Source organism: Chlorocebus sabaeus, chromosome 24, assembly GCF_047675955.1.
Source record: "Chlorocebus sabaeus isolate Y175 chromosome 24, mChlSab1.0.hap1, whole genome shotgun sequence".
NCBI lineage: Eukaryota > Metazoa > Chordata > Mammalia > Primates > Cercopithecidae > Chlorocebus > Chlorocebus sabaeus.
This window is the reverse complement of record NC_132927.1, coordinates 23,278,195-24,431,627: the sequence shown is the minus strand read 5'-3', so window position 1 is coordinate 24,431,627 and position 1,153,433 is coordinate 23,278,195. Positions and strand designations below refer to the sequence as shown.

The following is a 1,153,433-nucleotide window of genomic DNA, read 5'->3' as shown; positions in this document are numbered from 1 at the left end:
TATACTTTGTTGTAGAAATATTAATATTCATATAAACATGCTATTACTATGATAGACTGTTGCACATTATTGAGAATATTACATAGTTTGCAAATATATAGACACTACTACTCTAAAAATAAAGCAAATGGTAAATGCTAAAACATATCTAACCCAGAATATTTTATATATGCATTTTAGAACTATAATTTCCCATGTATCATGAGTTAGATAGTCCATCCAGCGGTTGTTTTTATTTTCTTCTAATCTCTAAAAGATTATTTATATGAAAGAGCTTTTTATTCCCCAAAGATATTGTGAAGCATTACCTGTAAACATTTTGGAGAGTTCATGTCACATTAATAATTAAATGTCATTCAATACTATAGATCTATAAATACCCTGGTTCATTGTCTAGAAACATTTATAATAATTTATAAATACTATTAGAAAAGTATTTATCTCATCTATTTTTTAACTTAAATACATAATGCTGTTCATATTTTCTCCTTTTTCTCTTTCTCGTGCTCTCTCCCAATTTCTCTTTCTTTACCATTCCCTCCCTTCCTTATCTCTCTCTATCTCTACAGCTATTTCTATCTCTTTTTTTTTTTTTTTTTTTTTTTTTTTTGAGACAAGATATTGCTCTGTCACCCAGGCTGGAGTACAGTGGCACTATCACAGCTCACTGCAGCCTCCACCTCTCAGGCTCAAGTGATCCTCCCACCTCAGCCTCCCAAATAGTTGTGACTACAGGTGTGTGCTACCATGCTTTGCTAATTTTTGTAGTTTTTGTAGAGACAGGGTTTCACTGTGTTGCACAGGCTAGATCTCAAATTCCTGGGCTCAAACTATCATCCCTCGTCAGCTTCCTAAAGTGTGGGGATTACAGGCATGAGCCATGGCATCAGGCCTCTATCTAACTTCCATTTTACCTACAGTTAAAAGAAACTCTTCTCTTGGACTTCCTGGATCAGGTTCTTCTAATTAGACATATGTTTTCCTTTTTAATTGTCTTCCATATATCTTCATCTTTTTTGAGTATACTCATCCTCTCATTTCACTGTTTCAGGTATTTTAAATAATTTTCCCTTAAACAATGTCTAGTATTCTGCACATTCATTTTAATGTCTACATTTTCTAGCAATTCTAATTGCCATTTTTCCCAATGTATTTTTTTGTCTTAATATACAGTAGTTCCTCAAATAATGTCATTTCATTCGATGTCATTTTGTTATAACATTGCCTAGAAAGAAATCTATTTCAGGCTGGGGCCACTGACTGTGTGGAATTTGTAGTTCTCCCCATGTCTGCCTGGGTTTTCTTTAGGTACACCAATTTCCTTTGTGAAAAGAAATAAAATTTAAAAGCTGTTGGAACTCCAAAAAACATTTTAAGCCTTGAGAGAAATAGCACTGTAATCTGAGCCCCATATGATTACAACTTCTGTTCTCAGATTATAGATTAACTTGCTTTCTTCTTGTACAATTACTAGAGAGAATGAAACAATGTCAGGGACAAAAACCTCCTGCCTTCTTAATTAGTGATGCTTATTATAGATTAACTCCCCCTTTTTTTGTCCTGCTTTGCTTAGACCAGATGACAGAAAACCCATGATTATTACACCCTCTTTATAAAGTGCTAAATGTACCCTTCCCAAAAAGAAACACTGCCTATAACCAATCAACTGCTATAATTATGTGCCAGCCTTGTATAATACAAATAATGTAATCCTGCTGAAAACTCCTCTGTCTCTGCCTATAGATAAAATTGTAACGTGCGTACTTTGGAATGCTGACTCCATTCTTTCGGCATTGGTGTTTCCAGGTGGTCTAGCCTCATACTTTGTGCTTGAACAAATTATCTTTCAATTAGATTCTGATCCTTTTGATTATCTTAGGTTGACCCCTCCTGCTTCCCAAATATGTGCAAGTTTGGTGAACCAGTGTTTAAATTTCCCAGTCTGAGAATGTGTAGGCATATGGGTGTGTTGACCCTATGGTGGATGATGCCATGTCCAGAGCTAGTTCCTACCTTGTTCTCTGCACTGCCAGGAGTTTCCAGCCACCCACCTCGTTTTTTCGTTGTTGTTTTGTTTTGTTTGTTTTGTTTTGAGACAGAATCTCGCTCTGTAGCCCAGGCTGGAGTGCAGTGGTGCAATCTCGGCTCCCTGCAAGCTCCACCTCCTGGGTTCACCCCTTTCTCCTCCCTCAGCCTCCCAAGTACCTGGGACTACAGGTGCCCACCACCACACCCGGCTAATTTTTTCTTTTTGTTTTTGTATTTTTAGTAGAGACAGGGTTTCACCATGTTAGTCAGCATGCTCTCGATCTCCTGACCTCGTGATCTGCCCACCTGGGCCTCCCCAAGTGTTGAGATTACAGGCATGAGCCACCACGCCTGGCCCACCCACCTCTCTTGACTGGAATATGTGGGTTAGAAAATAAATGAAAAATTATTGTAAAATAAAAATTTTTAATAAGTCTACAATAATCATATAAATGCATGACAATAAATGACACAATTGCATGGTGACAGGAGGAACTCCTGACAACTGTCACTCACTCACCACTGTCACTCAATGAATAACCAAAAATAAAGTAAATAATTATTTTACTTGTTTTTATTAATCTTTCTTAAATGTAAATATGGCTCACATGTATTTCAATGTTTAATATTAGAAGTATTTTGAGACTTTATTTAGAAGTTTGGTTATATTTTTGTGACAACAAATATACTTTAGGAACTTTTACTCTTGTTTATATCAATGAGCCTATGGTAAAATTGGTTTCATTATACATTGTTTTGCTGAAAGTCACAGTTTCCAAGAACCTACTGATGAGGTTAAGTGATGATTTACTGTACTGTTCTTTTTTTAAAATAACAGATATTATAATTGTAAATTGTTTACAAACCACTTATACAGTATTACTCTTTATGGACAGATATTGCTGTTACAAAAAATAACAATGATGTATTTCTTTCTGTCCCATGGCACAATAGAGTATTTTAATTTTCTATTTCCTAATCCATTAATAATTCTCTTAATGCTTGCAGCGTTTAGGGCATCCTTCTTTTATGGAGTAGTAAAACTGCAGAGAGCAAATGTTAAATTCACTTTGACATGCAGCTCTGCTCTCATCAAGCCCACATTACACTGATCCTTGGTGTCAGTTCAACGTGATGACATAAAAATAAATATCCTCTCAACAAAAGTATTTGAGCATGGAGCATTTAGGAATTTACTTACTAAGAACAGTAGATTCGTAGGCTTTTAGAACATAATTAACAACACTTTAAAGATGTTCATCCACTTTTTGGCTTGTTTTGGTGAACGAGCTGCTTACTAACCTGGTCCTTTGCATCTATAAAGTCATTATGAGACTATCCATGTCTAAAATGTCCATCATTATTGACACATTAGATGTCATCATAAGTTTAACCCCTCTTTCTCATGGAAAATGATTTCAAAGCACAGAGCTAATTTGAACTTGTGAAATCGAAGTTGGATCCTATGAATGTTCTCTTTTAATGAGCTCTTTGCAGTATCTTTCAGACATACCTGAACCAGTGAGCAAAGATTTAAAACTTCTCTTCTTTCCATATGCTCATTAGTCTTTGAAGGTTCTCGATTTATGAAAATTTCTTAATTTGAGCTGCATTTTGACTAGGCTTAAAGCCATATCTTATGCTTACTTTTGGGCACTTAAACTATAGTTTCCCACTATTAGATCTTATATACTAATCTTCTCCTACACAATCCTCAGTCAGTACTGCATTTGCCTGTACATAAAGCACTCACATCAAATTCTGTCCTTTTTGTGCATGTAAAGATTTACTTTTTTGGTTTTTTTTTTTTGCTTTCTAACTGCAGCCATATTTTCTTACACAAACTGACTAACAGATTGAGCCTCTATGTATTGTCTTTGCTTAACTCTGAAACCATGATCTATGTTTATATTTTATAGTGTTAGCATTTCATGTCAGCCTGGAATACTATCTTGCCAAGCAGTCACCTACATAGTCTACTATATAATACATTTTCATCTGTTTTTTTTGAAGAAAAGATTAATGAAATAGAATCCTAGAAATTTTCTTGAAATCAACTCTTGTTTTCATATTCATCTATTTTCTACTGTATGTACACATGATTTGGGCTGCTTTTTCACTTGCTACCCCTTCCTATTCCATCCCTTGTAGATAATTTTTAAAGACTGAATACAAAACAGAGTTTCTACCTCACCATTTCTTTGGTAAAACTAGATATGAACATGTAAATCCTTTGCATTTTAGTAGTATTTTTAGTTATTATAACAGAAAAAAATAGGAATAGCAAAGTAATGAACAGGAGAAAAAATGAAAAAACCTAATGTACCCCAATTTTTTTTACAATCATGATATCTGACCTCTATTTTCTCGTTTTCCCCTATGATTTCACTTTTGCATTTGCTTATTTATATTAGTAATCTCCCAATCCCCATTTATTCTATTAAGTTTCCACTCCCAAATCCATAAGTCCATCATCTGATTTATTTATAAAAAGTGTTTATCCCTTGTCTCACATGTGTCATTTGTAGTTTTAGGAATTTGAAACTAAATGCAAAGTTTGGTCATATATTGGACATTATTTTCTCTTGACATTTCTTTAAAAGTTTTTATGAAGGAAGACAGAAAGATGAACCAATCTACATCTATATAAAGCTTGCCTGTGCTAACAGGAACTTGAAAAAAAAAAAAAGCAAGAAAGAAAAGAAAATTGCCAGTAAGGTGATAGGTAAGCATTTCAAAAGACATGATCACTTGTTGGACTAAGCTGAAGCCAGTATCAGAGATTTTTAGCAAAGATAAGTAAACCTATGATAAAAACCCTTCCAAAATTCTGACCCACAATATCATGATTTGAGTGGCCTGAAATTCCTGCAATTTCAGGACTTCTCAACAGTTAGTGATTACCTATGACTGGTAACAAGGTTTTGATCAATAGTGTTATTGTAGCCAAGAGACACTTAAAGAGTACTAGGTCACACTTGGGTAACGACATCAGTATATTCCTGGTCCTATCATTACCAATTTTTTCTTTTTGCTCCTTTTGTTCATGTCCATGAGTTATATTGCATTCAAAAAGTTGTCTAGATTTCCGTTTACCTCCCCCTCTGACTTCAACATGGCCAAGTCAGGTTGAGGACCCCTAATCCCCTATCTTTTTGAGGATCATTGGTTTGCCATGCCTCATTAGTTTCCAATTTTAATCTCCACTGTTGTTTCCTTTCTAGCTACAGCAGATTTCCTGACAAGGCTGATTGATTGACTGGGTTTCAACGTATTGTTCTTGCTTAAGTCTGAACCATGATCCCTTTATGTTTCTAAACTGGGAAGCTGTCACCTGTAACCACACATCAAAATGATTACGTTAACCGTAATGACAATAACTAAAATATGTGTTTGATGTGTACCAGTCACTGTGCCAAGTACTACACCATGCTTTATCTCATTTAGCCCTCATAAACATACAGTTTATATTATTACGCTCATTTTATATGAGGAAACTGAGTTTCAGAGAGTAAGTAGTTTAAATTGGGCCACACAGCTAATAATGCTAGAAAAACATGATCTGAATCCAGCTGGATGGGACTCCAGATCTCAACCACACTTACCATACTATCTCTTTCTACCTGCTTTTAAACATTTTTTTCTGATTGAATTTTTAAGATAAGTGATTTGTTTAAACCCCAAGTCATTAATCCTGACTAACTTCTTCACAATCTTATTTTCCACAGTGTGGGGGTGTATCAAATGACTTATTTAACAGCTAGAGCTACCTTGGGTCTTTTTGTCAGTTTTAATGACTATTAGGAATCAATGAAATAACTGAATCAGAATTATTATCTTAATTTTTTAAATGTGATTCCTGTTTAGCTACTGTTCCTTGGGGAAAAATCTAGCAAATCTATGATTTAGGTTCAATGCCGTATTTTAAAAATTATAAGATCTTTGTACCAAGAATAGACTCCTCAATGGTCCATGCCATTCCTAAAATTATAAGCAGCTTAAATCTAAAACTATGTTCTCAATCATAGCTCCCAGTTCAGTTCCTAGTCCTTGTGATTAGTCTTCATGCACATTCTCCCATTCTCCCTTCTCTTCTTCTTTCTCCTAACTGATCCAGAACTATGCCCCACTGTCCTGCTCTCTCAAATCAAAGTATCTTTGAGTTTCTTTCATCGTATGTCAGTGGTAGCTCTGCCAATCTGCACACCCCCAGATGGCTAAGAAATACTTTTAGATCATCTAATCATGTGATTTTCAGATTCCTGATGACTGATTTATAAGAAGATTATGTTTCATAAATTGATTGGGTTAGATAAGGGACTACTAACATTTCATTATTTCTTTCAACTGTTGTTATGACTATGACTATATTTAGAATTAAGTGACTGGTTTTAATATAGGTATATATGAAGCCAGGATAAGGAAAAGAAAGGGAAAGTAATTATTTCCTTTTAAAAAGTGGAATGATGCTAATATGGCCAAAATGTGATTGACTTTGTCTGGCATCAGTTTAATTGTATTATATCCGTCAGCAAGAACATAGGTGAAGCAGGTCAGTAGTCATTACTTCTTGATAAGACTCACATTCAAGGTTCCAATTTCAGATTGTATTCCTAAAGTATTCCTATGATTTAAATTTGCAAATGGAGTGGTTTTTAGCTCCTAGTTCATGTGATAGAACGACTAACTTAAGCATCAAAACTGGCATCAAAATTGAAGAACACATTTTATTTCCAAAATAGAAGATAGAAGATATTGTTTTAATATAATACATTCCAAATTTTGGTAGTAAGAGTATAGAAGGATCATAAACATTTAAAGTGATAAAAATTAGACTATTCAAGAATGTAACTCACAGAAAATCAGAGAATATTAATTTTTTTTTTTTTTTGAGACAGAGTCTTGCTCTGTTGTCCAGGTTGGAGTGCAGTGGCACGATCTCGGCTCACTGAAAGCTCCACCTCCTGAGTTTATGCCATTCTCCTGCCTCAGCCTCCTGAGTAGCTGGGACTACAGGCACCCACCACCAAGCCCGGCTAATTTTTTGTATTTTTAGTAGATACGGGGTTTCACCATGTTAGCCGGGGTGCTCTCTATTTCCTGACCTCGTGATCCGCCCGTCTCAGCCTCCCAAAGTGCTGGGATTACAGGAGTGAGCCACCGCACCTAGCTGAGAATATTAATTTTATATAATACCAATGTGCAATGCAGATCATTCAATAAGAAATCTTTGCTACAATTTGATAACTTGATTATTTAAAATTGTCAACTATGTCTCTGACCTGTAAAAATTTAAATATCTGAACATTTTTCTATAGTTTTATGTAATAACTGTAAGCCAAATTTGAAAAGAAATCACAGAATGTATTTTAAAATCCAGTTCCCATCTGGTGTCTCACAGCTTGAGTTTTCTTTCAAGGTGATTTTTAAAATTGTATGTCACGTAGAGATGTCAGTAAGCAATGATGCATAACTATGTGTGGACTAATTTATGCCACAAGCACTCATTTGAAGAAGGAAGAGAGAAATGAAACTTGGTTATGTTTACTTGTTACAGAATCACAGAATCAAGTGCTGTATTGACAACAAATGTGCATAGAGTTCATAAAGTCAAAAAAAAAAAAACTCTTTTAACATTTAATGAGGATATAGTCACAAAACTTGTACACTAGAAATATTTATTTTTAGAACTTTTAGAAATGTATAACAACATGGAAAAAATGAAAAAAAAATTGCTAAATCAGCTACAAAATTCAGAAATGTTGGTTTTCTCATGATCCTTTTTAATCGCTGTTTTTGTTCATTATTTAACTCACCAACACATATATATGTATGCACATATATGTGTGTATGTGTACACAATGATACATTTATTGAATCATTTCATTATCTTTATTTTCAGAAACAAATATAAGAATCATCACAGAAGCAACATGGTAGATTAGGAAGCCCTGCACCTTCCTTCCACATCCGTCCCCCTACAAATGTATTGATTCAGCAACAATCACTGACAAATTCCCGTTGCCAAAAATCAGGAACTAATAAAAAGAGTCAGGTCTGGTGGTCAAGGAACAACCCACTTCAACCCTGTAAAGCTGCACTAGCTGAATGCCCACTAAGTCCTGGACGTTGGGTATAACCTGAACTACCACTCCACATTCTCATTCTAGCTGTGATAAAGATTTTTACCTAACCTAAAAATGGGAAATAAGCAAGGCAAATGTCCTGACTATTGGCAAACTCCTGGTCAGATAAATCTTTTCTTTCTACAACATAGTTAAAGAAAAATAAAACCCTAATAATTCACTGTTGAAAGCTTACTGAAAGCCATGGAAAATAGTTTCCTATTGTTTCAAAGAAACTCTTACCTGGGAAAAGGTTCTTTGCTAAAAACAGGACAACTGTTCAAAATCTCTTTGACATTCTTAACATGGAGGCAATACTCATATTCATGAAAGATAATCAAGGGCACAAGAAAAGGGGAGCTGATATTTAAGTATCAATGTGTATGACACATACAGCAAAGAAAAAATGGGTTGACAAAATTAAACCCTAACTACAGAACTCACCTTTTAGTGAAGCATATTACTGGCATAGAAAAAAAAGTTAAATGATTCTACTCAAAATTCAAAATGCAGTAATGGAAATATGCAAAGGATAAGAAAGTAAAAGATATCGGGGACATAAGAGAAATTTAAAATTAAATAATTTTGTCTAAAAATAAGAGATTAGAAAAATAACAGTAGAGAAGCAAAAGTAAAATTTCTAAAATATCCAAATGTATAGACCTGAATCTGTGTATTGCTCTACGGAAAAAAAAAAAAAAAAAAAGAAAAAAAAAAAAACTAATGAGAAAAAAAAGCAGGATGGCCTTCTTTTATCTATAACATTATAAATCAATATGAGAAGAAATGTGGTGCATACCAGTTGTTAACCCAAAAATGTTCCAGTTAAATTTAACCATCCAATGAAAACTATTTCATTTATTTTCACATAATTAGCATGACTTGTATTTCTGGGTATGAAGGAGTTGTTTGTAGCTTACCAATGACCCTTTTAAGAATAACTCAGATGGAAAATACACAAATGTATATTTTTATTGATTTTGGAGAGCTGAGGAATCAACCTGAAGTAGAGGAAACAAGAGAACTGTGAAGAGATGACATGACAGGCTACTGCCTTCTTCCCTCTGGACACTTTCTGATTCTGGTCCCTAGGCAAGAGTTCAAGAATCTGGGTTTTGCCTGAGAAAAGCTTACTTTTAAGAAGTAGAAAAGAAATAAGAGACTTCTGTTCATTCAGAAGGCTAAACAGATTTGAGAAACAACAACAAAAAGGAATAAAAAGAGAACCCTCCAGTGAATGTCCCGCATTCAGGAAAATCAAATTGAACAACTATCTACACAAGAAAACACCTTCATTAAGAACTAAAAATTAGGTGAGCAATCACAGTACTTGGTTTTAATACCATATCAAGAAAAGAGGCACTGAAGATGGTACAAAATAGTCTTGGATTGCAGAGACTACTCCTACCCCATCCCCTAGAAGCAACTTCGTGGTGCAAAAAGAGAATCTGTATGCTTGGGGGAAAGAGAGCACAGTGATTGTTGGACTTTGCTTTGGAACTCAGTGATCCCCTGTTACAGCAGAAAGCAACACAGGGAGGAATTCAGCTGGCACCCATGGAGGGAGCATTTAGACCACTCCTAGCCAGAGGGGACATGTCCATCCCAGCAGTGGAAACCTGAGTTCCAGTAAGCCCCACCACCATAGGATAAAGCACTCTGGGGTCGTACACTTGAAAGGTCACAGGATTGCAATTCTTGGGCAAATCCTGGTGCTGTGCTGGTCTTAGAGCCAGTGGACTTGCAGTGCACAAGACCTAGTGAAACACCAGCTAGGACAGTCATGGGAGTGCTGGCATCACCCTTCTCCAACCCCAAGTAACACAGTTCACGGCTATGGGAGAGATTTCTTCCTTCTGCTTAAGAAGAGGAGGGGGAGAATAAATAGGGTTTTGTCTTGAAACTTGAATACCAGCTCAGCCACAGTAGAATAGGGCACCAGACAGAATTCTGTGGCCCACATTCCATGCCCTAGTTAGCATGACAATTCTAGACACACCCTAGACCAAAAGGGAACCTGCTGCCCTGAAGGGAAAGACCTACTCCTAGCAGGATTCATTACATGCTGACTCAAGATGCTGACTCAAATATCCATGGACTTTGAATATACACTAGCAGTACCAGGCAGCACCCACTGTGGGTCTTGGGTAAGACCCAGGCCTATGGTGGCATCAGGTGTAACTCAGCTCATCCTCAGCTGTGGTGACCATGAAGAGAGTATCCTTCTGCTTAAGGAAAGGAGAAAGAAGAGTAAAGGTGACTTTGTCTTGCAGCTTAGGCACCAGCTTGGCCACAGTGGAGTAGAGCACCTAGCAGTATCCTGGGGTCCCTGATGCTGTGCCTTAGCTCCTGAATGGCATTTCTGGACCTGCTCTGAGCCAGAGGGGAGCTCACTGCCCTAATGAGGGATACCCAGGCCTGGCAGCATCTACCACAAGCTGACAGAAGAGCCTTTTAGCCTTGAGTGAATATTAGTGATAGCCAGACAGTACTTGCTGTGGACCTGGCGCCGTGCTGGCCATGGGGAAAGACTAATTCTGCATGAGGAAAGAAGAAAGGAGAGGGAAGAGTGGGAAGAATTTTATCTAGAGGCTTAGGTGCCTCAATTCCCTTTGAATACTCAGAAAGCCTTCCCAAGAAGGATAGGTACAAACAAGCCCAGACTGAGAAAACTACAATAAATACCTAACTCTTCAATACTTAACATCAAAGAACACCTCCAAGCATCAAGGAAAATATGACCTCACCCAACAAACTAAGTAAGGTACCAGAGATCAATCGCAGAGTGACAGATACATGTGATTATTCAGACAGAGAATTCAAAATAGTTGTTTTGAGGGAGCTCAACAAATTTTAAAGATAACACAGAGAAGGAATTCAGGATCCTATCAGACAAATTTAACAAAGAGATTAAAATAATTTTTAAAAAGCAGAAACTGTCGAGCTCAAAAATACAACTAGTATACTGAAGATTGCATCGGAGTCTCCTAACAGCAGAACTGATTAAGCAGAAGAAAGAATGAGTGAGCTTGAAGACAAGATATTTGAAAACACAGTCAGAGAAGACAAAGGAAAAAAGAACGAAGCATGCCTCCAAGAAAAGAGCATGTCTCAAAGATCAGTGATCTTTGACAAACCTGACTAAAACAAGAAATGGGGAAAGCATTCCCTATTTAATAAATGATGCTGGGAAAACTGCCTAGCCATATGTAGAAAGCTGAAACTGGATCCCTTCCTTACACCTTATACAAAAATTAATTCAAGATGGATTAAAGACTTAAATGTTAGACCTAAAACCATAAAAACCCTAGAAGAAAACCTAGGTAATATCATTCAGGACATAGGCATGGGCAAGGACTTCATGACTAAAACATCAAAAGCAATGCAACAAAAGCCAAAATTGACAAATGGAATCTGATTAAACTAAAGAGCTTCTGCACAGCAAAAGAAACTACCATCAGAGTGAACCGGCAACCTACAGAATGGGAGAAAATTTTTACAATCTACTCATCTGACAAAGGGCTAATATCCAGAATCTACAAAGAACTTAAACAAATTTACAAGAAAAAAAATCAAACTGTCCCATCAAAAAGTGGGCAAAGGATATGAACAGACACTTCTCAAAAGAAGACATTTATGCAGCCAACAGACACATGAAAAAATGCTCATCATCACTGGCCATCAGAGAAATGCACATCAAAACCACAATGAGATACCATCTCACACCAGTAAGAATGGCGATCATTAAAAAGTCAGGAAACAACAGGTGCTAAAGAGGATGTGGAGAAATAGGAACACTTTTACACTGTTGGTGGGACTGTAAACTAGTTCAACCATTGTGGAAGACAGTGTGGCAATTCCTCAAGGATCTAGAACTAGAAATACCATTTGACCCAGCCATCCCATTACTGGGTATACACCCAAAGGATTATAAATCATGCTGCTATAAAGACACATGCACACTTATGTTTACTGAGGCAGTATTCACAATAGCAAAGACTTGAACCCAACCCAACTGTCCATCAACAATAGACTGGATGAAGAAAATGTGGCACATGTACACCATGGAATACTATGCAGCCATAAAAAAGGATGAGTTCGTGTCCTTTGTAGGGACATGGATGAAGCTGGAAACCATCATTCTGAGCAAACTATCGCAAGGACGAAAAATCAAACACCACATGTTCTCACTCGTAGGTGGGAACTGAACAATGAGAACACTTGGACACATGATGGGGAACACCACACACCAGGTTCAGTCATGGGGTGGGGGTAGGGAGTAAGGATAGCATTAGGAGATATACCTAATGTAAATGATGAGTTAACAGGTGCAGCACACCAACATGGCACATGTATACATATGTAACAAACCTGCACGTTGTGTGCATGTACCCTAGAACTTAAAATATAATTAAAAAACAAAGTGAATGATCTCTATAACGAAAACTGTGAAATATTAATATAAACAATTGAAGAGGATATACAAAAAATAGAAAGATATTCCATGTTCATGGATTGTAAGAATCAATATTGTTAAAATATTCAGACTACGCAAAGCAATCTATAAATTTAATGTAATCCCTATCAAAATACCAGCAATGTTGATTACAGAAATAAAACAATCAATCCTAAAATTTATTTGGAATCACAAAAAACCTGTAATAGACAAAACCATCTCAAGCAAAAAGAACAGAACTCAATGAATCAGATTAGCTGACTTCAAATTATGCTACAGAACTATAATAATCAGAGCAACATGGTACTGGTGTAAAAACAGAAACATAGTCCAATGGAATGGAATACAGAACCCAGAAATAAATCCATCCATCTACAGTGAACTCATTTTTGACAAAGACCCCAAGAACATACACTGGGAAAAGAGTAGTGTCTTCAATAATGGTGTTTGAAAAACTAGATATTCATATGAAGAATACAACTAGACCCCTATCTGTCATCATAACAAAAATAAAATCAAAGTAGATTAAAGACTTAAATCTAAGCCTTCAAAATATGAAACTACTAAGAGAAAACATTGGGAAAATTCTCCAGGACATTGGAGTGGGCAAAAAAAATTCTTGAGTAATACTCCAAAAGCTCAGGTAACCAGAGCAAAAATGGACACATGAGATCACTTTAAGTTAAAAATCTTCTACATAGCCAAGGAACCAAACAACCAAAGGAAGAGACAACCCACAGAATGGAAGAAAATATTTGCAAACTATTCATCTGACAAGAGATGAATAACCAGAATATGTAAGAAACTCAAACAATTCCAGAGAAAAATAATTTAATAATCTGTTTTTTAAAAGGGCAAAAGAGCAGAATAGACATGTCTCAAAAGATGACATACAAATGGCAAGCAGGCATATAAAACCTTGCTCAATATCACTGATCATCAGAGAAATTCAAATAAAAACTACAATGGAATATTTCACTTTAGTTAACATGGCTTTTATCCAAAAGATAGGCAATAATGAATTCTGGTGTGGTGCAAAGGGAAGATTCCTACAGTGTTGGTGAGAATGTAAATTAGTACAGCCACTAAGATGTTCCTCAAAAAAAACTAAATATACAACTATCATATGAACCAGAAATCCCACTGTGAGGTATATAGCCAAAATAAAGCAAATAAGTATATTAAACAGATATCTGCATTCCCACATTTATTGCAAAACTATTCACAAAAGCCATAATTTGGAAGCAACTTAAGTGTTTGTCAACGGACAAATAAAGAAAATGTGGTACATATACACAATAGAGTACTATTGAGCCATACAAAATAATGAGATACGGTCTTTTGCAACAACATGGATGGACTGAAAGAATATTATGTTAGTGAAATAAGCAAGGCACAGAAGTAAGATAAATTTTTCACACATTTGTGGAAGCTAAGAAATTAAAACAATTAAACTCACAGGGATAGAGAATAGAACGATGATTACCAGAAGCTGGGACGGATAGTGAGTGGGAGGGGAATGCTTAATGGATATAAAAATATAGTTAGATAGAATGAAAGAACACAACAAGCTGGCTACAGTCAAAAATAATTTGCTATACATTTTTAAACAACTAAAACAATATAATTGTAATGTTTGTAACACAAAGAAATGATCAATGCTTGAGGTGATGGATACCCCATTTACCCTGATGTAATTATTACATATAGTATGCCTGTTTTAAAGTATCTCCCATGCACCATAAATACATACACCTAACATAAAAATGAAAAAAAAAAGTTTGCCAAATGAGAAGGGAGGAATGAGAGCTGAGCCTATAAGTAAGCCTTTTTCCCCTAAAGACATTTGCCAAAAAGTAAAGTTGCATTTACAATGAAGTAGATAACTAAATAGCCTCTCAAAGATAAGCAGATAATTTAGTTGTCTCATCAGCCCAAGAAGAAAGAAATTACAGTTGAGACCTTCCATGTGAGGAGGCCCTGGTGAATAGACCAGGCTCTTAGATGAAAGTCTTGCTAGGTTTGGCCTTACATGAAGGTAAATCAGACAAGATGATTGTGGATAACTATAACGGGCAGTAAGGTTGGGGCAGTACTCACCATTGTTGATGTTCCTTGGGTTGAAATTGATGTACATCTACTAAAATGCTATTTCAGTTGTAAGTGACAAATAAACCTTTATAGAGGTGTTTGTTTCATTTTGTTTTGGGTTTCTAAGCTGAGTACTTGAATCTACAAGAAGGTTACTTCCCAGACTTTTCAGAAATTACTGAAATTGGCTCTGAAATGAAATTAATTCCTTGAAACCCAAAATGCCATTTTGGTGTGCCACAGCAAGTAGGGACTAGTGGGTTTAGTTTATTAATGATGTTTTGGCTTTGGTCTGTCTCATGGTAGGTTCAGTGGGTTTCTAAATTCATTCTGTAGTTATTTACCCCAGTTCCAAACTGCACAGTTGAAACACACATATTCAACAAACAGTAGAATTTCCTTACAAGTTTCCTGACCTGTGGAGTAAGAATTATTATGGTAAGTCTTGAAAGAGGAAGGACATTAGAACTGCTTCTCCCTATTAAAATAATAATTCAGAACCGATGCTACATCCCTGGAAAGATGGCAAAGTTGTGTGCTACCATCATAGACTTAAAAGAGAAAAGCGTAGTGATTCCTACTATTGTGCCCCATTTTACTTGTCTGCTTGACTGTCTGTGAAGGACACAGATGGATATTGGAGAATGACAGGGGATTACTGTACATTTAATCATATTTTAACTCAATTTTCAGCCCTTTTTCCTGATTTTTTTACTGGAACAAATCAACAGTCTTGATACTCGATATGCAACTAATATTCAAGCTAACACACACACACATACACAAACACACGCACACGTTATAATCTGTTAGTAGAGATAAACAGGATAAGTTTGCCTTCTCCTGACAAAGATAACATGCAATATATGTCAGTATACATTTACTATCTTACCTCAGAGCTATATAAATTCATGTCTAACCTTATAATAATAATAATTTACTTTTCAAGAATGAATTTTGGATATCATTCCGGTTTGCTTCATTGATATCATTGTTCTGACTGAGCAAGGTAAACAAAAAGTAGTGAATAGTGATATATCTTCCTATGACATATGCTGGGGCCAGGGTGGGGACCAAAGTGAGGCAAGTCGGGGTCTCTCCTTAGGAGCAAAAGTTAAGGTGCACCAAAAAAAACTCTGGATCAATAATATTTTCAAGTAATAGTTAAAGAAATAAATTAGATTTGTAAAATTCATGAGAAAATATTTAAATTCTAAATAATAACAATTTAAATAATATCTAAATTATTAAAACAATTTAAATAATAAAAATTTAAATAATAATTTAAGTAATAATAGGCATGAGTAATACTTTTCCCATTTGACTAGGGTTCCAATATGGTACAGAGTGGCATTATTATTAATCCTGAACAGTAAAACAAAGCCAACCACAATTATTACAGATGAAGCACTTTATTATAGGAATCTGAGTTTGCACAGATGTGGGAGAGATTGGAGGAATAAAGATCTGAAAGGCTACAACAAGATTATAAGAAAGGTCATTACTACTTTAGTCTGATGCACTGGAGTAAGTTGAAAAGCTACTATGGGTTGGGGAAAAATGTCTAGCTACCAAACTGACATCACGAATTGGGAGCTTATAGACAGTTTTATATAGTTCGTTACTATATATGTAACTGGTGGAAAAGCCTGTGATATGTAACTGACGGAACAGCCTGTGAAGCCACCATGTCTAGATGAAGCCACTGCATCTGGCAGTCTGACAGCCATGTTCTCTTTTTAGAATTACAGCCTTTGCTTCACTTCTGTTTTCCAAATCCTGAGCTAGTTCATCTCATTGGTAAACTCTAACCTGGATCCATATAGGAAAGAATATGATAATGAAGTGTTTCCAGTCTTGCATGTGGTGGTTATGCCTAATAGACAACAGACAATTCATCCGTTTGTCATCTCAGCAGCCATACAAAGCTTTTAAAAATTATCTGAATATAGGTAAAGACTGTATAATGCTTCTGTCTAAACTGGTATAACTATCCTTTATACAACATTCTAGGGTTACATACACAAAATAAATGTTTATAGAAAACCAAAATAGGGGCCAAGATGGCCGATTCGAAGCAGCTGCAGTCAGAGAATCTCACTGAGAAGAACAAAACGGCAAGTGAATCCTGCACTGGCAACTGAAGTATACAGGTTCTTTCACTGGGACTGACTAGACAGTTGGCATAACCCACTGAGACCAAGGAAAAGCAGGATGGTGCAACGGCCCACCTGGATCGACACGGGGCAAGGGGAGTCCCCCACCCCCAGCCAAGGGAGGTGGTAAGTGATCATGCTGCCCTGCCTGAGAAACCACATTTTTCCCACAGATCTGTGAAATCAATGGATCAGGTTATCCCCCTCATGAGCCCATGCCCAGGGCTTTGGGTACCAAGCACAGAGCTGTGCAGATTCTCAGCAGCCACTCAGCTGGAAACTGCCTAAGGCTACCAAGTACCTAGGGAGAGGGGCGGCTGCCATCACTGTGGCTGCCTGCTGCCTAAGTTGACTGAGCTTCCCCGGGGAGGAGCAGCAGCCATCACTGAAGCTCCTGTCTGCCGTTTTTCCCCTGCCAGTGTTGAAGGGACTGAATAGTTTGGACCCAGGAGGAATTTCCCACAGCACAGCACAGCAGCTATGGTAGATTGTGGCCAGACTGCCTCTTTAGGCCAGACCTGCACCCATCTCACCTCACTGGTGGGACCTTCCTGCAGGAATTTCAGCAACTATAGCTAGGAGTTTAGGGAAAGAACTCTGGTCTTTCTAAGACGGAGCCCTTGTGGGGAGGGGTGGTCATGGTCTCCATAAATCAGTAGACTTAGTCTTTCCCCCTGCTGGCTCTGAAGAATCCAGGCAATCTGGATGAGTGGGATTTCACCCTGTGTGGGGCACCCTCTCCACCAAGAGGCAGCCAGAGTGCTTCCTTAACCAGGACCCAGATCCAGTGCCTCCTGATTGGGTGAGACCCCCCAGCAGGGGTCACCAGACACGTTATACAGGATCGTTCCTGCTGGCATCAGGTTGGTGCATCTCTGGGATGGAGATCCCAGGGGAAGGAGCAGGCAGCCATCTTTGCTGTTCTGTCGCCTGCACTGGTGACACCTCCAGGTGCGGGAGGAACCAAGGCAAATAGGGTCTGGAGTGGACCCCCAGCAAATCGCAGCAGCCTTACAGAAGAGGAGCCTGTTAAAAGAAAAACAAACAAACAAAAAGCAGAAAAGTGCTTTGATAAAATTCAACATTCCTTTATGTTAAAAACATTCAATAAACTTGTTATTGATGGAACATATCTCAAAATAATAAGAGCCATTTATGACAAACCCATAATGTCGTGCTGACAAAAGCTGGAAGCATCCCCTTTGAAAGCTGGCACAAGAAAATGATGCCCTCTCTCACCACTCCTATTCAACATAATTTTGGAAGTTCTGTCCAGGGCAATCAGGCAAGAGAAAGAAGTAAAGGGTATTCAAATAGGAAGAAAGAAAGTCAAACTGTCTCTGTTTGCATACAGCATGATCCTATATTTAGAAAACCCCATCATCTCAGCCCAAAGACTTCTTAAGCTGATAAGCAACTTCAGCAAGGTATTAATACTATTGCTTTTGAGAACATATTACTTTCTTATTTTTTGAGAATCATTATTTTTAATAGCTTTTTGAGGAACAGAATGTGGCTAATCCTGTCTAACTCTCTCTGCTTTTGTGTTTGGTTCCCTAAGTTTTTAGTGTAATGAAATTGCACTGAAAAGATGTTGGATTTTAACCCATCAATATTCTCTTCTTACCCTGTGTCCTTGGTTTGTTATATTTATATTATCATTATAGGATACTTTTGACTGATATTTTGATTGTTCATTTGACACAGTTTAGTTATACTTTCTTACATTCTCCTAAATTCTTCACTTAAAATTATTCAATCAAATAATTTCATTTTTATATTTTTATTTTGAGGCATATAAAAATATATATACACACACATATATATACCAAATATATATACCATATGTATAATATATATAGATATATACCAAATATACATATACCATATATATATATAGTGGGGGCTTTTAGTAGAAGTACCTCAACTGTTTCAGTTTTATCAAATAAGTTTTTATATCTGGAGATTGTCTTATATTTGCATTATACACTATGATAGCTTTATAGTTACTTTGTTTTTCATATATTTTTTCATTTTTTTTCTGAGACCATATATAAATATTTAATTTGTCTTTCAACTTGAGGATCAATTGGCTATTAATGATTTCTGAAAAAAAATACTTCGTATTTTCCTTCCTACCGTACAGCAGAATATTTACAACAATGTAAAAGACTTCCTCCAATTAAGTTTTTGTTGTCAGCTGTTCTTAAAAAGTCTAGCTTTTCATGAAAAAACAACACTCTTTTCTTCTTAAACCATTTCTGAAAATACCTGTAATCTTTTGACCATCTGTCATCACTACATAACAAATACTAGTTACTAGTCATAGACTAGCTATTTTCCTTTTGTTGTATTTATAATTAAAATTTATTTATATTATTAAAATTTCTGAATGCACACAACTATTCACTCTTGTGTTTCTGTATCTGGCAATACACTAGGGTAAACTACTTCCTACTAATTTAAGAGAGTTAATCATATGAAATAATGGAATAACAAGCAATATGTATATAATATGTCTGCAGGATATATGTAATAAATATTAAACATGGTTATGAAAACGTGACAGGGTGAGAAACAACAGACATGGTCTAAAGCAAACTTGGCAAGTCATCGTCCTTTGGCAGGAACAAACATCTGAAAAAATTAATTACTTGTAGAAGGTTTGGACTGAATGGGATAATGAACTTCTTTTCCTTCTAATAAAAATCAGCTTGCCAATAACATCAATTGAATGCTTAGTACTGGGAGAACATTTCAGTGCTGACAAACTTCATAAACATTCTAGCAAGAGATGTTACTGTTTTTTCTTTGTTTGTTTTTCCATATATCTATTTTTTTAATTATGCTTTAAGTTCTAGGGTACATGTACACAATGTGCAGGTTTGTTACATATGTATACATGTGCCATGTTGGTGTGCTACAGCCATTAACTCGTCATTTACATTAGGTATATCTCCTAATACTATCCTTCCCCCTTCCCCTCACCCCACAACAGGCCCCGGTGTCTGATGTTCCTCTTCCTGTGTCTGAGTGTTCTCATTGTTCAATTCCCACCTATGAGTGAGAACATGCTGTGTTTGGTTTTCTGTCCTATTATAGTTGTAGACAATTTGTACTCAGTCCACAAGAAAGAAATTGCCATTTATGAACAGAGGTAAATAGAATGGGAAATGTACATTAGTAAGATGAAGGGTAAATATAAAAATGTAAGTATGAAATATAAAGGAAGTTCAAATTTTTAGCTAAAGTTTCTGCTCAGACAACATGCACACACACACACACACACACAGAGTAGTAAACTAAAGATTAACAAAGTAGTTGTTAAGGTGTAAAGAATCTCAAAAAAAAAAATACATTAAACAAAGCTAAAGGTTTTCTAACTCCTTTATATTTATGAAAATTTTGGAAATCAATGCTTTAAGATTGTGTTTTTTATTTCCTCAGCATCATCAAGGACATTATTTTTTTCTTAAGGAATTGAGTTGATACATCGATGGAATTATGTTTTCACAATCATCACCACTAACTTGTCATACTTTTTTGTTCAGCTTGTTTCTTCTAGTACCTTTCCTCTGGTGCCTGTCTTCTTTATTCTGGGCATATTCATGGCCGAAAAATCAGTTTCTTAGGCATGCTTTCCAGTTGAGTTGCTTTCCACTTTGGCAAATGGTTTTGAATGAATTCTTCTCACCTTTTGCAGCTCTGTTTTTAAATTACCTACCAAAATGGACCAATAGATTTACTTTTTAGTTGCAATTACAAACTCTTACCTGTTTTTCTAGATCTGTATTCTCTCAAATTCTAGGGGACTTCGAAGGTCTCTCAAGTCTTCCCTTTTTTTCCCATAAATTTCAGCTTTCTGCTGCCCTCTCCTGGCCTTCTATGGCATGTAAACATTTAATCCAACTGCTGAAAGTATAAATCTAGAGTTTTACTTGGAGGGAAGTAAAGCAACGATTCTGAAAATTTACTGTGCATCAGAATCTTCTGGGAAGATTGTAAATAGAATTTAAGTTACAAAGCCTCTCTCTAGGAGATTATCGTTCTGTATATCTGAGGCAGAGATCATGAACCTTCAGTTTTAATATTGAGTCAGTGTTATTGTGATTCATGTGAACTATAAACCACATTACAAGAAACCCTGAAACAGGAAAATCTGACTCAAGGTATTGGCCATAAGCTCTTTGAATGAAAAAGCAAGTCTTGAAACAATGATATTAACTTAGAAAAAAAAAAGTGTTTTGCATGCCTTTCAATGTAAATGTTTTAATTTTTATGTAAAGAGCAAAACAAAAAAAATTTAGTATTTTGGAGTTATCTAATTGATATTTAAAATTAGAGCAAAATTTAAAGAACTATAAATACCTAGGTACAAGTAGATACAATGACCTCTAACGTTTATACATTAGCTAACTCTTCTTATTCTTAGAGTTACCGGCTCTGGCCCAATTTTGTTGTTGTTTGTTTGTCTTTCTTGTCACAATCAAATAATTCCAATAAACTCTACTGATCCTGTTTGCAAGTATCAGGTCAATAGTCTTTAAATATGGATTCTTTTAATCTAAAAAATATAAAACTTGTTTAAGTGTATAGAATTAGATACAATATTAAATTTATTTCTCACTGATGTCTACAACATTTATTTGCCAAAGTCTCTAAATGTATGATTCATAAGCTTAGCCCATATGAGGATTACCTGATAACTTTAAGAATATACCTATACTTGAGTCTCACTCCCAGAAATTCTGATTTAATTGATCTGGATACATTCTGAGTATCAGGATATTTGAGAACCCCTGGCCCCAGGTGAGTTTAATGTACTCTAAAACTCTTTTTCACTTAGACTTCTGGCCAGAACACTAGTTGGTGTTTATCTGTTTTCTTATACTCTCAGGAGTCCACTTTACCTCATCTCCAGTTACTATCATTTTTATCCTTGAATTATTGATAGAATATGTAATTTCTAAAACACAGTAAAATTGGCTGGAGGATATTCACGGTTATGGTACATCTGCTAGGCTCAGTATTGGGGGGCAAGATCTTAAAGTAATCTTCAATTATTTCATCTTTAATAAGTAGAAGCCTGACATTTTCCAGCGTATTGCAGGACAAAGGACCCTCGAATCCTTAATCTTTTTTTCTCAAAAATAGTTGAAAAAATTAAAAAGCTAGGTACCATGCTTTTTTCTGTATCTATGGCTTTTGCTCATAACATATAGTTATCTTACTCCCTTAATTCCAATTCTAGGATTCAAATCCAAACACATATTGGTCCTAAGTTGCATGGCATAGGTAATTTACATCCATTCTCTATAAAGGATTGTTAACAAATATAGCATCATCTTCTGAAAGAAATTGGAATTCTAAAAATAATTATATAGCTAAAGATTTGACAGCATTATCAATGAGATGTAAAGTGGCTTCAGATCACATATAAACAAAGATGTTCTCTGAGTTTGGCCTCATCAGTATGAATTTGCCTAAAATACGAATTTAACATTTTACAATAAATTAGGACTCTAAATAATCATCAATCTCTAAGGCTAGAATGAAGGTATACTTAATAAATAACTGAGTACATTAAAGGTGCCCATTGTCCTTAGATAATATTAAGCTGCAATGTAAGCAGTGTGAAGGACAACGCTTGCCTAAAGCTACAACATGGAAGTATTTTAGCTACCTTAAAATGCTGCATTAATTCTTTATGTAATTCAGATTGTAAAGGAGAGAAGAAAATTAAGGCAGTCCTGCAGGTTTGCACTTAAGTCTTTAATGTGCATTTTTAACTGAAGGATAAATTTAAGTAGGAATTTGGACTGCCTTTTAAATAAGGTCAAAAATCTGGCTGAAAGAAAGGCCCTTATCGTAAATCCTGTGCTCAATTTTTTCCGGAGAAGAGTGAACACAAATGTAATGAGATAAAGAAATTGTTATACTGTTAGTAGTTTGTGCACCTTCTCTCTTAAGGAGAAAAAGGGAAAAGTTCTCAAAAAGCATTTGTCTTGAGACAGTTGGAAAAGTGGGTATGTTCCCTCCAGAAAACAAGGGAGCACATGCAGAGGAAAGTGAAGCAGATTAAAGCTGAATAAAGAAAAGTAATGGAAAGTGGTTATTTCCAGAAAATGAATACAATAAATTACAGGTGTGTATTAGTCTGTTTTCACACTGCTGATAAAGACATACCCGAGACAGGGCAATTTACCAAAGAAAGAGGTTTAATTGGACTTACAGTTCCACGTGGCTGGGGAAGCCTCACAATCATGGTGGAAGGCAAGGAGGAGCAAGTCCGGTCTTACATGAATGGCAGCAGGCAAAGAGAGAATGAGAGTCAAGTGAAACGGGTTTCCCCTTATCAAACCATCAGATCTCTTGAGACTCATTCACAATCATGAGAACAGCAAAGGAAAGAAACGCCCCCATAATTCAATCACTTAACACTGGGTTCCTCCCACGACTCGCAGGAATTGTGGGAGTTACAATTCCAATGAGATTTGGGTGGGGACACAGTTAAACCGTATCAAGGTGCAAGGAATCTTTTGTGGAAAATGGTGAAGCACCTACAAAGGATAACATAGACATGTTAACTATAAGCTAATCTTCAGCAGTTACAGGGAGCCCTCCTGATTCTCAAAGATTACGAATTAAGTTTAACTAGGTTTCTGAATCCGCAGGGGTGCCAGCTTACAACTGGTTTACTAACAAATTAACATAAAACCTCTACATTTAATAAAAATCATTCACTTTTGTTGTTTTCTTATCCAATACTGTCACTGATACAAGATATAATTACTAAAAGAAATAGTTTCCCCACTCCATGTCCTAAACAAATGTATTCCTAAAATGAACTTAACTCCCTTACAGGTGAGTAGGACTTGGAAAAGAGATCTTTGTTGAGCTTTGACATTGTAATCTGCAGTTGCTGCACCAAGTCTCAAAGCCTCTAGCTTAAACTAGTGAGAACAAAATGAAGTAAGGAGCTTGAAATAGGGCGCATAAACATGTGACTACATACTGACTATATACAATCTTGATGTAAATGACTATCTACTTTAGATCTACTTTGCATTTACATTGAGAAAACCCTTCTCTTTCCAGATACATTTTATCCCTGTCCTCTTCGTGTCTAGTTTTCATAAAAGTGTTATCTGTATTTACTGTGCCCATTTACCCTCTTTCCAATCTCCTCAACCCATTGCAATCATTCACTTTTTACTATATCTTTAAAATAGATTTTAACAAGGCAATCAATGACTATTATGTGGCTAACTCCAACAGGATTTTTAAATTAAAAAAACTTTTATCTTTCTTGAGTTCTCTCTTCTATCTGCGTCTCTAACACAACTCTCAGTTGATCTTTTTCTGCCTTCTCCCACATCTTTACCAATTCATTTTCACTTATCTGATATTTAGATTAAGGATTCTAGCTCATGGGTCAGCAAACTAAGGTCCATGATTCAAGTCCAGTTTGCTTCCTAACATCTGTTAATAAAAATTTGTTGGAACACAGTAATGCTCATTCATTTATATATTGTCTGGCCAATTTTGCACTACAATGGCAAATGTGTAGTAGCAACAGAGACCATTTGGCCTACAAAGCCTAAAATATTTACTATCTGACCCTTTATAGAAAAAAAGTTGACTCCATTTATAGTATTAAATATTAGGCCAGTTTCTCATTTTTCCAATAGTTTTTAATATAAATTTCATCAACTCTTTCGCCTTCAATTTGTGCCTATAAAGAGATGACTTTTGAATTTATTTACTAAGTCTAGATGATAATTCAGGGTTTTAAATCTATGTATCCACTTGCACTTTCACTAGTTCTAATGGGATGTCTCACACATATTTCAAAGTCTGATACAAAATTTGTAATTTTGAATTTAAATTCACACACACACACACCACACACACACACACTTTCACACACAAAACTTTAGCTCCTTTCCTTAGTGAATGGCGCTACCATCAATCCAAGTGCTAAAATCCGAAGTCTGCCATTCACAGCTTCTCCCTTTCTCTACACTTCACCAAAGGTAAGCAGTAGCAAATCCAATCAATTCTACACTTTAATGTATCTCATACATGTCTAATTGTATCTGTATATATTAACCCAATCTTCGTATAAGTATCTCTTATCAGGACAAATGCAATAACCCCTTCACTGGTCTCCCTGCATTCATTTTTATTTCTATTCTATCTTCTGTGTGTTAAAAAAAAAAAAAAAAAAGAGGGGGTGAGGAGTGTCTTTTTTCAAAATGCAAAGTATTAACTCTTCTCTGTGAGAGGTGGTTGTAGTTAACATATATATGGTATGCTGACCCACATGCATTTCAATTTGCTCTCTTTCTCTGTCTCTTTATTTTTTGCTTCTACTTTAAAGGAATACATATAGTTTATAGAGTTTAGATATTTAGGCAATCTCTAAAATATTTATGCACTGATAAGCAGATCTTTTAAACTTCTACCTAGTGAAACTTACCTATATACAGAATTATAAGGTCTATGTATAGCTTATATCTCTTTCCCTCATTCCTGGTAGAATGCTTTATTTACAAACCAGAAATACTGCTGCAAACTATACATTTCCCAAATTAAATCTTTCTGAATTAACCTTAGCATGTCTGCTCTTTTAAACCTGTATTTCTACAGTAAGCTAGTGTATATCAAATGTGAATGTAAAGGGCATAAACACCCACCCCACCCCCCGCTCACCCCCCCTTCCCCACACACACACAGCATTTTGCACAGTATTGGGCCAACCTTTTAAGTAGACTAAATCTGGTACTTAATCCAGCCACCCCCTTATCCCTGCCTGGGTCCTGGCATGTAACTTTATCTGTGTCAGCCTGATCCTGAACTCCCACATCATTATCAGAAAATGGCTGGTTTTAAGTCACACATTGAGTTCTAGGTAAATTTCCCCAGCAATGACACAAAATAATATTCCATTCTGTGTGTAGTGCAAGTAAGTAATTAATCATTCATAGAATGAATTTGAATGTTTATTCTTTGTGACCTACTATGCAGGTCCATCAAACACTCGCTCCCTTCTGTCTCCAAATTTATCCTAGTTCCTGCTAATCCCTGGGAGAGAAGTGCTGCAATATTCAAATGACATAAGCCTTTTCCTGTGCCTTCAGCAATCGGTTAATTTGCCTCTCCAATTGCCTGACTTAAAATACATGCCTGGTGTTTGGAAAATCTATAGCAGCTACAGGAATTGGGCTGGGATCAATTAATCTAGCCATATCAATCAGTGGCTCTAAGCGTCTATATTAGTTTAATTAATTAATTATTCATTCATTCACTTACAATTTGTATGTCGAGTTTTACCGTATACCAAAATCCTTGCTAAATTTGAGGAATGCAGGAGTAAAAATGAAAGTAAAAAGAGATAAAACATCCCTAATTTCATAGAGAAAAGGTACAGATGAAAAAAACATACAAAACTGTAACATGGAGTATGCCAGTTGGAATGATTGTTTTGAGGAAACACAAGACAATAAGGAAGAGGGCTGAGGAGTGTGTATTCTTAAATGGTTGATTAACACATTTCTCATTAATAAGTTTATATTTGAATAGGGATATGAAGAATAAAGGGGACAAATGATGTTATTAGAGAGAAACATCCTGGTCACCAAAGTACAGGCAAGTTGTGGACATTTTAGGGTGTTCAGGAATACCAAGGAGGTTGGTGAGTCTAGAGCAGATGGAGCAAGAGGGAGAGTAATGAAAGGCATCACCATAAAGGAAATGAGGAAGGAGATATTTTATAGAGCCTTATAGGGTGTTAAGGGGACTTTAGTTTTTCTTTTGAGTGAGGTGAGAAGTTATGGGGATTCTCAGCAGAAGAGTGACACAATACAACATGTTTTGAAAAGGACCACTCTAAAGTCTGTGCAGAGAAAAGAATATAGAAAGATAAGGGTGGAACCAAAAGACCAGTTAAGATGTTTTGTAAATTTCCATTGAGAGATGATAGTGGCTTATACTGTTTGACAGTGGTGGAAATGATATGAAGTGTTCAGATGAACGCCGTTTGAATGCTGGCTCGATAAGATTTGCAACCAGAATGGATATTAGGTGGGAAGTACAAAGGAGTGAAAGATGTTTTCGGTATGAGCAAACTGGAAAAATAAATTTTGCACTGAATTTATTGAGGGAGGTACAAGCTTTGGGAACAGGAAAGAGTTTTGTTTTGGACATGTTAATTTTGAGACAGCTATTAAAGTAGAGATGCTGTGTGTACTTTTGGATATGAAAGTGTCGAGTTCACGTCACAGCATCTACATGGAGACATAAATCAGAGAGTCACTAGAGTACAGTTGGTATTACAAGCCATCTAACTAAGTGAAATTGCTGAGGGACTTCATATGGATAAAGATGATAAAGGTCTGAAGACTGGGCTCTAACCATGAAAATATTAAGAGTCTGGGGAAATAAGAAGGAACCAGCAAAAGAGATCGACAAAAGAGCAACCAATATAAGAGGAAAACCGGACAAACATGGAGCCTCAGAATACAAGTGAAGAACATGCATCAAAGAAAAAAGAGCAATCCTTTCTTTTAAATCCTCTGATAGGTCAAGCAAGATAACAATACAAATCACCATTGGATTTACCAATATGGAAATGGTTAGTGATGAAGAATATTTTTCATAGAGCAGTGGGGAAAAAAGGTCTAATTTAAATAGTTTGTGGGAAAGAATGTCCAGGCATGACTTTGGAGGAGTTTTTTTTCTGTACAGTGGTGGAGAATAATAGGTCAGTAGCTGGGGAATATATAGGGTATTAGGAGTTTTTTTTCCTTAAAAATACTGAATAATATGTAATTACTGATTAAAATGCTATTGTGGAGACGGAATAAATGATGATGTCGAAATTAGAATTAAAGAATTCCCTTTCAGTAGGTAAGAGGGAATTAGTAGAAATATTGTCAGAAGAAATGGCAGAGTATAAGGATATGAGAGAAGATACATGGGTGACATGTGTTAATATATTAGGGGAGCCTATACAAGTTCCCTTCTCTGTGAAATAGGAAGAAAAATGGTCAGCTGAGGATAAAATAGGAAGAATGTGTAAACAACTTATGTAGAGAGCATCTGACATGAAATGGTTTTCTTATAAAACAGGAAAGTAAGACAGTAACATTATCTCATGGCACTAAAGACCTCCTGGTAATCAGTACTCGGTTTCCTCCAAGGTTGAGATTTTGCCACATGCATATGAAAAAGGAAGAAAAGGGCAAGGAAGTGGTTATTGTGCAAAGAAGTGATTATAATGATGGACCATGGAAACTGAGCTGTGCACAAGGGGAAATTTTTATTTTTTCTCATCATTTTACACCAAGAATTAAAATTAACCAATTTATGTATTTAGCAATGCCATGGTGCTTATACATTAGTAAGTTTCTAGTACACAAAGCAAATTTAACAAAGTAATCAAACAAATAATTTAAAATTACTCTCATAATAAGTATAACAAAGCATGGGTGCATGACATAATAGGGGGATTTGAACATTTTATATGATCAGATAATTCTTAATTAGGGGATGTAGCACTCCATTTGACACCCAAAGAATAAGGAGAGGTAGTCTCTGGCATATGAAAGAGTTTATGCAAATACATTGAGTGGAGAGGGAGTGTGGCATAGACCAAGGAATGAGCAAAAAGCTGGAGCTATGAGAGTGAGAAAGACCAAGGTTCAGAATGAAGCTTAAGAGGAAGGGAGAAGGCAGATAATAAAGGGCCTTACAGTTAGGTTGAACATAAAATTTATTGTCAAATTTTGTACCCTCATGAATGAAAGGGCTGCTACCGAAAATTATGCCACTAAGATAACAGATACAAACTGAAACTGCCTTGGCAATGTAGTATGTATAGTCATTTTATTCATAAAGCATTTTAAGGACTTAAATTTATCTACAATTCACAGTGAATTATTGAAGATTTTTGTGCATGGAAGTGAGATAATCAGACAAACTTTGAAATAATCACTCTGGCCACAGGGTAAAGACTGAAATGGATAAAATGCAGATTGACTCTTTAAAGAGCAATTTAAAGAGGCCATACAAAAAAATAATAGAAAAATAAATAGAAATTGAGAGAAAGGATTAATTCAAAATATATTTATCAGGTGACATTTACCCAACTTTGCAACATTGTGGTAATGGCAGGTGTTAGGACAGAGTTGTGTATTTGAGGCTTTAGTAACTGAAAAGGTGATGAAAACGTATTCTGAAATAGGGAATACTGAAAGAGAATAATATTAGAAGAAATATCATGGACCCAGTTTTGAGTATATTAAGTTTGGAATACTCTTTTTTATTTTTCTTTAACAGTTGACTATAGGCACAATGTTCTACAGCAGACCTCTACAACCTACTCATCTTACATAACTAAGAAATCACGCTTGTTAAACAGGAACCACTTATTTTACCCTACACTCGCTCTCTGACAACCTGAATCACTCTACTCTCTGTCTCCATGAGTTTGTTTATTGCTTATTTACCTCATGCTGTGGTTGAATGTTTCCCCCAAAACTCATGCGTTGGAAACTTAATCCCCAATGCAACAGTGTCAAAAGGTGGAACCTGTAAGAGGTGATTAGGTCAAGAAGGCTCAATGCTCATGAATAAATTAATACTATTATTGTGGGAGTGGGTTTCTTATAAAATAATATTTGGCCCTCTCTTGTCTCTCTCTCATCTCATCCTCTCTTTGTCCTTCAGTCATGGGATGACACAGCAAGAAGGTCCTCACAAGATGCCAGTGCCATGCTCTTTGACTTTCTAGGCTCTAGAACAGTGGGCCAATAAATTTGTATTCATTAAGAATTACCAAGCTCAGGTATTTTGTTATATCACAAGACAGGCTAAAATACAATGTATAACTGGATTCATAAAGTATTTTCTTTCTATGACTGGCTTGTTTCACTTAGCATAATGCCTTCCAGATTTACCCATATGGCAGGGTTTTCTTCCTTTTTATAGTTGAATAATATTTATTGTGTGTTTATTCCACATTTTCTTTATCCTCTCATCAGTTGATGGATATTTAGTTTTTTTCCAAATCTTGACTATTGTAAATAAAACTACAATGAATATGAGGTTGCAGACATATCTTAATTTTTTTAGATATATACCCAGAAGTGGAATTACTAGATCACACAGTAGTTTCCCCTTTCATTTTTTAAAGAAACTCCATATGTTTTTTATAGCAGCTGTGCCAACTTACATTCCTACCAACAGTTTCCAAGTGTTTCATTTTCTCTATATCCTTGCCAAAATTTGTTATATTTTATTTTTATAGCAATAGCCTTCCTAACAGGTATGAGTTGATATTTCATTGTGATTTTGATTTGCCTTTCCCTGAGGGTTAGTGATGTTAAAAATCTTTTCATATAACTCTTGGCTGTTCTTATGTCTTCTTTGGAGAAATGATCCATTCTAAATTGGCAAATGTTATAATTAATGTATTTGTATTAACTCTTTAGTTTTTTCAAAAATATCAACTTAGATATTTACCTAATACCTAAGATTTTTTGTAGTTTTTTTCCTAATTAAAGCTGCACAAAATTTTGAGGGAAATTGAATTGACTAGTGACTAAACAGGAAGGAGTAACTTGTAAGTTCAAAAGGGATAAAATAGATAGTAAACATAAAAAATGGCAAATTTGACAGTAAAAATTAAAATGTAGTATGAAAATAAAGATAATTTGATAGTAAATTCAAATAACATTTATACAAATTATTATAAAAGCATTTTGTGAAATATAACCAATTCACAAAATAAGAAATAAAAATTTGGTAAACAGTAAATTGTATTGACCATGTAACATGTAATTAAAATGAAAGTATAACAATATTGTCTATTACATAACAAACACAAAAATAACAGTAAATAAATAAATTTTTAAATGTTGTGATATTAGTACATTAAATGATGCTTATAGAAATATAATTTAAATGTTTTTAATACATGATAATATATATTTCTAGTTTGAACTAGTAATTTAATTTTTGTGACTTCAATAGAACAATAGATCTAAAGTGTTAAAAGTTAAATGATAATGTTATCTGGCCTATACTTTTCAAATTACTTTGCTATTTATTCATATTAACTTTATGATACGACATGTCACTTTTTATCAAGATTCCATGTGCTTTTGAGAAAGAGGTGCCTTTTTGGAGGGTAATAGAGAATTCTATATATGTTGGCCTGTCAAATGTATTGATGTGTTACTCACTTCCTCCATACATTAATTTTTTTATCATTTCGATAGCTTGATTTCTGAGGAGGTATATTAAACTTTTCAACTTTTGTTTTATTTGTTTTGTTTTGTACGTTTTGTTTTATACAGACAGGGCCCCATTTGCCCAGGCTGGTTTTGAACTCCCAGGCTCAAGTGATCCTCCCATGTTGGCCTCCCAAAGTGCTGAGATTATAGACATGAGCCACCACACCTGGCCTGTGCTATAATTTTGTAAAAAATTCTTATACTTTAAACAGTTTCTTCAAATGTATCTCATAGCTTTGTTGGTAAGTACTAAAATTTTATTTTTATGTCCCCCATTTCTCTCTTTAATTTTTTGCCTTGACTTCTCCTCAATCTGCAGTATTGTTATATTTCAATTTTGTCATTCATGTAGTTATGCTTTTTATCCCTTGATAATCAATATTCTGTTATAATTTTGTTTTATTAGAGGCCTCATCAATTGCCTTTATTTGTTTTTCTGTTGTTGTTGTTGCAAGCTAGTTGGGTTTTACTGATATAATCATGTCTACTTTTTAATAGGTGAGTTTGAGTATTTACATATACCATGATTTGTGATATACTTTAATACATGTTATCATTTTATTGTTTTCTATATCACAGGCTTTCTTTTCATGGGTTTTCTCATTCTTGTGTCTTCTTACACCAGTCATATTCACTTTTTGTTCTATTACTCTCCTTTCTAATATTTTAGAGGTTGTGTTTTTAATCTCTATTTCCCTAATTATCCTTAAAAATATTAACATTACTGGGTCAATGAGTGTCTGATTCTTCTATTCAGAACTAGACCAAGGCTTAACATTTCCATGATCCCTGCCTTCTGCTTCTCCATCTCCAATAATGATGCTATATAAATGTGACATTAAAACTATTATTATGCTTTATAACCACTATTTAACTTGATTTAATTGATATTAATGATTTTATCATTGTCTATTTTATACCATATTAATATTGATTCATTTTAATATTTAATACTTTAATAAATATTTATTGGCATTTATCTTCATTTTGTAATTCTTCCAAATTAAGTATGGCAAATTTTCTGATAATTTAAATGTCTAAAAGTGTCTTTATTTTGACTTCACATTTAATAGTAGAGTGAGTACCTAATTTTATTTTCAAAACTAGTTTTGTTCATAACATTGACAATATATTACAACATATATTTTCTCTTTGGAAGCATTTAAGATATTCTCATCACACCTTATATGTTCTGATATTTCTCCAGAGACTGTACTGATCTTTTTAATGTTACTTATAACTTAGGAGGATTCTTCTAGTTTGAGGATGTGACATTATTTAGTTTTGAACACTGTCCCTCAATTGTTTCTTTGAGGTTTATGTTATGTTCATTTCCTGTTTTGTCTTTCTGAAAGTTCTATTTGTTGGATGTTGTCATTTCTAGACTTATCATTCAGGCTCTTGACTTTTCTTCCATGTTTTCTCTTTACTTTTCTCATTGTTGGCACTTGGAAAGAATTTTTCCTGTTGACATAACTGCTAATTAATTTTGTCTTCACTTGTGCCAATTGTGCTAGTGAGCTCTTTATTCTGCTGCTGCTGCTGCTGTTGTCACTGTTTAATTAGAGAAAATGTGAATCATGAGACAGACATGATTAAGCCACTGTAAGAAATTATGAAATCCCTATAATCCAACTCAGGAGAAAGACACAGAGAATTTCCCAGGATAACAGCAGAAAATTTTCCCAGGATAATAGGTGTGCGACATACCGAAGAGAAAGTAATTCAGATAGAAGAATTGAGAGTCCCAAAGGAAATGTTTCCAAGAGGGGAAAAAAAAAATGAAGATTTATTGTTATGGATTAAATTGTTTCCCCTCCCACCTCTCAAAGAAAAATATGCTGAAGTCCTAACCCTCAGCACCTCAAAATGTGACTTTATATAGAAATAGAGTTGTTGCATGTGTAATTAAGTTGAGGTCGTACTGAAGTAAGGTGAGCCCTTAATCCAATATGACAAGTGTGATTATACGAAGAAAAGAGACACAGACACAGGAGTGGCAGGTTTTGGGGGAGAATGCCCTGTGATGAAGGGGGTACAGTTTGAAGTGCTACAGCCGCAAGCTGAGGAATGAACACAAACCCCCAGAAACTAGGAGGAGGCAAGGAAGGATTCTCCCCTGCTGTTTGTTTTTATTTTTTTAAACTTTTGTTGTAAGTTCATAGGTACATGTACAGGATGTGCAGGTTTTTACATAAACTTGTGTCATGGAGATTTGTTGTATAGATTATTTCATCATTCAGGTATTACGCCTAGTACATATTAGCTCTTTTTCCTGATGCTCTCCCACCTTCCACCTTTCACCCCCCAATATGCCCTGGTGTGTGTTATTACCCTCTATATGCCTATGTGTTTTCCTCATTTAGCTCTCACTTGTAAGTGAGAGCATGAAGTATTTGGTTTTCTGTTCCTTTGTTAGTTTGCTAAAGATAATTACCTCCAGCTCCATCCATGTCCCTGCAAAGGATATGATCTCATTTTTTATGGCTGCATAGTATTCCATGGTATGTATGTACCACATTATCTTTGTCCAGTTTATAATAAGCATTTGTGTTGATTCCATGTTTTTGCTGAGTATTTGGATTGAATCCATGTCTTTGCTATTGTGAATAGTGCTGAAATGAACATACATGTACATGTGTCTTTATAATAGAACTGTTTATACTTCTTTGGGTATATTACCCAGTAATGGGATTGCTGGGTCAAATGGTATTTCTGTCTTTAGGTCTTAGGAATCGCCACACTGTCTTCCACAATGGTTGAACTAATTTACACTCCCACCAATAGTGTATAAGCGTTCCTATTTCTCCACAACCTCATTAGCAACGGTTATTTTTTGACTTTTTAATAATAGCCATTCTGACTGAGACGGTATCTCATTGTGTTTTTGACTTGCATTTCTCTAATAATCAATGACGTTGAGTTTTTTCAATATGCTTGTTGGCCACATGTATGTCTCCTTTTGAGAAGTGTCTGTTCGTGTCTTTTGTCCACTTTTTAATGGGGTTGTTTGTCTTTTAAATTTGTTTAAGTTGCTTATATTAGATCTGGGTATTGACCTCAGTTTGCAATTTTTCTCCCCATTCTGTCAGTTGTCTGCTCATTCTGTTGATAGTTTCCTTTGCAGTGCAGAAGTTCTGTAGTTTAATTAGATACCATTTGTCAATTTTTGCTTTTGTCGCAATTTCTTCTGGCATCTTCATCACAAAATTTTTGCCCATGCCTATGTCTTGAATGGTATTGCCTAGGTCGTCTTCCAGCATTTTTAGAGTTTTGGGTTTTATATTTAAGTCTTTAATCCGTCTTGAGTCAGTTTTCGTATATGGTGTAAGAAAGGGTTCCAATTTCAATTTTCTGCATATGGCTAGCCAGTTTTCCTAGCATCATTTATTGAATGGTGACTCTTTTTCCCATTGCTTATTTTTGTCAGGTTTTTTGAAGATCAGATAATTGTAAGTGTGTGACCTTATTTCTGGGCTCTCTAGTCTGTTACATTGGTCTATGTGTCTGTTTTTGTACCAGTACCATGCTGTTGGTTACTATAGCCCTCCCTACAGGTTGTAGAGAGAGTATGGCCCCAAGGAATGAATGCTTGCTTTTGAATTTCTGGCCTCTAGAACTGTGAGACAATACATTTCTATTATTTTAAGCCACCTAGCTTGAGGTAACATTGTTATGGCTGACCTAAAAAATTAATACATCCATCAATTATCAGTAGGTGTAAAGATATTGGCTAAATTATAAAACAAGGCAATTATTAGCTAAACCAAAAAGTATTAAAGAGACATAATTGCAGCACACTAAAGTGTTCAGCTATGGGTAATATTTGAGCGAACATAATACTATAGGCATTCAATATTGACTTTACTAAAATTTAATATAACTGTAGCAGGATAATGGGAAAATAAAAGTAGAAAGAATGATATTATCAAAGATCTAAATACTTACCTACCATCACAGAAAGTCAATATTCTTTTCTAAAACTGGTAAATCAAAAGATAACAGTATGTGTTATTTAGATATATGGAAATATGAAAATAAAAAGCTGAGCCTATGCTGCAGATGAGAGGTGGGCCTCTGGAATAGTGACATCAGTAGAACATTCTTGACTTTTTTGTTTTAAATCTTTTATTTCCATTAATTTAGAAAATGCTGTTCATATATTGCTTTGATAAAAGTAAAGCAAATATTTAAAAAATTACAGTCTATGTAATGAAAACTAAACATATAAAGAGTGTTTAGACTCTCAGAAATTAAAAAAAATGACGATACCCTTAACAGAATAAAAGATACGAGATAAAATCTCAAAACTCTCCCAAAAGTTAAAATAAGTATTTGAAAATACAATATAAATAATTAAAAACACATATGATTATTTTTTAAAGTTCATTATATCAATTCCAGTAAAAAAAAAATAAAACAGATAAAAGGTATAGAAATAAATATCTAAAGATACCATAGAAGTCAAAATATACAAAGACTCCTTTTGAATTGTTTATCATTTCAGACCAGTCTCCTGAAAGCCTTCATCCTCTCACATACAACTCTATAATCCAATCCCCTGGTTTTGTTTGTTTGTTTGTTTTTTGTTTTCATTTCTAAAACTCTCTATGTGCTCTTTCACATCTGGGGCTTCTCTTATGCCCTTTTCTATATATAGAATTTTATCTTTGATTTTGCTTATATCTCAGTTTTGATGCCTCTTCTTTCTGGAAACTTTCACTGATGCCTTCCTACTTTTCTTCCAGGTAAGGGTTCCTCTTGGCACTCTTATAACCCTCTCTAATACCCATATTTGAGCACTTGTTAGGCCCCCAATATATATACATATGTATTTCAACATTTTCATTTTCATCATGTTAGTCCCAAACTTATAGGTTCTTTGTTTTATGCAAATAAAGAGTAAATTACATTATTAGGGAAACTTGAATGTATATGTGATTTCTGTCTAATGTTTGTTGCTTAAAGATAGACTAAATTATTACAAAGTAGCACCAGCTAGATAATAGTGTTGTTAGACATTTGTAGGTCTTTTGTACAGAACTGCCAAGGGCTATTTTTTCTATGCCATTCCTTAATTTTCAAATCAGTAGTCCAAGATCATTTGTTTGAAAATTATTCAGACGTTCTATTTTCTAAATTTAAAAGTATAATACTTATGTACAATTACTGAGAAAAAAATATTAGAAGTGATAATATCACATATAGCTGAATCACATTCAGTATTGTTCTTCAATCCATAGAATAAAATAACATTTTTAATTTTTATTATAGTCTACATCTAATGCATTTTTATTAATTATTCAAAGACTATGCCAAATAACCTAAGAAATACATTCACGAATCATCATTATTATATTCCTATTGCCTGATAATGATTAATATCATATATATATATATGTTTGTCAATTGCTTTGAACAAAAGTAATGTAACAAAAATAATATTCTATTTCTGCATTTCTGTGAAAGCCTTTTAAGTCTGGTAAATCAGATTTAAATTCAGTGCAAATTCTTAGAATGTCTGCTTGCCAACTGGGAATGGAATCCCTGGAGATTCTGCAGACATATTGAGGGATTGATATAATGATAAAGTGCTCTGAAGATCTCCAAAAATATTCTTGGATGAAAATAAAAAGAAAAAGATAACCAAATGATACCTGTTTTCAAAAAAAAAAAAATGCATTGAAATTGCATTTACATCCAAGCACGTAAAATATACCCCAATTATCTGTCATTCTTTTGCATAACTAATTCAATAGTTGAAAAACAACTCAAAAGTCTAAAGACCTAGAACTCCTTGTTTATCAGAGGTTTTTAATCATTATCATTATTTCCCTCACTAGTCCGCCAATTTTTTGCTCATGACTCAAATGTATCCTTAACATGGATAGCATTTTAAGAAAAAATACTTCAAAGAATGAATATATTTTTGATGATTTCCTTTTAACGTATATTGCTTATTTTTTAAATTTTAATTATGAATACATAATAGTTGTAAATATTTATGGGGTATATGGTATTTTGATACAAGTATATAATGTGTAACAATCAAATCAGAGTATTTGGGGTATCCACTACCTTAGCATTCATCAATTGTATTGTGATAGGGACATTCCAATTCCATTCTTTTAGTTACTTTGAAATATACAATAAACTATTGTTAACTATAGTCACCTATTGCGCTACCAAACACTAGATCTTATTCCTTCTATCTAACTGTATTTCTTTTGTAACCATTAACCATCTCTTCTTTGTCTCCCTCTCATTATTACTTTTCCAGGCTTTTGGCAACCATCGTTTTACTGTCTATCTCCATGAGTTCATTTTTTTGTTAGCTCTCACATATGAATGAGAACATGCAAAATTTGCCTTTCTGTGCCTGGCTTATTTAACTTAACATAATGTCCTTCGATTTCATTCATGTTGTTGCAAATTACAAGATTTCATTCTTTTTTTATGGCTGAATAGTAATTAATTGTGCATATATACCACATTTTTTGTGTTTTTCTTTTCTTTTTTTTATTACATTTTCGGTGGCACAGGTGATTTTGGTTACATGGATGAGTTTTCTAGTAGTGAATTCTGAGATTTTAGTGCACCTGTCACCTGAGTAGTGTACACTGTACCCAATATGTTGTCTTTTATACCTAACCCCTTCTCAACTTCCCCTCAACTAAATCCCCACAGTCTATTACATCAGTCTGTATGTTTTTGCATCCTCATATCTTAGCTCCCATTTATAAGTGAGAACATGACAGTATTTGGTTTTCCATTCCTGAGTTTCTTCACTTAGAATAATGTCCTCCAGTTATGTCTATGTTGTTGCACATGACAGGATTTCATTCTTTTATGGCCAAGTAATATTTCACTGTGTTCATGTACCACATTTTTCTTCAACTTTTATTTTAGATTCAGAGTTTACATTTGCAGATTTGTTACCTGGGTATACTGCATGATACTGAAGTTTGAGAATGAATGAGTACCGTCACCCAGGTACTAAGCATAGTACTCAATAGTTGATTGTTCAACCCTTGCCCCTTTTCCTTCCTCCCCCATCTAGTAGTCCCTAGTTGCTATTGTTGCTGTCTTTATATCCCTGAGTACCCGATGTTTAACTCCCACTTATAAGTGAGAACATGTGTGTACCAGATTTTTAAAAATTCATTCATCTGTTATTGGACACTTACGTTGCTTTCATATCTTGACTATTGTAAATAGTGCTGCAATACACATGGAAGTGCAGATATATATTCAATATACTGACTTTCTTTATTTTGGATATATACCCAGAAGTGGGATAACTGGATCAAATGGCAGTTCTATTTTTAGTTCACTGAGGAAGCGCCATGCTGTTCTCCATAGCGGTTATACTAATTTACATTCCCACCAACAGTGTCCGAGGGTTCCCTTTTCACCACATCCTCACCAGCATTTGTTATTGCTTGTCTTTTGGATAAAAGCCATTTTAACTGGGGTGAGATGATACCTCATTGTAGTTTTTATCTGAATTTCTCTGATGACTAGTAATGTTGACTATTTTTTACATACTTGTTAGCCATCTGTATGTCTTATTTTGAGAAATAAGATATTTTTTCTTATATCCAGATATTTCTTGTATCCAGATATTTTGCCCATTTATAAAGTGAATTGTTTGGGTTTTTCTTCCTTATTGAGTCGTTTGAACTTCTTACATATTCTGGTCATTAATCTCTTGTCAGATGGGTAGTTTGCAAATATTTTCTCCCATTCTGTAAGTTGTCTCATTCTTTTGTTGATTGGTGTGTTTACCAAAAAGCAGAAACTCTTTAACTTGATGTGATCCCATTTGACCATTTTTGCTTTGGTTCTGTTTTTGAGGTCCTACTTAAGAAATACTTTGCCCAGACCAATGCTCTGGAGAGTTTTCCCAATTATTTCTTTCAGTTAATTCACAGTTTAAACTTAGATTTCAGACTTTAATTCATTTTGGTTGGATGTTTGTATATGGTGAGAGATAGGAGTCTAGTTTCATTCTTCTGCATATGGAAATCCAGTTTTTCCAGCACTCTTTATTGAAAAGACTGTCTTTTGGCATGTTCTTGTTGTCTTTGTCAAAAATGAGTTAACTGGAGATGGATGGATTTATTTCTGAGTCCTCTATTCTGTTCTATTGGTCTAAGTGTCTGCTTTTATGCCTATACCATGTTGTTTGTTACTATAACTTTGTAGTATAATTTGAAGTCGGGTAATGTGATGCCTCTGGTTTTTTTCCTCATGATTACTTTGCTATTCTGCCTCTTTTGTGGTTCCACATACATTTTATGATTGCTTTTTCGATTTCTGTGACAACTTTCATTGTTATTTTGTTGGGACTGAATTGAATCTGTAGAATTTTTTGAACAGTGTGTACATTTTTTTCAGATAGCATGCATATTTTAACAATATTGATTCTTTCAGTTCATGAACATAGAATGTCTTACCATTTGGTCTCTTCCATTTCTTTCATGAGTATTTTAGAATTTTCATTGTAGAGATCTTTCCCTCCTTTGGAAAAGTTTATTTTTAGGAATTTCATTTTATTTTCAGTTACTGTAAATGGGATTACTCTCTCGGTTTTCTTTTCGGATTGTAAACTGTTGGCATGTATAAATACAACAATTTTTTATATGTTGATTTTGTGTCCTTCAACTTTACTGAATTTCTGTCAGAAGATGCAAGGGTTTATTGATACTAGTCATAAAATTAATTTTCTATAAATTTATGGGTAAATGTTAAGGAACTAAATTTACACACTTTCTATTATTACCTTCTAAATATATTATTAGTTTGTGTTTTGAATATATTCAAGTGACACATTTGTTTCCAGGATAAGACACACATATTCAACACTTCTTAAGATATAGTCTTAATTAATTGCTACAAAGTTGTGGCCAAAAAATCTAAAACCTATACTCCTTTATATGCTTATAAATACTGTGGACCACAATTAATACTGTGTTATTTCCCCAATTTAAATTGAAATGTGGCAAATAATTTTATAAGTTATCTCTCTTTGGGAAATTCTGCCTTTAAAAAGTCACATGAAATCTTAAATATTTTTAGATTACCAGGGCCTATGTATAGCTCTGTTACTGCCATCTTTTTATCTTATAGTGTTAAAAAAAATCATACACAAAAAATCTGGATTCTTAAATGTGCTGCTGGCCCTTGTATATTTATCTGAAAGGTAGGGGAAAGTACAAATTGACTACTTAAATGAGCCACTTGGGAAAGCAACAGGGACTAACCTCAAATAATAAGAGGTCAAATCCTGTCAAGGAAATGCGTTTGCTATCCAATGTTTTTAAAAACTCACTTTAAAAAAAATGCCTGTTAGATTGAAAAGCATGCAAAGTGTGAGAACTGCTGTGAGAGGCACAGACAGTGGTGAACTATAATTTTAACTAAATCTATGTATGAAATAAAACTGACACTACAACCTATATCCTTTGCCCTAAGAGGTTACAACGTTTAGAAAGTGCTTGAAATGTTCAGTGCAACATTTATATCAGTAAGAAATGTTGAATTGTTGAATAACTCAATTTTCTTATTGCTGTGGGAATTTAGTTAAATGCCCATTAGTTCTCAATATTTTGCTTGTGTGTGTGTGTGTGTCTGCGTGTGTGTTGATTTTCACTCTTGTTGCCCGGGCTGGAGTGCAATGGCGCAATCTCTGCTATCTGCAACCTCTCCCTCGCAGGTTCAAGCGATTCTCCTGACTCAGCCTCCTGAGTAGCTGGGATTACAGGCACGCGCCACCATGCCCAGCTAAATTTTTGTGTTTTTAGTAGAGACGGGGTTTCACCATGTTAGCCAGGATGGTCTCCATTTCCCGACCTCAGGTGATCCGCCCACCGTGGCATCCCAAAATGCTGGCATTACAGGTGTGAGCCATCATGCCTGTATGAGTTTTTAAACAGCCTCAAACTTAAAACTCATGTCCACTCACATTCCCTGGCTAATTAATCTACAGTTAGGATAACATTTCTCATTTTGCAAAGTCATCATTTCCACAAATTTTACTCTCTTCAAAATCTATAATGTTTTACCTTTAAAAAAAATCCTGAGTGTTTGTGTACATGAGAGCAATGTAATTTTAGGACTGAGATCTCAACTGCAGCCAGTTGTGCCATTTTCTCCTCTGTGGACGTTCATGTATATAACAAGTCAATGGGCTGTATTTAGGATGACATACACTATCAGATAGATTTTCAATATTATTTTGTTCTTTATTCAGTTGTTTTGTTAATGTTGATATTAATTAAGTTTCCTTCAAAGCATAAATGCCTTTAGCAAAATGCAATTGGCAGATCATTGGGCTACAATTGTTTGTAGTCTCAATGATAATCCATATTTTATAAAGATTATCTATTGATCATACACATCAAGGATCAGAATGTGCTGGTTGAACCTAGTTTTTTTTACTGTGCTGTGCAAAGTATGAGTAGGCCACGTATTCAGGCCTTACCAATCTAAATAAATATAAAGTCGTGTTTTCATATCGCAGAAGCTTGTGTTCCCTCCTCATGGTTGCTGCATCTCAAACTTCTCAGCAAAACAGAATGCTCCCAAGTTATTACTGAGAGTTCACAAAAGGGAGTGTCACTTGTTCTTACAATGTAGTATGCCCTCTATAGTTGCAACACAGGGTCTTCCTTCGTTGCTAATCTAGCTACTCCTGCCCAGTGTCCCTTCAATCACTTGAAAGGGATGGGCTATTTCCACCTGGCAGTGGAATTTCTTAAGAGATAAGCAATGTGCTTGCCCGGGATATTCTCCCTGATACTCCAGTATTCCCACTCTCTGGGCAGTGCCGGGTTCTGAGTGTAAACAGAGAGAATGAGTGTCTTCTCAACTCCGAGCTAAAATTATTCATCCGTTCCTCAAATCAACAGTACTTAGGGCCAAAGTTTCCAAAAGTTTCTCTTGAGTATAGTTTTTCCCGCATCTCCCCTCAGCTGCTCAAATCCTGCAAGTAACTCTCAAAAGTAAAAATCAACAATGAAAACCACATCATTACAAAAAAAAAAAACCTCTCTTGTTCAAGCACACAGAAAAACATATTTATCCTGCTTCCTCACTCCAGCCCACAAACAAATAAAGCAAACTTCTTCAGGTGTTAATTCCAGCACATCTTCACCAACCGAGATATGTTACCTTCTCGTATACATATTAACTTCTGGTTAACTGCTTGCCTGACAACTGACTACATCTCAAGCCCATTAAGACAATTTACCAAAAATGAAGAAGCATCCTGCACCAATTGAAACAGTTCCATTAGCTATGACTATGGCCTAGAGCAGAAGTCTGCCAAACACATATTTGCCCTTGAATTAGATATAATAAAACACCAGTTCTAGTCATTTGTTGTAAATTGTTGTATTGGAATGCAATTTACCTAATAACTTAATTATTTCCTGGAGGATTGTACTAAAGAAATAAAATAGTTTTCATCAAATATTTAAGCATGTGCCAAACACTAAGTATTTCACAATATTAAGAAAAATTCCGAGCAAAATGGAAATGAATATATGCAGAACCCTAAATTCAAAAGGTATGAGAAATTAGAAGTTTTGTCAGCATGCCCAGAAGCAAGAAGAACACATATAGAGTAACTAGACACCAACCGAAAAACCACATGCGAGTGAACTTGTGATTGTTGCCCCTAACTCAACTGCACCATTACCAAATGTGCCATGCCTTGTGTGGACTACGAACCATTCATGATTGTTTTTTGTTTTTTGGGTTTTTTTTACTTAATAAACTTCATGCCAGACCCCTTCCTCAAAGCACTATCTCTCAGAGCTTAACTATGAAACACTGTTTTCAGTTTGTTCCAAAGCACTCTCTGATGCTCTGTTCTTGCTGTGTTCTTTTTGTTTTTGCATCTGTTTCTGTTTTTTAGAAGAGATAGTAGAGTCTGGCTCCGTTTCCCAAGCTGGAGGACAGAGTGCTGTGGTGCAATCCTAGCTCACTGCAACCTGGAACTTCTGGTCTCAAGCAATCCTCGCATCTTAGCCCCATGAATACCTGGGACTACAGGGACATGCCACCACACCTTACCCAGCTAATTTTTAAAAGTCCCCTTTACCCGTTTCATTTTATATTGGTTTTATTGTTTTCAATTGCATTAACGTTTACTTCTACAATGGCTAATTTACCATTTATATGTCCAGCGTATACTTTACCTCTCCCATTGCAGTTTTATCTTTAAAAGTTCAGTTTGGGTTGCTTTTATTCATTTATTTATTTATTTTGTTTAGGGACAGAGTCTTGCTCTGTGGCCTAGGCCGTAGTGCCGTGGCAAACAGCTCACTACAACCACAACCTCCTGGGTTCAAGCAATCTTTCCTCCTCAGCCTCCCAAGTAGCACACCCACCAGGTCTGGCTAATTTTTAAATTATTTATAGAGATGGAGTCTCACTATGTTGCTCAGGCTGGCATTGAACTCCTGGGCTCAAGTGATCCTCATGTCCAGTCCTCCCAAAGTGCTGGGATTACAGGTGTGAGCCACTGCGCCTGGCTTGGGTTGCTTTTAAATCTCCCCTTTCTCTACTTAACAGGTTCAAATCATTTCCCAAATTTCTTAAACCTATGGAATGCAATTATATGAACTATTGTAATGACCTATGCTACTAATTTTATCATTGTTATTGATTTTAATTGACTAAATTTTCTCCACGTAAAGGATCATAATTTTGCTTTTTTGGGGGTGGTCTGCCTGTAACATTATTGAATGCTAGACATTGTAAGTGTTGCTTTGTTAGGTAATTTTTGTATTTGTTTAAGTATGTCTTATTCTTATCCTGAGATATTTTAAGTTAGCTGAAAACAGTATAACTTTTTGGGATCTTGGTCTTAAACTTTGTTGGGTGGGACCATAATAACATTTATTTGAGGCTTAATTTTGCCCCACTATTGAATGTCCTACTAAATATCCTATCAATTTTGAAGTTTTCCACTATGATTTGTGAGAAAATGTACTATTTCTGGCCCAGTGTGAGCTCTGGGGATTTTCTTCCTTCTAATCCTTTCTGAAATCTATTCCGGGTTTGGTAGTTTCCTCATCCACCTCCTGATTAGGGTTCAACAGAAAACTCATGCGATATCTGCATCTTTGGAGTTCTCTCTCTGTGTAACTTTCTCATCACTGATACTCTGCCCTGCAAACTCTAGCCATCGTGGCCTTCTTAGACCCCCAGTTCTGTTTTTTGTACTCACGTGGAGTAGCAGACTCCATCTTGCTTTTTTACTCAGCGCCACAATCTAGTATCTCTCTCTAGGTAGTAAACTGGAGATATTGTAGGGCTCATCTACCTGTTTTCCTTTTTTAGAGATCATGGTTCTTTGTTGTGATGTCCATCGTCTTGAGAAGCATTGTCATATATTTGTATTGTTTTCAAAAATTGTTTTAGGCAGTGTTATGGACAAATTCAGTGTCTCCCCAAAATACTGAGGTTTGAGGAATTAAGGAAGATAAGGTATAAAGATGCCTAATTTATTAAACAGTCCATTGTCGGCCCTCACTAAGGGTAAATTTCCTTCTTTCATTTACCTTTAGATCAAGAGCTCAGACAATTAAACTAGAATTGATCATGTATCAAAACTTTACACTGCCCTAAATAGGAATAATAACAATGCCATAATATGTATCTTTGAATGAAGTATTGAATAGTTTTTTTAAAAAAATTGTCCAAATGAACTAAACAAATTTTTCAAGTCTCACTTTAATAGCTAATATGCCTCTTATTTTAAAGTTATATAGTGTGAATGAAATAAAAATTCAATTTCAGATTATACTCTATTTTCCCATGTAGTTTAGTTTCTTTTTCTGTAAGGAATGGCTTCGCTTTCTTTTGAACATTAACACCCGGTAGTAATGATGACTTTATTAGTTACACAGGTAGGGGAGTTAAGTCTTGATTCATAGGAAGAGTCAACACTAAGTTGGGAGCCTGCTGTTTTCTCAGCATGATTTTTGTGTAGTGAACTCTTTGGGACAACATGCTATTTCATTAAATCATTCCTCTTCTAGCCAGTCTTTCCTACTACTTTCCAACACAGCTCTCTCTAAAAATGCTGTCATTCTCTTACTTCCTATTGTATCTACTACTAAATGTATAATGTTTTGTGTTTTGTAAAAAAAAGCAAATTAGGTGACACTAATTTCGTTCAGGAAAGAGCACTAGTTCTAGAACAAACGTAAATTATTCTTGCTGTAAAACAAGAGATGACTGCCTGCAACTTTACTTCTTTTATCCTGGAGGCGCTATTGAGTTTGCCCAGCCTGGAAGAATCTTAAAACAGATCTGAAATTATTAATGTTTTAAAAATATAAACGTTAGCATTTACACATTTGAAAAACTTTAATTTCCTAAAAATTGATTAAAGGAAATAGAAAAAGATTAAAATTGACATAGAAATATATAATGTTGTTGAATAAATATTCACTTCAATTTTACTGATCCATATCATCTGGGGATAAATCCAGACCATAATAATAATTACTATTCTTATTAATATAAAGCGTATTTCAAAGAACGGTGGTAACATGAGTGCCTTAAAGTTATTTCAAATGACTCAGAACAATACCATAGGCTTTTTGGCTATGATGTGACATCTAAATTTTCTTCTTAACTATGTCAACTGTCATAATGAATTCAATGACACCTAGATTTTGTATCAACATATGTTTTATCATATATCTATAAAAGAACTTTATGTATCTTTATCTTTATCTTTATTGGGAGTATACTCCCAATAAACAGATTATCCATTGGACAAGTGGTACATTTAATTGTTCCTCAAAATTTAAAATAGGGCTGGGTGTGGTGGTTCACACCTGTGATCCCAGGACTTTGGGAGGCTCAGGCGGGCGAATCACTTGAAGTCAAGAGTTCAGACCAGCCTGACCAACATGGTGAAAACCCTTCTCTATTAAAAATACAAAAAAATTAGCTGGGCGTAGTGATACACACCTGCAATCCCAGCTACTCAAGAGGCTGAGGCATGAGAATCACTTGAACCTGGGAGGCGGAGGCTGCAGTAAGCTGAGATTGAGCCACTGCACTCCAGCAGTCCAGCAGCCTGGGTGACAGAGCAAAACTCCATGTAAAAAAAAATAAAAATAAAAATTAAATGATTCCCATTTACTTCTATCTGCACATCTAGAAGTTCATTTTAAAACAATTTAATATGAAGCAAACATTTTATCAAAGTAAAGCTCACTTGAAGAACTCGTGTCTGATTCCTTACAGTGGCTTCTTCCTTGTCTTTTCACATATCCAATAAACTTCATATTTGTTTTCCCTGTGTATGTATAATATCTAGAGAGAGTAAAATCATTTCTGGTCAGGTGTATGGGTTTACGTTAACATATCTGTTTGGTTTATATTAAAAAGAATTTAGGCCTGAGTAAGTAAGAAAAGGGAAAGACCCAAAAAATTACTATAATTTTTTGGAGAGGCCAGCTAAGAAGTACAGTTGTATGTAGGTAATAAGAATTAACTAGAGTTAGAAGTTTCTTTTGTAGCCAGAGGTTTCATGACCATAATGAAGATATCCCACTTTGTGTGTTGGTTTTACTACTTGTTTTATTATAGGCTTACATTATTTGAGGCATTAGTTTCTTTCTGTAATTTGCGAACTAGCACTATTAGGAATCACTGTATCAGTGGTCATCATGCCTGCCCACCCACCGTCAATACATACATGCGCAATAAATTTAGTTAACTTATCTTGCAACGTAGGCCTCATTGGAAATGAAGCCTGCTGAGTCTTTAGACCTCTCACAGTATCCCTCTTGCTTCAAGTTTCAGGCTATTAGTTTCTGCTAGTAAAATTATAGCTTTGAATGTTCATATTCAAAAATTAAAAATGTCTAAAATTAAGTATCCAAGCTTCTGCCTTAAACAACTAAAAAAGAAGAGTAAAATAAGTAAGTGTAAATAAGAAAAAAATAAAGAGTAAAAATTAAATAAATAGTAAACCAAAAAAATGAGAAAAACAATGAAAACAAGCTATTTCTTTTAAAAGACTACTAACATTGTTAAATCACTAGGAATAGTAGCAAAAAAAAAAAAAAAAAAATGTAGAGAAAAGACACGTTTTCCAGTACCAAGATTGAATGTGGATAAATTATTATAGTTTCTATAGACATCAAGTAGTATATTGTTAACGTTATGAACAACTTTATGCCAATCAATTCAACATCTTTAATGACTTGGAGAAATTTCTTGGAAGGCACAAGTTAACCATAAAGGTTCAAAGGAATCAGTAAATGGGACTAACTGTATATCAATTAAAAATATTGAATTCATAATTTAAAACAGTTCCACAAACAAGGTAGGCACATCTGTTTACATTGCTTCTACGCTACACTGTACTGGAGATGCTAGTCAATGCAATAAAGCACATAAAAATAAAGGACATACAGCATGGAAAGGAAATAGAAAAACTGTCTTATTCACTGACCACTTGATTGACTCTAAAATCCCAGGAGTCTACCCAAAAATCCTCCATGACTAGGACATGAAATTAGGAAGGTACAGTGTATAAGATCACAGTATACATTTTTACACTAGCAGAAAAATATTAAAATACAGTATTGAGGGGAAAAGTGGAACTTACAGTAACATCAAAATTGAAACAAATTAATCAGAAGGCTTGTGAGCCTCAAACTGAAAACATAATTGCAAAGATAAATTAAGTAATATTTAAATGAGTGAGAAGTTATAGTATGTTCATGGGTGGGAAAATTAAATTGTAAATATATAAATGTTCTGCAAATAGTTCAATAGTATCAATACAATATCAATTAAAGTATCAAGTCATGCTTATGGACAAGCTCATTCTAAAATTTATGTGGCTATGAAAAAGACCTGAATAGATAAAAATGTCTTGGGCCAGGCACAGTCGCTCACACCTGTGATCCCAGCAATTTTGGAGGCTGAGGTGGGCAGATTACCTGAGGTCAGGAGTTCAAGACCAGCCTGGCTGACATGGTGAAACCCTGCCTCTACTAAAAATACAAAAATTAGCTGGACTTAGTGGTACACACCTGTAATCCCAGCTACTTGGGAGGCTGAGGCAGGAGAATTTCTTGAGCCCAGGAGACGGAGGTTAAAGTGAGCCGAGATCATGCCACTGTGCTCCAGCCTGGCCCAATAGAGTGAGACTCTGTCTCAAAAAAAAAAAAAAAAAAAAAAAAGTCTTACAAAATGAAAATGTAAAATATTATTTCTACTCACTATCTGATTTCAAAATGTAAATAAAGCAACAATATTCAAGACAGTATGATAGTGGCATGATGAAAGATAAATATGTCAATGGAACAGAACATAGAATCCTTAAATTAACCTACACATATGATGTAAATAGATTTTTGACAAAATCTCCAAGGAAATTCAGTGGAATAAAGAAACTCATTTCAGGTTGTGTTGCTGGAGCACTTGCATAAATTCAGGAGATATATTAACCCTGATCTCACATCATAAAAGTAAAATAATTTGAAATTATTATAAGCCCAAATAAAAAAACTAAAACTCTGAAGCCTCTAAAAGAAAACATAGTAGAGTATATAATTTATAGTAAACAAAGTTTTCTTAGAAAACTGAAATGTCAGAAAAAGCACTAACCACAAAACATGATACAACTGAACTCCATGAATATCATAAACTTCTGCTTATCAAAAGTAACCATTAAGGAAATAAAAAAATAGAAGCCACAGACTGGGAGAACATTCTGCAAACTCATATATGTGACAAAATACTTCTTTTATTCAACATATATGAACAACTCCGATAAAGCATTTTAAAAATTTCAACCAAATTGGGACAAAAAAAAATTCAGAAAATTTAAAGAAAGATATAAATTGGAAATAAATGTATGAAAAAGTGCTCCATATCTTTAGTCATCCATGAAATGACATTACAAATACAATAACATACTACTTCTCGTCTACTAGAATCATTGAAATTAAATGTCAGCATCAACATTGGAATGGACATGGAGCAACTGGAACATCCCTACATTGCTGGGGCTGTGTAAAATTGTACAATCTTTTTGAAAATTGTGTTTTTTTAAATTAAGCTAAACATGTTTACCATATGACACCAGAATTTCACTTATTAGGCTATCCCCTCAAGTAAAACTCATGTACTGTTAAATAATTCCAGATAAAATATTTGGTAGCTTTATTAGTAATTGCCAAAAAACCAAATGTCAATCAACAGCAGAATGGGTTTTAAAAATTCTGATATGTTCAGAGTGGAATATTACTTAGGAAATAAAAATGAATTGCTGACTTATTCAACAACAGACATGAACCTCAATATAATGTTAACATTATCTTAAGCATTATCATATATGGCAAAAGTAACATATTTTAGTATAATCAGAAGTGTGATTGTTTATGGAGATGGGGATTAATCCGAAGAGAAAAATAAATTTTCTGAGTTGATAGAAATATTCTACATTGTAACACTTGTCAAATTTCATCAAAGGGTATACAACATATGAATTTATCACTTTATGTAAATCTTACCTCAAAAAGAAAAATGTCCAAGAAGTTCAAGTGTTGCTGAGGATACAGAATAGCTACACTTTTTATACATTGTTGATAGGAGAGTAAAATGGGATAACCTCTTTGGGACACCTGTGTTCAGTATCTACTAAAACTGAAAATCCATATATCCTGACAGCTAGCATCTCTACACCTAGTTATTTATCCAAGAAATATAAATGCTTATGTCCCCAGGAAGATATTAAAAATGCTCAGACTGCATTATTTATAATTGCCATAAACAGGAAACAAGCCAAATTTCCACCAAGAGGAGAAAATAATCCAGCTTCTTTAAGAGTGGCAATATTGACATTTTGGGCCAAATAATTATTTTTGTGGGAATTATCTTGTGCATTATAGGATGTTTGATAGTATCCATGGCCTTTATCCACTAAACGTCACTAGCAATATCATACTTACGACAGTCAAAAATATCTCCAGACATTACCAAATGTACCATCAGGGCACAAAAACTACCTCTAGTTGAGACCCACTGGGATAGAGTAACATGGTATATTAATTTTCTGGTATATTACTCAACAATAAAAATCAATGAACCATTAATCAATACAATGTAATGAATCTAAAACAAGGTAGTGTACTGATAAATGTTTAACAACATGCTCTCTGAGGTGAAGGTGATGGGGAGGCTGATACGGAGCATTTGTCATGGTTTCTATAACTATTTCAAAGTCTAGGTTTTAGATGGTAGTAGATTGATATTTTCGGGAAAAATATCTAATATTTAGGCTATCCCAATGTATCTGGAAAGGTGGTATAACTTCATTAATTATTAGTTTATAGATGCCATTTCACAATTTATTGAAGATATTGTATAAGAGTTTGTGAATCTATAAATTTTGAAGTCTTCCAATGCTGACATTCTATAATATTTATAAAATTGACATGTGTCCTCAGAATCTATTGCTTATTTGTGGTTTTTGAAATGAAATGGACCTAAATTTTTAGTGATTTGTATTTTCAAATTAATGTTCCTTTTGCATTTATTTGTAAATTCAAATGTGTCTTTTTATCAGTCACTAAGAAGAAATTGCTTTATGTTTTCAAAATGTAATGTATTTACATACATATAAGTGTATAAAAGATCCCTTTAATGTACACAAATAAGTAAAAGTCAGACCTTGCTTAGAAGTTAATGATGACATTGGGACCACTGACATTCTTTTTATTGAGCCTGTGGTGCTGAATTGCTGATAATATGAATATTAAATGTGACACTGAATTCTATCTAAAGATGCACTCACAGGAGTAATTAAGAGGGGGTCAAGAAAGGGAGCCCGGCTTTTGATTCTAAAAGAAAACATTTAACTCAATTTGTAGATCAGATTGAAGGACCAATCAATTACGCCATTACAAATTCTGTAACGTGGCTATAATATTTAGATTTTAAGTAAGTAGCACAAGTGAATTCTTGAAATTTAACTTTCTATCTTCATCCCCATTTCACTACCCTTTTTCTCTGCAGACCCAAGTTGAAGGCTGATTACAAACTGTACTTGATCACTAACGAATCAGTCAGCACCTTTTTCAGATTTGAAAGATTCCTGGATTGAGTCCTCAACTAATACCTCACATATTAATACAGTCACTAAAGCCACCAACATTTCTTTGCAAAGCAAGGAGTACTTTGCTATATCATTCCAAATCAATGTCATTCAGTAATTTGGGGAAAACATTATCTGTAAACTACATCTACTTCTATCACAATATGTACAAGTTCTTAGAAAGCAAAGGAGAGTAAACACTGGGCTCCATTCTTCCTCATGTTAGTTTAAAAATGTAAACTAAATTAGTATTAGTAAAACACACTTGTGAATGGCACTTGACCATCTCTTTTGCATCCTTCACTAGAGTTCGAGGATAATTTCAAAAGCATTTCACAAAAGTTATGTACACTTTCAGTAATGGCTTAGGTGCATATAATAGAAGTAAGTTTGCATCACTCAGTAACTATATCTGTTCTCATGTACATTTATCTCTAAATTTCATCAACTTCACATCAACCTTCCCTATCATAAATCGCCTCAGGGACACTAGGTAAAAATCCAAAATGATTTTTAAGGAAGGAAATTGGTATGTGTCTTGAAAGCAATACTTAATATACGTCATTTGTGAATATTTAGTTACAGCAAAGTTATGTTTGTTGTGAAGAGCAAAGCAACTGCCCCTTTCAAAAATGAGAACATAAATTACACTTGCCCATAAATGTAAAAGCATGCCCTTGCTAAATAATACATGGTCAGTACCAAACTATAGCTGCACTGAGTAAACTGATTTCTTTGAGAAATTTAGCCAGTTCCAGGTGTTAAGAAATCTTATTTCATGTAACTTATCATAAATTATAAATATAAACTTAACACTTTAGCCATTACATGTCTAATGCAATTATTTGTTGTCTCTTAAAAGTTTATAAAACTCACACTATTAAAATCATCTCCAAACATTCCCAAAGATATTGGAACACATTGAACTTCCTTGTAATTAAGAACTCAATGCAGTTTGCTTTATTTAGGCTCTTTCTGCCTCAGTTCTTCAGAATATGACCATAATCTCCTATAATTAGGAAGTACTTCATACCTTAAGCAAGTTTTACAACCCACTAAAAAGCTAATTAATGTTAACTTCGAATTGGTTCTCTTGCACTGACATTGCTGTGAGTAGTTGGCTTGGCTCAAATATAAAGTGCACTTATCTTTGACCTTATATAACTGAATGCAAAGGTAGCTCATTAGAAGAATTGTAGCATTACTTGCATGGATATATTACTAATGGTTGGTTTTCAGAAGGAAAAATAAAATGAGATGGGGCTGCAAACTAGTGAAAATTCAGGCAAGGTCAAATAGCACATGCAGTTTAAGGCCTCTTTTCACTTGCTCGTGACACTGGGCTGGAAGCAAGTATCTAGAAGTCAGATAGAGTGTTTATGCCTTCTTTGCTGTGCTAATCTTTCTAGTTTTGGTTTTAAAGCATTCAACCTAAGGTTATTTAACCTTACTGGGTATCTTTACAAAGCAATATTCTTGCATTTTCAGAGAAATGTATGTATTTATCTATGTGCATAAGATGCCTCTTATAATCACCTTAATTCCTTCTGGCTCCACCACTTCCTAAGCCATTGTTCTGGTCACCATGTCCTTGCAAGCTTTGACCAGCTTTGTGAAGATGCACTTGGCAATGTAGCAATGCCTGGGCTCATGCCAGTGTCCTGTATTTTTTCTCTTCTGCTCTCAGATACATGGGTTGCCAAGAAGTATGGAGAGTTAACAACTATGAAACTGCTCTCAACTAATGGAGATCAATGTTTCCCTTTCTTCCAAGTGTACAGTTTCCTGAGCTAATTTACTAAAACTCCTTGGGAGGTCTTCCTCCATAAAGCTCAGGTGGCTAATAACAAACGCCAACTTGATTGTTTGCTCATTTTCCTGTTTTATTACTTAACTCCTGCTCCCTGGGATCATTTCCTAAGTAAAGTACCTGCATGCCAAACCCTCCCTTAATCTTAGCTTTCAGGAACCTCAGACAAAACAGTAAACAAGACATACAACAATGAACACACTGACAGTCTTTTTTGATTATAATTGTCTCCTATTTTATAACATGATAAATATTAAGAGACTAATTTCTAGGCTTTTTAATTTCACCAACAGGCAAAATTTAAAAAAAAAAAGGACTAATGTAGTATTGACAACTATTTTTTTTTTAACAAGTATGAACATTTAAAACAAAATAATCATTTTCTTATAATACTAGGTTTGAAATTTTCACCTATATCTGGATGTAAAGAATGTTACTTGTTAGGGCATTGGATAAGTTGTTAGGACTTTAGTCAGGTTATGAATATCTTGAGCCTCAGCTCCTTCATCTGTAAAATGGAGATAATAATAGCATAATAGAAAGTTCTAATAGTAGCACAGTAGATAATAGATAATAAAGTACATCAGATATTTCTTGTGGCATAACAAACCAGCCCCCATCTAAGTAGCTTAAAATATCAACCATTTAATTTTCTCAGAATTCTAAAATGTGGGGCTGGAATCAACAGTCCTGTTTCTACTGCTTTCTCTCTCTGGTGTCATTCACATAGTTGTCACAATCTAGAAGTTTCACAAGAGTTAGGTAGTTAGTTCCAGATGGCCTCACTCGCATATCTCATGGGTTAACTGGGTGCCTTGGATCTCCTCCAGGAGGTCTAGTCAGAGGGCTGCTGGGGTGCTGGGGTTTCTTACATTGAGGCAAGCAACATTCCAAGTAGGAGAGAGCAGAATCTGTAAAAACCCCTTGAGGCCAAGACTGATAAGTAACAAAATGTTAGTTCTTTCTGATTGGATTGCTAATAGCAAATCATAAGGATTTGAAAAGGAAAGAAAGAAACTCCACACCTTAATGGGAGAAGCAGTAAATAATGTCTGGCTGTTGTAAGGTATATACTTCAGGATTAGTACTTGTAAAGAACTAAGTACAGTGCTGGCACATAGTCTCTACCATTTAAAAATAGCTTATTTTCATTACATATGAGTATTTTGTATTCCTGTTTTAAAAAAGAAGAGTAAAATTCACATTTTTGGAAGTGCAGAAAGTGTATTAATCTGAAGAAGAGTACTTTGTATGTAATAAATCTAGCCTAATATAAACTAAACATATTTCTTTATTTTTCTCATTTCACTCAAACTATCAAATCAATATATATGTAGATAAATATTACTAGTTCCAGCACCACAGCATCAGTGTTTAGTAATTACTTGTGAAAAACACAGTATTTATTTATTTATTTATTTATTTATTTATTTATATGTATTTATTTATTATGAGGTGGACTCTCGCTCTGTCGCCCAGACTGGAGTGCAGTGGCATGATCTTGGCTCACTGCAACCTCCACCTTCCAGGTTCAAGCGATTCTCCCACCTCAGTCTCCCAAGTAGCTGGGATTACAGGCACCTGCCACCACACCTGGCTAATTTTTGTATTTTTAGTAGAGACAGGGTTTCACCAAGTTGGCCAGACTGGTCCTGAACTCCTGTCCTCAGGTGATCCACCTGCCTTGGCCTCCCAAAGTGTTGGAAATACAGGCATGAGCCACCATACCCAACCAAAACATCATTTTTCTTTTACAATGCGGTCTTATGGAATCCAGTTTGCCTCGTTTTTGCACAAAGGTTCTTACCACAATATGACCATAATAGGACTTCCATGTAATTTTCTGCCCCATCAGACCTAAAGTACTGAAATATAAGAAAATATCTATTCTGTTTGGGAACAAATTACAAGGTTAGGATTGTGTGATTCCCTTTCTACAAATATCCCTAAACTTCATGTGTAAATTAAGGCATAAACTTAATTATAGCAATGAACATAAAACAAGTACAATCATCCCTCTATATCCATGAGGGATTGGTTCCAGTATTTGTATTGGAATTTGATATTTTCCCCCACATGTACCAAAATCAATGGATGCTTGAGTCTCTTATATTAAATGGCATAGTTTGAGTATAACCTACACATATGTTCCCGTATACTTTAAATCGTCTTTAGATTTCTTATAATACCTAACACAATGTAAATACAGTGTAAGTCATTTTCATACTGCCAAGACCAGCTCTGTCATGGAGACCCTAACCCAGCAGTGCTAGAGGAATTAAAGACACACACACACAGAAATATCATGTGTGGAGTGGGAAATCATGGGTCTTACAGCCTTGAGAGCTGAGAGCCTCAAACAGAGATTTACCCACATATTTATCGACAGCAAGCCAGTGATAAGCATTGTTTTTATAGATTATAGATTATAGATTAACTAAAAGTATTCCTTATGGGAAACAAAGGAATGGGCCAAAATAAAGGGATGGACTCTGGCTAGTTATCTGCAGCAGGAGCGTGTCCTTAAGGCGCAGATCACTCATGCTATTGTTTGTGGTTTAAGAATGCCTTAAGCGGTTTTCGGCCCTGGGTGGGCCAAGTGTTCCTTGTCCTCATTCTGGTAAACACAACCTTCAGCATGGGTGTCAAAGCCATCATGAACATGTCACAGTGCTGCAGAGATTTTGTTTATGGCCAGTTTTGTGGCCAGTTTATGGCCAGATTTTGGGGCCTGTTCCCAACACATACTATATTTTTAATTTGTACTTTTTCATTGTTGTACTTTTTCATTATTTGGGATTTCATTCAAATATTTCTGATCTGCAGTTGGTCAAATCCACAGATGTGAAACCCATAAGTAACCAGGGAAAACTGTATAAAGATTTCACCTTAGAACATATGGCCAAATGTCAACTCCATTTTTGTTACTTCAGTAACCTCCTGTTATTCTCTTCAATATAAGAGTAACATTTTCCAGAGGTGGTTTTAAGTATTAGATGAAATAATGAATGTGTATGATGCCTTAGAGCAAAAATCATTATTTATAATACACACACACAGACTCAAATATAAGCTATATTTACGATGTAACAATACATTTCATATCTAGTCATGAACTACTGAGTGCCAAGACTTCCACATTAGCCTTTGATTGCGCAAAAAATGTTGGTCCACTAATCACTTTCATAGGAATTGGATTTCTGCATCACTTGGTTTGCTGAATGGCACACTTCATCTCTGTATGCCTGAGTGCCTGACCACTACTCCTTGTCCTGTAGACCTCCCCCTAAGACTAAATACCTGGGTTTACCTGCTAGCCTCCCTTCAGTTAAATCAAATACACTTCCCTGATACTTCAACTCCCACTGGATGACCTGTCTGGCATTGTAGCTGCTCAAGACCCATAGTGAAAGGATTACTAAGTGATAATCAAAGTAGCTAAACTTGCTGCTCTACTACTTGTTCATTTTAGGAGAATTGGATCAGCTACACAAAGATAGTCTCTAAACAGCAATAAAATTCCACCAGACACTGTAATTCCTATCATAAGATCTCAGTACATTGTGATCTTGGTAGGATTTAACTAAAATCTTCCATAACCCAAAGAAGCTATCCTCTAATTTCCTGATTCAGAATTTTGTTTCAGGGCATCTCTACCTGCCTTCCAGAATTGATACAAGTTGATAATATATAAACAAAATACTTATACCTATTGCACCCAGGCCTTGATAAAAGACCAAATCAGTTATGCTATTTTCTAAGGTACACTTAGTATGCTTTTCATTTTGATGAGCTACTTAGTAGGACTTGCTTATTCAAACAAACTTTCTGAAAACTGTTTAGAATTCCTACAGTTTTCAATGATTCTTGTTTTGCCTAGCATATATTCTCAAAATTCACAGAAATTATATGAATCGATTTGTTCTAAGCATAATTTGTATCAAAGAGTAAATAATTAAGAAATATTTATATTCTATCCCTAGAATAATACTTAGTCTAGCGTCTTTTCCGAGAACAAATGAGGAAAAAGGTAAAAGAGCAAGCAATTCGAATAATATAAACAGGTTAAGAAATCTAACGACTTAAAATTTGTACTTGGGAGAAAATATTCACAAATTATGCATCCCACAAGGTCTAATATCCAGTATCTATAAGAAATCAACAAGAAAAAAAAACATCAAAAAGTGGGTAAAAGACATGAACCTACCCTTATCTAAAGAAAACATACAAATGACCAACAAATATATGAAAAAATGCTCAACATCACTTATCATCAGAGAAATACAAATTAAAAGCACCATATAATACTATCTCACATGGTGGATTAGATAAAGAAAATGTGGCACATACATACCATGGAATATTAGACAGCCATAAAAAAGAATGAAATCATGTCATAACAACATGGATGCAGCTGGAGACCATTACCCTAAGTGAATTAACATAGGAAATACTGCATGTTCTCACTTACAAGTGGGAGCTAAATATTGAGTACACATGGCCCTAAAGATGCAAGGCAATAGATAGCAGGGACTCTAAAAGAGGAGAGAGAGGGAGAGGACAAAGTTGAAAAACTGCCTATTGGATAATATGTTCACTATTTGGGTGACAGGATCAATGGAAACCCAAACCTCAACATCGCACAATATACCCATGTAACAAAACCATACATATAACCTCTAAATCTAAACTTTACAAAAATTAAAATTAAAAATAATAAAAATTGTTCCTGATTTATCAATAGTAAAGTCTTAAATGCATTTTGGTTATTGAAAACAAAATAGTATTGTTTTAGTCCATTTGTGCTGCTATAACAAAATATCTAATGCTGGGTAGCTTATAAATAACAGCAATTTATTCCTCACAGTTATGGAGACTGGGAAGTCCAAGATCAAGGCACCAGCGGGTTTGACGTCTGGTAAAGGCCTATTGCTCATAGATGGTGCTATCTAGGTGTTCTCACATGGCAGAAGGCAGAGAAAGGGCAAAAGAGGATGAATGCTATATCTTCTCATGGTAAGAGAGTCTAAGAACAAAAAGGGCCTAATTACTTCCCTCCATCCCCTTTGTAAGTCACTAATTATTTCATGAGGACACAAACCTCATGACTTAATCACTTCCCAAAAGTCCCTACCTCTTAACACCACCACAATAGGAGTTAGGTTTCAACATATAAATTTTGGAGGGTACACATTCAAACTACAACAATTATTTAACAATGTTGTATTATTTTCTAAACCTAATTACCAAGATAAACCAAATAATTTACATCATGAAGAGTCATGTAGTTTAATGTAAGGTGAACACATGTAAATGTGGATGAACAGTGGAAGATTAAAAGTCAAATATACTAATTCATCATGTTGACATTCTTTCTAACAATCTTTGAGATACTTAGGTAAATGTTCTCGTGAGCAGCAGGTGATTTAAATTTGAGGAGAAAAAGAGTCACAGTGAAGACATTTGTGATGTTTTCAAGAGTATTTGTTTTCCTCATGTGGCTTACTCAGGAGTAAGATGTTTCACTCTAAACATTGAGGTCTTTAAAGCAAAAGAAATGATCCTTTACATGACGACTGGAAACAGAAAATAAAATAGCACTACACGAAGCAAAGCAATAGCAGGAGCAAATCGTAGAATGGAAAAGCAAGTAATGAAAGTGAATCATAGACTGTGTGGAGAAAATGAAAGAAATATGGAAAAAAAGATTATTCAGAAGAAATAGAAGTCAAAAAAAATGAGTCTGAAAGAATATGTTGCTGGTGTATGAAAGTCTTAGAAATACTGGTGATAATAGGACAGTGAGATATTTGTGGAAGCAGCATTTTAGCACTTTGAAACAAGCCAAGGGGAAAGACTAAAGAAGATAAATCAAGTCAATTCTTGAGGGAAAATTACCACATTCCCAATGAACAGCAATTAGAGGCCAAAATTTAACTCACCCCTGAGTGCTTCTGTAATTAGATTTGGAATATTTGCAGTGATAAATAGTCTAGTAAAAATATTGATTGGGAGAATGGTACAAAGTGAAAAGATCTTGGAATGTATAATATGACAAAAAAAACACTGTGGTTTAACTTTCAGCTTGAGCTCTTAATAGCAATGTGACCTTAGGCAACTTATTTCAGTTCTATCAAGATAATTTTTTTGAGATATTTATTGAGATAAACCTCATTTTCCTTATCTGTGAAAAGACATTTTAACTGTCTCATTCTGTTGTGTGTAAAATTATTAAGTCTAATGAACTGTAATAATTAGAATTGCTTTATCTGGGCACTGCTTGGGAGAGAAATACTTATTTTTGAAAGACAATAATATTCCTTGAAATCAACACCCTGATGTCCATCGCTGTATATCTTCTCTTGCCTCTTTTTTCTTTAAATTAGGAAAGTTTAAATATAAATGATGGAAGTGGCTGGATCTAATGTCATTAATATCATTAGAGTAGTTCAATTTATAAAATTGTAACTTTATTATAGAATTTAAGAGCAGTTTTAGAAGTGCTAGGAAAGAAACTACTTAAGCATTTATTCTTTTTATAGTTTAGCCTATAACACAGCAATTTGCTATTTTATTTTCTCTCTGTTTTATGTATTCTTAAAAGACAAGTGAGCATAAAAAATCCTATTAAATAGTTGCATAATTAATGTTTGAAGGTTATAGTCCCACTTTCTTCTGTAAAACTTTTAGAATCATAAACCTTAAAATAATTAGAAAAATATATATGTTTGTCCATATTCATAAACCAGACGTTAGCCTTATAAAGAGTTTCTTAGAGCTTCTTTTTTCTCATCACCTATCAGCATAGGATATTCAGCATAGGAAATTCAGGGATTTTCCTACAAGACAAGGTACTCTTCTTTTTATCTATTCACCACCTCTCCCAACAACTTCCCATTGAGAAAATAAGAAACATTTAGAACAAGTTTCATGCTATTTATTCAGCCATAATGGAACTTCGGTGATTTTAAGAGAGATACTTGCAAAGACGATTAGGATATGACATGATCAGATCTCTTTTTTGGACTATATTTCACTCAAATATAAAGTACCATATATCTTTCAAAATGAGCACCCTTTTTCAACAGTTTGTACACATAATGTTTATGTCTACTTCTATAAATATTATTCCCATTATCCCTCCTTCTGACAATTTTTATAAAAACTAGGTGATATTCTTCTAGCATTCTTATCTCCAGGATAAGTCAGACAGCTTCTAGAATGGGTAAAAGAGGGAAAGAAAAAATATGACTACAATAGTTTGGAACCCAAACAGATTAAAGTATGAAATATTTCATAGCACAAGCAGTATATTATTAATCATATTTCCTAGTACATAATACATGCTAAATAAGAAGTTATTGCATTAATTTAACTAAGAGTGAAACTGCACAGGATCTGGGAGATTTAAGAAATGGTGGGAGGCTTGCTAGCACCATCTGACACTTGATTGACCATAGAGATCCATCAAATGGGAAAGACAGCTGATACAAGGACTGAGGAACACATGACTGGGAGAATCATGTGAACTAAGAGACTAGGTTTAAAAAAAGATAAATAGGAGCACATTTGGGGATGGAAAATGAACTATTTTTATTTTTAAACATTAAAAATTAGACACCTTTATTGTGTTAAAATGTCCTTCATGGAATTGGAAAAAGTTTAAGACTGTAGAAATGTCCTTACAATGTTAATTTATCTGGAGCTGGGGACTTAAAACTCATTTAATATGGCTCAATTCTGTTGAGCAATCTCCTTAACTGTCTTGGGATTCATTCCCCTGTTATCATGATTCGTTTCAGACTGTGAGTTCCTATCAGAGAAGTTAGAAGAAAATGGGAACTTAATCTCAAATAATATAATAGATTTATTCAAGCTATACAACTTTCTCTCCCAAGTTTTTCTTCCTGTACCAAGTCCAAAGTATGAACATGCCTTGTTTTCCTGTTTAGCACTTTTAAGTTTTCACTCAAATATAAAGTACCTTGTATCATTCAAAACAAGCACCCTTTTTCAACAGTTTGCATGTATAATATTTATGTCTATCTCTATAAATATTATTCCCATTATCACTCCTTCTGACAATTTTTATGTAAATTAACAATTTATATATAGCCTTCTATCCCTACTCAAAATTATTTACCACTTGAAGGTTACAACCACTCTGCTCTGTTACATTTAAAGATTTTTATGAACTTGAAAACTTGCATTTCCTAAAACCTCTACTTCCTCAATTACTCCTGATCAGTTTAAATAAATTATAGCAGCAATACCTTTCTCATGGCTTTCTCTATCTTTTAAAATTACTCTTCTCAGAAAAATTGGTGTGGCTTCATTTGATTTCTGCTTTTGCTGAGTGTAACCTCCAGTAAATATACACTTTGCAGCATGGTACAGTATTTAAGACAATTGTCTCAGAGCCAGACTGTCTGGGTTCAAACCTTGAGTCTACTACTTGTTTAGTAACTGTGGCACTGATCAAATCACTTAAACTTCCTGATCCTCAGTTTCTTCATCTGTACCTGAGTAGAGCAGTAGCTCCTATTTCATAAGGCTTTGTGCTGTGTATCTTATATTTGCCCACCAGATTCCCCTCTGAACCTAGCTCCAGTCTGCTCTGCACTCAGGGAGGTGTATTCATACAAACGGAATCATCGAGTTCTCTTGCCTGATAGCTTCCAACTGGACCAGAGATGAAGAAGGTGGAGTGTGAAGTAAGAGTATTTCTTCTCCTTTCTTCTTGCCAGGTTACTGTACATTGACTGCATTCACCAACCAAGGGCCATAGCTTCTGATTGGCAATAATTCATATAACTATAGGTTCCATTAATTCCTCCTTTCATTCGCCCCTTCAGGTCTAGGGATGGTGAAAGACTTCCACTATGCTAACCCCATGATATCAGTGCCCTTCTTGAGGTAGATTCAACTCTCCTTATATCATTTGTTTCCAATATGCCATTATTTTCCTGTTGGCACCCAGAGAGTAATTGAAGAAATTAAAGGAGATAATATGTGTCCAGTGCATAGCAGAGTTAGTTCTACAAAAAGGGTTAGATATTATTATTATACTCTATCATTATCATTATTATTCCATTATCTCTGGATATTTGAAGTTTTTATGACATAACAACATGTATTATTTACATACAACTGGTAAGTTCAAAGTGCTTAATGTAAATCAACTAATTTAATAACACAACCCTGCTGAGTAGCATAGAGGTACTAAGTAACTTTCCTAATCCTACCTGTAGTAAGTACCAGAACTGGAATTTAACCTGTCAATCAGCCTTTGCATTATTTGCTCTTAGCAGTCTATATTGTTACATTCATATCTTCTCTTGAGCCAGTAACCATATATTTTTACTCTGACCTGTCTTTAATATCCCTCTGTTTCTCTCTTCCACTCTCTTTTATGGAAACTTATTTCCATAAAATTTATCTTGTTCTTGCCCTCATAGTTGTGCATGTTTGTGCTGATATAAATTTTCTCACCAACTACTAATTTATCTTGCCTCCTAAAAATCAATTGAGGTAAATGATGTACATATGCATTCACAAAATAGAAGCAAAATGATGTACATATGCGCCAAAAAAATAGAAGCAAAATGAAGAACTTAAGTGAACATGTTTTGATGATGGAGCTTAGATATAAGCAAATAAAAATCATATAATCATAAATAATGCTAATACAGAGAAAAAATGATAAGCATGGTGTTACAGCAAGCATCATAGAAATAATAGAAAAAAAAATCTCCAAATACAAAACACTTCTTGCCATTTCAAATATTAAACATAATAACATAATTTTAAATGTAATTACAAAACCTAATTCTAATCCTTTACTGTTTTGAAATAAGGAGTAGCACTTAATTTTATTTGGATTTAGTTTAAGTAAGATATAATCATCAAGTAATAACTTATGTTTATAGTACATATTCATCATGTTATTCATTTTAAAATAGAATTCTTTTATTTCATATGTCTTACACTATTTTTGTATTTCCCAACAATGGTACTTTTCATGTTTGTCTCAGGAGGAAACAAATTTACATTTTAAATATGAAATGATACGTGCTCTTATGAAATAACACTCAGAATATAAGTATTATTTATTTTTGATTTACTATTTCACACACATAAATATATATTATTATAATCTTTAATGAAAATAAATGTGTGTCAAAGGCCTACTATATTCCAGATACTTTGCTAGTTACTGTGATTTGGAGAAAAAGTAAGATTCCGGATCTACTCCAGGAAGCTTAATATCCAGGAGAGAAGATTAGCTTTAAGAATAAAATATTTCAATAAAAAGAACAAAATATCCTGAGGAAATCCCCAAGTGAAGGAAAAGAATAGTGATTATAAGCTATCACAGAATGATTACAGGAGAATTAATCATTCGAGCTAGGTGTGATTATTTTAAAAGCTTTTAGAAAGGAGAGATCATGAAGTTGAAGAAAAAATCATTTCCAGTGGAAAGAAATGCTTAAGTACAGGACAGTGACTGGAAAATTAAGCATATTTTCAGCCTAACCAAACTCATCTTCCTCTGGAGTATACTGTATACCAAGTATAATAGTAAAAAGCCATGAACAGCAGCGTGGTGGCAACTCATGTAGATTATTGAATGTTAGTCGAACAGTTTGACTTCCTTGTTGAAAAGCTGAATGTCACTCCTTTAGAAAATGTATGATGTTATCAGCACATGGGCTAAATTTAGGGTAAGAGAAAATAATGCAAATAGACCAATAAGAAAGCCATTGAAATAGTGAATGTAGAGTATACTATGTACTTGAATTCTTGCAATATCTTTGTGAATATAAAGCAGGGGAAATATGTAAGAAATATTGGCTCTGTCCTGTTCATGATCATTCATAGAGATTACATAGAATAGGTTCACACATTTCCTCTCAAAGGCATTTATTATTTGACTAGATGACTTTCTACATCCTTTATGAGAACCCTTATGAGTAAGTAGTTTGTATTTACTAATGTAATAGTAAAGAAAAATAGGATAAGAAAAGAGAGTAAACTGTTTTGGTTACTGTGGCTTTATAGTATAGTTTGAAGTTGAGTAGTGTTATGCCTCTGGCTTTGTTCGTTTTTAGGATTGCTTTGGCTGTTCAGGCTCTTTTTGGTTCCATATACATTTTAGAAAAGTTTTTTCTAATTCTGTGAAGAATGACGTAGTTTGATAGGAATAACATTGAATCTGTAAATTGCTTTGGGGAGTATGGCTATTTCTATGATAGCTATTTTTTAGTTCATTAGCATGGAATGTTTTTCTTTTTTATTTTTATTATTAGTTCTGGGGTACATGTACAATAGGTGTAGGTTTGTTGCATAGGTAAATGTGTGCCATGGTGGTTTGCTGCATCTATCAACTGATCACCTAGGTATTAAGCCCAGCATGAATTAGCTATTTTTCCCAATGCTTTCCCTCCCCCAACCCCCCCAAAGGCCCCAATGTGTGTTGTTCCCTACCCTGTGTCCATGTGTTCTCATTGTTCAGCTCCCACTCATAAGTGAGAACACATGGTGTTTGGTTTTCTGTTCCTGCATTAGTTTCCTGAGGATAACGGCTTCCAGCTTCATCCACAACCCTGCAAAGGACACAAACTCATTCCTTTTTATGAATGCATAGTATCCCATGCTGTCTATGTACTACATTTTCTTTATCCAGTCTATTGTTGATGGGCATTTGGGTTGATTCCATCTCTTTGTTACTGTGAATAGTGCTGCAATGAATATATGCATGCACGTATCTTTGTCATAGAATGATTTATATTACTTTGGGTATATAACCAGAAATGGGATTGCTGGGTCAAATCGTATTTCTTTTTCTAGATTTATGAGGAACTGCCACACCATCTTCCATGATGATTGAACTAATTTAAAATCCCACCAACAGTCTAAAAGTGTTCTTATTTCTCCACAACCTCTCCAGGAACTGTTGTTTCTTAACTTTTTAATAATGGTCGTTCTGACTGGCATGAGATAGTATCTCATTGTTGTTTTCATTTGCATTTCTCTAATGATCAGTGATGTTGAGCTTTTTAAAATATGTTTGTTGGCTGCATGAATGTGTTCTTTTGAGAAGTGTCTGTTCATGTCCCTTGCCCACTTTTTAATGGGGTTGTTTGGTTTTTCTTGTAAACTTGTTTGAGTTCCTTGTAGATTCTGGATATTAGCCCTTTGTCAGATTCATAGATTGCAAAACTTTTCTCCCATTCCGTAGATACCCTGTTGACTCTGATGATAGTTTCTTTTGCTGTGCAGAAGCTCTTCAGTTCTATTAGATTCCATTTGCCAATTTTTGCTTTTGTTGCAGTTGCTTTTGGTGATTTCATCATGAAATATTTGCTCATGCCAACGTCCTGAATGGTATTACCTAGATTTTCTTCTGGGGTCTTTATACTTTGGGGTTTTATTTTCAAGTCTTTAATTCATCTTCAGTTAATTTTTGTATTAGTTGTGAGAAAGGGTTCCAGTTTCACTTTTCTGCATATGGATAGCCAGTTTTCCCAGCGCCATTTATTAAATAGGGAATCCTTTCCCCATTGCTTGTTTTTGTCTGGTTTGTTAAAGATCAGATGGTTGTAGATTAGCGATCTTATTTCTGAGTTCTCTATTCTGTTCTATTGGTCTATATATCTGTTTTTCTACCAGTATCATACTGTTTTGGTTATTGTAGCCTTATAGCATAGTTTGAAGTCCCATAGCGTGATGCCTCCAGCTATGTTCTTTTTGTTTAGGGTTATCTTGGCTATATGAGCTGTTTTTTGGTTCCATATGAATTTTGAAATAGATTTTTTTCTAATTCCTTGAAGAATATCAGTGGTAATTTAATGGGAATAGCATTGAATCTATAAATTACTGTGGGCAATATGGCCATTTTTATGATATTGATTCTTCCTATCCATGAGCATGGAATGTTTTCCATTTGTTTGTGTCCTCTCTGGTTTCCTTGAGCAGTGGTTTGTAGTTTTCCTTGAAGAGGTCCTTCACTTTCCTTGTTAACTGTATTCTATGATTTTATTCTCTTTGTAGCAATTGTCAGTGGGAGTCCGTTCACTATTTGGTTCTCTGCTTCTCTGTTTTGGGGTGTAGGAATGCTTGTGACTTCTGCACGTTGATTTAGTATTCTGAGACTTTGTTGGAGTTGCTTATCCACTTAAGGAGCTTTTGGGCTGAGACAATGGAGTTTTCCAAATATAGGATCATGTCATCTACAAAAAAATACAATTTTATTTCTTCCCTTCCTATTTGAATATGCTTTATTTCTTTCTCTTGCCAGATTGCCCTGGCCAGAACTTCCAATACTATGTTGAATAGGAGTGGCAAGAGAGAGTATCCTTGTATTATGCCGGATTTCAAGGGGAATGCTTCTAGCTTTTGCCCATTCAGTATGATATTGGCTATAGGTTTGTCAAAAATGGCTCTTATTATTTTGAGGTAGGTTCCTTCAACACCTAGCCTACTGAGAGTTTTTAACATAAAGAGATGTTGAATTTTCTCGAAGGCCTTTCCTGCATCTTTTGAGATAATCATGTGGTTTTTGTCATTGGTTCTGTTTATGAGATGAATTACATTTATTGATTTGCATATGGTGAACCACCTTGAATCCCGGGAATTAAGCCAACTTGATCATAGTGGATAAGCATTTTGATGTGCTACTGGTTTCAGTTTGCCAATATTTAATTAATAATTTTTGCATTGATGTTCATCAGGGATATGGCCTGAAGATTTCTTTTTTGTTGTTGTATCTCTGCCTGGTTTGAGTATCAGGATGATGCTGGCATCATAGAGTGAGTTAGGGAGGAGTCCTTCCTTTTCAATTGACTAGAATAGTTTCAGAAGAAGTGTTATCAGCCCCTCTTTGTATTTCTGGTAGAATTCAGCTGTAAATCCATCTGGTCCTGGGCTTTGTTTGGTTGGTAGGCTGTTTATCACTGCCTCAATTTCAGAATTCATTATTGGTCTATTCAGGAATTCAAGTTCTTCCTGGTTTAGTTTTGGGAGGGTGTATGTGTTCAGGAATTTATCCATTTCTTCTGTGTCTTCTAGTTTATTTGCACAGAGTTGTTTATAGTATTTTCTAATGGCTATTTGTATTTCTGCGGGGTCAGTGGTAATATTCCTTTTATCATTTTTTATTGTGTCTATTTGATTCTTCTCTCTTTTCTTCCTTATTAGTCTAATTAGAAGTCAATCTATTTTATTAATGTTTTTCAAATACCAGCTCCTGGATTCATTGATTTTTTTAAAGAGTCTTTCATGTTTCTATCTTCTTCAGTTCCCCTCCGATCTTGGTTATTTCTTATCTTCTGCTAGCTTTGGGATTTATTTGCTCTTGGTTGTCTACTTCTTTTAGTTGTGATGCAAGGGTGTCAACTGAGATCTTTCTAGCTTTTTGATGTGGGCATTTAGGGCTGTAAATTTCCCTCTTAACACTGCTTTAGCTGCATCCCAGAGATCCTGGTATGTTGTCTGTTTTCATTTTCATTGGTTTCAAAGAACTTCTTGATTTCTGCCTCTATTTTATTATTTACTCAGGAGTCATTCAGGAACAGGTTGTTCAACTTCCATGTAGTTGTGTGGTTTTGAGTGAGTTTCCTACTCTTGAGTTGTAATCTGACTGCACTGTTGTCTGAGATACTTTTTGTTATGATTTCAATTCTTTTGCATTTGCTGAGGAGTGATTTATTTCCAATTATGTGATCAGTTTTAGAGTAAGTGCCACGTGGCACCAGGAGGAATGTATATTCTGTTGTTTTGGGGTGGAAATATCTGTAGGTATCTATCAGGTCCACTTGATCCAGAGCTGATTTCAGTTCTTGAATATCTTTGTTAATTTTCTGTCTTGATGATCTGTCTAATATTGACAGTGGAATGTTAAACTCTTCCACTATTATTGTATGGAAGTCTAAGTCTTTTTGTAGGTTTCTAAGAACTTGCTTTATGAATCTAACTGCTCCTGTATTGGGTGCATATATATTTAGGATAGTTAGCTCTTCTTGTTGAATTGACCCTTTACCAATACGTCTTTTTTGATCTTTGTTGGTTAAAAGTCTATTTTGTCAGAAACTACGATGGCAAACCTTGTTTTTGTCTGTTTTCCATTTTCTTGATATATTTTCCTCCATCCTTTTGTTTTCAGTCTATATGTGTCTTTGCATATGTGAGATAGGTATCTTGAACGGCACACCCATGGGTTTTGACTCTTTATCCATCTTGCCACTGGGTTACTGTAGTTGTAATTGGGGCAATTACAATTACTGTGTAACTGTAATTTTGGGCATATGTAACTGGGGCATTTAGCCCATTTATATTGAATGCTAATATTGCTATGTGTGAATTTGATTCTGACATCGTGATGCTAGTTGGTTATTTTGCAGACATGTTTATGTTTTTGCTTCACAGTGTCACTGGTCTGTGTATTTCAGTGTTTTTTTTTTTGTTTTTTTATTTTTGTTTTTTTTTTGTTTTTTTGGTTTTTTTTGTAGTGACTGGTAACAGTTTTTTCCTTTCCATATTTAGTATTTCCTTCATGAGCTCTTACAAGGCAGGCCTGGTGGTGATGAATTCCCTCAGCATTTGCTTGTCTGAAAAAAAAAATGATTTATCCTTCATCTATGAAGCTTAGTTTTGCTAGATATGAAATTCCAGGTTGGAAAGTCTTTTCTTTAAGAATGTTGAAAATTGGCTCCTAATCTCTTCTGGCCTGTAGGGTTTCTGTGGCTTCTATTATTAGTCTGATGGGCTTCTCTTTATAGGTGACCCGGTCCTTGTCTCTAGCTGCCCTTAACATTATTTCCTTCATTTCAACCTTGGAGTATCTTATGATTACGTGTCTTGGGATTTTTCTTCTCGTGGAGTATTTTACTGAAGTTCTCTGGATTTCCTGAATTTGAATATTGGCCTGTTTTTCTAGGTTGTGTAAGTTCTTCTAGATGATATCCCGAAGCATGTTTTCCAACTTGGTTCTGTTCTCCCTGTCTCTTCCAGGTATCCCTATCAGTCTTAGGTTCAGTCTTTTAATATAATCCCATACTTCTCAAAGGTTTTGTTGATTCCTTTTCATTATTTTTTATCTAACCTTGTTTGACTTATTTCAGCAAGATAGTCTTCAAGCTCTGATATCTTTTCTTCTGCTTGGTCTTTTTGGCTATTGGTACTTGTGTTTGCATTTTGAAGTTCTCATGTTGTGTTTTTCAGCTCCATCTGATCATTTACGTTCCCCTTTAAACTGGTTATTCTGGTTAACAGCTCCTGTAACATTTTATCATGGTTCTTAACTTCTTTGTAGTGAGTTAGAACATCATCCTTTAGCTTGGCAAAGTTCGTTGTCACCCATCTTCTGAAGCTTGCTTTTTTCAATTCTTACATCTCAGCCTCATCCCCATTCTAAGTTCAGCTGAAGACTTGTTGCGATCTTTTGGAGGAGAAGAGGTCACTCTGACTGAGTTTTCAGAATTTTTGTGTTTATTATTTGTCATCTTCATGGGTTTATCTACCTTTGATCTTTGAGGCTGCTGACTTTTGGATGGGTTTTTGTGGTGTCTTTGATATTGTTGCTTTCTGCTGTTTTCTTTTAGCAGTCAGGACCCTCTTCTATAGCACTGCTGTGGTTTGCTTGGGGTCCACTCCAGCCCCTATTCACCAGGGTCTCTCCCATCCCTGGAGATATCACCAGTGGAGGCTGCAGACCAGCAAAAAGGGCAGCCTGCTCCTTCCTCTGGGAGCTCTTTCCCAGAGGGCCTGATGCCAGCTGGAACATTCTTGTATGAGGTGTCTGGAGACTCATGTTGGGAGGTCTCACTCAGTCAGGAGGAGTGGGGTCAGAAATCCACTTAAATAAGCAGTCTATCTGCCTCTTGGCAGGGTGGGTATGCTGCACTAAGGGAAATCCCCCTCTTCTGGGCTGTCCTGACTCTCCAGACCTAGCAGGCAGAAAAGACTAAGATCACTGATCCAGGATACTGCAGCTAGCCCTCCTGGTGGGGGCACCTCTCAAGGTTATCAGTGTTCTATCCATAAACCCCTGACTGGGGATGCTGAGATTCCCCCAGGGAGGTCCCACCCAGTGAGAAGTGGATCAGGGTTCCACCCCATCTCACTGGCACCAGTGGTAAGAGAAAGCAGCCACTGGAGCCATGGTGATGGTGGCCATCCCTTCCCCCAGGGAACTCGGTCTTCTTAAGCAGTTTCTAGTCAGCTGTGCTGGCCTGTGGTGATACCAAACTAGTGGATTTTAGCTTGTGGAGTTCCTTGAGAGTGAGGCTGCTTGTCTCCCTGTCTTCAGCCTCCTTCCCACAAGAGTGGATGGGTCTCCTGGCTTATGGGAATTCCCAGAGCCAGAGTAGGCAAATACTCTTGTGTCTCAGTGCCTGCTCAAAGTGGCCACCCATATGAGCAGTCCACCTGAGCAGCCACCATGATTCTCCACAGCTTTGGGCTTGGGAACCAAGGCTCTGGTAGTGTGGCTCAGGAGGTGACCTCCTAATCCACAGGTGGCAAGGATCCCTGGGAAAAATCTGGTTTGCAGGGAGAGGAAGCACAATTCCTCACCATCTCCCTTGGCTGGGGGAGAGAGTTCCCTTTGTCACCTGCAGTTCCTGGCTGGCATCTTACTCCACCCTTATTTTGCTCACTCTCAGTGGGCCACACCAACCACCTAGTCAGTCCTAATAAGAGAGCTTTGGTACCTCAATTGAAGATGCAGAGTGCACTCACAGTTTTTCGCTTCTTAGTGGGAGCTGCAGAATGGAGCTTCCTCTATTTGAACATCTTGACTCCACCAAATGTTTTCCATTTGTTTGTGTTGTCCCTGATTTCTTTTAGCAGTGTTTTGTAATTCTCCTTGTAGAGATCTTTCACTTCCTTGGTTAGGTGAATTTCCTAGGTATTTCATTTTCTATGTGGTTCTTTTAAGTGGGATTTTGTTCTTGATTTCACTCTCAACCTAAATGTTGATGCTGTATAGAAACACTACTGTTGTTTGTATATTGATTTTGTATCTTGAAACTTTGTTAAAGCTGTTTAACAGTTTTAGGAGCCTTCTGGCAGAGTCTATAGGACTTTCTGAGTATAGAATCACATCGTCCGCAAACAGTGATAGTTTGATTTCTTTTTTCCTATTTGGATACCTTTTATTTATTTATCTTCCCTGATTGCTTTGGCTATCATTTCTAGTACTATTTTGAAAAAGAATGTGAGAATAGGCATAAAAACAGACACCTAGACCCCCAAAAAAAGAATAGAAAACTCAGAAATAAAGCTCCATAACAACAAACATCTGATTTTTCACAAGGCTGACAAAAGCAATGAGAAAAGAACTTTCTATTCAAGAAATGCTGCTGAGATAACTAGCTAGGACCCCTACTTTTCACCACATACAAAAATTATCTCAAGATGTATCCAAGATTTAAAGGGTAGGCCTCAAATTATAAAAATCCTGGAAAACAACCTAGGAAATACTCTTCTTGACACCAGCCTTGGCAAATAATTATCAACAAAGTCCACAAAAGCTATTAAAAAAAAACAACAGATATGTAGAACCTAAGTAAACTAAAGAGCTTCTGTACAACAAAAGAAACTATCAACAGAGCAGATAGACAAGCTACAGAATGGGAAAAGATTCTCAAACCACACATCCAACAAAGTCTAACATCCAGAATCTATAGGAAACTTGAACAAATCAACAAACACAAAACACATAACCCCATTAAAAAATGGGCAAAGGACATGAACAAACACTTCTCAAAATGAGACCTACATGTGGCCAACAAACATATGAAAAAATGCTCAACATCACTAATGATCAGAGAAATGTAAATCAAAACCACAAAGAGGAACCATTAAATAGTCAATAGACAACAGACACTGGTGAGGCTGCATATAAACTGCTGGTGGGAATGTAAATTAGTCCAGTCACAGTGGAAAGCATTTTGGAGATTTCTTAAAGAAATTAAAACAGAGCTACTATTGAACCCAGGAATCTCATTTTTTGGCATATACCCAAATGAAAATAAATCACTCTACCAAAAAGACACATGCACTTGTATGTTCATCACTGCACTATTCACAATAACAATGACACGGGATCAACCCAGGTGTCCATCAATGGTAGAGTGGATAAAGAAAATGTGATACATATACACTGTGGAATACTACATGGCCACAAAAAAGGATAAAATTATGTCCTTTGTAACAATGTGGATGGATCTGGAGGCCATAATCCTAAGTGAATTAACATAGAAACAGAAAACCAAATACCATATGTTCTCACTTATAAATGAAAACTAAACATTGAGCATACATGGACATAAATATGGAAACAGTAAACACTGCAGACTACTTGAGGGGGGAGGAAGGAAGGGGGAAATATGTTGAAAAACTACCTATCAGGTACTGTGCTCACCTTTTGGTGATAGGATCCATACCCCAAACCACAGCATCATGCAATACTCCCATGTAATAAATCTGCATGTGTGCCCCCGTATCTAAAATAAAAGTGGAAATTTGAAAAAGAAAAGAAAAAAAGAGCAAACTTTTAGGAATGAGGAACAGGGTAAAGCAAAGGAATAATTGTTAAAAAGGAGAATTATGGAATTTACCCAATAACTGAAGAGTTCCCTGCAAAAAAGGGAAAAACTGCACTATCCAGGGACTCTACATTAATAGAGGCTTACCCACACCCTCTGGCATTGAAAGTAGAGCAGCCTGAAAGATGCCACAGCAGTCTGTACAATTTCATCCAGACCTTCTGTCCATCTGTAGAACTGGCACCTCACCTTTTCACAACTAGCAACCTCGAGCCCCCATACCCTACATGAGCCCCATGGCTTGTTTTGACCCTGTATGCCTGCTCCCAAAACCCATCCAAAGTTATTTTTTCAGACATCTCTTATCTTTCAGCATTTAAGTATTTGTGGTTTCCATGATACCAGTCATCATAATGGTGAATGCTTTGTTCTTAACAAGTTTTGTTGAGATACACTTAGCAAAGCAAACTTATATTCTTTAAAACACAAAAAGGATTGAAAACAGTATTTAGCATAGTTACTAAGTCAGCACATTCTTGACAACCAGACACATTTTTATTTCTCATAAGGGCAGTATGTGAGAGTTTAAAACCTAGTTTAGAAAAAAGTTTTTAAAAGTACAGTACTATTTTTATTTACCTATGCAAATTTGTTTACAATTTTACCTATTGTTTTAGACTTACCTATGTAAATTTTTTAAATGACCCCAAATTTTAATGTTTATGGAAAATTTGTTCTCATTTTGTTATACTAATAGTAATATGATGTTTGTAACTGTTTAGTCATTAGACACTATTGGTTGATGACCAGTCTGCAAATAAATGTAAAAAACTATAGTGCTGCTTAAAGATGTCAGTAACTAAGAAAATATCATATGCCGGGGTCTGTGGCTCACACCTGTAATCCCAGCACTTTGGGAGGCCGAGGAGGGTGGATCACAAGGTCAGGAGATGGAGACCACCCTGGCTAACACAGTGAAACCCCGTCTCTACTAAAAATACAAAAAATTAGCTGGTCATGGTGGCGGGTGCCTGTAGTCCCAGCTACACGGGAGGCTGAGACAGGAGAATGGCGTGAACCTGGGAGGCGGAGCTTGCAGTGAGCCGAGATCATGCCACTGCACTCCAGCCTGCACCACAGAGTAAAACTCTGTCTCAAATTTAAAAAAAATAGAACAGCATACAAACTAGACTTATGATAAATGCATACTATGGTTCCTTTCAAAAATAATTTATTTTAATTACTCATTGATAATTCAAGAGTATTTAACTTCCCTTTATTATGGAAATAGACAATCAGAATATTTTCCCTAATTTTGTAAACATCTAATTTATCCTTAAGTCTTACTAGCCCCAATTGCATTATTATATAATACAATTTTAGAAAATCAAATGACACAATAAGTATAACCTTATTCCTTAAAAATAGTTGCAATATATTTTATTACTGCCACAATTATAAAATTTAATTATAGATGTGTGACAGATAAAAATAGCATGTGGCAAATATAATTCATTTTGGTCAAAAAGTACTTCCTCATAGGAAACGAAAGACCAATGCAGAGGTTCTATCCACCAAGAGGGATATATTTGCTCAAAGAATAGAAGTTAAAGAACAATAATTTACACACTGGTTTTCATTCATTATCAACTATAAATTTATAAGAATTGAGAAAGAATGGGAAGCAGAAGATATGAATTGTACATAACCAATATAGACAAAACAGAATAGAATAAAATAGTAATGTTTCTTAAAAGAGTAATAAAACATTACTATTTTATTCTACAGATCCCTGTACCTGCTACTCCTCATTGGGCAGGGCCTGTCAACCTGGGCCCACAGCACAGCCACTCTACCCCTATCTGAACCCCTATCTGAATGCTTTATATGGTAATGATTATGCATTTCTCTGTGGAGGAAATCCCAGAGTCAACCCACAGCCCTTGTGCCATTGTAGCTACAGCAGTATTGTCAGAGACTTTTGAACCAAAGCAACTTCCTCTTGAATAGAGCCTAGGTAAAATGAGGCTGAAACCTACTGGGCTGCATTCTCAGACAGTTAAGGCATTCTAAGTCACAGGATGATATAGGAGGTCAGCACAAGATACAGGACATAAAGACTTTGCTGATAAAAGAGGTTGCAGTAGAGAAGCCGGATAATACCTATCAAACCCAAAATGGCCATGAGAGTGAACCCTCGTCATCCTCACTTCTACATTCCCACAAGCGCCATGGCAATTTACAAATGTCATGGTAATGTCCGGAAGTTACTCTATATGGTCTAAAAGGGGGAGGCATGAATAATCCACCCCTTGTTTAGTATATAATCAAGAAATAACCACAAAAATGGGCAACAAGCAGCCCTCAGGGCTGCTCTGCCTATGGAGTAGCCTTTCTTTTGTATCTTTACTTCTCTGATAAACTTGCTTTTACTTTACTCTATGGACTCGAATTCTTTTTTATGAGAGATCCAGGAACCCTCTCTTGGGTCTGCATTGGGATGCCTTTCTGATATCTTTCTGGTGATGACAACGAGATGATACTAAGGAAACCCCCAATGTAAAGCTAACCATGTATAGGACCATGGGACATGGTGAATTGTTTCCTTCCCAAAAGGGGAAACTTTGGAACAATGGGCAGATCTTTCTCTGGCCTCCCTGAGCTCTTTGCCTTCCCCACCTTGCCATAGGCAATGTTTTCTTCTCTCTCCTTTCCCTTTCCTATCTTTTCTAGTACTCAGGAAGACCATCTTGCCCAGAGATCACAAGTTGAAATCCCTGGTCAGAGGGTGGATTAATGATGACAGGGCCTAACCGGGGACATGTTTGAGCTTTGCCGGTTTGATATTGGGTGCTAAGCAAGGTGGCTAATGTCTATGTTTTGTCACATGTATTTTGCTCTGGCCAGAATGGAAAAAGATAATTTTCCTTTGTGTTGCAGCTTGGCCCTGAAGCCTGTGATGCAGCCATCTGGGTCACGAGGGTCACTCAAGGAAAGGGAACCCGGAAGCCTGGCATGCCGGCCAAAGGGTAAGAATTTCTTACTAGTCGAACTTCCAGTCTGTCTCTCTCTTTTTCTCTATCCCTCTGTGTGTGTGTGTGTGTGTGTGTGTGTGTGTGTGTATCTTTCTGTGCAAACCAATTAAATTAATGGAAAAAAAATCACTATTTCCTCTGTAAAGTTTTGATTAATGGGAAAAAGGGTTTGTGAGGCTAGTCTTAAATTGTAATGAATCTGCTGTGCTTCATGTGTCTTTCTGTATTGTTCTGTCATGATGAGGGGTACCTTAGGATATAATGTGGGCCAGTACCCCTGTAAGCCTGCTGTTCAAGATGGCCCAACAAGCTTGATAAGGTTTCCCTCTTGTCTTGTGTGTCCTTGGGAGCTTGACCTTGTAACAACATGGCGGTACATTCTTTTGGTCTCTGCCATCACAATGGTGGCTTGGGTTTAGGGTTCAATTCCTGGCTTAGGGAATGAGTTCTTTATCTTCTATCTGTCTGTGTATTTATATATGGTGTATGTGTGATATAAAAGAAGCTTTATTTGGTTTAAAAATAATAAGTGCTTAAATCAAATATTTTGGCAGAAAAGTAGAAAGTGTAAAGCCTTTTGGTTCACATGATGTAAGTAATCTTTGGGAAATCGAAACAGTTTTACATGCAAGGTGTGTAAATAAAGTTAAGTCTTTTTGGTAAAAGATCGTAAGAAGTCATGGGAATGTGAAATTTTTTTACCTAGTTTAGAGGATTAAGGATTGCTTTAAGTTAAATAAGATAAAGCTGAAGGTTTAGGCTAGTTGAGGAAGGTTTGTAAAAAATTAATCTTGTTAAAAAATTTTGTGTGTTAAAATATTGGCTAAAGTCAAAGGGGCATTATTCAGTTTTTCTGTAAATTAAATATTGGAATAAAAGCAGAACAGGTTTTTCTTAAAGCAAAAACCTGCTTATAATCTGCTCTTTAACAAAAAATGGAAAGGGTTATAAAATGTTTATGAGAATCTTACCTTATGGTCAAACATTAAAATTGGGTAGAAATGTCTATAAGGCTTTTTTTAAGAATTGGGTGTGACATCAATAATGCACAAATGTAAAGGTGAAATTTGGCTTATTTGGTATAAAAATCACACAGAAAACATTGTCAAATATAAAGCAATGTTTGACTTTCTTTGGGCTATATTTGTATTATAAATACGTTATTGGTATGTGTTCCAAAATTATGGGAAACTCCTGTAATCCTGATATGACTTAGTGTATGTTATTGTTATATAAAATTATTATATGCCACAGAGGTAAGCAATTTTTTTTTTTTGTCAATTATGTTTTTGACTATGGCTGTCCTAAGACGTTTTGTCATCCACAAACAATTGTCTTGTTTTGGTCTACCTGATTTCTCCAGAATTTGAAACTAGTTGTGAGTATTTTTAACTTACAGCAGTGGAGTTATTTGCATAAGTGAAATAAGAATCTGTTTTCTTTTGCAACAGGGCACAACTGGGGAAACTGGTTATTTTACCAAGGCTTTGATTGGAATGGTGTGCTTTCCTTTAAGGCATCAAACTTGACTTGCAAAGCCAATGAAAGACCCTTGAGCAAGCTGGCCTCATACCTTTTCTACGCAGTCTCTGTGCAGAGTTCCTGACCTCTGAAAAGTAAAGAATGTTACCTTCTGACCGACTGAGGAACCCCAGGGACCTCAAGAGGAGAGGAATGTATCCAATTTGTAGAGGTATTTTTAGGGTACAAACCTATGGCTGGGCTCGGCTTTGAAAAAAAAAAAGTCTTATCTGAGATTCCTTCTATAGAACAAAGTTACATCAAAGCCAATTTTAAAAGCCTATGTAAAAAATAATTACTCTTGCTGCATTTTATACAGATAATTAGGCCAAGTATAACAAAGCAAATTGGTATTACTATGATTTGTCTTTGGTAAAAACGGGAAGCTGGAGAAAGAAAAATCATGTTTCAAGAACAATATGGTATACCGGTTATTAAATTCTAGTGGTTTTTAAGCTTGTTTCTGCAATTTAGACTAACCCTGCTTATTCCTGTGAACCAACCAGTGATCTCTGACTGCTGCTCAGAAGAAACAAGGGATGAGTAATGTAAAAATCTTGGGATATGTACTAGAATCTGCTAGCAACCCCACATCAGCTTGATTTCAACCGTTTCCCAGTTCATGGAAACCTTCTAATTTCGTTAACTTGAGATAGTTTTACTAATTTTGTTTTACTGTTCTGGAATATATTGCTGTTGTACTTTTGTGTAGGAATGCAGGATAAGTTTACTAAATGTTCCCTTAAATTAAATACTTATTAATCTTCCAGATATTACCTTTTGTTAGAACTCACAGTTATGAATGGCCCTCACCATATCGATGCTTTGTAATTAAGTTCCTCTCCAGCTGAACACAGGAGACACTAATAGTTGGGCAGGAATATTACCATGCCTATTCAGCATGAAGAAGTTACAGAAGATAAATCTTCATCCCTCTGCCACTATTAGGATTAAGGGTTCTCTTATAAAAGAGAGTAGGGAAATGTCAGAGGCATTTGAATCAGAGCATCTTCATCTTGAATAGAAGCTGAGTAAAATGAGGCTGAGACCTACTGGGCTACATTCCCAGACAGTTAGGGCATTCTAAGTCACAGGATGAGAGAGAAGGTCAGCACAAGATACAGGACATAAAGACCTTGCTGATAAAACAGGTTGAGGTGAAGAAGACAGAAAATACCCACCAAAACCAAGATGATGATGTGAGCGGCCTCTGGTCATCCTCACTTCTACACTCCCACTAGTGCCATGACTGTTTACAATGCCATGGCAACATCAGGAAGTTACCCCATAAAAAGGGGAGGCATGAATAATTCACCCCATGTTTAGTATGTAATCAAGAAATAACCATAAAAATGGGCAACCAGCAGCCCTCTGGGCTGCTCTGCCTATGGAGTGGCCTTTCTTTTGTTTCTTTACTTCTCTGATAAACTTGCTTTCACTTTACTCTGTGGACTCAACTCAGATCCTTTTATGTGTGAGATCCAAGAACCCTCTCTTGGGGTCTGGACACCACAGATGCCATAGGATAAGGAGCCCAGTCTCTCTTTCATGTGTGCGCCCATCCCTTATTCTTCACCAGGCAGGGCCCTGACTCTGGCTGCAGTGCAGCGGCCCCATCCCTGGCTGAACATTCCCATTGGCAGCACCTGTGCCTTTCTCTAGGGTAGAGCTCTCAGAGGCAAATGAGAGTTCTGCCACTACTACTGCATTGGTACTGCCCTCACTGCCCTTGGACAGGGGAAAGAACAAAGCCTGAGTGCTTTACTCACACCTAAAGCACACCACACCTGCCTTATGGAGAAGAGGCCAGTCTATCTTCCTTGTGAGCCTCCCACACCGCTTGCTCATCACCAGGCAATGCCCCCTGGCTTGAGCCCACAATGCAACCACTGTACCGTGGGTTGATTGTTGCCATTGGCAGTGGCTCTGCGTTTCTCTGGGGTGGAGTCCTAAAAGACAAGTGAAAGGCCCTCTGTCACTGCCGCCGCCATGGATCCTTCCCCTCTGCCCCAAAGCTGGAGAGGAAATAAAAAGCCTCAACTCACCCCAGGGCTGTGGTATGCCGCCCAGGAATGCCAAATCAAAATCTGTGATGAACATTTGAGTGGGAGAGGAGCCCACACTATCAGAGCACTGAGAGGAAGCACAGCTGCAAATGCGAGGAAATGGAGGAGCTACATGGCTGAGCAAGAGCCCACTATACTTTAGTACCCTCTATAAGAGCACATCCCAAATTTCAAAACCAAATATACTTTGCTGATATACTCCACCCCTGGGAAGCCAAGGACAGGAGTTAGATCACAAATAAAGACCCTGCACAATGGCTTGACCCTCTGAAAACATCCAGAAACTAAGTCAACTCACTATACTCAAATTATACCACAACGGAAGGAACATCAACCCACACAGATGAGAAAGAACCAGCACAAAAATGCTGGTAACTCTAAAAAGTAGAGTGTCTTCTTATGTTCAGGCAACCACACTGGCTCTCCAGCAATGTTATTTAAACAGAAGAAAATGAAATGACGGACATAGAATTCAGAATCTGAATGACAATGAAGAGCACTAAGATTCAGGGGAAAGTTGAAACCCATTCAAAGGAGTCTAAGGAATCCAGGAAAACAATCCAAGAGATGAAAGACAAAATAGCCATTTTAAGAAAGACCTAATGTGAGCCAATAGAGCTGGAAAACTCACTACAACAATTTCATAATAAGATTGGAAGTATTAACAATAGAATAGACCAAGCTGAGGAAAGAATCCTAGAATTCAAAGACAAGATTTTTAAATTAATTTAGTCAGGCAAAAATAAAGAAAAAAGAATTTTAAAAAATGAATAAAACCTCCAAGATATATGGGATTACATAAAGACCAACTCAATAACTCTTTGGCATCCCTGTAAGAGAGGGAAAAGAGCAAGCAACTTGGAAAACATACTTGAGGATATTGTCCAAGAAACCTCACTAGAGAGGTCAACCTACAATTCAGGAAATTCAGAGAACCCCTGTGAAATACTGTACAAGACAACCATCCCACAGACACATAATCATCATATTCTCCAAGGTCAATGCATATACAAAAAATTAAAGGCAGCTAGTTAGAAGGGGCAGGTCACCAAAAAGGGAACCCTTCCAGCTAACTGCAGATTTTTCAGCAGAAACCCTATAAGCCAGAAGATACTGAGTCCCTATATTCAACATTCTTAAGGAAAAAAAATTTCTACCAAGAATTTATATCCAGCCAAACTAAGCTTCCTAAGCAAAGGAGAAATAAAATTATTTTCAGACAAGCAAATGCTAAGGGAATTCATTACCACCAGGCTTGCCTTACAAGAGGTCCTGAAGGGAATGCTTTCATGCAAATGAAAGACCATTATTGACCACCACAAAAACACAAGTACATAGATGATCAACACTGTAAAGCAAATACACAATCAAGTCTACATAACAACCAGCTGATAAAAGGAAAACACACCTGAATTAAATTTAAAGGAGATTAATTGAGCAATTAATGATTCACAAATCAAGCAGCCTCCTGTGTCACAGTAGGCTCAGAGACTCCAGCTCAGCCAAATGGTGGAAGAAGATTTATGGACAAAAAAAGGAAAGTGGCATGATTTTAAATGAGATACAGAAATAGCTCAATTGGTTACAGGTTGACTTTTGTCTATTTGAACATGGCTGAAACAGTTGGCTATATTTGATTGGCCAATGCTCAGTGACTGGCACAAGTGTAGGCTATGGTCTGTTTATACCATCACTTGTTATAATTCACAACAATGTACAGAAAAACCTTTAGGCTGAACTTAAAATATGTAAGGAGGCAGCTTTAGGCTAAACTTGACTTAGCAATTCCCTCCTTTTGGTCATCTTCTTTGACAAATTGACCAAAACTTTAGTCACCGATGTCATCAACACATTTATAAATGGACTTATTTGACCTTGGGGCACACTGGGAAACAGTAGAACAGTGGGTTTTGCAAGGTAGAAACAAGGACTAAGTAGAGGGTACCTCCTTATGCTGGAATATCTTGTTTACATGAGAAAGACAAAACCTGGTCTGTTCTAGGATCTATCTGTTTCCTTAACGTCTTAGTTTGATTATGCCACATTTAGCATCAGCAACTCCATTTTGTTTTTGTCTGGTCTATTGGGGCCCAGTGCATGAGTTCAGTCCAAAACAATGGCCTCCTGCCATTTGGTTGAACAACTGCCTTCTTTTGGTCAGATTCTCACTTAGGTGAGCGTGTGACCAATCTTGGTGCCTTAGTGCCACTCTTGGTTTCTATCATTCTGAGTTTCCAGTCTCAGCATGTTCATTCATAGGTTACTGTGTCCTCATGGTCACACATTTCTTTCAGCTCTTGTCGCTCCAGTTGAAGAGAGAGCATTTGACATTCTAGAGATGGCTGCATGCAAACATTCAAAACGTTTGAGAGAATACAGTGTACCAGGGAGACTAATGTTATGACTATCAGAAGGATAATACCAAGAGTTTGGATTATGCTTCTTACCCAGGGTCCCCATGAACCAAACCACCTAAAATCAAATAAATCAAAGAATAAGCTAGATAAAGAATCTACTAATTTAACTAAACAGTTTTTCATTAATCCCCTACAACTGAATCTCTATAATACCCAATGTGATGTATTTCTCCATAGGCAACAACTGCCAGTAGCTATACAGATACTTTCTTGTTTAGCTAGTAAGCAATCTGGAGCAATTCTATTATTTAGCATAACTTCTTTCACAAGACAATTTAAAGTCTGTTGTATAACCGTAGCCTTTATAGTAGAATCTACCACAGAGCTTATCATAAGGGATACATTTTTAATTATCACCTCTTTTACTCCAAACCATGGAAAAAAGGACCAAACAAATGAGGCCTCTCTAGAAGAGGAAAGGCCTCCTGGCAACGTTCTCTTTAACCCATGATGTGGGTTAACAAGAGTGAACCAGTATTCAGTTTCTGACTGGTTATAAGGCAACATATGTACCAGTAAAGTTTCTCACCTACATTAGGCCTTCATCTTTCATTAAGGTATTAGATTATCCATGTATAAGGCTGGCTGCAAAATCATTCACAAATAAAATTATACCTTATGAGTGCACACAATAGGCCTCCTTTTCAATTCTTTTGTTCATAGAGGCATTAGCAAGGGAAAAGTGTTCAAAGATAAGTCTCATGATAGTAGAGAAGCTTGTATGCATACTAAAAAATCTAAAAGAAATGGATAAATTCCTGGAAAAATACAAACAACTGATACTGAATCAGAAAGAAATTGTACCACAGATCAATAAATAGTTCCAAAATTGAATAAGTATTAAAAAACCCACCGACCAGAAAAACCTCCAGACCAAATGGATTCACAGTCAAATTCTACCAGATGAATAAAGAGGAGCTGGTACCAGTCCTACTTCAAGTATTCTAAAAACCCAAGGAGGAGGCACTCCTCCCTAACTCATTCTTATGAGGCCGGCATTATTCTGATATCAAAACCTGGCAAAGACATTATGAAAAAAGAAAACTTCAAACCAATAACCCTGATGAATATAGATGCAAACATCCTAAACAAAACACTAGCAAACCAAATCCAGCAGCATATTAAAAGCTAATCAGCCACAATCAAGTAGGCTTTATTCCTGGGATGCAAGGTTGTTTCAACACACACAGATTAATCCCATTGTGATTTATTACATAAACAGAACTAAAAACAAAACCACATGATCATCTCAATAAACACAGAAAAGGCTTTTGATAAAATTCAGTATTCCTTCATATTAAAAACCCTCAACAAACTAGGCATCAAAGGCACATTCCTCAAAATAATAGGAAATATCTTCAACAAACCCACAGCCAACATCATACTTAATGGGCAAAAACTGAAAGCATTCCACTTGAGAACCAAAACAAGACAAAGATGCCCCCTCTCATCACTCATATTCAATATTGTACTAGAAGTCCTAGCCCAGGCAAAGACTTCATTATGAAGTCTCCAAAATCAATTGCAATAAAAACAAAAATTGGCAAATGAGACTTAATTAAACTAAAGAGCTTATGCACAGCCAAAGAAACTATCAACAGAGTAAACACATGACCTACAGAATGGGAGAAAACATTTGCAAACTATGCATCTGACAGTGGTCTGATATCTAGAATATATAAGAAACTCAAAGAAATCAACAAGGAAAAAAACAAAAACAAACAAAAAATAACCTCATTAAAAAACAGTCAAAGGACATGAAAAGACACCTCTCAAAAGAAGACAAACACATGGCCAAAAAACATATGAAAAAATTCTCAATTTCACTAATCACTAGGGAAATGCAAATTAAAACCACAATGAGATATCAACTTACACCAATCAGAATGGCTATTATCAAAAAGCCAAAAAATAACAGATGATGATGATGTTGCAGAGAAATGAGGATGCTTATACACTACTAGTGGGAATGTAAATTAGTTCAGTCACTATGGAAAGGAGTCTGGAGATTTCTCAAAGAGCTTAAAATAGAACTACCATTAGACCCTGCAATCCCATTACTGGGTATATGCCCAAAGAAATATAAATTGTTCTACCATAAAGACATATGCATACATATGTTCATCACTGCCCTTTTCACAAGAGCAATGACATGAAATCAACCTAGATGCTCATCAGCGGTGGACTAGATGAAGAAAACCTGGCACATATTTACAATGGAGTACTATGCAAGTATTTTTTTAAAAAATAATATCATGCCCTTTGCAACAACATGAATGGAGCTCGAAGCCACTATCTTAAATATATTAATGCAGGAACAGAAAACTAAATACTTCATGATGGAGCTAAACAGTGAGTACACAAACACACAAAGATGGGAACAATAGATACTGGGGCCTAGTTGAGAGTAGAGGATGACAGGAAGAAGATGATTTAAAAAACTACCTATTGGGTGTTATGCTGATTACCTGTGTGACAAAATTACCAGTACACCAAATTCCTACTACACACAATTTACCACACAACAAACATGCACATGTATCCCTTGAACCTAAAAGTTAAAAGAAAAAAATAAAATTAAAATACCATGATACTAGCCACTAATAGAATATCTTATAAATAATTAAAGAATAAAATAGAAAAAGATTCTACAAATACAGTGAAAGGGAGTAAATGCAATGAACATTAAAAAGACAAATACATAAAATAATAGAGAAAGTTCTCAGATTGGTCTAAATACTAAATCTATACACATCGTGTAAGAGCAGACCTAACCATTGTAGGATTATATCACTATGAAACAAAACAGAATGAGACATTTAATGCAGATAAATTCATGATGATACCTCCACAAGATACACTCATTGAAATTATGTTATTGAAGAAGATGGAAGGTTATAGGAAAAGCTTGAAATAGGATAAGTAAAATAGATATTCTAAAAATTATACTTTATATATGGGTCGGGTGCAGTGGCTCACGCCTGTAATCCCAGCATTTTAGGAGGCTGAGGCAGGCGAATCACCAGGTCAGGAGATCGAGACCATCCTGGTCAACATGGTGAAACCCCGTCTCTACTAAAAGTACAAAAATTAACTGGGCGTGGTGGTCCTCACATGTAGTCCCAGCTACACAGCACACTGATGCAGGAGAATCGTTTGGGCGGAGGTTGCAGTGAATCGAGATCACGCCACTGCACTCCAGCCTGGTGACAGAGCGAGACTCTGTCTCAAAAAAAAAAAAAAAAATTATATATTATGTATATAGATATTTCATTACATAAAAATATTTACTTACATATTAGAGATGGTTAAATATAGAGACATATAGTGATATATTTATAACAACAAAACCAGCAAAGATACACACCAAAATATTAATGGTAATACTATCTGAATAGTCGTAATATCTGAATTATGTGATCGGTGATAATCTTCAAATTTTTGGTAGTTTTCAAACTGTGCCTCAAAGTTTGTTTTTATAAAAGAAGAAAAGGCATGAAAAACACAACACAAGTTTCCTTGTTTCCTTTTGCTAAAAAAGAACAAAATGACTAATTATTTGAAGAAAGAATTATATCATTATTACCCAAACTCAAAATTCATTGACATTGTTTTGTTTTGTAGAAAAACATGACCTAATATTGAAACAATTTGAAAGAACCAAAATTACATGTTGTCATTTTGCCACAAATTTTTGTATCTGAATGTTGGGAAAATTTGGATTCCATTAATATATATTGCATTAACTGAACCCTCTAACTTGATCAAGATCTCTAGAAATCATATAATCATGTCGAGGTTTGAATTTTGATTTGAGGAACTGAATTTGCCTTGAAGATCTCTTCCTGCTTCAGATAGAGTTCCCATGTGAAAGATCATCAAAAAATATAGTAATAATAATCATGTTGTAAAGTATAATTTAATACAGACCACCTCTTTCAGAATTGCCTATATTCAAAAGATAAGTCATGTATAAACACTAATGTTTGAGGACCATTACTTTAGAGTTTCCAAAGGTCTTGCCACTCCATTGGCTTACTGAAGAACTCTAATTTTATTTAGTTGTCCTAAAATATTTTTAGAAGGCTTTTTCAGAAAACTTGGCAGGGCCTCCAAATAGATTTGGAAATGAATCTCATTAAAAGATACAGATCACAATTATCTAAGTAGATTTTACTGCCGACACTAGTCCCTTTGTGCCTTTTGTTGATGTTTTGATGTTATTTGGAAGCTCTTCTAGGATTCAGAGCATCAATCAGCATATAGGTGATTCTAAGTTTTTAACTATGGAAATATATCCCCCCCGCCCCACCAAAATATCTTCTATATGCCTACTTATATTTGTACAAAGGAATAGTCACTGTAAATGAAGAAATTCCTGTGACAAAAATTTTAACAAAAGAGCCTCCTAATAGTTCACTATTTCTTCACTATCTCCTTAAAGCAAATTGTCGAGAGTAGATATGTGGCATGCTTGTCTATTCCAGATAAATTGAAAGGAAGTTTAATGTAGTCTTTGTACCCAAACTTCTTTGAAGTCTTCTATTTTCAGAGAATATGGAAAACTCATATAGGCATTTGGCTCCTTCCTCCAAGACAGTCCTAGATATACAACATAAATAAAAAGACACTGATGGACCAAAAAACAAAATTTAAAATTATGAACTTTTGGCAAAGAAGAAAGTCGTTGTTTCTCCATGTGTGTGAAAATGGGCAGTTCAGATAAATTCATTGGACATCCTAGATGGGGAATGCTTGGGGGATCTTTTCTCTTCCCTATTTACTAGGCAGGTCAGTGCCTCCTTAAAACTGGAAAGGTAGCTGTGATAGTCAATTTTATATATCAACTTGGCCAGGTCATCGTAACCAGTTAATCAAATCAAACCTACTAGGTGTTGCTGGGAAAGTATTTTATACACGTAGTTAAGATCTACAATCATTTGACATTAACTGAAGGAGATTATCCTCAATAATGTGGGTGAGGATCATCCAATCAGTTGAAAGGTTTAAGAGGAAAACTTGAGGTTTCCCATAGAAGAAGAAATTTTGCCTCAAGACTACAGCATTAACTGCTGCCTATTTTCAGTATATTGGACTGCCGTAAGAATTTTGACTGCCAGCCCATACAACCTCATAAGCCTACAACCACATGAGCCATTTCCTTATACTAAATGTCTCTCTGCTTCACCCTTTATATATAAAGTTTTTATATAGTTTTAACATTTTATATATACACAAAAGATTTAAAAATTCAAGTTTTATGTAATCTTTTATATATGTATACAAGATAAAAACAATCCAAAAAGATTTATCAATATGCACACATACATCTAGGTAAATTATAAATTATAGTGAAATTCAAGCAAGAGTATCTAAAATACCATGACATTTCCCAAAACTTCTAGAGAAACCTTCTGCCCTAAATGAGCAAGCAACCTATTGACATGAGGAATCACTTACACTGCAGGCAAAAAACCAGTGTTACATCATTTTCAAGTGATTAAGGAAAAATAAATAAATAAATGCCAGAACTTTATACTGGCAAATTAATTTTAAATAAACATATAAAATTATTTTTAATAACACAAAAAGTCTCAAAAGTTTTACAACAAAAGAACCTAATTGAAATTATAAATGGAGGAAATAACCGAAAAAGGATGGTCATAAATCTAAGAGGATGCTCATACATAAATTGTGCATAAAGGTCAGTGAATAACTTACCGAATTATACTATTATCTAAATGTATAATAAACAAAATATATTCAAAAGAATACATAACTAAATAAAGCAATACCAAATGATGGTTTTGGAGGTTGGAGTACTGAAGGAAAATCAGGAAATGAATATATGCCAGGCATTTTGGCAGGAAGGAAATTTTCATTATGTCAAGAAAGTAACAGAGAAAAATGTTTCAAATGACCTTTATAAATGAGATGTTAAGTGAAGCGCAAAAAGTCAAACTTATAAAATTTGCTTATGTACAGAAGAATATCGTATCTATTCATTGATTAAAATAAACGTAAATAAGTTAAATTCACTTACCAAAAGAGAAACCCTGAAAATTTGTAAACACAAGATCCAGCATTATGTAACAACGAAGAACACATTTTGAAAGAGGACAGTGGTAGATAAAGAAAGCTTGATAGTAAAGGAATGGAAGAAGATATGCAAAGATAACCTAAGGAAAGCAAAAGTGTAACTTTTAACACTAGGTGAAACAAAATTTATTTTAATGGAATTGTTTATTATTTATAATTGCTAAAACATCATAAAGGACCAATAATGTAAGAGGCCACTAAATATAAAACTTTTATAAGTAAACATTGGAGAAAATCTTTGTGATCTTGGTGGCACAATTTTCTTTGACAGGTCATAGAAATCACTAATCATCAAATTAAAAATTTAGAGTATATTAAGAACTTCTGCAATTCAGTTAAAATAATAAACAAATAATTTCAATAAAACAAATAGGCCACATCTTAAATGGACACTTCAAAAGAAAAAATATAAGCACGGCCAGTAAGAATACGAAATATTGCCCAAGATCATTAGTAATCAAGAAAATCAGCTAAGACTACAATAAGATGTTACATCGAATCCACTAAAATGGCTAAAATTAACAAGATTGATAACACTAAATGTTAGCAATGATTAGCAGCAACCAGACTCTTACATTTATGTAAAATATCCTAATATTTTTTAAAACAGTCATTAAACAACTATTATATGACTGGGCAATTCCACTCCTATATATTTACAAAAGAATAATTTTTAATATATAAAAAGAAGACTTGACAAAAATGTTCATAGTAGCTTTATTCATATTGACTCTAAATGAAAAGAGCTTAAATGTCAACCAATAAGAGAATGAATAACAAAATTGTGGTACATTCATTTAATTAATACTATCTAGCAATAAATGGAACAATTTACTAATATATACAACAATATACATGATTCTCAAAAAAGTATATTGAACAAAAGATGTAAATATAAAAATTAACATACTGTATAATATATCTTTGTGTGTCTACTACCTCAAGTGACATATTAACAACTTCAGACAGGAGAAGAACAATCTTATCAGATAGGGAAGGGTTGTTTCTGCTGACAAGAAAGGCTGAGTAGAACTTAGACTTCAGATACTGAGAAGTATCTGATTACACCAAAGCACCACATATCAATTCTTAAGTCCCACTCTTTTCCAACAGATATCCTAAATTTAAATAAGATATTTTCAGGAGCAATCAATTCAACTTATTTTGTAATTTGGCAACCCAAAGAATCAGACTCTTTTCCTGATTCTTCGTATAATAGCATTGTGCCTTCAAGAGATAGATTCTACTAAGAGGCAACATGGATCTCTCATCCTCTGACAATTCATTGAGGAAGAATTTTAGGCCCTAATCTAATCATTTTATTTTTTCTATAAGAGTGCTAAGTAAGTGGAAAAGAGCCTAACACACAGTCTTATATTACATGTTACATGATAAGCACTTTATTCTAAGCAACTACTAACAACTACACATAAAAATATAAGTACCTCTTTCACAACTATGGACTATGTGCTGGGGCATTGTCTTGTTCTCTGATATTTAATTCTAGGATCTATCTAGAAAGATATTTATTACTTTCAAACCCAACCAGATCAATTTAGCAATTTAGGCCTTCTCTTTTCTCGAGATCCTCTGGCCTTCCATATCTCCATGTAATATTTAATCTATCAGTCTGTGTTCTGTACCAAAAAAAGATAATCCCTTCTAGCTGATTTAGGGATTTATTTCAAGGTAGTAAGTAGTTTAAAGGATTTCTGAAAGGGCTGATGAAACATAATAGAGTGTGAGTTGGGAGGAATGCACCAAAAGTCACCCCACAGAATTTGATCTTCAGCTGTTGCTCTAACCCAGGTCAGGAGGTTCCCTGACAAGTTGGGAAGCCACTTCTACAGTATTCTCTGCTACAATGAATCCTTTCATTAGATGAATTAAATTATATATGATTCCTAAATGACATAAAAAGAACATAGTGTGTAACTGCATTGGTTTATAAGAAAGTTTCTCAGTTTGTTCACATTTTATACTAAGTAACAACATCTGGAGGCACAGTACACTAATACAGTCTATGCAGCAAACACCAATAGTTGTCACTTTCTGCCTAAACATGATATCCATTCACCATCACCTTTCTCCTGGGCCCAGTTTGCCAAGCACCCTTGGAGGTGTTTAATATGCAGTTTGAACTGTATTAGAGTTTGACTTTCCTATTTTATTATGTCAGATTGGCCAAAACATAGGGGATATGCATTTTATTTCACCCAGAGATAGGAGAAGTTTATGGAAAGCCCAAGACCTGAAGTGAGAATAAAATTATTTGCCTTTTGATTGAAACTTACTGTACACATCTCATTCAACAAACCATTTGACTTCAATAATAGGCTTTCCAACTCTTCACTTGTCTCTAATATAATTATACAACTATAGCCATAGCTTCATTATTGGCAAGGTATACTTGCCCTCATCTTGCCACTGAACTTGAGCATGGAATTTCTCTGGCTAATGAGAAGTTAGTGTAAATTACTTAAGCAGAGTCTCAAAATGTATTTGTGGAGTTCAGTTTGCCTTCTTCAACCCTGGTGATTCACCATGAGAAGAAAATGACCCCAGCAAGCCACTGATCTTCTACCTGGATCACAGAATAAGATGCATGGAGATGGGCACATGCACAGGGTGATTGCTCGACCCAGAAGATTGAGCATCATAAGGAGCATACCTGAATCCAATCTGTAGTGTACAGTTGGAAGCCTGGAGTCCAGATGTTAGAGTACATCCTTGACCAGCCACAATGCAGTCACCCCATGACCATGAGTATGAAAATTAATTGCTACTGTTTTAAACCACTGATTTTTAGGGTGACTTGTTACACAGCATTACTGTAGCAATAGCTGACTGATACACATTAATATTTTAATTATAGCTTAGCCAAACTAACATATTTTAGACAAGACATGGTTGAAAGATGTTAAAACTATTATCGAAGAAATAATTAGAAAATGATAATTTTTATAATTGAAATAAAATATATATTAAGATTTTAGCACACATCTAACAATACGTTTTTTTAACCTCACAAAAATCTTTCTTACTTTTGCAGAATATTTCTTTTTGTTGTTTGTTTAAGGCTAGTTGAAAGCATATTCATAGAGGGGGAAAATCAAATCTAAACTAATAGAAGTAGGTCTATGGAGGAAATTCAATGTTTGCTAGAATGAATTTTATTAAAAATAGTCTAAGTAGAACTCATTAATTACATCAATTATGAAAAGCATTTATGAAATACAAATATGTGTAAATTCCATGTATGAATTAAATTTCAGATATTATCTCATTTGGTCCCTATTGTAATGTTGAGAAATTCTTTTTTAATAACTATTCCTCTTTTACAGATAAGAAGACCAAAGTAAAGTTTCTTGTTGAAAATATTTGTAAACAAAATTTACTTAGTAACTATCTAAATAAAATGTGCTTGTAATAAGTTAAATCAATATAATACAAATATATAAACATTTGGGAATTGATAACATTATGTTCCCTCACAATTTTAAACCAGCTATTTGGCTGGGCATGGTGGCTCACGCCTGTAATCACAGTACTATGGGAGGTCGAGGTGGGCAGATCACTTGAGGTCAGGAGTTTGAGACCAGCCTCGCCAACATCGTGAAACCCAGTCTCTACTAAAAATACAAAAATTAGCCCACCATGGTGGTGTGTGTGTGCCTGTAATCCTAGCTACTCCAGAGGCTGAGGCACAAGAATCACTTGAACCTGGGAGGTGGAGGTTGAAGTGAGCTGAGATTATGCCACTGCACTCCTGCCTGGGCGACAGATTGAGACTCCGTCTAAAAATAAAAATAAAAATAAACCAGCCATTTTAGCCACTTTCCTAAAATCCAATACTCAACATGTGTCAGGGTGATAATGGGTAAAATTTCCAAGGTAATTGATCAAGTTTCCCTTAAATATTTCCTAGAAAAACACTTCAAAGAATATAATGCTTCACCTTTAAAATGAAGACCAAAAAATCAACCTATTGAAATTGGTTCCCTCAAAAACATGAGTGCCCCCTAATGTACAGAAAACATATTTTAAGGAAATAAATACTGTTGAAGTCCTTACTCCTCTTTATGGCAAGATGACATAAGTGATTTAAAGTTAAAAAATACATAAAATGAATTAAATTTTGAAATTTATGAGGCAAATGACTGAAAGGCAAATGACTGCATATAGCAAGAGCAGAGTAATAGCAAAGAAAAATAAAGAGCAAGTTATGTAGAACTAGCATATTAGGTGTGTGTGATCTAAGAACAGTGAAGTCCTTTGCCTTTGAAATGTGACTACAGCCCTGTTATGCTCTAATACTCCACAGGGCAGCAGAATGATTGGAGTGAATATTAACTCAGACAGTTCTTGGGAGTCTCTATTTAGCAACAGTTGTATGACTAGCACAAACCTAATATTGTAGAACAGGATAGAGAGTGAGACACCACATAATCTTTTGGTCATGGGGCACTGTTACATAAATGCATCTGTGTTGTTCATTTGAAGACTGCCAGCAACAGTTTATTAGATTTAAACAAAAAGGCTAAAGTCAAAACTACACAATATGCAATTGTAATAATCTTCCCTTACATTCCATGCAGGTGTGTTAGTGTGAGGCATCAATCCATCTGTTAAACTCACATTTATATTTCACAGTTTGTATTTCCTTGTAAAGAAATATATCATAATTCTTAGGATCAAAAGTTTGCAGAACTACAGATCTAGGTGAAATTCTCAACTGAGTTATTTAGTACTGATCTAAACTAAGCAAATATCAGCTTTAGAAACAACTGTACAGTATTCTACGAGTGTTTGGAGATATGTCAACTAATATATATTAAACCATTAAGCCCTTAAGATAGTAATTAAAACATGGTAAGTACTGAGTATATGTCATTTTTTATTGTCAATATTATTGATCCATTTTCTTAGGCTTTTTCTGTTTTTCTCACTACAAATTTTAGAACACTTAATTTGAAGACACATATGTCTAATGTGCTTAGTGAAAATATGAGATGGACAGGAATGATGACAAAAATTGGGAGACATGGAATCATTGAAAAAAGAATGTCAGTATGATAGCCAGTAAGGTTTTGCTGTGCTCAGAAAGTTAAGCTGGTGTACCAGTTTAACCAGTCTAGAAATCAATCAGAGAACATGGCTTGTTCCTCCTGCTGCAGACAGTAGAAAACTATTACTGTGTTCATGTAGATCAGTGGACTTACATTCTCTAATATTTTCTAAAATTTCCTACACTGTACATCCTTATCAGTTCAGGGTGCTGTAACAAAATACCATAGCCTGGATGGGTTATACACAACAGAAATTCATTTCTCACAGTTTTGGAGGCTGGAAGTCTAAGATCAGGGAGCCAGCATGGTTAGTGCTCTCTGTGGATTGCAAACTGTGTACCTATTACATCTTTCCACGGTGGAAAGAGGGTGGAAAGAGAACTAGCCAGCTTGCTGGTCTCTTCTTATGAGGGCACTCTCCGGACCTAATTACCTCTAAAAAGTCGTCACATTACTAGGAGGTTTTATCATGCAAATTTCGGGGGAACACAGTCTATTGCACAGCTTAAAATCACATGTATAGGAAATATAATCTAAGGACCGGGAGCGGTGGCTCACGCCTGTAATCCCAGCACTTTGGGAAGCCGAGGCAGGCGGATCACAAGGTCAGCAAATCGAGACCATCCGGGCTAACACAGTGAAACCCCGATTGTAGTAAAAATACAAAAAATTAGCCGGGCATGGTGGTGGGTGCCTGTAGTTCCAGCTACTCGGGAGGCTGAGGCAGGAGAATGGTGTGAATCCGGGAGGCGGAGCTTGCAGTGAGCCGAGATGGCGTCATAGCACTCCAGCCTGGGTGACACAATGAGACTTCGTCTCAAAATAAATAAATAAATAAATAAATAAATAAATAAATAAATAAATAAAATATAATTTAAAACCATTCATTAGAATAGTTCAAAGTCACATATTATTGTTGCAAAAATCATATATTACATTGATTCAAAATTATCAGTATAACACATAACCAAAAGGAAAGAAACATGATTTATTGTAAAATAATTAGTTGTTATAAAAGACCTTATGAAGTCATTACATTCCTGCACCTTCTTAAGGTAAGTGTGAACATAAGAGAAGGAGCTTAATATAACTAGTTCAGGGAAATAAAAAAAGAGAGGTGTGTCCAGATACTAAAATAAAAACTGTATTAAGCTAATTAATAGTTGTCAGTAAGATAGCTAATAACAGTAATAAATAACAGTACAGACCAGTATTGTCTAATATGATAACCCCTAGCCTGATGTGATTATGGAACATTTAAAATGTGGTCAGTGCTACTGAAAATTGAATTTTTAATATTATTTAATTTTAGTAAAGTTAGATTTATATTAAAAACTAAGAAAATGTACAATATCTCAGTAGTGTTTACACTGATTAATTATAGGTTTGGATTACAATTAGGAGAGGCACTGTGTTAAATATAGTACATAATTAAAATTATTTTTCCTACTTTATTCTACTTTTTGTAATGTGGCGACTAAAACATTTCAAATGGTAAATGTGACTTATATTTGTATCTCCATAACACAGTGTTACTCTTGTCAAAGTGAGTGCTAGACCTCTGAGCACAGTAGCAGGATAAAATTGAATAATGATAAATTATCTCTCTAATTTGTTTCAATATGTGATTTTTATAACTGAGATACATTATTTCAATATGTGATTTCTGCAACCTAGGTTTGTGCATGTTACAAAATTGCATATTTATGTGTGTGCATATACATATATATATAATTTTAAAACAATCTTTATTCATGAAATTCAGTGAGAATTCTCAATTTTATGTGTTCTATTGAAGTTGCTTAAAGTGTGTTAAAAGGAATCTCATATTTCGTGTGCTACACAGACCCATCAGTAACTTACTTTTGCCAGAACTAAACTATAACCCTGACAGCCTTTCAACCAAATATGTTCTTGGAAATTCCAGAGCAATTCGACTTTCTTCTTTCCAAAGAAATGTATGTAAGTCTTAATAGCATCAAACACCTTGCATAATTAGATTGATTAAAGTGTACTTTGCACCCTGAAAACATTGATTTTTAGCTCAATTAAATTTTTCAGAAAATTTTGGCTAACAGTGTTCTTCCTCTCTTTCAAATAAATTAATTACCCAGTCCAGCTTTGTAAATTAAACCAAAATTTAAAAAAAGTAGTCATCATCTCATTTTAGCAGCCATTCAAAGAAAAGCAATCTACTTGGATTTATCTAACTTCTGCAAAAATAAGAGCTGTAAAAATGTTTGATGCTCAAGCTACTTTTAAATAACATATGTTTGCTTAAATATCTCATGACAATTCTGGTTACTATAAGATTGATCTTATTTTCTAGCAGCTTATAAAGGATATTATTTAACTGTACAAATATATAAAGATATCTGAAAGATATATCATATCATTTTGTGATATTTGAATTATGATACTTAATTTTTCATTTAATGAATCAAAATTTTTAAAATAATTTTATATAAAAAAATTAAATATACATTAAAAACTCATCTAAATTCCAATTTCAAATGAATGCAATTACCATTGCATAATTTATTTTTTGTTGCTGACACTGTGATATACTTTGGCTGTGTCCCCACCCAAATCTCATCTTGAATTGTAGTTACCATAATCCCCATGTGTTGTAGGAGGGACCCAGTGGGAAGTAATTGGATCATGGAGGTGGAGCTAGGAAGACATGGGGAAATTTGGAACTTCCTAGAGACTTGTTGAATGACTTTGATCAAAATACTGATAGTGATATGGACAATGAAGTTAAAGCTGAGGTGGTCTCACATGGAGTTGATGAACTTGTTGGGAACTAAAGCATAGGTGATTCTTGCTATGCTTTATCATAGAGACTGGCAGCATTTTGCACCTGTCCTAGAGATCTGTGGAACTTTGAATTTGAGAGAGATGATTTAGGGTATCTGGTAGAAAAAATTTATAAGTTGCAAAGCATTCAAAACTAAGCAGAGCATAAAAATTTGGAAAATTTGCAGCCTGATGATGCAATAGAAAAGAAAAACCCATTTTCTAGGGAGAAATGCAAGCCTACTGCAGAAATTTGCATAAGTAATATGGAGCTGAATGTTACCCACCAAGACAATGGGAAAGATGTCTCCAGGACATGTCAAAGACCTTTGTGGCAGCCTCTCCCATCACAGACCTGGAGGTCTAGGAGAAAAAAATGGTTTCATGGGCTGGTCCCAGATCCCCCAGTGCTGTGTGCAGCCTAGAGATTTGGTGACCTACATCTCAGCTGCTCCATCCATGGCTAAGAGGGACCAAGATACAGTTCAGGCCATGGCTTCAGAGGGTGCAAGTCCAAAGCCTTGGCAGCTTCCAGGTGGTGCTGAGCCTGCAGGTGCACAGAAGTCAAGAATTGAGCTTTGGAAACCTCCACCTAGATTTCAGAAGATGTGTGGAAACACCTTAGTGTCCAGGCAGAAGTTTGCTGCAGGATGGAGCCCTCATGGAGAACTTTTGCTAGGGCAGTGCAGAAGGGAAATGTGGGGTTGGAGCCCCCACACAGAATCCCCACTGGGGCACTGCCTAGTGGGGCTGTGAGAAGAGGGCCACCATCCTCCAGACCCCAGAATGGTAGAACCACTGACAGCTTGCACCATGCAACTGAAAAAGCCTCAGACACTCAACACCAGCCTCTACAAGCAGACAGAGGGGTCTGTAACCTGCAAATCCACAGGGGCGGAACTTCCCAAAACCACAGAAGCCCACATCTTGCATCAACATGCCCTGGATATGAGACATGGAGTCAAAGTAGATCATTTTGGAAACTTAAGGTTTAATGACTGTCCTATTGGATTTTGAACTTCATGGGGCCTATAGCCCATTTGTTTTGGCCAATTTCTCCCATTTGGAATGGCTGTATTTACCCAATGCCTGTACCCCCATCGTATCTAAGAAATAAGTAACTTGCTTTTGACTTTACAGGCCCATAGGCAGAAGGGACTTGCTTGTCTCAGGTGAGACTTTGGACTTGGACTTTTGAGTTAATGCTGGAATGAGTTAAGACTTTGGGGGACTGTTGGAAGGGCATTATTGCATTTTGAAATGTGAGGATATGAGATTTGGGAGAGGCCTGGGGCAGAATAATATGGTTTGACTGTGTCCCCACCCAAATCTTATCTTGAATTATATAATAGTTTCCATAATCCCCACGTATCATGAGAATGACCCAGTGGGAGGTAATTGAAACATGGGGGCGGTTACCTCCATGCTGTTCTCATGACAGTGAATGAGTTGTCATGAGATCTGGTGGTTTTATAAGGGGCTTTTCCCTCCCTTTACTGCACACTTGTTGCTGCCACCATGTGAAGAAACGACATGTTTGCTTCCCCTTCCACCATGATTGTAAGCCCTGAAGAACTGGGAGTCAATTAAACCTCTTACCTTTATAAATTACTCAGGCTTAAGTGTTTCTTCATAATGGCCCGATAATGTACTAATACACTGAATGCAACATTCGTTGATTTTGAATTATTCCTTTAGCATCCCTAATACTTACATATTGCCACTTAATAATGCAGTGAATTACTAAAGTACCTAGTGCTATTGAAGTTGACTCTAAATTCACTTTGTAGAACCATCATTGCTGATATCCAAATCTTTGAAAGTGAATATGTTTTTCCATATTTTTGAGGGATTTGAAAATTGACAATCTCTTTGTATCTATTCTCAGTACTTTTGAAAGTAACATTTTTTTCATGTGTTTTAGTCTTTATGAACCTTATTTATAAACAGCATTGAATTATTTTCATACAGGATACTTTCATCTGTTGTATGAAAGTGTGCTTGGATGCAGTTCATTGCACATTTTCATACAACAAGTATCAATGATCTTTGACATTTTTCACAATTTCATCAAGCCTTCTTAATACAATATCATTGCTTAGTGAAATATAAATTTTTTATTTGAATTTCTTTCTGACATAAAATAGTAATGTTTCATATAGTTGGTAATATTAATATTCTTTAATATTTTGGCTTTATATTATAATGCATTGTGCTATTCAGTAAGAAATAATGAGACTTTTATTTCTCCAATTAGGACACATTTAAAACAGCTTGGTGACAGTAACACAGTTTTCAAACTTTTCTCATAAATTTCAGAAACATTATACTATATCCTTGCTAATTTAATCAGTGTGCTCCTTAGAAAAATTTACATTCAATCTCGTAGTTTTATTGTTTCATTTAAACATCTGTTGCTCTGTGGTGGCTCATGCTTACAATCCTAGCACTGTGGGAGGCTGAGGCGGGAGGATCAGTTGAGACCAGAAGTTCAAGATCAGCCTGGTGAAACCTCCTCTCCACAAAATATAAAAAAAAATCTGACTGTGATGGTGTGCAACTGTAGTGCAGCTACTCAGGAGACTGAGGTGGCAGATGGCTTGAGTCCAGGAGGTGGAGGCTGCACTGAGCCATGACCATGCCACTGGATTCCAGCTGGGGTGACAGAGTGAGATCCTGTCTCAAAATTAGAAGTGTTGGTAGACTAGTCATATGATAAATGGTTCAATTATTAGATAAGCTATAAAACAGTGTTAAATAACCAGCTAAATATAATTGATACATTTTCTTTGTATTCAACATTTTAAAATAAAATTTTAAAATTTATATTTAAAATTTTCTTAAATATAATATTATGAATGCAAACATACACAGGTATGTTACATTGATAACTCAAATATCTCAAATAACTCAAATGCCTCCAATAAATTTCTAAATGACCTGAGGGGTTGTGGCTCATCAAGGAGAGCACTGACTCAGATATAAAACAGTGAATTCTGTTATCCATGGGAAAACCATTGCAGACTCATGCCACATTTGCCTCTCATATCCAGTGTCCTTTTATATTAAATCAATAATCTTAGCTATATCATATAATCTCCTTCATAAAAGCAGCTATTATTAAAAACTTAACCTTTGCAAGAGACTTTTGGGCTCATCACAGAAAGATAATATTAGGGGGCTTTTTAGCAAGTTCACAAGAATTAATGATTTTTTTTTTTTGTATTTCTGACACGAAATTTCTGTCTCTGTACTGCTAGACACATAGTTTTACATTAAACATATAAGATAGAGATTCATCTTAACATATTTTATATAAATACAGTCATTTAGTAAATGTTGTAGTGACCACAATATATATTTTAAATGAAAAAATAACATAGCTTTGCCCTTTGAAACACAATTGAGAGTAATCATTGACTTGCTTTTGCATACAGTATTTGTGTCTTTGTTGCAAATGAGGGAAGGACTTAGTGTACATTTAATATTATCAAAATATTAAAATACACATTTAATCTTTACAACAATCCCAAGAAGCTACTAAAGATGAAGAAATAAATCTCAGATTAAATGACATTGTCAAAGTCATAATGAAAGTCAAGTTTGGTTAAGCCTTTCTACTCTACCACCCCACCTTCCATTTCAGCTTATATGTGCATGGAGTGTTCCAAACTTTTCCTTTCAAAAGGCCCCCTTGTTAGTGATAAATATGTATTACAATGACTTAGTGCTCCTTTCTCCCAGAATATCAAAATAATTTTGGAAATGTGTTTTAAGGCATCTAGTTTTTGTTTTTTTGTTTTGATACTTTGCTCCCTTGTTGTCGTTATACTCAACTTATTCTGTTCACTTTTAAGGCTATTGAAGCATCCTGCTATTTTTAATCATGTGCTGTTCAATATATTGAGCATTTTGATTATTGAATAAGTGTTAAATGCGTATTTCTCCTAAAATATGTTTGCTATAGTCTGTAGACTAGTAACATGGATTTTGGAAATAAACAAGCCAATGCTACTGTGTTTCATATTTATACTGAAAGTACTGAATTTCCTTAAACTGGTAAATTTAAAAGTTATACTTGTATGTGAGGATTTTAAGAATATTGCTAGTTTTATAATTAGAACTGTGAGAAAATCTGTTTCAGAAACCTCATCAGAACTATCAGTGTGAATAAAGCTATTTAGTTCTTTTTAGACTCTTACTCCTCAGTATTTTTCTTTTTCTAAGATGCTTTCTATATCACAATTTCTTTGGAATACCCATAAATCATCTATTCCACTAATATTAGTCTCACTGAAAAGCAGTATTCATGATGGGATGATTGGAAAGCAATTTATCATCTCCCTATGGTCACTCAGGCTTTTAGCCCAGTCTTACTTGTATCTGCATTTCTTCTCACTTTTAAAGAGACAGATTCAGCCCAGCCAGGCTATTCATTAGTCTTTGATATAAACTTAGGTTTTTAAGCACTTGTTCCTGTGAAGACTTATATAGTTTCTCTTGCGGTTTTACGTTGTTAATTGGGACAGTCAGCTATTCTTCTCACAGCTTCATTTCCAATTGAATTTCCCACCATAGAGTAATTTTCCAGCGTTGGAAAATAATAAGCACATTCTCTCTCTGATTCTGCTGTCAGTTCCCTGGTACCTGAAATACTCCACATTGTTTTCCTAGGCAATTTTTTTTCCTTTAAAAAACTAGACCTAGCCAGGTACAATGGTTCATGCCTGTAATCCCAGAAATTTGGGAGGTGGAGACTGGAGGATCACTTGAGTCAGGTGGTTTGAGACCAGCCTGGCAACAAGGTGAGACCCCTGTCTCTATAAAAATAAAAAATAAAAAAATAGCCAGGTGTAGAAGCACACACCTGTAGTTTCAGTTACACAGGAGGCTGATGCAGGAGGATTGCTTGAGCTCAGGAGGTCAAGACAGCAGTGAGCCAAGATTGAGCCACTGCACTCCAGCCTGCAACAGAGTGAGACCCTGTTTCATTAAAAAAGAAAACTGGAACTAGACTCATGGGCAGTGGGGCAAGGTGAAGGAGAAAGTGAAATATTTTCTTCCTAGGCACACTGGGCTAAATATCCATTGTCTGAATGAGTTTAAGATTGTCTGCCAAACATCTGGTTATCTTCATTATCATCCTCTCTCTTTTTGTGTTTTCTTCTTCACAAACAATACTTCCTAGTATCACAAACCCACAGTATAAATAAATGTAGAAATATTAAATGGGAAAGATGCATAAAAGTGTCCCTCTTCTTTATTCTTATTATTGATATGTTCTAAATTTCTACTTATATATGTAAACATTATAGGAACAAATCATTGCTTTTTATCGATTCTTCACATCCACAAGTTTCTTTCGTTCGTGGTTGCCCCCATAAATGTTTGATCTTTATTAAGAAATTAATTTGTAGGACCACTACTGATAAGACTTGAAAACAACTGATATTAGTTTCCACCTTAAAATAAATACTTATAAATTTAATGTTGTTACTATATTTTGTTTTACAGGATGCTGTGGTGAAAAAAGAAAAATGATAAGTAGAAATTGTAGGAAAAAAGCCATCCCTATAATTGTTAGAGATGAGAGAATTAATTAATTTGGAAGTGAAATTGCACTGCCTTATTTTGACCAAAATGGAAAGAAAATAGCATAGTTGAAATGGAGAGAATAAGAAGAAAATCAGATCTCTGACTTTAGAAATGAAGTACACTATCCAGTTCTCTAAGGATATGGATTCTCATGCAATTAAGATATATAGTGGAAACCAAAAACAAATTTTGAGAATTAAAGTGATATTTTAAATGAAAATCTAATGTAAGGAAACTAAAATAAAGAATCTAGAAATAACAAGTTATGCACATTGTACAAAAGAAAGTAAAAAAATAATAAAACAACTTCAAATGTTAATTCACTTTATATTTATAAACATGTATATTGGTATACTTGTTTTCATATAATTGAACATGATCTAAAACAATTTTAAAACAGTTTATGCTGTAAACAAATAGCTGCTCATAAGAGAATCCTCATGGGAAAGCAAACATTCTAGAATGGAGCCTCCTTAAAAATACATTTAATAAAATCATTTCCAATTTCTATATTCAAGTTCCCTGTAGTTTTCATTAATTTCTATGGAGCAGAAACACATTTGCTTGTAAATGTATGCCTTATTACAATGACTTATACTGTAAGGTGCTTAAACAAGCAAGCATATATGACATATTTGAAATGTTCAATCTCACTAAAAAAGTTTTAAAACTCAATTTTATTAATAATAATTATAAAGATTTACATGTTTACTATCAGAAATAAACAAATACATGTGCATTAAAAACAATGGGGCTGGAGCACAGGAGCAAGATGGTTGAATATATGCCTCCCCTGACCATTCCCTCTGCAGAAACACCAATTTTAACAACTATCTACACACACACACACAAAAGCCTTTATAAGAACCCAAAATCAGGTGAGCCCTCAGTATCTGTTTTTAACTTTATATATTTAAAAGGAGGCACTGCAAAGGTAGGAAGACAGTCTTGAATAGCCAACACCACCCTTTCCCCCATCATGTGGTAGCAGCAGTGGTGCAGACAGAGAATTTGTGTGTTTGGGTGAGGGACAGCACAGCAATTGTTGAACTTTGCATTGAACTTAATGCTGGCCTGTCACAGTGGAAAGAAAAACTGGGCAGAACTCAGCTGATACAAGCCCATAGAGGGAGCATTTAGCCAACCCTAGCCAGATGGAAATTGCTCATCCCAGTAATCAGATCTCGAGTTCTGGCAAGCCAGATCAGTGGGGGTTAAAGGCCTCTGGATTCCTAAACAAACTTGAAGGTCAGTCTAGGCCACAATGACTACAATTAGGCAAATCAGAGTGCTGTGTTGGGCTCAAATCCAGTGTACATGAGACATGTGACTTAGTGAGACATGAGCTGGGGTGAATAAGTGAGTTCTTGTGCCACCCATTCCCCAACCCCAGGAAGCACAGTTTGCAGCCCCAAAAGTGACCCCTTCCTTCCATATAAGGAAAGGAGAGGGAAGAATAAAGAGGATTTGCCTTGTATCTTGGATACCGGCTCAGCCACAGTAAGATAGGGCCCTGGGCAGAGTTGTGAGGGTCTCATTCTAGGTCCTACCTTCTGGACAACTTTCCTAGACACACCTGGGCCAGAAGGGAACCCACTTCCTATAAGGGAAGAACAAAATATTGGAAGATTTCATTTTCCACCCACTAAAGAGCATCTACGCCCTGAATAACCAGCAGCAATACCAAGGTAACATTCATCATGGGCCTTAGATGAGATTCTAGATTGTGATGGTTTCACGTACTAGCTCAACCACAGTTGGGTAGAGTACCAGCTGGGCTCTTAGGGTCCCCAATTCCAAGCATTGGCTCTTGGATGGCATTTCTGGACCTGCTAGGCCAAAAGGGAGCCCACTACCCAAAAAGTGAGTCTCAGCATTAACCACAAACTACAGAACAGCCCTTGGACCTTAAGTGAACATAAGTGGTCACCTGGAAGTATTCTGTGTAGGCCTCTAATGGTGGTAGCCACAGGGAGAGGCTCCTCTGCCTGTGGAAAAGGGATAGAAAGTGGAAAGGACTTTTTTCTCATGGTTTGATCACCAGGTTAGCAGCAGTAGAAGAGAGCGAGCATCTGGTAGAGTTTTAAGGTTTTTGCCTCCAGTCCCTCGTTCTTGGACAGCATCCCTGGATCCACCTGGGGCCTGGGGGAACTTGCCAACCTGAAGGGAAAGACACAAGCATGACTGAATTCACCACCTGCTAGTTGTAGAGCCCTAGGGCCTTGAGCAAACATAAGCAATAGCCAAGTAGTAGTTACAGTGGGCCTTGGGTGAGACCCAGTGCTGTGCTGACATCAGGTCTGACTCAGCATAGTCTCTGTGGTGGTGGTCACAGGTTTACTTATGCCATCCCACACCCAGCCCCAGGCAGCTCAGCACACACAGAGAGAGATATTCCATTTATTTGGGAGACGGTAAGGGAAGAGAACAAGAGTCTCTGTCCGGTAATCAAGGAATTCTTCTGGATATTACCCAACACCAACAAGACAGTACATCTATGAATATGCAAGAATCACAGCAGTACTGAACTTAGTGTGCCCTTCAATGCAGATATGGCTTAGATCACAATGCCCACATCCCTTCAAATACCTGGAAAGCCTTCTCAAGAAGAGCAAGTACACCCAGCCCAGACTGTGAAGACTATAATAAATACCTAACTCTTCAATGGTTAGATAACTCTTCCATGAACAGCCATGAGCTTCAAGATGCTCCAGGAAAACATATCCTTATCAAATGAAATAAATAAGGCATCAAAGACCAATCCCAGAGAAGCAGATATATATGACCTTTAAGACCAAGAAATCACAATAGGTACTTTGAGAAAACTCAAAGAAATTCAAGATAACACACAAAGGGAATTCAGAATCCTATTAGATACATTTTTAAAAGAGAGTAAAATAATTAAAAAGATCAAGCAGAAATTCTGGAGTTGAAAAATGCAAGTGGCATACTGAAGAATATATCAGTCTCTTAATAGCAGAATTGATCAGGAAGAAGAAAGAATTAGAGAGCTTGAAGACAGACTATTTGAAAATACACACTCAGAAGAGACAAAAGAAAAAAGAATAAAAAACAATGAAGCATACTTACAGGATCTAGAAAACAGTCTTAAAAGGGCAAATCTAAGTTACAGGCCTTAAATAAGAGTTAAAGAGAGAAATAGAAGTAGAAAGTTCATTCAAAGGGATAATAACAGAGAATATCCAAAACTTAGAGAAAGATATCAGCATTCAAGTGCAAGAAAGTTATAGAACACTAAGCAGATTTAACTCAAAGGAGACTACCTCAAGGCATTTAATAATTAATCTCCCAAAGGTCAATGATAAAGAAAAAATTGTAAAAAGAAGAAAAAGAAACAGATAACATACAATGGAGCTCCAATATGTCTGGCAGCAGACTTCTCAGTGGAAACCTTATAGGGCAGAAGACAGTAGCACATATTTTAAGTGCTGAAGGAAAAACAAAAAATACTTTTACCATAAAAGAGTATACCCACGGAAAATATGTTTCAAACCTGATAAAGAAATAAAGATTTTCACAGACAAACAAAAGCTGAGGGATTTCATCAACACCATACCTGTCCTAAAAGAAATGCTAAAGAGATTTCTGCAATCAGAAATAAAAAGGATGTTAATGATCAATAATATATCATTTGAAGGTACAAAACTCACTAGTAAGTACACAAAAACCCACAAAATATTATAATATTATAATACTCTAATTGTTGTGTATAAATTACTCTTCTCTTAAGTAGAAAGATCAAAAGATGAACCAGTCAAAAATGACAACTACAGCAACTTTTCAAGACATACACAGTACAATAAGATAAAAATAGAAACAATAAACATTAAAGAGTGGGGAGAAAAGTTATAGGGTAGAGTTTTTATGAGTTTTTATTTTGCATGTTTGTTTACTTAGACAAGCAGTGTTAAGTTGATATTAGCTTAAAATAATAAGTTATAGTACTGCAATCCTCATGGTAATCTCAAATAAAAAAAAATACAATGGATACATACACAGAAAAAAGTAAGAAATTAAGTCATACCAGCAGAGAAAATCACCTTTACTAAAAGGAAGACATGAAGGAAGAAAAGAAGAAAGAGAAGACCACAAAACAACCAGAAAACAAATGATAAAATGGCAACAGTAAGTCCTTACTTACCAATAATACCATGGATTGAAAATGGACTAAACTCTCCAATCAAAGACATAGAGTGGATGAATGGATGAAAAAATAAGACCCAATGATCTGCTGCCTACAAGTAACACAATTCACCTATAAAGACACATATAGACCAAAATCAAAAAAAATAGAAAGATATTCCATGACAAGGGAGCCAAAGAAGAGCAGAAGTAGCTTATACTTATGTCATAAAAAAATGATTTTAAGACAAAAAACTGTAAGAAGAGACAAAGAAGGTCACTAAATAATGATAAAGTGATCAATTAAACAAGAGGATATAACTATTACAAATTTACAGGCACCCAACACTAGAATATCCAGATATAAAAAATAAATATTATTAGAACTAAAGAGAGAGATAGACCTCAATATAATAATAGCTGGAGACATAGCAACCCAATCTTCTAGACAGATAACAAGGAACCATCAGATTTAATTGGCACTATAGACCAAATAGACCTAAGAGATATTTACAAAACATTTTATCCAATGGATGCAGAATAAACATTCTTCTCCTCAGCACATTGATCTTTCTCAAGGATAGACCATATATTATTTTGTGCATATAATGCACAAAACAAGTCTTAAAACATTCAAAAATCAGAAAAAATATCAAGCATCTTTTCTGACCACAATACAAAAAAACTACAAATCAATAACAAGAGGCATTTTGGAAGCTCTGCAAACATGTCAAAATTAAACAATATGCTGCTGAAATACTAGTGGGTCAATTAAGAAGGTAATTTAAAATTGTCTTGAAATGATAATGGAAACACAATATACCAAAACCTATGGGAAACAGCAAAAGTAGTACTGAGAGGAAAATTTATAGCTATAAGTGCCTACATTAAAAAGTAGAAAAACTTCTAATAAATAACCTAACAATACATCTTAAAGAACTGGAGAAGCAAGAACAAACCAAAACCAAAATTTGCAGAAGAAAAAAAATAATGAATATCAGAGTAGCAACCCTCTGTTGCTGATCTCCACCTGTGGTCCTTCCTTTACTATGGCAATGCCAGTTTTTCTTTTGTTCTTTCAGCCCCAGAACAATGTGTGGAGGCTCACATTGTGAACATTTGCTCCTAGAACTACCATAGGAACATACCAGGAAAACAAAAAGAATTTTCTGTTTGAAAGAAACAGTTTTGCTGCTGCAAACTTTGTTAGACAGCCAAAAAACTGAATGTCCAAAGTGCAAGAGAGGAAAGTTCCCCTCTGAACACACATCCTCACTGGGGAACTGAAAATCCAAATCATGGGAGAAGGATTTAACCTTACCCAGAGCTGAAATGAATTTAGACAGTTAACCAAAGTATAAAAGTAGAAGAACAGCAGGAAGAGCCCCATAGGCACTCCTAGTCCCCTGGGAAGCCATTTTTTACTTTATGTCACAGGGATACTAGGGGAGGGCTGCTAGTGGAATTGGGGAGGGATGAAGGGGAGAAAGAAACTTTCAGCTGAACTTTGTAATAATTTTGCCCAAGCGTAAATTTTCCTGGGCAAAATCTGGGGTTAGGTAGCAGGGGGGTGAATAGGAAGTACAGATAAAAGCACAGAAGCCATGGCAGGGTGGAAGGGGTGAGTCCTAAAAGCCCTGCTTGCTTTCTCAGTGGGAAGGCGTGTAGACTGGAGCAAGATCTCAGCCAGATACCTGGATATAAACTCAGTGCTGTTGATGAAGCATGGAGGGAGTGAGACTGACCTTGTTGGTGGTGTGGGAGCTGGGTGAGGCCTGTCATTGCTGGTATTACCCCCATTTCCCTGGTGACCTGTATGATGCAGCAGAGGTAGCCATAATCCCCCTGGAAACATAACCCCATTGTCCTGAGAACCACACCTCCATCTCTCACAGCAGCTGCAAGAAGCCACATCCATGAAGAGTCTGAGCTCAGACACATCTAACCCTGCCCACACCTGGTGGACTTTCTCTACCCATCCTGGTAGCCAATTACAAAAGACATAATCTCTTGGGAGTTCTATGGCTCTTCCCAGTGCCTGAGAAACCAAAATACCTATCCAAATGACCTTAGGGCAAGCTTGTATCTGCACTATACTACTGCAGCTGATGCTCTCTTGAAAGCACCACCTCCTGACTGGAAGCTAACCGACTCAAGCCATTACAACAATTCATAAAAGAATGACCCTGCTCCAAGAAAGAAGAAAACAATGGCTAATTCTACCACCTCTAATATCCTGACTAACCAGAGGTTCTGAGTCTGTCCACATGACTTCACTGCCTGCACAACTAGCATTTAAGAAAATGAGCATATTAAACAAAACTAAAACCAAGGACCTTCACAGAGTCCAAATCACTCCACTGCTACCTCTGTAGCCACAGCTGAGAGGCCTGAAGAAAAATCACATCACAGGACACTTCGTAGACACTCCCCAGTACCAGCCCAGAGCCTGATGGCTCCAATGGGTGTCTAGACTCAGAAGAGCAATAAAAATCACTGCAATCTAGCTCTCAGGATGCCCCATCTCTAGGGGAAGGAGGAGAGCACCACATCAAGGGATCACCCTTTGGAACAAAATAATCTGAGTCCTAGATCTTTCCTCTGACATAGTCTGCTCAAATGAGAAGAAACCGAAAAACAATTCTGGTAATATAACAAATCAAAATTCTTTAACATCTCCAAAAGATCACGCTAGGTAAGCAGCAATAGATCCAAACCAAAAAGAAATCTCTGATTTGCCAGAAAAAAAAAGAATTCAGAAGGTTAATTACCGAACTACTTAAGGAGGTACCAGAGAAAGGTGAAAACCAAGTTAAAGGAATTTTAAAAATAATACAGGATATAGATGAAAAATTTCTCCAGAGAAATAGATATCATAAATTAAACATAATAACAACTTTTGGAAATGAAAGACACACTAAGAGACATGCAAAACATACTGGAAATTTTCAATAATAGAATCAAACAAATAAAAGAAAGAACTTCAGAGCTTGAAAACAAGGTTTTAGAATCAACCCAATCCAATGAAGACAAAGAAAAAAAGAATTTTAAAAAATGAGCAAAGTCTCCAATAGTTGTGATTATGTTAAATGACCAAACCTAAGAATAATTGGTGTTCCTGAAGTAAAAGAGAAATCTAAAAGTTTGGAAAACTTATTTGAGAAAATAATCAAGGAAAACTTTCCTGGCCTTGCTAGAGACCTAGACATCCAAATACAAGAAGCACAAAGAACACCTGGGAAACATTGCAAAAAGAACACTGCCTAGGCACATTGTCATCAGGTTATCTAAAGTCAACATAAAGAATCTTAAGAGATATGAAGCAAAAGCATCACGTAACCTATAAAGGAAAATCTATCAGATTAAGAGTGGTTTTCTCACCAGAAACCCTACAAGCTAGAAGGAATTGGGTCCTTTCTTTAGCCCTCTTAAACAAAACAATTATCAGCTAAGAATTTTGTATCTAGTTTCCTTAAACAAGGCAATTATCAGCCAAAAATTCTGTATCCAGCAAAACTATGTTTCGTACATGGAGAGATAAAGTCCTTTTCAGACAAACAAATACTGAGATAATTCTCCACTACCAAGCCAGTACTAGAGGAACTTCTAAAAGGAGTTCTAAATCTTGAAACAAAACCTCTAAATACACCAGAAGAGAATCTCCTTAAAGCATAAATCTCACAGGGCCTATAAAACAATAACACTAATGAAGAAAAAAAACAAGGTCTTCCTGCAACAACTAGCAGGATGAATAGAATAGTACCTCACATCTCAATACTAACATTGAATGTAAACGAGCTAAATGCTCCACTTAAAAGATGCAGAATGGCAGATTGGATAAGAATTCACCAAACAAGTATCCACTGTCTTCAAGAGACTCACTTAACACATAAGGACCCACATAAACTGAAGGTTAAAAGGTGGCAAAAGGTATTCCATGCAAATGGACACCAAAAATGAGTTGTTTTAAGGCAACAACAGTTAAAAAAGACAAAGAGGAACATTACGTAATGAATGATAAAACGACTAGTCCAACAGGAAAATATCACAGTCCTAAATATATATTCTAACACTGGAGCTTCCAAATTTATAAAACAATTAATACTAGATATAAGAAATAAGTTAGACAGCAACACAATATTAGTGGAGAACTTCAATACCCCATTGACAGCACTAGACAATCATCAGGACAGAAAGTCAACAAAGAAACAATGGACTTAAACTATACCCTAGAAAAGAATGGGCATAACAGACATTTACAGAATATTCTACTTAACAACTGCAGAATATACATTACATTCATCAGCACATGGAACATTCTCCAAGATAGATCATATGATAGGCCACAAAATAAGTCTCTGTAAGTTTAAGAAAATCAAAATTATCTTAAGTATTCTCTCAGACAACAGTGGAATAATATTGTAAATCAATTCCAAATGAAATCCTCAAAAGTATGCAAATATATAGAATTAAATAACCCACTCCTGAAAGATTGTTGGTCGATAATGAAATCAAGATGGAAATTAAAAAAATATTTGAACCAAATGACAATAGTAACACAACCTATCAAAAACTCTGGGATACAGCAAAAGCAGTGCTAAAAGGAAAGTTCATAGCATTAATTGCTTATATCAAAAAGTCTGAAACAACACCAATAGGCGATTAAGGTCCCATCTCAAGGAACTAGAGAAATAGGAACAAACCCAACAGAAGAAAAGAAATAACAAAGATCAGAGAAGGACTGAATTAAATGCAAACAAAAAACATAAAAGATATATGAAACAAAATGCTGATTCTTCGAAAAGATAGATAAAACTGATAAACCATTAGTGAGGTTAACCAAGAAAAGAAGATTCAAATAAGCTCAATTAGAAATGAAATGAAAGATACTACAACCAATACCACAGAAATACAAAAGATCATTCTTGGATACTATGAGCCCCTTTATATGCACAAACTAAAAAACCTAGAGGAGATAAATAAATTCCTGAAAATAGACAATCCTCCTAGATTAAATCAGAAAGAAATAGAAACTCTGAACAGACCAATAATAAGCAGTGAGTTTGAAGTGGTAATAAAATAATTTCCAACCAAAAAATGTCCAGGACCAGATGGATTCACAGCTGAATTATATCAGACATTCAAAGAAGAATTGGTACCAATGCTATTGAAAGTATTAGATAACATTCCATAAGATAGAGAAAGAGGAAATTTTAACTAAATTATTCTATGAAGCCAATACCACCCTAATATCAAAACCCGGAAAGGACTTAACAAAAAAAGGAAACTACAGACCAATATCCCTGATGAATATAGATGCAAAAACCTTCAACAAAATACTAGCTAACTGAGTTCGACAACATATCCAAAAGATAAGCCACCATGATCAAGTGAGTTTCATGCTACAAGTGTAAGGATAGCTTAATATATGCAAGTCAATAAATGTGATACACCACATAAACAATTTAAAATAATAATCATGTGATTATCTCAATAAATGCAGAAAAAGCATTTGACAAAATCCAGCATCACTTTATGATTAAAACCCTCAATAAAATCTACCTAGAAGGGGCATAGTTTAAGGTAATAATAGCTATCTATGAAAAACCCACAGCCAACATTATACTAAAGGGGAAAAGGTGAAAGAATTCTCCCTGAGAACTGAAACAAGACAAGGATGCCCAATGTCACCACTTCTTTTCAACATAGTACTGGAAGCAATAACCAGACCAATACAACAAGAGAAAAAAGAAAGGTCATACAAATCGGTAAAGAAGAAGACAAACTGTTGCTGTTTACCCATGATATGAGTGTATACCTAGAAAACCCCAAATACTCATCAAAAAAGCTCCTAGACCTGGTAAATGAATTCAGTAAAGTTTCAGGATACAAAATCAGTCTACACAGATCAGTAGCACTGCTATACACCAACAGTGAACAAGCCGAGAATCAAATCAAGAACCTGACGACTTTTACAATAGTGGCAAAAATGAAATAAAGTAAGTAAAATAAAATAAAATACTTGGGAATATCCTTAACCAGGGAGGCGAATGGCTTTTACAAGGAAAACTACAAAATGCTACTGAAATAAATTATAGATAACACAAGCAAATGGAAACACATTTCATGCTTATGGATGGGTAGAATCAATATTGTAAAAATGACCATACTGCCAAAAGCCATCTACAAATTTAACGCAATTTTCTCCAAATTGTCACCATCATTCTTCACAGAACTAGAAAAAAAAATCCTAAAATTCATATGGAACCAAAAAAGAGCCTACAAGCGAGACTAAGCAAAAAGGACACATCTCAAGGCATCACATTTCCTGACTTCAAACTATAATATAAAGCTGTAGACACCAAAATAGCATGGTACTGGTATAAAAATAGGCACATAGACCAATGGAACAGACTAGAGAGCCCAGAAATAAACCCAAATACATACAGGCAAGTGATATTCAACAAAGCAAACAAAAACATAAAATGGGGAAAGGACACCCTATTCAACAAATGGTACTGGGATAATTGGCAAGCCACATGGAGAAGAATGAAACTGGATCCTTACCTCTCTCCTTATAGTAAAATCAACTCAACATGGATCAAACACTTAAATCTAAGACCTGATACCACAAAAATTCTGGAAGATAACATTAGAAAAATTTCTGTAGACATTGGTTTAGGCAGAAACTTCATGACCAAGAACCGAAAAGCAAATGCAACAAAAATAAAGATAAATAGATGGGACTTAATTAAACTAAAAAACTTCTACACCACAAAATAAATAATTAGCAGAGTAAACAGACAACCCACAGAGTGGGAGAAAATCTTTACAAACTATGCATTCAACAAAGGGCTAATATCCAGAATCTATAAGGAACTCAAACAAATCAGCAAGACAAAAACAAATAATCCCATCAAAAACTGGACTAAGGACATGAATAGGCAATTCTCAAAAGAAGATGTATAAATGACCAGCAAACACATTAAAAATGCTCAGCATTACTAATGATCAGGGAAATGCAAATCAAAACCACAATGTGATGCCACCTTACTTCCGCAAAAATGGCCATAATCAAAAAATCATAAAACTATAGATGTTGGTGTGGATGTGGTGAAAAGGTAACACTTTTACACTGTTGGCTGGAATGTAAAGTAGTACAACCATTATAGAAAACATTGTGGAAATTCCTTAAGGAACTAAAAGTAGATCTGGCATTTGATCCTGAAATTCCACTACTGAGTATCTACCCAGAGGAAAATAAGTCATCATATGAAAAAGACACTTGCACATGTGTTTATAGCAGCATAATTTGCAATTGCAAAAATATGAAACCAGCCCAAATGCCCATCAATCAACATATGGATAAAGAAAATGTGGTGTATATATATACACACCATGGAATGCTATTCACCCATAAAAAGGAATGAAGTAATGGCATTTGCAGGAACCTGGGTGGAGCTGGAGACCGTTATTCTAAGTGAAGTAACTCCAGAATGGAAAACCAAACATTGTATGTTCTCGCTTATAAGTGGGAGCTAAGCTATGGGATGCAAAGGCATAAGAATGATACAATGGACTTTGGGGACTCAGAGGGAAGGGTGGGAGGGGAGTGAGGGATAAAAGACTATACATTGGGTACAGTGTACACTGCTTGGTGATGGATGCACCGAAATTTTAGAAAGCACCACTAAAGAACTTATCCATGTAACCAAACACCACCTGTTCCCCAAAAACCTATTGAAATAAAAAAAGATCAGAGCAGAATTAAATAAATTTGGAATGATGAAAATAATGCAAAAGACCAATGAAACAAAAAGATGGGTTATGTTTAAAGATAAACACAATGAACATACCTTTAGTCAGACTATGAGAAAAGGAGAAAAGACACAAATAAATCAGATTTGAATAGGTATACATTACAATCCATACCACAGAATTTTAAAGGATCGTTAGTGTCTACTATGAGCAACTATATGCCAATAAATTAGAACATCTAGAATAAATATACAAATTCTTAGACACATATAACCTACCAAGATTAAACTATGAAGAAAGCCAAAGCCTGAACAGACCAATAAAAAGTAACGAGAACGAAGCAGCAATAAAAAATTCTTCCAGCAACAAAAAACCCAAGACATGATGCCTTCACTGCTGAATTCTACCAAACATTTAAAGAAGAGCTAATAACAGTTGTACTCAAACTATTCCAAAAATTAGAAGAAGAATCACTTCAAAACTTCCTCTATGAGGCAAGATTTACCCTAATAACAAAAGCAAAGATACATCAGAGAAAGGAAACTAAAGGCCAATATCCCTGTTGAAAATTGATGCAAACATCCTCAAGAAAATACTAGCAAACCAAGTTCAACAACAAAATAAAAAGATCATTAATTGTGTTTAAGTGGGATTTATTCCTGGTGTTCAAAAACAATTCAACATATTCCCCTTTACTATCTAAACCCCATAAACTGGGTATAAAAAACCATGCTTCAACATAAGAAAAGTCATCTACAAGAGACCCACAGCTAGTATTGTACTGAATGGGGAAAAACTGAAAGCCTTTCCTTTAAAATCTGGAATACAACAAGAATGCCATCTTTCACCACTGTTATTCATTGTAGTACTGGAAGTCCTAGCTGGAGCAATCAGAAAGAAGAAATAAATAAAGTCAATTCAAATTGGAAGGGAAAAAGTCAAATCATCCTTTTTTACTGATGCTATGACCTCATGTTTGTACAAAACTAAATACCCCACCAAAACACTATTGAAATTGATTAACAAATTCAGTAAATTTGCAGGATTGAACATCAATCCACAAAAATCAATAGCATTTCTATGTACCAACAGCAAACAATCTGAAAAATAAATCAAGAAAGGTATCCCATTTACAATAGCTACAAATAAAATACTTAGAAATTAACCAAAGAAGTTAAAGATATCTACAATGAAAACTACAAAACTTTGATGCAAGAAATTGAAGAGGACACAAAAATAAAAAAACATTCCATGCTCATGGATTGGAAGAATAAATAATTGCTAAAATGACCATATTACCCAAGGCAACCTATAGTTTCAGTGCAATGTCTATCAAGTTATCTATGATATTCTTCACAGAAATAGAAAAAATAATTCTTAAAATGTATATGGAACCACAAAAAACAGAATAACTAAAGCTAACCTAAACAAAAAGAACAAAACTGAAGAAATCACATTATCTAACTTCAAATTACACATGCAGAGCTATAGTGATCAAAACAGCATGGTACTAGCATAAAAACAGACACATAGATGAATGGAACAGATTAGATAACACTGAAATAAATCCATCCATCTATAGGGTACTCATTCTCAACAAAGACGCCAAGAACATACATTGGGGAAAGGACAGTCTCTTCAATAAATGGTGCTGGGATAACTGGATATTATAGCAGAAGAATAAAACTTGACTATTTCACCATGTACAAAAATGGGTTAAACACTTACATCTAGGACCTCACCCTGTGAAACTATTAAAAGAAAACATCGGAGAATCTCTCCAGAATATTGAATGGGGCTGGAATTTCTTGAGTAATACTTCACCAGCACAGATAACCAAAGCAAAAAGGGACACATTGGATGACATCAAGTTGAAAAGCTTCTACATAGCAAAGGAAACAATCAACAAAGTGAAGAGACAACCTACAGAATGACAGAAAATATTTGCAAACTACCCATCTGTCAAGGGATTAATAACTAGAATATATAAAGAGCTCAGACAGCTCTATAGAAAAAAATCTAATAATCCAATTTAAAAATGGGCAAAAGGTCTGAATAGACATTTTTCAAAAGAAGACATACAAATGATAGATATACGAAAAGGTGCTCATCATCATTGATCATCAGATAAATGCAAATGAAAACAATGGGATATTATCTCACTCCATTAAAATGACCTTTATCAAAAAGAAAAGCAATAGCAAATGCTGGCAGGAGGTGGAGAAAAGCAAACCCTGATACATTGTTTGAGGGAATGTCAATTAGTACAATCACTATGTAGAACATTTTGGAGGTTCCTCAAAAAACTAAAATTAGAACTACCATATGATCCAGCAATCTCACTGCTAGATATATACCCAAAGGAAATGAAATCAGTGTATCAAAGAGATATCTGCACTCCCACATTCATTGCAGCACTATTCACAATAGCCAAGGTTTGAAAGCAACCTGGATGTTCATTAGCAGATGAATGGATAAAGAAAATGTGGTACATGTATAGAATGGAGTACTTTTCAACCATTAAAAAAATGAGACTCTGTCATTTGCAACAACATGGATGTAACTGGAGGTCATCATGTCAAGTGAAATAAACCAGGCACAGAAAGACAAACTTCACATGTTCTCACTTATTTGTGGGATCTGAAAAGTGAAACAATTTTACTTATGGAGATAGAGAGTAGAAGGATGGCTACAAGAGGCTGGGAAGGTAGTGGGGAGTGGGGGAGAATTGGGGTGGTTAATCGATACCAACAAATTAAATAAGATTTAGTATTTGAATACACAACAGGGTGACTATAGTCAATGATAATGTAATTGTATATTCAGAAATAACTTAAAAAGTATAATTGGATAATTTGTAACACAAAGGATGAATGCTTGAGATGACAGATATTCCGTTTACCCTGGTGTGAAATGAGAGGTAGCTGTAGAAATCCCAAGTAATGATTTGCACATTACATGCCTGTATCCAAATGTCTCATGTACTCCACAAATATATGCACCTACTATGTATCCACAAAAGTTAAAAACTTAAAAAGAATGAGATAACAGTGAATGCTGTAAAATCAATAGAATTTAAAATATAAATTAGATTACTGAAATTATTTTAATATGTGACTCCACATAATATATATTTAAAGTATTATAGCACAATATTGCCATTAACATAAAAAAATTAAATGTCAAATTTATATTATTAGAATAAAACTGAATCTACAAAATTCATGCCAATGAAAATAAACAATTTTAACATATAATCTAATTGATAACTATGAGAATATTATGGTTCTTAAATACTTAAAAATACATTTTAACGCTGCTAATTAAACAACTCTTTCTTGAAAGAATCTGCTTTAATACAAAACGAACTAAAAAACTTCGCAAGAAAAGACCATAACATCAAAAACATTCTCTGTCTACACAAATCCTGGCACAGGGTGAAGAGAAAGTGATTTCGACAGCCTTTCAGGTACTTCTCCCTACCCTTAGTAGCAAAAATATAAAATTTACCAAATACGTCATGTGCTTCCATATGAAGAGAGAGCCATGAAACTAATTCTAGGCAATGAATCCAGAAGTGAATCATGCCACTTCCAGGATAAGAATGGACATGAAGGTGTGCGTTCTCTCTGTACTCTTCCCTGACTCACGTGCTCTGCTGGATGGTCTCTCAATGGCTGTGAAGCAGAGCTCACATGATGATGCACATTGGACATGCATCCTCAGAGAACATTAAATGTTGTGCTGACACATTGTAATTCTGAGATTGTTGCCTATCATGACTCAGGCTCCCAAAATGAGAAAGGTTTGAAGTCTGCATATTCAGGCCTGCGCTATTTCACCAGCCTCACCAACAGAAATGCCTGGACTCTCCTCTCAACATAAAACACCTTCATAGAGGAGCAAGATAACTGAGATCATTACTATTTCCAGAGGTAGAGTTAGGGTTAGACGCAAGTCTGGGGTTTGGTTTAAGTCTTAGGTTGAGGTTCTCATTAATTAACATGCTCTCAGGGAGTCATAGCCTAAGAGTTGTGTATTATCTCTGAGTCTCGAGATACCTTATGATATTAAAAACATACATAGCTCAGTAAACAAAATAATAAATTTTGGAGTCAGGGAAGTACGAATTCAAATACTTATCATTTACTGACCCTATGAGTATGGACTAGTTACTGAGTATCTGCAACTACGCTTTGTCTGGAAAACATGAATATCAAATCTGTTCCCATAGACTAGTTATCTGGATGGAATATAATACATTATGAAAATGCTTAGCACAGTATCTGGCATATGATAATAACTGGTAATTATCATATGCTTACTAAGTGCTCAATAAGTAAAGTTATTATTAACTTGCCTTGATGATTCTCCAATGATATCATTCTGTAACTCATAGTGTACATGTTGTGAAGAATCATTGTTCTACTCGTCTTTTTCTATTTTCTCCTCTTTAAAAGTTTTAAAGAAATTGTTCTAATATTCATTTTTACATAATTCTTATCTATGCTTTTAACCAGATTATAACATACTTATGATTTAATATTAAATTTTATCAAATGTTTGTTTGTTTGTTTGTTGAGACGGAGTCTAGTTCTGTCACTAGGCTAGAGTGCAGTGGTGCACTCTTGGCTCACTGCAACCTCTGCCTCCTGGGTTCAAGTGATTCTCCTGCCTCAGCCTCCGGAGTAGCTGAGACTACAAGTGTATGCCACCAAGCCCAGCTAATTTTTTGTATTTTTACTAGAGACGGGGTTTCACCATGTTGGCCAGGATGGTCTCGCTCTCTTGACCTTGTGATCCGCCCGCCTTGGCCTCCCAGAGAGCTAGGATTACAGGCGTGAGCCACTGCCCCCAGCCTATCAGATATTTTTATAAAAATTAATAATTTAGATTTTGAGCTTCATACCTATGTCTAGTCCATAATAGGTTTCAAAAAATGTAGTTTTACAATTTTGTAACAAATGTTTTCATTGGCATGCAACTTTACTACATTGACTAGATAAATTGACCTAAATTCTCTTTCGTCCTTCAGCCTGAACTCAAAATCTCAAGCAAGTTAAACAATAATACTCCAGACTTCAAGGACGAGTGTTGGGGCAAGCAGGAATGATGGTGGAGAAATGAGAGGTAGCTGTAGAAATCGTGAGTAATAAATTTAGTCTCTAATTGTTTGTCCTTTTCTCCTAACACATTTCTCTCACTGCTTGCCATTGAGCTTACTCTTAAGTCTCGCTCCTCTTCAGAGACCTGATTTACAACAAATTGGCCCTGTCCAACTCACTTTTGTCTTCCTCCCATGCTATTTCCATTTTTGACATTAAATTTTCAGTGAAACGGGCTCTCTTTTTTTCCTTAAAAGCTATTTAAATTCCTGCATTATTCTAAATGTTCTTATTTCACTTCCACAGAACATTTCTCATATTTCAAATGGGGTCTTTGAAAGGGAAGGGTCACAGAAATCCTATTTTCTTCTTTCTCTTCCTTTTTTTTTTTTTTGTTAGCTATAAAAGCACATGGGTTCTGGATGACAGTGTGTCTTCTCCTGAAAATGTGTTCTATTTTGAAGAAACTTAACGTCATACAATTTTGTCAACAGAACCTCGCACCACCCTGGGCTGTGTTGGGTGATTGTAGTGGAATACAGTTCTGACACATTTGCAATCACTTGGGCATTGTCTGGCCCAAGAAGCCTGCGCTCCATTGGCTCCCCTGTCTCACAGTGCTCACCTGCTGGCTGTCATTTTAAGAAGGGCCTTGATTGCAAGTGGCCTTAGCTTCAGGGTACTCTGGAGCTATATATTTTTCTGTTTTTAGTCTATTCTTTTGTAATCTTCCAGTTGCTTTTGAGTCCTGAAAAAGAAAAATATACCAATACATACATACATATAAATGTATGCATATGTATGTCCACATTATATTGAAATTATGCTCTAGTAATATAATCACTGAGAACAGTTCTACTCTTTTTTTCCAGTTTTATAAAACCAAGGTTTTATTTTGTTTGACTCACTTAAACCCGAGTTATTTCACTTCTCTTTTAATACATTAAGAAGTCACAAAGCTTCCCAAATATCCCTTAGCATTTAGGGAAACATACTCAACTCTGTAGCATTGCAACCAGGTCAGATAGAAATTTCCTGGAGGAAGTAGAGAATATATCTATCATTTTCATATGCTTATTACTAGGAGCCCATCTGAAATCTTATTAGGGCTGAGTACAGGGATTTATTTATTTCCCTTCCCTTTGGCTAATGACTTATTTACATATTGACATGTTCCATGGGATTTGGGAGGGAAAAAAAGAACAATAAATGGGCATTCATCTAGAAAATAAAATAGTATTCAAAATTGTATTTTTATGAAAATCCTTCTTTTGTTTCATTAACAATTTGAAATGATCGTTGTGTCGTGAAATAATCACTAAATGACATATGGTCCTTAATCAGCATTGTTCACTGCTGGCAGGATCATAGAGTCATTGGACTTGCAAATTCAGGTTTTAACTTACGGTGGCTTAGTGTAATGTATGAAAATCGGAGATTGGGTATTTTAAGCCAAAAATATTCAACTCTGATTTTACATACATGGATACCACTGGCCTGCATAGCAAAATGAAGTTTGTTATCTGCTTTATTCTATTATTGTGAGGTTTGCGTAGGATATTTATGTGAGATTTTATGTTAAATGGAAGATACATGCTGCACCTTTTTTAAAAAATCCAAATTATATATATTTAAAGATAATTCTGCTAATGATATAGCTAACCTTATTACAGTGTTGATCCTAAACAACATTCCTCATACGATTTATAGAAATGTATCTCTCTTCAGCAAATCTCTGCTCGCAATATTGATCTGTATAAGGACTAAGATTATCATAAATAGAAGCACTATTTTTGATTGAAGACGTTATCTCCACAAAATCAAAAATTTTAACCTGGTACAGTAAGAATTAGAAGAAGTTAAAATATTATCCTTCCCTAATTACTTGGTGCCAAATACAGGATTGTTAATTTTGTAATGACAAGTATATTACAGATATCAATAGCTTTTACGGATAGATATTACTAAGATAGAATATATATTGAAGATTATTTTAATAAAATAGCATTGCATATATTTTTATTATGGGTGAACAGAAACTGCCAAGGCATAGATTTCTCTTTATTTACAGCAGAAAGTAATTTCCAAGATAAAAAACAACTTGCTCTTTTTAGCATTATATTATGTATCACTGAATTTATATATATAAATACTTCAGGTTATTAATCCACTTTGATGTTACTAAACCTTTAAGGAGAAATAGGAACAAGTACAATATTGCTTGTTTTAAAGATAGAACAAACAAGATGATAATGCATAATATCACAAAATTGCCCCAATAAAATTCTTGCCAAGAAATATTTCCATATATACTGGGTATTCTGAATATATGCTTGCTTTCATTTGCTTATCTTATCTAAATTTTAGTTATAACAATCTGAGATTGTTACTTTCTATTTGTTTAGGAAAATAAACTGTCTTATGGAGGTTAAGTGACTTTCAGAAATTCCAACAACTTGTCAACAAAAGAGTTAACATTATAATACCATTCTTCTGTCTTCTATTCTGTGTATTCCATGTCTATTGCAAATTGAAAAGAATAAAATTAATTCACAATAAGAATGTATCAGCTATTTCTGTGATAAACAAAGCCTATATTTCCATTGTCTTCTCTAAGAAAAATATTTCTGTGCAGTGTGACAAATTTTGTTTTTTCTGGCTACCTGATTTCCTGGATTACTTTGTTGGAATGGATCCTAAGAACACAGTTCATTGCCATGATTCAGAGTAAATATTTGGATATAGATGCTGCTCCCTGGATTTGTTTCAGGGCTACAGTTTGGCAGCCTCAGCCCTCCCTTTGACTGATAACAAATCAAGATGGCTACTACAGTAAGCTTTACTCCTAAACTCAGGGAAGAGAAAGAAAAAATAAATCTGTGAACTCATAGCTTTATGTTATTATTTATATTTACTCCTAACTAATAAATACCACAGTTCAAAAAGATTGATCTTATCTCCAGCAGCACTTGTGCACACAAATCATGGAATACTGGTCATGTGCTGCTTACAAAGCCTTTCTTTTATGAGTGTCTTTTATCTTTTCAGTTAGGATCTGAGCTTTCTGATACCAGAGATATATTTTATGCCCTTTGCTATTCATAGTGCACTAAGTCAAAGCCTTTACATACTAGATTCTGGAATAATTTTTTTATTTCCTTTTTGATTATTTAATTTATTGTGTTTGACTCCACTTAATATTTGAAAATGTTACAACTTTAGAAACATTGTTATTTTCTTTTTAATTTTGTATATCCAGATAAAATTATTTAAATAATATTCCCTATTTTCCTGATAATTATCTGCATCTCATTTAATTTCAATAATTTTTTATTCCTAATTTTCTTAATGTTAATAATAAATCCTCAATTTAACATTATTTTTCTTTACTAGTATTTTAGTCATGTAACAGTTCATCAAATTCTGTTAGAAATGAATTCTGTTCATTTATAAAAAGTTTTATATGTATCTTCAGAGATCAAATTTTAATTAAATCACTACATTCTTTTAAAAAAATGCATCAGTGCACACTTTCATATATTGTAATTATATATTTTCAAACCAGTATTTGTATTTTCTGTTATTAAATGGATTCATGTTTATTTACAAATCGTTTCTTACAATTATATTTTGGGCATGTCTTTGGAGAAATTACATCTTTTAGAATATATTGTTTTAAAAGGGCCTCTCAGGGTTTCTCTTCCTTCTTCTATTTTATAAAACAATGTAATATTTCATTTAACATACCAAAAAGTCCAGTGATACTTTTTGAGTATCTACAAATAATGTTATGAAGATATTCTGTTTTTGTCCACAGAAGGCTTTTACTTTTAGCTCTTATGTTAGGTCTATTATTCATATTCTATTAATTTTCAAATGTGGTATAGAAGTCAAGGGTTCATATATATAAATATATATGAATATGTATATATGTGTGTGTGTATATATGTATATAGTTGTTTAAACACTATTTGTTGTAAATAATTTTTGTTTCCCAATTGACATGCTTTGGCTACTGGATCAAAATCATTTGAGGCTTTTATCGGGAATTGTTTTTAACTTTTTATTCTGTGCCATACCATTTATGGTCTTTTGTTTCACCAATATCACAATATCCTGATTTTTATATATTTTATTAATAATTAATCTTGAAGTGAATTAGAGTAAGTTCTCTAAGTCTGTTCTTTTTTCACAATTATTTTGCTGTTTTTCTATATAAATTTTTAGAACAGTGAGTTAATTTATTTGTAAATTTTTGCTAGGATACTGAGATTGCATTAAATCTATATATCAATTTGTGGTTAATTAAGATATTCATAAATGAAGTACTTTAATCCACACACGTGGTATACCTTTTTATTTCATTACTTATTTCCCACCCAGCAGGAAGCTCTGGGCATGCCACCATCCCCAAGTGCCAGACGTCTCTTGTGGGGTCCTTGCTATGGGACTCAGTGATAGGCAGATCAAGATTTGGGAGGTGCAGATGGGGCTCCTGCTTTTGAATCTTTCCAGCCACCAAGATGTTGTGACAGATCTGAGCTTTACACCCAGTGGCGGTTTGATTTTGGTCTCTGTGTCATGCCGTAAGACTCTTCGCATCTGGGACCTGAAGAACCATGATATGGAGGTGAAGGAACTACTTGGTAATTCCAAAAATACTGTATTTGCTCCTTTCTCCACTTTACCGGTGTCATTTTTACCTTAATAAAAAGGACTTTGTTCACTTTTCTTTTATGCCTAAAATACTCTTAGAGTCTAATCAATGAGCTTTTGGAGAAGAAGTCTTACATATTTTTCATTAAACTTACCATAAAGTATTTTATGTTTTTAAATGTTAGTGTAAATTGTTCTTTTAAAAATTTTGTTTTCTAATTGGTCATTGCTAATGCATAGAAATTCAGGTGATTTTTTGATATTAACTTAGTATCTTAATTCAATAGTGCTGCTATAACAAAACACCATAAACAGGATACTTCATAAACAAAAGAGATTTATTTCTCACAGTTCTTGTGGCTGGGCAATCCCATGATCAAGGTGCCAGCAGAGTCAATGTCTGTTTAAGGCTATTTTCTGCCTCATAGAGGACACCTTCTAGCCATGTTCTCACACGGCCGAAGGGAAAAGGCGGTGCTCAGGCTGTTCTTTCATAAGGGCACTAACGCAATTTATGAGGGCTCTGCTATAATGCACTAATTATTTCTCAAAGGCCTTACCTCCTAAGACCATTGCACTGTTGATTAGGATTCAACATGTGAATATAAAGGGAATGCAAACGTTCAGACCATAGCACTTAGTGACCTGAATTTTTGTGAAATTCACTTACTGCCCCTAGTAGATATTTTTATAGCTTTCCTTAATTTTATTTTCCAATATTTAATTGATAGTATTAAAAGATAGAATTAACTTCTGGGTATTAACATTGTGTTCTGCAACACTGGTATATTTACTTTTAGTTCTATATGTATTATTTGGTAGATTCCTTAGAGTTTTCTACACACAAAAAAGGTCATAGGAGAAAGTTTATTTTTGTCTTTGTAATCTATATATCTATTTCTTTTCCTTAACTTATTGTATATACTAGCCAGTGTCTCCTCATATCTTAAACGAAAAAGTGAGAGGAAAATCGTTTGCTATGTTTTTAATTTCGGGGGGAAACGCACTATTTCATATTCAGTGTGATATTAGCTACAGAAATTTTAAATAACTTCATTCATTAAAGATATGTCCTTCTGTTTCTAGTTTGATGAGATACTTTTTCTTCAGTGGATATTAAATTTAATCATATTTTTAATATTCTGAAGGGACCACATAATATTTTTTCTTTTTTCTATTAATGGGTTACACTAAAAATTTTTGTATATTTTTGTATCTTAAATGAATCTTATATTATTGGGATAAGCCATATTTTCTTGTAATATGTTCTATATGTAGCATTCAATTTGCTAATATTTTTAAAAGAAAAATGTACCTCTTATTCATGAGAGGTATTTGTCTATAATACTTCTCTGAGTATCCTTGTCTAGTTTTGGAATCAAAGATGTACTTGCCTAATAAAATAAGTTTGAAATACTTACTTTTATTCTATTTTCTAATATAATTAGTATATTATCATTTTCTTAAATGCCTAGAATTCACTAGTGAAGCAAAACAGTCCTAGAGTTATCTTTGCAAGAAGATTCCACCATTAAAATTTTAATTTTTTAAATATAAATAATACTATTGAGATTTTCTATATCTTGTGCCAATTATGTCTTTCAAAAAATTGTTCTACTCCATTCACATTGTCAAACTTATTCACACCGAGTTATTTTTGCATTTTCTTAGTAATGTAATGCTGAAAAATGGCATCCATAATTGCATTTCTTATTTTGGTAATTTGTAACTTCTCTCTTTCCAGAGGATTACAAATTTTACTAGTCTTTTCAAGTATTGCCTTTTTACTTTGTTGACAGTCTCTACTTTTTGTCCATTTTTTTTTTCTACTTTATTAACATACTGAATTTTATTTCACATGTATATTTTTGTCTCCCCACCATTTCCATGTCTGACTACCGCTACTACTATGTCCTAATCATAACATTCCATACATACTTAAAACCAAGCAAAGGGTGGAGCTCCGTCTTTAAAAACTAAATGGGCATTTTGGACAACACATTCTTGGCAATGGAACCTGGACAACATTTATCAAACACGGTAGGGAAAGTTCTCACTCTGCATTATAAAAAGGACAGCCAGATATCAACCGTTACAGAAATGAAATAAGACAGAAAATTTTTAACAAATTGTTTAAACTATTTTCTTAAAGAGACTTCCTCCACTGCCAGAGATCTTGAATAGCCTCTTGGTTAGTCATCCAGAAGCAACTCTTCACATAACTGATGAACTTGGCTTCCACGTTGGGAAGAGAACCGCCTTTTTCTATACTTGCTTGCATTTTTGCTTTAATATCTTCTACAGAACTAGGTCCTTTAGGTGTTTTCGGAGTTTTTTCCTAATTTTTTGAAGGACTCTTGTCCTTTTGATCTTGGTGTTGATGATGGTTTTGAGTCTTGTCCATTGTGATTTGACTTTTGTGCATTTTTAACTGGAATATCTCGTATAGATTTCTTCACTGGTGCTTTTTCTTCAGCTTCCTTATCATCAAAATCATGATCATCTTCATCATGATCATCATCATCATCATCTTCATCAGCAGCAAGTTTTACCTTTTTCTGTGGAACTTTGCTACCACCTCCAGGGGCAGACCGCTTTCCAGATATACTTAAGAGTTTTCCATCCTCCTCCTCTTCATCTTCTGACTCTGCATCTTCCTCCACAGCTGCTAAGTGTTGTCCACTAATATGCACTGGCCCTGAAGCACACTTCAACTTTAAGACCACTGGTGGTCTTATTTCACAGCCCCCTAGGGAAACCATTGACTGTACAGACCTTTTCAAAGTTGCCGGTATAATGACTTCCACTCTTATCTTTAGTTTCTTCTTTTTTCTAACTTCAAAAGTTTGAGGCATACATTGTAAATTGCATGTATTTTTGATTTGTAAATGTTGTTACTAAATTACCTTGTAGTATACACTTGAGCTTCATCTCACACATTTTGAAAATTCACATTGTTACTATTATTTATTTCTAAGTATTTCCTAATATTGATTTCTTTTTTCTTTTTTTTTTTTTTTTTGACTCATGGTCATTTAGAGTATGCTGAGTAATTTTCACATATTTGCTGTTTGTCAAAATTATCTTTCTGTTATTGATTTATATTGTAATTTCCACATGGTCAGAGAACATACTTTGTTGATTTCTGTTCTTTAAAACTTATATTAACATATTTTGCTATATTTATGTCTATGTGCTTCAATTTTTGTGCTATTATAATTAGTATTTTTTAAGTTTAAAATAATTTTTTATATTCAGCAATGAAAAGAGAGAATTGGAACATCCCATAATGTTAAGATGTTAATTTTTCCCAATTTCATCTATTAATTTAATAGAAACTCGATAGAAATCCCAGCAAGTGGAGCGGCTGAGGCAGATGGATCACGAAGTCAGGAGTTCCAGATCAGCCTGGCCAACACAGTGAAACCCCATCTCTACTAAAAATACAAAAATCAGCTGGGCATGGTGGCAGGCGCCTATAATCCCAGCTATTCAGGAGGCTGAGGCAGGAGAATCGCTTGAACCCAGGAGGCAGAGGTTGTAGTGAGCCGAGATCATGCCACTGCACTCCAGCATGGGTGACGGAGCTAGACTCTATCTCAAAAAAAAAAAAAAAAAAAAAAAATATTCTCAGCAAGTTTTTTCGTAGATGTTCTGTTCATAAGATGGTTCAATATTTATATGGAAAGGTAAAGCTACTACTAAAATAATCAGAACAATTTTTAAAAGAAAAAGTTCCAAGACTCCAATTTCCTGATTTTAAAACATATTATTAAACTTCAGTAATTAAAACTGCTATTAACAAAAACATAGAAATAGTGATCAATGGAACACAATAGAGATTCCAAAAATATACTTACACAAATAGGGTCAAAACACATAAAAATTTACAACAAAAAGAGTAAAAAAGAAATTCTGCATCTAGAAGAAAACACAGGACAACAATCTGCATTACCTAGGGATTGACTATGTGTTTTAAAGTATGGCATTAACAGTATAACTCATGAAAGAACATAATGATAAATTAAACTTTAAATAAAACTTTAAAATATTTTGCTCTGTGAAGGATGCAGTTGCAAGAATGAAAAGACAAGTCATAAACTGGGAGAAAACATTTGTAAATAATATCTGATAAAGAACTTTTACTTAAATAACAAGGCAGAAGATCTAAATAAACTCTTCACCGACAATTCCCAAACCTGGCAAGGATTCAGAGCAGCAGGAACTCTCATTCATTGCTGGTGGGGACACAAAATGGCACTTTGCAAGGTAGTTTGTCAGTATCTTACTAAATATAACTTAGATTTATCATCCAATGTAGAAGCATGTTCCTGAATATTTACACAATTGATTTGAAAATGTATATCTGAAAAATACATGCAGAGGAATTTTTTAGCAGTTTTATTCATAATCAACAAAAATTTCAAGCAACGTTGAAATAATATCCTTTAGTTAGATAAATGGATAAACAAACAATGGTATGTCCATATAATGGAATATAGTATTCAGTGATAAAAAGAAACAAGCTATTAACTCATGGAGCTACTTAGATGAACTTTAAGTGCATGTTGCTAAGCATAAGAAGTCAGTCTGAAAGTCTACATGTTGAAGTCCATTCATATGACATTTTTGAGCAGGGAAAACTGTTGGATTGAAAGACAGATCAGGGTATTCAAATGATCGTGGAAGGGAGAGTGTTTGACTAGGAGAGGGACTAAGATGTTTCAGTTCAGTGGAACTAATTGGTATTACAGTGTACTGGTGGATATAAAACGCTATGCGTTTATTGAAACCCATAAAGTTGTACCACAAAAGGGCCAGGCGCAGTGGCTCACTCCTGTAATCCCTGCACTTTGGGATGCTGAGGCAGGTGGATCATGAGGTCAGCAGTTCGAGACCAGCGTGGCCAACATGGTGAAACCCCATCTCTACTAAAAATACAAAAACTAGCCAGGCATGATGGCGGGTTCCTGTAATCCCAGCTAGTCTGAAGGCTGAGGCAGGAGAATCGCTTGAACCCAGGAGGTGGAGGTTGCAGTGAGCCAAGACTGCGCCATTGTACTCCAGCCTGGGCAACGAGAGAGACTCCGTCTTAAAACAAAAAAAGATGTACAACAAAAAGAGTAAACCTTAATTTATGCAAATTAAAAGAATTAACCAGAGGAATGTATTGTGTGCAGTGAATATGGGGACAAAAAGATTCTAGTTGTATAACAAATTTATGGAAAATCCTCACTGAAAAGGGTGAGCAGAAAACTAGCTGACAAGTAACTTTGGAAATGGTGCTTTGATTGGAAACTGTAAGACTAGAAACAAAAGGAACTGTAGGTAAACACTATACTCTAGTTGTTTTTCACAGTAGCCTGCGTTAACAATTCTGAAAAAACTGTATATATAGAGTAGGGTTGAACAAATATGTAAATACATGGTGGATGCTGTGAGGCAGGTTTATTCCTATTGGAAGAGCAGTTTCAGGTAGGCAAGGACAGGGGAAACTAGACTGAACCACGTGGTAATGGATTACAGTTAGAGACAGCTGTATGAACTTATGTTCAGTGTAATACAAATACAAATATGTAAGTATTGAATCTGCCAATACCTTGAACTTAAGAGTTCCAAGACTCCAGAACTGTGAGGAATAAATTTCTGTTATTTTTAAGCCACTCAGTTCATGATATTTTGTTATATTAGTCCAAATAGACTAAGACACTCTCTCTTGAGTGTGGGTTGTAGCAAATCGTGACTTGCTTTCGAAAACTACAGTATGGAAGAGAGGAGAATGCCTTTACGGTTGAAAAAGCTGTTCAACACTACTTTGGTCAGGTAATCAAAGTTAATATCATCAACAATAAGTCATGCTGTTAGCATACATTCTTACTAAAAGGTAATGAAAAAGATACTTTACAATCTAAAGCTCTTTTTATGCAATTTATTTTCCTCCTCTTTCTAGTTTTACAAGTATTAATACATTGGCAATAGAAAGACTTTCCTGCTATTCCTAATGACCCTCACGTTTGTTATTCACAGGTGCTACCATGAGAAAATATCTTGAACTTCTACTCTGTGTGAGTAAACTTTCTAGAAGAACCAAATGATATTTACTTTTAATGTAATAATTACTATGGTTGAGTTTAAGTCTACTACAATGGTATTTGTTTGTCATCTCTAGAGTGAACTGATATCTTAGTATTCCATTTTATCTCTTCATTTTTAGTTATGTTTCTCTGTGTTATTTATTTTGTGGTTTCTCTTATGTATGTTTAATTTATAACAATCTAGCTTCTAAAATAATGTATTACTTTGTAAGCAATAAGAATATCACAAAAATATAATTTGAATTACTACCTTCCTGATTTTTGTACTCTCATCATATATTTAATTATACAAATGTTACAGGATATCACAGTTCTTTGTTATATTGCTTTAAACAGTCAATAGTATCTTAAAGATATTTAAAGAGATAGATATAAATATTGATATAAAGTCATGAACATAGATGTAGATATTTAGAAATTTTTGTAAATATGTTCTTTATAATTGCTTACATATTTGCTTTTTCTGATGTTCTAGGTTTATGTGTATTAGATTTATAGATATTCACTTTTTATAGCCTGAAGAACTTATGTTAGTCTTTCTTGTAATGCATTGCTGCAGACAAATTCTTTGAGCTTTTGTTTTTCTAAACACACCTTTATTTTTACAAGATTATTGTCTTTGAATATAGAAATTTTTATGCATAATTTTTTTCCAACAGTATAAAGATTTCATTCTAACAGTTTTTGGCTTCAATCATTTCTGGTAAGAAATCAGCAACTCTCTTATATGTTATTCCACCTTAAAGAATATAATGTCTTTTTTTTTCCACCAGTTTTTACTATTTCCTTTTTTTCTTTGTTTTTCAGCAGTTTCACTATGATATGTCCATGTACAGTTTCAGCATACACATTGTGCTTAACCTGTGAATTGATGTAATACCAATTTTGAAAAAACATTTGCTATTCTATCTTCAAATCGTTTTTTACATGCAATTTTACTTCAGCTTCTTGAGCTTCAAATACTATGTTTCATATTATGTTTTAGTTTTACATTCAATATTTATATTTTATAGCATCCCTCAAATCTTGCAAGCTCCATTCTCTTTTATTCACTCTTTGATATGGTTTGGATTTGTGTCCCCACTCAAATCTCATGTAGAATTCTGATCACCAGTGTTGGATGAGGAGCCTGGTGGGAGGTGATTGGATTATGGGGGTGGATTTCTCCCGTGCTGTTCTCATGATAGTGAGTGAGTTCTCATGAGATCTGGTTGTTTAAAAGTGTGTATCGCCTCCCACTGCTCACTCTTCCTTCTGCTCCATCCATGAAGGATGTGCCAGCTTCTACTTTGCCTTCTGCAATGATTGTAAGTTTCCTGGGGCCTCCCCAATCATGCTTCCTGTACAGTTTGTGGAACCTTAAGTCAATTAAACCTCTTTTCTTTATAAATTACCCAGTCTCAAGTAGTTCTTTATAGCAATGAGAGAATGGGATAATACAATCTTTTACTTTTGGTATTTCAATTTGAACAGTTTCTACTTACCGGCATGTTGGTCACTGATGCACTGATTCTTTCCTCTGCTCTGCACCGTCTTCCAATAAGCTAGCTGATCAGAAGGATTATTCATTTCTGTTGCCATATTTTTAATTTCTAGCATTTTCCTTTGACCTTATTCTTTATTATATCTGTCTGTGCTGGCAGTTCCCATCTGTTCCTGCTCGTTGTCATCTGCTTTTTGCCCAAGGTCATTTAACATATTTACATAGTTGCTTTAAAATAGCTGGCCTTTCCTTAAGACCATTCAACATTTTTATTACAGTTATTTTTAAGTCTTGTTTGATAATTCTCACATCTCTTAACTGCTTCTCTCCTGATAATGGGTCTCATTTTCTTTCCTCTTCATTTGTCTAATAAATTTTGCTTACAGTCTAGACAATTTGTGAGAAAAAAAAAGATGCTGAAGTAAATATTTGTGCCAATGAAAGGGCATGCTCCTTCTGAGTCAACCTAGTCTATAGTTGACCTAGGTCTAAACCCTGTTGTTGCTTCAGGTAGATTTCGTTCCCTACAGGTTTCAAATTATTTGAGGGTAGTTTTAGAACCTTTCTTTTAATCAGCTTGGGATCTGAGTGCCTGAACCATTTATTTTCCTGTCCTCACGCCTCATGCTCATGCACTTGGGATAGTTTTATCTCATCTTTCTTTCCCAACACCCAGCTACAAATGGCTTCTGCCGCATGCTTACTGTCAGTCTCAAAATGCATATAGGAATGCCCTCCTTTTTTTTTTTTTTTTTTTTTCTCTCCTGGTCCTCAGACCTCAGTAACCTCTGTACATTTGCACCTTTAGAGGTCATTCTCACCTGTTCTCTAGGCACAGAGAGGTGCTTTTCCCTATTAAGTATAAGGCACCATGGCCTAAGGACTTTCTTGCAGTATTACTGCTCTGCCCTCACATTTTAGCAGGCTCATCACATTACCACTTGATGAGTACCTGAAGTGTCCAGAGGTTTCTCTCAGTCCTACTTCTTCCCCTCAGACTTCAGCAGCCCCTACACACCTGAACCTCCCATGGAATCTGTCTCAGCTCTCCTGTGCTGCCCACGATCTTTCTCATGAGAGCTTGATCAATAAGGCTTGTGGGAAAGAGTTGGCAGATAGTTGCAGATATTTTTCATCTATGACTCCTAGGGATTCTGTCATACCAGTCTGTTATTAGGCTTTAACAACTCATTGAAAGTATAACTGTTTTCTTCTTGGTGATAGCTTTGGTGGCTTCTTCATTATCCAGCTGTTTGGCCACAGATTAACGCATTTGTGGATTACTTCTATTCTAAGCAAATCACTATGTGGGTTATAATTTAGTAGGTTTCTTTGCTTGCTCCCACTGTAATGAGCTTAAGAAACTATGACTTTAAGGTTCTCATGGTTAGGATTGAAGAGACATCCTCTTGCAACTCTACATTCTAAGTGGAAAAAGAAAATATCATTCATTAGTTTTAATGGACTAATTCTCCCATTAGTATCTTTGTAAAATAATTAAGGAAAAAAGTTTTGAATATTTTTTTTATTTCTAAAAGCTTATTTAGGAATAAAAGCTTTTATTTTTCCTAAAATTATTGAGATGCCCACCATATTGGAATTTCTCAGAAAAATAAACAGTTTCAGCCAGGCACAGTGGCTCACACCTGTAATCTCAGCACTTTGGGAGGCCAAAGCAGGTGGATCACCTGAGGTCAGGAGTTCGAGACCAGCGTGGCCAACATGGTGAAACACTGTCTCTAATAAAAATATAGAAAATTAGCTGGGCATGGTGGTGGGCACCTATAATCTCGCTACTCGGGAGGCTGAGGCAGAAGAATCGCTTGAACCCGGTAGGCAGAAGTTGCGGTGAGCCAAGATCACGCCATTGCACTCCATCCTGGGTGACAGAGCAAGACTCTGTATCAATCAATCAATCAATCAATAAACAAACACACATACACACACACACACACACACACACACAGTTTCTTTGTCCTGAGCTTACTAAATCCCAGGCATAAATCCAATTTACAGTAGCTAAAATAACAAACAAACACAGTTAACTGCTAAGAAAATGTCCTGGTTTTACACCACAAGTTAAAAGCAAAATTTTCCTGCATATAAAACTAGAACAATATTGCTATGGAATTAAGAATTCTGAAGTGTAAGTACAAAATTCCAGGTGAGATTAAGATAGTTTTGGGAACATAAAAGTCATGTTGAATACGAAGATTGATCACTTATTGATCAGTTAAAAAATTGATCATTTAGACCTTATGTAAATCAATGCTTAAAGCTTAAGAGAGGCAAAACAGTATTTTTTACAAAACCTGAATATAAAATATTATTTGCAATTTAACATACAATCACCTTGAATATAAGTTTGAAAACTCCAGATTAATATATTCTAAAGTACTAATGAATGGTTTAACCATAAAAATTACTTTTATTCAGTAAATTCAAAAATGTGCATCCTCATCCAAATGTAGTAACAAATTGGTATTGCTCTATTTCAACTATTTATTTCTGGTTTAAAAAATGCATAGTTGTCCAATTAATCAGAAAAGTTCTGAGTTATAAATTAGCAACCAGTTAGCTCAAGAACAAAAAGAATAAAAACAGATTGTTGATTAAATCTGAGTATACATATACAATAAATGTTGACTGAAGATTATATTTATTATTAAAAAGCCCGTGAGTTCTTCAATAAAAAAGGACAAATTATAACTGCAATATGAGTAAATGGGAAAGAGAGAAACTGAAGCTTGTTAAGCAATTACCATGTGACTGGCACTATTACATTACAACTTTATTTTCTACAATGTGCAGTTTATGGGACTTGTGGTTAAGAGGTCAGGTTTTAGCCTTAGACACTAGTGGGGGTTAGTTTCAAAATCAGGTATGACTGCCTTTTAATTCCATCTCTAAGACAAAAAAAAAAAAAAAAAAAAACTGAAAGTGATAGGATTAGAAGGATGAGAAGATGAGGTCTAACTTCAAAGATAATAAGTTTTCTGTAAAACCACAGACCGTAGAAAACAGAATGAGGAGGGCCATCAAACAATAAAATTCTTTCAGGGAACATTAAGTCAGTTCTTGGCCACAGAGAAAGGAATACAAATATTCCGGCAGCTCTACACACTGGTTATCTAATAGTGAAACAACTTAGGCAAGGATTTAAAGTATTACCAAATCACCGAGGGCTATGGCTGGAAGAATCAATCAAAGGAGGCATAAAAATGCCTCATAGTTGCACCTAGGGACTCTTTATAAAATAAAGTTTGGTTAAAACATAGCTAGAGATCAGCAAATAGCTTGAATATCCTCCAGCAGTGCTCAAGGCAATAGAAGAGTTGACTGTGTTCATATACACAACTCCAAGACATTCAAGTGGTAGAAAGACTGGTAATTTTAAAATATAAAATGACTCTGAAATATCAACCAGCTGGAAAAAGCAACAACTTTCTACTTTTCTGAACAATTGTCTTCTTCAAGCTACTTATTGTCCCCTGGACTTTCCTTATGAAATTAACTTAGAATTAACTTTTTACATATTAATTTACTAAACTCAGTCCACTAGCCACAATCTTCATAATATGTAGTATCTCCAAAGAATGCTTTATATTTGGATGACAGCTTTTATCTAAGCCATTAAAATGTAGATGTTTGAATGACAAAAATTAAGAGCTTTTTATCTGGGCTTTATCATATCACAAAGGGCAGATTGTGTTTTTGGAAAAATTTTGAATATTAGAATTTAAACACATAGATAAATATACATATATTAAGTCAGGTATCAAATTAAATAGAAATTATGCTATTATGCTAAAAAAGCTATATTATAACATAGCTATGAAATATGGAAATGGAAATGCTATCTTATAAGGGAGACTATTTTCTTTAAAAGCTCTATGAAAATTAGCAACAGAGGTAAACAGGTTCATTTTCAAATATGATGCTTCAAAAGTACTCCAGAAGTATCAATTCTGTAGGTGATTGGCAGTTCCTTTTCTTCTCACGTAGAGAACTTAATATAACAAATAAGGATAGTTATCAAATCTATGACTATATCTGTGAAGTCTTTATTTTTTATAGTGAACACTTTTCCTACAAGCAACAGAAAAACCAACCATGAGGTAAGAGAATATTTCACTTAACAAGAACTTAAAGTTAAGAAGTCACGCTTTTCCTTACTCATCTCAAAAAAATCAGGATTCTGAGTCAACATCAGTTTTAGTTAAGATTAGTTTTAGATTTAAGGGACAGAAAATTCAAAATAAAAATTGACTAAAAATATGGGAATTTAATTATTTACTGTGTAAAAGTTCAGATACATGAACCATGGCTGAAAAGATGCTCCACAGAATTGGAGATCTAACTTCTTATCTTGTTACATCATTTTTATTTGGAATTCCATTTTCAATTAACCTTAAGGTAAAAAAAAAAAAAAAAAAAATTGCTTTAGGTAGAGCTGTATGCAACAGGATAAACCAGAAAGAGGAAAAACATCAAAAGTTGCATATCTTTCGTCAGAACTTAAAGACCTGACAGCAACTAACATCAAGAAAAGTTGGTACATATATAGACTTTAAGCTGTTTCTATTATAATTTTCTTGTTTTTCCCTGGGATACCAAAGGATTGTCACAGCTTCAGACACCGCAGAGTTAGATTTTATTCAAGGGCAGGAGGCAGAAGAAGCAGGAGCTATCTCCATCCTTTGTCCCCTTATTATCTAAGAGGATATTCTTTTTCCAGTTGCTTCTTCAGGATATCTCCAGTTACAACTCATTGGACAGAACTAGGTCACATGCTCAGCTCTAGCAGCAAGGACAGTCATGAAAGCAAGGATTTATCAAGGAGAATAAGATTGGCTTCAACGACCAAAACCAATGATAATGAATCCTCTTAGACTGGGAACTTTGGAGTCAAAACAAAGAGTTTTGTTGGTATACAAGATTGGAGAACACCTATTAGCTAAGCAAACCATAGTGTTTGCCAGTATAACAATGTTTTGGATGCACTGTTAAAAATCCAACAACATTATAAAGCCAAACATAAAAATATTTAGAACAAATTGTTCAGTTTTGGAAAGTGGTATTAGAAAATTAAAAGGAAAAGAAAAAAAGAAAGGAGAGAGGGAAGAAATGGAATAAAGATCAAATGTTTTACATTTCCAAATATTTATTCAAATAAACAGGAAATCAAAGTATGTTATAAACTAGAATCGAACAAAACTGAGTATACAATGTATAAAAATACTACACAATGCAGCTAAAATTTTTCCATAAAAATTAAAACTCTTAAATATTATGAGAAAGCAAGAAATAAAAATATATATTATTAGATTAAAAGAAAACTCTACAAAGATATTTTAAGATATGAAAAAATAATTTGAAATCAGTTGCATCTTTACTTTTTAAAAAACAATTACGTGACAAACTAAGAATAGGACACAAAATATTTACCCTATTGAAGATTATCATGAATCAATAGAAAACCCCTTATTAACAGAGAACAAAGAAACGATGCCCAATTGAACAACTATTATTTATATTATTATTTTAAGAAATATAGTAGAAAATTGAAGAATTTAGTCATCTTAGTAATGGAATGTTAATAATGATAGCTTTTATTGTTAATAATAAATAGAAATATAGGTACATTGACTAACATGATATTCAAATTTATCAGAGAACACAGTAAGATTCAAGACAAGATATATCATACCTTATGCCATATCCCTGCTCTATACTATAGCTCTATAATATCAGAAATAAGCAGATTTTTTTAAAATAGTGTAAAAGTCTTGATACGGTTTGGTTGTATCCCCACCCAAATCTCATCTTGAACTGTAACTCCCATAATTGTGGAAGGGACCCAGTGGGAGTTAATTGATTCATGGGGGCAGGTTTTTCCTGTGCTGTTCTCATGATAGTGAATAAGTCCCATGAGATGTGATGATTTTATAGAAGGGCAGTTGCCCTGCACATGTTCTCTTGCTTGCTGCCACGTAAGATACTTGCTTCCCCTTTGCTTTCTGCCATGATTGCGAGGCTTCCTTAGCCACGCAGGACTGTGAGTCAATTAAACCTCTTTCCTTTACAAATTACCCAGTTTCAGGTTTGCCTTTATTAGCAGCATGAAAACAGACTAATACAAGTATCTTTCCCACAATACAAATAAAAGAAGGGTTAAACAACATTAATCTGCAAGACTGTTATGAAGAAAATAATAAATCTCTACTTAAAAATGTAAAACAAGAGCTGAATAATTAGAAAGATATCACATATTCCTAGAAAGAAAGAGTTACCATGGAAAACATTTTACTTATATTCAAATCCAACTAAAGACAATACAATTATCTTTCTATAAACCAATAAAACCTGAGTCGGTGGACTTCCCTAGAACATTATCTTTATAGGATTCTGAAACTCAAATCGGAGGTGCTAGAGAGACCTCCGCTGATCTGAGAACCACCAAAAAATCTACTGGCCTGCTAAATTCAAAAGATATGCATTAAAATACAGTCATCAGGCAAAATAATTCATGGTTTCTATCATCACCCTCACACACACAGATCAATGGAAACCACAAGTTCCACTGATCCATACATATTACATGTAATAATTTGAAATCGTGCTCCTTTTCATGTGAATTATGATGACAGTTTTGGGCGACATCTCCATAGACTAGAGGCCAGCCACGTGGGCAGTCAAACATGGAGTTCCAGGAAAATCTCTGGAAACTAAAGTCCTGAAGAGCTTCCTCAGTTGCCAATATTCTATGCATATTGTCACACATTGATGTCAGGAGGGTAATGCATCCTGAAAATAATAGAAGCCTCACATTTGAAACACCCACACCCCTACTCCATTGAACTCTGCCCTGTGCACCTCTTCCCTTGGCAGATTTTATTCTGCATTCTTTCTCTAAAACCAGAATCATGAATATATCACAGCTTTCAGTCAATTCTGTGGGTCTTTCTAGTGACTTGTTAAATCTGAGAGTGATCTTGGGAAACCCCAAACATACAATTGGTATTCAAAGTGAGGATGGTCTTGTGAACTGTGTCTTCCAACTTTACAGAAAATATCTCACATGTTTCCCCTTACAGATACTCGTTTAATGACACTGTACTACAGGACACTGAATGCTTGTAAAATCATGCCTAACATGAATTCTTAACATGGTCAAGAAAGTAATAATGAGTTGCCCAGCTACCAAGAGATCATAAGAGATAAACAGGTTTTCTCAGCGGTATTGTTCCCAGAAGTACCGGTTACTGAAGGAAAGAAGAAATTCTGGGTCATCTAGGAGACTAAAAGAAACTGCTGCCATAATCGGTGCTGCTGGTGTTTATTAACTGGGGTATCCACTGGGAGGATGTCAACGTGGAAACACACTGTGGGCTAGAGGAGCCTGGTGACCTCTACCATTCCAAGGTGTGAAACCATGAACATCCAGGGGATAGGTTAAAGATGCTTAGTCTATGAAATATGGCATCACACAGGGAAACCTGACTCTCCAGTAAGCCTGATGAGCTCAGATGAATTGTAGACAACCATAGAGACTTGAGGTTGTAGACTGTCTCTTAGGTATCAAACAGAAGATGTGGTCTGCTAACAGAACACTGTAGTGCCATTTTCCAAATGAATTTTATATAAAATTAGAAATTCATTCATCCAGAAAATAATTTACTTCTAAGGTTTACAAATTATTTAACATCTTTTAATTTAAACTAAAGTTTAAAATATATATGCGTATATATTACATAAATGTCAGAAAATAATTTTAATAAATTTGTAATAGTATTTATGATACACTGTGAACTGTACATTTGGCAGAGTTGCTTAAACATCTAGGTAAAACATAAGCTTAAATATAAAAGAACAAAACACTAAGTTTGTTTTAAATTACCTCATTTACATAACAGAGCGTGACCATGCAGCTCAGTCTTTGCTTGGTCATGTTTAACTGTTTCAAAAATGTTCTTAGTAAGAAGCAGCTTACCTTGAGCTTAGAGGGGGAATCAGAATGTTGTATTAACAGTAAAGAATAAGGTGCTAGTACTATAAAGGAGATTAAGGAAAAGTATGAGAAACACTTATTAAAAAACCTATGCATTGGCCAGGCGCATTGACTCACGCCTGTAATCCCAGCGCTTTGGGAGGCGGAGGCAGGCAGATCACGAGGTCAAGAGATCGAGACCATTCTGGCCAACATGGTGAAACTCCGTCTATACTGAAAGTACAATAAAAAATTAGCCGGGCATGGTGACACACACCTGTAGTCCCAGCTACTCGGGAGGCTGAGGCAGGAGAATCGCTTGAACCTGGGAGGCAGAGGTTGCAGTGAGCCGAGTTTGCACCACTGCACTCCAGCCTGGCAACAGAGTGAGACTCCATTTCAAAAAAAAAAAAAAAAGTTTTAAATATGTAAAATTAACCCAAGCAATGAGTATTTAATCAGTTCACTGCTTAAAAATCTTATGACAATGAATCCCTTATCATTGTTTCTATATAATAAAGAACACTTGTACCAGTGTTCGTGATAAATTTTTAAAGTGTGGAGACACTGTTGAAAGTCATATCAGCTTATTTTCAAAGAATTCCAGAGTATCTAGGCTGAGTGGGGGAAAACAGCCACTGAACTTGATGCTCAAGGACATATCAGGAGGGAAAGGGCCGCAAATACATCGGTAATCAGCAGTAGTTGATATCTGAAAATAGGCTAGGAGGCCCTGCACTAAGCGCCTTCCACGTGCTGCTTCACAGGAAGCAAAAGCTGATGTCAATTATGATAACCGATCAAAATGGTAAATTATATGAAGCCCGATTTAGTAGCACAGTCTGAGTCTACCACTCTCCAGTGACAGGAAGAGGGTGTGGAGAGTTTGTATTTGCATATTTAGGAGTTGGAAGTAAAATGATCTTTGTCTTTTGATAAAATTAAGAACTGTATAGATTTCAGTGACACAAGGGATTGCAGCTACCATGCCCTGGCTGCTGAAAATTGGCTTATTTTAATTGTGAGATCATATCCAGACATAATACATGTTCCTGAATGAGCATAGCTGATTTTTGCAATGTTCTCATACCTAGAAATATAATGCTGTGAGTGACAGCAGAATGACAAGGTTGGCTAAAGAATAGCTCACCAAACACGCTCAAGGCAACTGGTGAAGAAGTGTGACCCAATATTTTAACCAGGTTCTTAAATCATTGCAGTTTGGCAGTAGACCTGAGGGAGGGAGTGGGCTGGAAAAAGAAGTTTTTTGATAAAAAGAAAAGACGAGAGACAACACAAAGACTTGCAATAATAAAGCTACAGGCATTTCAAGTGATTTAAACAACTCTCTTTCATCAAATTGCACCTATGTATGCAAGGCAGTGTTGTTTAACATAACAGTAGAGAAGTAACTGGGAATGACTGATAGCTGTTCAGGCTCTTTCAGAGGAAGGCAGAGCTAAGCACTTCTCCAACCTGCAGCCTTATCTCTGTGAAGCAGCAGCCATGAGACCAGAACTCACTGCATCTGTGTTATATTCTCTGATCTTAGCAGCTGAAGAACTGCAGGTGATAGACTCCTAACCTCTAGGGAGTTGGAGCAATTAAACAGCAAAGACATACTCGACACAAATAGCTCACTGCATCACCACTGTTTACCTATACAGAGCTCTTTGGAAATTATGTGTTATGAGTTTCAAATCATACACCTTAAGTTACCTGATGTTTGAAGATGTAATATTTGGCTGGTAGCCTGAATTTTAGTGGGTTATGGATTCCAAGTGTTTTACTAATATTGTGCCTTTGACACTTGTTTCATTTCATTGTAATGGACAATGCTTGTTATTTAACATATTGCATTATGCACAGTTTGTCCTGTGTCAGTGACCCTGATGTTTTGGTGAACATTTTTGTGAACAGTAGAAGGAAAAACTTTGAAAAAATTCTGTATTGCAATTTCATATTATTATTTGTTCCGTTGCTATTGTTGCTTCAACAAGCTTGGGTTTTTGTGTGTTTGTTGCCTATTGTTTGCTCTGTTTCATGGAAAACAGGAACAGGTAGTTTTACTTCACACCTAAGTAGCCTGATAAAGTTCTGATTTGCAACAGGGAAAGGATATTGAATCCATTGAATCCCTTGGAATCGATGAGGGATCTATATAATTCTCTAAGGTACTCATTTTACTGAGGTTTACATGGCATGTAAAAATAGTCAATGTTTTTAAAGGGATGCAGATTGCTATTACATTATACAAAAGTTTTGCCTTCCAAGTAATGGAAAATTAATAAATTAACAAATGAGAAAGGGAGAGGGAAAATAGTAGTGAACTATAAGTTGGTGAGTAAAGAATGTAGTAGCATATGTTAAGAATGTGGTATGGGCTGGGCACAGTAGCTCACGCCTTTAATCTCAGAACTTTGGGAGGCCAAGGTGGGTGGATCCAACGGACTCAGTAGTTCGAGATCAGCCTAGGCAACAGCCTAGGCAACCCCGTCTCTACCAGAGACGAGATTGTGCCACTGCACTCCAATCTGGGTGACAGAGTGAGAGCCTGTCTCAAAAAAAAAAAAAAGTGATGTGCCAAGTCTTTTCTCCAGCTGAATATGTGTGTCTCACCGGCTTTTCTGCATGTGCTATCTGTGAAACTACAGGGGAGAAAAAGCTCTTTCTTTTCCTTGCCCATCACTAGGTTCATGACTGTGACCCCTATAACAAAAGACAGATTACAAGAGAAAACCATACAAATGTATTTAATATACATTTTATCTAATATGGAAACTTCAGAGGTGAAGACCCAAAGAAACAGGGAAAACTGTGTATATTTTGTGCTAAGCCTGATGAAGAAGTAGACAGTTGTGGAGGAACATGATTGTGAAAAAGGAAAATATGATTTAATAGCTATAAACTGGGGGGAAATTTAGCAAGACCTGTTTGTTCTGACAGAAACCAGAATATTTCACCACAAAATATACTTCATTGGCATATTTCTATATGGCTATTCGGAAGGGTTGCAACCCACAGAAATACCTCTGAAAAAAACTGCATTTTTGTAGGGAGATTTGCATTATAAAGAAAATCTGCATTAGTAAAAAAAAATACAGCAACACAAACAGACATTTTCTGAGGGTCCTCTTATCCGGATCTAGGAAAGATTAACTCACAGAAAAACAGACTTAAAGTCTTATACCTTTAAAGAAGGTTTGACAGAAAAATGTTACTGCTGGCCCCCATGTATTCTTTCTGAGAGTTGCTACCTGTGAGATTTCATCTGCAATAACAAGACTGCTTTTGCTCACCATACCTTTCCTTTTCTCTGCCTCCCATATCTTACCTTGCCCCTATTCCTTCTGTAACCTCAGGATGGTACAAAAACTTCAGCTATCTGGCACTTCCTTTGAGTCTCATACTCTGTGCATGACTCCTATATCTACATACCTGTTAGCAAAATTTGTATACCTTTTTGTTCCTGTTCGTTTGTCTTTTTTGTCTTTTTTTTTTCTTTTTACACAGATATCCTAGCAAAGACTTTGTGAGGACTCAGAAAAAATATTATAGTTTCTCCCCTTCAGATTTTTCTTGGTGTTCCTCTGTGACATTCCTTTCTTCTGAGTATGTTTCAAAAATCCCCTGAAATGAGAATCTTCTGACCTATTTTCAGGGGAAGCTCAGCTGGGTTTTATGGTCTGCTTCAGGAGACAAGGTCAAGGTGAATTCCTTCTATTAACTGTTTCTATATCCTGCTTCAGAGACATCTTCCTGTGTCTGTGGTTTGATCAATTCCTTCAGCTTAAAATACTTATTGTGTCAAGATGCTGTATTTTGGATAGCACGTCCTGAACCACATCCCTGTGTAAACTTGGGCAAGTTCCTTAATCTTAGAATATAACTTAGCTTTCTCATATGAAAAATATGCAAAAGGAGATTAAATAGGACTCTTGTGAAAAGTAAACAAATAAACTATGTTAGCAGCCTATTATCATGCCTGGCACATGTTAATTGCTTAGAAAATACCAATTATTGTAACTACCTAAATAAGTCACCAAGTAAAAAACCAATATATCTAAATTATAAATTCAGTCATTCAGTCATTCTAATTCTAATTCTTGGGATTCAGTCATGGAAACAGTCCATTTTGTTCACTAAAGATTATTTGTTGTGCTATTAATACAGTTTGCACATAATACCTATCACTTTTTGTGTCTTATATTTTTCAATGTTAGTCATTCAGGCTTCAGGGAATAGGACATGGCATTCACACGGGAAATAAAATCTGTACTCAAATAGGGCAACATTCGGCAGATGAAGAGACTTTTGATGTCTTTTGTAGCGTTGGCACGCATTGCCTATTTTGGATTTAATTAAGACTTCAAAAATTTAATTTTCTTGGAAGTAGTCTTTTTAATGTCCACATCCAGAGACATTGTTTTGTCAATAAAACTCTTCACCTTTTCGAAAAAGTTGTTCTGTGTTTTTGTTGTGTTATATATCAAAACTGGTTTCTATGCACAGTTTAAGAAGTAATTGTTAAAAATTTTAAAGGGCTATTGAAAGATTTCACTTGTTCACCCATGAGTTAATACTTGACATTTAGCAGCTACTGTTTTATTTTAGCTAACGAAATTTTAATTTTGGTAAAACAGATGCTATTTCTGTGCAGCGTGTAGAGCCCACTCTGATTTTAATTTTTTTTTTTTTAACCTCAGAATGAGTTAATTTATTCCACAAATTTCTCAAATGTTTTGAGATGATAAAAAGGTAAAATACTATGAATGTCAGTGAGTGAAAATGGGGGCATACTTTGAAAGTAAAATGATGTAAAGTTGGAAATTGAAGTACTACGGAAACATCTTTGCCTACTTCAGAATTCCCTAGGATCTTCTTTTTCTACTCAGAAGGCCTTTAAAAGTCAGATTAGAGAAAGAAGACCCATGAGGTTATTGTGCAGAGACAGTACTAGGGAAGTTCAGTTCATTTAGGCCATTATCATGGAGATAGAAAGGACTAGGAAACCCCAGAGTCAAGAAGAATAAATCTCTTCTTCAGTGCCATGAAAAGCCATGTCTGAGCCTGATGCAAAAGAAGAAATGGGCTCCGCAATATACATTCATGTAAAATATCAGTAAATTTCATTTGTTGAACCAAATGGAAAAAGGTAATAAAAATAAAAAACCATGAGTATACATAAAGGCCTGCATTGCCTCATTTGTTCCAACACTATCATCAACCCTTATTGGAGGATGTGACAGTTTTGTGGCCCTGACTAGAACCTAGGGCTCATTGGAAACAACTTTTTCTCTTGCACAAAACACAGGGTTATAAAACAAACAAGCAACAATAGCCTGTCTTTATTTATAAATTTCTTCACCATGGATTTTTTTTACAGTATTTTTTTTAGAACAGTTTTATATTCACAGCAAAAGTGACAGGAAGGGTCACGGCAACAGTGTACCTCCTGTCTCCACACACACATAGCATTTCTCATTATCAACATCCCCCACCAGAGTGGTACATTTCTTATGATTGATGAAGCTTCACAGACACATTATCATCACCCAGAGTCCAAAATTTACATTATTGTTCACTGTTAGTGTTGTACATTCTATAGGTTTTTACCAATTTATAATGACATGTATCCATCTTTATAATATCAGATAGACGATTTTTCACTGTCCTGAGTTTGCTCTGCATTTCACCTATTTATCCATTCCTCCCCTCACTCCCTAGAAAGCACTGTACTGTTTGACTGTCTCAATACTTTTGCCATTTCCAGAGTGTCATATAGTTGAAATGATACAGTATGTACCCTTTTCAAACTGGCTTTCTTATTGAGTAGTATGCATTAACGTTTCTTCCATGTCTTTTTGTGGATTGATAGCTTATTTCTTTTTAGCAATAAATAACATTATATTGTCTGGATATACAACAGTTTACTTACTCATTGACCTACTGAAAGACAACTTGGTTGCTTCCAAGTTTTGGCAATTATAAATGAAGCTGCTTTAAACATCCATATGCAGATTGTTGCTTGGACATGTTTATAGCTCCTTTGGGTAAATACTAAGGATGATAACTGCTGAATTGTAGAGAATGTTCAGTTTTGTAAGAAATTGCTAAACTGTCATTCAAAGTGGCTATACTATTTTGCATTCCCCCTAAAATGAATGAAGGTACCTGTTGCTCCACATCTTCATCAGCATTTGGTGTTGTCAATGATCTGGATTTTGATTACTGTAATAGGTGTTTAGTGGAATTTCTTTATTTTAATTTGCATTTCCCTCATGATATACGATGTGGAGCATATTTTTACATGGTTATTGTTATTTGTGTATCATATTTGCTAAGGTGTCAGGTCTTTTGCCCATTTTTAAAATTGTTTTCTTATCATTATATTTTGAGAGTTCTTTGTATATATTGAATAACAGTCCTTCATGAGATACGTCTTTTGTGAATATTTTCAGTCTGTGATTTGTCTTTTCATTCTTTTAACGATATCTTTTACAGAGTAGACATTTTTAATTTTCATTAAGTTCAGTTTGCCAATTCTTTCTTTCATGAATTGTGCCCTTGCTATCATATATAAAAAGTTATCGGCGAATCCAGGGTCATCTACAATGTCTCCTATGTTTCCTTTTAGTTTTACAGATTTGCATTTACACTTAGGTGTTTCCACCTTTTTGAATCAATTCTTGTAATGAGTGTAAGACTAGCATCTAGATTTAACATTTTGCATGTACATATCCAGTTATTCCAGCACCATTTGTTGAAAGGACTATCTTCTCCACAGTATGATTTTGATCCTTTGTTTAAGATTAGTCAAGTACATTTATGTAGCTTTATTTCTGGGTACTCTCTTCTGTTCCACTGATCTGTTTATCTATTCTTTGGCAAATATTAGGCTACCTCGAGTACTGTAGATTTACAGTGTCTTGATGTCAATACTACCAATCCTCCAATTTTGTTCTAGTCTTTAATATTGTCTTGGCTATTCTGGTTCTTTTTCTTTTTCACATAAATTTTAGAATCAGTTTGTCAATATCTACAAAATGACTAGTGAGATTTTGATGAGGATTGCATTGAATGTACAGATCAAGTTTGGAAGAACTGACATCTTGGCAATATTGAGTTTTCCTGTCCATGGATGTGGATTATCACTCTATTTCTTGGATTCCTTTCATCATAGTTTTGTAGTATTGCTTGTACAAGTCTTGAACATATTTTGTTGGATTTACACCTAAGTTTTTATTTTTGTAGGTTCTAATATAAATGACATTGTGTTTTTAATTTCAAATTCAAATTTTATTGCTGGTATATAGGAAAGTGATTGACTTTTGCATATTAACCTTTTGTCCCTCAACCTTGCTATAATTGCTTATTAGCTCTAGGAGGGTTTTTGGGTCAATTCTTTAGGCTTTACTACATAAATGATTATGTCATATGTGAACAAAGTTTTATTTTTTTTCCCTTCCAATCAGTACACCGTTTATTTCTTTTTCTGTTTTATCATTAACTAGGACTTTCAGGACAATGGTGAAAAGCAGTAGTGACATGAAATATTCTTGCCTTCTTTCTATTTTAGTGGGACAGCTTCCAGGTCCTCATCATTAAAGATGATGTTAAACTGTAGGCTTTTCATAGCTATTCCGTTTCAATTTGAGGAAGATTTCTTCTATTCCCAGTTTACTGAGAGTTTTTGTCATATGTCACTGTTGGATTTTGTCAAATACCTTTTCTGTATTGATACAATTTCATGACTTTTTTAGCCTCTTGATGCAATGGATTGCATTAATTGATTTTTGATGTTGAACTAGCATTGCATATCTGGGATAAATTCCACTTGGTTCTGATGTATAAATCTTTTTATATATTGTTGGATTAAATTTGCAAATACTTTGCTGAAGTTTATTTTTGCATCTATACTCATAAGAGATATTGGTCTGCAGTTTTCTTTTCTTATAAAGTCTGTCTGGTTTTGATATCAGGATGATGTTGACCTCTTATAGAATGAGTTGAGAAGTACTCCTTCTACTTCTGTTTTCTGAAACAAATGGTAGAGAATTGTATAATTTCTTCCTTCAATCTTTGTTAGAATTCACCAGTGAACTTCTTTGGGCCTGATGTTACCTGTCATGGAAGGTTGTTAATTATTGACTCCATTTCTTTCATAGATGTAGGGCTCTTTGGATTTTGTATTCCTTTTTGTGTGAGTTTTGGCAGATTTTGGTACTCAAGAAATTGATGCATTTAATCTAGGTTGTCAAATTTATGGGCATGCAGTTGTTCATAGTATGCCTTTACTATCTTTTTGTTGTCAATGGAGTTGTAGTGATATTCTCTCTTCCATCTCTGATATGAAAAATTTGTGTCCTTTGTCCTTTTCTTTTAGTTGACCTGGTAGAGGTTTATCTATTTTATCTATTTTATTTACCTTACAAAAATCAGCTTCTGGTTACATTGATTTTATTTATTGATATCTTACTTTCAAATTCATTGATTTTTGCTTTAGTTTTCATTATTTCTTTTCTTCTGCTTATTTTGAATTAAATCTTATCTTCTTTTACCAATTTCCAATGGTAGAAGCTTAAATTATTGATTTTAGATCTTTCTTCTTCTTCTTCTTCTTCTTTTTTTTTTTTTATGGAGTCTTGCTCTGTCGCCCAGGCTGGAGCACAGTGGCGTGATCTCAACTCACTGCAATCTCTGCCTCCTGGGTTCAAGCGATTCTCCTGCCCCAGGCTCCTGGGTAGCTGGGATTATAGGCACATGCCACCACGCCCAGCTAGTTTTTGTATTTTTAGTCGAGGCAAGGTTTCACCATATTGGCCAGGCTGGTCTGGAACTCCTGACCTCAAGAGATCCACACGCCTTGGCCTCCCAAAGTGCTGGCATTACAGGTGTGAGCCACTGTACTTTTCTAAAATATGTATTCAATGCTATAAATTCTAGGAACTAATTTTACTATATCCCACAAATGTTACAGTGTTTTCATTTTCACGTATTCCCATTTTTTTTATTTTTTTATTTATATGTTATTTTGAAATGTGTTATTTTGAGATTTTTCCAGTTATCTTTCTGTTATTGGTTTCTAGTTTAATTACATTGTGGCTTGAGAGCAGACAATGCATCATTCTTTTTTAAAATTTTTGTTAAGGTGTGTTTTATGGCCCAGCATGTGTTCTATCTTAGTTAAGGTACCATGTGAGCTTGAGAAGAAATATATTCTGCTGTTGTTGGATAAAGTAGGTCTATAGATGTCAATTATATTCAGTTGATTGATGATGCTATTGAGTTCAACTATGTCCTTAAATTTATTTGCTGCTTGTTGGATCTGTCCATTTATGATTGAAGGATGAAATCTTTAACTAAAACAGTGGATTCATCAATTGCACCTAGCAGTTTCATCAGTTTCTGCCTTCCATACTTTGATACTTTGTTTTTAGGCACATATACATTACAGGTTGTTATGACTTCTGGAAGAATGAACCCTTTTACCATTATGCAATGTTCCTCCTTTTAAGTTAATATTATTTTTAACTGACAAATTATAATTGTACATTTATAAGGTGTAGTGTGATATTCTGATATGTGTGTACAATGTGAAATAATTAAATCAAGCTAATTAATATATGCATCACCTACTTTATCCATCATTTTTATGGTGAGACATTTGAAATGTACTCTCTTAGTTATTTTGAAATATAAAATACATTATTGACCGTAGTCACACTGCCATGCAATAAATATCAACACTTACTCTTCCTATCTGAAACATTGTACCTTTTGCCTACAAACTCCCCATTTTCTCTATCCCCCTCCCCCAACCTCTGATATCTATCATTTTCATCTCTACTTCCATGATTTCAGCTATTTTAGATTCCAAGTATAAGTGAGATCATGCCATATTTGTCTTTCTGTGTCTGGCTTTTTTCATTTAGCATAACTTCCTTCAGTCTCATCTATGTTGTTTCATATATTTTTTCTTCTTATAAGACAGAATAGTATTCCATTGTGTATAGGTACCAGGCTTTCTTTATCCATTCATCCATTGGTGGACATTTAGGTTGAATCTATGTCTTAGCAAATAATGTTGCAATAAACATGAAAGTGCAGATAACCCTTTGACATACTGACTTCATTTCTTTTGGATATATATTCATAAGTGGGATTGCTGAATCATATGCTAGTTACATTTTTAGGTTCTTTTTTTTAAACAAAGTAGTCATACTGTTTTCCATAATGACTGTACTAATTTACCTCTGATACCTCTATTTGCTCTGAAGTCTGCTCTGTCTAAAATTAATATAGCTATTCTTGCTTTTTTATTAGTGAGATCATGGCATGTCTTTTTCTTTCCCTTTATTTTTAGTCTAATGTCTTCCACTTTTTTACTGCCTTCTGTGGTTTTAATTGAACATTTTATATAATTCCATTTCTCTCCTTTCTTAGCATTAGTTATACTTCTTTTATTAGTGCTTTTTGGAGGTTGTCCTAGAGTTTGAAATATATATTAAACAAGTCCACTTTGAAATAACACTATACCACTTTATGGTTAGTGCAAGTACCTTATAATAATAATTTTTAAATATCCCAATTCCTCTCTCTCATCTCTTTTATCATCACTATCATTCATTTCACTTATATATATATATGTGCACATACATACATATACACATAAATAATAAAGTATGTTATTGTTATTAATATTTTGAACTAATCACTATTTCTTAGCTCACTTAAGAATAAGAAAAATAAGTCTTTATTTTAGCCTTCACTTTTTAAAAATGCTCTTCCTTTCTGTATGTAGATCTGAGTTTCTGACCTATATTTATTTTTCATCCTCTGAAGTTGTCTATAGAATTAAAAATTTTTTTTCAATTTTGGCAGACTTCACCATAAGAGCATCGAGCCTGGTGTTTTCTTTAAATTCTTTTATGATTACTTAAAGCCATTCTTTATAAATTTTTGTAAGTTATATTTATCTATGTATTTGTAATTATTTTTCTCTTTTCAAATTTTTTAGCAAAGTTCTTCATGGTTCTATTTATTCTAATGTCTGTTTTGGTAAATTTGGTAAATTTCTTCAAGAAATATGTTCTTATAAGTTGCAAATTTTATTGGGATAATATTGTTTATAATATCCTCTTATTATATTTTAACATCTTTACAGTCTATAATAATATCCTCTTTTATTCTGCATATTTTAAATGTGTGCTTTCTGTGTTTATTGATTAGTCTTCCTAGGAGTTTATTACTTTGATTAATCATTTCAAAGAATTTGTTGCTTTGTTGATTTTTCACTTTTATATGTTTGTTCTCAAGTTTTTAATGTTGCAAGTTATCATCCCTGGGAAGCAGACTTTAGGTAAAACATAGCACAGTAGGTTGATTGGGTAGTGTTCTTAGAATTAACACCAGGAAGGAAAGGAAAGGAAGCAGAATTGAAAGACAAAGAAGTTGGACTTTGATCAAGACCACCCTGGCCAACATTGCAAAACCCTGTTTCTACTAAAAATACAAAAATTAGCTGGGCGTGGTGGCACACATCTGTAGTCCCAACTACTCAGGAGGCTCAGGCCCGAGAATCACTTGAACCCAGGAGGCGAAGGTTACAGTGAGCTGAGATCATGCCACTGCACTCCAGCCTGGGCTATGAGATGAGACTCCACCTCAAAAAAAAAAAAAAAAAAAAAGTTGGATTTTGATTCATTCACAACAATAGCTTATTTTAGAGTTCTGGAACTGGGATAACTTTTAGCATTTCTCTGATTTATTGCAACCGGGCCAGAACTTTTTACTCATGCATCCACCACTATTGGATGTGAGATGCTTCAGGAAAAGATAAAAAGATGAAGGACTTCCAGGAAGGCAGTTCTATTAGGCAGCAGCACTCTAACAGTTTATATAATAAACAGCTTAGGAAATGGGTAGTGGAGCACAGTGTCCACTTCAGTGAATCCATGCTGCTCAAATCCATGTGTACACATACGTTGGGAGCAGCTTCTCCATGATTCTGGTATGTGTGTATTTTTTTGTTTCTCTAGTGGAGACTTATTAAATGAAGAAACCACACAGCTTCCAACTCTGCAGTAGATCTTGGGGCTGTAACTGAGATTCAACATTACCATCCTTGCTGTAAACTGAATGTTGTATCCCTCAAAATTCATATGTTAAACCCCTAACTTCCCATGTGATGGCATTGAGAGGAAGAGCCTTTGGGGCATAGCTAAGTTTAGGTAAGATCATAGAGGTGGGGGGCCCCATGGTGGAATTCCTGTCCTTAGAAGAAGTGAAAGACCAAAGCTCTCACTCTCTCCCCACTATGGGAGGACACAGCAAGAAGTCAGCTATCTGATAACCAGGAAGAGGGCCCTCGCCAGGAACTAACTGCCAGCACCTCCACCTTGATCTTTCCGTCTTCCAGAACTGCGAGAAATAAATTTATGTTTCTAAGCCACCCACTGTATTTTTTACAGAGGCCTGAGCTAAGATACTTCTTAGTTATTCATTTTCACCCTCTTCACCCTTAAACAGCACCTCTGCTGGTCGGGTGGCCTAACTTCGGAAGACTCAGACCTTCATCTGTGACAGTCCTATAGTCACAGTCGCTATGCCTTCTCGGGTCCTGGCTTCTGTGTTATTACATTGATTCTCAAAGTTGTACAAGACAATATCAAAAGACACCAAAGTGAGTTAGGATTAGTTACTGTTAAAAATATTCCTCCTGCTTTACATTCTGTCTACCTTTCTCTGAAGTTCAGATCAATCATCCTATCAGAATAGTGACTTCTCTTCAAGTCATTTGGGAAAAGTCCCCTGAAGTACACTGGAAGAAGGTATAACTTAAGTTCATTGAAATTTTTGCAGTGTCCCAGAGTCAATGTATTCTACCTTTGTGGACCAAAACTTCTGCATCATGCAGTCCAAACTTGCGGGTCTGGAAAGCTCAAACTCTGTAAATGAGAAATGGGGTGGTGTTAAGTAAGTTATTTATATTTTAAGACCCTGATTTTAGGGGCTCATGTATTTTATCTACTGGGGAAAAAAATCGTATTATGGTTGTTGATTTAGAATACACACCCTAAAAAATGACAGCCCGTCTTTGTATGGTCTCATGTCTGAGCTAGGTATCCCATTGAAATCTTTAATTTAACATGCGTCACCCAGCAGCTAATTGGTCTCCATGCAGAATGGTGCTGTTAGGGGGATTCAGTGATTGTCTTGTATGTATGGACATCATGCAATAACAGTAGATAAATTTGTTTTGGAGATAGGGAACCCATTCTACTGAATTTATGCATAGTCTTCCTTACATCACCTCGGTTATCATGTCTACATGCCCCTCGTACTCACACTTGGGTTGTGTGATGGTTAATATTGAATGTCAACTTGATTGGATTGAAGGATGAAAAGCATTGTTCCTCGGTGTGTCTGTGAGGGTATTGCCAAAGGAGATTAACATTTGAGTCAGTGGACTGAGAAAGCCAGATCCACCCTCAATCCGGCTGGGCACAATCTAATCAGCTGCCAGCATGGCCAGAATAAAAATAGACAGAAAAAAGTAGAAAGTGCAGACTGGCTAAGTCTTCTGGCCTCCATCTTTCTTCCATGCTGGATGCTTCCTGCCCTTGAGCATCAGACTGCAAGTTCTTCAGCATTTGGACCCTTGGACTCACACCAGTGATTTGCCAGGGGCTCTTGGACCTTCTGCCACAGACTGAAGGCTACACTATCAGCTTCCCTACTTTTGAGGTTTTGAGACTCAGACTGGCTTCCTGACTCCTCAGCTTGAAGACAACCCATGTGGGACTTCACCTTGTGATCCTGTGAGTCAGTTCTCCTAATAAATTCCCCTTCACCTAGACGTTTATCCTATTAGTTCTGTCCCTCTAGAGAACCCTGACAAACATGGGTTGCTATCAACTGGACAAATCATTCTGTCAACTAAGATTTTTAGTGCTTCAGCACTTCTACCACAGTTAGTGTACACTAATGAATGCAAACATTTGTATTACCTAATACATGGTCTGGTACAGCATCCTCAGATGTGAACTGTGCTGCCTCCTCTATCCAAAAAGGACTACCAAATGTTGTGCTTCCCTCTTACTGCAGTGCAGTAAGAAATAGTTTGTCCTTTATTTTGTAGATGTCCCATCATGCCCTCAACCACCAAAAGCCTGACTTTTACTGTTAGAATCGCTGTCAGTGATTGTACATTGATATTCTGTTGTTCCAGCACCATTCTTTTCCCATTAAATTACATTGGCAAATCTGATTTAAAAAAAATCAGCTGACTATATATGCTTGTAAACATTTCCAGATTATGTTATTCTTTTAATCTAAATATGTGTCCTTATGCCAATACCCCACTCCACTGCAGTGTATGATAAGTCTTGAAATCTAGTAGTGTAAGTTCTTCAACATTGCTCTTAATTTTTAAAATCACTGTTGCTATTTAAAATTGTTTGTATTACATGGAAATTCTACAATCAGTTTGCCAAATTCTACAAAAGTCCTGCTGAGATTTTAATTGGGATTTTGCTTATTCTGCAGCTCAATGCAAGAAAATTATCTTAACAATACTGAATTTTTCGATCTATTAACATGTTGTATATTACTGTTTACTTAGGATTTTTTCACTTTTCTTGCCTTGTTTTGAATTGATATTGTAGTTTTAAGTATTTTTTTTTATTTCTAATATTGGCTTAGTAACTATGCCCCACTTTTTGATTTTGTAACACAGTTGACCGTTGTAACAACACAAATTTGAATTGTGCATGTCCAATTGTCTGTGGATAATTTTCAATAAAGTTACACCGAGTACATCAGCCTCTCTCCAGCTTCTCCTTCTACCTCCACCAACTGTTCCACCTCTGCCACCCCAAAACAGCAAGAACAACCCCTCCCTTCCTCCTCCTCCTCAGCCTACTCAAGGTGAAGCTCATAAAGATGAAGGCTTTTATGATGAACCACTTCTGCTTAATAAATTGTAAACGTATTTGCTCTTCCTTAGGATTTTCCTAATAACATTTTCTTTTCTTTAGCTTAATTTATGTTAATAATGCAGAACATAATACATGTAACATACAAAACATGTGTCAATTGTTTATGTTTTTGATAAGACTTCTAAAGAAGCTAATAGCAGTTAAGTTTCTTGGGAGTCAAAAATTATACAAGGATTTTCGACTGCATAGGGGTCGAGTTGTTCAAGGGTGAATTGTAGTTCTTCTCACGTTTACAAACTTACTGTATTATATCTTTGAGTAATAGCATACCAATATCATATATTTACTTACAACATAAGAATCTTACAATTGTATACTTCTACTTCCTACCTCTCGTCCTTTTTCTGTTTTTTTCCAGCTCCGCCTCCCAGGTTCATGCCATTCTCCTGCCTCAGTCTCCCGAGTAGCTGGGACTACAGGCGCCCGCCACCACACCCGGCTAATTTTTTGTATTTTTAGTAGAGACAGAGTTTCACCATGTTAGACAGGATGGTCTTGATCTCCTGACCTTGTGATCCGCCCGCCTCGGCCTCCCAAAGTGCTGGGATTACAGGCATGAGCCACCGCACCCAGCCCCTCTCATCCTTTTATTGTTATAATTGTTATTATTGACATTCCCTTTATTTCCACTTGTTATAATCTGTTTGCTTTTAACAATTTCTAAATATTTTTAAATGAGGAGAAACAATGTATTTACCCACATAAATATAAACCATATAGTGTCATCGTTTTCTAGATTGTAATATTTCAGATGAAAAATGTGCTAATATTCTTATTTTGGTTCCTGAGTAAGTAATGTATAATTTTTCTTTAGCTGTTTTTAAGATGTCCTCTTTTATCACTGATTTTTCAACATTGGATTATAATGTGCCTCGCTGTGATTTTCTTTTTCTTTATACAAAGACAAAAGTGTGTTAAGTTTTGAAAACTTAGTTGTCTATAGTTTAATTCAAAATGGGAAAAATTTGTGGTAATTATTTTTGCAAATATTCTTTCGTCTTCCTTTTTATATCATCAATCACGTAATGTTTATGCCACTTGAAATTGCTTCACACATCACTGAGACTCTGTTCAGTGGCTTTTTATTATTTTTCTTTGTGTTTCGGTTTGGATAGTTTTATATCATACATCTGAGTTCGTTGATCTTTTCTTCTTCAGTGTCTGGCTACTATTAAAAATCAGGAATGTTTTATTTTATATATTTTAATTCTTAATACTAAATTTTGCATTTTCTTCATTTTTATACTGTCCATATCTGTTTTTATTCATGTTTCTTTTAAAATTTTTGAGCACATTTAAAACAGCTTTTGTGAAGCCCTACTCATATAAATCCACTTTCAGTTTCTGTTTCTCTTCACTGATTCTTCTCATGGTCATGGCTCACATTTTCCTGCTTCTTCTCATGTACAGTAATTTTAAATTTGGTCCCAAACTATGAGAGCTATGCTGTTGAGTGTTTGGATTTTGTTGTCGTCCTTTTACAAATGTCAGTTTCATTTTGCTAAGTATGTAATTGTGGATCAGTGTGATTCTTTAGAGGTTTGCTTTTAAGCTTTTTAGGCTGGATTTAGAGAATTCTTTACCTCGGGACTACTTTAGCACTTATACGAAGGCCTGACCCTTCTCATGTTTCCACTGAATGTGTAGATGTTCAATCTATTCTGGTTGGTTGAGAAGTAAACATTTTCCCACCCTACCTGGGCTCTGGGAGTCCTTTCGCTTAAAGTTCCCAGCCCTTTGACTTTTCCCATGCATGTACAACTTAGTACCTAGCAACATTCTCAAGGAGACCCCTGTGCATATTCCTGGAGCTCCTCCTTCACCTACTTTCCTTCTCATTGGTAATGTGCCCTACACATTCTATATTCCAGGTAATTCAGCCTTCCCTAACTGTGATCTCTGTTTACTCAGCTCAGTGACATCATGCTAGTGACGCCCTCTGCACCACAGGTTGCAAAGTGATTCCCGGCGGGTGATAGAGCTCACTTTGTTTCCAGTTCCCTTGGACCATAATCCTAAATTGCCTAATCTCCTATATCTGAAAGAATTTGACTCATACATTTTCCAAGTTTTCCAGATATTTATAATGTTAGGAAAGCTTCTGTCTCTGTTAATCAGCATGGCCAGAAGTAAAATTCTGTGTCTGTTCATTCATGACAACATTTTCGTGTTTACTGAATTTGTAATTTCACCTATTATTTGTTTAAACGTTTCATATATAATCATTTTACATTCAATTTCTGATAATTTCTATATCTGAAGCCCTTGGGAGTCTTAATTAGATGTTTGCTATTTGTTGTTTCTGCTGTCTCACTCACCATGGCTTGATTTCTTTAATCTTAATCTTTAGGTATCCTAGGGTCAAATTTTTCTCCAGGGTAGAATTTGAAATGATCTCTCCCAGGAGTTTGGTGTAGTAAGACCTGGGACCAGGCTTGCTGATATAATGCCAGGTTTCCAGGATCAGCTCCCTCAGGCTTAGTCTCTGGAACACAATGCTAATATCAACATTTGTCTCAGGCTAGCTCCAACTTTCCCATTTGTGTCTTGCAGGCAGCGCACTGTTCTTTGATTCTATCTCAGGATTCAGGTCATTTTTTGCATGTTTATTAGGTTGGTTATTTAAGGGGTGCTTAGAGATTTACTTATTTTCCCACAAACACAGCAATGCATTGAAATATAGATTTTATGAAGAAGCTAGTAGTTTTCCTCATAGGTTATTTATGTTGATTTTGAAGATCTTCTTTATGTCTTGGGTGTTTGGTTTTGGTTTTAGCACTGGGTGTGTGTGTGTGTGTGTGTGTGTGTGTGTGTGTGTGTAATTTTATCTTATCTTGCTCCAGATCCAGTGTGCTTCTCAAATATTAGGCTCATGCTATTGATTTTGAAAAAAATCATAATTACCATCTCATTCCCTCTTATTCTTTCATTCAATCTATCCCATTTTAATCTAGTATCTTATTTATCTCTCAAATTTGCTTTTAGTATCTGTAAAATCCTTAGTTCTTTCTCTCTGTTAATTGCCTGTTGAGAATTATCCACTTTTTAGTCATTGTGTCAGAGTCTATTATTTGCTTTCTGAATATCCATATATTTCTTGTAGTAATGTTGGTTTTAGCTGAATATGTGTCCATCTACCTAAATACAACATTTTTCAGTCTTTTTTGCAGCTACTTTGGGTCAGATAAATGGTATATACCTGAAAATTGTTGTACAACATTTGGATCACAGTTTTAAAAGGAAAAGAGTAGGCCTTCTCATTCTTTTTTCCCACTACAATGGAATGTATGTTTTTGGCCCCCCAAATTCATATGTTGAAACCCTAATTCCTAATCTCAATGTGATAGTGTTTGGAGGTGGTAGTTTTCAGAGTCAATTAATTCATAATGTTAGTGGTCTCATGGATGGGATTAGTGCTCTTATAAGAAGAGGCCATAGTGCTCTTATAAGAAGAGGCTAGCTCTCTTCCCCTCATATGAAAATAAGAAGACCTTAAGGATGAGTTTGTGTCCTTTGTAGGGACATGGATGCAGCTGGAAACCATCATTCTTAGCAAACTATCACAAGAACAGAAAACCAAACACCGCATGTTCTCACTCATAGGTGGGAACTGAACAATGAGATCACTTGGACTCGGGAAGGGGAACATCACACACCGGGGCCTATTATGGGGAGGTGGGAGGGAGGAGGGATTGCATTGGGAGTTATACCTGATGTAAATGACGAGTTGATGGGTGCTGACGAGTTGATGGGTGCAGCACACCAACATGGCACAAGTATACATATGTAACAAACCTGCACATTATGCACATGTACCCTAGAACTTAAAGTATAATAATAATAAATAATAAATAAATAGAAAAAAAAAAAAGAAGACGACCTTGGTAGCCTATAAACCAAGAAGTGAGCCTCAACAGACACATAATCTGCCAGCACCTTTATCTTGAACTTCCTAGCCTCCAGCACTATGAAAAACAACAGTTTCTTGCCATTACTCTCAGTGGGAGAAACTGCTATTACTTTTGCACCAACCTAATAACACATTCACTGTGGGGGTACAGACATGATGGCTGCATGTGGAGCATCCAAGCTGGACTCTGATTTAAAAGCTAATTGAGGAAGTTACAATAAAGGATCTGGTTTGTTGACAATGTGGAAATGTCATCCATCATCAAAGTCCTGAAATGCTCGCAATTTATGAAAGAGAAATAGGCCAGGCACGGTGGTTCATGCCTGTAATCCCAGCACTCTGGGAGGCAGAGGCAGGTGGATCATGTAGTCAGGAAGTCGAGACCATCCTGGCTAACATGGTGAAACCCTGTCTTTACTGAAAATACAAAAAATTAGCCAGGCGTGATGGCGGGCGCCTGTAGTCGCAGCTACTCCAGAGCCTGAGGCAGGAGAATGGCATGAACCTGGGAGGTGGAGCTTGCATGAGCCAAGATGCAACACTGCACTCCAGCCTGGGCAACAGAGCGAGATTCTGTCTCAAAAAAAAAAAAGTGAGAGAGAAATAAATATCTATCTTATTTGAACTACTGTTTGTGTGGAATTTTGTCAAAGCCACCTATATCCTGTTCAGAGTGTATACCTAACTAGTAAATCCATGTATTAGAAGGTTTTTTCTTATTTAATATATTTTTCATTTTATAACTTCTATTTGGTCTCTTTTCAAATATATCTGCTTTTTATGTCACCTTATCTCTTATAGTAATTGATTTCCTCTTTCCTGCTTCATTCAATTTAAAGCTACTTATTTCATAGTCTCTGTGTCAGTCAGAGTTTGATCTGAGAAGCAGTACCACCAGATTTGTGTATAATAAGGGATTTGTAATAGGGATTTGCTTTATATATTTGTGGAAACTGTTAAAAAGTCTTTGTGAAGCTATTGTTTCTGTGTCTAGTGCTGAGCCTCAAGTCATCAGCACACACAGTCTGAAAGATAAAGTGGACGTTCTTTAAAATGAGGGAAGGAAGACAAACTGGTACCTGTAAGAATAAACCTGAATCTATCAGGACAGAGTTGCAACCCTGCTTCCATGTGTCCAACTTCAAAGTTGGGGCGATCTGCAGGAGGAGCTGCTATGAGCTAAACCATACCTCACTGAAAGTCAGATTGAGTGATTGAAAGTGGGTGTCTGGCAGCTGTGGCATTTCTGAGGGCCCAGCTACTGCCCTACTCCAACAAGGTGATCCCACAGATAAATGACACCTGCATGAGCTACAACAGTGCCATGTGCCACAACAGTGCCATGTGCCCAGTGCTGACTTTCTGAAAATAAAAAGAATATAGATGCTGTTTCATTTCATCTTTCCAAATCTCATATAAAATATCTCTCATGGCCCTCACTAACAAAGATGATATGGTTTGGCTGTGTCCCCACCCAGATCTTATTTTGAGTTCCCGAGTGTTGTGGGACGGACCTGGTGGAAAGTAACTGGATCATGGGGGCAGGTCTTTCCTGTGGTGTTGGGTGAGTCTCACGAAATCTGAGGGTATTATAAGGGGGAGTTTCCCTGCACGAGCTTTCTCTTTCTTTGCCTGCTGCCATCCATGTAAGATGTGACTTGCTCCTTCTGCCATGATTGTGAGGCTTCCCCAGCCACTATGGAACTATAGGTCCATGTTAAACCTCTTTCTTTTGTAAATTGCTCAGTCTCAGGTAAGTCTTTATCATCAGCGTGAAAATGGACTAATACAAAAGAACTATGCTTGGAGGGGAATTCTGGGGAATGCAATTCCAGTTTAGTTCATTTGGCGTATAAGACAAATCCACCGTGGTCTCTGTAGTAACCAACATTCAATATTTTCCTAGTAAGCATTGGCTCCTGGTATTCACACTCCTATCTAATTCTGTCCCACAATTAATAGGACTTACATATGTGACAAATAGAATATTGCTGAAGTGAAAGTGTGTGATGTAGGAATTAGGTCATTAAAAAGTTTACAGCCTCCTCTCTGGTCTTCCATTTTGCTCATTTTGGGAGGAGTTAGCTACCGTGTACACTCAAGTAGCCATGTAGAGAAGATCATATGGAGAAAAAACTGAGACTGACTGCCAACAGCAAGCGCCAATTCTCCAGCCGTGTGAAGTAACATTAGAAGCAGCTTCTCTATCCCCAATGAATTCTTTAGATAATTCAAATCAGTCAGCCGTCAAGTCTTCCAGCTGATATGTCAAATAATGTGGAAGTGGAAAGAAAGCACCCCTCTGCACTGAGTGTGTGACCCTTAAAAACTGAGAGATAATATGATTAGTGTTCTTTAAGCCGCTAAGCCAGTTAAATACCACAATCTTTAGTGCTGGATACTGCTTTGAATGGATTATTTCTTCTCCTGGTTTGCCATTTTGTATTTTGAACTCATTTTGGAAGAGTTTTATTTGGAATGACACCAGGTGGTTTGGTTTTAGAGTGTTTACCATCAGAGTGTCTTGCATTTGTTTTTGTCAGATGCATGAGGAGATCCACTTATCTAAGTATAATTTGACACCAATACTTTTAGCTTGAGGATGCCCATATCTTATAGAAAATTGAAAAAATGAAGCCCAGATTCACATGTCATGAAATGCATTGTCTTAATTTGTATTTTCCTGAAAGCATTACTTGATACAATGACTTATATATAGGTGGCATATTTGGGAGGGGGTTCTCAGTAAGTCAGAATGGGGCAGTGAAGAACATGATACCAATAAAGTGTATGCTACTGAGCTGTCATCATCGCTGGAGGGAGATGGGGCTCAACACTTCTGGGCTGTTCTCAGAAACAATGTGAAATATCCCTCAGAATCTTCCTTTGGAAAGGAATTGAGAAATGTTTTTCCTAACTTCCATCCTCCGTTGATTGAGGATTGTCCAAGAGGGGTTATGGGCTTTAGAGAAAAGCTGGGGGGTGGGGCAGTTACATGAGTTGAGGACTCCACTAAATGCATAGAAAGTCTCTACCACAGCTGTAGCAGAACTTGAAGTTGGACACAGAGCATGTGATATGGAACCTCAATATCTGATTACAAATTCTAAGGAGGATGTTTTTTACTCTTTACCCAGAGACCGAGTCACAATAAAAAAGCTTATATAATATATATATATATAGCTTCTCTATATATATAGCTTATATATATACACATTATATATATATCGCAATACTATTGTGCCACTGCACTTCAGCCTGGGTGACAAGGTCTTGCTCTGTCACCCAGGCTAGAGTGCAGTGGCATAATAGTGGCTCCACACCCTCACATCTTCCTCACACACCCTCAACCTATAAGGCTGAAGCCATTCTCCCACCTTAGCCTTTTGGGTAGATGAGACCACAGGCATGCACCACCACGCCTAGCTCTGTATTGTAATTTTTGTAAAGACAGGGTCTCTACATATTGCCCAGGCTGATCTCAAATTCCTGACCTCAAGTGATCCCCCTGCCTCAGTCTTCCAAAATGTTGGGATTACAAGTGTGAGCCACCATGACTGGCATAATTTGTCTTACAGTGCCAGAAGAAAATTGTGTTTTCTTATTCTATCATTCCAGTGAAGGTATAGCACTTTTGCAGATCTAGCACTTTCTGCTGAAAATCTCAGTTCCAGTTCACTACCAGCACTCTCTACTTCATTTTCTATTCTAATGTAAACATTGTAACCAAGCTACTAAAATTTCTTTCTTCCCTGAGAGTAAAGCTGCATCATCACCTCCTAAATTTATCACTCTAATTTTCAGTCTCATCATCAATCTGAAACATAAATATTTTATTTACTTTATTGAGAGTTTAGTTGTACATTTGTAATATTTGTTTTTCAATGTTTTATCCGTAAGTTTAAGTGCTTTACAATAGAAAGATATTCAGCATATCTAGTCAAACACATTAACAAAATGGAAATCCCTGGTCTTCTTGCTTGATTACAGTGTGGAAATTGTCTGAGGAAGGAGATGCTAGCCTTTCTGTCATTAAATTCTAATCATTCTCCAGTGAATTCTCCAGAAGGGATTTTGGATACAATGATCCTTGATATGATCACTAAAATATGATTTGGGAACTAATGAGTTTTGGGTGGGTAATTGGGAAGGGAAATAGTATTGGAATGCAAGACAAAACTGTGAGCTTTGGCTGCAAAAGTAATTCCCCAATGTTTAGCCTAAGATTGAAACCATTCTTAGTTTCCAGCTAAATTAAGTGGAGCATTGCAGAAATCATCTAAATAATTCATGCCAAAACAAGACATAACTATGTTTTGCAAATATTTTGTAGCTATTTCAGAATGTCATTTATTTTTAGGAAGTAATGAATGGCAAGGGGTAAAACTATCATATCAGTCAGAATTTCTGTAATTATAGTCTGAACATACTATTATATTTTATATCCTTCTATCAGGATATAAACTAAAGAAACATTTACTCTTCTCCACTTCATTTTACACTTGCCTGGGCTCCTTGGCAAGTGTCCATATTCCCCTTTTCCTTCTGTAGTTAAGGAAACAGGTCTTTTTACTTTCTTTGAGAAGTTAACTGATCTAAATTGTTAATCACAGTCGAGTCTCTCCTTTGAAGAAATGTATACGTATTTCCTTGATCTTATAAATTGATGCAAATCCACTTAACAGAATTTTTCTACTTCCTACTGTTTCTTAGGAAGTCCTACTGTTCAGAAACATCCAGTGGTTCCCAAGACTGGCCATGCATTACATATCAACACAGGAAAGCTTTTAAGAAATAAAGATTGTCCACTACTGATAGGATTTAGGATTTACAAAGGTGTGGATCAAGTACTGATAATATTAACAAAGTTCTCCAGGTGATACATATAAATTCTGCTTAGCCCAGATTCTCAGACTCCAGTGAGAATCACTGAATTAGAATATGTCAACTATTTTCCTCTAGGATTTAGACAAGATCTTCTAGCGACTAATGTACCCTTGAATGAAAAAGGAAACTATGGCTTAGAGAAAAGGAATGAAAATTACGATTGCCAAAATGAGATCTGATTACTAATGAAAAGTAAATTGTTTAGAAGAAAACACTAATGGGCATTTTTAGACAGAGGAGCTAATTTGCTGTTTTATTTATCTCTACCTCAGTAAGACTGAAAGAAATTTATTTTAAATTAGACAAGAACATAAGGAAGTATTCCCTCAAAGTAAAAACTACAGGATAATGTCCAGTTATTTTTATAAGATCAAACTGGTTTTATATGTGAGTCAAACACATGAATGCAATTTTTTAGAATTAAAAGGTTTAATATTTTTATTTTCATTGTTAACTGAGGTATCATTGATGTGTATCAATTACACACACTTAAAGTTAAAACTTGAAAAGTTTTGACAGGTCCATACACCTGAAGAACCATCATTAGAATTAGTGTAGTGAACATATTCATCAACCCCTCCAAATATTCTTCCTGCTTTTATGCAATCCCTCCCTCCTTCTATGTAATCCCACCCTCCATCTATATAATATCTCCCTCCAACTTCATCGCAGCCCTCCACATGGAATCACTCTGATCTCCTTGCTGTCTCTATTAATTGATTTACATTTTCTCAAATTTTAGATAAATGGAATCATGCAATATATAAAGATTATTGTCTGGCTTCTTTAATTTAGTATAGTTACTTTTAGATTCATCTATGTTGTTGTTTGTGTTAGTAGTTCATTTTGTTATTGCTGAATATGATTCCATTATATGGATGTACTACTATTTGTTTATCAATTCACCTGCTAATGGAGAATTGGATCATTTACAGTTTTTGGCTATTACAATAAAGTGTTATGAACATTTATGTGTAAATCTTTGTATGACTATAGGCTGTATTTTCACTTGCATAAATACCTAAAAGTCAATAGCTGGATCAAATGGTAGGTATTTCTCTTTTTTTCCATATTCCATTCCATATTTTTAAAAGCTGCCAAACTGTTTTTTTTTTCTTAAATGATTGCACCATTTTCTAATCTTATCAGCAATGAATGAGAATTTCAGATCCTCCACATTCTTACAAACAATTTGTATGGTCAGTCTTTAATTTTAGCCATCTAATAAATATATAGTAATCTCTTAGTGTGGCTCAAATTTATATTCCTGTAATGATTAATGATATTGATTATTTTTGCATGCTTATATTTTATTCATACATCTTCTTTAGTAAAGTATCTGTTCAAATTCTTTTTTATTTTATTTTTGGTTGTTTTCTTACTGAGTTTAGGGATTCTTTATATTTTCTCTGTATCTTCTAATAAGAATCATTTACAATTTTTTTCCTACAGTTTGTAATGTTGGGAACAGGCCCCCCAAAATTTGACCATAAACTGGCTACAAAACTGGTCATAAACAAAATCTCTGCAACACTGTGACATGTTCATGATGGCCATAACGCCAATGCTGGAAGGCTGTGGGCTTACTGGAATGAGAGTAAGGAACACCTGACCCACCCAGGGTGGAAAACCGCTTAAAGGCGTTCTTAAACCACAAACAATAGCATGAGTGATCTGCGCCTTAAGGGCATGCTCTTGCTGCAGATAACTAGCCCAACCCATCCCTTTATTTTGGCCCATCCTTTGGTTTCCCATAAGGGATAATTCTAGTTAATCTAATATCTATAGAAACAATGCTAATGACTGGCTTGCTGTTAATAAATACATGGGTAAATCTCCGTTCAGGGCTCTCAGCTCTGAAGGCTGTGAGACCCCTGATTTCCCACTTCACACCTCTATATTTCTATGCGTATATCTTTTACTCCTCTAGCACTGCTGGTTAGGGTCTCCCCAACAGAGCTGGTCTCGGCATTGTAGTTTTTCTTTTTATTGTCCTAACCGTGTCGTTTGAAGCACTAAATATTTTAATGTTGATAAATTCAAAATTTTCAACTTTTTATTTCATTATTTTTGCAACATATGGGACCCAAAGTCACTGATATGGTTTGGCTCTGTTTCCCCACACAAATTTCATGTCTAATTGTAATTTCCAGTGTTGATGGAGGGAGCTGTTGGGAGGTGATTGAATTATGGGGGCGGACTTCCCCCTTGCTGTACTCTGATAGAATTTCCACAAGATCTCATTAGTTGAAAGTGTGTAGCACTTCCCTCTGTTCCTCGTCCTCTCTCTCCTGCTGCCATGTGAAGAAGATGCTTGCTTCCTCTTCACCTTCCACCATGGTTGTAAGAGTCCAGAGGCCTCCCAGTCATGTTTCTTGTTAAGCCTGCAGAAATGTGAGTTAATTAAACCTCTTTTCTTCATAAATTACTAAGTCTCCAGTAGTTCCTTATAGCAGTGTGAGAATGGACTAATACAGTCACAAAGATTTTTTGTTTTCTTTTAGATATTTTATTTTATTATTTTATGTATTAGTATTATTTTTCTTTGAGATGGAGTCTTGCTCTGTTGCCCAGGCTGGAGTGCAGTGGCACAATCTCAACTCACTGCAACCTCCACCTCCGGGGTTCAAGTGATTCTCCTGCCTCAGCCACTTGAGTAGCTTAGACTACAGGTGCCTGCCACCATGCCCAGCTAATTTTTGTATTTTTAGTAGAGACAGGGTTTCACCATGTTGGCCAGGCTGGTCTTGAACTCGATCTTAGGTGTTTCCCAGGCCTTGGTCTCCCAAAGTGCTGGTATTACAGGCATGAGCCACTGGACCTGGCCTCTTTTATATATCTTATAGTTCTATATTTTACACTTAACCATAAGATCCGATTTGTGTTAAAATTTTTGTATTTGGGTAGACATAAAGTTCATTTTATATGGAAATAGGGAGGATATTGAATTTTAATTATTCAGTCACCAGATGATGATCCTACCTCCACACAAATACTTTTCACTTTTGCCAAAACATTTGTCGTCCATTTCTGAACTCATGTTCTGACCCACTAAACTGTTTGTTGATCTTTATGCAAATATCACACTCAATTATATTAAATACTTTAGCTTTATATTTTGAAATCAAGTAATGTTAGTGTTCCTACTTTGTTTCCCTTCAAAGTTATTTTGACCATTCTTGTTTTCTTTTGCATTTCCACATACATTTTTACAATAAGCTTGCAACTTCTACAAAAAGAAAACTGATAGGATTTTTTATTGGAATTATGTGTATTCTACAGATCAATTCTGGGATAAATGTTACCTTACCGATATTAAATATTCTTACCCATGAGCAAAATATGTCCCTCCATTTACTTATGTTTTGTTAATTTCTCTCAGCAATGTTGTGTTTTTATTCAGTGTTCAAATGTTGCATAATTTAGGTAAGATTTATCTAAGTATTTAACAGTTTGTGATGCCATTGTAAATTACATTTTTTTAGGTAAGATGTATCTAAGTATTTAACAGTTTGTGATGCCATTGTAAATTACATTTTTTAATTTTTATTTTTCTATTTTTATTGCCAGCAGATAGTAATATGATTGATATGTTTCAAATTGATATGTTTCAAAGCAATGTTTTACACTGAATATTTTATAAACTCCATTACCAGTTTTAGTAGATTTGTTTTAGATTTCATCAGATTGTTCATATGGATGACAAAGTTATTTGCTGATAAATACACTTTAACTTCTTTTCCCATTTGTATGCCTTTGATTTTATTTTCTTGTCATATTACACTGGCTACAACCTTCAGTACAATATTAAGGAAAAGTGGTGAGGGTAGTCATTCTTGTCTTTTTCTTGATTGTATGGGAAAAATCAGTCAGTATTTTACAATGAAATATAACGTTAGCTGTAAGTTTTTCATAGATGCTATTTATAAATTTGAGGAAGTCATTTTCAGTTTCTATTTTTCTGATAGTTTTATCGGGAACAAATATTAGATTTTTGCCAAATGCTTTTTCTATATCCATTGAGATAATCATACACTTTTTCTTTTTCAGTTTGCAAATGTGATGGGTTTCAATAGCTGATTTTCAAATGTTCGAAAGAACCAGGTTGGGCACGGTGGCTCACACCTATAATCCCAGCACTTTGGGAGGCCAAGGCAGTGGATCATGATGTCAGGAGATTGAGACTATCCTGGCTAACATGGTGAAACCCCATCTCTACTAAAAAATACAAAAAATTAGCCAGATGTGGTGTCATGCACCTGTAGTCCCAGCTACTCAGGAGGCTGAGGCAGGAGAATCGCTTGAACCTGGGAAGAGGAGGTTTCAGTGAGTCGAGATCACACCACTGCACTCCAGCCCGGGCAACAGAGCAAGATGCTGTCTCAAAAATAAGAACCATGCAAGTCTCCATAAATTCACTTGCTCATAACATATTATACTTTTAAAAATGTCATTTCATCTGACTTGCTGATTAAAATTTTTGCACCCATGTTTATAAAATTTTTGCACCTATGTTTTGCACCTATGCTTGTGCCTAGGTTTATAAGAATATAGGTCTGTGTTTTTATGTGGGTTTATATCTCTTGTAATGTCTTTGTCCCTTTGGTATTAAGAGAAAGCTGACCTATAGAACGAGTTGAGAACTATTTCCTTCTCTTCAATTATATGAAAGAGTTTGTGTAGAATTAGTATTATTTATTCCTTAATGTTTAATAGAATTCACTAGTGAAGGCATATAGGGTCAGAGTTTTCTTTATGGGAAGATTTAAACTGTAAATTCAATTTCTTTAGTCAATATAAGGCTATTTCAGTTATCTTTGTTCCATGACCTTTAGTAGTTTGAAGTTGTTAAATAATGTGCCTTTGTTATTGACATTGTTGAATTTATTGATATACTGTTATAACATTGGTTTTAATATTTCCTTAATATCTACATAATTCATAGTGATGTCACTTCTCTAATTCCTTCTGCTGTTAGTTTGTATCCTCTCTCTCTCTCTCTTTCTCTGATCAGCTTGGCTATAGTTTAGTTTGGTTAATATCCAATCAATTTAATATGAACAAAGTGTTTTACACGTGAGCACAGCATAAACATTACATTTCAGAATTAAAAGGTTTCAGACCTGCATCTGTGCAGCATGGCCACTGTGTCTGGTCAGGAGGTGAAGCATCTAAGGTTTGCTATGAAGTAGCTTATTAGTGCTGTTATCTCCTCTTTCTAGCCTATCCAGGTTTCAGGATTTTCTCAGAAGTGGGCTAAAGAGAATGATCCAGAAAGGGTTCATTCTAAGGTTTAATTCTTAGGAGTCAGAATTTGACTGGTTACTCATCTGGTTCACAGAATTAAAGGCAAGAGTCTCTAAGTTTGTCTGGAGCCACAGTTCACTTCCATGAAGGTAGCCGATCAAATATAGGAAGAGAGAGTTTAGTTTACTGATTACTTTTTGGATAGGATTTGAGATTTTTATATTATGACATTAGTCAGAGCTTTTGCGTATGTCTCAAAGCAAAGCCAAATATTGGGAACAATGCAAGTACTGATATAAAGGAGAAGGACAGAAAAATTCCTAGAAGCCAACAAACATTTTGGAAGGTAGTGCTGAGGTATGTGAAAGGAGTGGTCATGAGAAGCAGCTCCAGAGCCTGACTGGCAGGTAAGAAAAGTCAAGGACAAAGAAGAAGCTCTAGTTGGTGGGAATTGAACCACTAGAGACTGGAAAATCTCACTTAACAACGTACCTTAATAAGTTTGCAAGGAGGATGGGAGAAGAAAGGCTAATAGTATTGTCACTATTAATGCCTTGGCAGGCATTAATTTTAATAATTGAACAGGAATTTAGAAAAACCTATGTTGAAGTAAGCAGTGAGAAATCTCTGGAGAAAGCAGAAGCAGGTAAATACAGTAGGACTTGAAGAAATGGATTTTTGAAGAAAAATTGAAAGCACATTTTAGTATTTTGAAAAAGTTGATAGGATTACATAAGACTTCTGGTATTGTCCTTTCTTGGTAAAGGTAAAGGTTTGGATTAAGTGGTTCTCAGAAGTTCTTTTTTTTTTTTTTTTTTTTTTTTTGAGACAGAGTCTCGCTCTGTCGCCCAGGCTACAGTGCAGTGGCACAATCTCAGCTCACTGCAAGCTCTGCCTCCTGGGTTCACACCATTCTCCTGCCTCAGCCTCCCAAGTAGCTGGGACTACAGGCGCCCGCCACCTCGCCCGGCTAGTTTTTTGTACTTTTTAGTAGAAACGGGGTTTCACCGTGTTAGCCAGGATGGTCTTGATCTCCTGACCTTGTGATCCGCCCGTCTCGGCCTCCCAAAGTGCTGGGATTACAGGCTTGAGCCACTGCGCCTGGCCAGAAGTTCTTAATGGTCTGGTGCTAAACTACGCTGTTCATAAAACTGCAGATATGGTCAATGCCATGAATGATTTACAAAGTATTGTAACATTTCCTTACTTCACGGTTGGCATCACAAGAATATTTTGAGCAACTAATATTTAAAATTATGTATATGGCATTTATTAGAGAGTTATATTTTCTACCTGATACTATGTTTCAACTTTGCTTAGACACGTTTTAGAAATAAAACATTATTTTTTATTTAAGCAAACTTTCAGTTGATCAATTCATTAAAAATCTCTTCATCTGCTTAATTATTAGATAGCCACTACAATCATTTCCCACTAAATTTAAAGAAGGCTCTGTATTATCTATCCATTCTGTGAAAGAAAAACAAAAACTCAAGGATTCCAATTCACTACTACGCCAATAAATAAATAAATAAAGCTGAAAGTTGAGTCATGAAAGAAGCTGCTTTTCCTTTTGTTCCTAAGCAGATAGCTACAGGTAAAAGGTTAAATGTCTCCACAGGTAGCTACTCTATGCTCACTTTATCTTATGTAAAGTGCCAATTTACTGAGTGCAAGATGAATGTAATATTGAATATTCCCCTACCTGCTCCTTTTCCCTGACAACATGTGAATTATCAGACCCTCCTTATTTCTCCTTCAGCCCATTTTTTCCCTTTTACATCTTGAAGCACTCAAGGTCATCTCTGGAGGAAGACATAGACCACAGACTGTTTCTGTGATATTAGGTTTATTTCTTCTGGGCATGCCCTTAACCTTGGCAAAATAAACTTCTAAGCTGAGTGAGACCTGTTTCAGATACTTTTTTTTTTTTTTTTTTGAGATGGAGTCTCACTCTGTCATCCAGGTTGGAGTGCACTGGCACGATCTTGGCTCCATGCAACCTCTGCCTCCTGGGTTCAAGCAATTCTCCTGCCTCAGCCTCCCAAGTAGCTGGAATTACAGGTACCTGTCACCACACCTGGATAAGTTTTGTATTTTAGTAGAGATGGGGTTTCACCATGTTGGTCAGGCTGGTCTAGAACTCCTGAACCCAAATGATCAGCCCAGCTCAGCCTCCCAAAGTGCTGAGATTACAGGCATGAGCCACCGCGCCTGGTCACAATTCTAAATAAATTTTTTATTTAACAAATATTCAGTATGATTCATACTATTAAATTTAATCATTGTTTTTCATTTGTCTTTATCTCTGTATTTCATATAATCATTTCAACTATAATAATGTTTGAACATATTTTTCCAATTGAAAAACACTCACATAGAAAAATCAACAATAATGACAAATATAAAGAAGAATGTTGAATATGTACCTGTGGCTCTTGAACAACACGGAAGTTAGGGGCTCTGACATCGCAATGTAGTTGAAAGTCTGTGTATAACTTTTTACTCCCCCAAAACTTAAGTACTAAGAGCCTACCATTGACTGGAAGACTTATGCATAACATAAAGTCAATTAACACATATTTTGTACGTTATATTTACTTCATTCTACATTCTTACAAAAAAAGTAAGCAAGAGAAAATAAAACGTCATTAAGAAAATCATATGGAACAGAAAATATATTTATTATTCATTAAGTGTAAGTGGATTATGGTAAAGGTCTTCATCCTCTTCATCTTCACCTAGACTAGGCTGAGATGGAGGAAGAAGAAGGGTTGCTCTTGTTGTCTCAGATGTGGAAGAGAGGGAGGCAGGTAAGCAGGCACACTGGGTGTGACTGTTATTGAAAAAAATCTTACGTAACTGCATCCACATAGTTCAAACCAATATTGTTCAAGAGCCAACTAGAAATATAAGAAATAGTGTTAAAACCACTCAAAATCTCACAAGACAGAAGCAAAGATTTTTAACAGCTTTTCTGTACACGTGAACTCTGTCTAGAACCACACTTCTATAGATGCAAATGCAGATGTCTTCCTTTGTACTTTTATTCCTTCTTAGGGGTCTCTGTTAAGTTTCCCTCTAATCAAGCACATGTTACAATAATAAATACCAAATATCACTTAAAATGTTTTAACCTCTTCTGGGGTGAAAATGAGTGTAACATTCCCAGTTTAGAAGTCTTTTGACATTCCCAGATACATACAGACAAATAAGAAGAGGTGAACCTCCAAACTTTACCTGGCAGGACCAATATTACCGAATTCCACCTATTCAGATAGCATCTCAAAACTATGCCTGGGAAATGGCAGTAAGGAGGAACTAGAACCACTATCCCCACCTCCCCTTTTTGCTTCACTACTGAGAATCTCCACCTTTAATTCTCTTGAAGTGTTTTTAATGACTGAGAGTTAAATACTTTTGTAGGTTGCAAATTTGAATCTTGCATTTAACAACCATTCTTTCAAAAGACATCATATTTGAACAATCTTCATTTTCTTTGGATGTTAATTTTAAACATTAAAAAAAAAAGAAGCTTTCCTTTTTGTTCTCTAATTATATCCCGAAGGTTTGGACAATTTTCCCAAAAGATGTTTATTTTCTTTGGAAAATAAATTAAAGAGGTTTTTCTCTTTAGTTATACACATAAAATCTGTTATTTAATTTATGTTGAATTTAATGAGAAATTAGCAAATGTGTTATAACACAGTCTGCACTTAATGGGGAATGGCAATTTCTGTTTAATGATTATTAAATGGTTTTATTGCCAAAATGCATCATTAATACACAATATTAAATTGGCATGGAATCTGAAACACAAACTGCATTAATGGTTTTCTTTTCATCCTCTCCATATTTTCCCTCTGCACCACTGCACACAAGTGACACCCACAGAGAGCTGGTTGCAAAGTCACTAACTTCTTTGAAGCAGATGTCCACCACAGCTTGCTGGGCACAGCATCACTCAGCTTCCCTCACATATAACATTCCAGAAATTAATCACAGAAGGAGGGAAAGGAGATTATGCTTTTTTTCTTCCCTAGAAGATTTAAGTTCAAAACAAGAAAGCCAATGCCAACATTATGCGTTATCCCTGCAAACTAAGAGGGAAGGCTAATAGCTAAATATGTGGTAGAAAGTGAGTTGTTGATTCTGCCCTGCAGCGTCATTGCTGCCAAGTTGCAGAAAACTGTGTCCAAAATGTGAGAGTCAGAACAAAATGGAGATGAAATACTCATTTCCTTCTTTTTCCTATTGCATTATTGGCACTTTGTTAGAATTCTCAGTATTTTTCCCAGGGCTGTCATACTTCTGTAAAATGAAAGCAAATATGATTCCATCATAATAAAATAAGCAGAACCAAAGAGGGTAGCTAAAATGATATATCAGGAGTGACATAGAAATGTGATTTCAAAAAAAAAAAAAAAAAAACTAACTTGATTTTAAGCAGTCATTGCAGAATGTGTTAGCAAATGATGACAACTTTTCAATCCCTTTTGTAACTCCCATTATAAACTTTATATGAGCTCTCTAACACTCCCAGTTTTTTCCATTTATTGTTATTCAGGATATTTCTCTATAATGAAAATGGTTTGACTGTATACCATCCTTTATTTTCTAAAGATGTAAAAGTACAAAGATAAGGTTATAATTATTTTAAAGAAAATAATATAGATAAAATTGAAAAACATTTCCTTTTAGGATTCAAGCCTGAAATCTTACACAGGACAAACACAGCAGTCAAAAATTGATTGCTGAATAATGGCAAATTTTGTGATACTTCTCAGAGTGTGTGTGTGTATTATACAGATATATATATCTACAGTATATAAAATATATAATTATATATAATAATAACTGTATTGTGTGTGTGTGTATATATATAGTTTCTAACAGTGCTGTCTTTTTATTTGCATATTTCCATTAAAATGAACTAGCATTTTCCCAGAAGACACTATAGTTTGCTAGGAGCTCATAAAATTAGAGACTAGAAAAAATGAGAAAGAAATGAACAGAATTACATTTAGCTTCTATGTATTGCCCATAGCACCATCACGTAATAACAGTGATGAAACAGCGGCTCTTATTTTGATCTCATGAAATCCTGTATGTGTGCTCTGTCTCAGCTTTAGCAAACATGGTTGCATTTGCTAAAATTCATTGGATTCTCTCAGGTAAGTAAATACATTAAGTTTGCCTGAAATGTTATGTTACTTTTATTGAACTCTTATTGTCTTCAGAGATATTCTACGCCAAATTTGGGAAGCGTTTTTTGGGGGCCATTAATGTCCAAATGGGAATACAGAAAATAATGGGCACATTTGGACATGAGGTCCAGCTCAGTGATTGTATTTGAGATGGCAAGTATACCTTTTTGTACAAAAGATAATATAACTCATCAATGTTACAAATATTTTGATATATAATTAGCTTAATTATCATTTTAGACCAGGTATATATTTCTATCTTTAAAAGCAAAATTGGTCTCCTGAGTGATAATAATGTTCTAACATAAAGTAATGGGAAAAAATTGAAAAGTTCCTTATTAAGATAAATAAGTGTGATTTCGTACTTACATGTATGATATGTATGTATGTGTGTGTGTGTTTCTAATCAGCTTTTAAACTTGGTCACTCTACAATTAACTGTCTACCTGGGTTTAAGTTATTGATCCACATATTGAGATGAATTGCAATCTAGTGATCAGACTTACCATTTGCCCATATCTGTTTTTGACTGGTATGCTGAGAAGTAGATACTGCTTTGTCCTGGAAATTAAATACTGACTTGGAGCCCTATATTTATGAATGGGTACCTGCTGTAAAATCTCTCTTGATTTAACCCATGTCTTTCTGTTGTCAGGCCCTGACAACAGAAATGCTTTTCTCCACCCATGTCAAGGACATCCTTGTTGCCTCCTGATTGATTTGACCAACCTAGCAGCTGAGATTCCACTTAGATCTTATGATTCTCTAATATTCAGTTGCAGATTGAACCATCCTTTAGAATGGATATTTGCAGTTTGTTTGTTGAGCTACTAGTATGTTTGTTATGATAGTCTCTTATCTTACAAATATGTTTACCAGAACAGACCTAATGACAATGGGTGATTACGTTAACTCTTTTGATTTAAATTATAATTTATTTTGGACAAATAGTTTTTAAGGGTATAATCCTACTGGGGAAGTTCTTAATATATTTGTATGCTTTATCTCCATGTTGTATTTCTGCAATTTAAATATAAATACCTTCAAAGAAGAGACCAGAGCAACAGAACACAAAAAAGCACTATATTTTTAATTGGGTTGCATGAAAAAGCAGATTTCAGCTCACACAGGAAGATACTTCTGAATTTAACCTTGAAGTACTCCAAAAGTAATTAGATAACCCAAGAACAGAGGAGTGAGTTTGAAGATATTAAAAAATAGATTAGCCTATCACTAGATGGTGATGTTTTATATGCCTTAAAATAACAGAACCAGAATATTTTAGAATATGATCCCTAAGAGTACTCCCAACTCTACAATTTTATAATACTGTGTAATGGTACAAGTCGAGCGTAACTAAGGTTATAAGCCCAGCTCTTTCCACATGCCATAGGCCCTCATCCAAAGTGCTGAACCTTTCTGATCCTCATTCCTCTCATATTTAAAATGAGTATAATAATGTTTTCAGGGCTATGGTGAGGATTAAGAAGAGTTTTAAAGCTCTCTAGCACTTTATTTGTTGACAATGCTTTAATTTCATGATAGTTATTAAAATGATGTTTGATAAGACTTTAAAGGCTCTCTAATTCAAACACTCTTTCAAATGCTTAAATGTTCTTTACAGCAATATTGCCAATGCAATTCTGTGATTGTAAAATTTTAAAACATAGATTTGTTGTCTTTTCATTTTATAAAATCTGGATATGTAAAATACAAAAATGTGGAGTTATTTTTCTTAAGTTGAAGTAGAGGTCTCTTGTCCTACCAGTTTACCTCCTTAGCCAGAACATCCTCTGAGTCTGAATATCACGAACTACTAATACATTTTCATAGCTGCATAAACATCATTACTTTTAAGATAGCTCTTTCCTTATCTGAATATCTACCATTATTAAAAAGTTCTTTCTTATAATAGAAAACAAAACTGCCTCTCTGGCACTTCCTCTCCATGATAATGTTGCAACAATTTGCCGCCAAGCAGAACAAGTCACCAACAGGCATTCTTAAACATTTGGAAACAAAAGTTAGTTTTACCGCTCTTTATTTTTCAAAGGTAAAATTTCCCAATCTGAAGGAAGACAGTTTATATACATTTTCAAATGCCTCCAAATCCATTGACACTCTTTTATTATTTTATTTTATTTTATTTTATTTTTATTTTATTTTATCTTATTTTATTTTATTATCTTTATGGTGTTACCCTAACACCAAGGGTTATTCTGACTAGGGGAAAGTATTACAAGACTGTGACCTCCCTTACTCTCAGAATATAATCTAAATCCGTATTTTCAAGCAATCATATCCCACTAATGACTAACATTTAGATTTCAGCCAAATAAAAGTTCTGAGGCTTTTTATACACTCTGCTGATAAAATCAAACTGTCTCATTCCGCATAGACAGGTTATTTTTTTTAAATTTTGAACCTAGCCCATTTGATGTTCTCTTGCTAAATCTGTAATCTAATAGATATGACAAATCATTCATCTAAATTGTTGATCTGAAGTATTGAACAAGATAGATGTAAAACAAACATTGTAGTGAAAACCTCTCTCCAGACTGGCAACAAATGATTCTTTAAGTGTCATTGAACGCAGTAATTCTAGTCAATCCAAAAATACCATAAGCATTCAGTCTCTACTTCTTTGTCAGAGGTAATATAGGAGGACATATTCACAAGTTGATTAAAAAATCATACATTGAACTGGTTGTGTTTAGCCCAAGTAAAATCTACTTGTGAACGCTTCATATCTTAGACTAGCACAGAGTCAGCACATTTATTACACTAATAAAAAGTAAATATGAGGAATTTTTAGAATATGTAGTATTTGAGGAGATACTACTGGGTGATGGTACAAATATATACTTTGCATTACAACACCAAATTTTAAGTTTAGCAATTTATTCTTACGTTAATAGCTTTGATGAGAAAGGTATGCTGTTTTTCATATGAAGGAATAATATTGCAGTTTGTACAACTGTAATAAGAACTTCAAGTGAGACAACTGACTTGTTAAAAACGTGGTTAAAGATAATTCAAGAATAAAAGTTTTTATCAGCACAAAAGGATTAAAAATTATAGAAAAGATGGTCATTATGATGTACAAAACAGTCATCAAGTTAACTCTAGTACTGATGAAAATATCAGAAATTTCAGATCTGGATTCTTAAGGAAATAAACTATGAGAATAAAGAAATCTGAATTTAGATCTATATGACTAGTTCTCAAACACCATGAACATGTAGAATATTTTTACAGAACACGGTGTTCCACATTTTGAGTAATAAACACTCATTCTTTATTCTGAAAGAAGTAAAGCAAAGCATTTCTACAGAAAATAGTTGTCAAGGCAAAGACATAGGTGTCTGGGCATATGCAAAAATGTATGTCAAAAAGCCAAGGAGAAAAATTAAAGATGTCTGATATTCAAAAAGTTACGTGCTTTAAAGTCATAAGAAGCCAATGGGTTGATTTAGATCCTCTTTATGCATAATTTATTTCACTAGATCAAAATATCAATCAAACTTAGTATGTAGAAATTCTATATTATTTTAAAAATTCAGAATGAGAAATGTTTATAATTTTCAAATCTATATTTAACAAGAATATGTCACAGATTCTGAATATAATTTTTTTTTTGAGATAGAATCTCTCTCTGTTACCCAGCCTGGAGTGCAGTGGCACGATCTCGGCTCACTGCATCTTCCACCTCCTGAGTTCAAGCAATCCTCCTGCCTCAGCCTCCTAAGTAACTGGGATTACAAGCATGTGCCACCACACCTGGCTAATTTGTGTATTTTTAATTGATGTGGGATTTTATATATTGGCCAGGCTGGTCTTGAACTCCTGACTTCAAGTGATCTGCCCGCCTTTTTCTCTCAAAGTGCTGGGATTACAGGTGTGAGCCACTGTGCCCAGCCCTAATATAATTTTAATTAAAACATTTAAACGGTAGATATATGTATTTAATTCATTCTTGTTTTCTTTTTCCAAATGAGCTTTAAGGGCAGAAGAAGCATATTTCGAAGAAGTGAATCATTTCATAAGTAACGATTATCTTGACAACAGTTACTTTTTAATTATACACGTTTCGGAAAAGTTTTTTATTTTAATTATTGGCATTATTTTACAAAAGTCTATCAATTACTTTACAATTTTTAAAAAGCAAACACAATGGCTGGGTGTGGTGGCTCACACCTGTAATCCCAGCACTTTAGGAGGCTGAGGCCTGCAGGTCACTTGAGGTCAAGAGTTCAAGACCAGCCTGGCCAACATGGTGAAACCCCATCTCTACTAAAAATACAAAAATTAGCTGGGTGTGGTGGTGTGCGCCTGTAATTCCACCTACTCGGGAGGCTGAGGCAGGAGAATTGCTTGAACCTGGGAGGCAGAGGTTGCAGTGAGCCAAGACCGCCCCACTGTACTCCAGCAACAGAGCAAGACTCCATCTCAAAATAAGTAAATAAATAAAACAAAAAACAAGCAAAAAACATAAACACAATATAATTTCTAAGATTGACTTAATTGTTTCTACTATTTTTCTTCTATTAATTAATTTAGATTGAGTCAATAATTTACTTGCTCTTATATGGTTATAAAATTTGAAAAGAGTCTATGTCATTTAAAAATTATGGGGCTTTTATAACTGCTTTTTTATTATTTAAATTTTTAGGTGGAATTAAGTATATTAATAAACTTCTGTAAAGTAAGCTTTTAACAATTTATCTTTTACTTATATATAAAAATGTCAACATAGTAATTATTCATCTGGTATTTCATTCTAAATTCCATTTTATAAGAACTGGCCATTTTATTATGATGAACTAGCAATATTAGGACAGACAAATTGAGTTTTATTAATAAATGTGTATATCTTCATGAAACTAGAGTGAATAAAGGAAAAATGTTATGACATGAATATATGATATTTTTATGCAATAGTTTCCAGTAAACTATTTTATAACCAAAGTGTTTCAAATAGTTCTACTTTGTGGTCTTTTTAACTCTATAAGCAACAACATAGCATAGTGGACATAGAAAAAATATTTGAGTATCAGAGTACACTTGTCTAAAAATGTTATATGCTTGTGATAATTGATTTCATAATCAACAAATTCATCTATTTAATTCATTAAACAAATATTATTCCTGTCTACTAAGTGCCAGACAATGTTTTAGAATCTGGAGATATCCCAGTGAAGAAAACATTTTAAAATGTCTTCCATCTTGCATTGTAGTCTATATATTTGAATAGATGGGCTGAAAGTGGATGTCAACTTCTTTGTGCACAGTAAATATTTTGATGCTGTTGACAACACCATCTTCTTGATATATGCAATATATATCAAGAATATATATTTTAATTCCACTTCTTTGCCAAACTCCTTTTCTACCAACTTGATGTTAGTCTCCTTTGCTAGCTCTTATTTCAAGACTTTAAATATTAATGTTTCCAAAATTATGTTCCCTTGTTCCTTCATTTCTTTGTTGTCTAGCCATGAAAATTAACATTTACTTCTAAGACTTCATCTACCATCTTTATGTATTTAATATCCACTTCTACTCTCTGATCTATGCCATGCCTTTGAATTCCATGTCATTATTTGGAATATGATCATTTCAAATAATGATTATATTTCTGATCATATTCCTGTCTATATTCAAAGTAAAGTTCAGTCACAAGCATTGTAAGAGGGAAATAGGTTAATTTAATTGATGCAAAATAACATTAACTGAGCATTAGGTACAAAATAACAGCTTCAAATGTAAAATGAAAGTATTATTAGTATTGAAAATACTGTTTTTATACAAAAGCAAACACAGCAGTACAGATAGCCTTTAAAACATACCTCATTGGGCTAGGTTCCAGTGATCAATACAGTTAAAACATCATAATACATTAATTAATTGGTAGAAAGATAAAGATTTGCCTAATACTGTAATCAAATGAAATTATATGTAAAAATCAATAACACAATTTTATTACAAAAATTTAAATATCCTTGTAAACAACATCAAAACCATGATCAGGAAACCATAATAATTAATATAGAAAATTTAGGGGGGAGGGGGGAGGGATTGCATTGGGAGTTATACCTGATGTAAATGATGAGTTGATGGGTGCAGCACACCAACATGGCACAAGTATACATATGTAGCAAACCTGCACGTTGTGCACATGTACCCTACAACTTAAAGTTTAATAATAATAAATAAATTTAAAAAAAAAGAAAATTTAATATGGAATACTATAAAATTTAACTTGACAAGAATTTAAAATACTAACAGCATCACTAAAAAAGTTTCATAATGAAGTAAAAAAACTTATTCTGTGACAAAATGAATAATAATTGTTGATCAACATGTCTGGCACATCTCATCTCATAAAGTGATGGCTGCAGTCTCTAGGAGTTGATTTGTAAACTCACTAGCTGAAGGAGTATTTGGAACATCCAAGCCTGGGCAGGAAACATAGAGACTGAAAAACGGTGTATTGTGGAGAGTAGCCCCCTCACCAGACCTCATTCATGCTGAAATCTCAAGGAGAGAGACCCTGAAAGCTGAATCTGAGCTCAGTCTTCAAGGGACTTTGAAATATAAGCATGGGATTAATGCTTCATGACAAGGGAAAAATGTGTGAGGAAGAGTGAGAGAGTAGAGTTGTTCATGTTCATGCAAAAACACACACACATATACATATATACACACACACACATATACATATATATACACACACACACATATACATATACATATGTCATGTTCTTAGCAGATTGAGAACTCTTAGTGTTTGTGCATTGTTTTAATATCTTAAGATCTTAAATTTTGCAAGCAATAGTAGACAACATTCTTGGCCAGGATGTCAATGTTGTCAAAGCAGACTTCAGACAAAATAGTAGAAGTTAGCACCTATCAACAGCTTCCAGTGAGAAAGAATTACAGAAAAGGATATAAGAAAGCTGTAAAACTTTATGCCAAAACATTTTAAAACTTAGATGAAATTTACAATTTCCTACAGAGATTCCAACTAACAAAACTGCCTCAAAAAGAAATAAATAAACTGAATAGTCCATAACTACTAAAGAACTTAATTCAGCAAGTTTAAATTTTTCCACAAAAATACATCATGCCTAGATGGTTTTATTAGTAAGTAATAAATATTACATAATAGATGATAACATTTTTTACAAATAGAAAAGAGGAACTATCCTACAACTCATTTCTAGAATTATATAACATTGATACAAAAATAGATAAGGACATTAGGAAAGAGAATTTTTATATATCAATTTTACTATTGAATATAGATACAAAACTCAGAAACAATATATAACTTATTGAGAATTTGAGATTAACCCAGAATTTCAGTTAGTTTATCCTACAACTCATTTCTAGAATTATATAACATTGATACAAAAACAGATAAGGACATTAGGAAAGAGAATTTTTATATATCAATTTTACTATTGAATATAGATACAAAACTCAGAAACAATATATAACTTATTGAGAATTTGAGATTAACCCAGAATTTCAGTTAGTTTCATGCCAAAGACTATTAATGTAATTTGCCACATTAAGAGAGTAAAGGTGAATATCTAAATGATCATTTTGATAAACACAGGGAGAAAATATATAAATAAAAAGTCTATAATTTTTCATGTTACATCCTTCAACACAAGGAAGAAAAGTTTCAAAATACGACAAAGAATATCTACCCAAAACTCATAGTGAAACATATTAAAATCATGTATTCCTTTTAAAATAGAGATTATATTATAAATCAAAATTATGCCTACTATGAGCAATTTTATTCCATCTTTTACAGGATGCTAAAGTCAGTGTAATCAGAGAGGACAAGGAAATAAGATGCAAGATTTAAAAGAAAGAAATAAGTGTTTCATAATAAGCATGTTATAAGATACCCTAAACAGAAAACCCCCCAAATCTGTAGATACATAATTAATATATCATTCAAAGTACAGTCAGGTAAATGGAAATGATAGACAAGAATTTAATGCCAGTAATTAGGTTACAAAATTCCTAGGTGGATTAGAGAAACAAAACAAAGTGGAAATGATAAAGAGATTAGGAAAAATGGGGGAAGAAATCAGGTACTACAGGGAGATCTGGTGGTCTATCCCAGGGGCAGACCCTACTGCAGAAAACTTCAGCCCTTTGCTGGTTACCAGCCTCCAAAACCTGTGCTCTTCTGAACTTACTTCCCTCTGTCCCCAAGTATGACCTAATCACCACAGAAGGCACCATCTGTTTCCTGTTACCAGCACCAACACCATGGTTGCCATAATCAATTGCTATCATCAGTTGCCTAAAACCACCTCTGCTACGGCCGCTGACACTGTGAAAGCCAACAGTTGCCTGTGGAAGCCACAGGCCAAGGACTTGCACCTTCCTCCTCTCTAATCTCAGAGTGTTGACTTTTGGCAGAAATAATCCCAACCTAGTTCTCAAGGAATTCTAGAAATTCTCATTTTTAAGTATCTAGCTTCAGCAGTAGAGGGATAGAATTGAAGGCGAGTGTGGGCCTCAGAACCAGCAGAAAATAGCAGGTGAAATTAATACAAGAAATGGGCAAAATATTTAAATGCAAAACCTAGATATAAAATCATTATAGAAAAATAAATTAAATTTTCATACAAGTTATCAATCAGAAATTAAAATAGGCCAGGCTTGGTGGCTCACGATTTTAATTCTAGCACTTTTAGAGGCTGAGGCAGCTGAGGCAGGAGGATGGCTTGAGCCTAGGTGTTTGAGACCAGTCTGGGCAACATAGCAAGACCCTGTTTCAAAAAAAAAAAAATTTTTTTAAATATTAGCCAGGCGTGGTGATATGCAGCTGTGGTCCCAACTACCTGGGAGGCTGAGGCTTGAGGACTTGAGGATCACTTGAGCTTAGGAGGTTGAGGCTGCAGTGAACCATGATGGTGTCAATGCAATCCAGTGTGGGCAAAAAAGTGAGACCCCATCTCAAAAAATAGTAATAAATTAAAATATAATTTATGATATTCATAAAAATACAATAACTATAAAAGATTCTAAAACAACTAAAGTATCTAAGACTAAAACTAAAATTACAAAATTTTATTATAAGACATTAAAGATGCTGGGTGCAGTGGCTCATGCCTGTAATCCCAGCAATGTGGGAGGCCAAGAGGGACGGATCACTTGAGCCCAGGAGTTCGAGACCAGCCTGGGAAACATGGTGAAACCCTGTCTCTATAAAAAATGCAAAAATTAGCCGGGCATGGTGGCACGCACCTATAGTCCCAGCTACTGGGGAGATCAAGGTGAGAGGATCACCTCAGCCCAAGGAGATTAAAAATAAAAAGACATTACAGAGTATGAGTTGCAAATCATACCCAGACTAAGAGGACTCAATATTTCCAATATCAAATCTCCCCAAATTGATATATAAAATCAGAGTCCCTCCAATCATCATCACTATATCATCTGTTTTGTTGTTTTTGTTTTTGTTTTTCTAACACCAAAATGTATATAAAACATCTAGCTCCAATACATACCTGAAAAAAGAATGAGTATAACATTGCTCTACCACATGTAGAGCATATGCGAGGAGACAATATATATACATATAGTAATTAAGACTGAGTGATGAATGGACAAATTACAGAGACTAGAGTACCCAGGCTTACATATTAAATGCCAAATGATAAAACCATCATTGCCAATCAATAGGAAAAGTGTGGACTATTAAAAAAAAATTGTACTAGCAAAATTAGTTGAATTTACTTTAAAAAATTCAATGAGATTTTGATTTCACATCTTATACAAATCATTTCCAGGAATACTTATTATGTAAGTAGTAAAAGCAAAATGTAGAACTTTTACTTTTTAAAAGTAGGGAATTATGACACCTGTTAATCAAAAGTCACCATAGAGACAATATACAAATTCAAAAAAATTTTCAACAACATTAACTGGCAAATAATTGTACCTAGAAACTACAATTTTTTTTTTATCATATTAAAGGCAAATAATTACTCCAATAGAAAATGAAAAAAAGAATAGATATTACACAGAAGAAAAAATTCCTCTGTCCAATAAAAACATGAAAAAAAATCAGCCTAACTAGTCATTCTAAAATACTTTTTTTTTTTTTGGTGTTTTTTGAGACAGAGTTTTGCTCTTATTGCACAGGCTGGAGTGCAATGGCGCAATATTGGCTCACTGCAACTTCACAGGTTCATGTGATTCTCCTGCCTCAGCCTCCGGAGTAGCTGAGATTACAGGCATGAGCCACTATGCCCGGCTAATATTGTATTTTCAGTAGAGATGGGGTTTCTCCATGTTGGTCAGGCTGGTTGTGACTCCCGACCTCGGGTGATCTATCCACCTCCGCCTCCCAAAGCGCTGGGATTACAGGCGTGAGCCACCGCGCTCAGCCATAAAATACTTTTTAACAGTCACAATATAATACAATTTTACACCCACCGGAGAGAAAATATTAAAAAGTCTAACAATACTAAGTGCAAGGATGTGGAACAATTGCTGGCATAATGTAATTTGATATGATAACTTTGGAAAATGATTTGACATTATCTGGTAGAAGTAAAAGATGTGTATATCTTATTATGGGGGTACCCGCTCCCGATAGTTAACGTGGATTCTTTTCTATTTCCTAGCCGTCTGGGCTGGTTTGAGAAATAAAGGGAAAGAGCACAAGAGAGAGAAATTTAAAGCTGGGTGTCGGGGTGGGGGGAGACATCACACATCGGCAGGTTCCATGATGCTCCGCGAGCCATAAAACCAGCAAGATTTTATTAGCGATTTTCAAAAGGGGAGGGAGTGCACGAATAGGGTGTGGGTCACAGAGATCACATACTTCACAAGGTAATAAAATATCACAAAGCAAATGGAGGCAGGGCAAGATCACAGGACCACAGGATGGGGCGAAATTAAAATTGCTAATGAAGTTTCAGGCACACATTGTCATTGATAACATCTTATCAGGAAACAGGGTTTGAGAGCAGACAACCTGTCTGACCAAAATTTATTAGGCAGGAATTTCCTCATCCTAATAAGCCTGGGAGCGCTACAGGAGACTGGGGTTTATTTCATCCCTTTGGCTTCGACCACAAAAGGCGGTCGCCTTAAGGGGGCCATCTATAGACCCACCCTCAGGGCGCATTCTCTTTCTCAGGGATGTTCCTTGCTGAGAAAAAGAATTCAGAATATTTCTCCTATTTGCATTTGAAAGAAGAGAAATATGGCTCTATTCCATCTGGCTCACCGGGGGTCAGTTCAAGGTTACCTCCCGTGTTCCCTGAACATCGCTGTTACCCTGTTCTCTTTTCCAAGATGCCCAGATTTCATATTGTTCAAACACACATGCTCTAAATTTGTGCAGTTAACACAATCATCACAGGGTCCTGAGGCGACATATATCCTCCTCAGTTTACAAAGAAGATGATGGGATTAAGAGAGTAAAGACAAGACAGGCATAGGAAATCACAAGGGTATTGATTGGGGAAGTGATAAGTGTCCATGAAATCTTCACAATTTATGTTCACAGATTGCAGTAAAGACAGGCGTAAGAAATTATAAAAGTATTAATTTGGGGAACTAATAAATGTCCATGAAATCTTCACAATTTATGTTCTTCTGCCGCAGCTTCAGCTGCTCCCTCCGTTCGGGGTCCCTGACTTCCTGCTCAGTTGGTAGAGTATGAGACTGTTAATCTCAGGGTCGTGGGTTCGAGCCCCACATTGGGCGACGGATATTGGGAGAACCCGCTCCTGATGGTTAGCTGATGGTTAATGTGATTTATGACACCATAAATCAACTCCTGGAATAAATCCTTGAGAAACTGTTGCACACATATATATGTATAAGGAGAAATTATAGTAATGTTCATCATAGCCTGATTTTTCTTAGCAACACCTGAAAACAACCAATATGTTTTCTGAATGGAGAGCAATTAACTATGTGTTTATATATTTGTAAACCACTAGATGAACTTGTCACATTTGTTGAAACAGATGATACTGTGCTACAGTGCATTCTATTCACACATTTATTCTAATATAAGACATTACTATTCGGTTTACACAGTTTAAGGAAATAACAGAATCATCACATATTGTGCATTTTTTTAATGTATGTAAAACTCACAAAAAAAGTTCAATATTTTGCTCACAGTAGTGAAAAATATTCATACATTTGTTTGTTCTTTATAGATAAGAGAAATAATACCTACATAAGTTATCAAAAACAGAAATGTTTGAATGGCAAGTTTAGAACAACATTTTAAACCTCTGGAAAAAGAGTAGCATTCATCTGAGAATTCTGAACGTTCTAAAGTACAAACTTCTCAAAATAATTAATAGAAAATATAATTATTTTCTAGAAAACCGGATGTTGTGTTTGTTCTGAAATTTTAAAAGGATGTTTGTGGCTATACAGGGAATTATGGACCAGAAGGACTTATATTATATCCCCTTCCCACTTAAGAGAAATCAAAAGGTAATTGATGAAAGAAATAAAGCTAGCAATAAAATATGTAAATGAGTTTAATTCCTCAGGAATTAATCATTATATTTTCCATGATAGCATAGTAATCTTTGGCCTCTGTAGGTGCAAACTAGTGCATTAGCAGTCTGAAAACTATAAGACATTTGAAAGAGATCAAAACAATAATTGATCAAGAAAGTTCACCTTTTAAAAATTAAAAGAAATTTTACAATTCCTTAATAAGAAGATGAAAAAATAATTACCCTTGGCATTACAGAATAGTCTTAGCATGAATACTATGTGAGCTAAAATACAAAATTAAACAAACATGTCTCAAACAAAATAAAATGCCATACTAACTTTTGTAAGAGGGGATGATATGCAGATGTCTCAACTGCTCAACTCACTGATGATGAGAAAAAGAGCATAGAGAAATATCTCAGTGCTGCCTGTTTCCCCACGTGGTCACTCAGATTCCACCTGTTCACTGCCAGCCCTACAGACCATGCAGTTCTTGCCACCTCCCAGGTTGACGATGCTCACCTACTCTCCCTGGGCTGATCTTATTTTATGCTTATTTCCCATTAATTGAAGAACATGACTTTCTTTTTTAATCTTCAAAGACATATTTTTCTTCCAAATACTTTTTTAATCAAAGCTTTGATATTCAGAATAATTGTACTGATGTTGCCTTCAGAAGCTATTTTGGAGTTTTGAAACAGACTGTTCACTAGGTCTTTCTCTTTGTATTTCTCCAATAATGACCTTGTTCTTCCACAGATGATGTAGGTGTCTCTGACGATACAGGTAAAGAAAGCACATAAATATTTCAGTTTATCATCTTACTGCACACATATTAACTTATATGGTTTGGCTTTGTGTCTCCATCCAAATCTTATGTCAAATTGTAATCCTCAATTTTGGAGGAGGAGCCTCTGGTTGTTTAAAAGTGGGTAGCATCTCCTCCTTCACTTTCTTCCTCCTGCTCCAGCCACATAATATGTGCCTGCTTCTCCTTCGCCTTCTGCCATAATTGTAAGTTTCCTGAAGCCTCCTCAGCCATGCTTCCTGTACAGTCTGCAGAACTGTGAGTCAATTAAACCTTTTTTCTTTATAAATTACCTAGTCTGAGGTAGTTCTTTATAGCAATGCAAGAACAGACTAATACATTAACCTAATACCTACTCTATGCCAGGGGAGTGGACATGCACTGCAGGAATGCCCTCTCAATGAGTTTGTCCTCCTTCGGGAACAACATGAACAATACTTACGTGGATCACATGAAAGGTAAAAGCAGCCAGCCTGCATTTGCCCTACAAGTCACACTTAGAATATGAATAAATGGAATACATTGAGACTCTTCCTCCAAAGACAAATCTAAAGATCATTTAAGTTGCCATAAAGAGAAATAACTTTAACACTCAGAACATTATGTTTATATTATGAGGTGGTATGCTTTATGGTTTTTTTTGTATTAGCTTCATTTTTAGACATCATTTCGCATTCCTGCCTGTGTTTTACATATCTTTTCCTGTATCACCAATTTCTTCTGTATGTTATTGTTTATTTTATATATTCCTATGAATTGCAAATTTTCTTTCTATCTTTTAGGAACAAGATTAGTGCGTAAATAACTATGCCTTTGACATATTCGCAGGTCGGTTTGGAGAAAGTTAAAGGTATACTCAAGCATACTAAGAGTAGAGGAACAGACGGGTGCCAAGCATAACACTAATCTAACATATATTTGGCATATATTATTCAAGTGATTATTGTCCCTAGATAATCTATTTGTTCTTTCATAAAATGTATTCTCAACCAGAAGTTCTCAGTATTCATGAAAAACAGATGTTGACAAATTCACATGTTCTGAAGCACATAAAATAGGTGAAGGAAAATGTTTCCACATTGAGAACTTGACAATATTATAGTTGTGAGTTTAACCATTTGGATGAGAGTTTAAGTCATGGAAAAAGGGAGGAAAATGTTGATACCAGAGAATTAACAACAGAAAGATTGATGCAAGGAATATACAGGAAAAATTAAATGAGATTCCTAGACTTATGGCCAGGAGAATGCATAGACTGTAGCTGTTATTTAAAAGATCAGAGTAAGTAGAGGGGAAAAAAAGTTGAAATAAGACTAAAATCTCTATTTGTGTGTATTCAATCAAGTGTGGGAGATATGACAAGCTTTAAAAGGGCAATTAGTAATAACTGAAAATATTATAAAGATTGCTGCAAGAAAATGGAAGGAGAATGCAGTCAAAGAGAGAAGAGCATGGGAGAAATGGCAAAACCAGTTAAGACACCACAGGATGCTAGTAGTATGAATAGAAACAAAGGCGGGAGGACACAGTGAGGTCTTCCAATTGACAAAGAGTTCAAGACAGCAAACAGTATTTTTTAACCTAGACTTTCAGAAGGCATCAAAAAATTACTTCAGCAACAACAATTTCCCTTGAGTGATGCAAAATGTAACCAAGCTGAAAAAATATTGTAACTCTGAAAGACATTTAGAAACACAAAGCAGGAAAATGGAAGTGGAGGGAATTGCTATTTATTGAGTAACACCTATCTGTCAAGTTCTATGCTAGCTACTCTTCTTGTGTTCTCTGATTCACCACTTCAAATATTGTAGCAAGAAGATTTGCAGCCAGTGGCATAAAACAAGGACATATACAAAGCAGGCAAACAATAACAAAAAAGACATTTACAAAGTACAATACTGCAAGCCACCAATCAAGAAGGGATTTAATCATTTCACAAGAAATTTCAGGCAAGCAAGGCTGAGGGTCTACAAAGCAATTGGCATAGATTGTTCAAAATGTTATGATGATAAAAGATAAAGATAGACTAGGGAACAGTGCCAGATTTAAAGGGACTAAGGAAACATGACAACTAATAGTATCGGAGTGTGATAATGGAAGTTAAATTAAAATAATGGTATTTTTCAAGATTGTATGATAATGCATCTTTCAATCTTTAAAAACTTGTAATTTGTATGACTTTTTATTTCTGAATAAATATTGACTGTAATGCTTTTTTATTTGTAATGTTATATAATGTACAGTATAATAAAATAAAAAACAATGCAATTTCTTTTTTATGGGCTCCTAAAATTGTATGAATTTCAAGCCCCACAAACCCCTGAATTTTCTCCTAGAAGCAGAGAGAGAATTTATACTCAGAAACGAAAGAAAAAGGGGAAAATTTTTTTTTTATAGAGTAAGCATGTGCTACAGTAAAGAAAAGAGGTGGGAATATTTGCCTGAAATGTGCAGTCACCTTCTGGTTGAAGTGATCTCAGACCACTTTAGATGGATACATTTGCATTCCAATATTTAAGATCTATACTCAAAAGGATCAATTAATGTGTACAACAGATTTATGCACACAACAAAGACCCACCTGTATTATTATGATCGGAAAGTGATTTTACAGAAAGACTGGCATTTCCACTGAAGCAGAACGAATCTGCAGAACTCTACTGGAATGTTTAAACTGTTAAAGAGAACTCATTACAAAACGCTGGAGTTAAAAATGAATAACTTTAAAGCTGGATTACCCTAGATATTTGCATTTAATTCCCTAGGCTTGTTTTTCATTCTGTTCATCTGTTATTAGCCGATTCTGTGATGTCAATGTGCACATCTATCCAAACAGGTCCCAATACAAGGGTCTGGTCACCTAATTTTTAAAAACTTAAAGTTCCCATCAGTGAGTACAATGATCAGTTTCCCCTGTTTATACAAGTGTTTGAAAGAAGCAGACCTGGCTTTCAAATCTCAGCTATTTCATTAAAATCTCTATACATGGTCTGTAACCATTATAGTTCCAATATTGCTCAGTATTTTTTGACTGTTTGGATTCTCAGCCTGGGCCTTGGTGCTGTTGTCCTCAAAACTAGAGAGTATTTATTACTCATTTCCAGAACCACGAACCACATAGTATAAAATCCATAAATGTAGGTTATATAGATGTTATTCAATTGTATATTTATACATAGACTTCCGTGTTCCATCCAAGTAAGTAAATATTTTGAGTGTCAGTTGTCACTTCAGCACTTCAGAATGACATGTAGGACCCAAAGCAAATTCTTGCAAGATATTGTATGCTAGCCACCTACGGGAGTGTTCTAAAGATTAAGTACAATTTCTTGGTAACAGTTACCGTCACCTTAAATACGTGGCGCTTAACTTTAAACTCATCAGCTGCTCCATGAACGTTGTCTTGTTTAAAGAATATCTTGCCCCTGGCTTTTCCCCTGAGTTAATACGATACCAACAGGGTATTAGTTACACTTATCTATGACATCAGCCAGCAGACTCGCCAGCATACTGTGACTATGAAGCAAGAGATGAGCTTTCAGGAAAACAAAAACAAAAACAAAAATATTAAAAGCCTGTCAAAGATCTATCAACTACTGATTTCTTGTGGGAGAGTTTCCTTCTTAGCATCCATTCCCTGACATTGATTAGAAGCATGGGATCGGAAGGCAGCTCACTGTTAGACCCAAAATTACACTCTGGAAAGATACACAGCATCTGGCTGAATATGCTGTCAGAAATTCTTTTATAGCAGGGCCAGAAAGAGAGAGATTTTGTGTCTTATGTCTGTGGCCAGCACACCGTTAATTTCTAATCTGGTACAAAGATCTGATTAGTCAATGAACATATTTTGTTGATAAAAGCTCCAGAAAACAGTTAAAATGCAAACTACTTTGTTTTGGGAACTATTGATACTGTCCAAAGGACTTGCATCTGGCACCCTAGACATTTCAGCTTTCATCAAACTCTGCATGTCCTAGTTTTTGGCCACCCCCGTTCATGATTATTCCCGATTTTTTGGAAATAACCAAAGGACTAATTAGGTCACTTGTAGCTTGGCTTCAGTGCCAGGTCCAGGATCCCAGCTGGAAGTGAAGGCACTTAGGAGAGCAATCACCATGTCTAACACTGCTGCTTGGCTTTGGGGATAATTGACATTTCAAGAGCTGAACAAGCTTAACATTGAATGAAATGCATTGAGGCAGAGCTGACACTAGGAAATGAACACATTTGTTTTACAAATACTTTCCAGGCATTTGCTATGTGCCAGCCATTGTGCTAGATGCTGAAGACAGAAAGGTTAAAATTAAATAGCACCAGCCCAAGGAAACTATAGCCTAGGGATTTAGATAAGTTGTGATTTACAATATAGTAGGATGAATGCCACAACTGAGGCAAAGTAGGAGCGTAAAATGGGTTATAAAGGAAAAAAGAGGAAGGTTTTGAGGAAGAAGAGTCACTGACAGGGATGACTAGGAAATAACAGCAGATGTAAAATAAAACATTATAAGTGGAAAACAGATTGTAAATGGAAAACATGGCACCTTCTCAGAAATCAAAATATTTAGCATACAGAGCGCACGCTCATTCCCACGGTTCTTAATACTCTGCATTATCACCTGCTTCTTACATTTTAGCTTTCTTTAAATGTTTGCTATTCTTCAGTCTCTCATGCTTTGGTTCACATCTCCAACACTCTAAGCTCTTTCCTGATTTACACTCTTTACCCATTTGGTTCTGCCACGATTGGATCAATCTTATCCTTTTTTCTCAGCTTAGCCCTCACCTCCTCAAGGACATACTTAAGTGACCACATCTCCTTTATATTACCATCATGAAAACCTATAGAATCTCAGTATTAATAGTTGTAGCAATTTATAATCACTTACTTTCATCATTACATTAGTCCCCTCCTATCCGCAGAGGGGTATGTTCCAAGACCCCCAGTGGGTGCCTGAAACCACAGAGAGTATAAAACTCTAAAAACACTGTTTTTTCCTACACATACGTACCGAAGGTAAAGTTTAAGTTGCAAATTAGGTACAGTAAGAGATTAATAACTGCATCTAATAATAAAATAGAAAAACTATAATAATATACTGTAATAAATGTTATATGAATATTATGCTCACTCTCTCTTTCCAAGAGTAATATAATATTCTTAGACCACAGTTGATTGCTAGCAATTGAAACATTCGGAAGTGAAACAGCAGATAAGGGGGCACTACTGTACTTGTTTATTGTCTATATTTGAGCATTTCTATCTCTGTTTCAGGATGTAATTTTTGGTGTTTGAAAGTTATTTCATCAGTATCTAGATCAGTGCCTGGCATGTTATAGAGTCTCAACAAATATGTATTAAACAAGTGAATGAACACTTCCCTCCTCTTCATTCTTATATTTCAAGAGAACATGGATAGTAGGTCATATTTACCTTTGTATCCTCACAGTTTAGGTCAGTTGTTGACACACAATCGATAGTCAAAAAACAGATGTTGATTGATTAAATGAATGAACCCGGGGTGGAGAGAGCCATAAGAAACTGGGTTGATGAGGTAAGTCGGAAGCCAAATCCTGAAGGTCTCTTTAAGCCTCCTTAAGGAATTTAGATTTTTCTCTGGGGCAATATAAGCAAATGAATGGTTTCAAAATTGGGAGTGAAGTAATCAGAACGTTTTAAATAATAAAGGTGTCCCAGATGCAGTGTCATGATGAATAAAAGGGATAAAACTATAGCAAGTCTGGGAAATAAGTCTATAGAAACAATCTATATTATTCAATCTCTGTCCTAGGGATTAAATATACTGGCATAAGAAAGATAATGCTATCAAGAGATATTCTCCATATGGGCCCTTTATCTTTATTTGGCCTTACAAAGCTTATGCTATTGCTCTTACATTTGTGTCCAAATGTTCCTTTTCTTGGACATTAAACAAATGTTTCTTAAATGAAGCTCATTTATTGTTAAACTATGAAGACATATTAGGAGGAGAAAACTTATTTTCTCAGAATCTTATTCATTTAACAATATCAACATTAGCTGCCTTCCTTTTTTTAGGTTTTCAGATTTTACTTGAAAATTTGTAAGAGCAGAAAACCATAGCATCTTACAAAATATGTTGAAAATGAGGTTGTATTTACCAACCACTGCGGGAATATTAATTTTATAAGAGAGATAGAAAAATGAATATGCTGCCTTTCAGTAGTGCACCCCAACCAATTTTTTAAATGCTTTTAACTTAGTAATATTTAGATAAATTTGGAAACCAGTTTAATGGTTTCAGATAAAAGCAATTTAATGCCTTATGAAATCTGATAGACAAGACATTTTAGTTACATAGTTTACTTGATACTATATGCATTTCATCATTCCATACAAAAAAAATGATAGATTTCTTGAAAGCTTATCAATTTTTGAATATCTAGATGATCATGAATAGGAAAGTATAAAGACTGTCATTGGTAATTTCTCTTTAGGAAACAATGTGTGTACTACACACATGTAGTTACCTAACCATAATTACATAACGTATCAGCAGCAGACCTCAGATTTGAAAACACAGTACTTATGCATAAACTTTGGGTTAGTCTGAAACTAGGCTTGATTCCTCTTCATCTCTCTGTGTCTCCCAGATTTCATCAGATGAAGGCTAAATAAATGTGTCTCTCAAAGCCATGTTTATTTGAAGAAGTTTCTTTTGTGCTACAGATCTAAAGTTCTTTCTATGAACATCTTGTATGAATTGATACCTGATTGAGCTGCATCTAACTATGTATTTGTATATGTTTCTCATTGCCTCCTAAAAATCCAGAAGTCTTTAAATATGATTCAAAACCAACAAAAAATCAAATAAAGAAACATTTAAATAAATTAGTAAGAAAATGTGATGTAGCAAGTGAGTAACAAAGAGTAAAATGTGAACTGCCTATGTAAAACAGGATAAAAATGAAAATATGTTTAAGAAAATAATATTTTAACAGCTTTTAAGTGATAGAAATGTTCTGCTAACTAGAGATACGTATTATTTTATTTATTTGTACTCCTATGATGCATAAAATTGAAATCTGAATTCCTTAAGCTAAGGAGAGATGATAGGGCATTAAAATGGTATGACTGTGCACTTTTGATGTCTTATGACTTCTTTAGAACATACTAATTCTAACAGGTAATTAATTTCTATTTATTTCTTTTATTTATACATCATTGATTTCACTTGTCAAAATCAAATTCATTGACAAAATATCTTTGCAGAATGGCTGGGAACTTCCTAAGAAATAAAACCTGAAGTTCATCCTATAGTTCTAACACAATGCATATAAAGGAGAGACTGTACCTAAATGTTTAAATATCTTATCCCAGGAACAAAATATCAGGAAGCAGTGTTTCTTGATCTACTGAAACAACAGACCAACTATATTATCCTTTTTTACAGAAAGTCCACATTTTATTCTGCCCAAATATCTACAGGTACAGTCCAGAGGAACAATAACCTCAGTTGGGATTTATGATTTCTTTTCTTTTTTGTTTTCTTCTTTTAAGACAGGATCTCCCTCTGTTGCCCAGGCTAGAGAGCAGTGGTGTGATCTTGGCTCACTGCTGCCTCTGCCTCCTGGGTTCAAGTGATTCGCCTGCCTCAGCCTCCTGAGTAGCTGGGATTACAGGCACCCGCCACCAGCCTGACTAATTTTTGTAGACGATGGGGGGTTTTGCCATGTTGCCCACGTGGTCTCAAACTCCTGGACTTAAGCGATCTGCCTGTCTCAGCCTCTGAGACTGGGATTACAGGTTCTGGGATTACAGGTATGAGCCACCATGCCCAGCCAGAATGATCTATTTTCTTATTATACTTATTTTCTACTTTTTTCATGGTACAATGTAAACTTTCAACTCCACTTAATGAATAATCACCTCCCAACTATTTTTAAGAAAAACAGTTTGCCTAAAATATTAAGCAAAAGTGCATTTCAGTGGATACATGTTTTTCCATGTGTTTAGTAATCTTCAGTTTTTTGTTATATTATTGAGTATTTAAAAGACACTAGGAAAATCAATTGATGATGTGGTTTATTCAGGAAGAAAAATTTTAGCATGTTCCTAAAGCCTGTATTATGAGTTAATTTATATGCTACAGTAAAATGTTGTGACTGACAGTATTTACAACTGTTAGTAGTGGAATCTAAGGAGACAGAAGGCAACAACTGGCCAGTCTTCCCTGTAAAGTCAAAATTCCATTCCCTTGCCTGGAAAAGAAACAGAGTCAAATAATGGAGGTGTTTAATTTCTTAGTTTCTGGGGTTACCTCTTTTCTCAGCCTCCCAGCCAACAGAGTGCAATGAAGTCTCTAAAAGAACAACTGGTGCGGCTGGGCGCAGTGGCTCACGCCTGTTATCCCAGCACTTTGGGAGGCCAAGGCGGGCAGATCACCAGGTCAGGAGATCAACACCATCCTGGCTAACATGGTGAAACCCCGTCTCTACTAAAAATACAAAAAATTAGCTGGGCGTGGTGGTGGGCGCCTGTAGTCCCAGCTACTCGGGAGGCTGAGGCATGAGGATCCTTGAACCCAGGAGGCGGAGGTTGTAGTGAACCAAGATTGCACCACTGCACTCCAGCCTGGGTGACAGAGCAAGACTCCACCTCAAGAAAAAAAAAAAAAGAACAACTGCTGCACATGCACTCTTTTCATAACTGCTGGGCTTGGATGGTGGCTTGTACTGATACTCATGGAAACATTAATGTTTACTTCCATAATACAAGGATTAATAACACACAACCTTCTTTAACTGATCAAAATCACTCTCTTCTTTCAGTATTGAAAAGGCCTAATGGTGAAGTACAAACAGAGCTTTTTATTTTATTTTTTTAAGCAAAGAGAGCATTTAAGATGATCACTTCTGTATTACTTAATATCAACACATTCTCTTTCTTTCCAACCACCAGAACCTGCACAATAACAAGAAAGCATACACACATTAATACTCTGTACTATTTTGTGACTCATCTCAGATCTCATTAATCAGAATTTTAATGTGGGGTCCAGGGAATCTATAATTTTTTCAAGAAAATAAAAGTTTGAAAATCTGCTCTAAACGCTTGATAAACACCAAGTTATCTGCCCATACAGATATATTTACTACCAGACACAGATAGAAGCATAATCTTTAGCTCTGAGAACATTCTCAGATGTGTATTACCAATGAAAACTGTAGCAATTTAAGCCATGACACAATCAAATTAAATGGATAATTTTAATAATAGCACTACATACATAGTATATATGAAAGCTTTCCCCAAATCATTATTTAATTACATGAGTTTTAAGTTATTAGAAATACAAGAGCTAAAGTCTGTCCTAGCTCCTAATGCCCATAAACCAATAAGTCCTTGTCATTTTTTTATTTTGCACAGTTAAATGTGATCACATCGTTTCGTCTATATTTCAGTATCCACCTCCAATGCAATACACCTAAATGAGCAACCTAAAAATATTATTTGAAATATTTTACCATCACAAAGCCTGTTCTATTTGTAACTACGTTTGTTTTGGGTGGCTATAGAAATACCTGTTAGTAGAGATTCAGGATTTTGTGAAACACAGGGAAAGGGAGGGGGGGGGGGAACTGGCTTTACATCTACTTGATTTATTTAGACAAATAGGGTATAGTTAAAAATGTTTTAATGAGTTTTATATTTATGTGAATTGACAGAAGAGGTAAAAGTTATCTGACATGTTTATCCTCCTTTCTGAAATAGACTGAAAATATGTTGTAGTTGGAATTTAGTATCTGGCAGTTACAACAGGCTCATAAACCCAGGATGACTTGAGTGCTTCATTTAAAGACTGCAAATGGTAACGTAAATGTGAACTCTCTTCAGATTTTCAATTTAGACTATAAAAGAGATTAAGAAATGAAAACCACAAATTATATAGGAAGAGAGCAAGAAATTGCATTCAGAAAAAAGTCTATCTCAAAGCAAAATGGATGACCCTCCAAAAAAAGAAAGTGCAAGGGAATAGTTATTATAAATTCAGATAACAGTTATTGCAAATCAGATAACAGCACTGCATATATTACATTTGTGTAATATTGCTTTATTTTGTAGACTGCATATTACTGAAATGATCTTTCAAGGAATTGTCACCTTACTTTATTCACCATTGTTCTTTGCTTATTTTTTGTTAGTACAAGTGAGGAAAATGAGCAAAATTAAGTCATTCAGAAATTCAGTAAAAGAACTAAAAATAGAATAGACTTTACTGTTGGAAAGTGTTTTTGTTTTTGTTTTGTTTTGTTTTTGTTTGAGAAAATGTTTCATTCTGTCACCCAGGCTGAAGTGCGTTATCTCAGTTCACTGCAAATTCCGCCTCCCAAACTCAAGCCATCCTTCCACCTCAGCCTCCCGAGTAGCTGGGACTACAGGTGCGTGACCCCACACCTGGCTAAGGTTTGGTTTTGCCATTTGCCCAGGCTGGTCTCGAACTCCTGGGCTCAAGCAATCTGCCTGCCTCTGCCTCCCAAAGTGCTGGGATTACAGGCATGAATCTTAATTCCACTGTTGGCATTTCTTTTCAACTGTTCTTAAAAAGAGTAGAACTTTGGAAATTGTCCAATTTGATTACAGTATAAAACCATTATTTTGTTCTGAATTATAAAATCCAGCATATAACAAAAAATAACTGTGATGCATGGACTCCCACAAAATCATGTGTTAAAAAATTTTGAAGAGGTTTAAATCATAGTAGAAAATGCGTAACATGAGAATTATATTTTAGTTTCAAGTCTTATGTATAATAAACGTTTCCAATAAGGACACTCAGTAGTCAATTTGATTATCTCCCCTTGGTTTGGAGGGTATGTCACAGTGCCATCAAAAATGATCCCAAAACCTGATCCGCATGTGAAAAACAAGTAAATCAGGTTAGCTATTGGTTCCACATTTTCAAACTCCACAACTGCAGAACTTCAGCCTTCTTCCAAGAAGCTCTTTCCATCTAGAATGTATACAGCCTTGGATTATATGCCCAATGGACCTAAGACTCATCAGGACCAAGTCTAGCTTCACTCAGATTGCTCTCCATAGACTGTCTAGTCCTTTCCTCCAAGCCCTTTGTTTTCCACTTAGATAACTACCAGAATGCCATCTAGGCTTCCTCTTGTGTTGTTGCTGCATTGCCCACAAACAAAGGCGCTGTTTGAACTCTCTGAAGAAAACAGTCAAATGTCTCCTTTCTCTTTATTCTGCTTCTCAAATTAATATAGACTTTAAAAATATAACTCTTTCAGCATTTCACACAGTTCTTTATCCCCATAGCACATATCTGCTTCTAGAAAATCTGGGTCAAAGCTGTCACACAGTACTAGCAACCTCAGGCCCTGTCGTTAAAGCTGTCTCATCATGCCACACTTCACAAGTTCCTTGGTGACATTTTCTCTGATAGCTCAACCTCCTGCCAATTGTCTCCATTTTTACATGCCAATCCATATACCTAACATGTCTAAACATGTCAGTCTCCTGTGACACATTTCAACTTCCATGTAAATCAGAAAATATATATATATTTTTTTATTTATATTTATTTGTATACCATATATAAATATAGTTCTTAGCTCCTACTATATATAAAAATATAGTCCTTGTCCCCACTCTCTCTATATAATGATTATGTTTATATTATAAATTTATATTTGTAATATATAAATAGATTCATATTTTATATATAGTTACATAATTACATAATCATATATAAATATATAACTGTCTATCCATATATATATGTGTGTATACATAGAGAGAGAGAGTAGGGTCCAGGGAATGGGGGGGAAGAAAATAATGTTACCTATTTCTATAAGCCATTCATAACATTGACTTTCTCAGTGTAAAAGGACTTAGTTGCCACAGTGCACAGAGAATTACTAACAATTGAGGGACATCAGTTTGACAGCATTCACGTTGTTATATACACACTTTCATACTCTCTCACAAAAAAATTCTTTCACAAAAACTCACCTGAAAATTTTGATTTTCATGGTACATTATCATGATCATGATTTTGTCTCCAGCAACAACCATAAGAATCACAATATCTCAGTCTCACTTTATACTCTGTTCTTTTCATACATGATAGTAACATTCTACAGACTTTTCATAATTTCCAGGATGCCTCACTTTATCCAACCGTGCATGCCAAGGTACTAGGAACATATCTGGAGTAAAGTGGAGAATTGTGGTGAATATTCATTGAATAAATAAATTAATAAATTAGTCAACTTGGGCTGCCATAACAAAATACTATATAATGAGTGGCTTAAACAATAGAAATTTGTTTTCTCAAGGCTCTGGAGGCTGGAAGTCTGAAATCAATGTGTTGCCAGGGTAGGGCTCTCCTGAGGCCTGTCTCCTTGGCTTCTGATGACTGTCCCCTCACTGTGTCCTGACATGGTCTCTTATTTCTCCATGCTCATTTCTGCTGCCTTTAGGTATGTCCAGATTTCTTATTATAAGAACACCATTCAGGTTACATTAAGGCCCACCCTGAAGACTTCATTTTAATTTAATCACTTTTTCAAGGCCTTAAGCTCAAATATAGAAACATACGAAGTACTGGGGATTAGAGATTCAACATATGAACTTTAGGGGAACACAATTCAATTCATCTCATGAACTATAAACACTTACATCATCCACTCAAAATTCAGTATTACAATAAGACAGGCAAATGCCAATTTATGTGAAAACCTCATTGTTATCTGCTTAGTCAGCAAGTACGCATATCCTATAAAAAATTTAAAATAGTTTATTGACAGAGAAGAAACTCAGTAAAAATAATACATTTTAATAGGAAAAAAATCAAGAAATGAGTTACAATGTGTTATGGTTAATACTGTCAACTTGATTGGACTGAAGCATGCAAACTTTTGTTCCCAGGTGTGTCTGTGAAAGTGTTGCCAAAGGAGATTAACATTTGAGTCAGTGGACTGGGAGAGGCAGACCCACTCTCAGTCTGGATGGGCACCATCTAATCAGCTGCCAGCACAGCTGGAATAAAGCAGGCAGAAGAAATTGGAAGGAGCAGACTTGCTGAGTCTTCTGGCCTTCATCTTTCTCCCATGCTGGATGCTTCCTGCCCTCGTGTCAGACTCCAAGTTCTTCAGGTTTCAGACTCTAGGACTTACACCAGTGGTTTGCCAGGGACTCTCGGGCCTTTGGCTGCAGGCTGAAGGCTGCACTGTTGGCTTCTGTACTTCTGAGGTTTTGGGACTCCGATTGGCTTTCTGACTCCTCAGCTGGCAGACAGTCTATTATGGGACTTTGCCTCGTGATTGTATGAGTCAATTATCCTTAATAAACTCCCTTTCATATATACATATATCCTATTAGTTCTGTCCCTCTAGAGAACCCCAACTTATACACAATGCCAATGTTTGTATAGGGAAACTAGTTAACAGGTTGCAGGGTTGCAGCTGTTCTTATACAATCCCTTCACATGTGTATTAGGTAAGTAAAGAGGACGTGTGATGAATGAAAAGTACAAGAGAAAAGAAGAAAAATAAAAACAGAACTCTAGAGTTCTAAACCGAAGGGCAATATTTTTAGTTTAAAATTTAATTATATAGGTGGGTTTTGTTAAAAAAAGAAAAGAAAAAGAAAGAAAAGAAGAAAAAATCAGAAAAGCATTGTAAAAAAGAAGCAGAATTCTACAGTGGTTAAAAACAGAAGCTGGAAGCAAAGCAGACTTATGTCTCTTCCTAACCGTGAGTTGAATGAGTTATTTAACTTTCTGAATCTGTTTTTTCTTCAGCAAAACAAGTATTAATTGGGGATTAAAACAAGGCAAATAAGAGCTTTGCACAATGTCTGGAGAACAGTCAATATTCAATAAATGACAGGAAAAAGAGGAAGGATATACACTAAACTGAGCGCTAAATAGTCAACTTACTCGCATCAATATAGGGTTATGGATATGTGATTCATGTGACCATGCTTAGTTTCCAGGTCAGAGCCAGAAATACAAGATCAAATCATCATCTTTTTCTTCTTGTTCATTATCAACATTCTGGTAGTTCATATTTGCTGAATGCTGACTTTGCATAACAATACCCTAGACATTTTATGAGCATGGTCTTATTTAATGTTCCCTACACATACACACACACACACAAACACAAACACACACACACACACACACAAACCCCTAGTATTATTATCCACACTTTACAAATAAAGCAATTTTTCCAATGTCATGCATTTACATTTAACTTAGGTATTTATGATTCTAGAAACTAAATTTTAGCCCAGCATACTTATTGTCAATTGTGGTTACTATTCAGATTGTTTCCAGAGAAGCCAATTGAAGTATGTTAACTAAATTATTTAATGTGTGAAAGATTAAAATATATTAAAATTGCCGATTTATTGCAAATTTCAACCAAAAATAAGGTCAAATGTTTTCTCTTGCATTCTATTTTATAAAGAAGATATGACTACCAAGTAAACAAGTTAACTTGGACATACATGGAAGAAAGGGGCTCATCTGTAGTCCCTTTCATTTGTTAGATGTGGGCCATGGGAACGTTCTTCATTGTTCGCTTTGCAAAGAGAACTTTTATTTTGATAAAGACATGACTACTAGAAGGTACCCCATGTCCTGTCTTCTTGCCTGCCTTGGTCACTGATGTGGAAAGACAGGATTCCTGGAGCAACATGACTGATTGTGTCATCATGACAATAAAACTAATAGCCTCTCAGAGGTGTCAAATTCAATAGCTCTGGAACCACATTAGAGCTTTAGGGTATAATTTTTGAATTAGTTGTCCATATTGCTTAAGCCATGTTTAATTGAGTTTTCTCTTACTGAAAGCCAAAAGCCTCCCTGAATGATCCAAGTTCCACTCACTGTGCAAAAACCTTGAATAATCAAATGTGAATTAACTGTGACAATTCTTTATATTGATTTATTTTCTTTTCTAGTACACATACAAAATTACTATTTTTTCCCTGAGGAAAAAATAGACAACAATTTTAGAATACAGAATATAGAAAGCTGTTCTTACACGAAAACTATTTTTATGTAAGACTAAATTAACGAAAAGGCCCTTGGCAAAAAATGAAAAATTCTAGCAAAAATAATTTCACAGATGATATGAAAATTTTCCATGCAGCTCTAATTATGTGTATATTGCCCATAAAACAATTGCCATTTTCCATATTTAGATCAATACTGGGCCAAAAAAAAAAAAAAAAAAAAAACAAAATAAGAAATACCTCTTGTCATCATTGTAAATGTTCGTTTTGCTAAAATATCATTGATTTTTGTTGTACTGTTTCATCACCAGTGATATAAGAATTCTCTCTGTCTTTATTCAAAAATTGTAACAATATATTTTCAGTGCAGACAATTTATTACGATTTTGGTTGGTTGTGAACTTGAAACGATGCTGTTGCTGATGCTCTCCCTGGTGCTTACTATCTCTGACACACTTTCCAGAGTGTTCAAGTTATCATCATAGAACCAGTCCACACTAGACTTCAGTCATCTGTACCATCAATGAAATTTCTTTTAAGAGTAATAGAAAGGGTGAGAGAAAACATTCAGAAGCTGAAAAGACTCTTCTTGTCTCCTCAGAGGTTGATGCCACAAGATTCTCAAGCAGAACTGGGTATACACAGATACATAACCTCAGAAGTGCAGCACAGATTTGAAATGTACCTGCACTCACAAGTTAAATAAAATTGCTATTTTTTAACATAAAGCAATTAATAATATAGTGTTACAGATTAGAAATGCATAAGAATTTGGACACTTTCTCACTGCGTGAAAAGGGCAGACTTTCTCTCAAAACTCTTCACAAACCATATCCATGAAATACTATAAAATCCCTGAAGACAGGTGATATCCTATAATATAAAATAAAATTTGTATTAACCTCTGTGCCATAGACATTAAAAATTTTTAGATTATATTTTTATATCAAAGTTTGACAACTCAATCAAAAATGGTTTTTCTTTTTCCTATAATTATATTTTCCTATTATATATTCAAATATAATTTCTGTTTATGTTAATAATGGCAATGCTGGATGGTAGTTTAAGGAAATTGAGACTTGCTAATAATCAGGTGAACTGATCCTCCAGCACTAGTTAAGCCTCAAGATAACCACAGGTCTGGCTAACAGCTTGACTATAACTCCATAAGAGACTCAGCATAAATCACTCAGCCAAGCTGCTCCAGGATAATGGATCTTCAGAAAGTATATGAGAGAGTAAACACATTAAGCTGCTAAGTTTTGGGGTAATTTGATAGAAAGCAATAGATAACTAATACAGATACAAACTAAACAGGAACTATTTATTTGGCCATAGTAGTTGATGAATAAAAAAAGGATTTGAAGACTGATCAGAATCCATTTGCAGGATCAGAATCAATTTGCACATCTGCAATTCCTGGTGTATGAGTATTGTTAAAAAGTACTTATTTCAAACAGTAAGTTAAATCATTATTAATAAATAATTTGCTTTTTTTTTGCAACAAAGTCCCAAGTTAACAGGTATTTTATGTATATGCTTATCCATCTAACTAGCTGTCTATCTATACTTTCATCCATCTATCTTTCCATTGATATACTTATCTATCTATCTAGAGATGGGACTAAATGAAGCCTACTTATATATTAACAATCAAGATTATGGGGCCTAAAACGGGTACAATTTGTTTTACGTGAACAATTCTGTCTTAAAGAGTTTAATTAATTAATTAATTAATTTTTTTTTTTGAGATGGAGTCTCGCTGTGTCTCCCAGACTGGAGTGCAGTGGTGGGATCTCGGCTCACTGCAAGCTCCACCTCCCCAGTTCACGCCATTCTCCTGCCTCAGCCTCGCAAGTAGCTGGGACAACAGGCGCCCGCCACCTTGCCCAGCTAGTTTTTTGTATTTTTAGTAGAGACAGGGTTTCACCATGTTAGCCAGGATGGTCTCGATCTCCTGACCTTGTGATCCACCCGCCTCGGCCTCCCAAAGTGCTGGGATTACAGGCGTGAGCCACCGTGCCCGGCCAAGTTTAATTTATTTCTTAATGTGCTATTTTTTCTATAATAATGATACCTCATGGTATTGAGTGGTAAAATCTGAAAGTACAATCTCAGGCAAAGAAAATGAAGAAAGCAGTTAAAGGCAAAAACAACACCAACACCAACAACAAAAACATGGTGATGGCACTGATGGCCCATCTGGAGGGACATCAGACGCCAGCTACAGCAGGGGAGGTGCACTGGGGATGTGCACTTAAGGAGCCAGAGGGGGATGGGAACAGGTGGAAGCCCCACTCCGTACCCAGTTGGTAGGTGCAACTGCAGCTGCCCAGCCATAACTCTGAACTCAGGCACCCCTACACTCTTGGGGACCCAGGAAGCCCCCCTACCCTTGCAGGCTTGAAAGTGTCTGTTCCTGCTCCCTGGCCTCTCCCTGCTCCCGGCACCTGCTCTGATTTTTAAGGAAAGTTGAAGCCAAGCCTGGGCACTGTCTCGACCTGGACACGTGTGCATGTGCTCAGGGTGGCACTGACATGCCAGGCTGCTTTCCCCCTCTGAAACTTTGGGCACTGATGGGGCACCTGCAGGCATGCACTGAGCCACCCTCAGTGCCCCCACTCCAAGCCTCCCTCCTTGAACTCGTTACTGCCTTGGCCCCCTCTGAAACTTTGGGCACTGACAAGCTCAGGGAGGGAGACTTGGGGAGCAGGCTGATGGTGGCTCAGTGCAGGCCTGCAGGTGCCCCTCAGCACAAATGACCTGGTCACTGTGAACAGCATGTTGACAGAGGCAGGAGGAAGACAGGCTTCTGGGTGGAAATGGGTGGGTCCCTGTTAAATCTCACCTTCAAGCCAGGGACAGCCTGAAGCCTGCCAGTTCTAGGTGGAGTCCAGTACCCACAGTGAGAATCTATAGTGCTTTTTCTGGGCCTGCCCGTGGCAACCCATGGACCAATCAGCACAAGCTTCCTCACTTCTGAGCCCATAAAAACCCCAGACTCAGCCAGACTAGGACAAATGTTGAGACCTGTGGAAAGGAACTACCCACTGTGGGTCTACTATCTGCCTAGAGCTGGACACTTTTTGGATGACCTGGCTACAGAAAGGAACTGTCCACTTTGGATCTCCTGAGAGCTATTCTGTTGCTCAATGAAGCTCTTCTCTGTCTTGCTCACCTTCGAGTTGTCCGTATACCTCATTCTTCCAGGACACAGGACAAGAACTTGGACCCACTGAATGGCTGGACAGAAAGAACTGTAACACAAACAGGGCTGAAATGTGCCCCCTCTCTGCACTCACCACATTGTGAGAGATGAGGAGAAACTAGCTGCAGGCCTTTGTGAAGCCCAGACCTAGGGACTCCCTGAGCCAGGGCTGTGATACCCTCTTTCGAGCTCTGCGGTTCCAGGCATCTCCAAGCTTCCAGATACCACTGCATTCCCCTTCTCTAGACACAGGTGCCTGCTGTGAAAGCCATGTGCAATATATCCGGTCGAGCCACAGCTTCGCATGGAGCTGGCACCTGTGCCAGTGCTTGGAGCTGCCTTCCTGATGCAGCAGCCTGTGTGTCTGGCTGTGTGCAGTGGCCAGACCTTGCACTTGTTCACCAACACATTCCTCACTGTTCCACTCCTGGCTCACTCCTAGCAGGTGTGGGATCCAGGCCAGTAGCTCAAGCTGAGCATAGCCTGCTGGGCCAAGTGGGCAAAATGAGGCCAGTGGGCACAAGCAATACTCAGGCAGAAGGTGGTGAAGCAACACCCCAAAGATCCTGTGACAATGGCAAATATAATCTAATCTATCTCTGTAGAAGCAGGTATACAGTGGGATTGTTTGCTAAAACAGGAGATTTTACTTTAACAAAATCACATTTTGTTAAAACACTTTCTTATTCAAAAAAAGAAAAAAACAAATGACACATAACAGTCTTTAATCCATAGTAATTCTGAAATACAGAAGGGAATATTTCTGAAGTCTTCTCTTTTACAGAGGCAAGGTACAATATATGTTCCTTGGCAAGGATACATGTACTTTCTGGGGATTATTTTACATGGCCCTTAAGCCTTTTCTGCAGGCTGTTAGCTCTAACTTCTGAGTTATTCTCTATTTTCCACAAGAAGTGGCTAGTGTTTGCAACTGAGTGTCTTTCTCAGTCTGCTTCCTGCCCATAGAAATTTGGGTGCCCCAAGGCCTCTTTTCCATTTTTTCTTTCTCTTTTAGTGAATGTTTGTGGGGACTTTGCCAATAAAATTATCTTGAAAATATCATGAATTTTCTATGAGTCTTACTGGGTTTATTTTCATTAGATCAAAATCACACTCACAAGTCTTTTTGAGGCAGAACTCTTTCTAGTTCATTTTACAAGACAGGGTTAAGTTATGAGACTATGCTCTTAAGATTCATACCTATAATATGACTAGTACTTTTGTGTAGATGAGAAGCTCTAACTCAAGGTATTGACTTAAATTTTCCAGAAGCCTTAACTCTCAATTCGAAACTGACTCTGAGCATATTTTACCCATAGTACCCTAAATTTTGTCTTTCCCAAGATCACTTTTATTTTGAAAATCTCTTACTTTTTGGTGGAGCTGATAATGTAACCCAGAAAATACTTGATTAGGAGGGTTTCTTCTAAAGTCTTTTCAAAAACTCAACTATTATTTATTTTATCTCTTTCTTGCAATACGTTATCATAGAAAGCTAAAAGCAGCCAACTTTAGTTTCAGAGTCCTGCCGAGAAACATACTTATCCAAATCCGCACTCTATTGGTTCATTTTTTATATTCTGTGTCACTGAAAGTGACAGTCTTATTAATTGTTTCAACAATGCATAGCAGAATCTCCCTGTGCTCTAGTAATGTCTTCCTTTTCAATCTATATAAACAGCCTATTTGCTGCCCTTCAGGGCTCAGTTTGGTCCCAAAGACAATACCATATGTTTAAGTATTTCTCATGACAGTATCCCACTTGTAGGTACTAATTTCTATTTCAGTTCCCCACTCCCTGGGGAGAAACAAACCCAAAGTTAGTTTATTTCTTTTCCTTTTTCTTTTTGAGACAGAGTCTCACTCTATCACCCAGGCTGGGGTGCAGTGGCCGGATCTCAGCTCACTGCAAGCTACGCCTCCCGGGTTTATGCCATTCTCTTGCCTCAGCCTCTTGAGTAGCTGGGATTACAGGCGTCCGCCACCTCGCCCAGCTAGTTTTTTGTATTTTTTAGTAGAGACGGGGTTTCACCGGGTTAGCCAGGATGGTCTTGATCTCCTGACCTCGTGATCCGCCCGTCTTGGCCTCCCAAAGTGCTGGGATTACAGGCTTGAGCCACCGCGCCCGGCCTAGTTTATTTTATTTTCTAAAGCACAGTTGATTATTTCTCATGATTCTGCAATCTTGGTTAGGTTCAGTTGTGCAGCTCTCCTCTTCTGCATAGTACCATCTTGGCCTGGATCATACAAGGAAGTTTCAACTAGAAAGGATGACACAGTTTATGGCTGGCCAGTAATTTTCTGTTTCCACCTGGACTCTTCTCCTGGCTAGCTTATGCTTCCATATATATAATAGTATGGTGGCTTTAGAGGAGTCAGACTTCTCACCTGATGGTTGACTTCCAAGAGGGCAGAAGTTAAAGCAGCCAATATTCTCAAAAGCTTGATCCAAATTTTCACAGCATGCCATCCAACTCATTTGATTCTTCAAGTAGCCTAGATTTGAGAAGAAAACTAGACTAAGTTTCTTAATGTCAGGTACATTATGAACATATAGGGAGGGAAGAAACTGATGACTGTCAACTGTGAAAGCTACGTATTTATAGTTTGCTCATTAGCATTGCAGTTTTCTCATGCAAAATACTTAAAATCACCATAATTTCGAATTGTGGTAGTAATTTCTTTCAGTGTTTAACATCTTCAAGTTATAATTTATATCTAAAATCATTTCATTCTACAAAGTTTCTTGCTAGCCCTTAGATTTTTAATTAGATTAAAAATTAAATTCTTGCTAGCCATCAGATTTTATATTTAATTTTAATATAAAATCATATAAAAATGTATTTTATAATTTTTAAATATTATATTAATAAATAACATAACAGATATAGAATACATAATCATCTAGTTTCCATATTTCCCATAGATGATTATGTATTCTATATCCTGCTGTTATTTATTAATATAATATTTAAAAATTATAAAATGTATTTAATATATAATATATAATACATATATATAAATTTTGTTCACATGTATATATGTGAACAAAACCAAAAAGTAACCCCAAAATCCAATCCACTGATTGTAATCCAATCCACTGATTTGTAATCAAAGGTTTTTTCAAAAGGGAAGTTCTTTTTGTCATCATGCTCTATGTTTTACATAATTGATTCAGATTACTTTAATGGCTACCAGGTAGTATCTTTTATTTGGCTACATTTCTGGAATACATAGGTCACAGATGTTGGAAATAAAACTGGGAAGTTGTTTTCAGTTTATTATTTTTTATAGTGTAAGTTGGTTAATTTTTTTTTTTTTTTTTTTGAAGCTAAGCAACATCTGGTCCCTCTTCTTATTTTGCGTAAGTCTTTACAGGAAGCAGGGACTATGACCAACCAGATATTTCTACCTGGGGGTTTGAATCTTGAAAATAGTGAACGAAAGTCTCAGAGATGGAAAGGATAAACTCAAAAGGTGGTGGCCATTATGATGACAATTCAAAGGGCAGCATGAAGTGTATAAGGGGATCAGTGCTGGCAGATATGTTCTAACTAAATTATCTTTGTGACAAGGCATTTACTGTGTCCTCCTCTATCTAGTTTCCACTAGTTTTGACCTATTTCCTTTAACTCCCCTAGTTTTAAAAAATTTGTTGATAATTCAATAATTTTCCAATAAATTGATTTTCTACCTGGGTTACTCAGGTTCAGTTTTTAGAGCTTTCAGTCAAGAAACCTGATAAATGCACATGCTTAATCACATTTTAACTCAATTTTATATACAGTAGTTCCCTCCTATCCAGAGAGGGATACATTTGAAGACCCCTGAAAGGATGCATGAAACCATGGCTAGTACCTACAGAGCCTTATATATACCATGTTTTTCCTATGTATGTTTAACTATGATAAAGTTCAATTATAAGTTAGGTACACAAGGGGTGGGGCCAAGATGGCCAACTGGAATCGTGGTGATCCGAGGCTCCCATCGAAAATAGCCATAACAGCGTGTGAATCCTGCACTGGCAACCGAGGTATCCAGGTTCTGTCATCAGAACTAACTAGGCAGCTCGCTTGACCCATGGAGAAGAAGGAAGAGCAATGTGGTACGGCAGCCCACCTGAGAGCCACACGGGGTAGGCCTTAGTCCTTTGAGCTCCTTGTGGGAGGGGTGACAGCCCTGCTCCAGTCAAAAGAGGTGGTGAGTGAGCATGCTACCCAGAGTGTGAAAGTGTGCTTTTTCCACGAAACTGAGCAAGATGCAGATCGGAAGATCCCACTCATGAGTCCATGCCATGGGGGCCGAGGGTCCCAACCACAGAGTCCTGCAGATTCTCAACAGCCCCTAAGCTAGAATCTGCTTAAGTTTGCTGAGTTCCCAAGGGGAGGGGCGACCAGCACCACAACTGCAGCTGCCCGTTGCCTTAGCCCTTTGAGCTCCTTGTGAGAGGGGTGGCTGCCAACACTTGGACTGATAGCCACCTAACACACTAAACTCCCAGGGCTGGGGAAGTGAGGCAGTCATCTCTGTAACTCCAGGCTGCGCTTTTCCCCTGCTAAAGCTGGGAAGGCTGGGAGGCATAGTCCCAAAAGGTATCCTCCACAGCCCAACACACAGGCTGTGGCAGAGTGCGGGCAGAGTGCTTCTTCAGGCCTGACCTTGACCCATCCCTCCTTACTGAGCAGGCCTCCCTGCAGGAACTCCAACAGCTCCAGACAGGGGCTCAAGGACAGAACTCTGATCTCCCTGGGCCTGAGCCCCTAGGCGGATGGGTGGCCACAGTCTCTGCAGACCCACAGACTTAGACTTTCCTCCTGCTAGTTCTGAGGAATCCTTGCATCTCATATGAGTGGATTTCCACCAAATGAAGCACACCCCCTCCACCAAGCAACAGTAAAAGTGCTTTGTTAAATGGGTCCTGTACCCCATGCCACCCAACTGGGTTAGACTCTCCAACAGGGTTTGTCAGACACCCTATACAGCAGCATTCCTACTGGCATCAGATTGGTGCCCTTCAAGATCAGAGATACCAGAGGAAGGAGCAAGCACCCATCTTTGCCATTCTCCAGCCTTCTTGAGTGACATCTCCAGGCACAGGGGTAAACCAGATAAATAGGGCCTATAGTGAACCCCTAGCAAACTGCAGCAGCCCTACAGAAGAGGGACATGACCATTACAAGAAAAACCAAACAATAGAAAGCAACAACAGCAGCATCAACAACAACAAAAAAGTCCCCACAAAAAACCCATCCAAGGGTCAGCAGCCTCAAAGACTGATATTAGACAAAGTCATGAAAATGAGAAGGAATCAACAAAAAAAGAAATGCTGAAAACCCAAAAGGTCAGAGTGCCTCTTCCCCAAATGATCACAATGCCTCCCCAGCAAGGGCACAGAGCTGGACAGAGGATGAGATGGAAGAATTGACAGAAGTAGACTTCAGAAGGGGGGTAATAACAAACTCTGCTGAGCTAAATAAGCATGTTCTAACCCAATGAAAAGAAGCTAAGAACCATGACAAAATGTTATAGGAGTTGCAAACTAGAATAATCAGTTTAGAGAGGAATATAAATGACCAGATGGAGCTGAAAAACGCAGTAGAAGAACTTTATGAAGCATACACAAGTATCAACAGCTGAATCAATCAAGCAGAAGAAAGGATATCAGACTTTGAAGACCACCTTGCTGAAATAAGGCATGCAGACAAGATTAAAGAAAAAAGAGTGAAAAGGAACAAAAAAAACCCTCCAAGAAATATGAGATTATGTAAAAAGACCAAACCTACGATTGATTGGAATACCTGAAAGAGACACGGAGAATGGAGCCAAGCTGGAAAACACACTTCAGGATATTATCCAGGAGAACTTCCCCAACCTAGCAAGACAGGCCTACATTTAAATTCAGGAAATACAGAGAACACCACTAAGATACTCCATGAGAAGGTCAACTCCAAGACACATAATCTTCAGGTTGTTCAATATCAAAATAAAAAAAGAAATGTTAAGGGCAGCCAGAAAGAGAGTCCAGGTCACCCACAAAGGGAAGCCCATCAGACTAAGAGCACATCTCTCAGCAGAAACACTACAAGTCAGAAGAGAGTGAAGACCAACATTCAACATTCTTAACGGAAAGAATTTTCAAACCAGAATTTCATATCAAGCCAACTAAGCTTCATAAGTGAAGGAGAAACAAAATCCTTTCCAGACAAGCAAATGATGAGGGATTTCTTCACCACCAGGTCTGCCTTACAAGAGTTCCTGAAGGAAGCACTAAACATGGAAAGGAAAAACCGGTAACAGCCAGTGAAAACAAAACACCAAAATATAAAACCAACGACACTATGAAGAGACTGCATCAACTAGTGTGCAAAATAACCATATCAGCATAAAATTCACACATAACAATATTAACCTTAAATGTGAATGTGCTAAATGCCCCAGTTAAAAGACAGAAACTGGCAAATTGGATAAAGAGTCAAGAGCCATCGGTGTGCTGTATTTAAGAGACCCATCTCATGTGCAAAGACACACATAGGCTCAAAAGAAAAGGATGGAGGAAATTTTACCAAACAAAAGGAAAGAAAAAAAAAAACCAGGGGTTGCAATCCTAGTCTCTGACAAAACAGACTTTAAAGCAATAAATATCAAAAAAAGACAAAAAGGGCATTACATAATGGTAAAGGGATTGATTCAACAAGAAGAGCTGACTATCCAAATATATATACCCCAGATTCATAAAACAAATTGTTAGAGAACTACGAAGAGACTTAGGGTCCCAAAGAATAATAGCGGGAGATTTTAACATCCCACTGTCAAGATGAGACAGATCTATGAGACAAAATTAACAACGATATTCAGGATTTGAACTCAGCTCTGAATCAAATGGACCTAATAGACATCTACAGAACTCTCCACCCCAAATCAACAGACTATATTCTTCTCAGTGCCACATGGCACAGATTCTAAAATTGACCACATAGTTGGAAGTAAAACACTCCTCAGAAAATCCAAAGGAGCAGAAATCATAACAAACAGTCTCTCAGACCACAGTGAAATCAAATTAAAACTAAGGATTAAGAAACTCTTTCAAAACCACACAACTGCATGAAAACTGAATGACCTGCTCCTGAGTGCCTCCTGGGAAATAATGAAATTAAGGCAGAAATCAAGAAGTTCTTTGAAACCAATGAGAACAAAGAGACAATATATTACAATCTCTGAGACACAACTAAGGCAGTGTTAAGAGGAAAATTTATAGCATTAAAGTTCCACATCAGAAAGTTAGAATGATCTCAAATCGACACCCTAACATCACAATTAAAAGAGCTAGAGAAGCAAGAGCAAACAAATCCAAAAGCTATCAGAAGACAAGAAATAACTAAGATCAGAGCAGAACTGGAGGAAATAGAGACACCAAAAAACGCTTCAAAAAATCAATGAATCCAAAAGTTGTTTTTTGAAAAAATTAACAAAATAGATAGATGACTAGCAGACCAATAAAGAAGAAAAGGGAGAAGAATCATATAGACACGATAAAAAATGATAAAGGGGATATCACCACTGACCCCACAAAAATACAAACCACCATCAGAGAATACTATAAACACCTCTATGCAAATAAACTAGAAAGTCTAGAAGAAATGAATAAATTCCAGAACACGTAAACCCTCCCAAGACTAACCAGGAAGAAGTCGAATCCCTGAATAGACCAATAACAAGTTCTGAAATTGAGGCAGTAATTAATAGCCTACCAGCCATAAAAAGCCCAGGATCAGATGGATTCACAGCTGAACTCTAACAGAGGTACAAAGAGAAGAGGTACAAAGTTCATTCCTTCTGAACTATTGGAAACAATCAAAAAGGAGGAACTCCTTCCTAACTCATTTTATGAAGCCAGCATCATCCTGATCCCAAAACCTGGCAGAGATGCAACAAAAAAAGAAAACTTCAGGCCAATATCCTTAATAAACATTGATGCAAAAGTCCTCAATAAAATACTGACAAACTGAATCCAGCAGCACGTCAAAAAACTTATCCACCACAATCAAGTCGGCTTCATCCCTGGGATGCAAGGCTGGTTCAACCTACACAAATCAATACACATAATCCATCACATAAACAGAACCAAAGACAAAAACCACATGATTATCTCAATAGATGCAGAAAATGCCTTTGATAAATTTCAGTATCCCTTCATGTTAAAAGCTCTCCACAAGCTAGCTATTGATGGAACATATCTTAAAATAATAAGAGTTATTTATGACAAAACCACAGCCAATATCATACTGAATGGGCAAAACCTGGAAGCATTACATTTGAAAACCAGTACAATACAAGGATGCCCTCTCTCACCACTCCTATTTAACACAGTATTGGAAGTTCTGACCAGAGCAATCAGGCGAGAGAAAGAAATAAAGGCTCTTCAAATAGGAAGAGAGGAAGTCAAATTGTCTCTGTTGGCAGACAACATGATTCCATATTTAGAAAACTCCATTATCTCAGCCCAAAATCTCGTTAAGCTGATATGCAACTTCAGCAAAGTCTCAGGATACAAAATCAGTGTGCAAAAATTGCAAATATTCCTACACAGCAACAATAGACAAGCAGAGAGCCACATCATGAATGAACTCCCATTCACAATTGCTACAAAGAAAATAAAATACCTAGGAATATAGCTAACAAGAAATGTGAAGGATCTCTCCAAGAAGAATTACAAACCACTGCTCAAAGAAATAAGAGAGGATACAAACAAATGGAAAAACATTCCATCCTCATGGATAGGAAGAATCAGTATCATGAAAATGGTCATATTTCCCAAAGTAATTTATAGATTCAATGCTATTCCCATCAAATTACCATTGGCATTCTTCACAGAATTTTTAAAAAAACTTTAAATTTCATATGGAATCAAAGAAGACCCAGTACAGCCAACACAATCCTAAGCAAAAAGAACAAAGCTGGAGGCGTCATGCTTCCTGACTTCAAACTATACTACAAGGCTATAGTAACCAAAACAGCATGGTACTAGGTACAAAACAGACATATAGACCAATGGAACAGAACAGAGGCCTCAGAAATAACACCACACATCTACAACTATCTGATCTTTGACAAACCTGACAAAAACAAGCAATGGGGAAAGGAAAGGATCTCCTATTCAATAAATGGTGCTGGGGAAACTAGCTAGCCACATGCAGAAAACTGAAACTAGACCCCTTCCTTACACCTTATACAAAAATTAACTCAAGATGGATTAAAGACTTAAATGTAAAACCCCAAATCATAAAATCCCTAGAAGAAAACCTAGGCAATGCCATTCAGGACATAGGCATGGACAAAGGCTCCATGACAGAAATAACAAAAGCAATTGCCACCAAAGCCAAAATTGACAAATGGGATCTAATTAAACTAAAGAGCTTCTGCACAACAGAAGAAACTATCATCAGAGTGGGCAGACAACATACAGAATGGGAGAAAATCTATGCAATCTACCCATGTGACAAAGGTCTAATATCCAGAATCTACAATAAACTTAAACAGATTTTCAAGAATAAAACAACCCCATGAAAAGTGGGGAAAGGATGTGAAAAGACACTCTCAAAAGATGACATTTATGCAGTCAAGAAACATGAAAAAGAAAAAACAACTCAATATCCCTGGTCATTAGAGAAATGCAAATCAAAACCACAATGAGATACCCTCTCATGCCAGTCAGAATCGCAGTAATTAAAAGGTCAAGAAACAATACATGTTGGTGAGGCTGTGGAGAAATAGAAACACTTTTACACTGTTGGTGAGAATGTTAATTAGTTCAGCAATTGTGGAAGACAGTGTGGCGACTCTTCAAGGATCTAGAGCCAGAAATACCATTTGATCCCGCAATCCCATTACTGGGCACGTAAACCCCCACACACACAAAAATAATTGTACTGTAAAGGCACATGCACATGTATGTGTATTGCAGCACTATTTACAATAGCAAAGACATGGAACCAACGCAAATGCCCATCAGTGATGGACTGGATAAAGAAAATGTGGTACATATACACCATGGAATACTATGCAGCCATAAAAAGGATAAGTTCATGTCTTTTGCAAGGACATAGATGAAGCTCGAAGCCATCATCCTTAGCAAACTAACACAGGAACAGAAAACCAAACACCGCATGTTCTCACCCATAAGTGGGAGTTGAACAATGAGAACACATCGACACAGGGAGGGAACAACACACACCTGGGCTAGTCAGTGGGCGGGGGTGAGGGGAGTCAGAGCATTAGCACGAATAGCTAATGCATGTGTTGCTTAAAACTTAGATGACGGGCTAATAGGTGCAGCAAACCACTATAGCACACATATACCTATGTAACAAACCTACACGTTCTGCACTTGTATCCTGGAACTTAAAGTAAAATTTAAAAAATAAAAATAAATAAATAAAAATATTGTTAAAAATAAATAAATAGGCTACAATAAGAATTTAACAGCAGTAGCTAATGATAAAATAGAGCAATAACAATAACAATTGTTACAGTAGTTCCCCTTATCCAATAAAATTGAGCAATACCAATAACAAAACTATAACAATATAATTATGTGAATATGATGTCTCTTTCACTGTTTCTCAAGATGTCTTACTGTACTAAACTGACCCTTCTTTTTCTTGTAATTTGTAGGTCTGATAACTAAAACTGCTACTAGGTGACTAAGAGGCAGGTTGCATATACATCATGGATACGCTGGATGGAGGCGTGATTCACATCCCAGGCTGGATGGAGTAAGAGAGCACAAGATTTCATCATGCTACTCAGAATGGTGCACAATTTAAAACTTACAAATTGTTTATTTGTGGAATATTTCCTTTAATATTTTCAGACCATAGTTGACCACAGGTAACTGAAATTCCCCAAAGTGAAATTGTGGATAAGGGGACTACTGTATTAATACATAACCAGAGTACACACAATATGCCTTTTTATAGCTATACATTGGTCTCCGAATATTGTTATTCTCCAATACATACTCTACTGTATCTGCAGAGCTATTGCCCAACTGTGATGATTTTTTTTACAAACCTCAATGACTTTTTTTATAGTCATCTTAGATGAAAAGACTTCTTATAAACTAGTAATCAACAACTGAATTTAAGGAGAAGCTCTATAGCAAGACATAAACTCAAAAACAACAATAAAAATCTTGATTTATCCAGATTATTTAGGAAAATAATCATTCAAGTTTGAATTTTATAGAAAGCTGAATATTCATTCTTTCAAAACAAACAAAAAAGATTGTTTTCAAGTTTATTCAAAAGTATAATAAACCACAAATGTATAGGCCAGTGAATTTTCACAAAATTATTAGATTTCTGTAACCAGTAGCAAAAACAAAAGAACAAGTATTACACCTACAAAACACCCTTCTTTTCTCCTCTAAATTAATATTCATCAAAAGGAAAAGCATTATTTGACTTTCAATAGCTCAGATTAGCTTTGCCTGTTTTGTACTTTATATAAACAGAATCATTTATTATGTACCTTTTTGTTTCTGGGTTATTTTGTACATGCTTGTGAGATTTGCCCATATTATTAGTAGTAGTAATTACTTCATTCTTACGACTTTTATATAGTTCATTGTGTGACATTATTTTTTTTTAATTTTGGATTTTTCTAAAAAAAAAGTATTGCATTGCTTATCATTATAAATAATATACACTTGGAGAATTTTCTTCCTGATGCAGGTTCCTAGTTTTGAAGATCAGTTACTCTGCTGTGTAGTATATGCTTTTAAGAACACTGAGGTAGTGCAGGGATTTTGGCCCTTCATCCATGTTTTATTTTGATTTTAATACTTTTGAGTCATGGTCCTTATTTTCATATTCTATCTTTACTTATTTTTTCCAGTTACTTCCCTCTTTATCTGTTATGATTTGGGAAATATAAATTTTGAACTTAATGAAAGTCATGTCAACTCATTTCAAACAGAGTTAACTGAATATTTACAATTGGCCTATAAAAACTGGCCCTGGGCCGGGCGCGGTGGCTCAAGCCTGTAATCCCAGCACTTTGGGAGGCCGAGACGGGCGGATCACGAGGTCAGGAGATCGAGACCATCCTGGCGAACACGGTGAAACCCCGTCTCTACTAAAAAAATACAAAAAACTAGCCGGGCGAGGTGGCGGGCGCCTGTAGTCCCAGTTACTCGGGAGGCTGAGGCAGGAGAATGGCGTGAACCCGGGAGGCGGAGCTTGCAGTGAGCTGAGATCCGGCCACTGCACTCCAACCTGGGCGACAGAGCCAGACTCTGTCTCAAAAAAAAAAAAAAAAAAAAAAAAAAAAAAAAAACTGGCCCTGGGTTTATGAGATGGATAAGATAAGAAAGTAAACGGCTTACTTTCAAGGGCAGGGTCTTTCCAATCATGTTCAATAAGGGATAGGTTTTTATTTTTCCCCAAGTCCTTGTGGACTGACAGTTTTGCAAAAAAAGACAAAAATAAGATACTAGAAAAAAACGAAAAAGTATATAAAACATAAGCCTGTGTATATATTATTGATTCAACAGGTATCAAATTTTACTCTGTCAAAATAGTATGGAGTTTTCTAAATATATACTATCAATTTCTGTATTTACATCATTGTGAGCCAGCAATACACAGTTTATAAATCATAACAGTCCATGGACCACTACACCGATCAGTAAATTCTCCACAAAATATTCTAGGTGCAATCCTTGGTTACTTCTGTGTTTGTCACTTTATTCATATAGTTATTAATTAAATTTTTGTCTTCTTCCCTATTTGACCAAATATACATGAAAAAAATGAAATTTTGCTTCATTAGTGTTTTCTTTGCTGCCAAATAGAAAGCCTTCAATAACTATTTAGTAAATTAATTTAAAAATGAATAAATGGATTGATGGGTGGATGGAATTAAATTGCATGAATCATAAATTCCCTATTACCTGTTCAAAGAATATTTAAGTTCAGATTTTTACCTGGGTCCCTAATAACTAACTGATATTGTTGTGTTTTATCTGTAGGTAACCCTGTTCTATAGCCTTGTTATAGTATAAGTTGTTATTTGTAGACAGGTTTATGTAGTGTATGGGGCTGTTGTCTCCTGCTCAGTAGAGTTCTCTTTCTTTCCCTCTAGCCACTCCTCTAAAGCCGTGTACAGTGGAGATATATATACATCAGTTAGTGTTTTTAACCTTCCCCCAGCAAGTCAATATTTTCCTCAGATTTAAAGAAGTAGCTGTTTCCTCCAAGGCCTTTTTTCTTAACCTCTAAATCTTAAGTTGCAAAGAATGGAATCTAAGTTTAAAACCATGCATCATCGGAAATACTATCATTGTACTAATGGAACACGTTATCATTGTTGTGATTATTATTTTCTCTAATACCATAAAACCTCTTGATTATTTCTAACACTCATATAATAAAATATATTTTGTATTGGTAACATCAGGTAAAAAAATTGTTATGGATATCAAAAGTATGAGGAGTACAAGCCAGCATTTTGTATTGCCCCCCACCTTAAAAATTACACTGTTACACACTGATGTCCCTAAAAACAAATGTGTTCATAAATATCATGCTAAATCATTCACAACGATATTACTCAATTAATTGTTTATTTAATTACCCTATTTGGTAATCAAAACGGGTGTACAGGAACCATATCATGCAGTGATTAAGCTGCACTCATGTTAATAAGTGTGTGTAAAGATTTTTTCACACTTTGTTATTTGACTAAGGCTATATCTTAGAGACTTGAATACAATTCACTCAATATTTCTATAAAGCTTTTTGAAAATAAATATATTCTATACATAACAGACATTTTTGTATTTGGGAGCCTGCCCAGTATTGTGCCTTTTCCTATGTTTGGAGAAGGCTCCATTGTATAAATCTTGACTGGAAGCAAATTTCTACCACAATTATAAAAGCTGAAAGCATAAGATTCTAACTTACCAATTTCTTCTGACAAATAGGATTCCAGAATATTAATCTAGATTTGGCCAAGCTTATGAAGCTCCTTGGTGTGTGAGTCTTGAGCTAATACACAAAGACTAGGACATCATAGAGAATTATTTATAGCAGAGGTAGTAAGTGTAAGGTTTTAAGGACAACAGCATTTGGTGCTCAGTGCTTTTATTTTTGGCAAGATGAACTGTGGAATGGTGTTTTTACCAATGGAAGCAGTGATTCTGTTAGGAGAGGATTTAGGCTCTTTCCTAATAGAAGACTGTAGGCTTCTTCTATTCTGGTATTTATGTGAGATCCTCGACATCCTTCCAATAGTTATTTTTTGTTGTTATTAAGTTGCCAAAGTCAGATTATGATGGTTGCACATAAGAAACTCAACCGATAACTTGGTACCTAAAGTGATGCAGCAGAATCCCAGGAAAGTGATAGCATCTTGGAATATTTATTTGGCTGGACAAAAGTAAAAATATGGCAGAAGTGGCACTGTCTTTCGGCATAGCTCTTGACTGCTTTGAGATCTCTCATTTTCCTTCCTTTGGAAAGTTTGCTCTTAAGATGATACCTCTGGCAACACACCTTCTGTACTGGAAGCCCAGAAGGTCACATGTAGATACTGTAGTTGAGAGCCCTAAATGAACTCCCACCATCAACTACCACCCCTATGAAGGCGCAATCTTGGACATTTAGCACAGTAAAGCCTTCACATCACTGTAGCCACATGAGAAAAAGTGACACTCCAAGAGAGAATCATCCGCTGATGCTGTCAAACCATGGAATACTAATACATTGATGAGTAAAGCTATGAAGTTTGAGGGTGTTTTGCTATACAGCAATGTAGAAGTGACATATCCGTTAGCATCCAACAAGAGATAGAAACCGCAACAGCAATTTGAACAGGGAAAATGTAATATACAATCTGTTAATTAGTAAAAAGTGGTTAACCTCCAAAAAGTAAATGTAAACTTGTGTAGAAGCAACAACTACAGAAAGCTGTTTCTATTCCAAAATGGAGGAGTGTATTTCCATATGACAAGATGCAGCCATACGTCACACAAGTAAAGAAGTTCTCATCCTCTCCTTAACATCAGGAGACATACAGTCTTAATCATCATTATATGAATTGTTGTTTATATTAATTAATCATCAAATTCACTTAGTCTCATTGTATTTACCTTAAAGTTTTATAAAGTTCAAACATGGAGAGGATAATCAACCTTCTGATAGTTTTTAATTTTATTTTATGTTATTTTATTTCACTGAGATGGAGCTTTGCTCTTGTCACCCAGGCTGGAGTGTAATGCAACTCACAGCAACCTCTGCCTCCCGGATTCAAGCGATTCTCCTGCCTCAATCTCCCAAGTAGCGGTTGTCACCAGGATTGGCTAATTTTTGTATTTTTAGTAGAGATGGGAGTTGGGGGCAGGCAGTAGTTAGGCAACGAGAAGTAAAGTAACCTGTGTTTCGACCTGAAGAATATATCTTGTGCCCCAGACCATGTGACTTACAAAAACTATACTGACGTGAGAAACCCCTGAAATTTTGTGGGGCTTATCTCTGTCTCTCTGGCTCATATACGTATTACTAAGATATCTAAAGAATTTACTACTTCCAGCTCATCCAGTCCAATTTCAACAATACCATCAATTTACAGAAACAATGTGATGTTTTCTGGAATGTGGTGATCAAGACCTCTGAAGACTGTATTATGCACAGAGGGGAAGAGATGTAACCCTGAGGTATGGCTGTGGGAATGTACCATTGATAGGGCTAGATGAGGCAAACTTCTGGTGGTCCTTGCAATTTCTGCATGGAGAAAAAGGAATTGGTTAGGTCAGTATCTGAAAACCAAGTCTCAAGCACTATATTGATTTTTCTAGTAAAAATATTATATCTGGATTATTGACTGCAAACAGAGTCATCAAAATCGTTCTCTAAGATCCATCCAACTTTTGTGTATGTCAAATAGTCAAGTTAAATGAAGATATGATAAGTATCACCACCTTGCATTTTTACAAGTCTATATGATGACAGTACAAATATTTTCAAAGCCTTCAAACATTGTTTCTTGTTTAATATCTGAATAGGGAGAAAAAGGCCCAGTGGCTTTCATTTAGACCTTGTTGTTTTGGTGGCCTTTATGCACGGGCCACGAAGCTAGTGTGGGTTTTGCCAGTTGCCAAGTGTGTTTTTTCAAATACATATTCAGAAACTGGAAAAACAGCTATGGAACTGATCTGTAGGCCAACTAGGAGCCCACTGTGAGAAACTGGGGCTAAGACTTCAGCTTTCCCCAACTACCATTACCTCCTGCTTTGTCTGGTGAACAATGACAAAAAATTTTGAAGGGTTCTGGGCACAATGGAGTCGAAAAGCTGCTGTTATAATAATAGAGAAACTTGCTGGAAGGCAAGGACTCATAACCTATGAAAGTTGATGCTGTGATTGAATAATAGTAGGCTACCTACATAACAATCCACTAACTTTTATGTGGGACAAATCATATAGGTAAAAGGAAAGTTCTTTCCTCCTGCTCTGACCTTGCAGTGACCTTCTAGTGTCCATTACAGCATCCAATCAAAGTCTAAAATCTCAAATCCAATCATCTCAATAGTTCCCCCAAATCACATCATCTGAATCCGTTAAGTAATCCATTAGGTATAGCACCTGGGAACAATTTCTCTCCATATGTGAATAAGTGACATTAAAAAGACATTTTCTGTACCCAACCACAATGGTGGGACAGGCATAGCATAACAGTTACAGACATTATGGTTCAAACAGGGAGGAAATTGAATATAAAATGGAGTAAGCATTCTAAAATAGTTTCAAAATCAAGCCCAGCAAGCTCCATATGTTTCACGACCTGGAGTAATTCTTTGTGGCTCTGGTCTCTGCTGACCTCACAAATTATCCTTCCATTTTAATGATAGTTAGCAGGATTTGCAGGTGAATAGTTTTTTTGTTTGTTTGTTTGTTTTTTAATTCAAGGGTATAGAAATTTATTTTTAAAATTTAAACACAGTCTTAAAATTATTTAGAAACTACATGGAAAATGAAAACCACAGAGTGTCAAAACTGCTTTGCAAGTGTTAGTTTAACTTCAAGATATAAAACATTAGGAGAATCAATCAAAATACATGATTTGAAGTTCACATTCATGTATTTCCCATGACTCCATTATGAGACTATATCAGTCAGGATAATCTAGACAAAAGATTAGCAAATAGGACTCCATGGACCAAACCTGACTTGCCAACACCAACTTTTTACTTTGCTTTTAATATTTTTATTGTGATGAGAACATGTAATGTGAGATCTATTATCTTAACAAATCTCTAAATATACAATATAGTATTGTTAAGCATAAGCAAAATGTTATGCAGCAGATCTCTAGGACTTATTCATCTTGTATAAATGAAATTTTACACAACTTGAACAGCAACTCCCCACTTCTCCCTATCCCCAGCCCCTGACAACTACCATTCTACTATCTGTTTCAATTAGTTTGACTATTTTAGATACTTACGTAAGTGGAATCATGCAGTATTTGCTCTTATGTGACAGGTTTATTTTATTTAACATAATGTCCTGCAGGTTCACCCATGTTGTCACACATGGCAGATTTTTATTTGTTAATGGTAAAATAATATTCCATTGAGTGCATATACCACATTGTATTTATATATCCATCCATTGATAAACATTTAGGTTGTTTTTAAATCTTGGCTATTGTGAATACTGAGATGAAAATAAAACAGAAATAAATTTTTGAGATTCTGACTTCAATTCTTTTTTTTTTTTTTTTTTTTTTTTTTTTTTTTTTTTTTGAGACAGAGTCTAGGTCTGTCACCCAGGCTGGAGTGCAATGGCGCGATCTTGGCTCACTGCAACCTCCGCCTCCTGGGTTCAACCAATTCTTCTGCCTCAGCCTCCCGAGTAGCTGGGATTACAGGTGCAGGCCACCATACCTGGCTAATTTTTGTATTTTTAGTAGAGACGTGGTTTCACCATGTTGGTCAGGCTGGTCTTGAACTCCTGACCTTGTGATCCACCTGCCTCGGCCTCCCAAAGTGCTGGGATTACAGGTGTGAGCCACTGCACCATCCAGCTTCAATTATTTTAATAAATACCCAGAAGTAGGATTGCTGGATCATATGATAATTCTATTTTTAATATATTGAGGAGTCACTATACTGTTTCTCATAGAGACTATGTTACTGAAACATGAGAGGTTTGGTCTAGGTCCTGCTGCTCCCGCACAGAAAGCCAATCAGAGACAATGATTATTGCCAAGGAAGTGGGCTTTTAATTGGGGGCACAGTGAAGGAGATGGGAGATCAGTCTCAAATCCAACTCCCTGACCAACTAAAATTCGGGATTCATATGACAGGGAAGAAATGTAACTATGTATGGAAAAACAGGAACTCAGGAGGAGTAAGAAGGCAATCATAATGAATGAGGGGCCTGGTTCTCATTGTCTACATGGGATGTTTCAGATCTTTGGTAACTTTTGAGAGGTCTGGTATCTCATTGTCAAGATGTGCTGTTTCAAGCTTAAAACCAGAAGGGTCAATTTCTATGTTTATCAAAAACAAAATAAAACAAAACAAAAAAAACAAAAACAAAGCTGTCTGTGGGACAGTTTCAGTCCCCTCTTTGTATTGATTGATTCCTTAGTCATTGGGAATCTGGTTGTCAATGTTTCTGGCTGCTTCATGCTGATAAGGGGGTGTCCTTTGCAGCTCCATACCATGGGTGACCACGTGGCCACCCAGGAATCAGAGGTTAATCTACTACTGTAGTTATCTTCTGAAACACAATCTTTCTCTCCATAGTCCTCCACTTCTACCAAAGACTAATCACATCATGACCAACTTACCTACCAAATAATCTTCAGTCCCATATACTTGGCCTGATTACCCACACAAAGTGCAGCAAGAATCATTGTCTACAAAGGCTCTTCTAAATTGGCTTTGCTGGAACCTCTCACAAGGTCATTTCAGTCAAAGCCATGGGAAAATAATTAGTTCCTTCAACTGTGTCCCGTTATAAAAGGAAACAGACTCTTATTAAATGTATGCAAACAAACACATTGCCATAAATTAAGAATCACAAATAGTTTGCAAATTCTGGAGAAATTAGGCAAAGAGAGATAAATATGCCTCAAATTCTGTATACTCTACTCAGTATACCTAAAGTGTATTTAAAAGCTATAAATAGCTCAAAAAAAGTTCTCTAGACCCTGAAAAAACAAAACAAAAATAATCATCAACATTTCAAATTTAAAAAGCCATAAAAATTATTTCAGTTCTCCATTAGTTCAGTCTATTCAACCAACTCCTGCTCTGCTTCATATTGGGTTAGTAGTCTTTGTGAACACATTAGTCTTTTAATTAGGGTCCCGGAAGGTTTCTCTCTAATCCAGTGGTCCAATTTCCAAAGTTATGAGAAACTTGCATTCAAGAGTCCTTTCCATGAGCTCCCCCAAAGAAGCAAGCTCTGGACTGTAGTTGATTATAAGTCACTTTTGGGAAGAATCAACACAAAACAATTGTGAATGACAAAAGTCTTAGGGCAGCCATAAGTAAAGACACACTTAGCAAGGAAATCTTGTTATTTCTGTTGGCATACAAAAATTTAAAATAATAATTGCAATCATTACTGACAACATAATCACACACATCAGAATTTCAGGAATGTTACACAATCCTGGAACACATATTAACACATCTATATAAATACAACTCGAATGAAGCTAAATAGTACCTCACATTTAACAATGCTTCCTGCGTAATTTTACATAACAAATAGCCTAATACGTTTCACTCGGACTTCAGGGGACCCAATATCCAAAAACAGTTACTTTGAGATCAGAAAGACTGAATTTAAAACTTAAAATTTTGCCATTGGAAAATATGTCAAATATTAAAGTTTTAAGATACTTGATATCACAAAATATAATCACAAGTTACTCTAAAATAGTCATTCATTTAGCCAAGATGATAATATGAAGACATTTACCCTTTGATAGTGAGTAGACTCAATTTCCCAAACAATAAGATCTAATAAAGATAGCATGAGGCCAAATAAATCTGTGTCTCCCCTATTCTTCTTTTCTCCCCTGCATTTTACTCATAACATAAACAAAAATCTCTTATTATCCCTTACATAAAATTTTTTTTCAGAAAAGAAAACCAAATTTTACCTTTGTATAGTATATTATTAATGTTAAAACTAATTTTAATAAAACCTTATAAACAAATTATCTAATTTTAATCAGTTTGACCATAAGGCAAGATTTCCATAAACCTTTTATAAACTTTTACAACTTGCTATTAAAGAGAAGACCAGTGTTTCAAGAAAGCCCTGTTATTCTGACACATGGGTTCCAACACTGGCCTTGCATTAGTGTGCTTTTGATATTAATATTTAATTTATAGAAAAACTCTGATCTAAGTTTACCCCTCAGAATTGACCCTGACAATTTCATATGCCCACCTCTTCTGTGATAGTCCCTGAGCCTAGATGGATTGAATGGTTGTAATTTCTGGCCCTGCGTCTCACAAAAGCAGTTCATTTTTATTGTCACCTTCACCCAGGTTTGAAGACAAGACTTTCACTTGTGTCAATGCTCAAGATTTAGCTGAAGTAGGTGACTTTTTCAGGCCCAGAACTCCAAGCCTGTAACTTAACAGCACAAGAATTAGTTAATAGGATATTTATATTATAGAAAGTCCTTTAATTCCCTCTAACATGTTACAAGTTAAAACACTGTGATTCGGAGTATAGGAATTACTGTCTGCAGTACTTCAAATCACTGTATGAAAGCAATTAGGTTATTCATTGTGTATGTCTAATTGCTAGCATTCTAGTAACAGGACTGTGACAAAAAATATGAAAAATATGATAGGTGCTACACCAAAGTTAGCAAAGTAAGACAACTAGTGTTTCTATCCATCATTAAAAAATGGCAAATGCAAACATCAGCTTTGGAAATTCAATAGGAAGATAAATATTCTTTCATTTAAATACCATACAACAAAACGGGGATGAAGTAAGAACAAGCACAAGGTAATTTCTTTTCAGCTATTTTGAAAGAGCATCATCACACATTACCAAGATTAGTTTCCAGATACAGTACTGACAACTGATTAGGCAATTTCCACCATTAAAATCTTCAAACCAGTGCAACACCTGTATATATTTTGTTTTCAAGTACATACATGAAGCCACATCTGTGACAAATGTCTTGGGGTAAAAAAATCACTAGAAAGTCTCACATATTTTTATTAGTACTTAATCCAAGTGAACATCACTACACTTCAATATTGGCAAAGATAACAAAATTAGTTTGATATAAATCCCAATGAATATAATTTCCTTGCAGACAAGGCCAATCTTTGCTGAACACTAACACTTCGTACTTGTATCACAGATTTTTTTCATTACTTAAAGGAAGAGATTCGAAAACAACTCAAATTATTGATTAAATTGAATTACCTTGGAAATAAACACGATTTAAACATTTTTATTCTCACCTAACAAATACCAAAATAATGTACTATTTTGGCTTAGAACTTGTAAACATAAGTCCTTTATTTTTATTTTACATTTTGCCGGGAACCTTAAAGCTCACATAGCCCTCTAGATCACCAGAAGCAAACAAAATCAATCAAATTTTAAGTGGCTGGTATCCTCTATCAATTTTTTGCAGGCTGACAAAGGTAGCTTAGGAATTTTAGATACATAGAACCACTGAGAAGTTGCTGGAAATGCAAAGGGAACAAAATGGTTATTCATAAATAGAATCAAATAAAAGCCTTCCATTAGAACCTGAAAAAATCAATGGTTTTATATATATGTACATGTAAATAAAACCCAAAGAATTTTACCTATGCAGACAAGCCAATATAATATTAAACAATGCAATGCAGACATTTATGTGAAATTTTGGCTCCATGTTAAATCTGGCTTCATGCCTAACTATGTTTAAAAAGAATCGCCAAACTGCCAATGTATTTTATTACAGTATTTCTTAATATACCTTCATCAAGACTAAGAACTTTAGCTATGAGCAGGGTTAATTAGACTCTTCTCCAATTTCCTATCGGTTTTAAATAATATTTCACTATCTAAATTTTTTCAACTTTTATTTTCTCTGAAGGTGCACAGAGATACACATACAGAGAAATAGGAGAAAAACTGCATATGACTTACTCAGACTATCTATAACATTCTTGGACTTTTTGTTTCATCCTAATTTTTTTTTTCTTTACAAACTTCCATACCAAAAACACATCTTCATATCCATAATTTTTTCACATCTCTCTCCTCTTTCCTACTGTTTTAATAAATAACCTTTTCCAGTCTGTAATGTGAATTCATCTTTAGATAACTTCTGAATTAGACAAAATTATTCTTTTTCTCAATAAAACACATCTTTTTGGCACATTTCATATACAGAATTGTATCTTAACTAGAATTCTTATCTTTAGTAACCTCAAATTTTGGTGAAAACCTAGAAGGGAAGAGATCCTAAACTCTCAGATGTTCTGGCGGCCTCTAAAACTGTGTATGCATCTTCTCTGGACTTGTTCATGTAAATTCTCCATTAGAGAGATTTTCCTATTTCTTTTTTCAGAAGTTTGTAATGGCTTCCTCCCTCTGGTGTGCCTCTGCTGTACTGTGGCTTCTGGAGCTGAAGCAATTTCTAGGCTCTCTTATTTCATTATTGGTAGCTTCTAGGAATCTAGATTATGCCGGGTCTTGTCCACATTCCAATACAGGTGAAAATAAAACCAGTCCTTTGGGCAGTCACCTTTAAAGTCCAAACACTGGACAGATGTTCCAATTGTTTATTTCCCTCCCCTGCAATAAGCCAGGAGCTGACTTTCCAAGCATGCTACATTAAGCTGGATTTTGTCATGTGAACATGTGCTAGGATAAGTCTCCATCTTTGTTCTCAGAAGCCCTCGGGCATCTAAATTTGCCAGGTACTATCAGTTCTCTGTGAGAGGCAGACAGATGTCAGTTTCTCAGGCAACCTCTTGAAAAGTTGGAATATTGGACTCATACTTTACCTCTTTTCCTCTCCAGGGAGAGGCTAAGTTTGGGGGGGGTTTCATGTGCTTTCTCTGCACTGAGCCAGGATAGGGGCTATGGTTGTCCAACCCATGGCCCATGGGCCTTATGTTACCCGAGACAACTTTGAATGCAGCCCAACAGAAATTTGTAAACTTTTAAAAAACATTACAAGATTTCTTTGCCCTTTTTTTTTTTTTTTTTTTTTTTTTTTTTTTAGCTCATCCAATATTGTTAGTGTTAGTGTATTTTGTATGTGGCCCAAGACAGTTCTTCTTTCAACGTGGCCCAAGGAAGCCAAAAGATTGGACACCTCTGGGCTATAATGAGTGCCTGTGTTTTAGTCCAACTTCCGTCTTTGTTCTCAGCAGTTCCCAATATAAGTCCTTTCCTGTCAGTGTTCAGATTCAGGAAAAACAGAAATCAGTCCCCCATGCAGCAGCCAAAGGAGACAACATTGGATATACAATTCAGCTCTTTCATTTTCTCTCCAGGAAGAAGCTAGGCCCTTGGGATTTCCTCTGAATTGCATTGTGCCAGTGGGATTACAGTAAAAAGGATCCTCAAATTTTACTAAAACTTTAATCTAACTAGCTTCATTCTTTTCTGGAGTACTGGAGCCACTCAACTGGTTTCTTAATTTCTCACCAAGGAAACTGGTTCATGTATTATTGTTGAATCAGTGTGTCCATGGGGAGAAAATGGGGAGAGAGCCTCTTATTCTGCCATCTTGCTCCAAACTCTACATATGACTACTTTAATCAGCCTAGTTTTTACCACTAGAGTTTTTGGGGTGAAACATTCTTTCATTTTTTACTCTCTGTCACTTTTAGTCCAACCAGATAGTTTTTCTCTAGACATAAAAATTTCAGGAACTTTCTGTGTATATCACAGGAATTTGCTCCAATATACAAGAGACTTATTAAGAGATCTTACATAAATAATCCCTTCTTGATTTTTGCTACTATTGAGGAACATTGACCTCAAGTTTTCTAGAGGTCCTATGGTTTAATTGAGAAGTTCTGTGAGTGACACCCTTAATCTTAAAAAAAAAAAAAAAAAAAAAAAAAAAAAAAAAAAAAAAAAGGCTTTTCGTGTGACTAAATGCTCATATCTTTTGATTTTTATGAGGTTTCAGGAAAGAGTTTTAAGGTCACATTCCCAGCATTTTCTATAGATCACACTTTCCTGATTGTAAATTTCTTTTATCTTACCATAGTTGCAATATGGATTGACTGAGAATTTCCAAAAATCTTCAGTCCTTGTCCTTTTAGTATAATAATTCTTCTCTCCATTTATCTCTCTTCTCTCAAATTTTACTATCCCCACTAAGCATAAATCAGGTCACATATTCAAAACTTTGCTTGGAAAAGTCCTTAACTAAGTATCATACCATAGTTCATTGAATCAATCCCTATTAATGTATATTTGTACTGTATTATATTCCTCTTCTTTTAGAAATAGTACTACATTTTGTTTCCTGTACACATGTCTGTTTGTATACTTTTGCCAGTATATGTTTGGGATAGGAAAGAATTTCTAGATACAAGGGAAAATGTGTATGTGATATTGTCAAGTTGCCTAACTTCTTTCCATACTTGTTGCACTATCTTGTGCTAAATGAGAATGCTTATTCACCAAGTCTTACTAACATAATACTTTCAAATTTTTAAAACTTTTTCCATTACAATAGATGAGAAAAGACATATAGTGCACATTCATTTTGCATTTTTGCATTAGTCTGTTTGCATTGCTATAAAGGAATGGCAACTGGGTAATTTATAAAGAAAAGAGGTTTATTTTGGCTCATATTCCTATAGGCTATATAAGCATGGCACTAACATCTGCACAGCTTCTGGTGGGGGCCTCAGGAAGCTAACAATCATGGCAGAAGAGGACAAGGAAGCAGGTGTATCACATAACGAGAGAGCAAGAGGAAGGATGTCATACTCTTTTAAACAAGCCGATCTCACATGAACTTGTGTGGTGGGAGCTCACCCATTATCATGACGACATCGCTAAGCCACTCATGAGGGATCTTCTCCCATGACCCACACACCTCCCACTGGGCTCACTATCAACTTTGGAGGTCACATTACAACATGAGATTTGGAGAGGACAAAACATCCAAACCATATCATATTGTGATTAAGAATGAGCACCTTTTCCTCTTGTTCACTCATTTGTGAAGATTATTTTCCCTGTGTATAGAATACTTAACTTTTAATATTTTGAAGGTATCATTTCCCTGCCATCTGGCTTTAATTTTTTTCTGTTGAGGAATCTGACTTCAATCCTATTTTAAATTCTTTGCAGGTAACCCATCTTTTTTTCTGGGTGCTTTAATGATTTCTCTTTGTTTGTTTTGTTTAGTTTTAGTAGCACATTTATCTTATTATGTGGAAGTGCATTTTCTTCATTTGACTTCTTTCTGATAAATATAATGGCTAAATATAATTTCAATTTTTTATTTTACATTCAGGGGGTGCATGTGCAAGTTTATTACATGGGTATACTGTGTGATGCTGAGGTGTGGGATACAAATAATTCTGTCCCCAGGTTGTGACCATAGTACGCAATAGTTAGTTTTTCAATGCGGAACCCCCAAGTTCCCTTCCCTCTCTAGTAGTCCCTAGTGTCTATTGTTGCCATCTTTACACCCATGAAAACTCCATGTTCAGTTCTCACTTACAAGTGAGGATATGCAGTACTTGGTTTTCTGTTCCTGTATTAATTCTGTGTTCATCCTGCGCTTGGGATAATCGTTTCCATGTTGCCTCAAAGAATATAATTCCATTCTTTTTTTATGGCTATGTATTATTCCATGGTATACATGTACTATATTTTCTTTTTCCACCATTGGTTCACACATAGGTTGATTCCTTGTCTTTGCCATTATGAATAGTGCTGCGATGAACATACAAGTGCATGTGTCTTTTGGGTAGAACGTATTTACTTTTGGATATATACCCAGTAATGGGGTTGCTAGGTCAAATGAGAGTTCTGTTTAAAGTTCTTTGAGAAATCTAAAAACTACTTTCCACAGTGACTGAACTAATTTATATTGTCACAAATAGTGTATAAGGATTCTTTTTTCTCCACAGCCTTGCCAGCATCTATTGTTTTTTAAGTTGTTTATAATAGTCATTCTGACTGGTGGTGAGATTGTATCTCACAGAATTTTTGATTTGTATATCTCTGATGATTACTGATGTTGAGCATTTTTTCATGTACTTGTGACTGCTTGTATGTCTTCTTTGGAGAAGTGACTGTTCATGTCTTTGCCCACTTTTTAATGGGGTTATTAGTTTTTTGTTTGTTTAATCATTTAAGTTCCTTATAAATCATTTTTAGATGCATGGTTTGTAAATGTTCTCTCCCATTATGTAGGCTGCCCATTTATTCTGATAATAGTTTCTTTTACTGTGCAGAAGTTCTTTAGTTTACTTAGGTCCCATTTGTCAATTTTTGTTTTCGTTGCAATTGCTTTTGAGGACTTAGTCATAAATTATTTCCTAAAGACAATGTTAAGAACGGTGTTTCCTAGGTTTTCTTCTAGGATTCTTAAAGTTTGAAATCTTACATTTAAATCTTTAATCCATCTTGAGTTCATTTTTGGATATGGTGAAAGGTAGGAATCAAGTTGCATTCTTCCGCATATGGTTAACAAGCTATTCCAGCACCGTTTATTGAAAAGGGAGTCCTTTCTCTATTGATTATTTTCATCAACTTTGTCAAATATCAGATGGTTATAAGTGTGCAGCTTTACATCTGGGTTCTCTACTCTGTCCCACTGGTCTATGTGTCTGTTTTTTGTACAAGTACCATGTTGCTTTGGTTATTGTAGCCTTACAGTACAGTTTGAAGTTGGGTGATGTGGTGCTTCTAGCTGCATTCCTTTTGCTTAGGATTGCTTTGGCTTTCAGTTTTCTTTTTTTTTTGGGGGGGGGGGGAGTTCTATATGAATTTTAGAGTAGCTTTTTTTCTAGTTCTGCGGAAAATGACATTGCTAGTTGGAGAGAAATAGCATTGAATCTATAGATTGCTTTGGGCAGTATGGCCATTTTAACAATATTGATTCTTCCAATCCATGAACATGAATGTTTTTCCAATTGTTCATGGAATCTGTGAATTCTTTTAGCAGTGTTTCGTTTTGTAGTTCTTGTAGAGATCTTTCACCTTCTTGCTTAGATGTATTCCTAGGTGTGTTATGTTTTTTTGTAGCTACTGTGTTTTTGATTTGGCTCTCAGCTTGAACATTATTGGTGTATAGAAATGCTACTGAATTTTGTACATTGATTTTGTATCCTAAAGCTTTACTGAAGTTGTTTTATTAGTGTCGGACCTTTTGGCAGAGTCTTTAAGGTTTTCTAGGTATAGAATCATATCGTCAATGAAGAAAGATAGTTTTACTTCTTTTCTTATTTGGATGCCTTTTATTTCTTTCTTGGATGTCTGATTGCTCTGGCTGGGACTTCTAGTACTATTTTGTTTAGAAGTAGTAAGTGTGGGGGCATACTTGTCTTGTTCCTGTTCTCAAGGGGAATGTTTCCAATTTTTGCCCTTCAGTATGATGTTTGCTGAGGGTTTTTTCCATAGTTGGCTCTTATAGTTAGGGGTATGTCCCTTCAATGCCTTGTTTGCTGGGGGCGGGAGAGAGGGGCGTTATCATGAAGGGATGTTGGATCTTATCAAAGGCTTTTTCTGTGTCTACTGAGATAATCATGTGGTTTTTATTTTATTTCTGTTAATGTGGTGAATCACATTTATTGATTTGTGCATGTTGAAACAATCTTGCAACCCAGGAATGAAGCCTACCTGATCATGAAGAATTAACTTTCTGATGTGCTGCTGGATTTGATTTGCTAGTATTGTGTTGAGGATTTTTGAACTGGCCTGTAGTTTTCTTTTTTTCATTGTGTCTTTGCCAGGTTTGGTATAAGGGGGATTCTGGTTTCTTAGAATGAATTAGGGAGGACTCCCTTTTCCTCAGTTTTTTGGAATAGTTTCAGTAGATTTTGTCCTACCTCTTCTTTGTATGTGTGATAAAATTTGTCTCTGAAATCATCTGGTCTGGGGCTTTTTTTTTTTTTTTTTTTTTTTTTTTGGAGCTAGGTTTTTATTATTGATTCAATTTTGGAACTGGATATTGGTTTATTGCAGTTTTCAATTTCTTCCTAATTTAATCTTGGGAGTTGTGTGCTTCCAGGAATTTATCCATTTTTTCCAGATTTTCTAGTTTGTGTGCATAGAGGTGTTCATAATAGTCTCAGAATCTTTTGTGTTTTTGTGGGATCAGTTCTAATGTCCCCTTTGTCATTTCTGATTGTGCTTATTTGGATTTTGTCTTTGTTATTCTAGCCAGAGATCTATCAATCTCAGTTACCTTTTCCAAGAACCAAGTTTTGAACTTGTTGATTCTTCGTATAGGCTTTGGGATTTCAACTGCATTCAGTACTGCTCTTATTTTAGTTATTTCTTTTCTTCTGCTATGTTTGTGGTTAGTTTGTTCTTTCTTTTCTAGTTTCTCCAGGTGTGATGTTACATCATTAATTTGAGATCTTTCTAACTTCTTGATGCAGACATTTAGCCTTATAAACTTTCCTCTCAACACTGTTTTTGTTGCATCCCTGGGATTTTGGTACTTTGTATCTCTGTTTTCATTTACGTCAAATAATTCTTTTTTTTAAATTTCTGTCTTAATTTTGATGTTTACCCAAAAGTCATTCAGGAGCAAGTTGTTTCATTTCCATGTAATTGTGAGATTTGTGGAGATCTTGATATTGATTTCAAGTTTTATTCTACTGTGGTCTGAGAGTACAGTTGGTAGGATTTTGATTTTTTTGTATGTATTGAGACTTTCTTTATTACTGAGAATGTGGTCAATCCTGGAGTGTGTTCTGTGTGTAGAGGAGAAGAATGTATATTCTATGGTTGATGGTTGGAGTATTCTGTAGATGTTTATTAGGTCCTATTGGTCAAGTGTTGAATTTAAATCCAGAATTTATTAGTTTTCTGCCACAGTGATCCATCTAATGCTGTCAGTGGGGTTTTGAAGTCCCCCACTATTACTGTGTGACTGTGGAAGTCTTTTCTTAGATCCAAATGTAGTGGTCTTATGTATCTGGCTGCTCCTATGTTGAGTGTATATGTATTTAGGGTAGTTATGTCTTCTTGTTAAATTGAATCCTTTATCATTATGTAATGTCCTTCTTTGTCTTTTTTGCTGTTGTTGGTTTAAAGTCTACTGTACTTGATGTAAGAATAGTGATCCTTTTTTTGTTTTCCTTTTGTACGACAGGTCTTTCTCCAACTCTTTACTTTGAATCTATGGGTGTCATTACACATTTGCTTCTTAATCTGAGGCTTTACATTATCATCCGTTTCAAAATTTTTCAGTTATCATATCTTTAAATTTTAATACTTTTTCCTTTTTGGAATCCAATAATGTATACATAGACTATTTTTATTGATCTCTTATCTCATATGCTCTCTTCTGTATTTTCTATTCCTCTATATTTTCTTTCTATATTTGGGAAATTATCTTCTGATCTATCATTGAGTTCAATAGTCTTTCTTCATCTATATCAAAACTGTTATTAAATCAATCTTTGAGTTCTTGATTTCAGTTTCTCAATTTTCCAGTTATAGAGTTTCTCAGATTATTATAATAGTTTCCATTTCCGTGTAAATCATTGATTTTAGTTCCTGGAATATTATAGGTATAGACTTTGTTTTCCCTATATATAGACCACAACTATCTTTCTTCCCTATAGATATTTCTATTTTATGTTTCCTTGGGCTTTTATCACTCTATTGGTATAACAGTAGTGTGATGAACAAGCACCAGTTAGGTGGCTAACATAACAGAAATATATTTTCTCAAAATTTTGGCTTGTAGATGGCCATCTTCATCTGATGTTTTCACATCATTTTCCCTCTGTGTTTGTTTTAGTATCCTCCTCTTATAACCACATCAGATAATATCAGATAAAACTCATCCATTGTCCTTATTTTATCTAAGTCACCACTTTACAGGCCCTATCTTCAAACAGAATCACATTCTGAGGTACCAGAAGTTAAAACTTCAACATATGAATTTGGGGCAGAGGTGGCACAATTCAGACAACAGCAATCAATTTGCCTTATTTCTTCATATATTTGGATATACTGGATTGAGCCACCAGTATTGTTTACTTTAAAATGAATTGTAGAGCTTCCAGCCTCAGTAGCATGAGCCTGTAATCCTAGCTAGTCTTCAGGCTGAGGTGGGAGGATGGCTTGAGCCCATGAGTTCAAGTTCAGCCTTGGTAACACAGCAAAACCCCATCTCTAAAATATAAAGAAACTAAAAATAATTGGAAAATAAATAAATTGTAGAACTTACTTGAGAGTTGAGGCAATATGATGTTATCTGATTACTTTAATCATATAAGTGCTGGGATTGATTTAAAGCTGTGATTCAGACCCAGTGAGAGTTAGTCTATTTCAGTTTCATCTTTACTCCTAAATTGCAGATCTTTCGGGTTTCAAATTAAACTTGGTATTTTACCATGCTTTATTTTTTTAGTGGATCCTAAATCACAACTTTACTCTGCTAGGCCTTTGAAATTGTTGAAATATTTTGCTTTGCTTTTCAGCCTCTTGGCCACATCTTCAGGAACATGCTAATTCTTTGTGTGAAGAGAAGGGAAAGTGACCACAATGCTTGGGTTACTATTCTAGGTTTTCTTATCTCTTAAATCTTAGCCCCACAATTCTCACTAGCTTGGTAGTTCTCTTGTTTAGATAGACAGACAGACAGACAAACACATAGATTGATGTAGATATATAGCTATATAGAAATTCTCATTACAAAATAGTGATTTTTCAGTGGCAATTTTCATCCAAATTACCAGATTGTCATTACCAGGAAAAAGGCTCCACCCCACTGATACTTCTTAATGAGCTCAAATTAGCTATGACAGCAAGGACACTGGAGAAAGAACAAACTAAAAATGAGATTTTTTATTGATACATATTTCAAGTGCTTTTAATTATTATTTGAGAGGTAAACAATTAGTGTTAGAGACATATACTATATTACTGCCCTCCTTCTTTTTGAAAGCATCCCTGGAAACTTATGCTTTCAAGTATTTTCTTCAAAAATTGATTTAGACAGATAAAATAAACATCTTTAAGTCAAAGAATTTTAAGAAATGCATATATTTTCAATGCTTGCTAAATTAGAAAAATAAATGGCAATTATACACTATCTGCAAAATAAACAAGATAGGTAATTTTCAATTCTGCATGCTGGAAGTCATTGTTTCTGAGTGTGAATTCTTTAGGGAGTTTAAAAATTAAGATTAAAGATAACAGTCATTATAAGCCATATGCAGTGGCTCATGCCGCTAATCACAGCACTTTGGGATGCTGAGTTGGGAGAACTGCTTGAGGCCTGGAGTTCAAGACCAGTCTGGGAAACAAAGTGAGAGCAAGTCTCTACAAAATATGTATATATTAAAAATTAGCCAGAAGTGATGGTGCATCCCTATAGTCCTTTAGATAATTTGGAGGTTAAGGTGGAAGAATATCATGAGCTCAGGAGTTTGAGGCTGTGGTGAGCTAGATTACACCATGCACTCCAGCCTGGCTAACAGAAAAAAACCCTGACATTAAAATTAATAATAATAATAACAGTAATATTCACTATAAATTATTTGAAATAATCTGTCATGAGCTTTGATTTTTTATACATAATTTTATTTTATACTTACTAGTTTTCAACATTGTGTGAGAAATCAATATTTTGTGTTTACTTGAATGTTTTATTAACTAAATGTGATATTATTTGAATAGTGATACTATTTATTTGCATCATATCATTGAAGGAGGGCAAACATAAATATTTTATTACAAACCTAGACTGTCTTAAAAGTGATAATTAACCAGGTATGTTTTCACAATTTCCTGTTTACAACTCTTTCTAACATTATTAATTCAATATGGAAAATAAACATGATACTCACTTTATTTTGAAATGTAAAGAAGTAACTCAAAATTCACTAGCAGTTCTTTATTTCTAAGCTAACAAGAGGAAACTTTACATTTCAGCAGAAAAGGCAGTTCACTGAGTCAGAGAGGCAATAATTGTATCCTTTGGGCATTTGTTTATCAAATAAAGAAGCCTTGAATAAGTATGGAATTACTCTATGTTGTGGGGAAAGACAACATTTAAAAAATATATACTGCATTATGTCATCATCAAAATTAATTATTTTGAGCATTTGCAAATTCAAAGCTGGATTTTAAATTAACAGATATGTCCCAAGAAAAAGAAAATTATTCTGAAAAACTTCTAGTCATCCTAAAACAAGTCTTTCAACATAGATTATGATTTATGCCCAAATAAAATAATTACTTGAAAACTTGGGTTAAAGTTAGAATGTAATGCTATAATCTAAGCATATTATTAATAAAATTACAGTTTCTTAGCAAATTAATCCAATTTGAGGTATGAAGACATAGCAAGTCTCTAAAAGTCAGTGTGTGCCTTTCACAATCTTTGAGCCTGGGACACTGTTTTTCTGACTAATTCCAAACCTGTAGAGTGAAAGCATGTATTTTACTCTGTCATTATACACTTTTGTTCAATTAACTAAATCCAGATTTTGTTCATTTCTAATTAAAACATTTTTCAACAAAATTTTTGGAAAAACCGTATGCTTGTTAGGAAGGTAAAGCATGGTGTGACTAGAGAGTGGTTTGTCTTTAGATTAGACTTAATAATAAAATGACAGGATGAGTGTTATTTGCTTTAAAAGACTCTTGAAAAATAGAATAATATAATATGTTCCTTTGTTGATGTGAGTATTAACTGAAAGGAATGTGAATGGGGGAGGAATTTGGAAGTGCTTACAATATTCTGTTTGTTTCATCTGTGTGCTAGTTACATCAGTGTGTTCAGTTTGAGAAAATTCCTTTTACTGTACACTTATGATATATGCACTTTTCTGTGTATATTACAATTCCATGAAGATTTTAAAACCTAAATTGGGATAGGACACATTAAAATGTATAGCAAATGTTAATATTTACTGAAACTGAATGGCAGGATATATGGGGTCTTATGCTCTGCTTTTAGAATTTTGACATATTTTGAAATTTTAAAAATAAAAAGATTTTTAGTCTGGGCACAGTGGCTCATGCCTGTAATCCCAACACTTTGGGAGGCCGAGGCGGGTGGATCACGAGTTCAGGAGATCGAGACCATCCTGGCTAACACAGTGAAACCCCGTCTCTACTAAAAATACAAAAAATCAGCCGCGCGTGGTGGCGGGTGCCTGCAGTCCCAGCTACTCGGGAGGCTGAGGCAGGAGAATGGCGTGAACCCGGGAGGTGGAGCTTGCAGTGAGCCGAGATCGCGCCACTGCACTCCAGCCTGGGCGACAGACCAAGACTCCATACCAAAAAAAAAAAAATTAAAATTAAAATTAAAAATTAAAAGATTTTTAAAATAAAGTAAGATGATGCAAGATGGATACCTGGGTTAGCAACAATTACTGACTTCCTGGCATGAAGCTTTTACATGAGAAACTAGCACTATTATAATTATGTAAAACAATGGCTTGGAACAAACGTTTTTGTGACAAGTTTAACTGAATAGAATAAACTTGTAAGAAATTACCTCTTGGACATATATGCATTGATTGACACCTCCAGTAATGATTTGGTATCATATATACAAAGCTTGGAGGTGAATCTGAGTCTAAGAATCACGTCTAAGAAATGCTCTCTAAGAAAGAAGGGCACTTCTTAGGTGACGTTTCTTCACAAGTAGAGCCTGATCCCAGAAAGCAGAGTTAGGGAAGAGAGATCAAAAAGGGGGTAAAGTCAGTAAACCATGTGCTAATAAATGGTCATTGCTGTGAGCAACTGGAGACTCAGATTTGCTGATTTCATACTGAGAGAATTTCTCCCCAGTGAGTGAGAAAGCTGAGCTTTTATCTAACAATCAATATTCCTTATTGTTTGAAAGATGCTCCTATGGGCATTACTTTTCCCACACCTCTGACCTGCTCCTTAAGCAGACCTCATGTGCTTCTACAACTACAGACAGCCCTTGGGTTGAGGTGTCTGAGGTGGGAAGCCATTGGCTTGTATGACATTCTTTACTGAAACTGCAGGTGACCTCCAGGACCAAAAGAGTAAGGTCAGGGCATTATAAAAATGCTCCACATTCCTGAATGTATTTAACCAGTGTTTGAAATGTATTAATATTACTACTCATCTAATAACTTTTAATTCATACTTTGTGGTTTTGCTTCCTTTTGTTTCATATAAAGTTGATAATAAAAGTAATAGGAAGATGCACAATGTATTTGGTTCAGATGTTTTGTATGGGTTCAGGGTTCTAAGAATTTTCTCTGAGATTCTGAAGCAACAGTTCTTCCACTTTCAAAACAGGTGACCTGTGCTAAATCCATTTCAATTTCATTTCTGTTGCTGTAGAATGAGATTTGTTTATAATACAATCTTATAATGATACTTTGTGATTTTATCATTCTTTTTATAGATATTTTGTAAGCAATAAGGACAATTTAACAAAATTCAAAGCAACCTAACGAATATAAGCAAAGCAAAATTTATTATGGCTACCAGGTAACAATATGCAGAATGGTTGGATTGTTTACAACAATGAAAGTAAAGATGATGACTTAAACTAAAAGTTTAGAAAATTTAATGTAATAATTCCCATTTAAATTATATGTGGCTATGAGACCCCTAATGTGCCTTCTCTAGACAGGAAGAATAAAAAAAAGCACAGAAAAAGACAAAAACTAATAAGGAAAAGAGATCCTTAGCCTTAGGCTATACTTGGGATGCAACTGACATACTTAAAATAGACACAGAAGTAGTTGGAGGGAGAACACAAGAAAGAAGGAAGGGAGGAAAGCAGGGAAGGAAGTAGGAAAGGTGGAGAAAGAAAGGCAAAAAAAAGAAAAGAAAAGAAAAGAAAGAAAGAAAGAAGGAAGGAAGGAAAGAAAGAAAAAGAAAGAAAGAAAGGAAAGAAAGAAAGGAAGGAAGGAAGAGAAGGAGAGAAGGAGGGAGGGACAGAAGCATGCAGAGAGAGGGAAGAAGGAAGGAAGGAGAAAGAAAAAAAGAAAGAAAGAGAAGGGAGGGAGGGAGAGAGGAAGGGAGGGAGGGAAGGAGGAAAGAAAGAAAGGAAGGAAGGAGGGAAGGAAGGAAGGAGAGAGAGAGAAAGAGAAAGCAAGCAAGCAAGAAAGAAAGAAAGAAAGAGAAAGGAAGGAAAGAAGGAAAGAAGAAAGAAAGAGAGATAGGAAGAAAGAACCTATCTAATTCTGGCATTAGCCTCCACTAAAGTCAAGAGATTGACTGCAAAACAACATGAAGGATGTTTTTTTGCATTCCCTAATTCAGAATCTGTACTAACCAAATATTAGGCAAGCACTTCTCTTTACCTTTCAGGTGTAGTTTGCAAAGGAAGTGACACCATGCACACTTTCCGGAAAGTATAGTTAACTACAAAGTGAGCACTGAAGAGGTGACAGATATTTTAAAAACCCTGTTGCAGCATGCTGGAAATTATGGAATTTATCTACTATATTGGTTTAGAACCAGAAAATCAGATTATGCATGTAGTAGAAAAAAAGCCTGAAAATAATAAAGAATTGCATGGCTTGCTCTTTGCTAAGGCTAAAGCAACTTACCCCCAGCGATCACTCTCTCTTAGAAGGGAATTTCACCATTGCACAAATAATAAGAAAACAGGACCTAAGAAAATTCATTTGTTCTGCTAACAAAAATTAAATCCTCACAGATCTAAACTCTCTGTTAAAAGAAAAGTAATTAGCATCAGGCTAATGCAAAATTTTGCAGCAAAAGAGTAAGGGAGTAACACTGAAGAGAGCACATCTCTGACAATAATTTACTTCAGGATCTAGAAGAAAATTATAGTTACTTATTTAACAAGGCTTAGGACCTCCTCCTAAGTGTCAGGGGAGGACATAAGACAAAAACAGGATGAAGAAAAGAAAGCAGTAAGTAAGTTATCAAAAACCTTCAAGTAAATTATAAATCAGTGATAAAATCTCCATTTGACTCTTGAGTGATTATTCATTGTTGTGGAAAATTACAGCAGTATATAGACCAGAATCATGAGAAGATTTTTTTTAAGTATTTGCTTTATACTAAAGACTCTTTCACGTATATATGTGTGTGCCTCTGTGTGTATTTATTTGTGTATATAATATATAATATGTATATATGATATACATGTGTAATATATATACATACAGTATATGGGGAATATATGTATATATAATACATGAGGATATATAATACAAACATATTATATTATACATGTATATTATATATACATGTATAATATATATAATGTATAATACAAGTATAATAGTAATCTATATATAATGTATATGATAATACATTATATATAATATACATGTATAATATTATATATCTCATACATTTGAGGAGATATATATGTATGTGCTCATTTGTATATGTAATATACATACACATGCACACACATATATATATGAAAGAGGTTTTAGCATAACCAAATAGTTATTGCTAATAGTAGTTGCTCCCAAAAGTGTATCACTAGAATAAACAGGGAAGACATAATTAAGAGACAACATTTCAGAGATGAGAAAGGGCTTATTACATTTAAAGTATAATTTCTTAGAAAGTATATATGTATATATCCTGATGAAATATGTGAATCACAAACAGGAAATAAAAAACACTGAAAGAATCAGGATTTTTCAATTTAAGAGAAAAAAGCAGATACCTACAGTGGATGAAAAATAGATCTGGCTTCAGATCTCTTCTCTACAATAATGAGTGACAAAATACATTGGTGCAGAAGGCATCAAATTATATCAAGATACAATGCACATAAATAATCTAATTAAGGGTTTTTATATTTATATTTATAGATAAATTTTTAATCTTACACTAAAGATTACACACTATTTATAGAGTCTGGAAAATATTTACCTAGAAGAACCCTAAAAGGCCACAATACGAATTTCAATGAACTTAAAAAAGCAAAAATAATATAGTCTTCATTTTTGTCAGTATGATATATTTAATGGGGCAGTTATCTAATCAAAAGGTAATTTTTAAAAATTCTTCCTGACATCCATAGGTAACCCAGAATTCAAAGCAAATCTGTACAGTCTACGTGGGAACTAACAAAAAAGACAACAGAATCTGTGCAAAATAGAATGAAGCAGCAAATTCTACACTCAAAATCAGAGGTACAAATCTAAACATTTCATAAGTAAATAGATAAGTATACAAATAATAAACTAACTCCTCAATTTAAGAAACTATAATTGGAATGCCAAACTTATCTCAAGGAAACTAAGAGATAGGATTCATTAGGGATGAAAACAAAAGCAAGACTTGATTAATTAGAAAACAAGAAACAGGGCCCAGCGCAGTAGCTCACCCCTGTAATCCCAACACGTTGGGAGGCCCAGGTGGGCAGATCACCTGAGGTTGGGAGTTAGAAACCAAGCTGACCAACATGGAGAAAACCCCGTCTCTACTAAAAAATAAATAGTTCTGGGAAAACTGGCTAGCCATATGTAGAAAGCTGAAACAGGACCCCTTCCTTACACCTTATACAAAAATTGATTCAAGATGGATTAAAGACTTAAATGTTAGACCTAAAACCATGAAAACCCTAGAAGAAAACCTAAACAATACCACTCAGGACATAGACACGGGCAGGGACTTCATGACTAAAACACCAAAAGCAATGACAACAAAAGCCAAAATTGACAAATGGGATCTAATTAAACTAAAGAGCTTCTGCACAGAAAAAGAAACTACCATCAGAGTGAACAGGAAACCTACAGAATGGGAGAAAATTTTTACAATCTACCCATCTGACAAAGGGCTAATATCCAGAATCTACAAAGAACTTAAACAAATTTACAAGAAAAAATCAAACAGTGCCATCAAAAAGTGGGCAAAGGATATAAACAGACACTTCTCAAAAGAAAACATTTATGCAGTCAACAGACACATGAAAAAATGCTCATCATCACTGGCCATCAGAGAAATGCATATCAAAACCACAATGAGATACCATCTCACACCAGTTAGAATGGCAATCATTAAAAAGTTAGGAAACAACAGGTGCTGGAGAGGATGTGGAGAAATAGGAACGGTTTTACACTGTTGGTGGGATTGTAAACTAGTTCAACCATTGTGGAATTCAGTGTGGTGATTCCTCAAGAATCTAGAACTAGAAATACCATTTGACCCAGCCATCCCATTACTGGGCATATACCCAAGGGATTGCAAATCATGCTGCTATAAAGACACATGCACACATATGTTTATTGTGGCACTATTCACAATAGCAAAGACTTGGACCCAACCCAAATGTCCATCAATGATAGACTGGATTAAGAAAATGTGGCACATATATACCATGGAATACTATGCAGCCATAAAAAAGGATGAGTTCATGTCCTTTGTAGGGACATGGATAAAGCTAGAAACCATCATTCTGAGCAAACTATCGCAAGGACAGAAACCCAAACACCGCATGTTCTCACTCATAGGTGGGAATTGAACAATGAGAACACTTGGACACAGGGTGGGGAACGTCACACACTGGGGCCTTTCCTGGGGTGAGGCGATGTGGGAGGGATAGCATTAGGAGATATACCTAATGTAAATGACAAGTTAATGGGTGCAGCACACCAACATGGCATATGTATACATATGTAACAAACCTCCACGTTGTGCACATGTACCCTAGAACTTAAAGTATATTAATAATAAAAAAATAAAAAATAAATAAAATAAATAAAAATAAAAAATAAATTAATTAATTAAAATAAACAAAAAATTTAAAAAAATACAAAATTAGCCAGCGTGGTGATGCATGCCTGTAATCCCAGCTACTTGGGAGAGTGAGGCAGGAGAATCACCTGAACCCGGGAGGTGGAGGTTGTGGTGAACCGAGATTGAGACACTGCACTCCAGCCTGGGCAACAAGAGTGAAACTCTCTCTCAAAAACAAAAACAAAAACAAAAAAACAAAACAAGAAACAGTATAATCAACAAATAAATTTGAAAGCTAGTTGATTGAATAGGCCAAAAAATACATTAAACTTGTTAACTTGCAAAATATATATATTAATATACATAAGCACAAAGAAAATAAAAGTCCTAAATTTTTAAAATGAGAAAAGTGATACAAATATATTTAGAGATATTTATTAAATTGTAAAACTATATTACTTATAAAACTTGATTTAATAAATGTAAAGAAATACATGGGTGTGATACTACAAATTGAGAGAGAATGCCCTTCAAAAACATTCAAATCCAGATAACTAAGAGGTAAGCTCTTTTGAACCTTTTTGAAGAGGTAAGCTTCTTGAAATTATGTAATTATTTCTATAATATTCTGGAGCTCATAAAAATTAGAAGTTTTCTAATTAACCTAATAAATATGGCACAAAAAAAATTTGAGATACATTTCAAATAGAAATATGAACACAAGAAAATTCTAAATAAAATTACTAGTAAATTTAGCACTTTACCAAGGCCTAATATATTATTATGTGTGGGATTTTCTCAGAAATATAAAGATTTTTTCAATATGATGAGTGTTTTGTGCCTCAGTTTCCTCATTTACAAACCGAGTAATGATAAACTCTACCTCATATGGTGATTAGGAAAATTGAATGTATTAACTTTAAATGCCCTAGAAATTTTGTTACATAACACCTTAAGAAATAGCGTCTATCCATACTAATATAATAGCAATGAACATTGATTAATCACATTAAAATTCATCAAAGTGGTTTTGGATCAGATGGATTTGTATTTAGAATTCTATCTAACAATGAATTTAACCTCTTTAAATGTCAGCTTTTTATAGATGCAAATATACAATTATGTTTTTCTTCTAGATTTATTGTGATTAATACATTATAAGTTTTCATAGTAATTGTCATTATAATGAACTTATGTTTAAAATCATTGTGAAAAGTTTATAATTCATACCAAAATGGCATTGGTTAAATTAATCAGCCATGCAGATTGGGTGAGCTAGGTGGGAGAACACGAAAAATGACTGCAACAAAAAACAACACAAAGAAATCTTCTTTTTTTTTTAGATGAGATCTCACTCTGCCACCTAGTTTGGAGGGCTCACTGCCACCTCTGCCTCCTAGGCTCAAGCAATCCTCCCACCTCAGCCTCCCAACTACCTGGGACCTCAGGAATGCAACATAATGACTGGCTAACTTTTTGTATTTTTGGTAGACAGCAGGTTTCGCCATGTTGCCCAAGCTAGTCTTGAACTATTGAGCTCAAGAGATTCACAGGCCTTGCCCTTCCAAAGTGCTCAGATTACAGGTGTGAGCCACCATGCTCAGCGAGACCAATCTTTTATTAAACTAGGAATTGTACATCCATTTGAAACTAACAGTCAGTGTTGTTCTGATCTGTGAAACACTAGAAGCAATCCAATGATAATCTGAAACCTGTTATCAATACCATTTTTCTACTATATGACAGAAATTTCTAACAATAAAATTTTGCAAAAACAGAAGAGTGGAGACTCCTTACTACTGGAAAGAAGCAAACACAATTGTCATTATCAGGAGATTATGTGATTGTCTCCCTAACTTATAAACTCAAGATAATCAATGAAAATGAAAAACAGACTTAACAAAAAAATTTCATCTATTTAACAAATGATTATACAAAAATCAGATAACTTTGCTACCACTATGGACTGAGCTGTGTCCCCTTAATATTTCTACATTAAAGCCCTAACCTCCAATATGGTGGTATTTGGAGATGGGGCCTTTGGTATATAATAAGGTTTAGTTGAGGTTACGGGGATTTGAACCTCAGGATGGCATTAGTGTCTATGTATAAGAAAAGAATCCAGAGAGGAGGTTGTCTCTCTCTCCCTCTCCCCTCTTGCCCTGAGCTCGCTCTCTCTCTCCCCCTCTCTCTCTCTGTCTCTGTTTCTCTGTCATGTGAGGACTCAGCAACAAGATGGCTTTCCACAAGCAAGGAAGAAAGCCCTCACCAGAAATTGTACTCACACGTGCTCTTGGACTTCTAGCCTCAAAACTGTAAGAAAGTAAATCTCTATTATTTAAGCCACCCATTCTATGATATTTGGTTATGGCAACCGAAGCTAGCTAATACACCTATATACCAACTATAGTCCATTCAAAAATATAATTTAGAAGTTTTTTATTCATAGAACTAAGGTATAATTTTACAAAAATATATAAAACATGTAAAATTAAAAGTATAAAATAATATTTAAAAACTTATAAAACCTGTGAATTTGAAAATAATACACATTATTAGGTGTGTGTAAATTGTTTGTTTTCTAAACCCTGAAATTGACTGCACCGTATGCTGATTTCCCAAATCAATTCATTGATATCCATATCCAATATACCCACCGATTATAGGCTGTCTCCTCTCCTGAAGATAGTTTTTGTCTCTCCTCTTCTGGGATAGTTTCTCTGCTGTCTCTGCTCTTTATATATCTCTACTTTCTATTTCTATCTCTTTGAATTATCTAGGGGTTTCTCTTTACACCAAGGATAAAGCCCTTTCTGTACACTGGCTATGGAGTCCTTCATGACTTGGTCCCCTACCTACTTCTCAGAAAACCTTCTTTCTGTTCCTTTAATGCAGTAAGCTCCAAGAACTTTTGTTTTATTTCCTTTGTCTATAGATCTTACTCTACCTTTGCATGTGGTGGACATTTTATCCTTCAGGTCTATCACAATAGTACTCTCCTGTTGATATTATCAATCTAATTCCAAACCTTTTCATACTCTATCACACCCTTTTTTTAATACTTATAAAAATCTTATATTATCCTTAATGTGAGGAGGGTTTATTATGACTGACTAGAAGCATTAAACACTTGCTTCCTCCACAAAAAAAGAATCAAAAAAGTAAATAAATAATCATACTCTTAATAGAACACTTAAGAGAGAGCACTGGAATACAGCAGAGAAAAGACAGGAAACACCTTGGACACAAAAGGAGAGGGAAGTGAGGCAGCCAGCTCCACCAAAATCAGCTGCGAGCGTTGAGAGGCTCCCCAGTGCTGGAGAAGGATAAGTAAGAGATCCTCAAATATCTACATTCTCACCACACACCCCTGCAACCCAAGTTACAGGACAGCCCCTTGATCCTTGTGCGCCTTGAGGTTATTATACAGAGCTGCCTGGAGATTGCATAACAACATTGCTCTGGAGACAAAGCTCATACTGGGTGCCCACACCCTCTGAGACCTACAGACAAAGCAGTTACAGCACAGTGCCATTTTGAGAGCTCAGCTCCCACCAGAATGCATCTTTCCCGGGATCCCTGCATCTTCACATCCTAGAGCTTCAATGACATCCCCCTGCATCCATCCAGAGGGCTGTGGCAGTGCTACACCGGCTGGTCTCAGCAGTGCGGCAGGGTCCCCGGCACTCTAGCTCACACAGAGTCCTATGCCCCAGGCAAGAGGCAGTGCAGCTCACCAGGGAGACCACTGCCTGGGACTAAGAGAATTGAAGCACCTGCTTCCCAGAGCCTGAGAGCTGTCTGCTTGGGGTTGATGACAGCAACCCCACTCCCACCAGCAGCAGGGCCACAGAGCACTATCACACACCCTTAGGACAGGTTGTTTCTTCTACCACCAGTGCCACTGCTGCCATCAGGGCCAAAGTGTGTGCTCACCAGTGCCTTAAAGCCACATATATGTCTGCCTGGAGTTGCTCCCACATAGCAACACCCCCGAACACCCCCGACCCCAAAGCAGTAGGGCTGCTGTGCACAAACATGCACCCTGAGAATAGGCTCCTTGTACCCTACTGCAGCTGCCACCAGTGGCCCAAACACACTCTCCCCAGAGACTGAAAGCCTCCCAACTACCTGGGAATTCTCCCATTGATAGAATTCCTCCAACCCCCACCAGCAGCAGGGTCACTGTACACTTGCATGTGGCCTGAGTTCATGCTTTCTCCACCCAACACCATAGGTTGCACTGCTCCACGCATCATGGTCTCTGCCCCTCTGCATCACTGTGGAACCTGATGACAGCCCTGCCTCATCTCACTGTTACCCACTGCTGCCACTGCTAGCCTTTGAACAAACCATCTAGAGGCCAAAGAATAGACCCACCTTGACCCACTAAAAATGGTGCTAGCTTATGCTTCCTGGGGGCTCAAGGAAACACATGCTTGGCTAGCTGCTGCTGAGCCTGAGGACTAGGCTCAGTCCCTTGCAAAGCCTCACCAAATCCCACACTAACAACTGCACCCAAGCTACCTGGGAAATCACTGTGTCCCTACCAAAACTACATCAAAGCCTACACTAACAACGGCACCCAAACTACCTAGGAAATCACTGACACCACTGATGCTGTTTGTAGCCAAGGAAATCATACAGAGACCACATTACTGTAAGCACCCAGAAACAAAGCTAAAGTGCCCTACCCAACCATAGATAATGTCAGAAAAATGTCTTGCTTTCTGAAAGCCAATCCACAAATTGGAAGAAGTGACTGTTACACTAGCTATCAATGTAAGGATATGAGAACATATAAAAATCAATAAAATGTTACACCTCCAAAAGAACACAATAATTATCTAGCAACAGATTCCAATGAAAAATATTTATTAAATTCCAGAAAAAGAATTAAAAATAATGATATTAAAGGAGCTCAATGAGATACAAGAGAACACAGATAAACAATACAAAGAAGCCAGGAAACCAATTCAGGGTACAAATAAGATATTCACTAAGAGAGATATTAGAAATAATCTTCCCAGACTGAAAAATTCAACACATGAAATAAAAAATATATTTGAGGTCTTAAAAAATAGACTAGATCAGAGAAAAAAATTTTATAATTTGAAGATGTTTTGAAACCCAGTCAGACAAAACACAGAAAGAATGAATGAAAAGAAGAAAGAAAGAAAGAAAGAAAGAAAGAAAGAAGGAAAGAAAGAAAGAAAGAAAGAAAGAAAGAAAGAAAGAAAGAAAGAGAAAGAAAGAAAGAAAGAAAGAAAGAAAGAAAGAAAGAAAGAAAGAAAGAAAGAAAGAAAGAAAGAGAGGGAAAGAAAAAGAAAGAATAAGAACAAACAAAGCAGCCTACTTGACTAATGGAACACCTTAAAGTGATGAAATATTTGAATTTTGGGTGCTCCAAACCATGAAGAGAAGGCCAAAGGCAAAAACCAACCAACCAACCAACCAACCAACCAACCAACCAACCAAGAACACCAAAAACTGTTTAACAATATAATAGCTAAAAACTCTCCAAGTCTAGCAAGAGATTTATACATCAGATACAGGAAGGAAGTTCATGAATCCCTAAATAGATATAACCTAAAATGGTCTTCTCCATGGCACACTATGGTCAGCCAAAAGTCAAAGAGAAAGACAGAATTATTAAAAAAAAAAAAAAAAAGAGAGAGAGAGAAAAACATCTACTCACATATAAGGGAAGCTTCCCATTAGATAATGGGGGATTCTTAGCAGAAGCCTTATAGGTTAAGAGAGAATAAGATGACATATTCAAGGTACTAAAGGAAAAATAAAAAACTCTGTCAGTCAAAAATGCTATATCCAACAAAGTTACCCTTCATAAATGAAGGAGAAATAAAGCTTCTCTCACAGAAGCAAAAACTGAGGGAATTCATCACCACTAGACCAGACCTACAGACCTACAAGAAATGCTTAATGAAATCCTAAACTTGGAAGTGAATGACACTATCTACCATCATGAAAACACATGAAAGTATAAAACTCACTGGTAGAGCAAACACAAAAATGAGGAATAGAAAAGACCCAAATATTATCACTACATAAAACCACCAAATCACAATGATAAATAATAAGACAGAAATAAAGGAACAAAAGACACACAAAATCATGAGAAAACAATTGACAGGGATGACTCCTCACATATCAATAATAACCTTGAAGGTTAACAGATTAAATTTTCCACTTAAGATATATAGATTGGCTGAATAAACAACAAAACAAAACAAAAAAATGAACCAACGATCTGTTGCCTATAGAAAACTCACTTCACTTGCAAAGACACATGTAGTCTAAAAGCAAAGAGGTGGAAAAAAGATATTCCACGCAAATGGAAACCAAAGCAAGCAAAGGTAGCTATATTTATATCCAATAAAAGACTTTAAGTGAAAAATAGTAAAAGGATATAAAGAAGGACATTATATTATGACAAAGAGATAAATTCATCTAGAAGATGTAACAATTCTAAACATATAGGCACCCAACACAGGAGCACCCAGATATATACAGCAAATGTTATTAGACAGAAAGGTTGAGATAGACTCCTATATAATAATAGTGGAAACTTCAACACCACACTCTCCGCAGTCTAGAAAATCAACACAGAAACACTGGATTTAAACTGGACTTTAGACCAAATAATTCTAACATTTACTAAACATTTTATCCAACAGCTGCAGAATGCACATTCTTCTCATCAGCACACAGAATATTCTCTGGGATATACTACTAGATGTAAGGCAACAAAAGAAACCTCAACACATTTTAAAAAACCAAAATCTGATTATCAAGTATCTTCTCAGACTATGAAGGAATAAAACTAGAAATTAATAACAAGAGGAACTTTGAAAACTGTAAAAATACATGGGAATCAAACAACATGCTTCTGAACAATCATTGGTTCAATGAAGAAGTGAAGAAGGAAATTTTAAAATTTTGGAAGAAAATGAAAATGGGAGCACAACATACCAAAACCTATGGGATACAGTAAAAGCAGTGATAAGAGAAAAATTTATAGCAATAAACACCTACATCAAAATATTAGAAAGATTTCAAAGAAGCAACAAGTCACCTCAGGAAACTAGAAAAGGAAAAAAAAAAAAAAAAAAAAACAAAGTTAATAGAAGGAAAGAAATAATAAAGATCAGAGCAGAACTAAACAAAATAGACCAGTAACAACAAAGGATTAATACAATGAAGAGTTGGTTTTTTTGAAAAGATAATTAAAATAAACCACTAGCTATACTAACCAAGGGAAAAAAGAGAAACTCAAGTAAATAAAATTAGAAACAAAAACTTAGACATTACAATTGATAGTACAGATATGTGAAAGATCATCAGAGATTATTATGAACAACTATACACTTAAGACTCTCTCTCTCTCGAAAACCCAGAGGAAATAAGCAAATTCCTGTACGAATATAACCTACAACATTGAATCAGAAAGAAACAGAAAATCTGAACGGACCCATAATGAGTAAAGAGATTGAATCAGTATTAAAAACTTTCCCAGCAAAGAAAAGCCCAGGACCCAAAGGTTTCACCAACAAATTCTACTAAACTTATAAAGATGAACTAACTCAAACTGTCCTCAAAGTATTCCAAAAAATTAAAGAGGAGGAAATTCTCTCTAACTCATTCTAGGAGACCAGCATTACCCTGCTAACAAAGCCAGATGATGACACACCAAACTAAGAAAAGTATTGATCAATATCCCTGCTGAATATAAATACAAATATCCTCAACAGAATACTGGCAAAATGAATCCACAGTACATCGAAAAGATAATACTCCATGTTCAAGTGAGATTTACCACAAGGATGCAAAGGTGGCTCGACATATGCAAATCAATAAACATGATACATCACATCAAGAGAATCAACGATAAAAACCATATGATCATCTCAGTAGACAGAGAAAAATCATTCGATAAAATTCAAAATTGCTTTATAATAAAAACCCTCAATAAACTAGGCATAGAAAGAACATACCTCAATACCATAAAGGCCTTATATGATAAATCCAGAGTTCACATCATATTGAATGGGGAAAAGCTGAAAGCCATTTTTTTAAGAACTAGAACAAGACAAAAATGCCTACTTTCACCACTCCTGTTCAACACAGTACTAGAAATCTCAGCCAGACAAGAGAAAAATAAAAGGACTCTAAGTTAGAGGAAGTCAAATTGTCCCTTTTTGCAGAAAACATGATGTTATAGTTAGAAAACCCTAAAGATTCCACCAAAAATCTCTTAGAATAGATAAACATATTCAGAAAGGTTAGAGGATACAAAATCAATATGTAAAAATCAGCGGTCTTCCTATACACTAATAATGAACTAACTGAGAAGGAACTCAAGAAGGCAATTCTGCTTGCAATAGCTACGATAAAATACTCAGAATAAATTTAACCAAGAAAGCTAAAGACATCTACAAAGAAAACTACAAAACACTGATAAAAGAAATTGAAGAGTGCAAGAACAGCAAAACATCTCATGCTAATGGATAAAAAGAATTAATATTATTTAAATGACCATACTACCAAAAGCAATCTATAGATTCAATACAATTCCTATCAAAATACCAATGCTATTTTTCAAAGAAATAGAAAAAAATCCTGAAATTCATAAAGAACCACAAAAGACTCAGAATAGCCAAAGCAATCCTGAGGAAAAAGATCAAAGCTAGAGGCAACACATTACTTCGAAATATATTACAAGGTTATAGTAACCAAAGTAGCACTGTATTGGCATAAAAACAGACACACAGACCAATGAAACAGCAATGAAACAGAGAACCCAGAAATAAATCCATGTATTTATAGCCAACTGATTTTTGACAAAGGTGCTAAAATATACATCATGGAAAGGACAACTTCTTAAATAAATGTTGCTGGGAAAATTAGATATCCATATGCAGGAGAATGAAACTAGATCCCTATCTCTTACCATATACAGAGATTAACTCAAAATAGATAAAAGAGTTGAACATAAATTGTAAATTTACTTAAGTGTAAATTTATAAAACTACAAAACTACTAGCAAAAAACATAGAGGAAATAAATACTCCAGGATGTCGATGCAGGCAAAGGTTTTATGGTTATGACATCAAAAGCACAGGTGACAAAAACAAAAATAGACAGATAGGACTATATTAATCTAAAAAGCTTCTGCACAGCAAAGAAAACAATCAATACAGTGAAGAGGCAACCTGATGAATGGGTAAAATATTCACAAACTATTCATTCAACAAGGCACTAATATCCAAAATAGACAAAGAACTCAAACAACTCAACAGCAAAATAAACCCAAATAATTTCATTAAGAATTGACAAAAGACCTAAACAGACATTTCTCAAAAGAAGACATTCTAACAGCCAACAGGTACATCATCAAATGCTCAACATCACTGATCATTAGGAAAATGCAATTGAAAAACACAATTAAATATCATCTTGTCCTTGTCTCAATTAGAATGACTATTAACAAAAAGACTAAAAATAACAAATACTGGTGAGGATACAGAGAAAAGTGAACTTCTATGCACTGTTCATGGAAAGGTAAATTAGTAAAGCCATTATGGAAAATGATGTGGAGATTTCTCAAAAAATCTAAAAATGGAACTACCATATATTCTTACAATCCTACTACTGGTTATTTATCCAAATACTGTTGGGTATTCATCCAATCAATACTACTGATTAAGGAAATCAGTATATCAAGGGAATAACTGAATTCCTACCTTTAATGCAACATTATTCACAATAGCAAAGATATGGAATTGATGTAAGTGTTCATCAGTGAATGAATGGATTTTTAAAAGTGTCATATTTACACAATAGAATACTATACAGCAATAAAAAGGAATGAAATCCTGTCATGTACAACAGCATGGATAAAACTGGAGGACAACATATTAAGTGAAATAAACCAGGCACAGAAAGACAGACATTAAATGTTCTTATTAATATACAGGAATTAAAAGAATTGATTTCATAGAGATAGAGAGTAGAATAATAGTTACCAGAGGTGGAGAAAGATGTGTGTCAGCAGCCGGTAGGACGCGGGATGGGAGAGGTTGGTTAAGGCGTACAACATACTCTTAGATAAAAAGAATAACATCTATTGTACAGTAGCAGAGTAGAGTGGCTACAGTTAACAACAATGTATTCTGTATTTCAAAACAGCTAGAAAAGAGGGCTTCAAATGTCCCCAACACATAAAAATGATAAATTCATGAGGTGATGTATTCCTAAATACCCTGAATCGGTAATTACACATCGTGTGTATGTACATATCCCATAAACATGTACAAATATTATGTATCACTAAAATAATCTTTATTTCTTGTCTGCTTTTTTATTATTTGTTTCCTCTCATTAGAATGTAATCTTTTGAAGGAAACCAAATGCTAACAAGGGAGGCTGGTTAAATGATTACATTGCATTTACACATTGGAACGCTATTCAGTCATTAAAAATGTTACTGGAAATGATCACTTATCGCAATGGAAAGATGCCATTCTGTATTAAATGAAAAAATGGATATAAAATATGTAAGAGGCCGGGCGCGGTGGCTCAAGCCTGTAATCCCAGCACTTTGGGAGGCCGAGACGGGCGGATCACGAGGTCAGGAGATCGAGACCATCCTGGCTAACACGGTGAAAGCCCGTCTCTACTAAAAAATACAAAAAAACTAGCCAGGCGAGGTGGCGGGCGCCTGTAGTCCCAGCTACTCAGGAGGCTGAGGCAGGAGAATGGCGTGAACCCGGGAGGCGGAGCTTGCAGTGAGCTGAGATCTGGCCACTGCACTCCAGCCTGGGCGACAGCAAGACTCTGTCTCCAAAAAAAAAAAAAAAAAGAAAAGAAATATATATATATATCTCTCTCTCTAAGAAAAAGGAATGTCATTCAACATATATCTTTAAAGCTGGGTATGGTGTTGCATGCCTGTAGTCCCAGCTACAAGGGAGGCTGAGGTGGGGGATCACTTAAATCCAAGAGTTTGAGGCCAGCCTGGGAACATAGTGAGACTTTGTCTCTAATATATACGTATATATTATACATATACATATGTCTCTAATATATACATAATATATACATATATTAGAGACATATGTATGTTTATATATCTTTCTCTATATCGATATATATAGAACTATATATAAACATATATGCTATATCTCCCTATATCTTTTTATATATCAATATAGAGATATATAGATAAATGTATATACATATATACATAGGTACATATAGCTCTATATAGATATACAGATATGGATATTATATACCTATATAGATCTAGATCTATATTACATATATATACATCTATACATATAGACATACACACACACATACACAGATATATTAACAGATATATAAGTATCCCTCCTTCAAGGCCTAAAAGATTTATCACCTCAGGGCAGAGTGAGGATAAATGTTAAATGTTCTCTTCAGGCTTTTTAGATAGAGGAGTTGCTTTTTTAAAATTTATTTTTGTTTTTTTTGGACGTGTACCTCAGTATCCCAAAACCAGTTTTTTTCTTTTCTTTTTTTTTTTTTTTTTTTTTTTGAGACGGAATCTTGCCCTGTCACCCAGGCTGGAGTGCAGTGGTGCAATCATGGCTCACTGCAACCTCCGCCTCCTGGGTTCAAGCAATTCTCCTGCCTCAGCCTCCTGAGTAGCTGGGATTACAGGCACCTGCCACCACACCTGACTAATTATTGTATTTTTAATAGAGACGAGGTTTCACCATGTTGACCAGGCTGAACTCCTGGCCTCAGGTGATCTGCCTGCCTTGGCCTCCCAAAGTGATGGGATTATAGACGTGAGCCACTGTGCCAGGACCCAAACCAGGATTTTCACTTAGCATAACACGTGACATACTAAATAGTTATAGAAAATTTTTATATGTTCCGACCACACTTTTTAAATATAATGTGGAATAAAATGGAATGAATAGAAAGAAACATATCAAAATACTTTGCATGTGCTAAGGGTAATTGCTTTCTAAGGGAAAAAAACGTTCTGGATTGTGTGTGCCTGTGTGTGTGTGTGTGTGTGTGTGTGTGTGTGTGTGTGTACTGGTTCATGATATTATTTGGGGTTGAGGTTAAAAAAATGGCAAGAAAAGACAGTTTGAAAGCTTTTACTCTACATACATTTTATTTAAGGGAAACAGGAAGAAGAGGGAAAGAAATTCCCCTCTTCTGGTCAAAGGAAAGTAAGAAAAAAGAGGAGAAGGCTTGTGAGATTTCCTCACGCCTTTTCTAAGTAAAGTGGTCTTCATCAGATAGGTGCAGGAGAATGCTGAGGACAGGGGCACTGCTGCCTTGATTCTTCTCTAGGACATCTCGGGCTACTTCACCTCTATCTGGAAAGCAGCCTCACCGAAGTTAACTTGGGTGGAGGAGTCCTTCAAGTCTAGTTTTCCTTGTTCTTTCTGGTTCCCTGAGAGAGGGAATAATATGTCATCTATGTTTTAAAAAGCGTTATTCCACTGAGCTCTCAAGATATTTTCCTGAAGTATGTTTTACAGATGCAGAAACTCAAGTGCTACCGATTTGTCTAAGCTAGGCAAGTGCGATTCCATAATGATTTAAAAGAAAATTTCCTAAAGACAAGGAACTGGGATAAAGACCCTAGTTATTTGGTCTTAGCCAAATAACTTCTATGTAGACTCTCAATGAAGGTACAAAATGAGCTCTTATATTCATTTCCTAGGAATGCTGTAACAAGTACCTCAAACTGGGTGGCTTAAAACAGAAATATTTTTATCTTACAGTTCTGGAGGCTGGAAGTATTCAGTCAGGATATCAGCAGGACCATGCTCTCTCTGGAGATCTAGGGAGACTGTGTTCTATGCCTTTCTCTTAGCCTCTCGTGTTGCTGGCAATCCTTGACATTCCTGAACTTGTCAATACATCACTCCAATCTCTGACTCCATTGTCACATGGCGTCCTCCCCTGTGTGTGTGTCTTTTGCTGTGGTTTACTAGAACATGTTGATTCCCATCTGTTTCCTTGCTCTGCTAAGCAATAAACCTTGAAAATGAAAATTAAAAAAGACATCAGTCATATTGGATTAAGGACCCATGCTACTCCAATATGACCTCATCTTAACTAATTTCATCTGTTATGACCGTTTTCCAAATAAGGTCACATTCTGAGATTCTGAGAAGGATGTGAATTTTGGGGGGACAGTAAGTATACTATCTAGTACAGCTCCCTTTGCCACATTTCTTCTTCCTGTATCTATCTTGTCATGTTCTTGCTTGTTGACCTACATCTGGTACCTCAGCTGCATAGGTTTATTTGGCTGGTCTTATTTTCTTTACCCTTCCAGTTTGATGACACACACGGGGATACCTGCCTCTCCAAACTCCTAATAATCAATTTCCTGCCTACAGGTTTTTTCCCCCCTTCTTCAAGGTACTTCTTTTCATTGATTCTTCTGAAATCCTCCTACTCTAGCCCTGAATTTCTGTGGATCTCCTCCTGACCTTACAAAAAGATGTTTTGCCTTTCTAAGTCACCCCAAATAGGCAGGTTCTGGTCCTACCACCTTACTAACTTATTTATAGAGGGTTGGGCAGTGCAGCTATAAATTAAAAATATCTTATATTCAATTTATTTCTGATTCCCTGTAATTCTTACTGCTCTATGGTTTCACGTTTATTGAAGTCGAGCATCCCTTCAGGAAAAGGGCAAAAGCCAAGGGAAGAAAAAAATGTGTCAGAACAGATATTTGAGAGAAAAAGGTTTTTTAGGGGAACTCCCAGACCTAAGCTTTAAATTATTACGTTCTAGCTCAGAGGATTCAGACCACGGCAGTCTATTGTAAACCAGAGAGTAGGGAGAATGCAAGATTGAAACGAGGTCTGTTTTTCCCCACACAAGGAAGGTAAAAACTCCCCTGGTGGGAGGCTTGGGGGACAGTGGAGGAACAGAGAGAGAGAGAAAGAGATACAAAAGAGACAGCAAAGTTGACATAGGTATATGCATGTCCCTTACACTTTAAACATTCTGTGGCATAGAAAGTCTTTTTTCAAATCTTGCATTAACTCTGATGGAAATGCCTCACAGAGTACACATTAGAAAATATACAAAGGAGTAGAAATGTCAACATGGTTTATCCGGGTACAGAGAATGAAAAGCGGGGCCATTTGGTTTCCCAATATGAGTGATGTGCAAGAGCTCCAGAATTTCTTGATGGCCTCAGTGGAGAATGGGAAACGCTTCCATGGCTGGAGAGCTGGGAAAAGCCCGATGTTTGGAAGAGGAGGGAGCTACGTCCTTTGTACTCAAAGCCAGTGGGCAAAGATGTGAGCTGTGAGTGTAGCAGGGTAAGTGGCAGACACTCACAGATCAAGTGGAGGCCAGCAATATTGGACAAAAAAGGACATCCTTCCCCATTGTCAGGACATGGGAAGAGGACAAGGAGAAGACTGTGTGAGAGTAACCCAGAAAAGCTGGGTAATTACATAAAGGAGACTAAGTTGTAAACCCGGAAGATAGTGTTTTTCTGATGTCCAAACATTAGCTGATATGAGTAGCTCATTAGTAGACTGAGTTTAATTACGGAGGATGTTAAAAGTTACATTTCTGTAAATATCTGTTGTGATGGCAAATTTCAAGCCTATCATCTGGTTAAGACGCAAATATTCTTTATTTCCTAGTACATGCACATCTGTAAATTGCTCCAAATACAGAATCTTGGAAAACATTTTTCAACTCTCTTCTAGTCCTTTATATCTTATCTGTGGGTTAATCAGATCATCCCTTTGTCAGAAACAATAGACGTTTTAATATTCACATCACAAAATTTCTAATATAACTTTGACGTTTATCTTTAATCTGGTCTATTGGCAATCTAAACGTGTATGCATTGCTTCATACTAACATGCTTTTAAAAGACAGTAAACCAAGCATAGTGATAAACAGGAACTTCTTCACATTAATATTTAAGCTGTCGAGTTCTCCAAGGATACATCCAGGGATGTGGCACTTTCAAAAAGAATCTTGAAGCAGAATTGTACTCTCAAATTTTCATGTTTCCAGAAGATATTAAGTGATGCCTAAGTACTAAACTGCCAAACCATTACAGCTAAACTGTGGAAAGACTTCAGAATTCGATGTGACTGGACAGAAATGGGGCACATGAAGTTTGAATGAAAGAAAGTAAAGTAATGCTTTTAGAGAAAAACATGTCATCATACTTATAAAACTAAACGTTCTAAGCTGTCAGGTCATCCCCAAATGGAAATTACTCAAGTTATTACCCCTATATATCAATGCCCTTTAACTAAAAATACTATCAATAAAAATATTGAGTAAGAATAATATATTTCTTGACCACTATATGCTAAGTGATGAATATATCTTACATGTATTATTTTATTTAAAATTCTAGGTTTTTTTGCTTTTTTCCTTTTACGGGATAAGGGGAATGTCAAGGTCATACTGATGTCAACGATCCAGCCTAGGGCAGTCTGTTGTCAAAGCTCAGACATTTACCTACTATGTCACACTGCCCTGCACTGAACATCTTCTACTCTGGAACAAATCAGCCTTGTGTCTGTTCCTGAAATAGTGTCAGAATTATAATAAGAGTTCAAGGTAGACATGCCAGAATAAGAATAAATCTAGGGCAGGGCTACTAAAATTACCCAGGATATGGTATCTAAGGGTAGTCTTTTAAAAAATAATTATAGGTTCAAGATACAAATTGTATAGAAATCATGAGTGGTACACAAAATCCTGAAAGCTGAAATTAGGGACTAGCATGTCTGGCTCGAAAAAGGGATGGCATTTACCAAACAAGTAAAAACTCTCAGAAATGTGCTGCTACTTTAAGCTGAAGATAGAATATCTAGAATACCAAGACCCTTGCCTCATGCTTTCTGCCTCTCCTTCTTCTCTTCCTAGCTAGATACTCTTCACTGGCAGCCACAAAATATCTGAGACCTCAGCCCCATCATCTGGTTACAAATTATCTTGGCATCCTCTCACGGTATCCAAATATACAGACTTTCCTGGGTACCTCCTTTTCTATTTGCACCCCGGATTTGCTACCTCCAGGGATTGTTCTTTGGGTATTTTGTTGCTTCCTCAAGTTGAGTATCTCTCCTGGACTTTTCTCAGTTCATACAGTGGGGATCTGGGACTTGACCTGCCTCCTTATTTCTAATATTAGAATTAACCATTCTAGGCCGGGCGCGGTGGCTCAAGCCTGTAATCCCAGCACTTTGGGAGGCCGAGACGGGCGGATCACGAGGTGAGGAGATCGAGACCATCCTGGCTAACACGGTGAAACCCTGTCTCTACTAAAAATACAAAAAAAAAAAACTAGCCGGGCGAGGTGGCGGGCGCCTGTAGTCCCAGCTACTCGGGAGGCTGAGGCAGGAGAATGGCGTGAACCCGGGAGGCGGAGCTTGCAGTGAGCTGAGATCCAGCCACTGCACTCCAGCCTGGGTGACAGAGCAAGACTCCGTCTCAAAAAAAAAAGAATTAACCATTCTTATTCCTCTTTTTGTTCTCACTAAAGCCCTCTTAGGAGATAATTCTGTTTCCCTAAATGAAATCATTGTCTCATACCTAACAGCAGTATCTGGGTCCCACTGCTTAGGAGCAAGTGCCCCCTATCTGCCTGAAATAACCAGCACCTGGAATCTCCAATGCTGTTCTGCGCCTCATGGCTTTACTATCATCTGAAACAGTCAGTTCTATGTGATGTTTCCTAGACTTCTAAGTTTGCATGCTGGAAGCTATTACTAAGTAGAAAGAAAGAAACAGGTGAACAGGGATTTGGCTAGAAATAATTTACCATCACCACTGAGGATTTTCACATTCTTGTTTGGCAATAGTGTGTATGGGAGTTTGTGTGACTTAAAGGGCGGCAGGGAAAATGGAAGTTGATGTAAACAACAAACAGGGCCTGAGATTTGTGTTCTGGGAAGAGGCTAAATTGGAAAGAAAGACAGATTTGTCCCCATTGTTCTGAATTTGCTTTACTCAACTGTATCTCTGGAGACAGCAGTTTTTCTCACTCCTGTCCCACTACCTTGGTTGGGTCTTGTGCCAACCTGTGACTCTTTCCATGACAACGCCTCCCCCAAGCTAGGGAGGTTGGAACATCAAGCTCATATTGGAGAATGGAGAAAGAAATTTTAAATAAAACTATAGTCAATAAAATGGTAACAGGTTATGATGACAGTTTATGTGGGATTTTTTATGCTCTATGCAACATCCATATTCACTGTGAAAAATCCAAGAAACTGGTGATCTCTGAAATTATTTACACTACTCCTGTAGAAAACTGTTCTAATGGGCGATATAAAGTTTGCTGGGCCAGATTTCATAGTAATCTCTGGGCCTGCCTTCTATAGCTTTTCCCTTCTCTCTGATAAACCATCTCTTGCCTGTCCTTAAGCTTCAGCTCAGGCTCACCACCTGGAGGCCTTCATTAGCCAGTGCTAAGGTGTGGTTATATATATTATGTCTGGCTGGTCAGTGCAGCCTGAAGAATGTTGAATTTCAAGAAGCAAAAAAATGTCATTTGATTGAATTGGCAATTATTTCCATAAGTAATCTATGAAGCATTTTCACAGGAACTGAAAACCCATATTAAATCCAGTGCATTAAAAAGAGCTGTTATATAAGCCATTTAATGATTGCATGTAAAATTTGCCACTTTGTGCCCTAGGACTTTGTTTATTTACAGCACTTACAGTGTCAGTAGAAGTAATGGTGCATATGTTGACTAATACACTCTGTTCACTAGATTGTGTGCTTCTTGAAGGAAGGAAATATGTCTTATAAAATCTTTAAGTGTACAACAGTCTAGGATAAGGCCCAGCAAAGAGTAGCTGCATCTAGCTCTTTCCTCATTTTTAATTTAAACTACAACTGGAATAAATTGTAAATTAACTGGGCTCTCTAAGTTCTCTCCAAGTTCCAAAGATTTCACTCAGGCATTGCTGAGGGCTCACTGGGTGCATGTTCCTTCCTCTGCAGAGATGAGCATTATATGGAAAAGAAAGGTCCTGGGCTCCTAAGGCTCTGTTCAAATGTTGAAGGTTAAGAAGAGTAATCTCCATACTCAGTCTGGGCTCTCCTAAAATGATACACTGACGTTTGGGGATGACAAAGTATCCCAATCTATAGTTCTTCACACACTCAAAGATCCTATGATTCCATAACTACGTGTTTAAAAGTACAGTACAAATATGGGGGTGAAGTACTACTTCAGAACATGATAAGCTGAAATCAGGAAGAGCCTCATGGACAAGATACATTATGAGCTTTGATCTGAGAAAGGAGGTGCAGTTTATTGCCCCATGAAGCTACTGTGCTGCAAGTGTACAGGAATGATCTACCCACAAAAGACAGATTTCTGAAATCATGAGACAATTTTTACGCCACAGGTGACCAGTAAGTGAGCATCACTCATTTTTCTTCAGAAATCGCACACACTGAGTTTATTTATAGCATGACGCTTAATACCATCTAGTGAAAGTGGAATTTCATAAATAACGGGTTCTCAACACTGTGTGAATGATCCTCTGGGGGACCCTCTCAAAATGTTTGGTTTCCCATATCTTGTAAACCCAGAGGGTAAGCACCAAATCGCACTCTATAAAAATAATATGCACCATTCATTTAAGTGAGGAAAAGGACCTTGGGGGAAAGACTAGGGACTAAACATTTTCTAGTGCTTAGGGTCCCCTACCCCCAGCAGAAGTACAGCATGGGGAGAGGGACCTGCAGTGTGTTCTACTAGTCTATTATGGGAGCAGATAAATGAATACTGTGCTCCAGATTTCCCATAGCAATTACTTTTGTAACACATGTACAAATGCGCTTTTTAAACCATTCCAATCACTTCCTACCCATATGCTGTTTGAATAGTGAAGAATATTTTCAACAAAGTGGACTGCATATAGGAAACATTATTATCTCGGTTACAGAAAAAAATCAACCACTACTATATTCCCAGATGTTCCCTATTAATTTTTAGCGGAGTATTTCCACACTTGTTGCAATGTAAATTAAAGATGCTTCAGATTTTCTAATCCTTTTGTACCTATAAGTTTTTAAAACCCCTTAAACATTACAGCTACCTCTGCCCCAACAAAAGAGCCTGTCTTTCACACAAGGAAAAGATTTTCCAAGCAGTTAACTTTAGTAGGAGACATTGCATATGAAATAAACTAATCTCTTAACTCCTAGTGTGTCTTCCCCCAGAGCCTTCATCTACTGTGATGACCATACTTCCTTTAAAGAAGACAGAAATAGAGAAGAAACGTTGCCACTTCCAAATGCTGTGGCCTGTTCTGCCCTCTAGTCAAGCATAACGGATCCTGGAAGACCTTGGGCGGCGGAGAGGAGATAGCGTGTCATGTAATTACCCCGGGTGTAAGGTGGGTAGCTGGCCCTTCGGCGTGCAAACGCAGACGGCGGCATCAGAAATACATAACCAGCACTAGCCGCCGTGGAGCTCCCCAAGAGGCGAGGGAGCCCTTCGGCAGGGGAGGTTGGAGGCCTGATGCCGCCGGCCTCGCGGAGCCTTTTGGCGTTGTCCATACTGATGAGCTGGGCTGACACAGGAAGGCAGAGCAAAGGAGGGGCAGAGGAGGCGCGGAGGCAGGCAGCAGAGCCGCGCACCCGGCTTTGACGTCGCCCGGCTGCGGCTAGCAGCTCGCGCTCTCAGCACGTAGCGCACAACGTGACCACACACAGCCTTCCTCCCCGGCAGCCCAGCAGCCCAGCAGCCCGGCAGCCGGTCCGCCTGCGCTCCGCGCTCGCCGCTTCACCCTCCTCCTCTTCCTCCTTCTCCTCCTCCCTCCTTTCGCCTCCGCGGCGCGCATCTCCGCGCACACCCAGGGATCCCGGCCGCCGTCTAGCCCCGGGCGCCCAGCAGCCCAGCCAGGGCACCTCTGCCGCAGCAGCGGCCCGAGCGGACGCCACGCAGCCGGGTGCCCTCCGCAGGCGGCCGCTCCCGCGTTCACCTCTGGATGCCACCACTACGTTAGCTCAAGCGGGGAACCCCTTCTGCGGCTCCCTCCTCTAAACTCCCGCCTGTCCCGACCGCCCCCACCCCCTCCACCTGGCGGGGGCGGCGCGGAAGCGAAGAGGACGCGCGCAGTGCCGGTGGGCACGCGTAGACGTGTGTGCGGATCGGGTATTTGCTTGGCATTCTCCCTCTCTTGCAAGTGGCGGTGCCTGGACTCTGCTTTCGGCTCCGGGAATTGGTGCGGCCGGCCAGAGCACCTCTACGCTGGCGGGGCGCTAAAGGCTATTTTGGAGACCGGTGGCGGTGGCGGCGGCGGCTGTGGCTGGTGTGCCCAAGCGAGCTCCAGACGCACACTCCGCTCCCTGTTGGACCCTTTCCTCCTCCTTCTTCCCTCTCCTCCCTTCCCTCTTCCCCACCCCCGTTCCCCTAGCCCCACTCCTCCTCTTCCTCCTCCTCCTCTTCCTCCTCTCCCCGTTCGGCGATGCGAGTCTGTATCGTGTAACAGGATTGGCGTTGCAATGGCAACTGATGGAATGGGGGAAGGCAAGACAGCAGGGCTGGGGGCTTCGGACTGCGGGCGGGCGGGCCGCTGTCGCCGCTTGACGCCCCTCCGGGGACCTTCGCGAGTTACTTTGTAAAGGCGAACCCAGGCAAGAGAGCCCTGCTCGGTGTCCCGGGTCAGAGGCCACTTCCTGCTCCTCGGCTGTCCAAGCCAGGCTCCCACCGCGCGGCACCCCCGGCCCCCTGCCCGCGCCCGCCGCCAGCCCAGCGCGCCGCCGCCGCCGCCGCTGCGGAGACTCGAGCCCGCTTCCCTGAAGAACACTTCGCCTCGCAGCTCCCCTTCCCATCACCGCCCCCTGCTCCTCCCCGGCGTCTGCGATTTTCCCAGGCACCCGGTGTGAGTGCGGCGTGCGTGTGAGTGTGTCAGGGTTTTGTGTTGTGGGAGAGTGTGTGAGTGTGTGTGAGTGTGTGTGTGCATGAGTGTCTGGAGTGCGGGGCTCCTGCGCTCCGCTCGCGGCCGCCGCCGGGGAAGGACAGACGGACGGCGCTCCCTCCTTCGGCGAGCGGTTCCCGGGCACCTCGGCTCGGCCCGGGCGCGAGTGGAGCGCGCCTGGCTGGCCGCCGGCCTCCGGAAGGTCCCGCTGCGTCCCCCCTGGGCTGGATATGTTCATGTTCACGTGAAGATGGATTTACTGTACGGTCTCGTGTGGCTGCTGACAGTCCTCCTGGAGGGGATCTCTGGCCAAGGAGTGTACGGTGAGTGGAATCGCGACGCTATCGTGACCTTGTGATTCTTAGGCAAGATAGGCTGGTGAGCGAAAATGCACGACTCGCGCCGTTCTGGGGCCCCTCCCGGCGTGGCATTTGATTTACACTTCATCACGTTATTGGGAGCGATAAGGAGGCAGCGAGCGCGCTGCGGATTGGGCTGCGAGCCGCTCCCCCGGCGCCTGGGCTCCGGCTCAGAGTTGGGTCTAGCCGGCAGCAACGCACTCGTGCGAACGAGTGGCTTTGCGCTTGATTTATCCCCGCGGGGAATCCGAGCTCCAGCAGTCTTTGATTTAATAATGGTTTGGCTCCTTGCATGCCACGGTGTCGGTGCCGCGGTTTCCCCCCACCCCTCCAGGGAAGCTTCCAGTGTGACCCCGTGAGTCTCCCCACCCCTCTCCGCCCCACGCCGCCTCCTCCTCTCCACCTTTTCCTTTTTCTGTGAATGCCTACATGCCTTGATTTTCCGGCTCAGGAAGTGGGGTGACAGTTGAGTTGCGTTCTGCACCAGCCGTTGCCATGAGCACTGACTTGGGGAGGGGAAAATAGCAGACAAGATTCTCGGTGCCAGACACAATTAAGGGACATGTTTGTGTGAATGGATGAGCAAATGCATGAATGAACGGACTGCTAAGTCCGCGCGTCTGGGTTCCAGGGCAGGACACCAGCTCGCTGCAGCGGGAACACAATCTCATCTCCCTTCTGGAAAACCCAGATTTAGGTTTAGGAACTAGAGAAGGGCAAGCTTGTTAATTAGGAGGTTTTGAAGTCCTCAAAAGCAAATTCAGGTTCTTTTGCCTGTCAGCAGTTGGCACCCTTAGCTTTTGGTATTGAAACACACACACACACACACACACACACACACACACATATCCAGGTCATGTTTAATAGTGGACTAAAATGTAAGTCTTTTCTTGGGACAAGCAGGTGGTGCCCAAAAAATAACTTCCGTGTTTTTGAGGTCTGGCGGGAGGTTAGAGGTGCACCCCTTGAGGGGACATCAAGCCAAGACCCGTCCACAGCCAATCCCATCCCTCGCCCCTGAGTTAGTGTCCGCAGAATGTGTGCTGAAAATCCAGGCCACTTGCCCTTGGTTTCACTTAGGTGTTTGGACTCTGGTGCTGTAGGACTAAGTCAGTGGCTGACCCAGAGCAAAAAGGAATGAATATTTGTGGAAGTGTCAGAGCTTTCCCTGCAGACCCTAGAACTGACTGCAAAGTGGACACAGGTGCCAGTGAATCCTGAGGCCTCAAACTCTCTGGGAACGGAGTGCACAGTGGGTGGGTGTTTGGGGATGAATGCCACAGACCCAGCCTTTACTCTGTCCGCTGTGTTCTGTCCAGGGCTGAACATTGCTGAGGTGAGCTCTGGTACCCACTGCACTCCATCTGCTCCTCCCCTTTCCTGTGTTTCTAGCTCCCTTCTTGGCTTCCAAGAAACCTTCACTTTTTCCCACCTCTAAGGAGCAGAATGTCCCCTCTCCCAACCCCTCCTTCCCAAATGAAAGACAACTGTCTGGTGGTGGTGGTGGCTGTGGTAAGGGGGGGAAGTGTGTATGAGAGAGATGCTGAGTCTCCTGGCAGACCTCAAGGTTTGACTGAGAACAAGAGGTGGGGCCTGAAAAGAGTAGGAATTAACTTAGTGCTTTTGTGACTATCCTGGACCCCGGTGCCCTCTGAACGGCTGAGAAATATGGGGATTCTAGCGATGTGGGAATGCTGGAGATAAAGCCTTCTCAAGGGGCTGTTCCTTAGGATGGGAGAGTCTGAATTCTTCTCATCCCATGCCCAACTCTGTATTCCTCTCTCATTGATTCAGATCATCTTAGCTAAAAGGAATTTTTTGTTCTGGTGTGTTTTTCAGATTTGTGTATATGCATGTGTGAAGGTATGTGTGTGTGACAGGGTGATGAGAAGTGAGAAAGGTTGGGGGCATGGGGAGACAGTGGGACATTGCTGAAACTATCTAGATCGGAAGGGCATGGTTCCATTTTCCTGTCACTTTTTGTCATTCAGATTATTTGTCCTGGCAAGTGTCAGATTGGGTAGTGTAAAAGGGTAAGATCTGGTAGTGAAGACAAATAGGAAACAATTGCATTAAAATAATCCTGTGTTTTATGTCTGTTAACAATAAACAAGGAGGCAGTACCACTACTGAGCTGATGATTGTGATGAAGGTGGCGGTCTTTTTCATTTAGTTTTGTTTTTATATTGATGTGGTTATTAGTCATGTAGCTAGGAATAGAATTGCTTTTGTGTGAAAAATATTAATCAGTATTCCTGGCCATTATAAATGTCACAGCTATGAGATGGGTTAAAAATTATATATTACTTTTCAGATATGTGTTACCTGTCACAGAAGTTAGGTTCTCAAAGGAGATTAGGCCCCTAGTCTTCAGCATTAGCATCATCCTGGAACTTGTTTGAAGTGCACGTTTTCGGGCCCCTCTGAGACTTTCTAAATTAGGAACTCAGAGTGTAGGGCCCAGTGGTTTGTGTTCATCACCTCAAGTGATGATTATGGTGGACACTGAAGTTGAGAAACACTGACATAGACTTAGTTTCATTGCTTTGATTTTGTAAATAATGAACTTTCTTAACCTAAAGTAGTTTTATTTTTATTTGTGGAAGCATTTATAAGGAAGAGAACATTTTAAAAATTTATCTAAAAAAGGAATCAATTGTAAAGGACATAGACATAAGATTTAGTGTAAGGTTAAAAAGTGTGTTTTGAACATTTTATATGAATAACTTTGAGAATGATTAATTTAAAAGGCATGGTTATTATAAATAGAAGCTTCAAAAGCCTAGATAGGAACTTTGCTAGCATAAAAATCTGTCTTCCTTTATTTGCCTATATTTGCTACATGTAAAGCCATTCATACTACACACAAACTAATATTTCTCAATAGTGTTTTCTAGTAGCGTGGTTCAAGAGGAAACACAAATGATTTTCTAGGTTACTCAGGCAAAAATCACTTCATTGTAGCCTAAAATTGTTTACATGATTTAGAACTGTGTTATTATAAACTTTCTTCCCTGGAATAGCTAGGGTATCCCTTTTCTTCTCTACTTCCTCACTGAAAAACTCTGAGCATGAAATTCAGATTCTGTTTTCTAGTGAGTTGAGAATATTTGTTGTAACGCATGGATAATTTTCTCTCAAGTATTTTAATCTTCTTCCTGTTATGCCCAATCTGTTTGACAACCATGTGCAATACTTAAGTATAAAAGTTTCTGCTATAGATCTAGGAACTTACTGTCATTTATCTTGGAATATTGCTTAGCAAACTAACTGCACAATAGCTAAGATTTATATATGGTATCAGAGTTGGATGATGGAGATTATCTATTAACTACCTACCTTCTACCAACAATTCTGTCCTATAAATTTTTTTGTAAGTGTCCTATAAATTTTTTTGTAAATTTTTTTGTAAGTGGGATTTGTACTTTATATTTTTTACATTTTCGATATCAGATATAACATTACAGTAATATGGATTATTTGAAAATATTTCTGAAGGAAAGATTGCAGGAAAACCTCTTCATAATAGAATAGCACAAAAAAAATCATATGAGCTAACCATGGCAATTTTAATGGATAATACCCACTTGACATATATATTTGGCAATATGAATCTGTGTATTTAAAAATTTTTCCTTTGGTAAGCTATGGATTTTTGCTTAGTGGATTTTAAAAAGCTATTTATATTAAAATAATTCTCCCAATTACTCTTGGAATGTTAAAGTTTTGTTTGAATTTTCCTTTTAGCTTCATTAAACACCACTGGATAACAAAAAGTCATTAAATGAACTGGTATCTGGTTTTCACATGATTAATTTTGTTGCACTCACATTTCATTAGATTTAGGATAACTGATTGACATGGCCTTAAGAATTGGAATGTAAAACCTAGCTATCTGTATGCTTATTGAAATACCTAGAGCTAAGTGATCCAACACATTTTCTTAGTTTTGAAAGTTTTCTTTGTAAGTCGTTCTATGGTGGTAAGTCATTTGGGTTAACTGTGTTTTTTAGAGATCCTACTGATAATGACATCATATCAAAAATTGTATCTCCTGTAAACTTATCAGCTGACTTGCTAAAGAAAGAAAAATTATTCTGTTGAATTCTGTAATTTTGCTTCTGGTCATCATGCCTTTAATTGCTAAGGAAGTTATTAAACATTATGAATGCATCAGCACAGACAAATCCCCACTACAAACAAAAACAAAATACAATTCCAAGTCTGAATAGTTTTATTGGGAACCAAATCAGAAGATAATTTGGAGTCCTGAAATGGTTAATTCACTGTCCAAAAGTAGCTTTCAGAATGTATTAAAAGTAATAAATAGAGTAAGCTTAAGAAACATGTGAGTATGACAAATTAGCAAGCTATATTAACTCAATTCAGGTAATACCAGTAAATCTCATACAATTTAAGAATGACACCCCAGGCAGTAGCTGGAGAGAAATGGCTTGGTGGAATTAAGAACAAGGGCATAAGTGATACGAGGCGGCTCTGGAAGATATTTCAGACGGTAGTTTAGTGGGTTGAATTTGGATGGATAGGAAGGAATAAAAATGACATGGACGGTCGGTTGGCCATTACATTCAGTTTCAGGATGTTGCCATTCTTATAGCAAAGTACGTTATCTCAGCGTATGTTGATTATGATTTTTGTTCAGACTGGGTTTGGAGAGGCCCTGTGATGAGATACTGCCTTTGACCAAACCATATTTAGGGTGTTAGTCTGTAGGAAAAGAGGAAGATATTATTTTAATAAATGCTGTTTAAAAATCAATGTGAAGTTCTATTGTATAGCATCAGGTCCAACCTGTTTCTCCTCTTCTCACTCCATTGTCCCTACACACTCATGCACATTTTTATATTGTTACCACCTTGGCCACGATCATGAAAGAAAAGTGACTGCACTGTTCGTTGTATCTTGGGATCATTTTTGCCCATTCAAAAATTGTCCTTGTTGGTCATATTACTGAGATTTCACATGCAAAATGGGCAGATTATTTTATATAGTGTTACTTGCTCTTGTCCTATATTTCCCTTGGAAAGCCCCTAAGTGGACTAATAAGTATTTTAGATTGAGCAGGTTGAGCCTAACTTATTTAACAATGAATAAGTCAGTTAGGGTGCCAGAGTTTAGACAATTAAGAGTCAGAGATAAAAGTTTAGAGATGAAATAATTATGGTGAATAGATGTCACAAGAGAAATTCTAGGAAGGCATTTTTCAAGATCTTGATTTCTTTGCTTAATTTTATTGTCTTTGGTTATGCTTCTTTATACTTATATTTTACCAATATTTTTATTTTTGTTTTACAGTTGTAAAACACCTTAAACCCTGCTGGAGAAGAAGGGTACAAATAAACTTTTCTGAAAGGAAGTGCTCTGTATTTTTTTAAAACTTACTATTTTAATGTAACTGCAGTAGGGCTCATGGGGATGGGATTAGAGCATAAGCCTGTGAATTCAATTATATTTTATTAAGACATTGTCAGGAACCATGGTTTGGGGTTGTGTTCCAGGTATAGAGGTGATGCATCACTCATATTTTCTGACTTGGTCCCCATGCTTTGAGAAGAGTCTTGCAAGGGTTGGGCTCCAGGTTTGTAATCTGCGAAGGCAACAGCAAACAGCCAGATACACGGTCCTACTCTGGGAACTGAGCTCGAGAGCTTGTGCTCTTTGGTAGCTCAGATTAACTAAGGGAATGTGCTGTCATCTCAGTTAAATAAGAGGAGGTCTTCCTTAGGCTCCCTTTTGGCTGTTTTGGAAGGATATGCAAAGTATATTGCGTACATTTGAAGTATGAATAGAGTGAACATTTTTAGTTTCTTTGTAATTGACAGTAACTTAATGGTCCCACAAAATAACTTTGTTTCTTTGCTTCAGTGACTGTGAGTGTAAACACTATATTACTTAGAGCAAACAATAAAATATTGCATTCATAGAAAACTATATCCTATCTTTATTTTCAAATCCAATTAATAGTCTTTTGGCCCTTTAAAATCATAAAGCTGGAAGTGAGAAGAGACTTTAAGATATCATTAAATCATCTCACTAATTCAAGACACAGTGATTTTACCATTATATCAGGCAGATGGAGGTCCTACATTGTTTGTGAAACTTGTTTTCTCCAGGGTTCAGTCGTATTCATTAGATGGATTTGTTTTTCACAAACTACTAAAATCTCTTATTAAAATAATCTGTTACTAAAATAATGGGGCATGTACTTTGTTATTTCCATTTTATATCAGTGCAATTCTATTTTCTTTTCTAACTATACCACCTTGCACTGATTCCATTTCAGCTTTTCTATATCAGTTTCTTGCTACTTTTCCAAGAGACTATGCCATTTCTAATCTTATATTTTTAAACACTATTTCTTTTCCTGTTGATTTCATTGATTGACTTGAGTAAGATCTACACTTTCTGTTTCAACATCCAAATCATATATTCTCTAGGAATTACAGAATAGGATTTCAACTATTATAAACACATTTTTGGCTATTACACATTTACTACAAAGTTATTTAAATACATACTATGGTATGATGAAAGGCATTAGAAATTATGGTGTAACTTACTCTTTCTGTCTCTACAACTTTGCATAAACAGGAACCTCAGTTTCTTGCTGTTCCTGCTCAAATCTATATTAAGGACTGTTGTGTGGCTGATATTTGGGGTCATATATATGACATGTGTCAGTATCTTCAAGCAGTATATTTTTTGCCTTGTTTTGTTGTAATGTGAATGGTGGAAATAAAAATAATCAAGTGATCCTGTAGAAGGGGAAACATGTCTTCCTGAAAGAGGAAGGGTTTGTTCACAGCTAGGCATCTCAAAGTCTTAATGGACAGCACAAAAGGCAGCTGAGATCTGAAGGAGGTGAGTAGGAAGTAAAGGCTTTTAGAAAAATGTATCTACCCTTTAAATAATGGCCAAACAGCAAAAGCATATATTTTTATCTGAAGCCACTAGAACTTTGTTGTAGTGCATCAGAGTGAAAAGAAAAATGTCTGCTGCCTGCCCAAAGAAAGACCATCTTGAGGGAGATTTTTCTGGTGTCCTGAAAGGAAAGGATGAGGGGATAAAGGGCTCTTAATAGGGCCTTTGGTCACTCTGAACCAGATTATTCTTCTCGCTGATGAATTGTGGGATTTGGGAACACAAGGAAAGGTTGGGTACAGATTGAGCATTGGAGCATTCTGTCATTTACTCCTGAGTGTAACTGAGTTGGGTGTTTGCCTCACCTCTGCTGGACTCTTTACTAGGAAGGCTAGAAAATACTAGAGGAAGATGTGCTACTTTTCAGAAGTGGTGACCAGTAAGAATTCCCCACACAAACTCTAGGCTGATTTAAGTTCATTTCTCATAAATTCAGTCAACTAATTAATGTGTAACTGCTGTGGATGATGCATGTAGCTATGTAGTAAGGTCTGTAAAATCAAAGAGGTTATGCATTAATCCAGGAGATAAAAACAAATAGAAAAATAAATAAAATAAGGCTATGAGAAATACACAAATGTATGTACCTAGACCAGAGAGAGGAATTACGTTTCCTATTGTGGCTGGAGAAAACTTGAAAAAGCTTGTAACAGGTAAGACTTGAAAGTGGGGTGACATAATATAGATAAAGAAGGAAGAAGGGGCATTGCTATAGCGTGGATTCTAGGTGGAGGAATAGTGGTGCAGAAAGAAAAGTAGTCCTGGAATGGGTATGTAATAAAGCCTCAGGAATTTCTTTAAAGTTTACCCCAACTAGAAAGATGTATCTGTCCTTTAACCTATGTGATCATACAATTCTATTGTATGATACTGTGGAACTTGCTCAGATATATATGTCCATCAAGATTCTGAAGTGGTGTGTGTTAAATGTGCGAAGCTAACTGACCATTTCTTCAGAAGATAGGACAGTTATCTTTAAAGTTCCTGTGGGGGCAACTCCTCTTGGAGGTAAACTCAAAGACTTTTTAAAGTCTTTTTAGAGTGCTAAAAAGAAGTGCTGTCTAGCAGCAGCAGACTATGGGTCCAGAATGACTTAAAAAATCATTTTGTTCTTTACGAATGTACAGCCACTGAGATGAAGGCATTGCCCTTGTGAAAAGAGAGGTATATGCTTTCATCATTGTTTTTTATTATTGTGCCGTGCAGCGTGATGTAGTTGAAAACTGTTGGGTAACTTGGGCTTTCTTCTTGTTCAGCTGCTGCTTTACTGTGTTACCTCAGTCAAAATTCTTAATCTCTATCCCTCAGTTTCCACATCTAATAAACTCTTAGGAGAGTGTGCTAATGAATAGGAGAAATGTAGATATTAGCAAGAATAAGAAAGTATGGCTGCATTTTTTTTTTTTTTTTTTTTTTTTTTTTTTTTTTTTTTTTGAGACAGAGTCTCGCTCTGTTGCCCAGGCTGGAGTGCAGTGGTATGATCTTGGCTCACTGCAAGCTCCACCTCCCGAGTTCACGCCATTCTCCTGCCTCAGCCTCCCGAGTTCCTGGGACTACAGGTGCCCACCACCATGCCTGGCTAATTTGTTTTGTTTTGTTTTGTTTGTATTTTTTCAGTAGAGATGGGGTTTCACGGTGTTAGCCAGGATGGTCTCAATCTCCTGACCTCGTGATCCGCCCGCCTTGGCCTCCCAAAGTGCTGGGATTACAGGCTTGAGCCACCGTGCCCGGCCTGCATTTTTATATCTGGAGTAGAAGCGGGAAGGGAGCATGGAGAGTTTCCCTTCTGTTCTTAAAAATCTGCACTTAGATGCTCTAGCAATTGAACCTCATAATAGGACTGTCATTTAGTTTTTAGAGCAGAATAAGAAGCTAGGAGGTAACAGAGACCAAGTAATTTTTTTTTCTGGAAAAATATGTTCTGATTGTGTCAGTCTAGTGGAAAATGACAGAAATTGAGTATTTTTAAACACTGTATTATAAATATGTGCATGAAAATGTGATTTGATATTGTATTTTGATGCATGTGTAGTTTATATTGTTCCTTATGCTGGTCTTCCTTTCTCAATCCACCTAACCCAGGAGTTTCTCCTCCTTCTCCTTAATGGTGGTGGTTAGCAAGGAGCTGGCATCTCCCACTCATTTAAGGGCTCCAGAGAACATTAGTGCATCCTGAACCTTATGGTCATGGGTAAATTCATGCTTATATAAATCTATAAGTGTGTTCAAATACGTGTATCTGTCTTGTTTCTGAATCAAGGAGCAAGAATATTCTTAATATTCTTCATTTCAATACTAATTGAAAAATAGGAGTATATAAAAGTCAGCCATCCAATTGGAAAAAAGTAACCTAGGGATATATTTATAAGAATACTTATAATTGGTAGTTAATACATAAAAACAGAAAATGAAGATAAACCATTAAATGGGATCATCACACAATTACTGTGTAACATCTTCTAGTTTTGATCCAGAAGTAACCAGAACTGGTGTTTCCCACCCAATCACCGAATCATTTAAAACATCTTTAAATTAGAATTAACTGAAAAGGCTGAGTGGGACTTTACTCACCATTAAACTGTAACAGCTACATACCTAAGAAAGCATTTTATACATGATGCATTTTCGTTTTCTTTGGCAAACACTTTCTATTTTTGGAAGGTGGAAGGTAGTTCACCTCCATATTCTCTATTCATATAATTAACTAGATGGCTGTAATTGCTTAATTCAATTATTCTTCTCCATGTCTGAGTATTAACTCAATATTAGTCGAGTATATTGGTCGAGTATCTCTTTAACCAAATAGAAGGCAGTCTTTACTCAGGACTGTGAAAGACAACAAAAATTGTTAGTTGAGAAGATTTTCCCCATTATGTGAAATGAGCAGTATTGGCTTTGCTAAACAAATCACCTTAAGCAAAGACACACAGTACTCTGTAATATGGACAGATATAACTCCCGCGTGATTTCACAGTTGTCCGTCTAACTTGGTATCTTAGAATGAGTGAAGTTATTATCAAGAGTTGGCATAGTTAATGTTTTTATTTCAGTTCTGAACTTGTTCCTTGTTTTTCATGGGTTACTCTACATCGTTGTTGTGATTCTGTCTCATCCTTTGAGTAACTTACATTTTTCATTTGGTTCATGTTTCACACTGGTTTGTACCACCTGTGCAACAGAGATGCTATATTCATTTTAGAGTTTTAGGTCTTGGTCCCAATCAATCAAAGCTCAACCGTTGACTAATTTTTTTACCTCCTTTGTTGTGCATAGATTCATCTAAATATACTTGTCTAAGGAAGTGCAATGCTTTTCCATTATGACCATTCCCTACAATATTAAAAACTACATAATGACATCATTACTGTGAAAATCGGGGTTTAGAAACCTCCCAGTCTTTCCCCAAGACAAGAATAACTCCCAGTGGACTGCAGCCTGAAATAATCTGTCTTGTTTCTCAGAGACTGCTTCTTCTCTGATTATTTCCTGTGCCTCACTATCAAACATCCCTCCAATTGCAGCAGCTGGGGTGGAAAGTGTCCTTCTTCTTGCTTCCTGTGATTTTGCAGCTGAACTCTATGATCATTATGTCTTTTTGATTAATATTTCAAAAAGTATTTAAGTTTTTTATTTTCTATCGTTTAATTTGTTAATGCCTTAACTCTCTAAGCTTACTTATGCAAAGAAGTACTTTGACACCCTTGTGTTTAACCACCTCTCCTCTTCCAGAGAGAGCTAAAGAAGATACACAGGCACATGTGCATATGCATACACACACATTCATAATACAAATATATATTTGTATATAGAGTATTGGCATGTATACTATAAAAATACATACTACATGTTCAAATAGAAATCTATTAACTATGTTAAGAGTATATAAAGATTGTGTGTGTGTGTGGGCCGGGCGCGGTGGCTGAAGCCGGTAATCCCAGCACTTTGGGAGGCCGAGACGGGCGGATCATGAGGTCAGGAGATAGAGACCAACCTGGCTAACACGGTGAAACCCCGTCTCTACTAAAAGATACAAAAAATTAGCCGGGCGTGGTGGCGGGCGCCTGTAGTCCTAGTCACTTAGGAGGCTGAGGCAGGAGAATGACGTAAACCCGGGCGGCAGAGGTTGCAGTGAGCTGAGATCCGGCCATTGCACTCCAGCCCGGGCGACAGAGCAAGACTCCGTCTCAAAAAAAAAAAAAAAAAAAAAGAGTGTGTGTGTGTATTCAACAATGCTTGGAATAGTAGCTAAATTTTATTTAGGCTAATCCCAAGAAACTGGGTGTTTTTCCCACTTCTCTTGCAAAGCTAACTCTAATTCAGTATTGGCAGCAGAGTATGCAGTCTCTCACCTAATACTCAGTTTGTATTTAAATATTTGTGATACATTCATGTTTCTATTGTTCATGGGTTTACAAAATTACCTTTAGAAACTGCGATTACTGGCCGAGCGCGGTGGCTCACGCCTGTAATCCCAGCACTTTGAGAGGCCGAGGCAGGCAGATTGGCTGAAGTCAGGAGCTCGAGACCAGCCTGCCCAATATGGCGAAACCCCGTCTCTACTAAAAATACAAAAAATTAGCTGGGCGTGGTGGCGAGTGCCTGTGATCCCAGCTACTCAGGAGTCTGAGGCAGGAGAACTGCTTGAACCCAAGAGGCGGAGGTTGCGCCACTATACTCCATCCTGGGCGACAAGAGCGAAACCCTGTCTCAAAAAAAAAAAAAAAAAAACAAAGAAAAAAAAAGAAACTCCAATTAGTTCTTTTTTTTGCAGTTGACAAAAGAGAAGTATTTCTTAGCTGCCTAACAGCAATGCGTGTGCAGTTTATTTCACCTGCATTACAATAATGTATATATTTGAAGCTTAGCATCACTTGCATATTCAGAAGACCATCCCTGCCGTTCTACTAATCAGGCCTTTAAGTTGTATTTTCTTTTTTATAAGTGAGCTTTTAGTGCACCAGCATGTCTATATTCATGTCTGGATTCTAAAATACATGCATAAACAAAACTTAAGCAACTTGGATTATCTTTCATCTTTTTTCACCTATAATTGAAAAATAATTAAAGATGAGATATAGTATTTTTTCATAACATAATTGCCATTTATCAAGTGCCTACTGTATGCCACACCTTGTATTAGAAGTTTTATACACATTGTGCCATACTCTAATCTTTGTATGCAATAGATACAAAATCTGAAATTTATGAAGTTTAAATAACCACCATATAGTTACTGGTGGCTGAGTTTGGAATCAAATATGAAATGTATGTAAAAATAAAATCTTGTATACATATTTATTTATATTGTTAAAATTATATTCAGATGGGTGTGCTTATACTTTAATGAAATCATCAAAGTTAGGTAGCTCACGTTGGGCTATGCATGAAAATTATCTCAAGCAGTATATACTTGAAATGCAGCTTGGGTAATACATTTTAGCTTGTCACATGAGAAGTATATATAGGTAGCTGATGTCTGCACTTTATACCATACAGTTTTATTTCTTAGGAAAGAAAGATGTGACTTATAATTCTTTTTTCTTTTCAGTATTGAAATGCCCATATTGAGGACTCTCTCTCATATAATTTATTTTTGGAATGATATGATATTTTAAGCTTATTCATAATTGGTAACCTCTAAAAATGAAGAAATGGTTCTACTACATATTCTGCAGAAGTAGTTATATTCCTCTATGTACAATAGTAGGTATGTGCTTATAAAAATAACCGCTGTCAGGTGTACTACTTTATTTCTCCCTAGGCTGATTAACAATCACTGGCCTTGGAAAGACTGATAGTTAAATGTCATATTTGGCCTAATTTTGTTGACTTGCCTCCGGGTATTGCTTGGGCATTTTTTGCACAGAGTTAATTGAGGAGACTCTATCAGCGGATTTCTTTTCTTGAAAGTCTTGTGTGTTCAAGAGGACAGTTGATTGCAAGCTCTGCCCTTCTCTTAGCTGACAGTGAGTTCCTCAAACCTCAAAGCTTACAAATTAGTGCAGTTTAGTGATTTGTTTTAGGCTTTTAGCTACAGTATTTGCCACTATAAAAGTCATTTTTCCTATGCTTTTTGAATGCTGTTATTGTGTCCTATAGTATAACCCTGTATCATTGTGGCTATTGTGTGATTGATACAGAAACTGCTTCAATAGGAAACCATTTCAAGAGAGAACAGGAAAGGTATTATATTCAGCTGTAGCGCCATGCATTTCTAAGCAGCTGATGTTTTCTTTAACTGATAAACATCCCCCCTCAAATTTTCAGAGGCAATTGAGTCTTTATAACTTTAACTCTTAATTCAGCCTGGCTGCAAGAGCACTGCCCTGAAATTCATTATACATTCACATTTTACAATTGAGAATTCATTAATTCTGTAGCATAACTGTTGTTATTGTATTTCAAAGCCAGATTTCTTCTTTTTTAAAAAAAAAAAAAAAAAAGCATGGAGAAGCACTGATTTTGTGAATTCCTTCTTTAAATGATGACTTCCTAATATCTAACCAAATACTTGAAACTAATGGGATGTGACTTTTTGCACACTGGAAATAGTGCTAATGTTAAATGGTGGAGCCATCATGCATTTTGTAACCAAAAATTTCAAATTAAACTGGAAGCCTTTGTAAAGGGCAGAGTAAAAGATGAGTCAAATCCAAGTTCATAAGAGTTTAATAGATTTCGTGTTTTTACAATTTACACATTTAGTTCTATATTTGGGAGTACTCATAGAATATAGTACACCTTTTTAAAATCTTTCTCTGCTTCCAATTTTTGCATGTTGTGATATATTAGATGCATGCTCTATTTTGAGTGAGAGTGGGTAGTGACTTCATAACTGAGGTACACGCTTATACACCTAAGATTTAAGTACATCTGTATGTTGTGCTTTATCATTTAATTTTACCAACAATAATTAAATAATATCCATGAAAGGTGGAATAGAGTTTCTTAAATAAAGTAAAAGGTAAAATATCTTATGAACCTAAAAATGCCATTTAAATGTCTTTGGCTGTACTAATTTAGACTTTCTTAAGGTATTTCTTTTTTTTTTTTTTTATTATACTTTAAGTTCTAGGGTACATGTGCATAACGTGCAGGTTTGTTACATATGTATAATTGTGCCATGTTGCTGTGCTGCACCCATCAACTCATCAGCACCCATCAACTCGTCATTTACATCAGGTATAACTCCCAGTGCAGTACCTCCCCCCTCCCCCCTCCCCCCTCCCCATGATAGGCCCCAGTGAGTGATGTTCCCCTTCCCGAGTCCAAGTGATCTCATTGTTCAGTTCCCACCTATGAGTGAGAACATGCGTTGTTTGGTTTTCTGTTCTTGTGATAGTTTGCTAAGAATGATGGTTTCCAGCTGCATCCATGTCCCTACAAAGGACACAAACTCATCCTTTTTTATGGCTGCATAGTATTCCATGGTGTATATGTGCCACATTTTCTTAATCCAGTCTGTCACTGATGGACATTTGGGTTGATTCCAAGTCTTTGCTATTGTGAATAGTGCCGCAATAAACATACGTGTGCATGTGTCTTTATAGTAGCATGATTTATAATCCTTTGGGTATATACCCAGTAATGGGATGGCTGGGTCATATGGTACATCTAGTTCTAGATCCTTGAGGAATCGCCATACTGTTTTCCATAATGGTTGAACTAGTTTACAATCCCACCAACAGTGTAAAAGTGTTCCTATTTCTCCACATCCTCTCCAGCACCTGTTGTTTCCTGACTTTTGAATGATCGCCATTCTAACTGGTGTGAGATGGTATCTCATTGTGGTTTTGATTTGCATTTCTCTGATGGCCAGTGATGATGAGCATTTTTTCATGTGTCTGTTGGCTGTACGAATATCTTCTTTTGAGAAATGTCTGTTCATATCCTTTGCCCACTTTTTAATGGGGTTGTTTGTTTTTTTCTTGTAAATTTGTTTGAGTTCTTTGTAGGTTCTGGATATTAGCCCTTTGTCAGAAGAGTAGATTGCAAAAATTTTCTCCCATTCTGTAGGTTGCCTGTTCACTCTGATGGTAGTTTCTTTTGCTGTGCAGAAGCTCTTTAGTTTAATGAGATCCCATTTGTCAATTTTGGCTTTTGCTGCCGTTGCTTTTGGTGTTTTAGACATGAAGTCTTTGCCCATGCCTGTGTCCTGAATGGTACTACCTAGGTTTTCCTCTAGGATTTTTATGGTATTAGGTCTCACATTTAAGTCTTTAATCCATCTTGAATTAATTTTCATATAAGGAGTAAGGAAAGGATCCAGTTTCAGCTTTCTACTTATGGCTAGCCAATTTTCCCAGCACCATTTATTAAATAGGGAATCCTTTCCCCATTTCTTGTTTCTCTCAGGTTTGTCAAAGATCAGATGGCTGTAGATGTGTGGTATTATTTCTGAGGACTCTATTCTGTTCCATTGGTCTATATCTCTGTTTTGGTACCAGTACCATGCTGTTTTGGTTACTGTAGCCTTGTAGTATAGTTTGAAGTCAGGTGGCGTGATGCCTCCAGCTTTGTTCTTTTGACTTAGGATTGTCTTGGAGATGCGGGGTCTCTTTTGGTTCCATATGAACTTTAAAGCAGTTTTTTCCAATTCTGTGAAGAAACTCATTGGTAGCTTGATGGGGATGGCATTGAATCTATAAATGACCTTGGCCATTTTCACGATATTGATTCTTCCTATCCATGAGCATGGTATGTTCTTCCATTTGTTTGTGTCCTCTTTTATTTCACTGAGCAGTGGTTTGTAGTTCTCCTTGAAGAGGTCCTTTACATCCCTTGTAAGTTGGATTCCTAGGTATTTTATTCTCTTTGAAGCAATTGTGAATGGAAGTTCATTCATGATTTGGCTCTCTGTTTGTCTGTTACTGGTGTATAAGAATGCTTGTGATTTTTGCACATTAATTTTGTATCCTGAGACTTTGCTGAAGTTGTTTATCAGCTTAAGGAGATTTTGGGATGAGACAATGGGGTTTTCTAAATATACAATCATGTCATCTGCAAACAGGGACAATTTGACTTCTTCTTTTCCTAACTGAATCCCCTTGATTTCTTTCTCTTGCCTGATTGCCCTAGCCAGAACTTCCAACACTATGTTGAATAGGAGTGGTGAGAGAGGGCATCCCTGTCTTGTGCCAGTTTTCAAAGGGAATTTTTCCAGTTTTTGCCCATTCAGTATGATATTGGCTGTGGGTTTGTCATAAATAACTCTTATTATTTTGAGGTACATTCCGTCAATACCGAATTTATTGAGCATTTTTAGCATGAAGGGCTGTTGAATTTTGTCAAAAGCCTTTTCTGCATCTATTGAGATAATGATGTGGTTCTTGTCTTTGGTTCTGTTTATATGCTGGATTATGTTTATTGATTTGCGAATGTTGAACCAGCCTTGCATCCCAGGGATGAAGCCCACTTGATCATGGTGGGTAAGCTTTTTGATGTGTTGCTGAATCCGGTTTGCCAGTATTTTATTGAGGATTTTTGCATCGATGTTCATCAGGGATATTGGTCTGAAATTCTCTTTTTTTGTTGTGTCTCTGCCAGGCTTTGGTATCAGGATGATGTTGGCCTCATAAAATGAGTTACAGAGGATTCCCTCTTTTTCTATTGTTTGGAATAGTTTCAGAGGGAATGGTACCAGCTCCTCCTTGTACCTCTGGTAGAATTCAGCTGTGAATCCATCTGGTCCTGGACTTTTTTTGGTTGGGAGGCTATTAATTATTGCCTCAATTTCAGAGCCTGCTATTGGTCTATTCAGGGATTCAACTTCTTCCTGGTTTAGTCTTGGAAGAGTGTAAGTGTCCAGGAAATTATCCATTTCTTCTAGATTTTCCAGTTTATTTGCATAGAGGTGTTTATAGTATTCTCTGATGGTGGTTTGTATTTCTGTGGGGTCGGTGGTGATATTCCCTTTATCATTTTTTATTGCGTCGATTTGATTCTTCTTGTTTTCTTCTTTATTAGTCTTGCTAGCGGTCTGTCAATTTTGTTGATCTTTTCAAAAAACCAACTCCTGGATTCATTGATTTTTGGAGGGTTTTTTGTGTTTCTATCTCCTTCAGTTCTGCTCTGATCTTAGTTATTTCTTGCCTTCTGCTAGCTTTCGAATGTGTTTGCTCTTGCTTCTCTAGTTCTTTTAACTGCGATGTTAGAGTGTCAATTTTAGATCTTTCCTGCTTTCTCTTGTGGGCATTTAGTGCTATAAATTTCCCTCTACACACTGCTTTAAATGTGTCCCAGAGATTCTGGTATGTTGTATCTTTGTTCTCATTGGTTTCAAAGAACATCTTTATTTCTGCCTTCATTTCGTTATGTACCCAGTAGTCATTCAGGAGCAGGTTGTTCAGTTTCCATGTAGTTGAGCGGTTTTGATTGAGTTACTTAGTCCTGAGTTCTAGTTTGATTGCACTGTGGTCTGAGAGACAGTTTGTTATAATTTCTGTTCTTGTACATTTGCTGAGGAGTGCTTTACTTCCAATTATGTGGTCAATTTTGGAGTAAGTGCGATGTGGTGCTGAGAAGAATGTATATTCTGTTGATTTGGGGTGGAGAGTTCTATAGATGTCTATTAGGTCTGCTTGCTGCAGAGATGAGTTCAGTTCCTGGATATCCTTGTTAACTTTCTGTCTCGTTGATCTGTCTAATGTTGACAGTGGAGTGTTGAAGTGTCCCATGATTATTGTATGGGAGTCTAAGTCTCTTTGTAAGTCTCTAAGGACTTGCTTTATGAATCTGGGTGCTCCTGTATTGGGTGCATATATATTTAGGATAGTTAGCTCTTCCTGTTGAATTGATCCCTTTACCATTATGTAATGGCCTTCTTTGTCTCTTTTGACCTTTGATGGTTTAAAGTCTGTTTTATCAGAGACTAGTATTGCAACCCCTGCTTTTTTTTGTTCTCCATTTGCTTGGTAAATCTTCCTCCATCCCTTTATTTTGAGCCTATGTATGTCTCTGCATGTGAGATGGGTCTCCTAAATACAGCAGACTGATGGGTCTTGACTCTTTATCCAGTTTGCCAGTCTGTGTCTTTTAATTGGAGCATTTAGTCCATTTACATTTAAGGTTAATATTGTTATGTGTGAACTTGATCCTGCCATTATGATATTAACTGGTTATTTTGCTCGTTAGTTGATGCAGTTTCTTCCTAGCATTGATGGTCTTTACATTTTGGCATGTTTTTGCAATGGCTGGTACCGGTTGTTCCTTTCCATGTTTAGTGCTTCCTTCAGGGTCTCTTGTAAGGCAGGCCTGGTGGTGACAAAATCTCTAAGCATTTGCTTATCTGTAAAGGATTTTATTTCTCCTTCACTTATGAAACTTAGTTTGGCTGGATGTGAAATTCTGGGTTTAAAATTCTTTTCTTTAAGAATGTTGAATATTGGCCCCCACTCTCTTCTGGCTTGTAGAGTTTCTGCCGAGAGATCTGCTGTTAGTCTGACGGGCTTCCCTTTGTGGGTAACCCGACCTTTCTCTCTGGCTGCCCTTAAGATTTTTTCCTTCATTTCAACTTTGGTGAATCTGGCAATTATGTGTCTTGGAGTTGCTCTTCTCGAGGAGTATCTTTGTGGCGTTCTCTGTATTTCCTGGATTTGAATGTTGGCCTGCCCTAGTAGGTTGGGGAAGTTCTCCTGGATGATATCCTGAAGAGTGTTTTCCAACTTGGTTCCATTTTCCCCCTCACTTTCAGGCACCCCAATCAGACGTAGATTTGGTCTTTTTACATAATCCCATACTTCTTGCAGGCTTTGTTCATTTCTTTTTCTTCTTTTTTCTTTTGGTTTCTCTTCTCGCTTCATTTCATTCATTTGGTCCTCAATCGCTGATACTCTTTCTTCCAGTTGATCGAGTTGGTTACTGAAGCTTGTGCATTTGTCACGTATTTCTCGTGTCATGGTTTTCATCTCTTTCATTTCGTTTATGACCTTCTCTGCATTAATTACTCTAGCCATCAATTCTTCCACTTTTTTTTCAAGATTTTTAGTTTCTTTGCGCTGGGTACGTAATTCCTCCTTTAGCTCTGAGAAGTTTGATGGACTGAAGCCTTCTTCTCTCATCTTGTCAAAGTCATTCTCCGTCCAGCTTTGATCCGTTGCTGGCGATGAGCTGCGCTCCTTTGCCGGGGGAGATGTGCTCTTATTTTTTGAATTTCCAGCTTTTCTGCCCTGCTTTTTCCCCATCTTTGTGGTTTTATCTGCCTCTGGTCTTTGATGATGGTGATGTACTGATGGGGTTTTGGTGTAGGTGTCCTTCCTGTTTGATAGTTTTCCTTCTAACAGTCAGGACCCTCAGCTGTAGGTCTGTTGGAGATTGCTTGAGGTCCACTCCAGACCCTGTTTGCCTGGGTATCAGCAGCAGAGGCTGCAGAAGATAGAATATTCCTGAACAGCGAGTGTACCTGTCTGATTCTTGCTTTGGAAGCTTCCTCTCAAGGGGAGTACTCCACCCTGTGAGGTGTGGGGTGTCAGACTGCCCCTAGTGGGTGATGACTCCCAGTTAGGCTACTCAGGGGTCAGGGACCCACTTGAGCAGGCAGTCTGTCCCTTCTCAGATCTCAACCTCGGTGTTGGGAGATCCACTGGTCTCTTCAAAGCTGTCAGACAGAGTCGTTTGCGTCTGCAGAGGTTTCTGCTGCGTTTGTTATTGTTTCCTGTGCCCTGTCCCCAGAGGTAGAGTCTACAGAGACAGGCAGGTTTCCTTGAGCTGCTGTGAGCTCCACCCAGTTCGAGCTTCCCAGCAGCTTTGTTTACCTACTTAAGCCTCAGCAATGGCGGGCGCCCCTCCCCCAGCCTCGCTGCTGCCTTGCCAGTAGATCACAGACTGCTGTGCTAGCAATGAGGGAGGCTCCGTGGGCGTGGGACCCTCCCGGCCAGGCGTGGGATACAATCTCCTGGTGTGCCCGTTTCCTTAAAGCGCAGTATTGGGGTGGGAGTTACCCGATCTTCCAGGTGTTGTGTGTCTCAGTTCCCCTAGCTAGGAAAAGGGATTCCCTTCCCCCTTGCACTTCCCAGGTGAGGCGATGCCTCGCCCTGCTTCAGCTCTCGCTTGTCGGGCTGCAGCAGCCGACCAGCACCGATTGTCCGGCACTCCCTAGTGAGATGAACCCAGTACCTCAGTTGAAAATGCAGAAATCACCGGTCTTCTGTGTCGCTCGCGCTGGGAGTTGGAGACTGGCGCTGTTCCTATTCGGCCATCTTGCTCCGCCCCATTCTTAAGGTATTTCTAAGTTTGTTCTAAGAATATTTTTAGCGGCTTAACTATTGACTGCTTCTCATTCATTTTACATAGTTGTCACCCTCTCAACAATTATTATGACATTTCAGAGGTTTTCCCAGTATTAATGAAAGACTCAGCATTTCTACGGATGGAAAGTTATTTATAAAGCAAATAATGAAAATAGTAAAGCAGAATTTCAACCTACTATTGTGCTCTGCTCTGGGGATTAGACTTGAAGTTGCATAGGTAGGAGCAGATGTGTTAGCCTGGTCATAATGTTAGCCTGGAGAAACAGGCCTAGAGAAATAGGAATAAGTTTATTGACATAGCAGGGTGATAGGAGGCTTTCACGTCATGAGGATTAATAAAATAGATCAAGGCAGAATGCAGTGTGTGCAAGTCATGGATTGACTTCTCCAGGAAACCAACCCCAAGTGGAAGGTTTACACGAAGAGTAAACTTATTAGAGAGTGATGTTGGGAAGAACAACTGTAAGGGAAGCAGGGAGCCTGGGTAGAGCAGAGGGAGAAGGTAAACTCTGATTCACTTGCAGCCGAGTCCTAGGCTGAGTGCATGAGATGCTGTAGAGTTGGGATGGACCTTCAGAGATGTTCCAAATAGAAAAATAATTCTGTCTACTCCCTCTTCCACCAGTCCTTGGACGTGGGTTGCCCCTGGGGCAGAATCACTATATTTGGGTTAGGCAGCTCCCTTTGGTGGAAGGGAAATTCTGGGAGGAACTCAGTTGTGAGCAACCATCAGTTAACACTCTTGGAAGTTGGGAGAGTGGATGTCTTCTTCATGCAGAAGGACTTCTGGATGTTACATCCCATCTTAGACTACTTGTGTTGCTCATATCATGCTTGCTTATCCTATTTGAGAACTGGACCCTCAGGAGCTGGCCTTTTATCTTAAGGAAACTTACAAAAGAGGATGTTAGTGGGACAAACGTCAGCTCCTACGTCTGGTCTCAGAACCATGTCTGATACTCATCATTCCCCCTTTCTACTACTTCTTCTAGATACCCGTTACCTTCAGCTAGCAATTCTAAAGGACTAGATTGTGAACTTGGCGAAGTGACCTGAAGGACCTAAGATCCTGGTCCCCAAGATCTTCTCAGGTCACAGCTGATGCATTTATTGTTTTTTTACCAGAACTAGGTAGGGGAGCATCAACACATACTTATGTGGGTCACTGGGGTGCCAGGGGTCTTCTCCCCTGCTCATGTTACATAATAGCAGCCTTGCCTCCTCCAAACAATCAGGATTTATTGTCCCTGCCTGAAAAGTGACTTTGTCCCTTTGCCTGCTTGTCTTTTGCATAAGGAACCCAAATAAACAGGTGACAACTGTCACAGGAGTTTGAGACTCTTGCTGTTGTCCCTAAGAAAAGTGTTCCTCCTCTGGGAACCAACACATGTTAGCCATAGAGGCCCTGTAATTCTGGGGACAGGAAGTACAGATACCCTACATATGTCGTGGGAGTGAAGATGACTGAGGACACTACACTGCCTCCTGTTGGCTCTTGGACCTATGTATTCTACCTACTGCTACATATAATAGTCATTATGTGACACAGCTACATATAATATTCATTAATTTAAGACTGTGTCATATCCAGCAAATGTGGGGTCCAGTTCTTTAAGAGCATCATCTCCAAGCTGCTGTATTAATGCTGCTCCTTCATAAGAGTGTTCTATTAGATGATGTGGCAGAACCAGTAGATTCCATGGTCATTGCAGCACCTTCTTTTCTGTTCAGTGGATCCCTTTGTTTAGTACAATGTTAGGAGAGATCCCCTTTTGGGTATATCACATATTCTGAAACCTCTTATATTGATGTGTTTTATGGGGCACTGTAGGCACAAGGTAAGTGTCAGTTCCAATCAAGATGAATTTCTAATCTTTCATTTGTAAGTGGAGTCCACTGTACTCAATTTCTACCAAATGCCTAGTTAGTTTCCTTGAGGAATGGAGTACATCAGGGTTCCTCCTGCTGGCAGGTTGGACGTTTAACTGCAACATTAGCTAGGTCAACGCTGATGAATGGGAGCTTTTGCTATTCAGTATACGGATAATGTCCATACTTTTCACTATGACTTCTTCCTTTTTGTGTCTATTGATGCAACATTGGAGTAGCAATGGCAAGCTGACTAATGTCAATAAATCAAGTTATTGTGTATTCTGATTCCAATTACTATTGCTCTGTAACAACCCACCCCAACTTTGTGGTGTAAAACACTCCCTTTATTGTATTCGTGGATTCTGTGGGCCAAGAATTTATACGAGGGATATTCAGAATGGCTTATCTTTGCCCCATAATTTCTGAGCCCCTACCTGGGAAGACTTGAAGATGGAGGATGACTTGACATCTGGAGGCTGGAATCATCTGCTGGCATCTTCACTAACACATGTGATAGTTAAGACTCTGGCTGATAGCCGGGACTTCGGCTGAATTGGAAGGTGGAGCACTTATATGTTACCTCTCCATATGAACTCTCGCATAGTTTGGGTTTTCTTAGAGCATGGTGTCAGGATTCTAAGAGTAAGTATCCTGAAAAGGTACAAAGGATTGCTTCGAATTTTGCCTTGGAAGTTACATGCATCAATTATGTGGCGCTCTATTATTTGAGGCAGAGACAAAGGTCCACTCAGGTTGAAAGAAAGGGATTATAGATCCCACCTCTTTACACCTCTTTATGGGAATAGTGTTAAGTTTACATTTAATGGAGGACTTGGCGAATTGGAGAAATTGTTGTGGCCTTTTTAAAAGAATACAGTCTGCCACATGCCTCTTGTGTGGTGGATGCTGTCTGGGGGACAATTACATGGTCTACAAAGATGTCTCTACTTTGTACCCACTCCCATAGGAGGTACATTTGCATACCTGTTTTTCTGAGTTATTGTTGCTGATTTTCTGTCACTTCTCTTTGCAGGCCTCCAGCCAACAATCAGCCAAGTTATTCACTGCTGCCAATAAGACTATGTTTATTTTTATTGCAGCCACTTCTCTTTCCGTACAACGTGTATGGTCCCTGAAGCTCTACCCCATTGGGAATATTTTCTCTCATTGCACTCTTTGAAGGCACCCATTAGTGGGGCTGCAGGGCAGGTGCAGTACCTTTTTGGTTTATATCACATGTGGAGCTAACTGATATGTGAACCTGTCTTGAACTTGGTGGTTAGAAAGGACTGCCCATGCAGTCATAGGGATGAGTTGAGGGAAATGAGGCAGTGCAACAGGAAAGATGTAGGGGTTTGCCATTTCTGCATGTAGCTTACTTGGGCTTTCTCTGTCTACTTGTGCTCAGTCCCAAATGTATCATTTTTATTTAATAATGGATTCCTACAGGACCTACTTGATCTTATGACTTGGCTGACAAAACCTAGTTATAATGGACATTTTTGGCACCATGGTCTCTTAATTGCCTATTTTCAGGCATTCTGCCTAAGTAAGTTCCCAGCAGTACACCATAAACTGTTTGTCAAGTGATTTGTAATTCTATATTGCAAATGGCACAGGCTTGCTGAAAAACCTTCAGTGGCTAACACTGTGATTTTCCTACAGGGACTTCCTGTAGACTTTACATGTTGCTTGTCACACCGAAGATACTTCTAATATCATGGGGTGTTTGGGGTTATATGGTCTAAGCTTGAGAAATTAATTCTTCAGTTGAACCTGTACCTCCTCCAAGGTCTTTAACTGCCCTAAGCCCCAGTCCAAGCCAGCATCCTTCTGTGACCCTGGTAAATAGGTCAGAACAGCATTCCCGGCATGGACTGTGTTCTCTCTTAGATCTAAAGTGTTCTGTTATGGATTGTGCTACCTTCTTATTGATAGGGAAAGTGAGCTAATTTGTTCTTTTTTTGGAAGATTGCCCTTTATTTTGGAATGTGCATCAATTTGTGGTTTTTTTTTTTTTTTTGGAAAGATTGTCTTTCCATGACTCAGGCCATAGACTCCTACAACTCACTGAGGAGGTGTCTATTTTCCATCCTCTGAGCACATGTCTTACCCAGACTTCCAAAGTACTTGCCACTTTTTGCTTATTTGGTTCTCTTACAGGGTGTCGGTGATATTCTATAATGGACCAGGATAATGTTCTTTCTAATATCCAATAAATTCACATTCTTTCAGACTATATTGTGGCAGAGGACAGAAAAGTTATTTTAGTCCTGGGTTAGGATGGAAGGTGCATACTGTTGTTATGTCCATGTGAATGAGAACTGCTTTTGGTTCACTTTCTTGGTGGAGATGGATAACAGTGTTTTCGCTAGATAATTGCCAGGTACCATGACCTAAAGTTGCATTAATCTGCTGTAGCAAAGATACTGTAACTGGCCAAGCACCGGCGACTCGGGCTTCTACTTGGTTGAATTTGTGTAGTTCAATTCCAGCTTCCAGCATCTATCTGCTTGTTGTATCAACAAGAGTGGTGAATAAAATGGAGGGCACAATGAGTACTATAAAATGTGCCTCCTTTAGATCTTTAAGAGTGGTACTGATATCTTACATTGTTTTTAGAATGCAATACTGTCTTTATCCTAGCAACATTATCACACCATTTTCTGGAGTCCTCACCAGGGTGTTATTAAATCCTGTATCCTGGGAGGGTCCTCCCACATCAAAAATGCCTCCCTTATCCAGCATTATATTCCTTCCCATCTTAATCTAGCATCCTTAGAATCAATTCACCTACATACTCTTCTAGCTTCTGCCAGTACTTATTGGTTAAATCTACCTCTTTCAGAGCATAGTCTTTTTTCTTCTTTTCTCCCTTGGTACTCTTAGCACCTTCATTGCTGGGTTAACTTGTAACTTAACCCTGGTGATGGGTTTGGCTGCCAGTAGGGAAGTTGGGATATATTCTAAGGGGGAAATATACTGTCTTGATAGGTGGAGATCTCTTCATAACTGGCACTCTCAGTTATTCAACTTTATGTTCCATTCTCTGGTGACCCAGCATCTTCAGAATTGGTTCCAAAGTTGTTCTACTGATTCTACTGGAACATATTGGCTATGTCCTGTGGCTCTTTTGGATTATTGTCCCTGTCCTCCCTTTGAAGGGTTAACACTTCAGCCAGTTGTGACTTGCCCTTAGTTATTGGCCATATGGCCAACAGAGGAGGTATTGGAAAATCCTGGGTGAGACTTATGTTCTTTTTCAGGGAAGAGTCATCTTCATTGTCTTCAAGCAGGGGAGAAGCAGGAAGCACTTGTCTCTTAACAGGGAGGAGACTTCTGTAGGCACGTAGTGTCCATGGGAACCTGATGATCAAGATTATTGACTGCATCAAACCAGATTTTGTTATCTCTAGGCCCCTTTATATTCCTAATTTGCACCCTTACTTTCACGTAGCTAACTTTTTAGGTGAATTCAACCGTATCTAGATCTTTGCTCTTATAGTTCTCTGTCTGAAGCTAAGGAATTTTTACGCTGTTTATAGAGGTGAAATTCTTTTTACTCTCTGGGAAGATCTTTGGCCTTAAATTGATGGTTGTGTTAGTTTTCTTTTGTTTTTGTAACAAATTACCACAAACTTAGTGGTTTTAAGCAATATTAATTCTCTGTGTAGGTCAGAAGCCTGACATGGGTATCGCTGAGCTAAAATCAAGGGTTCAGCAGAGCTGCATTTCTTTTTGAAAGCTCTAAGGGAGAATCCATTTCCTTGCTCTTCCCAACTTCTACAGCCTGCTTATGTGTCTTGGCTCGTGGCCTGTTTGTTCTGTTTCCAAAGCTAACAACATCACATCTCTCTGTGCCTTTCTTCCATAGTCCTGTCTCCCTCTGACTCTCTTCTTCCTCCTCTGTCTTGCACTTTCTGAGACCCTTGAGTATTGGACCCACCCCGATACTTCAGGATGTCCTCTCTATTTTAAGGTCAGCTGATTGACAGTCTTACTTCCGCTTTGTCATGCAGCCTAACATATTCACAGTTTCCGGGAATTAAGATACGGACTTTTTTTTGGCGAGGTTTGGTTTGTTTGTTACTGGTTTATTACTGCTTACCACAGTAATACATCAGTGTCATCTTCCCATTTTCCACTGGCTTTCTCAAATGCGTGGGTAGCCTCCAGAGATAACCATCTAATTTTGTAGTCCTTATAATTATTACTTTCCCCAACTCTTCAAGCACCAGCGTCATTGCACATACTTTCCTCTGGTATATTATCCCAGTTCACCTAGAGAAGACAGAATTACAGAAAGCTCACGAGCAATCTCAGTCATAGATCTCAGCAAATCTCAGCAAAGAACTATTGCTTCCACAGTATTCCCTGGATGAATGAAATCTATTCTCTTGGAAAAATCATTGCTGTTGTCTTGTCCTTATTTCCTGAGTTGTGTGTGTGTGTGTGTGTGTTTTCCATAGAAAATTGATTTTTCTATTTTAGAAGACCTTAACTGTGGCAATTTCACATCTTCTTATGGTGAGAATTATTTCTTGTCCATCTAAGATTCTTATGGGATATTGAGGTTCTCCTGGTATGGCATTCACATCCACCAGTGGCTCCGTGCATTGGTTTTTGGAAGTTAGTGGGATAAAAATGGAGAGAAGATAGTTTGTCAGACAGTGCTTCAGCCTGAATCTGGCTCAGACTTTCAATTACTTCCCTGTGGTGTGGTAAGAATCTGGGCCACACAGGTCAGTTCTTTAGGGATTTTGAAATCCCGATTTCTGACTCTGAGTTATAGTTCTTATTCATTTTTACTTTTTTGAAAAAATTAAAAGTGATATGTTTTCTTTCCACTATTAATTATCAGTTGCTGGATAAATATTTGTGTGTGCCTGAGGGGAGGGGAGCAGCATTGAAATGATCTTTGCAATTTTAAAAATTACTAAAGAGTTATAAGATACTAATTTTTTATGCAATATCCATTTGCCTGGTTTGCTGATGTTTCACAGTACTTGTTTTAACTCAGGAAATAATTATATAATCCCGAAACTTTAATGAAATTTTAATATCATCTTTATAAGTTTGTTACTGTGAATCAAAGCTTAATTCTGTTTCAACACATGTAACTATTATAACTTGAACAAATTAGTATTTTCAGATAAAGGAAACCTACTTTTTAGTTTTTCCATCACTGGATATAGTCTCATTATATAACATTTAAGAACATTCATGTATTTCTGATACTTTTACTGCTGTTATGTATGTATAGTAAAAGTTCAGGTTTTTCTGTGAATAATTTATAATGGCTGTATAAAATTTTGTTCTCAGAAATAATAGATGAGAGGAATATGGGCTGCATATAGGTTTTGTGTAAATAACCTTCTCTATTCCAAAATAATTTCAGATGTTCTGATAGTACTTTATAGCAAAAGAAGATAATAATACTTTCTAGCAGATAAATATATTTGACAGCTAATGCTTCTGTATATCCTTTGCTAGTTCTTCCTCTTCTCCTCAATCACAGGTAATCAAGATCCTTATGTTTCTGTCCTTGTCCCTCTTTCTTTTCTCACCACTCACCCTCTTGCCTTAGGCAGTTTAAATATCATCCCTGTCTGCCAACTTTTAAACTTATATATCAGGTCTTTGTTCTGAGCTCCAGATCCGTATGTGTAACTGCCTCTTTCACATTTTTACTCAGAGTGCTCAAAGGCATCAACATTAATATGTTAAAAGCTGGACTGTCTACCCAACTCTTTTTCTCATCCTACTCCTTCTCATTAAGTCACCCAAGTCCACATATCATTCACCTGAAAGTCATGCTTGACCTTGACCTTTCCGTTTTTATCCCTGAAAGCAGACCATCACCTTTATTTGAGGATCAGTTCTGCCAAATAGATCTCAGATGTACCACTGCCACCACTGTTATCCCCTCTATGTTTCTATTTTGTCTCAGTATTCTCTTCATTAGTCTCCCATTTGCCCTGTGAGTGCCCCTTCCTCATGCTTCATGTACCTCCCTACATACATCCATATATCAAGCCTGTGTGATGGCTAAAAACAACAAAGCAGATTACATCACTCTTCTGCTTTGAAAACCATTCAGTGGTTTCTCATTCCTCTGAAGATAAATTTGCACCTCTACTATCATTCTCACACACTCCAGATATGGCCCTGCCCACTCTGCTGCCTCATCTTGAATTGCTTCCCCTTTAAGCATTGTGGTGGAGATACAGTGATTTTTATTTCATCCCACGGAAGCTCTAAGCTCTTTTCTGCCTCAGAGTCTTTGTATGTGCGTATCCATTGCTCCAAAAATGTCTGCCCTGTATTAGAGTTCTTCAGTATTTATGGGTGTACACACACACATGTGCGCGCGCGCACACACACACACACACACACACAGAGTCTCCCTTAAGGTCATCTACAGGTTCTTAAAAACTGTGACTTTAAGCAAAATGACATATAATGAAACGAATTTTACTATAGGCTAGTTAGCATAAATGACAGTTAAGTTCCTGTGGTATATTTTTGGTCACAAACTCATCACCAAATTTCTAAATAAAGACCCAAAAAGCTTCTAATATTAAACATTGAAATAAATGTTAGTTATACAGACTTTTAAGAAATCATAATACCAAGTAAGATAATTATTTACCCAATTTTTGGTGAATCATTGAGTGACTGCAGTAGTAGTGGCAGTGGGTCAAATCAAGGAATCAACATTTGCAAAATGAAAACTGTCACTACCTACCATCATGCAATTCAAAACAAACAATAACAGATATGATGGGCTTGCTGAGTGCATTCGTGTCACATTGTTTATTCATGCATGTGTATGGTTATCATCTGCTTTACAGATTTTTATTTTACAATCATTTGTGTTAATTCATTCATTTATGCATTTTTCCAACCTGCTTATTCCAGTTCAAGGTTGCAGGTGGCCAGACTCTATCTCAGCGTCCCAGGGTGCAAGTTGGGAAGCAACCCTGGACGGGTTGCCATTCCATCACAGGGTGCACTCACAGGTACCCATACTTACTCATACTGGGACAGTTTAGACATGCCAGTTTGCCTAATGTGCATGTCTTTGGAATTTGGGAGGAAACCGGAGTACCCAGAAAAAACCCATGCAGATATGGAGAACCTCCTCACTCCACACAGGCAGTGGCTTCTGCTGGGAATTGATTTCTTTTTCTCATCAAAAGTATGATGAAAAGATGTTGAAAGAAGCAATGTTATTCAAGGACCTGCTGCGTATATAAAATAAGGAATTGGCTCACATGATTATGGTGGCTGTCAAGTCCCAAGATCTGCAGTTGGCAAGGTGGAGACCCAGGAGAGCTGAGGATGTAGTTCCAGCTTAAAGCCTGGCATGCTTTAGGCCCAAAAAGAAGTGTTTAAGCATGACTCCCAGAGCATGAAAAAACATGATGTCTCAGCTTAAAGGCGGTCAGGCAGGAGGAATTCCCTTTTATTTGGGCAAGGGTCTGCCTTTTGTTCTTTTCAGGCCTTCAGTTGATTGAATGAGGCCCACTCACATTAGGGAGACCGTCCGCTTTAATCAGTCTGCTGATTTAAATGTTAAACTCATCTAAAAGCATCCTCACAGAAGCACTTAAAGTTTGACCAAATATCTGGTATCCTATTACCCAGTCAAGTTAGCACATAAAATTAACCATTACATTCTCTTCCTCTCTCCCAATTTTTTTAGCCAAATTCATCCTGGTTTTTCAATATTCAGATTAAAATAGAGTCGCCTCAATAATCACCATCCCCGAAATTTAAATTTAAATCCACTGTTATATCTCCTATAGCATTAGATATTTTCTCTCTGAGTACTTATTATAATTTATTATGCTCTATATATTTGTGGGCTTTTTTTTTTTTTTTCCCCCTGAAATGGAGCCTCGCTCTGTTGCCCAGGCTGGAAGGCAGTGGCATGATCTTGGTTTACTATACTCTGCCTCCCAGGTACAAGCAATTTTTGTGTCTCAACCTCCTGAGTAGCTGGAATTACAGTCACGTGCCACTATGCCCAGCTAATTTTTGTGTCTTTAGTAGAGACAGGTTTTCACCATGTTGGCCAGGCTGGTCGCCCAGGCTATGCTGTATAAATTTGTGAAATGATTTGTTTAATGTGTAAAATTGGATGACCAAAAGGATAGGAACTGCTGTGACTTGTTTGCCATTTATACATAAAGCACTTAGCAGTTTGCTTGACACAACACATTTATTTTACTTGGTCCACAGAATTAATGAGTAGATCCATGAACAAACTCTTTAGCTTAAAATTGTCTGTAGATAACCTTTGAAGCAGTTGCTACAGTCTTGAGATCATAGGACAGTAAGAAAGTTTTCCAGTAGTAAGTTGCAATTTACTCCCTCATTTATTAAGAAGAACAAAATACCCATTAGGTTTTTTAGCAGAAGTCTAAAGTTACTCTGAATTACTATGACTATGGAAATAATGATTAAAACATTTAATGAGTATACAAATATTTTATATGATGAATTTTAGACATTTAAAAATGTATTGATATTACTAAATAATTATGTCCTCTAGGTACCAGACATGAGGTCAGAATACATATATAAACCATCATTTTTAAGTGTTAATATGATAGCTGCAGGTACAATGGATGTTAACATAATTTTAGGTAAAAATGTATTATCTCTTCTCCATTTCTGTTTGTATTCTAAAGAAGATCTGTTTAAATATGGTTTAAGAAAGAAGTGTTGAACACACATGAAGAAATTCCAAAATTAAGTGATTTTATGAATACTTTCTTATGAACTTTATTTTAAGTACACTTCAATTAGGTCAAAATATGCTTCTGAAATGTATTCTGCAGAGAACATTGGGTGATTTTATTTACCCAGTCTTATCCTACCTATGAAATGCTTTTATTTTCCATTCCTAGTTCTCTGTCTGCCATTCATCTTTCTCTGACTATACCAGCCCACTCAGATATTCTTTGCAGCTGAACTCTGCTTGTGCTTATATTTCAGTGCCTTATGGTTTAGCACTTATTGCCCTCTATTTATTTTTTATTACAATTGTTCTTTGAGCAAATCATTATTAGACATTATGTATATATAACAGGCTACTTTCTAGCCATTGAGGAAAACACTCAAAGAACTATAAAAATGGCTTTTGTCTTCAAATGGCATATACTCTTATTGGAAAGATAAGGGAATTTATAATCATGCCCATAATAATACCATTTACTGAGAACATGCTATGTAGAAGGAACTTGATTTGAAAAATTCTCAACATCTTTAATAGTATCTCAAAATTCAGAGGAAGAGGCTAAGTCTCAGACTGCATAAATTGTGAAAGGTTATGTAACCAATAAATTGAAAACCTAGATTGAAAACAGAAGTGTCTCACTCGATAATCTGTATTCATGTCTCTTAACGACGACATAAAATGGCACAGTATGACATAGGCAAACCGTTGGAAGGTTCACAGGAAACACAGTTTGAAGTTGTGTGTATGTGAGTAGATATTTGCCTACACAATTTGAAGTGGTTGGTCATAGTTATTGTTTTATAGGCACTTATTTATTTATTTATTATTTATTTATTTATTATTGATGCATAATAGATATACATATTTTGGTGGTGCCTGTAATAATTTAATACATTACTATAATTTGTAAAGATCAATTCAGTGCATTTGGGATAGCCATCACCTTAAATGTTTGTCTTTTCAAAAATGGATCTATGTAAGTTATAACATTAATTTATAGAATTCAGAAAATACAATGACAAAGACACTGCAATGTATATAGTTGATATCATGTTTTATATTTCATGTTTAACCTTCTAAAACCTTTAAAACAGTTATAAAACACATATGTTTTGGACATAAGGGTATTAATATTTTCATGTTATTTTGTGGTAGGCGAAAAGTGGCAAGCTATCTGCCCACCCTAATATTACTGTACTGCACAGAGTAAGTTAAGTATCAACATGGGTAATGTGAAATACTTTTCTCTACAAAAGGAGATCAATATTGTATACAGTGTTTACAAAAGGTTACGGTTTATTTCTCCAGTTGGGTTTTCATCATCTGAGATGAAAAATCTTATGACATTCAGTCCCCGAGCCAAATGGAGAAGTGGAATTGTGTTTCACAGAAATTATCATATATATATATTTTTTGCCTTTTTAAAGCTTGTGTCTAATGTTAATGCCTGCTATTATAAGGAAAAGTCATCCCAAGGATGACATTACAAAGATTCATACAGTGCAATAAAATGAATAATTCATTTGAAATAGGCCATGTGTGTCACTGCTTATAATCTAATATAACATGTTGCAATTAATAGAAAACTTTCGAAGTTGATTTTTTAAGGTGAGGCTTCAAAATGTTTGAACAGACCTAAAATACAATTGAATAATTAAAATCTTAGCGCATTTTTAATCTTCCTGACTTAATCTGCATGACATGTATTTTGGCAAATGGATACAAACATTTATTTTTATGAACATTTGACATATTAGAATACCAGATAAGACGATAGAGCAAAAGATTAATCCAAACAATATTTAGTATAGACAGTCATAATTCACAAGACATGGCAATGTGTTTCATTAATAAACTGTCTCTTGGATATTGATGTAAATTATGGTACAGTAGAATGCTCCTAAATAGTTGAGTGAAACTTGTCCAAGGGAAGCAGAGATGTTAATCACACAAAGCACTATTTACACACCCTAAAGGGTGTGGATTTAAGGAGCAAGTAAATCTCACTTTCAAATTACAGACTCACAAACAGTTTCGTTTTACATAAAATGACTCTTTGATCCAAATTCAACCCTAAAATTAAATTGTCATCTAATATTTGTTCAAAATGTGCTAGATTTTACGCTAAGGGTTGTAGAGCACTAAATGATGTATAAGAAAAACTTTTATTCATAGAAATTACACTCATGAATGGGCAAGTATTTCATATGCATTCTTGGCTGCACATCATAATGAAGAATGCACTATTGTTATCCCCACTTCACTGATTATTATACCACGCTTAGAGAGGATAAATAACATGTCCAAGTTCACCCAACTAGTAGGTGGCAGACCAAGGATCCTAGGATCCAGACGCAAGAAGAAAGACTCTGAAGCATATATTTTCAATCACCTTTCCACTATTTTGGCTTCAGAAGTAAAATTTAAGCTGAAAATCTGGAAAGAATTATATGTATAATATATATGCATCTATATGTATTATATACGTTATATGTGTATATATGTATATATATGCATATATGTATGTGAAAAGCTTAATGAAGTAATTATATAGATTCTTGAAATATGCTTTAAGAAACTAGTTTGGTAATCTATCCTACACACATCATTAGTAAGTGAAAAAAACAAAACCTATTGGTATATTGTATATATTTATATCTTTGCATTTAACGTTGAGTGTATTTCAAAAATGAAAGTTTCTGTGACGTAGTAAAACTGAGGAAAATTTTCTTCCTCTTTTCTTTTTCTTTTTTTCTTTTTTTTTTTTTTTTGAGACGGAGTCTTGCTCTGTTGCCCAGGCTGGAGTGCAGTGGCGGATCTCCGCTCCCTACAAGCTCCACCTCCCGAGTTAACACCATTCTCCTGCTTCAGACTACCGAGTAGCTGAGACTGCAGGCGCCCGCCACCACACCCGGCTATTTTTTTTTTTTTTTTTTTTGTATTTTTATTGAAGACGGGGTTTCATCGTGTTAGCCAGGATGGTCTCGATCTCCTGACCTCATGATCCACCCGCCTTGGCCTCCCAGAGTGCCGGGATTACAGGTGTGAGCCACCGCACCCGGCCAGTTTTCTTCCTCTTTAACGTTGGGTGGTGTTGTTAATCTGTTTTGTTAAATAGTTACATTTTGGTTAGAGCTTCTTTTGATCAGGTGTAAGTATTTTTGTTAGTGCTAGTACTAGTTTTATGAAATCTTAAAAAATTGTGTAATAATAAAACAGTCCATAATTATAATAGTTGTTATTATAAGAATTCTTATTTTTATAAGAATTATACGAATTATTTTTATAAGATTTATAAGAATTGTACAAATTCTTACAATTTTTGAATCATAAGAATTGAATTGGGCCAGGCGCGGTGGCTCACGCCTGTAATCCCAGCACTTTGGGAGGACGAGGCGGGCGGATCTTGAGGTCAGGAGATCGAGACCGTCTTGGCTAAAGCGGTGAAACCCCATCTCTACTAAAAGTACAAAAAATTAGCCGGGCGTAGTGGCGGGTGCCTGTAGTCCCAGCTACTCAGGAGGCTGAGGCAGGAGAATGGCGTGAACCCGGGAGGCGGAGCTTGCAGTGAGCCGAGATCGCACCACTGCACTCCAGCCTGGGTGACAGAGCGACTCCGTCTCAAAAAAAAGGATTGAATTATAAGAATTGTGTGAAGATGGTAGCTGCATTATTTTTAGAGAAACGGTGTCTTCGTTTCTTATTGCTGCTGTAATGAATTCCTGCAAATTCAGTGGATTAAAGCCATTAAAATATGTTATCTTAGGTTCTAGAAGTCAGAAATCTGAAATGAGTCTTATAGGGCTAAGATCAGTCTGTCTGTAGGACTATGATTTTTTTCTGCTGGCTCTAGGGGAAAATCAGTTTCGTTGCCTTTTCCAGCTTCTAGTGGCTGCCTGCATTCCTTAGCTCCTGGCTCCTTCCTTCTTTTCCAAAACCAGCATGGTAGCATTTTCAAATCTTTATCTTACTCTGAAACTCCCACCTAATTATTATTTTAAGATAGATATATATTTTTAAGATTTGTTTTTAGTTTTATTTGACATGTAATAATTGCATAAACTTATGGTGTAGAGTGTAATGTTTCCATACGTGCATACATGTGTGGTGATCAAATCAGGGCATTTAGCATGTCCATCACCTCATACATTTATCATTTCTTTCTGATAAGAACATTAAAAATCCTCTTTCTAGTTTTTTTTTTTTTTTTAAATTTACGATACAATATTGTTAACTATCTTCACTCTGTTGTTCAATAGAGCACCAGAATTTATTTCTCCTTTCTAACTGTAATTTTATACCCATGGATCAATCTCTTCCCTTCCCGGTCTCCTTCCTACCCTCTCCAGTGTCTAGTAAATTCTCTTCTGCTCTGTACTTCTGCAGTTTTTTTAGATCCCACATACTAGTGAGATCGTGTGGTATTTGTCTTTCTGTGTCTGTTCTATTTCACCTAACGTCCTAGAGATTCATCCTTATTCAAAAATGACAAGATTGTAATATCTTTTCTTATGATTAAGATTCCGTTTTGTATACATGCCACATTTTCTTTATCCATTTTGTCCATTAATGGACACTTAGGTTGATTTTATAAGAATCTTTGTGTTTCCATTGAGCCCAACTGGATGATCCAGGATAATCTTTGAGTCTCAAGATCTTTAATGTAATCATATTTTCAAAGTTCTCTTTGGCACAGAAGGCAACATATTCACACATATTCACAGCTTTTAGAGATTAGAATGTGGGAATCTTTGAGGGCCATTATTCTGCCTACCACAGACAGATTCTAGTATATAGACTGAAATGACTGTTTTTGCATAAAAATATATTTTTGTATATCTTACTGTATGCATATAGATGTTCCAATAAACTAATTTCAAATTGGCTGCGGAAAAACTCACCTGGTCTACACTCTGATCCCAATGAATGACTTTTTAATGGCTTATTGCCTCCTTTTCACTATATAAATTATACTGAACAAGAAGAGTGTCCATTAATGAGCTTTTAGCTATTACTGTGTTTTTAAGAACTAATTTAATCAGTAACCTTCACAAAAATTTTTCTTTTCTATTTAAATAAAGAAAAGTGGAGAATCTATGCCATTTAAAAATTCTGGCCCTGGTTGTTCCTAAATTTATCTTTTTTAGGTAAAATGAAAAAGTAAAAACATTTTGTTATTGTATCAGATGAAGATTATTGTTACATAAGGAATGTGTCAGTCAAATTATGACTTCTTGTTATTTTATATGTATACAGTAGACCTTTTAAGAAGAGATTAAGAACTGTTAGGTAGGTTAACATTTGGTGCCTCCTCGCTTTCCTACTTGTGAATGGCTGGTGATAGAAAGATGCAAGGTTTTATTTCTGGAACTAGGATGCTATTCTCTTGCATATTAAACTGCTACTAGGGGATGGGTATCTAGGAATTATTGGGAAGAAATTGCCATATGCTATTTACATAGGTAATTTCCATATAGCAAATCTGATGGTGTAGAGAAATCATTAATTTACATATGTATGTTCAAAAATGGTGAATGTTAATGATTGCTGCATCATTTAAAAAATGATTGACAAGAAGCACCATAGATGCTAAAACAGGCGCTCATTAAATATGTTTTCAACTTTTGACATTTTATTAAAAATGATGTAATACTTCAAAATATTTTTCTTTTAAAAATGTTTTGCTTATGAATAGAATTTAAAATAAATAGAGATTTATAGAACCCGTTATATATTTGGCTCTTCATTTAAGAATAGAATGTAATTTCTCGTTAGTAAAAGGAAGGGGTATAATCATTGTGCTTTATCCAGAATAACAACAGTAATGATCATAGCGAATGCTTACACAGTGGTTAGTATTTGCCAGGTGATATTTTAAGTGTCATACATACATACAAACATGTGTACAAAATACTCTGTTGTTATCCTTATTTGACATATGAGAAAAATTAGGCAAAGACACATTAAGCCCAAGTCCCATTAGTCTTAAATAAACAGCTGAAGTTTGAACCCAATCTAGCTCCAGCTCATTAAGAAATAAATTATATTGGATTGTTTAAAATCTTATTAAGGAGTAGTCTTGATGAAATTCGAACAAACTAATCCACTTATTAATCTTCTGGAGGCTAAATTTACAAAGTTAACCTTTTTTAGTTAACGGAAGTTGAGTTATGGAATTTACAATGTTTATGCTTTAATATAGATATTATTATTTAGAGATGGATAGATAGATGATAGATAGACAGATAGATAGATAGATAGGGCTGGTAGAATTGAGGACTCTAGTACGTCTATGTAATATGGGTTTAGGAATACAGTTTCTTTGGTAGGATACGAAGCAGTGTTTGCCGAGCAATATGTGTGAGGCTGAGAAATGTAAATTTTTGATCCAAATGTGTCTGATAGACAATCTGTGGGAACTAAAGCTCTCTCCAAGCCCTCTTCTGGAATGGTCAATGGATGTATGTTATTGTCTGGTTTTAATATGCTGCAAAGTCATGTTTTGAGCTTATTTTGTTATCTTAAAATGCATACATATTTGTTTGGCATACAGAGTTAGGTAGTGCTGATTTATGTGTCAGGTCCTTTTCTCAGTGCCTTGGGAATACTGATTCAGTTCATTCTCATAAGAGTGCAATGAGATAAGTACCAAAATAATTCCCATTTTACTGGTGAGGGAGCTGAGTAGTAAGAAATGGGCAAATAGCTGAAGGCTACTGAGATAACAAGTGGCAGAACTGTCGCCAGAGTCCATTACTTTATTTATTTATTCATAAATAAAGTAACTCACATCTGTAAGAGCAAGTTCCCCTTGGGAGAGAATCTCCTCCCCTCCTTATTTTACCCCACTTTACACCTTTTCCTGCGTTACACATTTGGAGTGAGGTAATTAAGCACTGTGACACCCTGTTCCCATGCTTCACCACTTGGGTTCTAGCTTATTTTCATCTGCAGATTGTACTGATTCTCTTCCTTCCCCTTCACTCTCCTCTGCTCTCCTCTTTTCTCCATTCCTATCCTTGCATCTCCTCCCTGTCAAATGAGTTCAATTGATTAATGAACTAGTAAATAAATTAGTACACTTCTAAAATGGCATTTTATATGCAGTGCCTGACAACCTTAGCTAAAGCTATTACATGTAGATGAGGTATTACAGCAAAACTTTTTAATTATTTCATATCAAATTGTATCGCAAATGTTCAACTTAAAATGTATTCTAAGAGGTTGATATCCTCATTATGATAAATAGCAACTTTTTAGAAGATAGCCACTACTTATCAATCTTTCTTTTGATTTCTTACTGATTCTCATCTGAACTTTTGAACTCCTAGCCACCATTCAACTCCCTATTCAAATGCTATTTCTTTTTGGTATCCTCTCTTCCACTGAATTTTCTCTCTCCTTTCCCTTTTTCTCTAATACTTGGATCCTTATTATAGCATTTTCATTAGTCTGCTTTTTACAGTCACATGTGGAACTGGACTCAAGTAAGCAGAAATGGTGAGATGTCTCTAGAGACATTCATTGAATCGGGGATTACAGTTGTCCGGAGTGGGCAGAGTTGACAATGTAAGTGAAATAACTGATCATGCTTTGGAATCAGACTTGCATATACTTGACTAAGGAACCTGTTTTATCCTTTAGACCAGACGTGGTCATTTAGGAATCAAGCTAACAATCTGTATCCCTGGCAAGCCTATGGACTTCTTGGCTTGACTTCCAGTATAATAAACTGAGACATACTTAATTTGCATTGAATACATACATATGTATAGGTGTACACATGAATACTTCTGTATTTTTAATTAAATGAGTAAAACAAAACATGGAATGCCTGCAGTGTTTTATTCACTGGGAAGGAGATGAATATTGCTTCTTGCCATTGAGGAGCTACTTGAGTAGGGAAAAGAAAAAGTAATCATTGCAAACTTGTTTATTCAGGAAATGGTTGATATGTACTTTCTTGGTGCAAGTCATACTAAGCTCTATAATACTAGCTGTGAATGAGAGACAAGTGCTCCTGCCTTTATCAGCCTTACACTGGGACCTTGTATATGAGAGAAAGAAGAAAGGGCTTGATGATAACATAAAGAAAGGAAGGCTTCTTAAAAGAAATTATGTTTAAGTCTTTGTAAAAGCATCAGAAATGTTGAGGGAGGTGAGGATATTTTGTGCAGAGGGATAAGCATGTGCAGTAAGCCACAAGTTCTGACACTTGGATGACTAGAAGTGGAACAACTACTGGGGAGTAGATGGATCTTGGAAGGTGAGAGAACAGTCAAGGGTCAAGGAAGATGTACAAAGAAGAGGTAGGATTCTTAACATGTGGGGCTTTTATGATATGCTAAAAATTTGATTTATATGCATTCTAGAATGATACAGAAATCTCTCCACAAATTTTTAGAAAGTAATATGATATGATGATTTTACCATTAAAACCAACAACGACAACCATAAAGAGCAACCATAAGGAAGACTAGTGGGGTAAAATTGGAGGCAGGAAAGACAGTTCAGAAGTCATTGAAGTACATCTGGTAAGAAATAATGAGGGCATGAATTGACATAATCGTGTCAATGTTAAATGAGGGAAGACTCACTGAAGAGACATTTAGAAGAAAAAGCCTTCAGAAGTTGAAAACTGGATATGCACCATTAGGGAGGAGAAATGATTCTCAAATGCTTGACTCAAGATGTAAACTATAGAAGAAGGGGACCATTTGGCACTAAACTTGAGGGTGAGGAAAGAGGAGATGGAGAAATATGTGACTTACGTTGTGAACATGTGCATTAAATGTGCGAAGACACTCCCAGTCAAGTGAGCATATCTAGTAGTAGTTAGAAAGTGCTACAGTTCTGGAAACAAAGGTGAGATGTTACATAGAGTTATACATTTACTTGAGAGTTCTCATTCATTCAGCAGATATTTACTTACCTTCCATTCTTTGCCAACTACTGGGCTTAAAGCTAGTGAGGCAGTAATGAGTAGGTTAAGGCCCCTTTTCGCAAGGAGATAAGAATGGAAAAGTGAATAATGGGTATTTGAGAGTTGAAGCTATACAGATATTTGAGATTGTTCAGGCAGTGTTTCTGCTGTACAGAAAGGCACATGTGGAGTCCTATAGAGCGTTAGCATTTTGATGGGTTGGTGTTGGAGGAGAGGTCCTTGAATGGGACTGGGAAGCAGCAGCCTCTGGTAGGAGCTGAACTGGGAAACACATGGAAACATAGAACAGTACACAATATGAAACACTATAAAAGTCTTAAATAGAAGAAGAATAAAAAATAGCATTTTAATTCGAAATCTAAGAGGTTATCTGTGCCCATATTGTAAGGAGTCATGATATAGTTGTGAGCAGGATTCAACTTGTAGTGCTCTGAGGCAAAAATGCAAAGCGCCGTACCCTGGAGCCCACGAGTAACCGTAAAAGCAAGGAGGGCTCATTTCTTAGAGAAAATAACTTTTTTAAAAACTACTATCTCTGTTGTATTTAAAGAGGAAGAAGGTGGAGGAAAGCAAAAGGATTTCTCTATGTCTGAGACAAAATTTGTCAGAGAGTGAAGTTCATAGAGGATGAGGCATGGTCGGGCGGCAGTGGTGTCTGGTGAATATGTTTGTTCATCAAATTTTTAATGGAATGACATTTTCAAAGGATATAAATAGCTATTCACATGGAGCTTACATTCTAAGAGGGTAAAATAGACAAGTTTTTATCTATATCTATATACATACCTTTATACTTACACAAATCAGGTGGTAATAAGTACTATAAAGAAATATAAACTGAGAAGATAAAGAAAAAGGACAGGAGGTTCCTAATTAAAGTAGCCAGGGAAGACTTTTTGTGGTGACATTTCATTAAAGACCTAAATTATGTGATGAAGTTAGGAGAGAGCATTGCAGGGTGAGGAAATGCTGACTGCCAAGACCCTAAGGTACATGTATGTCTGGTATCTTCAAAGAATGCCAAGAAAATTACACAGAACTAGATAAAGTAATAGAAGGTAAGACCAGAGACATAACCAGGGGGCAGTCGTGTGAGCCTTGACCATTTTAATAATGAACCGTAGGGTCTGAATGGTGATGTGAAATAATCTATCACGGATTTTAAAGGGATCGCTCTGGTGGATGGGTAAAGACTTGACTATAAAGGGTTAAACCTGGATGAGAGAGGCCTGTTAGAAGGAACTTGCCATAGTTAAGGAGAAGGATGATGCGGTTTGGACTAGGGTAGGAGATGATGCAAAGATTCGTGATGGATTTTGAAAGTAGAGGCTTAACAGTTTTGAGTACTGGGTGAGGGGTATGGGAGAAAGAGAGAAGACCAGAACTACCTCAGGAATTTTAGCCGGAGTAATGGTGCAGGATTAGGCTGAATAAATATGAAGGTGAAATTGTTTGGGAGATCTGTCATTCCTACTTCTTACCTAACACTGGCAATTGCATGTTCCAAAGAGCCTGCACATGGTATACATTTAATGAATGTTGGCCTTAATTCCATCCTAAAGTCAGGATGGAGAGGCAGTGTTTGTTTGAGGTGCAAAAATCACCCTAGGTACTGTTGTTGCTAAGTTTTCTCATAGCAAAACTGGATTTCTAATTTATTATCTTCTCATGAATGCTCTCTGCCTGCTACTCCTACTGCTCAGATTAAATTTATTGATTGATTTCAACTGCAAAATGGGTTTTACATTTATATCTAAACATTTGTATGTCTGCACATACACCCATAATGCATGTGTGTATTCTGTGGACATGTACAGACTTAGCATGGACCCCTTTTCTACTGAGTATTTCTGACTCGAGATGTTAGGGGCCTCATCTAAATTATTTGCTTTAGGCATCATTAAACCAGCTTCTGTGATTCTGTTGTAACTTTGAAGAGTATAATCACATATTCAAAGCCTGGCAGGATTTGATTGAGAATCAAGGAGCCAGCAAGCGAATGGATCAGAGTTGTGTCATATCATCTCTTTGGGTAACCGCGTTGATATTGAATCTTAGTGTGTTTTAGTTTGCCTCACCAAAGTCAGTGTAGGAACAGAGCTGTGCAATTAGCATGAAAGTTCATCCAGGAAGAACAATGAAGTGAGACCAGCTAAAGTTTAGTATTACGTATATCATATCTGAAATCTGACACTTGACACTATCTGAAAACTATCTTACAGTTACAATTTGGATAACATTTTCTATGGTGAATTCACATGGGTTTTTATTTCTTATAATGTGTTTCAGGAGGGCATTTTTATGCAGAGCTACATGTATTTACAATATGCAGAATTTAAATTTTTAAGAGGTACGAGTGGTACAACCTTTTAGGGAGATATTTAAACCTCCAAAAATTATTTCCTTAAAGTTTCACAAGTGTATTATTCTTGGAAAATTGTTTAAAACTAAATTTTATACTAGTTATTTTGAGTGACCATTTGGCTATATTATCTAGGAGGAACTCAGCCATTAGGAGAGTAATTTTTCTCTCAAATTCATTTTCTTATATTTATGCTGAATTTAGTTATTTTAAATAATTTCCTGCCAAAGTTAAATAGTTTATTCATAAAATTAAAAGTTAACTGTGGGCATCTTAACAACCAATAAAACCAGCATCTCATAATGGTTAGAGTTAGAAGCTCTTTAGTTATTCTACTTGGGTTTGTATCCTGTTTGTACCCCTAGTCAACAGGGTGATCTTGGTCAAGTCATTCAACTTTATATACATACCCATATTCATAAGTGTGTTTTATGAGACTTGTGTCCTTATAAATAAAATGCAGATAAAATACCAGGTCTCATAAAGTTGTTTTATATATTGAAATGAAATGTGAAAAGGGATGTACATATTTATTATGATGTTTAAAATATTGTAAATACTTATGCACTTTTGAAACTGCTTCAAGTATATGCGTACATTTATTCATTTTTTTAAATTTTATTTTTTGAGACAGAGTCTTGCTCTGTCACCCAGGCTGGAGTACAGTGGCATGATCTTGGCTGACTGCAACCTTCGCTTCCTGGATTCAAGTGATTCTCCTGCCTCAGCCTCCTGAGTAGCTGGGATTACAGGCACATGCCACCATGCCCAGCTAATTTTTTTTTTTTTTTTTTTTTGAGACGGAGTCTCACTCTGTTGCCCAGGCTGGAGTGCAGCGGTGCGATCTCGACTCACTGCAACCTTCGCCTCCAGGATTCATGTCATTCTCCTGCCTCATCCTCTGAGTATCTGGGACTACAGGTGCCCGCCACTATTCCCGGCCAATTTTTTGTATTTTTAGTAGAAATGGGGTTTCACCATGTTGGCCAGGCTGGTCTCAAACTCCTGACATCAGGTGATCTGCCGGCCTTGGCGTCCCAAAGTGCTGGGTTTACAAGTGTGAGCTACTGTACCTGGCCCACTCATGCATTTATTAATGCTGGCTTCTGGATGCTAGATATCCTCAGTTGATGTAGCTTTCTGTAGCTACAACAATTTTAGTGGATTTTGCTCTGATGATTAATTCAAACTCAGAAACCAACAAAAACTGCCTTCTTCATTTGCATGCATGAAGGCACAGTTAGACAGCTTTGTGGTTTCATGTAGTTTATTTCCAGTTATACTGAGAAGTTGTTGCTTTTAATAGTAAAGTTGATATTCTTTTATCATTTTTGCTTAAATTCAAGTTATACCTTATGAGGATATGTGTGTTTTAGGAGTGTTTTGAGTCTAGGGGATCAAAGTGTTTGAAAGTATTATATAACCATAAAAAGATCAGATATAGTGATATGATATCCACATTGTAAGAAATTGTTTGTCCTTTACTGGCAAGCCTTATTCCTTAAGTAGCTTTTTGAAAAAAATTTCCTATTTATCCTGCTGCTTCTTAGTTGCTCAAGTATTTTAAAATAGGCAACTTTTTGAATGAAGATTTGCAAATGCCTGTGTTTTTTGTCAATAAGTTTATTGTCTGATCATCCTTCTCTCAGATTATGTCTTACATAAGGTGTGTCTATTTTTATGTTTTCTAATTTAATACTTTTCCACCTTATTCTTGGATATTCAGATACTGTTTGTATTAAACCTACACTCACTGGAAGATAACAAGGCATGGATAATTTTCCTGACAGCAAATCAGCACTTAGAGGCATCATCGTTCCTGAAAGTTTGAGTTGCAAGATTACAAAACATTAACACTTCTGATTTTAAAGACCATTGAATTTGGGGAGTTAATTGTTTTCTGTGAAGACAGATTTAAATCAGACAATGGCCACAGTCCTTTCTACCCAGAAATTGGTACTTTTCTAGTCTTGTAGAAAGGTATTTGCACTTTGGCATCAAAGTACATTTAATATGTAAGGGATGATGATAACTTATGACATTTGGCCTGTTGAGGTTATTATTTATAAATTAAATTCATGTCTACTGAGCAACTTATTTTGCACAATTATCCCTACTTTTAAAAAGTATTATTATTTGTAAACCATCTGCTCTGTGTTAGATACTATGTCAGGCCATATAAAAATTAGGAGAGATTAAATTGATTATATTGTATTCAATTCTGTTGTATGTCTCATTTAATCATATCTGAATCATACTGTAGGCATTTATCTGATTTTATTAATGATGAACCTGATACTCAGATAAATAAGTGACCTGCTTAAGGTCAAAACTTTGAGATACAGAATCCTTGGACTTTCTCTTAGAAAAACAACATAAAATTTATTTATTGCCATGCTTTGTAGAGTAGTTTAATATAAAACCTAGCTGTGATTAAAAATGAGTGGCGATGATACAAATAATAAATGTTTTTTATCACCTGCCATTTACTGTTCTAAATGCTTTCTGTCTATAAACACATTTAATGTTCAGCACAACTCTATTGGGTAGGTCTTATTATTGTTACCCATGATAATAATCAGATGAACAATTTGAAGCACAGAGTTGTTAAGTCACTTGCCTGAGGTCACACAGTTTGCTAAAGAAGAGTTGAACTATGATTTTATAGCCTGCCATTGAAATTGTTTTATTTCATACTAATGGGCTCTTTTGAAAGTGATTCAGTTAATGAACCTGAACATGATAATGATGTAAATGGAAGACTCTGAGAGCAATAAGCCTTTTGCTTAGCATCATAGAGATTTTTTATTTATCCCAAAGTAAATAAAAGTATTCTTTGTCCTATATGAACTGGGGCTCAAGAACTCATAAAGTCAGATTTACTGCTACTAAGATCAATCAGGCTAACTAAAGTTTATGGTTTAGGCATATGAAATACAAAGTTGATCATTTTATTTTTAAAATGTAGTACAAAATATAGCTTAGAAGACCTAAAAAAGAAAAAACAGTTTTGTATACTGGAGGCCAGATTTACCAGCGATTTTTCTTTTACAACAGAAAATATTAATAAAATTTTAAGACTGTGTTTTATCATTTGGGGAATTTTTTTTAATGGATACATATTATAAAAATATGCATATTACACAGAATTTATTAAGTGAGCATACACATGGGGTATTGCAACTTAGAGAAGTTAACGCTTTCAGGTTCACACTGTAAGAAATGATAGAGTCCCAGTTCAAACACAGGCAGAGTTAAAAGTATAAACATTTACTGTTGAACAAAATCCTGAAAGATGAGTGAAGTGTTAATCAGAAGGAGAGAGAGGTTGGGGAAGGAAGGAAAGAAAGAGGCCGAAAAAAAAAAGAAAAAAAGAAAAAGAAAAAAGAAACTATGCCAAGTCTCAGAAGCCAGAAAGAGCATGACAAACTCGAGGAAATTTAAGAAGGCCATTATGGACGTTTCTTTTAATGTGAAAGACAAAATCACATGCAATAAGGCCATAAAGGAAAATTATGATCAGTTCATGAAGGATCTTTTAAGATAACAAGCTTGAACTTTATTCTGAGGGAACTGTAGGACCACTGAAGTTTTATTAAGAAAAATGACCTTTAACAATTTACTTTTTACAATGTTTCTTATGACTACCATGTGTGTATTGGAGTAGAGGGAACGGACAAAACTGGGAACAGTAAGGAATAGTAATTTAGGTACTAGATAATAGCAGCCAGGCTGGGAAAGTAAGGGTGATATCAAGAGGACATATTTAAGGATTAAAAAGACTTAATGATTGGTTTGGACTCAGTGGTTGGATGTTTGTGTAGGAGGAGAGAGGTTTCAGGAATGCAGGTATGTTTCTGGGATGGGAGTGAATTCATGGCACCATTCATTTCTATAGGGAAAATGGATGATACAGTTTTGTGGGGGAGGATGATGAGTTTGCCCTTGGACATATTAAGTGGCTGCAGGCATGTCTAATTTATAGTAGAACATACGAATGCACAGTTCAAGAAAGATTAAACAGGGCATCAGGATTTGTGATTTACGTCCCAAAGCAGTATTCATGTGGGTTTCATGTCCATGCATTAGATCAGAGGTGTCCAATCTTTTGACACCCCTGGGACACACTGGAAGAAGAAGAACCGTCTTGGGTCATACATGAAATACATTAACACTAACAATAGCTGATGAGCTAAAAAAAAAAAAAAAAAAAAAAAACCAAGAAAAAATCTCATGACATTTTAAGAAAGTTTACAAATTTGTGTTGGGCGGCATTCAAAGCTGTCCTGGGCCACGTGTGGCCTGCGGGGTACAGGTTGGACAAGCTTGCATTAGATAGTATGAGAAACCCTTGTCTCGTGTCAATATATGCAAGGCAAGAAGCCTGCAAAGTGACTAAGAAGGACCTTACAAATCATAGGAGAAAAAGCCAGGAAAGTGCAGTGTTGCAGCTATGAAAAGAAACAATTGGGAAAGGAAGATATTAAGAGTCAACTATTGATAGGAGAGGTATTGGGTGAGTAGTTTTGGTGTGAATAGATTATATTGAGAGTTGAGGTAGAAATCAGGCTAACAGGGTAATGTATGAATGGCAGGAAATACTGTCATCCATTATGGATAATTTGGGGAATAAATTTGGCTTTGTTGGGATAGGATAGGCTAAAAGGGTATGTGATGACAAAGAGGGCTTTTTGTTTTTGTTTTAAAAAATAAGAGAAACTTAACCATTTAAAAATAGTAATGGATATGTATTCAGGGAGGTTCCTGGAAAGGAGTATGGGCTGGGGGAAGAAGGGATTCAAAAATGACTCTGCAGTGTAAACCAGAGGAAGGGGATATGGATAGAAAGTATCCATTTCACAGCATCTGCTGTCCTTGAGAAATGAGAAATGAGGTCATCATCTGGTTACACTGAAGAGAGTAGAAGAGAACAAGATTATTTAAATGCTCCAGAATAGTGGTTTTCAGCTCTGGTGCACATGAGAATCACCTGAGGGACTTCTACTTTCTGGCTATGAAGACCAAACATCAGACAATTTAAGTTAGAATCTCTAAGAGGTAGCATCTAGGAATTAGTACTGCAAAAGCTTTCCAGGTGATCACATTGCGTATCTATGGCTGAGAACTATTAAGAGGATTTTTTACCTACCTTTTCAGAGGAAAAAAGGAGCTGTCTTGCTCTGTGACCAAGGACAAATTTCTTAGCATTTCTGTTTCACTTGCAAAATGGGGATAATAGGGCTTACCTCACTAGGTTGCTGTGAGGAATAGCTGACCAAAGAGATGTAAAGCACCTACCTTACTCTCTGGAATATAGAAAGTACACAATGAATATTGATTGTGTCGTTCTTTGTATCCAAATAGAAAAGAATCTTAGAAATATTTCATTTCTAATATCTGGCTGTTCTGTGTACTCAGAACATTGGATAGTTGTATTGACTTCATTGGAATGAAACAGATAGGGAATAGATACTGTGGATGTCCTTATTTCCTTTTGTACTATCATAATAATTCATTTTCAGACTTACAGGATGCACAGCTGCATATGGCTTACTTTGATGATTGCCTTTGTTTTTAATATTTAGACAACTGAAAGTATAGGATTCTTTCCAGAAAGAAAGTGCCTGCATTGTATGGATAATTCCATAAGCACAAAAAGTAGGATTTTTTTCTTCATGTCTGAAGAAACAGACATGAAGTCGAAGCATTTGGATTGATCATCAACTTGTATTATCTGTCATTGAAATGCATTCCATAACCTTTGACATACAAAATTTGAATCTGTGTATGATGCGCACACACACACTTATACACATACATAGGCATATACTACATACATATATACTCAAATTACAAGCTAAAGATTTAGTTTCTGTAGTATAAAAATAATCTATTGAAACTTTATTGCTCCGTGTAACCCATACTTATAAAAATATATAAAACTTTTTGAGGTACATATTGCAGAAGTGATTGCTAACTAGACTTTTGCCTATGTGTTCATTTTGTAAGTACAACAATTAAGTGCCTGTGTGGCTTTTCTTAAACTTATGCTCTGTGTGTGTGTGTGTGTGTGTGTGTGTGTGTGTGTATTTTTTCCTTCAAAAAATGGTATACATCCTTTTTTTAGTATGAGAATTACTGCCTTATATCTAAATCATGTTCTGTCAGCCCTTCCCACAAGTTGTGTTTTTCTTTTATACCTTGCTATTCAGAGTGTGATCCATAGACCAGCAGTATCAGTATAACTTGGGTGCTTACTGGAAATGCAGAATCTCAGGGCTCACCGCAGACCCCAGAATTAGAATCGCATTTTAATGAGATCCTTTGGGTGATTTGTGTTCACAGTAATGTTTGAGAAGCCCAAGTGCCTCAAGGGAAGCCTTTTCTTCTCTAGTAGACATTTTCTAATGAGCTGCAGAGGAAGGAGAATGTTTATTCCTTCAGGAAGAAAGGATGTACCTAATTTTCATTGCTTAACTATAAAATATGCATAACTAATGTATAAGGGAGAAAGCAATAAGGGTTACATTTTAGCTAGTCTGCTGCAAAATAATAATTCCTGTATTTTAATAACAAAGTTGTAGCTCCTTCCTTTTGTATAAGGCATCCCTTCTTACCCTGAACTAGTTACATCTTCATTCTGCAGTACTTACTATCTGAACCAATGCCTTTATATGGAAGATCTCCCATTTTCAGGGAGGTGAGCAGAAACCGCTGTGGTATGGCACAAATAGGGCGTGCCTTCCCTCCACTATTTCCTTTTTTGGCATAAAACTATCTTCAATAATGTATTACTTAGCCTGTGTTTATCAGGCAAATGCAGACCGTAATAGTTAATAATTTTTAAAAAACCAAGATAATAATACCAATATATCTGTAAACTTCCACTCAGCTCAAATGAATCAGAATTGTATTAATATAATGCTATTGTCAGAATCATATGCTGCCCTTCTAGTAGCTTAGTTATTTGATAATAACATATACAACTCCACAACACAGATATGACACGGATTATTTATAAGCCGTTTTTTTACATACAACCCTAACGATTTTTTCTTGTCACAGATGGGAAGAGGCTACAGTGCCTGTGACAGCCTCTGTGGACCCCATGGGGAGCTCTGGAGGTGGGATGGTTCTTCAGCCTCGTCTCAAGTTGGAATATGGGGCTGACCTTTATATACCTGAAGTATGAATGTCCCTGCAAGGAGGCAAGTCCTCAAACGTAGCAGTTGCCTTCCCTTGAGACTTTCTAAAGCTATGCTTAAGTGAAGCACAAAGTGACTGTAACTCTAACACCAGCTGGGGGGAGTAAATCTTCTTTCTTGAAGGGGAGTCTGGCTGGTGCATCATAGCATGTGTCCTATTTCCCCTTGAGATGTAAGTCTAAAGAAATATAAGGTCCTTCAGTATATCCAGATACTCAAAAAGAGGTTAGTACCGTTCACCAAGTTTTAATCTTAGGAGTTTCGGTTGGTCTTTGAAAGTTGCCCATTTGTTAATCTAATACTTAGTGAGAACCCTCTATGGGCAGTTCTGTATTGTACAATTCCTTAGTGTTACAAGGTTACATAGAATCACAGTTAATCAAGAATAATGAAGCTTAGTGAAAGAGACTTTAAATTCATTCAACAAATATTTCTAAGCACCACATGGTGCCAGTCACTGTGCCAGGCCCTGAGTTTAGGGTGTTGAACAAAACCAATGTGTTCTCAGACCTCATGGAACTTATGAAGGATGTAGAGACAGACATGAAACAAATAGTCATGCAAATTGGCACTTAATTATCCATTTTGATAGGAGCTATGAAAGAAAAGCAAAATATGCCATGCAATAGCAATTTGCATGAAAATGGGTGAGGGGAATTATTGAGAAAGTGTCAAGTAAGATGAGACCTGGAGATAAGTGAGGGCAAGAGTGGGGAGAAGAGAACTTGAGACAGAGGGAAGAGAATATGCTAAAGCTGGTGAAGAGTTCAGGTTTGCTCCTTTTCTACCCACCCCCCCGCCAAAACCCCAAAACTATGGCAGGTGGTATAGTGGACAGGAAGAAGAATGTTGTGAGGCAGGTAAGGCTGAAGACTTGAACTGGACTATCTCAGGTAGAGCCTAAGGAGGCTGTTGTCCAGAATTTAGGAGACAAGTCTTGACTGTTTTTAATGATATGATTAGATTACCAACTCCCCCAAAACAACAACAACAACAACAAAAACAAAACAAAAACACCCTATCTGCCATGTAGAAAAAGGATTCAGCCCAGATTGTTGATGGATAGAATGCAAATATTCAGAGGATGCACTAAGACCACCCAAGAGGGCATCTAATCAGAGGGTCAGTGCCGTGCTTGAGCAAAGACTTGAGTATGAGTAAGCCTCACTGTAGCAATGATGGGAAGCAAAGGATTCTAGGGCCAGGAAAACAGTAACTTGGAATTTACAGAGACTGGAAACTCTGTCTGCTGTCCTGAGATTCCACTCAGGATAATGAGCTGTGTAAAGATAGCAAAGGAACATGGGGCAAAAGAGAAGTCAAAGGCTAAGTCATTGGGCTCCTGAGATTAAGGTTAAGAATTTTTCCTTTATTCTGAAAACTAAAGCACTAATGAAGGCTTTAAAGCAGAAAAATGACCATCAGCCTAATGAGCGTATTAGATAACTTTGTTAGTCCTGAGAAATAAAGTTTGGAGAGTGATTGGTAAGACTCAACATAGGGAAATGGTTAGAAAGACATTTCAGTAATCTAGATAATAAATAAAGAAGGCTTATTTTGAGACATTGAAAATGAAGATTGAGGAACAGAATCTAAAAATGTTTCATGTGAATCTATATATGTCTATTTTTATTTGCCAATTTTATTTGATAACCAGAAGTCATGGGACAAGTTTGATAGTTGGAAACCACAGTTACCCTACTTAAGACTGAAAATACAAATATAAATTTTGTGTAACATTGCTGTTAGGGTGATATTATGAGCATCAGCACTGGTATGTGAGTAGCAGGTATAGTTTAATATAAGTTTTAATAGGAGATTAAGTAAAACATTGTTATACAAATATTTTAGTACAGTAAAGAATCTTGTACTCTGAAGTTAAATGACATACATATTTTTTGTTTTTGCATAAACATTGCTTAGGATCATCTGTGCCCTTTATCATTACTCTCACTGCAGATCTAAGAAGTCTGACCACATTTTAATAGAGGCCATTATAGTATGCTAAAGAAAAGCATTCCAAGGTAAATAAAAACTTGTCACAGAAACAACTATACTGTAATCTGTTGTGTGAAAGGAGCCATAGGTTTGTCACTTACTACCTGTACAATCTAGGGCAAACTTTAATTTTTAGGGCCTATAAGTTGGTCAGGGCATATATATTGCACCATTCTACCAACATAAAACTTTAAAAATGAGAGTTTCAGTGATTTTTAAAAAATTTATATGTCAAGTTAATAGTAGAACCAGGTCTAAATGATGGTTCTGTTTAATTATGATACTAATAGAAATATCTATATGAGCAAAGATTAAAATCATATATTCAAAATTCACTTATCCTGTATTGCAGAGTTTTATGGGGTACCTGACATACAGTCTCTTTATTTCTATGTACTACAGTTTTTATCTGAGAAGCATTTCTTGTTATGAAGAAGATAAGCAGAAGTGTATATTTGCCTAGGTTGAGATCTAAGGAACTAAATTGGTTTTGACTTCCACCATTTCAATGTGACCTCAATTTTAATTTAAAATTAGAAGCACATAGAGAAATTATTTACCATCTATCTTATAGCCTGCAGCTTAAAAAAACTGATTAGATATAAGAATATTCATTTATATTCAGGTTCTGGAACCAACCCTTTGGCTCTATTTATATCCTTACAGTTTGATAAAATGTATAGTTTTTTTTTTTTTTCTCAAGGGTAAATAGAAAAGATTTATCATTTATTTATGTATTTGTTTGTTTGCTTATTTATTTATTTGAGATGGAGTCTCATTCCGTTGCCCAGGCTGGAGTGCAGTGTTGTAATCTCAGCTCACTGCAACCTCTACCTCCTGGGTTCAAGCGATTCTCCTGCCTCAGCCTCCTGAGTAGCTGGGATTACAGGTTCTAGTCACCACGCCTGGCTAATTTTTGTGTTTTGAGTAGAGACGGGGTTTCACTGTGTTGGCCATGCTGGTCTTGAACTCCTGACCTCAGCTGATCCACCTGCCTCGGCCTTTCAAAGTGCTGGGATTACAGCATCCGGCCTAGAAAAAGATTTATCAAACAAAAGGAATGAGGACCTTCAACCTTACTACGTTGTGAACACATCATTTACAAATTACAATGATTAAATTAAAACAATACTTATATGGGTAGACATTAAAGGAAAATCAGTGCCTCAAAAAAGGGGATGGTAAGGCTAACATAGATTAATAACTTTCTGAGAATACAATGTAGCTGAACTTTTTTTTCACTGAAATTACCAGAAGTAGTAGGCCTTGTTCTTTGGTTTTGGAATCAAACAAATGATGGATAATTTCAGTGTATACTTGGGTTTTGCCATATAGATAACCAGCTAATGCATCTGACTTTTCTGCATAGATTAAATGGTACACACCAAATGGGTAATAGTTTGGATTTTAGTTATAAACTCACATTGAGATTTTAGGCAAGTGTTAAAATTTGCTGAAGCCTCAATATTTATTTTTTTAGTTATAAAATGAGGATATTAATACTGGTTTCCTGTAATTCACAAAATTGTAATGGCAATTAAATGAGGTGTTTATGATGAATTGGAAAGCATTTGTAAAAAAGGGAGGTGCTATGCAAATAAAGTAGTAATAGCCCCTTAGATCACTTGAGACATGCCTGCCTTTGCTAGTTCACAGAGAGAAGTATTTAATATATCCTGATGACATAGGCCGACAGTACTGCATTTGATATTGTATGTGACCTAATTTTAAAAAAAATCTATACATTAGTTTCATTGAGACCATCAGTCCCTTGAAACTTCAGCTTTTATAGTATCTTGTCAATAGAAACATCCTGTCTTAGTTCAGTTTTTGTTGCTGCAATGGAGTATCACAGACTCGTTCATTTATGTAGAAAAGAAATTTATGTCTGACAGTTTGGGAGGATGAGAAGTCCAATATCAAGGTGCTGGTATCTAGTGAGAGCCTTCTTGTTGCATCATCCCATGGTGGAAGGGTGGATGGGCAAAAAAGCATGTGTGAGAGAGGGTGGAAAGGGAGTGAACTCATTGTTTTATCAGGAACCCACTCCTGCAATAACAAACTCATGCCTGATATATTGGCATTAATCCATTCATAAAGGCAGCGCCCTCTTAATCTAATTACCTTCGAATAGTCCCATCTCTCAACACTGTTGCATTGGGGATTTCTTTTTCCAATACATGAACGTTAGGGACACATTCAAACCCTACCACACCCTCACCACCATCCTTTAGTTTTCCTGACTTAGATAGCATAGTCCGCAATGACAGCTACACCCTGGTCAACATCCACAATTCATTTCCTTATTAGCTTCAGTGCAACCATCTGGTATTAGAAGTTACTCTGGAACAAGCCACCTATCTATTTCCCTGTGACTATGACCAATTCTAGCGTTGCCATAGAAAATCGCCCAACTCTGAAGATTCCTGCCATTCTGATGACGTTTTACAACAGGCTAGCAACAACAGCTAGAAGATTTCCGCATCCATGGGTCAGTTTCCTTACTTATTTTGTGTAATGACTGCATCAGATCTCATGCAACTTCCTAAAGCTCAGCTTTCGTCCCCCATCACCTTTAATTGACAACAGATGGTGTTACTTGTTTTCACTGGGAAATAATCATCAGCTGTCTGCTCTACCTGAAACATTCTTTCCATATCAACTTTGTCTACTTCATCTGCATACCTCCCATTTATTCTTGAGGTTACAACCTCTGGAAAATGTCCTTGACGCCTTTTGTGTGTTTCCAAGTCACTGTGTTTTTTCACACTGGAGGACACATGTGCTTATAATTGCTGCTTCCTTTTCGTGATTTCTCTGACTCAATGAAGGCAGAATTGCCTCCCTCACAGTTGTCTCCTTAATGCCTATTATTGTGTCTGACTCATAGTTAAGTGTTCAATAAATATTTATTGAGTAAAAAATAGTGATGTCATTCATTCTCCCATCCCCCTCCAAATCTTCTTCTTCTCTCTTTTGTGGCTCTTTTCAGGTTACCTTTTTGTTACTTTTAACTTTGACTTAATGTAAATTGTATTTATTAAGTATCTGTCACTCTTCTAGGCATATCAGGAATTTATAAAACACGTAGTTTTGTTCTTTGAAGGATGTTACCTGTGGAATACTTTATAACAGCTCCTCTGAGTTGAATACTTACTATATTACAAGCACAGTGCTTATCACCATGCCCATTATCTCATTAATCCTCACTATGTTTAACCATCATTACATGTTAATTCCTGTGTAACAATGTATTAGTTTTCTCTAGATTATGCTCTGGTGACATAATCTCAGAATTTCAGTTGTTTAGAACAATAAAAACTTATTTTTCACTTGCAACATATGTTGGCTGTGGTTCAGCTGTGATTCTGCTCTGTGTCCTCTTCACTTTGGGAATGAAACAGAATGAACAGCCCCTATTCAAGATATATCTTAGTCCTTCTTGGGGGTTACCAACATTAAGACCATGGTGGGACTTAACATTTTTGTGTCAGAAGGAAAAGAAGTGGCAGAAACAGTTAACATCATTCCTGCCCACATTTTCTGGCCAGAGGAAATCACATGGCCACTCCTGATGCCCATGTTTTGATGTGTTATACTTATGAAGAGATGCTGTTTGCTCTGGGGGCATGATCAAGAGAATTACATGGAAAGAGGCAAGAATGTATTATTAAGCAGTGGGAAGCCAGCCACAGTGGTGAACTCCTATAGTCTTAGCTACTTAGAAGGCTGGCGTGGGAGGATCGTTTGAACCCAGGAGCTCCAGTCCAGCCTGGGCGATGGAATAAGTCCCTGTCTCTAAAGAAATAATTTTTTAAAAAGAAATAATAAAAAAAAGATGAGGGAGGTTGGGCAGGATCTCCCATGCATGTTTGAGTATTAAGAAAAGTGATATGGAAAGAAGAAGGGTGAATAATAATTCCTAAGGACTAGATCCTAACTGTATTTAATATAGGGTTTAAGAATTTGGGAAGGGACTTGGAATTGTAAATAAAAGGAAAATGAAGGTCTAATAGGCAAGAATATGAGTGGTGGTAGTTAACGAGAGTGCTCAGTAATGCCAAATGCATGTATTCAGGCATAGAGATCATTCATTTGGCCAGCAGAAGGAGGGTGACCAAAATTTCAAAGGCTTTGCTCTGTTTAAGTAATCTTCAAATATTTGTTATGTTAAAGTATATTACAGGTAAATGGCTGGATCTAATTTTCAGCATTGGAGATGCTCAATGATTACAGCTGTAATTGGGCTTCAGGCGACAAATAGTGGGCAATTTTGCCAACTCATGCTTTACCTTGTCTTAATTAAAGTGATGTTGTGCCTCAGCCAGCCTGACCCAGTCACGGTGAACACAGATACCCAGTCATTTACTGCTGGGGAAAGTTCAGGTTTGCTATTTCAAAAGACTGAAAGCCCATACTTTCAGTTTCTCCATTCTTCCCTCAAAGCTTTATCCGGTATTTGAGCCATACAATGGCAACCAGATTCTTAATCTTATTTAAAATTTTTTGATACTCTGAAGGGTGGTGTATAAGCTAATCTTATAATTTAGAAATTGGAATAGACAAAATTTGGGGGCCATGTTTATGGTCTAATTAGGAAAACAATTAGGTTCTCCTGCCCTCTCATCATTATTTGAAGAAGTATATTTGTAAGCATCCACAATGTACATCTATCATGAGATGGAAAGTATTCACATGTAATCAGATCTTTATGATTTAAGAATTTGGAATTCAAATTGAAGAAAGTTTTAACTTGTGTTTGCCAAAGATTTCTTCTAAACAACACTTTTCTTAGAGTATCTTTATATATGTTAACAATATCACTGTGGTGTCCACTATATATCATTTTGTTCCATGTGTCCTGGCACAGGCCACAGTATCATAACTGATAGTTATTTACTGTCATCCAAAAACTCTGTTATTAATGTCTTCTTGAATCAGAAACAGTGATTCATAGTTTGATAAAATATTCTGTTGCCATTAGCTGCTTGATGATTCCTTTATTTCTAAAATGTAGCATCAATTCGGTGCCTTGGTTTTCATATTACATGCATGGTTAGGTCCTCATATCCATCCTTCGATATTTAACTTCAGATTTCATGTATGCCAGCATTAAGCGAAGGATTATGTGTGCTCCTAGCCAAGAGCTTCCTGTGAACCTTTCATTGGAGCCTCTTTGGTGGCCAAGATGTGAAGGAAGGTTTGGGCCATCGGAATCAAGTGGATGACTGCATGCTCAGACGAGGACAACAACAGATCAATCTGTGGGTCAGTCAGGCTCCACTGTCAAGAGGAGAGCAGCCCTGGATATCTAAGTAATAAGTTAAATTTCAATCGCATTTAGAATCAGTGTTAAAAACCGATTCAGATATTGTCTGTGGTGAAAAGTGTCCAACTGGATGACTGAGTTTGTCAAAGGAAACAAAACATAAAATTCACAGCCTTTTAAAACATCAGTACCAGGTTCAAAAAGGGCAATGTAGCTCCTTATGCTTGACCTGTGAGTACAGGGAATTACCTACTCATCTGTGAGTTGCACTGCGTGCTCTCTTGAAAGCCCTTAAAGTCTTGGTCATTCTGAGATTCCATGTTTGCCGTCCGAAAGCTGGAGAGATGTGTCGCTGTGCCCTTTATCTGCTTCCTCAGATGCTTTCTGACTGAACACACAGTTCTGAGTCATGGCTACTTCCACCCTTCACTTGATGTGTGAAGACTTTGACTTACCTATGAAATTATTAGTATTAGTTTTAATGTACTTTAGGCTGTTTGCTAATTCATTCAAAAAAGTAAGCCATCCGTTTCTTTGTTAGCAGCCCACCTCATTGTGATGATGATGCAGCTAATCGCTATGCCATAAAGAGTACAATTTTTATTCATGTGGCTTATATTTGGAATATTATTAGGCACTAAAAATTATTAGGTACTATTTATGATTGTCCAGTTAGTAGTATCTAACACAATGCTAGGTGCTGTATAGACACTGTTTCCAATCATATTAGCAGTTTTGTAGATAATGTATTTCTCTCCCTCCCTCTCTCTCTCTCTGTGTGTGTGTGTGTGTGTGTGTGTGTGTGTGTGTGTGTGTGTAATTAAACTGAGGCTTGGAGATGCTATAATATCATTGTATCAAAATCATTATGACCTAGAGATTTGTACTTCAGGGCTGTGTACCAAAACCTTGATTCTTCCATCCTTTCAACCTATTAAAAAAAAGAAGCCTGCGGAAGCTGGAGTCCCTGGAGTCATGTCTGACCACCGTGAAAGACTTTTTTATTCCCTCCAGTGTGCCCTGTATGTGTGGCCCTTTTCTATGATTGCCTTGAAGAGGAAATTTGGAAAACTCTAAAGCCTACTAAGACTTTTTTTGTTTTTGTTTCTAAACTAAATCTAATTTCGTTCATGTGTTCCAAGCTTATGGACATTTGTAATGTTGTGGCTGGTTAAAAGTACTAGAATAGCCATTGTTGCAAAGTAAATGCAAAGAAGAAATGCAAGATAGATAAAATAAAATATTAGATGCGGCATTCAGAAAGCAACATAAAATATTAGATGTTGCAAAAATGAGCAACATACAGTGCCTGCTTGTAACACATTTAGAGAACTTAACATGTATTGCAGTAAGAAAAATAGAAATAGAGAGTTTTAGAAAGTCTTGAGAAAGGACAGGTCACATTCAGGGAGTAGGGGATAATGGAAACATCCAGGTAGACATCCACACAGACTTGATGGACAGGAAGGCTTTTGATAATGAGGAGCATGCAGATGAACACTTGGCAAAAGGAAGAGATCAACAGAAATGGAGGTACAATGCCTACTAACTTTCATAGAATTCAGTTACCTTTCCTTCTGGATTTTGCATTTGCAAAAAGTGCACCAGAGTAGCTCCTCACTACTTTATAGGCATCCAAATGATGTTTAAGACTGACTGTGATACAATTTACCAGTGGAGCATTTTGCTTGATTAGAGGCAGCATCTCAAGCTAGTACGGTTATTTGTATTTATGCATATGTTTATCCTTGTCTCCCTTTTGGCCATAATGATAATAATTATGTTTCTCAAAATTGCTCTGAGTGTTGCCATTTTCACCCCTGTTGAACACTGATAGGATGTAGCTAAGAGATGCAAAACCAGTGAATTCTTAGCTGAATTCAGACTCTCAGATTCAGCTTATATTGAAAACTTTTTAATTAAAAAGTTATATATTAAGAAGGTCTTTGGGTTTTTTCTAAGTACTGGCATTTTTAAATATAAATCTGTTATTAATCCACTCATTTGTGTACAATGAACATGAATTTGCCCACCATCCCCCAATTGCATTGTTCCTCAAGTTGTCTCTAGATCCATCTTGGTCTATGTATAGTATTTAGTTTGCACATAATATGCTATATGCAAATATATAAATAATATGCATGCAATCTAAGGAAAAAAAACAATAAATATAAATTAGTTTACCAAGCAACTCAGTTATGGTTTTATAAGACATCCATAAAGAAATTGTGTTAGGAGACAGTTAATAAAGAAACTCTGTATGAGACCTAAGAACCATAGCAAGCTAGTAGGTTTAGTGCAGAAATTGTTTTTTAAAACTGTACTGACTTGATAGCAGCATGCAAGCTCACCAGTTCCTCATTTAAAAAGGACTAATAGGCCTGGTGTGGTGACTCACACCTGTAATCCCAGCACTTTGGGAGGCCGAGGCGGGTGGATCACCTGGGGTCAGGAGTTCAAGAGCTGCCTGTCCAAGATGGTGAACCCCGTCTCTACTAAAAATACAAAAATTAGCCAGGCGTGGTCGTGGGTACCTGTAATCCCAGCTACTCGGGAGGCTGAGGCAGAGAATTGCTTGAACCCGGGAGGTGGAGGTTGTAGTGAGCTGAAATCGGGCCACTGCACTCTAGCCTAGGCGACAGAGCAAGACTCCGCCTCAAAAAAAAAAAAATTAATAAAATGTAAATAATCTTAGAAATACTTTATTATTCACCTAGTTTACCAGAATATTCTAGTCTTCACTATATATGAGACTGTTAGATCTTTTGTAGGCATATGAGTTGAATCCCTTAAAGTTCTTTATTTAATAACAAGATCATTCTAACAGTGGTGCTCTAAAATCATTGCTATCCAGTAGAACATACTTGAATGATGGAGATGTTTTGTATTTGTGCTGTCCAATAGGACAGTTTCTAACCACATTTGGTTTTTGAGCACTTGATGTGAGACTAGAAAGAATGAGGAAGTAAATTATTACTTTTGTTTAATTTTAATTAATTTTAATTTAAATAGTCACATATGATTAGTGACTACCTAGTATATAGCTCAGTTTTAACTGATTCATGTCATATTTCTAATGTTTTTGGACAAATGTGTCTTGTGAACATTTTATATATGAGCTCATACAAATATGGAAAATGCATTTACAGTCCATTATCTAAAAAATTGTTCTATTTTTATGTTATGCTTTCTTAGGTGCAAACTTTAGAACTTAGTGAGATTTCAGTTGTCCCTTTTGTGTGTGACAACCTCTAAAAGTAGCCTAAGGAACCATTTGGCCCATTATTTTGTGCTTAAAGTAGACCCAGTAATTCACAGGAGAAGAATATAGAAGAGCGTTTAGAAACTCAAGACAGGCCTCAAGCAAAAGGTTTCTGAGATAAAGAAGTACATGCTCCGAAACTGTACTTGCAGGTAAGTAATGAGGAAGGAGAAGTTAACAGCATTATAAAATTTAGGTCTTCTTCTTTTTTTGGCATTTTAACCTAATACCTAGAATGATAATAAAACAACCATTATCTTACAAATTGTGTGAGTAGCATAAATGCATAAGCAGACGCTGTTAATATATCTCTTCTGACTGGCTAATTCAGAGTTTACTGCCAGGAACAAAGTAGTCTGGAAATTTTAGCAGTGTATCAGAGGAGGAGCAGACAATGTGCAGACATTTACTTTGGTTCTCCTGTCAAATTTGACAGTAATGGCCCTTCATATTTTACCATCTGCTTCAAAATTCAGAGTCAAATATATTTTAGTTATAGCACTGAAACTCTCAGTGCTTATTGGTCTTGTGCTGAGATTTTGTGGTCCTGATCACTCTTCCTCACTTTCTCTCGCTCCTACACATTCCTCCCAGGAGAAGTGAGTAACTTTTGTGCTTGAAGAGATTGGAAGGAGGAACAAGGCCTCCCCCTTTAGTATTTCCAGCCCCACCTATGCTTGTACCACAGACCCCACTGATGGGCGCAGACTCAGATTGTTCCAGTGTGTCAGTGCTGAAGGGACATGCTCAGTCCCACTCAGTTCTGGGGTCAGTATCAGGAATCCCATTTGCTCACAGATTTCAGTCATACTTTACAATTTCTGCTTTATTAATAATCAAGGTGAGGTTCTGGTTTTATTTTGTTAGTTCAGAATTCAGGTGGGGAAGAGGTTTGTTATTTATTAGACCCCTTTGAAACCTAATAATTCTTACCTAAGCTGGTGAGAAGTGAGATTGAGACTTCAGGATTGTCCTTTAGAATATCTGGGGGACCATTTCAATGTGCATTTGTTCTCTTCCTTCTATCCTCTGTCTAACTGACCTAATTCAACTGCAATCCCTGTAAATATCTCCACTGAGAACTAACTTAGGATATTGGAAAGGCCCAGTTACTATTCCACTTAGTGTAGACTTGCACATTCCACATTTCAGACTTTAACTACACCAGGCTACTATACTGTGAAACATTGTTCTGTGTGTGGGCTTGGGCTAGAATCATACACTTTACATTTATCTTGGTCAGTCCCTCAATGGTTAACATACCCACTGGTCTGTATAACTGGAATTACTCTTAAAATGTTCATGAATTTCAAATTTTATATTAATTTTTAGTAAATATATGTTATTATAGAATGGTTAAAATCATTATTTTGGTAGAAATTAAAAGCACCACTAAAACAAATGTTATTTTTAAATTTTCTGAATTTTTTTTATTAATTCAACATCTGTTGCTCAGGAGGGTAAGACAAATAAAATAAATGTGTTTGTCTTTTTTATGGCCATACATCTATGAGAAAGAATATAAAGGCAAATAATAATAATAATAGCACATCAGGAATATGAATCAAAATTGCTATAGGATTTTTAAAATTAAATAATGAACTCTTTCCAAGAAAAAAATAAAGCTATTAGGTGCTTAATAATCCCACGAATTATAGAATCTACTTTGTGACTGCCAAATACTACTAATAAAGTTAAACTTATGGGAACATTTACTATGTACCAGATGTAGGGCTAAATCCTTAATAGATACAATATTCTAAAAATCCAAACACCACCTGAAGTGGGTACTATTATTGGCAGCATATTATAGAAGAGAAAAGTAAGATATAGAGAAGTTATATAATTACTAGGCCCTGGAAACATGTACCTTAACATCTTACAATGTGGAATTGGTTTAAATCTGAGATGCATACAAATTGCTACACTTCTCATTTTGCCTTTTCTTCAGTAGAGGTTTTATCTGATCAGATAGCAATTTAGATCCTTGTCCTACTGGAGGGTTTTAAATCAGGAAACTTGGTTTTTTTGAAATCTATAGCCATCTTTAAGAATCACTTATTGGGCCGGGCGCGGTGGCTCAAGCCTGTAATCCCAGCACTTTGGAAGGCCGAGACGGGCGGATCACGAGGTCAGGAGATCGAGACCATCCTGGCTAACCCGGTGAAACCCCGTCTCTACTAAAAAAATACAAAAAACTAGCCGGGCGAGGTGGCGGGCGCCTGTAGTCCCAGCTACTCGGGAGGCTGAGGCAGGGGAATGGCGTGAACCCGGGAGGCGGAGCTTGCAGTGAGCAGAGATCCGGCCACTGCACTCCAGCCTGGGCGACAGAGCGAGACTCCATCTCCAAAAAAAAAAAAAAAAAAAAAAAAAAAAAAATCACTTATTGGTGAACACTTCTAATTTATATGACTGCATGAAAGGATGTTGTATTAAAATTAATCTATAATTTCTCTGTGAGTTAGCATAATGAGTATGAAAATTACATTAATACAAGGCCAGTATTGGGTGTAAGAGAGGTAGGCTTCTGCTCTATAAAACTGAGTGAAATGCATCTGAGAGAAATCATTGATTTAAAAGGTGAAAACGTGGCTGGCTGCGATGGTTCATCCCTGTAATCCCAGCATTTTGGGACCCCAAGGTGGGTGGATCACTTGAGGTCAGGAGTTCGAGACTAGCCTGACCAACACGGTGAAACCCAGTCTCTACTAAAAATACAAAAAATTTCCAGGCGTGGTGGCGGGCGCCTGTAATCGCAACTACTCAGGAGGCTGAGGCAAGAGAACCACCTGAACCCGGGAGGCAGAGGTTGCAGTGATCTGAGATCGCACCACTGCACCACTTTTTTTTTTTTTTTTTTTTTGAGACACTGTCAAAAAAAAAGAAAATTCAGAAACAAGCAGAAATCTAAGAAAACAGGAATAACCAATCTCTGGGCAAATTTAAACATCTTTTATGGGGAAAATTGATTTTTATCTGGGAAAACTTTATCATAACTTCTAAATAATCTATGTAAATTTCTCCTAGAATGGCACAAATTCTGTTGTCAACCCCTCCAATAGAGCAACATAGTAGCTATATTTAACACAACTCCAAATATTACAAAGATGTTTTAAATGTGTTCATAACTGATGAAAGAAATTTAAAATAGTTCATATAAAAGTGTAGGTAAAATGTTTAATAAGTGCATGGCGGTTTGTTTTTAGTGTGATATGAAAAGTTAACCACATGAGATCTTTTACCAGCAAAGAAAATATCATTGTCATTACGTGTGATGAATGTTGATAGGACAGATGTGTAACATTCACAAAGGAAATCAGGATAGCTATATATAAATGTATGTGCAGATAACATATTAAATTCATATCCTAGATTGTTTGGGTGTTTTTAGCCCACACAATATGAAATGAATCTCTCTTTCACAATAAATAATATTTCTGCAAGTTCAGGATTTGTTTATTTCTGGTATGGTTGGGGTGTGTGTGTGTGTGCACATGTGCGCATGTGCGTGTGTGTGTGTGTAATAAATGAAGTAAATTTGCCTGCAAAGAGTAGATTCAGAGCCTCCTCCCCAAGATATACATTCCCATCTTCTGGTGAATGTCTGAAATCCACCTTGCAGCTTGTTTTATTTCTTCGGTTTACAACTTTGCTAATGTGTTCAGATGCAGAATTCATTTGAATAGGATATGCTTTCAGCAGTTTGCAGTCTAATGAAAAACAGGGCTTTTGGGGTCAGACAGAGCTGGAGTTGACCCTTGCCAGTAGCTGGCTGAGTGGCCATAGACAAGTTATTTATACCCTAAGGTCTCCTCAATTATCTCTACAGGAAAATAAGGTAATGGTAGTTATTTCAGAGTGGGTATGAAAAAGAAATGAGAAAGCTCTAACAATGATCACAATAGCTGGAGGATGAAAAGTGCTTAAAACTCAATGTAAACGGCTTTCTGAGATTCTTCCCTAACTTCAGTTTTCAATACTCGCAATAAGGGAAAGAAAATATGGTATCAGTAGGTCTCCAGAGGATGCTAAATTGTTGGAGAGGTGAGGAAGGGGAAATATTAGGTCCTGCCAGTAAACTTGTTCAGGTTTTAAGTATTGTAAGGTTTAGATGACTGGAGCACATTTTCTTAATCAATAAGTACCATATTTTAAAATAGATATGAATTTTATTCTGTGTATTTTTACCTGGTGGAATATGTATAAAGTACACTTAATTTCTTGTATATAACACATTTCCTATAGAAATGCTATTTTACACCTCATGTGGGGAAAAAAAAAAGTACAGATAGCTTTTAAAGAGTACCAACAGTGGCAAATTGCTTGGAGAAGGTATAGAAGCATACTTAAATAGTTTTGCATAACCAGTAATTTAAAAAATTACATTATAAATACTGTTTAAGAAGTTTAAGGACAAATCACCTTAAAATACTCATAAAATTTAAAATTGAGATGCCAGAGGTTATAACCTTTGGCATCCAGAACTTTGAGCAGCTTAAGAAAGTTATGTTACTCGTTTTTGTTATTGTTCTTAAAGCTTGTATTTGAAAAAAATATTTTGGAGTATTAGAAACATAACAACTTATTATTTTAGATCTGTAGTTTTTCCATGAGTGTGTGTAACGTCCTAAATTACATGAATTCTATCGAATAAGCTTTTATTCTATGACTGTGGGATGTCACACTTTATGCCAGACGCTAATAATTAATAAAACATGGAAGATAAATCTATCTATCTATCTATCTATCTATCTATCTATCTATCTATCTATCTATCACATTTGAAATATGAAATATAATTTGGTGAATGCAGTGATAAAGTAGAATTTGGGTACAGAATAGGGAAATCATATCTCTTGGATTCAGCATTCATTTGGAAACTTGAGAAGTATTGCCAAATAAGATAGCCAGAGTTTCTTCCCTCTAAACATTTTGTTTGAGTCCTAAATAATTGTTTATACTGGTGATTCTGTGGTATCTCTGCCTTGCTAAACACAACTTTCCACTTTTGGGAAGTAATAGGTTTTAGTGTTTCTCTGTCTACTGAGCAAGTGCTTCACCTAGGTGAGTTACTCTGCTGTTGCTCCCCATAATTGCTTTTTGATGTGCTATGTTATGCTATTGGCCAACAAAATGCTTGATCAATAGGCACTACATCCCAGATAATCCTGTTATTTTCATTGGCTCTACTATGTTTGTTTGGCACGTGGCTTTCCAAGCACCTAAGATTGGGAATATCTCAAACGTAAAATCAGAACTGAAAGCCTACTGTTTTTTGATTTTTTGATTATGGCCATTTTGGCAGGAGTAAAGTGATATCACACTGTGGTTTTGATTTACATTTTCCTGATCATTAGTGATGTTGAGCATTTTTTCATGTTTGTTGGCCATTTGTATATCTTCCTTTGAGAATTGTCTCTTCATGTTCTTAGCCAACTTTTTGATAGGATTGTTTGTTTTTTTGCTGATTTGTTTGAGTTTGTTGTCGATTCTGGATATTAGTCCCTTGTCAAATATATATATTGTGAAGATTTTCTCCCACTCTGTGGGTTATCTGTTTACTCTGCTGACCGACCCTTTTGCCATGCAAAAGCTCTTTAGTTTAATTAAGTCCTAGCTATTTATATTTGTTTTTATTGCATTTGCTTTTGGGTTCTTGGTCATGAAATCTTTACCTAAGCCAATGTTTAGAAGGGTTTTTCCAATTTTATTTTCTAGAATTTTTATAGTTTCAGGTCATAGGTTTAAGTCCTTAATCCATCTTGAGTTGATTTTTGTGTAAGGTGAGAGTTGAGGATCTAGTTTCATTCTCCTACATGTTACTTGCCAGTTATCCCAGCCCCATTTTTGAATAGGGTGTCCTTTTTCCACTTAATGTTTTTGTTTGCTTTGTCAAAGATCAGTTGACTGTAAGTATTTGGGTTTATTTCTGGGTTGTCTATTCTTTTGCTTTGGTCTGTGTGCCTATTTTTATACCAGTACGATGCTGTTGTGGTGACTGTGGCCTTATAATATAGTTTGAAATCAGGTAGTGTGATGCCCCCAGATTTTTCCTTTTTGCTTTGTCTTGCTTTGGCTCTGCGGGCTCTTTTTTGGTTCCATATGAATTTTAGAATTGTTTTTTCTAATTCTGTGAAGAGTGATGGTAGTATCTTGATGGGGATTGCGTTGAATTTGTAGATTGGTTTTGGCAGTATGGTTATTTTCACAATATTGATTCTCCCTATCCTTCACAATATTGATTGTCCCCATCCATGAGCATGGGATGTGTTTCCATTTGTTTGTGTCATCTATGATTTCTTTCAGCAGTGTTTTATAGTTTTCCTTGTAGAGGTCTTACACCTCCTTGGTTAGGTATATTCCTAAGTTTTTGTTGTTGTTGTTGTTGTCGTTTGTTTGTTTTTAGCTATTGTAAAAGGGGTTGAGCTCTTGATTTGATTCTTCGCTTGGTCACTGTTGGTGTATAGGAGAGCTACTGATTTTTGTACATTAGTCTTGTATCTGGAAACTTTGCTCAATTCTTTTATCAGTTCTAGGAGCTTTCTGGAGGAGTCATTAGGGTTTTCAAGAAAAACAATCACATCGTCAGCAAACTGTGACACTTTGACTTCCTCTTTACCAATTTGGATGCCCTTACTTTGTCTGATTACTCTGGCTAGGACTTCCAGTACTATGTTGAAGAGGAGTGGTGGAAGAGAACTTACTCATCTTGTCTTGTTTCAGTTCTCAGAGGGAATGTTTTCAGCTTTTCCCCATTCAGTATTATTTTGGTAGGGGGTTTGTCGTAGATAATTTTTTTTCACTGAGGTATGTCCCTTTTATGCTGATTTTGCTGAGAGTTTTAATCATAAAAGGATGCTGGATTTTGTTGAATGCTTTTTCTGCATCTATTGAGATGACCGTGTGATTTTTGTTTTTAATTCTGTTTATGTAGTGCATCACATTTATTGACTTCCCTGGTATGAAACCCACTTGATCATGGTGGATTCCGTTAGCTAGTATTGTGTTAAGGATTTTAGCATCTATGTTTATTAGGGATATCAGTCTGTAGTTTTCTTTTTTGGTTATATTCTTTCCTGGTTTTAGTATCAGGGTGAGGCTGGCTTCATAGAATGAATTAGGGAGGGCTCCCTCTGTCTCTATCTTGTGGAATAGTGTCAGTGGATTGGTACCAGTTCTTCTTTGAATATCTGGTAGAATTCTGCTGTGAATCCATCTGATCCTAGATGTTGGTGTGGATGCAGTGATCGGTGAACACTTCTACACTGTTGGTGGGAATGTAAACTACTACAGCCACTATGGAAAACAGTGTGGAGATTCCTTAAAGAGCTAAAAGTAGAACTACCATTTGATCCAGCAATCCCACTACTGCGTATCTACCCAGAGGAAAAGAAGTCATTAGACAAAAAAGATACTAGCACACACATTTTTATAGCAGCACAGTTCACAATTGCAAAATCATGGAACCAACCCAAATGCCCATCAATCAACAAGTAAAGAAACATATATATATGATGAAATACTACTCAGCCATAGAAAGGAATGAATTAATAGCATTTACAGTGACCTGGATAAGATTGGAGACTATTATTCTATGTGAAGTAACTCAGGAATGGAAAACCAAACATCGTATGTTCTCACAGATATGTGGTAGCTAAGCTAGGAGGACACAAAAGCATAAGAATGATACAGTGAACTTTGGGGACTTGAGAAGAAGGGTAGGAGGGAGGTGAGGGATAGAAGACAACAAATATTGTGCAGCATATACTGCTCGGGTGATGGGTACACCAAAACCTCACCAATCACCACTAAAGAACTTACTCATGTAACCAAATACCACCTGTACCCCAATAATCGATGAAAAAATTTAAAAAAGAGAACTGAATGCCTGATTTTCCCTCACTGGACTTGCTCTTCTAGACTTTTTTTTTTTTCTCTCAGTAAGTGGTACATTCATTCTTCTAGTTGCTCAGGGCAAAAATCTTGACTCCCATTTTTCTCTCCAGACCAAATTCTAACCTGTCAGCATAGTTCTGCTTCCACAAATATCCAGAATCCAGTCAGTTTCCCTACTACTACCCTCATCAAAAGTCATGTCATCCCCTGTCAACTGAATCACAGACAAGTCTCCTGCTTCTTTCCTTGTGCCCTCCAGTGTGTTTTCAGTACAGCAGCCAGAGTGATTCTTTTAAAACTTACTTTTGATGTCTTTCGCTTTCCAGTGACTTCCTGTCTCATTCAGAGAAAAGCCAAAGATCTCTACAGTGGCATAGCAGTTCCACATGATCAGGCCCTTGTTGCCTCTTTGAATTTCCTTCTTACAATGCCTATCCCCTACTACTCTAGCCACGTGGACTTTCTGCTCAGTGTTCTTCATATATGAGCCTGCATTCACCCATTTCACAGCCTTTTTATTTGTCTTTGTTATTTCCTTTGTTTGAATGTTCTTCCCTATGAGCCTCATGTCTTACTCTTCTCTTCAAGTTTGCATGCCAAAGTCTTTCCTGACCACTCTGCTTAAAAGGGCAATTTCCGTTACTCTCACCAATGTAACATTTCCTATTACCTCTTGGCTTGTTTTACTGATCATCGTCTGATATATTATGTATTAGCCTGTATGCTCTCTCCATTCCCGACTCATCTAAGCTCCACGAGAAAAGATATTTTTGTATGTTCTGTTCACTGTCTGCAGCACTTAGAATTTTCTCTTGAACATCATATGCTCTCAAATATTTTTGCAAGAATGTATGGATTTAGTGGGATCTACACAAAAGTTGACATATAAGTTGCCTTACTGATGTCTGAGGGTCATGTTATATAATTAAGATTATTTGTTTCTCACAATTCTGTGCAGATAAAAGTGGAAAAGTTGTAATTAAAGACCCCCATTTCACTAGGAACTACTTGTGCTTATTCCTAAGCCAGTGTCTATGAACAGTGATACATGCTATGCACCATTCAGTGATGCCTTTCCCACCATGAGTTAACGATATTACTCAATGGAGATTAAACTGTTATTTTATTGGGCTTACATTAAGTCTCTCAAACCATTACCAGTGACATTGTGGTCATGGAAATGTAAAAGAAAAGCATAGTAATTTAACGACAAGTCTTTTAGAGCTTTGTATTTTTTTATTAGGAAAAAACAATCAATAAATGTAAGTTTATCAGAAAAAAAAATGGCTGTGATGCAATTCAAAGTATTACCACAATACTTGCTTTTGTCATATTATGAACAATTTTCCTGTGGGGCCGAATTAGGCCATTTCTAATATATACAAGAGTATTAACCTGTTTTAAGTATTCAGATAGCTATTGACTACTTATTTGAACATACTGAATTAAGTTTGCTTATGAAACAGTTTTATAAAATACAAATCCCGTATCCCCTCTGGCCTACATGATGCAGTCAAAACCACTTACTCTGGATGCAATGGACTTCGTGCTTTGTCCATTGATCTGATGACCTCACTACCCTATTGCTTGCAAGGACCCTCTAACCCCCTGCCCTCTATGCCCTCAAAATTCAGCTCATTGACTTAGATGTTATGAACCAAAACTGCTGCCATTGATCTTTGCTGTCTAACCATACAATTTGAACCATTTCCTAGTTTAAAATGTTTGTTTTAAAACCAAAGGCACAGAAGATTGTATTTAAATTTTTATTTTGCCTAAGGAATAGTTCTGTTGATATATAGCAACTAAAATAACCTTCTATTTTCCCTCTTAGCTGCAGTAAAATTCATGAAAGGTAAAAAATAAGTGGATGAACAAGGTTCATATGTCACTAGTTGTAATGTCCTCTTAAACTATAAATGAAATTGAAATACCTATCTTTATAAATATGCACTTTATTTTCTTCTTTTCCCCACGCTGATCTCTTTCATAGGAGAGTAGAGAAGTTACACGAAAAGCAGCACATAGCTGGAGATGAATGTCAGGCAATTTGTATTCTGCTAAAGTATGCAATATAATAGAGAAGTATAGGTTTGTTTCCTTGGGTATTTATATCTTATAACAAATCTTAACTTTGAAAGTAATTTGACTCTTGCTAGTCATTGACAAAATAATCTTTAGCAAACAATAATGCAATTTTTTAAATTCAGGTGGTGAAACATTTTCCTCTACCATTTAAAATTTAGAAAAAATTAGTTAACTGCAGTGCATGTGTTTTTCTTTATTCAAGCATCCTAATGTTATAACCTTTACCTATACAGGACATTTTTTGTATTAACTCACTAAGCTGCTAATAAAATGCCGAAGTTTAAGCATTAGGGAAAACCGGTGAATTATTTTACAAAATTCTCTGTGTTTCATGGAGCGAGGCATTTCAGTTTTGCACAAGATGCATGCTTTCTGACTCACTTACAACAGCTCTTTTTGTCCTACAAACCATTTCTTCCCAGTGGGAAACAAATCATATCATATATCTTTATAAGTATAGTATGCACTGTAGGGAAGGGTGGTGCATTTTCAAAGTGATGTGGTGGATCTGCTGACACAAGGCAAACGGTACCTTTAGTATTTAGCCTCAGATGTAAGTTTTTAGCTGGAGGCCATGATTCTGAGATTGCTATACACAGCCAGGTCACAATTACCTCTACTGATGGAGAAGTGCAGTTATCTCATGCTCTGACATGTGATTAATATAATAAAATACATTTAAACATATAGAATATATATTTAGCTTTTGAATTAAATTGTGTTCCCCACCATAGATACAATTTTAAAAGTTTCATTAGGCCCATATCAAAATTTAGCTTTCTTTTTGGAGTACTGGTGTTGATAGAAAAGCAAGAGATTCCAAATTATGTGGCAGGAAGAAATTACGTGGGATTAAATACTTTAGCCTGGCTGGTAGATTAACTTGCACTTTCTGTATCTAGTTCATTTGTCCAACTCATCCAACAAACACATATGTTCTAGATACTAAGGATGTAATATGGAAAGGAATGTCCTTGATCTCATAAACTATTAATTTAGTTGGAGGGAAATTAATAATAAATAAGTCAACAAATTAAAATATAAGGTAATTTCAGCTAATGATATGTGCTATGTAAAGTAGTATATCAGATTAATATTTAAAACACTAACTTGGGCAGCAGGCACCCACCATTAGATATGGTGTTTGAAGATGGCCTCTTTGATTCAGCACCATGAAGGAAGAGACTTGGATGATGACTAGGAGATGGCCCTTTGTGTGGACTGAGCATATTTGAGATAAACCAAGGACACATTAAAGAGTGGGAAAGGAGATAAGGAGAGATGGGGAGGGAACTGGATTACTGAGGGCATTACATTATGAAATATGTGTGTACCATATGACCAAACGGCAATAAAGATTTTGAAAACCTACTGTAAAATCAAATTTGCCTTTTGTGAGGGATTATCAGTCCTCAATTTTTAGAAAAGTATTCCACAACGTCCTTCAGAACTTATATTAAAGTGATTTTGAGGAATTCTGATTATCTTTTTTTTTTCATTGTAACCATTATAAAGCTTACCTATGGCACTATGGGAACATTGGGCATTGCCTTAGTTTTCCTGCCTTGAATATTTGCTGGACTGATTTGATGTGATTTTCTCCATTCTGGCAAGTGATATTATTCTATCTGTAATGTTTATAGAAAAATGTGAAAGATATAGCAGTTTCTGATTTTCTGTTTACCAGCTGAGTCATCCATTTCCATGTGTCCGTACATCTCTCTTGTCATTAGACTTCTACATTTTAGTACATAAAGTCCTTGTAGCTATAATAAAAAGTGTGTGCACGTGCATCCATATGCACACATATACAAACACACATATATTGCCACCTAACTATTTTTCTTCTTATCTATAAGTGAAAAAGAATGATTGCCTTCATCTATCTCATTGGAAATTTAAATAAATTCATGGAGTCATGGTCAAGTGCTGTGTTACTCATTGAAAAAAATGATTTACCGCTGTGTTACTCATTTAAAAAAAAATGATTTACCAAAATAAATAAACCTAAGGAAACTCGTATGACTAGACAAATGACTGTAGCATTGGTAGTACAGGGAATTTTAAACTATGGGGAAAAAAGGAGAGGAAGAGTGAAAGAAATTGAGACACTGAAAATGGAGTGTATCAGGCATGTATGCCTTCACAGCATATATCCGCCAGCCAAGTTTAGTGGTTAAAAACAAAAAACAAAAAACAAAAAAAACACGTGATTTTGTGAATTGTGTGGTGATTTCTTCTGCTGGTCTTCCTTGTACTCTGTAATGAGGAATCCTGTTCAGGTAGTTCAGCTGGGATGGCTGGGCTTTTCTGTATGTGGCATTTCAGCCTCAAACGGAAAGCCAGAGCAGGCTTTCTGCGAGCAGGAAATCTCAAAGTACCAAAAGATTGAGAATGAGGTCTTTTTGGAAATTGCAAGATCATTTCCACTGAAAGTCATAGAACCAGCCCAGACTAAAGGGGTGTGGAAATAAATTCCCATTCTTGACAAAAGGGGCTGCAAAGACTATGTGGTCCTTTTACATGTGAGAGAGAGTAAAATCAAGATTAAAGACTAGGTTGGGTGTGGTGGCTCACACCTGTAATCCCAGTATTTTTGGGAGGCTGAGACTAGAGGATCACTTGAAGACAGGAGTTCAAGACCAACCATGGCAACAAAGAAAGACCTTGTCTTTATGGGTGGGTAGCGGGGGCGGCGGGGAAGTTGTGAATGGTGGAACACACCTATAGTTCCAGCTGCTTGGTAGGCTGAGGTGAGAGGATAGCTTGAGTCCAAGAGTTTAAGGTTGCAGTGAGCTATGATTGTGCCACTGAACTCCAGCCCGGGTGACAGAGCAAGACCCCCATCTCTTAAAAAAATAAAAACTAAAACTAAAGAAAAATAATAAACATGGGATGAGAGTGGTAGAGGAGAGAGAAAGGGATGGAGGTGGGAAGGAAAGGAGAAAGTGACATTTGAAATGCCACTTACAAATATTCCTTCCAAGTTTTATTCTGTTTTGGTTTAGGTACTGTCAATCAGCCATATGTAAGTTAAGAAAAGTCTTCCAAGGGCTTGGAGGCTGTGTTTGACTGTTCTCATATTGCTATAAAGTAACACCTGTGACCAGGGAATTCATAAAGAAAGAAAAGACATTTATTTGACTCATGGTTCTGCAGGCTGTGTACAAGCATGGCACCGGCACCTGCTCAGCTTCTGGGGAAACCTCAAGGAAGCTTGTACCCAAGATGAAAGGTGAAAAGGGAGTAGTCACTTCACGTGGCAAGAGCAGGAGCAAGAAAGAGAGCAGGGAAGGTACCACACACTTTTAAACAACCGAGTCTTGCGTGAACTCACAAATAGAAAGCACTAATAACCAGGGGGATGGTGCTAAGCCATCCACTGGATCTGACCCTATGATCCAATCACCCCTCACCCGGCCCTGCCTCCAAAGTTGGAGATTAAATTTCAACATGATATTTAGAGGGGACACATCTAAATCATATCAGAGACTATGGGTGCTGGGTAGAAGGAAACGAGGAAGGGAAGAGGGCAGAAAGAGAGAACAAGAGAAACAGAGAGAGACAATGAACTGGAAACAAATCTTCATTCTAATTTTAGCTCAATCGTTGGACAAAATAAGGGCATTTGCTAATGAGCATCATGCAGACTACAGGTATTTTGTTAGTTCGGTGGAAGGATCTGGCATAGCACTTTGCAGTGTGACATCAAATATGACCCCTTTTGAAGAAGCTAGTATTTTAACAGTGATGATTTTATGTCTATGGCACATAATTTGAGGATGTACTCTGATGGTTTGGACTGATACATCATTATGTGGAAATAGTGCAGACTGATGTATTCGTGTAATAAAGCGTTCAAATGAAATCTGATAGTTTCATTAATGACTGAGAAAGGATTATAAAAGCAAAGTCAATTAGTAGTGAGACAGGAAAAATTAGAATTCCTTTAAATCTTTGAAGGTAGAAAAAGTAAAAATATTGCATGTCTCTGCATCTTGGCAGACAGACTCTGTTGTTACCTAGAGAGCTGTGGTCCCAATTCTTTTTGTGGTAGATTATATATAGACTCATCAGTTTAAAACCCTAAATTGAATAGATGAATTGTAAGGAGAAGCAGGCTCCCATGGCTTTGTGTGGGTAACAACTGAAAGTACTGTATAGGACTGATGGTCCATCTTGTTTCCTTCTTATTGTTAACTTTAGCCATTCAGACTTAACAAGTACTTCACTTGGACTCCAGTGATATATTCAATCAGAACAAAGCCCAGAAGTATGATGCAGGACTAATCCTAACCTTCCGCACTGTGGAGCTATTTCTATATATAGTACAACATATTTCACAGTCCTTGAGCCCTGAATAAGGGAAACATAGATATTGGGTTACTTTTCACTGGGCTCTCTCTTTTATCTGGTTTGCATGTTACAGACAAACTGGTGGTAAGTTTTCCTGCCATTGGAGGCCTCAAGGAAAAAGTCTAACAATTTTCTCTCTGTCACTTTTATCCTCCAAGGTGGCAAAAAGAAATTCCTGTGCAAACTCTTCCTTACTGTAAATAGTTTTTGATAGAGACAGTGTAGGAAACTAAAAATATGCACATTTCAACCTAAAAAGAGAAGAAACATAGGTGGTCTCTTTTTTCTTGCTGCTTTTAGAAAAATTGTGATTTTTTTTTAAATAAAGAGCTTCAGAACTCTGTAAACACCCTGTAAAATGAAGTTGAATTATTCTACTGTTTTAATGAGTGATCATCTGATCAAAGTTAATGCTGTTCATTTGTCTTGGCTCACCATGATCTCGAAGCAGGCATTAATTAGTGCTTTTAGTGCACTCACTCCGTGCTGGGACTCTAGGTCTTACCTGTGTTTTTGGATTTTAGAATGACTGGCACTCATAGGGCACTTTTGTGATTGGGTCTGTTGGTTGGTTATTTAACATGGTCATCTCATAGAAACATTACATTGCTGGTACAAGATTGAAGCATAATATGTGTCACTTATTTTTTAAAAAATAGTTTGTTAGCATTCAAAATAGTCACACGTTTTCAGTCCTGAGAGGAGCTTTGTTAGGTTAATAATGTAGCATGGATTGTATCATTTATTCTGCATCATAAATGTATCATTCTTTCCCTTTCTGAATGAGTAAATTTCCTATAGTAGCCATACATAAAACAGTGCATAGCGACTCCAGGAAAGTAAGCCTAAATCAAAACTCCGAAGCTGGGGGAGAGAATATAATTTTTGTACTTTTATGGATTCAATAGATTTCCTTGTAGTTAAATCAAGTTCAACTTTCATTAAAGAATGTCTTTTAGCATGGGCCCATACATACACAGACTCGCTTTCATATGCACTGGGCTAACAGATCTAAACACTATTCACTGATGTTGCTAAAACGTGACACTTTGACCTTGTCTCAGATGCCACTGAAATGGAAATGAAAAAACCTTTTACCCACATTTTGTAGGAACAAAATTTCAGTTTTGTCTCAACTTTGTGTGTAACTCTGACATGCTATTGTCTTTCTTATTTAAAATAAGAAATGTTTTAAATAAAACCATTTCATTTCACTGTTGAATAATGGAAAAGGAAATGAATAGAGCTGTTTTATCCTACACTAGTAATAGAAAATAGCTTTGTATGTAAGCATCCTTTATAGTTTAAGGGTCATACCTTAAACTATTTCTTTTTAATCCTTTGTCATCTTCCAGAAAGATAACTGCCTTTGATCAATACAGATTTTTTTGAAAATTTTGCTTCTAAACCTAGGATGTAGAGACTGGTGAAGAAAGTCACAAAAATATTGACTTCATGGCCTGTCACCTCAAAGGAGTCCTTGATCTTACCCTATAACCACAGCTGTTCCAAACAGCCTCTCTTCATTATTCTCTGTAAGTATTAGAGACCTTCACTACTTTCTTCATGCCTCTTATCTCACTCCTCATCTCTATTTAGCTGATGACATTGACTAGTATTTATTCGACAGAGCAAAAGGAGATTGCCAATATACAACGTAGTCAGTGCTCAAAGATATTTGTTAAATTAAGATGCTTAGGATTTCTGTTTGACTTCATATAAAATATTTTGTCATCCTGTACTCTAAAAACCTTCTGAAAACATACTTATACTGTCACTCTAGATAGCTATACAGTCTTATAAACAGTAGATATTTTGTACCGCATATCTGTGTATGTTGTAAGAAAGTGCTATATTAAGGGCATATAATTTTGGTATCACTAAATTTAAAATTCTTGTTAAAGTTGCTCATTAAGTCATGGGAAACCTACTGGCTAACATTACTTTTTCATTACTTGGAAATGACTTATGAGCGATCAGATAGATAATTGAAAGCTGCCTTTTGTCAGTAGGGATGGACTGATAATTGAAGTGCTCTCTTCCCTGCTTTTTTTTTTTTTTTTTTTTAAATGATCCGATGAGAAAAGACACAACTTGCGTAGTTTACCAGGACAAGGATGACTGAGGTTGAGTTGTGACACATAAGCATCCTCACCTGTGGGTTTAGATGCATTTCTTTTATCTCAACAGCCTAGAACTCCAATAAATGAAGACTACGGAGAGTCCTGGAAAAAGTTTGGACACAATTCTTACTACCTTTAAAAGGAACCGTGTAGACATTAATTCAATAAGAATTAGGTTAAGTATTAAACTATTTTCCTAGAACAATCATATACGGTGTGTTTTTAAAAAATATTTTGAGATAATATCTTGCTCTGTCATCCAAGCTGGAGTGTGGTGGCATGATTGCGACTCACTGCAAACTCTGTCTCCCTGATTCAAGTGTTTCTCATGCCTCAGCCTCTCTAGTAGCTGGGATTGCAGGTGGATGCCACCACGCACAGCTAATTTTTGGAATTTTTAATACAGACAGGGTTTCACCTTGTTGGCCAGGCTCGTCTCAAACTTCTGAGCTCAAGCAATCCACCTACCTCCGCCTCCCAAAGTGCTGGGATTAGAAGCATGAGCCACCGTGCCTAGCCCATATACAATATTATAGAAGAGAAAATTCAATGTAGCCATGTCGTCCAAATGGCTATAAGTCACGTATATCACATTTTCTTGAAAATTTGAATTATAGTTCTGTATTCTGTATAGTGTAAACCAACAACCAAATAAGCTCTTATTTTGCCCCTGTGGAGTGACATTATTGAGGATATATGAAATACGCAGTAGGTTGTCTACATAAATATATTAAATCTTTACTTTCATTTGTATATATTTTATACATTCCAAAAAAACCTTTTCTTCATTTTAAAACACGATGAGTTGAGGGGATGATGACACAGAATAATCCATCCGTAGACTTGATGCTGAGCCCTGGCTCTAGCACTGACCCACTGACCAGCAGAGCAGCATTGAGAATGTAATTTACATGTTCTTGTCCTTATTTATCTGTGAAAGGAAGAGATGGGGACACGCTTAATTTTAAAAATCCATTCTAGTTCTACATTAGTATAATTTTAGATCAGAAACTCGCAAAATGTGTGGAGGAAATGTTGTGATTTCCAAATGGGGAAATGGAAGCAAACAAAGTCAGTAACTTATTTAAGGCCTATTGTTTGGTATGGAATCAAATTAATTGGTGGAGTTAAAATGAAAATCTCATGACTCCTTATTCCAAGCGCATGCTAATTTCTACTACTTCTTGGAAGAAATAAAATATTAAATGCAGTAAATAGCTGTGTGTAAGTGTTCTGAGTTCCATATATTGCCTTTTCTTTTTGTGCCTAAGTATACATCAGTAATTCTCTTAATTTGATTTGCTGCCATTTGAATACAATGCAAAAAACAAGAAACAACAGCATTTGTCTTAGTTTCCAGCCGACTTCTTTCTTTTCTGCTAGCAGATTTTCTGTCTAGTTATGTTTCAGATGGAATGGCTTGACAGATTCGTTTTAAGTTAAAATCATTGACTCAATTATAGAATATCTTCTTTGTGCATAATGATATTTTGAGGCATACTAGAGGAGGACAGGCATAATGTCTTCCCAAATGGTCTTATTATCTAGTTTAGGAGATGAAATAAACTGATGGGAAACAAATAGAGGATGACATATGGTTGGTGTAGCACACGAGATTCGTGATTTGAACTCAGATACTTTCTACTAAACTAGGTATATATTCACTAGGTCTTGTGTCTAGATTTTTAAAATAACACTTCCTTACAATGTATCTCATAGCAGTTAGTTCTCCTAATTATTGTTTCTGTGGAGAAAGTCTTTGAACCTTATTTAGATGGGGAAGAGTGTAGAGATAGTTGTAGCTTGAAATACATAGAACATATTGTTTATCATTTTAATTCTTTGTAAGTCTACAGATTCAGTGGCATTAAATACACTCACAGTGTTGCGCAACCATCACCACTATCTGTACCCAAGTCTTTTCAGAAATAATCTCTAACATAAACTCTGTACCTGTTAAACAATAACTTCCCCTTCTCTTTTTCCTCCTAGTCTTTGGTTATCTCTATTCTACTTTCTGTCTCTGTGAATTTGCCTATTCCAGATACCTCATGTGAGTGAAATCACACAATATTTGTACTTTTGTGTCAGATTTATTCACTAAACATGTTTTCAGCATCTATCCATGTTGCCGCATGTATCAAAATTTCATTCTTTTTTATGGCTGAGCAATACTTGATTGTGTGTATATATATACACACATCACTTTCTGTTTATCCATTTATCTGTGGATGGATACTTGAGCTGTTTTCACCATTTGACTATTGTGAATAATACAGCTACAAACACCAGTGTACAAATATTTGTTCAAATTCCTGCTTTCAGTTATTTTGAATATATACCTAGGAGTAGAATTGACAGGCTATCTAGTAGTTCTATGTTTAACCTTTTGAGGAAGCACCAGACAGTTTTCCACAGCAGCTGTAATATTTTGTGTTTTCACCAACAATGCATAAGGATTGCAATTTTTCAATATCCTTACCAACATTTGTTATTTTGTATTCTTTTTAAAATTATAACCGTCATAACAGGTCTGAATTTGTGAAGTCCTAGCTTTGTGGCTTTGGTTTGCATTGCCTTCATGAATAATGATGTTGAATGCCTTTTTGCATGGTTATGGCAGCTTGTTTTTCCATCATGTATACTAAAGCACACTTTAGGAATATGTCTTATAGATACTTTACTTGTAAAGGTTTATACACATGCTCAATGTCTTAATCAATCAATATTTTTTTCTTGGAGAATTATATCTAGAAGTGACAAGTCCAGACTCAGTGTTGTGTGTGTGTGTGTGTGTGTGTCTGTGTGTGTCTGTGTGTGTGTTTAAGGAATCTTCCATATATTTAACTCTCTCTAAAATAAACTCTAATTGACTGTTTTTTAAAAGAAGCCATTGTAGCAGCTATTAAACCTAACCAAAGATTTGTGAAAGTGTTTTAAAGTTGTTATAATAATTATGATTAGGAGATGGGTGTTTAGCAAAGGTCTATTGTGATTCAAATGACTATAAACTTGTCATATTTATATTCATAAGCAATGAATATAAAAGAAAGGGAGATACTCTAAATTTCTTTTTTACGTTTTCCAATTTTTGAGATCTAAAAATACAAAGTTAAAAGACTTAATATATTCCATGACACTGCAAGGGCTAGTCATATTATAGTTGGAATATTTTACCAACATTATTAACTTATGTTCATCATTGAAAAAGAATTTTGGTGAATTTGCTGGAAAGAAAAAAAGAATACTGGAAAATGTAACCTATAATATTTTTCCCAATTGACTTCGATTTCATTGAAGAAAAAAATAATTTCTTTAATTCGAATATTCATTTTGTTTAAAAGATGGATAGATTACTTCATAGATATCATTTATTGATTACCCAGACAGTCGTGATAAATCTGTGATAAATAATCTTGAATTTATTTTAATGATTCTCTTAGATTTTTTAAACTGATTACCCAGAAAATTTAACCTTTCTGGGAAATTTTCATGACCATAGTTTTGTAATGAAAGTGTCTCATAACTGCTTGAACATACCCCTCTATCACAGAAACTCTCGGTCATCTATAGTAAGAAGGTTTTGATGGGATTTTGAATGTATGCTCTTGGTGTAGTAACACAGTGAGTCACTAACATCTTAGCATGAATCCTTTATTTTATTTAGCTACTGATTAAGGCAGAGCAGGGCTCTCACAGAATGGGCTTATCTACCAGGGCATACTAGTTATGGATACAGGCTCTTGATTTGGACTTGAATCAAGACTCCATGATTTATTAATTTTTAGGTGTTAAGAAAGCTTCCTAACCTCCACAGGACTAGTTTCTTCATCTGCAAAAAAAGGGAATAACAAAATACTAACCTCAGAGGGATATTTTAAAAAGTAAATGAACTACTCCACTTAGCAGAATGCCTGGGAGATGTTATATGTTTAGGTAGTATTAGCTGTTAATGATATTGGTAGTAATTTTTGGTAGGGGTATGAGGGTAGGAGGAAAACAGAAAAGTGCAATTTCTAGACACTTGCTGTTTATGTCAGAAGGAGCCCTTCGGGACAGCCAAGGACAAAATGGGCTTTCTGGGAGGAGACAGAGTGGGGAAGGTGATGCTGAAAGTGAAGCTGGATAATGGTCAAAAGCAAGCATCATCTGCATAATAATTTTACTGTAGTCCCTGAATATATGAAACATCAAAGAAAAACATAAATATGGAAATAAGCCGCTAAAATGGACTTCCAGAATGAGTCAGAAACGCTGTCTGAAGATGATGAAGAGCTAAATCCTTATCTGTTTTCAGGTTTCAGTTCTTAGGGTGAGTCAAATGCTTAAAGTTAGTTAATTCTCATGAAAGTCCTACTTCTTGCCTCTAGAATTACTAGAATAAAACTATATGTGTTTTGCCTTCCTTTTTATTTAACTTTTAAATAAATTTCATTTAGATATAATTAACATGCAATAAAATGCACTTATTTTAAGTTTGTAGGCCCATAAGTTTTGACAAACATGTACACCTGTGTAACTACCCTCACAATGAAAATATAGAATACTTCCATTATGCCCCCAAACTATCTAGCTTTCCTTTCTGCCAGGTTCCCCACACTGGCCTCAGGAAGCAACTTATCTACTTTCCAGAATTATAGATTAGTTTCATGTGTTGTATACTTTTATAAAAATGTAACTAAATAGAATATAACCTTTCGTATTTGGCTTGTTTCATTCCCTATGGGGATCTTTTTAAAGTCAGATTTATTCCCACAGAAAAAGCATTATACCTTATGCAGATGTCTGTTTCTTTACTTGGGGCTTTGAAAACTACCTAATCATATAAGAACACTGAGTTATGGGGCAGAGATCAGTCTATGTCACTATATGCCTATATGCCTTTGCCTAGAGTGAGCACTGTCCCAGTGCCTCATTCCAGGTAATAAACATTTAAGATGCGTGGCTGAGGGTGGCTGTATCAAAGAATGTAATTCATGCCTCTCACTTCATTATGCTGTCGTGTCCTTGAGTGAATCCTTCACTTGGATTCAACTAAAAACATAGTAGGATGAGTTTTTATGGGTTGCCTTTTTTTTTTTTTTTTTAAAGAGTTCCACTCGTCGCCTAGGCTGGGGTGCCATGGCGTGATCTTGGCTCACTGCACCCTCCACTTCGCAGGTTCAAGCGATTCTTCTGCCTCAGCCTCCCGAGTAGCTGGGATTACAGGTGCCCACCACCACGCCCAGCTATTTTTGTATTTTTAGTAGAGAAGGGGTTTCACCAAGTTGACCGGGTTGTTCTCAAACTCCTAACCTCAGGTGATTCACCTGCCTCGGCCTCCCAAAGTGCTGGGATTACTAATTTCTTAAAGTATACTAGTTTTTCCTTTTTTTTCTCTCTAATGCTCTAGATCCACAAGACAAATGGCTTGAAAATATCTCCCCAATTATTAGTCACTTGTCATGTCCAAATGAGGGCTTTATAGCATGCAAACTTTTTGTTAGTCACTTTCAGAGATGAGAGAGGAACTTGTTACAGGCTTTGTTCTAGATAAGCAGGTGTGTATCAGTCTGGGATTTGTGGGGGAAAAAAAAATGTTTAGCTATACCTTGAAAGTGGGGAAGGTTTTAATTACGAGGAGTGGGGAAGTATTCTCCGGTGAGGAGAATAAGTACTAATAAAGGCCAGAAGGTTTGAAGGAGATGGAGGAAATTACGGAGATGATAGATAATTTGTGATCTACAACATACAATCTTTCTTACCCATTGTGCTGCAAGCAACTTGAGAACAAAGATGCTTTTTGGCTCCATTTGATCACCAGCATCTAGCACAGTTCTGGTTACACAGTTGGCACTCAATACATACTGGTTTAAAAATGAAAGGGTGCATGGAACCTCACAGTGGGAACTAGGCCTAGTGGGAATGGCTCTGGATCTATAGTACCTATGTGGTTAAGAATCATGGTTAAAGAGTCTTTAACTAGCATGATTATGTCTGACTTCTGAGAATACCAGCAACACCTAGGGGGCGGTATTTCCTCCTCTAAGTTTTGAGGAGCACTAGACCTAGAGTGTTTCATAAAATGAAAGAGTCCTCTTTTGCTCAAACTGAAACTTAATGTGTCTATTAATTTATTATACCTTTCCAATGAAAACAACTCTGTGGGTCCTTCAGCGAAATCTGTACATGAAGCTTTGCTTTCATGGGACTGTTGAATTTATGCACATGCTCTCAAAACATTATGCTAACACTTCATGATGAAAATCAGAATAGGATTAGTTATCACCAGCAGTAGCTATTATAAATGTATAGGAGAAAATATGTTAAAATAGAGGAAAATACTCATCTCCATCTCCTCACCATGTTCTAACTGGGTCTTTAACAGTATGACCACCTACTCTAATGTTTGCCCTACACAAAATCATAAATTCTTTGAAGGGAGCAAGCCATATTTTAGGAATTAGTTATATTTTATACGAGGACTATTGCTTCACTCCATGCTGAATCTAAATTGTTTTCTGAGGGAGAATAGTGCGCTGATTGATTTATTTTGAAAAATTTGTAAGTTTTATCCTGAAAAGTCCTAGCACTTCCACAGTTTTGCTGGTCATTCAATTATATTTTAAATATTTAAAATGTGAAATCTCTCTGCAAGAAATATTTGCAGCAACTAAGCTCACAAATAGTCAGGCAAAGTGTTGTTTTTACAAGTATTTTATTTTATTTTATTTTAAATTACGGGATACATGTGCAGGACGTGCAGGTTTGTTACATAGATAAATGTGTGCCATGGTGGTTTGCTGCACAGATCATCCCATCACTTAGGTATTAAGGCCTGCATCCATTAGCTATTTATCCTGATGCTCTCCCTCCCCCATCCCCCAATAAGCCCTAGTGTGTGTTGTTCCCCTCCCTGTGTGATGTGTTCTCATTGTTCAGTTCACACTTACGAGTGAGAACATGCGGTGTTTGATTTTCTGTTCCTGTGTTAGTTGACTGAGAATAATGGCTTCCAGCTCCATCCACGCCCCTGCAAAGGACATGACCTTGTTCCTTTTATGGCTGCATAGTATTCCATGGTATCTATGTACCACATTTTCTTTTTCCGGTCTATCATTGATGGACATTTAGGTTCATTCCATGTCTTTCTTAATGTGAATAGTGTGGCAGTGAACAAATGCATGCATGTATCTTTGTAATAGAATGATATATTCCTTTGGGTATATACCCAGTAATGGGATTGATGGATCAAATGGTATTTCCGGTTCTAGGTCTTTGAGGAATTGCCACACTGCCTTCTACAACGTTTGAACTAATTTATATTCCCACCAACCGTGTAAAAGCATTCCTATTTCTCCATAGCCTCGCCAGTATCTGTTGTTTCTTGACTTTTTAGTAACTGCCATTCAGACTGGTGTGAAATGGTGTCTCATTGAGATTCTGATTTGCATTTTTCTAATGATAGTAACGTTGAGCTTTTATTTATATGTTTGTTGGCTGTGTAAATGTCTTCTTTTGAGAAATGTCTGTTCATGTCCTTTGCCCACTTTTAATGTTTTTTTTTTTTTTTTCTTGTAAATTTATTTGAGTTCCTTGTACATTCAGGATACAAGCCCTTTGTCAGATGGATAGATTGCAAGAATTTTCTCCCATTCTATAGATTATCTGTTCACTCCAGTGACAGTTCCTTTTGCTGTGCGGAAGTTCTTTAGTTTAATTAGATATCATTTGTCAGTTTTTGCTTCTGTTGCAATTACTTTTGACATTTTCATCATGAAATCTTTGTCCATGCCTATGTCCCAAATGGTATTGCCTAGATTATTTTTCTATGGTTTTTATAGTTTTTGGTTTTACATTTAAGTTTTTAATCCATCTTGAGTTAATTTTTGTATAAGGTGTAAGGAAAGGGTTCAGTTTCAATTTTCTACATATGGCTAGCCAGTTTTCCCAGCACCATTTATTAAATAGGGAATCCTTTCCCCATTGCTTGTTTTTGTCAGGTTTGTTGAAGATCAGATTGTTGTAGATGTATAGTCTTATTTCTGAGATCTCTATTCCATTCCATTAATGTGTCTGTTTTCATACCAATACCATGTTTTTTTGGTTACTTTAGCCTTGAAATATAGCTTGCAGTCAGGCAACAGGATGCCTCCAGCTTTGTTCTTTTTGCTTATGATTGTCTTGACTATACAGGCTCTTTTTTGGTTCTGTATGAATTCTAAAGTTTTTTTTTTCCTAATTCTGTGAAGAATGGCAATGGTAGTTTAATGAGAATAGCATTGAATGTATAAATTGCTTTGGGAAATATGGCCATTTTCATGATATTGATTCTTCCTATCCATGAGCATGGAATGTTTTTCCATTTGTTTGTGAGCTCTTTGATTTTCTTGAGCAGTGGTTTGTAGTTCTCCTTAAAGAGGTTCTTCACTTCCCTTGTTTACTGTATTCCGAGGTATGTTATTTTCTTTGTAGCAATAATCAATGGGAGTTCATTCATGATTTGGCTCTCTGCTTGTCTGTTGTTTGTTTATAGGAACACTTGTGATTTTTGCACATCGATTTTTTATCCTGAGAGTTTGTTGAAGTTGCTTATCAGGTTAAGGAGCTTTTGGACTAGGATTATGGGGTTTTCTAGATATAGGATCATGTTATCTACACACAGAGGCACTTCAACTTTCTCTCTTTCTATTTGAATACACTTTATTTCTTTCTCTTGCCTGATTTCCCTGGCCAGAATTTCCAATACTATGTTGAATAAGAGTGAGAGACTTGTGCTGGTTTTCAAAAGGAATGCTTCCACCTTTTTCCCATTCAATATGATATTGGCTGAGGGTTTGTCATATATGGCTCTTATTATTTTGACATATATTACATCAATGCCTAATTTATTGAGAATTTTTAACATGAAGGGATGTTGAATTTTATCGAAGGCTTTTTCTGAGTCTATTGAGATATTGTTTTTAGTTTTGTTTATATGATGAATTATGTTTATCTATTTGCATATTTTGAACCAGCCTTGCATCCTGGAGATGAAGCCGACTTGATCGTGGTAGAAGCTTTTTGATGTGCTTCTGGATTCAGTTTGCCAGTACTTTATTGGGGATTTTCATATCGATGCTTATCAGGGATATTGGCTTGAAGTTTTCTTTTTTTGTTGTATCTCTGCCAGGTTTGGGTATCAGTATGTTGCTGTTTTCATAAAATGAGTTAGGAAGAAGTCACTCCATCTAAATTGTTTGGAATGGTTTCAGAAGAAATGGTACCAGCTCTTCTTTGTACCTCTGCTAGAATTCAGCTATAAATGTCATGTCGTCTTAACTAAACTGCTGCCTTTGCATTGCACTGAGCTTTTCAGCTTGTTTGAATTTCTGCCAAACTTTAACAAATAAGTGTGAGAGCATGAATGGCAGATGTACGATCCCAGAATTTAAACCTAGAAACTTTCACATCAGACATTAGCGGTTTTCTTTTGCCATAAGGATAAGCAGAGAGAGAAATTCTCCTTTGTAAAGCTGGTACTAAAATTTTATAAGATTCCATAGAATAGAGTCATTTCTTTTGACTTATCAAAGTTCTATTCATTGCCAATTTAAAGGTGAAATGTCCTGTCCTGTTCCAGAGTTAGGCTGTAATTGGGTTAAATTGACATTTTTTTTTTCCTAACAGTTCATCATTATTTGTTGATTAGTCATCAGATTTCGAAAATATTACTTTGTGAAGTCAATGGAAAATTATCCTTCTCCTGACTGTGATTGGTCAGTGAACATACTGGAAAACATTGTTTAATGCAATACTAATATAATTGTACTGAAACACTGCTCATGAAATTTTCTTTATTTTATTCTATTCAGAAAAGTTTTTGTGGTTACATAGTAGGTGTATGTATTTATGGGGTACATGAGATATTTCAGTACAGGCATACCATGTATAATAATCACATCAGCCATCATTTCAAGCATTTATCCTTTGTTTTGGTTACAGACAATCCAATTGTAGTCTTTTAGTTATTTTAAAATGTACGATAAATTATTGTTGACTGTATTATCCTGTAGTGCTATCAAATATCTTGATTCAACCAATCTATATTATATTCTTGGTATTTTAAAATTAAATTTAATAAAATGAAGACAGACCTCCAATTTTTCTAATCTGTAAAAATTGTACCTAATATTCATAGTCATGCCCTATCTTTTCTTTCTAAATGTATTTTTTTATACCTTTCCCTCTGCCTAGAATGCATCTTACTTTGTCAAACTCCAACTCATCCTTAAAGATCTAGGCCATGGTCTTTTATTTCTACTAATAAGTGATAACTACATCTCTTAAAATGTCTATTTGCGTCTTTCTTTTGGCATTTTTTATGTTTTGCTTTTTACAATTAAAATAAAAAGTGATGTCTGCGCCCACCACTTCTGTTAACATTATACTGTAGGGTCTGGCTAGAGCAGTTAAGCAAAGAAAAGAAAGAAGGAAATGGTATGTAGACTGGAAAGGAAGAAGTAAAGCTATCTCTGTAGACAGACAACATGTTTTTCTTTATAGAAAACTATAAGGAATACACACAGACACACATACACACACACACAATTAGAACTAATACACTAGTTCATTAAGTTTGTAGGGTACAAGATCAATACACAAAAGTCACTCGTGTTTTTATACACTGGCAAATGGACAGTCCAAAAACGTTATTGAGAAAGCAATTGCATTTATAATACCATGAAAAAAAAAATAAAGTACTTAAGAGTAAATCTCACAAAAGTGCAAGATTTGTACACTGAAAATTACAAAACATTATTGAAAGAAATTAAAGAATACCTAAGTAAATAGAAAAATATCTCATATTCTGGATTGGAAGACTTACTCTTATTAAGATGACAATAATTCTCAAATTAATCTACAGCTGCAATACAATCTATATCAAAACCCCCTCTGCTTTTTTTGCAGAAATTAACAAGCTAATTCAAAAACTCAAATGAAAATTTGAAGGACCCAGAATAGCTAAAACAGTCTTGAAAAAGACTATCAAATTTGGAGAATTCACATGACCCGATATAAAAACTTACTACAAAGCTGCAGTAATCAAGACAATGTGATATGATATATAGCATAGAACAATGGATTAGAGTCTGGCAATAAACTCATATATTTTTGTTAAGTTGATTTTTCATAAGGGTGCTAAAACAGTTCTATGAGAAAAGGAGTCTTCTGAACTAATAATGGTACTGGGACAAAGGGATACGCACATGCAAAAGAATGACATTGGACTTGTCCTTTACACCATATACAGAAATTAATGCCAAATGAATTATAGACCTAAATGTAAGAACTAAAACTATACAACTTTTAGAAGAAAATGTAGGCCTAAACCTTCATGATTTTGGGTTAGGCAATGATTTCTTAGAAATGACATTAAAAGCATAAGTGACAAAAGAGAAAAATAGAGTGTGATTGTTAAAATAACTGCCCCACAAAGATGTCCACATTTGAATCTTCAAAGCCTGTAATTATCTTACATGGTAAAAGGGACTTTGTGGATGTAATTAAGTTAAGGATCTCAACATGGGGAGATAATTCTTGATTATCTAGATGAGCCCAATATAATCTCAAGAGTCCTTACAAGAGAAAAAACAAGGCAGGAGAGTTGTAATCAGAGGAGGAAATGTAAAGGTGGAACCAGAGGGTGGAATGTTGCAGAGCCAAAAGCCAATACATGCAGCCTCTAGAGCTGAATGGACAAGGAAACAGATACTTTCCTAGAGCCTCCAGAAGTCATGCAGTCCTGCCAAAATCGAGTGAGATCCATTTTGCCTAGACCTGTAATACAATAATTCTGTATTAGTTTCAGCCATTAGGTTTGTGGTAATTTTTTACAGCAACAATAGAAGCCTAATATATATAGATAAATTGGACTTCATTAGAATTGAACCATTTGTGCTTCAAAGGACAACATCAAGCCAGTGAAAGGACAAGTTCAAAAATGGGAGGAAATATTTGAAAATCATGTATCTCATGAGGGACTCACATGTAGAAAATATAAAGAACTTTAAAATTCAACAAGAAAAAGATACATTAGCCAATTAAAAAATGGCCAAAGAATTTGAATGTCTTCAAAGAAGATACACAGATTGTTAATAAGCATATGGAAAGATGTCCAACATTATTGTTCATCAAGGAAATGCAATTCACACACTAGGATGACTGTAATGAAAATGATGAACAATAGCAATGTTGACAAGGATGTTAGAAATTGATACCCTCATACATTGTTGGTAGAAATATAAAATGTTTTGGCCATTTTGGAAAACAGTTAGTGATTTTTCAAAATGTTAATCATAAAAGTACTTATGAGCCACCAATTTGGGTGTGTGTGTGTGTGTGTATATATGTGTGTGTATATATATATTGTGTATATGTACACACACACACATATATCTCTCCAAGAGATTTGAAAATATAGTTTTACACAAAAATTTGTATATGACTGTTCATGACAACATTATTCATAATACTTCAAACGTAGAAACAACAAAATGTTCATCTACCTATGAATAGATAAATAAACTATGGGCCATTTATACAACTGAATATTATTCAGTAATAAAAAGAAATAAAGTAATAATATATGCCACAATATGGATGAACCTTGAAAACATGTTAAGTAAAAGAAACCAGACAAAAACAGCATTTCTTTCTTTCTTTTTTTTTTTTGAGACTTAATCTGGCTCTGTCGCCCAGGCTGGAGTGCAGTGACCGGATCTCAGCTCACTGCAAGCTCGGCCTCCCGGGTTCGTGCCTTTCTCCTGCCTCAGCCTCCCGAGTAGCTGGGACTACAGGCACCTGCCACCACGCCTGGCTATTTTTTTTTTTTTTTTTTGTATTTTTTAGTAGAGACGGGGTTTCACCGGGTTAGCCAGGATGGTCTGGATCTCCTGACCTCGTGATCCGCCCGTCTCGGCCTCCCAAAGTGCTGGGATTACGAGCTTGAGCCACCGCGCCCGGCCGGCATTTCTTATATGACCTCATTTGTATGAAATGTTTGGAATAGGCAAATTCATAGGAAAAGACAATAGATAAGAGGTGCAAGGAGTGTCTAATGGGTGGCAAGGGAATGCAAAGAGATTGTTATTGAGTATGGAGTTTCTTTTGGGATGATGAAAACATTCTGGAATTAGATTGTGGCAATGGATGCAGAATTCTGTGAATATACTAACCAAAGACACAAAAAAATTGTGAAGTTTATGGCTTGCAGATTGTATCTGAGTAGAGTTGTTTTTAAAAATTAAAAAAAAAATAAAATTCAGGGCAATGAATACTTTGAATAGAAATATGCAAGTATTTCCATAACTTAGGAGTGCTACCTCAACATGACTCAGGTGGTTATGAAAGACTTCTTTATAGAAGAGATATCTAAGTAGGATCATAAAATAATTTGTTTGCTCATATTCTCTTGCAGCCAGTGACTTCCCTAACAGAAGAAGTGCATTTCTGGGAGACACAGTATCAGTTCAAGGGCGTATAAATGGCACAGTGAAGCCAACAGGAATAGCTAGAAGCCCTCATTATATTTATTTTTTCAGTTTTAACATCAGTAGGGATTTTTTTAAAAAAAAACTAGTAAATATATATTCCAAAAATATCTCAGGTTTTTATTTTAAGTTTTATTTAAGTTCCGGGGTACACCTGCAGGTTGTTTTGTAGGTAAACTTGTGTAATGAGTGGTTCTTGTACAGATTATTTCCTCACCCAGGTATTAAGCCTAGTACCCATTTGTTATTTTTCCTCTTTCCCTCCAACATCTGATAGGCCTCAGTGTATTTTGTTACCTTCTATGTGTCCGTGTGTTCTCATCATTTAGCTTCCATTTGTAAGTGAGAACAGGCAGTGTTTGATTTTCTGGTCCTGATGCCTTCATTATGTAGGAGCACATAGCATAAATTCAGCTGCATGGCCAAAACTAAAAAAGTCCAAGATTTAATAGCTTTTTGTAGTTTAGACTAAGGTACTGACCTCTGAAAGAAAGGCCATGCAATGGACAATGACTACTAAGGAAGTTTGAACATGACTGGAAACAGGAATTGATGTTCATGATGAAAGAGTGCTTGGACAGAGCAAAGCATGTGGAGACCACTTATAGATGATTTTGTGTGGTTCAGCCCATGTCCGCTAGGTACTCAATTTCCTTATGTTGCTGTCCTCCTGCAAGCTTCTGTGACTTTGGCTTGGAGGTCTTTCTTTCAACGCTCATGGAACGTGGATATGAGGAAATGCTTGGGGATAGACATACCCTAGAACTGCCCTCAACCACTGCCAAATGAATGCTGAAGGATAAATATTCCCTGATTTTCTATTCTTTGGAAACAACTCTGGGAAGAGTGGTAGACCATTTCCCAGATGTGCCTAGTGGACTTGAGTCCCTGATGTCTGCAGATATAACCTGTTCTTTGATGCCTATCATGTTGGCTTACTTGCATTCATTGTCTTGATTTCCTATTTTATTCTAAGCTTTCTAAGATCATACTAGCAAAGACTCAGCTATACTCAAATCTTGGTATTTTGGGTCTGCATCTAAAAAAAAAAGTTTTAGATACCACTGAAACAGGAACTATGAGTGAAGATATTACAGAACAACCAGAATGAAGAACTAAATCTCATTGACTAACATAGGTGGTCAGGTAGAGTGTGAAGATATTGTGGTGTTGGTCAGGGTTGTGGTGGTAGTAGTATTAAGTGCAGTCTCATGCTAATGGTTAATGCTGTACAGCAGTTCTTTATGGAGTAGTCAATTAAAATGAATCATTGAAACAAGTTTAATTTAACTAAGACCAAATGGGAAATGGAGATATTATTAGGAAGAATAAAATAATAACTACTGTTTATGTCTGTCCAATATACCCCCTTTCCTGTTCTGGTAACAGACATCACCCTACAGAACTCAGGAGTAAACATGTGACCTAGGTTGAACAAGTTGTAGTTACTTCTTCTCCCAACTGCAAAAATTTCTTCAGAGTTGACCAGTCAGAGGCCTTCCCAGAGACTGTATATACTGAGTGAGATGAAAGAAGGAAATGTTTCTTGCCTCTTGTGTTGCTCAGTGGTTTGCTAAGATTGAATGATGTGTAAATTGGGAGCTCCTGGACTGAGGAAGGTGATACACAGTGGAAGACAATTGGAAAAAATGTACATAGGAATATTATGAAAAATAGATTTTATATATAAGGGAAGGATGAAAGGGGAGTAGGTAGAGAGATTGGTAGATCGAGTCCGAAAGTGAAAGAGAATTAAGAAATTATGGCAGCCTATTAGATGCCTTACACTTCCTAGTTAAGGGAGCCAATGAATCACTCTTCTTTTGGCTTCTGTTGGCTTTCATTGGGTAATCAGTTGCACCTGAGAGACTACTAACTGTCAATATCTCTCTTTCCTGCGCATTACTGTATGCCATACTTTCTTATACACCCTGTGTTTGTATTCTCATTTAATCCTTATAGCACCTTCTGAGATGTGTATTGTTATTATCTCAATTTTATAGATAAGAAAACTGGGTTTGGATATCAGTAATTTGCTCAAGTTTTTTGTTGTTATCAGTAGAAGCAGGATCTTAAACATAAAGTACAAGTTCTGTGGTAACCCGTCATTATTCTGGAAGCTGAGTGTTGCTAATACTGCAGAGAGGCTATTGGGTGAACCGACGTCTGGAGAGTTGGGGAAAAGGCAGCCATCCTATTTTGTGCATGTTTTTGTTTCCTACAGGACTTCTATACTGTCTTTCAAATAGTCACTCAATGTATTTTCATTTAGTGCCAAATTTCCTATTTGGAATAAAAAGTTAAGATTGTAAACCTCAGCAGATTGTATTCAACCAGGAATAGATACTCCTATATGCATATATGTTTCTAAAAGTATGTTACAGTTTGGGGATTACAAGTTAAGTTGATATTAACTGTTGTAAGGAGCGTTAAGTAGGAAATAAAGTTTTGCTTGAATGGGGAAGTGGGATTCAGTAAAAGCTTTATTGAGTGTCATCTTGATATGAATAAATGCTTGCCATTCAGGTTGAAGAGGAAGGCATTCTAAGGACAGGGAGCAAGTGGGAAGGGGATGAAGCCATGAAACAGAATGATTGTTATGGAAACGGTAACAGCTTGGGTGAGTTGTGGGGTATTAATGGGATGTAGGCAATGATTAATTCATGGAGGAACTTCTATGGGATTATAAGAAGTTTGAATTTTATTAGTAGGAAAAAAGAAATCACTGAAGATTGGGTATTCACAAAGATGGCATAAGAAGATAAACCTTTAAAAATGGAAGATGATTTTGATTTATGCAATAGGGGAGATTTAGGAGATTTTGTGATAATCCAGGCAGGAGGCTCTAAATTTCTGAACCAATGCCATAGCAGAAAGAATGGAAAGGATTGGTGTGAGAGTTTTTAAGATGTTTAAGAAATATGAAATTTGGTTATCTGTACTACAATAACAGAACAGTGCTTTTCTTTTTTTTTTTTTTTTTTTTCTTTTTTCTTTTTTTTTTTTTTTAGACGGAGTCTGGCTCTGTCACCCAGGCTGGAGTGCAGTGGCCGGATCTCTGCTCACCGCAAGCTCCGCCTCCCGGGTTCACGCCATTCTCCTGCCTCAGCCTCCCAAGTAGCTGGGACTACAGGCGCCTGCCACCTCGCCCGCCTAGGTTTTTGTACTTTTTAGTAGAGACGGGGTTTCACCGTGTTAGCCAGGATGGTCTCGATCTCCTGACCTCGTGATCCGCCCGTCTCGGCCTCCCAAAGTGCTGGGATTACAGGCTTGAGCCACCGCGCCCGGCCGCTTTTCTCTACATCAATACTTGGTGACTGATAATATTTTGTTATGTAGATATAATTTAAGTAGCAGAACCATAAATAAGACAGAGCTTTGCTTACAGGCTTTTCTCTACATAAAACCTGTAAGCAAAGCTCTGTCTTATTTATGGTTCTGCTACTTAAATTATATCTACATAACAAAATATTATCAGTCACCAAGTATTGATTGAACAGCCATCATGTTCTCAGATTAAAGGTTAATCTGTAGCAAACAGATATTCACAAGTGTGATCATGTTTTACATTGTATAACATATTACATTAAAAAAAAATCAGTGACTTGATTGCCAGAAGAGAACACATTTGATTCACATTTGTGTCCTCAGTACCTAGCACAATGTGTAGGTAATAGAAGGTATGTAGCAAATGCTTGTTCAATGGGTGAGTGAAATATGAACAAATTTCATGTAATCACTGGATTAAAAATTAAAGTTTTATAAAATATGAATGATTTTATTATTTAAATGAACATCTATATGTTTCTCAAATATATTGGCATCAGAGGGATAACTGGGGAAGGCGCTTACTTTTTACCAGACACTTTGTGACCGTGAAAATGCAGGTGATAGAGTAATCAGAAATAAGTAACTTAATTGCCTAGTGCCTCAGTTTACTCATTAGCACAGTAGGGATAAGACCGTCTCTCCTTTACATCACTAAAATGTGTTGAGGATTATGTGGATTTAAAGTAATTAAAAATAAAACACTAAAGGGACGACTAAACTCTTCAGAGAAAATGCCGTTTACACATAAGGTAATCATTTCAAATTCTAAAGACAGCTAATAAAGAAATTGTCTCTAAAAATAATCACGTATCATCTGGGGACCATATTCCAGCCTGAAGACAGATGCAGTTTTAGATGATTTTAATCCAAGATCCAAATACAGAGATTTAAATAAAGAACAGGTAGTAGTTATTAATAAACAGACATAATGTAAAATTTATCATTTTCTCCATCCTCCTGAAAGTTAAAGGCAGATAGTTGGTTTTATTGCTGGGCCTTAAGATATTTATCAATTTTTCAGGTTGAAAGGACTCAACATACGTATTTGAAATATATTTATATTTAGAGAAAATCGTGATTATTCAACATCCCAAAGTCTGACAGCTGAAAGTCTCTGAAAATAAATGAGAAATCAGTTAAATGCTTTTAATGATAATTGTCAAGGTGATTCAAAGGCTCATATTGCTATTTAAATCAGGAATTGCCAAGCTCTCTTTTCTCACTGGCTAGCTGCTTCGTGTCATTCAGAGCTCAGCTTTAATCTCATCTCCTGATAGACACGTCCTTCCTGACCATACAATCTAATCTAGCCATTCTCCCTCACATAATTCTATCTTAAGTCTCTGCATTACACTACACTTACTCATTTATTTACTTGTGCTTTGCCTGTTTCACCCCAAGCTCTATGAGAGTAGAGACCTTGTCTGTCTTGCTTACTTCTCTCTCTCTCCAGTGTCAAAAACCATACATTGTGTGTTCTCAGTAAAATTTGATTGAATTAACAAGTTATGAATAAAAATCAAAATTTGGATTGTCTCCAGTAGAAATAATCTTAAGTTTTTACAAGATGGTGTTATTTACCCATCAAAGAGAGTGCTGTGGTATTCACGATAAGATGTACATCTGCTCACTTGCCATAATTAGAAGTTTATGCAGTGGGAAACTGAGTTGAACCTGACAAAGAGGTTGAAGTTGTTACTAATTCTGGATTAAGAGAAGATGTTTTGAATAATGCTATGTCATCAAAGAGTACTGATGAATAAAGTACAGTTTTATTGAGAATAAAACAAACGCCAAGGAAAACTGCTGCTTCCTTTGATTAATTTATCTGGGTAGAATAATGGTCATGTAGCACAAGCTTAGCATTGATACATCCTACTCTGATATTTAAGCTAAACAATCAAAAAGATTGTGTATGATTCGATTGAGAAATAGAAGCCATAATGTTTGCTCTGGAATCAGTACTGATACTCTATATTGAAAATACAAAATATTATAATTACTAAAAATTAATAAGAAGCTAAGACATGGAGTCATCAAAGATGAATAGGTTTCCAGGAAGTCCATACACTGAACAAGCAAGGTTTAGCATATAAATTAGAAACATTTCCATCAAAAGGACTGAAAATAATTTCAGTGTAAACATCAGATTCAGTCACATGTAAAAGTCATTGTCATTCCATTTTAAAAACATGAATTGATTATGATTCCATCTTTGCATGTTTCATGAAAAATCTTGAATGAAGTATAGAGGTTCATTTTCATGACACTATTATGGAAGACTGGCCATTGGAAGAGCATTCCTTTCTTCCTCCCACTTTTATGTCTCTTATACTACTTAGGCCTTTAACAGCAGTGTGTGCCATAATACTGTGTCAGGAATTAAGACATAAGTAATGGAAAAACAACAATACCACAGCTAACGTTTAGTGAATATTTACTCTATATCAAACACTGTACTATGAATTTTAAGTCTGTTATCTTACTTAGTACTAACAATAACAACATGAGATAGATAATATTATGTCAGTTTTACAATTGAATAAGCTTGCAGAAATTAATTTACTGAAGGTCCATTTTATTTCAGAACTTGCATGCTTAATTGCTAGTACTTTACCTCCAATCATGAATGCAACACTGGGCAGAATGAGGGAAACAGGTATGTAAAATAATTTTTGAAACCCAGTGTGTATTGGCCAGGTTTATATACTAGAAAGCACTAACAACAACATTTCAGAAACTTGTAATGGTAAACATTTACTTTCCTGCATGAATTCAGCTTGTTTCACCTGTGTTTTCATTTTGGGACCATTGGCCACTGGGGCATGTTCGTCCCACGAAGAAGCAAAAGAGAAAAAGAGTTTTATGCCTCCTAAAGAAGGCTTTACTCTGAATAGGCAAACGGTTACTTCTTCTCAGATCCTGGTGATCAACACAAGTCATGTGACTTGAGTCCAAAATCAATGGGACGACAAAATATAAGGATTTAGAGTGGGAATATGCATTTATGTATTTCATACAGTAGAGCTTTCTATGTTCTTTCCATGTTACTTAGCCAAGTTTATTCTGAAGTGTATCCCCTGGATTATTTGATTCTTTTTAAAAGACTATATTTGAACGTATTTCCATAAAAACTTGATTATTCACAATTCCCAATTCTTATATCCTCAAATAATCAAAATAGTCATCCGTAACCAGAGCTTGGATTATTGAAAATGAGGACTGAGTGAAGTTAGCAGGCAGAGGTAATGTGGAAATGATGCTTTTGTATCTCACTGTTATTCTCAAATCCTGTTGAGAACTACTTTCTAAAAATACTGCTTTTCTCCAGTCAGTAAGTGAGCTCAAATGCAGAAAGTAATATAGGAGAGGTTGGAGAGGGAATTCTCTTTCCTATATGTTCATGAAAACACATGCTTAAGGCTTTCATGAGCTTGAAAGCTGAATGAAGGGATAAAAGCTTTTTAAAGCAAATTATTGAAGAAATTTAAGGCATTTTGATAACTTGTAAGTGCTTTCCTGATTTCACATGATTAAAATTTTGCTTTACCCAGTGTGGTGGAGCTATTCAAACTTATTAGCAATCATTTTTCTTTTCTAAAATGACTCAAGTTAGAGAAGTGTGGTTAAGCCAGCCAACTACTGTTGATATATGCTCCTTTGATGTGTAACCTGTGGAGAGGGCCATTGCCACCAAGTTGGCTAAGAGGAAACAGGCAGCATGTTATGTACTGGAAGCATTATTTCCCATAATTGCAAACCATGGGGTAAGAAAGCCAGTACCTTGTTCTGCTGTCAAGCCTCAGGAAATTGTAAATACACATTGTTTCGAAGAAAAAAAAAATGACTTCCAAGAGACATACTGGCTTTTTTTTCTTTGTGCTTTCAAATATATAGAGACTCCATATAGTCTCCTCTTTTCAGAGATTACTGGCAGGTGGAATATTTCCCCTTTAAATTTCTGTTTCCACAATCTCAGATCTTCTGTTGATAGAGCTTAAAATAGTGGCTCGAATGGAATCTTGTTTATATGGTGACATTTCGTAAAGACTCACTGCTGTGGTCTAGATATTTGTGTACCCTCAAAGTTGATATGTTGAAACCTACTACCAAATGCAAGAGGATTAAGAGATGGAGCCATTAGGAGGAGATTAGATCATAAGGGCAATGCCCTCATGAACGAGATTAACACCCTTATAAAAGAGGTGTGAGGGAGCTTCTTTGCTCCTTCACCACATGAGGACACATAGAAGGCAAAAGTCTATGAGGAGTGGGCCCGCACAAGACACTGAATCTGTTGGGTCTTGATCTTGTACTTCCTTGCCTCAGAAATGTGAGCAATAAATTTCTGTTGTGTATGAATTACCCAGTCTAAGATACTTTATTATAGTAGTTGGAACAAACTAAGACATTAATTTACATGTAAAAACTTGAGCTTTGGAGAGTATTCAATAGATCTGGGTTCAAGTTTTTGCTTCACCATTTAATTGGGGTGTGAATTTGGCAGAGAAAAACAGTCTTTTTGGATCTGCTTTCACATCTATAATATAAGAATAATAATTCCTCCCTCTTTGAACCTACTATGTAAATTAGATGTAAATATATATATTCACATAGCATAATAAACTGTAATAATACTAATAATAGGTATCCAATAGTTTTAGTGATTGCTATCTCTTTTTTAAAAAATGTTTTCACCTGGAAAATGGATATGTAGCAAGCACTACCTTCCTTCTGTATAGCGTAAGAGTCTATTGGATTCAATTTTAGATTTTAGTGTCTTTTGAGAGCAATCCTAACTTTCTGTAAAGATTGATGTATCATGATTTTTATTATTTTTAGATGTCTTCCAAAGCACAAAGAGAACACATATTTCATTTTAAAACTGAGAATAAAACTTACTCTCTCTTTTTAAATTATCATATCGGTCCATTGGCCCTTATTATAAATTTAAGATATATTACGGGGTTTGAGTGGTATCCTTTTTCCTGTGTCTTGAAACACATTGCTGTTTCATTATTCCCAGAGATTACTTCTTTATTCATCATTAACGTTCAACTATCATAAAAATACTAAAAAATACAATTAAAAAGGGAAGAAAATCTGCAATTATCAAGTGAGTGAAAAGAAACAGCAGCACTATAGACTTTGATAATGTTGCTGAAATTTCGAAGCAAAATCTCAAACCATGAGTCTTCAGATTACCGTATCCTAGATGAATTTTCTCAAAATCAAGAATAAGTGGATGAATAATATCTTCTTAAGGACAAAAATAAATATGGCATTCTCACTTCATTAGTCATTCAACTGGAAGGACATTATCATGTCATACTTTACTACAAAAACTTGATCCATTCTATTTTGATAAAAGGTTATCTTTTGCAATATTTTTATCCAAGAATTCATTTGGAAAAGAGGTTAATATGTTTAACAATTCTTACATATTACAATATATATTCATTGTCTTTCTGTTCTGTAAATTATTCATGAAACTTAAAAATACATTTAAAATATTTATATTAAAAAATTGGACCCAAATAGCAAATGGTGATGATTACTTTTCCTGGAATGCTAAGGGTAAAATATTCATATACTTTGACTTAACATTGTACTCCCAGAAGTGCGCCTTAAGAAAATCTTTCAACTCAAGCAAGAATAAATTCACTGCAGTACAAAATGTAAACAAGCCAACTGGATAACATATGGAATGCTTTGATAAATTATGATGTATCAACAGCGTAGCATATCATGTAGCCTCTAACAATGATAATTATGAAGATTATGCAAACTTAGAAAAATACTTCTGATGTTGACAAAAACAACATTTAAAGATTCCAAAAGAACTTAATAAGTCAGTACTTTTTGTAGGTATTATGGTAGTGAATGAATTAATAATTATTCAAGAAGAAAGAAAATTAGTAAAATTAGCAAAGCTTAATTTTGTCGTATTTTGGTGATGTCTCACTATCATCATTGCTTGGCTGGGGAACTGAATTTAGATTTTGATAATTTCCATAGAGTAAGATGGAAATTCACCATACTTTTGGGACATTGTGTATTGGGACATCATTTTGATCAAGCAGCGTATTTCTTTTTTTAAATTTTTTATTTTACTTTAAGTTCCAAGATACAAGTGCAGAATGTGTAGGTTTGTTACATAGGTGTATGTGTGCAGTGGTGTGCTGCACCTATCAAACTGTCATCTAGGTTTCAAGCCCCTCATGCATTAGCTATTTGTCCTAATGCTCTCCTTCCCCTCAACCCCACCCCCTGACTGGCTTTGATGTGTGTTGTTCCCCTCTCTGTGTCCATGTGTTCTCATTGTTCAACTCGCACTTACGAGTGAGAACATGTGATGTTTGGTTTTCTTCCTGTGTTAGTTTGCCAAGGATGATGACTTCCAGCTTCATCCATGTCCCTGAAAAGGACTTGATCTCATTCCTTTTTATGGTTACCTACTATTCCATGGTGTATATATACTGCTTTTTCTTTATCCAGTCTATCATTGATAGACATTTGGGTGGGTTCCATGTCTTTGCTTTGGTAAATAGTGCTGCAGTAAACATAAGTGTGCATGTGTCTTTACCGTAGAATGACTTATGTTCCTTAGGATATATACCCAGTAATGGGATTGCTCCGTCAAATGGTATTTCTGGTTCTAGATCTTTCAGGAATCACCACACTGCCTTCTGCAATGGTTGAACTAATTTGCATTCCCACCAACAGAGTTAAAGCATTCCGATTTCTAAACAGCCTTGCCAGTATCTATTGTATCTTGAATTTTTAATAATCGCTATTCTGACTGCGTGCGGTTTTGATTTGCATTTGTCTAATGATCAGTGATGTTGAGCTTTTTTCCATATGTTTGTTGGCTGCATAAATGTCTGCTTTTGAGAAGTATCTGTTCATATCCTTTGCCCACTTTTTGATAGGGTTGTATTTTCTTGTAAATTTGTTTAAGTTCCTTGTAGATTCTGGATATTAGCCCTTTGTCACATGGGTAGATTGCACAAATTTTCTCCCATTCTGTAGGTTGCCTGTTCACCCTATGGTAGTTTATTTTGCTGCGCAGAAGCTTTTTAGTTTAGTTAGATCCTAGTTGTCAATTTTGGCTTTTGTTGCAATTGCTTTTGGCGTTTTCATCATGAAGTCTTTGCCCATGACTATGTCCTGAATGGTATTGCCTAGGTTTTCTTCTAGGGTTTTTATGGTTTGGGGTTTTACATTTAAATCTTCATCCTGAGTTAATTTTTGTATAAGGTGTAAGGAAGGGATTCAGCTTCAATTTTCTGCATATGGCTAGCCAGCTTTCCCAGCACCATTTTTAAATAGGGAATCCTTTCCCCATTGTCAAGCTTACCTTACTTTTGTCTCCTGTCTCATTTATCTTTCTCCTTTTCAGAAATATGCACAATAACATGATTAACTACCATCTTTCTTTAAGAATACTCTAGACTGGGCATGGTGACTCATACCTGTAATCCTAGCACTTTAGGAGGCAGAGGCAAGAGGGTTGCTTGAACATAGGCATTTGAGACAAGCCTGGGCAATATAGTGAGACCCCATCTCTATAAAAAACAAAATTAGCTGGGTATAGTGGCACATGCCCATGGTCTCAGCTACTTAGGAGGCTGAGGCAGGAGGATTTCTTGTGCCTGGGAGGTCGAGGCTGCAGTGAGCTGAAATCGCAGCCTGGGTGACACACTGAGAATCTGCCTCAAAACAAAACAAAACAAAAGAATACTTTGACTAAACAGGAAAGTATACTTCCAAAGAGGATCAAGACATTTGTTCTAAATTTGAGAACCAAAAATATTTGTATTTGATTCTTGATTATTATTGTATTCTGGTCGGTTTTCCCCTTTTTAAATAGATTATAAGCTTCCTGAAGACAAGGATGGCTTCTGAGTTCACATATTATCTATTATAAAAACACAAAACATTTCTTAGATTGAGTGAATTTAAATACTTCTGTGAGAACAAACCAGGTACAATGAGTGCAATCAGAAAAACACATTTTGAGACAAAGGGAAGAGATTGAAAAAAAGAAAAACAGATTTTTTGAGTATCTTAAATGTGCCAATCATGGACATAAAATTTCTACATTTATTCTTGTAACAATTTTCACTAAAATCTCTAAAGTACATATTGTTTTCTGTATTTTTAATAGATGATAAAAGTTTGGTTCAAAAATGTTTTATGTTCAAGGTCACAGTGCTGATAAGTTTCTGAATCAGAATTTCAGCACTGGTCTACATGCTTCCCAGTGTGTTTGCTGTACACTACTCCATACTGCGACAAAGTAGAGAAACAGAACAAAAAAAAAAAAAAAAAAAAAAAGCCTACTACATAAGCGATTGTCTAAGATTGGGGACCCTTATCCAATTATCTGTAAAGTTGGTTGCCACCTTTTACAAATGGTGAAATGTACAAAATATATAATTATTTGACTAGTCCAAGGTTTAATAGGCTACTGGGCAAAGAAGAATGAGCTCTGGTATAGCTTTGATTCTCAGTTTTGTGTCCCATAAAATCAACTATTTGGCCTTATTAAACATGCAAGACACATGCACACACACCCCAATGTGATGTCTTTACAATAAACTACCTTGTTAATACCTGAAGCTCTTGGGGTAGATATAGCCACTACATTGGCATATGTCGCCCTGTGATAAATTTCAAATAACTTAGAATGAAAATAGAGCAGTAACTAGGTTACTTTGACAGATGTTTTAGGTTTTTGTGTTTTGTTTTGTTTTTGTTTGTTTTGCTTACATTTTCATTAGAAAAGATACAGCATGTCATGGGTTTATGTTAATATTTTTACAGTCTGCACTCCAGATATACCAACCACAGGGTTACAAGACACTGACCTTGCAGTGGGGCTTAGGGAGTGCATTTATGGAATTTCATTTACAAGGAAAGGAAAAACTACCTTGCCTTTAAAATCAACTGAAGACTCGGAAACATGGTTCTCAAGTTAAGTTAGTGTGCTCGGATTTCTTCCTGACCTTATTAAATCTTATCTCCCTCTTCCTATTGGATTTAATAATGCTTCCCAACCTCCAATTGCAATAGATACAGCCTGTGGTATACAGAATCTGTCTGCCATACATACTCTTTTTAAAACTACAGAGCTGAAGAGGAAATACACTGATGCACAGGCTAGAGATAGAGATAGAAAATATACCTTAGATTTTTTGACATGAGCTAAAGAAGTTATCAGTTAAATGAATATTTGGCCCATAGTAAGCCATTTATACTTTTTTTATTATTATCAATACTAACATTTGTCTTCACCCACAATAATAAACTAGTATATTTTTGCAAGGCTCTCTTCTCATGTATGCACCTCATGGGCTCCTTTTAATTTGTACTCTTCCAATATTGCCAGATTGACTTTGGAGATTGAACACTGGGGAAATATGGCTCTTTGTTTTTATAATGATTGATTTGACATTTGCACCATCATGCATAACTTGATTTTGAGATATGACAAAAGCAGGGACATGAAGAGCCAAATTCATATGGAAGGAATCTCTCTATTCTTAGTTGTTCTTAAAATCACACCAATAATTAATATTAAAACTCCATTATGGAAGCAGTTTTAACAATACTGGTCTATACTATAGAAATATATATTCAATTCTCTTTAGAGTAAGCTGATTTTTATGTTTTTTGTTTTTGTTTACAGCTTAACCATTTCATAAAATCTTTGATACTGGCTTAAAAGTAGTATCTGTAATGAAATGGGAAAATAGAAATTAAGTTAGAAAATCTGTTTCAAATATATAGAAGCCAAGTTATAAGCATACACATAGTCTCTGTGATTGACATTCAGATTTGTACCTCAGCTTCTAGGAAACTGGAGTTGGGGTTAAGGAAAAAGCAAACATTATGTAATTATGTAATTTATATCACTGATAAAGGAGCAGATATAATGCTTCTTCAGGTGAAGCCCAGATTTCTTTAGACTGAATTCCAAAATGCATCATGTGGGTTTTTATGTGCTCGATATAAATTGATAGAAAATGTCCTAAATTATATTTTTACATAATATCAATATTAAATTTTATGTATATTTATGTGACCTTCAAAATTAGGGGCACAATATTAAATTGTCTTTTAGTAAAGTTGATTCTGTGAGGGACAAAACTTACGTAATTGAAATTCAAATCCTTACAATAGCTGATCTTGATCTCTGATAAAATTTTAAAGAACCGAGGGAAACGGTGGCTCACACACATTTTCCCTAAACATTACTTCTTGTCCTTAATGGATAGTAGATAGCAAAACATCCTAAGTTTTATTTTCTAATGAATACCTATGAGATTGACATGACAAAAGTAATTTTTGCCTGGAAATACTTTAAAACTTGTATTAATCGTCACCATGTTCAGCCAGTCAATCAGTGGTTCCAAGGGACATGGTGGAATTTCTCTCTGAGTTTACACAGTTTTAAACATAGAGCAGATGATTTTGCTTATTTGCCAGAAAGGATCCTTATGCTTTTGATGGAATTAATGTGTGACTCATTTCTTCAAATATTTAGATAATGGGACCAGATTTTTTTACTTGCTATTTTATATGAAAGCTATTCATTAAAATGATGAAAATCATATCATCAGTATTTAAAAGGAAATTACTCTTCACTGTAGTACTGGGATTTGATTTTTTTTCTGTTTTTCAATTATCTAATAAAACGTCCTCTCCATCATTTCGTGTACTACAGTGGTTCATCTGCAAAGCTAATATATTGATTGCGTTTTGTAAAATGGACACAATGATTAGAAATTATCTACTTATTCAGAAAAGTAATCTGGAGTAGTAAACTCAGAAGTCACTCATACTAAAATAAGCCATGGGTGTTCCAAAAATAGAAGACACCTACCTATATACACTTTATACACACAGACCCATATACACTTTATACACACAGACCCACATATACTCATGCACTTATGCCGCATAATGATAGAAGATAGAGGGTGTGGGTAACCCAGGGCCACATAGCAGCTGGAATAGAGCAGTGAGGAGCACAGACCCTGGGGCCAGACTTGCTGGCTTCAAATTCCAGCTCTAGTGACCAGCTCCATAACTTTGTGGGCAGATTATTTACTCTTCAGTGCCTCAGTTTTGTCATCTGTAAACAGCGATAAGAGTAGCAACTACCTTAGAGAGTTGGTGTTCAGGTTAAATAACTAGTATATGTAAAGTATTAAGAAGTTTTTCTCATTCATAATAAGCACTGAATACAATTTTATCTATTATTTTTATTATTAGTAATAACAGTAGTGGTACCAGACGTGAAGGCAAAGAACATTCTTCATTTTAAAACCAGAAATCAGATATTACAATTGACCCGTTATGACTGGATTAACTAGAATTAGGGTACAATTCGTAATTAAGAATATGAAAGCAAAATAATATTTGAAAATTGTATTTAGTTCATCAAACTGGACTAAGAAATAGAGAGCTGGAATATAAGGGTGGCTGAGCTAGGCTTAGAGGTCAAGGGCAAAGCAGATGAAAGTTCTGTTGCTGGGCCAAGCCCAGGAACCCAGGAGAGGAAAGATGCACTTGCAAAGCTGGCTGATGTGTGGAATTCTGGTATGGGGACCTTAGCAAGAAGCCCAGGAACTAAGACCATAAAGGAGTAGTGAAGTACCTTTACCTAGGCTCATGATATGGATAGGGCCACAGTCGCTGATCTTGAGCAAGGCTAATAGTATTTGAATCGCCTGATACCGATTTGGATTTCATCTGCTCTCTTGTTTGGTCTGACTCTAGCATGTAAAAAAAGCCACAATCCACAGAACCCATTTTCTTCTCCATAAGAACTTGCCATGCATAACCTAATGTTTTTGCCTGTACTTATATACATGATGTGAAGTTTATTATCAGCATAACAAAGAGAAAAGAGAATAGTGAATAAAGACAAAAAATGTTCATTTTGATTCAAAGCACTTTTGATGCAGTCCATAGAATTGAAAGTATTTTTTTTTTTTCTATTAACTTCAAAGTTTTACTCTCTACTGTTTCACCTTTCTGGAACTTCTGAAAACAGCAGCATTCTACAATGAAATCACTTCTTAATTTTAAAAATAAGATTAGCAAATTCATGAGTTGTAAAACACTCCTTCCATGTCATTTCTTCCAGTCAGCTCTTCATACGCTTTTAGCTGATTTTCTCCTACTTATTAAGAGCAGCTGTGTTTAAGCAGCTGGAGCACAAGTTGGCCAGTAAATGCATGCTATATAGACATTTAATACCACTTAGTGCTTTATCAGGCTTTACAACCTCTAATTAGTTAAACCACAGAACACCCGAGCACATTAGGTAATTATTACTTTTCCCCCATTTCACAGATAAGGAAACTGAGCATGAGAAAGATTTGTTTTCTGTTAGACTCTAATGGTTAAAGATGTGTGTAAGATGAACATTGGGTTGTGGAAAAAACGTGCTGTCTAGTGATATGGCAAGTCCTCAGGGCCCGGGAAATGAGAAATGTAATAACATTGCTGCCAGTATTATCCGAAAGATTATAATGTGGCTGATAGCAAGCTACTTTTTCAGAGCTAGAAATAGTCTATGTATATTATGCTGGATTCTCTAACCAACAGTTCATGCTTAACTGCTTCGAAAACACTCCCCAAAAGAATAATGCTGATATCTTCAGTGTTGTTATCTTAATCAAGTCTCGTCTTTTCATTGATATTTTGATGGAACTTATGTTTATTAATGTTTCCAGAGATGTAAAATGAGTCAGAAAAGCAAATTCCTTAATGGATATATTTGGTTACAGAATTATGCATTACATTAAAGAAATAATCAGTTGCAGAGGAGTTGGTCATTGGTATTGTTTCATAGGGATCTGCTCATAAAAAAACAGAAGAACGTGGTAAATGAATTAGATTGTTTTGTTCTGAGCATAATTTCTGCCTTTAATCATTGCTTTACACTGAACTAGAAAGAAAATATTAAAATAACCAAAAAACAGCATTTATATTAAACTCTAATCAAAGTTGGCTAAATTTGTTTCACATATGCAGTTCAAATGAGTCTGCAGGTCTGATTGGTTTACCCTGTTGGATTGTGCTGCTGAGGCCAGAATTTCTGGTTCCATTTATATATGGGCCAGTTAATTTTCCACTGTGAAAAAAATACATTTCTGTTTCTGAGGTCTGTATTCGTAAGTCCAGCTAGCTGCCTTCCCAGAAACTGGGCTACCTCTCTTGAGCAGTACCAAGGGAGGTGGAGAGATCCTCCCAGAGGACCTAGAGAAGACATGTTGCCTGTTGTCGGATTTGGTGGAATTTCTACCTGAAGGATTTGGTCCTTTGTAAGCCAACTCTGCAAAAACCTGAGTATTGACCTAGGGGATACCACCAATTCATCCCTTAAACTTTTTTGATGATCGATTCTTATGTTTGAATCAGGTCAGAATTTGTTTAAAATTATGCAATCAAAGTTTCATAGCCTTAATCATATTCAAGCGATTGCTGTAATTAATAACATGATCCCACATGTTTCTGATTTAAGCAAGATGTACAGCTAGCAGTTATTCTAATATATAAAATATGGCCCATGATTTATAGAAAGTGTGTGTGGGGACATTAAAAATATACAAGCGACTTTTATAAAGTATTAAGAGAGCACACAGAAGTCAAAATTGCTGTTCATAGTCACTGTATACACACATACCTTGTATTTTGTAGAGAAGAAAAATCAGCAATGTAATAAATCATAAATGCCACAAGCAGTGCAAGAATTTGGAACAGCAAGGGATGGGATTGGATAGCCTCAAATTCTATTTGGAACTTCTTTCCACAGTAAAACAGACATGGAAGACAATGCTATGTGAAAGGAGTAATGAGAATAAATGGTGGAGACCAAAAACCAGATCCTGTGTTCAGACTGCGTATACTTTTATTTAACAAATGAGCAAAGTATGTATGTGTGTGCGTAAGAATGTGCTGTTCAGGGGTGTGTGTGTGTGTGTGTGTGTGTGTGTATGTGAATGTATGCTGTATTTATTATTATTATTATTATTATACTTTAAGTTCTGGGATATGTGTGCAGAACCTGCAGGTTTGTTACATAGGTATACACGTGCCATGGTGGTTTGCGGCACCCATCAACCTGTCATCTATATTAGGTATTTCTTCTAATGCTATCTCTCCCCTAGCCCCCCACCCCTCGATAGGCCCCGCTGTGTGATGTTCCCTTCCCTGTGTCCTTGTGTTCTCATTGATCACCTCCCACTTATGAATGAGAATAAGTTTGTTTTTTCTGTTCCTGTGTTAGTTTGCTGAGAATGATGGTTTCCAGCTTCATCCATATCCCTGCAAAGGACATGAACTCATCCTTTTTTATGGCTGCATAGTATTCTATGGTGTATATGTGCCACATTTTCTTAATCCACTCTATCATTAATGGGCATTTGGTTTGGTTCCAAGTCTTTGCTATTGTGAATAGTGCTGCAATAAACATATGTGTGCATGTGTCTTTATAGTAGAATGATTTGTAATCCTTTGGGTATATGCCCAACAATGGGATTTCTGGGTCAAATGGTATTTCTACTTCTAGATCCTTGAGAAATCGCCACACTGTCTTCCACAATGGTTGAACTAATTTACACTCCCACCAACAGTGTGAAAGCATTCCTATTTCTCCACATCCTCTCCAGCAGCTGTTGTTTCTTGACTTTTTAATGATAGCCATTCTAACTGGCATGAGATGGTATCTCATTGTGGTTTTGATTTGCATTTCTCTAATGACCAGTGATGATGAGGTTTTTTTCATATGTTTGTTGGCTGCATAAATGTCTTCTTTTGAGAAGTGTCTGTTTATATCCTTTGCCCACTTTTTGATGGGGTTGTTTTTCTCTTGTACATTTGTTTGAGTTCTTTGTAGATTCTGGATATTAGCCCTTTGGATGGATTGCAAAAATTATCTTCCATTCTGTAGGTGGCCTGTTCACTCTGATGGTAGTTTCTTTTGCTGTGCAAAAGCTCTTTAGTTTAATCAGATCCCATTTGTCAATTTTGGTTTTTGTTGCCATTGCTTTTGGTGTTTTAGTCATGAAGTCTTTGCCTATGCCTATGTCCTGAATGGTATTGCCTAGGTTTTCTTCTAGGGTTTTTATGGTTTTAGGTCTTATGTTTAAGTCTTTAATCCATCTTGAATTAATTTTTATTTAAAGTGCAAGGAAGGGATTCAGTTTCAGCTTTCTGCATATGGCTATCCAGTTTTCCCAAAACCATTTATTAAATAGGGAATCCTTTCCCCATTGCTTATTTCTGTCAGGTTTGTTAAAGATCAGATGGTTGTAGATGTGTGGTGTTATTTCTGGGGCTGTATATTTTTAAGAGAAAATATACCTTTGGTTGAAAATATGAAATGGAAATACAGAAAAAAGTATCATTTACAAAGTAATATATCATTTAATTTTCTAACAATTCCATGAAAGGAAAATTATTATCCTCATTTTGCACATGAGCATACTGACTTAAAGAGGTTAAAGCACTTGTCTAAGTTGAACATATATCTCTAACTCCAAAATCTGTGCTGATTTGAATATGATAGTAGCAGCTTTGGTTTAGAGACTGTTCATGTTAGGTTGGTTTTGCCATTGAAAGTAATGGCAAAAACCGCAATTATGTTTGCACCAAGAATATAATATATTGGGGATTCTAAGTGGGTCCGATGTCTGTTATTTTCTTAAGTAGAAAAGCATTCTTTCTTTTAATTTTAGTTTTTGTAATTAATTCTGTGGCATATTTGAGAAAGAAGATAACATTTTTAAGGTTAATATTTTATGGCATCTTATCTCGACACATTCTAATATTAAATATTAATTTTTAAAAAACCTTTTCTTTTATTCGTTAAATTTGATCAATGCATGAGGTTACCCTTGATTCCAGTTTAAATATTTTCCTATCTTCAACAATGTAAGATTTATTTTGCCTAAACATTTTATTCCACACTTCATTAAAGTTTTTGCTTTGTGAATGTAACCATAGATCTTTAAAAGCATATTTACAGTTCCTCATGCTTATGATGAACCTTTCTTTAAAAGTGATCTTTTTGAAATTAAAACATTAGAAGTTATTAATTGTACATAAGTAGAATACAAAACAAGAGAATAATCTGTACCTGAAATATACTGAAGTTTGATTTATCAATTGGATTATTCTTTTAGTAAACTGAATGAATTAGGACACTCTGAGCTGTAGTAATGGAAATTCTGACAGAACTGGCCTAAATAAGAAGAGAAATTTTTATCTCCAGAATTTCTCAGTGCTGGATAATTGATTGTTGACTGAACCATAACATCAGGACCTCTCTACTCACTGCCCTACCGTTTTTGGTGTACTAGTTTCTTCCTTTGGCTGGTTTACATTGTGCTTGCAAGATGGCTGAGAACATGACCTGGGACTGTGTTGGGTTTTTCTTCATAGTCAATGAGAGACAGAGAATCTGTTCCCTAATCACGAACTGTAAATCATTTTTTTAACCTGACTGGACCAGATTAACTGCCGTTGCCATGTTAATACCATACACTGGTAAGCCAGCAGTACTCAAGATCCATCCCCTGGAGGCAGTTGTGGGGAAGATGCATGAACAAAATTATGGATTAAAATGAGGAGAATGATTATTAGATTTTGACCCTGAGCACTAAAAACACGTGTTATTTCATAATCCAGCATTAATGTTAGTTTCAACCTTAGTTTTTGGATAAGATCTCCGATTATCAGAGTGTTATTTTTGTTTGGTTTTGTTTTTTCTCACCCTGTCTTATGGTGCTGACAGAGAGTGTTATATTGAAAAGCAATTAAGGTATTAAAAACAAAAAACTCCGCAAGGTTAGATATATTCTTTATTTCAGTAATCAGCCAATTTTATATCAAAAATGACAATAAGTGTGATAGTAAGTTCAAAACCAGCCTGGGCAACATACTGAGACCCTGTTAAAAAAAAAAAAAAAAAAAAAAAAGACAGTAATTTTATGTTTTAGTTAGATGTGAGGGAAGAAATTACCCTACCAAAAGAAAGTTAAAAACTCTCCAAATAGAAGCTTAGTTCATAAACATCAGTGCAAACTTAAAGAGAAATTCGAAGTACATATTTAATAGCTAGCAAAGTAAATGTCATCAAAAATTGATCATGAGAAAAATTCTGCATTAAAAAATATTCTGACCTCAGCAACAATTTACAATATAGCAGGATTATTTTTATATACTGTAACCATTGGCAGAAAGATAATTTTACCAATCTACAAATATTTCTTAACAGCAATTATTTAAACCCTCTTTAACTTTATTCTCCTTAGAGAATATAAGCTTAATAGTGTTTGGGGCATTATCTGTGAAATTTAAACTGGAATAAATGATCAATTAAATAGACTTTAAGTGGTGTAAATCGTCCATGCCACCTTCTCTAAAGTCATATTTGAAGTTTCTCTGTATTGTGAAGAAAATGCTCTTTTTTCTTGGTAATGTATTTTTGCTAAAAATTGGTTATTAATCCATAGTCCATGCAGTCATATTCAGTATTTAGATGTACTTGTGAAAAAATGAATTCCAAAATAACTGCATTTTGTTATATTTGTCTGATTCATTAAATTTTGTATTTTATATATATGTTTTTTGGGTGTGTGTGTGTGTGTGTGTGTGTGTGTGTTTTGAGACAGAGTCTTGCTCTATCACCCAGGCTGGAGTGCAGTGGCATGATCTTGGCTCACTGCAAGCTCCACCTCCTGGGTTCACGCCATTCTCCTGCCTCAGCCTCCCCAGTAGCTGGAACTACAGGCACCTGCCACCACACCCGGCTAATTTTTTGTATTTTTGGTAGAGACGGGGTTTCACTGTGTTAGCCAGGATGGTCTCGATCTCCTGACCTTGTGATCCACCCGCCTCAGCCTCCCAAAGTGCTGGAATTACAGGCACGAGCCAGCGTGCCTGGGCAAGTTTTATATGTTGTATTTAAAAAATGACTGCTGATGAATGCTTTAAGTGGACAGGAATAAGGGACGCTGAAGAGCTTTAACATTCTTACTTGCGGTACTGGAGTAAAATCCCCCAGAACAGCAGTTGGTTGATGACTTTAGTCTATATAGACAGCATGAATTCCATAAAATCCACATGTGATTTTAAAACTTTTAACTTTAATAGCTTCGCTGTGTCATAATTCAGGCAAGCTGGAACATAATCCATACTATTAGGGCTGCAGCAGTGCTGACTAATGAAGAAAAGAAGGAAAATGGGATTTGGTGGATACATGAGAGTGAGCCCAGGAAACCTATAGGGCTAGATTCTTATTGGGAGCTAGCATGGGAATAGCCCAGAAAGTCCAAAAACATATCCAGATGTTTGGAACATGCCAGCAAGAACACATGTCACAGAGGAATATGAGGTTTTAGACCATCTGACAATTCATAGTGAAATTTGGTCATGCCTGGAAGTATAACAAATAAAATTTTGTACTTTTTGTTGATGAGGTATATGTTAAAAAACAAAATAAACAAAAACTATACCTAGAGTTAAGGCCGTAGTTTAGTGGAACACTCTTAGATCAGGTTCCCTGACCCAATAAGAAAAAGGTGTTAGTGAAGTGGAATTGGAAGTCTAGGCATTTTCTGGGTCAAGCAAATGCAGATGATAGCAGCTACCTCAGAGGAGCATGTGTTCAGCCCTCCCAAAAATGCTGTAGACACTGGATCTCATAACGAAGACTCTTACTTTTACCTTATCTACCATTGTTTTGCATATGAAGGCATTCTCTGTCATAGTTGGAATGAGCTCAGGAAGATGAAATGTAGTTTCTAGACAAACAGTATTGCTGCTTGTTTGGGCAAGCAAATGTTGAATGGTTGCTAGAGTGTGTCATTCAACATGTGGCATTTCTAGGATAATGTATGATAAGTGTTTTTCCTTCAGTTGTTACGTTCCTCATTTTAGCTAGTCATAAGTAAAGCTTACCATCTTATTCTGTTACAGATGCTTTTTGTCACAGTTTCTATAATAAACATGAATTGCAAATAATTATATAAATGTTTGGATGGATATCTTCTAAAATATTTTTAAATAATACTTTATTGGGCCGGGCATGGTGACATAGGCCTATAGTCCCAGCACTTTGGGAGGCTGACGTGGGAAGATTACTTGAGCCCAGGAGTTCCAACCTGGGCAACATAGTGAGACCCCATCTCTACAAAAATTTTAAAAAATAGCTGGGCATAGTGGCACATGCCTATAGTTCGATTTATTCAGGATGCTGGGACAGAAAGATCACTTGATTCCAGGAGTTTGTGGCTGCAATGTGCTGTGATCACACCACTGCATTTCAATCTGGGCAACAGAGCAAGACCTTCTCTCAAAAAAAAAAAAAAAAAAAAAAAATAGAAAAAAAAAAAATGAAGATGGATGACTAGATGCAACAAGGAGGAGAGTACCACCAAGGGACTGGGACACCAGGAAGACTGGCATACCCCAAGCAGATGTGCAGAGGGAAGGCATTGAGAGTGGACAGAGGGAGGACACAGATGCTGGGCTGAAGAGGGTGGAAACTGGGAATGCTGCAAGGGGCTACCGCCTACTAGGACTTGTTCCTGGCCCCCAGTGACTCCTGGGGAATGAGTGTGTTAAGCAGGCATGGTGCAACCTGCTCATGCCACAGACCTCTGGAACCCTGGCAGCAGAAGTTCCCCCAGCCCCCATGGGAACTTGAAGGAAACTAGCAGGCAGAGCTGCTTAGAGAAGTGATAGGTACAAGACTCCAGCCTGTGTGCAGCCCAGAGAGTTTGATGTGGGAACATGTGCTTTGGAGCAGAGCCAGGGACATTCATCCCCTAGGATTGCCTTCTCCCATAGGATACTCTAGCTTTAGGTGAACTGTCAGCCTTGAAGAGACCAGGGTGATCTTGCCCATGAGACAGGGTCAGTCTGACCTGAGCATGCTTCTGTCTGCTGACCTCTCCTGGGATCCCAGCCTGGATGTGCCTGCTTGCTGTACAGCCTTGGATGCCCAGTTGAGGTGCCTTTCAAGGGCACACATCATAGCTCTTGTACTAGCAGACCACACCTTATGATCAGAGAGCTCTAGTAGAGCAGCCCCTGCTGACACACAACAGCCTGCACATGTCCTTCTTTAACCACAGCGTCTCCTGTGCCACTTCACTGGCACACACTTATCCACAGTCACCACCCATCACTTTGCTGGTGTGCATACGTGCAGGCAGAACTTGCTTCTCCTTCCCTGCTGGCATGTGGATACGTGTGCACCCACCATGCCATTGTTCCTGTTGTGAGTGCAGCACCTGCCCTGCATCATGATGCTGCCATTGCTGGCACAAACGCATGCACAGACACCAGCAACACCATCCCCACTCCAAACTGCCATTGCTGCCAGAGTGAATGCACGCAAGGACATCCCCTGCCCCATTCCCTGCCCCACATTGTCACTGCTGCTGGCACGAACACATGGACAGAAATTGCCAGCCCTATACCTGCCAGTACCCGGTCCCCATGCCAACGCAGCCATGAGTACAAATGTGTGCACATGGACTTCAGTGGCTTTAGCCCCCAGGGCCGCCTGTGCCACCACTGCCAACACCCTTATGGAGACTGGCACCCAGGGCCCACCAGCATCTCACCCCATCCAATGAGCGTACACCCTGTCATATGGCCACAACTGCTGGCACAGTCAAGGAAGCAAGATCTGCTGCCACTACTCAACAAAGAACTTTGCCTGGCACCACCCTCAGAGAATTGTGATCAACGATTTGGGAATGCCTTGGCCCCTCCCGCTCAGCAGGTTTCCAACCTCCAGCCAGAGAACAAAGTTGGGGGCCTGATAACAGCCCCCCAAAGTTAAAGTACACACCCCAGTAATACTGAGCTGAACCTTGGCCCTTCAAAAATCTACAAGAAACAAAGCCAGTCAGCTGGACCCACCTTATGCCACAATCAAACTGCCAAGGACATCAAAGAAGATAGAAAAGCAAACAAAACAAAACAAAGCAAAATAACGACAACAATCCAAAAGACAGCAGCTTGAAAGACTGAAGGAATATCAGCCCACACAAATGAGAAAGAACCAGCACAAGAACTCTGGCAACTCAAAAAGCAAGAGAGTCTTCTCATTTCCAGATGATTGCACTAGTTCCCCAGCAGTGGTTCTTACCTAGGCTGAAATGGCTGAAATGACCAAAATAGAATTCAGAATACAGATAGGAGCAAAGATAATCAACATCCCGGAAAGAGTCGGAACCCAATCCAAGGATTCTATAGAATGCATTAAAACTATACAGGAGATGAGAAAAAAAAATGACCATTTTAAGAAAGAACAAAACTGAGCTGATGGAGTTGAAAAACTCAACAAGAATTTCAAAATACAATCACAGGTATTAACAGCAGAATCCACCAAGCTGAGGAAAGAATCTCACAGCTTGAAGACCAGCTCTCCTCAATAACTCAGTGAGACAAAAAAAAAAAAAAAAGAAAAAAGAATAAAGAAGAATGAAAAAACCTCTGAGAAATATTGGATGATGTAAAGAGACCAAATCTGTGACTCACTGACATCCCTGAAAGACAGGGAGCGAAAACAAGCAATGTGGACAACATATTTCAGTATATTGTTCATGAAAATTTCCCCAACCTCACTACAGAGGCCAGCTGATATGGTTTGGCTCTGTGTCCCCACCCAAATCTGATCTTAAATTGAACTTCCATAATTCTCACGTGTGGGAGGGACCTGGTGGGAGATAATTAAATCATGGAAGCAGTTTATCCCATACTGCTGTCATGGTAGTGAATAATTCTTCTGAGATTTGAGGGTTTTATAAGGATAAACCCCTTTTGCTTGGCTCTCTTTGCCTGCTGCCATCTGTGAAAGACGTGACCTGCTGTTCCTTGCCTTCCACCATGATCGTGAGGCTTCCCCAGCCTTGTGGAACTATAAGCTGATGAAGCCTCTTTCTTTTGTAAATTGTCCAGTCTGGGGTATGCCTTTGTCAGCAGGGTGGAAACAGACTAATACACCAACATTCAAATTTGGAAAATGCAGAGAACCCATGTGAAATACTACAAAAGACCATCCCTAAGACATATAGTCATCAGATTCTCCAAGGTTGAAATGGAAAAAAAAAAAAAAAAAAAAAAATGTTAAAAACTGCTAGAGAGAAGGGGCAGGCCACCTACAAAGGGAACCCCATCAGGCTAACAGTGGACCTTTTAGCAGAAACCCTACCGTCCAGAAGAGAATGAGGGCCTATATTCATGATTCTTAAAGAAAATAGTTTCCAACCAAGAATTTCATCAACAGCCAAACTAAGCTTCGTAAGTGGGAGAAATAAGATTCTTTTCGGACAAGCAAGTGCTAAAGGATTTCAATACCACTAGAATTGTCTTGCAAGAGATCCTGAGGGGAGTGCTAAACATGGAAAGGAAAGACCATTGCTCACCGCTACAAAAACACACATGAACCAGTGACACCATAAAGCAGCCACACAAACAAGTCTGCATAATAACCAGCTAACATCATGATGACAGGAACAAATCTGTATATATCAATATTAATGAAATCATACCAACCATGCTTTCAGACCACAATGCAATGAAAATAGAAATTGATACTAAAAAAATGACTCAAATCATAACATTACATGGAAATTCAACAGCCTGCTCCTGAATGACTTTTGGGTAAGTAATGAAATTAGGGCAGAAATCCAGAAATGCTTTAAAATTAATGAAAACAACGATAAGATAGAACATATCAGAATTACTGGGACATAGCTAAGGCAGTGTTAAGAGGGACATTTATAGCACTAAACTCCCACCAAAAAAAAGATAGCAAAATCTCAAATTAAAAACCTAACATCACAACTGGAAGAATTGAAAAAACAACAGCAAACCAACCCCAAAACTAGCAGAAGACAAGAAACAACCAAAATCAAAGCTGTACTGAAGGAAATTGAAATGCAAAAAAACCCACACCAAAGATCAACAAATGCGGGACTTTGCTTTTTGAGAAAATTAAGATAAACAGAGCACTAGCTAGACTAATAAAGGAAAAAATATTCAACTAAACATAATCAGAAATGAAAAATGGGACATTACCACCAATCCCCAGAAATACAAAAACCCTCAGAGGCTATGATGAACACCTCAATGCACACAGGCTAGAAAACCTAGAAGAAATTGATGAATTCCTAGACACTTACAACCTTCCAAGACTGAACCAGGAAGAAGTAGAATCCCTGAATACCAATAATGAATTCTATATTGAATCAGTAATAAAAAACCTGCCAACCAAGAAAACAAAAACAAAAACAAAAACAAACCATGACCAGATGGATTTACAGCCAAATTCTGTCAGCCGTATAAAGAAGATCTAGTACCATCCCCACTGAAACTATTACAAAATATTGAGAAGGAGGGAATCCTCCCTAACTCACTCTATGAGACCAGCACCATGCTGATACCAAAACCTGGCAGACACAACAGCAAAAAATTACAACTTCAGGCTGATATACTTGAAGAACTTAGATGCTAAAACCCTCAGCAAAATACTAGCAAACGGAATCCAGCAACAGATGAAGAAGTTAATCTACTATGATCAAGTAGGCTTTACCCCTGGGATGCAAAGTTGGTTCAATATTTGCAAATCAGTAAATGTGATTTATCTTGTAGATAGAACTAAAAACAAAAAACACACGATCATCTTAATAGATGTAGAAAAGATTTTTGGCAAATTTCAACATCTCCTCATGTTAAAAACCCTCAACAAACTAGGCATTGAAGGAACATACTTCAAAATAAGAGCCTTCTATGACAAATTCACAGCTAACATCATACTAAATGCGCAAAAGCTGGAAGTATTCCCCTTGAAAATTAGAACAAGAGAAGGATGTCCTCTCTCACCACTCCTATTCAACATAGTACTGGAAGTCCTGGACAGTACAATAGAGCAAGATAAAGAAATAAAAGGCATCAAAATATGAAGAGAGGAAGTCAAACTATTCCTGTTTGCAGCCTATATGATTTGACACCTAGAAAACCCCACAGTCTCTGCCCAAAAGCTCCTTGACCGGATAAACAAGTTCAGCAAAGCTTCAGGACAAAATCAATGTACATAAATCAGTAGCGTTCCTATACACGAACAACATGCAGACTGAGAGCCAAATCAAGAATGTAATCCCACTCACAAAACTTAGAAAAAGAATAAAATACATAAGAATATAGCTAACCAGGGAGGTGAAGCATCTCTGTAATGACAAGTACAAAACACTGCTGAAAGGAGTCAGCGACGTGAACAAAAAGGAAGACATTCCATGCTCATAGATGGGAAGACTCATCGTTAAAATGGCTGTGCTGCCCAAAGTAATTTACAGATTCAATGCTATTTCTGTAAAACTACCAATGACATTCTTCACAGAACTAGAAAAAACTATTTTAAAATTGATATGGAAACAAAAAAGAGCCAGATTAGCCAAGGCAATCCTAAGCAAAACAACAACAACAACAACAACAACAAAAAACAAAAAGAAAACAAAGATGGAGGTATCATGTTAACATACTTCAAACTATACTATAGGGCTAAAGTAGCCAAAACAGCATGGAACAATACAGAATCAGACCTGCAGACCAATGGAACAGAATAGAAGGCCCAGAAATAATGCTGCACACCTGTAACCATCAAATCTTCAACAGAATTGACAAAAACAAGCAGTGGAGAAAGGATTCTGTATTCAATAAATGATGCTGGGATAATTGACTAACCAAATGCAGAAGATTGAAACTGGACCCTTTCCTTACCCCATATGTAAAAAATCAATTCAAGGTATACTAACAACTTAAATGTAAAACCTAAAACTGTAAAAACCTTGGAGGATTACCTAGGATATAGGACCTGGCAAAGATTTCATGATGAAGATGCCAAAAGCAATTTCAACAGAAACAAAAATTGACAAATAGGATCTAATTAAACTAAAGAGCTTCTACACAGCAAAATAAACTATCAACAGAGTAAACAGACAACCTACAGAATAAGAGATAATATTTGCAAAGTGTGCACCTGACAAAGGTCTAATATCCAGAATCTATAAGCAACTTTACAAAGCAAATTTACAAACAAAAAACACACAACCACATTAAAAAGCAGGTCAAGGACATGAACAGACACTTTTCAAAAGAAGACATAAACATGACCAAGAAACATATGAAAAAAGCTCAATGTCACTAATTATAAGAGAAATGCAAATCAAAATCACAATGAGATACCACCTCACAGCAGTCAGAAAGGCTATTGCTAAAAAATCCTAAGATAACAGATGCCAGTGAGGTTGCAGAGAAAAGGGAGCACTTATTCACTGTTGGTAGAAGTGTAAATTAGTTCAGCCATTGTGGAAAACAATGTTGCGATTTTTCAAAGAACTTAAAACAGACCTGTCATTTGACCCAGCAATCCCATTACTGCATGTATTCCCAAAGGAATATAAATCATTCTACCATAAAAATACTTGGCTGGGCACGGTGGCTCACACCTGTAATCCCAGCACTTTGGGAGGCCTAGGCGGGTAGATCACCTGAGGTCAGGAGTTTGAGGCCAGCCTGAGCAACATGGTGAAACCTCGTCTCTACTAAAAATACAGAAATTAGCTGGGCGTGGTGGTGGGCACCTGTAATCTTAGCTACTCGGGAGGCTGAGGCAGGAGAATTGCTTGAACCCAGGAGCGGGGGGGTTACAGTGACCTGAGATCATGCCACTGCACTCCAGCCTGGGCGACAGAGTGAGACTTTGTCTTAAAAAAAAAAAAAAAAAAATTGGACTCATATGTTTATCACAGCACCATTCACAATAGCAAAGACGTGAAATTAACCCAAATGCCCATGAATAATAGACCGGATAAAGAAAATGTGATGCATATACACCATAGAATGACTAGCCATGAAAAAGAACAAGATCATGTCTTTTGCACTTTGCAGGAGGAACATGGATGGAGCTGCAAGCCATTATCCTAAGTGAACTAACACAGCAACAGAATACCGAATACCACATGCTCTTACTTATAAATGGCAGCTAAACATCAAGTATGTATGGACATAAAGAGGGGAACAAAAGACACTGGGACCTACTTGACAGTAGAGGGAGGGAGGAGGGTGAAGATTGAAAAACTGCCTGTCAGGTACTATGCTTATTTTATTACCTGGATGAAAAAATAATCTGTACAACAAACCCTTGCAACACGTAGTTTACCTGTGTAATAAACCTGCACGTATACCCTTGAACCTAAAATAAAAGTTAAAAAAAAATAAAAACTTCATCTAAACTTTTCATCTATGGTCTTATTGATTAAGTTCTAAAGTGCTTTATTATTTGAGATTCCTGTATAAAATCTTGAACAATTTAATATAAAGGTCTTTTGAAAAATCATGTGTGTATCATATGTACATATTCAAATTTTTAAGGAAATGTAATAAAATTTACAGAGTATAACTGCCTGTTTTACTTCTTTTTAAAAAATCAAACAGGAATGATAGAAAATGATCTAATCAGCATTCTGTGAGAAGTTCTATTGTTAAAAATAATCATTTCTCATCATAAATACACCCGCAAGGTTTTATTACAATTGTCATTATTTAATAAACATTTTCTCTCTGCCCTTGGCGAAAGAGTTAAATTTATATGCACTTATAAAAAGGATAAGCATATTATCATTGACTGGCAGGAAACAGTTATTTTAATAAAGGCAGAGAACTTGTCAAAATGGGCAGAGGATGTGCACACGTGTGCTCTCCCTGAAAACAGAGGCTAATGATGAAATACACTACTTAAGAGCCTGTTTTATTTTGTCAATTTACATCACTTATTATTTTCTGAAATCCAGAGATGTTTACTTATTATTTTTGGAAACTTAACAGTTGTTCTTCATTTGTTAAGGTACAAATCATGTACTCCCCCAGTAAACTGCAGAGTCAGTCAGTCATTTTCAGTAAACATTGCTTTTATATTGAAAATATAACTTCCTCCAGATGCTAGGTTAAAATCAAAGCTAGCATTATATTAGCCTAAACCTAAAATTTCTCTAGGATATCAAAGTGGACTAACTTTTTTCTTACCCCTGCTCAACCCTATCAGAGATTATTTTAAACCAGAATTGGATACACTTTGAAGAGTAATGTTATTTTTAGAAAACATTACATTTGTATCCATAGGCATAGATGGGAATAGAGTCTTCACCCAACCATAGTCTTTTTTTCTAGGGGCTCTGGCATTACGGTGTCAGTCATACCTTCTTCCTGCCACACTCCCCACTTGCCTTCATTTCCACTGTCGATTATTCCACAGGATTCTACTTTTTAAAGTCATGATGACTTATATTTATTAGAAAATAGACTATTCACACTGATGTCTCAACTATGTAAGATAAGTGAAATATTTATAATGACAAATGTGGATAATCCAAAAATCTGTTTACCCATCTTATGGATCTGTTTAAAACTTTTATATAACAATGTGGAGAGCTGAGTTTTGAATATACAAATTAATAAAGGGAGGCCAAATCAAACGTTTGTTAAAGATGACTCATAAGTCAATCATATACAGTTATAACAGGAGTTATAGACATAGGGCTAAGGATACTATTCCTAACAAACAAATATTTTATTCACATTGTATCTATAGTGCCTGATATAGAGCACGATGCCTTGTAGTAGGTACTTAGTGAAAGGTTTTGGAATTAGGAAATGGATTTAGTTTGATGCAATGTAACATTTGTGAAAAATTTTCTCTATTTTGAACTGTTGAATGTTGACTCAAGCTTTTTAATAACGTATCTGCCTCTCCTCCCTTTCCTACCAGGTGTTGGACATCTCTCACTTTCTCTGCTTCTTAAAGACCTGTCGTGAAAGGGTCTTTTCTCACAATTGATTTATCAGCCTAGACTATTGGGATATTCTATAGACCTAAGGAACTGCAGAACCAAACCTATTTATTTTATAATTGCAAATTACACCCTTAAATTTTCCCAGAGATAAAATGACACCCCAGTTTCTGAAATGTTCCTGATTTTATCATGATCTTTATAATCATTTAAATACTAAAATGTGCCCATCCTCAAAGTTCTGTAAATTTTACTTCTATTAGGTTTGTAAATCTTGCCTCCCTTATAGTGCCATTTTTTCTTCCTTGGTTAAATTAGTCGAGGTAACAGTCTTTCTGGGGAAAGTTCAATTTTACTCCTGAATAATAATTTGTGAAATGTGTGTTATGTACCTACTTTGTACAAACATAAAATGAACTATGCGCCCTGGGGAATGGAAAGATTCCAAACACATGGTTGTTCCTGCCCAAAGAAGCTGTGCCATTGTGGAGCTTGCTGAGGCTAGTGTCAGAGAGTGTGGCATTCACTAGGTTGATGTGTCTTTGGATCAGTCACTTTGTCTCTCAATCTTACTTTTCTTTATTGGTGAACTGGGGAGAAATCATCAATTACAGAGTTATTGTGTGCATTCAATTTTTTTAATGCAGAAATTTTAGCAAATAATCAAACAGCACGTAAAGAGACTGAACATCCCGGAACAGCTTACAAAAGGAGAGAGGTACTGCACCAATTAAATGTCTTAGTTTTATTTTAGTAAAAGTACCATAGAACTATATTATAATAGCAACTATTTACTGAGCATGTATTATATGCCAGGCACTTTGCATTTTAAACTCAAATAATTCTCCAATAACTGTATGAAGTTGCAACTATTATTTTCTCCATTCTGCAGGCTGGGATGCAGAGGTTAAAGAAACTTAACTTGACCAGGCTGTTCCAGCTGGTGTATTAAGGATCCAAACCTAGATAATCTAGGTTCTCTGTAGTTCTGCTCGAGGTGATGAAACTTTGGAAACTGAGTTTACTTCTGGCTATAATCTGGAAAAATTGTCTTTAAAATGCTACCTTGGAAAATGCATAGAATTCTAACAAGTGCAGATGGAATTCTGAGAAGATCCTTCCTGACACAGGGGACTGTGTGAAGAAAGGATCAGGGGTGGGAATGTATTGGCCAGGATTTGGAATGACTTTTGCAGATGTCTGGAGAGAAGTGAAGAGGCAGTGAATTATTGGTTCTGATAGTTGGTTTAGATCAGATTGTGGAGTCTTAAATGTCACTATATGGAGTTCTTGTTTGACTAAGTGGGCAAGAGGGTGCTATAACCTGTGCTATGTGTCACTTGCAATGACAGAACCAACTTAGAAGCCAGGCACAACCTAAGATCTAATGCTGGGAAATGTGAGTGAAGCTACCTACTCGAATGCAGCCTGGAAATCTCTGAGCAAAAGAACTGGGAGTCAGGTGTCTGGAAGGGAGTCACTCAGTAAGAGTGATTGTAAGAACCTAGCTCAAGATAGGCCCTAAATTTAGAAATGTCAAAACTTTTAAGCAAAGGAAACTTTTAAGTCCAAACAACAATTTTGTTTGGTTGAAGCCTGTTTGAAGAACCAGTTTGCCCTCACTGATGGCTAGGGAGATGGAGCTTTCTCAGGGTTTACAAACAGGGCTTACATGGAAAGGAAGGTAAATGATAGAATTGTGTTTGTGGAAAAAATAATAACCAAAGGGTTGAGATGGATAGAAGAGACTGAAGGTAGAAGGAGCAATTTAAATGAAATCTAGTGGAGTTTTTGTCAACTTAATTATTTCATTGTGGGAGGTAGAGAAGATCTAGTGACTCTAATTTTCACTGACTCACTATTGCTCTATTTTCTTATTCCTCATTTTTCTGGGAAAATGTCTCTTGCAATGTAAATATTCTTAACTTTTAAAAATATGATTGTAGTGGATTGTTACTTCCATTCCTGCCTCTTGAGTCTTCCTCCTGATGATATGCGATGCTTATGACTTTAACTTGAACATATATGGCAACTTAATGACAACATTGATTATGATATCATCAAATATCCCCAGCACACATATTGGTCAGAATAAAATGCTGTGTCTTTCCCAGACTCAGGAGTCTTAGTTCCATTCTATGTCCAATTTCATTGATCTCTCTTATACACAACTTACAAACTCTCCACAGCCACACACTCCCAGTTCTTACAAGAAATGAGACTTCAGTGACTGAGAAAGTTGCAGCATTGTTGAATATAAAGCAATGAAAAGTCAAAGTTTCTGAGTTCTAATTCTACTGCTACTGCTAGATAGTTGTACGACTTTGGTTAAAAATATTGGAGAGATACTTACTTTCAACTTGGCGAAGAAAGCCAGAGAAAGCATCATTGGTAATGCCTTTTTTTTTCCCTTTTGATCAGTGAGAACACACACAATAATAATCGTATCTCTTGTTGCCAGCTTGTACTTTGACAAAGGTAGCCATTCTGTTCTAATAATCTCCTTTCCCATAACATACATAGGCCCAACTCAGGATTCAGAATGTCATTTTGGCTTAGTTGAACTTATTTCCTTGTCTTGGGTTTGCCTTACTCTGTAACTCCACTGGGGAAAATTAGAAAAGAGAAATATGGGAATAAGGAAAAGAGAGGTCAAATAGGTCCATAACAGCTTGTGGTGAATAACTTTTGGTCTCAGTTTCCACATTGATAAAAGAAAGCATTTGAAGGAGGTGATTACTAAAGCCAAAGTGTAAAGACTTTGTATTCTAAGTCTTCTAAGTCTCTGTATTTGAATGTAACCAAAGTGTAGAGGTAGTGGATTAGAAGAGAAACAGTCCAGTCTCAACCAGAGACTCTTAAGTGAAATGGAAAATTATTTTTTTGTCATTAAAATTAGGAAATTGGATCAACTCATTATTCAAACAAAACACCTAACATTAAAAATTATCATGAAAACAATTAGGGAAACAGATTTATTTAAAGTGTACTAGTAATAAAGTTACCCTGTTCCTTGGAAACTTTCCCAATAATTATTACCAACTTCTAAGCTGTTCAGTATTACTATTCACGCAGATATTCATCCATCTAGAATAATTTAGTTCTTATATTGCCAGGGTGGTCTCTGAAGACAGGATAATTTTTCAAGGTTTTGCCATTATTTGAGTGCATCACAGACAAACATAAGAAAAAACAAACATGCATTTCAAAAAGAAATCTTCAAAGTTATTTTTCCTAGCAACAAAATTCCTATCCATATATTTGCTTTTCTGGGAAATAAAATAGAGACAAACTACTAGGTATGTGATAAACTCATCATCAGAGACAGTCAGATGGCAAATGCAGACTGCAGCTCAGAGAAAGGAACACAGCCCAAATCAATATCACCTGTAATGGAACTCCCACGCCAAAACCCAGGACATAGGCATCCGGAGAATCAAATGCTCTTCCATAATGGAGAGCGATTTCAGCAACTGAACGTTCATTGAAAGAAAATGGATTTCTTAAATTATAACAGGGATGGAGGGGGAAAGGAGGAAGGGTTAAAACAACAAAACCCAGATGAAAATACATAGAACTGCTATTTTCCCACCTCAAAAATAAACAGAATGCGTGATTTTATTTCACCTGTAACTTAGCTATTAGGAAAGTATAGGTAGTTACATATTACCTTCATTATTGATAAATATTTATTAAACCACTAACGTGTGCAAAAAATTGGCAAACTTCAGAGATGCAATAAAATGTAAGACAACATATATCCTTTTATGCCATATTTTTTCTTATATTATGAACTATATCCTATAGTATTGTTTTTATAAGTGTATCTACACATATATACATATATAAATATATTACACTGACACACATACGTATACACATACTTGTATGTATGCAATGTATATGTAGGAAAATATCAGGAATAAATATTTCAAAATATCAGTAACATTAAAATAGAGGTGACATTTTCTTTTACCTTTCAGTGTTTTCCAAAAGCTTTCAAATGTCCACACTATTATTTGAAAAAAGGAACTATTTAAACATTAAATAAATAATAAAGACATAATTCACTTCAGATATTACTTAATAAGTTAATTATCTATTCATGTTACATAATAATAGAAATTATTGAATGCCTAGCAGAGGTTCCAAGGAACTGACCATAATATACTAGTTGATTTCTAGACACCACATGTCATAGCCATAGTTATAATGTTTTTTAGACATCTACTCTGTGCCAAACACTTTTCTTGTTGCTAGAAGCAGTGAAAAAGTACACAAAATTCTTTGCCATCAGAAAGCTCACATTAGTGGGGAGAGTTAGGTAATGATAATAGGAACCACCAATAAATATGCAGTACATCAGATTATAATCAATGTGTATATAAAATAAATCAATGAAGTGACATAGAGTGCCAAAGCAGAGGTTAGGGCTGCCTTTTAAAATAGGTTGATTAGTGAAAGTCTTCCTGAGAAGGTAATATTTGAGTAAATACCTGAACGAGGTCAGAGAACCAGCCAGCAGATAGCTGAGGGAAAAGCAATCCATGGGGAAGGAACGTAAGTACAAAGATGATGTAGCAAGAGCTCGCTTAGTGTGTTTGAGGCATACAAAAGAGTCACATGGAGACTGAAAAAAGGCAAGAGCTGGGGTAGTAAGAGATGTTATAGTGCTTCTAGTAAGAAAAAAAGAATTTGACTATTACTTTGAATTTAAAATTTTAAGAAAAGTCATTGGTGGGCTTTTACCAAAGGAGTGACATGATCTGACTTTTTCTCTTACATTCTTTTTAACAGAGGGAAAGAAAAAGACCAGTTAGGAGGCTATTCTAGTTCAAGGGTGAAAAGATGATGATGATTTGGACTATTATAAAAGTGGTGGAAATTATGAGGTGTGATCGATTCTAACTGTATTTTGACATTATAATAAATAGGATTTGCTGAAAGATTGGATACTGTGGTATAAGAGAAGGAATTCAGGAATTTCCTCAATATTTTTGGCCTGAACAATGGAAAGGACATAGTTGCAATTTCCTAAGGAGGGTTAAACTGTGGAAGAGCTTTAGCTCGAAGCGAGTTTTAGACATACTAGTTTGGAAATGCCCATTTAATATCCAGATGGAGTCATTGAGCGGACAGTTGGATAGTCAGGTCTGGAATTCAGAAGAAAGTTTGAGGCTGGAGGGATACATATGACAGTAGACAGTCAAAGGTGATATTTAAGTCTATGGACCTAGATAAGGTCTCTGGCAGAGTGAGTGCTTATACAATAGAAATGAAGGTCAAGGGCTAATCCTGGGAGAACTACAATATACAGGGTCACTGAATTGAGATAAAATCAGGCTAATATGAAATGGCAAGGGAGGAGGAAAGACAACTAGGAAAGTTGATGTCTTGAAATATTATTTTTAGTCTGGTTTAAAATAAGCCCCACATGATCATAAATCTTTCAGAAATAAAGTATCCTTTCTTATTGAAAAACAGAAAAACAACCGGAGTCCTTTTGTAAATACTATTGTTGATGTTATTTCTCCTACTGTTTTTCACTTTCTTCTTTCACATACATAATTTCCTTTTACCGCTCCAAAAATAATAAAGCTAAGATCTACTGGGAAAGGACAAATGGGAATTGATTTTTACCTCATAAGTATTACATGAAAAAAAATTTTTAATATGGCTACAAATTATTTTGAACTTGTTTGTTTTGTGTTCCAATATGTCAAGGAATGGATATCGATATGTAATACTAAGGTCTTGAGAGACCTGGCTTTGAGTTTATTAATATTTCTATTGCTTTTAATTTTGTGAGAATTCTTGGGAGATGCAAGATTGATATATAAAATGTCTGATAATGCAGAGATGTCTATCAGTGATTAATAAGAGATCAAATTGGGGGAAAGGTTGAAATTATTAATGTAGGATGGCGTGGATATCCTTTATTTAAATAAAATGGGTGTTTTATGGAAACCCAGAGGAACAATATGTACATATTTAGGTGTGGTGTGAAGAAGTGAGAACATCATGATATTTAGCCTGAAGTGCAGCTGCATGCAGTAGAGATGTTTTGTTAGAACAGAAAAGCATAGAAAGAAAAAGTGTTTATCCCCAGGCAAAGGACAGGCTTCAGTTATTTCTGAGCTGGTCATCAGAAATCACTCTAACAAGTTAAAGGCTGGTCTGTGATAAAAGGCAAAAGGAAAACCACCTACCTAAGCAGTCTGGAGGCAGAATTTAGAGCTATGCATTTCAAAATGTTTTTAATCAAAAACAATATCCTCTTAATTATATTAAACAATTATTAAAGTTGATTTGTATTTTAACTTAATATTTACATATATACTAATACATTAATATGACACATATCTTTCTCATTTTAATAAGTACTTTTGCCTTTATGAATACCCTTCAAAAGTATAAATTAATGAGACTCTATTTGTGCTTTAAAAAGGCTAGGTTTGTTTGCCTCCTAAATGTTCCATAGAGATCAATTCATCCTGGTGGTCACAGCTTGGCTTGGACAGGGTAGATTCTGAGAGAGACTCTGCCACTCTCTCAGTGTGAATGCTGGGCCAACCTCTGCTCTTTAAATTCAACAAGGGAGTGTTTTCCTGTATGTTACCTGGTTATCAAAAATAAGATTCCCCTAAACAGAACTGATTATGACTCGTAACAGAGGCAAACCATTGTCCCATCTGGCAACACTCATATAATTTCAGGAATTCTGATTTATTATTAAATGCAGGGGCAGTGTTTACAAAGACGTAGTCTCATATAGTGACACAAGAATTTGGTCTTTTCTTTTTTTTTGGAATAGTGAATTTAAAAGTGAATTTAAAAACACAGTGAATGAATCATATATTAACTTACATAACATCTAAGAATTGCTGTGATTTTCTTCACCAAATCATCTACTCTACTGATAGGTTGTTCAGCAGTACTGTACACTCCTTTAGTATCACATACATATTCTCTGCAATGTGAGTGTCTGCGATAGTGATTTTATATTTATAGAGCATGGCTTTTATATGGTTGGTACCGTTGATTCTGAAATAAGTGAAGGAATATTAACATATTGAAGTGGTTTGCCAAACATATTGTACTGCATCCTATAGCCACAGCCACAGTAGGTTTATAATCATTTTATTCCCAAAGAAGTCACTAGTAGAGAAAAGAAAATGCTATTTAGCCTTAAATATCTAGTTTAGAAATTGTCACTAAATAGCTTTGAAAGACATTTTATAAAATTAACTTTACTAGAGAATATGAACCTGAGTATCTGGGAGTGTGAATCATTAGCTCAAATTAGGAAAGATGGCCTGTGGGGGTACTGATTTAGTTACAAGTTCTTTTTGGAACTTGTTGAAATTATGAGGACAAAAGATCATCAAGGAAGTAATACCCAGCAGGAAGTTTTTTTAAAGTGTGCTAACAATTCACAAGTGAGCTTAGGAGTTGAGAAGGAGATTTGGGGATAGTAGCTGTATTTGTCAGCTTGGGCTGTCATAACAAAATACCACAGATTAAATGGCTTAAATAACAGCAAAATTATTGTCTCACAGTTCTGGAGGCTGGAAGTCACAGATCAGGATGCACCATGGTCACTTTCTGGTGAGGGCTCTCTTCTTGGCTTGTAGACTGCCACCTTCTTGCTGTGTGCTCATATGGCCTTTCCTTAATGCATGCATATGGTGAGGGTTGGCAGTATGAGAGCAAAAAAGTACTATTTGGTGTCTCTGCTTATAAGGACAACCAGTCCTATCAGATCAGGGCTCTTCACCCTTATTACTTCGTTTTACCTCAATTACGTTCCTATAGGCCATAGCTCCAAATATAGTCACATTGAGTATTAGGGATTCAACATATGAATTTTGGAAGGAGCTTAATTTTGTCCATAGTAGTCAGCAAAGCCAAGGAATAGGTAGAATTACTGATGCTTTGCATTTTGAAAATATAAGAGTGTAAGAGCCAAAGGAAAAGTCTGATAGTAAAGAATGATGAAGACTAAGGGAAACCATTGACTCTGAATACTAAAGTGCCATCATGAGAGAATCACACTGGAATGGTGGAAAAAGGACGTCCAAAAAACTGTTCTTCAGAGAGACAGAGAGAGAGAATACTGGTGAAACCTATCAACACAAACTTGTTTAGAATTCTAGAAATAACTCAAAAAGTTGCAACAGTCCAGCATACTTGTTTGAGAAAAATCATTGAATTTCAATAAGAGTAAAAACTTTGTGGCATTTTTTGCTTTCTCTGTGTTCGTCCCGCTCTCCCTAACCAACCAGTGGCTTCCTGAAAGCAGTAGCTATGGAAACCAGCAGGGTATCATCCATTGGTGAGAGACAACAGATTTGAAACCCCTCAAGAAACTCCATCCTCACTGATTTGTCACTATTTGACCTGTCTGGCAGAACCCTGGAAAAGCCCCATTCACAAGTTATATCTTTTTTTACCTCACATAGAGCTCACTCAGTGAGGAAAGGCGTATCACTTAGGAGTTTGTTGAAATAGATAAATAAATAACCTCAGCTGCAGTTGTGAACGCTGTTGCTGTCTGAAGTGGTGATACCATTTGGGCCAAATAATAGACTGAACACAACTTTAAAGGAAAATTTAAGGGATGAGAAGACCAGAAGAGATATGAAAATCTCTGCCATACTCCTGGAGACCTAGAAGGCCGCAGGCATGTGCGCCCTGGCCACATTCAGGGTTGTGTGCATGCCCAGAAAGGAATTCAGAAGACCTTAATTTCTCAACCCTGACTGATCTCGAGGCTTTGCACAAACAAGAAGTGAAGTATAAGACAGTTTTTAAATGCTAGAATTTTGAACACACACCTCCAACACTCATGGAGAGCTCCTATTCAAAAGCTAAGAAACTTACTGGTTCAATGCATTTAAGAAATCTCTGTCTAATCTATGCTGCTTATATGCTAACTAAGCAGAGACTTCTATGGATGCATGTAACAAAGCATACAGACTTTATGAGTTAGTCCTTCAGCAAAAAAATTAGTCACTAAGCACACAGCAGCAACAACAAATTTTGGGGATGGGGGAATCTGTTCCTTAAATTGTCCCGTTTTCAACCAAAAGAAAAAACAAACAAACAAACAAACAAAAAACGCAAGAAACAGGAAAGCATGGCTCATACAGAGGTTTTAAAAAAAAAAGCACACCAACATGGCACAAGTATACATATGTAACAAACCTGCACGTTGTGCACATGTTCCCTAGAACTTTAAGTATAATTTTAAAAAAGTCAAACTATTCTTGAGGAAGTTGAGATGATGGGTTCAATTGAGAAAGACTTCAAGTTAGTTATTTTGAAATAAATAAATAAATATGAAATAAATAAATAAAATGAAAATAAATAAAGAGTAGGGAGAAAAATCAATTAAAAATTAATCCTTTGAAAAGATTAACAAGATTGACAGATCTTTAGCTCAAATGACTAATTAAAAAAAGAGGAGACTAAAATTACTAAAATGAAGAACGGAAAAGGAGGCATCACTATAACTTTATAGAAATGAAATGGATTATAAGGGAATACTATTATATTAGATATCTTTGGCTACTGTAGGAAATAACTACAAATTTAGAGGCTAAAAATACCAACCGGGTGCAGTGGCTTTTGCTTGAAATCCCAGCACTTTGGGAGGCTGAGGAGGGAGGATCACTTGAGCCCAGGAGTTTGAGACTAGTCAGGGAAATATAGGGAGATTTCATCTCTTCAAAAAATATAAAAATTGACCTGGGCATGGTGGCACATGCCTGTGGTCCCAGGTACTCAGGAGGCTGAGGGTGGAGGATCATTTGAGTCCAGGAGACTGAGGCTGCAGTGAGCTGTGATTATGGTACTGCACTTCCAACTGGGCGACAAAGAAAGACCTGGTTTTTTGTTGTTGTTGTTAAGTCCAAACCTATAAAAAATAAAAAGAAAACAACACAATTTTATGATCTTAAAGAGTTTTAGTTCAGAAGTCTAAAATGGGACCCACTGAGTTAAAAATCAAGGTATCATCTGGGCTGCATTTCTCTTTTAGGCTTTAGAGTGTATCAGTTTCCTTGCTCTTTCCAGCTTCTAGAAGTGTCCATATTCTGTTGCTTGTGACCTTCTTCCTCCATCTTCAAAGCCAGCAACAGCTGGTGGAGTTCTCATATGGCATTAGACTAACCTCTTTTTCTGTCTCTGTCTTCCATATTTAAGGACCCTTCTGATTATAGGGGGCCAACCTGGATAATAAAAGATACTCTCCCTGTTTTAAGCTCAGCCGATTAGCAGCCTTAATGGGGTTCTCACATCACATTTAAGGGCCCTCCATAATCCAGGATGATCTCTCTTTTAAGGTCAGCTGAGTAGCAAACTTATCTCCATCTGCTTTAGTTCTCTTTTGCCATAAAGTAAGATATTTATAAATTCCATGACATCTTTGGAAGACCATTCTTCTGCCTACCAAAACCATGAACACTATACGTCAACAAATTGGATAACTTAGATGAAACAGAAAAATCCCTAGAAAGACACAAACTACTGAGATCAACTCAAGAAGAAACAGAAAAAGTCTGAATAGATGTATAATAAGTCAACAATTTTTTTTTTACTTGTGAGAGAATTTTTTAGTTTCTCATAGAGAAGAACTCAGGCATATATTGCTTCACTGGTGAATTCTACTGAACTTTTAAATAAGAACTAATAATATCTGTTTACAAATTCTCCTATTTCTCCTGAAAAAAAGTTGGGAATACTTTCCAACTCATTTTTTAAAGTCAACACTATCTTTAATACCACGGATATATCAAGAAATCCAAAAGAGCATGACCAAGTGGAATTTATCAGTGTTCAAGATTAGTTCAACCTCCAAAAAGTCAACGATGAAATCACATGATCATTTTAATAGATGTAGAAGAGCATTTGATAAATTATAATAAATTCTAGCAATCTAGAATTAGAATTGAGCTTCCTCAGCCTTACAAAGAACATCTTAAAAAAAGCCAAAAAATCAAAACAAAATACCCCACCAGAGTTAACAATATACTTAGTTATCAAAGACTAATACTTTTCCCCTATGATCAGGCACAAGACAAGAATGTCTGCTTTCACCACTTCTATTCAACTTTATACTAGAGGTTGTAGATATTGAAATATGGCAAGAAAAAGAAATACAATTCATTAGTATTGGAAAAAGCAAGTAAAAACCGTTTATATTTGCAGAAAAATTGATTTTGTTTACGGAAAATCCAAAGGAACCCTTAAAAAATTAAGACTAATAGAAAAATTTAGTGAGATTTCAAGATACAAAATTACTTTACAAAAATCAGTTATATCTCTGTATACTACCAATGAAAAAAACCTGAAATAAATTTAAGAAAATGTTTCTACATATAGCATAAAATAAAATACTTATTAATAAATTTAAAAGAAGTACAAAATCTGTACACTCAAAACAATAAAATATATATGAAAGTACTTCGAAACTTAAATAAACAGAAAGATATTCCATATTCATAGAGAAAAACACTCTTAAGTTGGCAGTATTCTCCAAATTGATCTACAAATTAATGTAATCTCTGTCAAAATTTCAGGAGCTTAGTTTCTTTAGAAAATGGCAAGCTGGGCCGGGCACGGTGGCTCAAGCCTGTAATCCCAGCACTTTGGGAGGCCGAGACAGGCGGATCACGAGGTCAGGAGATCAAGACCATCCTGGCTAACACAGTGAAACACCGTCTCTGCTAAAAAATACAAAAAACTAGCCGGGCGAGGTGGTGGGTGCCTGTAGTCCCAACTACTCGGGAGGCTGAGGCAAGAGAATGGCGTAAACCTGGGAGGCGGAGCTTGCAGTGAGCTGAGATCCAGCCACTGCACTCCAGCCTGGGTGGCAGAGCCAGACTCTGTCTCAAAAAAAAAAAAAAAAAAAAAAGAAAATGGCAAGCTGATTCTAAAATTCATGTGGAAATACAAGTGATTCAGAGTTGAGAAAGCAATATAAAAAAACAAAGCCGGAGAACTCACATTTTATTATTTTTAAACTTAACTGCTAAGCTACATTAATCACTATGGGTTACTGGAATAAGGATAGGCATATATGTCAGTGAAATAGTATTGAGAGTTCAGAAATTAACCCCTACCTTTATGGTCAATTAATTTTGAATAAAGATGCCCAACACAATTCAATAGGGAAAAGAATAGACTTTTCAAGAAATGATGCTGGAACATCCAAATATCCATGTGCAAAAAAAATGACCCTTACTTCATACTACATAAAAAAACTATCTCAAGATGGATCATTGGCTTAAATTTAAGAGTTAAAACCGTAAAACTCTTAAAACAAAGAAGTAAACCTTCCTGACCATTTCTTGTATGTGATGCCAATAGCACAAACAAAAGAACAATTAGATATATTTAAATATACATTAAATATAAACACTTTTTTGCTAAAAAGGATACTGTTGAAAAAATTGAAAACAAGGTGGACACAGTGGCTCACGCTTGTAATCACAGTACTTTGGGAGGCCGAGGCGAGCAGATCACCTGAGGTCAGGAGTTCGAGGCCAGCCTGGCCAACATGGTGAAACCCCATCTCTACCAAAAATACAAAAATTAGCTGGGCATGGTGGCGCATACTTGTAGTCCCAGCTACTCAGGAGGCTGAGGCATGATAACCACTTGAACCCAGGAAGCAGAGGTTGCAGTGAGCTGAGATCGTGCCTCTGCACTCAAGTCTGGGTGACAGAATGAGACCTTGTCTCAAAACAAATAACAGCAAGAAAACCAACAAACTAACTTTCTTATTTGAAACTAAAGACATTGTTATTCAAGGAAATGAGGACAGATTGTTGGTACTATATTATTTTCCCATTTTAAGGATTATGAAGTGTATATGTGCCCATAAATGATATGGTTAGGCTTTGTGTCCCTACCCAAATCTGATCTTGAATTGTAATGCCCACAATCCCCACTGTCAAGGGAGAGACCAACTGGAGGCAATTGAATCATGGAGGTGGTTTACCCCATGCTGTTCTCATGATGGTGAGTGAGTTCTCACAAGATCTGATGGTTTCATTCGGGGCTCTTCCCCCTTGCCTTAGCACTTCTCCTTCCTGCCACCTTGTGAAGAAGGTGTCTTGCTTCCCCTTTATTTTCTGCTGTGATTGTAAGTTTCCTGGAACCTGCCAAGCCATACTAAACTGTAAATCAATTAAACCTCTTTCCTTTATGAATTACCTTGTCTAAAGCAGTTTTTTTGTTTTGTTTTGTTTTTGTTTTTGTTTTTGAGACAGAGTCTCACTCTGTTGCGCAGGCTGGAGTGCAGTGGCTCATTCTCAGCTCACTGCAAGCTCTGCCTCTTGGATTCACACCATTCTCCTGCCTCAGCCTCCCAAGTAGCTAGGACTACAGGCACCTGCCACCACACCCGGCTAATTTTTTTGTATTTTTAGTAGAGTCAGAGTTTCAACATGTTAGCCAGGATGGTCTCGATCTCCTGACCTCGTGATCCTCCCACCTCGGCCTCCCAAAGTGCTGGGATTAGAGGTGTGAACCACCGCACCTGGCCATCTAAAGCAGTTCTTTATAGCAGTATGAAAGCAGACTAATTCAATTTATATAGCTTAACCTTTATTTAGCAATTAAATGTTGTTATTAACAACATATAAATTGTTTTATATTACTGCTGTCATTATGAATATGAAATGTAACTTTAGAAAATGCATACCACTATTAACAGTTTTTATTCTATATATCCAGATGGGAATTAAGCAGAATTATCTAAAAATATAACCATTCCTTTAGACCTTGGAGCTTTAGAGCTATTGATATCACTCACACATATAAGATAAGTAAAGCAAGTGAATGTTTTGTTTCTTTTAAACCCAGTTCATTTGTTTTGATTATACTTGCTCTATGACAAAATTTTTTGAACTTGGAACTAAGGATGTGATTTGCAACCAACAATTAGAACAAAGATTATTGCTCCATCTAATTATTTCACTAGTTTTTAAACCATTATTTTTAGTGAATATATAAATATATTTTGATTCTGTCATACATCAGATATTATAAAATACGAGGTTCAACTTTCACTCTCAGACATGAGTCTTCATCTATAAAGCATTAAGTTAATGTGATTTCTCATTTTAAAATACAGAATGATTACATATTTGTATTAATGGACAATAATAGCCACAATATGTAACACTCTGTGGTTAGAACCATCTTCTCCTTAGTGCTAAGTATTTTAGAATAATGGTATTTAATAATAACAACCACATCTAAACCAAGGGATATAATTTTTATCCATTTACAAATGCTCAATTGATGCTTTACAGAATTTACAGTTTTAGAATTTAACTAACTTGTTCATGGTTATACCAAGAGTAAGCATAGAGTCAGATTTTAAATCCAAGACTTCTTACTTGAGAATCTCTGTGTTTAACATATTTTAGGCTTTGAAAGAATTTTATAAAGCAGTAAGCAACTTTTATGCTTTTACCTGGATAAACCTGGGAACATCAAGTACCTGTGAAAAATGCTATTTCTCTTTCAGCTGCAGCCAGTTTCTCTGTCACCCTTACTTGGCATGACTGATTCCCAACTACTGTCCTCCCCGCTTTGTATTCTGTTCAGACCAAACCCTGGATGGAAACACATAAAACCTAGGAAAGGAAAACAGGAAGATGAGGAAGTTGGAGAAATCATGTTCTTAGAATCTTCCTCCTTCAGTGTTTGATTCTGTTGAGCACCAGCAGTGATACAAAATAGAGGTGCAAGGATGAAAAACCAAAAACCAAGGGGCTGGGGTTCAAAGGTTTCACAGCGTGTAATGAATGCATGTGGCAACTGATGACTGCAATTCTGCCCATTACCTTCTGCCTTTTATTGTTGCCCTGGCCCTCTTCTGTATATATTGGATGCAGTCTTTCTTTCATGTATAGAAGAATCTTAATTCAATCTGTCACTGTCTTGTCAATAATGAAAAAATTAGGTTAGGACTAAAATAGAGCTGTTTTAGTATAGATTTCCTTTTAGTAATTCGTATGAGACACCCTCATTAAAAACTGAATGGACCTACATAACATGCTTCAGGAAAATATACATTGGGGATAATTTTAAAAAAAAAACACACAACTTGTTTTGTTCCTTTGTGAATCATGGAGGATAAAGTTGGTTAAAATAAGTTATTGACAGCTTTAACATTAATTCATTCAATTTACTGTGTGCCTAAAATGAATCAGGTACTGTTATAAGCATCAGGCTCTAAAGTGAACAGGATTCAACTCCCTGACTTTCTGGAGATCCACTGAAGGTAAAAAAGGGAATAACCCAGGAGCTAGAGAGACCAAGAAACATTCTCAAGGTTTTAAATTAATATGAAATCTCAGACATTCAGCCCCCATTTCTGGAGCCCCCATACCCTTCTTTGATGGCCAGATCCCTGGTCAAAACCAAATGGGTTTTCCTGTGTGGCTTATTTTGGAGCCTTTCCATTTCTCATGTTCTTTGGGTAGAGTTAGTGGCAAAGCAAAACTTCTGCATTTGTATGGAATTACTTCCTGATGGTCCAAATACAGTCCTTGAATTTGTTTTCCCATAGAAATATGATGGTTCTCTTCATATTCAATATTCAATAAGTATTGTAGCCTGCTTCAGAAACACTATGATGAGTAGATTCTCTAGGTAAACATACACCTGTGTGTGTGTGGATATTACACAAAATTAGTCCACACTATTAGTTGATTAGTAACTGTGTCTTCTAATCTTTCCCCAAAGCAACCACCTGACCCTCTTGAGTGTTTTTCAGCAGGACTCCTTTCTTCCCAGCATACCTTTGCTGCTCTCAGACTGTATCTTATTAGTCTCCGTTTCCTATCCTTACTGGATTCTCATGCGTGTTAAGCTATATCATTCTGCTTAAATCATGCTTTCCAAGTTCATGTTAAAATGAAGCTTCTATATAAAGTATTTTTCTCCCCATCTGTAACTTCTCTTCTTCTAAATTATCATAAAATTATGTTTGTATTTATTTTAGCATACCAATATACTACTTGGTGTAATAGTAATGGTTTTGTTTTTCTCCTAAATACAGTACTTTCTTCTCCATTCCACCATTAAACCAGTCATTTAAAAGGCAGAAATTCTGCTTGAAGCATCTAAATATTTCCCAAAAGTGCTTGGCACAGCACTGCATACTGAGATGAACACTTAAAATACAGCCTGTTCATAAAGTGGGCTACATTAATTCCAGCCAGGCATCTCAATAAACACTATTTTTAAATTGATCAGATGCACTTGATGGGTGTTGCTCTCAAGCCCCAACACTATCTCCTTCTTGATTTCTTTTTGTAGCCCACTGCTACACATGAGACTGCTGCTGTTTTTTCTCTTGTTATAATTATTAAATACTCGATGTTAGAATCCAAGTACAATCTCTTTTCCTTTGACCATGACGACTTCTTAAATGTCACTGATTGAAACCACAGAGTTGAAATGTGTTTTAGGAAATAAAGCTTTGTTGGAAGAAAGTCACCTGTGTAAATAAAACATTATAAGTAGAACCTTGCATAGTTTTCCTTTGATTTTGGTATGTGCAGACCTTTAATCTCTAGCTTTCATTCTTCTTTACAATGTATATCAAATCATGAACATACTCTTTTTTGAGAAATAAAGTGTATTCTGCACCTCTCACACGATCCCTGCCGCCTTTCTAATCTTTTCTGATCTATAGAAACATGAGATGTTTTCAAACCAAATATTGAGTCTATCTGACCACAAAATGGAGATTTCCTCTTTAATGAAAGGGTGTGTTGATGGATTTTATGGTGTGCCATTTAAACTGCTTCTCAACCATTAAATATGGACACTTAAATGCATTTAGGGTTTAGCCATCAGCTTTTAGTGGCATCAGCCTTCGTATTTTGTTCTCTTTTTTGCACAAATATTAAACACAGCCAGCAATGACTTAGAATTAATTCATGGATATAAAACTCATTTGTCACAGAACCTGACAGATTTTTACAACACCAATAGAAGGCCAGGATTTTTCATTTAAATATTGAACTTGGTGTTGCATAGTTGCATAATGAAAATGATTCTTCTTTCTTACAAAATTAAAATCAATTTTTGTTGGCACAGAATTTAGATAATAATTTTATACTCACTTCTCTTGGTATCATTCTGTTAGTAAATTAGATGAAATTTAGAAAAGGTTGTTTTACTTTTAAAAATAAATCCAGTCTGAAACTGCAGCCATCCTTGGTGATCTAAAGCGGTTCTGAGAATAAGCTCTTTCATATTGGCCCTGTAACATTACTGTCATGGTATTTACAGGTTTGATCCCGTTAGACAGTCTTCTTTGTATTATCTAGTACAGAGTGGATGGGAGAAATTATGTGATTGGCTTTGCTAATTAACCTCACCTCTGGTGGGAAGACAGAGTCCTTACAACCCAGCACTTCCGAGGTCATTAACCAATTGACCTGGTATTCAGTGTACTCCTCTGGACCCATCAGTGACTACCCTCTGTACAAAAAAATAAACCAGCCAATAGCATTAACAACAAAGCAAACACACACACACACACACACACACACACACACACAGAGCATAGCACTATCTTACAAAGAAGCATCTTTGCTGGAGAGAGGAATATTAGGCTTGGCAGACACATGATTGACATATCCCATCCACCCATTCATTCAGAATTGGATTTGAAGAGGCAATGGTTACCTCACATTGAGCTTTCCTGGCAATTAAAAAATTATGCAACTTAGGAAGCATATATTTTATTATAGTTGTTAGCCCATAACTACAAGTTTTAAATAGGAAAATTGTACATTTTACCTTAGGAAAGCAAGTTAGTAAAGTATACTTTAACCTGCTAATTTTTTTTTTTTTTTTTTAAATCAGAGGAGCTTATACACGTAGTCTTATATAAGACTGGTTAGGCATGAACACAATTTGACTTTTAATAATGGTTATTTTCTCACTGGTGATATTAATCTTAGCATTTAGTCCCTGACATACTTTCTATAGTCTTTATATTTCAAACGTGTGGACATTATCTTTAATTCTTTGGTTATATTTAGTATTAGAACTTTATAAGACCCATTCTCAAAGCTTCAAGATATGCCTGAGGAGGAGCTAAAAAGTTTGGCTAAATGTTTCCTGGTAAATATAATGGAAAAACACTGGATTAAACAAAGTTCATCATGTTTCTTGCAATACATTTTCTCAAAGCCTTTCTATGTTACATGTTTTGCGACTCTGGACTCTGGCAGAGAAGGCTAAGAAACTGACCCATGCTCTTTTTTATACTTAGAAAGCTCACTGGACTAATGCTCTGTAGTATTCACTTTGCCAAATATATTTTAGTGCTTAATCTCTTAGATAGCATCTTTCAAAACATCTCCCTTGGTGATTTATAGATTTTTATGAAGTCTGGTGACTAGATTAGATGATTTATGACTATACCTCTAGCAGGGTGCATGAGTGAACACAAGATATTTTTGAATTATCTGAGTATATTCATTTGAAGTGGAGAGAACAAGGGTCATTAACTTATTAACCATGGGGAAAAACTAGAAAATTGATGGTGTCACCTGCTCAGAAGTTATACTCAGTTCATTGCTTTGGATCATGCTTATGTCCTAAACTCTTTTATATTGAAGTGTCAACAGTTTAACCAGCTATCTCTTTACTTCAAGGTTAGTGTTTACTTTCTGCTTGTACATCTTAGGACAATAAGGCAAATTTTAATAATCCATGAGACAGTGAACTCTGTGCCTGATGTGGTTTGTCACACTTTCATAATTGCAGTTGTAATTTTCTGCATCCTTTTTATATTTTTCTACTTCCCATGCTTCTTGTTTTTTTTGAGTGTGTGTATTACTCTATAACCTAAAAGATAAAATACTTTTATAGATTTATTTTCTTTGTTGTTGTTGTTGGGACAGGGTTTTGCTGTGTCACTCAGGCTGGAGTGCAGTGGTGCAATCATGGCTTACTGCAGCCTCGACCTCCCAGGCTCAAGTGATTGCCCCACCTCAGCTCCCAAGTAGCTGCGACTACAGGTGTGCACCACCATGCCCGGCTAATTTTTCTATTTATTGTAAAGACAGGTTTTTGCCATGTTTCCCAGGATGGTCTCAAACTCTTGGGCTCAAGCAATTTGCCCAGCTTGGCCTCCTAAAGTGTTGGAACTGCAGGTGTGAGCCAGTGCACCCAGCCTATAGATCTATTTTCTAATTCAACACAATGCCTGACACATATTTGTATTATCCAATTGTCAATATCCACTAATTAGTTAATACCAAATAAAAGAAACAATTATTGCTTGTTAATTAAAATAATACTAAAATGTATATAAAGATAAAGTAGCATTTTTACAATAGCATCTTAGAATTGTTTTCTCAAAATTCTTTTTAAATCTGATTTAACTGGTTTATTTTTGCTCCAGTTGACTTGTAGGTACATAGCAATTTTTCTTAAACCTTTTTTTGTGAACACAAATGCATTGTTATTAAGCAAAACCTAAATGATATTATTATGTCTTCAGCCTACTAATGATTTTAAATACTGTCTCTCTTTAAACTATACTAGAGTATAAAGGATATAGCAACAGTCTTGACTCTGAATTTACCAGTAAGAGTATAAATATCACTAAAATTAAAGAAAAACTGAAAGAGCATCAACTACACTAATCATAATCAACCTCTGACTTCTATTGTGTACCAGCTGATTCACTGAATGTGCTTCTCGGGGATTTTCACAAAACTCATAGAAGTTGTCTAAGTACAAATCTTTTCAGAAATAAAGATGAATTTTTAAATGTCTGTTAAAGGCATAATAACAGAAGGTATTGTGAGTAGAATATCCTAAGGAGAAACAGGTGCTTTTCAAAAAATAAATATTTTGGCTCTTTATAAAATACAATCTTAATTATTTATTAGTCGCAGAATCATGGAACACAAGTGGTGCTTTAAGATTATGTTTTAAGGCTACATCATCCATTCTTTTGCCTTGAATGAGGGATAATTTGTAACAAAATTATTATTGTTTCTTATTCCTTATCCTCCTCCTTCATGGTTTTCCTATCTTTGTGTCTTTCTCTTTTCCTAACTCTCTCTCTCTCTATCTCTATATTTGTCAGTTTCTCCTTTCCCTTTTGTGTTAGATGAAGTGAGGAAAGTAGATGATAATGCATTGAGAGAGCAGTTCAGTAATCCAGAATAGTATATGGTAAAATGAGTGACAGCACCAGCATTTTACTTTCTTAAGAAGACAAAGGAGCCTTGTGTGATTCTCCCTATCATGCAGAGACAGATTCAGGCTGCTCAGGGGAGGAGCAGCCAGATCCCTGGAGGACAACCTAAGAATGGTATTGGGAAGTTATTGCACGGCTTAAGAAGAGGATAAAATGGAGTGGTTTCCAGGGGAACTCAAACACTGTAAGAAAATTAGAGATTATAGATGAAGAAATTTCTCCAAGCTCTCAGAGCGATTAAGACCTAAAACTATGATTCAACTCTCCCCTCCCCCCTTTTTTTCTCATTCCGAAGCAGATGTTCCTTCTGAAAGTTTACTATGTGTGGGCTACTGGCAGAAAAGACTGAAAGAATAGAGAATATAAAGAGGGAAAAGGGAAGAGACAGTGATGTCTTTATGGGGACAAGAGCTTATTGGTAAGAGAGAGAACTGCAACATTTAAGACTTTGAGCATCAGTACAGAAAGGGTAAATTTAGAAACCAAACAAGGAATTTCCCTAATATACCCCAAGTGTGAGAAAATTATGTGACCTCCTACCTGCTGTGACTGCTTTCTGCCTCTAGACATTTTGTTTGCCTTGAAAAGTGTTTTGGTTTTATTTTTGGATTCTTCTTGTTCTTAAATTGAATTAGTGCCAACATTTACAGACTAGATTATACCCCAAAGTCCTTATTTTCTCCCACTTTTGAAAAGTCTGAAAATGACAATGCATGATTCTTATTCATGTATGACCACACTTTTCAATAGAGGTCATAAATAATTACTCTTTTCAGACACACATTCATCACTTCACTCAGGGATTCACCCCAGCCTGCTTCAGTTATTTCTATTACTGCCTTGGTATCTAGGTGAATTTGAATTTTCTGAAATCTGAAGTAAAGAACAAGCAATAATCTAATCTTAGATTGTAGGATGAGTCATTTGACATATATTTATTTATCAGGCAGTAATCTAGGACCTAAAATATAACATAGTGAAGAAACCAGAAAAAAATTCCTTCATGGTGATTCTGTTTTAATGTGCATGGCAGATAATTACCAAATAATCAAATAAAATATATAGTAGTTGGGTGTAGTAGCTCATGCCTGTAATCCTCTCACTTTGGGAGATCAAGCTGGGAGGATTATTTGAAGTCAGGAGTTCAAGACCAACCTGCGCTACATAGCAAGACCCTGTATCTAAAAAAAATACATTTTTTTAATTAGCCCGGCATGGGGGTGCGTATCTGTGGTCCTAGCTTGGAAGTCTGAGGCAGGAGGATTGCTTGGCCTCAGGAGTTTGAGGTTACAGTGGGCTATGAGCACACACTGCACTCCAGCCTGAGTGAAAGAGCAAGATCTTGTCTCTCTATATATACATATACATACATACATACGCACACACACATACATACACACACACAGAGAAAGAGAAAAGGTAGGGGGAGGGAGGGAGTGTGTGTGTTGGTGATAAATGCTTAGGAGAAAAAGCAGGAAAGGGGATAGGAAGTATCAGTGCATTGCTATTTTAAATAGGATAGTTAGGAAAAGTCTTATTGTAGAAGTACCACTTGAGTCATTTGAAAATGAGTGGATGATCCCTGTGGCTCTTTTAAGGAAAAGTGTTCTGAGCAGAGGGAAAAACCAAGGCCAGATTCCCTGAATGGATTTGCTAATGTGTTCTAAGAACCTTGATGAGGCCAGTGTGGTGAGCATGGAGTGAACCGGTGGGAGCAATAACAAGGGTCCAGATTTGGAATGCCTTGTAGGTGATTGCTACTGCCTCAGCTTTCACTGAATATGGTATGAACCATATATAACTATAAATATTAGGCTGTAAAGGAAATGAATTTATGCCAAATCTACTCTAAGCTACACCATGAAGCTGGATATGATTTACCTTATATAACTATTCCCAATTCTCTCAGATACAAGTAAGGGTAAACTGTGCTCTTTAAACAATTTCTATACTTCACTGCGATTGATCATTTGGAAGAAAGGATGCAGGTAGGTCCCAAAGATAATAGAATAGAAATGATCAGGTCTGAGTGATGTTCTGGTTATCTATTCATTGCCTCTCGGCTCCATAGCCACCCTTCATTATCTGCTCCACTGTAATGGAGTTAGACCCTCCAAGCGTTTCTCCTTTGTACATCTTAGAATTAAACTTTGTCAGTAGAGGGCACTAAAGCAACACTGCAAAAGGAAAAGGGTTTCTCTTCCTGGTTCTGGTATGATTTGATTTTGCTTTTTGCTTCTATTGCAAGAATGCCTGCATGGGAACATCCAGTGGCACTCTGCTTTAGCCACACACCCAGTGCATGCAGTCCAGGGCACCAGGTCCTTGCCGTGACTGTCCTTGGGTTATACGTGGTCTCCAATGTACAGCTGGTCTCCTGCAGCTCTGCTGGTGAGCAGGCTCCAATACTCTGACTCCATTTGTGTGTGCACCAACCAGCCCTCACCAGCCTGTACCCTGAGGGAAGTTTCCTGCTAGTTTAGACAAATGTGGATCAGTTCTGGTCTGGACAATTCAGCAGACTTCTCCACTATCTACTGCGCATCATATGGTAAGACCTGTGATGGAAGTGACAGAGTAAATGTAATAGGAAGGTCAAGTACATCTGTCAGGGAGAGTTAGAGATGTTTCGAGTGTGAGAAAACCCTACCTTTAAGCCCACCCAGTCAAGAGTTGTTGTATTGTTATCTTTGTATATAACACTAAATCTCAATACAAAAGATAATTTCTAAGGTTGCTTAGTCTTGTTACAGACTGAAATACTTTGACTTACCCATTTTGGTTCCAGAACTATAATTTACTGGGAATCACTTGGTAGTTGAATAATGAAGTCAACTTTTTAGATGCTTACTTAACACTCATTAAATTGTTCACTGACCAGATTCTGTTAATTGTAGGGAAAAAAAAATTCATAAATTTGAAAGCGCATGTCAATTATTTAGTCATACTTTAATAAAATATTGGGGCAGGGAAAGCTCTCAATTTTATTTTATCACTAAGCCATATCTATCCAGGGCACATATTTGCATAAGGTTAGAGTGTGCTAGCACAGATTCAAAACACCATACATTTGTTTAACTACTGCTTCTTTTAAATAATTAGTACTTAAAAGAGTCTAGCAATTATAGTTTAAATTGCAAATGGAAAAACATAGAGGTTCTATTTATCTGAATCTGTATTGTCTTAAACATCAGTGCTGGTAGAATTACTTTGCATTTAGCAATCTTTTTTCTTATCATATAAATAATATATTAAGATATAAAACTGCCCACCTATACTGTACATGGTTATTATTCATTATGTTGTCCTTGGAAAGCCTGGTTCCTAAATATTTATTACTATGAACTCATCCAGTTGCTTTAATTCATGGGGAATATGTGGAAATCTTAATCTTGTTCTTTTGAAATGCGGCGAACCCTGGAATTAATGTGGTAGCTGAAGTAGGGGGAAGTTTAAACCACAATTCTTTTGCACAGGATCAATGGATCAGTTCCAGTGTAAACAAAGGTTGGTTTAGTCAAATTAGCCATCTGCCTCTGATGAATTTAAACAGTAATGTGACACATTTAGTACTGTAACAAGCTTTTGCTTATTTTTAAGCTTTTTTTTTTTTTTTTTTTTTAAAGAGAGAAGGTAACAGTGGATAATAGCAGCCCCAGGTTTCCTCTTTAGATTAATTCTTGAACTGCATAGTAGCATCTTTCTTTCATGTACAACAGTTGGCAGAATTTGTAACGGTTGCACGTTTGAAGGAACTTCCATTTCTAGATGCTGCAGTTCTCAAATTTTTCCACAGTCGCTTGACATCTTTTCAAAGTCTTTTTTTCTTCATGGATTAACCAGTTAAGTCTGCCATTTGTCCATGAAGTGGTCTGTAAGCTTTAGTTACATGCATGAATTTAGCGTCATATTTTGCTTTTGAGTAGACAGAAAGATGTCTACTTCTTTTGTTATGTGGCTAAATTTAGGGCAAGATCATATATTTAGGGAAATTGGACTTCTGAAATCTCTTGTTGGCAAGGCTGTATGGAATATATGTGCTTAGCTATTAAAACTATTGGTGATTTAACCCATTTCCTGTTTAGAAAAAAACAGTGCAGCCTGCTGCCAGTGCTCATTTCTCAGAGCAAAGGGGAAATGGGTTAAGTAAAATCCTTTTACTACTTACATAGAAGTTAGTAGTAGTGCAACAGAGTGAGACTCTGTCTCAAAAAAAAAAAAAAAAGAAAAAGAAGTTAGGAGTAGTTCTGGAATTCTGGATTGTCTTGCTGGGTAATTTCCACTTCATTACAAACTCCCAATTATTTCTTACAATGGTATAAATATATTCTAGCACTTATTCTTCTCCATTGTTCCAACTGGTACCATGGTTGACTAGTGTGATTAACAAGTCAACAGAGGACTTGTAAACTCTTAACTCTCAAGTGACAAAATGCTTGGAAACTCCCATCTGCTGCAGCAATGTAAGACTCACAATTACCTCCATACTTCAGAATAGTCGGAACATAGGACAATTATTACTTATTCATTTCTTTTGCTAATATTTACATCACCTTTGTACATACAATCCCCAAGATCACAGATGTGCTCCATAAATACACAATCCCCATCTGGAGAAAAAATATAACTCTTAAGTTTGTTTTTAATGATTCATTTGTACATATTTCATTTGGTAATTTGTATTTGCTTGACAGTGTCTTTGTGATAGATTAAATTATCCGCTCTAATTATTCACCCTACCCTACATCCACACCCATTGTTTTGGGTCTTTGTAGTTTCTCCACCTAGAGGGAGGGATGCATTTCTTGATTTGAGTTCAACCATGTTACTTAGTTGGATCAATGAGATGTTAACAGATGTGGACACACTTAATGGCTTTCAAGGTATGCCTGGGCTTGCCCTCCTGGGTTCTTCCATTGCCACGAGGGCTCAGTTAACCTGTTCCTCCAAGACGCAGAAGAGACATGTGAAGCCCGCTTGGAAGGCAAGACTAGCTGAGACCAGCCTAGACCAGCCAATCCCCAGCCAACTGGCCGACATGGGAGTGAGAATAAGCAATTGTTATTTTAAACCACTGAGTTTGTGGGTGGTTTGTTATGTATCACATTTGTGTCTAAAATTTTGATGGATTCAGTGGCTTTTATTATGAAGAACATTGCCTTTAGAACTATTGTACTGGAAGTTAAAGAAGATGAAAAATTTTAGTCTGCACCTATTTCATGTTTATTTGTGTCCTCTTTTTTGTCTAAATTTATTTATATCGAACATCACCACTTCCAAGATCCATTATCTGCTTCTATTTTTAGCCTGTCACTTTATTATTGAAATATATTCCTTCCCAACTCAGAACCACTTCTTCCACGTCCTTTCTAACACAGAGCTGACTAAACCCTGGCCTATAGTCTCAGAGAAAAATGGCAAACTCCTCACAATGACTGCCAGTTCCCTCTCAAGGTCTTTCACAAAAGCGACCCCTGCCTGACTACTAATGTAAGACATGACATTACTTCCTTTCCATTTAAACTGTTTGCATTTGACTTAATTTCCTAAAGTTAGGTGTTAACCTAAATAAACTAGTACCTGGCTTACATCTGCATGCCCAAGAGAGGAAAACAAAATGGCTCCTTCCAGATCAATGAATTTACCCTAAAAAGGAAATTCTGTTTCTGCTCTTAGAACCATCAAAAGCAAGTAATTGTCCTGTTATATGAAAGAAATTATGTAAGTGATATAAATGGAATGTACATAGCTGCTTTTTAATTTTTTTTTCATTTTGTTAGACAGGAATTAAAATGTAGACTGAATACCCAACACATGGAAACCCTAATGATAACAAATAGATTCTGAAGAAATAGAAGTAAAAAACATGTTGACATATTAAAATAAAACTTTTCACAATTCAGTTTCTAATTTTGAGACACAGTCTAGGTTTTCCTAGGATTTCGCTGAGTGGCATTCACAAACAACTGCTACAGGAGCAGCAATATTGTGTTCCCTCAGCTGTTTCCAAATGGATCTGTGAGACATTTAGGTGCTTCAGTTTCTCTCCAGATAGACTGGGAGTTATTGGGTAGGTTTCCATTGTATGTTTCACTGTAGTTCTAAAATTTGTCACGTGTTATCTGATACTGTCTACCTTTTCTGCTTTTGGTGCCCCAATATATTCTCCAAAAGTTCCCACACTTGGTTCAGAGAGCCAGGACAACCTGTGCTTTTGAAGCTACTGATATGGTTAGGCTCTGTGTCCCCACCCAAATCTCATCTCGAATTGTAACCTCCACATGTGAAGGCGGGGGGGCCTGGTGGGAGGTGATTGGAGCATAAGGGTAGTTCCCCCATGCTGTTCTTGGGATAATGAGTGAGTTCTCATGAGATCTGATGGTTTCCTAAGTGGCAATTTCCCCTGGCTATCTCTCACTTGCTGCTATGTAAGACATGCCTGCTTCCCCTTCCACCAGGATTTTAGGCTTTCTGAGGCCTCCTCAGCCATCCAGAACTGTGAGTCAATTAAACCTCTTTTCTTTATAAATTACCCAGTCTCGGGTGGTATCTTTATAGCAGTGTGAGAATGGACTAATACAGCTGCTATTGTTGTTGGTACCAAAGCTATTGAATCTAAAGTCAGCCCTTTTCATTGTTACTTGATCTTTTGTTGAAGCTATCAGCTTCTCCCGCAATCACACCTCTACTCTGGGGTTTAAGTATTATGAGTTCATGAAGACTGGGCTATAAATCAACCCAAGTAATAGATGTTTCCCCTATTGTAAAGCACTCTTACCTAACCAAAATTAGCTCACTGTCTTTGAACTTCTATTGAGCCCCATGTCTCACCCATTGGATACTTGTTTTCCCAGTAGTTTTCTAAGTTACGTGAGGCTCCCTACACATATCCAGACCCATTTAATTACTAGAGTGGAAAAGGTTTAGGCTGCTTAAACTAGGACCTCCTGTAAATTATAAAGAATATTTTATGGTAATGAATTTGACCTTTTAAGCTGCATTTATCATGATAAGGGAATGCCATATTTGTACTTTTTGCTTACTGTCTTTACTAATCAAATAACAGTATAATACTGCTATTTAACAAATAGATATTTGGGACCTACTGTGTACGTATCTTTTACTCAACTCTGGAGCTAATAAAATGATCAGTAGGAAGTTATTTATTTTTTCTAAATAAGTATCCAGTCTACTAAAGACACACATATCCATTAAAAATACACAGGAATGATAGGAGGATGTCATGACACAGTAATGAGGTCACTATTCTCAAAATTCCAAATTATGACATAGGCATGATAGCATATGCTGATCTCAAATTATATTCTCATATGTGGTGGTGTTTTGAGCCTTCTCCATATGTGTGTGGAGGCAGACAATACATGTGGAAAGAGACATCATCTATTTCTGTATCTTCCAAGCCTCTTAGTCCTAGATGAATTTATGTAAAACGTTTGATCCAATATGTGTCTTTCAGATTGGAATTTCATTTATTGATCAATCAATAAATCCCAACATATATACTAAGAATCAGCTGGTGGGTCTTCCACAGTGCTGGATATTATGGGAATGGAAGGGCAGATGAGAGGAAGGAAGACTAGAATGTATACAATGTGATCTGTACTCAGAGTTTGTAATCTAATTGGCACATGTCTCAGACATACGTTGCTTTCTTTCCGAGTGCTTATTTCTCCTTCTCCCAGCACCCTGATATTCCTTTGAAGGATTCATCCTGCCCCCATTCTAAGCTATGTGTAGTGGGAAGATTTGAGGATGCCACTGACTCAGTAGAACCATCTCTGGTCTCAGTGATTGACTTAATGATGGATATATGACCTAAATCAGGACAAGAAACCATCTCTGGTCTCAGTGATTGACTTAATGATGGATACATGACTTAAATCAGGACAAGAAATAAATAATCCCAGGACTAAGTGGAAGCTGTCAGAAAAGATGCTGACTTCAATGGAGGTGTAATATGGCAATTGGAGAACTAGGGCTGATGCAGCCATGTTGCTACCATGAGGGAAGGCATGATGTTTTGGAGGCCATAGTATGGAGCCTAAGATGTAGCCTATTCCAAGGAAGGAAGAACAGGAAAGCATAGCAAAATCAGATCACTGATAACATTGTTTGAGGCACTAGATAAAGCCTCGAATTGAACCTAGTCAGTACTACATCTGGATTTTAATTTGCTTGAACTAATTATTCCCTTAAAAATGATTTTGAATTGGTTCTGTTACTGACAACAAAAGAAGTTTTAACTGATACAAAGAAAAAAATATTCAGTGGTGTGACTTGTGGAAAAGAGCTCAGTAGCAAGAAAATAGAAGAAAGTAGTATCACTGAAAATCACAGATTCATTTTAATACGATAGTGCAAGGAGGTGAATATAATGTAGTGGAAATACACTAAAGTAGATTTGCTCTATCGGTCCCTGGAATTATTGGACTGGAATAGAAGTAGGGACAGGGCTAGAGGTATGGACCTATGGGTAACTATTAAGATAACAGTTAAATTCATTAGAAATGAACTCATGAATAATAAACAGTAAACTGCAGTGGACTTAGAGAGGAAACTTTATTGTTAGGGCAAAATTGGTGGGTGAAAAGATAAGGAAGGCAATAATAAAGAAGAAAAGACCAAGTAAGGAACTGTGAAGGTTATAAAAACCAAAGAAAGAGAAACATTTATAATGCTAATTAAAATGGATAGATCTAATGCATTTCTTTAATGCTAATGACTGTAATCGTAATTGACTTGGAAGATGAAAACTGGAAATTTTTCTCTGCCTTTAAAGGGCTTGGTAATTAATCATAAATATGTAGAGATGAAGACTGCTGTTTGATGCATTTGTAAGAGTCTGTAGCTCATCTCCCCTCACTTTGCACTGTTAGCCTCAAATTATGTGAAAGGCGTAGCACCCTTGTAAGGACCTCCTCAGGTGGACTAGAGACTCTGGATGTGGTGGTTTCTGTTGAATAATCCTTATGGTGGTCAATTTTCTACAACATTTGCTTTGATCATACTAATATGTTTGTTGGTCTTTTCCTCATTAAATTATTTTCAGAATCTTTTTCCCTTGATGTTACAGACTTCTAAATATAAATGCACACAATTTCCTGAACCAAATAGAATATGTTTTCAAATTTATATGATTTTTACCTATATGGAAATAAGTGCTACAAATAAGAAATCATTATTTCCTTAATTTCACAGGGTAAATGCATTCAGTGTTGCAGTCCACATTTGACAAGTCTACCAACATGTCTTAAGGAAGAGTCTCCCCCACTAAGATGAAAGAATACTGCTTAGTTTAATGCTGTAGAATGACAACAGTGAGCATGCCATGCTCCTAGAGATTAATTATTTAATTCTCATAACAGTTCTATGTGCTGATTTATTATTATCCACATTTTACAAGCAAGGGATTGAAGTTCAAATACGTTGTCACACATATAATAATATTACATTTTCTAATGGCTGCCTAAAATGGGTCAAATACTTCCTTTCTGTTTTAATATGACTCATTACTAGTATTGTCTTTTGAAGGACCATAAAACACATACAAATTTTATGTGATTATACATCTTATATACTCATTTTGAGAGTGATTATATTTGAAGTCTTTCTAAAAGAGAGTTCCAAAATATTGTATCCTCTACCGGGAATGTAATGTTAATTTCCGAGGTGTTTTTAAATCTTATATGGAAAATTAACTTTAGTTTGAAAACTTAGAGGTATGCAGATTACATGAACTTAATTTACTTAAAATTTAGGTAGGGTGAACACTAGAAAAAATATTTGTTTTATTTTACCTATCACTTTGATGTTGCTCGTTCATGTTTCTAAGTAGCAAAAAATTCAAGTGAAAATGAGATTTGTCTAACGACTATGGCAAACAGGAATGGTGAAAAAAGCTTGGAATTGTATACATGTCATACTCATACATATCCTGCAACTTCTAAAAAATCTTCAGGAAAGTTTCTGACTGTGACATGCATAACAGCATTTAGTCAAACATGTAACTTACCCCTACCCATCAAAACAACTGTTTCTCCAGGTATAGTTCTAGCTGACCATTCTCAGTATCTTTCATGAAATAAAATAATTTAGCAATTTAAATCAAGGGTTCAGAATGCTGCAGAAGAGTTCTTTGTTAATGGTCACTAAGAATATTTTTAAAACTTTGAAAGGGAGATTTTTAATTTTATCTTTAATTATCTTTACAAGGAATACATGTTTTTTCTTTATTAATATTTAATTAAATCTTCTCTTAAAATAAAATAACTAAAAGTGTATAATTGGATTGTTTGTAACACAAAAGATAAATACCTAAGAGCATGGATACTTCATTACTCTGATGCGATTATTATGCATTGCATTACTATATCAAAGTATCTCATGTACCCCCAGGTAAATATATATACCTGTTATGTACTCATAAAATTAAAAATAAATTTAAAAAGTGATCATTGCTCATGCTAGAATTTCTAAGAAATGATGGAGTTGATATCTGTCTGTGATTTATAGAAGTTTTTCTGGGATGGTTATCTGAAAATAAACTCACTAAAGTTATGCAGCAATGAGCTTTACTGTAGATGTAGTTTATAAAAAAGTTTATAAAATCTCCCTTGACACTATAGGAGGTAATGATATATGTCTCTTTCCTAGAAAGTTTTCTGAAATTATTTTTTGGAATATGTATAGTTTGTACCTGAGAGTAGATGTTTAGATTATTTTCTTGGAGTAGTAGATAGATTGTTTTACAAGGTAAAATATATTGATGTTCTTATTCATGATTTTCACAACCAGATGCAAAAAGAGAATTTATTTAAGGGTATGTAAAGTTAGAAGAGGATTATTTGATTTGATCAATTTGGTCTTAAAAAACGAATGCACCCCAAAGCAAGTAAATATTAATCTAATCAACACTTTCTGTTGTATAGATCATTTAAAAATCTGGTTAAATGTAACTTTTAAAACATTTGTTTTACTTAATTTTTTTCCATAATATGTCTATACTTTTTGTGGATGATTGTTTTCTAGTCTGCAATTTGCAAATCTGGTGGAAATCTATTCTCAGGCAATGACAGAAGAGACTATGATCTCCTTCTTTTATTGGAAGGTGGAAAGTTGCCATAAGTTTCCACAATCACTGACCAAAGAACTTCCATATTTTGGATTCTTATCAATATGTATGATGACTGTTTGATGGGAGAATATATCATGCTGTAAACACCTAGAAGATAAGCTCTCAGAGGGCAGAAACAGCGTTTGTTTCATACTGCTTTATTCTGCATGCTAACATCATGCTCTGCCTACGATAAGTACTGATTAAATATTGATTGAATGAGAGCATGGTGGGTCAGAGGTGTGACTGTGTTAGCAGTGCTGTGTTTAGGTACAGGAGAAAAGCTTCTAGCAGACTTAGGCACTGAGAAGAATAGTCCTGACCTGGCCGCAGTTCTTGTGCAAAGGATGTGGTGGCTTTATTTGGCCTAAAGTTTTATGTGTGCTTGCTCTGAAATGTGGATACGAAAAAGGTCCAGGGTAATAGTATTCTGTATTATAACATCTAAGAAAGGAATCTTACTTTGTTAGCTTCGTGCTCTTGCCAGCATTTTCTGTTTCTGCCTTCTGTTTACTCCTTGCCCTTACTGTGTAAACATGTTCAAGTTTCTCCAGCATTAAAACTAAGTAACTTATTTGACTTTTACCCACTGCTTTTCTCTCTTTCCTCTCTCTCATGCCCACATTATTAAGGAGGATAATTGGTAGTAGATGTCTTCAATTTCTCCTTTCTCATTTCTGCTTAACCTCTTTGCAGTCTGGCATTGCCAACACTGCTGCACTCAAAATAGTTCCATTGAAGCCTCTAAGTCTGATATTATGAGGGTCAAATGCAGAAGGTATTTCTAAGACATTCTTGCTGCATTTGAGGCTTCTCCTCACATCCACTTCTCGAAACTCTATTCTTTTGCTCCAGAGACTCCAGTTTCCTCTTTTCTAACTACCCAAGCTCATGCCACATCACTCCTACTTTACTACTCCCCAAGGTTCTGCCCTCAGTTTTGAGCTCACTTCTGTTTTCGTGCACACATGCCGCACAGATAATCCTTTCCACTGCAAGTATTTTTAACAGAACCTCTATAATAACTGTCTTTTCCTTTCTTTCCTAACTCCTACCCTTCCTTTTTCTATTCCTTCCATCCTCCTTTCTTTTGTTCCTTCCAAGAATCCATCTATAAAATTCTTGACAGATACACAACAAAACAATAGCTGTTTCCTAGTGGGAACCAAGAGATTGTGTCTAGTTTCTTTTTATAGTTTTATTTATTTTCTGATTTATTTTACAATGAATGTGAATTAGCTTTAAATTCAGAAGTAAAAAGCAAAATTATTTCCAACTAGGAACAACCAGAAATAGTGATTATTCTCAAGAATAAATGCCCTCTTGTATAAATAAATAAATACACTCTCCTGTAACCATCTCACACACTTGACCTTACCCTCTGTGTTAAGTGAAGTGAAGGGCAGGAACCATGTCTTAATCACCTTTGTAGGTTGTTCAGTACGGTGCTTAGGACTTAGTAAATATCCATTAAGCATGCTGATACCGTGATAAGCTCACTACACTCTACAATTAAAATGACATACTAAAATCTTGGGAGACGTGGGTGAAAACTCAAAGCAGATGGGGCTTGGGCCAACATTCTGGAGAGGAGAGTGCACCATGGTGATCTCAACAATTGTTCTACTTTTTTCTCACAAAAATCTGTCTATTTTCAGCAAAGAGAAGAGAGCCTGAGGAGGAAGTATAAAGTCAGACGCTTACAACAGACTTGCTGGATTGGAGAGAGAGAGACTTTCACAGCCAAAGCTGCCAAGTAGATCAGGACTTGAGGGTGAGGAAGAAATCTCAGAGAACTAAACCAGAAATGATATACAGTAGGTGATTTCCTCTGAAGGCATTTTGCCAATTCTTACACTACACAACTGTAGGGTGAAACTCCTTGAAATCAAGCAGAAACCTGTTCCCAGGAGACCAAATAGCTGAGCAAAGGTATCGCCAGTCCAGTCGTCCTGGAGAGAGAGAAGTTAGAGTTTATTGCCTAGGAAAGTGAAGTGGCCTTTTTAAATTCCACTAGCTTACGGTTTTGATCCCAAAAAGTACTATGATCCAAGAATAAGAGCAAACTGGAAGAAAACACTATCTCTAACAAATCTCAAAATTCACACTTAACTGAAGATATCAGTACTTTACCTGTCTTCTAGAATAAAATAATATTCTATTTGGAGAAAAATCAGACCAACCAGAGCTTTTGTGCAATATCTTGTGTACTATATATAATATTCTTTTAAAATTATCTGGCATGCTGATAAACAGGTTTAGATGACCACAAATGAAAAAAAAACATAGATATTTAATAGATTATTTAGATTTTGGAGTTATCAGGAACCCCTAAGTAACTATGATTAATATTTTCAAGAAATAGAGAAAAAGATGGAGAATTTTCTTAAAGAACTGGAATCTGAAAAATGCAGTGATTGAAAATTAAACATTCAATATATGGATTCATAACAGATTTGGCAAGTCAAAGGAGAGGGTTAATGAGCTGAAAGATCAGTGCCTAGAAATATCCAGATTAAAGCTCAAAGAGGGAAAAGCCTGGAAAATGAAGAAGAATATTTAAAAACTGGTGACATGTGCCTACATATATATAATTTAGAGTTCTAGAAAGTGAAGAGCAAGAGAATGGGGCAGAATCAATAAAAAATTTGAACTGATTATTAAGCTACAGATATATTCTAGTCTGTACATTCCAGGAGGGTAAAGATAGAGAGAGAGAAAAAAAAAAAAAAAAACACATATCTGGACACACCATAATCAAACTGCTGCAAAAAAAGAGAGAGAGAAAAAACTTAAAATCAGTTAAGCTATATTTTATTTATTTATTATTTTATTTTATTTTTTAAGGCGGTGTCTCACGGTGGCCCAGAGTGAATGCAGTGGTACAGTCTCAGTTCACTGCAACCTCTGCCTCCTGGATTCAAGTGATTATTGTGTCTTAGCCTCCTGAGTAGCTGGGACCACAGCTGTGTGCCATGACGGCCGGATAATTTTTGGATTTTTAGTTGAGGCAGGGTTTTACCATGTTGACCAGGCTAGTCTCAAACTCCTGACTTCGGGTGATCCACCTGCCTTGGCCTCCCAGAGTGCTGGAATTACAGGCTGAGCCACCGTGCCTGGCCAGCCAGGCTCTTTTAATTTTGTTCATTTTGAGTTCCACATTTATAGAAGGTGATTGAAAAAGTAGAGAATATCCAGTGGCAAGTGTTCAGAGATCATAAAAGACCAAGGGACTGGACCTGGAAACCAGAAAACCATAAAAAGGTGAGAGATGTGGGAACATTAAACCAGAAACGAGGAAGTGAGACAATTACAGTAGTCTTAAAAAATTTCGAGTGTTGTCAGGATGAAAAGGCAATTTTCTTGTTCTGTGGTATCCAAAGGACAGAGTTAGGATGCAAGCTGCAAGGAAGCAATTTGTGACTCAACATAGGAAAGTTTAACAAATGAAGCTGAATGAAAATGGAACAGTGAACTTCCAATCATTGAGATTTTTAAACTGGGATTTGGAGGACGAAGCTTCACAAATGTAGAAGGTATTCTTAAATTGAATGTGAGTTTAATGAGCTCTCCTGTAAGATTCCTTGTAACTCCAAGGTTAAATAACTCTGTAATGTGCATTCTAGTGACTGATGGTTGTATTTTCATGACCACAACTCACTTAAGAAATCATTCATTTAGTCATTAACTTAGCAAGTATTGCTGAAGACCCACTTCATGGAAGGCCCCCTCACAGGCACTGGAGCTACCAAGAGGCATAAGACACAGTCCCTGACATTATCTTGATTGTGCACATGAGAAAGCCTATTCTGGAGAGTTTATAACTTATTCAGGTCACTATAATGTAACTTAGTATAAGAGAAGACAGGACATATATTATTAAAATGGAGCTGAATAGTGTAAAAGAATAATTCATTGCCACTAAATGGGTATTTTATTCCTTTTTACAGAGGAGATTACGTGCTGTTTGTCATGTATTGAACATAACTGCTATAAATATAACCCTTTTCAGGACACTCAGATGATCTTAGCATACTGTAGCTTAATTCTCTAGAAGCCATACTTGGAGCCTCAATGTTCTTATCTTAAATTATCTTTCATTTCTTCAACGATCTCTACGTTCTGTTTCAGTTGTCAATGTAATTATTCCAATTTTCTGGCATGAAGTGATCAAGTAAGCCTTTATGTAATGGCAGAAGAAAGATGTTATTAATAGTAATTTTAAAATGTATTTTCTGTGCCATTAAAGCAAAATCCTCTGCACTTATTTCCTGCCCCAAACATTTTCTCCTACTCAGTCTAATAGGTTTAACACTCCTTGATCCCATCATTTTAATAATCTAGGCTGAGGGGTTGGCTTACATTGTAGTTTGAAATGATAAGGATACAAATCTTCAAAAATATACTTTCATACTAAGTCTATTTTAAAAACTATCATCTAGTAGAAAAGATGCTTTACATTTAAAAGCACCTTTAAACTGGAAGAGGAAATAAAAGAAATACCACATACCTCAGTTCTATTCTATCTGTCCTTGATTTGCCCTCAAGCGTTACTGAAAAGTATTGTCAGTTCCACTGCCTGAAGATGGTTTTTGGAGGAAAATAAATGTTTCAACTGTTACGTTGTGTTCCCATTTGATACACCTTTCAACTTGCAAGCTGCTGAAGTAAGAAATAGGGACATTTTGTTTCAGTGACAAACTAAGGCAAAAGCAGCTTGTAATATGATGGATAGCAAAATAAAAACAGATATCTCTGTTGTGATCGTGTGCTGAAGGCTTAATGAACCCACCCCTAGTCTAACTATAAGCTCACATATAGGCAGGCAGACAGACCTGGAGTCACCTGGAGACTGAGCCCACCTGGGGATTACAGCAAAGTGCAGGTGCCTTTGCTTCGTCTGTTTCCCTGAATGGTCCTTCCCTGTTGTCATCCCTCACCGTTTCATTTGAATTTATATCGAGACAACCTGAAGATTCCATGCGCCGATTACAGATGTAACCTCTGAGTATTCTGAATTCCAGTCTCTTTGTCATCACTTTTTCCACTTCAAATAGCTTTTGCTAAAAGCATACTAATAGATTGAAGTAAGGGCATTCTCTAAATCACTTTAAAATTTTAAAAAATTATAATTAAAATAATAGATAATAATTCAGGATCAATATCAATTAAAGTATATTTAACCTCTACTTTTTGTGTTGAAATTCTACTGTATCCCCAGAACTATTTTGGTGATTCTAATTAAGGTAGGTTTTGCCATAATAACTTTGTGTACTTACTGGGTGTTTTCTCATGTGAAACCGGAATAAGCAAGAAATATGGACTTGATTCTATTTTCATTATTTTTCTTTCGTCCTTCCTGGCCTTTGCTTATTTGGCATGCCTAGATGGGGAGGACAGGCTGTTTCCTATTTCAGGAGCATGTTGTTAATGTTTGATAACTATATAAATGTACACAACAATACTGATGAGCCAAAGAAATTAAGCTTTGCAAAGGGCAGCTTTAATTTGTTGATTTGGAGCTTGGAAATGTGGGTTATTTTGTGATTGAATAACGTTCTTGAATGTTTAATGCATGGCCCCATTTACCTTGATTAGCTCAGCAATTCGCGACACATTATTTCCAAAGATGCTAATCAATTTTAAATCAAAATAGATTGAATTGCCTCTAAAATTGTGGAGATTACCCGAAAGTGTCAATCTCTTCGGGAAATTGAAATTCTGGCATCTTAATGAATGCAGCCTAGTTATGGAAGTACTGTATAAGAATAATGGGTTTTTGAAATACTACAAAGTAGGGATAAACTTCTGAATGTAATAGTTACCTTTTAAATTAATTTAGCACTAGAATTATTTTATCTAACTATTACATTTGAAGGAAATACCTCTGCTATTATTGCTGATTCTATTCCTTCTTGTTGTTTCAAATTATTAATATTTGGAACTTAGAAATATCACCTCACTAGTTATTAGCTACCTCATTCACTTCTTCTAGATTGTTCTAATTTTACAGTTGTAGACATTCTCCCTGGTCAGATGGTAGTGAAACTACTCAGAACTGCATGTATAAGGTTATTTAAAGCAGAAAGAGAAGGCAGTTTCTTTAGTGAACACTTCTAACTGAACATAGCATTTCTACTGATACTTAATAGTGTGTGTGTATATATACACATATATGTATACACACACATATAAATATATTCTATATATTTAAATAAAACACAACATTATGTTGTTTTGATTAATCTATTTCACATGTTAACTTGCATTTCTATTGCAAGAGAAAATCATTGGCGTGCCTGTATTAAAAAACTGAAATGCAAAGGCTTCTGACCATTGGTTTATATTAGTTAATGTCTTTAATTTTAGTTCAGTGGAGTATTTAAAATAAGAAGAAATAGAAAAAGATAGGGTTTTCCTATTAGCATCATTCAGGGGCTTAATATATTAAGAACTAGAAGGACAGTGTTGACCAGGCACGGTGACTCACGCCTGTAATCCCAGCACTTTGGGAGGCCGAGGAGGGCGGATCACGAGGTCAGAAGATAGAGACCATTCTGGCTAACACAGTGAAACCCTGTCTCTACTAAAAAATACAAAAAATTAGCCAGGCCTGGTGGCGGGCGCCTGTGGTCCCAGCTACTCGGGAGACTGAGGCAGGGGAATGGCGTGAACCAGGAAGGCGGAGCTTGCAGTAAGCCAAAATGGCACCACTGCACTCCAGCCTGGGTGACAGAATGAGACTCTGTCTCAAAAAAAAAAACAAAAAAAAAACGACTAGAAGCATAGTTTTTTGTTTTGTTTTGTTGTTTTGTTTTGTCCAAAAAGTAAGTATAAACATGCCTATGGACTGGGTGTGGTGGTTCACGGTTGTAATCCCAGCACTTTGGGAGACTGAGGTGGGCGGATCACCTGAGGTCAGGAGTTCGAGACCAGCCTGGCCAACATGGTGAAACCCCTTCTCTACTAAAAACATGAAAATTAGCCAGGTGTGGTGGTGAGCACGTGTTATCCCGGCTACTCAGGAGGCTGAGGCAGGAGAATCAATTGAACCCGGGAGGCAGAGGTTGTGGTGAGCTGAGATCGTGCCATTGCACTCCAGCCTGGGTGACAGAGTAAGACTCTGTCTCAAAAATAAAAATAAAAAATAAATGTGCCTATGGAGATAAAAATCACAATTTTTAATAACATAAAGGTATTTTGAAGAGTGGTCATAGCATTTTGGAATTTGTATAATCCCATCTCATATTGAGCTCCTACCATTACTACCTTTGGTGCTTTGGATAAATTATTAAACTCTTTGAGCCTCAATTTTTTTTTCTTTCATAAAATGAGCCTAATTACTACTGCTGTATAGGATTTTTTGTTTATTTGTTTGTTTGTTTTTTGGAGAGGGCAATGGCAAGGTCAGAATTTAATAAGATGTATGTAAATAACTTAGCAGTGCATCACTGTACCTGGTAAATGTTCTTGTTAAAACTGCTCTTAATGCATGAATGATGAGTCAGGGAACTTTGCAAGGTACCCTGAGGAAGACTGAAAGGAGTACATGTGATATCATCTAAAAAATAATCACCCACATCCAGATTCTAGTTCCTTATGCAATAATTGAATATAAAAAAATGACAGTCGTTGAACCAATGAGTAAGATGCTCTAGAAGGAGGAAGCAAGTCTTTCCTTGAAAAGACTGGGGTCAGGCAATGTGGGAAATCAATTTTAATTTCTATATATGTGTGTGCCTTCAAAGTGGAAGGTATTTTCACTAATTATTTTATCCATGACAGGTTTTGCTATCCTTGAATTTAAATCAATGACAAAATATCAATGTCTTCAGTAAGCATTAGAAAAGAAATAAAATTCTCAGGTAAGTTGAAATTCATCCTGTACTGATATTGTTTGACAAGTTATTGTTCCTTAATTCTGAATGACACCATTCCTATACTTTGAGGAAGGTCAATATTAGTTTAAATCTGAATTTATCTTTAGCTCAAGGGAAATTTATTTAAGCTTTTCATGTAATGAATCTAATAGATTGGAATCATATTTCAAGGAATGGTCACTGGTTCCTTCAGTGTTCTAAAGTGTACATTCATTTCCAACATGTCAAGTGCTTAATTTAAAACACTTATTGATTCTTGATTTTTGCTTGGATGTGAGCTCATTTATTTTAATGGAATTGTTAATAAAATGTCAACTTTCTCCTGTTCTGTGTTCTGTATCTATTTTCTGACTACACTTGTGATGTGTCATAGAAAAAAAATGACTAATACAATTTCTCAGGTCTTGAAAAGTACTTATACTTTAATGTCCATATTATAGATTTTTACATTAGAAAGTTCACATGGGTTCATAATATGCAGTTTTACTTATCATTGACATCAGCCTCTTCTGGGAAATTAATCTCATGAGTTGCTTGTAGTGGTATAATAGTAGCAACTGTGCTTTTGGATGATCATTTTCAGTGTTTTATGATTTTAGGCAGCATTTTTGTTGCAGATATCTGAGTGCATTGCATTTAGCTTGATTTCTGAAAGTGTATATTTGTTGAGTCAGAAAGATAGAGTAACTTTTAAAAAGAGAGGAAAACATCATTAAAGAGAGACTAGTACATTGTGAATGCAAATCCTTAGAGAGCTCATAGTTGCTACTGAGAATAAGTGAAGTAGGTGATTTAATGATGTGATGCTTCCTAAGGAATATGGCTCAGAGGTCTGCGCTTCATAATATCTGAGGTCTGGAATTAGTCTATCTCCTAAGTCAGGTAAATAGACATGGCATTTGGCAAATAAGAAATGACTTTAAAAATACGACGTTGTTCCAGCGTAGTTCCCCTTGTTCTCAAGCAATGGACTCTACTGATTTATTACCTGGCTTCATGGAGAGGAGAGAGTTTATTATCAAGAAGCATAATGACCTTCTAGTTCAGTGCACCTTATTTACCTGAAGTATTACTGAGATGGGGAAAAAAGTCTTTGGACTCTTGGTTTATCGCTTATTTCCAAAGAAGAGGAGAAAATAGTCCTTACTCATATGGAAATGATTATCTCACAAATTATAGCTTATTAAGGTAAGAATGCCCATATATGTTATAAACTCATATATTTTTTTCCAAATGAAAGGATGACTCCAGAAGATTAAAACAATGTGACTTGGAAAGTAATTAGGGAGAGTAAGGAGGGATAAAATCTTTCCACTTCCCTCTGACAAAATAATCAAATAAAAACTTGGGAGAATTTAACCTTTGCCATTTTTATACCTGCATTTACTCATCATTTGTAAAAGAAAACCATCAACTATTTCCACTAAGCATTACGTGTAAATTCAAACTCTCTAAGATAGAGTAACAGTGTAATTGACCATATGAGTTATATTTTTAAGTCATATGCTGTATACAAAATTGCAATTTAAAATAATTTCATGGAGGGGAAAACAAAACAGGTGGCCTAAGACATGTGGACCTTCCATCCTATGAAGAGAACTATGGAGAAACAAAAATCAGCTGCTTAAATTAGAATGTAGGTATGCATGAAATATAAAATAGATTAAGAACTAAAAACAAAATAAAAATATTTAATTGGTAAGGTTTTTTATTTGTTTGTTTTTGTTTTGTTTTTGAGACGGAGTCTTGCTCTGTCGCCCAAGCTGGAGTGTAATGGTGTGATCTCGGCTCACTGCAACCTCCGCCTCCCAAGTTTAAGCGATTCTTCCTGTCTCAGCCTCCCAAGTAGCTGGGATTACAGGCACCCACCACTACTCCTGGCTGATTTTTTTATTTTTAGTAAAGACAAAGTTTCACCATGTTGGCCAGGTTGATCTCGAACTCCTGACCTCAGGTGATCCGCCCGCCTCAGCCTCCCAAAGTGCTGGGATTTCAGGCATGAGCTACTGCCCCCAGCCTATAACTGGGTTTTTAACAACCAAGGGCATATGGCCTCCAAAAGAGGCAAAAGTTAGAAGATTAAAATAGTAAAAATTATGATAGTCTAGCACTTAGCTAATTATCTATGTCTCCTGAATGTGTGTTTGACAGCTTCTAGTGTCATCAGACTTTATATAAAGCACACTGATGCTATAGATGGCTTATGGCTCCTAAGTAGCTTTATTGTCAGATTCCTGTAAGAGGCTTAAACATGTTAGTCATCCAACTCTCTTTTTAAAAGGTTTCCCTATAAAGATATCTAATGTTACGGAATATTAGATAAGAAGAAAAAGCATAAAAGTAGGCATAAGATAACAGCATGTTTTTTGGCAAATGCTTTTTGTATATTGTTGCAAATTATGAGCATATTCCTATCTGTTTCTGTGTGTGATGTGCTATGTAGATCAATAATGAAAAGGTTAATGTTTTGTTTTATTCTAAATAATTAATTAGTATCTTATAACGGTTTATACCAAGTTTTATATATTTATCAACACACATATGCATATATAACATTAGCATATGTTTTCTTCAGAATTTATTTATCTCTATATAGGTATTTTTAAAATTGCATTTTTGTTTTCTTCTTATTAAAAAGAAATGTAGCAAATTTATTCTCCTGCAGTATCTGTGAAGCCTGATGAACTCACTATCACCTGCCTATCCTCCACCCCCACAAATTTAGTAAGATTTTCTGGTTACAATATTCTGCTTCTAGAAATCTAGAGTACTATCAGTCAGTTGCTGTGAAAGAATTATTTCTTTGCCTACCTTAGTAATATACATATACATGCCCAGTTAGCACACCCATACGTCTTCACTCTTCACTACTCCAGTCACCTACAACATAAAATCTCTTTATTTCTACTACATAAACACCCCCATGACCACACACAATAAAGCATATACATTTTTCTCTCCTCATCATGGGCACTCATCACTTTAATTTTCTACACTACTGATATTTTTAAAAGAAAGAAGAATTACAAAGTGAGGAAATTTAAGACACAACATTTAAGCCACACTTTTTCTTTACATTAAAATTTTCAGCTTTCTAGTTGAAAAAATAGTTTCACAAATAGGGACAAATGAACTCACGTAATTAGGTTGTTAAGCATTTTTGTCAGTTTCATGTATTTAAGTATAATCTATTCTTTATGATGTTTGAGTAATGTCAGTTCACTCAGTAGCCTTATGCACAAATATATGGGTAACTGAAGGACAGAGGTGTCCATGCACTGCCCAAGTTCACTGAGCTAATTGCATGGGAGAATCTAAGAGTACATTGCCTCTATCTTTCTGGAATAGACTAATGTTATACTGAGTCATTTAACATCATGTTTTGCATTTAATATAAATTTACATATATGTGATTTTTTCAAATCTTATCTGATTTGCATATTGCTTTTTTAAAATGAAGATTAAAGATAGTATTTTTGAAAGTTATAACTTTCTAAATATTTTGCTCTAAATATCCTGTTTTCTTCTGCCATTTTGCACTTTTGTGATGAGTGTTCACATGATGGCATGCTAATATCTCTGCATTAACTTTTACTGAAGGATATATTTTAACATCATAATTTTCTTTCGGAGCTCTGGGATGTTTTAAGCTTGACTTCTCTTTATTTTAGTCATCAAAAGACTCCCACATTGAGAGTTAAACTATAAAAGTCAGCTGAAAGCATTTTTTGCAGGCATGATATTTTCCTTGCACTAATTTAAAAAATTCAATCTAAGATTCATTTTATCTTACTGGTATTTTCAGTCTAAAAGGAGGACAAATAATCATATGGGAAAACATTTATTGACATATATAAACTATTTGTTAATAATACAACTATCCTGAATCTCAATCTGTGATTCCTTCCAATTGTTTCTTCTGATTGTTTCTCTAATGAATGTATCTATAGTCCATGGGGCAATTTTTTTATTATCAATAAAGTGTCCACTTTTTTTGTTCTTATGGGTAACACTATATTTTCTAATCATTTTCTAGTTTACTCTTGAATTCGAAATCTTTCAGTTACGTGTGGTAGAAAACTTAACCAAAATGGGCTTTAAAAAATTAAAAGATCGTAATTTTGCTTGTGTATCTGCAAAATAAGATTTCTCTAACTTGATATACAACTTGATCTAAAGATTCCTGATGTCATCTTTGAAGTCTGGCTTTGCTTATGTGCACTGCTTCAGCTACGCACGACCCTATGAATAGGGATCGTGTCCAGGTCAGCTTCCCACATGGCAGCTGAAGATCAGAGGAAGATTTCTTCTAGTATTTCCCCTTAAAAAGATGGTGAGATTACTGTCCGACAAAACCCAACAAATACCTTCTTATGGCTCATTGGCTTCATCTGAGATATTCATCCCTGAATGAAACTCTGTACTCAAGAATATATTCAAGTCTATTGCTCAGGAGTAATTTAGTACCTGGTTTAAACATGTGTCCCTTTGAATCTAAGGCTCCACAGGCTAAGAATGAGTTCAAAGGAATTTGGCAGAGGAATATCTGGGTGCTACTGGTGAATTAAATGGGAATTAGATGCTGAGAAGGTGACTAAATGTCTGCTACAGGTCATTTGTAGAAGACCATTTTACAACACTCCCTGTGAAAAATGATCACTGATTTGTTTTTAATTTCCTGTAAACTCACGGTTTTACTTGGTAAAATTTAATGCAGATGAAGGATATGGTTCCAGGATAAGTACTATAAAGGACTGATGAATATGCAAAGAGGGGACATAAGCATCACCAGCAAGTCAGGTCTTATTTCCAGAAAACTATGCATAAAAGGACTTTGTGCCTAAGAAAATGTACTAAGTCTTTGAACTGGAGCTAATGATTGAACTATGGTTACTTTCCACTGGCTCTAGAAAAAAAGAGTCTCATTCTCTTTGATTTAATTTCCTGACAATGGAATGCAGACAGTCTTCAGCTTAATAACTGATTATGATTCAAAAATGTATTTGGTGTTTCAGAATTTGAAATACACATGTAGATGTTGGTTCTGTACTATTTGCAGATGAGAAAACTGAGGTGCAGAAAACTCAGTGAATTTGACCAGGGCCACACAGATAGTAAGTGACAGAAATGGCATTTATACCTGTACAGTCTGTGTTCTTAATCGCTGCATATACTGTCCTTCAAAGTTGGGCCTTTATTTATTCCTAAAACTATCTTGTGATACCTGATAACTTAGGTTTCTAGACTTGCACAACATGGCTTATTTATCTTTTTGTACTGCTGAGCATATTATTCTGAGAGTTAAAACTAACTCCCTCAGTTTTAACTAGGGTGTTACATTCGGTTTCCCTCTCGTCTGTGTCTTAAGTACTTGTTGATGTTTGTCACCCAGCCACTGGATATTCATTCATTCTGTTTTCAGTGTGTGAAGATTCCGGAAGAATCAGGAGACAATGCCCCATTGACCTCTATACAAAGATAGCAGACGCTCTGCTCACTGACTGTAGTGGTGTCAATGTGTGACACAAGCTTGGCCTATCAGATGTGAACTTTACATCTTTACATGTGCAGGATACTCACAGGTTATTCACAGTAGTGGTAACCAAATGGAGATTCCAGCACCATTGCTGAAAATTACTATGATGATGCCAGGGGAAGCATCTTAAATGTTCATTGCTGTGACATCACCTTTATAATCAACTAGTCAGCCCCTCCTGCAGGTCTAATTCTCTAGTCTGCTGTGCAAGTTTAGGAGTCACTCTAAATGATGAAATAAATTCCTTTTCTGCAAAAGCTATTTACCATTATTCTAACTATGACTGGCAGAGCCACTTTTCTACTCTGTTCTTCAACTAATTTGTCTATTCAGTAAACTTTATAATACAAAGTGAGTGTAGGAACAAAGGTAGAACTTTGTGTAGATGAAGAGACAAAATATAGTTAATCTGTATTTTTAGAGATGACTCGGCTTAAATTACATCTCAGAGCTTCTTATCACAGGAGATGGGACAGGGCCACTAGTCTCCTGCTGGCATAAGACTATCTAGAGAGGGCTGGGGTGCAGTGGCTCATGCCTGTAATCCCGGCACTTTGGGAGGCTGAGGAGGGCAGATCACGAGGTCAGGAGATCGAGACCATCCTGGCTAACACGGTGAAACCCCGTCTCTACTAAAAACACAAAAAGGTAGCCGGGCGCAGTGGTGGATGCCTGTATTCGCAGCTACTCGGGAGACTGAGGCAGGAGAATAGCGTGAACCCGGGAGGTGGAGCTTGCAGTGAGCTGAGATCACAGCCACTACACTCCAGCCTGGGCGACGGAACGAGACTCCGTCTCAAAAAAAAAAAAAAAAAGATAAAAGAAAAAAAAAAAGAAAATAATATCTAGAGAGGTGGGAAAGAATAAAGCACTTAGCATTGTCATGATGTGACCCCTTCGTAATCAAATGTTTTGGCTGACAAGCGGTATCTAAGAGTATCAAAGAAATAAATGAGTGGTCTTTTGCTAATCATTGGAGAGGAGAGATAAAATAAGAGGAGGGATAGGAAGAGCCCTTAGTTAGGACTATTATTACTATGTGATCTTTCAAGTATAAAGGACAATTTACTTTATACGTGTATAAATTAAGACCCATCTGTATAAAATGCACTGCAAGGCATGAGATATAATGGAAGTATACTGATGGTAGAATTACCAGATGCCATTCTAGACCCAGGGCTGGTGTCAATAGGTTTGTGATTTATCGAAAAATATCTCAAGAGTTTCTAGTGTTCTTGTTTGTAAAGCAAGGATTAGAGACATCTAAATATCCCTCCTTCTCCAATAATTACCACAGAAAACTCAGAAGGGCAGAATTCCAGGAGTTAGTTTTAGTCTAGAGTTGCTTTCTGATCTAAATTTACTTGCTTCTTAAGTCCAATTAGGAGCTCACAAATGAAAGATAGCTCATCAGTGTAACATTTCTCAGGAACTTGGGGGCATTGCCCATCTCTCTTTTAGACTTAAAAAATGAGGCCTGTTGTTGAAGGAGGAAAACACAATGTGCCAAGTAGAGTTTTCTCTTCAACTACAGCTAGTAATTGTAGCAAGTCTTCCCTTCACCTTTCTCAAAAACAAAACAAACGATTTGAAAACAGTAAAAGGCTGTCAAGGTGGTCACCTTGTTAAAACCAGAACTCCTTGTTGTTAAGTCTGATGTTGGTGGCTTTGTTGTCAGTTTCTGAGTTTCAACTCCCCACTCCAGTGTCACTACGTTCTACATAGTGTTTTAGCCTACTAGACTCTTCCTAGAAATCAACAAGATTTGTTGAGCTTTTACATTATTTCAGATGTTACACATTCATCTTAGACTATTCCAGTAGTATGTGAGTTCTTACAAAAAGAGGGAAGGTACATAATAAATGTTGTTGAATTGATTCATATGTGAGTTACTGACTGAATTTGGAGAAACCATTTAATATTAATTTTTACAGCATTAGAAACAGAGGTCAATTAATTTTTGACTCAGAATATCTGATAGGGAATGCCAACTTAATGTACTTTTAGTTTCTTACATTTCACTCTCCAGCTATCATTTATTTACGGTTCTTAGCCTTAGGAACAATATGTATCAGAATTTATACCCTAAGAAATGTTTACATTGTGATTGATTCTGCTGTTACTGGTGAAATGCTTATTTACCCATTCATTTTTCTAGAATGGGTAAGTAAAATTATCTATTTTTCTATGTGGGTAGAAAAAAATCACTAAAAATTACTGGTGAAATGCTCATTTACCCATTCATTCTTCCAGAATGGGTAAATAAAACTATCAGTCTGTTTTTCTCTGTGGGTAGGAAAAGTCACTAAAAATACTGGTGGGAAAGAATTAAATGATTCAACATTTTCCACATCAGGAGATCTTGCACAAAATATTAAGTTGTCCCATGTATATATTAAAGTGATTGTTTTAGAATATTTCTTTCATTGTAAGCTCCATTAGTACATAAACTATTACTGTTTTGTTCACTGCCATATCAGCCATATATAAAAAAAGAATGTCTTCCATAAACATTTGAGGAATGTGAGTGAATACTTCTCTTATATAATTTGTTAATAGTTACTATTTTATTAAGGTGATGCTTTCTTTCATCATGAGCTTTACTTCAGTAACACTGCTGTATAAGAAACATTGTTTCTGTAAACGTCATCAGTGTTTTAGATTTGTTAGAAAAAAAGCATAAGCTATTGACATGGAATGAGTATATATAATAGGAAACGGTGAAACAGTTCTTTTCTTGACGATGAGGTACATGAAATGTACACCAAATAAATGATACAATAACTAACTTTGGGAATATAAGGATGTTATTAAAAGTTTCCTTGAATACTATTTAGTCATTTTTTATGGCATTGTGTATAAACCCAGCAGAGTTTTGAAGTTCACCTCTGAATGGTGGTTGAGAGCTAGAAAAGAATGTGTGTTAAATGAGGATGATAAAACATGGGACCTATTTTCTTCCCATTCTTTCATCTAGCTCAGAGATGGCTGACACCCTCACAGTGAGCAAAAGCTATGGATTTTGAGTGGCTCTATAGGGAATCTACTTTATAAGAGACTGACATCAATAATTTCAACATTATGCTGTCATCTCCTGAGAAAATCATTGAACTGTGGATTTAAATTAGTATTTCACAGTTGAAATACTATTAAGTATGGACCTTGGCATAGACTACGATAGATTTATGATGTCGATAGAACAAAGCATCTCTTAATAAGTCATTCAAATCTTTGGCACTTGAAAGGTGATACCATTTCAGTAAGTAAAATGTAGAATTTGATTTATGATTTTATAGTCCCCCAACTCTGGGGTCTGTTTGAGTCTTTATGAGTGATTTTGAACTATAGTTTAATTGAGACCACATTAAATGTTTATAATGAGGAAATTATCATATATACCAAAAAATTTTACTGAAAATTTCCTAATGCAGAAGAATGAGAAGAAAAAGCTACAATGGGTAGTTTCAAGGTCACTTTTTTAAAAATTCTGACAATTATTTAATTTTAGTTCATTGTTGGACATCAAAATCAGATATAAACAGCAAATATTTCACACTCTAATATGTTTATGTGTCCACGTATGCCGCCTGAACTTATAAAGAAAATAATATACTAAGTCAGTTGATATGCACGGTGTTCAATGGGCAGTTTTCAGTAATTCTCATGGTGCCCCATGAGACAGTAGCACATGCCAGCTCTGTGATTCTTGACAAGGACTTTACTCAACCAAAGTTTATTATTTGTGCTTATGTATGCAAAATGACTAGAGCAATTTGGAATATGTAGACCTGCAAGTGTTTATCATCACACACACACACACACACACACAACCTGTTTCTTTGAGGGATAGACCTGACTCTGTGTTGCCATAAGTTGTTCACCTTCACCATTCCATTTTCACTATCTTCCTGCTCTTCCCTTCTACTCAATTAAATGAAGATAGACTTCCTGCCTGAACTGGCTGCTTCACCAGTTGCACTGATATTTATAGTTTAAAATGTGTTTGTGTATCTGTCTTCATTTACTACCTTTCCTTTCTTTGGTGTATGCAATGTACAAAACTTTTACAATAACTTGAATGAAACAATTTTTATACTCAGGAAAATGTAAGTCCTGTTTTAAGTCCATTAGAATTGAGACAATAGAAAAAGGGCAAAAACAAAGCAACCTTCTTACACATTCACTGTTTTCACAAAAAGAACTTTTAAAATAGTGTAGTTATTTAGTAGATACTTTCTGTGTTATAAACAAAACAATCTCTTCCATGTATACTATTTAAATATAAAATAATTTTAAATGTCTAACTATTTAATAGATATGTTCTGTATTAGAAGTGTTTTTTTTCTATAAAAATATTTAATGCTGAACTTATGATACAGTCTTTCAAAATTCAATTTCATTTCCACCAGTACTGAGGTTTCTTTTGGGCCAAAGTGTAAGTTGTCTTCCTCCATTCATTCATTCATTATAGTAAGGTTTGTTTAGTGAAGGTCTTTTTCCTGATAGGTCCTGTTCCAGAATCTGAAGGAACACTAATGAATGAAATATAGTTTTTGCCTTCATAGAGTTAACATGTGTAGGTTGGTAGGTAGACACAACACAAACCAATAAAAATAAGAAAACTGTGGATTACGAGATCTGCCATAATAAAGTTGAGACAGGGCAACAAAATAGAGAACAACAACTTGTAGGGATAAGGCTGTTTTTGCCAAGACACTTAATGAGGTCTGTGCCAAAGAAAAATTATTTGAGCTGAGATCCAAACTATGGGAGCAAAGCACTCCCATTCTGGGCTGAGTAAATGACAAATGCAGTCTCTCAGGCAGGGTTACGTTGGATCAGGACAGAAAGAATCACTACTGATGGGAGGTTAACTGTGATGAGATCAGAGAGACAGGAGCCAGCTCCTGTAAGGACTTATTGACAACCACAAGAAGTTTGGATTTTATTGTAATCACAATGGAAAATCACTGGAAGGCTTCCCATTTATCCCTATATCACCTAGGTGATATCAGTCTTCCATTTCAGGAAGAAAAGGGAGGGGAGGAATAACTAAAAAGAGCAACAGGACTATTCAAGGATGTTCTGATTACCTCAGATTTTCTTAAGACATTGAGTTAAACAATCAAAATAAATAAAATTAGGCAGAACTCTCAAGCTAATATCCAAAGGCTAAAGGCCAAAATAAGTTAAGGTTTGTAAAATTGCTTAAAAGGGCTTTTCATGTCTTATTTAGAAAACATTAAACCAGGAGAACTCTCTCTCTTCTTTACTTCTCACTATATAATTCTGTCTTAGTTTGGGTTGCTATAATAAAGTGCTATAGACTGGGTAGCTTATAAACAACAGAAATTTATTTCTCACAGTTCTGGAGGCTGCAGGCTTGAAATCAAGGTATTAATACGGTTTCTGGTGAGGGCTCTCTTCTAGGTTGCAGGCTGCTGTCTTCATGCTTCATCCTTATGTGGTGGAAAGGGTGAGGGAGCTCTCTGGGGCCCCTTTTATGAGAACGCTAAACCCATTGAGAAGGGCTCTGCCTGCATGGCCTGATCACCTCCCAAAGGTCCCACTTCCTGATACCATCACAATTGAGAGTTAGGAATTCGACATATGAATTTTCATGAGACAAAAAAAATCAGTCTATAGCATTACACACCTGGCCCCCCAAAATTCATATTCTTCACACGTTCAAAATAAATTAACATCCCCCCAAAAAAGAGTTAAAGCCCTAAAAGTTTTAACTCTTTCCAGCATCAACACTAAAGTCTAATCTAAACATCATTTGATCAGATATGGAAGTAACTCAAGGTACGATTCATCCCAAAGCAAATTGCTATCAGGCTGTCAATCTGTGAAATTTAAACATGTTAGGTTTCCAAAATACAAGCATAGGAGGCATTCATAAGATAGATACTTCCTGTCCAAAAGGGAGACATAGAAAAGAAGGTATAAAGGATCCTAACTCCAAACTGCAAGACAAATTTCATAAGATCTTAATCCTCAGGAAGAATCCTCTTGATTTGATACTCTGCTTTCCAGGCCCAGTGGGATGAAAATACCATCCACATGGCTCGGAAGGAAAGCCCCCAACCCCAGCGGCTAAATGCCTAGGTCCCACAGCTATCCTGGGCTGCAGTCCCCTACCTGTGGCTGTGCTAGGTCATCGTATCCTTTGAAAGCTAGGTAGAGGCAGTCATGCCCCCAACGCTCTGCTGTCCGGACACAGCTCGTTTTGCCTACATACTTCAAATAAAAGAACTCCCCATACTTCCCCCTTCTGTGCTTTCATACCACTTTCCTTCAATGATCTGATCCACTTTCATGGATAACCACTTAGGATCTCCAGATGAATTTTTAAACTCATTGTCCTTCGTTCCAGAATAAATATTTCAAGAGTTTTACAAAATATTCCCATGCACAATACTATCCCATCCCATCCCAGCAAAGCTGCTTCTAGCATTCTGTCTTTTCTGTATTATAGTTTACCTGATTACTTAATGTAGACTAAATTCTTCCATCTAGACATGTCTGTTTTTCACAGCATTCTGGTACAGATGGCAACTACTTTCTCATGTTCTCTTGTGTGTGTAAAGTGTGTGAAGGTTGAGTAACCCAACTTTCTTCATAGAAACCTATCTGCATCTGCAACCATCTTAACTCTTTGCCTGTATTCTCATAAGAAGTTGTGTTCCTTGGCCGGGCATGGTGGCTCAGGCCTGTAATCCCAGCCCTTTGGGAGGCCGAGGAGGGCGAATCACGAGGTCAGGAGATCAAGACCATCCTGGCTAACATGGTGAAACCCTGTCTCTACTAAAAATACAAAAAATTAGCCAGGCATGGCAGGCACCTGTAGTCACAGCTACTCGGGAGGCTGAGGCAGGAGAATGGCGTGAACTTGGGAGGCAGAGCTTGCAGTGAGCTGAGATTGCGTCACTGCACTCCAGCCTGGGTCACAGTGTGAGACTCCGTCTCCAAAAACAAACAAACAAGCAAAAAAGTTGTGTTCTTTTATGCACAAGACTTATTTTTATGTCTGTGTTTATCTTATTGCTTCCTATAGTGTTCTAGTCAGGGTATCTAAGCTACCCACTAGATTTCATATCCATATGGAAATATCCACCAAAAACAAACAATGCAACAGCAACAAATAACCTTTCTTACTTATACATGGAGACTTTGTTTTCGTAACAACAATGAGAGTAAATGTTATTCTTTTTTCCCTTCTGTTTCTATTCATATTTTTAAAAAATCAGAAAAACTACTGGTAGCAAATATATATTTAATATATGATATGTAATATATTTATATATAAATATATATATACTGGTAGCAAATATATATATATAGAGAGAGAGAGTCAATCAACAAATTAGGAAATACGTGGCTGCCACTAATTAACTCTACATTACTCAGATATTTTTACAGGAAGCATGCTCCTTAATAAATGACCAGTATAGTAAAAATGGAGCAAACAGCTATATAGGAAATAGTGGAAGGAATGGGAAATATTTAGTCTGGAAGTAAGATTTATAGGAGACATAACTTTCTTCGAATATTTGAATTGTAGCCTTGTTGAAAAGTAGCTATCCTTATGTTGGAAGTCTTCCATAGAGAATGGAAATGATTACACTACTATATCAGGAAGACTTCCTAACAAATAGAGCCATTCAAAAATAGAATTCTTTTTCACTGATGTCAGGAAGTACCCAGTGATATTTAGATAGAGGCAAGACTTGTCAAGAGAGGCGTAGTGGGATTCATGTATGAGCATGAGCTGGACTGCATTAAAGTTGTGGTCTTTTTTTCAATTCCTGCTTCAGTTCTCAGATTCTGTGTTGCAACAGGAGTATAAAGAGTAACCCAAGTAATCAACTGAAAGATCTTAAGCCCAAATTTAATTTTCTTCAGTTATTGACATAATCTCAGCAGAAATAAAATTTTGTATGAATTATTTAGGCAGTTCTGACACTGAAGATGAGATCCATGGAAGTATTATCTGGGAGGAATTCTTTTAAGTATAAAGAAAAATACTAAGAGAATAATGCATTACTTATATCACTAGGGACAAGTTGAAATCACTATTCAAAACCTTTCTTTTTCTAGTGTCTGATAATTTATAGCCAACATGTTAGAGCTACTTGAAAGGGACTAAAAGTGAGGTTTATTAGCTCTTTTTTGGTTAGGATCAAAGATGGCTATGTGAAATCCTGTTCTCTCTCCTTTTCAGATCTGGTCTGTTTTGTACACTCTTTACAATTGATACTACACTGAGCTTATGTTCTCAATTTATTTTTATGCAAATGGCTTTCTAAACTGATGTGTCAGTCCTGCTCTCCTGGTAGTTCCTCTTTTGAATGTTTAAATCACCATCGAATGTATTTGTTTTTTTCACAAACCATATTCACAATTCTGTCTTCTAAATCCTCTTCCTTATTCCATTTCCTAATTTGAAAGTAACCAGTCTCCATTATCTCCTAGGTTACTATGGCAGCTGGATAGTCCTTTGTTATAACCATGATTCTACATTCTCTACAGTTTATCTCTCTGTTCTCTCTTTTATATTTTCATTTGTGATATTAAGTAGATTTGATATTATCATGTATCCTCATTTCAATCCATTATATGCTCAACTGCCAACAAGTGCTTCTTATCAAATTCTAGTGAAATAACTTGGAAGAGCACAATGATGGTACACAGTAAGTGTGCCAAAGAAAAAAAAAATTAGCAGCCCTTCCTAGTGACCATAAAAACGGAAAAAAAGTCTAAACTCATGCTAGCATCCAGAGCCATAAAATAAACTCTGGATGTTAGAGATCTAGGCTGGCTCTGCTGCAGGAAACCATCCAGGGACCTCAGTTCCATCCTTTGACTTCACACCTTCTGACCTCAAACAATCCTCCCGCCTCAGCTTCCCAAAGTGCTGGGATTACAGGCGTGAGCCGTCCTGCCCGGCCTGCACTCTTTTTTTCATACTAAGTGTTGGAAATTCCTGTGTATATTTTATATTTGCAACACATCTCAATGAGGACTTGTCTTCAATAGCCACCTGTTTGGCTAGTGGCTACCATACTGGACAGCACAGAACAGGCCAGGAATGGTGGCCACTGTTGCAGAGACAGTGACCTTAAAGCATTGTTCTCACATATACAGTGTAGCCTAGTCAAGTGTCAGAAACTTCCAGCCTATAAGGGAAAAGAGAGAGAAACATATGAAGTCCAGGGCAAGCAATTTAATTTAAAACACTGAGAAGAAATTTGCACACGACAGTTGCATTTGCGTACTACGACAAGAAGTCGTTCATGTGCCCGTATCTGACTGTAAGCAAGGTTGGGAAATAAAGCTTGTAAATGGGTGTTTGTAGGAAAAATAGATATTTTAGAGGAAAATTAGCTGTTGTTTTAATCATTTCTATTTTTCATATTTGTTTTATTTTATCTTAGGCTTCAGTCAGCCTTAGTTATGTGCCTTTGCTCAAACTGGTTAGCCCATTTGGATGTCTTCTCTGACATCCAAAGTCCATTTGCCTAAACACTTGTGCTCAAAAATTGCTTTCCTTATAGAGAAGATGCTGATCCTATCAGACAATAGGAACCTACTGAGCTCTCATAGCTCTTTATCTATACTCCTCTCATCGCTAATAACTCTGCATTTTAGTAGTTATTTACGTGCATGTCTTATCTCTCCTACAAACTTTTTGTCCACAGAGAACAGGATCTGTGTCCTATTTATAGTTTTCTCCTACTTCACTGTGAAGAATGTGCTTTGAGCATCATTTCTTCTCAGTACTCATTCAGTGAATTCACGAGTAAATTGATTATTATTTTTTGAGATTTAGGTCCAATCAAGTAAAAAATTGATAGGCAAGATTCATAATGGATATATGCAGAATACATGAAGGTCTTACCACAGATTAGGAATTATTCCATAGATAAATTAACTCTGGATTTCAATTCAAATTATATTTTTTTTATAATTTTGTATTAATGTTGCAAAAAATGTCAATGTAAATTGAAATTTGGGGGTTAATTGAAAACTAAGGGAGAATTAGTACACATTTTGCAAATAATTACATAAAAGTACATTTTTTACTAGAATGGATTATTAAAAACTTGATTAATTATACATCAATTGCTTCATTTCTTTATTTGACAAATACTTGAGTTTTTAGTGATTCAACAGGCATTTAAAAAAATTATTTTGACACATCTTAATTGTACTTATTTATGAGTATAATTTAATGTTTTCATACAGATCTATGTTGTGTAATTAGTCAATCAGGGTAGTTAGTGCATACATGACCTCATACAGTTATCATTTTTTTTGTGGTGAGAACATTCAAAAGCCCCTTTTCTAGCTGTTTTGTAATATCCAACATCTTACTGCTAATCTCAGTCATATCACTGTTCAATAAAACACCAGAATTTGTTCTTCCTAATTGTAAGTTCGCACTTGTTGACCAACCTTTCTCCATTTTTCCCTTCCCTCTCCCCTATCTGACAACCACTATTCTATTCTGTGTTTCTGTGATATCCACTTTTTTTTTTGTTTGTTTGTTTTTTTAGATTCCACATATGAGTGAGATTATGTGGTATTTACCTTTCTGTGTCTGGCTTATTTTACTATTTTACTTAACATGGTGTCCTACAGGTTCATCCATGTTATTGCAAATGACAGTATTTCACTCCTTTTCATGGCTGAATAGTAAGTCCATTGTGTATACAGTACTTTTTTTTTTTTATCCGTTCATCTGTTGGTGGACAGCTAGGTTGATTCCATGTCTTGGCTATTACAAATAATACTGAATGAACCATGGGAGTGTGGTTTTCTCTTTGGCATATCAATTTCATTTACTTTGTATGTGTAGCCACTACTAAGATTGCTGGATCATATGATAGTTCAATTTTTAGTTTTGTGTGGAACTTCCATACTGTTTTCCATAATGGTTGTGCTAGTTTACTATCCCAACAACAGCATAAACAGTTTGTTAGTGTTTCCTTTCCACACATCCTCACCTGCACTTGTTTTCTTTTTTTCATAATAGCCCTTCTAAATGGAAGGAAGCCGTATCTCGTTGTGGCTTTGATTTGCATTTTCCTGAGGATTAGTAATGGGCATTTTTGAATGTACCTGTTAGTCATTTGAATGTCTTCTTTTGGAAAATGTCCATTAAGATCTTTCTGCAACAGGCATTCTTGAGACTTCAGATATAGCATGAAGAAGACAGACATCATTTTTGTACTCCCTCTTGTAATATTACAATATAATTCAATATAATGTGTTGGAGAAGAAGAGCATTGAAAATATATATATATATGTGTGTGTGTGTGTGTGTGTGTGTGTATGTAAAATTACCCAACTGTTGTAAATGTTATCAAAACTGGTCACCTATAGCAGGTTCCTAGTCCATAGCTCAGTATTCAAAATTAACATCTGCATCCAAAGAATAATTATGGAGAAAATTAACAACTGCATCCAAAGAATAATTATGGTTTAGAAAACCATTTTTAGAATGAAAATATGACAAAATGAATTACTGAGCAATTAAAACACCAAAGTTTTGAAAGAGTTCATTTAGATTTTTTAGAGAATTTGCTCCTTGGTCTCCCTTCACTTTTAATCCCCGATGTATTCGTTTTATTACAATGTAACCAGTAAGTATTGTGTCACCTAGCTGTATGAAAAGCATCATAAAATTGCTGTGTATTCTAGGTTATTAAGAAGATCTTAGGGTTACACATTTTATACGTCTATTTTTGGTACTAGGCTCTATAAAAGATGAGAACCCTTATTTAGAGAGGGAAGCTAGGACTAAGGATTCACAAACTAGATACAGGTTAGCCACATTTTAAAAGAATATCACAGGTACATAGGGAAAAGGAGAAGGTAAATATCATCTTGAACATCGGTACCACTCAACCATATTCCAGAGAATATGCATTGGTATTGGCAACCAGGAAAGTTGTATTGGTATTGACAACAAAATAAAGGAATAAGAAGCAAAGATAGAGTTAAGATAGTGGAGGAGGCTGGGCGTGGTGGCTCACGCCTCTAATCCTAGCACTTTGGGAGGCCAAGGTGGGACGATCACGAGGTCAGGAGATCGAGACCATCCTGGCTAACATGGTGAAACCCCATCTCTACTAAAAGTGCAAAAAATTAGCTGGGCGTGGTGGCAGGCGCCTATAGTTCCTGCTACTCGGGAGGCTGAGGCAGGAGAATGGCGTGAACCTGGGAGGCAGAGCTTGCAGTAAGCCGAGATCGCGCCACTGTGCTCCAGCCTGGGTGACAGAGCAAGACCCCATCTTAAATAATAATAATAATAATAATAAAATTAAAAAATAAATATAAAAAAATTTTAAAAAGTATCTTTTGGCTGGATACAGTGGCTCAAGCCTGTAATGCCAGCACTTCTGGAGGCAGGAGGAGGATCACTTAAAGTCAGGAGTTTGAGACCAGCCTGGGCAACAGAGTCAGATCCCTTCTCTACAAAATAATAATTAAAATAAATGATCCAGGTGTGGTGACAAGCGTCTGCAGTCCCAGCTGCTTGGGAGGCTGAGTCGGAAGGATTGCTTGAGTCCAGGAGTTTGGAAGCTGCAGTGATCTATGATCACGACACTGCACTTCAACTACAGACTGGGTGACACAGTGAGACACTGTCCCCCAAGAAAAAATACAAATAAAAAATCAAAAAAATCCAAAGGATTATCTTTTATATTTAAAATTTTATACTGGATTCACAAACTATTTCAGTTCTTTGTGTAGTATTTAATAAAAACCTTCTCAGAAAGCTAGTTATTAGAGTGGGCTTATCAACATCCTGAAAGGTACAGATTGAGATACAAATCTTCATGATAAAACTTATGAGTGGCATTTCTCTGGCTAGGTTCTTTGGTTTGTGCTTTGGTGTTGTACACATAAGACAGAATTTAGTTCTGTGAGGGAGCCTTAATTTCATCAGTGTGAACCTTTATTTCTTTCTTTCTCTGTCTTTCTTTCTTTTCCTTCCTTCCTTCCTTCCTTCCTTCCTTCCTTCCTTCCTTCCTTCCTTCCTTCCTTCCTTCCTTCCGTCTGTCCATCCATCCTTCCTTCCTTCCTTCTTATTTTTAGAAAAGGGGGTCTCACTCTGTCACCCAGTCTGGAATGCGGTGACATGATCATAGCTCACTGTAGCCTCACACTCCTAGTTTAAGGGATCCTTCTAAAAGTAAGGGATACTTTTTAATGTACATCATGTAATTAAAAACATTCCTAGATGCTTCAGAAAAAGTTCCTCAGCCTCCTGAGTAGCAGAGGCTACAGGCCCAACTATTCTGTCTGCTTTTTAAACCTTTTAAATGGACCTTTTAAGTCAATTGCAAATTAATATAGCATTAATTCTATGTATCCATAACTCCAGTAATTATGAAGCCTCTCATCTTATTTCTTCTCTTTCACTGTTTTGTTAGATAATTTTACTGGAAATCTTGCACATGTTGTTGCATGTATAAATACTTATATAATGTATGTCCAACTAATACAGACAATTGAATGGTGTATTAGTTTGCTAGGGCTGCCATCAAAAGGTGCTATAAACAAGATGGCTTAACAGCAGAAAAGTATTGCCTCACAGTACTGGAGTTTACAAATCTGAAATCAAGGTTTCAGCAAGGCCATGCACTTTTGAAAGTTCTGGGGAAAGAGCTGTTCCTTGGCTTGTAGATAGCTGTCTTCTGTTGTCTCTCCACATCATATTACTTTTACTTGTGTCAATCTTTGTATCCAGATCTTTCCCTTCGTGACATCAGTCCTACTGGATAAAGGCCTACTCTAATGACCTAATTTTAACTTGAGGTTAATTGACCTCATTTAACTTTATCTCTGTAAAGACTTTCTATCTAAATAAGGCCACATTCTGAGGTATTAGGAGTTAGGACTCAAATATATCATTTTGGGCTGACACTGTTCAACTCATAATAAACTTTATCTAACACCATTATTTACAAAATCCTTAACACTAACACCAGTTCTTATTCAGGTTTCCTTGATTTGTTCTATATCTTAGTAGGTATCTGAAATATTGGAACCAAAAAATATCTGCTCGTTATATTTATTTGTGATGTCTTTTTCATTCTGTAAAGGACCCTATCCCATCCTCTTTTTTGGAAATGCCATTGAGTTGTCAAGAAACTGATTTACTTGTCCTATAGAATGTTCTGCATTTTGAATTTGACTGAATCATTTCTTATGAAGTCATGTAACTCATTCTGCTATCATCTCTTACCTGTAAACTGGTAATAATATTCAGAGGTTTAATCATATTTAAGTTCAGATTTTTTAATGTTATACCATATCATGAAGCACGTAATATCTGACCATTCCACTTCCAGTGAGGATAAAATTCATCAGTGGTTTCAGGGATGGTTACCCTTATTTTTGCATTATAAAATATACATTAATATTTAATCTAACAAAATTCACTGATGATCATTACCTAGATCTATTATGATTTCATTGGGATTGCAAAATGGTAATTTTTATTACCCTTTTTGTATTTTTAGCTATAATCTTTAATAGAGAACAACTCTCCCAAATTATTCAGAAAAAGCAGGATGAATGTTTGATATATTTTCTTCTTCTAACCAACCTTGAATATAAGTTGCTTCTAACTAACTACAGTTGTAATGAATTGGTTCTATTAACTTTCATTAGTCTCCTTGTGAATATGTAGATTTAAAATATCTGATGTGTTTTGATCAGTTGTAATCATGATTATTTTTAGTACTAAAATTGTTGCATTCTGGACCCATTGGAAGCCCTTCTGCTTGGTTCTGGCAACTTCCAAGCCTGTTAGCACATGCCCCAGGTTCATCTTTTATGTATCCTTCCAAGAGTCCAAAAGTCAGCTATTTCTCTGGGAAGCACTGGATCCTTTAAGTGAGAATTAGTATTTGGATACCACTGCTAGTTGTTAAATTTTGAATTCTAATGAAATTTCATTTCAGATTTTCTGGCTCAGCTATCTAAATCAGTATATATTTTTCATGACCAGTTTTTTTTAATATTCCTTTGTTGTCTTGATTTTCTTATTACCAATGAATAGAGAAGACCCCTGGTTACAACTGTAATAATATACAAAATAACCTAAATAAGGAAAGAATTCCTGTTACTGCTTGAGGCCTCTAAATGGTCAATTGTTCAGTCACAGGATTAATTTACCTTTTGAAAGACTTTTAAAATATCCAAGGAGTTCAGTCAACAGGAGCAGATGAGGAAATGTGTTCAACATAGTTTTGACCTAATTGAAGGGGTATGAGCCACACAGATTTATGTGTGGGGGTTATACATGTCTTCAAGTATATTTTATCATACTGTTTTGTGAAAATATGCAAATGATTTTTCAGGGGAAGTAGACATGCAGATTTTTAAAAAATTGCTTTAAACACTTAGTGTTGGTGTATTTTCTAACAATGTCTACTACTAAATTTCATATTTTCTTTCATCTTCAAATTGAATATAGACACATATATCCCTGTGGTTATCTGGACAAAAATGCCTGAACACAAAATGAGAGAATGCACAGTTGTAGTAAAATAAATTAGATCTGTTTGAAAATGAAAACATGTTTATAAATTCTCACGAACAGAGTTGCAGTACCTATGAACTGCCCCTTCTCGGGACACAGAGCCTGGATGTCATGATTTAGTAACTACAAAAACTCATCAAAAGATAAGTGCTGTTTCTGTTGTGCCTCTTATTCCTCTTATTATCTTTGGAATTGCCAATCTTTGCTCATCTCTATTGCTGGAAGCTATAGGTATATAAGCTGATAGTGGTAGGAAGCTATAGGACAACTGCACTGTTCAGATTCTAGCAATGCACATAAAAATAAATTAATTGCCTATTTACAATTTATAAAATACTTTCTTGGTCTAGAAGAATAGGGAATAACAGTGTTTATGTATATTGTAACTATTGGTAGAAGGGCAGTAACCTGGTTAAATTTTAATTCTGTATAAGTGGGGGAAGAAATAACTATATTTGCATATTGAAACAGACATATAAACTAGTTTTCAATGATTTTCCAATGTTAACAAATATGCATGCAAAATCCACAATAAAGGATAAAGCTCACCCTTATAGCAAATCCTGGAGTATTGATATCTCCAATATGCTAGAATTTGCTAGAGATTTAAGATATCTCAGTCTAACAAAGACCAGTCAGTGGGAAGACAGCCAGGTACATTTTATGCAACTTTGTTCCATTATATTATATTATGGACTAATTCCAGCTGAAATAATTATGAAGAAATATGCCTAAAATTGAACACACACCTTTGGTTTCAAATAGGGACTAAGATTAGCTGATTAGCTGACCTGGAGTGATATGAATATATTGGCATATAATACAAGGAAAATAAATACTGAAGAATAAAAAAGTGCCAGAATAGCTAAGTATTAAGATATTGAGTGACTACTTCCCTGCTACATGATTTATAAACTGTAGTTTCATAAATTATAAGTGGTGATGTCAGAGCAATAAATAAGGAAACTGCTTTTTAAAAAAGTTTTCTGACTAAAATACGTAATAATACACTGGGTATATATACATGCCAAAAAGTGCTATGTCAAAATCCTTCCCATTAGAACTATATGCTTTTCCTTTTCAATTCAAGAGTTGAAATATTTTTTCCTAATATTTTTATTTTGTGAAGCATTGGGTCCCCTTTATTTCATATACATTGCTAATGTGGAAATACTTGTTCCAGTGCATTTGATAACAGTTTAAGTAATGCCATTATTTTTTTCCTGACTTAAGAGTGTGTTAGAAATATAACCTTTGTTGGTGAATTCCTGAAGGAAAGTTTTCTTGTGTTCACTCAAAGTACCATTTCTCTTGTACCTATAATGATGGGAAAGACATTGTGAGCCCATGTATATACTAACAGTAGGTTAGGATGAGGATGCCTTCACAATAATAGCACAGTCTAACAGCATAAATCAAGGTCTTCTATGCCTGCTTGTTCCAGTAATAGCTTCATGAAAAAAAAATGAAAGTATTCTTTGCTCAGCATTTTGTTGTAGGAATATTAGTTCAGTGAACAAGTTGCAACACATATAATTACAGTTGATAAGAGAGGGTAACTGCCTCAGAATAGTCTACGGAAATGAAAAGAATTATATTACAGCAAAGAAAGGTACATGAGGAAGATTCTGGTATCTGTATATTGATAAGAAAGTCAAAGATTTATAACCAACATGCCAGGTTTCCTGTCCAGTAGACCTATTTTCATCTGTGCTCCTTCTGCTGTTTGCTTTCTGCCTCCCATGTGGAGCCTATTAGATGATTACTTAACTTTCAGAAAAAGTGCCCAAAATAGAATATTATACCTAATCCTTACTTAAAGGAATATTTATCAGAAAGTAACATACAAAGTGAATTATTGTGAATTACATTGTGTTTTTCTATTGACTTATGTTAACAGTTCAGACACAGTGTTTGTGATTTATTTTTAAATTTCAGTAGCCTCTGACAGTGCAAATGTTATTACCTCTCAAATTTGTATACGTCAGAAGTTACTAATTGGGTAACAGAAATTTCTTAGATTATAGATAATCACAATTTGAAGGAAATGTTCTGATAAAGTAGTTATAAAGGGAAAAGTACCCCAACAACACTAGTCATTACACACTAATATGTTTGTTTTAAATTTTAATATTATATTGCTTTAACTAGAGCATAGTCTATTCATGTAATGTTCAATTTTTAAACCCTTTATTAAATTGACATACAAGCAGATTCAGTAAATTATCCAGGATCTTTCACCAAACCAATCAGTGGTAATGTATAACTACTCTATTAATTGAATTTGTGTATTAAAAGACTCAATATTGGCCAGGTATGGTGACTCACTCCTGTAATCCCAACACTTTAGAAAGTTGAGGTGGGCAGATCACTGGAGGTCAGGAGTTCGAGACCAGCCTGGCCAACATGGTGAGACTCCTTCTCTACTAAAAAAATACAAAAATTAACTGGGCGTGGTGGTGCATGCCTGTAATCTCAGTTACTCAGGAGAATGAGGCAGGAGAATTGATTGAGCCAGAGAAATGGTGGTTGCAGTGAGCAGAGATTGGGCCACTGCCTTGCAGCCTGGGCAAGACAGTGAGTCTGTCTCAAAAATAAAAAAGACTCAATATTGAAAATCCTAAGAGTAGTTAAATCTCGTTCTCAATAAACATTTTTAATGGTTTCTAAGTTTATGAACATCAATGACCTGTGGAAAAAATAACTGATGTGAACTTAAATCGTTTTTCGGGGGTCTCCAAACCGCAGGGTATGAGAAGAACCCGCTCCCGATGTTTAACGTGGGTTCTTTTCTATTTCCTAAGTGTCTCGGCTGGGTTGAGAAATAAAGGGAAAGAGCACAAGAGAGAGAAATTTAAAATTGGGTGCCCTAGGGAGACATCACATGTTGGCAGGATCCGTGATGTTCCCCAAGCCGTAAAACCAGCAAGTTTTTATTAGCGATTTTCAAAAGGGGAGGGAGTGCACGAATAGGGTGTGGGTCACAGAGATCAAACACTTCACAAAGTAATAAAATACCACAAAGCAAATGGAGGCAGGGCGAGATCACAGGACCACCGGATGAGGCGAAATTAAAATTGCTAATGAAGTTTCGGGGCATACATTGTCATTGATAACATCTTATCAGGAAACAGGGTTTGAGAGCAGATAACCTGTCTGACCACAGTTTATTAGGTGGGAATTTTCCTTGTCCTAATAAGCCTGGGAGCACTATAGGAGACCGGGGCTTATTCATCCCTTTGGCTTCTACCATAAAAGACAGCAGGCTTTGAGAGGGTCTTTAATAGGCCTACCCTCAGGGTGCATTCTCTTTCTCAGGAATGTTCCTTGCTGAGAAAAAGAATTCAGCAATATTTCTCCTATTTGCTTATGAAAGAGGAGAAATACAGCTCTGTTCCGTCCTGCTCACCGGCGGCCAGTTCAAAGTTACCTCTCTTGTTCCCTGAACATTGCTGTTATCCTGTTCTGTTTTTTAAGATGCCCAGATTTCATATTGTTCAAACACACATGCACTACAAACAATTTGTGCAGTTGATACAATCACATGGTCCTGAGGTGACATTCATCCTCAGTTTACAAAGAAGATGAGGGGATTAAGAGATTAAAGTAAAGACAGGCATAGGAAATCACAAGGATATTCGTTGGGGAAGTGATAAGTGTCCATGAAATCTTCACAATTTATGTTCAGAGATTACAGTAAAGACAGGCATAAGAAATTATAAAAGTATTAATTTTGGGAACTAATAAATGTCCATGAAATCTTCACAATTTATGTTCTTCTGACACGGCTTCAGCTGGTCCCTCCGTTTGGGGTCCCTGACTTCCCACAACAGCAGGGTCATGGACTGGCACCAGTTTATGGCCTGTTAGGAACTGGGCCCCACACAGCAGGAGGTGAGCAGCATGTGAGTGAGCATTACCACCTGAGCTCCACCTGCTGGCAGATCAGCACAAACCCCATTTTAAACTGCATATGCATGAGAGGAGTCTAATTTGCCTGCTCCTTATGAAAATCTAATGCCCGAAGATCTGAGGTGGAACAGTTTCATCTCCAAACCATCGCCCTGCCAACACCAGTACATGGAAAACTTGTCTTCCAGAAAACCAGTCCCTGGTGCCAGAAAGGTTGGGGACCACTGTTTTATTTTACTGTGCATATATGTATAATATATTATATATAATAGTGAAATATTATGTATAGATTATTGAACATATTATATATATTATAGTGGCATATATATATGCTCAGTAATATATATATTATAATTAATTAAACAGTATATCAGCAAACTTAATCTCTAATTCCAACACCAATCCGATATCTTTCTTCTAAAATTTCTTAGGTAAATTCTCCATGTTCATTTTTCCACAGCTGAAAGTTAAAATTTTGTATAAAAAAAGGTAAGGAGTCAGGGGGCTGGGCAAGGTGGCTCATACCTGTAATCACAGCATTTTGAGAGGCCAAGCCAAGGGAATTGCTTAAGACCAGGAGTTTGAGACCAGCCTGGGCAACATAGCCTGACCCCATCTCTACAAAATTATTAAAAATTAGCCAGGCTTGGTGGTGAGTGCTTGTAGACCCACCTACTTGGGAGGCTGAGGTGGGAGAGTTGTTTGACACTAGGAGTTAGACATTACAGTAAACCATGATTGCACCACTGCACTCCAGCCTAGACAATAGCATGAAACCCTGTCTGTAAAAATAAATAAAATTTTGTAAAAATATGGATAGGTACAAAAGATATTATGTTTTCCTTCTTCCACCTGCTTGCAGAAAATTTATCACAGCATTAGCTCATTCATTCATTTGGTTCAAAAATTTTTGGTCCAATTATAAAAATATGACAAGCAAATTATTAATATATTGAAAAAATCTATTTTAATTATTAAATGTACTAAGTATATGAAGAGACAATTTACACAAAAATGCAAATATCTAATGGCTTTGAAAAAAATTCAGTCTCACTAATTTTCAAAGAAATTAAAATTAAAATTAGGGTGAAATGATTTTTCAAACATCAAATTAAGAAATGTTTTTAAATAAGAGAGAACCAGTGATTTTGAAAGAACAATAAAATGTGTATTTATGTACACTGCCACTGAGAATGAAAATTTGTTCTTCTTTGAAAAGCAGCTTGGAAATACCTGTGTGAAGCAATGATAATTTCTGTCCTTCTATTGAATGATCACCGTTCTCAATACACATGCACTGTGAGAAATACTTGAATAGTTATTCAACAGCATTAGACATACGATAGCGTTTAATCACCACAAATAACATTCCTTGAAGGTAGATCTATCGCATTTTGCAGATAGAAAATTGAGGCTACAAGGAGTAAATAAAATTGCTCAAAACCATGAAGATGGCAAATAGGGGATATATAATTTGAAAATAGAGTTGTCTGAGGCCAAACCTGGTTGATTTGATTTATTAGACTATTACTGGTGGGGGAATTATAAATAAAGTAAAAGCAGCATGGTTTCTAATTTTCCATAGCAATATTGCCAAATTTCTTTCTTTTATTTTTATTTGTTTTCTGGATTTAGGAATACAAGTGGAGTTATTACATGGATGTATTGTGTAGTGGTAAAATCTGATCTTCACACAGTGTACATTGTACCAAATAAGTAGTATTTTATCCCTCATCCCATCCAACCACCCACCTTTGGAAGTTGCCAGTGTCTATTATTACACTCTGTATGTCCATGTGTATGCATTATTTACTCCCACTTATAAGTGAGAACAGGTGGTTTTTGACTTTCTGCTTCTGAGTCATTTCACCAAGGATAATTGCTTCCGGTTCCATCCATGTTGCTGCAAAAGAGACAATTTTATTTTTATGGCTGAGTAGCATTCTATGATATATGTATGTGTGTATATACACATACAAATATCCAATCTATTATCTAATGTATATACACACATACATACACTATAGAATACTACTGAATAAATGTGAAAATGTGACCTCTGTGTGTGTGTGTGTATATATGTGTATATATATATATAATCACATTTTAAAATCCAGTCAACTGTTGATGGATGACTCATACCTACAGCCAACTGATCTTTGGCAAAGTCAAAAAATACGCACTGGAGAAATGACACCCTATTCAATAAATGGTGCTTGGAAAATTGGATAACCATATGCAGACAAATGAACCTGGACCCCTCTCTCTCACCATATACAAACATCATCTCAAGTTGGATTAAATAACTAAATGTAAGACCTGAAACTATAAAAATTCTAGAAGAAAACCTAGGAAAAACTTTTCTGGGCATTGGTCTAGACAAATAATTTATGGCTAAGTCCTCAAAAGAAAATGCAACAAAAACAAACGGGACTTAATTAAAGTAAAATGCTTCTGCACAGAAAAAGAAATAATCATCGGAGTAAACAGACAACCTACAGAATGGGAGAAAATATTTGCAAACAATGCAAATATGTTTCTAAAGGCTTTGTTCTGCATGCTTTGAGGGAATGTAGCTTTGGCTGTTAGCCTTAATTTTAAAATAGTAGGATAGCAGCCAAACTATGGTGATTATAGAATGAGTTTCAGGAAGACTAAGTTTATATACCAATCCCTGCACAAATATTTCTATAAAACTCAATTTCATGTTACACAATGTATTAGTTTGATTCCATGCTGCTATAAAGAACTTTCCAAGACTGGGCAATTTATAAAGCAAAGAGGTTTAATTGATTCACAGTTCAGTATGGCTGGGGAAGCCTCAGGAAACTTACAGTCATGGTGGAAGGGAAAGCAAACATGTCTTTCTTCACATGGAGGCAGGAAGGAGAAGTGCAGAGTAAAGAAGCCTAAAGCCCCTTATAAAACCATCAGATCTCATGAGAACTCACTATCACAAGAAAAGCAGGGGGTAACCAAGCCTATGATTTAATCACGTTCCACGAGGTCCCTCCCACAACATGTGGGGATTACAATTCGGGTTATAATTCAAGATGAAATTACGGGTGGGACACAGCCAAACCATATCACACTGCAATCAATATCTATATCTATCTTTATTTTTTTTTATTTTTATTTTTTGAGATGGAGTCTCGCTCTGTCACCCAGACTGGAGTGCAGTGGCCGGATCTCAGCTCACTGCAAGCTCCGCCTCCCGGGTTTAGGCCATTCTCCTGCCTCAGCCTCCCGAGTAGCTGGGATTACAGGTGCCCGCCACCTCGCCCGGCTAGTTTTTTGTATTTTATTAGTAGAGACGGGGTTTCACCATGTTTGCCAGGATGGTCTTGATCTCCTGGCCTCGTGATCCACCCGTGTTGGCCTCCCAAAGTGCTGGGATTACAGGCTTGAGCCACCGCACCCGGCCTGTATCTATCTCTTGAATGACAGCTAGAATGACTTTCTAGAATTTATATTTAAAAATTATAAATCAAAAGTTCCATTTGTTGTATGCATTGATAATGACAAAAATAAACCAAATGTTTAAATAATATACTTAATTATCTATGGGAGAGAAAAATATTCCAAAGTGGAATTTTAAAAATATTTGATAGTTACTTTTTGGGAAATAATATTATTCAAACAGATACTTAAAAACTATTTTAGATGATTTAGGCCAGGTGCAGTGGCTCACACCTGTAATCCCAGCACTTTGGGAGGCCAAGGTGGCCTCATTTGAGGTCAGGAGTTCAAGAAGACCAGCCATAGTCAATATGGTGAAACTTCGTCTCTACTAAAAATACAAAACTCAGCCCAGGCAGTAGTGGTGCGCACCTGTAATCCCAGCTACTCAGGAGACTGATGCAGGAGAATCACTTGAGCCTGGGAGGCGGAGGTTGCAGTGAGCCGAGGTCACACCATTGGACTCCCATCTGGGCCACAGAGGGAGAATTTCTCTCAAAAAATATATATATTTTTATATAATATAAAATATATATATAATTTTATATAATATATATTGTTTATATTACATAAAATTATATAAATATATATTTTAGGTGATTTTGTTATAACAGTCCCAGAAATATTTTAAATTTAGAATGTTGTACATGTCCGTTCGATTCTTTCAGAGATGGGGAATAACTGGATGGCTTAAGTACTTAAGCTTAAAGATTGCAAAGATAGTTTAAAATGTAGAGTTAACAAATGTTAGGAAGCCACATTTATGATACCTATGCACTCTATTATTTTGATTCTGGTAATAAGTATTATTAGAATGATTTTTTAAATTTTCTTCAAGAATACAAACAATAATTGAAAGATAGATGTAGTATTAGAGAAAATAATAAAATGAAACAAAATTTCCCTAGATGCATATAAAGTAAGTAATTCTGGTTTTTGGCTTGATACTTTTAAGATAGAACTGTCTCACCTTGAATTATGAACTAAAAGACTATATATATTGCATAAGTCTGTCATGGAAATAATACTTTTATTGTTGCTCATATAATTTAGCAAGGTCATGGGTGAGGTTTGGGACAGTAAAAAAAATTCTTACATGTTCTTGATAATATTATTATAGACAGAACTATATTTAATGCAGTGCTTTAAAATACTTAACTGTTCTGCCAAAGCAAAAATAAGCACAGACAATGTGATCTGAAATTGATCGTATTTTAACTTGTCTATAGTGATGAAAATTAACTTATAAGATTTATGATCTTTTCCTCTGCTAAAGTACAAAACAATTGCTCTGAATTTCTTTTGTCATTTTTCTCGTTTTCTGTCCTGAATCATAATTTTAGATATATATGTATATCCATATATATATCCACACATATATACGTGTGTGTGTGTGTATATATATATAAAATAGCACTTATTGTAAGCTCATTGAGAGTGTTATCTCTGTCTGATTAATATTTGCATTGTCTGCAGAACCAAGATTGAACATTGTACTTAAATAGAGACTTAATAAATCTTTGTCGAATGGATGATTGAGTGAATATATCATCTCCACCTTCTGTTTATGTCCATTGTGTTAGTTGTTAACACCAAAAACCATGGCAAATTTGATAGGCACTTTGGGTTCATTCTGCATTGAAATCAACGTTAACATATTAATAACGGAAAGTTTAAGATTAATGAAAATTGTAAGCAAAGGCACAATTGGATTCATTTGAGTGTTCTTGGAATGAGGAATCTTTGAAAGAAAAGAAGAATTTATATTTGTGATACGTGATTCAAAGAGAATAAATATTCTCAAATGGTCACAGATTGTTGGAGACTGTGAAGACAAATATATTTGCTGGTTAAACTCAGATTCTAAACAATGTCATTGCCGTAAATAGAATAATAATTTATTTAATTATTGAATGAAAAGTGTGTATTACCAGGATGTATGAAAATACTATGCCAATACTGTGGTCAAATGTGATAACTTTATGTTAGAATTTTTTTTTAAGAATAACTATTGGAGACTTTGAAAATTAATAATAGCTTTAATGTCTTTTTTTTTTTCAATCAGATTTGTCACATAACTACCATGGCGTACACATAAAATAACAATTGTCCAAAGTTAGTATTTACTGTTGACAGGTATTTATCATCCTGGTGGTATTCTTGGGGAGAAAAAAGATAATTATTTCTTAATCATGGCTGTATATCTGTGATACCAGTTCAGCTTAAAAAAGCAAAAACAAAACAACTGCACCTTCTCAGGCCTCCATTTTGGATCTCCATGGTTTTTATTATGAGTTCTGCTTACTTCGGCTAATGAGTAAGTCTTTTGCTTAAGCAGAGATTCTGGGAGATAAAGTACTATCTAGTCTCTCTTTCCAATAGGCATTCTTAATCTTTATTGTTGATATCTCGGTGCCTCTTTCATATGGCTTCAAATAGGATAAAATTCACCATGCCCCTTATTCTCATAGAGGAGAGGAAATCTTTAAAATGTTTGTGATTTTGCAGCAAAACCTGTAGTCCTAAGATCATCAGAGAAACTCTCAGGAGGGGTTGGTTTATTGGTGTTCAGTGGTTTGAGGGCCAGTTGTGCCCTACTTAATCGATTTTGTAGTAGGCAATTGGTCACAGCTTGAGGGACTTGCACATTGCTTTAGGATGTAGACTTATTAATGAATTTCATGTTTAGCTATAAACCTTAGTGATAATTCTAGGAAGACAAATAAAATTCTACTTAACATTTCATTATAATTATTTCCTAAAAATTCATTTGCCCTTGGAATGTGATTAGATTTGTTTATCTAACACTATCTGTTCGTCTACCCACTGTCAGAGTATCAAAGGCCAATTCTTCCAGTTCAACAGACAAAAGAGAGGACTTTTGGCAGCAGTCTTGTCAGATTCTGTGAAATGTTCTTCTCTCTTATTGCATATACACAGCTCATCACTGAAAGAGTTATCTATACCAGGCCTAGCCAACTGATTCCCGTAAGAAGGTGAATTCATTCTATTAGAGGATCAGGGAATCATACAACCCTTGGAGGGGATTCTTCAGAGTTCCCTGTAACTAGGTGATGTTTCCCTTATCACAGCTAATATATTTTTTATTGTCACTTATGTTTTTAGATTTTCAAAGTTCTTCGTTTGAAAATTCTTACATCATATTCTTGTTCTCTTAAAACTCTACAATTTAACACCTTTAATGTAATTTCTATTATAGCTTTTTAGCACCTCCTTTTATGCTCATCAATATGTATAAGATTGTGAAAGTGAGACTTGGCAATTACTGAGTTAATGTGATGTGTGTAGAGGAGAGAGACTACACCACCTGATTTTATTTCAAAATGAATCTTCATTTAGTCCTCAAAGAGTTATTAAATGATGCTGTCAGTCACTAGTTATTGAACAGCGGCTTATTTTCTTGAAATGTATTCAGAATAAGATTCTTTTCTCAAATATTTCATTTTATTAGGTTCTTTGATAGTATTTGCTTTAAATAAAATGTTTTCAAATTACTGAAGATGATTTCTCTATATATGCATACTAGTGTTGGCGTAGTCAGTAGAGTTCAACTTTTCTGCAAGTAAGAAAGTGATTTTGAATAAATAACTAACAAGCACAGAAAACTAGAATGCAAAAATATTTTATATGAGCTAATCCCAAGAGTTGGAATCTTTACATAGTTTATTAGCAAAAAGGCTGACTAATCTCACTGTTGTAGGCATTCACTTGGGGAATAATTTTTATCCTACTCCTGACACAGTATATCTCATTAAGACAGCAATCACTGTCTCATTTTTGTTGTTCAAATTCAAAGTAGGTGGATATAGTCATTCTTTATTCTTTGTTAGAATCCTGTAGAAAACAGGCTTCCCACGAAAGTATATATGAGTATGAAGACTACCAAGTAACTTCTGATCTTGAAAGTAACATTGTTTTCGGAAAGTGATTCACTAGGATGCAAAGGAATGCTGATGACTAATTTGAGCTATGTAAGAAAAAAAAAAAAACTCATGGGGAAAAACTGAAATGAAGATCTATTGAAATGTAATAAACTGTGAAGAGAACCAAGTGCTACCCAGTTCTTTCACTGAGTACTTGCATGACATTGGCAGCATTCCATTTGTTGCCTCGATTTTCCCTTTGTAAGATGGTGATGGCAACAGTTCTGAATGCTTACAGAGTTTCTATCAGATAAACAGCATTTTAAAAACCTTGAACAATTTAAAATTTTATCATGCAAATTTTATATAGTCCATATACTGTTTGGATTATCAGTGCCATTTGCTTCTCTTCTTTTGACTACCTGGTTTATGCATTTCACAGACCACTATGATCTCCCCCAAATAAATGGGGAGCAGAAAGTAAAACGGGCCACCAAAAAACAGTAGCATTTAGGAAATATCTTGTTTATTCCTGTCAATTAGTTTAATTAGCTGTCAATTCTTTGAGTAGGATGTTCAGGGATAAAACATAAACTAAAAAGCCTATTTCATTTAGTAATAAATGAGTGCCACAAAAAAGTTACCATAAATTCAGTATACAACCATAACTTTAATGAATTTCATTTATAAATTTGGAAAGAAAAACATTTAAAATGTGTTTGAGAGTGCTAGTTGTCATTAAGATTTTAGTTCAAATTTTTTTAGTGTCAGGGAAGCACTAATTTCTCTTCATCCATTTATATTTTTATTAAATCTTGTCAGTCCTCAAAATTATTATAAACTAACAAGGAACTTAAATTATCCACATTTTTTTTTTTTGGAAAACCTACATCATAATAAATACCAGGACTGATATGCATAACTGAGAGAGTCCTCAGAATGGTATAAAAGATTAATTTTTTAATTATGTTGTTTAATTTTAATTATGTTGATTTAATTATGTTGATTAATTTTTTAATTCTGTTGTTTTGCAAATTATCAGATCGTAACTTTGTCTTACCTATTATATGAGGGACACTTCCTCTTACCTAAGAGGAAAACTATAGTAATTTGTCTCTTTCTCCTGGTTATGACAAACATATTTCCCATAGCACATTTTTCTTTACTCTTCTAGTGAACCTCTGTTGTGCAGAGTGTTATGAATTATCATCTTTGACTCCTTGATTTATTACATACTCTCAATAGTTCCATACATGGCATGCTTTTATTTATTTATTGTTTGCTAACTTTTGGATTTACTTATAAATCTCTAATAAACAATTGCTAATGACAGTTAAAATGAAAACTAAGACCTTACTTGCATTTATGTAGTGTTTCTTCATCCATTCCTTGCTTAAGCTCATTTTTCAATTGCTCTTTTTATATAGTTTTAATTCATCAACATATATGCCTTAAAATCTGTTATGCTAATCATTGTTAACTTTATAAAAGAAGTGGCATTCATTTCACTGGTACATTGTTAAGACTAAATCAGTCACAAAGCACACAAAGTAGTAGAAATATAGGAGGTGGGATGTCAAAGAGTATAATGATTTCCTTGATTCTGGTGCATGAAGAAAATGCACAGACCATTTGCTTCCTTGGGAGAAGTAACTAGTCAGCTTATGTCTCTTGCTTTGCAAAAATTGGCTTTGTAAAGAGATTTTACTTTCTGTCATTTGGATATTTAAGAGGTTCTATTCCTTCTCTAGCCTAAGTACATCACCTTAGTTTGAAATCTCATATGTCGACTCATACATCTAACTGATAATACTCCTTATAGGGTGACCTACTCAATTCAATAAAATGTTCGTTTAAACTTAAAATGCCCAGTGATCTAACCATGGTAGAAAACAAGTGGCTTGGAGCATTGAGATAGCCCAGAGAGCCCCAGGGCTGTGTAGCATTAAATAGTTCCTACAAGACAGCCTGCATTCAGAAAAAAACCATTCCTAACCCACCAATAGTTTTACTTTCCTACTGTAGCAATGCTTCATAGGCAAGAAAATTCTGGTATGATTTATAAAAATAAATGACAATTTAAAATCTAAATCATTTCCCATAAAGCAGCATAAATATAGACTTGTTGTAATGGACATTTTGGAGATTATTGCCAAAACTAAGCAAAGGAATAATTCTTGGAAAATCTAAAAAGAAAAGTTAATTTTCAGTAAATTAAGATTTATTAAACAACAAAGAGGTATTACGCATTTTCTATGTATGATACTGCTTCCAAATTTAGAAATAAGCAACCAATAAACTTAAAAAGTAACATTAAGAGATGTCAGGCTCAAATAATTACCTGATATTCTTTTCCATTCTTCCATTCTGTAAAGAAGTCATTTAGATGACATAATAATAAAGCCAAAGTGGTAAGAATATTGAATATTAATAATTATGAATAGTCAATGAAGATAGTGATCATCAAAGTTTTCATTTTCTGTGAGTCTTCTCTGTGCCATACTCTTTCACTTTATTTCATTCAGCTCATACAACTCTGTTGCTTATGGTTGATGATTTTTATTTTACAAATAAGTTGTAGAAGTATTTGGTAATCTGCCCAAGGTGTGAGTTTTATTAATGTGTGGCTCATATTCCTTGTTATGGAAAGATACTAAATCTTCCTTAAATCAGACCCAGATGGATTCTAGCTTTTCATCTGATTGAATGTGGTCTACTAACTCTCCACTGGGATTATCAACAGTAATGTTGATATAGCTTAACATACATCAGGAAGATATGAATAAAGCAGAGTTTCGTAAAATACCTGTGTCCCTTGTTTTGAACGGGGCCTGTGATACTGCTTGTTTACTCAAGGTTTGGCTAAGGAAAAGTGATTGTGATGAAATTAGAAATCATTCAAAATTAGCAGTTATTCTTCATAGCTAAGTGAAGAGATTTTTATGTTTCTGATATTGTGAATTGATAATAAATGTATAAACTTTCTGAAACTTATTTACACATAAGAATGATAAAGGAGAAAAACAACCCGCAGTATTAATTTGCCGTGCCCTTGTGTATTAGTCTTTTTTTACGCTGCTGCTAAAGACATATCTGAGACTGGACAATGTACAAAATAAAGAGATTTAATTGGACTTACAGTTCCACATGGCTGAGAAAGCCTCACAATCATGGCAGAAGGCAAGGAGGAGGAGGAACAAGTTACGTCTTACATGGAAGGCGGCAAGCAAAAGAAGAGAGCTTTTGAAGAGAAACTCCCACTTTTTTTTAAACCATTAGATCTCGTGAGGCCCATTCACTATTATGAGAACAGCAAGGGAAAGACATGCCCTGATGATTCAATCTCCCACTGGGTCCCTCCCACAACATGTGGGATTTATGGGAGCTGTAAGATGAGACTTGGGTGGAGACATAGAGCCAAACCCATAATTCTGCCCCTGGCCCCTCCCAAATCTCATATCTTTACATTTCAAAACCAATCGTGCCTTCCCCACAGTCCCCTAAAGTCTCAACTCATTTCAGCATTAACTCAAAAGTCCAGAGTCCAAAGTCTCATCCAAGAGAAGACAAGTCCCTTCCATCTATGACCCTGTAAAATCAAAAGCAAGTTAGTTACTTCCTAGATACAATGGAGGTACAAGCATTGGGTAAATACAGTGATTCCAAATGGGAGAAATTGGCCAAAACAAAGGAGCTGCAGGCTCCATGCGATTCTGAAATCCAGCTGGGCAGTCAGATCTTAAAGTTGCAAAATGATCTCCTTTGCTTCCATGTCTCACATCCAGGTCATACTGGTCCAAGAGGTGGATTCCCGTAGTCTTGGTCAGCTCCATCCCTGTGGCTTTGCGGGGTATAGCCTCCCTCCTGGCTGCTTTCACAGACTGCCATGGAGTGTCTGCAGCTTTTCCAGGAGCATGGTGCAAGCTGTCAGTGGATCTACCATTCTGGGGTCTGGAGGACAGTGGCCCTCTTCTCACAGCTCCACTAGGCCGTGCCCCACCAGGGACTCTGTGTAGGGGCTCCAACTTTACATTTCCCTTCTGCACTGCCCTAGTAGAGGTTCTCCATGAGAGCCCTCCCTGCTCCTGCAGCAAACTTCTGCCTGGACATCCAGGGGTTTCCATACATCTTCTGAAATCTAGGCACAGGTTTCCAAACCCCAATTTTTGACTTCTGTTTACTGGCAGGCTCAACACTAAGTGGAAGCTGCCAAGGCTTGAGGCTTGCATCCTTTAAGCCATGGCCCAAGCTCTGCATTGTCCCCTTTCAGTCACAGCTGGAACAGCTGGGACACAGGGCACCATGTCCCTAGGCTGCACACAGGGACCCTGAGCCCAGCCCAAGAAACCACTTTTTCCTCTTAGGCCTCTGAGCCTGTGATGGGAGGGGCTGCTGTGAAGACCTGTGACATGCCCTGGAGACATGTCCTCCATTGGCTTGGGGATTAACATTTGGCTGCTCACTTATGCAAATTTCTGCAGCTGATTTGAATTTCCTCAGAAAATGGGATTTTCTTTTCTATCACATTGTTAGGCTGCAAAATTTCCAAACTTTTGTGCTCTGCTTCCCTTATAAAACTGAATGCCTTTAACAGTAGTCAAGTTACATCTTGACTGCTTTGGTGCTTAGAAATTCCTTCCACTATATACCCTAAATCACTCTCTCAAGTTCAAAGTTCCACAAATTTCTAGAGCACGGGCAAAATGCAACCAGTCTCTTTACTAAAACATAACAAGAGTCAGCTTTGCTCTAGTTCCCAAGAAGTTTCTCATCTCCATCTGAGACCACCTCAGCCTGGACCTTATTGTTTATATCACTATCAGCATTATTCTCAAAGCCATTCAACAAGTCTCTAGGAAGTTCCAAACTTAGTGCATTTTCCTGTCTTCTGAGCCCTCCAAACTGTTTCCACCTCTGCCTGTTACCCAGTTCCAAAGTGGCTTTCACATTTTTGGATATCTTTTCAGCAGTGCCCCACTCTACTGGCACCAATTTTACTGTATTAATCTGTTTTCATGCTGTTGATAAAGACATACTTGAGGCTGGGCAATTTACAAAAATAAAAAATAATAAGAGGTTTAACTGGACTGAGGTTCCACATGGCTGGGGGGATCTCACAATCATGATGGAAGGCAAGGAGGAGCAGTTCACATCCTACATGGATGGTGGCAGGCAAAGAAAGAGAGCTTATGCAGAGAAACTCCCGTTTTTAAAACCATCAGCTCTCATGAGATCCGTTCACTATTACGAGAACAGCATGGGAAAGGCTTGCCCCCATGATTCAGTCATCTCCCACGGGGTCCCTCCCATAATGTGGGAGGTATGGGAGCTACAAGATGAGATTTGGGTGGGGACACAGAGCCAAACCATATCACCATGTGAAATTTGAATAGCTGTTTTGGACTGCAGAAATCTCCATGAATTTTGCACCAAGCAGGAGAGCAAAATTAACAGATCATATTGAATCCATTAGCAATTTTAAGAAAATCTTCAGTTAGTGAATCCTCCCTAAAATTAACAAACATCTCTGCACTTTTGATGACTCTTTCCCCTGCTTTTAAAGCACTAATTTAGCAATTTTTCATTTTGATTATCCCATTGTTATCAAGGGCTGCTCTATTGGATGAACTCGACTTTATTTTGCAATCTTGTAAAATATCCCTCTATAATTGTGTGAAAACTGAAAACCAAATGTATTTCACATCTGGTTGTGTTCATGAAAGTAAATCCTGTGGAAATATATATATATTTCCTGGCTTATAATTTTTATATTGTAATTCTGATATGACTTTATAGTATAAAGCCAAAGCTTTGTAAAAAATAGCTATCTCAAAAAATATCAAAAAGTGATAAATCTGTGAAGGAAATAGAAATATACATGTAGCCATATACCTACTATTAATTTTGAGGTTTCTCCAACTCATTTACCCTTGAATGTGTTTTACTAAATTAATTAGAAAAAACTTATTTTTAAAACTATGAAAATGAGGATGAAACAGTTTCTGATTAGAAAAAATTTGTATCTCAAGAGTTTTTACACCAACAGATAGCAGGTACACTTTTTACCAATACTGGTCAGACAAAGTTAAAATTGCTGAGGAGTGGGAATATTCCAGCACTTCTTGGGGGTTAGAATATGTCCTCAGCTCTTGTCTTTATAATATCATGCTGTTTAGAAAATGGAGAAACAAGAACTACTACAAGATGAAAATAGATGCCAACCACTCACTGCCTGCTGAGATTTGCCAGTGTGAGTGGAAAGTAGAGAGGAGTACTTGTGGGAAAATGAGGTAAATATGAATATGTTAACAGATGGAAAGCCACTGTTATTTTGACTTCTGTGATGTACTCATGAGCTTTCAGCTTTGTCTGTCACCATCTGTACTTCTCTGTACATACATGGTGGACCTTGATGCTGTGCGAGACAGGATTTAGAGCAGTTTTCTGTTGCAACTGTTGGAAATGTAAGATCTCAAATAATTAGAATGAGTCTTAAAACTGAAGTTCTTAAAGTTGAAAGTCACCTTTGAACATGAGAATGATGGGACAGGAGGAATGAAAAAAAAAGTAAAAAGGCAGGTCCAGTGATCATGTTTATGGTCATTGTATGTGTCTCTTTGAAGCAGGCTCTTGCTCATCAAGGTTTCTGATTGAAAGCTTGACAAAGACAGGGAAGTTAGTAGAAAAGAAAGAGGAAGAACAATATGGAATGTCTGCAGTGTATGATCATTTAAAGTGAAAGTAATGTAGAATAGCAGTAAATACAAGTTACCAAGTTTAAAAAATAGATATTAAATGTTTTGGAATTGTGTAGAAGAAAAGATAGGGTCAATAAAGGCACTCCAACTGATGTTTCTGAGTGCCATGATCTGAAAAAATATAAATGAAAAACTTTTTTTAAAAAAAGATTACTTATTTTTTTAAACTTGAAATATGTCATAAAATGTCAGTTCAGTATTGTAAAATGTTTTCACTGTAGTATTTTAAACTTGAAAAGGAAAAATAAATGCATTAGAAGGGGAAGGTATGAGGATATAGAAACAAAAAATGCAGAATGTCTCTTGACTTCTTTTTCTCTCTCTTTTTTTTTCATTACTCCACCATCCGGATGATCCTTCAGAAAATCCTCTTGCCTATATTTTTAGAATATATCTAGAATTTGACCTCCAGAATACATCTAGAAATTTTATCACCTCTGCTAGTAACATCTTGGTACAAGCCAAAAATCCTAATAAGTCTCTCTGATCTTACCTTACTTACCATAGCTTATCAACATAGGAGTTAGAATGATAGCTAGAAGGTGGTCAATAATATTGAGTGATAAATGAATGAATGAAGAAGGAAGACAGAGGTTTCGTGTCTTTGACACAGGTTTCCTTGTAGTACAATCTAGAAATTTAGATTTGATTAACTTTTGTAAAATAAACCATAGATTTTAAAATTAGATACATCTGCATTTTTCAGAGTCAGAATGAACTCTAGTCCATTGCTCTCTGTGCTGAATGAGGCAGCTGAAGACCGGTGAAAGATGGAGGTAATAAGTTCTATGTCATAGTTTTACTTAGACCTGGAACTAATTTCCAGTTTGGTGTTTCCTCCAGTATGAAGATAAAAACTGTTGAGAAGAAATTGAGTGATGTTCAGAGTCACTCGAAATGCTGCTTTGTGAATGGCCTTGTAGCAGAAACTCTGTAATTAATTCTTTGCAACCTTTTTTATATTAGGGAAACTTCCCTCCATTCCTCTTTTCCTAAATTTCTGTCATTCCTGGGACCACACAATTTTCTTCCATACTTGGGAATCTAAGAATCGAGAGCTAAAGCCTCCTTTTTTTGTTTTCTTTTCACATGGAAATTATAATGTCTTTAAGAACTAACTCTGGAGCTACATTTCACTCACTGTTGTCAACCTATGATAAATCCTAACTGGAAAATCTAGCTTCAAATTTCAGACTGCTGATTATTTACAGTATCTTACTAATATGTCAAATAAGACTTCTATATCACAGTGCCTGTGTACCTGTAACATTACTGAATCGAGGGTAGCAATATCCTCCTCTTTTTTTTTTTTATTATTTTTTTTTATTTTTTTTAATTAATTTATTATTATTATACTTTAAGTTGTAGGGTACATGTGCATAACGTGCAGGTTTGTTACATATGTATACTTGTGCCATGTTGGTGTGCTGCACCCATCAACTCGTCATTTACATCAGGTATAACTCCCAGTGCAATCCCTCCCCCCTCCCCCCTCCCCATGATAGGCCCCGGTGTGTGATGTTCCCCTTCCCGAGTCCAAGTGATCTCATTGTTCAGTTCCCACATATCAGTGAGAACATGCGGTGTTTGGTTTTCTGTTCTTGTGATAGTTTGCTGAGAATGATGGTTTCCAGCTGCATCCATGTCCCTACGAAGGACACAAACTCATCCTTTTTTATGGCTGCATAGTATTCCATGGTGTATATGTGCCACATTTTCTTAATCCAGTCTGTCACTGATGGACATTTGGGTTGATTCCAAGTCTTTGCTATTGTGAATAGTGCTGCAATAAACATACGTGTGCATGTGTCTTTATAGCAGCATAATTTATAATCCTTTGGGTATATACCCAGTAATGGGATGGCTGGGTCATATGGTACATCTAGTTCTAGATCCTTGAGGAATCGCCATACTGTTTTCCATAATGGTTGAACTAGTTTACAATCCCACCAACAGTGTAAAAGTGTTCCTATTTCTCCACATCCTCTCCAGCACCTGTTGTTTCCTGACTTTTGAATGATCGCCATTCTAACTGGTGTGAGATGGTATCTCATTGTGGTTTTGATTTTCATTTCTCTGATGGCCAGTGATGATGAGCATTTTTTCATGTGTCTGTTGGCTGTATGAATGTCTTCTTTTGAGAAATGTCTGTTCATATCCTTTGCCCCACTTTTTGATGGGGTTGTTTGTTTTTTTCTTGTAAATTTGTTTGAGTTCTTTGTAGGTTCTAGATATTAGCCCTTTGTCAGATGAGTAGATTGCAAAAATTTTCTCCCATTCTGTAGGTTGCCTGTTCACTCTGATGGTAGTTTCTTTTGCTGTGCAGAAGCTCTTTAGTTTAATTAGATCCCATTTGTCAATTTTGGCTTTTGCTGCTGTTGCTTTTGGTGTTTTAGACATGAAGTCTTTGCCCATGCCTATGTCCTGAATGGTACTACCTAGGTTTTCCTCTAGGATTTTTATGGTATTAGGTCTAACATTTAAGTCTAATCCATCTTGAATTAATTTTCATATAAGGAGTAAGGAAAGGATCCAGTTTCAGCTTTCTACTTATGGCTATCCAATTTTCCCAGCACCATTTATTAAATAGGGAATCCTTTCACCATTTCTTGTTTCTCTCAGGTTTGTCAAAGATCAGATGGCTGTAGATGTGTGGTATTATTTCTGAGGACTCTGTTCTGTTCCATTGGTCTATATCTCTGTTTTGGTACCAGTACCATGCTGTTTTGGTTACTGTAGCCTTGTAGTATAGTTTGAAGTCAGGTAGCGTGATGCCTCCAGCTTTGTTCTTTTGACTTAGGATTGTCTTGGAGATGCGGGCTCTTTTTTGGTTCCATATGAACTTTAAAGCAGTTTTTTCCAATTCTGTGAAGAAGCTCATTGGTAGCTTGATGGGGATGGCATTGAATCTATAAATTACCTTGGGCAGTATGGCCATTTTCACGATATTGATTCTTCCTATCCATGAGCATGGTATGTTCTTCCATTTGTTTGTGTCCTCTTTGATTTCACTGAGCAGTGGTTTGTAGTTCTCCTTGAAGAGGTCCTTGACATCCCTTGTAAGTTGGATTCCTAGGTATTTTATTCTCTTTGAAGCCATTGTGAATGGAAGTTCATTCCTGATTTGGCTCTCTGTTTTTCTGTTACTGGTGTATAAGAATGCTTGTGGCCGTGCGCGGTGGCTCAAGCCTGTAATCCCAGCACTTTGGGAGGCCGAGACGGGCGGATCACGAGGTCAGGAGATCGAGACCATCCTGGCTAACACGGTGAAACCCCGTCTCTACTAAAAAAAAATAGAAAAAATTAGGCGGGCGCCTATAGTCCCAGCTACTCGGGAGGCGGAGCTTGCAGTGAGCTGAGATCCGGCCACTACACTCCAGCCGGGGCGACAGAGCGAGTCTCCGTCTCAAAAAAAAAAAAAAAAAAAAAAAAAGAATGCTTGTGATTTTTGCACATTAATTTTGTATCCTGAGACTTTGCTGAAGTTGTTTATCAGCTTAAGGAGATTTTGGGCTGGGACAATGGGGTTTTCTAAATATACAATCATGTCATCTGCAAACAGGGACAATTTGACTTCTTCTTTTCCTAACTGAATCCCCTTGATTTCCTTCTCTTGCCTGATTGCCCTGGCCAGAACTTCCAACACTATGTTGAATAGGAGTGGTGAGAGAGGGCATCCCTGTCTTGTGCCAGTTTTCAAAGGGAATTTTTCCAGTTTTTGCCCATTCAGTATGATATTGGCTGTGGGTTTGTCATAAATAGCTGTTATTATTTTGAGGTACGTTCCATCAATACCGAATTTATTGAGCGTTTTTAGCATGAAGGGCTGTTGAATTTTGTCAAAAGCCTTTTCTGCATCTATTGAGATAATGATGTGGTTCTTGTCTTTGGTTCTGTTTATATGCTGGATTATGTTTATTGATTTGCGAATGTTGAACCAGCCTTGCATCCCAGGAATGAAGCCCTAAAATTGACACTCTAACATCACAATTAAAAGAACTAGAGAAGCAAGAGCAAACACATTCGAAAGCTAGCAGAAGGCACGAAATAACTAAGATCAGAGCAGAACTGAAGGAGATAGAGACACAAAAAACCCTCCAAAAAATCAATGAATCCAGGAGTTGGTTTTTTGAAAAGATCAACAAAATTGACAGACCACTAGCAAGACTAATAAAGAAGAAAAGAGAGAAGAATCAAATCGGCGCAATTAAAAATGATAAAAGGGATATCACCACCGACCCCACAGAAATACAAACTACCATCAGAGAATACTATAAACACCTCTACGCAAATAAACTGGAAAATCTAGAAGAAATGGATAATTTCCTGGACACTTACACTCTTCCAAGACTAAACCAGGAAGAAGTTGAATCCCTGAATAGACCAATAGCAGGCTCTGAAATTGAGGCAATAATTAATAGCCTACCAACCAAAAAAAGTCCAGGACCAGATGGATTCACAGCTGAATTCTACCAGAGGTACAAGGAGGAGTTGGTACCATTCCTTCTGAAACTATTCCAATCAATAGAAAAAGAGGGAATCCTCCCTAACTCATTTTATGAGGCCAACATCATCCTGATACCAAAGCCTGGCAGAGACACAACAAAAAAAGAGAATTTTAGACCAATATCCCTGATGAACATCAATGCAAAAATCCTCAATAAAATACTGGCAAACCGGATTCAGCAACACATCAAAAAGCTTATCCACCATGATCAAGTGGGCTTTATCCTCCTCTTTTTAACTGTTTCTTTACTTCTGACTACTTAAATAGTAACTCATATATAGGATACTTTGGATAGTTGGGATTTTTTATTTTTCAAAAATAATCTATGGTACTTCTAGTGAAAATTGCATTTTTTGTAGTATTTTAATTTTCACCAATGGAGAAATAAGCCTGATACGATATTTTTACTGCCAAATTTCCAAGTCAAATATAAATCATTTCTGGCCCATAAATGTTTTTGTCTTTGAATGCCTTCTACCTAGGATGGAGAAACTAAGCAAAACATCATTTCTCTTATGTGATTTAATTTAGTGGATAATAAAAAGTACTCGAGCCATTTGGTCACTGATAAGTGATTATATGACTATGGTATAATTTGATTACTTTTGTCTGTAGGCAAAGATTGGATATTTTTGAAGCAGAGCTATTTTAAATCTGTATCAAGACACAGAGAAACATTACATTAGCAGTTCAGGATATTAGTGTCTGTAAGAACTCATTCCTCTTGGCTATTAATATGTTGGACAAAACACCTTGCATCTATAAAACTTATTTTCCATTACAAGCAGACCATATCATTTGCAAATTTCATTTCCTGTAAACCAGTGCATCATGTAAATGTTGTCAAACAAAACTCTGATAGTCTACTCAGTTAGATGTTGGTTTAAAAGTTTCTAAGTTGAAATTATTTTTTTCCTCTCTGGAAATAGTACTGATTCTTTGCCAAGTCAGATTTCCTCCTACGCTTATCACTTTATATGTGGAAAATGGAGTAAAAGAGTAGGAGGAATAAAGCTAGTATCTTTTCTTAGCATCACACTAACTTAGGCAGAATTGGATCTGGTTAACTCATATTTTCAATGGCAATGTCATTATTTATGTACTGTTTAGCGATATTACTTGTTCTTAAGTGTTAGGGTGTTCTTATATAAAGACATAATTTCTCAGCGTTTTTTGCCTCTTCCTTCTCCATTTCTACTCTCATATAAGATGAAGATTTCCATTATAATAGCAAGGTAATTACTACTATCAGAACAATTCTCTAGGTTGCTTCTCCCTATCAGTGTAAACATGAATCATATAATCATTCTATAATTTAAGAATTTTTACAATAATACTTTGTCATAACTATTACAGAAGAATTTAGAATATCTCATTCTTCTTAGAGATTCATATTAGGGCACACACACAAAAATATTTTGCTTAATCTTCAATGTTAGGTTTCAGAAGCTACTAGAGGTATTTGAGGACCACTTCCGGTGGACTAAGTTTATTCTTCCTTCTTCTGTAAACAATAATTAGAAAATGAAGGGCATCTTCATCACATTTGAAAAACAAGGCAAAAATGCAAGAAAATAGTATTTTTAAAAATAATATGAATGTCTACTAAACAATATTTTAATAGGAAAATATGCAATTATTGATATTTTTGCTTAAAGTCTTAATTCTTGTAATTATTTTTGCCAAGTCATAAAAGCAATTGGGAACTAAATATTATTGCTATTGGTGAAAATCACTTTATTGTAGATAAATCATATTACTTTTATAGTATTATTACTGCTTAGGCTTAGAAGACATGCTAGAAACAATTTCTTTGACATTTTAAAATAGTGATCCAATGCTTATGTAAAATACCACCAGAAACTATTTTAACATTATGCAGTTCTTAGCTTAACAGTAAGCTGAGAATTTGTAAACCTTGATATGTTTAGCTCTTCCCTCTGAAAATGTTTGATTTTTTGTGATTATGAATTAATTTTACACATACCAAAGTTTGAGCTATACATTAGAAGTTTTTAAATAAATGTTAAGGAAAAACTTAGGTGTAAAATAATTTCTAACTAATCAAAACATTGAATTTTTTTGTAAAGGAACCACATTATTTATGATATTTTGTGCCCAGTTTAGCATATGAAATTTGAAAGGGATGAACCTGGAGGAAGAGAGAACAGAAAGGATATTATTGCATAACTTTTGGAAGGTGAGATGTGAACCTGTACAGTGGCAAGGAAAGTAGAAATGGAACAGACATGATTGACTTATTAGCTGTAAATTGTTTGTGTAAGTATGACAGGTTTTGGGTGGTTAGCAGAGAGGTTGATGCCATCACTAAGGGAATGAATATAGGAGATGTTATAAATAATTACTATGTGGAAAAACTCGGTTTGTTTTCCTTACTCATTAGATATTGAATGATTACCAATGGTTATTTAGAAAAACATTTCACCAAAAGTAATGAATAAATGTGTAGGTCAGTAAGTCCGTCTATGAAATATCCCTGTAATTAAGGCTAGATGCCAAGAAGCAGCAGGAGATCCTTCATTACATTGCACAGTTTGCACCTTTGGGTTTATGGACTATAACATTAAAAGTATGTAAGTAGTCTTCACTGTAAGTCCTTGCTTTTGAAGTGATTTAAGCCTTATTTGAAAATTAAGCAGTTATGTTCATATTGAATATTATTATTTAAATCATCATCATTTCACCCTACATCTCAAAAGAGAAGGTGTTATCTATTTCAAATTATTTCTGACTTTATATCAGGAATTAGTAATTATTATATGCAGATCACCTTGCAAATTAAGTTCGAGAAAAAGTTTAACATGTTTATAAAAGATTGTTACCACAAAGAGTCTGCTACTGTTACTCTCAGAACTAATTGTTTTAAAACAGGCATTGTGGATATTTCCTTTCGATAGAGCAGACGACGGGGAACTATTGCAAAATCTGACTTGCCCATAAAAAGCCAAAAGTGAGGCTCCTCATAAACTGGTTACCATTTCAAAGGCTTCAAGATTTTAAAAGATTTCTAATTCTTCAAAGCCATGTCTTTCACTCATCTATTTAGCGTGATCTGTCATCCGTTGGTGAAACATTCTCCACTTAACCTCTAACTCACAGGAGATTTTCTCAACGTGTTCTCCCTCATCAGAGAAGGATCACTAGGAGGGATACTGCTCTTGTATGTTAAAACATATATAAAATAATATTTGCAGCCAGGTGCAGTAGCTCATGTCTGTAGTCCAAGCACTTTGGGAGGCTGAGGCGTGTGGATAGTTTGAGCCCAGGAGTTTGAGACCAGCCTGGGCAACATGGTGAAGCCCCATCTCTACAAAAAATACATACAAAAATTAGCCAGTCATGGTATTGGGCACCTGTAGTCCCAGCTCTCAGGAGGCTGAGGTGGGAGGATCACTTGAGCCAGGAGGTGAAGGCTGCCGTGACCTGTGATAGCACCACAGCACTCCAGCCTGGGTGACAGAGAGAGATCCTGTCTCTAAATAATAATATTTGCAAATACAATTGAATTTTTAATAAAAGTATCATGGAATACAACATTTGATATTGAATAACTTTTTGTTTTGGCTATCAATGTGTTCATTTAGAATATATGCGATATGTCTGCATGTTGAAAATATGTCTCCTTCAAGAAACACAAGAAAGCTCTGGACTGAAGTTTGGCTAATAAATCATATTGAAGACTAAATTTCTACTAGTCAACTGAAACTTTTTAAGGTTAAACTTTTCTTTAGAAAAAGTATGTAAGGTTGAGTTTTGCCTTTGGCATTGCGAACTAGAATACAAGAAGTCTTGTCCATTTTAAGAACAAAAATAATATGTTTCAGCAGCACTGATTCTATTTTTAAGTACCTTAAAAGTAGCAAGATATGGTGGGAAGGGCAGCAGTCTGGGAATAAGAAGGTCTGAACTGAGTTCTTTTACTAATTAGCTGTTTTGCCATGGACAGGTGCCTTAAACTTCAGGGGCAAAGTTTTCTTCTTTATAAAAGAAAGAGGTTTGCTCGATGATCTGACAGGGTTCATGACACTACATGTAAGTAGGAATCTCTCTGGAATGTCACAAATTTTTTTCTTGATTAAAGCGAGGCAATATCCTTCTCACAATTTTATTCTATTAGAATTTCTCTCTTATGAATGAATGAATATCATTCTTATATCTCAGACAGAGGGTTAGCATAAAGAAACTGAAGTTGTCATGCTGGGGAGCCTTTGGTCAAATATTACCTATAATTTGGCATTCAAGAATAACTTAAGTCCAAGGTAGAAATCAAAGTTGAGAACCAGCAATTACTTAAATCAGGTAAAGACAAAAACTCCATGAAGCAAAAGTCAGAGTTAGAATCATAAATGAAAACGTGGGTAAGGACTTGGCAAAATCAGAAGAATCAGCGTATGGACTCTGGTTGAGACATTAATGGAGTGGGAGCTTGCTTTCCATATCGTGCGTTCAGTCTTCCTTCCATTTTGCAATGAATTACTTTCTACTTGATGTTACTTTGGGTTCCAAAGGTATTAAAATTGAAATACATGTTTTCTAACATCTTGAATCTTAAAGCTCTTACAAATAAAATGACTAAAAACTGGAAAAAAATGTATTTATTGAATACTGATTAAAAGTCAATCCTTGTCTCAAGCACTTTACATGAATTATTTCATTTAATATAATAATTTTGAAATGTGGATGTTATTTTTATTTATGTATTTTGAGATGGAATCTCGCTCTGTCACCCAGGATGGAGTACAGTGGCACGATCTCCGCTCACTGCAACATTCGCCTCCCGGGTTCAAGCGATTCTCCTGCCTCACACTCCCCAGTAGCTGGGATTACAGGCCTGCGCCACCATGCCCGGCCAATTTTTGCAGTTTTAGTAGAGACGGGGTTTCACCATGTTGGTCAGGCTGGTCTCAAACTCCTTACCTCAGGTGATCTGCCTAGGCCTCCCAAAGTGCTGGGATTATAGGCCTGAGCCACCACGCCCGGTGAAATGTGGATGTTATTATTACATAAAAATATTGAATGTTAAAAAGATTTGTAAGATCGCTGATGGCAGAACTGACCCTCAGTGCTATATTTGACTGTGTACAAAAGTCATATTTTAATATTTTCAATTATATTTTCTCTGTTACATACCCATACGCATATGTCCATATTTGTTACTGAAAATTTACAAAACATGAATTAGGGAAAATAAGACTAATTTAAATATATATAATCTCATGCTAAGTAATAAACTCTGTGTCCTTCAGATTTTTTCTAGGCACACACTTATATAAAATGTATCCATAAAAAAATAAATTTCACTGTGTATGTTTTCTATTTTTTTCTCCACTCAGGAATATATTTATAGGCCAGTAAATATTTTTTAGATCAAATTCAATGACATCATATGATATTCAATTAACAAATATATGCATTTCCTTAGCAAATTGCTTATCAGTGAGCACTTATTTTGTCTCAATCTTTATTTTACAAAAAAAAAAAAAAAAAACTAAGTCGTTTATGTGTGTCTCTAAAACTTATTTAACATTATTTTATTGTTTAGGATATTCTAGATTAAATTTATAAACATTTGTGACAGTTTTGTTATGTTTTGTTGAATTGTGCACCCAAATGACATTTTATAATCCTAGCAAGTTTGACTGCCCTTTTCTTCATGTCCAACAGCAAATTTCACATATATATTTGCATATTGTTGTACTTTTGATAATTTGGCAAGTTGTTTATATTCATGAATCTTTGCCTAATACTCAGCTTGAACATTTTTATATGTGCTTTTTTAGCCATTAAAATTTGTTGAATTGATTTTTTTACTTTAAGCTTATTCTTTTATTTTACTTTATTCTTAAACTTTTAAGTTCCAGGGTACATGTACAGGATGCACAGGTTTGTTACATAGGTGTAAACATATGTCATGGTGGTTTGCTGCACAGATCAACCCATCACCTAGGTATTAAGCCCAGCATGCCTTTTCTGTTCTTTCTGATCCTCGCCAATCCCTAACAGGCCCCAGTGTGTTTTGTTCCCTCTACTACTCTACTACTACTATGAACTACTACTGTTCATGTGTTCTCATAGTTCAGCTCCCACTTACAAGTGAGACCATGCAGTGTTTGATTTTCTTTTCCTGCATTAGTTTGCTGAGGGTAATGACTTTGAGCTCCATCCATGTCCCTGCAAAGGATATAATCTCATTCCTTTTTATGACTGCATGGTGTTCCCTGATTGTCTATGTACCACAATTTCTTTATCCAGTCTATCATTGATGGGCTTTTGGGTTGATTCTATGTCTTTTCATTGTGAGTAATGCTACAATGAACATACATGTGCATGTATCCTTATAATAGAATGATTTATATTCTTTTGGGTATATAGCCAGTAATGAGATTGCTAGGTCAAATGGTATTTCTGCTATCTACATCCCTGAGGAATGGCCACACTGTCTTCTATAATGGTTGAACTAATTTATATTCCCACCAACAGTAAGCATTCCTTTTTCTCCACAACCTCGCCAGTATCTGTTGTTTCTTGACTTTTTAATAATTGCCATTCTGACTGGCACGAGATGGTATCTCATTGTGGTACTGATTTGCATTTCTCTAATGATTAGTGAAGTTGACCTTCATTATGCTTCTTGGCCACATGAATATCTTCTTTTAAGAAATGTCTGTGCATGTCCTTTGCCCACTTTTTAACGGGGTTGTTTTTTTCTTTAAATTTGTTTATGTTCCTTATCGACTGTGGATATTAAACCTTTGTCAGATGGATAGATTGCAAAAAATTTCTTCCATTCTGTAGGTCATCTGTTTACTCTGTTGATAGTTTCTTTTTGATGTGCAGGAGCTCTTTAGTTTAATTAGCTCCCATTTGTCAATTTTTGCTTTTTTTTTTTTTTTTTTTTTTTGAGATGGAGTCTCGCAATGTCACCCAGGCTGGAGTACAGTGGCGCAGTCTCGGCTCACTGCAAGCTCTGTCTTCTGGGTTCACACCATTCTCCTGCCTTAGCCTCCGGAGTAGCTGGGACTATAGGCACCCGCCACCAGGCCTGCCTAATTTTTTTGTATTTTTAGTAGAGACAGGGTTTCACTGCATTAGCCAGGATGGTCTCGATCTCCTGATCTCGTGATCCACCCGTCTCGGCCTCCCAAAGTGCTGGGATTACAGGCGTGAGCCACTGCGCCAGGCCAATTTTTGCCTTTGTTGCAATCGCTTTTGGCATTTTCGTCATGAAATCTTTGCCCATACCTATGTACTAATGGTATTGCCTAGATTTTCTTCTAGAGTTTTTATAGTTTTGGGTTTTACTTTGAAGTCTTTAATCCATCTTGAGTTAATTTTTGTATAAGGTATAAGGAAGGGGTCCAGTTTCAGTTTTCTGCATACGGCTAGCCAGTTTTCCCAGCACCATATATTAAGTAGGGAATCCTTTCCCCATTGCTTGTTTTTGTCAGGGTTGTCGAAGATCAGATGGTTGTAGGTGTGCGGTCTTATTTCTTAGTACTCTATTCTGTTCCGTTGGTCTATGTGTCTGTTTTTGGACCAGTACCGTGATGTTTCGGTTACTACAGCCTTGTAGTATAGTTTGAAGTCAGGTAGCATGATGCCTCCAGCATTGTTCTTTTTGCTTAGGATTGTCTTGGCTATACTGGCTCATTTTTGATTCCATATATTTTTTAATTAGCTTTTTATTTTAATTCTGTGAAGAATGTCAATGGTAATTTAATGGGAATAGCATTGAATCTATAAATTGCTTGGGGAAATATGGCCATTTTCATGATATTGATTGTTCCTGTCCACGAACATGGAATGTTTTCCATTTGTTTGTGTCCTCTCTGATTTCCTTGAGAAGCGGTTTGAGTTCTTGGAGAGGTCCTTCAGTTCCCCTGTTAGCTGTATTCCTAAGCTGTATTTTATTCTCTTTGTATCAGTTGTGAATGGGAGTTCATTCATGATTTGGCTCTCATCTTGCCTTTTGTTGGTATATAGGAATGCTAGTGATTTTTGCACATTGCCTTTTGTATCCTGAGAGTTTGCTGAAGTTGTTTATCAGCTTAAGAAGCTTTTGAGCTGAGACAGTGGTGTTTTCTAGATATAGAATCATGTCATCTGCAAACAAAGATAATTTGACTTCCTCTCTTCCTATTTAAATACCTTTATTTATTTCTTTTGCCTAACTGCCCTGACCAGAACTTCCAATACTATGTTGAATAGGAGTGGTGAGACAGGGCATCCGTGTCTTATGCAAGTTTTCAAGGGTAAGGCTTCCAAATTTTACCCATTCAGTATGACATTGGCTATGGTTTGTCATCTATGTCATATATGTATCTTAATATTTTGAGGTATGTTCCCTCAATACTTAGTTTACTGAGAGTTTTTAACATGAAAAGATGTTTAATTTTATTGAAGGTCTTTTTTTTTATTATTGAGATAATTATGTGTTTTCTGTCTTTAGTTCTGTTTATATGATAAGCTTATTCATTTTTTATTGGAGTATTCATTTTGGGAATTTTCTTTGTAAGGCTTTTTACATACCATAATATTAACCTCTTCACTCTCTATTTTGCAATCCCTCTCTTTTGCTCTTCAATTTTCTTCATAGTGTTTTTGTTTGTTTGTTTGTTTGTTTTTGAGACGGAGTCTCCCTCTGTCTCCCAGGCTGGAGTGCAGTGGCGCGATCTCGGCTTACTGCAAGCTCCGCCACCTCCCGGGTTCAGGCCATTCTCCTGCCTCAGCCTCCCAAGAAGCTGGGACTACAGAAGCCCGCCACTACACCCCGCTAATTTTTTTTTGTATTTTTAGTAGAGACGGGGTTTCACTGTGTTTACCAGGATGGCCTCAATCTCCTGACCTCGTGATCTGCCCACCTTGGCCTCCCAAAGTGCTGGGATTACAGGAGTGAGCCACTGCGCCCGGCCCATAGTGTTTTTTACATTGAAAATAGGTTAACATTAATTTATTGAAATTTACTGATGCTTCCCTTTTTTACTTCTGCCTTTGGTTTTTAAAAATTTCATTTTAAAACATGAAAGGGCTTGCTCTCTCAAAAATTGTTGCAGAGCACAATATATTCTCTTAGGCACTGCTAAGGCTATGATAAATCCAAGTTGTTTATTAGTATTGTAATTGTTAATGTAACAAGTGAGAGTTGTTACATCCATGGCATATTGTTGGAACCTGTCATACTCTGTGACTTGGAAGGAGACCCCTTGCTCTAACAACTCAAAATGAGTGGAATTAGAACGGCAGAGCAGGGCTGCCAATGGACAGAGCCAGTGGGGCCTGTGCCCCTGTGACTTCACACTTGCTCTGATTGGTGACTCTTCCTATTGTAGCTCCTTCTTCATATCCTTCTATTTATCCTGATAAACTCAGCACACCTTGCTCCCAGGTATCCTCTATTATGAATAAACTGCATCATGCAGGTCTTTCCTCCCATTGGGCATCACGTGCTTCTCCTCTCATTTCCCCAAATCAACCTCCTGGGTTCTAACCCTCAGTTACAGAACTGTAGAATTATCTTTTTAATTGGTTGAAGAATACTATCAACAACAAATAACATTTTTGAGTTTTTTTAAAAAAATGCCAGAGACTCCTGTAACTACCCTTCGTGTATAAACTCATTAAGTCATACAATCATTCCATGAAGTAGACATCATTATAATTTTCTCCATTCAACATCTGAGGAATTGGAGGCTCAGGCTTTTAAAGTTATCCAGCTGGTAAGAGAAGAAGCCCCCTCCCCAGCTTCTTGCATTGAACATCTTCACCCCTTCCCTCTATACTTCATGATAGTCAAGTTCCCCCACCTTATTTTCCCCTTTCTTTGTTGCCACCATGTCTAGGACATGGCTGGCTAATATACTAAATCCACTCCAACCATCTCATCCTAACCTCCACTGGCATTAACTAAACCTACATTACCTTGTCATGGAAGCAGACAAGGTCTGCTTGTGGTCCCACAAGACAGTGACCTCAAAAGATTAAAATACAGGATTTTAGTATACCTTTTCTATGTTTAGATATGTTCAGATACACTAATGCCATTGTGTTACAACTGCCTAAAGTATTCAGTACAGTAGCTTGCTGCACAGGTTTGTAGCCTAGATGTGATAGGCTATTCCATATAGCCTAGGTGTGTAGTAGGCCAGACCGTCTAGGTTTGTGTAAGTATAGTCCATGATGTTTGCACAATGACAGAATTGCCTAGTGATGCATTTCTCAGAATGTGTCCCTGTCATTAATCAACACATGACTGTATATACTATGAATATGGCCATTTATTTCATAGCTAAAATATGTATATAGGAATAACTCAAAATGTAGTAATTAATAATGAATTAATTGTGCTGGGATAGTGGATTTTGCATACTTTTTCTCCCTTTTTCTGAATTATCATTAGTTTTGATATGTTACTTTTACAATTAAAAGGAAGAAAAAGAATCACATAGTTTACATTGTTATTTTCTATTTATTTCCTGTTCCCCACTGTATTACATTGCCTTGAATGAAAAGCATTTTGTCTAGTATTCGCTGAAAATATAATAACACCATAAACATTCTATTTGTACAAGCCTGGTGTTGTAACAAGCTTAAAGTTATTTGGAAAGTGATATAAATGATTTTTCAGCTATTAACTTCGAATTTAGTTAATTATTATTATTATTACATAAAATTGGAACTCTTAAAGAACACAGAATTATTTTACTTTCCAAGCTTTCCATGTTTTTTTGCTTTCACAGAGTTTATTACTAAATTAATTCCCAATGAGTAAATATACCACTAAGAGGATTGAGGCAATGTGGAAATTTATAATTATTTGCACACTAACCAAATAACAACATCTAATATCAGTTATTTTATTTGAATTGAGTAAATCCATGTAAGCAAAACTAGATGTTTTTAAATTTTAAAATAGAAAGCATTTTGCCAGAGAAGACTAGTTCTAAAAATGGGGGAAAAGGCTGTCATGATAAAATTGTTCCTTGAATAAACAAACATTTTGCTATAATTGTATTTCTTAGATTGGTTCATATAATAATTTTTCTTCCCCGTTTTGATTTACTTGATTTTAAAACATGTCTAACTAATTTAATCTAGAGTAGAAATAAAGTGCTATTTTTTAAATGTCAAGACAATTTTACAGCTTTCTCACTACTAAGTGATGTAGCATAGACATCACTTAGACAAAAATGGTAAGGTGACAACATCCAGAGTCTGTCGGTGAAAAAAAAAAAAACTGCATTAATACCATTAATCATAAGAACAGAAGAATGCTCAAGAATACCTTCTCTTCGTCTTTAATTTTTATTCTGATAGCCATCTACCACTTACCTGGCAAGATACAAAAGAAACACACACACTTGTTTCTTGCACTATCAACTCATAATATTTGGGGATACTGAAACAGTGGTGTGTATAATTTACAATCTCACCTCCAACACTACCCAAGTAAAGAAGTCAGTAATCTTCCCTCATTTCTGTCCATTGCCACCAACCTTGAGATAACACTTATCAGTAAATCCACTGTTTCTAGTAAATCATAATATGTAAATTCACTCCCTGAAAATTTCCTATAAACTTTAAGGAAAAAATAGTTTCATTACTAAGTATAAAATCAACATCACTTCCATGCTTTCATTAATTGATGACAATTTGGCCACCGGAAATAGCTACTCCTGGGAGAATTTTTCATTCTTAATTTTGATAGAAATGGTGGGTAATCCTTTAGTGGAAGTCCCATTAAACCTATCCCACAAGGAGTGTAAATTAGTTCAACCATTGTGGAAGATAGTGTTGCTATTCCTCAAGGATCTAGAACTAGAAATACCATTCGACCCAGCAATTCCGCTGCTGAGCGTGTATCCAAAGGATGATAAATCATTCTACAATAAAGACCCATGCACACATATATTTATTGCAGCACTATTCACAATAGCAAAGATTTGGAACCAACCAAAAGTCCATCAATGATAGACTGGATTAAGAAAATGTGGCACATACACATCATGGAATACTTTGTAGCCATAAAAATGAATGAATTCATGTCCTCTGCAGGGACGTGTATGAAGCTGGAAACCATCATTCTCAGCAAACTGTCACAAGATCAGAAAACCAAATACCGCATGTTCTCATCCATACGTGGGAGTTGAACAATGAGAACACATGGACATAAGGAGGGGAATATCATACAACGGGGCCTGTCACGGGGTATGGGGGTGGGGGAGGGATAGCATTAGGAGAAATACCTAATGTAGGTGACGCGTTGGTGGGTGCAGCAAACCACCATGGCACGTGTATTCCTATGTAATAAAACTGCACGTTCTGCACATATAACCCAGAATTGAAAGTATAAAAAATAATAATAAATAAAAATAAATTAATAAAAAGATAGGAAAAAAAAACCAAAAGAAAACCTATCCCACAGGAAGCCTCACAAAATCTCTTAGCTGCCACTGTGATAGAGTTGACCTTAGAGTGAGCCGGCCTGTGATGTTACTGACTGTTTTAACTTCTTGGACATTTTGCCTTTCTTTTATACAGAGAAGAGATGTGGGGAAGGGGATAGGAGATACCCAGTTTCTGTATCCTTATAGATTTTCGCTTTCAGGCTGCCCTTCTAATATAACATGAAAGTGCTGATTTCTTTCCAAATCTAATCCAAAATAATGTTAAATAAGCCTGTTGACCTAGCAGTTATTGAATATTTATATTATGCTATTATGTAGGTCACCATATATAATTTTCATATTCCTTTGGATATATCATGTATATAGCAATTAGATCGAATAGAATCATACTTATTTCTAGAATTTTCCCATTCATGTAAGACCTGAAAAAAAATATTTTTTTTCAAATTTTCAGCCCTCAGTATGGAGCAGATTTGACATTTTAAAGGCAATTTAAATGATTATTATTTGCCTAGTAAATTCTCAAGATTCCTTGTATGCTCACACACTTTGCAATGAGATGAAATTGTGTGAAAAGCAGTGCACCTGGCATTTATATCCAAAGAGGTGTCAAGTTTAACTAAAATATACTTTAAAAAATTTCCTCACTGGTTTAAGCTTGATTTTAATACTTTTTAACTCCTTAGTTAAACAAAAAATAACCATAAGAAATTCAATTTATGAGGTCTGAAGAAGTTTTGCTGAGCACAGCTAACGATTCCAGCCTATCTTTGTGTTCGCTGACTTATTAAGTGTCGTTTAGAATTGGATTAATTTTGGTCTCAACTCTCAGTCCTCATCACAATCAAAGTTGCTATTCACATAAGTCTTTCTTTGAATAGGCTTCAGAAACAAAGACTGCTTATTCTACTCAGCTCTGATTAAGAATTTTATAGCACAGAGGGACAAATAATTGGGGTCAGACTTTTCAACTGCAGTACAGGATGAAGGGCAACAAAATCAACATGTGTCCGTCTGCTTTGAAGCTGCCATAATTATATTCAGTTTTTAACTCCCATAAAGAACAAATCTATTCATTACTCTTTTCTTTCTTTGAGACTTTTTTTAATGATTACAGATAGGCAGGACCTTAGATAACTGGAAAAGAGCTCACAAAGTTGGTTTGAGGCTATCCTAAGACTGTCTTTGTCACTGTTACCCACCTAGAAATACTTGTATTGTTAGAGGATTGCAGCACTCTACTGATTGCCTTCCACTCCTCAGCTGTCTGTCTCCTGTACTTACCTTGTAGAAATGCAAAACCCACATCGCTGTCAATGTGCCATTTCAGTAAACTACTACTTTCCATAACTACCCATTATTATAGGACAAAGTCTGGTTTCTTTAACTTCTTAACCAGTGTTTCCCATTTTCTGCCCCTTCTTTATACATACATTTCATTAAGTAATGACACTATGTTAATTGAGTTTTCATTTTACTGTTGTTTTAAGTACAGAGTTAAAATTTGTGGGTCATTTTGTATAAGGCTAATCAACAAGGTTAAAATATTAAATAATACAAAATGATATATTGGGATCAAAAATGCACTAGACTCTGTTTTAAACACACACACATACTTACTGAATCATCAGAACAACTTCATTTGTCCCTCATTTTACAGAGAAGGAAACTGAGGCACAGAAAACTAAATGATTTTCCCAAGGTCAAAGAGCTGGTAGGTGGAAGAGTGAGGATTCATACCCAAGCAACATGGCTCTCAGAGACTTTCAGTTTACCCACTGCATTCTGCTGCCTCTTTAGCTACTTCTGGGTGTTGATAATTATGACAAGCTATCAAAACCTTTAAAGAATGTCCTCATTCACGCAATTGTAGTGCATATTCATGAAAGGAGGAGGGGGAAAGGTGACATTCTCTTCCCCCAGAGACCTTATCAAGAACTTGTATTGGATATCAGGCTACAAGATTTGTCTCTCTCTGCTTTCAGATTTCCTTTTGCTTGAAACTATTATTGTTACTTTTTCATTCCTGCAGCACATGCCGTTTGCATTCTAGCATTTCAATCTCAGCTACCCATAGTCAGCCATTGGTACATAATAATGCTTAGTCTTTGATGAGGGTAAAGGAAACCTTTCTCACATACTAAGAGGCTCTATTTTTCCTCCTCTAACTGCCAGCCTTATTTTGGCTTCCTTTTAGTGTTTTGGCAAGCATTTGTCATAAATCTTTGTGACTTTTGTTGAGAAAGTAGTAATTTATGATTCTGGTTCCATTTTAAAGAATAGAGTTACTTCCTTAGTGGCACCTTCACTATCTTCCTTAGTTACAATTACTTCCGTTCACTGCCTCTGAGTTGGTGGTGTGTCTCAAACACTTGGCCTTGTTTTTTCTAGAAGTAATTCTACTACCCTTCTTGTTCTCTCTTCAACTCCTTCTGTTACTTGCATTGTGCCCAGTAAAGTGCAAGTGTCAGAAAGTGAAATTGAAGGTACCTACAGAATGAAGGAATGTTTATATAATTTTGTATTATGACATGTTATTAACATGATAGTAATATATTGTGAATATTTTAACATCTAATATATCACATGTGTGTGTATGTGTCGAAAGCCTCACCCACCCCACTGCTCTAAACATCTGTTTCAGAGGAGGATTTTGTAGACTTCACTTTGAAATAATAGTCCTCTTGAAAGGTATCCGTGTAATTCAAAGAACGAGAACCCATTCATTACAATGTGAGTTGAAAAGTGGCATCAAGTTATCCCATGGACATCCCTGTATTGTAAATGAGGCACAGCTTTGTCACAGAGAGGCTGGAATTGAAATTGGAAAATTGGAAAAGAAGTTTCTTCTCTGTTTCTTGAGGATAAACTTGGTGTGTATTCTCTCTCTGTATCTCTCAACTACTTATCTCTATTTTATCTCTTTCCATCTGTCAATTCTGTTTTCACATAGACCTGAATAAGGATGTAAATCCTAGCCTCAGTTATATAACAAGAATCATTTAATTGTTCCTAATTCAAAGTCTTTTACTTTTATTTTCGGTGTGGGGGTACTGCAAAGCTTTGTTAGATAGATAAACTCATGTCACAGGGTTTTGTTGTACAGATTATTTTACCATCCAGGAATTAAGCCCAGTACCCAATAATTATATTTTCTGCTCTTCTCCCTCCTACCACTCTCCATCCTCACATACACCCCAGTGTCTGTTGTTCCCTTTTTGTGTTTATAAGGTCTCATAATTTAGCTCCCACTTATAGGTAAGAACATGCAGTATTTCGTTTTCTGTTCTTGTGTTAGTTTGCTGAGCATAATAGCCTCCATCTCCATTCATGTTCCCACAAAAGACATGATCTTGTTCTTTTTTATGACTACATAGTATTTCATGGTGTATATGTACCTTATCCAATCTGTCACTGATAAGCATTTAAGTTGATCCCGTGTCTTTGCTATTGTGAATAGTGCTGCAATGAACATTCACCTGCATGTGTCTTTATGGTAGAACGATTTTTATTCCTCTGGGTATATAATTCTGCTTTTAGCTCTTTGAGAAACCACCATACTGCTTTACACAATGGTTGAACTATTTTCACTCCTAGTAACAGTGGATAAGTGTCCCCTTTTCTCTGCCACCTTGCCAGCATCTGTTATTTTTTGACTTTTTAATAATAGCCATTCTGACTGGTGTGAGATGATATCTCATTGTGGTTTTGACTTGCATTTCTCTAATGATCAGTAATAATGAGCTTTCTTTTTCATATGCTTCTTGGCCACATGTATGTCTTTTGAGACGTATGTGTTCATGACCTTTGCTTACTTTTAATGGAGTTGTTTGTTTTTTTCTTGTAAATTTAAGTTCCTTGTAGACTCTGGATATTAGACCTTTGTCAGATGGATAGATTGCAAAAAATTTATTTCATTCTGTAGGTTGTTTGTTTACTCTGTTAATAGTGTCTTTTATTGTGCAGAAGCTCTTAAGTTCAATTAGATCCCACTAGTCAATTTTTTCCTTTCATTGCAATTGCTTTTGGTATCTTTATCATGAAATCTTTGCCTGTTTCTATCTCTAGGAAGGTATTTCCTAGGTTATCTGCCGGGGTTTTTATAAGTTTAGGGTTTTACACTTAAGTCTTTAATCCCTCTTGATTTAATTTTCCTGTATGGTGTAAGGATGGGGTCCAGCTTCAGCCAGTTATCCCAGCACCATTTATTGAATAGGGGGTCATTTCTCCATTTTTCTCTGTCAGCTTTGTCGAAGATCAGGTGGTTCTAAGTTTGTGCACTTATTTCTGGGCTCTCTATTCTGTTCCATTGGTCTAGGTGCCTGTTTTTTTTTTTTTTTTTGAGACGGAGTCTCGCTCTGTCGCCCTGGCTGGAGTGCAGTGGCCGGATCTCAGCTCACTGCAAGCTCCGCCTCCCAGGTTCACGCCATTCTCCTGCCTCAGCCTCCTGAGTAGCTGGGACTACAGGCGTCCGCCACATCGCCCGGCTAGTTTTTTGTATTTTTTAGTGGAGACGGGGTTTCACCGTGTTAGCCAGGATGGTCTCGATCTATTGACCTCGTGATCCACCCGTCTTGGCCTCCCCAAGTGCTGGGATTACAGGCTTGAGCCACCGCGCCCGGCCTAGGTGCCTGTTTTTGTACCAGTATCATGCTGTTTTTGTTACTGTGGCCCGTTAGTATAGTTTGAAGTTTGGTAATGTGATGACTCTGGCTCTCTGGCTTTTTTTTTTTTTTTTTTTTTTTTTTTTTTGCTTAGGATTCCTTTAGCTTTTTTGGTTCCATATGAGTTTTAAAATAGTTCTTTCTAGTTCTGTGAAGAATGTCTTTGATATTTTGATAGGAATAGCATTGAGTCTGTAAATTTCTTTGGGCAGTATAGCCATTTTAATGATGTTGATTCTTCCTATCAATGAGCATGAAATGTTTTTCTATTTATTTGTGTCATCTCTGATTTCTTTGAGCAGTGTTTGGTAATTCTCATTGTAGAGATCTTTCACCTCCCTGGTTAGCTGTGTTCTTGAGTACTTCATTCTTCTTCTGGCAATTATGAATGGGATTGCCTTTATGATTTGGCTCTCAGTTGGCTGTTGTTGATGCATAGGCAGACTGATGATTTTTATACATTGATTTTGTATTCTGAAACTTTGACGTTTTCCAGCTGAAGGAGCTTTTGGGTCGAGATTATGAGATTTCCTAGATACAGAATCATGTCGTTTGCAAAGAGAGAGAGTTTGCCTCCCTCTCTTCCTATTTGGATATCCTTTATTTCTTTCTCTTGTCTGATTGCTTTAGTTAGGATTTCTTTTAATTCAAATATTACTTAATTTATATATTTAATTCAAATACTTGTGAGAAAGAGAATTTGATTAACTTTTCCTACCCCTGTGTTATTTTATCCTGGATCTCACATCCACCTTTGGTCCATCTCAGGTCCAATCAGCTCTGATTCATGTCTGCTGATACCAACAAAGCAACAGAGGCTCTGTGTGTGTGTGTGTGTGTGTGTACATAGTAAATGAGAAATGAATTTTAAAACTAAACTATCCAGTTTTTCTTTCATTAATTGTTCTAGAGAGGTTTGTGAGTATTGTTGTAACATTCTTAGATTATACTCATTGGTAATCTGTCCTAATCAGTCCTCTCAATGAGTATTTAGCCATTAAATTGTAGTGTGATGAAGTAAAATACTATATTTTAAGTTATATCCATTACAAACTAAAGTAATGCCATTACATAAGGAGTAATCAGAAGAACTTTTGAGCCTCTACATTATTATAGGAAAGGAATCAAAACTATAACAAAAAACAAAAATATGACAATTAAATGAGATGAAAGGTGCCTGCCACAATGTTTGACATTTAACTGGTGATTTAAAAAATTAGGTATTATTTTAATAATACTAAGTATATGACCCTGTTCCCAGAAGTTTGCTTGGAAATTAAGAACTCTTACTTCCAGATAATCCCCTACCCCTTTCTTTACATATCTGAATTTTCTCATTTTTCAAAGTTCACCTCAATCACTACTTCCTGTGAAGGTATAGCTTATCAGTCAAGGCTCACACATGAAACCCAATTGACTTTATTTTTCATCAGGTACTTCATTTGGATGATACACAATATTTATATGTTGTACAATGTACAATTATTTGTAATCTTGCATATTATTTACTTTTATTATTTATTTTTATTATTTATTGTATTTATTATTATTTGTATTTTTTTTTGTATGTCTATGAGCCCTCGTTCTATACCTAAATTGTGAATATCCTGAAAACAAAGTCTAACACACAATATCTATCATTGCACCATATGTTTGGGGGCAAGCATTCATATGATTTGTAGCAGGAATTTGTAAATAATTGATTTTAAAAGGAATTTTTTTTCAGTGGAATGGGACAAGGAAATGAAGTAGTTTTAATAAAATTTTAATTTGAGATTTAAATTTGCTAAAAACTATTTTCTATGACATAATGTTTGTTGTCCTCAGTTATATAGCTAGGTTTTTAGGAATTATAGGACTACTGAATAACTGAATACTCTTGTTCCTTTCCATGTCTTAGATTTTAGTTTATTTCTACACACACATGCACATGCACACACACACACACACACACACACACAGATTTCTTTTCTAAAATGATCATTAACTCCTCCAGAATTTTTGTGGCAAGCCACAATTATAAATAAATGTCTCAATTTTGCTAGTAAAGTTCAATTTTGAAACTTTATGTGCTTTGATCATCTGACGTTTATATATTGCTAATGTGTTCAATGACTTCCACATGAGAGATGGATGAAGAAAAAGTCCAAATAATTTAGTTTTAAAACTTTCTAGGCAAAAATGTCACTTATTTGAGTCATTTAATTTTTTATGCTCCATTTTTTAAAAAACTGCTTCATTGTTTGCATCACATCAGTGTTTCCAAAACTTCTAAATTGATAGTAATCATTTGGAACATGGAGCTTCCTGTCTTTCCCTGGGAGATTCTGAGTCAGCGACTCTTAGGTGGAAGTTGTAATTTTAACAACAGTTTGTATTTTTAAATGTAACTTATATTCTGGCAGAATTTTATATTTTTAAAAAGTACCTCCGGCAATTCCTAACATCCAGGAAGTTTGGAGAAACATCTATATGAAGCAGTTATTCTTCTTGTCTGTTTCCATCATTCCTAGTTACAAATCTTTGTGGCATCACCTAACATAATCACTAGTCTTATAGAGAACACCTCTTGCAAGTTGGATTTAAAGGTAGCAAAGCAATTAGAGTTTATTAAGCTTGTTTTAATGGCAAAGAAAATCACTCACCTAAAAGTATTGCTAGCTGTTGAATTGTCTTCATTGCTTATAAGATATTTCTAAATAGAACAATTTACTGTCCTCAATCAATTATGTAGGGATCCTACAGATTTTATTTCAGGAACTATCCTGAAAGCACATTACTCATCTATAGGTTTCTTTTGTTATTGTTGTTATTTCAATCCTTTCAAAGTGCTCTTTGAAATAACTTTAAATGGGTTTCTGGGAAAAGTGGATAGCTTTGAACTTCAGTAGTATGGTTCACGTCACATGAAAATAAGAAAATGGGGATCATTTGTTGTTCATTTCTTTTCAATACATACCTACCTCTGGTCTTCTTTTTTTTTTTTTTTTTTTTTTCATTTTTGCTGCCTACTTGTGGTTCAATCTGTAATCCACAATCATTACAGGTATTCTTGGGACTTGAATATATTTGAACTGCTGAGCACAGAGCCTGTAAAGGAGAGGATGCTCACAGTGGGAAACCATTTTCCTGATAAATAAATGTACCACAGAAAATTTAAATTGCTTCCATTTTTTCACAGTGCTATTCTGTTAGTAAAACTAAGACATGTTCTTCATTGTTATTTCTAGGTTTGAATCCCCTCTGTTCTAAGAGCTTTACAATTCTCTTTCTTATTTCTATTTTGAGTAAGAAGTTTGACCAAATGTTCTTCCTGGTGCAGCTGCCTGGACCCTGCTGTTTTGGTTTTGTGCTTCCATCTCATGGTAGATATATATGTATACACACACACACACACACACACTTTTTTTTTAAACTTGGACTACATGGAACGATGAAAGTATTAAATTTTGACTCTTTCATTGAAGTAATTAGGAAACTCTAGGGTTATTCTGATTTGACTCCATATCTAGCCTCCCTTGTCATATCCTCTTAGCTGTTAATGATTGCCATTTGTGTAAGGTGAGTTCTTAAAACAGAGTTTTTACTGATAAGAAATTTTACACTTGTACAAAATTTATTCCCTCAGATTTCAAAAAACAATATTTGAAGATATTCTTTTTAAAAAATCAAACTGAAAGGAATTCCTTTATAGGATGTAAAACTCTGTGAAATAAATAGCATTCTACACATTTCTTATTTAAAGGTTTATAATTAATGTGTTTAGACAACAATGCGTAAAATTAATACATGCTCTCAGTCTTGGGCTGTCTGCATTTCTGATGATGGGACTTGTTGGCCTGTATGGTTTTAGAGTCATTCCAAGGTGAAAAATGGATCAGGAATACTCATATTATCCTTTGTCATAGTCTATTTGATAATCACCACCTAGAACCAGGGACTTCCTCGGTTCTGTTTTCAGTACACCATGGCATGCTATTACGTAATGTCCCATCTTCTAAAGAGGGCACATCTTTGGATGAACTTCATGGTGAAACCTGAGTTGCGAAAATATTACTGTATAAAATTGTATATATTATCTCCCAACACTTAATAAAACTTTCTTTTTCATCTTTTGTTAGGAATTTTGCAAAAATTTGTATATCTTTTTCCCTTTTTTATAGTAATTTTTTCCCCTCTCTTCTGTGTCTCATCTAAATAAGTCTAATGTTTTTCTAAAAATAGAAAGGCAAAAATACACCAAATTGTAAACATTGTAATACAGTACTTATATTTTACATTTCTTCTCTCAGTTATAACCTTTCTTTTGTTTCTACTTAATCCTCAGACTATTTTGAAATCACTTCAAACCTTCTTTACTCTTTTTTTCCTTCATGAACCCATGTTTACAGGCAGAGCAGGAAAAGTATTTACTTATGACTTATGATCATTTAAAGAATCAAAGTTTGTAATGCCTAAAACAGGAACAAGATGTCCTCAGACTATTTTCTGTATTAGGCGTATCTACAAAGAGAATTAAATCTTTTAGGAGTCAATTTTAATAATGATGATGAGTGAGAATGAAGAAAATGGTATCACCTTTCATCATAAAATATTAGAATCAGATCAAATGAAAATATTTTGAAAATTTGAAGTTAAAAATAACAGATACCAATTAAGGTAGACAGCCACTACTATATTGAGAAATCCACTCTTCATCATTCAAAAATAAATTGCCTGGTTTGAAAAATTTAAATCTATTCTTCTTTTCCTACTTCTGGTCACTACTCTGAAAATAATTCTACTTCATAGCATTTTTATAGAACTTGGGATAAGCAGCTACCATAACACATAAATCAGTACATCTTGGTATTAATTCCATAACAATTTTGATAAGAATAATAGTATTTGAGACAGAGAATAATGAATGAAAATGCAGTTAATTTGAAGTTTTCCTTTCAATGTGTAATTTCACTTTGAGAGTTTTATATATCCTGCTGTAACTGTCTCCTACTGATAAAACACACACACACACACACACACACACACACACTCCTACACAAAGGAGAAAGCAGGAAAAACGAAAGAGAAAGAAAGAAAGAAAGAAAGAAAAAATAAAAAGAGAGACAGAAAGAAAGGAGGGAGGGAGAGAGGAACAGAGGGAGGGAAGGAAGGAAGGAAGGAAGGAAGGAAGGAGAAGATGGAAGATGACTGAAAAATCTCACAATTCTGACAAAAAAAAAAAAAAAAGATGAAGCTAATGGTTAAACACTAACCACAATATAAGAGGAATTCTTCATGCTCTAAAATAGTACAACCCAGCCTCCTATATTCTTGGGGATGTAGGACCTGTACTACGGAGAAAACCAGGCCACTGTCTTATACCCCCAACCTCCAGGAACTATGCCAGCCTTCAGAGGTAATCCTTCTTGAGAAAGTAAGAGTCGTTTTCCTTTCACCCATCATCAGTAAGTCAACAATTCAAAGACATCAAGAATAATGGAGGGGAAATTGATGGCATCACATTTCCTTCTGGAAGTGTATTTCCAGCATAAAGTATTCTGCAGAACAGTAGAAATAGGCTGAGCCATAGGGATTTAGAGATTTTTCTGGTCAAAGAATTATAGACTGACTCAATTTCACTAGGACATAAATACTTCTCTCCCTAGTTAAAGAATTATTGAAGGGCAGAAGAAAATATACCTTCATCCCACAGAACCATACTAGATAAATTTCTGGTCTTTGCTGGAAATTGAACTGGAAGTACTGCATCTCAGCCCTGCCATAAAGTGGTATATTCTTTCAGTCCCAGAGGACAACAAGAGTACAAAGATTAATTCACACATTCCTTTCTTCAGTTGGAAGACTTTTTCTTGTTTGTTTATTGTATATATTAAGGGTGCACCTTGATGATTTGATGTGTTAATGTTGTGAAATAATCACCACAACCTAGCTGATTAACAGATCCATGACCTCTCATAGTTACGTCTCAGTGTGTGCTGACAACACTTAGGATCTATCCTCTCAGCACATTTGAAGTATACAGCAGAGAGTTGTTACCTCTGGTCACAATGCTACACATTAGCTCTCCAGAACTTACTCATACAGCATAACTGAAACTTGGTACCCCTTCACCATCTCTCCATTTCCCCCTCCCTGCAGTCCTTCCCAACCACCAGTTTGCCCTCTGCTCTCACCATACACAAAAATCAACTCAGAATGGATTGAAGATTTAAACATAAGACCTGAAACAATAAAACTTCTAGAAGGAAACATGCGGGGAAAACTGCTTGATATTGGTCTTGGCAATGATTTTTTGCACATGATGCCAAAAACAGGCAACAAAAGCAAAAATGTAAGTGGAACAACATCAAACTAAAAAGCTTCTGTCCAGCAAGGGATACAACCAACAAAGTGAAAAAGGCAACTGAATAGGAGAAAATATTTACAAACCATATGATTGATAAAGAATTCATAGCCAATATATATAAGAAACACATATAACTCAGTAGCAAGAAAACAACCTGATTTAAAAATGGACAAAGTGCCTGAATAGACATTTTCCCAAAGAAGACTTACAAATGGCCAACAGGTGTACTCTCAATATGTCATTAACCAGGATATCATGACAAGATAAAATATATATATATATATATATGGGGGAGACATCTTATGAAAAAGATAAAAAATTAAATTAATTGCATAAAAATGAACAATATCCTCTTAACCACTTGGAAGAAGAATGAACTTGTGAAAATAATTTAATAACAGTAGATGATTTTACAAAATATCTGCTCTCGTCATTAGAAAAAATAATAAAAATCCAAACAAATGAACAAACAAAAAAACAAAAAAAAATGACCCTGTGGCCTGAGAGGGAAAATCATTAATAGAAGGTTAAAATTATGTTTAAAGCACATAGACGGACTCAGACTAAGATTTTTTTAAAAAAGGAAATAAACTAAATTTTTTTAAGTAGCTGAAAAAGAAAACGAAAGTGACATAATTAACTCCAAATTCGAGGCAAAGAACAGTCGAGTTAACATTGTACAGTATAAGTCATATTGAGGAACACTGTTAGAAGTTATCTCAGAATGTCTTCTTTGGAAACAGTATATTATCTCCTCTCTCTCTGAACGTTTTTGTTTTCTAATTTATTGTTTATACCATTCCAGAATGGCTTACCACATAGCATCTTGAATTCAAATTTCTTCATGTCTTAATTCTTAATTGTATTTTAATTTATGAGGGTAATGAGTTTGTTCTAGTGTGTTTCTCATTGCATTTATTAAATATTTGCAGAAAGCGTGCCTTTTAAAGTGCATGCTCTCAAGCAACATACCTGTCTAACAAACCTGCACGTATATTCCAGAATCTAAAATAGGAATTGAAATTATTTTTTAAAATGCATGCTGTTTGATAATATGTGACTAATATTTCCTTTTATGGGAGAACACATTCCAAGAAGAAACACTAAATTTTCTCATTCAAAGTTGGTAGTATAATATATATATTAAAATATTTACCATCAGTACAATTATCTAACTCCATTAACTAATTCAGAACTTTTGACTGTGTGTTGGCTCTTATGTGCTTTATCAGACTATTCCCTCATTAATCTCTCTAACACCAAGTTCAGCCAGTTGTTGTAGTATGTCAGCTTTGGTTCTAAAGATCTTATTATACTGACTAATCTAGAATATCTGAGGTGCTGACTAGAGTCTACATATAGCATGAGGGTTTTGTTTTGTTTCTGTTTTTGTTTTTTTGAGTATATTTTGAGTGTTTCTCTTAAGTAAATTTATTCAGTAAGACCTAGTGCTACTTGTAACCAGAACATACTCACCCAGAGTCACTATATTTCTATTGCTCCTATATCAGCAACTTTGAGAAAAGAAGCCCTTTAATTTCAGACATCATATTTCTTTGTTCAAAGAGTTTATTCCATTTAATCATGTGCATTTATTTATCTCTCACATAGGGACATTCTAACATCCCACTTGTCTTCTGATTTGTCCACTATCTTATGGTTTGACACCTATATAACTCTTTTAAAAGGTAAACAATTGGCTGGGCATGGTGGCTCATGCCTGTAATCCCAGCACTTTGGGAGGCTGAGGTGGGCAAATAACCTGAAGTCGGGAGTTTGATACCACCGTGACCAATATGGAGAAACCACGTTTCTACTAAAAAAAAAAAAAAAATTAGCCAGGCGTGGTGGTGCATGCCTGTAATCCCAGCTACTCGGGAGGCTGAGGCAGGAGAATTACTTGAACCTGGGAGGCGGAGGTTGCAGTGAGCTGAGATCATGCCATTGCACTCCAGCATGGGCAATAAGAGTGAAACTCCTTCTCAAAAAAAAAAAAAAAAAAAAAAAAAGTAAACAATTCAGTTTTCTTGCTCACGTTGACTCAGCTGTCTAGTTTAGGATAAGCATTATAATTCTTTCTTGACAACTTTTCCATTATTTCTTAATAATCTAAAATATTATATCCCCTAAAGCCACATAAAAGGCAATAGAAATAGAAGGCTTGTCCTTCCCTCCTCTCCTTCTTTCACTTACAACACTTGTTACAAACTCATTCAAGAAATCTTAGGTTTTTTTCACAGTCCATTCTCACTCACTAATTTTTTTTTTTTTTTTTTTTTTGAGACAGAGGCTTGCTGAGTCTCAGCACTCCAGGCTGGAGTGAAGTGACATGATCTCGGCTCACTGAAACCTTTGCCTCCTGGGTTCAAGCAATTCTCGTGCTTCAGCCTTCCGAGTAGCTGGGATTACAGGCGTGTGCCACCACAGCCAGCTAATTTTTGTATTTTTAGTAGAGATGGGGTTTCACCATGTTGGCCAGGCTGGTCTCGAACTCCTCACCTCAGGTGATCCTCCCACGTCAGCCTCCCAAACTGCTGGGATTACAGGCATGAACCACCGCACCCGACCCCAATGCAATTTTTTTTTTTTTTTTTTTTTTTTTTTTTTTTTTGAGACGGAGTCTCGCTCTGTCACCCAGGCTGGAGTGCAGTGGCCAGATCTCAGCTCACTGCAAGCTCCGCCTCCCGGGTTCACGCCATTCTCCTGCCTCAGCCTCCCGAGTAGCTGGGACTACAGGCGCCCGCCATCTCTCCCGGCTAGTTTTTTGTATTTTTTTTTTTAGTAGAGACGGGGTTTCAACGTGTTAGGCAGGGTGGTCTCTATCTCCTGACCTCGTGATCCGCCCGTCTCGGCCTCCCAAAGTGCTGGGATTACAGGCTTGAGCCACCGCACCCAGCCCCCAATGCATTCTTAAAAGCTAAATAATACATATTCATACACACCTTCATGCTCATTTTGGCTTATTATTTTATACAACAGAAATGTTACAAGTTGCTTCATTATTCTCGTCTGTATAATGTCCATGCTTTATCATCTACTGTTCATATTTTTAAAAGGTGTTGCATGATATTGTTTTCTCATCTTTCTAGACTATTTAACAAAGCTGAATGAAGCGATTATATATGTATAAATGCCTTTCAATCACACTGTTATATCCACTTCTCCACTGTGGTTATTAGTGTTCATTTGTGAGTGCTAGTTTCCCAACAGTCCCCATTTCCAGGAGTGAATGTCTCCTGGTTATTCATATTTAATATTTTCTCAAAGTCATCTTTGCTTGGAAGAATGTGCAATTATCTCACTCAGAAGAATGGATTCCAGACCTGCAGACATCCTGAAAGAAAATTTTTTATCATTCATTACTTCAGGTAATCATTCAACACACTTTCAGATCTTTAATTCCAGCCATTTTATTAGGTGCCCATAAGCTAACATCTCAAACAGAATCTTTTTATCAAGACACCACCACTATTGAACTTGAGAAATTATTATAAGCTCAGAGAATCAGGTACATGTGTAAAAGCTTATTCTTACAGAATGTGAAAACTGTATACACAGTTTTAAAAACAAAACAGAGAATGAATAATAATATTTTATTGATACCTTAAGGACATTAAATAGTACTATTGAATTAGCTTGTAGGTGATTTTGGTCCTACGTTTTATATATTTAAATTACTAAAGAAATACTGAGGTTATAAATGTACAATGGCCCAGTCATTCCTCATCCTATAAGGCAGAATGTAAAACATCATGATTTATGATAAACAATACTGCCTGTTTTTCACCCAGCTTCCCCTTCATCGTAAATAAATGTTGATGCAGTTCAGAGGGAAAGGAAAGTCTGTCACATGAATGCCATTTGCTCTGTCAGACATCAAAAATTAAGAGTCGGCTGCCTATGACACTCTCCCACCTCCCTGGATGAAATGCAAGTGTCAATCAATCACACGGATCAGCAACCTAAAGAACAAAGAGGCTACATTTATTAAGCGAAACCTCCCTACTGGGGGCCGTTTTCACAATTCTAGTAGCAGAGGAAGTACATAATCTATAATATGACAAATCGAAGATTTCCAAGAAATGTATGCTATAATTTTAGCATGACATTTAACATCTGCTACCTCATCTTTTAACATGTTCATCTACGTGGCTTCATATTCCACGAGATTAGAAGACTCACAGGAGCAAAGATATCCCTTCCCATTTCATCTGCTAACTCCAGTTCATGGAACTCACTGCACCTGATAGGTGTCAGTGCTCACCCAAAATCAGATCTCATAAGACGTTTCCAACTGCTTTCACCTTTTTAGCTCCTTTTATGAACTGGCTGTAGACTAGCCAATTATTCAGAGCTTGACAAAGGATTTCAGATAATTCTATAATTAAAACAACTCTTATCAGAATGATTGCTCTAAAATTTAGTTAACTAATATTCATAAGATCTTTGCTTTTTTGGCTTGAAATTATGAGATTTCAAATCTTGTACTTTTCAATGTGTCTCGTAGCTGATGATTAGAGTTAGACAGTCGTCTGATCAGGAGGGAAGAAATTACCAAGAAGAGTGAGAAATGAGTAAAACAGTCTTCTAGACAGTTCAAGATTTACTCAGAATTTACTATGTGAGGGAGATGATTATGACACTTATTTGGGTTATCTTTCACTGAGTAACAAATCACTCCCAGATTTAGTGTCTTAGAATGACACAAATTTATTATTTTTCACAAGTCTGCAATTAGAGTTTTGAATTTGTCAAAGACAAAAGACTTTAATATGCTTTGAAAGTCTACAACACTCCTTTGTAAGGAAAATTTTTATATTTAAATATGAGAAGGCAAAGGAATTTAAGAAATATGACAAAGCTGGAATAATCAAAAGTAAAACTCAGGCCTCATCATCAGTTGATCATACTTGAAAAGGTAGCCTTTACTTAAAGTTACTCTTTTGACATTTCTTCCATTTCTATAAATGTATATATTAATAGACCATGTAATAAATTATAATATTATTACAGAGCCAGACCATATGAAATACTTTAAACTTTATTAGAAAATGAGAAATTATTATAATTTTTTTTTTTTGAGACGGAGTCTCCCTCTATACCCCAGGCTAGAGTGCAGTGGTGCGATCTTGGCTCACTGCAAGCTCTGCCTCCCGGGTTCACGCCATTCTCTTGCCTCAGCCTCCCGAGTAGCTGGGACTACAGGTGCCCACCACCGCGCCTGGCTAATTTTATGTATTTTTAGTAGAGACAGGGTTTCACCGTGGTCTCGATCTCCTGACCTTGTGATCTGCCTGCCTCGGCCTCCCAAAGTGTTGGGATTACAGGCGTGAGCCAGAAATTATTATAATTTTGATAACATAAGGTAGACTGTTATAATTAACCCCAAATTATTAGTGACATAATATAACAAAACTATGTATTTCCCAGCAATACAACAGTTACTCTAATGTGCACGTAAAGTTGTTGGCCTTCCACAATGTGACTCATGGTCTCAGATGCCTTCAGTCTATGTCTCTACCTTCCCCTAGAACAATGTAATTTTTGCCTTTTAACCAAAGCACAAAAAATGAGAGCATGGTAAAGATATAAGAATTTCTTAGCTATTTTGTCTTAGAACTAATAAATATCCCTTCTGTTAACATTATATTAGACAATTAGTTAAATGACCCCATCTAGAATGCAATGGGACTGGGAAATATATCCTTGGCTAGACTAGTGCTAAGGAGCAACAATTCTGTTTTTAAAGAAGAGCACAAATCTTTGGTAGACCGCTGGTCATTTCAGTTGCAGTATGGTAAAAATCTGTGGTTTGGAAGAATTCCTAAAGGTCATCTGTTATAACTATATGTCTGATAGTTGAGTCCTTTTTATGAAATCCAATAATTTTAAAAGTAACTAAAAATGTCTTAAGGTTTTCATAGGATTTACTTTTGTCATGAAATAGTTGATTTCATTCATTGTTACCTTTATTCACATTCAAGTTTCTTCTGCATTCAAGTAATATGGAAAAATACTATATAATCTACAAGTTATCCAATCTATTTATTGGATCCCTTCAGCCAAATCTGGGGAATCTTGTGAGCATGTTTTGAATGTGTACATCATGCATTAATGTGTGTAAGTTTATGTGTGAGGGGAGGCATTGAGAAACTTTTGACCTGCTTCTACATGTGTGATAGCCTGCTTATTACCACTCAACACTGCTTTTTCCATCTTTAAAGAATTGTGTTCAAAATATTTGTTTTTAGCTATTAAAAACAAGTCTTCTTGAAGATTTTGTCCTTGAAATTGTACACCATATTGAGCAAATCTAGTGCCTCTCCATAATGGCATCCCTCAAAATGTACCCAGAGAAGTTATCTATCTCCAATTCCTTCAAACCAGTACAAGATACACGTTCTGACTATTCTCATCATTCTCCTCCGAACATTACTGAGTCTTTCCAAGGACTTCTCTTCTTTGTCTGGATATATTTCCATTTGCTTAATTTGTGTCATTGTGGGGAAATGGTGAACATTTTATTGTAGCATATATTACTGCATTTTCATTTACATAGAGGAGGATAAAAAAAATCCATTGGGCAGGACCGAAATCTCATTATATTGAACAGCTAGCTGCCTAATGTATTCACTGTTATCCCTATGTAGTTAACAAAGATGCACAGTGACTAAAACTATCTTTATTACTACGTAGGTTTTTGGCCCATTAAATGCATCTATTTTCTCATCTTGGTAGACTGTCACATATACGTTAGCCTCAAAGATTCCTTTAGTTTATGTTAAGATTAGAAGGAAGCTTTAGCAGTCAGTTCCACGTTCTCTTTTCCCAGAACCATATCCTGTTATCTGTGCGGCTTCCAAAGACAGGAAAATCTAGGTTTCTCAGAGTCCATTTTAATATACCAGGTATATATGTTGGAAGTGAGCAAAGTGATCAGGAAAAAAATCAAAAAAATCTTTTCCGTTCAAATCCATTTATGATCACTTCATTCCTTCCACAGATTCACTAAAGTTTTTTCCTTACCCCACTGTCCTCCTTTGAGTATTCTTAAAGAACCCTTGATATACTTGATTCAAATTAGAGATCTTCTTCCCTGAGTAGGAGAGAATGACCCCCAGCTACTTCCTAAGGTTATAATATATGATGCTTAGCAAATTTTTAAAATCTGCAGATAGTAAGCCTTATTTCAGTGATTAAGAAGGAGAATTCAGAGGGTTGTAGTAGTGGAGACAGACAGGGAAGAGTCCACTGAGGTGCCTTTTCTAGGGAGTAGCTGCCATTTTAGAGTCCCTTTTGTGGTGAGTCATGGTCACTGGCATATGTCATCTCTCTCAGATGAGTTAGAGAAAAGAAGTTGAGAGCACCTGCCCTACACAAATGTTAATTTAATGGTGCCTCAGCTAAGTAAGAATTTTTTATTTGAATCCTTAAGGTTATTTGAAAAGCAAGTCCTTCAGTTCTCTATTCCATTAACCTTTATTATACATTCCAATCACAATCACTTGAAAAAATTAAACTATTCACCATTTTTTGCAACAATTGCAGTTCCCCTCAGCTTGAAAATAAGCAATCCTTATTCATATTAACTAATACATTTTTACCCATTATTATAAAGGCTATATGTAATTGTCCTGAAGATCCTAATGCATCACATTGTAGTCAGTTCTCAAAAATGTCTTCATAAATTCTCATAGATGCAATAAGAATAATTCGAATGACAGTTGATGAAAAACAGATGTTATCATTTGACACTGAGATTTTTAAATTTTATCCTTACATTTCGTTTGGAGAGTCTCTTCAATATCTTTAATAATGTTAATGATGTCAGTGTCAGTACAGCACTGCTTGGAAATTATTTCCCAATTTCTGACTAGCAGCTCCTCTGCAACTTATTTGAGGCTGGAAATAGATGATGCTCATTTAAATCTGATCTGTGAAATCTACCTTTCTTCTGATTGTTTTGCCTTGGGGGATACTATTTTACGTGTTTCAAAAGATTTTGCTTAGAGAAAATAAAGGGAGAAAAATGACAGCTCTACAAAGTGTAATATTTAAATGCATTGAGGGTCTAATATTTGTTACCACATGATAAGTCCCATTTTTAAGAAAGGAGTAAACCTCAAATCCATTTACCATATAAAAAGCTATCTGTACAAAAAAAACCTTCAAATGAAGATAGATATTAAGAAAAAATATGTGTGGTAATGCATGTGTTAGTTAATTATATGGAAACATTGCACTATATATATAGAGAGAGAACATTGTGCACAATAATTGCATCAATTTTATGTCAATTTTTAAAAAGTAGTAACTAAATTGGAGCAAAAGAACATATAGGTTATCTATGTGTCAATGATGACTGCAAAAAAATGAAAGAATTTGAATTTATGGAGTCTTGTTTAGGCTATGAAAAATTGTTTTTCACATTTTTAGGTAGCAACTGTTTTTAAACCATGGTTTTTTGTTTGTTTGTTTGTTTGTTTGTTTTTTTATAAGAAAGCACATTCTGACCAAGATTCTGGAATATTTTCACAAAGCATAAAAAAGTTGGTCAATGTCAGCCTAGGGAGCTTTGCTTTTGCTCTGCATGATTATGTGTATTTAGAAAACCTGAAACTATTTTTTTTTCTATCTTTCATGTTACTTTTTGGCTATGTAGTTAGCTACAAAATCAGATACTAGTATTATATGACTGTCTCTAGCTATAGTTTTAATGTTATTAACCTCTTAAGTGTGTTTAACTGTCTCTGTTAAATCTATGTAATTTAAGAAGGTAAACTAAATGATTTCTAAGTTTATTTTTATTTACAAACAACAGGTTATGCTCCTTTGAAATAAAACGGTCACTGTGGCCAATTCGCATCAGTCTCTACTTATGAAAAGACTGTAATAGGCACAAAAAATAGTTAAGAATATGTTCTAAATTGATTTATAGTAGAGGTGAGTCTAATAGTCTACTTTGCTCCTTCTGTAGCAAAGTCCTCATTTATTTCTGCTTGAGACCCATATGCAAGTCGAATGTAAAATATGGAATCTGCTTTTGTGGGTATAATAGTGTTTAAATGAGAGTACACTCTTTCAGACACAAATAGGGTTGAAGAGTTTCCAAAAGTAAAGAACAAAACAAGTGCCACATGCCTTCACATTTTTAGGAATGGTACTGGACTACTGTTGCAGGACAGGCAAAGACAAAATGCTAGTTTAATGAGTCCTTGCTGTTAATCTAATTTTAAGGTTGAAGAATATAATGTAATTAAGATTCCTCTGGAAATAATTGGAGAAATGCTTTCTTTTCACCTATTATCATCTGTTTCTACCAACACGATACTTGTGGCACCAAATGTGTAGGATTTTTCCTCGTATCAGCAACCAGTTCTCCAACTCTCTGGACAGCAACTGGGCAACCTACAATTTAATGAGATTCTGACACTAACGATCTGGAGTTAGTATCAGATCCTGCAAGTTAAGGACTCTGCTCCACATGACTGCCTCCACTTCAGATGCCAGTTGCAAGTCCTGGACCACTGAAATTTTTGACCAACTAGCAATAAATTCAGGGGTTTCCCGCAATCTCTTTCTTATGCTTGATAATTTGCAGCATAAGGAACTCAGGAAGACACTTTATTTACTATTTCTGGTTTATAAAGCATACAAATGAACAACCAGTGAAGAGGTTCATAAAGAGAAGTCCAAAAGTGTCCCCAGTACAGGAGCGTCTGTCCTGCTAACTTAGGGTATACCACCCTTTCAACACGTGGAAGCGTCACCTGTCTGGAAGGTCTCCAAACCTCATTACTAAATCTCAGCTCCTCTTCTCTTCCAAGAAGTTGTGGGCAGTGGTACTGAAAGGTTGTTGCTGGGGGTGGGGGGATTGGAAGTAGACTTCAGGCTGGGCACAGTGCCTCACGCCTGTAATCCCAGCACTTTGGGAGGCTGAGGCAGTCAGGTCACTTGAGGCTAGGAGTTCGAGACCAGCCTGGCCAATATGATGAAAACCCCATCTCTACTAAAAATACAAAAATTAGTTGAACATGGTGGCACATGCTTCCAGCTGAAGCATGAGAATTGCCTGAACCCGGGAGGTGGAGGTTGCAGTGAGCCAAGATCTTGCCACTACCCTCCAGCCTGGGTGACAGAGTGACTCTGTCAGGAAAAAAAAATAAAATTAATTACTTTTTTTTTTTTTTAAAGTATGCATCAAATAAAGCTTTGTTTTTCTGGAAACCAAAAGCTATCTAGGTTCTCAGCCAAGAGTTATCTACTAGAATAAAAGGGATTGCTGTTACCCAGAAAATTCCAAGGGATCCAGGAGCTCTTTGTCCCTCTGAAAGACACTCTTATCACCCCAATCACTCAGGAAAATACAGGGGTTTTAGGAGCCTTCTGTCAGAAACAAGGGACCAAAATCAAATACATATTTCTTATTTTACCACACCTCCTCAAGTCAAATGAGAGAATTTTGGAGGTGCCTAATACCCTGATATTTTGTTTCTGCCTGAGAAATTTAGAGACAATAAGCTTTGACTGGAGCTGTGTCCTCATCTATGAGAGAGCTCACTGCATTAGGAATGAAATCATTCCTACTGATGGTAAGAACAAAAGTCTACATTTCCCATGGACTGTAATGGATCACAGGACTGGAAACCATCTACAGTGAAGTTAGTGAGAATTTTGCTAGGAGTGCTGTCTGGAGGCACCAAATCTCTGGAGAGTTGACTACCATATGCCCCCATAGAATGTTAAGAATTGCCATCATAAATGACCAGCTAGAGAAGTTTATTGTTGTGTCTCCTGTCACTGTGGAGATTTTACATATAACTCACATCAGCATCCAACAAAGGAAAACACAGCATTAGTACTGAAAAACTACCATACAAGCCAACCAATAACCCACTGGCACCTGAGGCAACGAAGGAAGCCTTCTCCTTTTTCTTTCTTTGCCCCATTTCTTCCCTGCACTAATCCCCTAAATGGATTCAGAAACTGTAGCCAGGAAGTAGAGGGAGGCATTGGGGTAGGCACGAGATAAGAGCCTGACCTTTCTCTTGTCTTCAGCAAGAAATTTTCCAGGCTTGCAGTACCAAGCCAAGCCACAGTAGGGTATGCGGGAAAGCATTACCTTCTGTGAAGTCAGTAGCTTCCTAAATAGTTTCATTACTAAAATGGTAATGTTTAGCACGTGAGAGTATGTGAGAGCAACATGAAGCTATTTTACTATCTAGAAGTAATAGGAAAATATTTCATCCATGGGTTAAGGAAGAATGAGTCCATGGGTTAGGTTTAAGAGAATAGTGTGGGAAAAAAATAGTTTTTTGATGCTATACCATTGTGTTCAGCACATTCAATATAATGATTAGAGTCGCTACAAGAATGCATGAGATTCATTCATAGTATGTGAATAGAATTCTGTTGTGCCACACTTAAGTCTGCAATAGAGGGGGGCTAAAATAAATATCATGGATATTAATATCACCAGTTTAAATTTGACTTTAGAAAGTGGATGCTCTCCGATCTCCCCCACCCTGTCTTTTACTTTTTTTTATTTTCTACACCCACATACCCTGGCTTAGGCTTTTTTTAATTTTACTTACTTCTGGGATCTAGCTAAAGAGATACAGAATAGGAGAGTGGATGATCTCACTGACAAGTGGGAGAACTATCTTTTTGAACGTTATGTAAACTTCAGTCTTGCAAGTCTTCATCATGCAAGAATTTTTTTTTTCTCTTTTTACCCTGAGACCCCAACAACACTCCCTACTTTCGTTTTTACAAAGAATTTTCTTTTAAAACAAACCACCCACCAAAATATTTCTAGTATTTTCATTTATTTCACAATGAACCATACCCAAAAGGAAGGGGAAACTTATGATATGACTGTTTAAGCTGTAGCTCTGTTTAGGCCTTTATAAGCTGTAATGAAACCAGGATAAATTCTGGGTCGCAATCATTGTTGTTTATAATGACTGATTCTGTAATCTTCCACTCAGATTTCTTGTATAATCTTCTCACACGTAATTCCAATGTATGAATATAACATTTTCCCCTGCTTCTTTGTGAGTAGGTAAGAAGACAAAATTCCCAAGATGTTTTTGCTTTGTTACCTCCAACCAAGTACTCATACACATCTTCATGTAAAATTTCCTCTTTAATAATTACACACAGGGAAGACTCTCTGATAGTTCTTTACTTTTTTAAGGAAGTGAGTAAAAAGTTGTACATAAGCGTGGATTTGTTAGAATCACTTGAAAAAATAATAGCTACACGATTTTGCAGGCTAAGACTACAAAGCTATGTGCTTGTCATGTAAAGTATTGACTCAGACTGACTGTCTTGTGTGTCCCTACAAGTGTTATGGAAATAAATTATATTTTGTTCCATTGTTTCTATTTTTCAACTATCGTACCTCTACTATTATGGTATCAAGAAATTGAATTTCATTTCTGACTCATTGCTTTGCTTTTTCTGTTTGTGCTTATCTTGTTCCAGACAATTTACAAAGGGACCACATGACATCCAATGAAGTTGGTGTGCAGTAATTTTTCTCTTTGTTCCCTCCCCTCTGCTTATCCCTCAAAGTATTCTTCATTTTCTTATTGTCACTATTTCTTATTGCTGTCCCTCTCTGGATTTTATTTTGTCTTATGAGTAAGAGTGGGTAAGAATACAAATTAAGAAATTAGTTACACTTGGGTTTTTTCAATAATTTTTTTTCATGAAGTTTTTCCTTATCACTTCATAATAAAGAAAGTTGACAAACATGAAGTCACAAATTAAAAAGAAAAAATAAAACTCTTGTTACAATTTAAATAGAGTATGCAAGGCATGATTTGCAACTTAAAAGTCGTACTGTTGTTTTGAATTCTGGGGATATATGAGGGAAAACATTTACTTTCAGAAGCTATAGATGCTTATTCTCTGAACAATGTGTGTAAACAGAAAAGGTAACTACAGCCAGGTGACGAAGGTGGCCAAAAGCAGACATTTTTCCATGACCTTGCTGCTGTTTCAAGTGTGTTTTATCTCCTGCTTCCTTCCTTCCTTCTTTCCTCCTTCTTCCTCCTCATAGTGAATATTGATATTCAATGCGGGAATCAAATGCCCCACCGCTGAACTTCACTTATCTTCAAAAATGACGAAAGCATACCAGGAGACTTGAGGTGACAACCAGGATCGATGTTTTCTGTTCTTACTTTTGTTCACCCATACCCCAGGTTTAGCACTTACCTTTACACTAACCATCTTTTCCACTTTCTCTCTCCATGCATACCCTAAAGAGTCTCACCTCAGAGCAGATACTGTGATAAAGACTTAATCTCTGACTAATTAACTTTCTCGAATGCATCATTGCACATTTTATAATACTTTGAGTATATAGTCCTTAAAAGTAGGTATTATGTCACTATTCAATTAGGTTATGGTATATATAGATTTCAATGTACAACTCCTCCCTTTAAACTTGAGAAAAGTGAGGTTTAGCTGGTAAATCCAGTCTTAGAGACCTCTCATGGAGTGCATGATTCACTACTATTACAAGCTAAGACTATGAGGCTTAGTGACCATTACATCTAATTACCTACCATCATCAAGCTAGCCCTTCCACTTTTTTAAAGGTCTGGTGAATAATCAAAGTTTTAATACAAGATGACCCTTTTGAAAACCCAGTTGTCTTACATGCGTGCTTTATGAATATAAAATAGAAAGTTTTACTCTTTAGCAGGTGGCCTACAGGCAGTCAAATCGCCATTCATTTAGAATCAAGATGATCTCTCACACGTACTTCTGTCCTTTTTCCACCATCTTTCCATGCCACCATAATGGTGCTCATGATTGTCCTGGCTGATGCTCTCAAGAGCAATAACAATGTTAAAAAGAGAGGCAAACGTCAGGTTCTTATGGGGCCGTGCTCCAGAGCCATCATCTGGTTTCTCATTGTGATAATGAAGCACGGTTACATTGGCAAATTTGAAATCGTTGGTAATCACACATTTGGGAAAAGAGCTGCAAACCCCTCAGGCAGGTTAAACAGGTGTGGCATGATTAACCTCAACTTTGATGTACAACTCAAAGAGCTGGAAAAATGGCAAAATAATTGCTCTTCTCCAGTCAATTTAGTTGTGTTGACAACCTCAACTGGCATCACGGACCACAAAGGAGCAAGCTGAAAGTGCACAGTAGGGAAAACCCTGGAGATTATTTTTTCTAGGGATGTAATGCTTACAAATAAAATGCTCAACAGACAACAAACAAAAATAAAAGTAAAATAAACATGTACTTCTTTAGTGTTTCTTATGTGCAAGAGCCCATGCCATGGAAAAGATATATACCTTCAATAACGTTATAATTGAGTGATTGTGTTGCAGCAAAAAGGGTATCCCCAGAACCTATATAGGAAGGAAAAGTACAACTTTCAGGGACAAGCTTAGGATTGAAGGACATCCTCGGGAGTTTCCAGGCAGAAGACGTTGGACCCTCTCCCTTATGGATGCCTAAATTCCAACACTCACCTGAGACCTCCCTCTTTAGGGACATCCCTAGTCGTATACAGGTGAAAGGTGTCCTTCTTTGCAAGGGACAGCTTATTGATATCTCAATTTTTATTCCGGATTTGTCATTCTTTGAAATATTACAGGCATTTGAGGATGAACTTGGGTAATTAGTACCATATTAGATATTCTTTTATTATAAAAACAAAATATAATATAAATGCATAATTTATGGACTGAATTATGCAATGGTGAAATGCAAAACAATGAATATTTATATAGTAAATATACAGACAGAAATACATATATAGAAAAGTCTAATTCTTTTAATTTTGTGAGCCAGTCCACACAATTACCATTTTCTCATCTGTTCTGAAGCTGGAGCTCTCCTAGTGTCATATAGTAGTTCTCCATATACAAGGGGGATACATTCCACCATCGTCAGTGAATACCTGAAACCTTGGATAGTACTGAACACAATTGCCACCAGTTGGAACACATTTCTGTTCATGTCTTCTACCCACAAATTTAATGCCTTTTATATCTTAACTGAGCATTTATCATGCACTGTGGACATAACTTGGGGAGTCTGAGGTGCAACAGCAAAACTGGAATGAATTTCTTTTTGCCTCTTTACAATTTCATGATCTCTAGAGTTGTTCTCACTGTAGATCTTAGCAAGTTCAGCATACAATTTTTTTCTTTACTTAAGTTGAGAACGTGCACCGTTTCATTTAAAGGAAGTACTTTATGGCTTCTCTTGGACGTATCTTAATTGCTAGTATCACTATTTTTGCATATTGGGGCCATGATTAAGTAAAATCAGGGTACTTGAACCCAAGAAATGCAATTCAGTGACAGTCCATAACGAGATGGTTAAGTGATAACTTAAGATAACTGATAACTTATCTTATAACTGAGATGATAACTGAGATGGTTAAGTGACTAAAGGGTGGGTAGCATAGACAAGATGGGTTTGCCAGAGGGATGATTTTTCTTCCGGTGGGACAGAACAGGACAGTGCAAGATTTATCACGTTACTCAAAACAGCATACGATTTAGAACTTAGGAATTATTTCTGGGAGTTTCCTTTTAATATTTTCAGATCACAGTTGACCAAAAGTAAATGAAATTGCAAAAAGCAAAACTTTGGATAAACAGGGACTTGAATACACAGATGTGGTATCCGCAGGAAGGTGATGGATATGGGGATTAGAGTACATGCTCAGCTTCATGGTGTCTGCATTCCATTTGCTGTGCCTCACTTTTTTAATGCCTTTAAACTTTTGTTTGCCCATGGTAGGAAATGAGGGGTATGATAATACCTATAAGGTAGAATCATTGTGAGGATAAATTTGTTAATACTCTGCTCCTGCCTTCACTACTGACCTCATCTCCGGTGAGATTTCCTGCTTACATCACCTCAGTGCACCAGCTTCCTCCGACTAAGTCCCAGACCAGGTGATGTGCGCCCCTGACTCCTGGCTGTCTCCCTGTGCTGGAAACACTGAGCCTAAAGACAGCTGCCTGCCTTACTCTCTCATGGAGGTCTCTCTTCAGATGATCAGAGAAGCCTTTCTTGCTGTTTATTCACCATTAGGTCTGTACCAACTGGGACAGTACCTGACACTAAACAGGCATTCAATAAATGTAAGTTCAATGAAGAAATAAATAAATGTGTATACATACCTTAACCAACTACTTATCACAAAGCAAGAACTCAAAGTATCCTCTCCGTTGCCTCTAGTATCAATTATATTGTTAAAAATTGATCCCAACCTATGATAAATCACACGACAAGTAGTGATTGTTTGAGCCCCCACATTTTCTACACCACAAGCCTGTTGACCTTTTCTTCACTGGACTGCAGTGAAAGGTTTTTTTCTTTTCCTAAATAGAACCTTAAATCAATATATTTGACTGGGTTATCTATTTTCTGAAATCAAATAGGAAAATATTTGTTCTGTTGCACAAAAATATTTGTCTATTGTGCATTTGACACTGATTCTATCCCAAGAGACATTGTGGCAGCTGTTTCTAATCGTTCTCAGCTTTGTACTCATGATATTGGGTCTCATTAATAAGTTTCACTAAAACTTCAAGTACTGGTTTGTATTTCTATTAACAGTATTCTACCAGTTGGTGTAATACCGTATTTAATTCTGTAGTTTATCTACCAAGTATATATTGTGGTACTCTGTTGGTTGTCCTATGCTGTTTGTACCCATTATAAATCTGATTTTCAAAAAATTGTAAATTCCATGAGGAAAGGGAGTCTATACGGCTCAATAATATAACCTTAGTACTTATTGATGCTTAATATAAGTTTGTTGAAAACATATTTATTTATATACTTATTTTGGTAATTAGAGTTAGATTATCTCTTAATTTTCCTACTTTGTACTTCACAATGTCTTAAAAAAAAATGCTTTACTTCCGTCACTTATTTGACTTTTTAAACATTTGCACTTTTGCGCAAATGTGCATTTTGAACAACCTCAATTGGTCTGTGGAATTTCAATCAGTGAAATCCATTCGGGGGTATTCATTGTGTTCCTGAAGCCTCAGCAGTCTACCTGCTCCCTGTCTGGCTCAATGCTACCTGCATTGTGAGCCCATTCTGTTTCTGCTCTCCACACTTGCTTTCCATGACCAGCTGCCCTAGTCTACACATCACAACCTGTTCCCTTGTTACGTTGTTCTCAGTTTGGAATTCCTTGTCTCTGCTTGATCAAATCTTGCCTATTAAAGGATCTCATCAAGAACTTTCTTGGCTCTGCTACTTTGCCTGATCACTCAGTTCAGAGTTCATTGGTTTTACCTTTTGGCTCCCATAAACTTGTATTTATCATTCTCTTTGTGGCATGTATTTCCTTCCTTGCTTTATAGTTGCTTTGCACAGATCTGTCACTCTTACTGTATTGTAATACAGCTGAAGGTGAGGAATGTTTGTTTGACTGTCTATTTGCAGTCCCCAGATGAAATCAGTACTTACCATATATTCAGTTATTAGCTGTACCCTTGAATTGAATTCTACCTCTGGAAAGGGTAAAGGGCAGAGATAAGAGAAGTAAAATTTTTTTACATAATGATACCTTGGATTCCAGGGGAAATAATCACATCTTTCCCTATAAAGGAAAACTGTGAGGACAAAGGGCACCCCTAGAGTGACAGGAAGATCTCATTGTTTTTGATATTTTGACAATTCCGTTTCCAGGGAATTTCTAGAAGCCTACAGAAAGGGTAGAATCATGCTGAGTAAGACTCTGGGGTTTATTTTAGCTTTTCTTTATTACTTTATGGTATCTACCAGAGATACCAACTAGAAGAATTTCTTTTCACTCTTCTCTGGAAAAGCAGTTATATAAAATTGCCCAGTGATTCTGAGTTTTGCCAATTCTAGGTTTAACAATTACCTGTGACTTAAGTTGCCCTCACTCTCCCAATAAGCAGACCCTAAGACAAGGTTTCATGAGACAGTGATGTACTAGAAAGCATTCCCATGAGTGAGGAAATGGCACAGGAAAGGGGAGGACAGCAAGTAAGGATGTGAGATAAACAAAGTCCCACAGACATAGTCCCTCAGGGGAGCTCTGGTAATAGTGGAGATCACACTTCAGAGATGTCAGATCAGGGGCCAGATATTTATACGTCCTCCCCAAATGTGCATTTTTTTCTGTGGGCGGGCAAGGCAGACTGCAGCAGCTGAAGGGCTGCTTTCCTCCAGGGATGCTCAGGGATATGCTGTTGGGAGTGAGACACTGGAGTCAGTACATGTGATGGGGAAACAGTCCTAGAGGTATGGATGGAGCAGTGACATTGTCTGCACTGTGCTACCTGTACTCCTGCAGGTATCTGCTGAGAATCTTGGCACTAGCAAGAAAGGTGGAAAGAACAGTGCACCCCAGGTGCAGGCAATAAGAAGGTACATTTTCTTTAAAGAATTTACAAACCAAAAAAAGAAAAAAGGCTAAAAGTCATTCTACTTTTTATTATCTTCATGCACCAACAATGGTGGAAACTGACTAATAAAATACTTCTAGCCCTGATATGCATACACACTCATACACACACACACTCCCTTAGTGCACAACTGTCCTGTCCCATTCTTAGGTACTTGAGTACATACAACCATAATCCCTGTCATGATTAGACAATAATATTTAGACTATACATACATACACACACACACACACGCACGTAAAAAAAATTTAGTCATTATCCCTGTAGGTACAAATAATGTGGCATTCTTTTTAAACCACATGAAATCAACCACAAAAGAAGAAAGTGCTTTTCTACAGCTATGACGTATAGATGTGTCTTTCTGCAACTGAATCACCACAAGCATACAGGGAGTAGGGACAGTTGAAAGGCAGCACCACTGACAATGGAGAATGTTAACCTAACATTGTAATTCATCCATTTTACAAATGTTTCTTGAATGACTACTAGCTGTTGGATACTGATTGCTATGCACATTTTGTGATAAATAATTATGTAACTATAAATTATTCCATTAACGCATTTAGGAGATAAACATACACATACATACACTCACAAACAGGGACACAAAACATACTTACATATACAAACATCAACTGTGCATATATCTATTTATATCATGGTTCATTTCCTTATTTGACTTAAGTCTTTGCCATATCCCTCAATATAACCTCCTATATATATCTCTATCATAACTATTCTAAAGAAAGACTCCTCATCTGTTTGGAATAACTTCTCTTCCTTGCCTTTCTTTTTTTTATTATTAACCAGAGCACTACTGCAGTTTATTACAGCATCCTGAGCAAGACAAAAGGACCTAATTCACTACAGAAGCCTAATGCATAAATTCTGCAGATTATTTGCTAGTGAGTCAGCCTATTTACCAAGATAATTCAACTTGCAAATTAGTCATGTAGAAAGATTTAGTTGGCGAAGATAGAGTAGGCACATTTGCCCTAAAAATAGACACACTATGCTTGTTCCTAAGGCAGTACAGTAGCACCACACATAAGAGACACAGTGAAGTAGCGAGACTTTTTTTTTTTTTCTTATCCAAATGATCAATTCCTTTCCCTGATAGAGCTTGGAGTACATTGCCAAGCATTTGTGCCAGTTTTTTCTATGCTGGAAAATAAACCCTGGCCCATGCTAATGAATCAGGCCCTAACAGCACCAATTGGTCTGGTTCTTCTTTTGCTTTTTGCATTGCTGACATTTCCTCCTTCCAGCTTGGGAGTTGCAGCTGCAGGGATAGAGCTGCAGCATATTTCTGGCTCCTGTCTCTTGAAAATGTCATAATGGAGCTAGAGAGGGAAGTAGCTATACTGGTTTACACATATGAGAAACGGGAGCCGTTTAGAGCCTGATCAGGAATATTTGAAATTATTTGAAAAATGACTGGGGCTCTAAACAGCTCCCATTTCTCACATATGTAAACCAGTGCTAGGCTGCAAGGTCAGAACATAGTGTTTACCTATCAAGTTATATCCATATTTCTTTGAGGGTTGTGGGATGATTAGATATATGTGTCCCTCCTTTCTAGAGAGGACTGTAATTTTCTGTATGCTGTTGAGTACCCTCCCATTGCAAAATTGCAAAATCTAACCTTACTCTTGTATTGAAGGTGAGCTAAAATCTTTACCTTTAGATTATTCTATTTTTAGACCTCAAGTTTGCAAATGTAATAGGAAGCTAAATCAATGCACAGACGGTTAATAAGAGTATACAGTTCAGTAATGGATAGGTTGTACCCAATCCTTCCACTGGTGTTTCTGAATCATACCTTAATGTAGAATGGATTATAACAATTAAGTCTAAAGGTACTTCAGAATGAGGTCTTGATAAATACATGGCTCCATGTATATTTGACAAGCTACCTATAATGGGAGGAATTCTTGACTAGAAAGACTGGTATTGTGCTTTATGAGGAAAGATGCCACACATAAGACTTGACCTTATGTAGTGCTCAGAAAAATGTTGCCTTTATTAGAGTGTAGCATGACTACTCAGAATAAACTGGTGCTAGAGCTCATTAATGAGGCTTATTCAGCAAATTACCCCTACAGTGGATATGCTTGCATATTGCTGGACTGAAATACCAACATTTGCATGTGTTTTTCCAGCTGTGCTTGTTTGTTTAATTTAAATGATCAGCTGCAGATGAAATTCTGATCATATTCTTAAATTAGGAGATGGCCCCAGTTCCTTGATCACATTTGAAGGCTGATTTGTTTCACACAGTAACTTCCTATGATTTGTTGCCTCCACTCTACTCTGTACTTCATTTGAAATTTGGCAACCCATTCCATTTACAAACTGTGGGTGGATTTGAGTACAAGACATGAGGAAATACTATAGCCACTAAAGAAATGGAGGCACAGACATTGTCTTCTAGCAATTTGCAATCTTTCCAGAGTTGCAACATATAAGCAACATGGAACAACTGGAAATATATCGAAGATATGAAATGGAATACAAATACTAGCTGTTATTTACTGAGATTTACCATATACCCTTGACTAGGCCATAGTTAGGTGCATTATCACATTTAATTAAACCTCTCAAACCTATAGTAGGCAGCCTTATCATCCTTATTCTCCAGTTGAAATATCTGAGGCACAAGATAGTTGAATATTTTGCTTTAAAATCTGAATGCTAGTAGTCCATATAGTTAGCCATTATTTCATACAGTTATATGTTTATTTAATTGCTTTGGGATGGAGAGGAGTTAATCTGACTTCATTTCTTACAGAGGTGAGTTTAGAGGAATTGCCCCCCACCAAAAAAAAAAAAAAAAAGATACTATTCTAGGCTAAAAAGAATGAAGTAGTGTGCCTGCTCTGTAAGTAGCTTTTTGCTTGGTATTAGAGAGAGACAAATCAACCAAAAACTGCACTGCAGAATGGGAAGTACTGTGGTAGGTATACATGCATACAACTATGATGAACACACAGAGGAGAACTCAAGGGCGGCTAGATCTCATTCTTTTTTCTGCAAGGTGCAGGTGCAGTGAGCATGTATCAAGAACTTGGATCCTGAGCTAATGCTTTCCTCAAGAAATGAACTGGCTAGACTGCAAGCTTGTCCAACCTGCGGCCAATGGGCTGCCTGTGGCCCAGGATGGCTTTGAATGAAGCCCAACATGAATTCATAAACTTTCTTAAAAAAATTTTTTTGCAATTTTTTTTAGCTCATCAGCTATCTCTAGTGTTAGTGTATTTTATATGTGACTCAAGACAATTCTTATTCTAATGTGGCCCAGGAAAGCCAAAATATTGGACACCCCTTTGCTAGAGGATAGTTTCTATGGTTTCCCTAAAACCCTGGGTATTATAAAGAAATATGTTGTGTTCACCGAGAGAGTATGGTACACTCCATCAGGTGAAGTTCTTTTCCCTGCCATTCTCCTAGTTTATCTATGAAGTCCAGTTGGGGTCCCCTCTTTATACAACTTAAAAAGAAAATGCCATTTGTTCTGCTTATCTATACTAGTAGAGACTGACTACATGTAACATTATGAAACTCAGTTTATACATAAAGATGATTCTGTATAACTTAACATGAAACCTATTTCTAACCCTTGCTACACTAGACTGCTTGAACTATTATATAAACTTTAGACATTTAAAAAAGCTTGAATTTCTTATCAGCTTTCATTTATCCCTGTTAGAAAGACAACTTCTCAAATTTAGAAATGAAAACACTGGGAATATCAGCGATATATTTATGGATGAGTTTTCCCTGAGATGTCCCAGTTTGTAGACAACTATAATCTATGGACTTTACTATTGAGGTTTTGGGTGCACAGAATGTAGGAGTCAATCTTGAGAAGCCATTTTGGTCATAAGGATGGCCTCTCTGACTAGAAGCGACCAGCTTGAAAGAGAAACAAAAAAAGGAAAAGAGTCCCCAGAAAAAAAGCCTATGATTTTAGGTCAGTTGGAAACACTAGATTTTCTAGAAAGAAATTGAATGATGCAAACTGTTTGATGGCCATGTTCTGCCAGATTCATAGGGAATGGATCTGAGAGAGCGGAGCCCAGAAGCATAAAGTCCAGGGGGCACTTTTTCAGTAACCTGGCCATGAGGGAGTGGAATCATCCATCACAGTGTTGTTGGCAGGAACAAAAAGCCATGTGCTTCTCAGTACAAGAGAGGCTTGGCAGGACTAGCATTTTTCAATAAGCCTTTAATACTTGTGAGTTGTTACCATGAATGCAAATGGCCATTCATGATGACTCTAGAAAGTTTTAGAAAACAAATTAAACATTATTGTGAAGGCCACAGTAGTCACATGGCCTCGGTCCTAGATAATGCTAAGCCAGGTGGTTAAAATGTGGGTTGAGGGTTTTGTGAGTGAAAACTACTGATGCTCAAGAATGCCAATTTCTAGGTTATGCTCAGACATGCTGTTGTGGTCCACACTTCAGAGCCCAAACCCTCACTAATGTATGGGTCCAGGTGAAAATGTGCACAATCCCTATTTAGGAAATGATGGGGAATTTTGGAAAAAGTATACAACAGCCAAAAATATTTGCATTACAGAAATGTATTTAAATGTCTGGCAGAACACAAAATCTTGGTTTAGTTAAAAATTAAGAGAATTGGGTATATTTAGAAGGGTACAATGCAGCAGCTCTTTCTCATGAGTGATACGTTCACTAGAGCTAAGCGTGGTCAATAAGTGTATTTGCCTACATAAAGTGCAGTTGTATATTGCAATGTTGGTTTGTTTTGCTTTGTCTTGTTTTTGAGATGGAGTCTTGCGCAGTCCCCCAGGATGTAGTGCAGTGGCGTGATCTTGACTCACTGCAACCTCCACCTCCTGGGTTCAAGCGATTCTCCTGCCTCAGCCTCCTGAGTAGCTGGGATTACAGGTATGCACCACTACACCTGGCTAACTTTTGTATTTTTAGTAGAGACGGGTTTTCGCCATGTTGGCCAGGATGGTCTCTAACTCCTGATGTCAAGTGATACACCCGCCTTGACCTCCCAAAGTGTTGGGATTACAGGCTTGAGCCACTGTGCCCGGCCTCAACATTGGTTTTAATTAAAGCATTATAAACCACCATCTTGAAATAGTGAGGTTCAGAGTAACCAGATCAAAATTTATGCCCCCCACACTTAAATGTTGATTCTAACTATAACTAAATGAAACTAGAAAGTAACTACAAGGTGGAAATGACATTAGCCCATTCAACACAAGCTATATTTACCACTTCCCCTATATCTTTGTGATGTACTTAACATCTCAGCCATCTTTCGGCTATCTTATCATGCATGATCTGTTAAATACTTTATTTTAGGCAATAAATACAAAAGTCCACATTGCTTTTACATATACACTGAGAATGATATTATACCTTCTTGGACCTCAGAGAAATAGTCTAGAATTAGTGAGAATCACTTGATCAAAGTGTAAACCATGTTAGCTTTCCAACTGAAAAGTCACTCAATAAGCTATGATCTCAATAGACAACGTTTCACAATGCTACAAATTATCCTAGTTCTATGGAGATATGACATCTGTTATCTGTTTTTCATATAAATTAAAGGGTAACATTAATATACTCAGTAGCACAAAACCCCTATAAGTAACAAATTACTGGATAGTTTTTAAGTAAACTCTGTATCTGAGTATTATTGAAACAGTTGAATTTTTGTCAAAATTATCACAGAAAAACATTCATATGGCAAGATTAAAAAGGGCACCTATTCAATAATTGATAAGCTATTCTTAAATGATGATTTCCTAAACTGGAGAATCTTAATGTATATTTTTGTCACCAAAAGTCTTATTTTTTGCTATCAAGATGACTTTCTTCAGATATGAAAAGCTTGTATCATTTAAGAGATATATTCTCTTATTATTTAGCAATGATTTAAAATTAATTTGAGAATGATAATTATGGATACATATGCTAATATCAAATATGTCCACCACATGATTAAATTTTCAAACAGATACAAAACTTTACAATGCCTGATAATTGTTTCACTGACCATATCTCAAATTATTCTCTGTGAAGCTTCAACACATTCCTGAATTAGCACATGTATTAGTTTCCTGCATAGCTAGATGAGATATTTAAATAGCAGATAATGCTTTGTCTGCTTTGAATAACAAAGAGATGATTTCATTTTTCTCAGTGTGCTTACAATTGAAGTCTACAGCTTTATTCCATTTTCATGGAATAACAATGTAAATGGCAGCATCACCCCCACAACATTTCATTTCCCTTATGTCCTGAATCCAGAATTTCTAATTTCCCTTAGTGAATAGTTTTTCAAATGTCTCCTTAGTTCTGAATTAGATTTTATAAAGCTTTAGGGAATATCTTCATTAAGGTATCGGGCTACTTGCTTCAAAACTGGCAAGTCATCTTGATTATTTCATAGGGTAAAAATATTTTTCACAGTGATTTTAAATTATTTCAGTTCTCTTGTCTTCTCTATTTTTCTATGTGTTTAGCTTTGGTAATCGAAGAGTAGTTTCTCCAAAAATTCAGGTGGATGGAGGAATCTCACCTTTTTTCTTAATCAATACTTAGTGTTTCCAGAAGACAATCATAGTCAAGAAACCAAGTAGAAGGAAGAGAGGCCTCTGTTTCCCAGAAGGGCAACTCTGCTGGTTTTAAGGTTTCTATGTCTAATAGTATTAAAATGCTTTTAATAATAAAAAAAAAAGATTGACTGTGGTTGTGACCATCTTATAACTAACCAAATTAGTATTTCCCCTCGAACACTGTTTTCTAAAACTTCCCTATGCTCTGTGTATACCCTATCCTTTCTCTTTTAAAAAGGCAGTTATATCTCTCATTACCTACTCAGTACATGCCTTCCTCATGTGATCACATGGACAGCTTCTGGAAAGTCATTCTTCATCATCTGTGTGTCCCAATATTTGACACAATTCCAGGCACATGGTAGGTATTCGATAAATAGGAAAGGAATTAATGAAATTATATTAATACCTGGGTTCTGATATGCAACCAACTTCTAAAATAATTATTATTCTTCAAAACTCTAATCTTCATCTACCTGCATCATCCAACAAAATAAAATAGAGATGATTGTTTCAAACTAGAGTTTCCAAAATGTCATTCCTCAAAAATTCATTGCTTAGAATATATTGAGACTATATTGCACAAATTAGTAATATCAAGATTGGAAGATCAATTTTTGTAGCACTCATATTTAAAATTTTCTTTTTTTTCAAATTTTATATTCAAGACAAGCATTATTTTTTTTCAGAAGGACACAGAAAGTATAAGGTAGTTAATAAGGCCTTAGTTCATATAAGTGAAAATATGAATATACTGGTGGACTGAGATCTTATCCTGTTTTCAATTAAATATACTATGGAGAAATTTCAGCTAAATATTCCATGGAGAAATTTCTTCTACATGTGATGCAGATAAAATAGGAGCCAGAAAGTGCATATAAGTTATTAACTTTAATATACAGATTGTTATCCCAAGGACTTATAAATCTAATTTAGCAGATATATATGAGATAACACAGTATGACACATTTCAACTGCTGGACAAGAGCTGTGGCCCCACATATAAGTGTGAGAGTCCCTTAATCATCAGAGGTGGACATTAATTCAGTAATATCTTTTAACTCTGGACATTAAGTAGACTTTTATCTTTGTGCCATAGATTTTTAATATTTTTTAACCACAAAACTAAGAGCAAAAAAATCCCCATATGAATCTTAGTTAGTTATTCTACAAAGTCTTTAAAAAAACAATCAGAGCTTGACATGTGCACAGCACCCATAGGTTAGCACAATCGTTTAGATTATTTTGATCTAATAGACATAGTCTTTCAAGAGTTAGTCATTTATGTTCATCTCCATTGGATAAAAACCAAGTTGATGTAAATAATATGCTATCTATATTTGTGTCTCTCAGACTTCGTTCCTTCAAGTAATAATGCTTCAGGTTGTTCATAAGGGTCTTTGAAATAAAGAGTGCTTATAGTCAAATATGTTGTGGAAAGCTATGTTAGGCAAATTTAAAGGTTCCCTTACTGTGGCACTTTTTAGATTCTTTACTGAAATATAGCATGAATTGCCATTTAAAAAAATGTAATGTAGACAAATCTCAATGTTTGTAGTTACTAATTCTCTATTTTAGATGGTCTTCATCTATTTTTCACTATGAAGTTTCAAAAATGTGTGCAGTTAAGTATAACTTATTTTTGTAATAATATAATACTGTTAACTCCCCAAATCCTCATTTGTGCAAAGAAAAACCAGCACTCTGGGTAGAATTTTAAACATGATCAAATTTCTTCAAAGCACAGTTAGTAGTAAAGCCAAGACTTAGATTTACCTCTTGTAAGTGTTCTGCTTTTTCCATCATAACAATAACAAAGGCGTAACATTTAACAAATTCTTTCTGTGTGCCTAGACATTAGGATTAATATTTTATGTATCTTTCCACATATGATTCCCATATGACATGGATATCATAATTCTATTTTTACTCAGGACCTTTGAATGAAAAGATAAATATAAATGACTTTTAAGCAATTTTTTTTCACTAAATTTCGAAAATTTTGTATTTTTCGCTTCCCTAAACTAGATGATTAAAACTTATACTGTGAGTTTTAAAGCTGAGCAAGAGTTGCCATTGCCTATGATGATACTTGTAACCTCTGATTAATTGTTTAATAATTATTCATTCTCTCTAAGGATTCATACAGGAATATGAATATATACTTATATATATTCTCGTATAATCATATGTACATGAAAATAAAAAGTGGAACGAACCTATCCAATCACACATTATGACATGGTCAGGGCTAACCAATATTGCCTATGTCTGCGGACAATCCCCAATCAAAACAGATAATGACATAAAAACTATAAGGGTTGCAAATGCCTGATGAGTTCTTCAAGTATGCACAATTTTAAGTCCTTCACATGGATGAGTGTGCACTCAGTCTTCAAAATAACCATATGAGATAGATAGCATTTTACAGCTGATGAAAGTGAAACTATTCGAATTAATTAACGTACCCCCAGTCAAACAGCTAGACTGGTGGCACCAGGATTTGAATTTAGATAATATTATAGTTGATTATTTTGTGTACTGTCAATATTTAAATGAATGAGATGCCATCATTTCAATGAATAAGACTCAACTGCCATGAAAATATTATTCCAAGTGCTTACTTAATAGAGGATCTTATATGTTTAAACAGAAACAACTTAAGCTGCTCTATTATTGGTATTATTGATAGATTGGAGCAGTATTTGTAATTGTAACCGAGTAAAGTAATATAATGGTACCTCTTTTTTTCTTTTCCACAGAGAATAAATTTTATGTAGGTATTTAAAATTTCTTACACCCCCCAAAAAGTGTCTTCCCACTCAAATTGATTAAGCCTGCACTTTCTTCAATGAAGTATAAGAAACACAGATCATGGCAAAGATAATCATAGAAAACTACCTGGCTAAGAACACGGACATAATCTTAATATTCTCTGTCTTGGCACCACTATCCACTCAGTTGCTTAGGAAAACAAACAAACAAACAAACAAAAATAATTGTCTCCTTCTTTTAGTTTATAATTGCTGATCAGCTCATCAGCATGTTTTAGTGGCTTTACTTCCATTATCTCCTGCAACAGTTCCCTAAGTGCTTCTCTCTGGGAAAGGGTCTTTCACAAATATATCTCAGATCACAACACTGCCTTGCTTAAGACTATTATCAGTGTTGTTATAATCAAATCCAAAGGGTGCAGAGGAGTCAACAAGGCACTGTAGGAGCTGTACCTGTAGTACAGATCTGTACCTTTCTGACTTCCCAACTCCATTCTCCCATGTATTCATTACCTTCCAGAGACACTGTCCTCCTCTCTTTCCCACCTCAGGCACTTTTCACTTGCTTTTCCCTCTAGAATGCTGTTCTTGTTATTATCATCCAGACCTCCTTTTCAGTCAGTTTTTAGATTATGTAATGTTATGGTCCCCCCACTCCTTGTTTCTCTCTTAGCTACTGATTCTATTGCATTATTTTACTATCTTCTGAGGATTCCTCATTACATGAAATTACTTGATATTACTCCATCTTTCCCACTAAAATACAAATCTTATTTCTCTTTTTCACCGATTTATCCTCAGTACTGAGAATGGTGCCTCGGACTTCGGGGAACTCAATAAAATGTCTTACAATGAATAAATATACATCACATCATGATTAATAAATGAAGCTGGCGTTAAGATTTGCATGAAAAAGCAAGTCTACCAAAACTGATTTATAAAGTTTATACCTAATGTGAATTTTCAGCATTTGATAAGTCACAATGCAGAGATGCAGATGATGATGGATACTTTATAAAAAGAATAAGACTTTCCCAGAACAGAATGCTATGAGAGAAGAATGCCATGGAAAAGACAGAAAGTCTGCAGACCATGAATAAAGTAAAAGAGAAATCAAGAAGATACAAAACCATTACATGTGTTATATTTGCTAAGCATTGTTATAATTTTCTAGGTGAGAAAGAAGTGGAACTAAATATCAAAACTGTCTTTCTCCTTTGACATATATGCACATATAAAAATATATGTGTGTGTGTATATATGTACATATATATATATATATCTTCATATTTGGTAATTATGTTAATTTCTGAGGGGTTTTTTTTTTTTTTGTCTTTTGTCTTTGAGACAGTCTCACTCTGTTGCCCAGGCTGGAGTGCAGTGATGCAATCTCGGCTCACTTCAACCTCCGCCCCCCAGGTTCAAGTGATTCTCATGTCTTAGCTTCCCAAGTAGCTGGGACTACAAGCACCTACCACCATGCCTGGCTACTTTTAGTATTTTTAGTAGAGACGGGGTTTTACCATGTTGGCCAGGCTTGTCTCAAACTTCTGAACTCAAGCGATCCACCTGCCTTGGCCTCCCCTTAGTTTTTTTATATAATAACTTAGGGATGAACCTATTACCAGTTTGTGATTTGATTCTGTTCAACAAAGCTTTTATTATTTTGTATAAATAACTATTCCATGTAGCATTTTACAAAAATGTGGTTCTTAAGGTCTAGAATTTTGTATGTGTGTGTATGTGTGTTTATATATATGTATGTATTTTACATATATACATATATATTTATGTGTGTGTGGGTATGTATACATAAATATATGTGTAACATGTATGTATATGTGTGCATATATACATAAATATGTATGTATGTATGGAGAGTGAGTGAGAGACAGAAATGATAGGGAAAAGCTCTACTTAGAAAAGGCTGTCCCGCCAGGGTTTATTATTTGGGTTTGATACGATAATGAGATAGTAGAATACAAAACATATGCGTAGGGAGAATTCTGAACTCAGCTGCTTGAAAATTAATCTTTTAAGGGGTCATTTTTATTGTGAAACAGCAGCACATTCCAAATATTGAAAATCAAATCTATACCTGATTTTGAAAATTAATCTTTATGTAGACTAATCAACATTTCCCTAGTTTATGGTGAGATTGAATAACTCACTATAAAAACATCTGTACTACTGTAATGTAAAGATAAAGTGCCTAATTAAAATCTTGAAAGCAAGCCACAGCAACAACTACAGTAAAACACAGTTGTACTTTAGAACTACACATTAATCTTTTCAAATATGAGAATGACTGAATGATACTAATACCGTATTCTTCAGAGTAATTATCCTTATTTATTAATAATACATAGAAAAAAAGTGAGTAAAGAGTTTATTTAATTTTTTCTGTATCAGGTTTGAAGTGGGATAAAGAATATAATGATATATTTTTAATGCAGTGCATCCCTAGAAAAGTTTCCTTGTGAACAGATCATTAAATTAAAATAGCTACTCAAAAAAAGAAACGAAAAATCTGGCAAGATCAATAAATATGCTTTAGTGAAATCAAGGAATAATTTATCTTTCCTAGGAATTTAGCACCAGTTTCTTTCTTTCTCGGGTTGCAGCTAATCCATAGATCTAGACTAACTGCATGATACAGTTTAATCCTAGCATGTTCAAACGATAGCTCTCTTAATAATGAGAAGCACATCTCTCACACAATCTGCACTGAATCAAATATTTAGCAGAGCCATGTGAGACTTCCCCTAACTCACTGCTCATTGGCATTTTCTAAGAAAGATTTGCTACATAATTGAAACAAATTCACCACTTGAGGAAGTATCTGGCATTACATGACATCCCAGGAAAGAGAAAAGTGGTTCTTCTTTTGTGACCCTGTCTCTGTGTCTCCCACCACATAACCTAGTGACAAATACTCAATTGCAATTAATTCTTGCTTCTACTGAGAATGTTGCAAAAAGATAGTAGGGCTGCAGAGAATGAGGAGATTGTGTCTGTAATTATATTTGAATGAATAATTACAAAATGACATGGAGAACCTGGTCCAAAGACTTTTTTCTTGTTACTGTTGATCAAATTGGTGAGTACTCTGAATATTTAGAGTAGTGTCGAAAACACAGTATCTGCAAACCATGGCATTTGAAGATAATAGCCATCTATCCCTCTGTTTTACCTGACACCTCTCAGTTCTCTTTTGCTATTCTGTAGCGAAAAGGGGTTTTTCATTTTCCTTAAATCCTTTTCTGTGTTTTCAGGCTTTGGAGGTGAATGTGGGGGGAAGGGAGCAGGAGGGTGGTGTTTTGCCTCAGACAACACATTAAAGCCAGTTTTAAAATACTAAAGTAATGGCTTTGTGTACCATTTTATTTTATTGACAATAATGGCACGATGGCATTTTACGGGAAGTTTATACCTGTTTAGACTGAGGTTTAGTTAAATACTGTTAATTTAGAAACAATCTAGTAACTAGTAACATTTTTATTTAAATTATCACACAGTTGTGAAAATCACCTGAAATTAACTAGCCCTTACTAACAATAATTACTTTGGTGTGTTACTTTCCAGACATTTTTCCTATGATTTAAGAAAGTAACTCAATGTATATGCTCTAATATACATTCATAATATGTAGGGAATTTCAAAACTTGCTTTTCTTCATCAAGCAGTATATTATAAATGTCCTTCCTCCTCTGAAAATATGAATTTTTATCATATGTTAAAGTCTTTATATCAAATACTACAATTTAGTTAATCCCCTATTGTTGGATAACTATGTTATTCACTACATGAGAGAGATATATATGATATATATATATATAATGTGTTATATATTTATATATCACACACAGAGATGCTTTTTCAAAAAATATGTTTTTATAAAATATTAATCTGCTTATTTTCTAAAAAATAATTTTAGGCGCTTTTTAAAAATTGTATTATCTATTTAGTAATATTAATAACTTCCATATTTTGCATATTTCATAGTTAAAATGGTTGCTATCTTTCTGTTAAACGAACAGTTATACCCAGATCATCTTGTGGTGTCAAAAAAGAGCATGCTTGGCCGGGCGCGGTGGCTCAAGCCTGTAATCCCAGCACTTTGGGAGGCCGAGACGGGTGGATCACGAGGTCAGGAGATCGAGACCATCCTGGCTAACACAGTGAAACCCCGTCTCTACTAAAAAATACAAAAAAAAATAGCCGGGCGAGGTGGCGGGCGCCTATAGTCCCAGCTACTCGGGAGGCTGAGGCAGGAGAATGGCGAAAACCCGGGAGGCGGAGCTTGCAGTGAGCTGAGATCCGGCCACTGCACTCCAGCCTGGGTGACAGAGCGAGACTCCGTCTCCAAAAAAAAAAAAAAAAAAAAAGAGCGTGCTTAAAAGAAAAGAAAGGGCTCAAAAAAAGTGGGGGCATACTGATCTGAAAGAGATCCCAATGACCAAATTTGGAATAACTTGATCAACAAGATAAATAAGAATAGAAGTAAAAAAATCACAATTAGATCACCACTGTAATAACTGCCATAGGCTAGATCCTCCGATGGAATTCAAATTAGCAAAAATTCAGGAGGCAGAATGAGTGGGCAGAAACAGGATATCCTCTAGCAAATACTTTGTGAAGTATACAGAAGAACGTATCCCTGCCAAAATGTCCATGTTCTTGTCTGCCAAAACTCTTATGTTATTTTATATACTCTACAAAATAAACAACCAGTACTCTTTGAAAACATCTGGGCTATGTAAGTCAGAGAACCCTCCCAGACTGGAGGACAGAAAGAAGACATGAAAACTAAGTTCAATATGGGATGCTGGGATGGATCCTGGAACAGTAAAAGGGCATTCATTAAAAAATCCGATGACATCTAAAAAAAAAAAAAATCTTTGCATTTGTGAATTTAATATTGTACAATAGTTAATTTCTTTTTTTTCTTTTTCTTTTCTTTCTTTCTATTTTTTTTTTTTTTTTTTTTTTTTTTGAGACGGAGTCTCGCTCTGCAGCCCAGGCTGGAGTACAGTGGCTTGATCGTGGCTCACTGCAAGCTACATCTCCCAGGTTCACGCCATTCTCCTGCCTCAGCCTCCCAAGTAGCTAGGAATACAGGCGCCCACCACCACGCCCAGCTAATTTTTTGTATTTTAGTAGGGACGGGGTTTCACTGTGTAAGCCAGGATGGTCTCGATCTCCTGACCTCAAGTGATCTGTCCGCCTGGGCCTCCCATAGTGCTGGGATTACAGGCGTGAGCCACCGCGCCCGGCCAATAGTTAATTTCTTAGCTTTGATAAATATTCTGTGACTATGTAAGATTTTTACATAAAGGAAAGCTGGGTAGAGGGCATACGGGCACTCTCTCTACTCTTTTGCAAGTCTTTTAAAAGTCTAACATGTGAAAATATACACACATATATATACACACAGATATAAAATGTCTCAGGAATAGTATATCAAAATTGAGCTAAAATGAACATTACGTTCTGAAACTCTCTGGAGAAAGTAGACTTTAAATTATACTTCAGTGAAAAATATCCTAACACTCCTTGACATTCCTGAACAGAAAACAATTTACTTCCTGTTCCTAGAAGATTGTAGCCTCAGTGGCTTTTCTTTGTGTGCGCGTGTGTGTGTGCTTAATACTTCCTTTACTTCTAGACATTTAACTGACATCATATTCACTAGTTCCCAAAGGTCTTCTGTTAGAAAACGTTCTTAGGATTTGATGGTAATGGATGCTCTTGTTTTGTGCTTTTAGATAACTCTTTGTACTTGTATCTCCTACTGAAATTAAATGAGGGTGTATTTATCTGATTTCATTTTATTGTCTGGATCGACGTGTGCACTAATATTTAAAACCTCTTTTACCAGATAGTGCTAAAAATGAATATCCCCAAATCTGAAGTTTGTAATGTGAATATCAAACTTGGTGCAACCTCTCCCAATAAGGCATTAACATTGAACCACATTTTTCAAGGACAAGGATTTCACAAATTTACAGAAATACACCAGGGATTATGGAGACTTATCAGATAAGCTAAATTTAAATTGCTTGATAACTTTAAATGAGAAATTCTGTTTGAAGGTCTACCTTGGGAGCTGCTCCAATTCCCATCCCACTTGGGCTACTTCTTTACTGGATTTCCCCTATTCACCTTCCTTTTTATCGAGCCCCATCTTTCTCTCCACACTTCAGATTGCCTTCTCCTACAACGTACCAACACAAGATGCCTTTTCCACATCTCTTTCCTTTAGAGTTACAAAAATAAAAACTATGAGATTATGGATGGTTGTTTGCTTTGGATTATCCATAGCTAGGCAATGAGAGGGTACGTGGAGAATGAGAACTTCTATCTTAGTCTATGAAATCAGAATTTTTCTTATGGAAAACAAACATGAAGAGACCAGTTACCTATGTCACATAGATATGTATTGCTCCTGTGTAAGACTCTCTAGCTCCACACTGAATTAACTAAATAATATACAGTCCATGTCACATCTAGAATTGTTTGCTTAAATAATAATCAGAATCACAAATAATAATCAGAATCACTACTTTCATAATTGTATGTGCTGAGGAATGATGCACTTCTAATATACAAATGAGTATAAGGGATAAAGTTCTGACACACGAGAAGATGTTGGTGGAGTATTACAAAGAGTGCTGAATTCATGTATCCACCCATGTCATTCAGTTGTTGGGTGAATTATGGAAACGTGGATAGTCACTCTGAACCTCAATTAAATTTGTTCTTAAAACTTTTTTTTTTTTTTTTTGAGACAGAATCTCACTCAGGTTGAGTGCAGTGGCGTGATCATGGTTCACTGCAGCCTGCATCTCCCAGGCTCAAATCATCCTCCCACCTCAGCTTCCCAAATGGCTGGAACCACAGGCACAAGCCACCACACCGGCTAATTTTCAAGTTTTTTTATAGAGACAACGGTTTCTCCATGTCACCCAGACTGGTCTCAAACTCCTATGCTCAGGCAATCCACATACCTGGGCATCCCAAAGTGCTGGGATTATAGGTGTGAGCTACCGTGCCCAGCTGCTCTTAAAGATTAAATGAGGATTAAAGCTGGGTATGGTGGCTCATGCCTATAATCCTAGCACTTTGGGAGGCCGAGGCAGGTGGATCACCTGAGGTCAGAAGTTCGAGACCAGCCTGGCCAACATGGTGAAACCCTGTTTCCACTAAAAATACAAAAGTTAGCCAGGTGTGGTGGCTCAAGCCTGTAATCCCAGCTACTTGGGAGGCTGAGGCAGGGGAATCGCTTGAACCTGGGAGGTGGATGTTGCAGTGAGCCGAGATTATGCCACTGCACCCCAGTCTGTGTGACAGAGCGAGACTTAGTCTCAAAAATAAAATAAAATAAATGAAGGTTAAATAAAATAAACAGTGTGTTAGTTCTCAGAACACTGACATATCTTTTGACTTTAACAATGTTAGTCACTAGAAAAATTCAGTAGGAAATAATATATTAAGTTCTATCACGATTCTTAAAAATCTACATATGTAAGCAAATAAAACATCCTAACGCATGAAGAATATATACAAAATTTCAGTTTCCTTCTAATTACCATATTGAAGTTACAGAACACACACACACACAGGTGTGGGGGTAGGGGAAACTGAGTTCAAATAAAGACTGACAATTAGTAGCTGTGTCACCTTGGGCAAGTTAACACTTCTGAACTTCACTTTCCTCATTTGTCAAATGCATTGCTCTGATGATTAAATTAGGTGAACAGTGCGCGTAAAGCACCTAGTATCTGGTAGATGAATATCAGCATTTAGGTTAGTTTCCCAGCTTTTACTAATGAGTGTTCGGTAGAGTTACTTAGTATGGAAGAGGAAGAAAGTTAACTCACAGAAGTAAATTACTTAGAAATTTAAAACATTTTGCAAATGCTTTTGACTTTTTCATTATTTTTATGACCAATAAGAAGAGTGATGAATTTCAAATTTAGCTCATGATACTATCAGTGGGGATAAAATTTAATATATAATTATAAAGATATGTGACTTGTTTAGAGTCATTAGAATGAAAACAAGAAGAGAAAGCAAGGATTGTACATCTAAACACTGCAAAATAATTTGCCTAAGCATAAAAATATCTTCCACATACATAAAAGAGAAAACAACTGGTTATTTAATTACGGGTAGGAAAAAGGAGATACAATAATCGTCTGAGATTAACGGTTAAACTCTATCATCTGAATATCTATCTATCTATCTATCATCTATCTATTTGAAATCCACCTATTTATCTATCATGTATTGCTAGGGTTTCGAGTGTATAGAATTCAACTGTTAACTCTATACTTAGTCCTTATAAGTGAGCTGACACAGAAGAGACGTGTATTGTGGCTTTCATGTTGATGGCATTTGAAAAAAGGAACAAGCATATTCTTCATGAAAAATTTCAGCTGATTATTTTTCACTTTATCTTTGCACTGTCACCAGCTCAGTCGATACCTATGAATAGGAAAGGAGTTAGAGAAAGAGGGATGGCAAAAATAGATATCATGAAAATTACAATGTAAAAAGTTAGAAAACTTCAGACCTAATATTTGAATGATGGAAACAAAACTTTATTCAATGTAAATATACCTTTAATTTAAGCTTTCTCACTTGAGCCTCGCTTTTAAATGGTTCTTAGCTTGAATTTTGGGACTATCCTGGCAGTTCTCTCATCCTTTGGAAGACATGTTTGGTTAACTCATTTTCCTTTTGTTAACCTGGAACCTGGAGGAGGCAATAGGGGGTCAAGAGAGGTCAAGAGAGGTCTGCCACTCCTCTTTGGAGACAAAGGAGGTCGCTCTTCTTATTCACATTTGCTGTGCTAATTAAAACCTAAAGAAAAGCCCAGGACTTACTAGGAAAAAAAGTAATTGGGAAGTCAACATTAGCACTCATAGTTCCTTTTTAGTCTATGGAGAGTTTGCTGATGAATAAACTCAAATATTTAATTTATTGCTATTACAAACTACTGAGAATGCTTAACCAAGGAAGAGAGTAGAAAATTTATGAGTTTGGAAATAAAAACCAGAAAATGCTGGCCTGGCAATTATTAAACAAAAGACAGCATAAATATCTATGCCATAGCACACTTCTGTGTTTTATAAAGTGTCTTTTTAGTGGCAGTTAAACTTCAAAGGATATTGCTAACTTTGTACCATACTTTATTACAGTCGCCAAAAGTTCAAAATTGTCAAGCATATGTTTTATTTTAACCTGAGAAAAATAGATTTAAAAGTTAATGCAATTAGCAGATGATCTAACACCAAGACAAACTAAATGAACTCAAAAAGAATGCATTCTTGTAAGTATTCTTTTTAAATTAAGAACATTTAGGAAATATAATCTAGTTTTTGCAATGCGAGAGTTCTCTAATTCCATTACAATTATCCTGTTAATAATGAACAGCTTTAGTCTTCATGAGAAGTTTCTTTTAAATTTGATTTTGTTTCCTCACATGCATCGGTTGTATATTGGTGTTCACTAGTAGTTCAGTGATCTACCAGGGATAATTATAGCTCTATTTATGCACCATTATACAAAATAAATATTTTCCCTGAGTATCAACACAATATGGTTGTACTTTTTTGTCCTTAAATAACAGACTGGAAGCATTTGCAGCACAGTTTTGCTTTTGTTTTTGATTCTGCTTTGCTTTTCAGCTGGTCTACATATTAAAGTATGGAAGTTAGAGAAATGTGTCCCACTGTCCATTTTCTCTGAAAACATGAATCATAGTGTTCAAACTTTGTTTTGTTTGACTATCTATGATGCCAGTCAGAGAACGCAGGATTCTTCCCCACAATTTGCAATTTGGTTTGTTCTGTTTTGGTTTTTCTTGGCTTATTGACTTACCTAATTTAAATGACTCATGAAATGAACTTTTAATCTTTTACTCCCTTTGAATAACATAATTTGAAAATGTAAACATTTCAGATAGACATAAGTAGAGACCCCAGAGTGAAATTCTCCAGATAACGTTACATCAAACTGACCCAGACGGTAGGTGCCTAGATTTTATTAGGGGTTATTGATTGACCAGGTAAAATGTAACATTTTGACCTCATGTGTGTGTTCTACTCTCTGGAACGAACAGCAGAGCTCTTCCTATCTTATTCTCAGCTCTGACGTCTATTTGCTCTAGTATATTTCTCAGTTAGGTTTTATGCTTGAAATAGGCGTGTTTTCTTTGCATATGTAAAAAAGAATGAAAATGGTCCTCTGAAAGGGTGCACCATTTGTGCTTGCTCTTCCTGATAGAGGAAATACAGTTTGTGCTACAATGCTTTATTATTATGATTAACTTACTCTTTTTCTCTCTCTCTTTCTTTCTTTCTTTTAGATATTGCTTTTGAATCTAAGGAAAATGGGAGTCCTTATAAAAATTAGTGTCTGATTTTAACAACAGTAAGGGCCTTTTTCACCAGCCAAGGCCTATAATACCTATGGCTTCATGAGAAAAGGATTATAGTGAGAAAAGGAGTCCTACAGTGCTCAGAGCTTTGCACACAGTTGAGCCCATCTGGCCACACGTGTCCATTTTCATCAGCTCCAAATTTTAGAATTTGTGTTTTATAGCACCAAGAAGAAAGTATCAGCATATATTTAGATAACTCCTTTCTTCTCCTCTACTTCCTTCTTCTCTTTTCTTTTTGCTTTTGCTATCTTCGAGTTAATTAAAAGACCTTTTATACTAACTCGGTATGTAAATTTTTCCCAAGTATTTATTGGAATTACAACAGATACTGTGGTTTCTAAAATAGAAGACCAGGAACTATCTTAGACCTAGTCTATCTCATTTCTTCCACATTTGAATTCTTTATCATTCATCTTTATCTTGTTACATGAGCATGTTATTATGTCAGAATTATTTCTGAAGAGATTGATGTCAATTGGTGTCTTCTCAGTTATTACAGTTAAATTGAGTAACTTTCAATTTACAATCATTATTCTAAAGTATTTTTTTAAATTGACTATAAATATTAAGCTATCATATGCATTGTATGTGTGTATATGTGTATGCATGCATGCATGTATTATGCATATTCCTTCCATCCAAACCCCACACTTGCATAATTTACCCAGTAATTCTTATTATAAGGTTGACGATCTTTTTAATTACTTGGATCATTTTTATTACTAGTTTTTATTCACACTACAAGGCTTATATCTTGTCACCTTTTAATTTTTTTCTTCTTCTTCTCTGTATTTGTATATACCTTGTATTTCCTTGAAGAAATTTCAGCCTTTGATAAGTATGCCTACCTCCATAAAAAGACCTCTCCAATTATCTCAGAAGAAAAATGGTCTGCTTAGAAAAATATTTTATCCCCTATTGAATTATCAAATCAATTCCACAGTTATCAACTTAAATATGAATATGCAGTATATTTATAACAATAATAATATATTGTATATATTCCAAGATACAGTGTATTTTCTTTACATGATTTCAACACAAATTAGTTAAACAAATTTAGCTAATGCTAGAACTATAGCTGGCATATGTAAATAAGCAGCAAACCTGTGTAAGAAATGTGTAAGGAAAGGTCATTAGTAGTGTAGTTAAAAATATAAGAGTATTAAATATAATAAATCAATTTTATTATGTGTTAAGATGTGTTCTGTAAAGGAAGGCTACTGTAAGAAACATTTTATACATTTTTCTCATGATTACTTGACACATATTTAAGGATTTGGAGCATCTTACTTTCTTTGAGTCATGGCCTATGACTTCTTTTGGGTCAATCAGCCTACAGTAAATATCATTTGGTATTTCAATAACTAAATCTCTGATAGAACCAAAAAAAAAAAAGGTCCATTTTGCTAAATTCTTCCTTTTTTTTCCTTCTTCTTCTTTTTTTTTTTTGAGACAGAGTCTCACTCTGTTGCCCAGGCTAGAATGCAGTGGTGACGTCCTGGCTCATTGCAAGCTCCACCTCCTGGGTTCACACCATTCTCCTGCCTCAGCCTCCCGAGTAGCTGGGACTACAGGTGCCTGCCACCATGCCTGTCTAATTTTTTGTATTTTTAGTAGAGACGGGGTTTCACTGTGTTAGCCAGGATGGTCTCGATCTCCTGACCTCGTAGTCTGCCCTCCACGGCCTCCCAAAGTGCTGGAATTACAGGCGTGAGCCACCGTGCCCGGCCTCGCTGAATTCTTCTCTCAAGTGTGCAGTATTGATAAAATGAGGACAGTCTGATTATGTTCCTGTGCCTCTGCATTTAGTATCACTTCAGTCTATAATCCTTGTTTCTTCTTGATAGCCCTTTGCCATTAACTTTACAAATATTCATTTATACCATGTAAGTATCAACTTAAAATCTAGTTCAACCACTGGCAGATGGATAACTGATATATCGGTATAAAGTGAATGACTTGCTCAGAGTTGCCCTTCTTAAAAATAAATCAAAATTATTTAGTTTTGTGTCTGAATACTTTTTAAATTTAACCTCCATTTAATCTCTCTTTAATCCTTTTCTAATCTACAATCTCTCTATATGGCAAGAACTGAATAGTATTCCACTTTTTGTCACCAGAATTCATAGAGTGCTTGTAGTGGTATCAACAGTGTTCACTGAACAAATAAACCCTTCCAATGAGCTGACCTTCTTAATAGAATTTCTGACCTAATGTTCTTCTTATTCTCTTAGACCTGGGTTCTATTTATCTCATACCAGTTAGATATAATGCTTGGAAAATGAAGTAAGGAAGTAAATTGCAGTAAGATGCTAACAAGTGATGTCTGAATATGTTATTTTCATTAAAACCATGTGCTACGGTCTGGATGTTTGAGTCCCCCCAAAATTCATATGTCAAAATCCTAACTCTCAGTTTGATAAGTGGTGGGGCCTTTGTGAGGTGATTAGGTCATTAGGGTCGATGCCTCATAAATGGAATTAGGACCTTCATAAAATAGGCTCAAGGTAGCTTGCTTGCTACTTCCACTAAGTGAGGACATAGTAAGAAGCCATCATCTAGGAATCAGAAAGTGGGTACTCAGCACAGCCTGAACTTTCAACACCTTGATCTTGGACTTCACAGCCTCCAGAACTTTAACAAATAAATTTAGGCTGGGAGCAGTGGCTCACACCTGTAATCCAGCATTTTGGGAGGCCGAGGCAAGCAGATCATTTGAGGTCAGGAGTTCGAGACCAGCCTGGCCACTATAGTGAAACTCCTTGTGTACTAAAAATATAAAAATTAGCTGGACGTGGTAGCACACACCTGTAATCCCAGTGTAATCCTCAACCATGGAGGTTGAGGCAGGAGAATTTTTTCAACCCTGGAGGCAGAAATTGCAATGAACCGAGATCATGCCACTGTACTCCAGCCTGAGCAACAGAGCAAGACCCCGTCTCAAAAAAGTAAAAAATTAAAAAGTACCCTAATTTTTATAGCAGCCCAAACAAGCTAAAATAGAAAATTTGTACTTGTCCCGGTGCACTGGCTCACACGTATAATCACAGCAGTTTGGGAGGTCCAGCCGGAGGACTACATGAGCCCAGGAGTTTGAGGCCAGTCTGGGCAATATAGCAAGACCCCATCTCTATAAAAAAATTAGAAATTAACCTGGCATGGTGGTGTGCACCTGTAGTCCCAGCTACTCAGGAGGCAGAGATGAGAAGATTGCTTGAGCTCCAAGGAGGTCAAAGCTGCAGTGAGTAATGGTGCCACTGCAGTCCATCCTGGGTGATAAAGAAAGATCCTCTCTCAAAAATATAAAGAAGCAAAATCGGTACCAAGAATGAGGTGATATTGTAACAAGTAACTAAAAATGTGGAAGCAGCTTCAGAATTGGGTAAAGGGTAGAGGCTAAAAAAGTTTTGAGGTGAATGCTACAAAAAGCCTGCATTGCGTGAAAGGACCATTCAGGGTGATTCTGGTTAGAGCTCAGAAAGAAAAGAGGAGAGCTATAGTAGATAAAGAGACCATCATCTCAAAGAACATATGAGTGATCCTGGAGAGAATGTTGGTCGAAGTATAGATGGTAAAAGCTACTGTGATGAGGTCTCAGGTGGAAATGAAGAACATGTTACTGGAAACATGAGGAAAGGAGAACCTTGTCATAAAATGGCAAATAATTTGGCTGAATTGTGTTTGTGTCCTAGTGTTTTATGGAAGGTAGAATTTGTGAGTGACAAAGTAGAATGTTTGAAGAAATTTCCAGCAAAATGTTGAGTGTGAGGTTTGGCTTCGCTTGAATGCTAGCAAAATGTAAAAAAAGAAATTATTTAAAGACAAAATTTCTAATCGAAATGGAAACAAGTTTAAAATTACGAAAATTCTCAACTTATTTATATAGAAAAGAATGAGAAAGCATAGATAAGATTAATATGAAGGTGCCATCTCAACAGAAGCCAAGAATTACTCATCAAGACAATGAGACCTCATCACAATAACTTTTACCATGCATGCCTCTACCAGCATTCTCTTCAGGATTACCTATATGTTCTCTGAGATGATGGCGGCTTTCTCTACAGCTCTCCTCTTTTCTTTTTTTTTCTTTTTCTTTTTTTTTTTTTGAGACGGAGTCTCGCTCTGTCGCCCAGGTTGGAGTGCAGTGACCGGATCTCAGCTCACTGCAAGCTCCGCCTCCCAGGTTTACACCATTCTCCTGCCTCAGCCTCCCGAGTAGCTGGGACTACAGGCGCCCGCCATCTCTCCCGGCTAGTTTTTTGTATTTTTAGTAGAGACGGGGTTTCACTGTGTTAGCCAGGATGGTCTCGATCTCCTGACCTTGTGATCCGCCCGTCTTGGCCTCCCAAAGTGCTGGGGTTGCAGGCTTGAGCCCCCGCGCCCGGCCCTCCTCTTTTCTTTCTGACCTCCAAAGGACATTTCGGAGATTATGCCTCTTCCATTACAAACCCAGAGTGCAAGTGCCTGGGGAGGGTGGGGGCAGAATGATTTCATGGTTTTGTTCACTGTATTCTGGCATAGTGCTCTTTAGTCACCTTAGGTTTTGCTTCAGTAGACCCAGGTGGGGCACCGGATGCAGAAGCTCTCTCCAGAGGGCACAGGTGGTGAACCTGGCACAGGGCCATCTCTGCTGGTGCACATCATGCATGAGCTGTGGGAGTATACCTACCTCCACCTAGATGTCAAAGAATGGAGTCACTTGGAGCCACACTCAGAGGGCCATCCCAAGGGAAGGACCACGCCAGAGAATCTCCACTAGGGCAGTGCCTAGTGGAGTCATGGGGCTGTGGGCACTTTTGTGACTCTGGACCAGCAGGGCAGCCTTCATGTGATTCTAACCTGGAAGAGTGACGTGTCCCTGACTACAACCCAGCAGAACTTCAGAATGGGCTGTGGGTGCAGGATTATTCAATGTTGGAGGTTCTCCTTGCTTTAGTGTGTCTGGGAGGCTGGATATCAAGTCAAAGATTATTCTTGAAAATTAAGGTTTTGGACTCACTCAGAACCTGTAATCCCTTACATCTTTCCTGTTTCTTTTTCTTTTTTGGAAGAGGAATATCTATGCTATTCCTGTTTCACTATTGTATTACGGAAATGCATAACATGTTTAATTTCACACGTTCACAGCTACAGAGCAATTTCCCTCAGGATGAAGTATACCTTTAGTCTCATACATATCTGATTTATATGATACTTAGATGAGACTCTAAACTTAGGTTTGTGAGTTGATGCTTGATAAAAATGAAGACTTTGGGAGCTACTGAGATGGAATTACTGTACTTTGCATGTGAAAAAGTCACAAATTTGGGCAGGTGGGAGATGGAATAGTATGATCTGAATATTTGTGTAACCCTCAAAATTCATACCTTGAATTCCTAAACATGAAAGTGATAGTATTTACAGATTGGCCCTTTAACAGATGACTATGTTATGCAAGAGGAGTCTTCATGATTGGGATTAGCATCCTTATAAAAGAGGCCTCAGAGAGTTCCCTCAATCCTCTCGCCATGTGAGCATGCTGCAAGAAGATGGCAGTCTGCAGCCTGGGGGAGGGCCCTCACCAGAAACCATGCTAGCACCTTCATCTCAAACTTCTAGCCTTCAGAAGTGTGACAAATAAATTGTTGTTGTTTTCAAATAACTCAATCTGTGGATATTTGGTTATATACCTTGAGTGTGTTCTATTAAGGTTTATACAAAAATTCTCTTGGGGTTAGCAGGACTGCAGATAGTAATATACTATGTTTTTTTTTTCCTGTATACACATAGCTATGATAAAGTTTAATTTATGCATCAGGCACAGTAAGAGATTAACAATAATAGTTAATAATAAAATAGAACAATTATAAGTATATACTGAAATAAAACTTACATGATTGTGATCTCTCCCTCTCGAAATATTTTATTGTACTGTGCCACGGGTTTCTGAAGCCATAGAAAGTGAAACAGCGTATAAGGGGGGTTACTAGTGAATATGCGTAGATATCCAAATTATATATAAAACTTTTTTTTTTTTTTTTTTTGAGGAGGAGTCTCGCTCTATCTCCCAGGCTGGAGTGCGGTGGCCGGATCTCAGCTCACTGCAAGCTCCGCCTCCCGGGTTCCCGCCATTCTCCTGCCTCAGCCTCCCGAGTAGCTGGGACTACAGGCGCCCGCCACCTCACCCGGCTAGGTTTTTTTTTGTATTTTTTAGTATAGACGGGGTTTCACCGTGTTAGCCAGGATGGTCTTGATCTCCTGACCTCGTGATCCACCCATCTCGGCCTCCCAAAGTGCTGGGATTACAGGCTTGAGCCACCGCGCCTGGCAAAACGTATTTTAAACAAGGTAGGATGACTAAAGTTGGTTAAATTATAGAATATTGCTAATGTTTGTTATCTGAGATTATGAGGCAAAGATAGGTTGCTGAGTTTGTCATTCATGAAACATCTCTATTGATTAATCCATGTTCCTTCTTTATATGTTAGCAACCAAAATTATATCTGGTACAAAAGGATTATTGATATAGAAATTACTCTGCATCTGGATCCAGTTTTGTTTCTCCAATTAAGATTTTCCCAAAGAGTCTTCATCATGTCAGAATAGTAACATTAGTTTATTGGTGTTAAAGGAAATGGTGAACTAAACAACCTGATGATGGAAGATACTCAAATTTATATTAAATATATATAATGATTTATATTTTCACCATTAAGATTATTTGAACAGAATTGAATCTTTTCTTTGTGTTTTTTATTTGCAATAGAATTATATCTAAATCTTTGCAATGTTAGTAAAAAATGATGGTTACATTAATTTAAAAAATTTTTTGCTTGCTATTATCTTTCTTTAAATATCTGTTTTATTACATCTAAATTTTTGTCGGGTTCTTGGCTACATGGTATAAATTTAAATCAGGAGAAAACATCACAAATCTTAATAATGATCAAATGTTCAACATAGTAGTAATATATACAGTAAAATATGAATCAAGGAAAGTAGCTTCAAATACCTCAACCTTGACAGGTTTCAGATCCACGAGTACAATGTATGTTAGCATTTTTGTAGAGCTCTGGAAACTCAACATTAATTTTTAGTTTTTACTTTAATTAATGAATCAGCAAGTGCTTAATCTCATATTACTTCCCTTTTCTTATCTATCTATACCACATGAAATTTATTTTTAGATACTCATTTGTAATTTAGCAAAGGTTATTATTCTTTCCATTAATAGTCAACATTTACTGAGCACTTTGGCATATACTAACTATATTTTATGAATTATATAGTTCATTTTTCATAGCTAGTTGATGAAGTGGTCATTTGTTATTCTCATAGTGTAATAAAATACGCAGTCTTAGAAAGATTAAGTTATTAGGCCAAAGCCATACAACTGGTAAGCATGGATCTTGGGTTACAACAAGGTGCTGCTCGTTTCTAGTCAGTGGACTTATCTGCAGTAGTCACGGACATGGAAATGAAACAGCTTTATTCGGGATATGTAGCTGGATAATAGTCTAGGACTATAACTCAATTTCACAGCAGAGTTTTTCCACTGTATCCCAGTAGGACTTCATATGTCCCTTAGTTCCTGAGTGACATTATATCCCTTTCATTCTCTTTACTCTTAAGAAAAGCTAGTTATCATTTTATAAATGTGATCTTCTTCTGAATAGACTCGCACGTCCTAGAAAGCCTGCATCTGGTACTCTTCTTTCCTTGGAACTTAAAAGAGCCTGAGACACAGGCACTGTGTAGTTTTAATGATGTTCATAACAGAACTGAAGCTCGATTTCTGCTCCTCCAATTCTAAAAAATTTCTAACCATGCTGTTGTCATGGCTGATTAGCTAACTCACTCTATTCCCTTGTTTTCATAACGTTCTTTTGTAATTTATGTTTCATTGTATACAGAACATGTCACTTAGTGTTTAGTTCAGTCCCAAAAAGCTGAAAAGTGTCTTTGTTTTCTTAAAGTAAAAGCAAACAAACAAACAAACAAACAAAAAACTATTACTTATAATAATTACAGCATCAAGAGGGACGACCAGTCTTTTTGTTGTATAGATACTTACCTTGAAAATGTCCATTTCAGATGTTTTAACCAGAATAGTAATCTGTGTTTGACTCTTTCCAATTATTTAGCAAAAAAAGATTTGAAATTATTCCCTTACAGGATTCTTGAAGACCCAGTCAATGCCTTTAGTTACTTTTTTATTCCCCTTTTTCATGTTACTTCTTTCTTTCCCACTGCCCTTCCCCTTGAAAACAGAGATCCATTTTTAGAAACTCAAACACCTAATGCAATGCATGAGACATAGTAGAGACTTAGTAATTTTCTTGGCTTCATTTTATTAAAGGACATGCTCTTAACTTCAGCAATTAACCAAGCACAGGTTCCAGCCTATATACCAGTAATTAAAGCATGTGCTTTCCTTGGTGTCTAATGTTTACTTCCAGTCAAATATTTTGCAGCCTGGTAAAAACTTTTGTCCTTTTATAGATATTCAATAGTGATAGGCCAGGTTTAATATCAGTTTGAAATACTGAAATATGGCTCAAATGTTAATTGGCCTGATGGAATGATTTTATTCACATGGAATTAAAAGGTTTAGCTTCATACACTTTTCTAGACTAAAGCAAAAAGAGTTCTGAAAAAACAAATTTTGATGAGATATTGATAGTTTTCAAAAGCACATTAATCTCTGAGCTACATCCGTTTGCTTTATTTATAATATGTTCAGCCTTCAGTTAGAGTGTGGATTAAAATCTTTGACTTCTGATTAAGGATGAATGCAAAACTATTTAGCTCAAAGGCCCTTTTCTCAGAATCTCACCTTGAAACTGCATGGGCATCATGTGGTTTGTGTGTGTACATCAATAGCATCTGAAAACCTTGAGGCTGTTTCCCGAGGAAATGAGGCTGATGTTGGTGATAGCCTGGAGCATTTCTTTCATTCCGGTCTCTCCCTCCTTCTGTAAATCTACTGTCAAAATAATTTATTTTGTCGCAGAATTTATACATTATCCGTAATCTACATCATTTCAAAAGTGTTTTTGCAACTTGAAATATTTTCAGCAGGACACAGTAGCTTCTGCCTGTAATCCCAACACTTTGGAAGTCCAAGGCTACAAGATTGCTTGAAGCCAGGATTTCGAGACCCACCTCGGCAAAATAGTGAGACTTCATCTCTACAAAAATTAAAAACATTAGTTGGGTGTTGTGGCATGCACCTGTATTCTCGTCTACTAGGGAGGCTGAGGAGGGAGGATTGCTGGGCCCAGGAGAAGCTGGAGGCTACAGTGAGCTGTGATCACAACTGCATTCTAGCTTGGGTGACTGAATGAGACTGTATCTCTTGGAAAAAAAAAAAAAAGAGAAATAATTTTTTTATTTCTATTTTGTTTTTCTTCTAAATAATTGTCTTTAGAGTTTCCTGTCTTAAGGTTTTTAGTTAGTTTGTTTGTTTTTGCCTCACATTATTCATTCTTCTCCTTTCCCATGAAGATTGACAGACATTTTATATTAGGAAAACTGAAGACAGTTGTGAGTGTTTTGATGACTACACTTTCCTTCTTCTTTCCAAAAAATATTACCAAACTAAATGGGTGCTAGAATTCATTGGGTTACCGACTGTGAGACTTTAGACAGGCTTCTTAACTTAACAGTGATTTTGATTCACAATTTGTAAGATGGTAATACTCCTAGTAAGAGTGCCTACTTTTCAACGTCTTTGTGAATAGTTAGCATTTGCAACAGTATCTGGCACATAGCACTCCATAGGAAATCTTACGGGTCTTTGGGATTATATGAAATGATCTAATATGGCCAGGACCCTTGTTCCAATATAGGAAAGGATGCCTGATGATCCTTTCTAGAATATGCATTGATAAGCAGAATTTGTGAATTTGACAGACCAGTAGAGCAGATGGCTGTGATCCGCCTGCTTTACACATAGGTTAATGCTAACATTTTCCTTATGTGCTCCTTCATGCGCCTACTGCCAGTTAACATTTTTCATTTCCATATGCTTTATTTTCCTATCTTCTGGTCCTATATAACTTTTTCTGCTTATAGTTGTAGTTTTTTTTTGTTTGTTTGTTTCCCAAGGCCAATTGTTATGGTCCTAGTGATGTGGTAAAATTTAAATAATTGAGAGCAAAAGTATGGGTAAGCTTATACGTAATTATTTAAGGGAATGCAAAGTTTGGCTACAATCTCCCTATCTGGACAGTGACATAAATGGCCTTAGTTCTAGTCATGATAATTTGTCCAGAGTTTGAGGACATTCTGGAATGTTCCAACCCCACCACATTAGCCACTTATATATATGCTTTAGTTTTCTTTTCCCCTTTTAATATTATACTCTGTAGTGTACTCTGAAAGCTTGGGAGGTTTTTTTATTGCTGTCTAACCACTAACCTCTTCACACTGGATGGAAAAAAAAAAGGATGTTTATGCCATTCCTATTATAATTATAGGGGGATCAATTCATATTATCTTGCCTTTCTTTTTGCAACCTACAAATCATCCTTTTCTGATTACTTCCATTTGCAGAAGAGATATACTTTTCCTCCCTCCACAGTTTACATCATAAACTGTGATGTACCTGTCTATAGGTAATTCTCTATATATCAGATTAATTCTCCTACACTAAGCCAGTGGCCTGCCAAACACATTATGGTGAACTTTCAAGCCCTAGAAGATACAGATTTAATCCAGGATTGAAAGCCTATTCAACAGACTAAAGTTGAATTAGAAAAGTATTTGAGACTGTCAAAAAAGTATTTTTTTGAGAGTCTCAAATGTCTGTGTCTTAGACATCTTCTATTTTTTAATAAAAATCTTAGACGTCTTTTATTTTTAATAACTAGCAGAGGGGTTGATGAATAGTAGATACTTTATAAATATTTGTTAATTCAATTAGTAAAAAGTAAATTTGGTATTAGACCAGTGTTTTTGAGCATAAAATATTTATCAAGTTTACTTTAGAGAGAACTTATGGTAAAAGCAACTGGCTGATTTACAAAGAAAAATTAGGAATGTGGACATTTTGCAGTTATTTTAGAATAATAAGTTTTCAAAAGCTGTTGTTCTGTGAAATGGTGTGTTTTCTCTCTCTCTCTTCAGCCATGCATTTGATTCATTTACATGTTCAAAACTAGAAGTATATCTCAAATATCTCTTTTATGTAAGTGATTATGGTCGCTATGTCATTTATTGTCCGAAATCACTGGTTATAAGTTTGTTACAAAGACTAAGAAGAGTGAGTAGGTAAACCACAAGTATGTAAAAACAACAAGAAAACTGGCAAATACCAGGATCCAATTAGTACTATAAAAATGAAAGGAAAGGATATAAATGATTTCCTGGTTTCCTTAAATGACCTTTAACATGCTTGTTAAAATTTTCCATGATAGGAAAACGAAGTTACCACTACTTCATTTTTCTCTCACTCACACTCCCGTATTTGATCATCCTCTTAAGTAAACTACAAGACACAAGCCTCACTCCAGGTTAAGTATGCTTCTCTTGGTACTAAATGGTTAAAGCCTTTAGTGCCAAAGATTAACTTACAGGCACGTCTTCCAACCAGTGATTAGAATGCAAAATGGTCTTTGCTCTGATCCTAACAAGCTTCCTGTCTGAAGACAACAAATGTTTGTTGACTATTGTTAGTATGTGGACCAATTTTAAAACGTTTTTAAAACAAAATGAATCTCATAGCCTGTAATGATTGTGGTGCTTATTATGGAGCAGAAATCAGTTATCACACATCCTTCACAGACTTTGAAGTTTTTGCACTTTACTCCTCAGTGATATGTGAACATGGTGTCACTGCTCACGTTTTTTTCTTATTGGATTGGTCCACACTGTTTCTTTAGAATGCTCCAACCCACAAAGAGGGGAACGTAAATTAAAACCCAAGAAGCAATATTCCAAATTGACTGTCTTTCTATTGATGATTATAGTATATTCGTGAGCTTTTCTTTCTTAAAAAAATCAAAATAATATCAACATGACTTTCACCTCTACGTGTCATCTGGGTGGTTTGAAGTGATACAGCTTCTGAGGGAAGTGGCCTGAAGGACCTCTGCTGTGTCATAAAAGATAACTCTTCTTAGAAAACTGAACTGTACCTACAGTACTGATTAGAAATAGGGATGGCAGCATGTAGCTTTTTATTAGGCTCACCTTAAAATACACAGTTGCTTTTCTTAGAGTTCAATTTGCAGTCTAGAAGGAAAGAAAGAGTAAACATGTGATTTCAGATCTGTGTGATGAATGTTTGATAATAGCGTGATACATTTATGATAATTAAGTGAAGCCATCTAGGAATGCCATGGTGGCTACCTAGAAAAAGAATCTTTTAAATTTTCTGTGTACATTTTTAAATTATTTAGAGAGCAGAGTCCCTTCCCATCACCTCCATCTTTAAAACCTTAAATTCCCATTATCTTTTATGTTGTTTAGCGAAGTAACCTCAAAACAAATCTGTTGGCATCTTCCCAAAACAGGCTATGTTCAATACAGCAGCCACCTTGGCTCTTGAAACTTTTCAATCATATAACATTATTTGTTTTCTCTAAATCTGTCACTGCTTTCCCATTTCACCCATAGTAAAAGTTACAGTTTCTAAGTCCCTCCACCTTTCTGATTTTATCGCCACATGCCCTCTTCCACCAATCCACTCCAGACACACAAAGCTTCTTGCTATTCTTCAGAGATACCAGTCCGCTTTGGAGTCTTTCGTCTCTCAGGTCACTTTGCCTGAAAAGACTTCTTTCATGGGTCCACCTGGCCAACATTCTTACCTCCATCATGTCTTTTCTCAAATATTACCTTCTTGATAAGAGTCCCAATCTGTCCATCCGATTTAATCCTCCATCTGCCTGGTCTCCTCAAGCAGGCATTCCTGACCCCTCTAACCTTACACTAATTTTACTTTTTTAAAAAGAGCACTTAATAATATCTCCTAATATTATCTGATTTAATTATTTTGCATTTTGAGTTAGGTTTCTACTGATTTGAGGACAAATTACACAAATATAGAGGCAGCTCAGAGAAGAATAGACTTCCAAGCATAATCAGAGTGTTGATAGTGTTGATAAAACTTTGTGGAGGTTTCATTGTCCTTGCTGATTTCCGGCTGGTGGCCCTCCTTAGCGCTTACAGTCCTTTCGCCAGTTATTGCATCTGGATCCCTACATCTCAGAGCCAGCAATTGCTCATTAAATCCTTCTTAGGCATAAGCTATCTCTGATTTCCCCCTCTGCCTCACCTGCTTTACAATTCCAACGAGAGACAGTTGTCTACTTTTAAAAGATCATATGATTAGATTGAGTCTACCGTGCATATAAGAATAATCTCGGCTGGGCGCAGTGGCTCACGCCTGTAATCCCAACACTTTGGGAGGCTGAGGCGGGTGGATCACAAGGTCAAGAGATCGAGACCATCCTGGCCAACATGGTGAAACCCCGTCTGTACTAAAAGTACAAAAATTAGTTGGGCGTGGTGGTGCACCGCTGTAGTCCCAGCTACTCAGGAGGCTGAGGCAGGAGAATCACTTGAATTCGGGAGGTGGAGGTTGCAGTGAGCCGAGATTGTGCCACTACACTCCAGCCTGGTAACAGAGCAAGACGCCGTCAAAAAAAAAAAAAGAAAAAAGAAAAAAGAAATCTCCCTAAGGCTCACAACATTAATTATATCTACAAATTCCCTTGTGCCATGGAAAACAATAGTCACAGGTTTTAGGGATTAGGGTGGGGACATCTTTGGGGAATCATTATTCTGCCTACTACATGTATTATTTGTTGTGTATCTCCCCTTATTAGAATGTAAGAAAGATTCCTGCAGTCAAGAATCTGCACCTCTTTTGTGTAACTGATGTATTTGGTGTCTGAAGGGAGGCCTTTTTAGCCAGGGGCTGCTCAATATATAGTATTAAAGACAGGAATGAATAAACAAATAACTCTCATTTTCACTATAATATTAAGGTATTGCACTGTTGTTTAAGGACGAATCAGAAAAAAATAATTAACATGTGGAAATTCTAACCTTACTTTGAATGTATATCTTAGGTTAAATCTAATTACATAAATGCATTCCCATATCCCTCTCTAAGAACACACAATATGAGAAAATATACTAAAAGCCAAAGGACAAATTAAGAACTATATTTTCATGGATATAAATTGCTACTTTTGGTGACATTTGAAGATATCATGGAATTCTATAAAGAACTCACAAAGATTCCAGTTGAATAAAGGCAAAATATATGAATAAGCAAACAGAATACAAAGTAAGATATCTAATAAAAATAATGATTATTGCATTATTAATAAAATGATTGAAAATAAAACAAAAGAGTCCATTTTAAGCTTGAAAAGTAGTAAATAATTTGTACATGATTATACTGAATGTTGATTAGGGTGCAATGAAATGGACATACATTTCATTGTACAAATGAAAGTGGGAGTATAAACTGCTGCATTTTGGAAAGTGAAACAAAACAAAAAACAAAACCAAATACACCAGAATCTTAAATTAGCTCTTAGGTTTTAGCCTATAATGCACAATGGAGAAATCGTGCCTAACGAAACAGAAACTTGGGCCAAAATTGATATGCGCATCTCTTCATTGCAACCTTAGAAGAAACTGGAAACAACCTACATAATGTCTTGATAAGGGAATGGATCGTATTTTACAAATAATACAATAACTTTTAAGAAATGAGAAAATGATCACAATATATTAAATGAAAAAATGAATAAAAGTTCATACTGTACATAACATGGTACATATTTCTGTATTTGTACATCATATAATTAAGAAAAAACATCAAGTTGTTCAAACAGTGAGTGGCAGTCCCTAGTGAGTGAGGTTGCCTATGATTTTTATGTTCTTTCTAACTTTGCAAAACTTTATAATTCTCTTCAGTAAGGTAGCAGTGCTTTAATATTGAAGAGGAAATTATTTAAATTATTACAGAAGAATAAATATTATGTTCAACGTAGGATGAAAGGCTGACTCATTGAACCATGCCTATTTCTATCGGTAGCCTTTAAGTCCAAAGAATAGAGAAATGAAGAGGAAATAAGCTGATTACTACTTTAAATATTTCATGTCTCTTTCTGTCTATTCTTTCTGATTTATCCCTGGAAGAAGAGAAAATTAATAGGATGTGAATACTAGGATATGTCATGTTTTCTCTCTTTATCCCAACCCTTCCCTGGTAAATTCTGCTCCTCAGACTTTTATTTTGTTTCCAAATCTGCTGTTTTAGTGCCTGCTTAATAAAGCATACTAAATTTGTACCATAATTAAGTAAATAGTTACCATCTTGTCAATCACTCATACTATATTTAAATAAACACTTGTCATAATTTCAGAAATTTTTATTGTTTTTATAATTTTGTCATTTTAAAGGATGCTGCAATGAACTACTTAATTACATAGAAAGTTTGTGATTATCTCCCTGGGACAGATTTCTGACTTAACTGGTACATTTTATTAGTTTTATTGAAAATTATTTCCAAATTTTTTTCCAGAATGAAATCTTATTTGCACTTCTACCAGCAGTATGAGAGTGTAAACTTTTACATATATTAATTCTTACAACTAGGAACAACTCCTTTCTTGAATTAAACCACTTGCTTAGTATTTCCACATAAAGAGATCAATTAATTTTCGTTTCTCTGGACCATTACCTAGGTTTAGACATTTATGCTTTATAGGAATATTTTAGTTATACTGAAAACGATTGAAAAGCTTAAACTCAAATAATCCTTAAGGTTTTCAATTGCTTCTCTTTTATTCAAATATTAACCGTACAGGTGCTGCTTACACTGTTGAGTCATGCATGAACATAAATAATGTTTTAGAAATGTTCTTTGTAGAGGTAAATCTTTTGATTAAATTTATATGATTGCTTCATGTGTCATTTATACTGTAGCAATTCAAGCACTTTAAATCTCCCTCTTATTGCCTTCATGCCCCAAGTGCATGGAAGATTATGCAAAATTATGTGACAAAGGCACAGATTCTAAAAATAGAAGCTGTATCTGTCAAAGTGATTTTGCATTTCATAATTCAAGAAAGGTATTTGGGAAAGACCGAAATTGGACAAAGTATTGCACCTTCAAAGTCAAGTGTGTAGCTTTGTTTGGGGACTGATAGTTTCGTTTTTTTCCACCAGTGAGGAATAGTAACGTTGCTTAACATTACTACTCCCCTTATCTTCGAGAAACAGGCAAAACATAAAAGATATGTCAAGAAAGAGAAATGAATGATTAATTCTCAGACATTTTAAAAAGCACCATGTAACCATCTTTTTCATGGCTGAAGACTTTGTAGAATTTATATATATGACAGAATGGTACACTCTAGCAGTAATACATCAGAGTTTATATTCATCAGGAGAGAGCCAAGTGAAAAACATAAAATGAGAGTATGGCTTAAATTTTATTTAGAAATTCAATTAAGAACTGTAAGATGAAGGGCACATTATAGTTTCTTGATTTAAAAAGGATTTTAATTAATTACTTTGTACTTTTGATAAAGCCGCATTGAGTCATTCTTGTTATTAATCATTTTTACATAAACATAATACATGTATTTATTAGACAAGAAATACATAGAAGAAAATACTTTTTGAGATATTGCTTAGAAAGCAACAATTAATTATTGCTATAAACATCATTCATTATTTCAGACCCCAAAACTTGTAAACTACTTTTAATATTTATTGAAACTGAGCTGCAGTTTTTCATCATTGTTTTCATGAGTAAAGGCTTTATGACACAAACAGACAATCTAAGATTCATTTAAGGGTAAGATGAGAAATTTTCTTCAAATACTTAAAAGATATCTGTCATAATCATTACCTCAAAATAAGGCAAATAAACCAACAATCCTATTATAGCTTAAAAATGATAGGTAGGCTGGGCATGGTAACTCACACCTGTAATCCCAGCAGTTTGAGTGGCCAAGGCGGGAGGATTGCTTGAGCCCAGGAGTTTGAGACCAACCTGGGCAACATAGCGAGACCCCCATCTCCACAAAAAATAAAAGCTTAGCCATATGTGGTGGTGCACACCTATAGACTCAACTTCTTAGAAGACTGAGGTAAGAGAATCACTGGAGCCCAGGAGTTTGAGGTTCCTGTGAGCCATGATCCCATCACTGCCCTCCAGCATGGGCAACAGAGTGAGACCCTGTCTCAATTTTTTTTTTTTTTTAAGCTAGGTATTGGCCCATTGCTGTGGCTCACGCCTATAATCCCAACACTTTGGGAGCCCAAGGCAGGCAGATCACTTGAGGTCAGAAGTTCGAGACCAGCCTGGCCAACATGGTGAAACCCCATCTCTATTAAAAATACAAAAATTAGCTGGACATGGTGGTGCACACCTGTAATCCCAGCTACTCGGGAGGCTGAGGCTTGAGAATCACTTGACCCCAGGAGTTGGAGTTTGCAGTGAGTTGAGATTGCACCACTGTATTCCAGCCTGGGTGACAGAGCGAGATCCTGTATTTAAAACAAAAACAAAAACACAAAAAAAAACGGTTGGTATTATAGAATAAATTTCTTTTCTCACCCATTGCTATGTTCATGGCTGATAACTATCTATAACAAAATAAGATTTAACAGGAGAAAAACATGCAAATTTATTTAATATAAATTTTACGTGGTACAGGAGCCTTCAGAAATGAAGACCCAAAGAAACAGGGAAACAGGTATTTTTATGCTGAGTTTGATGAAGGCTGGACAATTGTGCAGCTGTATGGTGAGACAAGGAGGGTATGTTCTATCAGGGAGGCCTTAGGAAAGTCCACTTTTTAGATACATCTCTGAGTCCTTGTGTCTTCAGAGATAAGGACATCCCTTTTCTCTGGGTAGAGAGTGGGCTTCAGAGGAAAATCAGATAATTTTTTATGGCCTGTTTCAGGGGAGAACAGAAGAAAATTCAGGAGACCTTCCTTTTTTTTGCTGTTTTCTCAAATGCTAAGGTGCTGTATTTTGGCATAGCATGTCCTGAACACCATCATTATGGAAAGCTAAAGGACGCAAATTCAAACTCAATTTGAACTGGTGATGGTGATGGTTATGGAAATGGTGAGAAACAGCAGGAAGAACTGTTAGCAAGCAAAGAGTCATTCAAGTAACAGAGGGAGAGGATACAAGTTGAGACAATGGCAGTGGAGATGGAGAGAGGAGATTGGCCATTTGCATGTGATATGTCAGTTGAATGCACAGTACCTGGTGATCAGTTCATTGCAGGGGGAAAAAAGAGAGGGAAAAATACAAGAAGACTGTAATATTGACCATGAATGTGATAATCCAACATTCATCTAGACAGCATAAAAGGGGAGTTTACAAAGAAGACGGATAAGGAACGGACAAGAGGAAAAAATCTGATTTCCAGATTCCAGAATGGCAAATAAGAAGATTTTTAAGGAGGATGACAGTGTCAAATGCAGCAGAGATGTTAATTTGGTTCAGAAAAGGAAATGCCTAGTTGAATGAGCAGGTAGGACATCTGGGACTTAACAAGAGTGTTTTTATAGGATTGGGGAAAATGAGACTAAATTGGTAGGTTGCTAGTGAATGCTGCTGGAAATGGAAAGTGGTGACTAGGAATAAGAGGAAAAGAAAGCCACTCAGCATGGACGCTAGAGAGAGACAATGTGGAGAGAAAGACTGCTGTTTTTAACATGGGCGAGATCTTAGTGCTTTTGTGTTGAGGGAAACAAGAAAAGTCAAGAGGGAGAAATTAAATACCAGAGTTAAGTGATGGTGCCAAATGCCTAAGGAGATGAAAAGGTGGAGAATTCACAGCATAGGTGAGGAGGGAATAGTCCTTCACAGGACTACAGACTCTTTGTGAATGGAACAGAAGAGAAGAATTTTGAAAAATTAACTATAATACTTAATGGGTACATTTTTAATGTTAGTGTTTTGTGTGTGTGTGTGTGTGTGTGTGTGTGTTCCAGTCTCCTCAGTTGTAATTTCCCTATTCCATGCAAATTTTAGGGCAAAGATGAAACATATGTGCATATGGTATTTTGTGAACTACATAATGCTATACAAATGCAAAAATTTTAAAAAACACATTTTTAAAGGAGAACAGTTTGTGTTCTGCCTTCTCTTTTCTTCTTTTACATTCTCCTCTTCCACTACCTTTTCTACATCGTTCCAGCAACATTACAAAACACACATGCTTTGTAGGCTAGAAATGGAACTTCTGTATCATTTATAGCATTTCATTGGAAGGATAATGTATTCCTTAGTGAGCTGTAAATGTGGCACCTGAGGACAAGTTTAGCCTCTGATTGTAGCAAATAAGACTCTATTAGAGAATCACGGCTTTTCTTTTCTCCTTTTCTCTCTCTCTCTCTTTTTCTTTTCTTTTCTTTTTTTTTTTTTTTTGTCTCTGGGGTTTCTACCCTAGCATACACTGGTCATTAGTTTTTGAGTTTCCTAAATAAGGTTTGTGGAAACACAGTAGTAACAGTACCACTTAGTTTGCCAATGTAACATTCTCCTGTCTTCCCAAAGCTCCTCGAGGTCTGAAATTCCACTTTTAATGTCTTTTAAAGATGTGCTAATACTGTCTACAGAGAGCTGCAAATATAGGCATTGAGCAAAATTTAATTTGGTGAATGAGAAATGAATCATGAAGATCTTAAGTATTTCTCCTAGCCTGCGTAAGATAGACACTGATAAACTACATGCTTGTGTTGACTTTTGACCACAAAACGGAATTGGATTTTCATACTTTTAGGCCCCATGTCCTAAAGCCAGAGCATTACATGTTACGAGGCATTTGAATATTGATTATTTACTGTCTCTATTCTCTATTTACAACCCTTCGAGAATGACTGTATTAATTCTACTTCACAATAAAGCAATCTTACTACTCAATGGACATCATAATTTATCACTTAATTTAATCAGCAAAACTGTACAATGACATTGGCTGGCATGAGGTTTACTTAAGAGAGCTTTCAGATGATTGTGCGGGAAACATGGCCCCAGAAGATGCAGCTTAGAATGTGCTAGAGACATGGCCCCAGAAGATGCAGCTTAGACTTCTGGGTGAATTGATCTGATTGAGTGGATAGACAGGATCACACAAGAGCTGTAGGCTATGGGTTGGTCAGTAATTTGCTGCCCGGTAGCCTAGTACTAAACAGATCATCACCCAAACCCACAGTTTTATTTCATTTAATCATTCAGTGTTGATGTGCAAACATAACCAAACTATAACAGAATTTGTTGGTAAAAAATTTAAGCATTTTGGTGAGTACCTCATTCTAAAGTTGATCATGCTGGTTGTGCATAATTAAGCTACATTATTGCCCTTTTCTGGCAAGCAGAACAAAACATGGTTTGCTATCCCCCTCCCCTTATTTCCCATGTAATAGCTCAGAATCTTAATCTTAAGGCATTCTAAGCTTTCAATGTCTGTTTTAATTATACACGTTCCTGTCATCTTCTCTAAGGAGACTTTTACTGTTTTCAAGGCTGGAATTCGATTCTATTTTTTATCCCTATAATGCCTGTTGAAAGAAATGGAGGTAAGAATTAATGATAAACTAAATAGATGAACAAAAATAATAATGAGCAATTGTGTGATTATTGCTTTTGGTTGTTAATTTATCTATTTTATGTATTTTTATTGAGATTCTACTGTTAATTAGACAAATGAAGCACCCAGAACAGTACTGGGGACATATAGAAAAAAAAAAAAATGCCTTACCACTAAGGGTTTTTTTGTTTGTTTGTTTTTTTGTTTCGAGATGGAGTCTTGCTTTGTCGTGCAGGCTGGAGTGCAGTGGCACGATCTCGGCTCACTTCAACCTACACCTCCTGGGTTCAAGCGATTCTCCTGCCTCAGCCTCCTACCACTAAGGGTTTTAAAGCTTATATGTTGTTTCTCTTCCAGTGTTTTGTTCGTTGTTGGTGTCACTGATACCAGTCCTACAAAGTATATTTTAACAGTAGCTAAACAAATATAACTGGTAGATTTTAATTCAGAGCCAGATACAAATGTGTAAGTATAAGGGAATAGAGAGAACAGTCAAAACGTTTATTCTGTATAAATAGTAAGTAAAGGAAGATAAGTTGCAGAAAACAATAAAGAAAAAATAATAGTCATAAAAAGAAGGGAATTAAACATTGAATATACAGTTGTATGAGTTTGAGAGAGAATTCAAATTAAATGTCACCTTTGACAGCTTGGGACCATGAATATACACATTGAAGAACAAAGATTTTGACTTTAAATTGTGAAGGAAACAAGAAAAATCATAGTACAGGAATATGAGTGCTGCAGTATATTTTCTCATAATAAATATATACTTTTAAATGTTCTGCATTTTTTTTCTGTTTATGATTGCTCTGTCAACAAGGTTATTTTTACCAGAACATTATGCATTCAAACTGGAAGAACATTGTCAGGGGAAAAAGGGAAGTAAATTGGAGGTAAGTGCTATTCTTATGCCATATGTAAGCCTTTTAGGTGTCACTGCTTAATTATATATTCTCAGTGCCACACTCTCAGTGTGTACTTGGATCCTCTTTACGGATACCTTCTCTGACCACATCAGCTGACCCATGGTGACTTTTCTTTCCTCTAAAATCCTAGAGCTTGTTATTTTTATATCCCAAATTTGATAATTACTATGCATTGTTATACAGCATTTTTTTTTTTAACAAAAAAACAGACATGATTTGTTTCCTGATTTTTTGTAAACTCTTTATAAAATCTTTAAAGAATCAATTATTGAGCATTCAGTGTTTGCTGGGCACTTCACTTTATTCTTATACTCATTTGTTCAGTCTGCTCTAGCACCTATAAATGTGTTATGTGTGCTCCTTAGAGTTAAAACACAATGCCATGCCATGCTGTGCAGGGTGTTTTAGAATCTAATTCAATCATATTGAATGTCTTCTGAGGTTTCTGAAGAGATTGAAATAAATCTTCTTCTAGGATAATGAAGCAGCAGTAGCTAGTTATTTTGAGAATACAGAAGCAGATGTTGGACAATTATTCCTCATTCTCTCTTCCCACTATGCAAATAGATATTTCCTATTTCCAGTTTCTGTACCTGCTTTTCCTATTTTGCAATATCTGTGGGTCCTTTATCTTCTTATATTCAAGTGATTGGGCACAATGAATTTCAATGTCAAACCCATTCCTCTTCCTGTTCCTGCTCCTTTTTTCTTTTGTTGTGGTGTTGCGGTATGCTTCTTTAAGATGGATGCTTCCTTCTTTCTTCTGTCTTATCTTTGACATTTCTCTTCTGTACATTCCCTTATTTATTGCCTATGACATTTGCAAGTATCTTTCAATACCAAAATTTCTACCAAAAATGTGGTTTTCTTTCTTGGTTGGAGAGGAAATAATCTAGAGAGGCAGAGGGCTCATCAAATGAATACAATTAGACCCTAAGTATTTGTTGAAAGAGTAAGATTTGTTCTATAATGAAATCAAGTAAAGTTACTTAGTGAGTACACAGGTACAGGTAGATACAGTTGTGTATATATCAATTAGTCTGTCCTCAGGCAATTTGAAATGTTTTTGAAGAAGCAACAATTGCAATGCTAGAAATAGCTAAATACTAAATTGTATCTTACAAACTTCGTACTACATAGAAATTTAAAATCAAGAAAAGGTGATATGAATATAAAGAACTAAGGGAAATAACTGAAAAGATGAAGTTTGTGCTACATATTAGGGAATTTTTAAAGCAGGGTGGTGCCCTGAAATACACTAAATTGCATGAAATACAGCACCATAGAACCTGAGTTGAAGTCACACCTCTACTACTTAAACGTTGTGTACCCGTAGAAAAATCCTTTACACTCTCTCATCATTGATTTTCTCATATGTAGCTGGAAATAATAATGATAGTTTAATAATAGCTATCATTTATATAGTCCTCATCAAATACCTGAAAATGTATATATAGTTTATATAATCCCCATAACAACCTCTCCAAAACCTAGTTTTTTCTTCATACCGTAAAGTATAAAATGAGATGGAAGATGATTAAAACACTTGCCTAAACTCTCACAGGCAAAAGTTAGTAGAGTTGCACTAGGACCCAGGTCTGCCTGGCTCAGTACTACTTCCTAAAAGACTCTTGAGAGAATTAATGCAGATGAAATTGTAACTCTCAAAATAGTATTGATTTCTATACTTGAGTATTTTTTGAGTTATAAGTAACCTGGGCATACTATATTTAAGCTATAGTTCTATATCATGGAAAATGTGGGCTCAGGCAGTTAATTGAAGAGCCTATATATAGTGTCTTGGTAGACTCTGAAGCCCAACCACCGTGGGTTTGATACCTGGACCAGACACCAATCATGTGACCTCAGCAGTGTCATTTCATTTTATGGTGCCTCAATTTATCTTCTGTAAAATTAGGTTAATAATGGTTCCATTCTCAAAGGGATGTTGTGAGGATAAAATGAAAATATATGAAAGTGGTGAAGACAGTGCCTGGTACATAGTAAGTGCTATATAATTGTTAGTCACTAGCTCTTTCTAATTCTTGAGGTATCTAAAAAGGTGAGGCAAATGCACTTGATAATGAGAACTTTACGTTCTCTGTGTTTACCTCTCTTAATCTGGGTCTCTTCAACCAGCCCCTAAAGTTACCTCCTTGTATCCAGAATACAATTATATAGCATTTCTTTTTGAAATATCTCTGTGTGTTTACCATGTATTTATATATAAATATCTCTGTGTTTGCATGTATTCATATATGTGCTCATGTAATTTATATTTATAGAGATGATCTATTTATAAAGATATTTATCTATTGGTCTATAAAGAAAAGAAAACGTCCAGATTTGCTTACACTTCTTTCTTTTATTTTGGCTTTTGAAAATTTCCTAGGTAATTCTTCCATCATAATTCAATGTTAGGTCTTAGTCTTTTGGGTTTTTCTTTTTTTTTTGGTCATCTTTTTTTTATATTATAATTTAAGTTCTGGGATACATGCACAGAACATGCAGGTTTGTTATGTAGATATACACGTGCCATGGCGGTTTGCTGCACCCATCAACCCGTCATCTACATTAGGTATTTCTCCTAATGCTATCCCTCCCCTAGCCCCCGCCCCCGACAGGCTCCAGTCTGTGATGTTCCCTCCCTGTGTCCATGTGTTCTCGTTGTTCAACTCCCACTTATGAGTGAGAACATGTGGTGTTTGGTTTTCTGTTCCTGTGTTATTTTGCTGAGAATGATGGCTTCCAGCTTCATCCATGTCCCTGCAAAGGACATGAACTCATCATTTTTTATGGCTGCATGGTATTCCATGGTGAATATGTGCCACATTTTCTTTATCCAGTCTATCATTGATGGGCATTTCCGTTGGTTCCAAGTCTTTGCTATTGTGAACAGTGCTGCAGTAAACATACGTGTGCATGTGTCTTTATAGTAGAATGATTTATAATCATTTGGGATATACCCAGCAATGGAATTGCTGGGTCCAATGGTATTTTTGGTTCTAAATCCTTGAGGAATCGCCACACCATCTTCCACAATGGTTGAACTAATTAACACTCCCACCAACAGTGTAAAAGCATTCCTATTTCTCCGCATCCTTTCTAGCATCTGCTGTTTCCTGACTTTTTAATGATCGCCATTCTAACTGGCGTGAGATGGTATCTCTTTGTGGTTTTGATTTGCATTTTCTATTTGGGCAGTGATGATGAGCTTTTCTTTTTTTTCTTTTTTTTTTTTGTATTTTTAGTAGAGATGGGGTTTCACCATGTTAGCCAGGATGGTCTCGATCTCCTGACCTCATGATCTGCCCTCCTTAGCCTCCTAAAGTGCTGGGATTACAGGTGTGAGCCACCGCGCCCAGCTGAGCTTTTTTTCATATATTTGTTGGCCACATAAATGTCTTCTTTTGAGACGTGTCTTCATATCCTTCACTCACATTTTGATGGGGTTGTTTTTTTCTTGTAAATTTATATAAGTTCTTTGTAGATTCTGAATATTAACCGTTTGTCAGATAGATAGATTGCAAAAATTTTCTCCCATTCTGTAGGTTGCCTGTTCACTCTGATGACAGTTTTTTGTTGTTGTTGTGCAGAAGCTTTTTAGTTTAATTAGATCCCATTTGACAATTTTGACTTTTGTTGCCATTGCTGTTGGTGTTTTAGTCATGAAATCTTTGCCCATGTCTATGTCCTGAATGGTATTGCCTAGGTTTTCTTCTACGGTTTTTATGGTTTTAGGTCTTACGTTTAAGCCTTTAATCCATCTTGAGTTAATTGTTTTATCAGAGAGTACATATAAGAGTCTAGATGTACAAATGTGACTATAATAATGAAAGCCTTCTGTATTACATAAAGTAGAACAGAAAAAAAATAAAATTCCTCAACTTTGAAAATATGTTTATTAGGAAAGTCTGTTTGTTCACTTTAAGTTTCAGGCTAAGTTTGTTATTGGAAATTGATTTGTGCACTTGCCTCATGACTATTAGTGCACAGTCTACTATATCTCCTCACTTTTACCCATTCCAACATTTATGATACACATAGATTCTCTTACTATCAGAAAATATCCAGACTTTGGGTTTACTTTTTGTTTTTCATGCTTACTACACATGAAAGTAAATATGAGAACCTGTGGCATAAATTGCTAGTTAAAAGAAAAATGGTCCTTTACTTATTTTCTAACTTAACACGTATTTAAACATTCTGAGTATTGTAACAAAGTTAAACAAAATGGTGACTATACTGTTTTTATATATGAACATGATTTAAAAGTTATAATTATGTGTGAATTCATTCTCAACTCATATTTTATTAAGAAAAACCTACTAAATGAATATTTTTTTCCTGATAATATATAATAATTATTAATATGGTCATTGTCTGTAATTCAGTCATGTTTTTTCTGGGGATCATCATGTACATTTTTAATTGTCTTATAGTTTTCATTGTAACTCTCAAAAATCAAGTTCATATTGAATAACATCATTTTCCAATCACTAGGTATTTACTTTAGGCTAATATTTTTTAAATTATTGCTTTTCAATACGTTTAATGTTATGTATGGCACTTGCCATAAAGTCAAAATTTAAGTATATTAAAGACCAAATATTGTATGTGGATATATATTATAATAAGACTCATCATATTTTTTATTCTGAGAAGAACACTATGGGGAAGTAGATAAACACCAATACTCTGGGTTATGACTACATATTGTGAACTTATTTTCAAAACTGGTATAAACTGTTGAAGTGTTCTTTTTATTCTGCATCAAACTTTTTTCTTTTTTAAATTAGGATTCTAATTTGTTTAGTGTGATATTTATGTTGCAATATATGAAAGTCTAAGCATATCAGAAATAGTTTTTTTGTTTCTGTTTTTTGAGCTGGGTTTTCACTCTTTGTCACCCAGGCTGGAATGAAGTGACACCATTATAGCTCACTGCAGCCTTGAATTCCTGGGCTCAAACTATCCTCCTGCCTCAGCCTCCTGAGTAACTGGGACCACAGGCACGAGGCCCCACTCCCTGATAATTTTTTAAATTTTTTTGCAGAGACGGGATCTCACTATGTTGACCAAGTTGGTCTTGAACTCCTGCCCTCAAGTAATCTTCCCACCTCAGCCTCCCAGATTGCTGGGATTACAGGGATGAGTCGCCATAGTTTTAAATCTTTAATACGTAACTTTATATTTGTTGTCAAAAATTATTCATTTTAAAACTTTCTGATAATTGTGGTTTTGAGAATAATTCATGATCATAATATATTTTTGTTCTAATTTGACACTTTACATTTAATCATGTGAATAAATCCATACATTTTAATAGTTATATAGTTATGAAATTCTCAAATTAAACTGTTACAATTAAGAGACCCAGTAACTAAAAATAGAAAGGCATGCATACTGGCATATATAAAGAGAAACATTAAGTCTTCTTTGTATTCTGTTTTAGTATTCAAAACAGTTTTTAGTATTCATAATCTAATACTAAATGTAGTATTTAGTATTCAGTATACTGTATTCAAAAAGCAATACAGTAGCCTCTCTGGCTTGTTTAAACTTAAGACCACTTTTTTTTTTTTGGCAGATAAAATCAAATAGCCACTCTTATGATATTCTTTCTGATATGGTTAAATTGCTATCACAGTTGAGGTTAACTTTAAGATGGTTTCTTGCTGGTAAATATTTGGAGTCTAGCATCTTCTACACTGGTTACATATGCCTTCTTACTGATTTATTGTGTTCTAAATCAAGAAGCTTTGGTTCTGGTCCAGGCTTAAAAAGCTACATCTCCTTAAGTTGTTTATGCAAAACCTCAGTGGCTTAGTTCTTTTATTAAGTGAAAATATTATTCTTTTGTGGATAGTCTAAAAGTTCAAATGAATGCATAGATAAAAAAGCAATTAGAGGAATGCCACATGCTAACAAATGCATAGCATTTTTATTATAAAATATTTTTTATTGTGATGTTATTTATATTCATGATGGTGGAAGTGATGAACTCGCATTTTCATTTCATAGGGATAGAAAAGGGGGACAGAAAATGCAGGTTCACAAGCAATTTTGTATTTTGAGAACATGACTAAACAAACTTAATTGTCCTCCTTCTTCTGACGAAGCCACTGTCCAACCCAAACTTCCAGTGACCAGTTGTCCTGGTTTTGGTACCAAATGTTCGTTTATATTTGTAGTCAAAATACAAGGTTTTCCAAGAAAATCTTCGGTTCCTGGTAAGCCAGTATGATTAGTCAAGTCACAAACACATTTCCTCATTTCCTGTACAGGCACAAGTCACAAGATTTTCTTACTATTGAAAGATGGAAAAATAGCTAGTGATCATATCGATGTAGAATGTTACCTGATTATCAATATCACATTCAGATATCATTGGCCTTTGAATTTTTTAAATATTGAAGGAAGGAGGAAGGGCTTCTAAATGAATAGAATATGAAATAACAAATCAAAAACCAGAGGCAGGTCCTTGGAAACAGACTGTCCAAATAAGGGGCCTTAAGCTTAAGGTGATGGGAAATTAGCTTCTGCTGATTATAAATCCACATTTCTCTTCCCCCACATACCCACAATTTAAAAGAAATAGCTGTTATCTGTGGTATTTTAATTTTGGCATGGCAAATATATTCATGCGTTAAATGTGTAATTATATTTTTATATTTTAAAATAATTGCCATTTAAAAACTTTAAACTTTTCCCAAAATTGAAGAAAAGTTTGAAAAAAAAATCTAAAATAAATAGGGATTCTGGTTTTAATATAAAGCAGTATATTTAGAAGTAAGTTATTTTGCCGCAGTAAGTACACAGATTCTCATGGATGTGAAATAAATGAATGCTTTAGATTCCTCAATTAAAGCAATTATAAAGTTGTTTAATTTCTCAAGCCCGTCAGTCTCCAGATAACAAAGATTTTTTACACAGCGAGCTATTTGTATCCCTTCTTGCGATTATTATTATTATTATTTTTTTAATTATCTGGTTTCTTTGGTTACCAGCAATTCAAGGTTCATCTAACAAACACTTTAGTTTTTAAGATTTTTAGTTTAGAAGATTACTTTCTTTTTTAGCTGCAAAAGCTTCTGAAAAAATTACTGGTCTGATCTAATATTTCCCTCCAGAAGGTCCTTGGCTCATGAAGAAATAAAAGCAATGAGATGCTCAAATTTACATTATTCCCATGCCTCTGAACTTTTTCTTTAAATGTGATCCTTATTTCCATTTAGGCAATAACAGACTTATGTGTTTTATGTTTAAATTAAGAAATCTCATTCAACAGATATTTTTCTTATTTATTTATTTATTTTTGTTTAAAAATATGTCTACCTCTGGACAGCAAGTATAAGTGGGAATGTAAGATGAGCCACATTGCCATGTAAAGCAGCTCCTCATCTGTTCCTAGCAGATGATAGCAAAGCCTTGCTTCCTGACAAGGTTGCAGAAACATCACACAATGTGTGCAATTCAGTAAGGTCTCTCTGGACTGTTTACCCTAAAAGTTCTCCTGCTTGTTGAAGGCAGAGTCTATATTTATTTTGTTTGTCATTGTATCTTCCACTCAAAGATATTTGTGGAATAAACATAGATTTTCTTGAAATCTGGCTAGGACTCAAAGGCCTACTTACATGAGTCTGTATTATAATAAACATTTTATGTGGGTCAGAATTTTTATGTGGGACATTTTGATGTGGGTCATGTGACATCAGCAAAACTAGATCTCTTATTTCAATATACCATGGCAACAGTTTCCCATCACTTTATTTTTTTTATTTTTTATTTTTTTGAGATGGAGTCTTGCTCTGTCGCCCAGGCTGGAGTGCAGTGGCACGATCTCGGCTCACTGCAAGCTCTGCCTCCCGGGTTCATGCCATTCTCCTGCCTCAGTCTCCCGAGAAGCTGGGACTACAGGCGCCCGCCACCTCGCCCGGCTAATTTTTTTTTTTTTTTTTTTTTTGTATTTTTAGTAGAGACGGGGTTTCACCATGTTTGCCAGGATGGTCTTGATCTCCTGACCTCGTGATCCGCCCTCCTCGGCCTCCCAAAGTGCTGGGATTACAGGTGTGAGCCTCCGCACCCGGCCTCCCATCACTTTAAATGCTGGATCATTTGCTTCATGAAATGATAAAAGTTAATGATTTTGAAGCTTCATTTTTGTCTTTACCCCTTTGCCTTCAATAATTAACTATGCCTTTTTCCTTTCCTCAACCTCACCTTAAACGATGTATTTATCTATTTATTTACTTATACATTCATTATTCACTCAGTTATTTACATACACCCTCTATTTGATGCACTTTTCAGGATATCTAAGTGTTAAAAGTTTATGTAAAGGTAAGCTGAGGCTGGAGCCGAACCCGGGAACGAAGACACAAGGCAAATGGCAGTGAGAATAGCCTTTTATTAGGGCTTGCGGGCGAGGTTCCTGGGTCCAAAGGCATGGGCGGAGGAAGTCGCACTGAGGGAGGAGGGTAGGGGCTTCTTATAGCCTGAGGTAGGGAAGTTGGTTGTGCAAACAGGGTCTGGGGGGTCTTGAAACTACTAGGGCAGGAGTTGAGTAAGGGTCACGAGGAAGGGGTCTTTGGAAACTGTTAACCGAAACTGCTATTTACGAACTTGTGGAACGCAGGTGAGCTGCAGGTCATGGGGGAGTGTGGTTGCCCAGCCGGAACTCTGAGGTATGTAAGTCTGCGGGTATGTACAAGGGTGAAGGGAGTCTTTAACAAGAGGCCTGTTATGCCGGGTAACACCGCCATGTTGGGTCTAGATTCCTGCCTAATAGTTTGAAATTCTGAAAATTTAATAAGATTAAAGGGAACTTAATTTAAGGTCACCCTCTTACAAACAGAATTATAGGGATGTGCACAGCTTTACCTCACAGCATGCCAAAAGTGTTCCCCTTTAGCCCTCTCTTTGTTTGAGTGATGCATATGAAAATAATTAACATAAAGAGATTTCAGTTTAAAGTAACTTTTAATTAAGGCTTCTAAATTGCTTAGATCAAATCTTTGAGATACTTATATTGAAGGGGGTTTATAGACACCAAAGCTCACCAAAGAGAAAACAAAATGTCTCACACTAATCAGATATAGCTGTGTGTTTCTCGTAGTTGCTGGTGTTGACATTGAAAATTAGAAAAGCATTTTCAAATTCATGTATTTTACTGTGAGAATGACTTTTAGAGATGATAAAAATCAAACCTGACATTTAATAATTGACAAAGCCAAGATGAGATACATGAGTTGTCTTAATTAGTGTGTTATATTTATATGCATACCTGTGACAAGAAAAAATACAATTTAAACAGATGTCCAAAGTGAGATGGGATTGACATATAACCAGGGAAGGCCGACTAGCTGGCATCCACAGAGTGCTAATGGCTGCCATTATATTGAGTCTGACTTTCACTGTCTCAAACCTCAGAAATAACTCTGAATGGATCATCCCATTTCTTAGAGGCAGTTTCACACTTGTCTATTCACAGAAACAGATTCCTAAAAGCCATGGCAAAACAATGCCGCCCTATTTATAATGAGAAATCACTGTCACATGAGCAGGAATTCTGGAGCAGATTTGTGCATTTTCTCCCTTTGGCAAATCTACAGTATAGGCAGTCACAATCAAACAGCTTCTAGGGCAACATGAAATCACAGCAGAGTTTGCACTAAAAGGAAGGAAGACGTGTTACCAGAGTTTGGTCCAGAAAAGCTTCACAGAGGATATCATACCGGAGGAGGAGTATTATGTGTCTGCCAAGGAGAATGGAGAATATGATTCCGGCACCTTAAAAGTATAGAATCAAAAGTAACATGCTATGTCTCTAGTCTAGTGTGTTACATTGTAAAGTATGCAAGGGCTGGCTAGACAGGAGATGGTAGGAGTGGAAACAGCCAGGATAAGGATTGGAAAAATAGAAAGAAGACCAGAATGTGGTCTTGAAAATGTTGTCCATTCTGTGGTAGGAAAAGAATTCAGCCAAGGAGATCAAGAAGAAACAGATCGCGAAATAGGAAAAAATCCAGGAGAAACTGGTGTCCCGGAAACCAGGAGCAGATGTTAGGGAAATAAAATTAGAAACAAAATCTCCCAAACTGGAAAGCCTCTCCCACGAAAGTAAAGGAGAAAGAAACCAGTTTAATTATTGAACAAGCATTAAACTGGAATGTAACGTGCATCACAGAAATCCACCAAAGAGATTGCAAAGATAGAAAGAAATCACCCTTTTATGTGTCCGAGCAGGTACAACTCATTGCCTACATGTTCCCAAGATAAACAGTAGCTATTTCTCAAGTAAGAGAACTTGACAGCGTCATTTGTTACATATAATTCATCCTAACTTCATTTGGTAATTGGGGTGACCATGCATATTGTCTTATTAGCTAGCTGGCTTTATCCAAAGAAAAAACAAATGTATCTCTATGACTGAAGGTTGTTTTGGAGAGAGGCACAAGCCAAAGTTAGGCTCCTACTATTCCTTAAAAACTGGGAGACAAAGACACTATCTATCTTCCTTGATGATTCCATTTTAAAAAGTTACTTCCCTAGTCTTTGAGAAAGATATTCCGGGGTTGTAGAGCTGGCTTATTATCTTTTTAAAAGAGTTACATATATTTCAAAGAGAAGAGGAAGAACTGAAAACTTTTCTAAAGAAAATACTTCAAGAAAAGGAAATACTTTTCTAAAGAAAATACTTCAAGAAAAGGAAATACTTTTCTAAAGAAAATACTTCAAGAAAATACTTCAAAAAATTTTCCTTTTTTTCAACAGGGAGAATTAAGCCTCTCATATTTAATCTGTATTTGCCTTTAGGGACAGTTTTAAATTGAGAGTGATCAACATCTCAAATGCTGAAGTTCTCCAGATTACGGAGGGGGCACCACTAAGAGTCTAAGGAAGGTTTTATTTGCAGCTCAAAGAGGCCTGTCCTCTACTTCCATGGGTAGCCTCTCTACTCCTATGAGCATAGTCAAGGAGCCAGACTACATTGTTTCTGTCTGAGAGTCAAGACATTCACCCCTAAATAGTTAAATGGCTTCTCTCTTGGTATCCTTTTAAAGTCCTTTGGCTCTATGCTTAAACTGTTGTTTGTATGTATTTTAGGGAATTATGTTAGAATCCTCTACCCTTAGGCATTTTGAAGTACTTGACTCTGGCAACAGTTTTTATTCACAGCTCTCTGGGAAATCCCTCCCCACTTTTTTTACCCTGAGGCCCAAGGACTGCAAAGTAGGGCAGTGTTTTGCCTTCTCACTTCTGCAGCTGCAGGGGGTGAGGCTGCTTTGCTTTGTGAAGTGTGTGTGTGTGTGTGTGTGTGTGTGTGTGTTTTCCTACAAAAAGGAAATTGACAAGTCCTCTGTAATTGTTCAAATAGCTTTTTATTTTTCATTTATTTATCATCTAAAGACATTCCTAGAAAGCAATTTTTTAAAAAGGACCGTATAGATTAAAAATAAGTATTTCTATGTGTATGCCATTTAAAATGGCAAAAATTAGTAAGGTGAGTCTAAGAAACATGCACAATGTATTATTACATACATTTTTAGTCATTATATGTCAGTTTGGGAACTTTTTGTTATTTAATATCATGAACATCATCTATTTTAGAAGTCATCATGTTTATGTGCTCACATCTATATTTTGACCATACAGCATTTGTATAACATTTATTTTTTCATTTCATAGATTCAAAGTATACACTGTGTTAATCAAAGCTATAATGAAGCACCAGTTATTTGCTAGTACTGTGCTTGATGTATTTGAACATTTTTTACAAAGTAAAGTTGGTGCTGATCAAGGAGTTTACAGTCTTAGTGGTGAAATGTGACTAACAGATATGGATAATGCATAACTTTGTATAATTAGCACAGAATTTTATGGCACAAAACCTCTATTGCAATGGAATTCTTAGGTTTAGACATCAATGAGAAATAACCAGGAAAGATGTAGTACAGAAGGTAAAATATGACCTTGAGTTTGAATGATAGTCAGTGTTTCCATTGGGACATGTGGTGTAACTGAGAGGTAGAAAGCACTTTATACTGCAAGGAGGCTGAGTAGGTCATCCTCGGTTGAGAGTTAGACTGAGACTTCAAGAGCTGTTAAGAACCAAAGTGGCTTAGCTTTGTCTTTCTCTTTTCCTTGGGTGGCTTATCCTCCTACCTAGGCTTCTCTATGTGCACCTGCATTGCTTTCCCCTTTTTTCCCTGATACAGCTTTATGTACATTTCTAAGCATGATAGAAGAATACAACTCACACACCAAACCCCTAATTTTCTACGTCCGTTCAAGATGCTACTTGGCATCTCAGAGTCCTGATTTCAATATCCTGAGAAAAAGGGAATCTGACTTGGTCAAGTAAAGTCAGAAATCTTTAGTCAAAAGGGCAACCAGTTAAGATAGATGAACTGATAATCGGTTCCTAGAAAAAGAGTAAGGTAGGCAGAAGACACAGCATTTAGATGGAGGTAGAACAGATTATGGAAATGCACAAAAGCAAAAAGAAGCCTTGGCTTGTAAAGGGGAAAAATAGCACTGTATTTGGGATAACAGAGTCTGAAACAGTTGATTTAGTGCCAGGAAGGAACTATCCGAGGATTTAGTTTACTTTAATATACTATTCTTAACATGGATAATGGTGGACAGTATTTAATTTCAAACTAGATTTTAGAAAAGGAACTCAAACTAAGAAATCACTTATGCCGTTGTTTCTTACTATTTATGTCTCCATATCCAGAATAATTTCAACAAGGATTCTGGCAATACCTAACAGAAGAAAGCAAGCAAAATACAAATAATCAACAACAATAAAGACAAAAACAAACTCCTCAAAGCATCCAGGAATGAGTTTTTGGATTAGATAGAAAGGAAAATATGGAAATAATGTTTGTCATCATTTTAGTCTGTGATTTCTCAGTAACCATACATTAAGATCAGAGGAAACAATGAAAATAAATGTAGTGAATATTCAAAAGTGAGATTTACTGACCAAAAGGGATTTCCTATCCACATGTTACCATTTTCCCTTATATGGATGGCTGTGCTTGTCTGACCCATACCTTAAATACAGATAGGTTTGGAAATAGAGAGGGTCTTTCTTACACGTAAACATATCCTTAGTCCAGAGAGATGGTGAGATCTATGACTTTCAAAGTTGTCATATCCATTCTGTGCAGGGCCTAGAGTATGTCAGTTAAGTATATGTACCCTGACACATGGATATTTAAAGTATAAATATGTTAAAAATAATTATGCCCACATGCTGAATTTGACAAAGAGGTGTTTTCTGCCCCAGACATTTCAAAAACAATTGAATATCTTGGTTGATTTACTAAGCAACATAATTTAGAACAACTTCTGCAACTTCTAATTTTTATCTTTTTTACTGTATTTAGCTGAAATTGCTTACATCAAAAGAGTACAAGGGAGAGTAATAGAGGAGGGGTTGTGTGGGCATAAGAGGTACCTGGTAGACAGTGAGGACAGAGAGAAAAACACCCAGCTGTTCTGGTGTATTCACCACAAAGATCCAAATGCATGATAGGGTCATAACAACTTTAGTCTCCACCTCCAAATTCCATCCTTTCTCTCTAAAAGATAGAGGATTGGGCTTGCAGGTGGGGAGAGAATAACCCAACCCTGGTACCAAGGGAACCCACTTTACTCTGTTTGTCTTGGTCTCAAACAACCTGTTCATGAACTGAAGAAAGGATGCCAATTGTAGAACCAATTTGGTCTATGAAATTTTGAAATAATGTTAGAGGGATCCTTAATGTTTCCTGAGATTGTACAGCAACTAGTTCCTAGTAAAGTATTCTAAAAACAGTAGCAGAAACACGAATCATACCCTCTGAAGATAACCTTGAAGAAGAACAGTCATGGGACTGTACAATCTGATCATATTTGCTTTGGTGCTATTTTAAATTCATTATGTATCAAGAGCTGGCGTTTGTTGAATATGTACCATGTGCCATATATACTATTTTAAATCCTTCATGTTCTCCTCATAAAAACCCAGTGAAGTAGATATACTCTCATTTTGCAGATGAGGAAAATAACACACTTTCTAAGATCACACAACTAGTAAATGCAGAGCAGAATCTGAAGCCAGACGGTCTGCCTTGTGAGTTCATGCTCACGGAGACTCTGTTACACTGAGTCATGCTGCAGCCCGTATATAATCCCTGAACGATATAAATACCATAGTTGTGGAAATGGACTCTTTTTATTATTATTATTATTATTATTATTATTAGTTTGACAAATTGACAGAGGCTAACTTCAACAGGTATAAATAGTCTTGGTACCCATCTCTCCATTTTTCCTTTTTCTCTTCATCTGTTTTCACTCTTCTTCTTAGCTAATCAGTACTTTTCAGCAGGCCTCACATTTTGTATTACCATTTCCTGAGAACACTTTTACCTTGTAATTGTCACTTTTGTTAACATTTCTTCTGAAATGATTACCATGTTCACATCTTTGAGGAGTGGTGGCCATTTTATTGTGAAACTGATGATGATTATGTCTTTGTTAACTATGTGTTATCAGTCAGTGGTTTAATTTTTTCTCTGATAAAATTCACCATAATCAGTTTTTATGAAATCAAAATCATTGAAAAGATTATAAATGAAATCTATACTTTCGTCTTTTCTTTCTTTCTTTTTTGGACGGAGTTTCACTCTTGTTGCCCATACTGGAGTGCAGTGGTGCGATCTCGGCTCACTGCAACCTATGCTTCCCTGTTTAAACAATTATCTTGCCTCAGCTGGGATTACAGGTGCCCCCCACCATGCCCGCCTAATTTTTGCATTTTTAGTAAAGACAAGATTTCACCATGTTGGCCAGGCTGGTCTCGAACTCCTGACCTCAGGTTATCCACCCGCCTTGGCCCCCCAAAGTGCTGGGATTACAGGTGTGAGCCACCGTGTCCGGCCTAAATCTATACTTTCATAAATTAGAAAACTACTCTAATGGATATGATATAAGTTTCCTTAATTCATTATACCATTCTGAATTACAACTTGCATTTATTATTTTTTCCCTCGGTCATGTATGTTAGTGATTACAGTTCTGGGATTTATCAACATTATAAAATAGGTAAGCAACTGCCTCAGTTGCTGTCATCACCGACTTTCTTTAGAATATCTTAGAGATAATTTGTTCATTTTGGTCACACAAAAGCTACCCATTTCCTTCTTTCCTCCAAAGAGAGCAAATGTATGACTTCTTTGCTCCTGGCATTTAGGAAGAAATTAGACAGCATTGCTAATGGCTGGGGAGGAAGGAAGATGGAAAGAGAGATCACTGATGCTCACTCACCTTTCTTTTGAACTATATAAAACTTTGAGAGAAAAAAATAGCTTTTTAATTATCAGTGTCCAATTATCAGTGTTCTTCTCTTGAGTAATATTATTATTCCATATTTAAAACAATGTCCTATGTGCCATTATTGAAAATATTTATGATTGTGTTTGAATTTTTATTTTGATAGGTAATTTCATATGCAAAATGTATGCTAGCTAACATGGCTCTTAATAAATTATATTTATCACTTATTTCACTTTTTTTCAATTTTTACTAAGAGAATTTTGCTGTACCTAAGGGAATGAATGTCAGTTTCTAATCTTGGTAAATGTGAGCCTTCATAATATTTTGTTTGGATCCAGAAACTATCAGTGTCATAGTAGATATTTATATCTATATAGTTATAATTATTAGACTTAATATGCAATTTACTTAAAACATACATACAAACTTTTTAGAAATAGTATAATTTTATAAATCTAATTGGTATTATTATTAGATACATATCATATATGTAAAATTGATCAGTATTATCTTCAACTAGGGCTCTATAGACTGTTTGGCTGCTTTGCCCAGGATTATATAAGCAGGTAATAACAGTGTGAACTTGAAATCATGTCTGCTCACATCAAGAAAAATGTTTGCTCCCTTTTACGAAACCCTGGCAAGACAAATTTGAAATAGCTGAAGGCATCAGAAGTATTCGTTGTATGGTTCCTCCATTGTTACAGGCTCAGCTATCTTTATATTCTCTGGTTGCATGGTTTCCTGATTAGCTCTGCAGTGTTCTGTTCATCTGGGCCACCCTACTGGGCTTAACACCCTCATTTGTTCAGTGACTTTCAATTTGTTTTTGCAATATTTTGTTCTCCACTGGAGAGTCTCTAAGTGGGTATATCAGGTAGGATGGAGCCACTGGGAGCTGTATGGAAGTACTGTGGCACCCACCCAAGCAATCAGGAGCCGTGATTTGGATGGCAGTATGTGGCAAAGTTACCCTCTCAAGCCATACTGCAAAACATAAAAGTATGAAATATACTGGATTGGAAAGGAGGGAATGCAAATAATGATAAATCTCTGTAGTTCCAAGTGCAGCCCACGCAATACCAAGAAGAAAATAGAAGAAATTGAGAAGGAAAGGAAGAATAATACAAGATAACAATTCTATGAGGAATGATCCTGGAAAATTGCTGCTTGAGGAAAAATAAAATAGAATCTGTACATTTTACTTTGTTCTAGACTTTAAGATTATTACAGGATTGGGGAAAAATAAAATAGAATCTGTACATTTGCTTTTGTTCTAGACTTTAAGATTATTTTGAGGTTTAGTATCAAAATGAGGTTGTATATTATGCAGAACATTGAAGTCACCTGGATACTGGAGCCCCTCATGTGGCTCAGCAGCAACTCGCCTAATGGTCCATTCTCTGACCCAGTCCCTTTGCCTCTATCAATGCTGCCAAGTATTGACTCTCTACCTTCCTTACTGCCTCCTGGACTTTTTAATGTTATGTGTATATGATTATCAGGTTCTATTTTACAATACTTTGTAAGCCTCTGTATATATTTTTCATATTCAAGTGTAGGAGAGAGTATTTGATGGTATTCATTAGTTACTAACCAATATGGAATATCATTATGTTCTATTTATCTCTTTATCTAATCTCTCTCTCTCTGTCTCCCTTTCTCTCTCTCTCTCTCTACATAGATACTTTATGCAAGGCTGCCTTAAGCACCATGCAGTCCATAGACGACAATTTTTTTTTGTCTCAGGCATGATCAAAATCATCATACTATATATTCACAATTAGAGTGTTTTGTGCATTAGCAATTCTAATGAATCGGCCGGGAGCAGTGCCTCACACCTGTAATCCCAGCACTTTGGGAGGCCAAGTCATGTGGATCACCTGAGGTCAGGAGTCCAAGACTAGCCTGGCCAACATTGCGAAACCCTGTCTCTGATAAAAATACAAAAATTAGCTGAGCATGGTGGCAGGTGCCTGTAATCCCAGCTACTCGGGAAGCTGAGGCAGGAGAATCCCTTGAACCTGGGAAGTGGAGGTTGCAGTGAGCTGAAATAGCACCAGTGCACTCCAGCCTGGGTGAGAAAGTGAGACCCTGTCTCAAAAAAAAAAAAAAAGAAAAAAGAAAAAAAGAAAGAGAAAGAAATTCGAATGAGTCTCCATTCAGAAGAATGGTGCGATATGTGTCATTTACTTTCCACACAGAATTTTATTAATATTTCTTCAGTGAATCAAATATTACATACAGTAGTGATTTAATACATGGACCTTATTAGGCAAGCATTTGATATGCACTACGAAGTAATCCAGTATATTTTTCTTTTCCTTTTTTTTTTTTTAGTTATACTTTAAGTCCTAGGGTACATGAGCACAACGTGCAGGTTTGTTACGTATGTATACATGTGCCATGTTGGTGTGCTGCACCCATTAACTCGTCATTTACATTAGGTATATCTCCTAATGCTATCCCTCCCCCAATCCCACGACAGGCCCCAGTGTGTGATGTTCCCTACCCTGTGTGCAAGTGTTCTCATTGTTCAATTCCCAACTATGAATGAGAACAGACAGTGTTTGGTTTTCTGTCCTTGCGATAGTTTGCTCACAATGATGGTTTACAGCTTCATCCATGTCCCTATAAAGGACATGAACTCATCTTTTTTATGGCTGCATAGTATTTCATGGTGTATATGTGCCACATTTTCTTAATCCAGTCTATCATTGATGGAAATTTGGGTTGGTTCCAAGTCTTTGCTATTGTGAATAGTGTTGCAATAAACATACATGTCCATGTGTCTTTAGAGAAGCATGATTTGTAATCCTTTCGGTATATACCCAGTAATGGGATGACTGGGTCAAATGGTATTTCTAGTTCTAGGTCCTTGAGGAAAGGCCACACTGTCTTCCACAATGGTTGAACTAGTTTACAATCCCACCAACAGTGTAAAAGTGTTCCTATTTCTCCACATCCTCTCCAGCACCTGTTGTTTCCTGACTTTGGTTATCGCCATTCTAACTGGTGTGAGATGGTATCTCATTGTGGTTTTGATTTGCATTTCTCTGTTGGCCAGTGATGATGAGCATTTTTTCATGTGTCTGTTGGCTGCATAAATGTCTTCCTTTGAGAAGTGTCTGTTCATATCCCTCACCCACTTTTTGATGGGGTGGTTTGATCTTTTTTTGTAAATTTGTTTAAGTTCTTTGTAGATTCTGGATATTAGCCCTTTTCAGTTGGATAGATTGTAAAACTTTTCTCTCATTCTGTAGGTTGCCTGTTCATTCTGATGGTAGTTTCTTTTGCTGTGCAGAAGTCTTTCATTTAATTAGATCCCATTTGTCTATTTTGGCTTTTGTTTTCATTGCTTTTGGTGTTCTAGTCTTGAAGTCCTTGTCCATGCCTATGAGCTGAATGGTATTGCCTAGGTTTTCTTCTAGGGATTTTATGGTTTTAGGTCTAACATTTAAGTCCTTAATCTATCTAAAATTAATTTTTGTATAAGGTATAAGGAAGGGGTCCAGTTTCAGCTTTCTACTTATGGCTAGCCAGTTTTTCCAGCAACATTTATTAAATAGGGAATCCTTTCCCCATTTCTTGTTTTTGTCAGGTTTGTCAAAGATCAGATGGTTGTAGATGTGTGGTATTATTTCTGAGGGCTCTGTTCTGTTCCATCGGTCTATATCTCTGTTTTGGTACCAGTACCATGCTGTTTTGGTGACTGCAGCCTTGTAGTAATAGTTTGAAGTCAGGTAGCGTGATGCCTCCAGCTTTGTTCTTTTGGCTTAGGATTGTCTTGGCAATGTGGGGTCTTTTTTGGTTTCATATGAACTTTAAAGTAGTTTTTTCCAATTCTGTGAAGAAAGTCATTGGTAGCTTGATGGGGATGGCACTGAATCTATAAATTACATTGGGCAGTATGGCCATTTTCACGATATTGATTCTTCCTAACCATGAGCATGGAATGTTCTTCCATTTGTTTGTGTCCTCTTTTATTTTGTTGAGCAGTGGTTTGTAGTTCTCCTTGAAGAGATCCTTCACATCCCTTGTAAGTTGGATACCTAGATATTTTATTCTCTTTGAAGCAATTGTGAATGGGAGTTCACTCATGATTTGGCTCTCTGTTTGTCTGTTACTGGTGTATAGGAATGCTTTATCTGTTTTGCCAGAGACTAGGATTGCAACCCCTGCTTTTTTTGTTGTTTTCCATTTGCTTGGTAGAGCTTCCTGCATCCCTTTATTTTGAGCCTGTGTGTGTCTCTGCACCTGAGAAGGGTCTCCTGAATACAGCACATTGGTGGGTCTTGACTATCCAATTTGCCAGTCTGTGCCTTTTAATTGGAACATTTAGCTCATTTACAATTAAGGTTAATATTGTTATGTGTGAATTTGATCCTGTCATTATGATGTTAGCTGGTTATTTTGCTCATTAGTTGATGTAGTTTCTTCCCAGCATCAATGGTCTTTGCAATTTGGCATGTTTTTGCAGTGGCTAGTACCAGTTGTTCCTTTCCATATTTAGTGCTTTCTTTAGGAGCTCTTGTAAGGCAGGACTGGTGGTGACAAAATCTCTCACCATTTCCTTGTCTTTAAAGGATTTTATTTCTCCTTCACTTATGAAGCTTAGTTTGGCGTGATATGAAATTCTGGATTGGAAATTCTTTTCTTTAAGAATGTTGAATATTGGCCCTCACTGTATTCTGGCTTGTAGAGTTTCTGCCAAGAGATCCGCTGTTAGTGTAATGGGCTTCCCTTTGTGAATAATCCGACCTTTCTCTCTGGCTACCCTTAACATTTTTTCCTTCATTTCAACTTTGGTGAATCTGACAATTATGTTTCTTGGAGTTGCTGTTTTCAAGGAATATCTTTGTGGCATTCTCTGTATTTCCTGAATTTGAATGTTGGCCTGCCTTGCTAGGTTGGGGAAGTTCTTCTGGATAATATCCTGAAGAGTGTTTTCCAACTTGGCTCCATTCTCTCCGCCACTTTCAGGTACACCAATTAGACGTAGAGTTGGTCTTTTCACATAGTCCCATATTTCTTGGAGGCTTTGTTCATTTCTTTTTACTCCATTTTTTCTAAACTTCTCTTCTTGCTTCATTTCATTCATTTGATCTTCAGTCACTGATACCCTTTCTTCCACGTGATTGAATCGGCTACTGAAGCTTGTGCATACATCACGTAGTTCTCCTGCCATGGTTTTCAGCTCTATCAGGTCATTTAAGCTCTTCTCTGTTCTGTTTATTCTAGTTAATCATTCATCTATTTTTTTTTCAAGGTTTTTAGCTTCTTTGCGATGGGTTCAAACATCCTCCTTTAGCATGGAGAAGTTTGTTATTACCGAATGTCTGAAACCTTCTTCTCTCAACACGTCAGTCATTCTCCATCCAGCTTTGTTCCACTGCTGGTGAGGAGCTGCATTCCTTTGGAGGAGAAGAGGTGCTCTGATTTGTAGAATTTTCATCTTTTCTGCTCGGTTTCTCCCCATCTTTGTGCTTTACCTACCTTTGGTCTTTGATGATGGTGACGTAGAGATGGAATTTTGGTGTGGATGTCATTTCTGTTTGTTAGTTTTCTTTCTAACAGTCAGGACCCTCAGCTGCAGGTCTGTTGGAATTTGCTGGAGGTCCACTCCAGACCCTCTTTGCGTAGTATCACCAGGGAAGGCTGCAGAACAGCAAATATTGCAGAACGGCAAATGTTGCTGCCAGACCCTTCTTCTGGAAGCTTCATCTCAGAGGGGCACCCAGCTCTATGGGGTGTCAGTCAGCCCCTACTGGGAGGTGTCTCCCAGTTAGGTTACTTAGGGGTCAGGGACCCACTTTAGGAGGCAGTCTGTCCATTCTCAGATCTCAAACTCCATGCTGCGAGAACCACTACTCTCTTCAAAGCTGTCAGACAGGGACATTTAAGCCTGCAGAAGTTTCTGCTGCCTTTGGTTCAGCCATGCCTTGCCCCAAGTAGTGGAGTCTGCAGAGGCAGGTAGGCCTCCTTGAGCTGCGCTGGGCTCCACACATTCAAGGTTCCCAGCCACTTTCTTTACCTACTCAAGCATCAGCAATGGCAGACGCCCCTTCCCCAGCCTCACTGCTGCCTTGCAGTTCAGTCTCAGACTGTTGTGCTAGCAGTGAGCAAGGCTCCATGGGTGTGGAACTTTCTGAGCCAGGTGCAGGATATAATCTCCTGATGTAGCATTTGCTAAGACCGTTGGAAAAGTACAGTATTAGGGTGGGAGTGTCGCTATTTTCCAGTTACCGTCTGTCACGGCTTCCCTTGGCTAGGAAAGGGAATTCCCCAACCCCTTTCACTTCCCGGGTGAGGAGATGCCCTGCTTTGGTTCACACTCCATGGGCTGCACCCACTGTCCGACAAGCCCCAGTGAGATGAACCCGGTACTTCAGTTGGAAATGCAGAAATCACCCGTCTTCTGCATTGCTCACGCTAGGAGCTGTAGACTGGAGCTGTTCCTGCTCTGCCATCTTGGAATGACCATTATCCAGTATATTCTTCTTCAGCTTTATCACATTTAATCTTATGAATCCTCTGCTTCAACTACATCAATGGATTATACTCTAAATTTTAATTTTTCATTATCTACCTCTTTGCCACTTTATATATCATCTCCTTCTAAATACCTGTCTGTCCTCTCCACAGGAAAACACAGCTTTTTTGTTATGTTAGTTTCATTTTATTACATCCAAGGCTCACTACTCTAAAACTTGCCTACTTCAAATCCAAAGAATTTAAACTTTTCTTTAACAAGTTCTTTATTTTTTCTGTATTCCGCCAGAACTCTTATTGTTACTTTATATGTTGAGTAGATAGCATGTCGATGTTTTCAATTGATTGTAATTAATCTTTTGGAACTTTTGTGTCCCTCTTTTTCCTACCTCCAGCAGATTTCGAAACCCCTCATGGCTATGCAGTTTTTCCTGCATTTGTTTCTGCAGTGTCTTAGTTCCCTGTACAAAATGACTGCTCAGTAAACTTTCGCAATGTAACTAATTACATTGTTTTGCTGAAATAGCATGATACCTATGAGGTGTGAGGCTCTATGGCAGTTTTTAGATATACAATTTTAGACAGGAAAATGGAGAGCAAGAGCAATAACTAAAAAACAAAGGATTTGAAGGAAATCAGCAAGTATTTATCAGATTTTAATCCCCTATTGAGGTGAGAAGAACTAAAGGCACAGAAGATAAAGTTTAAAGTTAACATTAAATGGAAATTGTTCTAAAAATAAAGTTATGCTTGTAGAAATTTATATTGTTTATTTTTTTTACAACTTGAATAAGAGAACAAACCTAGGTCTGAGATTGACCAATAATAGTTGGATTATACAATTTAATTTTTCTTTTTGTTAGACATATTGGCCTATATGTATACTGGGCATGTAAATACGGATACTAATGATATTTTCCAGAAAAAACAAGTATAGAATAAATGTGTGTAAAATATTTGGCTCCTTTACAAAAGATGAGCTTCAGTATCAGGCACACATTTTTGCAGTCACTCTTAGAACTATTCACACAGGTTTTCAAAATTAAATGATCAAATATCCCAAGCTGATTAAAATGTAATAGATATAAAATAAAGACTAATGAACATTTTTTGGGACAAGTCATTGAAGTAAATTGTGTTTTCTGTTTAAAGGAAAATGCTGCAAAATATTGTTTATAGTTTTGAAGAGATTTGACAAAAATCTCTTCTAAAGTAAATACAGTGGGAGTTAATGTTCTTGATGTTTCAGAAACATGCATTACATTGAATAATCTTGTAAATATAGGTAAGTAGAGTATCATTGGTTGACTGAGTGGAAACTAACTAAATAAGAGCAAATCAAGTTTTCCACACGGTAGTAGGTAATAAATTACCCATTGTGGGCCAGGTTCTTTTGGGAGGGGCAGCTGTACGTAAAACATAACTTTACTTATGTTGTACACATAAATCCCACAAAAATGATAAGTCACAGCAAATAATTCCTGAACATTTCATAGAAACACAAAATTAATTACATTGTGAACGCTAAATCCATTGTTCTAGAGGTTAGAAAATGGTAGATGTGAATTCTAATTAGAATAATCAGGAAAAGTTTTATGAGGTAAATAAAAATTGAGATCTGGATAGTTGTAAGAATTGGACAAGTAAGATGTTATTAGATGATTTAATGGAAAAGGAAACTTTAAAATGTAATTATAGAATCAGAAAAATGAGTTAAAAGTTAATATTCTCTTTTTTAAGGACTGACATTAGAAAATGGCAGATTTAGGGAGAGCAAGTTATTTAAAATATCATGAGTACATCAGTTCGGAATAGAAGAAATATGGGGCCAGATTAAGGAGGATTTTAAAGGTCAAGCTAAAGCATTTTGAGTTTATTTGGCAAGTTATTCCCATCACCTGCCATTGAAGATTTTTGAAGAGTGAAGACGTGAAGTGGATTTCAGGAAGATAAAGCTGGCAGCTATAATCTGTATAAAGATCAAACAAAGAGATAAGGGCTTTGATTAAGACGGAAGTTGTAGGCTAAGCAGTTAAGAAAAGGAAAATTAACTGTTACTGGTGTGTTTTTCTTTTCCTAAGGGCACTATATATGAAAGACTTTTTATTAATGATGACTAGTTAAACACTCTGAAGAACTAGGAAGTAGATAACTGTTATTTTAATTTTATAAAAAATGAAAAATAAATAAGTTTGGAAAGGTTAAGTAAGCAACCAAGTAAATGCTTAGAAATAAATTAAGGCAGAATTTAAGATAAGCCCTATATTTGACTTCAAAATTAAAGCTCTTACCACTATAACATACTGAAAAAAAAATCTTTGAAATATAGGTAAATGATTAGTTGTAAGGGTAAGGTCAGGTTTAAAGAAAATCAAGTCAAAGCTCACACTTGGATAAGTAATGAGTTTTATATTTAATCTCTCTTAACATCTAATAATTTAGTTTGGTTATAAATTTTAGAAGGCATACCATTACAAATACAAGATTGGAACAGAAAGGATCACATATTTCTAATTCTAAATAATGACATTCATCTGTTTGAGAAAGAAATGTACAGAAAACCACAGAAGCAAATCCAGTCTGTTTTCTTGCTCTTGTATAATACTCCTAAATTGATCTGTCACAGAATTTGAAACCATTTTGATGTTTCATTTCAAAATGTTAGTGGCTGCCTTCATTGATGACAACTGCATTTGGCAAACTCTATACTGAAAAAAAGATATTCATGCTGTGTATATCTCCAACAGGATAAAAATAGATATGAAAATCTTAATAATTTGAGCATCCAAGAATATCAGGAGCCCTGCCCAGAATGAAAATTGAGATATTAATATCACATGTGTCTTAGGGTCTGGCAATCTTGCTTATAAAAAAGAGAGTGAATAACCAAAAATCGAGGGAAAAGATCTGAACAGCCAAAATCAATCTCACAATATGTAAGCATTTAAGATCAGGTACATTATTCATTGGCACTCAGACCTTCTCTTAAATGAGATTTATTCTTTCACTCTTATTTAGATGTATATTTAATGATCTTTACCATCAAAGATAATTAGTGGGAAATCCTGGGGGAACTATTGGTGTATTATATTTAAACTACATAGTCATAACATTAAAGAGGATGTTCCTATTATTGACACCTATTTTCAAGAAAAATATGGCATATTGTTATTAGACACTGCTTAAAAAGTCAAGTAGGTTTATAACAAAGATATTTTTCCAACCCAAATATGTAAAATTAAGAGAAAGTGTTGACATTTTAAGTGGGAATTTTTCACTAACAGGAAATTTTATTTGTGTGGAATACTTATTCTCCTTTGATGGCTTATGATAGGGTTTTTAGTTTAATGAGTATAATATGTAAAAATGAATTTGTTAAGAAACAATTTACGTGTTCAAAAAATTGGTCATAGGTTTTCTTTCAGCTACATTGAGGTATTATTCTTATGCCATACAATTCACTCATTTCAGGCCCACATTTAAGGTTTTTTAGTAGATTCACAAAGTTGTGCAGCTATGACCAAAATCTAATTTTAGAACATTTTCACCTCCTGTCCCCTCCTAAAAGAAACCCCCTACCCATTAGCAGTCACTCACCATCTTCCTCTCAACAGCCCCACAGCTCAGCCCTAGCCAACCCTTGTCTTTCTGTCTCTATAGGCCTCTTTTTTCTGGAGTTCTATATAAATGTAATCATATACTATGTGGTCTTTCATGACTTGCTTCTTTCACTTAGCTTAATACTTTCAAGGTTCACTGATGCTGTATCATGTATTAGTAGTTCATTCCTTTTGTTACCAAAAATATTTCGTTGTATTTATGTGCCACATTTTAAAAATTTATTTATAAGTTAATAGATATGTGTTTTTTTCACCTTTTAGGTGGTATAAATAGTGATGATATTAATGTTTGTTAATGAGTTTATATATGCATATATGCTTTCATTTTTCTTGGATATATACCTAGGATCACAGATATTTTTTAAGTGACATTGTGATTTATATACTTTATCCTGTACTAGTCTTAATTGTCACAGTTTTTCCCAAAGCGAATTGAAGGAATTAGTGTTGCTATATTTAAATAAAACAATTAAAAATCTCTCCCACCCTTTCTTCTTTTCATAACTCTCCAAATAATAAAAGATAATAGCCTAGTTTGTGTCACTCCATATTCTATACTGTTCTTGTATGCTTATAAACATATAAAACACAAATACAAACTTATGCAAGTGCAAAATGTAATGTATACACATATGAAGTTTGTTATATAATTTTAAAAAATGCGATAATACTGTTATTTGCATTATTCTACAATACAATTTTTTTTTCTCATTTAAAAGCATACCATAAGTTTTCCTGTAGGCCAAAAGAGATAGCTCTGACTCATTCTTCCCAGTGACAGAGCATTCCATAAAATTAGTATAATAAAATGTATATAAACATTTCCCTATCATTGGATAGTCAAATTTAATTATTTTCCCTCCAGCTTTTTGCAGCTACAAAGCTACAATAATCATTTTTTAAATATGTTTTTATAAGTAATACAATAATTTCTATCGGCTAGATTCCCCAAATTAGGTTGACTGAATCGATAGTAATCCTTAATTTTACTATATATTGCTAAATTCATTTTCAAAATGGTGGGTAGTAATTCATACACTAACCAATAATGCATGAGAGTAACTGTTTCAGTTTCTCCACCAGCACTGGATATAGTAAATCTTTTTAAGTTTGTCAGTTTTATGTGTATTTCATTGTTGCTTTAATTTGCATTTATCTGACTACAAGTGAGAGGGAACATCTTTTCATATGTTGATTAGCAATTTAAATTTACTCTTCTATGAATTGCTAATTCTTTTCCTTTACCCTTTTTCTATCAAGTTTGTTTGTTTTCTTGTTACAATTTATTGGTGCTCTTTACATATTAGGGATATTAATATTTGCTTATCATTTGTGTTGCAAATATTTTATCACTTGATTTTTGACTTCCTTTTTTGTCCTTTGCCATCATTGTTTGTAATGTACTCAAATGTATCTATTCTTTTCCCCCCAGTCATTGTGGTTTGCTCAGGAACATTTTTTCTGCCTGCTGGTGATAGAATATTTTCATATGATTTTTAAAGCATTTCTTAAGTGCATTTCAACTAATACTATGTTTAAACAAAGGACATAGTATTTCTAAGGTATTCAGTAATACTCCTGATGTTAATGCAATATCCAGCATTTTTGCTTAGTTCCTTTTCTAAATATCAGATGCTTTATATAATTTGAGAGTATTTTATAAAATGAAATTATATACATTTTATTTTTGTAAATATATTTCAAAATAATCATTGAAAGATTACAGTATATATTGTAAATGTTTAATTCCAAAAAGGTTACTTATAATGTTATCAGATATGAAATGAAAAATAACGCTAATAGATATTTTTATCAAAAAGGTAAGAATACTAATTTATATGATGCTATAACATAAATCATCTCAATTTATAAACCTAGAAACCTAGAATGTATAAATCAATATAGAAACTATTTTAGTGTTTATTATTTTCTGGTTCCCTTTCAGTAACAATGAAAATCTATTATTCTTACAGTTGGAAAATCATTATGACTATGGAAAATTTTAAATTCATATAATACCTCTTAATTGGTACATTTTGTGGATGAGAGAATTTCAGAAATATTACCATACAGGAAACTACTTTTTGCCTTACCATCCTGAAACTATTCAACCGGTTCTGTGCTTCCCTTATGCTTATTCGGAATATAAAAATGTGCATGGGGTAAGGAGATTAATTACAATAATGTTAATATTTTATGAGAAAATATATTAAATATTGTCTTGAATATAATTCATGACTGGAGAGAGTCAGTACATTAATTTAGATGACTAAAAGAGATTGATACTTCCAAATAACTTGGGTCTGTATTTGAGACTTTAAGTAGTACCTTAGGTTTTAAAATTTTACACTAAAACTTAAAAATTCTTTCAGTGCATTAGAAAGATCAGCATTTGAAAATTGCTTATGTTTATTTTTTAAAATATCATAATTGTTGCTTAATAATAAACTATCTTCAACAAAACTTCCCATAACACAATCCCATGCCTTAGCAGGGAATCCTGGCTTGCAATTTTAAAGTTTGAGAAAAAAGTAATACTATCGTTTATTTTTCAAGTGCATTTCAAATTGTAAAATTATTATTATTTTATAGAACTCTTTTTTCACCCCATTTATTAGTACATTTTTCTAGAAGTTTTTCAAGTCAAAGGATATTTTAAAATTCCTTTTGTCCTGTCAACTAGGTATAAAATATATCCCCTACTTATGATGAATTTATAATAAGATTCAAGATATAAAATGTACCTTCAGTACAATATTAATCAGAAAAATATAAGACAAAATTTAATAACTGGTTAGGTAGTGCAGTGTCAAGTAAGCAAAATGGGAATATAGAAGAGGATGTGTTATTTGAAGTTTGGAAGTCATTGTAAACCTAAAGCAAGGTTGTGATTTGTATTATTTGTCTACATAAGGGGTGATTTACAGAGAGGGTATTGACAGAGCAGAAGGAGAAAAGAAGAGATAAATATAAGCTGCGCTAGAAGGACGTTTAATCAGTTTGAATTATATATAATATAAACAAAACTATTTCAGTAAGCAACACATTCTTATATGTGGATACTGTTTAAAACAGAAAAGTCTAACTTTCTAAATTTCTCTTTGAATATGTGAATACTCTGAATATGTGGACACTGTTTGAAATAGAAAAGTCTAACTTTCTAAATTTCTCTTTGAATGCCCAAACATAAAAATCTTACACACACACACATACACAGACACAAACAATAAGTAGACCTAGAAAATACTAATTCAGATACAGGTCTCTGATGAACTTTCTTTTCATGTTAAAAATGTCCCTCCATTCACAAATATTTAGTCCTCTCTTTCTCTTAATCTGCCTTTTCTTTTTAAATTCAAAGCATTGTTTTTCTGTAGTACACAATATGTTATGTAATTATTTGTTATTTTCTCTTCTTCTGGAATGCAAACTCTCTAAGTGTAAAGTCTTTGTTTCACCACTGGCTTGTATCACTTATAATAGTATTAAGCTCATGGCAAGAATGAGTAACTGTTGAATGCATTATTGAATGATTGAATTCGTTATTTATTGAATGATGTTGAAAAAGTAAGGTTATCATTTGAGAAAAAAATGAAAAAAAGAATTTGGCTTTTACCTTCATATTTTAAAATAAATGTCAGAATTATTAAAGAGTTATTTTTTTAAAAGACGGCTGCATAAGGAATAACATTTTAGGCATTAAATGATATAAAATATCACAAAGAAAGTTCTGTTGAAATGATTACCTACATGTCTAAAAGCCTGTATATACAAAAATATTATAAACCTATTAAAAACGAAGTGCCTAGCTGGTAGAAATATATGCTATAAATATATAAATGGGATAATGTTCTTAATATAGAATTAGCTCTTACAAATCATGATGAAAATATTCAACTTATCTAAATGATTAATCTAAAAACTGGGCAAAAAGTTATTAAACTTCCTAAAAGGAAAGCAGATGACCACTATATTGATGGAAAAAAAATCATATTTTATTTGTAATCAAATAAAATGCAAAATAAAATGGGAGTGAGTGTCATTTTTATCTATCACTATGACACTATGACATCTTTTTGTTGGCTGGTGGTGTCGGGGCCAGGGGAGTTGGGGGACTGCAGGGTAGAGGGTGGTGGTAAGACGATGAAAACCCTGAGTTCTCATACTTTGCTGTAAGAAGGCATGGTAATGATTACTACATTTTTGGAAAGCAATTAGGAAATAGTGTCAATCTTAAAAAATATTCTTTCTCTTTAAGTATTTCCATTTCCAGAATTTTTAAAGGCAATTTTCAGAGAAGTGGACAAAATTGTATGTACAAAGATCTTCATCTCTGTATTATTTTTTGTTCCTATGGTTCCAAAAATTGTTTAAAATTAGGAGAGGAATTAAACAAATTATATCATCATAATATGGATATATGTCATTATATAAATTGAAGTTATCAGAAGATTTTTACTGTCATTAGAAATAGTTCATGATATATCACTAAGGGGGAAAAATCGTATTGCAAAACTATATATCCAGCATGTTTTCTATCTACCTGTGTAAATAGATACATATCTAGGCATAAAACTCCAGATTGTATAGTAGTGTTTTTCTCTAATAATGTTATTATTCATTAATTTTTACATTTATTTTTAAAATTTTTGTAGTGTCAAAATTGTTCTGCATTTTGTATTATTATGCTTATAATCTAGAAAAGAAGTAATAAGTATTATTTAAAATTCATACAATGTATTTAGGAATGCATGTATGGCATACAAATGGTGGAAGTCACTTCCTAATTTTTTGAGGTATAAATTTAGGTTAAATTTTTTAAAGTCAGAGCGCAAGTTCGCGTGACTTTTCTCCAAGCATATGTTATTATATGAACTCTCTAATTATGCACTTTCTAGTAAAACTCTTTAATTCTGAACTCAAAGCTTTACACTAATGACAATGTAAAACCTGAATAAATATAAAATGTGATAGTATTCTTTAGAATAGATGGTGTCATTTAGATACTATTTATGAAAATGAGATACAATAAATGGAGTTATATATCTTAGATCCTAATAACGAGTGACATGAAATTGCCATCGACTAGCAGTATTTCATGTTCTTGCCCCCCGAAAGTATAACCTTGCAAGCACAAGACTAAGGCAGAATTTTAACTCTCTCTTGCTTTCAACTACAGGCTTCCAAAAGTGATCCAATTTTATTACACTGTATGATTATTCAATTCTATTCCCTGTCTAATCTAGATGGTAGTTAGAAATATTTGATTTGTAAATGTATTTTGTTAAAGTTAGTGTTTACTGGGTCTATACAACCATTTATTTATTTCAGTTCCAGATTAATGTAGCACAACTTCCTTCCTTCCTTTCTTTTTTTCTTTTTTTTTTTTTTTGACATAGTTTGGTTCTTTTTGCCCAGGCCGGAGTGCAATGATGTGGTCTCAGCTCACTGGAACCTCCGCCTCCCAGGTTCAAGCGATTCTCCTGCCTCAGCCTCCTGAGTAGCTGGGATTACAAGCATGAGCCACCACTCCCGGCTAATTTTTTTGTATTTTTAGTACAGACGGGGTTTCACCATGTTGACCAGGCTGGTCTCAAACTCCTGACCTCAGGTGATCCACTCTCCTTGGCCTCCCAAGGTGTTGGGTTTACAGGTGTGAGCCACCGCACCTGGCCATATCTTTTTTTTTGGAAAGTGTGTGGCTAACATAGGGTACTTTACTTTGACATTTTTAGAGAAAAATAATAAAATTTATATTCAAGAATACTTTGCCTTTGGAAAGATATATTTTTACTTCCCCAGATAGACACGAAGAACATTGCTTTAGTAATAAACAATCTTATTTAGAGTCACCTGAAGTAAGGTTTAGAGAAAGGCCAAAAGGTATTAGTCAAGTAAGGGAATTAACTAAAGCAGAGAAAACTGAATTTCAGAAGGGAGGTAGGAGGTCAAGAAACATATGTTGGTAATTGTTGCTCTTGCATAGCTGAGATTTGTTTTGATTTTAGCAAATTGTGGAAGAAAAAGAGTAGCACAGTTTTTAGAATGGCTCGCCCATAGAAATCTCTTGTAGTTTTTGGCCTATCATTCTATGGTTTTATTTTGTGATGGTGTTACTCCAAATTAGAAAATTGGCATTTGGTTACCTGCCAAACAGTATTTTTGGTAGTTCTAACGTCAAATTTATTATTATTTTATATGTAAATACAGACAAATTATGACTTGAAAGATATTTCCTGGATGCTATTGAAGGGTTGGTTATACATTAGTCTTTTTTGAGCATTTTGGTTACGTGAACTCTTAATTGGTTTCGTACTCTTTTTTGGTACAGCCAAAGACAAACATTTTTAGAGATAGCAATCTATACGAAAGATTTAAATTGTTTTGAAAATTCCAGAAAATTATCATACCCTGAAACAAGATGGATGGTTGCTCTTGCAAAGACAAAGAATACACTTTCTGTGAAATTACTCATAAGAGTTAATGGATTACTTAATCCCTGTGTATTTTAACTGTTTACTATAAAATAAAGAACAATTAAAGTAGCTCAATTATATTTGCATTACTCTGCCAATGTTAACAGTAGTTGGCTAATAAACTCGGATTTTATTCACTACTGTCAGTCTTTTACTTGATGACAGATGATTAGTCTATGGACACATTTATTTGTAACAGTTCTAACAATGTAGATTAAGGTTTCTGCTCATTACTTTTTATTTTTACATACAAATTCTATTTTTTTGTTGTATGCAAAACTAGTAGGCCAAAGTCAAACTAAAAGTAATTGCATTATATCTAACTTTTAGTAAAACAGTATCAAACATAATCTTTAAGGAATTTAAATCTGCTTGGAGATAAGTACTGTTATATGACTTGAAGTATATGTAATAAGTGCTTCTAATGAAATAATATATTCACTTGAAAAAAGGCAAATAATAATAACAATAATGAACAAAAACTGTACTCAATCTGTACTGATTAATAATAAAGAGCCAGAAGACGAAATGTAAATAGTATATACTTTAAAAATATAGTACATTATTTTTTGTAACAGATGAAGAGGTTGTATTGTCCATTTTATTGAGTGGTAAGTAGAGCACTTACTAAACTATACCGCCTGGTAAAAGTAGCCAGGTGAAGGGTGAAGAAAGTAATTAGGTAGGAATCCTTATTTGGCTTTTATTCTGGCTCTTGCTAATAGAGATCATAGAAACGAGACGCAGTTCACCCTGGCTCATCCCTAAAGGACTAGAAAGAATCATCAACTCTCTAAGGAAATTCTAGAACAACCCTCTTTTCCTTGGATTTTTTTTTTTTTTTTTTTTTTTTTTTTTTTCCGACTAATACATCAGAGCCAGATGTCCTTAGGGGATTTACATTTTTAAATTCTTCCTACCCTTTCTGCAGAAAAGACACTATCATCTAAGAGGGAATTGGCATTTGGGACTCTAATTCAGCACTCTTCCAGTAGTCTTCCTGACCTCCCTCCAACACCAAAAGTCCAAAGCCCTCAATCTGGAGAAGTTTGAACTACGTGAAAGAACCGTTGAATTCTTGCCCTGTGGGAAGAACAGACCCTGTAGTCAGAACTGCAGTTACTGGTAGTATGACTTGTAAAAGTGCTTTGGAGCTAAGATTTTCCGCCTTTTCTTTTTCCCTTCATGCATGATTATTGAGATTGTCTTTGTGATTGAGTTCTTGGCACCTTAGCTCTAAAAAAGATTTAGATAAATTAAAAGAGCTTCTGAGAAAAGCCACAAAAATGATGAAAGAGTTAGAAGTATTGATTTATGAGGAAAGATGAAAAGAATGAATATGCCTTGGCATGGCATCAAATGAGGATGTGTTGCCATACTATAGTTATAAATATTTGTAAACAGAAGGAGGAGAAAAAGCTATTTAAATAGTCCAATGAAGCAGTATGTTATGCAAGAAAGAGAAGGTTAAGACTGCGTATTAATGTCCTTTCTTCTGGATTTTCTCTCTAAATATTCTGGCCACACCTTTACTTGGAAACAGAATTAGTTACCATTTACTATCTAGAACACCTGAATGCCTCATACTGCTTAATGTGGGGGGAAAAAAGGAGAGTAAAATGAGAATATTATTTCCTTCTCAGTTTGAGAAATGTTGTGCAATGTTTCTGAGCTGTCTAGGCCTTTCCTAGGTTTCTGTCCACCAGTACTGCTCGTGGGCACTGAGCAGCTTACGAATGGCAATGGGTTGAGCTGCCAGCAGTGTAGCTGCAGTAATTCTGCCCATCCCAGTACAATCAACTCTTTGTGTTCTATGCAGTGAAGAGCTCCCTTCATTTATTATGGGCAGAGTTATCTCCGCCTTAGCAGCTGTGCATACAGCAAGCTTCAGCTTCCACGGGTGAACCTTAACAGAAGGGAAAGGCAGGGGTGGGCCACCAAGATGCACATTTTCCAGCTGTGCTCAGAAAGGCATGTCTTCCTTCTAATCCATAAGGGGAAGAAAAACAAACCCCATCTTAAGTCTTTAAGAAATAATATACTATTGAGAGGTGGATGGAGATGAAAGTGTTGAGTTTTATTTGATTTATATGATAATAGGCTTGGGCAGCTCTTTAGTTCCCCAATCCCACTGAAGGGTGTAGAAAACAACTACAAATTTCCCCACAGGAACTTTATTTTGTACAGATGGGTTTTTTTCAAATTGACTTAAATTGTTTCTTGGAATTCATACATACTATATCATGAAGGCAATGTTATATTGGGTAATTCAATTTTAGATGAGACCATGAAATTCTATTTTACCTATAAACTGCTAATAATTCCATTTTGGCTTTACTAGGCAACTCTCCCCATGTTGTTTACGGGAGAAAATGAACTCTAAGCTTCAACTTAGAATATCAAGAGGACATACTCCTGGAGGACAAATTCCCTCAATGGAAATTTGTACAATGCAGATTAGCATCACTCACTTTTAACTATCTGTATTTGCTTTTGTTTTTTAGTTTATTCTTAAACATATACAATTTTTATTTAAAATAGCAACAACAAAACAAAGTGAGTATATCTGCATTTGCTTTAAAGAAAGGACTTTATTGGGTCTTTATTTGGTTATCATTCAACAGGAGAGCTGTGCTCTATCATTTAATATAATTCTGGATTAACAAATTAGCATATTCAGTATTGAGTCATTACATATATACTTACCCTTTAGATATGACTCATACATAGTATTAAAAGTAGAAAGAGTAAACTCAGAGGAAATCACTGCAATGATTACCTGAAATAAAGACGGTGAAGCCACACTTGAGACTGTTCAGATTCTATTTGTGGTTCATCTATAATCATGTCATTTGGTGTATTTTTTTCCTTTAACACGTAACTTTTATTAAGCTCATTTTTACTTAGACAGTTACTATCTATACATTTATGAACACTTTAAGGTATATAGTTCAAATTTTTAAAAAAATTCAAAGTAAAAGCATACATGTTAGACGTGCAGTATGTATTTAAATAGATATATTCTAGAGTAAATTAGATGCTATCTAGAAATACTCTTTGCACTCATCTATTTTGGCTTTCTCTTTCTCTCTCTCTCTCTTTCCCCCTTTCTCCCTCCTTCCCTTCCTTTTTCCTGCCTTCTCTTCCCTTCCTTACTTATTTGCTTTCTCTTCCTCCTGTTCCTTCCTCTCCTTCTTTGTCTCTTTCTTCTTCTAGCCCTTGTTTATAAAAGAATGTAAATGATTACCATCCATTTAGCATGCTGTGTGACTTTTTATTATAATTCAATGAGCAGAAGCTGTTTGAAATTTGTGTCAGTATTTGGTGTGTATGTAAATTTGATACAGGCCCTGCATGGTGGCTCACTCCTGTAATCTCAGTACTTTGGGAGGCTGAGGTGCGGGAATCACTTGAGGTCCGGAGTTCACGAGCAGTCTGGCCAACATGGTGAAACCTCACCTCTACCGAAAATACAAAAATTAGCCGGGTATGTTGGCGTGCGCCTGTAATCCCAGCTACTCAGGAGGCTAAGGCAGGAGAATTGCTTGAACCTGGGAGGCAGAGGTTGCAGTGAGCTGAGATCATGCCACTGCACTTCAGCCTGGATGACAGAGCGAGACTCCATCTCAGAAAATAAAAATAAAAATAAAAATAAATTAATAAAATAAATAAACAAATAAATAAATACATAATTTGATACAACCCAGATAGTCAAGCATTTTTTAATAAGTTAGGAAGTCTGATAGTATATATAAAATATATTAAAATAAGGTATATAAAAGTGAAGGAAAACATCCTCACTAGATTTTTATATCATTACCAAGATGATAAACAGAGACATTAATATCTTCAGCTATCCATAAGGGAAAGAAAAGAGGCTGCTTTTGCAAGGATAGAAAATTGTGTTACTATGATCAAATTATTGACTATTTTCAAAAGCTTTACTAATTGCTTTTGCATCAAGGATGCAGATATTCTATTCAAAATAAAAACTATCAAGCATTTCTAGTTCTAAGTGCTCCTACAGAATGAGATTTTACTGACAGTGTTCAGTACACTAATATGATAGTTTTTGATGCTTTATTTTGAAGTAATTCGGGATAAGTACAATAAAATAATACCTATTGTCAAAACTGGTGAGAAAGCTTCCATCTTGAGTATAGTAATAGCAAGCAAAATATCAGACTAATAAAAACATAGCCAAATTTGAAATGTTGTGTCAAATATGATGAAGTATTTCTTCAAAATAATTGGGAAAACATAGAAACTGATGACTTTTAACTTTTACCTCGTAATTTTATAATCTTACAGAGTAATCTTTTTAGAAAAAAATGCAATGTAGTGAAAATATATATAAGGCACAAAAGAAAGAAAAGTAAATGCAACCAAAGCAGCAAATAGCTCAATAATATTAAGCACATTAAAAAATATCAATATCTCAAATTTTCATTTATTTGGCAGAATACTTATAGCAAATACATGCATTTTAAAGCCAATAAACATTATATAAGTGATAACCCAGTTAATTGATAATTGAGTAAATTGATGTGTTCCTGTAGATATACACACTCAATACCGTCAAAATTATTTGATTTTTATTATTTTTAGAGTCTGAGTATTCACAACTTCATTTTAATATGTATGTGGAAAGGAGTCCTCTTTGAAACAAAGGGAAAATAAAGGTACTTCAGAATCCATGAAGATGTCTATATTTACTTTATGAGATTCAATCAGTAATGCAAATTCATTTGAGTGAGAAAGAATGAAATCCAAGGCCACTTGGGATAGAAACCCAAGCCAGGCTTCTAGTTCAAGATATGGGACTGCTAAATCAAATGGAAGAGTGATATATATGCAAATAGATGTATGCTGGCTCATGGGAGGTTACAAACTTTCTATTTTGCAAAGTATAATGTTAAAACAAAATCCACTATCATTTCCATTTAAAGAAAGGACATATTTTACTACCCAAAAATCAAAATAGAAGTGAAGGATAGTAACGCAGATTGAAGAAGAGTGCTTCGAATTAAGTAATTCCAGCTTTTTGAAAATCATACTCTTATATTATTATAAGATATCCTTATATTATTCTAATGTTCCTATATTCTGGTGAAAACTTTCTCATAAACTGCCCAGGTATGCAGATCAATGATCAACCAAACAACTGAGTCCTCAGTTCAAAACCAAAGGATTCAAGAATGGAATCCTTTGTAAGCAGTCCGAGAACTCATCTGGTCCAATCTCTTATTTTTAAGGTTAAGGAAACCCACATTCTGAAGCCCATTAGAAAGCACTGGATAATAATCAGATTTAAAACTTTAAATCTGAAGGCATAGGGGAGAAGCAGAATTAGTTATTTGGGAGTGAAAGCAACATACTTCAAAACAAAACAAAACAAAACAAAAAACCTGAAATCAGAGACAGCACTAAGACTTTTAAATAACCCTAGAGTTTTCTCTGCATTTAGGCATGGTATAGTAGTTTGCTAGAACTGCCACGATAAAATACCACAGACTGGATGGCTTAAACAACAGAAATTTATTTTCTCACCATTCTGGGGCTAGAAGTCCAAGAGCAAGGTGCTGGCAGGGTTAGTTTCTTCTGAGGCCTCTCTCCTTGGATTGCAGATGGTCACCCTCCTGATGACTCTTCACATGGTTGTGCTTCTGCACACTCAAGCACCCCGATTTTGTGTGTGTGTTGTAGTTACTACTGCTATCTATCTATCTATCTATATATACACACACACACACACACACATATATATAGATAGATAGACGTATATATACACACACATATATATATTTAAGGTGTACAACATGACGTTTTGAAATACATATACATAGTGAAATGATTACTACTGGCAAGCAAATTAACATATTAATTCACATAGTTATTATACAATTTTGTGTGTGTGGTGAGAGCACCTAAAATCTACTCTCCTAGGAAATTTTTATTATGCAATGATTGACTATAGATTTTATGTTGTACATTAGATCTCTAGACTTATTAGTCCCACATAATTACAACTTTGCACCCTTTGACCTACATCTTCCCATTTCCCCCATCATCCCTGGTAACCACTTGTTACTCTGTTTTTATGTATTCAACCTTTTCCTTTCTGTATCTGATTTATTTTACTTAGCCTCATGTCTTTCAGGTTCATCCACCTGACACATAAATTGTTTTCATTTCTGTGCTATTGTGAGTAATGCTGCAGTGAATATGGGAGCACAGATATCTCTACAAGGTGCTGATTTCATTTCCTTTGGGTATATACAGAGAGAGAGATTGCTGGGTCAAATGAAAACTTTGTTTTTAAAGTTTGAAAAATTTCCACACTGTTTTCCATAATTAATGCACTAATTTTCATTCCCACCAACAGTATACAAAAGTTTCCTTTTCTCGAAACCCTTGCCAACACTTGTTATATCTTGTCTTTTGATAATATTCCTAACAGATGTAAAGTGAAATTTCATTGTTGTTTTAATTTGCATTTCCCTGATTGGGAAAGCACCTTTTCATATACCTGTTGCCCATTTTTATGTCGTCCTTGGAGAAATATCTATTCAGATTCTTTGCAAAACTTTTATTATTTTATTTTATTTTATTTTATTTTATTTATTTATTGAGACAGAGTCTCGCTCCTGTTGCCCAGGCTGGAGTGCAATGGCACGATCTTGGCTCACTGCAACCTCCGCCTCCCAGGTTCAAGCACTTCTCCTGCCTCAGCCTCCCGAGTAGCTGGGACTACAAGCATGCACCACCACGTCCGGCTAGTTTTGCATTTTTAGTAGAGACGGGATTTCTCTATGTTGGTCGGGCTGGTCTTGAACTCCCAACCTCAGGTGATCCGCCCACCTCAACCTCCCAAAGTGCTGGGATTACAGGCATGAGCCACTGTGCCCGGCCCTTTGCACATCTTTTAATCATGTTATTTGTGTTTTTTTTTTTTCTACTGAGTTGTGTGAGTTTCTTATGTTTTGGTTATTAACCCTTTATCAGCTGTATGGTTCACAAATTTTTTTTCTTAATCTATAAGTTGAGTTTTTATTTTGTTGTCTCCTTTGCTGTGCAGAAGCTTTTTAGTTTGATGTAGCCCTACATGTTTATTTTTGCTTTTGTTGTATGAACTTTTGGTGTGATACCCAAAGAACCATTGCTGAGGATAGTATCAAGAGACTTTTCTTCCATTTTTTCTTTTTCTTTTTCTTTTTCTTTTTTTTTTTTTTTTTTTTTTTTTTTTTTGAGACAGAGTTTTGCTTAGTGGCCCAGGTTGGAGAGTGCAGTGGCACAATCTCGGCTCACTGCAACCTCCACCTCCTGGGTTCAAGTGATTCTCCTGCCTCAGCCTCCAGAGTAGCTTTTTTTAATGTATGGTGAAAGATAAAGGTCTTAGATCAATTCTTTTGCTTGTGGATATCCAGTTTTCCCAACAGCACTGGAGAAACTATCCTTCCTCATTGTGCATTGTTGGTGCCCTTGTTGAAAATTAGTTAACCATATATGCTTGAGAGTTTGTTTCTGGGCCCTTTATTCAGTTGCATTAATCTATGTGTTGGTTTTTATGCCAGCACAGTAGTGCTTTGGTTCCTACATCTTTGTAATATAATGTTTTTCGTTTGTTTGTTTGCTTGTTTGTTTGTTTTTGAGACAGAGTCTTGCTCTGTCTCCAAGTTGGAGTGCAGTGGTGTGATCTCGGTTCACTGCAACCTTCACCTCCCGGGTTCAAGCGACTATCCTACCTCAGCCTCCTGAGTAGCTAAGACTACAGGTGTGTGCCACCGCGCCCAGCTAACTTTTGTATTTTTAGTAGAGACGGGGTTTCACCATGTTGGCTAGGATAGTCTCGATCTCCCGATCTCGTGATCCGCCTGCCTTGACCTCCCAAAGTGCTGGGATTATAGGTGTGAGCTACCTAGTGCCTGGCCCGTAATATAATTTAAAATTAGGACATATGATATCTCCAACTTTTTTTTTCTTTATCAATATTGCTTTGGCTACTTGAGGTCTTTTGTGGTTCCCTACAAATTTTAGAGGTTTTCATGCGTTTGTTTAAGGGAAAAATGCCATTGGAATTTTTTAGCGATTACATTGAATCTGTATACCACTTTGGATAGTATGGACATTTTAACAATATTAGTTTTCCTAATCCATGGACATGGAGTATCTTCCCATGTATTTGTGTCTTCTCCAATTTCTTTCACCAATATTTTACAGTTTTCAGTGTACAGATCTTCAACTCCTTAATTAAATTTATTCCTAAGTATTTTATTGTTTCTAATGCTGTCATAAATGGGATTGTTTTCTTGACTTATTTTTTTGCATAAGTCTTTATTGACGTAAAGACATGCAGCTGATTTTTGTATGTTGATTTTGCATCCTGCAACTTGACTGAACCCATTGATTCATTCTTGAGGTTTTGGTGCTGTCTTTAGGGTTTTCTATGTATAGGATCATGTCTTCTGCAAATAGAGATAATTTTACTTATTTTCCGATTTGAATACCCTTTATTTCTTTTACCGTCTGATTGCTCTTGCTAGTACTTTCAGTACTATAGTTGATAGCCACACAACAGGTGGGTTTGATTGCTTGGCAGGTGACAGTCTAATGACCACAACCAAGAAAGGTTTAACAAGGGGATTTTATTATTTTTAACAAGTACAGAGAACACTAGGGAAGTTCCCAAAGCAGTGACTCTCCAAAGAAAGATGAAAACAGGGCTTTTATTAGGCTTTTATTAGACTCAGCTTTTATTAGCTGAGTCATTGCATGTAGAGGTGGAGTAAAGGCAGCACAGGAGCAGTTGCTGATCACACTTCCACATCTATGCATAGAAAATGGTGAATAGACACCTCTCTGGGTGAGGTTTTTAGTATACTAATGAGAAGAGGTCACCAAAGTTCATCTCCAATTCAGGCATGTATGGATCCAGCTGGTTTTCTGGGGCAGAGCTTCTTCCTGGAACTTTTTGAAACAAGAACTCAATGTGCAACAGTTACAAGTAGGCACTTTTTTCACAGTGTGTACCAGAAAACCCAGGGATTATGGGTTACAAATCCCCCTTGAGACATTCTACTCCTCATTCTCAGAGCTGGAGGTCATTGTTCTGTAACTACTTCATGTAGACTAGGAGCATTGAGTCCTCCTAAAGTTAGAAGAGTGAAACTCTTGGGCTACTGAGTTCAAATAAGTGTTGGGGTCCCCTGGAGTTGTTCAAAGGGGCTGATATTTTTGCTGTAATACAGCTAGAGATGAAGCTGTTGAAATCTGTAAGACACAGAGTTTACTATCACTTTAAATATACGAAGACCAAAAAGTAACAGGGGAACAATGGTCACTAGAATCCCCAACAGAGGAAGAACCCAGGTGAGGTGAGGTATAGTGGACTTGACTGTCTTGCAAACCTTGTTGCTTGAGCTACCCTTCTGGTTGAAGGAATGCAGCCATTCTGTGTGTCTGAATATTTATTTTATGTTAACCTCTGTTTTCCCAGAGGTGCAACAGAAGGTATTGATGACTGCACATACCCCTCCCTGTTCTTTTAGTAAATAGTTTAAGGCCAATTGATTGTCCAACCCTAAACTGACTAGTGAATTTGGAGAAGTATGCACATTTTGGAGAGCCTCCCTCTGTTAGCTACCAAAGTGTTGGATGATAGGGTGACATTTTTTTAGGGTGATCTCATGGCATGCAAACCCCCCAAAGGGGCAGCCAGCCCTACAGCAAGTCTGGTGCTTGACAAGATTAGTCCAATAGTCCTTTTGGGTCTATTATGGTGGTTGGTTTCATTATGGACTGTTATCCAGATGAGCCCCTGTAGGCTCACAGTGCACTGTCCTGGGTATGTTACATTATCTACAATAGAGTAATCCACTGCAAATTGTGGCGAGGAGGAAATGGTTTAACCAACCAAGTAATCAGGGACCCCAAAGGGGAGAGGTAGTCTCATAACATTGAGAAGATAAGTGTTCTCCATAAATCTCCGCTAAGTAAAAGTAAAATCTCCACTAAGATTCACTTTTCCAATGGAGTACTTCCCGCAGCTGGAGGAGTGCTATATGATAGTCTCCAATATTCAGGGGGTTGTTTATCTCTTACCAAATTTTGCATTGATTGTGACAGTTGGTGTTAGGGTCTATCGAGTACCCATAGCTGTCTGTGAGGGCACACCAATGGGTGGTGTTTAGAATGCAAGGTTTAGTGAGGTTAAAGGCAAGGGGGGTAGATGTCAGACTTGCCTCCACTACCTTCTTGTTCTGAATGCATTTGGTGTTTTTCTCCTTTTTCTGAACAACTTAAATAAATGAGGTCTATTTTCATGGTGACATTGCCCTTAGGGGTGAGGTCCACACAACCCACAGATGGGGAAGGGCCCCTTTATGCTGAGATAGGTTCAGGCGGGATTTTGGATCCCCTTCTTTCCACCGTGATGTTAATGTTCCCCTACAAAGGGTAAGCAACAGGCCACCCCGTCTGAGTCTGGGGATATGCATGGCATATTCAACATTCAGACAGATTATCTCTACCAGCTATAACATGGGAGGAGTTTACTATTGCACTGGCCTACCAGAGACCACTGGCCATGGGAACTAAGAGGTCCAAGAAGCATAAGGAAAAGACGGGGTTCATTTTAAGGTGTCATATGGAGGGCTTTACCACCAATTGAGGACCTAACAGAGTGAAAGAGGGTGGTAAGTATAGGGGTTCCTACAAGGATGAGAAAGATGCCTAGTATGTCGAGAGAATGGCAAGGGCACATTTTAGTTATATGAGCCTTTTCTTCTGAAAACCAATTTGATATCCCTGACAGGTTCACAAGTGTATGCTGGGGAGGGGTCCTCTAGGGACTCCTGGGCTTTCTTCTCTCTTGAGTGATGAATCCAAGGTATTACCCTCTGGAGTTTAAGGGAAGAATGAATACCTAGAAGCATTTGGCCAGGTCTTGTCATGCAGGCTGAGCTGGTCCAGGGTGGGGCCAGACATTCAGTTCTTGATGTATACCCAGTCTCTTGGCTTGTACAGGTCAGTTTCACCTTAGAGAGGACTGGGAGACTGAGGTTGCCTTAATGGTTAAGAGCAGAAAAGACATATGCACTCAGATTAAATGTCCATCCCCATTCAGAAACTGTCAAAAGAGAAGCATCTGCCTCCTAGCTTCTAAGAGTTTCCACTCAGGGTTGCACTAACTGGGAGAGGAGGATTGATGCTTGGAGTGGGAATATGAAGTCCCCGACACTTTGACTGGGGAAGTGACTTCTCTTGTAGAGGCAGGGAAGGCCCAGGTGTTTGGGATGACATCCTTCCTCTCTTTGTCCTCTTGGTTCCCAGCTTTGTGGAGCCAAGGAAGTCCTCCTCATCTAGGGGGCTCTCTAGGATTGGGAGCACTTTCTCTGGCAGTTTAGTGGGAGATTTGGGTTGTCCCACCTAGAGAGTGCAAAGCCTGCACTACATCTGTAGGATCCCTTCTGGTACAGGGCCATAAAACACTGGACATAGGGTATCACATCCCATTTCTCTTATCCCTTACAGAAAAGATCTAGCTGCAGAATGGTATGGTAATCAAATGACCTGATCTTCTACCATGGTTCCTGGCTAGGGCACACTGCAGCCAGGCTATTTTGCAGAAGAAAATCATCTGCTTTCCTGTCATTGGGGAATACCCAAAGACCTTCCAGCGTTAGCGAATGCATCCTAATGGGCTTTTCTCCAGGAGAGAGGTTGGCTTCCTGACACCTTTGTGTCCTCGTTCAGGGCTGATCATAGGTCCTAAGGTGTTCAAGTAATGAGGTGTTGGCTATGCTGATATGCGATCATTACTTCTCTGATGTGTAAAAGAAAAATAAGCAGATGAGTGAGAGCTGGTGGGGCCCTAAGGCAGCCCACAAACTGTGTGCTCCCCACAAACTCCAACTGTGCTGCCCAACTACCTACTCAGGCATCGGGCACAGTAGCTGCTCTTTCTTTTAAAAACATATCTGAAAATATACCCAGAATGTTCCCAAGCAGTAAGAGCCTATTCTCCTAAGTTAAAATTGTCCCAGCCTGTCAAGGTTGAGGGTTTCTGGGCATACTTGGGTCCCTTCTGGTTTTGGGAAATGTCTTGCCCACCACACACACCTATAGACCTTAAACCCATCTTTTTGGGAAAAAAAATTAATCTTCACAGTTAATTTCGCTGTTAGCCAGATCTGGATTACCATTGACCACAAGGGATATGTCTCTCAGTCCCCCAGGGCACCAACCAGCCAAAGACAAGGTTTGTTTGATCGCTTGGGTGAGAGTCTAATGACCACAACCAGGGTGTATTTAACAAGGGGTTTCATTATTTGCAACAAGTAAAGGAAACGTTGCGGATAGTTCTCAAAGCAGTGCCTCCCAGAAGAGAGGTGAAAAGAGCCTTTCATGAGGCTGGTTATCAGAGTCATTGCATGTAGAGGTGGAGCAGCGGCAGCACAGGCACAGTTGCTGATCTTGCTTTTTCATATGTCATGTGTATAAAAATGGACAATAAATTCCTCCCGGGGTGGGGTTTTTAGCATGGTTGGTGGTGACAATTTGCCAAAGTTCATCTCCAAATCAGGCATCTCTGGTTCTGACTGTTTTTTGTTGTTCTGGGGCTGAGCTTCTTCCTGGAACTTTTTGAAACAACACGAACTCAATGTGCAATGGTTGCAGGTAGGTACTTTTTCACAGTGTGTACCCCAAAACCCACAGACCACCTGGGTTATATGTTGAATAGAAGCGGTGAGAATGGGCATCCTTGTCTTGCACTGAATCTTAGAAGAAAAATTTTCAAATATTCACTATTGATTATGATGTTAGCTGTAGGCTTTTCATATATGGTCTGTGAGGAAATTTTCCTTCTATACCTAATTTGCTGAGAAATTTTCTCATGATAGGATGTTGAATTTTGTCAAATGCTTTTTCTGTATCTATTGAGATGATCATATAGTTTTTGTCCTTTATTCCATTAATGTAGTGAATCACAGTTATTGATTTGGGCAAGTTGAACCATCCTTGTATCCCAGGGATAAATCCCACTTAATTGTGGTGAAAGAGCTTTTAAATTTACAGTTGAAAATAATTTGCTAGTATTCTGTTGAGGATTTTTGTACCTTTATTCATTAGTAATATTGGCCTGTAGTTTTCTTTTCTTGTAGTGTTTTTGTCTGACTTTGGTATCGTGGTAATGATGGGCTTGTAAAATGAGTTTGGAAGTGGTATTCCCATCTCTTCAGTTCTTTGGAAGAGTTTGAGAAGGATTGATTCTAGTTCTTTAAATGTTTGGTAGAATTCAGCCATGCAGCTTTTTGGTTCTGGACTTTTCTTTGTTGCAAGCTGTTTACTGCTACGGTTTCTTTTTTGTTGTTGTTATTGGTCTACTCAGGCTTTCTGTTTATTATTATAAGGACACCAGGCAGATTGGATTAAGACTCCTTCTTACAATCTCATTTTAACTTAATCACCTCCTATAAGATATTTTCTCGAAATAGGATTATATTTTGAGGAAATAGGGATTAGGACTTCAACATACAAATTTTGAGAGAACACAATCTAGCTTGTAACACATGACTTACTGAGGCAGGAGAGGTAGTCAAAGAGGTAGTCAAAGAAATGATCATGTTTTCTGGAGGCAGCAACTGTAGTGACCATACATCATACATAATAAACCTTAGCATTCTCATTGTAATTGAGCTCATTCAAGCAAAGCTATCTTCAGTAGGGACTTTCCCTTCTAGAAAGCATATGCCTTTTCATTTCACCTTTCCTCAAACCGACCTTTTGCTCATTGTAATAGTGAAAGACACACCCTTGGGTAGAGATTTAAGATGCTAATGAAACATGCCACTTATGAGCAAGCAGGTACAGCTACTGCACGTGTGCACCCAGAAGACCACCCAGAACATGCTTACTAATAACACCTCTTGCCACCTCCTCTTGAATAATCATGTAAAACTCCCATAAAGGGAGTTTCTCCAGCAATAATTAATATTGCCTCACCTTACAGGCAGCTCACCCTGAATCCTCTGCTTCAAGGTGTACTGTCTATTCTGCACCTAACTTTCAAAATATTCTTTTTCTTTTGCAGTGAATTATTCTATGCTGCATTTCCTTTGCTGTGTGTCTCATTTAAATTCTTTTAAGCCAAAAAGATAAGAAGTGAGGTATCACAACGGCCATCAACATTTCCAGACTATTCACTAAGCATTAAGCATTGTAAAGTAAAGCATGTCCCCCCAACAATGCTCTTGAAATAATCAACACAAAAAAAGATTAACGACAAATTGGGAGATATTGAAATGTAGGGAATAGTAGTGTAGTAACTTTACTGAAAATACTCATTGATATCTGTTTAGTAACTTATGATTTACAAAAAGCTTTTGCAAATATTATGCCTTGTTTTTTCTCAGAATAATCTTGTCAGGAAAAAATGAGATTAGGTGAGAAAGTCATAGTAAATGTAAGAACTGTCAGGCACGTCCATGTGAAGAGACCACCAAACAGGCTTTGTGTGAGCAATAAAGCTTTTTAATCACAAGGGTGCAGGTGGGCTGAGTCCAAAAAGAGAGTTAGCTAGGTTTGCTTTTGTGTGTTTATACCATGGTTTAGTCAGGATGGTAAAACTAGGTATCCAAAGACGGAAGTACCTAACCATGCCTAGGAAAGAAAGGAGTTGTTTTGTAGAAGGGGTTGGAGTTTGGGAGATTAGCCAGACACGATCAGCAGAGAGAGCAAGTGTGTTTTCATGAAGAATTATGCCGAGATAAGTAATGGATGAGGAAGAAATTTGGGCTTGACCGAAGTAACGGGGGCTGTCTGTGAAGCCTTGTGGGGGAGCGGAGGCTGAGGAAGAATTGGGACCTGGCTTGGCCTGGTGAGGAGCAGCCTGGGGAGGAGGGGAGAGTTAGATAGGTCTGTAGAAAAGGAGGATTCACAGGACTCAGATCTTGGGTGGAGACTGAAGGAACAGACAGGAAAAAAAGAAGAAAGATTTGGGACGAGTCACATTGGGAGCAGAGATTAAGAAGGGACAGATGTGTAAAAGAATACCTGGATGTCAGGCACCTCAGACCATTTGCCCATGTTACGACAAGAATTATCTAGATCTTGTAGGGTGGAGAAATCGAAAGTGCTCTTTTCTGGCTATTTGGAACCATTGTTGAGTTTGTATTGGGGTCAAGCAGTATTGCAGAAGAAAACAAGGCATTTAGGTTTTAGGTCATGTGTGAGTTGAAGAGGTTTTAAGTTCTTGAGAACACAGGCCAAGGGAGAAGAAGGAGGTATGGAGGGTGGAAGGTTGCCCATAGTGAAGCTCAGAGAAAAGAGAGTGTAGAGACAAAAAGAAGGGGGGTGGTGAGCAGCCCTGAGCTGCAATGTGGGTGAGCAGCCAAAGCAGGCATCCCCACAATTGACTTGCCACCAAGGGACTGTGGGTGAATGACCAAGGCAGGCATCCCTGCAGTGATCAGACACCAAGGGAATATGGGTGAATAATCAGGCAGGTGTCCCTGCAGTGATCAAACACCAAGTGAAGACTGTCTTCCTGAGTCTGTGACTGGTGCCAGAGTTTTGGGTCCACGGATAAAATGTGTCTCCTTTGTCTCTACTAGATAGTTGAAAAAGAACTGAAATTGGAACGACAGGGAGATTGAAGGGTAGTGAGAGAGGGAGATTGAAGGGTAGCGAGAGAGGCTGGAGAAGAGAGTGAAAAGACAGCTTACCCAATTTGAAATTGGCAAGATGTTCCTTGGGCTGGTTAGTCTGAGGACCTGAGGTCGGTGCATCTCCTCAGGGAGTGAGGGTGAGGACAGGGACGAGTCTCTCGAAGCAGTCCTCCTGTCTGGGTCTTCAGCACCAAATGTCATGCGCATCCACGTGAAGAGACCACCAAATAGGCTTTTGAGCAATAGAGCTGTTTATTTCACCTGGGTGCAGGTGGGCTGAGTCCAAAAAGAGAGTTAGCTAGGTTTGCTTTTATGAGTTTATTTAATGGTTTAGTCAGGATGGTAAAACTAGGTATCCAAAGGTGGAAGTACCTCCTAAGGAAAGGAGTTGTTGTTTTGTAGAAGGGGTTGGGGTTTGGGAGGTTAGCCGGACACGATCAGCAGGGAGAGCACGTGTGTTTTCATAAAGAATTATGCTGAAATACGTAACAGATGAGGAAGAAATTTGGGCTTGACTGAAGTAATGGGTACTGTCTGTGAAGCCTTGCTGCAGTACAGCCCAGGTAAGTTGCTGAGGCTGATGGGTGTCATGGTCAAGAACAAATTGCATTTTTTTAAAAATAATCATGTGTCAGGTATTTTATAAATGTTATTTCAATGAATCCCGATAACTCCTTTTGCCTACTTTACATAAGAGGAAACCAAAACTCAGGATAGAATAGGAAACTAATTTCTTTCTTTCTTAAAAGGTCCTTTCATGATAAGTCTCGTGGAATTATATATGCATACGTATGTGTGTGTATGTGTGTGTGTGTGTATCTTTTTTAATTTAGAGAGCGTATAACATCTATAAGTCCTAGAATGAAATCTGCTGAAGATATGATGAGACTTCCCTAATTATGATTTGTAACTTCAAGTATTTGAGGTACTTTTTCTGGTTTCCCTGAAATCATCTGTGAAACCATTTCTTCTCTATATCTATGAGCAATTCATAATAGTTAAAAGGATGATTGGCTTATTTTCTTAGGTATTAACATGAAACTTATGATGAGATAGCATAATTGATGCAGATCTTTTCAGTAAATAAGATGGAGTAATGGATATACAAGAAACTCATTAAAGGCTAAGAGTCCAGATAGATGATTTTGAGACTCTATATCTCATTTAGCAAGTGTTTATTGAGCCTTGACAAAGAATAGTTATAATCTTAAAGATGCTGAATCCTGGCCCTTGAGTTTACACTTTGCTAAGGGGTAAAGGATAAAAATATACTTATAATGATTGATATTTTTCGTAGCTGTCAGTTTGGTGTCCATCATGAAACTCAAGATTTTTTATCAGCCCTGGTGCAGTGGCTCATGTCTGTAATCCCAGCACTTTGGGAGGCTCAGGCGGGCAGATCACTTGAGGTCAGGTGTCCGAGACCAGCCTGGCCAACATGGTGAAACCCCATCTCTACTAAAAATACCAAAATTAGCCAGGTCTGGTGGCACTGGCCTGTAGTCCCAGCTACTTGGGAGGCTGAGGCAGGAGAATCATTTGAATCCAGGAAGCTGAGGTTGCAGTGAGCCGAGATTGTGCCATTGCACTCCAGCCTGGGCATTGCAGCGAGACTCCATCTCAAAATAAATAAATAAATAACAAAAATACTTCATCATATAATAGAAATCCACCTGCACAGGCCACCACTCTTCTTCCTTTGACTATCCTTTTCCTACTACACTCAGAATTCCCTTGTCTGTTATTTAAACTTTCTATTGAAATCTCTTCATGCTCCCTGGATCCAGCTACCAAAACCACTTAGGTACTTGAGAGCTATTGAAATGGAAATTTATTAAAATGCTAGGATTATGTGTCTCTACCTCTAAGACACATTCCCCCAGTGGGATTCCAGATTTTAGAAGTTCTTTCAAAAGTTTTTTGAATGAAGGCTTCAATTATTTATATTGTCTTACGCACCCACGCACGCGTGCGCACACACACACATACACGCACACGATGTCTGTTACAAAAATGACTAATTCATTTTGAGCATGCTGTACTTTGTATATTTAGAATTTAATATACAACATTTATGTTTAACTGTGTAACAGTATAATTCAGATATTCCCCCAATGTTTTGGATCCCACTTAGAGTCCTAATCTTTCTACCTGCTATTTCCATATCCCTGTGTATACTTTAGCCTAACTGGACAGTTCTCCCCCCTTGAAAATGCCCTGTATTATTTTACTTTAATATTACTCCATTCAGAAAATGAGAGCAGCATGTAGAACTCTTACACTGGGCCAGGAAATGCACTAGCGCCCTTGGGTGAACTTACACACAATACAGTTGCAGATCATGGTATAAAGATGGGCTAGTTACAGGTGATTGTTTAAAAGAAGGCAGATTCTGTCCTGGGGGAGTAGTAAAGTTAACAAAAAGATTTCCAGAACATTGTCGGAGCATAATAGGGAATCTAATTCCAAGCAATATACAGAGATCTAAATGGACACAGTCAGCCATGTGCTGTCTTCAGGGTTATAAGGTCCCTGTCCTATTTCCTGAAATGAAGCTTAAGCCAGGGCAGGTCCTGCCTTCAAGAAATGGATGTATCTGATGTGATAGCTCTTGCCCTCTCATCTCCTGCCAGTGCCTCTCACTGGCGGGAGCCAAGTGGAAGGCAGCAGGCAAAGGAGGGCCAGGTTAATGCATGACCCTAAGGATCAACCTTCTGGGGGTACAAGAATGAGAAGAAGAGAGAATGGACCTGGAAAGGTCAGCAGTTAATTTGCAGCTCAGGGAAGAACACAAAGGACTGACTCTAGTATCGATTGCTTTTTATCTCTAAACATTTCAGAATCTGTTATTAGAAAGTAAGATACTTTGTTTTTGAAAACATAATTCATGTTATCTTTTAAAAAATAAATATTTTCAAAGAAAATTTAAAATGAAAATGAAAATACTAACATACTCCTAAGAAACCTTTTGTACCAAAGCAAGAAAAGTTCATTATTTTAAGGAGATAGTACAGTTGCTTTGAAAAGTCACATATAGTTTTGTAGGTAGGGAAGCTTATATCAACCAGGTATTAATTATGTGGTTTCTATTAAACATTCTATCTTAACTATAAAAATTTGACTTTGTCAATAGGAATAATAATGGTTATCATTTGTTGAGTATGACAAGCACATAACTGTTACCTGAAGAGGCTAAACCCGTTTAATCTCTTTAAATGGATTCATCCCAGGTTAAACATTTAAGAAACGAAAAGACCTTTGGACTCACGTCTAGGGCAATCCAGTGTCGGTAAACTTTACTGCCCCCTGACAGCCCTTTTCTATTAGCACTTGTCTGCCTATCATGTTATATTTCTTCGTTCATCACGTCAAGTAGGCTCTAGGGAATACTTTCAATTCCGGTTCCCTTTTGTCTCTCTGTTACAGTCGCTTGTCAATATTTGTTATCAATTCAACTGTTTATTTTCTTTACTCCTACACCACAAATTCTGTATGCTGCCAAAGAAGGCCAAATAAGCAAAAAGATTGATTTCACTATAAGTTTGTTTTCTCCATCCTTTCAATCTCCACTGGATTCTCAGTACATAGGAAATATTTCATGTTTCTCAGTAATTCTCTCCCCATTTATTATTGGGAGATCTTTTAAAATTCAAAATTTCTCCACTTGCAAGCTAGCTCCCTCTTCTACTCAAAAATTCAGCAGTCACTTTTAGATTAACAGAAGTCACCCAAATAAAATTTTAAGTTCTTGCCACCATTTCTACAAAGATTTTTGCTTCTGCACTCATTGTTTTCCACTCTGTCTCTCTGTCTCTATCTCTGTCTCTGCTCTTTCTGCTGCAGTTAAGGAGGTACTCTGTTCCTTTCTAAGTTAAATCCCTTCAATGTGCAAAGGATTTCGTCCCTTTGTGCTTTCTTAAGAAACTGCCCCTCTCTCAAGCAATTATATTTAATTTCTAATTCTCATTAATTTACAATGTGCATTTAAATATGTTAAGGGCCCGATGCAGTAGCTCAAGCCTATAATCCCAGCATTTTGGGAGGCTGAGGTGGGTGGATCACCTGAAGTCAGGAGTTTTAGACCAGCCTGGCCAACATGGCAAAACCCCATCTCTATTAGAAATACAAAAATTAGCTTGGCATGGTGTCACACACCTGTAATCCCAGCTACTCTGAAGCCTGAGGCATGAGAATCGCTTGAACCTGGGAAGCAGGGGTTGCATTGAGATCACACCAGTACACTCCAGCCTGGGCTACAGAGTGAGACTGTATCTTAAAAAAAAAAAAAAAAAAAAAAAAGAGTTAAGGATTTTCCTATTTTAAGCACACACACACACACACAGAGAGAGAGCGAGAGCGAGAGAGAGAGAGAGAGCACAATGCAATTATTTATTTTCTTCAATTCTAAGTATTCCTCCAGCTACTGCAGCTAAACTTTTCTCTTTACAGATAGGCTTCTTATGAAAAAGTTTATACTCCTAACTTTATTTTCTCATCTCTGAATTCAGTCGGCCTTCTCCACCTAAAACTTCACTCTTGTCTTCTTCCTAGGGACCTTTCTCAATTCTGATTTTACTTGACCTTTTCCTAGCATTTGATGTTATTGAACATTTCCTTATATTTTGGCTCTTATAACATTGCACTTTTTCCATTATATACCAATATGTCAGGTCATTTCATGTCAGTCATTTTTGTGGAATCTGTCCATTTTTACGTATTGGACATCGTAATGATGTCCTTCACACTTTCTTCTGCTGCTTCCTACACTTTCGTTGAATTGTCAAAATCTCCATGACTAATTTCCACTGCATGCTGCTGATTCCCAAATCTTTGTCTCCATTCCATATCTCTATCCTGTGTTTCACGTTGCAGTGCTACAGACGTTTCAAACTTAACATGTTGAAATCTGAACGCACATTTTCCAAAACCCGTATTTCCTCTTGTCTTCTCTAGCACAGCGAATGACAATAGCAACCACCTGGAAGTTCGAGACAGATGCCTTAGAGTCATCTTGTTGATTAGACTACTTACCGATTCTTTCCATTCCTTTATGCCCGTTATTACTGACAAGCAAATAAAATGCCACGTTTTTTAAATTCTACCATCAAAACATATGTTACATTTATCACCTTTATCTATTCTTATTGCCGTGTTTTCTACCTTTTTCTTGAGTATGTACCACTCTCAAACACTGGCATTATTGCCTCAGTCTCGTCATGGTGCCCATTCTTAGTCCATTCTTAACACGTTCTTCCCTATTGAACCCATTATGTGTGATTGCTTTTAGAATGACTTTTAAAAATGAAAATCTGGCCATGTCACTTACCTGCTTAAAATTCACTGTTCATAAAACAAAGTTCAGACTTTGTAATGTGGCTGCAGAGCTCTGTTTAGTGGGTCCCCTACTTATGTCTGATCATTTCTCAGTCCTTTTTTTATATACTTTAGAACCAGCCATGCAAGAGTTTCACTTCCTTAAACACAGTGGTTGTGTTTGTGGTGCACTCCCCCATCCCAGTTTTCCTTCCATTAGTCTCATCTTTCCGTTTTCAGATAGGTACCAAGTTTTTCTCAGCCTTTCTTAAAAAGGCCTACTGAACTGCTCCTACTCTGTATACTTCACCATCTAAACTCTTACTGCTTTGTAATTGCCTGCTTTTCTGTCCTTATCTGCCATGAATTATATTGTTCATGGATGATATGCTTTGCAAGGGCAGAAATCATATCAGTGTTGTCTATCATTGTGTTCCCAGTACTTGGAATAGTGGCAGGCACAATAAATGCTAAATAAATGTTTCTTGAGTGAATTAATACAGATAGGATGTGTGCCATAAGAAAACTATAATTAAGAATATTGACTTCAGTTGGAGGGAATTTTAACACTTAATATGTAAAGTATTTTCACAAACATGTTATGCAATACTAAAACAACTCTCTGAGTAGGAAGGACTATTGTTTTATGCATGAAAGAACTGAAATAGAAAGTTTGGGATTTGTCCAAGGTCAGAAAGAAAAGGATTTTTAAAAATGCAATTAGGGGGCCGGGCGCGGTGGCTCAAGCCTGTAATCCCAGCACTTTGGGAGGCCGAGACGGGCGGATCACAAGGTCAGGAGATCGAGACCATCCTGGCGAACACGGTGAAACCCCGTCTCTACTAAAACTACAAAAAAACTAGCCGGGCGAGGTGGTGGGCGCCTGTAGTCCCAGCTACTCAGGAGGCTGAGGCAGGAGAATGGCATGAACCCGGGAGGCGGAGCTTGCAGTGAGCTGAGATCCGGCCACTGCACTCCAGCCTGGGCGACAGAGCGAGACTCCGTCTCAAAAAAAAAAAAAAAAAAAAAAAAAAAAAAAAAAAAAAAAAATGCAATTAGGATAACCTCTAACCTCTGGTTCAGTTTTGCTTTTACTGTCCCACACTGGCTAAAATTTTAAAGTGCTAAAATATAAAGTTTGCATATGTTTTTTTCAGCAGACACAAGATTATATGATGCCTTGCAGATTACAACTAACAATAAAAGAAGAATAGTAGTTACTGCTTACTGGATGTTTGCTAAGTTAATTAAAGCCGTCCTTTAATTTATGTTAGCATGACAATTTTTTTGTTTTTACATTTTTAATTTTTAGTTTTCAAATTGACATAATAATTGTACGTATTTATGGGCCACAGAGTGGTCTGAATACACATAACAGTGATCAGATCAGGATAATTAGCTTATTCATCATCTCATACATTCATCATTTATTTGTGTTGGGAACATTCAATATCATCCTTTTAGCTATTTGATAATATATAGTATATTTTTGACTATAATCATATTACAGTGGAATAGACCACTAGAATGCATTCCTCCTATCTATCTAATTTTTGCATCCTTGAAGAAATCTCTCCTCATTCCTCCCTTCCCTCTCCCCTTCCCAACCTTTAGTATCCTCTGTTCTACTTTTTACTTCTATGAGATCAACTTTTTTAGCTGAAAAAGCTTGACTGTTTGAAAAGAGCTACTTTTGATTCAACTCACTTATATGCTATCCACAAATGTATTTGTGTTTATAATAAACAGTAAACACACACTACACTTCTATGAATATGAAATGTCTAGTATTTGGGTTAGCTAATTTATGACCATTCTTTAACTTCATTGTGATTCATCTTCAGTCTTACAGTGAAGAAATCCTCATGCTGTGGAAATTGTCAGTTTTCTGTGGTTTTATTGTTTAACCAAGCAGCTTTTTTTGAGAGTTGGAAGTAGGGGTGGGGGTATGGATATACATTTTCAAATTGTACAGGCACTAGATAGTTGAAAGTTGTCACCCAGAAATTGCTAAAAGTGGAAATTTAAAAACATCTTTGAGTTTAGGTTTTTGTTTTTTTTTTTTTTTGCATCTTTTATTCTCTTGATACTTCACTTGCAAATGGATATGAAAACTTGTTTGGGGAGATATTTATTTGCATAAAGAATATTGGTACAGTCCTTTAACTTTCATTATTTTATAGAACCAGATTGTAATTCTTACCTTCCTATTTATAGCATGTGTGGGAAGTATATTTTATTATAAAGGGGGACAGGCTGAAGACCATCTTTGTTTCCTGTTGGGGCATTTCCAGATTGGATAAAATCGAAGGAGAGCCATCTGTTGAACATTTAGTATTCAGAACTGTAGAACTACTCCTGGCATCTGGTTTTGCCAAGTCCTAGCTAAAAATAAATATTAAATGGGGTTTGCTTCCTTGTTTTGTTGATTTTGAACTCTCCTGGAAGAGGTAGTATATTCCCTAAGGAGAGAAGTGTGAGAAAAAAAGTGTAGACATTTATTTTTCATTTTCATTCACAAAACATTTGGTTTGAATATTAAGATCAAATATGCCCAAACATTTCTACTTTCATTTCTATGTCTCTCCTGTAAGTTTTTTAGAACTTGTTATTAAATAATGATTACCAATTCATTGATTTTGTGTATGTCATAAACACACAGACACACACATACACACATTCTCTCACTCACATACAGACACCCATCTGTAGTCGCATATTAAGTTGCAATTTTATGATAATATGATAAAAATGTTAAATTATACTATTTCGCCAACTCTTGGGAAAGTATTTTTTTTTACATGTAACATCATCATTTACATGCGAAAAAAGAAACAAACAAAATTAAAACAGTTTTATATAGGTTAATAAATATTAATATTCTATCCACAGATATTAATGAATATCTTCTTTCATGGAGCCAAGGGAGCAGTATACCAAAACCAAAACAAACAAGCAAACAAACAAACAAAAAAACAAAACCAAGAAAATAACAACAGAGATTTGTTATATTTCTTTTTATTTAGAACCTACCCAAATACCAAACTCTATTTATGATTTATTGTTATTGGCTATCATACATCTTGTTAAAAATTTTAGAAGCTCACATTCTTTAATAATAATCTTTCTGGGACAGCAAACTAGTGTTTAAGGGAAGAATCAACTATTTTAATAATTGGCTCTGGTTTGCCTGGCAAAATATTACACCAAAACTGTTTGTTTGTGAATTCTGGAAGGGAGGTTTTAATACAAAGGAATGTCAATAGGCCCCACCCTGGCCAATCTTTAACAACAGGGTGAGAGGCAAAACATTTGTCCTGACAACATGGCATTGTGAAAAATGCCTGACTTACGCACATGCTAAAACTAAAGATTCTTTCCTCTTTAGGAAATAAATAAATTTCTTCACCCTCAAAAGAAATGTTTTTGATAAATGCCAAGGATAAAGAAGGCAGAAGGAAATTGTAAAGAAAATGAGGGAAACAATTGAGTAGTTGAGAGTGATTGTGTGGTTAAACAGTGATCAGCTGTTTTCACTCAGAGGGGCAAGAATGACAGTTCAGTTATTTCTAGATGTGCAGAGGTACACACTCTTTTCCAAGAGGCAAGATAAATCAGCGAGCCTTAAAGCAGTCGATTCCATTGTTGAATTGAATAGTGAATAGCTTTGTGGGTTTTTCAGGGACATATGGCTATTTTATTCTGAATTAATGCATATTACCTTAACTGTTTTCTTTTTTAATGCATTTTAAAATGATAGAGCTCATATAATTGTGTATGTTTGAATACACTAGGAAAAAAAACACCTAGAGCACTAGGGAAAGCTTTAAGAAATCAATTAACAGAGCAATATGAAATTATAACTAACTAAATGAAAACTTTTTAAGGAGATAAATAACTTTCCTTTGTATCTTCATGCCATTTTATTTAGATAATTAATGAAAATGGCATCTTTGTTCCTTTGGGTCTTCCTTTTTGTTAGAGAAACTATTTTTACTCTGTGGCAGTTAATTATGCTATATCAACTGAAGATAAAGCTAAAAAGCAGCCATCGTGAAAACCATTAAGGGAAAAATGACAAAAATAATGGAAAAATGGAATGGCTGCCTATACATGAGACTGAGAAGTGAAATGTCGTGACATGATACAAAGAACACAGACATATATTTATGTTTGGTTCAAAGTTAGGCTTTTCTTTTTTTTTTTTTTTTTTTTTTTGAGACGGAGTCTTGCTCTGTAGCCCGGGCTGGAGTGCAGTGGCCGGATCTCAGCTCACTGCAAGCTCCGCCTCCCGGGTTCACGCCATTCTCCTGCCTCAGCCTCCGGAGTAGCTGGGACTACAGGCGCCCGCCACCTCGCCCGGCTAGTTTTTTTGTATTTTTAGTAGAGACGGGGTTTCACCGTGTTAGCCAGGATGGTCTCGATCTCCTGACCTCGTGATCCGCCCGTCTCGGCCTCCCTAAGTGCTGGGATTACAGGCTTGAGCCACCGCGCCCGGCCCAAAGTTAGGCTTTTCACACTACTTTCTGTCTTCCTTTGAGCTATGGGAGTATTCAGTTCGTAACAGACTCACAGCATCTCATTACTACTTAGAACTTAGTTCACATTGCCTTCCTGATGTAATGCAATACCCAGAATTCGATAATCGTTCCTGGAAAAAAAAAAAAAAAAAGGAAGAGAGATCACCATTCCTTTTAATAGCTTGAAACTGTACCAAAAGGATAAGTGGAAATGAGTCCTCAAAGTACTCTCAGCTGTTTCATTAATTATTGTGTGCCTCCAGCAACTGGTCATTCAAGGTGAGGCTTCCATGTTTAGGTGTGAAACCCTTGGGATCTGCCACAGGACTCAGTAGTGCTGCCTGCTTCTCCCACTCTGTGGCCGACTCCCCTGACATAGCATTCTGCCAGGCAAAGCTGCCTTTCCTTTCTCCCACTACTGTGACTTCAGAAGGTATGGTTTTCCCTAATTTATCCCAGGTATGAAATGAGTTCTTTTCCTCTTTTTTCCCCCACACAGAACCTATCCTTTAAGTGTTTAAGGAAGCTTTCTTTGTTTAATAGAAGTACAACATGGAGAAGAATTTTCTGCTACTTTTGTAAGTGGCTTGTCAGCCTAAATCTAGGACAATTTATCTCCTCTAAGAATACCCTCAATTGAGCATTCATTCTCCAGACTGTAGGCCTACCTGAAAAACATTTCTCCATTTTCCTGGGTCAATATCTTCACAAAACTACACATTTTTTCTATGCTGTGCTGGAATTCTTCTTAGTAAAATATATAGCTGCATTTTCTACTCCTATCAGAGAAAGCTATCTACTGCTTCCACGGATACAAGAAAACAATATTCTGAAAGGAGTACATTTTCCTAGGTCTAAGTTTTTAGGTGGAAGGTGGTAAAGAATATAAGAACGTGGGTTGTGAAATAAGAGATACTAACGTTTGAATCTCAGCTCCACCATTCACTAGCTATGAACCTCTGTTTTCTCATCTGTAGAATGGGAATAATTATTGTTCATTCTATATAGAAATTGAAGAAGATATATATACACACATATTGTATATATGTTATATAAACATATATGTTTACACACACACACACACACATTTTGTCTGTGCTGGGCATAAATTTTCAGTAACTATTAGCAAGTTTAAATAAATAAATCCCGATGTAGGAACTCACAGGCCTAGCTTATGAATTGAAATAAGCCAAGCTGGGCACAGTGACTCATGCCTATAATCCCAACAATTTGGGAAGTTGAGGCAGGCGGCTCACTTGAGGTCAGGAATTTGAGACCAGCCTGGCCAATGTGGTACACCTGTCTCTACTAAAAATACAAAAATTAGCCAGGCCTGGTGGCTCTGGCCTGTAATCCCAGCTACTTGGGAGGCTGAGGCAGGAGAATTGCTTGAACCTGGGAGGCCAGAGGTTGCAGTGAGCTAAAATCAGACCACTGCACTCCAGCCTAGGCCACAGAGCGGGACTCTGTCTTGAAATAAAAGAAGAAAGAAGCCAGGTTCCGGTTCTAGTCACACCCTTTCCCGCAGAACCATGCTGCTGTTTTCTTCACTTTAGCCCTCTGTCTTTTGCAAATAGCTGCCCCCAAAATAACACAGATAACTGCACAAAAATATCTCAATTACTTCTAGGTAAAGGAAAGCTATAACACTTTTCTTCCAAGAAATATTAGAACTTACAGAGATCATTTTAAACTTTAAGATGGATTTGTCTTAGTCAAATATGTATTATCAAAGAAAATATTATTTGCATTGAAGTAACTTCCTATTTTCAGATTTTCTTGAATAACTGAGTGTATTTGTTTTATTTTTGCATTAAAGAACAAAACCTGGACTTAGAATTTACTCCAAATTAAGAAATTACGTACTAAAGAGCAGATATTTCTTACACTTTAAATAGTTTTCATTTTACACTTTATTGTCATCAGTGTTGAAAAGAGTGATCTAGGTTTAATCACTTCACTCTATGACATATGTAAAATCGACTTATTTGGCCACATACCATTGCATTAAGAAGTCCAGAATCCTTGGATTTTGTTATGGCAAATACTATTTCACTTGCATTTTCTTAAGAAATAGTTTCCCAACCAACACTATTATGTGAAATTCAACTGTTCCTTTGCATGTTACTAACTGCAATGTCCCTTGAAAGGACTGTTTAGAGTAAGATCAATGTGGAGGGAAATGTAAGTTAGCCACATTACAAGATAGCAGATGAAACTGAATGCAGTTTCTTACGCAGAAAGCAACAACAAGCTGCCATTAAAATGTGAAGATGAGGCCTCTATTGAGAATGAAATTATAGGAAATTAAATATAGAGGGTGGGATCAATCATCAGTACAAGCAACCCACCTGAATCAATATTCTCTAAATGTTGGGTCTAAAATCACAGAAACAGCGTAACAAAGCAGGATGAATTTTATGACATTGGATCTTGAGTGTTTGAATATATAATATGACTGAAACTTAATTCTAACTCTGAGATAAACAAATTTCATTTAAAATGTCAATTATAATAAACGTGTAGTGATTGCCTGGTCTGAGAATGAGTTGAAAACTGAGTCCAGATTTATGAGAAAAGAGGACCTTAATTGACATCTGCCATGCTATTGCATTAAGAAATGGCAGCAAACTCTTTGCTGATGCTCCTGTTACTCTGTCTCATAAAAGGCTACATTCACAAACCCTAAGAGGTCAGTAAGAATTTTTATAAGACAATTTTGAAATGAATTGTTGGTTGGGTTTTGGCACTAACAAGTGACAGTACCACCAGTATCAGAGACCCATCTGGAAATTATATCTCTGTGATTGAAATAGATTCTCTGGAGTAGGATAACTAGATGGCACTCGTTATTGATGCCTTCTATATAATTACCCTGGATCCTGAAATTATGAGTAAAAATTAGTATTTTGGCGATTTTTTTATTTTTCATTTTGGTTTACTGACTGGGAAAGACCACAGTGATAAAGGATGTTTGGTTTGTTTGGCACTTCTATTTCTCATTATAAATTGACAAGTAGGAATTCTATTTATAAGTTGGTTTATACATTGATGTCTTGAGAGTTTAGCTAGCCAGAATCATTCCAATTGAGTATATCCTGCTGTGATCTCTGGTTGTGCTGACAAAATTAAATGATTACCTGTGAAACTGAGGACCCCTAAATTATGATTATCAAGATTGTCTCTGGAAGGCCTCTCCAAGTAGCCAGCCAGCAGCACCACAATGCTGTTTTTCCTTTTTTCTTCTAATTCTAATGTGAGTCTAAGATCAAAAGCAATTTCTTACTCATATATCTATCTTTAGAGCATACATATTTGATAAATTTTATTATTATTTTTTGAGACTATGTAAGTCTCAATTTGTTGAAAATTCAGAATAGGACTGGCATTACTAGGGAAAACACCTGTGTGGATACAAACTCGTGATTATATAATGTATATATACATATGCTTATGTAAATGTAAGCCACAGAAATCATGCTTTCTGTTATGAAATTTGTAAGGTGTATGTCTTAGTCTGTTTGTGTTGCTATAAAGGAATCCCTAAGGCTCTGTAATTCAGAAAGTAAAGAGGTTTATTTGGCTCATTGTTCTGCAAGCTGTACAAGAAACGTGGTGCCAGCAATTGCATCTGGTGAGGGCTTCAGGCTGTTTCCACTCATGGTGAAAGAAGAAGGGGAGCCAGCATGTGCAGTGATCACATGGTGAGAGAGGAAGCAACAGAAAGTTGGAGGTGATGCCTGGTTCTCTTTATTATAACAGCCGGATTTCACAAGCACACAGAGCAAGAACTCACTCATTACCTCCAGGGAGACACCAAGTCATTCATGAGGGAATCTGCCCCCATGACCCAAACACGTCCCACTAGATCTCACTGACCAATACCACCACACTGGGGATTAAATTCCAACTTGAGATTTGGAGGGGTCAAACCAACCATATCCAAACTATAGCAGTATAATTTACAGAATACTATTTTTAAACTTTTATTAATTATATTCTCTTTTCTTGAGAAACATAAAATCTCTTTTTTGTATTATTTGTAATTGCAAACAAAAAATTAATATTAAACTAAGCTATGCAAAAAATAGTGTTTCATTTTCTAAATACTAATGCCAGTTCCCTCATTCTTTTATACCCCTAAATATGACATGCACACCCTTGTACTTTGAAGAGTAAATGATTATAAATGAACACATGATAGTCCATTTTAAATAGACTCCCTGTAAAAGATACAAATTTATTATTAGTGATTCATTTCAATCAGTATAACATAGATAGATTTTTTCTTTCTAAATACTTGACAGGCCCATAGAAAATTTCAAAATGAGCATCTCCTAATGAAGGTAATGGCTAATTGTACTGTGATAAATTAGAATTTTGTGAGCCAGGTAGAAAGGACCATACATCATATGAACAACAATATGTATCCTTAATGTTGCTTAACGCCAAGTTTCAGGAGTGAAAATATTCACTACTGGGTTTTACATACTTGCAAATATTTCAGAGTTGAAGAGATGAATCATAATATCTCATAACTCAAAAACATGCCTTTTGAATTACAGTACTTCTGTGAAATAGCCTTATTTGAATCTATAGATAACTTTTATTTCCAAAGAAAGCAATTGTTGTGTTGTGAGTAGAATGTTGAAGTGTGCATGGACCTACGACTACATCTTCACAGAATTCTTAACTTGATGGATTGACTAAAATGGCTACCACTGTTCACCAACCTACTTGAATAACTATTTTCCTAGAAGTGCTTATTTATGTGTCATGTGAACTCAGCCTTTGGTTATAAATCCGAACGTACAGCTGGGTTGATAATATGCTTTTAATTTTTTTTTTTTTTTTTTTTTTGAGACGGAGTCTCGCTCTGTCGCCCAGGCTGGAGTGCAGTGGCCGGATCTCAGCTCACTGCAAGCTCCGCCTTCCAGGTTCACGCCATTCTCCTGCCTCAGCCTCCCGAGTAGCTGGGACTACAGGCGCCCGCCACCTTGCCCGGCTAGTTTTTTGTATTTTTAGTAGAGACGGGGTTTCACCGTGTTAGCCAGGATGGTCTCGATCTCCTGACCTCGTGATCCGCCCGTCTCGGCCTCCCAAAGTGCTGGGATTACAGGCTTAAGCCACCGCGCCCGGCTGATAATATGCTTTTTAAAAGAGACTAATATTCACATCTCTCAAAAATAAACATCTCTCTATATATTTCATATGTATATATGAGGACATTATAGCCCATGATACTAGCAAGATATGTAGTCTATCCAGATAGACCTCTTGTGTTTTTAGCATCATGTTTCTTCTCTCCCATGGCATAATAGAGTTCCCCAGAAGCTACATATTTAATATATCCTATCTAGACAGTAAAATGATTTCCATAAACATGACAAGCTGTTGAAAGCAGACCATATCAAATACAATGAAATCTCATTCGCTGTAATCCTCATGATCTAGTTTGATGGCATGCTAATTAAAAAGAATAAATACACAATTAGGGTATAACAGCTATTGAAAACCAGGCTTGTCTCACCTAGATTAGTTGAAAGAATAAAGTAAACATACAGATTATTTTTAGATACTTTCAGAAAAAAATCGCTCTCTTGCACCGTACAATTATTTAAAAACTCTCAAAGGGAAAATCAGACTAGGTAGTAGCAACTACAGTGCGGTGTTCTGGTGTGCGTGTAATTCAAAACAACATATCATGGGAAACAAGATATTTTCAAAATCAGGGGTATTTATAGACTAGCTTACACTAAACCAAGTGGGCAATGCAGGTGTGACATGTTTTTTTTCTTGATGTTCCCTCTAATATACATTAATGTACACAGTCTGATCATGTGATATTGAATACTGTATAATTCTAAATGCTTAATATCATATCATACATTATGAAACTAAGGGTAAAAATTATTAATAGCCATCATTTGAGCAACTTGTTTCCCTGTTTTCTTTTTATTGTCTCTTTCTCCTGCTTTATCAAATGTCTGATTTCTTTTGATTTTATTTTTACAGATCTATTTCTAAAAAACATCGCTGTGCTGTCAGTCTCTAGTAGTATTTATATCTAAGAAATTTTAAAGTGCCTCTCCTCTTTCTCATTCTTTACTTTATATCTACATTTTTCTATTTTTTTCTCTTTTAATACAATTGACACAAAAGCCTTGTTGTTCTTGCAAAATTAGTCAGATAGATGGGAGCTCTAATTTATAAACAGATTTGTATCAACATTTCTCAGAAAGAAGAATAGCCAATAAGGCAAGTTGGTGCCCACTTTTCTCTTAATCCTAGGCCTTTGATCTTTCAGTGGCACCCACATCACCTCTTGCAGCTATGCTGTTACTGAAACTGTCATTGTCTACAAACAATTTTGAACATAGAGGATTTTTAACATACTTACAGATTTTACCTTCCTTGAATTTATTACTTTATATCATTGGTAATTTCTATGAGAAACTGAGTAAAGAATACAATTTATACAAAAACAGTATCACTATAATTTAAATTACATTTATAGTTAGTATTAGGGTTGAAATGTAAGTGGAATAAGATTTGAAAAGATAACTAATGAATATTTGTAGTTTTGTTGTTGGCAAGATGTAACAATGTCCAAGAAGGCAGGTACAGATACATATTTATGTTTTACACATTGGCATGAATGTGAAAAGGAGAAATGGAAGAATGGTAGTCATTCATTCAACAGATATTTATCAAGCATACATTGAACACATACTACAACGAGCACTGTGTTGGGTACTGTGGAAAAAATGGTGAACAAGTCAAAAAAGATCCCTGAACTCATTTACACTCGAGAAACTAAATAAGTAAATAAAAAAATAAATAAATGTAGTAACTACATTTTTGAGCACTATTAAAGAAGCATACCATGTGATATGTTGGAGATCTTGAGGGGTCCTATTTTTCTTTGAGGGAGGTGAAATTTAAGCTGAGATCTTACTGCATTATTAATGTAAAAGCTCTTTCCTTAAACCCTAAGATTCTAAGACTCTAAATAATTAATCTAATGTAGTGACTCAAAGTGGGTACTTTAACCAAAATAATTTGTGGTTACATACTAATGCAACTTACTAGTTCTGTGATCTAGGGCAAGTTACTTATACTTCATAAAATAAGAAAAATAATGCCAACTTCAAATAATTATTAGGAGGATGCAATTATTTCCTCCTCTTAAACATATCTTCTTTATTCTATTTTCTCCTTAATGCCAATCTCCATTTCTTTCTTTCTTTCTCAGCTAAATTCTTGAGATGACTGTGTACTTGCTGAGGCTAATCTCACATTCCATTACTCCTCAAAATTACTAGAGTCTTCCCCGTGCTCTGCCTGCTATCACTCTGTCCACCAAAGTTTTCTGTTGAGGTCGGTAATGACTGGTGTGTTGTTAAAGGTAAAGATACATGAAGTCTACAAGACATATCCTAAATGTTGATATTTACAATTCCTGACCTTTTCCTGAGCCTCAAACCTTCCACTCCTACACTTTTTTTTATATGAGTTAGTGGCAGCTCCGTCACTCCATTCAGGTAAAAAGCTTAAAGTCATTGTCGAATTCTTTCTAGGGCTTCACACTCAGAAAAGTTCTGTGCTTGGTTTATTGCTCCACTTTCACTGTATTGAAATTTGAACAAGGGATCCTACATCATTTTTATTTTTTCACTAGGACCCACAAATGTAGCTCTCCTGCTCATCTCTCTCTTATATCCTACATTTCAGTCCTGAAATCCACTATCTTTCTCCTGAGTTAAACTGAAAGCATCCTAACTGGCCTTCCTGCTTCAAATTGTGTCTCTCTTTAGTGTATTTTCAACACAACAGCCAGAGTGATCCTATATGTATGTATATATAATATATATATATAAAATATATCTGTGCGCATGTGTATGTATAGCATATACATGTAATCTGACACAAATACATACATATATACACACCTATATGTATTTATGTAGGATTGCATTACATTACTCAGTGTAAACACAGAGATCAAAAGCCCTACACAATCTGATCTCCTGTAGCTGTTGACCTTATTTGCCGTGACTGTCCCCTCAGTCTACATGATTCTACGAGCTCCATCTCAGGATCCCTCCCTCCCTCTCAGGATCTTTGCATTATTGCTTCCGCCACTTGGAAGGCTTTTCGCCCACATATCCATATGGCTCATTCCCTCGTCTACATCAAGGCTTTGCTCCAATATCTTCTTTTCAGGAAAGTATTCCCTGACCCAATCTATTTAAAATTGCAATCCCTCAACCTCCGGAAATCTTTTTTTTTTTTTTAACCATATACATTTTTTTTTTTTTCCTATGAAGTACTGATCACCAAATAATGTTGCTTACATTTTATTTAAGTTGTATCTGGCCGGGCGCGGTGGCTCAAGCCTGTAATCCCAGCACTTTGGGAGGCCGAGACGGGCGGATCATGAGGTCAGGAGATCAAGACCATCCTGGCGAACACGGTGAAACCCCGTCTCTACTAAAAAGTACAAAAAATTAGCCGGGCGAGGTGGCGGGCGCCTGTAGTCCCAGTTACTCGGGAGGCTGAGGCAGGAGAATGGCGTAAACCCGGGAGGCGGAGGCAGAGCTTGCAGTGAGCTGAGATCCGGCCACTGCACTCCAGCCTGGGCGACAGAGCGAGACTCCGTCTCAAAAAAAAAAAAAAAAAAAAAAAAAAAAAGTTGTATCTGTCTTGGCTACTACAATATAGGAATTACAAAGGCAGGAATTTTGTTTGCTTTTTCACTGCTGAACTTCATCATTCTAAAGAGTAAGGGGCTAGCACTTAGTAGGTATTCAGTAATAGCTTTTTTTTTTTTTTTTTTTTTGAGATGGAGTCTCGTTCTGTTGCCCAGGCTGGAGTGTAGTGGCCGGATCTCAGCTCACTGCAAGCTCCGCCTCCCGGGTTCACGCCATTCTCCTGCCTCAGCCTCCCGAGTAGCTGGGACTACAGGCGCTCGCCACCTCGCCCAGCTAGTTATTTGTATTTTTTAAGTAGAGATGGGGTTTCACCGTGTTAGCCAGGATGGTCTCGATCTCCTGACCTCGTGATCCGCCCGTCTCGGCCTCCCAAAGTGCTGGGATTACAGGCTTGAGCCACCGCGCCCGGCCAATAGCTTTAAATTAATGAAATTAAATAAGGAAATATACATAAAGTGCATGCTGTTTGGTTCCTGGAAAGTCTGCAACAAATAATAATTTTACTGGTATCTTACAAACCACCCAATTTCAAAGCTACACCAGATTATCTCAGTAGTTATACAATTCACATTCCCATTGTTTTATCGGAAAGCCAAAGCTCAAAGATTTTAAGTGCTAATTCAATAGATACTGCCCATCCAGTGTAAAGACAGATCTGGTCTGGACCTCCACCTCAGGGATCCTTCCACCACATTAGATAAACTTTCTGAGTAGTCACAGTTCCTTGTATTTTATTCTATTTGAATTATCAGTCATGCCACAGCCTGCATCTTCACAATATTGAAAATCTGGCCAGACAAATATCAATAACATCTTTACTTTGCTTACAGAATTGTCCGGAAAAGATTAACAACTCACATAACCTAATTTTCATTTGTGTATATAACTTGAAATAATTAAAGATATTAAGAGCAATGTATTTCAATAAAAATTTAGATATAAACAATATTTATTCACTGCATGTGGTTTAAAGAAATTATCCCACTAATGGTCTGAACAATCCTGTGGATATATTATAAACCCCTGTTACAACTGAGAAAACTGATGCTTCCAGAGGTTCAGTGACTTGCCTGTGATTGTGCAAGTAGTAAATAAAGTATCAACTAAAAGCTATGCTAACTCACTCCAGAAACTTACTTTTAAAGAAATAACACCACACAAAATAGACTTGATCCATTGAAAATGCAAATTTCCTACAAAAAGTATTTTTTAAAATGAATGTATAATTGTATTTCATTATGGTGAGTCAAAATCACAAGACGTAAGGTTTGAAAACAGGTCTGATATCTCAACTCTAGATGTATTTTTTAAATTTTTGCTTTTTCTGTACTAAATCTGTGCTGTAGAGCACCACAGAAAAGCCAAGAAGGTTTTTTGCTTTGTTTTTATATGTCGTTTCAAGATTTCAAATAGTTCTAGATATCACCTTTTGAGTGTGATGAGTCATAATTCTATTATAGACTTATTTTTAGTTTGTCGTTATCATCTCTGTTGAGCGCTGTACTTCCTCCAAATTCTGAATGCCAACATTTTCCTAGAGGAAATATCTAAACCATATTTATAATATATAGGGATCCAGAAATATTATTATTTATTGCTTGAAACTGAGAAATCATTTTAAATAAAAACTACACTACAAATATATTTTAAAATGTAGGCTCAGTAATTTTGTTTCTCATCTGTCAAGTCAAAATAGAATTTAATATTAACACATGTTACTTTTAAAAATAGTTTTGGAATCATTTTTATCTGTGAAATTATCTTCCTAGTTTGTTAAATGATGACATTAAATTTGTGTGAGTATGAAGGTTGAGAGTGGAAATTGGGAGAAATGGGAGAAAGACTTATTTATGTTGTGTGACGTATTATTGATAGTGGAACGGTGATTAAATTTATAACTTTAAAAATTATTTCTGTATTATATTACTAACAACAAATAATATTTTGAAACAAATAAAAATTGTCTGATCATTTGGATTATAGTGATCAAGACTTCATAGCTGAAATAAAGATTTTTGATAGTTTTGGTAATTTGAGATAAAATATTAATCTTACACTGTTAATCTACTGTGACTACATATTAGAATGTAATGGCATTCAAAATACTTTGAAACATTGATTTTCTACTATTGGGACAGTTTGTGGAAAAATCATCATACACCAGTAAGATTGGCTATTATTAAAAAGACAAAAAATGACAGAGATCGGTGAGGCTGTAAAGAGAAGGAAACACTTTTACATTGTTGATAGGAAATGTAAATTAGTACAGCCTCTATGAAAAACAGTATGGAGATTTCTCAAATAACTAAAAATAGAACTACCATTTAGCCCAGCAATCCCACTAGTGGTTATATATGCAAAGGAAATCATTATATCAAAAAGTTACCTGCATTTGTATTGCAGCACTATTCACAGTGGCAAAGATGGAATCAACCTAAATGCCCATCAACAGATGACTGGATAAAGAAAATGTGGCATGGAGATACAATAGAATACTATTCACCTTTCAAAATAGTCAAATCATGTCTTTTGCAGCAACATGGATGGAACTAGAGGCTATTATCTTACGTGAAACAGCTCAGAAACAGTACTACATGTTCTCACTTATTAGTGGGAGCCAAATAATGTGTACATGTGGACATAGAGCTTAAAATAATAGTTATTGGAAACTCAAATGGGAGGAGGTTGGGAGGGGGCGAGGGCTTAGAAATCACTTAATGAGTACAATGTGCACGATTTTGGTGATGGTTACATTAAAAGCCCAGACTTCACCGTTAGCAATATACTCATGTCACAAAACTGCACTTGTACCCTTTATATTTTACAAATTAAAAAAATTGTTATTTAATTTTTATTTTAAAATATAAAACTAGAATTCTTTTCTGAAAGATGTTTTACATTAACAGTGAGCTAACTTAGTGTTTAGTTTTGAATTTTTTTTAAGGACTTTACATCTTTTTCTTTCAATAGGACTTGATGATAACCAAAGTTCCCTCTCAGCTGCATAGGCAGATATGCACTGTTCTTTTTTTCTGATAGGGTTATAGTTTTGTGTATTAACTCCAATTGGCTGTTTAATTTTTTCTGGTTGTCATTGTTTTAATGTTGTTTGGATTCAATAGCCTGTCTGAATTCTGCCAATGTTGTGCTGACATGCTGTTGCCAAAAGTGACTGGAGTAAGGCCAGTGTGGTCACTTGGCCAGTTTCTAAATGCAAACCAGTCGTTGGTTAATAGAATTTGAGAGCTTGAGGGAAACCTCAAAAATGACTGTCTTTCAGCTTTCCAGCTGAGAAAGCTGAGACAATGAATACGATCACCTTTTATTGAATTACACAGAGAGTTAAAGAAGTTTAGATTTGATCCAGAACTTAATGGGATAAAAGTAACAGGTCATGTAGTAAAACTCCATATTATTATTTTGTGTGCATAGACATATCCTAAATAACTTTGCAAGATTTTGTTATGACTGGACATGAGAATAACTGGATATAATTTCCTATTCTTCCATTTTTCTGTATCCTTGGTTAAATTGTTTGACTTCTTTATGCCAAAATGTTCGTGCGTGCTAAATGAGAGTTGTTTTATTTGATTTCCTTTTAGAAAAACATGCAAGTGGTCAATTATTAAAAAGGACTATTTTTGAAATGTTTGAGATTTAAAAATGAAAATTCACTAATACATAAATTTAATCACTGACAGCAAATGTGTCCCTGATCTAGTTAAACTAATAAGTGAGTGCAAAATAAGGCAACTGGTCTTTATTAATCCTATTATATAATCTAATAAGCTTCTCTTTCCTTTAGTCCTGATAGGCTAATTTGGAAGCAAAAACCAAGCAATGCTAAGTAGCTTTCCAGACAAGTATTAAAATAACCAGGAAGAATATGAAGTTATTTGAGAAAAAGAGAGGAAATATGTCTGCATGAAATATGATATGAAACAGTGGGAGAGTCAGTAAAGAATCTGTGCCAACAGAAGCATTGTGAAAGGAACTTTTTCAGATGTCTATGTTTATAAGCGAAACTAACTACACATAGATTAAAATACTAGTTTCTATAGCATAAATTTTATTTGAGTACCTTCCTATTGGCATAATGACATGTATAGTAATTTCTCTGTTGGTTTTTCTTTCTTCACATCAAAGTGCTCAAGGCTAAATACAGGAAATTATATTTTTCTTTCTAATCTCAGCATTTGATTGAAGAATTATGTCACTTACCATTTTATAAAAAAATATATTTTGTCATAAAAGTATATTTTCCCCTAATGTTGGAAGTAGTGTTGGTTTTCAATATTTTATGGGGAATTTATGTATGTTTATGTAGATATGTGTATTTATCTTTAAACTTAACTTTTCATTGATCTCTAATAAAATTCTTAATGGAATGATACAGCAATTTACAAAACTTTCATTATAAAAATTTTCTGGTTTAGTAAACCTAAGAAGAATTGGATTTTTAAACACTGATAAAACAGTCAACTCAGTCTGAATTTCATTAATAGTGTCCAGGTTCTACAGCTCTAGACATCACAGAAACTTAGAGATAACACAGTCTTATTAATGTCTAATTTTTTTCATAGAAACTACCTTTTAACTTTATTGAAACACACAAATTTAGATAAACAAAGGATCTGAAAAATATTATGGAATGTAACTGTTTAAAATGATTCTTCATTTTACTCATATGTATTTCAATTGTCAAAAAGGAAATGGCCTCTGTGGTTCTTTGGGAAACCATTTGCATAGGTTTTTGAGCCTAAGTATCTCATGTCTTTGATTTCTTTTTTTGGTGACTGCAGAAAGATGAGAATCATTATGATATAGCTTTACTGTAATATTTACTGTAGTATACTACCTAATGTCATGATTGAAATTGACTTGGGAATACAAGTTATACTGGTTAGGCTCATCAGAGATAAAGAAATATCCTCTGTACATTTAAACCTCTCTTTTCGAAGGCACAGTTTAATTTCACTATCAGAGTTCTGCTTTCCTGGCTTAAAATTTACCAAATGTTTGTAGATTATTTCCTCTAATGGTGCATTGAATTATGAGCCATGTCATATAAATACTGTTTGAAATATATGTCCTTCTTTCTCTGCATTTCTTTGTATATCCCAGTTATTCAAAGCATAGACACATAGCACAAACTATGGCATTTGATATCTCAAGTAGAAATTTTGATATAGATTAATATATCTAAAATATATATAGGAATAATAATTCTTGAAATGTGTGTCAGCTTTAGATCTAGGTATGTACAAATAAATAAAATTGACATACGAAATACCTGATATAAATTAAAATTTATATTAAGTAACCTGTAGTTCACTCATAAAAAGTAGAGAAATGTAACCTTTAAAATTGACATTTGTGAAATATACATATAGGTGTAGCTACAAGTGATTCTGCAGTTCTTCCTTTTAAATTGTTATGCCTTAATATTTCCAGCCCAAGTGGTTTCCCTATTTCAAGAAAATAAACATCAGTTTGAATATTATTAAAACACCTGATTGGTTCATTGAAATTATTTGCTTTCTTTCTCTCTTTCTAAATATAGAGGATTTTTCCCCCACTTTCTACTTTATGATTTGGGCTAAATTTTAAAGTTGAAGTCTAAAGGTGTGGCTTTGCGTAAATCACTTAATTTTTCTTTAGTTTTCTCATTATAAAATGATTGCTAGATTACCTAGAGTTCTGTGATTATTGATTTTTGTATGTATTTTTCACTATCCCTTCATGTCAAATTGTATATATTAACTAGCAATAATTAGTTCACTATAGTTAACACCTGGCATTTTTATTATAAAAATTTGAGACTTTCCAAGTATTCATGATATATAGTTTAAAAAAATTTCTTAGAGAGCAGAAGATAAAGAAAAAAAGAATGTATTAAATGATCATAGACAGCTTTACTTTTGTTTCTGGAAGAAAATAAACCGAACTTGAATCTTACAGAAAAGTTGTGTGCTCATTAGTGGGAAGTGAGAAGCTTTTGAAGAATATCAACTTCGAGAAACTCAGGCAGAAGCACCTATTTTTCCATGCTAGGAACTACTGAGGTTCACTTGGGCCCTCCCTATTAGAGTGATACCCTCTCATATTCTTTTCTTTTATTTTCTTCACTTCCCTTTCTTCCTTTTTTCTTTTTTTCTTTCTTTTTACAAATAAGACATGTTTAAGAAATAAATGTCTAGTCTAACAAACTAAGCTACATTGTTTGTCTTTAGATAGTTCTTCAACATAATAGAGACTACAGGCTGAGCATGGTGGCTGACACGTGTAATCCCAACACTTTGAGGGGCCAAGGAAGGAAGATCACTTGAGTCCAGGAGTTCAAGACCAACCTGGGCAACATGGTGAAACCCCATCTCTAATTATATATATATATTTGTTCATATTATATATATATTTGTTCATATATATATATTTGTTCAAATATATATACACATTTGTTCAAATATATATATACATTTGTTCAAATATATATATAATTTGTATTTCAATATATATATATACACATTTGTTCAAATATATATATACATTGAATTTTCTCCCTAGTTTATAACAAATGCATTTTTAAAAATATAAATTAGCTTTATGTGCTTTCAAATATATGGCATTCATTAAGCAATTAAGATTAAAAGCAAGAACTAGTTAAAAATTTTGTGACTCCTGCTCTATTTACTGTATCCACAATGTGAGAGTAGCCAAATGTTGCTATGATTCTCATCTTTTTTATTTGGGGATGCAGTGCCTTCCAAAACACTTATGTTCTCCACAATCTTGATTGGCTTATTGGGCAGCAGGTCCTAAAAAGAATCCACAACTTATATTTTAAAATCATTCAGTTTGCTTGCTTGTCTTCGTTGTCTCATATTTATAATGTGAATTTCCTTCAGTGAAAGGCTTTTTCTCTAAAGGTTGTTGGTTAGCTCTCACATTAGATACCTGGAAAAGTAAAAACAAATAAATTTTAAAAAATCAAAACAGTTGGATATGTACACAGGGACACAGTTCTTTCAGACAGACTTACGAATTCACACTTGCCAATTAGTTCCAAGAGTACAGGCTGTGAGCATGTACAGTGTGAATGAAGTTTCTTCCAAGAATGCATAAAATGTGCAAATTGTAAAAATAGGCTTGTATTACTTAGGATCTTTAAAATGCAGCATGATATTAGCTTAAATTTTTGTTGTATGCCCTGAAAGAAGAACAATAGATTCTTCAATATGTAGTTTTCTTCTCCTGAACACTTCTTTTCTGTACTTGCCCCACCTGTTCCTTAAAGTTTCCCTGAGTTAGTGGAAATACAGGATTTCATAGCAGTTGACAAATACTGTGTGGAGAAAATCTTTCCCTTTCTGTTTCTTCCGGAATTTGTGTCTAAATCCACATTTGTCTTCCAGTGATTTAGTTTATCCCCCTCTGCCCAATATGGAGTATTCAGACCATAAAATTACGTGATGTCAAGTGATGGTTAAAAAATCACCTCAATCTTTTGATCATGAAGGAGCTTCAGAAAGAGAGTGACTTTGTTAAGATTATCATGGGAAGAACAGTGTTTCTGTTTGTTTTTCACAAACACAATGTGTAATGGTACATTACTCGACATTACACAAACAAAATGTGTAAGAGTACATTCCTCTATGTAATTCAGCGAATGTAGGCAGGAAAACTTTGTCATTAAGAGTGAGACACTTTCAGATTCCTGTAATTTGCGTTCTAGCTTCCAACTTTTCCTTAATATGTGAACTCTTGGTATTCACTTACTTTCTCTAAGCTTTAGGATTCTTCTATGTAAATGATGATGAGACACAGTATCCCAGCTTGTTGAACTTTAAATGAGTAACTTTATGCGAAACACATAACAAAGAGCCCAGTATATTTAAAATTATGGAAATACACACATATAAATGTTTGTACTGTATATGCATAACATGTGTGTATGTGAAATTTATAATTTTTGTAGTAATTTATATTATACATTGTGAATAAATCATGATGAGAAACAATTCTAAGAGCCAGAAAGAGGAAATAAACTGTTATTTCTGGAAGACAAGTGCAATAATCTGGTCTTGCTTTCCATTAGGATTTATCAGTCGGCAATAAGTATTCATGTCTCCACCTGCCAAAATCCTTGCAATAAGGCAGTGGGAAATGGAAGCCCAGCAAGCATTCTTGTTGTGGAGAATCGGATGATATCCTTGTTTCTTACACTCATATAATCCTGAATTCATACAATTTAATGTCAAAGACAATACTGTTATATATAAAGGCACACAAACAAGCTGGATATTTCCCATTGGTGCTTCCATACTCACTCTTTAACCCCGTTTACCTGGCTTTGTTCCCTGACAGGCTGACTCAGCTGAGCTCTCATTGGATTAGGCCAATGGAACAAATGGGAAAGAGATTGATTTCTAGGGGGAGAAGAGGTTAAAGGGTTTATTCCTCTAACTTCTTCTTTTAGGGAACCACAGTTTGTCAATGGCTGTGTTCCTCTCTCCAAGTAATGGCTCCTGCCTGGAGACCCTCATCAGCTAAAGACCTGGCCAGGTCCAGACTTCTTATCTGTTCAGGCCCAGGTGGGGAAGTGGCTTCTAGCCTTCACTAGTTCCAGAGTCTTTCACACTCCTCGCTGTTTCTATTAACTCCATCCTCTCCTTGGTAAGCAGCCTCTTCGTTAATATCTCTTCAATCACGATTTTGAGTGTGCTATCTGATACTTGACAGGACTTTGATGAAAAAAGCTTCAACGAAATAAAATTAATGATTTCTCTGTAGAGAGGAAGGAACAATAGATTATTTAACTCCAGGGATCAATAGCAATTAATGTCTCTATTTCTAAAGCCAAGACAAGCCGTAACCAATTTGCCTGAATTTCTCTCTGTGTGTGATTAAGAGTTTATAAAAATGATACAATTGCGTGTGTGTGTGTGTGTGTGTGTGTGTGTACTATCTTACTGGTTTAAGGGTAGAGTGATGACATGACTTGCATTTTAGAATGACTGGGGCAACAGCATAAAGAAGAGTGACTTGAGAAGGAATAAAACTGAAGGCAGAAACATTCATTTGGAGACCTTTGTAATTTAGATAAGAGGTGAAAGTAACTTTAACTAGATCAGTAGGAGGAAAGTCGTACTAGAAAGGAATAATTGGAAAGCTATTTGAGGGGTACTATAGTAAAATGCTTAAGAATCCTCAGATTCTTACTCCCTTTGTGACTCTGGACAAGTTATTTAACCTTTCTGAGTCTCATTCTTCACCTCTTCAAAGTCGGGAGAATAGTACCTATCTCATAGAGTGTTTGTTTGGATTAAATTAGTATGAGTAAAGCACATAGAATAGTTCTTGGCACATTTTAAACATAATACATATTTTAAATCCTATTAGCAGTATATTTATGGATGTGGAAAGATGTGGGCAGAGAGAACATGTCTAGGATGACTTGCAGATATAGGATGTGACAGTGTGTGATTTTTTTGGTACCATTTACTGAAGTAGGTAATTTAGTAGGAAGTTCAGATCTTCACGTGTTTCTCTTAATTCCATGCACATTTTCCCCTCAAATTCACACTGCTGTCATCTTAGATTAATGTCTAATATTGTCATCCTCAATATGCTCAAATAAACCCCCTTGCTTGGAATCTCAAGTGAATTCTGGGCATCTTCCACTATAACTGTCTTAATTTGGTCCCATTATCCGTAGTAGAGTCCTCCATAATGATCCAATGCATCTTTCTTTCAGTTCATCCTACCCAAAGTGGCCTCTCTATATTGTTATCTAAAACCATCTGTGACTCTCTGGTATTTCCAGAATAATCTACAATTCAAAGTTCTTGCTCATTTGGCCCACCTATTATATATTGCTTTATTTCTTCACTGTACTCTATTATTAGATATTTCTGAGCCTTGTTAAAGCTTATTCCCTATACCTGACATATATACTTGTCTCCTGCACATGCCTAGTAAGCTAATCATCTTGCAAAGCTCAGGTTACGTTCAATTTTTGACTCCTTCATGCTATCTTATTTGTATTCTATCAATCCCTCATGTCCTGATGTCATGTTAAGTGATCATCTATTATAGTACTTTTCAAAGTATTTTTGTATTAAAAAAGAGATCCTCAGATTATATTGTGAATAACATTAATGCAACTCCTTAGGTACCCTAACCCAAGAGATTCTGATCCATTAGGTCTGCAGGTTTTAATGCAGAAGCTTATTTTCTGGCAATCAGTAGTCAAAGAGAAAAGGATTGACACTACTTGTCTACATGCCTATGGCATCTCATCTTGTTATGAAGTTACTATTCCCTCACAATTGTGATATCTCCCATGGGATAACTGGATGGATGCAATCATGCCCGTTACATTTGATGCATGACTTCAATGTTGCTGAATTTTCTATTTCAGTTTCATAGTTTAGTTGAGAGATCAGTCAGATACTGAATATGCAACCAAAACTATCAGAATATGCCACCTTTCATACCCATATCTTCAATGCTATTTCCCACTTCTCTATTACACTCTAGTTCTAGTTTTTTTCTCTTTCTCCTGCACTTATCAACTTTTACTCCTAAAGTTGTGTTACAACACAATAATCATGCCCTGTTTTTTACTTTTATTATAGCACCATTCTTCTACTTTTTATTCAGATATATGGGCTTATTTTCCCTTCATCAATCTTTCCCCATTTTGCTATGTCATATATGGAGCCTACAGCTTTTTGATTTAATTACTCTGAAAACTGCCTCATCTCTCTCTGTGTCTCTTTCTCTCTCTCTCTCTCTGTGTATACAATACTGAATCACAACATTTACAACACTCTTTTCTGTTTTAATGAGGGTGAGATAATCACTAATAGAAATCAAGAAAACCTCTTGCATGTTTAAATTTTAAAACCATTTGTAAAAGATAAAACAACTGATGTTAGAACCTGAACTATTAATACATAGACAAAAGTTCATAGTCAAAAAGAAAACATGCATGAATTTGTGATCTTTGCATTTTCGTCACATTTTTCAAGAAAACTAAGATGGAAAATAAATACGAAAAGAACACTCTTGTGATAATATTGATAAAACAATGAGTTGGCTCAATGGTTCTGTGACTAGAAAGATACACAGAGAACTCCAGAGTCTGGGTGAATTTTTACGAAAGAAAAAAAAGTTCTGAGTTTCTGTAAATAGAAGGTAACTTTTGATATTTTCAGCCTAATTAATCAAATGTGCATTTTTGACATCTATATTTCCAGTGATTCTGGTGCAGTTGGCTCATGGGTAACACCAATGTATCTGACTCTCCTAATTATATTTTGTACATTAGGAAGAAATAAAAAAAAAGTTTTTTTATACTTTTGCATTACTCAAAGATCTTTTTTTCTTTTTCTTTTACTTTCTTTTTCTTTTGAGATTGAGTCTGACTCTGTCACCCAGGCTGGAGTGCAGTGGCCCGATCTCCACTCACTGCCAGCTCCGCCGCCCGGGTTCACGCCATTCTCCAGCCTCAGCCTCCCGAGTAGCTGGGACTACAGGCGCCCGCCACCTCGCCCAACTAATTTTTTACATTTTTAGTGGAGACGGGGTTTCACTGTGTTATCCAGGATGGTCTCAATCTCCTGACCTCATGATTCGCCGGCCTCGGCCTCCCAAAGTGCTGGTATTTCAGGCGTGAGCCCCCGCGCCCAGCCCACTCAGAGATCTTAATACAACATTTTGTATAGAGTAGCTGTGCAATTAAATATTCATCAAATTGAATTGAATTGAGTTACTCAGGATTTGTTTTTTCTCATACTGATTTCTTCCATGCTATTTCATGCTTTCATAATTATCAAATTCCTTTCTAGTTTAAGTTATTTTCCCTCTTGTGCTTTTGCCAGCTTCCAGTTTCAAAGTTCTATTGTAAACTAATTCTAACTGAAGATGTCATTCCAGTTGAAAATGTTTAGTAACTGTTCTATAGTTAAAGATAGTTTTATTTTCTCTGTCTTGTTGCTTTGTGTGTGTGTGTGTGTGTGTGTATAGAAAGCACTAATATTAAAATAATAAAGCACAAAATGAAATATATATATATATATATATATATATATATTCATGACTCTTTTTTCTCTGGGGCTTATTCAACACATAACAAAGTTCATTCCAGGAAAACGGGTGGTTAGTCTTTAAAATGGAGTTCTCCCACTTCGGAATTCGTGCCTCTGCTTCTCTGAAAGAGCCTTAGGCACCATCTCTCCTTCATTATGTATGGCAACTACAGAATTTCTATTAGTACCATGCAGCTGTCCAAAGGAGGAGGATGAATGTGTGTGTGAGAGAATATGGTAGTGGCGATTCCAGTTATGGTGGGAAGGGAGAGGGAGGTTTACATTAGCAGATGCAATCCAATGCTGATAAAATATTTCCTGTATTTGCATCTTGGCTTTATGATTTTGAAAAAATATTCAGACTTCAGGTAAATAAACTTCAAAGAATATTAATAACAACAGGCTACTCTTCACAGAAGGTAGAATTATTACACTGTCTCAACCCGAACTGAGAATCTGAATATCCACACATGATAAATAGAATCTGAGAGGTGGATAGACCACAGAAGTTAACTTACTTACATGCAGGTTGTATTTTCTGGGTCCTGTCATATTAAAAGTCCCCCCTACTGTATCTAGCACTGCTCCTGAAGGATAAAATCTGATTGAGCTCTGTTCCTCCAGGATCTGTATCTCCTCGTCAGATTGTTTGAGTTCAAAAAACTTAGCAGTAATTTTTATTTTTCAGGCTTCCTTATTTTCTTGCTAGAAAGCACTAATATTAAAATAATAATAATAAAGCACAAAATGAAATACAGCACAAAACTACTTCCCAAGACTGTTGTCAGAGGATAACCTAATTTTCACACTTTAAAGCTTGTCAGTAGAATACCTATTAAAGAAGAGAAAATGTTATTTTACATGTAGAAATCTTTAGCTTCCCTGCTTTACAACTGTTTACTCTGCTGTTCAAGTTATTTCTGCTAAGGCTTAAAAATGTATGCCCTGTGACATATGGCCCAGGTCTGTCAGTCTGTTTTTCCACTGATAGGAAATCAAATCCAAATATAACACTGTTAACGGGAAGTACTTTTTCTATGGAATATCTGGGAGTCTCTCTGTCTCTCTCTCTCTCCCCACTCAGTTTCCTCTTACATTTGAAGTTGAATATTTTTAAAGAAGAGCCATTCTTAGCATTTTAAAGACAAATAAACTAGCTATTTATTTATAAGTGGAATGTTTCGTACAGTTGTAAAATAGTAAGTTCCAGAACTGAAAGGGACTTTCTTAATATACATTATTAAAAATGAATTATTAAAGAAACATTATTTTTTTGAATGTTACCGATCAATAGTTATTAGGGAGAGAGAAGATGGAAATAAAGACATAGCAATTTTCCAGACAAAAAGTTTATGGAAATTTAGTAATGCAATGTGACTACACTCTTATTACGGTCATTTCATTGCTCTTGGTTTGTAAGCATCTTTAACTCGTGTAACTAAACAATCACTTAAGAACAGTATTGTAGTTCTTTTTTCTCTGGCTCAGATAAAAATGTAGTAAGTTGAGCATCACAGGGTAGTCTATGACTGTTAATTAGCTTTAATAGTTCCTACTAAATCTGTTTATAGCACAGAAGAAACCACAGAATAGCAGATGGTAATCTCATTCTCTGGTGGGAGACAACTGGCATTGAATGTTGACAAGCTGAGCAGGTAGAGGTTGGGTTTCAATTACCAGCCTTTAGGGCAATCGATGTTTGATAGCAAGAAATAGAATGCATCTTTTAGTCAAGACATTTCATTTGATAAAGAGAATCTGCAGGAACTATTTTTGTGATGTGATGTTCATAATGCTCTGTTAAATACTAGCTGTGTCAAAAAGCTATTAATTGAAAGGCAAGGAAAAATACCAACCAAGCTCTTTTCTTACTGCATTGACCAAGGTCAGATCTGTTACATAAGATAATCACAAGATCTAATGCATAGGGTTACCCAGAACTGAATACAGAGTCACTTTTGTTTGTGTGTGTGTGTGTGTGTGTGTGTTTCCACTCTCAAGCTAAGACAGAGCAGACAGCTAATCACTCAGGAACCACAATCTACTCTGTCTGCCTTCATTCACCTTCAAATATTTCCTGTATAGTCACCTATATGCTTTACATGTGTTTCCTAGAAAGGTCACATCCTTGCCATAATATACCATAGGGTGTCCTTGAAACTCCTCTGCTGATGAAGCGCTTGCTCATGTCTTCTTTGCCCATAATCTCTTATAAAGTTTGGTTCAGTTTAATCTGGGGTACAATGTTTCCTGTGTAAATGGCAGAGATCGATAGATTTCCCCTAACTTTAGGGCAAACACAAGTACTCAAAGCATTCTTAAATCTCTGTAACCCAGGCCCTTCTTCTTCAGGAAAAAATAGAGGAGGTTATTGATATAAGTTCAGATTTTATAACCATCCCTCACTTAATTTTACTATATCTAAGTTTAAGATATAGTAAGATATAGTTAAGATACAGTTTCTCTTTATTAGTATTTGGAAGGTTGAGACCATCATTATTCATCATGCTATTCAAAGGAAGAGAGGAAGGGAGGAGAGAAGGGATAGAGGAATGAAGGAAAAGAGGAGAGAAAAATATCGAAGGAAGAGAAAGTGGTAGAGAGGGGGAAGATGGAAGGGAGCATGAAGAAAAGAAGGATAGGTAGATGTATCTGATGCTCTCATTCCAACTCACATATAGGTTTGGTAACTATATTCTCATATAATCAGGGAGAAATGCCAAACTGTAAGCATCCCGTCTTTCTCACAGATTTTTTTGTTTTTGAGACAGTATCTCTGTCACCCAGGCTAAAGTTGCAGTGGCATGATCATAGCTCACTGCAGCCTTGAACTCCTAGGCTCAACTGATCTTCCTGCCTTGCCTTCCCAATGGGTTAAGATTACAGGCATAAGTCACCGCACCCAGCCACAAATTGTTTAATAGTGTATTTATTTGCTAGGGCAGCTGCAACAAAGTACTGCAAACTGGACGGCTTTAACAAATTTATTGTCTCACAGTTCTAGAGACTCTAAGTCCAAGATCAAGGTGTCCACAGGGTTGGTTTCTTCTGAGGGCTGTAAGGAAGAATCTGTTTCAAACCTCTCCCCTAGCTTTTGGTGTTCCTTGACTTGGCCAGATGCAACGCATCAGTCTCTGTTTTGATACTTATATGGCATTCTCCTTGTGTGCTTGTCTGTGTCCAAATTTCCCCTTTATACAAGAACATCTGTATAGTATTAGGGCCCACTCTAAAGACTTCAATTCAACTTGATTACCCTTGTCAAGATCCTAACTCAAAATAAAGTCACACTCTGAATTAACGGAGGTTGGGACTCCAACATTTCTCTTTTGGGGGAACACATCCCATCTATAGCAAATGACATGTCCTTTTTTTGGTAATATTACAGAAAAAAGTTAAAGTCTTTAGAGTGTGTTTCTCCTATTGCTGCCATAAGACAAGCAAACAAAAGATTCAAGGTAGTAGAGCATAGTGTACTTTTTTCCCCATAAAAAATAGTAGGTGAAATATCTATTAGGAAGTATATCATGGAAAATAAAGCTTTGATAATTTTTATCAGGTCTACAGAAAATATGGAGATGAGCCTGAAGAGATGAAGTATCCTTAGCACCTTCTTTCTATAGGTTGGAGTTTAGTAGCATGTGTTAGCTGAAAATGGGGTATGCTTTTAATCTTTTAGTTTACAAGGTGTTGATGTAATAGGAGGAACATATATTTAATACTTTAAGGTGAATGAAGGTCTAGAAATGGGTAAAAACAATTTCATTATTTGAAAAACAAATAGAATTTTGCAGATTATAATAGATGTTTTACAACTTGCCTGCAAGTCAGAAATGTACACTCACAGAAGAGAAGATTTGTTTGAATTTTTTCAAACTCAAGGATGTTAATTACAAATATCAGTATCTGTGACTTGCCTACATAAAGCAGATAGTCTCTTGTTCCAGTCCAGAATAATAGGAGGTAATTGATGATCCACCAACCAGTAAGAATATTATACTATGACACCTCGGGAAAATATTGTAACACAATCGTAATATGCATTTTCAGCAGCACACTTTCAGATATTTTTATATGTAGAAGTTACCACATAATAAATAGACCATGGGAAAGGCAATTAGTCTTTACTCCTCATTTTAAAGGAAAGTGTGATATAACTTATCTTACCATAGGAGATATTGACCTGAATTAGTTTCATTTGCTCAATTGACAATCAACTAGGAAAAGATAGAATTTAGAAATAGAACTGCAAGTAATTTGTAAAATTAGAGTTCTAGTGTTTGCACATATTCAAGAATTATGTTTAGCTTCTCTTTTCTATGTCCTTCCTTCCTTCCTTTCTTCCTTCCTTCCTTCCTTCCTCCCTTCCTTCCTCCCTTCCTTTCCTCCCTCCCTTCCTTTCTCCATTCCTCCCTCCTTTTCATTCTACTATAGATCTAGATAGGCCATTTTTTTTTCTGCTGCATTAATTAATTCATTCAGTAAGCATTGAATGAACAACACAATGTGCTGGTCACAGTGCTTGGTCCTTGGGATAAAATGCCAATAAAATCAGGTACAGTTCTTGCTTGTAAGGAGTTTATTTTTAACAGAAGGTGATTTACTTTAACCATCACAGATGTCTGTGTAAAACTGTACCTGCGTTAAGTAGTATGAAGAGCTGGTTAATGGAGCTCTGAGTACCCATAAATGAATGACTGGATTTGTTCACGGGGGTCAAGGAATGTGTCCATGAGGAGGGGACACTGGAGCTGAGTTTTGAGTAAGCAATTGGATTAGTGGAAAGGACTTTGAAACTGGGGAGAACAACATGCATGCAAAGGCCTTGGGCCATGATTAAACAGAGCAAGTTAGAAAGACTGAGAAGAGAGAGAAAGGAGTTTGAATACCCTGAGGAAGCAGAGGAAGAGTTTCTGGGATTTTTAAGGTCATGTTAATGACAGTTTTACTTTTAAAGTGTTAGAGAAGCATTGAAGATTCTTGAGTAAGGGATTAATATGGTCATTTTGAAAAGATCACTAGTGTGTTCCCTGGAGATTCAATGGGATGGGGACCATCGGACTGCTTTTGCAGTAGTTAGAGTGAGAGATGATACTGGTTTGCATTGGCATGAGAATGGCAAAGATGGAGGAAATAGATTAAAAGGGTGAGTTCTTACGTTTGTGGTATATGAAACATTTTCGATGGTATTGCCATTCAATGATGTAGGAAAGGCTGAAAAAAGACACCTTTTTTGAGAGAACAGAGGTGTTGAACATGAATTCAGTTTGGATATATTGGGATATATTTAAGACATCAAGAGAAACTGTCAAGTAGACAGCTAGGCATGGGGGCCTAGAAGACAGAGCAAGGTCTATGTGGAAAATATAAATTTGTGGACCATATAGATGGTAACTGGGCCGTTCTAAACATAATGTATGTGTTCTCTAGGTAAGAATGGATGAGAAAAAGCTAGAGTAGCATAGGGACAGTCTTTTGGTTTTTGATTCTTTTCCCTATACAACCAAATTGGGATGAGCCCTAGGTCCTCTCCCCATATAAATCACTAATGGGAGAACGTGATCTTTCTAGGGGAGGCTTATTTAGTGTTGACTAACATTGCAGGAAGTTTTTCTTGAAAAGATATAATCAGAGCTTTAGGTGAACTCTTCCAAAAAAAAAAAAAAGGTATAAATGCACTTATCTTCACAGCACATTGTCAGCAGTCTCCATCTCAAGAATGATACAAAATAATTCAAAACAAATATCATGACATAAAGAAATATTTTTGACTTGAGGTTTTCATAAATATACATACATATATCATGAGCCAGACAGTCCTTAGGTTTCTCAAAATTAATGATTACTTCTCTGTTTATTTAAAGAGGAAGTCTATTTCCAGAATTGAATTATGCGATCTTTGCACCAAATCCTAAGTTAAAAAAAAAGACTTTTGAGTACCGGTACAGCTACTTATTATTGTATTTATCTTCTCTTTAGAGTCTCTCATCAAATGAGTAATGTAGAAGCAGAAATATTTGTATTTCATTGTTATTGAGGTGCTCTACTAAATGTTTGGCTAGAGACTGTAATCTGAATTAGGATTATGTGTAACCATTAATTTGCTGTCACAGTTTGATATACTAATGTAGATCAGTGACAAAACACCACTTTAAGGTACTGGTAGCTAATAGGAACTTATCGACATGAGAACTTGTCAAAAAGGTCTTTCAGTGTAAATTAAGGAACGTTTGATATATGTCAAAATAGCTCTGGAATTAGACCCTCAGGTCTCTCATTCTCAACCATTAATTAAAATTGAGGTTTAATCTTCATAATAACATTTCTGGTTTATGTCGCTTTTTGACTATTCATTTTAGGAATTGAAATTTCAGTATGGAAAATGCCATTTTGTAATAGCTTGTTTGGATATTTCTTTTAATTTTCTATAAGTGTTTGGCTCCTTTTGAGGTTATAATAGGGAATCAAATACATACTTTGCATTCTAAGTATTAAAATGTTATTTCTAAGAATGCTGATTCTAGTGATTGATTAGACAGAAGCCTATCAGAATTGCTTCTCTGTTGATAAGCCTACTAGTTATTAGATATTTCCTTATTTTTATATATTTAAGTTGTTTGTGATATTAAGTAAATGAAATAGTACTTAATTAAACAGTTATTTTCCATGTTTATTTTTGAAAAGCCCAGTTTCAGTTGAAATTTTCAGCAATAATTTTCCTTCATTTATTTGATGAACTGACCTCAAAAAGAAAGCTTGAGATTTATTGACAATTTTGATCATTTCTTTACATGGGCAATATACATAAAGTTGGGGTTTATTTTTACAAATGTACCTTATTTTTGGTTTTTTGGGGTTTTACAGAAATTGTTGAGAAGAAAATGTAATGTTTTTTGTAATGAGCAATAATATTACATTTCACATGTTTGCTCCATACATGGAGATTTCAGACTCTCAACAAAAACTAAAAATTTGAATGATTAATGCCATGAGCCAGAAAATATGGTAACTCCTACATATGAATTATGTAACGTGAGTGCTCCAACAGTATGAGGTAGAAAGCCATATCGTCCCCATTATACAAATGAAGAAAAGGCAATTACCTTAGATTATGCTAGCATTTCCAACTCAGCAAATCCAACTTCGCACACATCACAATAAATTAGCAACACTGAGAAGATTTAAGTCTTTTATCACTGGAGACTTTATAACTAGAGGAAGGTATATACAGAATCTATACTTATATATGAATATATATGTATTCATTTGAACAAATATAAATAAATTTTTTGCCAATACCATTAAGCAGATGTGAAAAAAAAAAAACCTTGTGGCAGAGCATTATTATTGAAGGAATGACATGGCTTTTTTTCTTTGCTTTAAATTTTGACTATTTTAGTTACTGCTCTAAATTGTGTTGGTATTGTAAAATTGTAATATTGGTATTTGGGAGATAAATCCTTAGGACACCGAGCCACTAAAAGTGACCTTGACAAGTTGACAGAGATGGTGACCTAAACCTTAATGAGCTTGGTCATTCCTTGGATTTTTATGTATTGTCTTATTTGCTATACAAATGAATTGTAAAGAATTCAAATGAGATTGGAAGAGTGCAAGAAGCCATTGAGTTTCATTAAGGAAAAGCAAAAGTCTACATTGGCATCTTGGAAAATGACAAATACTTGTTATGCTCCAATGATGACCCAAGATTTATACCACGGGATGCCTACTGAGACCCTGCCAAGAAAGTCACTTACAGTAACACAATAAGTGAAAAAGGCAAACTTTTTAGAAGTTATAAATAGAGGTATTGGTTTTGCTTCAGGCAGATTTGGTAGGGCAAAGAAGAGGGTGAGCTTCTGAAGGCCAGAAACAAAATTTAAGACAAGTCAGAAGATTCTAAGTCCATAAAAAATGACCAGAAGTTCACAGAGAAAAATATAGTGGATCCAGATAGATAAGTGTTTCCTTTATCCATCTGGATTAAGAGAATCGGGGTAACTGTAAAGTAGAAGCAGAAAAAGTATTATAGTCAAGGAGATAGAACTTAGCTCCAAAACTTAGAAATAAACTGCAGAATCATTATATTAGTTCTGGGGGAAAAAATGTGTTCATTGTACAAAACAAATTTGAAAAATACAGAGCCATATTAAGCAAAAAGCAAAGATATCAGAAAATTAACTGCTCCAAGACATCATCATTGTTAACATTCTAGTTAACATCCCTCTAGACAAGTCTCTAGGTACACAGTATGCAATAGTACATACCTGGGGTCATACCATGCACATTATTCTTAGCAATATATTATGGATTTCTTGTCATGTCAATAAACTATACCATTTTTGTATTGGTCATATGGTAATCTATTTATGGATTTTTCACATTTTATTAATCTAATGCTTTATTGCTTGATATTTATAATTTTATCAATCATTTAAAAAATAAAACCACTTTAATGATTATACTTGTTCATATCTTTTCCCTCTTGTATGATTATCTCTATTATCACTTTTTTTTTGGGACAGAATCTTGCTGTCACCCAAGTTAGAGTGCAATGTGCAATTATAGCTCACTGCTGCCTCGACTTCCTAGGCTCAAGGGACCCTCCCACCTAAGCCTCCCAAGTAGCTAGAGCTACAGGCTTATGCCACCAAGTCCAGCTATTTTTTTTTTTCTTTTGTCGAGATGAGGTCCTGCTATGTTGTGCAGGATGGCCTTATCCTCCTGCCTCAGCTTCCAAAAGTACGAGATTACAGGCATGAGCCACTGTGCCTGAACAATTACATTTTAAGAAAAAAAAAATTGAGAACATCTTTTTAGAGAACTCCTATGTGTACATACTATCTGTATATGTACTAAGTTTACACATAAATTAGAAAATATTAATGGTGTACACCTGCTGCCAGCGTACTATGGGTGGGACATGGTTCCATTAAGCATTAATGATCACATCCTCATAAAATCTTTTGTGGAAGGTTAAATTATTAATCAACTTTACAGATACAGAAACAGAGGCACAGAAAGGTCAAACCATTTTGCCCAGTGTGACACAGTTAATGTCAGAGTGAGGATTTGAACCTGGACATCTGAGTTTAGAGCGCTTGCTGAAAACCACAGTGATTACTCAATCTCTATACGCTCCACACTCCTCTTAAACTGTGTTTTTAAAAATCAAATGATGTCAATATTTTTTCCATTTGTAAAATGGAAATATTACAAATATTCAATTTTTAATATTTGGAGTTACAAATGTATGTTTTTCCATATATGCTGTTATTGACAGTTTTTCCCAATATAAATATTACAGTGGGCATACTTATATATGTATCTTTTGGCAATTTGTCTTCTTACAGTAATTTTTTAGAGATGGGCCAAAAGTTAAATATATTTCATATTTGGATCAACACTGACAAACTGCTTCCCCCTACAACTGTACTGACTTCATCCAGTAAGTATGGAGGCATATATTTCCTACACTTACTCCAGCATTAGGAGTAACCAATTAATTATTTTACTTATTACATTTACTAATATCTCAGGCAAAAATAAATTACTGAATTATGTAAATTGCTTTAAAAATGCTTTAGATAGAACAACATTGAACATGTATAGACCACTTGTTTTTGAAAGTACATTTTGAGTTGGGCATGGTGGCTCATGCCTGTAATCCCGGTATGTGGGGAGGCAGAGCCAGGAGAGTTGCTTGAGCCCAAGTGTTTGAGACCATCCTGGGTAATAACAATGAGACCCTATCTCTACAAAAAGAAAAAAAGCAAAAAAAAAGAGAGGAAGAAGACATTAGCCAGTCATGGCGGCTTGTGCCTGTGTTCTCAGCTACTTGGGAGGCTGAGGCAGGAGGATTGCTTGAGCCTGGGAGGTTAAGTCTGCAGTGAGCCAAGACAGTGCTACTCCATTCCAGCCTGGATGACAGAGCCAGACAAGAAAGTATATTTTGAAAGGCACCGATCCGTGCATTTTACAACTTAGATCAGTTAAAGTCTAAATAGCTTATTTGGTTTGATATCTAACAAAAACATGATCTCATCACTTCTCTGGGGTTAAAATAGAATAATTTCCAAGATAATATTTAAAATTAAAGTTGTGCAAATTTTGTTGTGAAAATCTAGGCAAAATAATTTTACATTTAGCAATGAGGATGTATGGCTACAAGTAATGCTTAGTTACTTTTTATGTATTAATATTTCTTCATTAGTTTAAAAACTGCAGGGAAATATCATTAATTAGCAGTTTGTATTAGAGAAAATAGGTGTGTGTGTGTGTGTATATATATATATATATAATTAAATTAAAAAGTCCTGTACATTTAAGTGTTATGAGTCACCCATTTGATTTTCTACTATTATTAAGATTCTAAGGTTCTGTGATAGGCCTGGCATGATGGCTCATGCCTGGAATTCCAGCACTTCAGGAGGCAGAGGTGGGAGGATCTTGTGAGACTAGGAGTTCAAGACCAGTGTGGGCAACATAGAAATACCCTATCTCTACAAAAAAAAAAAAAAAAAAAAAAAAAAAACCTTTACAAATTAGCTGGGTGGCGTGACCTTGTAGTCCTAGCTACTCAGGAGTCTGGGATGGGAAGATCCTTTGAGCTCAGAAGGTTAGAGGTTACAGTGACTTGTGATGGTGCCACTGCCTTATAAAACAAAAAGGACTGCCATGACAATGCAAATTTCCTATATTGTTTATTTTATTAACAAACTCTAACATTATTAAGGACAATTATGACAATTCTTATAAGAGTGGTTATGAATTTACTCAGGAGAATGAAGTATATTCTCTTTACCACCGACAGTAGGGTCTTGCTCTGTTGCAAGCTAAAATGGTACAAGTGCTTGTGAAGAGGCCAGAGTGTGAGGCTCAGCCCTGGGAGCCTAAGGTTACAGGTAATCTGGAAGATGGCAGGTATAAGAAGGTTCCTGGGAAGTACCATGCCACATTGCCACATATGTGAATCACTGAGATACATACTTACAGAGCCAATTTTGGAACTCCATCCTCAAATAAATGAAAATTGAATTGTTTGAGCAGAAATTTTGGATAATTCAGCTCCTATATATAAATCTACGAGATTGTCAAAGCCTAATATTTTAAAAATTAGGAACTGAATTATAATATGTACTAATAATTGCTTATGTTTCACATTGTGTGGTTTAGACAAATGTTTTTACTTTAGATTCTCGTGGCACCAATTAACTTAATAAGAGTATCTTTTTTATTGGAGTATAAATGATTTATAATTCTTTTTCTGTATTCTATTCTTTCTCCCCAAATCCCCAAAGACACAAAGGAATGTCTAGACTTTTAAAAATGGAAATGCAGCAGGGTAAAATGAAATTATAATATATATATTAAAAAATCACAAAATGTATTTCTAGCATAAAGCAGAATTGGCATCAAAACTAAGCTTTGGCAATTCACAAACCTTCACTGGGGATATTAATTTTGTTCAAATGGAAATAAAAAACACATGATTTTCAGGGTTTTAGAGAGGACTACAGATCATCAAAATAACATGAATTACACAGGTGCTTGGTATTTGCTAAGTTTGCAGTCAATGAGGGTATTGCCCCAGTGGAGTCTGAATCATTTCTACCTTGTGGTAACTGTTCTTCTGCCTTTTGTAGAAGGAGAAAAGAGCCAGACTTGGGGTATGTGCCATTATCTCACTGATCCCTCTCTCCTGGGATCCAAGATGTTTTTCTGACAGGCTAAGAAACTTGTCCTTGGGGCTAGTCACAGGCAGTGGCAGTGATTTCTCAGTGGAGAGAAACAGTGGGGACATTGGCAGGCCAGATCCTGACAATTCTCTGCCTACTGTTGCTACTCTTGGAAAAGCAATTTGAAGTTTTCATTTTTGTCATATTAATTTCATTTGTTTTCTTGATGAGTTAGGCTGGAAGAAATAACGGCTCTCTCTAAATACCCAATTTATGCTTAAGGTTGGAGCACAATGCTAAGACTAATTACATTTTGGTTAGTATTTTCTGGGGCTTTATGGATGTTTCCAAGAAAACTGAAGAGCCCTTAATTTTAGAGAAGGATTTAAGTATACATATCAGTCCAGAGAGATTAAAAAATGATGTCATTAGTACCTCTGCCTTTAGGAGTCCTGATCTCTTCAGGTGCTGTGATAATTTATAAGAGGCAAGGAAGATTTGGTTCAAAGAACCTTGATGAGTTCATTGACCACATGATATATGGCTTCTGATACTATTAACAGGATGCCATTTCACAAGTTTGATTTAGAGGGAAAGACCTGATCAAAGATTTTAAGGATTAAATGCCATCCTTTCCTGCAGTGTTATAATAGCTTCTCTCCCTCCTTTGCTATGTTCTTGTACAAATTTCAAAACCTTCAAAAAATGGTACCATAAAAGCAAGAGGTAAGTTCCCTTGTTTTTATCTCTGCTTTTTTGTTTGTTTGTTTGTTTGTTTGTTTTATAGTCTATGACCTAGTTGCCAAGATTTCTGGAATAGTTACGGGGTTTTTGGTCTAAAATTTACTGATTTCGTAAATATCTAATTTAACCTTTAGTTGGAGACAATTCAGGATGTAGCATAGGATCCAATATTAAAAAAGGAACATATATATACACACATATATATTATATGTATTATATATACATATATTATATATATTATATATACATATATATTATATACACACATTTATGTTATATATATATAATATTACATTCATACCAAAGAAGAGGAAAGCTTAGTTCCCTACAATATTTACCTTCAAGTTGGAGTATTCCACTTAGTTTATACAAGTCTTTTGAGCAACATATGAGATTAGTTAAATATTTGATGGACTTTCAAATATCTTCCAGGTTCAGGTCAAATCTACTGGGAAGAACATAGTGAGGGACTTAGGGCGGGAATAGCCAGGTAGAGACAGGGAACATGGATGACCGATGGCTATGTGTGACTGCCTAGACTTGATGGCCCATGGTTCTTCTCTGGCACACTTGTCAGAAGTTGTCAAATGCTGTATTTGAAAAGAATGTTATGAACCTTAGATTCAGTGAAACTTTTTTTTTTTTTCCCATCTCTAAAACATGCAAGGGTTTTTGAAGTTTTAGGCTTAGATGCTAATAGGCGACTCTTCTAGATGAAAACAAATAAAGGTAATCCTGATGAAATCTGAAGCTGTAAATGTGAAAATCTTCATGAAATAACATTTTTAGAATTGATAGTGCTTTATTTTAAAAAAATAGGACACATGTTGTTTTGTGGAAGATAATTCAGAATAATATTTTGCAATTTTGTATTCAATTTTTATGAAGTTAATACTTGTCAAACAAGATAGTTTTTACACAGAAAATATGATTGCTTTTTATCATTGTTTTACCATTAGAATTTGAATTACATAATTGGTTTTTTGTTTACCATTAAAATTTAGTGTACATTTACTGTAAGTTTAAAATTAAATTGTTATTGAATGTCATTGCTCTCTTTTGATGACAAACTTTCATCTCTCTTTCAAAATAATGTACCATATACTGAACATAAACAAGTAATTTGACTTTAAATTTTTTTTTTTTTTTTGAGACGGAGTCTCGCTCTGCCACCCAGGCTGGAGTGCAGTGGCCGGATCTCAGCTCACTGCAAGCTCCGCCTCCTGGGTTTACGCCATTCTCCTGCCTCAGCCTCCCAAGTAGCTGGGACTACAGGCGCCCGCCAAGTCGCCCGGCTAGTTTTTTGTATTTTTTAGTAGAGACGGGGTTTCACCGTGTTAGCCAGGATGGTCTCGATCTCCTGACCTCGTGATCCGCCCGTCTCGGCCTCCCAAAGTGCTGTGATTACAGGCTTGAGCCACCGTGCCCGGCCATTTGACTTTAAATTTACAAATTAAATTAAAATTTAACTTAAAAGTTTGAAGTTTTTTCTTTAAATTCTTGGTTAACATCAACCTAAAAGATTATGTCAACTTTTATTATTTAGCAAACATTAATAATTGCCATCTAAAGCCAGAGGCTTCTGGATTTAATTTAATTGCCTTACTTTGGGCTTCGTACAGTCTCTTAGAGTGGTTCAGTTACTTTATAACCATGCTACCCAACATGTACTAAGGAAATAATACAAAATACTAAAACCCTTTCATAATCAAGGCCTTTCAACTAAAGTCATATGAGAAACATATGATCTTCTCTTTATTAAATCCAATATATCAGTAGGATCTTATTACTTTCACTTTACAACTCATCAAATTAAGGACAAAAAAATATTTACCTCTAGTGGACAGGAATACAATGTTAACCAAACATGGCGGTGGGAGGTTGGTAGAGGGAGTGGAGAAATAAGTTCACACTGATGTGGAAATTGTAGTTAGTTTAAAATACCCAATGGAATCAAACAAATAAAATGATCTGCAGGCTGACTTAAAATAATATGTTGTTTATGTATCAGAATATTTTTCTATTTGGGATTACATAAATGACAATTACAGAAAGATTTTAACCGTTTTTTGAAGAAATTATTGAATAAATATACAAGTTGAACATTAGCTTATGTGCATTTTTGGATACGTGTTTATGTTCATGGGTGCAGGAAGTAGGGCAGTGGGATAAAACAACAGTCTTTATTGTGTTGTAGTGTAGGGCAAGTATGTAATTTCAAAGATCTTTGTATCGAAGTAAAAGCAAGTAAGCTAAGGCTGAAGGAGAGGCAAATGTTCACAATAATGACCAAAAAAAGAAATAGCGATTTACCAAAGTGGTCTTCTATTTTCCTGCCCTGTTCTTTTAGAAATACAAATGATAGGGCAGAGCCAGACTGCAGTGGACTGAGGAGGGCAAAGCACATGCCGAGGATGGCTGTGAACATGTATCATTATTTCTAATCACTAGACAGTAAAGGAAAGACAAGAGAAGTCCTGTTGATAGGATGATAGGAGGATAAATGTTACTGTTTTGTCTCTGTTTTTTTTTTTGTTTTGTTTTTTTTTTAATGGGACACATTAAGCTTATTTATATGCTGTAGCGTATTTAAATGCTGTGAGGATTAGCCTTGATTGTTTTACAGAAGAGATTAAACAGCTTTGAGAGATTCCTTCATATGTGGTCCTGAAGTTGACAGAGTTGAATTTGTAAAAAAATAAACTACCAGAAAGAGAGGGAAAAAAGAAAAGAAAAAAAGTGGGCTTTTAGAGCAATTTATTTTTGAAGAATGTGGAAGGATACTAGAAAATAATATTGTAGTGGCAAAAAGTTGCAGTTGTGCTAGAAGTGTAAACATAATGAGTTGTTGTTTCTTATGATGAAAGTAGTGATTCTTTGCAATCCTAAAATTCTAGTACAATATTGTTGAAATATTCAGTTTTTCACTTCTCACTCCTTTTTACATATGAGTAAGCCTAAATAGCAGTTTAACTATTTGCTTCAAGCTTGATTTGACCTAAGATCTTTTTCCTCAGTCAAACCATACATCATTCATCCTTTGACTCCAATTCTCTGCAGCCATAGCTCAGTCAAAATTCACTAATGCTGCCTTAATTCCCAAAGGCAATGACCTTTTGTCTGTGCTGCTCTTAACTGACAACTCCGTGGTAAGTAATATTTTTGGACAGTCCACTGTGCTCGGCTGTCTACTCATGTAACTTAAAAAGCACCTCATTTTCTTTGTTCTCCTTCTACCTCTCTGACTTTATAATCACACTAAGTCTCTTTCTTTAACTTCTCTAGTTAAGAATACATATTTATCATGGTTCTATCATGACTTATTCTCACTCTACATGCTCTCCTGTGGAACTCTCCTGTATTCTATGTAGCCATCGACTACCATTGAAAGCTGTCAAACTTAATGTCCAGCAACAACTTGTCAACTATTGGTGAACTCACTGCAGCATCCAAAACTGAATTATTCACCTTCTTCTTCAAATCTTTGTATTTTTTTCCTGTTTTGTTTGTTTGTTTGTTTGTTTTGAGACAGAATCTCTCTCTGTCACCTAGGCTGGAGTGCAGTGACACCATCTCAGATCTCATCTCACTGCAACCTCTGCCTCCTGGGTTCAAATGATTCTCCTGCCTCTGCCTCCTAAGTAGCTAGGACTACAGGGGCCCACCACCATGCCTGGCTAATGTTTGTATTTCCAGTAGAGATTGGGTTTCACTGTGTTGGCCAGGCTGGTCTCAAACTTGTGACCTCAGGTGATCTGCCTGCCTCAGCCTCCCAAAGTCCTGGGATTACAGGCATGAGCCACCGCAGCTGGCCCTGTCGAATTTTTTGATGATAAAACATGTAACTAGGCTAATGAGGAAGATGTTAGGCAATGGAGTTGTCAACAACAGGAGTAATTATGGACTAGGACTGTATGCACAAAAAATATATAAAATCAGTTTAGAATATCATTGTGAAAAAGGGAGGTGGGGGAGATATCATGTAATATCTTAAACCAGAAACTCAGGTAGAAAAGAAAAGAAGAATGGAAGCCACCATTAGTGGCTAGTACTAGAAGTACTATACATGCGCTACATTGAACATTTTGAAATAAAAAGAAGAAACCAACCATTGACAATGCTGATTAGCTAAATGTAACATGTTGTATAAAACTGAGAAGTGTTTTATGAAAGCATATGATCACTTAAACCAATAGAAAGCTGGGAGGAAAGTTTGATTATCGTTATGTTTTCTTTACAAGCAAAACTGAATGACAGTTAAGAGAATGGTGTAAGTAATACATAGTGACTCTTTGGCCGTGTGACAACAGTAAGGTATTGGCTGTCTCTCTGTCTCTGTCGATCTGCCTGTCTCTCTCTCCCTCTTTCTCTGTCTCTGTCTCTCTATCTCTCTGTGTCTGTCTTCAGAAAATCCATTAGTACATGAGTAATGCTGGCACAGCATGGTTTACTGAGCTGTTCACTAGAGCTTCTAGGAGAGGGACCGGTGAACATTCTTCTCTCCACACTGCTTAACTAAACAGGTCTGGGACTTTAACCAAGAACATACGTTACATTGATCTAGTGTTTACTGAGCTGTTCACTAGAGCTTCTAGGAGAGGGACCGGTGAACATTCTTCTCTCCACACTGCTTAACTAAACAGGTCTGGGACTTTAACCAAGAACATACGTTACATTGATCTAGTGTAGAAGAGTAGCAACATGCTGGTGGCAAGTTTACTTCCCAGAGAATAGCTGCATGAGGGATCTGACGGATTTAACTAAAAGACCAGGCTGTTACTTGAAGCTCTTAGAGGAGAGAAAGCTCCTAGTACCAAAACCATAAATGTCTGATAGCAGCACGTTTTTCAGGAACCATCCCCATTACTGAAAAAAGTTTCTTCATCAAAAATGTTTCTCATCTAAGCCCTCATGCCAACAACCCTCCACCCCCCATGAATTGGGCTCAGAACCCCTCATCTCAAGCTTCCCCCAACTGTAGGTAATGTGAGTTCCACGGCGATCAAAATAAAATAAAAATTAAAAAATATTAAATAAATAATAAAATTTATTGTTTTAAATATCCTATTTAATATCTTATTAAAATAAAAAAATTGTCATCTTTCACCTAGTCAGGGTATAAACTTCTTCCCTCACCCTCAGATTCAGTTAATTGTCATGTCCTATCTAGCAAGACCTCTAAAATGTGTCTCTCCTCCGATATCCATTCCCAGGCCTCTCCAGTGTCTCTCCTGTGTCTGAGATATAATGGCAAGCTGATAAGGCTGTACAGTGGCAAGGTAGGAAGTAAATGATAAACTACAGGGTACACATTTTTTACATGGTTATTTCAGAAACACAATAGACACTGGCATATTACAAAGGCATATTTCAGATTTGCCTTTGAACACACTGTTTTCTGCCTCTGAAATCTCCTTCCTCTTTTGCTCCCAAGAGAATCTCTCCAAACTTAGGTTAAATGTCACTGACTTTGCGAAACTTGTTAGACTTCCCTAGGCAGATTTAGCTATCCTCTGCTTTGTCTTTCTTTAGTACTTTTCATTTTCTTCTGTTAGAGTATCTATCCTGTTCAACTATCATATAATTTTAAATAATTTAGACAAACCCAGTAGGCTGTAAGCCCTTAGCAGGGGCAGCTCATGGCATTAATCATCATATCCCCAGCACGTAGTCTCATGCGTACCATCGCAGTTGCTCAATAAATATGTGCTTGAAAGTCTATATATGAGATGAAAGGATTAAAATGCCCCTGGTTGTTGTCATTGTAGAATAATTTATTTGTACTCTTTCTCCAGAGTGAATTTGGTTTAACTTTCAAAAGTATATTCTAGCAAGATAAAAGAATGTCTCTCTTTTGCCCTTTTAGGCGACCTCTTCAACCCAAAGCCAAAATATCCTCAGATTAAGACAGTTGATATGATTAGTGTTAGGAAAGATTTTACATAATGAGATTTGGTTTACTTCAAGAAAATTTGGATGAATATGAGTCTCATGCAATATTTTAACATTGTAATTCATTGCTGACTCTACAGGGCAAAGGAGATCATAACCTTTAGTCCAATTTAAGGATGATGAATTGAGGTTTTTTACCAACAAGGCAGAGGATCAGAGATGTCTTGCTTCAGGTATAAAACTGCAAATTGCATCTATATTTAAAGTAAGCAAATGCACTGCCATAATAGTTGATATTTTGCTAAAGTAAGAAGTTGATGTCATTATAGTGATAGTTGCTAAAATAGAAACTAAAACTCAATTAGTTAATAAATACCTCCTCTGTGCTGTGAATTACATGATATGGGGATGATGCCAAAAATGATGCTCAATCTGGCACTGAGATGCTTACTATCGTGTTTGAATGTTAAGAGAAAGGAAAATCACAAAGCAATAAACACATACCTCCTGGAATAAAAGAGAAGATAATCATTGATAAGTAATCCAAGAAGATATCAGGAACATGGGTCCAATTATTGGTGTGGGAATCTTAGATGGGAAAACATTATAAGCAAAGACTCGAAATCTCAAGGTTCTTTGCATTCTCCCTGAGGATAGCCTGATATTACAGAGAAATGGGGCTTCTAGTTGGATGGTAAGCGTGAGGACCCTTGCCAGAGGGCCTAAATGCACTCATGTGAAGCGATTAGGACTCTATGAAATGTCATAGGGAGATATTGTAGGTTTTTAAGCAGAGAAACAACATAATGTAAATAGAAATTTCAAAATACTACTTTGATTATTGTGAGATGTCATGGATTTGGCAGGTACTGAAGGTAGGATGATGAACTGGGGCAACAGTCTATTGTTAAGTTTGGTTAAGTTTGGAGCAATTCTGCTACTTACATTCTTAATCTAGTTTATGGTGCTCTAACTGCTTTATTAACAGTTTCTCAGTCGTTTTTTATACCCCTAGCCTGGTCTAGGTCTGGGTCTAGTTTGGGAGTTATTTAGAACACAAATTTAACTATGACAGACATAGTTTAAATAGAGAGCATCAAGTAGTGAAAAGAACAATAGGCCAGTGGCTCTGGTCTCATTTAGCCACAACTAGCCACAGGATTGTGACATCATTTGATGTCCTCAGACTTTTCTTTCCTAATCGGGAGATGAGAGCACTGACCTATATGAACTCTAAGGTCCTTTCAAGTGAGCTTTGTGCAAACAAAAGAATTAAAGGAAGCTTCTAAAATACTCTCCTTATCATTGAGCAGCTAAAATATTGAGCACATATTTTAATGAATACTAAGAGGAAGACAACTTCCACACTTAAAATTTGGTGGAATATTCCACCCTCCTACAGGAGAGGTGGTAGGTTCATGATGACTGCAGTATGCAGGCAATTACCTTTTCCAAGAATGTGTTATAATATAGAAAAAAATAGCAGAAAATTAACCCTTGTAAATGTCACAGTGTGCTTACTGTATAATTTAAGTGGTTTAAATAAAGCTACTTATTTGCATAATGATGTTTTTGAAAGATATACCTTAAAAATAACAATACTAAACATTGATTTGAAATTAAAACAAAAATAACAAGTGTAAATTAGTCTGGAAAAGATGTCATGTCACTATATAATTAGGTATATTAATAAACGTGTGGGCTATCACGTATGAAGCTAAATTTAGCATGAAAATATATTTTAAGATAATGGATCTGTATTTTCTATTGAAAATTTATTTTATTTTGTTTTGCAAACATTTATAGATTTTCATCAGTTTGTTAACCTCTATAATATGGATATGACTATATTAGACAGATGTCTAAATATAAGTACCTCACTAGTATTACTTATCTAAATTGAAGTCCAAATTTGATCACTGCCTGAAATGATTTGTGGGAAATGTGGTGTGAAACATATCAGAGCACTGAGAGAAACACCAAAGATAAGGATTTCTAATGTCATAAAATCAAACAAATTATTACAATGTCTAGACAGAGTCCAGAGACATGATGGAAAATTTTTAATAAATTGGTTTCATAGACCAAACTGGACATTTGACTTAAACATCGTTTAATTTTTCAAATCAGTGAAATGATGCATAGCAGAAAGTTTAGTTACTTTAAAAAGACAGAGGAAAAGGATATTTTATTCCTTGGAGTATTTTTCTTTAGCTAACAAATATAATACCCAGAACCTAGTCTATATAGGTCTGTCATTGTAGCTATCTGAGTGTTTGGTAAAAATGCAGATTCCTGGGGTTTCTTGGAGATATATCAGGTCTCTGAACACCTTTGAAATTTGTATTTTTAACAAGTTCTTGAGGGGCGTTTATTATGCATATTTAGTGTCAAGGCCACTTTTCTAGAAGTACTCTTTTGTTCTTATCCTATTATTGGAAACTTTTACTTGTCATTTTGATTATGCATATTGGAAACAGGGTTCTGAGTTTCAAGGTTGAGTAACAGGATTATGCTTTGGTACCTAGAAAGAGCTGGACATAGCCAGTTGTTTTATTAATCATAAGTGGGCTTTTCCATCTTCCAGTTTCTGCCTGATATTGAGAAAGATAATGAAATATGCCCTGATGTCAATTATTAAGCTCTGTGGGTAGACTGCGCATTTACATTATATAAAACAAAATAGTAGATATTGAAAACTATTCTATTTTACTTTCAGAACACAGATTTTCCCAGAATGAATTTTTTCATGAGTTGGCCTTATAATCTTTTTTTCTTCCGTAGAATCACCAAATATATTTTAAAATTCTATAAGATCCATCGTCTTTAATGTTAAACAAAACATTCCTAATATGCTGGCACTGGCATTAATTTTTAAGCAATCACAACCTCTGCTAGTAATACTACTGTTTAGGTCGAAATATCTATCAGGAAATTCTTAAGATCACTGTCATTTATATGTAGATATAACCTTTCCACTTCCCTTTAACTGAAATAATCATTCTCTTTCACTCCAAAATGCATTACAAACAAAAATGCTGAGTTCACAAAATGAGATGATCTCCAATTTGAAGCTAGTAGCTGTCAATAATTTACTTGATGGCAAGCACCATATCTTATTAGCTAAGTACTTCTCATGACCCACAGAAAGTTTCCATGTAGTTGTTCCCAATGATATATAAGTCAAGGAGTGTTAGTTAAAGTTTATTGGCCCCTTGGCACTGAAGTAGGAGAAAATTATATTTAGAAATTTGGGTAGCTTTATGCTAATGAAGTTTCTTTTGAATCAGAATTTTAGACTCAGGCAACAATGGTATATTGTCTTCTTCCATGGCTTAATCAAGAATCGTACTTTGTTTACATCAATACAGATGTCTGTAAGTATGGTAAATTAAGTTGGTTTTCACTTCCTGAAAACCAAATCATCTTATTCGTGAGCTTCTTATCTTGTGCGCTACATGGCTTAAATAATTAATAGACAAATGTCAATGTCTTCAATTTAAATTCCCTTTTCTCTTCCAATTGTCTTCTTTCTTTTGCACTACATATTTTTTGTGCAATATTCCTTATTATATTAAAGTTTGATTGAACTCAGAAAGGAAGGGACCTTCTCACATTTTAACAATCAAGTTTTATCATGTGGTCTTGTATTGATGGTGGTTTCTTGAGGCACCAATGTTCTTCCACTACCTTGTTCCCCTGGAAATGTTTTGGTCACTGTTAGATAAATTTGAAGATTTCTTCCAGTAAAATCTTTAATGCCTTGGGGAGGTGTTAAGACTGATGAACCTGACTAATCTGACTATGGTGAAGTCTAATAAGAATTGCTTTTATAGTCAAGATGGTTCATGAGCAGAGCACTTACTTACCTTTTCATGTATCTTGTCTCTCTTCTTCCTGACTCGACAGCTCCTCCTACGGTTCGTATTGTGCACTCAGGCTTGGCCTGTAACATTGAAGAGGAGCGCTACTCTGAAAGGGTCTACACTATCCGGGAAGGAGAAACCCTAGAGTTGACTTGTCTAGTCACAGGACATCCACGTCCACAGGTGAGTCCCGAACTGTGACACTGGAGAAAACACTCTCAGACTTTTCTTGGAAGTCAAAAAGTATATATTTTAGAATATTTAGCTAAAACTGTGTGTGTGGGGGTGTGTGTTTGTAACTCAAGTGCAAGTATATGTGCAATGCAGGACAAGAGTGTGGATTTCAGAACATTCAAACTTGAGCTATTTTTGTGTATAAGATGAAAAAAGAAATTTTTGTTTTGGTATTATGGGAAATGTAGAAGACACTTCTAAGGAAGCTGTTAAACAGACAACTACAAAAATATCTCAGTAGGATAACAATTCATATGGCAATGAGTTTATTTTAAAACGTGGAACATGATTTCATGATGACATAATTGCAACCGAGAGGTATTTGTTCTGAAGAATGTGAAGCATGAGGTCACATGTACTTTTCTTACTCCTAGTCATTTTATTCATAGAAAACCTTGAAAAACAAACAGTTGCAGATACTGTATGCACTCAGGCCTTCAGAATCATCAGCTACACCTTTCTTAAGCTAATTTTATAGAAGCAATAAAAATGGAGACTTTTAAAGGGCACTAAAATTACAACAATATGTAAAGGCATTTACATGGTGGTGGCTCATGCTTACAACCTCAGCACTTTGTGAGGCTGAGGCAAGAGGATCACTTGAGGCCAGAAGCTGGTGACCAGCTTTTTGTCTCTACAAAAAAAAAAAAAAAAAATTAAAAATTAGCTGGGCCTGGTGGTGCACACCCGTAGTCTCTGCTACTCTGGAGGCTGACGTGGAAGGATCACTTAAGCCCAGGAGATCAAGGCTGTAGGTTGTCATGACAGTACCACCACACTCCTGTTTGGGCAACAGAGAGAGAAAACAAAATATCTGTAAGAACAAAATAGTTAGATAGAAGATAATATGTTTAGGTATATATATATATATATATATATATATATATATATATGATGCAGCAATCTAATTTAGATGCAGAATATTGAGGATATTTTACTCAAAAATTGCTAATTCTTATTGTCAATAACCTTACTAGCTCAAAATTCAGATTTGTAATCAACACAAGCACTATGGTAGGAAAAGTAGTCTCATTTAGTAGATAAAGTTACATATTTTAAGTATTTGTGTTACAGGAAAAAAAAATCCAGCTAACAAAGCTACAGAGGGAAAAGTGAAGAGTAATGTGGAAATTTTATGAACTCACAATTTTAACCCTGTTTTTAACTTCTGCCATTCTTGACTCTTACTGACAGATCCTTAACTCAAGGATCTTTTTATTTACCATTTTGACTCTGAAATGATAAAAATACGCATATAAAGCATCACAGAATGAAGCATTAAATAGACAAGACCATGGTTAAAACAGAAATGGTAAAATATGCTTAATAAAACTCATGCTGTTGGTAAAATGAAAAAGAACAAAAGTAATCTAGAAAGAATAATTATTAAAAATGTTAAAAAAGGAAAACTCATAACTAAAATTTCAAATTATAACATTTGCTATTAAATGAAAATGGATTAAAGAATACAATTGTCTTAATGAAATCTAGATAAACACAATTTGAGCCAGGATAATTACGCTCGATAGAAAAAAAAATGATTCCAAAAGACAACATACAAGGACAGACTGATGACTGATAATTGTTAAAATTTGAAACAAGGAAATGGATATGTGAAGCATTTTCATTTTAAAATTTATACAGAAAACAATGTCCAGTTAAAATAATGTTACCAAAAATTTAAACAATGATAGACTTAACTCAAGATAATATTAACTCAAAGAAAATACAGTGTTGTTATAATTTGATTATATGTTTTGTTTTGTAGACATGGAATAGAAATTTCAGAGTCAAAAGTTGGGATCTAAACAGGAGGGTCCAAACATATTTAAAAGAAGCCGTGAAGAGCTTTATGAGAGGCAATTTATGGCAAGAGAAGATTCACTGAGGCTCCCATTAGTCCTTCACTGAGTGTACTAAATTTACACCTTCTGAACTCCAAATTATATTTAAAAAATCAACTTCTTATCTCTGTTTCTAACACACCCCAGGTGTTGCTCTGCTGCTTCTCTCTCCATCCTCCTGTCCCTTTAATATTGGAAATTTCCCATTTTCTCCATACATTTTCCCTTTTTATTATTCACAATCAGGAGTACAATCTTTGACCTCAAGACAAACTAGATTAAGTTCTGAAACGAAGTAGAAGATCATTCATTTTTTTTTTTTTTTCCCTAAGCAGTTCCATTTTTGGGAAACATTTCAATGTATTTTGATCCTAAGAAAAATGTATTCTTTTGGCATCAGTATCTTTTTATTCCTAGAATTAATTAAGGTGTTTGCAGGTGAATCAGTTTCAGCTTATATTGCCAGTTGAAAAATTAACTGGGCCTCTTCATTGTCAACAAACTGTATAAGGAAGGCTGACAGAACAGCTGGGGCTTGGCATTCTGGCCAAAGTCTAAAGGGCATGCTAGTGGCAGCTGGTCCTCAGGATGATTTTTGTTGGCTGATATCAGAAAGCTGGAATGACTTTCTTGCTTGTCTAATCTGAGTATGATAGTTGGAAATGCAGTGGAAGAGAGAGGTTCCTCATTCACTCATCAGCAGATTTCTTAATCTGCTACCTATTCTTCTAGCAGTAAGAGTCATAAAGATTGTTTATTTCCAAAATTATTGTAGAGAGCATTTTTTTCTAGCCTCTTTAATTTTTTATGGTGTATTGTTTAGTGATAGGTAGTGGCCTGAAGGTATTGATGTATCCAAAGAAAATAAAACAAGTGAAGGAGGTCAGTACGATGCAATAGTTGAGAGCATGATGCTGGAACCAGACTGTCTGGATGTAACTCTGGCTCCACCAGGACTAACAGTGTGACCTTGGAAAAGTTCCATAATCTCCCAGCTTTCTTTGCCTCAGTTTTCTTTTTTATATTTCCGGGATGATAATAACTATCTTGTATCATAGAATCCTTTCGAGAGTTAAATTTATATTATGGATATATATACACACATATATTCTGTGTGTGTATATATATACATATACATATATATACACACACACATACATACAAATACAACTATACTTTCTTGGTACATAAGCATTGTGTCAGCATGTAATAGAAACATATGTTGGCTTTATTATTTTTCAGTAATTTAGGAGCATCAACTCTAAGATCTATATTTGGATATGTAGGTATGAAAATAAGTAGGTTTTAAAACTGGTTTTAGTATTCCTATATCCTGCTTTAAATTAGATGCATTTAAATCAATTTCAGTATTTTTTTGTGTGTTATTGCTCTGCACAGCCTATACATCTCTGTTAATTAGCCTTTTTAGGTTGCAAGGAATAGAACTATGTTCAGACTACCTCGTTTAATGAGGGTTTATTACGAAGATACATGAAGAAGTAAGAAAGAAAGAGTTTGCCAGTAAATCTAATAATCTAGTACAAACTCTAGATGTCTACAGCTTCAGAATTCAGCTACCCTCTTTCTTCCCCTCTCTGCATCTCTTCCCTTCCCTTTCCTTCCCTTCCCTTCCCTTCCTTTTCCTTCCCTTCCCTTCCCTTTCCTTGCCTGCCCTGCCCTGCCCTCCCCTCCCCTCCTTTCCCTTCCTCTTTCTCCTTTCTCAAAAGTATCACATCAATAATTTAAATACATTATAAATATAGTCTTCTTGTAAATGACTTAAATAGTAGGATATTTAACATAAATGTTTCTCTTCTCCTTCCGACCTGCCCTGCTTCCCAGAAGTAATAGTTTGGCATATCACCTTTCAGTTCTTGTTCGATGCATTTCTTTTATATAATTATTTATGTTCATGTTCCATTTTCAATTTTTAATAAATGAGATAATGAAAAGTATTATTCTATGACTAGAATTTTTCACTTGGCCATGTGTCCAAAACACCAAGTATGGGTCTAGCCTGGTAGTTCTTAATGTGTGGTTTCTGGAGATAATTGATTAACAATGAAAATTCCAGATCACTTCACATTAGAAATCCCTGCATTGGGGCCAGCAATTCATGTTTTAGCAAGCCCTCCAAGTGAATCTGATGTATGCTAAAGTTTGAACCAGTGGCTTGGATCATTGTCTTCGCTCAGGCTGAATAGTTCTTTGTATGGGTGCACTGAATTTTGCTGTGAGTACTCTCAAATGTGTATAATTGCTGCTGTGTTGTTCATCATGGAATTACTTACAGATGGTCACTGTTATAAACAATCCGATGAATACTTGTAGGGTATATGTTTGTGTTGCCTGTATGTACATCTTTGTGAAATGTATGGTAGCATTGCTGTATCTTAGATTCCCTCCTCAAAATGGAATTATTTAGCCGAAGTTGAAAGGGACCTTTACTTGCTTTCTCAATGGGAGTGTTTTTTTTATTTTTTTATTTTTGTCAATTTGATGGAAGAAAGTAAATTACACTCAATTGCAATTTAAATTTGCATTTTAAATCACTAGCCAATTTGAACATTTTCCCGCATGTTTATCAGTCATTTGTACATCTCTATTTACTGGTCTTCTCTTTTCTTGCTAGTTTGCTCCTTCTTGTAGACTTGTGAAGACAAATATACTACATAAATAAATTCAATTGCTGATAAACATGTTGCCAATTGCACCTCCCAGGGTGTTACTTGTGTTTTAAGATTGTTTATGATACTTTTGTTCTCAGGTTTTTGTTTTGAAAAGAGGAATCATTTTTGGCTTATGAGTTTTGTAGCTACTTTAGCAAGATCTCCTTATATCCATTTAAGATTTGTTTTTCTGACAGCTTATAGTCATTTATGTATTTGACAATTTAATCATCAGGAAATCATTTTGTCCTTAGTATGAAGTGTTAGTTTAGTGTACTCTCTGTCTCCTTCTTCTCTCTTTTTCCCTCTTGCCCTTATATAAATAGGATGGTCAATATTCCACTGGACAGCTTCAAAATGCTCTTTTTAGCATTAACAAAATTACATTAGTCTACACCTTTCTGTTATTCTTTTCTGTACCAATTCCATTCCATTTTACCTTCTACGGCTTTACTATATATGTAAAAAATATAAATAATATATAAATATGTAATATATAATATTATATATAAAATATATTATTTAATATATAATATATTAAATAATATATAAAATATAACATAATATTCAATGTATAATATATAAAATATAACATATTTAATATATTATATAATATATTGTTTTATATATACTATGTGATAAAATAGATATAATTTATATAATAAAATTAATATAATAAAATATATACATATATACATATATGTGTGTGTGTGTGTATATATATGTTTAGACAGTGGCTCACTCTGTCGCTCAGGCTGGAGTGCAGTGGCACAATTTCGGCTAACTGCAACCTCTGCCTCTCAGGTTCAAGCGGTTCTCCTGTCTCAGTGTACTGAGTAGTTGGGATTATAGGCAAACACCACTACCCCTGGCTAATTTTTGTATTTTTAATAGAGACGGGGTTTCCCCATGTTGGCCAGGTTGGTCTCAAAACTCCTGATCTCAGGTGATCCACGCCTCAGCCTCCCAAAGTGCTAGGATTACAGTTGTGAGCTACTGCGCCTGGCCTATAATATATTTTGATATATAAACAAGCAGGTCATTCCTTTACAGTTGTTTTAAAATATTTCCTCCGTTGACCTCAAACATTTTTTATCTACCCTATGAATTAGAAAATATGATTTTCATGTTCTCCAACCAAATAAATGTTGAGATTTTTGTTACATTGCATTATTCTTGCAATGAGGTCGTATGTAGAAAGCATGACCGGCTTTTAAAAGGAAGTTCTCAGTAGGAACACTGAACATTTGAACTTTTAAATTTCAGACTTCTCAGATAGCAATACAGTTTAATTGTAACCAGTATAATGTGTGGGTCTTTGAATTTCTTTTAATAATAAACATAGGTATGCCTGTTTGCAAGGTTGGAAGATACTGACCTTCTCCTTTCAAAACAAAACAAAGAAAAAAATGTGCATCAATCAAAGCAGCTCTGCTTTTCTTCTTTTTATATGCTGACTTGCTGGGTAGGATTTCATTTGAATAATATTTTTCATCACTAAAATATTTTTGAAAGCCACTCTTTAAAAATAATTATGTAAATCCAAAACACTAGGAAGCATTAAAACGGTCTACTAGTTTATTACACTTTAACCTTAGTGAGCATTTGCTTTTTGCATAAAAAAACTAGGCTGGGCCATTTTTCAATTTTAGAATAGAATTGTATTCAGTCATTTGATTGTTGTATAAATGCATTTTTAACTACCAAGGCTGTTGCAGAGTTATTGATGCTTTTGTCCTTGTTAATCTTCTCTGCAGATTCTCAAATGGTAATCTTATCATGATAAAAATCTTAGCAAATGTTACTAGCCAGTTCTTCAGTTCGAAACCATTAGTGCTATGTGTATTGTTCTTTGCAGATATTTTATATATCTTGACTCATATTCCTCTACTTTTTTTCTAATTTAGTCTATTAAATTTTTTTACAAAATGAGAATGCATGCACTTGAATAAGAAACATACTAGATTTTTGGATTTATCTCTAATTAATGTGGGCAGGTTTAGGTTCTGCTATAATCAAATATTATATTAATTCTTTTTTGTGTTTTATAAAATTAATATAATTTGCTTTTTTTCATCTGTGATAAACATATCTAGACTGAACTGACTGCTACATCATGTTAGAGAGTTTCCAACTAAAATAACTAATATTATTTCAAATAATCTTTGGATAAGATGTGGAAAATGTTTAGGTTAAGCATCCAAATATTTATTTTTAAAAAAATTTCACATCAGCTGGGTGTGGTGGCTCACTCATGTAATCCCAGGACCTTGGGAGACTGAGATAGGCAGATTGCTTGAGCTCAGGAGTTTGAGACCAGCCTGGGCAACATGGCAAAACCTCGTCTTTACAAAGAAATTAAAAAAAATTAGCCAGGTGTGGTGACATTTGCCTGTAGTTCCAGCTACTCAGGATGCTGAGGTGGGAGGATTGAGCCTGGGGAAGTCTAGGCTTCACTGAGCCCTGATCTTGCCTAGGCGAAAGAGCAAAAGCCTGTCTCAAGAAAAAAAAAAAAAAAGATTGCCATATCAATGGCTGCTTTCACAATCCCTGTCCCTGCCTCATATACCTAGTCTCATCTCCAGGTGATGTACATCTTTATTAAGTACATGGTTACATGAGTAAATGTATTTAGCATAACTTGTTTAGGATGAAACACTTAGAGTCTTCCTTATAGTCTTCAAATAGTTTTGTTTCCATTTATTTTTATATAGAATAAGAAAGGCTTTTTGGGGTCAACACTTTAACATACTCCTGAATTGCTAATACTTTTTACTCTCAGTGTATCAGCATCAACCAAATATTTTTAGAAATTTTATTAAAATTCTCAGGAAAAGTTATTTTTGTTCATCAGAAGATTTACCTATCTACTATTCTCTCTGAATTCATCTTTTGTTTAATTTTATGAACAATCTAAAACATCTCATTCATTCCAGATACTATCTCAAAAAAAGAAAAATTTGTCATTGTAATTAATGAGACAATACGTGTAGATCATTTGACAGAGTGCCTAGCACAACATAAATGCTTAGTAAATGATAATCGTATTTGTGATTGAGTCATTGATACCACAAAATAATTTATTTACAAACTTAATAATTATAAGCTCTTACTGTTTTCACTATATACTTACATTTAACTCAATAAAGTAGGTGGATATTCTTTCCTGTCCCATTGAAATTTGTCTCTTCTCTATGCCTGGATTTGGCCACTGGACTTTGAGGTAGCGGTAATGTGGGTCTAGAGTGTGATGATACTGGGCTAGGAAGAATTTAAGGATAAAGTACTCTTCCATGACTTGGGTTAATTATGAGTAAGAATACCTGGAGCTAGTCCTAATATGCTGTTAGTTCTTTGAAAGTTAAACATCATGAGGACTCATGGTAAGCGAGCTAAAGATACAGGAGCTACCTTCACAGAATATTAACACTTAGAAGACTCAGGGAGGTGGGAATGTTAGCACATATTTATTATATGAGGCTTGTTTTTAGAGAATTCCCAAGGCATTCACTGTGAGAAATGCAATAATCAGATGGACACTGGCATCTATGAAAAGCTCAGGGTGACTGTCCTCTGTAGCCCAGGGTGTAGTAGGAGATGCTACCATAGTACAAGGATCTCTAAACTCAATGGTCTGATTCTGCCATTTTCAGAAATGGCAGAAGTTTAGTAGTAACACTTTACCAGCAGACTCAATATTGATATCGATAGTGTGAAGAGCAACAAGGTCAGAATAGCAACCAGAATTCTTTTATCAACAAGGGTTTATGACACAAGGATAGCTGACTAGAGTAGTACTTGATGTATCTAAAAAGACAAAAATGACACCTTGAGGAAGTAGACATTTTCCACTATAATAGATCACAATCATTCATCCAGTTTCCAAATTTAAACTAGTTCATGGAGCCAACTCTTACTGGTTGAAAGGGAAACCAGATTTTCTTAAAGAAAGACCTAGCAATATCACTGAAAGTTACACAAAAAAATGCTGTCTCAATCCTTCCTTAAAAGGACTTATGGCCATTTTACATAGCAATTTACACTGGAAACAGTGAACTAGCAAAACCTTTTGAGGGCTCTGAAAGGTACAGAGCCTGAGCTAGCACTGACATCAGTAGTCTTGTAATGCTAATAGAGTTAGAATGGGGGTTTGAGGAAGACAAAAGATAAATGGAATCCTAGCCTAGGTAAATGGATTGATCTATGGTTATTTCCCCAGACTCCCAAGTACAGAATCGGGACCAACATACTTAGCAACAAGCAGGATACTCACACTGGTTATATGACCCTTGGAATAAGTCAGAATCATTTTAGTAGAAAAGACCTAGTGGAATCCTATAAAACTGTTCTTCCCAAACCAATGTATGAAATCATCAGTAACACTCTTTCCCAGGAGAAACTTCAGAGATGATATGCTACCATCAAGGATTTAACAGTGAAGGAGTCATAGTCTCCATCATGCACCTGTTCACTTCACATGTAAAGTAACTAAAAAGTCAGGCGGATTATGATATATGATAGCTTATGGTTAACAACCAAACCAAAGCAGCTGCTGAATCAGATGTGGTATCTTCACTGGAACACCACCACACCCCTGGCACTAGCTGGTATGCAGCTAGTAATCTAACAAATGCATGCTTTTTAATTCTTATCATGAAAGAGAATTTAGAAGTTTGTTCTTATGTGGGATAGACAGCAATCCACATGTACATCTCTGCCTTAGATAGGGCTAACACTCACTCTCTGTAACATTACAGTGCATAAGGAACTTGATTGTCTTGGTAACCTATAGACGATTACACAGATGGTCTCCTAACATGATTGTTCAACTTTACAATGGTGCAACAGTCATAAGCATTCAGCAGAAATCTTACTTTGAATTTTGAATTTTGACTTTTTCCCAGGCTAGTGATATGCAGTACTATACTCTCTTGTGATGAGAGGCAGTGGCAGCAAGCTTCAGCTCTCAGACAACCATGTAATACTGATAATCTACGGTATATTGTGTAGCCAGATGATTTTGCCTAACTGTGGGCTAATGTAAGTGTTCTAAACATGTTTAAGATAGGCTAGGCTACACTATGACATTTGGTAGGTTAGATGTATTAAGTGCATTTTCAACTCACAATATTTTCAAGTTGCAATGAGGCTATCAGGAAACAACCCCATTACAAGTTGAGAAGCATCTGTACCGGTCCATTGTATTGATTACACCATGGCATTTTTTACCTTTGTGAACAGGAAGCAGTGAGTAGTCTGGGTGCCATAGTAAGCTGTGTGCATAAGAGAAGGTGGTAAAAGTTGTTGCTCTTCACAAATCCTATCACTAAGAATGGGGTGCACAATAAGACAGACCGTTGGATTCTATGGGCTGCATATACTACATTTAAAATATATCTCCAAGTCATTGTATCAGTTAATTTTGAAGGCTGTCAGTTTCAAGTAGGGCTCAGAGCAAGAAAGTGTTCTGGAGCAAGTCCAGCTTTGAGTGAAAATCGCCTTACTGCTCAGGCAATACAATCTAGCTGCTTTGATGTTGGATAAAGATGCTGTGTAGATTCTTCAGTAAGTCTAAGAAGAGAATCACAGCACAGAGCTTTAGATTTTGGAGCAAGACTAAACTTTCTGCAGCAAAGTACTAATTACCGTTGGAAAAGCATCTGTGTGGTTAATTAAAAGTAGGTTTTAGTTGATATATGCTCCCTTTGTTGTCCCTTGGTCAGGGAGTTCTGGGGCACATTCTACATGCCTTGTCAGAGATTCACAGTAGAATAGGGCCTGTTACTCTCAGCAATGACCAAAGGAATCACACTTTCTTACATTTGTTTTTCTTCATTCTTTGTATCACTGTTCTAAATCCCCTACTTGGTTTCCCTGGGATTATTTCCCAAAATAAACTACGTTTTTATAGAATTTTATCCCACATTTCCTTTTCCGAGCCAAAAGAATAAGACACTACAAATCTTCTGGACCCAAGCTCAATGAGGAGTGTATCCATACATGTGACCCTAGTATCTTCTTCCTTGCTGCTGACCTGTGTTGCTTAACTGTGGTTCAGAATTACTGTACTTTTATTTTTCTTAAAGACTTGTAAAGAAAAGCCGTAAGTCATTAGCCAGGGTATAATGCTTAGTGAAATTTTGTTTTTATTTCTTAAGACCTTTATGTAACAGAATTAGCATGAACATATTTCTACATCTGTCTGGACTGCTATAACAAAATAACATAAACTAGGTAGCTTATAAACAATAGAAATTTATTTTTCACAGTCTTAGGGGCTGAACAATTCAAGATTAAGGTACCTGCAGATCCCATGTATGATGAGGATTTGCTCATACTCGTTCTCCTTTGTATTCTAATCTCATATGGCAGAAAGGGTGCACAAGCTCTTTGGGGTCTCCTTTATAAGGGGACTAATCCCATTCATGAGGCCTCTACCCTCATGACCTAATCACCTCCTAAAGGCCCCAACTACTAATACCATCCTACTGGGGATTAGGATTCCAAAATATGAATGAATTCTGGGGAGGGACACAGATATTCAGAGCATAGCACTATAGGCTATATTTTCCTTGTTTGTTCTTCTCATCTCTTAAAAAAATGTCTTTTACTTGAACTAAATCTAAGCATTTTAAGTTTGCAAGTTCATGCCCAAGGAATTTTGTGTGATAGAGATTTATGATATAAACACAGAGTAAGCATTTGTTTGATCCTAACAACTTTGCCACTCACATTGTTTGGTGGTCAAAATTGGATCATGTGGGAGCTCCGAAAATGGATCTCAAACCTCAGAATCAAAATGTTAGGTATACAACTTAGTTGAAAATTTGAAATTAGATGTCTCCTTGTGAACTCTATATATTTTAATGAAAAATATTATATAGGTAGAAGGATAAGATAAGGAACATTGTTTTACTATAAGAGTTAATATGAAATAAGTATGTGAAGATTTTCGGGCATTTCAAGAAGAAAGAAATACTGTCTGTCAACATAGAATTGAGAATCTATTGATTGCGTTGTTTATAGTTATAAATACATCATTTTAAGGAAAACAGTTGCAGTTTTCTTTAATGTGGAAATTCTGAACAGTTACATGAACATCAATGAATTGAATTTTGTGTTTTTATTATTAGAAGACTTTTACTGAGATCATTCAGAAATGTATTATTTAAGTAGGAAGATCACTAAATGGCAAATATTTCACAATATGTTTTTTCCTCAGATTAACCAACTTTACCATAGCCTGAAGAGAGTTTTTAAATCATGAAATGATAATCAAATTAATTGATCCAGTTTATGAGTCTATATTATGTATACACCTTAAGTATGAGAGAGAGAGAAAGAGAGTGTGTGTGTGTATATGTGAAAGTCCAGAAAGTATGAGTTATTTGTTACATCCGCCCCTACTATTTTAAAAAGGTAGCATGAAATAAATATTGTAGCAATCTACTTGTGGTCCTATTGGACACAATTTATCCTTTTCACTTTTGGTTATCACATTAAAGATGCCAGTTAAGGCAATTAATTTACTTGTGTTTTCATATCTGTAATCTAATGAAACATTCATTAAAATGACTTTAAAGGAGGTTTCAGACTTAAGTTTAATAATTTAACTTACAAATATAGAAAATACTGCCTATCTGCTTCTATGCAAAGGAATATGCCATCAGTGGTAATTAATAATCTATACAACTGCTGGTTGTAAACATGATACCTTTATTCTAAATTAGGTTCATCCCAGCCATTTTCTGAAAAGCTGCAAGATGCTTCAAACAAAATCAATAAGGAATAACAATCTTTCTGTGATCTGAAAAAGTTAACTTATACTACACAAGGAACGTGCTTATAAAATGTATTTCCAGAACTGAAAAATAAGAAAACAGTTATTAAGAATGATTCCATCAATTCTTTTTTAAGGAATTGTTAATCTTTTATTTTAACTTCCTTTTAATGCCAAGGTCTTAACAAAAAACTAAAAATAACATTTATTTTCCTGGCAGTTTTATCCTTTTCCATCAGCAAACATTGATTTCTTCCTTTTTCTGCTTCTTGTGGTACATGAGAAAACATATCCTCTACAACCTGGCCCCTTCTTGTTTACTTACTCGCCTTTGGCAGAAATCATTAAATGATATTGGATAAGCTTGAGCAGAACACAACCCTTAGTTAATTAGTGCCTTCTCTGGTGGATTTCATAGAAATTCTGTATTTTTAAAAATTAACTTTTGTGCATCTGAGTCTGCAATATGATATCAAATTTATGTGATTTGTTGTGTGTTGATATGATACGTAATCAGAACAACTCTCCGTTTTGAACAACTCTTTGTGGTGTCTTCAGGAAGATGTACGGTAGTCAGTCAAACTTACAGGTCATTTTGAAAAGAATTTTCTGAAATAGCACAAAAGAATGATATCTGTTACTGTACAGAATGAATGTAAACACATTTCGTGATGTATGTAAATTTTATATCAGCTAACATCCAGTATGAGTCTAAATGGTTCTCCAATTTCAAAATTGGGCAAGTGCCTGAATTCCATGATAGTGCCTTGTATTGCTTCCCTTGGGCTACCATAAGAAAGTATCACAAAAAAAGTTCTTAAAACAGGAATGTATATCCTCACTGTTTGGAGGCTAGAATTCTGAAATTAGGGTGTCAGGAGGGCCTTTGTCCCTCTGAGATTCTGGGTGGAATCCTTCCTTGCCTCTTCCTAGCTTCTGGGGGTAACTGGTAATCCTAGGTGTCCCATGGTTTTCAGCTTCATCACTCCAATATCTGCCTCTGTTATCACATGCCTGTCTTCACGTGGGGTTTTCCTCTTCTTGTAATGACACCGGTGGATTGGATTAAGGGCTTACACCCTATTCCAGTGTCCTTATCTCAACTAGTTATACCTGCAACACGCTACTTCCAAATAACATCACATTCTGAGGTACTAGGAATTAGAACTTCAGTGTATGTTTTAGGGGCCTATAATCAACCTGTAACATATCTTACTTATTCATTGAAATTAGATAGTCCATACTCTTACTGAACAAATTCTGGGGCTACCTTTACAGGGTCTATTGTACAGCATTGTGACTATACTTAATAATAATATGCTGTATACTTGAAAATTGCTAAGGAGGTAGATCTTATATGAAAACGATGTGAAGCAATGGATATAATAATTAACTTGATTTAACCACTTTACAATGTATACATATATCAAAACATCACATTGTACACTATAAATATATAATTCATATTTTTCAACTATTTGTTGATAAAATATTAATAAATAGAACGTGATCAATATGACTAGTGTGCATCATTACTATTGAAGGAAGTGACAGTGCTTTTCCTACTGACTGTATTTGTGGTCCCTTCTACTTGTTCCCACCCCTTCATCTTGGCTAACTAAGTAAACACCTTATTTGTCACCTCTTCCCAAAAACTTTGGTTGGTTTAAGAGGCTTGGCTAAGTGCTTCTTCCATGTGCAGAGAATACCTGGCCACTTCCCTACTATCATATATCACAGGACGCTGTTTTGGCGAGTGAGTGAGATTATAGGTTTTGGAGTTAAACAGCATTGTTTTAAGTTCTACTGTCTCCACTTTCTAGCTCTGCGAATTTGGTTCATTTATTTAACCTCTCTTTTACTTGTCTTCCTCTTGTGTAACATGAGAATAGTTATAGTACTTATATAATAGAGTTCTTTAATGATCAAATAAAGTCATACTTGGAAAGACTTAAAACTCTGGATAATAATGATTATGGTAGAATTATAAAAGAGAATAATCAAATTATTTTCAAATTTTCTGTCTTTCAGTGAACTATAAATTCCTAGAGAAGAGGGACTTCATGTTGCATTCTCGTTTTCTATGATAGTAAAGTGTGTGTGTGTGTGTGTGTGTGTGTGTGTGTGTGTATAATGATATGCCTGAGATGGTCCTGGTTTGTGGCTGTTGTTCCGCTATACTTTTCAAAAGCATTCTCTCTCTAGTTCAAAAAGTATCCTGCTCTAGAGGACAAAATATATGGGACCTATTGCATCTCCGTTCACAATAGCCAAGATATAGAATCAACCAAAATGTCCTCCAGCAGATATGTCCTCCAGCGAATGAATGGATAATGGACATGTGGCGTATAAACACACAATGGAATGTTATGCCACCCACACAAAAAAAGAATGAAATCACATCATTTGCTACACAATGGATGGAACTGGAGGTCATTATGTTAAGTGAAATAAACCAGGCACAGAAAGACAGATGTCACATGTTCTCATTAACATGTGGGAGCTAAAAATAAACTAATCTCATAGAAGCAGTGAATAGAATGGAGGTTACCAGAGGACAGGGAGGGTAATAGGGAAGGCAGGATAAAGAGGGTTCGGTTAGTGTGTAAAACACACAGTTTGATAGAAGGAATAAGATCTAATGTTTGGTAGCACAACAGGGTGACTGTGGTTCACAATAATTTTTTGTACATTTCAAAACAATACAAACAGTAGATGGGGAGTGTTCCTAACTTAAATAAATGATAAATGAGGTGATTGGTACTTCCAATTACCCAGATTTGATTATTACACACTGTATACTTGTATCAAAACATCACAAAAACTCCACAAATATGTAAAAGTATTAGGTATCCATAAAAATTAAAAAGAATTAAAAGTCATATATATATATATGACAAACACACACATACACACGCAAACACACACACACACACACAGGACCCTAAACATAAAAGCTTCACACGTAGAAGGTCTCAAATATTTATTTAATGAGTGAATATGACAGGCATTATTACTTTGGAGTCAAATGGCATGGTTTTAAATTCTAATGTCTCCACTTTCTAGGCCTGTGAATTTGGTTAATTTAGTATTTTAATGAATTATGCTGCTTTTGGAAAATACTAAATTATATTTGCCTGTGCTTCTGCCATTTACCTCTAAGAATTAGCATTTAATAAGGAAATCTTCCGATTCACTTATGTCCATGAGGTACTGTTGGAAGCCATATACCCCAATGTCTGTAGGGATGTATTAAATGCTCCCTTGATGGCTTAGAACACTTGATTTGTCTTCTTATTTTTCTACCCAGCTTGGACTTAAAGACACTTGGAAAATGGGACTCAATAATATGAAGCTATTAAAGCTCTTCAGTCAGAGAAAATTGTAGCTTTAAACCCTCTACGTCACTTTTGACAACAGAACACAGTTTTAAGTACAGATGTAATGGTGAAACATTGGGATCTCAAGTCACTGCAACATATTCACAAAGTACTAGATTTTTAGACAAATATCTCTAAATTTACTGCTTATAATTTATTGCTTACACCAAACTAAAAAGTTATAATCCTATGTCTTAATAATACGGAGATGATGAAAGCTTGGTTTTTGTCAGAAAAGGAAAAAAAAATCAAGTTAGTGGAAAATAAAACAGAGTTACAAAAAGTGTATGCTAAAGCATTCAGCTTCATACTGACAACTAGCCATAGTTAATTTTGCTAGAAGGCTTTGAGGGGACATTGTCTCTGTTTGGCACAAAAGAGAAAACCCAAGGGTAAATTTAATTCCTCTATAGGCAGAGAGAATTTGGATGCATGAAATAGGATGCATGAGTGATCCATAAGTTGTATATTCTAAGAAGTATAAACTTCTCTAACATATCTTTGGATACCGTCTCTGGAGAGCAACATAGTGACTTGGCCAATATGTTGGTTAACAGAATTGGTAAATGTTCCAATATTGTGATGACACTCTGTAGCATTATGTTTAGTAGTTTGAACATTGCTAAGCATTTAGTCCACCTCTGTAGTGATTTGGTATGTTCATGAATTAAACTAAAAACTACATTTAATATACTATTAGACATACAGATAAGCTAAGTCGGTAGCTGCCTAGGTACAGGCAGGCAGTCAAAGAGATAACATCTGGGTAATGCCGGCTTGCTTCTTAGGCAGTTATACACAGGAGAGCATTAACCTTGGCAAAATAAGGCCACTCCAGGTTCTAATATTCATTTTACAAGTTCATAAATATGGTTTTGTTAGTATCATGGCAGTAGATTAGAGATGGGTTTGCATTTTCCAAACTCATAAAGGCTGACACATGTACAAACGATCCAAAAATCAGGTTGGGTACATTTCTCACTATGTATGAGAAATAATGAGAATGCATGCAAGACAACCAAAGAACCAAATAGTAATCAGGTTGACAAGCAAAAACTTTCGACTGGGGTACCTGAAGGCCATCTTACCTACTGTGGAGTAGGAAACCGTGGGCTTGAGTCCAATAGCAAAAAGTTTCTCTCTCAGACAGTTCTCAAATAGGTACTACTTGCCAAGCTGTCCTCCCACAAGCTTGTTTTTTCATTCTCAGGGCTGACCAATTACTGCTTTGACTGACACATTCTTTCTTTAGCCATATTAATATTAATACATTCAGTCACATTACACTCAAGTCACAGAGATGTGTTAACAATTTGGCTTCATTAAGCTGACTTTGCATGTCTCTATTCCAGATTGTACTTAATTAATTATAACTGCCCTCTCTGAGGATAGTCTCTTTTAAGTTCTTTAGGATGGGTGCTTCTTATTATATTTTATTAGAAAAACAAAATTTTGATGAAACTTTGATTTTATCTTATTTGTTCCTCTGCATTTCATGAATATGCAGACTAAGGCTAGAAAAATTAAGTGACAAGACCAAGGTCACGTAGATTGTTGGGGACAGAGGCTAGATTACCAGGTAGCTACCAAAGTGCTGACTTCACGTTGCTTCCACTCTACTGCTCTATGTCTTCACACGTTTATACACTTTCTGTCTCCGTTTTAGACTTGTATAGTTTTCAGCTTTGTAGACTGAAATGATTTTACTTGACTTGTTTAGATTTTATTATCATCACCCATCAAAAGCACAGCCAATGTTAATAACTCCAGGACTTTTCCACTGCCCTGCTATTTATTTATTAAAACAACTATAGAAAGGAAAGCTGGTGGTTAATTTTTTTTTTTTTTTTTTTTTTTAAATAGCACTACAGGATTATCATCATTTCTTAAAAGACAAAGCAAAAACAAAAGTATATTCGCCTGAAAATGGGGTTTGAGAACTTGACAATGACAAGCACCTAGCATCAAAAATATTTACATTTATGGCACAAATTGTTTCTCTCTTTGGAATTTTATTTACGGTCTACCCGGTTGCTTTTGTAAGTTGCATCGAATGTAACAAAATGGTATTCATGTAATGTTTATTCCTAACTTCACTGCAGATGCATGAAGAATATATATGTATAAGGTTATGTTCTAGGTAACATGCAAAACACACACAAAGTGTACCCTATCACAAAATATTAAAATTTTAAATTTTATTGCATTAAATAGCAGAAAATAGAGTTGAGTGAAGCATCTTCTCAGAAGAGCATGCCAGTATTCATGCTATCCCTTTCCAAATCTCATTTTAATTCACTTTTCTTGAAAATAGAGGACTGATTGAAATTCCATTCATTCTTTGTGAACTTTTGCCCTCATCTACCAACTTACTGCCCTTCCCCTCAATATATTTTCCTTTCTTTTGCTTTCTGTTTCTTCCCCTAACCCTCGCTTCTCCTCCCTTTCTCTGTTACCACAATCTATACATTTAAAAGAAGCATTCAGTATTTGCCCAAAATTAATAGCCGTAAGCATAAAAATGGAACAAAGACCTTTGATATGTGATGACTTCATCACTGAAGAGATTTCTGGAGTGTACATTTGAACAATAGACATTTTCACTGCCTTTCCATTTTAAAAACGTATATTTATTTATTTATTTATTTATTTATTAAAGCCAGGATCATTTATCTGTCGCTCAGGCTGGAGTGCAGTGGCATGATCATAGCTCATTGCAGCCTCAACTCCTGGGCTCAAGCAATCTTCCTACCTTAGCCTCCTGAGTAGCTGGGATTACAGGCACAAGCCGCCACACCCAGCTAGTCCATTCTTAATATTCACGTGTATTTTACATTTTTTAAAAGATGACAGGTTGTATAGAACAGAATATCCGTTTCCTTTTTTTTTTTTTTTTTTTTGAGATGGAGTCTCCCTCTCTCACCCAGGTTGGAGTGCAGCGGCCTGATCTCGGCTGACTGCAAGCTCCGCCTCCCAGGTTCACTCCATTCTCCTGGGTCAGCCTCCCCAGTAGCTGGGGCTGCCGGCGCCCACCACCAAACCCTACTAATTTTGTTTTTGTATTTTTAGTAGAGACGGGGTTTCACCGTGTTAGCCAAGATGGTCTTGATCTCCTGACCTCGTGATCCGCCCGCCTCGGCCTCCCAAAGTGCTGGGATTACAGGCGTGAGTCACTGCACCCTGCCCAGTTTGAATTTCTGTAAACATCTGTCCATGAACATTTAACTGGGAATTTCTAGCTCTTCAAGTCAACTATTTATTTAGTATCATTCCGTGGAAAGTTACATAACCTCAAGTGACTGCATTAACGTCAAATATATCAGTATCTATTAGTATATAATGATACTAGCCCATGAAAACAACAACAACAACATAACGAATGAATGGCCACATTTAGAATTTGCTTATGCATATATTCGTTTTTCGGAAAAATGATAATAAAGACTCAAGCATTTTCCTGGCTTTTCTATACAAACATCATTTCAAGGTATCCAAATAATTGTTGAAAGTGTCTTTTTTTTTTTTTTTTTTTAACCCCCACCCCACCCACCGCGCCCCCGACCCCCGACACAGAGTTTCGCTCTTTAGCCCAGACTGGAGTTCGGTGGTGCGATCTCAGCTCTGCAACCTCCAACTCCTGGGTTCAAGCGATTCTTGTGCCTCAGCCTCCTGAGTAGCTGGGACAACAGGGGGGCCACCACACCCGGCTAATTTTTGTATTTTTAGTAGAGATGGAGTTTCACTGTGTTGGCCAGGGTAGTGTCGAGCTCCTGACCTCAGGTGATTGTTTCGCCTAGGTCTCCCAAAGTGCTGGGATTACAGGCATGAGTCGCTGTGCCCAGCCGCAAGTGTCTTCTTTAGAGATGAAATTCAATTAATACATACTGAAGAAATTATAGAATTCAAAAATCAACATTTTACAACACCTAAAAAATAATGGATTTATGCAGTGATCATCAATGACTGCTAAAATCATTAGTTGAGATATGTAGAGGAAATTAAAGATGGATAGATCAGTATGACAATACTTAGATCCTCTGGTAAGTCCTAACCTAGGAATGGTACAACCGGTTAGTATGTGCCTCTACATGCCTCTTGATAAGCACTGAGCAATACAGTGCTATCCGTGATTTATTCATGCTCTGTTATCAAATACATTTTAAAAATGGAAATAAATACAATTAAGCCTCTAGAATGAATTACAAATTCTGGAAAATATCTGGATAGAGAAATGTATTAATTGGCTTCAGAATACAATCACTAAAATACATAATGTAGGAAAATCTATAGGACAAATCACCTAGTAGCTGACATGGGATGGTGGGAGGGAGTGAATTTTATAGATTAATTAAGATACTTAATGATCATGCCATCTTTATGCAATGAATAGACCTTTTCCAGATTCTAATTGAAAAAAAAAAGTACTTAAAAAGACATTTTGAGACGATAGAGGAACACAGCTTGGTTATATTAAATTATATTGGTTATTTTATCTTACATTAAATTATTAATATTTCATAGTATATTTAATTATATTTTATTTTATATTATATTAATTGAACACAACTTGGTAATTTTATATTAATTGTATATTTTATCATATATACTTTACATAATATATTAAGTATGTTTTATTATATCATATATACCTTTTTATATTATATTATTTTTATATTTATATTATATTTATATTTATAGTATATTATATTATTTTTGTTTATATTACAAGGTTTAAAATGGTATTATGGTGGTTTTAAAAAATGTGTTTGTTAGAGATTCATACTGAAGTATTTACAGAGAATATGATACGATGTCTGGAATTTAAGACACTTCAATAAAACAAAAATAAATTATTTAAAGGTGAGAGGGTGGATAGGGGAACTATGAATGGCAAATTATCATTTGTTGAAGCTGTGTGATAAGTATATATGGCTTTACTAAACCATTCTTTTTACTTTTGAGTCGATTTACAATTTTTCAGGATAATATGATGAACATGAAAAAGTAGCATTGGATTGGCTGTAGCACGCAGATGAACAGGTGATAGAGCCTCCAGAATCCTGTCCCATAGAGCTGTCCACAAATCTCTGCAGTTGGAGATTTAGTCTGAAAAACATTTTAAAACATTGCAAGCTAAATATCTAGAAAATGCTATTTTTAATCATAGTAAAACACCTATAACAAGTTTAACCTTTGCCAAACGCGGCGGCTCACGCCTGTAATGCCAGCACTTTGGGAGGCTGAGGTGGGCGGATCACAAGGTCAGGAGATCGAGACCATCCTGTCTAACATGGTGAAACCGCCGTCTCTACTAAAAAAAAAAAAAAAAATACAAAAAACTAGCTGGGCGTGGTGGCGGGCGCTTGTAGTCCCAGCTACTCGGGAGACTGAGGCAGGAGAATGGCGTGAACCCGGGAGGCGGAACTTGCAGTGAGCCAAGATCACGCCTCAGTACTCCGGCCTGGGAGACAGAGCAAGACTCCGTCTAAAAAAAAAAAAAAAAAAAAAAGTTTACTCTTGAACATAGTAACTTCCTGCTACAGCCACTATAACATGGATTATACAATACATAATGAATTGTACACAAGAATTAACTTGCTTTTTTGTGTGGGTGATGAGATAGATCGATGTCCGACAATATCTTTTTTTTTTTTTTTTTTTTTTTGAGATGGAATTTCACTCTTATTGCCCGGGCTGAAGTGCAATGGTGCGATCTCGGTGCATTGCAACATCTGCCTCCCAGGTGCAAGCGATTCTCCTGCCTCAGCCTCCGACTAGCTGGGATTACAGGCATGTGCCACCACGCCCAGCTAATTTTGTATTTTTAGTAGAGACGGGGTTTCTCCATGTTGGTCAGGCTGGTCTCAAACTCTCTACCTCAGAGAGAGTGATCCGCCCACCTTGGCCTCCCAAAAGTGCTCGGATGGGATTACAGGCCTGAGCCATGTGCCCGGCCTAACAATATCTTATTTAAAAAACAAAAACAAAAACAGAAAACAACAACTAGGAGGCTGAGGCACAATCTCCTGAGTCCAGGAATTCAAGGTGGTAGAGAGCTATGCTTTTGCCGCTGCACTCCAGCCTGGAGCGTGGAAAATAAAATGAGATACCGTCTCTAGTCCTTTTAATTGTGAGCAGTTAAATACCAGGATCCGTTGTCTAATAAAGCCATTTTTAGGGGTGGGGGGAGGAACATGTCATTTGAATATTTTAAAAAAGAAAAAGTGTGTGTGGGGGGGAATGGGTGGGTGTGTGGGTGTGTTTGTCTATTTGGAAGAGATCTAGAGTTAAACATAGAAAAGGAATGAAAATACTAGAGGAAAACATGATTTTTAAAAAAAATCACAGGGGAGGGAAAGCTTTTTAAGGATGACAGGAAACTCTGAAGCCATAAATAACTAGTATGTTTGAATACATTAAGTAACAATAATAATACTAATACTAATAATAATGATAATAATAATGCAAAATAAGTCTAGGGAAAATCCTGAATTACATTAAAGGCAAATATCAAACTGGAAAATAATATATAAAGTATTTACAGCTTATATCCAAGAAAAAGAGATAATGTTTTCAACAAAAGAAAAGCACAACATATTATAAGAAAAAGTACAGTACAAGAGAAACATGGTCTAAGAATGTGAATAGGCAGAAATACACACACTCAAATGTCTCTTATACCCAAACTAGCTTAATCTAACACTTATCAATACGCCTGATGAAAATGGAAAATAGAGACTTAAAAAATGTTACATTGCAGAGAAAAAAGTAATGGATAATATACTGTATCAGTATGCATAACCTCAAAATTTGCTGATGGAAGCACACATTTTTAATCAGTTTGGAAATATCGATTAAAACTAATGCACCTAGATTTTGACCACAATTTCATTTCAGTGTATTCATACTTGCATATGTATATATGTGTATACTGTCATTTATACTACGTGCATGTATAACAAGGGTTTTCACTGCAACATTATATACTAGCAACCTAATTGTCAGACTTTAGGGAATTAGATACATAAATCAATCAAAAAACTGAATACTATGCAGTTATTAAAAATAATAAGGCCTTTCTATATATTCTGATGTCAAACTTTCCCTGAGACATATTATTAAATTAGAAGGGAAAAATGACAAGGCAAGTGGAAACACAGTGCTGGCATGTCTATGAAAAATTCATGTAATATTCCTGAAAGAACACACAAAAAGCTAATAATAATGTAGGGGACACGGTATTGGGAGGAAAGATACTCACTTTTTATTATACACATTTCTCGTTTCTTTTGAATTGTGTGTCATATGCATATATTCTCTATTCCATACCTTAAATTTAAAAACTGAATAGTACTACTGAGAGGTTGGTGAGGACTAGAAAAAGAAAAATAATCTCATTCTATTCTGACGTTCTTCACTAAGCCCTGATACTTAACATAGGTCTTTAGATGACTGCACCATAATTTTGGATCTGGTTTGAGATCTCTGCCTGGGAATCCTGGGTGCCTGAGTCTGTGGCTTTTGGCTCCTGAGTTTGCGATGAAAGCTGGTCTCTCTGAAAACACAGAGGACCTCTAGGGGGCAGTGTTTCCTAGAGCTATGGCCAGCTTTACAGTCTCAGTTCTGGCTTCATTACCCTGATCTGATCACTGTACATTATATGTATCAGAATATCATTGTGTACCCCCTGACTATGTAAAATTATTATTTGTCAATTTAAAAATAAAATTGAAAAAAATTAAAAATATTCTCCAAGAGTAACCTTTTTACTACTATTACTTTATCTATTGAATTTGATCCCTGTTATTATAGTAACTTTTCTGATTTTTTTTGTGTTCATTCACCTATTTTTATTTATTTAATTAATTAATTTATCTTGACTCTTCATCATTCAATTTGAATTTTGTGTCCATTCTTGCAGCCATGGAAGTTTTAAACCTCAGAGGTTTTTCTTTCTCTTTTCCATCTTTTACTCCCCTCTATAGCTAGTTGGACTTTCCCTCCCTAACTCTTTTTCCCCTCTGCTGGCTGATGCCTGTAATCCCTTGCCTGTTTTTTGCTTCCTCTTCATCTCTGGGCTCACTTTGTCATAGAGCAGAATGATGGTAAATAAATTCTTACTTAGGGTGAGGTTCCTAGCCATCAACATTTCCAGGAAACGGGCGGGGTGGGGCAATTGTCAGTAAGTATGCTCAAGACTCAGTCCTGTTACCAAGACATTCAAGAGAAGTGCATGAACCATTTAGCCTTCCTGAGATTTTAATTCATCTCAGTCCAACTCCCACTGTGTTTCTTAGCCCTATCAATTTGGTTGGAGAAACATTTCATAGTTTTGGTAGATTAGGTCCAAGTGACCTATATACTTTTCCCCAGTTGATGCTTTCAGTTTCTCCTAGTTAATATTATTCCTGTTTTACTTTCCATCTTGAATTCAATAAATTTCTTTTCTAAAGTCCTTATCTGGTCAATATTGTCCAATCAAATGCATAGGAATTAGACAATGAATATATGTATTTTATGTTTGTTGGTTAACTTAATTATAATTTTTCACTCAACATATATTTAGCGAATATCTGCTAGAGCATTGCTAGTTAAATCAAGGTGTTAAAAATGATCTAAATATGCAATTAATTATTTAAGCCTGACTCCTTTATAAAATGGAAGTATGTCTTGTTCATTGTTTATCCATATTGCTTTTTTTTTTTGACGGAGTCTCGCTCTGTCGCCCAGGCTAGAGTGCAGTGGCCGGATCTCAGTTCACTGCAAGCTCCGCCTCCTGGGTTCACGCCATTCTCCTGCCTCAGCCTCCCGAGTAGCTGGGACTACAGGCACCCGCCGCCTCGCCCGGCTAGTTTTTTGTATTTTTTAGTAGAGATGGGGTTTCACCGGGTTAGCCAGGATGGTCTCGATCTCCTGACCTCGTGATCCGCCCATCTCGGCCTCCCAAAGTGCTGGGATTACAGGCTTGAGCCACCGCGCCCGGCCCATATTGCATATTTTTTTAAACTGTTTATCTTCTATAAGTGTGTCTTAGGTCAGGTTTCCTGGAAACAGTTCACGAGATGAGGAATGACATGCAAGAGATTTGTTAAGGGAAGTGCTCATAGGAGACTGGCAGGGACTAAGGGAAGCAGGACGGAGCAGGGAAGGAAGCAAAACAAGGGTGTGAGCTCAGGCAAAGGCACTGAGAGGGTGGCTTCAGCCTGATCCTTCATAAGAGCTTTATGCCTCAGAGCTTCCCTATCCCTTGTAGCTTTGAGTCCACTGCACTGTCAGACATGGTCAAGCCCTGTCCCTAGAAAAGATAATTCCCAGACTGGTAGTGGCGTGGTATGGTATTTTAGTCTTGGATTTCTGACCTTGTACTCCACACAGCGACCTAGGACTGCTAAATACATATTTGTAAGAGAAATGAATGGAAAGTAAGTTAGTAGGGAATATCAAGGAGCTTAGACTCTAGTCAGAAGAAGATAATGAGGAGCGTGATGAAAGCGGAAAAAATAAATTGCTGCTGTAATTCAGAGGAAGAACTAAAGATGTGTACTTCAGACCACGTTGACCAAACTCATTGACCACTCCAAATAACACATTGCTGGGGCACAGAATAGTCATCACATATTAATTGGCAGAGACACTGGCAACTGCAGAATTACAATTTGTTTTTTTGCTAGTGTCTTTTTTAAAGGGATTTTTAAAAATCAGAGATACTTCTATTGGAGACAAAATGGAATTATAGTATGACCCATTATCACTTTTTACTTAGAATAAAAATGACCCATTTTTATAAAGGTAGTTTACTCCATTAACCAAAACACCTCCATCAACATTTGGTGGTTTATCTGACTACCTTAAGATATTAATCTATATTGCCTGATACACATTTTTCTGGATTTTAGATTTAAGAATAAGGTGATTGTGCAAGTATTTATTTCCTTTCTGATAAGTAATCTGGAGAGATAACAGGGCCTGCAACTAAATAGTAGCATGTTTTTTAATCAATTTATCATTTCCAAGACTTAGTTTCCTCATTCATCTAAGGTGATTCCCTCTTACCTCACAGACTGGATTAGAACTTATAATTTGGACTCCGGTGGTGTTACACATTTTTAAACCAATGCCTGATTATGTTTAATTAAGAGATGAATAGATGGAAGATACTTCTGACAGACTGAACAGACACTCTCAAATGAAATCATGGAGGTGATACCACTGCATGTCTACACCGCCTTGATAGAGGTATCTATCACTGGCTTCACCAGTAGTTTCTATTTGGCCACTTCATCCAAGAAAGTCACAGTTGAAAAGATTGTCTAGTCAGACCCTTGAATTTTTCGCTTGAGACAATGGGAATGTAGAGATGACAAGTTATGTGTCAGAGGACACAAAGTTAATGCAGGGAAGAACAGGAATTGTGTGTCAACTCTTAGACCTTGGCTCATTACCTTACGCAGGCTGCTCTCATGCGGAAGTGAAATATTTCTCTCCTGTAAGATAAGATGGTCAGGAGCTTGTCTGCTTCAGTTCAATGTACTAAACTTTAACAAAACTAGCAAAATACTGCATGTTTAAAAATGAGACTAGAAATACAGATTTGTCTAAAGCAAAAAATATTAATGAGTGCTATAGTTAGCAATATTATTAAATGTTTCCCCCTTTCTTCATAAAATTATAGTATTATAGCTCTTTAGGTATATTTGACAGTTATCTAGATCTAGTTTAAATCTAGGAGAGTAACTAAAATATATAAACTGGACTTTGCCTTAGGGCCTCCACATAAAAGGGCATAAATATTTTAATTGTGTAATTGTTATTTTAATTATTTAAAGGAATATATATATTTTTGAAATGTTTACATTATTTTGGCCTTCTTTCAGCACATACACTCTTTCAACTGAGCTTAACCTGTAACTAGCAATAGCATAGTGTGAATAATATCCATCTGGGAACCACATCGTACATTAGAAAATCTATATAATGGTATGCCAAAGTTGTTAGGTGTGGCTCTGTGGGACTCTACCCTGTTCTAAGCAAACAAAAGAGGAATTCACAGTGTATCATGGTTGCATGACATTGCTTGTTCGCTAACCTCTGTCTGGAATAAGGTTCCACTATTATAAATTTGTTCCTTCTTACTCATCATTCAAACCTAAGCTGAGGTGATTTCTTAATATGGCACCAAAAGTACAAACAATAATGACAACAGAAGTAGATAAATTGTACTAAATCAAAATTAGAAATGTTTGTGCTGCAAATAGGACCATCAAGAAAGTGAAGCAACACGTCACAGAATAGGAGAAAATATTTGCAAATCGTATATCTGATCAGGAACTTGTATACAGAGTTCATAAAGAACTCTTACAACTCAATAGTAGAAAAGTAACGCAATTTAAGAATGGGCAAAGGATCTGAATAGACATTTCCCCAAAGAAAACATACAAATATTCAGTAAGTGCGTAAAATACATGCTCGACATCTTTAGTCATTAGGGAAATGCAGATTAAAACTACAAGGAGATACCACTTTATATTCACTAAGATGCCTATGAACAAAAATAAGGTCAATAGCAAGTGTTGAGGAATTGGAACCCTTATACATTGCCGGTAGTAATATAAAATGATGCAGCCACCTTGAAAAACTGTTTGAGAATTCCTCAAAAAGCTAAATATAGAGTTACAATATGACCCAGGAGTTTTACTCCTTAGTGTACACTTGAGAAATAAAAACATACCTTCACACAGAAACTTGTACACATAAATGTTCATACAACAGTGCTCATAGTACCAAAAAGTGGAAACAACCCAAATATCCATCAGTTGATGAATGGATAAATAAAATGTGGCCCATCTATACAATGAAATATTATCAGCAATAAAAATAAATTAACTAATAATGCATGCTGCAAGAAGGATGAACCTTGAAAACATTATTCTATGTAAAGAAAGTAGTCATAAAAGAAAACATTGTGCTTACTTCTGTTTATATAGAATGTCCAGAATCGGCGAATCCATCCATACATAAAGTAAATAGTGGTTGTTTAGGGGCTGGTGGGGTTGGGGAAAGAGTCAATGGCAAGAGATGATGAGTGAAAACTAATGTCTGCAGGGTTTCTTTTAGAGGGTACCAAAATGTTCTAAAATCTGATTTTGGTGATGGTTGCACAACCATGTGAATATATTGAACACTGAATTGTAAAACTCTAGATGGGTAGGTTGGATGGTATGAATGAAATCTCAATAGTGATTGCAGTGAAGCCATTAAAAAAATAAAAGCCTGGCCGGGTGCGGTGGCTCACGCCTGTAATCCTGCCACTTTGGGAGGCTGAGGCGGGTGGATCACAAGGTCAGGAGTTCAAGACCAGCCTGGCCAAGATGGTGAAACCCCGTCTCTACTAAAAATACCAAAAAAATTAGCTGGCGATGGTGGCGGGTGCCTGTAATCGCAGCTACTCAGGAGGCTGAAGCAGAGAATCACTTGAACCTGGGAGGTGGAGGTTGCAGTGAGCTGAGATCGCGCCACTGCACTCTAACCTGGGTGACAAAGTGAGACTCCATTTCAAAAAATAAATAAAATAAAATAAAATAAAATAAAATAAAATAAAATAAAATAAATCCTTACTCTTAGTATAGCCTCTAGAATAATTTCTCTGAAACTCAATTTGAGCTCATTTTCCTTTCTTTTGGTTGCTTGTGCTTATATTTATGTTGGCATATAAATTCCTCATATGTCAATCTTTTCAACTAAACTCATAAAGTTCCTCATGATCAGAGACAAATTCTTCTTTATTATTACCATTGTTGTTTAAAAATCTTTGCCAAGGTCTGGCGTAGGTCTTCACGTATAGGAAGAATACAATGAACTTCACCGTATTATCCTTTACATTCAAACAGGCTTTTGGTATCATTTCAAAAAATATTTAATATTAAAAGTGGTTATGGACAGGAAAAATCTCTCCCTAATGTTTGAAAATAAATATAAATTTTAATAAGGCAAAGGTTCCACCTTGAAAGTGTGAATGATAACAATAAATTATAAGAGAAGACAATCAATATTTACATACAGAAAGGGACAAAATGTACCAGGCCATTAATATGATTTTATGAAGCACAAATCAGATCAGCCTCATTTTACTTTCTTCTTATAAGGATCTTATAATTCAAAAAAAAAAAAAAAACCCTTATGACTATTTTATCTTTCGTTAAAGCACCATTAAGCTTTTCAAACATTGTGAGTTTACTCTGACTTTTCCTTGCCTCAGTATACTTGAGCAAAAGAGCTGGATTGAACCACTAAAATCTTGTTATTCAAATATTATCATATGGTTGTACTGAAATATTCCACTGTCATCCTGGTTTCATTAATAATATCAGAATATAATTTGACATGAATTTTGAAGACGGCTTTAAGTAACAATTATGAGTTGAATTTGTGTTCAAAATTGTGCTTGAGAAAAATAGAAAGTCCCTTACCTCAGTGATTTGCAAGATTTTTTTAAACTGAACTCTTTCTTCAACCAAAATCTTATTCAAAATCCAGTATATAAGTCAGAAGAACAGAGATGTTCTGCTTATCAGGGACTAAAAAGGGGGTCAAGAGACCCAACCCATGGCCACCATCATCCCCTGGGATACCTCCAAAGATTGCTTCAGGCTCCTTAGAGTAAAAAATCACTGCCTTAGTTGAGTAGAAAGTAGGCCTATGCATTTCCCTGCATCTGAGGAGTTGTATTTTTTTATAGTAACCAATTACTTTCAGCTAAGCTAATTTAATGGTATTTCGCTAACTGATTAGCAAACACCTACATCATGTGTATATTGTTCTATAGATTTTTTAAAAATAGAAAGGTGTTAATAGGTTAATCGCGTGAAAACACACTGGTGTGATGAAAATAGCTATGGAATGAGTTGCATGAAATTTGTTACCAGTAATATTTAAAGTGTCAATTTTTGCAAATGGTTTCCTTGAAAAAAAAACCTGAAGATATTTCTATAGTCAAATTATTTGTATTCCCTTTTCTTCTTCATTAAAAGCCCAATTGGAGTACGGGAAAAGAGTGGAGTAACAGCTGATATGGGGATTGCTTCTAACCCTGGATGTGAGTTTCAGAGTGGGTGAAGGGAGTGAACAGATCCATCCTGGAAGGGCAGAGGATAGGTGAGAACCTTTCCTTCCCTTCCTCTTTCAACTCCCCCTCCCATCTCCTTCTTCTTCTTCTCTTGACCATGATTTTAATCTCTATTTCTATCTTGTTCTCTCTCCTTTCTTCTGGTGTGACATACCTGGTATCAGAGATAGCTTGGCCATTCACCCACAATGAAACCTTCAGTAAGACCTTTAGCTTTGACTTCAGTTTCTTCATTTGTACAATAGGGATAATCATGATGCCTCCCTCATGGGGTTGTGTGATGATAAGTGAGGCAGCCCGTCGAAAGCACCTGGCAAAGTACCTTGCATGTAGTTAGGTCCCAGTGAAATTAACAATTACTCTTTCATTAGTTGTTTCCTTTCCCTCTGTCTTCCCTTAAATTTCATTTTAATACTTAGTGTTGTGTTTCTTATTTATACTTAACTAAAGAAAAAAATGCTAAGCATTTTCATTTGACTTTTTCAAGGTTTTGGTTTGAGGATACTTTCATGAAATAATAGCACGTAAAGGAAAAGCAAAACATTGTTTATGCATATCTAGAGTGTCAAAACTGGGGTGTACACAATAGTAAACTATCTACTTAAAAGTGATTTTCAGCATACTGTGACTTACCAAGAGTGAAGTCCTAGATTAAAACAGTTTTTCTGGAAGTTGGTCACCACCACTGAGAAAGAAAATTATTTTAGAAATCCAGAAGAAAGTAAGGAATGAATATTTGACATTTGAGAAATTGTTTATAAACAAAATTTTACTGATAAAATCATTTATACAATTTTAAAGTGTTTTATCTATTTTCTAACATTATTGATGTTGTATGTCTGAAGGGAGAAAAGAATAATCTCTGTAACTTAAGTGACTTGTTCAAGATCAGGAGGTGTAGAGCCTGCCACAGGAATGGGACTGGAACTCTGACTTTTATCATTCCTACTGCTGTTTAATGACTCCTTCCAGGGCAATGAGCGCCCCCAGCATCTTTCAATTCAGTCTGCTTTTCCCCAGGGTTCTACTTATATGCATTTCTCATTCTCTGCTACAGAGTGAACATTTGCAAAAGAGCCTGGAACCACATTTTAGACTTTTACATTTCAACTTTATTTTTATCCTTTTCAAAAAGAAAAAACACACACAAACTTTTAGTTGGCCAACAGACTTGCTAGCACTGTACTTTTGTAGGTTTTTTCTGTTCAAAATTAATTGTGGGGAAATAGGACACAATTGCATTAGAAATTTTCAACTAATTGTGTTTAAAATATTAAACATAAAGAGAAAGAATTCGAAGGTGAAGCTGTTGCTAGTATTGGAGTAGCACTAATGCAAAGGCAGGCAGAGCTAAGACTGGGGGCAGGAAAGGATTGGGGTGCAGATATGGAGGTTTGGGAGAGTTTTTAAGTTTCTCTCTCTGATAATAAGACACTAAAACCTTGCATTGGCTACTGTCAGAGCATATGCATTCAAGACTAAAGTTAGTAATCCCACACAGGAAAGAAAATGGCAAACAGACAGAAGAGGAGGAGTAACTTCCTTTTAACTTTCCCTGGAAAGCTTCTAGGGACAGCTTCAATCCTGCTAAGTATAGATTTTCCCTGCAGGATTGCGGTTAGAGGAAATCACGTGAGTAAACAAGCCTCTTTTGTTTTGAAAGTCAAATCAAGACATATATTTCTAGGTCTTTCTATATTTTGAGAGCATATTCACACGTGTGCTCACGTGCCCACACACACACACACACACACATAACAGTGCACGCTTACATGCAGCCTATTCCAAGCATAAATTAAAATGTATTCGTAGTTTTCTTGCAGTGATTATCACTCTCCTATAAAATATTTAAGAAGTTTTTGTATTTTTCCGTCACTATCTTTTGTCCTACAAACACTGTAAAAGAGCTTCTTCCCATCACCCTCCTCATCTCATGCCACCTTGTCAATTGAGCCACACATAAACCAAGAAGAGATGTAAAGTGGTATTACCATTCCTTTTCCCCATTAACATTAATCTATATGTTTTGAATATATTTGGGTCTTTTTATTGTATGTTCTTCTGTTAAATCATAGCAACTGAAACTACTTTTCGAGTTCTCACATGGCAGATACAAATATTACCCACATGAATATTAATGCTTCTCTTCTCAGTTATGCCACTTCAAGATGACTGGCAGTCTCTAGTTTATGGAACCACTTGATCCTGTTCTATTAGGCACAATCAGGATTGCACATACATGCAGTAGAAAATTCTGGTACTCTGGAAAGTAAGTAGAAAAAAAAAATCACTACCTTTTTTGGAGCACAAATAACAGTGTTTAAGTGTCTGATATTGTTTAATGGAAAAATCCATGGTACAGTTCAAACTAAATGAAATAATGATGGAAGTTAGGGTGCTCCTTCAAACAGCATCTTAAGTAGATATTATGTACTTCTGAGTTCAACCCCACAGCAGCCATGCAGCCTCAGAGCTTGTTATGGAATTTCATATTCCTTTAATGGAAACGGCTCCACGCTGTGCTTTCACTTTTCCAACTGTGGCAGTAATAGTTAGTAATCAAGTCATAATGTAATAATCACAACTACAGGGAAATGCTGGCTGATGTAATGGGTTGCAAGGGGAAAAAATATTGGTGTTTTTCCAGACTTTATTTCATCAGTCTTTTTGTCACATGTTGAAAGAATCTAAGTATATAGATGAAAACAGCCCCTCAAAGGTGCCTTACACATAGGATGCTATATCACTTGCTTATTTCTACTGAATTTTTCTCATCTCAGTACTCACAAAGATGTCATAAACTTGAAATTTTTATGTTAAAAATCTGAAAAAAACATTATGCTCTGAGTAAGAGCCTAGAACTTTCCTAATTCTAGAGTCTGTCATATACTTTACTGATACTTTAATGAAGCAAGGATCAACAAAGCATATTTATGTTGTATAGCTTGCAATTACTTGATTTTTTTCAAAATCTGATTATTTTTGATGTTTCAGGAAATTTCATAAACAATGCTACTTGCTGGTTAGAATGAGTTATTACTGCTGCTTCTTTGATTAATGATGGTCTTCTAAATTTTCAATGAAGACATAAAGTCCTCTGATTTAGAAATACAAATTATACGCTTATTCTATGAAAACTATCTTGTCTAGTATTCTTACTTTTGGATAAGGAAACCGGTACCTGAGAAAGTAACTGACTTTATGTTCTTCACATACAGAATGGTATGAATGAATATAGTTAATGATGATAATGGATCATTTCGAAGGGCCTATAGCTTCCCTTTTATAAGAACACATATATGACATAGCTTCACCAAAGAAAATGTTTAGGGAAGGGCCCATGAAGTCCTACTACATATAGTACTAGGCAATGATCTTAAGGATGACAGAATATTTTCCTAAACTATATCCCTCAACTAACCCTAACTACTGTACTTAATTGCCAAGTCCTACCATTGGAGGCTTCCTCAATCTACAGAGATTTTTTTTCTCCTCCTCAGTTTTACCCAGGTCTTAACAAGTAGGACTTAGCTCACAGTTAGCCTTACTTCACAGTACTCTGTGAAAACTTTATAATCCCAAAAGTGTTAATATGTTTACAGAAAAATTAAAGCGTATTTATTTAATTCATATTTTGGTATGACTCTATTGTATATGGCAGCATGTATCCTTTAACACTGATTTCCATTAACATTGCCAATAATGTATCGACTCCTAGAACTCATGCTTCATTAATGCCAAGAAAACAGTTTATCTGCTCATAGAGTTCATGCTTCATGAGTGCCAAGAGTGTTTTGGACATAGTTTGGAGTTGAGTTATCATAGTATCATCATATCATCACAGGGTAGACATAACTGTGCAACCCAAGCTGCATCTGTGTTTCTAAAGGATACATAATTATAAGGTTTTGGCACCAAAGAGGTCAAAATTACATCTAGACATATGACAGTAAAACACTTCAAGTTTTCAGAAATGGAGGGTTTAGAAGCATTTGCCACCTTGCTTTCTCATTATTATAGGATTTCAAGATGGAATGTGTCTGAATTCTAGTCCTATTGTTTGTATTCCTGCCTTTTCTGTTTTTTAAATATTTGATAGAATCCAGCCATTTGTTCTTTTAGTATCATTCTTTTTAAAATAAATTTTTGAAAATTATTCTTCTAATGAAGTTGCCTGTATATAAAAAGGAAATAAGGGCTGGGCGCAGTGGCTCACACCTGTAATACTAGCATTTTGGGAGGCTGAGGCGATGGATTACCTGAGGTCAGGAGTTCAAGATCATCCTGGCCAACATGGTGAAACCCCATCTCTACTAAAAATACAAAAAAATTAGCCAGGCGAAGGGGCGCACGCCTGTAATCCCAGCTACTCAGGAGACTGAGGCAGGAGAATCGCTTGAACCCGGGAGGCGGAGATTGCAGTGAGCCAAGACGGCGCCATTACACCCCAGCCTGGGCAACAAAAGCGAAACTCCGTCTCAAAAAAAAAAAAAAAAAAAAAGGAAGAAAACGAAGTTAGATGTTTTGAGGTTGCATAAGTAGGTTGTAGCCTTTGTCCTATTGTGTTAAGTACTTAAGCTCATAAGCAAAATAATGTTTAAAACTCAAGGGAAGGGCAGAAAGAACGTTGCTCAATATTGCCAATAGATGTTTGTTAATCAAACCATAACATTTTGACCCTAACGTTGAGCACCTAGAAAGTGTATCTTTGACGTACTAAAGAACTTGAAATTATTTTAAGTGCTTTACATTTTGTCAGAAAAATAAATCAAATTATTAATCATTTATATCATTCATAATGAATAATACCAGTAAAAATAACACGAAGCCAACAGTGGACAAAATTTAAGTTCAAAATTTGTAGAAGAAAAAAACAATTGGCTGGGTGCGGTGGCTCAAGCCTGTAATCCCAGCACTTTGGGAGGCCGAGACGGGCGGATCACGAGGTCAGGAGATCGAGACCATCCTGGCTAACACGGTGAAACCCCGTCTCTACCAAAAAAATACAAAAAAAAAAAAAAAAACAAAAAAAAAAAACTAGCTGGGCGAGGTGGCGGGGGCCTGTAGTCCCAGCTACTCGGGAGGCTGAGGCAAGAGAATGGCGTGAACCCGAGAGGCGGAGCTTGCAGTGAGCTGAGATCCGGCCACTGCACTCCAGCCTGGGCGACAGAGCGAGACTCCGTCTCAAAAAAAAAAAAAAAAAAAAGAGAGAAAAACAATTGAGAGAAGATTGTGTTTTCTATGGGATTTTCAAAATGGCATGTGTGTGTTCATTAGAAGTAACCTATAAAAACAGATATTATTCAGATATACATACACTTAAAACATTATTTCCAGAAAATAATTTTAAAAAATTAAATTATTGTGACAAATTTTCTATTTGCCATTTGTGACATGAGAAATTAGGAATCAATAGTCGCAGTGACTGGAAAAGAAAAAAAAAAGACATAAGTAACAATTAAAAATTGGATATGGACAAAATTAAATCAACGAGTCAAATTTTTTATATCATTAACATTAGTTATGATAGATACAAATGAAAATATTCAACAAAATGAATTTTAATGGAATTTAAAATCATTTCATTTCCTTCCCAAGTAATTAAATTGGCTTTGTGATCTTAATTTTAAGGACTTTTTTTTCACTTAAAATATTTCCACATTCATATAATTATGATTAAAAACTGTGTATTTACCAAAAAAAGGATCATATTTTGAGATCAAAGTGGATAGGTCAAAATAGCTTTTACTGTGTCATTTCCCTACCCCACGTTTGTGTCTATAGAGATGGTTAGATTCTTAACAAGGACAGTGTTACCAGGTACTTCATGTAACCATCCCTTTTTAATCCTCAGAATAAACTCATCAATTCATTCAACAAATGTTTATTGATTACCATTACTATGTAAGCCACTATATCCAAAGTTAGATATATAGACAAAAATAAGACAGACATGGTTTCTGACTTCAGAGACCGGGAAAATTAGGAGTTAGTGTTCTAAGTGTTCTGAATGGGGTTGTTCTGGATAACATGAAGGCAGAGCACCTCTCCTAGACTTTGAGATTCCAAAAAGGCTATCCATAGAGAGTGAAGTTGAAAGGTGAATAATTAATCAAATTAGAGTGGAAGTGTTAGAGAAGAGTAGGAGCAGAAGATTAGCACCTCAGGCAGAGAAAATTACTTGTTCAGAAGCTAGATGGTAAGAGCTTGACACCTTCAGAGAACCAGAAATTGGTCACTATAAGAGGGGAAAATGTAATTCCAGAGACTGAAGCGATTACAGGGAACAGATCCTGAAGAGCTGAGGAAAATCTACATAAGGACTTTGGAGTTGAGTCCTCTCTGAAATACTTTAATTAAGATAGTGACAGAATCAGATTTTAATTTCAGAAAGATTATTCTAGCTACATACTAAAGAATGAATGAGCATGAGGAGGCAGGGAATAGTGGCAAGATGAAAGGGAAGGAGACCAAGTAGAATACTCATAGTTACTTTGGTCAGATATAATGGTGGCCTGACCAGGGTAGCGGCAGTGGAGATGAACTTGTCTGAGACTTATTTTGGAAGTATAGCCTATGGGATTTAGTGATTGAGTATATGTAGGGAGTGAAGGACTAGACAAAATTAAGTAAATCTGGGGTTTCTAGTTTGAACACTGGGTAGACGGAGGACAGGTGAGTATAGATAATATGATAATAAATGTTCTGGAATAAAGAATGGGCTTGGCAGTTAGGCAGACCTGGGTTTGGGTTCCAGTTTTATCCCTGCAATAATCTGGGCTACTTAGTCTATTTAAACTATATCTATTTGTCCACCTATACATTGAAGATAAGAAATACCTCCCTATTTGGCTGTGAGGATTAAATGAGGTAACATATAAAGATTATATGACCTCATTTAATCCTAGACCCATGCCTTGCTCATAGTGTTTGCAATTAATAGCATTAGTTGTAATAATAGTTGTAAAGATTTGTAGAGGCTAGAGATTATGATTTCCGTATATCTTACATTGTAGGCATTGTGATTTGTGATTTGGTTTTTAAAGGTCTGAAGAGTGCTTGATTGGAAAATTTTAAACTTCTGTGTTATTGGAACTTGGGCGCATTAGTTTAGTTGGTATTAACATGGAAGGCCTCTAACGTGAGATAAGATTATAGTAATGTCACCACCCCTCATGGTGTAGTTGTGATTTCTCTAGGAGTTTTCAGATTTGGCTGGTCAGTTTTTAAATAAAATAATTTTATCCTATGATAAGCTAATCAGTTAAAAAAAAAAATGCAACTCCCAAAACAAAGTTAAACACTGGCTTCCACAATAATGTCAGGTTTATGACATTACATTTAGGGTCTTCTCCATGAGCTTAAAAGCAAATAAGATAGTAGCATACTCAAACTACCATCAATAGAAAGTAGACCAACCAATGATAACTCTCTAGAATGTTTTTTATATGGATATTTAAAATATGAACTTTGCTATCATGGAGAGACATATGATATTAAATCGTGATTAACTTTATAACACAGGGAGTGATGTGCTCATCTCTTAATGGCCTGTGAAAGATTATTCTTAAACACAATGACTATTACAAATTAAATTACATGGTGTTACAATTAAATATATTACAACCAAATGTAATACATGTTCAAAACTAATCACTTCATAATTCTTTTACTCTATTACCAATGCTCTTGAAATTATTTATGTCTACTGAATCCATAAGATGGAAATGCTCTGTAATGATGTACTGTGCATCTCTTCCTAACTCTGCATTCAATGCCATTATAGTGGTAATTTGAAAACTGCCCTGTTGAGAATATTTCATCATAGAAACTGGCAAATGCTACAAATCAAAGCTTTTTGTTTTGCTTGATGTGATTTGTTTACAGAGCTAGTTGTTAAACATTTACCAGCATAACACTGAACATAGGTACCTTCTTACAGCAACATTAAAAAATAAAATCATGCCGGGCGCGGTGGCTCAAGCCTGTAATCCCAGCACTTTGGGAGGCCGAGAGGGGTGGATCACGAGGTCAGGAGATCGAGACCATCCTGGCTAATACGGTGAAACCCCGTCTCTACTAAAAATACAAAAAACTAGCCGGGTGAGTTGGCGGGCGCCTGTAATACCAGCTACTCGGGAGGCTGAGGCAGGAGAATGGCGTAAACCCGCGAGGCAGAGCTTGCAGTGAGCTGAGATCTGGCCACTGCACTCCAGCCTGGGTGACAGAGCGAGACTCCGTCTCAAAAAAAAAAAAAAAAAAATTAAAAATATAAATAAATAAATAAATAAAATCATGTTCTCACTCATAAGTGGGAGTTGAATGATGAAAACACATCGACACAGGGAGGGGAACATCACATGCCAGGGCCTGTCTGGGGGATGGGAGGCTAGGGGTAGAATAGCATTAGAAGAAATATCTAATGTAGATGACAAGTTGATGGGTGCAGCAAGCGACTATGGCACATGTATACCCGTGTAGCGAACCTGCACATTCTGCATAGATATTCCACAAAAAAATTAAAATAAAATAAAAATAAAATCATAAAATATTTAGAGAAAAAAATCACAAATATTTTTCAAAGTTAAAGTGAAAGATATTGACTAGAGTCAACGCAATGAAAAGCCCTAATTACTAAGAAAAAATTTTAAATTATTTGACACTTCCTTAGAAGGTAAGACTTGGAAGTAGAAAACTTAGTTCAGCCCTAGACTGTAGATAAGGCTTAGAGTACATTGGATGTCGAAAATCTTCTTTAAAAGTATCCTCTTTGGGTAATGCCATAGAAGACCAAATTTACTGTGTTGCAAAAATATGCTTTAAGAAATGGTTGAAAAATTAAAGTCAACCCAATATTTTTAGCCTACCTGGAGGAAATAATTATGAATTTTAGTAGTTTTGCTCTTTTATTATTTTTTGTTTCTTATCTTTTACTGATGATGTCTATAGTGATATGATCCATTTGCCAAAGATTTTAGAGCAGAAAAACTCATGAAGAAATTTTCAGTAGTATGTGATTTATTAGTGAGTTCATTACAGATGAGTTTCAGAAGTACAAATATAGGACAGATTTCAAAACTAATGCCTCTCTGCTTCTTGAAAACAATTGCAGTTATTAAATTATTACACAAGGACACGCTGACTTAAATAGCCTTAATTTTCTTCATGGGTTTGAGAAATGGTAATGGGGTAAATTCTGTGATATAAAAAGTGGTTTGAATATCATCATTTTAATGAAACCTGTTACATAACGGAACATGACTTTGAAAGCTTGTACTGCTCCACAGATGGAAGCGTGGTGACAGGTTGGTGCTTGTTGGGGTTTTCGAACTTAGAGTTGAATTGTTATTTTTGGTAAAAATTGTAAATGACAAATGGTAAAGCTTAGGGTAAAATTAATAAATTAATTTTTCATTTTGATATAAAGAATAGCTAAAAATGTTGACTTACAAGTGAGTATTTGTCAAGGCAAATCATCTTCTGACAACTACAAGGCAAATGTGATGCTTTTGCTATTCAGATGTGATCACCACCATGAAATGAAGCCTGAGAGTTGGCCTAAGAAAATCCAATGCAGATTAATCTCTTGGAACTTTCTAGCTCTTTGCATGTATGACAATCACAGTAATGGTCATAAAATAAAGAATATAGTTGTCATACCCTATAATAGTTTTTTAATGAGGACTCCACTGAAACACTAAAAAACTAGTAGTAGATCAAAGACTTTTCTGATTCAAAAGATAATCCTTCAACCAGAAAATATAAATCACACATTTTCTAAGAGAAGCTTGAAAAATATTGCTTCATATTACTATATAGTTGTGTCCTGAATACTTTTCTTAGGTGATGAGATCATAAGGCTTTTGGGGGTGGGGGATGGGTGGCGGTTGTGGGGGCGGTGGAAACAAAATAACAATTTATAATTTGAATCTACATACCTAAGTAAATCTAGGTTCTTAAGATTGTGAGACATGAAACATAAAGGAGGAATTTCCAATTTATTGACCCAACTATACAGTGCCAGATTGAATTTAGAAAACTTAAAGTAATAGCATCTTAGAAACTGGATGTCACCAGGACAATCCAGCCAGACTGGCAGGCAGGCAAAGGCAAGAATTACCCTGCTAAATTTGCCTTTCTCCAGGATCTACCCCACAGCCTGATAGGCCCTAAAACTCAAACTTTGCAGTGAACTAGGGAGGCTGACTCATGCTGAAAAAACTCACGATAATTTTAAGTTTATAAGCAGAATGATGATTAATTTGTGTATTATGATCCATTTACCTGCCGAAGAGGTAGTATCATTCTTTGGCTATGACTTTTTTTCCTTGCTAGAAAGCTGTAAGGAAAGCTAAATTTTAATAAAGAGAGATAGATATAGGATTTGCATATAATGATATTAAGCTTTGAAATCTATTCTCTTCATCTCCATGAAAGTGAAGTCCAAGACACCAGGGCCTGTCAGGCCAAATATTATGAACTTTTCGTCTTAACTTTCCTGTTCTGTATTTGAATAAGGTCTGCCATCTTTGTCTTTTGACTGTACTTTGCTCAAAACTTTCCCTACTGACCTTCTGTTCTTCAGATTGATGGCCTAGGTGGTGTTGCCCAAGCAAATTCATGGAGCAAGAGAGAAAAACATCAGAATTTCCATTGGTGCCTATTTGCATCATTTTTCTATTTTATATATATTTTACAATGCACATACTATTTAATAATAACATCAAACAGTGTATAGTGTAAATTTTGTGTCAGTCACTGATCTAAGGGCTTTAAACACATTCGATATTATTTGGGATAGCCTTGCGAGAAAAATACAAATAAAGCCAAGATTAAGTCATGTTAACTCATCGAGAGTGGAGGAGCTGAAAATTCAAAACCAGGTTGTCTGACTTGAAATTCCATGCTTTTAACCACTACACCATTCCCACAATGGTCCCTAAGTATAATCCATAGATGAATGAATACACACATATTAGTGAACAATATGTATTGATAGGGTTATATAGGTGAATCCATTTGTCAGCCTTAGCCTGTTCTTTCTGATTTGAAAAACTCTTTTGCATGTCCGAGTGTCAGCTCTCTGATCTGCTTGTCGTAGCCTGCTTTTGTAGTTGAAATGTCTGTGGGTAATCACAGCTCTCTGTTTACAGCCACTACTGTGTGTCTGGATTCTGGAAGTGACCACCTGGCATCACCTTTATAATCTTAAGATCACTCCAGCAACATTTAGTGTCACTACAGACTTAATGAGTGTTGCTTTCTTTATAACTAATTCAAAGACCATTGAGTTCCCCACTCTCCCTGTTTACCGTGCAAAAAATTATCTGCAGATTATACAGTATAGTGCACTCTTTCCTAGGTTGCTGGTTTAGTTGACTCTCACTTATCTCCATCACACAGGTGGGCTCATAAGACAAGGAGGCCCTCATTTAAGGAAAGAGGTTAGTTTCTTTCATCTGGGCATGGTGAGCACCCAGACGCTTAAACATATGCAATAGACCAAGAGTCATTCAGAAAATAGCATCAAGTGTAAAGAGGAAAAACCTTTTTTGAAGTGAGATTTCTTCCTAAAGGTATTTTTGCTGCTGTACTTGGCATCTTGTTAATAAAAATATTACTTAGGCTATTTCAGTTCTAGTCTTCATACTTGTGTAATGTAGCACTGTGACTTAGGCCATCTGCTTTAACATCTTATGATATGCCATTCTTTGCTGCTTTTAGCAGATGAATCTTTCAAACAACAGCTTATAAAATTTGATCCTTACTTATTGCATCACCTTTTTCCTTGTTAAAATCTTCTGGATATCCAGGATCTAATTGCACATTTCACTCTTGACCATGTGCTTGAGATGGAAAGGGGAGAATTAGTAAACGGAGATCATGCAGTCGTAAGATTCTAGCTAAATGCCAATTTCTGTTCCAATTTGACTTTTTGTTTTGTTTTGTTTTAAATCTGAAGCCAAAGGTACCCTGAAAATGTAGGTTTGCTTGGGGAGTCAATGCAGTGACATCCAGTATCAGCTCTCAGTTTACAATGTGTTCAGACCCAGTCCATTCCCGTCAAATGTACGTTCAGAGAACTCTAAGAAGAAAGATGCTGATCTCAATGTTACAGGTACTATAGAGACAAAAATTGCATTTTTTCAGTGTGGGTGTTGTCTATGCTGTTCAGTTTTTTCCTTTACTTATCTTTGTAATTTTTTCTATAATGTTTCTAAACCTTTAAAATTACACTCTGGGTACTGAGAGGAGAACAGGTACATTATAGAAACATTTTAAACAGCCTGAAGAACATGATATTGAGGAGACATCAAAAATGTACTGCTAGTTATAAATAAGACTATTTATTGTTTTTGATGGATTTGTCCTTCCTAACGATGTTTTTCCAAACCCTCTGAACCCTCTGAAGCCTACACAGCTTTCATTGTCATTGCTATGTGATATGACATTGAGGTAATTTGCTTTTGCTCAACTTTTATGCCATTCTTGTCCATATTATTAACTCAGTGTGCTAGAATGCTAACAACTTTAAATAGCCCATTTGTTGTCATAGTAACTGATATTAAAGCCAAATAAAATCTGTCTCTTGGATTCCACATTTAAATCTTTGCTGGTAGTTGCATTCTTTAGTAATGCTATGGACTGACCATAGTACAAGGTACTAGGTACAAAGGGGATACATATTACAAAGCCACCCTGAAAATGTAGGTTTGCTCGAAGAATCAATGCGGTGACATCCAGTATCAGCTCTCAGTTTACAGTGTGTTCAGATCCAGTCCATTCCTGTCAAATATATGTTCAGAGAACTCTAAGAAGAAAGATGCTGATCTAAATGTTACAGGTACTATATAGGCAAAAATTGTATTTTTTCACTATGGGTGTTGTCTATGCCGTTCAGTTTTTCTCCTTTACTTATCTTTGTAATTTTTTCTGTAATGTTTCTAAACCTTTAAAAATTACACTCTGGGTACTGAGAGGAGAACAGGTACATTATAGAAAGTCTTTCAAGAGAGACACCTTCTGGGCACATCTTATTATCAACTCTGTATCTTAGGTGACTTCTGTGTCCTTTAGAGGCTCAGTAAAGATTCCACCTCCTGCTTAAAGCTTGACTGTCATCTTTTACTTCTCTTATGTCACTTTTTTTTCCCCAAAATATATGCACTGCATTGAGCACACAAAATTTGATTATAGTGCTAGGGAATCTCAGAGAGAAAGCTGTCTATATACAAAAAACAAAACAAGTTAAATTTCCCTCATCTCACATATTAACTCATCTTGCATCAATTTAAAGATTCATTGCTCTCATCTGGACTTTGTACTCATTTTCTCCAGGCAGGTCAGTTTTTCACATATTCTTATATTTTGGGCCATGCTATCCTTTTTCTCCTCCTCTAAATTACCATTTTTCCATCTAGCACCATTTGAGACTGAATGAATTTTCTTAACTCCCTTGATCTCTGGAGATGCAGAGTTATTTTTTGTCTAGGCTCCCCATCCGCCCCCAGCTTCAAAATGAAAGAATATTCTCAGCAGCAGCTTATCTGTTGAATATGTATGAAATATCCTAGATGTTAGATCGTCTTGTCAAAGTCTCTTATATAATAGCTTGGTGGCAACATTGAGTCTTCTCCCTTCCCCCATATTTCTTCAACTAGACGTCTTTCTGTTCTAAATATGCAACATCCTGCTCAGCCCCTGGGTCCCGCTCTACTCTCTCAGTTTCCATAGTTATCAACATTCACTTTCCTATGACTTCAGCAACCAGTGTCATTGAGCCCTTATTTTCTAAAGCCACTTTTCTTCTGAGTTCCTATTTTATATATAGCCATTCTTTTCAGCCACATCTAGTATAGTGCAAAATGTGTACCAATGGAATATTAGTACTGTGGGTTGTCAAATAATATCACAAGAGAAAAGTGTCCTCTGTTCAAATTTGATTTAGAAAGCCTGTGTTAAACAAGCCAAACAGGTTTCTTTACCAAAGAACACCCATATGTTCATTATATGCCAACAATGAACATTGTGAGTTTTTTAAGGGGAAAAGCAAAAGTAGCATTTCTCAAACATATCTTTTTAGTACACATTTTAGGACACTTATTTATAGGATTGGTTATTTTGATTTGCTTGTTTTAAAGTACAAGTTTCAAACAAGGGTATGCAAGTAGAAGGATATTTTTAAGGAATCAATCTAAATATCTACAACCTGTATGTGTATAGTTTCCTAAAATTGATCTGCTTCAGAAAGAGTTGATGAGATTTAAGTTCTCCTCCCTCACCCATTATAATCACTCTTACCTCTTTATAAAAGAGAAAAAAATCCACATACTGAGCAACCTTAATCATATTATTGGTACATTAGTCCATGGAAAACAACAACAACAATAACAACAACAACAACAAAACGCTCCAGGGCACTAAACAAATGGAATTTGGTCTTGGTGCAGAAAACAGTAAATAGCTTTTAGGTTTGAGTAACAGATTCTTCTGCAACTAAGGTGGTTTTCAATTCTTTTTGTTTTCAACATAATTGAAGATATACCTAATAGAGTTTCAGCTGACAGGTTACGGGAAACAATTTTTGATTATTTAGTATGGCCCTGTATATTCTTTTTGTAGCTTGGAAGAATTTCCAGGAATTAAAATTTCCGTATTCTTATTATGTGAGCAAATTTCTCGGTTCTTAATTAGAAAAACGAAAAAAAAAAAAAAAAAAAAAAGTAGCATAGTGAACCCTCTGTTCCATTCCAGCAACAAATGATGATCTTCCAAGTACATGAATTAATTGGAAAAAAAAATAGCCTCATCCATCTGATTAACTGATGCATTTCCAAGAAATACTTTTCACGTTATATAATACAGTTATACTGTTTAAATCAAGTCTGTACTAATATAGTTTTAGTGATAAGATTCTCAGTCTCAAAAAACCTACATTTTCCCACTTCCCATGTGACTATGGTTTGGATGTGTGTCCCCATCCAAATCTCATGTCGAATTATAATCCCCAGTGTTGGAAGAGGGGCCTGGTGGGAAGTGATTGGATCATGGGGCGAGTTTCTTCCTTGCTGTTCTTGTGATAGTGAGTGAGTTCTCAGATCTGGTTGTTTAAAAGTGTGTAGCATCTCCCCCTTCACTCTCTTCCTCTTGCTCTGCTATGTAAAACATGCCTCCTTCCTCTCCGCCTTCCACCATGATTGTAAGTTTCCTGCGCCTCTGCAGCCGTGCTTCTTGTACAGCCTGCAGAACCGTTAGCCAAATAAACCTCTTTTCTTTATAAATTACCCAATCTCAGGTAGTTCTTTATAGCAATGTGAGGACAGACTAATACACCATGTAATATGAAATCATAATTAGTAAATGATTTTCTAGCATATGAACATATTACACGAAGATAAAATTCTGTGGAGAAAAGTGCCATGGAAAATGATCCAAGGAGAAAATGAAATAACATAACATTTCTATTAAAGAAGGCATGTTTTTCAGTCAAAGATATTGAGTATCAGATTGTATATTCCATGGACCTATTTAAAGTGGTGATGTAACCATTTTACTTTCAAATCTCAGTAGCTAAAATGCATCTTTGCAACTAGTTAAACTTAGGAAAATAATATTAGATATCAATAAAAATATATGAGAAGTATCTGTTTTTTCAAAAGTCCTCTAGGAGAGATATGAACAAAAAGTATGTGGAGACCAGTGCTACCAAACACTCTGGAAAGAACTGACATAAGTCTTCAGGTTCTCTTTCTGATGCCCAGACTCCTCTGTTCTTCCTGTCTTTTCAGACAAAAATTGTGTTAAAGTAACTCTATAGGCCAGGCACTGTTCTAGGCAAACCACTCATGAACAAAATGATGCCAATTCCTGTCCTCATGAACATTCTAATGTTCGTGAGACAATAAACATATTTAATAAAATATAAGAACAGTAGGTGGGGAGAGCTGGAAGAGGTTGTCAAGGGGTAAATAAGATCCAATTAAATGTTTAGGAAAACCTTTGTAAGAAGCTGATATTTGAGCAAAAATCTAAAGGAGGCAAGGGAGTGATGCTGGAAGAGAAAACAGCAAGGGAAAGGTCTCTGAGGTGAGATCACACAAGTATTACTGAGTAAAGTGTCATTGTGAGGGGACTGGTGTGGGCTATGCGAGTGTAAGAGATAAGATCTGAGAAGCAAAGGGCCCATAAGCACAGAGCCATGTTGTCTATTGAAATGACATTGGGTTTTATTCTAAGCCAGGAAGCTATTTGGAGTGCTTTGAACAGAGGAGTACACACACTGCAAGCCGCAATCAAGTAGTGTTGTTACTCACAACTAAGCTAACTCCATCTTGGGCTCTCTTAACCTAACTGTTCCTGTGTAGATCCTCCTCTTTCCCCATTCCTATCCCCTTCCTTTTTCATCTTGTCCCCCCTTTTCTCTTTTTTCTTCTTTCTTTTCCTTCCTTCCTTCCTTCCTTCCAAACCCAGACAATATAGTTTGCGTGATGCCAGTCATCTGCCAATTTTAAGACTTATTTTATTACTATAAAACTGTATAACTTCAATTAGATATTAATTTGTCATATAACTTTTTTAAAGTATAATTTTATATTTAGCTTTGCCCTGTCTAAATTATTACCTTGTGGCTACTATCTAGCTATGATTTTCTGCAAATTCACATAAAAAAAAAATCTTCTTTCATTAATCTATTTTCCAAAACTTTCTAACATGATATTCTCTGTTCTGTGAGGCTTATATAAGATGTGGAAAGAGGCATGCTTTTTACATTATAATTTTCCATTCCTATTATTCCACCTGATGTTTCTCATTTTTTGTAAGATAAATTCTTCGTTTTTACTCTCCTACTCCTTGTATAATATATGTTATATTTATTTTTTGTCTTTATTTTTTCACTTATTTAACAATACCATTTGACCCAGCAATCCCATTACTGGGTATACACCCAAAGGATTATAAATCATTCTACTATAAAAACATATGCACACGTATGTTTACTACAGCGCTGTTCACAATAGCAAAGACTTAGAACCAATCCAAATGCCCATCAATGATAGAATGGATAAAAAAAATGTGGCACATATACACCATGGAATACTATGCAGCCATACAAATGGATGAGTTCATGTACTTTGCAGGGACATGGAAGAAGCTGGAAACCATCATTCTCAGCAAACTAACACAGGAACAGAAAACCAAATACCACATGTTCTCACTCATAAGTGAGAGGTGAACAATGAGAACATGTGGAGACAGGGAGGAGAACATCACACATCAAGGCCTATCAGGTAGTAGGGGGTTAGGGGAGGGATAGCATTAGGAGAAATACCTAATGTAGATGACGAGTTGATGGGTGTACCACATGGCACGTGTATACCTATGTAACAAACCTGCACATTCTGCACATGTGTCCCAGAACTTAAAGTAATAATAATAATAATGATAACATGTACTGATATTAAAAAAATGAAACTAGTCTGGACATGGTGGCTTATGCCTGTAATCCCAACACTTTGGGAGGCCAAGATGGGCAATTCGTTTGAGGTCAGGAGTTCGAGACCAGCCTGGCCAACATGGTGAAACTCCAGCTCTACTAAAATTACAAAATTAGCGGGCATGGTGGCAGGTGCCTGTACTTCCAGCTACTGAGGATGCTGAGGCCGGAGAATTGCTTGAACCTGAGAGGCAGAGGTTACAGTGAGCTTAGACCACACCACTGCACTCCAGCCTGGGTGACACAGTGAGACCCTGTCTCAAAAAAAAAAAAAGAAAGAAAGAAAATCTGAAACTATATCAGCACTATGGGATATACACACCTATTTATTTCTGTTTCCACACCTGGAGGAGTTCCACAGCTGACTCCTTGGTTTAAATACTATCCTTATCCCAAAGATGCAGGTTCAGCAGTTGCAGCACCTCTTGTGCTGCAAGGTTTAAATTTTCCTTGTGTCCAAAATGGTCCTGAGACCAAAAGACACTGGTTAAGATACAGCCTGAAGTAGAACCTTAACATTACATGGTAGAAAGTAATTTTTATTCACAGAAAAGCACACCAACAACAGAAAAATGTGTGCAATGCCCATCTGGTAACTGAGGATTGCACAATATAGCAGTAACTTCTTGCTTTGGCCATAGGCATCGGGTAGATTATGGGGAATCTTCCTATTCTCCAAACCCAGGACTGCAGTCTCACCCTGTGCTACCTATTATACTCCTAGGGATCATCTGGCTTTTTGTTGATACATCCGTGTGTGTGTGTGTGTGTGTGTGTGTGTTTGTGTTTCATTACCTGCTTCAGAATTAAAGGGTTTTTATTCTTTCCTGTTAATCTTTCTTCTTCTTTCCTTTGGAAACCTTAATACATCTTTAAATACACCTTTTATTTAAAAAATAAAGAGAGGAGTCATTTGGTTTCTGAAGTTTGTTGACCTTATTACTAATCTTCATTCCCGGGGAAAGTGCTCTTCTTTTCATGGCAAGAGATAGTAAGTAACTGGCTCTTCCCACACTTATCTGGATGAACTTCAGGAGTCATCTAGCTCAACCTCCTATACCTGTCAGTAGTTTCTTCTAACAATTCACTGTAGGTATGCATACAGTACCTGTTCTAATACATGAGCATTTTGAGTTGCAAGAAAGGAATTTGGGAAATTGCAGCCTTCTGGAGGGTACTGAAGTAGGTGTCCTTGTATCTCTACTAGCAGCCTACAAATGCCTCTTATTTTCTACAATATTGATATTAGAAATGGGTGTGAAATGATGAGATCAGGATCCTGAGAAGGACTGATAAATTTTGGGCTAGCTATTAATGGGAACAAACTGAAAAGCTGGACTTATCAATTATTGGAGATAAAGCTGTGTTTTGCACATAATTGGTGTTCAAAGCATATTTGTAAAATAAATGGATAGAAAGTAAATATAAAATCAAATTGTTGATTAGCATAAATATCAGGTTACTGTTTGGAAGTGAAGTGTTGAGTGAAGAGCATAGGGCAGCATAGTGTAGGAAGTAGACTTGGAGAAAACTGGCCTCTGAGCCAAAGAATCTCTCTGTGAATCTCATCTCCACTAATCATTAGCTCTATGTGGCTTTGAGCAAGAAACTTGCTTTTCTTACCTCAATTTCTTCATCTGCAAAAAGAGGTGATAATGACAATCACTTTGTAGGGTTGTTGTGAATATTAAATGAGTTAATGTTCATAAAACTATTTTTTTAAATGCTTGAATGGAGACCTCTGTAAGTGATTACCATTATTTTCTCAAGCCAATGGTCGCAATTACAAATAGGATGTTGCCATATTTGAGTGAATTTCCAACTAGGTAATGAACGATTTTAACTTTTTTTTTTTTTAATGTTAGAAATAAGAATAAATTTAAAATCCTATATATTTACAAAAAATACTACCACTGTGTACCTACAGTTTTACAACTTACTTTTATTCACTTAAAATATGTCTTGAACAATTTTCTGTGTCAGGACATAAAAAATTTTCTTATTTCATAGTTGTTTAGAGTTAGGAAGGAACTTTGAAGTCCTTTATTCTATCCTTCTCCCTCTATATCATGAATTAATTGTGCAATTGACCCGTGAAGAACCCAGTGGGTAGGGGCCATGGACCCTACACAGTTGAGAACCCATGTATAATTTCTGACTTCACCAAAGCTTAACTACTAACAACTTACTGTTGACCAGAAGAAGCCTTACCAGCAACATAAATTGTCAGTTAACACATATTCTGTATGTTGTATGTGTTATACCCAATAAAGCAAGATAAAAAAAAAGAAACTGTTATGAAGAAATTCATAAGGCCAAGGGGGTAGGATCCCTTGAACTCAGGAGTTCGAGACCAGCCTGGGCTCATCACAGGGACACCTCATCTCTACAAAAGAAAATTTAAAAAATTAGCGAGGCATGATGACATGTGCCTGTAGTCCCAGCTACTCAGGAGACTTGAATTGGGAGGATTGCTTAAGCCTGGGAGGTCGAGGCTGTGGTGAGCCATGTTTGCACCACTGCACTCCAGCCTGGGTGACAGAATGAGACTTTGTCTCAAAAACCAAAAAAGAAATGAAAAGAAAGCCATGTGGAAGAGAAAATATGTTTACTATTTATTAAGTGGAAGTGAATCATCATAATGGTCTTTATCTTTGTCTTCTCATTGAATAGGCTGAGGGGGAAGAGAAGAGGAGGACTTAGTCTTGCTGTCTTAGGGATGGAAGAGGTAGAAGAAAATTCACATATAAATGGTCTTGTTCTAAGAGAACATGGGAACAAAATACTGTTTTGGAATGTGTATATAAAAATATACAGACACAGAACCCACATTTTCAAAACCTTTTCACAGGATAGCATCTTCTACACCTTTAATCATGATGACATGTCATTGAAAAATACCAGCTGGTCTGTGTGCTATAACCTAGACAACAATATGTTTGCCATAAAGGCTGACTCTATTTTCTGAAGCTTTGGAAATCAGTATAGACACAGATACAAGAGTCAAATGAAAAGGATATTGTTAGGCAGGAATCTAGACCCAACATGGTGACGTTACCCCGCGTAGCAGGCCTTTTGTTAAAGACTCCCTTCACCCTTGTACATACCCGCAGACTTACACGCGTCAGAGTTCCGACTGGGCAACCACACTCCTCCATGACCTGCAGCTCACCTGCATTCCACAAGTTCGTAAACAGCAGTTTTGGTTAACAGTTTCCAAAGACCCCTTCCTCGTGACCCTTACTCAACTCCTGCCCTAATAGTTTCAAGACCCCCCAGGCCCTGTTTGCACAACCAACTTCCCTACCTCAGGCTATAAGAAGCCCCTACCCTCCTCCCTCAGCACGACTTCCTCGGCCCACGCCTTTGGACTGAGGAACCTCACCCGCAAGCCCTAATAAAAGGCTATTCTCACTGCCATTTGCCTTGTGTCTTCGTTCCTGGTTTGGCTCCAGCCTCAGTTTACCTTTACAGATATAAGCAAAATTAATTTTAAATAATTAAGACAATTATATTTGTAAGTATGTAAATGAGATTCTTTCATTGGAAAATTATAGAGTATTCTAGTATATGTGGCCAAAAATATATGTTAGACACCAGAGGCCAGAGATAAGCCTTCAAATAGCTAAGACGTTCTAGTAGAAAAGACAGATATATACATAAAAATTGCAAGAGCATAAAATTGGATACATAAGGGCTTATTCACTTAATTCCAGAGGGTGCATAACTTATACAGAAAATACATTGCTTTAGGGCAAATAGAATTTTACTTAAATACATTAAAATCAATTGACTTGTATTATCTTGTCTATAATAATACATTGGGCATTATTCATTTGTTAAGCCAGTACATTATAGTTCTGCAGGTAGTTTCTGCCTACTGTTACGGGGTTGGGGGGGTGGTGTCCTTGCTTCCAGAGCTTCCAAGATGGCGGCAGGCTGCTTCCAAGATGGTGGCAAGCCTTGTGTTCTCTGACCTAAGGTTCTTGGCCTCATGGATTCCAAGGAATGGAATCTTGGGCCATGCGGTGAGTGTTATAGCTCTGTTAGAGGCTGTGGGTCATGGAAGAGAACCGTGGAACCCAGTGACTAGTGTTCAGCTCGATTAGGACGAACCCGGGCACTTAGCTGTGCAGGAACAATGGCAAGCCTTTAACCTGATTGGGAGTGGCAATGGGTGCCTTGCTGGATCAGGAGCACCCTGCCAGATCCGGAGGGATGGAAGTCAGCAGCGAGTCTGTGATAGTGGCAAACAGCAGTGGTGGACAGCGAGCCAAAGCTCAGCTCAAGCCATAACAAACACGGACCAAAAGAGAGTGCAGTTGCAAGATTTAACAGAGTGAAGACAGAGCTCCCATGCAAAGGGAGGGGATACAAAGAGGGTAGCAGTTGCCAGCTGGAATGCCTGGGTTGATATCCCAATCATAGCCCCTCCCACTGTGCTCTCAGGCCATAGATGATTGACTATTTCTTTACCTCCTGTTTTTGCCTAATTAGCATTTTAGTGAGCTCTCTGATTGGTCGGATGTGAGCTAAGTTGCAAGCCCCTTGTTTAAAGGTGGATGCGGTCACCTTCCCAGCTAGACTTAGGGATTCTTAGTGGGCCAAGGAAATCCAGCTAGTCCTGTCTCTCACTACTATGTGTCAGGCGCTGCGCTAACTGTTGGAGATAAAATTATTAACAAAACAGGTAAGTTTGTCCCCTCAAAAGCAGAATCTCTCACAAGAGAGAGCTAAATAAACTATTATATCAAGCCTGCTAAATGCCATCAAGGGAAAATCATCAGGAGTAGGAATAGATTATTTATAGATCATAAATTTTAGAATTATTAAGCTAGAAAGAATTGCAGTGGTCATCTAATTTTTTACAGAGCTGTAAAGTAAGACTCAGAGAATAATGGTATAGCTATAGGCAGAGATGAAACAATCACATGTATGTCCTATTACCATTGGTCTCCAGTCGCCACTTGAAATTGTTGGAGTGTTTGGTTTCATGAGTTTAATATTCTCCATGCAAGGCAATGTTTTATCAAACCATTGAATAACTATATAATTATTGAAAAGCAGAACTGCAAGCCTGTATATGTGGGTGAAGGTGTTACAATCTGTATGAACAATTATTCTAAATGAAATAGTAGCAATCTTAATAGGTTATTAGGAAAAGACACTTAGTAGGTTTTATTAAGTGCCAGGGAAGCAGAAAAGAGACTACGGAAAATAAAAACAAAACCTATTCTCATTTTCTATGCACCATCTCATTTTTTCTTCTCAATGGCCTTCTATGTTGGATGTAATTGTCTCTATTTTACTGATGTGGAAATGAAGTTCTAGAAAAAAGAGTACCTTCTTCAGGATCACAAAGCGATTTCATGGTAAAGAAGGGATTTCAATTTAGCTATTTTGTTTTTGTTCCCCTACGTAAAAATGTTCTTGGTAGGTAAACATCACTTTCTCAATTCAATATTAAACATTATTTTTACCTCAGCGGAAAAATCCTAAAATATGCGCTAGGGTTTTATCATACAATGAAACATTCTGGAATGCAGGATAGTCAGTCAGAGGAAAAGAGTAGGAAGATCAAAGTGTTTGGGGCAACATTTCTACTCTTTTCACATAATTATTCATACAAATAATTTGGGCCACAAATAATTCACTGATGACTTAACCTTTTGGTTCAAGGAGTGACCTTTAATTAAAGAAAACACCTTTGCTAAAGCAAACAACTAATACCTAACATTAACATTAACAAATTTTGACAATGGAAAGAAACACACACAAAAAGACAGTATTTTTTAAATTTCTTCTATCCTGTGAAAGAATTGACATTTTAATGCAATATATAGGATTTTTCTAAGTCTCAGGGAGTTGGCCCTGTGAAAATAGCCTGAGGCAATATGAGGATGTTTAGATGTTTATCTAAAAGTAAATGGAACCTGCAGGAGAGCAATGATTTCACCATTTTGCCTGAATGTGCCTCCAACCTTAAAGCATAGACTTAGCTTTTGTTATGATTACTTAAGGTATTTCCCTTCCCCCAGGCCATCTTAAGGTTTCTAAGAGTTGAATTAATTATACCTATTTTAAAGAAGCATTAAAGTAACCTTTTAAATGATCAACTTTGCAACATCAGGTAACTCTGAAAGCCCATCTCCTGGGTTGGTCATCCTCTCCTAAAGGTTAAGTTTTCAAGTAAACTTGAAAATCCTCAGTTATTTCAACAAACATATCTGAAGCAAGTTTCCTTCAAATAACCCATTTTCTAAAATTACACATGTGCCTCTTTATACTGTTGGATGGTATGCATAACATTTCCAAATTTAGCTGATTCAGCCAAATGTTATGAAGAAACCATATGATTAAAGTAATTGGCAATAAAATATGAATAATTAAGTGACACCACCCTCCTTAGAGGTATTTGCTTTCAAGAGAGTTAGCTAAGGGCTCACTAATTGGGAGATCAGGAGACAGCAACAGCAATTTAGCACACTGCTTCTCTTTACATTTTCCTTTCTGGGAATGTATTTTTTTCTAAAACCTCTCTGTTATGGGTGCAATACTCTAAAACATGCATTACTTCCATAGTCATAATCATTAATTGTTTTCTATCCATGATTTCTGAGACTTCTTTTCAAATACTTCTTTTTCTCTCCACTCCCATACCACGTTCCTTTTCATTTCCAATTTGTACCTTTTCCTAAGTGGAGCATCCACAGAGAAAGGCACATTGGGTGCTATTTTCCCAGACACTGACAAAATACAATGCTTCTTGAACTTTTTAATTATCTAGTTACTCTTTATTATTATTTATTATTACGATAACCCGGTTCAAGAAACTGAACATGACAAGCACGATATTCTTCTTAATAAATGTTTCTGGCCTGGTGTGGTGGCTCATGCCTGTGATCCCAGCACTTTGGGAGGCTGAGGTGAGTGGATCAGGTGGTCAGGTGTTCAAGACCAGTCTGACAAACATGGTGAAACCCCCATCTCTACTAAAAATACAAAAATTAGCCGGGAGTGGTGATGCATGCCTGTAATCCCAGCTACTGAGGAGGCTGAGGCAGGAGAATCGCTTGAACATGGGAGGCAGAGGTTGCAGTGAGCCAAGATCGCACCACTGCACACTAGCCTGGGTGACAGAGAGAGACTCTGTCCCAAAAAATACAACAAAAACTGTTTCTAACCAAGAATAGTGTCTATCCTTCCATTATTTTTGGTGAAATCACTTTGTGTGGTATCAGATACTTGAGTGACAAGTTTATAACACTGAATGTGCACAATATGTTTCAAGGACTGAAATATATGGAGAAAAAGATTGCTACTAAACTCTGGAAAAAAAATGTATGCCTTAAAAAATGATATACAATTTTGATATAAAGCCTGTTGTTTCAAAAAGCAAGGATGCAATAACATTTGTGTATATGGAGGAAAAAAACTTATATTCAATCAAATATTTAATAAAATAGTGTCTATTCAGGCCGATAATTTAATTTAGAATGATCTCATTTGTTAAGCATTGAAGACTTTTTTTCCCCAAAGGAAAATTCATTATCTTATTGCAAGGTAATAGTAAAATAGCCAAAGGTAATAATAAAATAACTGACTTACAACCCCTTTTGGTATGTGTTCCCTTGAAATATTAAGAAGTAACAAAAATTCTCTTCAATGAAAATTGTATGCCTGGTATCTGTTTTATATGAAAGACACTTTTTATGTTTCACATCAAATTGATCAAAGCATATTACTTGCCTTTTGTTTGCAATGCAAACACATCTTTTTGAGAAGGCTGATTTTCTCATCCCTTAGAAAGTTTATAAATTATTTTACACAATGTACAGTAATTTATATTAGACATGTTACAGTAGAAGCCTATAGTGAAATATTTATGATTAAAATAATATGTTTCAACTCAGTGATACTAGTCCAGGAAACTAATGCAATGTGACAGAATTTGTCCGTAACTTAATTTAGCACTTATCGAGCCATTTTTTTTTTTTAATAAATTTTGACTTTCGTAAAGGTTACGGTCATCAGGGTCACATAATATGTTTTGTTTCCCCCAAGCTAGCATGAGGTTCATATTAGGCCCTCAATACAACTTTATGATGGCAATAGTAGCACTCAAATTTGTGGAATATAATTTATGTTTGATAATTGTCCAAGAATAACTAAACCCAGCCACATAAATACCAATAATGGAGTTTGTGGTAAAGAATAAACAGATACTTGCAGAGCCGATCACAATTTATTTATGACAAAAATTGAGATATTTCTTCCCATATTAAAGTTTCTACTGTTTTTACATCATTATATGCGGAGAAGTTAATGAATATATCTCCTTTTTGTTCCTGAACTTTTACTTTCTATTCTTCCTAACACCGCTAAACTTTAAAGTCTTTTCATAAATCCTCTTCTCTGAATAAATACTTGTCTGGGAACACAGCATTTCCACATTTTTTTGGAGAAGTCCATAGGGTAATTTATAACACAAACATTTTAATTAATAGTGTTGATGTTTTTACTATTCCTAAATGGGTAATTTTTTGTTGTTGTTGTTTTGTTTTTGTTTTTGTTTTGTAAGCACATAAGACCTTGAATTTCTTAGAGTACAGATTCCAGTTAGAATTACATGGGGGCATTACTGAGATAATTCCTGCTTGTCAGTGCTTACCCAGAATATTCTAAAGAAAGACGGCATCATGTCATAGAAGGGAGGTGAGTATTAATCACCTACTAAGTGTGAGGCACTGTGCTGGGATAAAGCAATCAACAAGACCTACACAATCTCAGCCCACATGAAGGTTATATTTTTTAGGGAAAAACAGGTAATACACTAATTCATGTATGTTCTGATTTCTGATATTGGTAAGGGTGCTGAAGAAAATTAGAGTAGATGTGGTGATTGAGAATAATAGGAACTGCTATTTTTAATAGAGTGTTCAGGGAAGCCTACTCTGATGAAATGACATTTAGGCAGAGGCTTGCATGAAGTTAAAAGAGGGACAGCAAAGGGTACAGGCTCTGAAGCACGAGGACTCTTGGTGTCTTTCAGGAAAGTAGGTTTGCCTTGAGTTCAGCGACTGGGGGTGGGTGACAAGATGTGAAGAAGGATACAGGGTCTGGTGAACAGGAGTGAGTTCCATTTTCTGGGCAATGGGAAGCCAAAAGAGGATTTAAGCAGTTAGAATGTGACTGGTGTTTTAATAGGATCACTCTGGATGCAATGTGGGACATAGATTAGAGGGGTCAGGATTGGAAGCTGGACTTTGCGTCCAGGGAGAGATGATGGTGACATGGGCAAGCAGATGAATATTTAGAGTAGTAGAAGAAAGTAGATCAAATACATTTTCAGTGGATAATTTTGTTGAGGGGCTGCATATGGAGGTGATTCAAGAATTTTGATATGAGGAACTGGGTGAATGGTGCATGCCATATACATGGATATGGAGTTTTAATTTGCTACTTTTTGACAGTACACTTCAACTTCCATTATGAACAGATATATTTGTATAACAAAGATTTTATTTATAGTATTTTTGTGCAGCTAAGTGATAATCTGTGATCATTCCAAAAAGAATATCTTGATTCTTATTTCCATTTTGCCCCATTTCAGTGACTGAGAAGAAATATGCCATCATTTTTACCTGTAAAACTATGTTTACAAGTCCTACTCATTATTTAGAATCATTTCTACTACATTGTCTCAGGTGAATTCAGAGGTATAAAAGAAAGCCTGCATTAAGGGCAAGGCCTGGGAGACCTGGGTGTGAAATGTTGCTCATAAGTGTTACAGATCATGTGATTATATTAGAAGTTAGAGTTCTCCTATTTGCTTAATGTGATTTTATTTTATTTTTTTTAATCAGGGAACTAAGGTGTTTTAGACTTTAGGACCTTACCTTCTTGGTTCATGCCCAATAAATGAATGGCTTTTCCTTTGCAAGACTTTCTTTTTTAATGCACTAGATTCTCTGGCATTCTGAATTAATAATAAGTCTGTCTAAATTAGATTTAGGTTGTGGGAAAGGGAAGTCTTGCTCTACTTTAGGGGAGGCAATAGCTATTTTTATAGGAACCTGAATATTATAAGCACTCCACATTCAGGGTATTTGCACTAGTAAGTTATATTAATAGGTAACTTGATAACAAATTTCTAAGAACTGGGTCAGAGGGAGATATTAAATTGGTGCCTTACAAGGTTTCTAACAGGTTGGCTTATTTTGCAAGCAAAATTAGAGTGCATTTTCATGGAAACTTTTCTTTATATTTTATGGCCCAGTTCAGGAAAAACCTTTTTGAAAATAAACTTTTCCAAAATCCAAAAGCTGGTATTTTGTGTTAACTTATTTGGGACATTTTCGAACTAGTTGATTATTGGGCATTTTAATACTTTGTTAATGTATAAAGACACAATATCCTTTTATCTGCTTCCAGAAGGCACTGAAATGGCTCTTTATTCATTTAGCAGTCACTTATGGGGTGTTATCATTGCTTCATCTATCTTTGCCCAGAGACTAGGGAGGCATTTGAGAAGACATCACTAGCAAAATCAGGTTTTTTGTTTTTGTTTTGTTTTGTTTTAAAAGGCCATTGGAGGAAAGCATACTGCCTATTTAGCATTTCTCTATCCCAGAAATAGCATGTGAATCTCAGTCTCCTTCATCACTGTTATCTCTCATGACTTTCCTCAAACACCAACAGCTCCTACACATTTCCTACTAGGCTTAAGTGTATCCTTCAGCTTTGGTCTTGGAAAAGTGTCTTGTATTAACACTCTTGCCTCCCCACAGTTTTTTTGCTTGTAACCCATTTTCTCTAACCATACCTTTGACTCTCCACTTCTTGACCCTTGGACCCAGGCACTCATTGGCATTGGTAAAGTGTTTAGTTCCCAAGGCCAATTTTAGCTTTCAGGTATGGTTTCCTGAGCAGCCACTGGGGTCAGCTAATGGAGCTCAGCCATGTGGAAAAGTTAGTTCCTCTTGGCATGAGTCTAGACGTAGGGGAAACAGGAAGGGGTAAGACCGATAATTTTTTATTATTATTTCTCCCCTCAGGGAATGGCAATGGAAGTATGTTTTCCCTTTGCAAACCTTCCAGATAATCTGGTATGCAGAAGAAAGGCATATCATGAACAACACACCCGTTGCATTTCCTCACATTTTTCCTTGCCACAAGAGTGTGCATCCCCTTTTCTTGCCACATCTTCATTTCCCGAGCTTGCACCTCTCAAAGAAAATGTCAATACTCTAATCCTTGCTTCAGTCTCTGGTCTTTTTAAAGGATTCAGACTAAGATAACTGTTATTAATCTACTCATTTAGCAAACATTGTGAGGAACAGAAAGGTTTATAAGACCCCTCTGCCTACACTGTCTGAATTGCTATTAGTTTGTTCACATTATTCTGTCGAGGATGAGTTTCTAAAAAAGCAAAAATAATGAAACCTCCCCCTTCAAAAGACACTGAAACTTTTTTGTATCATAATTCCAGGACTAAGAAAAATTTCTTCCCAGTCAAATCTTTTAAGTAATGAATATATTATAAATTAATGAATTGAATGATTGAACCGAAGAAACATGAGCTATTACTAATAGGCATTTTGATATGTCATAGGATGTGATAAGCAAAAATTGTTTTATGACCCAGTAGGATACATGACCTCTGTCATTAGCTTCTCTTTATTTGTCTTTCAAGTCTTGTTAACTTTGGAAAGTAAGCAATTTGGAAGACAATATTGTAAGTGATGCTTGAGATGCTTAATAAATATCTTGCACTCTTTTAAAATCAATAAGATAATGAAGATTTTGATCATTTCAACATACTCTAATTATATAATTAGATATCATAATTACATGTTCAAATTGTTACACATGTGAACACTAATTTCTTAATTAAAGACAATTAAGCCAACTTTGTAAATATACCGTAATTGACTGAAATGACAAAATTAAGTAAATACTTCCATCAAAGACTATTAGGGAAGGATAAAAATACATTTCTATGATACAATGCCTTTCTATGAACTCTAGCATTTGCTATTTGTTAGAAGTCTTATGTGCATTGTATTCGTTTTGCAATGAGAGTTGCAGTCAGACTCTTACCTAAAATAATGAATGTATAAATGTATGAGGTGAGGCAAAAATCCTTATCATGAAGTGCCACAGTAGCATCTTGGAATGTATGTCATTTCCTGTGGCCTGTTAAGTTCAATATACATTTATTTCCTCTTGGCGTTGTATCTTTAACATGTACTCTTGCCAGAGGAATTGATATTTGAACATATTTAATATCCTGGGGCTTCTTGGGAATGAGGTCTAGAAGTTGCAGTGGTAGATGTGCATTGGAATACTGAGATCCTAGGTTTTTATCGTTTCCTTTACTTAAGGAATACAATATGTGAAAATTGCTATGATAAACCAAAATTTCAGGTATGTCCAAACCTTAATTGATAATTGATAAACGGTGTCTATAATTTACCTCATGGTATTTTGTATACTAGCGGGTTTGTTATTATACTAGATGACTCATGATTATAGTTTCACATGTATCTACATATATGAATTTATATGATATATAGTATGAATATTTATATTTAATATTTATAATTTAATGATATAAGTATTTATATCATATACACACGCATATATTATTGAGACAATATTAAGTTACTGTGTCTGGTTATTTTATTTTTATTGCTATGTGATTTTGGGTTTATTATCTGAATGTAAAAAGTAAGTTCAGTGACAAGAAAAATAAATATTTAAAAAAGATATTTTGCTGGTTTTAATTTGAGGTAGCCAGGTAGACGAAAACCTTTTAAGGGTTACACTCAATAGTTCATGAGGCAACAAACAGACTGAATAGTTTCAATTGTATCGCCTATTTTCTTAGAGGATCTGACTGCAAGTTGTGGGGCTAATAGAGAGATCCATTAGTAGGGGTTCTAATTCATAAGTTTTAAAGGTTTGAGTTCTCTCTCCCCAATCCTTGTGGTGGGAGTGAAATGTTCCCAGAAGTGTCTAAATGTAGGTTTGAATTAAAACAGTCTAATATGCTATTAGGTCAATGTTCTTCCTTCTGGTTAACCACATAGCATAGTTTCTTTTATAAACTGTAACAAAATGTTGTTTTCTCACCCTTTGCATAACATTTTCTACAGTAACATCTTTTTCTTTGAATTTTAGGACCTGAAATTCCTAATTTTTTTTCTCCCTCTGCCATCTTGCTATTTCTTACCCACCTTACTCATACTGCATATCACATGAAGAGTATTCAAAACAATGAGATATCCTTAAGAAAGTGACAACCAAGGCTAAAGTACAGAGTTGGACTTTTTAAGAAATTAAGGACAATACACTGATGCAAATTGAATATATATTCACATAATTTCTAGCTTGAAAACTAAGTGTGTAAGGAGAGATGAACAAATCTTTATCATACACATTGTAATTTTGACATAGATTTTAATATATCAGTTTTGTAATAATAATTTTATTTATATTTTACCTAACATATAGTTTAGTGTTTTATGTGCAATTCTCTCACAGTTTTAAGGTCTAATGGATTGTAAGTATTGTGAAATATAGCTTCATTTATGTCAGGATGAAACTAAATATTCATGGGTTTTTGCAGACTTTGGTTTTATCTTTACGTGGATAGATGAAATTGTAACATAATTTACTGTCAAACAGCAAACTTTTAGGTTTCTTTTGTTTGTTTGTTTGTTTTTGAGACGGAGTCTCGCCCTTTTGCCCAGGTGGGACTGCAGTGGCGCTATCTCGGCTCACTGTAAGAGCTCCACCTCCTGGATTCATGCCATTCGCCTGCCTCAGCCTCCTAAGTAACTGGGACTACAGGCGCCCGCCACAACGCCCGGCTAATTTTTTGTATTTTTGGTAGAGACGGGGTTTCACCGTGTTATCCAGGATGGTCTCGATCTCCTGACCTCGTGATCCGCCTGCCTAGGCCTCCCAAAGTGCTGGGATTACAGGCGTGAGCCACCACGCCTGGCCAACTTTTAGTTTTAAACTTTATAAAGTTATTTATTAAAATGTAAGTACATTGATAATTTAAATACTGAGTGTGAAACTCTTTTATAATAGCAGTTACTTTCAGTACTTTCAGTTACTTTCATAAAGATACATTAAAGTCCTTATGAATTATTCAGAGTAGCTTCTGCATGTTTCAAGTAGTACCAAGTAATGTTTTTATTCAGCAGAATGTAACTTCTGATTGTTCACACTCTGTTGATGGTGCCACTTCCCTCTTCAGTTACCAATGCCCTCCTATTTTCCATCATTCCTCTTTCTCTCATTAAAATTATAGAATTGAAAACCATTATTTAAACTCATGGATTTACAGATAATACTTAGGCAGCTAAGAGTATCTGTCAACATATAAATTTCGCTGGGCAGTTAGATTCTTGGTGTTGATTTATAATTTTGGAACAAAGCTGCGGTTTTCATCTATAGGTGCCACAGGTAATTCCCTGGAGGGAGCATAGTGTTGGAGAGTGGAGGCTGTAGAGGTGGCATAGTAGTCCTGACTTTACACTTCAGTTTCCTTTGCCTGGCTTTAAAGGTGAACCTCATTGAGGGCAGTGGAGAGTGAAGGGAGAAAAGGTTTATCAGTCAGGGTTCAACTACAGATAATAGAATTCATTTAGCTTGTTTAAACACAAGTGGATTACTCTAGGTAATTAATTCCTTACAAAACATAAAGTCTGCAGAGAAATGTCCTAAGGCTATGCCTGCAAGAATAACATACAGAATAATATCACAGCACTTGCCCACCAAGAGAACTGCTTCTTCTATTAGAAAAACAAAGTAACCCTCCCTACCAAGGTCCAAGAAAAATATACCTTAGTTATAATCGAAGGATGAAGAAGCCTGCCCTAAAACTGTTGGATCTGTTTCTTAACCATGTATGCTGTGATTTGCACCAACAAAAACTGATTCTCTACAAAGCACATCTCTTCCCACTTAATCTGGTTCTGAATTCTTAATACAAGCACATCTCTTCCCACTAATCTGGTTCTGAATTCTTGATGGTATACTCAAACTCTGTCTGCAAGCTTAGAGCAAGGGAGTCTGGTAAATATAGATTTTGGCTTTCTGGCCCCTGAATTGCAAGAAGGCCTTCTAGTCAAAAATTGAAAGAGATGATGAGTGTCCAATAAACTGTATCCTTTGGTCGTATGGGGCAATCATGTTGAGAACTTTCCTATCTATCTACTCCCATAACCCATTTGTTCTTACCATCTTTGAACAAAAGTCAAAATATCTAACTTGCTACCCAAGACATATGTCTGGAAGCTGCCAATATGTTGATGATTATGTCCTGTCATTTCCCTGCTATTTGTGGAAAAGAACACTCTGTTTTACGAAGGTTCTCAGATAGACCTTTTTTATTTTAACTTTTGAATTCTCCATCTTCTCTCTTTTTTTCAAACATGCAGGTTCAATTTTTTTTCTTCTTACTTTTTCGTCCCAGGAACATTCAGTTCCAAGAAACCCAGGTATTGTTATCATAGGATAACTTTGTGTTTTATTCTTCATTTCCATTTCAATTAGGAAAAAAAATCTGGTAGATATGTAAATATGTATAGGAAACTTTACAATGATGAATAAAATTTAATAATGTGTGCTCAGTTTACCAAGAGTTACAGCAACCTTCTATTTTCACTTGTTCTTGAAGAAAGGTTTTCTGCTCTACCTAAATTAAAGCTACTGGAGTCAATGTCTCTTAATATCAAAGTGAGATTGAGCATAGGCGCTGGACTCAGATGGCGTGGGACTTCCATCCTAGCTTGCTCATATACTACTTTGAAGTCTGGGAAAATCATTTTCCTGTCTGCAGCATCAGTTTCCTCATCTGTAAAGTGAGGATATAGTACTTAGTTGATGTGATCTTAGGAGGATTAAATGAGATACATTAATAAATAATTTGCACACGTAAGTTCTTAATAAATATGCGTGACTTTCAGTAAAAAAACAGTCATACAGATACTTTTTGGAATCCTGGAACCACAATTTACTAATTTTGCAGTGCTAGGAAACTTAGTTAATATTGCTGAATCTCAATTTAGTCATCACAAATTGAAGACTACAATATATTTACTAGTGGAGTTTACGTGAAAACAATTATTGAGAAGTTCGCAATAGAAAATCCAGCGAAAAATTAGTTCACATTTCTTATCTTTTTAAGCTTTATTCAAAATCCAAAGAGGTTAAATATAAATTGTTGCAATATTTAACCCTGACATTAATCTAGTGGGTTGAAATATTTCAAATGTGTGTAGGAATAGTGTACTGTTAATGCTCTCTGATTCATTGGTCCTAAAATTGGGCTATTTACATGAACATTTAACATGTCCTCTTTAATGTATATTATTTCTTATGCCTCCGTTTAGTTTTGCATATCTTGTTGATATTTTTCAATCATCTGGATGTTGAATGGAGTTTAAATTGTAAACTGACAGTTAGATGTAAAGGTCATTGACATCTCCAAATGTTGCAAGGTACCCATAAAATATGTTGTTTTTCTTGTTCTTAGTTTTCTAAAAGTAGTTCAAATATTATAGTGGCAAAATGTGAGGTAAAAATGTGTCCATAAGATTGAAAATGTACCCATAGGAATTGGAGATGTTAATTTTCTTTTTTTTCTTTTTGAGACGGAGTCTCGCTCTGTCCCCCAGGCTGGAGTGCAGTGGCCAGATCTCAGCTCACGCCATTCTCCTGCCTCAGCCTCCTGAGTAGCTGGGACTACAGGCTTCCGCCACCGCTCTCGGCTAATTTTTGTATTTTTTTTTAGTAGAGACGGAGTTTCACGTGTTAGCCAGGATGGTCTCAATCTCCTGACCTCGTAATCCGCCCGTCTCGGCCTCCCAAAGTGCTGGGATTACAGGCTTGAGCCACTGCGCCCGGCCGGAGACGTTAATTTTCTCTGCCCAGTTCTAGGTGCCTGGAAAAATGCAGAGGGGTAGATGATTCACTCTGTAATATTCCTTAAGCCATTTTAATGTAACTTGTTTTGGGGGGGGATTTTAGATTAATTATTAGAAAACACTGTTAGAATTGCACTGTATTGTGTATTTGGTGTAGTCTGGCTAAATTTACCTGCCAGGAGAATACTTAAGTGGTGTAATTACAAACATCTATGTAACCTATATGCCTTGGAAGCATCCCATTTTTCTATAATTATGCTGTTGTATAATAGTGCTCGTGTTTTATCCCTTAAATAGCAGGAGTTTATTTGGTTACCTTATGAATAGATGTAAATATGACTGTAGTAGAGCACGGTGGAACAGAGCAATTTATTTTTTATTACATTTCTAATACTCGTCAGTGTTTGTAATATTGTTAATTTAGATTATATTCTATTATAAAAAATCATTAAAGGAATTTCTGCTTCATTTTCAACAAGATTGAGAGTAATGGTGAAAAAAAATTCCCATAAGAAACTCACAAGGAAAAGATGGAAATGCTGTTCCATAGCAACACGTAAAAAATATCTTCCATTTGTAAAATGTGTGATAACTCAATATTGATTAAGTATAAAAGTGCCAAATTTAGATCAGGAAAATCTTTTGAAGTTATGGGAGAAACATTACAGCCAACTGGAATATCATCCTGTGTTTATTAACTCTCATTACAAAAAAGGGCTTGGAATATGCTATATGTCATTACAGCATCTTTACCTACATAAAAATGGCATATTGATAATTAAGCTATGATTTCCTGTTTTAGGCTATTAAAGGCCCAGTTTAATTTTTTTAAATGAATAGTTTATTCTTTCCCTCATGAGCTACTACTCAATATTTTTTTTTTTAGATTTTTAAAATATAGCATTTCTAATAAATGCAGTTTCATTTATTTCTTTAGTTACTTTTAGTTATTTCTTCAAGAGCATTACTTTTATTATTTTGCATTTGATTAACAGAGAAGATCTTTTATTTACAGGGCCTTCACATTTTAAAAATGTATTTGTTTAATTTTTCTTAATTAATTTTTTATTATAAATTGTTTGGCTGCTAATTCTGAATTTAGAAATAATAATTAAAACAAGATAGACATCAATTCTGCTCACAGAAAAGAAAGTTTAGTGATAGAGATTATTGAGATGGTATAGTGGCTTCATGGTGTCACCAGGGACCCATTCTTAGCACGTGACTTCTATCTTGAGGTATGCCCACAATTTAAATTGAATCCTGAATTCCCAGCTATCACATTTGAATTTCAGGAATAAGGAAGAAAAGCTAGGAAGATAAGCTCCTTTAAGGGGCTTCTTCAGAATTCCCACGTGACACTTCTGCTTACACAGTATACTATATGTGTGTAAAAAAGAAAATAGTTAATCTAGCAAGCTTGAAAATGCCATGCTTGCTTGCAAGGTTGGCCTTTGGCTGGCATCTGTGAATCTGGATTTCAAGAGAGGTCCCACCATTCTCCAGCTGATAAGAGTGGCTCACTATGTCTATTTTTTCTTCCTCCTCCACTACTACTACTACTACTACTACTACTACTACTACTACTACTTCTTCTTCTCCTTCTCCTTCTCCTTCTCCTTCTCCTTCTCCTTCTCCTTCTCCTTCTCCTTCTTCTTCTTCTTCTTCTTTTCTTGCAAACAATACAGCTTATGCTGGAAATTTGCTTTAGTTTTGGGAGACTGGAATTTTGATATACTGGGCAGAGGGTGCATAAGTGGCCAGCCCCCAGCAAAAATGTTGGGCACTGAGTTTCTAATGAACTTCCCTGGTAGATAGCATTTCCCAAGAGCTGTCATAATTCAACATTAAACATGTCCTATGTGACTCCATAGGGAGAGGACTCAGGAGCTTGTATCCTTTTTTCACCAAACTTTGCCCAATACACCTTTTCCTTTTATTAATTGTGCTTTGTCTTCTTTCACTATAATATATCATAGTCATGAATATAACTATACATATGCTTCTTGACTTACAATGAAGTTACATTCCAATAAACCCACTATAAGTAGAAAAAAATGCTTTAATTTACCTGACCTACTGAACATCATAGCTTTGCTTAGCCTACCTTAACATGATAGTTAAACATGCTCAGAACAGTTATATTATCATACAACTGGGCAAAATCATCTAACAAAAAGCCTATTTTGTAATAAAGTGTTGAATACCTCCTGTAATTTATTGAAAAGATCAAAATTTGAAGTACAGTTTCTACTGAATGTGTATTTTTTCACACCATCGTAAAGTCAAAAGTCAAGTAGAAAAATCACTAAGTCAAAAAATTGTAAGTGAAACCATCAGTCAGAGACTGTATAATGAATTCCACAAAGTCCTCTGTGAATCATTGAACCTTGATGGGGTCTTGGGGATCCCTGACAAACAAGAAAATTTAGTAAATGACTATTTTACTACTTTTCAAGTTATAAAACACGTTTTAAAGTCTATCACAGATGCAGTATAGTTTTTTTATAACTAAGATAAATACTAGTATTTTGTGTTTTTATTAGCATTCTCTTTTCATCAAGGTGGACTGTGAAGTTTTGGTCTGAATAACTGGAAGGATGGAGTTACCATTAATCGAGATGGGAAAGACTGGGAGAGTTGGTTTGGAGGGGAGATCAAGAGTTCATTTTGGATATGTTATGTTGGCAATGGAGAGCAGGCACTTGGTGGCTAAAAGTCTGGGATTCAAAGGAGAGGCCTGAACTACAAATACTAATTTAGGAACCATCATTACATAAATGGTATTTAAAGTACTCCATAAAGTGACTGAGGAAGTGAATGTACAAAGAAAATGATGAGGCTTTAAGGCAGTCAATTGTTCAGAAGTCAGGGAGATAAGTAAACACCACCAAAATAGACTAAACTCATTCTATTTTGGATGCATCGTGGAGTGGAATTTTGTCTAATTCATAATTGTATTCTGAGCAGAATTATAGTGCCAGGAATCAATTCAAGCAACAATGATATATATATATATTTTTTAATCATTACTATGTCTCAGGCTCAGTTATTTGGGCTGGAGATACCAAGTTTAAGAATAGTCCTTGCCTTAATGAACTTACCATTGGTTAAGGCAAAGTCATTGTTTTTGGTCTGATTCTTTAGAAATGGAGCTTGAGATGAGGATTCATGTGCAAGTGATTTATTAAGGAAATGCCCTTAGGAGAAACTGATAATGGAGCAAGAAAGCAGGAGAGGAAAGGGAGGAAGCTGGGCCAGGATGTGGTTTCACGAGGTTGGCATCAGCCTGACACTGCAAAGAAATTGGGGTGTAAATTATGCTGCAGAATCTATCCCATCTAGAGGCACGGGAGCAGGGCTTTCATATTCCACAATAATCATTCATCGGCTGAGAGTCACAGGGGTAGGGAATAAACTCCCAAGATTTCTCAGGATTTCCCTCTGACTGCAGGTAAGTCTGAATCCCTAGTGTTTTTATTTCATGAAAAACAAAATGTCCTAGTGAGGTAACATATAGGAAAGGTAGAGGGTTCTAAGGGAATCAGACAGAACACCAGTTGTCTCCTACAACATCTAAACAGCTGATTTCTAAAGCATGTGATAAGGACTCTCACAGAGGGAATCTCAGAGTGCCATGGCAACAAAGGGGGCAGGACATAATAGAGCTCTATGAGAGATGGAAAGCTTTCTAATAAAATGGTATCTGGAGGACCAGAGGGTGTTAACTAGATACTAAATGAAGGAAAAAGGAGGAACTTTCAAGTCAGAAAGGATCCCAGTATATAATAGCACATAGTCTCACGGCCGTGGAAGGACTGGAGCCGTAAAATGGGGACAAAAAGTTTTCTTACCTTCTAAGCATGTCATGGCATTAAAATCAGAGGATGGAACAATAACATTTTGTAAACTTTTAAAGAAATCAAATTCTGATAATGGTGGTTTGGGGACCAGGAGTAATGTCTTGGCCGTGCTACAAAATCAAACCTTTCTATGATGATTGCATTAATTTCCAGCATTTTATATTTATAAGCATTTGCGCCAAGATGTACCCTCCTCTGTCACCTCTGGTGTGAAATAGTGCCAGCAGGCCCTATCGTAGTGCTTCAGATGCATATAGGAAGTCTGATGCTGTTTAAGAAAAGTACTAAGTTTATCTGTTTTCTCCAATTGTTTATTCACACAAGAGGTGAATAAATTCCTCAAGGGTTAAATTCAAAGAAAAGACAAATGCAAAAAAGGATCAGAAAACCTATTGCTATCTGGTTTAAGGCCCATCTAGTGTTCAGATTTATCATGTCCTCGCCCTGGTATTTTACCTCTGTTTCTTGTCTACCGTGATGAGTCCCTCTTCATCATTCTGTTTTCTGCATAGTGAATAGACCTGCTTTGTGAATCCCTTGTTCTTCAGACTCCTCCTATTTGGTTATTTATGGTGAGACAGTGTCTCACTTTGCTGCCTGGGCTGGAGTGCCCTCATAACTCACTGCAGCCAGGAAATGTTTTTAGTTTTAGTTTTTGTAGAGAGAGGGATCTCTCTGTGTTGCCCAGACTGGTCTCAAACTCCTGGCTTCAATCCATCCTTCTGCCTTGGCCTCCCTAAAAGCCGGCCAGTCTCCCTTTTTCTATTACTGTCATGAGCTTCTTATCTGCATGTATCTTGTAGAAATATTTCAAATTGCATCTTAGTAGTAGTAGTGGTGGTGGTAATAGTAATAGTAATCATGGTCCGTAATATTCTGGATATACTAGAAAAATGGTTTTTTATGCATAGAGAATTGTTAAGGTTAAATTTTTTTTTTTTTTTTTGCTTTGTTAGAAAATTGTGGTTCTTTTTTTATAAAAACGGATTTAGAAATAAGTGAGACATATTGCTATAATTATTGTAGACTGATACAATTTATTAAAAATTGTACCTGTATGCTCTAGAGTCCTGTGCCATTCAGAATTCCACTTATTCTATTAAGTAATTCAAAGAGAACCTATTTCTTCTGTAATTTTCCCTGATATCAGTGCAGGAGAAAGGAATAACTTTTATTTTGAAAACTCTAATAAACACTGCCTATTAGTAATTACATACTATTGATAGTTCTTAATACTCTTGCAAGCTGGCACTCTGTACCTTTTTAGGTTTAGTTCCCAAGGCTCTGGTGGCAGATCATCCCAATAATTATAGCAGGTCAGGTGATGTTTATCTGATTTTTTCTGAAGGATTCTCTTACTGCTAAAGGATCTTCTTTCAGAGTATAAATAATGCTGGGACAATGCTCACATTGATATGAGTACATCTGGCTGAACTCCTTGGCAAACAATAGAAAGGAGCTTCAGTGTACAAATCCTCATTCACTAGACATTAATTAAATGGGGCAACCTAGAAGTCTCAGGTTAAAGTTTTTATTGAGTTTGTTGCATCTACACAATATACTTTTTGGATTCAGCCAAGTCTATCTATGCTTCAGGTTTTTAATATTTTCCTAAGACTATCTCAGTCAATACTGATTTTATTTAAGGCTATGTAAAAGCAATGATGTTTCAGGAAATATCTATATCTGTATCTATATCTATATCTATATCTATATCTATATCTTCATCTATATCTGTAATACTATTGGGAATTGAATAGGCCTAAAATAAGAGAATCTCTATGTTGTTTCTTCAGATTAGGAAGAGTTACCAAGAAAAGTATTTCCTAAACTCTCGTATCATTCTTTTTCTGTTAATGTTATTTTTACAGAAATGAGTTTAATGTTATATTGTAAGAGGATTTAAACACAAATGTAATAATATAGCTCATATGGTTTGGCTGTGTCCCCACTCAAGTCTCATCTCGAATTATAGTTCCCACAATCCCCATGTGTGGTAGAAGGGATCCAGTGAGAGATAATTGAATCATGGGGGTGGTTCCCCCCATGCTGTTCTCGTGATAGTGAGTGAGTCCTCATAAGATCTCATGGTTTTTTAAGGGCCTTTTCCAACTTTGCTCAGCACTTCTCTCTCCTGCCGCCATGTGAAAAAGGATGTTTTTGCTTCCCCTTCCCCCATGATTGTAAGTTTCTTGAGGCTTCCCCAGTCATGTAGAACTGTGAGTCAATTAAACCTGCTTCCTTTACAAATTACCTAGTCTTGGGTATTTCTTCATAGCAGCATGAGAATGGACTAATGCAATAGCATATCTGAAATTTGGATGTATTTTATTCACATTGTGAAACTAGGGGTTGTCCCAAACATCCACTCTTCTGTTTTTCCAGAATTAAGGAACTATCAAATTTTAGCTGGGGGAGAGGAAGAAGATGCTATTCAGAGTAAAGAGTATATTTCCCAGCATTTCTTGTAACTAAGGAAGAATAACCATATCATATAAGCAGTGTCATGAGGCAGCTTCTAGAACCTTCTGTAAAAAACAACTAGCAGATGCTTTTTGCCTGTTCCTCTCTCCTAAACAATCTCAAGCAGTAGTTTAGGATACAGCTCAAGCCAAAATTAAATTAAAATAAATTCCGATGAGTACTGAATTAAGTTAAAATAAATTCAGATGAGTTATTTATTCATTCATTCATTCCTTAATATGTAGAGAGTACTTAAGGTTTATATTTTCCTATATGTATTCTTTTCACTATTGATATGGTTTGGTTGTGTCCCCATCCAAATCTCAACTTGAATTTTATCTACTGGAATTTCCACATGTTCTGGGAGGTAACTTAATCATGGGAGCTGATCTTTCCCGTGCTATTCTTGTGATAGTGAATAAGTCTCACAGGATCTGATGGGTTTATCAGGGGTTTCTGCTTTTGCTTCTTTCTCATTTTCTCTTGCCACCACCATGTAAGAAGTGCCTTTTGCCTCTTGCCATGATTCTGAGGCCTTGCCAGCCATTTGGAACTGTAAGTCCAATTAAAACTCTTTTTCTTCTCAGTCTCAGGTATGTCTTTATGGGCAGTGTGAAAACAGACCAGTACAACTGTATTGATAGATTTTAGTATGAAATGGTTTTCTATTCATTGGCTTCTGGATACTTAGCAATTTTCTCTTTGAACAATAACAATGTGAATAAAGGTTTCCATGTATTAGTCAACTTTTGATAAGTTATTTATAACGTATTGAACTAAGTTTCGATAGCATGCCTGTCCTACCTCTAATTTTTTATTAGTGAAGTTTTACTTTGCTATCAACTACATGATCAATTTTTGTAAATATTTAATGCACATAAGAAAAAAATTACTAATCCTGTGGATAGACGACTTTCTGTATATTTATTAGTCTTATATGTTGATTGTAGTTTTTTAGTTTGTCCTGTCTTTCCTCTTAACTAAAAAAGTTGCACTATCAAGAACTGCCTGAATCTCAGAGAGCTGTATTGGAACTTTCTACTGCAATTGCATGTTTGTCAAATTCTTCCCTTTTTAATTTTGTTTGCTTTTTGTCTTTAGTGGCTCTGTACTTTACTGAATACCAATTACAAGTAATATATTTATGCTTTTGACTTTTAATATTACAAAAAGTGATGCCTTTCTCTTCGTGTTAGTTTTTAACTGCAAATTTATTATTAATTTAATCTTAATATATGTATTAAGATTACACATTACAAGATTATATATACACATATTATATATATCACATAATATTATATATATATATCACTCCTAATTGGTTGGTTGATTTTAGTTTACATAATTCCATTACAACTTTATCCATGCCTTCTTTTCCCATCTTGGCTTCCAGTTTTCTATTGTTCCAATCATTTATTGTTATTAGATGTTAATTGCATGCAAGCTTCTTTTAACTTTTAAATTCAGTCTAGTAGGCTCTTTCAGTGGGCAAATTCAGTCTATTCACATCTAGTCTATGACTGATATAAATGTTGTATCTTACTCTATAGTGCTCTATTGCATAGAATGGTGACTCTAGTTAATAATAATATACTGTTAACTGGTTTCAAAATTAATAAAAGTGTAGATTTCAAATGTTTCACCACAAAAAAGTATTCGAGGAGATGAATTTGTCAATGTGCTTGATTTATCATTCCACAATATAAACTTATATTAAAACATCACATCATACCCCAAGTATATATACACACATATATATTTGCCAATTAAAAATACAATGAAAATTAAATATGTATTCATTTTAAAGTATACATTTTTCTTTGACCTTTGCCCTATTTTTTTCTGCCCATTTTATCAAGTTTATATTTTTTCCATTCTCTTCCCTTTCTCTCTTCTTTTTTTTTTTTTTTTTTTTTTTTTTGAGACTGAGTCTCGCTCTATCGCCCAGGCTGGAGTGCAGTGGTGTGATCTCTGCTCACTGCAAGCTCCGCCTCCCGGGTTCAAGCGATTCTCCTGCCTCAGCCTCCTGAGTAGCTGGGACTACAGGTGCTCGTCACCACTCCCAGCTAATTTTTTGTATTTTTAGTAGAGATGGGGTTTCACCGTGTTAGCCAGGATGATCTCGATCTCCTGACCTCGTGATCCACCCGCCTCAGCCTCCCAAAGTGCTGGGATTACAGGCGTAAGCCACCACGCCTGGCCAACTTTATCTCATGTTTCCTTCCATTAATGAAACTGATTTTTTTCCTGTTACTTTAATTGACATTTATGCTTTTTAAAATGTATATACAAGATACCTGTTTCTCCCACAGGGATACATTTTCCCCTTTCAATTATCCCAAAGTTTAAGATTCCAGAGTAACTTTTTTCTCTCCTTTCCTTTCCTTCCATCCCTACAATGTTACCTCTGCTTTGCATTACATTCCCACCCCAAACTTCTAGGTTTTGCTAGTTTATTACAGATCTTCTTATTCTATGTCCTTTTGGTTTTAAGAAACTTTACTTAGTATTTAAATTGTATAATAACACAAGGAAATCCTCCTTATTCATTAAATGAATATCTATTAACTGCCCACTACAATGTGCTTTTCTGTATCTTCTCAAAATCCCAGACCTCAGATACAATTCATTTGTTGGGAGTTAGAGTATTTCAAAGATTTTCATCATGCAGGGCTATTTGAACCCTGAGGTTAACATGTTTGCATAGCACTGAATATTTTTATTTCACCCTAAGACAAATGAGCTCTTGAATGGGTATGGACTATTGGGAGATATCCCTTTCCCTCACCTTTTTCAGTAAATGTGGATGTTATTCCACTGTTTTTGAGCTTTCGGTGCTGGAAATGAGAATCCTGAAGACAAACTGACCTCCATACCACTCCAGGAAAATCAATTAGAATTGAGTTTGGCTATCAGTCACAGAAAAACCTGAAGAAGAAGTAAACAAGAATTTTATTTTTCCCCATATAGAAGTCCAGGGCTATCAATAGCTTAGGTTAGGTAGGTATAACTCCATGGTGTCAGGATTTCAGGTTTCTTCTATTTTACTACTTCCCTGTGCTTGATTTTCATTTCAAATCGGCTCACTGTTCAAATGGAAGCTACCAAAAAATGTGCAAAATATGAAGTGCTGCTTCCCTATAAGGACATTTCTGCTTGAAACAACAAGAATGTGGCCAAATGGATGACTGGGAAATGTTTTTATCCCGGGCAGTCATGTGGCAATTAATAATTTGGGGTTTAAGAAGAAGGAAATACTTAACATTAGGGAGTGACCAGGCCCTATGACATTACAAGTTAGTCCCTTTTTCCTGGAAGCCTGAACAGTTTTCTTTGTAGACGTAGAGGTCACAGTTTTTATCAGAGTATATATGGAGTTTTCTTTTCTCATCAGTTAGGCATATGACTTGGTAAACTCTCCCAATGTGTAAATTTATATCTTTCTACTACTCAGGAATATTTTATTTCAGTATTTATTTCTTAAAAGTAGAGAATAAAAAGGGAGGAAAAATTTTCTAAGTGATTATTTGCATTCCTTTCTACTTCTATTGTTTACTTTTCTCTTTCCTATGTTTCATTTGAGAATTGTTTCACTTTTTTAAACTTCTTTGTAATAAACACAATATTTGCTTCTGGTAAAGTAAATTAAGTATAAATAAGAATTTAAAATAAAACTTAAGAAAAGAACACATTTCACTATCCTCTTTTTACTCCCAGTCTCCTTTACAGAGCTTTGTATGTTTCCTTGTGTAATTTTAATAAACATTTAGTAATATGTACACACACAAATATACACATATGCTATTTTTACACAGATGAGAATATTCTCTTCTGTTTCTTTCTTTTTGTCTTTTTTAACTTAATAATACATTTTGTATTTTATTTTTTCTAATGACTGTATTCAGTTCAATTTTAGAGTCAGTTTATAACTACCTCTCTATCATTTAGCATTTATATCATTTCCAGTGTTACAGTTTTACACATACGGTAGGCTAATTTCTATGCATTATTTTGCAAATATGTTAGTAAGGTAAATTTTAACCAGATAATTGCTAAGTGAAAGTGTGAGTATGCTTCTATTTTTGACATAATTTACACAATTCTCCTTTTCTTCTTATGGGTATATTAGTAATACATTTATAAACTACTTGAAATCAGAAATTATGCCATTTGCATCTTTGTGTATTCCAGATATATAGAAGATTTTGAATAAATATTTGGTATTTCTTTTTGTGATTTACAGATTTTTTAAAAATTCATCTCTTAATAACATTTTTGTTCCATTCACAATTAAGGGCAAACATGGTTATATTTATACAGATATTTTAATTATGTGGATAACTTTTTAAAGATACTTTTTATGCCATTAGATCATACATTTTAATTAACTTCATATGAAAATAGGTATATATAATGGCAATAGTATAGGATTTGTGTTTTGATGATTCAGTATTTAGTTTCATTTTCCATGTCACAGCATATGTGTTTGAACAGAGGATTTCTATCAGCTGTTTCTCAACCTTAAAATAGAAACAAACTAAAATATATAGCGGGGCACGAAGGGAAATAAAATCAAATTATTTTTACTTTCTATTTTGTATCACTTTACAGTATGAGTGTGTGGCTTTTATTCAGGTTTTATACACTAAAATACACAAAAGTTGAGTTGAATACCAGTCATTATTGCTAGCAAAAACGAAGTCTGTTGTACACAGCTGTGTTTAAAAGAATGGTATTGTTTATAATGAAATGTTTTAGATATTCAAAATGTTTTGGCAGTTTACTGGAAATGTTCTCCTTGAAAAGTTTACATATTTTTTAAAAATAATTATTGATGTAAAGTGAATACTAATGATCAAAATAGACAAATCATTTGTGAGCTTATTACAGCAAAGCCATCAAAGAAAAAACTCTTAAACAACCAGGTGTTTAAAATTATACATAATTTCAATAAGCCATTATGGTATTATGTCTAAACTATTCAAATCAAATAGGAAATTTCAAATAAAAGAATGAGGCAAGTCCAAAAATAAAATGAGAACCTACTTGAACTAAATAAGTAAAATAATCTTATAAGGTTTGGAAAATATGAAAAACAAATTTAAATGTCCAACATAAAGAAAAGTTAATCTGTATTTTCAATGTACTACTGATATTTAACTCCCTTTATGTTATAATTTATATTGCCCTCCACACTGATTAGGCAATTGATGAATTCTGTGCAATTAAATTCAAATTACGCACACTGTACAATGATGACATTACATTCAAATTTTTTAAATTCAATCGTGTCTGTAAACCTTAATTTTTTTTTTTTCAATAATTTGATGGGAGAGGCAATGTAGCAGCTCTAAATGCAAACTCTTCAAATGAGTGATTGCTATTTGATTTATCTGTGGGGAAACCAACCTAAAGTAACAATCTTTGTTGATGCTTGCTCAGATCAGGTGGACCAAAACAGCAGGAAGTGCCTCTGACAGATTCCAAGACTCAAGTGTCTTCAATGAGACTTTGAGGATTACAAATATTCAGCGACACCAAGGAGGCCGGTATTACTGTAAAGCAGAGAATGGCTTGGGGTCCCCAGCGATAAAGTCAATCAGAGTGGATGTATACTGTAAGTAAATTTTCCAGAAAACTATAATTAAACCTAGTACGGATTTCTTTTGTCCTACAAGTCTATGGTTTTCTCAAAAAACGTAGAGTTCTGTTTAGTTGAGAATGAAAACTGTGTAAAATAATGATAGCTCCCTTAAAACATCCCTGAAGAAAGGAATCTTCACGAGAAACTTTCATAATTTCTATGATATAATACATATTCATTGTAGAACACTTAGGAACAACATTAACAAGAAGACAATAACCATGGGTAATCCCACCAATAACTAGTGTTTTAATGTATATGTTTTTTATCTTTATATATACATATATACATGCATTTTTATATTTTTAGTAAAATAGGATCATGCTGTATATTCTTTAATTTATGTTTGTGAATTTTACCTACATGTGAATACAGCTATTCTTTTTTTTTAATGTACATCATACAGAGCATTATGAATTGGCCTGTAAATGACCAAAAATCTCTACGTATAGTCTGCTTTTGGTCCAACTCTGTTAAAAGTAATCAGCACCAACCCTGGACAGTGCTGTGCCACCTGAAAAATGTTTGTTGATTTATTTTTGTTCTTAGTCTCATTTTCCTACATTTTGCTCTTGATGATAATATTTTAAATCTTTTTGGTCTCCTTACTTATTTCCCCACCGAAACAAAGCAAAGGCCTACATTTAATTTGGTCTTTTGCCCAGGTTTTTCTATCATTTCATTATGTTTTTACAAGAATTTGCATTTTAATTTTTAAGTCTCTAGGGTAAGGTAATTATTTTTCTTTTCTTAAAGTAATTTAGACATAAGTAACAAGTGAGAGGATGTTGTTTTTCTGCCTATCTTCCTTTCTTTTCCCTTTCCTTTCTTTCAGTGCAGGATAGGATGTTACATAGTTAGGAAGGAGCTTGAAATTATACATGGTCTATTTGTGAGATGCTCTGCTGAATCTCATTTAGTTATTCAGATGACTGAGAAGTGTGTGATAAAGCAGCACTTGGAATTTGCTTTCCACTTTCAGATACCTGCTTTCCTTCTGGAAAGGATGGGCGAGAGATCCTTGTTTCATCCTCTCTGATATCTTCTATTTCCTAAGGCACCTTCCCCCTCATCCCTCAGCATAATTTGGAAACTTGCATCCCCTGTACCACCCTTTCCTTATTGTGGTGCACAGGTTGACCATACCTGTATACTACCCAAAATAATACAGCCCCTGGCTTCCATTTTCCTGACCAAATATTTTCAGTGTTTTTGTTCATATGCAATTTTAAATTAGATTAAGTTTAATTTACAGAATTGAATACTTTTTGTAATATAATAGTCTAGAGTACATACTTCTGCTCTTTTAGTTATTGTAGTTTACGTCATTAAATTTTAAAATACACTTCTTCAATACCTTAAACACAATTCTAAAATCTAAAAAATTCTGAAAACCAGTGGGCATGTTTTATTTGTAACTTTTGTAAGCAAAACTTGATGTTAGCTAGTGTAGTGTCAAAATTTGACCTCAAATGACTTGAATAGAAAAGTAGAAAAAAGCTTTACACTCTTTATTTACCAGACTTTGAATAATCACGTTTTGCCCAGGAAATGTGTTTGATTACACAATACAGCCAAAGATCCAGCTGAGTGTGTTATATAATAGATGGCATGTATACTATATTACCTTTCTAAAATCTGAAAATTTCTGAAACACATACTTCAAAGGTTTTGCATATGGAGTTTTTGGCTTGCGTTTCTACAACAATAGGTCTGATAATTTAAAATTCGTATTGCTGGGTTAACAAGTTAAATATAAAGGGGGAAATTCACATTTTTAGAGACTTAAAAAATATTTTTCTCTTTTTCCTTTTACTAGAAAGCCTTTTTCATTGCTAGTCTCCATTATCCCTTCTCCTTTCTACCTGCTCATATCTCTTGCTCTGAAGACTGGGTTGTGCCTGAGTACCTTATTCATATCGCACACCTTACTGGAAATAATAGCACCATTCTCTCTAGGTTTCCCAAACCCTGCTAGCCTTTTAAAGTTTGACTCCTCTTCAATCAACCACGCCTGAAGACATTTGTTTTGTTACCTTCCTCTTCTTTGACTTCCTTTAGGGTTTTCTCATGCAACCTCAACTTGACAAGCATCTCGTTCTATGTTATTTCAGTGAAATATCACTGTGATGCATACCATGTTGAAGTTCTATTTTCAGTACATGTTTGGTGGCTAGGATTTATTAACAACTGTCTAAAATTGTACCATTTGAGAAAATAACATGATGTTAAGTTCCACACTCTATAAATAAACATGACATCTCTCTAATATGAATTTCCCAGAGAATGCCTTACCTTTAGCACCAGAGATCTTTCTACTCTGTGGATGTAAACATACATTTAAAGTAGTTATGCCTATTTTTGAGGGCTTGAATAAATGAATTCCTTCAGATAGTAAATTTTCAAACATGCTTTGAGTGATAAGAACACTTAACAACAGAGATCACTAGACCTATCTAAGGAGTTCATGTGCTCCAAATACAACCTTGATTGAAGCCCAGAGTTTTTCGGTCAAGTACATTTTCTCAGTTTCTGAATTTCTATAATTACCTGAATTTCTATAATTTAAAACATGCTTTATCGTTGCTGATAAAGACATGACTAGTGTATTCATGTTATGTTTAAATTTGGCAATGTTGGTGTCTAAATTTGAATTATAATCCTTAAGATTTATTTGTGCTCTAATTTTGATTGGATGTTGGACAGCTTAGTTGAATAGATACTCATTTATATAAACTACAAGCAGGTGAATGACTTAATTTATTTCAGGTACTTTTGCTTTAATTATTTTAGGAAATACTAAAAAAAAAAAATAGGACTTTTTTCTGTTTGGAATCATGCCTTTAAAATCATCCACTGCATTGTAGGTTTCTGTTTCTTTTTCTAAACTGATTTCACATGTGGTACTTTCATCACCAGTAGAACTTGGAAAGAGGATATGCATAAAAACAAAATACACTCGTGCAAAAGCGGCAGTAAAAAATATTTTTACAACACCAAGCTATGGCAGACTATGACTTGGATTTACCAAAAATAATAACTAATAATGTTAGAATTTATTCTTGAATCCCTTGTAAAATATTATCTCTAAAATCTGCCCTATAATCTATTGATGTATAACAACACATAATGTAGATATTAATGTAATGCATCAGTAGTCTTAGAGAGTTTTTATAATAGTGAAAATGGGTATCTCTCATCAAATCCCACGTTCTGATACAGCTTTCTACCTTTAGAGCAAAAACCTTCCTAAAATAAAATTACGTGCTAACCAGTCATTATTTTGATGAGGAAATGTAGTTTCAGGAAAGGAATTTAACACAATGGTGAATAATATAAAATGAGATGACTTTCTTTAGATCGATATTTTGAAATCTTTGTAATAGCTATATTAACATTTTTATCACTTTGAGAAAGTTTATGTATCTTTATTGGCAACTTTTTCCCACATAATTTTCTAAAATTTCATTTAGGAGAAAATATTAAGCTATATAGATTTTATAAAGGAAGTACCATATGCATTTTTTTTTTACTGTGTTAATCAAGAATACAGTTTGAAAAATTAGTATAATCATGTTCCTCAATTTATAGGACCTATAATTTTATCATTTAAGAATTGTAAAAGCATTCCAAGAGTTTTAGGAAATATAATTTATTGATAAAATATATTTATAGGCTGGTAGATTTTATAACCACACAGTGACTTAAATTTCTTTCCCAAATCTGATTTGATTATTTATGCAAATATTTCTGATCAAAAGCTAACCAATTACAATTGTTTTTGGTTGGGGGAAATTGCTTCTGAGTGTCTTCTGAATGTCTGAACATAGTTTCCCCCATGCCCACACAAATCTCATCTTGAATTGTAATCCCCATAATCTCCACATATCAAGGGAGAGACCAGGTGGAGGTAATTGACTCATGCGGGTGTCTCACGAAATGAGTTCTGATGAGATCTGATGGTTTTATGAGGGATTCTTCCCCACTTCGCTCGGCACTTTTCCTTGTGAAGGAGGTGACTACTAGCTAAAGAGGGGCTCTTTCCCTTCTGTGCTCAGCACTACCGCCTTGTGAAGAAAGTGCCTTGCTTCCACTTTGCCTTCCGCCATGATTGTAAGTTTACTGAGGTCTCCTCAATCATGCTGAACTGTGAATCAATTAAACTTCTTTCTTTCATGAATTACCCAGTCTTGGGCAGTTTTTTATAGCGGTATGAAAACGGACTAATACAATTAGTATTGTCAGAAAAAAAAAAGGAAAATACTGCATTCATGTAACAAGAACAGGAAAACACAAATAAGGGACTTTCAGAGAATATAAAATAGCTCTTACAATATTAAAAGTGATAACATAAAACAGTGGAAGGGCTGGGAAATAAACAGTAAAACAAAATTTTACTATCAAGTAGATACTACATAAGAAAGAAGATAAGAAAATTCGTGTTAATCTAGCAGATCTAACATTAGAATAATAAGAATTACAAACAGAGTCAAAGTGAAGTTTTTTTTTAAATTAAGAATTTCCTATCATGGTTGAACATGTGTTTTTAATTATAAAGCTATCGCTGGATCCTCAACACAATGGAATAAATAAAATCTTCACCAATGCACTTATCAGCATACAACTTAAAAACATTAAGAAAAAACCGAAGATCTTAAAAATGTCCAAAAAGTTTTTATTTTTTCCAAAATGCTCACATATAAAAAATTAGGAATCAAAATGGCACAGGTCTGCACAATGGAAATCTGGGGCTAGAAGGCAACTGACTAAAGCTTTTGAAATTCTGAAGAAAAATTATTTCAACTAGAATCTTCTGTACAGCCAGGCTATTTTTTTTTTTTTTTTTCAAATATCAAAGAAGAAGAAAGACATTTTTAGACCTATAAGATTTCAATTTTTTTTGGCTAATGCACCCTTGCTGAGGATACTACTTTTATCTATTTTCCTCCAAAACTAAGAAGTAAACAAAAAAGAAAGAAATATCATCCCCAAAATAGGAGGCTATGTATAGGAAAATACTGAAGTTAATCTAAAAATGATAAGGAAGCAGGATGGCATGACAATAGAAGCTTGCCATACTTTGAGCTTCAGAAGCAACCAGGACAGATTGAAGCTGGAATAACGATGCTTACCTGATATTTTAGAGATGAATTATCATGGAAAGCTTAATAATATAAATTGGATACAAAATTGAGTATACAAAATGTGAGTTATTAAGGGAATGTAAAAAACTTTATTAAATGAAATGTAATCCAAATATACTACAAGGTTCAGCTGTAAAGATTGCTTGCATAGTCATAATAACAACACTTGATTTAACCACAAGCATGCTATAAATATATAGCGGATGAGGGAAGGTTAGTATAAGAGTTAAATGCTTCCTTTCTATAAGAAGAAATCAGCAAGACAATATGAAAATGAAAAGTAAGTCTATAAATAGTTCAACTCTTAAAAATATGAAGGCAAAACCATTCATAAATAGTTAAGAGATGCATTAGAAAAGGTTGCCTCTGGGTATTGGAAATGCCTAAGGTTGTTTGATGTATCATTATTTGGCTTTTAAAACTGCACTTGCATAGTTTGATTTTTAAAACATTAATAAAATATAGATTTGAAGACTTTTACCTTGGAGGTTCTTGTTATTAAGCTCCCTGAAGTCAAAACCGATTTCATTCCAAATTTTTAGCAGATCATTATTAATTCAAAAACTTAAAACTAGATTTATACTCACACTTTATTTATTCATAAGAATTGGTATTCCTTGATATTTGACACCAGATAAAGTTGACTAAAAACATATTATCTCCTATATAAAAGATAGGCAAATAGCACAGGGAATGTTGGTGCTACATTCTGATAACTAATTTTTCTTCTAAACTTTTTAGAATAAAACTCTTTAGGTTAATTTCCACTACAATTTTCTTACATGTTGTTTAGAATAAAATATTTTAAAAAATAACTTTGACTTTTACATCATTCATTGAGTAGTATTCAAAATATAGCTCCACTGAATTTTGTGGGGCTAAAAAGGAACTTATTAAATAATTTGTACCCTCAGTGAGTCTAAAGTACTTAAGAAGACAAAGTGAAAATTTAATTCATTTAAGTGGTTTACAAATGTGAAGCAATAAGGTTAGTAACATAAATTATGCCACACAACAGTGAATGATATGCTAATGACCCTGAAAATATAGTGCTGGAAGTAAAAGGTTACTGTGGCCTCTTATGAAAGAAGTAGGATTTACATTGCAGTTTTAAGGATGGGTTTTGAAAGAATTCTCCCTGACATTTCTACACATCTTTTGACAGCTTGTGTCAGGTACTCTCTTTTTCAAGAGTGCTTGTGTAACAAACAGCCCTGGGCAATAGAGATAGTGTCTGCCTTTAGGGAAGAGGGCAGATTTGTTTCCTGACCAGGATAGTAAAGATAATATCTTTATTACCAGGCTTTCTTGCAGGACCTTTATAAGATGGGGAGCTTCCTGAGCTCAGGGTCCCTTAGCTGTGTCAAAAACCAGTGGTGTGCATGGCATTCACCTGGGCTGCCCAACACATTGTCCCTATGAAAATTAAGGCGGAAAAACCTATGAAAACAGGAAGCACGTACTTTTGAGGCTTTAGTAATGAGGTCGTTTCTCTCAGACCTAGGAGTCTTGTGTTTTCAGTTAGCATCCATGAAACTGTGGCAAGCTAACATATTAGCAACAGCAAATAGGGAAAATGTCAGACCCCTCACCATTCTTGACAGAGTAGTGGGGAAGGCCAAAGATATCTTTTAATGGGTGAGAAATTTGATTAAAGGCACAAAATAAGGGGGAATAATCCCACAGAATTTAGGGACTAGTGGTTAAGATGGTGGGTTTGGAGGAGAAATAAGAGCTTAAATTGAAAGATAGACTGTTAATTATGTCATAGTTATGTTGAACTTTTATTGCCAATGTTTTTACCATATGAATGATGATCTGCCATTTATGTAAGATGCAAAATAAATAAACTGTAACTTTTTATTTTTATTTTTTTTTAGAGACAGGGTATGCTCTGTTACCTAGGCTCCAGTGCAGCAGTGCAATCATAGCTCACTGTAACCTTGGACTCCTGGGCTCAAGGGATCCTCCTGCCTCAGGCTCCTGAGTAGCTAGGACTACAGGCATGCATGGTGGGGTCTTGCTGTGTTTCTCACGCTGGTCTCAAATGCCTGGCCTCAAGCAGTCCAAAGTGTTGGGATTACAGGCATGAGCCACTTGTGCCCAGCCCCTGCAACTGTAATTTTATAACTGTAGAACTACTGATGAGAGTCAGCATTATCCTAATACTGATACTGCTTCATTTGTCCTCTCTAAGAAGCAATAGTCACTTATTGAGAACCCTAAAATCTATCTTTGGAGGAAGAAAGAGTATATCCTAGGTAGAAAAAAAAATGACGTCATAGAATTTGATGTGCTTGTTCCCAAATATATTTGTTACCTTTAGATTTTTGAGTACATTTAAACAATTTTCTAGGAGTGTGTTCATCTAATCTTTTCACTTATTCTTAGCCATGACTGTGTGGTTCATAAGGTAATAGAGGTCATATAACTTTAAAGGTTAGGGTTTGATTACAACTTATTTTTAATTCAAAAAGAAATTAGACTGAGAGGCATTAGCTTAATAAGTTTTTATGTGTGCAGACACTGTTCACACATGAGACAAGTCTTTTCCAATATCCATTAAACATGTTGTAAGCATTCGTATTTCTGAAGCATATCCCCTACTTTAATGTCACTTAGGTAGATTGCTGCATTTCATTATGTTCAGAACAAGCAGTGATATTTTTGGTCCTTGTCTGATAGATTTTTTACGTTTTCACTTGGGAGATTAGTATAACGTTATCAGTTTATTCTACAAGTACAATTTACCTGTGTTAGAATTATAAACCAAGCAGCAAAATATTATTGACAATGAGTTTATTTTTAGTGGAACCATCAACATGATTTTTGGACAGAAAAGTTTAGGAAAAGTGCTAGAATGATAATGGGAATTCTGGAAACATGACAAACCCTGGAAAAAAAAAAAAACAATCCTTTATGTAAATCCTATTAAGCATAATTTTCTCACCCACCACCCATCCTCCCAAAACATCAGTCTTAGGTTTGGAAGGTCTTAATGTTTGATGTGGCAATTACAATGCTTACTAAAATGAATTGCTGTCATGCAAATTGCCCTATTAATAAAATTTGAGACAGGATTTCACAATTTTCTGAATTATGCCGATGGAGTGCTTGCTTATCAGTGTTACTTACAAGTGGGACATACAACCAGTCTAATTTCCAAATAGTGTTAGAGTTCCTAATAAAAGAGCTTTGTCAAAAATCCTATTACATACCTGTTTACTGATTCTTATTCAGAAGACATTAGAGAAGAATTACTTTTAAATCAGTTTAGTCCTATCTCAATTATTATCCATTCAGTACTGGTCAAATGCACCCTCTTAAGATGCATTCAAAGAGCACCTACTGGAATCTTCCTGAATCTCACAAATACACAATCAGAATGGCAACTGGTAGCTTTCCCTCAGTTGCTCTGCACCTGTTCCTACTGCCTTTAGGTCCCTCATTCAACCTGATTCTGAAAATCTCAGGCATTCTATCAGCCCTCTGAGCTGGAGAGCTGGGAAGGCCACTTCAATTAGTCTCAGTTTGCAATATTAACTGATGACCTACAATATGAAAAACCCTCCACTCGTACTACTGGTGAGAGATAAAACAAAAATACAAGGCTTTTGCCCTGTAGAACCTTATAATCAGTTGGAGACATGAAAACTAGATGTAAAAGTATTTTGGTTAAAAATTAGGTAAGTCTAAAAAATTTATTTACATATCAAAAGTACTAAAGGAAAAGTGATGCGTGACATTCCTTAGAAAGCCCTCTCACTAAATATGTTAAGGAATTCAAAAAAATGGATATAATCATTATATTAATCTGCATTTAATTTCTAGGTTGTTACTCTGGTAAAAACTATCCATTCCTGAGCAAACATATTCTCAGGAATATGTTTGTAGTGAAAGCTCGTAGTGTTTTCATAAAGATAGAAGGCTGTTCGAATGTGTGACTGTTTATACTTTTGCTGTTATTGTTACCAAGATATCTTTTAAAATGTTCAAATCTAAATTTCGTAAAGGTTCTCTTTCATCTAAAAATTATTTATACATTTTGTCATTTAAAAGAGGTAAATCTATGGTTAAACTGAATAAAAGGCCCTTAAGAACGCAGACCATGGTCTCGGTGGGATTCTCTAGCCAAAGGTTAAGTGGCAGGCAGATGCTCCTGCTGAGTCAGCCAGAGAATGGAGATTGGCATCCAGTGTTCTGATTTCCAGGCAGTCCATGGAGCCCTCTGAATCTAGCTTTCTTCCTAAGGGCGAAGTCTGCTATCGTCAACTCTGTATTGCATACACATTTCATTTAAAAAAAAAAAATGTTTGGAGAAGGAATATAATTTGTACAAGTAACGTGAGCTAATAAAATGGTTTGAATATAAAAAAGAGAGGATGTTTAATGTGTGTTTTTTTTCCCCCATGTATTTTAAAGTCCACATTCTGAGTCACACAGAAGATAAAGTAAAAGTTTGAAAGGTAAATTATTGACTACTTAATTATTTAGCACTTGAAGCCATACTTTCTCTGAATGTATTCAGAATACACTGTACTATCAAATTTAAATTTATAACAGTTTCAAGAAAACCTGGCCACCTTTGATTTTTCTATTTGGTCTATACCAAGTCAGGTCAAGTAATTTGAAATACCCATTTTTGACTGGTGTTATAGGATAAGGTGGAAGGATTCTCCTAAAGAGTAAAAAAGCCATGAGATTCATACAAAATAAGAAGCTCTTTAAACTTAAAATTATTTCTACCTCCAACTTTAAGGCAAGAGTTTATTTTATTTTTTCCCTTCGACAATTGAAGGAAATGATTCTTGAGAAGGGTATCGGAGAATACATCTGACCTTGCTTCGATACTTGATGTTTTCAAAAACTTAGCTCTGTTCTCTCTTGATAGAGGGAAAAATTTAATATGTCTTAGCTTCTGAAACATACTGGTGTGATTGATCCATGAAATACTGAAATATCTGAAAAGCAGCCTACTTTCAATCTCTTAAACTGAAAGTGAAGTGCAAATTTCTGCACCCTACTAGAGGGCACTGCAGTGTTTTTATTCATGATCTCTTGAGTTTGTCACCAGGCTTAGAATATAAAAATCCCTGTTTCATGAGGTAACGCTGAGGCAGATATGCAATCAAGACATCCAGATGGCTGTGAATGAAATAAATGAAAGGGTTTGTTTCAAACGTTTTCAGGTGTCCATCCCTAAGCGCTGTATTCTAAATGTAGAAGAGAACATGTGAAAAAAAGCTTTTAGAAATATTTTCCAGTTTTCAGAATGAGCTAAAATAGAGAAAGGGGAACAAATTTCATTTTCTATTCCCACTTCCACTATCTTATTCCAGTCTCTCATCACTTCACACCTGGTTCCTACAAAAGACCTCCCAGCAGACCTCTCCCTCAATAATAGTTCACTCCTTAAATTTATTCTACATATTATTGCCAGATCAATCTTCCTTGAATTCAATGCTCATCACACTACTTGCTGCTAGAAATTTACATTCTTTCCATGTTTTTGATTAAAAAAAATCCAAGCCCCTCTGCTTATTTTTTCTCCTGTTGTGTTGAAATTTAATTCCTCATCCTCCTAAAGCAACATCCTTCGGCCTCACCTCCCTGCTCCCTATCCTCTATCATGCTTCTTGACCCCCATATTCATAGCTATACATTCTGTTCTCCCAAAGGTCTTGTAAAATCCTACAGAATAGAGGTCACCTTATGTCATTATTTACCCTAACTATGTCCAAATGAACAACTCAGTGACAAACTTATAATAGGGTATGAGAAACACGTGTTGCTTAATTACTAAAGGGCATTGGAGATAAAATCAAACTGTTAGATGTTACCTCTTTTAAAATGTGCATTTGAATTTTTATCTTCATCCTTCCTCAGACTTGTGGGCTTTTTTTTTATGATCTCTGAATTCTAAGAAATAGTCTATCAGTCATCTATCTATCCATCCATCTATCTATCCTCTCTCCATTTTTTAGTACAAGATCTCACTCTGTTGCCGAGGCTGAAGTGCGGTGGTGCGGTAACAGCTCACTGCATCCTCGAACTTCTGGGCTCAAGTGATCCTCTCGCCTCAGCCTCCTGAGTAGCTAGGACTCCAGGTGCACACTGCCATGGATGGCTAATTTACTAGTTTTTTTGTAGAGACTGATTCTAGCCATATTGCCCAGTTTGGTCTTGAACTCCTGGCCTCAAGCAATCCTCCCGCCTCAATCTCCTAAAGTGCTGGGATTACAGGTGTGAGCCACTGCACCCAGCCCTACCTATATACTTATTTTATTTTATTTTATATTTATTTTTGAGACAGAGCCAAAGTGCAGTGGAGTGATCCTAGCTTACTGCAACCTTTAACTCCTGGGCTCAAGCAATCTTTCCACCACAGCCTCTTGAGTAGCTGGGACTACAGGCAGGTGCCAACATGCCTGGCTATTTTTTTGTTTGTTTGTTTGTTTTTGTACAGATGAGGTCTCACTCTGTTAACTAGGCTAATCTCAAACTCCTGGTCTCGAGAGATTCTGCTGCCTCTGCCTCCCAAAGTGCTGGGATTACAGGCATGAGCCACCAGGCCTGGCCTCTCTATATATTTTAAATTAAAGTCTGTGATCACTCATTCCCAGTGATTACAATAACTTACTGCTTAAAAACTGTGTTCTTATAAATTTCCTCAAAGCAAGCATCCAGGCAAAGACATGATGGCATGTGTCCATATGTATATTATGAAAAAGAGAGCAAGTGACTAATAATCTTAATGGCAGTTCTCTGAGGGGGCAGTATGTTTTGGTTGGAAAACCCAGAGTTAGAATTTAACCATGTCCTTTCTTTTTTCTATGAACAGCAGTATTTTCAAAGTGAGACTGAGATCCGCAAAACAATGCTTTGGAATAGTGCCTTTTGTGGGAGTAAAATTCTACTTCATATGGTAGAGTATATAGTGAAGCATTCAGTATTCATTCAACAAACAATTATCAAATGACTTCTGTGTGGCAGATTTTGTGTGACTCAGTGCTGGGAACACGGTGGTAAACAGAACCAGCATAGTTATAGCATCAGAGAGAGTAGAATCCAGCATAGAAGAGTTAAGATACTTCTTGTAGTAGCTGAAATGCTAAGCTAAGATTAGAAGATCATGGTTCCATTTCTTCTTGTGTTAGCTCTCAGACTTGCAAAATTGTGAATTTAACAAAGAGACTTACTTAACTTTTCTAGGTCTAAGCTTGTTTTTTCCTTTCTAAATGAAAAAATTGGATGAAACATCCTTAATCATTTGCAAAAGTTTTAGATTCTTTATGAACTTTTTTTTTCTGTTGAAAGGATATTTCACATTAAGCAGAAATTATCTAGAATGAAGATTTTTGAGGGTGTTTTGTAGTATGGAAGGAAAAATATACCTCTAATAAACATATATTTACTTTCTTTTTCTAATAACAGTTCTGAATAATTTTAATATACCAATAAACATTTTCTGAATACCCGTAAGGCTTGGAGATATTAAAATGTATAAAGCATATTATCTACCCAATAATAAATTGTAGACTCTTTGAGAAGTAAGAATAGACATAAGATCATAAGCACAAGGAAGAGGTATTACAGAAGTTGAGGGGAATAAATAGTCACTAAAGACCATCATGATCAAAGGAAGTGTTGAAGTTGTCAAGAAAGAGTTGACTTAGCAAGTCTAGATGAGAGGGAGGTATTTTTCCGACAGGGAGAATGGGGATACATATATATGCATACATATGCACATATATATACATACACACATGCATATGCACATATATACACACACACACAAACACATGTATACACATACAGAAACAAACTATATATGTATGTTATGTATCTCTATATATCAATTGTCATTTGAAAAAGATTTGCTAGTATATGTGTGAATGATGAAGGAGCTGAGAGAGAGAAAGTAATCAATAGAAGCCCTGTTTTCTACATTTGTGACTTAGGCCACTCCAATTTTAAATCTTCACAGCATGTTGTTGGCAAAAATTAGGAATTAGAAATTAAGTCTTGTTACTATGTACCCACAATTGGTATATAGTAAAATTGTCTTGAAATATATAATATTGGTAGAAGAACTCAACATTAGAAATAGAAAACTAGCACATTTTCCTTTTCAGCATATGATTTAGCAAATAGCATGTTTTATTAATAACATAATGAATAACAAGTTTGCTATGAGTCTGAACTGTTCTAAACTGTTGTCAACAAGCTAATTCATTCAGTGAGCACAACTTTTTGAAGTTCTATTGTTAATAGAATAATACTAGGTATGAAGAAGGTGTTGCACCCAATGGGAATTAGAGGAATGAGATAATATTTTTTAAAAATCCATGAATATAGTTTCTGTACTCTAGAAGAGAATGCAAAATATACCTAAAATGAAGTAACTGATTATTATATAATTTTTCAGTAAGTGCATTAACCTTTTGACAGAGAAGATTTCAGTTTTCACTTCTATTTCAGGATTTCCTTTTCCACTGAATTTGTGTTTTATTTTACTTGAAAGACATATATGCATAAATTACACATTTTCTGCATAACTTTATAATAAAATAATTTTACTAAATTGTTGCTGCTTTATTTTCTCTCTACAATAAGTTCATTTCCATTCAGCTTTGTCTACCATATATCTTGTCTTGTAAGTTAAACATGTAGTGTTGTTCTAAGACAACAATGGTAATACTGGTAATATTGACTGTAACTGCTGGATAAAACAAGGTGGAATGACTCCGGTGTTAGTACGCATAAAAAATTAATTAACAAGTCTTTCAATTAAGATTGTATAGTCCTTTCAAAATGTCCACTGTGTATGTGCTCATTTCTAATTCTGTTTGAATTTTTCATCTTTGTACTTTTCTAAATATTATTGTGTGCCAACTCTAATTTTTCTTATTGACAACTGTCAGATCTCACCACCTCTCTTAACTTGCCTAAAGGCCCCAAAGACATTTATCTGCTCTGTTGCAATTAGAGTGTATCCTCAGGAAGTATTTTCGGAGAAGTTTCCTTCTCCTAGCTCTGAAACTACATTGTAGGTTTTAATTCTGGTTGTGTATCCTAATCTCTTGTGATTTAAAACATTTGGAGACTTTTGGTCTAAGCCCAAATCTCTTGAATCAAAACTAGGTATGTCATTTTAACACTGTCAAAAGTCTTCCCCCAGGGTTTCTGAAAATTACCCTGGTTCACAAAGCCCTCTGCCTCCTGGGCTTCTATTTCTCTTTCTCTGTCACTGTGCAATCTTGCTTGGGCCAACCATAAAGCATGGTGCCATTTGTTTTCACACCAAAACTCCACTACCACCAAGCTTCCATGAGCCCAGTAGACTTAACTGAAAATTGTCCACATATGATTGAGGCTCCTAGCCATACCAAAAGCTTTACCTGGACCTGATGGAATCATTGATCCTAGTTTCTTGTGTTCCCTCAGTGTATTCAAACATTCTCTGTCTTCCTGGCACCATTCATCCCTGCATGCTTCTCCTTCCTTCTTCCTTTCAACAAATCTCTTTCCCCATCTGTTATCAACTCCCATGTCATGACAAATAGCATTCCCCTTCTTTAAGCCCTGATAGGCCTTCCCTCCCGACCTCCCAGCTTTACCTTCACCCTGAACACCTATAAATGTATTTTTAAAAGAGTGATCTCTTTGGGGAAACTAGGGCCAAATATTAGATTAATGAAATGCCTCTACCTTGTTATATCCACATAAGAAATACCTAGATTCCTGTAACTGCAGAGTGCCCAGGTGGTGTTCGTGATAGGATCTGTAATTGCTTTTACTCTTCTCCTTTTTTAATGTCTCGGTATATGTTAAGACTGTGAACACAAATCCTTTAGCTTCAAATTGAATGTGAGGATTGGAAGCTCTTTTTAGGCATTTAAAACACCAAAACTGGAGAGAAAAGTTATTTTCCAATATTTCAAAGAGCTTCCTTAACATTGTATTTAGCTATGTGTTATATTAATTCTATAGCATAAACATTTGTCCCACAGGCATGCATTCAGTATTATGTGCTGCTAACTTGGGCACTAAGGTCATTAGAGCACCATTGTGAGTACAAACATGAGCCAAGTTGCTGGCTTCTCATCCCGGATTTACACTTTGTCACTTGTATAAATTTTATCACCATATGATCCAGATCTTTTCACTGTTGGAAGCTCATGCAACTAAATGCTGCTCATTTGTAAAATGGAGACAATAATAACAATTTGTCTCTTGTAGAATTGCTGTAAGGATAAAATTAGTCAGGGCCTGTATAGTTATTGGTTCAATGGCTGACACAAAGTCAGAACTCAGGAAAGTCAGCTCTTAATTCCTATTGGCAAATGGCATGCTAGGGTTATAGGAGACAAAAGCTCCAAGAAGGATTGTTGTCATTGACAGCATTGTGATCTTCACATGGGTTGGTGCCTGATAAGAGGCCCTTTTTTAAAAAAATAAATCAGGAAGTTAGTGGAAATCTTCCAAGGGTAGGGATTTTTAAGCCAATGTGTCAATGAGTTAATGTAATTGGAAGCATACATCTCCACCTTTAGCCTTGGGTAGTTTCCTTAGCTCCTTATCAAAGGACAATGATGATATCTAATCTATACAGTTGGTTTTATTATCTAATCATCACAACTACTTTTACTACCATTAATCAAGTACTTGCAATTTGCCCCCAAAAGTGTTAAGGCCATTATAAGGATTTTAAGTTTTACAACTATAGAAAGATTTAAAATGGTGAATGACATGGTGAGAACTCAATGAAACGATATTAAGAAGAAAAAGAGTAGGAGTGAAAGGAAGAGGAAGTGGGATATGTCATATTTAATTTGTTTGTATGTAGGTGTAAAAGACTTCATGTATGTTAAAATTATATCACTACTGGTACTCTACTAACAATAAAAGATAACATTTCATAGCGTTTAATATGTACTGTACATGTGTCAAGTGCTTTACATATATCACATAATTCATTAAATATATACAAGTCCCATTTTACAGATGATGAGTGGGAAGAAAGATAAATGATGTAAAGCAGAGAGGATATTTGATGGAATTGAGAATCCAGAGGGAATGGAATAAAAACTCAGATAACTTTAGGAAAAATTATCTTACTTTGTAATACAAAGGTAGATAAGAAGGGAATAGAAAAACAGATAAAGTAGGCTGGTAGTGGCTAGGAAGTTGAAGGAGTTCGTATCTGTTGTCCATTTTGAGACACCAAAATAGAAAGTAAGTTATTTTGGTGAGAATGTGAGCAACAGCTGGGTTAGAGGTCTGAAGAGAATTCTACATAATTGAAACACTTATTGTGAGACATAGGACATGCCATTTATTTGGAGGAAAGAAGTTTGTGAAACAGCACTAAGGCTTCAGTCAGGTTGATGAGTAGGTGCACCAGGCAAGACAGAGAAAGAACAGGAGATTGTAGGCCGAGGTAGAAGGGAGAACCATCTGGATTTATACTTTCAGAGCTAGGATGTCTTTGTGTGATCTTAAGGTCTAGGTAATAATTTTGTGAGAGTGTTGCCAAGGTGAAATGGAAGTGACTGTCCTTTCAGTAGAGGGTGTTAGGGAATATGGAGCTAGTGAGGATGGATATAGTATTGATGCGGATATTGAAATCACAGCATTTCGTAGCAGGAATCATGTAAGAGAGAGGGGTTATAACCAGGTGAAAAGTGTTCCTCAAGAAGTTGATGGAGTAGGTAAACTAGCAGATAATGCAATAAAAATAGAAAAAGGGAAGTGGTTGCATATATGAGTAATTAAAAACTAGTGTGATATATTGATTATGGCATTAAACTCTTACTTGATTGCCTCCAATGAAACAGATTTATTCTATAAAAAGAGAATAGTTTTAGAAATATGATATTCTTTTAAATTGTTTTGTTCATTCTGTTCTGTCTTCAGTAAATATTTCTAATTATTTTAGCTCTATTATTGTATTTGATTACATTTTACTTTAGCAAAAAATAAATAAAAAATGCTATATATGGTGGTAACCATTGATTTTTTTGTGCTAAGGCTTCTCTACTATTATGTTCTCCCCTTTTCATTCTTTGGTCATCCTTATTACTATATAGAATAAACATATATAAACATATATAAAACATATAAGTAAATATATATAAATATATATATATAAAGCATGTATTCTGTTTTCTTTTTCCATTTCTTCTCTATTATCAGCTGTCTTTTTGTTTCAGTCTCCTAATTTTTTCTTTCATTTACCCTTATTCATTGCATTTGGTTTACGTATTATTTCTGTGTTCTTATAAATATTATCTGTGTTTTATATTATGAGATCCATATTATTGTTTTATATTTTTAAATTTACTTAAGGATGCTTTTTACCACTGGTCAGCCATTTAAACCAAAACTTGCAATGAAGTAGAAATGTTATACATTATGTTGTTCTAAAACTTCTGAGAATCAAGTTCATATTTACATTCTTTACAAATTGATCTGAATTACTATTCTGTAAGCTGAAAAAAAAGAGGAGGAAGAAACTGTCCTTATCTTTTGCCAATTATGTAATAAATACCTGTCTGCTTATTGTTAATATTTATTCCACATAATGTATGATTGTTTTTCTTTGAGTATGATATCAATGTAGTACCTTGTTGGTAGACTTCATCCTGTTATGTTATTTGTATGACCTCAGAGCAACAATCACTTTGAAATGAGGGAGTTGGAAGACGTTTTTCTCAGGTCCACTCTAGCACTGACATTTTACTACAATCTTCATTTCTGATAAGTTTATGGTTTCAAAGCAACAAATTAGTGAAACCAAAAAATTAGTAGAAAGTGAATATTTTAAAAACTCATTATTATTCTTTCAGAGATGCTCACTTTAACTTTGGCATAATGATTTGTTGAATTAAAGAAACAGTGTTCCTAGGATAAATAGCTAAAATTGTTGGAATGTTGAATTGGAAGATGGGAAGTTACCTAGACATCAAGTTTTATGTGTCTTTATTTAAAAAATCAGATGTGAAAATACTATTTCAAATTATATATATGACATATACATGTATATAGAGAGAGAGGGAGAGAGGAGATTTATTTTAAGAAATTGACTCCCACAATTGTGGGAGCTGACAAGTCTGAAATTTGTAAGGCAGGTCAGTAGGATAGAAATTTAGGTAAGAATTAATGTTTCAGTCTTGAATCCTAATTTCACAAAGCAGCAGGATGGAAACTTAGGCAGAGTTTTTATATTGCAGTCTTGGAGAGAATTTCTTCTTTTCTGGAAACCTCAGTCTCTGTTCTTAAAGTTTTCAACTTGAAGCTTGTTCACATTGTTAAGAATAATATGTTTTATTCAACATTTATTGATTAAGATATAGTCACATCTAAACAATAACTTCCAAGTATTAATGTTTGACCAGGCAAATGGGCACCATAACCTAGGCAAATTGACACATAAAATTACTCATCACATCTCTTTCAATCATTTTGAGAGTTTGTTCTTCATCCAAATGTCTAATTAATTCTCTTTAAAAATAAAAGATATATAAAATAAAAATTTAAAAACATTACTAAATAAAATAAATGAATCTGGTTGAAAGCTTTAACAGAATATTCATAGCATCATTGCAATCTTTTCCTCATAATTTTATTCATTTATAGCTAGTACTCATCCTATCATTTTATCAATCTTTTTTTTTTGAGATGGAGTCTCATTCTGTCACCCAGGCTGGAGTGCAGTGGCACGATTTCGGCTCACTGCAAACTCTGCCTCCCGGGTTCACACCATTCTCCTTCCTCAGCATCCTGAGTAGCTGGGAGTACAGGTGCCTGCCAACACGCCCAAGTGAATTTTTGGTATTTTTAGTAGAGGCGAGGTTTCACTGTGTTAGCCAGGATGGTCTCGATCTCCTGACCCCGTGATCCACCCGCCTTGGCCTCCCAAAGTGCTGGGATTACAGGCGTGGGCCACTGCGTCCAGCCCTCAATCATTTTTTAAGCAAGTTAAAATGGATATCGCTAGCTGAAGTTTAAAAAGTAAAAACTAACCATTTAATCTATTTTAAACGAGTTGTTGTTTTGACCAGTTTGTTTTGGACTAGGTCACATAAAAGTAATTCAATGCATATATATGAAGACAATACACACATTGCACATATGCACATATCTGTAGCTAGAGATATAATTATATGGCTATGAATAGATCTTTTTTTTTTTTTTTTGAGGTGAAGTCTAGCTCTGTCGCCCAGGCTGGAGTGCAGTGGCACAGTCTTGGCTCACTGTAACCTCTGCCTCCCAGGTTCACGCGATTCTCCTGCCTCGGCCTCCTGAGAAGCTGGGATTGCAGGCACGTGCCACCACGCCGGCTAATTTTTGTATTTTTAGCAGAGACGGGGTTTCACCATGTTTGTCAAGCTGGTCTCGAACCCCTGACCTCGTGATCCGCCTGCCTCGGCCTCCCAAAGTTCTGGGATTACAGGTGTGAGCCACTGCACCCAACCTATGGTACTTTTTTCTAATCTTGTGGTTTCAAATTCATCAACAAGAACATTTCTGACAAACATGTCTGAGTTAAAAAAAAAATTCTTGTTGCTTTAAAGCATATCATTGACAACACATTAATATATGATTGTTTTTATTTTAGGCTAAAAATAATCTCAAGTGATTAGTATATTTCGCTATATGGTATCAACCTCTCAACATATATAATATTTATACTATTCTAATTAATAATTATTATAATTATTAATTATAAAATAATAATTATAATTAATAATATGTTATATATTATTATATATATATTTTACTGGGTGTGTCTAGCTTGGCCAGTATGGCAGAATTGATTCTAAACAGGAATTCTTCTTACTAGTACTTTTCACGTTATTTTCTCACCTATACAGTTCTTTTTCCTATTTGTAAATGCAGAACAATAGTTTCCCAATATCTTTTTTTTTTAATCATTTTCTCACCACTTAACCTCACTGAAATTTCTTGGCTGACTCCACTATATCTCACGTATTATTTAAAAAGAATTCTAGAAATCATTCATTATTAAGTCATGGCAATTGTTGTGCTAAATATTGCTTGAGGTTGCAAATACTAAAAAGTACTTAAATTCAAAGGACTCATGTCTACTTTAAAAATAAAGACCCTGATAATAATATTATTTATTCGAGAATCAGGTAGTATAGAATATATGATAATTCTTGAAGGGCAGTTGTCTTAGTCAATCAAGCTACTATTACAATACCATAGATGACTGGGTGGCATAAATATCAAACATTTATTTCTTGCAGTTCTGGAGCCTAGGAAGTCCAAGATCAAGGTGCTGGAAGATATGGTATCTGGTGAGCCATGGAGCACTTTCTGCTTTGTAGATGGCTGTCTTCTTGCTTTTCTTCACATGATGGAGAACAGAGAGTGACAGCAAGGATCTATCTCTTAAAAGGATACTAATCCCATTCGTAAGGCTTCCACCCTCATTACCTAATTGTTGACCAAGGGCTCCACCTCCAGATACCATATCATTTGGGGTCAAGATTTCAACATATAAATTTTGAGGGAACATAAACATTCAGTCAATAGCAGCAATTAACCCTTAGAAATATGTTTTATGTATTATAAAAATAGACACATGCACTCTTGTGTTCATCACAGAACTATTCACAATATCAAAGACATGGAATCAACCTAGATGCCCATCAATGGTAGACTGGATAAGGAAAATGTGCTACATATACAGCATGGAATACTATGCAGTCATACAAAATAATGAAATCATGTCTTTTGCCTCAACTTGAATGCAGCTGGAGGCCATTATCTGAAGTGAACTAACACAGGAACAGAAAACCAAATACTGCATATTTTCACTTATAAGTGGCAGCTAAACACTGAATATACATGGACACAGAGAAGGGAACAATAGACTGGGGACTGCTTGAGGGTAGAGAGTGGGGAGGAGGGTGTGCATTGGAAGGCTACCCATTGGGTATTAGGCTCACTACCTTGGTGATAGGCTCATTCATATACCAAACCTCAGCAACACACAGTTTACCTGTATAACAAACCTACACATACTCTTTGAACCTAAAATTAAGAAAAATAATGCCTATGTTGTAAATGATGCTACATGAATCCTAAATTGAGAAGATACTTTTAAATAGTGAAATAATTTTTAACTTCTCAAAATGTGAAGCTCTTATAAATCAACTTTTTAGGGTTATGCCACTCTTCATCTGTTTATATTATAATGTAGCTTGTGGGACCTGATGTTATATGAAGTTAGTGGGTGGTGTTAAATCACTGCAAAAAGTATAAGCTTAGGAAGCAGCTAGTACTTAAAATTCTGGCTCCAATGCTTAGAAGTTGTTTAATCTTAAAGTATTTAAAACCTCTTCGTCATTCTCTTAAATAATAAATGGAAATAACGATTTCTTCATGGCAGGGTTCTTGTCACTGAGAACCTGTATACTATTACTACTACAGCGACTTATGCTCTCCTATAATATGTTTAATGAGTACCAGTTGTTTCATACAATGTGTTTGGTGCTTTACATAAATTTTACAACTCAAGGGAAAACTATTTAGCTTATTTTAAGGTATTCTAGTTCCATTTTCCCTGAAAACAAGTAACTAAAAGCAGAAAACACTTTTTAAAAATGACTGCAATATTCTTAGAAATTAAGTAGATTACCAAGTCATTATATATATGTCTCTTTGTTTTGAAAATTCTTCCTTATAAGCTTACTATTTAACTAGTGATATATATGTATATAGGACTAAATGCCTGGAGTAAGTGCCAAAATAGGATATATTTAAAATGTAAATGAAATTAAAATTAGTTGATACTAGAATGCCCAAAAATCATAATTTGCTGCATTTTCTCTTTGTGTCACTTTTAACTTTATTTCAAACGTGGCTTTTAATTATTTTTATTAGGCATGGTTTTTGGATGACTTTCTCTAAATGCACTTCTCAGGCACTTAAGATGTTATCCACAGATTGAAGGGAATATGTAATCTATAAATTCCTCGGCTGCCTTCCTGACTTTTAATTGTCAGTTACAGACTTAAGCAAATTTTAAATCTCTGTTGCAATAGCATTTTGCATTTCTGTTTAAGATACACAACAAAAGTCAATGAACTGTTTGAACTTACCTCTTTTTATATGGTTTTCATTTTTGCAAATCACCAGGTTATTTCTTGGTTTGAATATCAAAAGAAACCTTAATAGGAAGATGATTAAACTTTGTAGATGTAAGCCCATATTAATTCTTTATCATTTTCCCATGGCCCAATAAAACCAGTTCATCAAACACATCCAACACTCCCTGCATTGAAATGTAGTAGCTGATGGGCCTTAATGTCTTCACATTTTAATAAAAGGTATTTGCAAATTTTAAATAATTTAAGGGCTTAAGAGTGCTCTTTGGAGTTTTAAGAATATTTTCTCTCTTTTCTAGTAGAATAGCAATATTATTAATAATTTTGTTGAAAGAGGATGCTTTTCATGGTAGTTAAATAAACCTAAAAAGAATTGCCAACCTTGATGGAAACTAAAAGAACAAAATGCAATCATTGAAACTTGAAATATAAGTAAAGTGTATATGAAAAGAATATAATTTGAAGTTGAATGAAGAAAAATTTTTATGCCACTGGTTTTAAATAGAATGTGTACTATCATTATTTAACAGATACACTGAATTTTAGCCTAAATATGACAATTGTACCTTAATGCACAGGAGAGAAAAAGTGAGAACTTGCGTTTCTATCAAACACATTAATATTACAATTATTCCAGAATATATAAAATAAGTAAGAAAATGATACATTGTAACGGAGAACACAAACAATGCATTTGGTCCTGTCTCTACATTTTTTGGCTAAATGGCTGTGAGAAAGGCATGAAGTATCCTTAAAAATCAGATTTCCTATTTTTAAAAACAAGTATAATAGTAATAATCTTGCAAAGTTGTGACAAGGAAAGAGAGCGTGAGAGAGAAAGAGGGAGAGATTGAGATTCACCTAACTTCCTAATTGTAATTCTAGGATAACTTAAAGCATCAAATCTCTGTGGCATTCCTTTATCTGAATCTTCAGTTCAATACTATAGTTTTATTATTGTTTCCTGGTTTATTATTAGCTGATTGCTTTATTTTGTCAGATTCAAGTGCTTATCTTGAAACTGTGCTTCCTAGAGAGGGCCCAAGGGTCCAGTTAACCTAGTTGAATGAGAATTTACTATTCCTCTTATGCAAAGGGATAATACCTATTTTTAAAAGGTTCAACAACTTTCAAGTATAGATACTGTAAAAAAAAAAAAAAAAAGAAGTATATACACACACACACACACACACACACACACACACACACCCATCTCTCTCAAATTGGGTGAGTTAACTACAATTCTTCATTGAAAACCTACTGATGATTAAATGTGTCTATGTTATATATACATCTAAAATGAAGCTGCTTTGAAAGTACTTTTTGATAAAAGCCTTTATTATTGGTGAGTCAGCAGAAGAAAAATGGAAAATGAATGACCCACATTCTTCTGGATGAACTTAAGCCTGAACCTTCTGAATCTGTTGTTATTTAATTAAATCAGTCTTGTCTCTCAAAATATTTAAGAGCATTGTTGCTGTGTCTAGAAAATCCCTTTCAGTTAAATTTTAACACTATTACCAGAATGTCATTTTGCTATTTAGGATACATTGTAGTAAAATAGAAATATAATTATGGGAAATATGTGAAAATATTTCTTATACACCTCTTTGAGATATAATGCTGGGGAACTGATTTTTGAGTTACTTGTGCTAAAGAGACTTCAGAAAATTTATTCTGCTTTTGATCTTAGTGGCTAAAGAAGTAAGTCTGACCATTTAATAACTATACCATAGAACTAAATTAATTGAAGACCACTATAGGAAATCTTTTTCCTACTGTCTTTTATAGTTATAGCATGTTTAATGTAATTTTATAACAAGCAAGAAGTGACAAATGGCATTTTCAGTAGCTATCTGAAGGAAGCCACTGAAAAGCACCCTAAGAAAGGAGTACAATTTTATCATTCTCTGAGCTCTAGGTAGGCTGTAAATCCAGGCTAGGACACCTTAAATAATGCCATAATTCACTGACTTTGCAGACACTAATTAGTAGCTTTCTGTCGGCTAATATGAGAATGCTAGTGTGCTAAGCCCTTTATGTGCATTTTTCTATTTAAAGCATTCCCCCATGATAGGTATCGTGAAAACCACCACTTCCCCATCTTATACATTGAGAGATCAAAGATAAACAGGATGACATATTCACCATCTTCATAAAGTTCATAGGCTACTGCAAAAAAATTTGGAATAATGAGGAAGTATTATATAGTCACATGGTTAAGATCCCAGACTCCGGGACAGATGGGTCTGATTCCTAATCTACTCCATCTATGAGACAATAGGTAAGGTTCCAGATATTAAAGTAGTTCATAGTGGTATGGTAGCTACCATACAATGTAATGAGAGGTATTAAACAATATAATATGGTAAAATGCTACATTCAGTGCCAAACAATATTAGTTGCTGTTTCTGCTGTTGCTGTTGCTATTATGACAGATCCTGCCTGGAATCTAGTTATTACAGAGGATAAATAAGGTTGCATTCGATTACTGAAATCTTACTCTTTTGAAGAGGACTGAGAAAGTTTTCCAAGAAAGATAATACTTAAATCTTAAAATATGCTTAGGAATTTTACCAAATAACTTAAGAATAAAAAGGTTTCCTGAACTTGGGATTTTTAAACAATACAATGATAGGCTTCCAATGCGATTCAGATAGCTCTCACGGGAGGTTTACATGAAAACTGTATTGATAGCACCTGCCTTTGAACACAGGCCTGCACCACTCGTGAGTTTTTGGGAAGGAGGTCTATAACAGTGAATATCAATCTGTTTTTACACATGACTGGTTAGAAGACACCTTTGCTGAAGTTAACAAGCATACATTGTTGGCCTATTTAACTAACACATTTAATAACTCTGAGAATGATTGAACATATTCTATAAAATAGTGATTTTGTATAACTTGTTTTATAGCTAAATTCAAGAGAGTTTTGTACAATAAAGTCTAAATATATTCTGAAGATATACTATTGTTCCCATATCTTGTTTATTTTTATTTATTTATTTTATTTTTGAGACAGGGTCTCCCTCTGTCACCCAGAATGGAGTGCAATGGGGTGATCTCAGTTCACTGCAGCCTCTGCCCCCAGGTTCAAGCAATTTCCATTCCTCAGCCTCCCAAGTGGCTGGGACCACAACTGCGTGCCACCAGACCAGGCTAATTTTTGTATATTTTGTGTAGATGGGGTTTTGCCATGTTGCCCAGGCTGGTCTCCAACTCCTGAGCTCAAGCAATTCACCCACCTCAGCCTCCCAAAGTTCTGGGGTTACAGGCATGAGTCACCTCTTTCGGCCCCATACCTCTTTTCAAAGAATTAGAAAAGCAATTGTTTTTCTTCCTGTCTGTCCCAAATTTCTCTTAGTCCATCTCACACTTTCTGGGCTTACAGGTATGAGCCACCTCGTACGGCCCCACACATCTTTTCAAAGAATTAGAAAAGCAATTGTTGCTCTTCTTGTCTGTCACAAATTTCTCTCAGTCCATCTCACACTTATCTCCGCTGCAATTGTCATTTTCTTGCCCTTATTATCAAGTACTAATTGCAGAAAGTTCTTAATGTCTGTACTTGAGCACAGTTTAGATTTTAAATGTAGAGGCTTCATTAGTTGCCTGGCAAGGGTGGTTGTTTTCTCCAATATGCTCACTAAGGTGCAAGCAGTCAGTTACTCATTATCTGGGATGGTTTTTCTAATTTACATGAGCTGTAGTATTCTGCACTTGATTAGCATCCAGTTTTTTCTGCCTTGATATTCCCTCCCTATGTGCTCACCATGGGTGGGTTCATTTTACTCTGTTCTGACTCTGAGAAGAAAAGCTAAAAAATAGGTATGCAATATTACTCTTTTCTGACTGTGGTACATCAGGAGATTTATTATTTAACTATGATATGTCCATTAATTGCAAAGATTGGCCAGCCGATGAAAAACTGGGTAGAAAAGTAGCAAGTCATTATTAGTGGGAAATTTTATATTATTCTTACTTTGGTAATCTTGTTGTTTTCATGGACTTGGTGTCATTTTTCTAGTAAATAATTTTGTTTGAAAAAGTCGTTAATCAACACCCAGTCAAATCAAGATGTTAAAACAACAGATGTGATAACTGAAACTTTTTGAGAATATAAAGATAGCCCTAAGATAGTCTTTTCTAATAATGGATACCATAAGAATTGGTGATAATACTTCTAGAATTTTCATATATATATATGTATGTGTGTGTGTGAGAATATATATGAGATATATGTCCTAAATGCATATATTCAGTAGTTAATGTATTTTGTAGGAAGAAATTTTTGCTTTCTTAAAATGAAATAAATGATACTAGTTAATTGTATTGAGTCTTTAAAAATATAGATGTATAATAGAAGCATATTTAAGAACATTATGGTAGGTTTCTAGGGTCTCCACATTGTTTTCAAATTTTTGAAGTGCTAATATGCATGAGATTGTAGTCCTAAGGGGGGAAAATAGACACATACTTGAGCGCGCTCTCTCTCTCTCTCTCTCTCACACACACACACACACACACAGATATGTATATATATGTATGTTGGAGTGGCTAAATTCATGATGCTACAAGTATTTTTTGAACTTAAAAAAATTTAACATTCAGTTGAAAAACTATCCTTCCCTAAATCTAATATAACAACCATAGGGCAAGTCTCAACTTGATGCATTTTCAAACAGTTGAATGAATGAATGTCTCTTGAAAACCTGAGCTTATGTGGAGAAAAAAACTGCACTAGCTGACCTCTAACTATATTGTTTCAAACAAGGTAGTGTAATAAGATTGAAAATCCAGTGCAGATACAAGTCTCCATATTGGTTTTTCCACTATATTACCCCTGCCAGTTATAGTTGTATTCAACTATGGATGTGAAATGAAAATTGCTTTAGTTAGTTCCACGGTGAGCTACTTTCTCTTTTGTACCCCCACCCCCGGAAATATTTCTGTTGATAAAGCTTATTTTATTAAGAGAGGAAAGAAAAAGACCCAATAGTTTATATGGGATCATGATTTTCTGAACGTTATGAAACTATAATGTTGTACAGGTATGGCAACCTTGTAGAGATGCACTTTTGCTTTTATTTTCTTGTTGTTGTTGTCATTTTTACATAGCCAAAGATAATGTTTTAAGGTCTATATCTGGGAACTTTGACCATTCAAGACAATCTGTGAAGTAACTTAATTGAATTTGCTGTTTTTATATTTCCTCTGGAGATATAAGAAAAATTCCAAAGGACACATACCTTGAAAGTCGATGTGTTTATATAATACAGCATGTCCTGACTTTCTAATATGTCAGCCCAAAGGACAAGAAGGCCCTTCGACCCAAGTCATTGATTTTAATCTGGCTTTCTGTCCTGGGAGGCTGTGTATATTGCTGTCACTGAGACTGGTTACACATTCATGCTATTTTACCACTGCAGCATTGCAAAGGGTAATTAGGTTCCAACTCCTAGATCAGCAAAGTGGCCATGTCTAGGAACTATTTGGAAACAAAAGGAAGATCTGGCATGTTTCAATTTACACAAGTAAATTAACTCTAGCCTCATTTTGGGTGTAGTGACAGATTTGATTTGAATTTATCATGGACTGTTTAGTAAATAGCCAGGAACCTGAGCACTTCTGTAAGATGCTACCACTGCCCTACAGCTAAAGTGACAGATAAATGAGAGAAATGATGGGATTTGGCAGACAAATTCTGGAGAAGTAATCAAAAGAGTGACATTTTCCTAGGGCATTGTAACACAGCCTCATTATTTCTTTTTATTGCTACATGAAGGTATCTTTTAGGTGTTAATTATCACCACCTCAGTGAGAAAAACCACCAAAAATGATTTTAGATGTATTAAGTCCATCTCCTACCTGACAAAGTGATTAAATAGCTCTTTAAGTCTGTACTCTTCAAAAATCATGTATCTAATTTCTGTCTGTCACATTAATAATTTAAATATACATTGAAATTTAAGATTTGTTTTTATGATTTAGGAAACAATTATGGGATTAAACTTTTAAATGATGACTGTTTGTCTAACAGCAAAAGCATGCTTTCAGTCATCATGAAACCTGCAAATCAATGACAGCATTTTTTGTTTAAAAGGTGATGGAGAGGAGGAAAAGTAAATGGATTCAGAATATCTCAATTCTTTTAATGAGGAATAGAAATGACAGCTGACTCAGTATCAGCAGCTGTGGTTGCCATAAGTAGTATTTTTCACCTTTATCTTATGATTCTTAAGCAGAGGTACTTAAACCTACTATATTCCATGGCTGTGGGGCAGTAATCTCTAGGGTTTCTTGTCAAGTCACTCTGGGAGGAATCTTTTCATAAAAGAGCAACATGATGGCTCTGAATTGTCCCTGAAGCATGAAGGATTGCAGTGGCGGCACTGATAAAATTGTTCATATACTTTAGTGTGTGTTTGTGGCTGAGCATGTATGGGTATTTCTATATAAGCCAGAGGAGGGGTTTGGGAGGGGACGCTGGGGTGAAAAAGGGGTAGGGGGAAGAGAGAGAATATGTGCCACAGGATAGAGTGAGATTGGAGTTGCAATCTCAGGATACCAAAGCTGTTGGCTCTCCTGTCTGCTTGTTGTTAACTGAAAAATATCTCAAATTAAGTAAGCTATCTCCAACAACAACAGCACCGCTTCTTGTTTCTAAGGACTGCTTAGACTACTATACAGACAAAACCTGATTGGGGTAGAGGAGTAGCCACAAGCATAAACATCACACATTTTTTTCTGCTTTTACTTGAAGTTCAGTAAATTTTGTGAATAAATGTTCACACAACAGCTTGTTGTATGTTTACGGTCCTTCTCCAGGATATTGGAATGTTGGTTTTCTTTTGGGGAGAGTATTTGAGAATTTTTTTTTTTTATCTCCTTGCTCTGACATGCTAGAAATGAATCTCCTGTAATCATCTTTTTGAATATATCAAGACTATTTCATTTTTGTTCTTTGTAATTTTACTGCTAGAAACATTTTTTACATTTCATAGCCCAGTTTATAGTATTTTCCTAAGAAGAGAATCTTATTTATTACTGTGGAATAAATTACTCCGAAGTTTTATGACTTCAAATAACCAACATTTATTATCTCACAGCTTATGTGCGTCCAGGATCCCTTCATGGCTTAGCTAGGTCTCCTGTTTAGAGTCTCACGTAAGGCTGTCATAAATCTATCATCTAGGAGAAGTTTGACTCGGGGCAGATTCACTTTCAAGCTTACTCACATGATTGTTGGTGGGCTTCAAGTGCTGTTCCCTCACAGCCTGTTTGCCAGAAATATCCGTTCCTTGCCATGTGGCAGCGCACAACATAGTAAGCACCTTCTCTTAGAGCAAGCAAGACAGCAATAGTGGACACCCAAGAAGGAAGCCACACTGCCTTTGTAACATAATTTTTGAGATGAAATTCTATCACTTCTGCTGTATTCTGTTTGTTAGAAGTGAGTCAGTAGGTCCAGCCCACATTCAAAGGGAAAAGCTTATACCAAGGCATGACTATCAGATAGAGGCAATCATTGGGTTTTTGTTTTAGGAGCTATTTATCACAAATAGTGACATGCAACCAATGATGTTACCAAATAATCTAACAAAAAAAGACAGTTTCCTGAGTCATTTTTACAGAATCTCTAATGGGAAAATATTTTTTCCTTTAGACTGTTGTTACATTCATGTTTTTACTACACTTTTTGTAATTTGACGGAGTATTTGAAACATAAAAAATGTACAGCAATAAGACACTCACACACACACAAAAAACCTACTTTAATAATAAAATATGAACAATGTAGTTAAAATCCCTGATGTACCCTTCCTTTCCTAGGGATGACTGACATCCTGACTTTGATGATTTTCCTCCCAATATATTTACTTGTAATTTTGCTAGATATATGCACTATTAACAATGTGTTATTATTTTGTTGTGTTAAAACTTTAATGGTATTTTTATGTGTTCCCATGAATAAATGTTAAAGATTGTTGGAAAGTGCATTGTTCATAACAGCCAAAAAATCTAAAACTTTTAAAGAGGAAACAATCAACATATCTATTAATAACAGAATGGATATATAAATTTTTGTGTATTCATAAAGTTGAATATTATGCACAGTGAAAATGAATGAACTAGAGTCACATATTAACATGGATTCATCTCACAAGCATTAAATTGAAGAAAATATGTTTAATACATATTTTTACTCACCTAATTTTTAAGTGGTTCAAAGTTACTTGCTAAAAATGCATATAAGTCACCTTTCCTGAAACTGAAGAAATTATATCTTACACTTTGTTTCTTCAGTTTGCCAACTGTTTATATGGGGAAATTAAACAGAATATTTCTGAAAACTCTTATGAAAGTGTAAACTTTTAAATTACTAATTCAAAGCCTATCTTATGATTATGCTTATTGTATATATTAAGTGTAGCTGGGATTTACATAGGCTTATTCAATTCAAAGTTTAGTGCCCTGCAAGCAAATTATTATTTCTTTTTGTTTTTCTTTCATATTTTATTCTGATTGCCTAGAGAATTGATAGATGTAGTTGTGCCCCCATTTCCCCACCTCATTTCACTTTCTTACAATTGGGAAAATTGCAGCAGCTGTGGCTAACTATTTACATTTTAAATAATAACATGTGTAAATATCATCTTTCTAACTCTTCATTATTGGCAGCAGAAATAAATGGGAATATTGGCCCGGCTCATTGTAGAAACAGAGCCATATTCAGAATGAGATAAAACAAATGATTATAAACTCATAGCAAAACAAGAGAACAGATTGTCAAAAGAAGGGTGGTAATAACGATAATCAACAATACATAATAATCCTAGAAAATCGAAGAAATCTAGCAGATATATTTCTTCAGAGAGGATTAGATTCCATCTGTTGATTTACAAATGTCGAATAATTTGAAAAGGATTAAATTACTAGAGGTTTCAATGACAGTTAAGTCAACTGATATTTAAGGCACATTGGTTCATACCATGAGCTAGACTGTCTGGATTTGAAAATCAACTCAATTACTTAATAGCTATGGAGTCTTGACAGTTTCCTAAATACTCCAGTTCTGTTTCCTTGCTTGTAATCCTCCTATGCTTCATAGGATTTCTCTGAATATTAAGTTAATTTTCACAAAGCATGAAGGAAAGTAACGAGGCTATGGTAAGCACCCTATAAATGTTAGCTCTTACAAGTGATTCATGTATGTGTGGATTTCCGATTATTTGAAAATAATTTAGTATTACAGGTTTATAAGAAATTCGATATTTAATAGGGCAAGTCCTTCTACTCCTCTTTTTTCAAGTTTGTCTTATTATTTTGGCAATTTATTCTTTTATGTGAATTATAAAATTAATAAATTAAAATTAATAAGCTGAATTCCATAACATAATCTTTATGTAATCATTGCATTACATTTATAAATTGCTATGGGGTGGGAGTTTCTGCTTTACAATAATGAATATTTTTATCTGTGACTACGGAAATTGTTTCAATTATTTAGGTATTTTTCTTAAGGACTTCAATAAAATAATTCTATTTTTTTCTAATAGTTTTGAATTTATTTTGTTTAATTTGGCCCTGAATTTTTTACGGAATCTTGTTTTATGAATGAATTTTTTCTTCTTTTTTGTCTAAATGAGTATTGATGGTATGAACATATGTACACATATTACTGATTTTGATGTATTAAGCTTGCATATAGCAAGACTTCCATCCTAATTATAAATAGGTATTGAAATGTTTGAATGTTATTTTCTGTCTGCATTGATATGTCATCTATATTTGTGGTTTTTTGTATCTTTTTTATTAATGTGGCTAAATATAGTACTCAACTTCCAAACATCAAATTTTACCGATATTTCTGTGATAAATACAATTAAGAATGATGTTGCTAATATTTAAGATTTTTGAATATGTTTATAAATAAGATTTGTAATCATAAATGAGATTGGCTAAATGTCCTTTCTCCTATGGTATTAACCAGTTTTACGGTTAGGATTATGTTAGCCACATGAAACAGATTTTTTCTTTCCTAGGTAATTTGGTAAACATTCTCTGTAAACTGTCTACATGTTTCTTTTTACAGTTTTGACTCTCATTTAATTTTATTGAATTATAATTCTATTCATGTCTTCTATTTACTCTTCAGCCAGTTTTGATACTGTGTACGAATGTTTATATTATATATATAGCCATCATATAATAATGTGTGGTAATAGGCAAATTGCTTAAACTTTCTGACCTTTAGCTTCATTAACTAGAAAATGCGAATATTAACAGTACCTAAAGCGTAGGGGTGCTTTTAGGATTAATTAAGATAATACATGTTAAGTGATTAAAGAACACCACCTGGCATATAGTTTTTCATTTTTTCCAGAATAATTATTCTGTATTATAAAGTAATGACACACTTTATCACTATTGCCTTATTTTCTACATTAATAGTGCTGCCATAATATTATTCTGGTTAATATTTTCTTTTTCCTATTCATCTTTTTTATTCAAAAACTTTATAAAATTATGTTAACATTATATTTTATATATGTCTCCTGTAAAAGATCATTAGACTTTTTGAAAAGCAAATTATTATTTTTTCTTTTATTATCAAGTTAAACATATATTTGATATATTTCTAGCATATTACTCATTAATTTCTACTTTGTATGGTTTATTTGCTTCATTTTTTTTCTTTCATACCTTTTTTTTTTTAGTTTTATTTATTCTTTTAACGGGTTTTAAATTCACACATTCTATTTCTACATTTTAACAACTTAAATTTTAGCATGCATATTCAACCTTCTGTGTTAAACACTAATCAGTGTCTCAGTTCCCTTCATGATATATATGCTTTAGATATATTTATTCAACTCAATCTTCTATGTGCTACAAGTCTATTAGTATAATTAAAAATTTTTAATGTAGTATTATTACTACTGAAAATTAAAGAGAGAATATTATGCTCTGCTTTTATAAAACAATTATTTCACCTTAAGTGTCATCTAATTAGTGGTATTTTTAAAGAAGTGTCATAGAATATTTGTTGTATATAGCCATATTGGTATCAAAGAGCCAAACTTCCTTTGAAAAATGCAAATGTTGCTAGTCTTATAGGTTATGAAACAGTGTAAGAACTTGGGAAGAGAAAGAGAGAATATAGAAATGAATCTGGGCTACATGGGCATTTAATAAAATAACCCAAAGTTATACCAGTATCAATTTATAAAATTTGTCATTATCTGGGTTGATTTCCATTTGACTACATGGACAAAAAAAATGTTCTAAAATATCCCAATGGAGTTCTAATTTGCAGCTGGTTGATTGTTTTACCCTACTATTATCTACAAAGCAATTATTCATAAATAAATACATCTTAGACTAGCTTTCAAGGAAATATTGACCACTAATACATTTTAATTAAGGAATATCGAAGCAAAAGAGTTTAAATCAATAAGACAATATTAAAACAGGGTGAAGTTTAAACAGTAAACAATTATAAAACATATTAAAATAAATATTTTTGTTCCACATTCATACATACACACATACACATAGATTTTAAAATTCATTTATTATATATAGTGAATGTATAATAGAGGAAATAAAGTCTTTCCTCTAAATTGCATGGAAAGAGGATTTACGTCAGTATTTGTAAACAGGAGGAATTATCATAGAAGGCACATTCCTGGAATTGATGTCTAAGTTGAGACCTTAAGAACTATGTAAGAGTTAAAGATGTAAAAAGGGAGGTGGAGATTTCTATACAGAGGAAGTATAATATATAAGGCATAGAGGCAAAAGTACCCAGGGGATTTTCGTGTCAGGTAGACCTGTATTTGAATTCTGGTGCTCAACTATTTTGTAAAAGTCATTTTATTTCAAATACTTGTATAATCTCTAATAATAATATCTATCTCAAATTTGTTTTAGAGATTTGCCATGCATATATATGTGTGTGTGTATGTTTCGTGCAATTCCTAGCCCAAAGTAAGTGACCAGTAAATATGCTATTATAATTATTGTTGCAGTGTTTGCTGTCATTATTACTGTTGCTTATTTAAGATACTAGAATTATTTCAACATAATGTGAGCACACCTAAAATGAAAGAGTAGTAAGAATTAAAGTAGGAGAAAAAGACAAACTAGGGAAGATCATGAACCATCTTATCAACCTCATTAAAACATATGAACATTACTTTGTGGCAGTAGGGATGTATTGAAATGTCAAAATTGGAATATAGAAAGCTCTTTCTTGCTATACTGTGATGAATGAATGTAGGGGCAGGTGGAATGAAACAGAAAGGAAAAATGCTTGTAACATAAGAGATGATGGGCCTAAATTGTGGTAGATGCAGTAGAGAGTGATAAAATTGGAGAGATACTTACGGGTTCAACTGTGCTGGGCTTAGTTATTAGATCCAGCAGTTGAACCAGAATAAATCAAGGCTGATGAAGATGTCTCAAACATAGTAAATTAGATAGATGATTATATAGTTCCCTGGAAAAACAAACAGAGGGATGAGCCCATATGCAGAGGAAGATAATGAGTCTAATTTTGAACATGTACACATATAAATGTTCAGAAAACAACCAAATGTATGTGTCTAAGCAAGCAGTTTTTTGAGCTGGATTTCAGTTTAGGAGATATGTCAACTAAGAATTAGACATTATCAACATGTAGATTAAAGCTAAAATCATGAAGTGAATTAAATTGAATTGAGGTTCTGTGAAGAGTGAGAACACACCTGAGAAACACCCAGCCATATTTAAATATCAAATGGAATAAAAAGAGCTCACAAAAAAATCCAAAACAGCAGTTTAATTTGAGAGCAGATTTGTAGGTCAATTTCATTAGGAAAGCAGAAAATATAAAACTGTGTGAGTTATAGCTCTTGTAATATGTTGGTGTTATTTTCAACTAATTCAAAATGTCAACTACAAAGACCAATTTTGCCTTAAAGTGTACCTCTTTGGTTACTGTCTTAGTCTGCTCAGTCTGATATACAATACTGCAGACTGGGTGTAAACAATAGAAATTTGTTATCTCCCAGTTCTAGAGATGGAAAGTTCAAGATTAAAGTGTCTGGCCTGTGGGCTTCCAGTGAACCTCTCTTCCTGGCTTGCAGATGGCTGACTTCTTTCTGTGTCTTCTTCTGCTGGCCTTTCCACTGTTTGCATGCACTCCTAGTGTCTCTTCCTCTTCTTATGAGGACCTCAGTCCTATTGGATTAAGACCCCACCTTTATGAACTTATTTAACTTTAATTACATCATTAAAGGCCCTATTTCCAAATAAAGCCACATTGGGGGTGAGGGCTTCAACATATTAATTTGGGGGTGGAGTATATAACTTAGTCTATAACAGTTACGATATCAAAACTAGTTGAAAATCCTAATCTGCTGGAGGATTAAAACTACCTCAATGAAATAATTATTACAAGTTAAAAACCTAGCCCTTAAGAGTATTTTATATGAAGAGATAAGAGTAATTATCCTGATATCATAGATAAACAGAAGAATCAAATATTAAGGAGGGTGCCTGTTCCCACACATACTTGGAACAGTTCCTAGCATAAATTAACATGTTAAACTATTAAGTTTTGAATGAACACTAAGTGAAAAATTACTATTTGATTAGTTTATCAGCAAATGTAGACAATTAGATGTTTATATACAGGAACTAAGAAATAATTCACTTTCACCTTTTTAATATAAATACGAATAAAATTAAAGATCAGTCGAAATGCTTTTCAAATGTCACACAGTTATTTAATGGAAAAATTGTGTTTAGGACATAGTATTTTTAATTTTTGTTTCATCCACACTAGTTCATGATGTATATTGGTATACAGGAACAGCAGTATAATGTGACTTGCAAAGCAAAGTATGAAAATAGAAATCAGGAGAGAAAAAAGATCAAGAGAAGTGATGTTCACTTATTTAATAGGAAAAAATTAAATAATTGAAAAGATAAAACTAAATTTCAACTAAAATGGACTGTCATCTATGAATCTGAAGTGAGAAGTAGTAAACCCTGGTTTCTAAAAAATCACAAGCTAAGGTTGTATTAATCTATTTATGATTAGGTAAAAGCACAGTGATATAAATGAAAGGATTCAATAATAGAATAATTTGCTGAGGATGATGGCTTCCAGCCTCATCCATGTCCCTGCAAAGGACATGATCCCATTTCTTTTTATGGCTGCATAGTATTCCATGGTGTATATGTACCACATTTTCTTTATCCAATCTGTCATTGATGGGCCTTTAGGTTGCTTCTATGGCTTTGCTATTGTAAACAATGCTGCAACAAAACACAACAGAAAACCAAACACCACATGTTCTCACTCATAAATGGGAGTTGAACAATAAGAAAACATGGACACAGGGAGGGAAACTTCACACACCAGGGCCTATCAGGGGTGGGGGACGAGGAGAGGGAGAGCATTAGGACAAATAGCTAATGCATGCAGGGCTTAAAACCTATATAACTAGGGGCAGTGAACCACCATGATTCATGTTTACCTATGTAACAAACCTGCACATTCTGCACATGCATCCTGGAATTTAAAGTAAAAAAAGATTTTAAAGAAATAGAATAAGAGGAATCACTACATTGTCTTCCACAGTGATTGAACTAATTTACACTACTACCAAGTATATAAACTACTACCAAGTATATAAACGATCCTTTTCCTTTGCAACCTCGCCAGCATCTCTGTGTGTGTGTGTGTGTGTGTGTGTGTGTGTGTGTGTGTGTGTGTGTGTGTGTTTTGAGAGGAAGTCTTGCTCTGTCGCTCGAGCTGGAGTGCAGTGGCATGATCTCAGCTCACTGCAACCTTAGTATCCTGGGTTCAAGCGATTCTCCTACCTCATCCTCCCTAGTTTCTGGGACTACAGGTGTGTGCCATCATGTCCTGCTAATTTTTGTATTTTTAGTAGAGACGGGGTTTCACTATGTTGGCCAGGCTGGTCTCGAATTCCTGACCTCATGATCCACCACCCACCTCAGTCTCCCAAAGGGCTGGATTACAGGCATGAGTTTAGTAATAGCCATTCTGACTGCTATGAGATGGTATTTCATTGTAATTTTGATTTGCATTTCTCTAGGGATCAGTGATGTTCAGCTTTATTTCGTGTGCTTTTTGGCTGCATGTATGTCTTCTTTTGAAAATTTTCTGTTCATGTCCTTTGCCCACTTTTTATGGGGTTTTCTCTTGTAAATTTGTTTAGGTTCCTTATAGATGCTAGATAGTACACCTTTGTCGGATACATAGTTTGCAAAAAAATTTCTCTCATTTTGTAGGTTGATTCCTCTGTTGATAGTTCCTTTTGCTGTTCAGAAGCTCCTAAGTTTAATGAAATCCTATTTGTCAATTTTTACTTTTGTTACAATTGCTTTTGATGTCTCTGTCATGAAATCTTTGCCTGTGCCTATGTCCTTTTCCTTATAAGTGGGAGCTAAATGATGAGAACACATTGGATGCATAGAGGGGAACAACATACACTGGGGCCTGTCAGAGGCCAGAGGGTGGGTGGAAGGAGAAGATCAGGAAAAATAACTAATGGGTCCTGGGCTCAATATACCTGGGTGATGCAATAATCTGTACAACAAACCCCCATGACACAATTTTGCCTATATAACAAACCTGCACCTGTACTCCTGAACTCAAAATAAAAGTTTAAAATAAAAGTTAAAAAAAGAATAGAATAAGAATAAAATAATGAAGAAGTCAAGTTTATTAGAACACATTAAAATATATTAACATAACTAATAAAAGTATGTCTAACAATCCCAAAGTAGTCACTAAGAAGATATTGACAAATTAAGGAAATATCCAAATTTAGTTCTACAAAAGATAATCTGGTTAAGATAGAATAAAAAATAGAATAACTTAGTATCATGAATCTGTGAGTAACTACTCCAATATAATATTTTAGTGAGAAGAAATATTCGAGTTTGAAATATTTCAATTTGATAATAAAATTTTTACAATTGTTAGTTTAACATTCTTTACCTACCTCTGTGAACCACAGAACCTTATAATTCTGTGCTTTAAATACTTTTATGTGATGTGTATATAATTAAATCTCCAATATCACAGTAGCCTATTAAAATATATAACAAAAAATGATTTTACAAAGAAAACCCCAAACTTTAATTATGTATAAATAGGATTTTAATTAATACAGGGATGTGTTGTGAACATGATTTTAGGAGTTGAATAGTATGGATATGTCAGGTCTTCACAAATATGTAATGGTTTACTTGCAATAACACAAATATTTAAAAGTCAAAGAGTTATGAAAAAAGTAAGGATATTTGACCTCAAATATTATTAAGCTACAGTAGAAAGAATTATGTAGTGTAGATATAAATAGAAGAAAAATAGTAAAAGTTTCAAGTAATGATTCTATCAAAATTAGAAAACATAAATATAAATATTTTTATTACATATGTAAACTTTATGACTCCTGTTGATTCGGTTCACCATATAATATTGTACACATGTAATTATTATTTAATTATTATTATTTGTTGAATATTTGTCTTCCCCATGAGGACAATCTCTGTGTTTTGGTCACAATCAATTGTTTGTCTTCTAACAAAAGGCTGGGCACAGTAGGTTGTCAACTAAAATTGTTTACCAAACAAGTTAACATTCTAATAATATATAGACCTGTTATCTACCAAAGTCCCTGGTGGATCTTCATTGCTTTTAAGACCAGTACTCCCATATGTCGCTCTAATAGATAGCTCTTTGCAGTTTCCTGAATATACCTTGTTCTCTTACACCTACAAGTATTTGCTGTTCCCTCTACCTGGAACAGTACTCACTTTCTAGACTCAGGTAAAGTATCCTTCTCTACATTCCTTCAGGTAGAATTTGTTGCTATTTCTGACTGAGTCTCTATATATATTTGGACAGGTTGTGTAGTTAATCACATTTCTATAACATAATTGTTTCTGATAGTTCCCATAGCACCACGACACAAGATGATGATGGTTTATATTTCTGTTCTTTCTGCCTCATTGAATTGTGACTTCTTCCAAAGTAGAAATGTTATTTTATTTATTTATTTATTATACCTAGGTCAGTGCCTGGTACATAAATGGTAAACATGAAACCTTTTTGTATAATAAGTGAATTAACTGAACAATGCATTTTGTAAAACTCTGAAAGAAAATAGACTGGGAAAAAGGTATTTTGTATCTCCAAGAGCCCAAAGTTAGAAACTAACAAAAGGCAATATAGTCAAAGGTTTCCAGGCATAGTCCCAGCTTTAAATATCTATTATGAATAGTGAAAAAAGATTGATGTCAACCTCGTGGCTCTCGACCAAGTAGAGATGCTTTTGAATGCTTTTTAGGTATGGAAAGAAACAATGGCCCTAGAAAAGGCCTGGGAATTTAATGAGTTGCCAAATGTGAATTTCTTGTTTTAAAACAGAAAATGACAGCGCTATGTCAGTTACTTTAAAACACCATGGTACTTTTCAAATGAATTTTAATATTACTTAATGCCTTTAACATTTTTTTCCAATCAAAATGGAGCTGTCCTTGACTATATTTTTGGATTATGAATGTACAACACCCAACCCCTTCAATGTGTATATTAAGTAATATATCCCTGGGATGCACTCCAAGGGGAATCTTCTTTTGTGACACTATTCCAAGGGGAATCTACTTTGACACTAATAGCCATGGAACAGAATTGATTATGATGAAATATTACTATATATATTTGCAGTTAATCTGCTAAGCAGTTCTATTAACCTTTGTTCCTCAACAATTCATCTGTCAATCAGATATAATTGTACCTATAACTTTTCAAAATATATAATGTTGCCTTCACTTATCTATAAATACTACTAAAAAGATTCATATTTATTAGTAATGAGTAATTTTGCTAAGAATTTCAAAAAATTGTCAACATGGAAATAAACTACTACTTACATATGAAAAAAAAATTTAATACTAAGGCATAAATTTATGGATCTAATTAGAACAAAAGTAAGCCTAGTATTAACTTAAAAACTGAGATTTTTATATTTGCTAATAATACATAATCAGTTTTTCTACTTGACAGTTATGATAAAATAGCAATGGTATAATACACAAACTTTTCTATAGTTTACTAAAACTGAAAATTTCTGTAGTTTCTCAGCTTATTAACTAGATACTACTTGATTAAAAGTTTTTAAATGATAATTTCCTCTAAAATATGATTATAAATCAAATATATTTAAATGAGAAAACTCATCCAGAAATTAAAAAAAAAAATACATATATTGTTAAAAAAAATCACTCCACTCTCCTTCCACATTCACAGCATTCCAGTCAGGCCAAGACAATACAATGAATTACTAAGTAAATACAGAATGTTAAATATAATATTGCAACAATCCTGAGTTAATCTGCGTATACTGTCAATCACCAGAATAAATCCTAGAGTTCATACATGAACACAGAGCTCTTCTGATTAGAAAAAAACCAGTTCGTGCCTTTTAATCACAGGGATTGACACACTAAATATTGGCTTCATGCATTCAACTTAATTCAAATATATATTTATATATATATGAAAAAGTAACATCATATAAGCCATAGGCTCACAACTCCTTGTATAATTAATTAATTATAGAAATATCTATGAATATTTTAAGAACAAGAAATGGAAGAAAATATTCTGAAAGGAAATTAGTTGTTAAAATTGTCACATGTTATATTTGGTCATATCGAACTCATAAGTAAGCTGAGATTCAATATACTCAGCATGCCTGTGTTGAAGGATGTATGTAAATAAAGCAAAATGGCTTTTGTTTCCTGTCACCTTACCATACCCATTGGGAAGGGGAATTTAGGTAAGTTCATATGGAACTCCTTAATGCCTAAGAAACACCAACTAAGTAAATGAAACTAATTAATTAAATTTCTAACTATATAGATATCTGAATTAGCCACTTAATTTTATCAATAATGCGATAACAAAAGAGTACTATTTAAAGTCTCATGTTATTTTAGTTATATCCAGAAATATCAGGTCTAAATGTTGCTAAGGTTTAACAGATTGAAATACTTTAGGTGATTCAGTTTTCAGTCAAAAGGAAAATCATTGAATTAGTGTCTTGAAGGCAAAATTTCTTCCATTAGCCTTATTAGCATTTTATTACTTTGCTGTGAAATTTCAACTTCTTTAATTTAACATATAAATGTAATTTAAGGTGAATTAATTTGAGTTTGAGGCAGTTTCTTAAAATGAACTTAGTTGATAGCTCAATATCAGAATATAAAACTTAGCACACATTTATTCAAGTTATCTTTGTTTCTAGAACTCAGTACATGCCATTTAACTGCTCTACATCTAAATTATGTAATATATTATTAGGTTTAACACTCTCTTTAGTAATAACTTTTCATCAATTGTCCAATGAAAGACAGGTAATTAGGGGAAAAGAACTTGAGCAAAAGAAATACAATAGCTTATATCAGTTAAGAATACCCAACTTAAAATAATCTGGAGAGTTGTGTATTACTTTAGCAGTATTTTACTCCAATTATGGTAATGAAATTATATGATGAAATTATGATGAAAAATTATATAGAGTATAAACATTACTGAAAATAAAATTAAACTGGCATTTAATTGAGGTCAAGATGTTAAGCTGGAGTGCAATGGCACGATCTTGGCTCACTGCAATCTCTGCCCCTGGGTTCAAGCGATTCTCCTGCCTGAGTCTCCGGAGTAGCTGGGATTACGGGTGCACGCCTCCACGCCCAGCTAATTTTTGTATTTTTAGTAGAGACGGGGTTTCACCATGTTGGCCAGGCTGGTCTCGAACTCCTGACCTTGTGATCCACCCGCCTCGTCCTCCCAAAGTGCTGGGATTGCAGGCATGAGCCATCATGCCCAGCCCGATGTTAAGCTTTTATGGTGAGACTTTTTGCTAACGTAATATAATGGGTGGACTACAAGACCTCCTTCACAAACCTGCACATGGACAAGCTTGACAATTTCATCTGACAACTTAAGCATGTTCATCTTGCCTTTTTAAGCACAATCATGGAATCATGACTCTGGTTTCTAATCTGAAGGAATTCTGTAAAATGTCTCTAAAAAAGAGATTTTTTTTTTTTTTGAAACTTAAGGCCTTACCTTCTATGTCTGCTTTTGATGATGCCACTCAGTGTTGAAAGTGAAGGTACTGAATTTCAAATATCTCATCGTTACCTGAAGTCCGGCCAATAGCTGACCTTATTATTGCTCCCATGCTAGAAATTTATTTACAAACTAGTATGGAGGAAATCCTAGCACATTTTGACAATCATGAATAAGTGGCCATTGATCATTTTGATTGAGAGCCCCTAGTTCTGCAGAAACGATAAATCTGACCCAAATAAATTATGTGGGTTCTTAACCTTAGGATGTTTTAGCATTCTCAACAGCAGGAAACCGGTTCCTGGCTCCCTTTTTTTTGCTTTTTGGTGGTGGTGGTATGGGGGAGGTTTGAATGCTGGATTCAAAGACAATCACACAGCAGATGATAATGTCATAAAGCAGGATATCGACGTGAGGTCACCCCAAGCCGGTTATACTTTTCTCTTGTGTATGGTATTCTTGCTGAAATTCCCATTATTTTGATTGAGATTTGTGTGTGTGTGTGTGTGTGTGTGTGTGTATATACAAACTGTATATATATACACACACAAACTGTATATATATGTAAACTGTATATATATATAAACTATATATTAATAGCAGCATTTTACTCAAATTATGATAATGAAATTATGGTAAAGTTATGATGAAAAATTATATAGAGTATAGACGTTATTGAAAATAAACTGGCATTTAATTGTGGTCAAGATGTTAAGCCTTTTTTTTCTTTGGAGATGGAGTCTTGCCCTGTCGCTATATATACATATATATATATATTCATATATGTATATATGTATATATATGTGTATATATATTTGTATATGTATATACGTGTGTGTGTGTGTGTGTGTATAGAGAGAGAGAGAGAGAGAAACAGCAAATGGTTGCTTTTAGGCTTCTTTTTCTTTTTAAAAAAATATTCTTAGAAACTCCATGGGAAGAAAAGCAAACTCGCTCGTAGCAGAGAAGGGAAGGCAGTTGTCAAATAAAGAGATGTAGACCTACTCCCATTGCATCCAAGCCAGTTACAGATACACAGGTTTTCTGTAACACATGTCTAATATGTTGACAATCCTGTTAGTTTAAAATGAGGAAATAGAGATATTTTTCTATAAACAATGCATAAATGGCCAAATGCATTGGAGTTGTACATTTTATCAAATGGAAATATGCAATAAAAGAGATGCAGCTGTGGTTGAAATGCAATTAAGTTATATGCTTGGGACATTACACAGGCAGCAGTCATTCATTATTGCAAGGCTGGTCTACCAAGATTTTCAAGTTTTACCTGATTGAGACTATAAATGAAATAATTATACTTAGAGTAAAATATCATTTTGTTCATATAACCACTCACTTGTCAAATAAGAAATTGAAATATTTTTCTAGGATTGACCTTCCTGAATTATTTCCATAACTCTCTGAGATGTTTTCCATGTATATCTGGAATGTGCTTTAACTCTTGTAATCTAATATGCGTGAGAGGAGTGTCAATCAGAACACTCCCTGATGCTTGGAAGTCCTTCACTTTTGCTATTCTTGCCTCCCTTCTGCTCCTTTTGGCCTCTGTAACTTTGTCTCTTGTGAGAAGAACACTTACTGCTGCTGATTTTTTCTTCCTAGAAAATCTATATTGCCTTTCTCCCTATGCACTCAGTCAGAACGTGCTTTATGTTTTTCTTTTCTTTTCTTTTTTTTTTTTTTTGAGACGGAGTCTCGCTCTGTCACCCAGGCTGGAGTACAGTGGCCGGATCTCAGCTTACTGCAAGCTCCACCTCCCGGGTTTACGCCATTCTCCTGCCTCAGCCTCCCGAGTAGCTGGGACAACAGGCGCCCGCCACCTCGCCTGGCTAGTTTTTTTGTATTTTTTTAGTAGAGACGGGATTTCACCGTGTTAGCCAGGACGGTCTCAATCTCTTGACCTCGTGATCCGCCCGTCTCGGCCTCCCAAAGTGCTGAGATTACAGACTTGAGCCACCGCGCCCGGCCATATAAACTAATTCTTATTTAACTTAAATGAGAATTTGTTTTATCCAGTTATTTTTTAAAAAAATATGTATCAACTTCAGCAATAATAGTCTGGACAAAGAAAAAAAAAAAAGATGAATGGTCACATCTGCATTTGGAAAGCTAATCCTAGAGCAGCATTGAAAGTATATACAGAGAGAGTCGGTGGATTTTCCTAAGTTAGGCATACCGGTGGTGACTGGTCAGAGTTTTACATTTGAGAGTATTGTTAATTTTTCCCAATTTTCTGAGAGCTAAGCCCAGACCAGAGATGGCAACTGAGAGCAGAATCCTATGTGCTGGATACTTGGCTGGATTGTCTGATTATTCTAGCTGACACAAACTGTCTTGTCAGCCTGGAGGCCCTGTTTATCAGTTTTAAAAGTAATAATTAGAATGAGGAGCATTTGGTAATCAGTGGAAGGAACAAAGTTGGTTATGCTCTTAGTAGTATCAGGCTACAACTGGAGTCATGTGTATAATATGCTCTTATGTCAGGTGAAGTTTTTGTTGTGGTGGTTCATATTTTTGTTTTGGCTTTTGTTTTTCATTTTGATAATCATTTGTTTCAAGTTTTATTCCTCCTATTCCTTCAAGCTTTGTAGACTAGAAGTCTAGAACTGAAATTAAAGTTCTCTCTTGGTTGTATCTCTTTTGAGGACAATGCTAAAGACCTATTCTTAGAAGAGGTGCTAATAAAGCTATCTTGCCTAAGACCAGACAATGCTGATGACTGCATTGTGGATGGGAGAGTCAGTGTTGTTAAAAGAAAGAAATGCAGTTATATTTCCTTTGAGTAGATAGAAAATATAGGAAATTGTATATCTATAACTATTTTTTGAACTGATGAAATAAATTCTATATATGTTATTGTTGGTATTAAATCTTTTGAAAGTTTTTAAGAGTGAATTAAAGGTTAAAATAGTAAACAGTGGTGGGGCGCCGTGGCTCACACCTGTAATCCCAGCACTTTGGGAGGCTGAGGCAGGCAGATCACAAGGTCAAGAGATCAATACCATCCTGACTAACACAGTAAAACCCTATCTCTACAAAAATACAAAAATTAGCCGGGCATGGTGGCATGCACCCATAGTCCCAGCTACTCGGGAGGCTGAGGCAGGAGAATCATTTGAACCCAGAAGATGGAGGTTGCAGTGAGTTGACATCGCCCCATTACAGTCCAGCTTGGGTAGCAGAGCAAGACTCTGTCTGGAAAAAAAAAAAAAAAGTTAACAGTGCTGCTCATAAAATGAGATAAATCAAAACAGAGAAAAAGGTGTATACAGGCCTTCAAAAAATGGAATTATCTCATATTTAGCCACCAATTCTTTTTTTATTTATGCAAATCAAGGTAGAACACAAATGTGTGTTTTTATTCTGCCTATCAGTATGTAGAGATTAGTTTGGGACAAGGGTTTATTACAAGAGCCAAAAATATCTATGTATGAGGGGTTATAGTTCCATTATTACTACTAATTTGTTCTGAAAATATTATTTTTAACAGAGTCTCTTTGTATATCAGTTTTGGCAAAGGCCTAAAAGGTGAAATCAATTTTTTTTTTTTTTTTTTTTTTTTTTTTTTTTTTTTTTTTTTTTTTTTGAGACAAGAGTCTCGCTCCGTCGCCCAGGCTGGAGTGCTGTGGCCGGATCTCAGCTCACTGCAAGCTCCGCCTCCCGGGTTTACGCTCTTCTCCTGCCTCAGCCTCCCGAGTAGCTGGGACTACAGGCGCCCACCACCTCGCCCTGCTAGTTTTTTTTATTTTTTAGTAGAGACGGGGTTTCACCGTGTTAGCCAGGATGGTCTCGGTCTCCTGACCTTGTGTTCCGCCCGTCTCGGCCTCCCAAAGTGCTGGGATTATAGGCTTGAGCCACCACGCCCAGCCTAAAGGTGAAATCATTTTAAAAGACCATCCATACCAGCATGGGAGACCCTTCCACTTTGGTTTATATAAGCAGCTGAGAGTGGAACCTAGAAATGGAAGCAATTGAGGGGTCCTTCAAGAGTTCCACCCTAAGATCTGTAGACTGTTTCCTCTACAAAGGATGGGATACCTCTATCCTTTACCTCCCCTCCTTCCATCATCACCTCTACAGCCCTGAAGGAGTTATACCCTATGGCTAGTGAAAATGGAAGGGTCAAAGAACAAGGTAGGTAAAGAGGGAAGAAAGGATAAGTAACACGACTTCCACTCTTTCCCCCTCAAACTTACAGGATATCAAGCCTGAACTAGAAGACAGCTGGGAGGAATAGAGAAATTTTAAATCAGAAACTTCACAGGTCTTTTTCATAATTGTTGAACTGGACATTTTAATTACAGAAATGAGACTGTTCTTGTGATTGACTCAGGGGACTGGGAAAGCTGTGGAATGTGCCTAAAATTTCATCCAATAGTGGGATAAGAAATAGCCTATCACGTAGGCTTTCTGGGCCAGTGGGAGGGGGAATGGAGTTAATTTATAGCTCTCTTTATTGATTAATACTCATTTAATAAACTGTTCCATACAAGCAGCAGATTACAAAATTAGCTGATTTAAATTAATCAGCTAACTTAGTGACTCACCTCCTAACTAAACAAATAAATAAGCAAAAGTGAACTTTATAGAATTGCTTTATGGTCATAGAATGAAATTTGGAAAACAAGTCTGTAAGCTAGATGACATGGAGAAGCACAGCCCTCAATCCCTTCACAAGCCAGTGACGACATGGCTGCCTCTTTTGCAGCCAGTGTGTGCTGAATTTCTCAATGTGTGCTGTTGTTGCTCATATTAAATTCAGGGTGCTGTAATTAGCACAGTTGCTTCTGCTTCCCAGGAAACAACATTATTGTCACTACTATGACCATATGCCGCTGGAATGGGTCCTTCCAGTTCTTCACCAACAGAATATTAGGGGACTAGATTTGTCTGAGCGCAAGGTTGGCTAAATGTGTTTTCCTCCTCATGCTGAAACACAAAAGTGCATTGTATTAGTTCATTTTCATGTTGTTGATAAAGACATACCTGAGACAGGGCAATTTACAAAAGAAGGAGGTTTATTGGACTTACGGTTCCATATGGTTTGAGAGGCCTCACAATCATGGTAGAAGGCAAGGAGGAGCATGTCATATATTACATGGATGGCAGCAGGCAAAAAGAGAGCCTGTGCAAAGAAACTCCCAGTTTTAAAACCACCAGATCTCACCAGACCCATTCACTATCATCAGAACAGCATGGGAAAGGCCCCCCCACCCCAACAACCCGCCACCATGATTCAGTCATGATTCCCACCAGGTCCCTCCCATAACAAGTGGGAATTATGTGAGTTACAAGATGAAATTTGGGTAGGGACACAGAGCCGAACCATATCATGCACATAGAAGAGACAGGCTGGGAAAGTGTTCTCTGTCCTGAGGCTGAAAGAAGCGACAAAGAAGGCAGGGAGATTGTCTCCAGTGCTTCAGAAGAGGCTAGCCTGCCTCCTCACCACCACCCAGATTAGAGCCCCAAAGATCTGACAAAGAAGAGTAACCTATCAACAGTGTCCTGTGTCAGAAGCAAAGGTTAGTGAAAATTAAATGGAATATATACCCAGTGAAACACAGAACAGCTTAAGTGTTAATAAATACAAATAAATAAAAAGAAGGCTAATATTTAAAGAGATTTATTTGCCAGGTACATACCTTTGAGTGCATGTGCACATATATACACATATGCTTGCTAGATTTGGTGACACTGAAAATCATAATTTCTTAACTAAATAGTTCAGTAAATAAACTGAAAATGGGGATCAAATTAGTGGCCTAGGACAGGAAGTGCTAGAAATATCTCAAAATACAGAGCACAAAATATGAAGATATATAAATCATGAGGAGGGGGAAGAGGGAGAAAGACTTGGAGGATCTAGCCTATGGAAGTAATATACAAATACCAGAAATTTTAGAAAATAATTACATTAACTTGAAAAGGTTTGAATTTGTAGCTGTGCTTACTGAAAATCCTGAACCCATACTGAATGGGGAGAAAAGATAACCGCCTGAGCTAATACAAAAAAATATGAACTCCTAGGAGAAAGAGGAAATCACGAAGCAAAAAAGGACAAATTTTTAAAAAGGATTTATATCAGAGTTCTTATATTTGATTTCAAAAGATAAAAGGCAGCAGAATACTATCTATAGGTTATTAAAGAAGAAGACTGCAACTCAGGAATCCTACAGCCAGTGACCATATCATTGACCATAAGGAGAAAATATTGTTGTACAGGAATCCAGTGAGGATTCCTTTACATTATACATTCTAAGGTATATACTCTAGAAAAGATTGAAGGAAAAAAATAGCGACCTCAAACGGGGCAAGAATGTGGGTTGGCTGGGTGTGGTGGTTCATGCCTGTAATCCCAGCACTTCGGGAGGCCCAGGCCTGCAGATCACGAGGTCAGGAGATCACGAGGTCAGGAGATCCAGACCAGCCTGGCTAACACAGTGTAACCCTGTCTCTACTAAAAATACAAAAAAATAGCTGGGTGTGGTGGCACGCACCTGTAGTCCCAGCTACTCGGGAGGCTAAAGCAGGAGAATCACTTGAACCTGGGAGGCAGAGGTTGCGGTGAGCTGAGATTGTGCCATTGCACTCCAGCCTGGACAACATAGTGAGACTCCGTCTCAAAAAAAAAAAAAAAAAAAAAAAGGAATGTGGGGAGTGGGGTGTTTAAATCTAATGGATATGAATAAACAATCTGCAGTGTGTGGAATAAGAACTCAACTAGATTCTTAAAATTGAAAGTTATGAGTTTAAGGGAAATCTAAAATCAACAAAAACAAAATGTAAGAGTTGAGGTTGGCAGGAGAGAAAGGAAGAAATAAAAAGTGTTCTAAGGTTCCTTATCAGGGGCAAGGATGTGGGCAGCAGAGGGTGGGGTAAGAGTGTGCCCTGAAGGGCATCTAAAATTTTTGCTTTATTGAAATGAGAGGAAAATGGAGAAATTGATCACCTTAGAAATGAAAAAAATTACCTCTTCTTGGGTATTCTCTCAAAAATTATTGTATTTGACTAAATATATATATATATATGTATATATAAAACCTTAAATTCTAATATGTAAATATTTGGATGGCATAAGTTCTAACCATAATAGAAATAAGTAATAAAAAGGTGATTGTTAAATTATTTCTTCTTGGACATTTTAAACATACCTTGATAATCTCTGTACCAAATTAAAATCAATAGGCAAATTATATACCATTTACGAGGCACTTAAACAGATAATTGATAGTAAAAACTTTGAACAAAACAAATGCTAAATTCAATGGAAAATCAGCTCAAAATGCCATAGTTATTAAAAAGAAAGTAATAGAACACTGAAAATTCTCATCCTAATGAATCACAAACATGTAATTAAATTAAGTAAATTAATACAGCATTAGTAAAGTAAAAGCTGAAAATAGCATAACAGCAAGGAAATACAGCTAGAAATTTTTTAAAGTGCAAATCTGATTATTTTAAAAGGAAAATAAAAATGACAAACCTCTTGTCATTCTAATAAAAGAGGGAAGAAAGGAAGTAAAAATATTCCTGATTCAGAATGAGGAAAGAGACATAACCTTAGATAAAGGAGAGATCACAAAATTAAGAGATGCTTCATGCAGTTCTTAAAGAAATTGATTATTTTCTAGCAAAATTTAAATTGTTAAATATTGTCCAAAGAGCAGTGCCAAGTAAAAAAACATGCTTTTAAAGTTAGTGTTAGAAATGTGATTAAATATCTGTATTTGGTGATGGTACCATGTCAGATGGATATCTGAGTTTTCACTTACCTAAAATTAAAATTTGTATGTGAATTTAGTTGATTCCCAATGAACAATCCCAGCATAGTTTTGTTTCTCCCTGTGTGTGTTTATTTATTTATTCATTTATTTTAGAGACAGGTTCTCGCTCTGTGGTCCAGAATGGAGTGGAGTGGCATGCAATTATGACTCACAACTACAGCCTCGACCTCCTGGGCTTAAGCGATTCTCTTACCTCAACCTCAGCAAGGATTACAGGATGCACCATGCCCAGCTAATTTTTAGTTTTTGTAGAGGCAGGATTTCGCTATGTTGCTCAGGCTGGTGTTGAAATTGTAGCCAAAGTGCTGGGATTACAGGCATGAGCCACTTCTCAGCTGCTTTTTTGTTTGTTTGTAAAAGAAAATAATCTGAGCATTAACTGCAAGGTAGATGCCTGAGAATAACCAAAAAAGCACAAAATAGAATAGCAGCAAGGGACTGGGACAGGGTGAAGTTTTATTAGTAGAGTTCAGAAGCTAAAAACTTCTATGTCACACTAATATGGTTTTGCACAAGAAAAGAAAAATAAATTCTTGTAACAGAGAAGATAAGCCAGAAGTAGATCCCAACATGTGAAACTTTAATGCATGGTAAATTTTGGGCTCAATTCATTGTGGTAGAATGAGTATTTAATGGTGGTGTGGCTACTATATCTCCATTAAAAGAAAATAAAACTAGACCTCGAAGTGACACAACATTCAAAATTCGGTTCTGGATGGAGTAAAGACTTCATCTGTAATCTAGAGGAAAACTAGTCATACTTTATTATACTTTGCCATCCAAAGCTATACAAGAAAAGACAGTCATATCTTACCATATAAAAATTAAGTTATATGTCTATGAAATGAGATTTGCTGAACAGAATTAATAGAAAAATAACCAAAAGATTATCCATAATATACAATTTTTTTTTAATTTTTAAAGAAAAAGATAACTAATCCAAGATAAAAATAGACAAAGGATCTAAGTAGACAGTTCAAGGAAGCAAAAGTCTAGAAAATCATCAAATGAAAACCCAATCAAGTTCCACAGTCATCAGGGAAGTGCAAATATAAAGTAACAATGAGCTATCACTTCACACAATCAGAGTGCACAAAAATTTAGAAGAGCGAAAAAGCCTATTATGGCTGAAATTCAGGAAGAAGAATACTCATATGCTTGTGGTGAAATGTACATTCGTTTTGGAAAGCTATCAGGCAAAATTTGATGCAACTAGTTACAAACCAGGTTCCTTACAAGAATTTCTCCTAACGAAATAAAGCCACCAGTTTGAAGGTATGAGTTTAGAGTCAATTAATGGGAATGATTGACTAAATTAGAAAACATTCATGACCAGGAATATTATACAACTATTTTTAAAAGGTTGGGGAGGATTAGAGCTCTACCTTGGAGGAATTTCAATGAAGTAGTTTGTGTGAGAAAAGTAAGTTTTTTTTTTTCTTTTTTTTTTTAAGTGTTATTTTAAAATTCCCATGTACTTCCTCCTCCATGCATGCACAACCCCTCCCACTGTCTACTTCCAGTACCAGAGTGGCTGATTACAGTTGATGAAACTGCATTCACATATCATTATCACCCAAGTCCATAGTTTACATTAGGCTTCACTCTTAGTGTTGTAAATTCTATAGGTTTGGACAATGTATCATGACACATATCCACCATTTTAGTATCACACAGAGTAGTTCCATTGCCCTAAAAATCCTCTGTGCTCTGCCTATTTATCCCTCCATCCCTACAAACTTTTGGCAGCCACTGGTCTTTTTACTGTCTCCATTGCTTGCCTTTTCCAGAATGTCATATATTTGGAATCATATCATGTTGCCTTTATGGATTGGCTTCTTTCACCTACTGATAATGCATTTAAGATTCCTCCAAGTGTATTCATGGCTTGAGAGCTTACTTCTTTTCAGTACTGAATAATATTCCACCGTCTGTATGTACTACCTTTTATTTATCAGTTCACCCACTGAAGGACATCTTAGTTGCCTCCAAGTTTTGACAATTAGAAATAAAGCTGCTGGCTTGGCATTGTGGCTCACGCCTGTAATCCCAGCACTTTGAGAGGCCAAGGCGGGCTGATCACCTGAGGTTAGTAGTTTGAGACAGGCCTGGCCAACATGGTGAAACCCTGTCTCCACTGAAAATACAAAAATTAGCTGGGCAGCTGCTCAGGAGGTTGAGACAGGAGAATCGCTTGAACCCAGGAGGTGGAGATTGCAGTGAGCTGAGATTGTGCCACTGCTCTCCAGCCTGAGTGACAGAGTGAGACTCTGTCTCAAAAAAAAAAAAGGAAAGAAAGAAAACTTCTATAAATATCAAAAAAGTGTTATATGATTTAATTTTTACAAAAAGACAAAAATGTGTATACATTATATGTGCACATGCACACACACACACACACACACACACCAGGGATATGTTCTGAGAAATGTGCCCTTAAATGATTTCATCATTGTATGAACATAGTAGAGCATACTTATGCAAACCTAGATAGTATAGCCTAATACACACCTGGGTGATATGGTATAGCCTATTGCCCCTAGACCACAAACCTCTACAGCATGTTACTATACTGAATACTGTAGGCTATCGTAACACAGTGATATATATTTGTGTATAGAAAAACAACAATAAAAATGTGCTATTATACTTTGTGGAACCACCATTTTATATGCAGTCTGTTGTTGACCAAAACACGGTTATGCAGCACATGACTGTATGTATACTGTATGTGTGTGTGTTTGTATGTGAGTATAGATACTGTATTAGTCTGTTCCACACTGCTGTGAAGAAATAGCAGAGACAATAATTTACGAAAAAAGATGTTTAATTGACTCACAGTTCTGCATGGGTAGGGAGGCCTCTAGAAATTTAAAATCATGGTTAAAAGCACTTCTTCACAGCACAGTAGGAGAGAGAAAAATGAGAGCTGAGTGAGGTGGGGAGCCCTTATAAAACCACGAGATCTTGTGAGAACTTACTATCACGAGAATAGCATGGGGGACACTGTCCCCATGGTTCCATTATATCCCACCGGGTCCCTCCCACCACATGTGGGGATTATGGGAACTATGATTCAGGATGAGATTTGGTGGGGACACAACCAAACCATATCAGATACACACATACACACACACACACACACACACACACACATATATACATAGTTTAAAAATTTATATTCTTTGTTATTTTCATTTTTCAGGAGTTTGATAGAAAATGAATGAGGAAGAGGTAAAAGAAAAATCCTGGGACAGTTTTTCCAGGACATATCAAGGTTCAAAAACTATTTCTCTAGAATGATACGTAAAACCATCAGGATAATATTAACAAAGATATGCCAAACATGTAGTTGCATATATTTTTAAAAACTTATTAAAGATGCAATGGATTCTAATTTGTGTGAGTAAATGAGTAAAAACAAAATTTCACATTAGAATGAATGAATCTAAGTTTTATACATAGCCTCATTCTTAGAAATGTCCAATTTGGGGAAGTTGGCTGTAAGTATTCATTTTGTCTTTTATTATGGATGATCAAATAAGATTACCCATTGTTCAAAAATTGCTATGTAGGAAAGATATGAAACATTTCCTGTCATCAGTATTTGCACAAAATTTCCCATTGATTTATCAAAGAAAACAGTGCTTTTGAATTGATATGTGCAGAACTACAAATCATTTATATTGATGCTTTGTTCTTAATTATTAATGTCTAACAATGATTTAATTTCTCTTTTGTATAGCTTCACAGTAACCATTTCATTCAGGTTGTGGTCATTGACAGTCATATGCATCTAATTAGCATTATCTTTTATTATGAGCTATCACTCATATAGTGCATTCATACTATAGTTATATTAGTAATATAAATTCTTGTTCATAAAGTGAAAAAATAATACACTTTTCTAGCTTTAGTGCTTCCAAGTATATTGAGCAGTTATTTTCCTTAAGGAACCACATTTACATATCTTCTGTAAAGGTTTTTAAGATTTCTGGAACTTTCCAGAGAAAAAAGATGACATCCAATATAGTTTTTAGTGTGTCTTTCCATCTGGGTTTTCAGATTAATTTGGTTTAATTCAAAGATTAAAGACAGAAAAATTGGACCAAATGGTGGAATAAACCCCTGTGGAAAACATGCTTCTGCTGTGATTATTTTTGCGATTAACTGATTTTTTAATTTGTAACTGCACCCTGTGACTTCAGTTGCAGTTAATAACTAATTAATCATAAGCTTATGGATTAATTACGCCAGTGCATGTTGGGAGGTGAGTGAGCTTGTTTATGTCACTAGAGAAACTTGAGTGGTAGTGGAGAGTGGACTAAACAAATGCTTCCATAATTTAATAACTAACTTTGGAATTTTTAAAGTTAAGAAAGTGTATGCCTTGATGTAAGTATAGGGAGGGGTCAAAAATAATTTTATGTTTTCTAGCCTAGAATCCTAGAATCTGAAATGAAAACCTTCTGAAAAATAGGGACACACAACTGATAAAATAAATCTTGGTCGGGTGCGATGGCTCATGCCTATAATCCCACACTTTGGGAGGCTGAGGTGGGCAGATCACTTGAGGTTAGATGTTTGTGACCAGCCTGGTCAGCATGGTGAAACCCCGCCTCTACTAAAAATACAAAAATTAGCCCGGGGCGCACCTGTAATCCCAGCTACACCGGCGGCTGAGGCACGAAAATCTCTTAACCTGGAGGTGGAGTTTGCAGTGAGCTGAGATGGCGCCACCGCACTCCAGCCTGGGTGACAGAGCAAGACTCAAGAGAGAGAGAGAGAGAGATCTTATTAATGTCCAGTGTCCAGTTGTAAAAACTTCATATAAAAAGTGTCACAAGGCCCTTGGGTGGCACCTTTGCCCAAGTTTTGCTCAGGTCCATTGGGTTTGTTTTACCCACTCGTCCTGTTAGGCTGCGCTAAGCTTGCGCTACTGGCCTGGATCTCACACCTGTCAAGAGTGAGCCAGGCACGGACCGGTGAAGGCTGTGTGAGCAACCACAGGGTCTGGCCACTGTGTACAGCCAGGCATGCCAGGTGTGGCGGGGTGGGCAGCTACCGGCACTGACATGGGCATTTGCTCCCTGCTAGGCCGCAGCTGGACCAGGCGTACTGCAAGTGGCTTTCACTGCAGACACTGGGGAAGGTGGTGGTGCCCTGAATCTTGGAGACGCAAGAAACTGCAGAGCTCCAAAGAGAGTGTCACGGCTTGGGCTTGGGGAGCTCCCAGGTCTGGGTTTCCTGAAGGACCATGGCTGTTCTCTGTTTCTGTCTTCTCTTCTTCTCATCACCTGCAATGTGGTGAGCAGGGGTGCATGTTTCATTCCTGTTTGTGTTACAACTCTTTCAGTCCTGCCATTCAGAAGGTCCCGAGTTCTTGTCCCGCATCCAGGAAGCATGAGGTACAAGGACAACTACAGGCGTGAGCAAGGCAAAGAGGAGCTTTATTGAGCAATAGTACAGGTCTCAGGAGACCTGAAGTGGGTAGCTGCTTTCGCAGGCACGTCATGGAAGCATCTGTGCGGCCCTCAGCAGAGAGGAGACTCAGAGCGGGTAGCTCCTATCTGCAGGCAGGTTGTCATGATGAGTGTACAGCTCTCAGTGGAGAGGAGACCCGCAGTGTGTAGCTCTTTTCCCTAGGCAGGTCATTCCGTTGTCTATCCCAGTCTGGCTGAGTCTGGGAATTTAATGGGCTTAAGAGGAGATGAAGTGCATGCTGATTGGTCCACGGGCAGCCATGGGCAAGCCTGGAAAAAGCACCATAAGTTCTCACTTTAGTAGAGGGAACTGGCAGCCTGGGCACCATGCTACAGAGTCCATGGTTTGAAAGTGGGATTTCACAGGGGTCCTGCCCTTTTCTGTCCAGGTGCCTATCTGCCTTCTGCCCTCTTCATGGCGCCCTGGCTGTTCATGCTAGGGGGTGCCTGCAGGCCGGTGCCGAGTGGCCCTCCCCCATCTGGGCCTCTGTACTGTACTTGTCAGCACCTAAAGTCCGGAGGTGGGTGAGACAGTAGGAGGCTGGTGTGTCAGTGTCAACCCTAGCACAAACACACCAGGCCTGGTCATGACAGTGCCCGGGCTGGGCCACAACTTTGCTCCAAAATTGGAGCAGGTGCTGGGAGCCGGGAGAGGCCAGGCAGTGGGAGCCGGCACTTCCAAGTATGCAAGGGCGGGGGGGCGTCACGGGTCAAGAGCACGGGGATGTCCGGGTCTGCTGCTGCGGCTGGGCGGCTGCAGCTGCACCTGGGATCACAGGGCTCCCACCCTACCAACTTGGCATGGGGCAGGGCTCCTGCCTGTTCCCAGCTCCTACAGTTTCCATGGAGTGCACAGCCCTAGCTACATCTCCTCCACTGCAGTCATCACCTTTCCAGGTGCCACTCCAAATGGGGCCACTGCTGCCATCAAATTGTACCACTAAAATAATAATTATTTACTACAAAAATAGCTATTTCAAACATTGGGCATTTTCCTAAAGCTCCTTATGTTTTATAAGGAATTTAAATGCACTCAGCTTAAGGAAAAACAAACTCTCTGCTTAACAAAAAACAAAACAAGACTCTCTGGATCACGTGTCCTCTAGCCCCCTAACTCCTTTATTTTTATTTTTATTTTTATTTATTTATTTTTTGTTAGAGCTAAGTTTCTTGAAAGGATTATACTCATTAATCTCTCCATGTTTTTACTTGACTTTCACTCTATAAAGTACAGGAAAATGCTAGACCCATCACTCCACTGACACAACTCTGACAAAGGTCACCAGTGATCTATTACTTGCCAAATTTAAAGTCACTTTCTAGTTCTGTTGTCTTTTCACCACTTATTCTGCTCTCCAACCTCTCCATGGCTGTGGAAGTGCTATTTTATTTACTATTGATTTGTTTTGACTCTACCTCTCTTCCTCTTTATCACTTTTTCCTTAGTCTTTTACAAACCTCTCCCATCCAACTTTTTTTTTTTTTTTTTTTCCTGTACTTAGTGCTACCCAGACCTCTGTCACTGCGTCCTTCCCTTTTTCCATTCTGCATACTTCTCGAGTGGTCCATTGCCCTCTACAGCATACTGATGACTCCCAAATCCATATCTATAGCCCAGACTTATTCTGGCTCTAGGTCATGTACATTGCAACTGGAGGAGCTGCGTGAGCCAAACACCTAAAGTATTGAGCAATAGTACAGGTCTCAGGAGACCTGTACTTTCTTACCTTTTACAAATTTTTCTTACCTTTTACAACTCCCATCCCACCTCACCCACAGCCAGGTAAAGTTCTCTCTTTACATTTCATGTTTCAGTTAGTGCACTGTCTACCTAACTGCCAAATCCAGGACCTTAGAGACCTTCTTTAACTCCCACCTTTTGCCCAGCCTGGTTTCTAATCACTCACCCAGTGTAGTTCATTTAAGCCTCCTCTCCATGCCCATTGTCACCCTTATTTCAAAGCCCCCGTCATTGTTCATCTCAGTTGTTACCACCACCTTCTTACTGATCTCCTTACCACTCTTTTTGCCACCTCCAAATCTATTCTCCAGAAAGAGCCAGGATGATCTTTCTAAAGTGAAAGCCTGGCTAAAAAAGTAGCATAATGGAATGGATTTTCTTTAGTATAGACGGTGCTACTAATGATTTGGCCCATTTTTGTCTCTCAAACATCATACCAAATTATTATTCCCCAATACCCAGAAGTCTTTTCTAGCTTTGCTGGTATCTGATATTGGCTCTGATATCTCAGAACTTTATATGTGCTACTTCCTACTCTTCACATGTATACAATACTGTATATTTGTGAAGAATTTTGGTCCCTGTTGAATAATAAAAATCATATGCTCTTAAAAGAACATTTTGCAATTTATTTTAATATATTATCTGGCATACTCTCTTCACAATTTAGGATTTATTTCAGGTATCATCTTTTCAGGAAGCCTTTACTATTCTTTCTGGAAAGAAATAGTTGTCTGTATTTGGCTTAGATCTCTATAGGATCATTTATTTAACTGCATTGTTTTTTTTCTTCTTACTCATATATTTTCCTTTTTTGACTCATGAACTGTAAGCTACTTGTAAACTGAGTGATTTATATAATGCTCAGCATATTCTAGACATGTAAAATGTGCATGAAAATAATGAACATAAACATTTTAGATTAAGACATATTTGATAATACTCTTCGTGTTACATATATACTGGCAAATTACTTCATCTCTCTGAAACTCGACTTCCCAGGATGTTAAAAGAGATGAAGTTGCTATAAAAATGAAATTAGTTGGCATATGTAAAGTTTCTTCCAAAACATCGTAGCCCCAAGTAGGTTTTCAATAAATATTAAGTATATCACTCATTAGTTGATTATTTGTATACCATGTCCTGAACACCTACATGTTGAGATTAATAGAAGCTCAAAAAAAATATTGCAAAGTAAAACTGGGGAAGTAGATGATTCTTTTGTTTTCTATTTGATAGAATGTTTATTTGTTCATTAATTCACTCACATATTTGTATGATGACTATTTACATCATACTATTTAAAATTTATTTTTTATTATAGTTTAAGTTCTAGGGTACATGTGCACAATGTGCAGGTTTGTTACATATGTATACATGTGCCATGTTGGGGTGCTGCACCCATTAACTAGTCATTTACATTAGGTATATCTCCTAATGCTATCCCTCCCCCATCCCCACACCACACGACAGGCATACCAGCTAGAATGGTGATCATTAAAAAGTCAGGAAACAACAGGTGCTGGAGAGGATGTGGAGAAATAGGAACACTTTTACACTGTTGGTGGGACTGTAAACTAGTTCAACCATTGTGGAAGACTTAGAGTATAATGAAGTATAATAAGTATAACTTAAAGTATAATAAAAAAGTTAATTAATTTTAAAAAGTATGATGTAGTCATCATACAAATATGTGAGTAAATTAATGAACAAATAAACATTCTATCAAATAAAAAAAAAAAAGAATCATCTACTTCCCCAGTTTTACTTTGCAATATTTTTTTGAGCTTCTATTAATCTCAACATGTAGGTGTTCAGGACATTGTGTACAAATAAACAACTAATGAGTGATATACCTAATATTTATTGAAAACCTATTTGGGGCTACGATGTTTTGGAAGAAACTTTACATATGCCAACTAATTTCATTTTTATAGCAACTTCATCTCTTTCAATGTCCTGGGAAGTCGAGTTTCAGAGAGATGAAGTAATTTGCCAGTATATATGTGACATGATGAGTATTATCAAATATGTCTTAATCTAAAATGTTTATGTTCATTATTTTCATGCACATTTTACATGTCTAGAATATGCTGAGCATTATATAAATCACTCAGTTTACAAGTAGCCTACAGTTCATGAGTCAGAAAAGGAAAACATGTGAGTGGTTTTGATTTGCATTTCTCTGATGGTGAGTGATGATGAGCATTTTTTCATGTGTCTGTTGGCTGCATAAATGCCTTCTTCTGAGAAGTGTCTGATCATATCCTTCACCCACTTTTTGATGGGGTTGTTCGTTTTTTTCTTATAAATTTATTTAAGTTCTTTGTAGGTTCTGGATATTAGCCCTTTGTCACATAAGTAGATTGCAAAAATTTTCTCCCATTCTGTAGGTTGCCTGTTCACTCTGATGGTAGTTTCTTTTGCTGTGCAGAAGCTCTTTAATTAGATACCACTTGTCAATTCTGGCTTTTGTTGCCATTGCTTTTGGTGTTTTAGATATGAAGTCCTTGCCCATGCCTATGTCCTGAATGGTATTACCTAGGTTTTCTTCTAGGGTTTTTATGGTTTTAAGTCTAACATTTAAGTCTCTAATCCATCTTGAATTTTTTTTTTTTTTTTTTTTTTTTTTTTGTATGAGGTGTAAGGAAGGGATCCAGTTTCAACTTTCTACATATGGCTAGCCAGTTTTCCCGGAACCATTTATTAAATAGGGAATCCTTTCCCCATTTCTTGTTTTTGTCAGGTTTGTCAAAGATCAGGTAGTTGTAGATGTGTGGTATTATTTCTGAGGTCTCTGTTCTGTTCCATTGGTCTATATCTCTGTTTTGGTACCAGTACCATGCTGTTTTGGTTATTATAGCCTTGTAGTATAGTTTGAAGTCAGGTAGCGTGATGCCTCCAGCTTTGTTCTTTTGACTTAGGATTGTCTTGGCAATGTGGGCTCTTTTTTGGTTCCATATGAACTTTAAAGTAGTTTTTTCCAATTCTGTGAAGAAAGTCATTGGTAGCTTAATGGGGATGGCATTGAATCTATAAATTACCTTGGGCAGCATGGCCATTTTCACGTTATTGATTCTTCCTATCTATGAGCATGGGATGTTCTTCCATTTGTTTGTGTCCTCTTTTATTTTGTTGAGCAGTGGTTTGTAGTTCTCCTTGAAGAGGTCCTTTACATCCCTTGGAAGTTGGATTCCTAGGTATTTTATTCTCTTTGAAGCAATTGTGAATGGGAGTTCACTCATGATTTGGCTCTCTGTCTGTTTTTGGTGTGTAGGAATGCTTGTGATTTTTGCACATTGATTTTGTATCCTGAGACTCTGCTGAAGTTGCTTATCAGCTTAAGGAGATTTTGGACTGAGACAAGGGGGTTTTCTAAATATACAATCATGTCATCTGCAAACAGGGACAGTTTGACTTCCTCTTTTCCTAATTGAATACCCTTTATTTCTTTCTCCTTCCTGATTGCACTGGCCAGCACTTCCAACACTGTGTTGAATAGGAGTGGTGAGAGAGGGCATCCTTGTTTTGTGCCAGTTTTCAAAGGGAATGTTTCCAGTTTCTGTCCATTCACTATGATATTGGCTGTGGGTTTGTCATAAATAGCTCTTATTATTTTGAGATACATTCCATCAATACCGAATTTATTGAGAGTTTTTTTAGCATGAAGGGCTGTTGAATTTTGTCAAAGGCCTTTTCTGCATCTATCGAGATTAATCATGTGGTTTTTGTCTTTGGTTCTGTTTACATGCTGGATTATGTTTATTAATTTGCGTATGTTGAACCAGTCTTGCATCCCAGGGATGAAGCCCACTTGATCATGGCAGATAGGCTTTTCAATATGCTGCTGGATTCAGTCTGCCACTATTTTATTTAGGATTTTTGCGTCGATGTTCATCAGGGATATTGGTCTAAAATTCTCTTTTTTTGTTGTGTCTCTGCCAGGCTTTTGTATCAGGATGATGTTGGCTTCATAAAATGAGTTAGGGAGGATTCCCTCTTTTTCTATTGATTTGAATAGTTTCAGAAGGAATGATAGCAGCTCCTCCTTGTACCTCTGGTAGAATTCGGCTATGAATCCGTCTGATCCTGGACTTTTTTTGGTTGGTAGGCTATTAATTATTGCCTCAGTTTCAGAGCCTGTTATTGGTCTCTTCAGGGATTCAACATCTTCCGGGTTTAGTCTTGGGAGTATCTATGTGTCCAGGAATTTATCTGTTTCTTCTAGGTTTTCTAGTTTATTTGCATAGAGGTGTTTATAGTATTCTCTGATGGCAGTTTGTATTTCTGTGGGGTTGGTGGTGATATCCCCTTTCTCATTTTTTTATTACATCTATTTGATTCTTTTCTCTTTTCTTCTTTATTAGTCTTGCTAGTGGTCTATCAATTTTGTTGATCTTTTCAAAAAAACAGCTCCTGGATTCATTGATTTTTTGAAGGGTTTTTTTGTGTCTCTATCTCCTTCAGTTCTGCTCTGATCTTAGTTATTTCTTGCCTTCTGCTAGTTTTTGAATGTGTTTGCTCTTGCTTCTCTAGTTCCTTCAATTGTGATGTTAGGGTGTCAATCTTAGACCTTTCCTGCTTTCTTTTGTGGGCATTTAGTACTATAAATTTCCCTCTACACACTGCTTTAAATGTGTCCCAGAGATTCTGGTATGTTGTATCTTTGTTCTCATTGGTTTCAAAGAGCATCTTTATTTCTGCCTTCATTTCGTTATGTACTCATAGTTATTCAGGAGCAGGTTGTTCAGTTTCCATGTAGTTGAGTGGTTTTGAGTGAGTTTCTGAATCCTTGGTTCTAGTTTGATTGCACTGTGGTCTGAGAGACAGTTTGTTAAAATTTCTGTTGTTTTACATTTGCTGAGGAGTGCTTTACTTCCAACTATGTGGTCAGTTTTGGAATAAGTATGATGTGGTGCTGAGAAGTATGTATATTCTGTTGATTTGTGGTGGAGAGTTCTGTAGATGTCTATTAGGTCCGCTTGGTGCAGAGCTGAGTTCAATTCCTAGATATCCTTGTTAACTTTCTGTCTCGTTCTCTCTAATGTTAACAGTGGAGTGTTAAAGTCTCTCATTATTATTGTGTGGGGATCTAAGTCTCTTTGTAAGTCTCTAAGGACTTGCTATATGAATCTGGGTGCTCCTGCATTGGGCGCATATATATTTAGGATAGTTAGCTCTTCCTGTTGAATTGATCCCTTTACCATTATGTAATGGCCTTCTTTGTCTCTTTTGATCCTTGTTGGTTTAAAGTGTGTTTTATCAGAAAGTAGGATTGCAACCCCTGCCTTTTATTGTTTTCCATTTTCTTGGTAGATCTTCCTCCATCCCTTTATTTTGAGCCTATGTGTGTCTCTGCATATGAGTTGGGTCTGCTGACTACAGCACACTGATGGGTTTTAACTCTTTATAAAATTTGCCAGTCTGTGTCTTTTAATTGGAGCATTTAGCCCATTTACATTTACGGTTAATATTTTTATGTGTGAATTTGATCCTGTCATTATTATGTTAGCTGGTTATTTTGCTCATTAGTTGATGCAGTTTCTTCCTAGCATCGATGGTCTTTACATTTTGGCGTGTTTTTACAGTGTCTGGTATTGGTCGTTGCTTTCCATGTTTAGTGCTTCCTTCAGGAGCTCTTGTAGGGCAGGCCTGGTGGTGACAAAATCTCTCAGCATTTGCTTTTCTGTAAATGATTTTATTTCTCCTTCACTTATGAAACTTACTTTGGCTGGATATGAAATTCTGGGTTGAAAATTCTTTTCTTTAAGAATGTTGAATATTGGCTGCCACTCTCTTCTGGCTTGTAGAGTTTCTGCCGAGAGATCCACTGTTAGTCTGATGGGCTTCCCTTTGTGGGTAACTCGACGTTTCTCTCTGGCTGACCTTAACATTTTTTCCTTCATTTCAACTTCTTGAATCTGACGATTATGTGTCTTGGAGTTGCTCTTCTCGAGGATTATCTTTGTGGCGTGGTCTGTATTTCCTGAATTTGAATGTTGGCCTGCCTTGCTAGGTTGGGAAGTTCTCCTGGATAATATCCTGCAGAGTGTTTTCCAACTTGGTTCCATTCTCCCCCTCACTTTCAGGTACACCAATCAGACGTAGATTTGGTCTTTTCACATAGTCCCATATTTCTTGGAGGCTTTGTTCATTTCTTTTTACTCTTTTTTCTCTAAACTTCTCTTCTTGCTTCATTTCATTCATTTGATCTTCAATCACTGATACCCTTTCTTCCAGTTGATCAAATCAGTCACTGAAACTTGTTCATTAATCACGTAGTTCTCATACCATGGTTTTCAGCTCCATCAGGTCATTTAAGGATTTCTCTACATTGGTTATTCTAGTTGCCATTCGTCTAATCTTTTTTCAAGGTTTTTGGCTTCTTTGTGATGGGTTCAAACTTCTTCCTTTAACTCAGAGAAGGTTGATCGTCTGAAGCCTTCTTCTCTCAACTTGTCAAAGTCATTCTCCATCCAGCTTTGTTCCATTGCTGGTGAGCAGCTGCGTTCCTTTGGAGGGGGAGAGGCACTCTGATTGTTAGAATTTTCAGCTTTTCTGCTCTGTTTTTTCCCCATCTTTGTGGTTTTATCTACCTTTGGTCTTTGGTGATGGTGACGTACAGATGGGGTTTTGGTGTGGATGTCCTTTCTGTTTGTTAGTTTTCCTTCTAACTGTCAGGACCCTCAGCTGCAGGTCTGTTGGAGTTTGCTGGAGATCCACTCCAGACCCTGTTTGCCTAGGTATCAGCAGCGGAGGCTGCAGAACAGCGAATATTGCTGGACAGCAAATGTTGCTGCCTGATTGTTCCTCTGGAAGCTTCCTCTCAGAGGGGTACCTGGCTGTGTGAGGTGTCAGTCTGCTGGGGGGTGCCTCCCAGTTAGGCTACTCGGAGGTCAGGGACCTACTTGAGGAGGCAGTCTGTCCATTCTCAGATCTCAAACTCCTTGCTGGGAGAACCACTACTCTCTTCAAAGCTTTCAGACAGGGACATTTAAATCTGCAGAGGTTTCTGCTGCCTTTTGTTTAGCTATGCCCTGTCCCCAGAGGCAGAGTCTACAAAGGTAGCCAGGCCTCCTTGAGCTACAGTGGGCTCCACCCAGTTCGAGCTTCCTGGCCACTTTGTTTACCTACTCAAGCCTCAAAGGCGGGTCTCCCTCCCCCAGCCTCCCTGGCACCTTGCAGTTTGATCTCAGACTGCTGTGCTGGCAATGAGGGAGGCTCTGTGGGCTTAGGACCCTCTGAGCCAGGCACAGTATATAATCTCTTGGTGTGCTATTTGCTAAGACCCTCAAAAAAGTGCAGTATTAGGGTGGGAGTGACCTGATTTTCCAGGTGCTGTGTGTCATAGTTTCCCTTGGCTAGGAAAGGGAATTCCCTTACCCCTTGCATTTCCCGGGTGAGGCGATGCCTTACCCTGCTTTGGCTCTCGCTCGGTGGGCGGCACCCACTATCCTGCACCCACTGTCTGACACGCCCCACTGAGATGATCTTGGTACCTCAATTGGAAATGCAGAAATCACCCATCTTCTATGTCGCTCACCCTGGGAGCTGTAGCCTGGAGCTGTTCCTATTCGGCCATCTTAAGAAGATAATTCTTACAGGTATACAGAGAAAAACTGGAAATGTTCAGATTGTCTTGGAACATTTCTCTTACCATTACATCAAAACCTTTGTCAAATTTTTTCATACCACAAATTTTTTGGGAGACAATTGGGAGATAGTTATTTCTAGAGTTAAGGAAAACAGCATACATTACATTAATTTTCTTAAACTGACTTTAATCTACTAGTGTTTGGCACATTTAATCAGCCAAAAAAAGTTTCAAGAAAATTAGTTTAGTTATAAAGGGGTAGCTACTGCATTTAAATGAAAAAACAAATTTTTCTTAGATTATTATTATGGTATATATCAGTTTCCTTGCTGAAAACTGACATTGACTATATTCATGACAGATTAATCTTCCTTTATATTAATTTATTAGATTATTATTGAGTATTTATGCCCATTATATTGGTTTTTAAGAATATAAATATAACTAAGGTATGAGTCCTATACACATAGAAATATATTTTATAGGAAACCATATTATGTTATCAAAATATATTTAAAATAAATATTCATATATCAAGATACTCAATTATTTACATTACTATATACATGTGAAGAATTTTGGCCCCAGTTTAATAATAAAAATCATATGCTCTTAAAATTACATTTTGTCATTTTTTAATATTTAGATATTTGAATTTAACACATTTAGCCTATAAAATTAAATTTATTTTAAAGAGAATAGATAAATACAAATAAAATAACAATAACAGAAAATAGTTCAGTGTGGTTATGTAATGTTATCAGGGTCATAGAGTATGAAAATTGACTGTTGAATAAATATGGAGACAGATTTTATGCTCTCTGAACTACATTCAAAAGCTAGAGAAAATTATGAATAGTAACTTCAAGTTCTTATGATAAAAGTGTGTAGCAGGTGCTTTTTCTTCCTGGAAGCATTGGAAGATGTTGGCTCTGAAGTCAGTCCTTCTAATGGAATTGTCCTCAGCTGGCAAAAGCCACCTCACTATGGGAAGTGCTAATGCAGTGAAGCATCAATATCCTTTGTAGGAAAACTCTGCAGGGTGACTCTGAAAGGCCTTCTCAACTCAACAGCTCCATCTGACCTATTTGGAAGTAATGCATCACAGTTGAACTCATTCCACTGCCTAATCCTTCTTTTTTTAAAACACTAACACATGAGTTGATTCTGAGGGCACTCTCCAACATCTTCCAAAATGCATGTCTTCATCAAAGAATAAGATTTCCAAAGAACCCATTCTAGGTGATCTGAGGAAGATAACTTTAAAATGGAACTTTAGAGATGGATCACTCACCAGCCAACTAGCTGGCTGTAGTGAGGACCCCGTTGCTGTTGGAGGGTAGCCACTGATAGCTCTTTTTTTTTTTTTTTTTTTTTTTTTTTTTTTTTGAGACAGAGTCTTGCTCTGTCACCCAGGCTGGAGTAAAGTGGCATGATCTCGGCTCACTACAACCTCTAACTCCCAGGTTCAAGCGATTCTTGTGCCTCAGCCTTCTGAATAGCTGGGATTACAGGCGTGTGCCACCATGTCCAGCTAATTTTTATATTTTTAGAAGAGACTAATTCACCATGTTGCCCAGGCTGGTCTTTTAATTCCCTATCTCAGATGATCTGCCTGCCTTGGCCTTCCAAAGTGCTGGAATTACAGGCATGAGCCACCACGCCTGGCCAACCACTCTTGATTGCTATAGTGGGAAGTTGTTAAAATCTTCACCTGTGATAAGGATAGGTACTGATGAAAGGTAATGCCTTGTGAGTTCAATATTTCAGGCTTCTCAGGAATTCAGAAGAAAGTAATAAATATAAGGACAATGGAATCAATTAGGTTCTGCTGGGTTCCTATTATGCAGTGGAAGAAAAAAAATGAAAGGCTAAGTGTAATTAATCATCACTTGACCATGGTATGTAAGCATAAGACCTCTTTGGAAAAATACGAAGAGATTCTTATCTTCTGCAGTCAAAGGTCGTACCAGCAGGTAATAAGGCTTAGGGCTTATTTACAAGTATAACAGAATTTCGAGAGGCCTGCATCCTCAGCTGTGCCAGAGTCTGAACCCTGGTTGGGAACAAGAGGAATCTTATGGGGGGTGGTTACAACTGGGTTTATGGACTCTATAACCTTGAAGCCTCAAATTTTCCTAAACCATCTGGACCTACGGAACTTGCCTGTTCCTTCCAATTAGAGGCAGTCATTTCCATCTTGCTTGAAGATGACACAGAAACTTCTTCCCTTGGAGGTAACTCATACCCTTCTTAGGAAATAACCCCACCTCCATTCTGGCCACCAGATCCATATAGGGCCAATAGATAACATTACTTGGCTCTGAAATTGTTGGGCTTCTAAGAGAGGAAAAATATTATGCTTTAAATTAGCTGTGGACCCCAGCCTGGAGTTAGGGAATTATGTATGGAGCTAGATCCTGAGGCTGCTGGATGAGATGGGATGGAGAATAAGAGACTGAATAACATTGAGGATGGAAAATAGGATCAAGTGAGGATAGTGACACAGATTATTGATATGGGAACATTACACCATGATACAAGATTTAACACTTAGACAAAGACAGCAGGAAATAGTGTCATACACTGCTAGGATGGCTCTTGGAAACTTGGGGAAAGCAATGGTCTCCACTAAATAAAGTATAAATGCCCAAACAGCTGTGCAGACAGTGAAAAAAGGACCAAATGACTCAGAGAAGTGGGGACGCTAAAGTGAATATGTCATATGAGTTCCAGAAATATCATCAGCTCACTTTTTCTTTGTAAAGGCTTGGAGAACACCTCATTGACTAAAGCAGTAAGAATGTGCTGATGACTGAGACACAAGCATCATTAAGAAGCTCAGTGGTGACTGGACTGTTCTTTATAGGCAAATGTTGATAGCAGTAGATGCTATTATAGAATTGGCCTCTCTCATAACAGTGGGGATGACAGATTTTCAAAATAATAGAGGCTAGGAGGTAGTTCTCAGTTGTCACAAGAACAGTAAGCACACTTATTTTTTGTTTTTTGTTTTTATTTTTGAGACAGAGTCTCACTCTGCTTGGAATGCAGTGGTGCGATCTTGACCCACTGCAACCTCCACCTCCCGGGTTCAAGCAGTTCTCCACCTCAACCTCCCGACGAGCTGGTACTACAAGTGCCTGCCACCATGCCTGGCTAATTTTTGTGTATTTGGTAGATATGGGTTTCACCATGTTGGCCAGGCTTGTCTCGAACCCCTGACCTCAAATGATCCACCCAACCTGGGCCTCCCAAAGCACTGGAATTATAGGCATGATCCGCTGTGCCCAGCCAGGCGCACTTATCTTAATGAATGGCTTGTTCAAATATATCTAAGACTCCAGAATCACAGAGAGCTATGGAGATGGTTAACAGAACACAGAATCTCTAGGGGAAAATAAGTGGACAGCCAACAAACTATTGCACAATCTACACAAGGTAAATAAATTAAAAATGGGTGAATAAGAGTCTGCATATAGCTGCCTAATAAAAAGCCACCATCCTTGTCCAATTTCTGTACCTGAGGCAGTTTTCAGACTTTGAGCTTGTTAACTGAAGACTTCAACTGAATCACCAGAAAGAACCCTGAAACACCATAGCAAATGTATATGGTAATTATTCCCTCAGTTCTTTCTACAAAAAACCTACATCCATTTACTTGAATAATCATACACTAGGGAAAATGGACTTCTGAGATACTTTGAGAGATGTCATACACAGGATCCAAATTGACCTGGATATCAGGATTCCGGAGTGGGCACATTGCCATGGATTATCTGGTCATATCACGTACTATATCAACTAAAATTGCCAACTTAATAGAGAGATGAAATGGCCTTTTAGAGAGGGCAATTGAGTTTTATAGAGAAAGTATCCAGTAAGGGGTGGGTGCTACCCTCCAGGATGCAGTTAAATTCTAAATCAATGACCATTATTATATGCTGCTTTTTCTCCTTATAGAATACACAGGTCCAAGAACCAAGAAGTGACCTCACTATCATCACATCCAATGACCCACTGGGGGAATACTTTCCTTCCTGTAACTCTGGGCTCTGCCAGTTTAGAGGTCCCAGTTCCCAGAAAGGGAAAAACCTTCTATTAAGTGACATAGCAAGAGTCCATTAATCTTTAAGCCATGGCATCAACTCAGCTACTTTAGGCTTCTGTGTCAAGAAGCAGCAGATAAGAGGAGTCACTATCCTGGTGGGAGTGACCAGCCTATATGAGGCTGTGTTGGTAGGACTGTTGTTACATAGTGAGGCAGGGAGCAATATGTTTGATACCTAGTTAATGCAATGAGTCATTTCTTGGTATTCTCTTGTTCAATTTTGGTCATAAACAGACAAGTACATCAACCTTGGTTTGAGAAGGATATGATGATCAAGGGCTCAAATTTGACAAAATTCTAGTAATGCAACAAGGTAAGCTACCTACACCAAAAAATGTACTAGCCCAGGGTGAGAGGAATCTGGAATGGCAATAGTAGAAGGAGATGATGGATATAGTCCTACTATAGTTCCTTTTGAAAGTTTTCCCAGGAAGAGACTAACCAGAGTCTTGGAGTAGCTTTTCCCAGATAGATTTATCACACCTAGCAAGTGGATCTGCCTGGATACTGCAGTGCACCAGTCACATCCCTTCCTCGGGACTGAAGCACTCATTCCTCCCACTGCTGAGAGTATTTGCAGATGATTGCTGTCAGCTAGAAGTGCCCTTTCTAGAAATAAGCCGAACAGAGCAGGCCCTCCTAAGGTTATGTCTCCTAGGGAGGAGTAGCATAAATTGAATGACCTGTTGATAGGGGAGGAGGGGGTGGGTGTATAAAGGCTTAGCACCTTTGCCTCAGGGCAGAGCAGCTTTGAGGGGCTATCACAGCTCAGAAAGTTCTGCAAGGCTACTGAGACCTTTTGTAGTTCAACCCTCCCCTTGATCAATCCTACTTCTTTCACTCTCTCACATGTGTTGATCTATAAGGTAGTTACCAGAACCATTTCTGCGCAGACATCTCTGAATCTGTTTTCTCAGAAACCTGTCCTAACTCAAATACAAATATTTGATATATATTTAGTAATATAAAGAATATATATTAAAATAGATTTAAGTGATATGTGTGTATAAATTACTTACATTATATATTATTATATATAATTATGTGTATCTACACATGTGCATAGATGTAGGCACACACAAACATACATATATAATCTCCCTTAAAATTATATATTTTTAGCTGTGCTCCCTTTTCACTTGTCTTACACAAATCTTGTTCTGGCACGTTGTTTTTAAATCTGAAATGTAAAAAACACTTAGAAATTTCTAAGCATGAGTGAATTCAACAGATAACGTAGTACAATAAGCCATTGTCACAAAATTAGAATCTTGAAGGCCAATGACCCACAAGTCATCCAGACCAGGGAAGAACAGGTTTGGTCTATTCCTGACTGAGTCTGTTGACACTACCACCTAACAAGAAAACAGCTGGGGATACATCAATAAATGGGTGTTGGAAAGTACAACCCTATTAACTGTTTGGAAGTCATCATTGTTACACTGTTTACCATCCAATTCTGTTTTGTGCCTGAGCTTTCTGAATTCAGAATTTAATCTTTACAAAATATACAGCTCATAACTTCTAAAAATGAACCTGTGACTAAACAAATTATGTTTTGAACAAGAAAAAAAATAAATTTTTTACAATTGAATCAGAGTATCTTTTTTCAAGTCACTAAGGCTAAATTCAGTTAATCAATATATATGATATATATGAAAGGCTAACTACCAAATTAATATTTGATAGATTTTTAAAATCTCAAAACATTTTATGATAATGATGCTGGTATCCCTAAATATCCCAACTTAATAAAACCTGGCAGTATATATCACTGCACAGCTAATAGAGTGAATTTAAATGGAAAGTTCCTTTAAGCTTTACCAAAAAGCAGCAGTTGTTCTGTAAATTTACACTACTAAAATTAGAGGCCTTTGAGGTAGCTGTGAAAATATTCTGATGTTGGAAGAAAAAAAAAACCCTCAGAATGTTGCAAAACTAGAAATCAAAGTAGGACTGTCAAGCAAATCACATTTGAAAAAAAATAAAAAACTTTTTAAAGAATGGGGAAATTTTGGATTCTGTTCTTTACTTTGATTCTCTAGGGTAGCTATTACTTCACTACTTTGGTTGGCTTTTTATTATGTTAACACATCAGACAGAATCTTTTCTAAGGACCAATGTCTTTTAAATATTCAGGGTAGCATATGCTCACACACTTCACTATTCTTATGTCCACATAAATACTGTAGGTTATTTCCAGGCCTTTGTAAAAGTTTTTGTCATGTAGAAGCGTTTGATAGTCTGGACAATGGACAAGTGGCATTTTACTTATTTATAATAAGAGTTGAATGTATTATGAATTGGTGAAATAAAAACAAGAAAACAGCGTAGAATCAATAGGAGTTTAAATGAGACTCCAGTAATGATAGTAATAATATTATTAATAATAGTAATAGCTAACTTTTATTAAGCATTCGTTAAAAGTAATGACAAAAACTGAAATTACTTTTGCACCAACTTAAAACTCTGTGTCCAGGGCTTTGTGGATTATCTAATTTAATCCTTCAATAGCCTAAATAATATGGGAAATTGAAGACTCCAAAGTTAAGTAACCTTTCTTGGTTATAATTCAAAGGGGTAAAGCTGGGTGAAGGTGGTAATGAACACAGCAGGTTTTGTATCATACTTAAAGTATATACTAAGTTTATACTAGCACATGGAACTAAGAACTTGCTGCTTTAATGCAAGTACACTTTTAAAATTTATTTTTCTCTTAAGAAAAGAACCTGGAATATGCCATATCAGGGTTGGCAAATTATGGCCCAGTAGCCAAAGCTGGTTGAAGAGTGTCTGTATTTATAAATAAAGCTTCATTGGAACTCAGCAACATTCATTATTAATTTACCTATTGTGTTTGGCTGCTTTCACACTGCAATGGTAGAGATAAGTAGTTGAAACAATCATTTGACCTCCAAAGCCCAAGGTATTTATGAATCAATCTTTTTCAGAAAATGCTGAGCCTCTGCTGTACAGTCTTTCTTTACGATACATGCAAAATGACACATAATTGGTTCCAATATCCAGTAATAGAAATAGGAGTGACTTTTAATAATGCCTTTTTAGCACTCTTCAAATTAACAAATATAATCTGGAATATAACATTTGAGATAACATTTAGTCCTGTGCAAGATCATGTTTTGGTACAAAACATAGTCTAATAATTTATAAAGTTTTTTTATTATTTTTAATTTATCAGTTATAAATAATTGGAAAAAGAAGTATATTAAGACAAAGAGGTCTAGTATAGTAGTTCACGCCTGTAATCTCGCACTTTGGGAGACCGAGGTGGGAGGATCGCTTGAAGCTAGGAGTTTAAGAACAACCAGTCCCTGTCTGTACCAAAAACATAGCCAGTCCCTGTATGTACCAAAAAAAAAAAAAAAAAAAAAAAAAAAAAAATTAGCCGGGCATGGTGGTACATGCCTGTAGTCTCAGCTACTCAGCAGACTGAAGCAGGGAGATTGCTTGGGTTCAGGAGGTTGAGGCTGCAGTAAGCTCTGAGTTGTGCCACAGGACTTCAGCCTGGTTGACAGAGCAAGACCCTGTTTAAAAAAAAGAAAAAAGAGAAAGAGTAAGTCAGGCAGCTTGATATTAAATTTTTTGGTCACTGAGGTTCATTGTTTTGGCTAAGCTCTTGAATTTGAGTGTTTTAATTTTTTATCTCTCTCATGGAACCCTGTTTTATGTGGCTATGGACAAAAAGTTAGAAATATACAAGATTATTTGTACTATATCAACAAATAGAGATACTAATATACTTTACTTCTTATCACTGGAAACGTCTTTGCAAATGAATTCAATAAGCTGAGTGAAAAAAAGTACCTAGTGATAAGTAATACAGTCAACGAGGAATATGCATTTTTGGTTGGGTCGTATATGCACAATTCTTTAAAAGTCATCTATCTCATAACATTGCCATTTGGTTGTTTTTATTTCTTCTAGATTTGGATGATCCAGTAGTAACTGTTCATCAAAGTATAGGTGAAGCTAAAGAACAATTTTACTATGAGAGAACAGTGTTCCTCCGGTGTGTTGCCAATTCCAATCCTCCTGTTCGGTATAGCTGGAGACGTGGCCAGGAGGTCTTGCTGCAAGGATCTGATAAAGGAGTTGAGATTTATGAACCATTCTTTACCCAGGTATGAATTAAGGTACAGTATTTCCACCCTACTCTGCTAGGATACTTTCCTAATTCAGGCAGCATGAATTCATAGCTATTTGAAAACATAGTTTCTCTATTCTGGCCTTTCAAAAATCAATATGTGCTTGGCTTAACGATTAGAGAACTTAACTATAAAGGACAACTTATTTTTATGTGGTTAAATTTAAAATGTTAACTCTTGAAAACATTTTTTAACTTAATATGTCCTAACATTTTTTTTAATATATAAGTTTTCCTATGTTTCACTATAACATACATAGTTATACATTTTGCTGGCTGATTTGGGTTTTGTGGAAAGTATTTCTCAAAAGGAGAGATTTTGATTTCACCATTTGCAAATGGTGAATAACTATTAAAGATATGAAGAAACCTATTTGAAATTTATTTGGCTTTAGTTTTAGGAGAGATATTTCTTTAATTTCCTTTAGTCATGTTCGTTTTTGACTTGGTTTAGACATAGAGCTTTAATTATGCCAAAATGAAAATATTTAATGAGTCATTAAAAATGTATTTAATAAAAGTTGAATTAATTTTACATAGAGTGAATGTAATATGAAATATTGTTGTGTAATACACAAAGAGTAAGGAATTAATAAGTCTTCAGGAAGATACTGAAATCTGTGGGAATATTTGCGTGCTGTTATTATAAAGGTCTTTTGATGACTAGAAAGAAGCACAAACCTAAATTAACAAGGAAAAAGTTTTAAATAAAAAAAATGTGGACAAATGTTGAAAAGTATTGTGACAATGAAAAATAATTTTTAAAATTATATAAATTGGCTGGGCGTGGTGGCTTATGCCTGTAATCTCAGTGCTTTGGGAGGCTGAGGCTGAGACGAAGTCAAGAGATCGAGATAATCCTGGGCAACATGGTGAAACCCCATCTCTACTAAAAATACAAAAATTAGCTGGGCATGGTGGCATGTGCCTATAGTCCCAGCTACTCAGGAGGCTGAGGCAGGAAAATTGCCTGAACCCGGGAGGCAGAGGTTGCAGTGAGCCGAGATCTCGCACCACTGTGCTCCAGCCTGGCAACAGAGTGTGAGAGTCTGTCAAAAAAAAAAGAAAAAAAGAAAATAAATTATATAGATCACAAGATAGGCAGGAATTTGACACATTGTACATACATTTGAGATATCTGTATATCCCGAACTAGGAAAATGTGTAATTAATCTTTAATTATTATAAATATTTTACTCCACAGTTTTAAAGATTAATACAGCTTTCATATCTAAACTCTAATAACATAAGGTTATTTTGACTTTGTAAATATCCCAGCATCCTATTTTTCACCATTGAATATATTTCCTTATATGGAAAACTAAGGCCTGACCTCTTTCAGATTAATATAATTGCCAATATTTAGATATTAACTGTGGAATAATGCAGTGATTATATAACATCTGCACACGTCATATATATTCCTGTTTTGCAAATAGATTATAAATAAAAATATGTATTCTTTATTTATTTATTTATTTATTTATTTATTTATTTATTTATTTATTTTTTTGAGACGGAGTCTCGCTCTGTCGCCCAGACTGGAGTGCGGTGGCTGGATCTCAGCTCACTGCAAGCTCCGCCTCCCAGGTTTACGCCATTCTCCTGCCTCAGCCTCCCGAGTAGCTGGGACTACAGGCGCCCGCCACCTCGCCCGGCTAGTTTTTTGTATTTTTTTTGGTAAAGACGGGGTTTCACCGGGTTAGCCAGGATGGTCTCGATCTCCTGACCTCGTGATCCGCCCGTCTCGGCCTCCCAAAGTGCTGGGATTACAGGCTTGAGCCACCGCGCCCAGCCGTATTCTTTATTTTTTAAAAGGTATAGAACAGTTTTAACTTGCCAAAATATAAATCTCTGAAAATCAGCATCGCACATGCATTGCTAGTCAGTTCACCATAACATAGTACTGAGGCCTGTTCTAATCTGATTGTCTCTTGATTTAGGCCACTGTGACACTAAGTGTTCCCTGCCAACAGGTAGGACTGAATTTTCCCCCATACATTCTGCGGTGCTTTAATTCATTCTTCAATTGTTACTAAAATGATTTTTTAATTTAAAATATTATCCAGATAAATGATCATCTATTACATATTTTATTTTTCTATTGTCAATTTATTTTTAAAATATGCACACTATTAAGATTTAGAAAACATGTTTTCCTCTAGAATCTTTTCAAACATGATAACATTTATAGAAAATGAGGTAATTCTAAATATCTTTTCACTATATGGTTATTTCTTTTTGTTTGTTTGTTTTTGAGATGGAGCCTCGCTCTGTCACCTGGGCTGGAGTGCGGTGACATGATCTCTGCTTGCTGCAATCTCTGCCTCCGGGTTTAAGCGTTTCTCATGCCTCAGCCTCCTGAGTAGCTGGGATTAAAGGTGTCCACCACCACACTAGGCTAATTTTTGTATTTTTAGTAGAAATGGGGTTTACCATGTTGGCTAGGCTGATCTCAAACTCCTGACCTCAAGCAATCCCCCTGCCTTGGCCTTGCAATGTGCCAGGATGACAGGTGTGAGCCACCGTGCCTAGCTATATGGCTATTTCTAACCTGCAAATGGGTCCAATCACTTGGAAGTGAACACATGGGCCTTGGCCAGATTTTGGAAAATCTTTCATACTATCAAAATATTTAAGGAGTTATTTTAAATTTACTAAACAAGCACAGTCAAACTTTTAAAAACTTGATACAAATAACTGTCCATATGTATCTGGTATGGTGTGATGTTTTGATACATGTCTACACATTGTATCATAATCAAATCAGCGTATTTAGCATATCCATTACCTGATACATTTATCATTTCTTCATGATGATAATGATCAAAATATTCTCTTCTAGCTGTATTGAAATATACAGTACAATATTGTTAAATGGTTAACTTATTCTGCAATGGAACACTAGAATCTGTTCCTCCAAAGTATAATTTTGCACCTATTGACCGATCTCTTTCTATTCTCCCTTCTACCTCCCTTTCTCTAGCCACTGCTAACGATTATAGTGCTCTCTAATTCTATGAGGTCAACTTCTTTAGATTCCACACATGAGTAGATAATATAGTATTTGTCTTTCTGTACCTTGATTATTTTACTTAACATAATGTCCTTCAGATCCATCCATGTTGCTGGCTCTGGTACAGACCCATCATTTGCAGCAATGTGGATGGATCTGGAGGACATTATATTAGGTAAAATAAACATTCATTATTTTATAGCTGCATTCATTATTTCATAGCTGAATAGTATTCCATTATGTACATATTCCACATTTTCTTTATCCATTCATCTGTGGATGAACACTTAGGTTTATTACCTATTTTGTCTATTGTGAATTGTCCTGTAATAAATATGGAAGTTCAAGTATCTCCTCAACATACTGTTTTAATTTCTTTTGGATTTATCCAACAGTAGGATTGCTGGATCATATTATAGCTCTATTTTTAATTTTTTGAGGAACCCTTATACTGTTTTCCATAATGGCTGTACTAATTTGCATTCCCGCCAACAGTGTATAAGTGTTCTTCTTTCTCTGCATCCACACCAGAATTTGTTATTTTTTGTCTTTTTGATAATAGCCATTCGAATGGGAGGGGGGTGATAGCTCACTGTGGTTTTGTTTTGCATGTCCTTAGTAATTAGTGATTTTGAGCATTTTTTCACATAACTGTTGGTCATTTGTATATATTCTTTTGAGTAATGTCTATTTACATCTTTTGCCCATTTTAAAATAAGATTTTTTTTTTGCTATTAAGTTCTGTGTATTTTCTAGATATTAACCTCTTATCAATTTGAATGCATAGTCTGCAAATATTTTCTCCCATTCTGTAAGTTGTTTCTTCACTGTGTTGATTGTTTCCATTCATATGCCCAAGCTTTTTAGTTCAATATAATTCTATTTTTCTATTTCTATTTCAGTTGCCTGTCCCTAGACCAATGTCATGAAGCATTTCCCCTATGTTTTCTTCTAGTAGTTGTGTTATCTCAGGTCTTACATTTAAGGGTTGAATTCATTTTGAGTTGTTGTTTGTATATGAGGAGAAATAGAAGTGTAGCTTTACCTTTCTGCATGTGAATATTCAAGCTTCCCAGCACTATCTACTGAAGACACATTGTCTTTTCCCTAATGTGAGATTTTGGCACTTTTGTTGAAAATTCATTGGCTGTAAGTGTGTTGATTTGGTTATGTGCTGTCTATTCCATTCCATTGGCCTATATGTCTATTTTTATGTCAGTACTATGCTGTTTTGGATACTATAGTATTGTAGAATATTTTGAAGTCAGATAGTATGATGCCAACTTTGTTGTTTTTGCTCAAAATTGCTTTGGCTGTTTGGGATTTTTTGTGGTTTCATACACATTTTGGATTGTGTTTTCTTATATCTGTGAAGAATTTCATTGGTATTTTAACAGGATTGGATTGAATCTGTGGATCACTTTGGATAGTACAGACATTTTAACAATGTTAATTATTCCAATCCGTTAACCTGTGATATCGTCCAATTTAATTGTATCTTCTTCAGTTTTTCTCATCAATGTTTGATGGTTTGCATTGTATCAATCTTTCCCCTCCTTGGTTAAATTTATTTCTAGGTATTCTTTAGTTAGATAATATGGCAGAGTCCTTCTTAACACTGAAGACTCATCATCTCAGGGAAGCTGTCTCTGAAAAGCTGATACGACGTCTCATTCCTTCCTTTTTTATACCTCCATATTGGGTTACTCTTTCTCTATTTACTTTATCTTTTGCTTATTGTGCTAATGTTTTTATGTCTCTCTCTCTCTATATATATATATATGTATACATATATATATGTAGGGAAAGACAAAACATATGTGTGTGTGTATATATGTATATATAACTTTACACAAACATATACATATATACTTCTTAGATGTTATTGATTTCTTGAACTACTGTTTCCCATACTGTCATGTGTACTTTATAATGAAAAAAATTTTTGTGTTAGCATTGTTCATATTGGGGCACTTCAATAATATTTTAATTTTTAAATTTATCTCCTTAGGTTGATAGCCATTGGCCTTTGTGGCTTCATGACGTAAATAAGATTCAGTTAAAATAACTAAGATCTACTATATTCAAGATATGGGCATACCTTTGCCAGAAATACAGAGGTACTAGGCAAGGCTCCTCCTCTGATGTTTGTTGATATATAAAGGAAAACTTAAGGTGATCAATAATTATGATATAAAATAAAAATCATTGTCAAAATAGAGGTACACAACACTGCCATGGAGGGAGCATTCAAGGTGGAGACATTAGCACCTGCAAGAAATGCAGAAGAAAGACAATGTCTCCAAAGAGTATCCATGTCTCTGGTTAGTTGGAACAATAATTAGTATGTGTGGATGACAGGGAACTGTGAAGCTGGGAAGGCATATTGGGAATATATGGTGGAAGGGTTCAGATAATAGATAATATGTCTGCTGAAGTTTTAATGTTAGAAAATGAAACTTCTTTTCAAGATATGTTTTCAATAATAATGTTATTTACTAACGTCTTGTTTTTAATAAAATAGAATTTCTAAGATAATGAGATAATCTATTTTGTATGCTGATTACTAATATGTTAATAACTATAGTAATTTGAATTGAATATTTATTCCTAAATTCTGTTGAGTGACAAAAATTTTGTTTATACCTTTTTATAGACAATGTTTCCAGAAAAAAATTGGTCTGTGTTCCTAAAGCTGATATGAATTCATAAGCACATAATGCAATATTTCTAGGAGGAATAATTATATTTTTTGTACTTCCACTCACTACTAAAAGACATAGGCTAGCATATATAATTTTCTATTTATAAGTTTGTAATAAATTAGTCATTAGAGCTTCATAAAATGAATCTAATTTGACAGGCTTTAGTTTTTACTGATATCTAAGTATCAAAATGAATGAATATAAATTTTTTTAAGTTCTGCTTTATTTTATAAGTAATATGGAAATACCGCTTGAGGCTGTGTGTATTCCTTCACTACAGCAATGTCAGCATTGGTAAGGGCCACTAACTAATATACATTGTATGTCTTCCTTTTATTTCTTTTGTTAAAAAATAATGTCAAAAGTTAAATATATATATTGCAGATAATTTTGTAATTGTTTAAGAAATGTTAAATAATTACTTAAATCTTACAAATTGAAAATTCGCTTTCCATTTGTCTAGAACTTTTGTAAAGATGTTCATGACATCATCTTGTGTATTGTAATTACACCATCTAATTACAAGACTGAACATATTTACATCAATTACATAATTTGTTGTAATTAGTCTAATTAGACTAATTATACAATTAGACAATAATCAACTCAAAATTCCTTTTTACAAATCATGAAAATTCACATACAAAAAGCCTCCCAACACCCAAAATATCAAACGCAAATGATCAACCAAATGAAATTAATGTTATGTGATAAAGTAGTTATAAATAATAAAGTCTAAATGATACTCATTACCACATGTACCCATATATGCCATTTGATAACATTAATCTGTGTGTGCATATATTCTCTGCTTTCTTACACATTCTGCCGTGTTGTTTTAAAATATTTTTATTATATCCTGACTGTCATGAATTAAGAAGGTAAGCCTCAAAGTTTTCCATCATTCTGTTATTTAAAAAAATATTCCATTAACAGACTTCATCTGAATTACCCACTCTACCCATTGACATGGTATATACATTAATCTTATATATTAACTTAGAGACCATGTTACCTGGGTCCTCTAGTTTCACATATCTTAGTATCTTGTTTTCTGACTGCAAGAAGTAATCATTTTAGCTCACCCAGAACAACTCTCCAATCCCATGATAGCTGAACCACTGGGAAATCATGCATCTAGAGGCTTTTCTTTCTTTTTTTGTCTATTCTTTTCAGTCCGTTTTGTGTTGCCATAAAGGAACACCTGAGATTAGGTAATATATAAAGAAAAGAGATTTGTTTGGTTCTCAGTTTTGCGGACTGTACAGGAAGCATGATATGGCATCTGCATCTGGTGAGGGCTTCATGCTGCTTTCACTCATGGCAAAAGGCAAAGGGGAGCTGGTATGTGCAGAGATCACATGATGAGAGAGGAAGCAAGAGAGAGAGGGGGCTGTTCCAGATTTCTTTTTAACAACCAGCTCTCAAGGAAACTAATAGAGTTAGAACTCATTCACAGCCCCCCTCAGGACATTAATCTATTCATGAGGCATCTACCCCCATGACCCAGATATCTTTCATTAGGCCCTACCTCCAACATTGGGATTAAATTTCAACATGAGGATTAAGGACAAACATCTAAACTACAGCACCTTCTCATGTGTCCATTTTGCTGCTGTGTTCTGAATAAGAATTAACTAGGATATACATATGCATACCATTGTATTTATAGGGCTACACTTGTAGGTCTTTAAAGAATAGAAATTATCTCAAACAGTAGCACAAATTCTCTTTTGTAATCTCAATATTACCACCAAATTCATATTTTTTACCTTTAGATAACATAAATACTAGCAGTGTCCCTGATCACAAAAATTCAGGTATACAAAATATTTTAAGAATGCATCCTTTACAAAAGCCACCTCTGCATTTTAATGGCCAGAGCTGCATTGATATTGGTTCTCTGTACTTGATTATTATATATATTTCCTTGGGGCTTATCTTTCTTTTACATTCTCTTTTCCATAATTGACTGTTCAGCTCTCCTATGGATGGCCCGAAATGCAGCTTCATAAATCTGTCTTGCAGGCTACCCTAATGTAAAGATTTTTAAAATTTCCATTACTACCATTAGAGCCAACATGGTTCAGGAAACTTACTAAAAACTTACTATGTGCAATATGATGAGCTGGCTCTATTCCTTTCTAGTCAGCAATCTTTTCTGAGTTGACAACATGCAAAACACTGCCCAAATGGTAGGGAAGGGAATTTGAAGTGATCTCATTAAATGGAAAGGCAGGATCAATACATAGACATAATATAAACAATAAAAACTTATATAAATATATACTCAAATGTGATTGATATAAATAGACAAAAAGCATTAACTCAAAAAGTAAAGGAGAATACATATAGGAAGAATACACTTTTAGAGGATGGATCAGAAGTAAGAACTTTTAGGTTGGAATCTCTTCATATTGAGGCTGGTGCAGCGGCTTATGCCTGTAATCCCAGCACTTTGGGAGGCCAAGGCAGGCAGATCACTTGAGGCCAGGAGTTCCAGACCAGCCTGTTCAATATGGTGAAACCCCATCTCTACTAAAAATATAAAAATTAGCCCAGTGTGATGTCACGCGCCTATAATCCCAGCTACTTGTGATGCTGAAGCTTGAGAATTGCTTGAACCTGGAGGCGGAGTTTCAGCAAGCCGAGGTCGCACCACTGCACTCCAGCCTGGGTGACAGAGCTAAACTATGTCTCAAAAAAAAAAAAAAAAAAAAAAAAAAAAAAAAAAAAAAAAGAAAGAAAGAAAGAAAGAAAGAAAAAGAAAACTCTTTCTTGAAATAATGGCTGTCAGATAATTTTCAAAAGGACTGGAGAGTAGAGTTGCTTGGTGAAATGGAGAATTAGGGATGGTGGAAATCAAGTTTAAAGTATTTTCCAAGAGGAGAAAGCAATCCTTGGTGAAAAAAATTAGAAGGAAGAGACTAGTAGCATTAAACACAGAATAAGTAACTTTAGAATAAATACAAATCTGCGATCATAGCCCATCTAATATGACCTTTTCCAAGCTTTGAAATCTTACCTCATTTTATGTTCTTTATTGTGCTGCACTCCAGTCACATTAATTTTCTTTCTAGCTCTCCAACATGCCAACGTTACTGCTGTGTCAGGGTCTCCAAGGTTGTGGGTCCCAGTGTCATTCTGTATCACTCATCTCTCCAGTGTATTTCTAGCCCTTGAACTTTCAACTCAAGTAAGACCTAATGAGAGCTGCTTTCCAGTCTGTTCCATCTAAAGTAGCTTACTACATCTTCATTTCTCTCTATCTATTCTCTTGTTTGATTTATTTGGTAGTATTTAATACTCTTTTAAATTATCCTCTGTATTTGTGTAGACATTTATTGTTTCACACATATGCTCCATGTTCTTTCCGCTGTGTTCCCAGCGTTCAAAAGGTAATTGGCACAGAGTATGTACTAAATGATTGTCTGTTTGTTGAAATAAGGCTATAGTTAATTTTACATAAACTTTTATTGAAATGTATGTGTAGAAAAGCACATGAAACATAAGTGTACAGCTTGATGAGTTTTTAGAGAGACCACACCCCTTGTAGTAGCTTGAAGATCAAGAAACAGAACATTAGAGGAGTTCAGCCCCTCCTTGTTTTTAGTTAATTTAAAGTAAACAACTGACTATTTCTTAAAGTATGAGATAGGACATGCCATGGCAAGATAACATTTAAAATCATTGAGTTTCCTTGATATGATTTTTATGTTTTACAAGGAACATGGAGACAGTTTGGCCATGTACAGGTTTTAGTAGTTCAAGTAAAAATATTTAAATATAGAAACATTACAGTGAAAAAATCAGACAGTTTCCAGCTGATTATTAGTATAACAATATTTGTAAAAGGGGCAAAAAATTATAAAGTAATGAAGATAATATAAGAAGTACAGCAGACATAAGCTAAGGGCAGAGTTGTTTAATGAGGAAGAATGAAGATGTCTAATTTGTATAGCTATATTTTATGTTTTGTATCTTTTATTATTATAAAATCACTGTGGGCCAGATACACAGGCTCATGCCTGTAATCCCAGCACTTTGGGAGGCCTAGGCAGATGGGTCCCTTGAGGTCAGGAGTTCAAGACCAGTCTGGCCAACATGGTGAAACCCCGTCTCTACTAAAAATACAAAAATTAGCCGGACATGATGGCACACGCCTGTAATCCCAGCTACTTAGGAGGTAAATGTGTTCATAGGGGTTTGTTGTCCAGGTTATTTCATCACCCAGGGATTAAGCCTAGTATCCATTAGTTATTTTTCCTGATCCTCTCCCTGCTTCTAGCGTCTACCCTCCAATAGGCCCCAGTGTGTGTGATTTCCCCTTTATGTGTCTGTGTGTTCTCATCATTTAGCTCCCACTTATAAGTGAGAACGTGTGGTATTTGGTTTTCTTTAACTGCATTAGTTTGCTAAGGATAATATTCTCCAGCTCCATCCATGTTCCTGCAGAGGACATGATTTCATTTTTGTGTTTTTGTGGCTGCATAGTATTCCATGGTGTATGTGTACCACATTTTCTTTATCCAGTGTCTAACATGATGGACATTTAGGTTGATTCCACGTCTTTGCTATTGTGAATAGTGTTGCAATAAACATATATGTGCATGTATCTGTGTGATAGAATGATTTATATTCCTTTGGGTATATACCTAGTAATAATAGTATGGCTGGGTCAAATGGTCTTCCTGTCAGAAAGACCAAAATTTAAGTATGTCTTGTTAATCCAAATATTTATTAAGCTATGGATAGGAAATACTTTCTTTTAGCTGTTGTGGGACATACAGGATACCTCTGCCCCTAGGGGGCTTATGATTCAGTTAAAGAACACAACTCAACACATCAAATGATAATTCATAACCAAACACTAAATAGTGAGTTACAAATATATGTCATAGTATAAGATGCAGTGGATATTCCAAAGAAAGGTAATGTACTTATAACTGATAAGGTCTAAACTGCTGAGGTGTAAATTACAATTATTACAGAAATAGGAGTAGGTTTAAAGGAACAGATTTGAAGTTCAATTTAGGATATGTTGAGTTTAGATGTGTCTGAAGCATCAGAATGGACATATTGACAAACATTTGTTATGTGTATCTGAAACTTCAGGGAGAATTCTGGAATGGGGGCTCAGACTTTGGAGTGGGGCAAGAAATAGAGCTTGTAGTAGAAATTCATCAGCAAGGATAATGCCACCTAATGAAATGTTATAAAGTGAGGTTAACTATGGAACAAGTAGAATTCCAAGGAATAACACTAGTCATATAGAGAGGAGAAATAAAAGCAAAGAAATTTGAGCAATAAGTGTGACAAAGGTAGGAGAGGTAAGATGTATCACTTTATTCCAAAATTATCTGAGTTGACTAATTCTAGCATATCATTTTCTTTCAACTATTCTTTCTAGCTAAGCACATTTTCTAGGCATTTTATATCATGTATGGGAATTCTGTAATGCAAGATAATAGTTTTATATATAAACTCTAGAAACGCATAGATTTCTGTGTATATTTGTACGGGATACATTTATTTTTTTTGTATGTTAAAAATTCAGTGTTTCCTCTAAACAAAAATTGAAAGGTAATTTTTTTTTTTATACCACTGAGGGAAATGCTAAAGGAGTGACTGATTTAAGACTGAATTTGGACAGTGAATGAAAATACTTATGACCACAATTCCATGCACACTAGAATAGAGATTCATTTGACACATTTGCAAAACTGTGTGCCTATGTCTGGGTAAGCTTTCTTGCAAATGAACAGCAGTGTTTTTAGGTAGTAAGTCACTAAGTATTCCAGTCCTCCTCAGTAACATATGAAAGTATTACAAGTTTTAGAACTCGACACATGTTACCCAGGTAAAGTGATGAAACACATTGTTCCATACACACATTATCTGGAAAAAAAATAACATTTTGAATTTTTATAGTATCCCTAATACTATAAAATCATTGGGAGACTGTTTTGCCATCAAAATAAGTAAGTTATTTACAAGAATAACTCTTTTGAGATAATGCATTAATAACTTTAGAAGGCAAAGAAAGTCCAAGGGACCTAATTTGAATTGGGCAGGAGACTAAATTTTGTTGTATGTTCTTTTTTTCCCTTCAGCAATTTCAATCCAATGTTTTTACAAAGTTTTGCTTGGCTCTTCAAGAGTTTGTTAGATACTTCTGGCCACTAGCTTGATTTGCATCTATCTACAGTTGTGCAGATTTACCTGGAGGGTTAGCCCTTAAACTCTTGAACATGAAATAACAAGAACAATAATAATATAGAAATACTCATGAATGCTTCTTTCTTTCAGTTTTAGATCTGTCACCTGTCATTGCTCCATATGCAAAATATTTATGTTTATAAATTTAATTATCTATCATTAGATTTACTTAATTAACTTTGTTCTAACAACTGTGTTTCATTTATTGGCTCTTCTTCAGATTCTTTTCTTTTGTCTTCTCACGTCAATGTCTGAATAGATTGCAGTGTTTGTTGAATACACTCCATTATTAAGTACACTGTTCTGATCCTTGTATAATAATTTGCATAACTACCACCAGAAATAGACTTTTCCCCTGAGGAAACTAGTTTGCAAAGAAAATGTTATGAATTTTTATTGTAGTCTGTTAGTTTTTATCTCCAGGCATACTTAATATTACAGTATTATTTTAAAATGCAGTGTTATTTTAAAGTTAGTTCATTTATAACTTATTTTAAAGTTAGGGCATTTCCCTTAAAAAAAGACAGCCTGTCATATTCTCATAATAATATGATTTAATACAATGTAATGTGATGTTTCATTCATTCTGGTTGTGTTGGCTTTGGCTTTTTCTAATGCTTTTTTTTTTTTTTTTTTTTTAACATTTTCAGGGTGAAACAAAGATCTTAAAACTAAAGAATCTTCGACCTCAGGACTATGCTAATTATAGCTGTATTGCTTCAGTGAGGAACGTATGTAATATTCCTGATAAGATGGTGTCATTTAGACTGTCCAATAAAACAGGTATGGAATTATCTCCATATGTTACATGTATCTTATCTACAACTAATGTTTAAAAACTCTCTTTAACTTGTTAAAGACCAAATTATTTCTATGGTGTATGTAGGAATAAGCACCTTTATTCCCAGAAAATCCTGGGATATCTGAAAAGCTTCATACATGGACACAGTAAAATGTCATTGTAATATACTCCATGTAATATGTTTACATGTATAATATGCAATATATAGCTCTTTAAAGTATTGCATTCTAAAATGTCACTAATGAGCGTATATCCTGTTCAAAAATATTCTTGAGAAATACTAGATGCTTCATATAAAAATTCATGATTGAAGTTGCTAAATGAGTTTTGTGCTTTCAGAGTTAAGTAAAATAATCTTTCTTTTACTTTGTGTCAAGTCAAGAAAACTAATAGGTAATTTCAGATAGATGTTTTTAAAACAGTATTTTTGTAGAAAATGGCTGGGCATGGTGGCTCACTCTTGTAATCCCCAGCACTTTGGGAGGCCGAGGCGTGTGGATTACCCGAGGTCGGGAGTTCAAGACCAGCCTGGCCAACATGGCGAGACCCTGTCTCTACTAAAAATACAAAAATTAGCTGGGCATGGTGGTAGGCACCTGTAATCCCAGCTACTCGTGAGGTTGAGGCAGGAGAATCGCTTGAACCAGGGAGGCGGAGGTTGCGGTGAGCCAAGATTGTGCCATTGCACTCCAGCCTGGGCAACAAGAGCAAAACTCCGTCTCAAAAAATAATAATAATAAAAGTTAAACCCTTAATAGGATTGAAACTTAAGTTAGCCTTTGTTCAATAATATAGACCCCAGAATAATGGTAAACATCTTAAAAAGAAATTGATGAATGAAAGAGCAAAGAGAGAGTATATGAGTAAAACATATTTTGTATGATTGTGCTTAAACAATCACCTTAATAAATTAAAATTTGAACTGGTCTTGAAAAACTCCAACTTTTTGTGTCAATTAATATAAATTTTTACTTTTAAGTAACTATATTAAACTAAAGATTTTTAAAGACCCTTTTCCCATTAACAAAAATCTCTAAAAGTGTGGGCTTTTTTGTGTCTGGATCTAGACTCTGCTTGTGCCACTTACTAGCTTTTGCACCTTGTCGAGCAAGTCACCTAACTCTTCTTTGCCTGATTTCCTCATAAATTCATGAAGCTGTAGAAAGAATTAGAGTGGATACATATAAAGCATGTGGAACACACTTTACTAGTTCTTCCAACAAAGAGCTGGTCAGCAAATCCAACCAACTTAGTTGGTAAAAAGATTAAACTTAGGACTTTATTGTAAAATATATTTTAAAAAGTCAGCTATGGCATTGGTTCATCAGCATATGTTCCATCGAGCTGCCAAGATTTTGAAATGTTCATTCATTTATACATTAATTTTTCTATTAATCAAAGTTATTGGGACCCTCCTATGGTTCAACAATGATAGGAACACTGATTTTGGCTAAGATTTAAATTGTCTTAAACTAGAGAATACTCTATTTCATATCAGTGAAAAGTCATTAAAGTACAAGAACAATGAGAGAAAATTAAACTTTATCAATAATCGTAGGAAATTGTTGACGGAGGCAGGGCGTGGTGGCTCACACCTGTAATCCCAGCACTTTGGGAGGCCGAGGTGGGCAGATCACGAGGTCAGGAGATCGAGACCATCCTGGCTAACACGGTGAAACTCCGTCTCTACTAAAAATACAAAAAAATTAGCTGGGCGTGGTGGCGGGTGCCTGTAGTCCCAGCTACTCAGGAAGCTGAGGCAGGAGAATGGCATGAACCTGGGAGGCAGAGGTTGCAGTGAGCCGAGATAGTGCCACTGCACTCCAGCCTGGGCGACAGAGTGAGAGTCTGTCTCCAAAAAAAAAAAAAAAAAAGTTGATGGAAATTATGTTGCAGAAAAAAATAGAAATATAAAATCTTAGTGGACTTGGGACTTATAAAAGTTAATATCATTTGACTTAAAAAGGGGAAATTGGATATTGAGAAACAAGAATAAACAGGTTAACATATAAGAACTGGTTGTAATAATGTTATTCTTCTTGGCATGAAATGCATTGTGCCTTATACCTAGTTTCGTTTTTCTTAGCTTCTTTGATATTTTTTTTTGAAATATGTATGATCCAGAGAGAAAATTAAAAATAAAATGGAAGTATGACCTATGGGATGAATAAAAGCATTACTCTAGAATGAGGAAGAAAAAAACACTGAGATATATTATTACTTAAGTTACCACCTTGCACTTTCGCAGTGCCTTGTTAATTTTTAAAGTCTTTAGTGTTTTTTATCTCAGTTTATTTTTATAACTACAGGAACATAAACAGATTTTTCTTGTCATGTCTTTTTCTATCATCTGGCACATAATGAACTGTCCTGCAGTAATGAAACATCCTCATTGGATTGTTTTGAGAATGAACTAAATTGACATACACAAAAATTCTTTAAAGACAAAGATAACCAATAAAATTATATTTAATATATTTATCTTGTAGATGTGATTTTTATCATTTTCCAAGGTCCCACAGCTCATAAGAAGTGGGGACTAGACTGACTCCAATGTTTGAAGAGTTATTCTAAACAGGAGACTGACAGCTCTTCTTAGTTTTTGTAGAGATGGAGAAAATGAACTTAAATCTCAGCCAGAGTGTTTTGTTAGGAATAAATAAGGACTTCATACCTTAAAGCCAAAAGGGGAAGATTACCGGGAAAAGTGGTAGAATTTCTGAAATCTTTTAAAGTAATTGGATGACTTTATTTCTGTGATTATTAAAAAAAAAAAAAAATGGCTCAGAAAACAGTCTTTGAATACCTGTTCTATGGAGGGCACAGTAGTGCTATAACTAGAGATATTTTATTTAACCTTTCAGCTTTATGTTGCATTTTTTATTTTTCAGCTAATATGTATCTAGACTGGGCAAACATAAAAACCTATTATTCACCTTTATAAATTATCTTACAAAAATGTTGATTGATGTTCACTACAAAATAAGTATTAGAATTATGGTAAGTAATTGAGTTTAAAAATATAAGCTAGTATCCGTTCAACTCTTCAGTAACTCTAATCAGACATGTCATATGTCTCATACTTTACACGTTCAAACTGAGTTCATTTCAGAAATTTTTCCATCTGGTGGTGCTCATAGTTGGAAGAGTTTATGAATTTCAAATAGGTAAAATTATTGAGGTAGCTTTCAAAGTACACAGGGTGTAAATTAAGCTTAGAACATCCTCATGCAAATAGGTCTGTAAACTACAAATAATTGCATGCAAGATATTTCATTGCTCTTTTAATAGTGAAAGAGGAATATAAGTTGCCATTGCTATAATCAATGTGAAAGTCAGTTGCTCCTAGTGATTCTTACTGTTTTGAATCTCTAAGTGATGTATGTAAAATTACCGTATTTTAAACTGTTGGTTTGCAAAATGTCAAGGAAAATGTGTACCTTATTGACAGGAGAAAATTATAAATATTGTAATATGTTTGGTTAATCTTCTCTGTAAGCCAATATGTTTATAAAAGTCTTACTTTAGTTTAGAAATTATTCTTGCAATTAATGTCAAATAATTGGCTAATAAATGTACTTTTGGTAGAGACAAAATGCCATTGGAACATCTCCACAATCACATCAACTTTTTAATTGCAATCAGTCTATGGACCTGATTTGCACAATGCCCAAATGAAACAGGATGTAAAGATGGAAATAATGTATAATAGAAGTAAAAGTTTCTAAAAAGTTCTTACAGCAGAACAGTTACACCATGGAGTAAGTTTTCTGGCTGCATCCCATACCTGCTGAATTAGACTTTCTGGCAGATGACCTGGCAATGTATACACTTTAAACAAGTTTAAATAATTACTTCGGATGATAGCAATATGTAGTCTTTGTTATCCTACTGTTTTCATGAGCCCATTCCATTTTGTGAATAGAAATTAATTTTCTAGAATTGTTTCGAAAGGCAGTATCTTTTTTTGCTTCGAATACCAGGTGTCATGGTAAAGTCAATGTCATCTGTAGAATTACTAATAACGTGGTTTCTTAACTTTCCTACTATGAAATAGCATTGTGATGGAACTCATAATTGTCTATCAGCCATAGACAGTGTTAATTAATTTGTTGGCTCCCATTTCTTGTTTGGCATGCTATGAAAATGTCTCCTGCCACAGAAGTGTCATTATGTATCACACCTAATCTAGCTGTCTTAAAATTTATTGAGACAGTTCATAGAATTTTATAAAAGATAAAGTGACTTATTTATTTATTTATTGTCATGCACCCTGATCAATTGACACAGTGCTTGGGAGGGTCTAGAAGTTGTTTTGGTTGTTTTCCTACTCATATTTGGATGAAAAGGGGTATCACCTCTTGACTGGTAAATTATCTTTAAAACATGTGTGTATATATATATGTATATATTTAACCTGGGAGCATAAATTCAAATTGTCGTGAATATATACTCCCTTGATCCTTGATTGGTAAATTCTTAATGTAGCTATATTTCTCATAGTTTATTAAAATATGCCTGTTAAAATTTATAAGTTTAGATGGTAATATAAGTGTATTTTGAAATTATCATAATTAGGATAACTGAGTATAAATTATTTTAAGTTTCTCATATTATGTGTGTTTCCAACACTAGGACACATAGAAATTATGATAAAACAAATTTTATTTATTTTAATGAATTTCAAGCACTTAATGACTTGATGTCTCACAATTTCAAAGGCAAATAAGAATTAAGTACATTACCTATATTAGGTTGAAAAACATATTTTTTACCTGCTTGAGAGGTTATGATGAAGTGTATAAAAAAGGGATAGGTGTGGCTCATTTGGCCTAATTACATAAGTCCCTTGATTTAGTCTGCTCTACCTTAGCATTTATAAACATTATCTAATTAAGATATCATCTTTAAATGGGATTTAATTCAAGGAACCAAGCCATAAAAGTATTACTGGCTATAGAAATAGGGGGAAAATATATATCTTTCTCCTCCTTCCCTCTCTCATGTATTCTTCAATTTTTTGTCCTTTCTCTTCTACTCTGTTTTTGTTTTTCTTTTTGTCTCAATAAATTATCATGGAAGAAGATAGAGGTCAAGAAACGTCTTTGTTAGGCTGCTTTGTTAGGCTGCCTATGTTAGGCAGCTATTATCTCTTTTTATTATTTTATGTAGCTCTTAGGGAAGTTGTAATATAAATGCCCAGCAATTGTTGTGAATTTCAGTATAAAACATTTTGTAGGGCCGGGCGCGGTGGCTCAAGCTGTAATCCCAGCACTTTGGGAGGCCGAGTCAGGCAGATCACGAGATCAGGAGATCGAGACCATCCTGGCTAACACGGTGAAACCCCATCTCTACTAAAAAATACAAAAAAAACTAGCCAGGCAGGTGGCGGGCGCCTGTAGTCCCAGTTACTCGGGAGACTGAGGCAGGAGAATGGTGTAAACCCAGGAGGCGGAGCTTGCAGTGAGCTGAGATCCGGCCACTGCACTCCAGCCTGGGCGACAGAGCGAGACTCCATCTCAAAAAACAAAACAAAACAAAACAAAACAAAAACATTTTGTATACTGTTATCTATTCATGATAGTTCTCTTCATGTTTAGAGGAATTTAAGTAACTTACTTAAGCCTTATGAAAAAGAAAATATTTTAGTTATAGAATTTTTGATAACTGTGGGCATGAAACAAAACACAAAAACAATTTGTCTTGTGATATGCTACACCTATGGTCATAGACAGCCAATGTAAGTGCAAGAGGAAGTAACAGTAGAAATTTTGCCGTAACCTGCACCTTAATACTAACATCAGCCATTTTCCTTAGTCATATGAATTTTTCTAGCCTCTTGGGTTTAGATGATCTTCATAGCATCTAGATAATCAAGAGAATCATTTATTTAGAATCTAGATATGCTAGTTAACCATCAATAACAGTTTTTAAGGACTATTTAGATTTGTGAAAATAGATGGTATACATATGATGATGTCCTATGTTAGTCAGCTTGGGCTGCCATAGCAGAGCACCACAGACTGAGAGACTGAAACAGTAGAAATTTAAATTCTCATAGGTCTAGAGGCCCCAAGTTTAAGATCAAAGTGCCATCAGGGTTGATTTCTCATGAAGGCTGTCTTCTTGACTTGAAGATGACAGCTTTCTTGTTTCCTCTGTGCTTTCATGGAGGGAAAGAGAGAAAGCTCTAGTGTCCCTTCCTCTAGCGTCCCAAATATGGACACTAGCCGTATTTGATTAGAGTCCCATCCTTAGGACCTAATTTACCCTTGGTTACCTCTCTGTAAAAGCCCTGTCTTCAAATACAGTCACACTGGAAGACAGGATTCGGGATATGAATTTGGAGGGAAGGACACAATTCAGTCTATAATACTCCCAAATTACTGAATGTGAACTTCGCATTTAGGATTGCTTTTCCTTAAAATTTCAGACATAAGTTTATAATATATGCTAAATCAAAGCAAGAAAATGAGTCAGATGTGTTAAAGAGCCTATTCCTCACTGGGAACTCAAAGAAGTGACCCTATTGATAGCATTTATGGCCCTGTATTCTTAGCTTTCAGGAAATATGAAGAATGCAACTCTAAAGGAAGAAAGTAAGATGAAATTTTAGGGAGAGACAGATATCACTCCTGTAATACATCATGAATTTTTAAAAGCATGGTCAAAAGATTACAGCAGGGACATAAATGATAAGTCAGTGAACTTGTGCATTATTCTTGGATTTTTTTTCCCCCGAGTCTCTTTTTCAGTGAGGGCAAAGCTAATATGTGAAATGGAAGAAAAAACATTGGACTTTTCACATTTCACGCACTAAAATATTGGAAATATGGGTGCTTTAATAATTTTTTATCATAGATAACAATCCAGGTTATCTGAACAACAGTGTTTACTGCTACAGCCAATAATGGAACACAACAAATGTTATTAGAATATTGTAGATATAGAGAATAAGATGTTCCCTATAGCTCTTTTGCATACGTTTTAGCATTCAAAAGTCTAAGGTTTAAATTTTGGTTCCTAAATCTTTTAGGATGTTACTAATAGTTAGCTTCTCTTAACTTATTTTTCACCTTCTTAAAAATGAAGAAAACATTTTTGTTTTCAAAAATAATAACACATGGGCATCTTTTGGGGAGAGCATTATTCTGCCTACAGTGTATAGCTTCAGTCATTGATGATTAATCTTGAAATAAGTTCACAATCATTTTATGGATGACTTTTGTCACTGTATATGTTAGATACTAGTATTTCCCACTAAAATCTATAGAAATGATTCATATTGTAAGTATATTTATATCTAACCTATTAGGAGAACAAATGTTTAACATAAATACAAAATATTCTTTATGAAATTGATAGTGGTTAGGAAATGAAGAAACTTCAAGGTTGTTGATATTCAACAGATTCTTCATTTCAGTGCTCTGTCATTTCCTGAGGTAATCAAGCATATATATGACCTATTTTCACTAATGTAACTTCAGAGAGGAAAAATATAGATGATGATAAGTCAGCACATCTTAAATAGAAGCAATGGTCATTGTGAGGTTTCAACTTTAGTTTTACTAAGGCAGTATATAGAGCAATAAGATGATCCAGATTTTTCAAACTTCTATTGCCGTCATAAAAGGAAGTTTACATGTTGCTGGGATCTCCCTACACCTGCATTTTGTTGTCCTAGCAATGAAATTTTTATATTTCTTTATTCAAATGTATCTTGAAACTATGGGTTAGTACATAAATATACCCCAAAAACTAGTAACTCTCCCAGAAGATATCATATTCCAGATACAATAAACAACCTTAGTCAAATGAAAGGCAACACTAAAAGCCATCTCACAATAGAAATACTTTGGACCATATCCAGTAGTCTGTGTTTTAGCAAACATCTAGGATAGTCATTGATTATATTTTTCTAACTTTAAGTATTTATTATTTTAAATATGCTCTTAGATTATAATTATAATTCAAAATTTAAAATAGTTATTCATGAGAAAATCTTGCAAAAGCTCAGACCATGTATTTTATATTTGTTTCAGTAGATTGGGTCAAGGATATACTAAAATAAAGTAATAGGATTTTTATACTACTAAAAACAATTAATTTTTAATTTTCAAACTGTTCCTAGATTATGGATTTGTAGATCACAGCTTGGTTCCTTTCAGAGTTTTACTAGTCTAGTGAAATACTAAGAATTGCATTATCATAGGCAATAATTCATTTGGTAGAAATGCATTTTACAATTTCTTCATGGTTTTGGAGCTAGCCACATATAACTTGTGGCTTAGAATAGCTCCATGATCATTTACTGACAATTTGCTTTTATAGGTTACTGGCTCTAACAAAGGAGATCCAATAAAATACAAAATATTATTTTCTTAAGTGCATGTAGCCAGTCATATTGCTTACTCACTCCGAATACTAGGATAGATTATGTCAAAATGTCATCTTTAGGCAGAACAACCATCCCAATTTGCCTTGGACTTAGTGGAAGTCCCACATCCTGGGAAACCCAATAGTTCTCCCAAAACAAAACAATTGGTCACTCAATGAACTAATCAACTATCCAGCCTACCTCCATATAAGATTCAAGTCTTAATGTCAATTGTTAATGTGGGTGCATATGGAGCTTTAAACAACTCTACCTAAAGAAGCATTATTGAACAAGAGCTGGGTGTGGATTCTGGTTCTCTTATGATCAATTCTTTCAACTCTTTGAATTTGCTTTCTGCTAAATCATGTTTATGAGGTGTTCTCGGGTAGGTAACATAATGTTGGGAAGAGAACGCTCACAATAAAATTTTACAGTTATTTAGCAAAATAATGACAATAACAACAATAACAAAACACAGAGGAAATGAGATTGCTACAAAAGAGTAGATGCAGCCCATAAGTACACAGCTGCCCTTGAGCCCCAAGGTACATGCAAGCAAAGTTTAGTCGTATGGAATTTGAGAAGATTATTACCTGATTGTGCTGTTATCCTTTTATACATGGGGCTTACATGATTATTTCTTAAAAATTAACTGGCAAGTTATTTCTTGACCTAATGCACATATTTGAGTGAATCTTTGCAAATATTTGTGCTATCAATATTTCTGATAGAAAAAGTCACTGTCAGGAAGATTTTATCCTAACTTAAGAGAAGATGCACACCTAGCCACTGTTCTTCTCCAAGCTGTAAGTCATTTAGAGTACCAGTTTCTCCAGATTTGTACCTCACTACAGATATTGTGACGATAAAATTAAATTATATGTTTATAGTGCCTGGCAAATAGTAGGCTCTTGGTTATGGTGGTGGTAGTGGGTGTACTGAAAATATCCTTTGTGAAAAAAGCAAAGAGGCTTTCTAAAATATCATCTAGCTCATCAATTTTCCTTTTTCCTTCTTATTTAGTGAAAAGTATTAATGATAGAATCTATCTACTAATATGTATGTTTCAGAACTAATATTAAATCATAGCTAAATTCCAAAATTTTGTCAATAGTTGGCAAAATAAGTAAATATAAAAATTGTATATCCATTAAAGGTAAATTATATTGTTATTATGCATGTTAGAGTATGTTTATTACATTAGTTCTGCTGAATTTTCTAAAGCCTTTTTGGAATATTCTGTTTACTTTCTTAATGAAGAAACCTAAACATGTTCTTGTTGTATCTGAAGACCAAGTGTACTAATCAGTGCCAGGTAAATACAATTTTATAAAATGTTTTAGTAGGAAAATAGAAACTGGTTTTTATCTCTCCAAAGAACACTTATAGGATACATTTCCAAGTTATAGACAAGGCAAAATGCAAAGAGCTTTCCTTTGGCTCTGTCATAAATGAGTGGGTTTTTCCCCTCTGATATTCTGATATGACAAAACACGTTTTTGTTAAATCTTCATGCTAAAATATTTGTGCTTTCCAAACATTTTCTGACGTTAGCTACACTCATAGGATTTAATAATGCAGTATAGCTAAACGTAGCCTTCAGCCACTGTTAATATTACAGAGGCATGTGTACCACAACTAGGCATGATTTAAAACATCCACACTGGTTTACATGGAGCTTTTAATTAGATCAGAAAAAATTGACTCTATGTGTTAGTTCATATTGCAGGGATAGTGTATCCAGTCCATTGTTATAGGGACTAATAGGAAAGAAGATTGGTACGCTGGGCGATAGTGAACAGGCAGAGTATCAGAGATGTATTAGCATCAACCTTTGACTGTACATTTGGATGCAGCGTGTACTTTTGGTCTGTAGTTGTGGCAGCTATTTCCAAAGCATCACAGTAGTTTCAGGGGTTCCTTCAATTTCCAGCTTCTGCAAAGTCTCTTCTAAGAGCCACCTTTATATTTATTTTTTTCTTGATAACATATTCTTCTTGCTACTGTTCTATTGCTGAAGAAAATAGGTATGTCCAGTTGTTTAGTAATATGCTTTCATTCATATTTTCAAAAGTCTTTCTTCTACCTCCTTTTAGTCATTCTGCTTGAGTTGCTCTATTCTACTGTTTAATCATTTATAGACTGCATTTTCAATCATATTCTATCCAATAAATCTGCAGTTAGTCAGCAGTATTGATTTTTAATAGGCATCCTGTGTCATAGGAATTTTTTTTTGGGGAACCTTGCCCTCATGTTCTGGGTACCTATTGCCTTGGTTTCATAAGCATGGAAATTATCAAGAAACAAGGTATTAGATTTGGGGCACAAATAAGTGTGACAATTGAAGCTCCTCTTAACGTTTTTACTTTAAGAAGCTACTGTTAAAGTTTTTTACTTTGATTTGACATTATGACATTGTACTCAACCAAGGAAAAGGTAGGATTTGTACTCTTCCCGATGAAGCATCACTGGGTAGTGTTGTATCTTTTTAGAAAATTCGTCAAAACTCATTTTCTTTGTTTTGCTGGCAAATGTTTATAGTTCTGAAATGACCAAATAGAGGTAATTTTATACAGCTTGATTTAACAGGTAACAGTAGATGAGAGTCCTTCAAAATGATTGTCACATATTAAGTGCAAATTAAAATACCTATGTCCAAAGTGAAGAGAGAAAATATTAGGCACCACAGAAAAGACATAAACAAAACTATTGGAAAATCAAGCAGGTAATATGGGTTCTTTATTTATCTGGGATTTAATCTACAAAGACAATTGTCTTGAAGCAGAAAAAAGGAGGAACAGAGACTAAATTCCTTATATTCTTAATACATCTTTCTAATTCCCTTGATCAGGAATACTTAATAAAGTCCTGCCCTACTGCATATTGTCTTTCAAATTTAAATTAGTTCAATGTGAAGAAAGCTGTACTGTTTGTGGCTTTGTTTGTTCATTTTGGAATCATCAGTAAAAAGCAATCTGATGTGATAGCCGTATAAAATTATGATACTGTGAACTGTACAAAGATACTACATTTTAAGGAACTCAAATATTCAGTGAATATGCATGGTCTGCACACTAAACATTGTGTGTTTAAGCAAAATGTTAGATATGAATACACGTTTAAGAAAGCATTATTGTATGCATACAGATCCACAGTTAAAGAATATGTAGGGCTGGACCCTGTGACTCACGCCTGTAATCCTAGCACTTTGGGAGGCCCAGGTGGGCAGATCACGAGACCAGGCAATCAAGACTATCCCGACTAACACGGTGAAACCCCGTCTCTACTAAAAATACAAAAAACTAGCCAGGAGTGGTGATGGGTGCCTGTAGGCCCAGCTATTGGAGAGGCTGAGGCAGAAGAATGGCGTGAACCCAGGAGGCGAAGCTTTCAGTGAGCCGAAATTGCACCACTGCACTCCAGCCTGGGCGACAGAGCAAGACTCCATCTCAAAAAACAAACAAACAAAAAAAAGATAATATGTAGGCTGGACATGGTGACTCACACCTGTAATCCCAATCTCCGCTTTGGGAGGCAGAAGCAGGAGGATTGCTTAAAGCCAGGAGTTTGAGACCAGTCTGGCAATATAGTGAGACCTTATTTCTGTGAAAAATATTTTAAAAAATTATCCAGGCATGGTGGTGCATGCCTGTTATCCCAGCTACTTGGGAGTCTGAGGCAAGAGAATCACTTGAGCCTGCCAGGTCGAGGCTGCAGTGAGCTCTGATCACACCACTGCACTCCAGACTGAACAACAGTGTGATAGATCTTTTTTGTTTGTTTGTTTTTTTGTTTTTTCAAAAAAAGCATGTATCATATGGGTCTAATTTTCAAGTCATTGGAGAGTTAAATAGGCAAATAAACACAAACAGATATTAAGAACTTAAAAAACATAAATTAAAATAATTCTATATTGAAAACAAATGGTATTTTTGTTTTTGCTCTACAAGGATATTTTAGTAGCTCATTAATCATATAAAAAAGAGAAATGTGATGGTACCAAAATCTATATTGAAAATACCAGAACTAGAATTTGAAAGCTGTATTTTCAGTAGCTTCAAGAAGTAAAATATTGACACAGAGGAAATGAATTCAGAGGTGAGCCAATGTTTTATCTTTCATTTAAAAATAGTATTAAAAAGATTTTATTGCTTTTTAATATTTCCTTAAACAATATTCCAAAAATAAAAAACAATATTGCATTTTGTGTAGTAATCTATTTAGTTCTTCTATATATATTTCAGTACAGTATTATCTTATTCAAAAAATAAATACCTCCTTTATCACGTAGCAGCATTGTCCTAGAACATGGCAACAATCTGCTCTGACTGTCTGAAATCCCTGATAAGAAATGTAGCTAGTTGAATAGTTAGGCTTGAATTGGCTCTTGTTGAAATTAGATCTGTAATAACAGTACTAAGCAGCATTAATTATTTATGGTAAGTCAATAAGTAGTGACACCTACTACAAGTTCTGTAGTTTAAAATTGTCATTTTATTCAGGTAAGACACTTTTTTATGGCTTTGTAATTCAGTTCATTAAATTGACTTCTAACTGCACGCAAAACTTGGAACTAAATCCATCTCCTTGGCACATTTGTGTTTTAAAATATGGTTTTTAAAATTTATTTTATTGCAGTAAGAACTCAACATGAAATATATGCTTCTAAAGTTTTAAGTGCACAGTACATTATTGTTGACTATAATTACAATGTTGTACCACAGATCTCTAGAGCTTATGCTTCTTGCTTGACTTAAACTTTATACCTGTTGATTAGTAACTCCCCATTTCTCTCCTCACCCAACCCCTGATAGCCACATTTCCATCCTTTGATTCTATGATTCTATGAATTTGACCACTTTAGGTACCTTATATAAATGCAATCATGCAGTATTTTTCTTTCTGGCTCCTTTCACTTAGAATAATGTTCTGAAGTCTCATCTATTTTGTCACATGCTGCAGACTTTGCTTATTTTTTAAGGCCAAATAATATTCCATTATATGTACATACCACATTTTCTATATTCATTCATTAGTTGATGCACATTTAGGTTGTGTGTGCCTCTTGACTATAGTGAACAGAGCTGCAGTGAATATAGGAATCCTAATATATCTTTGAGATCCTGATTTCATTTCTTTTGGAAAAATAAGCAGTCCTGGAAGTAGGATTACTGGGTCATATGGTAGACACAGTTTTAATATTTTGAGGAACCTCTATATTGTTTTCCATTGCAGCTGCACCATTTTGCATTGCACAACGCTTTCAATTTCTTCACATCCTTGCTGACACTTACTGTCTTTCTTTAAAAGTAGTGGTTATCCTGACAGGTGTGGGTTGGTATCTTATTATGATTTTGATTTGCATTTCCTTAATGATTTGTAACACTGAGCATTTGTTCATATATTTATCCATTTATGTGTCTTCTTTGGAGGATGTCTGTTCAAATCCTTATCCCATTTTTGAATCAGGTTATTTGTTTTTTGTTTGTTTGTTTTTTGCTATTGAGTTTTGGGATTTCTTTAAATATTTTTAGATTAATCTCAATTGGATATATGGTTTGCAATTTTTTTTTCTCCCACTTAATAGGCTGTCTTTTCACTCTCTTTTTTTTTTCTGTGCAGAAGCTTTTTTTTTTTTTTTTTTTTTTGATGTGATCCCACTTGTTTATTTTTGTTGTTATTGTCTATACTTATTGTGTTATATCTATGAAATAATTCCCAAGATCAATTGAATGAATCTTTTCCCCTGTGTTTTCTTATAATAGTTTTATAATTTCAGGCCTTATATTTAAATCTTTAGTCCATTTTGAGTTGCTGTTGGTGTATGGTGTAAGTTAGGGATCTGATTTAATATTTTTTTTGTTTTTTGCATATGAAAATCCAGTATTTCCAATACCTCTTGACTTTGTCTAGGAGACTGTCTTTTCCCTGTTGTGTTTTCTTGACCCACTTGTCAAATGTATATTTGTGGATTGGTTTCTGGGCTCCCTATTCTGCTCCATTTGTCTATTTGTCTGTCTTTATGCCAGTGCTCTACTGTTTTGATTACTATAGCTTTGTAATACAATTTGAAATTAACTAGTGTGCTACCTCCTGCTTTGTTCTCCTTTCTCAAGATTGATTTGGCTATTTGTGGTTTCTGTGGTTCCATATGAATTTTAGAATATTTTTCCATTTCTGTAAAAAATACCATTGGAATAATAAATGAGATTGCATTGAATCTGTAGATCACTTTGGGCAGTATGGACATTTTAACAATATTAAGTCTTCCAATCTATAAAATGGTATGTCTTTTCATTTGTTTGTGTCTTGTTTCACCTCCTTCATCAATGTTTTGTAGTTTTTAGTATACAAATCTTTTGCTTCCATAGTTAAGCTTATTCCCAGGTATTTTATTTTTTTGGTGTTATTGTAAATGTGACTGTTTTTCAAATTTTCTTTTTAGACAGTTTGTTGCTAATAGTACAAACAGGACTGGTTTTTGTACATTTATTTTGTATCCTGCAATTTTCCTGACGTATTTTTTCATAGAGATTTTAGGGCTTGCTATAAATAAGATCTTATGTTCTGCCAACCAGGACAGTTTCACTCCTTCCTTTCCAGTTTTAATGCCTCCTATTCTTTTTTCTTGCTGAATTACTCTGACTGGTACAAACAGTACTGTGTTGAAAAGAAGTGGTGAAAGCAGGCATCCTAAGACCTTATAGGAAAACCTTTTTGATTTTCACACTGAACATGATATTATCTGTGAGAATTACATATAGAATTTTATTAATTTAAGGTAATTTCCTACCATTCTTAGTTTGATTTGAATGTTATAATGAAAGGGTGCTGAACTGTTACAAATGCTTTTTCTGCATCTCTTAAGATAATCATGTGGTTTTTATCCTTTATTCTATTAATGTAGTGTATCACATTAATTGATTTTCTTATGTTGAATGATACATTTTACAAATGACGCTCTGAATCTTTTTCTTTCTCTTTTCCCCTCCTTTTTTATTTAATTAGTCATGTGGAAGGCATATCAATATAAACATAAAAATAAAAAAAACTTGATGTATCTGTGCCTGAAAAGCAAATATCTCACACAAACATATAAGACAAAATCTATATATTTCTTGTGTTTCTTAGGGAAGGCCTCAATTTATTGAGGCATCTCTGCCTTCTAGAATTAGACTCCTCGTCTGGACATCTTCAATGCACACATATCCATTAGAAGGTAGAGCAGCAATCCCAGACACGAACTAGTAATGAATATTTGGTGAGATTTAAGGGATACGTGACACTGTACTTGTCTGAGTTGTGACCCAACTCAAGCAATCAAGATATGATATTCTTATTACATTTTATAAAATTACTTCTGAAATTAAAAGTAACTGACAATTGTAATGCTTGCATGTGTTAAGTATGAATTTATATGTAATTTGAATGCTTTTTATTTATTTTATCTGCCCTTTAGTCTAGAGTGTATTCAGCAAAATGTTGATCACTTTTGTCCTTTTGTCCACTTCTTATATTTTATAGCACACCCTAAAAGCATAAGCAAAAATTTTCTTCCATTTTGTAGGCTGTCTCAGAGGATAGGTATTTCTTTCTTTCTTTTTTTTTTTTTTTTTTTTTTTTTTTTTGCTGTGCAGAAGCTGTTTAGATTAATTAGGTCCCATTTGTCAATTGTCACTTTTGTTGCAATTACTTTTGATGTTTTTGTCATGAAATCTTTGCCCATGCCTGTGTTCTGAATGGTATTGCCTAGATTTTCTTCTAGGGTTTTTATAGTTCGGGGTTTTAGATATAAGTCTTTAGTCCATCTTGAGTTAATTTTTGTATAAGCTGTAAGGAAGGGGTCTAGTTTCAATTTTCTGCATATGGCTAGCCCATTCTCCTAGCACTATATATTAAATAGTGAATCCTTTCCCCATTGCTTGTTTTTCTCAGGTTTGTCGAAGATCAGATGGTTGTAGATGTGCAGTTTTATTTCTGAGAACTCTATTCTGTTCCATTGGTCTGTGTGTCTGTTTTGTACCAGTACCCTGCTGTTTTGATTACTGTAACCTTGTAGTATAGTTAGAAGTTGGTAGTGTGATGCCTCCAGCTTTGTTCTTTTTCCCTTAGGATTGTCTTGGCTATATGGGCTCTTTTTGGGTTCCATATGAATTTAGTAGTTTTTTAACTAATTCTGTGAAGAATGTCAATGGTAGTTTAATGAGAATAGCATTGAGTATATAAATCATATTGGGCAGGATGACCATTTTCGCAATACTGATTCTTCATGTCCATGAACATAGAATGTTCTTCCATTTGTTAGCATCCTCTCTGATTTCCTTGAACAGTGGTTTGTAGTTCTCCTCAGAGAGGTTGTTAACTTCCCTTGTTAGCTGTATTCCTTTGGTATTTTATTCTTTGGTATTTTATTCTCTTTGGAGCAATTGTGAATGGGAGTTTACTCATGATTTGGCTCTCCGCTTGTCTACTGTGTCTGTATAGGAATGCTTGTGATTTTTGCATATTGATTTTGTATCCTCACACTTTGCTGAAGCTGCTTATCAGCTTAAGAAGCTTTAGGGGTGAGACGATGGGGTTTTCTAGATATAGGATCATGTCATCTCCAAAGAGATACAATTTGACTTCCTCTCTTTCTATTTGAATACCCTTTATTTCTTTCTCTTGCCTGATTGCCCTGGCCAGAAGTTCCAGTACTATTTTGATTAGGATTGGTGAGAGATGGCATTCTTGTCTTGTGCTGATTTTCAAGGGGAATGCTTCCAGCTTTTGCCCATTCGGTATGATATTGGCTGTGAGTTTTTCATAAATGGCTCTTATTATTTTGAGGTATGTTCCATCAATACATAGTTTATTGAGAGTTTTTAACATGAAGGGATGTTGAATTTTATCAACGGCCTTTTTGGTGTCTATTGAGATAATCAAGTGGTTTTTGTCTTTAGTTCTGTTTATGTGATGAATTGCATTTATTGATTTATGTATGTTGAACCAACCTTGCAAGTTGAAGCCGACTTGATCATGGTGGATAAGTTTTTTGATGTACTGCTGAATTCAGTTTGCCAGTATTTTATTGAGGATAGTCGCATGGATGTTCATCAGAGATATTGACCTGCAGTTTCCTTTTTTTGTTGTATCTCTGCCAGGGTTTGGTACTAGGATCATGCTGGCCTGATAAACTGAGTTAGGGAGGAGTCCCTCCTTTTCAATTGTTTGAAATAGTTTCAGTAAATCCGTCTGGTCGTTGGCTTTTTTTATTGTTGTTGTTGGTAGGCTATTTATTACTGCCTCAATTTCAGAACTTGTTATTGGTCTATTCAGGGATTCAACTTGGAAGGGTGTATGTGTCTAGGAATTTATTAATTTCTTCTAGATTTTCTAGTTTATTTTAATGGAGGTATTTATAGTATTCTCTGATGGTTGTTTATATTTCTGTGGGGTCAGTGGATATCCAGAATCTACAAGGAATTTAAGCAAATTTACAAGAGAAAAATATCCCCATTAAAAGTTAGCAAAGGACATGAACAGACACTTCTCAAAAGATACTTATGCAGCCAACAAACATGAAAAAAAGCTCAACATCACTGATTACTAGAGAAATGCACATCAAAACCACAATGAGATACCACCTCATGCCAGTCAGAATGATGATTATTAAAAAGTCAAGAAACAACTGATGCTGGTGAGGCTGTGGAGAAATAGGAACGTTTTTACACTGTTGGTGGGAATGTAAATTAGTTCAACCATTGTGGCAAGACAGTGTTGGCATTCCTCAAAGACGTAGAAACAGAAATATCACTTGACCCAACAATCCCATTACTGGGTATACACCCAAAGTAATATAAATCATTCTATTATAAAGATATATGCACACATATGTTCATCGCAGCACTGTTTACAATAGCAAAGACATGGAATCAACCCAAATGCCCATCAGTGATAGACAGGATAAAGCAAATGTGGTACATATATACCACAGAATACTATGCAGCCATAAAAAGGAACAAGATGTTCTTTGCAGGGACATGGATGGAGTTTAAAGCCACTATCTTCAGCAAACTAATGAGGAACAGAAAATCAAACATTGCATGCTCTTGCTTATAAGTGAGAGCTGAACAATAAGGACCCATGGACACAGGGAGGAGAAAAATACACACTAGAACCTGTCTTGAGGCATAGGGGAGGGAGAGCATCATGATAAATAGCTAATGAATGCCAGGCTTAATACCTGGGTGATGGGTTTATAGGTGCAGAAAACTACCATGGCACATGTTTACTTATGTAACAAAACTGCATGTCCTGCACATGTATCCCAGAACTTAAAATAAAATAAAATATTTTTTAAAAAGCATAAGCAAAAAATTTTCTCATTCTGTCTCTCTTTTTCTCCTCACTCTTTCTCTTCTCTCCCCATTTCTGTCTTTTTCTTTCCTTCCCCCACCTTTTTTAGTGTTGAATAAACTTTGCCATTGTTCTGCGTTCCAGGTTCCTCATCTCTGTCCTTTCAACTTAGCCCATTCATTGTTCATATTATACATCCATGATACAGAGTTAACCTGAGCAGTGAGTAAGAGCATGAGCTCTGCAGTCAGACAATCTACATCCTTGTCAGGCTCTTCTATGGAAAACTATGAAATTTTTGTATCTCAAAATCTTCATATTATTACCAACATCTAGCTGCTCAAGTGTATTACCTCTTATCTTTTTTAATCTGGCATTTTGGGATGATAGTTGAAACATATGGAAGCTAGGTTAATATTGTTCTTTGTGACCCCATTTACTATTCTATATTAGACAGTTGTTTCTTTTACCCTTTTCTTGCTGGTGGATTACCAACTGCAACTGTTGCTCTCCATTTTCCTGCCTCAAGAAGTCTTTCCATTTTAAATTTTTCCTCATTACCTCTTAGATTCTGAGAATTTAAATCACTGGGCCAATTAAAAAGTTTTTTACGTATGAGACGTGAACACATCCAGAGCAATGGCTTAAGAACCTTTTCCACAGACATTTAAGAATTTAGGCTTTGTAATTATGACTTATATGGTTCACAAATCCTTTTCAACTTCTATTTTGGATGGTGAATATTTCTGGAATTCTGACTAGCAAATCAAGTTTGTTTTTACTCTATCCAATTTTTTCACAATATACTAGAGGGCATCAATGCTATTCCTTCTTTCTGTTAGAGAGGCAGCACTAATTCTTCTCCTGGCCAAAATATCATCAAATATTCAATCAAACTTGGAAATTATGAACTTTGTTTATTTTGCATTAGAGTCTACAGCCCTTTACATTCATCTTAAGCCAGGCTCCCTAGAATAGAATCCTGGCTTCACCTTTCACTAGCTGTGTGACTTAGGGGTTATCAAAAGTGTTTCTAAATGGTTTCTCAAGTTTGGTAAAAAGTAAAATAAAGTAATAATAGTACCTACCTCCTATAATTAAGTGAGTTAATATATGCAAAGCTTTTGAAGAATGTCTAGGACATTTTAAGGGCTGTAATTGTCTCCATCTAATTACAGACTCCACAAGGGCAGGATTTTGGCCTGTTTTTTTTTTTTTTTCTAACATCCTCAATGCCTGGTATGCAATTGGTACTTAATAAATATATGTTGAATTAACATATTTTCTTAAAATAGAACATATGTACATCTCTAAATTTACAATGAGTTTATTTGGTAGTAATCATTGGCCTAGCTAATTAAGCTCCTGATGTGATTTTTAATCTTTGCGGTACCATGGAACCAATATAGACATTTGAGTAGCCAAACATAGATATATGATAGATATAGAGGCTATATACCCAGGTGTTTTCCTAATCATGATAAAAACTTGCTCTAAGCAATCCTTTAGAAATTATTTAACAGAATTTTCTTATTTTTTAGAAGAGCAAACAGAGGCCCAGCAGAGTTAAATTTGTTCAACGTTATTCTTTAAGATTGGCTATAAGTAAATGTTAGTCAAAATTTCTATTAAATGAAATTACAGAGTCATAAAGGTGCTCAAAATATTACACTGTGATAAAGTGTCCGCAGAATGATCTTTTTCAGACAAAATCTTTTTCCCAATAGGAGAGTACCTTTCCATATGGTACAAAATGAAAAAGTTAAAACTGTAGCTATGAGATCAACACCAGATGGTCTTAGAGGTGATGTCTTTATCTCTTCTGCTGTTGCTATTTCACACTCAGAACAGAGCTTTAAATCTTGACTAATTTGCTAAATCCCTATTAGAGCATGTACATACTAGCCCTCTTGTGAAAAAGGCCATGTAGTCTTTATTTTGGTTTCAGAGTCAGCATTTGGCTGAGTTGCATGGTTTATTAAAAATAATGTTTGATGGTGTAACTGAACAAATAAGTACAAAGGAGTGCAAACAATATGCTGTATTTACTTTTTTGTGAGTGGTGCATTACATTTTGATAGATAAATGCTTTGGCATCTCCTTGTTAGTAATATAAAACATAGGTAAGTTTAAATGGGTAGAACAATGAAAGAATTTGCAAGTTGTCGTAACTAGAATTTGTCAATAAATGGCTCATGAAATTCTTATCATCTGTCACATTATTTCACAGTTGGTAGGTTTTTTTGATTATTTTATTTTATTTAGTTTTTAAAACAAAGTCTCGCTGTCTCCCTAGGCTTGAGTGCAGTGGCCCAATCTCAGTTCATCGCAGCCTCCATCTCCCGGGTCCTAACAATTCTTGTGCCTCAGGCTCCCAAGTAGCTGGGACTACAGGTCTGTGCCACCACGCCTGGCTAATCTTCGTATTTTTAGTAGAGGCATATTTTTGCCATGTTGGCTAGGATGGTCTTGAACTCCTGACCTCAAGTGTTATTCCCGCCTCGGCCTCCCAAAGTGTGGGATTACAAGCGTGAGTCATCATGCCTGACCTTTTCATCATTTTAAATTAAGTCTGATGAATATTCAGAGCTTAGGTGGAGTTTCGGTTTGCTAATTTTTAAATTCGACTTTCTTTTATTCAGTAAAACTTTATTGAGCACCTATTCTTTGTCAGATATTCTTCTGGGTGCTGGTGGTACAAAGATGAAAATCACTACCCTTTTTAATCTGGTGTCCTATTCCTAAATATCTCACAGTGAAAGCATAGGGGCAAATGTTCTAATGAGGGGGTATCATAAACAACTATTCTCACACAAAGAAAGAAGCAACTCAGTTGGTCTGGACAAAAGCTGGAAATTTTAGGGAAGAACTGTTGTTGTTATTTGAACATGATAAATTTCCTGATGACTGGTTTAATGAGTGGAAAAGCACTGGAAGAGAATTCCAGGCAGAAGAAATAGAAAGTTCATTCTTTGCTGATCTTGCGATGAAAGTGTCTTTACAATCTAGTACTGTCCTTAAAATTCTGGTGTTTTCCATTAATAATAAGAAAATTTTATGGACAACAAATACTTCAGTTGGAAATGCTTAGCTTGGATTTTTTTCTCTATGAGAGATGACCCTCTGGGATTCTGCAGCAAGTGAATGCTCAGCTTCCTGTCAACTTGAATGAGACCAAGTTGGCCAGGGCCTCACCTGTTGGAAAGAACAGTAAAGGACTGTTGATCAAGGGAACGAGATATGTGCAGTGCTAATTTTTTTCTTCACCATACCTTGTCAATGTTTATAAAGACCTTTCAAGCTGCTGGGTATTAGTACCCCAACTATTGGTATAGCTTATACACGGGGATCATCTTTTTTGCTTCATTGACTTTTGCTCACCTTAGAACACAAGTTCTATTTCTCTAGCTTTTGCACTTGTATTGTTCAGTGATTAGATTCCAGTGTAAGTGTCACTTACTGTATTTCGTAAAGTCTTAGTTTACTGAAGAATGTACCTTTTGGCAGTTTTCTTTGCTTGCTGTGCTCTGATGACATAAATGTCCCAGTCAAGCATGATAAATGCATATGACTTTAGAGAACAGGCAGGTGAAGTACACATACAAAGTTAGTTAAGACAAGGAGAGTCATGCGGAGTGTGCTGTTTCTCTTCTTTTTAAGTTGTAAGCTTCTGCCTGCAGGGATTCGTTGACTCTTGTTCGCTGATACCTCACAGCTTACTATCACAGGGTGGGACACATAGTAGATGCTGTAGAAATACTTCCTCACAGCTTACTATCACAGGGCGGGACACATAGTAGATGCTGTAGAAATACTTCTGAATGAATGGATAGAGAACGTATTGTACTCGGGAGAACAAGCAATGCCTAAAGGCATTCATTCACTCATGATAACAACAACAATAGATACTGTGCCAGGCAAACAAAACCCATCTAGGGGATCTCTCATTTAGGACCCATGGTCATATGAATCACATCTCTTCCTAAAAGTTATACAATTTTCAAAGAAGAAACAGTTACTCTGCCTTCGCAATCATTTCCATAAATGTCTGTCCTGTGAATATTAAAGTAATGAGAAATGCATGTTGGCTTCAATATTTGTAGCAAAAGTTTTCTCCTACATTAAAAACTGTTTATGAATACAATTTCAAATATTGTTATTTCCTAGAGCATCATTTTAAATAGAATTTCCCAGCATGATACCAATCTTGGGCTTAATGAGAATCAATCAATATGTGAATGATAGTATTTGAATAATAACTCCACATAAATGGGTAGATTATTTTGAGTTTTCATACCAACTTCTAATATATTATCCATCTTTATTTTGTGCAATATTCATTGCTACTTCTATTCAATGAAATACATGTTGAAAATGAATTTCAATGAAATATATGAAAATACAGTGATACCTTCATCGCAGTGAAATGACTAGTTCTTCCAAGAGAAATATTTTTCTGTTCCTTGAATCTGTAAGCACAGTTTAAGCATGTTTCTCTACATACAAGCTGGATTTAATTTGTTTAGCATCTGTATATGTTCTATGATTTAAATAATGTAGACTCATGGAACAGAAGCAAAAAGTTAATTGTGTATTTTTACCTCGTCTCTCTTAAATTCATACTGTGCTCTCATTATTTCATTTTTCACCTATATCCTGATTGATAAGGGTGCCTTCACTTACCACCTACCCCTTCCTTGTTCTTTCTTTACCCTTTACACATTGTCTCCATGTAGCCACTCGTTGATCACTGGATTTACATGGAAACAAAGTCATAGCAGACACTTTGTGTGTCTTGCCTTTCCTCCTGTCCTGACCTGGAGGTTACTGCAGTTTCTTTGGACAGATTGCATATTTATTATTCGATCTGGCAACTTTCATTGAATGCAGGAATGTGTTCAGCCAGAGCATGAGATGGGAAAGTTAAGGCCCAATTAATGAGGAGCAGGAGTTGACGGATAAACACCTGAGTCAGGCTCCTTGCTCTTTAGATAGAGAGCTTTGAGGTGCCCTCAACTTGGTCTCTCAGAGGGTTCCTAGCAGCAGGGAGCCAAGTTTCCCACAGTGATAACCTGCTCATTAGTGCCCCTTTACTGGCGTTTCTTCTATCCTTGGTTTGCCCTTTTCTGCTTCTTCAATGTTTCCTGTGATCACAGCCCAAATGAACTGCTGTGCCAGGACCTGCTTTTAAGGGAATTCAAACTAAGCAGATATTTCCTACCTGAGCATTTTAAAATTGGAGTTTTTTTCTGTTTTTTTTTTTTTTAATTATTATTTATTTATTTGTGTGTGTGCGTGTGTGTGTGTTTCTCCTTCCTCGCAATGTTCTCTCTGAATTAGGTTACTCTATAATACTTAGATTATTTCCCTTCAAAAAAAAAACAGTCTTGAGCTTAAGTTAGAATATCTCTGATTCAAGGCAACTGGCAGGTTTATACAGTTGTTAACTGCTTTATAATTTGCTCAGAGTCTGGATGGAAAGCTGGGTTCCTTTTTCGTAATTAAGTGTTCCAGATCTACAGAGAGTCAAAGTCTGTAAGAATGTAAAGATGATTAACACTGTATCCTGCTTTCAGATTTTAAAAAAGATGCTTATCTTCATATTTACCTATTATGTTAGGTAGTGACAAAAACAAAGCACCTAAGAAGTCAATGGCTTCTGCTAAAATAGTGTTTTTTTTCTACATAATGTATTCTTAGTTAACCCCCAAATTAAATATTTGCCTCATGCACCCAGAATACGTCATGAGGAACTGAATCACTACAATTTTTAGTGGGCATGAACCCCAGTATACAAAATTGGGTTTGAAAAATATGTAACTGTCTCTACTATTTCATAATTCAATATTATTTTTCCTTTCAACTCCCTATTCTACCATAACCTCAGAAAACTTTATCAATGTGGAATTCCCACTTAATTTAAATTCTAGGAGATGCTGTTGTACCAAGACCTGGAGCATGAGATCTGAATCCTTTGACAGGCATATATTTCCTGAGACTTCTCTCTTTCCTATTGTTTTGACACTTTTTAGTGCTAGCTGGTCTCTCTGCTCCCTCCATTCCACCACTGTGGACTGGGAGCTGTTTCCCTGGAACATGAGAGTCTTTTCCATGAGATGACTATGTCCTTGTCTACATAGGCAGCCACACTCAGTGAGCTCAAATACGAAGGGACAAACTGATCTCCTATGATCTTGAATATCCAAATGTTTGGGATTTGGTGTGGGGGTCAGGAGGCCAGTTATTCCTCTCTTGGACCCACTGAAATATCTGTTGCTCAGTCCAAGAAAAGTTTGTTTGCCAGGAGAAGAGGTGCTTATGGGGACATAGGAAGAATTCCTTTTTCTCAAAGGTATTTTTTAAAATATACTTTCTATGTTGCAGTTATTGAAATTCTATTAAGATTTTATGATTTTGGAAAATAGAAACCACAGACTTTTGCTCCCCTTTCCCTTCCTTTCTTTCGATTTCTTTCTCTCTTCTCTTATTTTCTTGTCATTCAACTTTGCCATGCCTCTCCAGGACCAATTCTTTCTATCTATCTATCTATCTATCTATCTATCTATCTATCTATCTATCTATCACTTTGTGCATCCTTTGTACTAGCTATTAATGAAAGGACTTTAGATTATGCGTGTTAAATTATCTAAATGCTGCAAGATAGTTACAATTATTTTCCCCATTTCAACAATGGAAAATTGAGACCCTCAACTGAAGACAAAGAACTTACTCAAGTTCACATAGGTATTAAATGGCAGAGTCAAGACTTGAACCCAGGTACCTTAGCTATCACATTATATAATACTTCAGAGAATGCAATCATGACACTTTTCATCTGACTGAAGAGTCACAGTGGTAGCCTGGCTAATATAAAAGGTAATATGAAGAAAAAATTGGCAAAGGTAGCTATGGAAACCTATAAAAAGAGAATGACTAAGCTAGAATGTTTTACGTTACTCTTTGTATACCCCCAAATTAGCAAATGATTCATCCAATATGAGATATTTTCCTTAAAATATTTTAATAGACAAAAATATGTTTATGTTTTTCCTATATCAGTTTTTACTAAAGGATGTGATTTACACTGAAGCTTGATAAATCCTAATGTCTCTGTTTCTTAAGCAAAGCCTTACAGTTTTAAAAAGCTGATATTTATGAAATAAAAAGTAAAATACTAGAACAAAATGACAATGATTTCAACTCTTTTTTTTTGAAATTTAAAGCTAGCAAATTTTGGTATTAAAATATATATAAACGTTTTTAAAGTCTTGAAATTGTTATCTGTTTTGTGGTCTACCTGGGCTATTTTTAGTTTCAGGTATAATCAGATAAAATAAGTGTCACCATCAATAAAAGTAACTTGAGCAATACTGTGTTTTCAAGTCAAATTTGGAAGAAAACATTTTTAATAATGTTGTGAAGGTAGTTCTAAAATGTATTATAGTTAGAACAGTTATCTTGTTATATATGCATTATTTTTGAACTTTGAAATTATCTTAAGCTTTTGTTCATTAAATAATATATAATAGAAAACAACTCATCCTATACAAATCAATTTCAGGGGCAAATATTCCTTGACTTAATGTCACCATTGTGTGTGTCCATAGCCTAAATATAAGATGTTTATGACCTTTAGGCCTTGGGTCTTTTAATTAGACTAAAATGCGATGTAAAAGAAATAGATTTTTGTTAATATGATATAAATGTTGAGATCTCTATAGTTATATTTTAATCAAATAATTTTATATGATTATGCTATTAACTTTAAGTCAGGCTATAGAGATTTTCTTTACCTCTTCATGATGATACATTAATAATTAAGTATAATGTCTATTTTCAGAATATTTAATTAGTAATGTCCTCCATCAATTGAACATTAAATAACTCTTTGAGATTTTTTTCACCAAAATGTGGCAACTTTTGCATACTTTTTCATGATGTGCATTTCCCAACAGATTTTCAATCATAAATATTTATAATTTCATATTAACTCTTCAGAAGGGCTAATAGTATGACATTTTTAAAACTCCCATATTATTTAAAGTGATGTTGGAAGACTCAACATGAAATATTGATGTTTAAAAAGGTCATACAGGCACTTCATGCCCTTCCCATAGAACTATAATGTGGAATTATTTTGTTCCCTCTTCTGGCTTTTTTTTTTTTTCAAACAAGGTAGACAATTCTGAACTTCACAAGTAGTCTAATTTTTATTCTGAGTAAAACACTCAACTCTAAGCTGAAGTTAATATATTTTTAAAAATCACACAGTACAATTGAACAGTTTAAGTATTTCTAATATAGATTGATTTCATACAATACAGCTCTAACATTGACAAAATATTTCTGAATGTGTGACTTGAAATGTCATTATAATGCATTTCCCCTATTTTTATTTAGGGATGCATTATTTAGGCTAGCACGGCAGTGTAGGCAGAAAAAAAACGTGCTATATGTGAATAAAGTTTTTGAACAGTTTCTATTTGGAGTGTTTGATGAAAAGGCTGCACACAGCTTTTTCTATTGAATGAATGTTTATCTTTGTATTTTTTAACCTAAAAGATTACAAAAGACTTGTTTTTAGTAAGGGATTATTATAACCCAAACAGTAGTGGCAAGCATAGTTTAGTGGCTGTTTGAGCTCTCAAATGTTTATTTATAAGTTTTAAAGCAGTGTTTATAGGAGCTCACTGCCTAGACCTTTGTAAGTGAAGAGGTTAGAGATGAAGTATGGACACTGCATTAGAATTAGATGATTTTATGTTTTCTTTTGAGAACAAAAATCAGGCTCACTGAATGGTAAAAGCCTGGGTGATCCATGACTTTATCTGTCACTTGGTTGTATTCAGATTGCAAAAAATTATCATTTCGTCTCAGAATGATCCAAAAAATAAATGATTAACCATCTTCACCATGAAAATACAAGGACTGAATATCTGTAGTATCTGTACTGGGAATGATAAAAACAGAAGATGATTGTCAGCATTAAAAAAGAAAGGGATATTTTGTTTTAAAACCTAAATCATGCTTATTATTCCAATTTCAGAACAATAATCCAGGAAACATAAATTTTATTTCCCCTTTCTATGTGTAAGATTCTTAATACAGTTCTACATGTTTATACCACTTAATTAAAATATGAAACCATTAAATCTTGTTTAAATTTGAGTAATAGAGTATAATACACTATGATTTTGGCAACAGAGGACTATATTTCATTTTAATTTCTTAAATGAACCAATATAATGCATGCTGTTGAATTCTAGTTGTAGCATATCTAAATAGGTGCATGTTCTTTTGTTTATGTCTTTTAGCATCACCGTCAATTAAACTCTTGGTGGATGATCCTATAGTTGTAAATCCTGGAGAGGCCATAACATTAGTATGTGTTACAACAGGAGGAGAGCCTGTACCTTCTCTCACCTGGGTCAGGTCCTTTGGAACTCTGCCTGAAAAGACTGTTTTGAATGGAGGAACTTTGACCATACCTGCTATCACCTCAGATGATGCTGGTACCTACAGCTGCATTGCCAATAATAATGTGGGAAACCCTGCAAAAAAGTCCACCAACATCATTGTGAGAGGTAAGTTTGCTGAGAGGATGTTACAACATAGATTCCTAGGTTAGGTTCTCAAAAAGCAAATAATGCTTGATACAAAATTACGTCTTCAAATATTGCATATATCTTTAAAATACAGAGAAAATCATGTATAAATCATAATGGTGGGTAATTATAAGTGGAACTTAAACAGGTTAAAGATTAATAACAGTGCTTTATATTTACATTGAACAGCTTTCATAATATATTCTTAGTGATACCATCGAATGCTTTTTATAATATGTTGTTAGTTTAAAACATTGAAAGAAAAAATGTGGCATACAGCTTAAAACATTCACTGTGTAAAATATACGGATTGTAACATAGTTTAGGAATTCAGTAAATTTATCAATTTAATAAACTTTTATTCAGCCCCTATTACAATCATGGTTTTAAATTGTGAGGTTATATAGAGATCTATCAAACATTATTACCCTGTACTCAAGATTTCACTGTCAGATAGTGAAAATAATATTTATCAATAGTCATATGATAAGGTGTTTGAAAAGAACAAACAAAAGATATAGAAATTAAAGAAATGTATAGCCACTTCTGGCTGAGGTTATTAGGGAATATCTAATGACATTTGTACTAGGTCTTATAAGTTGAGTAGTGTTTTGACAGATTGAAATTGAGAAAAGACAGAAAATTCAGAGATAGAACACACAATGCTTATTTGAGGAACTGAAGCAAAGTGTAAGCCAGTAAGTCAAAGTAGCAATGCTGTTCTAATGTGGCCATTACCAGCTAGTATGCTGGCACCACACAGGCATGTTTTCCCTCCATTTTGGAAGATGGAAAGAAGTTCTGAGGCAGATGTACAAAGAGACCATATGCTTCTTCATGTCTCACTTCACCTGGTATGGTCCTGGGTTGGAGTGGAGGGTGGACACTGATGCCTCTGAAGTTAAAATAGACATCCATATGCTGAAGATGACCTTTTGAACATGCAAAGGAAAATTACTTATGATGGAAGCAAAACATAATCAAGTGTATAGAGATAAACATTTGTGATTTTGTGAATATAGATTGTGGTGGTTTTAGTTATCTGTTATGCAAATTATTAGAAATATGCTGTTTGACAAAAGTATACTCTATTCAAAACATTTCAAGGTACAGTGTAAATCAAAACACTGTGAATAGCATACCATCTGCCACAAAATTGTATACCATACAATATTTAGTAATTATAACATGTACAATTATTTTACATATCAATACAAAATAAAACATACTGCCAGTTAAACTACCATAATGTCTTATGAGATAGAAGATTATTGAAAAAGCTCTTCTAAATTTGTTTATACTTAGATTTTCTTTTAAAACATGCCATTTATTAGCCTACATATAAAGGCCAATAAAAGCAAAATAAATTGATTAAATTATTCATAACACTTCACACTCAGAACTCAACTTCTAAATTAGTTTTTATTACAAGGTCATTGATGATGATGTTTTGCTATACGATATTGTTCTTGTGTCATTAAGAGCATTAATAAGTACAAATTATAGAGAAATACTGTCTCTGAGATTTTCTTTTAAGTCAGGTCATGATTACTAATAGCAACCATGACAGACTATTGAATGTAAAAGGCATTCTGATCTCAGAATTGTTAAAATATAAAAATAAAGATGGATTTTAGAATCAATTAAACATGCTCTTTGTTTCAATTGTTTAACGAACTTCTACTGCACAACTACCATATGCTAAGGACGCAGCAAATGTAAGGAATGCATGAGTGTGATTGCAAAGATCAGTGACTAAACGTCTGCCCGCAAAGGAGTTTACAGTCCTTTATGGAATATAGAAATACAAACGAATTGTATATGGAAATATATAGAAAACAAATAATTCACAATGGAAGTATCCAACTTTTATTTTTAAAATATTAGTATTGAGAAATGGGGGCTCATTTTAAGCCTTGTGTCAGTGAGCAACCAGATTCTGTTCTCTCTCTACCCCATTTTTTTTTAAAGAAATAGAAAAATTGTATTGTCATTGGTGTTTGTTTTATTTCTATTTTTTGTTTGTTTGCTTTAAAATACTTGTTTTTCTAAGTAGGCATAAAATAATCTACCAAATCTTGCTGTAATTATGAAAGTATTGAAGTATGATGATTAAAGCATTGAAGTATTGAAGTATAATGATGAAAGTGTAATATCAAAGTACCACAACATCTATCCTTAAGTGCCGCCGATACAATGCAGAATCTTTTATTCCATTATTTTTTATTTATTTATTTTTTTGAGATGGAGTCTCTCTCTGTCGCCCAGGCTGGAGTGCAGTGGCGCGATCTCGGCTCACTGCAAACTCTGCCTCCCGGGGCCCACGCCATTCTCCTGCCTCAGCCTCCCGAGTAGCTGGGACCACAGGTGCCCGCCACCGTGCCCGGCTAATTTTTTGTATTTTTAGTAAACACAGGGTTTCACCGTGTTAGCCAGGATGGTCTCGATCTCCTGACCTTGTGATCCGCCCGCCTCAGCCTCCCAAAGTGCTGGGATTACAGGCATGAGCCAACAGGCCCGGCTATTCCATTATTTTATCAAGAACAGTAACTTGTTAGAGAAAAATGATGAATTGAATTGAATTTTCATAATGGGATCATTTGCAACTATATTGAACCCACATACAACTGGCAAAATGTCCAGTATAAAATATCTGTGTGACTTATACACCCTTTTTAAGGGACTAACCCAGTAAACAGCAAATATGTGCCTAGAGAATGATTTTCTCCTCTCTACCCCACCTAACAGGTTTCACCTGTATCCTTACAAAAGAAAGTTTCCAACTTTGACATGAAAGACCTGAAATCAACAAAGCCTTAAAAATGTATTTCTTCAATCTTATTATTTCTTTTTATGCCTTTAATTTGTCTGATGTGTACATTTGCATAATCGTATTATATTGCCAGTGGGACTTCTCAGCAGTGGCATTCACATAATTCATAAAATCAAGTTTGTATATAATCTTAGTGAATATAGAAGTAGCCTTAGTTTTAAAGGATCCTAGATTAAACTGTGGGGAGAAAAACCACTGCAATAATATGAGGCATCTGATTTCTGGTCCACAGAAGTCAAGAAATTCAGTTAAGAAAAACAGTTTTCTTTTTATTACACAAAGAAATTATTTTCAAGCCTTCTGAATGTATAGACCTCTGTGAGTCTTAGATTAACTGTGTCATGGATACAGTAGATATAGAAACCTAGGTTTATCTCCTCTCATTCTTCTCTGTAATTAAATCAGGATCCATGGACCAGGTTTCTGAGTAAGCACAAAGATATTTTGTGCATGGAATTCCCATCCTCATTTAAGAAGGTCCATGCACAGAATAAGAGTGTAGAGTGCTGATAGAAATAAAATTCAAGAAACATTTCTGAATTCTTTATTCTACTTTTATAAAAATAGAGAACAGTGTAAAGTAAATAATGGAGATAACACTCCATGTAGATAAGAAGTAGAAAACTGAATACAAATCTCATATGGTTTACTACTTTGGGACAACATTTATTAACGTAGCACCAATGCCTTTTCTTATCGTTTTTTTTTTTTAAATTGCAGTGACTGAGCTACATTTCTCCTAAGTTAGGAGAGAAGCAGTTTCCTAATACACCTGAAAGAAATGTTGTGTTGATTTCCTATCCACATGTTCCATGCCCTGAGCTCAATGCTTTCCAAACTTCTGTTAGATATGACACTTCCATGTAAAGGTCTCTGTTTTCATGCTTCATTCTACTTAGAAATGCCTATATTTCTCTTGTGTCATGAATTAAACCACTGTGTTGAACATGTATGGTTCAAAATATCAAGACATTACTGTATTTTAGTGTACAGTGGCCTCTTTGAATGTTCTGTAGTATATTCAAATCACAAACACATTTAGTTCAGTGTTTTGGATTCATGGTCCAAAATAGTAATAACTCTAAACCTGATTTAATGCAAAATTCTCTCCCCTCCCCAACTTGGGTCCACTTTGGGCTGGAGACCTGAAGTAAGAGAAGGAGATGGAGCACAGTTGGCTTTTTTGTCTATTACCTCTCCACCCAGCTCTCCACTTAGCGCAACCCCAGCCTGATAGCTAGGTTCTGACCACCCTAGCTCAGAGTGAGCTATGAAGATCTATATACAAAGCTTTCCCAATTCCTTGGTGACATGTTAATGGACCCTTAGAAAGTTTCTCTACCCAGACAATATATGCATCTACGTAGATCAAAGAGAGGTGTCCAGTGATTGGGCGTTTCCCTGAGTCCATGGATATACCACATTTCCTGAGCATCTTGTGCTGTACCCCTACCCCCTCTCTGCTGACGGCTTCCTTTTTCCTCTAAGCAGCCAACTAAACAGAGCCCAAGACACGGTCATGTCCCTTCCCTGTGAGACTCACATCTGTCTGGTGGAAATGCTTACCAATAGACTATGAGAGCCCATAAATTTCAGTGTAATACCTCTGTTCTCTTGCCACACGGGTTTTGGTTTCTTCAGATATGAGTCAGGCCACATTGGAGGGAAAATATTTCAAAGCTGACAGGTCCCATGGAAAGCTCCTCAGTAAGACTGAGATGAAACAGACAGGGTCTCCTTTCTCCACCTTGGGTTTGGAAGAAGTTGCATCTCACAGTTTTCTCTAAAGATAACCTTCTGATTAAATTTGGTTTCTTACTCTTCTTTTACCTTTGTCTGTAAAGTCTAAGAATCATGGCTTGAGATTTCTTCCACTTTCTCCAAAAATTCTAAGTAAGAGGGAGGTCTGTTTTGCACTTACTATGGAATTCTGTGTGTTCTATTTTCAGGTAAAAGTGAGCCAGTAAAAGTCTATTCTATCATCTAGCTTTACAAAAATGTAGGAGGATTAGAGGAATTTTCAAATTTTCTAAGTGGCATTCTTGAAGGCAATTTATCAGCAAGTCCTTCTGGTTCTGTCTTCAAAATATACTTTTAATCTGATCCTACCTTTCCATGTTCACTGCTACCACACATGTCCAAATCATTGATGTATCTCTCCTGGTTGATTAAAATAGCTTTCTGTTGTTATTCTTTCCACTGTACCCCTCTTTTGGAAATTCACCTGCTATATTAGATAAAGTAGCCTGCGCTAAGTTAATAAATATACCCATACACGTAATTTCTCAAAAGAAAAGAACTTCAGATTTTGTTCATGAAAGCGTACAGAGTGTTTACTAGTTGATATTGCTGCTGAGTGTACTTGGGGTTGCTCCATGTGGTCATTCAGGTATCAAGGCTGATCGTGTCTCTGCCATCTTCAGTCAGTGGTTGCTAAGGTTACTATGGATATTGCCTCCATCCCTGTCATCGGGAATGGGACGGAGCTTGAATGAGCACATATGGGAGATTTTTTATGGGAAGTACACATCAGTTCCAGTCAAGTCTATTGATTGGAACTCAGAAACATGCTCATACCCAATGACTTGAAGGCTGGAAAATTCTTACTATGCACTCAGAAATAATTTAAAAAATCTCATTATTCTGATCAAATTCCTCCCATAGCTTTTCATCACACCCAAAATGGAATTAAAATTCCTCATCATCATTTCATATGCCTCCCATTTTTAGTTGCTCTACTTTAGACACATTGGTCTTTCTGCTTTGAATGTTGTTTTTCAAATACTACCCTCTGGTAAACACCTTCTCTGACTCCCCTGTCTTAACATAGCATATCTCTAATTTCCATACCATGATTTATTGCTTCTTATCACATCACTACCTGGAATTATTTTATCCATATTTCCTCACTTATTGTCTGTCTTTTTAATAGGACTATAGGGGTACAGAATTTGTCTGTCTGTTGTCTTATTTAGTGATGTAGTCTTGGAGCCTAGAATATTACCCAGCATATAGTAGATGCTCAATAAACATGTGTTTAGTGAGAGAATCTCTTTTTTAAGTTCATCGGCTCATATTAGATTTCTTTTCTGGGTATGACTCTTTGATAGTCTAAGTATGTATTAAATGATGTTAAGTAAAACTAGAAAATTCCATGTACATACTCAATCATTAAATAATTTGTGTGATGTGACCAACTTGTTTGAAAGGCCACATTGTTCTAATTATTTATTGCTATGTAACAAACCATCCCAAAAGAGTAGCTTATAACAATAATAATCATTTGTTTGTTCACAAATCTGGGAGTTGAGAGGCTCAGCTAAAAAATTCAGGGTATCCCATATCATTGCAGCTAGAGGGTGGTTAGGTCTGCAGTAATCTTCAACGTTTTTTTATTCAAATATCTAGTGCCTGTACTAAGAAGCTCCTACAGCTGGGCTCCTCAGGGCAGTCTGTCTCTTTTCTTTGTCTCTCTCTCATTCTTTTCTCTTTACATGATTTCTTCACATGGCAGCTTCAAGGTAGCCAGACTTCTCTAAGACTACCAGACCTAGTGTTCCAAGAACTGCATGGATTTTTGTAATCTAGCTTCTGAAGAAATGCAGTATCATTATTGTATTCCATTCTTCAGTGCAGTGACAAAGTGTGACCCAGTCCCTGGAAGGGTCAAATATCTCTACCCTATTATGGAACAGACATGTTTTAAAGCCACTGTAGTATGCAGTATACTTCATAAACTATATTCTTCACATCATGCTCCCATGATGCCTTGATACTCATTTAGGCCTTTACTTTTTCCATTTTTGAACCCATGGCCTCTGCAAAATGACAATGTAAATGATTTTAGAATCAATGAAATGTGCTCTTTATTAATTTTAGAATTATTTCAGCATTTTTTTTTTTGGCTAGGATCTAAGAGTCCTAATATAAAGAAGTAAAGAAGTATGTCAATATTGAAATAGAGTTAACCTTTGTGGAAGAAGTCAATATGTATTCAGTGAGGCATGAATTTACACTTTCCTAACTGCACAGAAATATCCTGTAACCTCCAGGAACATCATAACTCTGTTCCAAAAAGTGATGATTTAACTAATTCTAGTTTATCAACGTGAAAGGACTGTGTTTTTTAAAATATGAATTTTAATATTAAGTAATTTATTCTGAATGTATTTGACTAAAACATGTAACATATTAGCACTGCTAATATTTCTAAATTATCTTTATGCGTATTACAGAAAGACTTACAATTCCAAAGTTTTATGATTAAAAGTTTTTGACATTTGAGTGTACCAGTATGTTTAGAGAATAGTAATAAATAACATTGATTGAGCACTTATTGTATACTAGGCTACCAGTAACACTATATGCATAAGCTTTTTAATCATCTCAACACAGTTATGAGGTAAAAAATTATTATTCCCATTTTTTTTTCAAAAGTAAAACAGAAGGCCGGGTGTGGTGGCTCATGCCCCAGCACTTTGGGAGGCTGAGCAGGTGGATCACAAGATCAGGAGATTAAGACCATCCAGGTTCATCCATGTCTCTACAAAGGACATGAACTCATCCTTTTTTATGGCTGCATAGTATTCCATGGTGTATATGTGCTATACATATGTAACAAACCTGCATGTTGCTCATATGTACCCTAGAACTTAAAATATAATTTAAAAAATACAAAAAAAAAAAAAAAGACTATCCTGGCCAACACGGGGAAACCCCCGTCTCTACTAAAAATTACAAAACTTAGCCCAGCGTGGCAGCATGTACCTGTAATCCCAACTACTTGGGAAGCTGAGGCAGGGGAATTGCTTGAACACAGAAGGCGGAGGCTGCAGTGAGCTGAGATCGCCCCACTGCACTCCAGCCTGGGAGACAGATGAGACTCCATCTCCAAAAAAAAAAAAAAAAAAAAAAAAAAGAAAGAAAGAAAGAAAAAAAAAAGAGCATTAGATAACTTCCCCAAAGCAAGCTTTGTTTAAATAATAGAGCTGGGATTCAAAGACCACACAATAAGTTTCCAGGGCCATTTTCTTAGCCAAGGAGCCATTCAAATTTTAGCCAAGTTTTTACAGATATTTAATTTTCTCCCAAATATTTGAACTGATAATGGTCCTTTTTTATTTCCTCTATTCTTGCATTGCCAAAGATGTACTAGGGATTCTTTCTAGATTGTGAATCCCTTCTTTTTATACTCATGAAAAAAATCTCAACAATACTGAGTCTTCAGACATTTTTCTTAGTAACATTGTTTTCTTTCCCATATATACAGACTCTTTGAAATGAAGGAAATTCTGTTTTTGTTAATCAGTATTTTTCTTCCAGTAATGGTGGACATAATCTTACTTCATGTCAAGTTCTAACTAACACAGTGTTTACAGTTTATGATTTTCTGAATATTATTATATTTTGAAGAACTTGATATGACTGACTTTCACTGACTTTCTTACAAATGACTGTACAAAGCTTTTAAAGAATTTGTAGTTACTGGAAGAGATCAATGGGATCACTAAAGACATATATTTACGTAACAAAATATTTGCATAACTAAAACATTCAGCATAAGCAAGAAAATACAACGTATACTTACAAATGTGTGTTCACTGTTTTTGTTGAAAGGTATATATCTTAAGCTATTAATCGGAAAATCAATCAGAGTTAATTGGCAATTTCCCAGAATGATTTGATAAAATTTAGCCCATATGCATTTCTGAATATAAATTAGTGGTGAAATTCCAGTTACTGGGCCAGTGTAGTTCTTCCCAAGCATTTAGATTCATCAAATTTAATTTTTAGTCAATAGCTTTGTTACATAATCTTTCATTATTAAAACTATAATGATGATGGCTAAAATTGTAGAAAACCAGTGCCTTCACATTCCCCAAAAGCAGAACTGTCTGCTGTGTGCAGGTGTCCCAATTATTCATGCAGATTAAGTGCCTATTTCTCTTTTCCCAATTTAATATTCTGTAGTAATTACACCTCCCCAAAACACCAGAGCGAATTTTATTGTATTATTTTGTAGCTCAAAAATGGTTTCATTATTATCTTTTAAAAATTAATCAAGGCCATATAAAATCTAAAAATTATCATTCAGTAGTTCTCATCTGAATTTAGGTAGCTCAGTTTCCTTTTGTAAATAAAATAAATGTAACTTATCCTTGTTAATTAAAATAATTTATGAAAAATTATCATAAATACAATTTCAAATAAAAAATTTTGTCTAGATATTGAAAAATCTTATAATTACTTTTATGTAGTGATATTCAGGCAGCTTAGTTATACATGGTTATTTTATTAAAACTTTTAAATTTTCCTACTTAGTAAATGGAGTCTCCCTTGTCGTATTTACTCTAGCCAAGAGAAAATCTTTCAGTTTTCTTTTAAAAATGATAGTAGTGCTGTAAAAATCAGCACTGGTTAGTGTCCAGAAAAGGGGGATTTTATTCAAATAATAACATTTCTAAAATTTTTTAATTAGTTTCTTTGAGACCCTTGGTAGTTGTTTTTTTTTTTTTTTTAATGCCCTACAGTTGTAAAACAGTGCCACACAATGAATACTAATATGAAAACGCATAATTCAGCATTTTTACCATTGTTATGGCAGGTACTTAATTCCCAGATTCACTGGCTTACTAGATTTAGTTTGGACTAAATGATCTATAGGCAGGAAGGTATCGGACAAGATATCTGTGATCTGGTTGTGGTTTTGCCTTAAATTAGCTTTCACATCATGGATATGTAAATAGTCCTTTGGTTACTTCTCTGTGATACTAAGAAACTGCAGTACATAAGCTTTAAGATAGATTTGCTCTATCTATAATAATAATAATAATTATTATTATTATTGAGATGGACTCTGCCTCTCGAGTTCAAGTGATTCTCATGCCTCAACCTTCTGAGTAGCTGGGATTACAGGCACTAGCCACCACACCTGGCTAATTTTTTGTGTTTCTTTTGTAGAGATGGGGTTTCACCCTGTTAGCCAGGCTGGTCTCAAACACCTGATCTCAGGTGATCCAGCCACCTAGGCCTCCCAAAGTGCTGGGATTACAGGTGTGAGCCACCTCACCCAGCCAATCGTCTATAATTTTATAAGAGCAAAATGCTCCGTGATCCATACCCATTACAAATGGAGGAGGACACGCGTCTGTATGGATTTACATGTATTAACATATAATTATTGAAGAACACTAATTTCCTAATGAAGTTATACTCTAAAAAACTATGTATAGATTATTTATGTCAGGATGTTAAACCAGGAAAATAAATGCAAGTGATGCTATAATAGGTATTTTAATAATTTCTCCTCTTTGCTATATCTGTGTTAGTTGCTACAAGGGAAAAGTCCTTGAGGCCATAGAGTTCATATGCTTATGTGACAAAGATATCAGGGCAATTCTCTCCATATAGCATGCAAAAGAATAAACTAACATCACAATTGAAGCATAGGCAATGTGCTGTTCAAATCTCAGATGAAGAAACAATTAATTCTGATTAGGGAGATAGAGAAAATTCCTCAGAGGATGGTTCCAATTAGCTGGGCTTTGAAAAATGAGAGTCTCTACATATTCAGAAATAAAATGTCTCTTTCATTTACTGCCCAGAATGGTGACATTAACTAGTTTTTTTGAACTTACTTCATTTTCTTATTTATGAAGTATTAGAAACTGTTGATAATTATTTAAAGTAAAAGTATCTATGTTTACTTCTATCTTTAATAATAGAATCTTTTCAAAAAATAAGTATACGTTCTATTCTATGATTTCAAAATAATGCTTAAAACTTATTTTTGCAATTTTGAATTGCATGAGATTTTACATACAATTTTTAATTGAAATAGCAACCTGACAAATTTTCTGTTTGCCGTGTTTTTCTGTTTCTCTTTGAATTCTGTCCAAATTCTTCCAATATCAGTGCTCATTCTAAATGCTTCCAATTATTTCTAAATATATTTAATCAAATGTAATTCTTTAATTGTTTATTTTCTAGATTCCATAGGAAAATTTCTTAATTTTAGTTTTCAAAGAACCTTTTCATCTTCTTTTTACTTTGTTGGCCCAACAAATATACTTATCTGAAAACTGTATGAAAATGGAAATCATCAACCCAGTAATTCAAATCCATCTTAGCCAAACAATCTGTTAAGATATACTAAGAATTAGTGACTGCTTAAAATAAAACAAAACGAAACAAAAAAACTTACACATTCAAAGTCCATAATCACAGTAGTTAAAACTGATTAAACTATACATTTAAGACATGAACATTTCAATGTATGTAAATTATATTTCAGTATTCAAAATAAGGTAATTAATTTAAAAGCATTGGGATATATTCTTTTCTGCTATCTTGAAGTTTATGTAAAATCAGTGTTACTTTCTCTTTAATTGTTTGAAATAATTCTGAGGAGAAGCCGTCTGGGCTTACAGATTGCTTTGTACAAAGATTGGCAATTTTAGATTTACTTTTTATAATAAGTATAAGACTAGCCAAATGTTTAGGAATAAACATTTTTACATCTTAGTTTTGTTTTTCTAGGAATCTGAATATGCCAGTTCAGTTGTCAAGTTTATTAATATAAAGTTGTTGTAATTCCTGTAATTATCTTTTTTAATTTGGGGGGAACAGGGTCCAGGGTGTGCTGGTAAACCAGCTCTCTGGAAAAAAAAAAAAAGACTTGATTTACAGTATTTACCAATTTTCATGGCATATATAATCAGATCATGGCCAATATCCAAGTTTTGTAGTTGGAAAGAGATGCATATAATCTGCTGTCTTCCAATTCAGTGCTCATTCTAAATGCTTCCAATTATTTCTAAATATATTTAATCAAATATAATTCTTTGTTTTTGTCACGAGTAAGAATGAAGTGGTTCCAACAAACCACTGTTGTAATCTATAGTGAGACCAGACTGTGATATTGATCATCTGTGTCAATATCATTCAGTTTTTCTCTATTAGTTTTGCTAGAGGTTATTCAAATTCCTTACTTATTTTAAAGAACCAACATTTGAATTCTAGGTTTTCTTGATTGTTGTATATGTGTTTTCTATTATAATGATTTCTGTCCTTGATTATTCCTTCCTTCCATATCATTATATTTCAAATGCTAATTATTTTTCTAATTTTTAAAGCAATGATTTGAGTATTGATTTTATCTTTTCTATTTTTCCTCATGTAGGCTTTTAAGACTGTAAATGTTCCTTTTGATGTACTATTAACTGTATCCCAAGAGTTCTGATATGTAATAAGTTTATTATTATTCAGTTTGAAAGACTTTCTTATTTTCACTGTGATTTTTTTTTTCTTTGACTCAAGGATTACTTAGAATTTTATTTCTGAAGTTTCAAACATGTGGGTTTTCTAATTATATTTTTGTTATTGTTTAATTTCATTTTGATCAGAATTTAGATTCTGAATATCTTAGCATGTGTGTTCCTATAACAAAATACCATAGACTGGGTGTTTCTAAACAACAAAAAGTGATGTCTCACAGTTCTAGAAGCTGGGAGGCCAAGATCAGTGCGTCGACATGATTGGATTCTAGTGAGGACACACTTCTGGGCTGCGCACTGCAAATGTTTCATATCCTCACATGGAATAGAGCAGAGAGGGAAAGCCAGCTCTCTCTGTAACACTTATATGGGTGCTAATCCCACTCATGAGATCTCCACTCTGATTACTTTGTCTAATCCTAATTCCTTCTGAAAAGCCCCACGTCCTGATACTATTACAAATGGGTTAGGGTGGGGAAGTAGGGTTACAACAAAAGAAGTGTTGGAAAAACATGTTTTCAGTCCATAACACTGAATTACTTTTATTTTTACTTTGTGACTCAGCATGTCAGCTTTATTTTTTTTAATTTTTGCTGTGTTTTAGCTTCTTGAAGTGAGAATTAGATAATTTACCTGAGACTTTTCCTCTTTTCTACTGTATGCATTTAGCAGTGCAAATTTCCCTGTCAGCACTTCTTTAGCTGTCTTACAAATTTTGATATCTTCTGTTTTCATTCAGTTCAGTGTATTTGTTTTTTAATTTCCCTTTGTACCTCTTCTTTGACCTATAGATGATTTAGACGAGTGTTGTTCAGTTTCCAAGAATGTGGAGATTTCCTATAATCTTTCTGTCACTTATTTCTCTTTTAATTCTATTGTGGTTAGAGAACTCACTCTGTACAATTTGTTTTTTAAAAAATATGTTGAGGTTTGTTTTTAAGCAAAGCAAATGGTCTATCCTATGTTCCATGGGAACCTGAGAGCAGCTTATGATCTATCCTATGTTCCATGAGAACCTAAGAAGAGTAAGCATTCTTCTATTGTTGAGAATAATGCTCTATAAATGTTGATTTGATGCTATTAGTTGAGTTCTATGGAATCTTTGTTGATTGATTATCTAGTTTTTCCATCTATTTAAAGGGGGGATGTCAAAGTCTCCAAGTATAATTGTGGATTTGTCTATTTTTCCTTTCAATTCTATTTGTTTTTGCTTCACATATTTTCTGCTTTTTTTGGAGGGGAAAGGGTATATGCAGATATACAATTGCTGTGACTTTTTAGTGGTTGGAACTTTTGTCATTACATATGTCCCTCTCTGAATCTGGCAATTTTCTTTGCCCTAAAGTCTACATTATCTAGCCACTCTGCTTACTTTTGATGGTTGTTTGCATGATGTATATTTTTTGTCCTATTACTTTTAACCTACCTTTATCATTATATTTGAAATGAATTTCTTACAGATAATATATAGGTGAGTCAAGTTTTTAAAATCTACTCTGCCAATCCTTGTTTCAATCGGTGTATTTAGATAATGTACACTGAGTATAATTATTGAAATGTTAGAGCTTGTCTGCAACTTACCTTTCGTTTCCAATTCTCTATTTCTTATTTCTGTTTTCTTTGTCTTGACCTCCTATGGGTTTCTTGAACATGAAGAACTTCTTCCTAGAATATGGAGTAGTGTAGTTTCCCTGTTCCTTTCACTAAGTATAATTGTATATTTCAGTTTTACATTTTGATTTATTTATAGTATTTTTAAGTGTATGTTTTTATATAGCTTTCCACCCTCCACCCCACCCACCTAGGCCCTAGCTATATTTCTAAGAGTTTCTCTGTATCTTTAGACATTTTATAGTAAGTGCTTAAATGTGGATTTTTTTGTGTGTTTATTGTGCTTGGATTTTTATAAGCTTCTTGAATATGTGGATTACAGTTGCGTAAGTTTTAGAAAATCTTGGACCAGCATTTCTGCAGATATTTACTTTTTCTCATTCTTTTTCCTGTTTCCTTCATTAATTCAATTTTTACTTATGTTAGACCTTTCACTGAGTTTTACATATTTTATGCTCTTTCCTAATTTTTCCTCCTTGTTCTTCTCCATCTATGCTTCAGTCTACATATTGCTTATTGCCCCATCTTCTTGTTCACCAGTCTTGTATTCTCTTGTTTCTAATCTACTACTAGGCATATTTATTGAATTCTTCATTTCACTTATTTAATTTTTTTCATTGTAAACTTTACATTTGATTCAGTTTTATAGATTCCAATTATCTGGCAAAATTTTTCATCTTTTCATTTAGCTTTTCCCAGCTTTGTATCCTATGTTCTTAAGCATTTCTATCATAGCTATTTTACTATTTTTATCTGAGAACACCTGTTTTGATCATCTGTGGGTCTGTTGACTTTGCTCTATTTTTCTTTGTCTTCTCTCTTGACACGTCTTATTTTTTACTGACTGCCATTTATTTTGTATGAAAAACTGGCTCAGGATTAGGTTATCTTTCTTCAGAAATATTTTTCTTTTCTTTTTTATATTACTTTATCTTATGTTAGGCAGATAAAGTAGTCTTATTGTTTCATTCCAATCAGGGGCTGAGCATATTGAAGACTGGCTTGATAATGCTATATTTCTCTGCTATTTGCCCTATTCCTAGGACACAACCTTTCAGTGTTTCCAGTCGAATACTCTGGGTCATTCACTGCAGATTTTGCTTGCATTTTCAGCCTACAGCTATATACTTGAAATAGACAATGACTTGAAAGAAAAGTAGCTATAGTATGCAAAGCTCATTTTTTTTTGGTTTTGTTTTGTTTTTCTTCTCTGGAATTAGATTTCTCAAGTTGAGGTTGCCTGAACTGATATCTGATACTTTCAAAAAGGACTTTAAAAAAATCTCATTGGTTTTTCTTTTTTCTCTATGGGAGTGTTGATCAGCTGCCAGTGACCCCAGAAAAGTCAGAAATGGAAATGCAATTCAGTGTACTTTGAACAGAATGTATTTGTAGTGAGATAGACTAAGTTTGTATGAGTATTTGAAGAACAATGATGATAGAACACAGAAAACTCAAATTTTATAAGTGAGTAAAATGAAACATAACTGAGTAGCTTAAGTTGGTTCATTTTTCCAGCATAAATCTGATACTGCCTTAAACTCCTATAGTTAAAGGAGCTTTTGCTATCTCTTAAATTTGAGGAGCAAAAAATGTAACAAAATATGAAAAGACTTATAATCTGATGTATTTACATAGTAAAGGTGGTAACAGTAGCATAATTTTACAACGTAATGATCAATAGCCCTGAAACAATAATTGGCAAATGGTTCCATCAGAAAATGATGACAACATTTAAATTGAGCAATAAATTCAGAATTCTTTCTTCCCTAATTGGATATGTCTGAATTGCAGTCACTGCATACTAAAAATAATATGGTAATGGATATGTATTTTTCCAGTGATAATTTAGGAACCATTCATAATTACCAGTTAACATATGATATATGGTTGTGGGTAATACAGCAATTTTATTTACATGTCATTTCCAAAAATAAGCTCATAATAGTATTTTCTAGATGAATAAACTCTAGTGTTTTTGTTTTGTTTTTCTAAAAGCACATGTGTCCAAATTCTCTGCCTAGTTTTCCTGACCTTGGAGAAAAAAACTAAAGGCACAGATGTTATGTGTTTAGAAGTTGCATTATAAGTGGGTAGTATATTGTTTTACAAAAATACTTTTGTGAAATTATATTTAAAATATTACTTAATTGGAAAATATTTGATTTTTATAAGCTTGATACTTTCAATACTTAGAAACATCTTATCACTAAGTTTTTCATGTTTCTGTTTCACCATCTATAGACTAAAGATAATATGGTATAAATGACCTGGATATGAACTTTTGAAAAATGTATACATTTAATAGCTACATTTTTTTTAATGAGAAAGAGTTGTTTATGAGGTAAAATGAGAACCAGAAAGTAATACTATTTTAAATATTTTTAAGGGAAATTTTAAAAATGAAGGTGTCAACAATGTAAAATGCCAGAATGAGTTAAGGTAGATGAAGACTGAAACATGAAAATAAAGCCGCTGGTATACTGTAACATAGAGACGCGAGTAAGAAAACACATTTTGGCAGACCGTGGAAGTAACTAATATTTCAGAAGTAAAGACTGAAGTTGGATGATTTGCAGAAGTTGACCATAAATAAAAGTAAAAGTAGGATTTGTGAAATAATGGTTTTTAATATTACAGAGACTTGAGCACTTGCAAAAGCTTGAGTTAAGTAATTAGCACAAGATGGAGATTGACAATTGAAGAGAGGAAATGAGCTGAGTGCTGGAGCATGATAGATCCAGGCCCAGGTACAATAGCAATAGGACAAAGAATGGATCATTATGAGACACAATGGAAAAGGCTAGAAAGAGGTGGAACTATAAACGAGCTTTGATGTCGTATGCAATTCACTTTGGGCATTTATACTTAATGCCATTTTAGTGAAGTAAGAGGCCATAGTTTTTGCTGACTGTGACCAGTAGGCTCAGGTATGGATTTGAAGATAATAAGAACAGATTCTGGAAGGAAAGATAAGGGCATGTGAGGGAGGATGCACAAAACATCACTGAGTAACAGAGAGATTGTTGCATATTAAGTGGCCATGTTCTTAATATTTATTAATAACAAATAAAATAACTTAAAACTAACTCATATATATCTCAAGATTTGTTTTATAGAAAAATATTTTTAATTGACCATCAGAAATTATATTTTCTCATTGAATAAAACCTTTCCAAAATCTCGGTGGAAGAAAATTAGCTTGATCTTGTGTTATAAATTGAAGAGACATCTCCTCCAGAAATAATTGAATTAAACATAAGTGAAATGTAAGCTTATTTTTACTACTCTTAGTCTCTAGCATGTTCAGCTTGATTTTACAATCATTTCTTCTACCCTATCTGTAATGACAGGGTTATATCCCACTAATGCCTGAATTATGTAATTGACATTCAGTATCTGTTAAATTGGATTAGACAAAGTGTTAACTTTCACCTTCCTATACTTTCCTCATTCTATTTTACTGAATTTCCGGTGTACGACAAATAGAATTTAGGAGAAAATCAGCTGAATCAAATAACACAGTGTATTTGGCAACATTCATATTTTGTCAACACAGCCTAAAACTACTTATTACCACATAACTACTGACATTTGGATGCAATAAATGTCTTTCTAAAGTAAAACTGAGTGCAAAGGGATAATTTGGCTGTTCTTATCACTAAAATGTATTGCCAAATTTTAAATAATGCTATCAGAAATTGTCTGTATTTTTCATATTTGATTTGCCTGCATTCCAATATTATTTCATTCTAGCTTGTACCCCAAGTAGTGTTAAGAATGAGGGACTACTTAATAAAAATATAATTCCATGCTGAATTTTTCTGACATCTAAAGGTTGAAGTAATGACATTTCATCAATGCTTGGGTTTTGCTCAGTTTTGCAAACAGGAATGTTAGAATCAAGGACAAAATTAAATGCTTGGCTCCATTGTTTTGAGCAGTGAGTAGTTGTGGATCTCTCAATCTATTAATGAGAAATTATCCACATAATAACTTGTCCTAATTTATGCCTTCTTTAAATGACTAAAAATATCACCCAAGCAATCTGTAAATTACAAAGGGTATTTTATTAAGGAATGTTTATGTCAAGTGAAGATTAAGTAACTGTTGATGTTCAGAAAGTTTTCCTCCCTTTGTCCCTCTCTTCCTTTCTTCCATCCTAGTTTCCTTTTTTTTTTTTTTTCCATCTCACTTACATGTGGAATCTAAAAAAGTTGTACTCACAAAAGTGGAAAGTAGAATGGTGGTTACGAGAGACTGGGGGCATGGAGAGTACTGGGGAGATGTTGGTCAAAGGATACAAAATTTCAGGTAGGAGGAATAAGCCCAGAGAGGTCTTTTTGGCAAGGCAAGTGCTGGTCAAATGTAAGTAGCTTCCTAGAGAACTATGTCCCAAATAAATTCTAGGTGTTATCTGGCCTGGATTGGAAGGACTGTTAGGATCATTTTTCAGTAATAGTTATAGATAGAGAAAGTAGAAATGGAAATGTTATATATTTGCTGTGCTTAGTAGTCAACAACATTTTCTTTCCAAGAGTTTATTTTTGAAAGATTATTTTACTTCTCCAGTGAAACATGTGTGAATGAAGTTATCTCAGTTTTTTCTTAATAATTTCCCCCCAAATTTTAGAAGGAAAAAACAGGCACATAGGTTGGTGGGTTGTGCTGTCCTAATGTTTAAATTGGATTTATATTTCAAAAATTTGATATGGATGTTTTCTTTGATATATTGACATTCTAATGAGTTTGTGAGAGATTTTAGCTCCGTGGTTTTTATGGGAGGCTGTCTCAGCTTGACTGACTGTTGAAGCACATGATTCTGTACTTAACTGTCATTTCAGATTAGATGCCCTGTAGTTATTTGTCGAGGAGTATAAACTCAGTTATTGCTACAAATATCTTTCAAAGCCTTAATTCAGGATATTGATATATATGGAGGAGAAGGCTGTACTATATGTTTTCAATTATTCTTCTAGGTCAGTAGATCTCATTCTGAAGGATGAATCAGAATTTTAGTAGACCTTAAAAATCTAGATCCAGTCTCTACTCTAAAATAACATACTTGGAATCAATAAGGGATATAATTCAGACATTGTGGTCTGATGTTTACCTTTTGTTAAGAACAACTGGCCTCAATGAACTAAAATCTGTCCTTGAATTGACATATCCCATCATATTATATCATATTTCCTCATCCCTCACGTGTTATAATTCCTTTTGCTTATTTCTCTTGACCTGATGTTTTAAGCCTACACTAAGCAATTTTTAAATAAATAGTCCTCCAAAATTGTTTCTTGTTTGTTGTAAGAAAGTTTTCAAAGATTTTATTAATCACTCTATCTTATACCATTTTTCTGAGAAGCATAAAAGAGAAATTGTACTTCTCTTGTACAACTATTTTTTTAATCTGTAAAAACTGTCCGTTTTGTAATTGACCATGGTTTCCTTATTATTTTGGTTGCTGTACTGTTTATTGTGTAATGTATGACTTACCACTGTAAAATATATAGAATTTATTGTATTTTTTTTTTTTTTTATCAATGTCAGTTCTGGCTTTGTACTGGATATTGTCATTGGTTCTTTGTGTGTGTGTGTTTTTTTGTTTTTCTGCAGGATGCACTATGTTAACAATAAATATGAACGCCTGGCAAAATGTTCTTAGAACATGGCTAGGTATAAGTAAATTAGTTTCAGCTTCTAACTTGGGTTAAGTCCCATTATGTAGAAAATACAAAATAACATCACACATATACAGCAATCATACTGAGCCCAGAAGGACACTACTAAGAATTGGAAAACAACAAAAGAAAACAAAAAAAATAACAGTAATATAACTATGAAAAGGTAGAGAACAATGATAAAGTTGCATATGATAAAGTTCACATACATCTTTCACAAAAGAGGTGGTATAGCAAATTAGGAAAGGAATAAAGCTTTTGCACTAACCCTATGATGATTGTAAGGAATAAGAGCTGATAGTTACTAGCAAAGAAAGTGACCAAAACCAAAAGCAACTGACACAAAGTAAAAAATGCATGCCTGCCTGTAGCCGTTTAGTGAAGGGGGAAAAAAAATAGTGTTTCTGTCATAATCAAAAGGAATCCAGTGCCTAACTGTGCTGTTCAGTAGTGTAAATTCATGATGCTGGTGCCTCAAATTGCTTAATGTTTAAAGTTGTGGTTTTAGAGTGATGTTTTCAATGATACTAAAAACAAACAAACAAACAAACAAACAAAAACTTGTTACAAGTTCATGATGAGTTGCCAACCGGGCAAGATTTAACTTTGCTGCAAAGCCCTATTAAATGAGAAATGATTATCTTATAAAAAATGGATGAGTAGAAATGTGCAGGATGTTCACGTAAGGAAATGTTTTCCAGGTCAGATAAATTTCAATTACAACTCTATTTTGTTTCCATGAATAATAACGATGAAATAAAACATATGAAGCTAATGTATTGCACTATCGTCTTGGTCAAGGGAGTGGATTCAAGGGAATTAATTCTGATATAATCTTCAGAATAATAGCTTTATAAAATTCTCATTGGTTTGTTCCCAAGTTTCATGTGGACTTCCAAATAAAGGTATATGGTTCATATAGTATGATTTCAAATATGTAGATAAAATATGAAGTGAAAAAGGAGAGTCAGAGTAATTAAAGATGTTTTTAAAAAATAATGCTCATTGGGTAATACACACACACACACACACTCATACACATATGTTGAAATACGTCGTACCCTGATAAAATGTGATGGAACATGGCATTGTACTTTCAGCAGCCCCATTTATACATCTTCATTTGGCCTAACTGAGCTTTCACAGAGTCATATGTGGCTGCATATGTGTGGGAAACGTTAAGAAAAATGTATCCTTTTGACTTAATCTTAAGAAATTATGAATATTAATGAAAAATATTACACATGATGTATATTGGATGGCTCCACATTTTATATTTTTGTTGATTTTTTTTTGAAATATCTAGAAAGTTACTATTAGAGAGTATTAACAGTTTTTTTTCTCTGCATGTTTTTCAGAATGACAGTTCATTTGTTTTAATTAAACTAAAAAAATGTTGTACAAGTTTCTGTGAGATATTGAGTAGTAGTTTACAAAAAACATATAGTATTTATCAGGCACCATCACTAATTGTACCCATTTGTATAAGAAGGATTAATTTATTTGCTTGACAAATATTTTATTGAGTAAAAGTCAGTTTTCTTTACAAGTTTTATTTGTTATTCTTTTGGTTTTTTATCAGTATTTGATACTAATTTTTTATATTGGTGATAATTTTCAAAGGGTCATAAACGTTAAGCTTAATTCGAGGAGAATAGTTTAACAGGAGGAGGATAATCTAGAAATGTAACATACTCCACTGTTATCACTGGAGGGTACAGATTTTGTATCTGTAGATATAAATAACAACAAAAAACCAGTTGATTTTTAAATATTAATTTCTCACCTTCTTAAAACTGTTTTTAAATATCAAGAATAGTACAAAAACTCTCATATATAGCCTTTACCCAGCTTCACTGTTAGTTAAGAGTTTTTCTATTAACATTATCATTCTTTTTACAAATACATGTATAAATGTTTTATGAGTCCTTTGAGAGTAGCTTGGAGATATAGTGCCCCTTTACACAAGACACTTTAGTGAGCATTTCCTGTATAACCACAGTATAGTTATTAAAATGTGGAAATTTTACCTTAACAAAATACTACTTCATCGATAGCCCATTATTCAAATTTTGTCAGTTGTGTGATCATTTACAAAATTGAACAAATTTATTCAGGTTAATTATTAGGTGTCAACAATCAATCTGATGACTACTTGATAATATCTTCAGGTATGTCCCTTGTGGATGAAAAGCTTTACATGTGTTGTGTCTTCCACATCACCAACCTAAGTGCTGTGACAGTTTTTTCTGTGGAAGAGAAGGTGCTCAGGAAGACAGCAATATGAAGTACTTCCGTTTTCAGGAAGCTTGAGAGTCCATAGAATATAAAATATCTGGAAGAGGGTTTTCTTACAGACAAAGAATAGTGGCAATTCTTCAGACTCATTACATGAATTGGGGAAAGCATTATAAAAAAGATGACATTAGATCTGGGCTTCAGTGACTGGATCCAATGTGGACAGAGAGCATGGACAAGATGTCATACAAGGTGACTCCAACAGTAAGGGCAGATTCTGGGAGACTGAAAACAGTAAAGGAAAAGGCGGGGAAAGGTTTGATTATGTGGAGAATGTGTCATAAAGGAAAGAGTGAGAAGGAAAAAAAAGATCAGACATACCTTAGTGATACAAGACATTTAATTGAGGAACATTGACTGAAGTGCTGCATCACATAAAAATCGAACAGGCATTGGGAAATAAGCAACTGTATCTCAGAGAGTGGAGACCAGAGGGTTTTACTTAAGTGGCACCTGTGCAGAGATAGAAACTATGGATGTAAAAGCAAGCTGTGAAGAAGTGATAGTGTAGACAGAGAGGAGAAAAGAGGTGCCCAGATTCAGGACAAAGGAAATGGCAGTCTAATTAGTCTGGGAGCTATAAACAAAAGGTCAGAATAGGTTGTATACAGCAAATGCAGCAAGAGTTTGGACGGAGCTGTCGCTCCTTAGAACATACTCTCCCTGGCGATTGTTAAAAGTTCTGTTACTGGGCCAGGCGCGGTGGTTTACGCCTGTAATCCCGGCACTTCGGGAGGCCGAGGTGGGTGGATCACGAGGTCAGGAGATGGAGATGTTCCTGGCTAACACGGTGAAATCCTGTCTCTACTAAAAATACAAAAAATTAGCCGGGCGAGGTGGCGGGCGCCTGTAGTCCCAGCTACTCGGGAGGCTGAGGCAGGAGAATGGTGGGAACCCGGGAGGCGGAGCCTGCAGTGAGCTGAGATCCAGCCACTGCACTCCAGCCTGGGGGACAAAGCGAGATTACGTCTCAAAAAAAAAAAAAACAAAACAAACAAAACAAACAAACAAAAAAAAACTTCTGTTACTGGTGGGAATCAAAACTATGGAAAGAGGTTAAAAGTGAGTAGTTTATATATTACTATTTTGAGAGTGAGAGGTAAAGAGAGTAAATAAGAAGTCGCTTCAGAAGATGAAGTTGAGGAAAGACTTTCTGTATTATATAGTTGTTGTTTCTTTGTTTTAATTAATGAAGAGGTTCTGATCATGTTTATAAATACATGAGAAAGACCTTACTGTGAGGAAAAAATTTAAGAGAAAATTGATGATATGTGAATGATGTTCAATGCAAAGCTGGATCTGAGTTCAGAAGCACAATTTAAAAGGTCAGCTTTGGAAAGATTAACCCTGCATCCTCAGAGATGGGAGGGAAATGAAAGTGAATGTTTGAAATCATAGAGAAACACATTTTGAAGGAATATGAGAAGATTGTCTAGAGTTATTGAAAGCTGAGCTGAAACCAGTGGTTGGTACTGTAAGAATTCCTATTCTAATACCCATGAAGCTGTGACTCTCTGGAATGGCCTTTCGGCATCTTTAACTGTCCGTCTTCCTTTTATACCTGAATTCTCGGGAGCCACCAAATACATGAAGTCTTCTCTTACCATTTCACAATAATGAGTTGTCTTATAATAAAGTACTCTCACTCCTTGTCTTTATAAAATTTTTGGTTTCTATACTTTTCCCCACCACTAGGCTCTTCATCTATGCACCCTTGGCAGCAAGAATAGTGATAGACATGTTGTGAGTGCTCAGAAATATGGAATAAAAAGTAGCTCACATCTAGTGTTTGGTTATTCTGTGTTGGGACTAGCATACTAGGGCTTCATGGATCAATTGCGTGCTTCATAATTACTACTATTTTACAGATTTGGGAGATTGAGTCTCTATAGAGCTAACCGTACATTACACTGCCAATAAATGATGAAATCATATAAGAACCAGGCAGTCTGACCCCAGAATACTTGCTCTTCACTGTTTTCTATGTTGACTCTCCCAGAAACCATTGCCACTCATGAAAAAACTTAATAAGCTATTAATCGCTTACCCCTAAATTATGACCATATCAGGTATTTAGATTTTCCCTAATGAGGATTGGTTACCTTCTTGATACTCAGTGCTAGAAATTCATAGGTAAAGAAGGTTGACTTTAAGGTGCTTAATATTGAGCACTCTACATTTTTATCATCTTTTGAAGAATTCTGGAAATAAGTGTTTTTGTGAAATTTTTCTCAAGCTTTGGCCATGTGGAAAGGAAGTAGTTCCATGTTAATCTATGTGAGATCATGTTAGACTCTTTTGTTAGATATTATGGGAGCTTTTTTAAAATAATATTTCAAATGTTATAATTAGGATTAACAGGCTTTTGAAGACCCTGTAAAGTAAAAAGATATGCTATGGCACTTTTTAGTTTGTGCTTTAATATCTCAATAATCCTTCTGGGTAAGCTGATGACCTGCCTTCTCTCTGTATTTCTAAAGAATGGTAGCATAAATATTTTCAATAACAGAGGTTCTCAAACCTGAAAGTACATCAGAATCACTCAGAGGGGTTGTTAAAATGCAGATGGCTGGACTCAATCCCCAAAACTGAGGATTGGGTCCAGGGTGTCATCCAGAACTTGCCTTTCTAACAAATTCTCAGGTGATGCTGCTGCTATTGGACTAGGGTCCATACTTGGAGAACCAATATTTCAAACTATCGCTATCATAGTTTTACTTTCAAAAAGTAGAGATAACTTTAGTGGATTACTGGTCTTACCATCAACTCATTTTTCTTTAAGAATGAGTTTAGATCAACTCCTCCAACGTAATAGTCATTGTTTCTGTTAAATGTGTCTTAACGTTAGACTGGCTTATGTCCAACAAGTCTCTAAGAAATGCAAACAATTGAATGCAAAATATTTTCTTGAGGTGCTCACAGTTTTTGCACTGAAAAAATTGTATTTTTACTGTGTATAGGTACAATATAAGCTTTCTATAATGTCTCCCTCCACATGTATTCTTCTATCTACCTCACTACAGCGTCTAGGTCCTAGTTTGTCTTTTCTCCTTTCTGAGATTATGTGACTCTTATTTCTTATCAGTTAACTATTAATAAATATATTTTCATGTATCTGTAACATTTAATATCTGCAAAACCACCTCCCAAACAACAACGAACAACCTCCCTAGGTCATTTTCATAGAACATAAACTTGTATTCACTCTTGTTTAATATTTACCCAGACAATGTCTTTGGAGTTTTCCTTAAATTGAGCCTGAACAACTATACAGTGATAACATTCTCGTTTGATTCCTGTATAAAGTTACAGTAGTTAGCTCACCTTGAGGTATAGACTGACAACTAGGATTGTGAATTTCATTGTTATGATTACTATAAAGAAGTGGGTAAAAATGCTACTTGTTGCATGTCTCCTTTATGCAGGTGCAGAAAATAAATTCAATTCAGATCTCTGAAACAGGAATAGTAATTTTTGTTTGTTGTTTATTTGAGGAATTAGAGTATTTTTAAGTCCCAGATACTGTGAATTGTGAAATTAGTATTTCCCTCTTTGCCTTTCTTCCTGCAAAGAGTAAAGCCAATTTGTGGCTCAACTAACAATTGTACAGAATGGAAAAGTATGTCTATACTACCATCATTTTGACCTATCTTATTTGCTTATTTGATAGAATTTTCTCATTAAAAAGAGAAAAAAAAAATCCACACACACTATAGTGTATATTTTAAAAATATACTTTAAACACATCTAAAGAAAGGTAGGGTATACTTCTTCAAAAAGGAAAGGTTATACATTTCTATTTATAATACATATAACATATTAAATTTATTTAGTTTTGAGTCTCTTCATGCCTCTGCAGTCCTGCCATCTTTTAATTAACCAACACACTCAGATCTTTGTTTTGTGGTTTATTATCAGAAACTCTATACCTGCAGGGCATTAAAGATTAAATAGAGCTTACCACATTGGAGAAGATAGCTTTATAAAGGGATTAAATTAATGGCTTTAACTCTCAAATACTCTTGTACTTATATGACATTCCATCTTTGAGCAACATACTGGGGGGGGGGGCGGTGTATGTGTGTGTGTGTGTGTGTGTGTGTGTGTGTTGTAACCATAAGTATTTCTTTGACATTTGAAATTTTGCACCAACAAATTTCCTAGACTGATCCTATTTTCATCTATTTTAAAAATGCACATGATTAAATTTAATGTTGTAAAAGAAAAATTACACTGGACGCTTGTTAAAAATAACAAGGAATATTTAAAACCATTCCAATGGGGGAGAGATATTTAACTCAACTCAGGTGAAATAAAAGCAGGAGGATTTTTAAATCCTGGGTGAACTAATAGAAAGTACTGGAATAGGCTGGGTGCGGTGGTTCACACCTGTAATCCCAGCACTTTGGGAGGCCAAGGCAGGTGGATCACTTGAGGTCAGGAGTTTGAGATTAGCCTGGCCAACATGGTGAAACCCAATCTCTACCAAAAAAATACAAAAATTAGCTAGGCTTGGTGGCATACGCCTGTAGTCTCAGCTACTCAGGAAGCTGAGGCAGGAGAATCACTTGAACCCAGGAGGCGGAGGTTGCAGTGAGCCGAGATCACACCACTGCACTCCAGCGTGGATGACAGAACAAGACTATGTGGGGAAAAAAAAAAAAAAAAGTACTGAAAGACTTTATGGGAGAGGTTGGTCAATGTGATTAAGACATCTGTCTTTGCTATTTGTCTCTTCACATTTCAAAGTTAAGCTCTTACCTTCCTCAGAGAATGGGAGACAGGGGCGATGTCTCAGAGACTTCAAAGATGATGATTGTATTTCAAAGGGGTGGCTCCCAGATACTTGAGAAAAAACATTTTTGAGTTTCAGATTATTTACAACTCGATGGAGCAGAGGAAGAATTTACAATTTCTCTAAATTTTCAAGTTTTCTAGCGTAAATGCTCTGTGAAAATGAGGACCAGGGGCCTATAGTAAAAAATAAATCTATGTAACAGAAGAGAAGGATGATTACTGGAGCCTGGGAAGGAGAGGGGTGGTGGCAGGGATTGGGTGGAGGAAGATGAGCATGGTTAATGGGTATAAAAAAATAGTTAGAAAGAATGAATATGACCTAGTATTTGATAACACAACAGGAGGACTACAGTCAATTATAATTATTTAATTGTACATTTAAAAATAACAAAGAGTATAATTGAATTGTAACACAAAGGATAAATACTTGAAGGGATGGATAACCCCACCCCACCCCTCCCAAAAAAAAGAAAAAGAAATTAATCTATCTAAAGTTTAGTTAAAATAAGGGGAATGTTTAGATGGACCAGGTCAATAGTATTCACTTTTCATCTTCTTATCAGATAAGGTAATTAAGATAATTTATATAAATTCTTAGTAATTAAAGATATTTCTCATTTAGTCATTCAATATATCTAAGTTATTTTATTTGCTTTGTAGTGTTAAAATGAAAACATGTATTAAAATGATTTTAACACATTTTTCTTTTAAATTGAAATATGCACAAATCTGATTGCAATATTCTACAGCTCAAGAAACAAAACAAATAAAAAACTATCTCATGTTCTAACATGGGCAGCAAAAGGAAAGAGAGAACATCAAGGAAAAACTCCATGGCTTCCAATTATGGCAAAATAATTTAGAAAAATCCTACCTTTCTCAACAAGCCTGACTTTACAACTGCTGTTCAAATGATAGAACTGGGAGAATGTCGTGACAATTGTGATGTGAATGAGAACAGTTCACTAATTTATTTTCTAATGTTAGAACTGTTCAAGTGATAAAACTGAAATGAACTGTTCGAATGACAGAACTCAAATGAGCAAGGGAGACTCTCATGACAATTGTGATGTGAATTAGAACGTTCCATTAATTTATTTTCTTAAATGTTATATCCTACCAGTTATAGAGGCCAGTATAAAAGAGGTGTTCCAGAAAGAAGAGCCAATAATGTAAAGTGACAAGAAGTGGAAAGTGTGAATAATACAAACGTGACTGGGAACTAGAAAATATTGGATTAATTGATTAGGAGATCATTGCTAATCTTTGAGCCCTCACTGCCAGAGTAGCGCCAGTGAAACCCAGCACATAAGGTATCCTAGTGAGTGAGTGCAACTGGTATGTCACCATTTTATCAAGCAATATGCCACAAATGGTTTGAGGGATTATTGGGGTTAAGAGAACTGTTTTAAGTTTAGATGTGACCTAAACAAGTTTCCAGTCTGAGGGAATAGAGTATGGAAAAGGAAATATTGATATTTCAAAAGAAGTGGCCAACTGAATGTAGGGCCTCAGGGTACCATGAGAAAGGCTGGCAGAGGGGCAGAATCACTTTGGAAAGGGAAAGAGCACTGCTTATGAGACAGAAAATGAAAAAGCTCAAGAAAGGTAATGAAAGATTTTAGATTAAATTAGTCTCATTATCTCATCTAATTTTCACTACTACATGATCAGTTTCATAAATATTAAGGATGTACTATTTTCAAAAGGATTTCAAATGAATTATATTTTGTACCAATCTTTCTCAGCTGCCATTCATCTGATGGCTGTTTCTAGTCCTAGGTCTTTAGCAACTAATAAAAAAAATATAATATACCTGAACACATTCTCATTTCTCATAGTGAAAAAGTATTATTAAATTTCATAGAAAAGGTGAGCTCAAAATACCCACTAATTTTTAACATTATAGGACCAGCAAAGTGATAATCTTCTATTCAAATAACTGGTGCTAAGGTATCATGCTAATTCAAATACCATATACATGGTAGCCACATGTAAAAGATTTTTATTTATGACACCAGTATAGACATTTTGGTAATTTATCAGCAATATATATATTTTTTCCTACTTAAAATAGGGCTAAAATGGCAAAATAGGGCTAGGAATGGCAAAATAATAATGATAATAATGTTATTATTATTTTAGTTCACTTTTCCCCCTTCTTAAGAATTTACCCCAAAAAGCATAATTTGTGCCTGCCCAAAACGTCCTTTCTTTCTTTAATTCTTACCCAAAATGCTTACCTGCTGATGTTCTTTTGAGAAAGGACATTCAAAAAACATTTTCAATTCAACCATACTATGCTTAAACAATTTAAATGATTAACTGTACTAATTAACTTTGAGTAAATTCACAAAATAAATAAAGCCTTGAAACTTTATAATTAAATAGAACCCCAACTTCATGTCTTCATCTGATTCTACATTTTGATGATCGGGGTGCTATGTTAAACCACTTTTAGGAAAGGGTGTAATGTATTTTTGTTCTTGCATTATTAATGAACTTCCATTCAGACTAGATTGGCAATTGGAGTTGTTAGATACAGAAAAGTGAATATAAGAATACTTAATAGCTTATCAGAGAAAAAAAATTTAAAAGACCTTCCTGCTCATATGCATTTTCTAGAAGCTTTAACACTTTTAAGACTAACACTGCATATACTTTTTATAATAACATAAGATATAAATAAATTAATTCAAATTATTATTTCTTCAAGCAAATGAGAAAGATTAAGTCTTGGTGACACCAGTGCTTGGAGTTGTGCAAAAGCTGATGCATTTAACTTCTTTTTAATACTGTTTGCATATTGCAAAATGTACATTTCAGAGACAGGAACAAATTGATAAGTTAATTTTGTTTTCTAAATTGTTGGTTGGAAAGAAAGAGGCATGCGGCCCTTAGTGTAGGTGAGTTTATTTATTATCACCTTAGTGTAGGTGACTCTGAAATATATTTTTATAACTTCAATGTACCATTACTTATTAACTTAAAAAATTAAGATCATTCCCAAACCCTTTAGCTTTTTAAATAATAAATATTATTTTCACTAGAGAGTCACACCTTGTTGAGTATTTCATGATGTTCATAAGGGAAATGCCTACAATATTAAGAATGCAATCTAATTTTAGTGTCTTTTCACTGATTCTCTTTGACTGATAGATTTTCTTAGGCCATTGTTTCCCAAACTTTATTCTCTGGGATGCTAGTCCTCAAAGAGATGTTCTATAAATAAAGGGTCCCTTGGTAGATGCAATCGCCTCTCTAGTAATGTGACAGTGTGCATGTTAGCATGTTCAAAGCGCTGAAAAGTTTGGGAAAAATGCAAACTTTTATTCATATAGTAAATCTCCAAACTTCGTTACACTTTGGTTTTTTGTTTGTTTGTTTGTTTGTGTGAAATGGAGTTTTGCTGTTGTCACCCAGGCTGGAGTACAGTGGTGTGATCGCGGCTCACTGCAACCTCCAGCTCCTGCGTTCAAGAGATTCTCCTGCCTCAGCCTCCCAAGTAGCTGGGATTACAGGTGCCCGTCACCATACCGGGCTAATTTTTTGTATTTTTTAGTAGAGACGGGGTTTCACTGTGTTGGACAGACTGGTCTTGAACTCCTGACCTCAGGTGCTCTGCCCACCTCGGCCTCCCAAATTGCAGGCATGAGCCACCACACCTGGCCTACACTTTGTTTTAATGTAACCTCTATTAACGTTTTTCTGAAACAGATTTTGGCAAATACTATTTCAGACAATGTAAATCTGCTTAGATGTCAGTTTTTTTCCTTCTTCCATCTTTCCTCAGATTATCAACTGATTATCAGTTGAGTAATTATCCATATTTGCTCAGAAATGATTATTATCTGAAGCATGTAAACAAGCCCTTTTGGATGAAATCCTCCTTTACAAAGAGAGTTGTTTGATAGTTGATTCCCATACACATAGCTAACTAGTCAGTGGATGTGCTAGAATGAGGTTTCTTGTGTTGTGTACAGAATTCTCTTCCTCACATATATTCCCATGTTGATGCTGTTTGTTCATCAAGTGTTATTATGTTCCCACAACAAAATCACTGAATGCTTGAGGACATCAAATCTGTTCTTTTTCCTATTCTATTTCCCCAGATGCATCTCAGAACACATGACTGCAACACAAAATCAAAATTAACAGGAACTTATCATACTGTTGGCATCTATAAAGTTAATGCTTTGAAATGTCAATTATAATTAAATTCAATAAAGTGTATTGAGTACCAACTGTAACAAAGCACCATATTCGGGATTTGGGGGCAATGAAGAAGAGTAAGGTGTACCCACTCCAACCCCAGGTGTTCATAGTCCTATTGAGGAGAAAGATAGATTGCTAGGTATAGTAGGACAGATTATACGTACTATCATTTACTATCTTTTAAGTTGCTTTGCTGATGTAACCTATTTCCAACTGCTTATTTAATTGGCATTCGGTGGGTCAGGAAAATACTTCATCTTTCACACATAGATATTTTTATTTTCTTCAACAAAGAATAAATAAATAGGAAATTGATTTTTATTTATCTGATTACACTATTAATCGTTTCTATATCCAGATCTCAACAAGGTTTTGTCAGTTCTTCAGGTTGTCCAGAATCCTACAACCTGATTATAAAACATAATCGATTAAGACACTCTTTTCAGCAATTTATCAACCTGAAATGGTGATCAGTGGTCACTCTGTATCTTATCATTCTTCTGAAATAGATACTTAACAGAAGCTTAAAAGCTGACACCTCATATTTATTATCTCCAAAGAGACGTTTTTCACATTAAAGTATAAGACTGTTGTCTTTTTTTGTTCTGTCAATAAATTTTAGTTTATTATTGAATGACTATGTATTGCATACTTCATGGAACATTTGACCAACAAAACAGTGTACGTTGTAATTTTAAATCTATAACTACAGTCAAGATACAATCTCTCAGCCTCCTCTTTGTGGAAGCCACAAGCCTAGACTTCTCTGAAGGCAGTGTTCCCTCTTTCAAGCATAAGTTCAAGATGTAATCTAGTTTTACATAACTGAAGTCTTCCATTGAACCATTGGCATTCACATTCACAGGCATGGACTCTTATTTCTCGGGTAGGTCAGCAATAAACCCTACCCAAATTTAGCCTCTGTTTCAGTACATGGGTTTCACTCCATTTACAGAGCACATCTGTATAGCCTGAAGAAGAAGGATTTCAGTAAGTGCAATTAGAATGTCCTTGCAAGTAAACTGCTAAAAAATGAATGTAGGCCAAGCCTGCATTCAATTCACAATATTAAAAAAAGGGAGGCTATAGTTACATTGCAGTGTTTCCAAACTGATTATCCAGAACAGAGGTTCAACTTGATGCCAATCTTTTACATGCACTGCCAGACTAAACAAGTACCTTTTAAGGTTCATCCATCACGATTTATGATACATTAAGCCAAATCTAATGTTCTCTCAGGCTGGTGTTGGGGGATTTTCAATATTCAGACTGAGAAATTGCATCTGGGGAAAGGGATTTCTCTGATCCTTTTTCCATAGAATTTCTTTAGTTCTATAGAGTCTCGTTAAGTCTATTGGACCTCTGTTATACTCCAGTACTAATCACAGATTGATTTTAAAAGTTTGAAATCTTAACTGGTAGCAGGAAATGACTTTAACATTACGTGAACTACTATAAATTGTTCACTGAAAAAGAGAGTGTTTAATTATAAACGAAGGAACCTGCTGCCCAGTTGATTAACTACATTAAACACTCTATATTTTCAAAACTCAGGCGCAATTGTTAATAAGCTATTTCTCACAATGTGTCTCTAAGGGAGCCTAACTCTATCACCTTCTATTTTTATAAATGATGTGCTTGATCCATAAAAATGAGATTGCCCATCTTGGACTACATAGACATGAAAAACTGGAATTAAGTTGCAAGTTCTCAATGTACCCAGACCTAGTTTACAAAGCTATGCTCTTAGTTTTCTGAGCTTAGTAAGAAAACAAAATTTCTCTGTCCTCTGTTACTATATATAAGTACACACGCACATCTTTTATCTGAACATTTCTTTTTTGTATGCAAAATCAGTTACGTTATTTTGTTAGAGGGACAACATAAACAGAGAAATGACTCTCTATTAAATAATCTATGTTAGTTATTCTGATATTTCTCAACTTGAACTCACTTAGCAGACTTTTTTCTCTTTTTCACTTTAGATTCTGTGTCATTTGGAAGACTAGTACAATTGACTTAGGCCAAATCATAGAATTATCTGATACTAAGATTAACCAGTGTTTTTTGCTGTGAGTTCATTCTTAAAAGCATGCTTGATTATATTGCTTTTTATTAATTTGTATAATTGTATATTATATATGATCTTAGGTATTAATTGATTATGGGTTTGTAATCTCTAATATTTTCACTTTGGGTTTTAAAGTTGTTATATTCTATAACACATAATACAGATATTGATTTCATATTTTTATCAGTGTTTTTTGAGTTGTTTAGTATATTAAATCTAATTTGATAAGTTTGCAGTTCTCTCAATGTCACTTTAATATGTCACTATGCAGAGCACAGAACTAGAAAACAATAGCTGCATAGCAAATAAATGACAACCACTTAAACATCTCAGTTTTGTGTGTGTTTACATACGCAACCAACATATATCTTTGTAGTGAAAACTATTCTAAAAGGTATCCCATATGAACCCTTATATTAATCATATGGTTATTAATAAATTAATATATGCAATAGTAAAACTTTCAAAATTATGACTTTAAAATTTCTCTTTAAAAATAGGATAAAGAAAATTCTTAGCAAATGAAAGGAAACTCTCCTTTAAGTGTTACGGTGTTAATAAAAGTAAATGCTCCTGACATATTAAATTTTACATCTGTTTTTAAAAGAAAATATGTTTTTACTCATATAATTTGCTTTGTACTGTAAAACTTCCATTACATTGGCATTGTATGAGCACAATTATTATATACCAAATATAGCAGCCAGATATGGACGTTTTCATCACATTTCCCTTCCCTAATACAATGCAAAGTCATACTTCAGTGCCTGTGAAAATATAAATATATGGTTCTAGGTAACAGAATACCAAAATGTATCCTAATTTCACCCTAGAGCAACTTACTGATAAAGATATGGTTAGGGGTAAATAAGATTCATAAGTTGCGTTTTATTATGAAAAAATGTAACAAATGACAGTATGAGAATGTGATTTAAGTATTTGTCTTCTCATGTTTTCATTAAGATTAAAGCTTAGTGCATTTTCTAAACAATAATTTAGAGAGACTGTCCTCTGAGATTGAAACTTCTTCAGGCATATAAAGCATTTCATCGCTATATATGTCTGTGGTTTCTCTAGATATAAGTATCATAAGTGTTGTGTGAATAAGTTGGCCTCTAATCTATGAATCTGCAAGCTGCAGTACATGAGGGCCATGGTTATGTCTATTTTGTTCATGTCCTGTAGTCAGAACCCAGCCTAGTGGCTAGTCTTGAGGAGGAGCCCTTCAAATAAATGAAAAAGAAAGATACAAACATTGTTTTTGATATCTATTTATATCTTCTTATTAAGATGCCAACAAGAAAGCACATGAAAATATTTGAGGCTAAAGAGTTTTAAAACCTAGAAAAGTTTCTCACATTTAGTATATTCATCTCTAGTTCATTCTGCATGATTTTATAGATTTTCATAGTTCTCACTGGTTTTTATTAGATTAACTGACAAAAATGTGGTTAGACTAAAGAGGGGCTATCCAGAATGCTGTTAGTAGCCTTCTAGTGTCTGCAGGTCCACTAAACTCATGGCGTTTTTGACAATATCATTACATATTTGGGATTCATGGTAAAAGTGAATGACCAATATTTTATCCTGATAATTGTGTTTCACTGTTTATGCTACATTTTGTCATATGTGGATAGTCATGTTAAAGGAGAGGGAAATGGGGAAGATGATGAAAAAAAAGAAAAATGTGTGCATTAGAGAATCACTATCACAATAGAGAGAAAATGCTTTTCCATATTGAGTACTGTAGTATCATTCAACGTTCAGGCCCTTAATAGAAAGCCTATAGATGCTTCCTTGGCAGCCTTCTGGTAGTCATTACTACTGATCTCCTGTGAAAACAGCACTGCATTTAGACCTAGAAAACACTTCTGTTAGCATACAAACCTGTTTTCTAAGCTATCTGTGGAGAGGTTCTTTTGGTCATCTGCATTAGAGAGCCAACAAACAGTTTTAACTGGAAACATCTATGTATAGTAGAATAGAAAAGTTCATAGAAAATGTTTCGAAAATGCTTTTTGCCCCAGGTTTTTTTTTTTTTTTTCCCAGTTCAGATTATTTCAATATATGAAAATGTTTCATGAATGTGAATGGACGCAAATGTTACCAAACTAGTGTTGGTCAACATGTAGATACAACTTAGGAGAATGTTCATATGTCCTTTGTGTAATATTTGAGTTGTTTGGAAAATTATATGATAATTAAGTAATTACATAGGGAAATAATTAGGTTAAATGAGACCCATATTCTTACTTTTAATTTTAATACCCTATGACTATATAGAATCTGTCATTTGTTCAAAATTAAATGTCAATATTTAAGTATAATTGCACATAGACCTAAGGCATTACTTTTGATATCACTGGAAAATATTACCAAATTTATAAAAATCAGTGTTCACAGTCTTTAATTGACTTAGATTTTTTAAGATTATTTCTGGATTACCTAAATGAGGTTTACTGATATGCACACTACTTGGCTATAACCAAGTTTGGTTTTACTTTATTTCAACTCAGAGATGATTATCTAGAGTGAATGAATCCTTAAAATTATGAAAGTAACACTAACCCCTTATGGAATTTTTATGTTGTAGCATTAAAAAAAGGACGATTTTGGATCACACCAGATCCTTATCACAAAGATGACAACATCCAGATTGGCCGTGAGGTGAAAATATCTTGCCAAGTAGAAGCTGTTCCTTCTGAGGAGCTAACATTTAGTTGGTTTAAAAATGGTCGTCCATTAAGAAGTTCTGAGCGGATGGTCATTACACAGACTGATCCTGATGTCTCTCCAGGAACAACAAACTTGGACATCATTGATTTAAAATTCACGGATTTTGGGACGTACACATGTGTAGCATCTCTGAAGGGAGGAGGAATATCTGATATCAGTATCGATGTTAATATATCCAGCAGCACAGGTAAGAGGCATATATTTATGATGTAAAAGATGTTCACATTTAGAATAATTGAAGTTTAGCAGATCAAGTAGTTTTTAGTTAAAAATATTTTTTCCCTTTTACATTTCCTAAAAACAAAATTATAATGTTCTGAATGCTCAATGAATATTAGGTTCTGAAATACCGTTTTCATCTGTTTTGATTTGGATTTACATGAGATTTTACAGAAATTTTCCAAATAAAATTAATAGCATTGACTAAGATAGATATAGGCTTCTAATAATACTAGCATTTCATCAAAATACTCTGCAGAATCTAAAATTATATTAATAAAGTTAAACAGCAAGTGTCTAGAGTTAAGACAATTTTCAGACATTTTAAAGAAAGCATAAATACATAGTGCTAAGAGGAAAATACTGAGATAATTTAAGACTGTTCAGATGCAAAATATGTAAGAAATGTACCCTACAGTAACAAAAATTGATATGTTAAAGTTGTAGTCAGATGTGATTTTTTTTTGCAGAATCATATGGTGAAATCTGTTCATAATGAAAATAGTTAAGTACGAAAATATATTGGAGTGAAATTCTTTCTTTTAAAGTTAAAAACGAAAGCATGTTATTAGTTTTTTCTTGATTAAATGTACATCTGCTGACAAGGAAAATTACAGGGATTTGTTGGAGGAGGGTTCTCAGATGCTTTAAAGCCCTGTGATTCTGTGAGGCACAATCAGCGCGCATCCAGAGTTCCAAAGTAGCTGTATTTGTTTTGCCAACTTGTTACCAAATTGAATTTTAATGGAAGATTTTTACATCATTCAAGATAAATAATATGTGTTGAAAACATAGAGACAAATGTAGTAGACACATGATCAGGCAGCATTTTGTATCTTGTACATTGAAGTAGTCACCTATAATTTTGTGCCTTCTCATGGTTCCAAATTGCAGTGCACACTGGACTGATTTTACTTCTTAAGAATAGAAGCTTATGATTCAGGCTGACAAAAGTGTGCAAACTTTGTACAATTGTGCTTTGTTCCTAAAAGATATTTAATTTTTTTCATCTATAACTAAAACAAAAGGAAATTAGGGTGATGAAAATTACTTGTGTTTGGACATTATTTCTTTTCTAGCTTAAAAAAAAAGCTAGAGACAAAAAAAAAACTTTTTTTTTTTTTTTTAATCTAACTGACATTTAAACATTGGTGCTAGCACTAAGAGAGGGATTCTTTTAGGATCTCTGAGGGAAAACTGTTGATACACATGGTCAGTTATTATTTGTTTAGGTATTCATTCAATCAACAAATATCCATTGATTCTTCACCTCAGTGTGCTAGGTGACACTGTACACTGTACTATATGACATTCCAATATGATATTTCCTGTAAGAGAGTAAGAGCAATTTTGTAGATCCAGGATAATTTGTCCTCATTTTCTGAGGGATAGTTTCCAGAAATGTTCTAGACCTAATCAAAACCATTGCTTTGTTTGGTTGGGTTTTGCTGGGTTTTTTTTGTTTTGTTTTGTTTTGTTTTTTTCTTGTTTCCTTTGCAGAACCAGTGACACAAAGCTCAGATCCAAAGAATCAATGCTTTTATCTAAAAGAACTCCTTTGATGGGAGCACAGTTTATATACCATTAAACTTAGACAAAAGATGGAGCACAGAATGGAGAGAAGAAAGCAGCATTATATATAGGGCTCACAAAACGAGCCCTAACATTTATTTTTAAATATACTAGTTATATGGCCTGTTTGAAACTATGTGTTATATGGGACAAAATAGTAAAGATGACCAACATTGATTTGTGAAATGTCCAACAATCCTTTAAAGAAAATTCAAGATTAGTAATAAGAGATTGGTTGTAATCATTAAATTTTCTTAACTATCATTAATTTTCCTGGCTACCAAAGGTAGCACTATTGGAGATAAAAGAAATATATTGTCTTCTTCCAAAACACTGCCCCTGGAAAGCCCCCACTTACTATAGATAGATGTGGTTTCTCCATAGAGTGGAAGCTCCACGAAGTCTGAGATTTTGTCTGCATCAATCATTGCTATAATCTCAATAGCCGAAACAATACATGGCACATAGAAGGTACTAAATAGATAATTATTAACTAAGAAAATGACTAATTTATACATACGCCTTTCATTTTAGGTTTTCCTTCCTCCCATTGTCTCTGTAATATAGACATTTACTGTTCCACTTACTACCCTTGTTTTAATTCCTTACCGACTTAAAGTTATTTGATAGATAAATTTATAGTGACTTAATGTTTTATCACTCCCAAAGACAGGAGCAGCTTCTCAATTAGTGGTGTCCAGTGAAAATAAAAATGCCTGCCCCTTGTTCAAAAATTAATAAATTCACTGTGGCAACATTAGAGCATTAAGGCAAATTTGGGGCTCTTCTTAGTGTGGCTACACAAATGGCAGACTCTTGAGTCTAGATGGACCAGGAGATTGTATTGTGATAGAAGGCCTAGAAAAGATGATGCCTAACCTAAAGAATGAGTTACTGAAGACCATTACATATTCTGTCTTCAAGCCAAAACTGACTTTTGATGTTCCAATTTGCTTACAATAGAGTGGAATACTAGAATGCAGTATAAAGTTCTATAAATCTGAGATTGTATGATTCAACTGACATCATGAAAATGATTTTTATCCCAATACTATTGAGGACTGAAGTGCTTTAATATGAAAATAGATGTATTCTAGGATATAGTTTGAACAGTGAAAATGAATAAGCTATAGCATGAAAGGAAATCTTGGATTATATCAATTTTATGAACCCTGGAGGATACTGAGGAAATTCGCACAAATGGGGTGAGTGAGTCAAAGAAAAGGAAACAATGATGTAAGACATAAATATATATGTGGTGATGTGTTAGATTCTTGGTTTTGCTAGTATTTCTATTATAGGAAATCGAGCATTGACCAAACGGTCAGTAGCTTACCTGTGTGCTAAGCATTTCTTTATGTTAAATATAAGGCATTTTGGGGTGACATTTTAAAACATTTTGAACATTTCTGAGCTTTTTGTTTTTCATATAAAATCTTACATCGAATTTCAATTGTTACTGTGTTGTTTCTTTTTCCTCTCTCTTTAATTCTTCATCATTCAATTTGAGTGTTACTATGTTTTAAGAGACATATAATGATATTTTTAAAGTAGAGGCTGAGGTACGACAAGGCATTTTTACCTAAGACAGAAAATCATTTTTCTTAAATGACAGAGCCACATTTCAACATGTTTTTGATGACTTTTAAAATTGAAATACAAAATATTTCAGGGAAGTAAATCCTAATTTACAGAATTATTCATATTCTTAAAACACAGTGATTTGATTTTCAAAGACAGTTTAGGGTCAGGCATGGTGGCTCACACCTGTAATTCCAGCACTGTGGGAGGCTGACTCAGGAGGACTTCTTGAGGTCAGAAGTTTGAGGCTGCAGTGGGCTACCATGGCACCACTTCACTTCAGCCTGGTTGACAGACCAAGACTCTGTCTCTGTCTCATAAAAGCAAAGCAAGGCAAGGCAGGGCAGGGCAAGGTATGGCAGGGCAAGGCAAGGTATGGCAGGGCAAGGCAAGGCAAGGCAAATTGGAGAGGAGAGAAGAAGGGAGGGGAGAGAAAGAAAAGGAAAGAAGAGAGAAGAGAGGCCTCATGTATTTTGGAGTTTGAATTTGATTGAGTGATGAAAACTATGATATATATGATTATAGGTTGTCTTTCACATTAATTGAATATTAGATACCTTTTTCCTCCTGATTCTTTAAACTTGCAAATTGTTTCATTGGGAGTATTTTTTTTTTATTTAAAATGAATGTTTCCCTTAGATTTCTTTCGTGTATTACTGCTGCATACACACTCTGTGTTATATGGTGATAGTACAAATGGGCCTTGCCCTTAAGGAGCTTAAAATCTAAATCGTCAAGACAGATTACATAGAAACTAGGCAATATGTAGTGGTTGCATACTGTGCTTAAAGCTTGTTCGGACTTCTGTAGAAATTGTGAATTTTTTGTTCATGTGAATATAAGAAACTTTCACAGAGAAATGACATTTGAGATAAATGTTGACAAAAGTAGCATTGTGACAGTGACACAGTGGAAGAAGGATATATTTGGCAGAATATATAGGATGAAGAAAGTCTCAAGAATATTAAAGTGATAATTATTGTTTTTACTGTAGGACTGATATTCACTGATAGGAATATAAGCAAATTATATTGGTTTATCACAACTTTATAGTTTTTTTATTATTGAGACTATGTTTTATCTGGCTAGACTGTAGGTAACTTGAAATTGTTATAAATGTTTCAATTAAAATTTAAATATACTGAAACTTTAATGGCTATAATTCGATTTTACAAAATTAAAAAAAAACTTCACATATTTTCTGAAAAATGCATGTGAATTTTAGCCTAAAATTTTGATGAAAGTTAAATTCTTAATTATTGTCACTTGATTGTCACACATTTGCAAAAAAGTAATTGTTATACAGTAGTAGACTTAATTTTCAGAGGCATTGTTGCAAAATATCTCATTGCTTCTTACAGTATTATTCCATGGTAGAGTCCTTGGATGCTCATTAGCTTGCATTTATTTCTTCGTATGACTTGACAAACTTGTAGGTTTATAGTAAACTCAGAAGCATCTGCATCATGCCTTGAAAACCTAAACAGTGAAACTGCTGATCTGTGGAATTCCCATGATGAGACATCTAGTGGACAAATATAGCAGAAGACTCAATACACATTCTGATGATTTTTTTTCTACCTTGTTAGAGCACATGGACATTTTATAGGCAGAAAGTGGATCCAAATTTAGAAGTTTAAACAAGAAGCTGAAGCATAGGCATAGGTGCATAGTGGTGACCAACTGAGAAAATCTGTTCAAAATTTTAATTTGCTGCCACCCATCTAGTTACTATAATTATTTTATTTAACCAGTGTCTGTACAAGTATTCACATCTGCAAAATGACAGTTGTTGATAACACAGGACAGGACTACAGTACACAAGAAAGAAGAATAGTTAGTAAACAGGCAGGAGGGCAACAGAAAAAAATTACTAAGTCCGCTTAATTGGATTTGCTTCCTTGTCCTTTTCCCAGTTAAGGAGAAATAGAAACTCATGAAATTCTGCTGATTAAAACTGAAGTTCTATAGAATGGCTATAGTAAGGAATAGGTTATTTTATGTAAGTAGAAGTCCTAAGATTATCACATAAAATACCCTGATAAACCTTTGATCAGAGGAAGCTACCCTGAAATCAAAAGTTATGTAATTAGCATCTGAGTTACTGAACAGAGAAACAATTTCTTTCCTTGAATCCAAAATTGTGAAGTACAATCCATGACCTCTGAATTAATGATGGACATCAGAGGCTGGCAAACATTTTGTAAAGGGCTGGATAGTAAATATTTTCAGCTTTTCAGGCCATATGGTTTCCATCACAACTATTCCACTCTGCTATGATAATGGGCAAGCTGCCATAGGCAATAAATGAATGGGCACAGCTGTGTTCTAATAATACTTTATTTACAAAAACAGGTGGTAGCCATATTTTGCCCACAGGCTATAATGCATTGACCGCAAACCTACACTTTTGATACCTATTAATTCAGAAAGAAAATAATTACAAAGCTGAACCTCATGGGCTTAGTAAAAAAATTAAACTCACATATAACTGTTACTTTTCTATACAAACATTAATAAATTTTGTAAGATTGAGGCAAAATCTTATTAACAGATATAATCTAGCACTTGCTTTAATAAACTATTAAATTATACGGGAGCACACAGAATAATGTTATTGAATCTGGTCAGCAAGAGTTCCATAGAGCAGGTAGCATCTGAGCTGGATTAAGAATAAGGCACTAGAACTTAGAAGGAAATGAATCTTGTTAGATCTTACTAGCTCACATTCACACAATCAAGAATGACCAAAGTATTTATCAGGGCAGCAATATGATCTGATTCGTGCTTTGGGGGCCTATTCAGTTGGTGAATCTTCAGAGTTCAGAAAAGAGACAATTAGAGAAATGATGGTGGAGAAATAAAAGAGAGTTTCAAAAGACATTATTTTTATATTTTTTTTTTTTGAGGCGGAGTCTCGCTCTGTCACCCAGGCTAGAGTGCAGTGGCCGGATCTCGGCTCACTGCAAGCTCCGCCTCCCGGGTTTACTTCATTCTCCTGCCTCAGCCTCCCGAGTAGCTGGGACTACAGGAGCCCGCCACCTCGCCCGGCTAGTTTTTTGTATATTTTTTAGTAGAGACGGGGTTTCACTGTGTTAGCCAGGATGGTCTCGATCTCCTGACCTCGTGATCCGCCCGTCTCGGCCTCCCAAAGTGCTGGGATTACAGGCTTGAGCCACTGCGCCCGGCTCTCAAAAGACATTCTTAAGGCTTAACAATCAATCTGACAAAGACAGCTTTTCCTGTTTCCCAAACAGTGAGACTACCTTTGCGTCGTGACAGAGTATTCAGTGAACTATTTGGAGATAATGTAAAAGAGAAAGGCAAAACACTCTTATTAGAAAAATTGCCTGGGTGACAGAGTGAGAGCTGTTGAGGAGAAAAAGAAAGAAAAGAAAAAAACAATTGGACAATGGGGACAAGCAATATTTTGTGAATAGTGGCTAGGTAAGAAAAAAAGATACAGAAAGCTTAGCTAACAAAAAAAGGTTTGAGACTCAGGAACAACATCTGAGAAGTCAGTTAACCTCTTTGCATGTTAGATTTCTTATCTCTTTACCACGGGTTTGGAATATTTACAAGGCAGAGCTTGAGGAAACAGAATGAATGAAAGGGAGCATAAGAAAAAATTCTGCAGATTGTGTGTGAAGGGTACCACTTATTCAGCTGGATGGATAGATAGGAATCAGATAAGGTGCTGAGTAGTCCTCATAACCTCTCATAAAGGGACAGTAAGTCAATGACCAATGTTAAGTCAATTTAAGAAAGAGCCTGATTGACATCAGGCAGACTAATGTAGTGCAGAGTCCAGGCCCCAATTTACCTCCTAGTAGCTTTATGACTTTGGTCTGGCTGGGCCTTAAAACTTTTCATCTATAGAACAATGGGATCAGCTGGAGAACTGATTTCCAAATAGTGTTTTAATGGCAATTTGGAATATTTGCAAGTGCTACTAAACTGCAGAGAGAAAGGAAATAACCAGCAGAGAATTTTACTCATTTCTTCCCTTTCCAACTTCAATCAGAGTGAAATATGTTTCTCTTGTATACATAGAACTTCTGTGTAAGATTATATTTGGACAAAGGATTCTGATTCTCAGCCATATATATGTGTGTGTGTGTGTGTCTATGTGTGTATGTCTGTATATATATATACACACACACATATATATATACACATACATACACACTAGTAGTATTTACTACTCATAGTTGAAAGCCATCGGCTTAGATGAATTCTTCCATTCCTTTTAAGTATGTTGTTTTGCTACTATGATCCCAAAATGTTATGCCTCGGTCATTTAGAATACAGTAATGTCACATAAAAGATTTATGTCTGTGAGAAGGTTTGAGAGAACAAAGTGGTTTGAGATTAGTTGTAGCTGAAGGGATGGTGAAACATCTTCATGCTTCTGGTGAGCAATTAGAAAATCAGTTCTGATGATCAGGAAAAGGTCAGAACTAAAACAGACTTCACAAGTGATTGTATTAATTTGAAACAGATGGTCCCACTCAAGAAGAGAATAAGAAGCAAAACTATTACTGTCCACGGAGATGACAGCAAAAAGAAGAAACCATGAAGCAAATGAGAAGACTGATCAATGGAAATCAAGGAAAATAAGCTCTCTAATTTGAGTAAAAAAAAGAATATCGGCCGGGTGTGGTGGCTCACGCCTGTAATCCCAGCACTTTGGGAGGCCGAGGCGGGTGGATCACGAGGTCAGGAGATCGAGACCATCCTGGCTAACTCGGTGAAACCTCGTCTCTACTAAAAATACAAAAAATCAGCCGGGTGTAGTGGTGGGCGCCTGTAGTCCCAGATACTCGGGAGGCTGAGGCGGGAGAATGGCGTGAACCTGGGAGGCGGAGCTTGCAGTCAGCCGAGATTGTGCCCCTGCACTCCACTCTGGATGACAGAGCGAGATTCCATCTTAAAAAAAAAAAAAAAATTTCATGCAGTGGAAAGCTTTTTGTATTTAGAGCATCTTCATAGCCTTCAATACTTCTTCATCTGCATGAAAATAAATGTGAATGATTGTATTTGTCCCAGAAACCGTAATATTGATGCATAGATTTTGATAATGGAAGTGAGCCCTTATTTTCATTTAAGTGAAAGGATTGAATATGGAAAGAGTGAGGGAGTATGAAAGAGACAGTATGAGACAGAGGAATAAGAGGAAAAGAGGAGAGGGGAAAATGGGAAGGTCAAGATAAGAGGTCATCAGAGTCTAAATAGAGTGTTTTGGTATGAAGAACATACATCCTCAGATTATGTGGCATCTTCTTTAAAAAGCCACAGGTAGCATTATAGACACTTGTAGAAGGTGACAATTATATGAATCCTCTTTTCAAGAAGACCATTTAAAGGAGTGAAAGGGATTATTTAAAACATTGTTAGTTGCAAGTTGTTTTGAGAAGCATAAGTTATATCAATATTTTATTATTGATATTTTGAGGGACATAAATATAAAAATGGGTCTATAATCGTTCAGTAAACATTAAACGTGTTTTTCTATTGGAATTTTTCGCATAAAATTGAATCTGTATTACTATGGAAAGAACATTGGATTTATAATTTCCCTCCAATTATCATCTGAAAATACTCCAATATTTTCCCCAAATATCAGAACAAAGGTTTGACTTTACAACTTATTTAACAGTGGTTAATTTGCTTTTGTCTAATTACTGTCCCAGGTGTTGGGGACTTTCTTCATTTGATAAAATTAAATACTTTTTCAAATTCTCAGGTGATATGAAAATAAGAGCAGATCAATGAGAAATAAGAAAGTATACCCAATATATGCTTCCTATGCCCTTCATTATTTTCTAATGCAAGCAATGGGAACATAGAAACTATCTGAATTTTGAATGACTGGATATAAAATTCTCCAATGAGGACTGAAAATAATATTTTAACTTCAAAATTTGCATTTAAAATAACAGTGAGTAATGTATTAGAGTTAAAGAAACACTCGTGACAAATATCTCCATTCACTGATAAAGAATAAATGCCTCCACCAGATTTATAGTTAACAATGGAATGTACATTACAACATATTATTTTAAGGCTGTAATACCAAGACCAACCCTGAAGTCTTTTATTAGAGGAGAAGATAGAGGTATATAGGAAATGGTATGTTCACTACTAATGTAGTTATGATCACACTTCAGATTTTTATGGTCACCCATGACACTACTAACCTACCATTCACAACTGGCAAAAAGAAAATTAAATAGAAATATTTATGATGATTGGATCCATAGGCTAACAGTTTCATCACCATTTTCTTCTATGTGGTAGTGAAAGCTCTAGAACTCTAGACCTCCTAGCAACAGAGAGAACAGTTACTAAAGTGATTTAATTTGTATGTGATGTGTTTAAGTTTCATTTTACAGTTTGGAATGTCTTAAAGCTCTTTCTTTCAAGGGTTCCAAATAGAAACTAGAACTATGATTAGTGCAAAGAACTTCTCCCCTCAAATCTGCTTGCCAATAAATATCTTTTCAGTTTTAAAAGAACCTAATTAATTTTCATAATCTTTTGATTATTTTTCATTCAACATTGTTAGATATCAGTGAGGTTTGGAAAAGGGACTAGAAAAATGTAGAAAATCTTGAATTTGCGTTTTGGTGGTGCCTTTATGGAATATGTGGTGTATTCTAAATATCTATTCTTAATTTAAAAAGAAAATAAAGGATTATTGGTGCAGGTCCCCACATATTTGTTTCATAAAACGATTTTAAAAGATCCCTACATGTCTTAATTATTAGCACAGACTTAAAATACGGAGGGCTTATTGATGACCTAATGCCTTTCATTTTATAGAGAAGGAAATAGAGCCCAGAAGAATAGATACTATGTTCACTTTCTAAAGCTTTATCCTGACTTGAGCTTGAAATCTCAGATTTCAAATCCAGTATGAAAGCTTGCAGTATGCATTAGAATCTTAGATTAAATGAATATTTCCCTTTATTATCTCAGGCAATTCAAATATTCAGTGATACCCCTCTGATAAAGGCCTTGCAAGAAATGGTCATTGTAGACAGGTGTTGCAATATTCTAGAGGTGATTCAGGTAACGTTCTAGTTGGATCATGTGATGACATAGTCTGTTGATCATGGAGCACAAGATTATCAGAGCCATATTCCAAGGATGCCACTCCAAAGAGTGTTAGGATGTTAGGCTCTGCTTGCTAGTCCCATATCCCGCTCGCAAAAGTTGGGAGAGATCTTACTTATTCTAACCAATGCAAATATCTTTAATAGTATTTATTTCACCACAGAAGAACATATTCAACATCATGCTACATTAAAATTTCTCTGGTTCAGCTCAAGATGATACTTGGCTTCTCCTAGCTGCCTGAAAATAGTGGACCCATGGTTTGGGTTTCTAAATTGCTATCTAACTGCAACTGGAGTGTATACACATGAGTAGTATAATATTAACAGCATCGCTAGAATATACAATAAAATTTACAACACACAAATGAAGATCACATTGTTTATGGTGAATTATTTTTTCAACCCTTATTGCAGTATATAACAGAAACAGAAAAATGCATAAATTGTAAGCATGCAGTTTTGTGAAACACACGTGTCAAAACCAAATTTAAGATACAAAGTGTTGCCATATGCTGAAGTATTTCAAAGTAAGTTACAAATAGAAAAACTAAGGTGTTTGGGGTGCTTATTACATTCTGGTTGCTAGGTTAAACACTTTACAGTTGGTATTTCATTGACTCCTCAGGACACCATTTAAGCAGATTTTGTGATTATATTCATTTTACATATGAGAAGCTTAAGCTGTAGAAAGCATAGGCCTGACTGTTATCGACATCACAATTACTAAGTAGTGACATAAAGTGTTGAACATAGGTCAATTCTGGCTGAAGAACCTGGGTTCCTTACACAGAACACACAAGACATGGTCGTTGTAGACAGGTGTTGCAATATTCTAGAGGTGATTCAGGTAACGTTCTAGTTGGATCATGTGATGACATATTCTGTTGATCATGGGGCACAAGATTATCAAGTAATGAGATTTTAGGCTCTGGAGATACACTGTGAGAAATGTATTTTTGATGAGGGAATCCATTTTAGAAACTTCAAATCACATTGTGTCTGCCTTCTCACCTATTTGACTAAGGAATTGGAGCCTGGCAAATCCTCTTGGGTGTAATTTAGCCCAAGAGGATGCTGAGGATCAGGACCAAAAGCTTTAGAAAAGGTTGCAGAGCAATGATTTGCAGGGGAGGGAAAGAGTTGAGAACAGTGGACTCCTCTCCAAGTATATGATGGGTAAAGAAGTCAGAATTTCCCAAATTTTATAGATGGTCTGTCAGCAATAACCACTAGACCAAAAATGTGTGAAATGAGAAGACTGTCACTGCACTTTTGAAAAGATTCTATGCAGAATATGAAATGAAATACAGTCGGCTGTCCATATATAGTGTTTCTACATCCATCAATTCAATCAGTCTTCAACTGTGCTCACTGTGTCGTGGGATCATCCCTACCCCAAAGGTCAGCATCATGCAATATACTCATGTAACAAAACTGCATGTGTACCCCTTGAGTCTAAAATAAAAGTCAAAGTTATTAAAAAGTATTCAGAAGAAAAACAATTAAAAATACAACAATAAAAATTATACAAATAACTAATACAGTACAACTATTAAATAGCATTTACATTGTATTAGATATGACTACTCTAGAGATTATTTAACATGTGTGGGAAGATGAGATAGGTTATATGCAAATACTGTACCATTTTATATAAGGGGCTTGAAAATCTACAGATTTTGGTATCTGATGTGGTCTGAAACCAATACCTCCCCCCACCTCCATCTCCATGTCCTGTGAATATCAAGGAAGAATTGTATCTGTATGCTGGTAATTTAAATATGTGAAGTAGAAATAATAAAATGAAAAGCAGTTGAAATGTCTATGTCTAAAATGCATTTAACAAGAATGACAGTCCACTGCAAATGAAACATAAGTAGTCCACTTTTACCAAGGCTATCTAAATAATACTTGCAAACAAAATAGATACAGTTGACATTTAAAAAGAAATGTCCTTTCTTGGGAATAAAATGCAGCATAAAACCATATTTAAAAATTGTTTTAAACTCTTCACACTCACATATTAGCACAGAATGAGTTGTCTGTCATTCCAATCAATCACATTATATAAGTTTTATGTGGTTTTAAAATCAGGTCCATAAGTTTATTGTAGACTTCTATATACTTCTACAGACTAGCAGAATGGTTTGTAAAATGCAATCATGCTTCAGTAGAATATTTGTTAATAAGGCCTTCATGCAGCTATAAGAAGACACTCCTTTTTTAATTAACCAGTTATCTATTATCGGATCTGTTAATTAAACCTCATTTGCTCTAAAGAACATGTGACCCTGATCCGTTGATGGAACATTGTGTTCACTGGTTGTTTCATTTTGCTCTTGACAAAGGATGAGACAGCCAGCTTCGTTTTATGTCAAAATGTTTATTAAGGTGGCAGTAGTGTCTATTTCCACAGGATAAGGCATATTCAGTGGTATACAATCAGTGGTGTAATTAGGGAATTTGTAAAACAGGCATTGTCCAGAGTAATCATTTATAAGAGAGCTAACAATGTCACGTGAGTTCTACAAGGAGACAAATGGCCTTTTTATTGCAAAAGTAATAAAAAATTGATTTTTTCTGGCCATTCTGCATTGAAGAGTTTACCACTGTGAGCAACAGTTGCTCCAGAAAGTAAAATAAATTGTGAATTACTTTAAAGCATCTTTCTTTTTCAATGCTTTTATAAAATGCCTTTAATGTATAATTTATAGCTTATCTTCTTTTTAATTTAGAATTCCTTTATCCACTAGAAAGCAATACCATAATTAACATGATCAGACAGCTCCTGATACGTTACTAGTCCCTGGTTTTCATGGCAACACCTTGACCTTTGTAAAAATGGACAGCACTGACATTTTGTTATCCTTGTAAAGGAGGTGTAGATGTATATAGAGATGTCCAAAACTCATTATTTCAGAGAAATAGAATGAGAGCTGAGATATCTGTATTATGTGCCATTTTGTTATATTAACCAAACATATGGATCAAATTATTATGTCTAATGGGAGACAAATGCAATCTTCTTTCTTTGGATGGCTTTTGGGGAATGTGTCTGACTATTCAGATTAGAAAAGGTTTATTCCTGTCTTTTCTAAAATGTCATTTTCTTCAAATAGTATCCTCATCTAAAATGCGTATGTGTCTCCTGGACAACAGACAATAGCAATAAAATGTATTTATATAGGTATAAATATATTTATATATTTGAATTATATAAACCTTTGTTTGACCATGTAAGTACCTATGCTCAGTACTTGAGACATCATAAGTATGAATAAAACAAAATCTATGCCCTCTATGTAGAAATGTATGCATAATAATGAAGTATGGTTATTGATACTACACAAAGTACAGTGATAAGAAAACATAATAATAACTAACATATTAATATATTGAGTGTTTACTATATGCCATACCTTGGCTTAAGAGGTTATGAGTGTTAAAAAATGTGAAGTAGGTACGATTATGCTCACTTTAGGTAAACTGAAATGTGCAGACTAGCCAACTTTCCCAAGGTCACCCAGCTAGTAGGTGATAGAGCTAGGAACTGAATCTAGGCAGCCAGACCTAAGTCTTGCTCTTTACAAATATATTACAAAATTCAAAGTGTTTAGAGGACACTTTCATGAGCATTGTGCCATTTTATCATTACTCATTAAATTCTTCTTTTCATCAGCTTAATCTGCAGACAAGAAAACTAAAATTAAGACATCCCTTTGCCAAGGTTACACAGCTAGTATGTGGATTACAACCTGAGCCCAAGTCAAATTTCTAATCTTGTAAATTTACAAGTCTTCCAAACTCTCCATGTTTATTAAAAAGAATCTTTTAATTTGGAAATAATTATTAGCAACTATCAGCTACAAGAAGTCTTACTTCTTGTGAAGTGTAGTTCTTGTGAAATATAAATATATGTTTTCATAATACATAGTGTAATTGAAGATAATGAATAACCAAATTTATCAGTCTTGCCCCTAGTCCTAGGCATATTTGTTGATTCAAGGGAATAAAAAATGTATATTAAAATAAATTGGTATTATCTCTAACATTGGGTACAAATTGTAACATATGTGACTCTGCTTTTGTTACTCCCAGAGTGCTTGCTATTAATTTAAAGGATAATACATTTGTATAAATGTATAAAAGTGTATTTGGATAAATCATGGCACCATTTCTAAGAGCAAGTAGGCAAGGATGCAAATATGTTATGGAATATAAGAACTGTAGGAATTTGGGAATCTTAGTTGGCTTTTTAGCTATAGGATCCTCCTGCCTATTATTTGTGGTTTGTATAATAAACTGTTTGGAGTGCAGTATCCAACTTTTAAGGCTAAAATTCTTTATTGCGTGCTTATATATAAATAATTATAGTTTTCCAGATTTACTCTGCATTATTTGAAAAAATAATAAACATGACTAAAACTTGATTAAGAAAGTTAATTTGAGGAATTGGTTTCTAGTTCTCAGAAATGGTTATAGGTTACTAGTTCTTCATAGAATGACCTAGTCATTTCTTAGTAAATAAGTATCTCATCGCTTTACTTGATGTTTTGCATTCTATCATACCCCCTTTCTTTTATTTACCTTTTTTTTTTTTTTTTTTTTTGAAATTAAGTCTCACTCTGTTGCCCAGGCTGGAGTGCAATGGCGCAATCTCGGCTCATTGCAACATCCACCTCCCAGGTTCAAGTCATTCTCCTGCCTCAGCCTTCCAAGTAGCTGTGATTACAGGCACCCACCACCACGCCCGGCTAATTTTTGTATTTTTAGTAGAGACAGGGTTTCTCCATGTTGGCCAGGCTGGTCTCAAACTCCTGAGTTCAGGTGATCCACCCACCTTGGCCTCCCAAAGTGCTGGGATTACAGGTGTGAACCACTGTGCCTGTAATTCTTTCTTGTGACAGCAGAAAGAATCCGGTGTTTCTTTTATAGAGTCCCTATTCCCTCCAACATTCTCAATCTAATATATATTTGTTGCTTACTACAATTTTGACATAATTCTTTAACAAGTTGAAATATCTTGCTCCTGTTTACATGTTTCAGGAAAAAAATAGTTTTCCACATGTGAGACTTTATATACTTAATTAGTGATGATTATTTATTTATGTATTTTAGTATATGAGAAACATACAAGTCAGGGAGGTTAAACAAAGAAAGAAATATTTGCTTTTATGTTTCTTTTTTTTTTTTTTTTCCCAAAGAGGTTAGGACATTCTCTTAAGAGATTTATTTTAATTATTCTAAAAATATTTTATTATAAGCTCAAGTTAGAAAACCAAATTATATGAAAATCATAACAATTCGAGATACTTGAAATCTTAGCCAAATAGTACCTTAGCAACCTTAGCTGAAGTTCCATTCACTTATCTGTTCATGAGGCAGCAAGAATAGAACCTGTGTTTATTTGCAACTGGTCTTGTAGCTTGAGTAGCAGGGAAAATATGAATGCCCCGCAGAGAATGATTTTCTATTTTGTTCTTTCATCTTACACTTTGTGTTCTACTGAATCCCTCAGAGACTATTCTTATGCCATAGCAACACCTGCTGGGTGAGGGAAGTTGGAACAGCCACAACTGTTGCCTGCCAAACCTGTTTTCCTGATTGAATGGCACTGCATGCTCCCCATGTCCAATACCAAACCTTTTAAAGTTGCTACCCTCTAGGAACCTATTTCTCCCCATATGTTTCAAGTAATGAACAATGCCATTCTAATAAGATTTCCCCATTTCTTTCAAAAATAGGCATTGTGTATGTGTGTATATGCACGGACATTTCCCCTTAAAACTTCCAAATGCACATGCTGTGATATTTTAACCACATGTTTGTTTTTAATGTGGGTTTTCTTCCGGTTCAATTGCTAGATTTGTAAACATTGTCAATCCTGGTTTGTTAGCATCTTCTGATTTATTATGGGTGAGGTACTTAAAAGTGTGTGTCAGTGTAAACAAAAGGCAGTTTTTATTTACAGAGTGTGATAAGAGTTGTATTATGCTTATTCATATTATGGACAAAAACACTAGGCATACCATCTGGTGTGAAGACGTATTTATAAATAACTGCTTGTTTCATATATGAAACATTTACACACAGGACTGCAAGTAATACAAATCTTAGAATATAGATCCACATGGACATTCTATCATAAGGCCAACTAGCCTTTCCTTTACTGCTGATTGAGGAAAGTCATGGAATGGACAGATTACTCAATATTACCAAGTGCTGCCAATATTTTAGGGTATTATTTCTACCTCCTTGTATCGTTACTGTCTCCAAATCAAAGTCTAGTAGAAGTCCTAACATTACAAAAATCTATTGTTTCTTGGTGGATATTTAAAATTAAAAAAGAAAATAGTTCATATATGAAGAATGATCTTGAAATTTATATGCTTTATGATTAAGCCTTGGATAATCAAGAGCTGATTATTAATCAATGGTTTTCTTACTTTGGTTGCTTAGTAACCTTGATTGGTGCTCCATCAATCAATCCACTTATTAAGCACTTCAAAAAAAAAACCCTTTAAAATGTCACATGATGTGGGAGCTACTGAAGAAATAATAAAACCCTGATGCTTACATCAGGACACTTTAGTTACATATGTAAGTGTACATTTCATCGTGACATATACAGAATAAATTGGACATGCTCTAATTCAGAGACATGGAAGATGAATAAAAATGCAGAAATCAAAAAAGACTAAATACAACAAGAAATTTAAATTGGACCTTAAAGAATGTAACAATCATTGGATGTGCAGTCAAACTCATTCCTGAAGAGAAGGAAGGAAGGTGAGGGGTTTTGAATAAGTCAAGTATGTTAAGCAGATGAAAAGACCAGCCTCAACTGAATAGAGAGCTTTCCACAGAAGCACTATGGCTTATTAAGGTTTGACAAATAAGATGGAAAACAAGCAGTGGGATTTAGACCTTCAGTTCTGGTAAATGGGAAACTACTGTAGCTATTTAAATAATATAGTGACATGATTTTTAAGAAAGATTTAATTGAGAAATGGTAAATAATTTTTTTAGATGAAGAAGAGACATTAGTCAATCAGATCTTAGTAATTCATTTAAAAAGGGAAAGGCAACCCAGAAGGACATGTAATAAGATAATATTATTATATTAACCTATGGCTCAGGCAAGTTCTGCATATTTTCAAACAACCACCACACACACAAAAAATTAGGTGCTGCATATTATATTACTCACCATGTTAACTTCACATTTTTATATACTAAGAATTTTTTCTAGTAAGTATCCAATAGCAACCTTTATTCCTTTAATAAGAAATGAGTTGTAGTTTAGCCGTCTTCCATCAAACCGTTTGTTGCCAATCATGATCTCTAAAAGGAAGCAAATATCAGCAGGTCCATTAATAAATGAGGAATGTCTAGCATGTTGGATTTTTTTGGTCACCCTGAACATCTCTCAAACTCACATTATTGTGTTTTAAAAATTGACACGCAGTTATAATCATACTGGAAATGGGTCAAGCATATTAGTTTAAAAGGTATTATTCAGACTTGGAATGGAATTACTTTTAAATTGAATGAAATTCTCAAATTTGCCTTGTATCATTATATGAATATTTTCCAGTGGCCACTGTGTTCTTATAAATTTTGTATTTTAAGGCAATTCTTCCAAATCTCAGTGGTGTGTTCATATCAGCTGTGAGGTATATGGTAATTATAATATTTCAAATATTAATGTATGGAGGTTTTAAAATACATATTACAGTCATGACATTATTCTCACTTACACTGAATGTACTTTCTTGAATGGAAGAGAAATGAGTGGAGTTACAACAAGCATACTGACAATTTCACTTAACCAGAGGCTTATCTTACTTATCCTATTGTGAGCTATAATTACTGATGTGCCATTGACAGTTGTTGCAAACGCAAATTATTTAGTTCTTTGCTTCTATGTAAAACTACTTTGTGACTTCTCAAAACTTCAAAATCTCAGTATATTCATGTGCATGTCTCATGCTTATGAAGCCAATCTGTAAATGTGCTAGCAAAGAAGAGATGGAGGACTGCTGACACAAACACTGAAACAGCACTCAAGTGTGACAGAATATCTTTCCTTTAAAACTGTGCTCTGAAATAAAGATGTTGCTTACCTTGGAGTCTCAATCAGATCACCAAAGATGAAACTCATCAAGTCTACAGCAATTTTTTTAACCCATCTCTTGTTTTGAAGAAATGCACCTGTGTGCACATGCATACATACACACACACACACACAACACAGATTTGGTTCATTTGGATTATTTGCATTGACACATTTACTACTTACTTTAGTTGTACTTTTTTACATTTGTTTATATCTGGTCAGGATGAGAATTATTGAATTCTGTTCTCTAAGGGTAACTTTCATAAACATAGTATCTCTGAAGTTTTATTTATTTATATGTTAAATGTAGACTATACATTCTACTTGAGAACATACATATCTTTTATAAAGTACTTCCCTCCAAAATTCAGGTATAATTGAATTAGTGCCATGCTTATTTTAGGATTCTTGGAAACATGAGTCTGATTGTCTTTCGGAGGAAAATTCTATTTATTACTGAGCTTCTTATGATTCTTATATTGAAAGAAATACAGCTTTTGTTTCAATATTTACTATTAAAGTACACTACAGTCATCTATTTAAACCAATAATTCCATAAAAAGCACATTCAGATGTCTTTGTTTCAGACAGCATGATATTTTTCTGCATAGTTCAAATGAACTAAACTTCTGCATTCTTTTTAAGCCATTTTCTAAGTAAAGAATAAAGATTAAATTTTCTCAGCTGCCTTCCCAATGAAGAAATGAAAATATTTTCTTTTTCTATATTTGCTTTATTTTACAGTCTGTGATCAGTGGAAAAGTTGACAGAAAAGCAATTTGTTCTAGTCGTTTGTCTATTTATTTACATTTGGAATGAGAAACTTTGGTGTCATATCATGTTTTTCCAGTTTCTCTGATTACATCTCCTACAGTAGCATTTCAGACAAAAAAATATCAAGGGCTGTGTATAGACTGTATGTTAGAGAATGTGTCTGCATTTTTTAGGAGTGAATTTTTCTTTTTTCTTTGTGTGTGTGTGTGTGTGTGTGTGTGAGAGCAACATGGCTGTTTATTTCACCTGGGTACAGGCGGGCTGAGTCCGAAAAGAGAGTCAGCGAAGGGAGATAAGGGTGGGGCCGTTTTATAGGATTTGGGTAGGTGAAGGAAAATTACAGTCAAAGGGGGGTTGTTCTCTGGCAGGCAGGAGTGGGGGTCACAAGGTGCTCAGTGGGGGAGCTTTTTGAGCCAGGATGAGCCAGGAAAAGGAATTTCACAAGATAATATCATCGCTTATGGCAAGGACCGGCCATTTTCACTTCTTTTGTGGTGGCATGTCATCAGTTAAGGCCAGGCAGGGCATTTGCACTTCTTTTGTGATTCTTCAGTTACTTCAGGCCATCTGGGCGTATATACGTGCAAGTCACAGGGGATGCGATGGCTTTGCTTGGGCTCAGAGGCTTGACCTTCCTGCCTTCTTATATTAATAAGAAAAATAAAAATAGTGTTGAAGTGTTGGGGTGGCGAAAATTTTTGGGGGGTGGTGTGGAGAGAGAATGGGCGATGTTTCTCAGGGCTGCTTCAAGCGGGATTAGGGGTGGCGTTGGAACCTAGAGTGGGAGAGACTAAGCTGAAGGAAGATTTTGTAGTAAGGGGTGATATTGTTGGGTCATTAGAAGAAATATTTGTCGTATTGAATGATTGGTGATGGCCTGGATACAGTTTTGTATGAATTGAAAAACTAAATGGAAGACACAAGGTAAGAGAAGGAGAAAAAAACAGGTATTAAAGGACTAAGAATTGGGAGGACCTAGGACATCTAATTAGAGAGTGCCCAAGGAGGTTCAGCATAGCCTTGCCAGCAAAGATTATTTATTTACTTTAAGAGGGAATTTAGAGTGGCAGTTTGGGATAGCACTAGGAGATATCAGCTGTGATGGCTTGGAGAAACAGTGTAAACCGGCAGTGTAAACACGAGCAGGGCATTTATGAGTAGTTGAGAACGGTGAATAGGAGTATGACTAGACAGAAGACAGTAGGGATGAAAGTTTTTTGGGGTGCAGTCTAAGTTGATCTGGTGTCTGGAATGAGACTGGGACCTAATAAAAAGGAGTGTCCACACAGGAGATCAAATGGGCTATAACCTGTAGCATTCCGAGGACAGGCCTGAATTCTGAGAAAGGAAAGTGGTAAAAGTATTGTCTAGTCCTTTTTAAGTTGGTGACTGAACTTGGTGAGGTGTGTTTTTAAAAGACTATTAGTCTGTTCTAGCTTTCCTGAAGATTGAGGACGGTAAAGGATATAAAGGTTTCACTGAATATTAAGAGCCTGAGAAACTGCTTGGGTGATTTGACTATTAAAGGCTGGTCTGTTATCAGACTGTATAGAGGTAGGAAGGCCAAACCAAGGAATTATGTCTGAAATGACCACGGTGGCCTTCTCAGACCCTGTGGGAAAGGCCTCTACCCATCCAGTGAAAGTGTCTACCCAGACTAAGAGATATTTTAGTTTTCTGACTCGGGGCATGTAAGTAAAGTCAATTTGCCAGTCCTAGGCAGGGGCAAATCCTTGAGCTTGATGTGTAGGAAAGGGAGGGGGCCTGAGCAATCCCTGAGGGGCAGTAGAATAGCAGATGGAACACTGAGAAGTGATCTCCTTTAGGATAGATTTCCATGATGGAAAGGAAATGAGAGGTTCTAAGAGACGGGCTACTGGCTTGTAACCTACATGGAAGAGGTTCTGAAATGACGACAGAATAGAATGGGCCTGTGAGGCTGTAAGGAGATATTTTCCTTGGTCTAAGAACCATTTGCCTTGTGTGGGAAGAGATTGATAGGTGGATGTTTCAGCAGGGGAGTAGGTGGGAGTGGCCGATGTGAAGAAGGAAAACTGCCTTGAGGGATAGAAGTTGGAAGCCAGCTGCTTTTTTAGCTAACTTATCAGCATAAGCATTGTCCTGAGTGATGGCATCTGATGCCTTTTGATGGCTACTTTTTTAGCTACCTTATCAGCATAAGTGTTGTCTTGAGCGATGGTTGGGGGAAGAAAATAGATTTTGGAAGTTATGAGAACTCTAGAGAGTTGAGCATAGTTTGTGATTTTTAGGGCCTCTAACAGTATTAAAGCAGTGGCAGCCGCTCCGCGCAGACATGAGGGCTAGGCTAAAACAGTAAGGTCGTTTGGACAGAAAGGTTACAGGACGTGGTCCTGGCTCTTGTATAAGAATTCTGGACGGGCGGAGCAAGATGGCCGAATAGGAACAGCTCCAGTCTCCAACTCCCAGCGCGAGCGACACAGAAGACCGGCGATTTCTGCATTTTCAACTGAGGTACTGGGTTCATCTCACTGGGGAGTGCCAGACGATCGGTGCTGGTCAGCTGCTGCAGCCCGACCAGCGAGAGCTGAAGCAGGGCGAGGCATTGCCTCACCTGGAAAGCGCAAGGGGGAAGGGAATCCCTTTTCCTAGCCAGGGGAACTGAGACACACAACACCTGGAAAATCGGGTAACTCCCACCCCAATACTGCGCTTTAAGCAGACAGGCACACCAGGAGATCATATCCCACACCTGGCCGGGAGTGTCCCACACCCACGGAGCCTCCCTCATTGCTAGCACAGCCGTCTGTGATCTACCGGCAAGGCAGCAGCGAGGCTGGGGGAGGGGCGCCCGCCATTGCTGAGGCTTAAGTAGGTAAACAAAGCTGCTGGGAAGCTCGAACTGGGTGGAGCTCACAGCAGCTCAAGGAAACCTGCCTGTCTCTGTAGACTCCACCTCTGGGGACAGGGCACAGTAAATAATAACAAACGCAGCAGCTCTGCAGACGCAAATGACTCTGTCTGACAGCTTTGAAGAGAGCAGTGGATCTCCCAACACGGAGGTTGAGATCTGAGAAGGGACAGACTCCCTGCTCAAGTGGGTCCCTGACCCCTGAGTAGCCTAACTGGGAGACATCCCCCACTAGGGGCAGTCTGACACCCCACACCTCACAGGGTGGAGTACACCCCTGAGAGGAAGATTCCAAAGCAAGAATCAGACAGGTACACTCGCTGTTCAGAAATATTCTATCTTCTGCAGCCTCTGCTGCTGATACCCAGGCAAACAGGGTCTGGAGTGGACCTCAAGCAATCTCCTACAGCTACAACCTACAGCTGAGGATCCTGACTGTTAGAAGGAAAGCTATCAAACAGGAAGGACACCTACACCAAAACCCCATCAGTACATCACCATCATCAAAGACCAGAGGCAGATAAAACCACAAAGATGGGGAAAAAGCAGGGCAGAAAAGCTGGAAATTCAAAAAATAAGAGCGCATCTCCCCCGGCAAAGGAGCGCAGCTCATCGCCAGCAACGGATCAAAGCTGGACGGAGAATGACTTCGACGAGATGAGAGAAGAAGGCTTCAGTCCATCAAATTTCTCAGAGCTAAAGGAGGAATTACGTACCCAGCGCAAAGAAACTAAAAATCTTGAAAAAAAAGTGGAAGAATTGATGGCTAGAGTAATTAATGCAGAGAAGCTCACAAACGAAATGAAAGAGACGAAAACCATGGCACGAGAAATACGTGACAAATGCACAAGCTTCAGTAACCGTCTCGATCAACTGGAAGAAAGAATGTCAGCGATGGAGGATCAAATGAATGAAATGAAGCGAGAAGAGAAACCAAAAGAAAAAAGAAGAAAAAGAAATGAACAAAGCCTGCAAGAAGTATGGGATTATGTAAAAAGACCAAATCTACGTCTGATTGGGGTGCCTGAAAGTGAGGGGGAAAATGGAACCAAGTTGGAAAACACTCTTCAGGATATCATCCAGGAGAACTTCCCCAACCTAGTAGGGCAGGCCAACATTCAAATCCAGGAAATACAGAGAACGCCACAAAGATACTCCTCGAGAAGAGCAACTCCAAGACACATAATTGCCAGATTCACCAAAGTTGAAATGAAGGAAAAAATCTTAAGGGCAGCCAGAGAGAAAGGTCGGGTTACCCACAAAGGGAAGCCCATCAGACTAACAGCAGATCTCTCGGCAGAAACTCTTCAAGCCAGAAGAGAGTGGGGGCCAATATTCAACATTCTTAAAGAAAAGAATTTTAAACCCAGAATTTTATATCCAGCCAAACTAAGTTTCATAAGTGAAGGAGAAATAAAATCCTTTACAGATAAGCAAATGCTTAGAGATTTTGTCACCACTAGGCCTGCCTTACAAGAGACCCTGAAGGAAGCACTAAACATGGAAAGGAACAACCGGTACCAGCCATTGCAAAAACATGCCAAAATGTAAAGACCATCAAGGCTAGGAAGAAACTGCATCAACTAACGAGCAAAATAACCAGTTAATATCATAATGGCAGGATCAAGTTCACACATAACAATTTTAACCTTAAATGTAAATGGACTAAATGCTCCAATTAAAAGACACAGACTGGCAAACTGGATAAAGAGTCAAGACCCATCAGTCTGCTGTATTCAGGAGACCCATCTCACACGCAGAGACATACATAGGCTCAAAATAAAGGGATGGAGGAAGATTTACCAAGCAAATGGAGAACACAAAAAAGCGGGGGTTGCAATACTAGTCTCTGATAAAACAGACTTTAAACCATCAAAGATCAAAAGAGACAAAGAAGGCCATTACATAATGGTAAAGGGATCAATTCAACAGGAAGAGCTAACTATCCTAAATATATATGCACCCAATACAGGAGCACCCAGATTCATAAAGCAAGTCCTTAGAGACTTACAAAGAGACTTAGACTCCCATACAATAATAATGGGAGACTTCAACACTCCACTGTCAACATTAGACAGATCAACGAGACAGAAAGTTAACAAGGATATCCAGGAATTGAACTCATCTCTGCAGCAAGCAGACCTAATAGACATCTATAGAACTCTCCACCCCAAATCAACAGAATATACATTCTTCTCAGCACCACATCGTACTTACTCCAAAATTGACCACGTAATTGGAAGTAAAGCACTCCTCAGCAAATGTACAAGAACAGAAATTATAACAAACTGTCTCTCAGACCACAGTGCAATCAAATTAGAACTCAGGACTAAGAAACTCAATCAAAACCGCTCAACTACATGGAAACTGAACAACCTGCTCCTGAATGACTACTGGGTACATAACGAAATGAAGGCAGAAATAAAGATGTTCTTTGAAACCAATGAGAACAAAGATACAACATACCAGAATCTCTGGGACACATTTAAAGCAGTGTGTAGAGGGAAATTTATAGCACTAAATGCCCACAAGAGAAAGCAGGAAAGATCTAAAATTGACACTCTAACATCGCAATTAAAAGAACTAGAGAAGCAAGAGCAAACACATTCAAAAGCTAGCAGAAGGCAAGAAATAACTAAGATCAGAGCAGAACTGAAGGAGATAGACACACAAAAAACCCTCCAAAAAATCAATGAATCCAGGAGTTGGTTTTTTGAAAAGATCAACAAAATTGACAGACCACTAGCAAGACTAATAAAGAAGAAAAGAGAGAAGAATCAAATCGACGCAATTAAAAATGATAAAGGGGATATCACCACTGACCCCACAGAAATACAAACTACCATCAGAGAATACTATAAACACCTCTACGCAAATAAACTGGAAAATCTAGAAGAAATGGATAATTTCCTGGACACTTACACTCTTCCAAGACTAAACCAGGAAGAAGTTGAATCCCTGAATAGACCAATAGTAGGCTCTGAAATTGAGGCAATAATTAATAGCCTACCAACCAAAAAAAGTCCAGGACCAGATGGATTCACAGCTGAATTCTACCAGAGGTACAAGGAGGAGCTGGTACCATTCCTTCTGAAACTATTCCAATCAATAGAAAAAGAGGGAATCCTCCCTAACTCATTTTATGAGGCCAACATCATCCTGATACCAAAGCCTGGCAGAGACACAACAAAAAAAGAGAATTTTAGACCAATATCCCTGATGAACATCGATGCAAAAATCCTCAATAAAATACTGGCAAACCGGATTCAGCAGCACATCAAAAAGCTTATCCACCATGATCAAGTGGGCTTCATCCCTGGGATGCAAGGCTGGTTCAACATTCGCAAATCAATAAACATAATCCAGCATATAAACAGAACCAAAGACAAGAACCACATCATTATCTCAATAGATGCAGAAAAGGCTTTTGACAAAATTCAACAGCCCTTCATGCTAAAAACGCTCAATAAATTCGGTATTGATGGAACGTACCTCAAAATCATAAGAGCTATTTATGACAAACCCACAGCCAATATCATACTGAATGGGCAAAAACTGGAAAAATTCCCTTTGAAAACTGGCACAAGACAGGGATGCCCTCTCTCACCACTCCTATTCAACATAGTGTTGGAAGTTCTGGCTAGGGCAATCAGGCAAGAGAAAGAAATCAAGGGGATTCAGTTAGGAAAAGAAGAAGTCAAATTGTCCCTGTTTGCAGACGACATGATTGTATATTTAGAAAACCCCACTGTCTCAGCCCAAAATCTCCTTAAGCTGATCAGCAACTTCAGCAAAGTCTCAGGATACAAAATTAATGTGCAAAAATCACAAGCATTCTTATACACCAGTGACAGTCAAACAGAGAGCCAAATCAGGAATGAACTTCCATTCACAATTGCTTCAAAGAGAATAAAATACCTAGGAATCCAACTTACAAGGGATGTAAAGGACCTCTTCAAGGAGAACTACAAACCACTGCTCAGTGAAATCAAAGAGGACACAAACAAATGGAAGAACATACCATGCTCATGGATAGGAAGAATCAATATCGTGAAAATGGCCATACTGCCCAAGGTAATTTATAGATTCAATGCCATCCCCATCAAGCTACCAATGAGCTTCTTCACAGAATTGGAAAAAACTGCTTTAAAGTTCATATGGAACCAAAAAAGAGCCCGCATCTCCAAGACAATCCTAAGTCAAAAGAACAAAGCTGGAGGCATCACGCTACCTGACTTCAAACTATACTACAAGGCTACAGTAACCAAAACAGCATGGTACTGGTACCAAAACAGAGATATAGACCAATGGAACAGAACAGAGTCCTCAGAAATAATACCACACATCTACAGCCATCTGATCTTTGACAAACCTGAGAGAAACAAGAAATGGGGAAAGGATTCCCTATTTAATAAATGGTGCTGGGAAAACTGGCTAGCCATAAGTAGAAAGCTGAAACTGGATCCTTTCCTTACTCCTTATACGAAAATTAATTCAAGATGGATTAGAGACTTAAATGTTAGACCTAATACCATAAAAATCCTAGAGGAAAACCTAGGTAGTACCATTCAGGACATAGGCATGGGCAAAGACTTCATGTCTAAAACACCAAAAGCAACGGCAGCAAAAGCCAAAATTGACAAATGGGATCTCATCAAACTAAAGAGCTTCTGCACAGCAAAAGAAACTACCATCAGAGTGAGCAGGCAACCTACAGAATGGGAGAAAATTTTTGCAATCTACTCATCTGACAAAGGGCTAATATCCAGAACCTACAAAGAACTCCAACAAATTTACAAGAAAAAAACAAACAACCCCATCCAAAAGTGGGCAAAGGATATGAACAGACATTTCTCAAAAGAAGACATTCATACAGCCAACAGACACATGAAAAAATGCTCATCATCACTGGCCATCAGAGAAATGCAAATCAAAACCACAATGAGATACCATCTCACACCAGTTAGAATGGCGATCATTAAAAAGTCAGGAAACAACAGGTGCTGGAGAGGATGTGGAGAAATAGGAACACTTTTACACTGTTGGTGGGATTGTAAACTAGTTCAACCATTATGGAAAACAGTATGGCGATTCCTCAAGGATCTAGAACTAGATGTACCATATGACCCAGCCATCCCATTACTGGGTATATACCCAAAGGATTATAAATTATGCTGCTATAAGGACACATGCACACGTATGTTTATTGCAGCACTATTCACAATAGCAAAGACTTGGAATCAACCCAAATGTCCATCAGTGACAGATTGGATTAAGAAAATGTGGCACATATACACCATGGAATACTATGCAGCCATAAAAAAAGGATGAGTTTGTGTCCTTTGTAGGGACATGGATGCAGCTGGAAACCATCATTCTCAGCAAACTATCACAAGAACAGAAAACCAAACACCGCATGTTCTCACTCGTAGGTGGGAACTGAACAATGAGATCACTTGGACTCGGGAAGGGGAACATCACACACCGGGGCCTATCATGGGGAGGGGGGAGGGGGGAGGGATTGCATTGGGAGTTATACCTGATGTAAATGACGAGTTGATGGGTGCAGCACACCAACATGGCACAAGTATACATATGTAGCAAACCTGCACGTTGTGCACATGTATCCTTGAAGTTTAATAATTAAACTTGAAGTTTAATAATAATAAATAAATAAATAAATAAATAAATAAATAAAAAGAAAAAAGGAAACAAAACAAAACAAAACAAAACAAAACAAAAAAAAAAAAAAGAAATCATGCAATTACATTCTCAAATTTAAATGCAACACACATTAGTTGAGGAGCTATAGTTCTTGCTTTTAAGGAATTTATAATTGAGTGATGTAATAAATAAAATATGTCAAAGTTCATTTGCATTAGGAAAACAATTAATGTACATGGTATTGGCTAATTGAAATCTGGTCTATCCGCATTTTACAAATGATGGCTTTTGTAACACAGAGAAAATATTAATAAAATCTAATTTAAATTTCTTTAAAGAGCAACTTTTAAAAATAATTTTAAAATTATGGAATTAATTATTTGATTGGATCAAGTAGTACATTTTAAAGGGTTTATCATATCTCTTTATACATCTTTAATTATCTCTTTAACTCAAAAAGTTTAATATTTTAAAGCTCCAATTGAGACTGTCACTCTCATTCGTCAAATGAGAGAGAGATTGCAGTTAGAAATATTCTCATTTGTTTCCGAATGAAATCCTCTAGCCCATTTTTTCCTTTTTCATCCTTCTTCCTGCAAAGATTTATTTTCTAATTTGTTTCCTCTTTTTCCCATGATTGATCATTTAGGGCCTGTTATTTCACACTCATTAAGACTTAGCTGAGTGCAGAGTGTACCCTGCAGAGGACATTGCGGAATTTGGCTCAGTAGCTACTGGTTGAAGTGGGCTTTATTTTGCTGTTGTTCTGCTGTTCTGGGATTAAAAGGTTTATTTCACTTAAAAAAAAAAAAAAAAAAAAGAATTCTGACTGCACTAACCATGTCTAGGAAGGAAAGGAGTTGTTGTTTTGTGAAGGGGTTGGGATTTGGGAGATCAATCGGACATGATCGGCAGGGAGAGCACGTGTGTTTTTATGAAGAATTAAGCCGAGGTAGGTAACGGATGGTGAAGAAATTCGAGCTTTGGAGGGGGATACCCGATATCCTTTGGAGAATAAATGCTGAAGGAGCAGAAGTGTGTCTTGTTGAGAAGATTCAAAGGAGGGGCTACAAAGAAGGTGGTCATCAATATATTGAATAAGGTGAGAAGCAGAGAGGTGGAAAGAAAGTAAATCATGGGAAAGAGCTTGACTGAAGTAATGAGGGCTGTCCCTGAAACCTTGTGGCAGCACAGCCCAGGTAAGCTGCTGGGACTGATGGGTGTCAGGGTCAGTCCAGGTGAAAGCAAAGAGAGGCTGGGACGAGGGGTGTAAAGGAATAGTAAAGAAAGTATGTTTGAGATCCAGAACAGAATAATGGGTTGTGGAGGAAGGTATTGAGGATAGGAGAGTATATGGGTTTGGCACTACAGGGTGGATAGGCAAGACAATTTGGTTGATAAGGTGCAGATCTTGAACTAACCTGTAAGCCTTGCCTGGTTTTAGGACAGGCAAAATAGGGGAATTGTAAGGGGAGTTTACAGGCTTTAAAAGGCCATGCTGTAGTAGGCAAGTGATAACAGGCTTTAATCCTTTTAAAGCATGTGTCGGGATGGGATATTGGCGTTGAGTGGGGTAAGGGTGATTAGGTTTTAATGAGATGGCAAGGGGTGCATGATCAGTCGCCAAGGAGGGAGTAGAGGAGGAGTGAATTTTTCTAGCAAGTACATTGCATAAATGTGGATCTTACATGGTATAGACATTTCAAATATTTATGCTCAATTTGATATGTTTTCATTATGAGACAATTTTTTTAAAAATAATTTGATTTAAGACCCAAAAACCAAATGATAAAATTAAATTTCATGTCTTCAAATTGCCTCTTTCCTCTGTGTTTTTTAAAAATAATTCATAACTTATCTATTCAAATATTTAAATGAAAGAAAAAAGAAAACTGGAAGAATCTTTTCTTGACTTCTTTAACTTTTTCACACACCCACACATCTCCAGATCTGCATCAGCAATATATTCTAACAATGTATTTTGCATAAGATTATGCTACTTGTATGAGCTACTAATTGTAGAATTACTATATTTCATTATTATTTATCACATTTGTTCCAAAATACACGATTCATATCGATTATGTTTATCTCTATTATCTATTATTTGATAGCTTTTTATTTTCCTATGTTCCTACCATCTTCTGCTCTGCCTTTCTTTCTTTCTCAATTATTTCACAACTTTCTTATCTGTGCCAGGCAGGAAAGCAAGACATTAGACTTTAGAGACAGCTTAAGGCTCTGTGCCTTTAAGGAGCTGCCTAGTCAGGGATATAAACATAGAAGAAAATACAGGACAAAGTCACAAGGACAAGTTAAATGGGTAAAACATACAATGTAGTATGTAGTCAGGAAGAATAAGTAACCAGGTCAGCCTGGGGTTACAAAAGGAATAAGATTTGAACTGAGTTTCAACACATGGGGCAGACAGAGGGTGCTAGAAGACAGCAAGAGCCAGACGCTCTGACCATGGAAAAGAACTGCTCGTTCAAGGGCTCAGAGGTTAACTAGTCGGTGAAACTTCAGTAAAGGAGTGTTAACAGGAGTTAGTGATTTTAGAAAAGCATTTCTCAGTCTATGTTTTCAGAGTATCATTTCCAGAGTGAAATATTTGTGTTACTAAAATGTGAAGTTTTCATTGAATGAGTTTTGGAAAATAGATTGAATTAACATTTTAAAATTTTCTGGGCGGCTTGGGCCCTGTAATATGTTAATATGTACTATATATATTGTTTAAACAGTAAAAAAAAAAAAAAAAGAGGGAAATAAAGAAAATAAAATTTATCAGTAATCCCACACTCAGAGAGAACCACTCTTAGTGTTTCGGTATAGTTCTTTCTAGGATTTCTTTTCCTCTAGACTTTTCCCTATGTAAGTCTCCTCTTCCCTGAATTGGTGCCCAATTACCTTGCTACTTAATGTACATATTCTGTGTAAAATTTTGTACTCTATTTCTGTATGTGAGAGATGGTGTGCTAGATGATAACAATATAAAGACAGAGCATGTATGTACAGCCTACCCTTCAAGAAGCTTCCTGTTAACACTCATTGAATTTTTTTTTAAAAAAATTTTATTGTATATATTTGAGGATTGCAACATATTATGGGATACATATGGATAGTAAAATGGTTACTATAGTGAAGTAAGTTAACATAGTCATCATCTCGCATAGTTACTTCTCTGTGTGTGTGTGTGTGTGAGAGCCAAGAGCAGCTAATACCTAGTTATTTAATATATAAAAATTAGATATAACTGTTTATACTGCACAGTGACATGTTTTACACACTGAATAGTAGTGGTTATAGCTATTTATACTACTTGCTAACATGCTTTTCCCACTTAATATAAATGCCTTATCAATATATAGGTCTATTGCATCATCATTTAAAAAGACTGTGTCATATTCTATTTTTCAACTATTTTATGATTTATTTAACAACTCCATTAAGCTGTTTTCAGGTTGTTTTTTAAACTAAACCAGTGTTGTGACAAGCACTCTCATCTAGGTTTGTAGTCTTCATAGTGACATGAACAAAACTGTTTATGATGATAAAGCTTAGACAGGGCAGCAGGAAGCCTGGAAGAATGAGGCTAGTGACAGAGAGACCACTTAGGATGCTGTCACAAGAAGATAAAATGATGACTTCTACTGAGAAAACTGCCTATGGCCATGAAAAGAAACAGGCAGATATGAGACATAGTTTTAAATAAAGAAACAACAAGACTTGATGGCTGTTTTGAAGTGGTGAACAAGAGGAAATGGTGAAACATAATATTGTATGGTTTTCAATTAACAGATGGAATCCGTTGAAATTAACTATTAACCAAGTCAAGAAATAAAATAGTGTTTAGGTTTGAAAGACTTTTGGAATATAAAGACAGGCTGCAATTATGAGCCATTGGAATAAAGTTATAATTTGTTATTATCAACACATAGAGAGAAATCTATGAGAACAAATGAGATCTCTCAACAGAAAAAATTATAGGAACAATTAAGATAGTTGAGTAATTCTAAGGGATAGAAAATTTAGTGGGGACAGAGAGATAGAGAAGCATATAACAGCTTTGAGAATTATAGTTTTTTGGCCAGGAAAGTTGTAGGGAAAGGTTAATCCTGACTTCTAGATTTAAAATTTATTTATTTATTTATTTTTGAGATGGAGTTTCCCTCTGTCACACAGGCTGGAGTGCAGTGGTGCGATCTTGGTTCACTGCAGCCTCCACCTCCCGAGTTCAAACGATTCTCCTGCCTGAGCCCCTGAGCCTCCCGAGTAGCTGGGACTCCAGGTGCACACTGCCATGACCGGATAATTTTTTTTTTTTTTTTTTTTTTTTTGTATTTTTAGTAGTGACGGGGTTTACCGTGTTGGCCAGGATGGTCTTGATCTCCTGACCTTGTGATGTGCCCTCCTCGGCCACCCAAAGTACTGGAATTATAGGCGTGAGCCACCACATCTGGCCTAGGAAGAGATGGATATTAAATAATCTTTTAGCTAGATTTTGCTATTTTGTAAAACCTGGGCTAATTTATCTAAAAATCAATTTTTGTGTTATTGAGATTAAAATTGAGGTTTATATTTCTGTAACTTTAATTCGGCAGGAAGGAAAGTTTATCTAAATACATGAAAAACATAAACAAATTTTAAAAGGGATGTTTGAACTATTTAGCATGATAACATTTTTAAAAATTATAGCTAGTCAAGAATCTATTGTGATTTGAATGGTCTAATGTAATAAGTTGTTTAAATATCCATTTTATTAAGTTAGGAAGTAAGCACTATCTTTTGACATCACTTCTCTTTTTAACTTTTTACTATTCATGTAATCAGAACATCAATAACGTTGAGGCTAATAAAGTACGAATTCTTAGTTTCAAAAATGGTAAGGTCAAGCACAGTGGTTCACGCCTGTAATCCCAGCACTTTGGGAGACTGAGGAAGGTGATCACCTACGATCAGGAGTTTGAGACTAGCCTGGTCAACATGGTGAAACCCTGTCTCTACTAAACATACAAAAAAATTAGCTGGGTGTGGTGGTGCACACCTGTAATCCCAGCTACTCAGGAGGCTGAGGCAGAACAATCACTTGTACCCGGGACATGAAGGTTGCACTGAGTGGAGATTGCGCCACTGCACCCCAGCCTGGAAAACAGAGCAAGACTATCTCAAAACAACAACCACCACCAAAGGTAAAATTAATACAGACAGTGTTTTTGGTTGACCAAGATCATGTAGCTTGTTTTTGGAACAGATATGGATTGTATATTTCAAGTAATAACACTCCATTAAAGTTATACATATTTTCATTTATTTTACACAGATTTATCTAAATTTGGATATTTATTTTGGCGTTGGTATATCTTATAAGCAGTTTTGACATATGAAAAATATTCAGATATAGATAATTGATCAACGTAGTTATTTAAGAAATATAGACGTTGGCCTTATCCACTGTGATAGCAATAATAAATGACTAAATAAATAAGATGATAAAAGATAGATAAGATAATTTGCAAAATACTTACTGTATATTCCCTCACATTCATCTTGACTCTTTCATATTTGAAACAGTGACCAAACGACAGGCAGGGATTTTGTCCAATTTATCATGAGCATGAAGAGAGGAGTCTATTGCGAACACTCAAAAGTTATTAATTCCAGATACCATTGTTAATTGAGCCTGCTTCAGTATTCATATCTGTACATTAGCTACCTACTATAAATTAGTTTTTGTTTGTATTCTGTTCAAATTGAAGTATTTATTATGTCTTATTCTCAATGTTCTTAATTGTTTATTTTAATATTAAATATTTGGTCCTTAATATTATCAAGGGGTTTAAATGAAAACATAAAATACTTAATTGCACCTGTCACATAGTAGGGGGATAATAAATGTTAAACGCTGAGGTTATTCTGCACCCTTTCTCCTGGAGGGTGAGTAAGTATCATAGTTCCATTCCAGTCCCATTGTTACAGTATGCTGCTTAGATTTTAATTACATCATTCACTTTGAAAAGAACAAATACTTTGCCAAAATTATTTAATTGTTTCTATATACTAGAACAAATTATTTAGCCATTTGGGTTTATAAAATGAAGCCATTTTAAACATGTATTTTGTTAATGTCAATTTCTAGGATGTATATATCTACTTCAAAATGATGGTGGTTAATATTTCATATTGTTTAAATTCTAAGATGTTGTGCATTATGTAATTTGTTTTTTAAACAAGAAGTGAAGGAATTAAATAAAAAAGTGAATTGAAGATATTTGAATAGGAAGATAGTTCTCATATCACTTTGAACTTGAATGTATTTGTCTCTATAATAAGGGCAACAACATTTCAAAATTAGTTGAAAAATAATTTTAAACATAACTATGTTTGGTTTTGTACCTGGACACTGGGGCATAATCAAACTAAAAGGAAGAATAAAACCTTTCACTTTTCATTCATGTGCATTACTACTTCCAAAGGGAACAGATAACATTTATCAGAAGGATAGAATTATTCATGTTTCTGGTTATTTGTATTTATAGCATTCTATTTAGCTTGCCCTTTTTTGATAGATGTTCTACTGCACAAATGCATTTGAATTCATATACAATTGTATAAGAAATAAGAATCTTCCAGTGGAACTAGTGATAATGTTTGTAAGAAAGATCATTGTATAGTACTTCCCTCATATCACTTAATGCTTTTCACTAAATTCTAACATAAATATATTTCAGCACAATAAAGTAAGTTACAGTAAAATCAATCTAACTTTTCATAAATATCCACTGTAAATCAGAAACTAGCTTTACTTGAGAAAAATTATAATTCTTATATTCATTGAAATATATTTTGAAGATTTAATTAAAATTAACTTTGTAGAAATATTGGCAACATTATGGCAAACTATTTACAATGACATCAAAATATTATGAAGTGAAATAATAAGAAATTCAAATATCACAAAAAATTAAAATTCCAAAAATGGAGAATAGAATGGATTGTCAAATTGCTTGATTTCACTCCCACTAGGGAAAAAAACAAATCTTAAATCTTAGCAATTTGGCAAGTTTTAAACCAGTCAAATCTTATGATTTTAGATCAGAGGTTTCTCTTTTTCCCTTTCTGACTACTTGCACTTATTGTGACTGCTAAGTCTACACAGCTGAATGCTACTCTTCTATGAAATGCAAATGTTAAAGCCCCAGTTAATGACTAATTATTACAGGTCATTGAGAAGATTATTTTTATGTTGACTATTCATTTTTCAATTGAATGCCTTATTTATTTTGCTAATGTTTGAAGTCCTCATTTTAAAATATACAGTGAAAACAATTAAGAATGATTTTAAGTGAGAGTATATTCCATTTATTCCCAAGGTTTTTGAGCATCCGAATTGTCACATTTCTTCCACCAGCAGAAATTGTTTCCTTATGATTTTCTGTATCTGAATATGCTTTACCAGTTTATACTAACCTTGAAAAATTTTCTTTTTCCCATTTCAAGTTCCACCCAATCTGACTGTTCCACAGGAAAAATCACCATTGGTCACCAGAGAAGGAGACACAATAGAACTGCAATGTCAAGTAACTGGCAAACCTAAACCAATCATCCTTTGGTCTAGAGCGGATAAAGAAGTTGCAATGCCTGATGGATCAATGCAAATGGAGAGTTATGATGGAACACTGAGGATTGTGAATGTGTCTAGGGAAATGTCAGGAATGTACAGATGTCAGACCAGCCAATACAATGGATTTAACGTGAAACCAAGGGAAGCCTTGGTGCAGCTCATCGTTCAGTGTAAGTAAATTCCCTTTTATGCATTTCTATGTGGGGACAAGGGAAGAATTGTTACCATTATTCTACTAGTAATATGAGGTGATTTTTGTAATGGGATTGAATGAACTATTTATACATTAATGATACCCAATTTAAACTATAATCTACCCTAAATCTGCTTTTTGCATGAATTTATACACACTAATAGAGTTGTGTTTTTTTGTTTGTGTGTGTGTGTGTGTGTGTGTATGTATGATAATTATGATGGTGTTATCTGGTTGGTTAATGCCAAAGAATCAACAAACCTAATGGTGAGAAACTGTCCATGTGCAATAAGCAAAGTGGAAACTGGAAGTAATTGCTAATTCAGGTTGTAATACATGTTTGTTTTCACAGTCCATGTTTTTACTTCAGGCAATTGCATGTCCTTTTCCCAAATTATCTACCTATTTCAAGCATCTCTTTGCTTAAATTGTGGAGATCTAATCATTGAAATGTTATATTTGCATACCTGAAGTTGTAACAGTGAATTACATAATTATCTAGTAATATAGTGATAATTCAGGAAAGTCTTAGATGCTGAATTTTTGCCTGATTTAATCTTAGCAGGTAATTGTTCTACTCTGAGAATTGAATAAGATACATTTTTAACTATTTTTATATTTTTACTGAAATTACGGTTATGGTTCTAATTAAAAATGTGGATATTATGGACTTTACATTTGCTTTTAGCATTAAAACCCCCTAAATCTACACACTTAAGGGTCAAGAAAATGCACCAGTGTTACTATTGTTTGGTTTTTACAGAATGCCCTGGTAACTGGGCTGCCCAATGGTAAAGACACTACTGAAATAGAAGAAAACTAAACACAGTCTACTCAATTTCTAATAGTGCTACTGCAAATTTTGGTTGATATACTATTTGTTAAATATATGGCATAAAGTTTTCATTAAACAGATGAATTAGGTTAAAACCATGCACATCAATAAATGATGTAATTTTTATCTAACTCTTTTGTAACTCAGGAACTTGAAAATAGAATTTAGTTCAAGAACGTCTATTTTTATATTAGACTTAAAGTTGTTGGCAGAATGAATTAACTATTTTATATTTTAGAGAATAATTAAAGTATGAAAATATTATGTGTGGAACTGCTTAGCTACAAATGTATTTGTGTATGAGATATGAGTGTGGGGTGAGAGACAAGGTTCTGGGTGCTGCTTAACCATTCCCTGCCCCTCTTCTATAGAACCTCAGATTCCAGTTATGCTATTTGTCCTATAAATATGAAAACTGATATTTGCAAATAAATGACAAATAACTTGGCTTGATTTCTAATTGATTATGAGTTTTTTCTCCAAATAAGGTAGGTTTTAGATCTCAGGTTCCATTCGGCAATGGAATATTGTCTTTTTCTCACTGGCCTCTATACTCATGACAGTCTGTTCATGGGTATGGGGATCATGTGAAAACAGGTTTCTGAAAAAAAGAAAAGAGAGAGAAACTACTTCCCATTTTCTAAAAAAAAAAAAAAAAAAAAAAGAGATAACCTTAAGTGACCACAAAGGAATTTGATATAATTTGGAACACTTCAATCTTGTTGGTAAGCACAGGATTCTGAGCTGCTTCGAGTTATGCACAAAGCTTCAGTGTTCCTGCAGCTATTAGTGCAATTAGTTTTCACTCTGCTCACTCCTTTTGCAGAAGCTCTGATACTAATAAAAGCTACAGAACCCAGATGGCTCTAGAGAACTTCAAATTAAAGTTTCAAGAAATCAGAATCTCCGTTCTCCGCAGAATATACTTAACTCCAGAATTTTATTGATTAACTAAATTTCCTGTTTTTTCCTTTTTCCTGCCTCTTAATTAGTCCCCTAGAAAATAAATTCAGCATAAGATTTTAAAATTCAACTCTATAATCGGAATGACAATTAACAGTGGCACAGTTGTCTAGTGTGACAGGGATCAACATAATTGAGTAAAAAATACCGACAGACACAGGCAAAGTTTAGTTATTTTAACACAGGTAAGATGATACAATTTATATGCATCCCAAGGTGACTTCCTAGAGCAGGGGGTATAATCCAATAGCATTTCCTCTCAGAGGCAAACTTCCCTGGCCTACCCAGGAAGGCAACCGAATGCAGGCAATCTTGCCAGCTCTAGGTGAGGATCATGTTATCATGGCTTTCAAGGACCTCCCTTCCATATATTTCCAACTCTTCTGAAGAACCTGTTTATATGTCACTATTTTCCAGGTACAAATAACTGGTAACAACTCCAGAATATTCCTGAGTACATCAAAGCTTCATTTTCCAGACATATAGTTTCTGCCAGCAGATCTTGCCTACATGCCTATCTAAGGCTTATTCTTGCAAAACTAATAGTATAGGAATTCAGATAATGTTTTTAAATTGATAAACAGTCTAACTTTTATGGTCATTTTTTTAAGAGACAGGGTTTCACTCTGTTGCCCAGGCTGAACTACAGTGGCATGATTATAGCTTACTGCAGCTTTGCTCAGTAAAATCGGGCTCAACTGATGCTTTCACCTCAGCTTGCCGAGTAGCTGGGACTACAGGTGTGCACCTCCATACCTGGCTAATTTTTAAATTTTGTGTAGAGACGGGGTCTTGCTATGTTGCTCAGGCTTGTCTCTAACACCTGACTTCAAGTGATCTTCCTGCCTCGGCCTCCCAAAATGTTGAGACTACAGGTATGAGTCACCATGTTCATCCTGATTTTTTTTTTAATTTGAAAATAATTTATCATTTGCTTAACTTGGATACCTGTGCTACATGTAAGAAATACTAATATGTAATATTAAAACTAAGTTATATCATACATATGTGGACATACATATGTATATACATATATATATATATATTTTGTATCATCCTTAGCAATTAAGTCCATCAATGCAGATAACAAGCTGTGCTTTATATATTTTGTATTATTATATTGAGTAAAATATAAGTTTACTCAACAGTAAATTTGTTGTGTAAACACAACACACAAAAAGTTCATGCCTGGTTTGTTAGTCTATTGTTGCATTGCTATAAAGAAATACCTAAGACTGGGTACGTTATAAAGAAAAGAGGTTTAATTGGCTTACAGTTTTGCCGGCTGTATAGGAAGCATGATGCTGATATCTGCTTCTGGGTAGGCTTCTGGAAGCTTACAATCATGGCAGAAGGTGAAGTGGGAGCTTGCACATCACATGGCCAGAGCAGGGGCAAGAGAGTAACCTGGGAGGTGCTACACATTTTTAAATGAATACATCTCAGGAGAATTCACACTATCCTATTGCAATGACAGTACCAAGGGAGAATGGTGTTTAACCCATTCATGAGAAATCCCACACCAAGATCCAATCACCAGGCCTCACTTCCAGCACTGAGGATTACATTTCAGTATGACATTTGGGCAGGGACACAGATCCAAACCATATCACCTGTTTCTTTATTAGTTAAGTTTCAGCGGTAGCTGAGGATTTGCTGCATACAGATTTCTTCCTTAAGATGTTTATTACATTGGTAAATTCTGGAACTGCCTATTTTACACACAAGCACACACACATTTATGTATAATTTTATCTTTTAAGACATAAAATAATGTAAAAGAGGTGGCAATAATAAATAAGATATAAAAAAATCCAGTATTTTCAAGACATTTTTTACTTGCTTAGTTTTACTTGCATCCAACTAAACAATAACCACTCAAAAAACCTAAAGGAGCACAGAATGAATTGTATATAGGACATCAATGAGTGAAGGGCATCCATCCCTAAAAGGAAATAGTACATATATATATTTCTAAATAATATAAATAATGGAACCATCCACTTATGGGTCTAAATATCCAAATGAGGTTTATTCTTAGCTAATGTTATATTTAAAAGGAAGCAATATAATTTATAAAATTATAAAGTTTACACAAACTTTTCAAATTATTTACTCTCACTAATTAATTTGCCTCTTGTTAAAATTTGTACAAAATGAGGGACAGAAGCCTAGAGATATTTTAGACCATTCTATATTCTGTTAAGAGTAACATAGTCATGACAGTGAAACAGTTTGATTAATTCTTGTTCACATTGCTAATTTTTAGAAAGCAAAAGATTTTTTCTTTATGACTTTTAACTTCTACAATTGCCAGTTACCACACAGATTATGGACCAGAGTATGAAGTTGAAAATATAAGTTTTTTGAAACAAAAATATTTTAAAATTAAACTTAAAAGGTTTTTCTGGGTAAAACTTTTAGTAACATTAAAAAATTTTATCCATTGTTTAATTTATTCCCATTTTTTGGAATGGTAATATGATTTTTTTTGAATAGTTGACTCATTTTTATTTGAAGCAGCATTCGAATAGCATAATTGAAAATAAAGGTATTACATATATTAATTTATTCATAGTATTTTAAAATCACAGTATGTATTGAGCTTACCAAACACAACTGAAACAACTTTCTTTTTTTTCCTCTCTTTTTCCTCTTTTTTTTTTCTTTTTGAGACAGAATTTCATTCTTGTTGCCCAGACTGGGGTACAGTGGCATGATCTCGGCTCACCACAACCTCCGCCTCCCTGGTTCAAGCAATTCTCCTACTTCAGCCTCCCGAGTAGCTTGGATTACGTGCATGTGCCACCATGACCAGCTAATTTTGTATTTTTAGTAGACATGGGGTTTTTCCATTTTGGTCAGGCTGGTCTCCAACTCCTGACCTCAGGTGATCCACCCGCCTCGGCCTCCCAAAGTGCTGGAATTTGACAGGTGTGAGTCACTGCGCCCGGCCAACTAAAACAACTTTCTAAACAAAGTACCTGATTGTTTGAATATTAATTAAATAAAAGTTCCATTGAATTTTCAAATATATATGTTAAATGAGAAACCAGGATATGCGGGCAAGCGGGTGGCTCCTACTTGTAATCCCAGCGCTTTGGGAGACTGAGGTGGGTGAATCACGAGGTCAAGAGATTAAGACCATCCTGGCCAACATGGTGAAACCCTATCTCTATTAAAAATACAAAAATTAGCTGGACGTGGTGGTGTGCACCTGTAGTCCCAGTTACTCGGGAGGCTTAGTCAGGAGAATCGCTTGAACCCAGGAGTTGGAGGTTGCAGTGAGCCGAGATCTCGCCACTGCACTCAAGCATGAGTGACAGAGCGAGACTCGTCTCAAACAAAACAAAACAAAACAAAAACGGGATACAGGATATGCTTATTGTCTTCCTAAAAGAAAGTATTGTTTTTCATATCTGTGTTATATAAGTATATTTACAATTATAAAATTATATGCTACAATTTTAATTTGATAAACTATAACATTTTATTTTTAATATAAGCAGTCTTTTAGTTTCATCTCAAAGCACTATTAAAGTCTTTTAGTAACATGAGTATATTTCAAAGTATAATTCCTTGAAAATTAACTGGAGAATATATTGCATTGAATGTTACTTTTGCTGTTAAGTCTCCACCATGGATGTGCACATTTGTTGTACCTTCAACTAATGACATGATATTTCTGTTAAGAGGTATAAAATATATACTAAAAACCAAAGACAGATGTTAGTGTTAGATTGTGTTAAATAACTGCCTTTTACCTAATTCCAAATCTAATTAATACACCCCTTATAATTTGTATTTTCCAAACAAAGAAAAATTATGAAAGAAAATAATCAGGACTGTTGATAAACCGATGTTCCTCACCTGTTTCAGTTTCCAAAGCAAGACCACATTAGGTGAAGGAGAGAAAACCAGAGATCAGGGTTTTATTTTTGAGGCTTTTTCTCAAGAAATCTGATGAAGAGAATATGCCAGTTACTTTTAATCAAAATGAATATTCAACAAAAGCAAAATCTCATGAACCTTACAAAGAAAAAGAAAATTAAAGATAGATTGGAAAGTGCTCTAACACGTATGCTTGCTATTGTTAGACAAGTTACTGAGTAATGTTCTGTAATGTTGAGATAGATAGAATTAGTGTACTGAGGTAATATAACAATTTTGTGATTTTTTTAAAAGCAAAATTATTCTGGAAATATCAGTGTGACTAGGGATTAATCTAAAACTAATATCAAAGACAAGGTAATTACTGATAAAAGAGGAAATACAAGAGGATCGAGGCCAGACAAAAAGGCTATCCCAAAATTTTACAAATGAATAAATGAATTTTTAATTTATTAGGAGGGTAATAATGACTCTCAGCTCAGTAGCCTGGACAAGTTTTACTTGTCCAGGTCTGTTTCTTATTTTCTGTAATAAATCAGTCCATCTCTTCTCAGTCTCATAAGCATGGTAATTGAATGTTGCCTCTCTGGCTAGGCTTTTATGCTCCTCTTCTGTTGATAACAATTCTTCCAATCTTTTTGCCATTTAAGTCCTAGCTAAGTCACACCCCTCTATACTGCCTCTTGATGATGATGAAAGATCTTTATTGATAGCTCCATGGACACTAGCCTGAGTATGTAGAAGACAATTTAGAGCTTCAAAGTAAAACTTCATTTTGAAGACACACATTAGATGATATGTTTCTTTCAAAATCACTAGGTTTGGCCGGGCGCGGTGGCTCAAGCCTGTAATCCCAGCACTTTGGGAGGCCGAGACGGGCGGATCACGAGGTCAGGAGATCGAGACCATCCTGGCTAACACAGTGAAACCCCGTCTCTACTAAAAAATACAAAAAACTAGCTGGCCGAGGTGGCAGGCGCCTGTAGTCCGAGCTACACGGGAGGCTGAGGCAGGAGAATGGCGTAAACCTGGGAGGCGGAGCTTGCAGTGAGCTGAGATCCGGCCACTGCACTCCAGCCCGGGCCACAGAGCAAGACTCCGTCTCAAAAACAAAACAAAACAAAAAAACAAAATCACTAGGTTTTATTTCAGTATTGCCTTTCTCAGAACTATCCTGTAATATTGGCTATACAGATAGTTGAGAAATAATTCTAATGGTTGTGTATGTTTACACTGAATTATTATCTAATTGTATTTATTTCTTATACCAAAGTGACTTGATTCTAACAGCCTTTGGTTTCCTTCCATAATATAAATTTATACTCAAAATTTGAAGACTTACCTTTGAGATTATTCCAAAGACTCTAGTAGAAACATTAAGGTAAGTTCAAAGTTATTTTCCAATGCACTTAAAGATGGAGTACATTGCATATATATATATAAAAAATATCTTCAGATACAGCAATTGACTACACATTATCTGAAAAGAAGATCAGTTTATCAAGTATGTGGCTCATGTAAGGAAAATTAGTGCATAGTTTATTTTTCTGGTTTCTTCTCTGCTGCTATCTTAATGTAAGTACAACCAAAATTTAATGTTTAGAAAAGTGTATGGATTAAAATTTTTATTTTTCAGCATCTATGCAAAGAAGTGTGAGAGTGACCAGGTAGTTTTAACAGAATGATTAAAGGTACAAATTAAGCCTGGCAAGACTTATTTTTATTGGTACTGTCAGCTAGGTGCTTCTGTCCACCCCAACTATGCAAAATGAATTCAACTGGATAATTTCATTATATTATTTCCGTAATACCTTAAGGCCGTGAGGATATTTTCTCCCATTGAAACCCTTCAGATATGTGATTAAGTTAAATTTATTTTATAGGTTCCCCCCCCCCATTTTTTGAGACAGGGTTTCTCTCTTACCCAAGCTGGATTGCAGTAGCACAATCATACCTTACTATAGCCTCAACTCCTTGGCCCAGGCAATCCTCAGTCTTCTGAGTAGCTGGGATTACAGGTGTGAGCCACCATGCTGGGCTAATTTTTACATTTTTTTTAGAGACAGAGTTTTGCTGTGTTGCCCAGCCTGGATTCAAACTCCTGGCCTCAAGCGCCCGTCCCATCTCAGCTTTCCAAAAGTGCTGGGATCGAAGGTGTGAACCACTATGCCCCACTGAGTTAAGTTTTCAATAAAAAGTTTACATGCCTCTGTTCCTGCGGGCTTTTTTCTTTCTCCCTTTTTTGCTTTATGGAAATACAGTTTCTTCTAAGAAAAATGAACATAAACACATATATAAATATATATGTATAACTATAAAAATTCTGTGCCTTCCTAATCTTTCTTAGTTAAAAAGGAATTTATCATTATTCCAAAAACTAAATTCATTCTTCCCAAATACAGAATTTGGGCATTTCATACATACTGTGATCATCTCCCCTGTAACACAAAGGTAATAATAATAAATAATTATAATAAATCACACATAAAGGTGAACAATAATATATCATATGAACATTCCTGTGGTATTATCAATTTATTTTAAATATGCCAACAATAATATGCTTAGTGCAGAGGGAAATATAAAGTGCTATCAAATTAACTTACAAGGGTATAAGTTAATTTTTTCTAATCAAAGACCCATGTATTTTGGTCTTTGATTAGAAAAAAATAAATTCAAAGAACTTCAGATGTTAAGTAAAATATAAGAAATTGATTGTCAAAAAAGTACTTTAATTAATGCATGATAAAGCCAATCTGAAAGTGAGAAATCAAAGGCGGTATTTGAGAGAAAGACATGACTTCCTCTCCCTCCAGCAATGGGAGTGTTTAATTTACTAGAGTGTTTAATCCCCTCCAGGCAGTATTCATGTAGATTTTTAGCTTATATGTTGTTAGCAATTGTATCTTTATTATCAATTTTTGATGTAATATCATATTTTAATATTCAGTACCAGCTACACATTTTTTGGTTTTGCGTATATCATATTATGTTGGGTTATATTACGTGACACTAATAACTTTACTTTGTAGTAAATTCCTGTGTTGAATAATCTACCAAGGGTCTTAGATTCCACTGCTTTTAAACTTGCGGGACTACTAGAGGCATATTTGGTATCAAAATTCACATACAAGGGTATAAGACAGAAACAATAGCTTGCCAACATGCCCTTCCACTCCCATTCCCTGCAGATCTTTGAAAATGTCTAAAAACATGTTTTAATTGAGTCAGTGGAGGAAAAGGAATGCTCCTGGCATCTAGAGAGTAGAGACCAGGGCTACTGCTAATTGTCCCAAACGCATATGGCAGTCTTCCAACACAGAGTTTTCTTGCCCAGAATATATATATATATCTTTGTGGTGGAGGAGGCTCTAGCTTGTTTATTGTATGGTGTTTAGAGGCTACATAATCTTTAGATTCCAGTAATATGTCCTTCTCCCCTATGTCCTGATGATACAAACTGTCTCCAGACATTGCCAAATGTCCCCGACTGGCAAAATCACCCCAGGTTAAGAACCACTGCCTAGATGATGACTCATAGACAAGGAGACAAGGTCTACATAATTTGGGGATGGGAACTCTGGGAGAATCCTCTGCCCCACAGGAGCCAATGTCTCTTGTAACAAATCTTTAGGCAGAATTTCCAGGGTCCTTGAAGATACATGCCAGTTACAAGAACCGCTGCACTAAGCTCAAAGCCATGGCTTCCTATTAAGTATTAACATTCCTCTCAAATCCAGAAGCAATTTAATGTAGAAATGCCACCTAAGATTATAGTTGACATTCTTCCCTTGTCAGGTTATCAGGGGATCAGAGATAGAATTTTAAAAGAAGGTCAAATTCTCATACAGAAGGGAAAAGGTTTATTCCTTTAATTGCATCTACTCTTTTCATCTGCCATACTAAACTCTTAGCAGTTCTTTTACTCATATTTTTCTGCATTTGATAATAATAATTATAGTTTCATATATTAAGAAAGTATGTTTCCAATATATCTTTTTGTTTTTTAACTTGGCTTTTGATTCATCTTCTGAGAACTGCTGTGCCTGTATTCTTCCTTCATAAGCCTTTTGGCTTTGTGTCTGGGTTTGGCAGGGAGTACCTGTATTTCATGCTGTTCCATCAAATCATTTCAGTCTACCTTGTGAGTTCCTTTCTTCTGGCAAATGAATATTTCCTTGAAGCCTTAAAAATTATAATAAGCAAAAATAAAGATTCTTCAAAAGGACACCTCAGGACTTAAACTGACCATGCATTATAACATTAAAATAAAATCTCCTTGATTATATACCATTAAGACTTATTTTAAATGTGGAAATTACTCTTTCTTCTTAATTCAAACTATTTTCATAAAGAAATAAGTCAAATACTTTTCTTGAAATTTAATATGTGTATTGTTTTCTTTGATACTGTTTTTCATTCAATGAAATAAAAGTTTTAAAATATTTTTCTAGAAAAAGATTATTATTTAACTTGAGTAGGATTTCTTTTTAAGAAGATAATTGCACTCAATTAATCAAGGGAGGAAACTATTAAAAGCTAAGCGGGAAACTGAAATGTATTTAAGAAAAATAGGAAGTATTCATTCTTATAATTTAAATTATTTGCATTGAAATACATGGATGAAATGACAGAAGCGATCAGATGTTTCTTGAGTATTTTGTTTCTTTGTGCCCATCAGTTTCAACAGTTTATCCAGTGTTTGAAGCCATATGTTCATAAACACAACATAACTGCCTTGTGTACAACATAAAATGATGAATAGTGCTTTACAGCTCCGTTAAAAGATGTAAGTAATTTGAGTACACAAAGTTTTCACTCTAAGTGCTCACTTGAAGCTCTAAGTTACAATCAATCATTCAATCACAGATATACATAGATATAGAGGCAGATGATGCAGATATTTAAAGAGGTATGTATGAATGCAGTGATGTATCCCTATTTACTTATTTATCCATCCACCTGTCTGTCTGTCTATGTCTGTGTTGTCTCCATGCAGAGGACGCATTTATTGAGTGAACACTCATTCCTGTTAATGCATTTTTCTTCTTTGTCTTTTATGATATTGTAAATGCTAGTTCTGTTTTTACATTTCAGTCTTGTTTTGGCTGCTATTTGTTCTTCCTATCTTTAAATCAGATTTTGATCCTATTGTTTCCTTACTCTACACTTTCTTGCTTGGCAGTATAATGACTTAAACTGTCATTGCTAAGCAGATCTTCCCCAAATTTGTATCTGAGATATTTAGCTACTGCAAAATGTCAACTTAGTTTCTTCATGAATTCTAAAATCTAATGTGACTAAAATTAAAAGTATAGTAATTCCTTTTCATTATTTTTTTCCTCTTGAATTCCCTGTTCCTCCAAAAAGATCCCTTTCCTCTCTATTATCAAGAGCAAAGTCATTCTGTCTTTCCTTTCTCTACTATACATTTCAAATTAGGATATTGTATTCTGAATTAAAGACCTGGTTTGAATTCCAGCTTTGCTCTTTATTCATAATTTCTCTAAATATTCACTTTCTTATTTGCCATGATGAAAAGAAATCTTGTTATGGTGGATTTCTCTGAGGATTAAATTAGATGATGCCTAAAAAGCATTTAGACCAGTGTTTGACAATGTTAGTAGTACTCCTTAAGGTTACCTCTTCTTTACAAAATCCTCTGAATTCATCCCTGCTTTTCCATTCCAACTTTTTTTCAAAGGTCAGACCCTTTTACCTCCTGCAAGAAATTCCTACTATTTTTACAACCTTTGATCTCTTTACCTTGGCAACATTGCTGCATTGCTGTCAGATGAACTTTTTTTCTTTTTCTTTTTTTCTTTTTTTATGAGTGAGAGTACTTTCAGTTGCAATTGGTAGAAAATTCTTACCTAACTGTTATAGGCAGGAAAGTGTAGTGGGTTCCAGGAATGTAAACATTACGATCTTCTCAACTATCCACTCAGTTCTTTCTGTATTTGCTTCACTTAGTGGTTCTCATTTCAGTCCACCTGAAAAAGCTTGCCCCTTTGTCGCTCACCCAGAGATTAACTACAAAGAGACGCGATTGGTTTGGCTTGGGTAACCACACTCCACAGCAGAGGCATAAATGCAAGCATTGTTCTATTTGGAAATTCTCTATGACTACTCATTATCTGTGATTCAAAGTTTGGTATCCTAAACTGGCAAATAGCATTCCCTACCCTTTGTGAGATCACATTTCATGTTCCAGTCAAGGTGAACAGTTCATTCTCTTATGCACATTTGAACTCAATACTTTTTGTCATTTCATTCCCTATGTCATGAATATCCTTAAAATAATCTTTATGAGCCCACTCTTTACAATCTTCAAGACATTACTCAAATGTCATTTCTCTAGTGCTCTCCCCTGAAGTCTCCAGCTATGTGTAATGTTTTAAAATTCTAAATCTGTACCTTTTTAAAAATTTTCTGAACTTAGCAATTTCAGTCTTCAACTCCTAAGTAATATACAGAGACATTTTCTGTGTTTCTTTTTTTCTCTCTGTCTCTCTCATAAGAGATTATAAACTCCTTCCTTTGTGACATAATTTCGTACTCTAAAAATGCCTAGATCAGTAAGTGTGTAAATTGGTGAATTATTTGAAATATGGTTATGTTTTTCATTTATTTCATTTTCAATGTTTATTTATTTAGGCTGGGCGTGGTGGCTCATACCTGTAATCCCAGCTCTTTGGGAAGCTAAGGTGGGCAGATTGCTTGAGTCCAGGAGTTCAAGACAAGCCTGGGAAACACCCCATCTTTACAAAAAACCACAAAAATTAGCCAAGTAGCTAGAACTATGCACACCTATAGTTCTAGCTACTTGGGAGGCTGAGGTGGAAGACTTACCTGAGCCTGGGGAGGTCAGGGGTGCAGTGAGCCATTGTTGTGTCACTGCACTCTAGTCTGGGAGACAGAGTGAGACCCTGTCTCAGAAAAAAAAAATTTTTAGATTCAATTGTTTTATTTTCAGATAATTCAGATTGTATTTTTCAGCTACAGTGTTGTCAGAGAAGATATAACTCTACACACACAGTTTTTTGATACTGCAATTCAACCCAGGTGACATAATACAATAATAATAAATAATAAAATATGGAACAGTTTTAACTGTAACTATGAATATGGTTACAGTCTGGAATAGGGGCATAATAAGGAACTATAAATAGGGAGGATTGATTCTAAGTCTGGCTCTGGATTCAAATTCTAGCAGTGCTAATTTTAATTGTGTGACTTGTGTCGGTTTCTATCACTAAATTTTCTATGCAAATAAAGGGCTTAGTATGATGGTCTCTAAGTAATCTTTGAGTATGGAAGTTATTACCAACAAAATTTTCTGATTTATATAATAATGCATATGTAACAGAAACCGCATATTCTATTAATTGTTTCAGAAATCTCCTAGAAACTACATGCTTGAATTAAAAGATGCATGGATGACAAAATTTCATTGCAACAAGTTATCTGTGTTAAAATAATTCAGTTATCTGTTATAATGAAAGACAAGAATAAAAAATAAGAGATTGAAGGCTAGAGGCATACATAATTATATATACTTAACTTTGTTTCCACTAGAGAAAATGCAGTGCATTTGCAATCTTCTTAACAAAGAATTCTTGCTATATATAATGACAAAATTTCAGTGCCCGATGAAATAAAATTTTCAAAGTTTATAAAGGATGATATCTTGTGAATTTTACCTTAATCTTTCTCTTTCATTGTTTTGTGGTTAGCTTCTGTTTAGAATGAGGATGGTTGCTAGGTACACTACTGGATCCATATATCGTGCCTCTAAACATATGTTATTTTACAATTCCTTAGTTTTAAAGACTGTGGATGTGCTAACTTATGAAGGATACTATTATTTTATTTCTTCTTGATGTAGCCAAACATTTACATAAATACAAAGAAAAATATCATAATGCTTGATAAATCGACTTAAATTATTTTATTTTTGTCTGCATGTCTGTTTCTTTGTAGATATTCTTTGCAGCTTATCTGTAAAGAAGATAAATTTTACAAAGTGATGGAAAAATATAATAGTCTGGAAATTCGTATTTCTCTCTCAAAGACCATTTTATGTCAAATGCCTAATTTAAAAATTATTTTCTTTTAGTGTCTTTTTTAAAAAGCTTCTTTCCCCTTCCCCCCCCCCCGAAAGTACACTGTCATAAAGGTTTGCTTCCAGTGTTTTACATGTATTAGTTCATTCGGGTAAGAAAAACTAATTTGTTCAGCACACACGAATTCCTTTGTCTGGAGTTGAAAAACGTTTGAATTGAAATGACCATTTTGATCTTTGGAAGCACACAAAGTAACTTAATAAGTCATGTGACAATGGCACAGTAGGTGTGTTAGGTTTCCTTCAATAGTCTTGGGAAAATGTGATTATTTTCTTAGGCTGCTTTTGAATATTCTTAGCTTTCTTAGCTTCACACAGTTTTCCTCTGTCTTTCCTTTCTTCCTCTCTCTATACGCACATATACGTTCATACATACTTTTAGGGGATTGTAATTTGAGTCTGTTGCTCCTTGTGTGAAGATGGAACATATCTGTCACTTACTAGTTTTAAACAATCAGATCGGTTTTCTCTAGAATTCTACATAAGATATTCTTGATCTTTTTTTCATTTTTGTACATAAGATGGGTACCATCCTATGAAATACGCTTGGCCCCAAGTTGTAGCTTGACCATAATTCTAGAGTTTTGACATTGATGACTAAATAAATGTATTCTAGTATTTATTAAGAATCCCATCTGATGCTGATCTTACAATTCTCAAATATAGGCTCCAGTAATTTCATATTTTTATATTTTAATTAGCTCATCCATAGAATTCCTTAACACTGATACATTTTCATTGTTAGATAAAGAGGTTCCCATAGGTGGAAAAAGATTGAAGATCTGCATTTACATTCTCTTTGTTGACAATTGATCGTAAAATATCTGTGCCTTGAATTCTCAGCTTTAGTTTTAAAAGTTGTGCACAATATGTCTATAAAATGTATGTATGACCCTATTGAAAGTGAAGTTTCTGCGTTCATCCAATTACACTAAAACCAATAGAAATATAAATGCATACTATTTTCCTTTTAGCAATAGTAGTGCTGCACAAATCCGTTTAAATATGACGCTGAGGTTTTAAAGTGTTTTATCTCTTTTACCAGGTAGATTTTTTTTTTTTTTTTTTTTTTTTTTTTTTTTTTTTTTTTTTTTTTTTTTTTTGAGACGGAGTCTCGCTCTGCCGCCTAGGCTCGAGTGCAGTGGTGCAATCTCGACTCACTGCAGGCTCCACCTCCTGGGTCAGGTCATTTTCCTGCCTCAGCGTCCTGAGTAGCTAGGACTACAGGCGCCCGCCACCACGCCCGGCTAATTCTTTGTATTTTTAGTAGAGACGCGGTTTCACCGTGTTAGCCAGGATGGTCTCGATCTCCTGATCTTGTGATCCGACTGCTTCGGCCTCCCAAAGTGCTGGGATTACAGGCATGAGCTACCGCACCTGGCCTACAAGAAGTAGATAATATTTTGACTTGAAATGTTGATTGTTCCAAATCCCTTTACATGTTGTTATTAGGTTGGTGAGAAAGTAATTGAGGTTTTGGCCATTACTTTTAATGTCAAAAACCACAATTACTTTTGCACCCACCTAATAAAACAACAGCAACAACAAAGATAACAAGAATGAACTGACTTTTTAAAAAGCCAGATTATAAAAGAACATCTACTTATAGTGTATCCTCTATATCTCATTATTATTGTTTTGTGTACTTACATATTCCTATAATTTTGTCAAAATTATGATGATTCTTCCTGCATTATACTCAAGACATTGGCATTGTTTTCATTCTTGGCTTAGTGATGTTTATTTTTTAATGCTTCATTATTTTCAAGGTAATGAAACTATTTTTCATATTTTTTCACTTTAATCAGTATTCAAATTTGAAAGCTTTAAGGAATTCAGTCAATAAATATTTACTTCAATTAACTCATTCAATAAATATTAATCCAGTCAATAAAATTTTACCAATTTCTCTGATAGATTAAGGGAAATTCAAGTAAGAATTAAAGGTAATCTGCACACCAGGAAGTTTATAATCCAATGTAGAATCAGACAAAGACTTTTAAGGTAGGTTTCAGAGGTGCCATGTGAACACAGAGGAGGGGTGGTGGAAGCTAATTATGCTTTGTCCTGACAGCCATACGTGTCTGGTGTGTATTTTTACATTTGAGTTTACCAGTATCAATAGGTATAGATGTGAATGTGTAAAAAGATTTCCCCCATTTTCTCATTTTGTTTTGATTCTCTCAATTGAAACTGTTTTTTTGTTTTTTTTTTTTTTTTGTAAAATGGCTTGAGCCTTACAGTTTGGGAAGTTGTTTGGCCTGCCTTCCTAATATTTCTGAGAATTTCTGGAGACTCTAAGTCCTCTGCGAATCTCTTGCTTTGAATTCTTCCTGTGTTCTCAGTATCTACTTTGCTATCATCCCTTAGCATTATAATTTTCCCCTCGCATTACTTCATTTGTTAGACATAATCTCTTTTTATAATTTTTTCAAAGCAGTTTTAATCTAAGGCCAAGAGGCAGAACAGATTATTGAAGATTTCTAGAAGCCAAGAGGAGGGGAAATGAAAGAGATACTCTGAATGAATTATCAGTGTTCCCAGATAGCCATCATTAGCATTTTTCTGCATAAGCTACTTTTCCTTTGTAAGCCTTTTGTTAATTCCCATCTGAGTGAGATCTTTACTTCTCTTTATCCTTAGTGCTAAAGTCACTAGCAGAAGGCACAACTCATAAACATCCTGCTTCTCATGTATAGCAATTTAGTTTTTTCATGGTAATGTTCTCCTATTTAGACTCCTTTCACAATCTAACGGACTACTAAAGTCGTTTCTTCAAAAAAAAAGAACAGGGGGAAAAAAAGTCAATTACCCCAGGGGAAAAAAAAATTATATTTCCACAACATAGGGTCAATTTGGACTTTAAAACAGTACATTTTTTTACTTCTGTCTATAGTGTGTGAATATATATGTTTCTGCATGTACTAGTGCTCTTGTATCTGTAGGAAGGAATATCAAAGATAAAGCAGGCAGAATGCACTGGGGAAAAGAACAGAGAGCAACAAATACCAGAAATATTGAGTCTAAAATTCGGCATAGTGATAAAATAAAAATATCTAAGCAAACAGATATTTTGCATGGAGTCTTCTTGAGGGTTTGACATCATGTCAGTTTCATTTCTTGCAATGTGTTTTAGATCATTAGAAGCAATATTTAAAACACAAGATGGTAGTGTAGATTTATATGGGATCTCTGGAATTTGAGAACATCTATTTTTCACTCACTAGAGCAGGAAGATAGGGCCTATATCTCTAATAAATGAGGGCAATTATTTTTATTCTGTATTTTTCAGCTTTATGTGGAATTTTAAAACAATTTTCTTAAGAAATTATGTGAATATTGTATTGTATTTTTCCCCCTGAATGTTGAAGATTGCATATATTTATATAAATGTTCCTGCTCTGATTTCAGGGTTGGTTAAATCCTGAGACTGTGTCATGCTTTGTTCCTCTGCTCTTCTCGTTTCCCTTTTTATGGCTCTGTATCTTTGTAGCTGGACATAATATAGAATTGGAATGTATTTTATTTCTTATTATGTGTATTTCCTACTCAGTTTAAATATCAATCAGTGGAATATTTTATATCTCTCACTAAAGACAATGCAAAAATAAAACTAGATTTAAATTTTCTTCTTCTTCTTCTTCTTTTTAATGTGGGCCTTGATGAATTATTTTTGACCCTCTGGGTCAGAGGCCCTTACGGAGCAATGCTTCCCTTTCTAGATCTAAACTAAAACCTATGGACAGCAAAAGAGCATGAAGTCAGGAAAATGTTTACCTTTGATAAGCTTGAAAAGTCAATTTCAAAGATAAAGCACCTTGATAAAAGTCAATCAGACTAGATAAACACAAATGGAAACCGAGAGAAATAGAGACATAAATAGATATGCAATATCATATACTTTTCCTAAATAGGAAAGGAGGTTACACATAAAATGCAAGTATTTTGCAAGCTGGAAACACAACAAAGCAGAAAATGGGATAGAATGTGGAAGAAAACAGTAAAAATGACTATGAATAAGACATATAAAAATATTTTGAGCAAATGTTTTAGAGGCTTTTGCAGGTGAGTTGCGTAAACGCTCCATAATTTCCTATTAACTTGGATCTATATGATGTGGATTAACAAAGAAAACAGAGTTTAGACTATTAATTTTATTTCTTTAATTTTTTGATTATGAATAAATATTTACAATAAATAATAAACCTTGCTTTAAAACATACTCATGTTAGTTATATTCACTATGAATTTGTTTCGTAAAACATTTTCACAGTTCCAAAAACTGTGTCCAAGTTGCATCATCATAGGTTTCAAATTAGTACAGTAATAATGATGCTTTTGAGCTCTTTCCTCATACGTAGATATTCAGAGTGAGTCATGGAAATTCATACGATCACAGCCTTTTCGGTGCATTTATTTTTTAACTATATATTTAGAAATACTTTTCATAAAAAGTTATAACTTTATGTTGACTATACAAAGTGAAATATAAAGAACAAATTTTTTTTTTTTTTTTTTTTGGTAATTCTTCGTTTTCTTTGTAAATCTTAAAAAATTAGCAGGCTTAAGGATGTAACATAATAACAAATACTACATTATTTGGGAAAATACTTGAAGTGCTATTAATGATTTAATATAATTTGGACCTCATGTTATGAAGGACTTACTGTTACTCTTCAGAGCAATCCTTTGAAGAACACATACCTACTCAACAATTTTTAAATGACTAAGCCATTAAAAACCATGCAAATATTGTAAGTGAGTTGGCAATTGAAGCAACTAAAAGACATGGAATCCACAGGACAGCTTGCAGACTCCACCTAGATAGTTGTAAAAAAATACAATTAAAGAAATAAGTTTAAAAATTTTTAAATGTGTTTTTGCCTGTATTCTAATAACAATGTTATGTCTCTACCAAATAAACAGACAAGCAGGATCACTTAATGCTTTACTGGTACCACCTTAATGGTTAGTCTGGGATACTACTTCCAAATGGTTTACCTTTTTCTTGGTCATTATACCTCTCCAAATTCTTACTTCATGTTTTGCTTTTGTTTTTTACGTCTGGGCTCCTTAGATTTCTGTAATTCTGCATTTTGGGGGTTTATTTTTTTTCTCCTCTCTAATTTTATCAGTATGTTTCTCAGACTCCTTATTTGGAGGCATATGTTACATTCTTGTTTTCACTTCCAAAGTCCTAGTTCAGACACTCCTTGGCTCTTGCCTACCCTTTCTTGAGTCCTGGCTTCATTTTTTGATATTCTCTTTTCTTAGAATTCTGTTATTCTCATCCTTTAGCCTTGGATTATTGGCACAACTTAATTGGTCTCCAGCCTTCCCAGCCATGACTTTTCCACATGTGCTCTCCATTGCAGCCATAGATAGCTCAGTTTTCACTTCCCCACGTTTTCATATTGCCACTTTTTGTTCATGTTGACTTGATTTACATTTCGCCTTTGCTTTTTTTACCTGAAGATAGTGAGGCATACTTTGTTTTGTTGTCTTTTACTTCTTTGACTTTTCACATACTATGTTTTTTATAAATTGAAGCTTTGTTTCCAGCAAATCTATGGTACCTTTTTTTTTTGTTTTTTAACAGCATATGCTCACTTTATGTCTCCATGTCACATTTTGGTAATTTGCAATATTTCAAACTTTTTTATTATTATTATATCTGTGATGGTGATCTGTGAGCAGTGATCTTTGATGTTATTATTTTAATTGTTTAGAGGTGCCATGAACCACACCCATAAAAGACAGTAAACTTAGCGGTTAAATACTGTGTTCTGACTGCTTTACTGACCGGCTGTTCTCATGTCTTTCTTCCTCTGTTCCTTGGGTCTCCCTATTCTCTGAGACACAACAATATTACAATTAGGCCAATTAGTAACCCTACAATGGCTTCTAAGTGTTCAAGTGAAAGGGAGAGTCTTGCATCTGTCATGTTAAATCAAAAACTAGAAATGATTAAGCTTAGTGTGGAAGGCATGTCAAAAGCTGAGAGGGTGAAAAGCTAGGCCTCTTGCACCAGTTAACCAAGTTGTGGATGCAAAGGAAAATTCTTGAAGGAAACTAAAAGTGCTACTCCAGTGAACACATGGATGATAAGAAAGCAAAATAGCTTTATTTCTGATATGGAGAAGGTTTTAGTGGTCTGGATAGAAGATCAAACCTGCCACAACATTCCATTAAACTAAAGCTTAACTGAGAACAAGAAGCTAAATTCTCTTCATTTCTGTGAAGGCTGAGAGGTGTGAAGAAACTGCAGAAGAAAAGTTTGAAGCTAACAAATGTCAGTTCATGAGGTATAAGGTAAGAAGCCATCTCCATAACATAAAAAGTGCAAGGTGAAGCAGCGAGTCCTGATGTAGAAGCTGCAGCAAGCTATCTGGAAGATTTAACTAAAATCATTAATGAAGGTGACTAGCCCTAAACAACAGATTTTCAGTGTAGACAAAACAGCCTTCTATTGAAAGAAAATGTCAGTAGGATTTTCATAGCAGGACAGAAATCAATGCCTGGCTTCAAAACTTCAAAGGATAGGTTGAATCTCTTGTTAGGGGCTAATGTAGCTGGTGCATTTAAGTTGAAGCCAATGCTCATTTGCCATTTCAAAAATCCAAGGGCTTTTAAGAATCATGCTAACTTTACTCTACCTGTGCTTCATAAATGGAATAACAAAGCTTGGATGGCAGCACATCTCTTTACAGCATAGTTTATGGAATATTTTAAGCCCACTGATGAGACTTACTGTTCAGGAAAAGATTCCTTTCAAAATATTACTGCTCACTGACAATACACTTGGTCACTCAATAACTCTGATAAAGATATACAAGAAGGGCCAGGGGTGGTGGCTCAAGCCTGTAATCTCAACACTTTGGGAGACCAACGCCGGCAGATCACCTGAGGTCAGGAGTTCAAGACCAGTCTGGCCAACATGGTGAAGCCCCATCTGTACTCAAAACACAAAATCAGCTAGGCGTGGTGGTGCGGGCCTGTAATCCCAGCTACTTGGGTGACTGAGGCAGGAGAATGACTTGAACCCAGGAGGCGGGGGTGCAGTGAGCTGAGATCACACCATTGCACTCCAACCTGGGCAAAAAGTGCAAAACTCTGTCCAAAAAAAAAAAAAAAAAAAAAAAAAAAGGAGGGAGATACAAGGAAATTAATGTGTTCATACCTAATAACACAATATCCATTCTGCAGCCTATGAATCCAGGAGTCATTTTGACTTTCAAGTCTTATTATTTAAGTAAAACATTTTGTAAGGTTATAACTGCCATAGGTAGCGGATTTTCTGATGAATCTGGGCAAAATAAATTAAAAACCTTCTGGAAAGAATGCACCATTCTAGATGTCATTAAGAACATTCATAATTCATAAGATGAGGTCAAAATATAAACATTAATAGGTGTTTGGAAGAAGTTGCTTTCAACCCTTATGGATGAGGGATTCAAGATTTCAATGGAGAAAGTAACTGCAGAAGTGCTGGAAATAGCAAGAGAGCTAGAATTAGAAAGTAGAGCCTAAGGATGTGACTGAATTGCTGCAATCTCACAAAAGAACTTCAGTGGATGAAGAGTTGTTTCTTGTAGATAATCAAAGAAAGTCGTTTCTTGAAGTGGAACCTACTCCTAATGAAGATGCTATGAACATCGTTGAAATGACAACAAAGGATTTACAATATTACAAACTTCATTGATTAAGTAGTGGTAGGGTTTGAAAGGATTGACTCCAATTTGAAGGAAGTCCTACTATGGGTAAAACGTTATCAAACATCATGACATGCTTCAGAGAATCCTTAATGAAAAGATGAGTTCATTGATGCAGCAAACTTCATTGTTTTCTTATTTTAAGAAATCACCACAGGCCGGTGGTGGTTAACAACCACCACCCTGATCATTCAGCAGCCATCAACATCGAGGCAAGACACTTCAGCAAAAAGAGTACAACTCGGTGAAGGCTTGGATGATCGTTAGCATTTTTTTTGCCTTAGAGGATTTTTAAATTAAGGCAAGTACATTTTTTTTTTTTTTAGATCAATGCTATTGCATGCTCTATAGATTGCAGTATAGTGTAAATGTAATTTTTATGTGCACAGGGAAACCAAAAAATGTGGTGGCTTGCTCTTCTGCAATATTTGCTTATTGCGGTTGTCTGGAAGTGAACTGCAATATCTCGGAGGTATGCTTGTACATGCCAACTCCATCAAGATGTCTGTACTGAACCTTCCCACTGAAATATGACCTCCTGCCTCTACACCCAGGTTAATCAACATAACATCAGTAACAATGAGAACGATATTGTGGAATACTCACTTTATGCTAAACACTATAGTAAGTGCTTTATATGCACTATTTGGTTTAAACTTTAAGTCACTCTCCAAATGTACATGTAATTTTATTTGGTTTTGTGTTTAAGTCTTCTGTGTTCCTTTCCTAACCTAGGAGCTAAGCTTATTAAGTTTGTTAAAGCTAAAGTTGTGATTGATTTATCTTTGTATTTTCTGTTATAGACAGTTCAGTAGTTGACACTAAATTGGTATTTGAAAATTAAATATTCACAAAAAATTACTAAATGAGGTAATAAATCAGTGGAAAATGTTACTCTGAGAATGCAGCACCTGAAGTGTATGTTTTAACTGATTTACCATTTGCATCATGGAGGTTGATTCAACTGACTATTTTACGGACAAGTCAAATCATTTTATGCAAACAAGTATATTCAGTTTATGGAGAAGAGATTTTTCAGGAGACGTTTGAGTGAATCTCTATCCTTTATACCAATCTTTGATTTTTAAATTAATTCACTTTTGCACTTTTTTCTCTGATCTTGTCATCATATACTATTTTAATTAGTATAGTCCTGGCATACATGGAGATTGAAATACCTAAAAGCTAATGATGACAACATAATTCAGGAAAGTGCTGATGACAATAGCACATATTCAAATGAACACGTTGACATTACGTTTCTTCTTTACTGGTGAAGACTGAAATTGAGAAAAATAGCAAAGAGAGAATCTGAGAAAAAATGTATACAATTTCATGATTTCTACTTTTACATGACCTACAAAGTATATTATTGTTTTCCACAGTGGATATCAGAGCTATCTACATGCTGATATTCTCTACTCTCCTTTGGATCTCTTAATGTAGGTTGTCCTCATTGTTATACAGTATCAGAAATAAAGTGTAAAAAATGAACCGTATATATAAGAAGCATCCTATTACAAATATGCATTTAACACAGTGTCATTTTTTGTCCACATGTCATTAAATAAATTAAAATATATATACTAGAGTGTGAAACTAATAGACTGTACATATACAGTCAGTGGAATTTATGAAAAATTTATTTCTAGAACTCCCAATATACTACTTTGAAACATGTTTTGATGAAACATTCTATGGGTAGAATGTATAGGTTCAACAGAAACACCCAACTGAACTTGTTACTTTTGTTTCTCAACATATGAGCAGAAAACAGATTCATTAGATTATCTTATAAAAGTTCACTTATAAGGCAGTTATTTAAATTTTAAATTTTAGAACATGCATTCACATAGAAAATAATGTGATGAATGGTGTGCACATTCCTATGGCCAACCACAGATTTATGTAATGCTCATGAATTATGGCAAGAACAATGTTATTCCAAGGTCATAGTTCTAATTTCATGCTATGTGGGAAGTCATTTTTTTCCTCCGAGCTCTAATTCCACAGTAGAGTAAGTTTTTGTGTGTGTGTTTGCATGTTTGTTTGCAATTGTTCTACTTTTCTTCTGATTATCTTTGCCCAGTTCCAAATTCACTTTTCCCTATAATGCTAAAAAGTTACCTACTTTCTTTATTTTCCAAAGTAAACTTCTAATCATTAACCTCAAATACTCTCTCTACATAAACATAATGTGAAGTATGAGTTAACAAAATAAAACTCCATTATCTTACTGCAAATGGATATTAATGGAAAATAAATCTGATCTAATTAATTCATGTCCATCTGTCCATGACTTACATTTATTTAATTATAATGAGGTACCAAGTTTAATTAATACAGTATTTAGTTGGTTAATGAAAGGAAACTAGACATTCAAAAGCATTGAATGAGTTAGATGAAGATATTTCTATGCAATTGTTTATATTCAATGACTAGAAAAACTTAAATTTCACATTGTATTAATTACTTAGGTAGGGACACTTACCTATGTCATTAATGCAATGCCAAAAACTTCATGACATTTTGTGGGGACACTTAGGGGAGTCCACAATACAATGCAAAATTTATGTGTTTTGCATTGTGGTAATGACTCCCTTAAATGTTCCCACCAAATATTTAAAGTGGGGTAAGAGACAAAACTGGGAAATATATAGTTATGAATTTAAATAATCAGTTTTATAATAGGCATAATAAAAGAAAAAATGATTAGTTTATTGGAATATGTCAGAAAGGTAAATAAAGTACCCATATTTTAACCAGGTAAGTCCCCCAATATTTTACCTCAGAGTATATACATTCAACTTTAGTAAACTAGAATTTTATGTTATTTTTTCATATCTAATTTAATTTTTCCTAAGATCTTAAATCCTTATCTGATTACCTTTAAGCTAGCACTTCGATTATCTCTAAGATTTCTTTGGATCAGTTCAAAAAGCATATATTGACTATTTGCATGCCAGCAATTGGACTAAGTGCTGAGGATCCAAAGATTATTACGATCTAATTTCTATCCTTACACAATTTCCAACTGGCCAGGAAGTCAGTAATATCCATGGATCATTTCCATGTCAGTCAGTAAAGGCAAAGACGCCACAGGGACTTGATGTTACAAGATCATTAATGGAAGAAGATTCAATCCTACATAGTAGGAGTAATCAGAACTCTTCTGTAAGGTCGTGTCTAAACTGAGTTTTGAAAGATGATCAGACTTAATAGGTTGGGAAAGGTGGGTAAGGGGCAGAGAAACCAGCATGCATGAAGATTCAGAGGGCTAGAAATAGCATGATGTATATGGATGACAAAGATAGGCTCAGCATTTCTAGAATGAAAATTAAAGATAGAAAAGGCACAGCTTGGACGGAAAAGGTGTGGTAGGGATCAAGTCATGGAATGCTAAAGTGTTGTCTGTCTCTTCCTACTGCTGCCCTCTTTCCCTGAGAAACTAAAAGTTCAAAATTCTTACCGACATCTAATCTGATTCAGTAAGTATGTCCAATTGAGGAAATTAAATGCGCTGCCTCACTGGGAGAAGATAGAATGACAATTTAATGTTGTATACATAGTGTTCATTCATTGTATCACATTGACCATAAAAAAGTAATTCTTATATCCTAGTTGCTATAAGTCTGCCTTTTTTCCTTTTGAGTTTGTATTGCTGATAGAACTTAAAATGTGCTTGGTTAGAGAAAAGTGGATATTGATTAGATTTTAGTAATTGGGAACCAGAGGGATAGAGAGGCCAGATAGCATGTCAGGATTCCATAATTAGGTAAAGTGGTAAAAAAGTTTCAGGTAGTCTGATTGGTAAAGAGTAGTCAGATTGAAATCAGCAGCATTTATGTTTTATTCTCGTAATAATTATCTTAGGAGAAACTATAGCATATTAAATTGGCTAACTTTTTTAGAACATCTAATCTCTTTGAGTATTTCTATCATGTATTATTGCTTTAATGTTCATTCCAGACAATAGAATAAATTTATATAAAAGCAAAAACTTATTGTAGTACTAACTTGATTTATGTGGAAAATGTAAACCAAACTATAGGACTCTTTGGAGTGCTATACTGTACCATTTTATTTATCTGTCAAATGAGTGCTACATTAAATTACATTGCTTAATTAAATATTGTAAACCTGTTGATATTCACTAGGAACAAATACACATTATTTTATTTATGAGTTGGACAATGGGAATATTTTCTTGTCCTTCCAAGCCCCTTTTTTAAAAATAGAAAGAAAGATAATCACTTAATTTGCTGAGTAAGATTTAATGATTGAACAGCTAAGATGTGCTCAGGGAGAAATAAACATTTGAATGAATTTTTAATAAGGATCTTCTCTAGTTTTAAATAGCATAAATATTATTGCAGAAAAATACTGGAGTGTGAGATCTGATAGAATGATTGTTAATTATATTTATAAAGCATTTTAATTTTTAAAAACCCCTCCAAGCACATTATTTTAACTGTAATTCCAGAGCAGATATTTTATAGACAATGACATTATAGCTTAAGAGGTTAAGTGACTGAACTAAATCACACACCTTATTAGCGACAGAATGGGGGCCAAAATTTCTAGACCTGTGCCATTTTTCACCCATGCTGTCAAATCCCGTAAAGTATTTAAATATTTAAGTCTGTCTAAAATAGCTTTGCTGGGCAGAAATGTAAAATATATCATGCTTCTTAACTGTAGAAACCAAGGGATATCAGTCTTAGAAACTGCAGCTTGTTTAGCAAGGCAGTCGAGGGAATATTTGGTTTCAAAGACTGACTTCCATATGCCAGATATATTGTTTAGCTGCTTGTTTGAGCCAGCTAGGAGAACAATAACATTAGGCATGGACTTGTTCTGCCAACACTACCTGTTAGGAATCTTTTTATCCACCTTTAGCTTTGAAATTGTATTTACCCTTTATGTTTTTGTTTTTCTCATAGTATCTTTGCCCTTCTTCATATTTATTCAGAGGACCTCTGAAATGTTTTTGTTTCTCTAACATACACATTTCTAAAACATAGGTCCCCTGGTCCACATAATTTATATATAGAATGAGACTCAGTACATACTTATCCATTATGGAATATTCAAACACACGGTTATCCAGTAGTTGACTACTAGTTGCTATTTGATACTTAGTAAACTCAAAATTGGAATTGTAGAAACAAATAGAGGTCACAAATAAAACAAATGCATTTGGAAATTGCATGCTTTCAAAAATAATTTTTATCATTACAATACACTCTGTGCTGATTTTATTTTCTTAGATCATAATTGGAAATGAATATATTTGAGTACTTTTAGAATTTGTTCCACTCTAATTTAATATAATTCTAGCAAAGGAAACAACTTATGACATTAAAATGAGTATCACTTACATGAGAGGCAAAATAATCTGATACACATTTATGTCGGTAAACAGATAATTGAGGAACAAGAGGAATGATTCGGTGATCTTTGAAAAGTATCAGTGCTTTTGCACTGTATTTAATTTTCCTACCTATCTTCTTTAATTTTCTAATCTTAGAGGAAAAGCAAATTGACCCTCTATAATGATTGTTACATTCTAAACAGGCTACATAAAGTTTGTTTTTTTTTGTTTTTTTTTTTTTTTTTTATTTATTTATTTATTATTATTAAACTTCAAGTTGTAGGGTACATGTGCACAACGTGCAGGTTTGCTACATATGTATACTTGTGCCATGTTGGTGTGCTGCACCCATCAACTCGTCATTTACATCAGGTATAACTCCCAATGCAATCCCTCCCCCCTCCCCCCTCCCCATGATAGGCCCCGGTGTGTGATGTTCCCCTTCCCGAGTCCAAGTGATCTCATTGTTCAGTTCCCACCTACGAGTGAGAACATGCGGTGTTTGGTTTTCTGTTCTTGTGATAGTTTGCTAAGAATGATGGTTTCCAGCTGCATCCATGTCCCTACAAAGGACACAAACTCATCCTTTTTTATGGCTGCATAGTATTCCATGGTGTATATGTGCCACATTTTCTTAATCCAATCTGTCACTGATGGACATTTGGGTTGATTCCAAGTCTTTGCTATTGTGAATAGTGCTGCAATAAACATACGTGTGCATGTGTCCTTATAGCAGCATAATTTATAATCCTTTGGGTATATACCCAGTAATGGGATGGCTGGGTCATATGGTACATCTAGTTCTAGATCCTTGAGGAATCGCCATACTGTTTTCCATAATGGTTGAACTAGTTTACACTCCCACCAACAGTGTAAAAGTGTTCCTATTTCTCCACATCCTCTCCAGCACCTGTTGTTTCCTGACTTTTGAATGATCGCCATTCTAACTGGTGTGAGATGGTATCTCATTGTGGTTTTGATTTGCATTTCTCTGATGGCCAGTGATGATGAGCATTTTTTCATGTGTCTGTTGGCTGTATGAATGTCTTCTTTTGAGAAATGTCTGTTCATATCCTTTGCCCACTTTTGGATGGGGTTGTTTGTTTTTTTCTTGTAAATTTGTTTGAGTTCTTTGTAGGTTCTGGATATTAGCCCTTTGTCAGATGAGTAGATTGCAAAAATTTTCTCCCATTCTGTAGGTTGCCTATTCACTCTGATGGTAGTTTCTTTTGCTGTGCAGAAGCTCTTTAGTTTGATGAGATCCCATTTGTCAATTTTGGCTTTTGCTGCCGTTGCTTTTGGTGTTTTAGACATGAAGTCTTTGCCCATGCCTATGTCCTGAATGGTACTACCTAGGTTTTCCTCTAGGATTTTTATGGTATTAGGTCTAACATTTAAGTCTCTAATCCATCTTGAATTAATTTTCGTATAAGGAGTAAGGAAAGGATCCAGTTTCAGCTTTCTACTTATGGCTAGCCAGTTTTCCCAGCACCATTTATTAAATAGGGAATCCTTTCCCCATTTCTTGTTTCTCTCAGGTTTGTCAAAGATCAGATGGCTGTAGATGTGTGGTATTATTTCTGAGGACTCTGTTCTGTTCCATTGGTCTATATCTCTGTTTTGGTACCAGTACCATGCTGTTTTGGTTACTGTAGCCTTGTAGTATAGTTTGAAGTCAGGTAGCGTGATGCCTCCAGCTTTGTTCTTTTGACTTAGGATTGTCTTGGAGATGCGGGCTCTTTTTTGGTTCCATATGAACTTTAAAGCAGTTTTTTCCAATTCTGTGAAGAAGCTCATTGGTAGCTTGATGGGGATGGCATTGAATCTATAAATTACCTTGGGCAGTATGGCCATTTTCACGATATTGATTCTTCCTATCCATGAGCATGGTATGTTCTTCCATTTGTTTGTGTCCTCTTTGATTTCACTGAGCAGTGGTTTGAAGTTCTCCTTGAAGAGGTCCTTTACATCCCTTGTAAGTTGGATTCCTAGGTATTTTATTCTCTTTGAAGCAATTGTGAAGGGAAGTTCATTCCTGATTTGGCTCTCTGTTTGACTGTCACTGGTGTATAAGAATGCTTGTGATTTTTGCACATTAATTTTGTATCCTGAGACTTTGCTGAAGTTTCTTATCAGCTTAAGGAGATTTTGGGCTGAGACAATGGGGTTTTCTAAATATACAATCATGTCGTCTGCAAACAGGGACAATTTGACTTCTTCTTTTCCTAACTGAATCCCCTTGATTTCTTTCTCTTGCCTGATTGCCCTAGCCAGAACTTCCAACACTATGTTGAATAGGAGTGGTGAGAGAGGGCATCCCTGTCTTGTGCCAGTTTTCAAAGGGAATTTTTCCAGTTTTTGCCCATTCAGTATGATATTGGCTGTGGGTTTGTCATAAATAGCTCTTATGATTTTGAGGTACGTTCCATCAATACCGAATTTATTGAGCGTTTTTAGCATGAAGGGCTGTTGAATTTTGTCAAAAGCCTTTTCTGCATCTATTGAGATAATGATGTGGTTCTTGTCTTTGGTTCTGTTTATATGCTGGATTATGTTTATTGATTTGCGAATGTTGAACCAGCCTTGCATCCCAGGGATGAAGCCCACTTGATCATGGTGGATAAGCTTTTTGATGTGCTGCTGAATCCGGTTTGCCAGTATTTTATTGAGGATTTTTGCATCGATGTTCATCAGGGATATTGGTCTAAAATTCTCTTTTTTTGTTGTGTCTCTGCCAGGCTTTGGTATCAGGATGATGTTGTCCTCATAAAATGAGTTAGGGAGGATTCCCTCTTTTTCTATTGATTGGAATAGTTTCAGAAGGAATGGTACCAGCTCCTCCTTGTACCTCTGGTAGAATTCAGCTGTGAATCCATCTGGTCCTGGACTTTTTTTGGTTGGTAGGCTATTAATTATTGCCTCAATTTCAGAGCCTACTATTGGTCTATTCAGGGATTCAACTTCTTCCTGGTTTAGTCTGGGAAGAGTGTAAGTGTCCAGGAAATTATCCATTTCTTCTAGATTTTCCAGTTTATTTGCGTAGAGGTGTTTATAGTATTCTCTGATGGTAGTTTGTATTTCTGTGGGGTCGGTGGTGATATCCCCTTTATCATTTTTAATTGCGTCGATTTGATTCTTCTCTCTTTTCTTCTTTATTAGTCTTGCTAGTGGTCTGTCAATTTTGTTGATCTTTTCAAAAAACCAACTCCTGGATTCATTGATTTTTTGGAGGGTTTTTTGTGTCTCTATCTCCTTCAGTTCTGCTCTGATCTTAGTTATTTCTTGCCTTCTGCTAGCTTTCGAATGTGTTTGCTCTTGCTTCTCTAGTTCTTTTAATTGCGATGTTAGAGTGTCAATTTTAGATCTTTCCTGCTTTCTCTTGTGGGCATTTAGTGCTATAAATTTCCCTCTACACACTGCTTTAAATGTGTCCCAGAGATTCTGGTATGTTGTATCTTTGTTCTCATTGGTTTCAAAGAACATCTTTATTTCTGCCTTCATTTCGTTATGTACCCAGTAGTCATTCAGGAGCAGGTTGTTCAGTTTCCATGTAGTTGAGCGGTTTTGATTGAGTTTCTTAGTCCTGAGTTCTAATTTGATTGCACTGTGGTCTGAGAGACAGTTTGTTATAATTTCTGTTCTTGTACATTTGCTGAGGAGTGCTTTACTTCCGATTACGTGGTCAATTTTGGAGTAAGTACGATGTGGTGCTGAGAAGAATGTATATTCTGTTGATTTGGGGTGGAGAGTTCTATAGATGTCTATTAGGTCTGCTTGCTGCAGAGATGAGTTCAATTCCTGGATATCCTTGTTAACTTTCTGTCTCGTTGATCTGTCTAATGTTGACAGTGGAGTGTTGAAGTCTCCCATTATTATTGTATGGGAGTCTAAGTCTCTTTGTAAGTCTCTAAGGACTTGCTTTATGAATCTGGGTGCTCCTGTATTGGGTGCATATATATTTAGGATAGTTAGCTCTTCCTGTTGAATTGATCCCTTTACCATTATGTAATGTCCTTCTTTGTCTCTTTTGATCTTTGATGGTTTAAAGTCTGTTTTATCAGAGACTAGTATTGCAACCCCCGCTTTTTTGTGTTCTCCATTTGCTTGGTAAATCTTCCTCCATCCCTTTATTTTGAGCCTATGTATGTCTCTGCGTGTGAGATGGGTCTCCTGAATACAGCAGACTGATGGGTCTTGACTCTTTATCCAGTTTGCCAGTCTGTGTCTTTTAATTGGTGCATTTAGTCCATTTACATTTAAGGTTAAGATTGTTATGTGTGAACTTGATCCTGCCATGATGATATTAACTGGTTATTTTGCTCGTTAGTTGATGCAGTTTCTTCCTAGCCTTGATGGTCTTTACATTTTGGCATGTTTTTGCAATGGCTGGTACCGGTTGTTCCTTTCCATGTTTAGTGCTTCCTTCAGGGTCTCTTGTAAGGCAGGCCTAGTGGTGACAAAATCTCTAAGCATTTGCTTATCTGTAAAGGATTTTATTTCTCCTTCACTTATGAAACTTAGTTTGGCTGGATATAAAATTCTGGGTTTAAAATTCTTTTCTTTAAGAATGTTGAATATTGGCCCCCACTCTCTTCTGGCTTGAAGAGTTTCTGCCGAGAGATCTGCTGTTAGTCTGATGGGCTTCCCTTTGTGGGTAACCCGACCTTTCTCTCTGGCTGCCCTTAAGATTTTTTCCTTCATTTCAACTTTGGTGAATCTGGCAATTATGTGTCTTGGAGTTGCTCTTCTCGAGGAGTATCTTTGTGGCGTTCTCTGTATTTCCTGGATTTGAATGTTGGCCTGCCCTACTAGGTTGGGGAAGTTCTCCTGGATGATATCCTGAAGAGTGTTTTCCAACTTGGTTCCATTTTCCCCCTCACTTTCAGGCACCCCAATCAGACGTAGATTTGGTCTTTTTACATAATCCCATACTTCTTGCAGGCTTTGTTCATTTCTTTTTCTTCTTTTTTCTTTTGGTTTCTCTTCTCGCTTCATTTCATTCATTTGATCCTCCATCGCTGACATTCTTTCTTCCAGTTGATCGAGACGGTTACTGAAGCTTGTGCATTTGTCACGTATTTCTCGTGCCATGGTTTTCGTCTCTTTCATTTCGTTTGTGAGCTTCTCTGCATTAATTACTCTAGCCATCAATTCTTCCACTTTTTTTTCAAGATTTTTAGTTTCTTTGCGCTGGGTACGTAATTCCTCCTTTAGCTCTGAGAAGTTTGATGGACTGAAGCCTTCTTCTCTCATCTCTTCGAAGTCATTCTCCGTCCAGCTTTGATCCGTTGCTGGCGATGAGCTGCGCTCCTTTGCCGGGGGAGATGCGCTCTTATTTTTTGAATTTCCAGCTTTTCTGCCCTGCTTTTTCCCCATCTTTGTGGTTTTATCTGCCTCTGGTCTTTGATGATGGTGATGTACTGATGGGGTTTTGGTGTAGGTGTCCTTCCTGTTTGATAGCTTTCCTTCTAACAGTCAGGATCCTCAGCTGTAGGTTGTAGCTGTAGGAGATTGCTTGAGGTCCACTCCAGACCCTGTTTGCCTGGGTATCAGCAGCAGAGGCTGCAGAAGATAGAATATTTCTGAACAGCGAGTGTACCTGTCTGATTCTTGCTTTGGAATCTTCCTCTCAGGGGTGTACTCCACCCTGTGAGGTGTGGGGTGTCAGACTGCCCCTAGTGGGGGATGTCTCCCAGTTAGGCTACTCAGGGGTCAGGGACCCACTTGAGCAGGGAGTCTGTCCCTTCTCAGATCTCAACCTCCGTGTTGGGAGATCCACTGCTCTCTTCAAAGCTGTCAGACAGAGTCGTTTGCGTCTGCAGAGCTGCTGCGTTTGTTATTATTTACTGTGCCCTGTCCCCAGAGGTGGAGTCTACAGAGACAGGCAGGTTTCCTTGAGCTGCTGTGAGCTCCACCCAGTTCGAGCTTCCCAGCAGCTTTGTTTACCTACTTAAGCCTCAGCAATGGCGGGCGCCCCTCCCCCAGCCTCGCTGCTGCCTTGCCGGTAGATCACAGACTGCTGTGCTAGCAATGAGGGAGGCTCCGTGGGTGTGGGACACTCCCGGCCAGGTGTGGGATATGATCTCCTGGTGTGCCTGTCTGCTTAAAGCGCAGTATTGGGGTGGGAGTTACCTGTTTTTCCAGGTGTTATGTGTCTCAGTTCCCCTGGCTAGGAAAAGGGATTCCCTTCCCCCTTGCGCTTTCCAGGTGAGGCAATGCCTCGCCCTGCTTCAGCTCTCGCTGGTCGGGCTGCAGCAGCTGACCAGCACCGATCGTCTGGCACTCCCCAGTGAGATGAACCCAGTACCTCAGTTGAAAATGCAGAAATCGCCGGTCTTCTGTGTCGCTCGCGCTGGGAGTTGGAGACTGGAGCTGTGCCTATTCGGCCATCTTGCTCCGCCCCCCCAAAATTAGAAATTCTTAAACCAGTTGCACTTCAAAATCACTTGGGGACTTTTATGACACAACTTTCCTGGCTTCACGTAGAGCAATTAAACTAGAATTGGGAGGAGGATGAACACAAGTTGTTGGCATTTCTAGAAAGTTCTCTGAGAGATTCTACAATGCCTACATAAAGTTTTATTCCTTCTCAAAGTAGCAAGCTCATGTTCAGGGTGTCTTCATTAAGTTATCTGTGTTCCTCTCACACCTAAGAAGATACCATACAATTTTAATGTATACTAAAATAGCCTTTATGAGTAGGTGTATGGTGAGCACTTACCCAACATGAAATCTCAAACTTCAGTTCATTAAGAAGAATCAATGTGAAAAATCGTAGGGCAGCAATTTATGACTGGATGTTTGGATTTTTTTCCTTAAGCATTTGTATTTGATATTTATTACTCTGCTTGTTCAATACATAATATTACTCACCATCAGGTATCTCTGTTCATTAGTCCATCCTTTCTCTAAAAATCTTGACCCAGAAGTGGGGATTAAACCACAAGACCAGATTATCACTCTTTTATGATGCAAATTCCATATGAAGTAATCGATGTATCCTCCATGGATGTTATCACAGTTTATCAGTTACCCAGAACTTGGAACTTTTAAAAGGAAATATTCTTTCCTTAAAGTTTCTTGGTATATACATAAATTTGTGGAGGCAATGAGTTGCAATGAGAAAGAACATTGCTTAAATTAGCCTTCAAAGAGTTCATCTAAGTCTCCAGCCTGCTCCAGGACAATAATAGTCTGTTAATACTATTCTCCCAGAATAAGGCATACTTTTCTATTTTACATCTACCTAGCTAAAATTGGAGACCTAGGGGGTCATTTTCTGACACAGGAACTCTGTTTAAAGATCAGTTTGCATCTTGCCTTTTAAAGGAAAAAAGTTAGCAAATTTTAAATGGAATTCTTATAGCTTAAAAAATAATAGAAAATAAAAGTTCTATGTCCATTTCCTCATCAGGTGATACTCCAAGCAAGTCAATTCTGAGAAAGAACTAAATAATAGACATCATCAGCTTTCCTAACAATGGGGGATTAAAGACGTTTTCCTTTTCTTATTGTACACTTGATTTATATTATTTAAGTTATCTGATATAATAGTTGACTGGGTGCTCATAAATTCACATTTTATATTCAAACTGGAATTCTGTTCACTCTTTATGTTATTAATGCTATTTTATTTATTTTAAAATTGTATTTGTAATTAAAATATAATTTTATAAATATAATTTATAATTATCTATATTTTAAACTTATAATTATATAAAAATATATTTATATAATTATAAATTATAATTAAATATATAATTATAATAATTGTCATTTTATTTTTAGTTTATGTTGTAGTGAACCATTTTTGCATCTTTTTTTGTGAAATGGAGACTGAACATTATTTCAAATTTAGCTACTGTAAGCACTAATACCACAAGATTCTGAAAATAACATGAGATGAAATGAATTGCATCTTGACAGCTGAAAGATACCTGAGATTAACTGACCCTAATAGTCCTTGCAATGTATGCTCAACACTTGAAAAAAGTAATTATTATTAACAAAATTTTTTTGAAAGTAGTTCCTATTCATAAATTTCAAATTGGTAAACAGAGGTGAAATAGTTGAACTTACTGTTATTTTCCACAACCATGTTTACTGATGACCACATCATAGGACTCCAGATAAACTAGTGATTTTCAGAAAACATTTTGAAAAGTATAGTCCTCTGACAATCAGCTTAAAGTGCTGACAGCATCCATTTATAATTCCAGAATATTATAATATAGTTTTTAATTTTTTAAAAAATTTTAACACATAGATTTGCATAGTTTTAAAAATACTACACGTGGCTTATAAACATACAATCAATGTTTAAGTATACAAATAAAAATATAGACAAAGCACTATAATTCTTACCACTCAGCAGTTAGTATCAATAACATTAGATTGGTATCAATATACATATAGGGAGATGAAAAACAGAAAAATAACTGTATAAAATTTTAATATCAAAATTAGGTTCATATTATACATATTTTTTCAGAAAACTGAAGTGTAGCTAATACTTCCCAAGTCATTCTATTATGCCAACATTAATCGGATATATAAAAAAGGAAATAACCATACAAGAATATAAAAAAATCCCTACCAACCAAAATCCTTCATGAACATAGACATGAAAATTCTGAACAAAACTGTAGTTGCTGAATCAAGCAATATATAAAAATAATAATACGTTATGATGATGCGGAGTTTATCCTGAGAATATGAAGTTGCTTTAACACTCAACAGTTAAGCAATATAATTCATGTTAATAAACTGAAGAAAAAAATCCATATGCTTCTTTCAATAAGTGCCAAAAAAATTTGTTGAAATCCAACAACAGTTCCTAGAGAACCCAAAAAAAAACTTACTAAGTCTGATAAAACTAGATACCAAAATCCTAGTTAACATCATATTCTATGATAAAATGCTTTCACCTAAATTAGGAAAAGGCCGAGGATGTCGTCGCTTATTATTTCTGTCCATTAACCTACTAGAGGTTCTAGCTACTACAATAAGACAAGGAAAAGACATAAATTGCATCAATATCGCAAAGAAAGAAATAAAACTGTCTTTATTCTCAGATGAGCTTATCTATGTAAATAATCTGATGGAATCTACAAAAGATACTAGAGCTAATAAATGAGTTCAACAAGGTTGCAGAATAAGATATCAATATACAAAAATTAATTGTAATTCACCACATATCTTCTGTTTATCTTCTATGTATGACCAAATAATAAACAGAAGTTAGAATTAGGAAAGAATGCCATTTTGAAAACATTTAAAATGTGATGCCATATGATTGTCAGGGAAAAAAATCTGTGAAAAGATATGAAAGTCCTGCACACTAAAAGCTATAAAATACTGCTGAGAGAAAAAAATTAACAAAGTCGTAAATAAATGGAGAGATATGTGGTATTCATAAATTGTGATATTCAATATTGTTTTCAATTCTCCTCAACTGAATCTATATTTTTAAAACAAGCTTATTTGAAATTCTTGAAGTTTTCTTTGTGTTTCTGGATTTTGGTGTGGCAAAAATTGACAAGTTGATTCTAAAATTTAGATGGAAATACAAAGGAACAACTATGGCCAGAGTAACTTTGGAAAGGAACAACAAAGTTGGGTGACTAACACTATCTGATGGCTTATTACAAAAATAGAATGTGGTCCTGGAATAGATGGACTTAGATTAATGGAACAGAATAGAGATCCATAAATAAACCCACATATATGTGGACAACTGGTTATTACAAAAAATGCTAAGGCAATTTAGCTGGGAAAGGATAGTGTTTTAAACAAATTATATCATCACAATTGGATTTCTATACACCAAAAAGTGAACTTTGATCCACCTATTGATCGACATACAAAAATTAACACAAAATTTATCGTTAATTTTTATTTATCTGATGACTAATAATGTTGAGTATCTTCTCATGTAATTATTAGCTATTCATATATCTTTATTGGTGAAGTGTCAGTTCAAATTTTATCTATTTTTAAGCCATTGTCTCATTGTGTAGTTGTGAAACACCTTTACATATTCTGAATATATATCTTTCATTAAATGTATACTTTGCCAATGTTTTCTCACAGTCTGTAGCTTGTATTTTCATTCTTTTAAGTGTCTCAACAGAAGTTGTTTTATTTTTTATTTCGATACAGTCTAACTTATCGTTTCTTTCTTTTATAAATTCTGTTTTGGATATTGTATCTAAGAAATCTTTGCTTAAACTCCATAAACTTCTGCTGTTTGAAAGATACTGATAAAAGAATGAAAAGACAAGCCATAGTTTGGAAGAAAATATTTGCAAATTTAGAATATGTAAAGAATTTTCAAAACTCAGTGATGAGAAAATTATAAAAAAGGGAGTAGTATAGACACTTCACCAGAGAAGATATATGGATGGCAAATAATCACCAGAATGAGTACTCAACTTTATTACTCATCAGAGAAATGCAATTCAAACCACAGTGAGATGCCACTACTCACTTACTAGGATGGCTCATATTAAAAAGACTAGCCATACTAAGTGCTGGAGGGTATGACTAGGCAATGGAACTTAACATACTCTGCTGTTGAGGAATGTAAAAGGGTACAAACCACTGTGGCAAACAGTGTGGTAGTTTTTTTTTTTTTTTTTGTATTAAACATTAACTTATTATAATCTACATCTAAGTATTTACCAGTGAAACATGAAGCCATAAGTCTACTTAACAACTTGTACAGAAATGTACATAGTATCTTGGGTTGTGATAGTCAAAAGCTGGCAACAACTCAAATGTCCACAAATAGGTGAAGGAAATAAACTTCAATCATGGACACACACAACAACATATATGAATCTCAAAATAGTTATTCTTCATGGAAGAAGCCAGATTGTTTCTAAAAAGTACATATTGTCTGATTTGAGTTGCATTAATTCTAGAAAATGCAAACTAATGTACAGTGAGAGAGAGTAGATCATTTCTTGTTTGGGGACAAGGTGAGGAGGAAGGATTGAAAGGAATGATTTACCAAGGAGCATGAAGAAACTTGGGGTTGATGGACATGTTCTCTAACTTAATTGTGGTGATGACTTCACAAGTTTGTCAAAGTATATGTCATTAATTATCAAATTTTATACTTACATATGTGTAGTTTATTTTTTGACAATTATACCTCAACAAAGCTAAAACAGGCTTACACAAAATGCATATATTTATCTAAAAATATCATATTAATTATACTTTATCAAATATGTTAAATTCAAGTATAAATAAATTTAAAATTTTTTTAGATGGAGTCTCACTGTGTTGCCCAGCCTGGAGTGCAGTGGTGCAATCTCGGCTCACTGCAACCTCAGCCACCTGAGTTCAAACAATTCTCCTACTTCAGCCTCCCAAGTAGCAGGGATTACAGGCAGGCACCACCATGGCTGGCTAACTTTTTTTCTGCTTATTAGAGACAGGGTTTCACCATATGGGTCAGGCTGGTCTTGAACTCCTGACCTCAGGTGATCCACCCACTCTGGCCTCCCAAAGTGCTGGAATTACAGGTGTGAGCCACTGTGCCCGGCCTAAAAATTTTTAATGTAAGAAATAAGTTATTGAATTGCTTAATCCATCAGGAATATTTATTCACCACAACAGATATTTTGTTCTAAAACATTTCTCTAAACTTAAAAAAGAAATTATAAGAAAAATTAAGACACATACTCTATTATATATTGTTTAACAATATATAGAACTTCAGACCATATTCATGAATTTAAGCCTTCTTATTCTTTATTCAAACTGATTTTCTAGCCTTTGTCATTAGTTTTGTCATTAGTTTTACATTGGGAAGATTTATCCAATTTACCTCATTTTATAATTATTATTTTTTAAATTTAGTGTTAGTCTAATATTTGCATTACATTAGTTTAGTGCCCACCACCAGTTCTGTTTACTCAGCACTTCTCCATTCCCAGCATCTTCAATTCAATTGCCCCCACTCCATCACCTGGAGATAATAGATACAATATATTTTGCCTTTAAAAATGTGTAGTTGAGAATCTTAATTCTTGCTTTCATAGCTTAGCAACATTTTGGCTGGAGATCTCTCTTGCCTGTGCTCTCCCTCTCACTCCCCACTCCAATGATTATTACTTTGAAAATGTCTAGAATGTATATACCACCACTGCTGCCACCAGTACTTCTCCCAGGCAGTTTATTCTGTCCATGTGAATTGCTGAAGAACTATGTCTTATATCCTTGCAGTTCAGTAACCTAACCAGGATATGTACCAGTGTTGAGCATTATACATCGTTTTGTTTTTCTCTTGGGATAACGTGCATTATTTATTTTAAGGAAAAAAGAATAACATTTTGTGTAGTTTGCAGTTTCATTTGTTCAGGTCACTACCTCAGGAATACTTTATTTTTGTATTGAATAGTGTTTGATTTTTCCATATATTAGTTCCTTTCTTATTTGAAAAGTCTCTTTCTTTTCCTATATGCATGTATCCTGGTAGAATGACATCAAGTCTTTCTACCATGTTAGTAACAACTTTCAGCCACATAAGTTTTGTTCCCTTTCGTTTCTAATTTATCTTCTTGGTTGTTTTCGTCCTCAGATTGTTTTCATAGTGCTTAGTATTTCTTTTCATCCTGTTTTGTTGCTTTAACTCCTCATTTATGAACACCTATTTTATAGAACTCAATTTCTTATTAAGATATCCTATTTCATAGAGCACTTATATAAAATTTTCTTCTATTCCTGCAATTGTGATTTTTTTTTTTTTTACTCAGCTGGATTTCTTGTCCACATTTGTACATCATATTCCTTTCCTTTTTAAATTTTTGCTTATATTTTGTATTCCTAACCTGGCTGCATCAATGGCTTGAAATTTTTTCCATCTTGTTCCTGATTTCACAGGTTAAAAGAGAAAATTTACTTGCTGTGATATAATGCAGTTGACTTCCTGACTGTAGTTCCACTGTTTCCTCCCCTAGTTCAGTGTTCGAAGTCGGAGTATTTTATGTTCTGTACACATCATGGGCTGATGATGTAGTACTTTTTTCTCACCTAAAATACTTTGATAAGCTAACCTATTTTCTTTATGTGTCATATTGAAATAATATGTAGTTTTCTTAGTTTTAGAATCAAACTATTGTTACTTTAATAATCAAAGAATTACTTAGGTTTCAAATGTTATTTTCTTCTACATGTTGATACTGAAAGGAACATTATCTGTGAAAAGCAAATATTCAAAGTGTAGCTTCCTTTGGATGCTAAAACACCATGATTATGAATCTAAGCTATTCAATTCTCTTCCCAGGTCTGCTGCAACCTCATTGCATGACCTTAGGCAATTTACTTGACTGCCCTATTTCTAATATTTGAACTTATGGATTACAAAGGCCTAAAAGATCTCGAAAGTTTTTGTTTTATGTTGAATGTTAAAACTTTATAATCATTCTATACCATTTTCTTATGAATTTGGGAGTTAAACCTTCTCTTATATTTAAAAATCATGATATAATAGCCAACAATGCAGAGTTAGCAATTTAACTTACAAAGATGTTGCACATAGTTTTAAATATATATATATACACACACACACACGTATATATATATATATACACTCACAGCTGTCTGGAACCTAAACAAGAAAGCTATTATTATCCTTAGAGCAGTTACATGCTTTGAAGTCAGGCTTTCTACCTTTTAACTTCCTTGTGTATTAAATAGATATAATTATGTCTAACTCACAGTGTTGTGAGAATTAAATATGTCTAGCATATAGTAAGTATCAGATCAATGGCAACCACTAATATTAGTGTATTTTTTAGCTATAATATTTTTTTATTTTTATATATATAATTGCAGGTTTTTTTAGGCAAGATAACTAAAAGTTGTAAAGGGTAAATGACTTGTAAAATGTGTGCAGCTATCAAAGGACAATGCTGGTATTTCAATCCAGGTGATTCACTTCAAACTTCACCATAATTAAATACTATGTGTTAAATCTAATGAGCATGTATCACCACTTAGACATGTGTGAAGGTAGACAGAGCAGATGATCTTACATGTCCTAATTTGTTTGGTATGTGTGCCCTTCCAGGCTGTTTCTTCATCAATTGAAATATTAGTCAGGATGATTCAAAATTTCAGAAGAGGGATTTGATACCCACAAAGATAATCCAGAGAAAAGGGGGTGGAGGAATGCCTTCTTTTTGGTTTCCAAGCTGTCAGAAGAGGGAAGATACAGTGGCCCTTGTTTCCTTGACAGCCCCCTTCTTTCTTAGTCAATACTTTAAATATTTAAATAATGATGGATTCATGTTTATTCAGTTATACTTATGAGAGTAAGTCTACCTCACTGCAAATACATCTATCAATAAATTGCAAAGAGAAATATCAGGGGAAAATTTGTTCTACTCTTCAATTACAATGCAATAAAATACATTTTCTTTTTGAGATATTACACCGCATTTAGAATCAAGTAATTTTGTGCCTATTTGGGCTAGTAATGATGAATCTAGTTTTGCAAAACCTTTCCAAACACTTGACCTTAATTTAAAAACCAATCAATAGTATCTGCAAATACTGCTTTTTCACTAGTGCTTATGATCTCAATAATTGGGGAAAAAAGGTTTTTTTATTTATTACCTTAATTACCTTTATTAACGTTATATTGTAAAATAGGTGGACTGCATTGCTTTGCAGATTTTTTTTTTTTTACCTGCTGTGACAACGGTAGAACTTTTGCCTTCTGATTCCACAATGTATACTTAAATCGTATTTTAAGATGCTGTATTTTAAATTTGACTAAAAAAAAACACTACTGATTGGTGAATAAAAATAATAATAACCAGCGTATGCCAGAGATAGTATTTTTCATCTACTATATTCCATTCTGCATTTCTATTTCACTTTATCATTTTATTGACAGATTATTTAGTAAACAGTGGATTGTTTCCTACTGGGAAGGGTAGGTTCCTGAGATTTCTTATGATAGAACAATTTGTAGTTGAACAACTTAACATTATATAGGAAAAACAGAGCAAGGGAAATCAAGGTTAGAAATGAAGGCATCAAGTTCCTTGTCCAATTTGTAAGTACCTTGAATAAGATAAAAGTTTATCCACTAATTAAGATTATATAAATAATATCATACACATATTTAGTTAATATTGATGGGTAGTGGATAATTAGTGTTCATTTATTATTCACAATTGGCAACATAAACTTTAAAATTCTTTTAAATTCTTTAAATTTCTTTAAAATTCTCTGGTTTGAAAAATGATTTTAATTATTTTTATTTTGCAAAAAATAGCTATACTAAAAAGAATTTTGTACCAGTATCAGACTTTCCACGAGCTTTTCTCATTTTGTGACTCATACTTATTGGCTTTCAACTTCTGGGTCTCACACTGGATTCAGAAATGCGGAAGAGCTTGATATTGGAGTTTTAAGATTAAATAGAGAAGTTTATGTAACCTTTATTTAGACAACTTAGCTTTATTAAATATGTCCAGATAATATATTTCTAAAGTTTCCTCTAATACATATGTTTATATAACCCTAGGTTTTTCAAGATAGCTTCATTAGCTCCACCCTTCTTACAATTGACTTGGTTTCCTCACTCCTCATAGACAGATAAATTATTATTTTTTCTTTTCATCAGTTTTTATAGAGACTGGATCGCACCGTGTTGCCCAGGATAGTCTCGAACTCCTGGGCTCAAGCAATCCTCCTGCCTCGGCCTCCCAAAGTTCTGGAATTTTAGGTGTGGGCCACCATGCCTGGTCTAGATAAATTATTTTCTAAGCCCTATGATATTTGACTTCATTTCCCTTTTCTTCTTCAGGGGTCTTCAAAAATAACACTTTTTTCCTTCTCTTCCATCTATTTGTTTGTCTAAATTTCTGACTCTTGGTTCTTATTTTTTTCTGATGATATTCAGTAAGGATTATTCAAAAATCTTCAAATAACAAAACCACCATTTTCCTGATAAAGCACAATCTACATAAAATCCTGTATTCACGGGCCTTTAAACTTAAAGTGTCTACAGAAGGTTTGATTGTTTATGATTTTGAAATCAGTCACACACAAAACTTGTTCACCCTACTTTCTTCCCATTATAATAGAATTTCATTAGTAATACTCATAAGAAACATTTTATATTCTCTTTTGCATTTTTTTTTTTTTTTTTTTTTTTTTTTTTTTGAGACGGAGTCTTGCTCTGTCACCCGGGCTGGGCTGGAGTGCGGTGGCCGGATCTCAGCTCACTGCAAGCTCCGCCTCCCGGGTTTACGCCATTCTCCTGCCTCAGCCTCCCGAGTAGCTGGGACTGCAGGCGCCCGCCACCTCGCCCGGCTAGTTTTTTGTATTGTTTTAGTAGAGACGGGGTTTCACCTTGTTAGCCAGGATGGTCTCGATCTCCTGACCTCGTGATCCGCCCGTCTCGGCCTCCCAAAGTGCTGGGATTACAGGCTTGAGCCACCGCGCCTGGCCATGCATTTTTTTTTTTTTTTACAATACAACAGTTTTATTAAGCATGTGGAAGCATTTATTCGGTACAAAATGTAGTCACAATTCTTTCTCTCCTCTGCCCCTTGAGGCCACCACTCCATAACCTTATGTTCCTATAAACTCATTTTTGGCAGCAGTAACAACAAAAAAGTGAAAGAAAATGCAATTCTGACAGTAATGCTAAATCATCAAAGTGAGAAACACAAATAGACAGGGGTTAGTGGGTTTCTTAGCTAGTTCTTTAACCATGGGCCTTAGTTCTGCTCATTTTCTCTCAACAGGAAACATTTTAAGAATACAAACCCCCAAATGTTATTTAAGTAATACTGCTTACCTCTGTTGGTGGCACTTTTCTTCCTTCTAGCCTGATGTTATAACAAGCTTATTTGTAATTTCTTCGGGAAATTCTTGCCTAGAATATACATCTCTATCAGTTCCCTTTGAGCTTAAAAAAATCAACAACAAAGCAGAAACAGAAGACTAGGAGGTTTCATAAGGATGCCAACTGAAACTATTATGAGACCTACTTCTTAGAAGTCAACTGGCCAAACATAGACACAGCTGTAGCCAATGGATTCTGAAAACAGGTCCTGCTGGAAAATATCTCCAATACCCAATTAAATCCAGTTATTGGTGTCCATAGATTTGAAATGATCATCATTCACAATGGAATAAATGTATCCCTGTATTCTAAGAAAATTCACTGCTTCCTTGATTGAGGCTACAGACATATTGGAGTTGTTTCTTAAGATCCTGAAAGCTCAATCTTTCAAATCTTGGGCAAACTTTAATCAAATCCAGCACCTAGTTTTTGGCCACTATAAAGCCATTTCCTGGCATGAAGCTATTCCCACCAAAGTTCCCTACTTCACCCATTCCTGGTTTGCTGCTAGGTGCTCTCCCTTGCTGTTAGATTTGCTGAGCATCATATCCGTTGGCTACTTCCAGAATATGTGTGGAAAACTCATTCATATCCTTGAGGGGCATGATGTTAAAAGCTACTAGGCTCTTTTTGTTCTGAAAAGATCTCAGATGGCCATCACTTTCCCATATGTTTTTGAAGGAACCACACTGTGGTTACCACTGACACCCTCTGCATCAAATCACTGGTGAGCACCCATTGATGCAACCGTTGTGTCCTCCATTTCATCAACAATATTGACTGGAGTCGTCTCTGCAATATCTCATTATCTCCACAGTAATGATCTGAGAAATCTCAACATGCCAAATTTTGAATATTTCACCAACAAGAATAGCAAAAAGCAGCTGAGATACAGTACAGAGTACAATGTTCTGGGCTTAGGCTCTTGAATTTTTTTTCTGAGACGACATCAGTGTTCCAAATCCCCAGGGAACTCTGCACAACCACTGGCTCTTCCATAGCTGGAGTAGCCATGGATTTCAAATGCACTATTCCACATCTTGGTTGTGGTTCCCTCAGGAAGGAGGCCCAGAAGGCTTGGGTATGGTAGGTTCCCAAGACACCTCAGAACCCTGTTGCTCCTGCAGCAGTCTACCTTTCACTGGTTTTCCTTGGCATTTTGGATACAAACAATGTTGAGTAAACAGAGATTTAGAAAGATAATTCAAGTATGTAAGAATTTAACTTCGTATCAGCAGAAATTTGGTGCTCTTTGAAAGTAATGGCAAAACTTAGACAATAAGAAACTTTTCCTAAAACCTGTGAAAATAATGATGCTTATATCATATATCCCGAGATGCTACTTAAGGATTTTACAAAACTCTTAACACAAACTTACGATTTTCCTCCTTTTATGACCACAGGCTTAGAAGTGAGTAGACACTGGATGGATATAGACCACTGGATATAGACCAGTGCTTTTTTTTTAATATAAAAAATGAAATGGGGTCTTCATTTTTTTCAACCAACTGAGTTAAACATCTCACCTTTACACAAAATATATAATATACAGAATTTAAGAAATTTGTTGTTTAACTTGCTTTAATTCTAAATATTTTTATCCTGTTAGGTGAATAATAAAATAAATAATTTTATATTAAAGAAATGAATATAAATGTTTATTAGTGCATTAAAAACATTTGATAATTTTCTTATACTAATCTTTTCCTTATTTTAAGTGTGTGAAGAACTGATTTTTCATATTTATAAAAGTATATTGAAGAAGTTTCTGCTGAAAAAACTTTGATATAAATATTATCAAATGAAACGTTAAAACATTCAGAACGACTGGCAAGACTTATTTTCATATAATGGATCAGCAAAGTGTATAGTCAAAAAAAAAAGCAATGGTTATGAAATAGTTTAAACACATTGATTACCTGTCAAAAATCACAAATTAATTTTAAAATGTTAATTCATTAACTTCCTAAAATGTAATTAATTTAAATTTTGCCATATTTATTTAACACAAAGCAGTGTTCTAGGTCCAGTCCTTAAGCTTTTAAATTATATTATCAGTAGTTCTTAAACTTTGGTCTCCAACAGTACTATCTAGGAGCTTGTTAAAATGCAGAAACTCAGGATTCTGCCCAGTCTGTCCCTTTGGGATATCATGAATTAGGATCTGAAAATCAAAAAACTCCCTAGTTGGTTCTAATGGACATTGATTTGATAGCCAGTAATAGTAATTTAGTAGAACAAAATGGAATTAAGGTAAACAATAATTTTTTGTTTTACTTAAATTGTCTTTTGATGCCTCAAATCCTTTTCATAAAATATTTGTCACCATCTCTGTTTGATCAGAGAAATGCTATTTTACTCTTATTAAATTTTAGATGTATGATTTTACTCAGTACTAAACAAGATAAACTTAGAATTCGGAATTCCAAATTTTTTATTTTAATGTTGGTATTGACCAATATGGGTGTATCCACAAGAATGATACTTGTGGATAAAGTAATGAAGCAAGATCTGAAAATGATGTCTTCAGAAAACTGATTAAAGGAGCTATCCTTTGTGTTTTAAAGAAGGAACACATTATAGGGAATTATATTTAATTGCATTTCCACCATCCTATGTTATTACCTTTTCATCAAGACAAACAATTAATGATTTAATATTTTCAATTTTAGAAGCTTTATACTTAAGGGTGTTTTGCTCTTATATTTAAGGCTGTTTTGCATCAACACTTGAATTGACTATTAAAATCCATTTATAGTGCAAGAGGCATGAGAGGAAGTAACGTGGCACTGACAGTAAGTTATTAAAATATATTTATTAATCTATAGTTTGGTCTGTTGATGTTCCTTTTTATGTGTGGACTGAGTTTCTGTGTTAATGTATTCGAGTATTTTGGGTGTGCGAGTGTGTGTGTGTGTTTGTATGTGTGCATGTTTGCCTTTTAGTTAATTTGTCATCCAAGCACCTCTGCCCATGAGTTAGTCCAACTGCAAAGCTTGAGGACACAATCCTTTGCAGACTGCCCTAACTCCTGACACCAATTGCAAGTCCTGAAGGTCACTGTTAGGTTTGATAACCAGAAGGACTCAGAACTCAATGGGAGCGACTGTATTTAAAGTTACAGATTATTATAGGGAAAAATACAGACTAAAATCAGCCAAACGAAGAGTCATGTAGGGCAGAGCTTGGTAGGGTTCTGAGTGTTAGGCTTCCATCCTTTTTCTGATGGAAGCAGGATGGGCATTACCTTCCCAGCACTGATTTGTGACAGTATGCACAGAGTATTGCCAACAAGAGAAACTTATTCAAGCCTCTGTGTTCAGATATTTTTTTGAAGGTCCATTATATAGGCATGACTGATTGATCGATTACCTCGTGGTTGAACTCAGGTCAACTGATATGGTCTGACCCAAAGTCTCCTCCCTAAATCACATGGTTGGTCCTTCTGGCATGTCTATACTACAACCTAAGATTGTTGGGTGTGGCCAGTTCCCAACCTAAGCAAAGACACTTGTATCAAGTATAACATAGATACCTCCAAGAAGCTGAATACAAAGGCAGTACCTCTCTTTGGGCAAGACAAAATCTTATACTACATAGTTTTTTAAAGCAGAAAGATTAAATTAAAAGTCAGTATGGATCCTAGTATATAAGAACAACATAGGAGCCAGGTGCAGTGGCTCATGCCTGTAATCCCAACACTTTGGGAGGCCGAGGTGGGCGAATCGGTTGAGACCAGGAGTTCAAGACCAGCCTGGCCAACTTGGTGAAACCCGTCTCTACTGAAAATACAAAATTTAGCTGGGCATGGTGGCATGCACCAGTAATCCCAGATATTCGGGAGGCTGATGCAAAAGAATGGCTTGAATTCAGGAGGCAGAGGTTGTAGTGAACTGAGATTGCACCACTGCACTACAGCCTGGGCCACAGAGCAACACTCTGTGTTAGAAAAAAAAAAGTCTCAAAAAAAAAAGAAAAAACGTGACAATTGTGTAAAATGTATAATAAGTATTATTATCAGTAGTGTAAATGTTCAGTATTTATAAATAGTTATTAATTATGAAGTATTGAGAACCAAACTAAATTTGAAACCAAACTAGGAAGTAAATAACCTTTCTGGAAGTAAAATGTTGATAGAGAAGGTAAATTGCTTCCAGGTGTTTTCAAGCAATCTCTATTCAATTATGAATAACTGGGACAAAATATGCTTAATAAACAATGCTATTTTATTAAAAGCATGCCTCACATCATCATAATGCTAGAATAATAAAATGTATTTATTTATTTCTAATAATCTGTTAACATTTTTTCATCAGAGGTTGCTTTCCTAGTGTATGAGAAGAATCTTTTTTTTAAGGATAACTATTTACAACGAATAACTAAAGAGCCAAGTAAAGCTTAAGATTGAATAAGTTATAGTTATTGGGAAACGAAGTATACAGTTTCAATGCTTTTGGTTGAAAGTGTTTTCACATCACTCATTTTCGCTTGTCAATATTAAATGATATGTAAGTGATTAGGTTTAGTCAAGGCATATTGCTATGCTATTAATCAACTTCATGCATGGCTCAGGAATCATCAGGACAGACATGGATGCTATTTTTGCTCACAATTCATTTTGCAGGACTGAACTCAAAATTTAATTTCTCTACATATCAAAGTGAAACAATTTCCACAGCTATGCTCATTTTATAGGAGCTTTTGGCAAAGTACAAATAAGTATATGATTGCTGGAGAACTCTGGTTTCTATCAGATTACTATGAAATAGTACCAACAAATGATCCGAATGATGTGATAGAATATTCTATTCTTGAGTGAAAAACATTATACAAATAAAAGTCACTGCACTGTACTATTCTAATGCATAATAAATTTAAGCATAAATGATTTCTACCAACTGTTATAGTATATAAATTATAGTAAATTGTTCTGAAGCATTTCATTGTAACAAACATGGAGTTGCCAATAATTGTCCCCTTATGGGAAGAAGAAAACTGTGGGATTTTAAAAAAAAAAAGTTCAAAACTTAACTAATCACTTAAATGGTAAATGGTCCTTAACTTCTTCTGGTAACATTGGTAGATTTTAATCTACAATTTATTTTTTCTTTTGAATAAAAATACAGATTTAATTTTACTGTGGACATTTTAACAATTTTAGCCACCTCCAAGTTTAAAATTCCAAATTAGATTTGCTATAGTTATCACCACTCTTTTCTTTCTTTTGCTTATGTTCATATTGTGGATAGATTTTAATTGAGAATTTCTTAAGCTTTGTCAGTGGAAGCAGTTTTATTGTCGTGTTGTGTACCTCAACTATTGAAGGTATCTGCTAGTTTTGATCTTTTGACAGAAAGAGTATATTGGTAGGAGTAGCTTTTATTACTAAATCATGAAATTATGAGTTGGAAGCAATTATTCTCCTCCTACTGAGAACATACAACTATGCAATTTTGTGAGTCCATGACAAAATGCTAACCTATAAACAAGTCTCTTTTTGCATTTCGACCTTTGGATGGGATCCAAGAGAATCTTATCCTGAATTCTATGTTATTACAGATAGTGATCTAGCTGAGTTCTAGCCAAGTGATCTAGCTAGTGTATTGAAGGAACAAAAATATTTGAACATTAACTTTTAATTTTAGGAGTTTATTATAAAACACAGTTGTATTAACTATTTTGTTTCTCTTGCAAACATTAAGAAAAATGTCGAAGTTTTAGTTTCAGTGAATGAAGGAATTGCATGTTTTTCCCTTAGAAACATTCCAGTCTGAGAGGAGAAAAACTGATTAACTATTGTTGTAAGTTTGGAAATATTCTCACAGACATCATTAACTTTTTCTATAAAAAGTATTGTTTTCATATGTACCATTTAGTGGATATAAAATTTCCAAATAATTTAAATGTCCAAGCCATAGATGACTAAACTTTGCTGCTTTGACTCTTAAGACACAAATGAAAAAGGGATGGTGCTAGGGACTATCAAGGCAAATTATTGAGTGACAGCTGGTATTGCTGTTTAATAAGCGTTCTCTTTGATAAATAGAATGGACAAGTCAGTACTTAAAAATAAAAGTTCTTTTCTAAGTCCCAAGATGAGCATAATATTTCTTCTCTTTCTGAAAACTATAAGATCTCCTTTACATTCTATAAAAGATTTAAATAATCCTCAGGAAATGACCTTTCTAAGGCAGAGGATGTCTTTCCTTTTATTATTCTGTATCTTGATGCTCCCGTCGAACTAGGTGACATTTCCACAGAACTTTAAATAGAAATATGAAAGGACAGAACAGGAAGTACATTCATAATAATAAAAAAATGTCTGGCTATATGACCCCAATAAGACAAGTTAAATATATTACCACTACTTATTTCATATTGAAGGACCAGTTGGTAGCCAGACAAAATCATTGAGATAAAGCCTAATTCAGAGTGTGTGCTCTGATACTTGCACTGTAATCCCGTAATCCTTTAAAGAAGCAATCAATGATCTCTTGCTTCTGTATTTTCCAGCTCTGTCTTATGCGGTGTGTGTCTGTGTGTCTGTGTGTGTGTGTGTGTGTGTGTGGTGTGTGTGTGTGTGTGTGTGTTTGAATCCGTATATGATTATTCAATAACTAGAAGCTTGATGTTTATACCTCTTTGTACTTAATCATATTAGTAATCATCTTTCTATAACCAACAAAGTAAAGTTTGACGTATTATCCAAGCAAAATTTGTATTTTATTATCTATCTGAATCTAGGAGCCTTACTATAAATTATTTTTAATCTTTGACCTTGCTTTATAATAAATTACACAATGTTTCAAAGACTCCTATTTTCTAATGTGTAATTAGACATTAGCAGAACCTCAAAAATAAAAGGAGTGGTGACCAATTTTTTGAAAATGTGTAACAAATGTCAACATGTTTCTTTACCTGTTTCCTGTATATGTTTACAATACTTCTCAGAACATTTTTTTTGTTAAAGAATATCATGGATTTTCAAGAGGAGAATAGAAACTGTAGCAGAATTTCTAAACAAATTTTACTCTAAAGGTTTTAGTTTTCATGAAATGTTCATGATTTATATCTAGTAATTTATTTAAGAAATATTAAATGAGTACTTGAATTACTTTTTTTATTTTCTTTTATTATTATTATTATACTGAGTACTTGAATTACTATAGTAAACAAAGCGTTACAAGTTCTAATCTCACAGTAAACTAGTCTCTTATGACTAATATTCCACAGAAACTTTCTAATTGCTGAGAGAAAGGGACTATAATTAAGTGCTTCATATAAGATATCTCATTTGATTTTCAAGACAACCCTAAGAGTTAAGCACTGTTATCTTCATTTTAAAAATGTAGAAACTGAAACCTAAGGGAAATGAAGTTAACACATTTCAAGGTCACATGTCTAACAAGTGATAAAGTCTGGATTTGAACCTGTGAACTCTTAGGAACACTGTATTATATAGAAGAGTATTCTTTAATAACAGCCTGTCCTATAAAAGACAAAAGCAAATATTCTGTCATATACATAAAAATTGGGGCTGTTATTTTAATTTCATAATATGGATAAATTGAATGCTGGGATACTAGTACCAGAAATTTCAGTTCAACTAAATGGCCTGTTGACATGCTAGCCTCTGTTGTTCTTTCAAATTCTGAGAATTCTTTTTGATTTTATGAAATATTAATGATTTACTTGGTGGTCCCTGCCAGCTGTCTCCTCTGCCATCTGGTGTGGTCCTGCCTAGGTAGCTAATTGTGTAGAATATATGTAAGTGCCTGTATATAGCTCTATCTGAAAAAAACCACAATCTATATGGAAGTAGAAGCAAGTAGAAGCAATCCATTATCTCATATTGTCTACATATTTTTCTTTCCCATTGGCAAGTTACTCAGTAGTTTGCTGGATCTTTATTGAATAGCTATTGCCAACAGAAGTTTCAAGTTGATGTAATCTTTAGTCTTTCCCATGATAGTACTAGCATTATGTAATCTAGCCATGAAGAAAAAGATGGATTAGTCACATATTGTCACCTGCCAAGATGAAAAATTATGAGCTTTCCACTTTGTGTTTAAATGTACCTGGAGTTGACTCTGGTAAGAAATCATGTTCCCCAAGGCAAGTCTTTTTTATTGTCTTCACAAGGGTACCTTTTTTTTTTTTTTTCCAGTGCAGCTATCCTTTTCTGATATGTGTGGGGGAAGTTCCATTTTCCCTCCACTATCCTACAAGTATTTCTAGCCCATATAAATGGACCAAGCCACTAAGAGCTGCTAGTGGAATTGGGGAAAACTACATAGACACAGAAAGTGGAAGTTCGAAATGGCATTAGAACTCAGAGTTGTGTGGACCGATACAAAGAAAAGTAATAGCCGAGCAAAGAATTATAGGTGCATGTAATGAGTAATTTTTTATTCATGAAAAGTACTAAGGTCTGTGACTTGGTTTTTTATGTAAGTATAAATGATAAGAGATTATTACAAATTTGAGCTTATGCCATGGATATGCTTTCTTTAAAATGAAGGATGGAGTTTACTCTAGCAGTCCAGAAACTGTACTTTGCACATAGCCTTTTAAAATCCTTGCCTCTAATCTGAGAATGCATAGGATTCTGTTGTGCATAGGACTATTTTCCAAGCGTTATGGTGGAGAAACAGTTGAAAATTACTCTCCTAAAGAATCTATTCTGAAATACGTCTCATTCCTGCTGGTAGAATCATTATAGAACACAAATTTCACTTCTACCTGAGAAGAGATAGATAAATGACATCTCCCTAAAATTCCTTAAAGCTCTACTCCATCCATCCCTCTTTCCAGCTCACGCAGGGCATCCTCACTGATGCATATGGAAGCTGCACTTATTTATTATCTTCATTAAGATTTGGTTTTCTATGAGTCTTTCTGCCACTCATTAGCTTCTTCCTCACCATAACATGCCTACCCCGGTGTCAAACTGCTACACTAAATCTTTTGAAAACTGAAACACAACTGTCACCATACACCATGTCAGCAGCTTCCTATCAGCAAACATGTCAGAATCTAACCTTTGCTTCCCTGGTGTTTCAGTTTTTATTAAGTTGCTTATGTTCAAATTAAACTTTATGGCAACAGCTGTCTCAGTCGTCAAACCAAAATTATGCTACTGTTACCTGATTTTTTTCCCATCAGCCCTTCTTGTTTCTATTCATTCTGTAAGGTAAATATAAATTCTTAGTAACTCTGCTTCTTTTTATTTGACCCTAGTTTTCTATTTCCTTCTTCATGAATTATGGAATAATCAGCATGATTCTCCAATTATGAATCTGAGGACACAATCATAGACCACAGAGAGCAAAAAAAATACAACCCTTCTTATACATTCATATATGGCACTGCTAGCTAGTATCATCCTAAGAAGCCATGTTCTCCACTCTTTATTCCTATTTTACTTTAATAATATTAATTTCAGTATTATATTACTCATTTTTCCTTTCACCGTCACATACTATACTCTGTACTTTACATAATAGTAACATACTTCCACAGCAAATTACAACATACACACACGCGCACACACCCCTACCCCAGAATATTCAGTCCCAACACTTTTTGGCATATATAGTTCCCTTACTTTACTAGATATAGCAGTTTATTAATAAGGAAGATGTTCTCTTCTGAGGCCCTTAACAGTTTTATATTACCGTATTTTGAATTAACTTAATCCAGGTTAAATTGCTTTGCACATAGAAGCAACATAGTAGTTGCCTTTCACATAGTTGTAAGTTTCACTGTCATTTCTTTCCCTGGAAGATCAGCGAGGCATTGTTCTTTTTGTTAGTCTTATGCATACTTAGGAGCTTAATTAAACAAAAACGATCAGATACACGAGTGTTGCTCCTTAAAATGATTTTCTATTTTCGTATCACCAAGGTAAATTCCTTTTGAGACAGAGTCTCGCTCTGTCACCCAGGCTGGAGTACAGTGGCCGGATCTCAGCTCACTGCAAGCTCCGCCTCCCGGGTTTATGTCATTCTCCTGCCTCAGCCTCCCGAGTAACTGGGACTACAGGCGGCCGTCACCTCACCCGGCTAGTTTTTTCGTATTTTTTAGTAGAGACGGGGTTTAACCGTGTTAGCCAGGATGATTTCGATCTCCTGACCTCATGATCCACCCGTCTCGGCCTCCCAAAGTGCTGGGATTACAGGCTTGAGCCACCGCGCCCGGCCCCTTCTCAATTTTTCAATGTGCTAAGTGACACGTGGCTGCATCTGACTTAGGGAACACTCAGAACACAGCCTTCTGCCCTCTGCATAAAGGAGAGTATCTATTAAGCTGCTCTGTGATTTCTGATAAAGAGTAGCTCTTGTGGATATCATGAGTAAATAAATAACAACATTTTGTACGTTAGACATTTTTGTGTCAAATTCTCAGTTACGCCTTGGCAGGGCAAATCACAAAAATATTTTGTGACAGTGCTTCAGTAGTAATCAAGAGGACTCACTCATCACATGGACTAACAAACCAGTGATGAAAATACCAGCCCTGTTTGCTTGACCAGTCTTATCCCAAAGAGTCACCATGGGCATATTAGTGTTCACCATTTACTTGAGAGAACTGTCATTTGAAAATAAGCTTTCTGTCAATAAATTTATTAAAATAAGTTGAGGTGAATGCACATTCTATGTTAGGTGTTTAGTGTCACTATCATGAACTATTATTACTACTAATATGCAGACACATACATACACACATGCATACCTACATGTCTACTTACATAAAACTGGGACAGAGTTGTGTCACTATAATGACATGAAATTGAGCTAGGGCCACTTTGAGCAAATGTGAAAAGTTGCCTTCATGAGTTGTAAAGTACATCTCTCAGAATGGTCGTGAAAATCAACAAGCATTCTTAACCAAGCTTTCTAAGTAATTTCTGATAGAAAATCAGACACACTTGGCAGATTATGCTAAAAAGTGTAGAATAAGTTACTCAGTTCTACTGACTTCAATAATTAAATCAGTCCTAGGCAATAAAATATAGCTTACTCTTGATGCTTTGGGACAAACAATTTGCCAGTACGTTTATAAGACAACTAAGACAGCATGCTAAGCAGCTAGTTGTGTCTTTTGGGTAGATGATTTCTGTTGAAACTAATTTCCTTGAGACATTTATCTTTTGGAAATTTCATCAATAGCCTGTTTGAGGCTATCTGGAATCCAGCAAAGTTAATTATGAATTTACTCAACCTGTACATGATAATCAGAAAGAAGATCTAACATCAGTATTTTGGGGGAATATGATTGGGATATTCTGGCATCAGGGTTGGCAGACGCCCAGGTTGTCAGCCTTCAATATTGTTTTCCCATTTTATGCAGTCATTAGTGTTGAGCAAAGCACCCTGGTGCTTTATAATTAAAGGGAGTAGCTTTACCTCAGAAAGAATTCCTGAAGAGGTTTTGTTGGTATAAATAATAAAGGCACAGATGTAGAGGTAGCTGATAAAACTTCTTGTACAAAGGACTTCTGTATCCATATGTGCATAATTGAGTTCTGTGTGTGACACTGCTCTTGAATTGAGAACAATCGATATATTTGTGCCATCTGTTATGTTGTGTCTGTGCCAAGTGCCAACACTATAAGCAAAAAACAGTGGTCTGTGAGCACTATAGTGTACTAGCTACAAGCTTCACTTGGAACTTGATATTTTAGCAAGATTCCTCAGGCTGTCATGGCTAACAAACTACAATGACACTTTTTTGGTAGGCAAAGATAACACTCCTAATGTTTGCCTCTTGCTGAATCATATTCTTGCAGAAACTTTTGAAACCTTAGAAGTCTTGGAGTTTTGTGTCTTTTTCCTAGAAAAAATGACTCAGTTGTAAATAACTAATGGTGACTCTCAATAAGGTGAATAAGAGCATTATTAATGAAATAAGATAAGTGGAAAAGGTCTGTGATTCTTAACACTCTTTTCACTTGATTAACCTGTTCATTGAAATTATGTAAGGTCCATGAAGGTGTTCTTTGACTTTGCTTTGTGTTATTTTCATGATCAATATATGTTACCATCCCAAATGTGCAACTCACTGATGCTCGACTTCATCAGCTCCACAGTAAACCATTCAAGCAAAGGTTTGCTGAGTTGTCAGGATAAGTGCCGTATTCCATTGCTTAATTTTGAGAGCAGATTTTTCTACTATTGTTTGAATTCTTTTTAAGTATACAATATCTTTTTGACAGAACAGTATTTGGGGTAGCAGTAACTCAGGTAAGAAACAAGTATGCCCCACAAAATGTACTCTTCTCCAAAAAATTGATAAAGCAGTTCAGCATCCCATGGTACATAAAAACTTAAATGTATGATTACATATAAATGCCTAATCCTCTAGGTTCGGTTCAGCTCTTTTCAACAGATTCTACTTATACTTAAGTACTTGCACTGGATTCCTTAAACATAGATCAAACAAATTAGTAGTAGAAAAAAAATTGATGCTACTAGATTATCCCTTGCCAAGGTATTATGTTATATTTGTATTACTTCTTTCTAACCATTTTCACATTATTTCATTTAATCTTTATAAGAACTCATTTATAAAGACAGGAGAAATCTATATCTAAGATTCACAAAATGCAAACTAGGAAATTGAATCCCAGGAAGGTCAGTAGCTTGGTCCTAGTAACTCAAGCTATCAGCTTGAGCAATGGGAGGAGAGTTCTCTTTCCATGTCTGTAACTCTACTCTATTCTTCTCTTATTGCAGTCTAATTCTCTTCTGAAGATTTAAGGGAGAAAATGAATATGAAAAAAAATGTACACTACTGATATTTAAAGAACAATTACTAGTTAAAAGTACTTTAAGGGAAATTCAGCAAGTGCCTACTTAGAAATTTCAGAATTAAGTATAATTTAGAATGACTGTTATTAGGCCTAAGCTTAAGTTTTGCCAGTGTTAGCAAAACTGGGTGTTAAATATGAAAGCGCAAAGTGGTAACTTGAGTTAAGTGTAAATTTTGTATTTTTCTTAACAGAAAATTACAACATGGAAGTAATTGTTAATTCTTTTGCAAATTAGCAATTGCAACTAACTATTCATCTATCAGTACTTTGATATCGTTGCCAGAACACATCTAGTTAAATAGTTGAAGACAAACTGTAGTACTATAAATCCACTGTGTAAGATTATAACTGGGGAATTGATGGACAAGGTAAATATTCTTGAGAAATGTAGTGGGGACAGCTGGATACAAGAATCCATTGGAAACCGCTATCATGATTTTGATATAATTGCATTGATTTTCTAGTTAGAGATGTGTGAGCAGAAAGCATCTATTTTCTAATTGGCAATGTTATGGGTGCTTTGATTATATAAAATATAATCAAAAATAGAATTATATAAAATATATGAAATGTAATTGAAGCACTCATAATATTTCCAATTAGAAAATACTTTCTGCCCACACACAAGTAAAAATAAAATAAATGCTTCCATATTTGTATGACAAATAGGAACACTTTTACTGAACATTATTAAGGAAGAGGAAGTGGAACGCTTTGAGGACATAGAAATTTACACCAGATACTCATTTGGAATACCAGGAAAATGAAATACTAAGTATATGATTTTCTGTGTTTGATAACATAAGTAAAGAAGCAAGACTGAGGATGCAGATGTAGAGACCAGTACATATGCCCTGGGGGTTGAAATCTAGAGTTCTAAGATATCCAGTGGAATCATGTAAAATATTTGACATATTTTTATTCAAGTAATATAACTATGTTTTATTACTAATATACTTACAGCACTGTATCTGCACTTATAATATTAATCATATTACTAGTTATAATATAATTAACATAATATACAAATATAATTGTAATATTCTATAAATGTTAATTATAATATTAATTCTATACACTTAAATATTCAAACTAATTTTATTGAGCGTCCCAGTATTATGTGGTTAGCAGTTTGTTGGATGGAGAAGAGAATTAATCAAAATTCTTACTGTCTCCCATCTGTTTTGAAGGGCAAAGACAAGAAATATGTTAGTGAAAAGTTACCATACAGCTGAAACTATTCTCTTTTAATGTGTGGAGTGCCAAAAAATTTAAATTTTGACAATTTCAGCACCTTGATATTACTGAAAATCGAGTCTGCAACCGGCAAGATATTGAAATTCATCCTACAGAGCAAGTAGACTAAACAAATTAAACAAGTTCTCAGATGTATGACATTTAATTTTTAATTCTCCAGTGGCACTTAGGATATCTCAACTTGTGGTAGGAATTTTTTGATGATGCTTTGCTGGAAGCACACTTAAAGGCATTATTTTATTAATAGAACATTTCAGTTGACAGAGAAAAACCAATTCAAGATTCTGTTAATTTCAAATTTATAAGTCATAAAATATAACTGTGAAGAAAATTTCAGAAAATTTTATGTAAAAATTAAAAATATGAGACATTAGAAAATATATTCATCAGAAAAATATTAATGAGAATATTAGAGGGATTCAGCTAAGCAACTGAATAAGGTACATGATTATTTGCTAAAAACAATTTTATTTTATTTATAATGCTCCTTTAACCAATACAATGTAATTAAAATATTTCTTTAAGAGTGTGCATAGATATAGGCTATATTTTACTTTTTAAAAATATTTTTGCATTAGTTTATTTTTTTATTATTATTATTTTTTTTGATGGAGTCTCCCTGTGTCGCCAGGCTGCTGTGCAGTGGCGCCATCTTGGCTCACTGCAACCTCCACCTCCCGGGTTCAAGTGATTCTCCTGTCTCAGCAGCCCAAGTAGCTGGGATTACAAGCATGTGCCACCACGCCCAGCTAATTTTTCTATTTTTAGTAGAGACAGGGTTTCACCATGTTGGCCAGGATGGTCTCTGTCTCCTGACCTCGTGATCTGCCTGCCTGGGCCCCCCAAAGTGCTGGGATTACAGGCGTGAGTCACCATGCCCAGCCTGCATTAGTTTTTTAAAGGAACTAATTTTTGGTTATACCTATATATTAAAACTAATTTGTCTATCTGTAAATAAATATTTTTATTTTAATAATTATATACCATTTTAATAGTACTAGTTTTACACCATTTTAATCATAGCATAATACTATTTTAATAATTTATGGACCTCCTTTACACAGTTTGGAAGATAAATTATATGATTACCCTACTAGTCTTTTCATGTTAGTACTCGTATCATATGGTGTCTTTTATTGTAGTCACTTGTGTATATAGCTGAAACACTGAGGAAAATTGAAAAGTTCTTGTTACAACACTTGTGTCAGACATCACTCAGAAGTACTATGTCTGAAAGACTAGTTAATATTTAGGTGATGCTCAAATACTTTTGAATGGATGCATGGACTCATAAATCCGATTATATGCATATCACATATTGCTCAACCTCTGAAGCTCTAAGTTGAACTGATAGTATCCTGCTATCCATCACTTTTGTCAATATGCTTTTGGTGTGTCACCTCTGTGATTTTGTTTAAAGAATCATTCATCTTTGTGGCTAGTCTGTATCTTTTAGTTAACCAAGACCCAAATATATTAAAAATGCAGACTCAGAAGGTGTACAATGCTCTGATTTTTAGTCTCAGCCCCTCTCTACTGTGAATGCTACCTTCTCACAATTTTCTCGACTTCTTTCTCTCTGTCTGATCAAAAGATTGTTTACAAAACAGGTCATGATAACCTAGATCACTTCATCCTACAGTGATGTGCTCTTCTTATGAAAACTTACAGCATTGGTACTCTATATCACTCTTTTCACACCTACCACTTGACATTTTTAAACTATTAAACTTATCTATTGTATTATTTAAATGTTTATATATTTATACCTTGTCTTCTTTATCTTAGCCATAAACCCTATGAAAAGAGGGCCTGAAATGCATATTTCCATACAGTAGTATTAAAAACATAAATTTATATTTTAATTTATTATATTCTAGTACAGACTTTCTTTTTTTTTTTCTTGGAGACAGAGTCTCGCTCTGTCACCCAGGCTGGAGTGCAGTGGCACGATCTCTGCTCACTGCAACCTCCGCCTTCCGGGTTCAAGCGATTCTCCTGCCTCAGCCTCCTAAGTAGCTGGAATTACAGGTGCACACCACCACAGCCGGCTAGGTTTTGTAGTTTTAGTAGAGACAGGGTTTCACCGTGTTGGTCAGGCTGATCTCAAACTCCTGACCTCATGATCTGCCCGCCTCGGCCTCCCAAAGTGCTGGGATTACAGGCATGAGCCACCACGCCTGGCCCAGACTCTTAAAAAGTATTTTGAAGGGTAAAAAAAAGTCCTAGATGGTAGTCTTCAATCTCAATAGATATTTATTTATTATCATAAATATATGCTGTTATCCAGAGACAAATAATAAAAGGCTTTTTAAAGTCTAAGATGATCAAAAGTCAGAATTTGAAACACAGGCATTCCTCAAAGATATTGGGAGTTCAGTTCCAGACTACTGCAATAAAGAAAATTCTGAAATGAGACAAGTCACACAATTTTCTGGTTTCCTAGTGAATATTAAACTTATAGTTACATTATACTGTTGTCTATTAAGTGTGCAATAGCATTGTATCTAAAAAGTGTACATAGCTGAACTAAACATACTTTATTGTTAATAAATGTTTGCAATCATCTGAACCTTTATTGAGTCATAGTATTTTTGCTGGTGGAGGGTCTTGCCTTGATGTTTATGGCTGCTGACTCAATGTGGTGGTGGTTACTGAAGGCTGTGGCAATTTCTTAAAATAAAACAATAGTGAAGTTTGCCACATTAACTCATCATTTCATTTCATGAAAGATTTATCTTTAGCATGTCATGATGTTTGATAGCATTTCATCCACAGTAAAACTTCTTTCAAAATTGGAGTCAGTCCTCTCAAACCCTGCCACTGCTTTATCAATGAATGTTATGTAATATTCTAAATCCTTTATGGTAATTTCAGCAATGTTCACGGCATCTTCACTAGCAGTAGATTCCATCTCAAGAAACCACTTTCTTTGCTTATTTATAAAAAACAACTCTTCATTCACTGAAATTATTTTGTGAGATTGCAGCAGTTCAGTCACATCTTCAGGCTCCACTTCTAATTTTAGTTATCTTGCTATTTCCGGCACATCTGAGGTGATTTCCTCAACTGAAGTCTTGATCCTCTCAAAGTTTTCCATGAGTGTTGGAATCAACTTTTTCCAAACTCCTGTTAGTGTTGATATTTTGACCTCCTCCCATTAATCACAAATGTAGATTGTAGCATAATTCATAATGTTGATTTAGCATAATTCTTAAGGGCGCAAGGATTTTGGAATGGCCATTGAGCATTGACTTACACTTACACTAATGCACTTACACCAGCTACATTAGCCCCCAACAGTATAATCAATCTGTAATATGAAGGTTTTAAGCCATGCAATGACTTCTCCTCTTTAGCTATGAAAGGTTTAAATGGCATCTTCTCCAAAGAAGGCTGTTTCATCTACATTGAAAATCTGTTGTTTGGTGTAGCCACCTTTGTCAATAACCTCACCTAGATCTTCCAGATAACTTGCTGTAGCTTATACATCAGCACTTGCAGCTTCATCTTGTACTTTTCAGTTATCATGATGGCTTCTTACCTTTAACCCCATGAATCAACCTTTGATAGCTTCAAACTATTCTTCTGCAGCTTCTTCACATCTTTCAGGCTTGATACCATTAAAGAGAGTTAGAACCCTGCTGTAAATTAGGGTTTGGGGTAAGAGCATATTGTGGCTGGTTTGATCTTCTATTCAGACCGCTAAACTTTCTCCATATCAGCAATAAAGTTGTTTTGCTTTTTTTTTTTCTTTTTAAATCATTTTTTGTGTTCACTGGAGTGGCACTTTTAATTTTCATCATGAACCTTTTATTTGCTTTCACTAGTGGGCTATTTGGAGCAAAAGGCTTAGCTATTGGCTTATCTCAGTTTTCAATATGAGATATGAAATATCTTTCATATATGCTTTCCTTAGTAAGTTTAATTATTTTAAGCTTTTGATTTAAAGTGAGAGATGTGCAACTCTTCCTTTCATGTGAATGCTTAATGACCATTGTAGTGTTGTTAATTGGCCGAATTTCAACATTGTTGTGTCTCAGAGAAGAGGAAGGCTTAAGCAGAAGGAGAAGATGAGAGACAGGGAAAAGGCTGGTTGGTGAAGCAGTCAGAACACACACGACACATATTAAGTTTGTCATATATGTGCAGTTCCCGGCATTCCAAAACAATAATAGCAGTAACAATAGTAAGATCACTGAAAAAAAGGTTACCATTTTGCATATAATAATAGTGAAAAAGTTGGAAATATTTTAATAATTACCAAAATGTCACACAGAGACACAAAGTGAGCAATATGCTATAGGAAAAGTGACACTAATAAATTTGCTCAATGCAGGGTTGGCACAGCTCTGCAATTTGTAAAAAATGCATTGTCTGTGAAGCACAATAAAGTGTAATGCAATAAAACAAGGTATGTTTTTAAATAGTTACAATGTTGAATAGCAACCTCTGTTTACATGAGCAGTCAATTCATGTATATATTGAAAGTCTATGAAATGACCTGTTCTGCAAACTCAGTATTTAAGAAAAATGTAGTTACCATAATACTGAATGTGAATGGAGATATAAATATTAGCTTGCCTCTCTGAGTCATTCAGGAAAGATTTAGCATTTTTTATAATAGGGATTCTGTAGTATTTTCTCAATGTTTCTAAATGCAGCAACTATGACTTGGGAGAGGCAATGATAACAGCTTTTTTCCTGTTACCAACAATAATCTCCAAAAGCTGAAACTTCATATTTATAGCTACTTGATATAAAGGAATTTATGGCACATTAAAAAGTGCATTGCTTCTTCTGTCAGTACCTGTATGTGAAATATAGTGAAAATATATATTTTTATAGTTACTATTTTGAAGTATATCATGAGAGCATCCACTATAATGCTTGGTAATTAATATCAGTGGCAAAACACATTGCTGTCTAAATTATTGCCCATATTCTTCATTTCATTTCTTCATTTGATGCAGCACTTCAATATTAGCACATATGTTAAATATCTTCCTTAAATTATAATAAATGAAGAAGCCAATTTTGAAACCTAATAACAGTGGTATATTAAAACATTTTCTAAATATGAATGGTTCCTAACATTTTTCATCAGAATGTTTATCTTTGTTATAATAGACAAAAGAGTAAAGTAAGACAATGTGATCACTATGCTTGATATGACACAATTTTACAGCTACTGGAATTATAATCATTTTAGTTTTATTTTCTTGCTTTATTTTGTTTTGTTGAAACTATCATACCTAGAACATAATGAATGTCTTTAATCCTCAAGAAAAATAAAATGGCAAACATACTTGTTCAATATAAAGATGCTCTGAAAAAAACTGTTAAGCCATAAGCAAAAACTGGAAAGAAAACAACCTCTACTCACTCACATTTTTGGTGATGAAATTTATTTTTATAGTCCCTTACTGCTGAGACTAAAGCAACACATTATCTACTTTTTTGGCCTAAGACGAGTCTTCACAATTTCTCCAGCAAGATTTTCAAGAATATTTCTTTTGCCGAGTCCCCCTACATTATCGCCCCAATTTCTGTTGTTGTGAAAAAATTATTTCTGAAAAGTTTTATACCTACTAAGTTTACTACCATGTTATTGATCAATAGTATATCTGTAACTGGTTTGTAAAAGATGATCAATTTATACTGCATTTGTCAAACTAAGCATCTGTCTTCTTAAGTAAAATTCTGACTTAATTAGAACTATCAGCATATAAAATGATTAGTTATAATAGACTTCCTGGTGTAAAAGGCTGCATTTTAACTACATTTCTGGGAGGCCAATATTTGCTTAATTGTGGCTATTATCAAATGGCCATTTCGTATTTGGATGTAAAAATGTGGACAATGATAAAATAGATGGTCTAATTATGATTACTTACTAATATAGTTAGGGTTACTTATTCTAGGAAATGAAATCTCTGTTTTCATCTTTTTTTGTTTCTTGCATTAATGCTTGTCAATCCTTGTGACAGGGAAAAAAAATTAGAAATGTAACTTCTTATTTCAACCCCTCCCATTCATATTATCCTTTAAGAAAAAAGTGAGGGCCTTGAATTCTAGAGTGACTAGTGGAAGTGTTTTTTTTTTTTTTTTTTTTTTTTTTTTTTTTTTTTTTTTTTTTAAATGAGAAGAAATTTGAAAATTGGCTTTTTTTCTGATATGAAATTCTATTGCTGTGTAGAAGCTCTTTAGTTTAATTAGATCCCATTTGTCAATTTTGGCTTGTATTGTCATTGCTTTTGACATTTTAGACATGAAGTCCTTGCCATGCCTATGTCCTGAATGGCATTGCCTAGGTTTACCTCTAGGGTTTTTAGGGTTTCAGGTCTAACATTTAAGTCTCTAATCCATCTTGAATTAATTTTTGTATAAGGTGTAAGGAAGGGATCCAGTTTCAGCTTTCTACTTATGGCTAGCCAGTTTTCCCAGCACCATTTATTAAATAGGGAATCCTTTCCCCATTTCTTGTTTTTGTCAGGTTTGTCAAAGATCAGATGGTTGTAGATGTGTGGTATTATTTCTGAGGGCTCTGTTCCGTTGGTCTATATCTCTGTTTTGGTACCAGTACCATGCTGTTTTGGTTACTGTAGCCTTGTAGTATAGTTTGAAGTCAGGTAGCATGATGCCTCCAGCTTTGTTCTTTTGGCTTAGGATTGAAAGAGCTTCTGCACAGCAAAAGAAACTACCATCAGAGTGAACAGGCAGCCTACAGAATGGGAGAAAATTTTTGCAATCTACTCACCTGACAAAGGGCTAATATCCAGAACGTACAAAGAACTCAAACAAATTTACAAGAAAAAAAACAACCCCTTCAAAAAGTGGGCAAAGGATGTAAACAGACATTTCTCAAGAGAAGACATTTATGCAGCCAACAGTCACATTAAAAAATGCTCATCATCACTAGCCATCAGAGAAATGCAAATCAAAACCACAATGAGATACCGTCTCACACCAGTTAGAATGGTGATCATTAAAAAGTCAGGAAACAACAGGTACTGGAGAGGATGTGGAGAAATAGGAACACTTTTACACTATTGCTGGGACTGTAAACTAGTTCAACTATTGTGGAAGACAGTGTGGTGGTTCCTCAAGGATCTAAAACTAGAAATACCATTTGACCCAGCCATCCCATTACTGGGTATATACTCAAAGGGTTATAAATCATGCTGCTATGAAGACATGTGCACATATATGTTTATTGTGGCACTATTCACAATAGCAAAGACTTGGAACCAACCCAAATGTCCATCAATGACAGATTGCATTAAGAAAATGTGGCACATATACACCATGGAATACTATGCAGCCATAAAAACGGATGAGTTCATGTCCTTTGTAGGGACATGGATACAGCTGGAAACCATCATTCTCAGCAAACTGTCGCAAGAACAGAAAACCAAACACTGCATGTTCTCACTCATAGGTGGGAATTGAACAATGAGAACATCTGGACACAGGAAGGGGAACATCACACACCACGGTCTGTTGTGGGGTGGGGGGAGGGGGGAGGGATAGCATTAGGAGATATACCTAATGTAAATGATGAGTTAATGGGTGCAACACACCAGCATGGCACATGTATACATATGTAACAAACCTGCACGTTGTGTACATGTACCCTAGAACTTAAAGTATAATAAAAAAGAAAAAAAAGAAAAAGAAATTTCTAGAGTTAATTTTTACTCTTGGAGCTTGATGATACATATGTCATATAGTCATGTATACTCTAATGTGCTATATCTATTTTATAAAACAAAACTGTAAATAATAAATTGAGAATTTTGTCTCCATGTCATTAGTAACATAATTTGGATAGACAATCTTTTTTGACTTCTGTCTTAATTTCCCTGAGAATGATGAAGTTTGAATAATATAAAATGGTATGTTTACATTCCAAGGCACAAACTTGTTAAAATTACAATTAATTTGCAATTATCTACTCATTAGTTTCAATAATGGTGCATATAATTTGAGAGCAGATGAGTAAGAAAAGCACAGTTCCTTTCTACCTGTGAAATTATATTCCTGAAAACTCAATTCTAGAAGAATTGCTTTTAGAAAAATATGAGAAAAAAGTATGTTAAATAGCTGAAGAAATGTGTGAACGAATGAAAAATCTTGACAGTCATTAAATAAAACAATGAAGACAGCATACTCAATTCAATATCAAATTAATAACATTATATGCACCAATAATGGATATGATAGCTTTGTTTTGGGATCAACCTTTTTATATTTTCAAAGAATTATTCATAGATTGGTTTTTATGCATGCTAGATAATGTAAAATAAAAGCAAATTACTGCCTGAATGTCTAACCAATTGTTAGAGAAAACAACTCTAACAAAGCTGTTTTCTTACTTCCTGATTCACAACTATGAAGTCACATCAAATAGTATCATTTGTTTTAGAGGTAAAGAATGATGTCACTGTCCTTTTTCAGTTCAATTTTTAAAAATTTACAGTAATCTTCTGTAACAGTGGTTTATTGATCAATAAATAATTTCTGTAACAATTGATTATTGATCAATTTCTGTAACAGTGGTTTATTGATGTTCTGTTTTGTTCTTTTTTGTTTTGTTTTAAGCCACTGTGTTTTTGTTTTTTGTTTGTTTTAAGCCACTGAGTTCATTTTTGTGACTGTGGTAAAATACACATAATTTGCCATCTCAAATATTTTTAAGCATATAGTTTAGTGGTATTAATACATTCATAATGATGTGTATCCAACACTATCATCCATCCTCATAACACTTTTCATCTTGTAAAACTGAAACTCTCAATATATTAAACAATAACTCCCCATTTTCTCGGAAAATTATTTTGTTGAAACCTATTCACCAATGTTGTGAGGTATTAGAAGGTTGATCCTTTTGGGAGGTGGTTAGGTCATGAAGGCAGAGCTCTGAAGAATGGTATTAGTGCCTGTATAAAAGAGGTTCACGATTGTTGTCTTGTTCCTTCCATGTGTCAGGACATAGCAAGAATCTTTATGTCTGAACCAGGAAACTGGCCCCCCTCAGACACTGAATCTGTGGGTTTCCTGATCTTGAACTTCCCTGCTTTTAGAACTGTGAGAAATAAATGTTCATAAGCCATTCAATTTATGGTATTTTTTTTTATAGTAACTCAAATGGACTAAGAAATCTCCGCCAGCCTCTGGCAACCACTATTTTATTTTGTTTTTAAAAGTTTAACTTATCTAAGTACTCTATATGAGTGAAATCATAAAGTACTTCTCTTTTTGTGCCTAGTTTATGTCACCTAGCATAATGTCCTCAAAGTTCATCCATGTTGTAGCATATGTCAGAATTTCATTCCCCTTAAAAGCTGATTGATATTCTATTGTACATGTAGACCTCATTTTGTTTATCCATTCATCTGTTGATGAAAACTTGCTTTGATCCTATATTTTAGGTGTTGTGAATAATGCTGATATGAACCTGGATGTACAAATATATCTTTGAGACTCTGCTTGCAATTAAGTGTCCACTTAGAAGTAGAATCCCTGGATCATGTAGTAATCCCTTTTTATAAATTGTGAGAAACAACTATACTGTTTTCACAGTGGCTGTACCATTTTGCATTCCCTCCAACAGTGCTTAAGGGTTCTAATTTCTCTACATTCTCACCAACATTTGTTATTTTCATTTTTTTAAGTAGAAGCTCTTGTAATAGCTCTTCTAATGTTAAATGGCATCTCATTGTAGTTTTAATTAGCATTTTTCTAATGACTACTGATGTTCAGCATCTTTATGTGCTTACTGGCCATTTGAATATCATTGGAGAAATATCTGTTCAAGTTATTTGCCCATTTTTGAATTGAGCTATTGCTTTTTTGTTGAATTTTAGGAGTTTTTATCCATTCTGTATACTAATTGCTTGCCATAAATGAGAGTTACAAATATTTTCTTTCATTCTGTGGGTTACATTTTTACTCTGTTGCTATTTTAATGCACAACTTGAAAAAAAAATTATGAATTCCATTTGTTTTCTGTTGTCATCCGTGCCTTTAGTGTCATACCCAAAAAATTACCAACAAATTCAATGTCATGAAGTTTTGTCCCATGTTTTCTTCTAAGAGTTTTATATTTTTAAATCTTACATTCAGGCCTTTGACTCATTTTAAATTAATTTCCATATATAGTGATCTAACTTAATTCTTTTGCATGTGAATATCCAGTTTTCACAACACCGTTTGTTGAGAAGACTATCTATTCCCCGTTGAATGACCTCGCCTCCTTTTTACAAAATAACTTTACCATATATGCAAGGGGTACTTCTGGGTTCTCCATTCTGTTTGATTGATCCATATGTCTATTTTTATGCCAATACCATGCTGTTTTGATTGCTGGAGCTTTGTGGTGACTTTTGAATCAAGAAGTGCGAGTTTTCCAGCTTTGTTTTCTTTTTCAAGATTTGTTGTGGCTATTCAGGGACCCTTGAGATTAATAAGAATTTTAGAATGGGTTTTTCTATTTCTGCAAAAAACAAATGGCATTGGGATTTTGATAGAGATTACGTTGAATCTGCATATGTCTTTGGGTAGTTTTGATGTATTAACAATACTAGGTCTTCCAATTAATGAACATGTGATGTATTTTCATTTATTTATGTCTTGTTTCTTTCAGAAATGGTCTGTAGTTTCCATTGGAATTAAAGTCCTTTAATTCCTTGTTTAAATTAACTCCTAAGTATTTAAATGAATTCTTACATGTTTTATTACTTTTGACACTATTATAAATAGATTTTTTTTTGTAATTTCTCTTTCAAAATGTTTATTGTTAGTGTATAGAAATGCAACTGATTAGCTGGGTGTGGTGGCTTATACCTGCCATTCCAGCATTTTGGGAGGGTGAGGTGGGAGGATCACTTAAATCCAGCAGTCCGAGGATGCAGTGAGCTATGATCATGAATAAAACTGTATCTCCAATAATAGTAGTAATAATAATAATAATAATAATAAAGAAAGAAATGAAACTGATTTAGTATGTTGACTTTGTTGCTTGCTTACTTTTTTCATTTATTTGTTATAACAACTATTTAACATGGAATCTTTAGGATTTTCTACATAGTTTTCTATCATCTGCAAACAGAGGTAATTTTAGTTTTTTCTTTACAATTTGGATACCGTTAGTTTGGAGTTTGTTTCATTTTACCTGAAACATCTTTAGCTGAAACAATCTTTTGCCTTTTAGAAAAAGCTGCCCACATTTCACTGATAGCTATATTTTTGAATGCATATATTCTAAATCTCCATTCATTTTTTAATTTCAAAGCAGGCTGAGTCCTGTCATGACAGTTTTGCCTTCCGTACAGAGCTTCCTGCATTGTCTGTTAAACATTGACCAATTATTTCATTAAGACATGGAGTCCAGGTCAGTGTTTCTCAAAGGGGCTTTTTGTACAAGCTGCACAATAGGATTACGTTGTTTGTATTAAAATGTAAGTTGATGCACTAACTTCCTTTATTGAACAAGTCTTCCTCAAAAAAATTACTAGCTGAATTTAACTGCACTGTGATATTGGTTTTTTGTTTGTTTGTTTGTTTGTAAACATAAGTTTTCAAATCCTTTGAGTAAATACTAAGGTCTATGATTGCTGGATCACATGGTAAGAATATGTATACTTTTGTAAGAAACTGCCAAAATATTTTCCAAAGTGGCTGTGCCATGTTGCATTTCTACCAGCAATGAATGAAAATTCACATGGCTCTACATCCTTACCAGCATTTGGTGATGTCATTCTTCTGGATTTGGGGCATTCTAATAACCATATCAGAGTATTTTATTGTTTTAATTTGCATTTCCTTGATGACATGATGCACAGCATCTCCTCATAATTTCCATCTGTCTGTCTTCTTTGGTGAGATGTCTGTTAAGGTCTTTGGCCCATTTTTAAAATAAGGTCATTTATTTTCTTATTATTGAGTTTTTAGAGTTTCTGTATGTTTTCAATAACAATCATTTATTAGATATGTCTTGGCAAATATTTTCTCCCAGTCTGTAGTTTTTCTTTTCATGTTCTTGACCATGTGTTTGCAGAACAACGAAATAATAATTTCAATTAGAGTTCAGCTTAAAAGCTACTTCTTTCAGTAATTATTCCGTTGCTGTTGTATCTAAAAAGCTATCACCAAGCCCAAGGTCATCTAGCTTTTTTTCTATGTTATTTTGTAGGAGTTGTGTAGCTTTGGACTTTGATGTCATGTGATTTGGATTTGGATCTAAACCTGTTATCTGGAATGCATGGGTTGCTTGAAAATGTAACTTCTCATATTTAATTTCCTCATCTATAAAATGTAGCTAGTGATAATAGTTTACAAATTTGTTATAAATATTAAATGAAGTACTAAGTATGTGAAATGTGCTAGCATAATCATACTGAGTTAGTCTAAAAACTGTTGGCCATCTCAATCCTTTTTTCTTCTATATACATTCAGACAGATCCTACAAACGTCTCAATATCTTTTCTCAAGTAGATGATTTTCATATAGTTCTCTACTGAATAAATTGGATTTATTTTAAAACTTAATTGGCAGTTCTTTTGTTCTTTCTGACACCAAATACCTGGTGTGTTTTCCACATCAATTCTCCAATTCTCCGGCACTAACTGGGTATTCAACAATTTAGTTCAATTCTCACAGTAAATATCGTGAGATAGCATACATCCTATAAGTTAAAGAACTCAGCCCCACTAGATTGGCCCCATTTCAAATGCCAGTCACAAACCCCAGTTTGCCACCCATATTTCTAACCTACCAGCTATAGATTCTGAGGTTCCTATGACAACCCCTGCCACCTCAGGTTTGATAGTTGACTCGATGAACTCATGGAACACAAGAAAACATCTTAATTACATTTATAGGTTTATTATACAGTAGGTTTTACTTTCCATTGTTACAACAACTCAAAGTCAACAGTGGTCCAAAAAATACTACAGAATTTAAAAAATTCTATTGATAACAATGTATTTTACATATTTATGAGGTACATGTGAGGATGTGTTACATGTATAGAAGGTGTAATGATCAAGTCAGGGTATCTGGACTATCCATTACCCTGAGTATTTATCATTTGTATGTGTAGGTAACACATGGCTCTTTTAGCTTTTTTTTTTTTTTTTTTTAGCTGTTTACCTCTTTATTTACCTCTCCTTTAACTATTTTTATTATATAATACATTGTTGCTACCTATGGTCTCCCTAATCCGCTATCGAGTTTTGGGGTTTATGTCTTCTATCTAACTGTATATTTGTACCCAGTAATCAACATATCTTTATCCCCTCCTCCCACCCATATACCTTCCAAGCCTCTGGTATCTATCTATACTCTATCTCCATAAGATCTAATTTTGTATCTCTCACATGTGAAAGAGAATATGTGGTATTTGTCTTTCAGTGACTGTCTTACCTCACTTACGATAATGTCCTCCAGTTTCATCCATGTTACTGCATGACATGATTTCATTTATTTTAATTGCTGAATAGTACTCCATTGTGTACATATGCTACTTTATCCATTCATCCATTGGTGGACATAGGTTGATTCTATATCTTTGCTATTGTGAATCATGCTGTGATAAATGTGCGAATTCAGGTACATATCCCTTTGATATATACATTTCTTTTCCTTTGGATAAATATCCAGTGGGATTAGTGGATTGTGATAGTTCTATTTTTAGTTTTTTTGAGTAATTGCCATAATGATTTCTATAGTGGGTGTACTCATTTACATGCCCACTAGTAGTGTATGAATTGTCTTTTCTCTGCATCCTCGCCAGTATCTGTTTTTTTGTTTTTGTTTTTGTTTTTTGTTTTTTGTTTTTTGTTTTTTTTGGTCTTTTTAATAGCCATTCTAACTGGGGTAAAGTGATTGGTAAGGTAATTGTGGTTTTGATTTGCTTTCCATAATGATTAGTGATGTTGAGCAGTTTTTCAGATACCTGTTGGCCATTTTTATGTCTTCTTTTGAGAAATATCTATTTATGGCTTTAGGCCACTTTTAATGAGAGTTTTAAAAAATTATTGAGTTATTGGGTTCTTTGTATATTCTAGACATTATCATTTGTCAGATAAATAGTTTGAAAATATTTTCTCCCATTCAGCAGGTTGTCAGTTCATTCTGTTTTTTCTCTTGCTGTGCAGATGCTTTTAAATTTAATATAGTCCCATTTGTCTATTTTTGTTATAGTTGTCAGTGATTGCAATGTCTTAGCCATGAAATCTTTGCCTAGACTGATGTCTTAAAGTGTTTCCCCTATGTTGTTTTCTAGTTGGCTTTATAATTTTAAATTTTACATTTAAGTCTTTAATCCATCTTGGGTTTGTACATGGGTAAAGATAGACATCCAGTTTTCTTCTTCTGCATGTGGATATTCAGTTTTCCAGCACCATTTATTGAAAATAGTATCTTTTCCCCAGTGTATGTTCTTGGCACCTATACAGAATGTCAGTTGGCTGAAAATATGTGGATTTATTTCTGGACTCATTATTCCATTCCATTGGTCTATGCCTGTTTTTATATGAATACTATACTGTTATTGTTACCATGGCCTTGTACTATATTATATTTTGAAGTTGGGTAATATGATGCCTCTAACTTTCCTCTTTTTGCTTAGGATTGCTTTGGCTATTCTGACTCTTTTTTGGTTTCATACAAATTCTATGATTATTTTCTTTTTCTAATTCTGTGAAAAATTATATTGACATTTTTATAGGGATTGCTTTCAATCTATAGATTGCTTTGTCCAGTAGAATCATTTTAATGACATCAATTCTTCTTACTTATGAACATGGAATGTCTTTCCAGTTTTTTGTGTACTCTTTAATTTATTTCATCAGTTCTCTAGTTGCCCTTGCAGAGATCTTTTACCTTCTTTGTTAAATTTATTCCTATTTATTTTTTTGTGGCTATTGTAAGTGGGATGGTTTTCTTCATTTTTTTCTCAGCTAGTTCATTATTGGTATATACAAACACTACTGATTTTTATGTGCTGATTTTGTATCCTGCAACATTCCTCAATTTATTTATCAAATCTAGGATATTTATTTATTTATTTATTTATTTTTTATTTTTATTTTTTTGAGACAGAGTCTTGCCCTGTTGACTAGGCTGCAGTGCAGTAGCACGATCTCAGCTCACTACAACCTCTGCCTCCCAGGTTCAAGCAATTCTCCTGCCTCAGCTTCCCAAGTAGCTGGGACTACAGGCATACACCACTACACCCAGCTAATTTTTTTTTTTTTTTTTTTTTGTATTTTTAGTAGAGATGGGGTTTCACCATGTTGGCCAAGCTGGTGTTGATCCGCCCACCTTGGCTTCCCAAAGTGCTGGGATTACAGGTGTGAACCACTGCGCCCAGCCCAAATCTAGGAATTTTTAAATGAAGTCTTTATATTTCTCTAGACCTAAGATCATGTCATCAGCAAAGGGGTCACTTTGACTTCATCTTTTTCAATATAGATGCCTTTTATTTCTTTTTCTTGGCTAATTGCTCTGATTAGGACGTCCAGTACTATGTTGATGTGCTGCTGGATTTTATTTGGTAATATTTTGTTGGGAATTTTTACATCTACCTTCAGAGATTTTGGCCTGCTGTGCTGTGAGCCTGTCTCTGGAGAAGGTGGAACCACTGTCTGTGGGAGCAGCTCAGGCAGGCACCTGTGGGGCAGGTGATCTCCCCTTGTCTTGGTCCCATAATAGCCTGCAGCAGCAGCATCAGGGCGATTTGTCCTCAGGGTGTGTGAAAGTGCCCAGCCTCCCGCCTTCTACCTTGGCCAGCTGTGCCAGAGGTAGTGTTAGCCCCAGGGCAGTTCGCAGGTCTTTGAGGACTGAGCTCTCAGAATGGCACCATGTTGCACCTGCTCAGGTCTCAGAAACATGTGGGACCCAGAATGAGTTCCTTCTCAGGAGCAATTCCTCTACATAATATCTAGGCAGCTTTCTGTGTTAGCCTTGAGGCCCCCAGAGAGTCAAGGGGTTTTCTCATGCTTAGGATTATTGGAGTTATTGGTGGAGTTGTGAAGTCCTGGGGGTCAGTCACTCACTCCCTGAATCTGCAGCTTCTTTCCTTTTTATAGTATTTTGAGAGAGAAGAGGAGGGATTATATTTACATTTTTTTATTACTGTATATTATAATTGTTCTATTTTATTATTAGTTATTGTTGTCCATCTCTTACTGTGCCTAATTAATAAATGAAAATTTATCATAGGTATGTATGTATAAGGAAAAAAAACAGTAAATATAGTGTTCAATACTATCTGCAGTTCTGTCATCTGCTGGGGGTCTTGGAATGTATCCTGCATGGATAAGGGGGGACAACTGTAGTGAATACAACTCAGGGACAGCCAAATAGAAAAGATGCAGTAGGTAAGGACTGATGAAGGTGAAGTATAGATCTTCCATGCTCTCTTCAGGGACACCACCCCGCCAACACTTCTATATGTCCATGGAGACAGAGGTTGTCATACATTAATTGTAGCAATTTAACTCTTTTTAATGGGCAATGGAAGAATTTAATTCACTGACCTAATACTCTAACTCCTAGATTTTCTTTTATATTGCTTTTGTAAATAATTAAGAGCACAATTTTCCTTAAATGACTTTAATCCCAACAAAGAACCAGACAACAAGTATTTGGTTGGGCATGCTTTTGACTTGGGAAGATGTGGCTCGAGAGGAAATCACTCTAATGAGTACATATTTCTCAGTGCTCCTCTAATGGTTAAATAATTAAGACTGTACTTACATGAAGTCCTCCAAATAGACAGGACTGTTTCAACTCCTCTTTCAACTGTAAGTGATTGAAGACAGCCCTATGCATATTTAACATCCATTGTCTCACACTCCCTTAAATATTTAAAAACAGGTTATATTAATATTTTTAATATTAATTTGAAGGTTTTATTATTTATTTCAACATCTTTTATTGTTTTTAAAATTAAAATTATTGCTTTGCCTACACTTCTGGTACTCATTGAAACTGGCAATTGTTTTTCAAGAAATAAAGGCAAAATTTTATTCATATTGTGAAAAAAATGCATGAACTACTCTCTCATGCCCTTATTAAGAAATACACACAAATAAACATTTTCCTATAATCTGATATTTTCATGCATTATTCTTCCCAAATAAGGTAGATATCTCTATATGGATTTCAACATTAGAACTGAGTATTTGGAAACCTTGCCGGACATCTTGAGCCAGTAGATACAAAATGAAAACGCTAAAATCATTAATTTTGGGCACGTGCTACTTAATGACTTTATTACAACTAAAATCCTTAGTTACTTTGAAAGGTCACACTTTTACCTTCAGACATTTCATATTCTACAAACACTTGTATATATTATAATATATGGGTACTACCAAAATTAATTTACATGAAGTACATTGCCATATAAACTGCAATTTGAATTTGATTTAAAATTCTGTAATATTTTTCTTTAAATTAGTAGTTTTATTGTAATACTTTGATGCTTTCCACAAAGCATGACTTTTCTTTTATTGCCTTTGCAAGTTTGTGAATTCTAAATGATGGTGTGAGTAGGTCAACCTCTGTTTTAATTGACAACTTTATATAACCAGTAAGGCAAGATTTTCAAAGTCCTCTTTTAGGCAGAGAACTAATTCATGAACCACTGGTAGTATTTGCAATTGGAAATAATGTGACATAGGCTGTTTTTAGGAGCATACATTCTGGAATCAGATTGCCTTGTTTGATTCCTTAGTCTGCTACTTTTTAGCTGGGTGACTTTGCTTAAGTTTTCTGTTCCTCTTTTCTTTTTCTTCTATAAATGGGTTATTGTTATAAAAAGATAATCTGTGTGAAGATGTTTTTTTCTTTTTTGGGGGGGGCGGGAGACGGAGTCTTGCTCTGTCGCCCAGGCTGGAGTGCAGTGGCGCGATCTCTGCTCACTGTAAGCTCCACCTCCCGGGTTCGTGCCATTCTCCTGCCTCAGCCTCCTGAGTAGTGGGGACTACAGGCGCCCGCCACCACGCCTGGCTGATTTTTTTGTATTTTTAGTAGAGAGGGGGTTTCACTGTGTTAGCCAGGATGGTGTGGATCTCCTGACCTCGTGATCTGCCCACCTCGGCCTCCCAAAGCGCTGGGATTACTGTCGTGAGCCACCGCACCGGCCGTGAATATCTTAATACAGTATCTAGCATTTAGTAAATATTCAGTATCAAGAAATATAATCTTTATTTTTATTTTTATAATCATCATCCTTTAGTATACATGTAGTGTGGTAGTTTCATAAATAGAGTTTTTAATCAGATATTTCAGTATAAGTGAAAAAACTTGTATAATATAATAGTATGTTATAAGAATCATATATTTTAATCGAACAAAACACAGGCACCTACTTTTCTTAAGAAATCCTACTTTTAAGCATTTCAGAATATGCTAAGTAGATTTTTCTTATAATGTTCCTATATATTTCATTTCCTTCATGTTAAATATTTCATAATAACATACTGAATAAATTTTATGCCATAAAAAAACTGATTCTATCAGAAGAGTGAGCTCTAACTTTCTTTTTTTTTAACACCTGAAGCTTTCCTTCATCATGTTCAAATTTTTCACACTGTACATTTAATCATAACTGCAAAGGCCTATCCTTCTCACTGGATATTCCAAAGAATGAAATGTCAAACTATTAATAGCTAGTATGCTTAAAATGAACCTTCTATCAGGAGAAAATTTCCATTGGCAGACTTGAGTGCACTATAATGAGTGTGCTTGGTTTCATATTATTTAGCTTTTTTGAGGTGAAGAAACTACCCTGGAATCAAAGTAGTATGGGCAGTCTTTTAGTATGGGCAGTCTTTTAAATAAAAGACCTTTTAAGTAGCCTTTAATTTAGGGATGCTTTCCAACTCAGACTCTATTAAACTGTATGAAAATAGACTATGTTTGAAGAATTTTAAACCAACATTATCATTCTTCCTTACTGGCCATTGAAAATTGAATGGGCTCAATCTTTCAGGTGTGGACAAATGACATATAGAGAGAGAGTCTAGAAAAACCCCTATCGTTGGTAATAATTCATTAAATCAGATACTTTCAAAGAATTCTCACAAAAAAATCATCTATAAAAAAGTAAATATGTATTTGGGGATATTTTCCCATTAAGTATAATTAATTACACTGATAACTACTTCCACTTAAAAGGAAATTTTTCCTTTTATAAGAAGAAACAAAATAGCTGCAAACACATTTAGCTTTGTTAGGGAAATACAAATATAACTGGAGAGCAAAGACTGTATTCACTTAATTTATTAGCATTTGATTCTAGTATCATTAATCTTCACTCCACTTCAGTATTACATTCCAATGATCATATCTTTGATTTTGTAATCATTCCAAACTTCTCTACCTGTGAACTATTAAATTGCAACAATATCCTGTTCATTGCTGCAACATTCTGGCTCTCAGACACCTTTGTTCTCAATATATTTGCTGTTCAAGTTTTTGAGTTGTTCTAGCAAATCAATCTGTCTGCTGTCTTCCCCCATGAGTTTCCTTCTGAATTATTTCCTTCCTGAACCAACTCAGACTGTCCCTTAAACTGTGCCTTAATGTTTTGCCTCCTTGTCCTTTTGACTCCACTCATAGTGTCAGACTCGACTTTTGAAGGAGAGAAGGCATCTGTTTCAGTTATTTCTTGCTGTATAACAAACTACTCCAATACTTCAGAGCTTAAAAGAACCACATTTTATTATATCTAATCATAGTAATTCTAACCAGTGGATAGCTGATTTGGTCTCTAATGTCCAAGATGATTTCATATGTCTGGAACCTTGGTGGGGACAACTGGAAGTCTAAGCTAAACTGTGCCCTCTGCTTCTCCATATTGTCTCTGGGCCTCTTCATATGGTTTCTGCAGAGGAGAAGTTGAAGTTTTACATGGGGTTCAGAGCTTCCAGAGTGGGTACTTCAAAAGATAGGAAGTGGAACTGCCAGACACTTGTGTCCTGGTCCCAGCAATTGGCACAGCATCACTTCTGCTCTGTGTTCTAATAGTGAAAATAATCACAGAGCCCATCCAGACTTAATGAAATGAACGTAAACTCCAGGTCTTGATGGGAGGAATTTTGAAGAAAATGTATACATCTTTATTCTTTTAACACCACTCATGTATTCGTTTATTCAATGAATAATGATATATCACCAACTATAATGACAGATACTGTGATGGACACATGGGATGCAACAATGATTGGATAATTTTAGGTCCCTTTGTAATGGAGCTTACATAAACAAGATATGAACAAATAATGAATATATGCAGAAAATACATGCAATAATAAATAAAAATTAACCATGGGAGAAGTTACTTTACCAACTTATCATCAAAGATGGGCTTTCTGAAGGGGTAAAATCTGAATAATGAGAATGAGCGAGCTATTGAAAAACCAAAGGAAAGAACATCTCAGACAGAAAGAACAAATTAGAGGTCTAAAGTCTACAAAAGTCTTGTCATGTAGAAACAAGAAGAAAACTTATGTGTTTGGGACATAGTCATCAAGACAAGAATGGTTGAGAACATGGGCAGAGCCAGAACTTGCAGGACCTTGAAGTCCTGAATAGCAAGCAGGGGTGAGTCCATAAAGTTTTTTGAACAGGAAAGTAACATGAGCTGATTTTTCTGTTAAACGCACATTTGAAAAATCTCAGAAGAATGAGAGAACAAAAGGAGTACGTTGACCTATTACAAGTCCACTGCAGGGAATTTGTAGTAGTCCATGTGAGAAATAATGGCAGTGGTAGTGGATATAGTGACAAATTTATAAGCTCCTAAAATATTTTAAGGTAGAATCAACATAAATAATTATCTTTTAAAATCATGGACAGTGTTCTTGAACAGTTACCACTCATTATTTTCACAGTTTAACCATCAATTCACATACCCCAAACTCAAATTATGTATAATACACAGAAAAACTGCTTTTACTATATTCCTTAATGGTACTAAACTTGTCAAAGAAAAAACATATATTTTATATATCATCAGTCTTAACTTGGTTTTTGATAGCATTTGGTACTTTTGACCACTCATATTCTTTAAAATATGCAGCTCCTTTAATTTTTGTAACACAACACTCTGGATCCCCACATCTCATTGATTGTTTATGATTATTCTCCTTTAAAAGCTTTTATTTTTCTCTAACCCCATAAGTGATTATATTGAAGAATAAAGTCCATATTTGGCATTTTACTTATTTTTGTCTGTATTCACTCTGAGCTATCTTAATAACGGTTACCTTCGGTCAGTCCTTTCTTCTGAGTTTTAGATTCATATTTTCCCTTGACAATGAGATACATGCTTGTAGGCATGTAATAGACAAAATATTATGTAAAACCTCTCCAATGCAAACAACTAAAAATTCTGGACAATATTGTAAAATTAAGTTTAAAAACATTTAAAATGTTTATTTGAAAAATTACTTTGTCGAATTTAATGAAAGAAGTAAAATGAAGTTACATTTGCCTTGAGGATATTTGTTGAACATGGACAAATCTAAGCTTCAATTCTGATGGCATCTTTGGGCAAAGGGTGCAGAACTTCAAACCCAGAGTATTCACTAGGGGAGGGATTTGTTGGTAGAATTTTCTGCCAAGAAGTTGGAACTCAAAGGATTATATCTGTAGGGTAGGATTAAAGCAGAAGTAAACCCAATCTACACATTCCCACTCCTAAGGGAGTGCAAGAAATGTGTGACTTTGAAATGAACAGGATGGGATGATGTGGTAATCCATTCTTGAAATTATAGTTGATAGTTGACCTTTATATGGATTTTTAACTCAAATTCAAGTCACTTGATAATTCAAATTAGCCTGAAGTCATGCACTTAAATGTGATCCTAGACAGTGATGTCTATAGTTGCCTGAGGACACAAATTTTCTCTGGAGAAAGAAACCATCATTTTAGTCATTGAAATAGCCTATAAATATTTTTAAAGGGCAATGAATAGCATAGAATCAAATTTATCTAAAGTAATCAAGAACACACAGGACGACAGTACTTTGAAAGAAAACCAACAGAAAAACTTCCTCAAAACTTCAGTTGAAATTATCAGGCAGTGGCCCAGTGCGGTGTCTCACGCCTGTAATCCCAGCACTTTGGGAGGCTAAGGTGAGTGGATCACAAGGTCAGGAGGTCGAGACCATCCTGGCTAACACGATGAAACCCCATCTCTACTAAAAATAAAAAAATTAGCCGGGCGTGGTGGCGGGTGCCTGTAGTACCAGCTACTTGGGAGGCTGAGGCAGGAGAATGGCGTGAACCTAGGAGGCGGAGCTTGCAGTGAGCCGAGATCATGCCACTGCACTCCAGCCTGGGTGACAGCATGAGACTGCGTCTCAAAAAAAAAAAAAAAAAAAAAAAAAAAAAAAAAAATTATCAGGCAGTATAAAACAATTACTTTGTTTACAGAAGGGTAAGATAAACTTAACTACTTTTTCATGTAGTGGAAACATACAAAAATGTGGTATGGCAGGTGTACAAAATAACTACACAGAAAAGGAATAAATGAAGTATACATTATTGGAATTAAAAACACAATATATATTTTGCAGATTAAGTAGGATTGGAGAAAGAATTAATGAACTGAATTAGCTCAGACGAATTTATTCATAATGCAGTTCAGAAAAATCAAGAAGTGGAAAATTTGAAAAGGGGTTAAAAGACATCAAAAACAGAATGAACAGGATCATCTAATGAGGATATAAAGAAGGAAATAGAGGTGTTATTTAAACAACTAATGATGAGAATTTTCCAAAATTACTTCAGATGAAAGACAGCAAACTTAACAGATTTAAGAAGCCCAACAAATTTCAAACCCATAAGTGAAAAAGAAACCCATCCCTAGGAACTGTATATTGAAACTGCAGAACAGCAATGACACAGATATTTTGAAAGTGGCTGGCGGAAAAAAAGACATTCATGTCAAAGTGTAAGACTTTGAGTTGACCTCTTTACACCAACAAGGGCCATCTGAAGACAGTGGAATTATATAATGGTGCCCTGAAAGAACAAAGCCTGACAACCTACAAAGAAAACACCTTTTAATGTTTAATGTGTGTGTGTGTATATATGTATGCATACACATATATGTATATATAAAACATTAAATATATATACACATACATGTATGTATATATAAAACATATTTATATTTATATATAAAATACTAAAATATATATGTATTTTAACTTATATGTACATATATGTATGTTATACATAATATGTATAATTCAATATATGTATATGTACACACAAATTCTACATATGTGTATATGTGCATATACATACATATGAAAAATGAAAATTATATTTCATGTACACATATATGTATATATACATATATGTATGTATATGTGTGTATGTATATAACATACATGTATACACACACATACGTAAATACATACATACATACACTTTGGAACCTTTATTTACTTCTCCACATCACTAATCATGGATTATTGCATGCTTATGAGTGGCTAAGTCTTGGATTTCCTCAGGAAAACGTAACACTATTGCGTGTGTATAGTTTCCTATAGAGAACTTCAGTCTTTGGGCATAGCGTTAAGAGCTCTTGGTTTCCCAGCCCCACAAACTAAAATATATTTTTTAGAAAATCATTATCAAAGAGTTCACTAAAGATATGATAGATCTAAATGATAACTTCAGAAACAAGGAAAGTGGTCACAGATGGAAAGTCTACAATGAAAAAAGGAATGAAGGGCAAGTACGCTAGCAAATATCTGGACGTTTTTAAAAATACTATAGGTATACAATATTATACTATAATGTACAATAGAATTTTTTTTTTTTGAGACAGAGTCTAGCTCTGTTTCCCAGGCTGGAGTGCAGTGGCGCAATCTCGGCTCACCACAACCTCTGCTTCCTGGGTTCAAGCGATTCCACTGCCTCAGCCTCCTGAGTAGCTGGGGCTACAGTCACATGCCACATGCCCGGCTAATTTTTGTATTTTTAGTAGAGACGGGGTTTCACTATGTTGGCCAGGCTGGTCTCAAAGTCCTGACCTCATGATCCGCCCTCCTCAGCCTCCAAAGTGCTGGGATTACAGGCGTGAGCTACCACGCCCGACTATGTACAATAGACTTTTTATTTAAAAAAAGAGAATTGAAATTCATGACTCAGTAACATATGTTAGAATGAGAATAAAAGGAATAAATTATCCTTAGATTATTGTTTTCTTCAGTAGTATAATAAGGGTATTGATTGATGTTTTTGGATAACTTAAGTATGCATGTTGCAAACTTTGAGATAATCAGAATAATAGAAACAGTAAATAAATCTTCAAGTAGTAGCAGCAAAAAGATCAGAATGATAATGTAATCCATCCGTCTAAAAGAAGGCAATAAAAAGTAGCAGAAAACAAATAGTACACAATAAGTTACAGTAAATTTAATACAAAAATGCAATAAAATAAAAGTACAAAATAAGTAGTTACAGTAAATGTCAGTGAATAAAGTGCTAATAAGTTCTCTGGGTTGAAAAACGATTGACAGACTTAAAACATATCCTAAAAAATAAAACATAAGCTCATGATGTTTAAAAGAGATGCTTGTAAAATTTAAAGATACTGAAAGTATAAGAATAGGAATACTTACAAAGATATTGAAAGTATAAGATTAAAAGGATGGAAAAATATCACATGCAAATACTAACAAAATAAATGCCAATGTAACTATAATAATGTTAGACTATATATGTGTATATATACACACACACACACACACACACACATATATAGCATTGCTGGAGACAAAAGAGACTATAGTAATAAAATATTCAATATTCAACTCATGGACAACATAAACCAGTTCTAAATTCATATCTACCTAATAGCATAGCCTCAAAACAGGTAAAGCAAAAAGGAGGCAGAACTACAAGGAGAATTTTTTAAATTAGGTATCTAAAACTTATAACTTTTTTTAGAGGAGTTTAACATACTCTTCTGAATTAATTCAACTGGAATAAGTAGGCAAAAAATAAATGAATAAACAACTATATGGACGATTTGGACAACTCCTCGATATTAGACTTGGCCCAATAGATACATATCACACTTCAAAAGTGCAGACTATTCCTTCTTAGCGGGCACACCAAGAACAGAAATCTTTTGTATATTGTGTCATACAGCAAGTGTTAACAAATTCAGAGGATTGAAAATGTGGACTATTTTATCTGACTACAGTTCAGTTAAGCAAAAAATCAAAAGCAAAGAGAAAATAAAACGTGACCCATATATTTGGAAATGAAGAAACACTGCTTCTGGATGTGTGATTGACAGATGCATAAAATTGACACATTAAATATACATCAATCTACCTCTCCTTTTCCTCGCTGTCTTCATGACTGGCACTATTATCCACTTCATTGCCTAAGGCATCATTTTTGGTCCCACTGACCTCACCTTGGTTCAGGCTTTCACCAGTGATTTAATTTTTTTGCAACTCGTCTCTTCCCTCTGTGGTTTCTGCTTTTCCTGTGTACCACAATATTTTTCCTAAAAAAAAAAAAAAATTAATTTGATCATATAAATCCTTTATTTAAAAATTTTAGAAGATCTCCTCAATACCAAGAAAATGCATTCCTTGAATAGAGTCTCTTTCTTTCCATCTTTATTTCCCCCCAAGCGCTTATGGTCTTCTTTTGTGCATCAGCTATGCTAATCCATCTGCATTTCTCTGAACATCCCTTCCTCTTCAGATTTTGTACCTTTGAATGTACACATCTCTCTACCTGGAATACTTTCTCTTACTGCTTACTCACCTGACCGTTCCCTGTACATTCTTGAAGACACAGCTGAGTATCATTTTTGTAACATACTTGCCTGGTCAACTCTCATACTGTCATCCAATTCTTATTTACTTAGCACTGTAGAATAATTTTTCATACAGTTTTGTAAATTAGCTTTTTAAATAGCTGCCTTCGGTATTAGACCATGAAGTGAATGAAGAGAGGAATCTTTTCATTGTACATTAAAAAAGGAATTCTTACCACTTTTAGACAAAGGGCCCCAAACACACAAAAAAGGAGAATATTGATAATATTAGAATTAATAGGTAAGTTTAAAAATATTTGCTGAAAGAGGTAAGAAGGATCAGTCAGCTCTAGTAGTTTCACCTGCAAATGCATTTGTAAAGCAAGGAGACTCATTTACTTCCTACCCTCAGGAAATCACATTTCCCAACCCAAGCTAAAATTTCTGGGCTTAAATGTGTTCTTCATTCACTTCTTACACTCCTCCTGTATTGCTGCATGTGTTATTAAAAATGGCTTCTTCTAATAAGAGTAGCTTTTGGCTTATTGCAAGTCACATCTTTCATCTGTTTTTACATATCTTTTCTACAGATCCCCCTGCAGTGGAACCAGCATTCTTGGAAATCCGGCAAGGACAGGATCGAAGTGTCACTATGAGCTGCAGAGTACTGAGAGCCTATCCAATACGGGTGCTGACCTACGAGTGGCGCTTGGGCAATAAATTATTACGGACGGGTCAATTTGACTCTCAGGAATACACAGAGTACCCTGTGAAGAGTCTTTCCAATGAAAACTATGGAGTTTATAACTGTAGCATCATAAATGAAGCTGGAGCTGGGAGATGCAGCTTTCTTGTAACAGGTAGGATTCCAGATATTTTCTTTTTATATGTTTTGTTTTTTTGACCAAGAGAGTTTAGAGCTATGTCAATTTAAGAATGAAAACACTTTGTAAATCAATGGAGCATAGAACAGATTGACTACTCAAGTTAGAGCTTCTACACATTTATTTTTAAGTCAAATTTATTTTAATAGTAAAAAGGGTGCACGGGCCTACAAAATTACATAGAAGTTTATCTGAATTCTAGTAGAGTTAGTGAGGAGGAGGTTGGTTATTGTATTAGTCAATTCTCACACTGCTATAAAGAACTACCTGAGACTGGGTAATTTATGAAGAAAAGAGGTTTAACTGACTCACAGTTCTGCCAGCTGAACAGGAAGCATGACTTGGAAGCCTCAGGAAACTTACAATCACGGCAGAAGGCAAAGGCGAAGCAAGGACCTACTTCACATGGTGGCAGGAAAGAGCGAGAGAGAGTGAAGGGGGAAGTGTCACACACTTTTAAACCATCAGATCTCATGGGAACTCACTCACCATCAGGAGAACAGCAAGGAGGAAATCCACCCCCGTGATCCAATCACCTCCCACCAGGGCCCTCCCCTGACGTGTGGGGATTGCAATGCCACATGAGATTTAGGTGGGGACACAGAGCTAAACCATATCAGTTATTTAGAGTATTTCAGTAATAATGAGACACACTGTGGTGTTGGCTGGCTTTAATTAGATCAAGTTGCAAATTTTTTTTTTTCTTTTCAAATCTCATGTGAATAGATAATTGCTCTGGTTTTCTTATTACCAGAATTTTTTTCTTTTATTTATTTGCTTATTTATGTATGTATTTATTTACTACCTCTCAATATATGATAACTTTCAATTTTGTCTTTGGCCATATGTTTACAAATATTCCAAGAAAAAGCAGTAGAGTTGTATCTGACAGATAGTAAATTAGGGAGAAGTATTGACTTTTGATGTCATTGTCTTTTAAACATTCCGTCTGTATTATGACTTATGTAATTATTTACATTGTTTTTATAATCTATATACTGCACATTATTTTTGAGTGACAAATTAGGAATGCATTAAAAAAATACTCCTCATTTTTTTTTTTGTCATAGGTAGTTAGTTGTAATAGTTGAAATGTTCATAGTAGTAAAAAAAGAAACTGGACATTGTGTATTATCTAAAAAGAAGTCATAAAAGTGATTAAAATGTTCCAGACTTAAAACTTATTAATAACATAAATTATAAGTGATAATTTCTAACTTGTGAGGGAAGTTTCTAATTATGAACTGCCTTTAGCCATTTTTGCTTTCTGAAATGTAATATTAGCTAGTCTAATCTAGGAAAGCATATCAGATGTCTGGATGAAACTTTGAAACACCAATTAGTTCATCTACTAAAGCATATCAGGATTAGTATTCCTTATGAATTTCTCATAACTCAAAATTTCGAATCTAACATAAGAGAGCCATGGAATAGAAGTATACAAAGATCCATATATTTTTAATGCACAAAACAAATCTTTCAAGATAATGCTTTTTACTGCTGAGACTCAAATTAACTGAAAACATTTTAAATTTTATTTTGTACAATTATTTTACTCTTCCATTTACCATGAATTATGCATAGTCATCCCAAAGTAGACTTGATCTAACTATACACCAAAATGTATAGAATCGAACTAAAAGGCAATGACATCTATACCTGTATTAACTCACAGGAAATCTTAAAAGATTATTCTTCTTTTCTTTCTTCTTTTAGAATTCTGTGTTTATGATGTATGTTAAAGTAAGGGCTAAAAGAATAAAGTTGTGTTCACTTAGATGTCAGAAGAAGTGTGAGACTAGTTTCCTGCTAGGAAAAAGAAGAAAGTAAGCCAAGGTATTTTGGAAACTGTGATGAGCCTAGCTTGTAGTATACTATCTATGTTAAAGATAATTAACTATAATACTAAAAAATACTTTGCATTTGTATACGTTTTATGTATTCATATTTTAATGGTGAAGTCACAGCAGTTTTATGTGGTTTAAGTGAGCTTCATGAGCTTTAGTAGAAACCCAGATGCCATTTTTCATCTTCTACGATGGGCTATGTTTTACAAGTTCTAAAGGTTAATGTAGCATATTGATTTATTAGAATAAGCGCATTTGTAAATTTGAAATTCCAAGTATTACCTATATTACTTATATATTAATATGTAGACATAAATATTTCCATTTTAATAGTTCTGTAATATTATAGCACAGGATTTAACTGGAATATGCATTTCAGTTTATCAAAGATTCAAAATGTCTCAATATTTAACTCTGGAAAAACATATTCTTCAATACTTCAAAATATCTGGGCTTATGTTTTCATGGTATGACTGAATATCATTCTATGTTATACCCCATTATTTCCCATCACATTGCTTGATCTCGAAAAGAAAACCAGTAACTCTAGAGTGATTAAATAGATGAAGGATGAACAAAAGAGTTAATGATTCAATGAAAGAAAATTTCTGAAAATAATTTTTAAATTAGAAAAAAAGTGAATACAGAGAGAGTAAAAGGATGGCTTAAGTTGAAAATACATCATATATATTTTAGGAAGCTAGTTAGTGCCCTCTGAAAAAGGTAAGTCTATGTCCTAATCCCTGGGAACTGTGGATATTAACTTACAAGGCAACATACGTAATTAAGTTAAGGATTTTGAGAGGAGGAGCTTATCTTGAATTATCTGGGTGGGTCTCAAATGCAATAACATATATTCTTATAAGAGAGAGGCAGGGGGAGTTTTAAGAGAGAAGAGGAGGCAATGTGAGTATGCAGTAATGCAACCACAATCTGAAGAACCCCTGGAGCCACTAGAAGCTGTAAGAGGCAAGGAATATATTCTCCCCTAGAGTCTCTATAGAAGTAGGAAGTAGGGTCCTGCCAGGACCTTGGTTTCAGATTTCTGGCCTTCAGAATTGGGAGAAGATAGTTTTTGTTTGTTTGTTTGTTTAAGCCATCCAGTTTGTGGCTGTTTGTTATGGCAGTCTTAGATAACAAATACACGTTACAACTCACTATTTCAAAGAACCCCTCTCTTAAAAATTATACGTGATGAATAGAACAGTTTTGTCAACTGTCCTCAGTTTTATCACACTAAGCAGGCTAGACCCTGGAGACATGGGTGCATGTGTCTTATAGCTCAGCAAAGTTGTAAGAAGGGGTTGCTTTTACCACCTAAAAGGCCAGCTGGAACAAGCGTACAACTGCAAGAGGCAGTCAGTGCGGAAAATCAATCTGGGAGGTCTCAGGTCACCTACATCAGTAGATTGTGTAGCTTTAAGCTACACATTGGCTTAAACCAACCACAAGGGATGCTTCAACATTGGAATGTTATGCCCATTACATAATATAGCAGAGAAAAGATGTTTCCAGCAGCTTGATTATATAAGAAACCAGATGACAGAATCTACTGGTAGATTCTGTTGACAGCACTACAGATTAATGAAGATGCACTTTTATTCTTTTTTTGAACATGAAGACCCAGGTAATCTGCAGCAAAATGCAATGTTTATTTATAAAGTTTTAAATTATCTGTGTCTTTCAAATTGTTCTAATTGATATTTCTAAATATTTAGCAATCAAGATGTTAGCTCTAAGCTATTCTAATTATGTTCCCACTAACTACACTTTCTTCGTATTTCTTCACTTTAACAGACTTGCTTCTGACATTATGTTTTTATTGAAATGTTTATGGGTGTCAGGAGACTAAGATTTCTTGACAAGTCAGGCAAGACAATAAATAATGTGAAAAAAGCATAATTTTTATATTAGCTTTTTTGTCTAGTTGCTTAAATGCAATAGTCTAAGCATATGGATTTATTACATGGGTTTTTTTGTTTTGTTTTGTTTTGTTTTGAGACGGAGTCTTGCTCTGTCGCCCAGACTGGAGTGCAGTGGCCGGATCTCAGCTCACTGCAAGCTCCGCCTCCTGGGTTCACGCCATTCTCCTGCCTCAGCCTCCCGAGCAGCTGGGACTACAGGCGCCTGCCACCTCGCCCTGCTAGTTTTTTTGTATTTTTAGTAGAGACGGGGTTTCACCGTGTTAGCCAGGATGGTCTCGATCTCCTGACCTCGTGATCCGCCCGTCTCGGCCTCCCAAAGTGCTGGGATTACAGGCTTGAGCCACCGCGCCCGGCCTATTACATGGTTTTAGATAAAAGAATATAAGAGCAAAATAAAATGGTAATCAGTGTTCCCCATATAATCCAGGAGACAAAAGTAGAATGCCCTTCTAACTTCCAGAAAGTGCATGTACACAGTTATATATACTTAGACTTGTAAAACATTTGGGAATTTTATCAATGGAGACATTTTAAGATTCTTTTAAACGAAAGATACTAAAGGAGGTTTTTTTTTTTTTCTCAAAAGATAACAGTGTATATATATAATAGATTTTTTATTGCATAGCCATAAATTATAATTGAGTATAAAACCACCAATATATACCCTCAACTGAGTTGTTTTTTACAATCAGGAATGTATTTAACAAGTATTTCCTGTCTACTTACTAAGTGTAAGGTACAAGATTAAACATCAGAAAGAGAACAAAAAAAACTTTCTCTGAAAAACTTTGCCAGTTTTACATGTGCATAGCATCTTGAAGTAATTTTGTTTTTATATCTATTGCACTTCTTAAGCCTTATATTCTCTTCTGGGACATTGCAGTTTCCTTTTATCTGATCTCTGAAATTTTCATATTGTTGGGCTTTATTTTCCTAGAAAACCTAGCCTATCTTAAGTGAGAAAGGTTGACTCTGTTCATTGCCTATAGGATGATATGCAAATTCTTCACTGTCATAATTCTTCAAAGCACTCATTAATATATCAAATAAAATATGTAGCATAATCTCTACTTCAGTTCTACCAGTTATTCCAAATTCAATTCAAATGTGACTATGCTGCTTCCCCCAAATCATCACACATTTGTAGGACTCTGCCTTTCTTCACATATTTCTTTATTCTGAAATACTAGCCTTTTGTGTATCTCTGTGCTACAGTTATAGTGACTTTTGCGTATGACTTTACCAGGGTTATGTTGATCATTGTTCTTCAACCAAATACACAGGTGCAGGCTGTGATAATATTTTATGATTCACAAATTAATGATTACTGCTGTAACTGCTTCTCTCTGAACATGTAAATAAACTCCAAATAACCAGGATTTAAACATGGCTTAACCATTATTTAAACAGTCTAGAAAATTATTTCAGTCAAGTTAAGTGATGTATCATTTCAGAAAGTAATACGATGGTTCTGCTCCACAAAGTCCTTGGGAATTCAGACTTCTTCCCTCTTAATCCTCAACCACCATCAATAAATGGTACATCTTATAACTCTGACTACTTAAATTGCAGCTATTAATTCCACATTTCCTCCAAAAGTGAAGCATGCTTCTTCTTTTTGAGGACACTTCCCAATAATTTTACACATTTTTTTCTGCTTGGATATCATTGAAAATAATCATATTTCTTCACTGTCAATTAATGTTGTGGGTATATATTTTATTTTAAGAAGATTAAATTGCATTATATATACACATATATGTGTGTATATATACATATATATACTATATGTGTGTGTATATATATATGTTGCCTTTATTGAAAATAGTGCAATGAAATTAAAATGAGATTGCCAAGGAAAATCCTTGAACTATAGCTTTATCTGTGTAAATCTTGCACCAATACTATTATACCCCTTTTTCAGAGCCATGAACATTTAGAGTCTCAGAATAATTTCAAAAGATAGATGATAAGAGGTTTGATTAGTGACTCAAGATATTTTAATGCTAAACATAATAAAATTGATGGTGCTCTGTTGGTTATTATTTCTGCATAAAGAATTACTACAGAGTCAAAAGCTTTAAATAACATACATATTGTCTCACGGTTTCTATGTGTCAGGATTCCAAGCATGGCTTAGCTAGGTCCTCTGCTCTGGATCTCACAAGACTGCAATCAGACTGTTGGTTGGGCTGTGTTCTTATATAGAGGCTCAGCTGGGGAAAAATACCTTCCAAGCTTATTCAAGTTACGGAAAGAATTAATTTCCTTGTGTTGTATGATAGAGGCCCTGGCATTTGCTGGCTATTTGCTGGACCTACCCTGAGACCCTAGAATATGCCTGCAGGTCCAAGAAGCTGCCCTCAATAGTTTGTCCCACGGGCTTCTCAAAAATGGCTGCTTATTTCAAACCCACAAGAAGAATCTCTAGCTCCAGTCTGCTAAACTGGAATCTTATGTACATAATACAATCACAGAAGTGACATTCTGTCACAGTTTTTAGATTCTATTAATCAGAAAGAAGTCACGGTTTTTCCCTGGCACTGAAGGAATTATGCAAAGATATGAAAAACAGGAGACAGGAATCATTGGGAGTCATCTTAGGGTTTTTCTGCCACAACTACCAGCATTTCCTGCCACTGGGGGTCCTTTTTGAACATAGCCTACATAGGAATGAAACTGCTATATCTATTGAAATATTAACTAAAGAAATCCTTCATAGTTTAATCCCTTTCCTTCATCCTGCCAAATAGGGTTTTACAAAGCAAAATTTTGCCTGTAACTGCTACTCTCACCTTTAGTTTGGAAATATTTGAGCTAGGATTTCACATCCTGTGTTTTCCTTTTGGCATATGACAATATTCGTATTGACATATTGAAACTACCAATTTCTCCATGTTCAGTATATAAAGAATTTCAAAATGACTGAGGATTTTTATATCACCTAAAACAAGATGTTGGAGCAATCTAGCATTTCTTATTCCTGAAGAATAAGTGGGAAGAAACAGCTACTAAAGGAGATTTGACTCCACATCAAAAATAAAGTGGTTTATCTTTTTTCTTTCTAATTTTGGATTGAATTAATAGTGACAGATAGAAAATATATTTTAGTCTTTGGCAGTGTTTGTATTTATTTATTTATTTATTTATTGCTATTCAGCTAGATATTTCTTTGTTAATAATGTCTAAAAATGAGCAAAATAATATTGTTGAAAAATCATTAATAACTATCAGAAGTAAGAGCAGTCTAAACATACTTTGAAAAAGAAAAATGATTGCCAGTAAAATTGCCTGTGATAACTCTAAAAGACAAGAAATTTCAATGTCAAATCAAAGTTTCTCAAGGCCAGAATTTTGCTAAATTTATTAGAATTTTATTTATGATGATAACAGGTGGACTAGTGGATCCCAATATTTTAGCAAGCTTATGAGTTGCAGTTGTATTGCAAAATAATCTTAAGCAGAAAATGATAATGTGTCCTAACAATTCTATGTATAGCCTTCTGTAGTTTACTAAGTGATTCCACACATACCCTTATCATCTCCAACAACCCTACTACATATGCAGAAGAGATGGTATCACCTTCCTTTGACAGATAAACTAACAGAGGACCAGGAAGCCAAGAATAACATAGTTCAAACTCTTTTTGACACATGTCAGTGACTCTTTTATTAGTGATGATAAAGGAATATTTGAATAATCAAGCCAGATAAAATATAAGAGAGTCCATGAAAAATCTGGAAAATTAGGGATAAAAATGTAAATATCACTTAACGAAGTTAATGCTATCACTTATTACTAAAATATATACCTTCATATTTGACTTAAATTCATATATTTTTTTAAAAAATTATTTTTCTCCAGTAAACATATGATGAGGTATTTATATTTCATATCATACTTAAATAAAAACTTCAATTAAAATTTTTATTATTTTTACAGCAGTTTGATGGCTCCTTAATTTATTTTCATTACTCATTTTCTTCATTATAAAATCATATAATTTCTTCAATAAAAGATTCAGAGCAATGTTACTATCAAAAATCTACTATTGGACTCTCTTAAAACTAAAGCATTGCAATGCTAAAGATCAATTTAAAGCGCAACTACCATTCAACCCCGCAGTCCCACTACTGAGTATCTACCCAAAGGAAAAGAAATCATTATATAAAAAAGATACCTCAACTTGTATGTTTATCACGGCACTATTTACAATAGCAAAGTCATGGAATCCAACTAAGTATCAATTAATAGGTGACTTGATTAAAAAATGTGTTATATATATATGAGGAATACTATATAGCCGTAAAAATTAATGAAATCATGTCCTTTGCAGCAACGTGGATGAAGCTGGAGGCCATTATTCTAAGTGAAATAACTGAGAAACAGAAAATCAAATACCAATGTTCTCATCTATAAATGGGACCTAAACGATGGATACACATGGACATAAAGATGGAAATAATAGACTTTGGGGATTCCAAAATGAGAGAAGAGAAAGGGAGGTGAGGGTTAAACAATTACACATTGGGAAACATTTCAATGCTCACTATTTGAATGATGGGTACACTAGAAGGCAATTTTACATGGGTATATTATGCAATATACCCATGTCAAAAGCTACACATATGCCCCAAAAATCTTTTTAAAAAAAGAAATCACAGTATCAAATTACAACATGGAGAAAATTACGTGAACTCCTCTAGTCCACATGGAACTCTTGTGGATAATCTGTTGTGGGTACAGCTGTCTTTTATTCTTGGTTGTATGTAAAGAAAGTTCTCCCATGAATGAAAGATTTTAACATCTTCTAACAGATTAACTCTGTGCAAGCCATTTAATTCTTTGTGGCCTTGCTTCCTCTATCTGTCGAATGGGAGATGATAAATCTGCTTCCCATGACTCACATAATTTTAGGATTATTAGATAAGCTAATCAATGTGAGTGTTTTAAAAACAAAGCAATATGATCATATAAAAGTAAGATGAGAAGATTTCCAGATTTAGCCATAGGTAAGCTACTTTGTGTCTGAGTAACACAACAATTGAAAATGCCCCTCCAAAAAGGCAGAGATGGGCAGAATGACAGATTTCAGAGATAAAGTAAGTAATCAATGCACAGTTGAGCTTTGGTTGGAAGAGAAGTGCGGTAAGATAATTAGGCTGGAGCCAATGAGGCCAGTGACAATATTTTGTGGCTAGTCTGAGAGAGAACTTTGCATTTTAGGTGAGCTTTTTCCCCTCTGTATATTATTCTGGATGGCTTATTGCCTGACATTACCAAGGAGCAGAAAAGCAGCAATTCTAACTTGAAATATTTGGAGAAAAATTGAGAGAGAACCATAGCTGGAATGGACAGTGTATAGAAATGAGGGCAGCCAGGGTGGTTGGCTCTCAGAGTTTCTACTGTTCTTCCTCTCCTCACATCTCCATTCACACTCCCTCAAGCTAGACCACACCCAAGAGGCAGGCCAACCTAAGATAACAGCAGGGCCTGGACCTAGAGTATTTTAAACTGGGAGAACTGGAGGGAGAAAACTGAAGAGTAGAGGGAAGAGAAGATAGAAAATGGTAAAAATGATACTGCAACCAGATCTCTCCATCCTGAATCACTCCTTCTCTTTACCTAAGGAACACAAGCAAGAGCCTAGGTCATCCTTACTCTCATAGATGGTACAAGGCAATTAGGGCTCTCACAGGAATAAAATCTGCAAAATCCGGAGGAAAACAATTATGAAAGAAAGAAGACAAATGGAATAATCTATTCCACATTAGGCAGGAGTATTAAGAAACAGAAAGTAAGAGTTTTAAATACATAAAATTTCATCCTCAAAGAAAGCAGGGAGGATATAAAAAACATGAAGAAGAAAAAAGAGCATTGCAGAAAAGAAATTGATGACAATGGGTATACAAATATAACAGTTGATATAAATAACTACATTACTAGACTAAATTGCAGAATAGGCACAAGACAGGAATAAGTAGTTTGAAAGATATCGTAGAGGAACCCTCCCAGTAGGGGACACAAAGATAAGTCAAGTGGTGAGAGATGTGAAGGACAAAAGAATAAATATCTGCTTAGCAGGAAACCCATAAGGAAGTAAAAGACCAAATGCAGAAATAAAATTAAATTTAAAAAAAACAGATATTTTTTCAATTAGAAAGTGAAAAGCATAGTGTATTAGTCCGTTTTCACACTCCTGATAAAGACATACCCGAGACTGAGAAATTTACAAAAGAAAGAGGTTTCATTGGACTTACAGTTCTATGTAGCTGGGGAAGCCTCACAATCATGGTGGAAGGCAAGGAGGAGCAAGTCATGTCGTCTTAGATGGATGGCAGCAGGCAAAGAGAGAGAGGGAGCTTGTGCAGGGGAACTCCTCTTTTTTAAAACCATCAGATCTCATGAGACTTATTCACTATCAGGAAAACAGCATGAGAAAGACTTGCCCCATGTTTCAGTTACCTCCCACCTGGTGCCTCCCACAACATGTGGGAATTCAAAATTAGATTTGGGTGGGGACACAGCCACACCATATTGGCTAGACCTCTGAGTGATGTGGCTCATGGAATGACAGCAGCAATAGGTTGGGAGAAAAATTTACATGCTCTGATAAATTTAAATGAATTTTAAAATATCAAGTACAAAAATGTTTAAAAAGCTATTTGTAGAGATAAAGTAGATCATTTATACAGGATTTAGAATTATATAGACATTAAACTTCATGCAACTTGACATGCAGAGAGATAATGGAGTTACGTTTTCAAAATATTAAAGATAAAACACATTGAAAAAGAATTTTGCATGCAAATAAATGTACATTTAATTGTGAGGACACGATAAAAATACTCCTAAAAGTTGATCTTACAAAGATTATTTTAAAAAAAATTCTTGGTTGTTGGAATTAAGCAAGAAAGAGATGAATCTGGGAGAAAAGAATGGAATATGAGAAAGAAGAAAGGATGAATAAAGACCTAATCAAGTCTGTTTTTTTTGTAAACAAGTAATGCTTAAAATATTTTATTCATAATAATTCAGTATTAAGACTTGAGTCGATGCCAATATAACATAAGGGGACAGGTCTTATGAGGATATAAGGGGAAGGACCTGGCATCCTTCCTCTGACCTGTCAGTCATGATAGGGAGTTATTGACACTAAAAAATCAGTGTTTCACTGTATTGTCAGTTTTCTCTGGGCCTATGGTGTAAGTGAGGTGACTGGAGGAACTTAGGGGTAAAAGAGAAAATTCTAGTTTTGGAATCCTCTTCTCTGGTCTTGGTACGACTAGCCTTTTCTTGTTCTACAAATCTTAATATATGTCATCTCTCAGAGATTGTCTTCAGAATATTGTCAAACCCAAAAATTATGTAACTGTTTGTTGACTACATCCACATCATAATGTATGTTTCATAGGAGCAAACATCAGTCCATTTATTGAATGAATATTTCAGGCCATTAAGATTTCTCTTAACAAGCACTTATTCCTGCTTGTTAGCCTTTCATTTACTGCTATATTGGCAACACAACTCCAGTGCAATATTAGTTCACAAGTAAATGCATTAATTCGTTTCAAAGTACAGAAACCTTTGAAAACGTCTTTTTTTTTTTTTTTTTTTTTTTTTTTGCAGGCACGTTAATAGATTCTTTTGTGAGTAAACAAGGGAGAATATACCAAGTTTCAATAATTATCATATAAATTGACAATATAGTTGTAAAATCAAACAATAAGGCTATATCATATTGAGCTCACTGCCTACAATCTCCCCTCCAATATCTGTAGGAATTCCTCATACATAGAGCACTACCAATGAATACTTGTTCAATGAGTGAAGCTATAGGAAGAGAAGGAAAATTTAGAAGTTTAGCTCTCATACCTGAATTTTTATTCAGATTAAATTAAAACATTATTTATAGTTTTAAAGATTTTTGTCCACTTTTTGACTCATTTTATCTGTGTTATAGCATATTTTTTCTTTATTCTAATTTTCTTTGATTTCTAATTTAAGCAACATTATCTACTTAACCATATGTGTTAACCATGTCTTTAAAATACATGCATTATACAACTCATGTCTTCGTTAAAAGCTTTTGAATACCGTGTTGTAGCTTTACTAAAATCTTGAAAATTATCTGGAAAATACTGATGGAGCCAGCCTTTCTACTACAAACAACCATAACATTGGGCAAACTACATGAGGTTACAATTTTAAGGAATAAAAACACACAGTGCAATACTGCATTTCATGTGAGAGGGAAACCGATGAATTGAGCCCCATGATTATTCTAGCTCTCCATTTTGGGGAATTTGCTATATATGAACATAGCAAGGTAGAGTCTGAGCAGAGCCTGGATTTCTGGCTAAGCTAAAGAAACATATATTAAAAGCTCAAAGCAGCAAAAGCATCTATCCGCAGGACAAAATATTGTATAGTAAAAAAACTCTGTAGTAGAAGGGTCATAGGGGTTAGTGTGGATCCTTACCTCAGGACTAGACTCTACAAGGATGAGGTGATTTACCATTTTCTTCTCTATGGGATTTCTGCAAGCAGAAAATTGATAATAGAGTTCTAGCAATGCTAAAGGAAGCCGGAATTTCAGCTCATCAGGATAGATTATACCTCCTTAAATTCTAAACAACTCCAAAAGGATTAAGTCAGAGCAATAAAAACCATGTCAGAGTAAAGACTTATTCTAGGTACTCCATAACAAAAACTAATACCAAGCTCTGCTAAAATTTAGAGGGAGGTAGAATTTCATGGTGAGTCCCACCAAGTTAGAAGAGCTTAGGAATATCCTTGGATTTCCACAGATTTCATCACTTTTTACATTTAATGAAATGTAAAAAGCTGGCAAACATCGGTTCAAAAGGGACAGCAGGTAATTGAACTGTCTACTAAACTAAAACTTGACACTCTTTACAGGGTGAAAGAGAGCACAGTCCAGTTATTTATAATATATTATTCATGATGTTCATTAAACAATAAAAATTACCTGATGTGCAAAGAAAAGAGGAAAATGTTACTTACGGTCCAGAATAATAGTAGTTTATTAAAAACTAACCTTAAGGTGGGTCAGATGTTGGATGTAGCAAAAAGCTTCAGGTAGCTATTATAAAAATTTTCAAAGTATTATGGGAAAATATGTTCAAATAATTAAAGAAAAATGCAGATTTTATGAGCAAATGAATAAGAAATTTTAGCATACAGAAAACCCTAAAAAAGAACTAGATGCAAATTGAACAACTAAAACTCACAATAATTGAAATGAAAAATTCTATGGGTGGGCTTAATAGTATACTGGAAAAGGCAAGAGGACTGGTAAAATTGAAAACAAATTGAAAGAGCTGATCCAACCTGGTAGATTAAAAAAAAATAGAGGGTTGAAGAATAAAGAGAAGAGACCTAAAAACATGGGGCACAATGTAAAACAGTTGAAAACAAGTGCACTTGAAGTTCTAAAATAGAGTGAGAATGGGGCAGAAAAAATAGCTGAAATTTTCTATAAATTTTTGAATCAAACCCTCAGATCCAAGCATATCATGGTGCACAAAGCAAGAAAAATACAAGAAAACCACACGTAAAAATACCATAGTCCAACTGTGGAAAACTAATGATAAAGATAAAATTTTCAAAGCAGCCAGAAAAAAAAATGATATTCTGATGATATGCATGACAATTACTTTCTCATTAGAAATAATACAGCCTAGAAGAAAATGGGACTTCTTTAAATCTTTAAATATCTTCTGAAAATACTGTCAATTTATATTTTATGTCTAGTGAAAATATACTTTAAAAATTAGAGTCAAATAAACATGCATATTATGAAAAATAAAAGCTAGAGAATTGGTAGTTTGCAAAACTGCAGTACAAAAAATGCTAAACGGTGATCTTTATACTTAAGGGAAAGGCTATCAGTGAAAACCAGGATCTATAAAAATAAATGAAGAAGATTAGATATAGTAAATAAGTGGATAAAGATAAAAGGTTATGTTTCTTTTATCTTTCAATTTTCCTGATAAACATCTGTATAAATGGTGGTCAACAAATAGCAGCCTGAGGTCAGCAAACTGTTTTTGTAAATAAAATTTAATTGGGACACACCTTCCCTGATTTGTTTATGTATCGTCTATAGCTGCTTTCATGCTACAACGGCAGAGGTGAGTAGTTGCAACAATGACCATATGGCTCAAGCCAAGAATATTTACTGTCTGGTCCTTTACAAATAAGTCTGCCAATCAATCTCCGGTTTGAAGAAAAAATAGTAACATTGTAAGTTATGGTTCACAGCATATTTAGAGCTAAAACATGCCAATAGCACAAGCGATGGAATTAATTTGAATTATACTGTTGTAAATTTATTACATTTGTGATGTGGGAAGTGGAAAGTAAATAGAGACCTCAGAGAAGCACGAAGTATGGAATGTGATATGTTAACTGGTACAATATTGACTCTAAGTAGAATCGGTAAGTGAATGTTGCATACTTTAAGCCATATAAATATCCGTAAAAAGTTTTTTTTGAATTAGTCAAAATACCCCCGGAAATGAGTAACAGATGAATGAAATATTGAAGAGACAAAACAAAGAGCAAGATGGCAGACTTTAACTCAGTCCTGTTAACAATTACGTTAAATGTAAATGAATTTAAGATTCCAATTAGTTGTCAGAAATGGTAGAACTGGATTGAGGAAAAATAATGCAAACTATCTATAAGATACACACTGTTTTCTATGAGAAATGCAATTCAAATACAAAGACACAAAAAGACTGAAAGGAAATGGGGGAATACATAGCTTTCAAACAACAGACATAAAAATGCTGGCATGGCTGTACTATTATCAGAAAAAGTAGACTTCAAGATAGAATAATTACAAGAGTTAAAGAGGAACACGGTAATACTACAACAGGAATTTATAGGGAAGACAAAACGGTTCAAATTATGTGAACATCTATTAATAGAGCCTCAAAATTCCTAAATAAAAAATACTACCAGGAGTAACACACTATTCCATAATTATAGTTCAAGATTTTAATACCCATTTATTCATGATTGATAGAATATGGAGATTAAAAAATCACTAAGGTTTTAGAAGATTTTAAGCATATTATTAAGTAAACTAAATTAATTTACCCAATAGAAATGAAAGCATATGTATACACAAAGACTTAGGCACAAACTTTAATATCAGCTTCATTTGTAATAGCCTCAAACTAGAAACAATCCAAATGTCCATCAACAGGTGAACAACTTGTGATCTATTCATGAAACGGAATTTTACTCACTGTTAAAAATGGAAAGAACTACTGATACATGCAAGTTGATGGATTTCAAAAACAATGTCGAGTGAAAAGAACCAAACACAGAAAGTGCATATTTTATTATTTCATTTATATGAATTTGCTGAATAGGAAAAACTAATCTTTAGTAATGAAAAGTGGATTTTTGTTTGCCTGGGTCAAGGGTGGAGGTGACTAATTACGAAGTGGCCGGAGGTAACTTTCTGCAGAGATCTATATCTCTGCAGAATCTATATCTTGATTATTGTGGTGATTACATACCAATATATATTTTTCCAAACTCATCAATAATCACACTTAAAATGTATGAATTTTATTATATTTAAATTATATCTTAATAAGGTACTATTGTGTTGTAAACGGATAAAAAAATCTACCAGCTAAGGTAGGCTTGGGAATAGAAAGTGTTTCATAATGTGAATGGCATTTGTTCCATGTAATGTTATAATGTATATAATTTTTCTAATGCATATTGTAGTAACATATGCAAAGTAATTTAGCAAAATTAATTTTTCCTCAAGAATGATTTGTTCCTTTTTCTTCTCCACTAGCCTTCAAACTTCTTTTAGTTGGGGAAGCGAAAATAGTTATTCTTCACAGTATTTCCCCTCTCCATATCATTGTTTCTCTATTATATTTCTTGCATGAAGAGACAGCAAATGTTACATCAAAAATATAGAATGACCCAATTTGTTGGTAGCAAAAGTCATATATAAAAGTTGAATCAGAAAGATATCAATCAGGTTTTGGAGTATTACCATTTTGTAAGCAGAGACGGTCACTGCTGTATAAAATAATGGAAAGATGGAGATATCAGTCTCAAACAAGCTAGGGTGTAGGGTTACAAAACTGTGTCTTACAGCTTGCTCACATTATTTTTTAGTCTGCATTAGATCTAATTTGTAAATAATAAGAAACGGTCTAAAATTTCAAACAGTTTCCTCTGAGAGAAAAGAAACTCTAATATTTACTGACATCAGAGAAGAATGAAACAAAGAAAACTGAATGTAGAAAAGCACATCTATGTATATTAATATCCTATGTTTAGTACTGCTATTCTTAAGGGCCTATTTAGATCTTAGCACATTTGGAATTTTCAGTAGAAATTGAGTGGTAATAAAACCAATCTGTGAAGGAATCACAGAACTTTTTAGTTCAGTGGAATCAAAGCCATCTCTCAAACCTTTCGGTGTCTGTTTAAGCACCTGGCCTCTGTCTTTCACCCTGAAGGAATGATTAATGGATGAGAACAGTTCAGAGTGTGTTCCAAGGGCATACCTGAAGCCAGACTTAAAGTGGTCAGGAGAGAGATTCCACAGATGATAGCCCACAGCCTGATCTGGCATCATTTCTCAAGAGAGATTTTGTGACAGGTCTCTAAGTTGAGAAAGTCAATAGAGGTTTTCTTGTTAAAAATTCTGTCAAGGATTCAGACCAGAGGATATAACCAAAGTCTTATGATTTCACATTACTTAAGTGAGCATTACTTGAGAAATCTCCTTCTTTTATCATTCTAATGACTGTCTATTTTAAAAGAATGTATCACAATGGCAGTTACTAGGAGCCTTGGGATCCAACTGCCAGCAGATAGATACCTGCTTTGCAGTCAGATCCAGTCCAGTGATTCCTTGCAAGGTGATAAGAGCAGTTATTTGTGTTCTATTCTTTTTCTTGTTCTAGGATTCATATTCAAGACTTTCAGTTATTCCTGGAGAGTCACAGTGATGCAGGTTCAATAACCAGTTTCCTTTATTCACATCTAAATCTACTTTATTGACTCAAGTTATATGTTTTGGAGAAAATAAATGTTCCTAGAAGATAAACAGCATACCTTCTGGGCTTCTCTCCAACTCACTTGAACACCTCTTGCTCCCTGCCCAAATGATATTCAGCACATTCATATTCAGCGATGGACCACCCACATGTGCAGCAGCAGCACTTGCCAAGAAGTTAATGTGGTCTATAAGTACACTACTGAACATTCAGTTCTTTCAGCCTGAGAGTCGCTGGATCAGTTCATCCATCTGTTCCCCTCCACGCACACACTCAACCAATGGTCCTTTAAATGAACACAAGGCTTTTAGATATTTTGGAACTATTAAGTTTGTTTGTTTGTTTGTTTGTTTTTTTGAGACGGAGTCTCGCTCTGGCACCCAGGCTGGAGTGCAGTGGCATGATCTCAGCTCACTGCAACCTCCACCTCCCGTGTTCAAGCGATTCTTCCGCTTCAGCCTCTTGAGTAGCTGGGATTACAGGCTCCTGCCATCATGCCTGGCCAGTTTTTACATTTCTGTAGAGACGGGGTTTCACCACGTTGGCCAGGCTGGTCTTGAACTCCTGACCTCAGGTGATCCGCCCGCCCCGGCCTCCCAACGTGCTGGGATTATGGGCATGAGCCACCGCGCCCGGCCAGAACTATTAAGTTTTAAGGAAATGTATAGCTTTAGTGAAGACTAAATACATTTATTTGCAGCTTATAGTATACTTCTTATTCCTGAGTTAAATATTTAACAAAGTACTTGTAGTTCTTATTCTAGAGATGTAGTCAATCCTTATCTTTATAAATTTCTGAGTCGACAATACTTTCAAATAATGACATAATATAGCAAATATGGTTGAGTGCTAGGGATAAGCTTGTAGTTTAAGTTTCCATACTCAGAGAGGCAAAGTGGATATCCTTTTGCAGTTAGTCCTCCATCCTATCAGAAAGTCCACTAACCTATACAGTAACTCTGTATATTAGGAGGGAGAAAAGCTCCTTTCTTGAAGTAGATGTAGTTCCTATACCAGGGCACAAGTGGTAGCAATAGTAATATAGCCTGGAGTTCAGCCTCAGTCATGCCTTCAGCCAGGCATGCACTTGGTTGTAAGAAATCATACCCAAAGGTATTGGAAATTAGTGTAAAATGGACTTTGGACAGCCTGAGTTCACAATGTAGCTTCGTGACTTGATGGTTGCTTACTATAGGGCAAGTGGCTTAAGATCTCTAATCTGCACTTTAGTCTTGTGAAAGGACAAAATGATAATCATATTGCCATCTTGCATGAGACTATAAATATTAAAAAAAAACATATGTATACAACTTGATTAGCATGGTGCCTGACAAATACAGCAACTAACAACAAAAGTGCCTTAAAACATCTTGTTCTGTCTGGGAGAGATTAAGAACCAATTCTTCCTTAGGCCTAGAAATAATTGTTTTATCCAAGATTAAGCTTCCAAATAATGCTTTAGAAACTGCTATTTTTAGTATTTACTGTGAACAATGTTCTATGGTAGAACACTGGAAGCAGGTTTACAAGGTTATGAATAGAAAGGTCTCAGTGGAAAGCATTTCATGAGAACCTTGTTAAAAACTTTTTAAGTGACATATAATAATTTTACATATTTATGGAGTCCAAAGCAATGTTTTGATACATACAATATGTAGTCATCAAATCATAGTAATTAGCATATCTACTATCTCAAACATTTATTATTTCATTGTGTTGGGAACATTCAATATCCCCTCTACTAGCTATTAGAAAATATATAATATATTGTAAACTGTAGTCATCCTATAGTGCTATAGAACACTACAATTTATCCCTCCTATCTGTAATTTTGTATTCTCTCACAAATCTCACCCTATTCTCTCCTTCTCAACTACCCCTCCCAGGCTCTAGTAACCTCTGTTCTACCCTTTACATCTATGAGATCAACCTTTTTAGCTTCCATAAATGCATGAGATTATGAAATGTTCAACTTCCTGCCCTGCTCTTTGCTTATTTCACCTAACATAATGCCCTCCAGGCTTATCCCTGTTGTTGCAAATGACAGAATTTCAAACATTTTTATGGCCAAATAGTATTTCATTGTGTATATATACTACATTTTATCTTTCAATTCATCCTTTAATGGATACTAAGGTTGATTTCATATTCTGACTATTGTGAATAGTGCTACAATAAACATGGGAGTGTAAATATCTCTGTACTGTACTAATTTCCTTCCCTTTGGGTAAATGTCGGTAGAGGGATTGTTAAATCATATGGTACTTTCATTTGTAGTTTTTTGAGGAACTGCATACTGTTCCCTGTAGTGGCTATACTAATTTATATTCCCACCAATAATGTTTGCATTCCCCTTCCCATCTTAACCAGCATTTGTCATCTTTTGGCTTTTTCATAATAGCTGTTCTAATTGGGGTCAGATTATGTCTTTTTTTTTCTTTCTTTTTTTGAGATGGAGTTTCGCTCTTGTTGCCCAAACTGGAGTGCAGTGCCACGATCTTGGCTCACTGCAACCTCCACCTCCAGGGTTTAGGCAATTCCTCTGCCTCAGCCCTCCCAAGTAGCTGGGATTTCAGGTTCCCGCCACCACACCCAGCTAATTTTTGTATTTTTAGTAGAGAAGGGGTTTCACCATGTTGGTCAGGCTGGTCTCGAACTCCTGACCTCAGGTGATCCACCCACCTTGACCTCCCAAAGTGTGGGATTACAAGCGTGAACCATCATGCTCATGCTCGGCAGGATGATATCTTACTGTGGTTCTGATTTGCATTTCCCTGATGATTAGTGATGCTGAGCACTTTTTCAAATATTTTTTGGCCATTTATATGTCTTCTTTTGATAAATGTCTTTTCAGATCGTTAGTCCATTTAAAACATTAGATTGTTTATTTCTGTGCTAGAGATGTTTGAGATCATTATATTTTCTGGATAGTAATTCCCTGGAATATGAACAGTTTGCAAGTATTTTCTGCCATTCTGCATTGTCTTTTCAGTCTCTTGATTGCTTCTTTTGATGTTCACAATCTTTTTAATGTAATCTCATTTGTTTATTATTGCTTTTGTTGCCTGTGTTTTTGAAGTCTTATTCATAAAATATTTTCTCAGCCCAATGTTCTGAAGCATTTCCCCTATGTTTTCTTCCAGTAGTTTTATAATTCCAGATCTTACGTTTAAGCCTTTAATCTGTTTGGAATTAATTTTTACATAGAGTAAGAGATAGAGGTCTAGTTTTATTCTTCTGCATATGGATATCTAGTTTTCCTAGCACCATTATTGAACAGACTATCCTTTCCCAAAGGAATGTTCTTGGCACCTTTGTCAAAAATCAGTTGGCTGTAGAAACGTCAATTAATTTCAGAGTTCTCTATTCTATTCCATTTGTCTATGTGCCAGCACCATACTGTTTTAGTTATCATAACTTTGTAGTATCTTTTGAAATTGGTAGTATAATGCCTTCAGCTTTGTTTCTTTTGCTTGAGATTGTTTTGGCTATTTAGAATCTTTTGTGGTTCCATACAAATTTTAGGATTTTTTTTTCTATTTCTGCGAAGAATGTCATTGGTACTTTGATTAGTAATTGATAGTGATTGCATTGAATCTATATATTGCTTTTGTGTGTGGTCATTGTAACAGTATTCTTCCAGACCATTAACATGGGATGTTTTTCCGCTTTTTGGTGTCTTCCTCAATTTTTTTTAACCAGTATTTTATAGTTTTACTTATAAAGATCTTTTACTTCCTTTGTTAAATTTGTTTCAGGTATTCGTGTGTTGGGGGGGTGTGGTATGCCTGTTGTAAATGGCATTGCTTGCTTTATTTCTTTTTCAGACTGTTCACTCCTGGCATATGTAAATGCTACTGATTTGTGTATGCTGATGTTGTATCCTGCAACTTTATTACATTTATTTATCAGTTCTAAGAGTTTTTTGGTAGAGTCTTTAGGTTTTTCTGCATATAAAAGTATGCCATCTGCAAACAGGGACAATTTGACTTCTTCTTTTCCAATTTGGATGCCTTTTATTTCTTTCTCTTGCCTAATTGCTCTGGCTAGCACATCTAGTACTACGTTGAACAAGAGTGGGCATCCTTGTCTTATTCCAGTTCTTTGAAAAAAACATGTTTAGCTTTTCTTCATTCAGTATGATGTTAGCTGTGGGTTTGTCCTATATAGACATTATTGTGTTGAGGTTCCTTGTATTGTGGGCCTTCTATGCCTAATTTATTGAGAGCTTTTGTTTTTTTCATGAAGGAATGTTCAATTTTATCAAATGCTTGTTCTGTGTCTATTGAGATGATCATATGGTTTTTGTCCTTTATCCTGTTGATGTGATATATGAGAAACTATCCATACCACAGTATATGAAGGGAAGAGAAAAGTCCTTCAATATCTGATATTACAGAAATGAAGAAAAATAAATTAAATTTCTAATATAGTATCAGTGAGATTTTTTCCTTGTTTGGATATATACTCTAAAATAAATTAAATTTCTAATATATTATCAGTGAGATTTTTTCCTTGTTTGGATATATACTCTATTTCAAATTTTATATGTTGGTATTTTTTCACATATTATTTTACTTACACAATTCAAATTCTTATATCTCCCTACATGTACCAATATACATGGGCCTCCATTCCCATAAATAAAGATATTTTATTTAATAATGGGAGGCGAAAAGTAGCAGTTCCTCATGGGAGAAGAGAAGGCCCAGTAGAAGAACAAAGATGATGTAAGGGAAAGGTGTATATCTGTTCTCTGATTGTCCTTTTGCTTGTGGTTTGCCCCTATCTTATGGGCTGGTGTCAGAAGTTGACAGAACTTTTCAAGAACGAAACTGTAGACATGAACAGGAGCTCAAGTGATTGACTGGCAGAGACAAATTATGACTTTTAACCATAGGCACCTTTGTCTTTGTGGACCACTTCCTTCATTAAAAAATAAAATAAGTAATACATCAAAATTTAAAATTATATATTTATGACTGCATTTATATAAATAGGATCTACAATCCCAATTATTATTATTATTATTATTTATTTAGTATTATGTTAATTTGTTTCCAATTTTAAAGTGAATTAAATTTAAAATATTTTCTTGGACCTCTAAATTATCATAGGTCCTAGGTGCTGTGACTCCTGTGTCTAATGAATAAATCAGTTCTGTCAAGTAAAATGGAAGTGTTACAACTTCCCCCAACTCTCCATGTCAACCCAGGCACTTTTGACAAACCCCTCTTCGCGTTCCACACTCAAGGAAGTGTTGGAAGCCTCTAGATGGAATACCTGGTAGTGGCGATGGTGAAGGCAGTGGTTAGCTTTGTCTAGCTAGCTCTGTGGGCATTTACCATGGACTGGTGGAAGATGGAGCAAGAAAAGAAGGGCAGGAAAACCTGATGTAAGTGGCTTTGTGATCACATGTGAGAAATCTCTTGGAGATTCTCAGAAAGAGCCAGGAAAAGGTTTTAGGGCTTGTAAGAATGTGGGTTCTACTAAAAAACTGAGTTTGGGGTTATTTTATATATTGGCTTATAAATGCTTTTGTATATCTTGTGTATTTAGGAGGAGTACAGATAACATTTATGTTTCTTTTATGGCCCACATGCAAATAAGCAATTGAGTTTCTATATGGTTGGCTAGATACTTTAGGGATTGAGTCTTCAGCAGAGAATCAAGTAGTATTTCTTAGGTGTGGGATACATAGGGTGAGCTGGATTGGTAAGAGAACTAAAGTGTGCTCACGGTGCCTATAACGTGGGAGATTTATGACAAAGGTGCACTCACTGCAAAATGGGCGATTTGTGCTGATCTCAGAAATTGGGCATAATGTACATTAATCATTTTCTGCTTCCATCTCATTAAATAACATCCATGGAATTTCTTCTGAACTCCTGATAATGTCTGTGCTCTCCATGCCAGCAATTCACATTCTCTACGGTTGGTTCAGTAAAACATATGGTGATGAAATGTGAAATAAGTGGCATAACTTTTTTTTTTTTTTTAATTCTGACACTATCCACCTGGAGATGAAGTGGCATAACTCTTGAAGCAGTGGTTTGCAGCACATTCTGTACAAGCAAAAGAGAATCACAAAATTGACCCAGAACCGTAACTGTGACAAAAGCCAAATGCAGCATGTCATAGCTATTCTGACCTTCTGCTTTCCTCACCCACTGACAAAAAAAGTAGTAATGACAATGGACATACACTGTGTATTAATGAAATGATGTTTTAAAATATAAAACGAAGCAAAAGTAGGTTTGTGTTCTTTCTGCATTCTTACAGCATTTGCTGTAATTTTCCATAAGGTGGGATTTCTGAGCATTTCATTTTACCATAACATTCGTGATATAACATACCTTAAGGAAGGTAGTACTCAGAACCTCTCTGTTTGAATGCCAGCTTTCTTTGTAGGTTTAGGTGAATTATGCAACTTCTCTTCCGTCTGACAAAATATCCATTTAGATCTTTTTGAGGTATGATCTGCAGACCAGACAAGGACAGTAGTTTGTGTCAATTCAGTAATTATGATGATCTTATAAACTTTTAAGATTTGCAATTCAAGCCAAGAAATATGCCTCTGTGTATTTGATCTCCCTCAGCTCTGTGAAGAGTGAACTAAGTTAATATTTGTGAAAGTTCTTTGTGAGCTGTAAATTCCTATATAAAACTGAGATACCATTTTCATTTATCAAGGTTTTTCTTGCTTCATAAGTCCATGTTTTAGTGGTAAATTATAAAAGAGTAATTTATAAACAGCAGTGCAGGACCATAATTCTGGTATGTGTCTTAAATACTTGACTAGTGATGAATGAAGGCCCCTTGGAAATCTCTATAATAGACAAACAAGAGGATAATAAGAGTAGAGAATTTGAAGATTCCAAGTATAACATAAATGAAAATATAGTTTTTATTTCTCAACAATTTTTAAGTCCTAGGCAATTTCCTACTTGCATGCCAAGTGTAAACACTATCATTTCATCAAATTTAAATAATCTTTTTGAATTTTTGGACAAAATTCTTAACTAAACTTATTTTGAGAAAAAAATTGACATGTATTACTCATATTTTTCATCATTTTTTGCAAAGTATATCCAGGATTTCAGAGTTAAGGAGTTATTCATTTAAGTTGAAACAGTATTTATCTGTTAAATCATGAATTTATTTTATATTGCCCAAGAAAAGCATATATATATGTTATATATATGTTATATATGTTATATATGTTATATCTATATGATATATATATGTTATATATATATTTGTTGTATAAGCCAATAGAACTTTGTATAGTTCTGTAGGACAATGCCAGAAAGAAGCTATGGGTGACACAATTGCGTTGAAATAATGCCTCACTAAAGTTTCAAGAAAATAAATGCAAACTCATTTAAAATTGTCTAGTTAATTTTTAAATTCCTTCAAATTCCTTTGAGGAATTTGATAACAATCAAATTTGATTGTTAACAATAATCAAATTAACTTATGGAAATCTTCCTAAAGAATGTTATTTGATTTGATTTTCTTTTGTTGTTGGGGTGGCAAGGGAAGTGTAGTGGGAGATCAATATTTATTAAACACTTATATTTTGCCAAGTGTTATGATAGGTATTTTATATAGACTAGTCCAGGTACTTTTAAAAATAATAATTTGTGTATTATGATCCTTTTGGATCTTCAAATATGTCTTTTTATTCTAGCCAAATTCATAAAGTAATTGTCCTTTTGAGAACCAAAATATTTTTTGAAGACTTCTTGCTAGTAATGAAATCAATCTATTACTAATATTATTTTGCTAATTAACTATATTTATTAATTAATTTTATGTCTAAGAACTCTTGATTTTCCATGACAGAGCTCTACTCAAATGACATGAATTCTTCTGGAATGTGTCTTAAACTAGGGGAGAGATTTTACAATGGGAAATATATCAGGTTAGCATTCAACTGATGTGGAGTATGTGTGGAGTGAACATTTGGTGGTTTGGTAAAACAGACATGATTTTGTAAGGATGAAGTAATTACTAAACCATGTTATTTCTACCCTTCCCAAGTAGGTTGCCTACTATTTCAGTCTGAGTGACTTGTTTCCTAGTAACCAATGGCAGGATTCTTGGTGAATTACAGAGTCTTGGGATCTGATCATCGTTTTTCTAATTTCTAATTCTTAGCAGTAAGCCTGGAGGGCATCATCGTGGGCCTTATTTCAATGATCTTTGCCTTCCCAATGGTTATAAAGTATTAATGCAGGAAGATGATTTTAGGAAACATTATAAAACTAGATTTGTGTTCATCCTGTATTTAAAATATTGAAGAAAAAATGATTTTTAAATTTAGATCATTTTAACTCATTATACTTAAATAACTTTTCAAGTATATATTTTTATAAACATACATTCTGTGAATATCTAAACATTTTTAAAGTATCTGTAAAGGAAATTAGATTATATAATGTAATATTATATTCGTGTGAACTTAAATTATTGAAGCAAATTATAAAAAGACTAAGTTACAAGTTTTTATACAAGTCTAAAGATCTTCCTTTCCATTTTTTTAATTAGGAAAAGAAAATTGAAGTTGCCATAATTTTAATTACTTCATAGCTATCATTCTTTATGCTTATACATATTAATAAAGGAAATGATCTGTATATCATGAGAATCCTGCTATATGGCATTTTCTTTAAATGCGTCTCTGAAGATTGGAGTATTGTAAAAAACTTAAAGCTTAAATAATTGGAATTTGTCAAATTATGGGTTATGTACACACATATTCCATTTTACTCTATATTAGTTATTGTTATTCCATTGATTTTTTTGGTATTCTATGGATTACTCCAGTCATTTTTATGTACTTAAATAAAAATATAATGAAAAATTTAAAAATGTTTTTATTCATATGACTACAATTAAATTGATTACATTACTCAATTATACTAACGAAAGTAGGCTGGGCGCGGTGGCTCATGCCTGTAATCTCAGCACTTTGGGAGGCTGAAGCAAGTGAATCACCTGAGGTCATGAGTTCGAGACCAGCCTGGCCAACACAGTGAAAACCCGTCTCTACTAAAAATACAAAAATTAGCTGAGCGTGGTTGCTCATGCGTCTAGTGCCTGCTACTCAGGAGGCTGAGGCAGGAGAATCACTGGAACCCAGAAGGCAGAGGTTGCAGTGAGTTGAGATGGCACCACTGCACTCCAGCCTAGGTGCCAGAGCTAGACTCCATCTCAAAAAAAAAAAAAAAAAAAAAAAAAAAGAAGTAAAAATAAACAAAGAAATTGGAATGAAACACATTTTTTTTCTAAATTATAATTGAAAATTATAAAAGAAATTGTCCTCCAAGGTTCTACTGAAAAACGTGGTACACATTTGAGTGCTTTATTCAGAGGAGATATTTTCCCTAATAATATTAACAAGTTTAAAAATATTATTTCAATTGACAAAATGTAAATTAACACATTTCTGATGATAACTCTGTAAGAAGTGCCTGAATTCCTCCTTCTTCCCTACCAGCTGCAAATGACTATCTCAATAAAAAGATTTTGAGATTTTTTTTTTTTTTTTCGAGACGTAGTCTCACTCTGTCACTCATGTTGGAGTGTAGTGGCATGGTCTTGGCTCACTGTAACTTCTCCTCCCTGGTTCAAGTGATTCTCCTGCCTCAGCCTGCTGAGTACCTGGGATTACAGGCGTGTGCCATCATGCCCTGCTAATTTTTGTATTTTTAGTAGAGACGGTGTTTCACCATGTTAGTCAGGCTGGTCTTGAACTCCTGGCCTCATGATCTGCCTGCCTCGGCCTCCCAAAGTGTTGGGATTACAGGCGTGGACCACCGCTCCCAGCCCAGATTTTGAGATTTTTAAAAAGAGTTTTATTTTAAGTACAATTGATTTCCTTTTAGATCCTCAACCGATGGGACAATATATGAAAAAGAGATATTTGCCATCTGCAGCTTATAATTTATTTAAAAAACAGGAAGATAAATTACGACAATTAACTATTGAAAAGGTGTTAAAATATAATGCGGTCATTGCATGGAGGTATTTTAGTTAGTAACAGCAGTCATTTTATTAAAATGAAGGTAGTTATAAGGATAGGGATTTTATGAATAATCCTAAGGAAAGAAAAGATATGCCAGAGTGATTAACTCTTTCTCATTTCAAGTACATGTGATAAATAGAATCTTCTTAGTCATTATTTGTCATTAAACAAGTCTTATATAAGATTAGTTAAGCAAGGAAAATAAGTGCTTATTTTAGCTGAAGTTTTCTTCTAAGGGTTTTTAAGTTTTGTGATTTTTAAAAAGTCCATTAAGTATTCTAAATATTACTGTTTTTATTTACCAAAGTTTGTTTTTTTCACTGGTGTTGGTATATGAAAGAATAATGCATAGAACACCAAAAAGGATATGACAGTAATTTGGCTTAAAAAAATACTCTGGGCCGGGCACGGTGGCTCAAGCCTGTAATCCCAGCACATTGGGAGGCCGAGACGGGTGGATCACGAGGTCAGGAGATCGAGACCATCCTGGCTAAAACGGCAAAACCCCGTCTCTACTAAAAATACAAAAAACTAGCCGGGCGAGGTGGCGGGCGCCTGTAGTCCCAGCTACTCGGGAGGCTGAGGCAGGAGAATGGCGTAAACCCGGGAGGCGGAGCTTGCAGTGAGCTGAGATCCGGCCACTGCACCCCAGCCACTGGGCGACAGAGCGAGACTCCGTCTCAAAAAAAAAAAAAAAAAAAAAAAAATACTCTGATGACATCTTAAATCTTTTTAAATTTGTTCTAGAGAACTTTTGAAAAGTGTTGTTTGTACTGCATCTACAAAGTGCAGTGGGGACTAAGTTTTAATTATCTATCTGTGGGAGACAAATTCTGTTAAACTTTATTGAAGCCTTTTGCCAACATTTGGGTATTACATGTTAGAAATATTGAACTTCTCAATCTTTTCAGTTTTATTTCTTTCCTTCTTTGGGTGTTGCCAACATTTAGGTATTACATGTTAGAAATATTGAACTTCAGGCCGGGCGCGGTGGCTCAAGCCTGTAATCCCAGCACTTTGGGAGGCCGAGACGGGTGGATCACGAGGTCAGGAGATCGAGACCATCCTGGCTAACACGGTGAAACCCCGTCTCTACTAAAAATACAAAAAAACTAGCCGGGCGAGGTGGCGGGCGCCTGTAGTCCCAGCTACTCGGGAGGCTGAGGCAGGAGAATGGCGTGAACCCGGGAGGCGGAGCTTGCAGTGAGCTGAGATCCGGCCACCGCACTCCAGCCCGGGCTACAGAGCAAGACTCCGTCTCAAAAAAAAAAAAAAAAAGAAATATTGAACTTCTCAATCTTTTCAGTTTTATTTCTTTCCTTCTTTGGGTGTTGCATACTCATGAAATAAATAGTTTTCAGTTGTAAATGAATACTTAGAATTGGAATGACATGGTGAATTCTGAAAATAATAAAAATAGGAGCACAAATAACCCGTCAACTCATTGCATGATTAGGTGAATTCTGCATTTGTCACCCTCTCAAATTATATAATCATGGGCCGGGCGCAGTGGCTCATGTTTGTAATCCCAACACTTTGGGTGGTTGAGGAGGGCGGATCACCTGAGGTCAGGAGTTCGAGACCAGCTGGCCAACATGGCAAAACCCTGTCTCTACTAAAAATACAAAAATTAGCTGGATATGTAATCCCAGCTACTCAGGAGGCTGAAGTAGGAGAATCACTTGAACCCGGAAGGCAGATGTTGCAGTGAGCCAAGATCGCGCCATCGTACTCCAGCCTGGGAGACAGAGTGAGAGTCCATCTCAAAAAAAATAGGGGTGTGTGTGTGTGTGTGTGTGTATGTATATCTCTATATATGTGTATATAGACGAATATATATACACACACATATATATATGTTTAGCAATCATGGGTCATAGATGTGACCCCAGAGCCAAATTCGGCTGGCCAACTGTGTATATATGGCCCATGAGCTAAGAATGATTTTTACATTTTAAATGGCGTGGTTGCTTTGTATTGTTCAGTACCCTCTACTGGCCTCAACTATATTATGTCTAATCCTGGGAAAGGGCCTCAACAAGAAATAAAAATGATTTTATAGAATGCATTTTCAGAAATTATTTTGTATTGGAATAAAATTATGACATTTTTGTAATTAAATGCTAAGTACTATGATGTAAATAATTATCATAGAAAAAAGAATTACTAAAGGAAGGAAGGATAATCGTGATTTTGGTATTAAAAGATAGATAACAATTGAAAAGCAGAGAGGAACTGCAGGAGGAAAGTATTTTGGTTTATGGGATCAAGGTGTGTGAAGATAAAACTGGGGCTTTAGAAACATTCAGTCATTGGCAGGCTGAGTCACTAGAAAGTGAATAGGAGAAGTGAAATCATGTGGAAAATTCATTGATTGATTTATTCAATAAATACTGAGTTACAAAGCTTTTGTTGGTGTGAAGTGATAAGAGTGAGATCCAATGTTATTAGAATAAACTCTAATAGTTACAAAGAAGAGGCATTCTAAAAGATGAATCTGTAAATGCAAGAGAGGAATCAGAAAAAGATGAGTGGGCAAGACTTCCTTTTATAAGTGAATTTAGCCATAAGTTCCATAAAGCTTGTTCCCAGTTTCTCCTGGTATATATCATCATAAAAATGCTTTAGACATATTATTACGACTTTATCAGTTCATAAATTCATATATTGGCTGAACGTATTGTTTTTCTGATTGAATTTTTTTTAAATAATGCTAAAATTGATTTTCGTAAACAAGTTTTCCAGATTAATAATAGGAATACTAACTTGACACAGAATGTTTTAAATAAAATCATTTCTGGGAAATGAGACATTTATTTTTTCAGCAGATTTATTTTGAAGAGGCATAACCTACAAGAGAAATCATAATATTGTAACCAAAGCAATTGTACCTTATGCCTGAGCAGATTTAAAGGCTTTCTATAAAGATCCCAGAGATTTGTAAAGACTGACAATCTAATCAATAGTTTTATTATTAACTAATCAGTAAACCTACTTTCCAAGGCTATAAATTCTTAGGAAGTTCTTGAGTGCTGAAGTGTGGTTGCAGGGTAGTCTGCCTTAATGTGATGTGTACAGCTCTGCCTCTAGCAGAAGAAAATGAATTCAAGTAAGGGACGAATAAACCAGCTATATTGCAATTTAAAAGTAATGTCGTGATAATGACTGGTCATTGAAAAATATATTCGCTGTTACTAAATGGGAAGACACAGTTTTGATAAACACTTCTTTGTCTCAAGTACAAAGGCACTTGACCTAAATGATTTAGTTGGATTATAAATTGTTGCACACATCTTGCATTCATTTTAAAAATGAATCTTTAACTGACAGATGTTGTCATTGACTTCACAGTTGTATTAATTAGTTGTTATGTTTTTATTTCCTGCATACATATTGACAAGTTATCACTGTTGAACAAACTATTAATGACATTGAGTTTTATTGCTGCTGTGACATTCATCTTAATTCCAATATATTGGTTTAAAGTCAGATACAATTGTTTATTTTGTTAAGTACTGCCTGCATGTTTAACGTTTTTAATTCCTTCTTCATATAAATTTAGCATATTTCAAGCCAATGAACTAGGTAGAACCCATCAAATTGGTAATAATTCCTGTATTACTTACTTTTACTATGATAAGATCTAATATTAAATTCCATACAAGTAAATGCCAAATGAAGATAACTGAGATGAGTATATTGCTATTTTAAAAATTTTTCTTTTGACTTGACAGAATTAAATCTTATTTTCCTCAAAGTACTCTCTATGCTCCTAATTTCATGACACATATTTTTATATGGCTTTGAATCTAAACAATAAGCCTTCAGAAGGACAGAATCTCAAGAGGTGATGAAATTTTTCACTCCTTTTCCAGGATAAGATGCTCACAGTCATTTTCCCTCTCAGAGATGCTAGTGACCATTCAGTCTCTCAAGACTGAAAATTTAGTAGTCTACGCTCAGGATACAGCCAGAAGACACATGCTGATCAGGAGTTTATGCACAATCACTTTTGAATTCATCAGCTTTTCTTCTTTTCTCAAATAACATATCTTTTGTTTTTTACAGGCAGTATTTCTTTACTAGTTTCCTGCCTAAGGTTTCTCACTCATTCAATCCATCAGCTTCTTTCCCAGCAGTTATTGTTGTAAAACATAAAATAAATTTATATCATTTCCCTGATTAAACATTTAGAAAAATGCCTTTTTCTGTAGAAACATTTTTTTCTCTCTTCTAATTAATATGACTCAAGATTCATTAATTTGAAGAGAATGTAATTTTGGTTCCAATAGCTACGTGTTCTATGTTTTGCCCTATGGAGGAATGACAGAGAGCTGCATATATTTTTATTGTATATTTTACCTAATATTTTAACACATAACCCAACGCCTTAGCCAGTCTATGTATGTAAACACAATATGATTTTGATTCTCAGATCGTTTCACTGTATTGATTAGCGTCTAGAGCTGTGATTTTTGATTTTTAGAAGGCTTTTTTTTTTTTTTTCAAATCAGTGTTTAAGTTCACTTTGGATTTCAGTATACATTTGAGAAGTTTTAAATTAGGTTTAATTATTTTTGATACTTTGCAAATGTGTTTTTTGTGAAATTCTTTTCTTACCACCATTTAAATTATTTGGTTCCTATCCAATTATTTGCCATTGCTCAGTTCTTTTCACACTAAAAAAATGAAAATCAGTGGATTCACTATAAAATCTTTTCTCCCATTTACATGAGGACTGGTTAAAATCATTTCAGAATAACTGGACTTTAGAGTAAATAGTCAACATCTTATATCACTAAGATGCTTCACAAGTTAGCGCTGACATATTTTTCCTGTATTCTGCAAGCACATGGATTATGTCAACCATTGTGGTAAGAGCTGATGATATCATCCCTGTTCTTGAGAAGTGCACAGTTTGGTAGGAAAAGTGGGCACTGAATGTTACAACAGTACCATATCCTAAAGTAGTTTCAAAAGTATCTATAACATATTCATTTTTCTCCACCTACGGTTACACTTTATTTCTTCTCCTTTTTATCCCTTCATGAACCAACCTTGTCTGTCTGAGAGATTTGATTTTTTCTTCTTTGAGATTAGTTAAAATGCCAGACATTTCTCTTGTGAAGGCTTTCTATGGTCCCAGTAGAGAGTATCAATTATTCTTTCATAGAATGTTCCATGGCGTTCGTTTATATTTTTCTATTGTATGACTTCAGTCTTATTAAGTATACTTATGTATACTTATAAATTCTATTTTCATTTCTTTTCTTTTTTTCTTTTTTTTCTTTTTTTGTTTGTTTGTTTTTGAGGTGGAGTCTTGCTTTGTCTTCTAGGCTAGAGTGCAGTTGGGCGATCTCGGCTCACTGCAACCTCTGCTTCCTGTATTCAAGCAATTCCCCTGCCTCAGCCTCCCAAGTAGCTGGGATTATGGGTGCCTGCCACCACTCCCAGTTGATTTTTGTATTTTTAGTGGAGATGGGTTTCAACATGTTTGCCAGGCTGGTCTTGAACTCCTGACCTCAAATGATCCTCCAACCTTGGCCTTCCAAAGTGCTGGGATTACAGGTGTGAGCCACTGTGCCCAGCCTACATTCTATTTTATTTTTCTCTTATCTGATATCTAATCTTGCTATTTATTTACCTTGTTAATCTCTCACAGTGGAATGTTTTCTTGTGTATTTGTGTATTCAAAATGTTTGTGAATTTATAATCATTGGGATTTAGAGGAATTATCTGCACCTTAAATTGACAACATGTCTTTCAACATCATTTTGGCATTAGCTCTTTTCAAGCACTCCAGCAGTATCACTAGTCAAAAAAATTTTATGGTAACATAAATATTTTTGTCATCTTCCTATACTGGTGAGAGTCAAATGTTTTCTAATATATCCTACGTCTGAAACTATAATTTTTCTAGATTTTGTTCATAGGTAGTGGCCTCATTACCAACTTCTCTTCTTGCAGTAGTCTGTTAACCTTATCTCCCATGGGCCTGAAAATCCATCTCCCAATGGTAAAAAAGACCAACAACACTCTATTTATCTCCCATAACTCTTAGTAAATGTCTTGTTTTCAGTAGTTTTTTTTGATCCCTAGAGACTTCTTTTTCTTGCTTGCAAACATACATCTAAAAACATGTTTGGCATAATTTCATCTAGCATTTCTAGATGAGAGATATAAATTTGTTCTTGTTTTGAGTCAATTATGCCAACAACTGTATCAGAATTTGTTATTCGTATGAGTTTTGTTTTTTTTTCCTGAGATTGTGCAATTTGATGATAAAGTGGGCTGATTTTATTTATCTAGATTTTCTCAGCACCTCATTGGAAAGCAATATGTATTAGGTACATATTGTCTCTTTTACAAAGTGAAAAATTAATAGATATCCCTAAATTTGCAAACATGTCCTATAAACCTGTGTAGTTCTTTTATCTTCATACAGTCTGTTTTCTAAAATGTGAATTATTTTCAAAAGCAAGATATGTTTGATCTCGATCACTATTATATATTTTTTTTTGTTTTTATTTCAAAAATTCTATTGACTTTACTAAAATCAGTTCGTTTATCCAAGCAAATTTTAATTGTTCATAGTGGGAATAATAATTGTTTTTAATTTATGTTTGAGCTGTATGCATAAAGTTATATTTTGGAATCTCAATGTAATTATTTTTCAAAACCATTTTGCAAAATACCAGTATTTCTATATAAATCTATAAAGTATTTTCAAAAACAAATTTTTCTATATAGATATTTTAGGGATATTTTTTAAATCCAAGATTTATATATAATCATACATGATGATTCCAAAAATTACCTGCCAGTTCAGTTAATGAATATAGTTCTAGGTCAGTTAATCTGAAAATATTTAGATTGGAACAACATTGTATAAGAATAAAACTAGAATGTGAAAGAGTAAGAAAATGTTCTTGGTATGCTTACTGGAAGAATTAAAATGCCTGAGGTATAAAATGGAAAAAATATTTACGAATTCTTTCCCTTTTCAACCAGTAGATGTCATGTTTGGATGTCAAAGCCCAAGATTATTATAAGGCTATTTCCTTAGTTTTACTGTGTCTTTCTTACAAATCAGTATATAAGCATAAAGTATAATTGACTCTGAAATTAGAGGAGAAAATTAAGCGTATCCCATTTCAAAAAATTTAAGATGCCCTTTTCCAATAAAATCAAGAAGCATCTTTCCTTTTTAAAGCTTTTCCACGGTAGGTTCAGTAGAAAGTATGCCGTGAGGCGTTGAGTAAGCACGTCTATAATCGTAATAACTGAAAATTATTTCTGATTAGCAGTTACTTATTACTAATCATTACTATTTATGCACCATCTAAAACTTTTTTTACCTTTAATTCCAAGTAATATGATTATTCAACTAAAAAACTTTCACTAATTTGCTTTTTAATCTCATGATTCTAAGTAAAAAAATGTAATAGATCTTATTGTATTTGATTATTTTTATAACCATTCATATGTTATCCCCATCTCCATTCTGCACCTTAATTTATTTATATATAATATGAGATATTGAAATAGGCTCTAAAGTATTTTCTAATCTAATGCTTCATGAAAAAAATATTACCTGTGGTTTAGCCAATGCAGATAAAGCATTTTAAAAAATACATTGGAAAGCCTTTGTAATAGCCTGCAATTAAATATAAAGATGATAACATTTTATAGTGAAATTGCTTCTATTTGTAATATTTTAGTGGGTTAGATTGGAGCTTAATATTTTACTACTTTGAAAATGGATCTTGATAAACAAATTCATATTACTCACAAGATCATGAGGATCTGTTTTTTAACTTCAGGGTAAAACTATTTCAGTAACCTCAAAAGTGTTCATTTAGATAAATAATGTTCCTAGAACAATGGCAATTTGTATTCATGGCATGCAGCCAGTTATCCTCGTGGTAGTCAACAAAAGTCAACTATACTAGGATAGCTACTTCCTGAAATGCTTCGAATATTTCCGGTTATTATTCTATCCTACTTCGCCCCATCCCCGTTATCTGATGTCTCTCAGTCTTGCCCCAGAGAGATCCTGGCTGTCGGATCAGGCATCCAGTCTCAGAGGAGGAAGAAGACCAAAGAGATGTTTCTTATGACTTTAGGATACGTTTTTACATCTTTTATTATATAGACTTGGAGGGAATTTCAGAGAGAAATTTCAGCCTGTTTAAAGCATTCCAAATTGTAAGACCTGTATTTCCTTGCATCAGAATAACCCAGGGTATTTGAGAATGTCTGGATTCCTGGTCACCACCTTAGAGGTGAATTCATCCTTATGAGTACTATATTTGGAAAGACATTTTTCTTTACAATAAATATGTGGCCTTGAAGAGGAATTTTTTTTAATGTTATGAGATAATTTTGAAGTGCCAGTTCCTCTGTATTTAAACCATATTTAGTCTAAAATTAGTTAACATATCAAATCCAGTTTGACAGGCAAATGTTTTATAGCAGCCTACAGTTCAGTTTCAGGGCTGAAAGTTATTTTAAATGACCGTCTTGTGGGCAGCTACCCACCTCAGCCCTGCTAAATGGCTGTTTAAGTGTTGACTAAATACCTCAAGTAAAGGGAAATTCATAGTCTACTGAGGTAGGCCATTCCATATTCAAAAGTCATTGGTAGAACATTTCTAAGTCAAAGTATGTACCCATTTTAATACGAAATCACTGGTATTCATCTTATTTCATGTATCTGTTAACATTTATTCTGATTTTATCTGTGATCTATTTCAACTCCTAGAAACTCTATTCCCCCACCCCCCACCCCCGCTTTTTTCCCATGCTAAATAATCCCTAGTTGTGCCTGTATTCTCTTGTTGATTTTCTTTGAATGAATTGTTTACTTTATTAAGAATGGGCTACTTAGAACTGAATCAGTCACCCTTAGGCTTTTTCCTTGATTAAATAACAAAAGCAACCCCTCAGTCTTCATAGAAAAGAAACACTAGACTTTTACCTCCCCAATTCAATCTTGATACCACTCTGTAATGAAAACACTCTAGGTTTATGTTACTCATCTAAGCAGCTCATTACTTCTTTAGTAAATTTGTAGGTACTGAATGTGTATTTTTAATTAAAACCTCTAGCTGTCTGACTCAGCTACTACTAAATTCACCTCCTTTAATTCATTTTGAAAAATTTTGTTTCAAATACAAATTACCAAGAATGTTTTGCTACTTGATTCCTTCACTCAGTATGTTGTTTTCCTCTCATTTGGAACTTTGCTTTTTTTTTTTTTTTTTTTTTCTGGTAGAGGCATGATTTCGCTTCGTTGCTCAAGTTGGTGGGTCTTTAACAACTGGGCTCAAGAGATCCGAGCACCTCTGCTGCCCAAAGTGTTGGAATTACAGGCATGAGCCCTACAGTTGGCCTAATCTAATTAAAAGAAAAAAAAAGAAAGAAAGAAAAAAAGAAAAGATGTTAAATGAGTGATGATAGAAATGCAGCTTTTCCACTTATTAAGAATTGCAAAGCTACATGAAAAGTCTGGAAAAAATGTAATGAATTTCCATGAGGAATTAATGAGGCCATACCTCCTCATTAATTGTGTTCTTAATATCTAGGACAATATTTTTCATTGAATAGGTTCTCATTAAATATTGTTGTATTATTAAATAAATATGTTATTTGTAATAGGAAAAATTATACTTCAGAATATTGGGAAGTTGGATCTATAATTCCAAATGGTGTGTAAACTTTTCATTTTGGCAATTAAGAAAAACAGATGGTTTTTATATGCTATATACGCTATATGTAATTCATATTTCTTTAAAAATCTAAATATAAGCTAAATATTGACTAGATCTTTTATTAAGTAATTGTTTTAAGTTGCATTAAGTTCACTTTATTGATGAAAGCCACAGGTAATACAAACACAAATTTTCATTTCTGCTAATTGTGTTCTACACAGTGAATCACTCACTTCCTGAAATACATCTTTTGACCTCTAGGATACTACATTTTTAGTTTTCCCCAAATTTATGGTTGTTCCCTCTCGGGCTTCTGTGTGATTTTTATCCCCTCCCATAACTCTCAACCTTAGATTGCCCCAGTTTCAGACTTTCACCTTCTCTATCTACTCACACTCCCTCTCTATCTACTCACACTCCCTTTAAATTTAAAGTATCATGGCTTTAAATTTAAATTCTATCTGCATGCCTACGGTTAGCAAGATTATATCTCCAGTTCTGATCTCTCTTATATTCCAGACTAGTTATATCCTACTGCATACTTGATGTATCCGTTTAGATCACTCAAATTATTTAAAAATGACTTTGATCTTCTTTATCCAGATTTCATCCTCCCATAGATTTTCATTTTGGTTGATGAAAATCCCATTCCTCCAATCACTTAGACTAAACACTTTGTGTTCATCCTTCTCTTCTCACATTGCTCATCCAATCAACCAGGAAAATCTCACATTGTTCTCGAAATGTATCCAGAGAATTGACTAGATTTTTACTAGTGGAAGGTAGAGTAGAAATGGTAAAAGGGCCAAAGGGAATAAGTATGCTTACACTACAATATGTCATCATTCAAATTTAAACACACTTTCTCTTTTCAGGAAAGGCCTATGCTCCAGAATTCTATTATGATACCTACAATCCAGTATGGCAGAACAGACACCGTGTTTATTCTTACAGTCTACAGTGGACACAGATGAATCCTGATGCAGTGGATCGGATTGTTGCATACCGGTTGGGTATCAGGCAGGTGAGAAATCTAATTGATGTCCTTTTTACTTTGTGGTCCTCTGTGAAGACCTTGTTGTTACCATTTTTCTAATAGTTTTGCATGGATTCCAAAATATATTTTATGTATATGTGTTTGTGTGTGTGTGTGTATCTATACACATATATATATATGTTTTCACCATATGTATATTACTCTACACAAATTGTTCCAAATTACTTAAAAATCTTTGAAATTACACATTTTTCACTATGACAGCAGACATATTAAAGTGACAGCCTTTGAGCCTTCTAAAATCCTTCATCACTAGATATGCGAGATAAATTACATGGTATAACTTCATAAAAGGAACTTACTTCAGATGTGCTCACACTCACCTGTACTGCATAAGCCTTTGTCTTGTTTCCTAAGAAGCCAGAAGTCATACATATTTTTACTTTAGGAGTTCAAGATATATACAGAATGTTGCATAAGCTAATTTAATATGTCTGAGAAATAGAAATACTTTTGTAAAATGAAAAGAAATTAAAGTATGATAGTTTCTTAAGGGAGCTGAAAATCAAGGGTTATGTGGAAAAAATTGTATCTTTTTCAAAGGGTTAAAATGTTAAATTCACGTATCCTTTGTATAAATGATATTTTTGAAATTTAAATGTAGGTCTTTACATTGTTTCTTGTTAGCATATTATCTGGATGAATTTCAGCATAACAAAACATTTTTGAAGATTTATTTGATCACCACGTAATCTATTAGCTTTCCCCCAAAACCTTGTATTATCCCTGGATTGGCAAAGTGTATGTTCCACTTCCTTAACTAAATCACAGAATAATCTTTTGAGTTGGGATGGTAGAAAGGATAAAATTTTCATAGAGTAAGATTGATCAACCTCCAACGATTCATTCAGCTATTCTATCATAAAACCATTGTTTTTTTAATCTTGCTCACAAGGTTACAATAAAATCACTTGTATGATACATTGCTCACATTAAGATACATTGTAAATTGCATATTCTTTTCAGCCTGTTTAAGATTCTCAAAAAAGTGAAAGAGCTTTTCCTAGTGAACACATCCTGGCCTGTGATAATTACTGGAATCTTCTCTAAGTGCTCACAGGCTACCAATACAGCAGACCATAGTGGATCATTCTCGATGTTTCTCTGGTTATCCCTCATTGAAAAAGCTCTGTAGGTAAATCTGAGCAAAACCGAAATCTATATGAACATTGTTCTACTCATTCTAATTTGCTAATTTTCTTTAACAGAGAAGATACAAACAATAGCAGCAACAAAACAAATTAGCAGTTCTTTCTCCCTCAGTTTGTGGGCTTATTTCTTTTTTTCTTAACACAGCTAGTATTTTATAATCTTTCATATTTGGAGTATCTGTAAGGATTCTTGACTTTACACACCTCATACACTTTTTAAAACTCCTTACTACATTGTTTAATCATTCACATTCACTTTTTTGTTATACATTCTTTGTAAAAATGTAAGAATCTATGACTAAATTTTCATTTGTAAAATTGTTTTCTTTAGGTAATGATTGTGCTATTTTCTGGTTATAGGTTTATTTGCAAAGATAAAGTCATAATTGTATCTTTAGTTTCTTACTTTCTTCCTCAGTTGTGTTTTCTTGGAGTCTCTGGGTAACTTCCCATTACTAGCTGTGTGTTTTAAATTCATAGAATTTACCCTACCCTTCTCATCATCCTCTTCCTTTACTCTTATGCAGCTCAAATACTTTGTTTCCACTCAGTATCTGTGTTGTGGATGCAAATCAAATCCTTACCTGTAAGCCAAATTTTAGAATTTAGAATTCCTCCCAAGAGAGATCCTGTTATTTAAGCCTTCTCTTTCTCATCCATATCTTTTACTCATTCGCAAACTATCCTCTGTAATATTTTTGTTAGGATTGCTGCACCATTTTCCAGTGACAAATTCTTCTTTTATTTTCCTTTCCTAACATGAACATCTCCAAATTCAATTTTTAATATTTTTATCATAAACTGGTATATAACTCCGTGATATGCAGTGACACACGTTTCTCAGTCATTGTATTGTTCCTTTTGAAAAATTAGTGAATTTTCTCCTACTCTTCTCCTTTAGAATAAATTATATATGTTTCCATATGTATATATAAATTTCCCTTTTCTATGTTTTTTAAAAATAATGAATTCCAGACACACTTGGCTTCCAATTCTAGCCAAGATAGCATCATATTTTTATAGCTACATAACCTTGAGCATGTTTCTGAACATATCTAAGCCTGGGTTTTTATCCTGCAAATTGAAGATTATACCTGTCAGGCAATTGGAGTATGAAGTGGATTATGTCCCCCACTTGTTCCACAGGCCAGGTACTCTTGTGCAGGGCACTCCTTGCACAAACAGTTATGGCAATTCTTATACTCAGCTGTCAGTGTTGTATACAGATTTTTTAAAACAGTACATTTCATGAGCTGAGCATGTCTAATATTTTTATTATTTGAGTTTTATTTAGTATACTCTATATTCTAAGCCTATGCATTATTTCAAATCGTGGTTTTTACAAAACAATTTCTAGACCTTTTTTTTTATTATTATTATGTCTCGTTTTCATTTCAAACCTATTGTCTTCTGTAAGGTCTGTGTTATTGATTCACATTTTTCTCTTCCACTTCAAGTGTTCATTTCAAGCCTTCTTGATTGGATCAGTAAGTCTGATAGTAAATACTCTTCTTTCCAGGTTTTGTAAGATGCATGCTATCCACTAGAGAAAGAAAACATATTTCTGGTGTAATAAATCATGGTGCAGAAAACAGATATTTCCCTTACTCAATTTTTGAAGCTAACTCTTTACCTGCTACTGTATACATTCTTTTCTGGACTCCTTTGTTCTTAGGATTGTCCTTTATATTTAGAAATAAGTGTTTTTTTCTAGGGTGCTTTTCATGATGCCATATTCTAATTGATAATTTTACTCTTTCCATGGGAGAGAAAACTTTGATGTACGTTTCAGGGATGTCTCAATAAAGAGTAATGACTTTGTGCTATTCTGCCAATGTGAGTAAGATGGTGTGGTTTGTAGATGGAGTGTAAGAAGAGAAGGAGCATGTAGACACACACCTCTTTTTTTTTTTCACAACTATAACCTCTGCACTGAACTATTGCATAAAACATCTCTACATGCAAAATGGTCCCAGCAAGCAACATTGCTTTTGAAGATTCACTTACAAACAAAAGTTTAGGATGATAAGACAAAAGTATTCTAGATATAATACAATCGATGTAGTTCTTTTTAAAAAAAATTCCTTTTTAATAACAGGAAACAAAGACATTAATGGAAATAGGTATATTTTTATATTATCTCAGAAAATTTAAATTTCTCCTTTACCAGGCATTGACATTTAAATATCGATATTTATTATCTTAGGACACAATCAGATACTAACTTTTAAAAATCACCTTTGGAGAAAGAAATCAAAATCACTCTTGAATACTGAACTGGTTATTATTTTAATTAAAATTTTATATTACATGCATGTAGCCTTTTTCTTCTGCCAAACTATTTCAGAATCCTAAATCAATGAGCTTTTGAACATAGTAAACATAACTTAGATGGTTTAAATAAACTGAGTTAGGCATTGGCCTAAGCAATATACATTTTTAAATACATGGATTTCTGTCCTAATAACTGTAGTTCATGTCTTTTACTAGAAGGCCAAATTTTATTCAAAGGATTATTAATTTATGTTAAATATTTTGTGATTTTAAAGTCTTATTATTTTAGGCAATATTTCTATTTTTAGCCTATACATATAAATGATTTCTTCTATCCATGAAATACCTAGGTTATCTAGTACAAAATATCTCACCTCTTAATATCAAACATTGCCTTGATTACACAATGCATTTGTGTATGAGATGAAATCTGAAAACAAATTAGATTCTTTAAGACTAATAGCAAATTAAGTTCCTAAGCCTTTACCTTGTTTTTAACCCAGAAACCTTTAGAAACCTTATTAGTGATTCTTAAATTAAATAGGACTGAAAAAACCATTGCTGTGTTATTAAACTCATAGATGTATGGGGTTGATAAACTGAACCCAGCATTCCCTGTTGGTTAAACTGTATGGTCTGTATTTAAATTTGATTAGGAAGATTGTCTCAGATTTCAGTATTGACTTACACAATTTTCTTATAAAATAATGCATTATATCTAGAAAAAAAGTACAGAAATCACTGCTTTAAGAAACTTAAAAAGAGAACCAATATATAAGGAGAAACTAAAACATTAATTTGTGGAAAAAGTTTTCTCAGAATCTTTATGTCCTAACAAAGTTGTACTTTTTAGGATCAGCTAAGCAATTGTTTAATCTCCTTAGACAGCTACTAACTTCCAATTATTTGCTTCATTTGTTGCTTAACAGGAAAGCGGAAAAGGTTATTTGAATGTCTACTTTCCTTGGTATCTAAGGAATTAAAAAACAAAGAAAATGTTTCTAAGTTATCTGAATATACCAAGCAACGTAAACATCATTTGACTTCATTTGAAATGTACACAATTACAGATTTAAATAATAAACAATTTTATACAGCTTCCTTTTTTATATTCAGCCATAGAAATACACAATGATGTGACTTTTTGACTATATCTTTGGAAAGTAGGATATTTTATTTAAAAAAAAAAACCTTAATTGACCCATTCCTGTCTTTTTAAGTCATGTTGTATTTTAAAAATTTAGAATTATCATACTTATTTGCTCTCCCATTCAGTCAATAAAATTTTGATTAGATTAGTTATATGGTAATTTCCAGGAATTTAAAAATGAAGAAGTATTGTCCTCAGCACCTTATAAAAGTAAGTGGTATAATACAAATAAACAAAGAGTACTATAGAAATCCATGGGGGCAGTTAGTACTGCCAGGTAGTGCAGCAAGAGACAAGATCACTAAGGTGCAGACTTCATTTGTTTGTTAGTTTTATAAGTTTATTCCTCAACTTTCTTCTTAAATGGCGACCACTAGTAATCACTAATTACTAATAAAAAATTACTAAGCAAATACATGTGTTTGATACAATTGATTGTTGGATAACTTTATTACAAATTTAATTTTGGTCTTCAGTCGATGTGACTGTAACGGTTGAGCTGTTGCTTATTTCTCCTTTCAGCTAAAACATTTTTAAAAGTTATTGTAGTGAATAATTGTTTGCTTATTGTTGCTTGTTAAAGGCTTAATAGTATTGTACAGTCTACAGATGCTGAAAGAGAACGGTAGGATAAGACAAATGAAATTGGGATAACCTGTGTGCTTGACTTAACCCATTTATATAGATTTTATTGCAAGAACTGTTTGGAAGAACATTTCATGCCAGTTCAGGAAAACCTGTGGAGATTTGATAATCTGGATTCTTTGTATAATCTTAAATCATGAATAAAATGACATCTTCCAATAGATTAATCTTATAATACCGTACTGAGTATACTGAATATTTTTACAATAGAGACAGGTACAACAGTTAGGCATGTATTTGGGGTACGTACTGATGATTTAGATTAGAATAGTGAAAGGGGAGAAGAAGAAAAATTGAATTAAGAAAATGTTAAAAATAGGCAGAACTTGAATTTTGACTTTGTTTTGAGGAACTATTTTGAAAAAGATAGTGACCTTATTTCTCTGATATTCACTTCAGTTTCTTTAGTGAATGCTCTGGAAAGCACTAAACATATAGAGATGAGAGAGAATGAAGGACTGAGAGAAATGTAGAGCAACCATTTTGTAAATGGTCTCTGTGGCTCTGGAAAAGAAATAAGCCATATGTCAGTTGTAAAAAGTAAAGTTTATCTTCATGTTCCAAATGAAGGACATTGGACATACTACTTCATTCCTGCCAACTAATTTTACAACGTGTTTATTAGAAGGGATATATAAATGGTAAATTTGAGAGACCTGGCTAAGGGATTGACCCTTGACTGATGTAGAAGTTTCTGTAAAAGAAGGGTACCTTGTCTTGGAAAACTCCAAGTACTTCCTGAGGATTTTCTCTGTTGCCTTTGTATAGATTTAATTCTGTTTAGAAATACGGTTTGAGAAAACTAATTAGGAATGTGGAGGAAACAAGCAACCTCAAAGACACTTAAAAGAGTGAAAGAAGGTTAAATTATTGACATAAATGAGATTTTTAATCAATGTTTACAAGTATTCCCATATTTCTAGATGTGGACTTGTTAGGCTGAAGTGACAGGGGAGCATAAAACAATTATCCAGATTAGAAACGTGCTACTAGAATTTGGGTGAATACTTTTTCTTCAATATATTAATTTATAAGTCGAAGCATTAGATATGAAACTGAAGGTAGCAAAAATTTAGGCATAAATTTTCCATCTGAAGACAGTAGTCATAGAATTTCCGGCAAAAACCAACTGAAAGGTAGAAAAATCTTATATTTGTATGGAAACTAAGAAGACAGTGTGTGAATGTGCATTTGTGTGTATGTTTGTATTACAAACAAAATTTTAAAATATGAAAATGCAAATTTGCTTATGAGCAAAATACAGCAGATCCTTGAATAATGTTATTTGTTTAAGGTCATATGGCTATAATGTTGATGAGAAAAAAATTCAGTTCCTGGCTGGGACCACTGTCTGTATGGAGATTCCATGTTCTCTCTTGTCTGTGGATTTCTCTGGTTTCCTTTCACATCCCAAAGATGTGCACATGAGGTGAATTGGCATGTCTAAATGAATCACTCCCAGTCTGAGTGAGAGTGGGGTGTGTCTGAGTGTGCCCGGCAATGGGACAGAGCCCTGTTCAGTGTTGGTTCCTGCCTTGAGCCCTGGCTGCTGGAATAAGCCCTGCTCCCACACCAGGAACCTCAACTGGAATAACTGGGAAATAATTATCTTCCTTGTTTGTATGAATATTTCTTAAATGTATGTATAGCTCACATTTATTTTATGTTTAATATTAGAAGTGTTTGGGGCTTTATTTAGAAGTTTGGTGATGCTTTTATTACCAGAACTATGCCATGGGATCTTAACACTTGTTTAGATATCCATTAACTTAAGGTAAAATTGGTTTCCTTATATGTCATTTCACTTAAACTTGCAGTTGATTTTGAATCTATCATCAGTTTAGATTGCTCCTTTTAAGTTTAATGATAAATGACTATTAGTTTAGCTTTATCATTTTCAGTTGCAGTTCAAGTTTCTTAAGTTAGCTTGAAGTGTGGAGTCATCCACATTTTCCCATTACTTTTATACCAAAAATCTGATGGTTTTTTAACATTTAAAAGGTTTAACTAAAATAGCTGAAACAATATTTATCTTTGAATAATAAGTGTTTGACATGACAGATGTCAATAAAACTACATAACTAGTGCTGTACAACTACTCAATAATGGACTGCCATGTTTTCTCAACTTCTGTTTTCTGTTTTAAAATGTTCAAGAAAGAAATGCAAAATATCACTGAGTGTTTAAGTTGCTTTATCAGACTTCAAGTTTTGGAAACCATTTGTAAAAAGATGGAAGCAATAATGTAAGTAGAAATTTGAAGGTAATGGTTTAGATATCATAGGCATCACTTATCTTTTTTATTTAACTTTTATTTTAAGTTTAGGTGTACATGCGCAAGTTTGTTATATGGGTAAACTTGTGTCATGGGTGTTTGTTGTGAAGATTATTTCATCACCCAGGTATTAATCCTAGTACTCACTAGTTATTTTTCCTGATTCTCTTCCTCTGCCCAACCTACACCCTTCAATAGGCCCCAGTATGTGTTGTTCCCCTCTATGTGTCCATGTGTTCACATCATTTAGCTACCACTTATAACTGAGAACATACTGTATTTGGTTTTCTATTCCTGCATTTATTTGCTAAGGATAATACCCTCCAGCTCCATCCATGTCCCTGCAAAGGATATAATTGCATTCGTTTTTATGGCTGCATAGTATTCCTTGTGCATATGCACCACGTTTTGTTTATCCAGTCTACCACTGATGAACACTGATGGCCGAGACTATGGGTTTACTAGATACAGGATCATGTCATTAAGTCTGATAGTTTGACTTCTTTCCTACCTATTTGAATGTCCTCTATTTCTTTTTCTTGCCTGATTGCTCTGGCCAGAACTCCCATTATTATGTTGAATAAGATTGGTGAGAGAGGGCATCCTTGCCTTGTGCTGGTTTTCAAGGGGAATGTGTCCAGCTTTTGCCCATTCAGTATGATGTTGGCTGCAGTATTGTCATAGATGGCTCTTATTATTTTGAGGCATGAAGGGCCATAGAAACAGTTCCAAAGAAGTTAAACTTTACCTTGAAAAGTGGGGAGACACTGAAAGAGTCAAAAAAGAAAAGTCAAATACTCATTAATATGGTACTAAATTAATAGGCAACAAGCACGAAGTAAAAGCTGTTCTTTTTTTCAAATGAAATATAATGACCTGAATCTGATGCTGCACTGGAAATTCGAGAGAAATATATGTGGCAAAATCTGGAGGATTTGATGATTGAATGGAGGCTGGGGGAAGGGAGAGAGTAAAAAGGCAGGGATGAAAACAATGTTCACTATTTACATGCTTATTGTCTTTAGACAACCTTGTGTCAATTCATATAAATATTTGTCTCATTTCTATATATTGAGAACATATCCTTGAACATGATTGTTATATTAAAAATGAAAATTAACTGTCATTGAAATGGATGTTAGGCACAGGTTTCATGAAATATTTTCAAGGAAATGTAAAATTATAACATTTATAAACAAAATCTGAGGAAAGCTTCAAGTTAAAATATAAAAATATCTGCAATGTACTAATATTTCCATGAGGTTCGTTTGTTTTGTGTTCTAAAGATCTTCAGCTAAAATTTTTCCTTTAGAGTTCTGTATCTTAGCAAAATGACACAATACAAAATTCATAGTTTTCTTATATTTAATAAGCAGTTTATCTGCTTAGATAAGCTAATATTGAAGATATATGTGTTCATGCTATAATATAAGGTACTGCAATGATAGGTCATAATTTTTAAAAAGGAAGAATTTTTAAAAATAGTTTCAATTTAGATGTATTTTTTTCCTTTACAGTATCTCCTCTATAATTTTTAGATTACTCTTTCCTCATATTAGAATCTATCTTAGCCAAGCGCGGTGGCTCACGCCTGTAATCCCAGCACTTTGGGAGGCCAAGGCAGGCATATCACGCAGTCAGGAGATAGAGACCATCCTGGCTAACACAGTGAAACCCTGTCTCTACTAATAATACAAAAAATTAGCCAAGGCGGAGCTTGCAGTGAGCTGAGATCGCGCCACTGCACTCCAGCCTGGCGCTGGAGCAAGACTCTGTCTCAAAAAAAAAAAAAGAAAAAAAAAAAAGGAAGGTGTCTTAGTATCCCACTAATCTTAATGACCTAGGTTAAGTGTTTCTATGTATTGATACAAAATTATCTTTGGAATGTCAACTGTATTTTGGAGGGAGCAGGTTGATGCATGTACCAGGTCTGAATTTCTCCTTTTGGAAAGGACATACAGTGCTTCTGCTCACACTTTCTTCACCAAAGCAACACCTTGACTTGATCTGAGGAAAACACAGGGAATATAAAATGTTCTTTGAACTTGCAAGAAATGAAAGAACCAAATACTTGTGAAGAGCTCAAATTACTACAAAGTTCTGCCTTTCTGAATAGTAGTATTTGATTGAATATATTAATAGTACGTTTGATTTTCTAAAAATATAACCTCAAAAAGATCTACTTTTTAAGTTTATTTGTAGAATACTAAAGGAATAAGAATAAAGATTTGGTTCCTCTTTTGCAATTAAATGTATTATATTCTACTATGGGTAAATGGGATAAGAAGTGCACCGGAAAGAAAATATCCATGATATCATGAATCTTATAGTTTGGTAGAGTAGAAAGCGGACAAAAAATTAATGGATAGAAAGCAATTAATGCTATACAACAAAACAGACATAGAGGGAAAATTGGCCGTTAACATTCATTCTGTGTGCCAAATGATTGAAAATTTGAGAAGGTGGCAGAAGCTGATCTTTACATTTCCCACATGTTCATTATTTTGGGACAATTTTCAAACCACCTGGGTGGAAAGTGGATTTATACTTCAATCTGGGAAAAGAAGGAATCTAATTTTGGATAATCAAGCACAATAATTAAAATGAAGCAATAACTTCTCTCATGTTCACTTGACATTTTACTTATTCTTAAAAACTGTATGAGATAAAGTAAATTACCTAAAAATTTAGTGGCTACATTTAGAACCGTAAATTATGTTCAGGAATAAGAAATTAAAAATCTAAAAATCTTCGGAGCTGGAATACAGTTTAAATCTATGTATTTTGAGGGTGTGTTATGTCTGGGGGATATGTAAAAACCTGTGGACAATTTACAAGACAGATCACTTGGCACAGCAAACTCTTAACGAACGAGAACTTATGAGGATCTAGGAGGCCTTGTCATGGAGGCAATTAGCCCTGCTTTAAAAGTGGTTAAGACTCCTAAATGTTTCAATCAATACTACATTTTCATGCTTACTTAAATAATTATTGTGAATTTTCTATTTCAATAATCACAATTTTTAAATAGGATAGAATAATCCTAAATAGTTCCAAAGAATTGATTAGGGTTAGAGTGTCACAAAAGCTAAGAGAGAAGTGGCAGAAGATAAAATTTTCAAGGGAAGAGTTGTTCCAGTCAGCATATGAAGTACTAGGAAATCAAGAGCTAGAGGTTTAGCTCTTTCCATCCCCTTTCAGTCAGCCTACTCTAGCAAATAGCTTTTGTTTTACATTTTTAGCCTCCAAAATTTTGAAAGAGGTGTACACCACTCCAAATTGTTAGTTCATATTTTATAATAAGCACCAGAAATTGTAATTTTAAGGATCATTTTGGTTTTATTTCTGATGTGTGATGATATGTGTGACAGTTATTGTCTCTTTGTGGGGACTTACATCAGTGTAACACAATGGTGCCTAAAACTCTTTTTGTTACCTTTAAATTGGTATATAATATTCTAATTCCCAGGAGAAAGACGTGCCTCTCATTCTGCGCTAATGAGAAGACAGAAACAACCTTAACTATGTACTCAGGAAAAATTCCTACTTTGTGAAACTTTCCTTTTTATTTAGGAGAAATACAAATACTATACACAAATAAACAGCTACTGTGATATCAGGTACTAATAATTTTTTTTGAGGGGTAGAAGACAATCAGATAATGGGAAAAGAGTGGCATTGCTATTGTATAAGATAGTGTGGTCAAGGAATGCCTCTCTAAGGAGTTGGCATTTGAATAGAGACATGAATGATATGAAAAAAGGTGTCACAAAATAATTCAGCTAAGAAATGAGGGCAGCACATAAGTACGTCATAGGAAAATAAAAGCCTCAGTAAATTATACATATGTAAATCAAATACATATATAAAATATCTATTTCTGTAGGCACTATATCATCAAAAGTCTCTTGGACAAAATTTACAGTGGTATATTATGAGAATAATAGAGGTCTAAATTAAAAAATGTAGTGTGAATCTAATCATTAGAATAATATAGAGGTCAACAGGAGAGGATTGACATTTTGCAGATTAGAAGAGTGATCAGCAGATATTCTCAAATTGTCGGAATGAGAGGACCAATAGAACACTTGTTAGTGGGAGATGAAAATGCAAAATCCACAAATGATTTGCCAGAAAGCAAGACAAGCAGGCCGGGTGCAGTGGCTCACGCCTGTAACCCCAGCACTTTGGGAGGCCGAGGCAGGAGGATCACCTGGGGTCAGGAGTTCAAGACCAGCCTGGCCAACATGGTAAAACCCCAGTCTCTACTAAAAATACAAAAATTAGCCAGGCATGGTGGCATGGGCCTGTAATCCCAGCTGCTTGGGAGGCTGAGGCAGGAGAATTGCTTGAATCTGGGAGGCAGAGGTTGCAGTGAGCTGAGTTCATGCCACTGCACTCCACTCTGGGTGACAGAGCAAGACTCCGTCTCAAAAAAAAAAAAAAAAAAAAAAGTAAGCGAAGAATGCAATGTTGTAATTGAGATTGCTTAATGGGAGTCCATTGGTAATTAATCTGTGTATTGGCACATTTTTAATGTGCCATTAACTTCAAATAATGGCACATTTTGTCAGGGTGGGCAAAATGATTTCCTTCTGATCCAGAAACACACATCTCTCTGTTGAGTAATTGACTCTACTATGGTTATACATCGTTTTAATAAATACTAGTCTAGACTGTGGGAATATTACAGTGATCCAAATAAAGAAAATTATCTCCCTTCATAGAGTTGTATTATAAAAGATACATTAACCTATTGTTAGTTATGAAGTACAAAGTTCTAGCTAACAGATGGCAAGTAAATATATGCTCCAAGTTATATCAGCAATAGAACAGTGAAGTCTTACCAAATTTTAAACAGAACATGTGTGTAATCATATTTTTTAATTAATGGTTTTACTAGAAAGTGCCATGATAGGTTTTATTTTATAAAACAAGGAAATGACAAGGCTCAGTGTTTCTATCAATATCCAGGTTTATTTAGCATGTCCTAGGCACCTATTTACTCGCAAAAAGAAAGTACGATAATTCTGGTCCCAACTATTACTTCATATTTTAAATATTTTAGGACTATGAATTTAGTAGCACACAGTAAACTCTCAGTAAAATTATCGTTATTATTATTATTTTAAGGACTCATCTCATTTTAAGCAAAGTAAGCTTAAGCACTCATTTTGGGGGTATATATTGTACAGATAAATGAATGAAATCATTTCAAAAGCAAGAAAAATGTCATTCCTTTCTGAAGTACATCTCCCTCTCTCCCTGCTTATTCTGTAGTACAGTATCTAGCACAGAGTGGCTTAATATGCAATATCAATACTAACTGTATAATATTAATACTAATTATATACTATTCATAAATTATTGATGACTCTTTTATAGAATGACAACATGCCATTGTAAGTTTTGAAAATTTTATAAATTCTATTAATATAACACAATATTTCTATTTCAATTTTCAACAACTTTATCTATACAACTATGCATATTTTCAGTGCCCACTATATACCTGTTGACCCTCAGGGATTTATGTTTAATTTGGTAACTTTTACTACTTCCAACAAAGATTAACTATGGCTGCTCACCAAAGAGGAGATTTGTGGGGTTTTTTGTTTGTTTTAGTTATCTAATTTTCAAAGAATTCAACGAACATGATTTTTTCTTTTTGTCATCATGAATTGAACTTTATGCCTATGAATATTTCATTTTTTCCATCATGTAGATCATCAGTCATATTGATGCTCAAAGCATCTAGCAATATAGTAACTCTTTTATGATATTTTAGTAGCATATTGGATACCCAGATAATAACTTGATAAATTTTAAGATTTAAGAAACATTACATAGTCTTTTTCAATCTGCTTGCATTTGCATGTATTTCAATATATGCATTGTTTACTGTGCATATGCATAATACCACAAATTGGTATCAACAGTTATGTATGAGATAGTTTGCATGCAATCTCAAAATGACTTAAATAAAATTGTAAAATGGAATTTGGAAGCATAATGAATACACTTGCCAAGTGAAAAAAAAAATAGAAAGAAATTGTTTTACTTGTGCTCCTGCAGTGGTTAGTACTTATTTTGTCATAGGTTTCAATAAGTCTTAACTGCTTGAAAATAGCCTTTTCTAACCTTAAAATTGCACCATTACAAATTTCATTGAATATCTGAAATACTTTCTGTCCACACCTCCTCTTGTATGAAACGAGTTTTCCAGGACTCACTTTAAAGACTTAAGTTATCTCCTGGGAACTTAATAATGATATTGTGAGAATGAAATGAAATAAAAGATAATCATCTAGGTACAGAGAAGAGTCTTGTGCAACATTAAAAATTTGCCTGGTTGTCTGGTTTGAATAGGGCTGTGCCTGCATGTTCCATTACTTTTGTTTTGATAGAATGTGACTTCCATATCCTTTCTCATAGTTACAGAGATTCCCATTTCTTTCCATTGGTTCCACATAGACTATCCTGATAATACAACTTCAGAAACTGGAGGTAGCCTTCTAATGGAACAAGTGTGAATTTTCTAAGAAACAAGGATGCTGAGAGCACTTGAGTTCGGAGTTTCTAGTCAAGTTTCATCTTGCGAATTTAAGGATTAAGAACAATATAAGTGTTCATTATTTATGGGTCTCTACTTCTTTAAATGTAAACATGTGGCTATGAACACTGAAACACATTAGCTTGTGTGGTAGAGACATAAAAATGTTTGATAAAAGTAAATGGCTTTGGCATGAATTTTCTCAAATATTCTTAGTACATTTGAACAATCACGAGTAATGAGCAACCCTTTTTGGGTTGCTCACAGGTGGATTGTATTAGGCACATAACAGTACTTAGCCTCATCAAAGCTCTGGATAGCTATATATTCTTTTGTAGATTAGACCCAATTTTGACCCAATTTTCCTAATTAGCACTTCTGCTATTAATGCCAGTATCGATAATAATGGCCATACGAATTGTAATTTTTAATAATGGCCATACAAATTGTAATTTCTTTTTTTTATTATTATTATACTTTAAGTTCTAGGGCACATGTGCACAGTGTGCAGGTTTGTTACATATGTGTACATGTGCCATGTTGGTGTGCTGCACCCATTAACTCGTCATTTACATTAGGTATATCTCCTAATGCTATCCCTCCCCCACTGCCCCTCCCCACAATAGGACCCAGTGTGTGATGTTCCCCTTCCTGTGTCCAAGTGATCGCATTGTTCAGTTCTCACCTATGAGTGAGAACATGTGGTATTTGGTTTTCTGTTCTGCAATAGTTTGCTGAGAATGATGGTTTCCAGCTGCTTCAATGTCCCTACAAAGGACATGAACTCATCTTTTTTTATGGCTGCATAGTATTCCATGGTATATATGTGCCACATTTTCTTAATCCAGTCTGTCACTGATGGACATTTGGGTTGATTCCAAGTCTTTGCTATTGTGAATAGTGCCGCAATAAACATACATGTGCATGTGTCTTTATAGCAGCATGACTTATAATCCTTTGGGTATATCCCCAGTAATGGGATGGCTGGGTCAAATGGTATTTCTAGTTCTAGATCCTTGAGGAATCGCCACACTGTTTTCCACAATGGTTGAACTAGTTTACAGACCCACCAACAGTGTAAAAGTGTTCCTATTTCTCCACATCCTCTCCAGCACCTGTTGTTAAAAATTGTAATTTCTTAATCAAATATTTAAAATAAAATTGACTTTTTTTTCTTTTCTTTTTTGAGATGGAGTCTCCCTCTCTCTTGCAGGCAGATCTTGGTTCACTACAACCTCTGCATTCTGAGTTCCTGTGATTCTCCTGCCTCAACCTCCTGAGTAGCTGGGATTACAGGCACATGCCACCAGGCACAGCTAATTTTAAATTTTTTATATTTATAGTAGAGATGGGTTTTCACCATGTTGGCCAGGCTGGTCTTGAACTCCTGACCTCAAGTGATCCGCCAGCCTTGGCCTCCCAAAGTGCTGAGATTACAGGTGTGAGCCACCATGCCTGGCCCAAAATTGGCCATTTTTATATGTCTTCCTTTCAGTAACAAATGGATACATTGAAAACACCCTGTTTATAAAGCAATTCTAATTGATTCAACATGGTTTAAAAATCTTCTTCCTTTTTAGATGATAATTTCATAGTGTGATCTGGATTTGACAATTCAAATTTGATGAACACACAGAAAGCATGAATACATTGTTATATATTAAGGTATTCGATTTTATTTCAACTTGAAAAATCTGTTGCTTGGAAACCAGGCTATCATAATAAATCACACAGTCATGTTCAGTAAATGGGCAAAGCCACAAACCAAGATAAAGTAGGAACTTTTTGCCATAGAGTAAAACAGGCATTCCAGTATGCCACATATTACAAATAATGTAAGCAGCATATATATTAGACTAATATTAACTTCAACTGGAATTTTTGGAGAAAAATTAAATTATATTGATGATCTATAATAAATAGAAATATAATAATTAATTATAGAGCAATGGCTGCGTAATAAAGATGAAAAGGGGAAATGCTTTCATCTATTTGAAATAGAATGATACTCTCCAAAGTCAAGTATAGGATTAGATATTTTGATTAAGATTCTAACATAAGACTTCTAAATCATCCAAATAAAATTTATTGTTTTGAGGTAATAAAAAGTCAAGGTATATAAGTAACTGTCATTCTTACATTCTTACCTATAAAGGTTACACTAGACTAATTCTGCCCTAACAATAAAATTAAAAGAATGTGTTTCTTGACATGACACGACTCTATAACCCTTTCTGTTAAAATATATTCTAAAGGGGAGATTATTGTTGCAGAATTTCTGTTCCTTAGTTCAGCTAAATCTGGGTTCTTGTGTCACAACCAGAAAAAGTTAGGCATGGAGACACATTGAAAGGTGACGGGAACGGAATTTATTGGACGAAAAGGAAAAAGCAAAACAACAACAACAAAAAACTCTTAGCAAAATGAGAGGGGTTCCTGCCAGCGCTCCCATCTCACAGATGGAATAACAGGCCACAGCACAGGAACCGAAGAGGCGAGGCTCCTCCCTGCTGCACGTGGCTCAAACTTCCCGTGGCTCCAACCCATTCTTGCAGTGTGTAGGCCGGTTGGAGATTCTCTGGGGCCTTCCCCCTTGTTTGCCTCCTGCATCTATCACTAGGTTATAAAATAAAGAAAAGAAACACTGATTAATCTGTATATTTAACTAGGTCTGTGTATTCCTGATGCCTTAGAAATTATAGCAAATGAAGCATTGTCATATTAAGTAGTGTAAATCTTCAGAAAATGCTTATATACTCTACCATAAAATTCTAGATGGCATTACCTTGAACATAAAGCAGATTCTTAGACATTATTAGTTGAGAGTGTGAAAATATCATGGCCATATATGAAGCAATAAAAGTAGACAAATAGTGGGAAGGAACTCATTGTAGTCCTTGTATTATATACATTCTGCATCAATACAATGCTATGCTTACTTTATTTCAGTTGCTTAAAAAACAAAACAAAACCTTAGTTGTAGAAAATTTCTCTTAGCATAGAAAAGAAAGCAAATATTTTGGAAGGAAATAAGATTTTTATTCTTCAAAGAGTATAATTTCTATGTATTCAAATATATGCTGGAAAGGTATAAAACCATATTTGGGAAAAGAAAAAAAGTACCTACTGTATATAGTTCTTCCCTGTAGTGAGGGAGGGACAGGTTTAAGAAAAGATAGAATGTGGGTTCCATACATCTGCAAAGTTTTATTTATTTTGAAAAGAGCTCTGAGGCAAATATCCAGTTCCACTAATTACCACTTATGTTAACATTGGGAAGTAAACAAAAATAGTAATAACAATTTAAATGCAAACACTTTCAAAATTGAGGTCATGGCGCTACTGTTGAAAAAAATCAACTCAACTAAAAATAGATGTATTTATATAAAGACATTTACACTTATTCTACAGCGGCATATGGTTTGCATAAAACTCTTTCTTGTAAAACAAGGAGAAAATGAGGGCAAATAATCAGTCATGCTTTTATAACCCTAAAAGGGAGTGAACAAGAAAGAGGGGTTCATCGGTGACAACTGCATTTAAACCTAGTGGCATCTGGATATACCTTATGAAGTAATTGCTTAAAAGTCATCCTCATTCCCAAGCAATATTCCTCATGGTGATGAATAATTAAGATCTCCACACAAGCCACAGTTCTCCTTTCTGAGTCTCCTTTCAGACTTGGCCATAGCTTTGCTTTTCTTTATTTCTTTTTTCTTTTTTTTTTTCTTTTTTTTGAGACGAGTCTCGCTCTGTCGCCCAGGCTAGAGGGCAGTGGCAGGGTCCCGCTCACTGCAAGCTCCGCCTCCCGGGTTCACGCCATTCTCATGCCTCAGCCTCCGGAGTAGCTGGGACTACAGGCGCCCACTACCACACCCGGAGAATTTTTTGTATTTTTGGTGGAGACGGGGTTTCACCGTATTAGCCAGGAGGGTCTTGATCTCCTGACCTTGTGATCCGTCCGCCTTGGCCTCCCAAAGTGCTGGGATTGCAGGCGAGAGCCACCGCGCCCGGCGGCCATAGCTTTTCAATTAAGATTGCCATGGCAATATGGTTCAGAGAATGCTCAGTTTTGGTCACGCTCAGCTCACCATCCTTAAGCCTTAGCAGTGAGCCTCGGTTATTAAGGGAAAGGAAAAGGTTTGAACAAGGCTTTCCAGAGTGGTTGAGAAATGTGGAGAGCATTATAGGTTAATTAAATTGCTTTTACAATTGCATAAAAACATGGAATAAGATATTTTTCTCATTTTATTTTCTGCATTATCCTCAGTGCCTGGTACTGTTTGGCACATAGTTGTACAGTAAGTATTTACTGAATAAATGAATAAATACATGTGGGATAGTTTAGCTGAATATTTATTCTAGGTTTGATTTTCTTCTCCTTTAATAGTTTGAAAATATTGCTCCATTGTCTCTTGTATGCACAGATGCTGTGAAGCAGCATGCCAATCCGATTTTCTACCCTTTGTGCTTGAATACTCATGCTTATTAGATTTTCCAATATTTTCTATTTCTTTTTATTCTTAAAATTTACTATAACAAGCTTGTGTGTAAGTATTCATGTGTGTCATTTGTGTATCTTTTTCTCACCCTTACATATCCCCTTCAGTACTTTAAAAGCCTTTTCAATAAGGTGTGTATTTTTTTCTTTGTAAAAAACATTTATTCTGAAATAATTACATATTCACAGGAAGTTACATAGAAATGTACAGGAAAGTTCCATGAAACCCTCCCCCACTATGCCCACTTCAAGCCAGAATCCTACACAAACACAAGTACATTATGAAAACCAAGAAACTGGCATTGCTACAATCCATGAAATGTAATCAGAGTTCATCCATTGTACATGCATGTACTCATTTGTTTGTGTATGTGTGTTTGCAAGTGCGTAGCTTCGTGTAACCATAATGCAAACAAGATACTCAACTGTATTGTCACCATAAGACTCCCTTATGTTACTCTTTTGTATCTACCCTTATCCCTGGAAACCACTAATATCCTCCTCATCTCTATAATTGTATTATTTCACAGTTGTTACATAAATGGAATTATGCAATACTCATTTGTTTGAAATTAAGTTTTCTATTTAGTGTAATTTCCTTGAGATTTATCCAACTTGTTGCATGTATCAGTAGTTCATTCTTTTCATGATTGAGTAGTATTCTAATGGTATGAATGTCCTACAGTTTGTTTAATAATTCTTTCTTTAAAATACATTTGGGTTGTTCAAGTTTTTAGCTACTAACAATAAAGGTACTACAAGCATTCATGTACAAGTTCCTCTGTGAAAATAAATACTTGTTTTACTGGGATAAATGCCCAACAATCAGTTGCTGAGTGGTGTAGTAAGTCCATTTTTAGTTTTAAAGAAACTGCCAAACTATTTTATGAAGTGGTTTTATTCTTTACATTCCCACCAGAAATATATGAGTGAGTCACTTTCTGTATATGCTTATCAGGATTTGTTGTTTTCACTATTTTCATCTCAGCCATCCTGATACGTGTGTAGTCATATCATATTTAGTCTTAATGTATATTTCTCTAATGGCCAATGATATTTCAGATGTTTATTTTCCATCTGTGTATCTTCTTCAGAGAAATGTCTGTGCATGTCTTTTGCCCACTTTTAAAAAATATGAGGTAATATCCTAGAAAACTGTACCATTGTATTTTCAAGTAGTGACTACTTTGTTTATTTTTTTTCTTTTCTAAGTATATATGGATATTGACATATTTCTTTCCTACATATTTCTTGACTTCTTTTATAATTTTTAAACCATACTGATACTCTACTGATGCCTTCTGAGAGCATTGTTTGACATAATCTGGTTCAAAACCTTCTCTTAAGTTAGATCCATTTTGCAATTCAGCCTATCTGTTGGGTTCTTTATTGCAATTAGTATTGCAGTACCCAGTATTTCTCAAAGGTGTTAAAGCTATATTTTTGCCAAGTAACAACTTACAACATCTCTTCTGTTTCCTTGAGGATAGTTTTGTTAATTTTAAATTTTTACCTTACATTTGGGTTAAAAAATTAACATTAATTGCATCCTCAGCTGGTCTAGATTTTTTTTTTCTATCATTATTTATCATGGTTGAGCTTTTCTGTGAGCCCCATATTCTTGGTGAGCGCATATTCTTTTGGTGAGCACAGAGTCTTTTGCGCATGTCAATTATCTTGGGCAGTAATCTATTTCTGTGAGATAAGCTAAAACTCAAATCATAACTTCTTTCTAACGACTTGAGTTTGAGAATCAAATAGAAAGTGAATGGTACAAATGATTCATCTCAGAGCATAGCCTTTGGCATTGCAGACTGGACTTGACTCCTCTCCATACATTATTATAGCTCTCAGGGAAATTTCTTGTACTTCTGCTTTGAAAAGACTCCTTCACATGTAATCATTTTGGGGAAAAATGGGTGGGGAGGAGAGAAAATACTGAGGTTGCCAGTTTCGTACAAATTTTATCTACTCCTGACCTATTACCTGGAATGATTAATTTTTGTTTTCTCAGAGCAAAAATCTTCAGTAATGACCGACTTATAAAAATGATGTGGTATGGGACAGAAGAAATAAAATATTATATGCCACCCTATTTCCTGTTTGTAACATAATCCCCCTTCCATTAGGGGCTGCAATTTTCGCCTTAGGTTCAGAAATCTCCCTCTAATTTTATGGTGTCTCCAAGGTTGAGTTTGGGGAGGGGCAAAGATTCTGTTAGTTTTTTGTTTGTTTGTTTGTTTAATTGAGAACTGCAGTGTGGACAATTAAATAATTTATTTGCTTATCCTAAGCTAATATTTTATACTATTTCATTATTTTTGTTGATGCCATCTATATGATTAAAAAGATTGACACCCTTTGTTCTTAGTCAGTTGTCTGACCTTAATGAAATATTTCATTTTCCTGCAAACTTCACGTCCTATCCAGTCTTGCAGTCTTGTCCTGGAGTAAATAAATCTCTTTTTTCCCTGACTTCCTTTCTTTGGTTGTTTTCTTTAAAGGAGCCAATACACAATATGTGATTGCCATAATACTTCAAATTATTTGTCAAGTACCAAAGAACATGTTGATGAATGAAATTGTCAGAGTTTTAATGTTACCTCACTAGATCTATTTATTTGAAAAACCTGTACTTGGATACCTCAGTGGCCTCCCAGACTTAATGCTTCTATATTCTAACCTATTCTGTCTCAAACCTTGTCCTCCTTTTGTGATCCCCATTAGACTGAATGGCCATTATCTGTCCCATTGCTCAAGCCAGCAAGAAAATGTACCTTGACACCTTTCTCTGTTTTATTCTCTATATCCAATTCATCAATAATTTCTACCAATTTTATTTTTCAATATTCTTCAAATCCTTCAACCCTTATTCGTATCTACCACCATCACTAACTTCAATTTCTTACCAGAGAAATTACCAGATTCTCTTCTAAAATAAACTCTTGTCCTCCAACTTGTTTTCCATTTATATTTTATATTTTTAATTGCTAATATTTTCTTATTGATTATACAGACCCTGTATATAGTAAGAAAGATTATGTCATATGTTTTGGAAATAGTCCTCCATGCATTTATCTTTTCATTTATTTATTTTTATTTTTCATATTTTTACATTTTTACGCAATTTTTCCATTGTGTGGTCTCTGAATTTCAGATCCTCTTAGAAAACATAGTGCACTCAAAGATCTAAAAACATTCTCAAATATTTACTTGTAACACTTTATAGTTTCATTGTTTACTTTTAAATTAGGATCTATCTATCATTTATATTGGTGAATTTTCCAATTTCTAAAAATAGATAAAGATTATTACTATTTCTAAGCAAGGTCATATCTCCATGTTTTTCATATTGTATGTTCCCAGGTTATGATTACATATTTTGAGTGATAATTAAATTAATCACTCACTGCACTCTTTCTGCACATGTACCAGTTGAAACCAAGTAATTTTAATCATAATGGTAGTAAGAATAGAAGATGTTGTTTCATTAGCTAACACTTATATAATGCTTGCTTTTTGTTATACATTTTTATGGGCTTTATATATATTAATTCTTCTAATCCTCAGAATAACTCAATGAGGCAAGTATAGGTTAGACTTTAACATATAAGGAGAACAAAGACTGTCTCATTTGTTTAAGTAATAGGCTCTCAACAGATGGCTTTCAGTGACTGAATCAATCTATGGTATTGTGCAACATTTTCCATTAAAATAGAATGTTGTAGTTATTTGCCATTCAAAATACCAAATGACCTTTATGTACATCTTTGTATAAGACATTGTGTGTCTCTCCAACTGTTAATTTCCTAAAGCAAGCATTAAGAAATCTTTGATGATTAAAAAACATTTTTCTAGAAACTGACAGGAATATACAGTACAAATATGAGGATGATATTAAGTTAAAATAATATTTAAACAGGCATATTTCAGTGGAGAGTGATACTAGATTAGATGCTTAGTAAATGTAAGTATGTTAGTAGAGAACAATAATCTAAATATGGATTTCATATAGGAATAAATATGGATATCACATTAGGGCTTTCTGAAAAACATTTAAAATATGTATTCTAAATTGTCATTGGTTGGTTCAATTATCAATTTACTTTGTGCCATTTGGGAGGCATATTTAAGAACCCTACTGGGAAGCCTATAATCCCAGCACTTTGGGAGGCCGAGACGGGCGGATCATGAGGTCAGGAGATTGAGACCATCCTGGCTAATCCGGTGAAACCCCATCTCTACTAAAAAATACAAAAAACTAGCCGGGCGAGGTGGCGGGTGCCTGTAGTCCCAGCTACTTGGGAGACTGAGGCAGGAGAATGGCATAAACCCAGGAGGCAGAGCTTGCAGTGAGCTGAGATCCGGCCACTGCACTCCAGCCTGGGTGACAGAGCGAGACTCCGTCTCAAAAAAAAAAAAAAAAAAAAAAAAAAAAAGAACCCTACTGGATATATCACTATTTCAGTAGTTACTACTGAAAAGATGTAGCGGCCTCACACAGCACCTCTACTTACATGTCATTGGCCAGGACTAGGTCATATGACGACACCTAATTTAGAGGAATGCTCAGAAATACAGTACTGCTAAAAATTGTTAATGAGTAAGTGGACTGGGAAAAGATTAGCAAGTAGCATTTCTTGCCATATTGTCCTATATATTCATTAAGAAAAAATTATTGTGTTTCATTGGCCATAAAATCACTAAAAACAATATTGCATTTCAGGTAATTTTAAATTTTGAATTTTCTAAGACTCAGGTAAAATGTATAGAGAGCTTAAAATTATATTAAATTATGTTTGAATATGTTTTAGATAACATCCTCATGCTCATATCTGTTCTACCTTACACTCCCAATTTTAATGCTCATATTAAAATTGGGATTACAAATATCAAATATATAATATATAATATAAAAAGAGCTTACTCTGCTTGGTCCTTCATTACTTTTATCATGCCAGCATAAGTTAGATGATTTTAAATGAATGAATAAATGTATCAGTTAATGTTGTACAATTTCAATGAGAAGAAACTATTACTGACATTTTAAATCCAAAGCGTAGTAAGTGATGCTAATCTCTATTTATACATTTGTATGAGTATTCACAACAAGAAGCATTGCCTGTTTTTCTTACTTTTGTTCTTCTATGTCTATAATTTTAGGACACTTTGAGAATTAAATGTTTTATCATTGTCAATAATTGAATTAAAGCTACAGTACATCAGTTTGTTTAAATTTATATATCAATATGCTCTACTGTGTAAAGTCTATGAAAATATTTGAACCAAAATGACTGCCCAAATGGATATTTAAGTGATATCAAGCTAAAATAGCCTAACAAAACTTAGAAAATATCCATGGTGACATTATACATTTTAACCCAGTTAAAGTGAATCAAAGTAGTATAATACCTATTATTATAAATAATTTTACAAAAGAGCAATTACTCAAATAGTTTAAGCAGGGGAGTAAGATTGAACTTTAGTAGCAATACGTACTATGGACAGTAATCGGTACTCACCAGAAGCCAAGAACTTCACTTGAAAGACTGTTAAAGGAAGTTATCAACGATACACAGAAGGGACAAGCGGCACTGTAGAATGAAAATATAAGACTATTAGCAATAAATCCAGAACATAGCAGTACTAAAATATCCTGTAGGTTTATTGAAATATGCCTATTCTTTTTTTTTTTTTTTTGAGATGGGGTCTCGCTCTGTCAGCCAGGCTGGAGTGCAGTGGTGCAATCTCGGCTCACTGCAACCTCCGCCTCCTGGGTTCAAGCTAATTCTCCTGCATCAGCCTCCCGAGTAGCTGGGATTGCAGGCACCCGCCACCACGCCAGGCTAATTTTTGTATTTTAATAGAGACGGGGTTTCACCATATTGGCCTGGGTGATCTTGAACTCCTGACCTCAGGTGATCCACCTGCCTTGGCCTCCCGAAGTGCTGGGATTACAGGCATGAGCCACCTTGCCTGGCCAACCTAGTTATTCTTAAAAATAATTGAAGGAAGTGATTATGATTCCCCTTATATAAAATAGATACTGTGTTAGTCCATTCACAGGCTTCTATGAGGAAATACCTGAGACTGGGTAATTTATAAAGGAGAAAAGTGCCTTGCAAAGGGGTAAAAGCCTTTTATAAAACCATCAGATCTTGTTAGAACTCACTCACTATCACGAGAACAGCAGTATGGGGGTAACTGCCCCCCGATTCAATTACCTCCCACTGGGTTCCTCCCACACCACGTGAAGATTATGAGAACTACAATTCAAGATGAGATTTCGGTGGGGACACAGCCAAACCATATCAGATACCAAGATGAATAAAAACTAAAAAATCAATCCCTAATTATTAATTTATTCCTACCTCCTAGAAATTTTTTTAGTAGTCCTTAGAAAATCTACCTGATGAAGAAAGATGCTGACTGAGCTGCTTAATTCCAATTTATCAGGGTTGAAATCTATAACAAATGAATTTTTAGGTTGAGGTGTCCTTTCACCTGCTGATCCAAGCATGACAAGAAAATAATTAGAATGTGTTTTTTTCCAAACTTGATAGGAAGCAAGTTTTTCTTTCATAATAATTTATCGGAACCTGCTAAAGAATGATTATTTTTACTGTTACACATGGTCTCTTGGGTGGTTTTCAATGTTGTTTTGCTTTAACAGATGGAAGTAATAAATACATGGTAGGGGGATATGTCAGTAATACATATAAATTCTTTCCTGAGGCAGTATGAAATACCCTGTCATTTGATGATTTATATAACAGTTTGGAGTACAAACTCAGCACAACCAAAGCACACATTCACTGGAGTCTCTAAATAAAATGGAAAGCGGAATCCAAATTCACTTTAACTGTCATGTCTCACAAAATCAAAAGTTTTTTGTATGACTAACCCTTGTCCTAAAGATAAAAGCTAGATTTATTATCTTCCTCTGTCGCCCTTGCTATGTAATTGAGTTCAACATAATTAGGCATTTCCAATGGTGAAAAAAAAAATTATAAATTTCTAAGGGAATGTAAATACAGCGCATATTTGTCAGGAAAACCTGTGAAAGCAACACATTTGATATAAGAAGAAATGGAGAATAGTGATTAAGAGAGTAGCCTTGAAATTGGACAATATTGGGTAGTAATATCTATATTATCTTCTGCTTCTTAGCCACTGTATGACCTGGGAAAGTTTATTGGTTTAATCCACTTCTTCAACTGAGGAAATAAAGATAATAATACTAACCTCAATAGATTTTTATAAGATTTAAATTAAAATAATGTGTAAAATATTTAGCAAAATATCTGGCAATAGTGAGTCCTCAAAAATATTATAGTTACTACTTTTTTGTTTTTCTTAGTAAACAAAAATACTTTAGTTGAGTAGTCTCAACTGTCACCCCAAACTGCGATTCTAAAAATTGTGGAAAATGAATCAAATGTGCCATTAAAGGGGTCAGCCTTTCTGATGTCTGGTGGTGGAATTAAGGGACATATATATAGAAGTCTAAAAAAATTTATAAAATATCCATGGTGACATTATAAATTTCATATTTAGGCACCTTACTGACAGAAATCACAGTGAATTTAAGGGAGACTGACAGTACAATGTGTACTAAAAACACAGAAGATAATGTTTAAAATAGCTCAATCTCTTTGATTACATTTTTTAATTCTTATGTAAAGAATAATGTAGTTGTCAAAGTTGTTTTTAGAAATTTGTAGTATTAAAATGTGAATGTATTTTTTAAATTTCTATTTTTTAACTGTACATTTTTAAGGTATACAACATGATGTTTTGATATAAATATACATAATAAAATGATTACTACAGTCTTGCAAATCAACGTATTCATTATCTTATATAGTTCTCTTTTGTTTGTCCATATGTGGGTGTATGTGGTACGAGTACCTAAAATTGACTCTCTTAGCAAATTTATACTATGTAATACTATTAACTGTGGTCCTTATGTTCTGTGATAAATCTCTATCCTTACTTATCCTACATAACTGAATGTTGTACCCTTTGGCCTCCATCTCTCCATTTTCCTCACACTTACACCCCTGGTAGCCACTTTTCCATGTTCTATTTTTGTGTATGTGAGTTTTTGTTTTGTTTTGTTTTGTTTTAGATTCCACATATAAGTGATATTGTGCACTCTATTTCTTTCTGGGTCTGCTTTATTTTACTTAGCTTAATTCTTCTAGGTCCGTCCTGCTGTTGCAAATAGCGGTACCTTGTTTTTTTTTTAAGCTGAGTAATATTCAATTGTGTAATTTGCAGTTTCTTTATCCATTCATTCATTCATTGACATTGATATTGTTTCCATATCTTGGCTATTGTGCATAATGCTGCAATAAACATGGGTGTGCAGTTGTCTTTATAAGTTGGTGATTTCTTCTGGGTAGGTATCTAGAAAAGAGATTTCTGGGTCATATGGTAGTTCGATTTTTAACTTTTTAAGGACGCTTCATACTGTTTTTCACAATGGCTGAACCAGTCTACATACCCATTAATAGTGTAGAAGTTTCCTTTATCTCCAAACCCTTGCCAATACTTCTTATCTCATCTTTTTTATAATAGTTATGCCAACAGATGTAAGATGATATTTCATTTTGGTTTTGATTTCCATTGTTATGATGATTAGTAATATTGAGCACCTTTTCATCTACCTGTTGACCATTTTACTTCTTCTTTAAAGAAATATCTTTTGTCTTTTGCTTATTTTTGCAAGGTCAGATTATTTGTTTTTTTTGCTGTCGATCTGCATGAGTTAATTACATAGTTTGGACATTAAACCTTTATCTGATAATGTGGTTCACACATGATTTTTACAGTTCATTGCTAGCTTTGCATTTTGTTAATTGTTCCCTTTGTTGTACTGAAGCTTTTTAGTTTGATGTAGTCCCAATTGTTTATTTTTTATTTTGCTGCTTATGCCTTTAGTTGACTATCCAAAAAATTCTTGTCAGAGCCAATATCAAGGAGCTCCCACCCCTTTTTCTTCTAGGATTATATAGCTTCAGGTCTTATGCAAAGATCTTTAATCCATTTTGAGTTAATCTGTGTATGCTGTAAGATAAGAGCCAGTTTCATTCTTTTGCATTGGATATTCATTTTCCCACACTATTTACTGAAGAGGCTATTCTCTCTTCATTGGGCCTTCCTGGTGGATTTGTCAAAAATTTGTTGACTGTATATGCTTAAGTTTATTTCTAGTCTCTCTGTTCCATTTGTCTATATGTCTGTTTTTATGCTAGTCCAATATTGTTTTGATTACTATTGCTTTGTGAATACATTTTTATATTATTTTCTTTAAATAAGCTTATTTTAAAAACATTTTTAATAAAATCACTTGTATCTTAAGGATTGATGTTTTCTATGTTTTCTATGGCTCATTTCCCCACAGATGAGGGTATGTTCATCTGACTGTGACCAAAGTGGCTATTATGAGCCAGAATGTCTCATATTAACTTCTACTACATAACACATTTACTTCTGTAAGGTTAGATAGGAAACTTGCAAAAGTTCAAATATCATTTCATTTTTAAGTCTTAACATATTTGTTATGATATTTATTATAAGTATTATAAAGCAAGTCACATCATTTTAAAAAATCCAATAATAAGGAAATGCTTTGGTGATTAAACTATAGTTACTAGAATCCTATATATGTGCTAGATTTAAATAATAATAACCTATTCTTTTAGAAACTAAAATAAAAAATTATTTAATTTATCTAAATTTCACCTTCTTATGTCCTATTCATTAAATTTCAAATCTTTTAAACTCTACCAAATCATGAATATAAACAGTATTAGTCAATATAATTTACTTAATCATGATTATAATTCATTATTAAACGTACTGCTAACTATATAAAACAGGAAATAAATTATATTAATATAACATGATAAATATGCTCTGCAAGTTAAAAACATTAATCATTCCCTAAGGTAAGTGTTAGCAATTACCTTTCAAATATTACAAAGGGGCAAGAATAAGAAAGGCTAACAAGATTCATTTGAACATTATTTATTCCGTATGTTTTCTGAGATACCATATTTACTCTTTTCTCTTCATTTTTATTTTATTTTTTCTAGAATTATATTTATAAACAATAATTCTACACATTTTAATAGAAAGGGTTAAAATATAAAAATATAGAAACAATTTAAAGTTAATTATCTCATTGATTTGCTTGGGATTAAATTAACTAAAAGAACATAGCAATCACTCAATAAGTATTGGCTATGTTTTAAATATTCTCACATATCTCTTTAATATACTTTAAACTGACACATTAGGAACATAAAGTCACATAAAATATGTACTAAATATTAAAGACTATGTAAAATGCCAGTCTTTGTTTTCATCTTCACTTCAATTTTAGCTACTGTGAAAGCATAATAAAGAACTTACTTTTTTCAAAAGTTCTGTTTTATTGTATGTGTCATAGTTTTTTTGGAACTACATATTTAACTTTGTCATAACACTTTTAATATATGTAGGAAGTTTTAGGTTTGATGTTTTTTAAACTTCAATTTCTACTTTTTCTATTACTTCTATTTCTGTGATCACTGAGCAAGAATATTTCCCTTGGTTGTCACTAAAGACCTTGTTCTCTGTGCTTAATGCTTAGTTTTCTTTTAAAAAATCCTTGAAGCATATTTGCAAGGCCTTTCATTTATTTACTGGTGAGCTTTACCAGAGACTCTGCTTGCATAGCCAGTTCACATCTCTTCAGACAGCAGTGGCTCACTAAGATAGGTGAAGGAAGAAAACTTGCTAAACTGCATGAAAGACTGAGACACCCACTGATGCTGTGGACACATTCAGTGCTGTCTTTACCTGAGGGCTGCTGTGTTTGTTTTGTTTTGTAATCAGTAACTGATGCTAAAAAATATATAAATAATACTATAGGGAATTATTTTCAAGATACTCAAAGCTAAATGCAAGTTCAAAGTAGTTTGCTATATAAGTTAAAAACTTTTTGAAAAGGTCAGTTGAGAACTTGACAAATTAACAATTGCATTTTTCTATTCTTGTAATTTTCTTTATTTCCCTCATTACTTAAAATTACAACAGAGAAGGCTAAGGTTTACAGCACAAGAATGGGAAGACTAACCCACACCTACACAAAACAAGAAAGGTGACAAATGAACTTTTAATAGATTGTATAAAGTCCAAGCAAAAACAGTAGCCTTGAAAACCTAGTATTTAAATCTAATAGAGGTGATGGTGGCGGAAGTGAGCAGGAGGTGGCTAAGGGAGAAAAAGCGTTGCGTTCTGAAATGCTTTATGTCAGGAATAAAAATATCAGGAGCAATTCCCAATGAAAATACAGAGTTCCAGGCATGGGAAAGAGGATTATTTTAGTGTAAGTGAGAGAAGAGCAATAGAGTGGGTCCTATATTCCCTGATAAAGAAGGGCAACAGGAGTGGGTGCCTATATTCCCTGAAAAAAGGCATCTACAACCCACCACAGTAGGAAAGAAGGATGCACGCTCACTTCCCGATGTGTAGTTAGGGAAGATAGCAAGACTTGCCTAGAAGATCTGAGATCTGGGTCCCACTTGGGGGAGCACTCAAGTAGCATAGTAGGGTAGACTGAGTCAAATTTTCAAGGAATGGAGCCTGGCTAGTTCTTTGCCTTACTGTATTTCTGGGGAAGCTGTCAGGATTCACCAATTCCATACCCCTTCAAAAGAAAAGATAATGATGTTAGACTCAAAGAACTTGTGATTTGCCTAAGAAAAATGCAGACTGAATAGAACTAGTGTCTAAAGGCCAAGACAGTTCCAAGGACATAAAAAGTAAATGCTATAGATGCTAAACACTAGAACACAATTAGAAAGCCCAGTTGAAATTGACTGAGTTCAAACAAGAAGTATTTGCCCCACTACCACACCAGGATGCTTTCAATTTAGACGTAATTCAATTAAGAAGAATAATACAAGATTCCAAAGACCAAAGGCAGACAAAAACTTACAAATATCTGGATATCTAAAACATACACGGTCACTTCTAAAGGTGTTAATAGCATGAGGAAAGTATGATAAGCAAAATATTTCTATGATGTGAAAAGTGCCTACCTACTCAGAAGAATTCTTGCTGAATGTAAAGAAGTTGATACTCAAATTTGTGGTAATGAAAGAAGAAAAGTTATGTAGTTAGTTGAATAAATGTTTGCTATTATTAGTAGAAAATAAAAATAAGATTCGTTTAATGCCATGTTACTTATTATCTCCTTTCCCCTAAAAGGGGTTATTAAAACACTAGTGCATCTTAAAAATCAGTGTTACATTTTATTTGGGATTATAAAACAAAAATGTCATCTTCATGATTTCTTATTCTGTTGGATAATCATTAGTGTGCATGATTTAGGGTCTGTAATACCTGGATTTTTAACATCAGCTATTATTTTTACTATCAGTGTGGTTGCTAAACATGAACAGAAGTTTCCTATAAAATGGATATATCAATCTGTCTCTTACAGAGTTACATAAAAATAATTGAAATAAACACACATATATGCCTTGTATTCAGTTGTTGCATTTCCCCTTCTATTTTAGTTTTCACTTACCTGGTACTTTTCAGTGGAGCTCATTATAGTGGTTAAAAAGATTTATAGTCCAAGAAAAAAAAAAAAATAGGAAAACATGGCCACTTCTATTCCCTTCACATTTCAGAATCTGTTGCAGCCTTCTGCTTTTAAATTAGCTAATTTTGTTTCTTATAAAATTAAGAGAAAAAATTAACATGATTTTTCCTCCTGAGACCTTTTCAGCAATAGTTTTTTATTTCTCCTCTGTGGTAAAAATAACAAATTACAGTTTTTAATAAAAAGTCTCACTTTAGGGTACTTGGGGGTTTTTAGGCTAACCTCTAAATCATCTGAATGGAATATACCTCCTGGGGATAAAAGAAAAATTCAATGGATTTTTAAATGGATATGAAGAAAATAGTTTAACACTTACTTACATATCATCATGCTTATAAGTATGATCTGGGATTGTCATCTGCAGTATTGTTTAGAACCCATCTTCTTGAGGGTTTTCTGGTATTACTTTCAATCAGTGGAATAATATTGCATCTCCTTTTGTGTATGTGCAAACATTGCATTTAGTTTTCCATTTTCACATTTTGCACAGCTCACTGAGATACAATATGAAGTATTTAATTGCTTATTCTGCCAACTGCTGAAGTATATACTTTCATTACAGCTTAAATTAAAGACTTGGAATCAAAGTTATTGCTTTTTTAATACACATATGAAGTTATGGACACTGGAGTTTGTAATAAGTAAGAACATTAATGTATTTCCCGACTAAAATTACTTGAGTAGAACACTCATTATAATAAGAGGATACCAGCAGTGTCTCCTTTGTGATGTACTACAAATTTTCAGTGGTATTAAACTCTTATTTAAACTTAGTATTAACATCCAGAAAAGTACACCTTGATTAAACTTGTGTCTTTAGGTAACAGTAAAATGTCAAATTATTCTGTATATATTTTTGTGTGTTTAAATTGATTTTATCTATCTTTAAAAATCATAGCACTTTGCCTATTGTTCATATATATATAAATCTAAAATTAAGAGACAGTAAAAGTGTCATCATTTATATTATGTTATAGAATTTGAACCTACTGAACTAATAGAAGCTTCATAATACCTAGTATTAACTATGCATGCTTATCTGAAAGATAAGTACTTTCTGTGGAATTAGGTTTTTTATCCTTCACCACTGTATGTAAATTCAGTGACTGTAGGCAGTTTTCACTGAAATAACTTTGATTTTCTGCACTACTCCTTGGAGGCCAGTTAAATATACATTGTATGCTGGCATTTAATTTCATCATATTTCTATCAAGTTAATGACCAGACATAGTGTACTGTAACTAAATATATAAGGGCTCTGGTAAAAACAATTAAAGGAGCAATATATTCAGGGAAAACGAAGGAGGAAGTGATACCAAAAAGAGTCATTTTGGGTCTAACCACATTCTGAAGCTGCCACTTAAAGAGTTACCTTAACCTCTCTCTGCCTCATTTTTTTCATTCATGAAATAGGGCTAAATGTAGTTACCACCTACTAGGGTTTGTGGGATATATTACATATAATGATAGGTATAAGACAGTTAAAATGGTGGCACATGGTAAAGACTAATAGATATATTTTTTTTCTTAATTTTCTGAGCTGAAAATACAAGTTAAGAAGTTATCAATGTAGAGATATTAGAAGAAGCTACTAATAGTAATGAGGTGGTTTAGCAGGACTAATCTGTGCCTCACCAAATGTAGCCTCTGGATTATTTGTATCCAGATTACTATGTGGGAGAGGGGATGCTTTTCAAAGATCCTATTTCTAGATCTTGTTGAATCATACTTACTGATGGTTGAGACTTACAATTTTGGTTAACTGTGTCATCCAGTGATTCTCATGCATGCGGAAATATGAGAATCACTAATACAGAGTACCAAAAACACCATATACAAAATTCTGGAGAACATCAACATTTAGAACACAGGAAAAGAAAATAAGGAGTAGTCAAAGATGCAGATGTGGGAAGCAATATGAGAGACAGCACTGTCATAGAATTCAAGGGAGAAAGAGTTTTAAGAAAATTCAGAATTCCTTCTCTCTCTTATTCTCTAATTCTCCTTATTAAAACAGAGAAACATTTCAGACCTACACAAAAGAACATAATCATATTTTTTACATCTACCATTAATCTAAAACAACACAACAGAAATCACCCAGCAGAGTTAAAGTCCTTTCTTTACCCCACACAATTGCATCATCTTTTCTTGACACTCTCCTAACCTATTTAAACAGTATCTTCAACTCAGTGTTTATTATTTCTCTGAATGTCTTTATTCTTTAATGCATATATATCTATACATCCTCTTTAAAATACACAGTTTAAAACTAAATTTTATAACATATCCACTTCAAAATTAATTTTAGTTCAATTTTACTTTTGTGAAATTTACCCATGTTGATGTATGTGAAATAGGTTCCTTTTTCATGCTATATTTTATATTCCATTTTCTGAAGAGTCTGCAATTTGATTATCACCTCTTAAACGATTGAGGTATAGATCATTTTCCATTTTCTATGCCATGAATTTACTTGTTTCCAAGTATAAGAATTTACCTGTTCTCATTGTAACATGGCTTTTATTGCCAAATTACTCTCTCAACTTATACCAACTTGCATTTTCATCAAGGATATAACGCAACCTCCGTTTTTCATGGATTTCTTATATTTCTTTGTGTCTTGTGTACAGAGGCACCAGTTGCCCTTCTATTACAGCCTATCTTTTCAAGTCATTTGCATAGCAAACATCTTTTAAATGTAGTACCTTCCTCTGGAACAGAGGTGAGATTTGTTTGATGTCCTGTATAATAAGGATGTCTCCTTTTTGGGCAATGGTTGGACACATTTGGTTACTATCAGTTATAAAGACTAAGGTTTCTTAAACTCAGAGTCCTACAGATGTGACGCACAATCAAGGCATGTGCAGCGTCCTCCTTGGCACATCTGCAGTACTTCTGTGGAACTTCAGAGGTAAGGAGGATCAATGCTAAAATAAAGCTTGGGATATATGCTGAGTCAGTCATTTTATTTGACCAAGTAGTCTCCAGTCTAACAAGGCTAACTTGTTAGCTTATATGTAGGATAAAAATCTCATTTGTTCCCCACCCCAATCCCCTGGTTCTGACAGGAACAAAGATTCTCATTGTTTTACATCTATACAAAGCCCTAATAGTTAATTTTAAAAAAGTTTTTGCCTACCTGATGGTAGAAAGTAATATTGTGGTTTTAATCTCTGTTTCCTTGATTCATTGTGAGGCTGAGGCTCTTGGCTTTAGTTACTTATTTGGGTTTCTTCGTCTATGAATTACTTGTTGTTATTTGGCTGAATTTGCTACTGAATTCTTTTCCTTGTTTATTAAAATCAGTTTTTAATAAAGTCTGGTTAATTGTGTATATTAACATGTGTATACTATCTTCTTCAAACCTCTGGCTTGTATTTTTCCTGTTAATGGTGAATACCGATGAGAACAAATTTTTTAACTTGAAAGTTTATATTTAATTAATTTTAAATTTGATAGACATATTTATCAGTCTTTTTCTTCATGATTCATCCTTCCCTATTCTGTTTAAGAAAGCTATATATTGGCCAGGCATGGTGACTCACGCCTGTAATCCCAGCACTTTGGGAGGCCAAGGTGGGCGATTACTTGAGGTCAAGAGTTTGAGACCAGCCTGGCCAACATGGTGTAACCCTGTCTCTACTAAAAATACAAAAAATTAGCCAGGCATGGTGATGGGTCCCTGTAATTACAGCTACTCAGGAGGCCGAGGCAGGAGAATTGCTTGAATCCTGGAAGCGGAGGTTGCAGTGAGCTGAGATAGCACCATTGCACTCCAGCCTGGGTGACAGGGCGAGACTCTGTCTAAGTAGAAAAACAAGAAAAACAAAAAGGAAAAGGAGAAAAAAGAAATATATTACCTGAGATAACATTTTCTCTGTATTTTTCCTAAATGATTTAAATTTTGTGTTTTAAATTTAATTGTTTAATTATCCTGAGACGGAATTTTATGTATAAGATATAAGGTTCCAAATTCAAGTGTTTTTTTTCCATATGCATAACCAACGGAATAGTTTATTTTTTTCTCTCTACTGTGCAGATACTCTATAGATTTTATATTTGGGCTTTCTGTCCCATTCCATTATTTAATTTGTCATTTGTGTAGGACTGTGCTAGTAGCACACATATTGTATTTTTTTATTTCCAGAAATGTAGCAGTCAAGACTATATAATTAGAACTAACTTAACCTTCAGAAAACAAATATTTATGAACATATAGTATGTGCATATATGTGAACATATGTGCATATTGTGTGATATGTATATGTGTGTGTACATGTGCATATAGTGTGTACGTGTGTATGTGTGTATACAGAGAGAGAGAAAGTACTAGGTAAAAATCCAAGGAAAAATGGCATTCCAAAGTAACAAATAGAATTTCTGCCCAAACTACTTTTGCCCTCAGCTGTTTGCCAACCCAGACAAACTTGAACTTTGATTCTTAATAGTTTGTCACCATTGAGGCAGACAGCAATGAAAACTCAAGACCTTCTGAAAGCAAGGGATCTTCTCCACTCTTAATTTGTGACACCAAAGAGTTTCACATCACAGTAAAAGTAGACCATATTGTTGATGACCTTAGGAGCATGTCAGAAACAACGGTGCATCTATACAGAATATGTCTTTGTCATAGGCCACAGATAACCCCCAATAATAGAATTTTAAGCCATATTATCAGCACCCAATGAAAAATAACTAAGCAAATAACAGGAGAAAAGCCCCATTAAAGAGGATACCATAGATTTCAACTATGAAAAATATCAGACACATATTACAAGGCAATGATGCATACTATATGTATAAATATAGATACATATGTATACTTAAACTATATAGTATACATACATATGTATATAACAAATACAGTTATATATACATATATATCTCTCTCTGTGAATGTAAGGAGAATAAAAAATCTGTCACAATTATATAAGCCAGCAAAATATTAATAGCTTAAAAGTCACAATTTACAATAGCAAACAAACCTGTGGATTACCTGTCATCTAATATAATAAATTATATACATAAATTTAATAAAGAAAGCTTCAAAGTGCTTGTAAAAGACATTCATGTGTATATGCATATGGAAGGGTAGAGCAAGAGAAAAGGAGAGAGAGAGATTCCTACGTAGACAACTCTATAGATCTATTTTGGTTTTGTTTTTCCAATTATTATACACTTCATTGTTACTAAAGTACAATTTTAAATAGATTATGTTGGACATTCTTTCTCACTTGTAATTCTAAAAAAAATTCTAATATATAAGCATTAAAAATAAAGCATCCTTTACCTTTTTGTTGGACCTTCTTTATCAGATTAATCAAGTTCCCTTCCATTCCTAGCTTGTTCATAGTTTTATTATAAATAGGAGTTGATGTTTCCCAAATTTTTCTCCATCTAATAGAAATGTTTTTTCTTCTTTTACCAGTTAACTATATTAACATACTTTCTAATGTTAAGCAATTCTTGCATCCTTGCAAGAGAAACAATACTGGATGTAAAACTTGATGAATTTGGTAACAATACTGTATAATGAATTTGGAAACAATACTGTATGTTAAAACTTTATGAATTTGGTTTGTATACATATGATTTTTCTTTCTTTTACCATCCTTACTTTTTGGTTTAAATTAAATAATATAGCTGGAGAGTTATTGTTTTGTTTTTTTAAAATATCTGCAAGATTTTATAAAAGATTAAAATTGTTTCCTGAACATTTTGATAACTGTGCCGTAAAATTATCTGAGCATTGTGATTTTTTAGTGAGGGAAGCATTGGGAAACTCATTCTTCTTTTAACATACTACAATCACACTTTCATCGTCATTACTCTGACACCATTTATTTCAAGGTGACCATCGCTTCCCTCTTGCCAAATCCCACGGTAAATTCCTAGCCTTCATCTTAACTTCCCAACATTCTTCTTATGGAGATGTCCTCTGATTAACTAGATAAAAGAGTGCCCCTCTCCAGCCTTTCCACTATGACTCTTAATCCCCTTGTGATTTTTTATTTTTCTTTATTGTACATATGACTAATTGAAATTTTATATTATACATTTGTTTATTGTGCCTCCTTTTAATAGACTTGAAAAGTTACGGATTTGTCTTTGTTTTATACTTCTACTGCCCAGAATATATGGGAACTGTTATATATGCAATGCATATGTTTGCTAATGTGATAAAGAGTTGTAAGTATTCAAGAATCTCATATGCCATTAATATGTTAAGCAAGGAGTAGCTAAACTTAGATCTCTCCCGACTTCCAGATCAGAGACACTTTGGAATTTTCTCTTACTAAACATTAGTTGATAAATTAAATCTATTAAAAACCTTTGATCATTTGGCAATTACCTGCAAACATATGCATGCAAACATCTCAAAATTTGTTTCTCATTATGGAAACTTGAACTTTAATGATATGTGTTCATTAATATAATGTACATTTTAATTTAATAAAATTTCAGAATGTGCTTTCAATTTTCTTAGTACCTCTGAAGAACATACTGGGAACATTATTCTACTATTGTTTTGATTTCAGGCTGGGCAGCAGCGTTGGTGGGAGCAGGAGATTAAAATAAATGGGAATATTCAAAAGGGAGAATTAATTACATATAACTTGACAGAGCTAATTAAACCAGAAGCTTATGAAGTCCGACTGACTCCTCTCACCAAATTTGGTGAAGGAGATTCAACAATTCGTGTGATCAAATACAGTGGTAAGTAGCCTTTTATTTAAAATTATTTATATATCAAACTGTATGGAAAATTTTGGTTGCTGCTCTCTACCAAATGTAGACACAAAGTAAAACTTAGCGCATAGACTTTCTGGATCGTTAGCCAGTTAACTAAACAAACAAAAACCAAAACCTTAATCACCACAAATGTGACATTTGATTACAAATATAGAGACATAGAATAATTTAATTGTGAACCTATGTGATATAAGCAATGTTTCTTTATTTTTGATCCCACAAGTTATAGTACAATATTTGTCTGCATTTTATCTTTTCCTATTATTAATGGCTTTAAAACTTATTAAGAAGTATAAAAGGATCAAAATGTCATTTTCTGGTTTTTAAATAAAATGAATAGATTTCAGTTTTAGAGCAGTTTAAGGTGTACAGAAAATGGGCAGGAAGTTTAGAGAGCCCTGTTTCCCTGACACAGTATCCCCATTATTAACATCTTACATTATTATAGTACACTGGTAAAAACTGATTAACAAATACTGAGACATTATTATTAAAATCAGTATTTTACATTACAGTTATTTGTGTTGTACAGTTATATGGATTTTGACAAGTGTATATAATTTCTCCACCATTACAGTATCACACAGAATAGTTTTACTGCCTGAAAAATCCCCATGCTCTACCCATTTCTCTCTCCTTTCTCCAGTTCAGACAACCAGTGATATGTTTACTCTGTCTATAGTTTCTCCTTTTTGGGAATGTTGTAAATTTGGAATCATACAGCATGTAATGCTTTTTAGACTGCCTTATTTCACTTAGAAATACATAAGGTTTCTGTATGACTTTTTGGGCTTTCATAGCACATTTCTTTTTATCACTGAATAATCTCCATTGCATAAATGTACTACAGTTTATTTGTATACATATCAAAGGACATCTTAGTTGCTGGATTTTGGTCTTGGTTGTTGGTGGCCATTCATTTTTCGTATTGCTAATGTTAAAAAATGCTAAATGTTTGTGTGTGTGTTAGTCATAGTTTTCTTTTTATTAACTATATGCATAAAATATTTCTTCACTACTTAAATGTCCTATTTGGAGAAAAAGAGAAATTAGTGCAGAACTTCGAAAAAGTTAAAAGTAGATCTAAAACTTTTGTCTAGAATTAATACCTCAAAGAGAAACAACGGCAATTAGATATATATGTTTTTCTTTTTTTTTTTTTTGAGACGGGGTTTTGCTTTTGTTGCCCAGATGGGAGTGCAATAGCACGATCTCGGCTCACCGCAACCTCTGCCTCCTGGGTTCAAGCAATTATCCTGCCTCCGCCTCCCGAGTAGCTGGGATTACAGGCATGTGCCACCATGCTCTCCTAATTTTGTATTTTTAGTAGAGACGGGGTTTTTCCACGCTGGTCAGGCTGGTCTGGAACTCCCAACCTCAGGCGATCCACCAGCCTGGGCCTCCCAAAGTGCTGGATTACAGGCATGAGCCACCGCGCTCAGCCTAGATATGTTATTTTACTGTATACTAAAGAGAGAAATATTTTAAAAATTGAAATTTGTGTGCATTTTAGAATTTTAATATTCAGTGTTAGTTGTAGGATTTTCAATGTATTTCAGGTTTGAATGAATGATTAAACAGTTGTATTTATTGTATTGTTTCAGTAGAATATTATTATTATTATATATATTTTCTTGAGATGGAATCTCACTCTGTCTCCCAGGCTGGAGTGCGGTGGTGTGATCTCGGCTCACTGCAACCTCCGCCTCTTGAGTTCAAGTGAATCTCCTGCTTCAGCCTCCCCAGTAGCTGGGATTACAGGCACCTGCCACCACGCCCAGCTAATGTTTGTATTTTTAGTAGAGAGGGGGTTTCTCCATGGGCAGCCTGGCCTCAAACTTCTGACCTCAAGTGATCCACCTGCCTCGGCCTCCCAAAGTATTAGGATTACAGGCATGAGCCACAGCACCCGGCAGGAACATGTTTCTTTTTATCATTGATTATCAGAGCTTGACTTAAAAAGATAATAGAATGCTTTGTTTGCAGCTGAAGTTCTCCATTGTGTTTACCCTTAAGTATACGTTTCCTGCTTAAGGGGGAAGTAGTGCATACTGTCAAATGTGAAAAATGAAGTAAAACTATTAAAAACTCATTAAAGTTGTTTGTACTTACAATTTTTACCAAAAAAATAAGATGTATAATGTAGAATGCATTAATATCAATATTTTTAAAAGACGAAGATATTAGGACCCAGAAAGTTTCAGTGTCCTGCAAAGTTAAATGACTGTGAAATGACAAACCTGACTAGAATTAGGGTTCACCACTCCATTAGAGAAGATCTTGACTTCTTCGCTAAAGTTAATTGATCATTATGACTTTCCTTAAGAGATTTTAAAAAGTTAATTAGCTCAGTAGTTGTTATTGAAAACTCTGAGGCAACACAAACTAAAATGAAAAATAGATGTCGAAAATAGATATTACTTTTAATAAGTTTTCAAAATTGTTTTTACATACTTAGGCACACATGTTAAAATCTCCAACATTGTTATTAAAATTATTTTTATGTAATACAGTTTGGGCAATGTATACTTTAATGGTTTAGAGGCAACGTACTAGTCTGTTTGGGCTGCCATAACAAAATATCATAGTGCGAGGCTTAAACAACACAGATTTATTTCTCACACTTTTAGAGACTGAGAAGTCCAACATCAAAGCACTGGCATAGTTAGCTTCTGGTGAGAGCTCTCTTCCTAATTTATAGATGGTCACCTTTTCACCGTGTTTTCTTCACATGTCAGAGAGAGCTCTCTGGTGTCTCCTCCTCCTCTTATAAGGACACCAATCCAATTGGATGAGGGCCAAGATTAATTTAATCTTAATTACCTCCCTAAAGGCTTTATCTCCAAATACAATCACATTGGGGATTAAGCATTGACATATGAATTTTTGTGGGGACACAATAGTCTATAATATGCATTTATAAAAAATTATACATGCAAGTTCAAATGAAAAAAGAAAAAAATGGACTCGCTGCAATATTTAGAAGTTAGATTTGCAAATTTTCACAAAGTTAACTGCATTTTGTATAGTGAATTTGGTGACTAAAATGTTGGAGGAGAAGTCTCAATTAAAATTCAATCTGGTAAGAGCTTTACATGTACATACGACATACTTAGAACTAAATTATAATTCAAGGATGCTTACATCTTTGAAAGATAGCACACAATTTTTTAAACATTTCATATTAACTGTGAAATAATTTTAATTTTTATTAATTTTAAAATTAAAATACATTGATATCTTGCCATAAAATTCAATTGTTATTTTTAGTTCACTTTCAGCTCCTTTTCTGTGTTATTCTTTTCATAGTTTGCAATGTGGAATGTAGAATCAAAAACAACTACAGTAATGGGAATTGTCTTCTGTATGTAGGAATAGTGAAAATCATTGAAAAACTTACTCTGTTAAAATTTATCATTTGTATGCTTATGTTACAATTATATATGAATATTTTTGCCCATCAGACTTTATTAGTATTGCACAAATTTAATAAAGGTGGTTAATGACAACCACTAAGAAAATGACAAGTTCTTCTGCACTATAGATTAACTGCCCATCGTAATCCTGGGAAACTAAATTCTGCCCACTGTAATCTTGGGGAATTACATCAATGCTCTCTTTCATCCAGATTGGAATATTTTCTCAGAGTGATACGTGGTTAATTGATACATACAGATACTTTGGCCCTTAGATGAGAGATATTTTTGTTGATGTGTTAGTAATATTTAAAGTATTTGTTTCTCTTTGGGTGGAAATTCATTGGCACTTGTATTGCAAATATAATTAGTTTTCTAGGAAAAACAATTCTTTTGGTACCCCAGAACACAAAATTTGTTGCTCATCATTTTAAAACTCTGTGTGCATGCACTCCTGTGTATGTATGTGTATATTTTAATGTGATTAGACAAAAAGGCATTGATGTAGCTATTCATTTTAGTACACATATTACAACATATCAGGATTGCTTTATTTTCATATGTGCCTTTAACTTTCTGCTTTATTCTCAGTAGAAGTAGAAATCAGCAAAAAACAAAAGTGGAAATTCTGCTAGATAATTGTTTTCATTGTTAAATCATCTAGATTATAGATTGGCCTAGTGTCAGCCTCAGTTTTGATATCTGAATATTTTTGTTTAGTATTAGTTCAGATATTTAAGAGGTCAGAAACTCTATACCTTGAAAAAGGAACATTTCCTGTACTGGTTAGCATTGGTCTTTTTGGTAATTTGAGGCTGTTATTGCTGAGCTCCAAAGCAGATTCTATTCAATCCTCTAAAACAAAATGGATTGCAGATGTAAATCTCAATGGCCACAGTGGGAAAGATCATTAAGTTTTGGTAAGGAACTCTGAGACACTGATTAGACTTTTATTTATAAAAGACATTCGAGCCATGCTAACATTGTTTTTTTTTTGTTTGTTTGTTTGTTTCTTTTGCTTTTCTTGTAGCTCCTGTAAATCCTCATTTGAGTAAGTATATTTTAACTTACAAAATGGCACTATATTTAATACATACAAAAATAGAACGTTTATAAATATACAAAGATTGTTTAGTAACTTAGTTGGTTTAAAACACAATGGTTCAGAATCAGTAAAATTGGCATTAAATGTAGATTTTAAATTTCAAAAGATAGGGGTATAAAGACAAATTTTTTAATACTGATAATTGAGGTTTATAGATTTTCCTAAATATTGAAATATGGAGCCATTTACCAACCTGCTTAATACTTGCTATTTCTGCAGCTGTGGGATTATTTTTTTCTTTTGTGGGATTGCATATCATTTTTATTGTTGTTACACGTTTCTTTGATTTTCCTTCTTTGAATTTCTATATTCCACTTATAAAAGAGTATGGTTACTTAGAAAGTTGGTGTTTGATGGGTTTAATTGAGACTTTCTTTTATAGAACACTAGCTTACACCCCAATGTATTTGGTTTAATTTAGGTTATGAATTCTGTAAAATTGTTAAATTTGGGGACTTCTGGAAAGTTATTTTTATTTTGTTTTATATTAAACCTTATAAGATGATATGTATCTACCTGAAAAATATTCCCATATATTAAAACATCTTTCCCTGGAAAATAATTTTAAATCAACAGAGGATTTACTATGAAGACATATTCTAAAATCCGAGCTATTTATTTGTAATTTAAGGTTAGATTTTTTACAAATTTAAGGACTAAAGAGCATCGCGTCGTCTCTGGGTGTAAAAGGACCGCTGGGTATCAGGCTTCTTATTCCTGAGTTTTTCTTTTTACTTTTTCATCATATTAGGAAGGATTCAGGGAAAATTCTGCAGACCAAATAAAGCAAAATTTTGAAGACCACGTAATGGAGAATATTTAAAATATCTTTAGTTATTTCTATGTAGCCCCAGAAACTCTGCCAAAATCATGCTGAAATTAGAAAACCAGTGGAAAATTCAAGATCCACTCAATTCTCAGTTCTACATCTTTGTGAAAATCCTGGACTTTATTACTTTCCTACTTATAAACTCTTTTCGTATTTTATATTACATTGGCTTTTGAAAAGTTTGTACAACTCATTGCATTATCATTATCTATCAGATATTCTTTATTCAAATAAACTTTTTAAATGATTAAATGTATTTGCACATATTTATAATTGTCTCTTTTTAAAGTGACAGGACAATCATAAAATTCTTGGGTTTTAACTAGTGAGTTTCATTTTCATTTTACCGGCCAACTTTTTATGAATTTTCTTCAGTAATAGGTTTATTTATTGTAAAGATATATGTCCTTAGAAGGAATCAAGAGCTATTGATGTTGCTTAAGTATCTTTATTTGATTTGAATTATTACACTAGTTATAATATTATAAACAACTTACACCATATAAAATAATCTAAACTATGAAAATTTTTAGGCACAACTGACATTTTTTGTAGTTTTCATAATCTGCATTATTGCTTAATTTTACTATGAAAGATTTAAATATTTAAGTCTCAAAAAGTATTGTATGTTTTTTTGACAAGATATTTTCTCTTTTTAACCAAGTTCAAATTACAAAAAAAAATGGTTCAACAGTGTTATAAAAATTCTTTAGACATAATTTTAATAACATATAAAAAGGAAGACTTGGCAGTAGATATATAAACTGAAATCCTTAATCTTTACATTTATTCTGTAACTCTTTTTTGTGCATATGTAATATGTAATTAAATAACTGAAAACATTCAAAATCAAACGTTGCCTTTATAGAATTCAAAACTCCAGAGTAGCAACTAATGGAATTTCATGTCATAACTAAAATATCGTTAAAGAAATACATGCATGTATATAAATGCATACACTGCTACACTGCTGTTCCCAACATTATTCTTCCAACTGATAGCATCAAAAGGTTATGTCTTGTTTGGTACAAGGTCTGTGACATAAATATGTGTCTAATAAATATTTTATGTATAATATTATTTATTCAGAAATTTATTGATTTATTTATTTATACTCCCTTAAATATGTATATTTCCTGTAACCTTACTACCCAGAATATAGAATATAAATAAATACGAAGAGATAAAGCAAGTATTTAGTCTAAAAAACAAAAACAAAACATAAACTTATTCCCTAAATTTAAAGGGAAAGCCTTCTGTTTTATTTTTATTTGTAAGTACCAATAATTTTCAATTAATTGGCACACGATCTCAACCAGTGCTCCATTTCCAAGGATATCTGATAAATCTAACCCCTTGTAGGTAGGTTGGAGAGAGACTAAAATGGAAGTATCTGTTCTTTAAGTGTTTATATCTCTATGAATTCCAGGGAATTTGGATTCCATTTGACTTTATCATTTAATAGCTGACCTTTGCCAGCGTTTTCTCCTCTGTGAAGCCTTATGAGTAAGGATTATTGTGATTTCATAGAGTTGTTATGAGGCTGAGTGAAATAATATACATTACGTTTATTTTTTCTCAAGGATACACACTCTTTAATAATGTATCTAGTGGACCTTATCAACTTCTTTACTTACACCTGTTTTTTCAAGCAGTAAGAAAACCTTTGATACCTGGAAACATTACTACCACCCACATTTCAGGGATAACTGAAAAAGTCTTTCTCTGAACTTGTGTTGGCCCTGAACTCAACATACGTTAGGCATCCAAGAAATCACACTCCTTCTTCAAAGTCTTTAAAAGCTCTTTTAATTACTTCATTTCCATACTGAATTTCAAGTATCTGGGAAACCCACATTCAGATAAAGTAGGAAGGATAAATACTTTTCAAAATAATTTGCTATTAGCTTGCCCTAAACACACTTCCATTTATGAAAATGGATATTTGAAAGCATCTCCAGACATGCATGAAAAATTATAAACTTAAAGTATACCTATTTAAAACCACCCTCAGGTAAATTAATAAAGGTAATTTTCCAATTGACAGTTTTGTTTTGGTTGGTTCTATACTGACAAAATGAAAGTTGGGAAAATTCTTCAGCAATAATTCAAGCATAAATTGTATTCTTTAATTTGAGTTATCTGGATATTTTAGAGAAAAATTGTTTGGGTCTTAATTATTCAATGAGATATTAAATATCGGTTTTATGTTTAGTTGTAATCTTATTCACTATTATGGCTCTCATGCCATTATCACAATCTTGCATTATTATTGCTATGTAATATTTTATTTTTTTCTTATGAAAATATTGCAGTATGTGTATTAATTTAATTAAAATTTATCAACAGGAGAATTTCATTGTGGATTTGAAGATGGTAATATTTGTTTGTTCACTCAAGATGATACAGATAATTTTGACTGGACAAAACAAAGTACTGCAACAAGAAATACAAAATATACTCCTAATACAGGACCTAATGCCGACCGTAGTGGCTCCAAAGAAGGTATGAGGGTATGACCTGTTGTGTTCATAGCAATTAGAGACTTTTAAAAATTGCTATAAATATGAAATACTAATATTTAGCCATATACTTGAAGATTATGGAATAAAATATTAAATTTTCCATGCATTATCAATTTAGATATTTATAAAACTTTGTAGATATTAATTTTTTCTCAGAACTCACTGATAGGTATAGTAGAGAGAAGAGGAATTTTTTGATAATTCAAGTCTAAATTTCTAATTTGTCCTCAACTTTTTATACATTTTATCTTTAATTTGGTAGATCATTTACTCTTTGTATTAAAGCCACTATTAGTTACATATACACATACAGATTTTATAAATGAGATGCAAATCTTCCTATCCATCTTTATTTTGTATGAAAACTATACGACTTCTCAGTGATTTGAAATTTCATTATGCCTAAGAATAATGTGTTTAAACAGTTTATTTTGTCTGTTTTAAGGTTTTTATATGTACATTGAGACATCACGACCCAGATTGGAAGGCGAAAAGGCTCGACTTCTCAGCCCTGTTTTCAGCATAGCTCCCAAAAACCCTTATGGACCCACAAACACTGCATATTGTTTCAGCTTCTTTTATCACATGTATGGACAACATATAGGTGAGATAGCAATAATTACTGATTCTTATAAAATTAATGATAACTAAGAAGAAAAAAGTTCATAAACACACAGCATTAAAACGATTTTTGGTCAAAGAATGCTACAATTTACTTTTTAAATGATTTATCTGCAAATTGCAAAATAAGATATTAAGAAGTTTTTCCCATCATCTAATTTAGATTAGAATTTTACATTTTAGAGCATCACCTACCTCCTTTTGGAATTCTAAATCAGGTAGACGATCAATTAGTTAAATTCTTTACCAGATCTCATAGAATTGACACAGCATAATTTAGGCTGCTTCTTTCCAAAGAAACTTGCTTCGATAGTGATTGAATGCATATTAATCATGATGAAAAGTAACATTATCATGTTGCCATATTGACAGTTATTTTTAGCACCATCCACCTATTTGAAATATTGGTGTGATTTTTTTCATGTTTTTAAAGTATGCCAAACACACACCTAGAATGTTCTAGGTCCTGCACAGCATACAAAGATAAAGACACATTTCCTTCCTTTAGAGACCTTGTACAGTAATAGAGGATAAGATTAGATGCACAACTGTGCCAGATAGAGCATGACATTACACTGAGAGTAGACCTAGTAAACTCTGCAGGGAAAAAGATCATGCAGGTCTACCATTCTTTATCTGCAATTCTAAAATCCTGAGAATTGAATATCAATTTTTAAAATTTAATTATTTGACATTACATGTTAGCCTGATATATAAGCTGAACTGATATGAACCTATTTATATTCTCTATCCAAATGAATGTGAACATTTATACCATTTGCAGCAAAAATGTTACTCTTCTTAATAATAGGATTCTACTCCACATCATTCCAGGACATATCACATATTATAAATGATATCATCTCTCACCTTTCTAGCATACGACAAAATTCTGAATAATGAAGCATAGAGCTTGAACCAGGGATTGTGGATCTATATCTAGTTAAGGAATGAGTCAGTGCATCAATACAAACGAGAGCATTTCTCTGGGTATGCAAAAGGGGTATGTTTTCAATAAGCAGAGATTAGCACAGGGAAGGTTAAGGCACTGGTAATAAGGAAGTAAAATTTGAGAACTTAGGATTACATTAGTGTCTTTATATAAATTAATAAAATAATAGTATAAATATATATGATATAAACTAATACAATTGGACACATAATATATATCAGCCACCATATTATTTAAGCTAAGTAATACTCTCGATTAAGTCTGTAAAAGTGAACGTCACTGTCCATCTTTTACCGTGGAGAAAACTGAACCTCAAGAAGTTTGTGTGAACTTCCAAGTAAATGGTTGTGCTGGGATTCAAGCTCATACCCAACAGTATTAACTAGTATTCTTCACAGTATACTGACAAGCCTAAACGGATAGCACTCGAGTTTTTCTTGTTTTGTTTTATAATTTATTTTCATTTTTATTTATGAGACAGGCTCTTGCTATGTTGCCCAGGCTGGTCTCAAGCAATCTTCCTACCTCCGCATCTCAGAATGCTGGGATTACAGGCATGAGTCATTGTGCCCAGCCAGAAAGCTCTTGAGAAGTTAAACTACTATAAACTTGAAGTCAGGAGACCTGGGCAGGAACTTGGCTGTAGCATTTAATCACTATAATACTTTAGAGAAATCACTTAAAATGTCTGAACGTTAGTTTCCCTTATCTGTAAAATGAGAATAATAACTCTTATTTCAGAAAGCTGTAGTTTAAGTTAAATTAGGCAACATACATAGTATCTTCAACCAGATGGCAGACACTCATAATCTTAGGTTACTTTGAATCTGAAAAAGCAATAATAATAGCAATAATAAAATAATAGTTGACATTTATGAAGTATTCATCATGGGCTAGGATACTTTGTGGATTATTTCTCTTAATTTTCATGATCAACATTTGTGCTTATTAAAATCATTATCCTGTTTCATAGATAACAAAATTGAAATACAAAGAACTTTAGTTACCATGCCCATCATATGGCTAAGTAGTGAAGCCATAATACAAACACGGGAAGCTGGATAGAGTCTGCCTGTTTTATTACTGCACAGGAACACTTGTTGGAAGATTTTTGCAAGCCTAGCTAAGTATGTGACATTTATTTAGTAGTGGCATGAGTTATTAGACTTTTCCGCAAAAAGCATAATGAGATATTTGATTTAGGGGAAAAAAAACATAAAAATAGGTAAAAATCATTCAGAAACAAAATCTAAACTGGGAAAACTGGGAATCACTTAAAAAACCAATGAAAGGAAACAAATCGCATAATTGCCAAACCATTTTATTTATTGCGGGATTACTATATTATTACTAATGTAGGATTGGCTCAACTCTAATTCTTCCTTTTTGTCAATAATGTATACTCTATTTCCTCTTTATTTTGAATATATTTCATGTACGTTCCTTCTCATCTTCCAATTTACATTGGATCACATATTTTAATTGGTTTTTAAATAAATATTTCCAAGACCAATATTTTGAATTACTTTAAGTCATAAAATATGTTCACTTTATTTATAAGACTAGATTTTAGGGCTTTATTTTAAAATAATTTTAAAAATACTTTAAAAATACTTTTAATACATCATTGTAATATACTTTTAACTTAACAGTTTTTAGTTAGTCTTATCTTCTGTATTGTCAATGGATGTCCAGTTGATGTTCTGCTTGTTTTATTCTGATTATTTTGGGATAAGGGCAAATTAGGAGGACAGTTCTCCATTTCTTGGCAAACATTTACATTTTGACCCCTGTGCCATTTCTTTGCTTCATCAGACTGAAGGTTGCAGGCTGGGAATCAGGTCTATTACTTGGGTTCCTCTCAGCAAGCTGCAGGCATGCTGCTTAGTAAAATCTAGGCAAAAATACCTGTTCCAGACATTGAGTAATCAGTTAAAACTAGATGAGATAGTTCATTAGAGAGATCTGCTGGTAGTTAAAACATTCCCTCTTTGCATATATTATTCTCAGACTTTCATTCATCTGTAAACTCAAGAGGCATTTATAGTCACTGGTTTTACAAATTGTATTTTCAGTTTTAGTCATTCTTTTGGAAATCCAGGTTCAAAGATGCCTTGTCTTGAATTTCTAATAGCCTAATTAAATTTATAACTTCTTGAGTAATTGTAAATAAATCTTGCACTTTTAACTGTGACTAAAGGACAGTATACCATTGAGAAGGTTCAGAATTATCTAATACAGAAATGAGCAATACCCTACTAAGAAGAGAGTTTCCTCTTTGGACCAAAGTCAAATATGTTGCATTACTTATTCGCAGTATAACAAATTTCCCCAAACTTTTGTGACTTAAAACAATAAATATTTATTATCTCACAGTTGCTGTGGGTCAATACAAGTATAGCTCAACTGAGTGCCTTTGGCTCAAGGTCTCTTCTAAGGTTGTAGTCAAGTTTTCAGACAAGGGCCCTGCTATAATTTGAAGACTCAGTTTGGGGAGGATACACTTCCAAGCCCACTTGCTTGATTTTTGGCAGGCTTTGCTCCCACAAGAGATTGGACTATAGATACTGATTTCTTGCTGGCTGTTGATTGGAGGCCTCCCTCAATTCCTCACCATTTGGACATCTCTACAGGGCTGTCGCATGACATGGCAGCAGGCTTTCTTCAAAGCAAGTAATCCATTAATAAGAGAGAGAGAATGCATGCCCAGGATTTTTCATAACCTAACCCCTGAAGTGGTATCCCATAATGTGTGTCTTGTTCCATTTAATGTGACTAGTTGATAATCCAAGCCCCTACCCAAGGGAAGAGAAATGCACAAGAGTGTTCATGCTAGGACCTAGGTTGAGTTGAGCTCTGCCACATTGGTACAATTTCTTTTTAGTTAAATGTTTCATCAAAATTGATTGAAGAAAAAAACATGTTTCCAAAGGAAAACTATAATGTTATCCTTAAAGTACCTGCTGATTTATATGTAAGTGATATAATATCTGGCCATTGATAATATTAAAATATTTTTTCAGCATTCCTGTGACTACTAATGGACATTTCAATTCTCGATGAATCTACTGAATTTCTAATGTTCTTGCAAAAAAAAAAAAGGAGGGGGATCTCATATGATATCACTAGATATGACAAAAGCTTATAAAAATAAGTTAAATACATCATTCATTTCTTTAAAAAAAGAATGTGCAATGTAAGGGTCATATCATACCAGGAAATTAAGGCACTATACTTGATGCGAATGGTTCAATAAAGTTGTGTCTCTACAAAGCTAATTCTACTATGGAGTAAAGCATAGTAGAATTAGGAGGAAAGCAAAGGAGGTCATTAATGAAGAAGCAGGAGAGTATAAAAGAACTGATAAGTAGAGAGATGTGGGATTGTAGAGGGGCTTATTTTAAGAGGAAAAAGAGGTAATAAAAAGGGTAAGCTTAGATGAGAATTTAGAGCTCTGCTTGGGAAATGAGACTTGAAGAGAGAAACTGATGCCATTTCCACTAAAATGGGAAAAAAAGAATTAAGTATTAATAGTAACATAGCTTCTGATAGATTTCTAGCTGCAATAACAGCAAGCTAACATGAAAGTTGCCTTCCTAACAGTCTCTATTTTCTCTGCAAAAGAGATACATGTTCCAAGAGGAGATAGCTTTAGGAGAGTGGTAAATGGGAGCACAAAGTAATTGACAATATATACACAGTTGGAGAGGTTGGAGATGAGGACATCAGTCTTTAGGTTTCTGAAATGCATTTTGGAATATAATGGCCAGTTTGAGTCCCCATCTGTGCATAGTACTACATTTCGCTTGTTAACTGATTTTCTTGCTGTCTTTTTAGTCCATAGCTTCCAGGGTAAAGATCTTTCTCTAAAAGCAGTAACAGGACCCTAAGGATATATGCCCCTCTGGCTTCTCCTTGGGCTAACTTCATAGTCTATTCCAGTCATACTTGAAGTTTTCCTGGACAAGCTCTCTTGTGCCTGGAGCCTCTTCACAGGCTCTCTCCCTTGTCCTGATGAACTGTAGGCTTGATGGGAGTAGAAATAATGTCTCTTCTGATAACACCCTGCCCTGCATGTAAATATTCAAGTAAGCCCCCCAAAATTAATAAACAAATATTTGTTTAATTGTCTAATTGAATAAGTACTTTTTCTCCTATTTAATCTTCTAAGTCATGCATAACCTTCCTTAAAAAGGCAATTCAGGCACTGTGGGAGGCTGAGGCGGGTGGATCACGAGGTCAGGAGATCGAGACCATCCTGGCTAACACAGTGAAACCCCGTCTCTACTAAAAATACAAAAAAATTAGCCGGACGTGGTGGCGGGCACCTGTAGTCCCAGCTACTCGGGAGGCTGAGGCAGGAGAATGGTGTGAACCCAAGAGTCGGAGCTTGCAGTGAGCTGAGATGCGCAAATACACTCCCGCCTGGGGGACAGAGCGAGACTTCGTCTCAAAAACAAAACCAAACAAACAAACAAACAAAAAGAAAAGGCAATTCAGGGACATCTGCTGAAATTCTTTCCTATCTTCTCTGCTCCTTTTATTCCCAAAACTCCTGATATGCATGCCTGTTATAATGTTTGTCACACTGACCCCTGTAAAATTGTAAACTTCTTGAGAGCAGTAACCATGATTTATTTATATTTGATTCTCTGAAACAACATTTACACAATAGATTTAAAGAATGATCCAAACTAGATTCTTTTGCTTCTGAATATACTAGAATAACAAAACAAGGGAATTGAAAGTATGCAGTTTAGTTTGGAAATAGAAGGTAGTTTCATGAAGACATTATAGATTGTGAAAAAAAAAAAAAAAGAGAGAGAGAAGAAGTTGTTTATTAATGACTTAAATGACTTAACTTGAATTTTCATCTACATGCTCTGGCAACTAAAGCAAAAAGAAAAGCAGAAGTGTCACATATTCTTAACAATTAATGCAAACAGAAATGCATATTATAAAACTACACTTCAGTAATGTAATCAGTAATATCTTTACTTAGTAAGATATTCATATAAAGAATAAACATATAAAACTTGTTCAAATAAAAATTTAATATATTGATAAACCATAATACAGGGATAAAACAAAATTTTTGTTTTGAGCTGAAATATTAAGGACCAGGTATGTCACCTTATGATGATCTAACTTAATGTAGAGTTAGAATGTAAAGAATCTGAAATTACTCATTAAGTTTCTCTTAATAAGATTTATTAGATTAAGCAAGAGTTTGGCAAGAATGGATTAATGCTTTCTAACAGATATGTTGGCATTCAAGGATTTTAAACTAGGAACTTAAATATTTTTATACAGGATATTGAGAAAGCAAAGATAATGTTTTGCAAGATTTTATGAGTTTGATTTTTATTCTCCTCTTGGTCAAAGACTGTATTTCTTCTGTTTAGAATTTAAAATGTCAACATTCTTGCTTACATATCAAATATATTCTCAAATAGGAAATCAGCTCACATACTGGGATTTTTTTTCCGTGGAGTTAAATGCCATATGAGAAAGAATGTTAAGACAAGGAACTATTATTTTAGAGCCTTGATTACACTGACTCTGGGAGAATCTCAGTGGAATAAACAGAAAGTATTAAGGTACTTGTATTCTGATAAATTTTCAGAATTAAGTTCCTTGCAGAAGACAACTCTTAGGTGGCCAAGGGGACAGATAAGGCTACTTAGTGTTCTCCATTTAGATACTAGGGAATAACTACCAAACCATGAGCTGTTTGATAATAGTTGATATTAAGTCACGCTTTCTGTTAAGAATTAGTCAGTGCTGTCAGTGAAGTCCTGTTTATATTTAATACTGATGATGCCAATGCTGTCAATGTGAAAATAATGCTATAGGTGGAAGACATTCATTCAGTAAACTGCTTTGCTAAGTGAGATGTATTTTAAAATTGAGGAGCTGGATAGAATCTAGCCATGACTTATTACAATAAGTCTCTTTTTACAATAAAAACTTAAAATAAAAAAGTTTACAATAAAACTTTTTTTACAGATACTTGTTATAGACCTGCTAGTAAAACTATATGTAATCTCTAATACATTTATCTTTTTAGAACCAGGTTTGAACCACTAACTACTTCTAAACTAATTTTTTTTCTGTTTAATTCTTCATTGATGATGGTCCCTTAGACAGTGTGTATAATAAAATCTAGTGTGTTTAAGCAAAATTAATGTATGAACTGAGTAAGGCTGAGAACTCAGTAGCTGAGAAAGACTGTTACTTCAAACCATATGAGTCTCATTTTCAGCATAATTAACAGACAATATTATTTCATCAATTGACTTGATGGTAAGCAATTGAATTAACTGCTTCTGTTTCTCATCCAGTGTACCAAACTTTTAAAACTAATTTCACTGACATTAAGGTTTTTTTTACCCTTAGGTTTTGAATTCACTCATTTCTGTACAATAGGATGAATTGCACAGGCTATGTGCCTAATAGTGTTTAGGGTTCTATAGAGAATAAAATACAAATATGATGAAAGTTTTTTATTCATAAAATAGTTTGTCATCTTTTTGAGGTAATAAATCTCTGAATAAAATAAAAATTGAAAGTAATATGTATCAAAAGGTAGGACAAGCCCATGGCATGGGTGAACAAGGGAGAGAACACTGAGGAGTACATTAAAATAAAAGTGTCTATGGAAGAGAAGAAATATAAGGCGTCCTCCAAAAGAGGTAATTATATAGGAGGAGGAGAACAAAGGTCAAAGAATATGAGAAATGGACAGAGCCAGTGTATGACAAGGGAGAATACTGTGCTTATGGGAGAGTAGAGAAAGTGATAGAACCAAAGAGTTTAGGAAAAGGTCAGCATGAGGGATCTGACTTACATCAGAGAAATAGAAAGGAAAGCTATAATTTAAAAACATTTTGGACTCTAATGTACAAATTCACCTGTGCACCAGAAGGAATGGTAATAACTGTAGAAAATAAACTGACATTTTTCATTTAGGATAACACTGCAATTATATGTTGAAAAAATAATATCAATGGGTGTGTGCAGCTGTTTTTATTCAAGCAGAAAACAATGATTTTATAATTTCTCATTTTGTATGTATGTATAAAACAAATGATGCTAGCAATTACCTATCAGTATACATAGATCTTGCCTAGAGCTGGATGATTTTGGCACATCCTTATTTTTCATGAAATGTGATACTCAAATTAGTGTGTTACTGATTATAACAACAATGTGATTCATATGCAAGTGATCTCCAGACCTCAGAATAAACCAAATTATAAATTAATTCATGTGAACTTGGCAATTTCAAGAATCTATTGGGAATATGTATGCACATTTTAGAACATATACTTAAATTATGTATCAAAAATATATATAATACATATTTATAGTACAATAATTAAAAGTAAAATTAGGTTAAGAACTTAAGAAGAGAACTAGGTAACATTAGTGAGAAATATTATTTATGCAAATTATAGTTTATATTATGATATATTAAGCAATATTAAAATAATAATCGGACTATCGCATAATGCCATGAATAACCTCAAAGTTTTGGCCATTATTCATGAGATAAGACAGCACTTACGTCATTTAGCATTTTTGCCTGCAGTCTTTTTTTTTTTTTTTGAGATGGGAGTTTCGCTCTTGTTGCCCAGGCTGGAGTGCAGTGGCATGATCTCGGCTCACTGCAACCTCTGCCTCCAGGGTTCCAGCAATTCTCCTGCCTCAGTCTCCCAAGTAGCTGGGATTACAGGCACCCACCACCATGCCCAGCTAATTTTTTGTATTTTTAGTAGAGACGGGGTTTCACCATGTTGTCCAGGATGGTCTGGAACTCCTGACCCCAGGCGATCCACCTGCCTCGGCCTCCTGACGTGCTGGGATTACAAGTGTTAGCCACCATGCCCAGCCTTGCCTGCAGTCTTTAAACATAAGAGCTGACTAAAGTCCTCTAAGCTCTAGCACCTGATTTTTGGAGAGTGGTGATCAAAAGATGAGAATGAAGAAACAAAGGAAAAGAAAAAGTTGAGTTTTGCTTAGCTTCTTCAAACTCGTATTCTAGAACTGCAGAATTTGAAAACTCCTATAAAATTGAAAATCCTTGGGGATGATTAAATTTATACGTTTTGGTATCTGATGTCTACTAAAGCATGAACACAGTGTCTCTGGGGATTTAAACTTACTTTTAAGGAGTATTAACACAATCCATCATATTCACTTCAGAGTTTTTTTTTTTTTTACTATAAATCTATAATGTGCTGAATCAGCTTTGCTGAATCTAACTTCTCTCGAATAGCTTTATTCTATTTCACAAGTTCTAATTTTGTTGGCCAAGATGACTTGACATAAGTTTAAATATTTTTTGGCACGAATTTATCTTTTATAAATTTAAGAACTGGAAACTTACTGAGAGAAAAGTTCCAAAATCATTTGTTGATTAACACTGCTTTTCTCATCACTTCTAAAATTACCAGTAATAAGTAGTTTGCATTCACTGACTGGGATAATAATAAAATTATTACTATATATGTAAGACATTGAAATTATATTTGAAAGATTTATTTCAATGTTGTAGTTCTTTTGTCTTTTTCTTATCAAACAAGTAAAATTTGCCTTTTTAAATACAATCTAGCTACAAATGAATATACCTTATTTAGTCTATTCTCAAACCTAACAAGAGCTCGGATAATTCAGACCTGACTTCTTTAAACCTAGGCAAAACATTTTTTACATATTATGTATTCAACAAACAGAAATAACTCAAGTTTGAATGTATATTACATATGTAAAAAGAAAATGTTAAGAAATAAACATAATCACAGGCAAACAGAATTCCCTTAGTGAGAAACAATATTTACTACTGACACAATGCCCTATCATTATTGATATAAGAAAGATAACTCATACATATTAATATGTTTTACTAAATCATGTATGTATTAAAACGCATGAATTCTGAAAGACGTGTAGTATGCACTATTTTGTTAGTGAACTATAATAAGTCTTAAAAATATTCTTTTAATATTTTTTAAAAAGTCCATTTCTTGATTGGATGGATATATTTCCTGTCAATTAAATCAAAATAAAAGGTCACGCAACCCAAGAGAAATAAAACTCTATATGAAAGGGTATGAGAGAAGCCTCAAAAATTGTCTGGTGAAAAATGCCAAAGGATTACTTCTTATTATTCAAGAATGAATAAAGATGAAGAAAATAGAGAGAGAAAAACATGAGGTTCTAATGAAAATTTCATAGAATAAAAACTGGCTCACATGGCATGTAGTAGAAGAAACACATACTCGTGAAAAAGACTTACTGAATGACTTCCAGTGAAAGTAAAATGTGTACAGCATATGCTTTATGTGTTTAATAAAGCATATAAGAATATGAACTTTATGAAAGAATATAAGAGAACAGTGGACCAAGAAAAAGATGGAATTGGATAAAGTCTAGATATAAAGGAGAATTCTGAGGTCACAAAAGAGTAATACACTTTAAATAGTATAACAGCAGAATAAAGATGACATTACAAACAAAACAACAGAAACAAAAATACGCTATGGAAATTAACGTCAGTTCTGTGGAAGACAAGTCTGAGATTCTTTCTGACCCTAAAGGGGAAAAATGATAGAAGGTAATTTTGAAGCAAAAAGTGAAAATGCAACACTGAAAGATAAAATCAAAAAAGAAAACTGGAGAACCATATGGATAAATATACACGGATTATTCCAAAATAAAATACTAGCAAATTGACTCAACTTTATAATAAAAAGTCAATGGTCTATTATAAAGTACATTTTATTCCTGCAATATAATATTTAGTTCAATATTATAAAGTGCATTAATATAACCTAACATGTCAATAGAGGAATAGAGAAACCTTAGTTGAATATCTTCATGTAATAAGAAATGTAGTGCTGATTATATGAGAAATAATATATGGTTTACATACTTTAATTCTCACTAAAAACTTATGCTAGTTATCATTTAGTTATCATTTGCCTGATGAGGAAGTTGAGGGAATTAGAGATTTAGATATGAAGACAGAGTCATCCAGCTGTGATATAAAGAATGCAGTTTTTGCTTAAAAAGTGGATACCCATATTTATATACTTCTATTATATGCATATATATAGTCTTATGTGTAAAGAATTAAAGAAAATTTCTCTAAAAACCGGAAGAATAAACTATATCATATAACAATACATATAACGATACATTGCTTTAAAAGCTAAAGCAACATACAACAGAATGTTAAGAAGGCTACCCTCTGAGTGATTTCATTTAATGATAATGTTATATTGTCTTTTCTGTTCATTAGAATTTATGTACAATATTCATATAAATAAGTCTATATACTACATTATGTGGAAATTTTATATGTCTATTGTGAAGTGTATATATTAACATATTACTAATAATTTTTATAATTATCTGTTATCAAAATGAGATCGTCTTAAAGCCAAGGAGTAGTAAATGATATCAGATAAGTCCTATTGCCCTAAACAAGCATAAAAATGGGCAAAATATGTTAGAAACCATTTTTTAGAGAATAGACCAAAAAACAGGGTAAGACTGCAATGGATGAGAAAAGAGAAACTAATGGAGTGATCTCCATGACAGTCAAGCTCTCTGCCTAAGGACAATTTCCTGACCTTGCCACAGATCCCAGAAATTCAAGCAGAATGTGAAGATCCCACTCAGTCAGGGAACAAAGATTAGCGTAATGTACAATTGATGTCATTGGAATCTGTGGGTCAGGACAACAGAAAGAAAAGAGATGTGCAGGGTTGAATCCAGAAGTCTGTACGGGGTTCCCTCAGGAGTATTTGCTGAAGGCTAGACTGTACATGTAGAAGACTAGAAAAACCAAGACTTATTGCAACCTTTGTGGGACTGGCAGCACAACAAAGATGGGGAGTGCAAGGAGACCTGAGAGGAGAGCAGCATGCAATATTGAAGTCTCAGCCATGAAACTTTATGAGAGTGTAGAGATCTCATAAAACCCCTGGCAGCACGATGAAACAAGAAAGGCTAGAATCATACCTGGGAGAAAGGCCTTCTCTAGATATTCTCTAAAAAAGCCTAAATGCAAGCCCCAATAAGATTGACAGATTTGGAGATTGAGTCCCATAAAGTTAGAGAATTTAGGGCAACAATTTTGGGTTTTCACAGATCTGCATTAGTAGTGGAAAACCAAGCCTATACAAGTTCAGCATGGTCAATTTATAACTGAACAATGTGCTATAACAAGAGCCAATAGCCTTCTGAGAAACATTACAGCTGAAGAGTCTCTATAATGTTCTATCTGCAATGCCCATTACTCACTGAAAGTCACTAGATATACAGATAAATAGAAAATATGATTCGTAGCCATAAAAAGTTAACATCAGTTCGTAGAAACCAAAGTTAAGAAAGTTAAACTTTGGACTTAGCAGATAGAGGCTTTAAAGAAGGTATTATAGGCCAGGCACGGTGGCTCACGCCTGTAATCCCAGCACTTGGGGAGGCCGAGGCAGGTGGATCACGAGGTCAGGAGATGGAGACCATTCTGGCTAACATAGTGAAACCCCATCTCTACTAAAAATACAAATAATTAGCCGGCTGTGGTAGCTGGCGCCTGTAGTCCCAGCTACTTGGGAAGCTGAGGCAGGAGAATGGCGTGAACCCGGGAGGCAGAGCTTGCAGTGAGCCAAGATCGAGATCGCGCCACCGCACTCCAGCCTGGGCGACAGAGAGAGAATTCATCTCAAAAAAAAAAAAAAAAAAGATATTATAAATGTGTTCAATGAAATAAGAGGATGTGCTGAAAGAATCAAAGGAAATAAAATGAGTGAATGGATAAAGAAGTTCAGCAGAGAAAGAAACTATACAAAAGGACTAAATAAGAATTATACTACAAAGTACAATAAACAAAAAAATTTACTGGATGGGCTTAACAGAAGACTGGAGATGACAGAAAAAAAAGTCAATGAACTTGAAGACAAGGAAAATTTTCTAATCTGAGGAAACAGGGGAAAATATTGAAGAAAAATAAACAGAGTCATAATGACCTATACAAGAATATCAAGTTACATTATATATATAAGTACTTAAATATATATATTATATATATAATTGACTTATATATAAGTCAATTGTGCAAAAGAGAGGAAAGAGACACGTGGCAGAAAATATTGTTAGAAATAATGGGGCCAGGCATGGTAACTCACATCTGTAATCCCAAACACTTTGGGAAGCCAAGGCAGAAGGATTGGTTGAACTCAGTTGGAGATCTACCTGAGTAAGATGGAGAGACTCCATTCATTAAAAAAAAAAAAAAAAGCTAGGCATGTTGGGGTGCCCCTGTAGTATGAGCTACTTTGGAAGCTGAGGTGGGAAGATCCCTTGAGCCCAGGAGTTTGAGGCTGCAGTGAGGTGCGATGGCACCACTGCACACCAGTCTGGGTGACAGAGCAAGACCCCATCTCTTAAAAAAAGAGTAAGATTAAATAAAATAAATTTGTAAAAGAATTAATGGAAAAGACTTAGAAGAAACTCAGCATAACCCTGAGCAAGATGAATCTAAAGAAAACCATATTTACATTCATCACAATCAACTACTGCAAACCAAAGACAAAGGGAAATTCTCCAAAGTGGCCTGAGAGAGAAAGAAAAGCATACTATGTACAAGACAGACAAAAACGAATGATGGTTTATTTCACATTAGAAATAGCATGCAGAAGATAATGGAACACCTTTAATATGCTGGAAAAAAAAAAACAAAACCCTGCCATCTATACCTCACGAGCAATATGAGAGAAATGAGAATATTTTTACCTAAAGGAATCAGAGAAATGTTGTCTCTAGAAGCTCACCACTGCAAAAAACTGCTAAGGGATGCCTTTTGGGCCGTGGGTGCCAGATTGCAACTCAGATCTACAGGTAGAAATGTAAACCACCAGAAATGGGAATAAGTGGAAACTGAAATGCCATATTTCCTTTCTTCTTATAATTTATAGAAAATATATTCATATCTGGCTCTTGAAAATAGTACCGTAAGGTGAGGTTTACAATGTAAACAAAAGTAAAATATATTTGAGTAAAGAAATGAGGCAGATAAATGAATTATATGTTGTGTAAGGTTGTTACATTTGTGGAGATATAGAATCTGAAGTGAATAGGATAAGGTAACAGTGGAACATGTGAAGGGAGTTTGAATTACGATTTGTAAGTATGAAGAAGTAAAATATTGACTCTAATTAGACTCTGAAAAGTTATATCTTGTTAACTCTAAAATAATCACTAATGCATAGTAAAAGGAGATATAGTTAAGAAGTCAGTAGACTACATAAATTGAAATCTTTTATTTTTTTTATAAATCCTGAAAAAAATCCGTTCCTGGAAAAAAGGAATGGAAGGGGATAGGGAGAAGGAAAAACAGAAGAAAGAAATGCAAACCAACAAGATGGTGTATTTAAGTATAAACACATCAATAAAGTACATTAAACATAAGTAAACTAAGCACTGAATTTAAAATGACTAATAAAACAATAACATAAATATCATCAGTATTACACTGAGGGAAAGTCACCAAACACACAAAAATTATATACTGCCTAATTCCATTAATATGACACTGTATAAAAGAAATCATTAATTAGTGATAGAAGCCTGATCACTAGTTATCTAGCAAAGGTAGGGTGGCTGGGAAGATAAACTACAGAGGAAAGTGAGAGAATTGTTTGAGGAAATGGAAATGTTCTGTATCTTGAACATTGATCAAGATACATTGATTGTATCTTGATCAAGTACTTACATTGTAGTAGACATTAGTCTAAAATTATTGGCCTATACACATAGTAATGAATGAATTTTATTGCATGTAAATTTTACCTCAATAAAGTTGATTTTTAAAATTATCTATTAAAATATTGATTGCCTAGTGATTAAGATGTAAGACTCTGAAACTCCCTGAGTTCAAATCCTGCTTGTGCTATGTTCTTACTGTATGACATAGAGCAAATTGTTTAACCCCTCTAAGTTTTCTCATCTATAATGTGGGGATGATAATAATAAATACTTCATAGGATTGTTGAGAGGATTAATTCCTCATCTGAAGTAAGTGTTCGAAATATATTTATTGTATTAATATCATTATCATCATTAATATTATTACTGTGTACAACACATTAAACTGTTGAAAGAGATATCAAATGATAAGATAAAAGCTATCTTCATTTTATATTCCAATAACTATTTTAGAAGAAAAATGAGACAGGTAAAAATCAAACTGAAAAAATAAGATTCTAAATGATAATATAAGACGACAGAATTAGAGTCCAACTCCGAGCAAGTTAGTCAGTACATGATTACATGCTATATTCATTTCCTCTTGCTACTGAAACAAATAACAAATGATCACCAACTTCATGACCTAAAACAACACAAATTTATTATCTTATTCTTGAGAATAGAAATCTACAGAAAGCATTCTGGGCCTAAAATCAAGATGTCATCAGAGCTGGCTTCTTCTGAAGCTCCAGGAGAGAAGCCCTTTCCTCTGTCTTTACTAGCTTCAAGAAGCTGCCAGTAGTCCTTGTGGCCCCCTCCTCCATCTTCGAAACCAGCCATGTAACATCTCTTTCTCTCTCATGGCCTTCATTCCTGTATCAAATCTCCCTCGGCCTCTGTTTTATAAAGCTATACGTAATTGCATTTAGGACTCACCCTAATAATCTAGAATAATCTCCCCATTGCAAAATCCTTAAATCCCTTTTGCAGTATCAGGCAACATTCACATGTTCTAGGGAATTAGGACATGGTTACTTTTGGATCAAATATCAAATGTCATAAGAGCAAAATAGGAAATGAGAGGAGAAGAGAGGACAAGACACTAGAGTGTTCTGTAAAATTTCAGTTTAAAAAGTTTACGAGTATTTGGTCAAGGAAAAACAAATTTGAGTTGAAAATGACTATGCAAAATAAAATTTTATTGTCATTTTTAGGCGTCTTAAATGTTTATCTACGTTTGAAAGGGCAAACAACAATAGAGAATCCACTGTGGTCTTCAAGTGGGAATAAAGGACAAAGATGGAATGAGGCTCATGTTAATATATACCCAATTACTTCATTTCAGGTAAGAATAGTAATTTTGGCTAATTAGTTGCTGTAAATGAGCATAACATTAAAGGTAGATCTTGAGGAAATATTAAAATATGAATATTCAGAAATCCAATGATATAAGCATCACAAAAATTATGATTAAGTTTTGCTTTAGTTCTAAAAGCTGCTTTATAAAGATAAATGCGCTTTTCCTTTATTCATTAATACTCATCAGGTAATTGGTTTGAATAATAGTTTATCAAAATTTAAATGATTTGCCTGGAAAAAATGTAATCCATTTCTTTTTTTTTTTTTTTTTTTTTTTTTTTGGAGACGGAGTCTCGCTCTGTCGCCCAGGCTGGAGTGCAGTGGCCGGATCTCAGCTCACTGCAAGCTCCGCCTCCCGGGTTCACGCCATTCTCCTGCCTCAGCCTCCCAAGTAGCTGGGACTACAGGCGCCCGCCACCACGCCCGGCTAGTTTTTTGTATTTTTTAGTAGAGACGAGGTTTCACCGTGTTAGCCAGGATGGTCTACGATCTCCTGACCTCGTGATCCGCCCGTGATTTCTATAAAACCACATGCTTATATTTTACTCCCTGAAAAAGAAATATATATATATATATATATATATAAGTTTCTATAATAATGGAACTTGGTAATCAATTATCAATCTGTTTGGATTTTTCTTGATGAAATTTTATGTACTCATAGCAAAAAGTTCCTTTTGATTTAATGCCATATCAGTAATTGATCACTGATTATTAAAATTAAGATGACTTTATTTTTCTTTGTTTCTATATAGAAAAGAAGTAAAACTTAGAGAGTTAGCTAAGAGAGTTACCAGTAAAAATACAGAAATTGTAAAGACTGCAACAGTGGCCATTATATCTAGAGACAACAGATGATTAAGCTATTTCAATGGAGTTAATACAGTTTTTAATGATTTTAATGTGTATAAACATATATACATATATAAATATATATCTACATATCCAAATATTTTTATATTTTAATAATATGGTAAAATATCTTCAAAGTCTATGACATATATCTTCTGCAGCTCTATGCCTTATTTCAAAAGAATTCAAATCTATTTCATGACACTGTATTTATAGCATTGAATGTTTCCTCTACTAGTGTTTTTTTTGGATGCATTTCATGGCATATGTTGTAAGGGTATAGAAAATCGTGCCAATTTTTAATTGGTGGAATGACCTTTTCTTGTAATCTAATCTATAAATTCTAATTGCTTTGGAGATTGCACTTCTAAATCAAACCAGGATGATAAAAATACATAGTCATTCACAATGATAAAGTATCAGAGAGTAAGACTAGCCAATTATCTACAGATATATAAAAGATTTATTCCCATATGATTCTGAAAAATAAAAGAATCATTTTGTTTCTATGAAGAACAATGCAGTCGAATGAATGACAACATATCATCAAACTAAATTAAACTGTGAAGATAGGATTCCAAAGTATTACTGACAGAAGTAACCTTAATATTAAAATGTATATACTGATATTGTCATAAAAAGCAAAATTTTTTCTAAAAAGTTGATATTATTCTAGATATACTTTCACTTCCCACATGACTGCCTCTCCAACACAAAATTCCAGCAAAGTTCACAATAAACAAAATACCAAGATCATAATATACCACACATTTTTTGAAAGTTTCCTCTGATTAAGTGTCCTTGTTTTTGTAGTTGTTGTTGTTTTTAAGAACTTTTCAGATATTGTACCATATTCTTCTTCTTTGCATTGTTTCCAGGAATAAATCTGTGGATAGCCTTAAATTTATTCTTCTGTATGTAATGTGACTTTTTTCTCTGGTTGCTTTTAAGATTTTCCTTATCATTCATTTTTATAAATTGTATTGTGATGTGCTTTGATATATTTTTCTTCCTTCTATATGTGCTTCGTGTTCATTAAATTTCTTGGATCTGTGGATTTATAGTTTTCATGAAATTTGAGGTTTTTCTCACTAATGTTTCTTCAGATACTTCTGCTAGTCCTCCTCTCCTTTGAAGATTTCAATCACACATAGATAAAATTGCTTGAAAGTGTCACACAACTCATTAAGGCATTTTCATTTTTTTCTATTTATGTTTAATTTGTGATAGTTTTTATTCTGTCTTCACATTCAACAATAGTTTCTTCCGCAATGTCTAATTTACTTTTAGTTTTATTCGGTGTATTTTTCATCTAAGTCATTGGATTTTTCATCTCTGTAAGTTCAATTTGAATCTTTTTAGCAAATATTTGTATGTCTTTAGTTAATATTTTAAATGTATGAAATCCAGTTATCATAAACATTTTAAATTATCTGCTATTGTCAACATCTATATAAGTTCTTGGTTGGTTTCAGTTGATTGATTTTTCTTCTCATAATGGATCATTGTTTTCGTTATTTTTTTACAAGTCTGGTAATTTGTCTGGGTACCAGACATTGTGACTGTTACCTTGATAGGTGCTGCATATTTTTGTATTCTTATAAATATTCTTGAGCTTTTTCAGGGAAGATAGTTAAGTTACTTCAAAACAGTTTCATTATTTTAGGTGTTGCTGTTAAGACTTGTCAGGTGAGACTAGAGTAATGTTTGATATAGGGCTAATTATTTCTCATGATGAAGGCAAGACTATTCTGAATCCTCCACCAAATGTCCCATGTATTACGAAATTTTTCCATGTGGTGGATGGGAGCAGTCACCATTCCCAGTCCTGTGAAGGCTGGGCACTGTTAACTCAAATTGATCCCTCTGGTTCTTTCCCAAGTATTGGGTAGATTCCTCATTTCATGTCCTGATCAGTACTCTGCTGAATACTCAAGGGGGACTCTCTGCAGTGCTCTGTTTCTCTCTCTCTTTTTCTCTGCCACTGTTTTTCTCTGGTATTCTGCCCTGAACATTCCGGCTTCCTTTGTTTTTTTGAACTCTCATCTCCTCAACTCAGATTTTCTACCAGGTTTCACCTTCTTTTCCTCTACTTGCACCATGGCCTATAAACTTTGTACTGGTCAACAGAATTCACCTTATTTGACTCCCATTTCCCAGGGAACACACGTCTTCATTATCTGATATCTAGTATCCTTAACACTGTGGTTTCATATACTTGGCCTAGTTATTTGGTTGTTTAAAGTAGAAAGATAGCTCTTGTTCCTGTTACTCTATTTTTCTTGGAAACAAATGGAAAAATTTGTATTTGTAAATAGTTTGAATTGATGCATTTTTAAGCTATTTAAATTACCAATGGAAAATAAAGATAGATAAAATCATCTTTTTATTTTGATCTATGCTCTTTCATTTCCCAACATATTTCTAGGTCTACTGGCTAAGGACTGTATTTCATTAATCTTGATTGTTCAAGGACACATGAAACACAACTAAATAATCCCATGCCACTTTTGTTGTTTTTGTCTTATTTCATTTTAGAGAAGATTTGTTTTGAATTTTTTATACGAAGTATTTTTTTTACCCAAAAATCTTTTATAACTTGTCAAGCTTCTCAAAAATATTTTTTTTGGTGTGTAACATCTTCTAGGAACTCCTGATAACAACAATAATACCAATATATTACCATATAAATTAAGTTGTGAGAAGCTTTAATATTACTCAAATGTAACTTTCTGGCATTTGAGGATATATTTACTTCAAGTGGAAGGCAAAACTTTTACCTCTTGAAATTTTAAATGGAATATAAGTGACTTTGAGTCTCTTTCACTAACATTTATGCTGTTTTATTTGTTTTGAGTTACATGACTTTAAATTAATTTGATCCATAAATCCTTTACAAAATTACTTGGACAGTCCTTTGTTTGAGTGGGTCCAATTAGTTTGCTTAGTTGAAAATACAATTATTGTTTAGTACTTTCCAAGACAAGTAGAAATTTTATTCTATTGAAATTTATGTTGGGTTCATTTACTAGAATTAACTTAGCATGATCAGTGCTTGGGATGAAAATATATTTTGCTACATTTGGAAAAATTAGGGCAACAATTCCAAAGAAACAAAATGGATATATTCTTATAATGTCAATTAATTTTACATCCCATACCAAGGAAAATATTTAACCATCCCCTTTTAATGTTTTACTTCTTTCATAGGATATTCCAAATGTTTTCCAGGGGTAAAGTATATAAATTATAAGACACAAAATGCTCCTTACATTTTCTTAGTTTAAGTGAAAGGGATTCTGGAAATCTCCTGCTCTTACTTATTCATTTCAAGACTTAGAAATAGGTTTTGACATAATTTTTTAAAATAAAGGTAGAAATCCTTAACACTGTAACAGGGACTGGAAAAGAGACTATACTGCTCTCCTTACATCATTCTGCCCTATGTTCCAACTAAGAATAATAATAAGCTAGAAAATATTGTCCTCATTAGCAGACATTACATGCTCATGTAGCATATCTGGCATTCTAAGCCACATTCCAGGGCAATTATATGGACACAATGGTGACTCCTGACTTAACCATTAAAAACATTTACCAATTGCAGCTCACAACTTGATGAATTTCTTTGTCTTTCCCAACAGTCGACTTTCATGTTATTATTTAACATTAGAAATTCTCACAGCTAATTGACATTTGTCCCACAAGTTGAACTGGCAGAGCACTGTGAAGTTAAACTCACCGTTCTGATTTGAGATGGTTTCCCCAGGGAAAAAGCCAAGGCTACCCACTAGGTCTATTATGTTGTCTCTCTTCAAATTTGTTTTGTAATGGTTGAGGATAGTTCAATTATTTGCTAAACCAGTAATAAAATAAAGATAATATTATTAATGCTAGTGGTTATTTTAAAATATATTTATATCCTGAAGTTTTTCAAAGTGATATGTACCGTCGGTTTTCAAACTGCAGTCTTAGGGTTTTGCATTTGCCTTAGCAGTAATGATTAGAAATGATTTGCCTTTCGTCAGGAAGAAACTATGTTGTAAATATTTGCAAAAGTCACCATTAAAAATGAAGGCAAATCATCAGAAGTGCATTGTATTATTTAATTCCCCCATCTACTTTTACTCATTAATGATTCATGTAGCTCTTCTTTTCTTGCTGAGAAATTACATTTGAACACACTTTCATAGCATCATCTATATTTTTATTTTGACCTCTATATTAATATGCTTTGAAGCATTATAATGTGTGTAAGAAACTGTCAATTGATGAGTTGAAACAATTTTGTGAGGTATAATTCTAATACAGAAATCCACATTAATTTAAAAATTCCCATTTGAATTTACTTACCAAAAGTTAATTTTCTGATTATGCAGAATTTTTTATATGTTAAGTTTGCTGAGTTGTATGAACACACTGTGAAAACATTTCAATTTTAAACTCGTCATTTCAATTAAGGGAAATAATTTTAAATAATATTGCTATTGTGTGGGAGGAATGGGTTTTGCATAATTTTATCCCTCTTTTAGGAGACCTAAACCTTAACATTTTCTCCATGGGTACCTAGATGCTGTTAATTCCTTCTTCAAGTCAGCTAAACCAAATGCATTTCAGAAGTATTGAAGAGGAAACGAAAATGGTTTTATCTCTGTAATGTAATAGTAGTCAAAATAATGATGGAAAGTCATAAAAATATGACAATTTAACTTTTTAAACTAGAGTCTTAATTCTCAAAATAAATATAATTAATGTTTTTTGTTGTTGTGTAAAGATCACATCTTCTATGGCTAAACACATCATATTTTAATGGACTTATAATTTCTCATCTTTATATTCTAGAAAATGCCAAGCAAAGATTTATTTTTACAAATGCTTAAAAGTTTGGCTAAGGCACATCATTTAAATTTAATATCTACACTTTATATTTGTCTAATCTAACTCACACAAAAACAATGTCAAGTCAAACATGCTGTCTCTAGATCTTAGTCTAAAAGTCATTTATGAATCTGTTTGAATCTATAAAATTTAATTACAATAATTCAGAAATATAATTGTAGTCAAGAGCTCAGAGCATAAATAAAACGATGCAATAAATATTTCTTTGTGAAATTCAACCAGTTAAAAACTAATCTATATTTTCCTAATAGCAAAACTGTGGAAATCAAAAGGAAACAAACATGCTACACAGGACCTTTTTCTTTCTGTTCAAAAAGGACCCTGTGGAAGACTGCAAGTATTTCTCTGGCCTATTAAAATAGATTCATCATCACAAGATTACAAATAAATATTTAAAATATAAATTATGACTGTACTAAGAGTTTTATTCCTAGAAATTATTTTTATCATTCCAATAAATAACCACTAATTAGATTTATTTACACACAATGTCTAAAATTCCTGCTATACTTAAAGAAAATACCTTGCTTTATCAATGACAAAATGTAGTATCAATAATTGTAAATGTAACTGTAAATAATATATTTGCAAATTAGCGTACTTTTTTTTACTGTACCACTTCATTCATTCGGTATCACCAAGGGATGAAATATTCACATAAGGTAATGTTGTAGGTATAGGAAGCCCTGTGGACACATGATGCTTTGATTTTTGTTGATTTCTACTTTTGCTCTTCAGCAGAACACAAACTTATAGTCAACATATTGCCAGTAGGTAGGTAGCACACATATTAAATTACATTAGTCAATCTGCTTCCTGATGTTTACTACAGATGGTTTCCGACACATTCTCTCAATCTGACTACAAAAGGGTCTATCTTCCATAATTTCACTGCTCTTGGACTTTTTTTTTTTTTTAGCACAAGCCTAGGTCCAACCTTTTGATTTTGATCAAGCTGCACAGGGAGGCAGGAAGACAGGATGAAAAAGAAAAGTAACAGAAAAAAGAGAATTGTTTAATCCTTTAAAGGCAGTAGCAGAAGAAGTGTTGAAATGCTTTGAGTAATGGCACGATCATTGTAATTAAACTATGACTTTCCCAGGACAGCAGCTTTGAAAAATTCAGAAATGACTTTGATGACATGTATGTTTTAGTTTTGATTTTTAAAGAAATCTCACCATTTTATATGACTCCTACCTGGAAGTAACAAGAACTTACTAAGTAAAAGCAATTGTGTACTTTGAATAAGAAAAAGCATAGGTATTTTCTTCAAACTTTTTACCTTTACATAACTAAGATGGGAAATCCATGTACTGCCATTTTGTTTTGGCTTCAGTGATACAGAACACAGGGATGTTTTTCAAACATCCTTCCTAATAAATGGATTTTGACTTCAGCTTCATCTGTGTAAATTTCAAGTGCGAGCAGGTGCAGAGCATTTTAACCCACCTTTATTAGACTCTTCACCACATCTCACTTGCCCACATAAAGCACATGGGAATGCAAACCCCTTATCTTTGCTATGGCTGCATTGTAAAACCTGTATTGCACTCTACAAACAGTATTTAATAGTAACTGTTGATTTACTCTAACATTGACTCTCTATCATGTAAGGGACACATATCAAAGAGGGAAAATATACCCCAAGACTTAAAAACCTACCTTTTGGAAAAATGGAAATATTTTCTCACAGGTAGTTTGCTCATAGGGGCACTTTATAGACCTTAAACAACAATGTGCTTGAAATGTAGTCACCTCAGCCTTGTTCATAATAGGAGATAATAGTTTTAATGTCTAACAATGACTATAGGGTACTGGTTAAATAAATTATATCCATAATGTGGAATATCCTGCACCTTAAAATGACTTCCCTTTCTCCATATTCAATTCTCTCAAATGTTTATACTTTTCATTTTTTTTCTAAATTCTTTCTCATAGACCTTTCAAATAAAGGACTGCTTAAAAGTCTTCTGAGACTTTTTAAAGCCACTTCCTAGTTACCTTTCCAGACACCATGCTATCTCAAATGGAAGTCATCAATTCCAAGCAGCCACAATAATACTTCTATCTGAGGACTGAGAATTTGCTTAACTGCTAACTTGGTTATAGTGTTTTATGTAATATACTTGTGCTGAAGTTTTCTGATGAACCATGGTAGCTACAAAACCTTTTATCATTCAAAGGAACAAGCGTAATACATAAAACAGTAGAACCAAGCTAGCAGCTGCCATTTTGTTTTGGCTTCAGTGAAACAGACCATTTTAAATGTTTTTCAAAGAGATGGCTTTGGAAAATCTTTAAGAACATGCTTATCTTAACATAGACAAGCAGGAAACTCCATATTTATCATATTTATATATCAGTAAGAACTCACATTTTTCTCTGCTATCAAATCATGAAAATTATTCTTTGTTTATGAACTACATTTAAGTGAAGGACAGGGTCTCAATACAAAAGTTGACAACTGATTCCCTCTGCTTACTACCTGGAGATTCCCTTTGATAAAATTATGAGAGCATATCAAAGACCATTGGATCAATTTCTCAAAAATAGCCTAAGTTCTCTCAAAATCATCGTAATTAAGCTATGGCTCTCCCAGGACAGCAGCTTTGAAAAGTTCAGAAATGACTCTGATTTGCCTTTGAAGAGATGTTTTCAAATAAAAACAAAAACAAAAACTTTGGCATTGATAAAAATAAACATTGTCAAATCTGTTGTGATGACATAAGTCTAGGAATGTTATTAATAATGCACATTACCAGATTGATGTTAGAAACAGCTTTTTATAAAACTATTCTTTGGAATGACCAAAGTAGATACTTTCTTTTAACATGTAAATATTTTTCTAGAACTATACACCCACCACTGAATGCAAGAATTGCCTTACAACATCAAAAAGATTAAAAAGTTTTCCTGAAAGCAAGGAATAATTTGGGAGTCATAAAGAAATTTCTAAGAGTCTTGTTTCTGTAAAAATAAAAAATATATATAAATTTGCTAATTGTGCTTCTATTGTCATTATATTGAGTATTTAATAAGAAAGGATTCTGATTGTACTCATTTATTCTTTCAATATTCATGCACTGAGCCTCAGTGATCACCATTGTTATAGCCACCATAAATTCAAAGGTATACCATGAGATATTCAACATAAATAGACTGATAAATATCTTCAAGTTTAAAAAATGGAATATCAGCTGTGAAACCATGGAGGTAAATTATAAAGTCAACATGGGAATATGATGAACATATTCAATCTGTTTGTGAGAAATCAATGTCAGAGATAGAAAAACTTTGGTCTGGGCTTCAATATACATATTACTGTTGTAAAGAATCCAGAATTGATTCATTCTTTAAAGTATTTCTAGAAAACTAATGTTATGAGTTATGTTCAGATAAAACCAGAAAATATCTATGTCAGAGAAAGACTTTTCAAATAAAACATTGTTTTCTTATCCTTAAAAATTAAAAGAGGATGTGTAGTCATTGTTTTTTTATTGTATTATTTGATTAAATTTAGTTTTGCTTTAAAATTGACACAGAGCTTTTGATGAGAAAAACTAATATAATGCAAGGAAGACTGAATTACCGGTTTCAGGATGAAAGTTTATGTTTTCTGCATGTTTTAATTCTGAAAGTCATCAAATCTAAAAGATGCCAGGATTACTGACAAGTTTACTTTTGTCTCCTTGATTTCTCAAAAGAAATTGATCTGCAAATCAAAGCTCCACATTTAGGTTTGTTTCATTCATATTTGTAGCTCATTTTTGAAGGTATCCGAGGTCCTGGAATAGAAGGTGACATTGCTATTGATGATGTATCAATTGCAGAAGGAGAATGTGCAAAACAAGACCTAGCAACTAAGAGTAAGTATCTTTGCTTGAGATTGGTTTGTTGTAACGTTAAAGTAATATTACTATTAGATTAACATTTAATTTAATTAATTTTAAAAAGTTATTTTTAGTTGGTTTATTTAAAAATTCTTATATCTAATACACTAAAGTTTCTTCAGTTATTTTTAAAGTATTAAATTCAATTGCAGACATATTTGGCCTAAGATAAAATAGAAGTGAGATTTTGATTTAGATCTGTGTAAGGCAAGTACACTTTTATTTTTAAGATTTTAAAACTTTATTTGACATTACTTTTTTTAGACGATTTTAAAACTTTTATTAAAATATTTGATGAACCTGTATACGTAGCACATATTTATAATGTAAATTGTATTAGTCAATCTTCATACTGCTATAAAGAACTGCCCAAGACTGGGCAATTTATAAAGGAAAGAGATTTAATTGACTCACAGTTCAGCAAGGCTGGTCAACGCCTAAAGAAACTCACAATCATGGCAGAAGGTGAAGGGGAAGCAAAGTACCTTCTTCACAAGGCGGCAAGGAGAATTGCTGAGAGAAGGGGGAAGTGCCCCTTATAAAATCATTAGGTTGGCCGGGCGCGGTGGCTCACCCCTGTAATCCCAGCACTTTGGGAGGCCGAGGTGGGCGGATCACGAGGTCAGGAGATGGAGACCGTCCTGGCTAACAAGGTGAAACCCCGTCTCTATTAAAAAATACGAAGAAAAAAATTAGCCAGGCGTGGTGCCGGCCCCTATAGTCCCAGCTACTCGGGAGTCTGAGGCATGAGAATGGCGTGAACCCGGGAGGCGGAGCTTGCAGTCAGCTGAGACCACGTCACTGCACTGCAGCCTGAGCGACAGACCAAGATTCCGTCTCAAAATGCATAAATAAATAAATAAATAATAATAATAATAAAGTCATTAGATCTAGTGAAAACTCACTTTCATGAAAACAGTATGGGGGAACAGCCCCCATCATTCAATTACCTCCACTTGGTCTCTCCCTTGAAACGTGGGGATTATGGGGATTATATTTCAAGATGAGATTTGTGTGAGGACACAAGCCTTACCATGTCAGCATAGATGTTTTTATGCCTCCAGTTTGTGAATATAGTGAATATATTTTCTGACTTAGCCAATTTTTTTTTTTTTTTTTTTTTTTTTGAGACGGAGTTTTGCTCTCATTGCCCAGGCTGGAGTGCAACTGTGCAATCTCTGCTCACTCTGCAATCTCCGCCTCTCGGGTTCAAGTGATTTTCTTCCCTCAGCCTCCTGAGTAGCTGGGATTACAGGCGCGCGGCACCACGCCCTGCTAATTTTTTGTATTTTTAGTAGAGACGGGATTTCACCACGTTGGCCAGGCTGGTCTTGAACTCCCAACCTCAGGTGATCCACCTGCCTCGGCCTCCCAAACTGCTGGGATTACAGGCGTGAGCCACTGCTCCTGGCCTTTTGCCAGCCAGTTTAACAGATTCAGCATTGTAAAGAGCCCAAATACATATATTAAGTAATGAAGTAGCCCTAATATGGTCTAATCTCCTATCTGCACCAAAAGCTTGTTTAGTAATTTGATTTTCACTGTATACCCTCTTTTGAATATGACGGTCTAATGATATCTTTAATTTTATTTTTTCATCACAGGTCCATTTTATAATAGAAGAGATATAAATAAAACATGATAAATAATGCACAAAGATTTAGAATTATGTGTTTAGCTGCTTCTTAAAATCCTCATCTCTGTATTTCACATTTGAAGCTATGAAATCTATAAAATCATTCCTGTTAAAAATGACTGCAATTGAAGGATTATCTTAGACTCATCTGGAATCTTTTATTTTGTGGTCATATATAGAGAAAGTAATCAAACTAAATTTACACAAATTGCTCATCAATTATTTAGCACATACAAAAGCATGAAAATCTATCTTGTGTAAGTCTAGAGCAAATCAGAGTCTTTGTTAATTTTCTATATTTGGTGAGAAACTATATCAGTCTAGATGTTCAAAGTTAAATGTGTACAATTGTCCACTGATTACTCATATGAACTGAATTGACTCATTTCTTAAGTATTGTCAAAAGACAAAAACTAAGATTTTTATGTAACAGTGAGCCATTTTGCTCATAGTATCTTGTCATAAACTTAGTATTTCAAATAACATATTTAGTAAAAATTTATCCTTGTGTCTGTCTAGTTCTGCTTTAGAAAACCAGTAGCTATACTCAAAAGAACAGTTTTTCTAATGCACAGGAAAACATGTATTCTCCTCAAAGGATAATAGTATTTCTTTTGAATTTCATAGTATGACTGAGTGGCAGTAACATTTTATTAATTAAAAGCAGTTACAACTATATACAGAAATTTTACATTTTCATAATGTAAGCACAAATCTTATAAATAAATTCAATAAGTTGAATTAAACTTTTCAAAGGAGGAAAGCAAAGGAAATTATTTACTCCCTAGTGCAGAAAGAAAGCATAACTGATAAAAATAGCCACAGTTAAATGCCTGTGAAAGCCCATAGGGACTTCATTACTGTACAAGTTCTATTACAATAGAACATTTTTATAATTAGTTTTTTTCCTCTTAAACTAGCAAGTCCAAGAAATGTGCGGCAGTTTTAAATATGAAAATACCCCCTATATGTATTGGGGATATTTTTATTTAAAGTCTATAAATTAGGGGAAATAAATAATCTTAATTGAACAAAAATAATCTATTTGGTATCAGAAAGTTTACTGTTACATTTGTGTCATTTAATTACCATTTATTAAGTTCATTTTGATGACTAGGATTTGATTGATTGATGATTATTAAGTGAATATTATATTCTAACTACAGACCAACCTGAAGGCTGAAAGCCTCTTCCTGATTCCTCAGGCTGCCAATTATTTCCGGGCGATAAATGGAACTATGGTCCACACCATCCAGATATAAGATTGTATTTCTCCATTGTCAAACTCAACTCTACCCTAGATACAAGTCATTTTGTAACTTTAGCTAGGTTAATGAATTATACCTGTGTTATCCCTCCTCAGTGAGGCATGTACTCTAAGAGGCATCACCTGGACACCAGGTTTTAACAGAAATTCCAGTTAAGTATAACTTTCCAGGCTGATTGGTGGAAGGGATTTTTTAGTTAGAATGGACTTCATCATGCCTCTAAAAGTGAAAATAAAGAGAAAATGATTTGTATAATTTATAGATAATGGACTGATCTAAACATGGATAATCTACTAGTAGCAGTAGTTAATTTCAGTACACAAAATCATCCCTTTCTAGTTTTCATTAAGATATTCTTTCAGTCTTCAAACTTATCCACTTCTGGAAGCTTGAAAAACAAAAATCTTACTTTGTGATTTCTGATAATTTTCTCCATGTTCCTGCTTTCCTAGAGCTAGCAGAACTCTCTAAGATTGAGCTCAACCACAAACCTCTGTGAATATCTCACGAACAAGTTTTCATAGCCTATTATATCAATTTAAAATCTGTAAATCTTTTTATCAAGTGCCTTACCATATATTCATTTTCCTTTTCACTTCCCTTAGCAATAAAGCTGATAAACAAAACAAAATAAAAATAAATAGCTTCCCTATACTTGTTTTATTATTCACCCAGGTTGTGTTAGTAGCTATATGAAATGCTTATTCTTCTTTTTTTTGTTTGCATTTATTTTCCTTATCTTTAGATTCCGTTGATGGTGCTGTTGGGATTTTGGTTCATATATGGCTTTTTCCCATTATCGTCCTCATCTCTATCTTAAGTCCTCGAAGGTGACCTTATCCTGGCAGAGGCTATAAAAGATTCACCAGGCACTGGCATGAAGAAAGAGTCTTTGTAAATGGACATTGAACAAACAAACTACCAAAGATTCCTCCACTGACTACTGACTCAAAAACAAAATAATAAAAACAAATTTTTTTAAGCACTGGGGATAAAAAGACATCATGGAAGTATAACTTATTCCAAACTAAACATAAAAGATATTCTTGACCTGAGTAGAGAAGAGACCTTCAGGTGCTTTTGTGGCTAAAAAAGATTACAGTGTCATCTGGTTGAACTCTGGAAAAAAAAAAAAAAAATGAAAAAAAGAAAAAAAAAAAGAGCTATAGAAATCCTTGTCAAAGCACAAAGTCATGGCTGGTTTTGTTTCAAATGAATAGTTTGCTTGTTACCATGGAAACCTAATGGCCTGCCAACAAAAACCTCACTGTAAACAGGGTACGTGAAGAGCTGGCATTTATTTTCCTTTCGAGAAGGTTTTCATAGAGAATTAAATAAATGTAGGCCCTTTTACCTTTGGCTGTTACCCTTCCTTGAAAATAATCCGAACTCAGAATTATTTAAAGCATTCATGTTTCTCCCCACCTTATCCCCATCCCACATTTATTATTATTATTTTTCTCCCATGGCTAAGCTAGATAACTGTATGCTGTCTCTTTTTGCATGCACTACTATCCAGGATGGTAAACCTGGGCTTACATATTACACAGGCTTATCGGAGTTTGCTTGCGGCCACTTGAACACCCAAACTACGTCATCTGTTCCAATGAAGAAACCAAACCACCATCTTTTATAAATTGCCATGGAAACCAAGTGCCTTCAATGAAACAAGCCTGAATAATTTTCAACTCAGAAGCTTGCACTGCTAAGAGTGGTTTGTGTAAAACTATTTTATAAACAAACTACAGAGCCTAAATGTGCAAATTACAGGCAAGACAACAAAGCCGCTTCTGAAGAAGAAAGGACCGAAGCTGCTGCGTAAGCCCATGCAGACAAGATATTTGTTGTTTAACCTCCTAGACAGCCATGGCCTTTCGGCTTATTGTCCATTAGAAAATTACTTCCATTGAGACCAGACATGGAGCAACACTGTTTTTCTTCCAGGTTATTAAATGGGTCAACCAGAGCAAAAGGTTATTAAGAATACTTAGTGCAGAAGGTGGTAGAACACAAAAGTGATTTTTTTTTACTCTAACCTCCATTTGAAATGAAATTGGCCCTAGCTTTAGAGGGAACAAGAAAATGTTTGGGATTGCAGTGCATACTAACTCTACAGTGGAACTGGGCCTGAAAAATCTGGCTTTATTCTAAACTCTGAGGGTAATATGCCTCTGCCCTTTAGTCAGACTCTGTGCAAATTGTGAAATATTATTTTATTATTTTACCAAGATTAAAAAACACTTTTACAAAAAAACAAAAACCTGTAAAAATGATTTTGAGCTACCTGAGGACAAATCATATCTTTAACCAGCCAGTTTTCCAATGCATTGTAAATTTCACTTAAACCTGTTGGTTATGAAAATTTGAAGATCCTTTTCCTTAAATTATCTCAGCTTTTAACTTCATTTAAAAAGACTTTTGTCTAAGAAGAATATTATTATTATATGTTCTTTCAACACCCCAGGATTAAAAAAAACCTGCTTATGCAAGTAATTGGCATATAAGTATTAAATTATAATATTTGCGAGTATTAATATAAAAAGCACAACAAAATGTAGTGGAAAACGACAAAGCTTGATTTTTTAAAACAATTCTGTAGAAATGTTTGTGCAAATTCAGTAATTCAACTTAAAATATAATTTTACAGCTTATGTCCAATAAAGCCTCTTTCCAGGGAAGGTATGACAAGCAGTATGTGTGTTTGTTGAGAAATATTCACTTATCACTAAAATGAAATTAGTTATACAATTTATTGGTTACCATGGGATAAATCTTCAGTGTTCCACATACCTTAATGTCTGCAGAAAGAAATGTTAATAGGAACTCCCTGATGCACTCTCCTATATTTGTAATACATGCAAAAAGCAGTTAAACCTTTGAAGGTTAAATATGAAATATATATGAACCTGGAATTTAATGTCTATTTTCAGTCAGTTCAAAAGGGGGCCAGTTTGAATATTTAGGTAATGATGGAATTGATCTGAACCAAGCCCTTTAAATAAACATAATAAACAAATGAGTTTCATAACTTATTTGAATGAATTAGGCATATTAAAATTTTTTCAGAGTTTCACAGTAACCTATACACTTTATCAGACCAAAGAGATTCAAGTACACGATATCTGGGGCATTTCTTTTACTTTTTACAAAATTTCTCTTCATCTTGACTTCCATTTTGTGGCAACTAGCCCCTTTTCTCCACTATCTCTGATCAGTAGATCACCCTTTTTAATTGATTTTCTGTACTCTCATTCATGATAGTAGCAATGAAAATGTTTGAGATCTAAAAGGAGACTCAACTCATTGCCTCTCCCTCCCTTGATCTTTAAATTGATTTGAGTGAGGCTTTTGCAAAAAAATAAAAATTAAATAAAAAAAGACTATTTTCAGAATATTTGAATATACATGTGTCCTTTTCCGGTACACAATCAAATGTCCTATTATCCTAAGTAATCCTGCACAAAGAAACTACTGTAAGAAAAAGTTTCAATCCTACTACTAAGCATTTATAAAATATTAAAATCTTTCCTACCATCTCAAACAGTAAGAATACACAATGCTTCAGAAGTTGATGAGAACTGGCTGGTACTTCACAAATTAATTTTGATTAAATTTTTAAAAAATTGCAGATGAATGTGAAGAACAAAGGGGCAATCAGAAGAAGTGTAAAGCAATCAGGCTTATTGAGATGGTAATAAAATGTATATCTCAAATGGGTTCTGGATCATTCACGTAAACCAACAAACAATTTGAATCAACATTTTTCACTACAGATCATATGTTCAGTTGCTTTAATTGAAAGTACATGGATAAAATGCAGAAATTTTTAAAGACTGGAACAAGTGAAATGTAAATTTTGTTAAGTAACCTCTTCTTTAATGTTAGTAAAAATAATGAAACTTTTAAAACACCCATTTAGCAACTGCCTTCCTTTTCCTAATACTTTTTGTATTTATTATGAACTGGACTCACCAACATAGTTTTCCTTTTCCATTTTGATAACATATTTAAAGTGTAATTGATGCCAATATTTTTTGTTCTGTTATAGAGAGGCACCAGGCAATGGAGTTTTTAATGTTCTAGAAGAAAGAATATACCATGTAATCTCTTATTGCCAGTAATTGATCCCAATTTTAATTTGGAGTATTATTCTATTTCATGAGTTCAAGAATGCTTGTCTCTCTCCATATTAACATCTCTGCAATTGGGCCCATTTTAATTGCAATTGGCAGCATTTCTTTGTAGTGATATGTGAAATGCATCATAGATATAATGAAATTCACTGAAGTCACTAACATTGCCAGAAGTGCCAAACAATGCCTAATGTTACTACTTTTCAACAAACCCTAAAGTGAAAAAAAAAAACACCCAACCATATTTGTAAGGTTTACATCAAATGCTCACTGACTATGCAGTATTTAAAAATAATGTAATTTTTATTTTGTCCATTTAAAAAATCTGAGTCCTCTCTTTAAGTACATTATATATATACCTAGGTTCACTCTTTTTTTTCCTTTTTCCTGCTACGTGTTTTTTAATTCCACCACAAATCATAATATACCCCTGTTTAAAATGTTTCTTCCTTCAATGTTATTCACACTACTTTGTCACAAGTTTGGCCTGTCATTAATTTTTCTTAAAGAGATTTGAAAGATGCATGGTGCACCACAATGTCATGCAATAGGCTAAACTAAAGAGGTATTTCATTTCACACATAATGCAGAATTGACTTCGGCATGGCAATGAATTATGATAATTATAACATTGAGAATTACAACCCAGCTAGTCAGTTACATCATGTAATAGAGTAAAAACAATTCCATTCTTTTGTATTTTAAAATATGATGAAATACAAATTACATCTGTATTAACTTTTCACCAAACATGCGTTTTTATTTTAAAAACTTTATAATAAACATATATGTCAATAAAATGTGTAACTCGAAGAACAATTAATTCATTTAGTTATAAAGACTGTATGAACCTGTGTTGTTTTTCATGATCGATTTTTCTTTGCTCTGATTAGTGATTTGAAAGATGGTGATGGAATAATCTGATTTTTATAGACTGATTTCCAAGTATTCTTGTGAACGCATATTATTTACCACAATACTTTTTTTTTTTAATGTGCCTTTCAAAGATCAGGGCCAATCAACAGACATTTAAACTGGAAAAATTTTACCCCAAATTAATTTGCTTCTTGGTTGATGACTACTTTTTACTAATTGCTTCATCTGTGTCTCACCAAAGCAGAAGGTACACTCTTCTTGCAACTGGGTAGTTGATGTCAATGAGGAGTTATTGCATTTTCTGTGAAAACAATAAAATCATAGGGTTCACTCCCAAGCTATTTCCTTTCCTATAATGTTCCCTTTGTGACTAAAACTAATCAGTTTATTAGTTTTCTTAGTGCTTATTTTTAAAAAGCAATGTCTAGCATTTTCTACTTCTATGTAGGAGAAAAGCAACCACAGAATGATCGGAACTTTTTTCAAATCTAATATAAAATGTTCTTTGCCGAATATGCATAATATTTATCAGTAAACATGTATGTTGTTATTACACAGAAAAAGAAAGACTAAAGACTTGAAATCTTTATGTGAACTATGTCAGTTCTGAATCAATCCATATGTTCATGTCTGCTTAGAAAAATAAGCGAGGCTTAGAGAGGGAGAAATATTCCATATATTTGTATATGGATGACTTTATTAACGTATTAATTTAAAGCTTAATAAATTAAGAGTGGTGATATCACTACCCTGAACGTACATTGAACATATTGAAATTAGGGAACTGGAATTCAAAATGTTGAGTAGGGCAGAGGTTAAACACTGGGTAGAAACTGAAATAGTTTTCTCAAGGAAATATTTACAACTGATTGAATTTAGTTTCAATTGTAATAATTTTCCATGAGTGGAGCTAAAATGTATTCTTATTTTTCAATAAAACAATGGGAAATTCTATAAAATAGGGATTAGCTTGTTAGTTTCAGTTCGTTTTTGTATGGCTCTTAATTGTTGTCCTGGGTTTCCAGGATGTCATTTTTATTTCTTGAGTTTCATCAATATATTTAAATGTGTAAGTTTAATCAAATATACATTGTATTAAATTTATATTGAATATTAGTTTCATTTCAAATCTCAAAGTTTAGATTTAATTTCGTTTTCCTTTTGATATTTTCCTCCTGCTAAATAGTTTCAGATAGCTGTATGTTATTTTCCCTTGGATTTTTTTTCAATAAATGAAATTATGTTAAATACTCTATTAGTGTTTTGGGGAAATTTCTACTGTCAATAGCACTTAAGTTAGAAACAAAAAGATATTTAGAAGAGCAATTATGTTTGCAATTTAAGATAAAAATGCCATCATTTCTCTCACTTTTGAAAAGCTTTTATAGACTCAACACTGCAGTGAGCACAATTAGCCCATTAAGATATGTGTGGATTTTTACATCCTTTCTAAGGGATCATTTATAAGATTATGTTAAACAAGCAGGCACTAAAGTCTTCCTGAATTAATGTGATTTAAGAATTATAACTCAGTTTAGTAACTCTGGGCTTCTGTATGATAGGTGAAATAATTGTGGTTTAATGGTGCTAATGTTATTCAGGAAGATAGTTTTAATCACATATTTCATGGGGACACTAGGCTAAATGTGAGTTTTCTGGGAGAAACAAATAATGTTGCTTGACAATGATTGAATGAACCAAAGCATAAAGAGAATTCTAAAAATTAACTTGCGTATCATTGTTTCCCTACTGATATTTTAGCTTAATTTTATCTTTATTTTTGGTATTACATATCTAAATAAATCTAAGAAATTTTGGAAATGCAGGTACAATTCACATTAACAGACTCATTGACAGTGTTCAAAAGTCAACCCCCCAACTGCTTTCTAACTGTGCGTTAATTACTGTTTATTTTTCATATGCTTTTTTAGTTGAATTAAGGATCTTACCTATATTTATATTCCTGGTAGTCTTTAGTTGTCTACATACTTGCTTCCCAAATGAAACTGTAACCTCTTCCATCGCAAGGATGTGTCATTCACATCTTCAGTATGTGAACCTAGGTAAATTGTAAGTCATGGTTCTATGGAGACTACTGAATTAATGATTATTGAAATAATTTATGATTTAGAGTCATATTTAGACCAGAATTTATTCAGTTAACCTAAAAATAAGCAGCAACTTCATCTTTCACTAATAAAATCAACGTAATTTCATAGACAGAAGAGATCTCCTGTATATTGAGAAAAAATGAGAAGCCAACTGAAGAAACAGTTTAACCATTTGCAACATAATTTTCTAGCACTTCTTACTTTTACAGAAAACAATCGTATTTCTTAATAAAAGAGCAAATGTCAATGTTTCTGCAAAGGAAATCATTGTATATTTAAACTAAGGAAAATTAGATGAATTCTGTATATTTTGTGTTAGATATCATAATTATACATGAAAATAATACCTTAGGGAATCTCTATAACTAAAATGTATTAATTATAGAATATTATGCTTCATTTTACATGATTAGGATCATATAAGCTCCAGCTAAATTCAAAATCTTAGCTCCTTTCTAGTGTTTGTTGCAGTATATATTTCTTGGGATCTAAACTTGAAGTGTAGTATACTCAGACATGCAAATATTTTTCAGAGTTGTATGATAATTTGAATTGTAAAACAAAATTTTTAAAATAAGATAATATTGGGATAATAGTTCATGCAGCAGAAACTAGATCTTATGAATGGAACAAAATAATAAGAAACAAATTAATTTTCAAAATTGGAAACAGCCTTGAATAGAGAGGACTACTAATTTTTATTATTTTAACTTGTTTCTGCCTTGAATTACTTTTTTTTTTTTTTTTGAGACGGAGTCTCGCTCTGTCGCCCAGGCTGGAGTGCAGTGACCGGATCTCAGCTCACTGCAAGCTCCGCCTCCCCGGGTTTATGCCATTCTCCTGCCTCAGCCTCCCGAGTAGCTGGGACTACAGGCGCCCACCACCTCGCCCTGCTAGTCTTTTGTATTTTCTAGTAGAGACGGGGTTTCACCGTGTTAGCCAGGATGGTCTCGATCTCCTGACCTCGTGATCCACCTGTCTCGGCCTCCCAAAGTGCTGGGATTACAGGCTTGAGCCACCGCGCCCGGCCTTGAATTACATTTTTTAATTTTCAAAACTAACACAATTTAACAGGTTGATGAGTCCAAAATATAAGGATTGTATGGTGCTAATATATGGCAGCCAAATAATAATTATTAAGTAAATGAAAAGTAATACAATGTCTGTTTTGAATTTTTAATGAAAGAAACATACATCTTTCTTTTTTCAGATTTTGATAATATCTTGTACAAGATTGAGATTTTGAGTGTATCCAAAAGGCTTTTCCAATACAGTTGTATCTGGGCATGCTAGAAGGGTACCCATTCTGAATCAATCCCCCCACTATAGAATATGATACAATTATTCTGCAATTTCTCACTCAGTTATCCATTCCTTCATCCTTAGCGTTACTTTTTTCCATTTAATCTTCTTTTAAACTACAAATACTTTCATAAGAGAAAGATATTAGTTCCTAATAATATGGGGCACATTTTATCAGATCAAAATCTTCCAATAACTAGAATAATAGACTGAGAAAACTTACCAGAAAGGACTAGGGAAAAGAAGGAGAAGCATGCTAAAAGAAGATGTATAGGACTTGAAAGACTACATTCACTTCATAATTTTCCTGAGAGTAGGTTCAGATTGCATACCCAATGCAGAAAATGTAGATAGAATGAGAAGAATGTCCACCTGTCAGATATATGCAGCAGATCAAAGAACAGAGTTGTAGAGTTTATAGAACAGAATCACAGACAATGAAGTCACAGAGATGGGAAAATATGAATAGGTATGGATAATGTAGTTTAAAGTAAAGTTAGTTAAATGAGTGCTCACATCAGTACAAGAGAGACAAAAGGAAAATTTTGCAATCAGATGCATTTGGTAGAGACAAAATCTAGAAAGTGAAAATAAAGTATTCAAATCAAGTAAGTTTGAAAAGGAGTTGCAATAAACACATTTGCAAATATTTTACCGCATGATCTTCTTGCTTTCTCTTCTTTCCTTTTCAGTGACTATTTACAACTTGACTTCTCTGTCCACTTTCTCCTTACCGTGTTATGTGAAGTCGCATTATGTAGGTTAGTTTAGAGTAAAGTTTACTTTAAGACGTATTTCAACAAGCAAGTTCCTGTCTCAGAGTGCTTCTGCTCACACTTTTACTTCAGCGCTTTCTCATAAAGTAATTTTAATCAACTTATTTAATGTTCCTACAACTCAGCATTTTTCTCCTGTAAAATAGGGATAATAGCAACAGTAATAATATGGGATCTCACAGGATTCATGGGAGGCTCAAATAAGATAATCTGTGAAAAGCACTTATATAATTTCCTAGAGCATAGCAAGCAATAAAGAGCACTCTTTATTGATATGCTTCGTATTATTAGAGAAAGAAAAAGAAGAATATTGAAAATCATGATGACTGTTATAATGCGCATGTGCCGTTTGGAAATGAGCATCATCAAGTTATTTCTACTTTCTCTAATAATCTTACTTCAAGCCCATGCTTACACTTACAGTCATACACACACAGCATTTACATAACGATTTATCATTTTCAAAGTGTTCTGAAACTCATTATTTTATCTGTTCATGGGTTAGTAACTTACACATAGTATATGTGATTCTACATATGATGGAAGACTTAAGATTTTTTTTTCCAGAACTCTGACTCTTACGGCATGTAGACGGGCACCCTTTCACGTGTGACCCAGGAGCGAAAAACAAACAAACAAACAAACAAACAAAAACAGTGCTTAATAAGCAATGTCTCTTGTATTTTAATATCCAGTGAACCTGCATACATTAACAAATCTAAAGCAACATTATTTTACGTAGCATGAAGAAGAAAAAAAAATCTGTTTTTATTGTGATTACAGGAACCACCAGTTTTAACAGTTAGTCCTATTTCAGAGATGTTAAAGCGTTGTTAAAAATTAAACATTAACTGGCCGGGTGTGGTGGCTCATGCCTGTAATCCTAGATCTTTGGGAGGTCGAGATGGGGGATCACCTGAGGTCAGGAGTTCAAGACCAGCCTGGCCAATATGGTGAAACCCTGTCTCTACTAAATATATGAAAATTGGCTGGGTGTGGTGGCAGGCACCTGTAGTCCCAGCTACTCAGGAGGCTGAGGCAGGAGAATCGCTTGAACCCAGGACGTGGAGGTTGCAGTGAGCCTAGGTTGTACCACTGCACTCCAGCCTGGGCAACAGAGCAAAAACTCCTTCTCAAATAAATAAATAAATAAATAACATTAAAATTGATAAAATATGGCATCATTTATAATTATTCCAGATATTTCATTCGAGCCTCATAGAAAACCTGCTTTGTGTATTAGAATGCAGCCAGATTGGGACTTTAATGTTAATCAAAACCTCCTAGGATGGTTGTTGACGATTCAGATTCCAAGGTTTTGGCACCGGAGGTTTAGAGTCAATAGAGATGCAGGAAGGGAGAGGGCCTACGTTTTAAACAAGCTGCTTAAATAATTCTGATGTATATGATCAAAAAATCAGAATTTGGTAAACATTGGTGTAGTGGAAAGAACATACATTCAAATCCGGATTTCACCATTAGTAGCTGTGTGACTTTATGTAGATGGTTTAAATTATCTGTTACTTAGTGTCTCTTGGACACACCGTAGTACAGTCTGGAGCCAGACTGCCTGTATTCTTCCTTAAACAATTTCCTTCCATTCCTTCAGGTGTAAAAGGGGGTAGTATGTTGCCTAATTTATGAGCTAATATATGTAAAACACTTAGAACATTACTGGTAAATAAGAAGTGCTACATAAGTGTTTACTCACCTGTAAAAAAAGGCACAGCAATAATAATACCCATCTCATAATGCCATGATGATTAAATGAGGTAATGCATATCAGGTGTAATATTTAGCAAAGAAATCATTTTGGATTTTTTTTCCCAAAATAATGGCTTAATGCAGTAATCTATCTTCTAAATAGTTTTAAATTTTTTTTTCATGAATAACCCTTTTTTAACCTTGTTTTATCTTGAGGATAGACAAGGAAGAATTTTCCACGACATTTTAATGATGCAAATATTTTCATATTGTTATGTTACTGACATAAATTATATTAGCCCTCAAATGAAGTAAGTTCTCTGGTATTACTTTCTAATATAAATGACTTTGGAATAATCATGCTTATTTTAGAATGTAAAAATTAGAAAAATTAGACATGTATTAGTGAATAAGCACAAGTTTGGCGTTCTTCAAAAGTTAATCATTAATATTTATATATGTACATATATTATAGACAGAAATGTTGCTAATTTGTAAAAATTTAACCTTTTATTTTGACATAGATTTACATGCAGTTGTAAGAGATAACACAGAGGTTTCATATACACTTTACCCATTTTCCCCCAATGATAACTTTTAAAACTGTAGTACAATATCACAAACACATTGACATTGATACAATCCACTAATCTTGCTCCCCAGGTTTATTTGTGCTTGCGTGTATGTATTTAATTCTGTGTATTTTAAACACATCTGTAGGTTCATAATCCATCACCACAGTCAATATACAACAGTTCAACCACCGCAAGGATTGCTTTAGTGTTGCCTTTTCACAATACATCTCCCTTCAGCCAGCCAATTCTATACCACTGGCAACAATTAATCTGTTCTCCATTTCTACAGTTTTGTCAATTCAAGAATGTTACATAAATGTATCATACACTACGTAAATATTGGGGAGTTGCTTTTTTCAGCCTAATTTCCTGGAGATTTATCCAAGTTGTGGTATGTATCAATAGATTGTGCCTTTTTATTGCTGAGTAATATTGTGTAGTATGCACGTACTACATTTTGTGTAACCATTTACCCATTGAAGGACATCTGGATTGTTTCCAGTGCAGGGCTATTATAAATAAAGCTGCTATGAACATTCATGTACACATTTTTGTGTGAACTTAGATTTCCATTACTCTGAGATAAATGTCCAGGACTATAATGGCATGCAACATAGTAGTTGCATGTTTAGTTGTATAAGAAACTGCCAAATTGCTTTCCAGAGTGAGTATATCATTTTGCATTTCTGCCAACAATGTATGAGTGATCAAATTTCTGTACATTCTCACCAACATATGTTATTGTCACTGTTTTGTTTTTGTTTTAACTATTCTGATAGGTGTATAGTGATATCTCATTGCAATTTTAGTTTGCATTTTCCTAAAGGCTAATAAAGTTGAACATCTTTTCATTTGCCATCTGAATATCCTCTTCTGTGAAATGTCTAACCATGTCCTTTGTTTGTTTTATAATTGCATTTTTAAATTGTTTAGTTTTGAGAGCTCTTTTTATATTCAACATCAAAGTCATTTGCCAGAAATGTGTTGTTCAGATATTTTCTCCCTGCCTGCACCTTGTCTTATCCTTTTCACATGGTATTTTGCAGAGAGAAAGTTTTTAGTTTTGATAAGGTCCAATTTATTTATTTTTCCCTTATGGATTGTGTTTTTTTGATGTAAAGTCTAAGGATGCTTTGTCTAGGCTTAACTACTAAATATTTTCTTCCCGTTGTAATTTTCAAATCAATGTTGCCCTTATCTTAAAATAGAAAATAAAACAAATTCTTAGACTAGTATTATGTTAGGTACATTTATTTTAGCTCAAAGTACTGGCTTTTTTTCATAGCAATGATGAAATATGTAAAATTATCAAATGTGATTAAAAGTTAGGTATTTTAAGTATTAAATCTAAATTTATAAGGTAACATTTAAAGTTAATTATATATTATCTGACATTCCATAGAAACATTCGTTTAAGAAGAAGAAAGTTGCCTCTCTTTATCCCAAAACATACCCACAGATTATAACCTTGAATTTTTTGAATTACCCTTTAATATCACTATAGGAATTATATCATGTAAAAAATCAGTCAGTCATACAAATAATTATGTACAAGGATATTGTGGTAGTTTATAATGTTGAAAGAAATGGAAACGATCTAACTGCCCATCAGAAAGGGAGCATGACATAAAGCATTTGTGCTCTTATATCTACTCCAGCTTTAATAGCACAGTGCATCCTGAGGACAGCTGACTGCATGAGAGATTTTTTCAGGAACCAGGACCTATTCATGATTGTAATTCAAAAGTGTCAGACATTTACCACCACCACAACCAGACACTCTCCTGTGTCCCCACCCTGCACCACAGCCTTGGATCGACTCCTCAGATTTCCATCCCTGAGAGAGAATAGCTCTGAGGAGCCTGTTTTATAGATACCCAGAGTTCTCCAGTGAGACCAAGTTTATTACTCACCATGGTCCCTGGATCAAGAGCCATCCTTTATTGGTTGTCTTAACTTCCCTTTCTCATTTCCTCCCATCTCAAAATTTACTGGCATCACCATCCAGATAAAATACTGCATTGAAACCCTTGTCTCAAACACTACTTATGAAAGAACCGAACAATGATTTATTTGTAGAAGAGAGAAGCAAGAATCTGTTTAAGAAAATGGGCTCAAACTTAACATCAGATATATGTATTAACATATAAATATGTCCACTATATATTGTTTGGCTAAAAAATACATAAAGTTATATGTCATCTGATACATTTATAAAAACAAGTATACCCTAAACTACTAGGATTCTTCCTGCCTGGTAGATATAGTGAAGCAGTTTCATTTTTTATTCATTTTCTATTCTGGGTTCCTTTTTTTTTTTTTCTTTACATTGAACATATGTTAATTTTGTTGTCTTAGAAAAGGAAGAAAAACACCTGCTGAGAGAAAAGGAAGAAAATTGTTCAGTGCAAGGAAAAGTTTTCTTCGGAGTTTTTATTTTTCAAAAGTGAATCATTTCTAGATTTAGCCTAGGAAATAAAGCTTTAGGCATTCTACAAGGGAAGTATAATACAGTAAGGAGAACCACATCTGCCTAGTGAAGTCCTAGGGATGTGCTGGGATACTGAAAACAGGATAATTATCAAAGGCAAATATCACTTAATGGTGCATATTGGCAGAGGAAATCAAGTAGGTTGAAGAGCCAAATTATGCTCTACTTGGTGAAGCATACTTAATTCAAAGTTTAGGTTGGGAATATTAGTTGGAAGAAAAGAAAAAATCTTGATTGTGAGTTCATGAAAACTATAATATGTGTATTAATGATTGGCAACAATGACGAGTTTAAACGCCAGAAGAAACATGTAGAATTTCTGTGTTAGAATATAGTGGACATGTGCTTAAGACTACTTTCTCACTTTTATCCCTTCTTTCCATTACATTAATTATTTGTTGATCTCAGTTGTAGACTCTCAACTGTATTTATTTGTTCTGGAAAATAGTGCACTGCATATGAAAATAATCGCCATCACAGTGAATGCATTTCTTTTCACATCTCTGGCCTGGCTAGCTCTGTTGATTTGGGCATGTGGTAATGAGGCCAGTGCTGTAGATTCAAACCCCATCCTAATTAGCTGTACATGGAGAGATGAACTCCATGCAAAAACCTGCTACTCTCAGCCAAACATCGGACCAATGCTTATTATCAGTCAGAAATGGGACTAAGGTTGTGCAGCTAAATTGATGGTTTTCATTATCGTTATTGAATAAAAATGTCAAAACTTTGTTTTTCACTGGTGTATTAATACCCTATGCTTCTCCAGTATTCCCCTTGTCTGGAATGGCAGCAACAGTCACTAAAATTTAAGCCAGAAAACTGGGAATCAACCTTGATACCTCCACATTCTTCATTCCCTCTATTCAATCAACCACAACATCTATTTGTTTTGCCTCCTGAATATATTTCAAATCTATCTTGTCATGTCTAATGTCACTACCCCAGACTAGGTTACCGTGTACTCTTGCTAGAATATTGCAATAACTTCTTCTTGTAGACCTTTACAACCAATCCTGCCATCTCTAGTCGTTCTCTGTTATACGTTATGTAATTGTCTTAAAATGCAAATACTATACACATTCTCCTTCTTAAAGCCTTTTAAAATCCTCCCATTGCTCACCAAATAAAGACAGAATTCCTTAAAGTAGGACATAAAGCCTGCATGACCTGGTTTCTTCTCACCAATCCAGCCTTATATCTCCCGTTTGATGGGCACTTGGTACTCCCCAGGACATATCATATTTCATAATCTATCATCAGATTTAAATAAAGAAATGAATGATTATCCTACCACCTTCACTCACATTGCTTCAGAACTTTTTTTTTTTTAGTTTCCCTAGTGCCACCTCTATACTCAGGGTTGTGTCTGCTTTTGTTTTGTCTCCTAATGCTCTAAACCCCTCTTCCTTTGTCCAGTTCATTCCTGGTCTCAGCTTATACATGCAAACCTCTGAAAATCCTTTCTTTATCATTTAGGCCAAATAGGTTTTTTCTATTATATTTACCCTTTCCCTTAGAACATTCCTCAAAAGTTTAATTGAATATTTGTGTGTTTTATTATTGTCAGTTAATTATCAGCTTATTACACTGTAAGCTCTAGGAAGCCAGTGGAAATATGCTTGTTTTGCTTACCTTTAAAAAAATTCATAGGAGGGTTTCGAATATTTGTTAAAAGACAATGAATGACTATATTTCCCCTCTATTGATCCCTTAAAAGCCAAGTCCAAAGATTTCCCCAAAGATTCATTCTCTTCAGTTATTTTAGACTGTTCATCACACTTTTTAATTTTGAAATTAAAATATGTTGGTGTTACTATGTTTGCTGGTTTTTCCTAATTGTTTTGAGTACTATCTATTGCTTCACATACCACCTATGTCTTCTTTTATCTTCAACTGTAGTTGTTTTCCATAGGTCTATGTTCATCCCACCCATTACAAGAACTACATCTCAATAGATAATATCCAAACTGACTTCAATCTCCCAGACTACATTTGTTATATAGATTCAAAATTTATGATGAATCATATATGCTACAGTCCAAATCAGAAACCAGTTTCCTCTTCATCACTAAAAAGCATTTTTTTTCCTAAATTATGATATTCTTCTGAATTCTCTATCTTGGTTAATTTGTTCACCATTATGCTCCCATTTTTCCAGTCAACTATGTTCAAGTATATTCAAAACCCATAGAATCATCTTTGCCTCCATGTCTTCTATCCAAAACTTAATCAATATTGCTTCCTTATTCTGTCATCTCTAACCCTTTTAAAATTTCATTCTGCTTTCAGAGAAATTCAGACAGAGCCTGTCTTGACATTGTAACAGCATACTAACTCATGTCATTACCCTTGTACCCGAGATTCATCATCACAACTGTGTCAAATCTGTCCTCCTAAAGATAGTTGTACTCCTTTACAAGAATGTGGAGCCTCAAATATTTTGGTCCCCTGCTCAGGGATCCTTAGTATCTACCTATTGTATGCCGACTAAGGTACAAACTCCTAAGTGTATACCCATAATTTTTTCTTAAATGTTTATAATATATCTTGCCAGATTACTATGCATTGCAATTTTCCTGAAAAGCATACTCTCCACCGAATATATTCACACTTTTTAAATTCTTTAAGCTTTATCTTACTATTCCACTTGACTTAAGTGACTTCTAGCTTATGATCTTGAGGTAGGAGTCCTACTCATTCTTGAACATTCGTGTCAAATGCTACTTTTTATTCTGATAACCTTCTTGAACTCCATAACACATTTTGGCAGCTCTTTTATGAATACTTTGCTTTATATCATAACTATTAGGTCCTTGTCTTATTTCCTTAATGGAGACTGTAAGCTCCTTGAGAGCAGGTATTATTTCTTATTAATGTTCCCAGTCATGCAATTTCAAAGATTGGCATATACCAGGTGCTCAACTAATATTTGTTGAATTAAACTAAATATATAGGAAATCAGACTAATAAAAATGTACATATATAGAAAAAATTCAAGAAATCATTAAAATTTGTACATCAGAATGTATAGAATAAAGACTTTATTGTTCCTGCTGTATCATTTGTTTTATTATAAGATTTAATATTATTAATGCTTATAGGATTTGTCTTCAAATTATCTAATAAAACCTTAATGTGATATTCCCAAATGTTCTGTGAGATAGTCAGAATAAATAATAGAATATTTATTCTAAAGATCAGCAAACCGGAGTACAGAGATTTAATAAGAGACCTACTAAGGCCCCAAAACGTGACACGCATAGAACTAAAACCAGGGTCTTTTAGCATTCATCACCATTTTACACTGTCTCATAATCCCAGTAATATTTGTTTGCAAATATAAAATGAATTAATGTATCAATGGTGTTTGATAGTTTAATTTTTTTATCTAAAGGCATAATATATGTAAACATATTCTGAATATTCTTAAAGATGATGGGAAGACTGACAAAACTAATGCAAAAACAAGAAATGGCAATAATGAGAATTTATTAGTTATTTATAATTATATAGGCACATATGCATAAAATTATGAATACATGTTTATGCATATACATATATGTATGTGTATATGAATATATATGCACACACAATTTGTTGTAAATGTATGTAGATAGATCAGCACATATACATATATAGCTTATGACTGAAAATTCTAGGTACATAATTATTTCTCCCAAACATCTTATAATTTAGAATAAATGTTGTGGGAATTATCTCTCAGAAGCTAAACTAATCTCTTGACAAGGGATCATGAATCTGTATATAACATAGAAGTTCAAAGGAGAAAAAATTGGAAAATATTTACATTCTTCTCAAAATTTGATCATGTTCATCCTAGTTTGAAATTATCTGTAATGTATCAGCATAAACTAAGATTCATATAACTGCAGCCACTTCAATTATTTTAGTGTTATTTGTACACAGCAGTCTTCACATGAATAAGTCAGATTGAAATCCCCTTGTGACACTTTGCATTTTGGATTCAGAGTCACGTTGAAAATTGTACAAGGAAGACATGGTGTTTAAACTTCAATAGTCTTCTTCATTCATCCTTAGCACTGAATACAGGCTCAAGGGAAGAACTGGAATTTCCATGGTAATAATATGAAATGTTTTCATATCAAAAACATATAAAAGACTTTCCTGACACACTAAGTACTTGGTGTGACTAAGAGATTTAAGTGCAAGTGCACTGATATTGCTAAAGAAATGACATGACTTCGTTGTAAGGAAAATCTATTTGTAATTTCCCTTCACCCCGTTTGTCAAGAAGTACCATGACTGTTTCCAATTGGCTATAAATATTAAGAAGGAATTTCTAGACTGTTAATTCTATGCTGAAATTGAGTAGAGATAAACTTCGTAAAGGCAGAATTCAAGTAAGTCAAATAAACAGGATTAATGTTTTTATTTATAATGAATATGCAAAGGAGAATGTCATGCGTCTTCTGAAAAGATTTCCCAGTATTGCTACTGCTAATTTCTTTGAAAAAATTTATTTTCTGTCCCAAAGAATAAGCCTAGAAAAATAACAATTTTGCAACTTGATAGTATAAGAGCAATGTCCTACATGAAACATAATTTCTGTTAGAAAGGAAAAGTTTGTTCTAAGAAATATTTGCTGACAATAGGAACATTTAGGTCTTTTAAAAGTAGTTAAAATGATATTATTTGTTTTGTCAAATTTCTCTGAGTTTTTTTTGTGGGTTTTTTTCCTACATTTGGATTTATATTCTTTTTAATTGTGAGTTGATTGGGTGCTTAGTATTGAGGGAAAGGCAGATGGGTTGCCTGTACTAACTCGAGTATAGGCCTTACAACTCAGTCATGCTGGAGTTAGACTATTCTGCTTTCTTTTTACTTCTGAATTCCTTTCTTCAAGCATGCATGAATTTCACAGAACTATAGAGTATGCTATTACAAGTTAGGCATGCTGCTTAGAACTTGGAATGCAATGTGAACAAGATGTACGACACTGCCCATTCTCAAGTTAATATCATCAATTTAAGTGAACTTTTGCTTTTTTATATTTAAGGCAATCTAGTCTCAGTCTTCTTGGTGGGAAACAGTAATAAATCTTGAATGAAATATTTACGTGCATACTTGCAGTAGCTCTATTCAATTCTCAGTAAAATGTTCCTTAAATATACCCCACCCACGCAGTATTTGTGAATATTGGATCTACTCTTGGTTTTGCATTGCAACATTAAGGAGAATCACATTGAAAATAAGATAACACTCTGCCTCCACAAACTACTCTTAGCCCATGAACCCAGTATCCCTTTATTTTGTGAAACTGCCATAGTGACAAACTCTGGTGGTCATGAATGGAGAGAATGCAGACACTCTGGAGAAAGGATGCTGTGAGGCTCTGTCAAAGTCAGTTACTCAGAGCCCTCACTTCTCTCAGATCTGATATTTTGCAAAATCATTAGTCACAGCTATAAAGCAAGTGTATTAAAAATTCTGGGGGTATATAACATAAGCAAACTATCTTTTTGTGAGGTTAGCTCTGACCCAAAACCTAAATTTAATTTCAAAAAAGAAATATACTTACCAGGAGCTTAACAAAATCTGTGATGCTGTGCAGTCAATTGAGAAAGAAGTTATATTTAAAGAGTCTTTGGGTAAATATGCCCATTTCTAAAGAAGCTATTACAAGCCTGACTTTCTTTATCCTTAAGTAAATTAATACTTATCTGATTAGCTATTGCAAGCAAACCTTCCAGGGTTGTGTTGCAAGTACAAAGGAAGAATAACCTAGAAATAACATCATTGGATTTAGAGGACTACCTGTATTTTGTTTCAACCACATTCTGTTCCCAATCTATAGAAATTTCCGCAGATTGAATGATTCTGTAAAGTGACAATTTTCAGTGATATTATAGTTAAAGTTGTTTCATTTTTGTTTAATCAATTTCTAAGTTGTAATAAAATGGTTCTATTCACAAATGTAATGGGCTTTTTTAAAATGATGGGTTCAAGAATGTATCTGTCTTCCTATTCATTTGATAATAAGAATAACAACAAATCAGTGGCATCTATGAGCCAGGCATTGTTCTATGTGCTAAGAACACAACAGGATAAATGACAAAAATACATACACTTATGTAGCTTATGTTCTAATAGAAGTATAAACCACCACCTCTGCCACCACAAACAAAACAAAATATACTGCTTTATACGTTGAATTGTGACAAGTGCTATGAATAAAAAATAATAATAAAGCCAGGGAGAAGGAAAACATTGGAATTTTAAGATGTTGTAAGATGATTTGCTCTTCATAGGTTTAAGAACAGTTTAGGAAATTAATTGAAATGATATATGATAAAAAAAATAAAGAGAAAAAAAGCATGCATTTGTATCAAATGAAATGAATGAAAATTACCTAAAAATAAATCTTTTTTCTTTCTTTCTCCCCTAATAGGAGGAACAGAAAAAATAAAATTCAAGAATTGCACATGTATAGAAATAATTCAAAATCAGATATCTCTCAAACAACTACGCTAGGATTGAAAACTATAACTGATTTTTAATAGAATTTTAAAATATAAAAATTGTGATATTAAAATTCATATGAGGTGTGTTGATTATTGTACACATCTCACTTCTCTTATGCACCATATTTTGTTTTAGAAGATGGATAAACGGGGCTATTTGCAGGTAAGCTCTCACACTTTCGCTATAAAAAAATTAGAGATGTATTTACCGTCATTTACAACTTCTGATGTATTAAATACCTTTAGAAAGAAGAAAATTATTACATCAAAAATTGAATTGTTGTCTATAATAAGTAGTGTGAACATTATAGTTAGTATCCAAGCAACTACCTTACATTTAGAACACTTAAATCTTTATAGTTCTGTGTGAGTTACTTGCAAATTAACTCAGTTTTTGTTATATATTGTTTACCAATTCAAAGCTGGGTGTTCAGATTATTTACTTAATCTGACCAATGTGTTCTGATTTTGACTCCTTGTCTCTCTCTCTCCAAAAGGCACATACATATGAAAAATAAGTTTCATAATTTTAACTCTAATCGATTTCTAAATATAGAGAAGTCAATTGCCTTTATCTTTAAACTTTTCTCCAATCTATATTTCCAGAGAAAACATCCAAAATTTTAGAGTCCAACTCCTATCTTTCTTTGCTTGATTATCTCTCTTGAATCTCATCAGTAAGCAAATTCTACCAATAAGTTCTTCTTCCCATCTCTTTGCATTACTGATTTTATTAATATATCCTTTGCTCTCTTGACTATAAATTTTGCTCATCAATATCTTCCTTTCCACGGTATCTTCTTTTCTTTCTGCACAAAATGTCCTTATGCATACATATTCGTTTTCTCAAATTCTAGTTTTTCAATATGCTGTCTTTTGCTGTTTTCCACTAAAATATCTTTATTATTTTATGTTCATGTGGGCTTGTTCCCTCATCACTTATTAGCATGGCTTATATTATTTTGTCTTGCTCTAATTTAATATTATGTTTTATCGATTTGAATCTTGGCAAATGCTGAGCATTTTAGGAAAATAAAGCCCTAGAATTCTTCCTGTCCTCTGAGATGAGTGGACAGTGGGGGAGACAGCTATTACTGAAGGGATCAAAGTTCAATATAGCAACTCAAAATTTAATCACCCTATCAGACCCAATTTATGTGTTCCCTCTTCCATGATACACTTCTTAGCTGAGTTAGTTTTGGCTTCCTCAATTTTCCCAAAATATACTGTAACTACCTAATTTGTTTATAAGTACTCTTTAGACATCTGTCTTCTCTCTCACACTGTGAACTCCTTATTTAAATTTATCCCTACAACATAAACAGTGTCAAGCACAAAGCATTTACTAATTAATTGGTTATTAAATTAAATTCCATTGAATTACGCACAAACAAAGATCCAAATGGCAAGAATGTTAACTTGGGGCTAAGCCCCAAAATTTTGAGTCAGGGTTCCTTAAATCTTTCTGTCTAATATTAGCTTCGGATGGGGCTGAGTTTAGAGTTAGTTGTTTTCGGTTGTAGAAAAAGGGACACTCTCGAGCAGGTATTCTAAGAAATATGAGAAGCTACAAAGTTGGGAAAAATATTGATGGTAAACAAAGAGAAAAAGTAGTTTATAATGTCTGAGAGGAGAGAAGATGTGGAGAGACATGCTATGCATATAGATGATAGAACCCCACAGATTTCTGCTGAGCTACCTTGTAATCACAACCAGAACTACGAGGTCTGCTTTGAGGCAGTCTGTATTCTCAAGTCTTTTGTTTTTCACTGTATGTTTTTCCAAGTGAGGCCCATATTTTTAAATTGTCCTTAACTCAGTACATATTCTTAAAATAAACCATCATCCACATTTTTTAAAGTTCGCCAAATGAAACATGAACATCGTAATTTGAGAACCATGACCTGAAGGTATTGTCCACAGCTCTTATTGATGAATAAATAGGGCCAGGTACGTGGCTTATACCTGTAATTCAGCAGTTAGGGAGTCTGAGTTGGGAGGATTGCTTGAGCCCAGGAGTTTGAGGCTGCAGTGAGCCACTATTGGACCATTGCACTCCAGCCAGGGGGACATAGCAAGACTCTGTCTCTTAAAAAACAAACAAACAAACACACAAACCAAAAGAGTGAATAGTTAAAAAGTTCAGAAGCATCCAGTCAACCCAGAGAAGCACACACCTGAGGTCTGTGAGGTGCCATTTCAGCCAAGATGACTTAGTAATACTGTGTGACTGACTGGCTGAAGACTATTTCTGCAGTGTAGGTTCCTGAAAGGTAGTGAAGATAGATCTCTGGGATTTGTAGCTCCCCATATCTGGGACATAAGTAGGTGAAGTTTGTAGAGCAAGTTTGCCTCACTTACGGCAACATAAAGCAAGAGGATCCATACAGTGGAATGCAATGTAAAGCCTCAAAGCTGGGGAGGCAACTGAAAGATGTAGCCCAAGCCAAAATAAATTCTCCATGCCTAGAGAGACTGTTTAAAATTAAGTGTCTTCTCAAGGAAGTTTTTGCCTTTCTTCTCATTGATCCTATAAACTACACAAGAGATTGTTGTAGGATGACTTTCTCCTTGCTTCAGCTGAAAGCTGGGTTCTTATCACACAACCAGGAAAGATTAGGCTCACAGACACATAGAAGAGTGGGAGAAACGGAATTTATTGGGTGAAAAGGTAAAAGGAAAAAACAACACAGCAAAGCCAGAGAGGGGCTCCTGTTAACAGGCCCTCATCTCGCAGACTGAATCCCAGATTCCCATCCCGGAAAAGGAGAGGCCAGGCTCCTCCCTACTGCAAAAGGTGCAAACTTACTGCAGCTCCACCCTTTTCTCCCAGTGCACAGGCCAGTGGGGAGTTCCCCAGGGACCCCTTTATACTTGACTGTCTCAAGATAATGACCACCATAGAAAGGACCACAACTTTATCATCTCCAGTGTGTTGCTGCTTGTGTTACGTATGATTGATCATAAGAATTAGATAAATTGCCACAGGCATTGAAAAACAGTCATCTTTCCCTCTTCCTTTTTGTCCCACCCTCTGAGAGCAAGGACGGTGGAAAGGCCACTTTGAGAGAAGCACACCAAGTTTACCCACCCTACAATGCATGCTACTGGGGCTTTACTGACCCTGGTAGCAGGGAAGGGGAAGAACATTAAGTAAATATGAATCTACATTTTAAATCTGTAGGATAGAATCTCAGTAACTGAATCACATTGTTGTGATAACCCAAGGTGAATAACAAGTCATGGAATCGGACTAAAATATTCAAAAGTGATAATGGTAACAGAACAGAGTGGGTAAGAGTTACAGGTAAAATAAAGCCATTTTATGTTTATACTTGACAGAGATGAAACTCTTCACAGAGTGCAGCAGAACATTTACAGAAGCAAAGCATAAACAAAGTGGTTTCATTATCTGGCTTATAAGCTGACTCTTGATCTATATCAGCTCATTAAATGACACCAACATGATAGAAGGACACCATATATTTAAGGATAACAGCAATTTCCGAGTGATTTTAAACCTCCAATTAAACACTGCCCTTACATCAATTCCTCTCAGGATTACAGAGCTTGGTTTACCTCTCACCAACTAATTAAGAAGTGAAATGCCAAGAAATCAGGATGCCTGAAAACACATGGTGAATTCTGCTGAACTTTTAGAATTGAAACACGGAGGGTGAATTAGATCGTCTGTAACATGTGCTTATGCTTTGGAAAGCGCATCATGTTAAAGATGCTGCTTCTCTGATTGTTAGGTTGACAAAGGTGAGCCACACGGCAGTGAGAGATAATGGGTGGCATTAAATGAGCCATAAAGGAAGTCTATTGACTAAAACTAATTACTTGTTACCCATGGTTGCCTTTGATAACTGAGTAGTCATTTCGTGCAACATAGAAAATTAGAAATATGTGATTATGCCTTCAATTTGGATAAAAACTAACCATTGTTTTCTTAGTAAAAAATGTTGATGCTTAAAGAAAAAAAAATCCTGTAGAGTTTTAAATGTGGCATTCTGCATTGTGGTTGGGAAGGTATAGTCTTTCAGCTATTGGAAGGATCTGCCAAATTCCTTCTCATTCTGTGATATCATTTCCTTCTAACCTTTAATAAGGTATAATTGACAAATGAAAATTGTATATATTTAAGGTGAACAGTATGACTTTTTTATATACATATATTGTAAAACAATTGCCACTATCAATCTAATTAACATATTTGTCACCTTTTGTGTGTGTGTTGAAAAGATTTAAGATCTACTCTCTTAGCAACTTTCAGGCATACATAGTATTATTAACTATAGTCATCATGCTGTCAATTAGGTCTTCAGAACTCTTTCATCTTACATAATTGAAACATTGTACCCTGACACTTCCATTTCCCTCCATAACATAGAATATATTACTTTTACATGAGGTTTTTCACAGTAGATGCAGTTAAATGTAAAGACAAAATGAAAATGTAGCACTGAATTATTTACTAGAGTATAGGTATGTGGCTTCTTTTATTGCATAGAGGAACAAATTTTGCATTTTGAGAAGAAAAAAAATCATTGGCAGCATCTTCTGAAGTATCCATTATTTAGTATTAGATGGCAAAGGGGTTTATTATAAATGTTAAAGAGGCTATATAATTCTAATGGCCAACCATGTAATTCTTTGGGCACAAATTCTTTTTTCATAATAATTACTAGGAGAATCTGAAAGCAAATGTACTACCATCACTGGCAATTACAAGTGCCAAATTATTAAGTGCATTAACAATTTTAGGCTACTGGAGTTGCACTTAATGCACTGGAGTAGCAATTTACTAAATGGACCTAAGTGGCCTGAAAGATCTAATGCACCCCACAAAGGTAAGCACTCAATCACTTCATTACTATTGGATTATCTGTATATTCAAGGATTGCAGGAATGAAAATTATCATTAAAAATGAAAAAGGGAAAAATACACCATAACATAAGCAGTGAGGTATTGCATGTTCTTAAGAAGTTAGAAACTTTAAGAGCCTTTTTGGAATATTAAATGGATTAAGTTTGATGTGACAAATTGTAGTTGACAAAGTTAGTTTTCTCTCAATACTTGAGATTCAAAGTAAGAACTATCCTGAAATCTTACTGCAAATGCTAAACACCATAATGTGAAGCTGTTCAAAGGAAAAAGGGGAAAAAAAACACCCATACATAAGTAGAGAGCTAATTATTCAAGGTTATTCAATTAACAAGCAAAAAGTATATCTGACCTTATAGATATAATGTTTAATTACATAAGGACATGAAGAACACAAGGGTATAAACATGGTACATATATTGAAAGGTTAAAGAAGTTTTGATTAATTGGTGTATTTTATTTTCATATTTCAGCTCAGGCTTCAAAAAGAACACCACATACAATAGCCCCTGAGTTTGCTTTTTAAAATAAAAATAAGTTTACTCTAAGAATTGCTGATTCTGAATCTTGCAACCACCTATCTTTATGCTACTTTAAAATGCTTTTATAATGTCTACTTTAAAATGCTTTTATAATGGATGAATATTAATGAATAGATTTAATGATCAATCTCTTATATGAATACTACTCAGTTATAGATATAAAAAGCCCATGGTATATTGACAGCCAAAATTATTTTGAAACACATTTTGTAGATGCTTCTTGTCATAGTCTAGGATATTTTTTGTTTGTGTTTTGCCTGGCATTGTTGATCACAGGAACAGGTTATTTCAGGTAGTGCAGGTTAGAAGTAAGGATGTGCCTGGGTGTAAGAGAACCCAACTTTTACAACATCGATGAGGAGGAACTTTTATTGGCTGGAGAATAGAATTCTTTTTAAATCTAAGGCTTGTATAAGCAACAAAACATTAAGAATGTGCATGATACAGCTCTCCATTTACAGTGCCTCAACTGTCTCTGTATGTTTATTTCTATCTGAATTGATTTTCCTCTCTTTCTGCTACCAATTGGCTTTCCTATGCATGCAATAAATGTTTACTGAATGCCTATTATCTGCCAGATTATATTCTTGGCATTTGGAACTTGAACATCAGTGAACAAAACAGATACATATCCAGATTTCCTGAATGTTTATCTTAGTTGTGGAGAGACTGATGATAAACAATAAATATCATTTGGAAAGTAAATTATGTTAGATGGTGATCCGTGTTATGAAGAAAAAATAAAAATGTAAAGCAGAGCAATGGTAATTTGAAACCATAATTTTTAATTTTAAAATTAAAAGAGATTATAATTTTAATAAGAAGTTTCTGTTGATATAGATGAAGTCTGAGCAGAGACGTGAAGGTGGTGAAGAAGTTAGCTCCATGAATGTCTGGGGGAAAAATGTTCCAGAAAGAAAGAACTGTTAGAACAAAGGTCAGAGGTGAGAGTGCGCTTCTTATGTCCCAAAAACCATAAGGCGTCCTCTGTGGCTAGAGCATGTTGATCAGGGACACTAGTAGGAGGTAAGATCAGAGAGATAAGGAGGGAAAGCAGAGGATGTAGGGCCTTTTGTATTTCCTGCTGAGTGAAGCATAAAGATTTTGAAGACTTTTGAAGAGAATATGATCTATAATATTTATTTATTTTAATTTTAGATTCAGGAGGTACATGTGCTTATGTACATGGGTATTACATGCCTAATGGTGGGAATTGGGCTTCTAGTGTACCTATCACCCCAATATTGGACATTGTACCTAACAGATAATCTTTCAAACCTTTTCCTCTCCTTCCCACCCCCATTTTGGAGGCTTTAGTGTCTATTCTCTTCAAACTTATATCCATGTGTGTCCTTTGTTTAGCTCTCACTTATATGTGAGAACATGTGATATTTGATTTTCTGCTCCTGTGTTAACTCACTTGGTATATCGCCTCCAGCTCCACTCGTGTTGCTGCAAAGGATATTGTTTCATTCTTTTTTTATGGTTGCATAGTATTCCATGGTGAATCTATACACCACATTTTACTTATCTAATCAACTAAGTATCTTTTTGTGGACACTTAGGTTGATTTTATGACTTTGCTATTGTGAATAGTGCTGTGATAAATGTATGAATGTCGGTGTCTTTTTTAATATAATGATTTCTTATCCTTTGGGTACATACCCAGTAGTGGGGTTGCTGGGTTGAATGACAGTGCTATTTTTAGTGCTTTGAGATATCTCTATACGTTTTTCCATTGAGGTTGAACTAATTTGCATTCCCACCAACAGTGTAAAAGCATTTTCTTTTCTCCACATTCCTGCCAACATTTAATTTTATTTTTTGACTTTTTAATAAAAGCTATTCTGACATATAACATATCAGTGTGGTTTTAATTTGCATATCTCTGATGATTATTGATGTTGAGCATTTTTTCATGTGTTTGTTGGCTGTATTCTTTTTTTTTTTTTAAAAGTGTCTGTTCAGGACCTTTGCCTAGTTTTTACTATTTTTTCATTTTAATAAATTCTGAATATTAGTCCTTTATTAGAGGCATAATTTATAAACATTTTCTTCCATTCTGTAGGTTATTTGTTTAGTCTGTTATTTATTTTTTATTATTATTACTTTGCTGTGCAAAAACACTTTAGTTTAATTAAATCCCGTTTGTCATTTTGTTTTTGTTGCAATTGCTTTTAGGGTCTCTGTCATAAATTCTTTGCCTCGGCCACTGTCCAGAAGATCTTTTCCTAGGTTTTCTTAGATTATTTTTATAGTTTCAGATCATACATTTAGGTCTTTAATCCATCTTAACTTCGTTTTTTACATGGTGAGAGATGGGAGTCCAGTTTCATTCTTCCGCATATAGCTAGACAGTTTTCCCTGCAACATTTATTGGATAGGGTGTTCTTTACCCATTGTTTATTTTTGTCAACTTTATCAAAGATCAGTTTTGAGTAGATATGTGACTTTATTTCTTGTTTTTCTATGATGTTCCATTGGTGTATCTGTTTATCTTTGTATCAATACCATGTTGTTTTATTTACTATAGCCTCATAGTAAAATTTGAATTCAGGCAGTGTAATGTCTCCGAATGTGTTCTTTTTGCTTACTTTGGCTATTCAGGCTGTTTTTGGTTTCACATGAACTTGAGGATTGTTTTTTTTAACTCTGAAAAATAGCATTGGTAATTTTATAAGAATAATTTTGAATCTGTAGACTTCTTTGGGTAATATGATCATTTTAACAATATTAATTCTTCTGATCCATGAGCATGGTATATTTTCCATTTATTTGTGTCATCTACAATTTCTTTCATCAGTGTTTTAGAGTTCCCCTTGCAGAGTGATATTTCACCTCCTTGGCTAGCTGTATTCCTAGGTATTTTATAATTTTTGTAGCCATTTGTAAATGAGATTGAGTTCTTGATTTGTTTCTCAGCATGAATGTTATTGTTTAAAAATGTTAGTGTTTTTGTATATTGATTTTGTATCCTGAGATTTTACTGAATCAGGTCTAGGAGACTTCCACGAGAGTATTTAGGGTTTTCTAAGTATAGGATTCTGATATATAAAATCCACCGGGAAATATTGCCACTATCTTCAAAATATGTACGAACTCAATCACCCAACACTATTTCCAATGTTTCTGGTCACGATTATCATTTAGGGGTTTCTAGGTGTACTATCATTCACCAAAAGGAGATAATTTGATTTCCTTTTTCCAATTTGGATGCCTTTTATTTCTTTCTCCTGCCTGGTTTCCCTGGCTAGGACTTCCAGTACCATTTGAATAGGAGTGGTAAGAGCAGACATCCTTGTCTTGTTCCAGTTTTTAGTGGAAATGCTTTCAACCTTTCCCCAGTGAGTATAATGTTGGCTGTGGATTTGTCATAGATGGCTCTTATTATTATGAGTCATGTTCCATCTATTCCCAGTTTGTTGAGGAGTTTTATCATTAAGAGATGTTGGCTTTTATCAAATGCTTTTTCTGCATCTATGGAGATTATCATATGGTTTTCGTTCTTAGTTCTGTTCATGTAGTGGATCACATTTATGATTTGTGTATGTTCAACCACCCTTGCATCCCTGAATAAAGCTTGCTTCAACACAATGAATTAACTTTCTGATGTACTGTTACTGGATTTGGTTTGCTAATATTTGTAGAGGATTTCTGCATCTGTGTTCATTAGGGATATTGGCCTATAGTTTTCTTTTTTTGTTTTCTCCCATGTTTTAAGTGGATCATATTGACCACTTTGTTGAAAACTGACTAGAAAGAGCAAAGGTGGAAGTAGAGAATCAAATCACAAGGCTACTGTAGAAATCCAGGTAAAATATAGTAGTGACCAGAACCACTGTAAATAGTGTGGGGTGGTTAAATTTGTATATATTTTGAAGATAGTGGCAATATTTCCTGATTGATTGGACATGTGGTATGAAAGTAAGCTAATAGTTAAAAAAGACTCCCAGGTTTTGGGCTGGGCAACTGGAAAGTAGAGTTGTTAATAAGATAAGAAATTATATAGGTAGAGCTTTTTGGGGTGCAGGGCTGGTTTGAGGTCAAGGGTTCTTTTTTGCATATTTTGTCTTTTAAAATGTTAAGATATGTCTTTTTAAAATAGCAGATATAAGCCTAAAGTTTGGGAAAGAATTCTGGTTATAGATCCAAATGTAAAACTTCTTAGATTCATTTGCCTATTTAACAACATAGGTAGTTCTAGCTTGAGTTTGGTCAGGACTCATCTGTGTTTTATTAAATCTATATATTTATTATATTTATGTATACACATGCACACACAGTTATACCTATGGACTTACAGATGTATCTGTATATCTCTTGCCTAACATGGTGCTTTGAAGCACTCCCAATAAGCAAATTGAATGCATGAGTATAATGAAATAAATGAAACAAACTGAATGATTTCTGGTGCCTTAGCCTTTCTCTCCTTCTAAAAGAGCATGACATGGTTCTCACTTCACAAGATGCTTTGAAGAATAACAGAAGTATAAATATTATAGATCCATAGGGTACTATTAGACTTGCTTGTGGACATTTATTGATTCTTCTGTGCTATGACCAGATTGCACTCCTGTATTATTTTAGCATGACTGCCACCACTTACTGACACATTCTTGCCATCATTCCAAAGTCCACATGAACATTCTGAGAGTTTGAGAGATTAGCATAGCTTCTTCCAAAGGTTTATACCAGAGCGTGTCACAGAACTCCATCTATCATGTGAATACACATACAGAAAGGTATATATAAATATATCTATCTTTCCTTGATAGTAAGCCAAGATTTTCTTCATTCTATTCTCATGACCATGAAATCAAGTATACAAGATGTGCTAGTTATAATAATAATATTAATAATATTAGCTATCATTTACTGAGGTTTGCTATATGTCTGGCACTGTGCTAAGTTATATTCAATGACTCATTTACAATATTATCATATATATGTGACTGAGAAGTATTCAGTCTTGTTTACTGTGTGCTAGTTATGATGAGAGTTTATCATATCAACCGAACAGGACAATATGGGAGCAACAATAGGCATGCCAAAATATTGTATACATACTCTCTCCAAGGACTTATTTAAATTTTCACTTCACTTTATAAACAGTGGTACCACTAGCAATAGGATTACAAAGTATGCTTGATCCTCAGCCCTTGCTGAAACAACCATGTGAGTCTAGACAGAGAAATATTCCCAAAAATAAGAAGAGGAAGTAGAGTAAGATATCTAAAAGGAGGACATGGGCAAAAAGGCCAGAAAAGAAAATATGATTAAAAAAATCTTAAAAGGAGAAAAAAATAAAAACAGCTAAAAGGGATGTTTCGGCCGGGCGCGGTGGCGCAAGCCTGTAATCCCAGCACTTTGGGAGGCCGAGACGGGCGGATCACGAGGTCAGGAGATCGAGACCATCCTGGCTAACACGGTGAAACCCCGTCTCTACTAAAAAAAAAAAAAATACAAAAAACTAGCCGGGCGAGGTGGCGGCGCCTGTAGTCCCAGCTACTCGGGAGGCTGAGGCAGGAGAATGGCGTGAACCCGGGGGGCGGAGCTTGCAGTGAGCCGAGATCGCGCCACTGCACTCCAACCTGGGCGACAGAGCGAGACTCCGTCTCCAAAAAAAAAAAAAAAAAAAAAAAAAAAAAGGGATGTTTCACTGAAGCCTTCACCTATACTCCACGAGGAAGCAAAACCACTACAAGCAAGAGCACTACAATTACTTATTTTTCTTGAAAATATGTGCATCTGAGCATTAAAACCCAGTTAGGTCTCCTCCCCTTTTATCAGTGGCAAAACTCCTCTTCCAGACCAGAATGTTAGTGGCTATGCTGGTGGTGGTACATGGGGTGGGGTCACTAGATAAGGACCCTTCCCTTGGGGATAAGGTGTATTGCATACCTAACATACCTAAGCAGGATTCTGTTATACAGGACTTGTCAAATAAACCTATTGTAATAGAAAGGTTAATTCAATTTTAAATGTTAAACTGCAGACAATTTGAATCCTCCCCTCTTCCTCTTCTCTTCTTTCCCCAACATTTGAGCAAACCAATCAGAAAACTATATGCTATCTCCTGTGGCACTGGCAAGAAGTTCAAATCACATGGTCCCTGGATTTCATGAGGAAACCATCACATTAACCCCACTCTTAACCCCAATAAAAGCCCAGACTAGTGATTTATCCTTGCTCTGTCAAGCCATTCTAGGACATGCTTGGGAGCCTCCCCTGCTTCTCTCAAAAGCCTCATTGTGTTATGGATAAATCTATTGATTCATTTTTGTATGTGTGTGGTGTCATCAATCTTGATATCCTAACCCATTTTCGATGAGGATTCATTGCTTCTCCAAAGGGTGAACATATCATCTCTGTTCAACCAGGGGCATATCCAAGACTCTTACTTTGTGAGTCACTTTCTCTTTCCTTTCAGACAAATTAGGTATTTATGTCATTATGAATATCTCTGATACATCCCCAAACCACTGAACATGATCAGGGCATTACTTTGATTATGTTTAATAACTGTACTCTATCCTAGTAGGAATTATTTTCTACTCTTTGGCTCATGTCAGATTATATTTGGTAATGTTATCAAGCCGTGTTCTTTAGGGAGGGTTATAAAATGTGCTAAACAATGAAAAACTGGCAATGTAATCTGCTCCCAAATATATCCCCTTCTTTTAACAACTTCTAACATTTCAATAGCTTGCTCCCTAAGAAATATTAATATCAGAAGACATTTGTAAAATCATTTTATTTCATCCATTTTCTTCTCAATCTCCTGAAATGGGAGGCAAAAGAGAGATTTCTTGGATGCTTGATTAGAAGCTAAATTTTTTGTTCCTTTCATTATTCGTTTTTTTTTTGTTTGTTTGTTTTCCCCAGCAGTTGAAGAATAAGACAACTGCCATGAAAACTGATGTTGTCCCTTCAACATCTCCCAGGCTGAAAGAGTCCAATCTTAAATTTCATGCATTTCAATTCAACATTGCAGATTTCCAAGGAGAAAATGGGATACAGAACAATACTATATAAATCCACCATTCACAGTTATAAAAAAAAATCACAGTCACATATATAACAGTTACCATGTACCACAGAATTTATTGAAAACCCTTATAATATGCAAGCATAAATTATTTCATTAATAAGAGTAATGCTTTGCTAAATTACAAATTTTTCACTATCTGGAAATTGAGAAAAAGAAACCCAAAGTATCTATTCTGCCAAAAGACTCAAACTAACAAAAATAAATTAAGCAAGCTAAAGTCATATATATCTTAAAATATAATTTTAGAATCATTTTGGAAGTTTGCCTATTTCATATATATGAGTATAATAGTTAACAGATATTTTAGGAAGTGAGTCAACTCTGTTTTAGGAAACACTGGATATTTTTTTCTTTTTTTATTACCTCCAAAAACCAGTATAGGTCAATATTTAAAGACAAGTTTATTATTCAAACATTCCCTCATTTATGACCATATGATATAAAAATAACTTCTTTCCTAGTAATTATCATTTTTTGTAAACCATTCTAACTACATTTTAAAATTCCATGTCTGTGGCAAAATAAATATATGTATACATATTTGGGCTTAGTTCCTGTCTACTGGCACCCAGCTTCTTAAACCCTTGGAATCGCCTGAGTGATGAGTGACTTTCATATGTTAATAATATGACTTTTTGACTGAGGTGCTTCTGGATACCAAGTCTTGATTTGAAGCTTAAAAATTTTAGCCACATCCTACAACTACCAAAGAGAGGACAGGGGCTGAAGGTTGAGTTAATAGCTAATGGCCATTGATGTAATCAATCATGCTTATATAGTGAAAGTGTCAGTGTCTTGAGAATCAGAACAACTGCGTCTTGAATAGGAGCTGGGTAAAATGAGGCTGAAACCTGTTGTACTGCATTCTCAGATGGTTAAGGCACAGGATGAGATAGAAGGTCAGCACCAGATGCAGGTCATAAAGACCTTGCTGATAAAACAGGTTGCAGGGAAGAAGCTGGCTAAAACCCACCAAAAGCAAGATGGCCACGAGAGTGATGGCTGGTCGTCCTCATTGCTATACTCCTATCAGTGCCATGACAGTTTACAAATGCCATGGCAACATCAGGAAGTTACCCTATATGGTCTAAACAGAGGAGGCATGAATAATCCACCCCTTGTTCAGCATATCATCAAGAAATAACCGTAAAAATGGGCAACCAGCCAGGCGCGGTGGCTCACGCCTGTAATCCCAGCACTTTGGGAGGCCAAGGCAGGCGGATCACGAGGTCGGGAGATAGCGACTCTCCTGGCTAACATGGTGAAACCCCGTCTCTATTAAAAATACAAAAAACTAGCCGGGCTTGGTGGTGGGCGCCTGTAGTCCCAGCTACTCGGGAGACTGAGGCAGGAGAATGGCGTAAACCCGGGAGGCGGAGCTTGCAGTGAGCCAAGATCTGGCCACTGCACTCCAGCCTGGGTGACAGAGCGAGACTCCCTCTCAAAAAAAAAAAAAAAAAAAAAAAAAGCAGGGGGTGCGGGGAGGCAACCAGCAGCCCTCAGGGCTGCTCTGTCTATGGAGTAGCCATTCTTGTATTCCTTCACTTTCTGGATAAACTTGCTTTCACTATACGGACTCGCCCTGAATTGTTTCTTGTGCAAGATCCAAGAACCCTCTCTTGGGATCTGGATCAGGGCCCCTTTTCTATAACAAAACGTCCAAAAAAAAAAAAAACACCAACAACATCAAAAAACACCCTAAACAAGGGTATTTACAGAACTTCGGAGCTGACAAACACATCCGCATGCCGGGAGGGTGACACACCCAAACTCCTGTGTTCAGGATCCTTCCAGACCTAGCCCAATGTACCTCTTAATCTGGCTGTGTTTTATTGTATTCTTTATAATAAACCAATGACTGTTAAGTAAAGTGTCTTCCTGAGTTCTATGAGCCATTCTAGAAATAATCGAACCTGAAGGAGGAGGTTGAAGGAATCCTCATCATTGTAGCCAGCTCAGATAGAGTGTGGGTACCCTAAGCTCACGATTCTTGTAATTTGTATCTGTAATGAGGACAATCTTGTGGTATGGATCCCTTAAACTGGTGGAATCTGACAATTACTCGGGGTAGTTGATGTCACAATTGAATTGAGTTGTGTCGCATCCAGTTGATGGTTCAGAGAATTGAAGAAGTGGTTGTTGGTATGGACAAAACCCACATGTTTGACGTTAGTGATGTTGTGAGTAAAAATATATTATAATACCATTAAGCTAATATTAATAATTTTGTTAATACATAATTTTCAATCATATGTAATTATGTAAAATATAATTTTATTACTATTTATTGAAGATTTATTATGTTATATCCTAAATACAAGCACTGTGTATAAAACAGCTGCAAAGAAGATGCCTTGAAATCCTGTGGGGAGGCAGAAATTTCTCAACTGAGCCAAAAAAAGAAAAAAAAAGGAATAATAGGAATATGTAATCTGGTTGGGTGGTCATAAGTAGAGGTGCCTTGGAAGAAATATTGTTCAGCGTGAGATATGCTCAATGACTAGGCAAGGGTAGGCATTCCAGGTGGAAAAAATAGCATATACAAAATCCTCAAGCAGGACAGGATATGGTGTATTTGAAAGAGTGAAGTTTAGAGAGTGAAGGGGAGGGGAGGGTGGCCTCCCTAGTCTACTTTAGGCAGTGACTGGCTGATTATGTTATAAACTGTACCTTTACCCCTCTAAACAATTGGAAATTATAAAATGGCTTTATTGAGGAAAATGTCATAGCCAAATTAATAAAATAATTTCATAAACATTATTCGTCTTTCAGGAGTCAAATACTTAAAAATAACAGGAAACCTAAATAAAGTTGGCTTACATTGTTGAAAGTGCAGATATAGAGTGAGCTTCTGGAATTATCTAATTTAGTGCCTAAATGCTCACTAAAGAATCCCATTTCTTTTTGTGGGAAAAAGAAAGAAAGATCAGCCTGTTACTGTGTCTATATAGAAAGAAGTAGACATAAGAGACTCCATTTTGATTCTGTATTTGAGATGCTGTTAATCTGTGACCCTACCCCCAACCTTGTCCTTGCAAGAGACATGTGCTGCGGTGACTCAAGGTTTAATGGATTTTGGGCTGTGCAGGATGTGTCTTTGTTAAACAAGTTCCTGAAGGCTGCTTGCTGGTTAAAAGTCATCACCATTCTCTTAATTTCAACTACCCAGGGACACATACACGGCCAAAGGTCGCAGGGACCTCTGCCTAAGAAAGCTAGGTATTGTCCAACGTTTCTCCCCATGTGATAGACTGAAACAATGCTGCTAAAAGGTTTATGGAGATGTTTGCATATGCATCTCAAGGCACAGCATTTTCCTTTAAACTTATTCATGTCACAGAGGTTTTTGTTCATATGTCTTACTGCCGATTTCCTCCTTTTCTTTGATCCTATTGTCCTACCACTCCCTTGTCTTTAAGATGGTAAAGATAATTATCAATAAATACTAAGGGAACTCAGAGACCGGTGCCGGTGTGGGTCCTCTGTAGCTGAGCGCCGGTCCCCTGGGCCCACTTTCTCTTTCTCTATACTTTGTCTTTGTGTCTCATTTCTTTTCTCGAGTCTCTCCTTCCACCTTACGAGAAACACCCACAGGTGTGGAGGGGCAGGCCACCCCTTCACTTTTCTTCACTATATGATTCACTTTTGTATAAGACTCCTTTCTTTCATAATAACCAAATGACTACAGCACTTCAAGGCTTCATGTCACATATACCATCATCCAAAAGAGAAGAGGGAGTTATTCTTACAGAATATTAAATAAGATATAAGATATCTGAAATTCATCCTAATTATTAGGTATATATCATATACCTACCTCAGAAATAGCCACTGAAGTTAAAGGAATGAAATCTAATGTCATAAGTAAAAACGTCCAGCCCTATAGGTTATGGTGGGATCAGTTCCTTCTGAAGTGGGTAAACTGGTGGAGGAGAGATGGATATGATGTAGGAATAGTGCTATATGGTAACAGGACAATGGAAAAACCCTAGCAACAGCTGAAACAGAACTAGGCAAAGAAACCACAGGATAAGAGAAAACCCAACAAAAGGGAGAGAAAATGACCAAAATCCCAATCAGAGTGACATGTCCATGACTCAGGCAAACCTAAAGAAGGGGAAAAGGGGTCAGTAACTGAGGATCCCAGAAATCCTCTCCTTTTCTAGAGTATCTAATGACTATTCCACTCCCTAATTAAAGAAACACCTATAAAATAGGAATGCTGGGTCACCGGAGAAGTGGGAAACGTATCAGCAGTAATTTCACATAACAGCAAGAAAGGAGTTGTTAACGTTAGCTACAAGGAGGATGATGAGCCTGGGCTGATAAGATCCTAACAAAACACGGTGGAGACTAAGCTAGTTGAAACTGACTGGGTCCAACATAGTGTTGAGTTTGACCCACACCATATCACAGACTTAATTATGTGCTGATTACCATACTAAATCACACATCCACCAGCATCATGACATATCTGAGCATGCCCATATTGAGTATAAAAACTAGTGGCATCTCAACTGTAAGAAATCTCCACCTTTTCCCTTGAAAACCTCAAAATTATTCCACTCCCTAATTAGAAGAGTCCATAAAATTAGAAACCCAAACTCCATTGTGCGCGACTTACTCTCCCAAATACACCTGCACTCCCCGTCTTGAGTGTGTACTTTCACTTTGCAATAAATGCTTCTTGCCTTTTGCTTCATTCTAACTTGTCTCTGAATGCTTTCTTGTGGCAGTTTCAAGAACCTGAAACACCAGCTGGGGCTAGTGATTTCACCAGCACCTGGAGACACACCTAAGCCCCCTGGCAACATATACATGGAAAAAATCCCTAAGTTAGTAACAAGGAAGGAGATAATGGGTGCTGAATAACATACCAAACTACAGTGCATTTGATAATCACAGCACTCTGAGCTGGTGTTTAGGTAAACTAGGAACAATAATTTAAAAAGCCTACTCACATAGTTAAAATGCTTTATATTTAGCATTTTCTTTACATAGTATTCCTAAAATATAACATTGAATTCCATGAATTCCCTAGCAACAGAGAATCATATCTTCAGCATTAAATTAAATGATGAAAATTGGAATTTATAAAACTTATGGGTTATTCCTTTTAAACAACTTTGTATGATGTAAGTGACACATTGCCAATTAAAGGAGTTTTTTTATTTCAGCAAAGATGTTGCCCTGTTAAATCTTAAATATAAGTCTAACATTAGAAGAGAGACATGAAGGTCAAAAATAGTTTATTCAACAGTGATAAAAAATATAAGAAAATATAACTACACGGTTTGGACACAGACAGAAAGATTACAAACAACATGTCAGGAAGTCCAATCTAGCAATGTATAAAGGTGTAACACACCCTGACAAGTGGGTTTATACAGGAAATGTAGAGTTGATTCAACATGTGAAGAACAATATAATTTTTAAAAAGGAAAAAATAATAAGAATTTCAATAAATGCAAAAAACATCAATATCAACTTATTATAAATTCCTCAACCTGATAAAGGCTTTCTATTAAAAACAAAGCTTACAGCTCACATTATACACAATAGTGAAAGTCTTTCTCTCGAAAATAGTAAACAAGGAAAGAATATTCAATCTCTCCACTCCTATTTGACATTATCCTGGAGGATCTGGACTGTACAATAAGATAAGAAAAAGGAGTAAAAGGCATACATTTGGAAAGGAAGATATAAACTGTTTCTGTGCACAGGAAAATCATTGTCTGCATAGAGAAATCCAAAGATACAAAAATTAGTTACTACAAATATTGTGAGCTTAATGAAGTAAATATATGTAAGATAAATATACGACAATCAATTATATTTCTACATAATACCAATGAACAGCTGGAAATTGAAATTGAAAAAACAATAATACTTATAATAGTACTGAAAAACATGAAACAGGTATACATAGCACAAAAAATGTAAAAATCTCTGTGCTGAAAATTACAAAATATTTATGAAAGAAATTCAAAAGATTGAAATTAATGGAGAGATTTATAAGTTCAAAGATAGGAAGACTCACTATTCTCGAGAAATTGTTAAGAAGCTAAATTTTTGTACAAATTTAATGCATTACAATCAAAATTTTAGGGGGATTTCTTTTGTAAAAATTTACAAGTTGATTCTAAAATTTACATGAAAAATAAAAAATAACTATACTAGTCAAGACAGTTTTGAAAAAGAAAAAAAATGAGAATACACACTACTTGACTTCAAGACAATGTTAAGACAGTGTAGTATTGGTAAAAGTATGGATACATAAATATATGTGACAGAATAGCATATCCTACTATACACCCACACATATAAAGTCAACAGATTTTTGACAAATATGCCAAGGGAATTTAATAAAGAAAAGACAAATCTTTGCAATATACAGTGCTAGCTTCTGGTGATAAACTATTTATAATCCTATCATATGCAAAATTCATTCATTTCTTTCCAAGTTTCCCAAAGTCTTATCTCATTATATAACTAACAAAAAGTTCCTTATCTTGCCATTTATACCAGTTCCATATGGAGAAGCCACTCCCTCACTTTAGTTTCTTAGATACAGTTACTGAAGTAAGACCTAAGGTATAAACAGACGTGATACCCACCTACTCGCAACATACAGTGGTGGGACACATATACAATAACTATTATAGACATTCCTGTTCACAAAGGGAAAAAAATGAAAATAACAAAATCATTAATTCTAGCTAATTTTGAAATTCATCCAAACAAGTGTTAAAAGGTCCTTGATTATAACTCATGCTAGTCTTTCTAAGAAATAATGCTTCCTGACAATTGTCTTTGCCTTCTGGGGCTTTTTACTATGCTTTGTGGGCTCTTAGTTTCTCCCTATAAATCATCCTTCTTTTCTGTAAAAGGTAACCCACATTTGCTGATGCATAATTTACTTAGGCCACTTCCTGCTAGTCAAATTTTGGAAATCCAAAAACTTATTTTCACTTTTTACTGCCTTTGTGTCTTTTAATTGTAAATTCACAGTGTTTAGTGAATGTAATTGTCTTCAAATTTCGTAGGTCTCACATGAATAATACTGGAGTTCACTTCATTCTCAAAAGTTATACTCATAAATTTCTTCAAGATAAGTCTTCTCTACATAGGGCTTCTACTATGACAGCAAGGGTAATGCCTTCAAGCTTCTTAAAAAAACTATCACTTGTTTGAGAGGATCCATGACATGATTAATTAAATTCCTCAATGGATCTTTTGTCTGAGGCAAGACCACTGATATTTCTGAGATCCTAACAATGCATTTTACATTCATGACTTTGGTTTCATATATAGACAATGATTTTCTTACAGTGAACTGTGTTTGACCATTTCTTGGAAGCCATTGCTTGATTTTCATATGTTTTGTTTTTGGAAAGTCTGATAATTTTCAATGCTATTAAATCTCTAATCATTATTGTTTTAGAGCATTTCCATTGTTTACCTCTTTCCTCTCATATTTTACTGTAAGCAGTAAGAAGCCACCAGAAAGCATGTTCAACAATGAGGGTGGAATGTCCTTAGCTAGATAATCCAGTTCATTAGGTGTATTTTTTTATGTTAAACATTACTAGAAGGTACAGTATTTCCAACTCCCACTACGTAACAAGTATCCACTCTCCTCCAATTTTAAATTTTTCTCAGTTTCCTTTAAGCCCTCACTTACAGCCTCCCAAAAGTTCATGGTGCTTCTACAAACACTTTATTCTAGGTTTTTTCAGCTTTTATAAACCCTCTCAAATGTTCCCAGCTTCTTCCCACTGTTCAGTTTAATAGTCATTCTCACAGTATATGGTTATTTTGTGGCAGTTCCTCACTTTTAGGCATAAAAATGTGTATTAGTAATCTATTGCTGTATAACATGTTATTCATGTTATACTATATTAATATCAATTTATTATAAATTCCTAAATATATTATAAATTCCCAATATATTATAAATTCCTAAATATAATATAAATTCCTAAATAAAAACTAGCAGCTTTAATAACTGAATATTATATCATTGTTTCTGTGAGTAGGAATTCAGAAGAAGCTTACTGGATAGTTCTGAATCAGAGTCTCTCATGCAGTTATATTTACTTGTTGGACAGGGCTGCTGTCATCTAGTGGCTTGTCTGGACTAAAGAATGTGTTTAAAGGTAGCTCACTCACCTGACTGCTGGCAGGATGCCTCAGTTCCTCAATTCTTGTTGGCAAAAGGCGTTAGTTTTTTTACCAGGTAGGACTATTTTCATAACATGGTAGCTAATTTCTTCTCAAATGTGAGTGACTGAGAAGAAAGCTATGGTACCTCTTTTGACCTACTCTCCAAAGTCCCACTCCATCATTGTCACTTTCTTCTATTCTTTAGAACCAAGTCATAAGTCCATTTCACATTCAAGAGCATCAATATAAGGCTCCTTATATTAAAAAAAAGAATATTAATGAATCTGTGGTTATGTAGCAGGACAAGCCGCAGACAAAACTCCTCAGACACCGAGTTAAAGAAGGAAGGGGTTTATTCGGCTGGGGGCATCGGCAAGACTCCTGTCTCAAGAGCTGAGCTCCCTGAGTGAGCAATTCCTGTCCCTTTTAAGGGATTGCAACTCTAAGGGGGTGCGCGTAAGAGGGTCGTGATCGACTGAGCAAGCAGTGGGTATGTGACTGGGGGCTGCATGCACTGGTAATTAGAGGGGACCAAACAGGATAGGGATTTTCACAGTGCTTTTCTATACAATATCTGTGATCTATAGATAACATAACCGATTAGGTCAGGGGTCAATCTTTACCAGGCCCAGGGTGTGGCGCCGGGCTGTCTGCTTGTGGATTTCATTTCTGCCTTTAGGTTTTACTTTTTTTTTCTTTGGAGGCAGAAATTGGGCATAGGACAATATGAGGGGTGGTCTCCTCTCTTAGTTACATTTTAAAACCACCATACAGTCCTGTTGTGGAGACTTCATTTACTTTAATTATACACTTATTAGTCTG

The 1,153,433-nt window shown here is 35.4% G+C and overlaps 1 protein-coding gene, 1 long non-coding RNA gene and 1 pseudogene across 2 annotated transcripts; 2 read left to right on the top strand and 1 right to left on the bottom strand.

The window, feature by feature from the left end:
* Nucleotides 1-125,182: 125,182 nt before the first annotated feature.
* On the bottom strand, nucleotides 125,183-125,730 carry LOC103228927 (nucleophosmin pseudogene; annotated as a pseudogene).
* A 3,222-nt stretch (nucleotides 125,731-128,952) lies between these two features.
* LOC119618980 (uncharacterized) lies at nucleotides 128,953-153,312 on the top strand. The gene is made up of 2 exons (XR_005235318.2): nucleotides 128,953-128,990; nucleotides 150,535-153,312. It is a non-coding gene; the product is annotated as an uncharacterized lncRNA (long non-coding RNA).
* A 110,101-nt stretch (nucleotides 153,313-263,413) lies between these two features.
* Nucleotides 263,414-1,115,888, top strand: MDGA2 (MAM domain containing glycosylphosphatidylinositol anchor 2). The gene is made up of 17 exons (XM_007986604.3): nucleotides 263,414-264,489; nucleotides 652,127-652,266; nucleotides 728,321-728,495; nucleotides 801,659-801,855; nucleotides 814,469-814,601; nucleotides 842,650-842,919; nucleotides 878,315-878,644; nucleotides 913,895-914,188; nucleotides 998,472-998,741; nucleotides 1,036,230-1,036,378; nucleotides 1,074,167-1,074,344; nucleotides 1,078,827-1,078,847; nucleotides 1,082,080-1,082,235; nucleotides 1,082,701-1,082,859; nucleotides 1,098,801-1,098,931; nucleotides 1,108,457-1,108,562; nucleotides 1,112,236-1,115,888. The coding sequence occupies exons 1-17, from the start codon at nucleotides 264,210-264,212 to the stop codon at nucleotides 1,112,322-1,112,324; spliced, it is 3,078 nt and encodes a 1,025-aa protein (XP_007984795.2). The 5' UTR covers nucleotides 263,414-264,209; the 3' UTR covers nucleotides 1,112,325-1,115,888.
* The last annotated feature ends 37,545 nt before the right edge of the window (nucleotides 1,115,889-1,153,433 follow it).

Bases quoted from the DNA above. Each gene is read 5' to 3' on its own strand.
- MDGA2 (XM_007986604.3), top strand. From the start codon at position 264,210: ATGAGTGTCTGGAGTGCGGGGCTCCTGCGCTCCGCTCGCGGCCGCCGC. The intron at 842,920-878,314 runs GTAAGTTTGCTG...TTTATGTTGTAG, and splicing joins CACCAACATCATTGTGAGAG to CATTAAAAAAAGGACGATTT. The intron at 1,078,848-1,082,079 runs GTAAGTATATTT...ATTTATCAACAG, and splicing joins TCCTGTAAATCCTCATTTGA to GAGAATTTCATTGTGGATTT.